Source organism: Manacus candei, unplaced genomic scaffold (genome assembly GCF_025592945.1).
Source record: "Manacus candei isolate 608988 ecotype Guabito, Panama unplaced genomic scaffold, ASM2559294v1 h1tg000019l, whole genome shotgun sequence".
Taxonomy (NCBI): domain Eukaryota; kingdom Metazoa; phylum Chordata; class Aves; order Passeriformes; family Pipridae; genus Manacus; species Manacus candei.
The window spans coordinates 3,754,658-4,908,090 of NW_026138067.1; the positions used below are offsets into that span (position 1 = coordinate 3,754,658).

At 38.8% G+C, this 1,153,433-nt stretch overlaps 15 protein-coding genes and 2 long non-coding RNA genes across 54 annotated transcripts; 8 read left to right on the plus strand and 9 right to left on the minus strand.

The window, feature by feature from the left end:
• The first annotated feature begins 8,343 nt into the window (after positions 1 to 8,343).
• KCNS2 (potassium voltage-gated channel modifier subfamily S member 2) lies at positions 8,344 to 14,217 on the plus strand. 3 transcript variants are annotated; one of them, XM_051785227.1, is made up of 2 exons: positions 8,344 to 8,458; positions 9,882 to 14,217. In XM_051785227.1, the coding sequence occupies exon 2, from the start codon at positions 9,919 to 9,921 to the stop codon at positions 11,350 to 11,352; it is 1,434 nt and encodes a 477-aa protein (XP_051641187.1). In that variant the 5' UTR covers positions 8,344 to 8,458; positions 9,882 to 9,918; the 3' UTR covers positions 11,353 to 14,217. The 3 variants fall into 3 exon arrangements, with proteins under 3 accessions (XP_051641187.1, XP_051641186.1, XP_051641188.1); XM_051785226.1 differs by lacking the exon at positions 8,344 to 8,458 and adding an exon at positions 9,230 to 9,263; XM_051785228.1 differs by lacking the exon at positions 8,344 to 8,458 and adding an exon at positions 9,445 to 9,478.
• An 8,703-nt stretch (positions 14,218 to 22,920) lies between these two features.
• Positions 22,921 to 146,773, minus strand: STK3 (serine/threonine kinase 3). 2 transcript variants are annotated; one of them, XM_051785225.1, is made up of 11 exons: positions 146,632 to 146,773; positions 139,663 to 139,743; positions 139,105 to 139,233; positions 135,929 to 136,043; positions 119,792 to 119,956; positions 119,212 to 119,379; positions 89,175 to 89,312; positions 87,200 to 87,325; positions 78,716 to 78,908; positions 68,416 to 68,591; positions 22,921 to 26,258 (listed from the first exon to the last, which is right to left on the minus strand). In XM_051785225.1, exons 1-11 carry the CDS (start codon positions 146,652 to 146,654, stop codon positions 26,100 to 26,102), a joined length of 1,473 nt encoding a protein of 490 aa, XP_051641185.1. In that variant the 5' UTR covers positions 146,655 to 146,773; the 3' UTR covers positions 22,921 to 26,099. The 2 variants fall into 2 exon arrangements, with proteins under 2 accessions (XP_051641185.1, XP_051641184.1); XM_051785224.1 differs by lacking the exon at positions 146,632 to 146,773 and adding an exon at positions 146,320 to 146,517.
• Positions 146,774 to 167,498: 20,725 nt separating this feature from the next.
• On the plus strand, positions 167,499 to 173,474 carry OSR2 (odd-skipped related transciption factor 2). Of its 4 annotated transcripts, none has more exons than XM_051785231.1 (4): positions 167,499 to 167,789; positions 170,716 to 171,442; positions 172,107 to 172,206; positions 172,906 to 173,474. In XM_051785231.1, the coding sequence occupies exons 2-4, from the start codon at positions 170,787 to 170,789 to the stop codon at positions 173,086 to 173,088; spliced, it is 939 nt and encodes a 312-aa protein (XP_051641191.1). In that variant the 5' UTR covers positions 167,499 to 167,789; positions 170,716 to 170,786; the 3' UTR covers positions 173,089 to 173,474. The 4 variants fall into 4 exon arrangements, with proteins under 4 accessions (XP_051641191.1, XP_051641194.1, XP_051641193.1 ...); XM_051785234.1 differs by having other exon boundaries at positions 167,500 to 167,789; positions 172,988 to 173,474; XM_051785233.1 differs by lacking the exon at positions 167,499 to 167,789 and adding an exon at positions 167,816 to 168,289.
• Positions 173,475 to 237,071: 63,597 nt separating this feature from the next.
• VPS13B (vacuolar protein sorting 13 homolog B) lies at positions 237,072 to 665,223 on the plus strand. Of its 3 annotated transcripts, none has more exons than XM_051785196.1 (62): positions 237,072 to 237,202; positions 237,965 to 238,142; positions 245,544 to 245,687; positions 278,069 to 278,192; positions 281,691 to 281,858; positions 282,980 to 283,161; positions 286,706 to 286,880; positions 289,018 to 289,280; positions 291,825 to 291,920; positions 292,258 to 292,380; positions 293,713 to 293,850; positions 295,208 to 295,295; positions 300,293 to 300,484; positions 301,081 to 301,250; positions 303,173 to 303,367; positions 304,963 to 305,087; positions 321,352 to 321,536; positions 363,746 to 363,880; positions 364,696 to 364,869; positions 419,542 to 419,651; positions 429,367 to 429,514; positions 440,747 to 440,874; positions 448,822 to 449,056; positions 458,122 to 458,342; positions 461,992 to 462,198; positions 471,327 to 471,498; positions 472,564 to 472,678; positions 475,291 to 475,432; positions 477,152 to 477,560; positions 482,886 to 482,997; positions 506,442 to 506,645; positions 515,269 to 515,395; positions 517,055 to 517,198; positions 546,556 to 547,258; positions 556,388 to 556,525; positions 569,813 to 570,220; positions 582,151 to 582,350; positions 584,947 to 585,154; positions 585,496 to 585,680; positions 602,193 to 602,389; positions 610,186 to 610,367; positions 612,151 to 612,500; positions 618,813 to 618,974; positions 628,181 to 628,336; positions 629,699 to 629,962; positions 630,109 to 630,192; positions 630,360 to 630,535; positions 631,026 to 631,196; positions 631,841 to 632,042; positions 633,001 to 633,189; positions 633,615 to 633,761; positions 634,952 to 635,235; positions 636,752 to 636,879; positions 637,473 to 637,672; positions 640,189 to 640,307; positions 641,466 to 642,280; positions 645,887 to 646,063; positions 646,977 to 647,147; positions 653,786 to 653,962; positions 656,379 to 656,481; positions 657,148 to 657,397; positions 663,235 to 665,223. In XM_051785196.1, the coding sequence occupies exons 2-62, from the start codon at positions 237,996 to 237,998 to the stop codon at positions 663,478 to 663,480; spliced, it is 12,090 nt and encodes a 4,029-aa protein (XP_051641156.1). In that variant the 5' UTR covers positions 237,072 to 237,202; positions 237,965 to 237,995; the 3' UTR covers positions 663,481 to 665,223. The 3 variants fall into 3 exon arrangements, with proteins under 3 accessions (XP_051641156.1, XP_051641158.1, XP_051641157.1); XM_051785198.1 differs by having other exon boundaries at positions 585,499 to 585,680; XM_051785197.1 differs by having other exon boundaries at positions 278,072 to 278,192.
• A 2,864-nt stretch (positions 665,224 to 668,087) lies between these two features.
• Positions 668,088 to 673,381, minus strand: LOC127470103 (cytochrome c oxidase subunit 6C). Its single transcript, XM_051785248.1, has 4 exons — positions 673,272 to 673,381; positions 672,532 to 672,659; positions 670,812 to 670,933; positions 668,088 to 668,215 (listed from the first exon to the last, which is right to left on the minus strand). The coding sequence occupies exons 2-3, from the start codon at positions 672,643 to 672,645 to the stop codon at positions 670,814 to 670,816; spliced, it is 234 nt and encodes a 77-aa protein (XP_051641208.1). The 5' UTR covers positions 672,646 to 672,659; positions 673,272 to 673,381; the 3' UTR covers positions 668,088 to 668,215; positions 670,812 to 670,813.
• Positions 673,382 to 679,020: 5,639 nt separating this feature from the next.
• Positions 679,021 to 750,564, minus strand: RGS22 (regulator of G protein signaling 22). Its single transcript, XM_051785255.1, has 27 exons — positions 750,099 to 750,564; positions 749,379 to 749,407; positions 745,094 to 745,156; positions 736,201 to 736,422; positions 732,333 to 732,418; positions 730,285 to 730,450; positions 729,656 to 729,812; positions 726,308 to 726,926; positions 725,582 to 725,743; positions 724,351 to 724,531; positions 722,597 to 722,673; positions 721,938 to 722,043; positions 720,123 to 720,248; positions 718,473 to 718,574; positions 712,632 to 712,826; positions 707,920 to 708,012; positions 707,235 to 707,389; positions 704,022 to 704,184; positions 703,248 to 703,406; positions 701,431 to 701,493; positions 699,258 to 699,419; positions 696,163 to 696,342; positions 694,559 to 694,699; positions 690,802 to 691,062; positions 689,015 to 689,117; positions 688,361 to 688,455; positions 679,021 to 686,236 (listed from the first exon to the last, which is right to left on the minus strand). Exons 1-27 carry the CDS (start codon positions 750,433 to 750,435, stop codon positions 686,228 to 686,230), a joined length of 4,212 nt encoding a protein of 1,403 aa, XP_051641215.1. The 5' UTR covers positions 750,436 to 750,564; the 3' UTR covers positions 679,021 to 686,227.
• A 10,670-nt stretch (positions 750,565 to 761,234) lies between these two features.
• On the minus strand, positions 761,235 to 773,469 carry FBXO43 (F-box protein 43). 12 transcript variants are annotated; one of them, XM_051785214.1, is made up of 8 exons: positions 773,355 to 773,469; positions 772,673 to 772,746; positions 772,533 to 772,580; positions 770,554 to 770,664; positions 765,563 to 767,079; positions 764,564 to 764,666; positions 763,514 to 763,690; positions 761,235 to 763,422 (listed from the first exon to the last, which is right to left on the minus strand). In XM_051785214.1, exons 5-8 carry the CDS (start codon positions 767,029 to 767,031, stop codon positions 763,174 to 763,176), a joined length of 1,998 nt encoding a protein of 665 aa, XP_051641174.1. In that variant the 5' UTR covers positions 767,032 to 767,079; positions 770,554 to 770,664; positions 772,533 to 772,580; positions 772,673 to 772,746; positions 773,355 to 773,469; the 3' UTR covers positions 761,235 to 763,173. The 12 variants fall into 12 exon arrangements, with proteins under 12 accessions (XP_051641174.1, XP_051641175.1, XP_051641177.1 ...); XM_051785215.1 differs by having other exon boundaries at positions 773,321 to 773,468; XM_051785217.1 differs by having other exon boundaries at positions 772,533 to 772,576; positions 773,191 to 773,468.
• Positions 773,470 to 776,418: 2,949 nt separating this feature from the next.
• POLR2K (RNA polymerase II, I and III subunit K) lies at positions 776,419 to 780,353 on the plus strand. 5 transcript variants are annotated; one of them, XM_051785250.1, is made up of 4 exons: positions 776,419 to 776,495; positions 778,842 to 778,905; positions 779,682 to 779,774; positions 780,196 to 780,353. In XM_051785250.1, the coding sequence occupies exons 2-4, from the start codon at positions 778,845 to 778,847 to the stop codon at positions 780,216 to 780,218; spliced, it is 177 nt and encodes a 58-aa protein (XP_051641210.1). In that variant the 5' UTR covers positions 776,419 to 776,495; positions 778,842 to 778,844; the 3' UTR covers positions 780,219 to 780,353. The 5 variants fall into 5 exon arrangements, with proteins under 5 accessions (XP_051641210.1, XP_051641211.1, XP_051641209.1 ...); XM_051785251.1 differs by lacking the exon at positions 776,419 to 776,495 and adding an exon at positions 776,719 to 776,821; XM_051785249.1 differs by lacking the exon at positions 776,419 to 776,495 and adding an exon at positions 776,728 to 776,748.
• Positions 780,354 to 780,470: 117 nt separating this feature from the next.
• SPAG1 (sperm associated antigen 1) lies at positions 780,471 to 826,349 on the plus strand. 3 transcript variants are annotated; one of them, XM_051785205.1, is made up of 20 exons: positions 781,870 to 782,022; positions 783,200 to 783,341; positions 783,911 to 784,070; positions 784,438 to 784,563; positions 788,910 to 788,977; positions 791,046 to 791,164; positions 791,659 to 791,764; positions 793,146 to 793,276; positions 793,923 to 794,029; positions 796,426 to 796,588; positions 800,528 to 800,953; positions 801,329 to 801,428; positions 804,465 to 804,617; positions 807,703 to 807,878; positions 809,863 to 810,004; positions 810,883 to 811,009; positions 814,174 to 814,338; positions 816,269 to 816,646; positions 816,839 to 816,955; positions 822,835 to 826,349. In XM_051785205.1, the coding sequence occupies exons 2-20, from the start codon at positions 783,202 to 783,204 to the stop codon at positions 822,835 to 822,837; spliced, it is 2,907 nt and encodes a 968-aa protein (XP_051641165.1). In that variant the 5' UTR covers positions 781,870 to 782,022; positions 783,200 to 783,201; the 3' UTR covers positions 822,838 to 826,349. The 3 variants fall into 3 exon arrangements, with proteins under 3 accessions (XP_051641164.1, XP_051641165.1, XP_051641163.1); XM_051785204.1 differs by lacking the exons at positions 781,870 to 782,022; positions 822,835 to 826,349 and adding an exon at positions 780,471 to 781,832 and having other exon boundaries at positions 816,839 to 817,830; XM_051785203.1 differs by lacking the exon at positions 822,835 to 826,349 and having other exon boundaries at positions 781,872 to 782,022; positions 816,839 to 817,830.
• Positions 826,350 to 826,470: 121 nt separating this feature from the next.
• RNF19A (ring finger protein 19A, RBR E3 ubiquitin protein ligase) lies at positions 826,471 to 881,401 on the minus strand. Of its 4 annotated transcripts, none has more exons than XM_051785210.1 (10): positions 881,264 to 881,401; positions 846,898 to 847,646; positions 841,456 to 841,664; positions 839,338 to 839,482; positions 838,594 to 838,756; positions 834,091 to 834,205; positions 831,923 to 832,084; positions 831,184 to 831,397; positions 829,659 to 829,802; positions 826,471 to 828,685 (listed from the first exon to the last, which is right to left on the minus strand). In XM_051785210.1, exons 2-10 carry the CDS (start codon positions 847,512 to 847,514, stop codon positions 827,998 to 828,000), a joined length of 2,457 nt encoding a protein of 818 aa, XP_051641170.1. In that variant the 5' UTR covers positions 847,515 to 847,646; positions 881,264 to 881,401; the 3' UTR covers positions 826,471 to 827,997. The 4 variants fall into 4 exon arrangements, with proteins under 4 accessions (XP_051641170.1, XP_051641167.1, XP_051641169.1 ...); XM_051785207.1 differs by having other exon boundaries at positions 829,659 to 829,883; XM_051785209.1 differs by lacking the exon at positions 881,264 to 881,401 and adding an exon at positions 880,557 to 880,644 and having other exon boundaries at positions 829,659 to 829,883.
• Positions 881,010 to 925,820, plus strand: LOC127470057 (uncharacterized). Its single transcript, XM_051785114.1, has 5 exons — positions 881,010 to 881,361; positions 882,316 to 882,406; positions 882,515 to 882,548; positions 906,190 to 906,303; positions 922,088 to 925,820. The coding sequence occupies exons 1-5, from the start codon at positions 881,010 to 881,012 to the stop codon at positions 922,154 to 922,156; spliced, it is 660 nt and encodes a 219-aa protein (XP_051641074.1). The 3' UTR covers positions 922,157 to 925,820.
• Positions 925,821 to 939,278: 13,458 nt separating this feature from the next.
• On the minus strand, positions 939,279 to 961,616 carry ANKRD46 (ankyrin repeat domain 46). Of its 6 annotated transcripts, none has more exons than XM_051785239.1 (5): positions 961,483 to 961,529; positions 955,202 to 955,405; positions 947,149 to 947,489; positions 945,671 to 945,829; positions 939,279 to 941,164 (listed from the first exon to the last, which is right to left on the minus strand). In XM_051785239.1, the coding sequence occupies exons 3-5, from the start codon at positions 947,457 to 947,459 to the stop codon at positions 940,948 to 940,950; spliced, it is 687 nt and encodes a 228-aa protein (XP_051641199.1). In that variant the 5' UTR covers positions 947,460 to 947,489; positions 955,202 to 955,405; positions 961,483 to 961,529; the 3' UTR covers positions 939,279 to 940,947. The 6 variants fall into 6 exon arrangements, with proteins under 6 accessions (XP_051641199.1, XP_051641198.1, XP_051641196.1 ...); XM_051785238.1 differs by lacking the exon at positions 961,483 to 961,529 and adding an exon at positions 961,156 to 961,395; XM_051785236.1 differs by lacking the exon at positions 955,202 to 955,405 and having other exon boundaries at positions 961,483 to 961,616.
• Positions 961,617 to 998,671: 37,055 nt separating this feature from the next.
• On the minus strand, positions 998,672 to 1,014,744 carry PABPC1 (poly(A) binding protein cytoplasmic 1). 2 transcript variants are annotated; one of them, XM_051785337.1, is made up of 15 exons: positions 1,014,019 to 1,014,744; positions 1,009,295 to 1,009,488; positions 1,009,087 to 1,009,202; positions 1,007,120 to 1,007,259; positions 1,005,753 to 1,005,847; positions 1,004,250 to 1,004,387; positions 1,004,058 to 1,004,153; positions 1,003,372 to 1,003,644; positions 1,003,096 to 1,003,189; positions 1,002,829 to 1,002,939; positions 1,001,666 to 1,001,820; positions 1,001,145 to 1,001,229; positions 1,000,836 to 1,000,966; positions 1,000,463 to 1,000,558; positions 998,672 to 999,113 (listed from the first exon to the last, which is right to left on the minus strand). In XM_051785337.1, exons 1-14 carry the CDS (start codon positions 1,014,209 to 1,014,211, stop codon positions 1,000,466 to 1,000,468), a joined length of 1,914 nt encoding a protein of 637 aa, XP_051641297.1. In that variant the 5' UTR covers positions 1,014,212 to 1,014,744; the 3' UTR covers positions 998,672 to 999,113; positions 1,000,463 to 1,000,465. The 2 variants fall into 2 exon arrangements, with proteins under 2 accessions (XP_051641297.1, XP_051641298.1); XM_051785338.1 differs by having other exon boundaries at positions 999,048 to 999,568.
• Positions 1,014,745 to 1,015,118: 374 nt separating this feature from the next.
• LOC127470153 (uncharacterized) lies at positions 1,015,119 to 1,020,638 on the plus strand. The gene is made up of 3 exons (XR_007904186.1): positions 1,015,119 to 1,018,905; positions 1,019,569 to 1,019,648; positions 1,020,251 to 1,020,638. It is a non-coding gene; the product is annotated as an uncharacterized LOC127470153 (long non-coding RNA).
• A 2,437-nt stretch (positions 1,020,639 to 1,023,075) lies between these two features.
• Positions 1,023,076 to 1,037,975, plus strand: LOC127470151 (uncharacterized). 2 transcript variants are annotated; one of them, XR_007904183.1, is made up of 4 exons: positions 1,023,076 to 1,023,411; positions 1,025,482 to 1,025,643; positions 1,028,557 to 1,028,787; positions 1,033,586 to 1,037,975. It is a non-coding gene; the product is annotated as an uncharacterized LOC127470151 (long non-coding RNA). The 2 variants fall into 2 exon arrangements; XR_007904184.1 differs by having other exon boundaries at positions 1,023,076 to 1,023,396.
• An 11,554-nt stretch (positions 1,037,976 to 1,049,529) lies between these two features.
• On the minus strand, positions 1,049,530 to 1,075,963 carry YWHAZ (tyrosine 3-monooxygenase/tryptophan 5-monooxygenase activation protein zeta). 2 transcript variants are annotated; one of them, XM_051785350.1, is made up of 6 exons: positions 1,075,801 to 1,075,963; positions 1,073,272 to 1,073,575; positions 1,057,965 to 1,058,088; positions 1,054,198 to 1,054,361; positions 1,054,012 to 1,054,107; positions 1,049,530 to 1,050,581 (listed from the first exon to the last, which is right to left on the minus strand). In XM_051785350.1, exons 2-6 carry the CDS (start codon positions 1,073,563 to 1,073,565, stop codon positions 1,050,522 to 1,050,524), a joined length of 738 nt encoding a protein of 245 aa, XP_051641310.1. In that variant the 5' UTR covers positions 1,073,566 to 1,073,575; positions 1,075,801 to 1,075,963; the 3' UTR covers positions 1,049,530 to 1,050,521. The 2 variants fall into 2 exon arrangements, with proteins under 2 accessions (XP_051641310.1, XP_051641311.1); XM_051785351.1 differs by lacking the exon at positions 1,075,801 to 1,075,963 and adding an exon at positions 1,074,667 to 1,074,866.
• A 69,670-nt stretch (positions 1,075,964 to 1,145,633) lies between these two features.
• ZNF706 (zinc finger protein 706) lies at positions 1,145,634 to 1,153,230 on the minus strand. 2 transcript variants are annotated; one of them, XM_051785356.1, is made up of 4 exons: positions 1,153,079 to 1,153,230; positions 1,149,964 to 1,150,100; positions 1,148,684 to 1,148,791; positions 1,145,634 to 1,146,944 (listed from the first exon to the last, which is right to left on the minus strand). In XM_051785356.1, the coding sequence occupies exons 2-3, from the start codon at positions 1,150,096 to 1,150,098 to the stop codon at positions 1,148,696 to 1,148,698; spliced, it is 231 nt and encodes a 76-aa protein (XP_051641316.1). In that variant the 5' UTR covers positions 1,150,099 to 1,150,100; positions 1,153,079 to 1,153,230; the 3' UTR covers positions 1,145,634 to 1,146,944; positions 1,148,684 to 1,148,695. The 2 variants fall into 2 exon arrangements, with proteins under 2 accessions (XP_051641316.1, XP_051641315.1); XM_051785355.1 differs by having other exon boundaries at positions 1,146,066 to 1,148,074.
• Positions 1,153,231 to 1,153,433: the final 203 nt, after the last annotated feature.

The following is a 1,153,433-nucleotide window of genomic DNA, read 5'->3' on the forward strand; positions in this document are numbered from 1 at the left end:
ACCACCTGCTCAGACCAGAAGCATTTACTTTTAACATCGCTTGAGTCAGCTACCAATCTGATATCTCCATGGGAATTTCCTAAAACAGATGTGGCTGTCACATTTAATCTCTCTTTTACTAGGAACTCTAAAAAAAATGGAACTCCTGGAAAAGGAAATAAAACAAATTGCATTAAAACTGATGTTGAGAAGAAGCCCCGTAATTCTGTTCCCGCAGCTCATGGATTCTCCATCTGTACCTTTCAGAAAGCTGCCATAGTGACTAACTCTGTGAGCTTCACAAATTAGACCTGACCTAGATTCAGTGAAGTCTTTGATCAGCAGCTGGTTAGCGTAATATTCCAACTGCAGTGAAGTTCAGAATTGCTCCACAAAGCAGCAGCTCAAAAAGAAAAATAAGGTTTTCTTCACAACATGCTGGCCCTCACTCGACTTTATAGCAAATGAATCAGTCAGCAAACCAAATGGTGAAGTTTAAACTACTGCTGTTTTCTCATAATTTCATAGTATAAACTCTGGAAAAAAATTACTTCATTATTTCCTCTTACTCTATTATAGGAATAACAAACTCCAGGAGAGCAAAGAAAAGCATGATTCCGAAAAACAGAGGGGGTTATAATTAAGCATATTGTTAAGTGCTTTCTTGAATTGAGGTTAAAAAATTTGAAGTTTAAAATCATGTTAGCTAGGGATAAAACAGTTCAGAGGCTTTTCTTATAAACTGATCTGAACCATATGAAACTCTTCAGAGCATGGATCTGGAATGGCATCCCTTCAGAATAAGGTTTCCCATGATGTTTTGGGCTTTCTGTATTGTATATAGAAACTGAGCACAGATGTCCCAACATGTTTCAGAAATTTTAAAACCTTTTGTTCTATGATAGCAGTGGGAACAGTGGGAAACATTAATTAGAATCTTATTTAGTGATCCTTTTGGGTTTTTTTTTTAAATTGGCTCGTTCTTGTTTTACATATGATCCAAAAATATCAAAGTGAATCAAATCCAAAGGAAATAGTTTCTATATCCTTCATCCACTAGTGAGAGGCCTCTTTACAACCAGAATATTTTTGGAGGCATATAAGAATGTGCATACCTTTAATCAGATCCTTAGATAGGCAAGTCTGACCTTTAGGATAAATTACACACCAAACTGCCTTTGAGATACATTTCAGGCAAGGTACTGCCATTGCAAAGTTACAGTGAATGACTCAGAGATAGACTGTTGCTGCAAACAGTTCATTAGTATTTTTAAACAAGTGGAGGGTGCTCTCCCTTTTTAAAAATGGAACATAAGTTTTATGCAGGTTATGAAAAAGTTTTTCAATTCCTTTTGCTGTGTGGGCAGTTATTAAGGGAAAAATTATTAGAGTTGATTGTTTTTCACTAAACAGAATTTAAAAAAAACCCCATCTTAATCACAGTAAGGCTTTGTGTGGCACAAAAGCTTTCTTTTTGTGCTTTAGCTTGTTCTAAAAAGAAAAAAAAAAAAAAAAAAAAAAAGGAGGAATCTGCTGGAGGTCATACCATTACAGAAACATATTTTGTTGGCAGTGTGTAATGGTCGTGTCCTTCCAAGCTGTTTGCTACAAACAGCTCAAGGAAAGCTGGATTTATCTTAAAATCTCAGCTGGCAAACTCTGCACATAGTGGTTTATGCGGCAACCGTGAATGGTTCACTGAGAGTATTCACAGTGCCTGTTTTAGGAAGCTTCAGGAAACTGGTTAGGTGTGATGTGCTTTCAGTCACTCCTTTTTGGCGATGCTAGACTGCAAGAATATACCTGTACTGCCACTTTGGACAATTCCTTTTCAGGTCCATGTTGCTATTAACCACCCAGGACCCTTAAGTTTCTTCATACTCTTCATACTCTTCATACTTCATACGTTGACTTCAGAAGCAAACTTTGTTCTTTTCTTGATGGGGCAACTGATGTAAATAAATTGGGTACTAAAGAACTGTGAACACCAGAGGTCTCAGGGCAACAATTAAACCCTTCACGAATAATATGAAGATAAAACAAAGGATCTTATGTTGGGTGGCTTCATAAAAAAAAACAGAAAATGCTAGTATTTCATATTTAAGAAGTCGAGACCTTTGTTTAGAAGCCAGGAACCAGTAGCTTCTGAATCTGTGCTGAGCCGCACAAGTATCGGGATACAGGAGGCTGGAGTTCCTGATGGTCCTCTATGGTGAGAGGGTCTTAATAGTTAAGTTAGCTCCTCGAAATCTTTCTATTTAAATTGCTATGGCCTCATCCAAAAATCCAGTAAAGCTTCCTCTCAGGTTAGAATATGGCTTTAGGCACCAGATATTGCAGCATCAAGCTGTTTGGGCAGCCAGGGAGGGATGTCAGAGGCAACTCAGACATGGAAAGCAGAGAGTGCACCTTCTCCTCTCTCTCTGTAGAAACACCTTTGGGAGGTGCAGGGAATGCTACTGGTATGCTTGCCTCCCATTTCCTTTGCTTCTTTGTTTTATCTTATTCATTGATCTAGCTGGGCATTAAGGTTTTGAGTTGTAAAATACATACATCTGGACAGGTGATGTGTAACATTCTCTTATGCTCCTCTAATTTTTTTTAAGGTTAGTAAAGATGCTTATAATTCCAAACTCTACCTGGCCCACTGCAGACTAGCCTCAGCCTGTGTGGATGTGCTGGCCATGGAGTGATCAGTTCATCCTTGCCAATACCACTGGTGATGAAGCTGGGCAACAAAAGCCAAGAGCAGTGGGGCAGGTCTCATGGCTGGCTATATGCTGTGTGATGTGACTATATGGATGAGAAGACTTGGACACCCATCAGAAACTCATCCGAGGGGTTGGAAGGCACAGTCGATGGATTAAGAAACTGTGTTCAGCAGCAGTCTCTTCTGGCTGTTACCAACACAATTTCAATGTTGTTACCATTTATTTCAAAAACACAGAATTAGCTAAGGGTCTCCTAGCACCAAACTGCCCCCAAAAAGGAAGAAGAAAGAAGATAATACTAATCCATGTCAGGTGATTTTAACAACATTGGAGCTGACCCATCATTGCAACAGTGAACAACCCTGACCTGAAGCCTACTAACCTCTGTAAAGTACTGCATGGCCCTTTGTGACTCCTGAAAATAAGGATATGCTATGAGCTTGGGTCACCTAGCTTGAGAAGCTTCTCCTCCCTTCTGCATGCTGGTTTCATAATCAAAATCAGTTTTCCTCACAGACTGAAAAAGATGCAAGCTAGGAAGGGGTTTCTCGTATTCATGCTTTCATTGAGTAAAATGTTTCCAAGTAGGAATTGCTCTTCCTGCTTATGTTAAACTTATTGGTTTGGTTTTCCTAAAATGTAAGGAGGAGATTCCTGTGTCTCAGACACACATACATATATATGTGTGTAAACAAGAAATTATCTCAATTATTATTTTTAGAATAAGGGGTCCAGATTTGTTTTGCATGAGTTTTCTCCAATTTGCATAGAGCAAGAAGCATTTCCCCCATCTTCTTTAAAAGTGCACAGAGGAAAAAAAATGGAGGCAAAACACTCTGCATCATCTGAGCATGAGGCATGTTCTCAGTGAGAGCAAATCAGCTGAGAATATATCAAATCTGGGGATCTGTCCCGAGGAGCAGAGCTGTGCTGTAGCTGGAGTTCCCATGGCTTTGTTTTCTAGATACACAGAAGTGTGAGAAGCATAAGAAACACAGGGGTAGGTTCCAAGTGCAAGTGAGATGTCATCTGACTGATAGCACAGAAGTAGGCTTTTTAGTCATGATTTAAAACTAGTAGCTGTTACCTGGATCCAAGCAAGATCCTCTTTCTCCCCACCTCCATTCAAGCAAATATGAAAGAGGTCATGCCCACTGCTGTCTGCACCAAATACCACTGGGAAAGTGACCATTACACTGCATTGGGTCAACATTTACATCCAAAAATGGAGCTCTGAACCCCCTTCTTTCCCATTGCTTATTGCTATGGGAAATGCTAACTGTTGAAGTTCAGCTGGTGCCTGGGCAGATCTGTCAGTATGGTTCATTTCACCCACCTCAGACATCAGTTTTCAGTAGGGGACAGAAGGTTGAAATTCTGCAATCTAACTAAAAGAAAGTCACAATTATCTAATGATGCTTTTTTGCCTTGCACTCCATAAATCTGGAAATGGTGATTTAATTAAGGAAGACAAAGGTTCCCACCGGGCTTGTAAAAGGTTATATTGCCACATGTCCCTCAGAGTCAAGAATCAGGTTGAGCAGGCATAACAGTGACTAAGCAGGTCAATTCACAACAAAAGGCAGAATACCACAGAGTCATCACAGAAAAACTTCATTGCTCATGCAATCAGCACACCACAAAAGATCAGTATTTGTCACTCTGTTGAGGTGCTGTCAGCCGAAAAGAAATGTTCAGTTCATGTTCAGTATGTGGTTCAGTTTCTTCAGCAGCCAGATGGTCTTTCTGTGGTCCACTGGAGTTCCACTCTATCACAGTGGAGGTCTGTTTTCCAACATGGCTATCACTGCCTTGTAAACTTCTAGCTTAGTAAATTGTTTGACTCTCCTCCCTCCCCAGTTTTATACTGCAAATACCACAGAGCTTGTGCAAAGCCTTTCCCTCCTGAGAAAAGCAGGCATGTCAGTCAGGGCTCTTACAGGGTGAGAAGACTCATAAACAAATGGCACTTCTTCTCTGCCTGTGATTATGGGAGATTTGAGAATGACTGAAAGATCATAAAGCAGGGATAATCTCACCTTTCATTAAGCTTCCAGGCAGAAAAGGCTGGCCATAGACTGCCAGCAACCAAACATCATGAGAATGGCTACCTTGCTGACGTGAGGGGATAAGAAAAAAATATGTTTAAAAGGGTCCCTCTTCTGCAATGTTCTCTCTCAATCAGGGTTTCTGCCAAACTTGGGCTGTATTCAGTTCATTTGGATAAATATCCAGAGATGTATGTAGCCTTTATGATTTTGTTTAAATCCATTTTCAACTTACTCATTCTTTTAGGCTTGGCAATGTTCTGCAACAGTCCTTTTTGGGTATTTAAATGATCATGATGTGCAAAACTATTTTGATTTCTTTTAGATGTATTTACCAAGCGGTCACAGTCAACAGTTGTGGCAGTAGAATTGCTGTCACAAAAGGGTCTGAGCCACCTGCGAGGATTTGGAAAGAAAAACAAATCTTTTATATTGATCTTAAACCAACACATTAAGACTCTAGGATTTTCCAATCCAATTGGAGCAAAAGAAAACACTCAGCAAGAATGTACACTTGAATCTGGCTCTGGGGAGAGAGGGGAACTTTTCAATAAGTATGAAGTTCAGACTAAAGTTCCACCTTCAGCATAATAGATGGTTGTGTCCTCCAGTTCAGAGTGAATCTATCCACCAAATCCACCATGCCAATAAAACCACTCACGATAACTTCCTTTAGAACCTATTCAGTACTTCATTAACACTGTAGAAGTAGTAGTTATCACAGCAGTTTCACTTCTTCAAAGGTGATAATGCATCCAAGACTCAGGGTATCCCACCTGCAGAGCACAGTGCCATAGAGGGACCAGACAGGAGATGTGGTCTAAGGACATGGCTTCTTAAGCAGCAGCTTCCTATGCTGAGTCAGCTGCCAGCAGGCAATAATTTCCATATTCCCTCACAATTCAAGTCACCACAGGCCCCAGACAGGGTGTACAGTCAAACACTGTACCATGTCTCCCGGCCCTGGCAGGCACCTGTACACATGCCATGCTTTTACACAGCACTGGCACCTTCTCGTGTTCCTTAAAAACCGTGGTACCATGTGTACCAATAAAACAAGCTCTGTCTCTCTCACACAGTCTCAGAGTCAGCAACTATAACCAGCAAACCCAAAGTTAGTTTAGCTATTGCCCTAGGGTGATAAGAATCACTCATTCATCTCCCCGCTCCAACAGGCAATTCTTTCTTGCTTCCTTACGTTCCCAGCCCAGCCCCACCTCAGTACTCCTCTTGCATTCTCTCCAGTCCAATAAACATCCGCAAGGCGTTGGAAATGAATTGTTGTTTTGTATTTATCCCAAAATGTGCTCTTCTCTGACACATCACAAGCTCATTTCATGCAAAAATGACATATCTGATTTCTTTTGACATATCTTTTGCCTTGGATTCCACCAGCAATAGTGTGTCCACAGCAATTTTTCCTGTAGTTACTGTTGGAAAAGGCAAAAGTACTAGGTCAGTAACAGACTCGCTTGTGTGTCTGTGGAGCAGAGAGCACACCCTGCAGAAACATTCGGATGAATTTTGGATTACTAACTTAGGTGCTGGAAGCATTTTAGCCTTATTAGCAAAATGATTGGGTTGATCCAATTAGCCCTAATTACAGGAGCGGTTATATTACGCTAGTGGGAGTTGTATCCTTATGCAGTTATGTTGCTTTGCTGCTTATCTCCAGCATCTCTGCATAAACCTCGCTGTGTCTTTTAAAAGAAAATGCAAGTTAGAAAAGTGACCAGTGTTTTTTGCAAGGTAAAGATAAGAACGGAGATTGATAAATGAGTAATGAGACTGTTTATAACCCTTTTTCTTAGTAAAGTGGCTTAGAAGGTGAGAACAATGTATAAAAGCTTGGAAATCCTCTAAATGTATCTCCACTTAGTTTCTTCTGAAGCAGCATTAGGGAAAAAATATTTAATTTAAGAGTAAGAAAGAAGAGTAATGATTTTTTAATTAATTTTCTGAGGATGTTTAAGTATGTTTAAAGACCCCACTAGACAGGTAGGATAGAGCAGAGCTCATGAAAACACACAGATGTCACTTGAATGCACTACCAGCAGCAGCAGCTTACTATTGCTTGTAACATCACTAAGGAATATGAGTTATGCTTGTTCTCCTAAGAGTGAGCGGGAAATTACGATACAGAAGTTTTGTGATTTATCCAAGCCCTAGGATGGCATCCAACTCAGAAATCTCAACGTGGTGGTTCCCAGTCCTGTGTCCTGCCATCCCTTGCCCCAGGCATTAAAAGCCAGTACAATTAGAGCTCCCCAGTTGAGTAGTTCGCCAGCAGAGCCCTGAGAGGAGGCGGCTGTCACAAAGTAACCCAACAGCTACGCTGCTGCTGGGAGGCAGGACAGATGCCTCTCTGGACATGAAAAGCCGTTGTTACAGGAAAACCTGCAGGTCGTCACTGGGTTTGCAAAGCCTCCTCCCTGCTACGTGCAGCTTCTGTCTCCTGTGTGCCCCGTCCCGGAAGGGGAAGAGCTGGGGGACCACCCTGAGAGGAGCAGCATTTTCCCTGGCCAGGAGGGCAGCCTGGTGTACATAATTTAATGTCCCCTGGGATGACACTGGATATGCAGTGAAGCATTCTGGGACACAAAGCTCTGAGCCAGGGCATCTGTAGGGAAGGGAGGCAGGAGGCAGCCACCAGCAGGAGAGCAAAGCAAGACCAAATACCACCTAAGAAAAGGCAAACAGGGGCAGCATCTGTAGTATTACTGAAGCATGGATTTTTCTGAAGCATTTCTGAGGGCTTGAGGGTGCTACGGGTCCATGCACACAGCTGTGGAAGTGTCTCCAGAGGTGTGGAGTCTTTGGACACACAATGCACCAGCATTGGTGGGATGTGGTGGGGTGATCAAACACCCCAGGCAGGAAAGCTGGGTTCTGGAGACCCAGCCATGCACCAGGACTTACTTGCCCCACTCCATGTCTGCATTCAGTTTCCTGGGCTCTTAAAGGGTTGTTCTTTATTACCGGGGGGTTCCTTGTGCTGCTGGAGTTGGAAGGTTTAACCCCTCTCCCTTGACAAGGGTTTGAGGGACAAGCCGAAGGCGATGCACAGGGCTGGAGTGCTCGGGGCTCTGACAGGGTGGGGGGAAGCAAGCGAGGAGTCTTCATCCCCCTGCCTTCCCTAATCCTGCAAACCACTGACAGCAATTCATTTCCAGGAGCTGGACTTCAGATGCGTGGGACCACGAGTGAGAGGGGGTCACGAGGCAGCTGGCAGGAGACCATGCGGGTTAGCCCAGTATAAAGCACCTGTCTCAGAGCAGCTATGCTCTGCACAGCCGGCCCCTGATCGCGGAGTCAGGTGTGCAGTCGGCTCCTTCTCGCAGGGACTGTCAGGACCAGACTTCTCCCCGGAAAATTCGGCCTCAGGCCGGGCTCAGCATGAGGGAAAAGATTTCTTCCCAGTCGCCTCCAGCATAGGCAGGGACGCTGCTGTCACTGGCCATGTAGCTGGACATTATTCCACTCCGGGCCAGCCGGAAAACCCTGCCCCGCCAAGAGCAGCAAGGCAGGGAGGTCAGCCCTTCCACCCGCCCCGCTCGAGGTTCTGCCGTTCAGGATCATCCCTCCTGAAACGGCTGGCAGGGCAGTGTGGGGAGGTCGGGGGTCCCATCCGGCAGCTGAGGGGGCGGCTAGCAGCCTCCACACGCAGCCCCGCTCTCCTCACGCCAAACGGCCCCGACGAGTGCCCCCGTCTTTCCTATTGTGAGTCCCCGCAGGGACCCTGCCCAGGCAACACAGTGAGGACCTGCTGGTGCCATGGGCGGGGAGGGGGGGATAGCGGCACCCTCTCCTCCGGTCCCTTCCCGGCAGGATGAGGGGTAGAGAAGCGGGTGACGCCCCTCAGGAGAGGGTCCGCGGGTGCCCGGAACCACTGCGGCCGCGGGTGGGCGTCCCCCGTCCCCCCTCGGAGCCGGCGTGAGGCAGGACCGCGGTGGGGAGGGAAACCGAGTTTGCGGCGCCGCTGCCGCCGGTGCGCGGGGGCAGGAGCGGGAGCGGGCGAGCGGAGGCACCGCCGGCACAGCGGCCCCGCCGGGCAGTCCCTGCGCAGCCCCCGGCCGCCCACCCACCAGCCCCGATCGCCGCCGGCGGGGTCGGGCGGGGGGTAGGTGGGAGCGGCGGGGGCGGGCGGCAGCCTCGGGGGTCGTCGCCATGACGAGCGGGCGTGCCGCCGCCTCCCGCCGCTGAGCGGGGCGGCCGCTGTCCCTTCAGCACCGCGCGGCCACCGGGGCCGCCCTGCCCTGCCCTGCCCGGCACCTGCACCCCACCGGCACGGGCACCGGCATCCCCTCAGCACCGACAAAGCATCCCCCCAGGACCCCCTCGGCACCGTCATCCCAGCGGCACTGGCATCTCCCCGGCACCGGCATCACCCCGACACCTCACCAGCACCAGCACCCCCCGGGCAGCGAAGCGAGCCCTGGCGGCCCCCGCGGGCGGCGGCGATGGCGGGCGGGGGCCGGGGGCGACGGGGCGCGCCGGCGGGGGGCCGCGGCCGCTGAGGCAGCAGGTAGGGCGGGCGCAGAGCCGAGCGGAGCCGGGCAGGGGGATCCCCTGCGGCCGGGGGGCAGCGGCGCCCCCCGCGCAGAGCGGAGGCTCCGGCCCCTGAGGCGCGGCGGGGACCGGGAGCCTGGGCGGCGGCGGCCGGGGGGGCTCCTCGTCTGGCGGGGCCGGGAGCGGCAGAAGGCAGGGAAAGGTCCGCACAGAGCCGGTGGCACAAAGGCCGTGAGTAACGGGGGGTTGGTGGGGAGCGGCAGCCGCAGCCCAGGTGAAGGGCGCGGGGAGGAACAGGAGCCTGCAGCGGGAACAAAGGAGCCTCTCTCAGGGTCCTCAGTGGGAGGTGGGAGAAAAGAAAAGGGGAACAAGGGGAGATATGGGGCAGAGGGTGAAAAAGAGGGGAAAGTGGGTGAACGGGGGGGGAAAGGGAGAAAAAGGGGGAAAGAAAAAGAAAGAAAATGAAAGAAAAGGGGGAAAGAAAAAGAAAGAAAATGAAAGAAAAGAAAGAAAGAGAAAAAGAAAGAAAGAAAGAAAGAAAGAGAAAGAGAGAAAGAAAGAAAAGCAAGCATCAATAGGTGAACATGCTGTAGATTTGTTCATTCTGTCAACTTTCTGTGCAATTGCATCCTAGGTATTCATTCCCTACACACTTTCGGAAGGAGCTCACTATGACAGGGCAGAGTCTGAATGCTTTATCTGAAGCGAATTTTGAAGACAATGAGATCAGCATCAACGTTGGAGGCTTTAAGAAAAAGATGAGATCCAACACATTATTAAGGTTCCCTGAGACCAGGCTGGGCAAATTGCTGAGCTGCCACTCAAAGGAGTCAATACTGGAGCTTTGCGATGACTATGATGATACCAAGAATGAATTTTATTTTGACAGGAACCCCGAGCTCTTTCCTTATGTGCTACATTTTTATAACACCGGCAAGCTCCATGTGATGGGAGAACTCTGTGTGTTTTCTTTCAGCCAGGAGATTGAATACTGGGGAATCAATGAATTCTTTATAGACTCCTGCTGCAGTTATAGCTACCATGGGAGGAAAATGGAGCCAGACCAAGAGAAATGGGAGGAACAAAGTGACCAGGAAAGTACCACATCTTCTTTTGATGAGATTTTGGCATTCTACAACGATGCCTCTAAATTTGATAAACAGCCCTTTGGAAACATCAGGAGGCAGCTCTGGCTTGCTTTGGATAATCCTGGGTACTCAGTTTTAAGCCGCATCTTCAGTGTCCTTTCAATAGTGGTGGTGCTGGGCTCCATCGTGACCATGTGCCTGAACAGCCTCCCAGACTTTCAGATTGTTGACGGTAATGGGAACCCTGAGGAAGACCCTCGCTTTGAAATCGTGGAACATTTTGGTATTGCATGGTTCACTTTTGAACTGGTGGCAAGATTTGCAGTAGCTCCTGACTTTTTAAAATTTTTCAAGCATGCCCTGAATTTGATTGACCTAATGTCTATCCTTCCATTTTACATTACATTAATTGTCAACTTGGTGGTGGAAAGTAGTCCAACTTTAGCAAATTTAGGCAGAGTTGCACAAGTCCTGAGACTCATGAGGATCTTTCGCATCTTAAAGCTTGCTAGACACTCCACAGGTCTCAGGTCTCTTGGAGCCACCCTGAAGTATAGCTACAGAGAGGTGGGGCTTCTTTTACTTTACCTCTCTGTTGGCATCTCCATTTTCTCAGTAGTGGCTTACACCATTGAGAAAGAAGAGAATGAGGGGCTAGCCACCATCCCTGCTTGTTGGTGGTGGGCTACTGTTAGCATGACCACAGTTGGCTATGGAGATGTTGTGCCAGGGAGCACTGCTGGCAAGTTGACAGCATCTGCATGCATCTTAGCTGGTATCCTAGTGGTAGTGCTTCCCATTACACTGATCTTCAATAAATTCTCCCACTTTTATAGGCGTCAGAAGCAGTTAGAGAGTGCCATGAGAAGCTGTGATTTTGGTGATGGCATGAAAGAAGTTCCATCCATCAACTTAAGGGACTACTATGCTTATAAAGTTAAATCCCTTATGGCTAGTTTGACCAATATGAGCAGGAGTACCCCCAGTGAGCTGAGCCTGAATGATTCACTGCATTAGCATACAAGTCTGACAGCAGTTTGCATGAGAGCTATCAAGAGCTATGTTTATAAATGTTTTCCTATTTGTCTTCTTTTTTTTTCCAAAGGATAGTGTTGCTGACACTGCACTTTGCACTTGAGAAACTAAAGACATTTCTATTACAAGTTGACAGTTTGCACATTTTCATCCTATTGCATTGGATACTAAATGCTGTCCTTTCCATGCAAATGTTACCACTTCCATGACATTAGTGCTAGTGGTATAAAAGATGATCTGTTACTTTGTGCATTTTCTCATCTGAGCAGAGAAATGAACGTAGACAAGTGGAATAAAAATTTTCAGATGTGACATGAGTAATGAAAAAAATCACGCATCACCTATACTGGTATCTGTACTAGTGTAGGACTTCCATGCATTTTACAACAGTTTAAAACAATCACCTGTGAGTCACTGACATGCAAACACTTTTATCCATATTGCTGACCAGTAATTCTGATTGTCACTTGTCTGAAAACTCCACTAAGTTTGCTTACCCTTGAGTATGTATGTTAAAATCTGGGTGTTCTTGTTCTGAAATGTTATGTATAGTAATACTTTTGAGAATCTCCTAAGCATAGACCTTCCTGTGCTTCCAAGATTAGGTCAATACTGAACCCTCTGAAGAAGGCAACCTCACACTTTCAGATAGCTACATATTCAAATACTGCATTTCCACAAATGGTATGGAGGCACACATAGACCTCTCAGGATGACATTTCCAGAAGTGATCTGCTCCCAGCTCAGTCTCAGTGCAGCTGCAGTATGCTGTATCAGTCTGTCAAAATGGTTCTGAGATTAGACACACAAAGATGTGGGCTTTCAACAATTAGAAGCTCCAATGAAAAACTTGGATTTGTTTAATGAAGTGAAATATTCCCACATGAACTGTACAGGCAGCATTTTAGGAATTGACATTCATATACTGCAAAAAGACTAATTATAAAGATGCCATATGTGATGCTGAGATATAAAATCTAATTTTATCAGAAAAGCTTGAAAGCAGGTGTTGATGACAGACAATTCCATTAAGATTTCTGCCAAGGAAACTCTAAGGAAAAAAACACCCTGTAAGTCACATTTTCCCTCAGAAAGAAACTCACAATTTACAACTAAGGGAGAGTATAAGGGCCTAAGAAGGGAACAGATAAAGAAAAAGAGCTTAATACTGCAGCAGCCGTGGGTAGAACCTCCTACTTATTTCTGTGATGTAGACAATGTAAATCCTTTCAAGGGCTGGCATGTACTTTTTTAAAAAAAAAGAAAACAAAACCAAAAAAGACATGAGAGAACAGATCATCTGGGACTTCCAGAGTAATCATGGATCTGCATAAAGTTGTTTTTCAAGTGCTCAGTCTCTTCCCTTACACAGTTTTACAGAGATCAAACACTTGTAATCAACAGGTAGAAGCCACTGTTGGGTGGCTCTTTTAAATTCTTGGCATCTGTGCCAGAAAACAAACTACTGGTGCTCAGTGGGCAGAACAGCATTTCTCTTCAGATCCTGCTGCTTTTCCATCCCATTTATTACATATAATGTTCTAATTATTTTGTTGGTTTGTTTGTTTGTTTTACTTGCAAAGACTAGAGAGGTTCAGAAATTAAATTCAGACTAGTCAGAAGAGAAATTAAAATACTAAAGCTAAAATTGTCACGTTTGGAAGACTGTTTTTGTATACCATGACAAGGGGCAGCCCAACTGACGGAATAAAGGAAATATGGCATGAATAGGTAATTGCCTCATTTAGGCTACTAGAGGTTGCTGTCTGATCTGTATCTTTTGATGCTTTGCTATATCAGCTCCACCTAAAAACAGAAAGCTGATCACCCAGGATCACATTCCTGTTTGCCCAGTGATCTATCACAGAATACACGATGTGAAATAACTTACCCCTCACCCCATTTCCTTTGAAAAAACTCTCCCCTCATGTGAGTTAGTGCCTGATTTAGGCCATGAAGCATGAGGGAAATGGTCCTTTCCAACTTCACCAAAGATCTCAACAGAGCCTGCACAAGTTATGAAATCCATTGGCAAGTCATTGCTTGCTGTCCCTGAAAATCAAAGAGAGATCTAGATAACCTGAATTTGGTGTCCAAACTTGAAACATTTTGCTAAGGTTTTCACTTCTGGAGGTCTGGTTCAAGTTCTCTGCTGGGTGATAGGCATAAATTCAGTACTCTTGTTCCTGATTCATACTGTGTGTGTGTAAACTATCACACACCTACAAACATCCACGCAGAACGTGGGCCAGCCTGAGGTCAACTGCTGGACTGGAAGTACCAAGAAAGAAGGAAGAGAAGGAAGAGGTGGGCATGTGCAGCTCATGCACTCTGGTCAGGTTACATGCTGCAAGGGTGGCAAGCTCTCTTCCTGATGCAAAGGACACTGCAAACTCTCACTAATTCTGTTGCCTGGGGGCCTTCAGAGAATCCAGCTCCAAGCAGTGGTTTTATCTGTTTCAGAAACAGTAGGTGCACAGAGCTGAAAATCAGTGACTTTCAGGGCAGTTATTTGATGAGACCTGTAGACTTGCCAAAGAGTCACAAATTTCCTCAGCTGTTGCTAGTTTAACATTGCAAATGTTGGATCCAAACTTTACAACACATCATTTCAATAACCTATAGCTTATCTTACGTTCTAGATTTATTATTATTTGTAGGGCTGATTCTCTGTCATTTCTGCCAATATTGAATGGAACGTGTCCAAACTGCGTGTTACTAAAGAAAATTAAATACCCCAAGGAATTCAGACTTTTATTGTACTGGTTGAAAGGAATTTTCATTATTGCATTTTTATATAAGTGCTTTGGATCAAAGACACTAAGTAAATAAAGTACTGAAATTTAATATGTTCTTATTATCATGACAGTGACTTTACACAGTGCACAGGAATTCCTTTCATAAACTTAACTAACTCCATGTTAAAAGTAATCACATTTTTCCTCTCTCCTCCTCCTGAAGACCATTCCAGAGCTGTGCTGCTCTACAAGGCTTGCACAACTTTTAGCATAATTTTATTAATGGATGCTTTATACCACTTTGTTTCTTTTTCTTATGCCAACACTGCTTAAATATTTCATTTTCCTCTATGTGTATTCCTAGTGTATTTGTAGGCAGCATCCATATGCTCTTACATGCTTATTTTCACAGGATTATACCTGCCAAGCTTCCTTTTAGTTTTCTTTCTGCAAGTTGTGTTCCCCTGACCATCCTAGGGGATGTAGCCTTCTTTCTGCTTTACTTCTGCCTAGATTTATTATGTTTGAGCTGGCATTGTACTGCATTGTACAGCAGTTTTAATATTTGCTTATGACTAATAGAATTTTTGACCGAGCAGGATAGCAATTTAATGACTTAAGTAATGTTTCTGTCTTAGCTCCACCCAAAATATGTAGGTAAGGAAGAAGAATAAGGCACACTTTTCCTGCCATTTTGTGAAGGAACCTCTATTCTAGGGCTCAGTGCAATAAGTCCTGAGAAACCTTACCTCTCATTAAATAAAAACTGCAGAAAAATCTTTACACTTTGAAGGAAAAATTCAGTCTCTCCAAAGCCTCACAGGGGCTTTGTGTAGTGTACTTTTTCAGTAGTCAGTACTTTTGCCAGAATTCTTCACTCACTGTTGTGTAAGAGCAGGACATCTGCAATTCTATAACCAGTGAGTCAGAACTGAAGGATGAGAGGACTAATTGGTCACTTTCTCCAGAGTTTGAAACTTGAAAATTGTCGTGGTCAGAAATCTCCTTACTATGCATATGCAGGTTACTGAAGAACATTGCATTGGCATGTGCTCCTCCTGCCTGTGACAGTCATGTTCCTGGCACCAGTGGAAATGCTGTGCCTACTCTCTTTTGTCTGAGAGCTTTGTATTGTTTAAAGTAGGATTGTGGTACCATTTCAAATGAGGCAACTTACTTGATTGCCAGGAATAAACTGTTAGAGAATCTGAATTTCTAGTACAAATCTAGGTTATTATGAGAGTTGGAGATGCCCTTGAGAAGCAATATGTTACATTATTTTCCTGAGATGTAAAATCTATATATAGATTGTGATTAAGCTTTTTAAGTATGTTCAGATTTTGTATTATTGCCTGGTTTATTACTCACTGACTTTCATCAGTCGCTAATTCTCTCTTTCCCTGCAGACTACCCATTTTGAAAGCAGACTGTTTTTTCCTCACATATTATATAGAGCATGAGCTACTTCACATTGCGAACTTAAAAACAAAGAACTTGGCATTTAATTTTCCAACTTTATTACCTCCCGTATTTGTACCTTTTTGTATAGATCTTTACAAGACTGCAGGGAACTACTGTATCTGGTGCTCTTTGTACTGCATTTCTTGTCCCAGTAGTGTATAACGCACTCAAAAACTCAGCTTTGTGCCACAAAATGAAAATTAAATGCATAAAAATTATATTCCACCAGGGATTAAGAACTGATTTAAGTTTCAGGATATTCTGAGTATATATTAGAATCAAAGAGAAGCGTGGGTCTCATTGTGAAGATAAGTTTCTTTTAAACAAATACATCAGGCCAGATTTCTAATTTTAGAAATGCTCTTAATTGGTGGTTTTGTTGGGGAGCCCACATTTTTCAGTTGAACAAACAGTGCAAGTTTCTTGTTCTCTACCTGACAGATTAGGGACTGAGCAACAAATCACCAGCACTTGTCGGCACTAAATCAACTTGACATGACCTTTCATCTCTTACAAAACAACCCCCATCCTTCGAGGCCCCAGCTGTGCACACATAACCAGCAGAAAACCCCCGGAGTAACTGCTCTCGCTGTACTAGTTATCCATTTCCTCTCACAATACTCCTGATTTTAATCTACCTTTGATGGTACTTTCAAACAACATTCAACCCAAGTCACTGCTCATATCCCTCGGTGAGGTGTTGTGCCAGAACTATTCTTTTCTTATCATGTTATTCTTAATTTATTTTCCACTTTATGCACCTGGCTTCCCATTAAGTTACACCAGAAATTAATTTGATCTCCTGTAACTAATTTTCAAGTTGCCCACTATTCAGGCAGGGTAGAAGAATGTTCCCACCCAGTTTATGAAGCATCTTTTACTGATTCTGCCTTTTAATTAAAAAAAAATAAATTATGCTTCTCATCTGAGAATAATTTACTGGGTTAACAATGGAGCAATGGTCAATACATCATTCAAATCAACAGTTCTACAGAGCAATCACTGAAGCTGCTAAGAAACATCACCCTCATTAAAGATTGTGGATCTCTTCACCTCTCATAAATAAAGTTATGGGTTGTCAGCTGGAGGAAGCGACCTCCAAACACTCTAGAAAGTGTTTCCCAAGATCACATGACACTGCTGGCAAAGGTCTGGCTCTGGAATTTTTTTCTCCTGATAGTACAGAGGATGGAGAATCATCTCACAGGTGTTGAGACTCAAACTGACCTCCCACTGGACGCTGCAGAAATTTGTTTATCTGACATCACCTCACCCTTTACACACAACCCTAAATCATGTAAGTCCTCACTTGGGTAAACACATGCATCTGCCATAGGAGGCAGTGGCACAAATCCAACATTTCAGCTTCACACAAGTGCAGAAGAAACATCGGCACCTCCCACTCTTGCATTTTTTCTTCCAGGGTACCAATGGGCTTTGGCTTCTCACTGATCTCTGTTCAGAAATAAACAGGGCTAAGTTTTTTGGTAATTGGACAAAGTCTGCTATAAATCTGACAATTTCTGCTATGTATCTAAAGCAGCCTAAGAGAGCTGCCCACTTTCAGATGCACAGTCCGACATCTGCTTGTTGTCACCCGATGCAGCCGTGCTCTGTGTGGTGTACAAGCCTGTGTAGCTCTGAGCAGACTATTCCACTGGTTACACTGTTGACTTTCAAAGAAAACTCTTAATCCCATTTGTAAAATAAGTGGTATTCCCACAGCACGGTTTGCTTACCAGCAGCTGCTGTGCTGCTCATCTCAAGTCCTGTACCTCTTGCTCTATCCTCTCCATCTATCTGCCAATTTTCTAAGCACAAACAGGGGTGTTAGACATACCCTTCCTTCACTTGGGTTAGTAACATGGCACTCTAAACATGAGGTTGGCAGCCTCATGGTATTTTGGGTAAGTAAGGCCAAGCAGTTTCTGTCACTTCCTGTGACGAGGGAACACAGGAGCTGTTTGGCTCTGCAGCACAGGGCCCAGTCAGCCCCGAGCAGCCTCATTTCCATTGATCAGGACAGAAGCTGGAAGACACCTCAGAAACACAGCAGTAATCTCTTCTTGAAATGCCCGAATTGTTCCTTGTTCTAAAGCAAAGGCTGAACCAAACACTTAAGTTCATATTGGTCAAACACTTTGCGAATAAGACTACCTCCTAGTTTAACTGCAAGATAGGACTGAACTGTCAAGCTTTGTGTGGAGGCAGTGAATGAAGATAAGTGCTATGAGATGTATAAAATTCATGTCAGTTGATGGGCTGAATAAATCAATGTTAACTACATTTAAAAGGCTTCAAACTCATACCCACTCATGGAATAAATTTGCATTAATTGTTGGGATGTAGGGCTACTGTATTACTGGTCCTGTAATCCTAGAAATCCTCAATTCCTATTTATTCCAGTAATTACATATTTAGGGGCTGTTTAAACATCTGGTTACCAATGAAATTTATAATTACACTAACTTGGAGAAATAGGTTTGCTGAATCTACTACAATACTATTGCCATCCATTTTAGCCACATTACATTGTGGAATATAAACAGCCCCAAAAGCTAAAGTATTTCTATTAAAGCTGAGCAAACAGTGGTGGATGTGCTTCCTTGGCAGGAGAGATACCAACATACCCATAGTGGGTTACCAAATTACTTTTGGTTGTTTTAGAGTTTCTAATGGGAGGAGAGACTCTTGGAATGAGTCAGAGCAAGATTTCAGTTGTGTTTATTGAAATACTGAACCAGTACTCACTGCACCAGAGAATTCTGTTCAGTTTCTGAGGTAAATAGAATTTGGATTAAGCAATTGTATATGTATATGAAGGGTAGTGTCGAACATTATTCGACTCACCCCATTATTTTCTGGACAGGCTCAGGACCATCTTCTGTAAAGATCAACTAACAGGAAAAGCAACCCAAAATTTCTTCTGGACATTAGGAGACTCAGAAAAAGTTATTTTATTAATTGTATTTATCAGTACAGCATTTGACTTGTTTCTGCATTTTTAATATGAAACACTGAAAAATTCTAGTCTTCTCCCATAGTTTCAGCAGGGAAAATTGGTATATGACAAATAAATACAATTTATCTAGAGACTGAAATAACACCTGCACTTTAAAAAGCATGTCATGTTTTTGGATATGGTTGCTAAGAAAAATGGTAACTCTACTTAATCCTTCCTCAAATAATCTCTGACCTTCATAATCTCTGGACTATGACACCTGTTTTCATGTGCAATGAGAGATCAAAGGGACACTTCTTGCTGTTAAGCCCGTATACCCCATTGTACTGTAATAAAAATGAAATATCAATTGATGCATCACATAAAAAGCTTAGTGTCAGATAAATCAACTCAAAAGCTTTTGGTGTCCCTCTTTGATGTACTGGCTGCAAGGCTTTCCTTAACAGCAACCACGCAGGCTTTGGGAGCCCAGGAGTCCAAAGCAGCAGAAAGACCTGAAGAGAGGAAAAAGTGTTAGAAACATCTGAGGGCCACAGCCATCTTCTCATACTTCGAACCTTCCAGTGACACCAAGGGAATGAAAGGATGCAGGGGGGGCTGCTCGTGTGTGTTTCTGGGCACACCTGGGTGCAGTGAAAGAACAATTATACTGGTCATCTCCAAATACTGTCCCCAAGGGAAGAAACAGGACTAGGAGGGCTACATCTTCCTCTAGGAGCTGGCTAGGGAGAGATACTGTAATATAAAATATGTCCTCAGAAGAAATATCCCTGGAGAGATGAGACCAGGTCTTCAGTAAACAATATATGGTTTAATTAATTTGACAGAAAAAAATATATCCAGATACATTAGCACGTGGTCATGTATATTTACAAATTTAACTTCTAAAGCTGTGAAATCTAAAGAAAAAAATTTGAAGATCGCTGAGGTTTGTAGTGCCATGGTAAATGGCAAATATCATTAATGTTTTCCCGCATTGTGACAGACAGAAAAACCAGCATTTGAGCCCAGAATCAGATTAGTTTAATTCCTTCTAATGCCTTCCCACTGCCTGGCTCTGGGCAGCTCTCTGCTTACTGCCCAGTTTATCCCCTCTGAATTTTCTGTGGCCTTTAGAAAGGCCTGTTTCACTGATCAAGTATCAACACCAAGCAAGAACTCTGGCTGTTTGCCTACATCACACGAAACCTTCCTGTTCCCACCATCACTTCTAGTAAAGCTAAACCCAGCACCCACAGTAAGAATTTGGGAGGCCAAGGAATAGTGCTATTGGACTAAGAAACACCCTGGCACGGGGCATGGAGTGATCATTAGTTGATGCCATTACACAAACTCTTCCACTGCACTGAGACAGTTCCTTAAGGTACACTAAATATTTGTTGCACATCAATAAAAAAATAGACACAGGGAACTTTATCCTTCCCAAGTGTTAAACATGATTCTCAGATTCCTTGCTGCGGGCACACCTATGGGTGCTATGGCCATACTGCAGCCCTGTCAACAAAGCGAAGTGGCATCAAAAGCTGTCTGGTACCACAGCATGGCCTTGTCCTCCAGATAAGAGCTTGCTCCTGTGAGGCTTCCACAGGTACTGGTTTGAGCATAGTGCTGACCCTGATGCGGATTAACAGTTTCCAGATTCCCACTGAGTCTCTCGGCAAAGCAGAACTCACGGCTTCGTGGTGGTGCCTCAGGCTTTGCAGGAGCAGGAGGATGACAGTGGTTCCCAGCAGGGCACAGCGCTTACACGACATCCTGAGTAGGTGCAGTTCATTCAGCCCTTTCGATAAAACCATCTCCATCCATGTCTTGCCCAGCATTGGAGCAGGGAAAGCCTTTCCATGCAGAGGCAAACAACATCTGCTGTCAAAAGCCTCCACTACCTCAGATGAGTGGGGAAGCAAAGAAAAACACCTTGGTGACCTTGATTGGGGTTTTTTCCATGTTTATTTATTTGGCACTGTTATGGGATGTTTCCATTTATAAAGTCTGAAAAAATTAAAACTTCTAACTTTGAAAGTGGCAAGGAAATAAAGCATGAGCATAGAAGACAAAAAACACGAATGGAAGAAAATTAGATGTGAAATAGCAACACAGAACAGTAAGTTACATAGATGACCACCTGATTTGCTTTTGTCAGCCAACACTTTTTTCCTCACATCCATAGTTAGCCTCATAGGCAGTCTGGCCAGGTGCAAATGCAATATGCTTTTTCTTTTCTCCCCAAAGATTTAAAAAAATGTTTCTTTCTTCCTATTTCTTCAAATATCACTCTTCTCCAGTCCAGAAGATTCTCTAAGGCCTAGTGAAACTAGGAGGAATCTGTGAAATTACAAATGGAAAAAAGTATCAAGTATCTGTTGGTCTGGGACTAACAAATATTCTGAAAGAGAAAGATTTGCTTAGAATCTGAACATCCCATCTTTTCAAAGGAAGGGAAAACAGGATATCTGAGACTTCAGTGATCTCTGAATAGAAGAAGAGAATAAAAGCTGTTGCTGACATTTGCACTTGGGCATAATGTCCCAAGGACTCTTGGCTCAGGGGATGCTCTTAAAAGTAAAGCCCACATACATCTTTCTGAGCAGGGGGAAGAGAAGGAAAATATGGGGAATTTTCAAGTATGCTTTAAAAACCCTAACAAATTAAACCAAACAAAAATGGATGAGAGCACACCATATAAAAGATAGGCCCCTTCCATAATGAATACACTGAACAGAGAGGAGAAATACATTCTGTGAAAAGGTATTTTAAAACAAATTTAACAGGGCAAATCTACAAGTGCAACTTAATGACTTCACACTGAACATCAATGTAATTTGCTTTTCCCCAAAAAGCTTAAGCTATTACTTCACCTGGCACAACACAATGGTGAGAAACAGGGTGCGTGCATGCTACCCAGGACACGTCCTCTCCAAGGTTTTCAGTGGCAATAGGGGGCATAACTCAGCTGCCTCACAGCCTGGTATACAAATATCCCAAAGCAAATTTCCCAGCCAACTGCATGACACAGCCTCAAGTTGCACCGGGGCAGGTTTTAATTGCATATTAGGAACATTTTCTTCACCGAAAAGATTGTCAAGCGTTGGAACAGGCTGACAAGGAAGCGGTGGTGTCACCATCCCTGGAGCTATTTAAGAGATGTGTCGATGTGGCACTCAGGGACTTAGGCTTTAGCTTTTGCAGTGCTGGGTTAACAGTTGGACTCACTGATCTTAGAGGTCTTTTCCAACCTAAACAAGTTGGAAAACTTCCATGAACCGGCAGAGTCACCAGCCCTAGAGGTGTTTAAGAAAAGACTGGAGGCAGCACTTAGTGCCATGGTCTAGTTGACATGATGGTGGTTTGGTCATAGGTTGGACTCAATAATCTCAGGGGTCTTTTCCAACCTAATTGATTCTGTGACATGACTATGTAACACCCAGTATGATCTTTGGAAACAGAAAAAGAAATGCCACAGTAAGTTGGAGACTTTAGTATTTAAGAATGCAAAGAAATATAGACTTCCTCACATTGTGAGGTCTTTTTAATTAGCTTTATAACCATGTATACACTTAAGAAAATGTAACTCCCATCATATCACAGTGACAGAGCAGCACGCACACAAAGTACTTTACAGAAGTTGTACAGTTCACATTCTGCTTGGAAGCACCAGTGCCTATTAAGGGGGAGCCAGGCTATCTCACATATTTGTGCAGGGGTTCGCTCATCATGAGCCATATTTATATTTGGAAGTTCAACAAACACACTGGATGGAGAAGCAGCCTGAGCCACTGTGCACTCTCACTGGAATACACTGTGCAAATGCAGACAACATATTATTTCGCATAAATAAACAGTAAATAATTATTCTAGCCAATTAATTGTCAAATTAGTTCAGATTAGCAGTAGAATTTTGTCACTTCAAACATACTGTGGATCACTAAGGAGTTTTGCTCACAAGTTCATTTTTCATGAAAATGTCTGTGGGTAAATTCTTAAGAGAATAATTAAAAAAAACCCCAGAAAATAAATGGGCAATGGAATCAAATTCATTATATGTATTTACTTTTTCTACTCGAGCCTATCCATTACTTACTGATTTTTTAGTGCAATGAGAAAAACAAAGGAGCAACACAAGCCATTTATGTCTGCTAATACTGAGGATTTCTTTCCTTAGGCCTGCTATGCTTTCATGGAGATCCTCAAACTTCTAGATCTTGCAACAACGTTGTGATCTGGAAAAATCCTTTCCAGAGCTGACTTTGAGAGACATGGGTTTCTGCGCTCACAGCTGGGCTTGCAGTTATAGAAAGGAAACAAAAGCATGAGGGATGACTATGGAAATGAATATTAAAGGTTACTATTAAGATAATTTTACTTCAGTTAGAATGAACAACAAGTCAACAATTATACATGAAAAATTAGCTTTTATTACAAATGTTTAGTAATAAGCAATGATTTTTCATTTTTTTTAACTTACTAAACCTAAACATACAAAGTCAGAAGCAAACAAGAAATTGCTTGGTTAAAATCTTACTGAAGGTTAACTTGTCAGTAGTTCTATCAGGTTTTCTGCAACGCTTGCTTTTAAAATATCTCATTTATTATACTATTGACTTTCCTTTACAGAGATGCTCATCCTCCAGTAGAGATGTGCAGTCATCAACATGGATGATTTGATTCATTTATATAAACAGAAGAAAGAAAAGATAAGTTGCGTCCATCTCTGAGTATAAAACTTATTTCCCTATACTATGCTTGCACATTAATTTAGAGCTCCATACTCTGGCTGCTAAAGCCAAAGGCAGCTCTCACTGACCACAGTGTGCACCATACCAGAATGGAAACATTACTGATTTCATATTAATTGGTGAAAGTATTCTTTGGTCACAAGCATCCTGTATCTACAGAGTTTACAGTACATCAGATGCATTTTAAGTAGCTTGTTTACATTTGTTTTATTCAATAGTGTTTTGATTTTTTTCCTGCATGTATAATCCATTCTTGTGTGCATGCATATGCACAAAAATTGAGTTGTTTCTATGCAGATACATCAGGATTGAAGAAAGGATGTCCTTCTGATGGCTTTCAGATGCCAGACTGCAACAGCTCTAGTCTAAAATGGCCTTTTACTGGAGTCCCTCAGGATAAGCAATTAATTTTTAGGGTGCCACATTACTACAGTTTTCAGAATACACAAAATATGAAATTTGTGATAATTTTTGTTACACTGTCTATTACACTGTAAAGCCACATTATTCAAAATCAGTGTCTTATTTCTGGTGCGAAAAGTTTAAGATAGAGAAAGGGAAAATTTAGCTGCTAAGGATGCAGGTAAGAGTGTCTGGACAATGACACTTTGCTTAAAAGGCACACCAAGAAAAGGCAAGCTAGGTTCCTCTCCTGATGGTTTAAATGTGTTTTATATTTTTTCTTACGTATATAGATATGCATATATATGTGTGTATACCTACACAAATCCATGTATGCACACACATCTTTGAGTTTTTGAGAACAGAAAGCTCAAGAAGTAGAAATTCATTTTAAATAAATAAGAACCATGTTGATGGGGGAAGTTGGTACTGTTATTTTTTCCTGCGTTATGATTATAATCTAATGACACAGTGACATGATTATACCATTTTTTACTTTACATCATTTCATTGTATAAATGTGAGGCATAAGACTACCAGGTTCATTTTATCTTGCCTAAAGTAATTTTTATGGATCTTCTGTGTTCTTGCATTTTCACAAGGAATGGTCATTGCTGTAGGAAATATGAAGAGAATTGAGGGTACAGATGTTCTAACAATCATAATCAAGATTTATTTGACTCTAGGGTTTACATGTCAGAGCGTGGTGTACATGCAAACACACAGAGAATGACAATGACAACAATGGCTCAAACCCAAGTCCTGGTCCCAGCACAGCTGTACAATGCTGATCTTGTGAAAACTTTTGGTTTCCTTTTGCATAAGCTTTGTGATATAATGCACCATTTCCAAAATCTGCACTGTTCCATCTAAATGGTCCATGTATGATGACAATAAATGTTAAGAGGTATGAGATGATTACTAACTTCCAGAAAACATTTAACAGAAGATGCCCATACAGTAGTCACCATTAAAAGTTTAACAGCTAAAGGCTGAATGTAAAGATCTTTTCAGCTGTATTGTATAAAGAAGTATGACTATCACAGTGAAGTTATTTACATAAAAGGCAACAATAGTAAATATTTCAATAGAGAACACAGTAGATTGTTCAGAAAGTGGATCATGTTTTCTGCTAAGTATGAAATATTTCTTGCAATGTTGTAAATTCTACCTACAAGGTATTCCACAATATAAACCAGATAAAATAAATTGTAAAAAGTTAAGAGTTTGGTCCTGCATTTCTGATTCCCGAAAATCTACCAGCACAAGACTACAGGAATATTGAATGTTTAGTGATTGCAGGACAAAACTCTCAGAGGACCGTAAAATGTTGCTTCTTTTCTGTACTTATTAAATATAAGTATTAATTTTATTTTCTTTGGCTTTTAAATTACTATCCCTTTGTATCTATAATGTGAAAACAAAACAGCCCCAAACCACTAATAACTCCCCTCTCCCCTCAAAACAGTGACAAAGAAACCCAAATGAACCAAAAAAACATCCAAAAACTGTAGCTGTTACTTCATTATAAAACTATGGTGCAAAATAGAGGTTTATACTGGTCAGAATTGCAATAGTAATTGGAAGTTTACGCTGAAGGAGTGACTGCAAGTATTGCTTCTTCTGAATAACAAAAAACAAAACTGATTAGGCACTTGTTTTCTTGTTTAATGACAGCTGACTCAGTGTGCGTAGAAATGACAGAAATACTCTCTAAAAATCCTCTGTAGTGTAACAACTGTACTGCTCAACTATAACCGCAGTCCTTGATTCAGGAGAGCAGGAAAACATGTGCCTGTTACTTACTTTCTGCTTAAATCCTACTGATACAAATCGGCTGGATACATGTTCAAGTGCTGTCCTGAACTGGGATGCTTGCTGAAATTGGAAATTGTTAAAAGATAATAGAGTGGTGAGCAACTTTTCATTATACCATAATACCAATTTTATCTAATCTGACTCTGCTCTCCACAATATCATCCTAATACTTCCCAACATAAAAGGAAACAGGCATAAAATAAATAGGATAACCAAAGATTACACAATAAATATGCTACTAAGGGGAAGAAAAATACATTGCAATATAAGGCTCGGTAGTGCTGCACAATCGAGAAATCATTCCAGGTGCTCCAAAACACAATTCCCAATGTACAACACCAAATTACCACTATATACCTGAAAAAGATTGGGAAGTAACAGATTAAACTTGTATTACATTAAACATTTGAAAATGCAAACAAGTGGTGATGTGTTTCTCTGCCTTTGCAGAACACCATATGTATATTCTTTCACTGCTCCAATTGTCATTGCTTGTGAAGGAAATTTCAACAGACTGGGTTTTTGAAAACTCTCACAATCCAATTCCTTCAGACTGTTACAAAGTTACCAGTGTCCACAGTGACTCATAGTATTATGTCTGAAAGTAAAACAAACTCAGAAATTTTGCTGCCTCCGTTTCTTTGCATCCATCGCATCTAGGATGGGTTGCCTCTTTGCAGTGTACCTCTGACGAAGCTCCTCAATTTCTCGTTCCATCATAGGGTCCAAAGCTTTTAATCTCATCTGTAATTCTTCCAAACTCAGATTCTTTAACTGTAAAACAACAAAAGAACAACCACAGAAAAACATCAGAAAGTCTTTACAATAAAAATGAAAACCATTACCTTCCATAATCCTTTAATTTACAGTTGCAGTGTTTTTACACTTTGACTACATGTATACATGTATATATAACTGTTGATACAAATAAAAGCCTCGGTATTCTCCACAGTCAATAATCTAACAGCATATGAAAACAAACACACATAGTACATTTTATTAAAAAAAAAAAATCACTTTGCAAACCTTGCAAATAAATATAGGGCTTAAGTTTAACTCATTAGGCTGCCACAGCATACACAATTATATTCATGTATATAAATTATACTGCCTAATCAAATACTTCTTACTGAACATCAGTCTCCTACAGAAGCCTGAAAAATAGACAGCTACTGTAAGTAGTCTTATCAGAAAGTACCTCTGAATATCTGTCAAGAATGACAGGGCACCTGCCTTAGTCAACAGACTGCTGCCAGAACTAGTCAAAGCAAATTGCTAGCAAAGCGTTTAAATAATACATGAAATAATTTCCTCAATTCATGGGGGATGTTACCTTTGACCGTTCTTTTCTTTCTAAAAATATTTTTACACAATGTTTAACAGTTCATTACATTTCATTCAATAAAAATGACTGGTCATATAACAAGTAAATCACTTTGCTGTCTTGCTGGCTGCTGCCAATAAAGGTTGGAGTCTTGTCAGGTACTGGGGCACATCAGGCACTCCTGCTCCACCTGCTACTGCAGGGACGAATCTACATTTGAAACGTGTTCCTTTGTCTGGTCTATGTATTTTTTTCCTGATGTAGCTTAGTGCCTTTCTGAGTTTCTCTCTTGTCAGAATTGCCTATGTGCCAATTACTCTTCACCGAGTATGAAAAATATCAGCAAATTTCAAATAGTACAAATAATTTCCTCCTAGGAAAGGAGTAATCTTTGTTTTGTTTGCAAATATTCTTACATTGCAAACAAGTACACTACCTAACTCATGGGTAAAAAAAATTAATTTTCTGAATTGACTACTAATGAGTCAATACTTCGTTCATGAATCTAGGGCAGGCTTCCATCAACACAGTCTGATCTGTTTTCCCTGAGGAATGAAATATTACTTTTGATCTTTATTTTTATCAGTGATTGAGGCATATAAATTAGCAACACATATTGCTACATACAGTCCAAACCTCAGCTTTATGACTCCTACTAACAGACCACATTGTACATAGTAAACAAATAACTGAAAGTGACAATAAAGAGAGGGGGCACATCAGAGCACATGGAAAAGATGCACATTTTCATGCAACATCATTTTAACCATAAGATTCCTAATGAAGATGAAAATTAAACCCCAAATGTCAAAATATCTTAGGGGACCAAAGATCCTGAGACCTGTATGAGCTTCAGAGAGCTCAGATGGGTTCAACAGCTCATCAGCAATGTTGGTCTCACAGAATCTGCTGAGTTGGAAGGGACTCACAAGGATCACTGAGTCCAATCCTTAGCCCTGCACAGGACATGCCCAAGAGTCACACCATGTCCCTGAGAGCACTGTCCAAACACATCTTGAACTCTGTCAGCCCCTTTGCACTGTGACCACTTCGCTGGGGAGCCTGTTCCAGTGCCCAACCACCCTCTGGGGGAAGAACCTTTTTCTAATATCCAACCTAAACCTCCCCTGACACAACTTCAGACCATTCTCTCAGGTCCTGTCACTGGTCACCACAGAGAAGAGATCAGTGCCGGCCCCTCCTCTTCCCCTCCCAAGGAAGTTGTAACTGCAATGAGGTCTCCTCTCAGTCTCCTCTTCTCCAGACTGAACAGACCAAGTGCCCTCAGCTGCTCCTCATACGGTTTTCCATCAGTGCCCTTCACCATCTTTGTTGCACTCCTTTGGACACTTCATTTGCCCTCTTCTGGTCTCTCCCAAGGACAAATGATACCTTTTGTTTCTTATGAAGGAAAGAGTAGCCTCCCATGGAATCAAATATCATCCAGTTTACTGTACTTCTCCCATCTGATATCCAGAAAAAAGGATGGGGAAAAGAATTCCTCAGTCACTTAGACTTTTGCAGAAAAAGACCTTTTCATTTTCAGAGAAAGAAAAGATTAAAAAATTGCAGTATTCTATTTAATTTTTAGCCCATTGGTAAATGTAACTGGCACATGACACACTTTTCAGGGAAGATACTCTTTTAGAGGAGTGAAGTGTCAGAGATTTGAAGTAAAATGAGAAGAAATGACAGTGCCAATTGCGTTGTTTAACAGACCCCAACACAACCCAGATGAGAGGAGCAATAAATCCACTTTTTTAGCACATGGGACACGAGTAACATATTCGGGGCTCCATAGACCAGCAAATGGACTAAGGCAGGCACTGAATAATCTCGTGTTTTGTGAGAACTGCCACTGATGAAGTCTCCAACCCACTCTGGACTAGCCTGGACAGTCATTTATTCCCTCTCAGTCACCAGTGTAGACATCAAGCTCAAACTGCATAGAATAGACTCCAACTGATGTAATCACAAAATTATTCTGCATTGGAAAACATTTTTTCATAAATTATCAGAGAAGAATGTCGTGGGTGAGTTTTTATTTAAATTTCAATCAAGAAACAGAGCCAGCAAACAGAATTAACTATTCTTTAAAGATCACAGACAGTTGGGATGGATATTAAAATATAAAGGGAATTAATTTTTTAAGCCAGAGACTAAGAATCTTTCAGAATCATCTCAGACATGTCACCCAGGGGACCCAGGGAGCCACAGTATTCATCTGCATGAACGGCTGATGCTCAGGACATTTGAAGAAAGGAAGTGGCCGAAAATAGGGGCATTAAGAAACTGAAAACAGGAGTTAGGAAGGTCTCATCTGACATCAGATGAGAAAACCACTTAATCAGCCACAACTGAATCTAGGATATGTGTGTGTGTTTGTGCACATATATATCTCCTTGGCAAATTTAAAAATATTTTTTCTTGACTTATGTCTGTGCCACAGATATTACCTCGCAAACCCTGCAAAAGTCTAAACACTGAATGCAACAGCAAATACACCAAACAAGATGTGTAGATATAACTCAAGATATTTAATTACTCTAAGGTAATTTATTCCCCTGGACGATAAATATTTCGATTCAAATTTTTAATGTGATAGAGCTCAGCATTCATTTACTTTCAGTTGCAAACAGTTTGGAATTTAAACTGCCATAAATAATTCACCATGTAGTTTGTTGTAACTACTGGGGCTACTGGCATTAATGGGAAGGGAGAGGAGAGCATTCAGTGGTGCAAGATGCAGGAATTCAAAAAGGCTTTAAATTATATTTCAATAGCTTTTTCAAAGCTGTGAACTGTAACAATTCAGTAACTGTTTGACAATGATACATAGTTTAATTTCTGCCACTTTTCTAAATAACGAAATCAATTGTGTCCTGAGATCAAACACCTACAACCACACAAGAGACAGCAATTAGTGTCAACACAGACCACTTCCAAGACAGAGGTCTTCAGTGAATGGGGGTTTCTGGTAAAAATGTTTGCCTTCACTTGGGCCCTTTATTTCACTAGATAATCACAAGGGTTTGGGAAAGGAACAGTCCAAACTTCAAAGAAGAAAACCACCTCCAGAGCCAGATGACTTTGAGTAATTTCTTCTAGAAGCTGATGGATTATCAGGACATGGTTGCACTCAAAGAAGCCTCCTTGAAATTCTCTGCTGTGCTTTGCTATAGCAAAGGAAATCAACTTTGCCTACAGAGACCAGCCAACAGTCATCCTTGCAGGACAAGCTCCCGGTGCTGCAAGCTTGAGTGCCAGCAGCTTCTGTCTCTCTACCTTCTCCCCTCCCTGATCCAGAGGGAAATCCTAGTGGAAAAAAGGCACCTATGCAGAAAGGAGCTTCATCAACCCAAGCTTACAGTGGTAGAAATATCTTTCAGCAGCACAAACCTGAGCTGGGACAAACAGCACAGAACAAAAGCATAACTAACCTTCTAACTGAACTGTAATTTTCACTTATAATCTTTGGAAAAGGCAACTTACCACACACTTAGGAGACCAGAAAGTCTGGAAACCTGGTGCACATTATCTCAAACTTTTAGCAAATGGGACACCAATTATTTAACTCCTCCTTGCTTACTTTTCAATTTATTTGTAATAGGGTTAGAGGCTTTTCCAGGAAAGGCTACATATAGAAATTGAAAAGCAGCAGAACAGATTAGGAATCATTAGCAAGCTTTTCTTACTGTGACTGTCATCATTAAGTTGGGATACAGTAAAAATCCAAAAGCTGATGGAGCTCCAGGCATGAAGTGTTCTGGTTGTGTTTAGAGCACAGGTCAGAGCTACAAGTGCTCCAGAGACAGTGCACTGCCCTTGTGTGAAGGTGGCAGGAACCACTGCTGATCAGTCTGGAGGTTTAAGACAATCCTGCATGATCATGCAAGGTTGGTTGAACACAGTGCAGATCAGCATTGCGTCAGAATATTTCCTACTGTAGTAGGTTGGCTCTGGCTGGCTGCCAGACACCCACCAAAGCCACTCTATCACTTCCCTCTGCAACTGGACAGAAGAGAGAAAATATTAAAAAGGCTCATGAGTTGAGATAAGGTCTGGGAGAGATCACTCACCAAATACTGTCACGGGCAAAACAGACTCGAATTGGGGATATTAATTAAATTTATTACTAACAAAATCAGAGCAGGATAATGAGAAGTAAAATAAATCTTCAAACACGTTCCCCTCACCCCTCTCTCCTTCCTGGGCTCTATCTCCTCCCTGTCAGTGGCACAGGAAGACAGGGAATGGGGGTTATGGTCAGTTCATACTGTTCCTGCTGCTGCTCAGGGAGAACAGTCCTTCTCCTGCTCCAGTGTGGGGTCCTTCCCATGGGAGACAGTCCTCCATGAAGTGCTGTAGCGTGGGTCACTCTTCCACAGGGTGTAGTCCTTCAGGCACAGGCTGCTACAGCGTGGGTTCCCCACAGGGCCACAAGTCCTACCAGGAAACCTGCTCCAGCACTTGTTTCCCATAGGTTCACAGCCCTCTCTCAGACATCTACCCACTCTGGCATGGGTCTCCTCCAGAGGCTGCAGGTGGATCTCTGCACCCCCACTGACCTACATGGGCTGCAGGGGAACCTCAGCTTCAGCATCTCTTCTCCCTCCTTCTCCACTGACCTTGGTGTCTGCATAGTTGTTCCTCTCACATATTCTCTGCTCTTCTCTGGCTGCAATTACAGTTGTGTAATATTTTTTTTTCCTTCATAAATATGTTACCACAGAGGCATTACTATCATTCCTGATTGGCCTGGCTTGGCCTGGCCAGCAGCAGGTCCACCCTAGAGCTAGCTGGCACTGGCTCTGCCAGACATGGGGAAAGCTTCCAGCAGCTTCTCAACAGAAGCCACACCTGTAAGCCCCCTTGCTATCAAAAGCAGGCCACACAAACACAATACACCTATGCAGAAAACATTCTTACTCTGGTCAATACTGGTTTCAGGTTAATTGCTTTTTTTACACGTCTTCAAACAGTACTGATGCAGTCACCTCCCAGAACCAAACTTATGCAAGGGAAGTACAACAGGTTTTACTCTTTTTGTCTTTTTGTCTAACTTCTTGCATCCCATGTGACCAAGTTCATTTAGATTAGTATTTTCAGCAAACCAAAGAATAGTTACTTGCAGTCAATACTACTACTGCCTACAGGAGGACCAATACCACACCTTAGATATTTTGTTTACAACCCTAGTCAAATCATACTGATGAAAATTCTGGCTGAAACAGGCACTTGGAAAATAGATATGAGTTCCTGTCTACAGACCTGAATTCTGTAGCAATAAGCTGAGAAGGAAGGAGATAATGTAGAACCAAAAATGGACTCTCAGAAGTCATGAAGTTAAAGAGTGCACTGTAAATCCCGACTCCTGGTTTCCACACGTGTCCAGCACAGGAGTCAGGAGGAAGGACACGTATCTGAGATAGTCAGTGGTGCTTGGGGTCCATGGATTTAGATGAAGGTGTCTGGAACTCATTAGCCACGCTTGGCCAGCACATACCTGTAGCCATCCAAACTTTTCAAGGGGTGAAAGCCAAAGTTTTGGTGGATGTAGCACACTATCATCTTAATCCACCCTTGACAGCAACAGAGGTAAATAAAACCTCTAGGCCAATGATGTTTTCAATATGATAAAATTAGATTTCATTAGTAATTCCATAATGCATGAGTTACCATTGCAAGACTCCAGTCTATCAAACTAAATTATGGAATACTGCTATTAAGGTGGTGCAACAGAAACAAACAAATGTATTTTCAAGGTTTAAATTGTTAAGAAAATAGATATTCAATCAAAAAATAATCTGTATCAAGTTTGTTGTATTTACTTGAAAAAACAAATTCTTCCTAGCAACTGCTTAAATGAATCTTACAGATGCAACAAGCCTTATTAGGCTTGATTAAAAAAATATGGATTGTTAATACTATATTCTGAGTCATCTATTTTCCCATCTGCTAGTAATTCCTACAATATGAACTATCAACAGAATGGCTAACAACAATAATTGCAACAATGGCAATTGCAAAAGGGGGTTGCCCATAGCACTTTCTAAGATTTAACCAGTGCATATCTTGGACTGTGCTGTGTGTTAGAGGTCTCAGGTAAGAGAAACTTTTCTCTCCAACTGTTCACTTCCCTCTGCTGAGCAGAGTTTTCTTTTCTCTAGTGGAATGAGTTCTACTGATGGCTTCAAACTCTTTTTTTTTCTGGTATAAAAAGTTAGGCTTGAGTCAGAGTCTAAAAGGTACAAGGTGGGCCTTTCTGACCAGTTCATCTCTACTGTGAGTTCACACCCAGAATCTGTGAATCTCACTAATGAAGTTGTCACCTGCTTGTGCACAAGGAAATATTCCACAGTTACTGTTGTCTGTTCAGCTGCTCCCGTGCAGCAACAGGAGGAAACTGTTTCATGTTTGCTTATACAGCAAATCCTGCTGACCTGTCTAAGCAGTGTCAGGTGATAATGAGCTGTCTCGGACACCCACTGGCCACACATCAGAGCTCTGACTTGCTGCCATCCCCACTCCTGCTGTCACTACAGTCACAAGAAAACAAACCTGGATGGGGAATGGAGCGAGAGTATTTATTTCAGGTTGTCTGAAGAGCAAGTATCCTTGTTGCAACTCACAAAGTCATACAAATATAAAAATGACCTCATTTACTGTAATTGTTTTTGCAATTTATGGGAGAGAAGGACTGACAACTTAACTTTCAAAAGCCAAAGTCCACTCACAGGACTGCAGTTATCTTAAGCATTTTGGGGGGGGGGGTAAAATAAGCACATAGCACTAAGAGAAAATTAAAGATGGACAAGTTCATGTAATTTTAAATGTTTTTCTAGGGATAAAATTGTATATAAATTCTTCATGATTAATTCCTATTTTCACTACTAGAATTCTCTCTGCTCTAACATTAAAACTTAACATAATTTTAGCAACACAAAGCTAAATCTTAGTCACTACCTTCAACATTTTTCAGCTCTAGAGGACTTTGCTTAGCTTCACACAAAGTGACATTTCAATAGAAACCAAGAGGAAAAAAACAAGTTTTCTATAGCATTAGTGCATACTATAATTTGCAAACCTTTTCTGAATACTGCCAGGACTCTCCTTTGAACACATTAAATACTGTTAATACTAAAATTCAAAAATCATGAGTTGAGTCCTTTACCTTCATTAAATTACCCTTAAAAATAGATTCTTAAAATAAGATGTTTTTATGTGAAGGGAGGTGTCTTTTTATTTCCCTTTTCATTTCTAAGTCATCAGGAGGCAGCTAGAATCTAAGTATTTCTGCAATTTAAAAAGGCTAAAAAAGCTCACGGGAAAAAAAAATTTAGTAGTCAAAAATTTTAATGAGGTTTCCTGACTATGGGAACTGAAGTCTAAGAAAAAGCATAGCTTATCATGAAAAGCAATGTAAAATTAGCAGTAATGTCCACGTTCGCCTGTTGCAATTTTACCCAGTTCCTGACAAAACCAGTAAGGTAGTGTGCATTAATGCTTCATCAGATTCTAAGCAGTTCAAACATATTTCACATTGTTTCTACCTACTACAGCAACTGGTTCTCATGTAGCTGTCAGGTATATAATTTTCACTAAAGTAAATAAAGCAACACAGAAGAGTCTGAATATGGGGAAATAAATTGAAGCAATGTCTCTCAAAAACCTGGCAGCCTATAAACATCCATTAATAAGCACCTTTGAGATCAGTTCTTTAGTATCTGACTGTAAATGTAAAAAATAAATTTAAGTGTACAGAAGTAAAAAATCCTGCCATTCTCTCTTTCCTATATCATTTACACAGTGTATATTGTTACATTACATGCCTGAGTCTTTTGCAGCATGACACTTTAATTTGCTATTGCTTTCTCTTTAGAACTGCATCATCCATCACAACCATTTTTAAAAATCACTTTTAGAGCATCACAGGCAAAAATTGACAGTTTGAAATTCCTTAGAGAAGATCTTGGTGGTTTTTCATATACTGTGATCTTCTATACCAGGAATGTCAAGCTTAACGGTACAGTTTGTCCTGAAGAATACTATAAATATTTACTGGGGCTCCCACTAGAGTAAATAAGCTAAAACTTAGGAAAAACACTCCATCTGGATACTCAACAAGATGTTTAAATTTCATTGCAAATATACCCACACAGTGCTGATGGCAAAATAGCTACCACACCTGATCTAAAAATATACAGGATTTCCCCCCCAGCCCTTTCTGCTTTTGGAGAAAAAAAAGCATGGGAAGAAAAAACAAACAAAATAATCCCCAAAACATCTTTTCAAATATTACCAAAGCTATAAAGCTTTTAAAGGAAAATTAATTCTTTAGCTAGAGCTCTTAGTGTACTAAGTAAGTAGAATCAAAAAGTCAGCATTTTATCTTTATTTAGTCTGCAGCTCTCTAGGGCAAGTCCTTTTAAATTGTCTTTCATACTGTACTCAGCTATCAGCAGGTACATTACAGTGCCCCTGAATTCACCACATCACATTTCAGCAACCATAGTCATCATTCAACTACAAAAACCCAAATCTTATTACCTTCATATCCAAAAGTTTTCTCAAATTAAGGCACTGCCTCCCTATCCATGAGAAGATAATTTTTAAATTACTTAAAATACTCAGCAAATAACAGTATTACATTTTTGTAAAATTCTATTAACCTCCATGGAAATGCAAGCTGTATTAAGAACAACGATACAAGCTATTAGGGATGAGAAACATTTTAAAATATAAAAAGATTGTTAGGACACCCAAACATCCTGATGATAAAATAAAAAATGAAAGATGCTCCTAGTTTTGCTAAAATATTTCGTAAGTGCAAATCTATAATGAAAAGTAAAGTTAAAGACATAAGTAACATGAAATAGAAACCCTGAGGTTAAAAAAAAATCTGTATTAAAATCTACAAATTCTTTAAGTGCACAGTGATATAACTTAACGTTATTTTTTCTCAATAGTTCCATTTAAGATTATTTTTAAAGTAGGAAGAAAAATGGAAACTCATTTAATAATGAGCTATGACACAGGAAGATGCATGCACAGCAATAACCTTGAAGTTAAAACTAGATCCAGAAAAGCATTTAACCTGAAGAGCAATGCAAGAGGCTAAAAGAATTTTAAACCTCAAACCTTAGTGTCCTAGTGAGGGACAATGCAAGTGAATCTCAATTTTCTTAGAAGCATAAAATGTTGACACTCAAAACTAAAACCACAAAACTACATGTTCCTAGCAGGGAAAGGCTGTTGGAAGAGAGTTGCACCTCCCAGACTCAAAATGTACATGCAAATTTATATTTTATTTGCTGAGAAAGTTATATTCTTTACAAGGAAGAAAATTCACTTCAGTTTAAAACAGCCAGTTCAGAAAGGACCTAAGAAAATAACAGATCATCTTTAATAAATGGAAAAACGATACACATACTGTTTGCTGGGGTTTGTTTCACACAGAAAGCATTCTGATAGTCACGTACAAGAGAGGATGGGGTTCAACCACTTTTGATACAAGACAGACAGAAAAAATCCTATAATCCAGAAACTCAGGGCAATTTATAGGCAACAAATGCCAGGTTTATTAATCACTGGGAGAAGGAGGAAAATACAGCAAGGGCAGCAAAAAACTGCCAGGAAAACTGAGACATCAGTTGTAAGAGCCCTGCAAAAAAATTGTAGAATCTGAACTTGCAGCAACTGAATAAAGGTTGGGCTAAACTGAGAGATTTAACTAAGCTCTTAGTCATGGCAGGAAGAAGAAGAGATCCCTGCCTCAGGAAAGGCCTGCAGGTTACCACGCTGCGATAGGGATTGGGGGTTGATGACAGCCAAGTCCACCTGAGCTCGCTTAAGCACCAACACACTGCCCATGGATGCTGCACAGAGACCTGCAGGGAACTGGGAAGGAAGAAATCAATCCCCCAGACTGAATCGATCAGCACCAAATTTTCTTTTCTGTACAACTTCAAAAATTTAAGAGAAGCACTGTTGGCTTTTAAAGAATGTGTCTCAGCCTGTAGTTCCTCAAAAAATTCTTTATTACTTGCTCGATAATTTTCCTGAAATCTTTTTACCCCCCCACGGAACTGCTTGACTACCTGTTTAGTTTGAAGTGTTTCACCATTTTCCTAAGCACTGGAAGAATTCAGCTTGCTAAAAGATTGGGCTCCCAATAGCAGCAGCACAGCCCACAGTGTCCCCAGACAACACCAGGTACTGTTCCACTCCTGCATGGCATTCAGCAGCTCACCAGCCACTGGGACTGGAGATTTCATTTCTTATGGCAGCTTTAGTGTTATGAAAACTGATAAAAATTGTTTAGGACACTCTATTTTATTGTGCTCAAGAACTGAACAGATTTTTAAAAATTTCTTTACACCTTAAACAATAGCTTATTAACTCTTCCTAATGCTGCCTTCTATTGAAGTCTTATCAAGAAATCATACTAATCAGACACATACTGCCGAGTTTCAGCTGGTTCATTAAAGTGGATTTAGTTTTTCTTTTGTCATAATGCACCAGCCCCACATTTGGGAAACATATCGTAAATAAACACTGACTATCAAATAAGATTTAATGAACCTCATGAAATCCACTGTATGACAGGCTAAATCTGGTAGACAGCCACTGTCTTGCTAAATTAGAACTAAAATAAATGAACAAACACAGAAAGGGACAATCTATCAAATAACACCACTTAGCTAGCAGCTTTTAAATAATATACAGTATCCTTTCCTTTACAAACACGTAGTAGACCACTCTCACTACAAATGATATACTAAGAAATATCCTGAAAATACAGAACAAGATAATCACTGAATCTGTCATGTCAAAACACATTAATCAAGAATTTCATGTGCCAACATACAACTAAAGGCAACACTAAATTTAAAAAATTGACCTCTCTCATCTTAACAAACAAGAAATCCAGGGTATCTCAACACTGAACAGCACACTTAACCATACTCTAAATCTAGTCTCTAAAATACAATCTACCTTGTGAAAAGTGTGATGCTCACTCTGTATTAATTTAGAAACTACATTTATTGATTGAAAAAGATTCAATGATTCCGTGGCATATTCACTTACTGAGTCCAGAACTGCCAAAATCATTTGACAAAGAAATATTTTATTATCAAACATTTTGTCTATGACTCAAACATTAGTGGATTCAAGACAAATATTGGCACAGTTTTTTCTTACGTTCACAGTATTACCCCCAGAAAGGTATACAGCATTTGATTTATTTGCTTTCTCACAGAGGACAGAACAACACTAGGTTACTTAATTAGGTTTTTCAGATCATAATCTGCAGATACAGTTTTGATTTACTACCCAATGCAAACAGGTACTGGACAAGCTCTTGTGCCAATGCTGTTAATTAATTCCCATCCAAATTGAGTGCTCACTATTCCCCTTCTCTACCTGATGCCAGTTACACAGCCCACAGCTCAGGAGTGCTCCGAGCTCTGCAAACCCTTACGATGTGACCAAAGTCTCGGTGGAATCTTTCTGGCCCCTCTGCTGGTTTTCCAATTCATCTCTTGAGTCATTATCTAGGGTTCAGTTATGCCTCAATTTTCTAGACTTAAAAATCCGTAAAGAAAAGGAAAATAATTATAAAATCTTATCCATTGCATAGTATATCAACAATGAAAAGGCTACACACACTGTACTTGAACATTGCTTAAGTTCAGTGTTCAAGTGCAGAACATCGGTAATGTTCAAGTGTCTGTAACTTCAAATCTAAATCCCTCTCCAGAAAAACTGTTGGGAATTTAATCCAGGTTTTAAAATTGATTTTCTGTTCATGACTTGGAAACTGAAGTAGAACCAAGGGCCTCATCTATATTATTTCCAACCCTAACTACCAGGGTAGGCAATAATGTGAGTTCTCATCCAGCACATTCCTAGACCACATAAGGAAAATGTGAGCCAGACAAATGCATTCCTCAAATGCAAGGTGTCAGAACTCAAACAAAACCCATGCTCAATGCAGTCAGCTGCTATATACTTCACAGGCTCAGCTGTAAATAAAATTATGTGTTTCACAACAGCACTTTCAGAAATAATTAAAAGCCAAAGAAAATGTTATTTCAATTTACAGTGCCTTGTAAAAGCAGTTCCCTTGCTTTGACCATCTTCATAGCAGTGCTTTCCCAAAGTAAAAATTAAAATATAAATGTTGAGGTTATTAAATGCTCTCCTAGTTTTTTTAGAATACATCACCGCGGTTTCTGCTTACAGAATTCCGCAGTTTGAATGGTATCCCGCACTCAAAGACATAACACTCAAGAGAGACAAAGCACAAATTAATAGGAGCAGTCACGTATTAAGTGTCATTATTCAATTCATAAGAATAGAGAGCGTGTGAATAACTCCCTCATGACTTACAGATCCGATGGATATGCATGAGCATAAAGAGATGCGGGAAAACATAGGTTTGGTGTCAAAAAGACTGCATATCTGTCCTGGACTTTAAATATTAATTTAACAACACACATGGATTACTTCTTGATTCAGTTATTGCTAAAGTCTTGATGTGGGCACTAAAATTCACTGTCAAAGAAAAACTACTCTCAGAAAGACATAAATATACAGCCCACATTCCTGAATTGATGCAGATGAAATTCACCTTATGGCAGAAGGATACAGGACTAGTGAGAGGAGAAATCATGAGCATCTCTAAACCATCTACATCCTGTCACAACCAGAAAACAGCACCATGTCAAATAGTTTAAAACTCAGTAATAACATTCAGCAACTAACCCCAAGAACCTCAAAAATGCAACAATTTAAAGAGTCCCCAGTACTAGTCTCCTCTCTCCTTTTCACCCCAAACAGAGAGATATATTTTCATTTGCAAGCTCAAACGATTTTCTAGGTAGACTCTACTGGTGACAGAGAAGTGGCTTTTGGCTTTAAGCCACCATCTTCTGAAATGCTGTCACAGCTTTGAAAACAAACTGCCTTGTTGAACTACCACAAATATTGAGTAGGGGACCGACTAGCCAATTCTTTCCCCTAGAATAAACAAACTGCCAGCTCAGGTTTGGATGAGGAAAAAAACAGACTAGTTTTTCTGCTTAATGTCTTTGAGAACTGCACTGCTGCTGACACAGCTGGAGACCTTGCATTCTTATGGTCTGATATCAGAGTGTAATCAAAGACTAGATGGCCCAGCTTCCTATCATCACAGAAGTTACACTAGCAATTTAAGAATGCTATAGACATGTAGAAAGTAATGTTTTGTTGGGTTTTTTTTACAACACTGAAAAGCTAAGGTTTTTATTTTAATATTACTACTTCATCTCATACACACATATATGCACAAAGTTGAAATTACAAATGCTGTATAAGCCATCAGAATTCACAATGCCGTAAAATCAAACACGTTAGAGAAAACAAAAAGTAATTTAAGCAAATTATTTTGTTACAATGAATGTCAAATTCACCAAAGGCTCCATTGAAAGGCACAATGAATGCAAGCAATGACTTCAAAATATTTTACATTCCCAATTATGAAGAGGTATTTTAAAATAGAAATACAATGTTGCATACAAAAAAACCTTGTGAGACTGGGCCATCACTTAATTTTGTAATGCACATAACTTTGCTTCCATTTTCATTAGTGATTCTGACTTGGTACTCTCATTCACAGAGGTACTGCATTCTTGCAGTCCTCATCCATTTCAGTCTCAGACCACTTTCCACTTTCCTCAGTATCTCTTATTGATTTAAATACAATCTTAGAGAAAATTCTGCTGGGTTTTGCCATCATTATCTCCAAACCTCTTCAATTCTGGGAGTTTGTATTTATGCCATCTGATGGTCTGTATTGCACAGGGAATCCTAGTAATTATGAATTAAATGCCCACTAACGTGGTTGATGATGATGTTGCTAGAATGCCAGTCACGTTTACCAGATCCTGGCTGTCAGAATAATAATAGTAAAGGAGTATTTTCCGTAATTTAACAATTTCTCCTACTTCAACAAATGTCTTCTATTTATCCTCTCCTAAGTAGCATCACAGTGCATAGTAAGTTGGAAAGAAGCAGCAACATTGCAAAATTACAAGGCCATTTAAATTAATCACATTAATTTGCTTAATTATGCTGAAAATATTTCACCTCTTTCTTAGCATCATAATGTAAAATTTTGGAAGCAATATAATTTGAAAATTGACAAATTTGCTATTTAATGTTGCCATAACAACCATAGAAAATTGTGTAAGAAAATACCAAGCAATAAAGGATGAAATGCCATAGAAACAGATAAGAATAGAACAAGTTGTGTCAGTACTAGCCTTAAGGAAAATTTTAGGCACAGAAAACCTCATGGACAGAATTATGAAAAGATGGAGAAATAGAAAAGGGCAGTTAATGTTGGGAAATCAAAAACGTAGTTATATGGCATAGAGCCAATGTTCTCCAACAGAGATTACAGGCAGATTAATCAAAACCTCTATGAAAACTAAAACACATTAGATAAAAATTCAGCAGAGATTATGTCAGAGACTTGTTTTGCCTTTTGTTTTTTTTTTTAAATCTCTTGCTTATAACAATATTGCTGCAGTGTTGCACAATATAAATAGTCAAAAGCCCTCAAAACCTGAATACAGTAATAGCTAAATTGCTGCCAGTTCTACACGGTTTTCTACAACTCCCTCCAGCAGAAGGAACTAACAATTGACTTAGGAAGTTATGAAGGAATTCAAATGTAGGGATCTATTTTCCTGTAGGTCAACCCACTACTGCACTGTATAATAAACGAAAACATGAGATGATATCATTTCATCTCTGCTCCTCACCTTTCCAACGACCTTTCAGAGGAAACATCCTGAAGCCTGAATTTTGTTTAACATGGAAGTCATACGGGCTGGATAATATGACATTCCTACCTATGAGCAAAACATCTTTAATGCATTTATTTTTCCTAAAATAAAAATAAATGTTATACAGATATCTCTATATCAAAGCTACAATCAATACACAGGCCAGTCCAAAGTAAAGTTTTGTGTTCAGTAGAAAAAATAGTGCATTTACAGCTCTTTTTTTAAACAATTAACAAGTCAAAATTGAACCTCTCTCTAGTAAAACTCCATTTTGGATGTTATCTGCTGCCTTGTATTGACAGCATAATCAGGAGAAACACCACCTTCTCACATCTCTCTTGTTTCAAAGGACAAAAAAGCAGATGGGATTAAAATGGAGCTCAAACCAAAGATGGTATATTTAGATTTGATTCAGCAGACATATGGAAACCATTACGTAAAGAAGGGAATTGTTGCACAACAACATTCAGGTGAGATGCAACTTAACCAAAGACAAGAATCTTGGGAGCAGCAAAAAAAACGACAGAGACTAAGGAAGTAGCTTCATTCTACACCGAATCTAACTTAATGACAGGAGGTAGCCTGAAGGGTCAGTCCTGCTGTCTGAAACCCTCAGGCTCCTGACCACTTCCTTGCATGAGATCCACCAATTCTGCAGCTGCAGGGTGAGCTGAGAGAAAGGAGAGAGGAGGACAAGGAGGTGTCAGACATATTTTAATTGACTCAGCTCTCTGGCTACCACCTCACTGCTATGACTGAGACATGAAGAGAAACAGAAATGAGCTGGTGCCCCCTTCTGCCATGCCTCTCTCTTTTCACAGCTCCCATCTCCTGAATAAACTTGGGGTATGCCACCCATCTGTCCCTGGTTCCAAGCTACAGAGGCCATGATCAACCTTTCAGCAGGCCAAAGACAACAGCTGACTATGGACCTCAGGTTACAACCTGAGCATAGGTGTCAATCCGGATCTCTCTTCTCAGAGGCAAATTAGTGGTGACAGTATTGAAAATTAGAGCAAATTAACTCCTTTGAAGCCTTCAGCCTTGTTGAATTTGGACAATACAATTCAAAAGTTATCCGGACACCTGCACAATCACATAAGTCTCATTTCCTCGAGAAACAGACAAAAAATAATATGCAGCTAGATGGCACAAAAATAATCTTTTTACAAGGTAATTACAAATTGGAAACACCAACACGACTAAATGTTAGCAGAAAGCATGTAGTAAAGACTGAGTATCCCATTTTGAATGAGTATAGGTTGGGGGTAGATTATAAAAATCTATGAAAGATGGCTGTGCTTTCATGACAAAGTGAATAAAATTGATTTTATACAGTACAACTACTAAATCTTATAAAATATTTCCCCCAAAGCTCTGGCAACAGGATTACTAGTTTCCTTCAAATTCAGTCTGCCTGCAGAACTGTAAACAAAATTAAATACAACAGTGGGGGATTCTGCAGGTTCGGAGTCAACCAATACTGCAGTTTTTCTCTTCCTGGTATTCACAGCACTTTAGAAGAAACTCAGAGATGGTGTATCCTCAGAATATTTTAGGATCCATGGTATATTTGACAGTGAAATAACAAGACCAAAAAACGGCAGGACATCTGAAAACCCAACAAGCTGTAAGTGAAAATTTAATGCCAGCAAGTAAAGCTTTTGTACTAGTTATTTCTTGTGGCTTTGGGAATAGTAGAATTAGAAAATGGAATTTTAAAAGCTTTTCTTACTTCACAATATTTTTTTAAATGCCAAGTGCCCACAGTAAATGTTTTGTTAGGATCATCAGTCATTATCAGTGGGCTATACAATACATGCTTTTGAAAAACCTTTCTATAACACCATCCCACAGTATAAACTGTTGCAATAATTTTTTATGTTCTTATATCTCTTCCTAATACAAACTAAAAATATTATGAGAAAAATGAAAAGGGAATAAAAGCAACAGAACAAGAATCTAGTACCATGGATTCTTTCATTCTCTCTATAAATTCAATCTTCTCACATTTATAAAAAGAATGTGAATTAGGCCCAATAGTGGATGTAGATGGGGACCTACTCAAATGCTGCTGTTACACAACAATGAATTTTAAGGTACAATCTTACTCATCAATTGTATTTCTAAAAAGCCTTCACACCCTTGAAAAGGAAGAAAGACCATCTTTGGAGAAAAAGTTTCAGATGACACCTCCAGCCCACGCTGAATGTTGCTTTAGTGTTACTACTGAGGTTCTGACCTGTGTTTAATTAACTGCCCTTGGATGAACTCGGAAGCATTCAAAACCTCTCTTGGAAAAGCCTCCAAAAACTTGGCATCACATCTTCTCATCATCGTGCAAAAGTATCACTTTATCAAAATTCTTATTCCTGAAGTAATGACACTTTTTACTGGTAATTACTTCACAACTTCGTTCAGTTTTACTTCATGCTATGCAACATGTAACGCTGAGGTCAAAATGTGTTACTAAAACAACAGGCTAAGATTATTCACAACCTGAACTGGCAAAACAAAGGCAGTGGGGAAAGGGAGGTTTTCACTCATTGTCATCCAGCACAGCACACGGTCCAGGACCATGCAGTTTGTTATCACAGTACTCATCCTGTAAGGCAGATGGCTTTTCACAAAGCAAAGTTTGAAGTGTAGTCTAATTGTATTTAGATTCCCTGTACCACATCATCGTGACATACGTGTCAATTTAAAGGATTCAACTAATTTCAGGTGACTGCTTAGAAAATTTCAAAATCAGAAGAAGTCTCAGATGGCTACTGTCAACAACAGAGCTCTGACTGAACATGGCTCAGTTTAACCTTTCAATATGTATGCCCTAAAAGTAATATATTACTTCTTAACATAAAACTCCCACACACCAAAACTAGAACCCCTTCTATACTCAAAATGTGAAGTGGCCTTGTACATCCACTCAAGAAGGAAGAACTAGAAAGGAAATTTTGGCACGGAAGAGTCAGGAAACTCTCCATTCATTATTCCTTTGACTGTCCATCTAGATCCTAAAGCACCAGTGTCAGCATGAGCCTGACATTTACCAAAAACAATCTGAAGACATTTACCAAACTCCTGAGATGACTCCTGTAGATCTCCCTAAACTGATACAAAGTCCTGCTGTACTTATAGGAAAATCTCTCTCTTGCTGGCTTCACAAGCAGACATGGCTGCTACTAACTAAAATAATAAAAAGCATCATTTTGACTCTGTACTTTTGTCCTTGTAAGTCAACATATGTTTTTTTATGTACATTTGTAGTAAACAGTCAACAGCAACCACCACGGAAAGGAGAAAAACTCCTTTAGAGAATATATCAAGCATGTAAGACATTACTCCTACATAAAAATAGACACTACATGTTCATGAATGCATTGAACGCAGCAATTCTAGTTGAATTTCACAAAAAGTGAGCTGTGATCATGGACTGCCTGGCACCAAATACCATGTACTTAAGAAGAGTATAAGGTAAAACAAAGCATGAAGCTTGATGGCATAATCAGATAAAAAAAATAAAACTTCTCCTAAAAAACTCCATATGGATAAGCTAGCATGTTTTCACTTAAATACCTGACACTTACTCAATTGATAGCCACCTGCATACAAAGTTCCTGGCAGCTTTAAAATAAATTTTTTCTTTCTTCTTTTTTTTTGATTAAAGAATATTCTTCAAGCTAGTTCCCATCACATCAAGCACAAACATGCTTCAGAAATGGAATATGTCTTATTTTAATCTTTCACCTTTGCTCAGTTGAAGAAACTTGTATTGTTAATAATAAGAGGCAAACCAGATCTTACTTAAATTATTATTTATGTTTTGTGTTTATACATTCTCAGGAACACTGCATTCCAAATTGATAACTACTTGTTTCTGTGGGGTTTTGTGGAGTTTCTTTTTTTTTCTTGATTGTTTGTGTTTGTGGGTGGGGTTTTTTTTGGTTGGTGATTATTTTGCAGGGGTTTTTTGAGGTTATTTGTTTTTTAATATTTTTAATGCCGTCAGTCCTGCAAAAGCTAGCAGGATCACCAGGCTCCTGACTCAGTAGTTTCATACATCAGGTAGTTATTTCAATTTTTAGCCGAAAATCTCTAGTATGCATTCCATAAATCATGGTCTGGGAATAGGGGCATTCCCACAGCTCTGGCACCACTTTTTCAAAGGGGACTGCATATTCCCAGTTACATTCCGAGACCCCGCACGTACAGCCTGTGAACAGTCTTTCTTCCAGAGCCTGGTCAGATCCCAGCACAGCAGTGTATGTACGCATTGGCTCCAGGACAAACACGTGCAGGGTGGGTGAGAGCTTCCCTGTCCCACACTGTACAGCTCCTGGACTGTGGAGGAGTGTGGGCAGCTGCTGCAGGTCACCAGCAACTACAACAGCTCCAGTACATGCAGCACAGGTACATTCCACCACCTTTGCCTGCTGTTAGAGATGGGCTTATAAATGTACATCTTAGACCACTTGCTTTATTTTCCAAATTAACAGAAAGATTATCATGTAATAAGAAAGTAGTGTAATTGTTTGGCAGTAGGTTCCAAGAAATGGATACTTTTGTGGATCCAAGGTTATCAGGATAAACTGCACAAGAAATGAATTCATTTACAGTAGAAAATAAGACTACAGAACAAAAATACAGACAATAGGGATTAGGATTAGTTATGTAGCAGTAAACCATGCAAAACCATGCAAAGAAATAAGGATATCTTTAAAAAAAATAAGCAGCAATCCGATATGAAAGTAATTTTCAAACACTATCACATTCCCATAACTACAACTAAACCAGCCCAGCAACACCATGGTAATCCTTCTTCCTCATCTGGGATTTTAACAAGCCTAAATTCTAAAACAGATAATGGGATATAAACAGAAGATTAAGAATTATCCCCTCATACTGATTCACTTGTCATAGTTTCTGGGCTTGCTGAAATTCTGGTCCTTCCTCTACAGAAAAACAAAAGGCAAAAGGAATTGCCCTGCTATTCTGTGTTAGCATGTTGAAATTTCTCCCTCAGGAAACATGGCATAAGCACGAAGCTCAGCAACTTCCTTCTGGTGACTGCATTTTTATATGGCTGGCTGCTTTTTGCAGGCCTTGTAAGGCATCTCTCATCAATTCCTGGTCACTTCTAAACAGAGTGAAGATGTTGATACTCTCACCAAAAAGCATTTCCAAGTACATTGAAGTCTACAGAAAACACATAACTAAACAATCTAGTTCTTTAAATTTCAACTGCATAGAAATATTCAAAATACTAAAGTATAGATATTCCTTGTTTCACCTGAATTCAGTGAGGTAAATTTATGGTATTCCAAAGGGATGGATTTTAGAGAATGGACTTTAAAAAAAAACAAACAAAGAACCTACAACCAAACAACACAAAAAACCCCCCAAAACCCACAAAACCAGAAAAAAACCCCACCTAAAACCCCCCATAAACCAAACTGAAAAACACCCCAATCCCCCCCAAAAAACAACCCAAAAAACTAAACTCCACATAAACCCCCACAAAATCCCCAAGAACCAATCAGATACCACTTTTGCAAGTACTAGCCTAAATTTTATGTATCCCTGTATCTTAGGACTACTTTAATTTTTGAAGGCAAATCTAAGGGATTTCACTTGCAAATATGAAATTGAAGCAGCACATTTACTGTTGTTCTTTTCAGTTTAATTCTTCCCAAAATACACAGGGTATGAATAAAAGGGATGCCAGCCTTGGGAGATGGAAGACTACGAAAGTCTTCCTGGTTAAACCAACTTCCATGGACTCTGCCCTGGACTGGTAAGATCCATAGTTTACAACCCACCCCTGCTCCACTCTGAGAGAACCACAGGGGCCTCAGGGAGGGTCAGAGGCGCAGAAGCAATGAATATCATAATGAATTCTGCATCCATTAAGCTTTGATTACTGTGTACTGCGTACACCATACTACACAAAGTATTTCCAGAGAAAGAAATTCAACCCACTAGTACAGAAGTACTCCATTCCCTTTCAGGTATTATTTCTGTTGCTTTGAACCGTTGCTTGGTACTGCAGCTGTCAGTGGAAGTTCACCCTAATAACAAATTGCTCCATAGGCTCTCTAACTACCTTCGTTCTTTCTTAAATCTATGCCATAAAACTGTACATCATATATATTTTAGTTCCATTTAAATTCAACACTAGGCATGGGAACATATTTCTATGGTACAGGTACTTTTGCAAAAATCTGAGAGTAGTTTAATTTAAAAGCCATGGACAGCAACCTAAAGCAATTTTTGACCATGCAAAATGTTTTATAAATAGTTCCATGTGTGCTGTTCATCTGGAGTCTCACTAGAGACGAATAACGACCTTGTATTTCATTCTCATTTACTCTGAATTAGGCAAACCTTGTGGTTTTAATTACAAACTTAATACACCTGGCACGGTCTAATTACAGAAAACAAAACATCATTTAAACAAAGGGTGACCTTGAACTTAGTCTATCAAAATAACAGTTAACTTTAAGTTTTCAGTTTTTAACAAACTGCCAAGACATGCAATAGCAATTTTCCAAATGTGATCATATGCCTTTAGAGCAACAGATTTAGTGCATTAGGAAACATCTGTACACACCCTTTATGGCTTTCCTCATTATTAATGCAAATCCCTCTTAGATTTCAATAGAGCTATAAACAGTTCCATAGGTAAACACCAAGTTCACACTACTGATATGTTTAACGTTAGACTGTACTAAATCTAGATTTGACAAGCAGCAGCCCACTGAAGCTGAAGCAACTTTTTATCAGAAACTTTGTGATTTTGTGAGAGTATTGCAACTACAACAAAGGGAACACGAAGCTGTAGCAATGATGACATGCTGCAAAAGAGGCAAACGGCGCTGATACCAGAAACTGAAATAAATACATTAGAAACCACATTACTGTTGGAATGTGGTTACTTACCTGCTTGAAAACTGAGTATGTGCTTAAATTCCTTCTTCAGTTGTGTTGAAGAATTTCAGTGACAGATTGGTTTTAGAAGAATGCTCCAACATAATAGTGAATGGTCTTCATGTATCTGATACAGTTTTTTTACTTCTATTTGTGACCAAGTAATGCTAAAAAGTATATTTAATAAAGCATCTGGGATTTAAAGTCAAAAGAATGCAATGCCTACACAAAATTCAATAAAACCTAAAATTTCTGTAATATAATGTAAAATCATACGTGATCTGGTTGAGTATCTTTTTCACATTGCAAATTCATTTTAATATGGGAATAACTTAAGTACACATTCTCAAAAGATTTTCTAGTCATTTCTTTGTACTTGTGACTTTGGTTATCATTACAGCCCTAGAGCTTCCCACCTCAGCATGCCAGAACAGCAAATGTACAGAGCATTTGAGGTAAATGATGTCAATAACAGTACTGAGGAGACAGGAATTAAAACCTGAGCACGCTCAGCAAAGATCTACCAAACTACTGGCTAATTCACAAAGAGCTGGCTTTCAAAGATGTACTCTCAGAATACTTGTCTATGTTCCGTACTGCCGACCACAGCGTACTTCTAAACCAGAACAGTCCAGTGCACAAGGAGCAGAGAAGTTGGTTATTAGAAATTTTGACAATGTTTCAGCACAAAAAGATTGCTGTATCTGCTGACACAGCAAATGTTTTGAACACAGATGTCAAGAAAGTTGAGGTGTTTTGCAAGTATACCAAGTCTGAATAGGTTGATACTTGTTGAGAAAAATAATTCTTCACCCATCAACAGATTAAAGAAATTCATATGAAAGTATCCTATACAGATAAGCAAATCTGTTCAAGGTTATCATGAATGCTGACAAACAGACTTAATTTACTTGGTTGGCAAAATAAGAACAACATTGATTGTCTTAAGGAGAAAAGGATCCCAAACTTTTAATACCCAACAGACAGGATTCAATAAATATATTAAAATAAAGAGTAAGAAATTATTTTACAACATAAACTATATATGTAATAGATGATGATTAAATAATTATATATGTCACTTATTATTTAAATGAACTGCAATAGCATTCAAACCAAGACTCCATTGCCTGACACATACACAATCCAAACTGCCTAGAAGGGGATATGATCTAAATGAGATTTGTCACAAAGTAGTACATCATTAGAAAGTGAAGATGAGATATATGGAAGTGAGCAGAATTTATGCTTCACATGAGACCTGATGGCAGGACTCCTGAATCTTATTCCAGCTCTGCTGTGAGCTCATGTAAAATCACACACTTTCTATGTGTCTCTGCCACCATTCTCCTGATAACAACATTTTTCTTTTTTATGATTACAAGGCTATAATTAAGGAAGTCCTTGAATAAATACTCAGATCTGAATCCTTCTCACTGTGGTCAATGGAGCAAAAGGTCCCTGTCACTGCAATTATATTGCTTTAGCTCTACCAGAAAACCCTGTTCTCACAACACAGGCTATGCCGAACACACAAATATGGCACCCACTAACATACCACAGAAATAATGTGCCACAGGTTCAAACAGTATTTCATTCTCTTCAGATCTGGCATGGCTATGCTACTTTGAAATTAAAATAATTCTGTCCATCCAACAATGCTAGTGACATAAACATAACCTGGAGCAAAATAGGCACATTACATTAGCACAGAAGAATAAAATTAGCACTGGCAGTTTAAAAAGGTACTCTGGAAAAAAAGCCTTAAGACTATGCAGGCAAAATGCTCTATAGGTGAATTTCACAAACTCTGAAATGAGTGAGAAACAGAGTTAAAGTGCAGTTCATCTGCAAGTAGGAAACAATAATAGTTTTTCCTGAAGAGAATTTCCCTAATTAGGAAAATAAAATCAAAATCACCATTTCACAAGAACAATATAGGCAAATTAAGAAAATCTTTTTGTTCAATTAAATCTGATCAAAATAAACTGACATTATTTAGTCTCTGAACTGTTCAAAGCACACAGTTAATTACTTTACAGCTAGAATGACAGCACAATATACTTGTCAAAAATATGGTAAGGCAAATAAGAACACATCTCTAAAAATCACTGCAAATTCAACTCTACTGTCTTTCTTCTTTTGTACTAGAACCAAGAGATAAACTTTAAGTTTCAAAGACTGTGTCCTTAAGTTGGCATTCATAGTTACAGTAGTGAGTTTAATTAACCTATCTCAATATGTGTACAGTACAAGACACTCTCTTCTTTCAAGCCCTTAATACCAGCCTTACATCACAATATAGTCCAAGCAGAAGATCATCCGCTATAAAAAAGCATTCCTACAAACCACTGAATTACATGAATGAAAAACACTGAGACTGAAGATAATGGCTCCATCCATGTTTTCTACACTACACAACTATTTTAAGAACCCTTGAGGCATCCTTGAGGAAAAATTCCTTGCTATCTTCCAGTGGCTAGCCTCTTCCTTCAGTGAGACCAATAATTTATTTACATGGTATCTTAAAACAGTTCACACATGAAACAACAAAGTGGTTTTGTTTGGTTGGTTTTTAACTTACACTATTTTGTCTTTGTGTCCAAAAAGAAAGACTCTGAGCTCAAAAACCTTTTTTCTGGATCTGTCTAGAATCCATCCAATGTGTTGGGAGAGAAAGTAGCTCCTTCAAGAAGATGACACACAGACCAATTAATCTCCCTTGGCTGTTGTCAATGGGTTTACAAGGATTTTTACAAGGGTTTCCTGTGCTATGGTTACAAAACCAGGGATGACTTATCACAAACTAAAATTATCACCTGCCTGATGACAGGTGTCCTATTCCCAGAGAACCAGCTATTCCCACCTGTGAATGCTCATGATGCAAGTACAGAATCAACATATAGGGGAACCGATCATATTCTTGGCAGCTACTGACAACTTGGTTGTGCTCCAGGGACCTTCAAAGTAGACACGAGTGCCAAGTCTTTATAATAATTTCTGGGGTGGGTATTTATACAGTTACGTATATATTGTTTCAGTTGTGCAATATTCTCCCCAAGACAAACATGTAATGGAAGATTTAATAACCTATGCAACTTGAGTAAGTTATTCCTCCTTGGAGGAGTAAGAATTGTTGAAGATGTTCAAAGAGCTATAACTAGGCACAACATCATAAAATTTTAAACTGAAGATCAAAAAAATATTGTTTGGCTTTCAGATCTATAAAGTGTGACACAGGCCCCAGAAGAAAGTGATGGAAGTTACCTTCAATTCAGACATGGTAGCACATTTACTTTAGTAGGGATACAGAAAAGATCATTTAGTAAGTAATTTTAATATCTTATTTTTCAGATTAATAGTAGTTTGGACAAGAATTACCCTACTAACTAAAAATAATACAGTAGTACACAAAAGAAGAAACTACTGAAATCAATATTTAGATGCTAATTTACTTTAGGACAACCTCATACATGCACTCGTATTTGAATTACCAGGTCAACACATCCCAAGTATAAAAAGCTCAAAAACCACTGAAAGAATAAAGCATTGTTCTCATTGTTTTGGATATTGCAATGGATATTACCAGTGGATTTGTGTGGTTTTGTGACTTTATATTTTCTTTTTGTTAGGTTTCATTTAAAACATAACAGGAAAGTGAAGCTCAAGTTTATTGGAAATTAAAATTTTGAAAGACCACAAAAAACCATGACAGTCTACATAAATCAACTTTTTTATCCTTTGCAAGAAAACCATCTATTCATAATATTTCTGATTTTGATTTGAAGGAGAAAAATAACTTGTACAATTCCTTCCCAATAACTTAAAGAGTCATTATTTGCAGATTGTTTTGGAAAACTCCAAAGAGATAAGACCAGAAACTGATGATCCTCAAGTACTAGTGTATTCAGGTACATATCTTTGGAGAAATTTTGCCTGCCCACAAATTAGCAGCAGAGGTAAGTCTGTCTCAAATACAAGGTATTTTTAACATAACCTTGTCTATTCACAACTTGGTGGCAGATGCAAACTACACTTGAGATCCTGCAGAGTTTTTAACATAATTGAAGGTAGACTCTTGACTAACTAAGTGGTACTATAAACACAAGTTGTAAATCACATCCTAATAACATAGGCAAGACAAATTAATGGCCTTGCTGAATTACAGGTAGAAACTTGGCATTTTCAAAGAAGAGGGATAAGAGGGTCAAAGAATGCCAGTATGAATTCTCAGAGAGGCAAAGCCAGAGACAGGCAGATAACTTACAGAAAAAAGAAAGTTTAAATAGTTGATAGGTACAAAGTACCGGCAGGAACTTATATTACAGTTAAGTTTACACACCTTCAGAGTTCATACCAAAAAAGGTGATAAATCACAGTTGGCACAGATTAATGTAATACAAATTATTTGATCTAACCATTCATTAACTGTTATCAGACAGTGTTGTGCTGAAAGGAAAATTGGAATGAAGAGATCAAACAAAGTAAATCTGTATACTAGCAAGAGGAAACAATCAAAAAAACAAGAAAAAAACATTTTAAAAAAGGGTTGCAAATGCTATCATTAGTCTTACATAGGAAAATGTAAAACAAGTTTTGACTCAGTTTTTTACTTACGGAATTACCAAGTGACTGGGATTTGATACCTGTTACAACAGAAACAAGGCAGTGTCTCACAAAAACCCCACCTGCCTTCTACCCAATTTCAAGAGTAACCTTCTTTCTATTCTTTCTTTCTTTTTTCATACTGTATGGATATCCAAAGAATTTTAGTTTTAACCAAAATACCAACAGCTGCTGAAATAAGAGAACATGAATGTTTTCTATAGTCACATTAACATGCAGAAATACAACTCAATATATTACACCAACTATTTACCTCCACAGCTCCACTTCTCTAATACAGTTACAATTAGATTGTATTGCCATGGAGAATAACCACACTCCTCTAATTTTGATTGCTGATGAAGTTTTTCCCTTCATCTTTGTCCCAAAACGCCTTACTACTGAACAGAAATCCCCGTTCTTCTAAATGCCCAGATAGGAAATCAAAACCATAAACCTGGCAGTGAAAGAGAACAAGCATTACAGTTTCCAGTGTTAGCAGAAGACTTGCAGCCTCATGGTGGTTTCATTATTTTCATTTTCTTGCAATAGTGTGTGAAATTAACAACCCCAAAACTTAACTGAGTGGTTGTTATGTAAAGAACCACACATACAGATGTAGGATCCTTCAAGTAGAAGTTTCTTCTGAATTTGTGTTTTCTTGTGTCTTAATTTCTCTTACTTCATTAAACTAGTGGATGTAGAAGTATCCTTCCTAAAATTTGCTCTTTAATTCCCAAAGACTTTTTTTTTTTATAAATAAGAATATACACCACCACCTAAAATAAGTTATTGAGCAGTAACCAGAACATCTTTGAAATGTGATGCTCTATGCATATACACTCAAGGTCATGTTGTGGAGGTTGCATATGTGAGGTACCAACCGGTAAATGTGCATCCTTGGTTCCTCACATCCAGAATCCCCAGTTACTTTCAATGGGACTTCAAGAAGAGTTCAGAATATACACATGAACATAATTTCTCGAAGAAGTTCAATTACAAGCTGAACCCATCAGCTGACTGATGAAGAAATGTAAAACCTTGAGGAAAACAGCTGAATCATGCACAGAAGCCCTCGGTGATGACACTGTGCTTACAAAAGGCGCCCATGGAATTTACTGGGACAAATCTGCAAGTCTCAGGGATGGAAACATTCATTAGTGTACCTACTTGCCAATCATCTATCTGTTGCAAAATACCAAGACAGCTCTGAGCCAGGTCTGACTTGATTACAATTCTGAGGACAGCGAGTCACTCCACTGAACAGCCAAGAAATGCATTCAGGCCACCCTGAAGCCCTTGCACTGCAGAAAAGGCCTTCTTCTGAGAAGTTCCAGAGAAGGTTGACGACTTTAACGAGTAGGAATTTGGAAGCAGTACTTCTGTACATGTGACATGGGGCAATTTGAGGACAGTTCCAAAAGAAGAAATGAGAAAGCAGCTAGACTGACTCTCTGTATCTGGCAAGTGTAAGCAGTTATGTAGAAACTCACTGAAGTGATCTTAACTGTGGGACAGATGGTATTTGTGCTTTAGATCACTGAGGGAGAACCAGACCTGGTGCTCTTTCCAATAAAGCAAGCATCTGCAACAGTGCTTCTCAGTTATGGAGCTATGGCTGCATGACAGAAGTGCTGCATCAGGAAAAGATAGAGAAGTGCTGATACAGGTCATGAAAACTTACTCTTGTGTCAGAGATGAACTTCTAGGTACAGAAGACTGCTGAAATGAGTCTTACCAGGTATGGTGGGTTTAGCCTTGCCAACAGCCAAATTCCCACCCAGCTGCTCATTCCTTTGTCTTTCTTATCAGGATAGGGGAAGAAAATTGGATGAGAAAGTTCATGTCTTCAGATAAAGACAGGGAGATTGCTTACCAGTTATCACCATGGGCAAAATATATTCAATACGGGGAAAATTTAATTTATTGCCAACAGATTTGTGTAGTGAGAAAAAAAAACAACAACCAAGAAAATAAACCACTGTAGCAATACCTAACCTCTTTCCCTTTCCAGGCTCAGCTTCACTCCTTCATTACAGACACTTCTACCTGCCCCCACCATTCCTCCAGCAACACAGAGTGATGGTGAGCAGTTATGCTCAGTCAATAACAGCTCCTTGCTGCCACACCTTCATCCTCATAGTCTTCATTGAATCATAGAATGGTTTGGGTTAGAAGGGACATTTAATGATCATCTATAGTCCAACCTCCTTGCCATAAGGAAGGGCATCTTTCATTAGATCAGGTTGCTCAGAGCCCCATCCAACCTGACCTTGAACGCTTCCATGGATGGGACATCCACAGCTTCCTGTGCAATTTGTAGTCTATTCCTCCTTTTGATTTCCACTCTCTACCAGTCAACATACTCATTCTAAAAACTGAAGACACTGTTATCTGGGTACCAGTGGTTAACAATTCAGCATTCAGACCTCACTGATGTTGTGCAATGAAGGGCTCTTGTGCATGCATGGAATAAGTGTTGCTTTTCTTCCCCCCTTTTAAATTGATATGAAATCACATTCTGATTCTATGTATAAAACTCTTTGAAAGAACGTTAAGTCAAATACTTGAAAGACATTGGGAAGAACATCTTACAATTCCTTAAGCAACCTTAATTTGGCCTTTTTTCCTAATTATAACATCGTAACACATTGCTTAATTACGTGACTGTGGGTTAAAACTCAGATAAATAACAGGCCCATAATGGGTCAAGAGATCATAAATGCATCACACTCCTTAACTCTTGACCATTTGTTTTCCACACCTGAACATAGTTTTTTAAACTCTTTTTTGCATTTAATGAGATTAGCTGAAACCCCTTCACAATTATCACTTTTTCCCACAGCCAACAAATTAAAGATCACATGTGAACATTCTTCTTCATATTTGGTTTAATAATCTGCTTGTTAGAGATGGAGGAAGGTTTACAATTTGTAGCTTAAAAAGAACAAGTCCAAAATAATGCCCCAAAATAGATCTGGGGAAAAAGAAAAAAAGTAGCCAGCTAGAGTATTCTATTCTATCATAGCCCCCACTGTAAGGTAGAGGCTCCAGGACTACTGTAACTAAGGTGCTTTGTTGGGGTCCCAACTACTCCTATGAATCTGAGGAGCAGTTAAAATAAGGTCTTCTCTTGATATCTGTGCTTGGCTAAAACGTACTTTCCTTTCAAACATGGACAACATTGCAACCATTCTTCTAATTCTGTAACATGAAAAGTGCACCAAATTAAAAATTGTATTACACCTCTACTAACCAAACGTTTTCATTATCATACTATACACTGCTGTCCACCTACTAAGTGACAGTTCTCACAAGAACCATAGTACACTCCAGATGCCAGGTGAAGTTCAGTGCACTGATTTTCAATTTAAAGCTGTAAAATAGTTTCTTGAATTGTCCATCTGCAAAATCCTCTCTCCTCCATATGTTATAATGGCAACTGCCAGCTGTAGAGGCATTTCAGATAGCAATTCACTGATTAAAACTCTCAGGTTATTTTTCAATGAATGCATCTTAGCTCTGGAATTAATTTCTCCCTAACCCATGGTCTAACAGCTTATGTTTGCTAACTTCCCTAACATGAGATACGGAATTGTGGAAGAAAATTATCATTGTGTTCGGTGACAGGACAGTATGAGGACCACAGGACATGGGTACTGTCATTCTTTGGAGGTGTTTTATTTTGGGAAGCTGCAACAAGATGAGAAGATGAACAAAGGAAGAAATTAGTCGAAATCAAGCCAAATTAGTAAACAGCTCCAGTAGGATTTGGATAATATGTTTTCTAAAGCATCTGTGTTAATTCCAGGGTAGCACAGGTGTCTGTAAAAAATATGGGTGCAGGGAACACAGTCTGATGCTGGAAGTGATCCAGCTCTCTGCACACACATGGCTGCTGAACCTTTGAAACTTAGCACTGCTTGGTCCTCGGTGAGCTGCTGTTGCCATAGCAACAGCTCTTTAAAACATGGAAAAACAGGTCAGGTAGTTTCAAAGTAATCACTGTTTCCAATGTCACTATTTTCCCCTGTAGTTTCGAATAAGCCCACCTCTGAGATGACCACTGGGCTGTTGCCATAGAGTCATCAGCCAGCAGAGAGAAGAAAACAAGGCTCTTGAGTTTCACAGGCCACAGGGATGCTTAAGTAACATGGAGTTTGGCCTCCCTCCACTTACCACTCTTTCCCCCCAATCCTTCAGAAATCCCCTTCAGAGGTATCAGCTCTTTTCCATCTCTTTTTCTCTGCAAATATTATTTACTCTGAAAACTCTCTGGGGCTTAAGATTTTTAGTTTTGTTTTTTAAATAAAAAAGGATTGCAAAATTTTGGAGTTAGATCCTGATAACTGCTGAGCCTAAGTCCAAAGTGCATTATTTGGCCATAACTTCATTACTCCAAAAGGCTCTGTGTTACAGTATCATTCAAAAACTTTATGCAAGGAAAAACAACCATTGTAAACCAGGTCTTTAAAACCCATGACAAGGAAGTTAACCAGCTTGAGACAACAGCTGGAACAGTTGAGCATGTACACACCAAGCAATTTCTGCCAATTCCTTCTCTGTTCTTCCAATGTAGTATTAAAGGTGGATTGCACACAGGTTCTCACACCTTCACCAATCATAGGTCACAGACAAAGTCCCAAAGGACAAGTACTGGTTTTATTTTTAATTTAATGTCTTTGTTACTTTAATTGAACCTGCCTGAATGCTAGCTTACTTACAATTGTCTCTTTATCTTGCCTCACAGTTGTATTCCAATAGTTAATGGTAACTCTTTGGAAAGACAAAAATAGCGATGAAATTTTCAACTTTGCAAAAGCACAACAAAAAACCCATTCCATCCTACACACACACATCACAAGCACCATGGAAATACCACATTTCTCTCTCTACAAACATTATCAGGATAATAGTTCTCATCTTGAGGTGGTTATCCACCTCTGTAGAGTACACATTCTTCTTGTGTGTGGATGGCATTTATAACATGTAACTATATTTAATGGTAATCTTAAAGTGACCCAAGTGTTTGCACTTGAAGCACAACCTTAAAAAAAAAAAAGCACCTCCTCCAGGTTCCAGTGGGAACAATGCCAAAGGAGCTCCCAGTAAAAAAGCCTCCTCTTCCATTCACACACTTCTTCAATTAATTCCCTATGCCAAAAAGCATAATTTTCAAAGAGGACACAACAAAATAAAATAGATAGTAAAAGTAAGCTGTCCCAAAATGACTAAGAAAACTTTTTGCATCTAGATAGCGTTTTTATGTAATATGAAAGTGATCTGTGTCTTTGTTGTACGCTTTTTCCTCATTCTTACTTGAAAGAACAATATTCAAATATAAAAAACCAACTAAATATACTGGGCTGTAGTGACACCATGAGGGAAAAAAATTCAAACGTTTTTAGAAAGTTTCACCTAATTCACATCTCCAAGCACTACAGCATGCTTATACAGCATCATGCACCCAACACAGCACAGTTTGCTAAGTTCCTGCTTCTCAGCTGCAGACCTAACCTTGCCCATGTCCCTTGCCTGCTGCAATGCAAAGTAAAGTAAGTTAAATTCTTCAAAATGGTTTAACTTAACTTGTTTAAGTTCTCACTATGCCACACTAAAAATTGTCATGTAAATGCAGTCAGGGTTCTCAGCTTCTTGGAATAGCTATAACCATTCTACTGTACCTTTAGAGCTTTCCTCTTGAGCAATTTTTCCTGGAACATCTTATTTACGTTACGAAACTGGATCTTCTGACGAGTATTCTTATATCTGTACAACTTCTAATGTCAAACATAAATGTAAGCAATACCACGATCATTAAGTAGATGTTAGAGAAGTGTTAATTCTTCAAGTGTTTCCTTCTTGGTAATTGGATGCACTTGCCCTAAACTGAGGAATGCTGAGAGAAACAGTCTAAGTTTGAGAAATTTCTAATCCTAAATATAAATGCAGTTTTACACTTAGACACACAATTGAAAGTGTGTCTTTAATGGTCTGAGCAGCAAAACTTAACATTGACATCAGTAGGAGTTTTGTCACTAACCTTAAGCATGAGATTAAGTCTGCTATAAAGCGTTTGTCAATAGTTTCAGCTTTATGTACTGGGCTTTAAATATAGCTTTATTTTTTAAATTGTTACTCATATAAAAAATAAAGGAGGTATAAAAGCTTGTCAAATTTATTTTTTTGAGGTTTTTGTGTGTGTCTACCCTCCACATCTTGGGTGATTTTACACATTTTTTTTTACCTTTTTAGGTACTGGTGCTGTCTATGAGGTACATATAACAACAAAACAAATGAAAAAAACACAAGTCTCCAAACAGTCAGATTCCAGATTTACACTGCACACATCTTACCTTTTTCATCAAAAATCAAATGACTAGTGCATGTCAATGCAACAACTCCCAGTAAACAAAAGTAAATGTGGGTTATAAGGCATTCATAGTCAGAGTTCTAATGTAAAAGAATGACATTTGGATAATTTCAATGCATGCATTTCACACACTACTATAATACAAGTAAATGGGAAAATTTCTATAATTTTTATAGAAACACAGATTTTTCTTTCATGTTTCATAGGAGTTGCCCTTTATATCTGAAGTATGTTAGTTATAAGAAAATAAAATTTACATGTAAATCATAATTTTCTGGGCAATCCCTGGGTTTGGTATATGTTTACTAAGTCCACTCTAATCAGATATCTGAAGATACTAATTCAAAATAACAAAGAACTTCAAGTATTAAGAGCCCTCTGTTTGAAGTCAATGCCTGAATGTAGAAGTCTCTTTCTTCCCATTCTACAAGATATTTGTAAACAAAAGCCACACAGATTTTTTTTCTGTTCTTCATAAAGCTCAGTAGTATTGTCAGCCATTTAATTTCCAGTATTTTGTTTATAAAATATTGTTAACATCTATGCTTAATATATAGTTGACACATGGTACTCACTAGCTGACAATCGAAACATGAGGCACAGAAATCTCATACAAGCTTTGCGATTATTGAGAGCCACACAGACACTAAACTCATCCAAATTTTTTTTCTGTTAAATTGCTAGAATCCTATCTGACACTTGAGTCCAATAAAAAAAGGGGGGTGATGGTGTAAAAGAACTCTAAACTGAAAAAAAATCCCATGTTCTTTACCAAACCACAAGATGAGGAAATCCTTCTTGAAACTAAGAAGATACAAAAATTAACTGAAACCAATCTTGAAAAATTCCAGTCGCCCACTCTCCTCAGGCAAGTTTTATTTTTACTCCTTTTCATTAGCATTACTCATCATAGCAAAGAGTAGGAGAGCAGATTTTCCTGGTGGTAAATTTGCATGATATTGTCATAGAGATGATTTCAAAGAACTTTGCTGAAACCCTGAAGTGGAACATGCACCCCTTGGTGTGAGCACTCAGTTTGGGGATCAGACATTACACACAAAGGTGTGGCACACTGTCTTGACATTAACAGTGATTGATGGAACATGGAAACTCTTTGCATTAAATATCGTCCCTCTATATTTTTTTTGGTAAGAGAAAACAAAAAAGAGACCTGAAACTGAATTGGTTTAAGGGACAAAAAAGGAACATGTAAAACTTGTCCAGCCACAACTGCTTTTTTCCAAGGGTTTCAAAGCTCTTTCTAGGCTATACGCATTACTGAGCTGTTACACAATGATCCTAAGGAGGTACATTAGTACAGACAACTGGTTACTAAGGTAACAAGATGCTGCTTTAAACCAGCAGCACTATCCCAGCTCATCAGCTGCACTCATTTCTTTCCTTTGTTCTCCTTAAACTATGCACAAATTACAGACTTGTTGTATAAGTGAATATATGCACTAGAGCTATGCTTCAGTCTTCTCCATTCGAGCTAATGAGAAAAAAAAAAGGCATTAGATGATGCAAGCATTTAAACCCTTTGGTGTGAAGAAGTTTGATTCTTAACTCTATACTTAAAAAGTTCACTCAAAAATAAGTTTTAAAGTGTTTTCTCACTAGAAACTATTTTATAATTAAAAAACACATTGTGCATTGAAATTATTTGATGTGATAAAATAAGATGGCAGGGATATTTTAAACTTTTGGGAGAGAAAACATGGTTAAGTTCTACTGACCACATCTTGGCCGGAATTTTCCAAAGGCAGACTCATGTTTGGAAATAATAGTTGACTCCTAATTGTGAAAACTGTCAAGGTTACCCAAGGTCTATCTCCTCCAAAATACTGATGCTCCTAATAAACAAATTAAGTATGTCACTATTCCTGAGAGCTTGATGATTTTTAAGACCTAATTGTTCTCAACATCTCTTATGATTACAAACATCAGGCATCAGCAGTAGCTTAAAAAGCCATAGAAAATAAGGCCATCGGAAACATTTACAGGAGAAGGTTACCTACAACAATCCTCTGCTCCAAGTGGGATTAAATCCATCAAAACAATTCCTGATGTGTTTATCTAACCAGGTCTTCAACATTTACAATACTGGCAACTTCTGTGACCCTCTGAGGCAATCTGCTGTTTACGTTTTTATCCATCCCTCTTACTATCTAACTCCAAACAAATTGTTGCAATTCAAGCCTGGGTTCTTGCCTCATCTTCAGAATATGTCAGTAAGTAAAAACCTTTAATTCTGTTTTAAACATGTAAAAATGCAAAAATCTTGTTGGTCTAGAAAGGTATTTTCTCTGCTCTTTTAAGATACAAAAATTCATGTGATCTTTGTCAGACGGCACGATTCACCTTCCAAAACTGCCCAAGTACAGCACTGGCACTTTGGCATGAATGACTCAGTGATCAGAGTAACAGCTTTATAATAGTTCTACAGTTTAAGATAAACCGAAAGTACTGATTCTCTTTACAGCCTAAAAATTTACTAGGTTTGATTTTCCATTATTTACTTATACACTAATAGAAGAAGGAACATATTCAAAGGAACATATTCAATAACAGTTGGAGAAACACTCTGCTCAGGTATTGTATTCCCCCACTCTCAGCACGAAAAATGATTTGCCTTTTGTGATAGGAATGTATAAACAGGATTTAGTTAAATCAGTCAGTATTTGACTTACAGAGCTTAAAAAAAAGCGTAATAGGTCTTTTCTCTTTGCCTAATGAGGAGCTGGGAGTGAAAACCCAGCAACCAATACTATATTTTTACTTTACATGTCAGGCTACAACAACCTTCCCTACTGCCTGCCTGAACAGCTGCATGATAATAAACCATGGCCACCACCTGTAAACCATCCACTGTGGACTCCTAATACGAATATCTCTCCCACTGAATTACCAACACACATACCTTTTGTTTTTTTTTAAAAATCACTCAATACACAAGAAGTTCTGTAACAGCCACCTATCATGAAAGGTACAGAAAATCTCCACTGCTGAGGTTCACACTGTCCTCAAAGAATGACCTAGATAGAGCATATTATACTCATTATGTTATTTTACAGTCTCTCCCCTTTTAGCTGTGTTGGAACTGAAATGAATGAAATTCTGCATGGAAACTGTCAACACCAATAAATACATGTGTTTATCTCATATGCATATGGCCTACGCAAACCCAGAAACCTAAGTTTTGTATTTGCTTAGTTAAGAACATGTTTTCCTGGCAGCATCTGGAAATGCTTCATGATATTCAAGTAACTAATGAAAAACAAAGAAAAATGAAACTAAGTTAATACTTCATTTAAATTACTTTGAAAAGAATCCGAAACGATTGAAAATAGATGGAAATACGTTCATTTCCATTAATTAAAAGAAGACTGTTCCAAACAAACTCACACGCTGCTTAAATAAAATTCGAATAAACACAGCCAAGGTTTTGGACCTAGACATATTTCCAGCGAAGTTAGCTCAGCCTAGCTTTATTACTGAAGTTTTAATTAAATTCTAGATGGTCTGCAGTCATTTTATGGTATTTACTTTTTTACCAAATTGTCACATTATACATTCATAAATGTTAACTGAAGAGCTGCATATCTGCAATACTATTATTTCACAATTATTACATTATTATGTATTTGTTCCTTTTGAAACCCAGGGAAATATTCTGCTTAGGGTAACAGATGGTTTTGTAATTTTTTGTTGCTATTCCAGAATCTTTAAGTCACCCAAAATGCATCTACTTAAACATGATACTGCAGTTATTGCAAAACATGATCTACATGTTCACTGTTTAATATTTAACAATCTGGATACCATTCCTGTTTGGCAATAATTCTGCTAGAGACAGAAATCATTACCCCAGCATTGCCATAATAAATAGATTTGCCTTTTTACATTTTATCATTTCATAGCAAAAAGTACATGACTCATTTAAAATTAAATAATGTATTTAATCAGTGCAAATGAAGTTTAGCGACTCATTCTTACTCATGTTAATTCACAGGTTATCATCAATTAGGTATCACTTCACTGTAGCTCATGTAAGTCCTTTATTAACATCATGTCCCACACTGACATACATTACTAAGGGGCAGAAAGACTTACAGAGCAATTTTACATCTTAATGAGATCTAAAATGTCACAATACAGCACAAATGTAAGCAGCAGGTTATTTAACAGCATGTACACATCAATCTAGCAAGCTAAGATTTATCCGGGTATACCCATATAATAAAAATGTTGAGTACTTCTTGCTTATTAAAAGTGCACCTTTTTTGGTGAAAATTAATTTTTATAATGCCCATAAATTTGTGATAAATATATCACAATGTATCACAAAATCTTCAACTGTGAAAGACTATAAAAAATTTGAGCAAACTGTTTCAACACCACCTTGCTCTCTCCAGCACATACTTATCTAATGTGAAACATTCCCCATGGAAAGAACAAAGCTATCACAACATTAAAAACAACTCTTCTTAAAAGGACTGGTCAGTCAGATGGGCAAAACAAACACATCATTTGTTCTAATTCATCACTCTTATTCAAACTGCTGACTTCTGAGATACGACTAAAAGTTGGTCCACTAAAGAGTTAAGCCTCGTTATGAAAAGCTGTTTATACCACACAGCTTTAACACTTCTAAGAATGTCATACCCATACACTACAAAGCTTTACTGAATTTTTACTTATTCAATGACATTGTGCCACTTTTACTCACAGTGAGTAGAATCTTGTTCATTACACTTACTGGCATCAAGGTTTGCCGTGAATGCAACACCAGTTAACCACAAGTAATACTGACAGAATTAGGATTGAAAGTACTGCTTTAATTTTGCCATCTGCTGCATGCCTGTTAAAAATAATTAAAATCTGAAAGACAATTGCCTATAGACTGATAGAATTCATTGAAAACAAAAATCCACAATGATCCCTGAGTGTGAAATACACTTTAACAATTTAATATAAAAGTTGAAGTTTGAATAAACACTAATTTGGATTTTTTGAAAGAGATATATATCAAATCAGAGCTTCAACACTCCATTTCAGAGGCTGACATGGAAAAAAACCCCCCAAAATATTTACAAGTACTTCCCCAGAAACACATTTCCCTAAGATTCACTGATATCAAAGACCCATACTTACGGTTTTGAGAATTTATCATCAGATGTCAGAACCAGACAACAGAATAACTGAAAACAAAGATTAAAACCAGCAACTCTACATATAGTCACAGAAAAGACAACATTCCTAAGTGTTTGGCATTGAATGCTTTTGTTTGTTTGGTGGTGGTTTCTTTTCAGAAAGCAAGAAGAAATGTAGTATAAAAATCCCAAACACCTCTCATGCACAAAAAACAGCAGCTTAAGTCCTGAAGCATGCATAACAGGGTAAATTTGCAATAATGTAATATTCAAGGTGAGTATACAGTATCAGAATTAAGTCCAGTTAAAAGTTATTTGCAATATACCTGATCCAATACCAAACTTGAAGATCTGCAGTGGCAATTTTTCGTATCGATTCGTGGAACATGCCATCAAAAACCAGCACGGACTGATCACGGAACTGAAGGCCCACAGGACCAACAGTCCGAGATGGATCTCAAATTCCCATATGGTATCAGTGAAAAAGAAATAAGATCAGCTTTTGAATTTCAAAACAGATGTACTTCAATAGTGAAAAAACAAAGCATAAATATGTACTTAAAGAACAAAAAATGCTGCTAAAATTACTTTTTGTTTTAGGCTCAGATTGATGACTAAAGCATCTTATTTTCTTGGAAAAGTCTTCCAGTTCTATTTTCATTGGCAAGGAGTTTTTAAAACATTTACGTCAGGGCAGAAAACTACGCTCTCACAACAACTTTCAAACCAGACCTTGCGCTAAGTTCATTTGTGTTATTTTATATATTCATTTATGCACATTGTGAGAAAAGTTTCCTGTATCATTTATTTACATTATTTAAAACCATCAGCAAGAGCGTAAGACTAACTGCTATATCTGCATTACATGTATTTGTACATTTAAACAAGTAACTATATTTTATCAAACAGTAACTGTTTCATCAAACAGTAAGATAGACCAGGAATAGGATAAAATATCACTGTGCCCTAAAGCAAATATACCACCTGGACATAAGTATTAGCTTCCAGTTCTGCAGGTTTCGCTTCATAATACACAGAAAAAAGCAAACTGATTAGCTGCAGGGATTTATAAAGTTTGGGGTTTCTTCCCTTTCCCTTCTCTCTCTCACTTCAATGGCATTTCTGCTTCTGTAGTTCCTGCTTTAACAGACACATACACTTCTAAGTCTTTCCATCAATACATCTGAATATCTCTTCTTAGCATGGCACTGTCACTCACCCTGGCTCACAGGTGAAGTGCTCACTGGTTGCCAGTATTGTTATGATATGTTTGGCTTACACGGGTATGAAAGAATAACAGTATCATTCAACAAAGGCGTTTGGCAACCTCTGACTTACAGAGCATCTCACCTCTTCTATACAGAAAGGTGGAGTACTATTGGAATATACTAGCATTAAGTTGCATTTTGATCATTTATATTTTAGTTCTAGTATATCAATCCCTTCTTTAAATAAAATTATGACTGTCATCGTTTACTGCTAAGATCCCTTTTTAGATCCCATTAAGGCTAATTCCAAACAAAACAGAATGGAATTATTTAGTACAAAAAGTCTCCATTATTTATCCCTTTCATGAATCATTTAAAGACTTCATGTCAGCAACTGAAAACATTCATGTTGATCTCACAAAGAGCAGACAATATATTATGCATGCTGCCCACTGATTTATCCTTTCAGAAAGTCTCTTGCAGGCCACTTGCCAATACTGTCACTTGCTGTCTAAAATATAAATAGAAGTGCTTCTAGAATATATATATATAAACAAATAATAATTGCCTAAAGTTCAAATCAGCAGGCTGTTAAAACCCACATCCTGTGTGGTATCAGTTGGTACCAGACAGCTTCAGAGAAATGTATTTTTGAGTGGACTGCTCTGAAGCAGTACATCCACTACTGAAGAGTCTTCCTATATTCTTTCTTAGGCTGGATTATCTATGGAAGTATTTGGCTTTCATCATATTTAAAACAGAATACCATCCCACACATACACACACATACATTGTCCATGCAAATAGCAATTCACTTTTAAAAAAATCTGATCTGGTTTTCAATCAGAATAATTTTGTAGCAAAAAGCATTAAAACACTGCCTTTTCAGGAGGCCAAGGATGAACTGCACATCACATAACTTCCATGAGACACTGCAATCGGTTGCCCAGACAAGTTGTGGCTGCCCCATCATTGGAAGTTTTCAAGGTTACAGCTTTGAGCAACTAGTGCAAGATGTCCCTGCTGGGGGAAGCTGGACTAGACGACCTCTAAAGACCCTTACAACCCAAACCATTCTAGGATTCTGAAGTCTATGAGTGGCCAGTCTAAGTCCATCACTAGCAAGGTTTGCCTACAGAGAGCAGTTAAGCATCTGAAGATCAGAACTCCTCAGGTTTGGTTCTAGGACAAATTCGTATTTCAAGAAGGCAACTTCATACGTAGAAGCAACGTCAGCAAGTTCCACATGATTATCCACGTGTGAAATATTTATGAACAAGCACTTACAGAATCAGCATCTTAGCATTTACAGAAAGAGTCATTTTTGCCTCCATTTCCTCACAAATACTGGAAAAGATAGGATGAATTTTAAATTGTTCTAAAGGTAATTTTTTTGCCACTATAATAACCCCACTGAAATAATGACCGGTTATTTTCCAATGAATAGTGCAACTCTTTTGTTAGTCAATTATCAGGAAAAGCCTAAAAAAGCTCCACCCAAAACAAAATTCAACTAAATGAAAACTCTCCAACAGCAACAGCTTGTACTGTGCTATTTAACTGGCTTTACTCCAGTAGTTTAAATTTAAGAGTCAGCTTAAAGTAGAAATGAAGTAAGTGAAAACTGGGGAAAAAAATTCCACACCTACAGCTGTCACCTAAAATTAAACACATTTCTCTCCAAATCCCAAGTGTGCTTTCGAAAAGGTGTCATGTGATCATATTTAGCTACCGCACTGTAATTAAGAACATTTCATCCACAACGGATAAACTAAATTCTTTCACTGAAACATTAAAAAATTAACAAAGCTGAAAACCAGGTGTAATTAATTACAAGTCTAATCAGTAACTATTTCATTTTAAGTGCAACCTCTAACTCTGGAATATTTTTTTTGCCCCTGGTATAATGTGCAACACGGACAAAAAGAAATAAACTACACATACTCTGGAGGGGGAAAAACCCCACCCTAAAATAGACAGATGGGTGTTAGACAGAATAATTCTGTGTAGAGAGATGTGTGCTATTGGAATAGTACCAAGAAGATGACTTGTGCAAAACAGTAGGTGATCTTAAACATCCCCAAGGAGATTGATTAAACAGCTCCAAACCAGTTTAAAATGTTTATCATTTTGCTGAGTTATGCAGCAAACATGACAGTAATATTCCATGTCTGTGGCAATTTGGGGTTTTTTCAAACAACTAAGTCAATTTTTAAAGTTGTTACAGCACAAAATTTTAAGGAACCAAAAACATTTTAACAAAAAAAAGTAGTTACAAAGTAGTATAATGTCACATGTCATTCCCCATTAGAGACGTCCTGTGTTAATTAAATGTACTTATTTCGACAATCACGATGAGGCATTAAGATTAGACAACTGGACAGTATGCTGGAAAGTGTACTTATATTGTTATTTGTATTAACATAGTTACAGAAAGGGATAAAATATTTCTACATAAGTAAAATAAAGAGTATGCAAGAAATTAAACAATAAAATGTACTTACAAAATCAAAGTCTCCATCTTGAGGGACCTTCCAGTTATCAGGGAAAACATTTTTGGATATGTGGTAAGGTTCATGCATGTTCTGATTACAGTTTTCAGGGCTTTTATTCTTGGAATCTTGTTTATCAAAGTAGTCCATGAAAGAAGGTCTTTGAACTTGCGGTGAAGTAGCATTTCCTTAGTTGAAAGAAAAAAGTAAAAACTATTTAAAGATTTAATGCAGTATAAAATAAGCTTCACTCATTAATTTTCTTGGATTTTGTAGAAACTGATACAGTCATCTGTATGTGATGCAAGCCTCTGTTTGTCCCCTGAGGATCTTTGGCATAAAAGCTCATAGCCAAAGAATGATATTTTTGTAGCGAGATACAACGTGGAGAAATGTTCAAGACATTTCAGAGTTGCACACGCAAATAATATTAGAAGTTACTTCATGCAATATCTATTTGTTGTTATAGAGACTGAATAACACAAGGTGCTAAGCATCCCCTTGGGTGCAGAACGCCCCTATCTTCAAGGCCTAGTCCACAGGCACTTTAAGAAAAGGATCAGAGTTTCACCAAAGGTGTGATTTACAAATTATTTAGAAAAAGAACTTCAAAAAACAACCACCCAAATCATGTCTAGATGCTGCTTAATTAAATTCATTGCTAGTGAAGGTTCTCGGAAAATTATGGGGTCATACTCTACAGATGGTTGCAAAGCACCCTGTCTCCATGGTGTGGAAACTCTGGGGGATTTTCATCACCATCTAGGTAGCTACAAAGGCTTTACAGAGCAGACTAAGATCAGCATGAACTCCTGTTCTATTATTCTTTTTATGAAATTAAAAGTAGGAAAAAAATTATCTTCAATCCTAAATGACTGAAATTTGTTTTCATTTGTGAGATTTCAAAGTAAATTAATTACTAAATAGCACAATAAATAAACATAACTGTCCCCTCACAGACCATATTCTGCATAGCATTGACACATGAAAAGTGTACTTGCTTGCAGCATAACACATTCTACATAGAGAAATATGAAATACATTTTCACAAATAAAATATTAAACAGGATGAAAGATATAAAAAAGTATGGCGGGGGGGGGAATCTAACACCAAAACCCAGACAAAAATACACTTTTAAATTACAAGCATAATAAAGTAATAGGAATTTTTTTTGATCTAATTGTTTTAACAAGTGAAAAGGTGAACCACTAGAAATATCTTTTGAGTTTGTGTTTAACATGATCACTAGAACTTGCTAATCTCCTTATCTGGCTTTACACTTGTTTTTATTCATTCATTAAGTGGGTTTTTTCCCCCCTTCCACCTCTTATTTCATCGTCTCTTCCCATTCCCTTTGTCTAAAGATTTTTTCATTCTAATTCTGCTGCATGACTTTCTTTTCATTAATGTTTATTTTTGTACTGCCATCTTTTCACAGAGTCATCAAGGTTGCAATAGACCTTCAAGATCATCTTATCCAATTGTTGATCTAGTACCACCATAATCACCACAAAACCATATCCCCAAGTGCCACATACAGACTCCTTCTGGCTTGTTTTAACGTGCCCTTCTACTGCCTCACTCTAGGCTTTACCACATTTGACTCCAGCTGCTTTTCTTCAGCTACACAACAGTTCCTCATTCATTCTGCCATGTTTCCATACACGCCTTCTCCTTCTCACATTTTTAGCTAATTTTTCTCTCAGTTTTTGCCATGTTCTTTTCAAATAATGCTTCAAATCCCAGTTTATAGCTATCGCTACTCATCATCTTTTAATTAATAACAACCATGGCCATAACAATTCAGTGAACTAAACTCCAGGTTGAATTTAACAGACCAGATAGCAGATACATCTTCTTCAGAATCTCCCAAGTTTGCCCCCACTGAATGCAAGATCACCTGAAGGTTTCTTGACCTCTTGAGTCTGGGACTGAGAAAGGGATGAGAAGTAAGCAGTGGGAATGTCAAATACAGAAATAAGCACTAAAGGGCAAAAATCACAGAGTCATAGAATGGTTTGGGTTGAAGGGGGCCTTTAGAAACCATCTAATTCTAACACCCCTGTCATGGGCAGGGACACCTTCCACTAGACCAGGTGCTCAAAGTCCCATCCAAACTGGTCCTAAATACTTCCAGTGCTGGGGCATCCACAGCTTCTCTGGGCAACCTGTTCCAGCATCTCAGTAGCCCCATAACAAAAAATTTTTTCCCAATATCTAATCTAAACCTGCCCTCTTTCAGTTTAAAGCCATCACTCACTAGAGACCATTGTCAAATGTTCCTCTCCAGCTCTCTTTTAGGTTCCTTTTAGGTACTGCATGGTGCTGTAAGATCTCCCCAGAGCATTCTCGTCTCCAAGCTGAACCACCCCAACTCTCTCAGCCAGTTTTCATATCAGAGGTGCTCCATCTGTCTAATAATTTTCACGGTCCTCCCCTGGATTCGCTCCAACAAGTCCATGTCCATCTTTTTTTGGGGGCACCAAGGTTGAACACAGTATTATGAGTGAGGTCTCCTGACAGCTCAGTAGAGGGTAAGAAAAATGGAAGAATCTAAATTTTAGAAAAGCACACATTTAGAAAACAGATCCAAGAAAAAGCAGTAGTATGAAGGAGGTAGAATTAAAAACAGAAATACAATGCATTTTCTTAGTACAAACTTTTCATTATTTGATCGCTGCCCAAAACCCCTGAAACTATTTTTACCAAAAAGATAGGACACCACATTGCTAGCCTTTCACAATCAATTTTTTTCTCCTGCTGAGATGGCTGTACTTACATTTCATCCCTGAGACATATTTATAAACAAAAAGATTACCAGTGTCTCATTTCAAGTACCAAAATGTTGGCACATTACAGGTAGGACAGTCTCCCTCCTCTCCTGTAACAGAAAATACTAAAGATTTTCCAAGTACTGCTCCTACAATTTAAAACTATTTATGAATATCTCCCTTAGACAAGTAATAGAAGACTGCCTACATAGATAAAACAAACCAACCCCTACAAATTCCTTGCTACCAAATGCATATTATGGAAAGTAGGTCAACAGGACCAAAATGACTCCAAAATAAGAAAAGCAGATTTATTTTACACTTTGAGGATTTGTTTTATTTGTTTTGGTAAATAAGAATTCAGAATTTGCTTCTGATTTCTATTTAGCATACAGTTAGTTAACCCATTTAAAAGAACAAGAGCTGCTTACCTTCACTGCAAATATAAAAATGCTCACACAAAACCAGAAATATGACCGCAAAACAATGGGACCAGAGGTATTTCAAGGTTTGTGTGGGGCTTTTTCTCCAATGTAAAAGAAAATATAAAGGATTTATTTAAAGATTTATTTGTATGGCTTTATTTTACTTTTATAACTAATTAAATGAAAAAAGAGACACTTTTTAGATCTCTAGCTAACCTAACATTAACAAATTTAGTTAGCATTTCATGGGAAATGGGATAGGTTGACACCACTTTAAAGTGTAAAGGTTCCTATCTCTTTTATATTTACTTCATAAAAATTCAGGTTCTTTATGGCAGAGCAAACTGAAGCAGGCTGCACTTCTCTTTGCAAAATATAAAGTCATTAGAAGATCATTTTGGTCTGAAAATACTTTTTCTAACTTTCATGAACAGAGTAATGTCATTTTCTCAACTGTCTTTCAAGAGCAAATAAAATTAGAAGTACAATACATAAAGATTCCTTTAAGGACACTTAATTCACTCATCTATCCAGTAAGTTACTTTTTACACAAAAAATTACTTATTTGCCACAAAAAATGTGCAGCACACCCAGAATCACTCCGCACTTGCACTAAAAACCTATTGTTTTATTGTGCAATAGCCTGCTCCGTTCTAGGAGGATTTGGATTTTTCCGTTCTTCTAATTATTCTTTACTTTCAACAAGTTATCACAGAATTACAGAATATGCTGAGTTGGAAGGGACCCACAAGGATCATCAAGTCCAACTCCTGGCCCTGCACAGGACCATCCCCAAGAGTCACACCATGTGCCTGAGAGTGTTGTCCAAACGCTTCTTGTACTCTGTCAGGCTTGGTGCTGTGACCACTTCCCTGGGGAGCCTGTTCCAGTGCCCAACCACCCTCTGGGTGAAGAACCTTTTCCTAATACTGAACCTAAACCTCCCCTGACACAACTTCAGGCCATTCCCTTGGGTTCTGTCACTGGTCACCACAGAGAAGAGATCAGTGCCTGCCCCTCCTCTTTCCCTCATGATGAAGTTGTAGAAGATCATGTTTAAAAATGTTTGTCGAAGTTTCAGTGTTTAAGAATATCTGTATCTTATCATCCTTATACTCACCTACTGCAGGACTTCAAGACAGCTTTGGGCAGAAAATCATAAGAAAACAGCAGTCAGAAATTGCTGGTAAGCCATGGAACACAGAGACTGCCATGGATGCTGAAAATACATACTGTACCTCAGCAATACCCCCGATAGGAATACAGGCAATAGCAATGTCCCCAAATAGTCACATAAGTAAGGTTCTTCCAAAAAGTATGCTCAGTGAAATGAATGAGGCAACAACATAACATAACACAACACCAACTCTACTATACTGTTTCAAAAGCATATCACAACTAAAATAAATTCGAAAAACTAAAATAAATTCGAAATACACCTTTCAAAATAAGGAGGAATATACATGCCATTCTAATGTATATTTTAATAAAATTCAGTTGATGTCATCTATAAAGAAAAATGATTTTTCAGTGATGTATTTCCAACAGGAAAGTATCATATTAGTATTAAATTGATTTTAAACCAGTTTAAAAGTTCTGCTGCTAGTTAGCAAGTAAGGTCAGCAGACGAGGGTGTCCATCTCCTACAGATGGGAGTCTCCCACTACAATTACCTGGGAGGGCACAGGTGGTGATATTTTGTTTGTTTGGCATTTTGGAGTGGGGGTTTTACAACTTCCTACAGGAAATCTCTAAATCTTTCTCTCATTCTGTTACTACCAGGGCACTGGACCTCTTTTGCAGCTGCATATCTACAGAGGAAAGCTTTCTTCCCTTTGCAAAAAGCCACGAGCTTCCACAACCTTCCCCATCCTGGGGATCTCCATCCACCACTCAACTGAGGAACATTTTCAGCTGCTGCCTCTTCAGTCAAGTTAGGCATCAGGTTCTCCTATGTGAAGTGCTTCTGTGAACATTCTGTCACTATCTTTATTCCCCCAAAATATATTACTTTGTCACTATTAGAGTCAGAAGATGCATAGCAATCAGCTTTTAGCCTTCTCTGACCTACTACCTACCTACCTACCTACTCTCATCCCTACTACAAAGGCTACCATGGCTTATACAACATCATATACTACTCAGGCTTTATATTTTGTACATTCCTACCACTTCTCTCTCACCACACAAGTTGGCCTACAACAGAGCAGTAATTCTCCTGGGAAATGGGAGACAGGAGCCTAGAATTTTGACCTCAATCTCCAGTCAAATGCACCTAACAGTGAATTACTATGTAAAAGCTGCCACAGCCACCTCCTTCAGCCAAATTTTTAGCAGAAAATTGTGACTGTATTTTATGAACGGGCAAGTTCTGCTGCTAACACATGCCTATTAGACAATAACCTCAGAGAATTAGAGGTCAGCCTACTCAGAACTGCAAGGAAGCATCAGCAGAAACTGGATCCCCAATTCCTTAGGCCATAGCAGCTGGGAATCTATCAAAGGAAAGAAATGTTTGATGACAGAGAACTATGTAACAAAGTGGTTACTGAGTTCACTGTTTTCATATCACAGTGACTTATACACCCAAGTCTTCATTCAATATCAGGCTTCATTCAGTCTTTTGTTTGTTTGTTTTATAATATACACATTTATCAGAAACAACTGCAACTGCCGTTTAAACAGAAAATCCACACTCAAACAGCTGAAGCCTTCAGAGACTTTTTGAAGGACTGTGAACTCAAGTTTAAACAATTTTTCATGAGGAAAAGTTTCATTGCTTTGCTTCTTGAGAATAAGACTTGTAAAAGTGGTTTAATAACTTTTGTTCTATTTTTCCAGCTTCCGGAGAAAAGAAAAAAATGTTCAATGACATTACTATTATAAACCCATTAGTCCATTCCAGATGAGTTATATTTTATTTCTGCTTTCAGCAAAACAAAGAAAATCCATGTTAAACTAGCATTTTGCAACAGCTCTAAGGCAGAACTGCTAACATCATTACTTTAAAAAAAAATCCCATTTTTAAAATATATTACTAGCAGTAGTAGTGTAAATGAACAACTTTATTACCATCACAGGAGGGGACTTGAGGAGTGAAATAGGCTTGTAAACATCTATCATCTCTCTCTATATACATACAGAGGAGTAAAGCACTAGTACCACTCCACATGGCATCAAGCAAACCATCTTACCGTGGGCACAGTAAAAACGCTTGAACAAAACTACATCAGTGAAACATCAATGTCCAGGCTACAGCCCCATTAAAACCAGCCCATAATTAAATTTCCTTGCTGAATTCCTACTGGACTTAGGTCCTACATTGTCATAAAACACATATCACTAGCTTTTGCTTTTCAGTTGTAAAAAGAGCTGTAGGACTTAGGCCTTTCTAAGAGTTTTGAAGCATTAATCCAGAGCTAAGCATCCACCTCACATCACAGAGGAGACTGACTTGCAGCATCACATAATCCCTTACACTGGATGCTGAAATCACTAAAAAATAATGAATAAACCAACCCATTAATTTTTCTTATCAACATGTAGGTTCTACAGTATGGCGCCTATCCCACTGTAATCAAAAATACTATTATACAGTAAAACAAGAAAGTTCACCAAATAAGTGCTGGAACCAAACCTGTTGCCTGACAGCTGAATGATGAAACCATCACTTCTCCTCAGACCACCTCCAGTTTGCTGGCTTTGCTCTGCTGGAGGTATGGGGCTCAAGACAGCCACCTATGGAGGATGAGGGAGAGGACAGAAACCTGCTGTCCCAAAGATTATATTCTTCTGTTTGATAAGAAGGAAAACGTGTTTGAGAATTATGCTGACTAAACCTAAAATATTCACATCTTACAGGCCAAAAAGTAACAAAACAAAAACCTGAGCCCTTTTCTACACTCTACCTGTCAAATGCCACCTCATTTAGTTCACTGTTCTCATCTTTTAACACATTTATTACCAGCCATGAACTATCTAGAAGCTTCACCAAATCTGAAGCAACATTTAGAAACCCAGAATAAATCCAAATGGCACTAAGAGACAACTTGCTTTCCAGCCCAAGTAGATGGCAAATATAAATTTAACAGGGGAGAAAAGAGAAGCAGGGGAAATGCTACTGAAAAGGAGAAAAGAGAACAATCGGAAGTATTCTTGGTGCAGCAGAAAGCCCTAACACTAAGCCTTGCCAAAAAACCACAAAGGGAATGTGGGAAAGCTGGTCTGAACACTGGTCTCTGCACTGACATGAAAAAGCTTCTACACAAAAATAAGTACAACCCAGGCAAATGAACAAAAAAAGTAATATTTCCATCATTCTCACTCTTTCTTTACTCTACATTAAACCTCCTAAAGTTAAATTCTATCCTTCCATCTCTCTGTGTTCTGCATTTTCTTCCCTTCTTCCAGGTACACACCATAGTCTCTGTTCAGAGCATGCACAGGGTATACTGAGTAAGATGGTATAAATGTTTTTTATTGGTAGATTGTATAATGTATGTTGGGGTAGGATGATAGGCCTCTTTTTGTTCCAAATCCCAATTTTATCTGGGCACAATTCCCCGTTTGTGAAAAAAATATGGTTTTAGTTATTTTCTGTCATGGCTCCCAGAGGCCTCTAAGCATGGGTACTTATAAATAAAAACATATTATTGTTTCTTATTTTGTCCTTGAGCGGGGAAACAAAAGGCAGAAGGAAACAAAACATGAAACTAAACACAACAGCAATTAAATAAAAAGTTTGTCACAAATATTTTGTGTCTCTAGGAAGGAAATGAAATCCCTCTTCCCTAGTTTACTAAGTTTATTTCTCCAAGATTCTTGCTTGCAATGTTCTATTATTCAGAAGTATCAAAGAGCACTTTCAAGCTACTTGTTCTGATTTATTATAATCAAATCACACAAATATCTAGAAAGTGCCTACTTTGCCTATAAAGGTACACTGGAAACAGCAAACAATCTCCAAAGTCGAGTACAAAGAAGCACAAAGCCTGCCTCTCAGGGACAACAAGGATTTTTATGTCCCTTCCTACTAACATTTATTTAGGACCCTTGTTACTCCTCCTGTTTCAGCCAACAGCATGACAATCACAGAACCAAAGGACCAGCTACGGTGGACATGACTTATATTTATTTTTAGCTGAGAGATGTGAAGGTCCTGTTCCTGAATTATTTCTAGTTTTTAATGTAAAAAATGCAAATAAGAGGTGCCTAATGCAAAATACAAGAAATTCTAGCAAGTAAGTGCTGAAACCAAACTTGCTGCCTGACAGTTGAATGATGAAACCATCGCTTCCCATTAGGCTACTTCCAGTTTGCTGGCTTTGCTTTGCTGGAGTTATGGGGCTCTAGACAGTCATCTATGGGAGAAGAGGGAGGGGAAGAAAACCCGCTGTCCCAAAAATTATATATTCTTGTTTGACAAGAAAGGAGAATGGGATTAAGAAATATACTGGCCAAACGTCAAGGTGTAAAAAGGTAATTCCCTTTCTAGCTACAGATTATAACTGGAATCAATTCAGAATTGAAAATAACAGTGTAGTTTAAAAGCAATGTCTCCAGCAACATAGCAGACAAATAGGACACAGATAAGAGACTGCAGTGCAAAACTAATGACACTTTTTTGATCTGTTTGGCACAGTGACAGGTATTTTCTCTCAGCATATATAACTACTACACGGATAGTGTAGTGCAATTTGGTACCCTACTTATATAGAACTTACTTATGAAGCCTGAAGTGATTTATCAAGCACCACAGAAACTGTACTAAACCTTAATTCATGATACTTCCACCCTAAGAATTACTTTACTCCAAATTTGTTGGTACTATCTTTCCCTTTCTTTTTTTTAATCACTCATCTTTCCCTCAGCTTGTTGAAACTGATGGGTTTGAGATCACTTGTATTAAAACGGTCTAACAGGCAAATATTCTGTTTCAGCATGAAAACAAACTAAAGCACATACTGAGTCTTTTCATTAGGTGAATCATCATACTTAAACTAATTACTAATCAAGAGGCATGTGTGCTATCTTATTGCTGAGAACACTAAGGAAAAACAAAAGAAAAACCAAAACAAAACCACATAAAACCTAAACAAACAAAATCAACAAAACCTCTTTTTCTTTCAAACTTGCTGTACACTAAAACAAAATAAAATCCTGCTTTGCACTTCCAACTAATTTTGCACAAATCAGGTGTCTATATGCAAACACAAATGCAGCTTTATGTTTGCTATAAGACATTCTACAAAGTTCTTTATTTGGCACTGATTTTCACTCTTGAGGCATTACCTTACTATATTACACACACAAACACAACTCCCCACCCCCCCCAGACAATAGCCTGGAGTTAAACATTACATTGTGCCTCATAAATTCAGGCAGCTACAGCCTGAGTTAGATTCATCTATTGATGCTGCCCATTCAAGCAAATAATTCTATTAAATTCAGTGGGCCTCAATCTGCAGTAGTCCTCAACCAAATAATGACCACATCAGTACATAAGTATTTATGAATATTTCAGTATAAGTTATAATTTTATACATAAAAACATTTACAATTTTTTTTATTCTGTTACGTACTCCCTCACAGGCCACCAAGTCAATTAGAACTTTTTACCTAGGTTTCAACAATCTTTTGATCATTGACTTAAACCAAGGATTATTAAACTACATTCCAACGAATGTCTGAATAATAACTTGCTTATAAAATACAAATTTGCTAATTGATCATGACTTACAAAACCATTTTGCAGCAAGATATATTACTGATTGCTGACCCCATGGAGAGTCACGATGTGTTCCCAGGACCACTGGCATTGAAACAGCAGCCTCTCAATCACATCACTTCAGTTTAGCTCCAAGGAACTGGTCCAAATGGGGGATCAGAGACAAAAAGCAAGACACAAACAGTAAAAGGGACAATTCACAGAAGGCCAATTTGATAGTCCTCCAGAGAAAGGGGTAAACTATAGAGAGTGCTTAGAAACACAAATACACCTCTCCCGCTGTTTTAACCACGGAACTTTACACTTAAAAGCCACTGAGGATACAATATTGTTGTGCAGCATGAGAAAACATATGACATTATTAGAAGAAAGCAAATTGACAACATACGTTTCATGGTCCCATCTTCCTCTTCATCATCATCGCTATTTATTACCATGGTCCCCAGGTCTGATTCTAACATAGTGCTGTTGTGTTCAATCATTGTCTGGGCGCCTTCACTCATCGTACTTGTGGCTCTCATGGTACCAGCACTCTCTGAGTTGGTCTTTACCATAGTGTGAGAGTCCAACTCATCTTCATCCTACGGAGAAACGTTTGCCAGAATGCAGAAGATCATTTAAAATGAAGAAGTTAACATGCAATCACTTAGATCCTTATTGATTAGTTTTTTATCTTTAGGTGACCTAGTTGTACTGCTAGACTTTCAGGTTTAAAGCTTTAAAGGAAATAACAAAAAAAAAAAAAGTTCCACAAAAAGGAAAAATAAAAACTTTCTTCTTCCTCCCAGATGCATGACAGGGTGAGCATAATGTGGCCCACACACCCACTTTGCATCAGCATCCAGTTCTAAGTATCTCTGTGATTTTCATGACCCATTTTACCTCTCTGGGTTCCAAAAATCAGTACCACAATTTACAGAAAGCTATTTGGTTGTTTTACAAGGGCCTGTCATAAGGATTTGTGCTGACCACCCTTAACTAAGTATCATGCCCAGCATCTGACATTACACACAGTGGCCAGATACAGGATCTTGTTCAATTTAGCGATTAAACAATCCTCTGAGTTTCTGAAGTCCTCCTCAGAAACAGAAAATCAACTAGACTTACTTCAAGTATTCCGTTCCCTTTTAAAATCTCTATTACAAAAGTGAGTAAATAACTTATTAATACTATGTATAAAAATACCTGTCCAACACATACTTACCCACTAAGTGGGTGGGTAGATAATACCATGAAGACACATGGTAGCATCTTGAATTGGTAACAGTAATGGGCCCAGGCACGTGAAACAGAACTAACAACAAGCCAGTTAATGATACATAAAATTCATGTGTTTTGAAAACACTAAGGGAAAATCCCACTGCTTTCCAAAATCAGATTTTATACACACATCACAGCATTTCAGGAGTAACGTGATGGACTGTGACTATTGCTATATATGAGTAACATCTATTACTCAAGGAAAAAAAAATTTAGACATTCTCCTTTGTTGATTACACGTAAGAAATAACACACATCACTGTTACTCTATGTCAAAATTATTCTATGTCAAATTGTTAAATTTTAAATACAAATGCTACTTTCCCCAGTTTTATAACCATATATGCATGCATTTCCTCTATTGTCTCAAAACTTCGAGTTCCTTTTCAAATGAACTCTATCCCTGATTAGCAAAATATTTTCGCTACACAGCTTGAAAGACTATTGGATAACACTGTGGGGTTTTTTAATTTGCCCATTACAAACAACATGCTTGTTGCAACATAGATTCATAAAATTGTTTAGGTTGGAAAAGAAAAATTCCCCTTTTTCCTAAATCTTTGTGTTGTTTTATAGATTTTAAATTTTTAACTATGAAGAGATTTATAAGGGCATGGGCTGGGGGAGACAGAAAAATCAAACCCAAGACTCAAATGCCTGCAAGGTCTGGCACTTTCTATTTCTCACTGAACTCCTTCTTTTCCTTTCTCCTTATTCCCTGACACGGCAGACAACTTGCCTCTCGTATAGGCACATAAACACAAGCAGCTCCATTGCAGGACAACCTGTTTCACTAAGGGTTGATCTAAGCAGACACAGTGAATTGTAGTGAGCAGTAATACCAATACACCAGCTCCTGAAATTTATTCTATTACGTCTCAACTAGAAGACACAAAAGTAGATTTAATTTTGATTCAGACAATCTGGCTAACAGCATACCATAATGAAACCAGGATACAGACCTACATCTCTGATTAAAATTCCAAACATCAAAAGACTCATAATCTTCCAGACTATAATTTGTTAAAATCTTGAAGTTCTTCATTTGCATTCTTTCTGGTTTTTTTTAGTTGCATTCTATTTAGTACCCTATCTTTAAAAAAAATTATGATATCCCCAAAGATACAGTTAGCTTACAGCTACAGCACTTGCCAACTGTGCCAGTTAAAAAGAATATTTTGGTACTGCTCCTCCTGGTGGTAACTTTAATTTTCTTTACTTCCCCGCACCAAATGTTCTTGTTAACCCGTGTTTTCTGTGAATTATATTTTTCTCCTTCTAAAAAGGGCACTCAGAAAATAAAGCAGTTTTGGGTTGCATTTTAAAAGTGCTGGAACATTTCAGCTACTGTTTCCAAGTGCTTCTTTCAGGAGTGCAATACAATGCAAAACTGACTCACTACATACTGCTGTTTCTCCTATTAAGCACTACAAATATGGCATCTCTAACACACAGGTAGGTAAATCTCTGAGTTTAAGGCATAGTGACACTCGATTTGCAGATTTGCTTGACTAAAATTAATATCCATTTGCAGTGCATACGGTCCTAAGCCTATCTAAACTGAAATCAGAAATTAAGCAAACATTTTCCTGAAGCTCAAAAGTTTCATTTTAGAAGTAAGTGGGGGAAAAAAGCAATGGCTAACAATATGAACAGGTATGAAACGCAGTCCTAAGTGACCATTTTCATAACTTCTGATTCATTAAAAAAAATTGATCTTTTATTTCTTCAGTCAAATCAGGTATCTGGACTTGTTTCAAAGAACAGCATTTGTTTTCCAGTCTAAGAGTGTCAAAAGCCTTCACCTCACTCTTGTCTCTCAGCATAGAGAACAGTTATCTCTTAGTACCTAGAAGACTAAGGATCACAAAAGGCCTCCTCAGTACTAACAGAACAGTTGTTCTATTAGAACAACTGAAGGGAAGAACACAACAATTTTGATGAATGGTGTTTTCCCTAGTTCAGGAACGATGTACAGAGACAGAACAATATAAAACTTTTTTGTGTCCTGGGCATGTTCCAGAATAATTAATTTTGTGGGTTAGCACAGACTTTTCCCATAAATGTCCTTCCAGTATTTCTCACAAATATGATATTTAGCTAATATGGCAATAGATTAAACTGGATCTGAAAAAGTAGCTTTATAAAAATATCCAGTGGATCCAAGTTATGGAAGTGCATATTTATATGAGAGATGAAAGTGATTCCTTCATACAAATTCTGACTCATGCTTTACAGTTCATAAATATTGAAGTAGAACTTCTGATCTGTTGTTAAAGAAAGGTAAACTCCCTGATTAAATAAAAACAAACAATCTCAATTTTAACCAGGAAAAAAAAATAAGGTATTAGAAATGAAATGTGGTGTTCTCACACTGTTTATGAAAACAGATCCAAGAATCAAACAATAAAAACAGCTAACTCTGGAATTAAACTGCCTGCTGTTCTCCTGTGTACAAGTAATAAGCACCAAGCTTGTATATGGGAGGGTTTCCATTACACCACTATACAGCAACAGAAGGCACGCATGAACAAGAACTCTAAAATCTCTTGAAATGTTACAAAAATTACAAGAAACTACAGAAACTCTGAACAACATCATAATGCAAAGCACAAGTAAAGCACTCCCAGTATCCTGCAACTCTATAGGACTAACTCTCTGGATATTCCTATTTACCAAAAATGTTATAATTAAGAAAACCAACCTTTGAAGCACAAAATTGCAATCATAGAGATTTGATTATCAGAATATAAAATTCAGAAAGACTTCAGCAGAAACCACACTCAAGACTCCACAATATATTTGTAAAATAAAAGATCTCATCATCACACAAGAAGTTTTCTCAGAGAAATTGGCCTTGCACATCATACCCAAGTCTACATCATGATAGAAGTGAACGAGCCAAGGTGACAAAGATTAATGGATTTTTCTGTTGCATTTTGAACACTGATAGGAAAAAAGGGATAAAGACAGAAAAAGAAAAAACTAAACGAGAAGGAAATATGGCAGTAATTTGCCTTTAAAATCTCTCGCCCTAAGTTTGGCATGTAAAAAGAACACTAGAGGGCAGCAAAGACGGCACACTCGGCTGCAAGGCATTAAAAGAAGATTTACACACTGGCAAAATTTAGTATCCTGTAAAATAATTTCATTTACTATTAACACCTCATCATCACCTTTGAAAAACGTGGCTGTAGTCACAGCTATCTTTTTTTAAAGCACTGTAGTAGCTACATAAACACATAATATAATTTGGTCAAGCACAAGGATTTTGTAAAGCTCCTGACACATACAAAGCCAAACTCCAACGTGAGCACACAAAGCTTAGATCCATCAGTAAAACAGGTAAAAACTTAACTTTCAGCCCACAGTCAAATCCCATCAAATTCAATAGACATATGACACAAAACGGCAGTTAAGCTTTTTTTTTATCTGACTGACACACTGAGTATCAATGACTTGCTGCGCATTCTTTCCTCCCTATGTGTACTCTTCCTATAACAGGTTTCTCGCTCTGCTCTGCCATGGATTTTAATAATATGCTTTATTTTACTCAACAAAGCCATCTTTACCTATTTCTAACTTTGAGACACTTAAAGGACTGCAATCAAATTTAATTAATACATATGTCAAGTGTTCCTTGGCTTAAAGGAAAAATGCTACAAGCCCAGAGTTTTAACATTGCCATGCAAAGTTACACATATATACAGATAGATACACAGCTATATCATATACACATTTGAACACATGAAGGAAGCATGAAAGCAAATATAAAAACCTTCAGAAAAATACGGCATGGTGTATAAGTTTTAAGATATGGAATAACTCATGATTCACTAGTTCCTTTAATACAGCTACATAAATCTTGTTAAAATATGAAGGAATAATTACAGTAATTATTTCTTAAGGTCTCAAAATACAGATGCCAACTTTTCATAATTAATATTGGATTAACCAAATAAACTTTTGTATGAATGAGTAAATAATCCTACATATAGGAACAAGTGATTATCAATGGCTGGCTTGGTGTTGATAGTTGTCAACCACTCAGTGCCCAAGAAAAAACAAAAGATTACTAAAGTAGTAAGTCCTTGTTTTAATATTCTAAAAGAATTAAGCATTTCTCACATAATAGAGACATTAAAATGTAAAAGAAAATATACAGAGAGCTGCTTGTTAGCTCATTCCTTTAAAGATCCACAGAAACAAATATTTAGATATGTTTTCTGTGAGCTGCCAGGCAACGAGTTACTTTACATTCCCATAATACAGCTGCCCAGCCTCAGCATCCAACTCACATCACACTTCAGAAAATGCAGGAGAGAAGAGATTGGTCATGTTTAGTAATGCCTAAACTAACATTTAAACTTTGATATTGGGATTAACCTTCTGTAGAACACACCAATTGCAATTCTTGCTTAATTAAAAAAATCTGTACAACTACCTCAGCAGTTATCAAAACATGTCAGTTTGTCAGAAGGCATTCTCATCACACAAGCAGCTCTTGTAACAAGCATAAAATCAATTCTGAGTACATTATTTGTAATGATATTGTATCTCTCTGGAAGGATACAGACATGAAGACTGTATCCATTTATTTACAGCCAGATAGTATGAAGTTTTGAACAGCAAAAAATATTTACATTACAATTGGCAACTTCACATGCTGTAAAATGTTCACAGACGGTGGTAAAAAAAGAAAAATAAGAATCAGCTTTGGGGATGTGACTCTTCCTCACTTGAAAGAAAACAACCTGAATCAACCCTAAAAATGAAGTATATTACTGTGAAATTTTTGCATCTGATTAATTCTCCAAAGCCACCCAACTCCTCTTGGAGTTATGCGAGTTACTTTAAACTTGAGTGCCCATTACTATACAATATATGGCTTTAAGAAGGAATTAAAGCTAAAAAATCTTATTCAAATGTAACTGTTAAGGTTAAACCTGGTTTCCTAATGTAAGAAACTTCATAGTTATAACATTTTATACGTTTCTTTTTAATGGGTCCCAAATCATGTACCAGTGAGCAATGAGCAGAACTGCTCATGCTTTACTATAGGAAATTCTTTGGGGGGTTAGATCAATAAATTTAATAAATTCAAGTCCCTGACAGGTTAGCTGAAGTCATTCTTTTTCAATACTATATTAACTCAATTCACTGCTGATGAGAGATCTTTAACATTAATAGACTCTACTTAACACTAACATCACTACTTGCTCTTGCTTTTAAGTGTTAAATATGCATTTCTCCAAGTCTGAGTCTGCCTTTGCAATTCTATGACGAGGACTTCACAGAGATATCAATGGGAAAAAATCCATTTTTGAGGTGTTATTTTCCCAAATTTATGTGCTGGGTGGCTAATACTTTCCAACTGAACAGTGACTCCAATTCCATACACAGTCTGAAAATACTACTACACAAGGTAATTCAGGGACTGTCATTAGCTCTTTCTAGGACTGCTGCCATCACTACAGGCTTATCAAAATCCATATTATCGTTTGAACTGTGTAGTCATGCAAACTACACACAAGCAGCCCTGTATTTCTTCAGGGTTCTGTGAAACTGATTCATAAGAAGGACAAATGTGCAATGGTTATTTATCTTTATACTTGAATGATGGACTGCTGACTTGATCCACTACCAAACTGTACACCAAGTATACCAAGTTGGCACTCATATTAGCTGCCTTACCTTTCCAGAAAGGAAAGAATAAATACTCAGAAGCCCAGAAAGAACTGGTTTGCTCTTTTTCTGTCAGTTCCACAAACAAGTTCCAAATTAAAGACACAATCTTTGTGCTTATTTTCAAATCATGTATTATTTCAAATTGAAGTAGAGGCCCTGGGGGAATTGATTTTTTGTTTTTCTAAAATTACAAACTGAGATTAGATTCCAGTTACTTCAGGTTTCACTCACATCTAAATGTTGCTCGGGAGTTTTCTACTATGCAGTACATGATCAACATGCATTCAAGAAACACATTACAGAAAACTTCTCTGGTTAAAAAGAAAATGGTAACAGTTTCAAGAAATCATAGAATGGTTTGGATTGGAAGGGACCTTAAAGATCATGTAGTTCCAAGCCCCCTGCCATGGGCAGGGACATCTTCCACTAGACCAGGCTGCTCAAAGCCCCATCCAACCTGGTCTACCACTCTTGTAGGCCCCCATGGGTACTGGTACAAGTTTATGCTGCTGTTTCCTAGTTTGGCTGCTTTTGCACATTTAGCTGATCAGAACCTTCAGTGACAGCAGCTGGACAAGATTCTGGTGTCATCTCTCAATTGAATCTGCAATTTCTTACAACAGTGTACTGCATTGGAACTCAGTTGCAAGACACAGGAAGTCTGTATTACAATCAAACAATTACTAAAACCAGTCCAAAACAAGATTTGTTCTGCACTGTGACACACGAAAGCTATTCACAGGTCACTCCCAAACATGGAGTTTTGACAAACTGTATTTGTCAACTAGGAAATCCCTCCTCCTCACCTCACCATTAGTATTCTTTGTTTCATTCACTTGTACCCTCACCTTTTGTACTAAAACTAACTATTTCCATATACTACAACTGCTCTTTTTTTTAAGAGCAAACCAAACTTTTAGAGAGAAACATGCAGCAAACAAAGGACCACACTGACTGCTGGAGATATAAAACACTCCACAGAATCTGCACGAAAAGTATTTCTATATATAGATCATCACACAGCACTCTGTAACAAGGATTCTACAATTTGCTATAGGGCAAACTGCATTACTGCACTGCTCTTTTCTGTTTGCTCAAAGTTGTAAGTTTTCTACTAACATTCCAGTCTCCATCTTCTCTGTGTGCTATTTCCTGAATGACCTTGGTTCTCATTGTACGTGTGGTAATACACTTCTTTGAAGCACATACTGCTGCATTGCACAAGGCTGCCCTGAAATAAACCATGTAGGAAGAGTAATAATGCCAGGAACACGGACTTATTCCTAACATTGCCAAACAATTCTAAATGCAATCTACATATCACATGACCTGCTTCTCTCCTCAGACATATGCTGACAACTGAAGAATGAAATTCTCTCAGCATTTTCACATCATAGGTGCAACTTGATTCAAACCACATCGCAATTGCTACTCACTGTGTGTTGTGACTAACTAGTCTGTGCATTAGACTTTACAAAAAACAAACAAAAACCCAAAACAAACAAAACCAACCTCCAAAAAACCAAAAGAACACACAAACAAAGAAAAAAAACCACAAGTGCCCTGAAGTAAAAACTAAACCACTTGTCTAGAAGTCCACCTGTGAAAGTGGAACCTTAAGAATTTTTGGGGTTTTTTTAATGTTAGCTTGAACAGTTGAAGTTTGACATGGTTTCTTTTCTCACTCCCAAAAAAAAACTTTTTTCTAGGACATCTCATGGAATAGTGCTGAAAGCTGGCTCATACGGCATTACTCACAGCAGGAGCATTACTTATAATTAAGAGTGGAATACTCAGAATTTGTAGGTTTAAAACCACATAGAAAACTGGTAAAGAAAAGTATTTGAACACAACTACAGGAAGTAGAGGAAAAACAGCAACTAATCTGTAAAGTACAGATAGTTACAGGAAAGCAGGTACACACCGAATTTTCTTCCTCCTCTTCTAGTTCTCTCTGCTGTTCCTCATGTCGCTTTGCCTTTATCTCCATAGCTTCAGTTATCAGGTCCCTTAAAATTGAAACTGGCTTAGCATTCTTAATAAATGTATGCTAGGGAAAAAAAAAATCATTAAAATATGTAATATGATTACAGTAGTTGTGAGTACTATTCAACACCACAGACTTCAGTGATAAACAGTAACATACTTTACACAATAATTAAAATTTATACAAACACAATATACAATATATTTTAGTTATTTCATAACTAAAATTTTACTTTAACTATTTTTAATTACTGCAAGACTTGGGAAATACAATAATTTAACAAATGTTTTATAATTAAGGATATAATTTTTTAAGGGAAATGTGCAGTAAATAGTAAATAGATAGAATGGTGATGATCTCACACAGAAAGTTTTTCAGATATTCTGTTACAGAATTTAATTAATCTTAACAAACAGCATAAATTAGTGGCTCTAAGCAGAGCAACTACAGCTGCTCACTTAAATAAACCTAGACTTTATATGTCATAAAATATTTCTTGATCTACAACACTGAAATGTGGAACCTTACTTTTAGTAGGAAGATTAATTTTTAATTCAAAGCCATTTAAAACAATCACTTCTGCCTTTAAGACAACATGTGCATGATGCCATTTACATTCATTTTGCTGTCTAATAAACATCTGCTGCTAGAAAAAAATCTGATTTTATATCATTATATGCAAATACAATTTAGGCAAAACATAACTAAGCACCTCAGAAATACATCATTAAGTATCAAAAAATTATTTCATGAAGAACAGAATTGATGAAGCCTCGTATGCTGTACCTACTATCTCTCATCTCCCTTGATTTATTAATTCAGTTACTCTCCTTTTCTTCCATGACCTTTCCCTACAAACAGTACTTCCATTCCCACTCACTCATACAGCACCTCCAGCTCCATCACCCATGCTCCAAATTCCAGCTGTGGAAAAAGGCAACACGTACTTGTGATGCACATAACATTCAGTTTTCTAGTCAGTATGTGGAAAGAAACTGCACACTGAAGCTTTTTTTCATTTGTTCCTCCTTACTTGCACACATTAATGCAAATCTCTTCTATCCAGCTGCTGGTATTAAGTTAACTAAATGAACTTCAGATCTTGAAGGTCTCAAGTACTGATTCATACATCACACAGAAATCTATCAATTTTACTTACCTGTAGTCTACCTTTTGGTGTTTTGCAGTGTATAAAATTAAATATTCATAACATGACTTATGAATTTGATGGATTTATTACCAAAAAATACTTTGCAAAATTTTTATGTTCATCTTTGTTAGTGGAGTTCACTGGAATTTAAATTTTAAAAGCTGCTATTGCTAGGTCAACCCAGAATAAATCTAGCATGAGAGCCTTACAGCAAGGAAAAGCCTGGCATATTGTGCCTTGGCTCCAAAGGTCCACACTGCCAATTGTGTCTCACATTTAAAAGTGCCCACCTGGTATAACTCAGCTCAAAACCAAACTCATTATACTGTCCATTTGCATCAGACCCTTCTAGGACACAGAGCAACCTGTCTGCTTGATTTGACATGACCAGAAGGAAAGATTAAATATACTCCATGGGTGGTCCACACAGAGTGTAACTTGGGCTCAATTCTTTTACTTAACACTTGTCTAAATGCTGAGATCTATTGAGGGCCTCTAAGCACAAAGCAAGGGTCCAATTTTAATAGCAAGGATCAGCCCTAAACTATATGAAGAGCAATGAATTTTTAGAAGCAGCAAAGAAGAAATAACATGGGGGTAGAGATACAGGAGCTGACAGTGAAAAGACCACGAAGTGGAAAAGAAATAAGGTATGATAACAGTTAAAATAAAATTTGCCCTTAGAATTTTTCAGAACAGTTCTGGTTTGAGGGGAAAAAAAAGCCATAAAATCTGCCTTTCCTCAGTAACTTAAATACTGACCTGTAGCAGCTGGGTTGCTGTAGCTCTTTGTTCAGGATTTTTCACTAAGCATTTCTTCACAAAATCAGTGAATTCATCAGACCAGAGTTCTGGCTTCCGGAAGGTTGGAGGGGGATTTGTAGGAATCATAAAAATAGCCTAGATAAAAATCAAACAATAGCAAGTTTAAACAAAACACATCATCGAAGCCAAGAAAAAAAACCCTGCTTTATTCACCTTTCTTATCAGGCTAAGAATCTGGAAGACAAATTTTAAGTAAGCGAGGATTTCCACTCAGATCAAGATTCAGGAAGTAAATCCATCTGCTACTAATGTAGCTACTTCCCATTAGATTTTCTCTATTTAAATGGTACCCTATTGAGCACAAGACTCATTATTTAATCTATTGCTATTCATCAGTCTCAAGAGATTATTATATTCTTTCAGAAATTCTTAGTAGAAATGACAGCACTGCTTGTTTAAACAAACACATATGAACTTGCTGTGAAAAGCCAAGCTCACCTTCTCCTCTTAACTGCATCTAGTTTTATATGAGAATTGCTTAGAAAATTTGAGAAGATTATCACTTCCTTTTGCATTCATAAATTTTAAAACTTGCTTTCCAAGTAACATTTAGAAACATATGCTAAAATACCTAAAACAACACTAAAAAATTACATAAATAATGAAGTAACTTGTCTGCTAGCACTAGGAATTTACATGAAATTGAAAAGGAAACATTTTACCTACATAACAGAAATTTCTTCTGTCGAGAACCATATGCACACCCATTTTTCAACTAGGAAAAAACATTTATGCTATATAAAAAAATGTTTGTCCTACTTAAGATTATATATATATTGTTCCATTTTCTATATGATTCTTTCCATGTTTTCCTCTAATTATAAATTTACACTTGTAAGTGAAAAAAAAAAGCCATACAACTCTGACAGACTACTGTAAAACAAGGAAAAACTTTGAACTTCTGTCTGTAATTCCTCAAATGCATTCAGTATCATCACTTCAGATTTACACATAGCAGCAACACACTATTTAGAGCTAGGTCTATTGATGCAAACAATAAGCTATTATTTTCTTCTAAACCCAGGTTCCATTCAACCACATATTCCAAAGTCACAGAGAGTAAAAGTTCTTCATTTGTTTTTCTACAAGCATATGCAGAAATACATACTCAGAAAAGGGGGAAAAATTGAAATGGGAGATTATGCACACTTTTAACATAGTAGAGGTACCAGAAGCTTCAGCCTGTGTTTGAAACACAGGGAAAAGGCAGAGGGAACTTCATGAGATTTTATCTATAACTTCTTAAGAAGTCTGACTGGCCTTGAAAACTGGTTGAACTCATTCAAACCCTCATTCAAAAATTCTTCTCATATTCCAAAGGAAAGTAGAGTCCATGTAAAATGATGCAAAAACTTATGTTTTCCATAATCTTAATGAAAAATTAATTCATTACTGAATAGTTGCTTTAATTCAAACACTTAAATGTTTACAAAACTCATTTCATTATCTGCCTAACCCAAAAATCACAAGAAAAGACCTGGCTATTTTGTGTAATTAAGAGGTATGGTACAATAGCTTTATATTTTCAGTGGCAGCCATGCCAAACTACTATATGGACTCAGAGAGGAAATGCAGCACTCGGTAATTGGCCTTATCTACTTCACTTATGATGCAAGATTGTCAGCACAAGTAAAGTGCTTCTGGTGTAAAGCTGTGGCTAACAAACTCAGCTGTTTCTGCCCTTGAAATTAATGATTTCTTCTGAACTTTGAACTGATGACTATTGATCTTATCTTCAGCTACTCTTAACAGCTCACTCTGCAGTAGCTATTGAAAACACAGCTGTAACAGAAGACTAGGAACTTCTGTTTATCTGGTGTCAAAATGTGTACCTCCTATTTGATAAAAATATGACCTATCTTCCACAGGTAAGCAAAGCTTAGTTACAGAGTCCTACTCGGCTCCACAGTTCTAGGAAAAATGTTTGCCAATTATTTTCATGAACTACACAGCAGTTAAGAACCACAGCAAAGAAGTGACTTTGTAATTCACAAAGGACAAAGAGAAAAAAGAGGGAATTCATGAATCATACTTCTATGGCAGACAATAAATTTGACAAAAGGAGATACTCAAGTCTTAGTTAGGGTCCGAAATCCACATTTATACTTTGTACGTTCATTGGAAATATCTAATTCAGGAACATGTATATTTATGAAATGCTTAAACTGCAGGTTTTTAAATCTTGCTAAGTCACGAGTTGCTTTAGCTTAAAAAAAAAAATTAAATGCAGTTTTGTAATACAAGAAAACACATAGAAACTACTTATTCCAAATGTTTAGTCAAACTTGGTAGTCATGTCATGCACTTGCTAGTGTGTACCTCTCCCTCCAGCTCTCAGAGCTGCATTTCATTAAACAGCCTAAAATGCTGGTTTCAGTTCCATCTTCCCTCTCTAACTAAATCATTTTGGCTTCCATATCTCTCTGCATAAAAGTTAAGCTCCCTCTCTCTTTCAAAACAGTCTATGATTCAGCTTTCAACTACTTTGTTTCCTTCCAAGAAGCTTGCAAAGCAATCACTGGAGAATTATAAAGACAGTCCCAAATCTCCAGGAATAAAAACAAAACACTTATCTGACAGGGACTTATTCCTTGTTTTTGCTTCCATTTCTTGTCAAATAGATCTTTTCTATCCTAAAACAACTCTGTACCCTTTTAAAATAAAACTATTTCAGTCACTGTTCCATGGGTGTCAACGTAAGTGGGAAACCTAAGAGGCTTGGGTTTTTTCATGCCTCTTTCATCTCACCCTAGATTTTTCCAGTCCCTGTGTTTTCCCAAACTATTACTTGTAGTATTTTTTTGCATCCACTCCACTTGTAATTTTTTCAGAAGTTTCCCACAGCTATTGGTATTAGTTTAGCTCCCACAGTAGGGCTGATGACAGTGCTCACAGAGCCAGTGTTAGGCAACTGTTGCTTAAAAGAAAAACCAAATACAAGCTACCATCCACCCAATTACATGGGCTGAACTGGCAGTAACGACTGCAGGAAATATTAGGACGAAATCGTTAAACAGAGGGGACAGGCTCTGACATACTATGAAAGAACTGGGGCTAATTCTTTTCTCTCTCTCACCTTCAACACCACCTTCCACATTCCCTTACACTTCTAAGACAGACTGACAAGTCTTACATGAGTAACACATCAAATATACATCCAAGGCATTAGATTCTATGACTCAGTGTTCAGTTGTAACCACTCAATCATTTCTAAAAAAAAAAAAATCAAAAAAAATCTCTAAGCTGCAAGATGTCAGAACTCAGGCCTGAGGGATCATGGTAACTTAATCAGTGTTTGTCTTCGCCTGCCTATAATAAAATAGCCCATTCAAATTTGTGCTGAACTGACCCTTCCACCTCTGAATGTTGAGGCCAATTCTACTTTGATTGATCTTTCACACATTGGTCCAAGGCGAATCCTACACTCAGCAGTGAAACCAGAATATAAAGCAGATTATAATTTACTCATGACAAAAGGTGGGGGGAAGACCATCCAAGGCAGCTTTTAGGGTCACTTCTCAGATGGACATTAGATAATCCATCACAGTTTCTACCATACCTGTTGCCTGGTAGCCCTCACCTGCCCAATCATAGCAGTTACAGTTAAGCTGAATACCAGACTAAGGACCAAGTCTTAAATGAGAGCAGAACTGCACAAGTCAGCACAATGTTCTTTTTATAATTCTTAAAGGACCTAGTATTTTAAATTAAGCCCAGGCTAAAAATGGGACTTTTTCCATGAAGGTTCTTTTACTGACAGTTTTATTGGCGTGAAAATGTAATTATGGTGATGATGATGAATTAGGAAACGCCAAAAGAAAAATGAGACGCTCATATACCACACTTGGAAATTCCTAATCAGAAAATCCTTGCAGCTCATTCTTCCTGTCAGTCAGGGTAATACATTTGTATTCTGCAGTGCCCACAAACACATTAAGTGATCAACAGTAATTTGGTAGAGGTACTATGTGTTTTGGGTTTTAGCTCCTGAATAACTTACCTCTATTGCTTAGTTGAAATTAATTACTCATAATAAAAAGCAGAAAATCAGAAGTATAACTTTTACTGTTATTATTTGGCCAGTATCATGAATGCCACTGAAGGAGATAGCAAAGATTTTTATATTGTGGTATTTTTATAATTTTCAAGCTCCATTGCTGGAATCTACAGACAGAAACTTTATTTTTATAAACAGGGTAAGGATACATGACACCAGTTTGTAACTCCACAGTTTTTGGCACCACAATTATACTACTTAGTTTATCAACCTACTACAGGAAACAAACATCAAAATACATTTAAACTCAGTAACACACTTTCATAGTATGAAAACCTATTTAAGGCTGAGGGAGTTAAATACTGAATACTGTAACATTTCATTGACTTAGAAATAAAGAATCAGCTATAAAACGTTTTTCTCTTCTTCGTGATACATGTCATAGAAATTCCCTCCCTTCATGAACAGCCATCAAAAAGGCTGAAACATCCCTAATTATTCAGTTACACAATTCAGCAGCTGCCTAAAAATTAAACATCAGCATGGAGAAGGGTCAGATACTAGCAGGTTCTACATTGGGTTTGCTTTCTTGAGCATTTTTTCTTGGTGTGGCTTTTTGACGGTTTTTATTTGTTTGGTTGGTTTGGGTTTTTTAATTCAGAACTACAATAGTGTAATAACAAAAGTGAAAAACAAAGTTATTGAACAACATCTCGTGTTTAAAGTCAAGCAAGTCAGTTTACTATCTGCTTCAGAGCAGATAATAAATTCCATTGTTAGAAGCACCCTAAAAATCCCCAGCTTCCTCCTCCCATCTACAAACAGACGTTGATGAAGACTATCTAGTGTACTTATACCTTTTGTGCAGAACTACAAACAGGTGTGCTTCCATCAGACATCTATCCAGGTCTGATCCAAGTTGATTCTCACTAGCATTATCTACACAGGACTATATGCAGGAAGGGATAACTGAAGATTTAGTTCAGAGAGCTTCTGGACAAACAATAACTGATACAGAATTTTTAATCCTAATGAGGGAAATGTATGTGAAATTTAACACGCAATCCTACTGTGCTCGCCTTGATAGATTTTAGTGGTGACCACTCATTAAATCATGTACACAATACTACATAAGGTAAAAATTACACTTGAGTTATTTTATTATGAAATGACACATATTAACACGATGAGTATTTAAAAAATAAAATAAAACATCATAGAGGGAAAAAAAACAAATAAAACAAACCATAACTGTTACCAGTGGCTTAACAGCCATTCACTGTCATAAGATTCCATCTGGAATAATGATCTTTGCTGATCAAAGCACAGTATGATTCAATTAAGATGTAAAGTAATAAAGTAATAAACACAAAGAAAAGATGCATAATGGAAAGAATAATCACATGATTACAGCAAAGATGAGTTACTGAAAGATAAGCCATTTACGTTGACCTGTATATTCATTATTGCTGGTAAGCTCATAATATTTTGACAGTGTTACAACAGGTCAAGAATGTAAAGATATCAATCTCGAACATTTTGCAATACTAAGTGCAACTGTAAATCTATTGAAAAGAATCAACCCTTGTCTTGTTAGTACCATCATGCAACAGAATGGTGCCTAAAGATTTACCTCTGAATTAGTCTTTTGACTAAAGGTTGGACTCAATGATTCCTATGGGTCCCTTCCAACCTGGTATATTCTTTGATTCTAAAAAATTGTGTTACATTTCAAAAGAATATTAAAGGTAATTTGCTTTGTGACAACAGCTTGAAGAAGTTGGCATTCTAAGGCCATTCAGTTTGGGTTTTTTAAAACTGGTTTTAAACAAGCTTACTTATACAACTGATTTTTCAATCCCACCACATTTAATAACTTTAAACTTCTACCATATCCTGCACTGGTATATTTAAAAGGCAGAATTTATTGCACTGGCTGCTATCCCATTATCAAGAAAAAGAACAAGTTCCCCCTGCTAACTCAGCTAAAAGGATCATGTCATCTGCATATATGCCTGTTCATTATCAAACCCTTTTGTCAGATAAGTAATAAAAACATTTATTACCACCAATCTTTCCCAGAAATATCACCTCAGCATACTGCTCTTAACAATTTATCCATTGCTTTGCTTCATTTTCCAAAGTTTCTTGACCTCTCATAAGCCATCACTTGTATTATCCAAAGATATCTGGAAGCTACCCAAGAACTGATTTGATGGAATTGTATGCAAAGAAACAACTTTGTTATCTGCAGTGACCTTCTTGTGTTGGCTTCTTTCTCTTCCTCTCCCTTAGAGTCCAGCACACCTATCAATATTTCTCCAGGTTTTCTTCTAAAATATTAAAAAAAATTGGGGAACTCTTCATTACTTTTGCCTGCAGTTTTCTACTATTACCTTGTCCCAATTTTCCATCTTCTACTTTAGAATGGAATAGTTTGAATGTTTCTATCCAGTAGGGCTATTTTGATTTCCTGAACCCAGCTCTTCAACACAAAATATTCCTGAATTCTGCCATTCAGCTGAACACTGTCCTCTCATTTCCTTTTAGTTTAGAGATGCAACATTCAAGTTCCATTTCATCTGCAAGGTTGTGAAGTCATTGATATCGGTGACGTTTCAACGGAAGACAGAAACCTGATTCTCAACATTTTCCCTTCCTTCAACTTGGATCACAAGCCTATACAAGAGGGTAACAAATGCCTTTCTAGAGTCTGAAGTTATTTCCATGTTTTATTTTTCATTGCTACAATCTCATGAAAGTTTTTTAACTGTTCTTTGGCTTCACTAGGATTTTCTGTTATTTCCTTGGGGGTTTTCTTGGAATGGGAGGTGAGAGTGTTTTAGCAAAGTGAAATTACACCATTTTTCAAGGAAAGGCATTCACTGTAAACAAAAATAATTTCAGGGTACTCAAGATTTTGTACTTAAACTACCCAGGTTTGGCATTTTTTTTAACTGACATATACAGGAATTTTTAGAGGAAAATACCTAACTTGCAAATAATCCCATATAGGTACTAAACAGGATAAGTACTTAATATTTTATTGAAAGTTCACATCCACAATAATTACAAGTCTACACATTTTTAGGGACATAGAAAAAAAATTAAAACAAAAAATCCTGACAACTAAAAAAATCCAAATGCTACCAGAAAACAAGACAATGGAAGTCAGTAAGTCTTACAAAAATGCAAGAGAGTTTCAAACAGCTGAAAGGAACTGCAGCATTCAGACACCATCTAGGACAGTATTTCCAATAATTTCACTCACCAAAAAGAAAACCTAAGTGAGCTGCAAATTAATTCATTATTATTATTCTGAAAAGTACCTCTATTTCAGCATTGGATGAGCAAGATACATTTAATCAGGAGGAGAAAGAAGAGTGCGCACAGTGTGTGTATGTGGGCTTTTAAAATTTTTTTGAGGGAAAGAAATGTTTGTGAGGAGAGGAGTTAAGGTAGAAAAAAAATAAATAGATATTAAACTGTCTTTAGACTGAAAGAACTTGTAGTGGTGTAAACTTCTTGACACAGATTTGGAAAAAAAAGTATTTTAAGCTTTGTTGTATAGGAGAAAAATTCCTTTTGATAGTGATGAGCAATATCTCCTCTTTGTGAGGAAACCACCATAACAGTGAGTTGGAGCCACTTCAGGCCATTAGCCAACTCTGTCCTAACCCTCAGAGAATGTCAACATTTAGGAGTCTCTCAGACCAAATTACACATTAAGATAGATCCTTGCTCAAGAGCTAGGCAATTCACTGACTGAGGGATATTTCCCAGTCACACAGCTGTCCAGGTATCAAAACATATGTCTTCATGAATGCTGATACCTCTCTCAGACAGAAGCATCCTGCTATCACTTAATCACTGTGTTATCACCCCTTTCACAGAATCCAAGAGATCAAGAACACAATCTTGAACCTGAACAACTTTTTCTTTTTTTCAGCACTGAACTTTAACAACTACTTTCTTACCAGTTATCAAGGAAATGTTTCAGAAACTGCACACTGTATGACCAAATCCAGGGAATACTCTTAAGATTAATTTAGTCGTCTTTCACAATCATTTGTTTACTCCTGATTCAGTACTATCTTGAAAGTTCACAGACATAATGCCTACAGGGTTCTAAGTTTTTACCCAGAATATGAAACTCCAATAATAGAGCTTACTTTAATAACAGAATATTTTTTCTTCTTCTCACAGTATTTTCTGAGAAAATAAGGCAGTGAGTACATCCAGAAACATACTAACATTTAATGAGACATGAAGTGGAAAAACTGCATTTGCAATTATATTTACTAGTACAAGAGTCAAGGAGTGAGTAACTTATATTTGTGAGAAAAAGCTGCAGTAAACATACTGGATATTAAATGTGAAACCTGTCACATAATCACAGTAGTAAGAATAGAAGGCATTCAAGAAATATGTGGTAGTTCTTCATTCAGGGTATGTTAGTCCTCCAGCAGCAGTATTGTGTTCACTTTCAGAGATGTGAACCAACTGAAGCCGGTTCAAAACAGAGTAACTATAATGCTCTAGATATTTAAAAAACACACTGCAGAAAAGACTGAATGAATTAGCATTGCTTAGTCTAAAGAGGAGGTAACTATAGTGAGAAGCACGGTAACAGTCTCCAACATGTTTAACTGCCACTTCAAAGAAGGACAAAGTCTATAAAGAAAAGCTAGCGAGTTTAAATTTTAACAATGAATATTCAGGTCACATAGTAGGAAAGCTGCCCATAAACTACCTGAGAACTTCCAGAACTTGTCATTTTATTATACCAAAAAATATAGACAAATACCGCTTCAGAATTTTATGATCAAAATCTGGGCATGTGTTTCAAAGGTCTTTTCCACCACCACCACCTACCCATTTGCCTTGTGCTCATACAAATCATGCAGTTGCAGAAGACATAGTATTTTCCCCATGTTTAACCTGCAAATTCAATGGATGAGTGTATTACACAAAGATGAAATAAAATTAAAATCAAACTCCAAGTGCATCCTCTTCCCAGGTTGTGCTCTCTCTCCCTTGCAACAACTCTCCTGCCTCTGATTCTACATGGATTATATAAGGTCTTTTATATTTAAAGAGTAATACTTCGAGAGGTTACAGTTTGCACAAAAGAAAGTGGGAATTTCATCTAGACATGTCACAACTGTAGTAGAGTCTTGCTAGAAAAATAATCTGCGCGCTGAATTTAAAAATCTAGTAGCTGACAAGTCACTGGGATACCCAAAGGTGACTTTGGCATTAAAAATTAATTAAAAAAATAAAGCTTAAAAAAAAAGAAATAAATTATCATGTTGGGTGTTGGGTCACCTAGGTACAGAAACAGAATAAGGAAGAAACATGAAACACAAAGGAACAATGCTTAAACAATGGTTGCTGCTTCCCACTTCACTCTGTACAATGGCAGCAGATGAACAGGTGGTAGCAAAAGCCAACCACCAGCACAAAGAAAACCGCCCAGTGTTCAAACGAAGAACTAAAATTAAAGTTACAGATTACAGAATTCCAGATACTAAATGCCAATGTCCCACTGAAATAATGGAAGCAACTAATTAATTACAGAAGACTTTGTAGTCTACGAAAGAGTAACTGAGTTCTTACATCTTAAAACTCCGCCTACCTTCAGGTGAAGAATGAAAACTTCTCCTGTCTCTGCTCCACTGACACTCCAGGATATTTAAGAGAATACAAGACTCAGTGGTGTTGCTTTCCCAGCTACCAGGTAGGTACAGAGAACAGTGTTATTGTTCTTATCTAGCTAGTGTTTCCAGTGTTCTACCTAATAGCTTCAAATAAATACTATTCACACTGTAGTCCCTTAAATTCCATTGTTAGATCACTGTAATAATTGGCCACATCCTTCCCTGTAAGGAAATGTAGTTGCTAGAGCAAAACTATTTTTTCTACTCCACAGGCCACGATGCAGACATATGCAGTGGGAGGCACCAAAAAGTAAAATCTGAACATTTGAATAACCAAATGGAAAGAGAAGTATAAACCAAGGCACAGTATTACTTACACAATCTTACATTTTGAAAAACTAATATTCCTTTTAAACCAAACTAAATTATAGAACCACAAGATCATAATTAAGAGTTAAAATTCAAATATACTGCTGGAACCAATACTTCAGTTCTTCATGGCACTTTGTTAGCTTTGTAGGTATAACCATTGCTCTCTGGAACAGTAAGTGAAAAATATGAACTACATAATGGAATTCAAAAGCAATCCTACCAAATGACAGAGGTAAAACAATATACCAAATTCTGGACAGCCAGGTAGATCAACAAAAAAATATCTCTCAAATGGCATTGCATCTGAGGAAATTGCAACTGGTACTGATTGCTCATGATTTAATAACTGACACAACATACACTCTAAGGAAGATTCTTCCAAAAGGGAAAATGTTCCAAAGAGAGAATGTACACAGAAAATTCAAATGCCAATAATTTTTTTAAAAGGAGACAATAAAAAGGTAAAATGAACTGTGAGCCAAAGTTGACTCTCTGTATCTTCAGTTTTATTTATCAGACTGAAAAATCTCTCCAACTTTCTCTTTTCCTGTATAAGACCAAAACTATGAGATGTTCTGTTTGTATTACAATTACACTAATTCAATGCAGGTCACTTGTTTTTTACTGAATCCAGATGACATTTAGTAAGCTAAACATGGGCCAATTGGCTTCCCCCCTCTCCAAAAAAAAGAGGGGAGCTGATTGCTGCTGGGTAGGTCATACAGTGGCTACAGAACACAATTGCTTGAATTACATTTTGACTAACATCAAACACAGAACTGAAGCTAAAAACTAACTTTTGTTCTTGTATGCCTTCTAGATTTCTCATATAGAAACGTACTAATTTAAAAGCCACCTCTTTCATACCCTGAGGTGATAGATATGAACAGATTCACCAGAAGTTTTTGTTGTTTCCTCTTTCTCCACCTAATTTAAAAACCCCACATTTTTAATATTCTAAGAAGTATAAACAATTTAGTTTCCACTTTATTTTTAATACCCCAGTGGCTAACCAACCTTTTCAAGCCTGCTCATTTGAACATACCACAGTAAAAAAGAAAAACATAGCACTTCAGATCTAGTGAGCACTAAAAACAATAATGGTCTAAGCCTCTTCTATTTCTGTAATAACATTTGTATTCTTAAATCAACCCAAACTTCCATGTAATTAGCCATACAATAACCTGTACTGATAATGCAGAGAAACTAGTTCCAGAGGGGTAGAAAAACCCTTAAACTTATCTCCCAGAAACAAGTAAAGAGTATGTCTTTTTTAATGTCTTAGTTGTGATCAAGAACTGATTCTCTTCTGACAAAAACACCAGCTATAAAATGGTAATTAAGACCTATGCTACTAAATAAAACATCCGTTTAGACTTAGTGCAACTGACTGTAAATTTGTCAATTATATTCTTTCTAATCATGTCTGGACTTGGCATATTTTTTTTTCTCCAGAAGATATCCACCCCTCAAACAGTATTATCAACTGCTAAAGTAAAATGTAATACATATTATAAAATAGCAGCCCCATTAGTTGTTTATTTTATAGCACACTGAATTATATAAGTTAGTTATTACTTGTATCATCTTGAGGTTTTTTACCCATCTCTAATTGCTCCCAACATGATCTGCTCAGCTTTTAACAAATTTCACCCAACGCAACAAACAAGAGCATAATGCAACACAGGCTAATTAAAATGCATTATGCTAATGGCATCCAATGCTAATTAGATGTCCTTCAGTCTTGGCCATCATCTTCAAAATACTGCACACCCTACAGGAAATACACAGAAATCGTGCAGATAAACTGCTTAGTTGCATGCACATGACATCACTCCACAGGATCAAGGACATAGAAAAGTCTTCATAATTAAGAAAAAAGTTCATAGCATAGGATGTAACATTTGGATGCCAGAAAGATACAGAGACACTGAGAGAAAAGATCCACAATGGTGTGAATTGACCTTGCATCTATATTCCTTTGCCTAAATCAAATTTTAAACAAACCTGAAGATAAAAAAAATAACAAACATCTACCAAGACCCCCAAATTATTTAACCTGGTATATCTTATAAAATTTCATAGGTTTTGGGTCTGGGGTCTGTGTTGTACTGCCCTGTCCAAACACTTACTTATTAATCATATTTTCTAAATTTTTGTTAGGGTCTGGTTTACCTATTGCCTTTTTTTCCAGCCAAAGGCATGTATCACAGCTTCCCTACAATGACTGACACTGCAGAGAAAAAAAGCCAAGTGAAAGCAGAGTCCTGTTACTATAGGTACACACAGAAATAACATTCCTTCATATACAGTTTAGGGGACAAAAACTTACAGCCTATATTACTGAAAAAATTACAGTTTAGCAATGTGGCTGTTGCAATCAGTCAAGTATGCAAACAATATAGCAATAGCTGAAGCAGTGACTAGAAATGCTGATATCATATAAATGGGCCATATCATACCCTTAATTCCTAGCAGCTTGTCCCCAGTTTATACAAAAAATACCACAGGGCAGAAGGGGGAAAGGATTTCTGAATGCAAAAGTTCTTCAAGACACGGCAGTCATATACAGTTACATGTAAATGGCCTTTCCTCTCCTTCAAATGATATGTTACCATTTATACTGCTGGCTCCTCCAGCAATATGATAACTATTTACTAAGTAAACTGCATAGTTCACTTGAAAAGCATCTCAAAAAGCATCTTCAAGACTCATCTTGCTTAAACAGCCTTTGAATGGCACAATAATTTACAGCACATATATGGAACTACCAAGTTCAAGGCTTTGCAAATCTGAGAAAGGCACACTTTGAAAACAATTGAGATCTCACCTCTCTCTTGCTCTAACTGTATGTAGTCATTCCACTCAAGCAGCTTCACAGAAATTCCTCTATCAAGCCTGAGATAATAGCATCTGAAGAGCTCCCTTGCAGCAGAGACAACAGAGGCAAGAGATATTCATAAGCAAATAGAAAAATAAAGCACAAATGACATCTGTGTTAGCTGAGGGATGCATACAATTTTGAAAAAAATATCAGCTGGTTAGATTGCCAAAATAAGAAAATAATAACCTAATTCCTATAAACATCTGCACAAAGACTGGGAGAAAGCAATCCCTCTTATGAGATCACTCCTCTTGGTCATATGTACATACAATGTCCTCAGGCCACAGAGGTGCTCTAATGTCTAAAGTTTCTGATGTGAATTATGAGTGTCAGATGTCATTGTTGTGTTAGAACAGGCAGACACTGAAGCTGCATCAGGCAACCCGAGTCTCAGATTGTCAAGGTTAGTTATGAGCTAGAAGAGTGTGGATGCAAATTCCAGACATACAGGCCACTCACCCAGGCCAAAGCAATATGCTAGTATAAAACTGGGCCACTATAAGACTGCATTAAGAGTGCCATGTTTTTCTGAAACCCTCTTTCCTCTATCACTGTATTCAGAGCTTATGTCTTCCTTCTGCAACTCTACACGTGTAGCTTAACACCAGACTGCACAGTGCACCAAAATCTACTTCAAATCATTGATGAGAACAACTGAATTGGAAGACAGCAAGAGTTGGAAAGCTGCTGAAATGCACTGGCTTAAACTTCAGGTAGAGAAAGGCTGGGCATGCTTCCTGAAGACATGGCACTCAGTCTGAGAGCACTAAGTGGTAAAGCAAATATTTCCCTAGAACAGACAGCGAGACCTGAAAGTGCACAGGGCAGTATCTTGATGACTGCTCTGGCAGTTTCTCTTGGCTCCTTACAAGGAGCTATGTGGGGTGGTGCTTTCAAGCAATAATTCGAAAACAGCACAGCACACTCCAAAGGGACTTTCCTGCAGCACAGCCCCAGGCACTACATAACCAAGGCCACCAAGTCCCATGTGTAGTGAATTATCTTCTTTGTCCATAAATGGATATGCCCACTGAAGAAGGGAATAAGCCTTCAGTAAGTTAAAGGGAACAAAAAAAACATAACTAGAAATGGCACAAAGATGATTAAACAAACTATCCAACCAGTATAAAGAGCACTCACTTGAAGAAATTATTCAGTTATTTTAAGCAACCCTTTATTTTAAGCAGTAGTAAACTCCATAGACAATCCTAAATCAGCTGACATACAAAAGGAAAGGGAGATGCAAGACTCTTCCACCCTTCCTTTACACAGAAAACTAAAGAGAGGGAGTGTGAATTTGCCTGTTACAGACTATTGGGCTGTAATGCTTTACTATGTCAGACTGACACAGGCAACAGTTTAGAAGAGAACCATGTAAAGAGAAAAGACATGCAAGTCAATTGCTTGACTTGAAATTCAAACACACATTAAACTAAAAAGCTGACCTTAGAAACAGCAGCAAAACTTTTAATCGAATAAACCCAGGATAAAATCCTTTAGAGATACAATGCTTGTAATTGCATTTTTCATATGACAATATCTAATGATTGAAAGTAAAAAAGTTAAAATGTTTTCATGTGAATCTGCCCAGTAATACAGACAAATACACAATGATTTACCAGATGCTCTGGTTAATTCCACTCCAAAGGACATATCTGACATCCAATTAGTGTTGAAAATGCATAAGACCCATATAAACTTCAGACATTTTCTACACACAAGTTTAGCATTCCTGAGGCATCCATTCTTAGCAACAAAACTGAAAGCACCTCGATTTAGTATCACATGGAGATTTAAGTTCATTGTAGCATAAACATTTTGCAAAGAGCTACACAGAAACCAACAGTTCATGCTCCTGTGGTCACCAAGAAGATATCATACAAGTTACTGACCCAACAATGCCTTCTGAGTGTTGGTAAACATGGAAATCTAAAAAAAATAGTTAAACAAATACTTTTTTGCCTGCCCGAAAACATCCATGGGCATTCATTATTTGCAAGCATACAGAATCAAAGAACTCATGTATGTGTATATATAAAATTTTTTGAAAGATATATCCATAAATATATATCCCTGTACATAAAAAACTAACTCCATATATATACACACACAAGTTGACTTATAGATATTGAGATATGTATAGGGATTTTATATACACACATATATACCTCTAAAAAACCAACTCCATACACATACACACCCCCCAGTAAAAATAAAAATTCATTGTTTTCTTCAGCTTCACTCAATGAAGGCAGGTTTCCACATGTCTGGAAGTAGTTTAAAACCATGGGAAAAATATGAAGAATACAATGCTCATTTTTGACTGAAAATCCCATCTATTTATCTTCTGGGGCAAGTTTTTTAAACTCATTGCTCTGCCTCTGAACAAGACTTGCATGTATTCCCTTAGCAAGACTGTCTGCATTGGAGATGAAGCAAAACTCTAAAGTTCTTGAGCACAAGGTACAGCAGTTAAGAAATGGTGAATCCCATCAGCCACTCACATGCACACCCTGAGCTCACAGCCACTGGTTTTTCCCTTTAAGAAGCTGGTGTGTAGCAAGAACAAAATACAGATGAAACAACTACTACTGAAAAATCTGAAAGCAGAGCTTCCCCCAGAGAAGGGATCACCATGACTGGCTTCTCATCTTCACTAACATTCCTAACACACTGGAGTCAAGTAAGTCCTTAAAAATACTGAATTAGATTCAAGTGTAGCATGTCCTATTCTTTTAATATGCAGAACTTCACATACATGAAGACCAAAAATGCAAATCAAATTAATTTACACTTAAAATTTCCACAGATGTGAAGAAAGAGAAGCTGTGTGAAACAGAACTTCAGTCTCTCATGAAGACTTTGCCAAGCTTCACCTCTTCGGCTTTACTTACTTTTTCATCCTTTTCTGCTGGAGAGCTCCCCTTTGCCTAGCCAGAGCACTAAGGATAAGAAGGGAGGAGACTAAAATTCATGTGGAAATCAGGGAAAAAAGACAACACCTCTGAGCACATCTTGCCTGACCTTAACAACACAGACCAAGTATCAAAATTCAGCCTTAACTTATGGTGAGGGACCATCCGACCGTTACTCTGGCTCAGAACAGAGCCATGTAATACTCTCCACTTCCAGAACGCATCCTGCACCTGCCAAATGACACAAAATCTTTTTTTTTTTTGAGAACCATTGTTCATGTATTAAAAATGCTTATTGAAAATAAAAAATCCAAGCATACATATTTTAACTGTCTGTAACAAGTAGTCATCTTCATTTTTTTAGTGAACCGATTTCTTTAGTTAAATTATAAATACACTTAATGATAAATTTATTAAGTGAAAACATAACTCATAAATTTGCCAGAGGTTCTGTAAAGAAGAGCATCCAAAACCAACATACCTTTGCATGCCACCAAGCATCAGCTTCCTCTGCCATTTGGACTTAACACCCCATACATATAAATGGAAAAGCCATCTTTGGTTGACCATCACTGGAATGGTTATTTGAAACTAGTAATCACACAATTCTTTCAATTCTTATCAGATTACCAGTATTTTATATGAAACAGATGTTAGCAGCACAACTTAGTCAGAATTATTGAACAACTTTTCTTTCAATTTCATAACAAATTAGGCAATGCTTAGTTGATGCATCTGAAAAAAGTTACAGAATTGCAAGCCCTAAGGCACAGGACTGGTGTCATAATTTAAACCATCACCATCTGAAATGCAAAGGCATTAGAAACATAATGTTTTACTCTGTAGAACAAATTTCTCTTACAGATGATAATCTTTATTAATAAATTCTGAAGTCTCAACAGCAACCAAAAGCTACCATTTCAATGTCAAAAGCCTAGCAGAATTCTTACAAACAAAATATTAAAATTCTCTGGATGTTTACAAATAAATAGTGACACATAAATAAATAATTAAATAAAATTGTGTTTATTAAAGACTGTCTTGGGCACAGTGATCATGAAATGATAGAGTTTTTGATTCCTATCACAAAAACACAACAAAGCTAGACAAGGGAATAATGCAGAAGTCACATCATCTTTCTTGTATACTACTGCACTAGAGCCTAGGTAACAATTCTCCAATTTAAATAGAAAGGAAGATATTTTCAGTGGTTGTTTTTAGCTCCAGATTTGGAGTCCTGGCCCCTAGTAATCTAGTTTATTGCCTTAAATCAGTTGCGAGGTCATTTATAAAAATGTAACTGTCAAAGGAAACCAAAAAACGTGGAGACTTTCATCAATTGCTGAAATTCTGGAGTGTGAAATTATTTATTTTGGCAAAATTCATCAAGAGAATATTTTGATCTAAGTAACATTACAAAAAGTAAAAAAAAAAAAGGTCCTGTGTCAATGCCAGGGTTGCCACTTTCCTTCTAGTCACCACATGTCAGTTAACTGTGTCACAAACGTAATTATGATGTTCATGGTAGACCTTTTTCTTCTGTAACAGTAAAGTTAAATTTTATGGAAAATAAGTTCCCTTGAGGTGTGAAAGAAAGTTGAGCTAACCATGTTTTTATTTTCTGAATATAGGTGAGTAATCAAGGTAACAGCTGTGGGAAAAGAATGCACTCAGTGCATGAAACAACATCTGGAGGACATGTATGACCCTTAATGGCTTACAAAAATGAACATTATACCCACTGACTTCATCTATAAGAAAAGGAAAAAGCACTAAGGGATCAAGAACAAACTCTTAGATTACGAGCATGCTAATCCAGTTGATTTTTATCAAAGCCCTTTTTAGACAACACTAATGCAGCTTTAGGAATCATAATGCCTGACCAGAATCACTGCAAAAGAATACACTTCCTCCTTCAGTAAATTAATTTAAAAGAGAAACTTAATAGGCTACACTTTGTATCAGCTAACTTTATGCTGAACCAAATCTTAATCAAACCTCAACTTGCATAAAGTCAACAAGACAGCATCAGAATTACTGCAGCACATGCTTTAGCCACTCAGACAAATGCACTTCTGTGCCCACACTCAGTCCAGGCACTTTGACTGACTCCAGTACTAAAGGTTATGAATTACAGCCTGAAACAGAAGGCATTGTTTCCCCAGAGAGATGTAAACACGCAAACGAGCTCAGAGGCCAGGGATGTTACTTTGGATACAGATGCACATAAACACAGGGCACTGCTCCTGATCTGGAGCCAAGTCATGTCCTCTGACAGCACAGTCACCTGAGCACCCAGCAACTTTCCAACACCCATCCAGAAAGACATGCCGTTTGGCTTTTAGTGTCCTAGTGTTCTTCCAGGGCGACGGCAGTAAGACCTTTCTCTAGCACCTGTAATATTTCCAGTCTAGAAAGAACCTTCAGCTACTTCACACTCCACATATTTTCACACCAAGCAAGTGGCAATGCAACCAGTTGCTCCAGAGTCACAATTTATACACGGCAATTCACATGACTGTTAAAAGGATCAACTTCTAGAACTTTGTCCCAATTTTTCTAAATAATTCAGTTAATCTGTTTGACAACAGCATGTTTTACAAGTTATAAACACGCACATGTTCATATGTTCATTCCCAAAACTCAAATGCTAACCACTTCTGAATTGCAAAACCACAGTTTGCACAAATTAGTCATATTATTATTCAGAGAAACAAAAAAAAGCAAGACATTTAGAGTGCACACGCAGTTCCTCTGGAGAAACTCCTGGAGAAAAGTAAAAGGAGGACAGTAGAGGCAAAGCTCACTTGTGTCTGTATGTACCTGCCCCATGTAGACGTGCTCTCTGTCCCACTGTTAGACCTCATGATTATTATATTTCACAAGGAACATCCTGCTTGAAACAGATGACTTTTTCAACACATGTATATCAGTTTGCCCATAAATCCTGTGCTTGCTGACACTACCTGTTTCACATTTTCATAGCATGAAAACAGGAGCAGCAGTAGCAGCAGGTTTGGCATCTCTGTTGCCAAACCTTCAGTCACAGCACCAGGACACTGGGAAGTACCACAGGGGCCATCATTCCCTTGAATTCCATCAGTGGTTCTTTCTTTTCTGAAAACAGATCATTATCTTGCAAAATTATTATAAATTTCTGGGGCAGAATGGAAAATGCAAGACAACTGAAACTTCCCAGACTCCCCAGTGTTTCTGTAGTTCTCACTATAAATCTGATTTGCTCCAGCAGAACACCAACTTTTTTTTTTTAACATCAACAGTATAGCATGGAATTCAGGAATATACATTGCAGAGGAGACTTTCATCAGTAAAACAGAATTTTTCAGGCAAGCAGGTAACAATAAAGAGTATTTGCAAGAATTATGTCCATGTTTGCTTTCTGAAACGTAAACTGATAACGCATTAAGATTTGTGATGTTTGGAATGCCATATAGGTAGTTTTCATAATCAATGTGAAATTTCAGATATGGTAAAGAGGCACAGAAGAAAGCAGAATCTGGAGGTACCACTCATGTTGGCTTTATTTCTTTCCCATGTTCCCAAATAATGAGAACTTACATCTGGAATAAAAACTTGGATCCACAAAGCTTTAAAAACAGACCATGTTACCTAAAAAGTATGAACAATACAGCTTTCGAACACAGCTTTTTCTAGTATAGGGTATCAAAAATACTTCCTATATCTCAGTGCATTTCCAAAATAGCAGAACTACGCAAACTGGCACTAGTACAGAAAATTCTAATTAAAACAAAAATCCTAAATGGCAAACCCAAATCATTTGAGTTAGTTCACAACTATAGACACATAGTACTGACTGCGCTACGTGTCTAAGTATTTAGTCAGTAAAATCAAAGGCTGAAATGCCAAAGCCAGGCTGGTTTCATTCTTCTCTAACACCAGGGTGGTCTACGGGCAATTTTGATACCACTGGTGTTGCCAGGGAAACAAAATGAAAACAGGTGCCATCAAACACAAATTAAAGATTTAGTTCTATTTTAAACCACCTTAAAACAAAGTTTCCATAAACTTAACTGATACTACTACAAATTTGACAATACTTTATAACAAGAAAAGGATTATAAGTTGTCTTTAGACCATCAAGTTTTAACTGAAACAAATTTAGACTGATTGGCAACCCTTCCTTTTAAATAAATAAATTTCTTCATTAAATATGCATCATCCTTTATAAAAATTACCTAGTGTACATTTTAAGGCAATATAATACCATAACAGAAACAGGGTACATATAGTCTTAATAAGCTTTCTCCATTCCAAATTTTACCTTCCTTTCAATCTAAGCAATTTTTTAGATTTTTTTTTACAAAGTAAACAACCAGTATAGACTTAAAGCATATAAAAATCTTATAGTAAGTAGCAATAAAAGCTTAATATTTTCCTCCCAATCTGATTGTAGTTTTCTCTCGTGCAATTAAAAAAATCAAATATCCCTTTAACTAAAACCCAAGTAAATACATTTTTGCTTTTAAAAACGGTAATACGTTAGAATTTGGCAATATAGCAGTCAAGTTTCTAAAGCACTCCCTCCAGGTCTACTAGCCATAATGACAGAAAAGATATTTAAGAAAAAATGAACATACAATTCCTTTCAATAAATAAACATTAATTCAAGCTTCCAAGAATGCCTTAAAATTATTTACCGAGTTCTTTTATGGCTTAACAAGACATTAGTCACATAAAAGAATCCAAATAGACCTATTTCAGTTAAAAGCAATACACAAATTCCCTCCTTTTCAATGGAGCTAGCTGCCAGAGCCTTGAATAAAAATTAACTTTGAATATTCTGTGCTAATCCTGGAACTTGAAAGATAAAGGAAATAAAAAGAAATAGAAGCATCTCTAATAAATATATATAGTTCTTCATTTAAAAGTTTATAAATCCGTGGTACATTTTACTATATCCTGCAAGGTATTACAGAATTTTTAGTAAAATAAATTCTCCTAAATTTGTGCATAAACATCTTGCTAAATAATTTTCCAAGTCCACAGTGCGAGTTACAAAGAGACTGAATAAATTCAGCATACAATGACATGCCCAAATGATGGAAAGGCACTTTTTTTTCAAATGTGACTGTAAAGTTGATTTAAAAAGTCTTTCGTTAAAACTGTGATTCTAGTTTTAATACATCTCAATGATTTACTACGAATCACCTATTTCAAATAAAATTTTCTTGAAATCTTCAAGTTGCAAAATCATTTTGCTTCGCAGCCTCAGCTATGTTTACAGTGATGTTACTAACATCACAAATGAGCAAATCTACAGTAATTTAAAATTTCTGAACAAGCTTTTTGGTGGGGGGTTGTTTGCCTGTTTGTTGTTAACATTTGTCCAGGGAGAAAGCAGCCAGCACAGTTAACATGTGCCATGCCAGGCCTGGTATTCCGGGCTTTACCTGCACTAACAGTTCTATCAAGCAATCTTTAACAATGCTTACAGATGTAGGGCTTGATGCAATGCTCCCTCCAGTCATCAAGAATATTTCCATTAATTTCATGGTTTCATTCAACTTCTGTTTACTGTTCCAACATCTTTGAAAAATAATATTTCCTGGTCAAACATTTCCCTACTGAAGTGTCTCATAAATAAATGGGTAGTATCAATAGCATGGTCCTTTTTTCAAATTAGCACTTCTACAAATGTGAATCATTCACAGAAGATGCACAGCATTACATGAAACTAACCAAGATCAAACTTCCTTTACAGTTATTTTAGTTAAAGTTTCAAGTTAACTCACTTGTGTGTAATTATGAAATTACTGTACTGATCCTCCACTTACTTTGAAAGTGATTAATCAAAGTCAGAGAAAAACAACCATCAACTGAAGCACGTTTCAAATTTCCTATTCAGGGGTAAGTCTAAAAAGATGAACTAATTTAATTTTAATTAAATCCTCATTTAGAAGCATGAAATAAATGTTTTCCATTTAATTCAAATTAAACTCCAGTTCCAGTACAAATTTCAAATATTCTCTGCTTCTGCTACTTTATTACACATGACAGCTTAACATTTCCTTTTTGCACACATATGCAACCAGCAAACCTGATATCATTAAAAAATGTAAAGAATTCATACTTTCAGCAGTAATAAACATTTATTCTATTTCCAAAACTTCTAGTGATATGAAGAAAATTCTAGTGAAGATGTATTCACTAAACAATGATGAAACATTTATGCCAGATTCTGTAACTACAAATACTTGTAACTGCACTTTATATTGGACACTTCTACTGTGTGAACTTTCACCACGCCTCTTTACTGAAGGGAAAAAAAAGATAGCGAGATGCAAGAAAAAAAAACAGTAGGCAAAAAAAGCAGTACCTATAGGAAGGCAATAAATACACACATTAGGCTGTAGACTTTTCCAAAAGCTTTAATGTGGACAAGAATAGGTCATCATCCTATTTAATCATGAAATACACCTCAAGTACTCCAATGTTTTCATAGTGCCTGTATCAATGCTAGTGTTGAATCATTCAGGAGTTCTGTAAACCAGGCAGATCCCTCAATCTTTTCTGTGAGAAGCCATGTGGCAAAACCTCTTCAAAAAGTTCCTTGGGGCATTAGGGAGAAAATTTTTATCATCAGCAAGCTTCACCAGAGAACAAATAGGTATTTTTCCTATCTTGCTTTCAAAACACTATTACAACAACCCTCTTTTCACATAAAATGGGTTGATGTTAAGCATACTATCCCTTGGTATAGCAAGCTGTCAAGTCTTGGAAAGCGGATGCTGCCAAGCTTGAGCATCATTCTCTTGGAGGTTCAATACATGTAACTTAATCTGATAAAGTCAAGCAATGAACTATCAATTGCAATTTAAGAAAATAAGTAAAATATCACAGGATACTTTTCATATTCTTTGCAACCAGATATCTCTAAACTTGTCTGTAGCGTCCGAGGACAATTCACAACTCACACACTATTTCTTTTATGCTATTTATCTTTCTTGGCTAAGTCGTGCTTGGTATAGAGAAATTTTCTTTAAAATTCTATGCTAGGCATGCTGAAAAACTGGAATAAATTATATTTCTGTGTCACAAGAAACTAGATTATACCCTGGGGGCACTTGCCTGGGTTGACTTCCTCACTCATCAGAATATTCTTGTCTCCTCTACAATAAGCCCATAGACAGGCTGATCACAAACAAATAAATAAATTAAAAATGAATTTTCAAATTCACTGCCTCCATTAATCCTGTAGGAATTAAATACTAAAAAAGAAGTTATATTCAAAGGGTACTATGTCTGTATCTATACCCAGCATTTTCACAAAGAATAGGAGCTAAAGGAAAAAAAGCATTTGAAATCAGCAAGTATATGTAAGTGAACACCAAGTATATTTTAACTAAAATCATCAATCATAACTTTCAGTTTGGAGAACCACATATATCTTGAAATGAAAAAGACTAATTTACAGAGCAGGATCTCTGCACCTCTATGAGTTCCTTACCCAGGAGCCACAAGTGCAACTTTGACAAATCACGATTTGTCTGCAGGACCGCAGTTCGTCCTTTATTTACTTTTCAATCCACTGCTAAAAATAACTCAACCACAAGGAAAAGTAATGTCAAACTGACACTATCACCAAGTACCTAAAAATTGTCTCTTTTCACCTAGTAAAAATGACATTATTGCAACAGTTACCTTAATTGTATTCCAGAAAATTTAGAAAGGTATTTTCTCAAGTTAACATAAAACAACCCACAGAAAACATGCTTTTACATACCGATTAAAGAACGCTGACAAAAAAAACCAACAAGCAAGTCCAATTCTCATTACAATTACAGCAAGCACTAACTGTCATCTTAACTCACAGAAAGAGCAATTCCCCTGGTGATCAGTAGATCTATTATCTAGATATTAAGGTTCTAACAAATTCAATGAAAATATTTCATTTAGGTATCACATCAGGTAATAGCTCACAAAAAATGGAACATGCAGAGACATGCAAGTTCAAATGTATGCAATTACTTATTTTAATTTGCCCAACATTTATCATCTCTCCATTCCAGAAGCCTTGTTGAAAGGAGTCAAATTATGAACAGGGTTTTGGGAACTGGTCTACACCTCAGCAATAACTCACCACACCAGAAGCAGCTGAGGTAAGGAGGAGGTCTGTTTAAGCACTATAAACATTGATCACTTGTTTAAAAGAAATAAATAAATACATTTCTTTTGACAAGTGAAATAAATCTTGAATGAAAAAGCATTTGGCACCTTTTCTTTTTTAACGTACTGCTGACAGTATTGCCTCATCTGGTTTGGTGTTTCATTCATACAAAAAATGTCATACGATAATTCACATTTTGATCAAATTAAGTGGACAGGTTATTTACTGATTTGAAGTAGCAGCATATTTAAATGAAAATTTAAAGTTTTCCTTTTTTAAGAATCCTTAAATAAACTAAGTCACACTTCCTTAGAGTTGACACTGGTTTTTTCTTTTTTTTTTTTTTTTTTTTTTTACTTTTTTTCCCCCAATCTATATAGAGAACATAGTTTATTTTCTATTAGACAAATACTGTCTGGAATTAATTGTGCTCACTTTTTTTCCTTGAATAAAGTTATAACATCTATTTGAATAGCACTACAGAGGCAAATATATTATGAAGCAACACCTGCCTTCAGCTGCATGCAAACTGAGGGCCACTGGAAGTTTCCCCCATGAAGTTCTGTTGTATCCTGTCTAATTTTATTGATATGCCCAACCAGAAAAAGTCCAAAAGGACAGCTCAAATGGCTACAAAAATGTCAGTCTGTCCGTTAAAACAAGCATTTTTAAAGGTCTTATTTATCTTCAGAGAAGCTCCACAGTCTATAGGCACCAGTCTATCAGAAAAAGGAAAAGGATTCTCTTCCCCTTCCCTCAGACTCTGCACTCAAAGCAACCCAGAGCAACAAAAACAGCACGGCAGCACTGCACCTACAGCTATAGTTTATGTATACAGGAGTTTCTCCAAATAATTATTAAGTTTTAATCATAATAAATTTACAAATAGCTAGTTGAGACTCTGGTTTTGCAATTATCTTCAGTCAATTTGGCTGATGGCCAAAAACAGATGACCCAATTCTCCTACCAGTTCCAGCCACGCATTTCTGTTCCCACCTAGTTCAAGTACCACATTAACAATGTTAATGAAAACTACTTCTTGTTACTTGGTTAGTTTTCAGATGGATGCATTTTCTGATCCAGCTCATCATGTGGCCAGCTAAATGCTGGTTCCAGCAGAAATGGGTGTTGAAAATGTATGGAAAAGGTAGGAATACCACTCCTTTGCAGCCATCGCCTGCATTTAGATCTGGTTAAAGCAAATGGAAAAATTCCATTTAAAGGCCTAGAGAAGTCCAAAGGTCTTCCAACAGCTCTTTGAAAAACCTGCAGCCAAAACACATGCTTCTCCAAGTTGTCTCAACTGTATCACATCGGTGTCTTAGGCCCCCACTGCAAACACACATTACATGCCCCTGGTATCATCGTAGCTCACTGTCATTCTTCCACAAGATTTAGAAGAGCAGTAAAATAATGAGCAGTAATGTACAATTAAATATCCATATTTTAAACTCTTTCAATATTAGCTCACTCTATCTTGATACAGCAGGCAAGATCTTAAGTTATAAATTAACAAAGTATCTCATAGAAAGTTCTTAAAAGGTAAAGGACTTTTAAAAGTTAATTCAAAGTCTTTTCTAAAGATAAGCAAAGGCACTAAAATAAGAAAACCATATAATATACTTTTACAAACCTACATGAATTTAAAAGCAGTAATGCTGAGATAAGATAGGTGAACTCTCAGAGAAAATAATAAACCGATGAGATAACACCACCTGTTGAAGAGAAGAAATGCAGGAGTGACTACAAAGAAAGACAACTGACATCCCCAGAAATGTTTTTTCTTTTTTCCTCTCCTCAACTTCTGGCACAAAAGGCATGGAGGAAACCATTTTCTCAAAGGCTTAAAAACTGGTCCCAATCTGACTGATATGCTCCAACTGACACCTCCTTTTTTCTTACAGCTTTACAGAGCAATAATTCTCACTTCAATCTCCAGTTTTAATACAATATATCGAGAATAAAAAACTAGGAAATGGTAGATTGTTACCAGATACATCAGGAATAAAAGGTTATTACAAACAGATTAGTCCAGGGTGGAAGTGACATGGGCCAAGCAGGAGGCATGGATAATCTGGGTAAGTTCCATGGAAAAATAAATATCGTGATTAGACTTAAGGCAAATGGAAGCAGTTCGAATTGGCTTTTTCCAAATCACTTAAGAACATGTGATGCCCACATGTCCATTTCCAACAAACTTCACCATAAAGAAACAAAAACCAATACTATGAAGTGTTGAAAAACACGTCTACCACCAGCTTCTTCCACACCACAGCAACACAGATGCTTGATAAGCACGAAAGAAAAGAGTCTGGAGGTTTTTTGGCTTTTTTTTCTTCTCCTTTTTAAGCAAGCTACCAACATTTATTTGAAGCACACCAACCTGTCATTAACTGTTGACCTTGTAAAGAAGAGTAAATTTTATAAAACACATATTGCAGTACTATAGTTGGTCTAAAGGTCTCAAAAGCAGTAACTCCACTCAACCATTTTTCCTGTCCACCTACAGGCTCCTACAACTTCACTGGCTCAGTTCTAGCAGGTTTCTACCAGGTTAACTTTTCAGAACATTAATTCCTTTATCCAACTTCATGTGAGGCCACAAAAACATTAGTGCTTGCTTAACAGAAAGCTCAGGAACTCCTGGCTAAGGACGGGCTGTCTCTAACGCCAGCAGCCCACACTTGATCCTCAGCCTCACAGGAATAACTAATTATGTCATTGCATGAACATAAGGAAAAATTTGGGTAAGGGAGTAAGGGTGGTCTATAGAAAGGATCTCAAAAAACAGCCATTTTTAAGGTTTAAGATTAGCTTTATAGCAAAGTTTTATTAAGCTACTTGTTAATAAAGTCAAATATCAGCAGTAGATGGATCAAATAAAAACTTTGCAACTTAAACAATCTTCCACCAGGAACAATCTTATGTGACATTTTGAGATCATGTCTTGATTAGCAAAGACTGAGAATATTTCAAAAGGATGTTACCAATTTTCAGCAAAAAAGCAACATCACAACTACTACAGCAAGATAGTGCCAGTCTCTATGCTTTGACTACAGATTAAAAAAAAAAGGAATTTAGAAATCAAAAAGGACAGATAGCACATGATGAGGAGTGACTGAACAAAACATTTAATGGTTTGAATTAAATTTTGACACTGTTAAAACAAATACTTTATCACTACAGGACAGCATACATGCTGCAGTCAATGGGGAACACAGGAGTATAGCTGTTAAAACATCACTGCAGCTTCAGAGTGGGATTGAGTCTTGTTCTAGAACCACACTGAACTCCCCTTTAATTAGCTCCACTATAAATTCCTAAGTGCTCATCCCAGCAGAGCAATCAAAGGCAGATGCAAACACTGTCAGACACATTAACCCTGGTTGCTGCACAGTCTACTGCAATCAACATGCTTTTAGCCCTGTTAGATGGGTTAAATTATCTAGGTTTGAGTGATTTTTTGACTTATCAGCACATTCCTTGCTATTTCTAGTGGCTGTATCACCATCTTTTAGGGTAATCTTAAGGACATCTGTATTTTTCTCTCCTTTAAAACTACTTGAAAACACTCCTTCTTTGGAAAAAAAACCCAAATGTAGAAAATAGAGAAGTTTCACTTTTCATCATTAGCAAAGGCAGAAACAGACTCATAGAATCTGTGAGGTATTTCATAATTCTTAGGTGAATAAAGCATTAGAACTACTGAGCTTGCAAGTGGTCTTGACCTTTGAGTCTCAAACCAAGTATGACAACTACAAGTCCTGCTGCACTCAGGTTTGCAGGAGAAACAAGTGAAATAGCATTGATGACACTTATGCAGTCAAATATACTACTACGGTAACACCTAAGCAGAAAAAACCTGCTTTTTCTTCCCCCCACCCCCAAAATTCCATTTTGCACCTCCCGCTTCTTCTTTCCCAGCTGAAACGAATACAATTCTTTGGAGTAGTTAAGAGTGTGGTTAAGCAGAGGAAGCTATGCTTGTTTGCATGGAATCTGCTATTTCCTCTCTGCCAAAACACTTGTTTAAAGAAGTCATGTAATATTTCTATTAAGCTATAAATGCAGTTGACAAGGAAATGGCCTACTGGCAATGCATTACCTTTGTGGTAGTGCCAACCAGCCTATAGCAAAATAGTGCACACGGTAATTTCACTGTGCATTCCCAGGCAACAAAATTGTGCCTTACATAAATACCACAGAACTCAAGCAACATCTAGAAAAAGCAATGAAAATTTGCCCAAGCTTTCATGCTTGCCTGTATCAATTCTATGTCATAACTAAAACAAAGTAGGAAAGCATCTACATATGTCCAAAAGTCCTGTGAAGTTGTATCATATGACACCAGGAAACTTATTGCAACTTAAATCTGTGTATTTCTTGTTAACCACTGTAACAACTCACTAATAAAAATTAAGAAAAACTGTAGGTATCAAATATACAAAAGAGCACTAACTGCATACAAGCCCTTAAAAACCGTAACGTAATTTATTAACAAAAATGCATGTTCTGTGTAATCCAGAATTGTCGTGTTAAATTGCTTTGGCCTTTGATAGCATTCACTTGATTGCAAGAACTGAACAGATCCACAAGCATTCAAACTCAGTGACCTTTGATTTATAAGCAGCTATTGTCATGCACATAAAAATCCTCACTGATAATGCAGTCCTCACCTTTCAATAGCCAGTGCAACTACATACAGTGATGTTACTGAGATGTGATTAAGACATTTTCATTAGAATATAACCAAAAATCACAGCCACTTGATAAATTTAATTTTTCATCAATCATTCTTCAAAATATTATTTAGATGTTACTTCATCTTAAATTCCCATCAAAAACAAGCTTCAGAGATACTTATTTTCTTCACAGATTTCATCCGAGTATTTTCAATTTGACTTGTAATTTAAAAACAGTTAATTACACAGAAAAAAATATGGTGCAGAAAAACTACTAAAATTTGCTTACAAAATTATGTTTCTAAATTGCAAAACACTCACTAGTTTTAACAGAGCTGCACATTGCCATGAAATTTCAGGAAACATCCCTGCTCCAAAAGCACACACAACCAAAAGCCAAGAACCCACAAACAAAAATCAAGAACCCAACAGCACTAAATACACTTCAGTTCATATAAGCAACACCCGACCGTAATCACGTATGAACAGTACCTTTTCTTTTGATATTGGTGGTTTCCTTATATTAAGATCCTGATATATGAGGCAAAAGGAAACTGAATAAAATAATATAGCATGCATGCCATTTTTGCAGCCAATTACAAAGAGTTTTTTGAAAAAAGATATGCTTTAGGCAATATAAAGTGCCTTATTAATATAAAATGGGCTTTAGATATAAGAAATTTAAGAATGGAGTGTTTATTGATGCTCAGTGCAATCATCATAGCTATTCTATAGCTCATTACAAAAATAATAAAAGTATGACTAACAGTGGTAAGTTATTCCTAGATAAACATTGAACTTCTCCAAGTGAAGTGATTAATTCTATTTACATTTTATTTTGCAAAAAGTAAACTAATTCAGTAAGAGACTTTAAGAGTCACTAATAAATAAAAGCTGTCAGGTGTTACTAATACTAGCACTGCTCACACAGGGCAATTCTGAAACCTTCTTTAGGTCACCTTTAATTCAAAACTGCCTTTCAAAGGAGGATGGACTCTTGGTGACAGAACTCTCCAAGTGCAGGTACAGCATGCACAAGGCTCTATATTTTGCCTTCAAGCCAATTAAATGCTTACTGCTTTAACTCCCTCTCAAGTGGCAATAAAGGCATTCTGAAACCTTACAGAAACGTGTTAAAACACAGGCAAGTGAGTAAATAGGAAGCAACACAGAAAGTAAAAACTGTCAGTCTTAAAATGTCCATTCATAAACATACAGTTTTAAGGTTCTACTATTAGGGTTTTTTGCATGTTTTGTGCGTTTGCAGAGGTTTTTTTTAAAATACAACAAACAAAAACCACCACCACACACTTACCCTCATTGGGTGAATATCTGCATATGGAGGCTTTCCTTCAGCCATTTCTATGGAAGTGATACCAAGGGACCAGATGTCTGCTACACAGTTATAGCCAATCTCTTGTATTACTTCGGGAGCCATCCAAAATGGAGTTCCTATAACAGTATTACGTTTTGCCATGGTATCCTGTAATTATATTATTTATGCAATTAAAACAGAGATGCTTATTTTCAGGTTAATTTGATATCAATTCTATATTTAAAAGTTAAATTAGCCACCTAAAGGTCAAATGGTAGTGACTTTCAATTAAGACCAAACAGATTCAGCCCATCATCCTACAGAGGCCAGATAGGTGGTAATAATCATAAACATCAAACTAAAATTTAAAGTGAGATCATCAGGCACTGGACATACACTGGGTTAGAAAAACAACTATAGCCCTGCAATACACTAAATATTCATCATGATAAAGAATGTTAGTTCTGCCACTACCACTAGTCACTTCTCAGACACAAAATTCAAGGCAGAAGACAAAGGTAAAAAGAACATGGTTAGAAGCACTAAAGCATTTTTAAAATATCTTTGTACAGGTACTTACTGTTAACTGGCCAGCCACACCAAAATCAGCTAATTTTGCATGTCCCTCGGTGTTAAGAAGGATGTTTCCAGCTTTTATATCTCTATGTATTTTTCTCATAAAGTGCAAGTATTCAAGTCCTTTAAGAGTAGATTTCAGAATAGTTGCAATTTCATCTTCTGTTAGCTGCAAGAAAATACAAAACCATTTTCAGATATACACATAAGGTGTATATATTTGAACTATTTAAAACATGATCACTTCATAGTGATTATCATAAATAATAACAATGCTTGACTTTTTTTTAGTAGACCAGAAAAACTTCAGTTTTAAAGCACAAAACAAAATCATTAAAAATTCAATTATTAAACACATACTATAAAAAAAAAAGATGTGTAGACTTGAAAGTCCAAAATGTTTCTCTCAACTTCAATATGTTGCAGAATCATATGCCACCACAAATGATAGAATAAGCTGCAAGTCAAGTGGCAACAAGCTGACAGACATTTCATTACCATAGGAAACACAACACAGTGAAATAAAATTGAGATATATTTTCATTTGTTTGCTTTATAAACAACACACCACTACTAAGTCATCAGTTAGCAGTTGTTTATCCTCATTGCTTTAGATCAACATAATAGGGACACATAAGATCCTGAACAAGTGTTATCAAAGAAACAGTAAGAGCCTCTTTTTCAGATACCAGACCCCCCTGAGAACACTTCTCAGATTTTCATCAACATTTATTCTAGATTAAAAGCAAAACCACAAAAACATAATTAATTCCATGTGATGCAATTTCTCAAGGAAATACAAAGAACCTATTCATATAACTGAAATGCTATTTAATTACAGTACATTGATGCTTTAATATAAGAACTAAGCAAATGAACTTGACACATTCTTAGAAATGCAAGAAACTGCAAAACTGAAGACAAATACTCTAATTTGGCTGCAATGCTGGGTTGCATTTTTTCCCTTTCTCTAATTTTCCAGTCCTACACAGAAATTAAATTAAGCAATAGCAACTCCTTCCAGTTTCAGTTTTAAAAGCATTGGTACACATCCACACCTCCCTCCAAAAAACAACTACCACCAAAAGCCCATAAGAAACAAAAAACCCACTCATGATCAAACCAACAGAATGACTCAACAGAAGGAAAAAAATATTAGTCAGCAAGATTATCTGCACTTGAGTTGCTCATAACAAGTTTTAATTATTTAACAAACAAAACCGCTTCCCTACTCCAGGTTCTATCCAGTGTCATAAAACCTGGGTATGGAGCCCAAGGGGACAGTCACACACACATTTATTTAAACAGCAGTGCCAAGCTCCAGTTCCTCCTTTCACTGCAACCTTCAGCAGTAATTCCCACTGTGTGTCAGTCCCTCCACTGAACAACTGTAGTGGACCCTAGTTAAAAACAAACTTGTTTGCCAAATTATTTTTCCAACAAATCAGTTCCCAGATTTAATTCATAGCACTTAGTGCCATGGCCTAGTAAGCACAATAGTGTTGGATCAAGTGTTGGATCAAGGTCTTTTCCAACCCAGCTGATTCTATGATTCTATGATAGTCAACAAGGACAAAGCAGAGTAGGAGCTGCTCAAACTGGCATTGCTTTCCAAGTAGGTACATGTGTTGTTATACTCAAGGAGTCTCAGTGACTTTTATAAACCTTGCCCTATGCAAGAGGATGAAACTGATGGCGGCATTAGCTCCAAGCTCCAAGCCAAGCAGTTACTGTCTCTGCTGCACGTTGTGCATTCCTTGCCTGCCATTTATCTCTGAGATCTTTCAGTGTTTCTATTCAGCAGCACATTGCTCAAAGCCTTTATTTGTGCCACTTTATGCTGACTGCTATGCTGCTTCAAAGGACTCTACATCAGGAGAACTGTTATACACAGCTCAAATAAGATGCTTTTCCTGGTATTATGCCATGGGCGTAAAACCATATACCCGTTCTTGAGTCAAGCAAGAAGGGACTTTAAATCAACTGTAAGATAAACTGAAGCATGGTCAAAAAGATATTTGCAGAAAGAGACAATTCTCATTACATGAGCTAATAATTCCGTGATGAATCACTAAAACTGTGATCATCTGCAGACAATCATCCGCAGGCAATTTATACTCTGGCTATTAACAAACACCATATCAAGAATGGTTTAAGACATGCTGAGTGTAACACTTTCTGCCAGAGCTTTGCCAAATCCACCCAAGTTCAGAAACAATAAAATGTCCTGAATCTCCAAATATTTCCATGCAGTTAATCCTGAACATGCAACAAAACATTATCCTGAGCACCGACAAATGTCTAGCAAGACAGGCATACAACTCACTTCCCACTTTCACCTAGAAACAAGTATTACAAGAAATTGTGCCTAGAAGACACTGTCAAGATCTTTCTTCAATATGTTGTGTTCCAAAGAGAGTAAATCCCTAGATCTAATTCTTGAAAAATTAGTGGTTAAACCAGACAGAGATCTTTGGATCACCTCTAGACGGAAAAGGGCTTCTGTAGCGACATGGCAAAATCTAACTTTCAAAAGGAGAGGCTAACAGAACACTGGAACCAAGAGGCTGACAAAGAATCTATGGAGTGAGAATCTAGCAAACTAGAAGAGAGTTCTAGAGTACTTCAACGTGATGCACCATCTGGAGACCATCAGCAAAGGAACACTCTAGCATGACTAAGTGTTACAAAAGAAAGTATTTAAACATCAAAATACACAGGCTTTTGATACTGTCCCTCATAGCATCCTTCTCTAAGATGAGCAGGTACACAGCGAGCTGGAGGCCAAGGAACAGCACTCAAAGGGTTGCAGCGAATATGGCTACATCTGGCTGGCAACCTGTTACCAGTGATGTACCTCAGGGCCCAATTCTAGGGCCAACTCTGTTTAGTATTTTTATCAATGATATGGATGCAGGAGTTGAATGCACCATTAGCAAATTCGCTGAGGATACTAAACTGGGAGATGTTGTTTGGACAGAAGCCTTGCAGAGGGATCTAGATAGACTGGATGAATTAATCACTGGGCAGTGATTAATGACATAAAATTTAACAAGTCTGAATGCCGTATTCTGCACTTGGGATGGAGTAACGCTTGGCACAAATACAAACTGGTAAAGGACTGACTGGAGAGCAGCCCTGCAGAAAGGGATCTGGAGGTGCTGGTCGGCAGCAGACTCAGTAGGAGTCAGCAGTGTGCCCAGGCAGCCCAGAGGGCAAACAGCTCCTGGAGTGCATCAAACTCAGCATCACCAGCTGGTCAACAGAGCTGACTGTCCCACTGTAACAGTGTTGGTGCGGCCCCACCTTGAGCACTGTGTGCTGTTCTGGGCCCCACAATTAAACAAGGATGTGTCCAGAGGAGGGTAACAAAGCTGGTGAAAGAGCTGGAGGCAATGTCCTGTGAGAAGGGACTGAGGACTTTGGGCTTGTCTGGTTTGGACAAAATAACCCTGAGGGGCAACGTCACTGCTCTCTAGAGCTTCCTGAGAATTGGACATGGAGAGGGAGGTGCTAAGCTCTTCTCCCTGGTATGCAGGGACAGGATATGGGGGAATGGTTCAAAGCTGCATGAGGGGAGGCTTAGATTGGACATTAGGAAGCATTTCTTTACTGAGAGGGTGGTCAAATAGTGGAACAGGCTTCCCAGAGGAGGTGGATACCCCAAATTTGTCAGAGTATAAGAAGCATTTGGATCGTGCCCTTAACAACATGTGCTTGGTCGGCCCTGAACTGGACAGGAAGCGGGACAAGATGATCATTTTAGAACCCTTCTAATTGAAATATTGTATTCTATTCTACTCTAGTCTATTTTTCCCCTATGATGAGCATAAAAGTTAACACCATTTGGATTTTACAATGCATTCCATCATTCTAAACTTGTATGAAAAGGATATATCCCTGAAGACAGATTACCTAAATGCATCAATGGCTTATGTCTTCACATTTACAAGATAGGAAAAAAATGGAGTTTTGGGAAACAGATAAAAATACTTTTACTTTTTTTTAAATACAACAAAATATAACATATAGTTCTTCTTTACATCATATAGAGACTAGTTGATACATAAACTAATGCAAACCTGATGGAATTGGGTAGAATAAAAGTAGGCAGACACACTTTTTGAGCCTACCAACTGCTAGAAGCAACTAGGAACCAAAGTACATAAAACCAGATCCAAAGCTCCTCCAACTATTCATTTATTCAAAAAATCTTACAAAACCACAAATAAACTCTTAAAATCCACATCAAAATACTTCCTAATTACGTCTCCTACCTTCTTTACCCTGAATCAGAGGCTCTCCTCATAAGCATGGTTAAAAGTCGTTACATAGGTAGTGAAGTGTCTGTGTCCCTTCAAGTGACTTTCAATTTACAAACAACTAAGTACAGAATCAGCCCATAACATGCTTTGCCACACCACACAACTTGCCATCTACTCAATACCCAGTACTCTCTAGTTCTAGTAGTAGTTAGACATTGACATACAAGTAATGCCATTTATAACCACCAGAGAGAACAAACAGAAGAAACACAACTTTTTATTACTTTAATACTAGAAATATGTTCCAGTCAGTGTCGTTATCCTGATCTGGGTGTATCGTGCTTATACCATACTATCCCTGATCAAACTGTGTGGGCAATATGTTTCCTGTAAAAGAGTTGGTTTATTTTATTCTGAGCTTTTAAACACACAGCATCATTCTTCCATCAGCACAGCATGCTCTATACCTTGCACCTTAATATAATTTCACAGTCATAATCTTTCTGCTTTGTTTCTGATTTCTATTTGTGTTAAGATCCTCACTTAAAATCTTGTGGAACATTTATCTGCTTGTTCTAATTGCTGGCTGTTCTAATTCTGTATGCTCTGTTTCTTCGATCGGTTGCTGGTACCCTCTAAATATGAGTCAGCCATGGAGCAACTTCTAATCCTTCATCATCAAAACCACATGCAGGTTATGTATCAAAAGGAATGTGAAAAATAAAGGTGAACAACTCTACAGCCTACATAAAAACATTAGGCATTTTAAAATCAAAATTTGGAGCAAAACAGATGGCAGCAGATTCAGGTGTTCCACATCTAGTAAGAGACCAGCTAATCCACATATTTATGTCTAACTGGCTATGGAAGCCACGCACAAAGGAGACTTAAGGGTGCATTTATACAGTCTATCACACACCACCTAATCCACACAGCTGTTGGGACAACTCATCTATAGATTCTCTGCTCACAGTCATTCTCCTTCCTGAGGGCCCCTCTAAAGGGGTCTGGGTCAGCTGAATTGCTTTAACTGCCTAAGTCCATTCCCAGCTGCTCTTTTTACACTAATACATGCACATTAAGCCTGATGCTTCCAGGAAGTATCAGCTTACTGCATCTAAACAGTCTGAGTAGGTTGAGCACACTGGGTAGGTCCACTCTCATGGCAAATAAAGGAGGAATTCTTCCACCAGAAGCTGTGAAGCTTGGACATCACCCATCCTATCATAATCACACAACTCTCCTATTATTCATTTACATGAAGAAGAAGCTGGACTAACTAAAAACCTGAGATGCAGGAAGGTGAGCAAATAAGCACGGGAGAAGAGATGACAGCTACAACAATACCATTTCCGCTTGTAATATTTGACATGTAACTTAGGAATTAAGGCAGAAAGCTTCAAGGAGAAAGAGCTGTTAGGGTGGCGGCTCTAGCCCAAAGTCAGTGGTAGATTCTAGTTCCCACTGCCTGCTACAAACTTCAATAAGACTACACTCTCCTGAAATCACTTTCCTTGAGCTTCCCTTTCAGAGCAATTACATTTCAGCTCTGTTTTATAAGCAGATCCACATGCTCTGTGTAAAGATAGTGCTCTTCAAACAAAATCACAGCCTGTCTTTGAGTGAGATACCAAATCATGTCATCTAAATTACTTATGATAACAAGGTTTGCTTCAAGACTTTCAGATAATCTCTACGTACTCCTATATTATAACATGGAGACACCTCAATATTACTGTAATGGGCAGAATAAGAACTCACTATCATAGGAAAATTACCAGTTTTACTCGAGAATAACAACTTAGGCACAGGATCATATGAAGGGAGGCAGCAAGAGTTATTCTTCTTACTGAGCCCAAGTCAAGCTGCATGTAAAATCTTACAGCAAATATGCTGTAATAAACATAACAACAAACATTCACTGCACAGGTGATGACCAGTGTTGGTATTTTTTCAGATTTGTTTTTCACTGTGTAATCCCAGTAACAACTTTCTTAATTTTTCTTGAATATAATATGCAACAGACTCCATCTTCTCATTAAATTAGCATTTTTATACTAGATAATTAAAGACAGTGCTAATACATCAGTCTTCTATCTGAAATTTGAAAATTACTATAGCCTAGCAGCAATGTAAAATTATCTAAGACATATCCAGTGGCTCATACGGAAAACTGTTTCAGGAAATATCAAGCACCTCTCATGGTCAATGCTTAACATTAGCTAACATTAAACAAAGACATAGGGGGATCAAGAACTGATGAGAATATGAAAGTCAGACTCCTCAGCCCTTATTCTTCACTACCAAGTTCCAGCTTGCTCTAAGACATCTATGAAGTACTGAACCAGATGTTAAGCAGAACCTTAGAAGTAATGCAGAGAAGTAGAGAGCCTCTTCAGCACTGCACTAGGCACAGCTAACATGAGAAACAGATTTTAACTATGATTCAGTAGCACAACAACATGCATTTGTCATGTCTACACATAGTTGTGATCAGCACCAATTTAGATAGTTTGGTTGTTTAAAGACCTTTTCTGGTAAAGCATTGTGAATAAGGTCAAGAACTTCACTGGAAGTCCTTACCACAGGTCTGCTAAAACAATAAAGCGCTTTCCAACATGAAGCACTTATCTGCTGTCACTGTTTAAAATCAACTTTATCATTATATAAAACACATTTGCAAACTGATCACTTGGCTCACAAACTACACACCTGCTCACACCGTCCCCCCTGGTCCTGACAGCATCACCAAGAGAAACCTTGGACAACCTGTATAAGCGAACAAGGATCAGCATGGTAGTCTTCTTGATCCTACCAGACAAGGGTAAAGCCTCAAGCAGAAGCATCTGCAGATCACCACCTTCCAGCAGGCCTGCTAATAGCTAGAAAGCAATAGTGTTTTTATTAACACAGGATCCTCAGAGGAACGAGGACTACTGGGGAGAAACAGGATCTACCTGACCAAGGAGGTCAAGAGTATCTTTGCTAACCTAGTGGGAAGAGCTTCAAACAAGGTTCACCAGGGAACAGAAAGCAAAGCCTTCAGGCAAGTGTAGGAACAGAGAATGAGGAAGCACATATCACATGGGATTCCAAAGGTTTTCTCACTCCCTTTAAGAGGAAGTAGGGCAGAGGGTACAACTGAAACCCTGTGTACAAAAGTATAGAGTCTGTGATGCAAACTGGAAGAACTGCCAGTCTGTGCACAGCCGCCATGCCACTGGAATTAGAGACACAAAGGGAGGGCTCACACAACTAGCATGATGGATGAGAGATGGATGCAGGCTCCTCAAAAACAACAAGTGGGAAGGATGGGCAGGCTTGAGCACTACAAACATGCAGTTCTGCTATAGAATATTTAAACTTGTTGAGAGTTTGTATGTTAAAATCAGAAGACTAGACCAAATGGTGATGTGGGTGCCATCCAGATGGTGGATGCCATCATAACATCTGCTGCAAACCACCCAAAGAGATAAAGTAGATGAAGTCATCCCCAGCACCAGGAGAGACCTCTGATCACAGGCCATTGTGTCAAACACCTCAACACCTGTTGGGAGAGCAACATGCAGGCTACAAAAAAAACCAAAACAGGCAGAGGTAGCCTTGGCAAGCAACTATGAGATGGTGGAGGTTAAGTTATGGAGGGAAGTGATTAAAGAAAATAGCAGAACCAGATTTCCAGATAGCAAACCTCAGCTTGTTAAAGGAACTAGTAAGTGGGATGCCAGGGCAAGCTGCCCTAAAGAGCAGTGGGACCTTGCAGAGCTAGTTCAGCATAAAGGACAACCTCCTCCAAGTATGAAAGAAGTCCTTCCTGCCATGCAAGATAACAAGTAAATACAGCAAGAGGCCATCTTGAATGAACTAAGAACTCCTGACTGAGCTGAAGTGCAAAAAGCAAAGCATATGAAAAGCAGGAACAGATAACTAAAGCCAAATAAAGAAGCACTGCCTGGATACTAAGGAGCAGAATTAAGAAAGCCAAGGCTAGGGTGAACTTGAAACTGGGCTGTAAAACGAATAACACAAAGAGCTTGTATTGGTCTATATGCAGGGGAAAAAAAAGAAAGAAAAAAATACCAAAAAAATATGCCCTGCTGCTAAATCAAGTGGTCAATCTATTGACAAACTATGCAGAAATCTCTTAAACATCTTCTTTGCATCAGTTTTTAGTAGGGTTTTTCTGGCTCTCAGTTGTCTCTGCCTACTAGCAAAGTGAAACAAGTTAGGAATTACTCTATCAAACTGGACAAATACAAGTCCATAGGAGCAAATGAGACACATCCAAAGGTGTCAAGAAGTTGGCTAATGCCAACTCAAGGCTACTTCTTATCAGCCTTAATAAGTTACAGCAATCAGGCTGTCCCTGATTGTACCATCATCTTCAAAAAGGGCAAGAAGAATGATCTGAGGCGGGTCAGCTCATCCTGAGTCCCCAGGATATTATGGGGCAAATCCTCACAGAAGCTAATTCTTAGACACACAAAGGCTGAAAAGGTGATTGGAAACAGCCAGCACAAGTTGACCAGGAGGAAATCTTGCCAAATTAACCGGGTCACTTTCCTATGAGGATGAAGAGAGCTGCCAATGGCATTTAGTTTGCCTTTACAAAGCTGTTGGTAGTCTCCAATAATATGTTTTTAGCTAAATCTGAGGAATCATGAAGATGTAGAAGAAAAACTGCCTGGAGAATGCCTGGGGGCTAGAACATGTGATGTTCCAAGATGACAGAGCATGTTTTGTCTTGTTTGAAGAAGAGCAGATACTTCAATGCAATTTTAAACAATTTAAAGGGCAATAAAGCAAAAATATCCTCCTAAAGGATACAAGAAGAAAGAAGTTCATAGAGCTGGGGAGAAAGACTGTTCTATCTTCTTTTCAGATTGTTAAAACTGATCTGAACAAGATCCTGAACACTAACTGGACGTCAAAATTACCCTTCCTTGGAACAGTAGATTCAACTAGATGACTTCCAAAGGTCCCTTCCAAAGTAAAATTATCACTTGTTCCAAACCCCCGGCACACTGTTCATCTATTTCTTCAGCACCTCTAAAATAAACATCCAATTTCAAAAGAGTAACCTTTCTTTCATGTGCAGTTTTTCTACATTTCCTCCACTTCCTTACCACAATAACATACAGCAATAAATCCATCCCAACTTTAAATACAGATTTTTTTACTGTAAAATAAAATACATATGAAAGACTGTAATGAAACTTGGCTTAATTCCTTGACTTGAAACACATTTTATTGCCCAGATTAGAACTTTATATGCAGAGGGGTTGACTCAAATGGGAAATACATTAAAAATTCAGCTGATAGTTCTGGCTCTCCGAGGCAAACAGTGATGAGGTTCTTTGAGGGGAAAGAGCAGTAGGGGGAGGCAATAAGGTTTAACTTCCACCCTTTATTATAACAGGAATAAAACTTTGTGTGTTTTGTGACGAGAGCTGTATATAGGATACCAACAGATGACTGACCTCATTAAACATTCATATACACACTACCTCTTACTGGAAGACTTTGGTATAAGTTTCCTTGTAGTCTGTGTTTACATGGTCATATTATTGTTTCAGCAATTTAAAACTGGCAATACCAAGACTTATTTACAAGAGGAGAAAATAAGCTGCGGCTCAGATTAAGTAATTCTAAAAACATTTTATTTGAAAAATCTTTAGCAGCTCAGATTGAAAAAGAGTAACTGACTCTGAACCACAGATGCAACTTCTGTCATTCTCCTAAGAAGTTCCATGAATTTGTCTTCTGAAACTTGGGGGAAGGTGGGGAGGGAAAGGAGAGCTGTTGATCTGTACAGACTGTCGAGTTGCATATTCAGAAAAAAAAGTGAAAATTCTATCTCCCCCTCAACATATTATAGCCTCTCTCAGCTTTTAGCAGTGACCCAGCTGCTACTGAGAGATCAGTAGCAAATATAAACATTCCAACTCAGAATATTCTGTGGTTCTGTGATTGTGAAACCCAGCAAATACAGCCATTAGAAATGAAGAACTATTTTGTAAGCTTTCTTCCAAGAAACACTTTAAAGACAGAAAGTCAGTGAACTATATGATGCTGAGCTTTTTATTATTATGTGGCTATCAACAGTTTTAAGACTGCCCATAAAATGAACTCCAACATTTTATGTACCTACCTTGGGTAACATGGGTAGGAAACTACCAAAATCATCCAGGAAGCCAATTCTCCTTAGAACTGACCCGTAGATGTTCATAGTGCTACTTAACAACAGTATTTATTTTAATGAAAAGATGAAGGTCAAGCAAAGTTTGGGGAAAGATAATTATGTCTTCAGAGCAACTGTTATAGTATTTTGCAAATAAATACCAGACTTGAGAGTATGTACTATTTTACCACTACATTATTCCTCACTGAGTGAGAATGGTCTGCTAACAGAGTCCTGTAGAAAAAGGGGGAAGAGTAGACAATTAGTATTTCCCGCTGCACATGTACCAGAGGATGCTGCACAGTCAATCTTCATTCTGAAACTTCCCAACTTCTGAATACTCTTTTGGTCAACTATATGTGCATGTAATATATACAGTTATTTTGGAAACAGATGAAGAACAGTATAGGTCCAACTTCCTCTTCTTTCATGAAAATTACCCAATGGATAACATGTACCTTTATTTCTGGCACACAAACAAATACTTTTTTTTTCCCTGAAATGAAAATTTTCTCCTATGAGCTAATTTCCAAGCAGATTAATATAGTTTTACTGCAAGGTTAAAAGAAAGGTCTATCATTCCAAGATTCAAACACTACAAGTCATTTTTTAAGGACCTTACAATGCTACCCTAAAGAACAAAAGAAAAATAATTCCCTAAAATTAAGATAATTCCATCCAGTATTTATGTAACAGTCAACCATTCAGAGCCATAGTAAGGATTTTATTATACAAGCACTGAAGAATATCTGTGTTGCATAGCTGAAGGTAGTCTAAACTACTTTGCTTTGTAAGGTTAGACACAGAATAAGTAAACCACAACATTTGTGATCAACTTTTTCCTCCTCTTCCACAGCCTGGCTGCATAGAAAAGTACTTGAAGATGTTGGCCTGAAGATCAGCCTGTGAACGGTAACAAAGCTGACCAGTTCATTGACTCAACTCACCTCCTGGAATGCTGACTGACAGAACATGGTCAGCAGCATATCCAGGATGGACTTGTCCATGGTCACCAAGTCAGTTAAGCAAGGTAGCCAGTACAGAAGAAATTTCAGTCTTTGTGTATAGACTGTCTGGCTACTAATTAATCCATGTGGGTTCAATTGAGGAAGTTCTACTGCAATAGATGCTACTTAAACAAAAAAAATGTAAGAGTTATTAGGCTTTAGATAACTGATTTACAGCTGTTAACCACATGTACTTCAGTGCAGTAAAGGCCTACAAACTGAAACTATTTTAACTGTGAAATTACTGAGAAACGTGACTGCTTAAAACTGCAAAACAACATCCTCATGAGCAAAATGCCTTTAGCCCAGAGAGATAACAAAAGGTTTGCCTTGGATCCCCATGGTAGCATATAGAGAAAGCAAAACCAGGAGGACATTCAAACACAGCATCTAGAGATGAATTTGAATTTCTGGAATTACTGGAACTTAATTTGAATTACTGGATCTTAAACACATGAAAAAAGTAATTAGTTGAGAAAACATGGCAGAAGAAAATCATTAAGAATACATGGGGTAATGTATATGTAACTGTCAAATAAATTGGCATATAAAGGAAGCAATTTTAGATATAAATGCAGAACCCCTGGACCCAACAGCATACTAGCTATACAGTAGTATATTGTTACACTTGACACTTACAATACCGACCCAAAGAAGATGATTTTGTCAAACCTACTGCATAGCCACCACATGGTATGCTACTGTCAACTTTTGAATTTGGTCCCCAAAAGAGTCAAGATTAGAACGACTCAGTTAATCACCATCAGTAGATGATCAAGTGCACCCTAAATTATCATTAGAGAGGCATGGTTGGTGGTGTGTAAATATTCCCCCATATGCCAGCAGGACTTAAAGTGTTGCTTCACATAGTAATTACCTCATTCTATTGCAAGCTGGAAAAGTCAGTCTCATTCCTTCTTTTCCTTCCCTTTCCCCACTGCTAATTTCTAATGTCTCTCTTACATCAGATCAAGCCACTGTGCTACCATACTGAGTTAGCTCATGTGAGGGAGCAGGGAAGATAGAGCAGAGAGGAAAAAGTTCCCTCAGTCATATCATCAAGCTTATCCAAGATCACCTTGCAGCCACACGCAAGCACTGCATCTGAAGCATGGAATAGGCAGGAACACATCAGTCAGGTTGGAGGATAACAGCAGAACTGCCCGTTCTGGCAGCAGTGTTTGACTGTATAAGACACATGTACCTCCCAAACCAGTCTCTGAGAAAAGCAGACAAAACTAGATCTAAGCTTCATTGCCTTGGACTGATAAACACCACACCTCAGATGAGCTAACAGGCATCATAAACTTGCTAAAGCACTGCTGATCTGCCTGGCACACTAGAAGACTGCAGGCAGAATTCCAGGGGTCCATCTAACTTCAAAGTAGTGGCTTGGGCCTCTTGGACAAGACCCTGCTCCTGTCAAGCTGAAAACTTCTCTGTATGAATAGGTTCCCAACAGTCACTAAAAATTTCCCCAGCTTTGAATTCTGCTTCCCTTGGCTTTGGTCCATTAGAGCAAAGCCCAGTGTTCACTTTCTAGACAAATAACTTTGGAGAAAGTATGGGAACCACAGCTACAGAAAAAGAAGGTGACTAAATTCTTAGTCTTAGAGACAAGCAGCAAGGGCAAATACACGTTAATGTCTCCTCCCCAAATATGAGGAGATATCTACCTTTTCCTATGACTTAATTTGATATGATCATAGAAACATTTAGGTTGGAAGAGACTTTTAAGATCAAGATCATCAAGTCCAAATGATAATCCTAATGACCTTGTTTTTTTTCCTTACATATGAAGAAGCAGGAAATAAACTTTTCTTTGTCCCAGCCACAGTCTTCATCTGACAACTTAGGAAAGTTACAGAATATATAACCCCATGTGTCTGACCATATTTAGTAAACATTCTGACAAAATAAGAATCAATTCTCGCTTGCAAGTGAAGACACTTTTTTCTTATGAAACCACTTCTTGTTTCCATTTTAAAAATAAATAAATAAATATCTTAAATGCAAGGTCATTGACAGAATGCTCAAGTACTCTAAGCAGCCTCATTCCAGTAGCACAGTCACAAGCTTCCCATCACAGCGATCTGGGTGATTAGCCCACTGTTCCACAAAGAGCAAGAGAACACAAACAAGTCCAAAGCCACTGCCTAAATCTTCCAAAACTTGCAAGACGTAGGCACTGCAAATGAGAAATGGAGAAGTTCGCTTTGCTTTTTTTTGTTACAGGCACCAGAACACCCCATATCCTACGTCAGAATAAAAATTCTGTCTAGCCTGCTAGCCTGTCTGAATGTAAGCACATGTCAAACTGTGACAGTTGCCTGCTTCACTTTCCCAGAGATCTGAAGCACATGGGTTTCCTGTCCCAGCCATTAAATATTTGCATGCAGTCACAGTCATTTTTTCCTGGTCTTATTTAGCTGCCTTTTGAAAACCAACTCCTAGCATCTACAAGAACTTCTATAACTCATCATCATGTGCAAAGAAAAAATTTTTGCTTTACATCTACTATCACAAGTGATCTCTTGGTTTGTAATAACAGTAAGATACCCATACCTTACTTTCTTTGAGCTACTCACAATTTTCAAAGCCTTTCACCATATTTCTCCCTCCAGGTACCTCTTTCTCAGCACAGAAGTATCTGAATTCATTTGGTATCTCCTTCTAGAGAAGTAGTCTTTACTTCTGATCACCCTTGTCAGCTTCCTCTAACTTCCATAGTTCTGCTAAGTCCTTTTTACTATTGTAGTCTTTGACAACCACTTTACTTATTCAACTATTTCCAAACATTAAGCTAAAGTGCTCATGAACCTGAATATAAAGAATTCGCCCCTCTCACCAAGCCAAATGTATTTCTTCACATTTACTCGTGCTTATTTTCTCAGTACCAAAAAGGCTTTCAAGTCTTTCCCAGTTTTAACCACTAGGAATATAACCTCTCTCATCAGTATTGCTACCCTTTTTCTGAAAGAGGATAGCACAGACCCATGTAGTAGGCCCAAAATGACCATTTACACCCTCTTTTTTAAATTTAAAATAATTACCTATCTGTGGCAGAACTCCCCATTTACTCCATTACAGGTGTATTTTCTTGAAGAGCCTCTGGTGTGGCAGTCTGTCCAAAAACCCTCCATACATAGCACATCCAGACCAACTTTACACCAATCAGCACTAATTGTGTCCTCACCAACTTTATAGAACTCTACTAGCCACACACTGCATGATTTGCCTTTATAAAAGATATGTCAGCTTTATCAAATGTATCTATGTATTTACTGATTATTCTGCTTCTTAAAAAAGAATTCATGTTATTTTATCATATTGACTTTAACCACAAACAGTAGTAGAAGACGTAGTTTGTCTGTTCATCAGTATGCATTTGTTCCAAGACTAAAATATCTCTTCCCCTCAAATGTTTAATATATCTGCTATGCCAATATCCTAAAATACGTATAAGAGAAACTAGATAGCCTGATGTAATTAATATACAGATATACATATGCACACCTTTTCTTAAATAAAAATTCAAGCATTTTCTATCAATGCACACACAAGTTTCCTCCTTTTTTCCTAAATCCCAGTTTAGATGGTTTTCATTTATTGGAGGCTTTTTGTTTCTTTTTTTTTAATTCTGCACTAGCTTGTATCATTTCTTATTGGAGCTACTGATCCTTGGATAATGTACAACTGCAAGAACACCAATTTTAAAGGCTGCAGAACTCCAGAAATCTCCCATCAGTTTTGGTTTTTCCCCTGTCATCATTTAAAAATTACAGCAGGGCCAACACAAGCCACCTTTTCCAAAGGGGCTGGACATCACCTCCACTTCCTAACAAATCTAATTCCGTTTTCCTTTTTGTCTTATTTTCTAAGCCTAAACATTGGGGTTCTCTCCTCTGTTTTTCCACTCTGCTCCCAAGTATGGTGCAAGGGACATTTCAGGGTGCGTTTTCAAAATACGTAGCTCAGCAAGTAGAGCATTACCTCAGAGTAGTTGTTGGTAAAAGGAATACCTCATGTTACAGCCCACTACTGAAAACAAAGGACTCAAAGAAACTAAAGATTGTTTGACACCTACAATAGAACATTTGTCAGAGAAGTAGTTTCTTAATTAGAAATAACAAAGCCTGCTTCCTACAGGCCTCCTCTACATTACTGCTGTTTTAAGTCCATTAAAAAACTTCCATATAACGCTCATTTTGGTTCCCTCTCACATTCCTTAACGAAAATCACTTCCCCTTCTCATTCCTTAAATAATGCCAGTTACTTCTCATGCTCCCTCATTGCTGAGTGAGAGCAAGACAATTTTATGCCTGTTTCAAAACCACACATGTGCTAAGTGGCCTGCTGACAGACTGTGAGGTGGAAGGAGTAAGGGGAAGAAGCCACAGTTTTGCCTTTAAACAAAGCAGTAATTTTCAAAAAACTCACAAGATCTTCATACTTCAAAATGCATTTGCTTCTGCCAATGATCACTCCACAGAGGACTGCACAAAGATAGTCAGCAACTGCATGAGCTTGTTTCCTGAGGAATCAGGGCACAGCTTGGCCCTTTGGCATCAGTCAAGATCTTGTCTCATAACTCCAACTTCTATTGTGGCCTCTAGTCTTAATTCACAATTTAATTTTAGTAAGTAAGTAATTTAAAAAATTAAGTCATTAAAAAAACCCAAACTCACCGTTTTATTACGCAGTCTAATTATGTCCGAAACAGAGCCAGCTCCACAATATTCCATAACAATCCATAGATCTGTGTTCTTAAAATAGCTGCCATAGTACTTGACAACATAGGGACTAGATGAAAAAAAGTTACATAAATAGATTAATTTAGTGGTAGAAAAAAATTCATTAGCACAACTGTTTGTCACACACTAACAAGCTAAAGAGCAAGTGCAATTACATACATTTTAAAATTGTAATTAGCTTAACCAATGTCTTGCTAGAGTACAATCTGACTACTTAATAAAACTATAAAGGCACTACTACATATAATATATATATATATATATAACAAGTTTCCAGCAATCTTCAAATACAGTTTTTCCAAACATTAGTCTTCTGATAAAAAGCTTTGTTTTTCCCTCCTCTAAGGCCTCTCAATTTTTAAGTCTTCTATTCAATAGCTAACAAAGCTATTGAATGCTTCCCTTCTTAAAAAGACTACCATTTACAAGCACGACATACTGATCCTTCTCCTTATAAATTCATTAAGTGAGGAAGGTTACTACTACTTCTGAAGTAAACCCACTGATTTTTGTGGCAGTCTCTTGCCAGATTTACGCTGCGTTAATATTCCTAGCAAAAAATAGGTATTATCAATCAGGACAAGGTGATCTTTTCAAAACATCGAGTGTGCAACCTCAAAACACTGTTCACATTTGCTTAAAACCTTGTCCCAGTTAACTACACAGACCAGACTTTCCCAGATCAACTGCCCGTCTTGGAATATATATTTTTCCCCTTAGAAGAGCTTCAGCACATACAGCACAGCTAGTGCTAGAAATGGGCATGGAGCAGAAAGAAAGAGTAAAGTGTTAAGATTTAACCATCTTTTATTTGAGATGCTGCAACAACTCAGTACCTTCCTGTAATATCTGTGGAATCATCCCAGATGAAAATCAAGTACTAAAAAGTGTGTCATCCCTCCCGTCAGTACTGCACAGCACTGTATTTGCACGAAGGCACATGACATATATGCAAAATCTGGGGCAGAGCTGCAGCCCAAACTTTCTTTTCAACCAGGGAATTGCTGCATCTTGTCCAGTGAAGGAAGAGTTTGTGATCTAAAATTCTGAACGTGTACACAATAGTACATGTCCAGTAGATACTAAATGAAGTATGTTGTTCAAAGCAAACCAGGAAACAAAGAACAAGGGCAGAGAAAAGAGGGACTGGACAGAGGACATAAAAATAAGGCTGAGTAGGCCCATCTAAGACAAGAATGAAAGTGCCACAAGAAGCATAGCATAGAAAAAAAGGTGAAACTTTTAGAAAATTCTCCAGTGTCACCACTTCTTTTCTCTGTCAGTATATTTTACAGACATTTGTTTTAAGCATTTATTTCAATCCTGGTCTAGTACTTACAAACTACAACCTTCACCACTGCTTCCAGGCAGCTCACATGGCTCAAGCCTGTGCAGCGACTAAGGGCTGCTGTGGGGTCAAGTGATAGAAGTCTTTATGAGAATTTATAAGGTACCATTTTCCAACTTATCCAATGTCTTCCTTCATCTAAGTGAAAATAATTATTTTTAGCCCCTCTGCTTCATTTTAGAGCACAGCAACAAGAAGAACCAAAACAAACATATTTTAACTTTTCTTCAGTGTGCAGGAAGAGTTGAGGACCTACTCTGGGTATCAAATCTAGTTCCACAGTTAAGCAGACAAACAAGACTGCTGCTTCCTTTTTCATCTGCACTCATTACAAAACTCAACTGGTCAGTCAGACAAAAAAATAGTCTCACTGGGATGCAAAGGATTAAGAGGAGCCCCCCAAAGAACTCAAGGGTCCCAAATTCTTTTACTATCACCTGAAACAACCTTACCAGACATCTTTGTGGAATGTGTGAGGGGAAAAAAAAAAAGCCACAAATTCTTCCTTTTCTTCTCATTCTCCTGCCTACACATTTGACAAGTTTCCAGCATTCAGAGCAGTCAGTGACAGAGGGGAATGAATTACAAGGTCCACTGCTTTCATCTGTCACAAATACTCAGATCAGGTTTGCAGGCAGAAGTTCTAAAAACGTTTGAAGAACAACTGCATTCTCATGTGCTAGATACAATGTACTCTGAGGTCTCTATCCCTATATTTAAGGATAAATATTTGAAACTTCTCCTTCATGACCCCATAGAGCAGCAAAATTAAGATGCTGTGGAGCAGTACAATCAAGCTTCATGTAACACCTCAGCATAACACTCAGCAGCAAATGTGAATTAATTCAGACTGTATTGAAAGGATTATCTTTAAATTTGAGACGAGTGCTGATCACTGTGAAACAAGAACAGATTTTTCAGTTAAAGACAGAACTTCACACAGACACACCACAAAAGCACAAACACAACTCAGAAGTAACAGACCACTTGCTATAATACAATTCACTAAGTTAATGACTAAAGTAATCAATGTTTTAATGAAAGATTTGCCTAACTAGAGTGCAAACTTTTTCCTGTTGCACTTCAAGTCACAAAAACAGACTCTCATACCACTGATCAGACATGAATTAAAACTGGCACTAGCAAATCTGATTTTGAAGTTACAGCCCAAAACTCCATAGATGACAGGAAATGCAAAGTAACTTCTGCAACCTTGAAGATGCTTGATGTCAAGCTTCCAATTCTACAAGACTAGCCATCATAAGATATGTCATTTATGAACAAGTGTAAGGTAACAGTCCACCAGAACTACTACAAGACTGTTCACCTTCTAAAATGTATGTTCCTGCACAAAAAAAGGTAACCAAGAAAAGTTAACTGCCAAAAATTAATTTGGTGTTAGAAACATCTTTATTCATCTTCTAAAACAGATTAACTCAGAATTCACAAAGATACTTAAAGGAAACAGTAACCTTTGGGTTTGAGAGTGCAAGTAAAGGGAAGCAAGCACGGAGAATTCCAAGCACAGCTGAGTATTTATTCTTTCCACAGTTTCTGTTATGTACGCTATTTGTACTTCCTTCAATCCAAACTAAGGATAGGAGGAAGTCTGCAAAGTGGTTCCTTTAATTAAAAGTCTGTGTTGTACAATTTACTTTTTCATGAAAAAAAGTTTGCAGCTGCATATATTTCAGCTATACGCACAAGTATAAATACATTTTCACATAGACTCTTCGAAAGGGAACAGAAATGTCATACCTACCTGTCACATTGTTGCATTATAGAGATTTCTTTAATTATTTCTTGAAGATCTGACTCCACAGGGACCTGTTTAATTGCTACAACTTGTCCAGACTCTTTGTGTATTGCTTTAAACACACTACCATAAGACCTAGAAATAAGAGAGGAAATATTATTTAAAAACAAGGCAAACTGCTTCTCATTTCCGTTATGCACGAAAAGTCACAGAAGCCATATGTTCATGCAGAAGTTCAAGGGTTTTTTCAGGGTGCAAAAAGATCATTTCTGCTGGGATGTCAGGAAAGATGTGCCTCTGAAGAATGCATCTTTGCCAAGATTTTGAGTATCTAATTCCAGTACAGATGCAAGGACCTTTGCTGTGTTAACAAACAAAAATGCATTAAATATTTGAGGACTGCGGAAATCTCCTGATGCATGCATTTGCTCTATTATTAAAACTTGTCTTTAGAAGTACTCCTTAGGACATTTACAATCACTCTCTCTGTAACTTAATATTCTAACATATGCTTTATGTACTGTTTCCCTCTGATCCCATCCCCTTATAAACAGCTGAACTTACCCTTCACCAAGTTTCTCCAGAACATCAAAGACTTCTTCAGGCTGCTTTGTTAAACTGTCTTCACTTAGCTTTTTCAGTTTGCTAAAAGAAGGACAAAAATTATTTATTTGTTTGGAGAAGGAGGACAAAACTCAAGCAAATTTTCACACAAGTGAGCAGACAGAAAAAAAAGATTATCATGAAAAATATATTTCAATGAAAATACTTGATTGATGTTAGTAATAAAATTTTAATCAACTATAATATAAGATGGATAAAGTTATGACAATTTTTGTCATTATTACTTTCCCACTAATGTTTGCCCTATTCAAAGCAGCATGGGATGGGTTCACTGCCCAAACCACTTCCTTTGCTAAAGTAGAAACAGACAAAAAAATACAGTAAAGTTCACCTTCCATCAAAAAGCAGTCAGCAAGCAACACACGCATTACTGCCTAGAGAATGCCAGGCTGTTATCTAAGGAAGTATAAAGCAATTCTTCACCCACATGAAGTATTCACTTCTTTAAACTGCACCACGCATAAGTAAGTGAGTGACATTGCTAAAAGCAGAATTCCGAATCCAGATGATTTTGGGAGCACATGGTAGGACTTCCCCTTCGCAGGTGGCAGCAAAACACCAAATTCCAACAGCTGAGCACTGTAATGGCTGTTGGGGCAGCCCCTCTTGCATCTTTGTGAATGTACAGAGGGACAGGTGCAACAAAATCTCTCATTACATAACCCACCATATTTTGTCCTTAGTTCTCTCTCGCACAGTCTCAAATCACTCAGTAACACCCAATGATTTCTTCCAGCATCTTCAATCCTCTCTTACCACTATTCATTGTCCTTTACAAGCAGTCCTAACCTTGCCAGTCTCCAGCATTCCCATCTATCCAGCCCTCTAGACTCCTGGCAGATCTCAGAACACAACTTGTCTGCAAGCTTGCAATGGAGCCAACACACTGAACGTAGCACAGAAAAATATAACCACAAAATAATATAACCACAAATATTTACATTGCAGCAAGGCAGGCTGGCTGCAACATGCAAATCTTTCACCCTAAAAATTATAGGGAATTTTGGTGCAAGATTGAAATAACAAGTTAACTCTACATGATAGCCAAGGGTACTATTAAAGCAGAAGATGAGTTGAAGAATAGCTGGTGCCGTAGTGTTAGATATAGACAATGCATTCCATATGCAGGAGGAGGAAAAGAAAAAAAAAACAACTTTGAAACACAGCAGATCATTGAGAACTTATGGAAAATATTATCCCACAGCAATTTCCTGGAAATTAATACAAAATAGAAGAAGGGGGGAGGGCATGGACAGAAAAGACTGACCAATCATAATATGGGAAGAATAGCGATCAAAGAGAAACTCCTTCATATGAGGAGATGCAATTCTTTGATATACAGAATTATCAAAAATTAAAGTGACATGACCAGTGAGGGAATCCCTGAGTCAGAAAAGACTTCTAATTGCCAACCATGTAAGTAAAGAAAAAATTTTAAAGTAATTGTAAAAGTACACAGGTCATATGGATTGGTGTTAAACAAGGGAAGCAATGGCAAGGAGGAGGCACAAAGGTGCACATGTTTACAAAAAGCATCCACAATTAGTAAGGAAAGGTGCATGAGCAAAGACCATGTAGTTTGCTACAGCAAACAGGCAGGAAGCTTGAAAGCATGTGTGTCTAGGGAAAATAAAAATCTTCACAGCAAAGGAAAAGCACAACTCATTAGAAGAAAAACAGCTGAAAATTCAAATGAGAACAGTTAAATAAAGTCCACAAAAGTGGCCTAGAAATCAAACACAAGAACACAAAACTGTTTTTTTTTTCAGTCTCTCACTCTGCTGGTTTGACAATAGAAAACAGAAAGATGGAATTTAAATCTTGCAAGGAAGCACATATTTCATTACTGAACAAGTGTCAGTGGAGACAAATAAAAGAAGAAAAAATATTTTGCAGATAAGTATTAAAGTAACAAGTAATTAACTTTGGTTCTTTGTTTAAAATTTGTTCTTCTCTGAAGAGCAAGCCTTAAAGGCAGCATTCAAGAATAAGTTGCTGCAATCATCCTCTGCTTGCCACCAACAAAAAGCACAGGCAGTACGTTTATGACACAAGCAGACCCCCAAAAAATAAAAAGCACGACCTTTAGCTGAGTCTCTCACTTGACTGAAGAGCTGCGTAAGAGAAGATGTGCACAACAGAACAGTACAGGGACTGAACTTTTTAGTAACAGCAAGAAAAGGGAAAACACAGTAACCCTGCACAGAGATGCCTACAAAGAGTACACTTCCATCTACTCACCAAAATGAGCTAAAATGAGAAAGAAAAATAAAAAATCCATACCAAAATGTCTCCATTAATCCCAAGGCATTGGGAGTGCTTGAGAAGAGTTATGGAAACAATCACAAACAGCCATAAACTGATCAAAACCAATGTCATTGTCAAATAATAGATTAACTGGAGTACTTAAGAGGCAACCAGGAGAGCAAAGAAGTAGTTTTAAAATTATTTTCATAATACCCAACTCTGACAAACATTTTATGAGACCAAAGTGTACTTAACACTATAGCAGCTAAACACAAAACCTATTTGCAGGAAGAAATGTATGTCCACCTCAGGAATATCATCACCAAATACACTGCTCAAAGCACCTCACACTCCTTCACAAACACTGTGTCCTGTTCAAGTGAGAGTATTAACACCGCAGCTCCTTGAGCCATAGAAATATCCTAATGACTCAAACTGTTTAATGATTTCTGTTTCTAGATGTTTAATAGAATATTCAGCTCTTGAACTACAGAGCAGCACACGATATACCCTGAAGGGTTGCAATAAAGAAAGCGTTTATGAAAACTTCATGAGAAACAAGGAAGAAGGTGGCAACCAGTGTAACTGGCTGCCAAGCACCAAGCAGAATACAAAACAAAGAGACTGAAAATATGTTGTTGGTTAAAAACAAGCAACTAAAACTAGGGATAGAGAAACACAGCTAAGACTTCAGAATTAGCTTCATAACTGGGGGTATGGGAGGAGTGGTCAGGAGGCAAAATGAAGAGACAAAGGGCTCAAGAATGATCAGAGAGAAAGAAAGAGTGTCTTATTCCTCTCCCTCATTCATCCCCTATTTTCATAACACAAACATTTAAAACAGAACAAATAAATCAGTAAATTCAGGCACTGTTACGTCTTGTAACAGGACACAAATGCCATATATTTATATACATACATATATATGTGTGTATATATATATATACATGTATATATGAAAAAATCTAAAGGAGATGCAGAGAAGTTCAGAAGTAGAATGAGCAGAAAGACATTCTAGTTTCTTTTTCTCTAGACAATCATTAGGTAGTGAGTATGAGCTATTTTAGAGGTCTTCCAGAAGGAAAGCTGTTCCCAAAATCAGAAGGACGAACTAAACTTCTGGGACAAGAGCTGTCAAAAATATTTTCTTATTCCAAGGAGGTTTGACTTTCTGCGTAACAACTAGTCCCTCAAAAAGAAAAATACATCCTAGCAAATAATTTTACTTTTATAAATCCAGTTGATAGGAGTAAACATTAATACTTAGCCTGACCAGAATCTTACGTGCCATTGACTGTATCAGCAAAACTTCACAAAACTAAATGCAGGAAAATCTAGAAATAGTAAGAGGCACCCAATCCCAGTATAAAGATCAGAACTGCCATATAGCAAAAAGATCAGACTACCAATCTCAGCATAAAAATCAGAAAAATCTGAACTGGGACCTGAAAGAGCAAGAGATTTCCCCTCCTAACACCAAAAAAATAAAGTATGAGTTTAGAGTCCTACAGTCATTATATATAGATTTTACACAATAAATTGGTGATATGCTACGGAAATAGGCATTAAAAAAACCCAGAAGGTTCAAAAGAAAAATAAAGCAGGAATAAAGAATAGAACACCATCAATTACTGTCATGAGTTACGGAAAACTGGACAGCTGCTTCAACAAACGTGAATATATGTGGTTTACTTTGCAGAAGAACTAGCACATTGAAACATTTAAAAAGAATGGCAGGGATCAATTATACTGATATATTAAAAGAGAAGGTAGTAGGAGAAATCACTGCAGTCATCAGAAGCAGAGGTGCCATGTGAAAGTCCTGAGACATTGCTTTACACTGTTCACACAAGCAGAAGCAAGATTGAGACAGTTTACAGCACTGCGCAGTGTACTTACATTTAGTTTTCTACCAACAAAACCCAAACAAACGTACATTTTTGTCCCACCATTTTCAGGAGGAACTTGACAATTGTCAATGTGTCCAAGCATTAAAAACTATGTATTTTTCACACACAGTTTATATTCTAAGAACAAGTTTTTCCTCTTCCCACAAAACCTGAAAAGTTACACTTCAGTGAAAATTAAACTGCCTAAGTTTAAAGTAAGAGCTGAAGAACTTTAATTAACACTCCCCATGCTTGTTAAGCTGCCTTTTATTTGGCAGCAGCGTGCAAGAAATGGGCAAGATTAAGAAATATGTATTTGAGAGAATTCTCTAACTACTTTGCTTTTCCTTTGTATGCAACCTATCTCCTCATACATGAGCATGCCAACACATACAGAAAAATAAAACAATAATAAGAGAGGAAAGTTACAAGACAAATTTTGTAACTATTTCAAGAGAGAATGTCCTTTTTAGTGTGATAAGAAAATATAAAACATATCCAAAGTACAGTTAGAAATTCAGATGCAAGAAAACAGTGTCAACTACTGCACAAATTCTCTTCAGCATAAATTCAGACCACCTACTCTAAACTATTATTTAAAGCAAAAAAAAAAAATTATTCTGAAAAGGACTCTTCCTTAAAAGTGTTTTGTTACTGTTGCAGTACATTGGTCAAAGAAGAAAGCTAGTTGTTTTGACAACGTCCCCCCTGAAAAGTCACAATGGCCTGGACTGTCACTTGGGCATCATCACTGCTACTTTCTGAAGGGTTGTTTTAAAGATTTACACAATACACAAGCAGATTGTGTGTTCCTTATAGGGAAGAGGGGATAAAAGTGCCCTATACCTCTAAGGAAACACTGAGATTCTAGGACATCCACGCAGCTTTGAAGTGCTGATATTCTTGCTACCTCTAAATGGATCTCTTGCACCACAGGTATGATGCCAGTAGATCCCTTCAGTAACTGCTCCTGTGGACAAGGGGCACCAAAGTGAAGAATTCCAGTGCTCTCATCTGTTTTCCCAAGTAAACATGGTGCGTCCATTTCAAGCCACTCCTGCATCCAAGGACAGCATCAAAAAGTCAGCCCACAAAAAATAATCTGCACTCCTTCTGGACTTGCAGAAGAAGGGGATGGCCTAGAAGAATAGCTGGGAATGCCAACAATCAGAAAACTGTAAAAAACAGATAAAGGGGATATATTTGCACATTTATGAAAAACTCTGTTCAAATCTTATGCAAACCTGAGTTCTTATGAAAAACTGAATTCAAATCTTTTCTTCCACTAAAGAAACAAACCCACTGAGTTCTCATCACATTCAAACTTCCAAAAATAAGCTTCAAAAACCATGTGAAGTATAAAAATTCGCCAGAGTTTGGACATTCCCTCATCAGTTTTCTAATTCTTCCTGACTGAATCTAAGGATTTAAACAGTTTCTCACTTTCAACTAGGCCAGACACAATACCTGCAGCTAGACAGTAAGTTTACAGCAAATCCCAGATCTTCCCAAAAACATCTTGTAGGTTATGCTAACTTTACAGTTTGATTTTCAGTCCTTTGATATCACCAGATCCCAAGTTTTGCACTGGTGCTGGTGACACTGACTATTACTCAGACATTTCTGTTTCTTTTCCTAAACCCTTGCTGGTGCCTGTCCTACTTCCTTTATTTGAGACATACAGGACTGTCAGCCTGAATCTACAGTGTAGGCCTGTCCCTCCTCACCCCCTTGCCTGCTAAAACCACCCTAACACAGCAACTACAAACCAATTCTTGGTCAAAATTTTCTGTAGTAGATACTGCCACTTAATGTATTATTAGAGGAGAAATTATCGGAAGTTCAAGACTGCACTCTTCTCCAGGCCTGTCATCCTGCAGGAAGCTGCTTTTAAAGAATCTTAAAGGCTCTAAATGTAGAATGCAAATGTTTTAAAGCAGAACATAAAAATTGATTTATTATCTACTACCACAAATTTATATTGTGTAGTCCCTAGATTTTTCATTACATTATCAGGAAGCTAAAGTAAAATTAGAGCTCTAAAACAGTAAGTATATATGTAAACTGTTTACCTTTATACATTCTGTATACCACACAATTATATCCTGTGTAGACTACAACTACACCCAAGAAAGGATTGTTCAAATTGAAATATGTGATTACATTTAAATTCAATACGACTAAAGCAAAATTATTTTGTGTACTAAGAAGTCGTATGGTAAATCATGAAAAAAAGAAAACAAAACCATCATGCATAGTAGCTAATATGACCTGATAGCCTACATATTTCAGAAAATACATCTACTGTGAGAATACTCCTGATTTTTGCGTCTTCCCACTCCCTGATTTGCAATTGCAACTATGCCCTGCCCACCCCCACAAGCATCCATCCCTCCAGCAGCAGCATACAAGGGCACTTTCCAGCATGGAAAAAGAGCTCGTGCTGGCTCCTGCCACAGACCTGAAGTATCGAGTGCACAGACTCCCAGCCCACGGAGGGCTCTGCCTGGCGACCAAGTTTGCCTCATTTCGCATTAAGAACGTTCCTCTCGTAACTCAACCAGCCCCCGAGGGTTCGCCTTCACCTGGGCATTGACCGGGGCGAGCACTTCGGGACACTCCCGTACCGTAGCCCCTCCCCAACGCGACACAACCCTCCGGCCGCCGGGCCGGGCTCAGCACCGTCCCTGTCCTGCCACCCCCTCACAGCCCCCTGCACCGAGGCCTCACCCCGCTCCCTGGCGGGGAAGGGGCCGCCGGAGAGGGTCGTTACCTCTTAGGCGCTGCTTGCTCCATGCTGCCGGCCGAGCCCCCGGGCCCGCCGGACCCCGCGCAGCTCGGAGCGGGCTCGCCGCCCTCTCACCCGGGCCCGCGCCCTCCGCCTGCCGCGCTCCCACCCCGCCACCACCGCCACCTCCGGCCGCGGCGGGGACCCGCCCCCCGCGCCGCCCATTGGCTACCGCCGCCCGGCACCGGCGCTGATAGGGCGGCGTCGACGTCGCTCAGAGCGGCAGAAGGGACGCGGCCCCGCCCTCCCGGGCGGAGCGGGCGGAGAGAACATGGAGGCGGGGGTGCGCCCGAGCTCCCGGCACACCCCGCGCGGCGGCCCGCAGGGCACGCCGGGAGGTGTAGTCCTCGAGGGCCACCAGCCCCACCCGCGGGGGCCCTGCGGGGTTGGGCCGCGCCGAGCGGGAGCCCCGCGGCGCCGTCCCGCCTACGCACCGCATCCCCCGGACTGGGAGCTGCGCCTCCGGGAAGGGCAGCCTGGGGCAGCGCCGCCGCCTGAGGGCGGCTCTTCCCCCGCGGACACCCGCGTGGCCTCGGGGCAACGCTGCCGGGCGGCCGCGCCTCTCGCCCGCCTGTGGGCTCGGGGCAAGGAGCGGCGCCAGCCCCTCAGCTGGAAGGTGATGTCTCAGTGGGCAGCTGGCTCCAGAGCTTGCGAAGGGGAAGCCTGAAGTCAGGGCAGGACGGGGGAGCTGCCCCCCGCTCGGGTGGCGCGGGAGAGCTCTGAGGTGACAAGTGCTGCTGCTTCGCGCTTGAGCGTGTGGTGCCAAAGCACACGAGTTACCCTGCAAGGCCAGGGGAAGCTGTCATGTCGTTATTCAAGCAGCAGATTTTAGGCCACAGAGCACCCTGTGACAGTTACCTGCAATTTCACTGCCTTACAGCTTCTTTCTGCTGCTTGTGTACTTGGATCTGTTGAATCCAAGTAGATCCAGCCAAGTTAATACAAGAAAAGCGTAAATGTTCAAGCCATTTTCTGTATCCTTTCCTGACAGAAGGTTTATTTGCCTAACTAATGGAAGTTTGAGGTAGTAAAACACTTAGGCAAGTTCCATAAAAATACTGAGATGCCCAATTCCCACTTCAAACTGATTTTTGATGGACAAGTATTACAACACTTACCCCTAAAAAAAATGTGCACTCCGTACCTAATTTCATCTCTTTGATGTGCATTAGCAAGGGAATTTTGAATGACTGAAATCCTACTGTTGTGCAAGTCTTCTACTTTGTCTGAGTCAATCCAACCCAGTTGACTCACTGTGGTGGGGCCAAATGCACAATGGCAATATTGAATGAACCCATAAAACAAATCACACACCACCATATGACCTTTTAGGTTTCTTTGTTTTTCTGAGTCATGGAAAAACTGCAATAGAACATCGTCCTTTGCACAACAAATTAATGCAGAGCTTTCCCAAGTATCATCCCACAAGCCAGAGTGGCTCACCAGCAGTACTGCCAGATGTGTCCATACTGTAGACAACAGTCTGTGGAATGTGCCAAAAAAAACCACCCAGGAGAGGAAGCCAGCAGATGCCTCAGATGCAGTATGGTACGAGTGCCTTAGAAGGTGGTGGGGAGGAACCACAAGACTTCCCATCTCCCAGTTCTAGGACAGGTGAGGTCAAGCTGATAGCAAATACCATGTTGCTAGTGTGCAGCTTGGTTTTACAAGGTATTTGGCTATACCCACTGACTAGTTATTATTTACAGTTCACCAATTTCATCTAGTGAAACAGGTCTGACATCCCTTTTTGGTTATAATACTCCTGGAATGTCTCCACATCCTTTAACACAAATCTTTAAGGCAATATTTTGTCTGGGTTATTTCAGGGGAGGCAGGTTTTGCTTCCCCCTCTCAAGCCAAACCTGCCACAAACTATACATTAAACCAGGGAAAAGGATTCTTAGAAAAAAAAATACAGGTACTATATTATAGTTGTAACAGCAACACAAAGAAAGGGAGCCAAGAAGTGCTTCGTTCACACAAATACTTCTTTCGCTGCAAAAATTTAGGCTAAACAGTCTAATCTGCCACTCTTACCTCCCCCTTAAACAACAGTTGACAAGAACAAGCCTAAAGAAAATCTGTCCCAGAATAGCAGATTTAGATATTCTCTCTGTTCATTCAAAACTACTGAATACCGCAATCCTCATTTCCAAAAAATACCCTGACTACTTGGTAACTGAGTAAAAGGGTGGCAGGAGTGTCCTCCATCTATGCCATTGAAGAAAAGCACGTAAAAAACCTAAGATGTCTGAAAGAGAAAAAGTTAAGTAACCTGGCTTTATAACCTGGTGAGGCAGGCAGTGCCAAAAAAGTATGGACTAATTCCATGCCTTTTTTATAGAAATTTCAGTTGTGTCTTAAGCAGCTGCCAGAATCCTTTCTAAGTACGTTTAGGCTGAAAATAAAATATCAGTAAGATAACATATATACCACAGTGTTTTGCAAGATCACTTTATTCAACTCGTATAATTTCAAATGGTATTTTTAGTCCATGACATTGGAATAAATAACACCATCTCACCTTTCCCCTGTGACATGAATTTAGGAACCGTGCTGTGAAATATGACACTGATTTGGTATTCATTACAATACTGTACCTAGCCACTGGCAAAGAAGGAACTTTGAAAGGGAAAACAGACTCCCTCTGTTCTACTACCTCATTCAGGCTTCCTAGTCAAGGGAAGCCTAGATGTTCTGGAGGCATGAATACACTATGAGATTGCTGCTGTCTAGACAAGATGGAGATGAGGAAGCTGCAGACAATCTACATGAGTATTTCCATGATTTCTTCCAACGGTGGAACTATCTAACACTACTAGGAAAGCAGCTGAGTAAGAAAAGGCTTAATGTAGCCCAATCTTAAAAATATAGGAGAAAACTAACTGAATTACTCTCTTTCTTCTGAAGTATTTCATCCACTTCACAAATTTATCAGCATTAATTAGGACTCCCTTCTCTGCAGAACTGGCATCAACATCAAATATAATTCCTTAGACTAAAGGATGGATGAAGACCATACTTAGGTTTTGAGTACTGTAATTATTTTATATTATAATGTAGTTTTGTAAACAGATAAAATAATTTATATTATAATTACTTATACTGCAATGAAACCAGGAATCATGATGTCATGGACAAATATTAGGTGCTGTATAACTAAGAAAGTCCCCAAACCCCTACATACATGAACAAAAAGGTTCCAACATGTCAATCCTGCCTCACTTGCATGTAGTGCATAATAAACCCAAGAAGTATAAAAATTTCTTGAGAAGCTCATGTCTGAGTTTCTGACAGGTATTACTAACGTTAGGATTTAAATTACAAATCTATACTTCAAAGTCATTCATAAACATCTTGCAAATAGATTACGTATGTTATAGTAGGGACCTTATCTTGTTCCTTTGGTAGCAAATAAAAGCAGCATTTACTTCAGAAGGTATTCAATCAGGCTCATTTAAACAAAGTGCATCGTAACGAGTACATGACGCAACTAGAAAACAGCAGAGTTAATAAACAGTACATGTTTTCCAAGAAATAAATGTCATGAACACTTTGTGCTCCCCAAACAAAATACCCCTAGTCCTTCATCACATCTATGGTGCTTCTCACATCCCAGCTCTTTTCCCCATATGCTTTCTAGCCCTTCACCATGGCACCCTGCCAGTTCTTTCACAGGGTGCTCTCTCCTTTAATATCCCTGTATCGTTCCCCACCGAGTTACATGGATGCTGTGTCTGCATCACACCTGCCTGTTAGCTCACAGGAGGAGGAGTTTGGCTCCCAAAAGGATGCAGGCCATTCCACAGCGTGGTCCCCAATCCAGCACCTAAGGACAGTGTTTCCCTTACTTTTCCCTTACCATGGGGTGGACAGTCCCACAAACAGGCCATTCCCTCCTCTACCCATGAGTTTTGTAAAAATAGGAACTTACGATAATGACAGACCTCCAGCTGCTCATCAAACATGGTTAATATTAGTTTATAAGGCACAAATGGTTGTGAAGGGGAGAAAGGCAAGGAATGGCAAGCAAGCACAAAGATGGAGAGAATGCAGGAGCCTGCTTTCCTTGGAATCCAATTCATAAATTCAGTAGACAAATAGTCAACAACAACATGTTTGCATGTCTCTCCCTGTGACTGCCTGATAGCGATCTGGTATGCTGGAAGTTAAGGAAAAGGCCTTGAATGAAATACTGGCTTGTTTATACAGAAGATAAGAAAAAATTACTTCTCCTTGTATTTTTTTCCTACCTATCATGTCTAATGTGAAGCAGCCTTGAAGGCTTATCTAAGAATTTGCTATATACTTTCCTAACCCTGTCAGTCATAAAATAGTTATAAATAAAATGTAAAAGAACAGCATATTCTCAATTTTGGAATAAAATTTATATTTTTATAGCGAGTTTTAAAACACATTTAGGAATAAAGAACAATTGGGAATGGCTTCTTTTCCTGAAGTATTCATAATTTAATGGTTAATTAATGTCACCTAAAAGGAAATTGACTTTTTGCTGGTCCAACAAAAGATAGATGCAGAAAATACATAGTCAAGCAATATAGGTACAGATTCTGCCATCTGTATTTACTCTGTTAAAATCAGCATGATTCACAAAATTCCTAGTTGACATTAAAAAGAGGTGTAAGACCCATAAAATATTAACTGCACTGCTACAGTTTCTCTCACTACGTAGTATGCATTATTTTGATATCCAAAATATTATCACTAGACCTAAAGACATTTGTTGATTGGGATACAACTTTTCTGTTGACTAACCATTTAGCTCACAGTCTTGGTAACAGGCTATATATAGACTTACCATTTGCTATTTTTCCTATTATAGCACACTATGGTAAAAATAAACCATGGATACAGAGTTGCTATTTACAGTTGACCACAGAAGATATTCCAGTCTGTACTACAGCTGCGTTGATTGTGCTCGTGGGATCTACAGATTGTCATTAGCATGAAAAAAAAAATCTCATTTTGCTTTGTAAAACAATTACTGTTGTTGTGGTAATACTGAGGGTTACTCTGGATTCCCTTCCGCACAAAAATATTCCACCTCTTTGTTGGAGCAACCATCTGCACTCCAGTCTGCAGAGAAGTGTGCTCACACCCTGGAGAATAAAATAAATAACATTTAACAAGCAAGCCTTGATGCCTGTGCTAGAAGTGGAAACAAGTATCAATAACTAAAGAAAGATTGAATCATCGTTACTTGATGGAGCAAGTACTACACGAAATGAACTTCAGCTGCCTGAATACACACAGCCTCATGCCCAAGGCTTCCACTTCCCTGACAGCTGGATTTTCTCCTATCTTCCTTTACCTCCTGAGCTGAGGGTTTGAAGAGTACACGACAGAAAAGTTGAGGGAAGATTAGGATTTTTAGGATTTTTTTAAGTTTCTTTTTAGGGACAATGCTTTCAAGAGGCTTACAAGACCCATTCTTTCAGATTCAAAGGAGGGAAATTTCCTTGCCCTCGTGAGCCCTTTACAGAAGTGCTTACAAAAGTATAAAATGGTAGGAAGCCAAACTACAGAATAACTAATGACAAATAAGGAGAATCCAATACAACCAGAAAGCACATCGTGAATACTGAGCGCTACAAAAGCAATGCCATGAAATGCTTACAGTTATAGAGTTTGGGGGTTTTTTTAGTAAAACCCTTCCTATTTATTTCTGAAGCGCGTCTCCAGCTTCCTTCATAAATATTACAAAGCAAGCATTTTTTATGAGGAAGAATCACTCATCCGAGTGCTTTACAATCCAGAAACCACAAAATTTCAGTTTCTTACTTTTTTCCAGCTTTCCCAATCAAACCATGCCAGGAGATCATAACTCAAGTCCAAATAAGCTATTTGTATAAAATGTACAGTCACACTTTAAAAAAAAACACCCCAAAACCTAAATACAATTCCAGTCTTAAAACTTCACCGAAAAAAAAAGTTCAGGGACATAACAGCCATTTCATGACTGACAGTGAAGTAATGGGTCCGATTACAAGGCAAGGTCCCATGGAAAGTAAAAATATATCCAAAACAAGAAAAACATTAAAATTTACACTTACATTCCCATTTTGCTCTTAAAAGCAGCGGGAAGCCTTCCCCACAGCAGCCCGTGTACTAAAGAAACAGCAAACCAGCAAATAATAAAGTTTCACAGAACAGGCTTTATATGATGCACTCGTTTGAATCTCCTTTAAGCAAGTTTGGTTTGGTTCAATAGAGGAGAGTTTTATGACCTCCTCACAGCTACCCAGGATGAGCACTTGAACTGCTGTCATTACTGAGCAAGGGAACTTTCTGCTGAAAACAAAACTTTGAAATGACTGAGTGTACACAGGTCAGCCTATAAAACCACGGCAAAATGTAAAGCAAGTTACTATCTAGAGAGCTAGTGAACCCCATTAGATTTGAGAACTAAGCTTTTTCCACTATTCCTTCACTAAAAATAATTTTCTTAGAGGAAGATTAATGGATTTCTTTAATGTCAAAAAAAATTTTATCAACAGCCATCTACACGTCCCATTTTTACCCAGCTTGAATTTAGCAAAAAAAAAAAAAAGTTTTGGTGGCTGGCATAATTTTCTCTGTGGAGATGAGGAAAATGGAGCAATTCCATATGCTAGGAGTTTTCTTAATGGAAACAGTTAATTTACCACATGAGGAATATCACATGCATACCACTTCCACCTAACATGAATCACTCCTTCCAGTCGAGAAAACTGAGGTCTTTTATCTTCCTCAGGGTGGAGTTCCATCTCCTCCCATAGATCCCTACAGAGTAAAACTGCTAATCGTTTAAAGATTTAAAGACATTACTTCTTTTGTGTTCATATATCACATTTCAATGTCTTCTAAACAAGAGGGAGCTTAATGTTTTTGTGTAACCTTGAACTGGCCAGTGCACAACATTTATTGCTTCATCCTTGAGCTCCTCTGTAGTTCCATGATCTAATTTGTTACGCTGGTGGTATTAAGCTGCTCTTACAGATTAACAATATGCAGTTTGAATTCCTTAAAGCTAACTTTAAAATGAATGTGCTAATTTGAATTCTAGATTAAACAAGGAAAAACTGAAACAGAATAAAAATGCCAAACTATGTTTTACTATATGCTGTGTCTCTCCTTCACTGTAAGGGAGTGATTTACTATAAATAAATCACTGCTCTGTGCAGTTCAAACTAGGCAGAATGTCTCTAAGACCTGATCCAAAATCTACTAACATCAGCAGTCCTTCTTTCAAAGGTACAACTTTGGGGGTCAGTTCTCAAAAGACAGTCCTGTCTAATTTTCTCATGGGAGTGTGAATATGAAGGCAGATTTTTGCTTGGCTGGTGTTTCCATTCTTGGCCCAATTCATCTCCCAGGAGGATGGAGGAAAAGACAAAATTAGAGGCAGGTCACATTAGACATTACCATTTATTTGACATAACCTCTTAATAATGTGTCATTGGTTCATTAGGTTAGAAATTATACAATCAGAGACGATTAACAGTGTAGAAGTGGTCCCCTTATTGTGGAATAGAAACTAAGCATCTGAGATTTTAGACTCTGGGAAAATCAGCTGTTCTGAGTCACAGGGACACTTATGCAAAGTTGTATAATATGCATTGCATATGAATGTATAATGCATTACAATATCTATGTATAATATGCATCATGTATTATACAATATGCAATGGTATAGCAATTTTAAGTGAGAAAACGTGTAGGTAGAATTAAGTTACACGACTGTGTTAGTATACCCACAAACATACAGCACTGGTTTTACACAAAGTAACAGGAACAACACATTATATTTATAAAGGCTTGATGCTATGCTGCGTTATTGGCATTTTTCTTGACCTTTCAAAACGGTCTTTCAAGACCAAGATGGGTGTGGGATACTCAAAAGCTCTGAATTAAATGCCTCAAAGACTTTAAAAGTTCTGAAGTATACTGAATCAGCCTCCACAAGACCAGTTTTTGGCACCTGTTCCTGATATGAGAAAAAAAAAATACCCACTAAACCAAGATTATGCATTATTTTCCAGGAATTCAGCAATTTCTTGGAGAGATTAAATTTACTGCAGCTTTGAAATAACAGTGTTACTGTATATTCTGAATGGTTGAGTGTCTCTGCAAGACTGGATAACAGCTAGCACAGGAATCTCAGGGGAGTTTGCTGTAGTTAACCCATTCTTCTGTTCCTACTTCTACATGCAAAAGAAAATGTTTGTGCTTAATACAGTATTTATAGCTATAAGTAATAGTCAGTTCTTTTCTGGTTTTACTGTACCAGCATGTACAAGAAATACATAGAACTATATATATTATTGCTACTACTTTGCAAGATGTTGTATATATTGCAAAGCTGGCTCTCTAGTAAGAAAGCAGCTAAAGACCTCTGCACTTAAATCTGCCAAAGCTGATACAGCAATCACAAACATGTGTTGTTACACTTCTTGTGGCTCATCTCCACATGGTGCAGCTGTTGTGTTGGCTAAAGAAAATGCAGGCCCAAGGGAAACAAATTTAATTCAGCTGGGGTGACTTCCACTAAAAAAGTGCTTTAAGGAGAACAGGTGTCTTACAGTAAGGGGGATTGTTTGAGAGGTTTTCCCCAATCTTGCTTTGCTTATAGGAAAGCTGTTCTAAAGTGGTATGCCTATGATAATAATCTCTTATGGTCTAATTTTTAAACGATATTCTTCAGAAATGCAATGGATTCCAGAAATTCTATTTTTGTTTGTTTGTCTCAGTCCTAGGACAGGAAAGCTAGTAGAGGACCTTGTCCTGCAAATTAGGAGCTGGAGGGAGCCTCCTTACTGTTATCTGGATTCCTCAGCCTCAAGAAGGTCTGTTTAATCAACAAATGACTGTGCCAAAGCAGACCTGCAGCTTATGTGGTTACTAGCTGATACCCCTAGAGGTGTGCCTGTTTAAACCTGTTTAACTATTGTTTTAAGCTTAACTTTTTACTAAAGTCACTTAAATGTAGCTTCCTCCTGAATATGTGCTTATTTACTCAAAATAAATAAGCTAAGCTATACCATGTACTCTAATAAAACAGTTTTAAGTGTACGACTGCTTTTCTTTCCCAAGAAGACTTTTACCTTGCCTACTATGATACCTCCTCTAGTTCCATCATGCATTCCTACATCCCTGCTCTCTGTGTCCTCTGCTATATCACAGTGAGAACTGTTTGACTGGTGCTCAGTGACTCAGCAGCCTTTGTGCTGTGGTCAGTAGCAGATCCCAGAGCACTGATCCCTGGAAACTAGGAAAGACTTTTCCCAGCAGGCTCTCAGGACGTCTCTCTCTCTGTCAGCACTGACTCAACAAGAGCTTCAGGCAGATATTACAGCAGACAGCAGATCATTCTTTTCCTCTTGTCAGCCCTCTTTCCAAAATAAGGTTATTCCAGATGGTAGTCTCTTGTTGTGTAGGTGTCTTCATACTGCACTTTTCTCCTTTGGGCCTGTTTTTTCTATCTCCTACAAGTTCAGAATTCCTTCTCTTTGAGGCAATAGAAGTTCAAATGGGGGATGATTTTTCCACACAGATCCCATTCCCACAGAGTTGGTTCTTCAAAAGATGGACATGAATTGCTTCTCATATCTTAACTAATAAATGTTATGACAAAATTCTGTTTTTATTTTTGCAAGGTTAATCTTCTTAGTACTTTCATCAATCTTTATGGACACATGTTGTGTCCTCAGAGTGTCTTATGCAGACCTTGGGCTGTTTTTTAGGCTTTTTCTCAAATTTCTAAATTGGAGGCCCAGTACTCCTCTTTCTGAATAAAATCCAGAAATCAATGAGGTCAATAGCAAAATTGATGAGATTTTTGATCTCTATGTCTGCACATAAAGACCTGCAACATATCTTGCCTTTTCACAGACTTTCCTTTACCAAGGGAAAGAAAATCGTTCTGCCCTTGCCCTTTTCTCCATAGGACTGTGACAAAGTCCCTAAGTCACACTGATGGTAGGAACTGCCATGGCCATGCCTGATTTCAAAAGCTAGGAATAGATGGACCTAGTGTGAGGTTTTCCCCTGCCAGTGAGAGAAAACAGTATCCAAATTAACAGAATAAGCAGAAACAACTGTGCCGTGAAACCTGCATTCACAGTGAAGCCATAACGGGGACACTCACTCTTTCCTGTGTCTATGTGCAACCAGTATCTTTTCCAAACACTAAAAAAAAAAAAAGAATTATCATCTGTAGATTAAGATGAATTCAACAGAGTGTCTGAGTGTCACCCAAGGAAGCTGCTTAAGGCAATATCTGAATTTAAGATTAACCTTTTGCTTTTCATTGCGTTGGAGTGTGTGCTTATCAGGGAAGTTTTATGTTTGAGGTTCAGGGAGAAGGTGATGGCCATGTCCTCTGAATGCTTTCAGATGACTGATTTTCAAAATACTGCTGGCATTCTTCCAGCCAGAGGCCTGGCCATTAGATAAGCTTAACATTATGGTGGCCATTTGCAAAACAGATGAGAGCAGAAATAACAAGAGGAAATGAGAAACCTAAGAAACATACTGGAACTCCCTGAAAATAAAGACCTAACCTTGGAAGGAAAAGTCTTAGATCCTTCCACTGAAAGAAAAACTGCTGAGCATAAATTTTCAGCTGGTAAAACTATAGCCACTGTCCCAAGGGAGATAAAAGCACTGGCTGAAGCAAGACCACCACAAGTGCCAGCTTCAAGAAATCTAGGAAACATTACACTAACTTCCTGTGTGAGAGTCTACACAAAAGTTTTTACGTAGGATCCATTTGCTTTCTGCTTTTTTTTTTTTACTCCTTTGCCAGTATTTAAATTGTGTTACATGGCATTGGAGCATTATGCTACCAGAAGATTTGACTGATATCATTTGGCAGATCCTGTGGTGGCCATTCACATCATCCTTCCAGCTGCCTCTTCTCCCTCTCTGACAGAAATTACTGTTTTCTGGAAGTGGGTTGGGGGTTGGCAAAAGGGATCATACCTGTAGTTCAGCAATTCTTGTTCAGCCAGATGCCATAATGCAGAGATAGCTGAAGGCCATTCATTTTTATTCTGCATTTAGTAGCTGAAGTCTCCTTTGAACTGGCATTTGGAAATGTTGTGAGCAGTGATCCTTGGTTACCACATTTTTACTATCAGGCTTTCACATGGCAGTGGAAGTGATGCGGTAGAAACAGGAATGGGGCTCTCTCCACTGATAATTTCCTGGCAGAGAAAAAAATATTAAGTCATCTTTTTTAATCAAATAGCCTCACCTGACTAAATATTCTAGCAATTCCAATTTTTATTTTAGTGTCATAGTCTATTGCTCAAGCTGTGTTTTCTCACTGTGCAGCAGTAATAGTGCTATGTGCACATGAAGATTTTTCAAACTGGCATTGTATTTGGTTCCTTTTACATATCCACATTTAATCTGCATAACATTATTAAATCTTTCCTGTACATTATTTAGCCTCTGGGATCAAATGAAATCATACATAACTGGAACTCTTTGGACTTTGACAGATGTCCTCTGGCAGATTTTTTGTGACTGCTTTCAGCTATTTTCTTGGCCTTTTCCTGGAATTGGACATGTCTCAGCTGCTCTTGTGGAAAACGCTAACCTCTTAGCTTTTAAAGATGATAAAAGTGGGTTCGAGTTACCGCACTGGACTTTGAATTGAAATTACTTGAAGCAAAGGTATGGTCCTTTTCACCAGCTCACCTACAGGAAGAGTAATGTTTCATAGACAGCTGTCAAAGGGGTTGGGAAGATTTTTCTCTCCTAAAACAATGGAGGTCATGATAAAAATACTTAACTTTTGCAGGTCTGTATTTTAATCATATAGATTTTTCTGAAATCAGTCTGCTTTGTTGGCTGTCTCCTACCATGGGTTATGAAGTCATCCTAAATAATACTGTACCTAGACAGTACACAGTTTGTTTCCCTTCATCTGTACACCTGTCCAAGGCTTTTTATGTGTGGGAGAGCTTTTTCTACCTTGTGTATTTCATAAGTAACCTCTTTGCTAAAGAGAACCCTGGACTTACTATCTCTGCCTAAGTTACTACACTTTCTACAGATTTGGAGCAAACAAAAATAATCATCCCAACATCCCTTATTTGGTTTTTAAAACCTCTGTATCAACCATTTCATATAGCAAAACCCCCACAGCATCACATTTTGATGAGTTCAGGCATTTTTAAACAACTGAGAATTTAAATCTGTGAATAAACTGAAGAATGTGTCACTGCCTTCAAGAAGCATACTTTCAATTTAAGAAACCACAGCTGCAACAATAAGATGGAAATTTGACACACTCTGGGTTGAAGGTGGCAAGAATTAAAGGTATAGAACTAGGAAAAAAATGCCCTATGCTGCTGAACAGAATATGGGACATAAATCAATGACTAAGTTTGGCTAAGCTTTGCCTTATGGAAGTATGCAGCATTGCAGCTCTGTAGTTATCAGTATTTGTCATCTTGAGTATCAGTACACATGCCAGATGCAAAAGAGGGGCCCAGAGAGAATATGGGGGATGAGGAAAAGAAAATTAATAATTTCAGTGACAATGTACAGTATTTTGATGTGAAACAGAACTTCTGTAATATTTCAAGGGACTTACATATATATATATGAACAAAAGCTGTTGGAAATAAGCCTTTGACTTCAAAATGCGCCTGATTAAAAAGAATACTGATAAGAATTAGGATGAGAACAGCTGGAACTTTGATTGCAGTTATGCTTTCTTCTGGATGTTTACTTCTAGATCACTTTTGCAGCTGCTTTTATCTATTCCTTAGAAGTTCTTGTAGATTTGAGGAACCATTAGCTGTAAAAGTAAACATCAGCTCTGGTCTGGTTTTATATATCTTCTTGAAACAGTTGAGGGTGGGAAAGATAACATTAAACTAATGCTGAACTAGATCAGACTTAAGTGATGCTTTGAACAGCCTTTTAGCATTTCAGACTCCACCTGTAACTCTAACAAAAAGTCAAGTATTTCTAATGTGGTTCTTTACCAAGCACTTAGGAATTAGCAAGATCTAGGAAATAAAATACTCTTTCTGGAAAACTTAAATTTACATCTCACTGTGGTTCAAAGGACAGAATGCTTTCACGTACGCCTTCCCTATCTAGGTACAGAGATGCTCCTTAAAACCAGTTCTGCTGCCTTTCAGTATCTGTAATATATAAATATTATGCTTTGAATAAAACAGATCTGCAGTTTTGACTCTACTTCACTCTACTTTGTTATTGTAGTTATTTAAGAGTTCTTTAATAAATGTGGTTTGTATTTGCTCAAGAGCTGCCTGCTTGGAGACTTGGAGAAAGGTCAGGGTTAACCCTGCTTAACCTTAGCTAATGACCTTTATTGGTGGTCTTTTTTTTGAGATCTCAGGAGTGTCAGCAATGCTGCTGTGGACACTGACTGACTTTTCGTGCCAGCTCCCACTGAAATAAACACACTGTTGTACTTACTTGATGCTTCTTCCCAATAGAAATTCTTACTATGCTACACTGGTCAAAGCCCTCTGGTCAAAGACACTGAGACTTCTCTATTTTCAGGTTTCACAAAGAATTCAAACACAAGATACGTTTTGTTCAAAAATCCTTTCAGGTGGCTTCATGAGTCTTCTTGTGGGACCATTCCTGGATTCAGAAAATAATTTTTCACTTTCTATACTCAGCTTTCATTTCTCTGTCCTGAGAATTTCTGTTAAGGATGGAGATTTTCTCACAACTCTCCATAGGCACTCTCCTTAGGCTCCCTGAAAGCCCCTGGTCTTGCAGATGCCGTAGATCCTTGCTTCCATCACATTCCTTGTCCCAGGGTCTCCGCTGCTCCCTTCCACATACATGCAGCCTCCTGAAACAGCAGGGTGCTGTACTTTCACAAGCAAGCTCCATCCAGCAGTATAGAAATAGGCAGTGAAATTCAAAAGCTCCTGATTGCATTTGAACACCAAGTAATCATCAGGATAAATCAAGTTGAAAAGGGGAATATATATTGCACTGCAAAGTTTGTAGTTTGGCTGACAGTATCTCTTTCCTCTCTTCACTGCAGCTGAAAATAAGAGGCCTCGAGTCAGTTCTGTTTCTGCTGCAGTGTCATGTCCTCAGCTTTCAGCGCTCCTCTGGTGCTAAAATGAGTCCTGGTGCTGAAATGAATGGGATTTGTATTTTTCCAGGAAACAGTTCCCAAAGTGGAATTTGAAAGAATAGCGTATCAACTAATAATTTTCGCCAGCCTACCATGGGTGAGCAAGTCAAATAAATGAAATAGTTAATGCAAACGAGGCAGACCTGCGATAACCATGGATACCGTTTATGAGGTGGACTGTGCCCTCTACTATGGACTAAACAGGGAAAAGTGCCATTCACTACCTTCATCCTACCCTTCACCTCACCTCACCCTTGTGGGGTCTGTGAAAGGGAACTAAGGAGGGCAACTAGAATGTGAGTCCCCTGAGCAGGGACCTGAACGACCACAGGAACAGAAAACAGAAATCCATGAGCAAAGACGGTAGAAACCCACTGCTGGGGCTTCACTCTGACTCATCCTGGTTTCACATGCTTTCAGTCCGTTGCTGACTCACAATACCCAGAGACCAGAGGCTGTCTGCCATAACACAGTGGGTGTGCATGTTGTCTTCTTAAGGGCTCACCTTGAAGGGAAGGGAAATAAGATAGAAGAATATTCTTTACCAGAAAGTCTTCTGACTGGTCCATGTCCAGCTCAGTTCCACTCTTGAACTGCTCTGTAGTTGTTGCTTTGACTGTATTCCAGAGTGATCTTGCCCTGATCTTTCCCCACAGTGGCTGTGGAGAGTTCATGGAGAAAAAGGGCTCTTTTTCCCATGCCACAAGCTAGATTCAAACTGTTCTGCACTGCAAAATCTCTAAGGTGTATCAATCAGCATCATATCCACAGACTTTGTTGTGGAGCAACTGTCCTTTCACCCAACAGGATGATGCACATAGTGGTGCTATGAGGTGGCAGCAGAAGCTGAAGAGAACACCAGCACTTAAGGCAAAAACAAGGTAGTCACACAGATGACAGGGCCAACAACTTAACTCATGGAAAAGGATATAAAAGCAGGCATGATGAAAACTCTTGCCTAGAACAGTAACTGTTCTTGGATCTTTTATAAACTTTTATTAGTTTGTTTATTTTTATGAGGCAATTTGAAAATAATATCCCTGATTCAGTAAATATCTTAAATCAGCAGCAAAACACACATTCAGCAGGTGACTTTGGCATATAAAGACATTGAAGCGCCTGCTTAGATACTGCCCCAGATAGCAATGAACTTTAGCATGTGCTTAAATGTTTTTTGGGTCATACCCAGTAGAGATACAGGATGAGTTCAGCCTTGGCAGTGTCTCTAAGAGTTTTCAAGTGCCTTACCCCATTAAGCTTTCCCTCAATTTCCTTGTATTTCAGTAATCTTCAATAACAGCCTTAAAAAAAACCTGATTGTATTAAGAAGTACAGGATTTCATCAATAAGGTTTGGACATTCTAAGGATCAATCTGCCCAGGAACAATTGGTACTCTTTTTGTAATATCTGTTATTGCCCTTCTGTTTTAATTAGATGCCACAAACAATGAACAAAACCACACAGAAATTAAAATAGACATTGTGCACAACTGTAAGTGATGATTTGCATATGCTTGAACCATGCTTGTAATGCTCTGAAAATATCTGAAATGCTCTGTAGTATCCTGGTTTATAACATATCCTTCACCACAGTTTACACACTGAGAATGCATGCTGAAAACAGGAAACACATATGTAGAGGGTAGGTAAAAGGGGATTACAGTATACATGCATTCGACAGAATAGTCCCAGTTTAAGAATATCGTAAGCATCAGGCTTGCATAAACAAATCAGCGCTTAACCCACAGATGTATCTAATGACCATATGGATTCTGCATGTTTACAACTGGAAAAAACTCTCTGAGCTTTTCTATTGTTTGCTGACTTACACTCTATAATATTAATTTTATTTGTGAAATCAAGTTATTCACTGGGATATAGCAAGTTCTTAAAAGGAAATGGAGTTATTTAATATACACCACAGGACAAGACGTATGGGCCCTGTTCTCTGGTGCCTTGGAGTTCTCATGTCCTAGGTGAGTTACGAGGCATGCGACCAAATGTACAACTGCTTTTCTTCAACCAATTTATTGCTTTTACACAATATTTCTTTTAGATTTCCCTCCTAACAGTTGGCTCCGAGATTGCAAACTTTGTGATCCTTTCAGCCTGAGGCAGCTGTACAACTTCATCGTAGCCTGAAACCCCCCTTTAAGCAGGAGCAGAGCGTACAAGCCCATGGTCGTGCAGCAGGCGGGCGGCCCTGAAGCTCTGCCGGCCTTCACCTCGCAGGCTGTCCTTTGGCAAGTCTGCCGAGAGAGAGGTAAAACGCTGCCACCACAGAGCAAGCAAAGCCTGCCAGCCTGGGGACCCTCTGCTGTCTCTAGGCTCAACTTGGCAGAGCGTAGCGGGAGGACGGTGAGGTATGGAGCAATGAGAAAGGGGCCCACTCGTGTGCGATCGGTGTCTGTGCTTCCACAGCACAGCCCTGCTCAGTGTTTCAGTGCTGACGGCAGGAAAGACTTTAGCCAAAAGGCTGCTTAAACCAAACTATAGTGAGGTAGGGCATGTTGTATTTCTTTGCGTCTTGACAACTTCTCACTGCAGGCACCACAAAAACCTCTCATTGCTGATGGCGGGGGAAGGAACACTCCAGGCTGGAAAAGTCTATTTGTCGAGGGCTCGGGGCCCGCCGTCACTGCAAGGTGCTAAACACCGCAGCGGGCGGCGTCCTATCCGCTGTCCCCGCGGCGCTGGCGGCCGCCCCCGCATCCTCCGTCACCCCCGCATCCTCCGTCACCCCATCCGCACCGCGCTACTGCCCCGCGGCAATAGCTGCGGCACAGTGCGCAAATTCCGCGGGATGAGCGGCCCCACCGCCGTGCACACGGCGAAGCCGGCCTTCGCCGAGGGCGTTTTGACGCTTCTCCCGGTATGCCCGTGAGCCCCGCAGTGTCCGACGTGGGGCCGGCAGCCGTCAGGAGCGGGGAGCCGGGGCACGGCCGCGGCCGGAGAACAAAAGCCCCGGGGGCTCCGTGATCCCTAGCGAAGGGAAGGCGAGGAGGAAGCACCCGTCGGGCTGGCTGCGGTGGTGATGCACTTCGGGGAGACGTCGGGGCGGGCCGCGGAGCCGCGGGTGGGGCGGCTGGGCCCGGTCCCTGCCGCCCAGGGGCACCCCCGCGGCCCGGACCGCGGGTAGAGGCCGCGGGCGAGGGGCTGGCGGGGCTTGCGCGCCCGTGGGAGACGCGGGCGGGATCCAGCCCGCTGAGGGCGTTGTGCGCTTAATTGCTTTCTTCTTTCATGGAAATTAATCGCGGCGATGTTTTACGGGGATCTGAGTCGGAGGAGGGAAAAGGAGGACGCTGAGCGGGAGTTGCACCGGCGGTGTACCACAGAGCCTGCCAAGCGCCGCGTCCCCGGCCGCCTACGCCTGTTTGTCAAATCTTGGCATTTCCTGACTGGTTCATTAAAAACAAAACAAAATATCCCACACCAATAAATCGTAGCTAAGTCGGTGATGATTTAGTCACCGAGAAACACCAACAGAATCAGATGCCAGATCGACGGGCGGTCACTGTTTTCCTTAAAATAAAAATATTAAGCCCTCGGTGTGTAGCCCGAGTCGTTTGCAGCACAGGCCTGTCTGTTGGCCGGGGCAGCCCGGGGCTAGGCCCTTCCGCAGGTGCCCAGCTCTGCCCTGCGCGCCCTGGCAGCGCTCCCCGAGTCAGCGACCGTCGAGAGCCGTCGGAGCTCCTCCCAAGCCAGAGTGCGGCGGTGCCCTGCACCAGGGACTGTGCTCCCGTTCCCGGGAGTCATGAGGTGGCTTGGATACCCGCTGCCCCTTCTCCCTCCGGCGACGGCTGCGGGCGCATCCCCGCCCCCCTCTGAAAATTCATTTTCGCGGGAGTGAGTCCCCAGCGACTGCAGCCCCCCAGTGCCGACAGCGGCGGTCTGAGCCGCTCCGTGCGCGAATCGCCCACCGCAGCCGCGCACGGTGTCCCGCGGGAGGCTCCGCCAAGCGCCGCCGCGGGGCCTCGCTGCCGTCTCCCGGGCACATTTCTGTGCTCAGAAGGGGCGAGTGGTCAAGGTTTGCCCCAGGTTTCACGGCCGCAGAGAAACTGCTTTAATCTGTTCCTCGCAGCGAGAACAAGCGCTGCCTATCTCCCTGGACGGAATCCAGCGCTCCGGATGTATATTTTTTGGGGGTGGGGGAGGAGAGAGCGTGAGGAGGCTGAGGTGATCGTAGCTTTGTCGGCACCGGCAGGACGCGCGGGTGGGAGAAGGCAGTGCAGGGTAAGCCCTCGGGTGCCCGCGGATAGCGGTGCTGCCTCCATCCCCCTCGGAGCCCCGGGCAGAGCTCCACGCTGGGCCCACCGAGACACCCACCCAACGCACTGGGTCCGCCGGGACACCCACCCAACGCGCCCGGCGGCCGCGGGGCCGCAGCCAGAGACGGTGCCGGAGCGGGCGGAGCGCGCAGGGCCCCGCGCCGACCTGCAGGCGGCACTGCAGCACCGCGGGCCGCCGCCGCCGGGCACAGCGGGGCCCCGGGAGCTCTCCCCGCACCGCACGGCCGTGTCCGCGCCCGGCCCGGGCATAGCGGCGCGCCCGCCCCTCCCAGGAGGCGTAAGACCCGTGGGGTGGGAGGCTTCCGCCCGACGTGGATGCCGAAAGGTGACTCGGGACCCGGCGACCTGTGCCTCCTCCGGCGTCACCCCCGCTCGACGGCTGTCCGGTGCCGGGGAGCTCCCCGGCGTGCGAGCGACCCTGGGCTCCGCCGGGTTCGGGGGCACCGCGGCAGTACGGGCGGGCCACGCCACCGGCTCTCGCCGCGCACCTGCCGGCCGGGCCGGGCGGAGTCGTGCCGGGGTCACCGGGCGCTCCCGGTCAGCTCAGACGTACGGGGCGGCCGCGCTGCCAGTGGTGAAAGAGCGCGGCTTTCCCTTCTACCAGCGCAGCCGAAACTATCAGGAGCGCCCGGGGAGCGAACAGCCCGGGCAACAACCCCAGACCGCGCCGTTCCTCTCCCGAGGAAAAAAGCCTCCGCTTTGAGGCTTTTTTCCTTGCGTGGTCGCTTGGGGATTTGGCGAAGTCGTTGTTTAAGGATTTTTTAAATTTGATTTGGGTTAGGTAGGTAGATAGATAAAAATTTATTTATTCTTTTTTCCCCACCAAGCGTGTCTTATTTTTTGCTTGCTGTAAAGGACAAGAAATGACATTTCTCCCGAAGCAATCTCCCTTTGATCCTTCTGTCCGAGGGGTTTGTTCTTGGTATCCACAAGCAAGCAGCGGGGGGAAGAAAATGCAACTGTAAAGTCCCCTTTTCACTTCGTTCTTGAAGCAACCGGCCTCTCTCTCGGAAGCAAAAGAGAGGGGATGCGGGTCCCTGCCTCGCGCCCTATCGGAGCCCCCCAGTCCAGCCGCGGCCGATAAATCCTCGCCCCTCGCAGGTTCCCGCGGCCGCCCGCACCCACGTCGCACCCAGCCCAGGGGAATCGCTCCTTCTCTCAGAATTGTGAACCTCCTATCCTCACTGCCCGAGAGAAGAAGTGCTATTTATTTAGGGCGTCTGGGATTTAAAACAGGGCATTTTCGAAGTACGGATTTTTGAAAAGAAACGAAAAATAGCCCCGGCGGCCGGCGGCAGCCGCGGGCTGTAACGTGCGCCAGCCTCGACTGCACTTCGCTGTGAGGAGACACGGCTAAACCTTTCTCTGCTGGCTCCTATTTGCCTCTTTGATTATTTTTTTTTCCTGTACACTAAAAGGATAAAAAAATCTCGTTACAGCCGTCGCTTGTATCCTCTTCCTCGGGCTCGAACTGACCAGCACAGCCCCTACCTCTGAAAAATTTTCATAGCTGTCCTTCAAGGTCCATTTTCCCCCACATCTTTCCGTACTTTTCAAATCCTAGTTCCAATCTCCAATCCAGATTATAGGTTAATTCCCCATACATGTGATTTAAGTAATGCACAGAACAAGATATCGTTACAGATAAAAATGTAACCGAAATTCACCATGTGCAACCAGCCGTATTGCGGCTATCGACGAACGTGAATAGAGCGCTCTAGTCAGGAAATTTGAAGAGGGTCGCGAAGGCCCCATTCAGCAGTAAATTCCCCGTTAATAAATCGAAACTGCTTTCGAAACTATGTGTCTGTTCTAGGTAGGAATTGTGTGCTTAGTCACCGCGCACGGGGATGCCTCTACAGAGGTTCTCTTCGGGAATCTGCCTTTAAGCGCCCCAATCTCAATGGAAGGGCAGCGCTGAGTTGCTGAAGGGTGGGTCCCCAGGGCGACTCGACATGACGGCCACGAAGCCATTTGGACGTGAGCTTTAACTGCAACCTCCCTCGGAGACGTAGGCACCCACAAAACCCCACGCTCTGGCTTTGGGGGAATTATTTTAGATATTTAAGCCGCCTATGTCACCCCAGCTGGGGCACGGCGGGTGGGCGGCCGAGGCAGGCAGTGCGGTGCAGGGAGCGCGCAAATCTCCGCGACCGGCAGCAGGGTGAGGGGCGTCGGGCTGTTCGAAGAGGGAAAAGTCACCTTAGGTGACGCGGGGGAAGCGGGGGGCGTCCTGCCCCTTTAAAGTCCAGTTGCTACCCAAACACAAGTAAACAGTGGGGCCGGCGCGGCGGGGCGGGCCGGGGCCGCGGCTGGGGGCGGTCCCGTCCCGTCGGGGCGGAGCGGCGCGGCCCCGAGCGCGGGGCTGAGCGCGCCGCGGGGTGGGCCGGCGGCGGCGGCGGGCGGGCGGGGACAGCGCTCCACGCCACTCACCGCTGAAATGTGATGGACCGGGCAGGGGGCGGCTCAGACTCGCGCCGAGCCTCGCCGGGGTCGAAGGCGAGAGGCTGCGGGCGGGTGGCGGCGGTCTATGCCGGGGCCCCGGGACCGCCGCGGCCAGAGCTCCCAGCCGCCCAGCCCTCCGCAACATGCCGTCCGCCGCCGGGCCCTGGCCCCGCAGAGCGCCCTCGCTGTGGATCTAATGTCTCCGTGACGGTGCCGCGGCCGCCGCCTCAGCTTTGCCCCGGGAGGAGCAGCAGGCTGCGGTAGGTGACTGGCTCCCCCGGCCCGCCCTGCCCACTGCTGTCGGCGGGAGCGGGGCGGCCGCCCCGAGAGCGGAGCGTCCCCTCGGCCGGGAGCGCGGGACCGCCGGACCACCGGGCTTACTTTCAATTCGCAGCTCCGCGGCAATTTGGGATGCGGGTGCCCTCCGCATGCCGCGGGCGCGTTGGTGTGGGGCCAGGCGGAGGCCTCGTGGGGCGCGCAGCCGATGTCCTTCACGAGAAATTCCTAGCGGGGAGAAGCCGGTCCGTGCGCGGACTACGGGGCTGATCCGCGGGTGACACTGGAGAAATCCTCGGTGCTTGGAAACACCAGGCAGCGCCGGGACCGGCGGCCGCGGCTTCTGGTGGGGCCGGCGGAGAGCGGAGGCGACCCAGGGTCCACCCGCTCCCCGGGACTGACGGCAGTGCCCTCGGGGCACAGCCCGGCCCCGCCGCGGGAGGACGGGGAGCGCTGGGTGGGCCAGCAGGTCGGCGGCAAGCAGGTAGAGATGGGTGTCCTGCCGAGGCACAGGGCTTAATTTAATTAAGCGCTCTGAATGAAAAGGGAAAAGGAAGTGCCAAAGTTTAAATAACATCCGTTTTTGGTTGACTTTATCCCCCCAGCCCCCCGCGCCCCAACGCACCTTGTTATAAATGGCCTTAAAATCACGTAGGAAGGCACTTTCTGGTCTTTTTTTAATAGGTTTTAGTAAAGTTACCTCCGAATACAAATAGTAACAGATGTACCGCAGTTCAAACAGCAGTGCAGTTTTAAAAGTTTCTTCCTTAAAATGCAGATTTCGTGTTCAGAATAGTTTTTTCAGACTTGGTTGTTTGACACGAAAACGAGCGTCATGCAATGACACCCCCACACACGGCCACCAAATGCAGCTGTAGCAGAGGGAACTCTGCCCTACAGAAACACTGTCCCTACCTCTGTCATAGTTCTCAGCCGGTGGCTCCGAAACCCAGGCACAGCCAGCAGGGATGGAGGCAGGAGCCACGGGAGCAGCCAGCGAAAAGCGATTTTATTGCTTCTGTGTCGGTTCCTGGCGGAAAGCGAATAGGAACTCACACTACGACATCTTTAAAAATAAGTCTCTATATATAACCACCACCCCTCCAACAAAACAAAAAGGTCGCCATATATAATAGGTCGTATCGATAACACTGTCCCCAGTGTCGATACAATCACAAACGAGAAAAACTGGGCAGCAGCAGAGGAAGCCGTGGGGAGCCATGACTCGAGGAAAACGAAAACAGGGGTGTGCAGAGCTGCAGCTCACGCCCGACCTCCTTGCCGCAATTTTTTTTTCCCGGTGGGCCAATTGTGCGGTGCCACAAGCGGGGAGGAAAGGTATTTTAAGAAAAATATCGAAAAGTATCTTTCCAGCCAGAGGGTGCCCGGTGCCAGCGGAGTGGTCCGAGCCAGGAGCGGCGGTGAGGGCTGCGGGACGGTGGCGGCCCGGGGGGCAGGGACGCCTCTCCCGGAGCGCGGGCTCTACGCTTGGAGAGTTTCTTTTATTTTTGTTGTTGTTTTGGGGGGTTTGGTTTAGGATTTTGGCTGCGGGAGGGTCTCTTGTTTACTTTGGAAACTGCCCCTTACCAGTCCTTCCACACAAATCCCAGGAGGTGCTGGGGCACCCTCGGCCCTACCTCTTGTTTACAGGCCCGGAGAGACCCCGGCGCTTGCTTTGGCCGCTTTCCTGGGTCGCGGCAGCCTCTTGGCAGCTGGAAGTGAACCCTCAACGAAAGCAAAAAAAAGGAAAGGGCAGGGGCTTGCCCCCCGCGCTGATGTCCCCCTGCCCTGCGGGAGGGGACCATCTCCCCGGAGCCACCGAGGGGACCCCCCGTGCGACGGGAGCAGCGGTCCCGGCGGTTTCGGTTGAGTGGGCTGAGTGAAACCCTCTGACAGTCACACACCGCTCATTAGCTCACGGCCCCGCCGCTCCGGCGGAGGTCCCAGCCTGGGAATGGCCGAGGGGGTGCGGGGTGCTCGTCCTCACGGCTCCGTCCCACCGGGGCTGCGCTCGTCCTTCTTGGTCCTGCGGGACGGAGGGAGCCGAGTGCGGGGCAGCGCCGTGCGGGGCGGCCCTCGGCGGACCGGGGAGGCCTCCGGGCCAGCCACCCTCCTCGCTGCCGATGGGATGGCTGCGGCGCGGGGGGCTGGGTAGGAGGTGTGCGTGCGAGGCCCGGGCTCTTTTTCTCTCCTTCGGTTATCTTGATAAATTAGTTGTTGTTGAAGGAAGAAAAATAAGCAACCGAGCTGGGATGAACGCAGGGTTTATTTCCCCTTACTCCCCCCCCCCTCCGCTCCCTCACGGGCCTGCCTCGGCCCTCCGCGAGCACCCTGCTACATCCCGGGGAGGCCCCAGCCAGGAGGGGTCGGGGTCGGGGCCTCTGCGCCCGCGGGAGGCCGGGCGGAGGGTGGGAGCGACGCCGGGGGCCGGGTCGGCGCGGGGAGCAGGAGGGAGGTGGCTCCGGGATCCCCACGGTGGGCGCTGCGGGGGTCGGCGGCGGGGAGACGGGAAGCAGAGGGCTTCGGCCCCGGCCCCGTCTCCGTTCCGCGTGTATTTTTCCACCATTCGTTTAATTTGAATCTGCGGCGCCTTCGGTTGGCTCCGCAGTGGGTTTTCTCCTTTCTATTTTAATTTGGGGCGGGTGTTTTGGGACGGATTTTTTTTTTTTTTTTTTTACGCTTTAGCCTCTCCGGTCGAAGCGATCGCGCCGTGGGTCAGTATCGGCCGCCGGCCCCGGCGGAGGGCGGGAGCCTGGGCTGCGGCGGGGCGTTAGGGCCGCGGCACGGCAGCGCACCGGAGCCGCGTCTGGCCCTCCCTGGCTCGGTCGCTGCGCTCGCCTCGGCTAAGGGGGGACCACGCTGTTCTCAGTAAAAGTCTCTTTCCCCTTCTTTCTCCCTCTTTCTTCTTAGGATTTTCTCCCCGTCTCGGAAGCCCAGCAGAGGCACCAGCTACTCCGCCGGCCCGCGCCTGCCCCGTGAAGATGGGAAGCAAGGCGCTGCCAGCCCCCATCCCGCTGCACCCGTCTCTGCAACTCACTAACTACTCCTTCCTCCAGGCTGTGAACACCTTCCCCGCAGCTGTGGACCAGTTGCAAGGTCTGTACGGACTCAGCGCCGTGCAAACCATGCACATGAACCACTGGACATTGGGCTACCCCAATGTGCATGAAATCACCCGTTCCACCATCACGGAGATGGCGGCCGCGCAGGGCTTGGTGGACTCCCGCTTCCCTTTCCCCGCGCTCCCTTTCGCCACGCACCTCTTCCACCCCAAGCAAGGGGCCATCGCCCACGTCCTCCCAGCATTGCACAAGGACAGGCCCCGCTTTGACTTTGCCAACCTGGCCGTGGCCGCCACGCAGGAGGACCCCCCGAAGGTGGGGGAGCTCGCCAAGCTGAGCCCCGGACTGGCCTCGCCTCTGTCGAGCATCAGCAAGCTGTCTCCGGATAGGAAGCCCTCCCGCGGCCGCCTGCCCTCCAAGACGAAAAAGGAGTTCATCTGCAAGTTCTGCGGCAGGCACTTCACCAAGTCCTACAACCTCCTCATCCACGAGCGAACCCACACGGACGAGCGACCTTACACCTGCGACATCTGCCACAAGGCTTTCCGGAGGCAGGACCACCTGCGGGACCACCGGTGAGGGACCACCACGACCGGGGTCGGGCCAAGGGGAGCCGGGGTAGGGTGAGCCGCTCGGGGGCGATGAGGCTGAGCCGCTCCGGGAGCTCTGGGCTGAGCCACGAAGGCAGCAGGAGGAATCCCCGCTCCAGCTCCGCGGCCGCGGAGGCACCACTACAGCCTATACCTGCTCTCTGCGTGGGACGGGCACCCACCTGAGGGAGAGACGAGGGGGTTCACACCCGGGGACGAAGCCCCCGGGGCTTTTGTGGTTCTGAAGCGCGACCCTGGGGGGCGCGGGGAGCAGGACGGGGCGCAGGTGGGCGCTTTCGCGCTCGCCCCTCCCTCATCTGCGCACTCTGCAGCCGATGCCGAGCGGCGCCTGCGGCCACTGGGCAGAGAATCCTCTCCGCCTTCGGAGAAAAGCGGGCTCGGATCCGGCCGGCGGCACAGATGCTGTCCCGGTTTGGCACCAGAGAGTACACTCACACTTCGATACGAATTATTGCAAATGTTTTGAACCGTTAAAGAAGTTTAATCATAAACAGAATTATAAAAGGGGGAAGGAGACAGGAGCAGAGTGAGGGCCTTTGAGGGGAGTTGAGTCTGGGGGAGCGGGGCCTGGGAACGGGTGATCCCCGCGCCCCCGGCAGCACTGCTCACCCCGCGGGTTGCCTTACAGGTACATCCATTCCAAAGAGAAACCCTTCAAGTGCCAGGAGTGCGGGAAGGGCTTCTGCCAGTCCAGGACCCTGGCGGTCCACAAAACCCTACACATGCAGGTGAGCCCGGCTCTCCCCGGCCTCTCCACGCGTGTGCCGCCGGCACGGACACGGCCCGGCTCGGCTCGGCTCGGCCCGCCGCGGGGCAGGGGCGGTGGCCGCCGGGGGAACGGGGCTCTGGTGCGGAGGGGAGCGAGGGGAGAGAGTGGGCTCCGGCGCTGGACGGCCCTGTGCCTCCTGGGGGAGGGCGGCTACCTCCGCGGCCGCGGGAGACCCGCGGAAAAACAGCGGCCGCGGGAGAAGGGCTTAAAGCCAGCAGGGACGCAGTTGGCGGCGGAGAGTGAACCCCGGGTTCGGGTTTGTCCACGCCGCTGCTTCGAGGCGTTTTTCGTTGAGGGCCGAACCTGGCCCTGACGGCGGCGGCGGGCGCGGGGCGGCGGGACGGCCCGGCGGCGGGATGCGGTGCGGAGCGGTGCAGAGGGACCGCCGCGGCGGTCGGGCGGGCAGCGGGAGTACCAGAGCAGGAGAGCGGCGAGGCGGCCGCTTTCCGTGCACGACAGGGGCGCGAAATGTCACGACTCGAGAAATATAAAATAAGGCTTCTGGGGCAGGACAGGGCGAGGCTGGCGGTCGCCCGCCCGGGATTGCTCTCGTTCCCGATATCTCAAGTTGTGCGTTGCGATGAGAAAAAGTGCAGTGATACGTTAAACCAGGTGGTTTGTGAAGGATTAATCCTTTGCTTGCTTCAAATCTGAACAGGAATCTCCACACAAATGCCCCACATGTGGAAGAACCTTTAATCAAAGAAGTAACCTGAAAACTCACCTTCTTACCCATACAGACATCAAGCCCTACAACTGTGAGCAGTGCGGCAAAGTGTTCAGGCGAAACTGTGATCTACGGCGGCACAGTCTAACTCACACCCCGCGGCAGGACTTCTAGAGCAGCCAGGGACCCGCACCCGCTCCGGCAGCTCCAACTTGCCCACTTTACTCAAGGACTGTATTGTAGGAACTCACAGACGCGCACACACACATACACACGGAGACACGCACGCAGACTCGGGGCCAAGCTTTCCTACCACATGTCTGCGAAACTCGTTTCGAGAGTGCGGACTGCAGGATCGGGCCCCTCTCCAACCCACACCCAAGCGTAAAGCTCATCTTGTAGATAATCGCGGCTCATTTTAGAGCTCTGTACAGAACGTGGTTTTTTTCTTCGTTTGTTTGTTTTGTATCGTGTCAGATGCACATCGATAACAAATCGGGGAGGCAAAGTATCTCTTAAAAGTGTATTTCAAAATAAATCCTTTTTTTTTTTTCCAAATACCTCCTGCCTTGTTGTATTATTCTCTGAATATCTGGGCTTTTTTTTCCCTGCTGTGTCAATGCAATGGTAAAGCATATTGAATAAATTTTCTAGCCGGGTAATTGTACTGTCACAACAATTTTGGTGATCGCTTTTGTTTGGTCTGTTTCACTGTCGCTGTTGTGTTATCTATTGTTAAGTAAAATGAAAGTGCCTTATTTGAGAGTTTATAGCTCTATTACTTAATAGTATGTTTTTCTAAATATTAACTTCTGTATTTTTTTTTTCCCGAACAATTAAAAAAAAAAAAGACGAAAAAGAAAGAAATATTTGCAAATAAACAGATCTTAGGAAATAATGCATAGAGCCGTTCTTATGCCAAAGCGGCTTATTAGTAACTTATTTGCAATCAGCCCATATATTTTAAAAGTCATCCCTCTCTCGGGGATTGCAGCAGGCAGCCTCCTGCCTGTAGACTTTGGACACGGGCAATACACCCACGTAGACAGGGACTTTATCCTGCAGAAGACGATTCTTTCCCGACAGCTCTGGAAGCAAACAGCGAGGCGCCCTCTGCCCAGGGCTCATCGGCGGGTCCCTGACGGAGCTGCAGCGCTAAAAGCGGGGACCCCAAAAACGTTCCCCTCCTCCATCTGCGCTGCCGAGCGCACGTCACGCCCAGGGGGTCGGATGGAGAGGCGCTGAGGAGAGGGACTGTTCCCTCCTCCCGGGAGATCCTCACCTCTCCGTCGGGGTGACTCTCGGCAGCTCGGCACGTCTACCCCATGGGCCGCACGCTCAGCACCTGCACCGGCTATGCAGCTAGCAGGATGGTGGCACTGAACCATGGGCTACCCTCCCTTGTCATCCTTGCAAGCCCTCACCAGTGCCTCTGGTCACCTCTGGAAACGGAGATTTTCCCTGATGGTGACTTGGATATGCATCCCCTGGTCCACCACCCCACTGCTCTTGTCACTTTTGGCACACTCCCCACAGTGTTTTGAGTAGTATGGGGCCCCAAAAGTTGTTCTTTCCCAGGCTGGGGGCACCCATCCTGCCTTACTCTTCTGCCAAACTAAGGACCAACTAAGAATAGCAGGGAGAAATCTTTCCCTCAGGCTCAGGGAGCCCTGTCTAAGGGAAGAGCAATCCTTTGCACCAGCTCAGCAGAGTGGGCTTCACTCCTAGGCCCCACCTAGCAGGATGCCATAACTCTAGGGTAGTCCATCCATGGGGAGGGTCACAGATCCTAGCACACTTCAGGGCAGCAGATGCTGGCAGAGCTTGGGTGGCTGCACGTCACCATCGCCAACCCTCGGTCCTGTGGAGGGAACCACGCTGCCTGAGCCCTGTTAATGAGTAGCAAGTCAAAACCAGCAGCACCTGGGTCGCAGTCAGGCCATCGGTGCAGAAAAGGCTGTATCACCACCTGCGCCTGCTTGTTATCTACGCTGCAACCACAGAGGGCTACAATGCCCACCGCAGGCCGGGGGCAGGGACCCCCAAGCCAGTCCTGCTCTGCCCCAGACCAGGCAGCCAGGTGGATTTCCACTGATGCAGAAGACATGGCTGTCTCAAACTCAGCCACAATTTCTTAAGATAGTCAAGGCCTATCTCTCCATCTGCTCCAGTCCAGGAAGATGAGGAGGTGAAAAATGTTTCTGCAGCAAGAGATACTGGTCTGCTGGCTGAAGAGAAGCCTCCCTAGTCAAAGTTTATGCGAGTGTCATCTGTTCTCTTCCTCTTCACCCCCTGTGACTTGCACCCCTTCCTTTGCTCTGGTGCTGCACTCCTAACTGTCTTCTCCCCGACCTTGCCCTGCTCTGTGGGCAGCCCCTATCCTCCATCTTCAAACTGCTCGTTGCTCCACACTGCTCCTCTCCAAACCTGTCTTCATGGGCATTTTCCCAATATCTGATTTCATCTTGTCTGACTGATTCTTCTATTCCCAGTGCATTCCTGTTCTCCCAGTAGGTTATTTCCTCTAAGTTCCTCTATCCTTATTGTTCTCTGAGTTCCTTCCCCCAGGCCCTTTTACGTCCCCAAGTACGCACAGCATGGCTGGGATAACTCTATTTGAGTAAACACCCCTGTCAGGATACATATGGGCTTAGTCTGTTCCTCATAGGCCAAGTTCTATGTGAAGTTTGTTTGGAAAGAACTTAATCAGATGAACAATATCAAAGGATGAAATTAAAATGATTGTATATAGCTAAGGTTTTACTTAATTGTTTGAGGTTGCAATCTTCCCCCTGAGCAGACTTTAAATTTATCTTCTGAGAATTTCTAAAGTTCAGCAGCCAGAAAAAAAGCCCGAATTGCTGAAGTGGGTCAGTGACATTTATTTCTAAGGGTTGGTCCATGGACTGTTTTTTTATATTTAAACCAGTAGCTATCATCTTAAAATGTTAGAGGATGATCTAGTATTTCTCTTTACTATCAATATACTTGCCTATTGCACGGACACGCTCCATTCACTTTTTAAAAGATCCTCTCTCCCCGGGAAGTTTCAAAGGCAGCTATAAAGAACATGTTAAAATACACATATGGTTTGTTGGTTTTAGACCTGTTGGGAACAGAAACAAGTACTATAAAGCTACCTTTTGGGCGGGGCCAGGGTTTTTATAGCCATAAAGTGCCAACCTGACTTTCACAATGCAAACACTTAATACAGCAATATCCCTGTGATTACCGCCTGTGTCTTTGTCAAGTATCCTCCTTTACTCTGGAGCTCAGTTGCAGGACATAGCAACTCAATTGCAGGACTCAGTGCTTCTGCACTTTCCCAGAGCTTCCCAAATCACCTGTTGCCCCATGTTCATCCCTCCCACTGCCCCTTCTTTTTGGGCACTGCTTTTTTTTGCCTGCCACTGGCATTTTGCTGTGTTAGAGGCACCAGCTGTAGTGTGGTAGCAGGGAAAAGAACTAGCTGCGTTATATACCAGGGAGAAAAAAGAGCAGATAATAAGATATAATGTCACAATAATCTCCATTTTCTAGGGGCAAATTATAGCCCTTTAGGTTGCATTTGAAAACTGACCTCTTTGCACATCAGTTTGTGAAATGGATGCTGTCCACACCTGACAGCAGAGCAGCTCAGCTCAGCTATGTGTGCATAAAGCTTTTCCATGGGGCCATCTATTACATAGTAACAGCATGCCATGCTATTCCAGACCAGCACAGACTATTCCTGATGCCAGTGCAGATTTGCTGGCAAACCCCAACTTTATACCAGTACCACCTCAGGAACATGTAAAGCCCAGATCTAAATGACAGACACCCCAGCAGCAACCCAGGAATGTGGCATGGCTATGTCTCCCTGGAGCTAAGGGCTAGTGCCCAGGGTCCCTTTGAGTAAAACATGTGAAAAACCATTATTTATTAAACTCCTCTCTGACCTCTCTCACCTTCCACCCCTTTCTTCTCCCTGCTCTCCTTTTGGATGTTTGCTTCAGAAGCTGCTTCTCTTATCCTAGACTTATCCTGTACTGTACCCTGCCTCCTGCCTAGTCTCCCCTCTGTCTCCTTCCCCACGTTTTTCCCATTTCATTTTTGCCTTCTCATGTCTCACCCTGTGTTTCAACCTCTTTTCCTGAACAATTTCCTTCACTCAGATTTTTTGGTTCCCTCTTTTGAATCACCCCAACTTGTTGCCTCATTCTGTCCTTCAGCCACCAGCCCATATGAGCTTCTCTGTCTTCTCTGACCCAGAGCTTTTTTCTGCTGCCTGGTAATTCTCACAGACTGCTGGCCCTTCCTTGCTGATCCCATTAATCGATGCCATGTGTACAAGGCACTCAGGAGGCATCCGTGCAGGTGCCATAGATAGACAATTTTAAGTATGCTGGGCCTGACACAAAGTTAGCAGCATGATCCCATGAAGACCAGGGTTGGTGGCACATGCAGCCAGTGGCAACCTGGGCTGCCCAGGGTGGAAGCACTGCTGACAGGAGCGCTGCAGCCCCCAAATTTTGTGGCACTCATGAAGGTCAAGAGGAGCCACTGATTTCAGGTGCAACGTACTGGTCCCAAAATGTCAAGACTGAGTTTGCAGTTAGTCAGCTAAGCTGCACTGGTGGTTCAGAGCCTCTAATCATTCCATGCTCTTAATTTTGTAATTATAGATAGTCCTTTATGTGTAGAAGAGTGACTTGGTCTACCAAACTACATTACACAAGGAATTAGGTGTATGTTGCTTTTATTGTAAAATTGTTTCCAGCTTGTATTTCTGTTCTCACAGAATATCTCTTCCTTCCTATGTATGGAAACTTGTATTAACTCTTTTTCTGACTTATAACAGCGCAATTATGAAAGAAATTGGGTAGCTACTAGCTAAAAAGTTATTTTTATTGAAGTCATTAAAAAGAGGAATACTTAGATTGAAAAATACTTATTCACATTCAAAATAAACCCATCATATGCATATAAAACACTAATTTTAATATCTATTTTCAAAAATCCGTCTGAGATATTTGTGAAACATTTTACTAGAAGCTTCCAGTTTATCAAACGAGATACAAAAATATCTACACTGAAAACACTAAATATCCTTCTTAAATCTGCAGAATTAAGGCAATGGAAGTGTAGGTTTCTTCCCCTCCTCCAAGCCTTCTTCGCAAGCCTGAGCATCCTCTCCCTGGTGCAACTTTCAAACACTACTTGGGACTTCATGGTATGTGGAGCAGGATCCAAAAGCGGTGGGTGGGACCCAAAAATGTTGGGCTCACACCTTCATCCTCACCTAGTCAAGCTGGAGCAGTGCATGATCACCATCCCTGGGAAGGTTTCTTCCTCTGCCAGCACTCTGGTAAAACTTGGTGCTGCAGATTGACTTAAAAAATTTAATTTAAAATTTACAGATACAGAAACACCAAACTCAACCTGAAGTGAGTGGTCTACGCTGTGGGGACCTGCTGGCATGGCTGTACCAGTGGGGAGTGTAAACTGGCTGCATCCCCAGCCCAATTGCTGGCAGGGGTACAGGTAGGCATGGGGCGGCATGGCTTTGACAGAGACTGCTGGGAGATGCAGTGGCCCTGGGGGCCAGGCATCTCCTCTCAGATCTGGTGATGCTGGTTGAAGGCAGCATCTCTCCTGTTTGCCGGCTACCACCAGTCCCAGCAGCCAGGCCTGGCAGCAATCACAGGGCTGGTTTAGATTTTAGGAGATGAATAGCACTCCCACAAGCTGTCCTTCACTGGGGCCACAGTGAAAGGGGGTTGAGGAGAGTGCTGGGCAGTCCCTGAGATGGTCAGAAGTGGCTGAGTGAACCTCCAGGCCTTCAGAGTCCATTTGCCACCAGCCTCCTCTCCGTAGGAGGAGGGGAACAGCAGGACTTTTGCTTCCCTGAAATTCTTGTAGGATCCAGAGAGTGGCTCCATTGCCTCACAGGGCTGAGGGCTGTGGCTTCAAGAAGATTACAAACCCCAGCTCCTTCGACTTTCCTTCTCTGCAGAAATCCCCCAGACTTTTGGCTTTGAAATAAGCAAACTTCACCTTCCCTGCTGATCAGGGAAGGAAACCTGCCGGCACGGGTGGCGCCGGTGGTGTCTTGCCACAGGCAGTGCTGCAAGATTCCCGCTCCTCCAGGCAGCGCCTTGACCTGCAGCTCCCTTGCCGTGCGCTTGTGAAGGCTCTCCTACACACTGAGGCATTTTGGAGACACATTTGTTCATCCAGGGGAAGAAGATTGACTGATTGCTTGCTTTTCTTTTTTCAAGTGTAAGAGGAAGTAAAACCTTTATTTCTTTTTTCCTCTGAGATTATTTACGAGGCATTGTCTCTGCTACTGCCAGCTGACATCCTTTGGCGTCACTACCACTCAGTGCACTGAAGATGCCTCAAGGTGTGTCAGTCGTGCTTCACGTCAGTGCGCCTTGATGTATCTCTTTGGCTGCAATTGAAAGGTACAGTTTCTAAATCTCCCGGTGACCCATTTTACATGGATCACTGGTGCGCTAGAATGTAGCTGCTCCTTCCCATCGTGTTAATGCAAGTTTGCCTGCGTTCAAAGCAGCCTGGGCTCCACGTGCCGTGCTGAGCACACACGGAGAGCTCACACTAGGGTCTCTGAGTGAAACGGGCATGGCTTCAGACTTAATCTTCCACACAGGTTACATGCTTTAGGTGTTTTCATTGCTATATCACGGTCCCTTTATTTAAACCTTGTAAATTCTTTTGTTTGATAAACATAGGCAGACAGCTGGATTATCTTAATCTTGGGGCTTGCAGTCAGCAAGCACAGTGAATGCTCCCAGGTTGTGGAAGCACCCTCTCCTGCCCGGGTCCCATAGCCCCCCCTAGCTAAGGTCAGCACTCAGTGTGTCACCAGGAAAAGGACCAAAGTGCCTGCCTGTGAGAGAGTAACTCAACACCAGCTATGGACACAGGCTGCCTGCCTGAGTGCCCTTGAAGCCAGCCCCGGGGATGGCCTTAATTAATACTTTCAGTGCAACTCTATGGCTCCCCGTGTTGCGTCGGCTGCACACTGCCCTGTCTGCCTGCACACTGGGCTGGAAAGGAGGGTGACAGGAAGGCAAACCCTCAGGGGCCCTTCTAGAAGGCCCCAAGGCCCAGCTGGTATTGCAGATGGGATTCATGGGCAGCTTCAGCCCCAGGCGTGCTCAGGCTGTCTGCGAGGGCAATGCAAATGAGATGCACCTGCCTGCAAGGCACCATGGCCTCCAGAGTCCTTTAAAGGACACCTGGCTGGGGTACAATGTAAACCCAGTGCTGATTTAGTCCAGGAGCTGGTTGTGCTGGGATGACTCATTTAGCAACACAAGCACCCCATGACTGTGCCTCTCATTTCCATGTTGTGACCTCCTTTTCCCACTCCACAGTGGAAATAATGGCCCAGCCATGGGCATGGATGACAATAGAGAAATGCTAGGAAAACAAGGAAGTATTTGAGGAGATTTCAGTTACATAAATGACAGAATCTGTGTGATTGGGTCAGATCCTCCCCAACTTCTTTTGTCGTGTGCCTGTTATCCTCTGATTTTATTTCATGAAAAGTGGGTCTTGAAATTAATGCCACATTAAGAGGCACGAGGTAGCTCATACCATCACGTCATGTTCTTGCCAGGCTACAACCATAGCTTTGTCATGATTCGTATTTCCCATTAAAAAGGTTAAAAACTACCTAACAGATTTTCAGTAATTCAGCCGTAGACAACTCTCATTTTTCTGCGTCTCATTTGCCTAGTTAAAACAGAAAACAAACTCCATACACACCAAGTTTTAAACGAAAAATTAGACTGCAATGCAGTCGCATGGTCCTGTCTTTTCCTGGGGAGCACAGCAGGCTCAGTTCCCTAAAATCACCCAATAAGTCAATTAACTGGGATTATGGTGCAGGAGCGAGGGCCGTAGGTGGGGACATCACTGCCTTTGCCCAAGTCTATCCTTACATAGGCAGCATTTATTTGTCTGCTTCAACAGCATTTTCCAACTGGGAGGTGAGGGTGCAGGCAGATGAGCAAGTCGCTGCAGGGAAAAGAGGGGATATGAGAGTTCGGCACCTCAGCTACTGCTCAGAAACTGCTCTTATGGATTCTTTAACCCCTCATAAATGCAAACTCACTTCCCCTCTCCCACAGGGGATGAGATACCTGGCTTTTGCTACAAGGTACTGCAGATAAGAGAGTGCAGGTGGACACTTGCCACCACACAGCAGCCAAACTGTAGGTTGATGCCACCTTGTCCTGCAGTTAGTTGGTTGTCTCCCTAAACTCTGGGGCACAACAGGTTAATTTCCCTAAAAGCCCAGTTGTAAAGTCCTGATTCAGGTGAGGGAATGACATGGGACCTTCTATGCTCATTTGCCTCACACCCACTTGTAGGCAGCAACTTGGTTTGACTGAAATTCTTCAGGTTTCAGCAACAGGAAATCGCAGATGAAAAAATGCTCTGTAAAGTGCATTTAAACAGTTTCAGTCTCAAGCTGTGAGAAGTAGCATCTCCCTGAGCTCTTAATTTTAATGCTGCTATTAATACTGGTTTTTCTAATAGCACTGAGATCAATGGAGCATCAAGGTCTTGTTGTAGTAAACAATATCCCAATGATGCTCAAGAAACCCGCATCCTACTGTCACACAGTTTGCTGTCCCAGCAAACCCCCAAGCACTTTACCATATCCCAGCCAAAATACAGATGGTTAGGAAGGTGACTCTACTTAAAAATCTAGTTTTGAGGTGTTTCCTCTGCCAGGCAGCAGAAGAGGCACCCTGAAATGCTCCTCAAGGCAATGATAGGTGCTGTTCAGGGGCCATGAGAGGAGAAATTAAGGGTTTGGGCGCTGCATTATTCCTTTTCCTTGGAGAGACCTGGGGACTGTTCTCATAAAGGTACTTGGAGGGCTGTGGGAGGAGAAAATCCCTGCCCCAAAATTGGTGGGCTTTGCAAACTGCCCCTGAGGACTTAACACCACTCTGGATTCCACACTGCACTCACTGGCAATGTAGACGGTCTGCGGTAGTAGAAAGGCTGGTCAAGATGGTTGAATGAACTACCAGGACTCTCTGCAGCACTGAAGCCAGAAAATGATGTTGCTTCCAAAGCAACCAGGAGAGGAGTGGGTTCATGGCTGATAGAATAAGGCTGGCTGGTTTCTGCCCCCTGGCAAGACAGAGACTCTTCACACTCCCTGAGGACAATAGGCCCAGTCCTAGGAGCTGGCTGGTTTCAATATGGGACTCTCCATCTTGATCCAGTTTGGATGGGTCAAGACATGTTGAGACATGCTCTTTCAATATGCTGCATTTTATTAAAAACAAAGTAGCTGTGGGCCAGATTGTAAAACTAGGTGGGCCTCATTTGTCTGTCCCTACTGTAAGCCAATGAAACCTTCAACATACCCAAACTCTCACCTTTTTACCCATTTGAATGAAAAAGCATCACTAATAAAAGAAAATGACTCACCTAATGCTAAACCTGAGCTCTGTAGATCAGCTTTGATCAAATTCACTGACATTTGGATAACTGCATTATTATAACTAAAACATCTTTTAAAGTTTTTTTTCCAGACGCTCATTCTTTAAACTTTGCTTTGATCACTGTGCATACCCTTTTCAGCAGAAATTTGTCCTCAGAGGGTGAATTTTTTCATTTGTTTTTCATATGGATTCTCTTTCCTTTGTTCATATTTTAAATCAGTGAAGCTACCCTTCAAGCTAGCCTTTATAATAAAAGTGCAGCTACTGTGTGGCTTTTAACAACTCATTTAACCCATCTGTGCCTCAGTATTCTTGTTAGTGACCCAAGGCAACTAACACTTATTTATGCAATGAGACAGATCATGAGGCTTAATTAGATATTTTTTTGTAGGATAAAGTAAACAATTTGGAAGGGCAGAGAAGGGAAGTGGTGGTCACTGTTATGGTGGTCTGACACCAGTTTGTAATATGTTACAACAGTAATGTTACAAAATGCTCTGTAAAAGGGTATTTCTTTTAGAAAGTACTCTTGAATTATTTCAAGTGCTCCAGTTTCCAAATAAGAGTCACAATCCGAGACAATTAAAATAAATGGAAGCAAGAATGTGTCAGGACAATTACAAATGAAAAGACTGAAATCACTGGAGCTGGAAGGGCAAAAATTTGCTTGTGTATAAGTACATGTCTGTGTATGAAGCGCAGCTTTATATGCTGAGGAGGGTAAAGTTTGACTTTTCTTTTTCTATGGAAAAAATTTCACACATCTATGATGCAATAAAATTTAGTTCAGCAATAGAAAAATGCATTTGTAACCAATTTTTCCCTTTCAAGCACGCAGGAAGACTGTTTAAGCTTTAATTTGCTAATTATCATTTATTGTGATTTAGCCATCCAGCTGGGGAAGGTAGGTGCTGATCATTCATTCCCAAAGAGGGCGGCTGCCCGGCTCTAGAGTCAAGACACTCTTATTAGGGTTTTTTTACAGCATGGGCAGAGTTCTTGTTATAGCTTGTAACAGGGGTGGATTAACCGCAAATAATTTTCAAAACTTTGAAGTCTAAAGCTGTAGCACCTTTTACTGTATTCTACAAAAAAAAAAGTGAACGCGTTCAAATAATGTTTGCTGGTAAGACTCTTCCCCTGCCTCGTACCAAAGTGCAGCCTTTGAGGCTCGTAGGGCTGCCTGCGCGGCCATTTTGCAAACACGTATGTGTGTCATCTGAGAGAGTGAGCCCTTAAACCCTGCACGGCTTCTGTCTCTGATAAAACTATTTATGAGCGCACGCATTTGCAAAGATCAGGCCCCGCAAGCATTAGCTCCACATCAAGCTTCTTAGGGATGGCTTGTTTTCCCAAAACACTTTAGGCTGAGGATTCCTGTTAATATAAATCTGCTTTAAATAGGAGATAGTAATTTTTTAATGCAGACATTCTCTAATATTTTCATGATGTGGCTCATACCTTAATAGATAGCAGTTGTGATGCAGATCTGGCCATGGAGCCTGCAGTTGCAAAACATATTTGCGGTAATGAGAACCCTTGTTGACATGGAAAATTAATATTAAGAAAATTAATGTAAGGTAAATCTTTAATGGGTTTTTGTCTGTGCAGCAGTTAGCAGAAGGAAGGAATTTAGTACCAGGTGAGTAGCCAACTCTTCAGAAATCGTGTTTTGTTGACCGCATTTTAAGACCTGATATTTTGATGTAGCACATCAGGAGGAATATCTGCTTCGTAAACAACAGCATGAAACATCACACTCAGGATCCTGCCTGACAGTGTCAGGCAACCTTGCCCACGAGAAAGAGTCTCTTGGCACAAATGTTTTTCATGTTGGTGCCCTTTCTGTCTGGGGAAGTGTTTTGAAAGCTCAGAAACTTCAGCAGGACAGGAGAGAACCTTCATGCTCAGACCCACCTACCAGTGACAGGCTGAAAAGACACGTCTTTTCATAAGCAGCATCTGTGAAATCCTCTGGCAACACAGAAGTAGCAGTTATCCCAGTAAGAAAGGCTGCTCTGCTCATTTATTGCATGTTCAAGGAGTGTAGTGCCATAGCAACAGGGCAGCGTGCAGACACTGCTCAGCACAACAGGACAAGAAATCCTGGATGGGGACCAACCTTCTCTGCCTCCCACCCCACCTCTGCCCCCCAGCTCATAAGTGCCACCCTGTCAGAGGACGCCAATGTTGGTATCAGTTTTTGTTCAAGGTGATCTGTGGATTAAGTGTTAGGGTCTTTTGTCTGTTTCCTGGGTTTCTCTGGAATGAAGGAAATCTGGCATATTTTTCTCCTTTGTCTCCTTTTTGCTGCTAGGAAGGTAGGTACTGGCCCCCTTTATTTCCTGGTGATTGTGGATATTAGAGACAATGAGGCACAAGATATCTGGCATGACATAACAGGAATAAAAGGGTGAAGAATTCTTGGAAGAATTTTTCAATTTAGACAGCTTGAAATTGTTTTATTTTGTTTAGCTCCTACCTACAATACTTAGAGAGAGGGAGGGATTTCTTGGTAAACATTGTGTGTTGTCTGCTATTTTTCAAGGACTGGGCAGACTCCTAACAGCCTTCTGAGTCCTCCCTGAGAGACACCAACTATGAGAGAAAGGGTTGTATTTGATCAATAAGAAACTTGTGAGTGTGTGTGTGTTTGTGCAAATAAAAGGAGCAGCACATTCAACTCCCTTATCTCCCTTCCTTCTTGCATGCCAGATCACCTTTAGCATCAGCCCTAGTCCTGCAGTTGCTACTTTCAAGCAGGTCTCATCGACACAGCTGTGGTTCCTGACCTGTTCTGGGTATAGGTTCAGGCCCTGTCTTTCCTCATCCCTTCCCTTCACCCTTTCACTTCCAAAGCCCAAGGGAAGTGAAAAATGAAAGTTAATTGTTTACTGCACTTGTTCAAAATAAAACGAATGTCAGAAGTTCTCTGAAAGTGAAAGACAATAACTAGTTTCTATAACACTGATATAATTTTTTTTTTTTTAGAAAGCATCTGCTGCTCATCCTTTCATTATTGAGGGTGCACAGAGGACAAGGCTTTTTTTATCACAGAACAGACTGTCTTCCTGGAAATCCCAATAGAAAAATCTTTCAGGATTTGGATAGCTAGTTTTACCCAGTTAAGAAATAATTTATTCTTTATAACTAATTCAGAGAATCTTTAAACCAAGTTGACTAGCAATGTGTTAGTGTTCATCATCATCTCGAATACTGGCAGTGCCTTGATCACATTGTTCAGAAATAATGCATTAACGAAACATACTTATAAAATATAAATATTAGTGTCCGTTCTCATGTATCATGTATCATTCTCATGCTCTTCTTTGTATTACTGAATATTTAATACAACTTCACTTTGCAACATGCGGATGGTTAATTCATAATTAGTTCATATACAAAAAGTAACAGAGTAATGCAAATATTGCACTTTTTTCCCCCCAGAAGTCTAAGATAATTAAAATCAACTTTAGTTGTCTATGTTGTTTTGTATAGAGTGGATAACACACATATATTTGGACACATATACATTACCACATACCTCCAAAATAGATATGACATTTTGTTACTAAACCAGTTGCATTTGTCGTCGGTAGCAAAACACGGACCCAATCCAATTGCTTCGCAGTTTTCTGCCACATAAATGCAGTACAGAAATATTAAAATAATATATACTCACCATATTACAGTAGAAAGTTTTCTGTCTAGATTTTGAACTCTATGCTCATCTCTACTAGAAACCACTCTTTTATTTTATCTTGCTTTACAATGTTCCTTTCTCATCAGAAAAATTATTATATTCTCATAAATCATTCAGCAGACTGATAAAGATAAAAATGTGCACAAAGAATAGAGGACAAAAGTTTATATCAAACAATGCACATCAAAGAGAAGAGAATTCACTTCCTTTTTTCTACCTCCACCCATATATTTTCACATTAATCAAATCATTACTACATCATTGCTAGTAGCTACAAATGGCTCATATTAATTCATTTCTTCTCATTCAAAATGCTTTTTACTAAATCCTTAACTACCATGTCAAAATAATATACTAATAAACACTTTAAATAGCTGATAATGTAGAACATTTGAACTTTTAGTTCTTGTTCCATGGACCCCAAAATAAAAACACATCAAAAGAGAAGAAAATCTAAAATTTCATTTAATCTTAACCAGAAATTCAAGCAAAGACAATACTGAAGAGACTTTATAATACCTAATATCCCCTGAAAATATTTCAATTCCGCATGTGAATATAAAATAACTTCTTGCTTGATTTTGTTGACCCAGAATTGTCAGTAGAATAGAATCTTCAGTAACTCCTAAAGGTAGCAAAGTGTGATTTGCTCTGATTTCAGCTTAAACTACCTATTTGTCGGTATCTACCTTTTCTCTCTTTTAGAAAGCAGAGAGGATTTGTTCGTTCATGGTCTTTAAAAACACTGTCTTATTTTCATTAAACTAAGCCCACTGCTGATGTAATTCTTGCATTACAAAGGTCTTAATTTAAACCATGACATAAATGCTTTTCATCAGTTGATTTTTTGTTCTTTGTGCCAAATTTCTTGCATTTTTAAAATAAAAAATATGGTGTATAATAACTGCTGCAGGACAGGCTGCTTTATTCTTAAATATGAAAGACAAATGGGGTGTGACATGCATACGTTTCAACATGCAGCACTTACTTCTTCAGGACCTTTACTTTTTCCACTGTTTTCTCAGTAGACTATTTCACTTCCTTTGAATCGGGCCTAACGATAACACCGGATTTGAAGCACACTTCTCGGCGTTGAGCGCACTGACGGGACCAAGAGGTGAAAAGTGCTTCTAATCTCTCTCCTCTGTCTCTTTCTCTCCCCCTCCTCTCCCTCTCCCACTCCCTGCCTCCCTTTCTTTCCTTCCCCCCCTCCACTCAAGGATTTGGGGTCTGCAGATGATAATTTACAGAGCCTTTTGGAAGAAGGGTGGGGACGCATTCCTAACACCCCAAATCCTGGTTTGCATTACACATTAGGGATTTCAAAGCACACCAAGATTTAATCATAATCAGAAAGAAGAGAAATTGTTTCTACAACATTCTGCTGCATCGAGTCTTTTTCCTCCCCCCTTTGGTATCAGTGTAACTAATATAGCAAAATTGTATCATCGTCGTGTCATACTGTAATTGCAATGATCGGTGAGCTGTTCTAATGCATCTGGGGAAACTGCATAACTTGTTTGGGTATTATTTTGAGTTTAGGAGCTTGTTTAATTTTCAGACAGAGTCAAAAGACACCAGATGTTTCTCTACTTAAATACGAAAGTACTGAAGAAATTCTTCTTTATTAATGTTATTACAAATGAATCAAGATTATAATGGAAAGGATGCAAATATTTTATTTAAGCAGAAGTTTCAATGTGATCTATGCTAGCACCAAACTGCATCATTAGTTCATTGACCTCCATGGGACAATATTGCCAGATACCGAAGAGATTTAGAAAATCTCAGCTGAATTTGTGGAAGGAAGAAAATCTTTCAATGATCTCTGCATCAACTGCATTTTCGAAGATGTTGATCTGATACTTCTATGTTTGTCCCGGCTTTATACTTTGTCCCTAAAGGAGTGCTCCTAAAATTGCCAAAAGCAGGGTACAATGACAGGCTGACCTTTAATCTGTCAACTTTCTGGTATTATGTAAGTTATTAAGTCAAATGGAAAAGGTATCTTTTTCATTCAGATTAAGTATCTGTAATTCACTAATTTTACATGATGTCATTTAAGTAGATTAATTTTATTTCCTGAATATCGGACATATCAGTAAAATTGAAGCTCAGGGAATCAATATTTTTACTATTAAATGCTTAGGACTACAATATGTTGCATATTTCTAAATTGCAGACTATATCCATAAGGTTGGATATTATTTAGTTTGTTATTTTATCATTTCTCCTTTATTCACATTACTGTCTATGCAACATGCTGTTGCATGGACCTGAACTGAAGAGGAGAGCAGGGCTATTCTTTAAGGGTGTGTTCATCTTTACAATTTTTAAACCTATTTTGATAGATTTATATCAAGGCTGAAGTAATCCACTCTGGGAAAAACTTGGCATCAAAACTTTTAAATACAAGCAGATTTTTCTTTCAATTTTTTAAAAAGAAAATTTAAAAATAATTCGGCATGTTCTTAAAGGCAAAGGTTTAAGTCCTGATTCATTTTAAGTCAATGGGAGTTTTGCCATGAATTCAGTGGAGCCAGGATTTCCTTCAAATTATGGGAAACAATTACATTTAGCATTTTCAGATGGAAATTTTGTGCTTGTATAAATTAATTTTTTTTCTTTTTTGGGGGGTGGCGGGGTTTACATATTGTATAATCCATAGCGTGAACTCATCTCTGGATATCTTTCTGTTAAGTGACTATCTTTTTTTCATTAAGATAAGTAACAGTTCAACATATGTGGTTACTTAAGAAATTCCTCAGGATCTTTAGTGGAGTCTTTTGGGATAAGATGTGAAATCAGCCGTTGTCATTCATGACAAAGATCCTACATAATTTTTCCAAAGAGTTTGGCATGCCAATGAGAGTGGATAAGCATGAGTGAGTGTAATTTGCCCATGCACTTTCCATCTGAGGTTTGGATCTAAGATGGGACCTCTACCCTTCCTACCCTCAGCTGCTTTTTGGTACCTTTGCATTAAGTAACTTATATCTTTGGCCAGGCCAGGAGAGAAGTGAACTTAATGAACTTCCCTTGCTTCCCAGAAAGACAAGGTTATTGTTGGTGAAATCCTGCTTACCTTCATCAAAAGACAAAATCTAACCCCTGAAGAAGCAGTTAAGGACTTCTTTCATGAGGTACCTATGGGATGGGACCAACGTCTCTCTCTGTCCCAGGTAAAGCTCTTCAAAAGAGATCTATTGTACCTTTCACCTGGCTGTATGACTCTACCTGTGCAAGTGCTACTAAAGCTATGCGAGGCAGATGATACAATTTTTGTACAAGAGATGAGAGTTCAACCAGACCTATCCCAAACTCCCTGCCTTGAACCCTTGGACCCCCAGTATTCCCCTGGGGGTTTAACCCCACATGTGGGGGCCTTTGGGCCAAGCCAGACTAGTGTAGAAAGGACAGCTCCTTCCCCATACAGGCAGGGTGGGACAGTGTCTGGTTCTGCCAGTCAGTACTGGCATTCCTGCAAGTATTTCAGGATGTTAGAAACTGGATCAGCTACATGGTCAAAGTCTGAGATGTGAGCCAGTATCTAAGGCCTTTTTGGGTGTTCCCTTTGGATATGAGATTGATGATAATTCTCTGGTGCAATCCTGCTTATTTACAAAGGATAAACAGTCGGCTTTCCCAAACCCTGGGAGGAACTAGCAGCAGCATGCAACACCTTTGCCTGGAATCACTGGCCAGTACTTCCAGAGGGCTTTCCACTGGAAGGGAGCTCTGCTCCCTGCTTCCCGCCCTGGCTCTGCTGTGAGCACTCACTCAGCTGTGCCCTGGCTAATGTCTCTCCTAACACACAGATTTTGTGGACCTTTCTCTCCGTTGTCTGTACACCTCACACCATCTGCACCAAGGGAGGCAGGGCTCCCACATGCCTCAGGTGCATGGGTTATGCAACCCGGGGAGACCAGAGCTCTGACATCTCCCTCCTCCACAAAAAAATGCTGTGAACCTGAACAAACTGGGTCAGCACTACATTATGGCCATGCCCTCCCAGCCTGAGCACAGGTACGATAGAGCTGCCCTTGGCATGTGTACCCTGGCTGCCCGCCCTCCCCAAATGCTTGGCAGGAAGCTGAGTGACAAATGTCACCTAATTATCCAAACAAATAGTTCCTTCTGCTAGATACACATGTACCATTGCCTTTTGAGCTCAAGTGTGTATCCTACCATGCCTGTGATGAACAGGCAGCATTGCAAAGGCTTGAAAATGCGAGTGCTGACAGTAAGCACTGAGGCGAGGCTGAACAGCGAGTTGGATTCAGCCAAAGTCAGCGATTGCTGTGTGAGCAAACACGGAAACAGAGCCAAGAGAGTGAAACGCCGGGCTTTTATTCCTTCCTTCACATATAATGTTCCGCAAATGGAGTCCCTTTATGTCTGGGCTGTTCTCTGCATGTAAATGTACCATTGCAGTGTGTAGCTGCCTCTACACATACACTTTCATCATTATATTCATTTCATCCTTCCTAGGGGAATAACTACATTACATGTTAATACTATCAAGAGTTTATACTGTTAACATTCTATTATACTCCCACAAAATCTAATCATAATTTCCTATTTAGAATAAATATCTCTACACCCCCAATCTAAATTTACGTATGTATGACCAAATACCATTTTTTGCTGCTAGGATGAAGCATTTTCTAAGATTTTATAAGGTGGTGGTTTGGGTTTTTTTTTACATCAGCATACTGTCCAAAACCTAACATAGATCCCACAGAAGCTCGATGTTGCAGGGAGTGCCATGCAGCCACATGGCAGTGGGATATTACCTTGTGCTGCTGTCATTTGTGATACAGCATTAGCACTGTCTAGTTTTTTATTGGCACAGTTTCCTGTGGCCAAATACACCTGGTTGATGTATCTGCAGTTTCAGTTAAACATACAAGGGTAATGAGAACTTGTGATTTCAATTTGTGTAGCTTTTAGTGTATGCAGAAATAACGTGCTTCTGCGTGCATCTCCTGTCTTTTAAACGTTGTATCCTTTTTATTTTGTTGCTCAGAGTAAACACTGGCCTCTGTATATCCACCCTGCTCTCCATCTGGTATTCTGAGACTGCAAGCAGTAGTAAAGGTGGGGCTATAGACATCAAAGATACTCATACATCTTGAAACTAAGCACTGTGCTAAACTCCCTTTAATGCTTCTGTGGGAAAGTGTCTCCATATGTCATCCCATGTATTTTCTTTGCTATTTAAAGTATTGCTTAATAGTACACTAAGCTGGTGGAAAACTATTTGCTTTGTTAGGTTAGTTCTACTGTGGCTTAATGCAGGGCTGGTTAAGCACCAGAGCCGGCACACAGGAGCAAGTGGGACCAGGAGCAGTAGGGGTGGGAGGAGGATGGACTGGGGCACCCATCAGGCAGTGGGGTTTCCATTACTGGGAAGTGATTATCAGTCCACCTGAGGGGAGAAATCCTTGGCCGGCTAGCAGGTGTTGAAGCAGGGATGTCACTGAACTTGTACTTCATCAATTGCACAAACTCTCCATGAGAAAGTGGGGTCTGTATCTGGGAAGTATTTTCAGACCTTTTAAATCCCCATCTCCATCTCCTTTGCTTGAATCCTACTCCTCTTGGACTGTTCTTCCCAACTTCATGCTTTCTCTCTCTTCTACTTAGCAATTAGAGCACCTTCCCCCAATCCTATTGTCTTGTTTCTTGCTTTCGCTGTCTTCTTGTGATTCTCTCAGCTCTGTAACCACTCTTTTAACAAGTCCCCTGAAAACACCTTCTTATGCTCCCCTACTCATTTTTGAAGGACTCTTTAAGGTTTCGACTTCAATCTCATTCCCTGGTTTCTCTATGCTTCGTCTGTGAACAACCTCCTCCAGAAATAGATATATAGAACTCATTGTTACACTAGCAATTCATAGATCTAACATGCATCTTCTGCCATGTTGCCCTGCCTTCTACTTTAATTGTCTGCTTTCAAACAAAAAAAAACCCATCCTTTCCCCTACTCTGCTCCACCACACATCCAGGAATACAGAAGTCATGAGACCAGAAGGACTGTCACTCCTTTAGTCTTGTTTATGTGAACTTTAAAGTCAACTTCCTTTAGAAACTTGATTTTTTAATTTTGGGTTTATTGTTCTCTCCTCATTTATAACTACAGATTAAATGTCTTGTAACACTTTGTCCTTCTTAGAGCTGTTATTTCTTTTGCTCTTCAGAACACGGTGACATATTTTTTGTATTTCCAGCTTCTGCAGCTTTGGAGAGGCAGAAACCAACAAAGTCCTCCCTAGCCATTCTCTGATACCACTTGGGCTACTGTGCTTTCTTGGCCGCTGCCCTATTTCTGCAAGAGACCCCAAGCAAAAAATGGGGTTAAGAGGTAGCTTAACTATTTTACCTGCGCTACTGCAGTGGTCAGGAGCCCCACTCTTTCAACAGGACTTTTCTTGTACAAAAGAGGGTTACATGAGTGAAAGTCTTTGTGGACAAACTATTTGATTCAACCCTAAATCGTTCCTCTATGCTCTCCTCCTGTCTTCCTGCAAGATGTGATCAGAGTGGCCGAGGCTGTTCGCATGAATGCACTGGGTACAACCCTGCCTGTGTGTCACACGGTTGTGCCCTTTTCGCCAGTGGCTGCACTCAACCATGTGTGCACTTTCTTCATTGCAGTATCCCAGGAGGAAAAGTTAGAAGGCTTCAAATGCAATGGTTTTATTGGAATAAGGGTGATTTTTCAAAGGTGACTTTCAAACAGATGGTAGAAAATTTCAAGGCTTCTGCTTGTGTTTAGCTGTAATATGGCATTGATATGGAGGCTGCATTATCAAATGGTAATGAACTCCAATCCTATAGGATGTGTGTGGCAAGCAGTTACACTTATTCTGAGGGCTTTTTAAAATCTTATTATTCATGAACTACTCATGATTTCAAGCTTACCATACAGGAAAACTGGTTTGTCTCTCCCTCCAGTTATATTATTTGTAATAAAAATAGATATTAGAATAATATAAATTAATATAATTGCATTTTCCGAAGATCTGCACTTATGGAAAAATACTTTCGACAATCAGAAACTGAGTGTCCAGTACCTGTTACCCAAAAGACTTCATAGCATCTGAGTTTGAAAAAATCAAGTCTCACACCCCCTCATGAGGCAGCCCAGTGTGGTGATACAAGAACTGCTTTGCATTTAGGAAGGTTGAAGAAGAAGGGATTTGAGCAAACTAACTCCATACTTTCAGGACTAGAAAAATGCTGGTCCATAAATTAAAACTTTTCAGAGAAATCAGGTTCTATTTACTTTGTTGGAAGCACAACTGTGTTTCTAGCCAAAAGAATGAGCACAGTTGATCCCTCTACATATAGTTTTCTGAGTTTGAAAAATTCAAACATGAGAAAAAGTATCTCTCTGACTCTTCTATAGAGGGACCCCTTTTCCTGCACTGATCTGAGAGGGACTTCAACAGTATAAGTGAGGACAGGACTTGACTTGGCCCTGTGTTTCTGCTTATATTATTGCCCCTATTCGCAGAGTGGAAACTTGCTGGATTTTTTCCATTAAGAGGAGAAATTGATGATAGGAGTCAGGAATGTCTTTGGTTTATTTACAAAGCATGTACTCAGAATCTTGTTTCTCTGAATGCAGTAGAAACAAACAACAGGCACTTCTCTTACTCAAAGTTTCCGAGCTTGAGTGTGTAGTGCCGTGTGTTCCCCATAAAGCTATGCCGCTCCGGTTTGGGCCCGTCGCAGGACTGTTTCCCTGACTGCTTTCCTGTGGACAGTGAGGTGAGACACACACATGCACACGCACATCCCATGCTCCTCCTTTTTCCCCCATCTAACCAACTGGTTTCATAACCTCTGCGTGCCATGGAAGATTCTGGTCAAGCTCAGCCTACTTCTGATGGAGCTCTGGCACGATTCGAGTGGCATCTTCTGTTGTCTCCAGCCTCCTACTTCTGAAGGGACTAGAATGCTCTTTTAATTTAGCTTGAAGGATAGACACATGCAGTAGCTTTTCTGAGGTATATAACTGTAGATTAAAGAACTTCACTGCCATGAAAAGTCTATATGGATAAAACCTACACATGCACATGCACACACAGGCACACTCCTGCATGCACACATGCAGAACTTCCAAGCCTTTGGAAAGGTGAGTAACTTGTAGTATAAGAGAATTACAAAATTGTTTCATAGTTGTCTAAATGATTTACAGTTCTCCATTTCTTTGTTGTAGGCCAGGTTTCACCCTGGTTTTACACACCAGCTTATCTCAGATCTGTGGCATGAACTTTTGTTGAAGGGAAATAAGTAAATGACAGCAAAAAATCTTGCAATTTAAGTATCATTTCTGATTGCCTGTGACAAGACAATGTTCTCACATTTCAAACAAGTGCTAATTTTTACGGTATTGAGCCAGTCACTCTTGAGCTCTGTTAATCATATTTTGATAGGAAAGTGCAATGTATAATGCCAGAAAGAGATTTTTCATTCCATGAAAAAGTTCCCCAAGCATTTCAAACTAAAAAGTGGAGACTATGAGCAGGCAGTTACACCGTACTGTATTTCTCAGCTCACAGTTTTAAAGCTTTTTTCCACCTTGAGTAATATTTACTAGTAGCAAAGAACGTTAGAATAGTTGTAAGTGCAAGTGAAGCTAAAAGCAGACTCTCACAAGAACACACTGCACAAAACCTGGAAAACTGATGGAAGAAAGTGTTGTCATGGGGTTGTAGCTTGGCAATGTTTCCATACTTTCTTCCCTAGACAAACTGCTTATAACCTGAAGTGCACAAAGTTTCACTTTTGCTCTGATCTCTACAATTCCCTGATCTCTGCAATTTGTGTATTTTCATATGTAAAATTGATCTGATTAATTCCATTTTAGGTACATACACACCATTCAAAAACAGTTTTAAAACTATTGTTAGGGTGTGATAAGCATTACATTTATCACATTTACATCAAATAAGAGAATAGCTAACTGTTTATGAAACAGCTTCTTTGAATCTGATGTTGGACCAATAAGAAAGGGATTCTTTTCATATGTTTATTGGATGCACACATTGCTAGTATCTGTCAATAGCATTGAAAGCTATGTTAGATAGGGCAAAATAAACATTTTTAAACATGAACAGACTGCATTGGTAGCAGTGGAATGCATCTAGTTAGCTAAAGACATTGTCCTCAGGCACTAAAGAGATCATAATTACAGTTGCAGCTCCATGTTCTGGCTTATTTTGCTCTAAGGAGTCCAAGATTTTGGATCCTTTATTTTGAATAAATGTGGATACTTCCTCCAGGGTCTGAAAAAGGAAAAAATTGACAGCTACATTCCAAAGAGAGCTTAGCTGGATGGCAAATGACTGCTTGCAATACTAATGTGCTCTTTGTTTAGTGGTGCAAATCATTATCATCACTTTTAAAATGTGTAACTACAATAAACACTGGATATGAGACAAAAGAGTTATCTTCATTTCAAGAGTTAAAGATTTCCATATGAAAATAAGTGTGTTTGTGTGAAATCTTTTTTTAACAACCTTCAACAAATTTAGGGGAAAAATACAGTGGAAACCTCTTCTCTCCAGTGCCATTTGGGCTACTTCAGAGGAACACATGAAGGATAAATGAATCAGGTGCAGGTAGAGGGTGAAAAAACAGCTACATCCTTGATAAATTTTGTTCTGTGATATGAAGTGTTTGAAGTCTTCCATAGTTGTCTCCATATTTGTAAAACTAGGATACTGCCACAGACACTCTTCTATATTAAAGACAGCATTTTTGACATCTAGTATTCTTCTTCACCACACCTATCTGTAGCAATTAATTTTCTATTTACTCTCAGTGGCTTCAGAACAACATCTAAACTGATATGTTCCTGGTTGGAAGGGTTTTAAGCGTGTAGTTCTCTTTTAAAAAAACGAATTATACATAGATTTGGTTATAAACATTTTCATTCTGCATCTTTAGAAATCATCAGGGACTTAGAGTCATACATGGGATTTAATGGAAAAAGTTATAACCCTGTGTAAAGACAAGCACCAGCAGTGGAACAGTGATAAATGAAGCTGTTCAGGTTCCCTGGCATGTTGACTGTGTGGAGCGCATTTTACTGAAACAGTTTCCATATCATGTTTGGCCTCATGAATGTTCAGTGGTAGAGGCCAAATCCTGTCCTCAATCCAATCTCTGCAATTCCCTTGAACCACGTTGCAATTTTCATCTGTTTTCTTGCACCAGATTCTTTCACGGGAGTTCAGCCATGCCAAGCATCTTGAAGTTGTATTACCAAGAATGTTTTAGGCACAATTCTCAGCCTCACCACTGAAGACAAGCACCTCTGCCCAAGTGCAGAAAGAGTTACTTTGCCTTGAATACAAAGGAAAAATTGGCAGTTTTGCACCACTATGGGTTGAGATCTTGGCCTTTAAAGCTGTGGCATAAACATAGGCACTGAACCAAAGCAGGATTTGGACTTTGGAAGAGGAGTCAGTGTCAGTAGGAATCTCTGAAATGTTTCCAGGTGAAAAGAGCATTCTCCAGTATGTCCCCAGACTGGTCTGTCTGCAGGGCTTGGGAAAAACAGCATCTTAATTTTCTCCATTACAACCCACATTCACAGACTGAAATTATAGCTGTGCCTTGATCTGATTGCTGTTTCTACCCCCTCTCTCCCTCCCTGGGGTGCCAACCCTTTCTCCCTGCCTTCTGAGCTGAAATTAATGGAAGAGGAGGCAAGCTTTTGTTATTCTAGTCTCAGTGCTGGCTGGGGCACTAATGGGCTGACCAGAGTGTCAAGATCTCCCCAGAGGAGAAAGGACTAGCCAAAAAAAACCCCTGTGATGAGCAAAGGCAAAAACAGGCAGGAGTATGAGGGTTGAGTGCTCACAAGTAGATCAGGAAGGTATCAGGGGACCACACCGAGCACAGGACCCCCAAAACTGCCCACCAGGCTGCAAGTATCTGGTTTACCACTCAGTTCTTCACTTTTCCTTAGCTAGACTGCTGCACCTTCATAAAAAGCCTTTAGTGTCATTATCCCTCATGCTCCCCCACATCACTGCACCAGTCAGCAGCACGTGTGTGCTCGGGGGACATCCCCTCTGCCCCTGTCCTGCTCCCCCAGCAAAGGGCCTGCATTGGCTCCAAGGAAGAGCTGCTTTCCTTTCCTTCCCAGCCCCAGTGCAGCTTCTGTCTAAAAATGACCTAGGCTGAAAGTAAGAGGAGAGAAGAGAATTTGCGATGTGACCGTACTACAAATCCCAGTGTAGACAAGCCAATGCCAGAACACTGCCCTGCTGGTGCTCGGACATTTAGAGGGTTGGGGGTTGGCTTTTGGGGTGCTCAAGCACATTTCTAACTGAAGTCTCCTTTAAGAGAAGCTTCAGCTAGAGATGAGAATGAATGGAGGCCTGTGAGAAAAAGGGACTGATGGTCAACAGCAAGGAAATGAGGAAGGTATTGTCTCTTTCTCTGCTGAGAACGGGACCATTTCATTTGAAGAAGAAACATCTGAGAAATAATTTTAAAATACTGTCTCAAAACATGTAGGACTAGCAGACATGAGTCAGGGAAATTTGTCTTTAAGTTCCAGACTCTGGAACTGTATTTCTATTGTGTTTGAACCAATTCAGTCAACCCCATTTAATTTCCATTGTTGAGAGACTCTAAAATAGACAGGAAAGAAAGAAAGAAAGAAAAAACCCAAAGCCTACTGGAGAGATATGTTGAGAAATAAAAGACCATTTTGAGAGGAGGAGGAAAAAGGTGGAGAAATGACAGGAAGAATATAAAATGTAGCTAATGAAGCAATTTCTTTTACAATAAAGAATTTGTCATCAGACTATTGTAATCATCCACCTGTACAGTAAATAAAAAATACACTGGACATAACAAGCTAACCTTCTAACTTTTCTTTGCGTCACCCTTATGGCGAAAACGCCGCAAGAGAAATTCATCTGACATGTTGTCATATCTCTCTGCATTTTAAACCTGTCCAAAATGAAAAAGTGAGGAAGTTTGTTTGAGTTGCAGAAGGGGTTTTGGCTTACTCCCCATGAAAATACGATTATAAATTCCTCCTGCATTTACTGTTGGCATATTATAAACAATTGAGTCCACTGATTATTGGGTTATATAAGAATTCTCATGTTATTTGAGACTTAATTCATCAGGTGCTGTATGAAAGTGACGTACATATTTTTTAACATCTAAAACCCAAACTAAAAGGAACTTTTTCTGTTCTGTGGGATTTTTATTGCTGGCCTGGGGAGGAGGAAAGAAACTGTGGGAGTTCTTGCCTCATACTCCCAAGCTGATTGCTTTCAGTGCCATTTTTACCCATTTGCAGCTGGGCTGTGAGTATTCCTGCTCTGTGACAGTGATGTCCCCATCCAGATATTCAAAAATGTCAGTGTCCTTATTTAAACCTCTGTGGTTCAGCCTCTGCATTTGATTCAAGATTTTGAAAGTCTTGGCATCTATCCCAATGCTTCTTGGTGAATTGTAAGTCATGAAAGAAGCTCCATTTTGACCATCCTATTTTACCTTAGCGTGGAACACTGCATTACCTGTCACAGATGGGGAAAAACATGGGAATGAATGTAATCCATTTATTAGTTTATGGTCACAAAGTCCTCAAGGGAGTGTTCCAAAACTAGAATGCTAGATTTAGTATTTCTGTGACTTAGTAGAAAAACATGACTTCCTATTAACTATATGCCCAGTAGTGTGCAAATTTTTAATTAAGTCATCAAAGGTGCAGAACAGTCACATACAAAAGTATTCCTATCAGACTTTTTTTGTTAATAATTAATTTTTTTTGGAAAAGCTTCCTGAGATCTTCAAAATGAAATTTAAGAAGAGATTATCTGTACAAGGATGACTCAACTGAAGAACACCACTTCAGAAAACATTACTACACACTATGGAATACAGAGCTCTCTGCATTCTATTGTATTCTATAGTATTAGTCATATTGTGATGTATTCTTACAAACTGTATATTTTCACCTATTACTGCTATACCAGACAAACCTGAAGCTCAGGTCTTTTGATAAGTGATAGTGAGGGTGTTCTAAATTTCCTTTTTCTGCAAGTTTGTCACAGTTTAGAAGGTTTCCTTAAAGAAAAACTGCATGGGCAGTTACAGCAAAATGGACTCACATTGTCCCTTAAGTTTGCTTCAGCTTGATCATAAAAGGAATTTCGATATTAGTAAGAGATATTATCTGAGTGAACTAGCAGACTTCATTCTTTCAGTTTGACTTGTCAATTGTGGAAACAGTTTTTCTGATATAAGGATGTTTTCTTAGTCAGAAAGCTGTGGAGACGATCACATTCATTTGCTGGAGTCATGGAACATCCAGCAGTATTTGGATATCTTTAGATCACCCTGGATTTCCAGCATACTCCAAGTGCATACTTCAAGGTGTTTAGAGCAGATCATAGATGCCATTTGATAACACGCGCAAGGGAGGTATAATATGTAACTTATTAAACTGATAGTTCAGGAATCAATTACTCATTGGTAAGAGGCTCATACAGCAAAGTAAGAACACACTTATTAGATCAATTTCTACAGTAGGATGCAGAACATTGTGGCCCAAAACGTTAAAAGAAGAGGCAGAAAATCCTGTGTTCCATGTTTGATTCCACTATCAGCTATTTAATGACATTGTTTATTAGTATAATCATTATTTGTACAGCAGTGTCACTTAGAAGCTTTAAATATGAGACCACAGCTGAGTCATTTCATCTCCAGGGTTCAGTTTCCCAATCTCATAGTAATATTTTAGAGCCATGTTGTTAGGAAGACTTAGTAATGTTTGCTGAGCACTTTGAAGAAATGATACAATATATTAAGGTATAAGGAGGGTTGTTATTTAAAAAAATCTTCATTATTTTTCAAAAGCAAACAATTTTGGCAACATGATAAAAGGCAGAAAGAAAGAGGGAGTGTAGGACTGAAGACAGTATGTTCTTTTTTTTTTCACTAAACAGTAAACTCTTTTAGGAACACTATATACTTTCATTCTCATTGTTCTATGACACAGACTCTAGCACTCAAGAGCAGTCATTTCGTATCTCTATTTACACTTCTCAAGCCATAGTCTGTGCTCATGCTTTTCAGCACTTTATACATTTATTTAAGGATCAACTCAGAGTACTTATTCCTCTTATTGGGAAAACACATCACATTCACACATCACAGCCTGCAACTGCAAAGCTACTATAAATCATATGATATCGCTGACACCCCCCTTTCATCTTCTCAGAGATGCAATGCTCTTTTCAGGGGTTTTGCTTTCATTTAATTTGCTTTGCTACTTCTTCCTTGGGATTGAAATACACAGTCTTTAATTTCTTTTCTGAAGCCAATGGATTTCTTTTTCCTCCTGATAGTGCACAACTGTGTGATTGTTAGTTGTTGGTGTATCCAAGTCCATGCACCTTTGGCTATCAAAAGCTATATTGCAAAATAAAGTCCTTTACAAAAAGGCAATACCCAAATCAAAACCATTGATCTAATCTTCTTGCACAGAAATGATTGCATTACACCTATTGGTGGTATACTTCCTGTCCATTTTGTTTGTCTAAGTACAAGTTTGGGGATGAAAAACAAGAAAGTACAACTCAAACCATGAAATTTGTGTGCTGTGAAGGATAGGAAAAAATGTTGACTTTGCTTTCAGTAGTTTTAAGATGAATTCGAGTAGTATAAATTAGGTAAGCGTCCAAGTGAGAGGAAAAAGTAATTCAACCTAATAAAAAAGACATAACACAGAAGAGACAATGTCAGGAACAGAAGGAGGATGCCTAGAGAGGCCAGTGGGAAATTGTCATAGGCAGCCAGCAGTGGGATGAGATTTGGAGTATGTTACTATAAAGATGTAGTCAGGACGATTAAAATAAAAAATAAACAAAGACGACTCTATTAATTTTGAGCTCTGCTGGTAATTCTATAGCATACTTAAACTTCATCCACAAGTTGCTACTTGTCGGCTCATTAAGTCAATCCACTTGCATTTTTAATCGCCTCTATTGCTGATGATAAGCATGTAAATGTTTTGTGGCAATATTATGTGACAACTGCTTCCCAACATTGAAAATATGATCTAGGTCTGAAGAAAAGGTGATTAATGAGACTCCACAGTTCTTTTGAAATTTCTTTTGTTGTGACTATGAAAAATAGAATTATAATTTAAAAAAATATGCTAATTCCTGATGAACTTTAAAAAAATAAGCAACAAAGAGTCTAATTGGGACAGTTTGGGTAAATTTAGCTGCTGTGAATCAGTGGCTAACATGACACAGCTGGCTATGTGGTATTCCAACAAACTTCTTTCTGTTTTCTGCTCAAAGTCACCTTTAAGTACATTGCTTGTTTCTAAAACAAGCAGTTACTAAAAACTGTTTCTAGTTTATAGTTTCTCATTTCTAAAAACTGTACATTAGTTAAAAAAATGTGTTCCGTGAATCCGGTCACAAGACACTGCCTTGACTGTGCATGAAAAACATGCTGGAGATAAGCTGTTTGTCTGTCTTTCTGCTTATAACAAAAGATCCAACTCTGTAAAGATAGTTAAGCCAATCTATCTGGAATAGGAATTGAGCTTGTTTTAAAAATCACTTTCTGAAAATATTCATTTCCTATCTATAAAGGTGAAATGGGCTCCTTTTGAGTTAGAGAACATTATCTTCTTCGGGGTTTGCAGGATTATGTCTCCACTGCGTGAACTCAATATTCACATAGGATTGTGTAATGGTAAAAATATTTGGCTGGAACAGCCAGCTTTATGATTGACTGATGATATTCTACTGAAGATTGAAGATAACATTTTCAAAAGAAAAATATTGCTGGCGCTTGATTACCTGTTCTGTACAGCATTTATTCGCACTTGTCAACTAACCAAAATAAAACTTCTAATGCTGCCAATTTGTGGCCTTCTTTGCTGTAAAATATTCTGTTACTAAATCAGCACTTCTCTGCTGCCTGTGTTTGTCTTAAACCTTTTTGTGAAACAGTATCTACCTCCTTAGAGCCATTTACTGCTCTTGCTGTGTACGCAATGAGAGTTCTGTGCAAAGATCAAGGGGACATTAGGTGTAGTTACATCCAGGTGATAGTGATGCAGGGTTTACTTTAGGGTTGCTCATTTATTAGGATACATTTTGTGTGTTCTTACTGAAGGACAACTCAGCGGTATTGAAGCCTGAACTCATTGTTCTCAACATTTAAATGCTTTTTACACTGAATAGTTAGGATGAGCTGAGTAAATGTTTTGAGGGTTTTTGAGGTAATGAGTTAAAGACACATGAAACTACAGTTATGTTTTACCAGCTTAATACAGCCATAAATTGTAATGCCTGATTTATCCTGATGAAATAATGAGAAGATGTTAACATTTCTCAGAATAATCTGTGATGAATAGGAAGTGTTTTTGCCTATGGCTATATTGTGCTAGGGTCTGATTATATCAGAGCTCATAAATTATAAAGTCAGAAGGGACCACTGTGATCATCTGGCTTGGCCTCTTTTATAATACAAGCCATGGGACTTCCCTGAATTAATTCCTGTTTGAACTGGAGCACAAAGTTTAGAGATGCAGCCAATCTCAATTAAAATATTTCCAATGATGAAGAGCCCGCAGCAACCCTTAGTGAATTGTTTCAAGGAAAAACTATCCTTGCCCTTACATTTTTGAGCATTATTTTTATTTTGAATTTCCCTTAATTCAGCTTCCAGCAATTAAATCGTATTATGCCTTTGTCTGCTTGACTAACTCTTATTTATCAAAATCATATTCCTGCCATAGATACAGTCTGTGATCATCTCAACTCTTAGCCTCTTCTTTTTTAAAACAACAGATGAAACTCTTACAGTCTACTGCTATAAAACATGTTTTCTAATGGTTTAATCAGTCCCATGGCTCTTCTTCATAGTCTGCGTAATCCCTTAGCATCCTCCATGGATTGTAAGCATCAGGAATAAATCGTAGTCCATCATGAGTCCTACCAATGCTAAGTGTAGCAGTGACATCATCTTCCTTGCTCTTTGTACATGTTCTTGTATCCTTTGGATCCCTTTTGGATGAAGTGCCCATTGAGAGGTTACATTCAGCAGGTTAATGACCATCAGCATTCGGAGTGTAAGTCAAAGTTTGAAATATACAGAGTAATTTAGAAGTAAAAAACCCCATGTATATATTAGAAGATTTTAGCTTCCTTATGTAGGACCAAATTATATACAAGCTGAACAAAACTGGACTTGAGTGCAGGAAAGAATTCTGCCCGCTACCTGACTCATTTATGTCTGTGTATGTGGTTGTGTGCAACAGCTTTAGTGCTTAGTGGAGCAAAAGGACTGAGTTTCAGGTGCCCCACTCCAGAGCAGGGAATCAAGGAGAGAAAGTGATGAGTGGCTCCACCCACAGCAGAACTTATTCCCTACCACTCCACAGTGCTGTGGAGCTGGGCCAGGGGGAGGGATGTCCTCTGGCACACCCTCCCTGAGCACCACCAGTCCTAGAAGATTGTATATCAGGAGCACATGGAGAGGCATAGGGGTGCCTGGAGGCAGATTTCTCCATGTCTACATGAGAGCGAAAGCATGGGATCATTCAGTTTTTTATGCAAGGGTAGGGAGATAATCAAGACAATTCAATAGCCCGGCAGTATTCCTTCAGCCTTACATGCTGAATTCTCTGACTACTGTCTCCTCAAGTCACTTTACACTTCATTTTGGAGAATGAGTAAGCATCCTCACACAATTTTAGACAATGTCATCAGTAATTTGTGAGTTGCGCAGGCCCCTACATAAACCAGCTACTCATCCCCAGGAGATTAGTGAAGCTTGTGCTAAACCTTGTTCCTATGTATAGTCACTGTTGTTGCATGAAATATTTAGATAAAAGCTGGTGTAGGTATTGCTGCTGATACTTGCATTGTGTTTCCCGTGGCAGCATGGATAGGTCTTCAATTCACAGATATTACTGATATCAGCAAACAGCACAGGGTAAAGACAGATATTTTATACAGTAGATTAACCTGTGACAATGTCCCCATAGGGACTATTTTTATATTAATGTCCCATTTACTGTATTTATTTGAGATGCCAAAATTAATTGCAAATACCACAGCCAATTTATGTGCTTAGCATTTTGTTACACACCCTTGAAGTCTGAAATTCATTAACATCATACATATTTTAACACACTCATCTCTCTCTTTCTCTTTTCTTAACTGTGTGTAGGATCTAAGATATTTTCCTCAGGGCTTGGAGATGTGTTGCTCCACACTGTGCTGTAGTACAGGGTCTTGAATATACTCCATAGGACTTTAATGAGTGTTTATCTTCTGATGGTGCCAAAAGGCTGTCTTGCAATCAGTCCTTCCGGTGGCTGTAATTTCTCAATGTCTCATATCTCAGTGTAGCTAGATTTTACTATCCTTCATAGCAATGCCAATCACTCAGTGTTGTAATAATGTCTCAAAGAAACACATGCTTGCCCACTGCTGTATTATATCAACAAGAATTTACTTCTTCAATGGCCTGAATTTTTTCAAGATCACAGTTTGTCCTGGGGAGATTCCCAGTTACAACAAAGTCTCCTGTTTAGAAGGCAATTAGGTTTTTTGTGGTAGCGAGTTCTCATCTTTTCATCCACACCATTCTTCTTCATCTTATTACCACTACTGGTGACAGCGATGCTGAGGCTATGGATGAAGAAATACGCATACAATGTTGTGTGCAGCCTCATGATGCTGTTCAGGCATCTTTACTGTATTTCTTTATTCAGTACTGGTTGCGGAGATAGAATCTCATTGCAAGGCAACCTGCGGTTAAGTTACTTTCTCTCAGTTGGGAAACAGTCTCAATTTGCAACTCAACACAACTCAGAACCAAAGCTATAATATGGGCTAAGTTTACACTCAGCTGTGACAGGGCTTTAACTCTGTATTTGCAAGAGATGTTCAAGTACTTACTGTGTAAGTATCTTCTAGCACCAGATTGTAACTTCTTGCATGCATTTTCTCAAGAGGTCCGTTCCTACCATGCTCCAAGCCTGCTAGGGATGCTGCAGTTTTTCATAGCCTCTTTTGCTGTTCGGACCACATTTCCCCACATGTCTCACATCTGTTCACCAGGTTCCTTCATATCCTTGCTATAGTTTGGCCAGTCTGCTGTGCCTCTAGCTCCCCAGATACAGAATTCTCTTCCAAAATGGCTCTGAGTTATTCTCAAGAGTTTCTATTTTCAGTCATCCAGCTGCCCTTACATACGCTATCTTCTGTGCCCAATTCATCTTGATAGCTCCAATATTTTTGAGAGGCAAGCAAAATTTTTCCCTGATGTCTGGCTACCCTATCAGAAAGCTAGACACAAGCACTTTTAAAGCTTTGGTCTTGTGAAGTTTGTTTTCAGATATTTTCCAAATCCCTGCCTTGAAACCATCTGTATAGGAATAAAAAAAAGGAAAACTATCCACTTCACACATACACTGGGCAGAGGTTCATTTTTTTTTTTAATCTCTGGTTAAAAATGGTATATGGCTGAATTTTCTGTCTGTCAAAGTACTTCTCGCTCATTTTCACTGTTTTCATGCTGCAGGACTGCTATGGCTAAAAATTAGTTCTCTATATACAAAATAGAATTGCTTTGCAGAGTCAGAAGTTTTTGTTAAAGTTGTTTATGACTTTCTGCCTTCAAACATACACTCACAACTGTATTGCCAGACACTCTTTCTAGTGCATGTTTTAATCCTGTTGGTAAGACTGGCCTTGACTTAAAAACTATGGAATATTTCTGTCTTCAGTGCAGTGCCTCAATTCAATTTCAATGGTATCATATTAGATACTTGCCTACTTGTTATAGTCATTACATTTAAAGGTGTGGGATAAGTTTCCTGATAGCTGTGACAGCAGCATTATGCTGAAGTTTGCTTCCTATAGCATTCTTCTTCAGTAGCTGCACCAAGGGTTTCCCACGCATTCAAGATTCTTGGAAGAAATAACAGTAAATATTTCTGTAGTGTAATAAGAGAAAGAAAAAAAAATATTATGGAAAAGCATAAATATAAGTAATTAAAATATATTTAAATAAGATTATGAGAATGTAATGGAAAAAACGAGACAGCAGTCAGCCTTCCTTCTCTCTTCTGCATCTCCTCCTCCTGTCCGCCAGCACTCCTTGGGAGTCAGATCTCGTTAGCATTGTCTCCATGCTGAGCCAAGCAGTGATCCCTCAGCTCACAGTGAGCCACATCAGCAAGCTGGCAGGGCACAGATCACTGCTGTGCAAATGAGCTAGACAGGGCCTGGCAGCAGGATGGCGTAAGGCAGAACTTGTTTGTTCAGGCACATTTCTACCACTTATCAACCATGCCAGCTCAGGCAGAAATTTCTTCATCGGTAATGTAGACGTGTCCTAAGCTCCTGGACATTATTTGATGCATGAGATCAAACAATGCTTTTGTGGGGCTTTCTGTGAGTTCAGACTACAGTGACATTGTGTGTACCTGCCTTTTCACACACATAAGAGAGGAGGAAGACACTACTATGCAGCTTTTAAACCAAAGCAATATCAAGCCCATAACAAAACCTATTGAACAAGAGTCTATTCTGTGGCATAGCTGGTACACAGATGAATCAACCTGAAAACTGCTTACCATAAGAGAAACTAAGTGACTGTAAAAAGAATGTGACATCATTTTATGTAAATAATAAGATACTTAGAATGTGCCTGGTCTCATCTCATGGTTAGGCTTCACGAACGAAGATTTGGGAAGGGCACTACCCACGTTTGTTTGTTGCAAGCACGTTGTATTTCATTATGAAATGATACAAACATTTAATTAATAGTTTCTGGTATTTCATTATGAAATGATACAAACATTTAATTAACAGTTTCATCCAATTGGTACCAGAGACTGGCCATAGATGGCTGTAAAACAAGCACCTGGTCTTAGAGGTGCTGTCCAAGTCTATCCCACTTCCTTCATTCATGGCTGGGCTTCGTGAACGAAGATTTAGGAAGGCTCTATCCACGTTTGTTACAAGTACGCTGGTGGCTAATGAGGCCAATATGAGATAGACATATCCGATTGCAAAAGGCACAGCAGAAAGACTCCTTAGGTGGTAAATTCTGCAAGGTACGATTCTTTCTGCATTGCCTTTTCTCCTCAAGAGTGATCCTGCATGCTTTCTCAAAGGAAACGGCAGCGTTATAGATGGTGTGTCTCCAGGCCTCCCGACTGGAGGCCAGAGTAGACCAGTTATGGTGATCAGTATGGCCAAGGCTGAGATGTTGTTTCAGGGAGTCCTTGTATCTTCTCTTCGGGGCTCCTCTCTTCCGGCAGCCGGTGGTAAGTTCACCATAAAGCAAGAATTATTTGTAAGAGAGAAAACATCGACTTTCCTGGGTTGCAAGTAAGGTGCAAGCTTTTCAACATTGCTTGATGATGGGCATTGTGACCTTCCCTAGCTGGCATGATGAACTAAGGTTACCCCTAAACTGGTGACCCTGGAAACAGTTTGGAGGTCCTGAAATTAAGCAAGCAACATAACTGCATATGAACCCCATATTAAGTTGGGCTCTCAGTACATAGGACTTTCCTCCTCAGCTGCATTGTACCTCCATTTCCTTTAAGAAGAAACTTCAGCAATCTATCCAGAAGAGACCTGCCTTGTATTTTAACCAGCTCCCCAGTTTTCCTCTGAGGTATGAAAATCCTGGGACACACCAAACACACACACACCAGCACATCTAAGTGCAGTCTGAAGAGCTGAATAGTTTCTTTTTCCTTTTAAGAATTTCCCGGTGAAGCTGAGGAGTAAGATAGATTGTGCTAGGTTGAGTAGGAAGCCAGAGAACAGCTTGAGGGCTGAAGGGAGCACGCGTGGATTGGATCACACAGTTTAGCTGTGTGGTGGAGGCATTGAACAGAGAAGACATAGGGCAACAGGCAGGTCTGATAAACAAGAGTCAATACTCTCCTTTTAAGCACCTCAGCAAGCAACAGGGAAAAGTCTCACGGGAGCTGAGAGGGTGTTGGCAAGGGGAACATTGCAGAGGCCAAGAGCTACAACTCTGAAGGGCTGCTGGCAAAGCACTCTTTGAAACACTTCCACCGTATCTCCACTGGGTAGCTGGTGTGTGCCTGAACTAGGGCTCTGGCTCATCGGTCACACAGGCTCAGGGCCCAGCTGGACTGGACTGCAACCAAGTGCTTGCCTTTCCTCAGTGAAGCTGCAATGCTGACCATACTCTGCTGACTGTCAGGACATTAGGCAGGCTGCAAAAAACTGCTCCAGCACAAAGGCTGGAAGTCATATCTCCATATTGTCCTCAGCTGGGTGTGCAAGAGGAGAGGAGATTCCCTGGAGAAAAGTTAAAATAATTTTCCCTAAGTCCTGATAAAATCAAGCCCTGAAGAAGAGTTGCTAGAGCTGTAGTATTTACACCTTAGCCATTAGTCTCACAAGAATTGATGGTTATCAATTTGTTATCCTTTCTTGCACTGCTTTGAGGAACCTAACTTCTGTCATGAAACCACTCTTACCTCAGTTTGTAATTTCTTCTCTGACATACCTGAGGTCAGGAACAAAAGCCTAAAACCAAGTGTGATAAAAGCATACTGTAAGTACTGTCCTTTGAAAAGTCAAATGAGTTTCCTCCTAAGATCAAGTAAGAATACTGGTCAAGCCCAGTTATTCAGCAAGATGCTATCAAAACCCTACTTTTCAAAGAGTATCTTTGCTCCTTTCAGAAATAAAAAAATAAATCCCCCTCTCCTGAGAAAATCTGGAGAGTTTTTCCAAACTAGAGGAGCAAACCTGTCCACCACAACACTCACTCAACTACTTTCAGTCTAGCTGATATTTTATAACTCAAAAGCCGAACATCTTTGTTTAAAAGTCTTCTGAGTATGGATCTAATAGGAAAGCAGAAACGGACATGAGAAGGAGGTTCTGTGCACATGTGGAAAAATTATCTAGAAGAAAGGGGGGTACATGTGCTGAAGAGAAATTAAACAGTAGGAGATTGTATTTCCACATAAATTGGGTCTGGCATAGAGCCTGTAAAGCAGGGTTTGAGCCTGCATGACAAACACGTATTGGGAAAATCATTGTGTATCCACATATTTGGTTTAGTTTTGAAGTGCTGGTGCAATGTGTGTGCATAGGAAAGAACGAGATCTCATGTAAGAGAAAGAGAGTCGGGTTTTGTGGCTAAGCCAGCAGAGCATGAATGTATAATTTGTGGCAAGGGAAGAAGCCATCATAGAAGACCTCTATGGTGCTGAAAGTATGATGATACTCCTGGGTTAAAATATTAGTACAAAGAGAATACATGAAGAGTCAGAGTAAGGAACACAGGGAGAAGGAGCTATAGGAGTGATCCAGAGAGACAAAGAGGGACAGTACACTAAAAGGAGAGGAAAAGTAGAGGAAACCAACTATTGCACATTGTAAGAGGAAAAATCTCAAAATACAAGAAGATAGGAAATTTACAAGGAAAGAAACGGTGTGAAGAGATTGAAGAAATGCAAACAACATAAAGCCAATTTTTAAAATTGTTTTTGGTAAGTTGGGAGTTTTCCAGGGTGAGGACTTTTTGTTTGGGGGTTATCGCTCTTTTGATGTAAAATGCACTACACAGTTGCAGCTGCTTGCTACCTCTCTTATGATTTTAGTTCAGCTTTTTTACTTGTTTGAGGATTTTTTGGTTTTGTTTTTTTTTTTTTTTAGTTTGGACAACTTTTTTCTTCATTGCCTTGACAAGCTCCCTTGAAAAGCTCTTTCTAGCTCTACTTGTGCATCACTGTTACTAGCCCCATTTACTTTCAAGAAAAGAATCTCATCTCCTAAAAGTTTCACAGATTTTACCATGTTAAGGGAAATTCTCAGCTATTCCTTGAGCAGTTGATTACCTTCATATCAGTTACAGGGAAATATGAAAAGAATATCTTCCCTCCTGGACTTGCCTGAGACAGTTCCATACTATTTGGTAAGGATGTCCAAGTACAGGTAGGATGTAAACATAAAGGATGCAGGGAAAGGGAGCACAAGCTAAAAAAAGGGAGTAAAGAGCCAGGGAGAAGAAGGATGTGGAGGTGAATGAAACAAAGAAAGGGCAGTCAGGAGAGAGGCTACAAAAAGTGGAACAAAAAAAAAGCAGAATATAGAATAAAAACTTGATAGGTAGAGGAAATGAAGTGATGTGCAAACTGAAAATAGAGTAAAAACAGAATTGAAAATTAGAAAATTAGTAGGGAAATGAAAATGTAACAAAATTTGTGCCAGAAATCTAGAATGGTGGGAAGAAACTAAAGGAAACTGTAGGGCAAAATAGAGGAAAATAGAAAAAAAAAATAAGCAGAAGAAAAGCAGAATAATAAGCCAGTGAATATTTTTTTTTTAAAGAGTAAAAATTGACTGAGGTTTGTATCCATTTATTTATATATATTGTTAGGGAAGAGATGCACTATATTTTTATGTAAAGCCTGAGGGGTTGGGAACAAATGTTTATGCAGGCACTCCTGTTGGAGGACATATTTTTGTTTTTCTTAGGCCTTTTATTAACACACAGTTACCTCTCTGTAGCTAATTAGGCTGCTGCATTTCTGTTATGTTATGTAGGGTGTATTGACATTGAGGGAGAGTGGACAGGAGGCACAATAGTTCAGTGATGTGTATATAAACATTTCTAGCTACACTCACCCAGGAAAAAGTTCTAACTCTCTCCATGCAGAAAACAAGTCAAGACCTTTGAGAAAGTAAGCAATGGAGATAAGTCTAAGCTGCCAGATTTTTTATTTCTGTCCAACCGGACAGAAAGGAATGCTATGGAAATTAGAAATTTGGCTTAGTCTTCTGAATGCCACTTCTAAGCGTACACATCTCTATCTATTTTACCACAGTCATTCAGGTATTTTGCCTTTTTTTGATCTACTTCTTACCAGAACCATGTTCAGTTATTCTATATACTTTTTACTCCAGTTTTGAAGCATTATCTGCATTAATATGCACACAGCCATTGACTTTGCTCATGTGTTAAGTGCTCACCATTGTTACTAAGGCCTTATAATGCATTAATTCACAGAACAGATTGTTCTTTTGGTGTGAAACCATACTTTTTGTTGGTTAAACACTAGCAGATGCATGGGCTTTAAATACATTTTAATAGGGACCACGAAACTGCCCTTTCATTTTACGTTTTCTTGTACTTAGATTGTGCCCTCATTCCTTGTACCTCCTATTTACAGTATATAATATAGATAGTTTAAAATGCTTATAAGGGAGGCAGGGAACAGTTTAACCTCTGACAAGGGCAGCATTTTTAAATTCAACTGTAAGTACTTAGTTAAGAAAAATCTGTTTCCACTTTCCTGATGGATCTCTTTAAACAAAATCCAGGTTAACTACATGCAGCAAAACCATGATTCAGCCTTCTCAGAAAAGGCCAGATCCTGGAGATCCCTATTCAAATGAGCAGTCCTTCACACTGTGAGCTTTTTCAAGTGAAAGAAATACTCTCGTGATTTTAGGATTTGCAGAATTTGGCCTCCAGCTAACCACTTGGCAAAACTTGTGCCTCCACGATATTTGTAGTCTCAAGTAAAACCACTTAAGTGGTTTTTGATTCCTTTACTGTATTAAACTCCCCAGAAAAAATCTGCCAGGTGATGAACTTCCCAGGGATTCAGAATGTTTGCTAAAATGATAACAAAATAAGGCCCTAAAAATCGACTCATGGAATTTAGAAAACTAAAGTTTTACAGCAGTGTAAACCTAGGGAGTAATGAATTAATCTCACTTCCTCTATGGGTTTGCATGAATGTTAACAAGAAAAAAGAATTTGGCTTGGAAAAGCAAATTGAAAATAGTCTAGTCACTTTAAATGGGCCAAATTCTGTAGCTTTTCCTCAGTAAAATTCCCAGTGTTGTCATTTGACATCAAAAGAGTGTTGCCTGACTCAGGGCTGTAGCTCTGTAACAGGAGATGTTACTGGAGTTAGTCCTTTTATTTCCCTCCATAAATATTTTCAGAAGTGAAGCAAAGGTTTCCCTCTCCTCTGTTGAAAGGAGAGAGAGAGAGGTTCCTCTTTTCCAGCCTATTTGATAAGAAGCACTACACCACATCACTGTCTCTTCTTGCCTGTTGCAATGAGAATGTCTCCTGCTGCTTCAGAAGATATTTGAGGGCAATATGTGCTGATCTCTACAGGGATCTTCCTGCAGTCAGTAATGTCACTTCATATGGCTCCACTGCATTGCAAGCCAACACAGTATGGAATGGTATACAGAATCCTGTCAGGAAGGAGAAAATAAAATCCACAGAGCAGGCATTCCTCAAGCAAGGTTCACAGTATAAAAAAAATAAAACAGAGCTACTGTAGGTTAACAGCAGAACTACAACTCTTCACAACTCCAAGGCATCTCTATCTGATTATCCCGAAGGATTTGGCAAATGCCCAAAAGGAATGATATGGTTGTCTACTTTTGTGGGAAGAAACAAACTGCATAAAGTTAATTTCTTTCAGTGACAGACATCTGTGATTTTTTTACTGGATGTACAAACGAAACTAGTTCCAAAAGGCTGGGGGTTGCAGTAGTCCTGAAGCCCTGCATCTGAACATTACATATTATTTTATTCTGAATGTATTTTCACTAAATCAGGCTACTGATTTTACATGAGTCAAATTAGGTGTCTTAATAGAGAACACTTTATGATTTAGAAATCCTCTAAAATGACCCCGAAATAGCTGTTCCATGTTTCATAATACCATATTTTTGCAGCCTGCTATCTCTAGTGCTCTCCCTCTCTTGCACTGTTCCCCCCACTGAATCTATCCCAGATGCAACACTAAATACCACTTCATCCAAGACCTATGTTTTTTCCACCTCTGAAGTGGAAAGAAAACCTTTATCTAGAAATACATATTTCTGGTTGTTTGGTCCTTAACATGTTTCAGGCTGTTTCACATTAGTCTTAGAGGCCAGGATGGCATGCAGGGCAGAAGGCAGGTGAGACAGTTGATGATAAATGAGATTTATCTCATGAACATCAGCACCTCATTTGTGTACATGTGTGTTTTCCCCGTTGCTGAGTTAATTATTCTTGGTAATACTACTGAGTCAGACACCTGACTATATCATTGCAGACAAACCCATGTTATTAATGCATTTTCACTAAAGTAATCCTTGCCACAGGCAAAATTTTAACCTTCTAAGGGGTTGCAAGCTGCTCATGCATGTAGTTGCTCTTCCCAAGGAACAGACTGTGAACAAACTTAAATTCGTAGTCCTGATTCATGCCTTGTTCTCCCTCATCTGTGGACAGAGCCACAACCATTTTCAAATCTCCAAAGATTCTTTGACACAGATGAAATTTTATGTGAAGACTATTTAAGAAAAATAATCCTGAGTTGAAGAAGGCTTCTTTCTTTAAGTGACTGCAGTTTCTTTATTAGGTACAGGAAGAAAGGAAAACACCAGCTCTTGCTCATAATGGAGATAATCCCAGCTGTCACGCAGCAGCCCAGAAGAGTTGAGTCCTGTTTGCTCCAGTGACTAATTCCAATCGAACAGAGCACATCTTGTGCCTGCTGGCATTTTGATTTGAAGGACCTTACCACCCAAAACACGGTATCTCTCTTTTTCACTTTCCCTCCAGCAGAGAAGAGCTCAGCCTGACGACACTGGGGCTGGTGGTGCAGCTGCTGCTGCTGGAACACAACTCAGCTGCCCCAGTGCTGAGCACTGGGGGCTTAAAGCAGAGTTATGGGCAGCAATGTTAAAGAACACACTCTTACTCAGCAGAGCTGTTCCCCGCATACCCTGGAATTAGAGCTGCTTACTTTTCTGACCAAAAGCCTGTTTTTACTGTTGTTAGCACTGCAGATCCAGGGAGCTCTGCGAGGGCGAGCTGGCTTCTATTTTGTTTTGTACGTCATCAACCAAATTGTCAGCTAATTTCCTCTGTGGAATCTTTATTACCAGCAATGACCTATGAGGCACAATCAATATTTTTTAATTTCAAATCTCAGGTTGGCAGATGGAAAAAAAAAAGATTTTTGATGTGTAAACTCAGCAATATGACATGAAAGTCATCAAAAATGAAAAATAAGGGTCTTAATTTTTGCCCTGGTAAAGAATAACTGAGTTACAAAGACATTTTTTAAAAGTATCTTTTTGGGGGGGGTTGTGCATGTGTTTTCTTTTTTTTTTCTTTTTTTTCCCCTCTTTTTTCTTTTGTGTCTTTTTTTTGTCAGCTGTTCTTTAAGGCTCTAAGTCCCTTGTTTTCAAATCATGTTGAAACATATAGTTTTGTTAGCCCTAAACCTGGCATCCTACAGGTGTCAAAAATAATGAGACTGTCTGAAAAATCTTAAGTTCCAGAAAAAATAAAATGGAATTTTTAAACTTCTAATCTTTGATCAAATCTGTGGTTTTGTATTTTCAGATGTTACAAATGTGAGGGGTAGAAATGCATGCAAAGAAAAAGCAGCTTAAAACGGTCATGAGTTCATTCACGTCCAAGAATGGCAGTTATAAAGGAAGAAGCAAATATTGAAACTCAAGATAAAATCTTGAGACTTTTCAAAACTGAGCACTACCATCCTCCCAAACCAAAAGCAACTCTTATTCTGGAATTCAGGTTGTAGATCTCCACTGAGAAGGTAGAACAAAAATACAGCACAATAGTGTCATTTCTTTAAAGAAAAATTAACTTTAAAAATATCCTGAAAGCAAAGTTACTTAAAGCTCAGCAGCTGGTATGAAAAAAACCTGAGACACTTGAAGACTTGGAAAGGCAGATTAGTCAGTTTTGTCTTCAGCTCTCTTTGCCCAGCAAATGCCCTTTCTGAGGTGAAGACAGTTTAAACCATCTCCTTACGGTTTGTCGAGGTCAACAGGAGTACTAAATGTGAAAGGACTGAAGCACTTAGTCCTTGTCTAGTTAGCCATTATAGCAAGACCTGTTGACCCTATAGCTCCTTACCCTACACTGGTACTTTAGGAAGCCCACAAAACAGTTTAAATTATTCTGAGATGAAGAAAATCATAAAGTAGAAAAGCATGTAACTGTAAAACATTAGTCCTAGTGGACAGTGGACTAAATCAAATTTATGGAGGGAAAGTTTTCAACTGTGCTGTCAAACCAAAAAAAAAAAAAAAAAAGGGAGACATTTGCAGAGTTTGTAACCTAAAAACAAAACTCCATCCAGTGGCAGGAAATGTAGTGCAATTACAATTGGGCAGTAGAAGCAAATAGGGTTGAATTCAATTTCTATTAGAAAGCTCACTGTAGTTCTGATTCTATAGAAACCACAGCCACTTGACACAGTAAACAGCCTAGAGGTGGAGATCATAATGCAACTTCAAAAAGAACAAGAAAAGTGGAGATCATATGAATGACCTCTCTATCCTTAGAAAAAGAAGCTGTGAAAATAAGTCATTAGTGTAGTGAGGAGTAGGTGTTCACTCAAAGAATACATGAAAAATGTATAGATCTACAGGGTATAAAATTTTCCTGACTGTAACACTTCTCTAAAGTGTAAAATACATTTTAAAGTACTACTTATCCTATTGTTCAAAAATGAGCTACTTTTGATGATACAGAAGCTAATTTTATCTCAGGTTTGGCTGAAATCCAAATACTGTGTGAATCCAAGTTCTGTGTGAACCTAAGTTCTATGTGAACTTCTGTATTTCTATCAGCTTTGCAAAACTCTAAGAATATCAAGTTAAGATAGAAGACTACTCAAACAGAGGGAGCTTTTTACTATCCCTAAAGGCAGTGAACTAACACTAAGTTAGTAAAACTAACATGGGTGGAAGCAGTTTGCATGAAATTATTGTCAGCAACTTTGCTCAAAACACAAAGTAAAATTTTTCTGAGACTCCAAATGCCTGATACACTTCTGAGGATGATTTTATTCCTTTACTATCCCATTTGCTCCACTTACTTTTGGCTGGAATGTACAGAATGGCTGACTTGTGTGCTGAGTGCAATCTTAAGCCAAACCAGTCATAACCTTTTTCAACAGCTGTTCTCTTAAGTTTTCCAGCCCAGATCTTCATACTTATAAGAATGCGAGAGGCTGGAAAACTTAAGATTGCTGGGTGTTCTTTCAGGCTGAGTTCCTGAGAATTATTTCAGGGAAAACAAAATTAACACAGTTTTAATTTCATTTCAGAATATACAACTTTCCTGAAAAAGATTAAAAGTGAAAAAGCCATGGAACGAGCCTGTATTTGAAAACCTTTGAACTTGTGATGCCTTTATCAAATACTCTACCTTTAACTTGATGAGAAATTATCTGTCTCCTGAGATAGTGGCCATTTTGTTTGCAGTTGCTGTTTAGGCAAGAAAGGTGCACTCCTTTTCTTCCTAGAACAGAATTATTTTTATTTCTTGGTTTTCATCTTGAAATCAAAAGAAAAACAACTCAAATACTGAGAGAAAAGGGGAATAGTTTTGTGTACGTACACAGATATGTAAAAAACCCCAAACCAAAAACTAACATATCTATAAAGTAAATAAAGATCATCTATAATGATAGATGGTGTTATTGTTTGGAACTTACCCACATTTTCATATACATTTTGTTGTAGAGAAAATAGGAAGCCTTGCACCCAGAGATGTTGCAGAGCTGCAACATGATGTCCACAACACCCTTATCCAGAAGCAGTTGAATACACAGAAATTCCAGGCTTGATCCCTCATAATCATATCAGGTGTTATCACTAGTTTGCAAATCATCAACATAAAAAATCTTAGTTTTAATCAAATATCTAGCTATAGACTGCATTAGCAAAATGACTCAAATATTAAGCAATGAATCCAGACTTAATCTGCCAGTGCAAACCTATATTTTCTGTGACAACTGCCAACCTCCACCAGGGCAATAAGGGGAACTCCAAAAGGCAGTAGAAGAGCCCCTTGCTCAGTATCCCTATCGAGCAAGCACATTTTGTCATTTGGAATAATGCATTGTATGGTATTTTCTACCTTGTTTGGTATTTAGAGTTGGAATTTATTGCCAGGCTTCCTGGCAGCAAGCTGTGCAGGTTGCAGGCGGAGGCTGATGGAGGTGAGTGAATTAATGTGGTGGCTGTTTGGAATGTCGTCCAGCTGCCAGGGAGAATTATGTTTGTTTGCCTTTGGCACAAGTGTGAAAGGAACAGCCATAGATTTCAGAAGTGTGAGTCTACATTTTTATATCTCACACTAATGAATACATTTTTTTGTATCCAATACATTTGGGGAAATAGAATTTATTTGTAGATTTTATTTACCACTTGTGTGGTAGAGAGGGAATGTTTCCTCAGAGACTGAACTTGTATTTTAGAAAAGAAAAAGAAGGGGGGGGGGGGGGGAAGGAAAGACCTGACTAAGCCAAAACAGTGTCAGTAGAAGTTAAGTGTCAGTTACCCTAATTTCACTATTTTTGCAACTATATCTAAAGTCAGATCATAGGATGGAGAATTTCAGCAAGATTTGAAAAGTTCTTCAAGTAACAAGTAACATTTCTCTGGTGGTGGAGAAATGTCACTGAAAGATGTAACTTTATATTTGTTTCCTGATGGAAATTTATTTCTTCCAGTCAAATTTTTCCCTTACCTATAACCTGTCAGTTATCCCCACCCCAACCTCCTGTGCTATCAACAGAGGGATGATAATGCTATTTGCAATGTGCTGTGATGTGAAAAGTACTATAGAAGATTGAATTGTTGTTGCTGATAGGACCAGAAATTTGCCCAACTAGATCTGTCAATAGCTGACACTAAAAAAACAAGGTACAAAGTGCATTTGAAGACTGTCAGACACCAATGTTTTTTTGTTTTCTCTAGCAAACTATTCCTTAGATAACTGACTTGACCTAGTGTTGTTTAAAAAGATCAAGCAACAGTGTCTCAGAAAGAAAGAAAAGGATGGAAAAGAATAATATTAGTTACTTCATACTATGTAAAGCCTAATGGTCTCTTGTCCCATTATAGTAAGTAAATAAAACTATCACTTATACCTCTTCTGTTGGTCTTAATAGTGTGGAAAGGCACAAGCTTTCTGGTTTTGGTTCAGTAATGAACTAAAAATAATAATTTGCAAAATTATATAATTTTAATTATTGTTTGCAAAAAGTCACACTCTAGGACAGATTTTAAAAAAGAAAATAATGAATACTTATACCTACCATCTTAGTTTCTGTGTACAGGCATGTAACTTACACATATGATCAGGAAAACTGTAATTTCAAATAAGTTTTGCAATTTAATTTTAATGATTCTAAATTTATTGTTTATGTGTTAATTGATTGCTGTTAAGACTGCAGTATACTACAACATAATTCAATGACTATTTGAAGAGAAGCAAATATATTAAACATTATTGAGAAAATAATTTGTTGGATCAATATTTCTCAAACACTTGTTTCACTCTAACCATTTAAAAAAAATATTTGCAACGTTTATCAGAGCCCTTCAAGGAAGCAAAGGTGTTTTAAGTGTCATGTCCAGCAGAAGAAAGAAAAATAGATGTGAGTTTGCAAACAGGACTATTTTCTGGTGCAATGAAGGTGTGAGATATCACTTTGGAGATGGGATTAGTACTGAAGAGGTAGAGACAAAAACAAGGAAGAAGGAAAAGGGGGGACAATGAGAATAAAAAGAACAATAGAAAATAGGGAGTAGAGGGTAAAGAATGCGATGGAGAAGAATGAAAATCAGAGTCAATGGGGACAGATAAACAGCATAATAAGCCAAGGGGTGGGGGGTGGGAAAAGAGAGAACTACATAAAACAAGGACAGGGTGAAAAAGCTAAAAAGGGAGGAAAAGAATCCCACATGAATGCTAAACTTAAGGAAGAACAGCAAGTCCCTCTTGGATCAATCAGTGCTTCCCAGATACCCACATGCAGCCCCTGTGAGTCACTCTATGGCAATGGCTGTGCAGCCTTCACGCCAAGACAACTATTTGGAGCTGTGGTCCAGTGTCAGAGGGAGCAGGAAAAGATGGCAGAAAGAGTCCTGTGGCAGGGAAACCTTACTTCTCCCAGAGCTGAGGGCTCCTGCCAACAGATCCAGCTGCAGCCAGCTACGGCTGGAGTCACTTGGTACTTGCTCTGCGAGCAGGGTGAGCGACCCAAGAGCCGCAGGGGTGCCGCCGGCAGCCAGACCGCTACAGCTTCCAATCTGCTTTGTAATCTAGTGCCTGAGGAACAGAGGGTAGAAGGACAGTTGGCAAACAGAGCAGCAGGAGAACTAAGAAAAAGCAATACCAAAAGAGGGCAAAAGAAGGGAGTAAAAGAGAAAAATATTTAACGGTCATGGCCTCTTTACAGGAAGAAATGACTTGTACTACATACATAAGTGATCCCTATGCAAACCGCAGGTAGGAGAGGCACGGCAAGGAATCTGCTGTTGATCTCATGAGCTGAGTGATGTACATGAGAGCACAGCTGACACATTTCTCTCTCAAATCCAGCAATTCTTAAATATGGAAATACTTCCGCTAGGGCAGTTCAGTTGTGTATGTGCGTATCAGTTCCTTTCTGATCATCTTTGACCTTTTCCAGAAGGCAAGCCTGGATTTATCTTCTTTATTTATTTTGCCAACATGGCTGTATTTGTCAGCAGAGTAATTAGTTGAGCCAGTAGAGCTCTGGCAATAGACTTCCAGTTGACATGCGCTCCCTCTACTGGTTGGCATTTGCCTCTACACACCAAGATCAAAGTAAAGACAAATTTAGGTCCTCCAGCTTTTTAAAAAGAAAGGGCCTTAAAACATTCTGCTTATTTGTTTTGACTTGACTGTAAAATCCCTGCTGCTGAATGTCTTAGTGGACCGATAAGACATGAAGATTGATGCACTTCTGCCTTTCAGACAAAAGATTTTTCAGTCCATGCACATTCACAGGTTTCTTTGTTCAAATAGTATTTCTACTGTTTTACTGATATGACTGTGCATTAGTGCCCCTATTTTCTTCCCCACAAGCACAGGTCAGTCATACTCCCTCACACAGCCATTCCCAGCTCTGGAACACTGGGCAACCAAATCATTTTGGGGAGATCTATACATGATCAGCTGGGCATTATTGCAGGAGTCTTGCTGGTTCACCTTGTCAGAATGCACAGATAGCGGGGAAATACAATGCTAAAATATATCCTTGGTGAAACTGCTCAATCTGAGAATTTCTGTGGAAAGAATTAATTCCTCACTTTGACTGAGCCCTGTTAGAGCATAACCATGTGAGCAAGTGCCCACAGTAGGTAACAGAGTGAGTTGGTTCAGAGAGCCAAAACACGCTGCATTCAGAGCTGGGAGGGCACTGGTGTGACCACCAGCCACAGGAGCTGCAGGTATGCAGCAGAATGCTGAGCAGTTTGGGTTAATGAATTCAACTCCATAGCAATTGACTCTTGAATTCTAGTCCTGTCTCTAACACAGAGTCCTGGTCAAAATCTAGTTATGATCTTTCTGATTTGCTTCCACATCTATAAAGTAGGAATAATCTTATAATACTTATAATACTTACCAGACACTCTGAAGCATAGCTTCAACATCTACACTTCATATCATCTGTTAAGCTGCCTCTGCTGGACTAGGTCATGCCTCTCTGGTGCTACCACATAAATGTTAAAACTGAACCATCATCTGGTCTTCAAAAAGAGCAGCTCCAATTCCCTGCCTCTTTTTTTTTCTTTTAAATAAACCTTTGAAATACTGTTTTAATAAAAAAGAACAGAAGAAAAGTCTACTTTGGCAATTCTTATGTCAAGATCTAGGACAGATTGCTGGATAGTATTTAACATTCAGAATGGAATTATTACTTTGGCCCTTAGGCAAAATGTACCAGAAACTTGTCTAGGGTCATGCCAACAACAAATGATGAAGTAAGGAAATACTTTTTTATTTTAAATAGGGTCTGTGAGTTTTTTCAAACATGGAGACTAAATTTAGACAACTGTCTTGGAAACAAACTCAGAGAAAATTTAGATTTTTTTTTCCTGTTCATCAATTTTCTAACTATTCAAATTTAAAACAAGCAGTAGCAGTCAAATTCTATTTCCTCTTCTAGAAATTTTTCTTACTCATTTTTAACTGTTTCCTACTGTTTTCACAGTTCAGTGCTTGCAGACAGTAAAGCAGCTGAACAGGACAGGCATCCATTAATATTTCCAAGTATTTTTCAACCCACAGGCAAAGCTATATTCCATTTGTCCATAAAAATTTCACTCAAGTTTTTTGGAATTTCTTTTGAGGTTTTATTGTATGAAATCAGTATTCAAATACATATTCAGTTAAATTAAATTATCAGCTAATATTTACTAGAGCTTATATCTAACCTGGAAAAGTTAATTTTTATAGTATAATACAAATGGAAACATAATTTGTGTGAGAGTTGTTTTACTGTCATTGCCTACCACGTTATTGCAGAAGAAATCAGCACATTGCTAAGACAATATTTGTAGGACACAAAATGCTCCAGGTACACAAAACAATTTGCAGATTATGTGACACAGATATATCTCAAAGGCATATGTATCTCAAAATCTTTTTAGCAACATTGTCTTTTTTCAAAGGAACAAATCAAATAGTGCTTACTTTCATTTGAGGCCAATGAAAAAAATCAGAGCTGATGGTGTTTGTAATCATTCAGCATTTCTTTTCTGACCAAACACCATTCATCAAATGGAATAATTTATTCCCTTCGATACTCGATTCCTTGTAAACCCAGAGAAAAGCTGATACTTTAGAAAGGTACATCTTGGACAAAGATTTTGTAGCTAAAACACACAGACAACTCCAGTGACAGGGAATTCTTGTGGCATGCTATAAAACCTGAGATCTAAAATCTTCACACCATTGGTCCCCAAACTCTGCTTTGTGACTGCTGCCTGTGGAGGAGATTGTGGCTGCTGGACACAAGTTTAGGGAGTCCTGAGGGGCAGCAGCAGAGTAGAGCACCATAGTCTGTCACCTGCCTTGTGGTCAAACACACCACATGGGTTCTCTGGCATGCAGTAGAGCTCACAGCTAGATGATGTCACACAGGCAAAAAGCTTAGCTAGCAGTGCTGCCTGTCCTACTGAGAGAGGACCAGAGTTGCCCACCTTAACATCAGACTGGAATTTCACTCAGACTGAGGAGGAAGGGCTTCACTTGCTTATGGACAACAAATAATGTGGTAGCAAGGAAATTCATCTTGCCCAGGCCACATCCAGGTTTAAATCAGATTTGCTGTCAGATTTGAAGCAGTGTCTGAAATGGGGATTCACCACGACAGGTAGCTACTTAGCCCCAGTATGCATCTGTCATCCGTCTCCTTTGTAGACTCTCTTGCTTTCAAAACATGCTGAAAAGTCTTGATTTCACCCTGCATCAGAATGAAACCAAATGCTAAAACCTCAGAATTTTTCACGAAACAGAATCCTTGCTTCCTGGCCAGCCTTATTACTGAACCTTAATATGATACAACATGTGTCCATATTTGCACACATGGTCCACAGCCCTTACACATGTGTAAATCCTACTGAAGTCATGTATAAAGGATCAGACTCTAAGGCTGTTATAGAAAAAGTTCATGTTTCACTGACTTTTTGGTATTCTTTGAAGATATTACATTAAGAGTAAATATAGAGAAGTACATGTTATATGCGAGATTTTCAGAGAACATTTAACTTCCACACCAGAAGGTCACATCTAAGGCAATATGGTCTTGGAACAAGTTCAAAGTTGTCACACTTGATAAAAATAGCTTAAAGGGCACATAACTGTGCTGGAATACGGGAAAACAGTGGAACATGAGAGGGAGAATGATTGAAGGCCCTATTACTAATTATGTACATACTTTGCTGCTATTGAAAGCTAGGTTTCCAAGCATGTACACTGTACTTCAGTTAAATAGAAGTGCAAGCAATTAAAAAAATATAAATGCTTTTGCATTGCAATATTTAAGGAAAGAACCATTTACAAATATAATTCTCTAGAATAATGGAAAATCTTTTAAGAATGACCAGAGGACAAATGAATTTTGTTTATAATTTCAAAATTATGTTTGTATGCTTACATTTTTGCATTACTTATTAATATTTTTTAATACTTTATTAAAAAAATATGTATTTGTTTTTTAATATAAGAAACTGCATTCACTTTTTTCATGTTTCATTTCAAACTCTTGCAATTACGTTGTTAGTTTCTTCTAACTTCCTGAAAGAGGGACAGATGTACACAACAATAAGCTGAACCTCAGGAAAAGTTAAATTATACTGGAAGATGGGCTGTTACAGCACAATATGCGGTATATTATAAACAACATTAAACTGCCTCTTGAAATAGACATTGTATTGGCAGTAATTAGCCCTTAGGATTGCCTTTTGTGTATTGAATACCTGTTAAGCCACAGTCAAATCTCCTTATGATGCTTCAGCCATACATTTAAGTGAGCACAAAATACGATCCTATAGCCCTTTTGCGAATGGATTCACTCACACCCACTAAAGGGGCGGTTGCTTCATGACTAGAAGGACACTTAGTAAGTCATGGGTCCTACATGGAAAACCACACTATGTATCTTCCAGTTTAAGGTTTTGATTTATTGTACTTTTATCTTAATTTTGCCCCTGTAAATAACATGTCACAGAAAGGAATCTTTTACTTTGCTTTTGATTGAGACATTTGCTATACTCTGCACATACCTTTTAATGATTGATGGCATGGTGCAATCTTTGTGCCAAAACTTGAAAAAAAGCTAATGTTTAATGATTTTGTAATGCAATACTTTTGACTGAGTTATGCCAAGAATCACTACATGCAGAGCTCTGTCATGTCCTGATCCTATTTATCTCAGTGAGGCTCTTGATGATGAGAAAACAAAATTGCTATCTTCCATGCTTGGAAACAAATTTTTCATTCATCCACATTCTTCCCTGTAGAGAAACTGTCTCAGATGCAGGTGTTCTTGACCAGGTTTTGTCTGATAGGAGATCTATGTAAATTACCATTAAGGTAACTTATTTTATGGTAACAGTCTGTAAAAGATATGTTTTGTGACAGCAACACTGTTTGTTTTTTTCATAGCAATGAAGTGTTTATGAATTAAAGGTATCCCTTCAACTGGAGAAAGACAATTGAAAGCAGAGGTCTCCCTTGCCTCCCATCATGTGAACAGCTAAGAGAAGCATTTTATATCTTTGACAATTAGGAAGTAAATGATAGGAAAAGGGCCGAAAAACCACTCTACCTGCAGAGAACAGTGGAACTCCAGGAGGTACACTGGATACGCAGAACTCTCTATATGTCTCTTTTAAAATGTATAACCACAGGGAAAGGTTACATTATAGTGCAGCAGAGAAGCAACAAAGTAATTTATGCTGCTCAGTTTAAAAGCATCACATTTTTATACAATAACAAAAAAGCAGAGAGTCTGAGTCATTAGAAAAATACTTGCACAGCTGGTAAATTGTATTTTTTATGGACCTTATACATGTGATTCTAAGCACTAAGTATACACATTATTAGGGTCAATCCAAATCCAGGCTGATGAAAAATCCAAAGTGTTGGAGGATTTAGGATCTTCCTGTGGATTTTGTTGTAGCCTCCACATCTATGTTTTCATTAAAATAATATATGTTCTAACTTTCCAGGTTCTGAAAGGAGTCTTTACAATGTTAACCAGTGCACTATCTCACAGACCATACAGCCAACAGATTGAGACAATACTACTGTGTAGAATAACAACAATATTTATTCTGTATTTTTGTCTTCCTAGAACAGATTGATCACTGATTCAGAAGCAAGGAACTACTGTGATATGACCCTGGCTTCTCACTCAATTGGAGATGGTAACGTTTTAGTGGTTTTAGTGCTAATCATCTATGAAAGAGCACAAAAGGTAGCACGCCCCCAGAGAGCAAGACAATCAGGATCTGTGTGGCTGTTACAACCCCGCCAAGAGGACTGTACTACTCTGTTCTTTCCTCTTTGTAAAGTGAGAGTGAAACAGTCCATCATAAATTTGCTTAGCTGGGAAAAATGATACATCTGCTGTCCATTCTTATTTTGTCTTGGTGCCTGGGAAGAAGAGCTTCATTTCTTATTGCACCTGGGCAAAGACAGACCTACAGGAGGTGCTCCCAGGTCCCTGAAGATTCTAGGATGTTTTGGTTTAAACTCCTGCTCTATTCAGACTTGGGTTCACCTACTTTGCACACTGCATTTCTTTTGGTTGTATTTCTCTGTGGTCACTATATCCCTCTCTTTATCTAGTGTACAATTCTGAGAATGGCAGTGAACAGGAAGGCTTTTAGTCCTCTTACCAGTTCACACAGTCTGCTGCTAGAAAGCCCTTGACCTGAAAAAGATTAGAAGACGTAATTCTCCATGAGCCAATGCCCATTACTTTTATCTCAAATGGTTTTAAAGGCCATCCAAGTAATGCAAACTGGATTTACATTACTCCAGTCCATGGATTGGATCTCATCGAAAGGATTTTGCTACCAAAATTACTTGCATTGCAGCAAAACTAAAAGCTGAAATCAGGAATTGAAGTAATGTTTTACAAGACACTACACAAATCCAGAACAAAAAGATGATCCCTACCTGAAAGATATACAACATAAAGGTGTCACTTGGCTTTATGCTTTCCCCAGATGTAACAGTTCGCACGTGTTTTGTACATCAGCTTTGCTACATGAAAAATGGTTGCACCTAATTACATCCTAAGGTAACAACATGGAGATATGACTGATGGATGGGGAGCCCAAGGACATAATCACATGACAGTGATCCATCAGACGGGGAGAGTATCAGTTCCTTGCTCCCAGCTGTTGTCATTTTGGAAGATATCTTGGTGATAGCGAATTTTATAGAAAGGAGATGACAAAGCATAGTGAGGGTTTTTATAGATGTTTAAAACATGTTGTTTCAATGTGTGAAAGACTGCTTAGTTGATAATGTACACAGGGTGAAAAACTTGATGTTGGGATGGTTATTTGCATCTCTGCCAGAGTAGGAATGAGTATGTATCTGCTGCAATAGTAAAGGAGGGAGAGTAAGGGTAATATGCTTGAAAGAAATGCAAAGCATTGAAAATTAAATCCTTCATCTCTACTGGGATAAATTAAGACAACTTAATGGAGTGATGCTAAGGGAAGGTTGGTACTTTGTAGAGAAATGGTGTAGATTTTGCAGTTGTCAAGTGCTTTAGAAAAGGATGCTGTGGTGCCTCAGACATGAGCTGATGAGAACATGAACTTTATCTTGCTAATTAATAGGAGTTGTCCCACTTTCAGAAGTTTTCCACTAGTGAAGTTTAGGTTACTTTGATATTTTTTTCTGGCTTCCCTAAAAGAAGGAATTTCTGCATCTGAAATACACTATCCTATGAAATACCATTATTTCTCCCTTTTCACACAGATTTGTTTCTTTTTGAAAAAGGAACTGTGTGAAACATGAGAGAATGTGGATGTACGAAGAGAAAATAGCCTAAAATGACTCAGGTTTTCCAGGTAATTTGTGCCCAGAATTAAAATCAGCATCTGTGTTCTGTTGCAAAGACAATGTCTTTTCAGTATGCTAAATTGTTAGGCCTAATTTGCATTTCCAGAAATCTTACATGTTTGTTTGAAAACATAATAAAGGTTATGGGAAAACATCTGGATGTGAGAATGAGATCTGTTGCTGCAAAACAGGTGATTCATGTAGTGTCAGCCTTTCAAATAAAATCTAAGAACAAATTTTGGAAAGTTTTTTCCATCTCATAGACTTGTTGATATTTATTCCTAGGTATTAGATATCTATGTAAATCTTGAATAAACTCTGAAACTGTACAGATGCCAAGAAGCTTTATTTTTGCAGCCTGTGTCACAAATGTAAATTACTGATAGATTGAGTTAGTCATATTTTCATCATTTCTCACATAGACCTTAAAAAATTCCAACATGAAACGACTCAGAAAAGAGTGAGAGCCAACACTAATAAAAATTTTTGTAATATCTTATACAACATTGTAATAATCTCTCACTTAAATCATGCTATAAACATTTGTTTACTTTATAAAACAGTCTCTTGAATTTTGGCTACCATTAGTAACCTGGGGTAAGTCAACATTCTTCCTATCTTTCCCTGTTTTAGGTTCTATGGAGAAAATAATGGGTGCATATATGTAACTGAAATGGCATCAAGACCATCAATACCATCATCCTTTGACAAATGAATGATATTGATCTGTACATAAAGAACTGTTCCCTGTATTGTGGCTGGATGACATACATGCATAACAAGAAGTATAACAAGAAGTTCTTGTTCATCACATCAATGAATGTGGGATACAGCACACTGAAAATCAATACTAACTGGTAGTATGTCACATAAAAGTATGGACTGACAAAAAGAAATAAAAATTAAGCCCTTGGAATAAAATACAAGATATGCAACAGTGCCTACTCAGTGATCTTAAGACTGAAAGGAGAAGTTTCCACTTTCTGCAACTTCCCTTTCACACCTAGATTGCTGTTGTTACCAATACCGAATCTAAAATGTGGACAGGAAATTACATGAATGAAAAGAAAAAATCCTGGAAAGCAAGCAATTGATAATCGCTGCTGAAATAGCAAGAATAAACCCAGAGGGCCTCAGAATTTGTAACCAAAGCAAAAATGTCTCAAAACTGCAATATGATGAATAGATGGCATACTTATCTCCCAATCACCTTTTCCAGGCCTCTTCTACATTCTCCATATTCACCCACTCTGTCTTCTCAGCTTAAAATTTAATCAAACAAAAAAAATTAAACTACACCTTGTCTCTCAGGAGCAGAAGGAATCCTGAGCAGTCATTCTGTCAGAAGTGGGATCCTTACAGGGCTTTTATAGCTAGTGATTTTTGGAGAGGTGTGAAACAGCTACTTAATTTCCTGACAAAATATGTCAGAATGTCTTTTAATGCTAACATGTGCAAGTTTTCTGGCCTGTAAGTTATATGCTAGGACAGAGAGCTAAGAAATTACTAAATGTTCTGGAATGGACAAAAAGCCTCCTTCATTTTAAAGATCCATGTATCTTAATTGTCTGCTTTCCGTATTTTCTCTTTACTCCTTTGTCTCTTTCACAGTCTGATTTCAATTTATACAGACTGTTTTCGATATTAGGACCCATGTTTACTAATCTATAAAGTCCAAGAAACCCAGGAGATCAGTCCTGAAATAATAAAGACTTATTCACATGGAGCTGTGGCTGCCAATCAGGTTCCAAGGGTGGCTTTGTTGTGCTGATATGTTTTCTTGTCTTTGCAGTTCTTGTAGGTGTTCAACATGCCTGTTATTCATTAAGATCAGCTTTACAATATGCAAATCAAATCTAAGATAATTTTTGCTTACATTATGAAGAAATTTTAGAACAGACCAGCTTCTGCAGAAATGCTTCAGGTACAGCTGCAGGACTGTAAGAAGAGGAGCATCATGGAATGTTATAGTTTCACTGAGAAACTAATTTTGGCCATAAATAATGAAGGAAAGTGGATTTTAGCATAATTTCAGCAAAAATGTTCCTGAGTGTTGCCATTTCTATCTTCATCCTCTAAAGAATGAACCACTGACACAGAAAGCAGCTGTTACTTTTACCCTTTGGTAACATGTAATATTTTTAAAATGAGGAAAATTATAATAGCAGAGTAATATTTATATTTATAAATATTTATTTGAAATATCATGGCTAGGTTTTGCAAACAAAGATTTGGGAAGGACTCTACCCACACTTGCTACAAGCACGCTGGTGGCTAAAATGGCCAGTGCGAGATAGACAAGTCTGGATACAAAAGACACAGTGGAAAGACTCCTTAGGTATCAACAAGATACAATTCTTTCTGCGTTGTCTTTTCTCCTTGAGAGTAATCCTGTGTGCGTTCTCAAAAGAAGCAGCAGCTTTATAGACAGAGTGTCTACAGACCTCCTGACTGGAGGCCAGAGTCATCACGGCTGGGCTTCGCGAACGAAGATTTGGGAAGGGCTCTACCCACGTTTGTCGCAAGTGCGTTGGTGGCTAAAAATGTCCAGTTGCAAAATGCACAGCAGAAAGACTCCTTAGGTGGTATATTCTGCAAGACACGATTCTTTCTGCATTGTCTTTTCTCCTCCAGAGTGATCCTGCGTGTGTTCTCAAAGGAAACAGCAGCGTTATAGATGGTGTCTCCAGGCCTCCCGATTGGAGGCCAGAGTAGATCAGTTATGATGATCAATATGGCCAAGGCTGAGATGTTGTTTCAGGGAGTCCTTGTATCTTCTCTTCGGGATTCCTCTCTTGCGGCAGCCGGTGGCAAGTTCACCATAAAGCAAGATCTTAGGGAGGCAGTGGTCCTTCATCCTTGAGACGTGTCCTGCCCAACAGAGCTGTGTTCTCAGCAACATGGTCTTAATACTTGTGACTGCTGCTTGTTCTACAACAGATGTATTGGTCACATAATCTGACCAGTGGATGTTTAGGATTGTACGGAGGCAGCGTTGATGGAAGCGTTCTAGAAGTTGCAGGTGGTGGCAGTAGATGACCCACGATTATCGATATGGCCAAGGCTGAGATGTTGTTTCAGGGAGTCCTTGTATCTCCTCTTCAGGGCTCCTCTCATGCGGCAGCCGGTGGCAAGTTCACCACAGAGCACGATCTTAGAGAGGCGGTGGTGCTTCATCCTGGAGACGTGCCCTGCCCAACGCAGCTGAGTTCTCAGCAACATGGTCTCAATGCTTGTGACTGCTGCTTGTTCTAGAACAGATGTATTGGTCACATAATCAGTCCAGTGGATGTTTAGGATTGTACGGAGGCAGCGTTGATGGAAGCGTTCTAGAAGTTGCAGGTGGTGGCAGTAGATGACCCATGATTCGGACGCATATAAAAGAGTAGACAGCACTATGGTTCTGTAAACATTGATCTTTGTACTTTTCTTCAAGTGTTTATTTCGCCAAACTCTTTTATGGAGTTTTCCAAAAGCACTGTATGCCTTTGCTAACCTGTTGTCTATTTCTCTGTCAATCTTACCATCCGAGGAGATGAGGCTTCCCAGGTAATTAAACTGCTGGACTGATTTGAGCTCTGATTGGCCAGTGGTGATACGGGGATGATGGAAGACTTCCTGAGGTGCAGGTTGATAGAAAACTTCTGTCTTCTTTAAGCTGACTTCCAGCCCAAAGAGCTCAGCAGCCTCTGCAAAGCAGGATGTTAAACGCTGCAGAACTACTTCTAAGTGGGCGATGAGGGCGTCGTCATCAGCATAAAGCAGCTCCCGGACAAGATGATTTAAGGTCTTGGTGTGGGCCTTCAGTCGCCTTAGGCTGAATAGGCTTCCATCAGTATGATATTGGATGTAGATACCATTTTCTTTGTCGAGGGCCGCTGTGGCCCTTTGGAGCATCATGCTGAAAAAGATTGTGAATAGAGTTGGTGCAAGAACGCAGCCTTGTTTCACACCACTGGTTATTAGAAAGGACTCAGAGAAAGTGCATCGCCATATCTGACTTGGCCGCACTGATCCTCATGAAGTCAGATGATCATTTTAAGGAACTTGAGGGGACATCCCAAACGTTCCAAAATCTGCCACAGACCTTTTCTGCTCACAGTATCAAAAGCCTTGGTGAGATCAATAAAGGTTCCATAGAGACCTTTGTTCTGTTCCCTACACTTCTCTTGCAGTTGTCTAAGAACAAACACCATGTCTGTGGTACTCCTGTTGGCTCTGAAACCACACTGGCTTTCAGGTAGAAGTTCTTCTGCTATAGCGGGCATTAGTCTGTTCAAAAGTATTCTTGCAAGGATTTTACCAGCAATGGAGAGCAGAGTAATACCTCGGTAATTTGAACAGTCTGATTTATCTCCTTTCTTTTTATACAAGGTTATGATGACTGTGTCATGAAGGTCTGATGGTAGTTCGCTAGGCTTGAAGATCATCCCATGAATCCCTCTCCCGAAACACTTTGGCAACATATTTGAAATATATTTATAGCATATTTAGGTATTTAATATTTATTGAAAGGAATTTATAAGTACAAGTACATATAAAATTATATACTCGTAAGTTTTTGTAAATGTAAATATAAAAATACCAGAGAAAAGTGATAATTTAACTCCTGAAAAGCAGGAATGTTTTAAAAGAATGTAAGCTAGAAGTTGTCATTGGAAATACACATTTTGCATGAGCAGTACAGGAACAGTCTAGCAAAACCTGTGTGAAACTTTTAGTGCATAAATCTCCTCATACCCAGAGGCAGTAATAAGTTACATGTTTATCTACATATAAATTTTTAAATTGTCAAACATATATTTCATGTACCACGACCAGAAATAACATCTTCTTGGCTGTCTTTTTTGGATGTATTTTACATTAGGTGTAGAAGTCAAAGACATCACTTTATACCCAAAGGATACATAAACACTTCAAGCATATCAGAACAGGTCAAATATTGCTATAGACCCTAAAATTTCACTACTACAGGTGGGCAATTGTTCTCCTTTGTTACCAATTCAACAAAGACTTGAAAAACACTTCCAAGTTTTAACTTTCCTGGTTAGATGGCCAGGATTGCCTCTCATGATTAACGTGAAAGTTACAGTCCTAGAAGACTGAACTGTACATTCCCACCCTGTTCCACTCAGGTTTCCTATCTTGTCTTTCATTTATTCCTGTGTGTGAATAAAAGTTCAGTACCATGTACACTGTAGAAATGCAATATTACCTCTATATTTGAGGTGTAATAATTCCCAAATGAATCCAAATTTATGTAAAAAGAATTAATTCATGCAGTCTACATTTTAAAACACCAGTTACTGTAGTTAAATCCTTACATTTGAGTGCACCACCACTGTTTGGACCAGACCCTTTTCTACCCTACACTGTTCGCTCTGGTTAAATCGATTTTTAGTCCATTGCTCACCTTTCTGAAGAGGGGGGTTGACAGGCGTTTGCCCTGTTAATTCAGAGTGAACACGCACAGACAGGGCAGACATTGTGGGAAGCTGGTGAAGCTTGAGCCGGATTAGCACCCGAATCTGCATAAATGTGCCTTGCTCCCCACATTCTGTCCCCAAGCTGCTGCAGGGATTTAAATTTAGCAGACTCAGGAAAAGCGATTTCCTAAAAAGCCAGATGAGGCAGCAATGAGCTGGGATTATACATCAAAAGGTACCTGCTCCCAGAATTTCCTGACCTTTGTTCACTAAATTAATACTTTTTTTGTGTGTGTTTGTTTTACTTGGTGTGAATATAACTGTTTCAAAAGATTCTTGCTCATACTCATAGTTACAAAACATAAATTTATTTTAATTTTTTCTAATACCAATTTTTCATTTTAAAGGTGCCACAATTTAGTCTATTTTCCTTAACACTTGAAAAAAATGTTTACTTCAAGCCTACAGCTGAAAGTTTTTTCAGTATGATTTTCAGGCACAATTTAGGGAATAGAAGAACAAATAAAACTTATGATAAACAATCTAGAATATACCTGACATTCATATTACAATGTAAGCATTTGTTCATTTTTTTAAAAATTTGTTTTTGATGAACTTGAAAATAACCCTATAGTAATAAAAGTGACATGGCAATTTTTGTTTCCCAGTTTCTTATGGTTATATATGATTTAATAATTAGATAACATGACATCACTAATAAGCTATTTACTTCTAATTGCAAAGCAGACTGATTTATGTTGTTTGGTTTTGTTGATGCATTTTTTTAATGTTTGAGAAATATTAGAAGATACATATTTTTAGTCAGTTTAGACTTGAACTCAGGAAATTCCCAGTAAAACAGTGAGGGCAAATAATAATATGCTTATAATATATTATTCTTATATATCATAATATATATATAAGATACAATATAATTTGCTACAAATAATAATTTGCAGTAAAAACTGAAAAAGGAACCAAAAAGAAACATTACAAATTTTTATTTCCTTCACAGGTGTCTCTAAAATATCACTTTTAGTACTGATTATTTATGATTACCAACTCCTTCACACTGTAGTTTCATGCTGTCTATGGGACACCTCAGTGGGCTATAAAGAATCATAAAACAGTAAAGTTTTCTCCCATGTGGATAGACTGGAGGCTTCTGGGACCAGCTGCCTATATCCATGCTGCTATACTTGGAGGCATAGGAGCAGGACAGACAGGGACAGCACTTTGCCCATTAAGTTATCCTCTTTAAAGTACCAGTGCTAGCCAAGGGACGTAGAGAAGGAGGTTAAAAGACTGAAAACCTTTTTCCAGTATAAAAAGGAGATCCTCACAGGTTGTTTCTTAACCCTCCTCGTCAGTAACCTCAGATTCCCTCCCATCCTGCAAACTGCCTGGGCCAAATATCTAAAAATCTATTTAAACGTCTATTTTCCTTGTTTTTCCCCTTGACTGCAGCCTTGGGTAGATTGCCCTGGTTGATACCATACCTGGAGTGCTGTGTCCAGTTCTGAGCTCTCCAGTTCAAGAAAGACAAGGAACAACTGGAGATGGTCCAATGGAGTGGTATGAAGTTGTTAAGGGGATTGGAGCACCTCAGTTACAAGGAAAGGCTCAGGGAGCTGGGCCTGTTTAGCCTGGAGAAGGGAAGAAGATTAAGAGTGGACCTGAAGGGAGGGTGTCAAGAGGATGGAGCCAGGCTCTTCTTGATGGTGGCAAGCAATAGGATGAGAGGCAATGGGCAGAAACTGATGCACAGGAAGTTCCACCTGAACATGAGGAAGAACTTTACTGCAACGGTGAAAGAGAACCCAGGGAACAGGCTGCCCAGGGAGGTTGTGGAGTCTCTGTCTTAGGAGATATAAAGCCATCTGGACATGATGCTGTGCAGCCTGCTCTAGGCAAACCTGTTCTAGCAGGAGGGATGGACTAGATGATCTCCAGAAGGCCCTTCCAACTGTAACCATTTTGTGATTGAGTGATTCTGTAACAGATACTTAATCATCCTCTACCTTTTCTAGACTTTCATAATTTTTTTCATGAACTCTATTTTTACCCTCTTGTTTGTATTTCATTGAACCTGCTTCTGCTGCAGAAAATGGCAAATCACCCATAGCAGCAACAACACTGACAGACACATTGACAGACTCTTTTATCAAGAAAAAGTACTCTGCAGGCAAACACATTTCCCGAGAACCTCCTTGCTGTTCTTTCCCTTTTGGTGAAAAGTTACAGGATCTTGTGTACACTTTTCCAGTCTCCAGGTTAAATCGTACCTACTTTTGTTAGCTTTTAAGGGATTTGCAATTGCTCAAGTTATAAGAATGAACAAGATGTGCATACGACTAGACCTGCACTTTTTAATTATAGCTATCCTGCACGTTTCACTGAATTGATAAAATACTGAATAAACTGGAATAGCTGAAGCAGCTGACATTTCTGGTAGACATGCCCTTGTTGCTTTAGTATGTCCAAGTTCATTGCTGCCCACCATCTGCCTGTTACCTGCAAATTCCCCATGTACTCTCATCCTTCTGTACATCAGGGACCTTTTGTAACCCTCTCAACTACTCTCGTTTCATGCCACCCATTTAATTTCCTTCAAAGATTTATTCCTGCATGATCTCTTCCTTCCATTTTTTTTTCTATTTTTTTTTCCTTCTGTAGGAAATAAATTATTCAGGGCGTCAACATACTTGAACTAGAACTGAGACGGAGGTAGTTATAATGAAATGCTAATAATTGCCAGGAAAATTACAGAGTTGTTCTCAGCTGCTAGATCTGCCAAGCAGCTGCCAGGAGCACTATGTGTTTCCCCTACTCTTCTTCTAGTTTACTGATTTCTCACCAAAATAGGGTGTTGGTCTTCAATTCTTAACTTTCAGAAAACATTCCAGTGCTGATTGGATGTGTCATTCAAAATTAATCACATAATGGACAAAGAAACAGAGGAATGTTTTTCTGTTGAAATGAGGGCTTTTGATGCATGCTCAGGGTGTGCTTCAGCATTACACTTATCTGTTGGCCCATCCCTCTGCTGTGTCAATGCAACTCTACAGGGAGGCTGTGCTATAAATGAAGTTGCTTCCATTAACACGGATTATTTCAGTAAGCTGGCTTGCTGCACAGACTCACGAGAAGTTTTACCAGTAAAATTCATCACTCCCACCACTCTCTAACACAGATGTAGTAGTTCTGTAAAGGAGCTCTTTAAGAGTGTTAGTCCTAGAGAAATTGTAAGTCAGAAGCACAATCTTAATTAAAGACCACTGATGCTGTTAAAATCTTTCTGTTCCTCACCTGCCTGCTACAACCTCTTAGCCACAGGTTGCTGAAGAATGATCAAACATACAGTCAAGCTGTGGGAGTGGTGAGTATTGTAAGAAGAAAAGTAGTCCAAGCTGCTTCAGTTCTTTCTGAGCTGAATACTGTTTTATGGGCTGTGATTCATGAGTGAAGATGGCACAGTAAGTGAGGTGATGGTGTATGTAAAATGAGGTTAGATTCATGGTTAACTCAGCATGTGTATAACAGAGAAAGAACAGATAGGTAATCCAACAGGAGCTGGAGCCTCCAGACCTTGATTAGGCTCAGCCAGATTTCAACATATGTACTGCTATGGGGAGTAGGCTCCTACCTGAGTGCTCGCTCTTTGGGCTTCACATGGACTATCTCAAATGCTGTATAATGTTGTCTTTCTGTTTTCAGCCACATAACTACACTGTGGATTAAACACATGGGATTTAAAAATTTCCAAGAGGAATATGTAATTCAACAGGCATATCCCAGGCTTTTCTTTAAAATTCAAATCAGAGGCCTTTGTAAAAGCTTATTCGTTATCTACATCAAAGCCATACCCACAGGCAATGCCTACTACACTTCTCTCTAACAGAAATGGGCCCATCTCCTTTCCACATGCCATCTTCCAGGGCTTTTGCTGCCAGGAGCAATCCCAAAAGGGCTTGAGGCTTTTGGCAAAGGCTTTTCTCTATGATCAACATAGTGAGAAGTGCTTTGGGCACGCAGATAATCAAGGGCATTCCTGGATGACAGGAACTCCTCTCACATTTGAAATGGTAAAATTCAGAACCTAAGAAGAACTTCACTCAAAAGCAAGCTGGAAAATGCCCACTTTTATTAAGCACCATGGAAACAACAAGCATTTGCCACCACTAAGGGTTGCTCTACACGGTCACTCATCAATATTAATGAAGTGAATCAAACCTTGGAGCTGGGCTGGCTGGGACAGCAGCACATCCCAGGGATTACTGGTGCTCCAGGTCAGAGCCCACCATGCCCGAGTCCCCACAGTGAGGGCTCACGCACATCTGGGAGGCAGCCAGGCTGCTATGCCCTGTTGGGAACTGTGTCCAATTCTGGACCCCTCACTACAGACATTGAAGTGTTGGAGTGTGTCCAGAGAAGCGCATTGGAGCTGGTGAAGGGTCTGGAGCACAAGTCTGATGAGGAGCAGCTGAGGGAACTGGGTGGGTCTCAGCCTGGAGAAAAAGGAGGGGACCTTATCACTCTCTACAACTTCTGAAAGGAGGTTGTAGGTGGGGGTCGGCTTCTTCTGCCAGGCAGCTGGTGACAGGATGAGAAGACATAGTTTAAAGTTGTCCAAGGGAGGTTTAGGTTGGACATCAGGAAGAATTTCTTCACAAAATGGGTGATCAGACACTGGAATGGGCTGCCCAGGGAGGTGGTAGTGTCACGGTCCTGGAGGTGTTTCAGGAAAGACTGGGCGTGGCCCTCAGTGCTGTGGTCTAGTTGACATGGTGGTGTTGGGTCACAGGTTGGACTCGACGATCCCAGACACCTTTCCCAAACCACCCGACCCCAGCACAGCCGCCACACACCCGCAGCCCCACAGGCACGCGCGAATCAGACCCCGCCCCCTCCCGGGCCCCGCCCCCAGCAGGGCACGTGACCCCCGCCCTCAGTGCCGCCCCTGGCCCCGCCCCTGCGCTCCCGCCAAACGCTTCCGGCCGGGGCCGGCGGCGCAGCGCGCACGCGCCGGGGAACCCGGAAGCGGCGGCGCGGCGGGTCCGGGGCGGTAGCGCGGTGGGGGCGCTGCCAGCGCGGGGCTCCCGGCACGGGGCTCCCAGCACGGGGTCCCGCGGCCCGGCCCGCTCGGGGGGCACGGAGCGTCGGGGCTGCTGCTGGGGCAGGTAAAGGGGTCCTGCGGTGGTAGGGGCCCGGGGAGGGACATGTGAAGATGTGTCCCGGAGGTATGGGCGGGGGCTGCCCGGCGCCGTGAGAGTGTCTGGGTGAGGCTTCGGGGGTGACGGAGCGGGGAAGGGTCTCCTCGGGACGGCGGAGGTGTGGGAGAGGGTGTGGGGAGGTAGGAGAGTGACCTCGGCTCGGGTCATGGACGATGTTGGTTTCTTGGAGTTCAGGGTGGCAGGAAACTGGCGGGTTTGCCTTGGACATCGTGCTCGGAGACTGACACTGGTGTCAGAGCGGAGAGGGGCATCTAAGGGCATGTTTTAGTGTGCACTTTTGTCTGTTAAAAGTTATCCTTTTTAGATGTTATCAAAAGTTATCCTTTTGATGACTCCGAAAAGCAGTTTTCCTGTCATTTAAGTGCTGTGTGATCATCTTTTCTGTTTTTTGGTTTGGTTGGTTAGCTTTTCTTTTGAGCAAGACAGTTACTAGTTCATGTATACTAGTTCATATATACGCACACACACATGTATATGCGTGTGTATATATATATATATATATATGTAAGCTGAAAATTTGTAGGTCAAATAGATGTGCTTTCATCTTGCTATATGCTTGATCTTTATATGTAACTATGTGTATCTCTACCTATAAACGCATATTTAGAATTATTTTCATACTTTCAAACAGTGGGACTGGTGCATTATTGAAAATTAGACCATCAGATTTGTAACTAATAACTCAATCTCTTGTCCTTTTTTTCTTAGTGCTTGACCTGTAATATAGATATCTTCCAGGATGCTGGAGTCCTATGTAACTCCTATTTTGATGAGTTATGTGAATCGCTACATAAAGAATTTGAAGCCTTCGGATCTGCAGTTGTCACTCTGGGGAGGAGATGTTGTACTTAGTAAACTTGAATTAAAGTTGGATGTACTTGAACAGGTACGTTATGTTTTAGTTGTTACAGTCTGTGCTTTTGATTTAAAAGAAGTTGACTGAATTATTTAGATTGGTCTGCACAGCTAAATAATCATTTAGTGCTTGCTGGTTTTCTTCTTATGCAAGTCCTTTTTTTCCCCCCCTGCATTTAGTTATTCTTGCTTTAATTTCATGCCATTTGTTTAGCAATTAATGGTAGTTCTTTACACATTCTGTAACTTATGGGGTGTGAAGAGAAGGGCCTTTTTTCAGACATGTTTTTTTTTTCAGTAACCATTGTTTTACAGTATGAACGTTAATTAAATTTCTTTTCCAGTCATATTTACTAATTGCATATAGTAACTAATCCAAAATGTCACAAAGTAAAGTAGGATCTCTAGAATTATGCAAACTAAACACAGATTTGTGTTCTCTGTTTGGTTTTCTCATTTAAGATTTCATCATTCCACTTGTATCTAAACTTAAGAGTAGTTGAGGGACAGATTTGATCAGCTGGTTTATGTAGATTAGATCAGAGACTAAAGACAAGCTTGACCAACTAATACGCTAGATACAGAATTTGGAGTCTCCTATCAATATAAATTAATTAAGTTTTAGCAGAGAGATGATTTCCTTTTATGTTTATCTGAGTTGACAGCTTGAGTGTGTGAGACAAGTAAAGCTGGCTTTTGTTGTGCATGGTGTAGCAAGTCTTAGCTAGAGTCCTGTGTCCTGTGTCCAGTCCAACCAGGTGAAGAAACTGAGATAAATGCAGCAAAGAAGAATGAGAAATTTAGACAATACATCCATTGAAAGAAGAATGAAATAGAGAGGAAATGCATTTTTAATTTTGAATAAAATAAGGTGAGACAAGATAGGGTAAGAATTTTTTGGATGTGACAAGAAACGATAGAATAAATTGCACACAGGGAGCCTTAGGTTGGACATAAATGAAAGTCTTTTTTTAGTTTGATTATGAGGCATTGGAGTAGACTGAGGAGACTGCGTAGTCTCTGTCGGGGACACCTTTTAAAATGTGGAAGAAGTACTTATGGTTAATTAAGAATCTCTGGTCCTGTTCTGGAAGAGGAGACAATCTTTCTTTCAAGAGATCCTGTCCTATTTTCTGTGCCTTTTGAAGAGCCTGACTTGTCTGCCTTCAAGTATTTGGTGGCCTCTCTATTTTCTCTCAAGTCTATTAGTTCCTCATGTTCTTGACACAGCTTGTCCATACAGCTGATGTGGGTACTAGACTTCAGTTGTATAGGATGTGTTCCCCTGTGAGCCTTTTTAAATGTGTGTATTGTAGAACCAAAGAAGGACTGGTCAGAAAGGAATTCTGGAGGTCATGTAGTCCAGCCTCCTCTTCTGAACAGGGCTGTTGCCAACATTGTCAGACCAACTTATGTTTTTCTCCAGTTGAGTCTTGAAATCTCCTGTCTTGTGAAAACCTTCTCTCTGGGTAAACTGTTTCAATGCTCTACTGTATATAGAGAAAGCTTGTCCTAATAACAAATTGTGATGGATATTAAACTTGCTGTATTACCTGATACTATTAGAATTTTGCTGCTGTCATTGGTGATATTCCTTTTCCAGTAGTTGCAGTTTGCTCGTGGATGATCCCTGGCTTCATCTTTGTCTACCTATGTGTCAACTGGGTTCCTAAATATCCAGCTCAATCTAATAATGTCATGGCTCCTGTAGTGTTACCATATGTACCCGTGCTCATGACTTATCAGCTTGAATGGGGATGTGATAAATTCAAAATTTAGCTTGGATTAATTGTTTTTACATTATTTGACTGTGTCTTTGTGAAACTTAGCGATCGTAATTTGACTCTTATTATTCTTTGGAACTTGTCTGGACCCATGGACTGTATTTAGGGTGTCTTTCTCTTTTTTGTGAAGGGATGCTGCTTTACACCTGCTCAGCAGAAGTCTTTGAGTATATAGTATTTGATAATACAATGACCCAAACCTTTGCAGCTGGCAGGGAGCTCCCTTGAGAAGCTGGTTTCTAAAAATTACCAGCTATATGATTTTATTTGGGTTCTCTGCCATGATGGGTTCATGGTATCTGAAGTTAGTCACCCTAACTGCTCTGCTCTTTTAACATCCTTTCTGTCCCAGGCTATCCCCAGCCTGGTTCCCTACTCCTTATTTGAAATGAACTCAGCTTTAATTTCATGCTTTAGGCTTTTAGATAGAAATGCACATATCCTGGATATCTTTGTCTATAGCCTTGAACATTTTTCAGAGAATTCCATCTTTTGTGGAGTTATACGTGACTTTTTGGGAATGTTAGAATAGGTGCCAAACTACTGGACAAAACACCTTATAACAGATTTAGGACAAGTCTGTGCTTTGTCCCCTCACTCTCCTCACTTCAGCTGATATTAGTGTTCCCATGTTGTGCTCTTACAGGCTACCGAACAGAATCTCAAAGGACAGGTGACAACAGAACATAAACTGCTGTCTGTCTTCCAAAAGCTTTTTGTGACCAACTTGGAACCAGTACCTTTTGAAATCAGATGTAATACAGTTGTAAAATAAGATAATGTAATAAATTTTCTATGTATCAACCCCAAAGAGAATGTTTCAGTACCTGAAAATACTTTGCATGTTTTTTACATATATTTATATATGTTTTATGCTCTCATTAAACTGAGCTGATTGTCATTGCAATAACTTTTAGAGTCTGTCCTTCTCTCTGCCCCCTTTTTCTTTGTACAATATCACTTCTGTAGTGGAAGTCAAGTACTGGTTTGTACTCAGGTTCAACCTTCTAGGTACAGTGTAGCTTTTGTACCTAATTGTGTCCCTCTTTGAGTAACCAGTTAATTATAATTATATGTATATAATATATAATATTATAATAATTATCTTTAGTTGAAGAATAAATCTGATAAAATTTTGGTATCTTTTTTCCCTATCTTGGATGATTCAATTACTGCAAGATGAAACATGCCAAGAAATTTTCCATCTACGCATAATACACCCATTGTACAAAGATTACTTCAAGAAAGTAATATGCAATAAACAATTAAATACTGCTTTTTGGAAAAACCTTTTAAGCACTTGTCAACTTCTATGTGAGGTTCCCGTGGTACCAGAGGTAACAGAACTACCATGAACTTGGTGACCAACTTGTGTGTAATGTTTCTGTTGACACAGTGATACCAAAGAGATAAGATACATGGAGAGCTCTTTTTGCAGCTTTTGTATATTCCCTTAACAATGTAGTTTTTTATGTTAACTGTTTTACAAACTCAGAAGAGAAAGATGGAGCAGTCTTTGGAAGACAAAGGATAGCTTGATCTAAAGATTGAGTTGTATTATAAGTGTGAATTTTTCATATCCAAAAGAATTAAAAAAGACATATGAAAAATTCTAATGTACTTAAATGATTTTAAGGAAACTAGAGCATTGAAATATCTTTATTTTAGGTGTCTGTGTTATGTGCCACTGGCTTACTTGTGAAATACAGCCTTGAGTGTGAAGAAAGGGTATTTGAGTTAATGCTGATGTGGAGAAAAATACTTGCCAAACACTCCAAAGTTTGGGATAGTCTTGTGTTTTAGAGCAAGGGGAGATTTTAGGTAAAGGGGCATTATGGTCATCTAGTCTGCAGTCTTGCATGATATCAATCTGCTATTTATGGGTCAAGCCCAGAAGTTTGTTTTTAGTCATATAATATTTTTGTGAAGGATCTCTGTGATGTAAATGTAAAATCTAAAATGTAGTGTCTAATCAGTCATGAGTACAGAAGAAATATTAAGAATTTCAAGCGGTACTTAATGAAAGGGGAAAGATTTCATAGGAAGTGAGGAGGAATAAAAATGGTCTTTGTTATGTTATATTATGAACAGGTTTATAAATTCGGCACACACATGTATTGTCTATTGAAATAGTACAACAGATCTCTCTGCATTGCTTTAAGGAAATTAGAATAATGCCAGACAACATTTGTATCTAAATTTCTTTGAAAAAAACCTATCTTTTAAATATGTAGTGCATTTGCTTGTATCACCTCATTTTGAAATAATTCCTACTTCTGTGTCTTTCAATATCTAGCAGTTAACTAGACAAAAATGAGAATGTGTTAAATCCATCCAGAAAATAGTGGAAAAAGAGCTATTCTAGAATGCCTTTTGAAGTAAATACAGGTCAGGATCTAAATAGACATTGTGGTATTGATGAGTAACATAAAATTTAGATAACTACGTGTCTGGAATGGGAATTTATTTCTTATTACTGTAACAGTGTTAATTTGCTGTCTTGATCCCTGAAAGCATTATCTCTTAAGTTGTAATGTATTTTTATAGATTGTATGTTTTTTATAATTTGTTTCAGTGCCACTCCCCCTCCCCCCAAAAAAAAGAAAAAAAACAACAGAAAACCACCACAAAACTCCAGGACAAAAGGCTCTATTTAATTTATTGTATGATTCCTGTAGCAACATGTGTAACTAAACTGCCCAGTACTTGCTTTTCAGTGTCTTAACTGAAACTGTTTGGATTAAAATTTTATTTGTGTTGCTTGTGAGCATACAGCTGAATTTTTAGGAGAGAGGCTTTTGGCTAAAATCCTTAAGTATTTTAGTGAATGAGACGAAGAAGAAACACTTTGTAAAAACAAATTAGCAATTTCCTTCAAACCTTTTGTGAGAAACTCTGTAACTGTCAACTTTTAGAATAGGGACTTGGAATTAGATGTGACTTTGTGTAAGCATGGCTGAGGAAGGAGTCAGGAGTTTCCCTAACATGAGATGAGTGTGTTTTTTTTGAACTTCATTAACGAAAGCTCATTAAACTCCCAAAATTAATTTATAAACTGAAAGCTGTACTTGGCAAAAACCCCCAGAGCTATAATTTTATCTAGTTTTCTTCTCTGAAGATTTTGTCAGCAGTTAATGTACTTTCATCTGCTCTTAGATGCAAGATGAACTTTTTCATAGTACCAGTAGAAAGGCTGAAGAGGTATCAGCTGCAGAGTGGAAAGTGTTGCTGAAAACAGCTCGTATTAGCAGCTTTGTTGCTGTCGTGGTGATAGGTATTCCTGAGTAAAAATTGTTAACTTGTCTTTTGGGTGACTAATTAGAGGCTATCTCAGAATGCTAACCTGTCACAAATGTAATAATGGTTGTTTCAACTCTCAACTTAGGACATGGTAACTACTTAGGAAAATCAAAAATTTTGGTGGGCTTTCAAAATATGTCACCAAGGTTTAATTATAGATTCATAATTTGTAAATCTATCCTTGATTTTATTTCAAGATATTAGGAAAATAATGACATAAGCTAGCTTCACAGAAATATTCTATAGGCAGATTTTTAAGACTTTATAATATATGTCACCTCCCAAAGGCAAAATAACTTCGTCCCCAAATTTTATTAACATAGAAGCTCTATACGGCATGGATACGTCTAGGGTCAAGCAGTACAGGAAAAGAGGCTTTCTGCATCTACTTCTAGATGTTTGTCTAAAATTGCCTAGCAACTTGCCTGTTCGACCTCTGAGTTTCTTGGACCTTTTCTATTTAACATCTGTTCATTCAGAGGAATTCTGAGTTGAATGTTGTATGTACCCAAACTGAGCCAAGGTGCAAAGGTGCTTAAGCCCTGCCTTGCCAGGATAATTCTGGAGTTCTGAACAAAGTTTTATGTCCCTGAGTTTACTAAGAAACACAACAATTAAGAACCTGAGAGTGTTGGTCAGCAGCAGACTCAGTAGGTCAGCAGTGTGCCCATGCAGCCCAGAGGGCAAACCCCCTCCTGGGGTGCATCAAACTCGGCATCACCAGCCAACCATCACCAACAGAGCTGACTGTCCCGCTGTGACAGTGTTGGTGCGGCCTCACCTTGAGCACTGTGTGTTGTTCTGGGCCCCACAATTAAACAAGGATGTGTCCAGAGGAGGGTAACAAAGCTGGTGAAAGAGCTGGAGGCAATGTCCTGTGAGAAGGGACTGAGGACTTTGGGCTTGTCTGGTTTGGAGGAAAGGAGGTTGAGGGGTGACCTCACTGCTCTCTAGAGCTTCCTGAGGAGGGGATGTGAGAGGGAGGTGCTGAGCTCTTCTCCCTGGTATGCAGGGATAGGACATGTAGGAATGGTTCAAAGCTCTGCCAGGGGAGGCTTAGACTGGACGTTAAGAAGCATTGACCAGGGTGTGGTCAAACACTGGAACAGGCTTCCTAGAGGAAGTGGATGCCCCATGCATATTGTGTATAATTGCACAATGCCCTTAACAACTTCTGGTCAGCCCTGGATTGGTGGGGCAGTTGGACTGGAGGGTGGTTGTAGGTTGGCCAAAGCTATCACCTAGCATCTAGGAGACTTAGATTCACTTATTTCTCCATCTGAGAAGATTTACACCTGTAGTTCCCAGTATCTAAGATGAAGATGAAAACACCAGGCTTTTAAGCAACTTGAAGACATCTGTTGTTTTTTCTCCATTAAAATTTTATAGTAAAAAATGTTAGAATAGGACATCAGAAGAGTAAGAAGATGAATCATCACTGGAACCTCATCATTAGAATACTTAGTTTTGAGAATGCTGACTTAAAATTCTGACATAGTATCAAAAATTGTTTCCTTGTTTCGCAGTAAACACTTGCCTTCATTATTCCAAATCTTGGTTACTCGTCCTGGGACCAGGTCTCTAGCCTGACCACTGTGTCTGTTAAGTGCTCTGAAGCTACTGGAGAACCTAAAACACTTTGGCACCTTATTTCCTGCTGAATTGCTGCATGCAGCAGCTGGCTCAGTGGGGCTGTGCTGTAGAGTTGTGATCCCTGCATTGGCTGGATGGAGTGTCAGGCATTTGTTAGGAGTTCTGGACTGATTTGCACCAGTTTTTAAAGCAGTGTGATATTCACATTAGGCCTTGATGAGGAGGAGTCCAGTTTTGTCCATAAAAAATTTAATAACTTTGTGTTCACTAGCAGTTTGATGTGAATGGGGCAACAGTGGGCCAGTGTTAAGAGCACTGAGCTCTTACAACTCTGAGTATTAAAATATTTTCAAAGAAATTGCCTTTCTGTTGCATTGTCAATGTTTAATTCTAAATTTGTTCTCTTCACAATAACACAGGTTGCATATTAATTTGAGCATTTACTTTCACCTTGATCATTTCTACTTGTCCCTTGAATAGTGAAGCATGTTGCAGTAGCTTCATGTGAGAGAGGTGGTTTTAAACTGTTTTATTATTAAGGACGTGGTAATCCAAACGTCTCCTTTGAACAGACTAATTGTAATGTAAGCATGCAAGTGATTAGAAGGGCAAATCCCATGCCTTGTGACACACTACTGATTAGGGGAGAATAAATTTTGACTTGTTTTGTGATAGAACCATACTATTTTGAGTTAAAAATGCGTCTTGAATTTTGTTGTTTCGGTAGTTAATTCTGCATTCTTTGCTGTTGTTAGGAGCTGAAACTGCCATTTACATTTTTAAGCGGGCATATTCATGAACTTCGGATTCACGTGCCATGGACAAAATTGGGATCAGAACCAGTTGTCATCACTATCAATACAATGGAATGCATTTTGAAGTTAAAGGATGGTGCTCAGGTAAGAAATGTGATGAATGCTTTTCTAACATTGAGAGGTTGATGACAATAATAACTTCTACAGGTCACTTTCTTCAAAGCCTTCTGAAGAATCTGACATGTAAAGTTGGGATTCTTTTTATTTTCTGAGAGGCTAATGATGTTCTTCTTGTCATGGCTAGTCTCTTCCTTTATGCTTATTTTTAAACTCTGTCTTAGCTGCAGCTAATAAAGAGTTCTTGCAGATGTGAAAGCATGTTAATAGTGCTCTGTCAGAATTTTCCCATGATTAGAGAAGAAGTGGATTTCAAGAGCAATATACCGTCCTGTGGGCTTGCTGCCTCTCAAGAAACAGTGCTGGTTGCATGAGTCAGCTGAATGTGGCACAACTCAGCACTGGGCGTTTTTCAGAAGTGGTGTTGCTGAAGGAATGCTTTAAAGATTCTGGACTGTAATTAATGTTTACCTTTAGGAGTTACAGTGCTTGCTTGAGTATAGTACTTGGAAGACTTCCTTTATGTAAAGGTCACAATTTGTACACTATGCTGTTTCACAGGCTTAGGAAAGGTTTTGTTCTGACACAATAAAGCTGAAATATGGTGTCTCAATTTTTGTCATATATCTAAGTTAACCAAAAGTACGTAGATATATTAATGTTAAACTTGCTTTGTTTTAGTCACTATAGTGCTTTGATTCTAGAGAGGTTTTCTGGTTTGTTTTTGTTGGTTTTTTTAAAGCCTTGTTTACATTTCAATTTCAAGGTGGTCTTTCAGTTATATTGAGGTTCATGCAAAAGAAAATTCCAATTTATGCAAAATTCAAGTGTTTTGTAGGGTGCTTGATGAGCTGTTAACTTTTAACAGCAATAAATAGATGCAAACCAGCAAGAACATTGCCAAACACTTTTCTGTGATGGTTGATATTTCTTGTAATATTCTTTTACAGTTCCAGATCTAAGAGGCTTTTTTGCTGGAGTAGAAACCTCTAGTTCTAGCTGTGCCACCCACAAAGCACACGCTTGCATTCTGTAGTTAAATCTGTGTGCAGACGTGCATGTGCATATACACACAGGTACACGCACCAGCAGCCAAATGCTAAGTACAGTTCCAATATTAAGGTAAGCTTTTTGAGACCAGATGTTCCATGAGAAATGGGTTTTAGAAGCAGCAAATTGCAGCTGATTATAAGAGTTGCAGAAAAAGATTTGTAGCCCACGACTTTGTGCAACCCAGAACTAATATTTGATATTGGACCTTGCAGATGGCTACTGCTGGAATGATCAGATTTCCTCCTTGCCTGGTATTCGAAACTTAAATTTTGTGGTGCATACAGCAAGAGGTCAAGTGTCACAAATGTAAAGCACTCTCAAAACAAGTATTTATTACAGATGTTTAAGATTCAGAGGCAAGAAAGGAATTTTGAAAATTGCAACTGACATTTGAACAAATTATTCAGTGGTATGTACACCCAGGAGGATAAAATTTGGGTCTGTGCCATAGAAGGATTATCTTTGACTAACAAGAATGTAAATGAAAACACTTTTATGCTGTTATCTGAGGATATGGTTTAAAAAGTTGACAGCTTGAATTTTATTTTTTAAATTACTATTTGAAAGTGTTTTATAAAAAGAAAGTGTTCGAGAAATTCTTGTGTTCTAACCTTGTATGGCGGAGTACTTGGCTAAAACCAGTTGTCATAAAAGTCTTTGTAATCAGTGAATAAAAACTATGAATGAAATAAAATATTTCTGTGGAAAATGTTAGTAAAATGGACTTTAAGTGAATTTAGCTCCAGCTTGGAACTGTTCTGCCAAGAACTTCATATCTGTGAAGAACATAATTACCAAGAAAGTTTAGTTTAGGTCTCAAATTGATTGTCTTGATCCTGCATTTCCTTCCTCAGGTGAAACCTCTAATGAGCACATGCATAATTTCACCTGCACAAAAAATAAAGTTCTGACCTCAACTTAATGAGAGATGTATTCTTTGGAAAGGGGCTATTTCAAACAATGTTTCTGTTGAAGATATATGAAGATTAAAATACATGGCATTGTTTGAAGCTATTGTCCAGTGGACCCTGCAGATTTTTGTGAGCAAAAACCTCTCTTCTTTTTTACGTTTTTGAAGTGTATCAGTTCCTTGGGAGTGCTTTTGTACATATGCCCTTTACTTTGATGCTTTGTCATTGTTAGTTCAGCTTTGGTGTTAGTTTAGTTGTTTTTTTTGTTCATGCTATTGCAGCATCTCCTCAGCTAAGTCTGGAGTAGATAGTAATGGCTCAACTTCTAGTTTTATGCAAATACTGTCCTTTTCTAAGCAGAAGTGTTGTAAAACTGGTAAGTTCACTCAACGATATACAAAATCTATGTTGTAGAATTAGTGGTATTTTATGTGGGTTTTGAAGTTTGGACATTTTGAAGGTCATTGCTTTTCCCCCTTTGTCTGTGCTTTGCTTCCTTTTCTTACTTTTTTTACATCTGATACTACTGCTTCTAAAACCCAAATGTTAAATATGGCTACTTTACAAGAAAATTAAACTGAAGTGAATCAGGAACAGAACTTTGCAGTGATTAAAGTGGTGCTCTATTGAACATTCTCTGTATGTACACTTTTGGTTATGACTTGTTTAATGGCAGTACTTGAAATAGAATTTTGGTGTGAGGCATTTTGCATTGCTTTTTGATGTCTGTCAGCCTAATGCAACTGTGCCTGTTTTTTTTTGTTTTTTGGTCTTTAATGTAATCTTCTGCAGCACTGAGTTTTAAGTATGAGCATTTATAATGTTCTCAAATTCATGAAACATGTTGGTAAGGATGATTGTGAAATCTGTTATTACATACTTACATGTAACTGAAATTTGTTTGACTTGTTATAGAAGATAGTTAAAGTTCTGGTATTATATTCTTCTCGTTACCTATCTCTATATATTAAATCTCATGACTTTATATAAAATTGAAAACACCTTGCTAAATCTGGGTTGACTGCTGTTTTTCCTCCTAGAGTTTTTTTTCTCCTTTTGTCCTGTTTGAAATTCTTTGCTCTTTTCTCTTTGCCTCTCCGTGCCACAATACCTCTGTGCCCAAACCACAGGCTTTAAATTCAGGTAGTACAAATTGGGAAGGACAAGCCTGTAAGCCCGTGTCTGTTTTCTTCACCTTCCTGCAATTATAACTAACCACAAGACTAATATTCTTTGTGTTCAGCCTTGATTTCTGTGGTTTTTAGTGTTGGAACTGACGCAATGAGGAGATCAAGGAGAAATGTGTTATCTGTATTATTGCTTCACTTCTGAGTCCTTGCCTTTAATCAGGACACAGTGCACCAGGAATATGCTGATGTATATGAAGATGAAGATTCTCTGTACTCCAAGGATAACTAATTATGGAATTGAGAAAGGCTGTTAGGTAGAAGCACTTACAGGGGCACAGGGAAAACAAGTAGTTTGGATCAGCATACAGACAATTGAGCACTTCTTTTTTCAGGAGGCATGACGAAGGAAGTTGTGAAGGAATATAATAACTCTGTGGAAGCAGTGGAGAACAGGCCACAAGCATGACTGTCAGAATTGCAGACACATTCTTATTTGACAGTTGGTAGGGACTGCCATCAAAGAATGCTGAAAGCAGGAATTAGTCTTGACCGGAAAATGATTGAGATGGGAGATAAGGTGTGTAGACAGGTTATGGAGAACTTTGACAGTGAAGACACAAGGCTTATGTTTAATGAGTGTGTAGTTATATAAAGTTTTTGCTTAGATGGTAAAGCTATCTCAGGTCTGAAGCTGTGCTTTGCTGTTTTTGTCCTCACCTGGGTTGTAGCAGTTTCAATGGAAAGTGGTTGTATGGACAAGCAGTGCTGTTTTCTTTCCATTTGAGTCTTTCTGCTGTTCCATGACAGCAAAATTATGATAAGACTTGAAGTCAGAAACTTAAAGTCTTTAGTGACCCACCTTTGTGCTTTTTGTTTCCTCATGTAGAAGCTCAAGGTCTTTATTTTTAAAATATTTTTTATTTGATACCTGCTCACTTTCATAGTGGTCTCTTTAGTTCAGTAAATCTGATACTGAGTTTTAACATCTGTATGCAAAGTTTAAAGTGAAGATTATATTGAGAACTGCCCTGCCAAAAGTAAAATATGTTGTCAGCTAGTGTTGAATCATCATCTCAGGTTAATGATGGATCTGAAATTCTCATTAAGCAGCCAGTTCATGCTGCTCTTATATGTGTTTTAGTAGATTAATATAAGAAAAAAGGGAATTTTATATGTTTCTGTGTGTGCATGCATACAAATTAGTATATATAACTAAAAAGAGCAGTTTTCCATATTATGAATTAAAGCATTTTGTACAAATTCCTTTGTGCAAATCAGACTTCAGTTGTTTAGTCTTTTCCAAAGGCTCAGGAAGATTTAGCAGAGTCTTTAGTTGGGTTTTATGCCATTTTCAAGAACTCCAGTATGAAGAGTTCTTACATTTTTCTATGAATTGATAGGTGTGGAAAAAAAGTGGTTTAGGTAGGAGATTCTCTTTTTCAAGGATATTGTCTTTCTAAGAGAGAAATACCACACCCCACGAATTTCTTACAAAAACATTTAGTAAACTTACTCTTTCAGTAGAGAAAGTAGTAAAGGCAGGTTGTAACTGCTAGAAAAGGCCTTGTAGCATTCGATTCAGACACTTTGTCTTCTATCTCCACTGTTTTCAAAGGAGGCTAAAGAGGAGATGCTGAGCAGCTTTGCTTAAAACTGAATTACTCTTCACATGTTCTAGCTGGGCAAGCAAGAGAGACCATGTAATTTACCTACATTTTTTCCTATTAACCACTTTATCGATTTTAAAAGCAAAGTATCTGATGCTTTAGATTGCAGTTATTCTGAAAGAATATTATCAAAGAAGAAATTGCGTTTGTTCAAAGACTCCCACAGGCACATTTCTTAATTTTCTTAGTGCCATTGTGTTGCCTCAGCCTGAGTAGCTGCCTTGGTTACCTGAATGCCTCTTAATGTGTTCCTAATTTTGGGCAGTTTTCATGTGAATTTGTCAATATGTGGGTCCCCCAAGCAGTCACAAGTCCTGCCAACAAACCATCTCCAGCTTGGGCTCTTCTCCCCACAGGTCCACAGGTCCTGTCAGGGGCCTGCTCTAGTGTGGGCTTCCCACGGGCTCACAGCCTCCTTCAGATGTCCACCTGCTCCAGTGTGTGTCCTCCACAGGCTGCAGGTGGATATCTGCTCTACCATGGGCTGCAGGGGGACAGCTGCCTCACCGTGGTCTTCACTGTGGCCTGCAGGGGAATCTCTGCTCCAGTGTCTGGAGCATCTACCCCCATCCTGCACTGACCTGGGTGTCTGCAGGATTCTTTAGCTCACATGTTCTCATTCCTCTCTACTCTGGCCATAAATGCTTCTGTATCTTCTTTCTTCATCTTAAATCTGTTATCTGATAATTGTCATTGATGGCCTTTTGGCCAGTGTTGGCTTCCCTCTTGGAGCCAGCTGGCGTTGCCTCCCTCAGACATAAGGGAAACTTCTAGTAGCTTCTCACAAAGCCACTCCTGTAGACCCCTGCTACCAAAACCTTGCCCTTAAAACCCAATCCAGGCCTGAAGAAGTCCTTATGTCCTTCATACTGACAAACCTCAAGATTATAGTGTTATTATTGTGCATAGATATCCCATAGTTTTGCTGATACTTATTTGTGCTCCTGTGTACTGTGGAATTTATTTCAGTACTGGTGAAGGGCAAGAAGTTTCTGCTTTTCACATTTTTGAAGTAAAGCTCAAAAATTCCTGTTGTTTTGTTCCTTCTGTTGCCTGAACTACCTCTAAATGGATGATTTACTTTGGCTTGCAACAAATGATTAAAAGACAGTCCTCATAATGCAGAGCTGGTAGCTGAAAAGCTACTTGACATGGATGTATTGTCTTATGGTTGCTATCCGGGTGGAGAACTGCTGTTTAAAACCAGCTTTCTTCCAGAAGTAGTTATGCCTTCCAACTGCTGGGGTCTTGTTGAGGTTTAAGGCCTCGGGTTCTCTAGTTGCCTTGGCATAATTTGTGGTACTTTCTATCTTTTAGTATACTTGGACAGTTGGTCTTAGGCATATGGACTGGACTTCTTGTCATCTATCCTAAATTGCCATTTTGCTTTTTTAAAATTTAAATATTTAGAATTAAACATTGTTTGGGTTTTTTAATTACTGTTTGACTATACTGACTTAGACTGGCTCTTTGCCTTTTTAAAATGTCTGTTGTGTATGGGGAAACATGGCCTTGCCAAAAAGGAAATAACACTTTTCATGTTTTAAACAACTCATTACCCTCCAAAAAAAACAGTGTAATTGTCCTTTAAATTCAAGAAAGAGAAATATGTTTACTTATGTATAAACATGGGTTATATACATTAATGTTTTAATTCTTTATACATAAAGTGTACATGAGCTTTCTTTTAAGTGCCAAATCAATGTCCCTAGTTTGGAGATTGAGGTCTTTGGAGGGTGAGATCTTTTTTAAATGCTTATGTGATGCTAGTACTGTACCTCATTTAATTTATGAATATTCTATAGACTGTTAAACAGCCAATTTTCAGTCTTCCTTTAGCAGGTAAAGTTTGAGGCAACCAGGTGGAAACATGTATTCTGCAACCAAGAGAGCTCTTCTGCAGTCCATTCTGACTTTCGGTAGTGTCCCAAACATATTTACAAAATTAGGCACTAAATAATTTATATCAGATTTATGGCTTTGTTATCTTAGGGAAAGGCACTTCTTTGGAGCATGACTTTGAAGTTAGTTGGTCTTATGTAGAACATCAGCTGGAGTTCTGTCTTTCTCAAATAGCAAGAGGAAAGGATAATGCAGATAGGAGTAGTACATGGAGGAAGGCTGAGGCAGCTAAATGGACAAATAGGTTAGGTGAGAAGAGATTAAAGCCACCTGATGGATATGAAGGGGAGGGGTGTTTTTTGGATGTGGTGCCTAGTGGTCCTTTAAGCTTCCCTAGCTTTACAGGTAATTCTAAGTAGATTGTTTAATCAGGTGAGGGTAGCATGCTTATGTAAAAAATTCCACTTGTTTACCTTGGAACACCTGACTAGCCGAGAAATGTCTCACTTATTTTGGTGGAACCTTGTCGGGATGCCATATTTTGGGAAGATGTAATCCTAATTTTAGACATGTCAGAGTAGTTTTCCACATGTATGTATCTTTTGGGGAATCTTGCGTAGTGCTGAATATATTGAATCTGTCAAAATATTTCAGGCTTAGTAGTTTAATATATTATTATTATTTTCTCCTATGTTTTGAAGAAAATATTTTCAGAGCAGATTACTACAATGCAGTTATTTCATGGGTTCTAAAATAGATGTAGATATGGGACTTGCTTTTTTCTGGATCAGTTTGTATTTCTGCAGAAATCGGTGCTTTATTTGACATGTGTTTTGGATTTGTACTTTTTTAAAGCTTTTGGCTTTTGGGCAGATGCTCTTAAATTAATCTCTGACTCTACCCACTTTATTTTTGTTAATTCCCTTACTTTTTTCTTATACTGTTCTTTTATATGTGCTGGGGTTTCATTATACACTTAAATTGTGGGCAGTGACTTCCTGGTTAGATTCCTCCTTTCTATTTAGACCTTCACTTTAGCTTTAATTGTGCTTTGACAGTTGGATGTGAAAGTTGGTTCTGCTTCTTTTTGTAACTTCACTTTTCCATTTGTTGTATAAGCCTATCCTTGTCTGATCAGTCTCATGCCACTAAATTATGTATTGAGTAGTTATCAGCTGCCCTACTAAACTGATGTTTCTGAATTAAGGCCAATGTGTTTTGGTTTTTTTTCTCCAAGAGCTGTGTTTTGGGACTAAAGAGTGTGCCAGACCTGGTGTCTGTCTTATTGCAACTCCATGTCAATGCCCTTGGCAATGTCAGTTCAATGTAGAGTGTGAAGAAAGAGAATAGGTCCGTTTTCAAAATTGGGTTGAGAAATAACATGGTGAGAATTCAGAATCTCAAAACTTAGTATTAAATCAACAAATGTTTATAAACATGTTCATATCAGTTTTTTCAATACTGTCTTTGTTGATGGAAAATACTAATTTTCATTTGCTGAAAATTGAAGTGTTATGAGCTTGTTGCACACGGGCTGATGTTTCTGAAAACAAGAGAAGGATATCCATCTCTGTGATTTTTCTGGAACTGGATTAGGATTAGAGATTTGTTGGTATAGAAGCTGGCAGACTGTGCTTGGGGGAGTGTGTTCTGACTGAAGCATTTCCCCATGTCTTAGTTGTGGAAACTTACATATTGTTGAGCATTTTTTTATTGTTCTCAAACAGACCGCAAGTAACAGTCGTTTTAACCCATTTCTCTCTCTGTGTCTCTCCCCCTTCCTTTTTTATTTCTACTTCCATAGCATTCTCTAAAATTGATTCTAGAATTTGACTGTAACTTGCCACTGGCAAATCATGTTCTATTTGAAAATAAAAAAAATTAGAAAACAAATTATGTAAGGAAACAACCAGTAAAACTGTTTGACTTCCATATATGCACATTTCTCTTTATTCATGCATATGAAAACTTATAAACCTGTGCCAAATGCCAGTGTTAACAAAATATGTATTATTTGTTTTAACCAAAAGCAGGTGCTTCTGTTCTCTACATGAGGAATCATGTTCCTGTGTTCATCTCTGTACAGGTTCTGTTCTGCAGTACAATTCCAGTGAGCTCTTACACCTTTTGACACTTAACATCTGTACATATCCCACTTTGCCTGAGAAGTAGTTCAAATGTTGACAGTTCAGGAGTGTTGCCCATGTGGAGGGGAAGAATTGTTGTCTCAGAGGAAGCTGATGTTGCTTCTTTTTCTCATTTAAAACTGTAGTTCCCCATTTTCTGCTTTGTTGCTTTAGATTCCCTTGCTTGGGGTATTGTGATGTTACTTAACAAGTGAGGAAACAGCAATCCCATTTACCTGTTATACTGCACTGGTGTAGAAGCTTGTTCTTTATACATACCTCCGTGTGCGTGTATATATGTGTATATGTATTTATGCATATTAAAGACCCACCTGACCTTTTTATTTCATTATTGCTTGATGGTAAGGAGGAACAGTTGGGACAGGAAACATGAATAACACTTAGGACATGGGTAAACTGTTGTTTTACATTGGTTGTAATTTCACTGTTAATCCACTTAGTAAGGCATCTAGAGCAGTGAAGAGCTGTTTTCTGACTGTTTTGTGGGCAGGCACTGCCACACGTGCCCAGCTGAATGGTAGTCAATGTATATTTAACTTCCTTCCCTCAAACAAAACCGGTTTTTATCTCTGGAATTCTTTTGTGGTCCCATCTTCGTATGTTCTGCTGGAAAACTGCAGACCCCAGACTGAGTATTTACACTATGTAGTACAGCTATATTCTGGAAAGTTTAAGATTGTGGATGTTATGGTTGTTTATAAATCAAATCCGCTGAATTTGCTGTGTGGAGAGAGGAGGAGATGATATGCAAGAGCTTTCTAGGCTGCCAAATGAACTTGGAAACTAAATGTCAGGTTAAACTCTTGGCAAAGCACCAATTAGAAAGTTCATTGTTGAAATGTGAATAATAGTTTTGTTCTGTACCAGCTAGGGTAGTATCCAGTACTTTTTCTGTTGAAATGGCTGTGCTGTTAGGAAATTGAAGGAATTACATGCAGCAAACCAACATCATGCAAGGAAACAAATGGTGTATTAGAGCTAATACAGCATTGGCTGTTGTTACTTGTGTTTTAGCACTTTGGAGTATGTTATGGGTCTTGAGGTTGTGAATTTGAATATGAATGCACTAGAATTGCTTTTAGAACAGCTTAATGTGCTGTATTCTGGGCAAAAAACCATCAATAAGTAAAAAAATGTATTAATGCCTCCTAACTAATGCTAGTGATTTGCATCTGTAAAATTATTTATTGTCTCTGGGATACATATGAGTGCAAAGGGGGTGTGGGTGTGTGTGTCTATGAGTTCTCTGAAATAGACTTCGAGTGCTCATGTTCAAGAAAACTTTGTCAAACTTACTGGTAACTCCAAGAGGTGACAGGGCTGATGGATGTTCAGGTCTTCTGGAAGTTCATGAAGTTCATTCCTGACATAGGCCTCCTTGAAGATAATTTTCTGTCTCTGTGTCTCATGCTTTTAGCATAACATCAAAGTTAGCAGGGAAAATAGCACATCACCTTGCCAGAAAGTTGTGTATTAGTACATAATGATTTTGGAAATGTGTAAGTAACCTAGAGTGCCAACACTTACAAAGAGAATTACAAGTACTGTGTCTGTAACTTTATGTATTGGGAGACTATCCAGGGAGACAGACAAGGGTGATACAGAGTTCATCTGTTTGAGGAACTGTGCTGCAGGATAGTCCTGGACAGGTAACTAACTGACTTGGTCTGTGCTAGCTAGCCAGCAGACCTGTTCTTCCCTGCCACAGTCCCTTTCCTTCCCTTTGGTGTATACCAAGCATCTGGAGAGCAGAAGCTGGCGTGTGTGTCACCTATGTTGCTGATGAAACTGAATTTCAAATTGAAGGTTAAGTTGCATTTGCTGTGACACAGCTCAAGGTTCAAACCTATACCAGCAGCTTTCAGACTTTTTTTGCCACAGCATAAGGCTTCACTGTTCGTGGTGGTACACTGCCTAAAAAAGTTTGCTTGGTTTCCTTTTTGCTGTGGTTAATTTGGTAAATTAATAATTGGGGGTGATATCATGGTATGTATTCTTGAATTTTGGAAGGGAACCCATTTGCACAGGAGCAGACTTTTTTTTTAAAGAAACCAGCAGAAGTGTTTATTTTAATTCTGCAAGTGGGCAAGTAGAAAGTGGATGTAAGAGTTGGACTCAGATACCACAACACTTCCAATTTATATTCCAGAAAATAGGTTTACTGAGACAAACAAAAATACTAACATGTAAATGGTGTATTTGTCTTTATAAAGTACAGAGAACCTATTCTTATGTGTAAATATAGGTGTATAAAGTAGAAAGATGAAGAATAATCCTTGTACATTTACTGATTTTTACTCAGATTTTTTTTTTCCTGACCTACTTACAGCAAGGAAATGTAATGCCAATAGTCAGTGTCTTTGTTCCAAGGTATAGGGTAAAAGGGTTTATATATCATCTTTGGCATAATTCCTAGTAATAGAGGGTCAGATTCTGATTCAGCTTCCCTGGTGTAGGTCTGGACTACTTCAATTGATTTACTTTGGAGTAATTCCAGACTTGTCCCAGTCCAGCTGACATCAAATCAGGACCCTACAATCCAGCTTTGTTTCATGTAGTTGGGTGAAGAGTTTGGATTGGTGTGGTTTAATGGGGAATGAGGTGAGGTAATGCATTTAAAAATATTTCCTTGGAGAGGAAGTAGTTTTTCCTCATTTGTTGATAGATTAAAGCATAGTTAAATTTGTTGGAATGTATTTTAGCTCCTCATTATAGCAGAACCTACTATTTGAGAATGGGCATGATTACAGATTTTGTAGTGGAAAACCCCTGTAATTTATCCACCTTGCGTAAAAGCATCTAAAAATCAAAAGACAGAATACTCTTAATTCTTTTGACTACAAAGTATACTCTGACATTATAGCTTGTTCCCTTTTAAGGGTATGGTTGAATTACAATTTATTAGATACAACTTAAGCAGAAAAATTCCCTTTATTCGCCTGTTGCTTGGCACTTCGCTTGCAATACCTGCACTTGAAGAGTAGTTCCTGTTAAATAATTTTGATGTACAACTGATGTAGATTGTGTTTTATTTTGAACACTTATGGATAATAATAAATTCTATCCCATTAAGCTACACTTCTTCCAAAAGAATAGATCAATATTCAGGTTTAAATGTGTACATTCTTTTCTAAGGAAAAGTCATTGTCTTACCTCTTTACAGGCCATAAAACCCCAGGGAAACTGTACTGTGCTGCTGGCAATACCCTGGACCATATAGTCTTACTCCAACTGTTACAAAAGCATGAACTTTAACTGTAAATATTTATTTCTTTGCCTCTGGAAAATATGGAACAAAGTTGATCCCTCTATTGAGAAATAAATTTTTTTTTCCCCTCCATCTTCTCCAACATGTTTGTTTAGTGATTCTGACACTGACTTGCTGAGAAACCACGTCCTGAGACCCTCACCTTAGCTTACTAAGGATCCTCACTTGGCTTCCTTTGCAAAGGTCTACGGAGCTCAGAATGCTGAGAAATGTTGTCCTTCGTTTTCAGTTGAAGTCCTTATGTATTGTATCTAATGGGAGGGTGAGCAACACAAAGCTGCTTTTCCTTTTTTATTTTATATGCATGAATCATTCTTCTGGAAGATTTTGTTATGTAAGGGTTTCTATTGATTTCAGTTATTTATTTTCAGCTAAAGCTGAAAACGTATTGTGGTTTCATTAGATAGCAAAACCTAATAGGCCTGTTAACCTGTCAGCATTATTCAATATTTCAGGTTACTTTAGGATTTCCCAAAATGAACTAACAGCTGTTGCTGCAGCAGTTGTGTGTAATTACTTAGAATTAAACCCAAAGATGACTAGTCCTGATTTTTTGAAGTGTGTTGGTAATGCAGGATTACTTTTCTGTGCATTTCTGGTAGTGGAGGGGTCTCCTGATCACCGCAGTCAGTATTGCTCTGCTGTGGGAGCATAGGAGACAGCAGTGTTCCAGTTCTTGGGTGGATGGGCTGATCTCAGGTTTGTTTTTTATTCCCAGTGGCAGGAGTGTCATATTTCATGGCTTCTGGAACACTTTCTGTAGGTGAATATCATCTGGACTATGTTGTATATATATATAGTTCTGCTGCCTTCTGGAAGTCTCTGCCTTCCTGTATCTCTACTGGATTCCAGGTGTTTAAGCTTTCTACCCTGCAGTTTTTCCCCAACGGGGCCTGATGAAGACCTGAGAAAAAGGGCAGACAAGGCTGTGCTGCTGACTCCATGCAATTCAGTCAGCCTGTTCTTGATAGTCTCTTCCCATATGTTCCTCAGATGTGGCCAGTGATGGCGTTGTGGGGTAAATGCATCGTTCTGGCAGTGGGAAGTGACCACCTTTTCTGGAAGCTCTTCAACCCTTTTCCCAGCATGCATTAAAGATGGGATTATTATATGATGGGGGGAGAGGCTACAACCCCTAGATAAAATGGTTGTGGGGAGCACGCTGCCTGCTCCACTGCAGTCATCTGGTGTGCAGCTGAGCTTCTTAGGAGAGGAGGCCAAAGGGAACAAGCTAAATGAATTGTCCTGCCATGCTGCTTATGGCCTGTGGGCTATAACTTGTTCATTGTAGATGTTTGCTTATGATACGTAAGAAAATTAAGATTTTGCAGTAAAACGTTAGAAAAATACTTAACAGCATGAGAAAAATCTGCTTAAGCCACAATGAACCTAATTCTTTTTACCAGCCTTCCACGAATAGAGAGCATCTGGTAGACAGAATAGATCAGTCCCAAGTGCATATGCTAGTGGTTTCATTGTCATCAACAGACATTACATTTTTGTTGATTTATTTTGTGCAATGAATAAAACTTCATTTCCTGCTCTATTAAGGATGTTCTACTTTCCTTGACTTGTACAAAAATGAGGTATGGTTGTTGTATCCATATAAAAGTTGAAAGCAATTGTGTGGCATGGAGTTAATGGTGGACGTATCTTTTATCTACTTATGTGTATGCAACAGTTGTTTTCATCTGAAATCCTCTATTTGTTGACGATGCGAAATCTTCTGCAGTTACCTTTCCATTCTCAGAACTGTAATCTGAAGGTCAAGGTACTGTAATCTATTCTTCATTTATTATGTATCAAAGAGTATTCCCCTCATAACTGGGGCTTATAAAACTGTAGTTTATTACCCATATACTGATTGTTTAAGCACTTCTGTTCTCAGTCAAGTAAAACCAAGTGAACTGTGCATATAGTCATAGGAGAATCTGGAATTCACTTCTATGGGTGTCTGTACAACCCAAATTAATTTGAAAGAAAGAGTATGCTATAGCTGCTCAGTCATTTTGCATCTGGCATTTTTTATGAAAACATAATTTCTTCAGAATGATGTTTTTAGTGTCTGTTTTGTCTTGGGGAAAGAAACCCGAACAAGATACTGAGTTTGGAAGAATACAGAACAGAATTCTGCTTGTCAAAGCAGGTTACTCACATTTTTGGTACTGTTCAGTATTGAGTTGTATCTAATTGAACTGCTGCTGTGTTGTGTGTGACTTGTAACTTGGATGTCTGGTTCTCTGTTCTGGACTATGTTCCTGGCTGCATTTCTTCAGCAGCATTCTTTTTCACTGAAGTGCCTAATAAGGTACATGAGTGCTATGGTTACAGGGCACCACCAGGGAGATGTTCTTTTGGAGGAGAGAACTGGTTACACTCAAAGCTCTTGTGGGCACATTTCTTTTCAGGTGGTTGCTTTTTTGTGTGTGAAAACAGCAGAATATTTTCATCGGACAAAATAAAGTTGTGCTGCTTTCAGGAATGTTGGGAAACTATTTGAACCACATTTAGAAAAATACAATTTTTCAGAAATCTGAAAGTAAACTTTGGTGTTTCCAATTACATATTTCTTTTTCCACCAGCTTTTATCTTGACCTTGTACTTAAAGCAAGTATTGAGGTAGTGGGACCTCAGGAACCTGACTCAGTGAATTGGCCCATGTGTTAGCATCTGGTGAGGGACAGACTTGTCTCAGAATTGCCAGCTCATGAGTGCTCATCTTCCCTCTGGCTGTGCTGGACCTGGATAGAGGTTGATGATTCTGGCCCACAGATTCTTATAATGCAATTATAAGATTCTAACTCTGTTTAAGGGTAAAGTGGAGCTACTTTGAAACTAACACTTCATGTCTTTACCCATTGTTAAACCAATCTGATGGTTATACTAATACCTAGATCTTATCCAGTCCTTGGCACCAGTGGGACTGGTACATGTCCCATGAGTATTGCTTGTTAATCTTGAAGTATTTTTTTATGATCTGCTGACCTTGGTATTTTGTGATTTCTGATTTAATAGGCTTCTGATGTGCTCTTTTCTCACTTGGAGGCAGTTTGCTGGTTCCAGAGCAAATGATGAGTAGTGCCACAAGCAGAGAGGAAACTGAGGGAATTGCAGCTAGCTGTTAAGAGATCCCCTGCTTGGGAGATTCGACTGTAATAGAAGCATGAAGGAAGAGCTGTGTGATGGGATTGAGCTTTTTGAGTTTGTCCTGTCCTGCTCTGCTTGAAGACAGTCAGAGCAGCATCACAGACATACCTGTTCCTTTCTTGCCACTTCCTTATGCCTCAGCTCAAAGTGATTGTGGTGTTTAAGTTCTCTTTACCCATCTAAAATGTCTGGTGTATGACACTTTACGACTATGTAATATTCTTGGATATCTTTACCCAGTTAAAACTCTTAATAGTGATACTTGTGTTTTTAAGATGTCTCATGCTTGTATTTCATATTTTTGTTTTTTTCATTTGAAGAAAAACATTTCTTAGATCTATGCAAAAGGCTTATGCATAACGATCTTGTATAGACAGAAAGTAAGGACAGACTTAAGTGGAGTGTTCTGCTCTCTTCAGTTTTTATTCCTATCTCTAGGGAGACATTGTGCTTTCATAAGTGATCTATAAAGTAACCTTAAACACATTCAGGTCACAATAGCTTTAAAACTGCCTTTGTACATGATGATTTTGTTTTCATCATTGAACACTATTGTAATGAATTTAAGTGTGGCATGATCCTGTCATCTTAGCTGACTTGAGGTAACTCCTTGCACTAATCAATCTTTTTGATATGTCTATTCTTGTATATAAATTCAGGTCAGGTCTACTGTTGTTATTGAGTAAGAAATGGTTTTGTTCAGGCAAGGTTTTTCTCTTTTTTTAATTCAATTTAAGAAACACAAGTATATTCCTAAACATATTTTCTGCCATTGCTCTGGTTTTGGTTCACTGCAATATGTAACCTGTTCAGAACAACAATCTGTGGCCTGTTCTGCTTCTGAAAGACGCTGTTATGTAAAAGCAGATAGTGAAGTATGATGCTGCTTGGTTTCAGGTATATACTGATTAATCAGTAAAAACTCCAAACGAGCAACAGATCAGTCTTGCATGGTGTGGAGATTTTTTTTTATTTGTGCCTGCACTACAGTTTCAGATCTTGTTTTACAGTGGTAGGAGAGCAGGTAGCAAGATGGGAAAGGGAGGAGAACAGGGATGTTTGTTGATATCCATGTCAGCCCACACATGTAACAATTTGGTAGGGTTGAACACTTTCAAAATTATTCTTATGAGATGTCTCAGGCAGTAAAGCTTATTTTCAGCTTTTTATTCACCGTGTACTTCAGATCACCACTTGCTGTCCTACTTGCTACTTTGTAAGGTGCTGTTCTGCTGCCTGAGCTTATGCTTTCCCTTTCCAAACTCCCCTTCCTTGCTTCAATAACCTCTTTAACTTAACAAACCCGTAGTGCTTCAATTGCTTCTTCATTTTGAATGTTAAGATAGATTTATTAGAGTTATTGCATAATTGATTTTGTCTTAGAGGAGTAGAAGACATGAGTTTTGGAAAGGGTTGCTATTGTATTTTGAAGACAAGTAGTGTATAAGCATGGTCCTTCATCAGAAAGCCAGGCCTTAGAAACTTGTTCTGCAGTCCTGAACCACTTCCTATAAATATTTGCTTTGTTCAGAATCCTGATCTAAACTAGGCTGAAAATTAGAATTGCAACTGGTTAGAAGACAAAGGTAACTTTTCCCAGTTCTTACAGGAGTTGGGAATATTTATTTCTTCAAAATTAATGAGTCTTAGGGATTGACAAGTATTTATCTGACAAAATCACTTACATGGTACTGTCTCGTTGAGCTTAATTTTATACAGTAAAAATTCAAATTTGCATTCTATTACAATGGACTATTTGGATGAATGTCATAATTTAAAAAAATTGCACAATTTCTTGGGGGAGTTTCGAAGTTCATTCACTTGATTTGGTAACCAGAGGTAGTGTGCATAGAGTCTTCTGATGCAGAGGGTTTTTTTGGCACTAAAAATGAAAGTAGTAATAATCTTTATCATATTTCTGTTTATAAATGTAATTGTTTATAAACTCTCACTTTAAAAGTTTTTAAATGAAAACTAAACTCTCTTTTACCCTCTTGGGAATGCTACTTTTATCATGTTTTTCTATTTATTCTTTTTATTCACAGCTTTAATTTCTGAAAGAATGTTATTTCATGAGCTATTTAAATATTTGATGTTTTGTCCAAAGCTTCTCATGTATAATTGTATGATCCTATAAAATCATTTTATATTTTCGCTAGAATGCTAAATATTTAAGACTGAAGTCAATACATTGCAGGAATGTCATGGCACTTATGATCCATTTAAGTAATTGTTTTTCCAGTCTCTTAATTAAAATCACCCCTTTCATGAGAACAAAGCTACATACTTCATTTAACATAGAGAATGGTGATATGTAATATACAATATGCATTTAAATAGAAATTTAAATGACAGGAGCAATGTAAAATGCAAACATTTTTCTCTGCCATTATCTTTCTTGCTGTAGTCTGAGAGTTGGAGAAAAAAACTTAGTTGCAGTAATGTACCTTGGAATTTGGTTGAAAAGAGGGTTCATGGTGTAGTTTTGGGTGTGGTTTATTTATTTATTTAGTGTGTGTGTGAGGCTGCAGATATAGTCCCACATGATGTAAGTTACATTATCAGTAAATTAGTTCTTTTGCTCCTGTGTAACAGCAGCTGAGACAATCTTGTACCAACATGTAAATTGTTGGAAAAAGTCTAGTCTCTGGTGTGTGTACAAATTCGGAGATAACTGTTATATTGAAACTCGCTGCCTGTTGGTGTTTGCTGTGTGGACACCTCATTTTCATGTTTGTTTGGGCCAGGCACTGCCTACGCAGGTTGTGCCGAAAGCTGCTTGTCACTGGAGGGTGTAGTGTTTCGGGTGCTGCAGGAGCTCAGCCTGGGGGCAGCAGTGCTGCTGCTTCACTGCCCCCATGGTATGTACTGTGAAGTCTGTGATGCCCTTGACTCCCAAGGTTGGCCATCTCATCCATTGCTGTCCACGACCCTTCCTCACCTTGTGTGTGGCCCAGCAGCTTCCCCAGCTGTCAAAACTCACATGTAGTTCAGTAGCTTTACTCCATGTGTTTCGTTGCTGTGATATGTATTGCTCCAAATGCAATTCTGAAACCAATAGTTTGCTTGTCCAAAGATTAATTTGAAAATACTTTAACCATTTTAATTCTGTGCTTAGTGGCATTTGCACAAAATACCATGTGAGTAGCAGGTAGTTTCATGATTCTCTGGAGGGCATGGTTTGCTACAGCTGGTTTTCCTGTACTCTTATTCAATAAAATGTTTTACTGAATATCTCATAACAAGCTGCTGTTATATACTCATGGTGGTATTTTGTAATATTCCTGCAATAATCCACCTGCATGGATTTCAGGAAAACGCTTAATGAATCTAATCTTCCCCCACTGTTGGCCTCCCACCCTGAATTGGAGAATGTCCCAAACTCTGCTTGAAAGGGAATACTGGGGCAAAGTAACTCAGAAACTCAGGCTCCTTCCACCTGAGAAACAAAGCTACTTCCTCCAGAAAGAGGGGGACGAAATAGGAAAACCCAAACCTTGGTAGATATGTAGTGGTAACAAGCATACTTTTCACTGCTTGTCTGAAGTGCTTGAACGTAGGAACTTCATTCTACCTATATTGTCTCATACTGTTACGTCCTGTTGTTCCTGATGTATCTGAAGTGCATACTGGCGCCTAATTTCTGAACATTGTGCTGTGGGATATTAAGATGGCTTAAAAGATAGTGATCTAAATTTCTGTACATTAGTAGGGGGAAAAACCTGTTTCCAATAACTTTTATAGATCTTACAGTATTTAATATACATCTAGTAATAGCTGTGTATGTAATTGTCTTTATATGATCAAAATAAATTATTGGACATACTTTTACATTCAGATGCCAAATTAAAATTTACTGTCAAATGTTTAGTAATGCTGGAACTAACATTTACCACTGCGTGTAGTTCAACTTAGTATGTGGTGGTTGACTGAAGTGTTGCTGCAAGATATTATTGGGAATATTCTCATGCTTCTTAGTTTGGCTGTTGTTCAGAGACCAGTTTTCATAACTTCTTCCAAACTATTTTGGTAAACATGCATATCTTTCATATCATAAACCACTTGGTAAATTTTGGTCGCTTTAAACTTTTGTAGAGAGACAACATTTGAATTGTACATAGCAAAAGAATATATTTGAAAGAGAATAAGGGCAATGTCTACTGCTTTTTTTTTCTTGGATTAAGCCAAATGACTGGCCATACTATGACTTGCACTCTTTGAAAGTTGTATTTCTTTTGTATTAAAGATGATGTTTTTAAGAAATACTTTGCATTTTGTTTCTACCACTCTGCGTTCATGTTTCCTTTGTAATTTGTCATCTTTGTGTTATCTCACCTCCATTTCTGATCACCTATTAGTTTTGGCACTGTTTTTTTGGGGGCAGTATTCAGTGGTCAATATTGGAGGAAGTAATTATTGAAGAAGCTTCCTACCATTCTGAATTAATAGTATTTTAACACCAGCAGGAGCTTTTTGATCATCAAATCTCATTTTCTTATAAGAAGGTGTCTATAAATTGAACTAATTTTCCCTGATCTTTGGGTTTGCTATAAGTCAGTTTCTTCTGTGGGCTAAAATATGACACCCAAAAAATTAGTTTGGTGCCTGAAAGCATTTCTTGGGTACGCTTATGAAGGATTTTTTAAAACTTAATCAGGATGTTTGTGGGCTAAGTAGCCCTAGGAAACTGAATATATTCTTACACACTTGCAAGTACATTGAAACTGCAACTCTCTAATTGTATTTTAAATTAATTTTGATATATTTTTTCTATTTAAACTACATTTGTTCATCTTAATGCTTGTTGGGGTATGGGATAGCTTAAAAAAAGACTACATGTGAATAGAAAAAGGCTGTTCATATTTCATACTAATTCTTACCTATGCGTAAGCGTGCCTATGTACTTCCACAAAGGGAACAGGATTAGGATGAAGTTTTAACTTCCAGATCATGTATCTAAAATATACAAAGTCACAATGTAGGGAGCACAGTAGTGTGTTTAAAAATATGAATATTTAGATATCGTTGCATGACTATGTTAAAAGGCTCCTATCAGTAAGATTCACTTCCACAATCATGTCCTGTGGTAACTTCCTTGATATCCAGCGTATTGTCTATTTGAATGTTTTATTGCACCTTACAAACTGATTTTGAGGCTCACATGGACAAAAAAGGACTATTTAAGCACCCAATGCTTCAGTATTTTTTCAGAATGAAGTAGAGGTGTGTGGTTCTTTGCATCCTGGCTTCTCTGCCAGGAAATTTGGAAATAACTGTACCAGCCTGTAAACTGTATGAAAGTTAGATGCATTTCTTTCTTATGAACTATAAAGCAAATACTTAATCTCTGTGCATTGAATCACAAACTTGTGTTCCTCCCCAATAGTAAGTCTCAAGAATCAGTTGACCATTTCAGAAAAAAGCATTGCTCAAACTGATGTATTTTAGAGCGTTACGTTTCCAGAGCACTTTAACGATATATATGTATCAGTACTTTATCTTGAACAAACATAGTTTTTAAAATGCTGTTTGGACATATATTTTAATGATATGTAAGATGTGTTCAGAAGTGATAGTTGCAGTATCCAGCTTTGTTCAGCCTACTCGGTGAGATGCAGGGTAAAAATTTTTGGTCCACAGGCAGTTTGAGGGAGAAGGAGAGAGAGGAGAGTATTGAGAAGACCTGTCTGGAAAGAATAAGAGGAGAGTGTCTGTGTGTGTATTGTGGATTCATGAGTGGACTATGTTCTGTGCCACAGGAGGGTGCTAAAGTGTGAACCCAATCCCTAGGTGATTACCATGGGTGGATAATTCTGGATTGTCATAGTCCTTAAATTATTGGTATTATCTAAAATTCACAGGACTTATTTGTAAAGTGAGGGATTTGCCTTCTGACTAATGAAATTATCTATTGCAACTGCTCTTCAGGAGTGCAGATACAATGTATCACTCAAGGAAAGGTCACTTCCTTTGGTATGAATGCAGTTGCCCTTAGATGAATTTTTAGTATTGTGGGTAGTATACTTTAGGTTAGTTTTTGAAGATGTTGAAGCTATTCACCATCCCAACCAATATATACCATGTAAAATAAGTGTTAGTGAAACCTGAATGAGTTGATGACTTAATAGTGTGTTAACTGTGATTACTCACGTCAAACTTAAATTTCACAGTGTAAACTAATAGATAAAACCCTAATGAATTATAGATTTAAGGGAATATTTTTGTGAGTTTAGCTTTAAATATATTTCTTGGCTGATGTTATTCAGTAGTTTTGGTACAGATGTTGTTCCATGTTTTGATTTGAAATAAGATACAGTATTTTCTTCTTCCACAGTAAATGCTCCCTGAGCTTTCCTTCTTGGCATTATATGAGATTAGAGGATGTTTCCATGCTTTTAACTTTCCTGCATGCGTATTTTTTCCCCAAGTTGTTTTCAATCTTATTTCTCCATCCTGTTGTCCAGTTTTGAATCTCTTGTTGTTGCACGTGGCTGGAGTTGCAGTTGAGCATAAATAGAAACAGTCCTGTCTTGACAGCTCCTTTCAGAATATTTATATGTTTGTTCCCTTGGGCGCTCAACTTCCTTTCTTCCTGACACTCACTTTCCTACCTCGTTTTAAACTTGTACTCATTCTTTCATTGCAAATTAGACCAAGGATAAAAGTTATTTTCCATTCAGAATGATTGGCATGGATTTGGAAGAAGGTGTCTTGCTCTTAATTTGATATTAGAAAACATTCCTTCTGAATTGTTAGTACTAAGGAAGATATATTTGAATTCTCAATGTTTAAATTTTTGTAAGGAAGTAGGTGATGTGCACATGATGTTCACTGGAAAGAATAACAAATGCTGGATCCTTATAAAAAGTCCTTACTGCCTGAGAGGAGGCATGCTATTTTAAACTAACCAATGTGATAAAAATTTACATGTTACGTTGTAATTACAGACATCTTTTGTAAAACTTTGCAGCATTTATAGTGTAGTGTTGACAGCCACACTTGTCTTAATATATAGCATTCCGTCGGTTTTGTGTAATAGACTGCTGACTATTTTAGAAGATAAATTACTGTTTATTTAGGTTTAAGTTAATGTTTCAAAAGCTTTCTTACTTAAAAAGCAGTGCATTATAAATAGCAATAAGTTCTTGAAAATGGTGTACACATCGGACTGACAATTGCAAAGAAAAGGCTGATTATAAGTAGAAAACATTTAATGTACATGTTTTGAGTAAGTTACTCCTATGTGTACTTTTTTACATTGATTAACCAGGGAGTTTTTGTAGCCATTCAGCCAGCTGTGTAGTTTAGTCCATTAGTTTTAAATATTGTTACTTAGATAAGATGTAATTGATAAACTACGTTTGGTGAAAATCTTTCTTCCCCATGATGGTGTCTGAAGTTAACTTAAAGAGAAAGAATACAAATAAAGTACAAATTTTCAGGAGAGTTGTTACAAACACAGCAGAGCTAATAATGTGTACTTGAAAGTTTAAAGACAAAGATTTTGAGAAAATCATCATATTGTTTTTACGGAACTTTTGCTTGAGACAATGAAATAGTGAAGCTCTCGACTAACTTGGCTTCTGTGTTTAGAATTTATCAGCTGGAAAGTAAGAAAACTGTGTAAATTAGGGCAAATGATGTTTCAGAGAGGTGTATGGAAATCTGTAAAGTATACTCACCCAGATTTTAATTTGTTAAAGCTACTGGAATATCATTCATACATAGCATTAATAATACAACTTTATAGTACTGCATGTATGTTCATAGAATGCATGAAAAGCATACTGCATTAGAGGAACTATTGGAAATAAGAAATGAAGTTTTGTTTTAACATAGAACTAAAAAATCCATTACTATTTTTTTTTTAGAGATTGTGCTTAGTTTTTAAAAAGGGGAAGGATTTTTTATTAGTATCATGTTGACATTCCAATCTCCTTTGTATTGTATGCTGAGATCTTAATTTTTCTTTAATGAAATGCCCATACTTCTGAATTTGAAGAATGCAGTGAAAGCTGCAGAGAGTTTTTCTTGCTGTGTCTGTGGCTGAGAAATCTTTCCTAATTGAACTTTCCTGTACTGGCAAAAATATCCTGAGAAGCACCGTTCACAGCTTGGGAAGAATTCCCTGGTGTGAGTTCTGTGGACAATGGACACAAGCTCAAATTTGTCTTGGACCTATCTTGGACAGTAACTAAGGAAGAAAGGATTGCTACGCTGACATCTCTTACCCAATGTGTTGGGTTTTAAGCTTGATATCTTAAGGAAACAGATGTGCGTGACTTCATCATTCAGTCTTGTCTTCCTCTTCTTTTGCACTGCCCCATGAAATTTTGAACCTACTGGCTAGTTTCAAACAATTTTGATGAAGAATTAGTCATTAAGGATAACCCCTACACTTGTGAAAATCAGTAGCAGCTGGAGAGACCCTAGTGGATATACTCCTCCTTTTGACATGGGCATGTATAATCCACTGCCATTTCATTGCCTTCTTTGCTCTCTTTCCACCCCCAGCAGCTGACAAAAGCCAAACACTACCCAAATGATGCTCAGCACTGAAAAGAATCTGCTTGGATAACAAGTTCTCCCAGCAAAGCTTTTTGCCTCAGGCCTTTCACTGTTATATGTCAGAAGTTTATTGTGATGATGGAAATTTGAGAGCTGAGGATTACTCAATTTGCTGGGGCCCTGCTGTAGGTCTGCTGTTCAGTAGTGTTTGGGATTAGTAGGAAATTTGGTCTGGACAGTATTCTGCCTTCCTCTGAAGGAAGTGGGTGGCAAGGTTATGTTGTAATAAAAATTATTACTACATCCTCGGCAGGTGCTTGGTGAAGGAAATTCTTGCACATGAGGTCTGGCTTTCTAATAAAATCCAGTAGGAAACGTATTAGGGGAAAGTACCCCTAAATAAAGTGGGAAATGGAGCTGCAGCTACAACTCACCAGAACTGTGGGGGCAAACAAATACCCTCAATAATCTACTAGCAAAAAGGAAAGTGGTATCTTGGTGAAGTGTGGTGCCAGTTGAAATAGAACTGGAGACTAGTGCTAGCCCTCTGGCAGGTGGAACAAGGGAGAATGACCTGAATGGACCAAACTTTTGCTAATGGTTCCCAGGTGTCATTTAATGAATAAGTGATATAATCGAGCCACGCTTGCAATGGTGTTTCGATGTTATGGTGAACAGTGCAGGAACATACTTGATAAATCCTAGAGAAGTAGTGCTCAGCTATTCTCAGTATTTCAAGGAACTTGTAACAAGGATGAGAGTATGTCCAGTCTTTGGTACAGTGTCTTCCAAAATAGCACACAGAGAAATGTGAATTGGCTTAAATACTGTTTCTGTACACAGAAGAAACACAGCATTGCAAGAAAAATGTTTGTTGCAGTGTTGACCAGTTCAGTAGCTGGACCTGTCCATGGATGAGATGCTCCTAAAGCAGCCTCCAAACTGTACGTTTAGCTGGATGACAGCGAACAGTCAAACTGGTCTGGAGTTTTCATGTATGGAGATAAGCTGTTTCAACTTGAAATACATGTCCTAGTTTTTCAGATGTTATTTTTAAGAGATTTTTTAAGTAGGTATCAGTTCTTTTGTCACTCTTAATTTTATTAGATTTGCTTGTTTCTGAACACAAGTTGGAAAAGAGAATAAAAATGTGGCAGGCCACTTCTCCTTTCTTAGGTTTGCAGTCTGTTCTTCTGAGTTTACTTACTGTAACTCTTTCCTTCCAGTCCTTCAGGGTAAATTGTCTCAGGCACAGGGAATATGTGGGGCAGAAGAACCCATTTTGACTCATATCATCAGCTTGGCTGAAGGAGCTTACCTAGTACTAGTTTTTCTGCTCTGTCTCTCCTCCTGATTTTTCTTTTCAGGTCACGCTGGTGTGAGAGTTGCTGAGTTAAAATTCTGTGCACTATGAGTTTTATGGAACACACATTTCCATAATTGTGGAATTGCCTTTTGTATCCCTTCCTTTTGTATCCCTTCCTTTTTTTTTTTTTTTTTTTTGGCTTCAAGAACTCTAATCACAGATCAGGACTTCACTATGTTTGGTTTTAACACAGAATAATGTCAAAGAATTACCATGTCCCCACCCATATCACCCCTACTAAAGCACTGCCCAAGCTTCCTGTAACATGAGAAAGAATGACATCTTGAAAAAGGTTATCCTAGGAGAAATTGCAGAAAAACCATTTTGAAATGTTTATTTCTATTAAAAAGCACTTACATCGTGGTAGGTGGCCTCATAACTTTTTAAAACCACAATAAATGTATCAGACTTTACTAGATGATCAGTTAACAGTTTGTAACTGTCTTTCCACAATAGAAGGAAGATATTTGTACAATTCCCCTCAAAAAGACTTGCAAAGTCATTTTATTTGTTAATCTGTCTCAGGTGTTGAGAAATTTGAGTATATTTCTGAGAATCATTTAGTGAGAACAGCCTGTTTTATTTATCTTTGGCTCTATGACCTTATCACCATAGGCTTTCAGACTCCTGATAGCTCCCTTGTAAACAGAGGAATGCTCCTTTCAAATACCTTGCATAATCAGCTAATCAGAACAGTAGCAACATCCCAGGGAGATGCTGTTGCCCAGAAATCAATAGGCCAATGGCACACGTGTTGCCATATCAGTGCAACAGATTTCCTGCAAAGCTTATTGGCTTATCTTTGGGACTGCTGTGGCAGCTTTTTAGCCTGTCCACAGCTTTCATGGGGATTTTTAACTCGTACATGTATTTCAGAGCATGGTGTGCTATGCTAATGTAGAATTAACAAAACATGGCTTATTATAACACTGGGAGGTGGATGTAACCTCCTAATCTAATGCAAGTATCTTCAGTGTGTCTTGTAGGTCATCACTGCTAGTTGTTTCTTTTAATTTAACATCAGTTGAGATCATATACAACAAGAGGCAAATGGAGGCTAACACCTTGTTAACTTATTTCCTGATTGCTCCAACTTGACTGTTATGCTTAACCAACCTTAACCCTTGTTTATTTGCCCCACCCTCTGCACCTCTGCCCCAAAATTCCTTCGTATTTCTTCTTTGTGGTCTGGTACATAATATTAATTAATATTTTTAATAATATTAATTCATTTAATAAATTATTAAATAAATGAAAAAAATTTGACATCTTTCTACATGAAATAGTACTGAAAAAAATTTTAGCAGGAAAAAAAAACCTTCCATCATGTTTACATCTGCCATAAAGACAGCATTTAATCTCTGAACACTCAGTCTGAGGTATATGATTTGCCAATTTGAAAAGATTTAAAATTGAGTTTTGTAACAGTGAAAAAAAATGAACAGTCCTGAAAAGCCTTTTGAAGGTACAAGAAGTGTATGTGTAGGACCTATAGATGTAATTTCTATATATAATACAGAACTCCTTAATTATTCTACAAAATTGTAATACAGTCTGGTTTGGCTAAGTCATCTTCAATATATTATACTGTCACAGTTTTTAAATATACATATATTTACATAATTTTAATGTGCATTACACTATTAAACCACACCTTACAAAAGATGTCACATTTTGGTCATTGGATTTTCTCTGTTTCAGTGTTGTTATGCTTCTAGTTTTTTATTCATTAGAAAAAATAATAAAATTAATTTTCTGTTTCTGTACTAATTTCTAAGTAACACTTAACCTGTGCTAGCCAGCAGCGGTGTTGTTGTGAGGTTAGAAGTGTAATATGAATCAATTTGTCTATTTATGTATAATGCATATTGGCAATTTTATAGCAGTGGAAAAGAATCAGATATCTTTCTGAAAACAAGCTCTTGATAGTGCTTACCATTTCAGTGAAAGTTGCATATTTTAAAGGTATTATTTTTAAAAACTTGCTGCAGGGTATTATTTTTAAAAACTTAGCCATCAAAGTGCTGAATAGCTCCAAAGATTGAGACTCTACCATCTCTCTGGGCAATACTGGATACCCCTCCCAATGAAAAAGTGCTTTCCCTGCTTGGAGTTGCCTGTGTTTCAGATTTGTCGGGGTGTACCATGAAAAGATGAATGGCAACAGACTTCGTCTGGCTCCCTCTTCCCAGTACTCTCTCAGTAGGTAGCTGTAGACAGCAGTAGGATCTCCCTTCTCCAGGCTGAACAACCTTAATTTATCTCAGTCTCCCCTGAGGGAGAGTTCAAGAGGGTGCTCCTGTGCCCTAACCACCATGGTGGTCCTGCATTGGATTTGCTTCTGATATGTCTTGGAGAGCCCTAGACTGGGTGCAGTATTCCATACAATGTCTCACAAGGAGCTAAGAGAGGAGAAGAGTTGTGCCCTTGGTTTCACCATTGCTAGTACAGCCCAGCACACAGTTGGCCTTTGCAGGAAGGGCACACTGCTGACCCACGCAGCTTGCTGTCCCGTGGGACACTTGGATTGTTTTCTGCAAAGCTGTTTTCTAGCAGTTTGGCTCTTAGTCTGCATTTCCAGAGTACCATCATCCTGGGTGTCCCAGCACTTAGTGTTTGAATCTGGACTTCACTGAGTTCCTGACAGCCTGTTTCTTCAACCTCTGAAGGACCTTATCAATAGCAGCCCTGCCCACCAGTGCATTGGTTCCTCCCCCTAGGCTGGTAATATCCACAGCCTTGCTGAGGGTGTACTCTATCCCATCTTCCAGGTCTTTAATATGGGTGTTAAACACCATGGACATGGTACTAATCCCTGAAGGATGCCACAAGTAACAAGCCATCAGCTGGACTTTGGAGCCCTGATCACAACCATCTGAGCCTAGTGGTCCAACCACTTTCTCACTGAACTTATCTCCCACTATCCAGTTGATACTTCACCAATCTGCAAATAAGGTCTGTGCAGGACAGTGTGTCAAAGCCCTTCCTAAAATTAACACATTCTGAATATGACTTTTAATCTTGTCACCAGCGGAGAACTGTGCCATATAAGCAGAGTGGGAAATGAGTTCTCTTTCAATTTTTGCACCTTGTAGTTTAAGATATGCTTTACAGAAAGAGAAGTAGCTGTCTTTTACTGACTTTAAAAGGATATTAAGCTTATTCCTTTAGAAATGATAAAAGATCAGAAAAAGCAAATTTTGTAGAGGAAGAGAAAAAATGGGGATGGAGAGCACTGCAAGTTCTTGCAGTAGGTAAATTAGGATCAGTTTGGGGTTTAAAATCTTAATTCATAATATTAATTGTTTTTAGACATTTTTCTGGGTGGCTTTTAAAGAACTCAGTTTTCTTTATCTCTAACTTGATTTGATGAAAGCAGAGGGACCATATTTGTATAAATAGCTAACTGATCTCCAAGAGAAAACATTGTTTTCCCATAAAGCAGGCTTATGAGGCATTTTGGAGATCTTGCACATTGAATAAGATCTGTGTGTTTTAAAAAGAGTGTTTGGAAAACAGAATAGTGAATAAAGATTATAAACACTTATTAGGAAGGATCATAATAAATGTCATCTGTTATGTGTTCAGGTGTTGTCAATTGTAATCTGCTCTAAACCTTGCAATAATTTTATATTGCAGTAGAAAATTGATAGAGGAATTTGCATGTAACTTTACTAGCCTAGGTGTCTTTAGGATGTTACTTATGACTTTCATAGTTTTGGAAGTAATTATAGTGCTCTGTAAAAACATTTTAGTTGAGTACCTGATCTGACACATTTGTCAAAAGCAAAAAAGGAACCTGGTTGTGCAAAATTATTTTTGTCATATTTGCATAACAGCACCCAAAACCAGGCCCTCATGTTCGAATGTAAGTGTTCTGGGCTTTGCTTATGATACAAGCTAGTGGGAAAGATATTTTTGTAAATGAGTTATCTTATTTAAAAATCATCTCTCTAGATATATCATTAGTATTTTTAGTTTTCCACTGTTGTGACTGTTGTTTGGAATCGCTCTCATTAATGCTAAAATGAATGGGCATTTGTCAAATCTCATACCATAACTATAGTTATGACCACTTTCAGAATGTTACTCCCTTCCCTCCACCAGTATGATTTTGACTTCAACTTTTAAATGTTTGTCACCTGGTGTAAGGTGGATTTATGGGAGCGCGGTAGTTTTAGTGCCTTTTGGCTGGGTGTTTCTGATGACATCACTATGATCTAGGCACAACGTGTGACTCTAGTTGGTTCCAGTGTTAAATAGTTTCATAATTATGCTAGTTTTGGCAGTTTCCTTGGAACTTTCCCCATCTCTTTAATGAACATGTTTTACTTCTGGGCTTATGAGGCAACCACATGTTTGAGAAATTAATAACTTGCTTTTAAAGTTAACATTGAGCAGAGGCATGCAGATACAGAAAGCTTTTGGATATATGTGCTCTTAGGAATGTAGTTTTTATAAGTTCATGACCATTCTTATCATCTTCCAGTAATTGAAGAATATATTTGGCTTACAAAGTATCAGTAACTGTTGTGAAAAATGGTGTGTGTTCAAGCTCAAAAAACCCAAAAACAACCCATGCAGCTCTGAAATATTTTTGATAGTTGTGTAATGTAAAGAAATGAATGGATGTAATCTCAGATATAAAAAACCACCCTTTTTTCAAATGTTAGGGTGAATTCTTCTTAAACGTAGGTATACTCTGTTGCTTCATATGGATTAAGTCACATAGGTATATTTCTGAGATAAATTTGTTTTGTATTTTGACACCATCTTGGAACATGTACATTTTTGCTTTTGTTTAGGTCCAGCTTGCTGTAAATGATTTCCATCCGTTTTCCATCACAACAGACTTGTAGCTCTTGGAAATATAAAAAGCTTATTGTATTTAATGAATTTATAGGTTGAGATTTGAGACTTTCTTTCAAAATTAACTCTATTTGAGTGTTCTCTGCCCCTTTCCTTTAAAAAAACCAACCCACCCCCAATGTGCTAGTATTTATTCCTAGCTTTCTGGGTGGTAAAAACTTAAGCCACTCTTACTTAATCTTTGTCCATAATACTCAAAAATATTGCATAGATCTTACGTGAAGTTTTGAGAAGATGCATCAAACGTAGTAGTAGCAGTACATAGATGGAAAAGTTAAACTTAAATGTAATCAGGCTTGATACAGTTAATGCTTGAAAAAAAAGAATGCCTTCCTCATCTCCTTGCCCCCCCTTTTCTTTTTCTTGTAGTTGACATAAATATTAAAAGTCAAGTGTAATGTGATCCTATCCGATCAGGTCATTAAATTGTTGCAGCACAACAATATGTATAATCCAGGAGTGAGCTCAGGAAAGAAGGAAATGTGCTAATTGAGGTGTTTGGTCACTCTGACATGTTGGGATTTCTGCAAGTTTAAGCCATAAGTATGATGACTCATCTGAAAAAATATTTTCACATCATATGCAAACTGGTTTCCAAGAAAGAGTATAGTTAAAAGTTATTTAAAAAATTTTAACTTAAAAGTATGTGATCTAAGTTTTCTCAGTAGACTGGAGAGGAAGGTGGATTGAGCTTCACTAATTACAGAATATACATGTTGATGAAGAGGCTTCCATCACCCCGGGCTTAAAGCAAGAGCTTCGAGTTTTCATTAGGTCAGGTATGCCATGAAGAGAGAGGTGGCTTTCTTGTGAAATAGCACCATAGTTTGAAGTTTTGAGGGAGTCTTCAGGAGACTCTCATTCCTTGGTGAAAAGTACCAGAAGTTCATCAGAGAGGAGAAAACAACAAAACAAACAAATTCCCTATAAACAGAGTGGATACTAAATGCTCGTTTAGATTTTTTTATGCATTAGAATGAAACAGTCCTGTATGACTTCAATGACCAAATAACCATAAATTAAAAAACATCAAACAGCTTGTTTCAATTCTATATTTATTAATAACTGGAAAATCTCAAATTCTTTATGGTAGCTTATCCTTCTTTTAGAAACTATCATCTACCCTTCTAATATGTGAATGTCTGTCTTACGTAATTGCTTCAAATAAATTCAGGCTTCTATCTTCATCTTATTTTTTTCTGAGACTAAGATTGTATTGCTCTTTTTTCTTTTTCTTAGTGAAATGGTATTTCCACTTTATCAGAGAATTTCTGTGTTTTGTTGTTCCAAATATGGAGTGGAAGGGAAAAAAAAAATCTCTTCAATTACTTTTGAAGTTGTAGACTTGTGTTTAAAATGTATCATTACATGTAACTTAATTTTGTTTTTTCTTTTTTTTTTTTTTAAATGAAAAAAACCGGCTAAATCAAAAAGCAAGTACTGTGAAGATTCCATTTTGTAATTTCTCTGAGATTATTAAAAATACCAGGCAGCATGCAGGGAAACACATGATCTGTCCTGTACCAAAACTCAACACAGTTTAATCTGTTTACTTTTCTATATTTAGAGGACTTAAGAATATTACAGCTTAGTACTGTGGTACTTGACATTTGTTCCCCAAACCATCTTTTTGTGAACACATTGTGTGAACTGAGTAGTGCCATGACCCAGAAGGCATTTTGCATTGCAAAAGACTACATCTATCAAATAAGTAATTTGGCTTGGGTCAAAAGTTGTGTTTGCATCCTCTTTAGCCCGTTCTTTTAATACATTTACAAGAATATTTGTATTACCTCTCTTGGCTTTCTTGCACTTGAGCCCTGTAGTTAAACTGTCATTCTGGAATGTAATGGGAATATTAGTGGTGTATTTAAAATCCTTGATTCAGTTAATTAAGATTTTCCTGTGTCTGTAAGGCTTATATCACATTCTCTAATTATGAACCATGTTTCTGCTTTTGAATTCCTGAACTAGAATAAAGTATATAAAAGCTCAAGATGAGCAGGTGCCCTCAACTCATATATCTTTCCTGGGGTCATGTTTTACTATGATAGAAGTCTACAAAAATGTTTTGCCTTATGAATCAGCTTCACTTAGTGGTATTAGGAAGGACATGACTGACATCTTAGAACCAACTGAGGTGGTTTCATGAGTAGGCATGTAAGCTCAGACAATTAGGTAGTTTCTCATATTTGTTTCAGTAGTCTGCAAGGCTCAGTCTCTGTTTGAAGGAATGTTTCAGCAGAAATGCAGCAAGATGAAATGTGTTCAATTGAAATTAATATTTAAATGACTGGTTTCTTTTTTAAACAAAAGTTAGTGAAGGTATTAATTATGAACATTTTTTTATGTTGTCCAGCTAATTTTGTATTAATTTCTGTATTACAGGGTTGAATTGATGGAAAAACAGTAACAGAAGTTCCTGAATCTTGACCAAGTTGTTTTCCTCACATTTATTTTCTTTCTGTTTGGTTGACACAGCTGCTTTCTTTTCCTCTAGCAGGAAGACCACGAAAGCTGTGGTTCCAGTTCAACAAATCGCAGTACCACGGAAAGCATGAAATCAGCAGTAAAACCACGACGAGTTCAGCAGTCTGCTTCTCCTGACCCTGATTTGCCTCCAGGTAATCCATAATTTCAGAAGCTGGTTTGTATTTGAGTTGTAGAAAATACCTGAAGTTCATTCAGATGTCTGCAGTGTTTAAGTAAGATTATTATGTTTTTGTCTACCTATAAATCACATAAAGGTCAGTGAAGTACTTGTATGTTAGAAAATAGAACAATCACAAAATCACAGTAAAATATGGTTTAATGCTGATAATCTTTCTTTCCATTTTATCAAATTCTTAAATTTACAAAACTCATTTATAGTGCAAGGTGGCACCATAAAATGGCTTGAGTTGGAAGGGACCTTAAAGATCATCTAGTTCCAACTCTCCTACCACGAGCAGGGGCACCTTCCACTAGACCAGGTTGCTCAAAGCCCCATCCAACCTGGCCTTGAACAAAACTTCTGTGGGCAACCTGTTTCAGTGCCTCACCATACTCATAGTAAAGAGTTTCTTCCTAATGTCTGATCTAAACCTGCCCCCTTTCAGTTTAAACCATTACCCCTTGTCCTGTCAGTATATGCACTTGTCAAAAGTCCCTCTCCAGCTCTTGTAGACTCCCTTTATGTACTGGAAGGCTGCTTTAAGGTATTCCTGGACCCTTCTCTTTCCCAGGCTGAACAACCCAAACTCTATCAGCCTCTTTTATTCATGTTTTTTATTGAGTCTTGTATCTACTGGTAGAAATTCTCACCAATTTTTTTTCCCATTTGTGGAATTTGGATGTTGAACTTGGAGATATTTTATGATATAAAAATGTCTAAGGAATTATGTCTTCTATTTCTGTTGCCTCTGCCTTTGGATATGAGCTGTTGTTCTGTGCAGAAAAATGAAATTGGAGAGTACTAGAATGAATTGCATTTTGCCTTCTTGGGGCATGTAATTTTAGATGAGTAAAAGACATGACATAACAGTTTTGTGTTAGGCTTTTTTGCTGTCTTTTGTTACCAGAAAATTTATACTTGACTTGAATCAAAAGACAACGTTGAAATTTAGTGTGTAGAATATTGTATACTACAGGGTATCATCTTGCTTTGGAATGGGTACTTGAGGAGACAGATCTGGAGGCTCTTTTAGGGCTTTGAGATGCAATGAACTCCAGTGGCTTGGAATTGCGGGATACCATTTCCTACCATGGACAGCGCTTCAGCTCCGACTGCTCCTTGGCATTTGGTTCTTTGGGTCACACCTGCAAACCACAGAAGTCAAAGGCTTGCCAAAAATTCGATGATTATATTGCCTCCAGCGACATTTTTAGGATTTTTGTACATTAATTCCTATCTGGCAAAGTTCTCTAAGTACAATTGACTTTGGTTTTGTGTGGACAAATTACACTGTTTAGTATAGAACTTATGTGGTGAAAACTCCTAAACTTCAATGTGCACATCCTGCATTTTAGTAAGATTTTGAGCCCTTTAGTTCTACAGTATTCTCAGAGATGAAGCTAGGCAGAGTTTAGCTAAAAATGTATTTTGGTAACAATAGACCACTGCTAAACTTAAGTTATTTAGAAGTGACCAGTCTGATAATATCAACTCTCTGACTATAGAGCTACAATGTTTTTGGAATGTTGGATCTGAAACTGCATTTCTAACTCTTAGTGCACGGTGCAGCGTCCTGGGTTCTGGATAATTTGGAAAAAACATACTTGTGGATTTCGTATGACACTTCAGAAAATAATTTAGCTGTACAGATTTTCTGGTGTTTTTAGTCACTTACTGTAGAAAACCTATATTTTAGTGCAAAGTTGCTCATAATCTTATTTTTAAAAATTACAGGAGTGACAAGCAACCTCTACTTGCATTTTTCCCACTTGTATTTAAAACAAAGCCCTTTAAAAAAAAACAAACCAAAACCAAAAAAACCCCAAACCCAACAAACTCTTTATTATACGTGAGCATACTGATGTTTTTATTAATTTTTTTTTGAATAGGAAGGATTGCAATTTCTTAAAAGACTGGAAGGTATTCAAGAATTTGTCTTTTTTCCTTCTGTGGTGCTGGTTTTGTAATGCTTTTGTCATCCCCATCAGGAAAATGTATATTAGATTGACTTTGAAAGACCTTTGAAAGCAAGAAAGTTGAAAAAACTTAGGGCCCATAGAGTGATAACTTCACTTTCTTCAATGAAATTAGTAGCCTGCTTTAAAATCATAATTAAATACCTGGTTATAATTTTATAGTTGGTAGTTAAATAGTCTGCAAAATATTTCTATGGTGAAATTAAGAAAAGAAACTAAATGCTTTGCACTGGCTTCTACTTACATAGAGGTCAGTTTACATCACTCTAGTGATGAATATGGGTCTCTTATGCCTCTTAATTATTGAAATAATACATCTGGTTTTCTGAATTCATGTAACTTGAAAACATTATCATATACTCTGAGGTGAAAAGTAATATTTGAGTGTGAAAACAATGAATAACTACAAAAAGCAGAGTAGAGTAGAAGTAGCAACTTCAGTCTTTTCCTACTTACCTCACAATATTTTGATGTTCAATTTAGTTTTTTATTTGAGTTAAAATTGTGATACAAATGAGTCTTATTTAATGCAAGTTTCAGAAAACTACCCTTGAAGCCTGTGGGATTTAAGCCTGTATAATTAACTGGGTTTTTTCGTTATAGTCATAGTTACCAAACTATAACTCTGTAGCGTGTATTAAATGTATTTTAGATGCAGGTAATGTTATAAACATAGAAATTTTAAGGCTCACTTTTTTCCAGCGCAAATTAGTTATCTCCATACTTAGATTCAGTATACATAAAAGACAAAAATACGAATAGCATTTATTTCTTTATGATATTGGTAAAATATGAGTGCATACCACACGCTGTGAATTCCCAGATGAGGTTATTTTTCCAATCACATTATGTCTGAAAAAATGTAAATGGCTTTGTTCCCAAGAGACTTCAGTGCAGGTGCTTACTAGTGGCGTTGTTGACAGAAATTGGTTTTGATGTACCTCTCAGGGGTATTACTGAACAAGATGTGGATGTATCAACTTTTAGAAGGGGAAAAAGTAGTAGGCATATTAATTTTTAGGCAACTTGTAAAAAACTGTGAGGGAGCAGATAGACATAACATGAAAAGTAATGTAGCAACTGGTGTTCACTTTTCCAAATCTATTTCTAAATATCTTTCAAGTAAAAAAGTAATTGCTGTTACAATTCTTTGTCTACAATAATCCATAGTGTTCTATTTTCTTAATCAGTTTGGAAGTTAATTAGTCTCTTATGCTCTATTGTATTCACAGTATTTACAACTTTTTTATACTGTCTTGTATTTCTAGGGTGCTGGTTGACTTAACAGCTGCACAGAATTTAAAGAGTTTTAAGTTGTGTGATTTTTTTGATAAATAAAAGACAATGTTACTTAGTTTGTATAAATTTTGACTTTTAAAATAAAAGAGTGCAGGTTCAAAATAATGAATATATGGAAATAATTGAATTTATTACTAAATGAGTTTGGTATCATATCTTCCTTATCACTTCCAATAATTTGCTTTATTTTATAGGTTATGTTCAGAGTTTGATTAGGCGTGTTGTAAACAATGTCAACATCGTGATCAACAATCTCATATTAAAGTATGTGGAGGATGATATTGTTCTCTCAGTCAATATCACTTCTGCAGAATGCTATACAGTGGATGAGTTTTGGGATCGAGCATTTATGGACATTTCTGGTGAGCAGATAGTTTTTGATTATATGTATCACTGTGGAGGCATTCTTAAATTCATATAGAAATTTGCAAGTCTCATAAAAACAGCTCTTTATATCAGAAGTAAAATAATTTCTGCCTGTTTTCATTTTTAATCAGTTTTTCCCTGGTCCTTACCTTGATTCTGAAAAGCCAATTATGCTAATATAGATTGATTCTTAATGCATACTTGTATGATCACACATAATTACATTAGACGTGTTGCAGTCCTCTGCTCATACTTGCCGTCCTTTGAGGGTATTTCATTCTGTGCTTGCTGCTGGTGTGAGTGCACAGGCAAGCAGTTTCTATTTTTGTGAACGAGCAGTAGCATATTAAGGCATTTCTTTGCCCTTGTTTGTGATGATCTTAAAACTCTGAACTGGCTAGAGAGGCAGTAAAACGCGCTGCACTGTAGTGAGCACGACATACCAATTGCAAGACATGATACATTTCGCTTCAGGGGTAAAAGGAAACAACTTCTCATTTTTGTTTTGGTCTTCAGTATTTCAATGTTTCAGTCCTTGAATTGTCAGCATTCACCTCTATGTTTAGCTACTCTTATTGACATTTGGTAGAAGTGGAATTGTAGTGCGGTAAGAGTACTAAGATCACATAGAAGATTTCGGGGGAATTCAATTAATGTTTTCCTGGACATATTGTTTTTGGTCTGGCTGAAATAATTATAAATTAATATGACAAAATTACAAAATATGTTCCATGTTAAGATCACTGTAATAGCTCTCGTTTGTTTGGGAAGGTTCAAAAGAAAACTTTGGGGGAAAACATGCAAAGTTATTTCTGGGAGAATAACGAGAACGATATTTATTGCTCTTATGCTTCCACATGAAACAGTACTCTTATAGAAAGATCTAAGGTACAGCGAAGGGGTGAAAATTTTAATTGGGTGTAACTAATTTGTCCTCACTTCTTGCGCATTCAGCAGAAAAAGTCTGTGACACATTAATCATATAAGCAAGTACTTTGCTACTGATTTAAATAATGACCAAATAAGTATCTTGTATTGATTTCTTTTAGTTAAGAAGCTGTATGCACAATTTTTCTTATGCAATATATTTTTTTAACCTATACACTTCTTTTAAAAGCCACCGATCTGGTACTGAGAAAGATGATCAACTTTTCTGACTGCACAGTATGTCTTGATAAGAGAAATGCTAGTGGTAAAATTGAATTTTACCAGGAACCTCTGCTGTACAAATGCTCCTTCAGAACTCGTCTGCATTTCACTTATGATAACCTCAACTCCAAAATGCCATCTATTATTAAAGTAGGTATCCGAAATAACATTTTTTACTTCTCACTTGTGAGTTTTGAGATTTTTCAAAAGATACTTAGAAATTTTAAGTAGTATGAGAAGCTTATGCTGTTGATTTTTGCTAAAGGAATTTTTAATTGTTTTGTTCATATGATGCAATTAGTTTATCTACAGTAGCAGTATGTAAATAAGGAAGTTATGTTCTCTAATATTTCCTTTTTTCCTTGGACTTTAAAAAAAGCACAATTGTAAGGTGCGGTCTGCAGGTAATCTGTTAAAGAAAAAAAACCAGTTGTGTTCTCAAAGGTGTCTGCAATAAGATGGAAAGGATTTTTTTGCCTCAAGTTATTGTTTCAACTGTAGCGCAAACTCTGACGAATAAGAAGAAACTCGGGTGTATTAACACTGTGCAGTGAACCACGTGAACTGGATTAGCCAGTCAGACAGCTCCTTGTGAGCGGGGCTGTGAGGCTGTACACAGACATCCAACACTAGGTGACATCTTTAGGGTTCACAGTGCAGAAACAAAACACTGAGTTGATGGGGAGACTAAGCTACCTCACACTCCTATTTTTTTTTCTGCTCTGAATAGTCACAAATGTAAGGTTCATCTATCCTCCTTCCTGCTCTCAAAGAATATCAATGGTGCCCACTTAATTAGCTGAGAAGTTTTTTAAATTAGGAAAAATACAGTGTCAATAAAAATTAATCTCCGGATGTATGCACTGCAACAAAGTAGATTTTGAGATCAGTTTTGATGGGCATTTCTCAAGAATATAATTTAGAAGTGTCAGTCTTTTAGTTCATATGATTCAGGAAGTCCTGCTGTGAATTTGAGGTTGGGAGTTAATCTTATCTGGTTTGCCAAATGCCCCTGTTTGTTCTGTGTGCTGTACATCTCTATGCCTTTGGTTACTTTGAGCAAATTTGAAGATTCGTAGATATGGTAATGACCAGATGAGTATTTATCCAGCTAAGAATAATCACAAAATGTTGCATAGAATGCCTGGTGGTACACATGTTTGCAGAAGTTTCCTTTTTTCATATGTGTATCTTGATTTATACAAAGACTGATTCTTCATACTGGAAAGAAAAACTTTTATTTACTTTCTTCTTTATTCAGAGAAATGTGTAGCAATTTTGGAATTTTGCTTATTTTAGTTTTATAAATAAGTAGTTGTGTATTCAATGTTAGTAGGACTTTTAACTATGTGCCTTAACTTTGGAATCTGTGTGAACTCCAGTGATAATAAGGAATCATTATATGATTATCCTATATGCTAAGTTTGCAGAGCAAAAGTTTATGGCCAAATTACAAGTTTCTGACAGCCTGACAGCACACTTTAATGTAAATGCTGACAGTCTTCCATATACTTTGAAATTACAGAGTTGTAAAAATGATGATTGTTATTATTTTATTGCTTACAGTTTTTTAGAGGATATTGGACTAAAATAAAACTCATACTAAAATACACAGTGATGGTACTAATTTAATTAAATTTGTATTAAACTTTTTTGGTCATCTTTGTTGACCATTTATTGCTTCTGCCCTTTTTTAAGGCATATGTCAGTTTGTTAAAAGATGTCTTAACTTTTTGTTTTTTTTTTACGCTTTGATTTTGGTTTTGGCTGTGTTGCAAATAGTTTACTTAACACTTTTCTTTTTTCATTTGTTCTTTTTTTCTCTTCCTTTTTCTTCAATCTTTAAACATAAAATACTGTTTATTAAAATATTCAGAAATGTGCACAATTAAAATATTAGACATATGATGCTAGATTAATATTTAAGTGAAGTAATAATTGTTTATTATGATCCATAGAATAATGTCTAAAGATAATTATTTTTAAATCTTTATTCTGTTTTAATATTTCACTGCCATACCATTATGCAACAATTAGATCTACAAATCTGCTGACCCATGCAAATTTGGATTTGGTAACTTTCTGAATGGTTTTATGCGTGGAGATTGTGCATTGTAGGTCATCAGGTTGCAGCATTTTAAAGAGACTCTTTAAAATATTTAGCTAATCAGTGGAAATAGCTGTGTTTTCTTACAGTTGAAGTAAAAGGAGCTGTTATCAGTAAATACAACAGCTTCATTAGTGGTATTAATTCAAGGATGCTTAAAGCTTTTTTAAAGTGTCTGCTGGAAATATTACTGCAGCTTCAGTGTGTCTGAAGGGTGGGTTAGTGAAGGACAGTAGTTTGTTTCCCAGCTCAAGACAAAAGCCAGCAGCACTCAGTCTTTCTCCAAATCTGTGAAGATCTTTATAATGAGATCTTTTATTCTATGTCTTGTTCACTTAGCAAAGGATTTGTGATTTTCAGTCTTGAGAGAAAACTTTGTAGGTGCTAAAACATTTTTGTAACCTGCATAATTTTGATTACTGTGTCCATTGCAATGTTTTGGCCAAACTAATCTTAGTGACTTTTATTGGAGTTAAGACTTCTCAAAGGAGGATGGTTCTTAAATACTTGAGTATGTATTTGTATGCTTTTAAACTAGGAACACTAAGCTCCTATTTTGGGTTTTAGAATGCAAATAGTGTAAGTGGGTGAGAATGACAAAACACATGTAAAATGATTAGAGTTGAAAGCTTTTTTTTCCTGCTGTTCTTGTAAAAACCATCACAAGATGAGGCAACTGTGAGACAGATGAGCTGATTTGCACTGGCGATGTCAGTCCTGCCTCTGTCTATTTGTAGCAGCACTGACATTTGTCTGACCTGTCAGTCATCTGAGTCCACTTACTGTGTTGACAGAAAGCTAACTTGACAAGAAGAAATAAATAGTTTCCTGCCAGTTTTAGGAAGATGAGCGAATCAACTGAGGAGCAGCTGAGTTCCACTGACCATGTAAGAGCAGGATCATGATGGGAGGATAGTACCATACAAGACGTCATGGAGTGTAATGTAATTTCAATGAAGCTACTCTATAATTATCTCCATTGCCTACAATGCTCTCTAGTGTTCCTGTTCTCGACTATGACATATGCCTTTTGTGACTTGAAAAAGGCTTCTGGCAAAATAATCCTTTTTACTTCTTCCAAACAGTTTCTTCCAGATAGTTATTTTTAACTTATCCTTCCTGTTCTTCTGCACAGAAAAGGTTTGTGCACTTACAATAGTTTGGAGTGGGAAAGAATCAAAATGAAGGACCGTGTATATTAAACCCAGTATATCTTGTGTTTCTTTAGCATGCAGAGATTTTTATGAAAAATGAAAATAAAAGTTCAATCAGATGCACTTAAGTCACTTATGTTTAAGAAACGTTTTCAGCAACAATTGTAAAAAAACCCAAATAAATAAATGTTTATATATGTAAAATATGTTACACTTGACATTTCAACCTGAAGGTCTCTTGTGTGGCAACCTAAAGAGTGTATGTTTTTGTTGTTGTTGTTTGCACCTCTTTGCCTTGTGTTGTACTGCAGCTTTTAGTTTTGGAAATCAGAATGCCAATACCAAAACTATATGGAGTTGTATGGTTTAAAAGCCAATGTTACTGATCACAGAGCTTTGTTATTATTTGCTTTTGTTCTCTTTCATATTCTAGATTCACACATTAGTTGAAAGTTTGAAACTTTCAATCTCTGATCAGCAGCTTCCTATGTTTATACGTATAATGCAGCTTGGGATTGCTCTGTATTATGGAGAAATAGGCAGCTTCAAAGATGGGGAAAGTGAAGATTTGATTTGCCACACTAAAGATATGTTGGGAAATATCACAGGTAAATACAACTTCTACTTTTTAAGAAGCAGTGTTAAAAACATGAATTTCTTTGCTTTTTGCAAATATAAATGCCCAAGTCTAGTCCTTATCAAGTATCTCTGCAGTTTGCAGTTTGTTAGAAGCAATTCATTGTGCTGGGTAAGTATTTAGTACTCTTAACATTCTTTCATATAGGTTCTGTAAAGAGTTCTGGTGGTCCTGACTAAACTGAGGTTAAACAGGATCCAAAAAGACCATTTTGGGAGTTGTGACACAGTAGGGTACTTAGACTTTACCTGTCACTATATCATGCAACAAAGCACCTGTCCATAAGCAAGTTCGAAACTGGCAGCAGCCACATTTGTACTAAATAAGAGAAAAACCAGAGTGTGTCATCTTTCTTTGGAAGTTGTTATTGACAATAGATATATCAGAACTTGTTCTAAACATCAAAGTACTGCTTTGCACTCTGTTTTCAATAGTTCTGTCCATTTACATTGTCTGGTCTTGTTTGCTTTTTATTTTCATACAACATGTATTCCCTCTTCTACATGTTTCTTCATAATGATTATTGTGGTTTTAATTTAGTGATAGAAAATACGTATAGCTTCCTCCTTCTGTTTTCTGTCTCACAACATATACATAGAGCAGGTAAACTAAAATGGTGCTGTCTTATTTTAATGACTTCCACGAAATTTATGGTCCAAACTATTATCTGGCATCTTTTACTGTTGCCTCTGTGTGTGCTGGAGCAAGAGGTATGCTAAATGGTGGCTTAATTTTATGGCTGTGTAGACTAAATGTTATGCATGACCCAGGTCCTACCCCTCCACCTTTTTTTTTTTTTTTTGTCAGACCTTCTGCCATTTCTTCTGTGCTTGCCAATAGCAGTCTACACTAAACTACTTGAGTCATCCTTCATATCAATTCTTTTTCCTTCTGTATCTGACAGTTGTGCCTCTTGGCTTTTTCCAAGATTTTATGTGCACCTCTTCTGTATTTCCTGTGTTTCAAGATTTACATTTGGATTGAAATCTGATCTCTAAGACTGTTTTGTGAAGAGAGCAGGAAGGAAGATTGCACTAGCCTTGTGGGTGAAGGTGTCCTGGCCTCTAAGCATGTGCACAGAATTCTCACGAGTGTTTTTTTATTACGCTTTCTTCCATTATGCAAGTATAAATAATTAGAGTAAAAGACTAAAGACTAATTAGACTAAAGATTGAAAGGTCTAAAATTTGTAAGAGTGGGATCTCTGAGTTTAACAAGAAGTAAATAGAAATAGAATATGCCTATTTCTGTTCTCAGTTAAATGATACAATAAACATAATATTTTTCTCCTAAAGGAACAGTACTGCATCCTGTACTACCTATAGTAATTCTGAAGTAGTTAATAGCCCTTGAGAGTCCCGTAAGAGTGGTGATGAAACCAGATAGAAGATATTTATGCTCTTAGTACATGCAGTATTACCCATCTGGATCATGAATCTTAGACTTGAATCCTTGGGGAAATCCTTGTTTTGTTCTGTATGCTATCTCTAATTTTTTTCTCAGAAGAATTAACGTTTGGACTTTTGACTGGCATGCCAGCTTTTTTGAGCAGGTTAAACCTATATCTTTGAATACTTGAAAAGCTGAGTTAAACAAAGGACGTTTTCAGCCTTAAATTTTGGATGTTAATTTTTGTGCTGTGTTTACATTTTTCTTATTATCACTGTTGCAATTGAAGTCCTTTTTTTTCATTTTAAAATTGGAAACTATGAGATCATAACATAGCATAATTTCTGTAAAGTTTAATTAATCTTTTTAATTTTTTTAATTAATTAAAGTAAGGTTTAATTTACAACTTTAGAAGGCTGAGATCTTGAAAGCTTGTGGTATAAATGAAAAGTTCTGGCCTCACTGCAAATATACTAAAACTACTGCAAAGGTCCTTAATATCATTTGGAGGAAAATGTTAATGAAACAAACAGGTGTTTGGAAACTTATATTCAGTAATTTAAAATTTCTACTTGTTTTCTGTCATTATAAACCAAGTATCAGTGAATGCTATGTATAATACTGTCCTGGATAAATTTCATATACTGAAAATTTGAACTTAATAAATAAACTTTCAAGCTTGGTTGCTCTGAAATTTAAATTGGCTTTTGTTTCAAAAGGTGCAGAAGATGAAACAAGCTCAATAATGCAATATCCGACACAGTATCAAGATCCTTATTTGCATCAAGACGATGACCAGCAACAAGGATGGGTATCTTGGGCTTGGTCTTTTGTCCCTGCCATTGTAAGTTATGATGATGAAGAGAATGATTCTAGTGGAATTGATGATGGAACAATGTTACATCAGCAGAAATCTCAGTCCCTAAAGGATCCTATTATTTCAGTTGGATTTTACTGTACGAAGGCAACAGTGACTTTTAAGGTAAGTATTTCTCTGTTTCATAAAGGATTCATTTGGCTTGTTGAGGAAGTGCATAAAGATTACCTGAGCGTTTGCATACAGTTTGATTGGAGATGGGAAATGGTACATTAATGAATAACATGGAAAGTGAATGTTGAATGTTCCTCTTCTGTCATACTCTACTGATAATTGCAATGTGAGCTGGTTTTGCCATTTCAGCCAATTTAATAATCTAAAAGGGAAACAACTTGGATTAATATTCTTTGATGGGAGAAGAATCTTAAAGGCTTTCTATGAATGTTTATTGAAGTATTCTATCCATGTAATGTGTAATATTTCTTTATAAAAAAGCTTTAGCTTCATAGAGATTGTGAATTTGAGGAATTGTTTAGACTGTTCTTTTTTTAGACTATTGTGAGTAAAAGTATGATTTTAACTTGATAATGTTGAAATTATTTTCCATTTGTTGAAATTGAATTGAACAAACAAAGGTTAAATAGTACATATACTTTGAACTATATACTGTGTATGTAGAGAAAGATTTAAGTATTTTTTTTGTAAACAAATTTCAAATGGGTTGCTGGCCTTCTCTCTATTCTTTTGTAAGCTTGCAGAAGGGAATATGGAGAGTCTGAATAAGATATTGAGATATACTGACAGAAATTAAAATTAAGGTTCTGAATTAACAAAATACTTTTAACATGTGCCAAACTATATGCAAGCAATTTTATGTGCATAACTACACAAAGTGGCTCTTGGCTTTACAACTAAACATGTATTAAATCAAGGCCAGAACTTTGCCACAGAGTAACTGAGGCTGATTTTTATGACTTTGAGCCTTTCAGATGAACTGCAATACTTTCGTACCTCTCGTACAACAGGTGATTATACACCTAATACCATCAGCAGCTCCCTGAACCTTTATTGCCTGTGTGGCTTGTCATCTGTGCACAAGAGCGTTGTGAGGGGCTTTATGCTTAGTTTCTCTTAGCTATTTTTGTTTGGTGGCGTAGCAGGGCATTGAGCTGCTCAGCAACTGTCAGGAAGGCTGAGGCAAATGACTTTGGAAGCTGTAGGCATTCTGTGGGAAGGTTAATGTTTTAAGCTGTCAGCCTCCTGGCAAATTTGGTTGCAAAATTTGAGGATATCAACAAACATTGTCATGTTCTTTTATGTCAATCTGCTTCAGTCTTCATTAAAAAAGGCTAAAAATAAATAATGGAGAATCTTCTCTTCCTGTGTTACTTATCATCCCTGGGACACTTAAACCCAAACAAAGTACCAGGACTCAAATTTCTTGTTTTTCGTGGCTCAGCATCTTCTTTTGCACTTTGTCATGCAATAGTAATTTTATGCTCTTTCCTCATGTGAGAAAAATCATTAAAAATAATATGAACTTATTTTTGAACATACTTTTCTGGGGGATTTCCTAATGCTTCATTGGCAAGTTCACGTGTTTTATATTGGGAAGTGATTAAAAACTACTTAGAGTGTAACATCTTACATTCTATAAATTTTAAATGTGAAATGATGTATGATATTAATATGGTGACAGTTAGGAGGGAAACAGAATTCATTGTTCTGCTTGCATGCAAAGAATGTATGGAATTAATTTGTGGTTCATACTTTGGTTAAAAAATAAGGTCAAGTTTCTGCATTAGCATTATGAACAGTTGATATCATTCCAGCTAAAAATCATGCCAAATTAAATGTAGCTTTTTCTAATAATGGTGAAAATTATTCTTGTAATGTCTGAGTTCTTTTAATCAATTAATTGCTTTTCCTCTACTATAATTGCACACAGGTGAAGGGTGATCAGTGATTTTTTTCATCCAATTCTCTTGGACATTTGGATTGTAAAATTTTAATTTGAAACAACATCCATGTGTATCCACTCTTGAAAAAAATGAGAACCTGTGGATGTTTTTATATAAAAATTAGAATTTGAACTATTTAAGCTGTTCAACATAAACTAAGTGTTTTCAGTCAAAATATAACACCATTATTTTGTACCTCTTTTCCTGTTTTTCTTAGCTGCAGGCTATGTGCTTTTATTAATCTGTGTTTTACCATTTTGAATTTTTATATTGAAATAATTCAAGAAATATAAATGCATGTTCCTCTTGGTTGCCATGACAAGAAACAAAAACGGGTATGGTTGTAACCGAAATATTTTTGTAATATTATCATGCTGTTTAATTATTTCGGGAAGAATAAATAATGTATTTATGTATTTTTACAGCAGTTTATGAGCTAATTTGTTATTATATTAATAATGCAGCTGTGTATTTCTTTCATCTTTTTACATAGTTTCTCTTTAGATAAGGAAACTAAAAATACTGTAGTGGATTTTAGACATTCTGTCATGGCATGTTTCAACCAGAAGTTGCATATGAGAAGTTCCAATATGGATAATGTGTTACAGCTGTTTAATTGCACCTGTTTCCTGCCTATTAATAAGTTTTGGCCCATAGTTTGTCTTCATCAATTCTGTATATTAATGACATTACTGCTGTTTAATACTAATATTGACTTTTATAATGTGTTTATCCTATTGTTTCATAGCTCACTGAAATGCAAGCTGAAAGTAGTTATTACAGCCCTCAGAAAGTAAAATCCAAAGAAGTTATATGCTGGGAACAAGAAGGAACAACAGTTGAGGTAATTTTCCTCTGACTGGGCATTTTTGATTTATCATAAGTAATGTAGCAAATACTTACCAATAAAATATTTTTTAATTATTTTGTTGCCAAGTTTTCATATTCTGTCATATTGGATGTGTTTGTTGTAATAATCACTTACATATAAATTCTCTAAATTTCTAGTGCTGTGATGATGAAATACTAAAGTAATCTCTTCCTTTTAAGTGCCCTTGTGATTGCTATTTATTAAAGCTCTAAATATATAAACCTAAACATATTTTGGTTCACTTTTGTCCACATTTTTTATTTCTTGGGGAATAGAAGTCTTAAAAATACCACTTTTTTTTCCTCACTAGGTCCTTATGAAAGGTGAACTTTTCTTTGATTGCCAAATTGGTTTTGTTGGTTGCCAAGCTATGTGCCTTAAAGGAATTATGGGAATTAAAGATTTTGAAGAGAACATGAATAGGAGCAATGAAGTGAGTATGCTGAAATATGAGCTGACTTGCTCAATTAGCAGTCCCGTTATGCTTTATTGATTGCAAAAATTGAAAAGACTGCTGTTACAAATTGTGATTTAAGTTTTTGAATGTTACTGGTATATACGACTCAATTCTATGCCTCAGAGTTGAAAAGACAAATATTTCAGAATGAGAAGAGGCAAAACAAGACTTTTTACTTTGACAATAGCCCATTATTGTCTATGTCTGCATACTTTGATTTTATATAACAAATACAAACAATTGAAAATCTTTGAAAGTGCTTAAATGAACAGAAGGTTGGAAGGGAACAAATGGGAACACTGTATACTGAAGATAGTAGAAGTGTGGTACAAATATCAAATGAGTATTTTACCTAATTTTTCAATAAGGTTAAGAGAAATATTAAATTAAGGAGTTAAACAGTATTAGTTTCTGTATTTTAAATGGAAGCAAATCTTCAATTACTTAAGACAAAATCAAGTATGGAGTACTTTTAAAATATTTAATGAAGTGGTGCATTAAATTTTAAATTCGATAACGATTTGTGGTTGAACTGTAGATAGAATAGTGTCCTAAGGTACTGGAAAACAGCAACTGTTATCTTTTTTAAATAAAAAAAAGTAATACAGCCAAGAACGGACCTATTAACTTGATGTTAGTGTTTTGTGAAGTCTTGGAATGTATTTTAAGGAGAAAAATTAAGTTTATGAAAGAAAACACAAAATGATTATATTTATGTCAAATATCTCCTAATCTGGAAAATCATGCACTGTACTGTGATAGGTATGATGGGACAGATTCTTATCCTTAACCTGTGAGAGAAGCATGGCTTGGCATCCATCTCAGGTGTTTGTGTATGCAACACAGAAAACAAAAAAAGATCTAGATATCCTTACACAACTTTAGTTTATGATATGGGATTTTAGAGATGCAGTGGGACACACTACATGGCTGGTGTGCTGCAATGGATAGAAGTGGGCTTTTCCAGAAAGAGAGGCTGAAAAACTGTAAAAATGCTCTGTTGGCCTTGTTAAGTACAAGGGAGATGTTGCTGGGGATGTGAGGATGGGCAGCAGCCTTGTCTGCAGCAACTATGAGATTGTCAGCTATAAAATCATTTTAATTGATTTGAAAATGGGGAGGGACTTCAGTGTTACTTCAGTGAAAATAATTTAATTATTTTATCTTCATTCATAATGAAATATACTCTCGAGGGTTGCTACTGTGTGTGTGTTATTTGTGTGTTATGACAATTGAAACTTCTGTTAACTTGACTATGTTGTTTTTTTTTTCCTCCCCTGCCATATTATTTTGTACTACCTCATGAAGGAGGCCTACTTCTTTAATTGTGGAGAAAATTTGAGTGCGAAAGGGATGACGTATCTTACCAATTCACTATTTGATTACAGAAGTCCAGAAAATAATAGTATTCGGGCAGAATTTATATTGGATGCAGCTCATCATAAGGTCAGAGAATCACATTTTTCTTAGAAAAAAATTCCAGTGCTGTCTAATAGATTTCTAATAACTATCTAGATCTGTGTGCTACTACAGGACTGATTTTTCATTACTTTTTCACGTTTAACTGAATCGTACTTTGCAGCTGGCCAAAAGAAAAAAAGTAAATCTGTTTGTGTTAAAAAAAAGACACCCACAAACACCGAACCAAACCCCCCCCCCAAATTGAAGAAACATATTCGAAAGAAACCTCAAACCCCCGTCTCCTGCTCCAAAAACGGAATTAATTCCACAGTTTCCAAAAGCACTAGCCACAGAACACTTTAAGAGAAAAATAGGTATGAAAGAATGCTAGCAAAAACTTTACCAGCACATAGTTTAAACCCATACAGTAAGTGGTCCATGGTTTTCAAACTAAGAAGTGCTGTCTTGGAAACCAGATTTGGACAGTGTTAATTTTATTGTTCATGTCCTATGTTTGTCTACTTAGAGAAAATTTTACTAATCCTGCCTTTTCTAGAGACAGATTTTCAGTCACCAGTAGTGTCTGTTGTTGTAAATTGTGCAGTAAAACTTCATTCTCTGATTATCTGTGATTATTAAAAACTGTATGTAATGACCAAGGTGGTTCTTTGTTCATAGTTGGAGTTCTATGCTCTGTTTAATGTACAGATAATCCATTTACAATTTAGAATGTGTCTAATTTCTTTTAAATTTAAATTTTACTATTGTCACCTTTTTAGTACTACTGAAGTGTAACCTTGAAGAATCCTGTAAAAATGATTAGTAAAATCACAAGTAGTTGTATTCAAACTTTTCCCATATAGTGTTTTAGGTACTCTATATTTGCTCTGTCTTCAATGCTTTTAGATTTGCCTATTTTTTTGGCGAAGCAAGTTTGCTGTGTAATGGATTATATTATGTATAAATCTCAGTGATGGCAGAAAGTCTTAATATGTTTCCTGTTGTTTAAAGATAAAACTACAATGTTGCTTGAATAACAAAGCCAGATTGAATGAGCTTAAGTTTTCAGTGTACTTAATTAGGTAGATCTGTTGCATGCAAAAGGTGAAGAATATTTACTCCATTAAAGGTACTAATTGACTAGATGTTATTGATGAATTGGTCAGCATGTCCACTGGAATTATGGATGTGGATTTGTGTGGCCTCAAATAGAAGTTACATTACCTATCAGAAAGGTGAATTCTTTGGGATAACCTCTGTCCTTTGTTTTGATAAGCCTTTCCGTGTGTTGATGCACAAATCCAAACATGAATATATCTCTCTAATACCAGTCTATCAGTTGGTAATCTCAAGATTCTATCCTTATACAACATTTTCTTTGTTTGCTTTGCTGTGTTGGTAGGAGATGTACACAGAGATAGCCGGAATGCAGAGGTTTGGGGCTTTCTACATGGATTACTTGTACACAATGGAAAGCACTAGTGGGAAAGGTACCTTTTTTTCTTTGTTTACCCTGATAAATAATAGAAACAAAGACTTTTCATGCCTAGATGGTCCTTGACCAACTGTCCTCTAATTTATCTTAGATTTACCATCAAAACCATCATTAAAATGCTTTCATCTTTGTTTCTTCAATGATGTCTTTGAGGTTAGCTATTTTGGTTAGCTGTTGATTGTCGGTGTTGTTATTTTTTCTTTTCTGCATAAGTAATCACAGTGATATTTTTATAGCCAGTTGCTAAACTGAAAGTAATTAGCTTGTAGCAGTGGTGAAGTTCATAAAGTATGATGTCTTTTTCTTTTTTTTAAAGTTATCATTATTGACTTTGCATGTAAAAAAAAAATCTTTTGAGAAAGCCTAGTTGAAGAATGAGGTTGACTGTGTACTTGCTGCAGAAGATGAAAAGGACTGTGATTTTTCTCCTACAAATTAAAATGCAAGGATGCAAGATAGTGTGGAGGCTTAATCTTGAAATATATGTATCTGAACAATTTTGTGAACAAATAAACCATGTGCACATAGATATTGACCAATTCTAAGTAATTTTTGAGATTCCTATCAGTTCTTTTTTAAGTCTGAGAAGTGAATTTAATGCAGTAAGTATATCTACTACTGTGAGTGTTACAAAAAAAGGGACAAAGGAGTTAATCTAGCAGTAAGAAATACATACATATTTTTACACGTGTATTCTCATCATTAATTGCAGTGTGACTTTTCCCCCCCCAATTCTTCTAAGACTGTCATCTGCAGCTGCTGCTCTGCAGTTTCACTGTCAAACTAATAGTGCTTTCTTCCCCACCTGTGTATTTATTATTGTGAATACTATTTCCCTGTTGGGAACTTCTTGCTGTTTTGTGACTGAACATTTATCTGTCCTGTCCTTGCTACCTAATCCAACTCATCTGTGGTTTGTTTTTTTTTTTGTTTTGGTTTGGTTTTTTTTTTTTTTTTTTAGTTGGTTGGTTGGTTGGTTTGGTTGGTGCTTATATTTTTTTGTTTGTTTGTGTGTGTGTGTTTGTTGTTTTTGTGTGTTTTCTCTCTATGTAAAAGAAGTCACAACTCCTAATGTTTGATTTTGTTTTCTGGACTTGTTGGGCATTAAGAATAAAAGGAGTAGGAAAGAAACTTCCAGTTTCCTTAGAGGATGGATCATGCAAAACTTAAAAAAAGAAATAAATGATGCTATTGCCTTTGGTTGTAGAAGAATACACTAGGATATTTAACAATTCTTTCCTGGTTTTGAGGCTTTCCTCTGTGCTATGAGTGTCGTGTGAAGCTGAGAAAATATACAATTAAGTCAAGATTCTACTGCAGTCTACTTCTGGTTTTAATAGCGATAAATATTTAATTGTGTGTTGAACTCTTATGTAGAGAAGTTGAAAATCTTGGGTAAGCCTTATCTCCTTTTTGAATCTTGCTGTAAAAAATTAAATATGCAAAGACTATTTGATTATGAAGAAAAATTGTTTTTGTGGAATATTTTGTCTTGTTTCTCTGCATGCACAAGGAATGCTGTGATCATATCTTTTTCTGACTTTTAACTAGCCCTTTTCAGGAATGACTGAACTCGGGAATGAATTTATTTTCCTCAATGCCAGGCTACTGGTATACTCTGACTACATTTTTCCCTCTTTAGCTTCTCTTCTTTTTCTTCCAGTTTGCTTTCTCAGAGCCTTAGCTTCTGTTTTCTCCAACCAGGAAAACACTTCACAAAGTGTAGCTTGACTTCCTATCAAGCTGTGTGCTTTTATTTTGGTATTACTCCTTTAATTTCAGCTACCTCTCTACATAGAAAAATGGAATGATTAATTTTTAAGTTGTTAAAATAGTTGTTGTTTCTCTAAATCAAGAACTTAAAACTTTAACTTTTCAAATAGTTTTGTTCCTCAGAAAAGCAAATGTGGTGTTTTCTACTAGTTATTTTCTAGTTTATTTTTCCATATTGTGGGTTAAGTGCATAGTTATTAAATAACACATAAAAAGAGGTGTAAATAATTTCTTTAAAATGAAGATATAAATACCTCAAGATTTTGAAAACAATATAAACCTGCTGCGCTTTTGTGTTGTTTATATGAAAGTTTAAATTTTACTATTTCTTATTTTGATATTAACTATTTTTTTAGTTACAATCAGTGCACACCACATTCCATAAAATACCCTAACCCAACTTAAGTTATAGGAGGCAGTTACTGTGATTGTAAGATTTTTATCTGTCAAGGCAATTTTGGTTTGACACATTCTTTGCACCTTTAACCTTTCCTGAAGCATAGAATTACTGATTAAACCACAAGTGCCTCCTGGATAACATTAACCTCAGGAGTTTCATCTGTCACTTACAGAAGTGCATTAATCAATTTTGGTATTTTGAATGAAAACGAGATAGTCATGCACAGTAGTTTTATTTTGAAATGCTGCCTGTCCTCCCCTTCCTGTATTTTTCTGGATTTTGGCTTCGTGTTTCAATGCAAAACATTTTCCCTGAAACATTATGTAGCCTGTCAGTTCCCTGCTCGCTGATTTGAATGACCTACAGACCTAGCGGGGTGTACTTTTGAAGTTCCATTTTGTTTGTAATGTGTACTTATCTTGGTGGCAAGTTTGTTATGCAGCACTCATTTTGGTATTTTTTGTCAGTTAGAATTAGACATAAGGTTTACAGAGAGCTTGAATACTCAATGATCAAAAATTGTTTTTCTTTATGCAACTGTGAAGTTTCAAGTCACCTGTGATCACCTAGTTCAGTAGGACCAATAGATTTTCTATCACGTTCTCTTTGCACTTAGAATTAAATGGGACTGTTCCAGAAAATGGTTTGTATAAATTCTGTCACTTCAATATATTATTCATATACAAGCAAGTATAAGTCTTTGAAAAGGTAGGCTGTTACTACTTCTGGCCTTATTATTTTTTGGCCTTTTTATGTGATGTTATGGCTTTTTGCTCTTTTTAGTAGTGTTCATCTGAACTGAATACTCTGTAGAATTGGAAGGATAAAAGTATGCATGTTAACTGCCTGTAAAATAAATGCAGGAGGCTATATGCTGGCTTTTTAAGAAAAAATCTTTTTTGGAATTTATTAAAAAAGTTGTAACTCAGTTCCAGCTGAAGATTTGAATAGGTTTTATAAGATAGTATCTTTCTATTCTTTTATCTTTCTTTTATTATTCTTTTTCCTCTCACATGGAACACACCAAGGGAAGCAGAGACTATAAATGCTCTTGGCATCAACTTCTGTTGGGCTTTTAAGGATAAAGTTAATTCTTCTGCTGAGTATATAAGCCTGTAAAGGCCTGCAGAGTGTTAGACCAGCTAAGTGTCAAATTGGGCATAGTCTTGATTTGTTCTACGACCTTTCTTCTCACCAATGCTTAGAAGCAACAACATTTTATTATTTAAACACAAGGGGGGAAAAAAACCTATACTTGCTTCCTTTTCCCCCAAGCTCACTTGCACCAATAGAAAGACTATTTTGAATGAGTACAGTAAAGGAGAGAGGCAAAAGTGAATGTTACTCTGGAAGGTAAAAGACTGGGTTCCTCTCAGGCAACCAGAAATTATGGAATTGTTAAGGTTGGAAAAGAACTGCTACTGAGTCCAACCATTAACACAGCACTGCCACATTCACCCCTAAACCATGTCCCCAAATGCCACATTCATACATTTTTTAAACACTTCCACGCATAGGGATTACAATACTTCCCTTAGACAGCTTGTTCCAATGCTTGTGGCCAATTTCAGTGAAGAAATTTTTTCCAGTATCCAATCTAAACCTTCCCTGGTGCAACTTGATGCTGTTTCCTCTCATCCTATAACTTCTTATTTGGGAGAAGAGACTGACTCCCACCCCCTTGCTACAACATCCTTTCAAGTAATTGTAGTGAGCAATAAGGTCTCCTCTCCAGGCTAAACAGTCCCAGGTCTGTCAGTCACTCCTCTTAAGACTTGTACTCCAGACCTTTCACCAGTTCCATTGCCTTTCTGTGATCTCAGAATCTATTTAGTCTTGATGCTTATTTTGTCAGACTGACTGTTCATTTATGTAATGATCAGCAAGACATTTAATGTTTAGTGCATGTGTCAAAGCAATGAAGACACTGTCAAAGTGATGGTTTATTAGGAAAAAACCCAGTTCTGCAATTCTGCAAACTAAATATATTAGAGGGATGAGGGTATTCTTTTACAGGTCATATGTAACGGGAAAACTTGAGCTTCTAAAATTTGCATAATTTAACTGAAGGATTTCTGTGAAGTATGTTTAGAGAAATAGTCATGCTGTTTGGTAACTGATGAATAGCCTGTATACAGTGAATGTATGGTTTTGGTCTACCTTATTACCTGACCTTACTGAACCACTCTTCTATCTCTGTGTTGGTTCTTCTAAAAACAGCCTGAGACCTAATGATTAAAGAGGTTTGTTTTCTCACTGCCCATGCAACAGTGAGTTGAGGTAAATGTGAACGGAAGGAAGGGTTTACCTTAGCTGTCAGTCTGGTTTATGACAGTACAAATGAGTGTAATTCTCATGGCTGTGTACAGGCAGCTAACCTTTTAAGGGCCCAGGTCTGTAATTTCTTTGCAGCACACCTTTTCCTTGATTGTTGGGGATGGATGTCTTCGTGACAAGCTGTAGAAAGTTTTGAACAGCACAGCTGTCATTGGCACCTGGGATTAAGTTGCCGTAGAAGTTTAGACACCTCCAGGGAATACTAAACTTGAGAAATACAAAGTTCATGGAAGGGTTCCTAAGTTGTGCTCTGCTTGGAGGCAAGGCAAAAATTTGCCCTGTTTGCTCTGCATTAAACAGAAATAATGTTAAAAAACATGTTAAACCAGTCGTGGTATATTTGTGTGTTCTGTTTGCATTGTTATATTTTTATATATATTTATAAGTCTGTGATCATAGGATTTGGAACAGAAGTAGCTGATAAAAAATTTTATTATGTCTAATTGTTTGGTGTGACTTGTTATTTATAAAACTTCTTGTAGTCTCTGGGAATCAGCAAGACCTCTCTTCAGTAAAGAGTGAAGATTTTGGAAATGTTCAGGAGATGTCTACAAAAAGCCTCATTGTGGGCCCACTCAATCTTCGGCTGGATAGCAGCGCGGTACACCGGATAATGAAAATGATAGTTTGTGCTCTGGAACATGAGTATGAGCCTTACAGCAAAACTAAGCCAGGTTTGCTCCTATTGCATATACACAAATGTTCAGAATTAAACCAGACCAAATTTATTGCTCTTGAAGGTGCAGCTTCCAAGTAGTTAAACTCAAAACCTTTCAGGGGATTTTTATGAGTCTGAAGAGCAAAATGTAAAATAAAGATAAAATTCATTGTAGTATCCTCATCAGTGTTGGATATACTTCTGAGATAATTTCAGACACTTTGGACGCCATTTGTTTTAATCATAAGACTCTTGTTGAGTAAGAAGGGCTTATTTAATTGACTAGCTTAATTTTGGAATCTTAGAGAAGGAAGTATCCTTGTTGATATTTATTAGTTTGAAATAATAGTTATATGGGATGAAAATGCATGGAAACAAGTTATGGTAAACAGTTGAGTTTCTGAGGAAGAGCAATACAGATTTCAAAGTCAGGAAAATCCAGTTAGTATTGCATTTAGCCTTAGGTAGAACCAGCATGGAATAACATTATTAATTATGAGGTGGGGGGGAAGCTTTGCTTTTTTTGCTAGTCCCTAATCGTTTCTGAAACAGCAACTGTAGGACACATTTTATATATTTTAGTGAAACATATGTAATCTTGATTTATTGTAGATATTACAGATGGAAACAGAACTGTGCCAAGCTCAGAAGAAATAGCATCACTGGAGGAATACATTCCCACTCGACTTACAACATTCACTGTTCTCAAGTGTACAATTATAATCCCTGTGGCAGAATTCAATTTACTAGACCACTTGCTGCCCATAATCATGGGTGAGAAGGTATGTATGTACAGATAATTATTCAGTTCTTTATATTGGCATGTGCTATTCCATATAAATTTTCTTACTGGTCTGTGATTCCATGTGCTGGATACACTGCTGAATTCTGAATTGGTTTGGTACCCATGAGCCTTAGCTCACCTAAGACGAGTGGGATGTAACTAGTTAGGCTTATAAACTGAAGATGTCTTGTACTTATAAGAAAAAAATAATTGTGAAGAAAAAAGATTTTAAACCATCAAGGAGATGAAAAAGTAGTAGCTCCTTTGATTAGAAGAGTACCTGTTGTGCAGGTCTTCCCAGACTTGGTAGAGTCTGAAATCTTTTAATACAGAGGCTCAATAGAGACTACACAGATGTTAACAGCCAGCTGTGTGTGTGCTAGTTCCAGCCAGGATATGAGCAGGACATGGGCTGTTACTGAGAATTTAACTACTGAATGACTTGCTCGGAGAGGCAGAAATTTCCTAACAGCCTTAATTTGTTTTATTTTCTGGATATGTGTAGTATAACACCAGCTAAAGAATCTGGGTTTATTCCTATAGGGTTCCTTCCTCAGTGCACAATGCTGAGGTACTGTAGAGATGAGACTGGAAGGTATTCTATGGATAAGAGAAGGAATGGGAAAAGAGCAAAATCAATCAATTCTTGATTTAATTACATTTCTGGAACTTTTGTCTGATATTTCATCTGATAGGCTGAGAAAGCTGTGGTTGCTCAGACTGGAGAAGAGAATGCTTCAAGAAGCCCTCATTGTGGCCTTTCAGTACCTAAAGGGAGCTTATAAAAAGGAGGTAGAGGGAGTTTTTATACAAGTAGATAGTGACAAGACAAGGGACAATGGTTTTAAACTAAAAGAGAGCAGATTTAGATTAGATGTTAAGAAGGAATTCTTTACTCAGAGGATGATGAAACACTGGAACAGGTTGCCCAGAGAGGTTTTTCCTTTTTAGAATTTTTTAGCACATTGCATTGTAGTGGGGCTTTTCACCTTATGGGCATGGGAAGATGGTATTTTTATAATGGGAGAACAGTCCCATGTTTGTTTTAGATGTGAGGCAAAGAGTTTAAATCAAGTGAACTTTTTGGTTGGTGTAGTCACCACTTGGAGTTTCAATTTACGTTTCCTGAGTGAAGCCATGCATATTTAAAATAACAATTTTGAATTTTAGATTGAAAATCATATATATGTCAACTTACTGTCCTATTTTGATGCAAGTTTAATAATTGTTTTAGATTTATAGAGTAATTTGGATCGGAAGAGATCTTTTTAGGTGTTCTCCAGGAGTCCAACATCCTGGACAAAGGAAGAGCAGGTTGCTCCAGGGGTTGCTCTGTCAAGTGCTGAATTAGCACCAAAAATGGAGATGCTATAAAAAGCTTTCCCATAGACCTAATTTGAATTGCCTGTGTTCCAGCTTGTGTCTGTTGTCATCCTCTTACGGTACACCTTTGACAAGAGTCTGGCTCCCTCTTCTCTCTACCCTCCCAGTAGGTAGCAGTAGACAGAAGTAGCATTTCCCTCTGGCCTTCTCCAGACTGAATTACTTCAGTTGTCTCAGTCTTTCTTGAGACAGAGCTCATGTCCTCCAACCCCATAACCACTTTGTTTCCAACAAACTTATTCTCATATGTCCATGTCTGTCAGCTGTTTATCCAGCACTGGCTGAGCCTGGCCTGGGGCAGCCCTTGGTCTCACCTCACAGAGGCTGCCCCTGCAACCCCCACTGCCCACCACCAGCACCTGATCACCTGCACCTAAGACAATTCGGGATAAAAAGTTGATGAGTATAATGCTGTGGTATCTGTCAATAGTTAATTACAGGTAGATTTGCTTGTGTATGTAGGTAAGAATATGTAGACATCATAAATAATACATCTGTAATTTAATAATTGTATGGTTTTTTTCCTCTGTCACTTAGAACTTAAGTGGAGTGTTAAATGCTGCAAGTTTCCATCCCCTGCGGCCTTTACCTTCCATCCGAATTTTGGTGGATAAGGTTAACTTGGAGCACTCAGTGCCCATGTATGCTGAGCAACTGGTGCATGTGGTCAGCAGCCTTGGCCAGCCATCTGACAACCTGCTTCATTACTGTTACTCACACTGCTATCTGAAGGTAAAGGAAGGCTTGAGAACTGTTTCTTGCTGCTGTGCTGAAAAAAAGATCATACACATATAGTTTAATCCTAAGTGTTAGCATGTTTCTTGGGAGAAAGTTTTCAGCTTGCCTAAAACAGCTTGTCTAAAAGGATGTAAAGACGTTTCACATAACATTGTTGTTTGGAATTGCTGCTTCTGACTGGAGCCAAATGCTTTGTACTATGAACAGAGAACTTTGTATGAGGAAACTGCAGAGAGTGAAGCCCCAAGGTCTTTGTGGCAAGGTTGAGTTAAAATAATGTGGAATGAAACCTTTTTCTTCTTCCCAGATAATGCTCATAGAATATGTAGATTGAGTGCTGGAAAGTACACTTAGACACTTGATGGGATGTTATGAGGAAAAGCCATCACTACTAGTAGTATTGATGTAGCAATACCATGATAGTGAAGGTATGCAATCAAAAACTGTTGACTAACAATTTGTTTTTTGTTATAAGAGGAAAGGCCTCTGAATGTTCTCAATTAAAGAGGCAGTATGTGAGAGGAGTTCTTATTGTGAGGTTGGGGGAAGCTTAAGCTATGGGAGATTGTTTTAGGAGTATTCAGTTGCCCTCTGCTCTCAAGAGGAGTTTTAAAACAGACCTTCCAACCTTTTAGGATGGGCTCAGGCAGTTCAAAACCTTTTGGGTGCTAGTAAAATGTAAATATTTAATACTAGTACTGTTAGTTTTGCTCAATTTTTCAATTATCTATTCACTTCCATGCTGATATCTTAGTAAGAATTTCATTATTTAAATCCTTATTTTCTGCATGAACAAAACTCTGTTCCAGAATTGCATGGCATGCTTTAAGTTTTTTGTGTGATATGTTTACCTTCTGTCACATTTAAAGTGATTGGTATTGCAATATTGCAAGTCATCTGTATGTTTTTCAGTTTGAGGGGATTTTTCTATTCAAAAACTTTACAGCAGCAACATTTGAACATCAGATTTGAGTTTTAAAGGGTTTATTTGCTAGCTTTAATATTGGCCAAAGTGGTCTGTTCTTATGTGAATGGTGGTACAGCATTATAAAAGGCAACTCTACAAAAGTTTGTTTTCCACATTGAACAGGGAAAGGAAAGCTTTTTGAAGGAAAAAAAGCTTTTTGATTTAATAAAAAAATTAAACTAGAGGTTTGCAACTGAAGTTAATTTGTTGTTGAAGGAAAGCTTCTAATTTCCTTAAATACCACTTTTTCATACCAGTGTTGTTACAATTACCAAAAGTGATTTTATTTTATATAAAAGGCAGTGTGCGATCTGCAAGTTAAAGGATATAGAATAAAGTATTTGAGTTATTAAATTGTAATTCAGCATTGTTTTAAAAATTCAGCAGAGCATAGTTAACACTTTTTGAGGAAGAAAATATTGTTGTATGTATTCCTGTTAGGCATTATTTTAAGTAACTTTCTGTAGCTATATTTGTGTTTGGGTGAAAGGAATTATCTAAAATTAATAAAAAATTTATTTAATGTTTATTGAGTATATTTCTATATATTATGTTATAAAATAACTTGAAAGTGATCTAATCATGTGGTAGCATACTGTTTGACTAACTGAATTTGTTCCAGGTATTTGGTTTTCAAGCAGCACTGACTTCTTTGGACAGTAAAGGATTGTACTGCATCCCTGTTCCAGTTATCCCCTCATTCAGTACTGCTGTTTATGGCAAGCTGATCAAGTTTCCCAAATATTGGTGAGCATTAAGCCTGAGCATTAAGTGTTTAAGTAATGCACAATTACTTTTGCATTTCTAATGAGTGACGTAAAAATGCAAAGCTTCATATATATCCCTAAACTTTTCTGTCTCATCTGTCATATTCTACTATTGTTTGTTATTATTAATAAGTTTCTCTGTAAGGATTGCTCTTAATAAACATTTTAGACCGTTGTTTGGCCAAGAAAGCAACCTCCACAAGTCCTATATTAAATGACTTTGTTCTAGACCTTGTAGATTTCTAAAAGCAGTTTCCACTCTAAGTTACATACTGCTAGCAAAGCTTGATTTGTTTAACTGAACAGCTCTTGCTGTTTTAAACTCAACCAAATAAAAAGCAACAAGTTGGAGGATGAAACCCCAAAACATCCCAACCCCACAAAGTCTCTACTACACTTTTATTTATCTCTCATTACAGTTGGAAGTGTTTTAACATTGTGATCAGGTATTTTAGCTGTTTGTAGTAGTTCATACGTTAAATGAGAACACTTTTCTTCTGAAACAAATTCTGTGCGCTATTATGAAATGAGCTATATAAAATTTTTTTTAAACTTAATTGTCATGGAAAATTCAGTATTTAAATTTATCTTTTCAGTTTAAATCTCGTGGACATAGATGTCAGTGCATTTATAAAATCTGTTTTCAGGAAAATGCATTTTGGCAATACTTTGGACAGGATATTAGTTTTCTTTGTCCCTCCTTTTGAGAAGTAGCTGTCTGTAATACTACTTTGACTAAACACATGCAAAGAATTTTACATAAAATGACAAGAAAACGTGTTAATATGTTAAATACTTCGGCTTCAAACATTGTGTTGCATAGCTAATTTATAAGATACATTTGTTTGTGAAAGCTTAATGGATTAAGAAAAAAGGACTATGTCTGTGACTGTTCTTAGTGCCACACAGAGAATATACTAATTTTTCTCTCACAGGCTGTGACACCATGTTGAATGTAAGAGGGTTTTAGCATTATCAGAACACCACCAGGTGGTAGCAGCCTAACTGGATTTGTCATATTTTTTATCAATAGTTTACAAAAGTAATAACCTCTTCAAGTTAATTGCTGTTGTGTTGCAACCGTTTTCTGAAAAATAAAAAGTGTTACCAGGACCCATAATCAGCACTAATCAGAGTACTTCAGGACTTGGTTAAGATTGACAGTCTGTCATGACGTCACCTAACATTTAACACTAAGCTCTGGTTAGTGATTCTTGTTAGCAAACTGTAAGAATGAATTAGTGTTTAATGGTAAACTTAAATTTATTTCCTGTATTATAAATCCCAAGCTTAGTTATGCAAAATCAAAAAAATTATTTTTCAGACGAAAAATAGTTAAAGAAATCTGTCATCTGACAAGTTCAAGTGCTGCTGCTTTTTCATGAGTGCTCTTCTGCAGGTGCTTGTGCTCGTTATGCTCCTTCTCTTTCTTGCTCACCCATGCCTGGTGTCCCGTGCTTTTCCCCATGTGCAGTTGCACACTTGCCATCGCGCTCTGTCTCACGTGTTCGTGGTCTCGCGCTCGCGTTCTCTCGCTCGCGCGTTCTCTGATTCTCTCGTGGTTTCTGTTTAGCTGTTGTTTCTCTATCTCTCTCTTTTAAAAATGCATTGTATTGTGGCGTGTGCCCAGCTGGAAAATAGGGTAGGGTAGATTAATAACATAAAGGAGCAGTAGTTTTGGGGAGTGGAGGCAGGGGAATGGTCCTGCTAAAACAGCAAATCATCTATCAGCATTTATTAGTAGATCTTGTAAGATCAACACTTATTGTGGTCTAGTGTATTTTAATATTTTTCTCACTTTTTTCCTGTGATATGATCTTTTTCTAAAGCTTGTTTATTTACTAACAGTACAAGATAATTATATAAAATGAACTTATTCCAAGGATTTATCTAAACTAAGCAGCACCAATTTGTGAGTAATAAAGTAGAAAAACAAATGAGTACAGCAGCAGCCTGGTTAAATGAAGTGTAGTTTGAAGTGAATAAAACTCCAGATGAAACACATCAAATAGCACTTCAACTAAATCGAAATCAGCATGAGGACTGAGAGCTTCATTGAAGTCATGCAGTGAGTGAGAATTAGTCTGGTAGGATAACCTGGTAATGTCATTAAACTTAAATTCAATCCTCCCTCCCAAATTATACCACCTGCTTTATTTGGATTTGTGGATTTCACATTCCAGAGTTTCTTAAAGTACACACATCTGATGCTACATGTGTTCTTCTATTTCTTCGTAGAAAATATATACCACAGACCATACCTTTTAAAAACAAAGACATTTTATGAACTGTTATGGAATCCCTTAGGTAGTATGTTTTGAGTTAGCAGTGAAAATCTCAACTTTATTTCTGACATAAATCAGTAGAATAGCTTTCTTTTCTAGTTTCAGTACAATAATCTTAAAATGTATACAGTGTATAAAATACTGTAGTAATATTAATTTTTTAAAACTGATTGATAAACATTGGCAGGTTATTTTAAGAGATAAAATTTCAACAGCATCAACCCGGTGAGTTCCAGTAAATAACCATAAACTGTCATAAAGTGCTGTTTTGTTTTTGTAGTAGATTGATGTCTGTTTTAATTGCAGTTAATACTCTTTCTTACTATAAAAGAATATGCTCAAACTCACTAGTTAACTAAGTCTTGGACATCTTTTAAATTGCATAGCTAATCTATTTTTATTGGAAAGTACAAACCATCTGGTCTTTTGTTTTTGTCAAGCATAACAAGATGCAAAATACATTCATGTCAATATTTTACAACTACTTTATATAGTGTTGCATGTCAGATTGTAAAGCAGCTTTCAGAGCTTTTAGGAGGATGTCTAAAACCAACTGAGAATTAGCAGAATATGGTTAAAAGCCTAGAATGAAGGACAAAAATGTTTATTGCCAAACAGGAATTAGCTGATTTCTTTCCCTTTTGTTCTTTTGGCTACAATGTCTGTGGTAACAGATGAGGTAATCTAGTGTAAGACACTTTGGTGTTATAACCCTCTATCACTTATAAAATACCACTTTGTTGTACTTCTGAAGAATATTAAACTAACATTACACAATATATATTCTTAATAACCTTCCTTTTATTTTTCTGATATCTGAATGATAGTGAAGTGTCCTCTGTATATTTTGAGCTAAATACCAGTCCAGTTATGTGTGTTATTGCATTGCATTGCTTTTCTTAACCTGTTCCAGACTCTCGTTTTTCTTTATCAGGTCTGTGGGAAGGTTCTCACTGTCTCTGCCCGTGACAGCTTTTGATACTCTGACTGGCACACTAGGAAGTTAGCCTTTTGGCTAACTATTATGCAGTGATATTGAGAAATATACTTTGCCAGCAACCTGAACATCAGCATTTTATTTTCTTACCTGACTTCCTGCATTTGATTTTGAATTTGTCACCATGTAGTTGCAAAATGTAGCGCTTTGTACACACAATTTAGTTTCTCTTACATTTTTTGACTTTAATATTACTATTACAAAAATGGAGGATTCTAAAGCCCTCATTATTACTGTATAGGTTTCTGCTCAAATTTTTGTTACTGTGAAGTTGTTTGTATTTTCATACAGCTTTGGTTCCATTTTCTTCCATGATGTGTCCCCTTACAAGGCAAACATCCCTCTCAGTCATAGCCATGTACTAGTGTGCCATAAAGCCGTATTCTTATTGACAGAATTCATTGTTAGACTCCTTACACAATCCAGTAAGGTCATTATAGGCTCCAGTATGAGTCAGCATGTGCATCCACTCATGTCTGCTCTGTGTCATTTTGTAAATCCTGTGTGCTTTTGATGATATCCCAGTGAACTGACTCAAGTGACAGCAATTCATGTTGATCCACAAGCAAATTGGTTGATGAAGATCTGACTTCTTACACAGTAAGTTATTTAGCAAGGAAGTTAGCTCCTGGTGACATGGCCTTTACCTACAAGGTACTATTGTGATGACAGTAGGAGATTTTAGGATTTGCTGCTCACTGAAGAGAGGATTAAAAGTGTATTATGGGGGATCAGGTGAACTATCTGTCTCTGTTACATTTTTGATTGAAACATCTTTGCAGGGCATGTTCAGTGGAATAATCTGCTTAGAACTAGAAATCACAGTAGCTTTCTGAGTTTGAGAGTCACAAGACGTAGCTGTTGTGCTGTTCAGTGCAGTTGTGCTAGTAAGAGGCAAGCGGACCCTATTGGCAGGAAACACAGAGCCCAATATCCACAGACTGGGAACACTAGATCGTAAATCTAGGAAGTTTTCTCATAAATTGGCACTTCGGTCTTGATTTTGGCAGCCTGTTTTACTGGCTAGTCATGGTAAATCAAGAGTAATGTCAGTTTAGATTGGGTGTGGATTGCGTTTCACATGGGCAGTTGAGGGGCATGCTTGTTTCCTGGGTCAGAAGTAGAAACAGGTTGAAAACACATGAAACTCATTTTGTAGCATTCAGTTGTGACTATTAGTTATGTTAGTAATTGGATATATCTGCCAGATGAAAATTCAGGGTAGACTGAATGCCTGAACGGATGCCATCAGTGTATGGGACAGGGGAGTTTCAGCCACATCAACGTTGTGCCAGTTAGAGCTAGCACATGTTAAAACCTGTCTGAACCATTGAGATACGCCAGTGATATGGGCTGTGCAAAAGCAGAATGCAACAGTCATTCTCTTGGGTTCTGCAGAGGTGGTTGTGTAGAATTGCCTCAGATGTGAACAATCAGTCTAGGGAGTGTGCTGGATTGCTTCAGCATTGTATATTTCTCTGCCATTGCCTAGAAAATGCATCAAAGAACAATACTAAATCAGATTTTTAAAATTAACTTATTGGTAGCTGGTTTTGGTCAGGCTTTGTGAGCAGCAACTTTGACACTTTCAGAAATTGGTTTACTGTGCATCTTTGTGTTTGAGGAGTAAGTATGGCAATATCACAGCACATTGCAAACAGTAATAAAGAGTGATTTAACAGCTTTAACAGGAGAAGGACTTTACATTGAAAATGTGATTTAACATATCTTGCATTATAAAAGTTCAAGGGAGCCAATGCTTGTGTGTAAGGATGAAGATACTTAAGACTTGTGTGGAACATTTTATAATCTGTGGTGATATTAATATGTCAAATTTCAGCAAGAACATTTTGGGGCACTTTTCAACTTCTGGAAGGAGTTGTTGTCAGTTACCAAGAAGAGCCCTTAGACCAGGAAGAGTTTTGCATCCTGAGTACATGACTTGCAGCTTGATTAGTGTGACAACAAATTAACTTCAGTTGCAAACCTCTAGTTTAATTTTTTTTTAAAATCAAGTCCAGATCTAATGTTACTGCTTCTCAGCAGATGTGGCAGACAGCATTCAGCAAATCTGTTAAAAATTCACTTTTAATCAGTGTAAATTGGAAGCAGTTGTATTGTTCAGTATTGTCCATGAAGAGGAAATTCAGCAGAGTTGACAGTAAAGGGTGGTCATCTGTAGTGTTTCCAGTGTAGTTATTTAGACTAATTAATTGTCAAGTCTCTTCAGTGAAAGTAAATTAAGCCCATTGACTAATATCTGTCCAGGGAAAGTGATTGCACATGGCTAATACTTAATCCTGGTTATTATAACTGTTGCCATCAGTATTTGCTGGCATTTGTACTAAAAACAAGAAAATGGTATGTTGAAATGTGTGGGATTTTCAGGGTTAAAGACAAATTTTGGTTAGAGACTGGTGAAAGGTTTCAAAAACTTAAGTCTTAAAGCCGAAGTGCTGTTCTGTAGCATAGATTCTAAAGAAAAAATGAATCCTTAATATATATTCCTTTTGCACTGGATGTATTTAGAAATTTTGTTTCTCTTAGTGGTAAAGCTATGTGTATGAAATGATCTGGTTAGGATTTTCAGTGATATTCTTTATTATGAGGCTTTACCCATGTAAACTCTGACTAGGAAGATGCACTGGTGGCAGTTTGTCACACAAAGTTTGTCCTTTGTTTCTCCAGAATTTTGCCTGCAATTTTGTGCCTTTTTTTCCTACCTCTTTAAGTGTATCTCTGAATTACAAAGAAAAATATAATCTCTGAGCTGTCATCTAAATAAATCTAAATATTTAGATGGCTGCTAAATAAAATATTCTAGAAGACATCCGTTGCCCTGAGGCCTGGTAACCTCTCGTAGCTCAGTTCATATACACATACCTGTGACTTTTTCCCTTCTGCTCCGAAAAGGAGGGGAAAAAACGTAAAATTAAAGCTAAGAAGGATATGGCCAAGCTTTAGACTGAGAATAGCTTCTGACATGCTTGGTCCTTTCAGCATCGTTTGAGAAAGTGCCAGCTGCCGTGGCCTGAGACTGGAGGAGAGCAAGCAAACCGGTCAGCAGTGGGCACAGCCACGGACCATTACTGGAGCCTGCACTTGGCCTCCCTAGTTTGCAATCAAGGATGCTTGAAACTTGCACCCTGAAGCTGACTGTGATGTCATTCCGCTAGCCAGCCCTGATCAAATGTTGGGTATTACGTAGAATTCTGAAGAACTGTACTGCAGAGCTTCACTCTCAAGCAGTAGGCACCAGAAACTCTGTAGTCTTAAATTATGCACCTACTCTTACAAGCATTTTAATCTGACTCTTGGTTAAAGTTTAACCATGATAAATGGTAACTAAAACCATTTTATTCAAAAAAAGCTGTATTTATCTTGACTCAAGCCAAATATAAGGGCTCCTGTGCACGTTCAGCTGTCTATAATACCTTAGCAGCTTTACTGCAGCTGTGTTCATCTCTAGGTTGGAGGATTTTGTCCTGTGTCCAGGATCATTTGTTTGCTATATTCTCCCCATGCTTGTTTCCCCCAGTTTGTATTTTTTTTATTACTATTTCTTTAGGAACGCCTTTTAAAGTAACTTAAAGTAACCTGTCAGGCGTACATACTGAGAAACAGGTACTGTATTGAAAACATGTAAACATTTAGACCTCCATTGGACCTGTATGTTTGGTAAACATTGTCTGCTTTTCATTGTGTTTTAATCTTCTAAAGGACATCAGCTCCCAGTTTCTGAACTAGATTTTTTAGCATGGCATGTTTTCGATGAGAATGTTAGAGGGCCATTTGAACAAAAAACAAAAAAAAGAACAACTGAGTCAGGCTCAGGTGGGATATAAAGTCCTTAAACAGTAAACTGTGAGAATAAAACCTGTTTATCAAATTTGGAAATGGGTTGTAGTACCTGTTGCAGGTACTTCTGATATCAATGCAAGAAATGGAAAGGATTGTGTTAGTTCAGACATGAGTACAAAAATTGTCGATTCATTTTTCAATTGATCAGATTTTTTTTCCCATTATAACATGTATGTTTTTTAAAGAAAAGGCTAAAAAAATTTTTACTTTGCTGATGTTTTTTCTTTGAGTTTAATGACTGATTCCAAAATAAACAATCAAATGTAAGAAAATAGGTTTGGTAAACATGATTAGAATATTCTAATCATGTTTACCTTTGATAGTGAAGAAATGTGCATATACATGGAGAATGACAGAATTAAGCATCTGATTTCTGTATTATAAATTTTTAGAGGAAGGGCAAATTCAAATGGAATTTTTCTAATGTCACTGACTTAGTCTGTTGCTCTGAAAGTACATGTATGACTTTGATTTTGGATACGTCTTGGATTTGGCTGTGTATACATATTACAAGAAAATCGCTTTGATGTGTTTTACTGTCAGTATCTTTTCTTCATGTGCGTAGCTTTTAATTAATGAAATAAATGTTATGAGGCACACAGTGAATGGACCAAAACTGAACACAGGAAAAGTGTATACATAGAATCTGCTTTAAAGTTTGTATTATTTTTGGGGAATGAATGGTATAAAGTAATGCTGGAGTCAGTGCTTAAAGATGTTAAAATTAGATTTAAAATAAATGTAGTCTTTGAAGTACAAAGCATTATGCATTTACTGAGATTTAATGTTTTGCTTTAAATAGCTTTTGATATCCTTTAAAATTCTTTTGAGGTTGCTACTTAATGAGGCCACAGTATAGTAATTTTAAAGCCTTTATACTCTTTCTGCAGTTATGCAGAGTATACACATGAACCATTAGCACACCTTGTCCATTCATGTCCTTGCTGTTGAAGACACCCTTGATCCATCCTTTGCTATATTAAAGGCTTTTCTGGTAATCGGAAAAACAAAACACGCTTCCCTGCTTCCAGCAGCTTCCTTTTGATGCTGTGACTTTTATCTTAAAGGATAGTGGAATTGGCTTTTGAGGTACTGTAAGGCAAAGAGTGGGGTTAAGTGCTTTTATTTAGCAGTAAGGTTGGATTAAATGTTCTCCCTTCCGACCCCCAAACATTGTGATTTGTCTTTAACAGAATTGAGCAGTAGCCTGTGAATATATCCCCATTTAGCAGGGGATGATGAGGGAAAGGTATGGCACTACACACATGGCTTTTTAAAGATATAGCTTTGTTTCTCTTAGTCTTATGTATTTTGTTTGTGACATCTCCATTTAGTGCAATATTTTTCTTCAAGTAATAATTTTGTTTCACTAATGCAGATATTCACCTTCTTACTTCTCTGACTAGCTATAAATGATTTACCACAATTTCAAGTAACCTTTTTTCTCTCAGTGTAAATATGTCTTTTTTTTTCCACCAAAGTATTTAATCTATTTATAAAACAACATAAACACTATGCACAAGTTTTTAGTAGAAGAAATTCACAGAAACCCCCAAATCAGAACCAACTTACCTTTTTGGACAAATTTTCTTATTGAGATCAGTTGTTAGTGTTTACTTGAAGCTGGAGCTGTGCTCAGCCCTTGAATCTTCAGCAAGGAATTTGAAACTGTGTTCGTTCCCAAGAAGACCTTTGAACTGGATTTGTCAGTGCAGTTTTCTTCACTGAGCACCAGCATGTTTGAGCCCTTCTGGCTCCCTGTTTTACCTGCTAATGGCAACCAAATGGCTCTGTGTGGCAGATTTAGACGATTGATTTAATGGCTGTTTCTGCTCCTTCTGGGATTGTGTGAAAGGAGAAGAAGGAGAGGAAAGGGAAAGGATGGGGTTACTTCCCGGGACAGTAAAGCAGGCTGCTCTGTGGGAAACCAGTTTCCCAAACCCTTTAGCACCCCTGTGGCACTGAGCTTGGATTACACTTGGATATATAAAGCAATGATACTGGATTTCTAAAAGCTACCAAAAAAAGTAATGCTTGCTTTGTTTTGATAAACACAGATCTTTGCAGTGTGAAGGTTTATGACCACTAGCAACTTTTACCTGGTTAGCCCTGGTGGTTTTGTTCATCTGCAGCTGTTTAGTTACAGCATCTCCAAGTTCCACGTGATTCCTCCCTGCCCCTCCCCCCAACTTTTATGTAAGAGGTAAATGATAATGATGTGATTTAGTTTGTCATTGCTGCTTTTTCAGGTAGGAGCTATTTTTGTGAAAAGATACAAGGCACAATTTAGATGTAGATATAAAAGTCCTTTGCTTCTCACATGATTCCACCCTGTAACACCTTCATTGAGCCGGTGCTTCCCTATAGAAAGTCCTTGCTTCTTTCTGGAATGTTTCTGGGGTTTTTTGCTTTTAATACATTTTGATCATGGGTCACTCTAATGAGTACTGACTTTTTTCTCATGGTCCTTATGTTTGGATCTTGTTGAACATAATGCAGCTAAATGTCATAGCCCTTCCCTTGTTCTCACTAATACCCACCATCAGTGACAGGAAGATTCCTAGATCCAAGTAAAAAATTTAGACCTTCTAGAAGAAGTAAAGAAAGGCTGGTTGATTAAAGTGCAAGGAAGAAAAAAGTCCTGAATTGGCATCTCCACGAGGAGAGTTTCTTATCCCTTGTTTTTTGATGTGCACCCCACACTTTGTGGCATTCTGAAGAAATGGTTCTTTAAAGATGTAATTTTATGCATAAGATTACGTTGTTTAATGTGTGTAACCCATATATATTAAGTGCTTAAAGAAGGCTGAGGCCTGGTTGTAATCTCCTTTTCTTTTTCTGTAGATTGCTCATATCACTTTAATTATTAGGAACAGAATTTTTTACAAAGGAAGAAATGACAATTCACTTGATCTTCACTTGCAACTTGATGGGTGTTCAGGTCTCTAGCATCTGTCCCATTGATGAGCTAGTAAGCTCAATTTGATCTAACATCCTAAATATGTTTCTCTAGTGCAGCTGCAGGTTTAACATGTTCCTCCATTAAAGTTTCAGCAGCCACCTTAGTTTATCCAAAAATAAGACTGAAAACGCCCAATCCCTTGTTGGTATCAACAGATTTTTAGTTCAGATCTGTTACATTTTGTGGCACATAGGCAATGACCTAACTAGAAATGGACATAGACTACTTTCTTGCCTGCTTCCTTATACTTTTAATCCAGTGGGTGGAAAGACTCATCTCGTGCTTAGTGTGGCTGGAATTAGGTTGGCAAAAATTAGGACTTTCCTACCCTCACAGTCCTGGGGGTTTTTTTGCAGTCTTCCACTTTTTTCTCGTGGTATCTCATGGCAGGTAAAGTTACAATAACTGTCTTACTGAGGTCACTGATTTTCACTTCCTTGTTGCTTCACAAGCCAATATAGTTATTTGCATATAGCAATCATAATTTTTAATCTAATGATCATAACTTTTAATATCCAGATATATCAAAACAAATACAATTATTTTTTAAAAGATCCAAATTTAGAGCTTCTAGCAGGTACGTCCAGAGTCCTGCATTCTTTACTTAAAATAGATTTTTTTTGAGGTTTCTTCCTTTAGATATTTGTTTGATTTTATTATTTCTGTCTTGTAATATGCAATTATTCACTTTTACTTTGCTGTGTAAAGGTAAATTTTATTGTTCCATTAAAACACACATTTTATTGAAAATGAAAAATGGATAGTCTCTGTTCATTTTCTAAGCCATATGGAAGCTTTTACTCTTGCCTGTATTGTTTTGTTTTCACAATTGTTTGAAGGAAATCTGTAGGGTTTTTTTTTTTTTGAACTTCACATGACTGAATACTTTACAAAAATTTTTTCATCGCTGACAAATTTCAGATCTAATATTTAAAAAATGATGCAGTAGTCAGTTTAAAAAGGTAGCATTGTACTCTTCTAATCCCATATCTGAAATTTGCAGGAATACTAAGTTAATGTTTTGATTTCCTGAAAAAAAAAGAAAAAAGTGGTGAACCTTTAAGTTAATTGTTTTCTCCCTTGTAATAGATTGTATGATTAGCAGTGTTTCCTACAAATAAGAGGCCAAGGCAGCTGCAGCTCCTGAAAATTAATCCATGTAAGAGATAACATAAGATGTCAGGCAGCTTTTAGTGTAGTCTATAGAAGAACAGAAGAAGTTTTGAAGACATCAGTCTTCGAGATGTTTTTTAATAATAATTAACTTGGCCCTCTAACATGAATAACTGTATGTTGCTGACTGAAGACTGAAAATTGTGTTAGTATATGTGGACATGATATGTTTTAGGGTTTTTTTGTGAGTAGTGGTGACTTCAGTTTTGCATTTAAAACAATAATAATTCCAGTTTCCGTTCCACATGTTCCCTTCAGAGGTTTGATATTTGTCATTGCATAGCTAGACGTTGTTTCCTTTACCATAATAAATAGTTGCTTAAATGTTAAGAAAAATGGTCAAAATTATAATTTCCTTTAAGTTGATAAGAAACATCAGGTTAAGTAGAAATAAGTACAGGTTTCTTGTAGGTATGTAGATGAAACCTTCATTCATGTCACATAAAACCAGCATACACTTTCCGTTTGCCTAAGAGGAAAGGTGTGCAAATGCTGACTGAAATTATTTGGGCATTTAAATTACATTCAGGTTCTTCTAAGGCACAATGCTGGGTTCTAGTAGCAGGTTACTGGTTTTGTTATTTTGGAAAAAATGAACTAATCGTATTTTACTGTACAGGATATGAGTAATAACAAAAATCAAATTTTTTCAAACATTTCGCAGGGTCCAGCTTTGCAGTTGGGGACTCTGTATAAACCTCTGGACCCAGCTGTTCACCACTATATTCTTTCAATCACTCTGAGGTGTTGATTTTACAAGAATGAGTTGCTGTTCCTAAAGTCTACAAACTGAAAATATTTCATAACAGGCCTGTGAATTGGTTATATTGGTGCCTATGCTTGGTGTATAAGAAGGTCCAGTTCATGTTTTCATTCAAAAACAGTGAAGAAAACTATTTTCTTTAATGATATGCCAGATTTATCCAAATATTTCAGCAAGTCTGTATTACAGTTTGTCAGCAAACTGGGTACAACCAAAGTGTATTTAAAAATCATTTAATTAGGACAGATTCATTTTCACTCCATGCCACTACACAGCAAGACTCGCTTGTTCATATTTCCTTAAATTTATTCTGGAACTTGTCCAAGTTCAGCTTTAATGAGTAGCCTATCCTGCTAGTTACATTAGGATTTATTTTCCCCTAGAGAAGAGTGTTTGAATTGGTAGTTTTTTAACCTGTTCAGTTAAATGAACATATGTTCAGAAATGCATCTTAACTCTTGAGTGTAAAGATTTGAGAAACAATTATTTCTATTGCTGTTGCAGTTTTAAAATGCAGTTTAAGTAGTGGTTTTAGACTCCAACTATGTGCCATAACTGTTTTAATATGGTGATGAGTTTTGATATGAAGTCATATTCAGTTGCTTAATACAAATTTAATGATACAGTATAGAAACACAGATCAGACTTGGTTTACTGAAAAAAATTATTTGTACTTGTATTTTCACTTACTGCTCAAATATATCTCTTGGGTCATAAAAACTTTGTTAAATATAGCTCAATACCTTATTAATGATATATTTTCTGTAATAACAGGTGCAGTTTGGTAGCAAACTTATATTTTAAGATCTTTTAAATGCATTGTTTGTGTTTCGAAACTATTATAATAAATCCTGAATTATAATTGTACTTTCATCACTAGCCAGGTCTAGTTAAAATTTCCTTTAAGCAACATTTGCTGCACACATGGTACAATGCTTCCCCCTGCCTTGATTTTTTTTTCTATAAAAAAGGATTTATTTTCGACTTCCTATTCCCCCAAAGTTATCTGAAGAAAACCAGTGGACTTTATTCCTATGGGATTGTTAAAGTACAGTAAGTGTAGAATTTGCATATTGTTAAAAAAATTAATACACTGTTATTACTCCTAAGGGACTATTTTATGTCAAACTCTTAGTTTTGAATGTAACATAGGTCATACAGTAGCTGTAATATGTATTAGTTGAAGAGTCAAACTTTTAAAGCAAAATCTTTTCCAGTGCCATATTCCATGTTTTGATTGTCACAGCTCCTCAGTTTCCCTCTAAAGTACATGAATTTGTTAATACCAGATTGTTACTTTAGATGGAATTATTGCAGAATCATGTTTGTCCTGAATTTTACTGAAAAATGTTTTCTACCTACTTTCTTCCTTCCCCATTTTACACTAGGGAACCTGTCTTTTGAAATATTCAGACACTTTGTTCTATAATATTTAGTTTTAATCCTGCAAAATGATATTCAGAAATAAGAGGGGAAAAATAGAAAAACATGTTGTCTGAAAGGGTAACAAAAGGAAAAATACCAGAAAGGAAAAATGCTACAGTGCACTTTTGTAATAAGATAAATAGTAATGGATTACATTACATGTCTGGGGGGGGTGGGGAGAGAATACCAGGAAACATTGTAATATCACCATGCATTCCATTTCTTTCCAGGTAATGCCTGGAAAAGTTTTGTGAACACACATATTTAGTTGTCCACCTTCAGTTCTATGTAAAAGAAATGGGTTGTGCTGTCTGTTTAATCTTGAGTTTTAAAATAAATTATTTATAATGTATGCACCATTTTGTTTTACAGGAATGGATTTTCTTAAGTACAGAATTGCCTTGAATACTTCTTTGCTTAAGTGCACCTTTTCTGCTTAAATTGATAGATTACCGAACTTGGACTTAAATTCTAGGAAATTTTAGGCAAACAAGTTTGAATTCTAACTTGACATGAACATCAGGAAAGGTCACAATGTTGTAGTTTCCACCTGTGCTTTTCATGGAACCCAGAGTTTTTCTGTGAGTCTTTATAGGGATATATGTACATTTGCACAGAGGATTGTTTTTGTATCTGAAGAGGAGCTGAAATGGGAGACGTTTTATCTAACTGTATCCACAAGATGGTGATTTCTGTGTGTCTTCTTGTGCATGTTGTGTGGTAGAGATGGTCAGAATAATTTCCAGGCTCTTCATTCCTTTTGGTTGTCTGAGCCAAAGTGGTTTTCTGTAGATCTTTATCTGGCTGTCAGCAGAAAAGGCAGGTGGGAGATGCACAGTTCCCCAAAACAGGGTATATGTAACTTTTGTTCTAGCTCACTATTTGGTGTCTGTGACTCCTATTAAAAACAAACAAAATCCACCCAAACCAAAGAAAGAAAGCTTTCGCTTTGCTCTTTCCTGGTATTGACGAGGGATTAAGGGAGGAGCTCTGTTTGTGATTTAAGGTGAATGCTTGTATGCCCAAGTCCAAATTCCAAGTCATGCCACTGCCTTTGGCTGTACCACCATGTCAACATAGTAGTTGTTAGATGTCTTCAGATGTTTGGAATACTTACTTCCAAACCATGTTTCATGTGTCACACAGGCCTTATCTGCAGCTTATGGGCCAAAAGTGTTAACAGCAAAATATTTTTCTATTCTGCTCCTTCACTTAGAGCATAATTATCGTGGGTCTGAGAAGTGAAGTATTTTTTCCCTCTAGTCGTCTTGAAGGGCCACTCTCCCAATCAGATGGAGAATATTCAAGGAAGTCTTATTACTGGAATTTTGTGTCACTTGATTCTGCTAAAGGTTTTAGCATTTGAGCATCAGGAATGGCCTGTTTCTGAATTCATTGAGCCTCCTGCAGAGTCTGTACTGCTGACATTCTCTCCCAAATGTCAGGTCATGCAGCTGCAAGCATTTTCTTCTGGACCCAGATGGGAGATGCAGTGTTTTGTGACTGTGTCTGAGAGTTCCTTGAAAGGTTTTGATTTTTCTGATCTAAAGAGCCATTCAGTGTCTGCATGTATTGCATCTCCAGTCCCTGAATATTTTGCTAAAGCACACTTCTTTTTCTGGGCTAAGGGCTTTTGTGAGCAGCTTTAGCAGCTTTACCTCATTTGAGGTTCTGATTCTTAATGGAACATTTTTTTATTTATTTGTAAGTGGCTTTAAGGATGTCCCTAAAATCTTCTAATTCTCCAGAATGAGAATGAGCCAATATGTTCATCAGTGATTATTTTTCATGGAATCACAGAATCATTGAATGGTTAGTGTTGGATGGGACCTTAAAGATCATCTAGTTCCAACTGCCCCTGCCATGTGGGACATTAGAAAAAATAATGCTAAATAGCACAAGAAGTATGTTTCATTGATGGAGCAGGAGGTGATTAGGGCAATAATAATAATGTTGTAAATGTGCTGCATGAAAAGGCTCCAAAATGAGAGGGTTATAAAACCTTTATAGTTTTTGTTGAATATAGTAAATCAATCTGTTGCTTCATTTCAGGTAATAGTGTATGTATTAGGAAGAAAAAGTAAGTTACTGACTTTGCTATGGTTTTTGTAAAGTGTTCTTGTTGATGGTGGATTATATTGTCACAGAAGAATTTATTTCCAAAGAAAATGTCCTTTACTTTGCACTACCCACTGTCTTTCCCCTCCTGTTCCTCCTCCCCATTTAAGAGGTAAAAGGCACTGAAAAATAGTATAGTTACTTAATGAGCTCTATGTCAGCGAAATATGGAATATGTGCCTGTTTGTATTTTCATGTATGAATATTCTCTATATGTTTTTTAAGTCACTGACCATATCTCATTTAGCAATTCTTTGTAAGCTTTTTAAATAAAAAAATTCAGAACATTCAATTTTTGAACAGGTGTTTTCTGTGTTTTTAAAAACTTAATAATTTTGAATAGCTCTTATTTTGGTGGGAGCACATGGAATTGCTTTTATTAAGTATTTTAAAACCAAGAGATAATTAGATACAAATATATGAATTTTCCTATCGTGTTTTGGAGGGAGATATAAAGTTAAATCATGTGACAGGTCCTATTTAGGTTTCATTTCAGTATAAGCAGAATCAGCTCTTACAAGAAAAAATCTAATAGGCATGCAGTTCCGACCTTACAAACTAATTGCTAATAGTTTGATATTCTGTGACTAAGTTCTAAAATTGTTATTTTTTTACACCAAAGTATTGATTTTCCTTTTTTTTTTCCTCCATATTAAACAGGACCAAGCGAGCTCATGTCCCACTAACAGAATGCATTTTTGAGCTCCCTAATTTGACCATTCAAGCAACTAGAGCTCAAACTCTTCTGCTTCAAACTATTTACCAGAGCTGGTTTCATCCTGTTGGACATGTCAGTTCAGTGGTGGTGAATGAACCTTTGCTGAATGAGATTTTCCAAACTTCAGGTAAATATGTGATGCTTTTGGTTAAGTATTTATAGTGGTACAGAGCGCTGCTAGTGAATGTGAATACAACTATATCCTTTAAATCCAGGTTTTTACTTATAGTAGTTAACAGACAGAATGGTTTTTGTGTGTATATGGGTATTTATAGCTTATGCTTAAAATCCAGGATGTAAGCTAAGCCACCCAGCTTCACTCCTTGGCACCAATTTCTGGATGCATTTAATTTTCCCATACAGGATAATTTTTCCATGCTTTCCTCATCTGAAACATCCACCCTCGCTACCTTATATGGTGCAACGTTGTAACTTAGGATCATTCAGAGGTGAAGTTGGATTATTAAGGGCTTTATTAATCAATGGCATACACTGAATTTTTTAGAGGGGCTGCAGATGTTTCTCGTCCAGTTTCATAAATAAATGTTACTTAAGTGTTGTGAAACTGCTGCAGATATGCAAGTTTTGGTTTTGGTGACATAAATAATGAAATGCGTTACCTGTCATCCTTAATAAATAAATTAAGCATTTTGACCAATTTACAGAGGAAACTAGAATTTTCAAGTACATAAAGTTCATCCAGAAAATGACTTTTTTTTTTTTTTTTTTTAGATTTCTATGCAGGCTATAGTAATTTATAGCTGTTATTGTTTATTTGTTGTGAATAAACCCATAACAAGAATAACTGAGATATTTTGGAATCTCCATCATTACCAGTCTTGGAGAATGTGTTAGGAGAATGATTCAGATGTAGAAAGTCATGACTTGAAGCAGAATGGTAGATTAGAATACTGGAAGTCTTTCAGTCCTGTTTTTCTCAATCTTATTTTTCTTTTTCACTCCTGGTGTTTATATTAGAATTAAATCTATGTTGACTTAGTGTTGCAAAAGAACTGTTGTATTTTTGTGTATCCCTTGGAATAAGTGTTTAAAGTGCTTTCCCAAAAGTCACTTGTTCTTTTTAATCCTTCATTCTGTGTGGGTTGCCTTAGGATGAAATGGTGAGGTTTTATTTTCAAGTCCTGGTGTTTCTGAAGGTAGCAGGTTTACAATCCACACCTTGGAGAAATCTGAAAATACGGTCATTTGATCACTTCAGATGGTCTTAGGGCTTGCACAGTTTCAAACTAACCTGTTCTATCATTTAACATGTTTCAGTCTGTCAGTTTAATGAACTGTGATACAACTCTGCTAACAATATCTCTGCAGAATAAAAATCTGGAGCACACATTTTAAGTACTTCAAGTAAATGAACAATATAGTACACTTGTTTTGATCTTTTCTTGTTCATGGCTTAACGCTTGACCTGGTAAATTTTATACTTCTGTAGTTGTGCTTTGCATTAACTAGATGAAGGCAGCTTTGTGTTCAAGGCTATGAAGCGATTGCTGTCTATCCTTTTGTCCTAATTTTTGTCTTTGTTGATTCTATAAACCAACTACATTTTGTTTGAATACTGGTGTGTAAAATGTAGTATTATGCCTTGAAAGTTGTCCTTATACTTAGTGTTAGCTTTCACATACTTTTAAAAGTAATGTGTATGTGTGTAAGCTTCTAAAAATTACCTGACTCTATTTGCACAGGGAAGTTTGAATTTGAACACTTCTTTTACCTTTCTTTGTTTTTCTTTCTTTTTTTCCTTTTTTTCTCTTTTTTTTTTCCAGTGGAGTAAGTATGAGGGTAATGCACTGATATTCTTTTACTGATATTCAAATTAGTTTCTCCAAAATAAAACAACAGCTGATGAGTGTTCCTTGGGAGTCCTTGATTGGAGTTCCTGCCTGCCATTGCCCCCGTGTTCCTCTGGGCTGGTGCAGATTGGCCACAGACGGGTCATGTGGTGGGCCTGGCAGTAGCCATTGTCTCTCTGAGAATCTTTGTGGGTGTACAGATGAGCTTTTATTGTGTAGCCTGACATCTCAAGGAAATAATAGCCTTTTTGTCAATGGCATTGTGTTTTCCATCTAAGCCAACTCATTTTTAGCTACACACAAAAGTAATACTTAGAGAAAATAGCTTTCCATGCACACGGTGTTGTGGATTAATTGTTTCTTTGATCAATTTAGTACAAAAAAAGCAAGTATAAACACATTTGCTGTATTTTCTTTTATAGCTCTTTGCTTTTTTTCCTTTGCTTTTTCCGATTATGTTTCCATGAAATTGTAGTTTTCTTGCAGGAAAAATTAACAACAGCTTAAAGATCCCCTTACCTTCACTTTATCCTGTTTCTCGGGGAATCTCTTTTTTCATATAATTTACTTTCATTCTGCTGTTAAAAAGAATCATGCACTATGTATTTCATGAATACAATTGCCCAAATTATCCTCTATGTTTGCATTTTCAAACTTCTAAAAGCCATCTTTCTAACTAATTGGAAATACAGCAATACAAACAGCTATGCATTTATCTAGATTTTTATACACCTGTTAAAAATAAGTAAAATAACCCTGCCCATCTATGACATTATTCTTAAAAAAAAAAAAAAAGAAAGGACTTATGTAGTTTGTCTTCCTATTAATGGTCTGCTGTTATCCAGAAGTTTTCAGCAAATCTGCCTGCTCCAGACTGGATCACAGGATTTTACACATTCTTGATACACAGTACAACAACATGCCTTTTTTGTCCTCTGTGAATGAAATGTGGCCTGTTATAGAAATGGTCTAGTTATAACTTACTCACCCAGATCTGTTCTACCCATTTTGAAATATACTGAGACTTGACATTTTTCTTCTTTAGTAACTACTTGCGCATAGCTAGTCTGAAATGTGTTTGCCATTTGTTTGCATAGCCTACATCTTTCTCATCTGCTTGTGTCTGTATTCCCACTTTTCATGTGTGATTGAAGAGCATTATTGGGCTGAAACAGTTGTTGCTCAGCTTTATTGGGGCTTATGTCTTTATTGGGGCTTTGTGCCAGGTGCTTTTGTGAGTGATGTGCTTCCGTAACGTAGTGATTCAGTATTACTTGAACTCAAAAGTGATACCACGAGCATCCTCTCAGCAAAGATATTTTTTAGCAGCAATTATGGTCCATAGTTGTATGCTTTTTCCAACACAACCATCTCTTCCAATTTTAAAACTGTATCAGTTAAACTGTGCTTATAATATGCGCTAAGATATTCCGTAGGAAAAGAACAGATGAAATTAGGGGAAAAAAAGAAATAAAAAATAGAAAGGAATAAAAAACTGAGAAAGTGGATCATCTAATAAAAAGGGAAGAGTGCTGCAGAGGAAGATCAAACAAGGAGAAGCAGGTAGAAAAATTTCAAGTAGAAAATCAGTAAAAGTTAAGAAAGGCAAAATTTAATAGGAAGACAAGTACAAATACATGAGTTGCAGGAGGAGGGAAAAACCTCAGAGAAAGCCAGGTGTCTGTTGGCCCTTTGACATGCTGTGGAAAGGCTCACAAGGTACAAAGGCCTCTTTGGGAACCTGTCTGCAAGGTAACTGCACTGTGTATTTCCACAAACATATGAACAGAATTTATAGCTGGTGTCTGGGATTCTGTTCTAAAGTTTTACCTGGAGCAGAAATGATTTCCTGCTCCAGAACTTCTTTCAAAAGTAATTGAGGCTGAAATTGGTCTAGGGATTCAGAAGAACCCTCTCCAAGCTCTATCCTCTACAAATTCTTCTTCAGAATAGATTAATAGAATACTAGAAAGGGAAGATTGCTTTAAGATTAACACTCTTCTGTTCCCTGTGTACTTTCCTCCCCTTGCTCTTCAGAAACCTTTTCCTAGTAGGAGAAAACCACTGCTCAAATATTTCCTAGTTTGTTATTAGATTACTACTTTATCAGATCATCTTAGAGTTTCTCTTTTACTGAACTTATCCAAAGGCAAGCTGTCTGAAAAAAAAAAATAAAATCTGAAGTCTCAAAAGCAAGTTGTGTGTGTTTGGTTTCTGACGGAATTTAAAAATGAAGTGTCTGTACTACCTAAAATTTGTATTTGTCATAAGTATTAGTAAGATCTGTTATCTGAAAACTTCCAGCGAAAAGAACTAGCTGATTGAGCTCAGAACTTGTGGAGGACAGATAAAATGAGTATGTCAAGAAAGATATTTTTTTATAGATAGATATTTTTATAAACATGTTTAAATATTTAGTCTTTCTTAGCTTGAGACTATCTAATTCTGCTAAGAGCAGGTTTTTAATTATAATTGATATGGAATATAATGGAATTTTTGAAAGCACTTAACTCCCTTCATTGCAGTGACACCTTTTGTAATCCATATATTTAAATGCCTACTTGGCAAAGGTTCTTTTCAAATGTGGGCCGCTGTTTTTAGGGTTCTGAGAAGCCAAGGCAATTAAAAAAATTGAGATAATGTAAACAATATAATTTACAACTGGAATGAATAGGCTTTACCATTCAAGTACCAGATTGATGCATACTGCCTAAAATAGTTATGCAAGAACAAAAAGAATAGAAAATTTAAAATAGTAGATGGGAATACAAGTGACAAAATGCAGCATAAGAAATGGATAAGTAAAACAGCTGCAAACAGCTTTTTACTCTTTTCCATGGGTCAAGAAAAAGTCATTACTAACTTTTTTTAATGCATTAGATCTAAAATAGAAAAATAGAACAAAGCAGTCTTCAATCTACAATCTTTGGAAATTTCTGTTTTGGTTTTGTTTTATAATCCTTTGGAGTACAAACACAACAGCATATTACATGTCAATTAAATTATGTTAGTTCTTGTGCTTGCACATGCTTGTGAAACATCCTAATTTTATGTTTCAGTCACTATAAAAGTGGAAACAAAGATAAATCTGAAATACATCATGCTTTCTACATTATTGCATGTATAGATGTTAATAACATTATTACAATTACTATTATACAAATTTTTAAACAAAAATAAATGTACAAAATACCAGTATGTTAGGAAAAGGGCACCAGTTAAGATCTTTCAAAGGTTGAGCATGATTAATCCTATAGAGTAATTTTACTGTGTATTTTTTTCCTTTATTTGTTAGTAAGTACCTGAAGCACTCAGTTTCTAACCATTTCAGCCTGCCAAGAAAATACGTACACAGTTACATGTGGCTTTAGTTTACTCTGGAAAACTGGAACTTACTACCACTTTTTCCTTGTCCTATTCAGGTAGTTCATTATTTTGTTGACAGTTCGGTTCCATTAATCTGGTGTTTTTGGGAAAATTGCTTGCAGACCTTACATTTCTCTATTGAAGGTGATCAAATAGGCATTTGAATCCCTCATGTAAATGATGTCTTAAAGTTAAAATAAAATCTACTTTCCAGAAAGTAACTGTAAAACTATTTTATGCAAGATTTCATGTGGGATACCTTAATGGTTGAATAATAAATTTTACCTCATAAAAATGAAATTCAATAATACAGTAGCTTTCTCAGCGCAGTAGCATCTGGTTGAATCTCATGAGAGCCAATATTTTCCAACTCATTAGGATCATGTCGTTCTGTATGTCGTCAACATTGACTTAGCCAAGCTACCTTTACTTACATAACCGCCAAACTATTAAATAGGTCTCTTGTGGAGTGAAGTCAAATATTCCTCTTATTTTGCTTTTGCCTTGGAAGAAGAGAAGAAAATGTACATACTGTAACATTTAAACATCTGGTCTAAACCACATCAGGGTAACACTGAGGAAAGTAACAGGATTCAGTATTCTTCCCAGGTGTACATATAAAAAAGGGATGTGGAGCTGCTGCATAGTTCTATTAACCACTTAGGAAAAAGACTGAAATAAGTGACTTGCTTTTCTAATACCCCTGTTTTTAAAATGACTTTTTTCCTCTTTCCTGGTCCCCTGCCACCAAACTCCAAAACACAAAAGCCAGCAAAAGCCCAACATTTCAAAGTGTAGCAGGTTGTTCAGCTCCAATCACTTCCTTACAACATATTGGCATTTAACCTTTGTTTGTTCCATATAACATGACCAGTTTTGGCATTCATTTTGAGGCATAAAATTAAACCTTCTGTCTAAAATCAAAGTTTAGGAGTGTATTCTCTTAAGTAGTTGCTTGGGAGTGGCAGGACACGGCTGTATGAAACTTGTGCAGTATAAACAATTTAGTGTCTGGCGTGGGTAACTGCCCACGTGTCCTTATCCTTCATGTAGGCTCAGAATGAAGTGTGTAAATAGTACTATTGTTATACATTGTACATTTCTTTGAAAGTCTGGTAGATTATCAACAATAATTCCAGATGGAAAACCAGCATGGATAAGCAACCTAAGCATAATTTTTCTTTAACTTAACTGTTTAAACTTAATAGAGTTGTGTATAAGCTTTTTTTTCCTCTTATTGTAAACATTTTCAGTGATATTCTTAAGTCGTAAACTAACTTGCACTGAGAGGAGATAAGTGGGACATTTTATCATTTCGATATGTAATCAGTCAGATTTATCTTGCTGAGTATCTTCTTAGTAAATCCTCTGTCAGAAGCAATGATTCTGTAGTGACCTGAAATAGGAAACTGCCAATCGATGCCAAGTATGCATGGAAACCAGTAATTATGATTACCTTTTTATTTTTTTTCTGGTCTAATTAATATACACTAATAAGGTTTGAAATTGAAAAATGCAGTATTCTGATGCTTCAAAATTCAGTTGAGATTTTTTAAATGTCTGTTGTGGTGAAAATGAATGCATACATTCTGTCAAAAGCACAGTGAAAGAGAAAAAGAAAAGCTAAAAAACCCAGTAAGTTGTGAAAGGAATACATACATGCATGGAATCCATAGCTATACATAAATGTATATAAGTTTCTTAAGTTGAATTATTTCAGAATTGCAGGAGAGCTTAGTTCAGTGTGTGTGTTGAAATTAACAGCAAACTCTTAAGTATGTAGGTGGGCTACCAAAACACCAAGACACCTAAGCTTAGAGCTATAAATAGTGCTCTTACTCCAGTCTGTTGTTTATTTGCACAAATAGCAGTGGAAGCTGTGACTGAGAGCACCTGTTTTGTTTGTTCAGCTGTTAATCTGGTGTTATTTCTTGTTCTATTAAGAAAGGTGTACTTGGACAGCAGAGAGGAAGGCTACCTTTTTGCCTTATTGTAGCTGCCAGGTACTGCATCAGGTGAAAAACTCTCAGGGAGGTTGAGATAGTGACTTCTTTTGTAAGAGCAATAGAGCGTGTTGAGACTAAGCTACTGGAATTCAGTGCTATGACAAGAAGACTGGGAAGAACAGAAGTCATGAATCTACTGCATAACAGGAGATGTGAATTTTCTGAGAAGTGCTCAGAGCGCACACAAACGAAAGCTTCAGAGATAACAGAAGGAAGGATTCTTTTTTGCAGGAGGGCCCAGAGAGATCATTGTCAAATTTAGAGTGAACCAGAGAGCCATCAGTGGTTGCTCATGCAAGAATAAATCATCAATGAGAAGGTCATGGTGGTTTTTTGACATCTGTGTTTTTTAAGAAAAAGGTTTGTGCAGAGGTTCTGCAGCAGAAGTATCAATGCCAGTCACACTGCCTTTGGCTGAACAGTGCTTTCCGGAAGAGTGAAAGGGAACTATTTCTTTTCACCTGGCAAAAAATAAAAGGGTTGTCAGAAAATTCAAGTTGGAAGGGACTGCAGAAAGTCTCTAGTTCAATCTTCTTCTAAAATTGGAGTCAGTTATGGGATCAGACCAAGTTCCTTAGGGTTTTACCAAGTCAGGTCTTGAAAATCTCCAAGTGTAAGAACACCCTATCTCTCTGTGCAACCTGTACCACTGCTTGACTGTTCTCATGGCAAGAAAGTTTTTCCTCCTATCCAGACAGAAGCTTTCTTATTTCAATATATGACCGTTGTTTTTCATCCTTCCCCTGTGCACCTCTGTTACAATCCTTCATCACAACCTTCTCATACATATGGGAAGGCTGCTAATATGTCAAGTGTGTTAACTGCTGGTTTTGACCTTATTGAACAGTAGAACAAAGCTATAACTGAGGAGTCCTAACTAGTGCTAAAACTTGGTGATGGTGACTCTGAAATCCATTTCCAGTTCTAATTCTCATGCCAACTAGATTTAACCAGAGTGTTGATGCTATCAGTACATACACACTCAGTCATACTGTTGTCTGATTAGTGAGTATACTAATGTATGACATGACTTAATTCCAGATTAGATCATCACTCTGTGCTAGTTTGACAGTTGTGGAAATTCCAGAAGTCAGTATGTCTCCTTTTCCCCTTCAGATTAAAAAATCCTATTTTGTAGGATATCAGATCAGTTTATGGTAGTGAGTTTTTCTGAGAAGAAAATGAAAATGCATACAAGTGCGAAGTAGTAGCACAAAGAAATGATCAATAGTTAATGTTCATTATGATATAATGTTTTCCGTTTGAGGTTTCATTGGACCTTTTTATAATGTTTACTTATTTCTTTTTATTTATAGAAACAACTTGAATCACTCTAAAAGAAATTGGAACACCCTATAGCATATCTTCCTTCTTTGTATTTAGAATGATAAATTTTTCAGTTTTGAAGGTGACTGGCTAATTAGATGTTTTGATCTCAGAGGCAAGAAATATCAGCAAGGAAATTTTTAATGGAATAGATGATTAAGGAATATGAAGGAAATGAGAAAATAGTAAAGATAAAATTGAAGTTCCTGTGAGGAACTTAATGTAGTAAAAATGTGTTTATTTTAGTAGTACTCTTTGATTTAGGAAAAAAATGCCTAGTCATAATCAAAAGTAGAAAGGTTTAAGAATAAACAGCTATTAAATGTGGTAGAAGCATGTTTTCTGTTTGCAAATATGTAATATTGAAGGCTGACCTTGAGTAGTGAGTTTATGTAATGTATGTAGTTGTACTTGGACAGATTCCAAGTATCAAGCTGCTGCTTAAAACTTATAAGAGTATCTACAATACTAAGAGTTGAAAAATACTAGTACTCTCTAAAGTTACTGTTATGTAAAGTAGTAGTGAATGGCATGGAAAGCTACTTTTCATTTCTTGGGGCAAGGTAAGAGGATAAATACCAGTGGTATTCTTGCCATAGAAAGATACCAGAGCATTATGTACTGCAATAGCAATTTTTAGTCTTATGTAACAAATGATTTCTTTTTATATTAAATCTGGCTTTTATAAAAGCTACATACATTGTGATTATTTTAAACCTAGAGATTATAGATCCAAATTCTATTTTTAATTGCATGGATATTCAAGAAAAATGTATTCTTCTTCTGGAATATATCATGTGGAAGAGTTGTTAAGCTGTTAAAAATCCATACTCTATGAGAAGTAATTACTGTGTTCCTTGCAGTAAAGAATTAATGTTTTTTCTATGTGTCTAGTCCACCTCTTAGTCATAGAATACAATTATTGCAAGGTACATGTAATAAGGTAAGGGTAAGGACAGAAACTGTATTTTTACTGGAAAATACCAAGCTACAATTATAGCAGCTCTTTGGCAATTAATTTTTTAGTCAGTATTATGTCTCTAAAGGTGGGAAGTTCTTTTGGAGAAAAATTCTACCAATGGTAGAAATACACGGTAACATAAAAAGTAGTAACAATAAGGCAGACAAAGTTAGTCAAACACTAGATTCTCAGGGAACTATGCTAAGCAAGAAAACTCCTAAATGAATATTTTACAGTTTTGATTTTACTGTTGGAGGGTAATTATTAAGGAACTAGTGTAGAAAGGGATGTGTTCTGTTACAGTGTTATTTGACAGTAGCCAGTGAATGTCCCTTCTGTGTAAAGTGTAATAGGAAAATCAAAAATGGCACAAGCAGATGTAACTGCTTTGATCTTGCTTTCAAGTATTGTACTACTGAAACAAGTATTCCTTACTTTGTAGTGTTGTAAAGATATATATCACACTATGCAAAATGTTAATTAAAATCTTAGATTTTGAGGAGATGTTAGAGTTCTATGTTTAACCACAGCTCCTGGATTTTGAGAGCTTTGTCTTAAGCAAAACAAGAGCTCCTAAATCTGCTTAACATCCTCCAAAACATACTTTGTAACCAGGGCTGCTGTCGATTCAGAGAAAGTAATCAGAGCTATTTCTAGAAGCACCTTTGTTTTAGTTGGAGATCATCTAAATAAGCACAGTTCCTCGTCTTAATTTCTTTCTTTCATGACTGTATCATAAGTCTAGTATGGACAAAGATCAACCCAAATATCTTTTGCCTTTTTTTTCATTTTGTTTTGTTCTGATTTTTTGTTTAACATGATAAATAAATCCAGATATTACACAGTCTTATGTTGATTTCTTCTCTCTTTACACCTTAGCTTTGTTGCTGCATCTCACTCAGGATCTCTTCCTCCTTTTACTGTTTTTATGTCAGACCCTGTGGTAGTCAACCCTTTTCTTTACTGGACTTCTTGATTTCAGTCTTTTTCTTTTCTCTTTTTGATTTTCCTCTTTTTTTTCTTTTTTAATAAACAGCAGGGGGCATGATCAGTTAGGTATGGATGAGGAAAATTGTCTCTTGCATGGTAGCTTCAAATGTTGCTTTTCTTATTAAAGATGCTTTTTCTGAACTGGGGTTTATGGTAACCATTTCTCTCTCCCCCCATTAGTTATTGTAGGGCAAAAGGAGTGACTAGAAAACACAAAAATTGAGAAAGAAGAAATGCAGACCTTGGGTAGTGTTAGAGAAATCTTTTGAGTCTTCTTGACTGATGCCAAGGGTGTTTTGACCTATTCCAGTAATTATTCAAACCTTCCAATTTTAAAACATGGAAACGTACTGTTTGAAGAAAAGCTTAATTGTTCTAAGGGGTCTGATCTTGCTGAGAAGCTACATTTAGTTCTTCAAATGAATTGTCACCATAGTGACATTATATTGTAGTCTGATTCTGTTTTCTGAGATTAATGAATACTGGATGATTTAGAGCAAAATGCAAGAATTCCAACTGGCCGTGTGCCATTGCTGCTACTTTGAGTTCTCTTCTTATGATGGATTGCTTGTGTTTTACCTGGTTTGTGTGCCATACCACAGCTGGATACAGCACTTCTGTTATGTCAACTGCTGTATTCTTGCATTAGTTAGCATTTTTCATTCTCCTATATGTAAATTCAGATTTGTGATGTAGCCAAATCATCTTAAACCAGGTATTTTAGTAAATGGAATTACTGGTGAAAATTTTTGAAGTAATAATGAGTAACAATACTAATAAATTAATCACTTGCTTTACTACAAGCCAAGAAGACAAAAAGGTGTTTTTAAACTGACTTCATCATCATGGCTGGGCTTCGCGAATGAAGATTTGGGGAGGGCTCTACCCGCATTTGCTACAAGTGTGCTGGTGGCTAAAGAGGCCAATACAAGATAGACACATCCAGTTGCAAAAGGCACAGCAGAAAGACTCCTTAGGAGGTATATTCTGCAAGGCACGATTCTTTCTGCGTTGTCTTTTCTCCTCGAGAGTGATCCTGTGTGCGTTGTCAAAGGAAGCAGCAGCGTTATAGATGGTGTGTCTCCAGACCTCCCGATTGGAGGCCAGAGTAGACCAGTTATGGTGATCAGTATGGCCAGGACTGAGATGTTGTTTCAGGGAGTCCTTGTATCTTCTCTTCAGGGCTCCTCTCTTGCAGCAGCCAGTGGCAAGTTCACCATAAAGCAAGATCTTAGGGAGGTGGTGGTCCTTCATCCTTGAGACGTGCCCTGCCCAGCGCAGCTGAGTTCTCATCAACATGGCCTCAATACTTGTGACTGCTGCTTGTTCTAGAACAGATGTATTGGTCACATAATCTGACCAGTGGATGTTTAGGATTGTACGGAGGCAGCGTTGATGGAAGCGTTCTAGGAGACGCAGATGGTGGCAGTAGATGACCCATGATTCAGATCCATATAAGAGAGTAGACAGCACTATGGCTCTGTAAACACTGATCTTTGTACTTTTCTTCAGGTGTTTATTTCACCAAAGAGTTTGGCGAAATAAACTGACTTAGAACTGTCTCAACTTACTATTTTAGCAAGTCAAGGAGTCCATAAGATTTTAATTTTCATCTATCTTCTGACATATTTTTCTTATCTTTTTATGTATTTTCAAAGGAAATATTTTAAGAAAAATCTATTCTTTGCTATCTCAGTATCAGCCTATTTAGTGTGAACTCAGTGGATTGTACTCAGAAGTTATATAATATCTTTTGGTGTCAGTTTGAATAGCAAAAATACATCCTCCAAATGTGTGCCCTGTTTTTGGATAACTGGGTCCATTCAGTTTTCTGACTTTATGCTTTCTGAAATTTTGGCCATCTAAGGACTATGTTAAATTCTGTTGCTCTCCTTTAACACATATACCGATATGTTATCTAAGAAATCCAGACCTCAGTTAAATTTTGAGATGCAGAATCATTCTTTTCTGAGTACCTTCAGATTTGTTACCAGTGTGAAGAATAAGTCTGCCATCCATCTACAGTGACTTCAGCAAAAGGAGTTACATAGTAACTTGGTTCAGTTGTTTGCTTGAAAAAAGGGAAGTTTTCAAACTTCAGCAATTCCTAAGGATGACTAGAGTTAGGAATAAAATGGGTGTTTTGTCAGAGACACTTTGGATATCACAAGAGTCTGTTGCATTTGCAATCAGAGGTGAGTCCATTTTTACCCAGTGGAATGGAGGAGAGTGGCAGCCCTGCCTGCCAGAAGGGATCTTCCCTTCCATCCAAAATGTACCGAAACAAAATGTTTTTTTTTATGGTGTGTTATAAACAAAGGAATTGGCAACAGGGAGGACAGTTTTGGATTTTTTTTTACCTAGTCATACTGTCTTTCATGCTTCCCAGGATTTAAATGCAATTTTTGTTTGAATGCTTGATAGCGAATATTGCTGTTATAAGTAGTTACAACTGTGCTTGGTATGCTTTTGGCAGTGCACATCTGAGTGGCAAGTTTAGCATTGTAGTGTATACAATGTAAAACACCTGTTAGATATCTATTATACTTAATCTTTTTGCAGATTCTTTTGGAATCCTTCTTGACTTTTAAATAACATATTTTTTGTGTGTATTCAATAGCTTTTCAAATGCTGTGGAATTGTGTCTAACAAAGATAATGTACAGTTCAGAAGGGTGAGTGGCACTATTCTGACCACGGTCTCAGGAAATTGCATGTAAAAATATACAGTTTGTGCTAACAAACCAGATAACTTCAGAAGCATTAGTAGTCCATAGATATTTGTCTACTCAGTTTAGGCTGAGTGTAAGCTTTAAGGCAGAGCTTTGAGGCACTGATATAACGGCATTTGCAGTTCTGTTGAAAGCTCATATAATTGCATCTTGCTATAGCTCTCACAGCTCCTGGTTTCTTCGGTTAACTCAGTATTCCGTTCACTGGGCTTAGATGAGGTGGTTGTGATCACCAAAGTGCTAAGCACTTGATCTTCTGTCTTTCAAGAGAGCTTTTTATAAAACTTGCTTTGATGTGTACTTCGTGTCCAGGCTACTTTCCCAGTGGGATCACTTTTATGCTGCTGTCTATTCGTATGTTGCAGAGTCCCATATGTTATCAATGAAACACAGCTTGCCAGCAGATTTTGAGCTTATCACCAAGGTAGTACCTCTGCCATATTCAGCAATAAGAACAACTCCTTCTTTAATTCACAAAACTTGCCTTCTGTAAATTTGCATGAAGTCTTGAAAAACTCTCTTTACACGTACAGAATATTTCCTAAATACAAAGGAAATACTATCTGAAAAGGGGAATAGTACTGGACTGAACTATTGTCAGGATCTCAGTCTTCGCATCTCATGCCCTCCCACTTCCTTTGCTGCCTTCATTTAAATGATTTGCTGAGTTTGAGTGTAAGCCTTTATGCGAGTTTCTTTCTAACGATGTCAGTAGAAAGCTGTTCTAACTTCAAAACTAGAGGGAAAGTGCTTAACAGAAAAGAGTTGGTGATCAGTTTTTTACGGCATTGCAGTAAGCACTAAAAAGTCCAGACTCATGGTTCTGACATGAAATAAAGAAGTATAGTACAGAGCATTCACTGAAAAAGATTTTTATTTTAATACTTATCTATCAGGCATTCAGCCAGGTGCTGCACTTGCTATGGTAGCATTTGATGAGAAAATCTGGCTGCAGAAAAAGAAGCTGCAGACTTTATAACAAGATACCTTGAAGTGCACGTGCAAGTAAAGCAGATGATTTTGTAGAGAACTGAATTCTGTATTTCCCTCCCTGTTACATTCTGAAGCTAGTCTGAGTTATGAAGGTTGTCATTCAGGTTTCTCTAATAATGCCCAATCTTTTCTGGAATGCATCTAACTGTACAAATGCTTCCAGGGTGAACATGAGACTGTTTTATTGCACCAAGTGGCTTTGTTCTTAGGCTTTCAAAATGCCATGAGTATCTTTAGGTTAATTATGTGGGTTTTTTAGATTTTCTAAGATTTTAATTTTCACTTGAAATCTTTAATTTTCCCTTGAAACTCTTGTTTGCTGTAATGCAATAAGATTTATCTATCTCTGGAATAAAAATTTCTTAGTATATGTATCACATTCCTTGATCTCCTTTGCAGTTTGAAAGACCAATATTACTTTGTATATAATTGCACATATTGAATATAATTGAATATATTCTGATAATATATTTATTCCCTATTCATTTATAGTACTTTAAAAGTTTCTGTTGCAAAGAATGGGGAAACTTGAAGCTTTAATGTGCCGGTCTATATTCATATGGCTGTGAACCACACTGTAAATTTTTTAACCAGCTCTGACTTTGCTTTATTGCTGTTTTGAAACTGTTTTCGTTAATAATAAGTTGTCGTCAGTAGAAGACGTCTAGCATCTCATAATCTAAAGGGAAAAGACTTGCTCTTCATTTCTGTAAAACGCACTTCATTTTTTTCTACACAAAAGAGTCATGTTTTATTACATTGAGATAGTAGAGAGCTTTTTTGTTTTGGCAATTAGAAAGCTACTTCTTAGTGCAGTTACACTTAAAATCACAGTTCAGAGACTAGGTATCCTAATGGGTGCTTCCCTGTTTGAATACTGCTTACCAGGTGGAGTTCATAAAATCACTGGCTGTAGTGCCAGGATGCTTTCTTCCTTTTTAAAACCATCATTTCTGTAGTTCACTTTTTCTTTTATCTGTATTAAATTCAAATATCACCTCTTGGCTAAGTCTTTTTATTTAAGTGGAGAATATTTTCTTTTGTTCTTTGCCATTTTTTGTCATAGCCTTCCCCAGTTTTAATCACATAAACAAAAAGAGCATAATATTGAGAAACAACTCCATGGTTGTCGTACTTCAGATCAGTGCTGTCTTGTACTCCCAGAAGTCTCAAAGAACAGCTCGACTTCCAAATGCTGTTCAAGTCATAATTTTGAAATGCCACTCATCATTGTAAGGCACATGTGGACTTTCTAGTAGGAGATGGGACTCATAACAGAAATTGCACACACACCTGAAAAATTTTCTTTGTAAGAGGCAAATCTACCTGTATTTCAGTCAACTGAGTCATTTATTAGAAATGCAACATCTCTGCCTAGCAAATTAAGGTGCAACAAGTTCCATTATCCAGAACAAATTCCAATTAAAAAGATGCTTTTTTATGTTAACTATAGTTAATGATTACAACAACTTTCTGAGAATGCAGATTTTTTTTTTGATAGATTGATGCTGTTGTTTACATATAGGAGGAGAATCCCATGGCCTGCATTTTAAAAGAATTGAGGCTGGATGATTGCAAGGCTTCTTTCTTTTCCTTTTTCATTTTGTGTTACTTGATGTTTCACAAATTTTCCGTTTGTAATGTTGCTTCCCCCAGTTTTCCAACTGAAGCCAGCTGATTTCTGAATTATCTACCTATTCAGGGTGTGTCTATTTAGTGCAGTTGACCCTAGTTGGCTATTTGGTGCTAGTTGAAGTATATTTTGCTATTGGTTTATACTGAATTTGTATCTTGTTGTGTGTATGCCTTCCTTATATGAGGCTTCTGTTCATTCTGTTGCATATTAACCTAATACCTTTATCTGCAGTGAGTGGCAATTAAAAACCAAAATGTTTTTCAGTATTATGACAATTCAGACTTAGAATACCAAATCATGAGACAAGTTTACTAAGCTTGCTCACTACGACATGTTATAGAAGTTGGCTCATCTTTTTTTTTTTTGCTTTACCACCTGTTTGAAATACAACTTATAAAGTGTTAGTAGGATAAACCTCCTGAAACTGACTGTTTGAAATTAAATAAGTGTATTATAATTTCCTGATGATTGCTATGTCATTGTTCAGTGTAATCTATAAAATGAAAAAAAACCCTCCAAAAACAAAGCAACAAATATTTGGTTTTATAGTGACTCAGCTATTTCATATGCTACTGGAAGCATTACCTTCTCAGGAAGTTATCAAGCAGCAACTATTAAATAATCATATTTATATATATTACCTGTAATTTAGAGATATGTTGTAATTTTAGACATTGGTGTGAATGAATCTCTTTTTAACTGAAGATAGTTGATTTTTGTTGCAAGGTGCTTATACTTAGCTGACTACCTGGGGTATTTTTTTGTTTTGCACAATTTCTCTTTGGCAAGGGAAACTTCCTGACAATAAGGTAAAAAAAAAGTCAATAGAGAAGTGTTTCAGAAGCATTCTTCTTGCTCACGGTGTTCTGTGGAGGAGATGCCTTGGGTTTGTATGATTTCATGATTTCTAACATAGCTGTTTGTACTATTTCCTTGCTACAAGAGTTAATGGTTTATGGACTGCCATGTAATGTGGATAGAAGCCTTTTGACCGTTTGGCTGTCTTTGCTGTTGGGTTTGAAATGCAATTTTCTGACACTGAAACCTTTGATGTCGGAAAGGTTAGATAACTTCTTTGCTTTCTGTCCTTGACGTGGACAATCAGTTTTATTAGCCTTGGAACCTGTGTCAGATGTATTCCTTAAGCCTTAAGATGTATTCCTTAAGTGAGTTGCATGTGTTTTATCCTGCTTTTCACAGTACAACATAATGTTGTGCAGTACTACTATTCTTATGCTTTTAGTTCCACACCTGTTTCTTTCTTGAAAAAAAAGACTTCCAGAATATATAAGTACAATAGAGTTGTACTTTGTATCATTCTCATCTGTGTTAAGATATGTTTGATATTTCAGTTGTAGGACTCTGTTTCCCTACAAAAGTCATGTGACATCATCAGTGAGGTGCAATAAGAGCTCTCTTAGGATTACTTAAAATAGAATGGAAGACTTTGGGTATATAAGGTTGTGTGGCCTTGAATGTGATTTTTATTTGATATATGAGCTGTGACATAGCTATTGCATGACTGAGATGTGCCTGTAAGCGATGTAGTGTACAGATGGGGTTTCTCTGAAACAAAGCCAGCGACTAAATCTGAATGTGCTCATTTAAAGGGTAAAGAATACTTCATAAAACATATGGAAACATTTCTATGTTTTTCATTAAGAAGTCTTCTTACTTCTCACACATTTTTTAAGATTGTTCATGCTGATGTATCATTTACCTGAATCAAGACTGCCTATGCATCAGTTTGGTTTATTGACATTTGTGTAGTGGTATGAATATTTTATTTAAAAACACACAAAATATACTTTTCTGTTATTCCAGAACTTTTCGTCATTTTAAAGGATAAATAATCCCGTTCGCAGAACTGTTGGAAAAAACTTCACCATTATGCATTGCAAAATATGTGATTTAGGAAGAATATCAAACAATAGTAATTGGACCATTGCACAGTATGATTTGAATTACATGGTTATGAGGATCCACTGAAGTAAAATCCAAGATGATCTAAACTTGAACAAGAAATGTAGGCTAAATTTATACAAAGAAGATCTCAGTCCTCAAAAGTATGGATGCTTAAAATGTGCACAAACCATAGCAGCCCACAACTCAACAAGGGCTTTCTATGTCATGCTATGTCAACAGAAGAATTGAGCATCCAAAGCATCTGAGCTTCTGTAGTCTGTAATTACTTACAAGGACCCTGTGGAAAAAATACACATTATTAATTTTTGTCATTTTATGGGAAAAAATCAAAACCAAAATTTCTAAACACTAGTTGGTAATATTTTTCTAGACAATTTATTTGCAGGAATGTGAGGTGGAAACTGCAAATCCTAAGTTTAGCAGTCTTGCCCACACATTTGCCTCCTCATTTCCCTGATTCTGGATCTTTAGTTAGAATCTAAGTGGTTTAAATTTGAATTATGCTTTAGCAATAAGTATAGTATCTAATATATTGTAGAACTAATTTTTTTTTACTATGATGTCAAATCCATCGTGGGTTTTAACACTTCAGTGTATTAGTATAGTGGTGGCATTCATAGCTGCTCTTCAGAATCACTAATTTAGCAAAACAGGGCCCTGTTGCTTGAGGTTCCCAGGGAGTAGCTCAAAACAAGTAATATTTACCTTAGCAAGGAAGGATATTAAGTACATTGCAAAGCAGTGGTTTGTGTTCTTCCTTTGTAATTGTCCTATCTCATCTATAATGGATGCAGAGTTTTGCATTATGCCCTCTCAGCCCCCCTCAGTCTGCTTGAGCCAAAATTTTTTTTAAAACAGTTTTTTCAATCTAATCACACCCCCAGTGGAAGATATTAGGGTTCAAGGAATAAACATGTAACACTTTGATCTATCTCTTGCTAAGTCATAGGCAGTCTTTTAGAAACTTTTGCCACCTGTTACTCTTGTACACACTATTGAAGTGTTGTGCTGCCAGATTTTGACTGTAGACATGTTTATAAGGTTAAGAGAGTTTTAAAACCTCACCTGTACTGTCTTACAAAGGATGTGATTTCCTTTTATTTTTGGGGTGTAGGATCATACTACTGTGTAAAGGGGTGTACCCTGCCAGCAGCTTTCCCAGATGTCAGATAGATATGTGAGCAGTTAGTTCAGCTGTTAGATTCAGCTGCAAGTTGTTCCTTCTAAGGGTTATTTTTCCATCATTTTAGCCTTTTTTTTTGGCTTATAATGTGCCCACAAGAGCATAAGAGGCAACTCAAGGCAGGGGAGATTATAGTGTTGCTCCAACGGAGAATGCCTCAAAGCTGCATGAATTTATAAGCTGGTCTTGGTATCATTCTCTGCAGCAATCTCAAACTCATTTTTTAATGCATTGGCTTTTTCAATTTCTGGAAGATGTACAATCTTGCAGGTTATAATTTACATTCTTTATGTGTTTAACATAATTATTAATACTAACTTCTTATTGTTTGCACTGGACTTAGGTAAATTGCATAGGATTATTTGTGCCTTGTCTATTAATGATGAAGTCTGTACTGTCTCAATGAAAAGGATGTCAAAGTTGATGAAGTTCTACATTCTGCTGTGCTGTAATGTGTAATGTGCCAAAAATACTTTGTGTGTTACTCTTAGAGGTAAAACAGCTGAATTTTTTCATCAACATCCCTACGTTGAAAATTTATGAAGCACGTATCTGCACTCAGGGTGTAGGTGAGATTTAGTCACTCAATTTTGAAGGAGTGAATAACTTTTCAAAAAGCAAAGTTTTAATTTCTTTTCTATGCTACTGCTATTTGGTGGTCATTTTAGAAGTTGTCACTACTTAGTCACTCTCATATGGTGAGATTTCTGCAGATACTCTGTTGTAAAAAATTAATTTGTTTTTTTTTCTGGCCTTAAAGAGAGGGGAAAATATCAACAGTCATCTGTTTTGGAGATGTAAAAGGAGAAATTGAAAGTAGGAGTGGAGAACAGAAACTTTTGGCTGTAGGAAGGTACATATGGAGATTGTGTTTACAAAGGGACCCTGCAATTGTAAAGAGTTGTGAAGCAAGCCTCTGTACTGTACAGCTGCAGGGGTATGCAGTGCAAAGAAAACTGCTGTTCATATCCAAAACTATTCTAAGCTTTAATATTATCCACGGTATAAAACCAGTTACAATATTTTTAGTAAGAGCCGTCATGCTCAGCAGCTTGGTTAACAAGAGGATTCTTGGTTAACAAGAACAGTCCTTTAGCTGCCTCCATTTTTAATATTAGAACTGTCTTCTGGGCAAACAAAATTTGATCATCAGCAAGATTAGGAATAATCCTTCTTTGGCCTTACCGTACAGCGACGACATGCTTAGCAGAGGGAATAAAAAAAAAATTCCTTATACAAGAAATGAAATCTCTATCTTCTTGTCTTTTATTTTAGACATTGCATTTATGTGTGTCTGTATCAGTATGGACATATTTTCTTAAGATTCACATGCCTTTTCAAGGAGTATTAGGGTAATATGTCTTCTCTTAGGGTAGCTTTGCCACCAGTGTTAGAAACATTTACTTCTTTTTAATTTGAATCACTGTTATGAAGTAAATTGACTTTCACAAATCATGCTAACATCTTCTCTTTCTTTGATGTGCTGTTGTAAATAGTTTATGCCTTTTGTGTGGTCTGTCTTTTGTGTATTGTCTCCTGTAGCAATGAATTATAACCCAAATCTTTCCACCTGTGAACGTATTGGCAGATGTGTAGTTTCCCATGACAGAATGAAGCCTTTTGGAAGTTCCTGTATTGTACATCAGTTGCCATTTCATCTAGCTGGTCTACACATTGCTTCTGTGTACTCTGTGAAAAGTTTATTAGTTACTATTTCCTCTGGGAATTAATTTGAAACCTATGTCTGATTATTAATTATGCATTCTGGTTGGTGTGTTGAAAAAATTTATTTCCTGTATTTATTGACATTGTCTGAAGTCCTGGGAACTACACTGTCATATGTTGTGTATCCACTCCAAGAAGTAGCTAATGCACTGTGATGTAAATGGAGAAGCTTCACTTTGGAATATTTTATTTATTCTATGATATGATTGAACTTAAAAACAATTTCTCCCTTGCTCCCCTGCTTATAGACATGTTCTTCTAAGCATGGATGTAATTTGAAATTTCATTATTGTGGTTTATTATGCATTTGCAGAGTAGGGGCTTCTTAGCACTGCAAAAATAATTTCTTGTTCCCATATGTTATAGTAGCATAATGGAAAGTCCTGAAAGAAAATGCAAGTTAAAGCTTAAGTTAATGTATTTTGTAGTGTGTTCTTTGGGGAGAATGTCAGTTAGCTCCACTTGCCTTTACTAATTCTTTAGTGACTCTCACAAGATATCCTGTTAATCCAAAAGAGGTAATCAAGTTTTTCACAGTGAAGGGTTTAATAGTTGAGCTCAATTCGCCATGATGAGAAGAACCATGGCCTTGCCTCTGGAAGTCATAATTACAAATGAGTGAAAATACCACTGTTGCAGATGCAGTAATTTTAGTTTTGTTCCATAAGCAATTGCTCTCAGAGCTGAGTTAACTTGAATGTGGATAACCCAGACACAAACTGTAGAGAAGGGTTTGATCCTCTTCAAAAGTCGGCATAAAGAGAATCAATATTCACAGCAATTTCTAATTAGCATTCTTGCATGGACCCCTTAGCTCTAGCTTCTGCAATGCTAGCATATGTGAATTTAAGATAGGAATATGCATTAAGTGTAGGCTTGAATATTTGTTTGTGGAGAAAGAATCTGCTAAGAAGAAATGTTCTGTGATGTGTGTGTTTCTTTCTGGGAAGTGGCTAAAGACTATTGAGCAGGAATAATGTGAGGTCTGTGAAAATGCATGGTAAAGAAGATTTGACATTGATATTTTTTCCTTAGATTCTGAGTATGTTTATTTTCAGAGAAAGACTTACAGCTGACATTCTTAGAATACAGTGTTCTGGACATGAATGCCATCTTTCCACAACTGTAGTGTATATTTGTGCCTGTAGGACAAAATTAAGGCAAATGAAATAACAAACATCCTTATAGTATTTATTATGTTCCAATTTTTCTACTTTATAAAAGGAGATCTTTTCTGAGTATGACACGCTAAATACTGAATTAATTTCCAAAGGAATGTCTGCTTTTCATTTTTAAGATGGCACTGTATTTAATGCATTCTAGGCATCTGAAAATGATTATGGAAATGAGGGTATGTGATCTGAACTTCACTGCCACTTTGGTGTGCAGTGTAACTTGTGTTAAAGGCCATGTTATCCAACGCTTCTGCTAATAAAGACAGTTTTCTGTCTTTATCTCATTTTATTTCACTTTAGGAGGCTTCTGTTTTTATATATATGGAAATTATAGGCTCAATATTGGAAGTTTCATTGAGAGCTTCACTGTTGAGTTTTTCATGGTTTTATCTGGGAAAAGTGATTTGTCTAAAAAAAGTCCTGATAATGGGAAGTCCCATATCTTCATTTCCCTCCCAATGGCGCTCCCATGCCCCACCTCCCAAGATCAGAGTTCTAATTTTTATATCAGTGTTTTTCCAAATATTTATTAAAATGTTTCTCAGTAGCAAACAGAAGACAGTAGCTCTTCTGATTTGGGCTAATAGAAGAGCTATTACCATTTGCCTTTTCTCTTGTAGGTTGCTTTTGCTGCTCTTTCATGACTAATCTCTCACATATAAATCCCCTCACTCTGCTGATAACTATAAGTAGCAAAATTGTGGCATGATAGTCCCTTGGGATGAATAGTAGTGGCTTCTTACAGTGGTGCAATGTAAAATAGATCTAAACTATTGACCATTCCCCAGTTTACTGTTAACTAATTATGGTAACTGGAAAAGTTTATTAATTAACATTGCATAGTCATAAATTAACTTTGTAGAGTATAGTGTGTGAAGAGCTGCTTTTGGAAAGTTTGAGGGACTGAGGAGAATTGAGTTCTTAGCTTGAGACAACAGCTGGTTGGACTGCTAGAAAGAAATTAATTTTTGTCTGTGAGCTCTCTGTCTTCAATTCCAAGGGGAAAATACTATCTTTCATAGTTTTATTGATGTAAATAGGAGAATATGCAGTGTATTGTTATATAATGGACACATGTAGTCATCTTTAAGGATTTAATTTAGCTATGCTTTAACCATAGATTTATCATTAATATGTAAATACTTAGAAGTGCTAGAGATGTAAATGGATTTTGAACAGTAATTATCTGTTTGTTTTTTCAAGAATTAAGAACAATAGAGGACAGATAGTTTTTATTTTGGTAAATAAGCCACTTAATTTCTTTGAAGATGTTGTACTTGAAGACTGGAGTTAAAGCTTTAGAAATCTATTACGCAAAAATATCTACCAGGAGAATTTTTTTTTTCTGTCAAGACAGCATTACATTAAATCCACATTTCATGGACGTGTTATGGACGGAAACTGCTTATCAATGCACGTCTTACACAAGTATGTAGTATGCGAAAACTTTATCCTCTTTTCCTCTCGATAATCTTTTTGCTGGATCTTTGAGTAAGGAACATAAAATTGGAACTTATTTTTTATGTAGAAGCAAAAAAGAACACACAGTTTATTTATTCAGTTATTTTGCTTTAAATAGTATTATAAAATACATAACAGTGGTAGTCGCTTACTGATTTAATTACCAGTAGATGGAAGAGATACAACTTACTACAAAAAAAGGTAAAATCTCAAAAATGAAGCAGTTGTGTACTTTCCAAGCAAGTAATACAGCACACATTTAAAAAACATAAGAAATGGTTTAATTTCATTAACTGTGGTCTAATGTGTTGTGCATCCCCCTCTTGGTAAACCACAGCGGCATTTACTGGCTATTGCTTCAAAGCACTACTGGTTTTCATCCCTTTTCCTTGGCCAAATGTGTCATAAGAGCATTAGCTGAAGTCTGGAAAACAGTTCTCATAGATTTTGCTTTAATGATAAATCTAACATATAGTGCACTTGCTGATACAATCAAGTGAATGGAATTTTCAAAATCTTAACTTAATGTCTTTTAAGTATGAAGCAATAATGTTTTTATGAAGTAGCTTTTAAATGACATTTGTTGAAGTGGAGAGCAGCTGGATTAGAAGGGTCTGTTTCTAAATGCAATCAGCAATGATCATAGTATCCTATTACAGTCACCCTATAAAATAGCCTTTATTTTAAGAAAAATGGGGGGGGAAAAAGGTGGAGGTAGGAATGGAGAGAGAAGCAAGCATGGTCTGTGTGATACCCGAAGGGGTCTGGAATTGGTTACAGTTTGATAGTGTTGCTTCAGCTGTTTGGACAACAGTAGTATAGTTCTCTATATAGGGAGTTCTTTATCAATTTGGGTATAACTAGCCTTTTAAAATGTTTTGGAGATACAATCAGTATGCATTTCTCAAGCATTTAAAGATGCAGGGTGGCTTTTCAATTGAAACATTTACCAGGATAGGATTTAACTAAAATAAAGACCAAAATTATAGAGCCTTTTGCAGTTCTTCCCTTTGTTTCTTTGTACTACAAAATCTTTTTTACTGCTCTTGATTTGTATCCATTTGTGTAAATGGAATGTATCTCTGAATAACCTGCCTATTTCATTTGACAGACTTTTTGAATAGGGAGAACATTTTCTTTGTTTCTCAAAGAACACTTATCTGTTAGTGATGGTGGGTTCTAAAATTTAAGTCACTGATGAGTCTCAAACTTTAATTTGGGAAACCATTGTATCCTTCCAGTAATTGTTTATTATTCTCTTCTTTAATGTGTAGTATCAATTGATTAACCACCAGCATTTTCTGTTGTTGCCATTTCAGCAGTAGCTTTCTTGCAGTAGGCAATATTTATATACTTCACTAAATTATCCAGGTCTGCTCTCTTAACATTGAGTAGGAGTGTCTTGCGTAAGGAGTGCATAAAAATTTTGGAGACACGAAATGCTCTTACTCAGCAGTGCTGTTGATCAATATTCTTGAACGGTTCCCAAGTGGGACTCTTACATGCTTCAACTTGGATTAATTAAATTTTAAAAAATGGCATGCTATCTGCAGCAGAAAATGAAGTTCAACAATGACTTTGTGCCACTAGATTTTTTCATTTGATTTGCTTCAAAAGGGTTTGACACACTCTTAGGCAGGATGTGATTAAGATATATGTAATGTAAGTGTGCCTAAAATCCCAGTCAGCTAAGGCAGGCAAATCTTTGAATTTCAGTTTTAAATTAAAAGAAAACAAAAGTGTAGATGACTTGATTGTGAAGATATTCTAAATATGGTTTGACTTGTGTAAGCAAAAAAAAGTACAGCTATCCCTGCCATCTAGCTGTATAGACACATCCTTCATCATAAGAAGTTTCCCTATCAGTTTTTTCAAATAAGCTCATTTTTCTTCCTAGAAAGGACCTCTTGTTGAAAGTAGTTGCTTGCCTGAGGTCTCTAGGCAAAGAAGAGGGTCTATGGCTTGATTTAATTGTACTGGAATGCAGTTCCTCAGGATATGAGAACAGGCTAAGGGAAAGTTGCATCATGATGGGTCTAGATTTTTAAATTTTTTTTTTAATTGGAAAGGGTTATCTCAGAGAGCTCAAACCAGATTCAAATCCATACCTACAATAAGGCTAAGGCCAGATCCATATTTAGTCTGCTTGGGGAAGTAGGTCCTGATTTTCTTCTGGCTCTATAGGACTTTCCCTTTTCCAGAGCCCTACTATTATGTGAGTATTCAGTGCTCTCATTCCTTGTCTTGTACTTCTTACTAGGACATTCTACCCCTCACCTACCCAGTAATGGACACCTGTGCACCATGCATTTGTAGTGCTAAAATACAGTGATACTCTTAGTGGAGCCTATGATTGGGTCATTTCATAGGTGCTATTGAAGCTTTGCTTCTGGAAAGGCTGAATCTGAGCAACTGGGCAGTCCCGGGACTGATGCGTAACACAGCAGTTGTTGTGGGCTTCAGTTAATCCAGATTGTTTTGGTGTACAAGCAGAAAACTTATTTTAGATCTACATAAATAATACTGTAATAGTTCTGTGATAGTTGTGTAGTGATTAATGTATATAATATTAATAAAACTATTACAAAACATGAATCTCCCCCTATCAAATGAATAAATGCCCCTGTAAGACTTTATATTTCTCTAGAGAGATTAATGCCCAGAAATTGGGTACTTTTTTTACTTGAGGTAGGACAGGAAATACCTGCCAAAACCAGGATTAAAACACAAGTTTCTGGCTGATAGATCCATATATAATCCATTATATAAATGTAATACCCAGGGAAAGCCAATGCCCTTTGTCCCTCTCCTTGCTCTCTTACCCTCTCAAATTTATATTCTTCTACAGTTCATTGCATAATATTAACACTTGCAACCACTAATTCCGCTCTTAAAATTTTTTGTAATATTCACAGAAACACTTTCTTAAAGATGTCCTTAGAAGCCACCTTTTTGGAAAAGCACAGTTTTGCTTTATGGACATCATGTTATTTTGCTCTATAACATGATCATCTTTAGCTCTTTTTAAAGAAAGATATTTTAGGTTTCATCTGAAGTAAGGTCGACTGATTTCTCAGAGGCTCTTTTATGATTATACGCCATTTTAATACAGTTATTGTTCTTTTGAATGAGGTTTGTTCATCAATGGTATAATATGCCATTAAACCTTGAAAAATGTGCCTTCAAACCATCGGTCTGTTCTGCCATATTCCCTTTGTTATTGTATCTTTGCTATGGACTCTATCTTCAGTTTACCAAATGAGTAATTCCATGGTTAAAGCTTTATACATGTTTTTTGTCGGCTGTAGATCCAAGATGGGTGCAAAATATGTATCCCTGAAATTGCAGATTTTCTCTTTTGATTCAGGAAGATAGTTGCTTGCATAAAAAGGAATAATTAACTTTGCTTTTCCATTTACCCTGTATCCTAAATAACGATTTTTTTTTTGTTTTGAAGTGTTTCTTTATGATTTTGTTATGGTATGTTTTAGTGGCTCTTATACTGAGTATGGCTGAGTACTGTTCATCTCTGTCTGGTGCCATGAGTGCCTTTTCAGCATTTGCTACAACCTGTTTGGCTTAAAAAAGCAGCTACCTTTATATGACATGAGGAAATGACTATGTGATAGTTACGTATCAGTAATTGTAATGATTAGATCTTATGTTACCATAATATTAACATAACCTTCATGTACATTTCTGAGCCGCCAGTAGTGATATTCCTGGTGGATGACACATAAAGGGTCTCTAAATGTCATTAGGTCCTGTTCAGGAAAGTGACCTTTAGGAAACCCCATCTCTTCTTTCGTGAAATGATGCAATTAACTTAATGCAGCAGGAGCAGTTGGGAATGGATTCCTGCTCATAGTGTTCCCAGGTGCTGCCAAGTACTGCTGTATGCAAGGAAAAACATGGTTATATTCTCAGTGCTGGTCAATGTCCACTGTACCGAATTATCGAATTGACATCTTCCTCCCAGCACATGGAATCCGAAAGAGCTGTTACAAGTGTGTAATTATGTCATCTTCAGAAAAGAGACCTATGAGTAAGATCTGGTAAATATTTGTGTTTCTAAACAAACACCAAAGAGCAGCAAGCACAGGTGCCTGCATATTTGAACTCAAAGTTTAGTGGATGAAATGTGTCTAGGATTGGTCCTGACAGTGTTCATAGTTTGTCATCTTTTCTGAGGCTGAAATACATACTGACAGTGAACATTCTGGATAAAACAGGTGGAAAATATTTTGGAAGTTTTGTTCATTTTCTTACTGATTCATTTTATTCTTGCTTTTGACATATGAAGTTTCTTAAAAAAATTGCATAAAATTAGTTTTACTGCTTTTTCTGGTTGATTAAAATATTTTTAACTTCTGTATATCCACCATGAAATTCTGTGAATGCTGGTGTCTTCTAAAGAGTGCTGAGAGAGAGTAATTTTGGTTAGTTTTTTAAATTTAATAAAATCATAGTTTAAATAAGCAAGCTAATAATAGTAACATGTTTATTTTGCACTTCTCTTTATCAACTGTTTTTAGGAGTTCACCTGTGATCTAAGCAGTTAGAGCAAAAAACAGATAGAAAAATCCTATGTAGTTATAGTAAATGTGACAAAGCATAATATATAACTAGTAAGAAACTTTGATATGCTAACTCTAATTGATTCCAGCGATTTGTCTGTTAAAGCCAATGCAAATAATTGTAACATCTGTCAAAAACCAACCACTAGCATGAAAACCTTTTAACATTTTGCACTTAATAAACTATTTTATACATAAACTACCTTATTGTTTATATTAAAAACTAAAAAATATTCAGTCTGTTCCAGCCATTCTAACAAAAACTTTAATAAGTAGACATTGCATAAAAATGACACAATCCAGCAGTTATTTGGTAAGGCCAGCATAATCATAAATTTACCATCCACGCTTTTCCAAAAATACTAACCCATATTGTTCTCCCTGGACCTGTTGCAGGGATGACTAATCCAGCTGCTGAGGTCTCCCTTTATGTGTTTGATGGAACACTTGGCTTGCTAGACTACAGCTGTGTGTTTATGTGCAGTGCACACCTGCAGGGGCCTGACAAATAGCTGTAGTATGCAGAGTATACAAAATTACCCTGGCAGTGCTGCAAATAAGGAAGTTTCTGTTTTGAAGTCCATATGTGTGTGAGCTTGAGATGCCAGCTGGGGTATTTATGTTGCATTGCACAGATGTAAAACTGCCAACTGATTTTATACCAAATAAAGGCTAATCTTTTTATACATACTTGGTGTCAGAGTTATGAAGTGGTACATAAGAATGTTCTCACGACTTAGCTCTTTTAAAATAAAAGCTGACATTAAAAACGCTCGAACTCACAATATGCATAGACACTAAAAATAAAAATGTGCTGTATTTACTTAGATATCTACTGTAGCATGGTATCTTAAGCATTTTATTATTAGTGATGTATACTTATTAGCTGCACATAATCAGGACTTGATTTATTGTATGCATATACACTACGCTATATATTCTTTTTTTCCAGGAAGTCACTTCAGCTCTATGGTGAATCTAGTTTATGGGTTCTGAAATGGGAAAGCCCAATTTATAATAACTAATTGACTTGAAAGCTTTGCTTTCTTATTTTCAATTGTGTTTGAGCACAGTGATAATTTTTCATAAAATATAATACGTGTTTTGAAAATTGTTATCACTGTTAGTAGACCTTGCTTGTAAAGATACTTTTAAAGGTAATATTTGCTTCCAAATACTAAAGAAATTCAAATGAAAGCACTCTTGTCATTTGCTTATTCTCACAAATAGTACAGATATAAATCTTGATAGTTTGATCGTTTTAGTCAGTATCTTGACTTTTGGTATGAAGTGGTTGCAAAGACAAGAAGGTGAAATGACCAGTTTGTTTTGGGTACTTAAGTACTGCTTACTTAATCCTTTTGAAATGCCTAAGATGAGGGCTTAAGGGAGAGAGGATTAATATGCAGATGTGAAAGTGGACAATTTCTGTGCTTCTGTCTACAGGCTGTGGAAGTTCTCTAGGCACTTAATTGCCTTTTCAGGCTTAACATGCTTTCCCTTCGATTGTTTTTTTTTTTTCTCATTACTGTATGAAGCAATTTTAGTAATGTTTTTAATTTGTTGTTTGTTCTGGGCTAGTAAAACATTTGCAAATGTGTAGAATTCATCTGGCTTACTCTGTCACAATGTATCCTTGAAACACTTTTATGCTAAATGTGTAAGAACAAAGGAAGTGGGAGCAACATTGAAGTGTATCACTATAGAATGTGTCATAAAGGACTGGGAAATTTATTTTGCTAAATGTAATGCACAGTTTAAAAATGACTAGCTATCACATGCAGCTCACCAGGCTGATGGAGCTTTTTTAAATGAAAAGAATTCCATACATACACACATATGCATGCACTCACCCTGAAAGATCTTAGGCTTCTTGTACTTAAAATGAACATCTGCAAGTATCCTCCAGAAGCTCAAACATTATCCACGTTCACATGGCTCAGAAATGCAGTTTTTGGATTACTGAATTTTAGAGCAGAAATCTCAGGCAGTAATATTAGTTAGCCAAAGAGGTAATGAGGTACTGCAAGTAGAAGGAGAAGTTGAGCTGTACCCCCATAATTCTGCAGGGGCATGTTGTCTTGGCTAACATTAGAAGTGTGCCTGTGAGATGCTCATACTAGCATTAACTGCTGGGAACTTGTCTTTAGAGCAGAGAGGGCTGGGAAGCAACAGAGAATGCAAAATCTAAGTGAGAAATGGAAACACTTCAAAAAAAGTTGCTTCTACTAGATGAGTATATAAAGTCTTAATTGTTTTTATAGCCTCTATTTAGGAAGTATATGTAAGACCAAGAGAGCAGAATTCCATTGGCAGTTGAAGAAATATGTTGCAAAGATGGTTCAGTTATTTTGCGGCAGGGTCAGCTCTCTTATAGAAGGATATCACTTCAAACAGACTGCCGCCACTGCAGGTTGCAAACACACAACTGAAGGCTTCTAGTTCTCAGCTCATGCACAGATGTCTTTCAATAAGTTTAGCCAGTAATTTCTTCAAATTGCTCAGTTTATCAGCAGCACATGTCATCAATCCTGGAGTGGTTGCTCAAGTCAAACTACAGAATCCGTAGCTTACAGACACAGCTGCAAACAGGTGAACAGGCAGAAAGTAATTTGTGCAGCTTGGTGGCTGTCAGACAAAAGACAGACAATCTGTGTTTAAAACAGATTGCAGGCCTTGCATGAGCCAGACAAAAGGGATTTCTACAACTGCAAATAATTCCAGGGTTAACATATTTTCCTTTCTGCCATTAGGTGATTTGTTAAAATTGGAAACAATGAGCATTATAAATCTATACAGAAACTAGAGATAAGATGAAAGAGAAAAACAGATCACTAAATAAGTTTACATCTTTCTGTTGAAAAGCTTACAACTGGTATTCATATAGCCCTCCTTTTTATAAACTAAGCTGAGCTATAATACTTATAAGGACATTTAATACAGACTTGAAATTATGCTAAGGATGTCTAATTGCAAAAGAAACAACAGTGTAGAAAGAGTAAGTTCACAGTATTGTTCCCATGTATTAAAAAGTTGACTTTTTTTTTTTCCTTTTCAACATTTCCCTTGAATATCATTCTAAGATACTGTGAAGATTTACCAGGATTTAATTTTAACTTTGAAGTCCTCTCTTCCTCAGCTATTTTAATAATGGCTAAATTTCTCAAGATTTACTGTCCTAAGTATATCACAGTTAAAATTTGTAACAAACAAGCCTACTGTAGTGCTAACCTAATTAGAGTAAGTTAGAAAACATGTTCTTCCCCAATCACAGATACTACCTCAGATGTGTGACTACAGAATATTCCTTCCACTGCTCATGAGCTCTGTAAACTTGCCTTGACCTCAAAACTTCTGCAGCCTTCCATGAGGTACTAATCAAGCTAATGTAATATAGCCCTTCTTCCTGTTTAGTTCAATGAGTATTCAGTGAGTACTTACGTGCAATAATATTGATGGGTAATTCTATGCCTAGTTTAAGTTGTTCTGGCAAATTTATTTTCCATGTTATCTAAAACTTACCAACATAGAGATATGTGCATGGAAGAAGATGCAAAAAGTAACTGTCTACTTTAAGGTGGCATCTGTTTTTGTGAAGATAGAATTCTGTGCGTAGAGGATAAATCAGAAGGACACTTCGAAAGACATGGAAATCAATGTGTTTTCTGTGTGTAATATACACACAGAACACACAAATCCATGTTACAATGGATTCATGAATACAATTATATGATTCTGGTTAATTGTGCAGAAGTGTTTACAGAAATTATATCAGTTTTCCTTCAAAAACCACTGTTACCTTGTTACTGAAAAAAAATTGAAATATGTTCTTTTTGTTACAATCATGCCTATATTACATACTTGAGTACAATATGAATGTTGTTGTAATTGAAGACAACTGTTCTTAGACTATTCAAGTTCGTACTGTTATTAAAATACAGTACTAAATTCTGCAGGGAAACCTTCTGCTGAGGCTGAGTTGAGTTCCTTAAGTTACTCAACTACAAAGATGTCACAAGCATGTGCTTTAATAAGCTATAGTAAAGAAGTACCCTTTTTCATGCTGTTTTTAACAAGATGCAAATTCCAAGATTAAATTGTATCCTTAATACATGCTATGTTACAGGACTCCATGCATTTGGATTTTCTTTTTTTTGATCTTAATAGACAGTAAGTTTTTTAACATTTCAAAAATTAATCACACTAATGGAGATTTTCTCTTCTTTGGCTGCAAAAGATTATATGCTGGCTTCTTTCTTTATAATGCTGACAGCATGTGTATTGCTTGTTGGTTGTGCAGGGTGTATGCTGCAGATTGTAGCCTGACATTGTTATGATGTTCCATGCATGGGCTTTATGTATTCACTGTGAAGGTGAGATCATCGTCTTTAAAGGATGGTTTTAATTTGTGTTGGTGAATCAAGTGGATACTGTATTTAAGGAGGGGGGAAAAAAGTGTACTCATGCAGGTTGCTGTCTGCAGTCCAAATTGCTGATCAGAGAGTCTTTATACACATCGGTAATGTGCTGTGCAATATAAGCTGAAATATATTCCACAAGGGAGGAAAACGGAATAGGTTACATACGCTGTTCCTAAGTGCAATGAATATAAAACTCCATTACTCACTTTAAGCAGGTGCTTTTTATATGAGGCTTTAAAGAAATATAAAACTGCTGGTGAAATGATTGGTTTGTACAGACACGACTTAACTTCCAGTACTTTGACCAGATAAAGAGGCTAAAAATATTTCTACAAACATTTCTTTAATGATTTCAAGTATTAAAGGTTAATATCCTCCTGGTGTAAGAAACTGCCATTCCATACACTAAATGTATTCTTTTTCTTTAAGTCCTCGGTAGTTGTATAGGCTGTTTAAAAGAAAATACAAACATGTTTGTTAATATCAGAGCATTGGGTTTTTAAGTATATACCCTAACAATCGATATTTAAATTGCTGGGAGGAGCATAGTGATATAAAGAAATGCAGTGCGATATAGAAAACTCTGAGTAAAAGTGATACTGCGGTTAGAAACAAGACTCTTCTTTAAAGACAGTGAGATCTCGTCATCTATGTGCATGGAAAACAACATGTAAAGGGTAACCCGAGATCTTTCTGGTTTTTAAAGCAGCATGTGTTCTCTGAGAAGGAGAATCATGGAGAGATTGTTCAAGGTAATACTGATATACTGTATTTTAATCTTTCCATATAATGTCTGTCATATTTTACTTATCCACCTTAATTACTGTCTTCCTGCCATTGCCTACTCCTTTACACTCAGTGGTTGAAGCAGCAACTTCTGTTTTCCGTCTTTTAACCATGCGACTGCTGGCTTTCTTCACTTCCCAACTGAAAGATGTTAATGTTCTCTTTTGCTTCTCCCACTATCCCTGGCATCTCAGGAAATTAACTGTTAGTGATTGCACCTTAGATGTTCTTTATTATTTTTTTTATAATGCTGTTTCTGAACACATCTGCCCTTCTTTTGAATTTTTATGGACCTTTGCAGTTTCTGTACTTAAAAGATTACTGTGTCCATCCTCTAGAATCCTCAACTTGTTAACCTTTTTACTGGTCCATAACTGTGCTGTCCTGTTAATTCAGTTATCTCCAACTGAGCTTGTGATAGATTTCAGCCATTGGCTATTCTGTTTGACAGCAAACAGATGACTGGGTATCATGTGTGTTACAGGGAAGCTCATAACCAGCTAAGATCTGGCACTTCTTGTCTTTTGCATAGTAGGTATGTTACATAGCACTATGCAGTTTGCATTTGTTCTGATGAATGAGGCTTTTTAAGGGTAATACAAACTCCTAGGAAACCTTTATTAGTTTTATAGTTGCTAAATAGCTAATTTGAGTAGATGCGTCTTAGAGAAAAGAGCTCCACAGCCACAACAGAAAGTGATAAGATCTGGGATGAGCTAGGGTTCATCTAAGAATGTGTCCTTTCATCCTACAATTTGCTTTCCTAGAAAGTTTATCTTTAGTTCCTACCTTCCTTTTTACTAAAAGAAGACTTATAAAATGAAGGTTGTATTCCAGAGCCTAAGATATAACGAAACTTATGCTTAGTGTGTTTGAAGATAAGCCAAATCGAACTAGACTTGGTAGAAAACACAGTTCATGTTTTTCGTGATCAGATTAGCATATATTAATGAGAAAAAGTCTTTTAATATACTTTACATGTTGAGATTTCGCATGAACTATTATTATCCTCGAATACAGCAAAACTACTTTGTTTGAAAGGACATGTACAACTGAGATGGAAGCAACCAATTGTGAGTGCATGCTTCCAAACAAAGACTGTGGTGCAGGGAGTGGAATCTGTGAGCTCTTTCCTCTGTCCCTCTGTCAGTCTTTGTTTTTTTCAGGATCTTACTTCAAATACTTAATGGTGAAAGTTTCTCAAGTCCTTATTTATCTGTATCCTGGAAGCATTTGCATCCAAGTAACTTTTAGCATTTGTCTACTGACAACGCATAGGTATGTGGATTGATAAGACATGCTTTTTGAGAGTTAGAAATCCAGACTGATAGGTTTTTTGCATTTTCTTGGAAGACAAGTTATTTTGACACATTAACTTGGGCTTCTTCCATTTTTTCTCAAATGATACAGCCGTATCTGAAATGCAGCTTTTGAATTGTGCAGAAAGAAAAAATGATCCTTTTCTTTTTCTGAACCCCTGTTTACAACAGCAGGAACTGTGGCACTAAAGCCACTTTAATCCTGTGTCCTCACCAGTGTCATATTGCCAAATCTAAAATAATAGCTTCAGTTAGGTACGCTTATAATTATTGATGCCTAAATAGCCTGAATGTTAGCAATAATGAGGTTAATAAGTTGGCCAAAACTACACTTTCCACACCAAGATTTTAGAGCTATTTGCAATATTATATATGTTTAAAGATGGAAGTATTCCTTTTCTAAATGTTGGCTTTTTAGATCAAAAGGAGCCATAGTCCAGTTGGGGGTGGGAGAAGTCTGGCAGTGGGGGATGAGACTGAGGTTTCTCATGGCAGAGAGATTGGTGATTGTCCATGTTGCCCAGGCTTGGCCTCCCCTGACTTGGGGGATGCCAAGGGCCAGCTGCTTGCCACTCCATGTCATGCTCACAGGTCTACTGTTTGAGCTGCTACAATTTTTCCCTCAAGTTGCTGAGGCAGGGCTGTTCCCACCTTGTTTCCCTGCTCTCACAGCACCTCAGGCACCAGCTCTTGTGCCTATGCCAACTCCAGTGCAGTTTTTTGCAGCAGATTTCTTTCACAGAATGATTGCTCCTAGTGAAGTTCACAGCTTCCATCACCACACTCCCTGTCTTTTCTGTCCTGAAAACAGTTATCAAATAGTACATAATAGTAGTTGAAATAAATATTACTTGTTAATAATCACACGTGAAACTTAGCAGTCAGTTGCTGGCCAGTTGTGCTCCAGTCAGTGTTAGTACCATTGCAGGTGAAAACAGCACACTGGGAGTTTTGGTAGGTCTATAAGGAAATATCTGTATTACTAGAAGGGAAGAATGATAAAATCCTAGTTAATTAGTTAATTAGTGAAGATGTTATCTTCACTGACATCACCTCCAGCTGTGCTGTAAAGAGCACCTGGAGAAGGGTGTTTCTTACCTTGAATGCCTTAACTATATTATTCCAAATGTTGTATGTTTTCTTCAATATTGGTTTTCAGTTTTTGAATCACAGGTTTCTTATTTACCTCTCCATTTGAAGCAGGGCTTTAGAAAAATCAAGAGGCTTTTGGATTGAGGCAGATGGGGAACTGTTTGAAGGCCATTGTGTAGGGAGTCTTGAAATAGGAATGTAACAACAGGGTTTTGCCTGTTTTAAGTGACTCTCCCTGTAGATGAAATGCTGCTGTTATTTAGCAAGCTGGGAAATACTTTGCAATATGTAAATCTCTTTTAATAATGGCAGTCCTACATCTGGTTTAGTGTTCAGGCAATGGAGAAGCCTTAGTTTGTTTACAGACAGTTTGAGGATTAGAGTGGTCAGTTAGAGAGATTTTGATATTGATATCCGAGGTGAAGACCAGTGTATGACTGGCTGTGTGCTTGGCCCTGAAATCTGCCTGTGAAAATACTGAAACTGTGTTAAGAGGTTCATTTCTGCTGTATGTGCACATACATGTGGGTTTTGCAGCTTATGTTCTGATGAAGAAAATGGTAGATACTTACATTGATAAGTATTTTATCACTGTTGCCCAAGAGCAAAACAGCTTGACCTTTTTTAGAGTATTTCACGCTGTCACTGAATTTCACCCTTTCATGCATTTACTTTTTATTGTGGAAGATTATTTACTATGGTGGAAGAGAAATGAAAGCAGAACTATTTTTTAGGACAGATTTCTTTTATGTGTGGAACTATGGCACAAGAAGCTTAAGACCGTAGAAAATCTGTCTAGTTCACCATGCATTGGAGGCAAGACAAGTCTACCATAATCCTTTTGTTATTACCATGTTAAGTCTTGGGAGTGGGTGAGGATGAAACAATAATTTCTTAGAATAGACGTATGTAGACTAAAACCAGGTTGACACAGTTACTAGAAAATAAGGAACTATGATAATCAGAATAGGAATTGTGATGCTAAATAAAGCTGAGTTAGAAAAAAGCCCTGAACAACTGTCCCTTGAAGTTCCTTCAGATAAGCTGCCTGAATTACTGTTTTGAGGAAGAAAGAAAATAGTAGCCTGTGAGTGTCTGTGTTAGGGTTGCAAAATATGATCTGTAGACTATGGTGATAGGTTAAAAATGTGCAATTGTGAACACAGTAAAGATGCTTGAGGAAGTTCATCACAAAGATTTAATTTTACTATGAAAGAAACTGAGAAAGTACTTATAACCTAGCTTCTACATTTTAGAAAAATCTCTTTTTCTCTGTTTTCCAGTTTAAAAAAAAAGAGGGGGGGGACCCCAAACAAAACCTCTCAGTTTATTCTCTTCAGGTGATGTGTATGAGGAAGCAGAATGATCGAAAGAGATAAGAGATAAGTGCTTTGAACGTGAGAAGTAGGACTGGTGCCAGTTAGAGCTGGTCTTTCTGGCTTCTGTTACATTCTTATTATAAGGAGGAAATAATTAAGTTTGGTTTTATCTTCAAGTTCCTCAGAGGTGCCATCTCTCTAACCAAGTTCAGTACTGACTTTCAGAAGTTCTTACTGATGTACTCCTTAAGCAGAGACTGAACACAAATGGGTATTGGGAGAGAAATGAGGTTTTTCTAATGCTTCAATTTGTTTACTAGCTTTTTTGTGTTAGTCATGTAAAACCTAAATATATGTTTCTGTGAAAATAATTTGACATTTTTTGTCTTGATTCCAGTAAGACTTAGGCCTAAATGTTATTTCATTTGGTTAATAGCTCCTTACTTTTATTCATGGGTTGATCTTTTTACTGAGTTTGCAATCATTTTGAGAAGTATGTGATGGCCTTTTACTATAGCATGTTGCCAAGCCATAGTTTATTGGTACTTAATGCTTTAAATATTGAAATTTTTCCTTCTGAGGCCATAACTTAAATATGGGGACAATTCATGTGGAGTCACTTCTAGAAGTTTTAGTTATGCCTTATTCATTTCCTATTTCATATTTTTAACTTCTCTCTTTTATGATTTTTCTAAAGAGTTACTTATTGTATTTTGGGGATTTGGCAGCACACAGTCCTGACTGTTGTCCTCAGAATCAGTAACATACCTCTTTTGCTGGTTTCTTGTCTTTTGTGATTGATCAGTTTAGATTTTGTCTCTTTGTTTGCTGGTAATCATTGCAAATTCACCTTATCATGAACAGATTGGCAGAAGATGTGTAGGTTGTTGATAAAATCACTAATTGAGTAATGTTTTTAAACAGGTCTTAAATTAAAGGATTGTTCAGCATTAATAGGTTTGTTAACAGAAATCCTGGGCTGATCTATAAAGACACAGTTGTGACCTGCCTTTAGGTATTTGGTTCCCCTCTGCTTGCGCATAGAATTCTCCCCAAATCTTTGTTCACTAAGCCTAGCCATGATGATGATGACATAGAATGACATGAAATGTAGGAACTCAGGGCAAGCTATGTGGCTAGGTTATGTACACAGAACAGACCAAAGCTGACCATAATCAGAAAAGCTGGGAGTAGGATGTGAATGTCTAATTGAAGGTGTGGGAGAGCCTTCCTCGTCTGTTTGTGTTTCTGGAGCAGAATGGCTCTTCAGGGTTATTGTGCACAAGGTTTAAATTGTCAAGGTTGAGTAGATTTTAAGTTAGAAAACCTTTCTGCCTATTTTTGGCTTCTGCAGTACAGAAAGAACAGCTTTCTAGATATTTGGTGATGTGTTTTATTCTATGTGTCTGAATCAAGTGAAACAGGCTATGTTTGATCCCCAAGTATAAGCACAGTGTATATATATTTATATAAACATATACCGATATTTTATATATATTTATATGAATGGATATAGATTTTTATATATAAATTTATATTTATACTGGGAAGGAAACACTTGATTTGTATTGCAAATCATTCTACAATGGGCAAGATGTTTCCAGTAAAAAAATTGCACATTTAGAAAATTGTAATTTTTGTCTGGAATCAGCAATGGGTTGTATTTAATGGAGACAAGCATATATATATATATATATATCTCACTCTCACTCTCTCACTCTCCATAATGTCTTTAATTACCCTGTTCCTGATGAAAATACTAAATTAATTGGAGAAAATGTGAGTCGTACTAAAAAATAAACATGGCTGCCCCGTTCTCCAGTTTTGATTCCACTGAGCAACCAAGTCAAGTAAATCGCAGTAGTGTTTCCCAAGGAGTGAAGACAGTACAAATTCTAGTCTCTTGTCTTGCATTTTGGGAATAAACCTTTCTCACGCTTCATGTGCAGGACGTTGAATTTGCATAATGTTGCTGTTGGCAGTGATAGATTTGGTTTTCCTAGTTCCTCTTCAAATTCATGCTCAATGTCTAAATTAAAATGCTGGTATGTTTGTCTCCATACTAAATTTGAGTTAGTACTTGAAGGCATAAAGCATTTCTTATCTAGGAGTTTGAACATCTTCCTGCTCAATCAATCCCTTGAAATGGCACTACTTCTAAAATGTTAATAAACATTGAGGGGAGGGAAAGAAGCCCTAGTCTTTGCTCACTTAAACATTTGTTTGCTGAAATAGGTGTTTAAGGAATATTTAATTATGTTTACAATTGTTGAGACTTTGATTTTATGATAATATTATTATGATGAAAGAAATAATAAGGGAGAATATTTGGGAAGAACTATAGTTACAGGGTAGGAAAGTACAGATAGTCAGAGGTGTAGGGAGGAAACAAGGCTTCTTTCTTCTCCATAGAGCAGCTTGCCAATTTGACAAATTTATGAGGGATGATTCATAATTTCCAAAAATTTTCAGAGACTGAAGAAAATGTGCTCCTATATTAAACCTACTAATTATAAATGGTTCACCAACAGTCTTTAAACTTTCTGTACTTTGAAAAAGGTACTTGTACATTGGCAAGGGAAATCACGATAGGTTCAAGTGATTTTTGTCTTTGTGATGAAAGTCTTGTTAGGTATCTTAAGCTCCTTACTGTAGACTCTGAATAGGATTTCAGTAATTAATAAATGTGTTTTCTGAGTATCCTTCAGTCCAGAGCTGTGAAACTTGAGAAAAATTCTTTTTTTCTTGCAACTTCTCCTTGATTACTGTAGAGTGTGGTGGTTATCAGGTGCTAAAGCTGAAAGCTGGTTGCCATTTGCCATCAAAGCAATGCAGTAGAAAAGGAGGGGCATGATTATACTGTCTTTTCCTAATGCTTTTGTATTTTGTTTTCATGCAGTTAAAAACAATGGAGGAAGTGTTCATCCTATCCCTGTAAAAGATGTTCCAGAAAAAAATTGCTTATTACAGTTACTTCTTCATGTTCTTTCCCAGTTTCCCCAGCAGTTACATCCCTAACTGCTGGCTGGGTGAAAAGCAGTGCACTGGCTCTTTTGAGCTGGCGGTCATGAGTATGATGACTGGTCCGTTAACAGGACAAATGTACCTACATTTTCATAAATATTGTAGAAAATAAATGTCTTTGATAATACTGTCATATCTTGCTGAAATTCAATGAATCCAGAAGTTATTTGGTGAGGGAATAGAAGTGAACAGAAAACCAGAAACAAATAGGGAACACAATCATGTTAAACTTCATTCCTTGTTTTCAAATAGGATACTAAAACAGAACATAAGTTACGCATGTAACTAACATGGAATATTTTAGGCTCAATGCAGAGAAGTTGTCCAGGGTAGTGCATCTAAAAGTGGACTCCATTATGGGAATTATTTAGTTTTAAAAATACTTATCCTTGCATAGTGAAGAGAAATGTATCAGACATACCACCTTGTATTTTCAGGCAAAAAAGAGTTGCTGAAAGATGGAAACAGCAAGAAGCTACCAGTTTTGAGAGGACTTAAAAGATGAGGGTCAAAATATGAACTCGGTTTGATTTGGTTTATTGTAATATTGACTGCTACTATATTTTATAAACTTTGTTTTGGAATAGGCAGAAAATGGAGAAAACATTTTTTTCTTCTTTTCCTTTTTTTCCTTCTTTTCTTTTTTTTCCCCTTCTTTCTTCATCTTTTTTTTTTAATTTTTTTAAAAACAATGACCTCTATTTGCACAAGTTTATAGGAAGTCTGAGAAGGCAGAAATGCCTACAGATACCCTATCTGCTTTTGACAAATTCATATGTTGTGTCAGATACCATCCTCTAGATCAAATGAGATTTTCAGCTTTAAAAGAGGATTACCCTGAGCAAGAATGGGAACGAGGGTCTATTCACAAGACTAAAACTGATCTTTCAGACTGAGAACCAATGGAGTGTTGTAAAGGAAGGCATACAAATGGGTTTCAGTGAGCATTCTTTCAGCCTGAAGCCTTCCTGAATCACAAATTAGGAAAAGGCTGGACATGCCTTGAAGACAATTTTGATAAGAAAGTATGCATAGAACGTGGAACCTACTTGCAGACAGCATTGTGCTTTACTAAGTGCTGTGTGTCCCTTCATATGCTGCTTCTTTCTTCATATCTTGGAAAGTACTTTTTATTCAAAATTTATTTTAATGTCTTACCAGAAAAAAGCTTAAATATATGTCAAGAAGACTGCTTGCTAAATGATTGTATGTGCACTACCAAATACTCTTCAATGTTTAGGAGCTGAAATAGTCACTAAGCACAATTACCAAGTTTAATCTGAAACTTTTTGTTTCCTGTAATTTTTTTAGGATTTTTCCCTAGTTAATATACGTTAAAGGTTTTTCTTTTGGTTAAGTCTTTGAGATATTTTGCAAAAACCTAATTAATTCATTCCGTAGATAATATTTTAAGTTTCTTTAATGTGTGTAAGTATCTTGCAATATGTATCAAAATACTTTAATTTTTTACCCGATATTCCATAATGCTTTCCTTGCATAATTACGGACTTTGGAACAAATTCTATGTCACATATGCGAGGAAATGGTTCCATAATTATACTAATGTTTGCATAATTAACAAGCTGCTTGCCAATTTTAACTGGCAAATTCCAAGTCACTTCTGCAAGAGGGGAAAAAAGCATAAAAAAGGTAACTTCTGTTAGTTTTTCCTCTCATACTTCTTACAGGTGTTGAAACTATTTATTTCTAATTTGCAAGTAAATTTATGTGTTTTTTTCTGATAGGCAGAGCTGTAGAAAATAGGAGGGCTGGTTTCCTCCACCTATGCTCTGGGGCTGTTTTGGGGGCCTGCCCTTGAGCTCTGCCAACATATCTCAGTCCTGGCTTGCAGATCCCCTGCTGCTTCTGCTGCGGTTCTCAGCAGCTCTTCAGAAGTGGCTGCCAATAGCACCGATTTCTTCCAAGTGGTGTAGTAGTTTTCTGGTGCTTACAGATGGGCGCTGAGGAAAGACCACCAAAACTTATTTCCACTTGTGACCTAAGGCAAGGTTTGAACTCCAGTTTCCTCTGAAAAATGGCAAGTGTGCTGTTGGCCTTCTGTACTGTTCAGCTGCATGGATTTAGTGCTTTACATTGCTACTGAGTAAAATGCTGTTGTCTAATTTAAAGCTGAAAACACTTAGTCATTTTAAGATCCTGAAATGAAATGGTCGTAATAAAAATGTGGAGAATAGTTGACATGGCACTTATAAAGTGAAAACAAAAGTGTATGTGTGTATATATACCTATTTGTTATTCCAGTTTCTAAGTGGCCTTGTGTATTTTCCTCACAGTATCTATATATATTTCATGCATAACTGTTTGTATTAAAAAGCCCATACGCAGCATTCTCTCACTTTCATTTAAAAACTGTGAATCACAACAAAAGTGCTGTAAGAACATCTAAGGTAGATAATTAAAATATAATTAAGTTTAAATGCCTTGGTGAAGGAATATAAAAATATTTAAATTCAACAGGCTAGTACATTTGCAGTTTTCTTTTATTAGGTGTGAAATCTAAGAATCCCCTGCCAACTCTTGAGGGCTCAATCCAGAATGTTGAATTGAAGTACTGCAGCACATCATTGGTCAAATGTGCCTCTGGGACCATGGGATCAATAAAAATTTGTGCCAAAGCCCCAGGTATGTGCAGCTGGACCATGTAAAACTTTATTGCCTGTATAGGAGAATTGGCCTTGCTTTTTACAAGGAGAGTTACTGAAACAAGAATTTACTCATTGTTCCTATGAATCAGAGAGGGTTTTTTGTATTCTGTTTTGGTTTTTTTTTATTATTATTATTAAGTATGTCATGATGATCCAGCCTTGCCCCAGAACAGTCAATTTTTACATTAAATCAAAAATATTTTTTTTTTCTGCGGAGACAAACATTAATCTAAAAGCACTCAAGAAATGGGAAAACCAGAGAATAGTTGCACTTGGCTTTATTCTTAGCATAATTTTCATGTTGATTGTTTAATGTCTCTTTTTCCATTAAGAATACAAGTATGTATTTTGCTTGTGAAGTTTTAGAGGGCTTTGTGGTAACTATGTTTTTATTTCTTTAATAGAATTTTTCCTGAAGAGCATGCATGAACTTGTCAACATCTATGATACCTTCATATATAAAGGCAACTAATATCAAGAACATAAAAAATTTAGTGTATTTAAACATTACCATGAACTCAATTTAAATATATTATTAATAAAACATTGTAAAGGAAATTACTGTTTTAAAGATAATTGGTTATTTTATTTGAAATCCTCCTGGATGTCAAGGCATTTACAGGATAAACATTAAGTTGTTCAGTAGTTTATATGATACTGCTCTTTCAATTTCCTCTTTTAATTCTGTACTCACAATGTTAATAGCTGTTCTCTTTGGACTAGTGAATGTTTATGTGTTGAAAATTTATCTTGTTATACTAAAAGCTGTAAGAAGTCTAATCTTTATCTTAGGTGATGGTGGAAAAGAGAAGCTGATTCCTTTAATTCAAGGACCTTCTGACACCAGAGACTTACACAGCAGTAAATGGCTCAATGAGAGTAGAAAGCCAGAATCTCTTTTAGCTCCAGATCTGGTAGCCTTTACAATCCAAATTCCACAGTATATGGACTACTGCCATAATTCTGGTAAGTGCAAAACTCTTGTTAAGCTGATATCACATCCCATTTTTCCGATCCAATGTAATTTTCAAAAGAGGGGCTTGATATAAAATGTGCCAAATGTCAAAGTATCTTTTACACATACTGCACACATTATAACTTTAGCTCACTGTGAGACAAAACAACTAAGAGCTGCATTTTGATGTATGTCTTCTTCAATAAGGAATGCTTCATTGACTTTGGTTGCCTTTTAAACCATTTATATGGAAACTTTTGTAAACTTGGAGGTTGTGGGGGAGGGGGGAGCAGGATCCATGTTGAAAATATTAACTCTAGTCTTTCTTCCTGGTTGAGCTTCTTATACAGAAGTTGGCATACCAAATTCAAAATGATTCTTATAAATTTGCAGCATAATTTATTATTAAGAATTTGTTTATCATAAAATTTGTTAAAAATAAAAAAGATATTTTTAAAGTGCTACAGGGCACACATCTGACCTCATCAAATTTGGTGTTATAGTGGATTTAGATGAGAAGTTAATAATTTTGGAGAGTTGCTTGGATAAATTTAAGGGTGTTGTTGACTTTGTGGGCATAAATTCTTTTACCTGACATTCTTATGGTTTCAAGTGATCTTTAAAGAAAACATTAGTCTAAGCAACACTGACCATTTTGAAATGTGTCTAAAGTTATTTAAAATAACTCTCATATGGTTTGTGAAATATACATGGAAATATGTTTTGCTGTCAGTATGGTGCTTGTTACAAATCGCGGTTTCGTGTTTTTCAAAGCTTATTCTGTCGCCACGCTAATCAATGGAATCAAATGGAGGGGGAAACAAACCCCAAAAGTATCAAGGTTAAGGAAAGCAAAAGAATTAGCTGACCCAATATTATGAAACACAGACATAACTTGAACAGTGTACTTTTTTCTCTATTTTTTCATCTGTAATGGTTGTTGAATGTCATTAGTCTGAAAAGTAACAGTGAATTTATTACCGTCATTGTAATTTTTATGAGCATATGTAAGCAACACTTGATTCTTATGCAGAGTAAATATTTGTAAGCACTGTGCACTCCAGCAGTTGTTAGGTTATTTTTTCAGTAACTGTACTTGTATGTTTCTTGGAGAGCATCATGTTGGAAATGATTACAGCAGTGTTTTTGTAATAATTATCTTCAGTTCCTGCCCCTAAAACATTGCCAAAAAGCAGTTCATGATTCAACAGTGTCTGAATTACTCAGATCCATTTTGAAACAGAAGTTAAAATCTCTTGCACCTGTTGTCTCTCTTAAATACCTTTTGAATGTTCATAATAACAATATTTATTGCTATTGTTAATTGTTGCATTTCTTGCCTTTTTCAGTTAAATTTTCTGATTTTTGTTTTAGAATATTAACTACATTTTAAAGGATCTGTGGATACCTACCTATACTGTAGAATGACTGCTTTTGTTATAGGTCACAGGGTACATTTTAGCTCGTCAGTATTATGAATAGTCTAATTAGATAGTGGAGAGACCTTGATAGGTTGTGACAGGAGGTGCCAATGAGAATTAAGGCACTGACAAATGTAGTGCTGGCAGACTTACATGCAGGGACTCTGAGAGGCAGAACACAGGTTTTGTAATAGACTAGTGTCTGTGGTACCTGTCTTGTAGATGAATGGAGATGCATTACAAATGAGAAGATCTTAGAGTTGAACATTTACTGGACACATCACCCACCCCTTCAGTGTCTCAGGACAGTTGTATTGATCCCATGTACTCAATGACATTTGCTAACATGCATGTTCAGACTCTAGCTCTCCTCCTCTAGATCTGTAAGGTGGCATCTGTGTCTGGTGACAAATGAGGGGGAAAAGCTGACTGATTTGCTGAACTTTGGTTCCAGTCAACAGGAAGAGTGGCATGCTGCAAATGATTTTTCTTTTAAACATAAATTAAACCAGGAAACATTAATGTTTCAGTTATTTTAGGTTCTGTACAAAGGGTCAGGGAGTTAACAAAAGCTTTTGCTTTCAGATACACTTGCTGAAGAAGCTGGGCAATTTAATACAGGAGATATCACTATTCTTTTTCTTACAACTGTGAAAATTACATGTAGGGAAAACAGGAGGTGCTTTGAGAGCATAAAAATGCTTTTGCTGTCAGTTGCAGTCACTTCTGGGAGTTCAAAAAGCTATACTGGATAATTTCACAGCAAAAACTCATGCCTCAGGAATACAAGGGTTTAGAGCTGTACTACTGAAGGTGATTGTGCAGTGCTGACATTGTGCTGTTTGTGAAATTTTTCCTAAAAATGTTGTCTGGAATAGGAATTTGGACTAATTAATTTATTAAGTTGACTAGAAAACAACTTGGTCAAAAATCAAAGCACCTGTTTGGATATAAAATGCTAAGGAGGAGATTGTGCAAATGGCAATGGTTTTCTTGAATAAATCAGGGCATATTTACCTTGGGAACAGGCAGGGGACTATTCCTCCTCCTTTCTTTGTTGAGTCAGCAACTGTATACTGTCTTGTATACACTTGAATCATATGATCCAGGGTGATCAGGATGTTGTGCAAATTCCTTTTACTGCCTACCTGTATATATATATATATATCCCCGAGGATATATTTAAAATTTGAGGGAAGTATTTAGGGACAAAGAACGTAAACATGATTTTGTTTAATCCTTAAATACAAGTCTGAGTTCTGATTTTAATTTTGGCTATTTTGTTGTATGAAAAGCTGTCCCAGGTATCTCTGTGCATAGTTGTAAAAACCAGTTGATATGCTACCCAGTCTTTAAACTGCAGCATCTAAAATAAATACAAGAGAGGAGATTATTCCATTACTCCAGGGCTTGGGGAGGTCTTCTTACTCTTTCTCTGAAATAACCGTGGCTTTATTAACCCTGGAGCAAGCTGCAGACCTTGTTTGTTTCACCTGGCCTTTGAGAGAAGAGGGAGATTTCAAAATGAATGCTGGTGTTAGTATTTAATTATGACCAGCTGTTGAATAGATGGGGTGAGCTGATTACGCTCTATTTGGTTTGCCATGTTGAATAATTGGGAGTGCGTGCACAGCCAGTGTATGGACAGCTTTATTACATATAAATCAAGAGGAACTAAAATAAAAAATACAATTAATAAAGTTTTCTTTGACATCAGCTTAAATATTCAGTAATGCAGCAGTGAAATAAGAGAGTAAAGAGAAGTACTGTATCACCTGTATTCCTGTTATGCTGTGGAGCATAGCAAGAGTGGGGAGGCTTTTCTGGTTTGTCAAAGCTGCATGAAGGCCAAAGAGCAAATATTCAATCTTATAAAAGTTGGTATTTCATGTTTAAGTGATAAGTTCTTCAAACGTCCAAAAACTTTCGGATATTTTTTCTCCTCTGTCAATATTTTATAATATAGATAAGATCACTCCATTCACCCCCTTCTCCAACAAGGGAAAAAAATAACTGAAGAATTCATATCTTCAAATACAAAAAAATTGTCGTAAAAGTAGGGACATAAACTTTTTTTCTTATCATAAACCAGCTGATTTTTATGTGTTAGAACCTACTTGAAAGGAGGTGAGAGATTTTTACATATGTTTGGGTTTATGCATATAAATCTACATATGCCCCCAACTTCCAGTTTTTGCAGTTAAAAAAGCCTGTCATTGACATATTTTTTTATTTAGTTTTGCCTGCTTGGACTTGGGATACTACAAAGTCTGGATTTTGAAGCTGGAACAATATTTTTTAAGTCCTCAGTTCAAATTTAAATGAATACTTGTACAAGTAAATAAATTTTAAAGAAAAAAAACCTTGTAAAAGAGAATTCATAGGCTAATTTGAAGTATCTTGGAAGTTTTAACACAATGAACGAATAAAAATGCCTACTATATTGGAGTAATTAAAGACAATTCACATTTGTGGTTTGGACATAAATGTGTAAAAATTATACCCATCTATCTTATTACATTTCCTTTTCTCTCCCTGAGGATTTCACTATGTACTTTATCTGTAATTGTTGCCAGTTTTCTATCAAGTTCCCACTGGGCTTCTGGTGCAAAAAATCTTATCCTCTCGATGACAGAGCTTGCCTGAATGATTTCATGCTCTTAGCATTTTTGTTCACGGGAATTAGGGGCAGAATGTAACTGCAGCTGAACACAGCATCTATTTTTGTAATTTTGAAGTTTAGGCTCTGTTATTGGAACTAAATGAAGAGATGCAGGTGTTCTCCAGTTCAAGTCCTTTGGGATTTTTTGATGGTAGATGCTTGAAAAGAAAATGCATGTGTTTCCAGAGTCAAACAGCAGCTGTGGACAAGGATTTATGTTTTTCTCAGAACTTTGGGATTTCAAAATGTTACATTTAATCACATGCACAGAAAGGAGAGCAAATGTTAAAGATGTTGCATATAAAACTAGGAGACTGATCTTTTTACCATACCAACTAGCTGTGGGAATAGAGGAACAAAGTGATCTTTAATCTTAATATGCACAATTTCAAAAGGATTATGATAGTTGCCAGGACTCTGGTCTTTTGAGAACTGTGCTCTTGCAGTGCACAACATTTGTATCCTCTTAATTGCTTTCAAAATCTGGCTTATTCTCATATTTTGCCTTGGAAAAATATGAATACTAATAGTATAAGTTACTGAAAACACAGTATTCATGTAGTCTCATTTTTGAGTAGAGTGGATTTAAATTCAATTAAGTAAACATTTTTAGAAGAAATTTTCTGGTAATATCCTATAGTTTTCAAAATTTGATTAAAAATAGCAGTTCAACTGCCTGAAGTGTGAGGCTAAATTTAGAAGTTTTGTCTTCGATAGAACTTGTGGGCAAACGTATTTTGTGGTAATGCAATTTCTCCCTCCCTTTGTCTCTCATGATTTTTAAATTAGTTGATTGTAGCACACACAATGTGGGAGAACTTAACTTTATCCACAGTTCAAAGAAGGGCAGGGCAGCAGATGGTGGTACTGCTGACCAGTTCAGGGTGGGCGAATGATGTGGGGAAGAGCAAGTTGGTAACCGATATTTACCAATGCCAAGTTAGTACCTATCTGAGAAAGTAAAAGCCTTTTTGTATTTTTTTTTTTGCCAGCTCTGTGTTTGCTCCATCCTTAGCCACTACCCTCCCAACTCAGTATGCTGTACACTATAGCCAAGTTAAATATAAAATATTTCTCCAGACTTGAATCACGTCTGCATCTACTGTCTTACAAAGATCCAGCATTTAGTTCTTATTCTAAGAGGGAAGTAAATTGTCCTTGAGTGCAGTCTGTTCCTCTGCTGGCTCCAATGGTAAATTTCATGTCCATGGGAGTAGCACAAGAGAGGGACAAACTATACTATGCTAACTTGATTAAGACTATTTACAGTGAGTTGCATAAATCTGGCAACTGGCAGTAAGTTCTTGCTATAGAAAGGTAATTGCACAATGCAGGAATAAGCCAGCTTGTTCAACTTTCCCTCAAGTAATTCTGCAAATCCCCTTGGGGGAAGAGGTGTTTTCATCTCTCTGCTTATGTTGCGGTCAGTTCCTCTCAGTATGCCATAAATCCTTCAGCAGTACATGCATTCATTCTACAATTCTGAAAATGTGACTAAGTAGGATTCTGAGTTTTGTAAAATGGTACTTTAAAAATTGATTAAAAAAAAGAGAGACAGAAAAAACTACAGTGTCTTGTCAGTTGTTAGGAAGTTAGATTGTATATTTGCAGTCGGATATGTCTATCTCATATTGGCCTCGTAAGCCACCAGCGTGCCTGTAACAAATGTGGATAGAGCCTTCCCAAATCTTCATTTGCGAAGCCCAGCCATGATGATGAGATTGTATAGTAAAGTTCCCTGAAAATACTTTTGTTTTTCTTTCAATCCTGACTGACTTTGAGATGTACTGGTCAGCTGCACTGTGAAAGCTGAGTAATACCTTAAGTCAAAGAAGTACTTTTGCCTTTTTCCTGTTTCTTTTTCTTAATAGTATCACTTAAGAGTTTGGTAATAGGGCAAAATAAGAACCAAACTTGGACAATGAAGATGGCGACTCAACTCCAAATAGCAGGAGCCTTAGACATTGCACTGGAAAATCTGTTGACTGAGGGAATTGGAAAGCCTGGGTCTCCTCTGATTTTATAACTTTTTCTTTAAAAAGTCATTGTCTGACTTGCTCTTTTAACTGAGGACAACAGTGTTCTGCCTGTAGATAATGTAATTGATCTTGTAGTTCTTGGGACAGGATTTTGAGCTTCAGTATTGGCAACTGAAGTTCTGAGCTCTTGAATGGAGGGTAGTACAGTCACTACAGGCTTTAAACTACATAAGGGCAATCTCCCAACCTTCTCTTTAAACAGCTCATAACCTAGAAAATTCTGTAAAAATAACTAAAAAAAAGTTGTTAAAAAACCTTTTCTTTTTTAAACTTTCAACTCATTAAATATGTAGAAGTTAGGGAATGGCAGATGATAAATTATTTCTGCTACCTTTATTTTGTGTGTGTGTATGTGTGTTCCACAGGATTCCTGTTGACTTTACAGTCTGGCAGTATCAAAGTGTTCCATATGGCCACCAAAGTCCTATTTAGCACTTCTGTTAGTGAAAAAAAAAATCTCCATGTGGGTTCAAATGATGATTTCTGTTTTCATAACAGTGTAGGCTAATGTATCTGTATTTCATGTATTTATGAAAATACATTCACCTTTTCCACCCCTGGCATCTGGAAAATCCTTATTCAGCAAGGTGACTAGATACTTATTGATGGTTTGGAATGTTCTGAAAATGTGGCAGGTATAGGCTCTCAGCAATTGCTGACACATAGCTTTGGACACTGAAATCTGTTTTTAATTGAGAAAATATATGTTGGCCAGCATATTGGGATAGCTCCCTCCCAGTTTGAAAAAAATGCCATGGGATTTTTAACTTCCATTTGGATGCTTCCCAGACATGGGCATAAGGGACTGTAACTGTTTATTTTCAAATAGTGTTTAAACTGTTTCCAGGTTTTATAATTGAATTATGTTACTCTCACTACCTCTTTAGTTATGTAAATGATTCATATAAGATTGAGGGGTTTTTTTGTAATGAGATGCTAAATAGATACCACTGAAAATCAGTAGACTCTTGGTGGTTAAATATATTTTTACTAGGTCAACTTCTGTTTTTTTCAAATTACTAACAAGTAGTTAAATAACATTTTACTGAAATATAGCACATTTGATGAAAAACAGTGCTAAATGAAGTATCTTAGTGCAGAAGTTATGATCTAAATATATATGTATTTGTTTCTAAATCTAGGGGTTTTTTAAGTAATTTTCATGATTCTGTCCTGTAGCAGGTTAAAAAGAAGCTACAAGTAACTCCCGATATTACAGTGTTCTGGTTATAATACAAATGTACTAACAGTCTCATTTTTATGGTTTAGGATGCAGTTAGAGTGAATATTCAACTACATTGTCCTGTTCTACCCAAACATTACTGTCCAGAAGTTCCTTCCTGTCACGTTACAAATAGTCAGTTGTGGTCATCAATTAAAGTTGGGTCGTTACTAAGGGACCGAGTAGTTAGTTTTCTATAGAAAACAACAGTTCACAGCCAGGATTAGACAAAGTAGGTTAGAATTTTAGTGGTATTTTAATTTTAATTTATCTAGATAACCCCTATGATGATCCTCAAGCTAGGACATCCTCCTGTAGCTGACCAAACTGAAAATGATTTTGAACAGACAGATGATATTTTAGGTCATTTAAATTAGTTCTGGGGTTTTTTTCATGTGCTATGAAGCTTCTTGAGGTCAATCTCTGTTGTTATCAGAAACCTGCAAACCATGTAGAAGTAGTACTGCAGAACTGTTATTCACTTGTAACCTTTAGACCACTTAATCACTTCTGTGCTTTATGAGCTGATTTCATGTTACCTGTGCACTGAAATAGAACTAATATGTGCAAGATACTTGTATATGTACTTGTGTAAGGTGGCAGAAGTACTTGATATGGGGAAAACAATGCACTGTGTAACTTTTCAGTTTTATTTAATAGCTAAAATTGGCCTACATACATAATTTGAACCTTTAATGTTGGATACCTCTATATAACAGATTTCTGAGTACAGCAACTTCAAACACAAATGCTGTATATTTGAGGTTATCCTGACATTCTCAGTATCACGTGGAGGGCTAAATCTATTTGAGAAATGCAGTGATAGGATTAGAGTGGATATATAGTTTAATTAAATACCTAAATATTTTTAATTCTTAATTTTAATCTGATTTACACTCTTCAGTAGAGGGAAAGGCATTTTGAAAATGAAAAAAACCTGATTTGTTTTTCAGAAGTCCTGTCTTAAAGAGAAGATTCTAGGTGCTCGCCTGGTCTTGCAGCTGGTTCAATCAAGACAAACATTTGCTGGAGCAAAGTATTTGCTGACCTGACTCCCGAGTTTCCATCTAAACACATTTCTGTTGCTAATTGTTGATACTGAGCTCCATTTGCAGCACAGCATAATAGTGCAAAGTCTTGCTTTCCTGAGTGTTTTCCTAATTCCTGATGTCTTTCCAAGGTGAAGTAGATGGATCTGGAAAAAAAAAAGTCATTTACCCTCCAAGAGATTTAGAAAACCGTGTATTTGCAGAATAGCAAATTATTCTACTATCTGACCTTGGGAGAACATTTCATGGTTATGCAGTGAATGGGTTCCCTGATATTGAGAATTGAAGGAATGGGGAGTTCCAAACATTTCAGCTCTTACAGTAAGAGTTTACCTGCATCGACCAGCTCTTCCCCTTTTAGCCTGTGTGTGTCGTCTGTCACTGTACAGCTTCCTGGTCTGCTCATCTGGGATCTGTGCTAAGCTGAGGAAGTATTTTTGACTATAATGCTTCATGTCCAGAAATCCTGGAAAAGTAGCCCACTGCCAGTGGGAAGGTGGACGTGAAAGGAGTCAGACTGAGTTTGATCCATGTCTTTTTGAATTTCGGTGTTGATAACTGATCATTCCAGTGAAAAAAAAGGCCATGTTCTAGTAATATGATACAAACCATAAATGAAAGTAAAGTACTCTCTGAAGATTAATAATATGTATCAGAATGATAATCTGAGTAAGTAAAAGGCTGACTGCCTCTTGCCATCTCCCCTGGCCCTCAAAAGTGCCTTTTTTCTTTTTATTTTTGGAATAAAACTACTTAAACCATACAGAAACATTATGTAAATACAATATTAAGTATAATATTAGAACTGGCTATCATAGGTATTCTTCCTCCTCAAAGTGGGGAAAATAGTGGAAACTTTGTAAATAGAAACAATACTCATTGGAAAAATAAGAGAAGATCTGGCTGAATCTAATGAATTATTAAATACAATATACAACTCAACGTTAGTGAGCAGGGTTGTGGAGAACATGTGATGGATCACCACCTCTGGATATTATTCTTTTCTGTATTTCTCTATGGCATAAGACATAATCCATCAGGTGTCCAGTTTATTTAAAAGTTGGTGAAGTACAACTTTAAGGCACTGGACTATGGGTGACATATATACATTTTATTTCTAGTGTAACTATGTTCATGTTTGGTCATCTATTCAGTGGAAATAAATTTATGAAATGAGAGTATGGGTTCTCTTCTGTAATTTTGAGCTCTCTTGTCATGTCCCTGCTGTGATAAGAGAAGAAAAATTCAGTATTGAGCAAATCTTCTCTTGCAGGCTGTGACCTGAAGATTCATACGAGAAAATTAAATATGTTCAGTATTTCTTTGTAGTATTTGAAAGATGCTTTACCCAAAGTCTTGAATTAATATTGTTCAGACATTAAAATTACTGTAAAATAGTTGTTTCATACGTTTGATAATAAATTAATTGTTAAATGATAAGCTTAAACTGAACCTATTATATTAAAATTACAGTTTTAAACCAAAGCCTACTTTTGAAAAATCTTACGGATGCAAAATAATTTTCAATATAATGGAATTTTTTAAAAAGAGATTTGTATTTTAAAGTGCACATATCAGTTCTTTAAGCACTTGCATGTCTAAACTAATGAAATGAAACTTTAATGCACGTTACAATCAGTTGATTAAATTATTTTTAATTAAAAAACAGGGAATAATTAAGATATATTTATGTTTCTGAGTTTTGAAAACGGGTGTAATAAAAGATAATAATCATAATACTAATTATATTTGTAGAAAGACTTTTTTAATTATTTGAAGTTATCCTTCACTGGTAACTTAACACAGAGTAAGTTTAAGCCTGTGAAAGGGATGACTTAACACAACTGTTGATGCACTCCGACTGAAACATCTTTATCAAGTTAATACAAGAAGCAGTCATGCCCTACTTGAATTACTCATTTATAATGGCTGAGCAGCAGCCTGGATGTGGACTTTGAAATCCTGGGAAAATAAGATGCATGCATGCATGCATTCAAATGTCTAAAGTATTTGCTTTAGAGCAGCTGTAAAATGTTGAAGTGAGATGTCAACTACTAGCTGTTGTCTACATTTTTAGTCTGAAGCAAGGTGTGATCATTTAATTGCTAACCAAGGTTAATATTATTTTAGTCATTGCATCCTTGGTTAAAGACTTTGTTTTCTAGAACCATTAGAACATTTGGGACTAAAGAAACAGAATGTTTCTCTGCTTTTTGCATACTTTTATTGCACAGTTTATTCCAACTTTATTTGAAGACCTTATTTGCTTTGTAGAAGCAAATAGATTTTTCTCTAACTTTTTTTGTGCTTGTAATGAGGGAATAGTAATCCTAGAGATGCATAAAATATCAAAATAAGCCCATGTATGGGTAGCAGTTTCAAAAATGCTGCCTTTGTGCTCATTAAGAATGTAATAGTATAATAGCTGGTAAAAGCCATGTATTAAATGAATGTATGTCTCTTTGCACTATTGGGGTGTTCCAGCTTACACAGTCTTTTGCAGATGATGGCATTGCCAGGTTCCTTGTCTTCACAACTTGATATCATGTTTTCTTTGAAATTAAATACAGTAAATTAACTGTTCAATTTTTCTTCAAATGCCAGCACAATACCAAAGGGTGTGGATCCCATTACATTTGAAACAGAGGTTTTTAGTAAGAAGTGCCATATGTGTTTCAAGTATCCTCACAATTCCCAAATCAACAATACAGAAGTAACACCTCTTCATTTACTTCAGGAATTGTACATGTTCCTACGACAAGAAGTGAAGTGAGAGCAGGAACATCCAGTTTTGCATGTTGGAATATCTGTAAGGGCAGTGTGATCGTTGTGTTGCACTTGGGAGATAGACAATAATGTCTGTGTTGTACCTATCCAGGGATACTTATAATCATCTTACAGCAGCTGATGAGACTGCAGGGGTGCTTAATGAAGGATCATTCAGGAATTAGTCAAATAGTTTTTTCTTTCTTTCTGTTACAAGCAGAATTAAGGTTCCATGTACTTTCAGTCTGTTTCCTGGAACAGTGCATCTCTAGTATACACCATACAACTTGTATTTTTTTCTCTGGAAAGTCACTATCTCAAAATTGTGATGGAAGGAGCAGGTGTTTTCTACACAGTGACAGCAGATTAAGCCACAAACTCCGAGACTGTGCCTTCCTTCCTTATATTGGGAAAACTGAGAGGCAAGAATAATCCACCTTAAAGGTAGAAATATAATGATTAACATCTTCAGTTACATTTTTCCAAGGCAGCCCTACTAAAGTTATTGGATGTAGCTCTTCAAGATTACTTTTTGCACAGGAGTTAGCAGGACTCATTCAAAGAGCTTTAAATTAGATTTGAAGGGGAAAGGAATAAAACCAGGCTTGCTACAGATAAGCCTGGGGCCAGCGCGCCGTTGTCTGAGGGATAGTGTGCCAGCAAGATCCTTTGGTCTGTCATCTCACTGGAGATAGGGGATGGACATCCTACAGCAGCAAAGACGTAAGGGTTATTGAATTTTTAGAAATCATGGAAGCACCTGAGAACGGTCCCATAGGAATTAGGGCTTGTCACCCCCAAAAGGCGGGAGGATCAGTAGCCCAGCTGAATTGCATCTACACCAATGCACACAGCATGGGCAACAAACAGAATCTGGAAGCCATTGTGCAACATAACTATGATGTAGTTGTCATCATGGAAACATGGTGGGATGACTTGCACATCTGGAGTGCTGCAATGGATGGCTATAAACTCTTCACAAGGGATAAGGCAGGATAAGGAGAGGTGTTGGAGTAGCCCTGGATGTTAGAGACTGTTTTGATAGTTTAGAGCTTAATGATGGTGATGGGTGAATTATTTTAAAAATCAGGGGGCAGGCCAACAACGCAGGTATCATGGTGGGAGTGTGCTATAGACCTCCCAACTGAGATGAAGAGGCAAATGAAATATTCTGTAAGCAGCTGGGAGAAGTCTCACAGTCACTGGCCCTTGTTCTCCTGGGGGACTTCAACTTACCAGATGTCCGCTGAAATACAATACATCGGAGAGGAAACAGCCTAGGAGGTTCCTGGAGTGTATGGAAGTTAAGTTCTTGACACAGCTGTGTCCAGTTCTGGGCCCTTCACTACAACAAACACATTGAGGAGTGAGTCCAGGGAAGGGCAATGAGGCTGGTGAAGGGTCTAGAGAGTAAATCCTATGAGGAGAGGCTGAGGGAGCTGGGGGTGTTTAGCCTGGAGAAGAGGAGGCTCAGGGGGGACATTGTCACTCTCTACCACTCCATCAAAGGAGGTTGTAGCAAAGTACGGGTTTGTGTCTTCTGACAAGTAACAAGTGATAGGGCAATGGGAAATGGCTTCAAGTTGTGCCAGGGGAGGTTTCAGTTGGATATTAGGAAAAATTTCTTCACCGAAAGCGCGGTCAGGCTTTGGAATAGACTGCCCAGAGAAGTGACTGAGTCATTATCCCAGGTGGGGATGTAGATGTGGCATTAAGGGACATGGTTTAGTGCTAAGATTGGTAGTGCCTGGTTAATCCTTTTCCAACCTAAAACGATTCCATGATTGTATATAACCAGGGAGGATAGTATTTATCTTACACTGTTATGAAAAATTGGGACATTTTGGAGTGATTTGCATTGCTCTTTTCCACTGAGGTACTCTATTGGACTACTCCAAGAGTGTGATGGAGGGATATTTGCAGGAAGGATGCACTAACCCTTGTAGCCTTGACCGGCTCCGCTCTATTTGGATTGACCTGCTGCAGGTTTTCACCCCTTCTCAAATGGCAGCAGCTCAGCTAACTCCAATAAATGGTTTCTCTGTATTGAGATGTGAATTAACTCAATTACGTTACTCCAGAACACTTGTTTTTAAAAGCACAGAAATTAGTAATTAAGAAGCATACTTGTACAAAAGTAGCATGAGGTAATGCTAAGGGAACAAGATGTTTTTCATTCATTTTCTGTGAGGTCCCCCCATGGTGAAACACTTGCAAATGAATGCTGCTATATTGGGAGCCAGTGTAGCAGAGAATCAGTTACAGCAGCATTTTGGACCTGGCTTTGAAGAAATAAAGCAACATCTGAGTTCCTGCCATGCTTATCGACATGGGGCAAGGGACTGTCTAATAGAGGTACATCTGCATGTTTCTTTTCCTTAATGCTCTTGCAAGGGGTGGTTATTGGCTCATAGCATAGCAGCCAGCGTGGGGGACTGCTGTTTGTGTGTTCCCAAGCCTTGGACCTAGCCTTTGTGGGTAGTTGTTTTGAAGTTCACACCTCACAGGTCATGACTCCCAACTGCACTGGAACATAAAAGCCTTCCTACTGGTGCTGCTTCAGAGAAGTAGAAACAATGTAACAAATTAAAAAAAATAATTAGTAAAAATTTGAAACGAACCCCGCTTGCAATCCTACTAATTTTCTTTTTCCAGAGAATTCTGTTTGTTTTCTTAAGAGATAAAACCCTCTTCCTACCCTTCCTTTCTTAACTTGGAATGCTACAATTAGAATTTGGAATAGCCAGAGTCAATTTCTTAATTACGGTTGAAAACAGTAGAAATATATAATTACTTACCAGATGCTGGCATAATTTTCCTAAATATTTTCATGTTTAACTGTACATGTATATACACATATGTATAAATGTAAGGAGAGAACAAAATACCTATTCTCATTGTATCTGTGAATAAGATTCTCTGAGTATTGTTGAGACCTGAGAGGAAAGCTTAGAAAAATGATGCTGTAATCCACAGTGCATTGTTTGACCTAGCCCTATAAATATGTCAGAGAGCTACAACTTGAGGGAAAATATAAATCTTTTTAACTCTAGATGCTCTTGTTTCCCAGAGGATTACTAGTGGAACAGGAGGACAGTTTCTTTATTTGCTTTATCCATAACTCAGTCCCTTTGGAAAATCTCCAGTTGATTCTTCATACACTAGGAAAAATGCCTGCCAAACACTTGTTTTTTGACAGATTTTGCCTAGTTGCTGTCAGTACCAGTGCAATGCAATTGACCTTTTTATAGGGAAATGCAGACAAACTCTCCTTAATGTATAGTGGGAGAGAAAATGTAGTGTGTGCGCGTATATCTATCTATCTATCTATCAGTATATGTATGAAGTGAATTTTTCCTGTTACTTCCCAGTAGTTTTTCCTTCATAAGATAGGATAATAATAAAATATCTCATGATATAATAGTTATTTTAGGAACTCTACCTGGCCTTGGCCTGTCATGAATATTTGACATCTACAACGCTTTTAAATGAACTTTGTGTGCCAAATCATCTTATACATAATAGATCTTTTGGTTTATTTAATCAGTATCAATGCTATCAATACAACTTTAGAGAGAATCAGTATTTTTAGCATCATATGGCTTCTTTACTAAATTCATATTGTGGTTTTATAAATTAAATTATGTTCCAAACATTATCTGCTCTACCTAATAAACTATGTGTTATCCCACTAGAAATTCCAAACAAAAGCTATTGTATGGCAGCTTGAAATATGTCCAAGGCAGCAAGCATGGCTGATTTTAGTAGTTTAAGAGTAATGTTACACCTACTTAGAACAATAGAATGTGCCTTGCATGTCAGTGTGCCAATGCAAATAATATTCAGACTTTTCTAAGGCTTTTTACTGTGTTTCTTCTGTGAGTGCAGTTTAATATTTAGTTACTGGTAGTGTCCATTATTATTGTTATGCTTTGGATCAAGGAAAAGATAAAATAGTCTGAGTTACAAAGCATCCAATAGCTTGAATTTTCTACCTAAGGAATAACAAAAAGTAGCAGACTGAAGTTCAAATTTATATGGTGAATAAGTTTGAGTAGTTTTCTGTGCCATTAGTGGAACAAATTAAACTTTTGCTGCTTGAGTGCATATACCTAAACAGTGTAGTGTGGGAGGATTATCAGCCAGTTAGTCTTATTGGGTTTTATGGCAGTAGAGCAGATTTAAACGAAATTTTCCCAGGGCAGAGGTACTGTATCAGTGATCCCAGAAGTTTTCCTAAGAAATTTATGAAGTGGTATGAAAGTAAATTACTGAAGAGCCATCAAAGCAAGTATGTTATTAATTGACAATTTATTGACTTTATCCTTACTGCTAGTTAAAAGAAAAAAAAGGATTAGATTCAGCCTACACTTTGAAAGCTGCGTGAGGTCTGTTGTACAACATTTCAGTTAACCTGTAATTAATTAACTTAATTAAACAAATATTAATAAAAGAGTAAAAGCACACTTATTCTGATGGATCTATAAAAATAGTCATAAGATCAATGTAAATAAGTAATGGAAAGTGTGAATCTGGGTCTGGTTAGGGCAGAGTGTAACACCAGTTATCTTTGATCTTCTGAGAAACTTAGTCCTTGCTCAGGCAAATCTCTCATAAACCTCACTGATTAATTGCTGAAGAACTGCTGGGTCTTTACCCTTCAGCTTAAGGTCAAAAATACATTGCTCTTTATTATACTGGACCATTTCTCTGTGCCTAGCTTTAATATATTTAATTCAAACAGAATGCAACTTGATTTAGTTATTTATTATTTTACCTATATTAAAAGAATGGGCTAGTGATTACAATAGAAAGAAGCAATCTTCTGTTAATTGCAATTTCTTCTCTTAACTTACTGGTTCTGGCTAATTATTTAACTTCTCTGTGTATCATTTCATCTGCAAAAATACGTGTTACCAATCCATGCAAAATGATATGGGAATTACTCTTAGTTGGAAGGTATTACATGAAGCCTGCAATTTTATAGTGATAGTAGTTTAAATATTAAGTATTAGCATACTGTAGGTTTTGTAAACATTTAATATTTGAAATAGGGATTTAATTCCTGCTAATATTACGTGGAAGTAGAGGTCTCCTTAAGCAGTAAAAAAACAAATAAAAGATCCAAATCTGTTTTTTTCCAGATCATTCATGTATATTTTAAATTTATAGCTTTTTAATGTCAGTATTAATTAAGACATGTAGATTTAATGAGAGGAATATTTTATATTAATAATGCCTAAAGCCTACTGCACGTAAAACACATGAACTCTCTCCTCTTCTGCTTCTGAACTGCCTCTGCCTGTGAACTTTTTCTGTTGCTTTGAATGCCTGATAAATTGTTTGCTGGGTAGGAGGGAGAATGCTTGACTTTAACTCAGAGTTTAATTTCTTGAGAAAATATCATTCTGAGCAGTGTGTCCACAATGGGAGCTATTACAGAATAGTTTACTTCGCTTTTTGGCCAATTTACCCATGAAAACAGTCTCCTAGAAATCTGCTTAATCGGTAATACTGTTTTGAAAATAAACATTTTGTAAGGATCTGTCCTTTTTCATTAACAGCTCCAAACATTATAAATAAATCTAAGTAATTTTTTTTCAGTCACTCATGATAGGCTTCCCTTCTTTGATATTGTCAGTTTTACCTACTTTGTTCATGGTACTTCAACTTTGATCTGGGCTAATTGCCATTAAATTCACACTGCTTACTGACTTGGCAAGCCAAAGCAAGTTAATGCTATTCATCATCGGGAGACCAGTTACTTTATTCTGTCCCCTCTAGGCATGTGCTTGTTTGTTTAACAGCAAAATGATTTGAGCAGATTTACATATGCTGCTCATACATTTTCCATATGAAAGACAATAACACAGCAGAATTCTACAACTGAAGGTTTTTAAATGTGTTTATTGCTTAAGGCATAGGCAAATTTAAAGGTATTTTTTCCCTGCTGTTTCATATGCTGCTTCTATCCCGCAGTGAGATTTCACAGGCTGTATTTGGAGCTTATCTTCGGGTCAAGGAAGGATTTTTGTTTGGTGCTTCTTCACTTTTCAGAATACAGATTCCTTTTGCCCGCCCAAGCTGTTAAAATGCATTTAAATGAAACAAATACAGGATTGTTTCTAGGGCTATTTTTCCTCTCCTGAAATGCCAGAGGCTGTCCGATCTTGGGAGAAGGAAAGACAGAATCTCCCAAGTCATTGTCTGTTCTGGATTTGCTCATTGTCTTCGCCCAGCTGATTTTGTGGTAACTTCTGGGTACTGCATGTTTTACCAGTATCAATGCTGATAGGGAGGAATTAGTTTGTTACATAGGCATATTTATTAATTTTAATATGATATTTTAAATATTAAATAGTTCTGATGAAGCAAGTCTATTGTATAAATTCCATATGTGTAAACTTAGGCTTTTTTTGTCCAAAAAGAGGAGGATTGTTTTCACTGGAAAATGGGACAGTGGTTATTTTTAAACTCCCAGTGCAGTACTGCCCTCAAGAATCATTTATTTACCAATAATAGTTCCTCTTCCCAGAGTATGTCATTAATTGAGTCAAGGTATAACATTTAATACATCAATAATAAGATAAGTATAAATAAAAAGCATGAAGGGGATTTTTATATGTGTTGTTAAATTGACTCTTAATTTGAAACTGATAAAAAACTTCAAACTTGTTTAGCAGCATTATTGCTAAATCCTCCTGAAGGCAGCTTGGGAGATAATAATAGTAGTTCAAACATTTGCTGGTGTGTTTCTTGAATCTTTCAGAACTTTTTGACCTTAGTTAATAATAATTTTTCTGCATCATGAGAAGAATGTTTTTGATATAATCATCTCTGTTTAAAAAAAGAGGGGGGCATGTGCATTTGAAAATTCAGAACATATTTTTAATTGTAGAAAAATGTAGCAGTGGTGCTTCCCGCTCCCCTCCCATTCAAATTGAATTTTCTGCTTTGATCAAAATGATATGTAATTTTTTTTTAATGAACATCCATTCTTTCAGTTATTTTTGTTTTGTTTTGTTCACTTATTGTTCGTTATTTCCACTTACTGGTACCATCTAGTGTTTACAAAATCAATGTTACTGTAATATTCTTTGAATTTTAATCTTTATAATGAATCATTGTGTGGAACAATTGAGCTGTCTACTGCTAAATTTTATGCAGGTTGATAATGAAGATAATTTAATTATCTTTAAATTTTCATGTCAAATATAAGTAATGAATAAGAACATGGAGAGGGTAAAAATGGTGTGATGGGAAAAATGAAGGATAAATATGAACTTGCAATAGGGCCCCGCAGGAGCAATTGGATAATAATTCTTAGTTGAGAAGTTCTGAAGAGCAACAGTGTGTTTGAACAGCATCAAGCTGCAGTGCTGCCATTCTCTGTTACTGGTTAAATGCTAGGGCTTGGTACTTGGTGCCATTCTGTTGTTGCTGTTGTTTTTCTCAATAGTAACATGTCCTAAAAATCAGTTTTAAAAGAAATGCTTCATTGTTCCACCGTTGTTCAAACAAGTTCACACCACAACAGATTGCCTGTCAAGTGCATAGTGAAAATCAAAACAGAGCTCAGCCAGGTGCCAGAAGCATTATAGCCAACTGTGGAAGTGTCAGTCTCACCTGCACTGACTCGCTCTCTTCCTTACATCTCACACTAATAAGAAAAAAATGATGCTAACAACAGTTCTACCAGTGGATATGCTAGAAATGTTGGTGTGAGGACATGAATAGTAGCCTCAGCATTTAAAGATTTCAAACTACTGTGCAGATGTATTATGTGTTCAGGATTGTTTTGGATCCTTAGGGTCCTTCATCTCATTTTGGAATGATGTAGTGTAGAAGTTTTTTGTTTGTTTGGTTTGGTTTGGTGATACAGTTTTCCCATAAGACTCATATTGATGTTCAGGAAGCAAGATTTAAATAAGTGACTGTTTCTTGTTTTAGTGAAGTTTGAATTCTTTCTCCAGAAGAATTAAATGTGATGTGAGACAGTTAAATACAGTAAAATCTGAAATAAGCTGTCCAAGCTGAAATCACTGGACCACCCAGCTCTTGGACCACCCAAGGGACCAACAACAGGCAATTGCCTGAAAGAGGTGGCCTTTTACTGGAGGTCGAACAAGTTGTATTGCAGATCTTAAAAAAATTTGGTAGTGATTTCTTAACATAGTTGGCTACCTACTGGAGCTAGTCCTTAGAATAAGGACAACTGAATCAGTCATGTCCCAGTGAAAATAGCCTTTCTTATTTACTTCTGCCCTTAACAAATTTTTTCCCTCTTTTTCAGACAGAAGTAAAATTAGTAGCTTAGCAATGTGTTGCTCCTAAGTGGAGATATCAAGTTATTACAGAGTTGTGTAGTGTCATATTTAAATAAGATTTTTTGAATGGGGCATATTTGATCAATGCCACTGGTAGGATTTGCAATGAGAATCAAATTGGAAGCACTCGTGTAAATATTCTTACTTGAACCATCTTCACTGTACTTCACTGTACTTCTGAGTGGTATTGTACCACTGAGAAGTGGTACAATATGAAACCAGCTGATTCTACATTGGAATTGCTCTGTTTGCAAGGTTAAATGGCCTTTGGAAAATGTAGAAAAATCTTATTTGGAAATTATTCCAAGTAGTAGGTTTTATCCTTAAAACCATAGTAAGGTGATGTATATGAATGTGTAAATATTTGCCATTATTAAAAATAGACGTTGAATTAAAATTTCCTGTGGCACTCATAATTTCAGGTTTCCTTCCCATTCTGTTTTTTCTTAAATTTGTAAAAAGTGTAAGTCATCTAACTTAGCCAACCCAAATCAACATTTTTATGCACACTCCTTTGTAGCAATAATTTTATTGTAATTATGGTAACTTAGATATAAGGATATAAAGAAGGTTTGCTAAGATGTTATATTTTCTATCACAGTAACTTTTATTTAGGTTAAAAATCCCTCAGTTGTGCTTCAGTAAAATCTTATATTCCTATAATCTTGTTTCAGCAGCTATTTAAAAGTAAATAACTGTATGTTATGCAAACTTTCTCTAAAGCATATAACTTCATTTCTTTAGCACTCTTTTCCATTATAGGTTTTATTTAACATCTAATTTTCTAATTTTTCCCTTCATCCTGTCTTAAAGCTAAAATAAAGATAACATCTAATTTCTCCCTTTTTGCAAGCTGCACTCCTACTGGAGGAGTGACATTTATTTTACAGATATAAGTCTGTGTACTTCTGTAATATTTTTTCAATCTAAAATGAATATAAGCATTATGTCATGTCCCTGTTGGAAGATGCAAAGAACTCCCATGTCTTTGCAAGGTAGGAAGAAACTTCTGAATAAAGAGGACTTCAATTAAAGCCCTGTAGGCACCTGAGGTGCCTCTAGAGCAGCAAGATACAGACATGGCAGGTTGGGTGATATGATAAAGTGTGTGTGTTTGAATGCTGTGCTTGGGTGTTATTGTAGAATATATAGGTGTGTACACCAATTTTGATCTGTGCATTAGTAGTAGTTTAATTATCACATTAATATTATTCATATGTAAGTTTCACAACTACTACTTTGTAGTATCATAGAATGGTTTGGTTTGGAAGGGACATTAAAGATCATCAAGTTCCAACCTCACCTTCCACTAGACCAGATTACTTAGGGCCTCATCCAGCCTGATCTTTCTTCAATTATGTTAAATACTGATGAGGCAGATCCCAGAAAAACATACCCAGACTGGTTTTTTTTAAGTATTAATTTATGTATGTGGAGTACAAGAATATAGATAGACTTGACTCATCCTCATCATCAAACGAATTACAGGTACCAATGCAATAATAATTTTAAGTCAGAACACTTGAAAAAACATCAGTCCACATGTCCTACAAACTATAAAGCCTTTCCCTTTTACCACCTTATAACCAACTGAGTAAAACAAAACAAAAAGTCTTGTGATACCATAGTAGAGTATACTCGCTATGTCTTAAATTTCATTTAATAAACAATGATATGATGAAATAATGTCAGTGATGAAGAAAGTGGTCAGTATTATTTATAGCTATAGAGATAAGTTTTGTATTTTTATTACCAACCTTTCTAATTTTCCTCTGGTTGTATAATGCTAATAATTCATTGCAAATCCATGTAAACAGACTCCCGATGAACAGTTTTACTGAGGGGAATGTTCTCGGCAGGGCTTTGTTAACCTGACGTTCTGTGGTTTCGCCTCGTAAAACTAGCAAAGGGCTCTCTGCGTGGAATGTTAATGGGGTGAAGTAATGAATGCAGGATGGGATGTAAGATTTGAACGTGCATAAAGGCCTTAGTCGGGGGTTTGGAGGAGATCCTTGCAGACAGTAGCAAAGATAAAAGCATTGGAAATTTTTTTTTTTTTTGTTTTAAGCCAACAGTTGGATCTCTGCTGGAGAACTGGCTTTGAAGTAAGAATGCAAGAAAGGAATTAAAAGTTAAGCCAGATAAATTTCTTTTAATTTGGTCATGGTGAAAGGAGCAAAATTGAGGGTCATCCCTTTGGTTTTAACACAATTAAAAAAAATTATTCCTGTTTCAAAGCACGCTTATAAATTATGTACTTTTTAGTTCTGCAGCAACATACTATCAAGAAATTTTCTGGAAGAGGAAGGTTGCTTGTGTCTACCTTTGCTTTCTTTTCAGAAGCAGTGCTTTGGAAAACATTCAACTGAACTAATTTAAATTTCTGGAATTTGTAATTACTTTTGTGGAGAAAATGTATTCAATATTTTGTAGTTCCTAAGGAACCAAGCAGATGAAATTTTTATCCAAGTGCAGTGCTAATTAGTTACATTGTTCAGGCATGACCTGATCTTGATTTTGTTGTCCAGGGAGTGAAAATATCTGTGGATGAGCTGTTTCTTTCTGTGTCAGTGATGTTTGTTAATTGAGGGCCCAGATCAGGTCTGGTGAGGCAAGTGTATTTATTTTTGTTTCAGTAAAGCTCCCCCTTAACTGTCAAACTGAGGATTTTGGTCAGATCACCTCTTCTTAGTGACTTGGTCACTTCATCCTCTCACCACTCAGTGCTGCTCCATCAGAATGGCTAACCTGAAGGGCTTTAAGCTCTCCCCATAACATTATTAGATGCATAACAGCAAGAAAGAAAGCAGAATTGTGATTTGAAACAGATAATCCTTTTTTTTAGAATGGACAGGTCTATTTTTTTTATACAAGATGATTTTTTTATTTCTTATTTAGATACAAACTGGCCAGTTGTGTTAGAATAAGATTTCACAATCTGGAATGGCAAGTAGTGATGCTACAGAGAAAGGATACAGCTTGTTTTGGGAATAAGTATTGCTACAGATCTGAGGGAAAAGCAATGGCCACTAAACACTGACAGTGTGAGGGTATGATAAACTAAACATTGTGAAAACTGCTTACCGAGTAATTTTTAAAACAGCCTTATCTCTCTGATAGTAGATAGGGCAGATTCTAGAACAATTTAAACTCAGGAGTTGTGTATTGTAATGATTAGAATTGTTTATGAGGGGTAGTCAATGTATTCTCTAATACTGGTAATGTTAAAACCTAGTGTGGGCTTTTTCAGAAGATATGTTCAAGTACAGCTATGTTTGAAGTCAAATTCAGGAAAGTTCTGCACGTGCTTTAATTAATTAAGTAAGAATTAAGAATTAATTAAGTAGGTAGACAGATCCTGACTTACTGCTGTCTCTCACTTAATACATGGTACTGATAGACTTCTATTATAGAAATCCTAAGCAAGGTAAGTTAGCAAATATAGAGCCATCACTAGCCTTCCTCAGACTTTTTTGCTAACTTATCTCTAGAGTTCTGTAGTACTGGCTCTTCCTTTTGACTTTTAGAAATCAAAAATACGTGAAAAAAATTTAAAAGACTAATATGCAGCTTAATGCTGATGATTGTCTTGGACATTGTTTTTGACATGTCAAATACAAGCAAGATGTGTAGTGAAGGCTAAAATTGCAGCTGGCCCAACTCTTGTAGGTATTCAGGTGCGCTCTCAGTAAGATGTCGTCAAGTGTTTTAGTGCTTGTTTCTGGTCATTCAGATTACTTCAGAAGGATGGGATTTGTTTTCCCCTGTTTGATAGCAAAAGTTAGAAGTTCTTTTTGGTTTTGGTTTTCTTTTTTGGTTTAGTTTGGTTTTTTTAATGCAGGTTTGAAATATTTGAATTTTAACAACCTGTTGAGTATGTTGTGTACTCAATGTTGTCCATGGAACAGTGATTACATTGCAGTGATGGCACTCAGCTGCATGTTTCTCTATTGTATAGTGACATTAGTCAGTGTCTGATGAAGATACAGGATTTAGATGACAACAAGCTGGCTGAAAGCCAGATAATATGAGCTGATGGCAGTGGTTTAAGAGAAGCAGCCTGGAGGAACCCTTCTTATTCTTTGATGGAATGTAACCAATATTAATTCTGGGAGCACAGAAAGTTTACTGACTAGGTGCTTACTAAGCTGAACTAGGTTAGTTTTTGTTTTTTCCTCTACCAAAAAAAGGGAAGGAGGTTTAACAGGGCAACTTTTTTTGACAATAATATTGACAGCATTATAGACTTGGAAATTAAGAGTGTGTAATGGCAGCTCCAAGTATTGCACAACCATATCTTAGAATCACAAGCTAAAAATCAGATAAAGTGTTCTTTTGGTTATTCAGTTTTCTTTTAGTTAATTTTCTTTCTTTTTTTTTTCTAAATTTCTTTTAGTTAATTTTCTCTATATATTAAATATAAACAAATTTTCAGTCATTGAAATGTGGGAATGGGTGTTTAATCAGATTCACTTTTACTTTGTAATTACAAAATGAATCTCCTAACTTCCAATATAGTGGTGCATCAAGTGTCTTAATTTGCAAGATCTACTTAAGTAAAGTAATTTTTTACAAATGATAATTTATCTGTAAAATTGTCTTTTAATTTAATTTTTGAAGTAAAACTTTAGCTGGTTACTCTTAAATGGCAGTTAAGAATGGAATAAGTGGATATTGATCATGCATTTTGCCATATCTTGAAGAATTACTGCATACACTGCTACATGAAAATAAAAGAATAATGATTACGGATGAAAGTTTGAGAGGTTGTGCTTCACATTTCTTTTAGAAAGGTATATTTATTGCTTGGATTATGGCAAAACATAAGAAAAATATAAATTGCATAACGAATCTTTTATCAAAGGTTCAGTGATGTTTCAGTTTATAAGCTGTTGTTTCAAAACAGGATCTTAGAATGTAAGATGCTGCATGAATAAGACACAAGCTGACAATATTTACTTATTATGATCACTTCTGCTTCATTTGAATGAAAGAAGCAGCATTGCTTTTGACTGGTAAAACATATAAACCTTCAGCTAATATGACTTTTTAATGTCTGTCCAGGATCGACGGTTGTATAGTCTAGTTTAAAACTGAATGATAGAGCTTGTTGTGAGAATAAAAGCCTGAATGCAGAAGTCAGCCAAAAGACGATTAATGGCCGATAGTCACATTTAATTCAGTTCTAAGTGTGGTATTTACTAGTAAAGCCACTTTGGCAAGTCTTCAGTGATTTGAGGTAAAAGTTTCACTCATAAAATTTAAGAGGTGATTTGAATAGTGTTGCATCATTTGTAAAAAAGGCAACCTATAAATCTTTTTCATTTGGAAAAAAAATTTAAAAAATGTACACATAACTCGCTTCTTGAGGGGTGTTACAGTATCTCCACTCTGTTTGTGGAGTTTCGGGTTCTTCAGTCATAATCTCCATTGGCATCAGGGAGTGCGTTTGACCCGCACCGAAGCCGTGGGAAGCTTTTAGAAGTCTTAGAGCTCACATACTCTCCTGAGCACTAGGACTTGGAGAAGACCCAGAAGAGTCCCTACATATGCACTTCAAGACTCAGGAATGAATTATTTTCCAAGAAACTAAACATGGTTCTTCAGCTGTTCATAGCAAGAGCCTTTCTCTAATATTTTTTAACTTTTCAACAGGGTTGTTGTATGCCAATACTAGTAAAACTTATATTTGGTTGCTGAAAAGATCATGAACTTAGTAGGATTTGGGGCCAGAAGAGAACGTAAGAAGTCTAATGATAGCAAGGGTTGGATGGGTAGCTCAACAAAAGCCAGATTAATCTGTATGTGATTCCAGGAACCTCATAAAAGGAGTGTTTCCAGTATTTTTCTTTTACCTTTTTCTACTATACTGTCCCCTTCTGCTCCTTTAAAACCAATGATCACGATATTTTTACCTCATGAGTATCTCATGTAACTTTTAAAATGAAAATAAATACTGTAGAAGGTCTAAAAAGAGAAGTTGGGGCTAGAAAGAAACTTGCAGAAACTGTGAAGCTATATTACTTTTCAAAAGTAGGAAGCATTGAAAACTAATCCTCTGAATCCTCAAGCTTGGGGAGTTAGAATAAAGTTGTGACAAATATTTCATGTTGTGACTGACATTTTTAAGAGTTTAATATATTTAGATTATTTACACAGACCTACTCCAATGTTTTGTTAAAAAGAACATATATTTCTGGAAGGTATTTGTTGCTTAATCACGGGAACTATGACTATGGTATCATAGGAGCAAAATTATCATTCTTCCATAAATGTTTAATCTTAAAATGTGGATTAAAAAAATTGCTCAGCTGCTTTTATCCTTTTAGTGAAGAAGAGATTCCATGAACTGTCTTCTAAATTTTTGGTTTATTTTTGCTTGATTTGTTTTTAATACACTACAAAGGAGAACATGCAGGAAACTAGAACTGAAACAATTATTTTTTAGATTGTCAGAATTCAGAGACTCTTCTCACATACTTCATATTTGACAGAAAATTCAAGTTAAAGTTTAGCCCTAATATACCAACTTGTAGGTTCTTTTTTCCTTTTAGTTACTGGAAAGAGCCTAAATGTCTCTTAAGACAGAGAGTATTTCTCTAGCATAGTCCCATAATTCAGGTATTAAGTAGAAGTAGTTGGATTCTGTGAAGCCATTATCTCTCTTATTATTACATGACTGATGCTGAAAAAGTCAGCTAGCTGCTGGCTGGTTTGCTCTTTCTGGCTTCTTGGTTTGATAACCCAAATCAGCAATAATTTTACTTCCTTAAAATGTCAAAGACCTAGATCTGTCTGTGCCTGATGAAGAACAGGCATTAGGGCTTTAGAGCTGTCACTGTAGTTTCATTGGATTATGCTGCTAATTTATAGATTTGTCTGTGGCACAGCTCTTTGACAGCTAAGTCCTTTGTTAACACCTTTCTTACCAAGCTTTACTTTCTCTGCTGCTTATTTGTTTCTTCTGTGAGGTCTGGTGAGGAGAAAGTACTTGGCTTTTTGCTGCTGTGAGGAGGAGTGCCATCAGTAGCCACAGTAATAGCATTAGCAGGGTTAGGGCAGTGCTTTAAACCGGTGACATGGGAATGAGTTTTGGATAGAGTGTGAATTTTGTCATACTTTGCCAAAAATAGAGTGTGATCACATCCTCATGAGCACAATGCTAGACATTATTGTCTTGGTAGGTCTCCTCAGGAGTTGGTTAATTTGTACAATTTGTTACTTTTAGGTTGTTTGTGCTCTTGCAGGACTGCAATGGGGAGAATCCTAAGCACACAAGGTAAAGAAGACAGTGAAAGGAGAATGATCTAAAAATATGGGAAGTTCTCTAGTAATAGTCTTACCTGTCATAAGGAGAAATGTTTTATAAAATTGAAATACTCATTTTTTTGGAGAAGGTGAGGAAGAAAAAGGTGTATTTATCTGGTTGGGAATCCACTAGTGAAATTACTGCATGTATTAGAATTGCAGACTGTAGGGCAAGCTCCTTCTAATATTTTTGCCATTATGGGAAGTGACGATGCTAGCAGAATCATAGAATGGGCTGGTTTGGAAGGGACCTTAAAGATTGTCTAGTTCCAATCCACCTGCCATGGGTAGAGACACCTTTCACTAGACCAGGTTGCTCAGAGCTCCATTCAGCCTGGCCTTGAACACTTCCAGGCATGGGGCATCCAAAACTTCACTGGGCAAACTGTTCCAATGCCCCACCACCCTCACAACAAAGAACTTCTTCCTGAAATCTAATCTAAACCTACTCTCTTTTAGTTTGAATCCATGCAGCCCTGTCTTACATGTTCTTGTAGAAAATCCCTTTCCATCTTACTTGTAGACTGCCTTCAGGCACCGGAAGGCCACAATTAGGTCACACTGAAGCCTTCTCATTTCCACGCTGAAAAAAACCAATTCTCTCAGCCTTTCCTTGTATGAGAGGTGCTCCATCCCTCTGATCAACTTGCTGGCCCTTCTCTGGACTCACTCCAACCGGTCCATGTCTTGTGCTGAGGACCCCAGAGATGGACACAGCACTCCAGGTGGGGTCTCACGAGGACAGAGTAGAGGGGCAGAATCACTTCCCTTAACTTGCTGCCCCCACTGCTTTTGATGCAGCGCAGGATATGTTTGGCTTTCTGGGCTGTCAACGCCCATTGCCAGCTCATGTCCAGCCCCTCATCCACCAGCACCCCCAAGTTCTTGTCAGGGCTGCTCTTGATCTGTTCATGCCCCAGCCTGTATTGATAGTGGGCGTTGCCGTGACCCAGGTGTAGCACCTTGCACTTGGTATTGTTAAACCTCATGACATTCCCATTGGTCCCACTTCTTGAGCTTGTCCATGTCCCTCTGGATGGCATCCCATCCTTCAGGTGTATTAACCACACCACTCAGCTTGGTGTCATCAGCAACTTTGCTGGAGATGCACTCAATCCCTTCATCTACATCGCTAAAGAAGATAATAATACTGGTCCCAGTACAGACCCCTGAGGGACATGACTTGTCACTGATATACATTGGGACTCTGGGCTGTTGACCACTACTCTCTGGATGTGACCATCCAACCACTTTCTTATCCATCTAACAGTCGACCAATCAAATCCATCTCTCTCCAATTTAGAGAGAAGGATGTTGTGGGGAACTGTGTCAAAGGCTTTACAGAAGTCCAGAGAAATGACATCTGTTACCCCTTCCTTGTCCACTGATGTAGTTACTCCATCACAGAAGGCCACTGGGTTAGTCAGGCCAGACTTACCCTTGCTTCTGTGATCTTCCCAGGCACACAGGCTGAAAGGTCGTTAGTTCCCAGGGTCCTCCTTTCTATCCTTTTTAAAAATGAGTACAATGTTTCCCCTTTGCCAGTCACCTGGGACTTCACATGACTTCCATGACTTTTCAAATATCATGGAGAGTGGCTTGGCAACTACATCAGCCAATTCCCTCAGGACTCTGGGATTCATCTCATCAGGTCCCACAGACTTATGTACATTCAGGTTATAATTATATGATTTTGTTTATTAGATTTATAATAAAAGATAATAAGCCTGATTACATTAATGTAACAGGCTACCTTTCCTGACCACAGCTTTTATTGGAAAAGAATGGGGATGCTGAACACAACTTATTTCCTGTAAATTTTAATTTGATGACTGGAAGTAGAAACCCTCACCCTGCTTTGTCTTAACAATGATGACAGATTCTCAATTGAATTACTGGAAGGCACTGTTACAACCTGCAAAGGGATTTCAAACTTGTCATCTATTATTTTGCTGAATTATTAATAGATCCTTGGTTGTATTCTATTGCTCTGAATGTTAATTCATTGTGATGATAGAAAACTCAACAATTATTAACTCTCTCTGTGTGTAAATCTATACACATTTTTCATTCAACAAGTGTTTCCTGAGGCTGCAACTAGTGAATATAGTATTAAAATGTTTTATTTTGTAGTGCATTTGTTTTATCTGCTGCCAACAAATGTTCAAATGCAAAAAAGTTAGTTGTCTTTGAAGTAGCAAGGACCAGCCAGTCTCCCAAGTGTGTTTCATTTTCATTCATTTCTTTATTCTTATGTTGTCACTGTGCATTGCATTTCTCAACTCCATTGAAACTTCTTCTCAAAACCTCTTCTTTTGTGAACCTGTCAGCTCACACAGAAGTGGGAGTTGGAAAAGGGCTTGTTAGGTCACCCAGTCAGCTTTGCTGCCGGTGTAGTGAGGAGAAGTCAGCAAGGAGGGATGTTTTAGTTTTCTCTGATGTGTTTTCCAGTAAATAGTGGTGCACTCAAAAGTCCAGCAGTCACCTGTATTTTCTACTGAGTGCTACTGGACTTGGTCCATGTACCCATGATGTTTCAAACATCATGTTGTGAAAAAAGCTTTGGTTTTTAATACTGAATCTGAGAGTTTGAAAGAAACTAAATGCTGATAGTAAGCCAGTATCTGTGTGCGAAGATGTAGATAATGTGTATATAGTGTGTATGCATATGTTCCTGTTTCTAAGGCAGGAAAGCTTCTTGTCCATATGTGATATCTGAAGAAGCAGAAACAGTGTCTTACAGCTGCTTTATACCTGACGATAGCCAACCTGACTGCAAAAGAAATAATAAATAAAGCAATATGAGGTGCCCAAAAAGAAAATTAAGTTTAAATAAATAAATTATATGGTATATAATTATCTCACATGAATGATGGATTTCATCTGTAAAATTGAAGCCTGTAAAGGCTCTGCACTACAGATAAAAGGTAATGCAACCTGAACTTGTAGTTTGATGGAAGTGAAATCTTTTCATAGCTTTTGGGATGTATGTAATTGTTTAACTATGTAATAAAAAACAGATGGATACTAGACATTTAATGGGGGATGGTGAGGAAGTAGGGGAGACATGAAGTTTCACCAAGGACATATATACCTATGTGTATGCAAGTGGGTATATACAAATACTCTTTTCTCTGTATCCTGAACTTTATATTGGAAATTTCATTTTAAAAAGAATAGGCAGGTCAGTATCTAATACCACAGTTTTGTTGTTTGGCTTTGCTGATGTGACTAACTGTGACTGAAAAGGTGATGCTCTTTTTACTCTAAATATTGCAGGTGCTGTGGTTAGGAGCAAACAGGTTGGTTACATCCTGCTGTCAGTGTCAGAATAGTCCTAGACGGGCTTAAATGCATATGTGACCTGATTGGATAATTAACAAAATTAAAGATACCCTGTAGTCTGATCCTATCCCTTTGAGAGAGTGGGAACCCTCCATGTCTTTTTAAATAAATAGAAATGTCTGACAACGATCACAGAGAAAAAAATATCTCCATGTTCCACTCAACTTAGGCAGTAAATTTTAAAATAGCCTGATTTACAGCCTGTGGAGTTCAGGAATGATTTATTTGCTGCAGTGTACTTACAACTGTTGTTAAAATCTGAATATGATGTCTTTTAGGTAACAGCAAGCTTTTCAACCCAGTTGGGAAAAGTGGGTTATGTGTGTTAGTTCTTTGTGGTAAGGGAACTAGATTAAATGGCTTAAAAAGCAGATATGCCAAAGTATTTCCTTCTTTTTCTGTTTTTCTTTTTGTTGGTTTGTTTGGGGGTTTTTTCCCATTTTTTCCCCTATTTCTTTTTTTTCTCTCTGTTTTTTTTTCTTTTTTTTTTCTTTCTTAGTCTGGAAAAGAAAAATAAACTCAAGAACAGTACCTGGAAACTGTTGCTACGTTGCTCTGTTACTTTAAGGAGAACACAATATGTTCTTGATTTAGGTGGAGAAGTTAGCGTCCTTTGGTTTTTACCAGGAACCCCAACTCACACAAGGATCAATATATATTGAGATTTCTTTTTTTCAGTATGAACTTGTGCACCAGGAATGTTTCATGTTTGCTTTTCAAAACCAAAACATTTCAGCACGTCTTTTCCGAAGTAAAGTTAGAATTGCTAGTGTCAAATCCAAAATGTTTATCTGAGAAATCATGATTGAATAGGACAAACAAATGTCTGGGGGAAGAATTTTATCTGATACAGTAGCTCTCTAGTCTAGATCTCTGTGGGTATTCTGGTCAGAAGTGCAATTAAGACAATTGTTAGCATTCTCTCTCTTTGTACAGGTTCTTAGCATTAACAACCAAGATCCTTCTCAAATGGCCAGAAAAATCCATCTGCCTTAAGAGGAAACTCCCTGTTAGTTCCAAATTATGAAGAAAGCTGATATCTTTGCAGCCATAAAGTCAACTTCATGTGTAATGCACCCCACAATTCCCCCAGCTGTCAGCTGGCATGATAGCTATCAACATAATCACTAGACATGCTCTGTGGCTCTGACCCTTTTCTGCCCTTTATATAGGAAAGTGTCTGTTCCGTGAGCTAATGATCAGACACAGATAATAAGGCTTTCCTTTCCTTAACCCAGAAAACTACTTCAAGGTTGTCATTCTCTCCCAAAGAAGGGTGCTCTTTAGTCCTAATACAGCCCCTTCTTGCCTCAAAAGTAACAGAGCTCATTGCTGCTGCTTTGAAGACTGCAAGTCAAGCGTTTTTGGACCAGTTACTTCAGAAGTGACATCGGGCTATTGCATCTTCAAAATTACTAGGTGGCCTCAATATATTTATAGTCATGTTCCAAGTTCTCTCTCATTCTGTAAGCCATTTCCATTTCTTCTAACTTTCAAAATGGTTTTGTGTCACAGTCATTGGATAACATGGCCAGTTGTAGTTATTTTTGTAGTACAGTAAGAAATTAGGTAGTTCTATGCTTGTTTTCCTTTTAATTTATTACAGAAGTCACAGAAATTCTGGAAGTCCTTATTAAAAAGAAAAAGTAAGCAAATATTAACTATCATCATCATCAAATTTGAATTCACTTTCTATGGGGATCAAATTACATCTAATAAGTTCGAAGTAGTCTTACTTTCAGTTACTTTCCTGTTTCTCTCTGCTCTGTTGATTTTGTGAGAAAAATCTGTGAATAATTGAATGAGTGGTTAGGAGATGTTTGTGAATGGTAGCTGGATGAGCTGCAGGAGAGGATAGAGGAGATTGCTAAGTGAAGAGATGAGAAAGTTGACCTTGGGAAATGCAGAGTGAGGGAGAAATAGGTTTGTCTTAATTGAAGGGTAACGGGAATGGCTGTTTTCCTCCTGAAATGTATATACACAGTTCGAGGCAAGGATGCTTTCACAAAATTGCATGCAAATGCCAAACCCTTTGCACCTTAAATGATGGTATTTAGGATATTTATGGTAATCATATGATTCTTATGGAGTAGACTCAAAATGTTTTACCACCTTGGATGATGGTATTTACAGCCAACTAACTATCACTGTTATTATTTTATGACCTGGTTATATAATTTCCATCTCCAAGTAGCACAACTGTAACAGTGGGTTGGAGTTCTGTTGATATGATTAACTTCACTTTTGAATTTTTTTTTCCACCTAACTTATTAAGTAGTTGTCATTGAATCTTCAGCACAGAAGAAACTTTGTATTTATTTCTTTTGGTTGCTTTGTGACATTACAGTGCATTGCAACCTTTGTTAAGCTAGTGGGTTTTCAAACTTCCAAGTGGTACAAAGCCTGCTGCATCTCAGAGGGCCTGTTTTCACACAGGTGCACCTCTCAACCCTTTTACCACAAAAGGTAGAAAGCTGTTGTGTTGGGAAAGTCAGAAGGCTGTTTAGGGAATGTAATGGTAAGTTTTAGTGAGGGGATCAGGGTAATGATCACTGTATGTTTGGCATACTTTCTGGGTTTTAACTTTTGCTGAGGGATTTTCTGTGCAACATGGTAAACATTTATGCTTCCGTAGCTCATTCATGTTCTTTCTTTCTAATAAATTGTGCAGCTGGTTGCTGTGTTCCTACAGCCTTTCACCTAAATATAAATGACTTCTTCCATATAGATTACCAGTATATTCAGGAAGCCATTGAATAATTGGTGGTGACTTACTCTAGTTTTGTGGAAAGGCTGGGGAAGAACTGACTTTTGTCAGAGACATACATAATGGTGTTTTTTTGTAGCTAGCTTGGGAAAGTCTGCCTGAGCAGTACACATGTGGGTTGAAAGAAAATTCATCTCTGAGTCTGACAAGGCTGTTGATTCAGGCCAACTTCAAGGGAGAAGCTGCTGCTCTGAATGTCCAGGCAGAGGTTATCCCAGCAAGATTCCAGCTACTCCATGGTGGGGGAAAGCAGCTGACCCGATAGAATAATTTACATTGAGATAAATTCTCTTAATCCAGGAAGTGTTACTCTGGTAACAATCCATAATAGCTATTTTAGCATCTTGTTTCTTCAAACACTATGGACAAATGAGTTCCTCCCCATCTGCTCCCTATCTTGGGACAGTGCTGCATTGTAGGTATTGCTTTAGATTGAGTAACTACAGTGCAAAAGTAATAGCAGATTATTGATATGGGCAATTAAACACACCAACAAAGAGACCTAGGCTCTGGATGAGATTTTTAGTATTGTATTGAGAACCTTGTGTTTAAGGGTCTGTCTGTGAACAAATTAATTAAGGTGACTGCTTTAGGGTGTTTTATTTTCTTTAACATTACTGCCCCCATATGGATGTAGTCAGAATGTACAGTGGAGTTAGGGAAGGCATTTTGTATATAAAGCAGTTTTAAATTCTTTGTCAACTCCGAGCTCCTAGAGTTCAACTGGCTTTTACTTGCTTGGTATTCAAACAAAACAATGTATGGCAAGGTAGGTGCTGACACTCTGAAGCAGACAACCTGAAAAGAAATGCACTTTTCAAGTAATTATAACTCATAATTTTACACATGCACCTGTGACGCACCAGTTTTCTAGAAGTTCATCTTACTGCTAAATACAGATTCAAGCACTTAAATCTTATTTATAAATTAATTTCTGTGTAAGTGTATCTACAAACTTCTAAAATCCGTTTCAATATTTTAAAAATAAAATTTGACATGTTAACTCAGGAATAAAGTCATGTAGCTGATACTTGCAACTGAGTTTAGGGTGATTTTTGTGAAAGCTCAGCATGGTAATCTGGAAGAAATGCGTCTTCTCATTTATGTAATTATATAACTGTCTCTAAATTCTCATTATGTAACTGTCACTGAAGTTAATTTTATTGTCAGAGTTTACTGATTTCTGTGAATATGTGCTAAAAAAGGGTAACATTTTTTTTTTGCGTATGTCTGTGTGGTTCACTATATAGTACTAAATTTTCAGTTGTGAATGGGTTGGATTGAAGATTTATTTTTAACAAACCCCATGCAGTAAAATCCAAAAGTGAGTTATTAATAAACATTTGCTATTGCCACAGCAGCATTTTTTTTTTAAATGGCCATTTCCAGGCAACTAGGGGAACAGTTAAAACTTTTTTTTAATCAGTTAAACTGTTACAGGCCAAGTTGAGTGTTTTATTTATTCCAAGTAGCTCATTCAGTAAATTCTTTGAATGTCCCGAAGGGCTCTGTGTGGAAAGGATGTTTATGAGTGCAAAGTCAGTGTTATACTTACAAGCTATTCTTGCTTAACGCTACGTTGTTTTAAACATGCCGATATACATTACCATTTGCAACCTTAAATTTATTCTGCACAAAGTGACAATACTTTGTAATCTATTAAATGTAGCCAAAATGGTTTGATTTCTTTTTTTTGTTGAAAATATGCTTTCTGTTTCTTCTGCATTTTGAGACCTTTAAAATGGTATGAAGCAACAATTTTTGCTGAATACAGCAATATTTCCCCCCTGTTGACATCTAGGAAATCTTTCATTCTCTTCAGCTGTATGTGTGTAATTTGATAAAGCTCATTTTTCAGATGAAAAGACATTAACTTGCCTCTGAAGTGTGAATTTAATTTGGATAGTGTTTGTTTTTTGTCTGTAGGAGAAGAAACAGGGGGATATGTAGGCATTTACAACAACTTTTATATTTACAGTATACCTTTGTAAATACTAGTGAGTTATATTTTCAGTAACTCATTTTTATATCAGTAGCTAATTTATTTTTCAGATTTATCTTAAGATTGAGCTTTCATTTTCAGTATTGGAGTTATCCTAACCCAAAAAGCATAAAGACCAAATGAAAAAAGGAATTACAAATGTCCCCTTGTTGTAAGGATAGCCAGCTCTGCATGATTATCTGTTAGCAACAGGAGTGTGTGTTCTCTGTTGTAATTTCTAGCAATTTGCCTTCCAAACAGGCAGTGCTGCGAAGTGGCACAGATCAGCAAGTCATGTGCCTGACAGCATATGCTGCTTTTCACTGTGATGAACACAAGAACATTTCTGAGCTCTGGGAAATGAAACAGTAGCCCAGCAACATATTATTCATGTCCCTAATAACCTATTGATAGTTAGGATATAATATGCTTTAGCAGGAGTGATAGTATTTTAGGAAAGAAATTAGATTAAAGGAATGTTTGCTTCTGCCCCCACTTTGCAGCCAGATAAGAATTAAAGTCATGCTCACTGGTAATGCATCTGCTGTTCTTTTGTGCCATTTTAGGGCAGATGTAAAAACCAATTGCACAGGAGATAGCAGTAAAATGACTACAGGGAAAAATTAGCTGACATAGATTGGAGTGGAAGAACAGCTGTTGCAGTGGAGCTGAGTGACACACTCCTTGTCTTGTGCCTTACTTTCTTTAAGAGTAAAGGCGAGATCCACATGGTCCAGGTTTACTGATTGTTCTGCAACACCATTCCAGTGAATCTCTGAAGTGAGAATCCAACATATGAATAAGTTTCTTGTCCTATTACCTTAACTTTTGTTGAAAAAACTCAAAACAAAATACTGTCTTAAAGTTTTGCTCACCTTCCCTGTTTCTGAATTTCTTTTAATTTGTGTTCTAGTTAAAAGTGTTCAGCTGAAGAATATATTTGAAAAGCTATTTTCACATTTGGCTTACAGCATCAAAATGTATGCAAGACAGCAAGTCTCCTTTCTTGATAATTTTTGTTTAAATTTCAAATAGAAATAATGCAGACCTAGTGGGAACTTTATAGATGATAATTATTTCCTACGTGAGACCTATATATAATGATTGCCGTAAAACTTCAGTTATCAAAATTGAGTTTCAAATCAGATTACTCTAAATTATTTGTCACACTGTAGAAGTAAATGGTACCTTCAAAAAAATAAACTGTATTACAGGTTCAGAAAACTCAGCACACTTAAGAAATAAAACCAAAAGCATAGGTGTAGGACAACATGTCTGTGAGAGTATAGGGTATGCTGATGGGTCAAAAGTTGAAAATATTACATGTATTTGAGGGGCTGGCTACATTTGAAGAAAAAATAAAAATGCCAGTGAGAATAAAGATATTTGGTGTATTGGGAATAATATGGAATTGCAAAAGAAGATGAGACGGAAGGAAGCTGTTTGATAACAGAATGAATGGAAGGAAGGTTAAGAGGTCAATGAGAGTAAGTTTGGTTGGAGATAATAAGATACAAAACATGAGTGATTGTATCAGTATATAAAGGACCTAAATTAGTTATGCCTTAAGAACGTATTTTAAAGCTTTGATTTGTGGAATCCAACCTGTAGATGTTGCCATACAGTTAAATACTTTGGGTGGGTTTTGAATACTTGATTTCCACTGAGACCAGCAATATTGGCAGAGTTTCCCATGCTACCATTTTCCATTGTTTCTCCTGACCAGAAGATAGTCTGCTATAGAGCAGCCAGTCTGCTGCACTTAGTTCATTTCAATGATATTACTCTACCATGTTCTTGTGGGAACCTGCCATGTTCTTGTGGGCAGTCGCTTACATAACTTAAAAAGAAAAAAGACCCCCAAGCAACCAATAAAACATATGCCTCTTCTGTTGTCTCATCCTCTAAAACTGCTCTGTTTACCACTGTCTTCTTTAGTGTCAGCAAAGGACTGACAACTTGCAACAAATATATCAGACATCATGTATATTGGTGCCTTTTTGTCCCCAAATGCAGATAAATTTTTTATTCACTCCAACAAAGTAAATGTTGTAGCAATCTTTTCACAGCACAGTACATATATATATATATGCAGATTGGATCTGCTCCTTTCTAATTCCCCAAGAGAAGTGTCAGTCCTCCTCCTTTGTCTGGAGCTTCTGTAGTGGCACTGTAGGATCCATTTTAATGCCCATATAAGACAGCTAAGTTTGACCTGAATCACCAGAGGGCACTGCTGGGTCTCTTTAGGGGGCCATCGTGTCAGTCTGTGCCTTGGAGAGAGGAAGCTATATTTTTTCATAACTTATTCTCTGATAATACCTTTTTTCCATCTTGACCCAGTAAAAGAAATAGAAAGTGGTAGAAGATCCATCTACTGAGTTTTGGTGTGAGTTTGTTCTCACGCCTCATTCTTTCCCATTTATCATGTCGACCCGTCTCATGCATTTCTTCTTCAGACACCTAAGGTATAAATTCATGGTCTGTCGCTTAGGATCCACAGTATCCTTGTAACCAATAAATCACACACTGCTGTGTGTCAACTCAATGCTTCCATTGGACAATATGAAAATTGTGCTGCCTGTGAAAAAATAATATATCAGTAAAGGGAGACTATAACTTCCCTCAGTATTTCCTGTCAAATTCAGGACTGTAGGCTGCTTCTGCATGTGGCAGTAGTGACAGGAAAGTAAACTTTGATGTAATAAAGATGTACATTACATTTGAACCTTATTATTTGACTGTATTATGCTGAAGCTTGAGTACCGTGAAGTTTGTGGCTAGAATAAATAATTTTTTTCTGATTCACAGTGAAATCTCTAACATGATAGATTTCTTGCATATACTGTGAAAGTTCCTTTGTATCTTCCCTTCAAACAGCTGTCTGAAAGTAGTGCTGCTTTTGGGGTTATCTGCCTTAGGCGCTTTGCAAGTGGTGCATCAGTTATGTGTGTGTTAGCACAAGGTGGCTGCTGGTACTTGAGAGGGAAAGGTTGTACAGAATTAGTCTGTGCCAGCCATTCCCTGAAGGAGCTGTGGGCCTGTGAGTTGAGGGCATAGCTCGACCATCTGGGAGGATGGGCTAGTTCTGCTGGAAAGTGCTGGAAGCTGTGTGTATTTGTTCTTCAAGTGGCATCCATGGGGGATTCTCATCCCTTTCCTGAATGTGACAATCTCTTGTGACAAGAGTCTTTGCTAAGGCTGCTGGAGTCAGTCTGCATATCCTGTGAGAATGGAAATTTATATATAATTTTGGAGGAGTTATCTCTTCAGTTGTAAAAACAAACTAACAAAGACTCCGAAAAAAGTCTACATCTCAACATTTCTAGGTATTACAGCAATACTGGTATCTCTTACTTTAAAAATCTGTCTGTAGAATATATTAGAGAAGTTAAAGTTAGATGGTTTTGTGATATTGGGAAGAAACTGTTAATCATTCCTCTTCTCTAGGATAATACAAGACTGAATTAATTTCTGAATTTTTATCAGTACATTGTTTTTTATCTGTAAATAGTGTATGGATTATCCCCATAGCATTATTATAATAATCACAATGTTTCATAGTATAAAATATGCTGCACATGAAATATCTGTTGTTCAAAACTTCAGCTTTAAAGTACTGTCTTTTTTTCAGTGCCTGTAACAGTTTCACTGGCCACTACAGCTGGAGAGTATAATAAGAGATGGAAACAACTACAAAAAATCAGATTAGATCCACAGATGATCTATTCATTAATTTGCTTTATTCCGCTTAAGTGAAAAAGTCATATCTAATGAAGAAGTGTTCTGTAGGTTCTTTGATGTTAAAAGTGCTCATCTTTCATGTTTGAGAACCCTTTTTTTACCTTGATTTTTAAGCACAATTAGTATTCGTTACATTGTGGTCTGACAAAAAGTAGATGTTTAAGACAGATTGATTTTAACTGGCGTATAACCTTCCTATCATACTTCTGATGCAGGAAACTTAAAACTTTAATACATTATTATGTTTTATATTGAAAAATATTTGACTTGATTGTAGCCTATGAACGTACTCCTATGACAGATATGGAGAAGTCACAGTTTCAGTGAGGTTAATCTTGCCATCCACATTTAAATTTTCATCTTCAGCATCTTTTGAAATTGGATTTGCTTATTGCATTTCTCACTACCGCGTTTCATTTACATTTGTATACTGGTTTTGTGTTTTCTTTTACTCTTCCTGTGCTACTGTAATTGAATTAGAAGTATTGTATTTCTTTTTTATCATTATGAGAATTGTTTAAAATAAGGAACATATTTTTCCTAGTGTCTGGGAGTTTTAATAAAATTCAGGTATAGCCTGTTTTAATCATAAGTATCCATTGAAATCTGTTATCCTACTCTTGGATAGCTGAATGTATTGAGAAATGAGAACAACTAGAAAATTATATATTCAAAAATACAAATCTGTTAGGCTGTTAAATAATCTTTCTTGTAAATTTGTAAACATACTGCAAATCGTTGAAACAGAAAATCATAATTCAGCTTGTGATGAAGATTTGATTCTGTGCAGGTAGATGTTCTGAGTTGTGTGGTTGTGTGAAAAGGATTAATGTAGAATTCGGCATATAATCATCTGCGTTAGAGTATGTGAGGGTACCAGGAGCAGGTGCATTTAATGAAATAACTGAGGGTGCTGTCAGGTCTTCGAAGTTTTGACAGATGCAAACACTAATGTAAACACACTCTCATAACCAGCAAACTGTACAAGCAGCATGATAAAGTGCTTACTCAAGTGTATCTTGCTGTTTTCATAGTAATCCAGGCAGGAACTTTCCACCTGAGGGTAAAAGAATTTAGAGCTGATTCTGTTAAATAATGTACTTCCAATAGGTCTGTAACTGTAGCAGACTGCTGTTGTGAGCCTCCCTGGTTTTTGCTGGGTTTTGTTTGGTTTTGGTTTTGGTTTTTGGGGTTTTTTAAGGCATACTGCAAACACAACCGGATTGATAGGAATGGAAGTTATTTTCCATATATTAAGGAGGCACTCAAGTTAGTTACTGTGTGAAAACAACATGGATATTCCTAGCTATGAAGGATGTGAAAAAATTCTCTGGATCATAAGAAAATATGAAGATTCTTTTATTTACATATATCTGTAAAATAAGAACATGAAATTAAAAAATGCCAAACTTGTCATATTCACTATTCATCTGCTTTTTTCCTTGGACTGGAAAGAGCTAAGTAAACAGAGTTATTTTGAGCTGTCTTGTCCTGTTCTTCGGTTGGACACTGTTTAGCATCTAGCTTGTCACTCTGGAGATAGCTGAGCATAGATTTATTAGCAGAAAATTTATACCTTTGGACTTGGTATAAACTTACATAAAAGAAGAAAGCAGATATACAGCAATAGTAAAAAAGCAGATAAGGTTTATTCCAAGTAAAATTATTCATGTGGTAAGGAGTAGGAAGGAACTGAAACACAGCGGGTATGGTACTACTCCTTTTGTTAGCAGTGTGTATCAACTGGTGTTCTCTTAAACCCATGACTCCATGAAACTTTAAAATTACTTAGTTTATGAACTGAGAGTTTTCTTAGAATGAAAACTGCATACTTGAAATGCTTATACATCAGTCACTTTTTAAACAGCTTTTAAATGTTCTCACCAGTTCTCCCCCGCTCAAAATCCCAACCCAAATGCCAAGTATCCACTTAGTATCACAAAACATAATGCTGTAAACAGGCACAGGACTTTATAAACATCTGTATTTTATTCCAGAATTCTGGTTTGTATGTGCAGTGTTATAATCGTAATAAAGGACTATGAGGTTAATGAGCTGCGGAAGAAGCAGCTGGTCAGAATTATTTCCCTTATTAACAAGAAAAGATGAGGTAAAATCCTCTAGCTTTTTTTCCTCTTCCAGGTACAGAAATTCCATGGCATACTCACTGTTATGTTCACCTCTTGGTTTTAGAACTGGCACCTCTCCAGCCCCAGCATAGAAGTACAGCTCTGACATATCTGGATTAGCAAACGATTTGTTTAGCTAGTGCTATGGTTACATGTAGGGACCACATAGGGCCCCAACATGTGGTGTCAGGCAGAAAATGTAAAATTACATGGCTATAAGTAAACATTGCTTTTAATGTTTGATTGCTTAGAACTCTCTTCAGTTATTTTCTTATTGTTTTTGCCTGATTGGATTTCTTTTCTATTATAGTTTTAATAGTCTGACTTGTTGACTAACAAATGCAGTAAAACCTGATCTAAATAGTCTGTAGCAGGTATGGTTTTTGCTGATCTGTAAAATATGACGCAGGAGCACGTACTGCTCTTTTGGAGCACATCCCCAAAAGATCTGCTCAGAAAATTAGTATTCTGAAGACAACATGATATATTGTGAGCCATCTGCAGTGATATTTGGTTTGTAAATAAACTCAGTGTTCTTATAGTGCTTGTGCAGATGTTTTGCACAGTTTACTTAACACTTTTTTTGCTAAAAATCTTAAATGAGGTTTGCAAAATCATAAAGCTGCAGTGTTCAGTTTACTGCCAAAATAATACTAAAGGTTACATATTTCTGTTTATTTGTAACATCTCTCTCAGAAGACACTGTAAAAATGTGAAAGCTGGTGTCACTTAAAAATCAGTTTTTCAGGGCAACATATTTAAAAACTCCCACTGTGACCTAAATGTATGACAACAGCTTTCTGCACTTCTACTTGTTAAGAGATGCAGTTTTAAAATTTTCCTTACCTGTGATTTTGCAGTGCCCATACTGGAGAATTTTCTGTGCCTTCTAAAAGCAATAATAATAATAATTTTTTTTGATAAATAATACCCAACTAGACAGTGTTGTTGATACTTTGAATAAGGAGAACCATTCACTCAAGCCCGAAAGTGAAAGTAAAATTCCTGCTCTCTGTCTAGCTAGGCAGTGATTTAAAACACTGATTGAACTAAACAACTTTTTGGATTTGTTAATCAGACCGTATGTAATAAACTAAGTTTTACCTCATTTCCAAATTTTTTAAAAGGCTTAGCAGTGATTGAAGAGGTTAAAATACGGATTTGAAAATAGGTGCATTTACGTAATACAACAAATGCTTTAATATATATTAAACATAGTTAATGTAATACAGATTTTCAGTAATTCAGAGATATTAGCTACCCTGTCTTAGATCAGCATGAGTGAGAAGATACTGGTCATAGGTCTTGACACCATTTAAGAATGTGTATTTCAGTCTAAAAGAAAGTGAGTTTACTATAGTAGGTGTTTCAGGTTTTTGGATGCATCATGTCCAACTCTTCTCAATCTTCATAATCATTTGTCTTAACACCTGACCTTCATATGTTCCAAGTGTATAAACATGCTGGTATTGAGAAGAATAACTTAGTTTTACATCAACTAAATGATGCAGTGATGTTGAAACAATGTTAAACAACCATCTCCCTGTTCACTACTGGTAGAAATGAACTGCACAGACTTTATCTTTGTAGTTTTGTGCATTAATTTCTGATGTGAAAAGGCAGTTACTTGTTCTGCTTGCTGCATTGGAGACTCACAGCGTTGTTTTAAGCAGAAGAAAAAAGCAACTTTTAAAACTAGTTTGGCAATCTGAATATTTTTAAAGATGTTCTGAATATTTTCTTTCATTGATTTTTTTTTTAATAATACTTTATGAAATTAGGTCATACTGTGCCATGAAGATTTAACTACCACCTTTAACTTAATCCTCTGCCTTTTCTTTCCTCTGTGTGACCTGTAAAGATGTGTTTTTATTATTTGTCTGTTGATGATCATGGAAACATTCATTAGATTATTGAGAAAAGTTACTTAAATAATTCAAAATTTTTGTTAAATTTACCTGGGAACATTTATTTCTATGAATTGGAAGATTATTTCAGTTTCTAAAAATACATAAAGGCAGGATGATCAACAGTTGCCTCCAGTATTGCTTGTGTTGGTGCTTTGTGTTGGATCCTTGATTTACTGAAATTTGTAACATTATTTACTTCATCTCTGTAGAAGAACTGTGGTGGGGTTTCCCCTGCCCAACTAAGATTTTTCTTTAATCTATATCTATAACATTCATAGTGACCATCACCATTGTCTACAGAGTCTGAATTACTGTACATTTCTAGTAGTATAAATACTGGTTTAGGAAATTACCAAATAATTAGAGGATGTCTCATATCAGTTCTTCATTGTAGTCAGTATATATGAAGATATTCTGGAAGGGGATAAAATTGATACCAGTAAAGACACAATTTTATATTTATGTAGAGATTACTGAATCTCTGATTAATAGACTAATTATTTCTTTTTAGATTTATTTATTTTTAGATTTTGTTTATTCACAAGAGGATTATACAATGAAAAGTTTATTTATTCTGCTGAGTTTACTAGCTGTTAGAGAAGATATTAACAAAACTACAGGCAAGGTATCCAGATTGCACTGTGTGCATTCAATGTGCTCATAGGTAAATTCAATCAGAATTTTAGGCAATTTCACAATATGCAACAACAGGACATTTTTTCTTGGTATTTATTCTGTGTGGGAAATTTTCAGTTAGTAGTACAGCATGTATCCTGAAAAGGACCTCCAATATGAAATGTAGTTAACTTGAAATCTTCTTTCTGGAATCTCTTGAAACTGCAACACATTCCCAAGACTTTCTGAAGCTGATTCTAGGTGTGAATAGAATTATTTCCACATTTGAGATGTCAGTTAGCCTGTGCCTGTTGGTGTCTTGGTACAACCATTTCAGTGTATGTGGAGATGCATATCTCTTCTCTCTCCTTTCTTACACATGGATTTCATAAATTGAGGAAGGCTTTTTGGTTTTACCTGACAGGTGTAAGTCTATCAATCTCAAAATGAAATTACCTGTAATGGATTTGTTGAATTTCATTTAAATTTGGAGTTAATATGATGTCATTAAGCTTACCTCTAAAATGTAAATTGGCTTATTTATGTAAATTGAGTATGCATTCAATGAAATGGCTTTTTGATATGTGTGTACTGTCATTCACAAATACAAACCATTTTTGAAATTATTGCCTATGCAGATATCAGCTGCAAAGAGGACCAGGATTAACTGTCCTTTAGAAAATGTGTCCATTTTATGTTTGTAGTATCTAAAGCTTTTATTTCTTTCTCACTGAGTAACCAAGCACTGCAGACTTCACATTTTTCAAAGTTGTTTACTTTAAAGAAAACATTTGCTTTCAGCTTGAGACCTGTGTGTCAGGTTTCTGTTGAATTGTACGTATTAAAAAAAGAAAAAGAAGTTTATAGTTGAACTGCCTGTGTAACTTTACCTATCTTGCAGTGTCATAACTTTGACAGTATAAAATACCGTGGCTATTTTTATTCAGGCTCATTGTTTGGAAACTCATTTATATGCTATTTATTGCAGTCCTGAGTCACTGCTGTAGAGCATGAAGTCTTCTTAAGCAATAGAAAGGAATAAATCAATTAATTAGGACTTTCTATTTAGAAGATGCATAGCATTTTGTTCTTACATTTCTGCTACAGAAAAGCATAAGCTTATGTGGAATTTTTACTGTAAATCTTGCTTGCCCTTCTAAATTATTTTTGTATTTCTTAGCCTCTATGTCTGTGTTCTTTTAATTGAGTATTTCAGAATTTATGTGAAATAATGTGTGTTTTCTGTTGCCTCTGAGAAGCTGTAATGATTAGGGGAAAAAAAAGAAACAGAAACCACAGCTGTATATTATTCAAATTACTTTTAAGAGAAGGCACATGAGGCATCTATTGCTGAAAAGATTTCAATTTTATAACTTAAAGTGCAAGACTAGTTGGTATCCATAGTCACAACACTACAAATGTTCAACTGCTGAAGAAGGAATGAAAATAGCTCCCTTGGTGCTCTGTTACCGTAGGGGAAGAATCCTGTTGCAATTCCCAAAAGCATACTGCAGAAAGAAATTGCAAAATACCGCTTTGGCAGATGATAGTGAGGTGTTTATAAATACAGAAGCTGAACTGTATTAAGAAACTTCTTGGCAGTTTTCAGAGCATTTTCTGGTTTTAGTTTAAAATCCATGTTATAGAAGTATATAACTGGAGATTGTATTGAAAATCACTTAGAATTGATATGTTGAGGCATTACTCATTTTAACTAGCTCATTAGTTCACAATCTTCTTGTTGTGTCACAGCTGAAGAAAAGGTGTGGTAACACTCTAGCAATCTGATCATAGGGAGAGGGAGGATGCAATCCTGTTATCAGTGTGCTTATGTATATTGCAATGCAGAGTTAACTGCCTATAGGTCATAGAAATCATAATTTGTAAACTCAGCAAAGCTTCTCTCTGCTGTTTTTCATAGTCTAAAACTTAAGAGAGATTATTAGGCATTCTGACATCTTAGTTAAGGGTAATACATTTGCGTCATTACTGATACTTTTCTCTGCATTAAAAAAGATGATGACATGTGGTCCTTCCTTCCCTGCTGGAGCATGGGCGATATTGAGTGTTTCAGCAAAGACCTATTTCCTACAATTTCAGAGCCCTGGAGCAGACTTCAGCTATATTCTGCCTATAATATCTGATATAGATATATAGTGTGTGTGTTTATATTATTTATAATATTATTATAATGAACCATTATATATATAATGGTTCTATATGATTAATTGTTCCAAACCTAGCCAATTTAAGATACCTTTTAGATTTCTGCTCTGTCGAAGCATTATTTTCCTCACTCACTTGCAAGAGGTCTTGGTCCATTGATAAGTGTTTTCTCAGTGGCTTACCTCTCCATAACCTTTTGCCCTTCGACTGAAGCTCTCTGTGCAGAATTTTATGTGGAATTTGGAGGGTTTTTTAATCAAAATGTTTTTTCCTGGATTGTCTACAATGATTAGAACTTGTTTGTTGTGTATCTGGGATCTTCATCAATTTATGTCTGTGTAAACAGCATATAAAGTGCAGATAGTGGTGGTAACCACCAGTGTGCTTGTAACAAACGTGGGTAGAGCCCTCCCCAAATCTTTGTTCATGAAGCCTAGCCGTGAGTGAGTGAGTGAGTGGTAGTATGTACACAAATGTTTACATAACTTACCTAGAACAACACAATTATAAAAATCTACAAATAATAATGCATTTGGAAAAGAGGTTCTGACGTTGCAGCTTGTCTGAGGCTCTGAGTTCCACATCCAGGTGGTTTGGACCTGAAGTTTTTCAAAACCCATTTGATTTGGAGTTGACTGTAGTAAATATGCAATCATTTAAAAATGAAGAAAAGAAAATTGTTTAACCAGTAAGTGAAATTCAAGATACGCATGTGTATACATTTTTATTTCTGTGCTCTCTGCTCTGGGATTTGGAGAATGTATAATGCATTTGGCATGGAGCATAGAGTGAATCAGGGAGCATAAATGCTGAGTGAATGGTATTGTGAAACAGAAGACTTCAGGTATGAATGCTTAAAAGTGACCCTTTTGACTGACCAGAGCTAGATGCAGTGTTCTCAATATCTTGTACACAATGGATTTATGCAATGGCGTGAGTGATATTTTCTGTTTTATTGCCTGTTCCTTCCTTCCTACTGAACATTGGTCTAACGCTTTTCTAGAATAAACAGAAATGTTGTTTTCTTAGTCAAAGCAGTCTGCTCAGTTATCATTTTACATGTAAAGTTAAGATATGAGGCAGCAACATCAGTAGGAAAAGTGTGTTTATCTGTATTGAATCAGGTGGGATACTTTGGGCGTTCTTCAATCAGCCCAGTTTTTGGGTTCTCTGGATAGCTCAGCAGAGATGGTCACCACATGAATGTCCTGGAATGTCTTGGGTAGTACAGGTCCCTGCAGGGATCTGCCTTCTTCCATAGTGAAAATTATCATGGTGGGTAATTTTCTATCACTTTTCTCCCAAATAATTTATCACATCTCAAACTATGTATCTATTTTATTTCCTATTGTATTCCTTGTACATAGCCTAGTTTCTTTAAAAGCCTTTGATTAATCACCTTGTGGAATTTGTGTAGGGAATTATAATAGACTATGTAATTAAATCTACCTTGTCCTTATGTGTGTTGATTCCTCAGGAGAACACCAGGTTTGAGCCACAGTATTTATTTTATCACAAAATTTGTTCACAATTTCACAGAATAGAATGTGATCCAAAAGTAGTAGTAGACTCCTGAGTTCAAATGGAAGAAGGAATTTGCTGCCCTATTCCTCTCATTTCTAATTTTAGTCCATTAAATAAAGGAATTAGAAAAATTCTTGTTGAATAGAAAATATCCATATAAACATTTTATTTCTAGTCTGCTTGAGAAGATGTCTATTTTCAGTAGCTCATCAGAAATCCATTCAATGAAGTTACTACATTTTACAAGTGAGACTAGAAGTCTTTGTAACCTGAAAAAATAACCACCCTTTACAATGGGATCAAGGAGGTCTCAGCTAGGTGAACAAAAAATTAGGAAAATTGCCTTGTAGTTTATTCAGAGCCCCAAAGATGGTCTTCAGTGGAATATTCAGTCTCCTCTTGATCCATAGGAGTAACTGTGAGTTGTACAGGTTCCACATGGAAAATGGAAATAAACAGCCTTAACATTGCAACATGTGTCTGAGTTCTTTTGTCAGAGAGCTAAACAAGCTAAAATTCTCAAGCCTTTGTGAGCATTTTGAAACCCTGGTCAGCTATGATCAAGTTACTGTAATTTATGGCATTAGTGAAAGGTGTAAGTAGTCTTTGTCAAGCATGTACTGATGGTGGTATCAGAAGCAGAGGCAGAACTGTTGGTAGCTTGTTAACTCTCTTCTATGTGAAAGTATCATGATGCTTGCAGAGCACATCATAGCCATGAAGTTTCATAATAAACACAGTCTAAGGACTGAGAGTCAGACTGATGATCAGATTTATAACACTGACTGTTAGATAGCTTTCTAGTGGGACTTAGCAGGGGAGAAAAAGACAAAAGGACCAGACTTTGGTAGATAACTTTGTAAACTGATGTGGTGAGATATAAGTGTTTCTGGGTTTCTGAATACCCGCTTTCATAGCACTGTCTCCAGTAACAACCTCTGCTTGGAGTCAGTTTGGGCCACCCTGCAGTGTCTGAGTGGAAACATAGCTCTCTGGGCAACTCAAATATTTTATTTCTCCTTATATTTTTATGAATTAAACCAAGTGTTCTAAATATGTCTTGTTTTCTAAAGCATTCAGAATAATTTTCTTTACTCACTGACAATATGTTTTTGAAGTCCTTATACCATATCCTTACTTTCTATCTGTATAACCCTTTCTGTCAGTTGAATTTAGAATTCCTCATTTTTCTTATATTTACAGAATAGTAATTGTGATGGTTAAATCTGTACACAGGACCTAAAAGTTAACATAAGGAAATGATACTTGAGTGAGACATTCTTGCAATAAAACCCTAGAATTAAAGAAGAGGTGCTATGCAGCTCAGCATAGGAATATTACCATTGCATTTTCATAGAAATAATTCTATAATCGTGGAAATAAAACTGACATCTCTGTATACTACAGCTGCCTACATATTTTCTTTTTTTCTTGATAACAGAATCACAGAATTGTTAGGGTTGGAAGGGACCTCTGAAGATCATGTAGTCCAACCTCCCTGCCAAGGCATTCTATTACCTATTAAACTGTTTCCCTGAACCCACATCACCATGTTCTCTAAAGGAAATTAAAGTTTTACTCAAATGATTTTGGAAAATAAAGCAGTCTTTCAAGATAACTTTTTTTTTTTCCAAAAACATGCAGCACACAAGTTAATATATTCTAGCATTTTTGTGAAAACTTGCATCTCAGCATGTCACAATGTTTTTCCTCAGTAGGAAAGACAAAATGCTAAATGGAATCAACTCTATTCTTAATATCAAAGAGCAGAGATGATATGAAATAACTGAGGGTTGTTGTCCACACCTTGATTTGACATGCCTCGTTTCAGATTGGTCAGGCATGGTGCTGATAATGCCACGGTCGCAGGTTCAATCCCCATATGGGCCATTCGCTTCAGTTGGACTCGATGATCCTCGTGTGTCTCTTCCAACTCAGAATACTCTGTAACCCCTTCTGCTGAGATTGATTTGCAGAGGTGGCTTCATGTACCTGAAAAATGAAGCCTTGCGTACAGTCTTTTGTGTTAACTGATGTGTTCAGCAGTTTTATGTTTTGTCTCATCTTTGACTATAATTCTGTGTTATAATTTCATAATTCAGCATTTTTGAATATTTGGGTATGTATGTTAATAGAGATAGGATATTTTTTTTCTTTAATCCTAACAATGGCTTATCAGAAGGTTCAGTTGAAATTAGGCCCATGTGATTTAGAGTTATGGTTAACACAAGACTCACTTGTACATTTTATTTTTTTTTTTTTACTGATTACAGCAGGCACGTAGCTGTGGCACATAATTTTAACATCTGAATTCTATCCGTGGGTCCTGCTGTCCTGCTGTGTAATTTAATAACTGCAGTTCCCTGCCTCACTTTCTCTATTTTTGAAATAAACATAATGATGTTGACCTCGGTTTTTTTCTATGGTTTTTTGCTATAAACCTCAGTAGGAGAGTTACAAGGTGATGATAGCAGAAAAGAAGTATGTTCTTACTGAACATTTCTTAAGATTAAAAGGTTTTTTTTAATTTAAAAAGAATAGACTTAAAATATTGTGGGGTATGTATTCTTGAGCAAAGAATAACAACTGTGTTGGATTTTACAGACCAAAGCACCTTAATTAATGGGAAAATGTTACCCCACTACCTCTGTTTAAATGAAGCATTCTAATATTGGTCTAAGTAACTAATTGATCTCAGAGTTATTTTAAGCACTTGGGGAATGTAAAACTCTATGAAAGTACAGTAGACTTGGACTTTTTTATCTGAGATAAAATTGGGATAATGTTTACATCTGTAGTCATTCAAGTCAACCTTGAGTAGAGAGACATGCAGACATATTTCTGTGGACAAAATTTATTAATATATGTTAGTTATTTTAATGTAAAAATAATTTTTCACAATCACATAAACTTTGATGTGGCTTGAAATACCTGTTTCCCTTGACTGACTTGGCAATTTAGGATGAAATGCAGGGCTGTGTCTCTTAGATAGGCTGATTATTTTGCAAGACAATCATATTGGCTTGTCCTTGATAATCCAAAGTAGACCAAAGTTGTATGTTTAATTTTTATGCTGTGTAACTGCAATCTCTAACTCTTTAGCTCTGATTCTTCACTTTGGGATGTTACTGAAAATGGCTGTGGTGCCACAGGATAGCTAATTGCTAAAGCCTGTTTGGAATGTGGGTAAGTGAGCCATATTGGCAGTAAGCAGAGTAGTTAAGAGCAGTCTTTTTCCCTTAGTTGACTCCCAGACTAAAATTAAACAGACTTAGATATTTCCAAATTTAGGGATTTACAATGCATCTGTTCTGAGTCAGCTAGCAGAAAGAATTAATTACCTATACGCTTTTGTAAACTAGAACTATTCATTTGGGTGTAATATGCACATCTGCATTTTCACAGTATGCCTTAGTGAAAATGCCCTTCAAAACAGCAAGAAAATAAAAAAAATATTTCTTATCTCTGTTATCCTTCAAAATAATTGGATATTTACTCTACACCAACCTGTATCAGCATCCTGCATATCATTAATGTAGCCTGAGACATCTAGGAGTCACAAGTGCTCAATGCTAAAATAATTCATGTTGCAGTTTATATGGTAAGATGGTGTAATATTTTCTTAAGTTAGTTACTAGTAATTTACAGAGCTTCTCAGAATTGGGTTTTATTGTTGATCATTCTCTTTGTTCATGTTTATGATCCCTCCCCAATAGAAAATGTACATTAACTATAACTCAAACTTAAGTTTACTGTAGTGGTTCTTCAGTTCATTTTATAGGGGAATATCTGAAATGTGTTACTGAAAGGTTTTACTGGAAATAGTAATAAAGGTGTGTTTGGATACTGCATACACACAGAACAGAATTTGGAAAGAATTCTGCCAGGGCGATCCTTTGTTGTTGCAGAGATTAAATACATTTTCAGGTGCATAAATCCCAACACTGCTTCTCAGTGTCTAGTTCATCATGGTTTGTTGCCGTTGTGTTAAATGTTGAGTTTCAATAAACAAATTTATGATTGAACTATTATCATCTGTTCTTCCTAGTAAATTTACTTTTCTCCAAAGTGTTGGGAGTGACTCAGTAACGCAGTTTACTCTTTCACAAGGTTTGTGCATCTCCAAAAAGACAGTGATTTTTCCCAAGTGTTGCCACCTCCCTTCTCCTTCCCTAAGTGCTCATTCACTTCTGCCTTCCTTTTTCACTATCCTACTGCCTTCATCCTTCTCTCCTGTCTCTGTGATATTTGAGGCCCTTTCCTGTTCTTTCATGGTGACTGAGCATTCCTCAGCTCCACAGATCTACTGCTGGACTCTGCCCCATTTCACCTACCCTGCCTTTACCTCTGGCCTCTTTTTCTCTGCAGCTGTGTCCCCGGGGTGTCCTCTTCCAGCTCACCAGAAGTGTGTTACGTTCCCTTTTTTCCCACTTGTTACATGCTTGAGTTTTCCTTATGAAGGAGTGGGTACAGAGAGAGCCCCAGGCTAATGACCCCTCACCTCCCTGCTTCTCCAGCAGCCTCCAGCTCAGCACTCCAAGTGGGAGGAGGTGGTGTGGCAGAGCCAACCCAAGCACAGGAGGCCCCAGGTTATTCTCTGTGGGCCCCCATCCCCCATCCCTTGGGAAGACAAGTGCTGTTGTTGCAGCTGTCATCATCCAAGGAGGCTTGTCAAGAAGCTCATCCACAGGATGAGAGTGCCAAGCATCGCTGTGCTCTGCTGCCTTCTCTTCGTCGTCCTCTGCCACCCACCTGCAGCCTCTCCTTTCGTTCCTTCAGGACAGAGTGGAAAGTTTTAGAGGAAAGAAATTCTTTGCCCAAGCTAAGCCTGGCAAATGACACCATGACTGAGGAAATTCTCAAACATTAAAGATTACGTGCTGTTGGGTCGATACTTATTTTTCAAGTCATTTACTAGATATATATAATAGATAAATCTGGCCAGAACTGGGATCTGGAAAGGAAACCCAAGTGTGCTATGGGACTAAGGTTTGCTTTTTTCTGAAATGTAAATTTAATTAAAGGGAGAAAAAGGGAGGGGAAGAAAAGAAAGTTTACCACAATCCTAATGAAATCCAGGAAACTTTAGCATTGCTTTTTGACAGAGACAAAATAGCAATTATTTTTTTTTCTTAGACGTGTAAGGAACCTGCTACCAACTTAAAGCTTGATCCTCACATCAGTGAGAACTTCCTTAAAAACTGGGAAGGATTCTTATTTCTTGGCATGAAATCAGGAGGCAAGTCTGAGAAACTTCTTTTACTGGATACTTTTTTTGAAGAAAGCTGTTACCCAGAAAACAACTTTACATAGGTGATTAAACTGCTCTTTGAATATGGTGATGGAGTAGCAAATACAACAGTAAATTTCAGTAATTCAGTGTGGCAGAAGTAACTTAGTAGGAAGCCAAAGTTACCTGACAGTCAAATTGAGAAATAAATAATGTAATTGCTTATCTGACTACTTCTACTGGGCTTTTTTTGTTTAGTTGGTTTTATTTTTTTTACATCCCAGACACCAGCTATTGAAAGACATCTGGAAAAATAAAATATTTTGCTATCTCTGCTGTCTTACGGTAAAATTTTATGGGATTTTACCAGTGTGACTTCATTGAGGGGAAAAGGTAGTTTCAGTTCAAAGCATGACTTAATTTTACTGAACTTCTAAGTAGTAGCTAATTTTTTTTCAGTAATCAAGAAACTATGTTACGTTACCATGGCATGATGTGCTACAGTAACACCATTTTTTCTTTTCAGGAGTCTGTTAGAAGTGTGGGATTTTCTGTTGACTTTGCCTGTAGGCTGACTATTCCTCGCTCTTTGGGAGGTCTGACTCCTACTTATCAAATCACATATACATTAAACCTTTCATTAAGTATTGCTGACAACAGGCAGTATCTCTTAAAGATGCAGGATTCTCTTACTTTGGCATCCAAGTATCCTATAAAAGCTAATGATTGAAGCATATACTTTATCAATCCTCTGTTTACCTTTTTCTTCCTTTTCCTAGTTTCCTCCATGTCCTGCCACATGACATATTCACTGCTCTTCTTACTTGCATGTTACCCCTTTATGCTTGACATTGGCTTTGCCTTAACTGCAGATTTATTTCTTAGGTTTTTTACTGACATTTAAAACCATCAGCTCACATAGAGTAGTCTCTGCATAGAGGTTCCTCACAGTGTGTGTTCCAGCTCCAAACCTGTGCTAGGCAGATGATTTATCTTTGTGTATTTCTTGACTGCCATTTTCCCATTGTGCTCATTAGGCTTTGCTCGTGTCACCCCAGGTTGGTGCATCTTTGCTGTTTGGAATTCAGCTGAGTTTAAAATTTTGTTATATACAATAAACTCATAACTTATATTTTTTTAATTAATTTCCCATTTACAGTTTTGCTGATGTGTGTTTTGAAGCGCATGTTTTCACTGTTTTTTGGAAAGTACATTGAATTGTGTGTCAAGCTTTCTGAATTTATTAGAATTTATTATTAAGTTCAGATTGCTCCATAATTACATTGTATACTACGGAGTAAATGTAGTATATATTGCTTTGGGAACTATGATTCTAAGTATTATAGAACTACTGTAATTTTCTAGAACTTGGTGCTGGGATCTTCCAGTAACCAGGATTTCTGTTTAAATTTATTTTGTTATTTATTTAATTATTTAATTAATGAATTTGTTTTAACATTGCAAAGCTTATGTGTAAAGATAACTGTCTACTTCTACTTGCCACACTTTTTCAATGTAATAGATACTTTGTATTATATTAATATACCTCACCAATGCATCATCAGATTTTTAATGCAGGTTTAATGGAAATAGTGATATATAAATTGGGGTTTAGTGTACATGGCTCAGTGTATATGCTAACATTTCTGGGTAATGAGATAGTTATTCTCCTATTTTGAGCCTCAACATTTTCCATGTAAGTTTTTCTTCACAACCATAAGAAAACTAGAAGTTTCCTTTTAAGCAATGAAGGTATAGTAACCCTGTCTTGTAATACTAAGAATTCAAAAGTGAGACTTAAAGAAAATAAGATATACTGTAAAACTTAGGGTAAAATCCTAAGAGCTCACAGTACTGAGATTACCAATCTTATCAGAGTTAAAAAATTTGCCTTATTTTGCCTAGCTCATCTTCTAAAGAATATTCGTACCCACGTTTACATGAAAAATGTTTGTCCTTAGCAGCTTTGGGCAGAACATTAACTTAGAGGAGACCTGTCTTTGTTAAAAGAACCCACTGTCCTAAACCATGAGCATTTTTTTGTTGAGGTTGTGGGAAGTTATGCATTATATTCTTTTCTTTCTCTCAGGGGTCTTACTGACTCATTTTTTGCAGTGTTAATATTGGCTGAGAATTTGAGGAAAGGTGTTGTGTTTATTCAGTTACACAAACAACTTTGTGAAAACAAGCACTTCTCTTGGCAAAAAAAATTTTAATAAGCAAAATCAAAATGCAATTTGCTACTTTTTTGTGTGTCCATAACACCGGCAGTGCTGGTAAGTTTCTCACTTGGAAGAAGTTATTGAATTTTATACTTTAATTATTACTCTTGGTTAGAATTTAAAATGATCATGTATGTAAATCCAAGCCAAACAAAAGTCTACATGAAAGATGATTTATGTGTAAGAAAACTGAATACATATAAGGAGATTCTTAAGCAGATAGTTTACATTTTTTTCTCTTTTTTATGGTGTGTAGGTGCAGTTCTCTTGTCCAGTGTACAAGGATTAGCAATTAATGTTGATCCAGTCCTGTATACTTGGCTTATCTACCAACCTCAGAAACGAGCTAGTAGACACATTCAGCAGGTATGTATTTTTGGAGGGAAAGGAGTGGGAGTGGGGAAATGTTCACTTCCATATATGCCAGTAGTGCATTCTTTTTCCAAATATTTATAGTTTTTTACCATCTTCTGTGTAGCTTATTGCACATACTGTCGATCTTATTTTGAATTATTTGAAATGTTAAGTTTGCGTATTAAAATTTTAATTTCATAAATTTTTTATTCTAGGTTTAAAGAACAAAGGTGGTTTTGTGGTCACTGTTTGGGATCATTATTTTGCAACTAATTTTAACTACTGAGACCTCATAAGTCTTCTGAGTCTGAATAACACATCGTATTTTAAAATTTGTGATGGTCTATCAAATAATTACGTAACTGGTTATAAAGTCACCACTCTAATTAAACCCCATTTAATAGGAGATGAACCATACAGTTCATAACTTGGCAGAAGTGAGCTCTGTAGCAGATTCTGTATATCATATCAAACTACATGTTTGCGTACAAAGTGCTTGAAAAAGATAGAAGAAGCAAAGGATGTGGGTCTGTGTGGCGCAATGTTTTCTTGATGTATTTTTGATGCTAATTTTCATACCCCATATTCCTGACCTGAGAAGAACACGGATTTTGCCTGATACTGAACTTATTTATAACTGTTGTTTGACAGAATTTTCTAGAGCTTAAATTTGTCATAGTTGATAAAACTAGTGGTCTCTATCGCTTGATGTTCTCTCTCAGTTATAAGTGGTCAGTTATTAAATGACAATTGTAAGAATCTTTAGATATTTGTCTCATAATTAGAGATTTTTTTCAGCGGGAACGGAACAATTAATGACTGCTGTGCTGGGGTGTTGGGGATACATGCAGCCCAGTGAGGTTCACCACTCTACTACTGAAACAGTTTGTAGTAAGAAGTTCTGCTGTCTGTTTGCGTACTGTATGGTGTAATGTGCAGCATGTTTTCTTTAAAAGGCTATATGGCAAAGCCAGTGCTGCTTATGTTTATATTAGCCAGAAATAGAATTAGCATCTCTCTTTGAACTGAACTTGGGGCTAACTACTTAGTGTGAAGTCTGCAAAATCCTATCAGTTATTAGAGTAAGTTGTACAAGGTCTTGCTGAATAAAGAGCCTATTCCAGTGCTCAGGCACCCTCACCGTAAAAACATATTTCCTTTGCATTCAGAGGGAAGCCTCTGCGTTTCTGTCTATGTCCATTTCCTCTGCTCCTTTCACTGAGCACCACTGAGAAGAGCCTGGCTCCAACTTCTTTGCACCTTTCCTTGAGGTATTACTATACATTGAGAAGGTCTCCTGTGAACTTTCTTCTTTCAAGACTGAACAATCCCAGCTCCCTCAGCCTTTTCTCATATGTAAGATCCTCTAGTACCTTAATCATCTTTATGGCCCTTTGCTGGACTCACGCCAGTATGCCCATGTCTCTCATGTACTGGAGTTCAGAATTAGACCCAGTACTGAGAAATGACCACTTCCTCTGGCAGTACTTTGTGTAATGCAACCCAGGATACCGTTCACCTTCTTTGCAGCAAGGGCACTTTGTTGCCTCTTGTTCAACCTGGTGTCCACTAGGACCTTTTCTACAGAGCTGCTTTCCAGCTGGGCATCCCCAGCATATATTGGCACATGAGATTTTTGACCCATGGGGTACATTGCTATTCACTGGAGTTTGTGGTCTGGAAACTATACTGATTACTCCTAGCCACCACCTTCTCATTCATACGCCTAGAAGTTGTTACCAAGATTAGTTGTTCCTCACCTTCAGGTGAGACTGACTGGCATGTAGTTCTCTGGGCTTTCTTCTTGCCCATCTTGAAAGTGGAAGTGACATTTGCTCTCTTACAGTCCTAAGACAGCTTTCCCAGTTGCCATGATTGTTCAAAGAACATCAAAAGTGATCTTGTGATGACATCTACCAGCTCTCTCTGCACTCATGGGTACGTCCTGTGGACTTACGTATGTCTAGTCTGTCTAGTATTCCCTGATCTGATCCTCTTCCCCTTAGGGTGAGCCTTCCTTGCTCCAGCCTTTTGCCCAGTCTCTGGTAGCTCGGATTCAAGGTTGGTCTTGCCGGTAAAGACTGAGGTGAAGGTATTCGGTACCTCAGCCTTTTCCAACTGGAAAAGAAGTTCATAATTTTCCTGACTTAATATCAATGTGTATTCCTATAGATAATGAAATATTTTAGCTGGCTCTTTTTCAGCTCTTTTGTTCTCCTGCTCCTTTCCTTTTCTAAACTCAAGTGAGCACAAGAATTTAGTAAAGATTGTGTAATAGTTACATGTTTTATATACATTTTTCTGAAATGTTTTATGTTGATTTTATACCTAACAGCTCTGAATAACGTGCAAGGAGAAGAAAATACAGTAGTTTAGTGTCAGAAAAATTAGAAAAAAACCAACAAACCACAGATTGGTAATAGGGACAGGATGAGGTAAGGAAACGATATTTGATATCATGAGAATCTTTTCACCTCATCATCAGCTGATGGTCTTTCCAGATAATAAGTGTAGGAAGTATTACATGCTACTTTGTTTAAGAAAAAACACTACTGGTACACCTTTCCTGTTTGGACCACTGTACTGTGTGTACAGTGTGCAGTAAGCAACACCAACCTTTGCAAGCTGATGGATTAAAAATAACCCAAAAATGTGAATCCCCCAGAACACCCAAAACGCACTATATATTAAACTGACAGGAATTACTGTTTATTTTTAATAATAATGAGCTGAAATAACTTGAGTCGTGGGACAGATCAAGGAATAAACTTTATAAATCAAAGTACTGTAGCTTAAAAATATTTTCAAAATCCTCAGTTTTTGGCTTGTAAGCTAAAGACATCTTAGAGATGTTTTAATTCAACCCTTTCTGAGCATCATGCCAAGATACACCAAATTCGTCGTTTGAAAGAAAAACCTCAACAACCAGAACTTGCTAAATCACAGAATCATAGAATGGTTTGGGTTGGAAAGGACCTTAAAAATCATCTAATTCCAACACCCCTGTCATGGACAGGGACACCTTCCTCTAGACCAGGTTGCTCAAAGCCCCATCCAATGGCTTAATGTATATGTTAAAAAAGAGTGAATTTGTCATGCCATCTTATTATTAAGCTGTCATCTGATAGTAATAATGGTCAATGGATTGATTTTCAACTTTCTAGTATTTAATATGGCAAGAATGGATTAAAAAATATACTTTAGGATTTTACTCTCCTTTAGTTCAAAACCTGAAGAATAGGTGAGAACTATTCTAAAGGAGGTTATTCCATGGTATATATTTTTTTGTACTGACATTTGTTGTGTTATAATTATGAAATAGAAACACCAAGAAAGGTTTAAAGATGTCAATATATATAAGAAATATTATGTTGAACACAGGATAAATTTTTTGAATGTGAATGTTTTGCTCTTAAGGCCTACATCTTAAGAACAAATACATTAATAAGAAATCTGATAAAAATGTAATTATTATGCTTATATACTGTCCATGTGACTGCTCAAAGGAAAGTTAGTATAAGCTAGATTCACTGCACTCCCATCCATACATCCTACATTGAAATCACATATTTTACATTATCAATGTTAAATGATATCACATTTCTGATTTCCTGAATTTATGTGGAGATATGCCAACTGAATTTGTTAAACTTGTATGAAATATGTTTGCTACTACCCTTTATTCAGTAACTGATAATAATCCATGAAGTTGCAGCAGCAAAATCAAAAGACATCCCTATCCGGCTTGGTGAACTGATGAACCTATGCTAGATTTTAAGCAGAGTGTAAACTGACACAGAAGTTTGAGTTGGTTTTGTTTTTAAACGTGTCAGCCAAAATTGGTGTTAATTTTTTAAGAATACTTAGTTTATAAGGATTGTTTTTGTAAAATGAGCTTTAGGTGTAGCAGCAGCCAATGTGATGTTGTAGTATGTGCACCAGTTCTGTAACTCACCATATCTGTAATGCCTGCTTAAACCCCTTGTGTTTCTTTGGTCTGAATGCCCTGTTGAAAAGGTATGCAGACCGAATACCTTGGGTATCTGAATGCCATAAGGCATTTTTTTAATGCCTTGTGAAAGACTAGTTAGAACAGAATTTGGGAAAGATATCACTATAGAGTGTGACGTCTTGTATGTATGTGGTTTACAGCCTAACATTGCCTTCCAGTTAAAAAGCAACACAAAGCCAAATTTAAGGCCTAGTTTCCAGTAATTTAATGTTTTATTTTGACTATTTTTTGAAGATTTTTTCTTCAGGTGTGTCCTGTGGCAACAAGGCCTTGTTTCTAGTAACTTTTAGATATTTTTTGATATTTGAGTATTTTGAAGACTTTTTCAGATGTGGCTTTTTATATTTGTTAACCAATGATGTTTTTCATGTATTTACTCCCTTGTAAAATCCCATACTTAGCTTTGCACAGATAAAAATTTGAAGAGTCTGTTTTCCTTGGTAAAGAAGCCTGAGCTATACTTTGATGTGAGACAGTCAGGTATGTGTGATGCTGTTTGCAGTGAATTTATAAATGAGCACGTTGTCTTTCTCAAATGCACATTACTGTAAAGCCTTCATGGCTTGTCAATACTTTTCTTTCACTACTCATTTCTGTGAGATAAAATGAGTAATTTCAGGGAAGATTAAGCTATCAAAAATGTCTGTTTACACATAGATGTATAATATAAATGTGTATGGCTGCATACTTCTGTCATTTTTTTGGCTGTTCCATATGCATGCATGTGTTATTACCTAACCTAGTGAGTATTTCAGTAAAAGAGTAAATCTAAGCCCAACAGTTCAGGGTGAACATCCTTAGCTGTATACAAGAACAGAAAAATACAGAAACTAAGAAAAATACATTGCACCTCTTCCAGATTCATTGTGCTTCATAGCACTGGAATGTAACACACCTAAATTAATCCAGAGTCCAAATTTCTCTCTTTCCATAAACGTCTGGAAGACTCTGCATCTGAATTCAAAATGAAGAATTTTTCCTCAGCTGTGTAGGTGCATTACAGAATTTGTCATTAACAGTTCAATTTAATTATTTTCCTTCTATTCTTCTTTTTCTCTTTTCACTACCCTTATCTTGGGAATTTTACCTTGTTACAAAATCTTTTTGCTGCTTTATGGAAAGTTCAATGTGAGCTATGGGTATTATCTATCTTGATGGTGTACTTTGGGCACCTTTTCATTCAGAAGTCTGCACCAGAGGTCTCTCTGGAATTTTTGACTGAAGTGAAGTAATTTTATCATTATGGCTTGGTCAGTAGACTCTAGCAGAAAAAGTCCTTCAAATTGTTCTGTCTTAGGATGACTTTCGGTATATTGCATATCTTTGGTTCTTTAAGAGCCAAATGATTCTGATAATGAATGAATGACTGAATATAAGAGTAAGTTTCAGTACCCAAACTTAAGATTTTTCCCTGTTGCAACAAAGTTGGCTGTTAAGGGCAGAGCTGTGTTGCCTAGTTTCTCTTTTACCTTGATAAATATCTGGAAAGGCTTTGATAAAACAAGCATGTATCTACAGTAGACATAATTATCTTCTTGGTGTGCAAAGACTTCTCAAATTATGATAAGTTTTGATTTCTGATATTACTTGCAGGTCAGGAGCACTGTGTTTATCCCTATTCAGAATCTGTCACCTCTCACCCCATGGAAGGCAATCATGTTTCTAAAGGATACAGGAATGAAGTTACTGCTTGCTTAGGAAACTAGAGCTACGTGGGACTCAAACCTTATATGTTCTACTTTCAGAGGCCCCTTGAAACTGCTGATGGAATGCTTTCATCAGTTGGTGAAAATGAGGGGGTTCTTGGCTGACACCAGTTCGTCGCATAAGTTTGGAAACGTTACAGCTAATCAGAGATTGGTCTTTTATCCCAGCAGAGCACTTTTCCAACCATACCTGAAATTCCTACCTGAAGCAGTCACAGAATTTCATCTGAATTAGCAAGTTCACCTGCCAGGAAAGAAGGTGCTTTTGTGAACCCCAGGGGTTAGACATGCCTAGTCTATTTATTTAGCAATTAATTTCAATTAATTAATTTTAATTGGGAACTAGGCCTAATGCCTAGTTTTGTTTGAACTCTCTGAAGCAGTTTAAGTATATTATTAATCTCAGAAATCAAACCAATGAAATGTAACTCTGCAGTTTTTTGATTTCAAGATACTAGAACTTGTAAGATGGGCAAGGTAGATTCTCCTTGCTGTTGCAGCTCATTCTGGCACAGCTTGGACAGTCTTGTAACACAGGTAAATATTCTTCTCTGAGGGAGATAGTGATTGCATGACAGTGATCTTAGATGTTCGATAAACACCATATCTTGAGTGAAACTGCCATCTGTCCCCACTCCAAAGACTTCAGTAGTTTTTCTTTCTGCTTGCTGGTACAAGCTCCTGCACATGTACACATCCATCTGTGTGCATGCAGCATCCACCATATGGGATAGCTGGTTTTGGTACCATTCCAAATAGCAACCCACGTCTGGACTGATTCTTTGGAATTCTACATTTCACAAGCCAGTGCTTCATTTTTTTTCTTTTGATAGTAATAGTTAATTTCTTATCTTGGAATATTCTTTTGCCTTTGGTTTGTTATCAAGGAGGTGACTGCATAGGCATCCCTCAAATGAAAGTTACTCGTCTACTCTGTTGGTCCAATTTTCTGTAAAAACACATTTCTTGTGTTCCCAGATTGGCCTGCAGTCTCTTCAGCCTCACACTTGTGGGAAATTATAATTCAGAAATAAAATATTTAATTACTAAAAATCCCAAGAAAAATAAAATATTAGTTCACGTAGGGCAAGCTTCCACTAGCCCTCTTTACAGGATATTTTAGGTTTGGTTAGTTGGCATATCTCCACATAAATCCAGGAAATACTTGGGTCTTAGTATTTCTGGCAGGTTGGTTTGTAGCTAGTATTGCTCTGAGCCTTTCTCTGATTTTAGATCTTTATCATTTCCAAAGTCATCTTGACCAGACAGTATGGAGTAAAAAAAAAAATTAGTATCTGTTGATCCATTTGCATGCATAAATAGCATATATGTGTGTGCGTGTTTTGTGTACACATACTTCACATGGTGTGTAATGTCTTGTAGATTGTTTGTGCCAATAAAAATTAAATTCAGAAAAGCTTTGCTGTAGTTTTTCAGCCTCTGCTTAAAAACTTAATTGTAATAATTGTACTTGAAAAGTAGTAAATTTTTTTATTCTGAATTCTGCGAATTGTAATTAATTTCGTATTCTGTATATAATAGCCACAGAACATTATTCCATTGATAAAACTGTGATCAGTATTCTAGAACAGAATCTGATTTTGACTTTGTGTCAACAAAATAACATCATATAAATGTTACTGTAGTTCCAGAACTTTGTTACGTGCTCTTTATCTTCTTTAGAACACTACCAATTAGTAACCATAAAGCTTAATCCCAAGTAGGTGTATTTAAGATTTACTACATACTACTTTATAGCTAGCTTTTTGGATTCTTGTGATGAAATTCTTATGATAACACTTGCCTGCAATATCTCCTTTCCCATCAGATTCAGCTTCTCCTACAGCTGTGGGGCTCTTGTCATCTGCTATTTCCCAAGCAACAATTTCCTCATCAATTTGTGGCTAAAACCCAAATCTTGATGATCCTTTTCCATCTAGTTCAACGCTGATCTTTCATCTTCTGCATTCTTTTAACCAGAAATCTTTTGCCAAAAACCTGACAAGATTGTACTGGGCGTCATCAGCAGCAACATCAGCCTTGATTTCAGTGAGCAAAGATAAAACAGCTGTTTCATTGTCCAGATCAGCACTCAACCACTCAATATTTGGTCATAATTTTTTCCAGCTTTGTCTGGCTGTGATAGCCTTGATGTTTTTCACTCCATGACTAGTAGTGTAACTTATTATATTTTGCTGATTCGTTTCTTTAGTGGTTCAGAAATAGATAACTGCTTCTTTGGACAGTATTTCTATCCTATTGTCTTTTGAACTGTCCTGTATTGTCTGCATTCATTCTTCAAAAATTCTTGCTTCACTTTGGCAAGTCAGTGTTCTTGCAATGTTACATCCAGAATTGCCAAATGATGGCTCAACAGTTGCCATCATGGGAAAGCTGCAAATGGCTTTGCCGTGTGAAAAGTTATATCAGACAAATGGATATATTTTGAAAATTAGTGAAAATAAGTGATGTAAAGTGTCTGATGAATGTTTAGAAAACTTCAGATCATCTCCCTGTATGCATGTGGGAAGTATTTCTGTGGGGCATAGCTTGTCTTCTCAAAGCTGATGGGGGGTTTTGATGTTGTTATAGCTAGAGGACACCAAAGTGGCATGTTACTATGTTCCAGAACAACTTTTTTATGCTTTTGGAGACAAAATTAATGACTGTACATTCAGAGGGAGGAGGAGGAGAGATGAGAGTTCTGTTTGTCATTGACATTAGTCTTTTTCTATTAACTTTGCATACCACTGTATATATAAGTTGATTGTTTTCACTGGAATAGGATTAAATTGTCTTTCTTATTTTAATTTACTTTTATAGTGGAAAATGATGAAGGCGTTTGGAAGTCATTCTCCTTCAATTAAATGATTTTTCTGTTTGTTTTGGGGTTTTGTATGTGTGCACATGTTGCACACTGCTTGATTCAGGATCTGTTTTCTATTGGAGAAAATTTACAAGCACATTGCCTGCCTCACACGAATTTGTTTCCCACAGAGATTCCTAATGCAATGTGTGAGGTTTCTCATTACGCAGTTATATGGATTATATTTTCACTCCAATAAGAACAAAATTAAATTACACAAAAATTAAGATGCGTGTAATCCTAATGTCTGATCTTTAAAAAAAACTTTTGTCCTCCTTAAATGATAACTCTCTGCAAAATCAATGGTATAAATATTCTGCTTTTGTCAACTGTTATGCATCTGCAATTTACGTAGCAGCTGATGCTACAGCAAAATATCAAGAGCCAACTGGACAGCAACATTGAGGATCAAATGTTTTTTAATAATTTTGTCTTTTGTAGCTTTCATTAATTAAAAAAAGTTAAAACAAAGCCAATAGACTGTATTAATTTGTGGACATCCAGTTCCATAACTCACATGGATTAATACACATTGCTCTTTTCTAATCTTAAAATAATGATCCAGTCCTTCAAAGTAGGTTTTAATGCCTTTGGTTTTGTATAAGTGTCACATTTTGAGCAGATATGCATGAGGAACAATACAGTTCAAAATCAGTTGTTGTCATTTAAATTTTATACTTAAAATGTGAGAAACAAGCACAGTAATGTATAAATATCAAAGAACCTTTTATTTTGAAGCTTAATGAAAGTTATAAATTTCTTTGGGATCTTCATATCTGGCTAAAATTTTTCAATTTCCATTAAACATTCAGATAATTATTTTACTTTGGTGATCAGCCAGGTTTATTCATGTGCATTTAGGCTGGCTAACAACCATAGTATTTTAAGTTAGTTATATTTCAGTTTTTTGTTATCATAGATTTTTTCTTCAGACTAACAGGACTGAAATTAAGAATTAGAGGTGCAAGTCCGAATGTAGCATTTCATAATTGGTTTTCAGAATACTGGTGCTCCAATCAGTGTTTCAAGTTGTCTTCTGTACATTTCAAAATACGTAGTTTGACATGCTTCTCATGACAGTGTCATAATCCAATATTAATGTGTTTTGGTTTTCAGTGGTTCACAAGGTACTTCTTTTTCTAGCAATCGGTAGGAGCTGTTCCGCTTGGTGTGTCCGTAACTCGAAAAAAAGAGGATGAAGCATCAGTTGGAAGTGCACCTTTGGCAAGGCAGCAATCAAATCAAGCCTCTGAGTATGCCAGCAGTCCTGTCAAAACAAAAACAGTAACAGGTATGATCACTTAATTGAAACTAGCCTTCCTGCATTTGCAACCTCTCAGTAACATGCCTTCACACGTCAGCTGTGCAAATACTGTGGAACAACTTTCAGCTCTAAAGAAATTACAAATTTTTGAATTAAAAATAATCAAATGTATAACTTTGAAATACATGTTTATTTTTCTTCTCATTTTCATTTAGTGCTGTCTTTGGGGCTCTAATAGTTTCATACAATACATTTTTTAAAATGAGATAAATGAGAGCTGCTTTCAATAGGATATCTGCCAATTGCCTTGATACTTAGTCCATAATTTTGTCAGACTTCACTGTGATTAATCTCTGATTTCAGTCAGTCTGTTTGCATTGCTTAAAGTCTGGCATGTATGGAAGTCAAGATTTGTGCATGAAAAGTTAAAATTCATTGTTTTCAAAATCACCCATAGAAAGTGCATTTCTTAGTGCTTCTGTTTCTGGACTTCAAGAAACTATTTAAGTTTAGGAATATTTTCTGGCCATTTAAGAGTCTAAACTGAAACTTTGTTATCACTAATCAGGATGATATGGTTTTCTGGAAATTTCTAGTCTATTTATTCATATCGTACTGTCTGCTAGCAGTAAAGTAGTAAAGAAAATTACTGTCCAGCTGAAACATTTATTGATCCTTCTGAAATACACTATGCAAATTCTCTTTTCCTTTGCATTGATGTTTATTTCCAGATAATCACGAAGTACTTCAGGATGTTGTCTGCTGAAACTAAGATTACAGTATTGTCCATTAGTGTTAGACTTAAATGCTGTTTTGGGATAAAGGCCTATTTTGATAAAAAGGGCTAAAACCAGAAAATCTGTTTGCTGAATATTAATGGGTTGATGTGTTATCATTGGTAGTAAAACGATAGATTAATTTCAAAGACTTCTACTTTATTTATGAATATTCTTCATTTTTACCATTTATCCATTTATTTTTACAAATCATTTATGCATTTCCTTCATTTATGCCTAATATGTAGGGAAATATATATGCCCATATAATTAAATGACTGTATCAAGCATATTCTTCTTTTAACTGTATTTGTCATCTATTCTGCTGTATCAATATAATGAATGATATAATTTTTTCTTCTTGAGGTTAATTCTACCTGTGCCTGCAAAGCGCAAACTGTAATTCACTAGAGAAGCTCTTGTAATTTCGAATATTTGACATTGAAACACAGGTATTTGCATAAACAGATTCTAGATTAGTTTTTCTTAATTACTGATTTATAAAAAGTAGGCATATGATTTGCAGAAGTAGCTTTGTACTTGGATTTTGAAAATTAGTGTCCCAGTCTCCCTGCTGGGAGACCTTTTTGGTTTTTGGCCTTTGTTCTTCACCTTGAGTATTATCTTTTCTGTAGTAAGGATCACACTAGAATTGTCTACTAAAGGAAAACATTATTGTTCAAAATCTAGGAAGGCCATAGATGTCAGTTTTGTTTTTTGGGGTGCTTTTGTGTGTGTGTGAGGAATAACAAAATGAAATTATAAATTATAAATAACATCATAAAAGCAAAATAGGGGGTTCTCAATAGGCATCTCAACTCCTTCCACATTTAGATTGAAGTAAATATCAAGATCTATTTTCAGTTGCTTAGTACAACACACATTTCTGGAAAAATTAAAAGTTCATTTGTAGATTTAGTTTGTGTTAATTACCACTTACTTTACTCAATCAGTTTATCAAATAAGTTTAGCCTAAGTGCTGAGGATTTTTTGAGATTAAGTAGATATTTGGCTTCTCTATTAAACAATTTTGCGGCACAGAGTTTAATATTATGAAAAGAAAGGTGATGGTACTAATTCTCTCAAGAGAGAACATTGACTAAGCATTTTCTCTTTTGATTTAGAAGCAGTCTTTTAAAGAAGAGATTATTGAATTTGGTTGCATTAATTGTCAATTGTTAAAAAAATGATTGGAAAAAGATTACTGTTTTTTTTAAGTGAAGTTACTTACACGTATCAGAGGGTCTATTGGGTTTATTTTTAAGATGCATTGTGCCTGAAACTGCTGGAATGAAGGCTAGCCTGTTGCTGTGGTTTAACCCCAGCCAAGCCCCCGTGCAGCCCTCACTCACTCCCCCACCAGTAGCGTGAGAAGAGCATCAGAAGGGGAAAAGCTGAAAAACTTGTGCGTTGAGGTAAAGACAGTTTAATAGAGAAAGAACAAGCCCCACATGGAAGCAAAGCAAAACAAGGCATTAATTCCCTACTTTCCCTAGACATGTAGGTACTCAGCCATCTCCAGGAGAGCAGGACCCCATCACACATAATGGTTACTTGGGAGGACAAACCCCATCACTCCAAACCTCCCCCCTCTACATATGCTGAGCATGATGTCACATGGTATGGGATATCCCCTTGGTCAGTTTGCGTCACCTGTCCCGGCTGTGTCTTCTCTCAACCTCCCAAGCACTCCCAACTTCCTTGCCAGTGTGGCAGTACGAAAAGCAGAAAAGGCCTTGGCTCTGTGTAAGCGCTGCTCAGCAGTAACAAAAACATTTCTATATTACCAACCCTGTGTTCAGCACAAATCCAAAACATGGGCCCATACCAGCCACTGTGAAGAAAATTAATTCTACCCCAGCCAAAACCAGCACACCTGTGTCTTAACATGTTTATGTGTTTGTTATACTCTGGAGATAAAATGGCAGGTGTAACATATCTGAAATATTTGATGTTTATATTAAAAAAATGTGAATCCTATAATGAATGTCAAGGACTGAAAGCCTTGTATAGTATGAAATTAATTAAATGGTTGCTCTGCCTGCTGCAGTAAACCACACAGATTTCCCTTAATTAAAGAAAGAAAGGAGAGTCATGTCACACTGCAGTGCCACGCAGGCTTGTTCTCTGTGTACCCTTCTGCAACTTCATGCCTGTAGAGTTCTCTTGTGCCACACTTGTCAGAGTTGGCTTTGTGGTGGAAGATTCAGGGGTCTATAGAAGCTAACACATATTTTGTATCACAAAAAAAAAGCTCTCTGATTATGAAGCCACTAGTTACAGTGGTTAGAAAAGGTTAGACAGATATAAGTGTGAAAGGTAAGATCTCGTTCTCAGAGAAGCTTCAGTTGATCCTTTCTTTCACAATTTCTTTCTTTAAGCTGTATAATGTGTTGGAGTATGGCAAATATGACTTTAGTTCATTGCACTAAGAATAGAGTGCCTGTGATTCTTCTCCTTTCTAATTCTTCTGGGTTCCTCTTTCACTTCAATTCCTTTCTTCTAATTTCACCTACTTTCTGACTGAGTATTTTTTCATTCATTATTTGTGTCACTGTTTTAAACCAGGAATACCACACTGATTATAGATCTAGGACATATAATACTACCTATGCTACAAACCTATTCTAGGTAAAGAGGCAATGATTCTTGTAAGCCTCATATTTATTATTTGCCAAGGCTCTAACTACACCTGTTTTAAATTGTCAGAAGACTGAGATCCTGCATTGATAATATGCACATATGCATAGTCCTTAAAGTTGAAGGAGATTTCATCTTAAAATCATGCTATTCAGGTGGTAATTTTGAATTAATTCTTTTCAAGTCTATCATGGTTTCAGCAGTCACTCCCTTGAGAACTGCTAGAAAGCAACCCTATGTACTAGATGAAAGCAGTTTGTAATCACAGCTGTAAAATGATTTAAAACATCGATCTTGAGTTCAGTTTATTAGTTAATGGCTGCTGAGACCTTGCCAAAAATGAAGCATGGGAAAAGAGCAAAACTGCTATTTATATGGTATCTGTCTGTGAAAATCCAGGGTTTCTGTTCTTAAGTCTCAAATTGTAGTTATTTATAAATCTCCTTAACCACAGAGGCTTCAAAACCAGAGTAAGATAATAGAATATATGGTTTAAATTTTGTATGATGTAGCTGTGAGCAAGCAAGGTGATAAAGATAATTACAAAAAGTTTACTTCTGTTTCTCTGTCCACCCACTTCTCCCATTCTCAGCAATTCAACAGTTTCATGTTAGTTCAATAAAAAGTGATTTGCAGACCCATAGTTGTGCATAGAGGTATAGCTCTTATGTCTGGATAGTTGCAAAATGATTGCTATATGTGTGTGTAATTATGTAATATATGTAGCATACCTATACAAGGAGATAGTATGGGCTGCAGTAGATGAATAGTGCAGTCTTTGAAAGCTGTCTTGTGTACACCATTGAATAATGATTACAGCTAAAGTGCCTGTGTTCACACATTCAAGATGGGTGCTTGGTCATTACTAAAATAACCCATAAATTTCGTTCAAATTTATTAAATTATTATAATTTTTTTCACGGTGTTTGAAAAATGTTTGAAAACATTTTCCATGATTAAAGATGAAATCAGGGTGTGGGGGGGTTTTTTGCTGTTGGTTTGTTGGTTGTTTTTTTTTTTACCGCCTCCTAGAGAGGTCTTTTTATAGTCAATATAATGAAATTTAATTTCAGCAACATCTATCAGTGTTTGGAATTAACTGTGATATCCCAGATACAAATTTGATGCTGTCTTGTGAGATGTAACCCAGTGACTATGTCATGTAATTTTTCAGTAACAGTAAAACAGTAGTCTCACATATGCTCTTATTATGAGGAGCATACTTTAATGGAAGGAGCTACTTACAGGAACTGAAAAGGTTATTAATTTTTTTTCTCAGAATCCTCAAATTTGACTTTTCTTATAGCCACAGAACAGGTAGGTAAGTGGAATTTAATGTATCATCTAATAAGTTATGAAATTTCTGATAATAGTAGGCCCCATAACCTGTTACAAAGGCATCTGAAAACTGAATACCTTGTTCATAACTGAACGTACACTTATCACATAAAATTTTGCTGATCCCTGTTATGCAACAGCAAGATGTTTGCCCATGGTACAGGTGGTGACTGCATTTCAGCCATGTCATGAGTGTACATTAGGCCTGCAAAAGCAGGCAAGTGCTTTTCATCACTGTGTCTAGCACCCAATTGCTCCATTTAGTTGTCTGGTGGACAAATTTGCAAAAGAGAATTAAACAGTGGGGGGTTTGGGGCAGTGTTTTTCATGGACTAGGTCTGCAGGTCACACAACTCACTGGTCTTCTAATTCCAGTACAAATTCAGTGTTAGTCCCACGTTCAGAGCTGAGAAGAGAATCCAGTGTTGTTTCATCCTGCAGGAAGTGTTGATGTGTTGCATAAGAGTATGTGCATATGGAGAGAAATATAGGACATGAAAGCACTCCAGTTTGGAAAAAATCTCTTGTGTTTCTGGAACACTGGTATTTTGTTCTTTGAAACTATTGTTCTTACAGGGAAATAATTAAAGAGTTGGAAAAGTTTCGTAAGTACTCAGTTACACTTAGTCTACTATTCGCTGGTATTTCAAGCCAGGTAGAGGACCATGTCCTAACAAGGAAGTTGAAAATTTTATCTTAGACGGCCCTTATGTTCTCTGTCCTGTATAAATTGCCTGAATTCCAGTAAGGACAGAGCTCTTGTTGGCTGCTTTTTTCCCCCTAAAGTACAGCTAGAATGCTTAATTAGGTTCATGCTAAAATGAACCTAATGCGTTGGAACGCAAAAACCTGGCAAATGTGAGAGAAATCTGTCTGGTGAGAAATCAATGGATTATCTGAAGTATTTGAATTAGTAGGTCACTATTTCTGCTCAATGAACTGAATGATTATTGTTTATTCATGCCTACTAGGAAATGTATAATGATTAATTTGGGAAGATGAATGAAATTAAAAAGATGCTAAATAGGTTAAGTAAAATATAGAAATTTAAGTCTGTAACACTTTTACCTAGGGTGCCTGAAAATACTGGGATCTTTATGAAAGGGCTTTAGTTCTTGAAAGGATTATTTAAAAGGAAGATGTCAAGGCACAGGTGATTTATAGAAAGTTTTAAATGGCTGGACAATCACATATCTATATCAAAAATGCATTATTCTGAGTTTTTTCAGCTAGTAAAATGTTTGGCTTTTTGTTATGGTGGCATGATTTCTTCAGTTCACTGTGTGGATTTCGAAACTGTATGAATCTCAGAAACATTAGTAACTCAAAGTCAGTGTAGTACATCAAACATTCTTTCTGTATCAAACATTCAATGCTGAGAGAGAAAAAAATAGTTGTTTATTTTTAGATTATATTTATAAGACTAAGTAACTTTTCATGTATTTTTATAAGGCAGAATACTAGGCAGAATCCACATTTATCAGAAGTTACTGCAAATCAAAAGGCTGAAATTCTTACTTCATAGTATAAATTGTATTTGGAATGGTAAGTGATACTAAGAAAAATTCAGGCATAGACTTTAGGTATGAACACATATATGTCACGTTTCTGTAATAATTAATATAGTAGCTCAGTTTGGCCTCTGAGTGGCTGTTATTGATTTGTACAAAAGTGTCAGTGCTTTTCTGTTTTTGTTCCCAGGACTAAATAGGTATTTTTTGCCAGAAATAGTGCTGCAATCATTAAGAATTTGGTGGGAGAAAATGCTGACGACAGCCATTCCCTAGCCAACACACACTTTCACACGGAAAGATCCTTTCTGGTTGCACAACAATGTTAATATCACACTTGTCTTTGTTTACTGATAGTATATTAAAAGCCTCTGTATTTTAACACTTGCTCTGCTGCAAACTCATCAAATGGCCATGCAAGTTTGGTCACTACACCGCTCTGCTTCCACTTCCCTGGGTATAAAAGACTCGCTCTCGCGGGTTGTCGGGGTCTGTGTGGCTCAGTTATCATCTTGGTAGATAAAAGTAATGTATTATCTTTACTATTAGTAAAGTAGAATGCAAAAATGCTCAAAGGCTGCAAATACTATTCAGTATACTGAATATATATCACATATTTTTATAAGCTTAGAAGAATTTTCTGCTGTTATTTAAGTTAGTTAAGTACTGCTCTTATTCTCAAGCATCCCGATGAAGAGTGCAAACTTTAAAAAGTAATTATCAGAGTTTATCCTTGCAAAAAAAAAATACCAGTTACATGAATAACTCAAATATCAGTCATCCAGATATGGGGAATAACTTCTCTTACAAAACTGCAAAAATAAAATGTGAGTATTTCTGAAAGACTTCTGAGGAGTATTGGTGGTTCAGAAAATTGGTAAATACAGGTTTTTGTTTTGCATATAAAGAAACCAATTTATCCTCTGTAAAAAAAAAAGTATGCATACATACATATATATCTGTAGGCCATTTTGGTTTTTTCCAAGGTCATTTGAAGTTTTAATTTTTTTCCTCCACTGCATTTTGATCTCATTTCTAATGCCTTAGACCCTTGATCAGTTCCTTAATAGCTTGCATTTGTTGCAAACACCTTAGTTTTGTTTTTTTTTTTAATAGAAAGCCATGTCTAATGCATGAAACTGAATACATATTAAAGAAATCCCAATGAGTACTTTGACACTATGCAGACCACTTTTCTTTTGTTCTCTTTTTTCCTTTAGATACTATTAAATAATGTTCATGTGTTTTGCTATCATAGCTTCTTAGTAGCTATGGCTAGTTTGCAACATTTTCCTCAGCTTAGTTCCTTTCTGATGTGTGAGAAGCTGTATGACAGATGAAGTTATGTGAGAAGGAAAGCTTACCCAGCTTGTTGAGGTCATATGACAGACGCAGGTTTCTGCTGTGGGTGTCTGTGGACCTGTCTTGAAGTAGGAGCTCTTTCAGCTTTTGGGGATTACTGAAAGTATGGGTTTGCTTGCAGCAGGATAACCTTTTCCAATCAGAAAGAAGCTGCTGACTTCTTAATGCATCAGGTGTCTGAGGCACACAGTGGGGCAGGAAAAATGAGGTTTTTTGTGCCACAGAGATGAGACATGATAGATCTGTACCACATAGAAATGAGGAATAAGGTATTAGCATTGTATTTTACCTCCCTTCAGTTTAATTGCTAGCCATAAGGAGAGAGAAGGAACTGGAAGAGTGAGACCAGCACTGAGTACATATTATCACTATGTTATTCTTCAATTCAGTAGTGGAAGATCTCTATCTGTTGTCTTTTTTGCTTTGATTTATTTTAGGAAATGTCCATTTGTCCAAAATCTTCACAATTCAAAAGTTTTCTTTTCCCTTTTCTGTTCCTTAGATCACTGAATATTAATAGCACAGAATAGCATCATTTTCCCAAATCTTTTTATTTTCAAAACGTATGTATTTTATGGATCAGACTTGTAAAACAGCTTGTTCCCTGTAGTCTAAAAAACACAAAGAAGGAGACGTATCTAAGAAAGACACCTCTAACTAGAATTTATACCTATGGTTGGGCTTGGTGGCCTCTCCTACAAAGTGAGTACTTTAATGATTAATTTTGCAATATTGCCACTTTTAACTCCCTCTGTATTTTAATCATAATATATGAAATTAATTATGAAAACTGCTCCTCCTGGCAGCTCAATCCTGATTGATCTGATCAGTCCTTTTCAAAAGGCTGTTCATTACTAATGTGTTCTGAAACTGATGATGAGTGTGGCAGCTTCTGTAATTTATGTGTATATGTTTGCAAAAATACCAGTTATGGGTGTCCCAATTATGTGGTACTGGAAGATGAGAGTAGGACTCTTTTATGTTCCTATACACTGGTTTTCTTAAAACTTCTACTTGTACAACCTGAAGCAGCACCCCCTGCATTGTGTTGGTTTGGGTTTTCCCCTTTCATAAATTTCCAAGTGTTTCATACAAATCTTATTTTCTGTCTAGTGGTTGCTGACTGGCATCTGGCTTCAACACAAGGCTGATTACAGTGCCAGGAAATGTCCTGAGGTTTTCAATTCAGTAGTAGCTAAGTAGCATAATTATTTTAGGAAATTAACCTTCCTACCAAGACAGATGGAGCTGATCCAGTCTACATGTCTGCTATAGAGGACTAGCCAAACACACATGGTAACCACACTTGACAGGCTCTTAGCAAGTGTCATCTACTGATGTCCTTGCCCAACAGGGAATTAAGGTATTGTTCTGTCCCAACATCCCTTCAGGCAAAACTCTGGGATTTACCAAGGCAGGAAAAAAATTAACAGAAGACTTCTTTCTTCTGTTCTCTTCAGGAGTTACTTTTATGCTTGTTTCTTCTTTCCCCTATGTGACACACTTCTTATTTCTTTTCTATTTTCCATGATTTCTGATTGAATAGTTCCTTATCTCTGTGGGGTTTTGAGACTTCCTTTTTTTTTTTTTTTTTTTTTTGTCTTTTGGTTGAGCATGAGGGGTTACAGTGAGGCTATTTACTATCATGGATATTCCTGGAATTTTTATCAGCTTTGCAGGTTTCAGTTACACATATGAAGAGAAACAAGTGGTACTTTAGTCAGCAAATTTTATTTTTAATTCACAGATTGTTGTTTCTGGCTACTCCCCTAAATGAGAGAGAATTAGCAGAGTGTTTCCCTGCAAATAAAACATAGAAGATTGGAACAAAACCTAGCTTTAAATCCCACTCATGAGGGATGTACTTGTTCAGTGATATAGGATGTTGACAGTCCTTGCTGATTGCATTATAGAATGTGTTGGTTTCCATTGTATTTATCTATTCATCCTGACCTGAAGCATCCTACCTGTGAAATTTCCAGAGTCTCCCAGTGACTTTGTATAATGTTCTCAGCCTTATCCACACTTGTGATATAGAGTTCTGTGCTTCAAAAACTCCTTTATCTTAATATTTCTTGGTACTCAAGCTGTTCCTAATTCTTACCTTGTAGTATGTGTAGTGTAGGGCCTACCTACAAAGAAGATGGTGTGAACTGAGGTAGAGTTAGAAGTTAAAGCAGAACAACTGTTCTTCACTGAGTGTCTGTTTGAACTGAATCCATTCATACTGGGGAAGGAAGACTTATTTCATGGCATAAGTGTCCATGTGAGGAGGTATTATGAAACAGTTACAGCATACTGCTTTTCCATATGAACAATTTACATGTTTGTCTCTCCAGCATAACCGACAACAAACCATCATGAAATGTCACAGATTTTACATTCTCATGGGCCAGTTTTCATTCCTTATCCTTCTAAGATATCCGTAATTGGAGTCAGGAATATCTGAGAGGATTTTTTCTAGAATAATAATCAAATCTAGTCTTGACAGGGAAAGTGTCACAAATTCATTCTTCCTGTGGCATTAACACTGCACGCTCTTGGCAGAAATTCACCTCTTAGATGTTAGTTTTAAATCTCTGCATGTTTCATTGCATGATTAAACTGATTGACGACTCAGTGATGCATATCAAGGAGCTTATATTTTTGCTCACCTGAGTTCAGTTGATAGCATAATTTTGTTTGAAGAATTTTTCTCTAATTTGCATGCTACAGATTTCTTTTAGCTCTATAATTGATAGACATAAATTGTCATACCTGTGCTGATCTCGATTTAGTTTAAATTTAAGTCATGAAGATCTCATAATTTATTCCTGCAGTTTTGTCAGTTCAACAACATGTAGGCCAAATCTAGAAATGTTTAAGAAACTGACAATAGTTTGGTGGGTATCCCAAAACATAAGGAGAAGGATATTCAGTAGAAGATGTCAGAAAGAACTATGCACCACTCAGTCTTCTTGTAAAGTTATACTATGCTCATATTCAATTTAATGCTTCTGTTATGTTAAATATTTTCATGTTATGAAATAATTAACAATTTAAGAAAATTTCTCTTTTTACTAGAAAAATTGAATTTTACTGAAATATTTCATACCTTTAATCTTGACAAAGTAAGAAAATGGTTTAATTTTTATGCCTTTTTTTTGAAACATAGGCAAGTTTTTTAATGGAATTTTTTTAGAAAACGAAATAAAGGCTGTAATTTAATATGGGCTGTCTTTCACTTCTTACAATTTTAGAAAGGTGAAACCTTTAGATGACACTGGTATGTGAAAACCTCCGGGATTTCTGTTCCATCACCAAATAGGTTATCACACTTTGCAAATTATCTTAATTTGTTTAGGGCAAACATTCTTCATAATAGTTTTGTAGCAGTTTATATTAAAAAAGTTTAAGCCTTTAATTTCATTGCATTGCATTGCATTTCTCATGAGGCTTAACCAATACAGTTGTATTGCCAGGTTTAAAAACAGTAATAGAGACATTATTATCATGTCCACAGTGAGATATACATAGTGAGAAAAAAAATCTCTTCTAGAATTTTAAATAAATAATCTTTTTCATTGCTCATCAGTAAGTATATTATTTAGTTAGATATTCTTTTTGTAACTGAGTTTTGTTGTTTGCATTAGAATCTCGTCCTTTGTCACTTCCTGTGAAAACCATGCTGAACTCATCTGAAAGTTGCAGAAGTCCTGAGGAAAGAATGAAGGAATTTATTGGAATAGTGTGGAATGCAGTTAAGTGCCTTACACTTCAGGTAAGATGAAAAGGAAGTGAAAAAAAAACTATGTCTTTCCAAACTTTATGATACGTTTTATGCATCCTAGTGCTTTTTATTAGAGGGTTTTTAAAGGAGCTCTTAGTTTTATTGTCTTATTTCAGTAGTTTCAAAGTCTGAGAGAATGAAAAATAAAGTACAGATTTTGGGTAAATTAAGAAAAGAATGCTTTAGATTTAGAATATTGGGTTTTGAAATACTTTGTTGTATTCAAGGGAAAGATTCTTAAAAAAAATATATGAAGAAAAATTGCTTGTCACACTTTTCTGTATTATAAGCATAAATATACACCTTTGTATCTGTAGTTAGATTTGAAGATTGCCTTCTTTTCTAAAAATATTTGAGGAAAGCATATACAATAAATACTTTCTCAGGGTGTATGATACAATATGCTCTTATACAGTGAAGGCTCAGCAGCTTACTTGTCTACCTTGTCAAAAAGGACAAGTAGTTGGCTGCTCGGATTAAAGCATTTTGTTTTATACTGCTCTAGGTGGTGGTTGCTGATCAGTAAGAGCAGGCTATTCATGTAGCAGTATTGATGCTGTGTTAGAAGTCCACTGTTAAGATTGCATGAACAAATATTGGATCGCTTAGAAATGCTAGAATTAAGACTGTTCCCAGTACTTATCGAGTGCTTGCTGGGAAATAACCCTAATTCAGAACTACTATAACCTGTGCTGTTTGAACCATGCATTCTATGGGTTTGGTATTTTATGGTACACCAGTATATAGTACCAAAACTGGTTTTGTTTAAAAAAGAAAAAAAATCACGAGAAACCCCAATATTATAGAAAGTAATCACTGAATACCTGTTCCTTCTTCCTACCAAGAAATATATTTATTTATATACAGGCTCATCCCAGAACCTGTATCTGTGTTACTTCTTTTTCATGTAGAAAGGACTTACTATTCACAATATTAGGAAGTTTGAAAGTTCAAGTTTTGCCTGAGCAAGAACTTGAGACTTGTGACTCGACTGCAGAACATCATGAAGTTGAGGAGATGCTTCCTATTAACTCTGTTTAGTTTTCAGCCATATCTTTCATCATTGTTTCATGAGTATTTTGCTTGTTTTCCAGCTAAACAACCAGCTAAAAATGAAGTTTGCTTGTTACTAGATAGAAAAAAAAGAAAGGTAATGGGTTTTTTTGTGGAGATGAAAGCTGGTGGCAGTGACAGGCACAGGTTTTCTCAGTGAGTAATTCATAATATATTGCTGCTCTGACCTAATTTGTTCACAGATTAGAGCTAATACTGGCAGAGGGTTTTTTGTATTGGGTACTTTTTCTAGTATTTGAGGTTCTAGATTTATTTACTTTTTACAGGATTTTTTAGTAGAGTACTCGTGCTTTCTATTTTATCATTATGACTATGAAATTATATTTTTAGTTTTTATGTATGTTGAAATTAAACACCCTTATGAATTGATACAGTACCTTACACACCTCTAGTGTGTTTCATCCTTGTGCTTTGATTGTAGTTGGTAAAGAATTTGCCAGTATCTTGCTAGAAAGATACTGCATGTTATCACTCAAAAGTTTCAAGACTCCAAGGAAACCTTAGAGGAAAAGTTCAAGAAAGTGCTTCCACAAAAATATGCAGTAGTTCTTAGTAAAATATGAAGGATTTATAGATATGCTTGCTGTTCTTTTTATTACTGCTAGTAGTCCCTACATCTATTTTATTTAAATATGTTTTTCAAGACACAAATGCCATTTATATAGCTTGTTTCCTTCAATACCAACCTAAATGGGAAATTCGTGGAAGGTGATATATAGAGGATAAGAAGATGAGGGTTATGACTGTTTTTCAATTCAATTTTATTTTATTAAACATAATGTGCATATTATTAAACACATATAAGTATATTTATAGGTTAAATTCATATAGATTTTCTGTATTTTATTATTATTTGGCATGAAAAAGGCAAATCTCTAGAATAATTTGTCTGGTTAAATGCTGGAGCACTTAGACTCTGTGGCTTTTTTTTTAAAGCTAATTTTTATGTTCCTGGATATTTTAGTAGTATCATTGTAGAACAGAAAAGTCTGTAGTTGTCATCAGATAAAACTGAACTTCATAACTTAAAATCATCAAAGGATTATTCTTTTAGTAGAAGTTTGAGTAAGTAAATGAGTTTGGAACCAAAGTAACTAGAAAGTTTATTTTGGATCCAAAGCTGGTACTTGCTTAGCCCTAGCCCTGGCTTGCTCTTGATAGAATATTGCATAAAGATTTTTGTGCATTGGAGTTGTGGTAAGCTATTAGTATGTAAGTTAGAAGACTTTCATACTTAACTATAAAAAATTGTTTTATTATTTAGTCGTTGTAGGATTTTATATGCAGCCTTGAAGTCTTTTTGGCAGTTACGCTGTATAGGAGAATAATACTCATTTTTCACATGTTCTTCATACTAATAGTTGCTAAAATTGTGAAGCAGTATAAACACAATTAATTTTAATTGGCTGTTAATGCAGAATTCCAGTGAGAACAATGAAGGATCTGTATTAAAAGTAAATGAATTAATGAGTAATGTTACAATGAATGCCAACTAAATAAGAGTGTAATTGTTACTTATAAAACTTAGATATGCCACATGCCTTTAAATTCCCCTGAATTTATTTGAAAAAAAAAGTGTTCCCTGAAATTATTGAAAATAATATTTTCTTTAAAACATATAACTTGTACAAAATTTTTGTCAGAGTGAAGCATTGAAAGGCCAGAAAGGGAAGGATGGAATTGACAGCAGTTCCTGTTCTTTGAACAGTGTCTTTATCCAGGGCTCAAAAAGAGATTCTGTGACTTGTAACTTAGCAGTAACAGCTCACAGGAGTTATTCAGCAGTTATGAGATAGGATGATTTCTTAAGTTGGTTACTTACCACAAACCAACAAAAAATTGAGTTTTCCATAACTAAATAAAACCTTCTTAAAAGGTTTGAAACTTTTCTTGGAAAAAACCAGGAATACTATGTAGTACAAAGACACTGTGTTTTAAGTGGTCAAAGAAAATGCAGCTGATCCATATTATACTCGTTTTTATGTACAGGTAACCTGCTCACTTAGTTCTCTTACTCATGTGTTCTGCTTTCCATTTATATAATTTTTACTTTCTGTATAACTTCAAAACACAAATTTCTGTCCTGCTTTTTAAAATTCTGACAAATGGTGCGTCTCTGGCTCAACTGTGGATGGTCTAAATGGGTCGAACTAATTTGGATGTCAGAGTCTGAACTATGCTCTTATAACGCTGAGCACACCAGAACCCCTACCTGAGACGTGTAACAGTAGTTCTCGGCACTTTTGGGAGTCATTGCAAGATGATATTCTGTACTTGAAAGTCCCAGAAAAACACATTAGCCTTCCTGCCAAGAACATATGTGGGATGATGAGGAGAGAGGCAACTTCTCAGGAGAGACACCCTTATACAAGTGTCACCTTGTAGAAAATCTTTGGTGCCTCTAATTATTTTATGTTACTATAAAATGTGGGTTATGGAAGGGAATCTCCTTATGGTATCACTACCATGAAAGGCTGTAAAGACTCATGTACAACCTCTCTCTCTTTGTTGCACTTGTGCAGGATAACTGTGGCATGTCACTTGTTTTGTTTCCCTTCCACCCACTCTGCTCAGGAAGATCTAATTCTTTGGCAGTATTTATATCACTGTTCTCTCTAAAGAGCAACATTCTCTTTTTATAAAATATGAATTAAAAATACTCTTTTTTTTCAGTAACTTAATACTTTCCTCTTTATACAAAAGTCTTAAAGTCATTGGACTTTTTTAGGTTCATATATTAATAGAAGCATAGAGCAATATGCTTTGCATAGCTTTTAAAAACTAGAAGGGAAAATAGTGCTTACTTCATTGACTTATCATTAGTGTATGTTATTTAGCATGTATAGGCCTTGACATAATAGAAAAGAAAATAGGGGATGATCCTGTTTCAAGAATTTGTAATAATTCCTTCTCTTTAACACATGAATGTGTTCAGTATTGGCAAACGAACATGTTGCTACCAAAACTGAAATAAGATCCTTGAAACAGAAAGGATGTTGCCATGGAAAAATGAAGTAACACTCAGTGCAGCTGCGAAGCATTAATGAATAGGATATTTTTTTAAAAGATCATTTGTGTTTGGTGTGGCTTGGAGGGTCCCAACCAGATGGTTTCCATGAACAGGATCTGACCCCCAGCTTGAGGACTTCTTACTGGCAGATTACTTCATTTTCTTTCCCTTGGATTGTCAGATCCTTACATTAATGCAAGATTTACTGCTGCAGATTTATATTCAGTTACATAAATCAGTCACATCTTACATTAAATTCACAATTTTAGGCACACAATTTAACAGTTATTTAAAAAGTGTAAAAAGATTTATATGATAGCTTTAATATATACTATTAATGTAGTTTAATTTTAAGAATTTGGATTACATATATTTTAAAACACTTTCCGATTGGTGAAGCAATCTGTAGCTCACATTCTCGCATTTGTCCAACATATAATTCCATCATTTTAGGTGTACTCTTCATTCCTTTACTGGAATTTGTAAGTAGAGAGATCTCCCGATTCAGTAGGATAAACGTACACAAATTCCATTGAAGTTGATAATTGTGCATAAGCAGAATCTACCTCTGAGAAATTCAACAGGTGCTATTCAATTTTGCATTTTTTGGGTCCTTTTGCATACAAGTTATAAATTTCTTGTGTGATCATAATAATTGCATAATTTTCTCTAAAACGTGGAATTTTGCAACTTGGCAAAGTTCAATAGCAGTGTTCACTCTATCACTTACTACATGGGTGAAACATTGAAAGGAAAATAGAATAAATTTGGCATTATTTACATGGAGGCTGAAGACAAAAAACGGTGAGATAACCCTCCTGCTGAGTCATTCAGAGTGGACAACCTTTCTTGCTTAAGCCTCTGATGGAGCTTAGGAGCAACTAGATCTGATCTTAGTCTCAAACCTGGACGACAGTTTATATCTGATTGAAAAATACAAAGAGTAAGGAAGTCCTCCCACTGAGTCACAACTTTCAGTGACTCAGAGTCCTTACTTTCTAAGTGTCCTGATGGAACTTAGGTGCAGCTTGGTGTAATCTTAGACCATTGTCAAAGTCTGAGACTATGTCTAAAGGAATTAACTACATGGATTTCATTAGTATTAATTTAACATGCTATCAGCAGCTTACTGAGGATCTGTTGCAAATAAGGGATCTCTGTGCCTTGGGTACAGAAGGATCTTTCAGTCTCAGATCAAACACTCAAAACACTGGGAGGCTTCCCAGCCCAAGGGGAGAGTTAACTGGTGTGCAGTCCAGTTGCAATTTCAAGAAAACTTGACCCCATGCAGAGATCCGTTGTTTGTAGATGTCCCAGTTCAAGGAGACATCACTGCTGGGCAGCCATGCTGCCTGGCAGGGAGAGCTCAGAGGAGGTTCACTTAGTCTGCCTTTTTTATGGGATAAAGTGATTGGCTGGTAGTCAAATGGCATACAGTGGGAAGGGTGTGCAAGAGACTCCTTATATGCACAGCTTTCTTTGTTCCTGGATAACTGAGTCTTGGGAAAAACACCTACTATTCAAGTGTTAATTGTGTGATCAGAGTTCCAGGCATCCATACTCACTGGGTCACTCTGCCCTTTGTGGGTTTCCTGGAGGAGTTCTTGACCGGTCTGCAGAGGCCTTTACCTCCTTTGGAGCTTGTACTGAGCTGCTGCTGGTCTAGTTAAGGAGGTTGAATGCATATATCACACATATGGAGGGCCTGATGCTATTATGTAAAGCCCACCAAAACTCATGGCCCAACCCCATTCAGTTGTTTGAAAATAAATGACAAAGAGCTGCTTGTGTAAAAAAGGAATTTCCATCAGGAGTGTAAAGGAGCAAAACTGTTGTGATTCTACTTCAGTATTCTTGATAGGCAAGGTAAAATAAAACAAAAGTAATCTGAAGAACTTTTCTTTAGTACAAAGCTGTACTGAATTGTAAATGAAGTGCAAAAACTCTATACCAAGTACTGAGATCTCTTCTCAAGAGTGCTTTGTAAAATGTGTCCTGTAGATCCTGCTGCTCGTAATGTGACAAAGTATAGTATCTCTTCAAGTTGGTGAAATTTTTGGATTATTACTGCCACATGGTTTGTATATCCTGGCAGCATTTGATGTTAATCATCATGGAGATATATATATATATATATATATATATATATATATATATGTATGTATATATGTATATATGAAGAATGGATGATTTTTTATAAATTGTTTACTCAGCAAATGCACAGATAAAACAACAGTTATACTGATCGTAAGTTCTTTTGTCATCGATTTATCATTATCCCACAATGGCTTGACCTGCAACGTATTACTAATAGACCAGAAAATCATCTAATGTGTCACTGTAAAAATCTTTGCAAATTGACACAATGACTAATTTACCATTTAAAAAAAAAGTCCAAATCTATTACATCTGTAACAATACACCCTGGCTTTTCATCCAGTATAAATAAAGTATACTCTGCAACCTTGGATCAATAAACTACTTATCAAAGATGTAATTAACTTCATTTTACAACTCAAACAGTTCTAAAACCAGAAACAAACACAGACTTCATGTAATAATGTATTTATTTTTGCAAAATTTTAGTTATATTTTTTTGCAGTGAATTCTTGTCAGTTTGTCTAAGCAAAAGAGCACAAAAATGCTGAAATAAAGATGAATATCTGTGTTCTCCTCGGTCGACTGGTAAAGTGCTTATGGTGGTGGGGAATTCAGCTCTATTGCAAATCACTATTGTGGTCTTGAGGGCCTAATATCCTTCAGGGGAGAGTATGAAGTACAAACCTTGGTTATGGCTTTTAAGCTGTGCTGTCTTTAATGATGTCAAATTAAAAGACTGTTATGTAAGTTTACAGCAAATAAATGTTTTAATCACGGCTACAAATAACATCTTGTCCAACATTTTGTATGCTAGACTTTTCCAAGCAATGCAAAGAAATGAACTGACTCACAGCTTGTATTTGCTTAACAAAGCATTCAAGTGTGCAGGCTGTTAGAGCTATTTGAAATCCAGGTGCCAGAATGGTATTTGCAAGAGCCAAGGAAGACTAACAGCCTGCAGCTTACACCAGCTCTCAGTGAAGAAGCTGTAATGAGTTGAGTTCTTGGTTTGGGCTCACTCAGCCTTGCTGGAAACTCGTAAGAAGGTGTCAAAATGGTCAGAAATGCTCCAGGGTAAAAATATTGCTTGAAAATATAGAATAGAAAAATGCTATTTCATATAAAAACGTATATGCTACTTCTCATTTGCAATGAAAACAAGACAAAAGCTGTATAAACTTTGCCAACCTCTCCATTTGTTTAAAAGTCATTTTTTCACTGAAGTTTGTATTTTTCCTGGTTTATCTAATGATTAACCTTTTTGTATATGCTCATTATTGTTGTCTGTTAAGTAAAGACAGAATTTTCCCTGAAACAGTTCTGTATAAAAAGTAACAGCATATAAAATGTTGACTAGTTCCAGAGACTTAGCTATTGCTAACAAAAGCTAATGAACTGCTAAAAGAGGAGGACTTTCTCAGCTTTATTGTGAGAACATTTTCTGACTCAATTACACTTGTAAAAAGCTGTTGAAATGTAGATATATGTATGTTCCCTTTATATGGCAGCACCTTTCTGATTAATTTACAGAGCAAAGTCATCCTTCTTCTCCCTTCCATAATCATAATTTACAAGAATATATTGTTTTCCAACATTTTGTGTCATCTTTCCTCTTAATTCAACTAAAAGTTAAGACTATTTTCAATCAGTTGTGATGGATGAATAACTTCAGATTTTGTACCAAGATGGATACTCTCCAGTGGTGGGGGGAAATAATCTATTTCTGAGGATCTTTCTTGGCTTTGTTTTTTCAGCTTGAAGTGCAATCTTGTTGTGTATTCCTTCCAAATGATAGCCTGCCTTCTCCAAGTACTATTGTATCAGGTGACATTCCTGGGACTGTGCGAAGCTGGTACCATGGGCAGGCCAATATGCCTGGCACACTTGTCGTCTGCTTGCCCCAGATAAAGGTTATGAGTGCTGGACACAAACACATGGAACCACTGCAAGAAATCCCATTTGTTGTGCTGAGACCCATCCTGGAAGAAGGTAGTGTGATAAACTCAAAAAACACTTACTCTTACTCTTTAATTTCCATTTTTTACTGTTGTGAAAATGATCTTCATTTTATTTTGAAAAATTCTGATTTTGTATTACTTTTTTTAGCAGTATGTTATGTAATATTGATGTCTAGAAATAGTAATTACAAGGTTTGCCCCATGGAAATTGGAGTGAAACTCATCATCAAAGAGCTACTTCCGTGATACGTTTGGTATGTTTGAAGCTAAAAACTTCAGAAGTGCAATCTTTACCCTTGTTAGTTTTATCATTCAAGTTGTTTCATAGCCAGCAACAATGATTCTGACACAGCAGGAGGCAGCAGTAAATTCTGAATTCCAAGACAGAATGGAGACAGGTTAGGAAAAAATTCTCATCCCACCAAGGTCTTGGATCTGAAATTCAGACTGGACATTAGTAAAAGATTGTTCACTGAGAGCTCCACAGGAAAGTGGTCGTGGCACCAAGCCTTTTAGACTTCAGGGTGCATTTGGACAATGCTTTCAGTCATATGATTTAATCTTAGGTAGTCCTGTGAAGAGCAGGGAGTTTCACCTTATGGGTCCCTTCCAACGTGAGATATTCTATGGTTCAGTGTAAGATGAGAAAATAAATTCATAAATATAACAGACTGTCAAAAGAAAATAATGAGACTTTAATGGTCATCATAATAGGCAACAGTTGTGTTCTCTGTTGTATCTTATGGATTGTAGAAAGGTTTTTGTAGAGATTTGAAGAAAAAAGTTGTGAAGGTTGAGAAAAAGTTCAGTAGTTCTTATTTGAAAAGCTAATCTTTGATAGGGACTTGAATTGTAGACCAGTTTGAGGAAAGAATCAGCCTTTAACATTCCAAACATTTCAAACTATGTTATTTAGAAAGAATTGTTGCTGTTTTGTGTATGAAGAGAGGGAGATGCAGTAATTGTTCCATTGGTTTTGTGACAGCATTTTCTGGGAAAATTATGCTGTTTTCTGCATACTTGTTGCTGAAATATAAACAATATAAAGGGTATGCTGTGAAAAATTAAGTCAAAAGCACATTCAAAAGCTAGTCCTGCTGCTGCCATCTGAAATTTGTTTGGATTTATAACACTGTCTTCTCCTTTTATTCTTCCATTTATATTGGACCCTTCTCCTCCTTTCTGTAATTTTCCTTAACTCACAGCAGCAGAAATAAAAGTGTCGTTTTTAATATTGAAAGTCATATTAGAGATACTGCCATATGAAAATTTAAAAAAAAAAAAGTAAAAAAGAGGGAGAGAAAGGTATATGTGTTTTTCCTAATAACTTTCAGTAGGAATGATCTAATTTGCTAAGCATAGTGACAGATAGAAGAAAAATTGAACCAAAGTCTTTTTTTCATTTTAAACTGATGATGTAATTTAAACCATTTATGAAAGTAAGAAGTCATTTGAATTTTGTCAGACCAAGATTTGAAGGAAAGATCCTAGTGAGAGAAAAGAATCTCCCTGTTTGGGATAAAGCCTATAGTAAGGAATTTATTTGTGTGTGGCTTTGTGCTCTGGGAATAATGCCAAACAGAAGTTCTCACAATCTAGATATTTTTGATTCTCTAATGGAGCCATTGCCTTCTCCCATGCCAAAACTCCCTCTTAAACAGGTTCTTAAAAAAATTTTTAAAAACATTAAAGTCCTTTCCTTCGCTCTTTTCCTTGTAAAGGTAAATAATTTTAATTTGTTTTCTGTCTTTGAACAAGACTTCAGGGACATACCCTCATTCTTAAGACATGTTGCCATCTCTCTGAAATTATGTGTATTCAACGTTGCTTTTCCTGGTAACTATTTTTTGAATCATTCCTTCTTATATAAAAATGTATAAGTAAAAGGCTTGTTCAGAAGGATACATTGTTACTTTTAAGAAAGCAGTGTGCTCACTTATGTATTTTTCTTATTACAAGAAAAACTAAAAAAGGAGGAAAAGAGAGCATAGTCGTACTCTCATTTGGGGATATTTCAGCCCACTCACTGATGCTTATTGACCCCAAGATGTCACCTTACTGTAAAAATAGTTTATACATTATCCCACAATCAGGTCTTTGTATTTTATTTTTTTTTCAGAATTCTGATAAATTTCTTTTCTGGGGTAATTGTAGTTTATAGGAACGTTTAAAAGAATGTTTTAAGCATGTCACTTTAATTCAGAAACATAATATAGGTCAGTCATACTGAGCAAGTAAGTAATCCATAAGTTGATTTATCTATGTAAAGAATGAGATATTTCTTTGCACTTCTGTGCAAAGGGGATCCAAGGTGAGATTGTCCAAACCCTGCTCAGTCACTTCTTGAAAGCCTGCACATCCCTAAGGGGGTTGTTCCAGTGAATGATTGTTCTTACTGTAAATACTTTCCTATATCAAGATAAAACCTCTCCCAGTGCAACTTTTACCTTTTCCCCTCTTGCCTGTCTTCTCTGTTTTGGCACTTTGCGAAGAGGAGGGCCCTCTGTCCCACTTGTAGCTGCTCTTTAAGTATAATAGTTACTAAAAAGAAACTAAATAGTTAGAAATCAGTTTAAGCAAAACAAATGTTTAGAGAAGAGCTTTACAGAGCGAGTTGTGACTTTTTGTGTACATCCAGCTTGAAGCACTTGACAATTCATCTGTATAGTCTGTAAGTCCCAATGTACATTGATAAGATAAAATGTGGTAAAAGTAGCTGAACAACATATGTTGTTATGATCAGGATTTCTGGGCTGCTAAGTGACCTTCCAAAAATTTAAACTCTTATAACAGGAAAATAAATTGAAACATGAAGGTAACTAAAATTTTGCTTTGGGTAAATCCTTGTTTTAAACTAGTAATGAAAAGTTTTTTGGCATTGATGAAATCCACCTGTGCTTAGAAATTTACACTTTGAATTATTTTAGTTACTGATTTTTTTAATAATATTAATTATTGTTAATATAATAATGTTCCTCTTTGGGTTCACACCAGTGACTTTTATGAATCCATCTCTGTAAAAATGTTTGTATCAGATACAGAAAGATGCAGATCTTTAGGTAAGACAGAATAAAATACTTTCTAGAAAGCAGAGTTCAAAATATCTTAAAATTGCTGTAGATATTGCTAGATATCATATTCATGTTCTCATATGAATAGCAGTATACTGACAGTCATATGAATCATTGTATTCTAAATATTTAAATCTGAGAGATGGCTTTATGTTTAAACTCAATAATTTGTCAAGTGACTTGCAGGGAAATAGGAAATTAGGATTTCTAATCTTAGTGTGTGAATTAAGTATAATGAAATGTATTGATCATAAACTACTACAGTATAGTACAATCACATAGATTTCATCCTGAAAAAAAGCAGTTAAATATTTAAAGTAGGGCAGCAGTATGTTCGCATTCTTAGAAGTTATCATCTTACGTTAGATTTAAAAAATGTTCAACTTAAAATTTACAGTAATTATTTTTTCAGTTGTTGTATTTAAGATAAATATTATTAAAATAATGTACTGTTTCATAGAGTGGTTTGTGTTTGAAGGGACCTTAAAGATCATCTAGTCTCAACCCTTCTGCCATGGGCAGGGACATCTCCCAGGTTGCCCAGGACACCGTCCAACCTTGTCTTGAACACTTCCAGGGATGGGGCATCCACAACTTCTCTGGGCAACCCATTCCAGTACCTTAATGCCTTCATAGTGCATAATTCCTTCGTCATATCTAATCTAAACCTGCCCTCTTTCAGTTTATTTTAGTTTATATTCACTGTCACCGTTTATAAAATATGATAATTACTTTATTCAACTTACCTGTTATGGTATTGACCTTATAAAATTAGTTCTCACATTTGAGAACTGGGGATTCTGCAGCTCTAGAGCTGCTTCCCTGTTCCATGACTGGGAGGAAGTACAAGTGACCTAACATGGAGTGTCTGCATATCTTTTTTTAAACATTGCATGTCACATGAGAATGAGGGCATTGGAAATCCATGTGAAGACCAGTGTGAGTACAGAAAGAGAAATGAGGATAGGGTAGTCAGGATGCTTTTTGAAGATTCCAAAAGAAACCATTAGCAAGTCTGGGAATAGATCCTAGAGCATATGCATGCTAAAGCTTTCATGATCACTCTCATATCATTACTAATTTTAAACAAGCAAAATTTCTCTTTTGTAGAACTGTCAACCTTCTATACACAACATCGTGTACAACTGCCACTTCTGCAATCTGGTTTTTAAAATAAAGAGAAGTGCCATTAAAAAATGAGAGCAAACACATAATTTTTAGTAGTTAGGTACATTTATCGATGTTATATGTCATGCATATGAAAAGTCTTATTATGAGCATTACCGATTAACTCCAGCAAAGAAACAAAGTGCATCAGTAATTACCAGAGAAAGTGCTTGCACATAGCAAAATTCTTTATTTATATATTGGAAAAATAACTCAAACACTCTATAGTAAGGGAGTCTTGCTAAACAATTGCAAATAGCAGACAAGTGATGAATGCCAGTTCTTTGAAAATTGTCTGATAATTGGGTTAGTCCGTTATCTATGCCAAATATCTAAAAGTGGTATTTATAAATTTAAGAAGTTATAAAGACAATTGAAATAGCTTAATAAATAAATTTTCAAATACAAATCAGTGATGATGCTCTAAGAAATTAAAAATAAGGATTTATGATAGCGGTGGATCAGGAGTTAACCAGAATCTTCAACCATAGCAGGGGTCTTTCATGTGTATATTTTATAATCTTGTCATAAGAGATAAGGAGTGTGCTCTGGTTCCACTGAAGGCATTGCCAGGTTTAATTATATTCCAGAGTAAATGAATCTCATCAATTAGATGACAAAATAACAGTAGACATGGATGGGAAGATTAGATGTAGAGAAAATACCTACCAAGTGTGGCACTGACTTTTCCTTCCTTCCTACCAGTAAATCATTCTTGCAATCTTAGAAAAATCCTACAAGTGATGTTGCTTTTAATGTGTAGACCCTTTGAATTAGTTTTTTTAATTGTTTCACAAAAGAAATTTGCAAACGAGTGCAAGTTTTTTTACAAAAAATAAGACATAGGTACAACAACAAAACAAGGATTTTTCAGGTGGGCAGTTCCAGTATAATGTTAGAATGGGCACATAATGTATATGGAGCTGAAGAAGAGGTAATTGATGACATTAGGGGGAATTTTATGGTTGTAAATTCACCATATCTTTACTACAATGGTTTTTTTAACATACTGTGGTTTCATTGATAAATTTTATTGGTTTTTTCCTTTTCAGGTAGATAGTGTGCGCAGCCTAGTAGAGCTAACATTCAGTTTTTTCCTTAGATATTCTTTCTTTCTAATCCATGAAATATAAACTATGTGAATTTACTGTGGTGGTCACAGAGAAAAACAAAATTCATGAGTAGTAATTAGAAACATGTCATCAGGGTTGACTTTGCATTTGAAATTTTTCCATCTATTACAATTAATATTTTGTATTTCTTGGCTGACAGAACTTGGAAAAAAACACAAATTAACTGCCTCAAGACTTTTAATCTGAAAACTTTCCAAAATATTTTCAAGTTACTTTGAGCTGAATTCTTCAGAATGTAATAGCTTCAAAATAAACTCCTAAAGTGTTCAGGTTGTGCTTAGGGTGAGACACACAGACTTTTCTGATATATACTCCTGACCATATAAATTTATTGCTGATGCCACCTATGGAAGAAACAATAAAATACATAAATAAACAATAAAATAGAATAAAAGTCTTACTAAAATAATATGGCAAAAAGATGTTGGAATCCAGCTTTATTTTAATTTCAAAACTCTTCTAATTTCTTTAAATAATCACAGTTAACAGTTTGTCCTATTTCTTGGTGTTCTGATTTCTCAGCAGGACAGTACTGACTGTAGGCCACACCAGAAAGCAAACACACTCTCCATATATTGTTTAAAAACACTGGTTTGAATTTTTACTGTCCTGTGAGACTCCAATGGGCCCATTCCAGTGCATATTTGTATTTGTCTGCCATTTTCTCCTCTGATTCTCAAGACCAGCTCCCATGCTTCTGGAGTATTAGACTGACTTGGACTCATGTCTTCAGGCTCAAATCTTGAAAAAAAAAAACCTCATACCCAATAACTTTCTGAATTGTCATATAGGAAGAATTTTTGTCCTCTTCATCCAGATGAATGTTTTCTGTACAAAGAAGAAGACTGTTTCAGGCAAGGCTGAGGCTTGTGGATGCTCACTGGTCTGCTGTGTTTGGATCTAAGACTGCCTCCAGCTGCTTTTATGGTACTTTATATTGGGACAGGCAGTTTCTCTTGGTGAATTGAAAATTGAGTATGCTGGGCACAGACTCTCTGTTAAGTTGCAACAAAAAGACCCAACTTCCTCAGCAGAAATCTGATAAATGGAATGAAGACTTTTCTTTAAAGAAAAGAAAAGAAAACAACAACAACAGCAAAATAACAAAGCCCCCCTAAAATACTATGTTCTTACCCTTTTGAAGAGCAAAAACCCATGTCTGTTTCAGGTAAAGTGAGGATTACCCACATACCTTTCATTGACTTATTTTCCTCACTTCTTTTGAGCATTCGTTGGGTTTTGACTTAGTGTTTCTCCAAAAGCCTAACTTTTTTCACTGGGACCTGGTTATCATATGTGAAAATGTATCAGGTTTACATGGCAAGGTTTTGGTAGCATGGTGGACTTCTGTGAGAACGTGCCAGAAGCTTTCCTGATGTCTAACAGAGCCAATTTGAACCAGCTCCAGATGGACCCACTGCTGATCAAGGCTGAGCCCATCAGACATGGCGGTAGCACCTCTGGATAATATATGTAAGAGTGAAAAAAAATGGCTGTGCCACAATAACTAGGAGAGGGGAGCGAGAACATGTGTGAGAAACAAATCTGTGGACACCAAGGTCAAAGAAGAAGGGAGGGGAGAAGGTGCTTCAGTAAAGGGTTGCCTGTGGTGAAGATCATGGTGACAACACAGGTTGTCCCCCTGTAGTCCATGAGGGTCTGTAGTGGAGAAGATATCCATCCTGCAGCTCATGGAGGACCCCGCCACACCAGAGCAGGTAGATGAGTACTGAAGGAGGCTGTAACCACTTGGAGTGCCCTTGCTGGAGCAGGCTTGTGGCAGGACCTGTGAACCTATGGAGAGAGGAGCTGTAATGGTTTTGTATTTAGGACTTCCTTCCTGGTTGCCAGGAAGGAAGGAAGGAAGTAGCCCATCCTATTCTTTTACATAATCCAACATATAAATAGACGGAGAGAGAAGCCTCTTCCTCTCTTCCCTTGCGGTGGCTCTGGAGGTGCAGGTTCCCTGCTGTCGGTTCTGCTGTGTGGGAGAGTGGGGCCTGGTGAGGCCTCGTGGACCTTGGGAGGTGGAGGGTGCTGACAGTCATTCAGTGCAATTTCTGTTGTCCCAAGGAAAGTAGTAAGATATTCTCTTGCTAATTTTTTAGTTCACTAGATTCTGAGTTTTTGATTGTGCGTTATCTGTTTTGTTTTTGCTCCTTCTTTTTTGTCCTTTTTTTCCCCCTTCCCTTTCCCTTTTAGGATTGTATATAGTATTTCAACTGTATATAACTACTATACGTAAATACATATATATTTTAATATAGTCCAGCTAGCCTGGATTTTTTTCATAGTTTTTTTTCTCTTTTGCTCTTTGCTGGAGGTTTTTGTGCTGGGTCCTGGGGACTTGGTGGGGAGCCAAATCAAAACTTAGACAGGAGCCTATGCTAGAGCAGGTTTTGCTGGCAGGGCTGTACCCCTTGGAAAGAATCCATGCTGGAGCAGTTCATGAAGTCTGTGTGAAGAACCCACACTGGAGAAGTTTGTGGAAGACTATCACCCGTGGGAGGCAGTCCATGCTGGAGCAAGGGAAGAGTGTGAAGAGGAAGAAGCAGCAAAACCAACATGTGATGAACTCACCACAACCCCCCATTCCCTGTCCCCGTGTGCCACTCAAGAGGGAGAAAGTAGATAATTTGGGAATGAAGTTGAGCTCAGGAAGAGGGGAGGGGTGCAAGGAAGATGATTTTTGATTTGTTCTTATTTCCCTACTCTGGTGTTAACTGGCAATAAATTAACTTTCCAAGTCGATTCTGTTCTGCCTGTGACAGTAGCGGGTGAGCGATCTCTTCCTGTCCATACTCAACCTACAAGCCTTTGGTTATATTTTCTTTCCCTACTCCAGCTGAGTAAGGGAAGTGATAACAGTGGCTTTCTGGTAACAGTGGATTCCTGACATCCAACCAGGGTCAACCCACCATAGGGATTCTGTTTCAGGTTGTGTAATCTGTGTAATCTATTGACTATCTAAAGAAAACTGATTGTATGGAAGCTGCTGGCATTTTGTTGTTCATCTGTACACTGCCAATTCCCTCGCTGATTATTCTTGATAATGATTCATGACAGTGTGCCAGGTATTTCTCTGTGTAGGCTTCTTCCTAAATGTAAGAAATGAAGTGCTAAGTGTATGAATATAGCAATCTGTTTTTAGAAAATCCATCACCATTCTGTTCCCAGGAAGTGGAGGCAGTGGAAAAAGCTACGCTGTGATCAGTCTCATCTGAGCAGTGGCTCTGTGGCACCACTGTGTTGAGATGCAGGCTGTAGATTTTTGGAGGAAAGAATTCACTTTTTTTGTCTTAAAAACTGTAAATATATATAAGTATATAAGAGAAGGAACTGCCTCTGAACTGCATCCATATGCTGAAATAAGTGGGGAGTGGTTTCTAGATATTCGTCAGTTTGGGGAAAATTGCATGAAGCGAAAGGACTTCTTTAAGTACAATATTGTACATTTGTTCACAGTTTGGGTTAAAATTCCCAATGGATTTTAATTTTTTAAAAGTTGTAAAAAAATTATTGCTATTGTTTAGATTTTGAAATAGCATGGAATTGATGGTTGAATTATATTTGTGAGAGTTTGGGATCAGTTTAATGGTTGTTGATTGCATTTGCTGTGACTTCTAAGGTGATTTAGAATAAGACCTTTCCTGAGTTGTGTGGAATTAATAACCTAGTTTTTATGAAGCAATTGTTTAACTGTTTCCCTTCTTTTTACTGACTAGGTGATGCTTTTCCATGGACAATTAGTCTGCATCATTTCAGTATATATACTCTTCTTGGACAACAGATGACACTTAATTTAGTGGAACCAATGGGCTGTACTTCTACTTTAGCTGTGACTTCACAGAAACTGCTTCCTTCGGGGCCAGAATCCAGACACTCGTTTGTTGTCTGCCTCCATGTCGACCTTGAGTCCCTTGAAATAAAATGCTCCAACCCCCAGGTTGGTACATTTAATTGATTTATGAAAGGAAATTAAAAATAGCTTGATTTAAGTACAATTGTTCTGCATTTTCATGAAGAGGGTCTCTATCTTATTTTTTTTTTTTAACTGGGCCATCAAGATCAAGGTGCTTAGATTAAGATTTGCTTTGAAGGTCTCTCAAGTTTTGTAATTTAAACTCTTCTCCACATGTAATAGCTGTAGTATAAATGCATCTTTTGGCTGATGGAGTGAAATGAATTGCAGATGTACCACTAAATGCTTTGGTACTGATCTACTGTCACTGTGGATTCATATATTGAAGTGGTTGAATGTAATTTTTTTACTACATTTACATAGAAGTAACATTTCTTCCAACATGAAGTGGTTTTTAGGCAAACAAAGATGTCCAGTAATAAAGGGGAAAAAACCTGAGATGAATGTGTGTAAACAGAAGTTACCACCTCATTTATGTTTATTAAGAGGCAAAGGTGTTCTTAGATTTTTCAGAAAGTGCACCCTGTATTTTACTTACCTGGACCAAGTTTGCTGTAGATCCAAATAGAGTAGGTTTTTAATTAATAATATTAAAAGCAGAGCATTGTTACAAGTGCAAGCCTTATCTAAATTTGAGTTGTGCATTAAAAAGAAAATTGAAACAAACAGCATTTTTCAAGTATTTCTATTAAGTGTAATCAAGTAATTTGTTTTGCAAACTGTACGAAAATAGTTGCACTAAAATTTTAAACTGTAAGCTGCATATAAATCATATCATGAGCATAGTGAAATGTTAAAATGAAGTTGTACAGTGGAATATCAGACCAAATGTTGTTGTCTTAAAGGATGTCCTTGTACACTGTGATGTTATTAATTTACCGATGTGTTCTAATGACTGAAAGGATGCAGACAAATTATTTGAGTTTACTGAAGGTTCTTGAACTGTTTTTTCTCCTTTACATGTGTTTCACATGTCCTTTCTGCTTTACTTATGGAAAAACAAGGGGAAAAAAAGCCATCAGTCTTCTTTACCAGATGTTGCAGAACAGAAAATGAAAAATACAGTTACATAAACAACATTTGATAGTTATAAATACAGAGTAACTATGAAATTTGATTCCTTAAATGACGAGCTGTATTTTGTCTATAGATGACAGCTTTAAAAGTAGGTGCTATTTGGTGAATTTATTAAAAAGTAGCAAAGGTGAAGTATTTTATTTATACGACTATAATGATTTAATATGAAACCATGTTCTGATAGTCATGCAGTCAATAGATACTTCCAGTGTGCAAAATTGTCTTTGGTTGTAGTTTTCAATTTTGTAGCAATGTGTTATTTTTAAAGTATAAAATACTGTGACATATTGAGCTTTACAGATTTTGCCAAATAGTCAGTGGGGTCTTATTGAGTTCTGTGTGGTTTTGCTGGGGAGGAATTGGAAGCAGTGAGAGGGGGAAACCTTTTTAAAAAACTACTGGCAGAGTTATTCTTATTTTTGTCCTACCATTTCTATTCTCATCAATAGAGTGTTCTAAATATAATAATTATATATTAACTGTTATGCTCAAAAACACAAGGGAGAGAGGCCTTACATTATATATAATCAGAAATGGATTTTCAAACTACTAAGGCTACTCATTTGAAAAAGTGCAACCAACATGAGGTAGAAATCCTTCCATTTTAATGAGTAACGACCAGTGGAATAAAATAGTGTGTTAAAAATAATCAAGGATGTAACTTTAACTCTTTATCTGAAGTTCTGAAATTTTATTTACATGTAGACACGTGCTGTCTTTTTGGTTTTAAAAAGCTTTTGGTGTGAGGCCTTTTTGTATCTTCTACTTTTAAACATACCTCCTTGAAAATCAGATCCTTTGATAAAAAGTGTACCTTTTCATTTGGTGAACTTATTTTGCCTCTAGTTTCAGAGCAGCATAGAGTATTTTGGTCATACTACTTCACTGTCATGTTGCTGGTGAAGTTCAGAGATACAGCTACTGCTGTCTGAAATAGCCACTGTTTCACAGTGGCTACAAGAATTGTAGCCTGAGCAATTTTAAAAAATCTCCCTGAAAATATAAGTAATTATTAACTTTAATGATTATGAGTACTGCAACCCCAATAAGATTTAAACCTTTCAGTGTTGGATTAACTAATAACAAACCTTTTCACCTTGTTATGTGAGTATAGATGTAAACACAAATTCCTTGTTTTTTGCATTACATTGTGCCTTTATGAACAGTAGCATAAATAATTTTCTGAAGGTCCTGCTTCATTGAGACAAGTATAACTTAAATTATCCTTTGGTTTCTTGAAAAAAAAAAAGGGACAGGGGAAGTTGCAAGCATGTATGATTTGGATGTCTGCCTGTATAGTATTAAATTTCTAGAGACATTTTTTCAGCAAAGCGTCAACACCAGTTAATGTTATACTAGTCAATCAATCGTGGGGATGTTATTAGATGATCTTTCTGCATCACATGGAAAAGACTTGGGAAAACTTAGACATTTGAATTTGGTAATTTAAAGGTTGCCAGTGCATATCGGAGTGCTACAGACACAAAATATTTTTAAGCATAACTGAAAGAGCTTTTTGTCACAGCCAGAGTTGTCTGTCTGTAGATTGCTTTGTATATGAAGACAAAAAAATGTACTGGGAAGTTTACCTCCTTTAAAGAAAAATTCTGTCACAAGATTATACGACCTGCTCTGTGTAAGCCTTGAAACTTCAAAAGAAAATCCAAGATGAATTAAGAAGGTTTTTATAAAATTCCAGCACTTCACCTTCTAAGAAAGGGCTGCAGCATGTACTTTGAGACATCACACATTCTCATGCACAAAATCGAGTACTGTTTTGTATCAAATGTAGATTGACAACAGTGTTTTTCTGCATCTGTTCTGCCCACATAAGAAGCCAGCTTCATGGAGTATAAGTGTCCCGAGGCTTAAGGTTCTTATAAATATGAGAATTCCAATTTTTTATAATGGCAAGTTGGGTATGGTATCCAGCTGTGAATCTGCTTATATATTGTTTGCAGTTTTCTCTGAACTTGTTTTATACAGTATATTGCAGTATGTTGTCATACAAATTCCATGATTTATGCCTATTTACAAAAACTTGTGTAAATATCTTAGAACTGAGTCAAACAGTGTGCAAGTTAAACAGTGTGTTTCTGAATATTGGAATGACATATGCCAGGAGACTATTGAGTTGATAATGGATATTCTTCCAAAACCAGAGCACTTTCACATGCTGCATTATTTTAAAACAATTTAAATGAATAATTTTTGCATTGTTAATGTTTTATAAAGTTTATATGTTTGCCTTCTCCTACAGGCAGCATCTATACATATGAACTATACAATAAATTACCTTTGTTCCATTGTTATAATATATATACTAGTAGAATTTTTATAAAACCATGTTTCTGTTTATGTTTTTGATCTATGTACCATATGTTTACACACAGCACAGATTATTTTTACCAAAATAACTGTATTGTAACTGAGGCTAATTATTTTATTTGCAGTGTAATTGCTTATCAGAGTGTTATAAATAGTGAGAAGTTCAGTTTTGCTATATTCTAAGTCACAGTGGAGAACTTGGATGATTTTTCCTTCCACACATTAAGGAAAGCTTCATGTTAAAATTAAATTTTATTTTTTCCTTTAGGTGCAGCTTCTGTATGAACTGGCTGAGATCACAAGTAAAGTTTTGAATAAAATTCAGAGGAAAGGAGTTCTATATCAATCTTCTGTCTATACTGAAACCATGACAGGGCCTGCTCCTCCTAGTTCTCCAGTTAAAAGTAGTGTTGGTACCGCTCCACCAGATACCAGTACATACAGCCCATCTGCTGACATTGGGACCACTACAGAGGTATTTTATTTCTTTAAAAAATGTGTAATGTGAGTTCTGATCATGTGGTGGTATGCAGTCAAGTAGGAATTAGAAAGAGCAGTAGAGTCCGGATGGAAAGTAACTTTGGCCCAATAAAATAATGAAGAATACTTTATTATGCATTTTGGTGGAACAAGAGGGAGGAGAGAAAAGAAGAAAAAAAAGAATTTGCTGTATTGCTCCTATATTTATTATTTGTCTGTATCGTTTCTCTTTGAAGTGAGTGCATATTAGCTTGTGTCAAAAAGTTATGGTTAGTGTGTGCAGGTCAAGAAGCAAAAGGCATTTTTCAAGTCCAGAATTATTAGAATAGTAATGTTGTTTTGAAAGGGATATGTAAGTGTACAACATACTGAGGCAGGTGTCATTTGTTTAGTGGAGACAGGAAGGTGGAATAAAGTAAATGTGGACAGATACTTGAGATTGTAAGAAGTTTTGTCAGAAATTGAAAATAAGAATTAGAAGGCTAATTTTCAAATTGTCAGGAAAAGATTCATAGAATTGTTCAAGTAGGAGGGTAGTATTTTTGGCCCAGTAACTGAGGAAAATTTTGTTCCATTTCTGATTTCGATGGGAATATTAGGTCTATTGAGGTGATTAAAATCAAAACAGGATGTAGGGTGTAAAGGGATTTAATTAACAGTAAAAAAGAGAGGGGTGAACATTTTGAATTGCTGTCACTGAAAAAGTTGGAGAGACTTGGAGAAAACCTTTGCCATGGGAATTCAAACCAGAGTTTATATTCTTATAAGACTAGTAGCTACAACAATGCTGTATTTGACTTTTCAGGTACTATCATTTCTATGAATTTGTGAGTCAATATTTATTTTTCAAGGCCACCTTTGATACCAGCTTTGTGATTTTTTTTTTTAAAAAGTTAATGGTACTGTAAGGTAAAAAAGAATGGGTGGCCAGTGGAGGATTCATTTAAATGATTTGAGTGTTATGGGAAAGAACATCAAAGCTTGTCTTGACCTACTGCTTTCCTGTATTTAAAGCCTGAGATTTAAAACAAAACAAACCTCAAAAAGCCAATTATCCCTTCACTCTTAGGACTAATTTTGTCAAGCTACCAGTTGGAATGAGTTGAATCACCGAATAGGGTGACCAAGTTAACACATTCTAGATGATGTAACCAAAGTAACATTTTCCAAATGGATTTTTATTAAGCCATAGGGAAAATTACCCTGAGCATTCTACCAACATTTTAAGTCAATATAGTCATTGCTTTACCTGAGTTTTTGTTTCTTTTTAATCCTTTAGTGGCCATCAGTAAAAATAAATTTCAAAGTGTTTTGAAGCTATACAATGAAGTTTTGCAGATCTTCTTGTGTAAGGTCGCCAGGAACATTGTTCTGGCACAGTCCTGATGTCTATGAGTTCTATAGTACTGTTGAGGTGGGAAGGGGAAAGAAGTAAGAGAATCACACTTTGCCAACCAGAAAGAAATAGTAAAAGGAACAGTATTTTCTTCTCACATTTCTAATAAAATATTTTAGCCAATATAAATTAAATAATTTATAACATAATGGTTGGCAATATTTCCATCACACATTCTCTTTTGTGGTTGGTGTCTGTCTCTGAACTTATTCAACATATTTCTTATCAAAGCACCAGCTAGGTTTTCATTATAGTGACATGGTTCCTGTCCTGTTCCTTGAGGTAAGGATTGTTGAGAATTTAAAAATATATGTACTGAAAAATTAGCTAAGAAGTGTTCCCCCTCATTCTTTTTCATCAATGAAACCTGTTGAGAGAAGTTAATCACTTAGTTTCCCCGTTCCTTTTGCTAAGTTAATTACTATCACCATACCTAGCAGTAGATGAGAGAATTGGGTTACTTCTGCTGTCCACAGGTACTACTTTGGACTACTTCAGTCTGCTGAGTGCCTCAGCTATAGTCCATATAGTATAATTTTAGACATTATAGACATTCTATGAAGAAAACTAACCTCCTTAGTATGTTCAAATGTGCACAGAACCCTGTAACAGATGATTTGTACATAGAGCTACAGAGCTCTGCCCCAAGAGTAGGCAAAATAAGTCGACAGGCCTTGTAGACAAGAAATGTAGACAGATTTTTTAAATTGTTTTGTCTCCTGTGAAGTACAGCAGCTAGTTATACCTGTCAAGTTGCCTAATGGGCTGCAGATGTAAGTCTGTTACATCATGCAATTTTCATTGGGGCCAAGTTTTTCTTCTGGGTGAACATGTAGTCCTCCGCAGTCTATCCAAGTACAGATTGTTGTATATAACATCTATCTTAGACATATGACTTGTTATCCGGAGAACCTGTTTGTTCACAAGAGCCTAACTGGTGAAATCCAAACAAGTATTTTAAAACCCAAATTGAATTATCTTACACCAAAGTATAATTGAGGGCTGAGTATTTTCCGAGGTACCATCTGAAGAAGTAATTTTAATTTCAAAAATGTAGAAGTGGAGTAGGGGATGTCAGAGTAACCTAAATGCTTGTCAACTTCATGTGTCACGGTAGTCTTCAAGTAGTCGTAAGAGACTGGTGTAGAAAAGCTGAGCCATGAGAAGGGATTGGTAGTGTTTGGAGACAGGAAGGCAGAAGTTACCTTTAAGACCTCACATGGTGATTATAGGAACTGGGATGTCAGGAAAGTTAACCAGCTGAGAAGTGATACTGCATGGAAGTTGAGTATGACTGAAAGAGGCATGCTTTCAGTGAACAGGTGGAGGCAGCTTTGGAGAGGCAGCTGAGAATTCTGGAGCAGCATTCCATCATTTTCCTGGGTCTGATATATGCCTGTCTTGGTTTTGCTGCTGGTTGAAACAGGACCACACCTTTCCTTTTCCACAGACTCTGAATTCAATTAAGAGAGCAATAAAAGCAGATGAGGCAGTTAGAGCGTAGGGTCTCACTATCCAGGAGACCTAAAGCCACCAAACAAACAACCTTGCTCGATTGGAAAAATACTTTACTTTTAATCTCTTTAGATACTGTCTACTTAACATATTTCTAAAATGCTAGTATTGATTACTTATTGATGCCTATTTTGGTCTTTAGAAATTTAGAAGTACTTAGTATTGGCCTAATATTAATCACAAAGAAATCAGTGGTAGCAAATCTAGGTCCATGTAGTTTGATACCATCCTGGGTTTGTAAATTCTAACTTGATTTCAGATTATTGTAACAGTAATGTTTTAAATGAAAGAAATAGAAAGGTTAATATATACAAATTGAGTGCATCTGGCACAATTTTACCTTGTAGCTATATATTTTATAGTCATTATTGCTAAAAAGCAGCAAAGTAGTATGTAGAGTAATTAAATAATAATATATTTTTCATAGGGAAATTTTCCAGAAGTTTGGACATTTTTTTTTTTATCAGAGTCTGTATTTTGTTTATAAATTTCTACATTTTTGAGCCTTAAAATCCTGAAGTCTGTCAATGGGTATTGGGGTTTTTTTAAGTTTAGAGATTTTTAACATGTTTTGTTCTGTAGGAGACACATGATTATTTTTAGAGCTTCTTTCAGCTGCAATGGACTTGCTATAAATGAATCGGAAGAAAGCAAACTTGCACAACTGTTTATATTAAATAGCAAGAAAAAAGTAATTTGTTTATATGATCTGTGAATGATTTATATTTTAAGCTGTGTCTAAATCTTTTCTTGCTGACAACTTGACGGTGAACTCCACAGTCCGATGTGGATAAAGCTATCTAGCTTACTGACTTAGTCTGGCGTGCTGGTAGAACAGGGAAACATCAGTGAGCAGCTTAAATACTGGAGGGCTGGAAACAGTTAATCATTTTTACCATCCCTCCTTTGGAACTGCAAAAGCAAAGGTAGTACAGACTACAACAGGCCACTTGTTACTGTTTACTTAAGTACAAACAGTGGTAGAAGTGTTTAGTCCTTGGGGAAACTCAGTGATTGAGCAAGAACGCAGAAGTTATTTTGATAAGGCATAGCATTAGTGTGGCCAAACTGTGATCATCCCTGAGCTTTAGGCAGGCCAAGGATGAAGGCCTCATATGTTTGGATCTTCCTGATGAACAAAGATAAATTCTGTTAAGAAAATAAACTCAGTATATTGGTCAATTTGCAACAATTGGTAAAAGAATTAAATTGTGTATTTTAGAACTTGGCATGAGAAGTTGTGGGAAAATAGTTCGGGGTTTCTGACTCTGGCTTTATTTTTCAGTAGATCTGGAAACAGAGCACAAAATTAATGCATAAACATATTTAACAATACCACGCTGGGTGCTGAAAATCCAAACTGAAAATTGAAACTCCGTGAGAAACAAGAGCATAGTCTTCCTTCTCACTTCAATTTCTTAGTTTTTCATGGCAAAAAAAATCTAAGAACTTCAGCTTATTTGGGAAAAAATAGGAAAAGGATGTCAGCTCTGCAGACCATCAGTTTTTCAGGTCCTGTGGCTCTGCCCAATGGTTGTGGTTGTACCATTAACAGAAGGCTAAGAAGAAATCCCATCTTTTTCATTTTTTTGCATCCCAAAGGACAGCCATATGACATACCTGTCTTCAGAGGAGCATCTGCCTCTGAGAAGGAGAATGGGTCAATTCAACTGTTTATGCATGTTTTAATGTCAGAAAAAAAATAGGTAGTATGTTCACGTTAAACTGTTGAAGTGGGGGATGTGTAGAGGCTGCAACCCCATCACATCTGACAAGAACAAGATGTTGAGCAGCTGGGAGTGTCTCTTGATAAGCTCTGCACCTGCCGTGGCTGCAATCAAGAGGCTATTGCTGAAAGCCTCAGCTTACTGCAGTTTCAGCTATACTGACATGCTAGCTAGTCCAAGGGGTAGGACGTGTGAGTGACCTGGAATACTGTGTGGGAACACGCTAGAGTACGGAATTGCAGGGCGAGGCTGAGCCCAAATGAGTTGAGGCCCTGGTTAGGACTTGCAGGGTCTGAGGTAGAACCTGGCAGTTGCAGGTCCAGTTTCTAATGAGACATCTGGGTCAGTACCTGTAACTTTGGTTTTTTGTGAAATCCATAGATACAGTAGCTTGGAAGGTAGTAGAGGCCACACTCCCTAAAATTCAGGATTTGCTGCTTTTAAATTTGGTTACACCTTCCTGGTTAATTTGCTTTTAATATATAGCTGGGGTTATGCTGGATAAATGCAGTTCTTCAAGAGTCTCACAATACTGTTTTAAGTAACCTTGTGCCAGAATTATCAACTGACTGATTCTTTGAGAGGCATAGTACGTAATTTAATATCTTCAGAGAAAAAATCTTAAAGAAGTGTGGGAAAATTATAGCCTCAATTTTCTACAGAACAAAGTTATCTATATACTCAAACCACTAAATAAAAAACAGCTCTCTGTGGAAGAAAAAAACCAAGAAAATGCATGAAACAGCTGAACACATTAAATTATGGAAATAAAAGAACCCAAATATAAAATTCAAAACTTGCCACAGTGGCAGTACATATTTGCTGTTAAGTGTACTGCTTTAAGTTTCATCAACTATTGTCGTCTTCTTTTTTAACTATCAGAAATGTAGAGACCTGCCAAAATTTTAGAACAAAGTTGGTTTTCATACAAAATCCATTTTGGAACATGTTCAGTGGGAGAGTGAGGGTGTGAGTGGAAGATGAGGAGGAGACCGTCTCTCGTTACCACCCGTTCCATCACAGTTTATAAGTTATGGCTTGGCAAAATTAAGTGTGTTTACAGTTCAAAAAAAAAAAAAAACTTGAAAAATTTTTCAGACTAAAAAAAAAAAAGGAAGATAAATGCTTTTTATAGAATGCAAAGACCTGAGAGCCGCAAATGGGTGCACAGAACATCAGCATTGGTTTGAACTTTGTCTTGAACTGTATATAAGCATATTCTCAGGTTTAAATAAGTATTGTTTTTCTCTTTTCTTAACCATTAATTGGCTTTTATTTCTTGATACCTTGTGAAATCCATCTGAAGATCTCAGTGAAGGGAAATTCTCCTTCGCTGGCTCCTTTCTTCAGAGCTACCCTGCTGAAGGGATCCCCCCATTCCAAAGTACTGTTAACTGCACCATCTCTAGAACATGTGAGGTTTGATGAGAACAGGCATCCCCGACAAAACTCCAACACAGAAGCATCATTTTTTAGGGCAGTCATTCAAAGGCAAATTAGGAGGGTGTGGGAAATTATTGAAAGGCATTTTTTACTCCTACGTTTTGTAGCTTTACAAGTGGGTAGAGTACATAGTCAGAAGGGAGGCAGGTTAATGTCTGAAGAGGGTTGACAGGGATAGTCAGAGAACAAGCGAAATGGCTGGGTGGTTGTCTCCTGGCTTATGTCACTGTCTTATTAATGGAGCCTGCCATTTCAGGAGAAGCAATAAGGACTAACATTGGTTAGATCTGGAGAACCAGCTCTACCTACATCCTTTCAGATGCTGGGGAACATCCAGGCCTGACACTCTCCAAGGCTACTTCCCCATATTTTTTTGTTCTAAGGACAGGTACCAGCATCCTTGAAGAAAGAAAACTGAGTTTTGCTTACAGTGTTGAAAAGATATCTACTACCATGTTTCTGTCAGTGCTGCCTTGTAGGATAATTAAGGGACTCTACAGAGAGTAGAGTTCTTTGTGAAGACAGTAGGATATGTCTTGCAAGGACATAGTTAGCAAACAGTATTCAGAGATAGGTGTCTCTGGACGAAAAGATCTGAAAAGAGGCAGGAAGGATTTTGCTGGAGAAGCAAATAGGAAATATGAGTTACAGTTTGGCAGAAAGGAGTTAACCCCTGAATGTGTTATTTAGCAGGTTCTACCACACCTTTATTTTTTCATCTTGTTGTGTGCCCTACGTTCAATGTGCTGTTCATACTTTGGAGTTGGATGCGTCTTAGTGAAATGAACTATCTGATGTTTCTCCAATTAGATGTCCTGCTGTGGTAGGCATTAAATATTATTAGATACACAGCAGGAGACAGGCCCTACTACATTTAATAAGCTAAATTTGCAGACAATATGAGAGTAAAACAGAAGAAGGAAGAGTAAACAGAAAATAAAAGCAGGAGGGTTATGCTAAGTCCATGATTTGGAGAGGGATCTCAGGTGGGATTGTGTAAAGAAGTTAGCTCAATGAGATGGTAGGGAATAAATGCTTTTTGCACCTCTGGAGTCTAATAGTTTTTCAAAAGATGGTCACCTATGGCTCAACTGGTAATCTGTTCAGAGCTGTAAGCAATAATGCCTTATGTAAGAAATATAAAAATAAATAGAAATATACCTGTTTTCTTTCATGCATTTTGATTAATGCAAAACCACTGTCACCATAGATAATTGAAGGTGAACTGGGTCTTAATTTTCAGTTCAGCACTTCATATTACATGTGTTGAACTGGTCCAGGTATTATAGTCTTGTGTTTAGGTATTATTTTCCAGGAACATATGTTAGTTGTGTGAGCTCTCCTTTCCTCATATGAATGAATACCTGGAATGGTAAGTTCTCTGTGTCAGCTGTTGACAACATAGATGGTTTCTTACCAATTGTGGTAAGTATCACTGAGTTTTTCAAGAGTAAAGGTTGCTACACACAGATAAAGTACCTTTGCTGTTTCTCTGTGTCCTCTTAAGAGCTTAGAAAACCTACAATTAAATCGTAGGCCTGAGTTGATTGAAAATGTGATTTGTCAACATAAATGCTTCCATATGAGTTATGTCATTTGGTTTGAGATAAATTCTACCCATCCAGAAAATAGATTGCTAACAGAATTTCCATGCTCACATTCTCTAGTCTTGGACTGCAGAATGAGGCAAGTATTGTCACATTTTTAATTTTACTGCTGGAAGTAAGTTTTCCTGGAACATCTGAAGCTAAAGTGAGTGCATTCTTGCTTCTTGCCTGAGAGGTTAAAATTGTTTCAGTCCAATTGCAATGCTTGCTGTGTTGATCTGATTTCCAGTGTCTGCCATAGAAATAATCTTTGCTAGTAATTAGATAAATCTCAAACATGTTGTTCATCATAATTTATGTTGTCTAATCCCCCAAACCTTCAATGAAAATTAAGACTTTGAGTGTTTATTGATCTGTGAATCTTAGAGACAACTTGATCTTAGTGGATCAAAGTGACTGTACCTTGCTCCTTTCTTTTGTGCTTGAATGAAGTAAACTTGCAACACATGGTGGAGTTGCAAGTGAAGATGCTGCTGGATGTTTAGTGTCTTTTGGTTGACATCAGTGACTTAGGTGTCCATTACATTCAGTTTAATAGGCTGTAAACACTCGGAGCTGATGAGCATTTATATGTTTGCATCTTTCCTTCCCTAATTGAAGACAGTAATATCCAGCAAAGGAGCAGGATGAAGTCTTATGGCTGGTAAATATTATCAGAACATGCCTGCATTGCTCTAATAAGCCCACATAACAAGATTTTCAGTATAGCTTTCATTTGTCATGTTCTTTTCCTAAAAAACATTAACCTTTGTTAATTAACCTTCTTTGTTGAACCCTTAATGTTTTAGGGAATGAACAGAGATAATTGATGGCACAGAAATCAAGCACATTTGTCAACATTTCTTATATTTAGGAGTATTGCAAGTGACAATTATGTTATTTTTAAAAAACCCAAAGTTTTAGAAAGTAGCAACTAAAATATTTCCAGTTCTTAGAAAAAACTTTTATTTTTTGAAACCTCTTTCCCAAGCCATTACAGGGAAGCACATAGAAGGGGAAAAAATAACCTAAACCTAGTGTGTACATAGTATAGGTGTTATGGTCCTATTGGATGGCTCTTCACTTGGTATTTCCAATAACTCTTTCTTCCTTTGCCTTTCGGATATGCACAAACCTGCATATCCCTTTTCTTTTGCATCTCCAAATATTTCTATCAGCCTATGTTTTTGATGATAGTGTTTCCACAGTGTAGAATTAGTGAGGAAAGCTGTGGAACTGCCATGGAACCTTAAAATTTTACCATATAGTCTTTGCCAAAGTCTATTATCTCTACTTTGTTTATTTTTTCCTGATGTTAAAAATGGCTTGATTCAAATATACTATTTGTGAGTCTGTGTTTATATAGTTTGGGCATCTGCATCAGTCTTGAGAGAAGAAAGAAGTGAAATGCTAAAAAGCAGTACTGTTTTCCTCAGCTATTGCTTCTGTTTCATAGGGTGATTCTCTTCAGGGTGGTGATGATTCTCCATTCTCAGACTCCATTACACTGGAACAAACAACAAGTAATATTGGAGTCTCAAGTGGACGTGTCAGCCTATGGATGCAGTGGATGTTGCCAAAAATTACTATAAAATTGTTTGCTCCTGATCCTAGAAATAATGGCACAGGTATTCAGCACTTTTCCCCCTAATGTGCTGGTTTGAATTTCATACATTATTTTACAGCACACTCTTAGCTATTCAGAGCTTGTATTGACATTACTGAACATTGTAACACAGAAAAATGGGTTGGATCTGTATTTAAACTACAGCAATAAACTCTAGTTAGGTTACTGTGTATAATGTTCTTTGCAACAACTGCAGTATTGTTCTTTGGCATAAACTTCCCACTCCATGTGGAAAGATAATTATGTTAAATTGGAAATAAGTTGGTTAATTTACTCAATAAAATGCTGCATTTATTGCCTTAGAAGCATGTATGTTTCATTTTGATATGATTTAATAATTATTTCATGTATGTCCATATATAGTCATGTAGTTTTGTATTGATAATTTCAAATTTCAATTTAACATAATCATTATAGTGTAATTCTAACAGTCATAGGAAGTTTAATATGGAGTTCAGTGGAGAAGTTTCAACTTCTCTGCTGAAAGCAGAAATATGTGTGGTACACAGTTTATCTTTTTTTCTTTGAGATTAAAGTTGGATTATTGTCCAACAGTAATTTTTTGAAAGCAACTCAGATTCCATAAACTGCAGGACTTCAAATTTCTTTTTTTTTTTTTTTTGCTAGGAAACACTACTGCTTAGTAATTAACAATGTTGCTCATAGATACATGAAAAAATAACATGACTAGTGGTTAAAGCAAATTTTCAAGAACCTTTGATTTTAAAACACTAATTACATGAGAGAAAGAAAACTCCAGTATAATTAAATATCTTGGCAAATATATTTTTACTTTTCTTATTCAGGAAATTTACTATGAACACCTGAACTGAAAACCCCATATATAAACTTCTCTACATATTTATATAAAAAGGTTTGGATTCTAGGGTTTTTTTTCTGGTACCTATCTATGTGACACTCAAATAAAAAAGGACTTTTTGAGAAAACTCTGCATAGAAGTAGCATTATTCTATTTACAAAATGTAGTGTCTCAGATATACTTTTTGCTTAAAATCCTGCAAGTTTCAGATTATTTAACTAATTTTTTTTTCTTTGACTATTGCAGAAGTTTGTGTTGTCAGTGAATTAGAAGATCTCAGTGCCTCAGTGGATATGCAGGATGTCTATACGAAAATCAAATGTAAAATAGAAAGTTTCAATATTGACCATTACAGAAACAGGTAATTCCTGTGAGTTGCTATGCTTTAATGTCAGACTGAAAGAAGGAGACAGGTGGTGTTTTGGGGTTTTTTTTCTTCTTAATTTTTAACTTGAATCTAAGGTAGGTATTCAATTTAAGTGAAAATATTTCATCCTTTTAAGTAAGAAAAGTCAGAATTATGTCTTCTCAGAATTAGATCTTATTCCAAAGAAATACACAGAAATCATTGCAAATCAGGAGAGTGTTTTTTTCACACTTACTGCTCTGTTGGTCCATTGGACCAAAATAATTCATTTTAGCTTAGCCTTTGAATGGGAAATTCCTGAAATATTGGTTCATGGTGTGTTAGCAAGCACCAGTGTTTAATGATTTATGATACCTTACTCTTATGCTAAAACCAAGTTTCTGAAAAATGAATCTGTTTCTACTGCTATGGCAAAGCAGCACTTATGTAGTGCAGGGAACTAAGCTGAGTACCTGTGTCTGTGGGACTCAGCGTAGTGTTGTGCAAACACACGAGTGAAACTTCAGTAACTAATGTCAACCAGTATATCATCAATATTATGTACATTTAGGGTAAGTAGTTAAGCCTAGTCTGCCTTCCAACTTTAGCAAGTCCCGTTATCTGGATAATTTGCTACACCAATGACCGTGTTCGTTTGGCACCTGGGCACACGGTTCTATGGAGAGATTGCATGTGCCACCTTCTGACTTGTATTGGCCATGAACACACTAGTCTTGATAAAGTAAGAGAGAGCCTATGTAGTCTTTGTTCAACTAGGTTAGAGTTTGCCATTACATATCAACAAATTCCATTATATGAGACCGAAATGAAGAGAAAATAGAATAGTTGTGTTACTCCTTGAGAGGAAAAACATAGTTAAAAGCCTTTAGCACAGTTTTTGGCATTGAAAATAACTAAAATATTTAGGAGCACAAACCATTTTGACTTGGAAACTAATGTCTGCAAGGTCTTATTGGACACTTATTGTTCCCCAGGTACAATAGGAAGGAGATTTAGATTCAACTTAGCAAAGTTACCAACATATCTTAGACTTTACTCCTGATCAACTGTCTTATAAAATATTTCAATTTCTATCTTTTTGCTTAAGTTATAAATGCAGTTATTGTTTGTGTATAATGTAACATTTGATGATCAAAATTTGTACTTTATTTTTTAAAATCAAGTCACTAGGCAGGAGTGCTGAGCGTGTCCTGGGGGGCATCAGGCAAAGCATCACCATCCAGTTGAGGGAGGGGATTGTCCCACTCCGCTCTGCACTGGTGCAGCTACACCTTGAGTCCTGTGTGCAATTTTGGGCATCTCAATATAAGAAAGATATTAAGCTCTTAGAGAGCGTCCAAGGGAGGGCAGCAAAGATGATGAAAGGCCTTAAGGGGTAGCCATATGAGGAGCAGCTGAGGTCACTTTGTCTATTCAGCCTGGAGAAGAGAAGACTGAGGGGAGACCTCATAGTGGTCTACAGCTATCTCAGGAGGGGAAGTGGAGGGGCAGACACTGATCTCTTCTCTGTGGTGACCAGTGACAGGACCCAAGGAAATGCATGATTCTGTGTCAGGGGACGTTTAGGTTGGATTTTAGGAAAAGGATTTTCATGCAGAGGGTGGCTGAGCACTGAAACAGGCTCCCCAGGGAAGTCATCACAGCACCAAACCTGACAGAGTACAAGAAGCATTTGGACAGTGCTCTCAGGTACACGGTCTGACTCTTGGGGATGGTCCTTTGCAGGGCCAGGATGATCCTTGTGGGTCCCTTCCAACTTGGGATGTTCTATGCTTCTATGAAATCCTAGTAAGTTTGTGCTCATAAGAAGCTTTGGGGGAACAAAAAAAAGAAAGAAAGAAAGAAAGAAAGAAAAACCCAAAACTTATTCCACTTGACAGAATTGTTACTGTTCTTATTTATATTTCCTAATCTCTTCGGAATACCTTGCTCTTATCTGTAAATCTCCATGGACTAAAACCAAAACACAGAGAATAGATGAGGTGAACTTTCTGTCTTCCAGGCCAGGGGGAGATTGGCAGTCAGGACATTTTGAAGGAATTTTTCTACAATGCAGAGAAAAACTTTTGGTGAGATTTCTTTAGTAAACTAAGGTGCTTACCTGAATAACTCAAGCAACATACTTTTGCTTTATTCTTCAGTATGTTAAAAAGAATGATTACCAGAGCTGTAGTACAAAGCACATTTTAATAGTTAAAAGCTAATTTTTTTCTAAATAATACTGATTTTGTAACATGTGAAGACAGCTTTATGTTCACAGTTTCTTTGTTCTTGTAATCATTCTCCTTGTTCTGTTAGAGCTATCTGCTGAAAATCCAAGGGTAAGTCCCTTTTCTATATGCAGGATTTTACTATCATTTTATTCTCATGTGTCTTGAGCTCTTCCTATACGTTGTCCCTTGACATAAAATTTTGCAAAGTAACAATTTTTTTTTGCATGATCAGATTGAATTTCAGCTTTTTAGGAAAAGGTGTGGCATAGGTTTATCTTGCAGTTACATCAAAACACGCAAGCAAAATGTAAATATTTTTTTTTGCTTATAGCAACTTTTTTGTTTCTTTGGTTTTTGTCTTCCCATCTTACATGCCTCGTTCATTACCTCAAGCCTTGGGGAAGATTCTTGGTCTCTGGGACAATATGGAGGTGTGTTCCTTTCCTGTACTGACAAGCTGAACAGACGTACCTTGTTGGTTCGACCCATCAGCAAGCAGGATCCCTTCAGTAACTTCTCTGGCTTCTTTCCCTCTGTAAGAATCTTCTTAAAAATTTTTACTACAGAACTTCCACTGAAATGCCAGTAAAAAAGAAAAATCTTAAAGTGCTTTAGTTTCTTGGCATCTAAGTTTTTTTGTGCTGAATATATTTCTTGCTTATACTGATTATGTATTGTGTTATTTCCCTCTTCCCCTTTCGTAATATTTGTCCTTTTTCATAGATATAGGAATGAGGGTTGATAGTTCACAACATAACAGACCACAGAAGTCAGTGGGATTCGTTTATATTAAAAATGAGCACATACAGTAATGTTTGAAGCCCTAATATATAAAAACCAGTACTAAATGCTGCATTGTGTTACTGTAATTCTGATATCTACTTAGGGATTTAAGTACTTAGTATTACTGCAGTATACCTTTATGCAGCCTTTTAAAATTGCTTCTCTAATTATGATAATGCAACAATTAACAATTTCATATTTAAGTCCTCCTTTTGAATGCTTCGAACATTACTTGCTGTTTCAGAATAGCTCAGTGTGAGATATTTAACCCCTTTTTTTCTTGCTTCTTTATCCTTAAAAGGCTTTATATTATGACATTGGGGTCTTTATCTTTACAGTTGTGTGGGTATATCATTTTATGTTAGTGGAAGTTCTGTATGGTCTGATTTATTTTCATCATGAATATTCATCAGGAATACTTTCTCTTATTTTCCTTGTTACAATTCTTATAGGAAATTAATTTACCAATTTGTTTTAATTCACTTAATTGTAAAACCTTCAAGTTTTCCAGCATTTAAGCTATATATCCTGTTTATTAAGGAAAGAGTTGTTTTTCTGTTAACAGTGTTTGAAATCAATTTAATTTAATCAAATTTAAGATGCTGAAAGAAGCAACAATTTGCAAAATGTAGTTTCTTTTGTGCTCATATGATAAAAGGTAATATTTAAACAATAGTAAAGAATTCTATTAAAATCTTTATAACCTTGTTAAAATTTTTTTTTACATTTTTCTATCACTAACTTTCAAAGATAATATGCAAACTGCATTATACATCTTCTGGGAGCTAAGCATCTAGCTGTCATCTTCAGCTAGAAAAATCTGTCTTAAGTGAAGGAATCTGCAGTTTCTAAAGTACAATGCATTGTACATTTAAGTGATGTGCTTTAGCATGTGGTACAGCTATTTTCTTTAAATACTCAGAGTTGATGAGACAAAACCAATTCAATACTTATTTAGTTGACTATGGGTGGTTTACATACCCATGTTTAAATAGAATGAAGCTGTCTCAGCACTCAAGTGATATTTTAGCACCTATGTTTTTTGCACATACAGAAGGAACAATGCAAAGAGAGTAAGATCTACAAATACCTAAAATGAAGGAGAAATCAAAATACATAACTATGTTAAAAAGTATCAAAAAGATTTGGTAAATTTAGATGCTTAAATACATGGGATTTTTTTGTCTGGTTGGATTTGAGTTTCATGCAACATAAATAATTAGAAAAGAAAAAGTTCAGAAATTCATAGTTTTAGCTGACCCAATGCAGAGAAGTGTGGACATGCTGTGAACAAATTGTTAATTCCAAAAAAAGAGAAAGGTTTTGGGTTTTTTTACTATTAATGAACTGTGGAAAGCTACTAGAAAATATAGAACACTAAACAACCTAACTAGCAGAGAATATGGTAATTGATGAATGTTACACATATGTTTTTGCTGTTTATTTATTTATTTATTTTTCCTTGAAACAGACAACTGCAAAACTTTTAGATGGTTCACACCAGCAACATGGATTTCTTTCTCTCACTTATACCAAAGCTGTGACAAAAAACGTCCGGCACAAACTGATATCAAGAAATGAACGAAGAACATTCCATAAATTGTCAGAAGGTCACACTGATGGTTCTCCTCACTTTCTCCACGAGATCCTTCTCTCTGCTCAGGCCTTTGATGTGGTCCTCTGTTTTCCTTTGCTTAATGCCATTGCAAGCATTTTTCAAGCCAGGTTGCCGAAGAGTCAAAAGGAGAAAAGAAAGTCACCAGGCCAGCCTATGAGGACTCATGCTCTAACTTCCCGCAACTTGCCTCTGATTTATATCAACACTGGTGTAATAAGAGTCTTCTTTCCCAAAAATGAGGAAGATCGTCATAATCCAGAAGGTACAGTATTTTATGTTGATTTTTTGCTGTTCAGTGTTGTAGACAAATACTTGTAGTTAAGTTGCTGACCATTGCTTCAGTTTTAAGAGTCATAGTTAGAAAACATCTAATATTCATGCTGTTGCTCTGCAGATTTACTCAAAAGTTCTTCTGGGTATTTATTTGATCCTTGCTTTCCTGGTACCTAAAGAGTTTACATTATAAGAAATGGTCAAGGATTGTGAAAAGGGAGCTTAACCTAGTTCTGCAGTGGTGATTCTGTGTCAGTTCTCATTACACTGCTATCAGTTAGTCTTCATAGACACGTGTTCTGGCAATGGAGCATAATCAGGGAACCATAGTTCTTGTGGGAATTGACACCTGGAAAACTATATAGTAGTGAAGCAACTGGGTATTCTAGTTCAGTTTGGAAAATGTTATTAAAGTGTACCTTGTGATTGATGCCCAACAGATGATAGGGTTTATCATTTTAGTTGAAGCTATTCTGACTCTCTTATGGAACAGGCTTTCAGGTATTTACAGAGTTTGGGTAGCATAAGCTGTTTGTAAATAGCTGTTTGATCTATGGATAATACTTGTCCTGTAAGAAATTGTTCTCTCTTTGTATGTAAAAATATATTTCCATCCCTATTACAATCTTTATAGATAAATAAAGAGATGCTAACGTTAAAATTACGCGATGTAACAGCTAGTAAGAGCGCGTTCACTTCTCACAATTTTTCTAGAGATTAAAAAAAAAAAGTAGTGTTTTACTGGTATCATGACATGTTTACATAAGTTCTGTAGGTATGAAGGGGTTTTCTTTACCATTATATATGACAACATACAATTAGTATAGTCTTTAGATTTTTTTTTAGTCCTAAGAGTATAGTCTTTAGATTTTTCTCATAACCTAATTGCAAGAAGTGCAGACAGTGAGAAATTACATAGATCACTTTTTTGCCAGCATCCTCTACGATTTTCCAACTGGGAATGCTGAAAACACAGGAAGATAAAATTAGACTGGCTGTGTTAGCAAGAAAGAACTATGATTCTAGTTGGAAGGGAGTTCTAGGGCATGCTGTCAAGGAAATCTTTTTTAAAAGTATGTTTTTGTAGCTCTGGAGCTGTATATTTCATTAAAAAGATGTTTTAAAAAAACCATGTCTTGTTGCTATCTCATACTTGAAAATACATGCAAGGAACAGAATTGAAAATCAGTACTGTTTTTTCATTTCTTCTTTCACCCTGGATTTTCCCAAAGTCTCATTTGTTTATGAACATGAAATAGATTGCTTCTCTCTTCTCCTACTTATTGTCTTCAAGAACAATAGAAATTAGAAACAGTAATAAGGAGCAAGAGTTGAATATGACCCACATCACTGGTGTGCTAGGTCAGGGAAGTGTTACATATTGTGGAGGTATGCCTCCATAAGACCTCATTCATCATTTATTGACTAGGAGAGATTTTCAATCTGATCAGACTTAACGTGTTTTGATTTGTAATCACTGCACTAGAAGTAGGAAAATTATTTCAGTTTCTCTTCTAGTCTGCTGTTCATACCTTGTGCACACCAGTAGTTATGAAAATGAATACTATCCTTTCCCCCAAAACCACATGTAATTGTGACTTTACATGTAGAGTTAAAAATAAAAAAGCAAATCTGTTTTTTCATGCAGTCCAAAACCAAACTTGCACAATGGAGTGTGGTAGACAAACACTATGAAATAATCAAAATCATGTTTTTTCTTCTGAGGAATTTACATGCATGCATGACTACACCCGCAGAATTTTATAATATTTTAGTGGCATGGTTTTTGCAGCAGCACCAAATTAACATTTCTTTTTGTGGTAGATTTGAGGGCAGCATTCTATCCTAGGCAATAAGCAATGCTGCTTTCTCCAAGTTTGATTTGTTAATACATCAGGTGGTGTTTCAAGCTCTGGCCAACAGCCCACACTTACTTAGCAATGAAGTAGATAACTAAATATATAAAAGCAATATATAACAAATGGGAACAAGAATTACTGAATAGCAGAAGACTATAAATAAAAATGGTAAATTGCAAAAAACTGATGAGAAGTGGTAGAGATGGAAAATCCACATCTGGCTGCTTTGAGGACAATAGCAACTCTCTTTAGTACATACTAGGAGCAAAATATAGGGAATCTCTAGAAAGGACATGATAAATTTGTTGATAGTGAAAAAGAAAAGGCGGCGTACTGAATAAACGTATGTCCTGCATTTGTAGAAGTGATATATTCTTGTCACATGAACATGACTCTCTACTTTGAAGTCTGTCATAACATATGGTCTGTAATATCCTCCTTGCTTACTATTAACGTTTCAAATCAGTCAGGCTGAGTAGCTTGTGCTCAGGGATCTGAGTCGTCTGAGGCTAATTTTTAACACACCTTGGAAAACCAGGTTTTAGACAGCTGAAGGTATATCTAGTAAAGTGAAAAGTGTGATGATCAAATAAAATTAAGACAGGTAGTTTTATTGCTCTCCCTCAGTGAGATTATAGGAAAAAATATTACAGAATTGAGTTAATAAATGATTACATATTTGGTACATAACAATAAACATGGTTTTATGGAAAATTAGTCTTGTTAAACACATCTGATTTCCATTCTTCATTGTGGTTTCAATTCTTAGTTGATAAAATGTTTGCAAAGATTTGATATGCTTAGACTTTTGTAAGGAGTTTGACATTGTTTCTTGTGGTATTTAATTTAAATACATCCCCATATGATATCTGTGGAAATGTTAAATGAATTAAAAATGGCTAACCAGAAGGCTAAAAAAAACCCACAAAAACTTGTCAATTGGGAATAATAAGTGAAACTGGTATTTCTGAAAGTAAATAGCATCAGCAAATGTTGCAAAGAATTTCCCAAAGCCATGCATCTGGGTCACTGTCCTTACATCACTGCTTGTAGAAAATATACTAAATCTTCCAAAGCTGAAGTTATATATCAAGGAAACAGTTTATGCAGACTGTGTCTTCAGGGCTGGAGAGACTATCCTGAAAACAGTGGCTGAAAACAGCTTAGGGTCACAGTGAACTTAGTGAAAAGAAATAAGGGTGAGAGCTGTACTTCTGCATATGGCAGATGATGAAATAAAATGTCCAATTTGCTTTCTGTTATAAAACTGGGTATTGATAGAAGCAAAGAGGTTGCTGAAAAGCATCACAAATGTTAATTGATTAAGTGCTGGAGAAAAGCCTTAAAAGAAAGGATTAAAAGGGCATAATGTCTTCAGCTCAGCAAAAAGACAACTGAAATCAGTGCCTAAAACCAAGTGAAATAATGAACAACATTATTACACTTGAGTTACTAAGACTTTCCTAGATTGTACTTACATTGTGTAGTGTAGATGTTTTTCCCCTCGAAGTTATTAATATCTGTAATGACTGTCATTATGTTTGCTACATTATTCCCATATTTTGAAAAACATGGGTTAGTGAATGGATATGGGAATTCATCACATGAAGTCATGACTCATTACCACTCATTAAAAACCAGCTGAACATATTAATGCCTGTAATTCTTTCTGGTTTAAGATTGACTTAATTTATTGACCTACAGGAAACTGTACACAAAAGGTCCATGCCTTGTCTTGAAAAAAACTCCTGAAATACTTACCCAGTAGAGACCGTAATGAGTAGTCCTGTGTTTATTTTTCTTTGCTAATTGTCAGAGACAAATTAAAATTCTTATCCTAAGATATATTTTATTAAGAACCACTTCTCAGAATAAGGCATTTGCACCTAATTAAGTTGCAATTACAATCTAATGTGTATTTAATACCTTCACTCCTTTTTCTTATGTGAGTGTTGGAAAGAAAAAATCCAACACACAAGTGTACAGTGGTGATATTCTAAAACTTAGCACAATGCCTTACTCTTTTTTTTTTTGTCTTAAAGTTGAAAATACGGATTCAAATTTAGTCAGAAAAGGGGGTTCTCATCCACTTAACCTTTCTACCTTAGTTCTGGCAACCAAACCATCTGTAAATAGTTTTGTTTTGCTTTGGGGGAACTAAAGGATTTGACTTTATTTTGTAAGTAGATGAGGTTCTTTTAAGTAAATCACTTGTGTTCTGATTTAGTTGTGCATCAGAATTTGCATTCCTGCTTTGCCACGTTTACTGTGGTATTCCCTACAATAGTTTCAAAATATCTTGAAATTTCTCTGAATTCTGTGACTTCTTAGATCTGTTCAAAAATAAAAATATGTCTACATACACATTTAGCTGCAAAACATGGTATCTTTTCCACCAAGACATTCATGGGTCTGAATGGCCATTTTTTAAGCTTATAGATTTTGCTTATTCTTTCCACACCAAGTATTTCACTCTTAAGTAAAATATTTAAACTCTGTTCTGCTACTATAATTTTGTTTTTAAAACTCATATATGAGAGTCTTCCAGAACTTCCTTGGATGTGGGAGCAAGCGTGATGTCATTCCGCCCTTGCTACTTATCACACAGGTGTTGCAGTGAATCATTTCCCTTCATGTGATGAACTCTGAACTTGCATTGCATGTTCTCAGGAGCTTCCTAGTTCTTATGGAGTCTTCTGAGCACAACCTTATCCAAGTGCTTTGTCTGTCTGCTGACAGAGTTAATTTACTGCAAGAAAACGTGGTGCTAGTTTATTTCTGGGTAGAACTTTGGTTTTCAATCTAATACCACCATTGCTTTTAAAACTAAGAAACTGTACATGTGGATGAAATTTGAAAATGATGAAGTGGAAAGCAGAGATTTTTCTTCTTGGAATAATTTTGTTACTGATGTGAAATTTACTGTCCAGTACTACATCTTGTTCTTTGTATATGTGTCAGATTTCAGATTCTCTTGTTTCAGTCCTTGTGTTTGAACTTTTCATGTATGCTGCAGCCCATTACAAATGCTACTAGGATGGTTATATTGCAATAACCTGCAATGTTTTACATCTAAAGGATCTAGGCCTTTAATAAAAAGGATACATGATTTATAGTAGTTTACATGTTGATATTTCAGCAAATAATTATTTGAGAAACAAACAGATTTCAAAGAAGTCTGTGGAAAAAGTAATTTTGGAAGAAAAAAATTAATAATAATAAAAAAGCATCAGAGAAAATGAGAAGTCACAGACCAGGATTCAATGGTGCCATAAAACTCTGGGGAAATGGAATGTATCACAACAGGGCTATAGATATAATGCTGCTTCTGAACAAAATCGAACCCTTAGCAAATATTCTTATGTTCATTTTTTTTAAGGTAATAATTTTTCAGTGTTCCTGCTATGTGCATTTGACTTTTAATCAAACATATTTTTCTCTTCTCCTAACTACAGGTAATCCGGCAATTAAAGAAGACACTTTGGTTCTCAAGATTGGATCTGTCTCTATGGCTCCTCAGGCTGACAACCCTCTTAGCAGAGCTGTGCTCAGAAAAGACATTTATCAGTAAGTGTTGGGGGAGGGGTTTGATTTTTCAAATATGGTCTTGGAAAAATTCATTCTGGGAGAAGTTAATTGATCAATAAAACGGGTACGTGCAGCCTGTAAAAATACTTTTCACATACAACCTTTTGATATTCAAAACCAGGTTTTTCTGATTTTCTTCACTTGTGGGCTTTCAAATCCATTTAGACAAATCAAATTCTGCTGTGAAGTGCTGATGAATAACAGAATTTAAATGTCGAGTCATTATGAATTTTAAGCTCACAGATGAGAACATTTTAAGAGACTTTCTTTTATTCAGCTACTACTAAGTTCACCTAAGAGAAAAGGAGATTTTTTGTGACTACCAAAGTGTTCAGTAGCCATATAGTGTGAAGGAGATAGATCTTAATAATATAAATGGTAAACATATATTCAAACTGTAGGATTCTTCATGTCATGTAGATCAAAGCTGAAAGGAATGCAAACTTCTAAGGAGCTCTTTCCAGTAAACACATTTTCTGTGAAAATGTCATGCTCTGGATTGTGTCACTAAGTATGTGCAAACCACACTAATCATATATAGGCAGCAAAACTGGTGAACATATGTAATCAGCATGATAAAAGTAATATATGATCCTTAGTAGAGTTGGCACTGTTGCCAGACATGAAAGTATGGTTGCAAATAATACCAAGTGAGAAAAGTCACAGAAATACAGATGAACAAGTGTCTTATACTTCCCGTTGGTCTGTTTTTCAGATGTGGCAATATTTTTAACTACTTCATAGCGCTCCTCAATAGAAATTACAAACATCAAAATCTTTTCCCAGCAGTAAAACATTTACTGCCTAGAAAATGACAGCAAGTTTTACTTTTTGTCAAGACTAGAATTTTTAGGAGACCGTGAAATATCTGCAGTTTTACTTCTGATCACTTAGAAGTTGTAAGAATGTCTTTTTCTTCATATTTCCATGTGGAAACATTTAAATTAATGGCTTTCCTTGTATGTTTAGTTATAGTAGTTTATCCTTTTTTTTCCCCTTTTGTTTTTAAATGAGCATTGTATCTATTGTGTTATGGAGCTTTCATGGAAGAAATTTTGCAGCCTGGCACTAGCAGCAGCTTTGGGTGGCAGACCCTGGTCCAGGGTCCCCTGCCCACAGATGAAAGAGATCTTCCTGACATTTGTACAGGCTCTTCCTGCTTCTGCCCTTTCTGTCTGAGGAGACAGTCTGATATCTTCTTTGAGAAGTTAGAGAACCAAATGTAGGTTCCACTCTTCTCATAGCAATGAAAAATTCATCAGGAAAATCCCTGATTATAAAGTGGAATCTGTAATTTCCAGCTTCTGTGAGGTCGTTTCAGTCACCAAGGGAAACTGTGGTGTTCCTTGTATGCACATTTACAAACCAGTGAAATCAGTGAAGCTGTGCTAGCTTACATTTTTGAGTCTAATATTTTTGCATCTGTTTCTTTACCTGAAATGCAGAAATTCAGTGCTTTTCAAATCACCCAATTACTTAAAGGTGCTGGTGGCATTTTGCGTTATGACCCTCTGTGTCTTATATACATAAATGTTCCAGACTAGATTTGTGCAGTTTTTATTTGATTTTCATCGTTTTATACAGTTACAATGTACTCCAGTTCTCCTTCAGAAATGAAGACACCAAATGGGTAAAATAGAAATATGTGCTGGGCCAAAGGCCTCTCTCGTCTTGAGTGTTACTGGCTTTTTTGCAACCAGTCTCACAACATCATGCTTCCTATGTCTTTTTCTGAGAAATGTCTCACATTTTTAGTAATTTCCTCTAACTGCTTCTATGACCACTCTTCTAATTTCTCAGCATCTTTCAAATGACTAGGTCTTTCTTTCTATAATCATCCAATCATACTAGCTTTATTGTTTTTAAGATATATTGGAACAGTGTCGAGTTACTTTGCAGCATTTCATGGGACAATATTGAAGTTGGTAGTGGGTGGTCCTTTGATTTTGGGAAGAAGGTTACTATTTTGATCCATTTAAGTGAACTTCAGCACTTTCAAACAATATAAATGAATTGGTTTTTAAATAAAAGTATTAAGCTTCCGATTTGGGGTTGAACTAGATGCATTTTCTAATTACATATTCTTTGATCCAGAACAAAGTGTACTTACAGGACCATGGTAGAGAAGATATTTGTTCATTTTCTTACATGGCAGTCACTGCTGTTAGACTGCTGGAGTTTTGAGTGGACTTAATGTCACCGTTTTTCAGTTGTTGTTGTTGTTTTGCTTTTGGGGGTTTTCAGTTTGTTTTGTTTTGTTGGGATTTTTTAAATAAAATAATACAAAGAATTTTGTATTGTTGGGCAGGACATACAGTCTGTATTCAAGGGAAAAAACCCAAACAGTTGGATATTATTAACACATGATGTTAGGCCTAATGTTAGTGTTTGTTTCTCCAAATATGAGATTTGTTAACTTAAAAAGTGTTTTCCCTTTTAGCATGCCCATGGTAGATGGTACTAGATAGCAAAACCTGGAGCTAATACAGAATGCTTAAAAATCAATTAGTAAAACGAGCAAACCCTCACAATGTGCAGTTCATGTACTTAGGTGAAAGATTTCTTAGTAAATATTAACAGAGATACAAGGAGTATGGCATCCAGTTTAAGAGACTCAAAAAAAAATTAAATTGCAGCAGCCTGTTGATTACTGAAGAATTAGCTGCTACAGTGTTCTAATAATCCCAACATGTCATCTTCTGTCTTTTTCCAACCACTATTCTCTAATTTGCTGCTGCTGCTTTTAATAGAATAAAAGAAAATAGATTGTTGTCTGAACCACTGTCTTTACAGTGTTTCTGGAGTGGGGATACAAACTTAATTTGCGGTGTCACTTTGGTTTAAACAGTCTTCTGTTTAGGCCTGAACTACAACCACGTGCAATTAATATCACTTTTGTAGTGCTTCATGAAAAGAATTTTTGCTTCTCATTTAGAAACTGCTCTTTTAGAAAAGGCTGAGAAACATTTTCATGGCTGGAGGCTGAATAGCATCTCCAAATATCTTTTGAATTTATCCCATAAATGTAAATTTATATAAAAACTGAATGTGCTAGTATATCATTAACAGAATGGCAGAGCATGAAAGGTAAGTTTGGTATGGCTGCAGGTCATACTAAATAAACCAGATTACTTTTGGCCTGTAAGCTGAATTGACTCCATCTATGTCTTAGGAAAAATAGCTTACGTGCTAAGTTGGAGAGAGAACTAAACTGAAAATGGAATGTTGGAAAAATAACGTGCCTCAAAAGTTTGGGAACAAATATTTTTTCAGGTGATTATTGGAATTTGGAAAGAAATGTATTGACATAGTAACTTCAGTTTTCCTATGCCGTGTAAAAATGAGTCCAAAAGTATTTCTTCTTGTAGAAAATGGACCAATATAGTTTTGTCTGTTAATACACATAGTAAACAAAGATGCATGCACTATAACAGTAAATTTAGGGCTTCTGAAAGAAGTATACTGACAGAGTTTTAACTGGTCACAGTAGGAGACAATATCCCTTTTTCAGGTTTTTTTTTCATCTGCTAAATCCTAGAAGCTGTTTCGCTTGTTTTAATGATTTCTCATGATTTTCTCATTCTTAAACCCCAGCTCCAGGTAAGGTGTGTTTGTCTTCCACAAATATGACCAGAACTGTATGTTCCCATCAAGAAACTGCCAGTTCTGTTGATTGGTTCTCTTGTAGATACCAGAAGGCCTTGGTATGTGGCCAGGGAGCAGAATAAAGGAGGTTTCGAATAAGGATGCAAGTCAAGCAGCTGCCTAACCTGGCTAAAGAGTGGGAAGAGCAGTTAGTTTAAACTGTGGAGGAGTCAGATTAAATGAAGTTTCTGCTAAGCAGTGAAGGAGAGAACTACATTTTTGTGAGCTTTAACTACCTGATCATATTAAATTTGGGACTGGGAGTTGGGGAGGTTGCTGCTTGTACATGACTCCACAGACTGCAAAAAAACAAGATGATTTCTTGGTGGTCATTTCTTACTTGTGTGATCGTGCTGTATGTTTTAGAACTTTTGAAATGGCCAAATGAATGGTCAAATAGATTTGTCAAAACTGAGGTCTAGCAGTTTTGAGGAATAAGAATCTTGAGATAGGGAAATCATATTAATGCCCTGATGAAGGGAAAGTCAGGCAGTTATGCGATACCAGAGAAATTGCATCAGAGAGAAATTTATAAATGCTGTGACTACAGGAAAAAACAACCATCTTTCTGAATGCAAAAAGTTACATTTTTCAGACCTGGATTTGTTCTTGTTTGGCTCTCTGGTGTCTAGTATAAAAATTCCATCTGAAATTTCTTTCCTCAAGATCTTTATAAAGGTCTCTCATCTATGGATTCTTTGGTATCCTACATGAAAGGAATGCTTCTGCTACAGTGTTAGTATAAAGGAATTAAGAGCTTAACTACACAGAGACTTTTAGCAGTTGTGGTGTTTGTAGCAATACTTTGTTTGCTTCGGAGGGCATCAGTTAAGATTTCTCATTAGCAGTGAGCACTTCTCTAAAAACTTAAATATTGGTATTATGTGGAGAGTGCTAAAAGCAGATATGTGGCTGATTCTGTTAAAAAAGTCCAAGGAAAGCATAGAATCATGGAATAATTTAAATTGGAAGGGACTTCTCTAGTTCACCTTGTCCAGCCTCCTACTCAAACAATTTAGATCAAGTTGCACAAGTCTTTCTCCAGACAACAAACCTAGCAGATTATTAGATTTTTGATAATTACTTATGAATATAAAGCAATTCTGAGGGCACCAGAATGGTGCCCTTCTTGGTGGGAGATGGAGTGGCTGCAGCAAACAGAGTAGCATCTTCCAGGACAATTCAAAAAAACACATTTCCTTCTTTGTATGTCTTCATATGTTTTCCTTTTGCCATTTCCTAAGTTCTTTTTATTTTAACTAAAGTGACTAATGTAGAATATCAACATTAATAAATTATAATGCTTAAAGAAGTGATTAATCAGCTGTGTGTGTAGTCATCTTCATCAGTTTTCTGCACAATTATCTCACATTCTATGAGAAAATTTTGTCACCTTTTTAGATGACAACAGTATTTTCCTCTATATACAAAGAGTGCTTAGTGCAATTAAGCTGAGCATAGGTGGAATCTTTGAACACTTCTAGTTAATGGAAACATGACATAAAAAGTAATGAATTTTAAAAAAGTGTGTATGTCAGGGGTGGGAACAATGAGTAGCACTAGTTGTGCTAAGCTACCAGCAGAACTAGATACTATCATTAGGAAAATGGCTGAGGAAACTTCATCACAGGACACAGAAATTCTGTATCTCTGACTGAAAAAATAACAGCAAGTAGATACACGGATGTGCTTAAATATAAAGCAGCACAGAGCTGAAATTGAGATGACATTTAGTTTTATATTGGGATAAGGGCCCTATTATAGCAAATACTGTGCAAATGTTCTGATCGATTATATAGGTAATTGCTGATCAGCCTCAACATGATTGTTTTTAGCAAACTCGTCATAAAACATTAATTAATAGAATTTTAGGGAGTATCCATGGACAGATGGAGTAAAGCAATGTTCAGGTACAGTACTTTTAATGCAAAAATGAAATGGCTCAGAAAGCACTCAGAGAATACAGGCTGTCTGGAGGCTGTTCTGTAAAGGTCTTACTAATAAGATCTGGAATAATATTGCTAAGCTGTCAGGTTCTGGGAGTTTAGGTAAACAGAATCCCAAGCTTTCCTCAGCTTGGCCGATAAAGAATCTAATTGTTGTCCATGCTCTGGATTCATCATTTTTGAGATCCAAGGATTTCATTCATGTCATATATCAAAGCTTAATAGTCCAGCTCCGAGTGTTCCATGGTCATTTTCATGTGTAGATCTTTCATAGATCAAAGCATAAAGCTGTCCTTAGACTGTTTCCAATTTGTGAATGTAAATGGAAATTCTTTAAACATGCCGCTTCCCCCCCAAAAAATTACACGTAGAGTTTACTCATGAAAAGATAGCTGTAAATTTTCTTATTTTTTTTCATGAAACTTTTTATCAATGCAAGTCTTTTTTTCATTGTATCTAGCTGTTTTTTTCAATGTATCTAATCTATGCTTTTCATTTTTGTAGTTTACTGGTTTTCACTGTTCAACTCTCAAACATTAATAAATAACAAAACAAAGTTGTTTTCCATATAGAATATCTTCTATTTATCTTTATTTCAAGGACCTCTGTCTGAAACATGATTGTGATAATCATGTAAGGCCCATAATTGGTTAACAAAAATCCTTCAGTGAAATAAGGAGTAATAAACAATTTTGTGTGTCTGTCCTGATAGTGCTGGAGTGAGGGGAAGGAAAAAATGATGCAAGGAATTTATGAAAGAAGCACATACATAGCCAGCAGTCTGTGTGGAAATCTGTTTTTTCTTTCAAATGTGGTTTGGAAAATCAAATGCTTTTCAAAACTTTTCAACAGCACCCACATCTATAAGCATCTTCTCTTCAGGAATATTTTTTTTTATTCAGTATTAAATCACTGTGGGACAAATTTGTATTCAAAAACTATACATTGAAATTATTGTTACAAAAAGCCTGAATTTTCTATAATTAGTATGAGCAAAAATGTTAATTTTGATGTTTTCCTTTTCAAACCAATTGACAATTTAAAAACTATTCTTTTTTGTATAGAACTGTAGCATTAGAGTAACTAAATGTTTTCCAGAATATGGACCTAATATGAGTAATTATCTTTTAAGAGTTTATTATGTTACAAAGATTCTATTAAAACTTATTTTCTATTTTGCTTCTTTACTTTTTAACACTTCTTTGGAGCTTTTTTGGTAGGCAGACAAGGAATTAGCTAATGCTAATTAGCTGACCTGAGTTTCTTTCTTTTTCTTTGAATAAAAGCAACAAAGATAATCAGTGAAAAAATATGTATGTGCACATAGTTTTTGATGGAAATGTGAACTGCTTATTAAAATGTCCATATGTACCACAGGGAAAAGGAGTATATCATAAAATCTCTGTTGCAGTTTTTCTAAACTTTCTAAATGGTTAAAACTGCAGAGGGAATGTTATGTAAGAAAATAACTTATAAGAAAAGAAATTCTTTGTGTTTCAAGGAAAAGTATTTCTTTTATTGCATACATGTTGTGAAACAGAGTTGCACTAGCACCATTTTCAGTTTTCTTCTTCCTGTGTTAAGGGAAAAAAAATTGTAACAATGAATATTTTAAACTTGTTCCCATAATTTATTTACTAATTTTTTCAGATTTGAGACCAGGATGGTTTTATTCCTCAAGACGTAGCTTCTTTTTTTTTTTTTTTTAAACAGGATTTTCTCTACATATAATTTCAACATGCAATCGTTCATTTAATAATTTAGATTTATTAATTGCTGAGCTGGGGTGTAAATCAAAATATTCATACCAAAAAGCAAGTTCTAAATGTTGTTCTTTGCTGTTGTACTTGAACGCATGCTTTTTTAGCATAAGGACCTTAGGAATGTTGTCTTTATCTTTCATAAGAATCCTGTACCACTCTCTGGAATAGGGCTTGGAGGTAAAGTCTTTTCCTGGTTTACATTTCTTACTTCTTCTATCTTTAGTAAAGAGGCAAAAAGCAAATCTGCTTAGACCTTTCGCCCAGTAAAATATTCATGTATATGGATAGCATTACATGGAAACACCACTCCTAATTAACATTGGCGTGTTTGAGGCTATTGCAGCAGTTATTAATTTAAAACCCTCAGTGGAAACTAATTGTAAAATAACAGCTGGAACTGCCCATTTAGTTTCAGAAATGTAGCTTGTTAATTATCTAATACCAAGAGCTATTCAAAGCTAAATTTATATTTGGAATTCAACTTTAAAAATGTTCAGCTTTAACTATCAATCTTATTTTTACTTGAAATTTCTTTATGAGTTCTACAGGAATCTTCAACATATCTAATTTACCTAAATACATATATTTGAAATATATTTCCTTATAATGTAATAGTAAAAATAAAAGAAATTTCATAAGAAAAGCATTTTTACAACTTTATTTTTCTCTTCAATTCATTGATTTAATCATGTTCTCAATACACATACCTACTTTATATTTTTTCTTTCACTTAGTAGCAGAGAATCTGATTCTTGCAACAATTTTTAATTTCTTTGTGCAGTTTCTCACAGAAAACAAAGTGAATACTTTATAGAAACATTCCTATTGAAGAGCAATGACATTATCATGTCATTTAAGCATCCACTTAAGGGCAGCCTTATTGGAAACCTTATTAAATATGTCAGGGGAAAAAAAAATCAAGTAAATACCAATAAAGAATGAATTCAAAGGAATAACCAATTAATTCAAACAGAGCAAAGGTGAAACCTGTAAAATTTATAAAGATATCTTTTAAAGTCTTGTAATTCTTAAACAGTGCATATATTAAAAAAATATTTTAAAAATAGTATCCCTTGTCAATGATTTATTGTTACTATCAACTTTGTTTTGAGGACTTAATATACATTCTATCTGCAGAGTTCTTCCTTTCAGTTGGGCACACTGCTTCTGACTTGGCTGAGGTATTTGCACAACTGTGTTCTTCAGCCAGCGACATCCCAGTCCTTCATGAGGAGGGGTGGGAAGGAGGAATGAACTTAGTTTGTGGAGACTCACAGAGATGTGTTTATGTGTGCACAAAAGCCCTGCTGTAGAGGCAGACAGAGATTTCAAAGAGCGACTTCATAGATCTTTCAAAACCATTCAAGTATTACCAGGAGGATTATGGCAACTTGCTCACATGTTTGGGAGGGGCTCCAACGTCGAGGTGTGGTGAGGAGAACCAGTCTGAGCATGGGCACCTTGTGGATGTGTCTGTTCTTTACTAATGATCTCTCCTGCCCTCATGTACCAGTTCAATGGGCAAATATGCTCTGTGTGTGCAAGCCAGTCATAACTAGTGCTTAGGGCAATCACACGTCATTTTCCTAGATGAAGCATAAAGCATTTGAATTTACAGTGGGGTTAAGATTGTTTCATTACTCGGGTGTCATTCATTCTAACACCTGTGTGTGATTTAGAACTAAATTAGGACTAGATTTCCAGAATCCCTTTAAACTGCTCTGTGTGTTCAGATTGTGAAATTCTCGGGTTGGACAGTTTAGCTGTGAGCTTGGGAACCAGGCACGAGAGATGCATCTTTTCAAAATGGAGTCTATGAAGTATTCAGTACCATATTTTATATAATTTATTGTAGCATGTACTCCATTTCTTTGACTGTTTAATTACGATGCCATCATTAAACAGCTTAAGGTCAGAAGTAAATACCAGTTGTAAAGTAAAACTTTCACGAGGGCATTGCTGTCTCTGTTGTGCTTGTGCACTATACTTTGTTCTATAAAAGCATTTCTCAGCTGTGGGTGATCTTAACTATGATATATTCTGCAAAGTCAAGGCTGAGTTAAACAGCAGCCTGAACTCAGAGTTTTCTTGTTCTCCTGATTCTTCTTGCTGTCTCAGTAGTTGTTTTAACATAGGTAAATTAGTATTTGCTGCATGGCATATGCAGAACTTGATGCATGAAGTTCATATAACCTCAGTTTTGAAAGCTGTAATATGTTTATGGTGACTCAGTGGAGGAGAGATTAGGATTTCCTATATTTGTGCTGGTTTTAGATGCTTTTTAACATAGTTTTGGTCCACTTCCTTTTTTCCAAAAAACTGCAATTCTGCTGTGATTAAGCCAATCAAAATAAAATCAAACAAATTGTTTGGGGTTTTTGGTTAGTTTTAATCCTTTTAAACTTTTCATTATATTCTATTATAACTTTATATACTCAAATACTCCGTATCTTTAACTACTTGCTTTTATATTTCCTAGTCTTTAGATTCTACATATTTGTTATACATAGGGGATTTTTTTATTGAGACTTAAGGTTATTGCAGTTGTTCTCATCTTTTCCCTTGGAAGACTAATTTATTTTTCTTTTTTTTCATAATATTTTGCACATTTTGAAGGAACCCCTCAGAAATCTCATATCTCTTTCCCTTCAAGCAGCACTGAAACATACCTCCTTCACCGAGATCAAGTTGTGTAACTATTTGCTTCTCTTAACTCCGATAACAGACCTTCCTTCCATTTGAAAATATTTTCCAAACTGTTAATTCTTCCTCAAAACAGTTCTTGTTTTACCACAGCTGAGAGAAAACATGTCAGATGTTTGCAGAGTTCTTTGAGTAGAGAAGTCTCTCACTCTCCCACTGAAGCAAGTGAAGTGCAGATTAGCCATGCCCAGTAAAGGGGATAAAAGAGTAAAGCGTGTCCCTGAGCTTTTTTGGAGTAGCCCAGAGTGGGGTGAATGTGATGCTGATTTTTTAACATTACTTTACCTACGGTCTTTAGGCAAAGAATTTTGTGCCCACTGAGGTTGTAAATCTCAACTGTTTTAAGACCTACTTCTCCACGGTGTTGCGGTTTGTACTTGTGTATTGTGAACTGGTTGAGGGAGCTGAAAGAATTAAAAAAATGTTGGGGTCATCAGGCAATTGTTTTCAGTTAGGTTATTGCCCTGAGCCTATTTATTCTATAGATATACGAGGATTAACCTTGGCAAAAAGGTGCACTGTATCAGCATGGGATTGGATCAGCTTAAGCTGCCATCATGCTCAAGGCTTTTGAAACACAGCACAGAATCTGACACTGTGTACTAAGAATTTTAATAAAATTCTCAGATTCAGCATTAACATTATTAAATAGACTGTAACGGCTTTAAAAAGTTGAACAAGAAAGGGCACAGAGACAAAGAAAAAACACATTAAATACCACTTAAAAATCCCAGGATACTTTTCACAGTTTACATACTCAGCAACCTAAATGTAATGAAAAATTTTTCAGATAAGCTGTAAAACTGGGAAATAAAAGGTAATCTGAAAGCTAGAGTTATTTTTTATATGAGTTGTGGTTTATGTTTTATGTTATAAAGCAATATTATTGAAGCTTTTACATTTCTTTTCTTCAAGTTCCCTCCCTTTAATCTTTCTTTTTCCCTAATCAAGTAGCTTTATATTTTGCCTGTTATTGTAAAATACAGGGAGCTGGGGGGAATGAGGGGAGGTATTTAGATTTCTGTTAACATGGGAGAAAATATTTAGTTGGTCCCTAGAAATTAATACCATGTTAAGAGTTAGAGTGGTCCCTCTGTATGAATTACTGAAGTAATGTTCATTTACTTTACACAGACTCCTTACGGTTTCTTCCCAAGCTTTCCTTTGCTGATTCTTAAAATATACAATAAATTCATATATCAAGATTGCTTTTCTGTCTTAAATAATGAAAATTAGCATCTAAAAGTCTTGGCTGCAATTAATAATTTATTCTAAAATAATTCAAGAGAGCTTTTAAAATTTGTATTCTATACGGTTTTCTTCTTAACCATTTGTCAGTAAATATAATTTCCATCAGATCTGGTTTCAACAAATATTTTCTGTTGAAAAGTATTTCCCAGTAATATATAAAGCAGACTTCTTTTCTTTGTGGTATTTTTTAATTATAACAGGATCTCAAGGTAAGTATAATGTAAGTTGTGTGCTTCTATTACTGGGAAAACCATATCCCATTTGTAATGAGACATTTGTTAACTTCTGTATACAGATTGCGGTTCATTCCATAAATATTTGTGGGTTCTCTGATGTCCCTCACAGGGTTTTATCTATGACAAATTCATACCACAGCTCTTAAACTACTTTTTGGATAGAAGATTTCTTTCTTTTGCAAAAATGTTTGCCAATGTCTTTCATTTAATGCTTGTAAGTACTCCTGCTTTGGTTTTCAGTTATTTAACAAAAGAGATTATCAGAAATATACAGAATGGTTACATGTTATTTGAGCATATTTCTCTATGGGATACTCCTCCAAGCTCCCATGGCAAAATTAAATCCATGTTACTCTTATCCTGAACAATTCAAATTGCTGTTGAAGTTAGCATGGTTCCTAGCCCTTACTGATTTTTCCAATATAGCTTCACTTAGCTCAACCACCTTAAGTATGGTCAAAAGTCATGCTTAATGATTCCTATGTTTAAGCCATTACTGTGCTATTAAACCTGATTATACTGCAATAAAATAAAAAAAAATATTAAAAAAAACCACCAACAACAAAACGAAAACCAGACTAAAAAGTTATGGACGGTGGTTTTGTTGCATTTCAGAAGCTATTTTCTTTGTTTGTCTTTAAGAACAAAAAATCCATCACTTTCTTTTTTTAAAGATTGGTTTGCATTCTTATAGGCTTTATTAATTTTAGGACACAAAAATAAATGTACCATTTTTCAGTCTCTCAAAATGTTTTCCATGCCCACTGATGCTTTTTTTTTTGCTAGGGTTTTGGGTTTTGCCTGCAAGAAGGCAGTGGCTAACACTGCTATGTTAATGGCTAACACAAGTGCACGTTGAGAGTAATAAAATACAGAGATGGTATCGGGCATCTCTGCTGAGTTCAATGTAAATGATTGGCATAAATCACAAATACTCCAGTTTTCTGGCATGATACTACATGTTCCCTAGCAATAAAAAATAAACAGGTGTGGAAGTGATACAAATAGAACATAAGAGTATCTATAAATAAATATACCCTGTACTAGCAGGATAGGAGTAGAACAGGTTTGAACTTTTCCTGATAACCAAAATTATTTAACTGTTGAATAGTATTACTTACTCTTTGTATGTGACAGTTTTTCAGGGAACTGGAAGAAATTTGCAGATTAGCAAGTCCAACTTCAAAGCAAATCTGAAATTTTTCTGTTTCCCAGTTTAAGGTTGAAAGTGTATCTGTGTGTGCATATATGTATTCAAGAAAAATATGGAGGAATGCAATTCTCTGGCATATCTTTTTTGATCCACTTTATTCAGACAGCTTGCAGTGGTTGATTTTTCTATGTTTTTGACATAGTCCAAAAAAACCCCTTGATATACACTACAAGTGTTTAAAAACTTTACAAGTGTTTTTAAAGTTGCTTTCTAAAAATAGTTCATAAAATCTACATATTGTTTTCTTCACGCATTGCAGCTCATAAGAGTGTAACAAATTATATTAACTAAACTGGACTCAAACTAATTACAGATGATAGAATTTACTGTTTCCCAAATGGGCAGTGTATTTGTTTGTGTGTTTGTATCTGTGTAGTGTCCTTGCATTTTTATTTTTTTTCTGGCAGAAAATAAAACTCTTGAATTTTCTTTATAACCACCACTATTTAAATGTTTTGGGTGCTTGATGGAGTCACTGAACTACCCAGCATTGGAATCTGTAGTCTTCACGGTCAATGTTGTGAATACGCAGGGTATTTTGAGTAGATTTGCATTTTTTTCTTTCTCTTTTTCCCCTTCTTCAAATGTATATTTAGAAGTAAAACTCCCCTTCAATATATCTTGCTAGGCATAGATTGATATTGACTTTGAAAGTGCCATTAAAAATAGTTTAATGGGAGTTTTAGGAAGAAAAAATATTGGGCTTAACATGACAGGTAATACATTTCGTAATGAATATGGAATGAGTTTTATACCAGGAGAGTTTTCAAGGGATATTGAAATAGACAAAGTAGAGACATAGACAATATACCAGGACTTCAGAAAAGAAGAATTAAAGGGAGGTTATTTTCAATACTCTGTTATCGACATATTTTACAATATCATATACACTATTTCAAAAATAGTTCCAGCTTGCCATTATGATTACAACGATTCTGCAAAACTGAAAAGAAAATACAAGTGGCATCTTGAGAAACGAATCAATCTGTGCCAGAGATAAATGTGAATTGACTTGGAAAGTTAAATATTCATGTTTTAGAGTAGTTTCTTGTATTATCCATGGTATAAACGTCATCTATTACAACAGAAACGTGCTGAAACTATGCATCAGTACACATTGTTTAATGTAAAGGAAAAGCTGGTATTTTTTTATTTATAACGTTTTTTTCTATTTCGTGTGGAATTTGATTGATGACCACCCATGAGTTTGATATTGTCATGGTTTGAGATGGCCCCAAAATCCAATTCCCTAGCTCCATCCCCCCTCCCACATCTCAACCTAATGTGGGATGGGTTTTTCCAGACAAAACACACACCAGACTCAAAGTGGGGGAAAGGGAATATATTACAATGACTATACAAATAAATACCACATCACATTATACACACGATCACAACTATCTCTACCACGACATATAGTATTTACAGTGGACCAGATCTCTTCTCTCCTCCAAATAAAAGTCCAGGAGGGAAAGAAGGACAGATCCCTTCCAGTCTTTGAACAGCAGCATCTTCTGAGGCAGCAGTCTGTCTGTCTTCTTCACATGCAGCAGCTGATAGCTGGCTTTCTGCCAGCACTCACGAGGGAGGTATTCAAGCCTCTCTCGGCCCCATCGCCTCCAACCGAGGGGTCTTCCGTGGGCTTCGTAACCCCAGACAAGGTCGTATCACCACGTCATATCACGAAGACACAGGGGGGTCTTCGTGACGGTCTGGTATCTCCAGGAGACTCAGCTCCTTGCAGGGCCTCTGTGCCCTGTCTCTCAGGCTGCCACCGTGGCAGCAGTGCAAGGGGGGCAGCCAAGGTCAACTCCCCCCGCATTCCTCTGGCTGTCCCGGTCCAGCTACGGGACGTCCTTTGAGCTTCTCAGCTCCTCTCTCTCTCCAGTGCTGCATGTCTAAAACTCTTCTCCTTAATAGGAGTCCATCTCCCTCTTTTCTCAGAGGGATCTCAAAGGAGTTTTGGGGGGCTGGTACAGTCTTACCCCAGAACTCTGTCTCTCAGGCTGCTGGTTCTCTTTTTCCCGGCTCTCCTTCCAGGAGTCCTCTCTGCGGTGCTGCATGTTTCTGTTGCTTCTTCAGTTCAGGTGTTATCTATCCTGGCTCTCTGCCACCGTTTCTCCGGCCAGTGCCGGCTGCTGCTCTGTGCCCATGGAGAAAACATCTCCCGGCATAACTACAGGCACCTAGCCCAGCTTTATGCTGTTCCAGGTCCCTGCAGCCCCCCAGCCAGGGGCTGGGAGGCCCCAGAGGGCCCAAGGGGCTCAGAGCCCCTTCCTCGTGGCTCACAACATGGCCACCTCTCCAACAACCAACACTACAACTCTTCTTTTCCGGTGAGCTTGTGAGATGTTGACATTTTTGCAGGAGCGCCCATTGGACAGAACTCCAAAACTTCCAGGGGTTTCCACCCCTTGGGGTCTACCACTTTTCTAGCCTCTGGGGGAAAACAAGATTCAAACCATGACAGATATACTGACACAACAGTGAAAAGAAATCCTGTCCTGTGTCAGCTTATCAAATGCACTGTGTGCCTTCCAGCTTGTACCATTATACCAGGTTGTACCACACCATTTAAAGAAATTCCATGCATCAAATCTGATGGTTGTATTCAGTGAAACTCAACCTTGGTGTTTCCAGGTGAATTTTTAGAACATCTGAAAAAACTGAGGTATTGTACCACTTAAGTAGACTAATTGATTAAAGCAAGGTAAAATACAGGCTGAAAACAATGGGAAAATCACAAGATTATTTACCTTAGACATGTGGTAAAGCAAATAGACATTAAATATTTAAAAAATTAAAACAAAAGATCCTTTTACTGCCAAACAGCATTGAGTTTTGAGATAAAATTGTTTTTATCATGAAACAAAAGCATAAAAGTCTTTGGGTTATACTGTATTTTGGGTTTTTTGCTAGCCCCCTCCCCAGACTTCCACTATTTAGAAAAACTCTGTTCCACGTGGTTTTTCTCTAGAAACATTTGGCATCCTAAAATATCATGCAGACCTTCCTTTGGAATTGTGCATACTTATCATTTATACAGTCTGTCAAATGTATATTTATACAGTGCTCCCTGAATTTGGGTGAATGCTTCAAAAGTATAACGAGATTCCTCAAACTGTCTAAACATTAAACAATATAAAAATGAAAAACCGATTTTTAAAAGTTCAGACTTGTTCATGCTGTTATTTTTGCTGAGGAATTTAAACAATAAAATTACAGAAGTAATTAAACAGATGACATCTAAATGCACAGCTGCAAACTTCAGCTTTGTTTCGTTTTACGCTTTTTTTGGGAGAGACCAAAAATTACTTCATAGTTTACCATACCATACCTTTTTATTATTGGGTCATTCATACTGTGTTCCAGATACAGCTCTAGAAGACAATTGCACTGGAGAAATTCTTCAGCTTCTTTGCAGGCAATTACTGTACCAGACCCTTTGTTATAAGGGACTAGTTTTAAATGTCTGGTCACCTCACAGGATATGTAGAGCATTTCCTGCCTGTAGGACTAGAGGAAGGAAACACAGGACCAAAATGTTTGATGTCTGACCTACTGTAATTCCTTTCATGTGGTTAATAGCTTTTATATGATCAATGCACTGGTACCAATCCTGACCTTGGTGTGGCCCAGTTCACTAAAATCTGACCTTCTAAATGGATAGCAAATGGAACTGTAGTAGCACCCACCTGGCACCACCACTGTAATTAATGGGCATGAAGTAGGCATTGTTATTTTTTCCTCTGAATATGTACCTACTGGGTTTCAAAATAAAAATATGTAAGTAGTTACATAATAGAATACATAAATAAGACATTGATTAAAAATTGCAGTTATTAATTTTTATGCATATTTTATATCTTTGCTGTATATCAGATGATCTCAAGATGTTTTCTATGCAATTAATTATATTCACAACATCATTTTGGCTTTATCCCCTCAATATAAATTAGTAAACTGTTGAAGAGGTTCCTTTTGTTGCTTAGAGATACACAATAAGCAATTATAGAGAATAGAAGTGAAATCTGCCTCTCCTATTTTCCTTTGGCATGTTCTAGCCTTGCAAAGAGGGATGCATGTCCTGCAGGCCCACGGCAGGGTCTCCCTAGACCCAAACCTGGCAGATTCCATTCTTCTACATGTCCATGCATCCAGTTACACTTGTCACCTCAAGTTCTAACCGAGACAGTGTTTTCTGTTTCTTTTGAGAGGGTATCAACCCCATGTGCAAAAAAGACACAAACCATTCAGTTTCAGTCACCAGATTTCTTCTGTGTTCATGACCAAATCTCTTTTCTCTTGCATTATGATAGCTCAATGGCTATCAGTACTTTTTGAAATAGTTTTGAATTAATGTAAATACCTTATGACTCAGTAGTTGCAGTTGATGAAACTGGTCAAGTACAGGACACACAGTAGTTAGCAAAAAGAAAAGTGATTGTAATTTTATGGTTTTTAATCTCTGAGCAATTTGCTTAAGAACTGAGGGTTTTTTTCTGTATTGAATGTTTTTAACAAAAAACTTACAAAGTAATCATAAGGGTAGACTTGTCTGCTTTAGCTTGGTGAGAAAACGCTGTGCTGAAAGGTAATTGTAAAAAGAAAATAGTATGATCTAGTAAGATATTTTGGAAACAGTTTGATTTTTACTGTTGTTATTTTCTGTGGAAGACTTATTGTGCATAACTGGAAAAGTCTAGAAGCAGAGAGGAAATAAGTCTGCGTTTCTTACTATCCCATCTACATGTCTCAAATGTGACTATTTAATACCTAGCTTGGGGCTTTTTAAAAGAAAGAGTTGTAGGTAGAGTACTGTGATGGCTTTGCTGGAGATCTTGAATACCTTCTCTTAATGTCATTCTCTGTTTGTCAGGAACCACAGTCTTCGTAGTAGTAGATTCTGTACTGTGCTTGAAGTATCTAGAAGCTTGGAGTGTCTTCAAATAGCAGTAGATCAAACACCTTTTCAAGGCTGAATTTTCTAAGCATGTATCTAATATGTCCTTATTCCAAATTCTGGCATACTCAACAACATATAACAACACTCAACAAAACCTTAGTCCTCTTTTATTTGATGATCTGTTGTAGATAATAATGAGTGTAGATTTGTTCTTTACATCCAGATTTTTTTTTCCATCAGGCACTTTGGCATTCATGTATTGAATAATGTCTTAGGGCACACTAATCCATAGTTGAATCATATTTTTTTTTAATTACTTAAAAGTACCATGTTCCAATATGCTTATCCTTGTGTTACCTAAAAGTCTTTCTAGGTAATTGATGTCTTATCTTCTCCTTTAGCTTTTTGAACACTTATACCAGTTTCTGTCTTGACAGTGATACTTATCTCTGTAGGTATACAGTGCAAAAAAGGAACAGGTGCCCAAGAGATAAAAGTCAGATATTTTAAACATTAATTAAAAAAAAAAAGGAAAGTTACCCATTGCACTTGTACTTTTGCATCCCTGTATCAATAGTTTGAAGCAGTCTAGTGCAATCAAAAGAAAATTTTGCATATGTTTCAGTGACTGGTCTTTTTTTCCAACATACTAATTGCACAAGTAATCTACCTCTAAGTTGATTTATGTCTATGCACAAAAAGTATAAACACTACAAGTCATTATAGAGTTAGAACTTCTGACTGTTATTGACTACAAAACATTCAGTTAGAATGCAATTAATGAATTCTTCCTTTGCATTCCTGGAGTGATGTATTTGTCCACTATGTAAATGTTTAGAAGTGGTCAGTCATTTTTATTTTGCCCATGGAGCTAGCCGTGATGTTTTCTTTTTTCAAGGCTCTTCCAAGTATGAATATGAACCCAGGTACCTTAACCACTCTGACTTACAGGACATCTGCCATGTTTTGTCTTCTGTAGATAATGCTGATGTGTCCAGCGGTGCAGAAGGCAACGCAATCAGATGGCATGCAGTTCTCATTGTTAAACAGATTCCTGTAATCAATAGTGTCACTTGCTAATCAGTAAAGCATTAAAGAAAGTAGGTTTACTGTACTCAGTTTATATTTGCATTTAATAAAATTTTGTTGGTATCCAATCCAGAGTATGAGCCAGCAAATGTGGAGATGGGACAGTAGCTGAGTTACTCTGAAGCTGAGCTGGAGAAGGGAGAAGGAGCAACTACCAACAAAGCCAGTCATATGTGGCATAGTTCCTGTGGAAAAGAGGCAGAAACTGTGAGATTTGGAGTTTACTGCTGATGGCATTTAAAAGCCTGCTCTAGTGACCCAGACTAAAATAAGTGGTTTCCAACATTTTAGCAGTCATAAAACATGGTTTGTTAAACCACAAATGAGTGTCCCTACGGACAGATGGCCCGGTTAGAAACCTGAGGTTACCCTTGTCTTGGAAGATACGTATGTCACTCAGTATGGCAGAATGTGTACCCAGGATCATGTACGAAATATTAGAAATTTGTCAGGACCTTCCCTTGTTACCTTTCCTCCTCTCTTCTTACAACATTAAAATTTTCTTAGCTGCTGCTTTTCTTTAATTTCAGATTCAGTGCCCTGGTCCCATAATTCTTCTCCCCTTGTTTTCTGCTTAACTTCTCATTCTTCTTTCCATCTTCCTCACAAAAAAGTAGGTTTAATATCTCCAAATGTAGGCACATCCAAGATTTCCATCGTGAAAAGTCAAGCTACAGGATTTTTTATTCTGGTTCTAAGATCATGTCTATATATATTGTGTGATGTAGGGGAAGTTCTGTTTCTCTCCCAGTAGCTCAAGTGTTAACTTCTTTGTGTGTGACAAAAAGGCATTTATTTGCTATAATTAAAAAAAAAAAAAAGAGTTGTCTTTCTTTGAAAAGCTGATTCCTGTCTGAGATTTTACTTATAGAAGCTTAGCATTTTCAAAAGCCAGTGTAGTTGTTATCATTTGTCTAGGTTTACTAAATTTTTGTTCTGTGCCCTTCTTAACGTCTGTAGCATCTCGTTCCAGATGGAGTCCATTGCATCCATAAACACTTGCTTCAATTTTCCTTGTTTGGTAAAATACATTTGATGGCCTTGTCAAGGAGGAAACTTTATTGAATTGAATTGGGGAAAAGGCAGTTTAATGTGAATTAGGTCAGTGATAAATATTACTGTGATTTCTACATTATCCAATTACATCTCATGCATAGATGAGGGACTACATTTAGGCTGGGACTCGACTAGCCTAAGCAGAAGAGGAAGGGGTCCTCTTGCATACAGGCCACACCATTTACCCCTGTAAAATAGATCCAAGCTTACTATCTGTTTCCTTTTTGAATTAGAATAGGAGGGATCTTTTACCACCAGACAAAACCTTTAATAATTGAAATTTGGATAGACAGGTTTGTCTTCTCTGTACCTAGAAACAGAAGTCAGTGCACACAGAGATCCAATAAGTGCTAACAAAAATTAGCTGCTGTGTGTAAAGTTGGTGAATATTTCTTAATTGTTACATAATGTGTAGTCTTTAAATGCCATTTTCCTGGCTTGTCTAGCTTTTTATAGGTCTCAGATGAGCTGTAAGTGGATAGATTTAGCTTCTTTACAATGGGTCTCAGAATTATGCCTATTCAGCAGCTTGTAGTAACTGGTTCAACATGAGCTGCTTCTTCAATAAACATACAAAAAGCCTGACCCAGACTAAATCAATTTTAAAAAAGAAAAGCTTAATGCTGTGTTTCCTGTTACATGCTTACAATTGTCTTTGGTTGCTTATGATCTAACTGTATTATTGACCAACTGTTGCATTCTACACCACCTGCCAAAAAGTTCAGGTGGGATAGTGAAGTTGTTTTCAGAAGAGGGAAGCACTTAAAATTATAACCCCGACAGTAAATTTCAACTGGTAAAACATTGTTTATGCTAGAGGTACAGAAGTCATTAATTTGGCTCAGTCTGTTTTCCTGATTTTATTTGCTACAAGGATTTCAAAAGCTGCAGAATCAAAAAGGCTGCAGAGTTTATACAAGGCATGTACACTTAAGATGAAGCCAGTTTTGCTATGGTTTAGCTCTCATCCTTCTAGGAAGTATACAGCTAATAAATTGGAGGCATACTTAGGAAAATGGTTGATATGGAAAAGCAGGAATGAGTACTTATGTAAATGCCTGTGCATAAATTTGTTGATATGGGAAACCAGAAATTAGTGCTTAAATAAATGCCTGTATGTATATTGCTTATTTGGGAAAAGGCTATATTTTCATCTTTATATAAAACTGGCATGATGTACTTTCTGAAAGCAATAATAAGCTTAGTCAAAAAAATCAAGGCATTAATAACTAATCCTTGTATTTTACGTCTATGTGTAAAATAGGTGTTTCTTGAAATGGGTTATCTAGAGAAACACAGTTTGTTTGCTTGGATTTCAGATGTGATCTAAAGGGTCAGAAGAAGAGTTTTGTATTATGTAGGAGATTGTTAATAGTAGGAATGGAATGAAAATGTGAATTGTTATATTAGCATGAAAGTATAAGGCTGTAATATTCCAAAGGAGAACAAAAAAAAGATACAGTGGACAATTTTATACCACCAATTAAATGCACCAGTACCTTGTGTTTAAATAATACCCCTCTGTATTTTGCTGCACCTAAAATGTGTGTCAAAGGGTGATTTTGTTGTGATTTATATTTAAACAAGTAAACTTGTGAGGGGAAAGAAAACCATTGTCACAATGGGGAGTTTCAGATTGGTGCATACAGACACATTTTGCTCAAGGAATTTGGTTTACAAAGTCATGATTGTGCTGAATTAGCCTAAGGAATATAGTTCTAGGTGATCTTAATGCAAGTTATCAAGCTGCTCATAAAAGAAGAAATCAAAAATATTCTTCACTGTGAAGTGCAGGAGAGAAGAATCCATTATGCAGGTGAAATTAATATCATATTATGTTTTATATGCATAAGCAAATTTCCTAAAATACGTAATTTGGTGCTTTGTTTTCAGTAATATTTCCAAAAACGTACATGTCAATATTTACTTGTATTAGACAAAGTATGTAAATAGACACTGGGTCATACAATAATCTACTCTGGTGAAGTTTTTTTAAAAAAAACTGCATTCATACTGGTGAAATAATGCCTTAGAAAGAATAATAAAAGGCACAGTTGTGGTTAAATTTCTCTATGTGGAAAGCTGACAAACACATTCTTGAGTTTTAAGAAACCGCATTTAATTTTGAAATGCCACTACTGACATAACAGATTTTCAGTGTATTTCTACTAAGCATTTAAGGAAGTTATAGGGGCTACTGAACAATGCCATCACAGTGCCTCATGAGGAATGACTTGATCAAAATGGCTTTCCTGTCATCCACATGCCTCTGTGGGTACATACGATTACTTAATTTTCTTAATTGCTGACATACTCTGTTGGTGACAATGGCAATGTATGAGCAGTTTCAACTGTGTTTAGATTTGACCAGCATTTGGATTGCACTTTGAAACAGGTTGCATACCTATACTTACAGACTGCATACAGTGTGTACATCACAGTTTGGGATGTGCTGCTTTAATCCTTATTTATATTTAGATTATTAGCATCAATGATTAAACAAATTGCAGAATTATTAAATTCTTTGTGAAGACAGCAGCTATATACTAAATAATTCTGGCATAAGACAACAACCTAGAACAGAACACTAGATTGGATGTCATATGCAAATAAGAAACTTGAACTTTAATGCAGGTGTGTGAAATCAATAAAAATAGACTAAAATTTGTGGTCATAATTGAAAGCAAAAAAAAAAATTAGGATCTCCTTGCTCCCTTTACTGGCTTGTTTTGAAATGTGGTGATAAATTTAATTGTGAATTTTTATTATCGTATCAAGTGCTCAAAAAGCTATATTGTTCCCAGTGTAAAAAGGGCAAGATAATTTTTTTTAATATTTCATAGTGCTTATTAGCAGAAGACAAATGTAGTGGGAGACTCCTCTGATACCAGTTACTGATAAAACTGAATGGTCTTAGTAGCCTCCACTCATCCAATAGCTCTTGAATGTTTTGTTGAAGTTGAGTCTCACTGTTTCCAAAACTCAGCTCAAGACTGAAATATTCTGTAAGATCTAATGTGGTAGAATTTAGAAGAATCCACAAGGAATATGGTTCACTCAACAATGCTTTTTTTCTCACTTTTCAGAAGAATTTTAATTTAAAAAGCACCATACTGAAATTCCATGGATTAAAGGAGTAATTAAAAGGATTTAATTGTTTTTCCATCATCTTGGAATATTCTTTTTAATTTTTATTCTTTGATAAATTTGAACAGTGGGAAAATTGTCTCATAATGATCTTCTGGGTTATACTGATACATGGCTGCTTTTTTTTAAGGACTTGAATATGACATCCTTTATCCATTCAGTAGATCTGAATCACTCCTGCTTCCCCATAAGGCTACTCATATGGCCCTGATTTTTGGAAGTGTGGTGAAGACTTATATCAACTTTGGTGGATCTGGCTAAATTTAGGAATATATCTATTTGCATATTTCACATTCAATTCCATAGGAAAGAGGCAACTGGCTGTTTCTGAAGATCTAGAATGAAAATAATGCTTCAATGTAGTCAAGAATGGCAAAATTGATGCCTTAATTTTGTATCTTAGTGAATATCTGATCAGTCTGATTTTGACCTATGCTGATTATTTTTCCTTTTTCTTTGGCATTACAGGAGAGCACTAAATCTAGGAATACTTCGAGACCCTGGATCGGAGGTTGAAGACAGACAATATCAAATAGATCTTCAGTCTATCAACATTGGCACTGCTTACTGGAATCAGTTGAAACCAGAGAAGGAAAATGGAAAAGGAGGGGTTTTGACAGAGAGTGAGAGAAATTCTCAAAATCCAGCACTTGAATGGAACATGGCCAGTAGGTAGGGATTTTTAAAAAACTTCTTATTTTCTGATGTTACATAGCACAGACACTATGTGCACTGACTCAAATCATTGACAGTATATCTGAATTAAATAATTCAGTATTGGGTTTGCTCTACATTACAAGCACATTTCCAAGGAGTTTTGGATTACACATTTGAATTGCATATTACTGTTTTTGTTACACTGTAGTTACTCTCCAGTTATTGTATGCCTTTGCTTCCATTATAAGCTGTTCCCTGAGTGGCTTACTGTCTGTCCATAAAAATAACTTCAGGGCTGAGACTTCAGCTTCTCAGTCTCTAAAAGTGATGGGAGGTTTTGGGTTGGGGTTTTTTTTGTTGTTGTTGTTTTTTCTGTATTTTTAAACTTCTTTTGTTTGTAATTTAACAAAGCTTGAGTAAAACCAGCTTAGACATTTCTAAATTAGTGGAGGATAAAGTAGAACATTTCCTATTGATTCTGAACTGTTTTTTGCACTTCTGTAACTAAAACCAGATGAATTTTGAGAATGAGATATTTCAACTAAGTCTCCTTTATTGTGTATTGTATGATATGTGCACGCAAAGCCCCACCCTCTGGTTAAACAGGGTTGGAAGATACGGAATGCATATACTTGCATGCTGTTTAAATTTTAAAGTTTTCAAATAAAAAGTAGAGGGGTTAATTGGTAATCTGTGAAGATTTAAAATTTTTATTTTAGTTTTAATGTGATTTTTATACTTAAGTATTCATCCAAGTAGTTTAAAACTGAATTTTTACCAACTGTTTAGCAGTCCAACAGGAATAAGGTCTGATGGCCAAGAGCAAGCTTTCAAAAGTAATTTGATGGATTTACAGGTGTTTCTGTTTGGAGATGCCTCTTTGCCTACACATTTAGTTATTTATTTTCATTTATATCTAAGTTTTATATATTTATATATATTTATATCTAACTCATGCAGAAACAATCCAATTTTTATTAAATGCATGCATAATCTTATGGTTCCTAAGACAGGATTCCTATCTGAATTGAGGGATGAGTTCCTAAAACTGATATAGAAAAACAGGCAGAATCATAATGAAATAACTATTTTTGGTTTAATTTTCTGAAAAAGAGGAGATGAGAGGACTCAGATTTTTCTGAAAGTGAGGCAGTCTGTAGCAAAGGCTACATGAGGATGGCATGCAGAGTGAGCTTTGTAAGTGATATATTGATGAAAGGCCAAGAGGGCAAATAAACTCATTCTGGAGGAGTGCATGCAGGAAAAAGATGTGATCAATAATAAATTCCAGTTTATCATTGAAAAATAGAAGGCAGGAAAAACAGATCTAACCCCAGTAATGATAAAACCACAAGAAGTGACAGAAGTATCGATAAAAATTTAAACACAGTAATAGTCTCTGTTCTTCATTTATAAGATCATGTGGTTCTTTCCTGTCTGTTAACTATTTATTTATTATTTTTTAAACTCATAATTCCAAAGATGTTTTTTATTTTAAATTCTTAGCCTTAAAAATGTCTATAACCTCCTAGTTGGACCTTCAGATTGGACAAGTTCCTCATGAAGTTCTTTGTCACAAAATTACATATGTCCACTGGAAAATCTTGAAAAATAAGATTATAATAATCTCCAAAGGTCTTGTGGCCAATTTGCAAGTTAAGTTAAACATAGCAAAACCAGCCACTGAAGAACTGGCTTTCGTTTTCCTTCCCACTGGTGACTGAAACCCTATTGCCAGCACACTTTGGTATGAACTTTGTGGTTATAGATTTAGATAGGAAATTTGGTGGCTGAAAAGCTAATAACATAAGGGAAGCAGCTATTACAGACAATCTGAGTTCTCTCTTTTTTTTTTTTTTTTTCTGTAACTGCTTGGACATTCTTCTTTTCCTTGCCAGACTTCCAAAATAAAATGTTATTAGAATGTGTTTGACAAATAAGTATGTTGGTTTTAAAATTGCTTTTGAGTGCATCTTCTGCTTGGGTTTTAATTTATATCAGTTGTACATTAGCTTTTCCTTTCTGGTATGCAATTACAGTATTTTAATTCCAGCTTGAATTTGTTTTCAAGAAAAAGTATGAATGCTTTCTTGTCCTTTTAGCTTTAAATTTTGCAGATTTAGTACAGTTTTGTCAGGATGTTCCCATTTTGGTTTTTATTTGGCAGTCAGTTTTTCTGTATCTGGGTTTATTTTATGATCTGTGGAAGTGTTGTGCTGAGAACTGGAAGAACCTGCACTGAACTCTGCCATTCACTGCAGTATTTCCAGCATGCACCAAGAGGCTGGCTGCATGATGTTTTACATGGTGCTTACTGTTTTCAGTAAGGGCTTAAGTTTACCTTAAGGTTTCCTGCAACTACCACAGAAGCTTTATTCTTTAACTTAATTGTGATACCATTTTCTTTTTTATTTCCTTAAGTTGCTTAGACATGTTTAACCTGGAACTGAATAATAAATGAATTATTTTTGCTGAGTTATTTTAGGGTTAATTTCTTTGTTTGGTTTTAATATATTTCTATTTGTTTTTACTCAGTGTTAAGATATATTAGGATCATTTGGTGTAAAGGTTCTTTTTTGAAATCCTTTTCTCTCATTTTTTTAGTTCTTAGGTGCTATGTGGGGCAATATAGAATCCAACCTTTATCCAAATATTTCATAGTTACTTTACAGAAAACTTCAGAATAGATACCAGCCATTCATTTTCCATTCCCATTTCCAAAAGCATTGCTGTATTATTTCAAAATTAAGTCGCAAAATTTCTGAAATAAATTATATTGTAATTTAGTCTGCTGGGTTGAAATCTGGTCTCACTTTAAAAATTTTCATGAAAACCAAATCATTCTAAATAAAAGATCTATGGATATCACACAAATATCTGAAGGCTTTTGACATTATTTATCATTTAAATGCTTTAATAGTCTTTACACAGAAAGTAAATCCTTCACATTTTCCCACCACTTTTTCCGGAGTTCAGTACTTCTAGTACTTAATATCCCATGGGGTTGTTGTTTTGTTTTGTTTTTCAACCTTTTTGTTGTAGTTTGGAAAGCAAGCTGTCATACTTTGAGACTAAGTTGTTGAATACTTGAAGGTGTTTAGTGCAAAATTCTTCAACAAGGGCGATAGTGAAATGCTGGTGTGATGCCTCCTGTATCTCTGCAGGTCACCCCAAGAAGAATGGGGGAACTGGAAAACTCTGGTAGTGTGGATGCTGTCTCACAGAAAAAACTGTCAAATGCTGTGCTGTACTGAGGATCAGGGATCATAACTCTTTCCATTATGAAATGTTTATACTTCACTGTAGATGTTATAAAAAACTCCCTAATGGTGTAATATATAAAAAGAATACTGGAAACAGTCAGACTGTTCTAATAAGGTTATGTACAAATGAAACCTGTCCACATTTATTCCCTTTACCAAACAGCATGTGGGGAACTGGGAGTACTTAACCAAAAGGAGTTTTCTTGATTGAAAACTGCTTTTTCAGCTTGCAGATCTCCTCCTCCCTCTCCCTCCACTCAATGGAAAAAACAACAGCCCTGAAGGAAATCAAGAAATATATCCTCTCTTGAGGCCTCGCCCCCATCCCTGTGCAATCCTTCTACAGCTCCCAGCAGCAACTTCTGCTTCCTGCAGCCTGAATAAACTCTGTTTAAAAAAAAAATAATAATTGAGCTTAAAAGCATTACTTCTCTGTGTGGTAATGAATTGAGTGTGGCAATATACTGTGTTACAGTTTTGTCCTTGGCATACCACCATCTGGAACAGCTCTCTGTGACTCTTATTGAGTACATCAGGGAGCCAATGATCAGTTGTACAAAATTGAACAAAATACCACTGCAGATCCTCAGAAAGGTTTCCTGCAGATTTTACTTTGAATAGTTTTCATTTTCATGCTTTTTTGGAAAGTTCTTGGCAGCCTGCCAAGTTCTAATAAGAAAAACCAGAAAAAATTCATCTATAGATCCATGTCTATGGAAGTAAGGGCATTTCCCTTGAATCTTTTGGAATAAAATGTAGTGCATTTTTATTCAGTCCTGTGTTTTAGTTGCTTCTGTTGTACCTGAACTTGGGCTTGTATTCATACTGTACAAAGCCTTACTCAATAAGATGGGGTATGTTATTTTTTATATTAATCCACAGCAAAGAAATACTGCACAGCATTCTTAATATAGTGAAAATTAGCTTTGCTGAGCATTATATTATAAAAATAGTAATTCTGTACAGCCAGATGGTGTAAATTTGTTTGTTATCTAATTTTGGTTATTAAATGGTCCTCAAAATGTTGCTATGCTATTTTACTGTCTTGCAACATGTCTTTGCAACACCTCAGAGAGCTGAAAGGATGTTAATGAGTCATTAGTAGTCAGATATCCTAATACCTTGGTGAATCAGAGATTAACTGATTTGTACAACTACATGGGAAACCTGCAAGAGAAAAATATTTTGTAAGTCCTAAATTAACATGCTAACATAAGTAACATCTTTTGAGGTTTTGCATGCCTCACACTACTAGAGATCACTTTGATTATGTGGCCTATTTCATGCTAATGCTTTTTTTTTTCTTTTCCACATCACAAAATTTTCCATGAGAAGTCATCTTTCTGTAGGTAGTAAATTTACATGGTGCAAATGTGCTCAGTTGTCATTCATGTTTTGAATGTACACAAGTTTCTCCCTGACCTATGAATTTTTAAGTATATAAGGTCTCAAACTCTAGATTCAATAAGGTATTATTTAAAAAAAGATATAATTAGCAATAAGGCAAACATTTCCAAGTTTCACATCTAGATTATGTTTAGCTGTTAGTGGCAATGTTTGTTTGTTTGTTTTGATTAGTGTTTTCCGCATAAGAGAACAAATTTATAATCCTACTTGTGCATTTTCTCAGCTTATCCAGTCTCACATCCTGGCACCTCTTTAAGAAGTGCAACATCATCTCATTGGCAGTCCTTCCTCCTTGTATAAATTCAATATGCTTCTGAGTGGATGTAATCAAATACTGATGATTTGATTTGATGTGATTAAATGTTGTTGCATCCATTGCAAAATTCCATTCTTCACATTTTTTTCTCTCTTCTTCCCACAGAATTTTTTGTCATATTAATCATTAGATATGCCTTCGCTTTCAAGGTACTTCCAGGCCACTAGGTCTATCCATTTCCCCTTATGTGTCTTCTTTCATTTACTTTGACACATCTACACTCACTGCTCATCAGACCTCATCGTAGCAGTTACCAAGACTGCCGCATTCAGCTCTTCAAAGAAGTGCTTCCTTGCTCACTGCTAGGGTAACCTGAGCATTATAAAGGCATTTCTTGTGAACATTCACAGTTATTGTCGTGTTTTCTTCAAAAAAAATTCATTTCTGTTATACTGTAATATAAAAACTCATAGGACAGGTTGCCACTGGGTATCGTTACCTATGGTGCTGTAGTGGTTTACTTTACTTCCCTGTCTGTGGGTATGTTTTTTCTTATACTTAAATTGTAAGCCTTGGAGGACAGAGACCATTTTCATCCTGTGCTTTTACAGTGTGGATCCGTGGTCCTTAACTGGAGTTGATGTTATTGTGCCAATAAAGCTCAAATTCAGCACTAAGGCACCTCCAGGCCTTATCACAGTTGCTTAACTGCCTTGTTGCTTTGCGTTAGCATATGGTCTTTCAAATGCGCTTACTTTTAAGTGTACATGATCAACTGCTTTAACATCTCTAAAAATACTAGCTTTTCCTTTTTTTTCCAAGACAAATATATAACAGATGCATAAATGAACCATGGAATGAATGTGCTGCAGACACAGAGCCATCATTACGCTCTTCACAATCAAGTTTTTTCATAAGCTCATGTGGCGTACACCTGTGTGAAGTTAACGTTGCACTTAGGTGCAGTGTGGAAGACTTAATAATTCAAAGTGGAATTTGTTTCTTTGTTCCTTTTCTGCTCTTTCTCATATCCTTTCCCTTCATTATTTACTGTGCTCTGTTTGCCTTCTGTTTATACTTACAATTATTTTGCTAATACTTGACTTGGTTGAGACTCAAATTCACCAACAAGAAATGCAGGAAGTAGTAAGTAGCGCAGGACAGGGATAGCACATAAGGTTGATTTAAAAAATAAAATAAATCTGTGATCAATATATGGTGCCAAAAAAGTCCTTTAAGATGCAGTGTACTAGGTATCTACTAAAATGACATATAAAATTTAAGAAATGGTAATATGCATGAGCTTAAAAATAATTTGAACAATGATTGAAGAGAGCCAGTTGAGGTTTTGGAGTACAACAAATAAGTTGCTTTTACAGCTCTGTTTCATCATTAAAATCATAATAGCATTTTTATGCCACTTCAAGTGGAAGGTTTCTAGTGTATAGCTGTGTGTTCTTTCACAGAATTCTTCTACTACTTAGCTTTTTCATTTTCCTCAAAATAAGGAACTTCTTTCTCATCCTTTTGGGAAGGGGAAATAGGAATTGGGTAGAAAGCCATCTGGTTTAAATCTGAAATGAAGGTGATGGCAGGGAGAGAAACATTTGTAGAACTCCAAAATCTAAGACCATTTTCTCAAGTCGAAGATGTTGACTAACCACTAACAGGTCTACTTTCTAGTTTGGGGTTCTAATTAGACTAACCTTTCTTTAAAAGCCATCATTAGAGGTCAACAAAGCTACAGTTGACCAAACTTTTAAGGTAAGATGGTAGTTTTCTCACACTCACTTACTGACTTACTCTTAAGCAAACTGCACACTACTTACAGTAGCATGCAGCCTGCTTGGCGGTGTTTGGGAGGGTCATTTGAAGTAAAAGTTTATCAGACTTGTGCTCTGCAAATACTAGCTCTATGACATCTGCTGTTAACTTCTGTATACTGTTGTCCTAAATGAATTCAAAAGCTTTAAGGCCTACCCATACCATACAGTTTATATTCCCTTATAGGTCACCATGCTTTCTACATGTTCTGAGGACACTTAAAAAATTTGTTAGTACAATTTGAAGCATCAAAATTGAAATAGCCTGAGCAGTAAATTATCATCTAGAGATTTTGTATCTTTTGCAGTTGACTGAATTCCAGTCAGGTTATGATATCCATTTAATTTACTTTCAACCTAACTCTTGGCTTACAAACCATCAGCATTTGAGGTTGTTTGCTTTTCAACAGAATCCATTTCAGAACCATTGCTATGTATCTCAATACCCCTTCTTAATCAAGAGATTTAAATACCTATTCCACATACATTCAAGATATTTCTCCACAGACAGGCATATAACAATATTGTTTAATAACATTAAAATGCATAAGTCTAGCTGATGGTAAGGACTAATTCTCTAATTCCATAATTCACGTGTTTGACTCACTTGTGTGATTTACGCTGATGTCTGAACTGCCACATCTCCATCACTGGAGATGGCAAGATTCAAGGTAATACAGGGAAGTGTAACTGATATGCTGATGAAGAATTCTGCATAGATTTATCATCTTCTTCTCTAGGGCAGTGTAGTTTGATCTCTTAAATTGCATCATTTCATAGTTGCTAATTTTCTATTTTATAAGCATAGGAAAACTTACCTCAAAGCAATAAACTTCTGATGCTTTTTAGAGTTCTCCTTGGTGAAATGCAGTTATTTAATGTTTCTGCAAATTATACTAGTTTTTGATAATTCTTTTTACCTATCTTGATGGAAGGGATCTCCCAGGAATTTGAACTGTGTCCTCTTTTAGAGGCTGAACACCATCTTGATCTCATTACATTTTTTTTCCTTCATCAGAGGCTCTCAGATGGCATTTTGTGCCAATAGTTTATTTGACCTGACCCAGAAGATTCTGGCTATTTGGAATGTGTTGTCATAATCTATTAGTGATCCATCTATGACAAAATTGTGCCTCTAGGCTTACTATTTGGTTAAAGGGGGAAAAAAATGGAAAAAAAAAACACAAAAAAACCAAAACTAACCACCCAGCTGGAAAACAAATGCAATTATCAAGTTTAATGGCACAAATACTCTTGGTAATTAAATTTTGGTATTTAGATGAAAAGTTACCAACTAAGAGCAACCAGAACAAGACAGAAGCATTGGAGGAAGACTGACATCTCTTCAAGTCATTTTTATCATCTTAGGCAATCGTTATAAATTTAATGTGTGAGTCCTAGAGTTGCATAGGATTTGCTAGTTTAATTTTTCATGTATTTCATTTTTGTGTTGGTTATGTTTTGTGCAGAATTTTTCAATGAAGAGTTTTAATGCATGAGTTCAAATATTATGCAGGCTTCAGGGCAGCTATTTATAAAGTTTGGAGAATACTGATAATGAAGTTCACATCTTTTTTAAAGTTATTGAATATACTGTGTTAAACGGGAGAAGAAGCAATGTCAAGTGTCAAACTTGTCTACCTGGAGATAGGTTGTAGAATTAAATATTTAGACTTACTTTTCCTGTGAAATGAAGGTAGAAGTCTTCCTTCAGGATTGGAATTAACATGACTTATGATAATGATATTTAATGATTATTTAGGTAGCAATTAAATGCTGAACTGGTATTGAAGAAGTTTTGTACTACATGCTGGATGTAAAGAATAATATATAAAGTTTTTGCCACTTGACAATTTATAATGTAGTTCCATCTTTCCTTTTTTTCCTAGCATAAGGCGGCATCAGGAAAGGAGAGCTATTCTAACTCCAATTTTAACAGATTTCACAGTCCGAATAACTGCAGCTCCTGCGATTATTTTTACAAAAATCGATGCTGCAGAGAATTTACACCCAGAGGTCAGTACAAAATGTCAACAGAAATAGCATAATTTTAATATGTAGATAATCTTAATATTCTACCATTCCACCATTGGAAGTGTCCAGGTGTGTTTTCAAATGCAGAAGTTGCCAACTAGAAAAAGATCACTAGCTGAAATGTTCTTTCTCTGCTGGAGAAAGAATTTGTATATAGCATCCAATATTAAAGGCAGTCTATCTAGAGGTAGATAAGGCTATTTGCAATTCAAAAAACGGGAATCTTTTAATGATTTCCATCAATATTTTTTAAAAGTTGGTGATGGAAAGGTGTTGAGAAGAGCTGCTACAGTACACCATTACAAAAAAAACATCACAAGCTTCTCATACAGAAGCCCGAAATGCAATCTATAGACTATCTATAAGAAGAAAGTTGAGCTGAGTTCTTTTAGCCATATTTCCAAGCCCAGAGATTGCTACAAAGCATCTGCCTCCCTGCCTCACTGCTGTGGGTACTTCAAGGTACTCCAGATTTAACAACCACTTTTGCGTGTTTGTGGGTCAGCTTGTTATTTATTAGTCTATGAAGCAAGTTACACACAAAAGGTATTGGCTACCTTTTTGGCATTAGTTTGTAGCTCAAGAGTGTTTTATATAAGGGAAACATCAGAAAATTTTTGTCAGCTCATAAGATCATTTCTCTTAACAGCTACCTCCTCGAAAGGGCAAAAGTGGTACAGAAGTGTAAAGGTATTGCAACATTCAGTGGGAGTACATTGTTGGAAAATAATAGCTAGTGGGTATAGAAAGGAGAAAATGGCAGCTTCATATTTTGTGTAAAGTGTCATCACAAGGGCAAATGGAAAATTATTTAATGTAAAAAAGAAACAGAAAGCTTAGGGATGGCTCAGATGCATGGAAGTTATTCAATTTTTAAAAAAAATCTTTACTAAAAGCTTTACTAATGCTTATGTTCAAGAATTTCAGTGGTTTCTGTACATGCATTCTTCTTGTTATCTATTCCCTGGATAACATTCCCTGATGAAGGGAGAGTTCTAGTTTAGATTATGAAGAGCTTGAACATTATGCAAGCTTCTCATGAGACACAGCAGTACTTCTACTTAGTAAGTAATCCTTCTGCATTGGTTCTGTTTTTGATCTCCTTATTGCTTGCCAACAGTGTTGAAGAGCTTTATTTGAGCTCGATAACACCAATAAAACAGTGGCTATCCAGCTAGCTTTGCCAAGGTATTAACCATGGCTTACAGGCAAAGAGAAATCAATTAGATTGGTTATCAGTGAGTTCCAACACATGATTTCATTATAAATCAAGTAGAGTTTGTGTTTAAAAAAAGTAAAAGCTGCATCCTTTTCTCAGAAGGAAAGGAGAATTGGAATAATTGCCAAGGAAATAAAACCCAAAATCTGACAACCCTACCAAGAGATGGAAACAGGATCTTGTGCGTGAGATGCTTTTCTTGCAAAATGTGTCATAATAGTTATGCTGTTGAAAGCAAAGCAAAGAATAAGTCACATCCTTTAGAAGCCTGACACACCAATTTCTCTTAAAAAGACTGAATTATTACAATATGTAATGTTGAAGTATTGACTACAGCAGAGAACCACAATACAATTATATAGAAACTGAAAATTATTTTCCTAGTAGCTGTTATCTAGAATTTTCCCTTAATTTCTCCACAGGAAATTTTGGTCTGTGGTCATTCTTTGGAGGTGAATGTGACAACAAACCTGGATTTCTTCCTCAATGTGGCTCAAGTGCAACTTCTTCAGCAGCTGGTACAAGCCAACGTGATTGGACTGGAACCTTCCAATAGCACCACTGAGGTAGGTTTTTCCCTGTTTTGCAACTGGATTTTTAAAAAATCCACCCATAAAGTACTGTAGCTCTGATCAGGTGTTTGCATCATCTAGAAAAAATTATGTAGGTAAATAATATACATGGGTTTTTACTATTTGGTTAATGTTGATTTAAGAATAGGATGAGTGTTCAATAAATGCTATTATTCACATCTTATGTACAAGGAGAGTTATCTTATGTAAATGATGCTGGAAACAAATTTTGAAGTAGGTTTTTGAGATTGTTTGGTGTTGAACTTTAACTTCTATTGAATCTTTGGCATTTTCTTGTGAGTTCACATGCTACACTGTGCTTCACTAAAGCCAGTAGACTGTAAAACTTTGTCTGTGCCTACTCATATTAACTGTCTTCACTCAAGTCCCTAAAATTCAATCCACCTCTGAATATTTTCATACTTTTTAGTAAGGATGGTTATGGATACATCATGAGGGATCCTACACCTGAACAATTAATCTTTCCTTTTTTCTGAAATACTAATATTCAGCAACCATCTCTTGAATATTTTCATTCTTCATTTCTGGAACTTGATACCTCAGTTTGTATTGAGGGCCAGTCACTAAGTGTGACAGACTGGTAAGTTCAAAGTATTAAACTTCTGGGCCCACTGAAAAGAAAAAAAAAGGGAAAACTTTGCCCTAAGAAAAAAATATGTATTTCTTATCTTCAAAACCAGGAATCCAGTCAGGGTGACAACAACTTGAGGATAGTAGAAGTTAATATATGACAAGGCACTAATTCCATTGGAATGGCTATTTGAACCCATTGAAGTACCTTTGCAAATAAGAGCAAGAGTTAGGGAAAGGGTTATAGAGCAAGACTTCTTCCAAGAATCTGGCTAATGGGAGACCTGGAGAAACCTTTCTCCTTCCTTTCCTGAATGTCACAAATTCAACATTGCATGTGGGTCTGGGTAGAAGTGAGGAATGCTTTAGAGCAGCCAAACTACCTTTATTCCTCTCTTCTCATCCTGTCAAAACTCCAGAAGTTGGTTGGTTGTGCTAATCTAGGCATCATCCTTTATTCCTTCCCAAGGATGGAGAGAAATAAAGGGCATTATTTCATTACCATTTGGAAACGTGAAAGATGAAGAAAAGAAATACAGTGTGTTTTTTCCTTGGATGCTTTGCAGACACAGGGAGATGAATATTGTAATTTATATGTGGGATTATTATCAATAAATTATTTGTAGAGCATTGTCAGTGGAATGGACAGAATCAGAAGATTTGAATGGGTGCCAAGAATTTATATTTTGAGTTGGCGTTGTGCAGAAGTGCTGCTTAACTGGTTTGGACTGTACAAACTTAAAAGCAATTTACTACATAATTTCAGAAAGCTTTTTGTTGACTATATCCTGAGATAACTATTTGTTCTTCATTGATATCTCCCTGGCAAACCTGAGGTCTCCTGTAATGAATAATTGGAATATTTCTGGTTCAAGATGGTGTTTGCCTTCTGTTTAGTAAGTTATAGAGCTATGTCTGGATTTACTATACTGGAAATGTAAAACCCATAATGTGTTACTTTTTGCGCAGTTCTTTTTCAGTATTCTGTAGTTCTATGTGCCTGTGTGAAGCCACCCCAGCCTTCTAATATATGCACATTTGTTATTTTCCTCATGGTTCTCCTTTAGTTAGCAGAGAGAAATACCATACACTGATTGTATGCTGCTGTTTTCATCTCGCTGAATGAAGTCAGGAGTCTACACATGGCTTTTCATATTTCACACCTGCTTATCATTTCACTGCAAGAATCAAAACATAATTTAGGTTGGAAGACACCTCTGGAAACCATTCTTTTGCTCAGAAGAAGACTAATGTTCAAGGTAGATTTTTAGCACAATGTTCAGTGTCATGGTTTGAGATTCCCAAAATTCTAATTCCCTAGTCCTAGCCTGTCCCCTAGTCCCCTGTCACATCTCAATCCAATGTGAGATGGGTTGTTTTTTTTTCCCAGACAAAACACAACAGACTCCAAATGGGGGAAAGGGAATATATTACAATGACTGTACAAATAAATATTATAATACATTATACATACGATCACAACTATCTCTACCATGACATAAGTATTTACAATGGATCAGATCTCTTCTCCCCTCCAAATAAAAGTCCAGGAGGGAAGGACAGATCCCTTCCAGTCTCTAAGCAGGAGTATCTTCTACAGCAGCGATCTGTCTTCTTCACATGCATGCAGCAGCTGATAGCTGGATTTCTGCCAGCACTCACGAGGGAGGTATCCAAGCTCCCTCGGCCCCTTGACGCAGGCAAAGGGGTCTTCCTCCGTGGGCTACGTCACCCCAGACAAAGGTCGTTCCACCACAGTCATATCACGAGACGCAGGGGGTCTTCGTGACAGTCTGGTATCTCCAGGAGATTCAAGCTCCTTGCAGGGCTTCTGTGCCCTGCCTCAGGCTGCCACCTTGGCAGCAGTGGCGAGGGGGGGAAAAAGCCAAGGTCAACCCCCTCTGCATTCCTCTCCGTCCCTGTCCAACTTCCCAGGACACTCTGAGCTTCTCAGCTCCTCTCTCTCTCTAGTGCTGCATGTCCAAGACTCTTCTCCTTAATAGGAGTCCATGTCCCTCCTCTCCCGGAGGTCTCAAAGGAGTTTGGGGGGAGTCTGGTTTAGTTCTTACCCCCAAAAACTCTGTAGCTCTGCTGCTGACTCTCTTTTTCTCGGCTCTCCTTCCAGGAGTCCTCTCTGCGGTACATGCCATTTGCTGTTTGGTTCAGTTCTTATCTGTCCTGGCTCTTAACCAGAGTCTCTGGACGCTGCTTCTGCCGCTGCTGTCTCTGCTCACTCACATTTATGCTGTTCCAGGTCCCAACAGGCCCCCCACTGGGGACTGGGGGCCAAAGCGCCCCTGTGGGGCTCTGAACCCCTTCCTCGTGGCTCACAACATGGCCACCTCTCCTACAACAACCAAACTACAACTCTTCTCTTCCGTTTGCTTGTGGTATGTTTACATTTTGCAGGAGCGCCCATTGGACAAAACTTCAAAACTTCCAGGGGTTACCACCCCTTGGGGGTTACCACTTTTTTCTTAGCTTCAGGGGGAAAACTTAGTTCAAACCACTACATTCAGTCAAATCTTTCCTTACCTCAGAGGAATGACCCTCTAGGTAATTGTTCTGTACTTAACTACCCTTGCTCTGGCATATTTTTGTCTTTATGTCCATTCAGAATTTTACTTGATAAAACTTTTAGCCCTTGTCTCTCACCATTTCACTATACATTTGCAAGAGTAGTCTGACAATCTTCTTCATAACCCTGCTTTAAGTAACTGGAAACAGTAATTTAATACCCCACTATTATCCTTATCCTTCTTTTTTCTGTCTGAACAAACCTAGCTCTCTCTTACCCTCTCCTCATAAATTATATGCCTTTTAACCCTCTTGATGATCCCCTGCCCCTTCAGATTTGTGAATCTTTTTCTTCTACTACTGAGTGCTTAACTGGAGACAGTGCTGTAGATGTTGACCTGCAAAGATCTGATAATCTGACCTCTGATTTGCTGGCTGTGCTTCTGCTAATGCCACCCAGTAGGTGCTCAGCTTTCCACACTACAGGGGCATCCTCCTATCACATGTTCAATTTGTCATCCACAGGGACCCCTGCGTTCTTTTCTGCAAAGCTGCTCTGTAGCATTGGCCTCCAGCCAGTATTTGATTTAGGATTTTATCATCTCACAGAATCACAAAATCATTTAGGTTGGAAAAGACCTCTGAGATTATGGAGTCTAACCTTTGACTGATCACCACCTTGTCTACTGCACTGTGGCACTAAGTGCCACATCCAGGAGCAGGACTCTGCATTTGCTTTTGTCCTTCATACCCACCTTGTATTCCACCCATTCAGTTCACACTTAAGTGTTTGGATAAGTCTGCTGTGGAAGACCATGTAAACTTTGCTAAGGTCAAAGCAAGCCTTATCTAGTACTCTATCCACAGAATCAATCATCTCATCATAGGTGACGATGAGATTGTGGTAGAGCTTGATTTGCCTTTTGGTAATTATGTGTTGTTTGATCCCAAAAATGGTTTTGTCCTTCATATGCCTGCAGTTGGCTTCTGTGGAAATGTTACCTTCCCAGGGATTACAGTGAAGCTGACTGTCAAGTAGTTTTCTAGATCCTCCTCATTCTTTTTGTAGATGTGCACAACATTTACTGTTTTCCAGATTTGAAAGACTCTCCCAGACAATATGTCTTTTCACATATGATGAGGAGAATCCAGCAGTGACACTAGCCAGTTCCTCAAACACCTTTGGGTATGTTTGGTCTGATAGTTAAGAAAAAAACTGAGCTTAAGTTATCCATCCTCCAAAGAGTATTGTAAATGAACTAGGCTATTACCCTGGTCAGCGATACACAGATCGTGCACTCTGTTCCTCCCGCTGCAGTTTCCTCTTGCATTTGCATTCAACACAACCTTAGCGAGACATTTCATAGAAAAGTGTTTTCTTCCCCACAGTGTCTATTTGCTCTGCAAATTTAGACTCTCTGGTGCATAGCATTTGAGGATTTTCACCTATATTTCTATTAGACGCTTAAGCAGGATTAACAGAAGAGTAGGAAGAAACAGAAGAAAGTATATTCCCCATGGGTAATTACAAAATGAAATGGAGAAACCAAGAAAGTTCATATTTCCAAATGAGAATGTATGAAACCTGTCTTTCAAACCTGCCCCAAGATAGCATGGAAGTGATTTTTATTTTTTTTTTTAAATGTTGAAAGGAATAGAACATTTTTAATAAATATTCTTTTGGTATTTGTACATTAATTTACACCTCTGGACTGTTTGTATTAAGTCTTTGTTCAGTTATTTTCAAGGGTATTCAGAAACTACTACACACACTCAATGCTTCTCAGGGACTCATGAATGAATGAGCAACCACAGAATAAACAGAAGTATGTCAAAACAGTGTACACAGGTATTCTCTGAATAGGATAAGAAAGTCTCTGAAGGGGATAAGAAATTCCAGGTGTTCCTTTGTGATAACTGATGCTAAGAGAAATTAGTTTTACTGATTGTAATTTTTTCCTGCTAGAAAAATGAAAAAATTGAGATACATTCTTGTCAAAAATTTTGTTGAGTATCTGTAAAAAAGTGTACTTGAGTACTGAAAAATGAATTTTAACAGAAGTTGTAGAATTCTAGAGTTGTCTAAGTGTATGAAGAGGAGGGGTAAAGTCTTCATGTTTTTTTATGAATTAGTACCATTTTAAAGACACTGCAGATGAAATATTGAAAGAACTCCTAGAAATGTATCTGAATTTTTACAAATCCGACCATGAACTACTGAAAGTTGCAAATAATTCTTCTTTCAAAAAATGTCCAGCTGATTAAAAATTCTGCACTGCTAGTAGTGATTTAGCCTTTTTAAAGAAAAAACAATCCAATATATAGAATGCACAGAATCATTGTTCAGACTTAATGAAAACATTTAAGGAAATGTAAGGTATGAAGGGACTTTTGAGCACCAGGGTTGGGAGACAAAAGGAAGGTTAGATTGGAACTCAGATGATGAATGGAATCTTGTATGACAGTGACTGAAGGCAGTGCTTGGCTTTTCTTTAGGCACCCCCATTATTACTAATTAAGATAATACTCTAGGTTGTGTATCTTTCTTGCAGGCAGACTGTTCAACCACATTCAAAGATGTGGTGTTTAACTTGTTTTCAGGAAACCTTTTTTACAGTAAGAGGTTTTCTTGAAAAGCAAAGTTGGTAGTGTTTAGTGTATATCTATCTTTCTGTATTTCTTTTTTGTTAGTATGTTAGTATGTGCATAACAAGTTTCTTGTTATGCATGTGTGTACAGTTGCAATTGATTTGCATTTTAGCATACAAGGTTTAAGGTAGGATAGAACAATGAAATAGTTTAAAGTGGAAGGGATCTACAGAGTTCATATAGACCAGGCCTGTTTAGATTGGGTTGCGCTAGGGCTTTGAGCCTTGTCCTTCCACATATTCACTTCTCATTAGTTAATACCCTCTGAGCTCAATCATTCAATTAGTTTTATATCTATCTAGTAATCAACCCATCCAGACTGTAACGTCTCAGGTTAGATACAAGAGTATTGTGCAAGCCTGGCCAAAACTGAAGTAAATGACGTCCACTGCTCTACCATAATCCACAGATCCAGCTATTTTATCATAGAAGATCATCAGTTGCCTTTGAAATTCATCTAAATTTTCCATTTCTTAGTCACTATCTCTGGGCCATTTTATCTTACATGCATGGAACACACCCTGTTTCCAGTGTCTTTCTTCTTACAGGTTGAAGAATCCTGGGGGTTCCATTCCATTAGTTATTTTTGTTAATATGTTCTGACTCTTTTCCACAGTGTCCATTTTTGAGGAATAAGAGGAAAATGATCCGAACTAGAAATGGATCCTCAGACTGTTGTTCTTCATTCCTTTTTCCATTAGTGTATACACTGAATGTGATCAGCTCCAGTTGACTAGACACACAGTGAACTGAGCACTTGTTCCCAGCTAGCACATTGCTTTTCAATAGTGGAAATATTTTATCTGCAGATAAAATTACCTAAAGCCACAATTTTACAACATACTCTTTTTATTCAGTGTTCCAAGTCTAATGAGAAAACCCATGAAAATGGGAGCAGGTTTGAAATCAGAGATACACTTACCTGTCATGAACTTATTGCCTGATATAGTTCTGATTTTTCACATGTCTTGCTCTTAAGCCAGTATTCAAACCAGTCAGAATTTAAAATAAACAACCCCAGCATTTTAAAATCTCATTTGAAATTCAGCTCAGTCAACTGACAATATGGCTGTTCCTCCTCTTTTCCTCACCCCTCTAAAATTAATCTTAGAAATTATACAGCCATTTCTGTTCCCATGATGAATTTTCAGTTGTTTTGGGTTTGGTTTTTTTTAATTTATTCATTATATTTTTGATAGTTATGAATTTTGCAGTTTTGAGAAACATTTTCACTGTAACTGAGAAATGTGGATTTGCATTCTGTACTTTACCTGTATTTTTTTGCCCTGGATAAAAAGTGAGAAATTATCAATAGTTAATGAATTATCTTGTAATAATGCATCTTGTGACTACAATCATCTTGTAATTACTTTTCACAAGTAACGTGATTACTTGTGAGAGCCTGCTACAGAGGAAGGAGATGGAGAGTTTTCAAGGGACTGAATTTAAGCAGATTAAAAGCAGACAGCTATTCCACATTGTATCACAATTTTGGCACACTGCTCATTAAGAAAATCTATGCCACTGAAATTAATTCACGCCCAACAGATGTTTAGTACTGTAAAGGGATATGACCTGCTTGACATCAGACACTGGAAGAAAAACATTTTTTCTTTTGATGTTTTGCATTAGGTACCATGGCTATTACGTGTGTCTCACACACTGAAAATAGAACTAATTTTCTTATATAAATTTTACATAAATGCACACTCACCCTCGCTGTTCAGCCAACATAATTAATGCTTTATAGAGAAATGGTGGGTTCTCCAACAGTGTGTGGGTTCATTTAATAGTGGACATTGTATTTAAAAACAAAATAATTTCTATTTCTACATGAAATTGAAATTTCTTCAAACTAATTAATTAAGTTTTGTCTAAATGTACTGGTGGTAAAAATCCAACAGTAATATAATGGGATAGTGGTAACTTCTCTTTTTAAAATAACGTGGTTAGAGTTAATGGATTGTTTTGGATTCCTGCCTTTAGCCCAGGACTATATGCCTATATATGAATTTGAAGGGTAAAAATTCCATTTATAAATTCTAATACTCTATACTTGATTATGATAAACTTATCGATGGGGTTTTAAAAAAAATCAAGTCATTAAGACTGGAAATACCCTGAATTTACAACTGCTAGTTTTGGTGTGTTGAGAAACATTTGACCTTTAGAGTCAGGGAAGCAATTGTGGTGGGTTTTTAAAATTTTAAACAAATAGGAAATTTATATTTATGCTTTTCTTCTGCCAGCCTCCCTTGGAAGCATGATGATCTAAAGCCGGGTTTCAAATAAAATCAAGAACTTTAGATTCAAGTCTTAGAAAGGCAATAATCTGCTTAGCATTCAGTCCAACACACAAAAAAAAGCACCTATGTGCAGCTCATTAGTTTTAGGAATAAATAACTTTTGGGACTGTCATTACATGTCTGTCTGTGAGCAGTGGTGTTCTTTCTTTAAAGAGAAGGGGAAGAATGCAGTGGTCGTCTTTTCCATGTATTCTTCTTGACTTGTACATGTTTTAAATACTAGGCAATCTTTTCTGAGAGAGTCGGTATGTATCTGTAATTTAGAGTATGCCTGTCTTCAATAACAGGTATTTCTGTAATCAGTCAGTATTTGAAAACATGGCTAGAAGCTACCAGTGTACTGGTTTGTCTTATTCTTGATTAAGTGCACTGTTAGTTGGAATAAATGGGAAAAGAAATGAGCTGTATTACCACTTCAGTTAGGGCAATTATATTCCAGTAATGTCTCTTTCTATATTAATGACTTTCTAATGCAGGTCCTCTTTGGTGTAAAGTAGGAGCAACAAATTCATTTTCTCCCCTTAAAAAGCAAGCAAACAGGAAAAAAAAGTCTATCTGTGCCTAAAAGCTTTAAGTTCCTACCAATAACTTTATAAACTTAAAAAAATGTAGGCCCTGTATTTTAAAGACCCTCTGAAATATGGAAATAGAGGAACCTGTTGCAATCAGTTCTTCAAGTCAGTCTTGAAATCTGCAGTTATAATTTTGCTCTTTAGACTTGAAAGGGAAGAGCTCTACTGCTTCTTGCTTACCACTGGATTATCTGACAAGACTAGACAACCATTTAGCACGTTTTGGTTTGACAGTACTGGGGAATTTATTATGTGCTTTTTGCATAGACATCTGAAGAGTTTTAAAAGTTGAGTATAATTAATAAAAGGTTACAAAGAACATTTAATGGTGCAGGAAATAAAGCTCTTATCTAAATACTTAGAGATAAAATAGGCTCTTTTCCAGCTTCTCTCAGTAATTAGAATTATAATGTCTTTTATAGTATGTCTGAGTTTTCCTTTAAATGTGTTTATAATTGGAAACAATGTGTATATGGGTCACAGACTTACCTTATTCCAGAAAACTGCAGTTATTCAGTTGGTAAGACAATGACTTCTTGGAAAATGATTTTTTCTTCTCAATGTACATTCAACTAGATGGATTAATCTCTGATTCTACCGAGATGATAAATTGTTTAGTAGGACCAGGATACACAATAGTGATACATTTTTGTTTTTCTCAGAACATTACAATTAAAAGTAGAATTCTGTACATACGCCTTGAGCAAAAGTTCAAAATGTAGTTGTGAGTTCTTATTACTCTGTTAGTTAAATGGAGGCTTTTAAGTTTTGGCATTGCTGAATTTCTGAAATATTTTGTTATGATTGTATAAGCAGAAAAATATGGATTGTTAGAGTTCCATTTAACTTAGTGATTTAGCCTACTATTATCTTCCACGTGTCAGGAGCTGTTCTTAACTTCTTTCTTTCAGCAGTTTAGCATTGCAGGTTAGAATGATATTAGATCATCACAGATACCTATTAAATAAATAACCAGTAACTAATTCAGTAACCTAAGCTGATCTGCTTGCTCATAAATTTTCCAAGTGTGATTACATTGAATGGCACTGTTCATCAGTTGCGGTGAGTCCAACTTAATTAAGGGATTGTCTAATCATCAGTGCATGTAGCTTTTGCTGGAGGCACCAAGTGGCCTGGAAGCATTGGTATTGATACTAGATTTGTTTGATTGTAGTCACTGTTTAAGATAGAACTAACAACTGGAATTTTTACTGATTTATGAACTTAAGTAAATTAGGAGATTTAGCAAGCTTTAATGAAAGCAGATTAATTGCTAAAATGAAATTAAAAGTATTGATTGGAAAATAGATAGGGATGAAATTTCAGAGATATAATTCTGAATATAGTGTCTGAATGAGACAAGTAATGTTAAGGCTGAAAGAAGTGGCATTAAAACTGATTTGGGCAAATAAAGAGGATGTCTTTTGGAAAGCTGTCTAACATTGGAAGCAAAATTGGCAGATGTGCTAGCTTTTCTATCATTAGGTTTTTTTAATAGTTCAGAGTTTTATGGACTCTTTGATTAAGGTGACAGTGGAGGTCACTCTGATTGGAATTATTGCATAACGTGAAAATTCCTCCAATTAATTATCTTTAATTTTTTATTAATGATATTTTCTAATGATTGTTTCATAAATGAGTTTTCTAAAAATAATTAAAATAATTCATTGATAGAGAATCCACTATAGTAATTTCTAAACTTTTCCAGTAAGTAATTATTTTCCAGTTAAAAAAGTGCATCCTATTTCTGGTTTAAAAATTACAATCTATGACTTTAGAAATTCAGTATTTACTGTTAGTGCCCAAATGTCAGAGTGGCAGTTTGTGTTGCTTCTTTTCCCTTTTGTCTATAAATCATTTTTTAAATAGCTGACTATATTATAAAATTGAAAGAATAAAGAGAAAATGTACTGTATATATACTCATTGGAAAAATGTTTTTCATGGGTATTAGAGAAGAATGGGAAAAAGCATCATTTAAGATTTGAAAAAGCAACACACTCTTCCAAATATTTGACTAGATAAATTCTGATGATTGTTACGCAATTATAAACATCATTAATCTTCATTAGAAAGCTTGATTCACTGGAAGTTCTTGGTAAATAGAAGGATTAAATATTTGTCTCCTGCTTAAAAAATAAAATACGTTGTAGGTTTATGCTTTGATTATATAGTCATCAAAATAGCAACCCCTTGTTTAAACTTTAAAGGTGTGATTTCCAAATGGACTGTATTTGATGGTTTATAGGGCAATGGCATAAAGATTAGTGTAGACAAAAATAATAAAGAAGTGATGATTTATGGGCAAATCTTATTTCCTTCAAGTGTTTTAATACTCTGTAACAGTTTCATGCCAGGTCTCCGGTGCTGTGTTTTTACTTATTATAAGCCTTAGCTTTATACTGTTTTATAAATTCATCTTTGATGTACAGTGGACCTATTGTACTGACTTCTTCATAAGGTATAGTCTATTATTGCAAAGAATATTGCTTTGATCTGCTTGACAGGTTTAGAGTAAGGACACATATGTGGTATTTGATAGATTACCTGAGGGGCAAAGAATGTTGCTGCCTTTTTGTAATTATTCACTTTTTCAAAATTAATGTATTCCAAATTCTTAGAAGAAGAACATATAATACCTACACATGGATAACAGAAACAGAAGTGCTAGGAAATGAAATACAAATATAAGAGTGAAGTGTGGTTAATGTCCTGATTTTCTTCAGTGATACACCTAGGATTATAGGTGCAACGTTAATAAAAGGACCACATTTTCTCATTCTTAGAAGAATTTTTAATATTCTGGTAAAAGTATTTCTAATATAAATGATAAGTAGTTTTACTGATGATCAGTGATAAAACAGGTGAATTTTCAAGAATTTTCATTTTTAATCTGGCAAATCCATTTCCTGGTTTCCATCACTTACCACCTGGAGATTTTTTGAAAAGTGAGCATTTATTTGTCATAGTAGGATTTAGAAATAGAAAATACAAGAACTCCTCTTTGAAAAATAAGTTAAATACAAACCAACACATATATTGGTCTGCTGATGTCCATGTAGGAATGCACAGATAACAAATCTTACTGCAGTCAGTGAATGTTCCATTCTTCATTGAGGTTGTTACCAACTTTTCTTTTACTTCTCAGAAAGCTTAAAAGTAAGACTAGACTTTTGGAAAGCCTTCACTCATTTTCTGTCTCCGGATGGTATATTTCTCCTTATCCCCTCTCTTGTGGAATCACAGTATGGCTAAGGTTGGAAGGGATCACAGTGGGTGCAACCTCCCTGCTCAAGAGTCCTCCAGAGAATTTTACTCAGGATTGTGTCCCGATGGATTTTCAATATCTTCAGAGAAGGAGAGTCCACAACCACTCTGGGCAATTTGTTCCAGTGTATGGTCACCCGAACAGTAAAGAAGTTCTTCCTCATGTTCAGGTGGAACTTTCTGTATTCCACTTTCTGCCCATAGCCTTTTGTCCTATTGCTTGGCACCACTAGGAAGAGCCTGGCTCTATCCTCTTGACACCTCCTGACACCCCTCTCAGTCTTCCCTACTCTAGGATCAACAGGCCCAGCTCCCTCATCCTTTCCTCATAACCGAGGTGCTTCAGTCCTCTCATTATCTCCATAACCCTCCACTGGACCTGCTCCAGGAGCTCCATGTCTCTCTTGTACTGAGGAGCCCAGAAACAGCCACAGCTCTCTGGATGAGGCCTCACCCAGAGCTGAGCAGAGGGGCAGGATCAGCTCCCTTGACCTGCTGCAGTTGCTCTTCCTAATGCACCCCAGGATACCCTTGGCCTTCTTGGCCAAAAGGACACTGTGCTGGCTCATGGACAGCTTGTTGCCCACCAGGACCCCCAGGTCCTTCTTCACAGAGCTGCTTTCCAGCAGGTCAGCTCAGCCTGTACTGGTGAAGGGGGTTATTCCTCCCCAGGTGCAGGACCCTGCACTTGCCTTTGTTGAATTTCAAATGGTTCTTCTCTCCAGCCTGTTGAGGTCCTTCTGAAGGACTGCACAGCGCTCTGGGGTGTCAGCCACTCCTGTCAACCAGTTCTGATGTCAGGGAACTGGCTGAGGAAGCATCTGCCCTTCATCCAAGTCACTGATGAAAAGTTAAACAAGATTGGACCCAGTATCGACCCTTAGGGGACACCACTAGTTAAAGGCCTCCAACTAGACCCTGTGCCACTGATCACAACCCTCAGACCTGCCATTCAGCCAGTGCTCAGTTTGCCTTGTCCCTGTTTCTCAGGTCACGTAGTCTTGTTTGTTTATTTTCTGCTAGTCCCAATGCATGTTTCAGTAAGCTACAAGTCCATAGCTATCCTGTAGTCTGAAATTCAGGTAGGTAGCTAATATACTAATAAAAATAGCATTAGCTGTTTCTTGAGAGAATTATAGCCAAATTCATAATCTTTTCCATTCATCATTTTTATTCATAAGTTTTTAATTGCAGTGAGGAATGCAGCACTCAACAATCAGTTGTTGAAAATACGGAAAGATTTGCTCACAGTTTAAACAGAAATCAAAAAATTATCCCTGTTTTAGATCTCTCTCAGAACCTCCCCTGCCCCTTCCTGACATTCTATTATTTCTGCCTAAGCAATGAACAAACCTTCTAAAGTTCTTCAGTGTACTTGGTATTATTGTGTCTATGTGTTGCTAGTCATTAGAATACAGTAGGTCTTGCACAAATGAGATGCTTAAAAAGTTACTTCTTCCGTCAAAAGCATATAAAAAAAAATCTTGTTAAAGTTGAGGAGCAACTCTGTTTAATGATTGAGATGATGAAGTGTGGACTCACATGTGCTGGCAAAATGGTCATACAAAGAATGACCTGGGACTTGAAGTTTCTGGTTGGAATTTTTCTTCATAGCTGATATATATTTCAAACATAATTTGCAGTCAGAGCCAATAGGCAATGGACACAAGCTGTCATTCACCTGGGGGAAGTGTTGAGCAAAAAGGGGGAAACCTGCTGTGGGCAGATCTTTGTTTTCTTTCAGAAATTCTAGGCGTGACCTGCTGGCTAATATTTTCTGCTTTGGTAAAACCTGCTTTGAGGTATTTGACCTTTGAGCACTCCGTCTAGGCTGCACAAGCACTGGCCACAAGAGTGTTTGTCAACCTGTCAGATGATATTTTGCTTCTAGACCTGGCTCATGGCCAATCATTTTGAATAAACCCCATCAACAGATGTGACATGTTCCATAGGGTGAACCCCTGTGTTCCGATAAATTGCAACAACAACCGACTGGCTTCCTGAATAAATTATATTAATACTGGGGGGGAGAAAAAGTTGTTTCAACTTTGGCATTTTGTTCTTTTACCACAAAAACTAGTATAAATATTGGATATTTCAAAGTAAGCAGAGTGTTACTTGTATTCATCCCAATAATGGAAAAGACTGGGGTAAGTACAGCTTCTATGTGCTCAGATACCCAAATAATTAAGCAAATACTTGAGTGAGTAAGAGGCAGCATGCTAATTACAATGAACTAATTGTTAACTGAGAGGTCTCCAAAATGGAGAAGGTGTAAAAAACTCACATATAGCAGCTGATTCCTTTCTAGCTGGTTGAGTCAGACTGCGTACTGATTTGTCATTTTAAAGATATTGCAGTAACATTGCAAAAGGTATAAGTCATTCTCTGTCACTGCAGATTAGGCTTAAAAAGGCATTTATGATAAATTATAAAACCCTGCAATGTGCTGGTTTAGGAAGTCTGGAAGATTATGGTAAAGAAGTATTTCTCTGTGCTTTATTTATGCTTTTTTCTCGAAGCATCCAGTTATGTCTGCTATTAGAGAACGGGAGTCTAAAAGGGTCTTTGATCTGACTCAGTAGGACTGTTCTTATGTTCTTTTGTAGTTTATTTCTGTTTATGGTAATCTCATCAACCTTCTGTTGTTTCTATAACTTCACTGTAAGATAAAGAACATGATCAGCAGGAGGTATGTACAAAAGTGCTATTACAATTGTATCACACATAAAATTTGAAGGAATGATAGCTGGTGGAGTTAATAACACTCTTTCTTGCTGATGGTACTTTAGCAGAGTGAGCTCTTCAGTGATGAGCAATTTAATTAAACTTAAGTTAAGACTATCAATTACTTATGTGGAGAATGAAAAAAAGTCAAATGGTACCATATTTTTTGTTGAAAACAAACATAACTTTGTTTTCCATTTGTATTTTGTTTAGAAAAAATAACAATCAGAAAACTGGTAAAACAAGTTCCAGATAATACTACTTAAGAAGCCAGACAACCAAAGTGTGAAATGGGAGATGCACATGTTGCACAGATGTTGTGTTGACTGGCTAGTATCCTTATGGAAGCTTGTGTAATTGGAAGTATTTTTAGTATGTTGAAACTTTGAGAAGTTGGCATCTTCATTTACAAGTTTCTTTTGTCTTGTAATTACTGAAATCTAAGGTAATAAGTGTTAAAGAGCCAAAACAGTCTTGGTTTCTGTATTTTATATAGATCAGTTGAATTTAGGTATGTTTTGATATCCTAAAGGGTGTTGGGGCATAAAAAAGGTAATGCTGTGTAAAGATAACTTTTTGAGGATTTAAAAACTTTTTTCATTATGCATTTGAAATTTGTTGCAATGACTGAACAGAACAAACTTAGTGTATGATATTAGTGATGTCCCAGAAACAGTAGGCATTGAAATGTGAGCCAATAAAATATGTCTGAGAGAATTCTTTCTGGTAGCTTGCACAATTACTGATCAGGTCTTGTGTACCTGGTCAGTTCTGCCCCATGTTTTAAAGCTTTGAATTTTCATTTCAGGGAATAGCAGATTGCACAGCATGTAGTACCATAACTTTGGTATCCTGGGGTATGAGATGCTTTCTGATAGGCCAGCACTACAGTAATTGGAGAATCACAAATTTATTGCAGTTGAGGTTAATATATTTAATTTATTGATAACATTGTTAGCAACAATCTCATGACCTCGGATGTATGGACTGCATTTTTGCATGAATAATCAGTAAATATTGCTTTTCTTTTATGATTGTACATTTCAAAGCATGAGATATGTAGTGAGTTGACTCTGGCTGGATGCCAGGTACCCACTAAAGCCACTCTCCCACTCCCCTCTGCAACTGGACAGAGGAGAGAAAAAAACACAGCTAAGGATTCGTGAGTAGAGATAAGAGCTGGGAGAGGTCACTTACTGATCACCATCACAGGCAAAACAGACTCAAAGTAGGGATATTACTTAAATTTATTACTAATAGGATCAGAGCAAAAGAGTGGGAAGTAAAATAATCTTAGAAACACCTTTCCCCAACCCCTCCTTCCTTGCAGTTCAGGGGGACAGGGAATGGGGGTTACATACAGTTGTTTCTGTGCTGCTCAGGAAGAGGAGTCCTTTCCGTGCCTCTGTGGGGTCTCTCCCACGGGAGACAGTCCATGATGGACCTCTCCAGTGTGAGTCCATCCCACAGGCAACAGCTCTTCCCAAACTGCTGTCCCGTGGGTCACTCCTCCATGGGGTGCAGTCCTTCATGAATGAGCTGTACCAACATGGGTCCCCCACAGGGCCACAAGTCCTACCCAGTCAAAACCTGCTCCAGCGTGGGCTTCCCTCTCCACATGTTGCAGGTCTCTGGCAGGACCCTGCTCCATCTTGGGCTTCCCATGGGGTCACAGCCTCCTTCAGATATCCACCTGCTCCAGCATGGGCTTTTCCATGGGCTGCAGGTGGGTCTCTGCACCCCGATGGTCCTCCATGGGCTGCAGGGGCACAGCTGCTCCACCATGGTCTGCACCACAGCCTGCAGGGCCTCAGCTCCGGTGCCTGGAGCACCTCCTCTACCTCCTTCTGCACTGACCTTGGTGTCTACTTTGTTGTTCCCATGTTCTCACTCCACCTTTGCCTGACTGGAGTTCTTCCTACGCAACAACCTTCTGTTCTTAAATACGTTATCAGAGAGGTGTTACTATTACTCCTAATTGGCTTGGCCTTGGCCAGTGGCAGGAAGCCCGTCCTGGAGCCGGCTGGCATTGGCTCCACAGGACAGGGGAAGCTTCTGGCAGCTTCTAACAGAAGCCACCCCTGTAGCTACCAACCTAGCCACAGAAACCCACTTCAAGGTATTATGAACCTTCTAGTTAGATTACAAAATGTAAAGTTTCAGATAACAGAAACAAAGAAATAAGGGAAAGGGAAAGTAACGAAATTTGGATTATTTAGATTTGAAGCACTTTGACAGGTTCTCAAGGACAACCCATTGACAAGATTAGTTTAAGATTAGGCTTCATTATTCTCACTGCATTTGTTTTATGGCTTTGGAAATAATGGAATACATCCAGAGAAGCATTTTTGCAGTTGAAAAGGATTGCAGAAAGTTGTAGTTTCTAAGCATACACCACAACTAGGTCTCCAAAGCAGCTCTAATTTGTGTCACCAGCATTAGGAAATGTCTATTGCATTCATTCCTGCATAGTGAGGCCACTTCTGTGTACTTTAAATCCAGACTGTGCCTTGTACATTCCACATAAATTTGTAAAAGACAGTAACTTCCATAACCTAAAAGCTTATGAAGGTTTGGTAAGGAGGAATGGCATTTCATGTCAATCTGGGTAATGTCCTTAGAACGTGAAAAGGGAACATTAAGAACTAGGAAACAAAGGAAAATCTATTTTTCTGTAAATATATGACCTTCGCTTTCTGTCCTAGAATTACTAGGAAAAAAAGAATGTTTCAAACTGATTCTTGCAAAAAAATGGCTCTTTGAGGAAATCTTCATGCTTAGGTTCTGCAAATAAAAAATTAAAGTGAAAAAAAAGGGTTTATGGTCTCTGAGACACAAAGTTAAGAAAATTTTTATTTTACAATGAAGTGTCTGTTCAATAAGATGAAATAAGATAGATATTAAACTTATAAGGTAAAGAATTCTTAGTGTGGTAAAACCCGATTTGAAACTGTGGATTCAAAGTGTACTTCCCGTTTGCAAGGAAGAAACTGGTTTGTCCTGCTGGTTTTTGATGTCCACAAGCACACAAACTAAGTGGGGAAAAAAAGAGAAATTTGTATCCCATAGCTATTTAAACACTTCATGATTCAGGACCCATTTCTCTGATATTTTCGTTAATGTCTTCTGTGACCAGTTAAATTAAGGTGGTAAGATGTTCATGCATACCAGGATTTCACAGAAAATATAGCTGGGGAGAAATCTACACAAAACAACAATCTGCAAATATGTTTGTGAATTAGAGGCATGCTTCCAAATCTTCCTTTCATGGATGCTCCAAAGAATATTTCTTCAGCACAAAAAGATATTTTGTATTGTTAATTAAAGGAAAAATACAAGTATTTCCCTGGAATACTGTGAAGCTTCATATCAATAGGATTTAAAGACTCTCATGCTGGAACATAGCTAATGGGAAAACACCTCATAGGGATTGTGATTATTTTCTGGAAAAAAGAAGTTATAACAGCAAAATAAAATACTTACAGTAAGACGGAAAGAAAAGCAAAAAAACAACAAACCTACAGTGTTGTTTTTCCTCTGTGTTCTCATCAATACTACTTAATGTCTGAAGGTTTAGGGTTTTTTTCTTTCCTGTTTTGGTATTTTTCTAAGTGTTTTAAGATGGACCCTCATGGGATAGAACAATTTTTACATGAGTGTTAAGTGCAAGTGAGGATTCAGTTCACCTTTTTTTTCTTTCTTTAGCCTACAGTACTCGATTATCCGAACCAGACCTTCTTGCTCAATGAATTGCATTTCTTCTGTCTCATACTATCCTTAATGAAGTAGTCTAAAAGACATAAACATTCTGTCCAATTTCTGTATTGCATACCCTGCCTATTAATATTTTGAAGACAACTTGTGAATTATTTTTATTATTACCTAAGATATCATTGTACTTCCTTGTCAAATTAAAATAATAACTAAATGGTATGTAAAGGTAATTTAAAATTTTGCTATTTCTGATCATTTAATGTATCAGTCAAAAAAATCTGAGATATTCATTACAGAGATAATAAAAATATTGCCATTAAAAAGGTCCAAAATTCTTTAAATTAGAACATGTGCAAGAAATCATATTGGTTCATTTTTGAAAAAAAAAAATAAGAAAACCATAAACTATGTAAGAATTATTATAGTTTTGCCATAAATAACAAGTATAGTTGATTGTTGACATATAGGCAAGACAAAATCAATGAAGACAAGGCAGTGATTAAAACTCACCCTGAGGAGTAGTAGTGTGAGAGAACACGTGCTTGGACTTTCTCACAGTATGGACATTGAATGTGTCATAGTGATGATTTACTTAATCGTCTGATGAGGAGACGAAAGTTTAAATGTTGGGTCACACGATGTAGGACTGAGGGTTCTGCATGCTTTGATCTTGACTAATCTTCTCCTTTGAGTCATCTAATGCTTGTATACAGTAGAGTTTGATGCTGTGGTAACATTACCTTTAGACAGCACCAGTTACTCTTTCTTCCCTGCATGGAACATCACCTGCTAGGTGCAGAAAACTTGATTCTTGACAGCAATTATAAACACATGGATTCTGTAATTTCCTTCATTTTAAAGAGAAATAAGATTTTTTTTTCTTAAAGGGAAAGATGAGGAATAAAAGGAGAAAGGATAGTTGAGGCCAATAAACGGTTCATTGAAGTTATAGACAGTGGGCAGTTTTGATTTTGAAGTTCTGTTTTCTTTGTGGAAGGATCCTCACTTTTTTTTCTGGCGTTCCCTCATGAGAAACAATTTTTTTCATGCATTTTAACCTATTTTTAGATGTAAATAAAGCTAACGATGCTATCTCTCTATGTCAATCATCCTTAAATAATATATAATATTTTGTGTTCTCAACCAAATTAAAAAGCAGAATAGAAGTCTCAATGTTAATTAATTTTTTTATCTGTTTTGTAAAAAAACAGGAAGTGAATGATGAGAAACCAAAACAGGTGCTGCCACTGAGGGAAAGCCATTATTCAGTAGTTGGCATTAGTCACCGTTCAGACACTTGTGTGGCTTGTATGGACTGAGTAGTTAACTAGGGGTAGATATACTGCTTAATTTCATATTGATTTTCTTAAGGCCAGAATTTTCCTATAGTAATATCCTGTCTATTAAGCAGTGAGGCATAATTTTTCAGAGTGTACTGCTGGTAATTGTATTAGCTGCCTTCCTAATTTTTCGGTTTTTCTGGCCAGCTATAGTCTGACTTCAGATTCGGGTAATGCCACAGCATCCAAGACTGTCTAGTAGAATGATACATCCTATTACTTGATACCTAAAATGGAAGGGGAAAAAAACACTCCAAACAACATTAGTGTAGATAAGACAGAGAGCAGCTCTGTAATGAAGGCCTTGAGGTACACAGGCACACCCCTACATACAGAATTCTTACACTTTTCTATCTTTAACTAGTTATCATATCTAGTGGGGACAGCCAACCCAAAAACCCATTTTGCCCTGGTACTACCCTCAGAACTGCCCCACTGGAACTCCTCCAAGTGTTCTGGGCCTTCTATCTTGTTTTGTCTACCATGTAACTTATTATTCCGGTCCAGGTGGATGTACCAACAGAATGTCCTTGCTAAAATCTATTACCTTGAAAAGACAGTTAAAAGACAGTTAAACCAAAGCTCAAGAATGCAACTGTGAGAAAGTAACTGTCCAAAGTGAAAGAAAACTACATAGCTACAATAAAATCTACAAAAAGCTAAAAATCTTTAGGCATCAAACTCCTGCCTGAGATTTTGTCAGGAAACAAGTATGGCTGTTTTCTCACAAACGCATTTGTCTGTTCTATCACAAATTCATTAGTGTTTCATGCTGTTTGGTGAAAGACAAGAATACTTGCATGAACACAGTTTAATTAGTAGTGAGTTTAAACACAAAAGAGCATAGCCTTCTATATATGTAAAATCAAATGGATGCGAAGATATCCAGGAAGTCCAGGTTATGTTATTGGACAGAGTTGAGTGGGGGTTCTGTTTCTTCTGAAATTAATTTGTATGAGTCTGAGCTGCAACGGTGTCCTTGGGCCATTAACAAGTATGCTGGGCAGGATTACCTATAACTATTTTATAGTTTAATAATTTTCTAATGTTTGAAACTAAAAAAGAAAAGAATTCCAGTCTATAATCAGAATTTTTTATTCATTAGACCTTTGTAAAAGAATGGCATCTGAATCAGTATTACCTAAATCTGAAAATCTATGTTCTGCAGCACCTTTGTAAGATGGTGAATATTTCATAGTAAGGTGACATACATTTCCCATTTCTAGTCATGTTAAAGACCTGAAACCTTGACATGTGAAAGGAAGCTGTATGAGTTAATTTGTCTGTTTGGTTTTTTTCAGATACATAATAACATTAAGATTTGTGTAGGAAAAGTTAGCACATTTAAGACCTACATATGCAGAGATTTGATGGACAAAATTGGCACCATGCTGTTTTAAACATAATCTTGTAGCTCAGTACTGTCAGAGAGAGTGCCAAAACTGTAACTTTTTGAGAATGCCAATAAAAACCCTTAGCTGGAATAGCTGAATAATACTTGCATCATTTTCCTGGTAGTTTTACCACTACTTGGGTTCCCACATAGCCACTTGTCGGATGTTTTCCTGAAAATAAAAGGTCTTTTGGTTAGTTCAAGGACACTATCAAAATAAAGCCCTTGCCAGTATCCTGAGTCACTGCCATACCATGTTTCCGTTCCTTGGGAAGCTTTGTGTCATCATTTGATTTTCTTGCAAAAACCAGCAGGGAGATATCTTTTTGAAAGTCTGTGCAGTACTTCTTGATACTTCATAGGAGCAAACATTTTCATGCCAGTACAAACCTACATGCAATTCTTATATTGAGTAAATGGCTGTGGTTTTTCTAAGACTCTTCAAAGCAGAAATCTTAGTTTTCAATAAAGGAAAAAAGAGGTGTAGGACCAAAGTAAATTCACACTAAAATAGGAAGCCTTAAGAGGGAGGGTCCATTTTGTAGATATGAAGGCAAAGCACATGAGGTTTACTCAAAAGGACATATGCGTGTGCACGCATGCACAGAGGTTTGACATGGTGAAAACCTCTCACGACAAAAGATTTTAAGTTGTGTATTAGCCTGGAATTTTTAGAAATGCACAATGTACACCCAGAAGAATGACTCTAGAACCACCACTGAGAAGCCCAGGATGAAGAAGGACCAGTGGATGCCACTGCATTTTCTTCTTGATTGCTCTCTCTCTTAATCTCTCTCTGTCACACACACATACATCCTTTTCTATTTCTTTCTATCTCTCTACATCACGTTTACTGTTAAATAAAACCTGTGTTATTGACTTCGGCTTGTGATCTCATTTGCAACTTAATCGCATCATAACACATGGGCTGCCAGCTTTTCAAGGAGAATACCATGGGAGAGAGTATCAAAGACTTTGCTGAAGTCCAGGTAGACTACATCTGTAGCCTTCCCCTCATCCACTAAGCAGGTCACCTTGTCATAAAAGGAGATCAAATTGGTCACACAGGACCTGCCTTTCCTAAACCCGTGACGGCTGGGCCTGATCCCCTGGTTGTCTTATATGTGCCATATGAATGTTGTGCAAGGTGGAGTTTCAACTACTGCTTTTGAAAGTGTCCAAGTGAAATATGCAAGCTGAAAAATGTTGCTGTTCCTTGGCTTTAAAAAGAAAAACAAAACAAAACAAAACAAAAACCAGAAGAGAATGTGAAAAATAAGCAAACTCTCACCATGTCTAAAGTAAATATGCATGTGTATTTTAATCCATTGTTTTTTGCATAAAAGCAGAGATAATAACTTAAAATTCTGAATTTAAATTTTAAAAAATACATTAAAAAAAAGTTAATGCTTTTAGTAAAAATATTAGTGAAAAAATACTGTGGAAAAAAAAATACTCTGCCAGATTTCAACCTGGTCTTTTTAAATTGAAATCCTTTATTTGGAAAGGAAAAAAATGGACTCAAGTTTCTTACTGGCCTTTCATAGGATAGCAAAATAAACACATTGTTTGTATTAACATGAAAAAAATAATTTTGTTGGCATTAGAAAGGATTTAGCACTTGCATATACCCATGTTACAATTGGAACATTTAGTACAGCTTTAATTTATGAATATTTGCATCAGTGTTGAACAGAATGTAGCCTCTTATTTTAGTTTTAAAGAGCTGGAAAACATAGCACAAAAAAGCTGAGTTTGAGTTCGTATTGCTCCTTGCCATCACATCTTTCACATAATTCCTGCAGTATTGTGAAAATGGCGTTGAATTCCCATCAGAAGTATTTCTGTATTTGTTTTGCAACAAATTCTGCCTAAAAAGAAAATTCCTTAGTTGAAAAAAACACCCACATTTGATTTTGATATGAAATAAACTACTTTAAACATTTCTGCTATTTTTGGTGCCTCATTTTGGCTTGATTTAATAGTTCCCTTTTTGGAGGATAGCTTTGGATTCATGTTATCCAGAACTCTTTCTGCAGCTGGATTGACACAAGTAGAAGTAACTGTGTCTAGATTTAATTGCAGGTCTGAAGTTTTTATTTGGAACTTTATTAGACTGGAAGACATAATTTAGCAGTCAAATATGTTTGTGTGTGTGTCTTTCATTATATTTTTCATGTGAGATTAATGTGTCAAGTTACAAAATAATTTTGATAACGGTCAGAATTAAAATCAATCATTTAACTCATATGCAAAACATAATAAAATTGTTTTAGTTGAAGTGTTCAGTGGAGCAATGTGACAAACAAAAAAAGGGTTATCTTTATAACAACGATACATCAACTGGATTTCTAAACTGTTGGAAACTCTTCAGTGGAATAGATGAACTACTTAGAACAAAGCCAGGAAGAAGCTATGCAGTGTTTTCTTTGTCATTCCAATTTAAGCACAATGGAAAACAAAAACGGAGCATATTCCTTTTCTATAATTCAGTTTGTGCAGTAGGCAAGATTTTAATTTCCATGTAAATATTACTACTTTTTAGCAAAAGAAATAAAACTAGGTCACATGCAACAGTGATGGAGCAGATGTGATTGGCACTTTGATTTTGTGGTTTCACACTTGTGAGTCTTTCCATAACTTATGTAATGTGAAGCATGATCTCATGATTGGCTGAGGGTTTTTGATCAGAGTTAAGAAATGGTTGGAAATTTTACTTCAATAGTGTCATTATGTAACCATAATTAATATGAGAAGCTGGAAAAATTATGCAGATGTAGATGCTTTTCATCTAGAGCAGTTACACTTCTAAAGACTCCTTACAGTTATTCTATTAATTAAGGAATTATACTGTCAAGTATCACAAAAAGAACATAAAACTGGTATAAATGTTTATAGTGCAATTTGGATGTGCTTATGTTTCTTATTGTTGAAAATTCTTGAGAGATTAAGAAATATAATGTAGAAATACTACCAATTCTAAAACACCTCTCTTTGATTGGGAAAATGTCTTAATTATTGATCTAAAGTGTTAGGTTTTGTGTTTACCTTGATTTTATTCCCGCTTTTTATGCAGTAAAAACTTTGAAAACATGTCTCTACCATCTAAATACATTGATCAGAAATGGAAAATAAACAAGACTTACCTCTTAACGTTGTTAAGATGGCAGTGACCTCAGATGGGACTGCTTGCCGATTTTGAAAAGAAAATCTATTTATTTATCCTTGATTTCATCATGTACTTACCTGTTTGTGTTCCACAGGACGTGCCATTTCCATGCCCTATCTCTCGATAGATATGTGTGTCATATGCCCTATTGAACTCAAGGGGTTAAGCTAGTCAAGTTACCTATCTCAACACATGAAAAGGAAGAATTAACCACAGTTCCCCAACTACTAGTGTAGCTTTCAACACCTTTTCTATGGTGTGTGGTATTGATAGGATATATAACTGTGAAAGAATGAGAAAGTGCACTAAAGTGATCTAAGAAGTAAACTATCATCTTGATGTGTTTTTTCTAGCTATTGAAAACCTTTCCCTATTGCAACTCATCCTGACAGTGAGACTGTAGAATTCCTCTGATTTAAGTAGCATCTGGTTATGCTCAAAGTTTTAAAGCTATTATCTCAGCATAAAATTTCAGCCTCCTATACTTTTTTCTTCACCAAACTATCCATTTTTAAGCCACAAATATTTTTCCAGTCCTTTCAGATTTTATCTAAAAGTATATTTTAACAGTATTTAAACAGTTCTTAAACAATAACAATTTATCTTGATAGATGACATGCTGTGTTTTTTCATTTTATTTTAATTAGCCATTGTGGAACCAAATTCCCTTTTGTTTTATTCCTTTGAATACTGTTTAATTATAGTTATCATGCCAAATATCTTAAAGGTTATTTTACCAATACAGTTTCATTTAACATAAGCCATGTGGAATCAATAGTCCTGTTTCCTAAAGTGAATGCTTGGAAAATCTTACATTCATATGTTAAGAGTACACATCCTTTCCTCATTAGCTGGAAAGTACAGGGATTTTGGCACAGGTTCTGTGTGGAAGCATTGTGCAGCTTTTATATGGATTTTGTTTTTAGCCTTTGATGACACTGTTTAGAATAGGAAGTATCTAATAAGTAAAGCATTTTGTCTAATGTGCTGCCAGTGTGTTTAATATATGCCTGGAGGTCTGAAACATTATCTTCTCCACTATAGTAATATGCATTTAATTCTCTGAAAGCAGAAGGTCGAACTTTTAAAAGGGACTCAAAGTACATTTTCAACTAAAATAATTTAAAACACATTGGAGAGGGGACCAAAGTAACGTACGGTTGGTTTTTATGGTTTAATCATGATCATGTTTATGCACACCAGTAGCTAATTAAAGAAAACTTTTATTGTTCGTTTTAAATGGGTTATGTAAAGAGTAAGAGAATTGATAAAATACAGCCCAATGATAAATGTTACCATTACATTTACTAACAACAAGTTGATATTGCTGTTCTTGACATCTTTAAAGTATTGGCCCATTTACTCCATAATACAGCGAAGAGCATTTTTAGAGTTGTTATACTGATAGTCGTTCCCTCTCATCTCCTTATCCCATTAGAGGAATACCTAAATGTTTCCCAAATATATTACTAGGTGTATTTTCAGGTTAACTGTGAAACATGGTTGGAAGGCTCGATGCTCACTGAGCTGAAATTGATGCAAGAAGTTCCTATGATCCTTCTGCACCTTTATTTTGTACCCAGTTGTGTTATATAAAGCTGTCTTGCAAATCATTACTCACTTGTTTCAACCTTTATAATATATGTGGTAAGACCATACGTAAGTCAAAGTTTCATTGTGGAACCGGGTGGCATGGAAAACTGTAATAGGATATGGTGTCTTTCACCTTTCAGGCACTGGTTCATATTCCATACTGCTTAGTACTGAGCAGAAATTGCCATCTGAGTGCTGTTCAGTGACCTGCGTGAATTGATTTGGGGTCTCAGTAAAGTTTCTGTAGTCGAATGTCCACGTAACAGGAAACTCAGCAGTTGGGACCAATTAGCACCCTTGCAGCAGTCTGCACAGAGAAACTATAGTCTGACTGGGGGTGGAGGCAGAGCTACTTTCTTACCTTCCTTGAGGTGCTTTACATAAACCAGCACATTTGATAAATACTTAATCATAACAAGAGGTAGAAGAAAAGAAGTAGGCTTCAATTCAAATCTATTGAGGTGTGAGAAGAACAGATCCATTCAGAAATCAGAAGAACCGTGCTTTCTCCCTCCGCTTGGTCATACACGTGCAATGCTTTTCTCCTTGGAAGGTTATCATTTAGTGGATGGCGCTGTATTTTCATTTCCTCTAGCCAAGTCATGCATAACCTAAATGTCAGGTAGCTGCAGAAATTTCTGCTGCATAGCAGAGACCAGAGAATACCATGTAGTAACCATAAGAGTGTCATTCACTACAGAATCATGCTTTCTAAAACCATTTTTTATCAGACTCAACTGATGTCTGTGTAGCAATTAAAAATTGCTGGGTTTAGCAGCATATGTCCTCAACTTCATTTCAGGCAGCATTTCCATGAAATGATAGGCAAGATTGTTTCACAACTTCATCCTTTCTGCCTTCTGCTTGCCTTCAATACACATAAGCAATAAAACCATCTGTACCAATTTTGAAAGCGCTGTCAGTGCAGGATACGGGTGAAGCACTTTATAGTTTACCAGGCAGAGAGGCTGAGGTGTAAATAACCTAACTTTGCTAGGATATCAGGAGGAATGAGGATTTCTTGGCTCATAATGTAGTGATTCATTAAAATGGTCTCTAGTTATTTTTACAGAGGCTGCATTAAAAGTGGTATCACATTTACAAGTCAGTGATATGAGTCTGCCATAGAAAACAGCCGCAAAGAATTTTATTGGTTATTTGAAAAATATGTACATGAGTGAATCTGAAAAGATTGTAACCAGAGCTGGCAAAAACCTTTTCAAAGAAAATCTCAGTTAGTTAATGGTTCTGTTTTAGGATTTCCTCTGTAATACTTTTTCTAGTATGTTCATTCCTTTAAAGAAAAGGAGAGGTGATTGCTGCCTTTGTTCTGTAAAGCACAATATAAAGGAACCTTAACTACTTTTCTTCACCTCCCCCATAACCACATTTCTATTAATATTGCTGCATAAAGACCGCAGAAATTTGAAGAAATTCAGTAATTCGCTGCCCTTCATTCCTATGGTTAAGCTGCTGATAAATTATGTAAATACTTGTAATTCATTATTCTATTTTGAAGAGGTAGTTAAGGTACAGTTTGTCCTAGTTTATACCTCCCTTTTCAAAGATTCACTAGGGGGTGGAGAAGACAAGAAGTAACTATTGAAGTAGGTCCTGGAACATAGAAATTAAATCATTGAGTCAATGTGCAGCGTCAGCCAAAAGAACCCAACAAAAATGCTGGATATCAAGATGGAGACTGAGAACAAGACAGAAGGCGTCATTTTATTACTATATAAAACCATAGTGATTCCACTTCTTGAATGCTTTGTAGAGTACTCAGTGCGTAGTGGAGTTAGAGAAGTAGAGAAGGGAAGCTAAAAAGATTAAAGGTACTGGAGCAACTTCTTTGGGAGGAGAGACTAAAAAGGCTGGGATATCCCTTTCTGGAGAGGAGAAGACTGAGGGGGTTTGTGATCACAGTTTACAAAGTCGTAGCAACACTAATAAAGCTGGACATGGACCTATTCAATAAATGTACTACAAAGATCAGGGAAATGCAATGTCATGAGGAGGAGATGGTTTAAAGTAATTTAAATAAAAAATTGGAACTTGTCCCTGAAGAGTGTGGAGGACAGACGTTGTCAGTGTATTCCAAAAGGAATAGGATGAATTCATGGACAAGAAGTCCAGAAACAGTTACTAAAATGGCCACACAGACATGTACCACTGGCATCCTACATGCAACAGCTGTGGATGCCTGGGGAGTAAGAGAGGAACAGATTGCGGGAAGTGACCAGGGTTCACAGTCTGTCTCAACAGAGTCTCCTCCTGGTGCTATAGGAAGCAGCGTACTGGGCTGGATGGGTCAGGAATCCTACTGAGTTGGACATTTCTTATGTTAGCCCCTATACAGAGCAGAGCAGACACTTCTGGGCAGCACAGATGGACTCGTTAGTTATGCTATGGAAGCTATACAGGGTGAATGCATGACTCTAAACTCTGTGTGAATCTGAGGAATTGGTCATACCTCATTATGATGATGATTATAATTGAATTTCTGCAGATTTTCTTTTAACCAAGGATTTTGGTATATGTTCCCCACCTTGTCCTCAAGCTCTTGATAGGATTTCTACTTGTTTCATGAGCAGTGTTGAAAGGAATTTTTCCTGAAGTACTTCTTTGTCTTGGGATATCTCTGTGTTTTGATTCGAGCCTATGCAGTCTCTGGACACAGCATTGTGACTTTTTGTTTCACTCTTGCATTTCATTTGATAGAAGGAACACTGGAACACTTTTTTTTTTTTTCATCAGTGATGTATGTTTTCTTTTTGAAATATTTCTATATGCAGTAACTTCTCATGTGAAACCCTGTGAAAATCACAGACAATACCATGTGTAGCCTCAGTAAGCTACGAGCTCATACACCATCACAGAACCAGTCTTTAGATAGTGCTGATGTTTCCTGTAACTTTGGTGTTTTATATAAGGCTGCTGTATTTCCATGACACCCAAGAAAAATATTTTTTTACAACATAATATTTATACATTTCAGCTTATAATTCCATTTAATCTTTTTGTGATTATGCAGTAGATTAATATCATGTTCTATTTCATCTAATCACAGTAAAATATTTTAGTGACACAAATGACTTTTTCAGCATCAGTGCTCAAAACCGGAAAACAATTCTACCTAGGTTTTTTATTTTCAGTACATTAGTTCACAGCTATATGGTTTTGTAAAAGCCATAAATTTTTTGTAGATTCTTTAGAGTTTAAATAAAGCATTTAAATTAAACAAATGTTTTTGTGACTAGAAATCATTACTACCTGCTTTTCGGTTTTTTCTTTCACGTATTCTTTTGGCACTTCAGCTATCGTGAGTCATCATTTCGTTGGAACAGACACCTGCTGTGTTTTCACAAGTGATTACTGTGTTAAAGTTAACTTGACAGATTTTTTTTTATAAGTCTCTTTTTTGACATCATGTTTGTCTAGTGATTGTTTGCTGTGACTGAAATGAAAATAATTGAGATATGTATATCAGAAGTTAATATAATACTTTCCTTTGCAGGTTTCCAAACAAGAGCAGAAAAAAATGGATGTGGCTGACGGAGGAACAGTTGAGACTTCTTCCCGTTATAGTGGGGCACAGGACAGTGGAATTGGCAGCGACAGCGTTAAGATCAGAATCATTCAGATCGAGCAGCACAGTGGGACCAGCCAGCACCGCATTGCTCGTCCTTCCCGCCAGTCTTCCATCGTGAAAAATCTCAATTTCATTCCCTTTGACATTTTTGTTACAGCAAGTCGAATCTCCTTGATGACTTATTCGTGCACTGCCTTACCGAATACAAAATCAGTGCAAGATCAGAAAGATGGTGAGAAGATAAGCAAAAGCTCCTTGAACCTTCCAGAAACGGGCTCAGGCAGCAGCCATGATACCAAGAAGCCCAGTCAGCCGTGCATCTCATCTGTCACAGCAGATGATCTTTTGAACAGTAACGCTCCCCTGTCGACTGGGAGAAAAATGGGTCTGTTGTCACTGGAAAGTCTACATGCTTCCACAAGATCATCTGCTCGACAAGCCCTGGGTATAACTATTGTACGGCAGCCTGGTCGCAGGGGAACCGGAGACATAGAGCTGCAACCATTTCTCTACCTCATTGTGTCACAGCCCTCTGTGCTCCTGAGCTGCCACCACAGAAAGCAAAAAGTAGAAATATCAGTTTTTGATGCTGGCCTTAAAGGAGTCGCCTCAGACTACAAGTGTACAGGTAAGAGCATTTAACATTCAGTCCTGGATATAACTGTGAAAATCGTTAAACGTCTCAAAGTTACTAGGGTGGTGGAAAACAGCTGAGAGACTTTTAGGATGTCTTTAAATACTAGTCACTACATTTACATATTGTTAGGATTACACCTCACAGCTGAATCAAGTTAAGTGTGCAAAATGTTTGAAATTAGTTAAGATCTAACCTTTTAGCAACCAGTTCTTCCTGTTCCTTAGTATTACTTTCTCATTGTTGCATTGCTCTAACTTCTCAAAGTTTTCTAAGGAAGTAAGATTTGTAAGCCAAGGTAATTTCATAAAAAGCATTTTTTATGACTGTCACAATATTTTCCTATACTAGCTTACTGATAAAATGTAAAGATAAACATTGTAGAAGCACCAGGTGCTTTGAACATAAACTGTAAGAAAATTAAAGTGATCTTTCAGATGGCAAATGATGTCATGTATTTTGTTCTCATTCAACTGAGCAATAGGGTTTTGCAAGAATTTCCTTTCTCTTAATAAATGGCTTTTTTTTTTCATTTCATATGCAAAGCTTATAACAAGAAATATCAAAATAACTGTTCTGTAGGAAATATTCTGAAATATTCTATACCTGCCTTATCTGTACTGCTGAAGAGAGAAATCAAATGATTGCAATTCATTTGTCCAGCAGCCAGTACTAGGAATAAGGATTTAATGAGATACATCATTACAGAGTATTACCCCAGAAAAGTGTAAATGAGTATGCAGAGATCCAGATGAACACACAGCCAGAATGGTATGGGATTTCAAATTGTTCACTGTATGAGAGCTGTAGGTATTTCTAGTTTTTCCTTGACAGTATTCACCCAGCACAGTAGTTGTGAAAAGTAGTATACTTTTTTCTTGTGCAGCTTTACCAAATTTTTGCTGAATGAGATTGCATATTTTTGGCATATTGGCATTAAAATAATGTGCTTATGCAAAAGACTGAAGATGCTGTATTAACTTCTTTCAGAAATCTGAAATACAGTGGAACTTTTAAGAGGTATTAAATGGTGATGCAGTGTAGACAGTGAGAGAGAAGATACTTAAAATAGGGAGACGATTTGTTCTCTACTACATTTGTTTTTATCATTCTTCTGTTTTCATCTTTCTCTGCTGTTCCTGTCCTGTCTTGAAAGAAACACATCTGTGTCATGAATTTGATTTACTCCAGATTCTCATGTGTATTTGTTAAATACTATATAAAACATGATTGTTGTAGCATTTATTATGAAAAGAATTCACAAAGCAAAGCTTGAAATTTAGATTGGAGTAGGTCTAAGTTTAAGATTACAGCTTCATTAAGTTAGTGTTTTGGAAAGATGCAATAGGACTTCATTTCTCATGTCTGAGGTATTCAAGTGTGTCCTTGTACAAGCTGCCACCACATTACCAATCAACTGGGCAAAGTTCTGTCCGTTCTGCTCCTACAATTAACTCCTGAAGTCCTTCACCATCTTCATGTGTACGGGAGCAATTCTAGAAAACACAAGTTGTAATAAAGTCTTCCTATAAATTGAAAGTTGATCAGAAAGCACAGAAATATGGCAAGAAGGTTAAATAATGAAGATAGTAGGAACATACAGCCTGAGAGCTCCACAGTCACAAGTGGTTGTTTAATTGCAAGACCAAAGATTAGCCATACATGGGTCTTACCCTTTCCTTTGGCTTTACATCTCCATGTCAGGCAAATGTAAAATAGTGTGGAGGCAGGACTCAGACATTATGTGAAGGCAGAAGTTCTAGTCTCATCCTCTTGCCTTTGTGGGCAATAATAAGTGCCTTACTCCTGTATCACGCAGAATCCTGTGCTTGCTGCCAAAGCATTAGTGTGCTTTTCAAAAGAGTTTGAGAGGTGAGTTCCAAAGTTCTAGTACCTACAAATACCGTCCTAAATGTATCAATAAGTTAATAAAATTAGGCCACACTTCAAGGCACACACTAATTCACACAGCAAAATAGGTTGTATAAAGTTTTTATTGCCTCTTGTTTAGGAAGACCTGCTGTGCTTGTAATTGCATCGTTTAGGGTTAATGCCATTGCACCGCTGTAGTAACAAGTTAGTTTTGGAAATCTTTATTTTTCATTTCTAACGTGTATTTGAGGGAAAATAGCCATGAACTGCGTGTGTTTTACATATATGTCTGTATGTGAATACTCACTACACACACCATATATTGCATACCATATAATACAGAATCAGGAGCTCTTTGTGGCATTTTCTGCACTGCTGCAGTTGATTTCATCAATCACACCAATTTTTCTTGACATTGTGATCGTTTGCCAACAATTTTTTGTGAAAGAGATGTATCATCCACATGAAGAGCAATATGAAGTTTATTTGAAGGAACTAGGTTAGCTTCTTTCCCTCTGTAGAATAGATATGCACTATATTCCTGTATTTCTCTGTTTATCAAGGACTGGAAAGTGGGAAGAGGACATAAATTATGTCTAATTTACAGTGAATGTTGCTAAACAGTATTTCCAGTTAGCCCCTCTAGAAGACTGCTCTTGTATGTGTATGTACACATGAAACTAACTCTCCATTATCTAATGCAGAATGGGGAAGAGGACACAAGCTGAACATAAAAGATATATTTTAACTGGATTATAAGAACTGAGGGAGCATATTCCCCCTTCAGAACAAAACAAAAAAAGCAACCAACCAAACCATCTACCTGATGAAAACATTGTGTGCATTCCATTCTATGATGGAGATTAGACAACAGCACAGCAGCAGCTCAGAAATTCAGGCCTATAACACTGCAATTTTTGATCACGACCTAAAAATTGGGACTTGCCTGGGCAAAAAGAAAAAATACATTGTGTGTTATAAAATTTTATTGGTACTCCTATGGGGGTAGTTTCTCATTACTTCCAATAATATGGTTAAACTTACATAGTTAAGCTATATATGAAATATTTACGTTACATTCTAAACATGCTAATAAAATCTTTTCCATTTCGAATCATTCTGTGTATATCTATACACCATATACACTGCATAAGAGTATTTTATGAATGTTTTAAAGCAGTTGGAAAAATTGTTTGTATCAATCTTGTTGTGAAATTCTGAAGACTTGACTACTGTTATTTCAACAGCAGTAGATTCAGGTCTTGAGAAATACTGTGCTATAATTTCTTACAGCTTTTCTAAAAGAAAAAATCTGCACTTCTGAAACAACTCTCAAATTTTTGCAAGGCAGAAGCAAATACAAAATTCTATTGTGAAATTAGAAAGGTCTTATTCTTTGGTTGACATTAGCTCCAGAAAAAAACTTTAGGGTAAAGAAAGGCTGGTAATAGTCTGGATCTAGTTGTGCTTTTCATCCCTCACCTCCCATTAGTGTACTTCTAAGAAATTCATTGTTTAGCTGTAGGTCAAAAAAATTGTCTAGAATTTAGAAATGCTTCTAACAGGTAATTTGATGACAGTCTGTTTTATGAACCTTTGAATAAAACAGGGAAATTATCCTTTAAAACTGCACCAACATGAATTTTAAATAGTTACTCCTGGGCTGGTGACAGAATTGAGGTTACTGCTTCATGATGGTTTACTGCTTTGAACATTGTGTAGAAATGAAGTTTTTTATACTGTTATGAAACCATATGTATTTTATTTGGGACAGGGTTTTGTTATTAGTTTTGAACAGAGCATAAAATTCAGGATCTTGGACATTAAACTATCACTTTTTTTGTGCAAGAGTATATTGCACAGTGGCCGAAACACCAAACTTTATCCAAAGAACTTGGCTCCTCTGTCACTAGCACTAGCTGTGTTATTTTTAGCTTAATTTCTGAAACATAAAAGAAATAAAAAAACTTAAGAATTAAATAGGAGGAAATAGGCTATTTAAAAGTTAAGTATTCTTAGTGTATTAATTAACAGTTAGTTGCATCAGACTTCCATCAGACCAGTGTCTGTATGTGGGAGCATTTGCCTGCCTGGGAGCTAAAGACCCGATGACTGGGCTTCCTCAGTCTTTCTCTCTAACCAAGTCCACTGGCAAGTCAGTTTGTAGGAGGAGGAGACTTATTAGGTTATTGAAATGTTAGCTCAGTTTTATTATGCTTGTACTAAACTGCTTCATTTGTGTTTTGTAATTGGGCAGCTTGATTGCAGTTATGCTACTGCCAGGTACAGGAATTTCAAATCAAAGTAAATAAATTAATGGAATAAATTTGAACTCCTTACTAAGTGCCCTTAAAGAAACCTACTTGCTTCTTGAGTTTACATGTAAGATTCTGTGTAAATAGACTGGAAGATACTGTAAAAAAGCCCTTTTTATTCAATGTACATCCTACATTTAACAAAAAGGCATCTGCTAACTGTTAGTTTTTGCAAACAGCTTTGGCCATTTCCACTTAAATAATAGTGGGTGCAATTGTTTTTAATGTAATCTCATAAGCTGCTTTTATAAATATTTTTTTAAATCTTTATTTGCTTTGTTTCAGGTAATGTAATCCAGATACAAAATTGCCTCATTTCCTGACCACTGTGCTCTGGGCATTCTTGAAAAATCTTTTTTCTATTTGTTTGTTTGTTTACTTTCAAAGAGGAGGTTGTGGTGCTTGGTTGTTTCAAGGGAGAGAAATTTCTCAGTAAATATCTGTTATGCATGGAATTTCTTCAACTTCCGCCAACGACACATTTGCAAAAACAGGCATTATGAGGCCATCCAGAATTATTCTTGATTTTTATTTTATTTTGTTTTATTTGACACCCACGCCTTTGATGGCAGGGAGTCCATGAAGAGCAGATGCAGTAGCTAAGATCACATGTAACCTCTGATCTAATGTAAAGCCCAAGCTTTTGCATAAAGAGAGATGCAGGCTGGCTCTGGCAGGAGGTCTGATTCACTGCCTCTCCGTCAGCCTGTGCTTACTACATGGCAGAGAGAGGATTTAAGGCTGCTTCTTAGCATAGCATTGAAGGAGTTCTGCTAGAGTGTCACCTGTTCCCCTCTGAGTATATTTATTGTCCAGTACATCTGCAGCCATGGATGCGGGGGGGTCCAGCCCCCACCCATAAAGCCAAGTAGGCCAGGGAATGTGCATTCCTCAGGTTACTGTAAGTGCTCATTTTTGAACTTCCTGACACAGCACTTGTGAGTATGCTAGCAGAAATGTTTTCCCACTTGTGTTCTTTAAATTCCAATGGAAACCGTTTTTAAAATAAGACCAAACGTTCCACTTCAGAGTTTCAAATGCGAAGATGATTGCAGCATCGTACTGGTTTTTAAAATTGACTGCAGACCAAAATATGATTCATCCATTGAAATAAAAGCACATTGCAGCTCTCATGTGGGCTGTGTAGAGTTCCAGCTGAACAGGCCAAGCTGCCATCCCTCACACACGCTCAGTAGCCCTGTCCCTGCCTGGGGCTGCGGGCGGGCTGTGGGTCGCTGAGACCCCCACGGGCTGTGCCCCCTGAGCTGACCTAGTTGTCAGCTATAAACAGGAACAAAAACACATTTTGGAGAATGAAAATATTCAAGATGTGAAATTTCTTCTGTCTTCCTCCTTCCCTTTGCCCTTACTCCCTTTGCTCTTCAGGAGTTTGGGGTTTGCTATCTGCTGTTATTGGAAGACCAAAGGGATAACATGTAAATCAAAAGTTTGCAAATTCAAATCAAGTTTAGGAAGATACTTCATAAACTGAAGTTTGGAGTGAGGTCTGGATCTTAGCAAGGCTAAAAGTGGTTTGGGTGAATTCAAATATAGTAATTTTTTTTTTTTAAAGGGGAGGGAGGAAGGCGAATGTTGACCTATTGAAGGCTTCAGCTTCTCAGTCTTGCAGATTTTAAATTACAGTCTTATAATTTAAACTTTTATCGATCTGTAATTGTTGTCTCACCATTTTTCTTTTGCGGCCAGAGACAAATTTTTCTCATGGTGTAGGGGATAGAATTTCTGGCCGTCTTCACCACTCCTCACTTCTCAAGCCTTTCTTGTCTCTCTCTTGGCTTGCTGTGGAGTAATTCTAGCCTCTCCTTTTACTTATATATGCATCCCTGGGGTTTTCTGCAGCATTTTCTTTATACAAATAACTGCAAATTTAAGTGTTGATTTTTGGGAGAATCATAGAAAGTGGAAATGGGAATGACTTATTATAATACATTATTCAGACCAGTTCCCTGCTGATGCATAATTGTTCCCTATTGTATATTTTACAGTATTCTGTCAAATGTATTTTTAAACATTTTGAACACTTCCATCATTTCCTTGAGGGACAAGAGTCCTTTTTCTAACAGTTCTCCTCATCATGAATTCCTCACTTTTCATCCTAAAATTTCTTTTTTTTTTTCATTCAGTTGCTTCTCTGATGTTTCCTATACCCTTGGCATAGGGATTGATTGACTCATATTGTTTTATTCTTTTCCTGATCCTTGATTTTATTAAAATGCATGTGCTGTTTTCTACCTTATAAGGTATTTTAATCAAGATACACGTTTCAGTCATTTAACCTTTGATGAAATGTATTTGTCTTACCCAGATACATTTTATTTGGAACTCCTCTCAAGTTTTTGATATACAGAATCATAGTCAGTTTTGAAACCTCTGGGTTTTAGCTTCCTTGTCATTATGTAAAACCTTAGTTATTGACCAGTTTCTGGTGTATTTGGCTGTACAGTCAAGTCTGTTACCCAGATTTCAAATGAATCATATGCTGTCATCTTGGAAGCACTCAAACGAGTTCTTTGAGATTATTACCTCCAATGCAAAATTGTGTCAATGCAACACTCCTGCTTCCAGAATTAGCTCAGTTTCACTTAAAGTTAAAAAAGAAAATGCTTGAACTCAGTAAGACCAGTGCTGAGTTAAAAGTAATATATTTTGTTGGGCTCAAGCTAATTTTGTGCATTGAGGTTTCTTCATGTTCTGTTCCTAGTATGTAAATTTCAGAATCTTTAAAATTATTCACATATTCCAATCCTGCTGTGCCCCAGGTAATGAAGAGGTGACAGTGCTGTGCTCCTTGGAGGCATGACTGAGCAAAACGATCTCCTGAGAGTCCCATGATTCCTTTATTTTTTGACTCCGCTTACACACTGCATTTCCCAGTGCCCTGAGGGTAGTGTTTATATAGTTAATGTATTAGGTCATGCAGGGATTTTCTGCAATGTAAGTTCTTGTCATCTGAGATATTTTCATCTTTAAAGAGCTACAACTTTGAAATAATTATTAGGTATTTTATAACATAAACACATCTTAGGATAATAAGACTACCTGTAAATGTATTATTCAAAAGAGATGTTCGACTAAATTTAGTGGATTTTCTGAAAAGCCAGTGGATGATATAGGTTGCTATATACAGTATGTGATGATATCTTTCAGAAATGAGAAAAATAATGAAATATTGCGACATTTTGCTCCGCATTGGTACACCTAAATGTTTATATTAATAGTTCTGAAGGAACAGTAGCTTAGAGATCAATTTAATTGATTCAGTGATGTTCATTGAATGATATTCAGTAATTTTGACAATGCTTTACACTATATATTCTAAAAAACTTTAGAATGTTAGTTCTTTATGATGATCTACTAGCACAAAACAAGATATTATTTTATAGATCCAAGTCAGAGATAACAACCATGTTTACAACAGCTACAAATCTGTGTTTTGGAAAAAACAAATGCTTTGGTGGTAAAGAGGATGATATTGTTGTTACTATTGTTATTTGCAGTATACTAGACAAATGCTAGACACAACATGTTCCCTAAAGCACTTACTATAGAAAAGGGAGTGTACCACACCATTCTGGTTATTGTAATTAAAGAACCATAAAAATGTAGAAATTCTCATAGAAAATATACAAATCTGTTGTATGCAGTGACTGCTCTTAAATAACTATTGAGAGCTGATTTTATAAATATATAGCAGGAATAAAGGGAAGGAAAGACTGTAATGTATATACCATACAGTACAAACACTGCTGTAAAGTCATTGCCTGAAAATTGATCAAATAAAAACAGAAGAATGTGCTAACTTTTGATCTTTTCCATATAGATCTAAAGTCATGATCAATTGGTTTCAGTAGGTTCTTTGAAATCACATAAGGGTTCGTGTGTGCCAAGTTTTATATGAATCACATGATAGGGTCAAGAAACACAAATTCCAAAGCTGACTTTATATACCTAATTCACATATGACCGTGATACCACGATACCATATGTTGGTATAACAGTGACTATGTAAATACTGTTCTTGAAAGGAATTCATTCAGTAAAACTCAAAGCAATAATTGCAGTTTTTAATTGACTGAAAAAAGGAGAGAATAGGATCAAGAAAAGCTCCTTAAGTTGTTGAAGATGAGACAGATATTCAAAAATTAACATAGCAGTCTTGATAATAAAGAATGATTATTTAGAATTTAAGGCCTATTATGCTAAAATTGAGTACTCTTATAATGAAGGTCATGAGTCCATTTTTACACTACTCTTTTTGCCATTTGTAATACTTGGAAAATGAAGACAAGAACAGCACTTGGACAGATTTAATTTTAATGTACAATTGTAATATTATAGACTGATCAAAGAAACACAGTTCATGCATGCATGCAAGAATAGCTGCGGATTAGCTATTGAGTGAAACTCCAAAGGGAATTATATAACTGCACTGCTATCATGCTCTGTTCCTGAGATCTCATAACATTCTTATTTTTTCACCTTCGTAATTTACTTTTCCACTATTATCTTCTCTACCTGGAAATGACAATACAGTCTAGAAGTAGCAGATTTTGAGCACCAATTCTTTTGTAAAGACTACATAAAAGTGTCAATAATTAATCATTAATTAAAGTTAAAATTGTATGCTATTTAAAGTCATCTTGGGGTAACTGATGTATTTTACTCCTATTTTTTCAGGTTTTCTAGATTTTGTGTAATTAGAGCTCTGAGCTCTTGCCCATGTGTGCATGTATTATTCTACATATACATGTGTCTCTAGGCACAAATGCTATGTATACCAGTCGTATTAGGTACAGTATTTCCCATATTACATTTTAAACTTTTTAATTTTGTTTAATCAATTTTATGTGCAGTATTTTGTTATGTATCACATTCCTGGAATAGCATTAATGACTGTGATAATTATCATCTGTAGATCCTGGGAAGACTCTGCCGGAAGCTCTGGATTATTGCAAGATTTGGTTGCAGACAGTAGCAGGAGAGGTAGATGCTAGAAGTGGTATTCCACCTCCTCTTGTCACTGTGCAAATTAAAGACTTCCTTAATGGACCAGGTAAGCATTGCACTTTAATCTTTCTTTTCTAATATAATCTGTTTGGAGATTTGCCCACATAGACACACATATAAGTATATAAAGGAGAGAGAGGGACCTTTTTATACAGGACAAGGGGCAGTGGTTTTAAACTGCAAGAGGGCAGATTTAGGTTAGATGCTAGGAAGTAATTCTTTACTTTGAGGTTGGTGAGGTATTGGAACAGGTTGCCCAGAGAAGTTTGGATGCCCCATCCCTGGAAGTGTTCAAAGCCAGGTTGGATGGGGCTCTGAGCAACCTCATTTGTGTATGGTGTCTCTGCCCATGGCAGGGGTGTTTGAAGTAGGTGATCTTAAGGTCCCTTTCAACCCTAACTATTCTATGATTCAATTATATTAGTCAATCAGAAAAGTGTTGTATTCCTTGCTCACGAATGTGAAATTTTCCTCCAGCAATTACCCTGAATTGAAGTGAAAATTGAGGAATGGTCAGTCCTGGACCAATCACTGGATTAAGGTCTAATTATTAATTTTCTTCCCACAGTAAATTTAGAAAGGCTGAGGTTGGCAGATTTCTAGGGGAATGGAAGGTACCTGCTTCCAGTCCTAGAACAACTGAAATTTTATTGCAGTTACATTTAGAAAAGATGACTTTTATAATGTTTCTGAAGATTTTTATAAGCCATCTTCTCTTGGGTTCTTCAAAATCTGGATACCTGGTATTGGAAATTCCAATCATATAAGGTGTTGATACTGTAAAATTTAAAAATTAGTGATATTGTATTTCTTTAATTAATATAAGTAGTGTAGTATAAAGGATTTGTTAGCATTTACATAACATAATGTGACTTAAAGTTTCACTCCTAGTGTCAGAAACTCCTGCAAACTAAAGTATGTCACCCTTTCTGTATTTTGTGAATTATGTATTTATAGCTAAATTACAGTGTAGAATAATTGAGGTTATACTAAAAGTTAGAAAATACATATACCTGTGCCATCATAATTATTTTCTCATATGCGTATTTGTTATCATTTGTTGAATTAACTTATTTTTTCTACCCTGAGTGTTGTTACTTCACTCAGCCCACAGAGTGAGCTGTTACCAGTCATTTAGTGAGCAGCTCTTCAGTACTGGGTTTTCCTGTTCATTCAGTTACCTATTCATACAGTCTTACAGCACACTACCTAAACCTGGATCTACAGCAGAATTACTTATTGCCTCTGCATTGCTTACTGCTATGCAGGATCTGAACACTATGGAAATACTAATTTACCTATGCAACCCTCCCATGGGTGATGGAATACTGTGCCCTTGCCATTTCACAGAAGGCAACTGAGGCACAAGGATGTTAAAGGTTTTCTCATTATATTAAGGTTATCAATTTAAAACAAGTAATTTAATTTTCCCAGGTACTTAAATATAGAATTTGATGTTGGAAACACGGTTCATATTGTCTGTGGGTGAAGCAATAATCACTTCTGAATATTAGGGCCCAGGACATCAAATGGAACAACCAGCAAATGAGACGCACGTATTTGCCCCCTAACTATAAATACTGCGGTTAAGTAGTTTGAAAAAACATTTTTTGCACACAGGCAGGAGTCTCAAGGAAAGAATAAAGTATGTGAACAACCACATCTTTGCCTCCTTTTTTGGTTTTCCATGCTGTCTTAAATGCATTATTTTAAGAGATTTTTTAAAACGACTTAACAATGCAAATTATATTGACTGCTGTTGGGCTTCATTAATAGACCTTTGAACCTTCAGACCCTACTGCATGTTCTACTTCTGCTACCATTTGAAAAAAAGGACTAATTGATAGTAATGGTAGATTTTCATTTTAATCAGGAGCAGCACAAGAGGGGTAAAGACACCTACTATCAGGGGACTTTTCGTCACTGATGCCAAACTGGTTTTCTTTTATCCTTCTCCCTCCAGTTCTTTTGTGTCCTCTCTCCCCAGATTTGGCAGATTTCCATATTCCCAGACCCTTCATCTGTGCATTCTCGTTTTCTCAAGGTTTTCACTGTAGTTTCCTGGCACAGCTTTATATTTAATTTATTCCACACCTGAAGGTGTTTTCCTGATGTTGTCCTGCCCAGCAGGACAGACTTCTAACTAAACTAGCAAACATGGAAGTTGGTACCAGCTTGCAGAGTATATATTCACAAGCAATGCAAGTGTCCACCCCAATCTCAACAATTCAGTGTTAAATCTCTCCCCTCCATAGTGTTTGGCTAAATAGGGAACTGAAAAACCACAAATAAATGCATCATAACCTTCAATCTATTTATTCTCACAGAACATTTAAAACTTCAGAGATTTCTTTCAGGATTTATTCTTAGCCAAAAGGCATTTATTATTGTCTTTTTGCTGCTAATTGGAACTATCATTACACATGACTCAACAGTAATTACTCTGAATTTTAATGAAGTGTTTTGCCAGTGTAATATAACAAAACAGCTCTGCATTCCCTTGCAGAGCAGTTACCACTATGAGATCTTCTTCAGTAAACTAACCTTTACCAAGAAGCCTTTGTCGGGGTATGGAAGTTTCATTGGATGACTAATGGAAGGCTCATTCTGCATATGATTGCATCAGAACAGCACATGCAAAGAGTTATGAGAGCTTGACAGCTCCCCAGCAGGCTACTGGAAAATGAGTTACTAATTCTCCTGGGGGACAAGAAGTCCCCTAACCACAGCTTCTTCCATGGTGAGGTAGCTTGGCCGTCAGCAAGCCTGGAGAAAGTGTTACACCACCAGTTCGTAATTCAGCTGGTACTTGTTCATTGAGGACAAGAACCTCAGCAAAACTCTCAAGAGCTCTTGCAAAGTCAACAGACAAAAAAATAATTTGTGATGGGAGACATCTTAGCTAATAAATTGAATAAATAAAAGCACTGCTGGAGTATGGTAATGTTACAGGCCTTGAAGGCTATTCTTTTTTGGTGAATATTTGGCAAAAAATGCGGCTACTAAGCGACCTATTTTCTAATTACAGATTGTCTGTTTTCATATTCATTTCTGTACGTATTTTTTATAACTGCAGTAAGTAAATTGTTGAAATACATTGGATGTACTAGTAGGTGCTACCTGTTGGTACAGCTGATCAGCTGTTCTGAAAAGTCAGCACATTTTTTGAAAGCTGTGCCTATGCAGACAAAAATCTGGTGTAGCAGTTGGGATAACTATCCAGTTTTCTGTGCAGGCTTTAAGTGTTCAAAGTTCAGTGATTTAATTGTAATGCCATTTTACTCTCAAAATACATTGTTGATGTGCTGAGGTTAAATTTCAAATATAGCAATCAAACATGCCTATGTTTTATAATGCAAACTGCTATCAAGCAGTTAACAGAAAAAAATCTGCAAGTGGTTCCCAGTGTTTGCTGTGTTAGATAAAACCAGTACTCCTTGCAAATAGTTTGTCAGCTGAATCAGATAAGTAGATAGTGTTCCACAGAAAAATCGTATGGTTTCACCACACAGGAAACCAGGTTGTCAGTCTATATTAGCTCGGAGATCAAAAAACTGCAGCAAGTAGCTAAACTTGGAAACCACTAATTAAATGAGAATAACAGGATACATTAATGCACTTCTTGCCACATGAGTTGATTATTTTGTACATTTTTGGCAACTAAAGAAAAATTATATTTCTTCCAGATTTAAGGTAATAGGATCCTAGAAGAAATAAGCATTCATCATCAGGCCTGTGGGAACAGACCTCAGCTTTAACCCCACAATGTATTAAAGGACTATTTTTTCTCTTTTTACAGAAACTATTTAAAATGTTTAAAATTCCATTTACATCAGTTTACGTGACTTTTATATTCAGTCTGTTACTGGATTGTACATCTAATTCTTGTCTAATACATAGCAAATTATTTATTGCATCAGCATTAGATATAATTCATTAGTTGAGAAACAAATATGACCATTTTATTTCAATAGCTTTTGAAAAATTAGTCTTTAGTTTCTAGTCCTTTCTCTGGATTATTTTTTAATCACCTTTCTTAGCTATAAAAGCTGTCCGTTTGATGTAGTTTTTTCTGCATAGAAATGATACAAAATATGTTTATAAAGTATGGCTTCATACAAATTGCCTCAAAATACTTATACACACAAAATATAGGTGGTTTATACCAAAGTCCTCTTCTCCCAGCAGTTTCTTGGGAAGGTGTTAGGTGAGATGTGAAATAACTGAGGTCCTTTGTAAATAATTTCTGCAGCACAAACTATCCAAATAAACTAAGAAATGTCATGTCCCACGGAAAGATAAAGTGATAACTGGGGACTGGGGGGGTTGCTCTTTCCTGCCAGTCCCTCCACACATGGTTTGGGCACCGCAAGGGGCACGGCAGTGGATCTAGGGATCAGAACTGCACCATGGCACACTCTCCCTTTCCTCCCCCCCTTCCCCCCCGTTTGCAGAGGCAACAATTGTATCCATTACCAAGGTCAGTGGTGTGGAGAAACCTGGAAAATAGCAGCTACCAGAAACCCAACTAGAATAATATCTCCAGCAGGTGATAGATTAGTTGGAACAAATTGGAACCATTGCACTTTAGCAATCCTGGTTTCTTTCAAGCTGTTTTAAAAATGTCGTCATTTTAATACACAATATCAGCCCTGCGGAACAGTCCACAGCAGGTTAATTTGAATCATATGATGTATCACTGCCCTCAGCTGACATGAGCTCCGTTCCATGTGTGAAGCCATAATAAATCCATTCCCAACCGAGGCAAATTCCCTGTGAGAAGGTGAACTAATCCAGGCCTCACACTGGCATGTTAGCCCTCCATAATTGAAAGCAGGGCCACCTGTTCCCAGCACAGTTAGCCTATAGAGAGAAAATTAGCATTAGATCAGATACTTAATATATTGAAAAATCATTCATACTACTTGCAAGTTCAGCTGTGGGCTGCTTAGCATGACATCATATATAAACCTAGGAATGTGCCCACTTGATCCCAGTTTAACAGTTTTGTTAACCATGGTGTTTGTTAACTTTGAAAGGAGAATTTTTTGATTTAATGAGAGCTGACACGTGAGAAGGGGAACTAGCCAGGGTGCAGACTTTTCTAATTAACTCTGGGTCATTTGCAAAACTTTTGAGCTTTCTAGTAGGTTTTTTTTCCCTTTGCTCTTTTACAAACAAGTTTTTAAAGCTCTGACACTGTAGCCATGAAATGATATTTATTTGATTAAGAGGGCAAAGAGAAATATTCCAAACAGGTGTACCAGCCTGTAGGTATTGCTTTGGATTTGACACATCTATTGTCTGTAATATCAATGTAATAATGAGTAAAATTATCAAAGTACCTTTCTGAAAGCGGTATCTACAACACTTATTTTAAATTTAGTTTTTTAAATGCCTAAGTACTGAAAATGAAACCTGCACACTGAAGCCACGTGGATAAGTCGGAAAATATTTTCTTGGGATCTTTCTCAGTGTACTGGCATTCTTTTAAAACTTATTTCAAACATTTGCTCCATTTTCTGAAACCCTTTTTTTTTTAATGTGTGTCTTAAAATAGATCTATTATTCAGCAACTAGGCAGAAAATAGAGAACTAATATTTATGGGTTCTTTTCTTTTCCACAAACGTGCTCCATGACCTGGAACAATTTATTTTGTCTCACCGAATCGTGCTTCATCTTCCCTGACTCTCTGTTGAGAGAGTTAATGTTTCCCTTAGCTAGGGTTTTCCTTTCATGATAGTGCCTCCCAGTGCCCCCATTATAGTTTTTGGCCTCACCATCCACCCCTTGACACATTTCTGTACTGTATTTGGTAGCTGCTCAGTTGCTTAATTTTGGTCAGCATCTTATGAATAGCAGTAACTCTCTGTCGCTTAATTATGCTATCTTTGGTTTTCTTGACCTACAACCATTTATTTTGGTTTACTTGTGACAATTTAGAAAAATTAATAGAATTGCTTCACTCTGAGCCTTGTCTGAGATCTCAAACCTGGGCACTGGCCAGTTAAAGCTATTAATGTCTCCGTGTCACCTTTGTGTAATGTCAGTGACATACTAGGTCTTGGAAGTAGATGTTACCACTGGGGAGCACCCGGCATGGCTCACGCTGATGAAGCTCCCTGAAGGCTGTAGTTTGCCATATTGGCTGTAGAGAGCTGCTTCTGTGGGGCTGCATCACGTAGACAGCAGTAGGTAGGAATACTGAGCAGTGACTACCAGCCTCTTCCAGACTAATTGGCATCTGTCTCACAGAAGCAGAATGCAAGATGGACTGCAGATGGCCTCTGAAGCCTTGTCTCAAGTTTCTTCCTCCTTTTCCCTTGATCCAAATTGGGAATGATGAATTAGAGGATAAAAACAATTCATTTGGATTCTTCTTGCTTTTCAATTTCTCTTAATTTGTCTCTCTTTTGATGCCTGACCAGAGACAATTGAGAACAGTACAGCTAGTCTTTTCTTTACGTCTCTTTCCTACTTTTATAAATTTAATTTTTGCAATTCAGCCATTACCCTGTTGCTGAAGGGCCACTCTAATTCCAAATCAGAATCAGGGCTCAGGATTACCTTTACCTTCCTCAGATTTCCTCTGTTTAAACTCCCTACACCAGGATGGGTGGCTCAGAGAGAAAAAATATCACTGCTGGTAAAACGTTTCATGCCATCGTCTGCTTCTCTCCTGTTTAGGACTAGGAAATTCAATCATCCTAAGAGTTTAGGACAAATAGTAGTTTCTTCTATAGGAGTAATGTATATTAAAAAATTTAATATTTTACAACCTTCTTGGGGTAGAAGAGAGTGAGATCCATGTCCAACCTGAAGGAGAAAGACCTGGCCTTTTCTATATTAGCTATGAGGAAAAAAAGATCCACTGCTGAATGAGGAGTATGGAAAGTGAACAAATTCTTGGAAAATACCATATTTTTCTCTCTTACCCTTCCACATTTCTTAGTCTGTGAAAAGATCCCAGTCTTACAAATCATAGAATCATTAAGGTTGGAAAAGATCTCCAAGATCATGGAGTCCAACCTTTGACCAAACGCCACCATGTCAACTAAACCATAACACTAAGTGCCACGTCCAGTCATTTCTTGAACAATACCAGGGATGGTGACTCCACCACCTCTGTGGGCAACCTTTTCCAATGCTTAACCACACTTCAGTGAAAAAATTCTTCTTGGTGTCCAACCTCAACCTCCCTCAGTGCAGCTTGAGGCCGTTTCCTCATGTCCTGTCACTATTTGCCTGGGAGAATAGGCTGACCCCCACCTGGCTACACCCTCCTTTCAGGGAGTTGTAGAGAATGATAAGGTCTCCCCGAGTCTGCTTTTCTCCAGCCTAAACAACCCCAGCTCCTACAAATGCTCCTCATATCACTCTCCAGACCCTTCACCAGCTCCATTGCCCTTCTCTGGACCTACTCCTGCACCTTAATGTCCTTCCTGTTGTGAGGAACCCAAAACTGGACACAGGATTCGAGGTGCAGCTCTACCAGTGCCGAGTACAGAGGGACAATCACTGTCCTGGTCCTGCTGACCACACTATTCCTGACACAGGCTAATATGTCCTTGGCCTTCTTGGTCACCTGGTCACACTGCTGGCTCATGTTCACCCTAGAGTCTCTTCCAACAAGCAACCTTCCAGCCACTTTTCCTCCAGCCTGTAGCACTGTATGGGGTAGTAGTTGTGACCCAAGTGCAGGACTCACACTTTGTCTTTTAAATCATAGTGTTGGCCTTGACCTATTGATCCAGCCTGTCCAGATCCAGCTTATAAGTAATTTTCATGGAGTTTACTTTCTGGTATTTAAGATTAAAAATATACTATAGTATTTTATTAGTCATAGAAAGAGTAGCATTGAGTACTTTAAATTATGGTATACATTAGAATAAGCCCAGTGACTTCAGTAAGAGCTGGGATTTACCTAAAGCAACATGCTAGGAGCTCTGTTATTTTGGTGCTGCTTATTCATCCCTAACCCACTGAATAAAAAGTCCTTTTGAGTAATATCATTATCCCAATTTCACAGATTAAAATTATATCTTCATAATACAAATCTGAATGTTATGGAGAACAAGGGTAAAATGCTCATAATCCTGAAATTTTTTATCTGAAGCCCTAAGTAATAAAATGACAAAGAAAGAAATTGTTTCAGACAGAAATTTCAGGGCTACTCATAGGTTTTCTTTTATAGATGTTATGATTTAGTTCAAACAGGCCATATTGAATCCATTGGGTTTTTTGTAATAGATTTCAAAATACATAATAAATGTAAGTAATATGATGACTAATGGGTCAAGTGAAGTTGGAACTTTTAAAATGAGAAAATAGCTGGAAACGGTTTTCAGGAAACTATTCCAGTTGATTTTTGTCCCCCCACAAGGTGTACATTAACATAAAACTCTGTAGAATTGCCTCTGGGACCTGAATTCCCTCTCTGATTTCATTATTCCAAAGTGATTCTTTTCCCTTCACTGTTAAGTCATCTCCTGGTGTGGTGGGAGCATATAATAAGTGTAATTTATTTATATTTATCTAATCTCCTTTTAACTCAATAGTTATTTCATCATTCTGTTTCCTAGTAGCTGTTCAGAAAGTTGTAAAGGCTAATTAGAAACTAATAATTGGCATACATGGATTTACTGGATAATCTAAAGAGAAGTAGTGAAGAAATTGAGAGAGAGAAAGAGCAATTCAAATTCTACACTCAAATGCTATACTGCAATAAAAAAATTCCTTTGATACCATCTAGTTGAGTTCGATTTAAACATAACAGAAATAACTCACTTGAATGCTACCTATTTAGAAGTACAGTAATTTTTTTACTATTTATTTGCTGGAAATAGATAACACCTGGCAAAATAAGTCATTGCTAATATATCTTAAATCTAAAGAAATCATTGAGGTATAATTTTGGTAACCAGTCACTAGTGGTAAAGGAGAGTGATGCAAAAGTTGGGTTCTTAGGCCCTGTGCTCTTCAACATCCTCATATATGACCTGGATGCAGGACTGGAAGGGATACTAAGCAAGTTTACAGATGATACAAAGTTCAGAGGAGCTGTTGACTCTATTGAAGATAGGAAGACCCCACAGAGAGACCTCAGCAAATCAGAGGAGTGGGCAATCACCAACCACAGGAAGTTCAAGAAGGGAAAGTGCCAGATTCTGCACCTGGGATGGGGCAACTCTGGATGTACAGACAGACTGGGGAATGAGATGCTGGAAAGCAGTGATGTGCAGAGGGACCTGGGGGTCCTGGTTGACGTATGAGTCAGCAGTGCCCTGGCAGTCAGGAGGGCCAGCTGTGTCCTGGGGGGCATTAAGCAAAGCATTGCCATCCTGTTGAGGGAGGGAACCGTCACACTCTGCTCTGCGCTGCTGTGGCCTCACCTTGAATATTGAGTGCAGTTTTGGGCACCACAATATAGGAAAGATATTAAGCCATTAGAGAGCATCCAAAGGAAGGCAACAAATATGGGGAAGGGCCTTGAGAGGAAGCCGTATGAGGAGTGGGTGAGGTCACTTGGTCTGTTCTCCTTGAGAAGAGGAGACTGAGGAGAGACCTCATTGCAGTTACAACTTCCTTGTGAGGGGAAGAGCAGGGGCAGGCACTGATCTCTTCTCTGTGGTGACCAGTGACAGGACCTGAGGGAATGGCCTGAAATTGTGTCAGGGGAGGTTTAGGTTGGATATTAGAAAAAGGTTCTTCCCCCAGAGGGTGGTTGGGTGCTGGAACAGGCTCCCCAGGGCAGTGGTCACAGCACCAAACCTAACAAAGCTCAAGAAGTGTTTGGATGATACTCTCAGGCACATGGTGTGACTCTTGGGGATGGTCCTGTGCAGGGCTAAGGGTTGGACTCATTGATCCTTGTCGGTCCCTTCCAACTCGGCATAGTCTGTGACTCTGTAATTGGGAAGTTAAAGGTGGCTTTGAGCTACTTTTTACCCTGTCCTGATTTTGGTGTAGTTTTGGACAATTTAAAGAGTTACTTGAGTTACAGGAACCTGTGTTTTCCTGTGGGTACAGAATCTGCACAGTGTTGTGTGCTATGCTTCCCAGGGTGTTTAAAATCATCTGAAAAGACTGTTACGCTTGGATTTTGCACCCTGGAGATTTTATTCCAGCTGACTCTGGATGACCGTTAAATTTTGACATCTTTTTTTTAGCCCATTTTAAGTGACCGGAGAAGCTGCTGAACATCTATCTTAATCAACTGCTATAAATAGCTCTTCGTATCTCATCAGTTTTCACAGTTCTGTCCATCACTTGGATATGTTTTTCTTAGGAGGGATTTTAAAGTTTCTTTTACAGTGCTAAGTATAAAGTGTAAAAGAGGTCAAAGGCTAAAGATTGCTCAATTGTGGGGTTTCTTTGGTTTATTTTTTTTTTATGTTTTACTTAAGATACCAGAGAATCTCTTTACATAATCTTTCACCAGTTGTAAAAATAACCTATATCATTATGAGATAGTTAAAATATTTGCAGTGAAGGTTCCAAAGTTACATTTTCTGCAACTATGCTTCTGGCTACCACCACATTCTGTCAGGGCTGATTTACTGAATAATAATAACTTCATACAAAACTTTGTCAAGTTATCAGTCATGACAACATTATTCTGTGTGACAGAGATGTGCAGCTTCCAAACAGAAAAGAGGGAAGTCATTTGCATTTCTCTGGTGTTCTGCTGTCCCTTTTTTTTATTGCTTTCTTGGATGAGCACATTGTTTATGAAAGTGGTGATGAAGCACAGGCCCAGGAGCCATGCAAGTTCCACCGTGAGCTGCACCAGCACCTTGCGTCTTCTCTGCCCTGGCCCATGGAAGCCCCAGAAAGAACTACTGCCTTTGTGTTTATCTCCTTTTTAATCTTTCCCTGTCAGTTTACTCTCTGAGTTCAGCCCTTGACACCTGTTCTGTCAACTTATGTCTAAGCAGTTTTTGGTTTGCAGAGGGTTTTGTTTTTTTTTCCTCTTCTGGGCTATACTGCCATAGGAAAGTGTTGGCTATTAGATTTGCATTAGGTAAAGCAGTTAGATGTGAAAGGTGTCACACCAAGCAGTAAGGGTCATTTCCTTATTTACTAACTTAAAAACCTAATTGTTTAGCAAAGCCAATAAATAACATCTATTTTAGTCCTTTGTTACTACATCGCTAAGGGAGAAATTTAAGTTCATAAGACACGTGTTTGGTTGGTTTTTTTAACATTTCATTAGAATAATACTCCTTTCCATTTGAGTATTGTAGATAAATTAATATCATAATATCACTTGGGTCTCTACTTTATTTGTAAGTCTCCTTTCTCCATTCAAAGGGAGGAAAAGCCCAGTGACGTCTGCAGAAAAGGCAGGCCAGTCTTGAGGTATTCCTAGTGCCAGGAAGGGTAGGGAGATTTTCCAAAGTGTTATGACATTTTTCCTCCCATGGTTTTAATTAAAAATACCAGTACATAAGTATTTTGAAAAATCTTCTTAGTTGATCTTGTGTGGTTTTGGATGACAAAAAGTCTTCACAGAATCATTTAGGTTGAAAAAGACAGATCATTTAGGTTGAGATCATCAAGTCCAACCTTTGACTGGTCACCACTGCCTCAACTAGACCATGGCACTAAGTGCCATGTCCAGTTGTCTCTTAAACACCTCCAGGGGTGATGACTCCACCACCTCCCTGGCCCATTCCAGTGCTTTAGAACCCTTTCCAATCTTGCTTTCTTCTAATGTCCAGCTTCCTAGCTTTGATACTTGCCTTTCTACTAGGCTCACATGTTAGCTAGAGTTTTGCCAGTTTCTAGTTCACTATGGAAGGCTTTAAATGCAAGCAAAAACATTTTCAGAAAAACATTAATTAAAATTGTAAGTTACCATTAAAATAGATTTTCAGTCTGAAATTTCAGTTAACTGTGGCTTGTGGAGTACTACAAACTTTTTTCTAAGATTGCTGTGGGTTTTTTTGATTCAGCTATGACACATCTTACATGGTCATTAATGAATTTCTCTTACCTTTGTAGAAAAAGTGCCAGATATTTTTGGGGGGAGAGGATCAGAAATGTACTTTGTCATGTGCCTGGGACTCTCTGAAGTCAGTACTCTGACTCTGCCCCTGCAGCCCTTTACGACTGGTGTAAAAATTTACCTAGCTCATCAGTTTGCATCAACATTAAGAATAGAATGTGATCCTGGACAAGTTGAAACAAATTTTGATGAAATATTCATTAATCTGTGTAAAACCTTCAACAAACAGTATTTCCTGTATATACTTATTATGAAACTTGAAACAAAGTAGTGCTGTTTGAATGTTTAATCTAGTTTAGATATATCCAAAGAATTTTAATCACTTTTGGTTCTTGGGGGTGGGGCAGTGGGAATCAAAAAGCAAGGGGAAAAATAAACTTTTCCCCCAGACCAAAGTAACCATCTCATTACTGGGTGAAAGCTGAATTTGAAATGAAAAATCCTAAAAACTAAGTTAAAGCTGATTTCTGTAAGGAAGTATTATGTACTGATATGAAGGCACATTGCAGCACAGAAATAAGTTTAAGCCGCCATGAAATCCTACTTCCCATCTGTGAAATAATCTTGGTAATTGCTCCATCTCACGTACTAAGATATCACTATTGACAATGTTGTTCATATTAATTGTGAGTTCCAAAAATTCTGTGAGACTTTTAGCAGTCTGAGAAGTACCTAAATCCTTTACTAAGGAGACAAAAAGCACTTTAGAAATCATAAGTTATTCCAATCTTCCTGGAAAAAAAAAGAAATCTAAACAGACCTCAGTTTTTATATTTACTTTTTATTTCTCATTTCATCTTGAAAATGCATTGAAGAAAGCTGCATATGAGCTGTGTAGGAAACAACAGAATAGACACGTTATTCACTCATTTAAACGTGTTGAAAATGTTCACTATTGGCTTTGGAGTTTAGTCAAATAGTTCTACTTCTTGTAAAGCTCAAGAGAATGTGAAGTATATTTTCATTCTGACACAAAAGAACTAAAAGAACTACCCTTCTACACACTCAAATAAAGTGTGTCTTTTAGATAGCTGCAGTGATCCCTGGGAAGAAACAAGGAAATAGGATCCACACTGTGCTATGTTTCTTACTTTAAAACTGTATATAGTGAAGGTTGCTTATAGTAGTTTTTATAATATTTTAATTAAGATTTATTCCTAAAAATATTATTTCAATATGTTTTATCATTGATTCAGTTCTTTTAATGAACCATGCTGAAAATATGGTGGAAAAGTTATCTCCACTCAATGCCTTACACTTGTAAATTGCTTGAATAATTACATATAGCTTCTCAAATGTCTTTCTCCAATTCTCCCCTACAGCTGACATAAATGTGGACATATCAAAACCTTTGAAAGCAAATCTCAGTTTTGCCAGACTTGACCAAATAAACCAGTTTTTGAAGAAAATCGTAACCACAAATGATGGTGAGCCTAGAAAAGAGACTGCTCCTTTAGCTGGCATTATTCCAGATGAGGATGTCACTTTGATATCCAGACAACACAGTACAAAGGATTTTCTACCTGCAGTGCACACCAATGCTGCGCAGAAGTCTTCAGTACAAGAAAACTTGTGGCAAGCCCTTTCCTGCTTCCAGAAAATTTCCATTCACACTGTTCAAATGGTCGTTTTGATGGAAACCATCCCACATCCCAGTAAACCTTGTTTGTTAGTCTCTTTGTCAAGCCTCAGTGGGAGCCTGAATATTAAAAGTGGACATAAAACTGCAGGTAAGAGTTTTTTTAAGTTGGAAGTGCTACTGGTTTGTCCAAGTGGTGGTCCAGTAACCATTTCAAAGCGTGGGGCATTGTGGGGAACTACTGTAGTTAACATCATAAATCCACAACAGAAAACAACAAATGCGTGAGAGATTCTATTACCTGAGTTTTCCTTTCACTGAGGCAGCACCCAGGAGTGGCTTATTTTGTGGTATATATCTCCTAGTTTGAAATTACTAAATTATTGATGGAATTCTGGCTGGAATGGTGGTTATGGGAACTACTCTTCTGGTATTCCAGTAATTTAACACATACTTCAAAGAGTAAGATTTTGACAGTTTTCACTCTGTAACTACATTTTTTTGATAGGACCCTATGTTTCTGTCTAAAACAAATATAAAAATAATTGTTCAGAACCCTTACATGTGTTATTATGTAAATATGGGGTCATACAGTTACACTCCTACAGGGTTATGAAGTTTTTTTACGTGTTTCCTCTGCACACCTGAAAGTCACTCAGGGAAAACAGGCACTCTGGCCCCATTACTGCAGAACTGCAAGGAAACTTTACACCTCAGGTACAATTAACCAGATTCCAGAGATTCATATGAAATGAAGATATTTTGAGTGTCTTTGTAAATTCTTTTATTAGTCGTGTCATAAAATTAATAAGATGATACATTTCCATGATGTGGAGATAACCCAGATGTAGGTAGTTGGCAGAGTAGCTTGCAAAGTAAAATGGTCTGTAGCTGAAAGGAGCAAGTTGTTGGCCAAGTGAGGTGGTGATTTATTTCTTTTCCATCAGAAATATTTCTCCTCAGGCCAGCAAGTTTCAGTGCTTCTTTATTGTTTTAAAAGTTAAAAATGAAAAATTTAAGGTTCATAGGACATGAAAGCCTGTGAAAGTTCTGGGGCCTGAAACTTTTGATTTATCCATAAATAAACAGCAGTACAGGCAGGAGCAGTGCCTGTGTTCCCACACTTTTCCAATCATATAACAACCCTAGCACTGAAGGCACTGCAACTGAGTAAAATGTGCTTTAAATAGTTTTAGTTTTCTTTCTGTGTAATAATCCTCTTACCTTCCATCACTTCCCCTGTATCATTTATACATTATCCATCCCATGGTACATTATGGTGTCCACATCATGCTTCAGTATATCAAAGCTGAACCACTCTGTCACTGTACTATAAAGCAATTTGGCAGACTCAGCACTGTATATCACTTACCCTGGAGTTTTTCATCCTCCCAGAAGAAGGACATACCTTGCCTTGCACATTAAGCCTCAGAAACATTCTGCTATGAAGTTCTGTTGCTTAATTCTTCTGGCAGTCTGAGAAAAACAATCTTTATTTTCCACATTACAAGCTATACGTGAATCTTCAGTATGGTCATAATCTGTTAAGTGAAGCAGTACTGATGCTGAATCTAATGAAAATGGACATTAGTTATTCTATAGAAAGAACGTTCTTAGCCAGACAATTAATAGACATCAACAGACTTTTTGCACATTTTTTTCCAGTTAAAGTTGCCTTATCTCTGCTTTATAAAAAGAAAAATACATGTGCATGAGATTTTGCATGCTGTTCTGATGGTGCAATGAGTTTATTTTAAGTTTTAGTAAGAGCAAAAGGCAGACTTCCATAAAACTGATTGAAATTGTCAAAAAATCTTTTAAGAAATTGCTTGGATTTCTATTTACAATTATTAATCGGAATTTAAAGTGCTTACAGAAATCAAAGTGGAGATTAGAACTTGAGGAAAGAAGATAAAATACTCAGTGTGGGGGAAACGGTATTATAATCCTGTGTTAAAAATACTTTAGAAGAATACCACAGTTACTAACTAGATTTGTTTTATTATTACAAAGACATTATGCAAGCTAACTCAATTTAAAAAAGTGTCCTGAGAGAAAGGATTATTTAAATATCTCCGTTCTTTACTACTTTTCTTTTTACAAAAGGTTTTATAGATACACCTTTTGAGCTGAACAGGGTTAATGTCAGATTTATTTTTTAATAGAATGAAACTAATACACAAATACTTCAGTGTCTTTGATTTTACAGTCAAATAACTATTGTGACCATCTGCAGCAGCTGCATTTTACGAATTATTTGCTGAACCAAGCTAAGTGCAATGACAAAAGTAGTCATCTCAGATGTACTGTTAAAACAGAGGAAGAAAAAGGATCATTGCTTGCCTTTTGTACAGTATGGCCATCTGCTGTACAGATGTTATTATATAGAATGACTTCAGATACAATAATTGTAGAAAATTTTCATTAAAACCTCAACAATTTGCACTTGTTTACTTGAATCTGCATAACTCCCCAGTGAGACAACACAATACGTTTGGGGTTTCTTTGGTTCTCACTAGCTTACTCTTTGATCCTTTTTGATGTCCTGACTTTAATAAACATAGTTAAAAACACTGTTCAAAAACATCATGGAAAAAACTACAAAGGAACAATTATAGCAGTAGAAACTACTCTAATCCCTTACTTACGCAAGCTATTTTTAGTGAAATACAGTTTTTTACACATTTTATGTGGCAGTGTTTTATAAACAGTGTAAATGACCCCTTTTCCAGATGAGCTTTAGTGCAGGAGGTGAAGTTGGTTTGTAAGGAATCCTATTTGCTAGGAATTATTTAGTGAAAAAACCTTGCAAGAATGTATTGTCGGTATTTTTCCTCCCTTATTGGGGGAAAACAAAAGTACATGACCTTGTGTAAAACTTTAATTTTTTTTTTAGCTGAAATTAAGAAAGAAGCTTACTATCCAATTTTTTTTTTTTTAATTATCAGTTTTCCCTCTAGACTTTCCTGGTTTAATCATGGAAACTAAAGGCATTCTGTTTTCATTTTTATTCTTAAATTCTTATGAAAGTAAAAAGTTATAGCTTCTGAAAAGCAGAGGGGCTGATTAGTTGAATGATTTCTAAAAAACAAATTGTAGGAGTTGAACACTCACATTGCACTTGCATAAAATTAAAACACCTCTGTTTCTACATGTCCTGCTGCACTGTTGTACAACCCCAAACCTTTAGTGTGTCAAGGGACTTCACTTTTTGGACATTTTTTATGTTTTAATACAACAGTTACTTATAACAGCATGGTTACTATTTCTGCTAGAATACTTATGTTCTCCTTTGTACTCATGATGAAATCCTATTTTGGTTTTAATAAAGTAGTACTATACTGTGATGCAGTGTATTGGCACCAAAAAAGAAAGAAAAAAACCAAAACAAAAAACCACCAAATCAATCCAAAATCCATTTCCCAAAAAGAAAGATTTTTTTTTACTTGAAAAGGGACTACGGGTATAGTTTTTCTAAAACCCTTAAGGCTAGGGGTTTAAGTCATACTGATGTTCATTAAAATAGTTATCTGTAGTAATTTTATATTTTGCGGCTTAGAGTTACAAGTTAAAATTTGTACCCATTTTTTACAAGTAAATAACAAACACTTAGATTATTTTTGGCAGTTTATTTCCACTGTTGAAGAAAACCCCAAGTCCAAGAACTATTGTTGGACCTAGTTCAGTGGTTTTTGTCCTCTGAAGTATGTGGCATCTTCTACAAAGAGCTCGAGTGCCACGTACCCAGTCAGATCTGAGGTTGCTTGGTATTGTGCTTGAGGTGTGTTGCTCACTCCAGAACTCTCACATGCCATTAAAATTGAAATAATTTTTAGCAATAAATACTAGAAACTAGAATTCAATTCTAAACATATGGCTTTCAGTTAATTTAGGTTTGGTGTTGAAATTAGCACTACCTACCTGCCAAAAGAGCAGATACATTAGAGGAGTTGAGGACCGTATTCTCCCCAAAGTGAAAGACAGCAAAAAGCCCGTAGCCTCACAGTGGAGCCTTATTTTGCTCTGGCTGGATGCAGGAGGGAAGTTTTGCTGTTCAGTGTCTGAACTGAGAGTTATGGACATAAAATATTTTAAGAATCGTACACAGGATTCCCCAGCCCTTCCTCCCATATGTAAAGATAATTACTTCAGCTTATAAATAAGGGCAAAAAAAATAAACACTAGTTGAGCTTATGATAATTGCAAGTATTTTTACTAAACCTGAAAATAATTACATGCTTCAGATACTTTACAGAACTATTAGAAATTAAATGCAGATATTAATTGGTATAGAGCAAAGACCAAACTTCATTTTGGAGTGAACTAACTCTCTCGAGAAGACTCTGCTAAGGCGTTGTCATAGCCTTTGCATGCTGCAGATATGCAAGTTAGCCCATGGGGAAATAAAACTTTAAATTAGATATGACTACCTAAAATAATATGCAGCAGTAACAAGCCATTTACAACACCCAGAAGACGTTTGTTACTTTTAGAAAGAAATATAAACTCTTTCCAATACTCAAACAATAGGAAATTAATTCTCTGTCAGTAAAAGCCAGAGGACAAACTAAATATTTAAATGGCCACTGAGGATTGAGGTGGAAGTGCAGCTTGTAGACAGCTATACAAATCACTAACAAACCTTAATGAATATTGGGTGTGGGCATCAGGGTCCTGTCAGATTTGACACTGTGTCCCAAGTAGCTTAAACCCAACACTCATGAAAAGGTGGAGACCTCATCAGGTCTCTAACATCTGGGATTTTATTTGTCATTTTGGCATATCCTGCAAGCGCAAAAGAAAGAGTAAAAGGGGATTATCCTGACAATGAAATGAGTTACTGAATCTTGTGATAATGAAAAGCAGAAGAATTCTAATTCCCTTCTATAGTCCCTGAGGTGGAGGTGCGTTTATAGTTCTGCAGGAGTATAACGTAGGAGGGAAGAACAGATGGCCTAAAATCCATGAAACAAGACACCACCTAATCCCAGGACTGAGTACCACTATTAATCCTGGTCAGATTCCCTACTGATACTTTGTAATAGGGTTCAGAATTGCTACTGATGAACTAACACATTAACTCAGGGGAGAAAAAAAGCTGAAAAAGAAGTTACTTGTAGGTTGTTTGTTCAAGACAGTGTGCAATGATTTTGTAGAACTGCATTTACAGTTTGAGTAACTCAGCTTTAAAACTATTTCAAATGAAATTTGATTCAGAACAAATATGGTTGGGTTGGTAATCTCTTCGGCTTTTATTGTGAAACCAATTACATATTTTTTGAGACTGGAATTTCTTTTGTTGCGTGGGTCGCAGTGCTGTTTGTGGCACTAGTAGGTGATACAGTATTTTCATGGAAGTCAACTTTATAGAATCTTTACATTCATGAGAAGATATATATGACAGTGAAAACTGGAAGTTTTCTTTATACATTTCATGCTTTCTATGCTGTTCCTCCAGTTCGATCTTCATTTTTCAGTGTGAGGTACAGAACACAGAGGTAAGGCATTGTTGCGCTGTCTTAGGGACCAGTTCCTTAAGCTGTTTAAGTTGCTGACATACTGACAACACGTTTCTTTCTTTCTCTATATCAAGAATATTTTTTATGGGATGAGATCACCAGCTTGCTGCCCAAACAAAAGGTGCAATTCCATATGAAATTTAGGTTACTGTGGCTTCACATTTCTGCACTCTACCTTGTGCTAGCTCAGTTACTCAGGTAGCTCTTCATTAGCTTGAGTCAGGGCATTAGTCTGTGTGAAAACAAAAGCAACAGGAAAGAGAAGAACACTTTAATGGCCATGCTGGTACAAAGAGAATTCAGAGAAGTATATAGAGGAGGAAGGGGGAGGAAGGATTGAAAGGAGGAGAAGATTAGAATATAGGAGCCCAGACCTGGACTATCCTTAATCCTCAGGAACGACATCCCAAGAGTGGAGGAAAGCCTGTTAAGTTTGTGTGGCCTGGGTATAAATGTCAAGCCTTGAACTTCCACAAGCATAATTCACTGGGTTATAGAGGCTCTAACACTGCTGCTGCCAGGCAGTATCTTCAGCATGGTTTATTTATAGAGAAAAGTTACCCTCTACTTCGTGGACTATTTAGTTTACTAAAGCAGTCAAAATCTAGAGAATCAAGTGTAGAGCAGAGAAGCAAGACACCCAAACTGTAATTCTAATTCAACTTTGTGAATTATTCTGGGCTACAGTTTGAGTGGCATCCACTATTTTGTAATGCTTAATTTACTGTGCAACCATTCAGTGTCTGATTTTTCAGTAGTACTAAGTACCTACGACTTTATAATGGTGACAGTTGTAGGTACCAGCTGTCTCCTGAAAATAAACCAAGGTTTTCAACCAACCAGCTAAAATTAAGATGTGAAAATAAATAGATCTTTTTTTGAAGAACCTTTCCATGCCCATCTGTAAAGCTGGAGTAAGAATGTTGCTTTTCTGAAATCTACTGATATCTAAAATGTTTATGATAAAAGAACCAAGTACTACTCATGTCTGTATAGTACTCAGGTTTGAAATCTGGACTCACAGATGTAAAATGAACACTATTTTTGTTGCTTTATATTATGCATTTTTTTCCACTTAATTGGAATAACATAGGGTAATATAGAGCTTTGCAAATATTATTGTACTCCAAAGACAGCCTTCACCAATACTTGAAATCCTTTTAAATCTAAACTTTAATAAGCCCTCTCTGATCAGGCATCACGAAATCCAAAATTACCAAATCACCAAGTGAATTGAGATTTTTCAGTTATTTAGTATGCAGTAATGTAATGAACATGATGTACCTGCCCAGTTATTCTTTAAGGGAGATGAGCTCATTTCAAAGAGATAACCATCTTTGACTTCCCTTCTGATTCATCACTGACCTGAACTCCATTTGAACCTTGTTAGACACAAAACAAGCAGGATTCCTGGCCTGAGCTATAAAATATAATTAAGCCCTTTTGAAATTATGTGTAAAAGAACATAGTTTTACCCCCACTATAACTACTACCACCACCACAACCAATAAAGTTAAATCAAGCACTGCCTGTAATGGATTAAAATAATAAATGTTCCTGGATTTTAGTGTTTGAAGTACTTGAAGAAAACAGGCTCGCAGCAGCCGGTGCTGCTGAATGCATGGGGACATTTATTAGTGATGAATTCAAGGGTTTGGCCTGTTTTAGATCATTACTTTCTGTTTCCTGTGTGTTACACATCTCATGTTTTCACACAGCCCACATGTGTCCCCACGTAATGCTGAGAAATTCTCTTTCACTAAAGAATAGCTAATTGGTAATGTGTAAATATTGTTCTCGTGGGGAGAATGAACCATCGTACGATTCAGCTTGAAACTAATGAGAAATCCAGCGCAGTCATTGTTAACTAAATCTCTCCTGGAAAATTGTCCTTTACTATGCCTCACCATTTATTCGCTGCTGCTGTTTCCAGACTTGGATAAATGGGCTGATGCTTAAATTAATTGCAGTATTGCCCCCATAATTATTTTCATAGCTTTGTTACCCCTTCTTCTTAGAAGCTTTGTTTGTTGAGGACACCTGTCAACATAGCACAGAGCATTGTAACTATAGTATAACTACTCATTACATAATGTATCTGAAGTTTTCTTAAGAGGAAAAAATCATGTAGATAATAGTATTATATTAGATATAATGGCATATTTACATATTCAAAGCTATCTCAATGTCATCAGCAATCTGAAACTAGCTCCTGAACTTAAAAATGTTACAAAGAGTGAATGCTTAGGAGCAAATATCACAGATTATCACTTTAGTAGAAGGTACTAAAGAAAACCACTTGCTAATTAACCTTCAGCAGCCAGATTGTATCTCTGCTGCCCAGGCATGGAGGACCCATGGGAGAGCCTGGACTTCTTCTTTCAGAGGGCACCACAAACCCTGGGGTGGAATACAGTCATCTGGCTGCTGCTGTCGGAGCAGACCACATCTCTCACCTCTCACGTGCCTCTGAACCAGCACAGCAGGCTCTGTGCTCTGGGACACATTCCTTCTTCTGAGCTGCCCCACACTCAGAATAGCAGTTTTCTTCTTAGTGCTGTGGTTTGTAGCAAAGCTACTAGATTTTGAAAGAGGCTTTTAAAAACAAAGCTTGACTACAGTCAAGTGCCACTTGCTATCTTTATTATAATACATGTGTTTACATTTTCTTTAAAACTCCTGTCCCATATTGAAGTTTGCCAATTAAAATAATGCTCTGTGTTGTATTAGGTGACAGAGCAGTGAACCAAACAGGATTTTCAGCTAAGGAAGAGCAAAATACACAGAGAATAATAGAAGGAAAAGAATTCCAGCTACGTCTCTAATCATTTCAAGTTGATTCAAATATCAATGTTGAACTACTTTTGAAAACAGAAAGTCCACAGTTAGTATCAAAACTTTGTATTTCTCTTTATGAAGCAGGAAAAATAACAGAACTCTTTCTTAACACCTGTATTGCTTAAACACTAAGTGATTGTTACTATAAGGCAAGGATTGTTTAAACCTATTTGCTCCATCTATTAAAATGGGCCAGCTCTTTCTTTTTCTGTACATGCAAATGAATTTATGCACACAGGACAGTTTAGCAAGCATGGAGCTTCCTACTATCAGTAAATGCTAATACAGCTCTACTGTAGATATATATAAACCCTAATCTAACTATATGTATAACTATATCAGGATACTCAGATTCTATGAGATGTCTTTCTAAATGTTAGCATAAATCAAGTCTCTACTGACTAGAAAAAGATGTTAGAATATCAAAGCAAATGTCTTTTAGTAAATTTTTTTCACTATTCTTTTGAAATGATCTCTGTCTTTAATTTCTGAGCAAGTTAATTTCCTGAACTTAACAAGCAAGTGCTAGCTTTTTTTCAAGCTCTCCTACATTATTTCTAACCATATAACAATACCTGGATTTTCCCTTTGAGCATGTCATCATAAAGGTAATCCTTCCGGTGGCATGCAGAAGCCTCGTGTCAGTTCTGTTTTGCTCCATTAGCATAGGTGCATTTTGTGGTGCTATTGTGGGTCTGGATGGAGTCTGACAGGGGAGGGCTGGCAGCATTTTTTAAACGCTGTCCAAAGCAAGTGCTTCATATTTATTAGTCTCCCGGAGGAGTATTTTAGAAGTCATGAAACTATTTGTTCTTAGAAGTAAATTACTGCATGTACTGAAAAGCACATTGGTGTTCGTGAGCAATAATCCAAACAGCATAAGTTAACTTCTACATATCACAACAATCATTTATTAAGATATATTGCTTCTGTGTGGTGCCATCTCAAGTTCATAAATGGAGACTTTGATTTAATCTATTTAAACTGAAGTTAGACTTCTACAATAGAGATTTGTGAGAGAGGTATTGAAGGACCTACTGAAAATACCCTGTAGGAGGGAAAAAAACAGAGGAAAATGATTTTGCATCTTTACCTTTCTGAGACAATTGCTTTAGTCATGGGAAAGCCCCTCACTAAGTGAACATATAGTTTTAGGATTTCCATAGTAACAGTAGCCTGTTGAACCTTCCCTCAAGCCCAAAGATCCCTTTATTTACAATTACTTTTTAAGGTTTGTGCGTACTTGTTCTTCATTTGTTTTCTTTAACCGTCCTCAAGACATCACTTTGTGCAAGTTTGTCAGATTGCTCTCTGCATTGTATTTTTTTATTAAGAGAACAGTGGTTTTTATACTGAATCACTTCATCCCCAAAAGGACACGTAGATATAACTGCTAGAAAGGATGGGGGTGTGATTCTTGCCTACACAGGAGCAATCTGGGTCCCAGCAAGAAAAAGAAAAATCTCTTATTGAGTTCCTGAGCTTTTCCTGGTATTTGTTAAACACAATCCATGGATGTGTCTTGTAATATTTCATATATTTAAAATTAACTGACACTTTCTTATTCTTAATTGTTTTTTCATTGTTTACTTAGCATTTGAGAAAGACACTGCTGATTTTGAAACAGCAGTATTATGTGCTGAATGCTCAGTTCTGTTTCTAAGCTGTTGGATATTGTGTTTTCTTTGTACTTTGTAGAGCTGAGATGACAACACAAAGAGACTGGAAAGCATAATCCTTCCAAATGTAATCCCAGTGAAAGAAAACATAAATAAAATTGCTTGTATTCTGGCATTCCTTTTTCCCTTTTGTTGTTTCTGCAACTTGGCACATACTCCAATAAACCTATAGAACATTTCTGTATATTGCAGAATTGTGCAATAGTTACCAAGAATTTCTCTACTTTAAAATCAAAATTCCGTGTAGAATATGAAAAAATTTCCAAATATTGTAGTCCCTCTTAAAATAACTAGGGATAACAGGGTGAACCCTTCCTGCAAAAACGCCTTTGTTCTTAGTTTAAGATGTGAAGCTGCTTCATTCCGCGGTTTACAGAATCAAGCCTGAACCAGGACCAAAAGGAGAGGTGTCAGGGTGTGTTAATGTCAGTTGTCTTGATTATCACTGAAGTTCAGTTCAGTCAAAAAACCACTTGGAACAGATTTTGTCCTATGAGCCTGTTACACATAAGACCGGATGCAGGGGTTCAGAAGCCATCCTAAATAAAAAAACCCCAAAGCTAGAATGTCTTTCCCAATCAGTGACAACAGTCCTGTTGATTGGCATGGGGCGATGGTTCCTTCAAGCCCTTGATCATTCTTACTAAACTCCAAGCTGCTCAAGGCAGAGATAGTTCAAGTTTGTGGTTTCTACCCAGGCTGGACACAATTTGATGCCTTTATTGCAGTGGGGACTCTCGGACCACCTTCCTAGCAGATGCTGGTTTGAAAAAAAAATCCAATATATTTCCTTCCATTATATAAAATATTTTTCAGTATCATGAAATCATAATACCCAGGATACAGATATACTTCTTCCTGGATTCCAGAAGAGATTCATAGGAGAGGTTTTACTGCATGTATTCAAAACAGCGAGTTGTGTTTTTGTGGGATTTTTCTACCAGCGAAGGTATGAAAATATAAAATGAAACTGTACCTTGAAACATCTGTGTGTAAGCCTTAGGTGTTTTTTTAATCTTTTGCCTTTTGTAAATATCCAGTTTCATTAGAAAAATAAGCTGTGGGCATTATAAAGTATAGTGACATCCAATATTCAGTGTTGAGTCTAAGTACGAGCACTAGAAGAGATAAACGTTAAGCCGACCTCAGATGTAGTACTTTCCATATAAGTATACAAAAGAAACAGAGATATTAAGTATAGTTTGTTTATTAAACAGTGATTCACAAGAGCTGGGACATTTCTAGAAGGTGTTTCTTTCCTCAAAATGTTTTTATCTTTAATGAGAATATTTAAGTTCTGTCAGAAATGTAATCTGCTGTCATCATTTTTAGGTTTTTTAAATCTATGTAAAGTGCAAATGGTTATGATGTGAAAAGTGTAGATTAAACTATTTTTTTCAGAAAATGCACATTACATATTTTGAGATAAGCATTTGTTTTGAATTATTTAAATTCAAACCGTACTCTTCTCCTGCTAAGCACTCTAAAGTCTGGCAAGGTGCTGTTATAGTAACTAACCTGAACAAAAGCAGAGCATTGTTTAAAATGCCTATTGCCTATTAGTTTAAAATATAATCAAGTGAAGCAGCTGTTCTTGTTCTTAATATACTCTTTTGAAAAAAAATTTCATAGTTTATTGAAAAATGTCTCTTCTCATAAACCTGAAAATGCTCACATGTAAAAAGTCATGTTTTGGCAAATAGTTCTTTGTAAGGAATGTGGATGAGACATACCTGCTCCCTAACTGCAACACCATATAAGACATGCTTGATAGTGTGGGAAGAGCAAACTAAATTATAAAAGAGTAAAATTACAAAATTGCCAAACTTGTGGCCCAACTGTGATGCCCTTACTTGGAGAGGAGAGGGATTGCCCACACAAGTATTTCCACGAAATAGTGGAATAGTAGTAGGACTACTTGTGTGAGTAATTGCTTGCAGACAGGGATTCCCAGGGTCATGGTAAAGTGAATTCAGGAAATAAGCACATAAATGTTGGGAGAATGATCACCAGCGAGATTAATTCTCTCTCCCTCTCTCTTTTAGGAATCCATGGATCATCTTTTGTCCTTGACATAAAAAATTTCTTACTTAAAACAAGTCTCAAGGAAAGAGCCAGATCTCTGATGGGCCCTTTTTGCTGCTCTGTTAATGTGGAAGCCAAGTGGTGTAAGCACAGTGGTGATCCGGGCCCAGAGCAATCTATTCCAAAAATATACATCGATTTGAAAGGAGGACTGCTGCAGGTCTGTATAAGATGCTTATGGTTCTGCTATTGAGTTGGACTGCCCTTGGATGATTGAGATTTCATAAATAAATTCTATGAAAGCCTGTAAAGCTTTGCTTCTTACAGTAGGTCACAGGGTTGGGTTTTTTTGCATGTTTGATTTGAGTGGGTTTTATTTTACTTTATAAAATAAGTATCTATTCTTTCATGTAAAGCTATTGATTGAAAAGTCATGTACAGGGTTTTGGTTTTGATTTTTTTTTTAATACTACTCAAACCCTGTATTGTAGCTATATGTGTGTGTTCCCTAAAACTACTGGATCAAATTACTAACACTTAATATCTAGGATGCTGTTCTGATGGGTGTGTATTTGTCTGTTCATGAGCTATGTGCGTGTAGTGCGTAGGGGTAACTTTAAGAAGTACATATCCTTTCTTTTCAAACTTAAATGGATTTCTCACGGGAGTAATTGCAAACTGTTGTTTGTAGCAATTAATATTCAGTTTGCTGTGCTATCTTCTCCATTTTGGAAGTGCCCACAACTTGAAACCAGTCCAGGAAGCATGGGAGTTCTTGAAATGAAAATAGATTCTCTGAAGCTTGAACAAGTGGGCTTTAAGATATGTCTTGTTTTAATTATTTTTATTGTAGTATCTATACACAACAAATGTTTTAAAATAAATACATAAATCAAGCATATAAAACACGAAAAGGAAATTTTGTCATTTAATTGTGTCATTAGGTATTTTCCCAGAGCTGGCAGTAGAAGTTATTCAAACCACAGCACTGGGGATAGGGCTACTTGAATAATGCAAATTTTAAAAAAAATATATCTTAATGCATAAATAAAGTGAGTTTGTTTCTCTGCTTCTTTTTAATTTGTTTTTCATAGGTACTTGGCTGACTACCTCTGTGTGTTGTTAATGAAAGTTTTTTGGGTTTTTTTCCAAAACTTTTGGGGTTTTGACGAAGACCAGAAAAATATCTATAAATCCAAGAAAGCCATTTATTATTAGAGAATACACTGGGATAATTAGCTTTTGCAGAAAACAGTTAAGTATTTGGTCTGGCAGAATAGATTTGAGAATGCTGACAAAAGCATTAGCAGTTCTGTTTCAAATTAATTTATTTACGGCTAATGATTTTACCAGCTCTAAACAGACCTCATCTTCTACCACTGTTAATTTGTATTGCAGCAGAGCCTTGAGAGCTTATATGAAACTGGTGCTTCATCTGTAATATTGTAGTAGGAGTTCCATGCCCTGGAGTTCCCAGATGCCTGAAAATAAAATTAATAAAAGTCAGGGGGAGAGGGGAGCATAAGAGGTTTCATCCCTCCTCCATCAGTGGGGAACTGAGGCCTCTCAGATTGGCTTAGGTGACAGAGAGCTTCTCTGAGGTGGTGGTAGACCAGGAGTGGGACTCTAAGCCCAGAAGTACTCTAGAAACTGCAGTAGAGATGTACTAAATTAGGGGGGTAGCTGGGTAGCCTGGGAATGTTTAGCTCAGGACTGGCTGTGGCTGAGTTTCAAGAGGGTTGTGGTTTATTCTATGGGCTTACATGCAGATGGAGTGGAAGGAAAACCTTCCTTCTTGACAGCTAAACTACACTCCCTTTAGGCATCGTCTGATTTTTTTTCATGTTTGAAAATGGATATTCCCCAGTGAAAAACTTTGCACTACTCTTTATGTGCACACTTGCCTTGTTTATTTTACTCACACCCTTACTATGGGCTTTTAAGTTACTGTTTGGAGATTTTGATTTCATCCCACACCGATTTCCAAGTCTAATTTCTTTATTAATTTCTACTTGCTTCCTTGTCTTCCATGTTGGTTCTAGACCTGCTTCTGCACATAGAGACTAAAAGACTTGTCCCTATTAATATGATTCTCCTAAATAGCAGCTTGATTTGAAAAAAGCAGCAATGCTTGTCAAAACTGGGAGAGAGGAATGTCTACTTGCCTTTTATTTTGCTATAAAGTTTGTGAATCTTCTGGACTTTGAATGCCAAGTTTTATTAGATATTTTTCTGTATTTCTGTTTTAAACTTCAAAAAACTTTAAACTTTTTAACCGCACTCTGAGGACTTGCAGAACATCCAATTCCTATGCTTCAATTTGTGTTTAAGATGGTCTTTAGTATGTCTTTCAAGTCACCTTCTTTGCTATGTCAGTTTTTAATGTATTCCAGAATTCCACTTTTAGAGCAACAAGCTCCTTGAACAGTTTAAACTTTGTATCTTTAAGGCTTTTTTGTCATATCTTAAACTGCAAAACCTGTGACCAATCCTAACATTACGAACTGTTCTCGAATGTGACTTTTAAGATCTGTGGTCATCCAGGCAACATCACTATGAATTGTTAAGTGGTAGGAATTAATGCTTTCCTTTAAATGATGAAAAGAAGAGATTTGCCCAATGCTCTTGTAAAGATTTTTTTGTTGTTTCTGTTCTTTATTTTCACATTAAGGATACTTACAAGCAATTATGGCATAAGTAGAGCAGGCTGAAAGCCGTATAAAGTTTCTGTTGTTTTAGGGAGGGATTTTTCCCTTCAAAAATGACTGAATATTTGAATGTAATTGTTTCATCTTTCCTTTTTTTTTTTTTTTAAGGTTTTCTGGGGTCAAGAGCATTTGAACTGTTTAGTTCTTCTCCAGGAGCTTCTGTGGCAGTACCTTACTAAAAAGGGCAGTGTAGAGACATTGGCACCTGAATGTACACACCCGACTTGTTTTTCTATGGAAAGGAATCAGGCCTCCAAAACTGAGCATACCTCAGATGATCTGAGAACAGGCCTGTTCCAGTATATACAAGATGCAGGTAAGAAGAATATTATGGCTCTCTGGTTTTTTTCTAGATTATAAAGTAAAAACAGTAGTAAGCTATTAGAGATTACTTGCCTCTTAAAATGAATAACTACATTTTTTTGAAAAGCAGTTGAAATGACATCTGCTAGAATTAAAAAAAAGAAAAAATACTTTTAAAGACTTTTTTGATTTCTTTCCATTAAACTGTAATCTTTTAAAAGTCAGGGAAATTGCTTTTTTATTTTCTCTCCTTTTGATCCCAAGGAATTTACTTTTAACCACTTTGGTTTCATAAACCAGCATGTTTCTTTCTAGAAATTGTATAATAGATTATAGCTTTCTTTCATTTGACAGAAGCACAAAAGCTGCCTGGTCCCTATGAAGTTGTGTTTTACAATGAAACTGAGGACAGTCCAGGAATGATGTTGTGGAGATACCCAGAACCCAGAGTGCTCACTCTTGTAAGAATCAACCCTGTTCCTTTTAATACGACTGAAGACCCAGATATTAGCACTGCTGACCTTGGAGATGTTCTTCAGGTGGGTAATGAGAGTTTTCTACATTAGTAACAAATGAAAATGTTACTGCTGTGAAGTGAGCATTTTCAAACTCGATTTATTAAAAATAAAATACAAAACCAATGTCAGGAACTCTGTAAAATCAATAGGAGATAAATTACACAGCTTGAGCACATCTTTAGTTTGAAAAGTACTTGTGCAGACTTTTTAACCACTTATCTTAGAAGTTTTATGATTGCATAATAAGCTAGCTAGAATTTGTCACTTCTGGTTTGCAAGCATACAGAGTTTTTATTCTGACTTCCTGTGATTTCGTCTATCAGTCCTTGCTGAAAACTTCATTTGTTTTGAAATTGAAGTATGTGAGGAAGACCTGGTCTGAAATTTCCAAGATTCAATGGAATTGTTGAACTAAAATCTCCACTCCAGCCGTTCTCTCCTCTGCCTGTGTTGGCAGATGGCTGTGCTGCTTCTAGTAAGGTCCACAGGGTAGAAAGAAAGGGTCTGTTTCCTCTTGTTTTGCTTGAAGAGGGTTGAAGTGGACAGTCCAGTTTGACTGTGTGAGATCATGGAACTGCTCTTTGAAGGAGGGCTGAGTGGTGCAGCTATATGACTCTGTGCCCCACAAGTAGACCATACCTCACAATTACACTGATCCCTAACTCTGGAATTTTTGCTTTCTAATGTGCGCAGTCAGGTAGTCACATTTTCTCCTGTCCAGTATAATTCTTTAGAAATTCACTTATTCCTTGCATACCTATTTTGATTTTAGCTCAGTTTTAATTCTGTTAATCTCAGTTTCCCTTTTGTATTACAAATTGAACATGTCATTTTTTTTTAAATTCCAATCTGGGTTTTAATTAGAACAGTGTTGTGAGTCAAGGGAAATAAATATCTCCTCATTCTTCCTATTTATTAAAAAATGTTGAATTGTACTTTATTATTGCTATAATGTTAAAAATTGCTTTTAAAATTGAATTATGCACCAATATGCTTTGAGTTATGAGGAAGTAGGATAATCTTCCTCAGATAAATGGTATAATGTTATTACCATGCACATACTGTTAGTGAGATCATGTAAGTGTCCTGCCAATTTCTTTACCCTCTAGACAGCCAAATGTCAACTCCTTTCAGTTATATGAAAATTAAAATTAAATGGAAAAAAATCAGCTGCACTTGGCATGAGGTTTGAATCAAAGATCAAAATTGTGTTATTCTAGGCTGTCTTGATGACCCTATTAGGTTGCTATGAAAGCCAGCATTTTGCCTTCTTTCAGGATGGTATTTTTGGAGCACAGCACACCAAGTTTTTTATGTAATTACATTACGCTGCCATTATAGATAACAGACATCATAAGCCATAATGTATGTGCTTGTGTAATAATGTGACCCTGTCCAGGGGGAATAGCAGTTCTTCTTCAAGTGGGCATACAGAGCTGGACTGCTAGTAGCACACACGTTCTGCTGCTTTGTGCTTCCATACTGTGGTCTAGAGAAAGAAAGGAAGTTGCAATCCTTTTTCCTGTCCGCTGCGATTGCCTCAGAGAGTAAGACAGAAACCAGGAAGCAGTCAGCCCCCAGCAGTCAGGTTCTGTCAGCTTCCACTGGTGTTACTGTAATTCTTCAGATTTCTACTACAAGGGAAGAGATGAAAGCTGTCAGCCAAGTTAGAGGACACGTATTCAAATCTTTGATCTTGGGCACATAGAGTGCAGAAATACCAAGAGGATCCACATTTTGGTTGTGGGTCATTATTTATGGCAGTAACTGTTGCCTGGGTTGAGGTGGTGATTTTTCATATTTTCCAGAAATGACCATATCCCTACACAGAGCAGCTCTGCACAGTGTGGATAAACAGCCATTATGAACATGGACAGTGTGCATATTTTCATTAATCTAACAGATATGTGGGTGGAATAAGTCATACAGAGATGATTTTCAGTTTTTTTTAGGTAAACTGCATTTGCCAAATACTTATTCTAAACTTCAGGTTCTAATTTAAATCAGTCATGAGGCCTTTCATCAGCTCCACTTTTTCTCCTATATAGATATATGTTTGTTTATTAACATACTGTGTATTTAGTGGATATGGAAAATTCTTTAAATATAAAGATAAAAAAGACAAAACAACATTTATTGTCTTCAATTCTTGAAATGAAACATTAGAGAAACATCTGCAAGCCAAAGACTTTATCAAAGGATCTGAATTTGAAGATAATAATGATAAAAATATATTAAAATACATTTTAAAAACTTTCCCAGGATTGTGTATATGTTCAAATGCAAGGAGGACCCATAATGTCACCCACTGTGTTACCAGTCTCCCTTAAACCTCTGCTTCACATGAATCCGGTCAAAGGTGCACTTCTGTAGTTTGTCATGATTTTAAAGTCTGCCAGTTGCATGTTCTTTCTTTCTTTCTAAGTTGTTGTGACATTTCTTCTAGCTTTCTATCTTTGTTAAACTTCTAGCATATCGTTTTAATCATGGGTAGGTTTTAGAAGTCTCTGGTTTTATAGCTATTCTTCAAATTCCTGGAACTTGGAAAAGCTTCACCATAAAGAGAATTTTTCTAAATATTGAAGGTGCGTGTCATCTGCTATGGCCAAAAGATAGAGAACAGCTTCAGATTGTAAGAGTTGAAATGAACTATGTTTTTTTCTGTAAAACCTTACCTTGCTGTTGTTTCTAGATTGTCCCAAAAGCTTATTTTCTTATGCTTTTACTTGTTTTTTTGCAAAGCTAAGAAGTTTTGCTGGTCAAGTTTCTAATACTTTGCTTTTTACGGTCCAAACGTTGTTTTATTTGTGGAGGGAACAGGAAGAACTGATGTTTCTGCCATGGCATAGCATGTTGCATTTTCTTCAGCAATGTTAAATAGAAGTTTGATCTAATTGTTTGAAGGAAGTGAGAATCCTAGATGCGCTTGCAAGAAATTGCATCAGAATTGTATTTTTTGGGGAAGGTTGAGAGTATTTGAACTTGTTCTTCCTGTCTAACAGACATTGCAAACACTTCTTTTTTAATTTTTAATCTCCCATTGTCCCATATTCACATGCTACAAATGTTCTTGGCTCTGTGATTTACCATTCTTTCAGATAACTAGTATTTGGTGAAACACCTTTAGACTTCTCTGGTATCTCTTCTTAACTTTTAAGGAGTTCCCGTTCAGTGACATAAGGTGTTTCTTATCCTCAGGTACTAAAGCCACTCTCTGACATCTTTTTCTGGCCCTTTTTTATCTGGAGACCTTTTCTTATTTTGATCCTCTTATGTCTACATCACTGCCAAGACCTTTTCTGAATATAACTTCTCAAGATTGTTTCAAAGTTTCTGTGGTAGTACTTGCAATCTCTTACTAATGAAGCGAGAACATAGGTTTTATTTTTGAAACGCAAGATCAATTAAGTGAAGCAAAAACCAATTTATGAATGTGCTTACAAGTGGTTTGGGTGAAACCTAACTGGAAAAAAGAGTTAATACTGGGTTCTGTGTCAAGAAGGAAATATGTTGTGGATGTAGAGTATTCCTGAGTCTTTTACGCTGAAAATCTTTCTAATTCCTTGATCAAAACTGTTCTCTTGACTGCTCTGTCAGCTTCTGCGTCATTGCCAGTGATGGTTGCCTGTTTTTCAAGCTGTGAAAAGTTTTTGATTGATGTTTAGAAAGGTCTAACCAAAATATCTCAGTAAAGGTCAATGTGGGGTGAAGGAATATACACACAAGAGCATAGTTTCACGTTCTTGTAAGAAGAAAAAGTAAATAGGCTGTTTCTTATCCAAGTAATGTGATAAATACTGCTTTGGGCCACCACTAATGTACCCCTTGTATGAAGGAGATCTACAGAAAAGACCTTCAGGCAGCTACTCAAATGTTGGTAGAGGCATACCATTTTAATCTTGAATGTTGCTAAGATTATTTTTAAAATATTTGGAGAAGAAAAAGCATATTCCACTGATAACTTCACTTAACATAGCCCATATTTCATAAGAGTGAAGTTAATTCCAGCGCCGAGTCCATCCAATGTCATGTAAATCAGGATAGTCTATTACTGCCCAAAGCAGCAAGGGCAAAGAGTAGAATGGTGTTGACATTAGAATTACATTGCCACCTGAGGAGCAGAGGAAAGTCCAAATTTGGAAGAATTTCACAAAATTAATTCAAAAGCTAAAAAGCAAGATGAGGTAGCAATGCCTTTACTTTAAAAATACTGAAGATTCATAAATCAAAAAGGGATGCTCTCTGAGATGTTCGTTGTTATAACGAATGAAACTTAAATCCTTCATGTAGATTGCTGGTAAGAGAAAGTGTTGTGGTTAAAGGTATATGGATGAGCAACTTCGAAAGCTTATGTTATTAAGTACTTAAAGAAAATATGTCCAGAAAACCAGAGAGACAAAGCCTACTGTTTTTGCTCCCAAAGTTTAGTTAATGCTACATTTAGGACACTCTCTTGTGTAGATAATTTCTATAATAAAAATTGTCTCAGCAAGTATTCATTGCAAAGACTTAAGTCATGCCTCAGTTTCCCAGTTTAACAGTAAACTGTATGCTAAAAGGCAACCATTTCATCATTACAGGGCAACAGGTCTTCTATTTGCTCTATGATGGTCTTGGTATGTAGCAGTTAAAGTTGGAGTTGGGGGGCAGTGATCATTCTCGTTCTTATGAAATCTGACCATAAAATGTCTTCTACGGAGATGTGGAAGCACGGTGATAGCCTTCAAGCAGAATTGAGTTTTTAATGTATATAGAAATGTCTCTTGCAAAGATGTCAGAGCTGTAGGAGATACATGAGCATCTCAGGAACAAGAATGTGCTAGGCAGTCTAAACTGCAGAGTAAGGGTTTCATAGTCTCTCTCTTCATCTCCCAAATTGGACATTAGCTTGAACTGGCTACTAGGACAGCTGAAAGAGAGTTTGTAGCAATTTCCTCCATCCTGATTGTTCTGGTTGCCTTGGAAATATGGCATTAGGAAGAAAGGAGTAGGAGCAGTTTTGAATTCTAGACAATAGTTTATGATTATGCAGATAATGCCACTGTCCCAGAACATAAAAATAATTGAAGAAGAATATATTCCACATCATAACAAAGGATGGTATTTCAGAGCTGTCACGTGATGATAAATTCAACCGTGCTTGTACAGTTCCTTGGATCTGTCAGGTTCAGCATTTGAGAAAGGACAAGTGTTCCTCATTACTGCGATATTTTTAAAATTCAAAGGAGGGAGTTGCAGGGGAAAAAATTCAGTTAGTGATTCAGACTTTCACATTGTGCAGATACAATACGGAGTTAGCTACATTTAGATATCTAACCTCAAAGAAAGTGTTGTGGCACTTAGAACTGTACTTGCACTATGCATCTAGTTTCCCAAAGTCTTCCTATGTCTTCTTACAATCTTGAGAATCTCAGATATGTATTTATCTTTGCCTGTGATTAGTCTGTTTTTGTTTTACTTTTTTGATTTAATCTGGGTCATATTTTTATATCATTTATCTTTACCAAGAACAAGGTTGACAGGTTTGGGTTGGCAAGGGAGAGAACAAAAATTAGGAGGGGCTCACCAAGATAGGAAAACAGTGCATGTGCCATCAAGGAAATATTCTGCTTTTCTGTGCAAGCAGGTGAACAGAATATGCAAATGATTTCCTGTACAGCTGGAGGTCTATTTTAACTAGTGAACTTTTTACAGAGATTCTCAGTGTTTACTGTTGCATTGTAGAGTTATCTTTCCAATAAGGGATATTGCTGGCATTGCCCCCTATCTCAAACAAAAAACTGTGCATTGTCACAAGACCATTTACATAAGTGGCCATGGATTTAAATGCAGGAGAAAAACAGATTTGTCTAATCAAAGTAATCATATGATGTATAATGCTCCAAAATCTGAGTTCTCTGATTTATTTAAGCTGCATCGCCAACACAGACTTAAAATTCTTTCTCCTGGATTGTCATCCAGTGAGAAATGCAAGCTGTTAAAGCTTACAAAACAAAAGGAAGATAATCTATGGCATTTGCTTGTTTCTCCATATGAAGTTAAAATATCTGCTGAACTGTAACTCTGACAGGTTTTTGTATTTGAGGATGTTTCCCTTGTGTACCTGACAGGATTCCTATGGCATGCAAGTGTAGTCAGCATTATAACAGCTGATGAAAAGATGAATGTGTGCTAAGACCTCCTTTTTTGGCCTTTCTTCTTTATGTAGTGTCCTAAGAAACAGAGCACGGTTTAGAAAAGTGGTGATTAAATTAACCAAATATCAAGGTCTACTGGAGAAATTTTAGGGCAGAAAGTATAGTTCCAAGGTTGCAAGGGCTTAACTGGGATTTAGTAAGGAAAGGCTAGGTAAATAAAACTACTGTGGTAAAATTTACACAGCATTTCCTAAGGTGGTGAAATCTCTTTTAGAAGAACATAAAATATTTCCATTTTCAAAAGACAGGGTTTCAAAAAATTGTCTGTTGCGTTGCTTTACATGCTTATTCTGTTTAAATAAAGCATTTTCAAACTGTAGTCTGGAATCTGATTCTTTCAACGCTGTCAGCCAATAAACAGTCATTTTCTAACACCTTGTGGGTGTTTAAACAGTGGCTTAAGGAAGCATGAGCTTAAGAGTGACTGACATTAGACCTACTGTAAGTCATTATTCCAGGAAGGATTTGACATGACAGTCAACAGGAAAAGAATTATGATCAATGTCAAAGACATTCATTTTTCCTTTTAATGGAGAATACCTCATTTTTGGCTGACTCTGCTTCCTTTTTACTTTTCACTCCCTGTTGGGACTACAGTGTTCAGCTGGGCATTTAAGAGTCTGGGAAAAGTGCTTTTTGGGAAACCACAACTTCTATCCATGCTTGATTTATTTCTTATATTCCCAAAGCAACAACTATTTTGGAAATCCAGATGATTTGTGTGTGACAGATTAGTGATTTAAGGTCATGGTGTTACTGGATAATAAACTGTAAAGTTCAACCATGCTTCTTGATAAACCTGTCGGTTTGCAAATTATTGAATCTTCTGCCACACACTTCAGTACTGTCTTCAAATAATGAGACTTTTTAGATGGTTGGGGAATAATTTGTCTAGCTGTTGTGAATTGCGCAGAATGCAAATTTGGTGCTTTGTCTGGGATTCTACTTCTTAAAAAAACTTACATTTCTTGTTAATTCTACCTTTTGATGTTATTCAGTATGACTGTAATAGTCATACTACTACTATACACAGACTCTGTACAGTGTTTTTATGATCTCTCTACTGTGTGAAGAGTGGCAACAAGCTTGAAATGAAACAATAGAGTCCAATTATTAAGCATATCTGATCATAAACTATAACTGTAAAAAACTGCCATTTATTCTAATGTAGGAAACTGCTTTCCCAGCAGTAGAAGCAGTGTTTCCATTCATGCATGAGGACAAAAATGAATGCAGTTCATCACATAAACAGCTGGTCTGTGTGAGAGGGCTGTAGGTTTGGTTGAGCCACTTACACTTCAGATGATCCAGGTGCAAGCAAGTTTTCTGATACTGGGAAGAGTTTTGCACATGTTTTCCAAAGTTAAGACTCTGACTGTTAATTGTAAGTATCATCTTCATTTTCTTGCAAGGAAGGAAGTAGGAGCTAAAGAAGTTGGAGAGTTACACTGTGAGTCTTAAGCAGATGTTGAAACAGAGCCCATTCTCTCTAGGAATTCCAACTTTAAACATTATTTGTGAATTTCCTTGCCTGAGAGTAGGATTATGTCAGACTTTACTATTTTGTTACTGTTTTGTGTGTGTATAATCTTAATTATTTTGCCGTGTGATCTTAGTGTTCACTGCATTGAGATGAGACTGTATCGTTTGGCCTAGAGTTTCTGTGCAGTCTGCAGGGAGTTAAGCGTAACTTGTTGGGAATGTTAATGGAAGTTGTGTGTAATTTGCCTGTGCATCACACTGAAATTTACCCTTTGGGGTTACTGAGCCAGTGAAAATTCTACCGGGTGCCAGAGGACTGACGAAACCATCAGATTATCTTAATGACAGATTTACACTCTCCTCGTGTTCTGTACTTTTCAGATTTTGTAACTGATTTATGAAATTTTGCAAACCCAAGTCCTTCCGGCTGAACGCTGATCTTGTACTTCTTGTAGGAGTCAGGCTTTACTGTGGTGAGAATATGTGGTCAAAATAGCCCATATACTGAAAATTACAAACTACTTAATGTATTAATAGGCTGCTACTCTCAATCCCAGAGGGGACTACATTTCAACGGCATAATGTTTATATTATTAATAAATACTAAAGCCTAGAAAATTAAAAACCTTAAATTAAATGCACAAGATAGTTCCTGTATCAGAAAGAGAGAATAATGGGTTTTGCAAGAAGTAGGTAAGTCCCTAATGTACGATCTCCTATCTGTATACTTTTGTTTCTTAATGCTCACAACAATAAATTAAGACCTAATTAATTTAAGTAAATTAAGTAAATTGTTGGGTTTGCTATTCAAAAAGCAAGTGATCATCACATAAATTCAGTCTCAAGATAAATGACAGTTATTAGAAAAGTTTGAACTTAGCAGTACATAATTTTCCTGTTTAGAGTCCTGCAGAAATCTCAGTTATAGCATAGCACTATTCTGTGCTTTAACAAAAGCCATTAGTGTCTTTAGAGTAATTTTTCCATGATGAAGAAAGCCAGTATCTGTGACAGATTACTTTACTCCACACACCTGCATTTGCTCTGAACCTGCTAGCCTGATAAATCGATAAGTTAGTCACATGTTGTTTTAAAAAGGCAAAGAACATAGTTCCTAATAAAAGAATGCTACATATTTCTTCTAAAAGGTTAAAAAGCATTTCTCAGGGCTCTTAAATTACCATATTCTGATACCAAGGGAAAATAAAACCTGGGCTTAGAGTCTTGTTTGTACTTAGAGGGCTTTCCGGACAGGAAGGCAATCTTGATGCAATTCAGTAAGCCACAATACCAGTGGGGCATTACAGGTGAAAAAATTGCAGCTGTACCCCTCACCACAATGTATTACAACTGTACAGTGGAATATTTCCTGTACAGAAATAGGGCTTGGTTAACTTTGTTTCCCAAGAGTAGATCACATTAAAATGTTATAAAATCATGATTTCCTGCATTTGAATACTTGTGGTTTCTCAACTGGTTCCAATATTACAAAAGGTTTTTTATAGCTTCTATTAGTTGAAGATGTATAGAAGCTTTTTTCCAAAGTCAGCTAAAAGGCAGTTATGTATTTTTAAAGAACAATTTATCTCAGAAGACAAGAGTTTTGTTCTACCTCTTTATTATAACTCTGTTTGATACTTATTTTAGAAACTGCGGGACAGATGTAAAATTAAATCAAATTAAATAAATATGCTAATAGGACCATAAATATATATGTGAAATGGAGTCGAAAGAGCTGAAGTATATATTATTACTCAGAAACCAAAATAGTAGTTATTTTTGCTATTCAGCCAAAGACCTCAGTGTAGATAGGGGAAAAAATTAAATTAAGCAGATATTACATATTCAATTTTAAAGTGAGTAGTTGTAATTTAAACGTCCTAGCTTTAGGACCAAATTTGTTAAACCAAATTCAAAGAGAAGCAAAGCAATTCTTTGAAGAAATTATATGGCATAATTTTGGAAAACATCTCCAGTTGGGGTTTCTGATTATTCCTGAGCCTTGAAAATTGAGAGTGCACCATAGTGAAATAACTTTTACTTCCTGAAATATGCAAGTATGTAACATTTCAACTGGCATCCAAATACAGAAAACCATAGTGAATATACAAGGGAGGTTGAGCTGGGGGGGACAGAAAATACTTTGTACAACTAGAATGTTTTTAATCCTAGTAGTACTGCTAATCCTAACACTACTAATACTAGGCTATACTTTTGCCTCACTGTAAACCACCACTTTTTTTTATTTGTTTGGGGGTTTGTGGGGTTTTTTTCCTCCGCAAAATGGGAAAATTGGTGCTCTGTAGCTGTGCCTAGTGAGTGTTTTCCACACTGATATGATACCATCTTAGCCCTAAGGAAGGTTAAAAAATGTTATCCAGTGGTTTGTAGCAAAATCAATCACACAAGATAAACAGGAATGTAGATGATGAAGTATCTTACAGTTGTCCAAAATGGTGTTCCAACAGTCAGATTGACTTGTGTATGTCATGTGAATAGGCATATTACAAAGGTTTTGTTCTGTTTAGTATTATTTTTCTTTTGAGCACATTTTCTACATAGTGTATTTTTATACAGGGTTCTTTTGCTGTAAATAATACTTCAAAATCAAATTTAGTACTAATGTTGCTGGTAGTTATTGCCAAGAATTTTTCCCTAGTAAAAATCTGGATAAAGCTTTTTATTTCCTGCTACTGCAACTTCTGTTCACTTAATGAGAGAATTGTGTTTTTAAGGCAATTGGCCCTAAAACAGTAAAATATCCTAATAAGAGAATAGCAATCAGTTTATTCATACTCAGGAAGCTGAAGTTAAAATCTCAGCATGGGTTGGTGTCTGAGTCAAAGTGCTAGTTTATGTTGTATTCTGCCTCATTCACTGAGGTGGCCTTCCTTGGAGAAGATGAAACACACACACGCTTCCTGTCTTCTGTGTGCATTTTCTTGTTGTTTCTTAGCTGTTTCTGGAACAAGAATAGATTACTTTCCAAGAGGAAGCGCCCACGATCTGAGGGACTGAGATTCAAGAAATGAATATTTCTTCTGTAAAAGCTTTTTTTCTAGAAAATACATGGATCAAAAGGAAGCATCACAGAAAGCAACATTAGCTACATCCTGTAACCCAGCTGATATCATCTTTCTTTCTCAGCTGGACAATATATATTTTGAAGCCTAAGAAATCTGCATGTGTACAATTAAAAGTCCATTTTTTATTGTTTAAGCAGTAAAGCAATAATACTTCTATACAGCCTTCATTCAACAACCTCAAAAAAGTAGACTGGTGACTGTAGCTTTTTCCTAGAGACAAAAAAGATGTCTGAAAAAGATGGGATTAGCTAAGAAATGGAGATACTTCAATCACTTCTGTCCTACTTGGAAATCATGTCTGTGTCTGAGACCTGTTAGCATTCTGACAACATAGGTATGATCATTTATGGTAACATGACAGGTTGTGGAAGTGCACTCATGTTGTTTCTCTGCTCAGCTAGAGAAACATACCTGTACACAGATAAAGTGGTGTGCATTCAGAGCTTTTCAAGTCCAAATTAACCAAGTAGCCTGAAGCTGGGAGATTAACATCAGCTCACAGGAAAATCTAGAAGCATGTTGTAGTCATGAAATCCTTTAAAAAGCATGTACAGGTCAACAGTCATTTCTCTCCTATTGTGTCTTATTAGACATAACTGCAAGTGGGAATAAGTATCCATCTCTTCAACACAGGGATGAAAATATTAATATGTAACATAGCATGAACAGATTCTGTAGCATTTCTTAGCCCCTGGTTTCCAAATAGGAATTAAATTATTCTAATACAGATAATGTGTGACACAGATATGATGAATAACGAAAACCGCAAGCTGTCACATTGTAGTGCCTTTGTGGGAGTACTTCATGTTGGTTACTAACATTTATACTGTCTTGCTGATAGGTTAACAAATGTGAAGGAAGTGACTTGAGGGATGCAGGTTTTTAAGAGGGTTTTCAAGTTTCTTGTTTTTTCAGAGGGATGTTTGTGAAGTGTGTGTGATGGAGGTTTTAGCTTGTATGTGTTTCTTGTATGTGCTAGTGTAATATAGAGTGAAACGAGAGATTCAGAGAAAACAGGAATCCACTCCGAAGATTTCTGCTCCAAGGCACCTATTTTCATTAGTTGTTTGTGTCCTGTAATTGCAGGGAGCAGGACTGGAATTGTCACTTGGAGACAGCTGATTTTATTCCAGTCAGAATTTGCCAATACACCATTTTCCTTCTTCTTCCAAACAGTGCCATGCTATTTTCAGACCCTAAATGTCTATAGTCCACAGCAGTAAAAAGAAAAAGAATGAGCCTTTAATTTCTCTACTTAGAGTTTAGGCTGTTTTCATGCAGCTTTTCATTTCTGCTTCTAATCTCTGTTGTTAATGCTACTGAAAAAAAAGTATTTGACAGCCGTTTTGCTCTCTATTGCTATAATCATCCTTCTAAATAAGTGTTTGCACCATAGTATGTGGTTTTCTTGCAAAACAGAGCTTGGAGATTTCTGGTTCAATCTGAGTTTAAAATTAAATAATAATTTTATGCACACATAAGTGACAGGTGAATAAAATATTGCATTTAAAACTATCTTTGAGAGCTCGAGAAGAAGAAAAAAGTTGCAGGGAAGTGTCTGTTGGAGATGCATGTTTGTTGTTTAGCAAAAAATTTAAATATGCTTTGTTAGCATTTGTTTTTACAGAGGCAGCCTTAGCGGTCACATTTTCTAAGAGGTAACAATTATAGCTTAGGTTTTATTCAAATATTTTAAGGTAAAAGTACTGTATTTAATTCAACATGTGGGGGATTTTTTGTTGCAGCTAATTCACTTATTCCCACTGCTTATGACTCAGTTCTGGCATTATAGCTCATTTCCAGAGTTTCACAACTATTATTTTTGGCAGCTAATATTGCCCAGAGCTACCATCTTTCCTTAAACTTATTCAGATCAGGCATTAGTAATAAATCCCCTAGAACAAATAAAGCTAGATATGTAGGAATCAAAGATTCTAAGTCAACTAAGTCTTTTGCAAGCTTCAACTAGAAAGCTTACAGTTTGTGTAGTCCCAAAGCTTGAGCTGTATTTTATACAGGCAGTCACATAAAGTGTGTCATTGACCTTTTACTTCTAATATGCAGATGACACTTTGAAGCATACTGTCTCTTGTGCTTTCTTGACATATTACAAGGTATTTAGAAAAAATTTGTAAACAAAAATAAAGAGGAATAATCTTTTCAACTTGCTTAACAGTCTGCTTTAATCGTTAGGCAATTTTTTCTCGTTTTGGCTTCTCATACTGCTGAGTTCAGCAATCATTCCTTTGCCTTTCCAAATTTTTCATAATTCACTTTAAAGTGTTTGGCATGTAGCATACAGAATGTGTCACGCTGGAAGGGACCACAGTGGATCATCTGGTCCAACCTCCCTGCTCAAGCAGGGCCATCCTAGAGCACATTGCACAGGATCGCATCCAGATGGTTCTTGAATATCTCCGATGAGGGAGACTCCACAACCTCTCTGGGCAACCTTTCCAGTGCACCATCACCTGCACAGTAAAGTTCTTCCTCATGTTCAGATGGAATTTCCACTGCATTAAGTTTATACCAGAGCCTGAAGAAGAGTTATTACTTTTTTATGGCATAATAATTGCTTTGATCATTTTACTTTGCAATCTTTTCCTCACAATAAATTTCAGTATATTCACCACCTACTGAGTGGGTGGAAATATTGACGTACCTACTTTTACTTTCTTTTTTAACAGTGTATTTGAAATCGGGTTTGGATTTTTTCAAGTTTTACTCTGCCTTTTTTTAAATCTTTATTTTCAATCTCTCTATATTACTTTCCTCTTGCCTTACTGGTAGTTTTATGGCTTTCGTATTGTAGTGCCACTTAAGAAATTCCATTACTGTGCTCTTTAACTTGTTCTTCCAGCACATTAATCTTAGTGGGAATAGAATTCATCATCTTGCTTAGCCTCTCTTAAAATACCCATTACTTGCCATTCTAATCCAATTTTGTGAGATTTTCATAAGGGAGACTTGCATATTCAAAGAGAGTTTTAGTTTGAGAGGTAATGTTAGAGAAATAAATATCCCAAATAACATGATAGCTTTGTGAGACTTTTGTTGCACACTCAACAACATGGAAAGAAAAGATAAAAAAAGATTGAAAAGATTGAATCAGGTTCCTGAAAGAATCTCAAAGTATTTTAAGGACTAAGATTTAAAAGTATGCAGAAATAAATGCTGCAGTATGTAGAATTATTTATGCAACCATGAAAGACCACAGCCTTTTGTCAGAAAATATACAGATCCTTTTGTAGTTATATCATTCCAAGACTTTATGATATAGAAAATATGCCAAGTATTGTAATGTTTTTTAAAAAATCAAATTTTTTATTGCCAGTAGAGACTGCAGAGGTTTAAAAAAAGAAATATGGGATTGTGAATGGCTCCACAATGTTGTACAAAAGATAGCAGATGACGGAAGTTGCTCTTTATGTGTTCATCATTAACGTAGGGGAGTTTCTTGGAGGTATCCATAATTGAAGGGTAGGACCATGGATGTAGTAGTGTAACAATCTTGAGTGTTTGTCCACATCCATTAAACTTTCAAATAATTCAACATTGGAAGGTTCTGAAAATATCTAAAATTCTGTAGTGACACTGAGAGCAAAAAGAATCAATTTAGTGTGACTTTGAAATATGACCACAAATGCAATAATGTGATGTTTCTTATTGCTGCTGTCGTGCACAGCACTGTTGTGCGGTTAGCAACACAGAAGCAGCAAAGATCAAGCCCAGTGTTCTCCCATTGGGCAATGCTTGTTATTTCTCCATCTTATTAACAAACCAAGCTTTTAAAAGCAACTGTCATGAGCACCAAGTCTGTCCTTGAACCTTCCTATCTTTTTCTGTGTGGTTTCTAGCCTTACATTTTATTCATAGAGCAACCTCAGTTTTGACCCATAGTTTCTAAAGATCTTTCCTCTATTAACTGTTTCTCTTGTGAGGTGTATGGGTGGAGCAATTATGCTCCTATTGTTTTATTTCATTTAGTCATCAACTCTCCACAGTAGGAATTAATACAGTTCAAAGGTGAAAAAATGTAAATGTATGCCATATTCCAGATGAGTCCCCACTGGTGTATTATACAAGTCAATTAATAATTGTCCTTTGCTTTTGGAAATATCTCACCTGGTGTCTCTCAGGATGGCATTTGCTTTTTCCAAGCATCTTCATACCGCCTCATAATTTTCTGGCTGACATTTACGTATCTTCACCATTTCCAATTCAATATGCAGCTTATAAACAAATACGTTTTCTTTATGCATATGACGTGGGTTTTGATGTTAAATCAATCCCTTTCTCTCAGACTTTAGTCTTTAAAATTAAAGCAGCTCTCCTGATTGATATTGCTCTGGTGCTCTGTGATATATACATTACTGGTGTCAGAGTTTTGCTGGCAGTTATTAGATAATTTTTTTTCCCTACCTTTTCCCTAAAACAAATTTTAGTGACTGTGGTGGATTTTTTCAATCATTGTGACTTGACAGATATAGTAAAAATCCACCTTTCAGGCTCTGTGGTTCCACATGTTAATTCCTCCAGAATTCTTTGGTGATTATTTATGTTCCTTTGCCCTCCCCAGCTTGAACCATTGAGCTCCCTGAATTTTTCTTCTTAACCTTCATTCCTGTTAATTAATCAGCCTGCTGTCACCTCCATATGCATTATAATCTTTAATGAAAAACAAGGAAGATTACTTACAGAGATTTTTCTAGATTTGCTTGCATCTCTACCACATTCTTACTTTTTTTCCTGGTTATTTATGTATGCACAGACACGCAGGGATGAAAAAGGTAATAGTACATATGTGTAAATTTTTTCTTACTGATTGTTTTATGTCAGCTTGACTTTTAGTAATTCTTGAGTCTGTACAACTGTCATAACTGTGGATTTCAGTATCTTAATTCAAAAATCTTCATAGCTGACTGAGTTTGAATTTGTTTTAAATTCATAGTCTCATTCATTTTTATGCTATTACCGAAAAAAAAAAAAAAAGAGGACTAGGACACAACCCTTTAAAGCCTATACTTTTATTAAAGCTGGTTTTCTTTTGTCTTTAAAAATCTCTCTAATAACATTCTCTCCAGTTCATTGGTGCATCCAGAAATAATCCAAGTAGATTATTTACAGACTTAAAATTAGGAATGTGACTAAACAGAAGTCACTATGTATTTACTGGGTTTGATTTGCATTTGTTAGTCTAAATAACCAATATTCCTTGAAAAAAAAGATCATCTGATTACAAGTACTTCATTATTTCACCCAAGATTTTCAGTAATGTGTTGACCCACAACAGGGTATTGTGTTGTCTCTCACATTTTTTTCTCTACGTCATTGATTATTTTAATAAATTTATGTTTTGTTATATAATAAAACTAAAACAACAAGTTCCAGAAAAAATTAATGATGACTTGAATGTCTTTGATACCATGATGTGAAGACATCTGATGGATTTTTTTGGCTGCATAATACAAATAATAATTAGTTGAATTGTCTTTGTTATTCATGGGTACTGTGGAACAAGTAGCTATTTTTGTACAGAGGAAGTTGGGATTAGTTGGAAATTAATTAGAAAAGTTAGTCTCCAATGATGTTCTAAAAGCATTTTAATTCAAGTCCAGACATCACAGGATCTCAGTAATGGTTACAGTTCTGATATGGCAATTTACTTTTATTTAGTTTAGTTAGTTTTACTCTTTTAGTGTTTACAGGAAAACTATTATATTTGCCCCTGAGTATAAATTAATTATACCTTCTCTCTTTTATCACAGATTCCTTGCAGTTTGGAGTACTGGGATGAGCTTCAGAAATCATTTGTTGCATTCCGGGAATTCAGTCTATCAGAAAGCAAAGTCTGTGAACTGCAGCTGCCCAGTATCAACCTTGTGAACGATCAGAAAGAGCTCATTGCCTCCGACCTTTGGAGGATTGTCCTGAATAACAACCAGAATGTGGCCGATGACCAAAGGTAATTTTAAAGGAGGAGGGAAAAAGAGGCATCTAATGCTACCCTCCTAAGAGATCCCTTTCAAGAGACTTTAGGAAATAAGATACTGCTTTCATATGTGATAAGGGTAGTTCATCGTACATGAGCTTCAGACTGTCGTTCACCTTCACACAAGGGCATGGAGTGTTCACAAAAAAGAGCTTTCTTTAGGTTCATAGGCAGCCTGGCGTCATCATAACCATCCATTTTCTGAATACAAGGATTGCTGAAAAGTGGAGACGAACAGGTCATATCCTGAAACCTCTTAACTGCACAAGGCAGTAAAATTAGCTAATTACCAAAAGAAGGCTGAGGCACAATCCGTTCTATAATGTAGTAGTAAACATTCTTCTTCCATGCAATGCTCATACATCGCCTTATTCTCTCCTCAGTGCAAGTCGATGACTAAAATAATCCAAATGTCTATTTTAATTATATTGAATAAAACTGTAGTGTTTCAAGAGCATTACATTATTATTATTCACACAGTTTACTTACTATGCTAACAATAAAAAAAAATTAATCAGTGTTTTCAAACACTGGAGATTCATTTTACATTGTGTTTACAGCTGGAATCAGTGTGCACTGACAGATATTCATTCTATTTGCATTCATTCCACTTTTGGTTAATATGTAGAGTAAGAAAAAATGAGTACAAATTCTGTCCAGAAATAGAAGTGGAATTGCTTTGAAAGACCTTCTTAATATTCTATATTTAGAGCAGAAAAGCCAAAATTACTCTGTTGGATTATTGGTATTTGCTGATTCTTGCTGCTTGTGTATGAACACATGCTTGAATGAGTATGTAGCATCCACATGTGTTGTACGAAGCTACAGAATTCAGAGAAATCAGGGATTAAGAACATGGCTTACAAAATTAATGAAGAAAATTTAACATCTGGTTTCCATTAATAGTATCAGGTTGGAAATGATTTCTTGATGTTAATTGTGAAAGAATGCATTTTCATCATTGAGAAGTTAAGTGTTTTAGACAAGGTTAATTCCTCTGAATGTGGGACCCTGACAGAATTGCCTTCCTGGTCAGCTTAACACCACAGAAATGTGAACTCGGTGGGAACTGGAAATGATGTAGTGAAATTTAGTAGATTTTTTTTCATTAAGGCATTTAGCACTGTAATCATGTTTATTGTTTTCTGCTCAAATAGAGTTTATCACTGTATGCAATGTTTCATTCAGGGAGCTCTGATAAGCTGATGAGCTGTAACTGTTCAGAAAGAACAGAAATTAAACTGAAACATTTGCAGTTCACTGCAGAGAGATAGCAGGAGAGGGAATAAGGTAGCAAAAAATATACACTGCACTACCGAAGCATTTGAAGGTAAATAAACAGAAGAGAAAGAGGAAAGTCAAGGGAACATGCCTTGAACTGCCACCTACCTGTACAGGGACTGCAGAATCAGTAGTCTTGATACCTTTGGTGGCCTGGGGAATTTATAATAGTTTTAAGTGTAGTTTAAACCTACATGAACTAACAGTAGACTGGAAATTTAAAGATTTGTGTAGGTCAGGGTAAACTCCAGAAACCAGAAACCTATAGGATACACAAGGAAAAACTATGATTTCAATTAGATAAGAGAAAAAGTTCTATTCCCTGCCTCAGCAGTGTTTTCAGTTTGGAGGCATGTTGGAGTACTGCTCTAGCTCTTGGGGCCCCAAATGTAAGAAGGATGTGGACCTCCTGGTGGGCTGGCCATGAAGATGATCAGAGGGCTGGAGCACCTCTTCTATAAAGACAGGCTGGGACCTGGGGTTGTTCAACCTGAGGAAGAGAAGGCTCTGGGGAGATTTTAGACCAGCCTTCCAGAACCTATACAAAGCTGGAAAGGGACTTCTTACAGAGACATGTAGTGATAGCAGAAGGGGGAGTAGATTTGAACTTAAAGATGTCAGGTTAGATAGATTAGATATTAGGAAGAAATTCTTTACTCAGAGAGTAGTGAGGCACTGGAAGAAGGTTGCTCAGAGAAGTTATGTATGTCCCATCCCTGGAGGTGTTCAAGTCCAGGCTGGATGGGCCTTGAAGCAGCCTGGTCTAGTTAAGGTGTCCTGCCCATGGGAGAGCAGTTGGAACTGTGGTCTTTAAGGTCCCTTCCAACCCAACCTGTTCCATGGTTCTATAATAGAAATTCAAGCTGATCTCTCTACACTAACTTGAAACAAGGCTGCACTGCAAACTTGCTTGAGGACAACTGCAGGAAGGACCGGTGAGGAAGAATTAATCCTGACCAGTCAGGAGTGCTCCTGAGTGGATCAGAATAAGAGGAGCTGTTCCTCGGAGATAAGGCTTTGACCTAGGGTTTTTGAAGCACACTGGCTTTTTCTGGGAGACAGAGAAAACATGGCAGTCACATGTCACTGACCTGGAGGTCTTGAGACAGTGCACAAGCACTGAAATACATATAGTTACCACTATGGAACAAATTTAAGGTAATGGTTAAGCCCCAAAGGATCATATTCTGTTAAAAGGAAGCCTTTATTAGGAGGTGGTGACAGATACTGTGGACCTGCAGAGAAGGCCAGCCTTTCTAGACCCCTAGTAGCATGTAGGAAGTCCATGTTGGCAGTAACTTTGCTGAAACTCTGGCTTTATCAAACAAACATACTGCTGCCAGTATGGGTTGTTTCTTGTCACCAAGCACTCTAAAATGTGTTCTAGATTCTAACTTGACCAAAAAAATCACAAACTTTTTTGGTTTTGAGAGAGACACTGCCCATGTAATGCCCATGGTAAATTTCAGTGTTAGACTTGTTCCTAAAACAAATGTTTAACATGAGATTTTACAGACTTGTGAGAAGAGCCACAAGGCACTTTGCTTAAGGCTAGTGCTGAGTTAGACGACCAAATTCTAATGCTGAGGGATCTGCGAGAGCAAGAAACAAAAGCTGTATAAAAGTTGAATCTCAGTTTTCCTGGAGGCTCCTGATAATTTGACATTAATTACATGCAGCAACTGTATGATTGATTAGAAAATTTAATTCACTATTAATTGTGTAAAAGCATAAAAATGCTTAGTCTTGTTGAAGTTTATTTTCTTAGTTTGATGTTGTATTTTGGATCAGACTCTAACAGTTGCCATATGCATGCAGCTGCTGCGTAATAATAATAGCATTTCCTTAAAATTCTGCAAGGGTTTTTTTTGGTGGTAACCTCTATGATATGCTAATTATTAATAACAGAGAGCTGATCCCTTGTGTTTTAAGTACTTTATTATTGATTCCTAACATCAGTTATAAAGTATGAAACTTATGTGGTTCATATAACAAGAAAATGACAGGGTTTGTGAGAAGATGTGGATTCAGCTGATATGTTGAGCCAGAAGCTGGCAGGCTGAAGTATATCAACCAGTAATGAATATGGGAATGTGCAAAGATGTCATGATCCAAATCTTGTGGTATGCAAGCTCTTTCTGAGATCGATCAGGAACAAATTGGAAGTATAAAAATCAAGGAGCTATCTGGTGAAGGCCATAGTATATATGTGTATGTTGTTTGTTTTTAAGAGTTTTGTAGCCTGTTCATTATTTCATGTATGCATAAGGTTTGAATGAACATTTATGAATGTTTAATCAATGAATGAACAAATCTGAAGTCCTAAGTGAAATAATTTAGCGTCTCTTTGGGGATATAAGACAGTGTTTATGAAATAAATCATATATGGCATAAATGACTGTTTATGCAGGACCTTAAAGTAGGGGGTTTTATCACGGGAAAATGATCACAGAAATAGTCACAGAGTAAATTATTTTTAGAGGTTTTTCATGTTACAGGACTAACAAATCATATTCGAAATTACTTTTGAAGCTTTGTTTGGTTGGTGAGACATTAAAGCCCCTCCCTGGTTTGGTTGGGAGGGGTTTATAATTTTTTGTTTAAATGGGTTCTGTTAGAAGATATTTTATATATTTGTGCATCTGCTGTCTAATTTAAACAGTATTTCTATAATTACTGACATACTAATGTAAAATAGTAATTGAAAATGCCTTAAGATACAAACCATGAAACAAGTACCAAAACTTTTAAATAAGCTTAAATTGCTACTTTTTAAAAATTCAAGTGAAGAATCATGATCATATTTCTTGCTAATTGTTTTAGCTTTTTTTCAAAGTAAATGATGTACTGGATTTTGACCTCTAAAAATTTGGGTTCAGACCAGCATTTGAGTCATAAATTAAATGAGTTAAGTGGTCTCTTTCTTCTTCCCAGTGGATATTTTCCCATGTTGTAGTTTCATCACAAATGGCAGTTTCGGTTTAAATATTCCACTCTTAAAATAACAAGAATAATGCAGGTCACTGCTAAGTCATTGCTCCCAGTTGCCATATATTGAATTTGAACTGCTTTGCATGATGTGAATATCATAACTTATATAATTAATTCAAACATGGGTATTTTCCATTTTAAAAATTCTGATATTTCCCAGGATTTTGAAAAAAAAATAAAATTCTGGTCAGGTCAGTTTTATTTAAAATTTCTTCTGGTTTTGCTACACCCATCCCTCAACATGTTGTGCCAAACACAAAGCAGTAGAAGCTGGTTGTTCCTTTTCTCTGAAGGTGAAAAATCATGGATGATCCACACAGCTCCAAGGCAGCTGAGAAATGTGAGGGTGTTTTTATAAAGTATTCACTTCATGCACAAATTTTGATTTCATAATCACACCTACTTCTGATATTAATGCTCCTACTGTTGTTTACCAAGACTTAGTAGAAATTTCCCTGTGTTTTCAGCTAACTCTGCTTTCTCTTGTGTTTGTGCACAGCATGAGATGAAGGACTGTGTCTGATTTCTGTGCTCTGTGCAAGGTCAAAGTGGCAGTGCTACAGGTCTGACAGAAGTCTACCTAGGCAAAACATTTAAATGGGATTTAATTTAAAATCAGAGAGTCATGGTAGTGGCTACAGTCCCTCTTTAAAACCTGTTCATTTGATATTATGATTTTTTATTACAGTTGAGTTTTTTTAAGAAAATACAATAGTAGTTTGGTTGCTACTTTTAGTACATGTACTGTAACTGATTTATACTGTTACTATATTTTTATTTTCATAATGACATGGGGGCTATAATTCTGAATATGGATTCTGGTTGAGTAAAAATCAAATTGACCTCCTCACAGATAAAACAATTACACTTCAACGAAATCTGAGCAGATAGGGAAAGAGTGATGAATGAGTCCTCATTGTGTTTCTTTTCAGATGCTTTCTAGAAAGTTATTTTCTCTCTTTAGAGTACCTTTTCCTTCTAAGTGGTTTAGCAAGCATTGTCCTGCTCCTCTCAATCTGTCACTGCTGGCACTTGTCCCTCCCTAGCAGGAGACAGGGTGCAAGGCCAGTTCTGTCCCATGGAGCAACATTGTCCCACTCTCATTTGCCATTTCTCTCTGGTTAGGTTTTCAAGCATGTGGCTGGACTCCGAATTTTGTAGGAATTGTTTCAGTGGTGAGCCTTTTTGGTTTCTAAGATGACTCTCCATGAGGAAACAAAAAGCAGCTTTGAATCTTTTTGTTCCCAACACTTTAAATTCCAGAATATTACCTCCACTTGGTCTGCTGCTTGTGGGGCAGCAAACTAGTGCAAAATATGGGTAAATACTTTACATTATCTCCCTAGTGTGAAGTTCCTGCCACATTTCCCTCTGAATCAAGCATGTCATGTTGCTCTGTGATCATTGTGGTTATGACTGAGAAATTACAAAGGTCCCACCACAGTAAAATGCTCAATAAATAAAAAACAGGTACATAAAATTTGACTAAATGCAAAATTGGAGAGGTTTGTTTGGGTTTTTTTTATTCTATGAAAATATGCATCTCCAAAGCATATTAAAAGAAATAAAAATGCTGAGTCACTGATAGGTGACTGGAGGAATAGGTTTCTGAGGAAAAGATATATATATTTTCAGAATAAACCTCAAATTTCAGAAATAAATGTCCTTCCTTTTTACAGCCATTACAACTGTTCATGCAAATTAAGTCTTAATTCAGAATATCAAACTGCAATTACTTTTTTTTAAAGTTCCTCACAGTTTGGTTAGCATTTGTCTGCGCCCATCTACCATTTTTCCGTTTTCATTTTATATTTTCCTGAACTTCTGTTTCTAATCAAAATGCAATGAGCAAAAAATCTTTAAATATTAATCATTATTCTGAGAGAATTAACCAGTTTCATAGATCCTAAAGTACTTCGTTGTCTAAATCAGCATATGAATTTTGGTCCTTTCAGATTTGCTTCCATGCTCTGTTCCGACAATCTAAGAAATATCCGTGGCAAAACAAAGAAAAGTATCTCACTTCTCTGACTGTGGTCCAGTTCCATAAATATTTTATCATGTGAACACAAAGAATAATTTTATTTCCAAAGATGCCTATCTCAAAAGGCCTATAAACACCATTTTTTGAATGTAAATTGACAATTTGAAGAAGTAAAGAAGCACAGGAAAGCAGCTAAAATTCCAATTAGGTAATTTATGCTTCATCCTTTACCAGCCTAGTCCATTCTTAATATCCTGTCACGATTCTTTGATAATTGGCTAATTTTAGTTGGGTTTTACTGCTGCATAAGTATTTTATGTCCACAAACCTAAAGTTGGATTTAAGCTCTATAAATAAATACTGTGCTAGATAGTTACTGTACCACAAAAAAATACTGATAAATTTACCTATCCGTGGAACTCCATGCACTCGTAGCTGAACATTTTTAGTATCTACTATATTTGTGCATAATTTTGAGGTAAAACACATTGCATGATGAAAATTTTGGTCCTGAAAGCATAAGACGTTTTGTTTTAAAAGTCAATTGTCAAATTTAAACTTCTGTTTGAATTTAAAATATCTTGAAAATGTCAATGAAAATGTATTTGTGGCGCTTTATAAAAGCTGATGACTTTCTGACAGAAATATTAAGTTCACCTTAAGTTTATCCTTCATTTAATTTTATTTGAAAAGTAAAGACAGTATTTGACTGAGGACATGGACATAATTCTCTTGAATCAAGTCTAAACTTTTAAACTACAACTCTTTAGTGCCAAACTTCAAAAGCAGTGAGAATAAGGAACAATAAGGATAGATTTAGCTTAAATTAGAAAGTTTATTTGTACTTCAGTGGTGTCTTAGCAACCTGTAGAATTCTGATGTAGTGTTAGTTTCTCTCAAAAGGCTGAAAGATAATTCTTGGAAATTCATGGCGTCAGGAGCACAACTATGAAAAAAAATCAGTGGCATGGCATTATAAATGTGTAGTTAATATGTTGTAATAGATGCTAGTAAAGGGCTCCAGGGTGAGCTTATAACACTTGGAGATTGTTTTTAAATTATGATTGTAGAGTGAGAAGAACAAAGGAAATAAAGCTTACAGGGACATAGAAGTATAGAAGTAATTTTATAAATTTATGAAAAATCATTCTCTTGACCAGATTAACTCATAGCTCATTCATATAGCTTAAGTAATGTTGAAACAGCTGTTTAGCTATTTCAACAATTAAAGATACCTGGTGTATAAGGGTTTTGTTTTCTCTAAATATGTATTGTTGTGGTGGTTCAGATGTTTGTAAATTGAAAGTGTAGTGTGATAAAAGTGTGGTTGGATTGCAATCTTGTCTGTTCTGTTCTGCTTTGCAAAAAGTACAGACACTGACATTAGCAGTTAAAATAAAACAGTGACGTTGTCTGTGTCAGCAAATGAGCATGGAACATGATCAAGTCCTACTATAAAGTGGTAAAATCCTGGAAGTCCTGAAAGTACTACTTTGTTATCTACCTTCTACAGCTCGGAAAGTGAATCTGGCTCCCAAAGCGCGTGTGATCAGCTTGTAACCCCCACGGCATTAGCAGCCTGTACCAGGGTTGACTCCTGTTTTACTCCTTGGTTTGTGCCATCACTAAGTGTAATGATCCAGTTTACCTATTTGGAAGTCCACCTATGCCATCATCTTGATCAACTCGGCACAGGTATGTACTCCTTTGTGTAGCATAGTAAAAGCATATAGTTCATACGTGCTGCTTAACCACTCTTTTGCTGTCTGTAGTCCTCATTTCCTCGTTCAAACAGACATTCTTGAAATAAATTATCACAAACAGCCACCAGTGGTACAGGCTCCAGGGTAAAACCGATGACTTCTGTGCACTGAGAAAGTACATACGGTAGGCAGTGAGGCTGATCAGCCCCCTTCCTGCCTCCGGAATGGGTAACTGTAGAAGCCGTCTGTTTTCCATAGTCTGATTAGTGACAGCAGGTGCCACTTCACTTTTGAGCCATCTTAGTGAATGAATTTGATCTTTTACATTTTCCAGCATATTAACAGTCCTGCTAAAATATTTGAAGATTTTGCAACCCCCTTAGTAAGAATTCCTTGGAAGAGTTCTGAGAACTACAGATTTAACTGTCATTTCAGTTATGATCACTTTTGGAGCTACATATGGTTTGGTTCAGTGCTCTCTGTCATTGCATTAATGGCAAATACATTCCAAGAGATCTTTAGATTATTGTCTGATTTTCAAATGCCAGGAATGCTTTCTGTGGAAGATGGGCAAACTTGGATAGTTTTGACAGGGACAGCTTTCTTTGTGAGTAGTTTTTGTGTTTTTGCAAGTATTATAATACATTCATTATCAAATCATACCAAAAATGACATTCAATGACTAGCAAATAATTTCTTGTCTATCAGCTACTTTTATCAGTACATAATTTTCCTCACTATTGCACTCCAATTCCAGATGCTCAGTCTTTAAAAGTACATATACTGGAAAAGGCAAAAATCAGATTAAAATCAAACCCAGCTGTTTCATTTTTTAACAGCGACTGAGTTTGTGCTGTTGTTGCTGTTGTTATAGCATCTAAAGGCCTTAAGTTTTGGGGCTCCTTTGTGCTGTTATACACCAAGGGAGCACAAAACTTACTGTATCTATTACTCTTTTGTAGAATAATAGGGCTTGATCCTGGATAGAGATGAGTGTTTTGGTTCCAAATCTGTAGAGCACTAAAGCATATACTAATTTTAAGCATGTGAGAAGTTCCAGCAATGTAAATAATAACATCAGTGGAAATATTCGCATGCTTCATGTTACACAAGTGGTATACATGCCTTGCAGTGTCTGCTGCCTCAATGCTCAGCATTTTGCAGGACTGAGACTTCAATGAAGGCGATAAAATCTTTTTTATGATATATTTCTCATACTTTAGTCTCAGGATACTGTTTTGTTTCATTTCTAGTGTTATGGGTTAATATGTTGCATCTCAGTGGGTTTGTGGTCTTGAGCTGTCCATAATTGCATCAAAGACAACTTCCATTGTGGAGCCTGTTAGCCTGCACTGTCACATGTCAGCAAATAGTATAATGCTAATTGTTATTGTGTTCGTAATGTGCTGTGTGTGGAATATCATAGACATCTACTATAGCCAAAATTCTCACAGAAATATGGTCTCTGCTCCAAATAGGCAGCAATCTGAAGTATTGAGCAGTGTGTAGATAAAGCAGTTTGGTGGCTGGTCTGTTTACCATGAAAAGATTTTGGTTTGCAGATACTTTTTGTTTGCAGTTGTTATTAATTACAATTCTATTTTACATCTAACAAACAGTGTGAACAGCATTCATTTCGGATTTCAGAAATGTCGACTCTTTAATGAATTTTATTTGTTTTATCTTATGTACAAGCAGTTAACACACAATTTACAAAAACATACAGAATGCGGTGATTGTGATGTTCCAATCTTGTTTTTTCTTTCACTTTTCAGCACCACCAAAGTTTCTTCGGCCATTTTTATCTGATAAGAACATGCCATCTGAACTAGAATACATGATAGTTTCCTTTGATGAGCCTCATGTATATCTTCGTCAGTGGAACGATGAATCGGTGTTCCAGGAGATCCAGTTTTCAACTCAAGCCGACTGTAAACTTTTGGAGTGTCGAAATGTGACTCTGCAGAATGTTGTGAAACCTTTAAAAATCTGGGGACAGATTGCTATTTCCAGCAGCACAGCAAGAAGGCTATTGGACTGCACAATAATGGTTGACCCCATTTTCATCAACTTTGGCCAATATGCAGTTCATTCTTTAAATACAGCAATTCAAGCCTGGCAGCAGGTATGCAAATGCAATAGTGAGAATGTAGCTATTGTGATTAATTTAATAGCAAATTAGAATAACCACTGCATTCATTGAAAATATTCCAAGATATAAAAGCTGTACCTTATACTGAAAGTGGTTTTTACTAATAAACATTAATTCTGTGATAGCTATGAAAATTAGGAGACAGTGTTTGCTATCTGTAAAGGTAAAGGTAGCCAAAACTGCTTGCACTTCAGAGAAACTACATGAATTTATATCAGAATAATCAAAATCTTGGTCTTGAAATGCATAATATTCCATGCATTTATGAAAAGGTGAGTGAGACACGATATGTAAGCACAGCAAAGTCTGAGCACCAGAGCATATTGTTTCCAGCTACCACTTCCATCCTTATTGAAGTTCAACACTAGTTTCACATTACATTCTGTGCAAGCAGCATTAATGGCTGAAGCCAGTCCCAGTATAAGGAACCTTGCTTCTGCAATGACCCCTCAAAGGCCTGTAATTCCCTTACTCTACTACAGCCTTGAAATCAAATCATTCTCTTCATCTGCCTGAAGACCTATGTGGAGCCTGGGAATTAATTACCTATCATGGCACTACAATAACAAAGCCCCCAAAAAGGATAAAACATCTGTTTTATATCAAAAAATTCTTTTTTAAGGGCATTCCATGGTTTTCTTGTTGCAAAAGGACATTCATAAAACAAGATCTAGTGTGATTTAAATCTTTACAGCTGGCTCAAATATCAATGTGAACAAAAATCTTTGTAGCTCCAATTTCTGTTTTTTGTCATATTTTGAACAATGCTTTTAATAAAAAACAAACATAGAAAGTATAAGGGAGTCCTTGATAGGCTGTTTAAACCCAAAATATTTCTGACTTAGTACTACTCCCTCATCTAAGACATGTGTGGCAACTACTGCAAAATGGCCTTCAGAAAGGTCAGCTTCCTCTTAGGATGGGAAAAAAAAGATCTCTCAGACATAGCTATACATATAAATAAAATATGGTGCATAAATATTTAAATGTTTTAAACCACATCACAGTGTGAGTGACTGACTGACTATTCTCTGCCTTGAAGGAATATTCTGAGTTGAAAAAAATGGAATTGTATATTTGATTAAGTAGAGCCATATGTCGCATAGTATATTGCTGACAGGTACATTCTATGAATAGTTGGTACTGATTTATACATGGATTTGGCAATGTTAACATGAGCCACAGGAGGATATACTTCTGTAATTGTTGCTGTAATTTTCTCGTTTCCTCTCATGTCAAGGGTGCTTGCCACCATGTTCTGATGTGGTGGGTATCTGGCCCTGAGTATTTGAGATTAAAAACTTGCATTGCTTTGAAATTAGGGAACAGTTAACACATAAGTGGGTTCAAAATGGATTATTAAATTAATTGTTGCCAAGATGGTTTTTATGTGACTTTACCTCCAGATTAGGAGGTTGGCATGCACTGCATGGGGAGGGAATAAACTTTACAATAATAGGCATTGTTTGTTGTTTGCTGTTCACACAAAATGCAGTATAAATGCTGCAACTAGAAGCATTAATTTAATAACCAGGAAAGGTTATTTGAATTCTCCACATACTTTTTACTGGGTTAATATCTGAAACAAGTGATGTTGTAGTCGGTAGACAGACAGATGAAGCATGAAACAATTTGGCCCTGCACCTTTAGGTCAGGAGTTCAGGATTACCAGAAACCTCTGTCAGTGTCTTTGTTTCCTAGATATAGACTGACTTTTTTTTCTTTTTCTTTTTTTTTTCTTTTTTTTCTTTTTTTTGAGGGAGTTCGGTGGGTTTTTTTTGTTTAAGTAATGGTGAACATCTTGAAAGTAGATTGAACCTAAAAAACACAAGGCATACAACTTGCTTTATACTTCTAAATCACATGCTGAAAATCTGAGAGGATTAGCACTTTTAGAAAACAGTTTCCCCTTTTGACATATTTCATTGTCTGATCTGAAATCCCTATTTAAATACAAACAGTAACTGGCTAATGAACATCTAAATGCAAAGCTGGAGTAATGGGTTTAATAATTAAAGAACTGGGCAGGGAACTTCAAGGTTGTTATTAATTTAGTTTTATTATTTAGTAATAACACATAGACTATCAAGTGAGATAGAAAATGCATGTCTCCTGTGAATATAAGTGGAGTGAAGGATGTGGTGATTTTTTCCTTTATTTGGGCATTTAAGCCTTCACAAATTGTTTACAGCATTAGTGCTTTATGGTATCTAGAGACAAAGGGTCAACTGAGAAAGCAGCTCCCCAGGTATGGTACTGAATGTTATTCCTGGGAAAAAGCTTTTCCTTTGTGGTTTTGCGTTGCAAATGTTTTCCTAAACTCCTCGGAAGTTACAAAAGCTCCTGTTTTAAACCTGTTTTAAACCACTAGAACATCTTTTCTTCAAGGTCTGCATGGTGCTTAACCTTTCTGTTGGCAGTTGCATAAGTTTTCTTAATGAGCTGGGATCAGTCAAAATGACATCTTGTGATCACAGTAGTTTCCCCATCTTTCTACCATAAGCACAAAGAACAAAGGAAAAGGATACAGAAAGTTTCTAGCTGATAATGGCAGGACATCGCTGTGAGAATGAAGTTTAAAGAATCCTATGGAAAATGTTCTTTTCTCTTAGAGGAACTTCAAGGGAGATAAGAAATTGCTAAAGATTTTCTGTCCAAAAAACATTACTAGGTGAGAGTGTGGTGGGGGAGAGACATGAGAGGGAGAGAAACAGCTTGCAGAAGTCTTAGGTAGCTCATGAAGTACAAAGAAAATAACTTTGTGCATATAAAGAGGCCTAGGCTTTTATGATCGGGGGGTTTTTTTCCAGATCCAGAAATGCTTTGAAATAGCTATGAGCTGAGACATGAGCAGAAAGTCCTGAATGACTAGGGAAAACCTGGTGACTAGTATTATGTAGGATGCTTTCCCCCCTCTCTGAATAGAATTCACAAAATATTTGAAAGCCCAATAAAGGAGAGACACTTTCCAGGCTTCTCTGAGAGAAAAGAACAGCTGAAAAATGATCTAAAGAGTGGCAAGAAATCGTCCCCCAGGAACTGACCCTAGTCTGTATCTGATTCAGGCTGTTGATCTTTTGCTGATTCTTTTGATTTGCTGTTTTTATTCAGAGGGAATTTTTTTCTTAGTCCACACTTAGGTGTTTTCTGCTCCTGGAGTCATCATTCAGCCCTTCAGCATCATTGCCACACAAATGGCCCAGTTCTATTTGGGTTTTTTATGCCTGGTTTCTCTAAACTCTCTTTTATCAATCAAGATTTCCTCACTGCCTCTCTTTGCTGACTTTTTATTTTCTCCCTTTCTGCTTACCCTGTAGAAGCTTCTACTGTGAGACTTCAGTAGCAATGTGGAATCCATCTCCCTGTGATGGGTGCAAGAACTTGCTGCACATCCTCAGGGATCAAGAAGCATGGGTGCTATTCTATCTGGGAAAAATCTCCTGTCTTTACTGCAAGGAGAATAAAGTTGCCTAGAACCCTGCCTGTGCAGTGAATAGTTGCCATACTGAGCTAAAGCATCCCCAAGCTTCCTTGACTATCCTTTAGTCATCTCTTATTACCAAGACCTGAGGCATCTGTAGCTTTCTCTTAAGCCTGGCAGCATGGACCAATGCCTTATTATGCAAAATTTGGTATTTCCTGGGTTAAAACTTTGGAATTGTTATAAAATTGAGTTTTAAATATCTCTTTTATTTAACTTTGAGAAGTGTTACTGTTAAAAGCATTGGATTCTAGTAGCAAACCTAGCATTTAAGACTAATGAGTAATGACAGTCATTCATCAGCAGCAAATGTGTGGAAGTCTATTAATAATTCCTGATGGGATAACATTCCTCCAGCACAATTTAGGAGTTCTATGCATGCCAAAAACTTGCTGGACTCTCTTTTCCCTCTGGAAAATGCAAGAACCTACAGTTTGTGTTTACTTACTTGAAACTAAGTTAGTTAGTAAGGTAAAAAGAAGGAAGTTCATCACCTTCTGGCGTTGTTCTTCCAGTCTCTGCGTAATCAGCAAGAAAATGTATTGGAGTAAAAGAAAAACCTTTTCTTAAATTCCCCTGGGGTTAGATCTAGGTTTGACTGTAGCAACATACTTAGCTCTGTAGATAGTAAATCCTCCCTTTTAAAAAGAACATTTTGCAAAGCTGTTATGGGAAAATATATATATTTGTGGTAGACTTATGGGTATGTGGGTATGGCAACTTGACAGTAAAAAGTCATAGATCCTCCATTAGAAAATGCCAAAATAAACTCTACACTCTGAAGTGGCACTGTAAATGTCAGCCTTTAGCACACCCAGATCTGCTACTGAATGTCATACAGACATATTTCTCTGTAATGAATTTTGCTGCTTAGAAGAAGTGTGCAGTTTTGGTTGTGCTTACCTAACTCTCGTTTCACAGAAGATACCTGATCTTATGCAAAACAATTAATGAAATTTGGGGAGAAACCTTTAATCTAAATATTTTCATGCTTAAATACTCCTTGGATGAATAGTTTTTGCACAAACACTCCCAGCCAATCATTCTGATATTCCTTTACGAAGGGAATTGCAACCTGCCTTAATTAAGGACAAAGGGCAAGGGGCACAGACTCAAAGACAGGATGTTCCATCTGAACATCATGAAAAACATCTTTTCTGTGAGGGTGACAGAGCACGGGTTGTCTAGAGAGGCTGTGGAGTCTCTTTTGGAGATATTCAGAAACCATCTGTGTGCAATCCTGTGCAACTTGCTCTAGGTGAACCTGCTTCAGCAGAGGGCTTGGAATAGGTGATGTCCAGAGGTGCCTTCCAGCCCCAACCACTCTGTGATTCATCTTTGGTCACTCTGAAGTTGATAACGGTAGTGGACATGCATTCAAGGATGCTCAATTGGACGTACCTTGCACACTTCGCTTTTCAGAAAAACTCTTCCATGTGCATCACCCAGCAATGGTCTACAAGTAGTGTACCAGACAGTTTTTCATGAATGACTGAGGATCCATAGGGGTCTGTGAGGAAAGATTTCTCTCCCTCTTGTTTGATCTCTGAGTTTCTGCAGGCATCCAGGCACATTGTTATCAAAGAACTAAGAGACTCGTATGATTAGAGACAGGGAAGGTGCTAGCTTTGTTAGGTCCATTTAAAAGGTCCACTGAGAGAGCAAGGAGGGGAAACAGCTCTCAGAAACCATGGAGGTTCCAAAAGTTAGAGAAAACGTCATGAGAAGAAAGGATGAGAAGAGACCAGCTGGGTTATGTTATGAAGAAGGAAACCAACCAACAGTAAAATGTTGTGTGTGTACTAGGAAAGATGGGTCAAAAAGAGGTAAAAAAACCCACAAGAAGATGAATTCCTTGTGTTATACTCATTAAATTGCGTGAAGACTATCCAAATGTTACTTTTTTTTTTTCTTTGAGTCATTGTTATGGTTGCTAGATGGTTGCTTGTAAGTGGAAGGTGCCAGCCCAGTAGTGACTAGGGCAGAAATATATGAGAGATGATCTCCAAACCAAATTATCAGTCACACTTTGACCTCTCCCATATAGGGGATTATAGTTCGTGCCTTCAGGAGCTGTAGCTCTGGTAATTTTTATGACTATCATATAGTCTCACTGTGTCAACAGAGTGACAACCAACCAGATGAAAAGCAGAAAGAGGGGATGGAAGGATACTGCAGGCTGGAGAAAAAATATTGTAAAATCTGAAATACTTTTAAAACCCTTGATAATTTTTTTTTCCTTTTAAATTGCATGGTGCATTTTCAAACTAGCCTCATGGACCTATGAAAATACATTCCCCATGTCTCCTGCTTTTTCTTTAGTTGACTTTTCAAGTGTTGTGGTATCAAGGGAGAGTCTTCTTCTGCTGACCCACAGCAACATTTCAAAGTAGAAGCAGCAGCTGGGGAGAAGGAAGTGCAACCTGTTGGCCTTAGAGATCAGTTGTCAAGCATGGAGAAAGCTCTTCATGCCCTGCTCAGTTTGTAGTGCCCTGTCTGCCCTGTGTGACAAGTAATTCCCACAGAATTGAATTTCGTCGAAGTTTTTTACCCAAATTAGGAAGCTTAGTCTTTATTGTAGTTTTAAATCTAAGATTTGCTGTACAGAAACGTAAAGTAAAATATGATAAGTCTTAGAATATATTTTGTCAACCTAAACACTATATTTTGCAGAGAGTAGAGTGCTGTGAGACCAAAACTAATTGAAGAGATCTTGTATTTCTGTGTTGTAACAGTCGCCACTGGGCAGGCAGCTGCCAAATTCTTACTGATTCTTACTGGCTTTCATATCCCTTTCCTTCCAGAACCAATGCCCTGAGGCAGAGGAGTTAGTCTTCAGCCATTTCGTGATGTGTAATGACACACAAGAGACACTGCGGTTTGGCCAGGTGGATACTGATGAAAATATTTTGCTGGCCAGTCTCCACAGTCACCAGTACAGCTGGCGCTCGCACAAGTCCCCACAGGTATGTCAGAAACAGTCCTCCCAGTGCAGCATTTGCTAAAACTGACTGTTGGCTTTACATGCTGATTCTTTGGTTTTCTCTGTGGCCTTGACTATCTCTCAAGCTCCTGTTCCTTCAGGAGTCACATGCTGGGGCTGCAACAGAGAGAAAAGGTAAACATAGAGTGAGGAAAGCCAGAAGTGTTTAGAAGTTACTCAAGGGTGGAACTGGATGTGCATGACCGCTTTTTGTAAAACCGAGCGCTTGTGGAAACTGAAGCTTCTGAAAAAAGAGAAAGACAGCTTGCCAGGTTTTTATAACTAAGTGATCAGTGTCTGTTTTCTGAGATGTACATTAGAGGTTTGGGGAATTTTTTTAATGAATTGTTTTTGCCAGAAGCATCTGTTCATTGAAATTGTTTGCAGAACAGGGTCAAACTGGACAAAACGCTCAAATTAGCATGTGCTTGCATTAGAAAAGATTTGAAGTTGTGAGAAACACCCCACTTATATAGCTTAAATAACTCAGTTTCTGTTTCTTTGATTTTATTTGAAGAATAAACACTGAAACTGAATTAAAATATTTTTAAACTATCAACAGGAAGTATTTCAATGAAACCATAGAATCATATAAGTTGAAAAGACCTTTAAAATCATTGAGTCCAGCTCAGCACTGCCAAGTCCACTGCTAAACCATCTCCCTAAGTGCCACATCCACACATCTTTTAAATACCTTCAGGGATGGTGACTTGACCAGTTCCCTGGCCAACCTGTTCCATTGTTAGACAAGCCTTACTGTGAATTTTTCCTAATATCCATTCTAAACCTCCCTGTCACAACTTGAGGCCATTTCCTCTTGTCCTATCACTTTTTACTTGGGAGAGGAAACCAACACTTGGATGGTGGTGAGAAATGGACTCTTCATCTTAATTCAAAACAAGATAGGAATTTAAATTTTTAAAAAAGAAAATGTTAATGAGACAGCAAACCTATTTCTTCTCTTTTCTTAATATATACCCAACTCCTGCTGAGTGGGAGACTAGGTACCTGTGCCACTCTACTTGTTGAGCTGTACTCCTACTCTGAAGTTACTAAAATTTTTACAGATCCTAGAAGAAGTGTAGTGAACAGGGGTTCCTCTAGAGCCCTGGAAGATACCAGTATTAGCATGTGAGAAAGAAGGTATTATAATTCTAAACAGGAGCTGTGCCCATTTTCACTGCTGGCAAGTTTCAACTTACATTGGGAAGCAGATATGGCAAATTTACTGTGGTTTTCATTCATATGTCAGCTGGTGGATGTGCAAAACTACTGAATTTTACATGAATGTGGTCATCTGTGCAGAGAAAATTCAGCCAGAGTAAACAGTTGTAGTTGACACTGAAGTCAAGGCATAAGTTAAGAGGAAGCCAGACTAATAAAGGGCTGTCTTACCCCAGTGACAGAGGAGCTGTTATAAACAGTGTGTGCACAGAGGGAGGCCTTTGGAGACATAGAGACTCTGGAGTACTGTACATCCCTTTTCATGTTTTCAAAAAAGACATGTTTTCTCATATGAGCAAAAGGCCTGTGATGTCCCAGCCCACAGGCGAGCAAACCAAATGGGTGACTGTGCTCTGTGCAATTGGGCATGTGTCAGTGTGAGACAGGATCCCCACTCGTCAAGTGACACTTGGGTTATGATAGATGTGATTCCCTTCAGTTGTGTGAGGGAGAAAGAAAGCTAGCTAAACATGGCATATATTTCATAACCAATTACAATTTGTTTTTGTAGCAACCACCCAAAAAACATTTAAACCTTTCCATAAGCACGTGGAAGAAGAAGGAAATATTTAAAGCAATTGTAAATAAACCCACAACCAAGTAAGGCTTTATTCCTAAAAATTTGTTATATCCATATTCTGGTTACTTATATAAAATTACTTGGTTGTGAATCCATCAGAAAACCAAATCACACATAAGGGAGTGGGTGAGGTGACAGTAGGAACTTCAGATTCATTTTCAGATATTCATTCTTCAGCTGAGAGTTGGTGATGTCAAAGGGTTTCCCCATGCTGTTTTGCTCTAATCAGATTTAGATTCACTGAAGAACTGGGCTGATAAACAGTCAGGAGTGTCATGATGGATTCCCAAGTCCCAGGAGATGGCAAAGATAACAGCTCACTTCTGACTCAACCATATTGCTGGCCAGCAGGCTCTTCTAGTACGGGGGTTATACCTCCCTTGTCCCAACCCCTGGAATAATATCAAGATGATTTCTGCTCTCTTAACATTTTTCAACAGTCTTCTCTTGCTGGTAAAATTAGAGACTAAAAAATAGCTGAGGTAATTTCACTGAAAATATATGGAAGCACAGGCTTTCTACACACTGTTGAGATAGAACCAAATTTTCTTCACAAAGGTCAGAGAACCTTGGCATTCCCCTATAGGCTTATTCATTTGGTTAATGCCAAATACAAATCATCGTAAAAATAACATGCTCCAGAATGGCAGCTCATCTGAACAGTACAATCCTTTTTTGTTTCAAATCATACAAAACAAGTTTGTTTAAATATTATTACAAATGTTGTCATGTACATTTTTTCAGTGATTAATACAAATCCTTGAAATGAAAATAACTCAATCAAGACATCAGGTTGTCCCTGTTATGCTGTGGCACTTTTCTAATTGTTTCCATGGAAAACTATCTAACAGCTTATTATCCAAAGGTCAGAATAATGCCCAAGCATGGACAAACCCTCCCAGTGTCATATTCATGGAATGCTAGATGACTTCATAGTTATGAAATTATTTCATTTCTCATGATAATTCCTGACTTGCCAAGTTAGTGAATTTTAAGAACTCTGAGAGCCGATTGTAAGATAAATGTGAAATAATCCATACTTCTGGAGTCAGGGACTTCCCTCCAGGCATTAGTTCATACTTGACTTACTTGACTTACTCTTGGGGATAAAATGAGTTAGGACAAGGTCTTAGATACCACATTCTCTTACTGGGAAGGAAAACCAACTTGCACAACTTCGGCTGGCTCATGTTTCTTGTTACACAGGCACTAAGAAGCAGCGGTTGCCATGAAATACTTTATTTAACCTCTGCAAAATGTTTTTTTAGTATGGCAAGGCAGTTCAGTTAAATGAAAATAAATAGTTTTAAAAGGATTGTATTTCTTTTACATTCACATCAATAAAATTCTCCATTTTTCTTTTGCTAATTAAACATAGAGATGCAGTAATTGCCCATTTAAACTATTTTACACAAATATATATACCTAAAATAAGTTATTTTTTGTATTAGAAGATAGTTATATAATGCTTTGTTTACATTTAGAATTAATTTTAATATTAATGAAGCTACTATAGTCTATAATTAAAAATTGTTCAACTTTTTCATGTTACAAAAACAGCGAGAGCACACCAAAGATTTGGATTTTTCAGCTCTTGATGGTGTCCCTCCAACTGTTTTACTTAACTTAAAGCTTCTTTCTTCCTCTGTTTTTTTCCTGCCCAGATCGTCTACATTTCAGGAACCTAACCTTTCCCTTTTAACTTTCATTCTGAATACTGCAGGTCTCGCTAGTTTGGCTAATATTTCAGTAATAAGTCTGAGGTCCAATGCTCACTCTTCTATTCCTCTCCATCCCCCCACATTTTCCTCAGATTTCATGAGGTTTTGACCTTCCTTAGGGATAAGACACCCCCAACATATAGTTCCTTTCAGAGTTGAGGTAGGTCCAAAACTGATGGCATTTGAGGCTTTAAGCAACTCTAGCTAAAGCTGCCAGACTTCGTGAGTTCCTTTTGCAGATTTTAATGAAAGATAGAGGTCTGTTAGATGTCATTAAAAAGGAAGAGAAGCTACATCACTCCTGTGCTGTACAGACAACACTGGCCCCTAGGTCATTATTGGATCGAGTCTGCACTCCTTATCTTGATCTTCACATTGCTTTGTGGGATGGGCCCCAGTTATGTCAAAAGTCATGTTTGTCTCCAAGACAGCTGTGTTTTTTAGAAGAACTGAAGCGTATGATACACAGGGTGAAACTCCGAAGTTAGAAGAGATCAGATCTTCCTAGCAATTTACTCAGAGTTAAGGCATTCTGTCTTGCAAGACAGTAGGCAGTTGGAGGATCCCACTAGGGATCACAGCAAATGTAAAAACCAGCTATTCATGTGAGAGTCCCCTGACTGTATTCTGCAGATTGTTTGCTTGTGAATAGACAGCACAAATTGTCTATAACATGCTAGTTATTACTAGTTGTTTTCCCCGCACAAACTTCAGCAGAATCCTCTGAAGAAGCAAAGAGTGATGGATTTAAGTTCATTCTTTTGTTTTCTATGCGAAACATAATGTCGCATAGAAGTTTTCAGAAGTAGCAGCTCTCAAACCTTTCTGCAGTTTCCTCACAGTGTTACAATAACAGTCCATTTTCACTTTTCACCGTCTTTAACTAGAAGCAGCAGATGTAGTGGGTGAAAATCAGTTCCTCTGTTGATTTGGGCAGTTATTTCAATGAGAATGTGACCAAGTTACAGTTTATAAACAAAATTGATTTGTTTCTTAACACAGTAGGTAAATATGCCTGAAATAACTCTGTGCCACTTTATTGCTACTTACATAGAATTTGAGGGAAAATATCTCTATCACTTACTTTTCTTCTGATTATGCACTTAAAAATCCTTGAGTTAGATATTAGTACTGGTACTGGTTAGTACATTATTAATACCTTCACCGGAACACATTTAAAGTTCTTCTTCTCTTATTTTAAACAGTATGCCTGCAAAGCACAAATTCTGATAGAATTTTATGAACATATTTTTAAGGGCTACTGTAATTTTGCAAATAGCAAATTTGCTATTTAAGAACCTCCTTCTTGTTCTCCTACAAAAAAATAGTGAAGCCAAATTTTAATTTATGTGGTATCTCCAGCAGGATCACAATTTATTGTTATTTATTTCCATGTTGCCATTCTTTCAGATATTGGATTATATAATGTGTAAAATTCTATGCAGTACTCTGTGGGTTCAAACTTAGAAACTGTAGCTTATATGTCAGTTATTATTAGGATATTTTCCTGGTTTACTGTTTAGAATGTTACAGGATCTCTGCACAATCTCTTGTACTTTACATAATCCTTCTCATGTCATTTACAAAACAACATCAGGCAAAAAGCAGTTTTCAGTTAATTTATACTGTTCAAGTACTGTTACTTTTCTTTGGAGTCCTGCATTCTAAATCAATGCTTATACTATATTTCATGTAATTGACTGTCTAGGTAATATCTGAAGCAGATAAGGATTGATATTATCCATGAACCTTCATAATTTGATTACTGTTCCTTAACCTCCTCTTCTGCAGTGTGTAGAGAGAGTTTGTACCTGTGAGTTTCAGGTCTCCTTTGCAGGTTATTTGAGGCTCACAACACCTCCAGGAGCCCCCAGGGTCAGAGTTTATCTGCCAAGTGTGACCTTTTTTCTACTAGCCAGCATGGGGGTGATGGAAACTGCCTTCTCCCATGCTCTATACTGGCCTTCTGTCTTATAAGGACTGATGGCATAGGACTGGTCCCATGAGAAAATGAAGCCAAAGTGAAATTCAAGCTGTTTTGGTGGCCACTGCAGCTGATAATGTGCAGAATGAACATTTCATTCACTGTTTACCCAAATACCAGTTGGTTTTATTGTTGTAAATCCCAACCCTAGTCAAGAGCCACCTTGTATCCTGAAAACATAGCAGAAAAATACCAGTCAAACTACTCCTTTAATTTTTCAATTAAAAAGTGCTTTAGCTTCAAGTCTTAGAATTCAGCTCGCATTTCCAGGGCAACATTTCCTCCACGCTTCTGTGTTATCACAGCGTTTATTTTACTATCTTCTATCTTTTAAAATAAGAACTGCCTTCACACCATTAGTCAGGTCCTAATTTGATTCCTCCCGGTCTCCCAGAGTTCGGAGCAATACAAGCAAAACAAGACAGATACAATCTAAGTAAAGAACCTTGGTGAAACCAAGTTAACTTTGGTGGGTCTACAAGCAAAGTGGAAATCAAATTTGCATCGCTAAGCATTTTGAGGGCTCAAGCTTTAGATTACTTACACAGCTGGAAATTGCTGCCTTTTCTGAACAGGCTCCATTCTTAGTCTCATTTTTAATCCCCATTTTAGTCTTCATGCCTTGTCATATGACACTCAGCTTTATTTACTCAGATTGTATCCTTGACTCACACATCTAGTGGAAAAGTTAAGTAAATTTTGAGGAGCACATAGAAATAATCTGTGAAGAGATGTGGTAAAAAGTACAGCTTTTCTAGCCATTTTCTCCAGTAGGAGCAGTTTCATCTTAGTCTGCTCCCCTGGAGCAATTTCTTTTTCTCTCAAAACAGAAATCCATAATGGCTCAGAATTACAAATCCAAACCCCAGCTAAGTCTAGTCAAAACAAAACTCTCTGGGTTATCTGCTGATATATTTCCCTGACAGAAAATGCAGCAATCAAATATTTGCATGAATGAGTGCCTATCGTCACATATACAATAGATAGTCTAAGTTCTCTCTCAACTACAAATTTCCACTTTTCACTGTATTTGTTAGAATGCTTTTGAAGTCCATTGAAATGTTTTTGTACCTTTATGCAATGACCTCTTTTCTCCTAATATATGTCCCATACCTAGCTATACTTGTTGAACTTTTTTTAAACAGTGTCTAATAAATTCTTAGAATTAGCATAAAGCTTGATAAATGAAAGGGAATTACATGGCAATTACTGTGAATCTGTAGTACTAGGTCAGTTTTATAACATTAGAGCTCTGCCTTGTTGAGTATCTGACACCACCTATTACGACATCTTCTGCTAAAATAATGTTAACGCCTGATTACTTAATTCTCTAAAATCACTTCCATTTTTATTTCATGCCATATATCTCTGTATCACTTAGTGTCATTTGCTGATTGTTTCTAGCCACATTTTCCAGAAGTCTCACATTTAAATAACTTAATCATCCAGAAATCCCTTTGCATTTTCATGGAATGCAGTTTCTTGGCTCAAAAGTAAGCTTACCTAATTCTTATACTGTTATATCATTAATACAAATATATTAGATATCTTTAAAATAAATTATAAAGGCTGTTTCCTTTGCATTTGCCAGTATACAAATAGTATGTTTATAAAATAAGAAATTGCCAATATGTGATAATAGCTCTTTTTTATTTTTCTTTCTGAACTGTGAAGTTAAATGCAGACTAATCGTTGTGCTACAAAGAAAATTAGAAAGGCAGCATTTGGGAGCTAATGACTGCTCAGGGAAAGCTGACTGTGTTTCTTGGGAACATTCAGCTCATGAGCAAAGCTGTTTATACAGGGTGGGAGACATCCTAATGTTGGAGCTACATACAATTACTAATCATAAATTATAGCATTTACATGACATCTATCTTTGGAGCATACCGTATTTTGTGTGCCTTCTAGCTAAGACTGACCACTTAAGTACCTTTTCCCGTTATTTGGCTGTCATTTCCAGCTACTGGTCTCTCCAAAGTAAACAGTTTTCTTGTTTCTCTTAATTTTCATATGTGATGAGATTTATTCCCAGCTGCCTCTGTAAGAAACTGAATGGATTCCAGCCACTGCAGTTGGATTTTTTTCTTTTGTTTTCTTTTTCCTTTTCTGTAACTAATACTTAAGAATCAAAGTGAGGTGTTTGTTTATGAGTTTGACTGTCCTAGTGTGTAACTTCCTTCAACATAACCTTGAATATAAAGCTGTGCCCACGCATGAGCATATCCAGATGCCTGCCCTTGCACACACAGGCACATATTAGCCTTTGTGCTTCCAGCATAAAACTCATTTGAATCTGAATACAAAAGTCATCACTCTTGCAAATTCAAAAGCCACCCACTGAATGGATGTTATTGTTCTGTGTGTAACTTGTGCTGAGGATACCACAAATTGCAAACAGGCTACTGAGTTGTAATGTCTTTGAAAGTTGTTGCTGTGGTTGTTTCTTAAAACAATGAAAAAACCCCCAACATCCAGCCCTTCACAAAGTCCGACTGGCCAGACCCACGGCCAGTGCTCTCCTTCTGGAAACAAATCAGGGAAGAACACACTATTTACAAGTTTCAATTTTTGCTAGTGTAAATAATCAAACTTTGGGCCTGATCCTGTTCTCAATTACTTAAATTAATTAATGACAGATGTCCAAAATCAGAGTGAAATTCAACCCCCAAGAAAGAATTCCCACAAGTCCTTTATATGACTGTTTTAAACAACTTAAGTGATGCTTAGGATCTATGCTGGCCCTCTGCAAAGAATAAATTTTACCCAGAATGCTTATTGCTTTGATCCCTTATATATAACTCATATCCTTAAGTTTGCACAGCCACAAAAGATCTATACAGAGCTAAATAGCCAGATCTTCAGCTGGTGTAAATTTATATAACTTCATTGACCTACATGGAACAGTACCAATTTTCACTACTCTGGCTTAAAGAATCTCCATGGGACAGAGGTAAGTGCGTATGGTGGGTAAATGGATGAAAGGCTCTTCAGATGATGAAAGACTATATTGCTCTGGAAGTGATTTAGATTAAACTGGAAAAAAGCCACTCCTTTTCCGGAATAAATCACACAGGGAGTATAATTATGCAGTTAAATTTCTTCTTATGCAGTCAAGCTTGAAGTTACCACCACATTTGAGTAAGAAATGAAATGTTTCCCATCTCTCAGCAATATGCCATGTTCTCCATTTAACACACATATATGCAAGCTATGTAAGTCCTTCTTTATTTTGAAGGGAAGGGTATTTGTAATTTTCTGTCTTATTCTGAAGGCCAAAAATCTGACCTGGACCTGTGTTCCGTATCACCTCACCGGTAATAGAGTGGATTTCTAGAACAATTTCAAGGGCAGTAAAGAAAATCTCTTATTTCCTGTTTTATGCTCTCTACTTACCCTTTTTTTCTGAACAGTTGTGTGCCTCAGTCCTAAATACACTGTTAAATCAGGTAATTTATAGAAATGCAGGATTCAGAGCCATTTTAGGGTATTGTTGTTTCTTCTGATTGTATCTGAAATCACAGAATCACAGACTGAGTGGATCATTCAGACAACTAGTGTGCTTAGTTTTGCTTAGTTTTAAAACCACGAACATTTCTCCGTCGTGGGAATCCATATCCTACTGCAAGGCACTTTTTTTTCCCAGTTATGTATTGAAGTAATAATTTCTTTCTTTTCAGCTGTTACACATCTGTATTGAAGGCTGGGGAAACTGGCGGTGGTCTGAACCGTTCAGTGTGGACAATACAGGGACCTTCATTCGTACCATTCAGTACAAGGGCCGGACAGCATCACTTATTATCAAGGTTCAGCAGCTCAGTGGAGTGCAGAAGCAAGTAAGGATTTGATTCAGTTTGGAAAAAATAACATGAGTAATTTAAACTGTTACCTATTCACGAATCAGTCACTTTGTTATTTATTCTCTTCTACTGGGATCTGCAAAAAAACAAGTATAGCAGTCTTCTGGGGCCATTTTTGGAAGATTTTACAACTCTTTTCTTCACTTTGGTGTGGATCTTAGCATTTAAAAGCTCAATTGCCAACACATATTTTATATGTTCCAGTAAACATCTCTTTGCGTGGTTTGTAAATTCTGACAGTGCTAAATTACACAATCTCTTGCATGCTTTAAGCTCTTGAGAAACAGATTATTTTATTTTTAAAGAAACTGTTCTTATGTTTTAAAATACATTCTGGGTTGTAATTCAGGCCTTCCTATTTTTTAAAGAGAAAGAAGTAATGACCAAATTAACATTTGAAAATGAGCTGCTGTGCAATAACTTTTCACATACTATCTTTGTAAAGAGATCTGTAATAACACTGCAGTTGCTCTGCCTGCATTGGCAGAAGCCAGAGCATGTGGTGAACATAACACGTTCAGCTCATGGATGTGGCAGAGCGCCTTACGTTGCACAACAGCAATACAGCTGATCAGACAAGAACCGTGCCTGGCGTCACTGAAAGCCCTGCTTAAATTTTATTTGGTAGGTTGTAGCTATGGTGTGTGCCCTCATTAATGAAAAACAAATGGTGATGGCTGTAGCAGAGATACACGTGGAATGATGTTCCCTGGTATAGCTTAGAAAAAGTCAGATGTGTGTTCTATGATGAACAATTCTTGCATGATGGACAGCAACAACGCCAAGTCTAATTTGGTCATTTTCTAGGTGGATGCACTTAAATATAGAAATATGTTATTGCCATTTAATGAAATTATAAGCTTTAAAACAACAGACATACTGTGAAAGGTCTGGATCATTGGCTTGTGATGGGAATGTGAGGTATCAGTAGAAACCTTTCTTCTGAATTACATCACTGTAACTGCTCAGAGAGGTCTCAGCAATCAGAGACCATCACAGAACTCTTAAAATCCAAAGCAGAATTATGTTAGCCATGGGCAGTACTGCTGCATTCAGTGAGAAGGAAAGTGGATATGTTACATGTTTCTTTCAAGCCCAGATATGGCCTTAGCAATATTTCAAGCATTTTACTACCTAGGTTTCTATGAAATTGCATGTACATTTGGCCAATAAAAATAATGTTTTACCGTTCACTGCCTTCAGCAGTGAAAACCTTCAGCTTGGGAAAACCTAAAGCAGAGAGATTACTCTTCTACAGGTTTTCACACTCTAATTCAATTTTTACCTTTTTTTTTCCACAATTATTTATATATGTGCTGTATTTTTTGTGTGTTTTAGATCCTAATCTGTGGCAGACAGACAGTCTGTAGTTACCTCTCTGAAAGTATTGAACTGAAAGTGGTTCAGCATTACATTAGTCAAGATGGACAAGCCGTTGTTAAAGAACACATCAACTGCCTTGCAGCCAAGCAGAAATTACCTTCATATATCCTAGAAAACAATGAGCTCACTGAGCTGAGTGTGAAATCTACAGGAGATGAAGACTGGTCCCGAGATGTATGTCTAAGTTCTAAACATACAGAACACAGCACTGTCATTCAGGTATGACTAGAAATGGGTATATGGAATATAGCATTAAAAATGTCTGAGAGAACTGGGGACTTTGCATTTAGACTTGTATTTGATATAATAAATATTGAACATTAAGATTGTGAAATAATGTGTAATGCCGATCTCTCTGCATACAGGTACCATCTTCGAAGAATTCAATTACATATGTGTGGTGCACAATTTTGACTTTAGAGCCCAACTCGCATGTGCAACAACGATTAGTAAGTACATTTAATGTCTCTGAAATCTAAACATTTATGCCTCACATGTCATATAATAAATTAAGGGCAGAATGACCCACTGTAAATATTTATTAATAGTTTGTTTGAACAGTTGTAATACTGAAATAAAATTAGACTTAAATTGGTGTATTCTGTTCTTTTTGTAGATTGTTTTCAGCCCTCTTTTCATTGTAAGGAGCCATCTTCCAGACCCAATTATTATACATTTAGAGAAAAGAAGTCTGGGACTTAATGAAACACAAGTGATTCCAGGGAAAGGACAGGAGAAAGTACTGCAAAATATAGAACCTGATCTTACGCACCACCTGACATTTCAAGCCAGGTAAAACACTTGCTTTCCTTGAAACAGTTCATTTGTATGGAAAAGAAGGAATAATTTACACTTTTAACTTCTGCTGCATTTTTTCCAAGAGTATGGCAATTGCAAAGGGGATAAAAAGAACAAGCATATGTGGCCTGAAATGAAATATTGAATTTGGTATAACTATGCTAAGCACACTGGCATTTGTTTGGTTAAGCAGTCCATGTACTTCTGTTTTAAAATATAAATTCCTGAATGATCTTGAAATGTTTTTGAGAATACTGAAGAGTTTCTAGGGTCTCAGACACAAAGGTCATTACATTGTCATAACAAATCCATGCATGTCAGGAGCTGCACAGGAACTTGTTAGACATTGTAACTTGATTAATCCATGATTATGTTGAGAGTGTTCCTGCTCAGAGTATATTTGGGAAGCTTCATTAGAGAAAATGTTAGTGCTGCTAATGCTTGATCTTGTTGTGTAAGTGACTGAATCTGTTTTCAACAACAGGGAAGAAGATGATCCATCAGAATGTGCAGTCCCAATCTCGACCTCACTAATTAAACAGATAGCAACTAAATCCCATCCAGGTGGCAATGTCAGCCAAGTACTGTCCGAGTTTTATGGCACTGCTAATCCTCCCCAGCCTGCATGGCCCTATAATAGGAAGGATTCAGACAGGTAATTCCTTGCTTAACCTTCTTCATGGTTCTTGCATTGCCTTTCCAAATAAACTAAAATCACATTATATATGTCATCAACATTAAATATATTTTCAGTAATTACATGATTCCTGTATGTAAACTGCAGAATCTGTGGCAGGTGGGAAAAAAATGAGGTCAGCCTATGGGCTGCCCTTGTTTACACTGAGAAGATTGCATCAGTAAGGATATTTAAAAAACTGGCCTTTTTTTTATGAATGCACTTTCTTTACTGCAGCTCTAGAGGTTGTTGTTTATTCAGCTGCTGTGTGTTTCAGTACAGAAACAGGGAGTTGCTGTAGAAGCAGTTGTTAGGGAAAAAAGGAAATGTGATTTTATGACTACAGAAGTCACAGGGTTAGTTCTGAAGGATAATGGTGATTCTGTTGAGACATTTATTAATTGACTAAATTTAAGTTTAGCTTATGCAGTTGAAAATATGCCTTTATAGCCTACATGTAGTTAGATCATCTCAGTTCCAGGATGACAAGGTAAGAGGACATAGTTTTTCTATTTCAAAACCAGAAAAACCTGACAAATTTCTGAAAATAAGAGCTTATCATTTGTAATCTTGAATTCATCATTCTTTTGACTTTATGTTTTTGTTTATTTGCTTTTGAACAGCAACGAGCAACTCTCCCAGTGGGATAGCCCAATGCGGGTAAAGCTGTCAGTGTGGAAACCGTGTGTTAAAACTCTGCTGATAGAACTCCTGCCCTGGGCTTTGCTTATCAATCAGTCCAGGTGGGACCTCTGGCTGTTTGAAGGAGAGAAGATTGTTCTTCAAGTACCTAGTGGGAAAGTAATTATACCTCCCAACTTTGAGGTAACTTTGTCGTTCACATTAACAGGCACAGTTCTGTTAAACATGCTGATTCTGAAGAATGGTTGTTACTCCAGAGGATCCCCACTTTCATCGCTGTGTCTGTTTGTTTGTTAATCATGTGTTGAGGAATAGCAGTAACAATAGGAGTTTGCCACGCTGACTGAGTCACCGAGAGAGTGACACACCATACTGGATAGCAATGTTTGAAAAACAATATGTCTTAAAGATGCATAGTTAAAAATTGTCTGTAAGACACTGTAGGCAGAAGACCTTTATGCCATTATAGCAGCCTTCTTTCCTTACTTGCAATTCAGGTAAAAAGTCTACAATGTAATAGCCCAAGAAAATTGCTATAAAGGCCAAATAAAGACTTTGGCTTCTGTGCCGGCCTGTCACTTGGGAAGTGTGTTGGCCACAGTAGCAAAGCTGACAGCCCAGAAGGAATGTTTTGTTTGAGAGGATTTTATGTCAAGTTATTTCATAGCTCTTATGTTACCAAGAAAAGTTTGATAATGACATCGGATGAACTACTATCAAGGAAGATTCTTTAGGATACCTGCCTTCCTGATTTCAGAGTTTTATGTAATGGATCTTCTTATATACCTTAGCTTGACCATGCACATTCTTTTTAAATTTTGAAATACTTAAAAGAATTGACACAGCATCTTGTCAATTGCAATTGAACAATCTGATACTTCCTGTTTATTTTGTCATCTTTTTTCCCCTCGTTAATAAACAAAAGGTCTGCCTAGTAACACATCTCAGTGTAGGCTATGTGCTTAATTCCCCTGTGAAGATCAGTCCCTTATTTGCATGGAGGTTTCATCTACCCTTGTACCACATAGAAAGAATCGGAGGGGAAAGGTAGGGATGTAGATTGACTGCGTACTGAAGACTATGTTTAACTCTTGTGATTCAAATTGTCAACAACTAATAATTGCTAATTTTTCACTTGCAGGAAGCTTTTCAGGTTGGAATATACTGGGCAAACACTAATACTGTGCACAAATCAGTGGCAATTAAACTGGTTCATAATGTGACCTCCCCAAAATGGAAGGATGCTGATAATGGGGAAGTAGTAACATTGGATGAAGAAGGTTTAGTTGAAGCTGAAATAAAACTTGGTGCTTTTCCAGGTCATCAAAAGGTTAGAAGAAAATTTTCATGGTTTGTAACTTTATCATTTAAAAACAAAGTCAGATAGAAAATGAAAACAATCAAATGTATGCAGTGTGAAAGCTCCTCTCTAATTATGTTAATATATGTCCAACATAATGAGAGTATAAACAATGTATGGAATATAATTTAAAGAATTAGATCACCAAAAACATACTGTGCAAGTCATCAAGATAATACAAGGTAATAATTTTCTGCAAAAAGAATTAATTCTCAATTTTGTTTGGAAAATATTGACAGATGCGAGTTCAAAAGTACATGGTGTGGCTCCAGTTATGAAGTGCATGAATATAGGCAGCATTTCCACAGTTAAAAAGAAAATGGCAGTTCTATTGCTACATTTCAGTACCTTTTGTGGGTTCGTGTGACCTCATCATGATTTTTATTATCTTACAGTTGTGTCAGTTCTGCATTTCTTCCATGGTTCGACAAGGTATACAAATTCTACAGATAGAAGATAAGACAACAATAATCAATGATACATCATATCAAATCTATTATAGGCCACAGCTTTCTATTTCCAAACCCCACTCAGGAGAAGAGGTAAAGCACTGCAGATGCTGTTTTTGTTTCTCATCTACTGAACATGGTTGTTTAGATCTGTATCTGTATTTAAATCAGCTGCATAAAGCAGGACTTGAACAGAAATCTTTAGACATAATAATGATGATAAAGTAATTTATATCATTTAAAATACGTAATACTGGGTAAATTCAACTCCAGTAATTAACTGGGATCAGAAATCTGTGGAAAGCAGCAGATTCTTGCACATTACAGAATTAGTTCTGCCTGTTCTCCATCTGTTCAGGCACTAATGGCCATTTCTGTAAAATAGTCAGCATAATCCATAGTAGCTGTTGAAATTGTTCTCAGAATTTTTACTGAGTTTGCATGTAAAAGAGGTATATTGGCCTGGCAGGCTGAAACCTTTTTGTTATCCTTTTGGGAAGATTCCAGTTATCTGAACAAAGCTGCAGAACTAGAGACGTGCCCAAAGTTTATGTATTTCAGCAAACTGCATCAAATCGTGAATATCAGTTTTCTAATAATCTCACAGTATATTTAAGGACTAGCTTGCACGAATCAAAATTTATGCATGGTCAATATATTTTAATCAACCATTTATACATATTTATTGAAGGTTACATTTATAGTAAAATATGTGGAAAGAATTCTCAGGGTCAAAATTACTAGAGGAGTTGGCAGATCAAATTTTTAAAGTTCGCTATTTCTGTGTTGTTTTCCTTCTGCATTAATTTTCTTCACGTCAGCGTCTACAGTTGTGCATCACACAATTTGTGGCAGTCTTATGGGATGGGGAGTTGGAAGAACCTTGAGGCTAAAATCCATTCTTAGTTTTGTAACTATAAATGGATTTTCTTCTCACAGTTATGTTACAGCAATGTAATTTGCTTTTGGTAGAGCTATGTTGTGCAACTGAGAGCAGACTGTAGATCATAGATTAGAGAATCATAAAAAGGCTTGGGTTGGAAAGGACCTTAAAGACCATCTAGATCCAATCTCCCTGCCACGGACAGGGACATCTGCCACTAGATGAGGTTGCTTAGGCCCCCCAGATATCTTCTGTGTTCAGCCAAATAGCCCCTAATGCAATGGACTTCCTGCAACCTTTAGTTAGTTGTGGTCACTGAGTGTTCTGTGCAAAATCAACATGAAGAAAATTCCTGTTAGGAGCCAGTGTGCCATGCTACCATCATTTTTTTGCTTTCCAGGACTTCCACTCACCTGACAGTACAGTGTTCAGCATCGGTCCGGCTGGGGCACCTCCCAGTGAGGCACTGAGTGCTGTTCCCTGCTGGGACCTGATGTGGGACACCAGTCCCCTAATGGGAGGGGAGCCTCTTACTGAAAAGCGTGTGCTGCTGAGTTTCAGCCCAGGGGGCTGCGCTGGGAGCTGGGACCTGTGGAGCCTTCCCGCTGTCATCAAACCAGAGTTTGCCAGGCAGAGCGTGGCGGTGCCCCTGGGGGTTTGCACTGAAAGTGGATTTTGTACCAGGTACTGTACACTGAACAGTCATGAATAATGAACTTCCCTTGTTGCTATAAACCCTCAGCTAGTAAGAAACCGTAAGAGATTAATGCAAAAGTCAGGGTAACACATGCCCCCCATATGTAAAGGCAAGTCTTACTTTAATTTAAAAATTGTTATCTTCTGATGGTTTTGATGCTTTTATTGTAAATGGTTTAATGTTATGACTGTGTACAAGTTGTACAATTTTTATAATATATGGTCTGCTATTTTTTTATGTGCATGCCAAATAAGAGCATGAAAAGTTTTTATTGAGGATTATGGTCTTTTTTAATTTGTGGGTAACAATTTAAGAGTTTGAGGACTTGTGACAGTACAAAAATTTAGATTTTGTTTATAAAAGGTAAACATATATTTTTATAAGCATAATAAGTGGATAAAGCAGAAAAGGGATGAAACTATTTTGAGATTGCAGCAAAGAAAGATTTCCAAGTTTTAAACCTTGAACTGTCCAAATGTGCATTCTACTTACAAACAAATGCATCCAGCTAGTTAAAAATAATAGTCCAATGACTTGTCATGTGCCCAGCTTCACTTCTCAGACCTGATATCTAAATCTATTCATTCTTATACTGGCACAAACAAGAAACAATCTACTGAAATTAGAGAAGCTAAGTCAGTATATATTAGCAGTGTTGTGATCTTTCTCTCGCCTGAAGTGCTTGATATCATTCCAACCCTCATACAGCTCCTCTGTAGAGTCTAAGATATGTCATGGATACTAAAGATTCTCAAAATTACTTCAGATTTTAAAAAAATTTAATAGAAAGAACAAGGAAAGGATTCCTTATAATAACAGGCATAGAGAATCTCATATTCCTAATCAAATTTTCAGGCTGTTCAGTGATTTTTAAAATCACTATGAAGTGAAGCTTTTTAGAAATAACCAATGAATTTGCATAAGAAAAAAAAAGAATTTATCTTTATGCATGAAGATGGTTTATGTAGCTAATGAGTAGAACTAAATTAATTTATTTTCATTTTGGAAATTGATGTACTAATGATCCATAACATCGACATTTAAAACAGTGATAGCATTGTGGATCATTCCAGGGGAACAGTCAGTTACAGATTTATGTATTTGTTCAAATATCTTCAATGTGTATCAGAGAAGTATCCATGCAAATTCTTCTGGAAAATTTTGAAGATTTATGTTGAAAATTTGGACCTACAATCTCCTGGTTTTAATTTAATATAAATCTCTGCTGGCGAAGACTCTCATCTTGCAGACATACGTGTTCAATTTAACTCATGAGTAGTCTCTAGTTAGAGATTTCTGCTCTAACGTGTTTTAGGCTATTTCTTGTGTTGTTCTGTTGAAGTGGAGATATGTACTTGCCTAAATATAGATAAATATCTATGGAATTGGAACGTGATTATAAAGAATCTTACAGATGCTAGTTTTGAATGTTTTTAATTGTTCAGAGTATTAATACGTAAACATTTCATCCAAAACATGCATAATCCAATATATCTGTTTTAGAGCTATAGCACTGACTTATCAAGAGCATCTTGGCGTGACGTACCTAACACTTACAGAAGATCCCAGTCCTCGTATAATTATACACAACAGGTGCTCCACTACACTGCTTGTAAAAGAGAATTTCAAAGGTAGGTGCTGTACAATAATTAGAAACAGCACACTGTTGTAGTATAAATTATTTTACTGTATCTCCAGTACAAAATTGAGTTCAATATGTGTTTTGGTTATAACAAGAACTTGATGCCCTCATAAAGGCCTGTCTCAAAGTGAGAGACTCTGGAAGGTATTGGAGCTAATTGTGAGATCAGGAATATGAACTTAAATGTCTCCAGGCTTTTGGGTCTCTCTGATTCCAGCTGTCAAGGTGACTCAGCTGTAGGAAGCTCATAGGCAGTAGAGTTTTGTTGACATCAATTCAATCCCATGGAACAATTATATTTTCTCAGATTTACAAATGTAACAAAAAACACATTGTCAAAATTCCAGTTAGAGTATGTTAAAGTAATGATCAGTGGAACATTATTTATGTAAAACTTAATGAAATTTAAAAAAAAAAAGGAAAAAACCCAAACATACAGTATTCCAACCAATAGAAAAGCAATACTTTTATTTCTTAGTAATATTTCAGACAGAAACTTTTTCATTTCTGTAAGCATCAGTGAGTTTTGATTTCATATGGGTTTTAGAAAGTGCTAATCTTGCATATTTTATAAAATTTCAGATACGCCAAAGTTTGAAGTTTATTGTAGAAAGATTCCAGCTGAGTGTTCGGTTCATCATGAACTTTACCACCAAGTCTCCAGCTATCCAGATTGCAAAACAAGAGATTTATTGCCCAGTATTCTTCTGAAAGTGATGTCATCTGATGAATCAGTAAATGAATGGAGTGATGTTGTGGACATCAACAATCAAGGAACACAAGTAAATCATTATAAACTATTTCCTAGTTCACAGCATAAATGGTTGTCTTCCTGACCTGCACAGTACATTGTTCCTCTGCAATAAGCATTTCCTTTCTGTTGGTTTTAGTGTTTTTATTTAAGTCTTTGGAACTCTCCTGCCTCAGCCCCTTCCTGTGGAAGTTTTAGAATACAGACTGCCTTCTTCACTGGCTCTTTTTAAAAATAGCTAGATTGGAAATACAGGCTTTCTAACGCTGAATTTTTTCACTTCTTTTTAATTAACCTGGTGTTTCCTAGAAAAATTAATCCAGAAACTTTCTGGCCACTGTAAGCAAAGAATGCCACAGGGTGCAGGAAAATTCCTCTGTTTGGTAACTTAATTATAACAGATTTTTATCTTTACGTCTTGTAGGAATCATCACTGCCATTCTGCCTCTGTGTCTTCACAGAAGCTACTCATGTCTTTCTAAAACAAAACAAAATCCGCTTTTATTTCCTTCTGCTATTTTCCCCCAGTCTTGAGGTAAATGAAAGCTTCCTTGACTGGAGTAATTCTTTTTGATGGGAATTTTTTCCATCTTTGAAGTCATTAGTTTACATGGAATCAACATAAACTGCTTGACTCTTTGAAAGAAATACTAGTTTCAGATGTTTTCCCTGGGCAGCAATCACAAAATGCTCTTGATTATTGAGTGTTATGTTATATAGCAAGTGGTTCAGTTCCATTCAGCAAGCCAGTCAAGCAATGCAAGGTTTCAAATTTCAGTCATTAATGTTATGCCAGACCAGGGTTCTTTATAAGTATCTGGCTCCTAGAAGGAATTAGATGCTAAGACAACATTTGGGGATCATTGTCTACTTGAAGAGCTCTCCAAATAAAAAGCGTAGCCTTCTGTTATTGAAGTTTTAGGGTTTACATGAAGAAAATTTCCCCAAGATTTCTCAGTCTGTCTTTCTCTTAGAAAACTATAAATATATGTCAATAAAAAATATGCTACTAGCATCACATACAGTTCAGTTCAGATTGTGAAATAACTGAGATTTAAAGGATTTTAAGTAATTTGTACTCTTTCTATGCAGTCACAGATAGGTACTTCTCTTTCTATTAGAAAGTAAATTAAAATTACTTAAAACTAATACCTTACTAAAAATCAAGGTGTTTCTCATCAAAATCTTCTGAAATTGAAGTTAAAATGACCAATCTTTGAGATCAATGAGAGTTTTTTAGATAATAAGGGTGTTTTGAAAATTCAGTAAATGTCCTTTTTTCTCCAATTCCACCATGCAGGATTACAAATCCTTTGCGGACAAGCAAAGGATTGAAACTGCCATGTCAAAATTAGAAATTCTCTTATATGTAATTCTCGGAAGAATATGAAAGAAATTTGATGAATGAAATTTCATTATCTGTACAAGGTTATTGTAAATAGTCTAACAAGAATCAGTTCAAGTGCTGATCCTACTAAACTTCCAATTGGTTTTGTTTCTGGTGACTTGTTAACAGCAGTAAAGATTCTTCAAGACAAACAGCTGTTTATTTTACCTGTGCTAGCCCATTATCTTTGTTTTATTCCTGGAGTTTGCATGCCTTTAAATTATAACTTCTCTTATTGCAATCTAGTAAACAATTGTGCTGATTGTAGCCCTACAAGAATAGAGAAGCCAGCTTCCTCTAAGGACTGCTGTGAGTTTTCCAAATTGTAAAATACCTTAATCTTTTATATTCTGGAAAAACACAAAACTTGCATGGAAATATTGCAGAATTAAGCTCCAAAAACAATATATCATTTCTTTAAGTAGAATATTTGTTCCTAAAAGCAACTTCTTCAGAATGGAAGTTTGTACATCTGGAAGCAAGACACAAATGTGTTGTCAAGTTCCCAGTTTTCCTGCCTTTTTAGAAGTTTTATGCTTTCCGACAGACTTTTGCCATTTCTTTGGGGCAGCACCTTGTTTGTGAAGGTGTTCTCACAAAACCAGTTTAGATGGCTAAAAAGATGTTCTGTGGTTAGTTGTTACACAAGTCTTCGTGGATCCAAAAGGTCACTTATTTTTCAGTCTTCATGTGTTTTACATCATTCTATCAGGCATTCATCTAACCAGCTCTGAGCTAGGCCATAGCAACACAGTGTTAGTTAAGGGTTTGTTTTCTAAAGAAGGCGAAATTTTGTAGGGCTCAAGAAATATGCCTTTCCTTTTAATGCAAAATCACAAATTAGAATTTCCTGTTTATTTTTCTCATATAACCTCCCCCCTCCACAGCACATCGTGCTTATTTCTGGAGAATTTTTTTATTAAAATGTATTCAGTTATGCAGTTGAAGGATGAGGTGAAAATTTCAACTGTACAACTGAAATACTTAAAGTATCAGAGCTGTTATTTTCTGAATTATTGAATTCTGACTTTTTTCCTGAATAGTGTCATGATTTGAGTAAAAGATCTCAACCAGAAGGCATTAATAGAATTAATTCAATTTATGACACTAAAAATAGTAATTTCAGTAACATTCCATGTGTTTCTACCTCTCTCCACTAGATTGTGTTCTTAACTGGCTTTGGCTGTGTTTATGTGGACATTGCCCATCACTGTGGAACAATAGTCATAACCTTGGCCCCAGAAGGAAGAGCAGGACCTGTCGAGATCAACCTCAACAGGTATATAAAGTACATAAAAGATGATAAAGCGCATTGCCAAACAGTGCTGAGAGGTCAGTCAGCTTCCTAAGTGTTAACTGAACTTAGGAACTTCGACCTAACTGTTTGTTTGGTTTAATACTGCTGCATGCTCTGTGGCATATGTTTAGACCATATGGCTTTGTATATCACAGTTAAAAAGGACAATCTAAGATCAAAAGTCATGTCACTTTAGAGTAAACACTAGATGACTGATACAAAAAGAGGACCTGAGATGTTCATAACAAAATTCCACCATAATTAATTTTGAGTGTGTTCATCAGTTTAGCCAGGTCCTGCCATCTGTAATCTTACAAGTTCCCAAGGAAACTTGATGTGCAAGGGCTGTAGAAATAGTCTTACAATCAGTAATCAATTGTACTTGATTATAACACTCTTTAGAAGATTTTCCCACTTCCATAATATACCACAACCTGATCCTCAGCTTCATTAAGTGCCATTATAATACTACGTATTTCTAAGAGGCAGAATGCCTGACCTTCAGCAATGCTGTTACAATTAGAATGAAATTTGTTGTACTGTTTGTATTTTCCCTATAATTTAGTAATAATCACACAAAAAACTGGTCATCAGCAGTACAGAATAGCCCACTTGCTAATTAAATTTGGCAATGGGCACTGGAGGAGGGAGGCCCTCAATGCCATCAGTATAAAAATGCTGTAGTGACTTCATTGGAGGGCACTCACTGCATGTGATGTGAAATGAATTATCCATGATAATACCCTTCAGTAGTGGCTCTCAGAAGATATTGGAACATCTGAGGCTGTATATGAGTTATCAGAAAATTGTATTTGTTGTCTGCTTTAATATCTGGCTCTGTAGCAAATATAATAGGGAATGTGTAGATAGAGACATTCGTGTCCAAACTGTTCTGCTGATTGAGAAAAAAGAAAGAAAAACCTGGCATAGATGGATACTATCCCATTTCTTAGAAGCCTCCTTGGTGGTACCCTCTGTGGTGATTAAGACTGCCAAATCCCATTAACGTTAACGGGACTTGCGCAATGAGTTTCCCATGTGTTACAGAGAACATCTCTCCTGATAGCTTTTTGAGAAAGCAAGATGCCAGATAGACTCAAAATACATGAAGTAACAAGATTTCTTCTCCCTCCTGTCTAGAAGTCAAGAGCAGACCCTGTCACTGAAAATGTTCATCAATCAGTTAAGTCTTGCTGCATTTGATGATATTACAAACCACAAAGTATCATCTGAACTTCTGCGTCTCACAGCAGACAATGTTTTCATCCACATGGCCCCAGCCACCAGTTCCCTGTCACAGGAGTTCCAGCGGGACTCCATGGAAGGCCTCCCACAATTTCATAGTCTCCAAGTGTATTGTGAAGACTTGCAACTGGACAATCAGTTGTACAGCAAATCTAATTTCCATTTTGCAGTCCTGCTGTGCCAAGGAGAGAAAAATGAGACTGTGCAATGGTCAAGAGTGAACAACCTCATTGTTTGTAACAAAGATTTGGAAAGCTATAAGGAAAACTGCTTTATAAAACTCTGCATTGCTTTCTCTGAGGAAGAGAATCTCATGTTTCGTGTGAATGACCTCAGCTTTGAACTCAAACCAGCTAGGCTGTATGTGGAAGACACCTTTGTTTACTACATTAAGACTTTGTTTGATACATATCTTCCAGAAAACAAAACTGCTTGTAAATCCATGAATGCTTCAGATACTACCCTGATAGTGCCTGAACAAGTGAGAGAGCATGCCAGAGCTTTAGTTAAGCCCGTGAAGCTAAGAAAACTAACAATACAACCTGTAAATTTACTTGTCAGTATTCATGCTTCATTGAAACTGTATATAGCCTCAGATCACACCCCTCTCTCCTTCTCTGTGTTTGAGCGAGGACCCATCTTCACCACTGCCAGGCAACTTGTCCATGCCTTGGCCATGCATTACGCTGCTGGAGCACTTTTCAGAGCAGGTCAGTACTTTTTCTTGACATGTAACATTTTTATTGGGCACGAGGATTCTGTGATTGTCTCTCAAACTGAATAACCTAGATGTTAGCCATACAATTATTGCTTAATGATATTTTCAGACACCTTTCAGGTCCTGCCATACAACGTAAGGGAAATAAAATGGCCAAGCATACACCAGTGAAGATTTCCAAAGTTGTGCTAAATATTAGCCAGCCGCCTGAAGGCTTTACAAAACCCTGAACACAGTATAAAAATGTATTCTAGCTGGCTTAGGTTTTGTCATTTTATATTATTGCACTAGTCAGAATCAACCCACATTCCTCAAATAAAATCCCCAAAACTACATTTAATCAAATTATTCAGCATGTTGCTCTGCATTCAGAAGTAAATTATAGCCCTGTATGTTGTTTTGTTGTTAAAACTCCTTTTGGCTGCAGTTTATGATTAGGATTCCGTCTTTCTTCATACAACCTTCAGTCTAAACTGGTACACAGATGTTTGTTGTCCTTTGATCCAAGAACTATGAAGTTTGCTTTTATTAACTTTTTCCCACATAGGATCAATAGTGAGCAATTAGTCTTTTCAGGTTATCAGGTACATTCTGTTTCCCCTAAATACTAATTTAGAAATCATGAAATTTGGTCTCTGATGTGTCTTAGTGTGGCACAGAATGTGAACCTGAGGAAGGAGGAAAGTCCTCCATGGTCACACACAAGTAACATACTCCACAATGAAAAGTGGGATTTATTTTCCTTCAATACTAATGGTCAGATTTTCCGAGATCCTGATGCTTGCACTTGTGCTACCATCATAGCTGCAACTGATTTCTGTGCATAGTTTCCAAAATTGTACACAGGCATTTCAGCTACTTATAAACAGAAATGGTGAAATGCTGACCTGGTCTTTCACAGTGTGCATACCTGACTTGTATTGTTAATTGTGACAACTGTGTACACAATTGTGCACCAGAACATTGTGTACCAATTCATTGTTTTCTTGCATTATTATGCTTGCAAAATTTGCCGGTCTTTCTTTTTCCTACTTCTTTGGATTGGTTTTGCAGTTAAACCTCATAGTACAAAAGGGGAAATCTAGTGGCTTGGTAATTAACAGTGAATTTGTGGCCAGATATGGCCTACAATGTGAATGCTTCTCCCCGTGACTGGCTAGGAGTGGTGCTACAAGTAGTTCCAGACTGCAGCAGGAAATTAGGGCTATACTGGCTTTTTATCCACCACATCCCAGGTGAGGCACAGATGCTGGATAGGGATTCCTGAGTCTGCTCTTGCTCTTTCCTCCTGTGCTAGCCTTGCAGTGCAGCAGTGCAAAGGCCATCAGTTGCTCTGGGTACATGATGTACCTGAAGGCCTAAGTTGCCTATAAAGAAAATGCAGTAGCTCTTTGCTAATATAGTCATAATTATTTCATGTCAGTAGATATAATTGCTAAACATACTGTAGGAAATGGTAACCTGGGATGATACTATATTTCTACAAAGTAAATACCACACAGAGCTTGTGAATTGAGGGATTATTCCTAGTTCCTCATTCTCCTATTCCTGATTTACTCCCACACCTTCCTCCTTGGGTTGGGTGGTCCATGCCAGCACTGAGGAGCTGTTTGTTTTGCTCTGAGCATTGGCCAAGGAGGGTCACTCGTGCTGCAGGTTGCACATTCTTCCCATGAGCTCTCCAAGGGTGAGCATGCTCCATCCAGAGCTTCCCAAACCCACAGGGCAGGGATAGACTGCAGCAGACCATCCCTGGGTTATCATTTTTGTGTTTAATTGTTTTAATTCCTGGGTTTTATCTGTTTTTCATTCTTGAACATGCTGGCTGGCCCAGCAGGTGAGGGGAGTTGAAGTCCCCTGTGTCCAGGCCTGGTGGTGCCTGCTGGGGATGTTCCAGCGCATCAAGGCACTAAGCTGTGGTGTGCTGCAGCCTGTTTCTGTCACACCACCACCTGAGACAAGGAATGCAAAGAATATTTAGGGGGAAAAAAGTCTGTGAGAGGTTATTGCAATAGTATTGATCAGAAAAAGTAGAAAGAGCATCTCTTACATCTGTACGTGCCTCCCCACCCATCCAGCTTTTCATCACTTCACACAGTGGCAAAGATAATTTATTAAAAGTACTGCAGTGAGGGAGTTGCAGGCCCAGCCTGGAGCACTGGTTTCCCTTGGTCCCAGCAGGGAAGGACTGCTAGAGGACACTCCTTTTCAGGGCAGGCACCACGGGGTCACAGTGTCTGTTGCTGCTCTGTTTGCTGCATTGCCAGTAGCACTTGCATTTTGTTTTTGTAGTCCATCTCACCCCCTTCCTTGTGTCCACTCTGGTTCCTGCTTTTTATGTTACATGTAGTGGAGTTCTCAACCTGCCAGAACTGAAATGTGGGACAGATTCAACAAGAATAATAGATTTTCCGGGAGCTTAGAATGATAGTATGAGATTAATCCATTTCATATGAGTAACATTTTCTCTTCTGTTCAGTTTCATGATTCAGCCTTCCACAGGAGTGACTGGGAGGGGTTAACAGAAAACAAGAAAAGCATCTGGATAGCAGGAGTTTTCAGTGATGAGATGGGAATGAGGAGGGCAGAGTGCAGATCAAGGGCCCTTGTGGGGGAGCAGGAGGCCACTCTGTCCATCCTTCAGTCTCCTGGCCCTGTCACACCTTGTGCCACTCTGACAGTGCCAGTTGAAATTCATGGTACCAGGGCTCAAAGACCAAGCAGTTCCTGTTTAACGTTTATTGCCCTTTCTGAATTGCTCTCTCTGGGCTGCCAAAAAAAGAGTTATGCAGCACTATTTCCCTAATAAATCTGCTGCCAACCAGCCTGAGAAAGACAAGACCTGCAAACAGCTTTCCAGCAACAGATTGCTGTGCGCTCGGCCGTCCAGCAAGCTGCTGGCAACCCTGCGTTTATATAGGAAACCAGATCTGCAGATACATCTCCTGGGATATGCATAAGGAATACTCCCCTATGAGTAACCTAATCAGCATGTAGATGTCATTGCTGTTTACACAACTGTACTGAGCAGAAGACATTTGTCTGGCTTTCACTGCACTCAGAAAGAAAATGATCAGCTTAGAAGTGTTGGGGTGGATTTAAAATAACTTCTTAAGCACTTGTCAAAAATCTGCATCCCTTTTCCTAACACTCCATCAAGCAATTGACCTGCACACTCCCGTAAAGCAGTACATTGTATCAGTGTAAACTCCCTGTCACAATTCTATCACATAAGGATGTGAAATCACAACGCTGCCTTATAGCATCTAAAACCAACCCAACCATCTGAGCTTGCAGTCCCGTTCCTCTGTAGCTGTGCGGCTCTTGCATCCACCTCCCTTGCACACTTTTAGCAGAAATACGGGAAGCTCCTGGAAGGAAGTAATTCTAAAGCTATTTGTGAGTTTGCCAAAAGGATTTCTTTGATTTACGAAGTATGAAAGATTGCCATTTCTGAATTCATAGTGGATGAGTTATTTCCTGTGTTTTGCTCAAAGGAAGTTCATAATGTGATGAATTCTAGTGTGAAAAAGATAATTAAGAAATAAGCTTTTCACAACTGCTGCAACGGTAACATGTGTCTTGTTTTTCTACGCAGGCTGGGTCGTTGGTTCCTTGGAAATTCTGGGAAGCCCAGCTAGTCTGGTGAGAAGCATAGGGAATGGCATAGCCGATTTCTTTAGGCTCCCCTATGAAGGGCTGACCAGAGGCCCAGGAGCATTTGTCAGTGGAGTTTCCAGAGGAACGACATCTTTTGTAAAACACATTTCCAAAGGTAGAGCTTTCACTTTGTTACTCCAACTACTGCTTTGTTGTCATGCATTGTTAAAGGATGTGTTAAAGTTTTAAACTGTATTGCTTGTAGCTTTGTTTGACTTGCTAGGCTGCAGCGAAGTGCTGGGAGGGTAACAAAGCTCACGTGTAAACTCTCATGTATTAAACAGATCACCACTTAACTGCAGTGCATGAGAATGTTTCAGAAACTTCAGAATTTTAAACCTCCCAGTGGGAAATAGAGATTCATTCAGCAAGTATTTGATGCGATAACTGCAGAAGTATTAAAGGTGTTCTGCACTTCTGCTAGTCATCAGAAATTCTACACTCGGCCACCTCATCATATTTATTATTTCTTTAGAAAAAGAAGTAGATACAGTTGTCATAACTGTGTAAGTTATAGGATAGGATTTGACAGTGGAGCTGTCCTGGCCCAGGAACAGGAGTAGCTTTTCCTTTGAGAAGCCTGTACAAACAGTGCCATCGCGTGGCTCCAGCTGCAGGAGACACTGTGGCGGCTGCCCCGCCACTGGCTGCTGCTCCAAGCCTCCCTCTCCAGCCTCCCGCAGGACACGGCCTCCCTGCTCCTCCTGTAAATATTTGTTTACTTTTCCATCACCCCTCCTTCCATTTAGGTTAGCCTTACAGAAGTCAGGGAACTGGGGAAGGATGTTCAGATGAGTTGCTGTTCCCACCGGCCAGGCAAACCTGGAGCAGGCTAATGTAAAAGGCGTGACGTGGACCGTAGCAGCAGCGTGGTGATGCTTAACAAATAGTAAAGCATGTTCCACATGGGTGTCTGTTCAGTTGACTTGCTGTTCTGCTCGTAAGCTCAGTGTTGCAGTGAGGCATACTCCGTGTTTTAAATTAAAGCATTTTGATCCAGACCCAAATGTATATCTCCATGTATTTAGGTACACTGACGTCAATTACCAATCTGGCAACAAGTCTTGCTCGGAATATGGATAGGCTGTCACTGGATGAGGAGCATTACAACAGACAAGAAGAATGGAGAAGGCAGCTTCCAGAGAGCCTGGGAGAAGGACTGAGACAGGGGCTCTCTCGTTTAGGCATTAGCCTTCTAGGTAATGTACTATTAAATGTCAAGTTGAGTGATAATACTATTTTCTAATCTGCTCACCAGCCTTTTCTACATGTGAGTTATAATTCCAAATTCTGGGGGTTTTGGTGTTTTCTTGTGAAATAGCCTCACAATATATATATGAGATAGTTTCTTTTTATCAAGATTTAGTGACTTTTGTATATGTTTTTTGCTGATAAAATAATTGCACATATAGAATGAGTTTGCGCTTTCCTTGTGAAATAATATTTTCACTGGTACGTGATGTATACCTGAATCAAAAGAAGAATAATTCTGCATTGGGCAAGGTGGCTTGTAACTAAGTCAGCACAAAGACTTCACCATGTTCATGTTTATTTTCCAATGAGGTACAGGAATGCCTTCTGAACCTGCTTGTTTTTGCTGCACTGTAGATATCGGGAATTCTTGGGTTTGTTTGAAAACCACTTGAACTTAGTGCAGATGTTAAGTAAGCTTTGATGAGGAATTCTGCTATTACAAAGAGACCCAGATCATCCTGATTCAGTGTAATTGTATTCATCAAGCAGCCAAATGAAGTGAAGATTACTCTGTCCATTTCAAAATAGTACCTAAAAATTTGAACACTAACCCGCAGTGGAAAAAACCTCTGCGAGAAGTTTTGCAGTAAGGGGCTGGATTTTCTAGGTTACTTCGACTTGTCACACAGCAAAGGAATGCAGAACTGTATTGTTTGGCAGAGTTCCTGAGTATGTATTAAACAGTATGAATCTCTCGGAGATCAAAGTGACCAAAACCAGTCCAGAGCAAAAGGTTAGAAGAGCTGAAGCTTGAAAGGATTTGTCCTCTTTCCTAATCTTCAGTAGTGTACACAACTCCTAAATTTGCAACCGCAACCCTGAAAGCCCTGAAGAGGAAGTGGTAAAAATGTTACAAGTTTGGGTTAAGTTACTGGGAATTATTTTAAGCAATAACGTTAGATGATGTGAAGCACTGTCATTTGATAATGCCTGTAAACGGGCAAGCGAGTGTCCTGGGAGAAATGCGCATAAAGGAGAAATTTCATATATTAATAGCCACTGTCCCAATAGAAAACTGCAACTGGTGTTGCAAATCAAAGGCAGTTTTTAGGAGGTTTTATTTTTCCTTCTTGTTTTATTGAGCTAAAGGCAGTCAGGTTGAGTATTTGGATGAAAGATTATACTTTTAGAAGCACTGTGTCAGCCTGCAGTGCTGGTGAAATGGGTTGGTGATCTTGGTTCAGTTATTAATAAGACAGCGAGATAACATGGTGTCTATATCCCCTTCACTGACACACCAGAGCCCTTCAGAGCTAAAAGCATGAGCTGTACAGCCTGCAGTAAAGAGCAAAACTTTGTAGCTTTGGCTGTAATAAGGCAAAGTTTCTGCTGTTCAGGAAAGCTGAGAACTCATAACATGCACACACAAATACGCCGTTCTTGCACCTCTCTGCGCTCAAGGCTTCCGTCGTTCATGGGAGTACACCCAAGTTAAAAACAAAACCAAAAAAAAGGGAGTTAGAATTTCAGTGTCCCTGATTTCCTGAGAAATCAGATTTCATGTTAGAAACTTAGAACTTCATTATTAGCATTTAAATAGTGCTATTCCACAAGCTAGAGTTCTTGTTCTTATTGCCGCTGTTATTATTTAGAGATTCCTCCCTGCTAAATTCCTCTGTTCTTAGCAGTGGAGGCAACGGAGCATGCAGATAAATAGCTACAGATACTGTATAACTGGACTTGACAAGTATGGAACCTTTCACTAAGGGAGAAATCAGAAATATTCCACTGAATTTGTATTAGGCATAATTTTTTTAATATAAACCTAATTTTTAAAAAGCATGTTTTCTCTGTATACACAGCAGCATTTGTATAAATTGTGTGAAGACCTAAATTAAGAATGTTCAGTTTTTACAAACACATCAGAAAGCTGTTTCTGTCCTGACTATTTAGTTTAAAGAATATTGTGGCTTCCAAAAAAAAAAAAAAAAACCAGTCATATTTGAACCAAAGGTATCACTGTGCTGCTTTTTTTTTCACCAGCATATTCAGAATAAACATGAACATGCTTACTCTAAAAACAGTTACAGGTTCTTCATACATAACAAAGCAAAGTGAAGCTGCAGTTATTTTCCTTCACAAGGATGAAGAGTTTGATGAGTACAGAAATGCAGAGAACAAGACCATTTGAAGCTATAATTTCTGTGACTTTCTAATTGTAAAGTTGAGAAGTGTGAAAGAGATTTCTAGGGTAGTCACAGTACTCTTATGTTCATAAAAGCCATCTGACCTATGCAAGCAGCTAAAAAAATTACAAATGCAGATTTCATGCCTAGGCACATTCGTGTGAGAGGCCTCAGTTCACTGATACATTGTGGTATCTACCCAGAAAGAAGAGTTGCCTTTCTGATTTTTCTGAAAATCTGGCTTATGGTGGCCCTGATTCAGCAGAGCACTTAAGCATGTGCTTAAGAGCTTTGCTGAATCAGGGCCAAAATCATGTACTCTTGTCTCGTCCTCAGTGCAAGTTGTTCCCTGTGGTACATTCTTAAGTGCTTTGTCCTGTCTCATTTTAAATGACTCAAGCACTGTCAGGGTGTTGTTTGATTTGATTGTTATCTTTGGCCAGCTGTTGTCTTCTTTTCTAGTTTGGGGGAGGCTTCTGGGTCATTTTATTAACATTTGTGTGTGAAAAGAAGCAAAAGCTTATGATAGGTGTGCTTTTTTCTTTTATGTGATTAGACAAAAATGCAGTGAAATTGTATGTAAAATATTCAGATGATTGAATTCCCGCAGAGGAACTAGCTCTTACATTTTGCATGACAAGGTCAAACTTAAAATAATACTTTATAACCATGTAAAATAGACTATTGAAACTATGGGCTTAGTTTTCAACTGCAGGTCCTAGTGAAAAATATCATATTGAAGTAGCTCCCCTTAGGAAGTTGAGAATTTCTGATTAACCAAAAAGCTGACAACTACTCAAAAAGCCATTTTTTACAATGGCAGAAGTGTTCGACATTTCAGTTACTCCTTCCTGCTTTTAGGGAAAGTGAATTGAGTCATGCTGATGGACAGTGTAACTGCCCTGCCAGCAAAGGTAAAGCCTGGGTTTCAGAAGCTCAAATTTTTGTTATTACGGGTGGTAGTGCTGTGTTAGCTCTCACTGAATCAGGGCCACTCTACTTTTGCCTGTCTGCAACACAAGATACTACGAGCTGCTGCTAATCCTGAAGTTGTGTGCTATTCCACACACTAATACTGCAAATACATTAATGCACAGCAGCAGGTGCTCTTTGAGCTGCATTTTTATGTGATGTTTGCTGTGATGAGACTACGCTTTAGCTGTATTTTGGTGTGAAACACCAAAGGACTTGTCTGAAGGACAACAGAGAAGAGAAAAGGAAGCAAAAGGGTTTCAGTTTGGCTAGCTTCCAGCCTTGTGGAAAAGCATGGCCCATTTCTCTTGGGGAGAGGGGGAGGATTTTTTCCAATCATGTCTTTGTCTGAAAGAGTTTGTCACAAGCAACCCAAGCTTTGCTAAGTTCTGTGAGCTGTACTACAGGCACCAAACTTTGTCAGTCTGTGCACAAAACAGTTGCTGCCCGTAATCAAATTCTTGAAGTAATCCAGTGATATACTCTGAAATATCTGAATTTTGTAGTTATCAAAGTAACTTTTTTATTGTTACTGAGCAGCATGTATTAACCAGAATGCACCCCATCTGATGTTTAGCAGATGTTATGTTGTTGCTGGAACCTCTTTGGTCCAAAATATGTTTTTGTTTTGTTGCTTTGGTGTTTAATTTTATTGAGGTTTTCTTTATACATATATAATCTGTGTGTACATATGTGGACATGCATATAAAATCAAATGCCTAGGGTAAGGAAGAAAGGAAAAATGGAGAATGGTTTCATTTAATAAAAAAAAAAATAATGGGCAAGGGACATTACAGGGAAAAGACGGGGACAACAGTAGGACACCATGTGAGAGTGTGTGATAAGAGTGGGAAGGGAGGAACCACTACATGTGGTTCCATGCTCTGCTCCCTTGATACCCTACTGAAATCTGGCAGGGAGAGACCTTCTGTGGTAAGTCCATCCAGCATGATGCTTCTGCCACAAGCTTTATGTTAGAACGCAAGAAGCCACACGGGCACCTGTAACATGTGCTTTGCACCATTCCAGGTGTGAGGAGATGCCCTCAACCTCACATGTGTATCACCATTATCTCACTGCCCTTGGGTTTTAAGGTGGCTCAGCCTTTGGCCTATATTTCTTTTGCTTTGCCCACACATCACTCATACACACAGGAAAGAAGCTGCACAGATCTGGATTCCCCATGCAAGGGTGGTAGGACCAGCCACTCCTCAATGAAAGGAGTAAGGTTATAGTTTATTATGTGATTTGTGGGCATGGCCACAGCACATGAATGAGTTATGTCAATAAGTCACAATTTGAGATAAGGAATTACAAAGAGGGAGAGAAGATCAGTGGTTATATTTTTGCAGGTAGAACAACAGGACTTGCAAAAGGATTTGAGGGACAAAAGCGCAATGTCTTCACAAACAAGTTCAGAGCATGCATAAAATGCCAGAGTAACAGAAAGTGTGGAAGTACTAAACAACTGGCTAATTAAGCTATATATTATTTGAGGCAGTATATAAATAATCTTATATAACACAGTCACAGCAGTTTCCATTCTGTTTCCTTGTCCTCTGGGCCCAATTCCAGTTGAGAAGTGCCTGGAGCGTACCACAGGTCCTTTGGAGTAGGCTCTTATTTATTATTACCTTATAACATTGCTCAAGTGTATTGCAGTAAATAATTTACTAGTGCTAGGACTTAGGTGGATTACATTTAATAAGGCAATAACTTCTGTTCTAAAAGTGCAGTTGCTGTGGATGACCTCAAGAGATAGGGTGAGGGTGAGGGAGAGGGTGAGAGTGAGGGTCAGGGAGGTCACAGGTTAGTGTAATATCATAACTTAGCAGGACACCAAGTATTGTTTTATGCCTTCAAATGCATCACAATTGCACAAAAGACTGCACAAACAATCCCAATTGTGTAATGTGGTGTTGTGGTATTATTTTAGTCAAGCAGCAGGAGCAGCTGGTAAGTACTAATGAACTGAAAATTGTATCATTTCCATGGCATGGCATTAAGGAAGAAGCCTCATGGCCTTTGTGGTACAAAGGGTGAACGTTCAGCTGCACGCTCAGCTTCAGTGAGTGAGCTCAATTAAAAACAGGCATCATATTAAGGATAGACTAGCATTTTCTGGGAAAATACTATACATTTATCAGTAAAGGATACATATACAGAAGTTGGAAGAAATCTCTCTAAGAGGAGAGGAAGGCATTTATGGGAGATGCAAGTTTCTTGAATTGCTGATGGATAGTATCCCAGGGACAAGGATCTGGGGAGATGTGTGCTGCTTCTCATCCCCATCTTTTCTTTGGATAGAAAACCAGTATATAAGTACAATATTAGTTCTTGTTGTTCAAAGTCAGCAACTTCTTCATTTATCCAGTGACAGTAAACTAAAACCATCTGAAAACCACTTAGCAGCTTGCTCCCTAGTGCATGTCACGCTGGTAAACACATGGGGCCAAATACCTCGGTTGCAATTGCCCAGATCTGTGGAATTATGCCTGGATTTGCTTCTGCATACAAAGCAGAGTCTTCAAAGATGTCTAGGTTGCAGTGAAAATGCCTGGTTACTAGGGTGACACTCGGTCCTACTCATTAAATAATTGTTTTATCTTGATATTTGCAGTTGCAGGTGCAAACTGAGAGCTGGCCAAGGAGCCTGCAAACTTGCTTTTCACTAAGCAAAGCACCTTGGATCAGGCAGACTGGTGTTGCTTTGTCCAATCCCTGTACTCTTAGCGATTTCCAAATAGCTTATCTATCAAAATTACAACAACTAGAGACATGTCTGTGGTTAAGTGGCTAGCGTAAACTCAAGATCAAAGGAATGTACCACCTCACATACCTGTTTACATTTAGGAAGATTTAAGTTGGAGTTCTTTGTTGATACTAAAAGCTGGGAAGGTCACTTGTGTTACTTGTAAAAGTTTGACCCATGCACATTAAAGTAAAATATGATCATTTTCACAAAAACGTAACAAAAAGTCTCAAAGTCTAATTCTGCTAATCTTAGTAATATATCAAAAATTGCATTAGCTTATGAACATTTCTGGCAGTGGAAGAGGATATAAAAATGATCTATTGAATACAAGCAGTTTTTATTCTCATGAAGTCAATCTCACACTTACGTGAAAATCTCATTTCCATAGGAGCTCAAGTTGTCTAAAACTGGAGGATTTTATTCCTAGCCCAGAATTTTGAGAATTGCTACACAGAATGAGCCAAATTAAACTAACTCAGCAAGAGCATTTAGCAAAAGTAGTTGAAAGAGGAGAATATACTGTAAGGCTAGATGATCTGAATGTTTAAAACAAAAAGTCAAGATTTAACTTACACTGAAGCTAGGGTAGTGTTTAGCTAATTGGTCACATGCTAAATAGCTGTATAAGAAGAGTACAGTCTCTATTCCAAGAACTATTCCAGTATTAAGATTTCCTCTTATTCTGAGATATTAATCTTCTCTACTTACTGGGGACCCTTGTTTTTTTCAGGTGCAATTGCTGGAATTGTGGATCAGCCGATGCAGAATTTTCAACGAGTATCTGAGGCCCAGGCTTCAGCTGGGCACAAAGCCCGGGGGGTCATCTCGGGTGTGGGGAAAGGAATCATGGGCGTCTTCACAAAGCCCATTGGAGGGGCAGCTGAGCTGGTCTCCCAGACAGGTTACGGTGAGTTTGGCTATTTCCAACATCTCCATTTAAATTTTAAAATGCTTTTCAGATACAACCTGCTGTGTCTTGCTTCCTCTGCTCAGTAGCTGTGTGACTTAGAGAAAGATTTAGAATACTTACAAATGTTGTGCTGCTTTTCTTAAAAGCCATCATGGTGTGCTTCTCTCTTGTGTTACCGATCAGCAATGTACAACCACAGAAACACAGAATGCAGAAAGCATGAAGTAATTCTTGGAATACAGTAGAATTAGTTACAGAAACATATGTGCTTACAAAAGATTTTTGACATAAAAGGATTAGAGCAACACTATATCCAATTAGAGTGTTATTTTGAGATTGCTTTGTTATGGCAAGGAAAGAGTTGTGCTATCTCTGCACGAAGAGAGAGTTATGTTCCTGGGAGAAAGAAGTGAATCATGTAACGGGAGCATCCCCTTTAAACTGGATGCTGGAGAGTCATGAGGAGACAGTCCTGTTTTTGGATACATGGGTAACCTTTTAGCAACCAGAAGTGGGTTTTCCAGCTAGACTTAGCACTTAGTGGCAGTGGTGGCGAATCGTTTCAAATTGATGTGAACAAACAAGAAGTATAAAAGATAAAAATAAAATACCAAAATACACTAATTCCTTTGCTTCCAGTATCAATACATCAAAGCTGTTGGTTTGGATATTGAAGAGGAAATGGTGAGCGGAGGCAGTCAGGGAAGAGAAGAAGGAAGACCTGTTGATAAAAGGACAATGTGTCAATAACTTTGCTTCACTAATTATACCAGACAAATCTTGCATGTTTAAGACTTTAATCACTAGCAATATATTTGTGATGTGTTGATTAGAATATGAATAGTTCTTGTGAGGCTTAAGTTTAGGATGCTTCCGACAACATTCACAACTCATTCCATCTATTTAAAGACATAATGAAACAATTATTAGAATTCTTTCAAATCAACTTTAGCTTGTTTGTATGAGTCAAAATAACAACTGTTCTCCTGAATTATACATTCCATAGGTATAAAACCCATATCTGTAAACTCAGAAACGTTTTTCTGTTGTCAGTTGCCTGTGTGTTGTTGCATTATTCTTTCTAGACTTAATTCTGCTCCCTTCTTTATCAAGAAACTTGTAATAGTAGAGGGACACTTTTCATTGCAGATATGGTATATAAGACGTCATGTTTTCCATGAGCATGTGACAAAAGGAGTTAGCCAGGAAAAAAACATAAAAACTGTATCAATAATAACTGACTGTGCGTGAGAGGAAAACACACAAAAGTTCAAGTAACTCTTACCCACAACTGAATTGGAAGTGGGACTGTGCCCCTTGGGGGGGACCAAGGGGCGTGGGGGACCACACAGAAATAAACACATGTTCTCTCTTTCTCCATCTGTAAATAACATTTTCACTCACATAATGCTGAGAACCTCGGTAAGCCAACTGTTACAACTGGGATGCTCCTTTTAAGTATTACCATCAACATGTGTGTTAAAAATTAAAGGCTTTTTTTCATCGCTGATGTTTTGTTTAAATTATTATCCATTGTGTAAAAAGGAATCTAAGTTATTGACACCCTTGTGCAAAAATGCCTTTGGAATGCTTAATTAGAAAAAAGAAAATTTCTTCCACTTATTTGGAGAGCAACTTTGCACCAAACCATATAACAGTAGTGCTTGCTGTATAACCTACTTTGTGTCTCTCATGTAAAAAATTTTAAAACTACTTAATTTGTGAATTTTTTGCAACCCACTCATTCTTTCTGGTGACCATACCTCATCATTAAAAGTTTACAGGCCATCTGAAAGCATACATACTGTATCATCTTCAGCTTGGGAGAGTCTTTTTAGAAACCTGTTTAACTGCTGCTTGTAGTCTCCATTCTGTGCTGGCACTAAGAAGAATTCACAATAAACCAGATGCCCCAAGAGATCTCATAAATGTATATGGATCTGTGTTTAACAGCTGGATTAAGCAACTGAACATTTAAATACAGTATCTAGGCAAACTTGCCTTCTAATTTGTACCAATCATGACACGTATATGAAAGTATTTTAATATTAAGCAAGAAAGTTAACAACAGTCTTGATTTTTTCTACATAAATCCTAAGTGATGTGTCTGATCCTACTCTGAAGTGATGGCTCTCAGGAGCATTATGTTTCTCTTGATTGCAAGTGTATGGCTAATTCAGAGAACACAAAGTGGAGCTTTTTTTGTTTCTTGCTAATGCAGGATCACTGGGGTTAAGTGCACAACTCTTGCATTGTAATATTTAATGAACTATCTTGACTACAGCTTCCAAAGATGTGACATCATTTTGGATCTGCACTATTTTATGAACTGCTTTAAACAGATGACATCACTGCAACACGTAACTGTTTTGTAGAAAACAACTACTGAAAAACCTGAACTCTCTTACCACAGGTATTTTGCATGGAGCTGGACTTTCTCAGCTTCCCAAGCAGCGCTCTCATCCAAATGATCAACATGTTGAGCAGGCTCCAAACAGCCACGTCAAATATGTCTGGTAAAATTATTTAGACAATTGCTCATTTTTACATCCACATTGTTTATTAATAGGTTCTGGCCTGTGGTCAAGTTAACAGGCTGCTTCCCTAGGAAAGGCTGAGTTATGGCAGTTTGTTTAGGAACATTAAACACAAAGGTAGTGCATAGAAACCCAATCTGCAAATGATGGGCTGCTGATCTGCATCCAGCTCTGAAACTACAGAGCTGATCTTTATTTAATGGCATTCAGTGAGTTCTTACTTATTTATCATTGCACCAAGCCCAAGAAAAATACTGCACATCTCCAGAAACAGCTGTTAGTGAAGATAGCTTTATTTTCTGCCCTGAATCTCTAAGCCACTTCTCAGGGTAATTTTTCTATTATCAAGGAAATAGGATGGGAAATAGGCTGACCTAGCACAGATACTAGGCCAATTTTGCAGTGAATGATTAAGGGGTTTTTATAAGTAACAATTTCACATTCATTATTTAAATCTGAAGTCTAATATCTTTCAGTAATGGTGTTTTGGATACACTCCCTGGCTTATTTTACATCTGTAGGTGATAGCTACAGGCTTAAGTAAAAACATTAGTGATTAAAATAAGCCCTGGAGGACCCGATGCACAACACTGACTACTTCTTCTTTTCATCTTTTTTTTTTCTTTTTTTCCCTTGATAATGCAGGAAAATGCTGCAATCTCTAGGAAGGCCAGAGGTCCATATGGCCTTAGATGTCATGATTGTGAGTGGATCAGGCCAGCAGCATGAAGGCTGCTTGCTGCTCACCTCAGAGGTGCTCTTTGTCGTCAGCATCAGTGAAGACACGCAGCAGCAGGCATTCCCCGTGACTGAAATCGATTGTCTGGAAGATGATCAGCAAAAAGATCTGCTGAAGGTGCAGCTAAAGCAGCAGAGAGTGCCTTCTGATTTGGAGGTAAAGACTTGAGTATGTTTTTCATTCAAAGATAAAGTTACAACTGATGACGATGTGTTTGGCAATGGGGATAGTCACCGGTTGGTGATACTGGGTCAGGAGGCCAAAGGTATAAGTGCCAAACCAGGAGACCTGCTGTTTTCTCGTGCCTCATACTTGACTGTGTTGCCCTTTGGATGAGAGGGAGGTGTCTTCTCCCTTCTGTCCTCTTATTGATCATGATATACCATATCTATGACAGAAATTTTCTGAGGGAAAATGTAGAGGTAGTCTGGGTTCTTGGTAAGCATCACCTCTTTTCCAAAAAGGTTTTCATGCCTAGATGTGCACAAGGTGTTTATTGTTTGGCAAGTCAGTATTGCTGCCTGTGCCTACAAGGTGCCAGCAAGAGCAGATCCTTTCATTCTTCTGTGAATTCTGATGACAGATCAGTGGTGCTGATGCTCCTTTCAGCATGTTTCTTATCTTGACACTTCCAGTGCAGTTGTTTTGCTTGGCTGCCAGTTGTATTTGCTTCTTTAGTTCTTCCTTCTTCTGCAAATGCTAACTTTAAACAGTGTCAGTTCTTTTCTGAGATTGGATGCACCAAGTGTTTGCCAGTAAGAGCATAAAACATTCATCTTCATATTGAAGGATCTCTAAGCCATTTGAATTATCTTCTTTAATGGTAGAAGGATGTTATATTTTTGCACTTTCGGGAAACAATGTTTATTGTGTTAAATTCTCAAGTGGAATCATATGAGAGAGCATTTCAAAAACAAACAAGCATGTCCCAGTTGTTTTTATAGAAGTGTGACAGGTAGTTCATAGACTGCTATATCAGAAATTTCTGTTTCAAATATAAGAAAAGAACATGTAAAACCACATGAAGTATGAGGTGTGACAAGAAGTAGGAGCACCTTCAGTCAAATCCTAACTTTGCTGAAGTGACTGAAGAGTTTTGCCATCGATTCCAGCACAGCAAGGACTTCATCTGTGTCATGACAGCACTTGAATATTTTTGTAAAAGCTTTTTTTAGTGCTGAATTCTCTATTTACATTTGTTGTCTTTCCACTAACCTCATTTTCACAGAGCACTGTTGACTAAAATTGCCTTCTCTCATCAAAAAGCTACATGAGGAATTACTTAAATTTTGATGCAAGTGGACAAAGCTCAGGTTTTTTTGTCCCTGAGTGCTGAGTGGTTGGGAATGGCACACCTCAGACTGAATCCAGACTATCCTGCTCAGTCCAGAGCTACTGTCCTGGAGGGAAGAAGAAAGAAAAATTGTTCCCCCTAAGGCATTTGATGCACTCAACCTATTCCAACCCTAAATTTAGCACCAACCTAGACCTTTTTTTATTAGATTGGAGTGTGATAGCTTTTGGTTTTGTGTCTGGTTATCCAAGGGGTGAGGAGTAGAATGCTGCTGTGGGAAAAGGGCAGCTTGCCCAAAGGTTGCTGCAAGAGGGTGATGAAGGGTGCAGAGGGGCTGCCTGTCTGGGAGAAGGGAAGGCAAGGCACAGGGAGCCTAATTCTAGTCCCCACAGCTGCTGCAGCTGGGATTTATGGGCAAATGGCTCCTCTGAACTCACAGAGCAACCATACCTGGCATGTGCAGAGTCCAGCTTTCCCACATGCACACACTAGTTACACATGGTAAGTGTGACCTCTTTTGCAGGTACTGGACCAAATACATGGGGTTTTTATGAAGTTATGGATGGAAATACGGGAGTCCCACTCAAGTGGTGCAGCAGTGCACCACCAGGAGCTGTAAGCCTTGAGCCAGCAGTACAGCATGAGTACAGCATCTCCTTTGCTGACACAGGCTCTTGAGATTGCAGTGAAAATGTGTGGCATAGTAAAAGCTGTGAAGAGTGCCTGTGCCCTGGTGCCAGCACAGTCAGTCATGGAAAAACAGCAAAAGTTGAGGGATGCCATATAAAACAGACCTGGCAAAATATTCCTTCAGAATGCAGATGCTTATTCTTAAATTTGTGTAAAAATTTAAAGAAATGTGCTATAAGAAGGAGTAGTTGAAAGGAAGAAAGACCAGAATAAAAGCAGTTTGAATTATTTTGTTAAGGCAGCTACACAACAAAAGATTCCAAAAAACTTCCTATAGTTTTAGTGATTACCTAGAGTTAAGTAAAATTCTTTTGTAATTAATGTTTACTATGCTTTTTTTGCCTTAGTGGATTGGGAGACCTCATACTTAATGATTTCCTTTCTGCAGCTGAACATGTCAGTTCTATGGTCCTCTGGGGTGTCATGTGCAGCACCAGTGCTGATGGGAGCCAGAGCCTCCCCCTTCAGCTCCCTGTCAAGAGCTTCTAAAAACTGGATGTGATGTGATTAGGAAAAGGAACCTTAGGAGGAACAGGTTGTGACTTGCAGCTGAGCAGCCTCTGAGCTGCAGACCTACAACTAAATAGGCACAACTCCTCGATATTAAAACTAGGCCATCTGTTGCACTGGAGATGTCCTCAGCTGAAGTGCAGACATGTCTGTGCATGATGACATTAGTAAAGATGGACAGAATTTTTAGCTGGAAAATGCCTAGTCAAGTCAACCAAAATTTTGTTATAAGTTTAGCAAAACAGAGGTAATGTTGCCAAATGTAAATTATCTCTATTTTTCTGACTAATTAGTCAAAAATGCTAGAAATATTGCAACAAATTGAAACAATTCATTTCAATGTTTAAAAAATCCACTTTTTTGTATTACTGCTCGCAAAAATAATTGCCAAAAGTTTTGTTTCAGCTCTGCCCAAAACAGTTTCCCCCATTCCCTCTCCTCAGCTTCTTGGAACAGTTAGGAAACAAAACATGAGTTTCTACAGCTGTAATCACCAGAGATATTATAGAGCATATTTTGACTCCTTCAGCAATTGGTTTGCCTGATGGCTTGCTCGCCTCCACAATATATAACTTAATCCATCTGGCTAGGAATAGCCTGGATGGATTCTTGAAAACTCTGGCACTGACAACATTTTTATTGAAAGGGAAGCATTAATTGTACTTGGATTATCTTCCAAAGTAATTGACACACTACTTGCTTCCAGACAGATGTCATACTCTAAAGGCTTGCTCTTCCAGCTGCTCTTGGTATAGCTCATCATATCAAGAAGACAACAACAAATCGAAGGGCCCTTCAAATATTCCAGAATTTTTTTGTGGTAATATGCAACAGGATTTTCATGACAGTGCTACATGTTACCATCTTTAGAGCTCAAAACTAGCCTCTGGATTTTTCAAAGCAGTGGAAAAAAAACCCCTTAAGAACCAGATCTTAGTCAGTGTGCACAGAGGAGCCCAACACATCTGGACTGCCCAACACAGGTGCTGTGTCTGTCTACTGTGGAGTCAGAATTGCTGAAGGCTGTAATGGGAGGAATTTTAGAAGCATTGTGGAGTTCTTAACCCAAAAGTATATTTTGACTCATTAAGCAATTGGTTTGCCTGATGGCTTGTTTGCCTCCACAATATATAAAGCCAAAAGTTCTTAACCCTTCCAGCATGAAAGGGCATGATATCTGTACTGTTCCTCTAGCAGGTGCATTAAGCGACCCTTGACTAAGTTTTGAACCATTGAATAGTCTGGATATTAACATGATAGTTGTGCAAAGCCATGGGTGAGAGCACTTAGTGACAATGTTAGGTGCCTTTTGGGAAAAAATGCAATTCCAAGCTTCTGTTCTTATCTTGACAATATAAGCCAAACTGAAAGTGGCTGCAGAAGCAGTTAGTTAGTTACAGATGAAGCCCTCTAGAAGCAGGCAGGGTCCCAGTTACTTTGGAAGACCATCCAAGCACAGTTAATATTTCCTCCTGGATAATTATGCTGTATCTGTGGAATATAGCCTGAGGCTGAATGAAGAATGGGTTCACAAGAGTAGGTGAATGGGATGCCAGCACCATTTTCATCTCCTTTGATAAGCTGGGTCTTCTGGTCAGTGTGAAGGCAGAACCCAGCTGCCCCTGGGCTTACCTCTCTAGAAGGAGAAATCAGGAAAAAGTGTGAAGCCACCTACATGCAAGATTTACCCCATAACTTAAAATCTAGTTTACAGCATATTTCTCTCCTTTCAACCAGTGAAACAGTCTGACTCCTGAGATACTTGTACTGAGCCACCAGACGTGGTTCAGACACCATTCTCCACTGTTAGCCGTGAGTCTGCTGCAGTCTGCCTTCTGATTTTTCCCTCCCTTAAGGTCGTTCATGAAAACAACACTCTCCTCTGCCCATTTCATCATTTCTGCTCTTTCTAGGCATAGGCTTCAACCTTAAGCTTCTGAGCTTGTTCGTGAGCCTGCTTCCTTTTGCATTTTTGTGATGATGATTGAAAACAGGAGTGTTTCTACTTGCTGAGCAGCAAATCCATCTCCAAAGGCATAGTAAAAAAAAACCAGAAGGGACTGTTTTGATGTGAATGTGACATCTGTCACTATCTATCAATCATATTAACTCTTTCTTCAAATAAGCATCAGTGTATTTAAAATGAGTCTTGCAGTCCAGAGATGTGGCCAGATACTGATCATGGAATCCAATGGCAGTTTGAAAACATCATCATATCTAGTAAGACGTGTAAAACTCCTTGAAAGACATGCAGAAGATAGCAGTCTATAAATCCTTACTGTGATGTCCAACAAAGACATTTTTAACCCCACAGAAATTAAACTGGTCAGCAGTTCTGCAGCTGTAAATAAGGAAGCATCAAACCCTAGCCCTAAGATAACTCCTGTCTTTTTATTCATTATCATATTTGGCAAATAACTTCTGTTCTGAATGACTTAGATAGTCATACTACTGTAGCATCCATGGTGGTATTTTTGAAATAAAGTTTTTTTGAAACCATGCAGTTAGCTTGATGCCTGCCTGCTTGCATTCCCTTCTCAAGCTAGCCATAGTCATCTTCAACTTCTTCAAAAAAGAGGGCACAGCAGATTGACCTTCCAAAGTCAGGTTTGTCCACAGCTTTTCATCTAATACTTTATCTGGTTGGAACCATAGGTAGATGCCACCTTTCTGTTGACAGTATTTGATTTACTGTATTTTTTTCCACTAGGTAGGTCGCTTGAATCCCTCTTGCTAGGGCCTTGAACCTCTACATATTTCAGCCTGCAGAAAAGAGATTTCTTCAGAGGAGTCCTTCCAGCTCCTGGTGGTGGGAAAGCCAGTTTGCACAGACACCTTAATGTCTTCTCCAGAAACAAAATACCCAAATCATCTTTAGTAAAACCCTTTTGTTTAAAAAAATGTCCATGTGTGAGTCCTCTGACCCAGAATGGGGTTTTTTTTGTTACCAGAAGCAGATGGATATATCCTGCCATAGAACATTCACCTGGAAGGTAGCTTCTAGTCTTTATTTTAAATCAAGTAAGTTAGAGACCTAAAACTAACTGCCCAGATATTAGCTATGGCCTGTCTTTAATTGTACTTTTTGAGAAAATGTTTTTGCTAATTAGAATTGCTACCTGATAAGCACTTCCATGAGCTACTGGCATTTTTCTAAAAGGGATCTGGATGCTTTTGCTGTATACAAAGAGTTGATCTGTTGTAAAGTTCTACTCATGGCCAAGGTGCCCATCCATGAAATTCTCAAAAGATACTGCTTAAATTTTCTGTGGCAGAGTTAGAGCTTCTCAGAAGTGTCCAAAACAGCAGAGGGGAGGACTAATTCACCAAGGACTAAACTATGGGAGAACACTGTTGATTTAAAAAATCTTTTGTACTATCGTAAGAAATATTTTAGGGAGGAAGATTTTTAAGATACTAATATGGAAGTCATTGTCCTTACTACTCAGTTCAGTTGCTGTCAAATACTCAGTAATTATTTTATTGTATCTGATTTCAGGCCGATGGAGGTAGAGAGAGACTGTCAGAACAGCAGTACAACCGCCTGGTGGAGTACATCACAAAGGCATCCTACCACCTCGCTCCCAGCACCTCCACAGCACCAGCACTGCAAACTGTGGCTGCTGAACAGCCCCCAACTATAACTAAAACCTATCAGTATGTAGTTGATCCAAATTTTGCACAAGTATTCATTAGCAAATTCACCATGGTGAAAAACAAGGCCTTGAGGAAAGGATTTAATTAGTAGTTATTTGTGTTGAGTATAGTAATGCCATAGCAGTGTGAAAGTAATGCTTTCTCTGCAGGAACCTACATCAAGTAGAGATGCATATCATTTTTGAGGAGGTAGAAATTCATAACAAAGCCCAATAGCTTTTCTAATCTTAACAACATTCCTGCTCTCTAGCCAAAATACTAGTGCTGGAAGGAAAGTGTTCTGGCAAATGAATAAAGTGAGAAGGAACAGCCTTGGACTATAGCTCAATCAAAATCCCTTTTCAATAACCAAAAATTAGAGAATAGGGGAAAACTGCGTGCATACAGACATTTGTGCCACACACACAAATGTCTATCAATACCTCTATATCATCTTTTAGGGTCTGCCAGTTTCTGTTATAAACCAGGTTTATAACTCAGCTGTAAAAACTTGCTCAAGGCTGAGCCTTTCCCCCCACACCCACACTCCCCCAACATGTGCATCCTGAGGCAAAACATTTTCCCCCACTAAATCTGAAAAACCCAGTGTGGCTGTTTTAAGTTACTAGTGACAGCTGGGTTTTAGCACCACTTTAACCTTAAAATAGCTTCCTTTATTTGACTGAAGTTTTGCAGGACATTAGTCCGTAATGTAAACTAGTGCCTTTGTGTGGTTTGGAGGACAAAACATGACCTACAACATGAATTTATTTTTAAAACTGTCTGTATACAGAAACTTTATTTTATCCACCATCAAATTTTCAGAAGTACTTTCAATGTGTGTATGACTGTGCATTGTCTGGTCGTTAGCTGGAAGTAACATGCAGTTCGAAAATTTAAGAAACAGAGCTGTCTCCTTAAAATCCATAAGCTCAATGTAACCCAGATGTGCAGGTGCTAAGTACAGCTTTGTGGGGTCTTGCTTATTTCTGATCTACGTTGTATGTGCTCCCTTCAGCCCTAATTCATTTTATGCTTATCATCTTGAAACAGATAAAACCAGGAATATTTAGAAACATGACCTTTATAATATGTACTAAGCAAAGTGAGATTTCTTTTTTTCCAAATTGATTGAAAACTATGGACCCACAGGCACATTAATAGTTAATGATACCATCACAATACACTTACAAATATATGTTAAATACCTGTATTTCTTGTTGTAGACAAGAAATCACTGTCTCTGGGCACAGTTAGATGACTTTATAAACCAAATCTGGCCACGGCAGTTTTATTTTAAAACTCAAAAGTTTACTTGGTTTTCAGCTATGCATGTTAACTTTTCTCCCCTTTTCTGTGTGCTTACGGACATGAATTTGTCCGGAGATTCCTGAATATGGCTGGAGTCAGAGACAAGAACTGGAATAAAATCTGATCACCATTTGGAGCATATGCTTTAGAGTTAATAACTTCTATGCATACTTGATATGACCAAATGCACAGTAAATAAGAATGTAGTAACTGCAATGTTTTTCATGTGAGTTGTTTTGTTAAAAGGTATTTCTAAAAGCCGTGTCTCTCATGTACTGGGAATACTGGGGCCTGGGGTCTGCATTATCCTTTTCTGACTGTGAAATAAGCCCATCCATTATCAACATTTCATACAGTGGTTTAATAACTTAGTCATTGTTTAAATAACACTATTTAAAAAATCTATATGTATATACACACCCATGCTTTGTTCCTGAATATTTTATGGAAATTGTTTAATATTTCTAATTTTGCATTTTGATGGATAAATTGTAATATAATGGAATTGTTTAAAGATAATAAAGCTATTCCTGTAATACTTGGGTTTGTGAGGTGTTTGGTCATTCAGTTACAAGATGCAGAACAATGACAATACTGACGTACAAACTTCATGTGGACCCCATTAGATTCCGGTTGGTCACTGGACTTTGTAGTGTACCAGAAAATGCAATAGATCATGACAATGCTTTGGAAGCAAAAACTGATGATCAGATTGCCAAAAAATGTGTACTGAAAAGTTTTATGCTTTTGTGACAGAATGTAGTCACCATTTGAGTTAAACCAATCTGTTCCTTATTTATGCAATACACAGACAAGCCAAGGGGATGCAAACACACCTGTAAAAAATGAGGGACAGCACTTTCATTTCTAAAAGTTTGTAGATTTCAGCTATTATTTAAAATACATTTGTTTTTCCTGAATTACAGTCTCCTGGAATAAACACTTGCTTAAATTACACTTTTCTTCAGTGAATTGAGCTGCATCTTTACTGCATTAGACAGGTTCTTTCTCCCCCTTCTAACCACATGTATGGAAACGAGTGGAGACGGCACATAAATCAGCCTCTCCTACATATGAGCTGCGTGAACTATGAAAACAAAGTTGTCCAAAGAGCAGCTGCCTGTACTTAGCTGCTAAAGCACTGCAATGTGTACTCTTAAAACATGCCTACTCTCATAATGCTCTTTAGACCTGGAGAGCTCACAACTTCAGATCTATCTTTTTAGTTTGCTTCCAGAACAATCAATCACTCCTCAAACACTCGAGAATAAAGCAAGCCAGCCAAAAAATTTGAAGGCATGGTCAGGCTTATACACAGAAAGACCTTTCCCAAAGTAGTTTAGGTCAAATAACTCCTTTTTATATATTATTTCATACATAAATACAGCAAAAACCTTTAGACAGTTGGGATGGTCTCAGAGCAGACAAGCATGTTTTTTCAGCCCTGCATCTCCTAGAAACAGCATGCCAGACCCTGTAACAAGCAACTGATTAGGGTCTTATTCACAGGTCTTGTACTATGCTAAGTCCCACTCCCGTTCTTTATAAGATAGAATTAGCTGAACTCTTGCTGACAAAGGCAAAAAAAAAAAAAGAAAAACTGGTAGGTTGGTGCTGATTTCAGAACAGCAGGTTAGGTACCCAGCTTTGCTGTCCCTACTCCAAAGGAATGCAAGCTGTGGGCTGGTTGGCATTGCCTGCTGAAGGGAAGTATTTACCTTGCATCCAGTGTGAAACCAGAATGTGTACAGAAAACAATGATTACAGCCTGCAGATTCTCAAAGCACAGCCATGAAAATTAGAGCTCACCTTTCTTTGTTGAATACATTTAGCCAGAGACACTGAGCTCTGCTGTATTGTCAAAAACTGCTTTCAATCACAAAACTCATTCCTTTAAATCAACATGTGCTGGTAAGTGAATGAACAGACTACAGTAACTGCTGCTTGCTACAACAGTTTAGAAGAAACTTAGAATTTAAAAGTAAATTAATTCATAGCAACTGGGAAGAACAGAGGGACTAGAACTGCAAGGGAAGTCATGTCTATTAGCCTGCACACCTGGCAGTAGCAAGTTTCTTTGCCTCTGAAGCTGTCAGTATGACTGAAGACCGCTGGCTATTTAAGCGTGCACAGGCCTGAGAAAATGTTAGTCAGTACTTAATGGCATACAATGTTTATACTGTACATTGGGAAGATAAATGGGTATCATTTGCTATTGTTAAGCTCTGGTTTACATTTATAGGAGAACGGGTATTTTGATTACTAGATGGTTTCCCCTGCACTACTAATGTCAAATTCTTTCTCTGCTTAAAGGAAGCATTGCCTGCCTGTATGGGAAGTTCAAAGAAAATCCCACATTGGTCTAAAAAGTGTTCTGGATCACATACATTACTTACGTGTTTTCATTAGTCCAAATGTTGTTCAAGGATACCTATTAAGTGTTAAGTAGTTAATGATCCATGTAAAATAATAAGAGTTACTCCAAACAGGATTTGAACCGAAGACCTTCAAATACAACACAGATGGCCTAATTTGTCATGCTGCTTCCTACCAAACCTCCCCTTTCACGCAGTCAGCTTTTGACTGCTCTCCTAGTACCCACATGCAGCAAACAAAAGCTGCAGTCCTAGTACCTCCTTTCTCCTGAGCAACAGGCAGTGACAAAGCCTGTCCTCACTGACAGGTATCGTGGCATAAGAGCATCAGGTCTCAGACTGCACAGAATGTAGCAGAGATCTCAACTATGCTTAGCTGACTACTTCCAGATATTGAAAAGGTGATGATACGTGTCTAAAAGCAGCATGCCAAGATTTTCATTACCATAATATACTGAAGTATTTCTTATTTTGTCTGCCCATACCCCCTTTCCCCTCATACATCAAACACACATGAACATGCCTGCAGTTTACAGTCATTTCCCAATTAGAGTAACTAACATATCATGTATAAGAATAGGCATTTGCAGTCTGTAAGGCTTGCTATAGCAGTTTGCTGCTGTAAGGAAGGCAATACAGTGATGACAACAAAAAAAGTCAGGAAGGTTGGCTAGTGTATTTCCAGAATGGCTCTCCAAATTCTTTCTTCTCAAGATCAGCTCACCTTGTGAAGTCTGAGGTAACACAGACCTTTACAGAAATCTGTCCTCTCCCTTCCTGTAACATCTGTCCTCTTGCATATTCCCATCAGCAGCTGGGACAACCTAGCTGTCTATGCTTAGGTATATGTCGTGTTATCAAATGTGGAATTTGGCCACAACAGAGATGCAAATAATTCCTGGAGGAAAGAAAAGTTAGACTTAGTCATCTTGTGCAGTTTCTGACCACCTTGAGCAAACTTGAGTAGTTTCCACCACTCTTCCCAGCATCTGAGCCTTTAAGCATTTCTACATTAATGAAGACAACTAAATGCCACTGACATACGTATTTTATTTATTTAGTTACATTAGAGTGTGCCATGCACTGGAGTGCATTACACTTCTCAGTTCAGTGAACAAATAAGGTTCGGTCATCAGGTCTCCTTGGACTAAATGGGATCTGCAAGATAAAAAAAAATTACGTTATGATGGACAAACTTCATGCTCTAAGTAAACATATTAGTATGTATGAATGCAAAGCAACAGAGAGACATGTTTATGTGGTAGTTTAGTCTAGAGGAATTCCCCCTGTTATTTCCTGATGGTTTAAGATTCATACACCCTTCATGTGGCAAACAGAAGTGAAACATGGAACAAATCAAGAGCTGGAACAACACTGCACAGCACATCAGATTCTCTATACATGCTACACTGGTAACTGAATCAATCTTGCTGAGGGACTGCAGGAGAAAGGAATGCAGCCTTCGGATAGGAGCCAGAGAGGAAACAAGTGGTGCAGGCAGCCTACCAAGGAAGGAAGAAAACCAAATTCAAATTGCTTCTCCCTATTATACTGAACACCATCCAAGACCAGCTGTGCTCCATGACAAGAGTCATGCAAGTGGTTAGCACCAAACTCCAAGCTTGCCCCATTTTTCTATGACTGAGCACACAGCAGAGGTAGAGGTAGGACACTCCTCAGATTTATACGTGCACTTAGTTTCCATTGTCAGGATCACCACAGAGAGACCACACCAAGTTGATGAAACACTGAGGTGCCAAGGTGCCTCCCTACCCTTTTGGGGCTAAGTACTGATTCCAGAGTGAGTATTCAGTGAGGTTAAGCCACTGTATTTACTGTCACATACAGAACACAGTCCAACAAAATAAGAGATGTAGAGTGTGCATGACCACTGTACCCTTTAGGTAACTCTACCAAAAAAAAAAAAAGACATCAAATTCAACCTCCATAGCTAAGATTTAAACTACTGAGGCAACCAAAAATGTCTTCCATCTGTTTTGTGTACTTGTCCTTTACAGAACATTTTCCCCTTCTACTTTTGCATTAATGTGCAGGCACAACAAAAAACAACATCTTTCTACTATAGAGTGAAAAATACGTTCTTTATAAATAGGCTAAGGAATAAGAAGCATCAGCAATTCAAACAAAATCACATAAAAAGATTTCTCTCACATTTTTTTTTGAGCCAGTACAATTAAAAAAGGGAAGAAATGTTTAGGAAACATTTAATTTTAACAGGTGCACACAATGTGCAACTTTTTATTTTTAATCTGCAAATGGGAACACAAGCTAACAGCTCTATTTGCATTGAAAAAAATCCTGCTCATGATTCCAATTAAATATTCAACATGCATCCTTGTTGACAGTGTTTGTTTCAAATGATTTTACCACCAGATGGCCCTTCAGAATACACTGATGAAGGCCACCTGACTAAAGAATGCAATCAGTGTCTAAGGAACTTTAAAAGTGACTATATATTAGCAATAGGACTAAACCAGAGGCAGAATTACCAAGATTTAAACCTTGGTTGGTTTAAACCAGGTGAATTTATAATTTCATTATTTATCTTCATTGCACTCATAGCTAAAGAGTGGCAGTATCCCACTGTCCAAACAAAAAAAAAAAAAAACGAACCAAAAAAAACCAACTGGGAGTTGGTAGTTTGGGACTGACAAAGTTTTTTTTTTCCTTTTTCTCTAATTTTTTAGAAGAGATGGAGCTCTGGGCTTTTTATGTAATTGTGTTATGCAGAAACCACAGAGTTGCAGATTGTCACAAAACAGAATATAGTATTAACAGTGTTAAGTACAAGTCTTTTATTCAATGTTGCTGCTTCACACAAACAGGCTGAGAAAACCCAGCTGGCTAGGATAATTAGAGCCACAGATTATCACGTAATGATCACAATATGAAAACATTCCAAAAGAATGAAAAAGCTATCATTCTGGATTAGTCTGAAGTAATTTTAGAAGAAGCAGAGAACTCAATGTAAAAAATTTGCATCAAGAAAGGTGGAGAAACTCTTTATTGAGTTGTCACATGAGCTTGTGCAGTTATTAGTAATTAAAGCACAGTTGAAATCAAGACTTTTTTCCTGGTGTTGCAAGTAAGGGAGAACACAGAGCTGTACGTCACTGCGATTTATATATATATGTGTGTGTGTGCATATGAATGTATTTTCCCCCATGACTAGTTATCTTCCCCCTCTCACCAACTTTAAAATACAAAAGGATGTGCAGAAGCTGTCTGTTTCTTACATTAAGATGCAAGCTATGAGAGAGAAACAGCCTCTCCATTTTCTCACTCACTGTACCACCACAAGTATGTAAGCAGTACATAGAGACAGCCCCAAGTTAAGCAGTTCAAGATGTGACAGCATCAACATAACAGTGGAATCAGGGAAGACTTGGAGTTTAATACAAGAACTTTGTCTCCTCTCCATGGTTTCACAAGGAGGGCAAAGGCCTGGCATCACCACTCTGTCTCCTATATCATACGAGTTAAATAAATTACCCAAAAGCTACTCAGGAGCTCCTATCCTGCCCTTACCCCCAGCCCTCAATTCCCCTATTTCTTCACATTTTTATTACCCAGAGGTCTCTTGAGTGCAATTTGTATTCTTTTTCTTCAGAAATCCCTTTCGATTTGAAAAAAAAGGAAGAACCTCCCAACAGAAGCACAACATCCCACTGAAACAATCTCACTTACTCCTGCACTAACACAGAGTAGCTTACTACCTAAAAATGCAGCTTACCATCATTTGGGTGGTGCACACTCAAACACACCAGCTGCCTTCATGGCTTCAAAGTCCTTCATAGCATCATAGTTTTTATAGAACTCTGCATAAGCTCGTTTCCTGGGTTCAGCGATTCCAAACTGGAAAGTAACACACGGAAAATTAAAGCTTGCAAAGCTTTATTAACAGAATTTTTTTTTGGTTAGTGCTATGATTTCTATCAGTGGATATTAGTCTAAAAGGCCTTTAGCTGAAATTATTAAATATTACTTTTTTCCTGTTAAAATCCAGAGTTCGGGCTATCTGACCATTGGTCAGGAAAACAAATGTCTGAAGTAAAATCTTAAAAAGAAGGTACATTACAAAGCAGCACATCGCATATTTAAGATCCAAACCTGCTCCATTTATACTGATGCTCATGTGTTCAACACCATCCCTGCTAACAGTTTTATACATAAACCATGTCATTATTGCAAATTTTATGCCTCTGGGCAGCTGCAAAACTGTAACTCCAGATAAAATGGCATCCTAAACTGAAATTTGGCTACATTTGACTTACATCGTAGGTCAATTTCAGAAGCCTGGTAAAATTTTACAAGACTGCCAAGCCACTCTGACAGCTCACCAACATAAAAAGACACAATCCTGACTCCCTGGATATTCATTCACCTGAAGCACAGGAGTATGTTCAAAAATCCCCCAAAAACGTGAAGAGAAGTCCAAGGTGGGTTTGTACAACAGTATCTAACGAGTAACAAAGTAAATCCCTACTGAGATCCGAGTTACTGGTTCTAAGTATGGTCTGCCACCTTACCAGGGTATTAAAGTGGGGGTGCCAAAAAAGGGATACACCCAGAGAATATTAAAAAATTTATATTGTTAACTCTGACCACAAACAAGCTTGTCTACCTCTTAACAGATGTACTGAGTACATGTTGAGCTTTAACTGTGCGAGCTTATTGTTTCTGATAGACATTTGTTGCTCTGAGAAGTTTAAAGTTTTGTGAATTACCTGAAATTACCTTCATTTCTAGTCACTTTGTACAGCTTTCTGCTGCAAATAGTATATGTGTGAGTTCAATGGGCAAACCAAGATCCTGTTCTTCCCCAGGAATTCACACTGTGTTGTTTGCTTCGTGTGTGAGATCCCAGAATTATTTAGTTAAAGGCACTCAAGAACAACTACTGCTCTTATCTTTATCAGAAGACCAACCTCTAAGTGTGTTTTTCTGGAAATGTAATGGTCCATTTCCACATGATACTTCAAAAGAAAGGACAGAAGGACCACACCACCCCTTCCCACACTGATATCTTTAGTGTGAAGGATGGGTTTTCCAAATTGCTTAAGAGTTAGTTTTCTGAAATCAGTCAAGAGATAAAATAAGGCTTTGACAACTCTGAGTCTAGGAAAATGTGACAGAGAGACACACAAACTATCCAGAGTTCATGTGCATCAACTGTGTGGACGATCAAGAGCAGTATGGGATTGAGAGACTCCAGGTTAAGTTGCCACAAATTGCGTGATCTTGACCACACAGCTTAAAGCAACAGGTTATTCATATTATTTCTTCAAATGAAGATTAGCAGGATTTATTTATTTTTTGGAAATCATGCTTACAAAAATACATTACTAAACCTTTCTGATAAACAGCTCAACTGAATCTCAACAGAAAAATATTATGAATTCTTAAAACACTCCAATGAGCACAGTTTGTAACTGAATGACTACAGAGCCCACCTTGTATAAAGCTGCACATCCTATTGACACAAAAAATGCCCCAAAAAGGTGAAACTTCATCCTTCTGGCCAACAGGCGCCGCATTTGTGGCTTGGGCAACAGTGCAGACGACATGGTGACTTTATTTCCTAAAAGATGAAAAGTAAAAGAAAAAAGGAGACAAAGAGAGTTGCAGGAGAAGCAGCTCTACTGAAACAATTTTCTAGATCGAGATCGTGCTTTTTGTATGGTGTAATTATCATCTTCACAAGATAAGCAACAGTGCTCCCGTGTATTTGACCTTCCAATGACAATATTTAAGGGACAACATTCAAGGGCAACCTATTTATGACATGAATCTAAATCAGTTTTTACACTCCTTGCATCCACTATTTGTGGAATCAAGACTGGCCTTCGCTGCTCACACTAAATCCCCCCTCCCTGCAAGGTCTTCCCTTCCAGGCCTGCTGTCCCGGAATTCAGGTCAGAAGACACTCTAAGCGATCCTGGAGCCGGGCTGGGCCCGGCCCCGCGCCGCTCCCCGCTCCGGGAGCACCCCGGCCCCGCTCTGCCGCCGCCGCAGGGCCCAGCCCCGCCGCCCTCAGGGACGCGCAGAGGTCACGGCGCTGCCGCGGGGCCGCGACCAAGGGGGGAGCGGCGGCTGGCACTCTCGGGATGAGGGGGCCGAGGGAAGGCAGAGGGAGCCCGGGGGGGAGAGGGAGCCCGGGGGCCCGGCGGGCGGGCGGGCGGCGCGGCCTCACCTCCGCTCCCACCGAGGTCCTGACGCCGCCGCCCGCGCTCCCGCTGCGCCCGCGCCACTCCGCATGCGCGGGAGCCGGCCTACGGCGGGCGGCGCGGGCCAAACGCGGCCGTGCGGAGCGCCCGGCCCCGCGCAGGGACAAATCAGGGGCGCGGAATCCTATGGGTTGGGAAAGACCTCTGGGATCGTGGAGTCCAACCTGTGACCGAACACCACCGTGTCAAACACACAATGAGTGCCACATCCAGTCTTTCCTTAAACACCGCCAGGGACGGTGGCTCCACTACCTCCCTGGACAGTCCACTCCAATGTCTAATCACCCTTTTGTAAAGAAATTCCTCCTAATGTCCAACCTAAACCGCCCCTGGTGCAGCTTAAGACTGTACCCTCTTGTCCTGTCACTTGTTGCCTGGGAGAAGAGCTCGACCTCCACCCGGAAACAGCCTCCTTTCCAGGAGTTGTAGAGAGCCATAAGGTCTGCCCTGAGCCTCCTCCTCTCCAGGCTGAGCAACCCCAGCTCCCTCAGCCACTTCTCATCAAACTTGTGCTCCAGATCCTTCACCAGCTCTGTTGCCTTTCTCTGGACTCATTCCAGCACCTCAATGTCCTTCCTGTAGTGAGGAGCCCAAAACTGGACATGGCACTCGAGGTGTGGCCTCACCAGTGCCAAGTACAGGGGGACAACCACTGCCCTGGTCCTGCTGGCCACACTGTTTCTGATACAGGCCAGGATGTCATGGGCCTTCTTGGCCACCTGGACACAGTGCTGGCTCATGTTCAGGTCCCTTTTTATGTCTTGAAGGTCCCTTCCAACTCAAACCCTTCTGTGATTCTGTGATTCTGTTAAGAGCCATAGGAGAAGACTGTGCTGGCCCCCTTGAAGGATGCCCAGGGTGACACTAAGATGCCAAGGGGCTCAAGTCTTTAATATAGAGTTTGCCAGGACTTATTGGCCAAGCCTAGAAACAAATTAAGCCATTTTTAATCCTTTCTTGATATCCCTTAGCCAGTTTTTGTACCTTTCTTGGAAATGAGGCACATGTGCTTTGCCCATGATTTCCACATAATCACCACCTGCATGTGGAATTGTCATTTTTATTCCTGGGGAATCTTTGTGGGATTTACACTAAATGCTGTGGAATCCTGCCTTGAAAAAACAAGTCCCTCTTGTGCAATGAGGTATTTATTCAAGCTTTTCACTCCTTTGCCAAAGGCAGCAGATCCTGACATAAAATGACAGAAGAGACGGGCCCTTAAAACTGAAGAGAAGTTGCTTTACCTATGATGGAATTAAGAGGGAAGTGTCAGTAGAAAATTGGGAACTCGTACAGCTGTGGCTACAAGCTGGGAGAATGGTCTTTGCAAGAGTGGTTTGGATAGACACAATTTGGACAACATTCCTCAAACTGAAGAAAAGTTTGTTACAATAGTTGAGGCCAAAATGAAAAATGTCTGTCCAACAGTTTTCCCCCATGTGGATTAACACAAAACCCCAAATGTTAATGATGTAATGCAGAAAGAATAGCAAGATATGTCACCAAGGGCAAATTGTGCTGAAAAATTTGGTGGCCTTCTACAACAGGGTGACAATGTTGGTGGATGAGGGAAGAGTAACTGACATCATCTACCTGGACTTGCGCAAAGCATTTGACATTGTCCTGCACAACATCCTTGTCTCTAAACTAGAGAGACATGGATTTGATTGATGGACCACTCAGTGGATAAGGACTAAAGCAATTGGCTGGATGGTTGCACTCAAAGAGTTGTGGTCAACGGCTTGATATTCAAGTGTAGACCACTTGAATGGTCTACATTCAAGTGAGGAGAGGCCTTCCTCGGGGGTCAGTACTGGGACCAGCACTGTCTAACATCTTTGGTAGCAACATGGACAAAGGGAGAATGGAATTAAACTGAAAGAGGGCAGGTTTAGATTAGATATGAGAAAGAAATTCTTTACTGAACTTGACCTCAAGAAAAAGAGGATACAAAATTAATTGGAATAAAAGCATAGCAGGTTTTGTGGCTACTCTCATCACAGATTATATACGAGTAACTTTCCTATAAACATCAGTCTTGTGGAGGCAGGGTAGTTTGGTGGATGGAACTAGGTCTGCAAATAAAAAAAATTTGATTGCTGTTTTCAATAGCTTACTTCATGGCTGGCCAGGTCCTTGAATTCTTTTCTGTGTGACCAGTTTTCCCATGTGCCTGAGATACTGCTGGCTAGGCATCTTTGTGTTATAGTTAAGATGCTAAATGAAGTGCTAATTGTTATCATTCTTTGATGTCATTACTGTGGAATATACAGCCAACTCCTTATTGTTCTGTGTAAAGGGACTGTGCAAGTAGGAGATAAAAAAGGGATTGAGGATACACTGGAGGAAGAGCAATGGAAGGAAGGCAGAGATCATCAGCTCCATTAAGTCAGTGCACAGAGTTGCTTCCTGTGACTCAGTTTCTGAATGGATTATAAGGCTGAATGTGGTTTTGGACCTGACTGGACTCTCTGCATCTAAATGCATGAAAGCAAATAAACCTTCTGAAAACACAAAGGCATATAATACAGAGACAACAGCAGTTGTTTCCTTCCCAGTCCACCCAGTCTCTGAGGTCCCTGGCACCTAGTCCAGCTGTCTTTGGGACAATTTTTGGGACAAAATTGGGAAAATTTTGGACTGCTTGCTCAAAAGGAGCCACAGTTATCAAAGTAGAATCTTCAGTCCTCTTTTCCTCTCTGAAATACCAAAGTGCCAGCAACAGTTTACGCTTCTCCATGGGGTCCTTGAAAGGGATCACCTTTTGAGGAGTGAAGGAAGGCATTAATGCTAAATAATTTCTTGCTTGTGCTCCACTGAAATTTGAAATAAAATTTACCTCTGACTTCAGTGAGAGCAAATTTAGGCAGTGAATCCTTGTCTCTTCCACAAAGAGTGACAGCTGTGATACTTAGGACTGTACTTTCTGTGGTGTGGACTGACGCCAACTAGGAATAGGACTGTGACAATCAAGTGATTTTGCATATGCCACAAAAAGTCTTCAGATAGTCATAATCTGGATCAAATTAGAACAAAAAATCTACTGGAGAAAGATCACATGGGACATCAGCAATCCCCTGAGCCAGCTGCATTCCCAAATAGTTTAGTTTAATATAAAATACACCTCTCTATCAAAAAAGAAAAAGAAATTAAACAATGCTATGTGCCACATATGAAAATGCATATATCTGTGCTCCTCCTCCCCTTTGTGTGCCAGAAATTAACTAATCAAATACTCTCTTGCTACAGCTGTGTCTACCTAAACCAACGGCGCTGTGAAAAAAACAAAGATACTGTGGCACAAGAAGTTTTTTGACACAATTGGAATGGCAGCTGCACAAAAAAATGAGGGTGAATCAATAATTCCAAAATGGAAAAAGTCAAAATTAGTAGGGGGAAGGAAAATATTTTTGTACTTCCAAAAGAGCATTATAAACAAAGGACAGGAAAAAAAATGTTCAAATCACAATAAATGGAGCAGGCAGGGATTTCACAAGCCTTTGTTGATTGTATGCATGTTTCTCAAACAGAAAAATCTCAAAAAAGTGATTTCTTAAGTTTTGCTCCACTTGTAAATAGACAGATTTTGGTATATTCAATACACATGAAATAATGATATAATTATGCGAATGATCCTGTGTTTGGTAACATCATGAGTTATACTGTTAAAAAAATAGCTATTTCCCAAGTTCCCAGCATGGCTGTATTCAGGCCCAAGAACCAGAAAACACACCAGGTTCTACAGATGAGACATTAACACTGATGTGACACTTTCCCCCCCACTTTTTCTGGAGTATTTTTCTGCATTAATTGTTCTCACTCTGTCCTCCAGGTTCAGACGGACTATCTGAAATAAATACACTGCTTATTTTAGCAACAGGAAACCCTTGGTTAGATAAACTCAGTTTTTAAACAAATAGAACTTCCTATATGTGTCATTCTCACCTAGAAGCTGAACTTAGACAAGTGTGATTTCATCATTCATTGCCATAAACATTCTACATTATCATCTGTTTTCTTAGAAAAGACCAAAACCACACCCACAAGAAACACCTCCTTCCGGTTCCTGTTCCTTGCTCAAAGCCCTTTTAATGATGTCAAGATTCTTCTGTCTTTTGTGGTTTAAAACGTTATGTAGCCTGTCTGCAATAGAAATAAATTCGTCAAAGAGAACATTTTTATCCTGTTCCTTTACTGCTCTGTATTTGAGTAGAGGTGCCTTACTCTGAAAAAATATTTTCATTCCTCATCCTTGTTTTTCCAGGAACATGTGGAGTTAAACCATCTTTACAGGCAAATACTACACACAAGCACCTGGTACATTTACTAGTGCTCCCTCCTTGATCATGGATGCATTACAGTAAGTCTGAGCAGAAGATTCATGTGTACCCTTCAGTAATCCAAAGCCATTGAAACAAGGAGTGTTCCTCATACTGTAATAGGGTTTAGGCCAGACCCTTTGTTAGCTTCTGTTTTTCCTAGATGTGACCAGTGATCAACAGACCTCCAGGAAAGCAGAAAGTGGCCAACTGCTGCTGTTCACACAGCTATAATTTTGTTCAAGGAAAAAATTCTCACAGAAAATAATAGAACAACTTCTCCAAGGGTGTAAGACAGTGGCTGTAAAGTGGGAAAGTCTCTTTCAAATGGAAGATTGGACTCATTCCCCACAGGGCACTACATTTGCCCCGTCCTTAGTTAGGTTCAACATACTTGCTCTGGGCAGCTCTTGGCTCAGTGTGCTCCTCTCAGAGGAGAGAGCTGCAGAGAGAGGAGAAGGGTCTTGCTCAGGTTGGGGACTGCACCCTGAGAGAGTGATACCTAAAAATTTACAACTGTAGGATTTAACCTAGAGATATCTTTGCCATTTATTTGATTTACCTAGTACAACACAGAGCTCATTCTGACAAAAAAAGATTGGCTCAGGTTATGTATAAAGTATCACTTTGCAATTGGTTTCTGTGACAAGTTTTTAGACTTTTTCTCATAGATTTCTGAACATCTCATTTTAGTCTGTTTTAATTCACATTGAGGTGATGACACTGTAAGCCTTACGAGATGCTGGCAAGTTTTCATTGCTGTGTCTGAAATTAGAGTCTAGAAGGAGTGAGGGGTGTCTCAGATTTGTTGTACCTTGTCTCATCATAGTTCAGTCACGTCGACCGAATCATGTCCATTTATGAAAAGAGAATTAATGAACACAGTAAAACCCAAAATAAAACAAGTAACCCAGAGATGATGTATTTCTCGACCTCTTTATGATCTGGTGAAAAAATTGTGAGCCTGAAAGCTTGTTCATTGTTTCCAATTACATTACCTGGTCTAATAAGAGATTCTTCCTAAAAAAAAATGCCATTTCTTTTGTTTATTTCTTTATTGGAATAATCTATCGACAGGATTGCTATGTTTTGTAAAGGCTCCACAGCTTTTATTTGGTATTTGATGGTACTGCAAATATAATAGATTTTCTTTACAATCATAACCTTGGCAACATTTTAAGTCCCAGAATTCAGGCAGTCTCTAACTACAAAATCCCCATTGGAGCTAAAATCCATGTCAGATTGTGGTCCCAGGTTTGAAAGGTGAGGCACAGTCAAAGGTGTGAGGCTTCCAGAAGTAGACAAATCATCTGTTCATGTTTTTTTTTAACAAACTTGTTATTGGCATAAACTTTTAAAAATATGTATACTTAAATGAGCCTATTTTAACTTTAATGTTTTGTTTGAAATAATCTAATTAGGAAATTGTGGGTCTCAGGTTTCTACAGCATTGAAATTTTTGAGCTTCATGATTAACAAAACTGGCAATAGATAACAGCATAAGCAACCTTACTTAAATATATTTTGGTTAAATGAGTTCGGGATACATTTTTCTGAGACAAATTTGGCCATATTCAGTATGGCATTACATGTAAACGTCTGGAAAAACTGCAGTGTTTTTCCAAGCAAGAGGCATGAGATTACTATAATCCATAGCCTCCACCACAGTATTAATTAGCATGGCTCACTAACCAGGGACGTAATATTTGCAAATGAAACTCTAGAAGGGCATCAGTAAGGAACAGAATGTTGAAGCCAAATGGAAAACATGAACCAATAAAAAGGCTGAACTAGCTAGAAGTGCAAGCTAAGCCTTTGAAGTTAGTTCAAGTACTGCATGCTTTAATTTTGGTGTAATCTTATGATGGAGGTACAAACAAGAACTCAGAAACAGATTTTGTAACATTTGGCCCAATTGTAGATGAATCAGTTTGTTGATGGTTACCAACAATTGCACAGCCAGAGAAGCTGTGGTCTTTGTTAAATTAGATTGAATAATTGGCTTCAGTGGGAGTTTCGGGTGCAGAGCAAATGAAGTGTCACGGCCCTTGACTCTCGTAAGATTCCTTAGCAGAGGCTAAGCTTTTGCGTTCAGAACAACCTGAATAAGGATTCAGAGAAAATAAGTCCCTCAAGAGTTGATCTACTGACTCGCCTGCCCCAATATGGGTCCGAAAATACTTAGTCATTCCTGGCAGATGTGCATAACTTATCTGTTTTTAGAGCCCCTCTGATGACAGTAAAGATACCAAAAGCTCTCTGGGCAGTTTGTTTCCAAACAGAACTATTGTCTTGTAATACAATCTTCCATTAGTACTACATTACCCTGACAAGCCCAACCAAAACTAGGTATTTCTGTGGTTTGATTTTGTTTTGTTATTTTTTTAATATACTTTTGTGTGGAACTGCAGTGACAAAACCATCCTTTCCTGGTGTTTCACTCAAAAAAAAAAAAAAAAAATCACTGCTTTTGTCCTTTGGACAGCTTTCTGAAGGCCTACTACTGCCAGGTGCTGAGCACCTCTGGAGACATGAATTAAGAGAACGAGTTTCAATACATTCAGCAAATTACAGAGATCAGGCAGCCAGAAGTTAAGATGATCTTTGAACTGGAAGGTCATAAATGGAAAATGAACATAATCATACACACTCTCCTTTTTTAGATCAAGTATTCACTTCGTTAGCTTGAAAATAGTAAATCATTTATTGTAGTCTTTAGTGAATGGCCCAACACATGCTGTAAATTACTTTCTCATTTGTGAGAAAAAACACAGGGAAAGTTAATTTTTTTTCTTGAATATGCTTTCTAGAAGAAAAAGAACTCCCCCAAAACACATTTATTTCTCTTTCCAGCATCTGTGTAGCCCCCTGGAAAGAGTCATACTCCTCAACAAAGCAAGTGTAATGGCTCTGTCTTCTCAAATGCAAGTGAGTACAAACCCAAACATTTTAATGAAACAAAGACCTTCATTTAAAAAAAATACACAGAAGAAAATGGTTGGAATATTGCATAAGGAAAAAGATGATACACATCAAACTTAAGCCTTTTGTGATTATGACAATAAAGAAGTTTACCAAACAAGGTAATTTTACGCATATGTTGTATTGTGTATTGTGTGTGTATATATACGCCTACATGCCTGTACACACTTATGCACACACAAAACTGTAAAGGTGTAAATTATTCTAGAGATGTGACAGATTCAATTCCCAAAGTACTGTTTTCAGGAATGAGTGGTATCCAAGCCAATCAGGGTCTGGGGTTTACAAACCCAGTGCTGATCACTTGGGGCTCGCAGCTGGGATAAAATTCATTGAACTGCCTACAGGTGAAAACTACTAAGAATGCTGTAAGCTTGTTGAATGCATTTACTGAACCATAGGCACCACAGCCTTTTGCAATGAATATTTCCAAGGAAATCTCTGTATTAACTGACTTTGTCAGATGAGGAGTATTGCATAAGCTATTGTGTGCCTGTGAATTCCTTGAGTGTGATGCTGTGTGGTTTTTTTGCTTGCCTTGTCATTTGTTTCATTTAGCTTTCTCATTAATAGCACAATTGCCTTGCTTTGTTCAAAAATCCTATTCTGAGAAGCAAGTATTACTTTCTTCTTTAACTTCTTGCCAACAAAAGATTTTCAAACACATGTGGTACAGAGGAATCATACAAGATTGTTTAGAGCAAAATGAAATATCTAAAATCAAAAGCACAAATCCACTTACTACACTTCCATTTTTCCTTTGATATAAAATCAAATCTTAACGTGAGAAATGCACACAGTTCATCAGCATGCTATGAGCAAATACATAATTAACATGTGGAATAAGCAATGCTGTTGTCAGCGCTTTCACATATGTTACCACAAAACTAAAATATTTTAATTAGTAGAGAAATAGAGGAAAATCCGAGTAAATGCAGCTTGTGCTTGACATATAAATTAGCTTGGCTCAATGAGTATTAAAAACAAGAGAATCTCATGTCTACCTTGACTACCCTTTACCATACTAGGACAGCTTAGTCGTACTGTATGATTCAAATCTGCTTCAGTGCTCTGATAAATTATTACTTGGTAGAAAAGTCTCCATTGTGGCCATTGCACAAATGCTTTACTAAATCATTGGTAGAAATCAAAATGTGCGAGTTCATTAGCAGGTAAGGCAGAAAGTGTAGACTTTGGTGTTTTGTATTAATCCAATGTGCTGGACTAACAGAACCTTATTTGAAGACTATGTTATAAGAGGAAAAATAAAAAACTATATAGCTATACCATGTGGCTTCTGATTTGGGAACTACAATTTAGCCTATTAGACGTGGACCTGTTCCAAAAGTGCACATTCAAACAATCATGCATGAAGGAGTTAGAAACACAGATGTGAATTATAACTCTCTGAAATCCTGGGAATGCTCCAAATCAGGCCATTAGAGGTAGGTTTGAACTGTAACTACACATTCGGATCTAAAATTTTTGTTCAAACCTGTCTTTCCATAACATTTTTACAGCAACTACTGAATATATTAAAACCAACAGCGTTCCATAAGCTTAAGAAAAAATACCAGTTAACCCCATCTTAGCTATATGATTCTCATGATTCTCAGTGGCTGGCTAAAAACATTTCTAGTAACAAAAATCATCAGTTGAATGTAGTGGGACAGTTTAAATAGGTCAAATTCAAGCTGGATTACATCTCCATTGGCCAAATACAGATTTACAGTGATCACTTTGGCCCAGTATTTAACATTAGAAACATAAATAATTTAAGGATTTTCTTTTCCAAGTTTGGGACAGAACTTTGAAACATCTGGTCTCTTTTCAGTACCTTTTACACACACAGGCCAAAGTCAACATTTTTGACTGGATCAATAGTGTTGGGTGGGACTGAGGTGGGCCATTTCATAAGCATGCAAGTGATAGAAAATGTCCCCCATTACACTGGATAAGGCACCCAAGGAGCAATGAAGGGACACCTGCCATTTTTCAGTGCTCTCAACAGAGGAAACTGAGGGTCCCAAATCTATGGAAATACTCAGTTCATTGATGCTTTTATCTGTAAATCATTAATGCATGTTTCTCTTTTTTTTGAAGTCAAACATATTTGCAAGTGAGTCAGAATGATTCTTCTCATGTAAAAGATGTAGAAGTTGTGGCCCAAACCAGTCTGGCCTTGGCCACCAGTTACTGTATAATAAGAGAATCAGTAACAGAAACGGGGTCTGCTGAATCAGGTCTACTACTGTATCTGCACAGCACCATTCTCTCCATTTCTGATCTCAATGTCTGATGATTAAAAACTAGATTTCCACACCTTGAAGGAGACAAATGAAGCCACAGCTCATCATCTAAGACCATTCCCCATTAATAGTACTTAAGAAACAGCCAATCAAAAGGGATCATGAGGAGTGCAGACACAATGGCAGTACAGACACAAATGAAAAAGCATTTTGCCCTTTTTAAATGGTCTGGTAATGACCACTACCATTCTTGCAACCTGTTGTAAGTGTGCATCTTAATAACATAATGCAGCACTAGGTATTTTCAGGAATTTGTCTCATAGTCTAACATTTTGTGTCATGCAGTAGCAGGAGAGATGTCAAAACAAAATGTATAAAGCTCCTTTTGAAGTGCATAATCACAGTTTGTGTTGATATCAAAAGTATTTGAATGAGCAACTTCAGAACTGCACTCTCAAAGATTATTAAATGTTTTAATAAATATGCCATATCTGATGGGAGAAAAGTGAAGTACACAGTACTTAATATAAGTACTTACAAATCTAAAAGATGGTTTAAAAAAATTCCAAAATAGTCCTCATATGTTGCATTATTTGGAAGTAAACCACAAAAGCAAGGCTGAATGAGTATGATTGGGTTGTGTATTTTGAATGACACTAAAGCATAAATCTACCCAGAAGAGTTTTCTGTGTTTACAGGTTTCTGAAAAAGATGATTGGTTTTATTGTCTGGAGCAGTAAACTCCACATAGACTTCTGAAAGTTTCAAAGTATACATACTTCAAATAAACAAGGGATAAATTTTAGTTGTTTAAAGGGAGAGGTGCTAGGGTTGTTGAGAAAAACTTTTCAAGCCCTTTAAAACTGCTGAGCTCATAGAGGTGGTAGATCAGCAATCTGAGGGAGAATAGATGTGAAGAACAAAACAAAAGCAATAGCAAGGCAAGTTTTCTGAAGTGATACAGAATCATCATTTAGAGTCATAACATTTCGTTAGTTCTCAGGCTCTCTGCTGGAACTGGTCCCACAGGATGAGACTAACACCAGTATTCCATTTCAGGTGTATCACCAAGTAGCAGTTCCAAATTATCTGCCATTGCATCAGATTGGATTCAGTAACACTGAAATTAAAGGGTCCCTGTCTCCTAATTTATTCCCTGTCCAATCGCCCAATATTTCTTTAAAATTAACATATAAAATGGAAATAATGATATTACATTACATGTAGTTCTAGCATTACTAATACATATGATCCTTCTTAACTGCATACCAAAGACATGGCCTATAAATGGTACTTAGTGCATGTGTGTGTATGTACATACATATTTCACTTAACAGGGAGACAGAACTGCAAACTGGATTGAGAGTAAGCTTCAGTTTGCAGAACTTTGAGTGAATAGGGCCAAAACTCTACTCACTCACTGACGTACACTAAGTACTTCTTTTGGGGTTTTTTTAAGTTTGATAGGGATGTATGGTATAAATCATAATAACTGTCTGGGACAGTAGTTTTTGCTTGAGGTAAATTTGCTGGTAAATTTTTATTAATAATTTGGCAAGGCTGGAACATATTCATGAGGAGACAAGTATCTGGATAATATTTTTAATTTTTTAAGTAATTGAAGTGTTATTCAATCATAACTACCAGCATCAGATAAGTAATATCTACACATTATTTAACTGCCTCAAAATGCCTTGAAGGCAAGAATACAGCAAAACAGAAACTGCCTGCCACATTTCAGCTTTTGGTTGCGTGTACTGTACTGACCACAGCAATAGAAGGTTGCCTTCCACATGCTTTTTAGACTGACATACATCAGTGCATTTATGGCATTTCATGAATCTTCTTTGCCTTTCACATTAATGAGTGGTAGGCCACACAGTACCACATGTGCTGTGCTCATTACAAGATGCTGTGTTCCACCCTCCTCAGATGTACTGAGCACTAAAGTTTGCTGCATTTGTGAAATTTGGGAAAACATAAAAAACAGAGACAAGTGTTTAATGTTTTACTCTCTTGTGGCTTCCAACCAAGGTATCTTCCTCAGGTAATGTCAGATGAGCAAACAACCCAAACATGGCATGCATGAAGCAAACTCTGAACTGTGGGGAAGCAGGAACTGAACCAGTGATCTCCCTTGCTCCTTCTGTGAGAATATATGTGCAGGGCAGCTATGTCCATAAAATAAAGTGTCTTCCTTCCCTGCCAGCCTGTCTGTAGCAACACCCAACGGAAATTCCTTACAATTTTTGGTCACTGTGACAAGAGCAAAAGACTGTTAGTTGATGTTAGTTGCCACTCCTCATTGAGGGGGAAAGCACTCTTGAACGGTCCTTAGCAGCATGGTCTAAGAGCTCCAAGTGAAGAACCTTTACTTCTGACAAAGGAGACAGGGCTGCATGGTTTGTTCTTCTTGTCCAAGAGGTTGGAACAAGCAGCAGAACACAGTCCCATCCCTAACTCAGGGCTAGTCCTCAGCAACTCAGCAACCTGCCTTTCTTTTACATGCAGGAAAAAGTGGAGCCAACAACTTTGTGGCTGGCGACTGGGGTTTAAAGTGGTATGAAAAATGTGGAAAGGTCTATCATCATCCTTCCCCTTGCCTAGCAGTTAATTCTGCCCCTGCCCTCTTTTAATTAATCCCCAATTAATCCGTTGTCCTCAGTCCCAACATCAACTGTGCCCCAAGTCTTTTTAAAACTTATTAAAAATAGAGAGAGCTACACAGGAGCTATGAGCTCCTGCAACTGTCTGGTGAGTAATGCCTTGGGTGAAATGACATTTTAGAAAAATTCTCAATCCCATCTGTGTCCTGATAGATTTTAAGCCTTTCCTGTGGATCAAAACTCAGAAATGAGGCAGAAGGTGTACTTTGGACCAGGAATTAAACTGAACTGGGAACAAACCACAACAGTGTTTGACTTTATAATAACTCACAGACCTCAGGAGTTATCCTTGATGAACAGAAGTTGCATGAATTGCACAATGAGAGCGTAGTGTGCCAAGACACACTGCTTCAGGGTTGTCAGTTCAATGCAGTGTTTTACTTATTCATTAGATCAAGTACTGAAAAACTGGGTTTGATTATAGGATCTTTAAGACTGAGACTACCTAGTAGTGTGTGCCTTGCATACTTCAGTGGAATCTTACTCTGATTTGAGCCTCAAGGTGTCAGTATCACAGTCAGGTTGGTATGGAACACATTGGAAGATGTTTATTTTCTACACTTGATAATTATCCCATGGTTCTTAATAATATTCCAAGTCATCATCTTTGCTCTGGAAATGTAAGAACAAACCTTGCATGAACATTATATTTATGTCTCCTGGCCACCTCCATTGAATGTCTCTGCATTCCCTTCCTCAGAGAGATTTAAAGTGCCTGAAAAGGTAACAGAATGTCATTGTTGTGTTGTAGCCAGTTGAAATAATCAGAACAGTTCTTCAATAAATGCATCAAAAAGAGAGAGACAAGGTGTGGTGGGACATGCCCTCACCAGCAGCCAGTCTCCCACCCAGCTGCTCATTCACTCATTTCCACCCTCCACCACCGTGCAACCGGACAAAGGGGAAAACCAGGAAAAATAGAAAAGAGAAAGGTCTTGGGGTCAAGGTGAGGACAGGAAGATAGACTACCAATTACTGTTACAGGCAAAACAAAACCTTAAACTGGGGAAATTAATGTATTGCCAATTAGAATAAATCATTTTTGATTCAGGTGGGGAAGAGAAGAAGAAACTAGCATTTACACACTTAGAGAAAACACTTTTTCTCCACCTTTCCCAGGTTCAAGTTCACTCCAAGCACTTCTCCTCCCCTCCTTGCCATCACCACAGGTTGCCCTCAGTCCCTTTGGTGAGGCACTGTGAAGCTCCTTCTTCCTTCTCACTCTTTTCCTCTGCTGCAGCCTGGGTCCTCCACAGACTGAGGGAATATTTGCTCCAACACAGAGTACCTTCTCCTCCTCAACCTCCTCCCCAACCTCCTCCTCTGGCCTTGGTATTCCCTCTGTTGTTTATCACTCTTTTTATTCCATCCTTCCCTCTCTGGATTTCTTTGCTCTTTCTAAAATGTACTTCCCCAAGTTGCCACCATCTTGGCTGAGGGGAGCAGCCATATCCTATGATAAGTCCACTGGAGCCAATTGGAACTGGCTGTGCCTGAAACAGGGCAGCCCTGGCCTCTGCTCACAGCCCTCCTCCTGCCAGCACTTTGCCATTTATCCCCAACAGACAAGGTGTGACCTCTGTAACAAACTGGAGGGAAGCTGCCCGTCAAGAGCAACAGTGGTCTTGTGTAGCACAGCTGAGGCAAATGCCCAAAGGGTCATGATGGAAGAAGAGGAAACCACTCAAAGGCAGTAGGAACACTTGAGCTATTATGAGGGACTGAGCAGGGCAGGCAAATTTCCAGCGGCATTAGAGAATGGGCTGCAACTGAAGCTGGTGGGGGAGACCTCTCAAATCACTCAGGACCTTGAATTTCTTATTGCATTAGCCTGTAGCACAGCCTGATGCCTGGCAAGAATGCAGCTCTCAGGTCTGGAACAACAGGATATCTGGGCTGGTCTGCAGCAAGGACTGCACAGGGCCCACCTCGAGGTTTCTCATCCACAGAGCAGGAGCAAAGGCCCTGTGCCAGGACTCCCCACAATGACATGGGGGGCAGAACAGTGGTACAGAAGGCAGAGTTATACAAAATATAGTTACACCTGTGAAGCTGGATTACTTTAACTGCAACTAGAGGACATGATAAGAGGGCAGAAAGAGAATGTGAGGGAAGACCAAGGAATGCTGCAGTTTTCTCTGAAGTCACATATAGAAAATGCTGCCACAGGAAGATTATGTTCAGACATTTGGAAATTCAGGAGGACTAGTGAAGGCAGGACACCAATTTGCCTAAAATAGCAGTGCTTAGTACATAATTAGAAGAGAAAGGAGGAGCAGAGAAGGAAGGGAAGCAATAGTCCAAGTTCCATTAATTTTCTTAAGTCCACATAATTTCAGCATAGGCTTAAAAAACAAAACAAAACCTCCGGGATATTATTCCTTCTAGGAATTCAAGCTTTGAAGTAAAATATGTTTTTCTGTCTTTATCAGATCTCTTTGCTGTCCTACTTCTTTCTCTTATTCTAATATTTAATTGGCTTTGGTAGAGATGATCTATTGCTAGTTCTGTGTCAGATTCTTGCCAGTAACTCCATGGGGTCTGAGATTTCTCTAGTCACCTCATGTTCCTAGTTAAAATATCTGAACTGGAAAGCTTAGATAGCCTCATTTCAGATACTACCATTTTGCAAAAAAATTCCATCAGGTCAACGTCAGGTCCGCTAACCATGGCTGAAATGAAAAATAATCTTGTCTTCACATTGAGGCTGTAGAGCTTCACTTAAACATGACTTGGGGTGAAATAACTTGCTACTAATGAGCATCAGCACTGACAGCAGGAAAACTAGCTTTTAAGAATCCACATTTCAAAGTACACTTGTTGGCAGTCTGGTGCTCACTTCCTGTGTCTTGGGAACATTTGAGAGTTTACGCTTTGTAGAAATGGTAGCTTTCATAGAACTTTCAGGCTTCAGGGAGGACACAGACAAGGAATCTGCACATGGAAAAAAATAATTAAAATTATGTGAAACCGAAGGAGTTTAACATTACATAGTGCTGTTGCTAGCCTTACTGATAAATGCAGGAATTTAATAAGCAAACAGGTCATAATATCCTTGGGGAAGACCTAAGAGGATATTCATGGCAGAAACCAGGATGAAGCAATGCCTCTCACATCCCCCAAAAACATACTGACAAACTGGTAGAAAGAAGTTTCAGTATCTGCTTGTATGTAAGTTGATGAAGCACAAAAAGCCAGGGAGGTGAAATGTGTGCGTGATTGCCACAACGCTGCAAAATGAAGGATGGCTGAATCCCCCTCTTCAGTAGGACCTCTGCAGTAAAGGCAATGCTGATACCTTGCAACTTTTACTGACCCTTTGTTAGAAAACTTATCACTCACTAGTATGGTGCAGAGAGCAACTCCCCTGTGGACAGCAAAAGAGAGGCAGAGGTTTATGTATGAAACTCAAAAGAAGAGTAAGCAAAGTCCTTATACTGAGAGAATTTCACCTAAGCTATAAGCTTGTCCTAATAAACTACAGGTTAATCACCTGAAAGGAATGATGATGAGGTTTCCTCCAGATCTTCTTCCCTTTTAATGAGTATTGTCTCCTGCTCCAAGGCTTCTATGTACTTGGAATAGGACCAGGAAGCCTGCAAGAACCATTAAACACCATCAGCCTTCAGAACACGTCACTGTAGTTCCTGGCTCATATCAACAGTGAGATAAAAAACTTGTTTATGTTAAAACCCTGTTATTGGATAACCACAATTATTAAGAAGATTCTTTTCATTACAGTATTGGAATCATATGAAAAATAGTATTGCTTCAAATAAGCAAATCTCAAAACACCATGATTTAAGCAAGTTTGACAGATGCAATGTTTACATTTATTCTCCATCCCTGGTCTGTCTTATTCGCTCTCTCCTTTCATCTTCTAAACCTAAATACAGCAGATCTTTCCCCTCCCAAAATATCTGCCATTTGTGCTATTGAGGATTTGATTTTATCTCCCTGTCACATCCTTTGAGCATGTCCTTTTTTAAATCATTGAAGGTCTCATTAGCCTCTCAGTTCTTTCTGCCTGCTTTCTCTAGCAGAATGCTACTACCACTAGAGGCTAATCAACTGGAAACATCATCCTTTCTTTTTCTAAGGATCAAATGTTGCTCTTTGCATTGCAACAACCACAGTTCAGGTTACATGTAAATATTAGGTCACTCTCCTAAAACAGCTGGGAACTGCGTTTTTATTCGACCCAATTTTTTTCCTTACAGCATGAGAAGTTTGGGGCCAATTTGTCATATCACAACTCAGTAGAACTCCTAGCACCTTCCTATAGCAGAAAGGGTCTCGGAGAAGAAAAAAGAAACTGCCCTTTAAAAGATTATTGTTTGTTCTGTAGTTACTTGCCTCTTCTTGAGGGCTTAAGCGTATGCCATGGATATACTGACTTGCTCAACTCAATTTAAAAACAAAAAGAAATAAAAAAAATAGGTATGAGCAAAAGTAAAAAGGTCCATTTAAGGGACAAGGGTGTAAGCTTAACTATGCAATTTGCTTCAGATTTTGGGGGTATTTCAGACTGCCCATTTCTATATTCTGCTCATCACTAACATAATGCCACGAGAAGCATTCTGTAGAATTCAAGCAGTGGCTAAAGTGGGATTTACTTTATTTGTCACACAGCATAGCTGGTATTATGTGGTTGCACAGATTCCCCATTATGTTATGGCAGTGCCAACTCAGCCATGAATGATCCCTTCATATGCCCCAGGTAGCATGTCTGTTCTTCCCATTTCTCCAATCAAATGTCTGTTAACTTTTCACTATAGGTTAGATGCATAGTGAGAGTTGTTATGGAAGAAGTCCTAAAGTAGTATTTGCTGTCAGATTTTCAAATACCTAGATTTCCTGAAGGAGTTCTGCTTCAGTTTTTGACATATGAACAGAACAGAACTCTAGCTCAAACTGAATTCTTTCAGGACAGGAATTTCACAAGTAATGAAAAGCTTCTTATTCCGGAACTGAACTATCTTTTCTTCAATTTATCTTTACAAACAGATTCTTTTTTAATCTATACACCGTAAGAGCTTAACATGCTGTCAGCCATTAATAGTACTCAGTACCTAAATCTTAAAAAAAATCAAGAAAGAAGGAAAAAAAATCAGCTGTCAGGTAGGTAAACTTAAAACAGCGAAGCTAATTGTGGAAGAATGAACAGTTATTGAAGAACTATGTGACAACAGTATTCAAAACCTAACTCCCCCTTCTTGCTCTCCCAAGGTCATTTTGTCTCTCTTGAATGATTGATCCGTAGAAACGTGTATTATTCACCTCCCACCCAAATCCATCTAAAGATGGTGCTGATCCTCTCTTCATGTCAATCGTATCTACCAAAGCACCCTTTGGCAGTTGAGTCAAGGAACCCTTTGGCATTTGAGTCAAGTCACTCTTTTGCAGCTGAGTCAAGTCACTCTTTTGCAGCTGAGTCAAGGCACTCTTTTTCAGCTGAGTCAAGGCACTCTTTTGCAGTTGAGTCAAGGCCCTCTTTGACAGTTGAGTCAAGTTGATGAGTTTTCTCTCTGCTTCTTTACCCTGCTAATAATAAAAACTCATAATTAGATGTGAACAATAATTACGGTGCTAAAGTTAAAAGCAAGGCCTGAGGAACCAAAAACTGTCATTGGAAATGAGATAGGTTCACTTGCAGTAATGTTTTGTAATGCTCAGTTTCATAATACATCATGTTGGGCGTATTAAAAAATAGCAGAAGATAATGCTTTTTAAAAGCATTTCTTTGTTCTAGTCAATGATTCCTGGCCTCTACAGTCCTGCAGACCATCTTCCTTTCAGATTCAATACCTGCTCCAAAATATAGCTAAGTGACAGGGCAGATCTGCAACAGAACATATTTTAAGGACAGAGAGAACATTGTGAGCCTCTAATTTGGCCTCATGTATAAATGAAGAATGTAGGATTTGTGGTGATTAATTCCATCTTGGTCCAGTAGCTGCAAATGAACTACAGTATACAAGTTAGGAAAACAGGCAATCTGATTTAAAACATTTACAATGAAGAACAAGGCATCGTAGCACTTCGTAAAATGCTCTGGTGATTAACTGTTCATCATTTTCATGTTGCTTTTGTGTTTTATGAAGGCTGCACCTTTGCACATTCTGTCTGATGATCTCAAAATTCTTTATAAATGTTAATCAATGTTCATACTTGACCTCACACAGTTAACCCCATAACACCTCCAAGAGCTGAGTAATATAAGCCTCCCATGTTAAATGAAAAAGTAAGGGGAGGGGAGATGGAAAGAGGTCAAATTGTTCCCAGAGTCACTTAGCAAGTCCCTGAAAGATCTGGAAAAGGATCAAACTATCCTGTTTCCTTCCTCATAAAGTGCCTTTTCCTTCCTCATCATCCCCATTGTCCTATGAACCCATCAGCTCTAAGAGTGACTTTCGGGTACAGAACTGGCCAGGCAGTGTGATGTTCACCTTCTCTCCAGGAACAGGCTTAGTAACTTCTGTGGCACACTCAGTTGATGAAACAGGGATGCCAAAGCAAATACAGAGGTAGCATGTACACTAATGCACTACAGTTTATGTTTGTTGGCTTTCTCAATGAAAATGGTGAATTAAGTGAGGTCTTTAATAATGTCTTCTCATAATAAATTAGGCAATGTTATGGCAATGTCATATCCCATGACATTACACCACTAACTAACAAATAAGCTTATTGCTAAGAAGCGTAAAGAGAGATGACAGAAACATGGAAAAGGAAAATAATGTTTATGGCTTTCTTTGCTAAGGGTATGGAAAGACTAAATACAGATTTATAGGGTAAGGTAAAACTGCTTTGTGCACTTCAAAGCAAAAAAATCCAAAATCTACTTTGGAGGTAAAATGCAATTATGTATATAACAAATTACTAGCACTGGCATCAAGGCAGTCTGCAAAAAGTGACGAATATATATTTTAAAGTGTGTGGCATGTGCCTCTAGCAGTTAACAAAGGAACAAGTCCATTGCCAGGAAGCCTTCGATAGAATTTGCCCCCTAAATAACAAATAGGCACACGGAAAAAATATTGAGATAGTCAAATAATACCAAGTTATGCATAATTGTTCACTGAAAAGCTCCTTTTCTGACCATTTTTCCAATTATACTACATAAAAGTCCAACTTATCTGTTCAGCTCTAAAACTGAGGTGAGCCTAAGTAGACTGAGCACCCCAGGGACACATTTTTGAGGAAAAAGAAAGCAAATTCCTCTCCCAGGACTATGATTGTTCATTTTGACATAAACCCAAAATAGCAACTGATTTGTGGAGTGGAGGGGAAATATATATACGAAAAGTTGTTTCTAACCCTTGCCAGAGCTTTCCTCTCATTCAGCGTGAGCCTGGTGGGGCAGAAGAGCATAGACCTTATTTTCAATGCCAAGACATCATCACCTTCCACAAGCTGCTGGTGGAACTGCTATTGCTTATGTTAGATGAACCTTATCAGTATCCTTCAGGGATACTGAATTATTTGAATAGTTACATTGTCATTGAGAGGACAGAAATCTCAAACAAGAGAACAGGAAATGGCAATTTCTTTAAACAATAGCAGAAAGGGGAAAGGGTTTCAAAAACATTTCAAAAATTTATCTGTTCCACCTATTCATTCAAAAAATTTTAAAAGGTAACCGGTTTACTGATCATTTTTTTCATGAGAAGAATAGTCTGCAAACTGTTTACTGAACTGCATTCTCTGCCTGTCACTTTCTAAAATTTCTTACTCTGTTTCCCAGCCTAGAAGGGTAGTTCACCTTTCCCATTTGTTCTCCATAAAAGCTAGGCTTTTGCCCTCCTGGCCAAGATTTTCTCTTTACTTCCTTGATCTTAATCAGAAAACTTATAGACAGGCCACAAACAGATGGAAAAAATAAGTCTGTGAAAACGCAAAAGTGCATTACTTTGAAATATTGCATTCTTGCAGTATAAGTATTGCCAATGGCCTTGCCAGACATATCTGTATGGAGACAATATGCTTTGGAGAAAGGAACATGAGTTCTTAGATTTTAGGCTTCCCTTGACGTTGGTGTGTGGCCTTGAGTAATGTTTCACTGGTCCTCAGCTTTCATGTGTCTAAAGGAGGATAACAATGTATACATGTTCTTACGGGCATATGTCTTTATCTGTCCAGGTACTCATGTGGTTCTCATCATAAGTAACATCACAACACACGTGTATATGGTATTTAACATATGTAAAGCTCTTTTAATGCTACTTATGATAGTTTGCAAGTCCAGTAATTTCTCTGCCCTTAAAAGAATGTTCTCCTCCCAAAGCTGGCCAAACAATTGTATTTCATAAAAAATAAACTGTTTCAAAGCCTATAATCAATGGAAAAAGAAATACATTACATTTTAATAAAAAAGTCCAAGAAAAACAATTTTACAAACAAGCATTCCACTGTAGAGGTCACAGTTCTGTTAATGTGCTGAAACTGTCTGGAAACTCACTGTGAACAGTCTAACAATTTCACTGTCAAAGATGAGAAATATTCAAGAAAAGGCAAAACCTATGCAAAGTAATCAGTGCATAAATATTTTTTAAAATAATGTGCAGACTTTTCAAATGGTCCTTCTGAAAAATAGATATGAAATTAATTTTGGGTTTGGTTTGGTTTGCTTTCAATAGTAATCCAGAACTATAAATTCTAATATAGGACAATACATCATGAAAGTGCAAACAGGTCTGCAGTTACCCACTGTACACAAATTATTTTTTTTAATTCAGCCTTCTTTTTTGCTCTTCTCTTGGCATAAAAGATGACTAAAATACATTTTTCCCTCTTCTTAATGAAAGGAGTATTCCATTGACTCATCTGCTTCAAGTTAAACCTAAGTATATGCATCGACAGGATTGGGAATTAATCATCCTAGGACTGGGTCACATGTGAAGTTTGAAATCTAACAAAAAATATTTGGTAGCTTTGGAACAGGCTGAGAAAGGGATATTTTAATTCATGTACGTTTGCTCATGAAGAAGTTTTTATGCAGTTCGTCAGATGTCACCTGAAACCTTGTGAGCCTTACCTTTGCTGTTATCCTTTCCTTCTTTCGCATCTTTTTTTCCTTTTCTTTCTCCAAGGCACGTAGAATTTTTTCACTATCCACATTGCTTTGAAACTTACAGAATTCTGGCCAAAATTTAAACAGAAGAGCAAAAACAGTCATCTGCACAAGAAGAAAAGAAAGTCAATCTTGACCGTATTAAGAAAACAATTTACTGTAAAATAAAATGTAGTTTACCATGTGAATGAAATAACTATTTCTTTTTGAACACACAGCCTTGTTCCTCCCACGTACTCTGTCCTGACATTTCAGCCCAGATTTGCTCGGCACATGCTTTTCATCAGTATGTTTATTACTGGTGAGAAATCTTCCTAAAACACAGTTAAAAGGCACTTTCTTTTTTTTATATTTCCCTAAACAATTGTTTGCATTAATGAGAACATCCATCATTTTTTACAAGTATTCTTGATAAAATATACACCAGTAGAATTGCTTTTGCACCACTGTTCTGCTCAAATATTTCAAATATTCAGTTCATTAGGGAGAGGGCTTTTTTTTTTCCCTCCTTAAGAGAAAGGAAATACTTTTTTGCCTCTGGAAAGACTCTTAAACCACATTACAGATCTATGAGCAAATCTTGGATAATTTTTAAATGATATAATCTCTCATAGGGTCGTTTTTGAACTAGAATAAGGAAAACAATTTTAGAAAAGCAAACAGAGGGGCTCAGTAAATTCTGTTGCTGCACGTACCAAGGCTCACATTTTTCAATTAATTTAGATGTTTAATTCTCATTGAGAAACTTGGGTTCCAAATTGCCAAGCATGCTCAGCACCTCACTGCTTCTGGCTCAATGGACTTGAAAGTGACAAGTGAGTCACTGTCAGGTTCCAGTCACAGTTTTTTGGCCAAGTTCTTCCTTTGGTTTTGTGCCACATTTCTGGAGTTCACTGGGGTTTTACACAGGCTGAAATGAACCTTCTGTTTCCCTCAGAACCTATGTGAACCCTCTTCTCTGACAAAACATTCATCTTTTGTCATCCAAACACTTTATGGGCTCACAGTTGATGTTTAAAGGTGTTGGTGTCAATTTTACAGGAAAAGAAGAAAAACTAGCTTTCTTGGGCTTAGAAGATAAGACAGACAAGGCAGTATCAAGGGACAAGAAAAGAGTAAGTCTGAAGTAAAAGTTCACAAATCGCTATTCAGTCTGAACAGTACAAAGATGAGAGAGAAAATTGTCTACAGCCATTTAAAACACACTTTTTGTAATAAAGAAGGGAAAGACATTCAGCAAGTTAAGCTGTCTCTGTGCTTTACTCACATCTGCATTTTTCATAAACCATGAAAACTACAAACTTTTTAACTACAAATTACTTCTCTCACATTAACCAAGTGGTAAAGAACAAGCAATGAAGAACACAGACAGATTTAATTTCTACTGCCAGAATTCCTAACACAGACCTAGATAACACCTTTCCAGTATCAGATAGCTGTCAGAGATCATTTTTATTGAGCAGTATATATCTGAATCCTAATTGTCACATAAGCAACAAAGACTGTTCCTAAAATCAGACATGCAGGCTCTGGCCAGACCTATTACAGAGATTCGCCCAGCTTCTTACCTGTGCCTCTCTAAAAATGTAAGGTCCTAGTTCTTTCCTGCGCTCCAAAATCTTCTTTGCTTGTTCAGGTGGGATGTCAATCTGCAAAGCTGGGGGTATGGCAGAATTAATAAAGCAGTTGATAATAGCTGTGATCTTTTTCTGGACTATGGCATCAGCACAATGAGAATGGCACAAGTCCTGAAAGATGAAAAATAGCATTTTCAGTCAATGGAGAGAGAGACACAAGATCCTTTAGAGAGGCCCAGTGATCAAAAAATAATAGTCAAAAATATAAAAAAAAAATTATACGATAGATTCCTTCAGTATGTAGGACAAAATTCTCATAGCAAATGTGAATGGTCAAAGCCATAGTTAAGACGTGAGTGGGAGTTCTGATTTGCAAATGCAGATGTATAGCAATCATGGCTTTTAAGTTATAATCTCTGCCTGCATGGTCAGATGCATTACTGGCAAATAATAGGCATTTCTGAAAAGAGAAACACACCTACAGGTGTGAAATGCACTGGTTTTCACAATAAGCCTGCTATGACTAGCTTAGCCGTGGTAACCAAAATACAAAGAAATGCTCTAAATGCTCCAGCAAAAGAGGGGAAATATTTAGAGGGCACAAGGAATGTTGGTACAAAGGGGACAGTTTTAGCTACCAGTAAAATCTTCCATTCATTGAAATCTTCTAGTTTCACCACTCATTAGGATTTTCCAGTTTCCCAAAACCCTGGGGTTGGAAATAACTGTGTGCAGAACAGAATACAAAACAGACCTGAACTTACAGGAGTGAGATCACAAAGGAATACTGGGAGTTTTCTACTTTTCTTAAAGTGATCCTACTGTTCTGACGGAACACCTGTTATTACTGTGTTTTGATGCCCTGACAATGCTACCATTGGATTTTGACATGAAGGAAAAATAATTCAAAGAACTTCCTCCAAACACTTTGAAACATGAACTTTCCCTCAATCCATAAACATCAAGAAATTTCTATAATACTAGGAGACTATCACTTATATCTAATAGAGTCACAATGAGTGCTCTAGAGAATGTTCAGGAAGAGAGCCCTCTAAATGAAGAATCTGCATTTAGTTTTGGTATAGGAGTCTAGATATTTACTTTGCAAAGAAATTTAAAACAGGGCTTTTAACCAGAAATGTGGTATGTGAAAGAGCTGGCTTGTTTTATTATGAATACTTTTCAGTTTTGAAAAGGAAAAAAAGAATGATAACAGCTATAATAAAGAGAGTAAGGCAATACAAAAACATATTAGATATATCCTAAGTATATACTATGGACTCCTTTGTTCATCTAGCATAGAAGAGAAGGCAGAGAGCTGTAGTAAGAGGGAAGACAAACAAGCCATATGATATGAAGAGAGATGAGACTGAGCATAGAGGAACAGATGGAAATGATCCACAGATTTATGTTTCTTCATATTTGTTTAAAAAGAAATCTTGGTTTTGGATTGTCCCAAGATGTGCCGCCAGCCTGATGGGTTATGGGGAGCACTGACTCCTGAAGGGAATTCTGTCTTAACTGATGGCACGATAGGGCTCAGACAATACAAGTATGCACTGTGCAAAGTGCTGCCCACGCCTTTGGCAATATTCCTCCAGTTCAGCCTGACCCACAACACTCCTACTACTCCAGCCCTTTGCTTCTATAAAGAGCGTCAACTGCCAACCATGACAAATCACACGCACGGAGAAATATGGTCAGATTGTACTTTTTCTTGATAAGAAGACAAATAAAATTAACATAAATGCAGGAGAGGGGTTGGGACAAAAAAACAATGAAGGCTTTCTTCAGAGAGCAGATCTACAGGGAAAAGAGTCTAAACTACACTGCACATTAATTTGCAGAAAGTTTCCATGTCCTCCATAATGTAGTAAAAAAGAGTCACAAATCTGAAAAAAATTCAAATATTTTGGAAAGGATTTATGTCATGCAACACCAAGTGCCTTCATATCAGGTTTTTAATGTAAGGTAGTCACTTTATAACCAAGAGAAAGAAAGGAGCACCCCTAGAGAGCATTTCATCTAGTGATTCCTTACTTGGGGATCAGAGCCTTTGTGAGGAAGAGAGATGGAACCCTGGAAACAGAGGAGCTTCAATTTCTAAAGCAGACTCCAAAATTCAAATTCATAAAATTAAACAGTGAAAATACACCCAAATGCCTGCAAAAGATCTCTAAGTACCACTGCAGCATCAGCTGTGTTTACCTCCTAACTTGTGAGCATGTTAGCTAACCTCTTGCTCCCTGCTTGCCATGTGCACACAAGCTGTGCTCAGGAGCCCAGGAAAGGTTCTGCACTCTGGTAGCACTTTTGCATCAGGAATATCCCAGAGGCAAAAGGAAAGAGGAAAAAGTGAAAGATCTGTGGTGTCCCTGAATTCAATCCAGGGTGCTACTAGGAAGCTGCAGTGTGATTTAAAGGCTCACTCCAGAGGTTTCCCACTGTTTTTCAACCCATACAGCAGCAATTTCACAAAAGTGCATGTATTTGGGAGAGAGATAATCCCTGCTGACCTTCCCCATCACATTTGGCTTTGGTCCCATCCTCAGCTGAAGTCAAATGTGACACTACAAAGGGCAAGGGACTTGGGGTCTGCATTGCACATATAGGCTTTTTGGGTAGATACTATCTTTACATCTATAGATTTGATTGAATTTAAACGTTATCTCTGATTTTTGAGGAATTACCAAATTCAGCAATAATCCCATTATTTAACTGTATGCAGCTATAAAGACAGAATGAACATTTTAACACTTGCATATTTTCTACTGCTCAACAGATGTATACCAAACTCTGGGCATTAGCTAGTCGGTAGTGTCCCTTTAGGGACTCAGAAGAATGTTACAGTTTGAAGAAGCATAATGAAATATAGGGATTATACATTTGAGTCAAACATAGCTACCCTTAAGAAGTGAGGGTTTTCTTCAAAAAAAAACCTGGTTTAAACCGTGAAAGAGGTTTTACTATGAACAACAGAATGAATGCCTGTAGACATTCTTGTTAAAATTCTCCTAATATGCAGGAATGGATGCATTTGCTTACAAACTGATTGCTATTCCCCCGGCTCCATTCTACCACCGTACCTTATACTTTTGCACTTCTTGCCAAAAGAGCACTCCATTCCCCAGCAGGTCTCCTTGCAGTGACACAAAGCGTTGAAACAGATTTGCTGTCACCGGATCCAACAGTGCTTTGCGGAAAGCAATTATTTCACTAGATGAAGAAACACACTTATTGTCCATGTGCTGTCAAAAAAAAGAAATAAATGCACCAAATAAACTTTGTTTCAAAAAGCAATAACAAAGCCATTAGTTAGCGTAAACTGTCTGATTCTTATCTTTCCACTGACCCTAACTTTCAGTAGTTTATGACTTTATGACATGGATACAATAAAATGTGGCAAGGTTTCATTTCTTTTTTTCCTTCATTTTTCTTTTTTTTTTTTCAGTTTGGTTTAGGGAACATTTTTTGGAAGACATGATGGGAGAGGAAATGACTGACAATGATTTAGACCATATGACTACATACTATAAAATATGGAAACAGCTATTGTTATTGATTATGGCAAGAGGCTACTTTTCTAGAGAACAGTTTGAGTTTTGTGCAAACAAACAACAAAGAAAAAGGAACAGACAAACCACATAGCTTAAAGTTGTAAAATGCTTCTGACAGGGATCTCACCAACAAAATGAGCTTTGAAATGTGTTGCCATGATCACCAGCAGAAGCCAGAGAGTTTGCCCTCTATGGAATAAAGCTACCAATAGTAAAACAGAATTTAGAGTCATCAAGACATTTTGGAAATCCTCATGCTGCCAAGCACAAAACAGTAGGCAGCCAGGAAAGGGTGGAGAAAGAAAGATGGCTTATGCAGAGACAGTTTGTTTGAAATGAAGTTCATGCTGGCCTGTCTTCCTGAACAAACAGTTCTTGTACTGTTGCTGAGGAGCAAGCCAAACAACCCCCTTTTGTTATCAGATGGATGAATGAAAACCATCTTTTAACAGTGGTTTAAACCTCTTGAAGTCCTGGAGGGATGGAGTACTCTTCAATGGTCAGCATGGGACAAAAACATTTTTAATTGTTGCCAACAGTCCTGGAAATCTAACCTGATCCTAAGCTGAAAGAGTTTCTGCAGCTGCTCTTAAACAGGGGTTATGCTTAGTGTCCTGCCACAGAGCCTGCTGGGGTGAGAGCCTACCTTGTGAGAGGGAGGGTGGTGGCTGTCCAGAGGGTCCTTTGGTTAAAATAAAGTAAGCTCAACTTAGGCAGTAGAGTGGGATCTTCTCAGCCCTTGTCTGATTCTCCTACTACGTTCTATCCCCTGTGACCAGGAGTTAGACAACTTTTGGGAAAAATTATTTCTGGGTCATATTCATGAAAGGAAGAACAAAACATTGCTTCCTTCCCTATACCAATATACAAACTGCTTATTTTATGGGTCAACAACCTTGAAGCAGATCATGGAAAATAACCATCTTCCTGACAAACAGACAAAGGGAAAACTCAGTTAACAGAACCCATATGCACTTTGGATCCCTTTTGTGCTGATGGTTTGCATGGATAATTGGTGACCGGGTCTCCAGTTTGATTTCAACAGACAATAAAAGTTCAACTGAACAAATGTACACAACTTGTATGTTGGCAATCACAAAAAGTTCACTGCTCTTCAAGAGGAAAAAACTGGCAAACATCTGATGAAATGTATTATTACAAAGGTTTAAGAAGTTTAAATTTGATATTATCTCAGTGCTGTGAGATTAAAATACAATTCTAAATGAAACAGATACTGTGAGATATGATTAAACCTGCCCACTCCACTGCATACTTCACATTCCCTTTTGTGTCTGCACGTAATCCACTTGCAATAATAAATAAACTACCAGATGCTGGAATGAACAGCTTGTCCCAATAAGTCCACTGCATGCAAAATACAGATAAATGTGAACTAAAGGTACAATATCAGTTTGAGGAGGGTTAAGAGTGCTCCAAAGCCCAAGACAAGAGACATGTTTTTATCAAGTATGACCTCTCCAGCCAGGAAGGGAGTGAAATTTACCATGAACATCAGCAGGGTGCTAAATTCAGGAGTAATATGAGTAATCAGTCCACTCTAGCCAATACAATCATGTCTGCTTTTGACAGCATTACATTTGGGCCTCACACTGCCAACAGAGAAATTATGAAGAATGTGCAAGGTCCAAATGAAAAAGACGGTGAAACTGAAGACACAAGAGATATGGTACATTTCACTTGCCTTCCATATCCTGGTTGTCTTCTGCTGGTCTTTGCGTAAAAGATCTTCAGTTATGTCCATTATCTACAGTTGAAAAGTAGATTATAATTAAATTTTTAAACTCTTCTTGTTTCTTGTTCAGCCCTCTAATGATAGAGACCACAGTGGTAGAATAATTTATGTCTTTGTTTGGATTTTATCTCTGAAACTAGTGGACCCACACTGAATGCCAGCCCTTCTTCAGCTATAAACGAGACTGCAAAGTTAGAGAAGACAAGAAGCAATAGCAGTCAAATTATGCACTTCCACTGGTTTACTCTACCCATGAGGGACCACTTATGTTAGTAACAAATTTTGGTGTTGTTTTTTTTTCCCAGTATGAAATGTTTTTAGTTCCTCTGGACAGCTGTATCAGAAATACAGACTTGATCCTGCAACTTCTTTGTAGCAAAAATACACCTCAAATCAAGGGCAGGTTTTCTGAATAAGGACTACATAGCATGCCCACAGTATTTGGTCACTGTGAAATATGAAGCCAAATAGAGAATGTCATCTGGTTTCATTTCTTCTAAAATACTTTCTTCAAAGGACCTTTTCATCCTCTGAATTTGCAATAAGAAAGAGAAAAGAGCAGTAAAACATAAATGGAGTTAGGAAAAGACTAAAAGCTCATTAGAAGTATGTATTTCCTGTAAACTGTTTATTTGAGTTGAATACAACATTTTCTAAGCTACTTGGGCTAATCTGCCTGCCAGCACAGTGCAGCAGGTGCAAGGAGGCCTGAGTTAGCTTCCAGACCTGGAAGCAGCTTAGCCTTATTGCATAGTCTTGTACCAGGACTTGTAAAGGAGGCAGAGTTCAGCTAAAAAGGGCAGAGAAAATTTTAATTTAGTTACATAATCATTAAAATTACAATTTGTCTTATCAGAACCTATACTTTTCACATTCCTTAGTCTTCTGAACCGATGGAAAGGATCCAGTTCATAGCACCTCTGACAACCTTCTTGATGTTACAGAGATGACAGAAAGCAAATTGTATTAAACAATGCAGTTGCATATGTGTCTGCTTGGTGGAACTGTGAAGTTGCCTTCTGCCATGACATTCGCATGTCAGAGCTGTTGTGGAAGTGCAAAAAACTAAGTCTCTTTGCATCTGTCAGCAGCAGGATGATCTCCTTACACAGATCACAGCCACAGAGGCATTCATAAAAGGCAGATTTTCAGACTTTCTAATGAGCCAGCAGGAGTGAAAGGCTCCTCACTCCCAGTTTTCTGGCAACTTTCTGAAGTAACCAATTGGAACAATGCTTATAGCAGTTAACCTCCCCACTAAGCAGAATTTCACAGGTCCTGAAGTAATTTCTACAGGCATTGCAGCTCCAGATGGGAGAATGAAGACAGCATAAGAGAGAGAAAGAATTACAGCACGGGAAGCCCACTCATTTGCTTGTGTTCTGGTGCCCTTGGGCAAATCCTTTACACAAAGCAGCATTTCTTCAGTGCACAACTGTATGGCTAGGGCAAAATGGCATATGGAGAGTGTAGCACTACAGCAAAGATTAGTTGACTCTCCTGGCAGCCTGCCTGGCAGCAGAGCTAATACCTGCTCCTTCAGATTTAGGATCTAACAATAATACTGTCAGCTAAACTAAGCCTTCAGAGCAACTGCCTTCACAATTATCAAGCTGAATGTTTCAACCTGTACATGCTACAGCACCTCTTTCAGTGTAAACTGAGAGTTGTGGGCTGCTTTTCCTCTGAACCTTTGTATCCCAATGGTAAATTATGAGCCAAACAAAAAACAATGCCTGGATGTGTTGCTGTTGTTAAAAAATTACCTTTGCTTGTCCCTCCACCCCACGGTGTTCATCTGCCAGGAACAATGGCAGCCATTGTTTTTCTAATCTCTTCTGGACGCACTGCTGAACTTCTAGCAGAACTGCTGCCGAAAGTTGATCATGAAGGATTTGTCTTCTTCCTCCACCTGAATGCATTAGCTAAGCAATCCAAACACAATAACACATGACATAAACTTTTGTGTATACCAAAAGTCCTTTATCTCTCCACATCCTTGATTTAGCAAAGCATGAGCTTAATTGTAAGCAAAGCATTTAATGCATGCTTACCCAAGGCTCACATGTACTTTTCATAAAAGGGAACAGATTACATTTGTCCCTATCTATAATAGGACACAGACTCTGGGAAATAATACCCCAGCTTGACCAAGTAAATTGCCTAAGTATCAAGATATATCAGAGTACCACAGCTCAGACTTACTGTCTGTGGCTTTACTGACATACCAAATACAAAGCTGGAACAAGTCACTGTGCCTGAAAGCCATTTTTACACTTTTTCTGAGCTGTGTTGTGCATGCTCTGGCTGTGGCCTCAGATCAGGGTTTAAGAGAGATGTTCTATAAGGAGCAGGGAGGAAGAATTCAAACAGGAAGGAAGGGACCCCCATAGCCAGAACAGAACTAGACTTCTGGCCAAAAATATAGGTAAGATTTGAGGAGATAGCATGGGGAAAAGCTGAATCAAACCCTCTTGTGGACTTTTATCTCAGTGACATTCAGTGTGATTGTTCTTTATAAATGGTTTTGTAACTGGTACCTTTTCTTGTTGCTCTCTGGTAGCTGGGCTGTTGGGTCCAAAGAAGTACTCGTCATTAAAGTACTTGCTTTCAATGTCCTTAGACTTTTCTTCACTTTTTTCTTTATCCTTGTGGAGCATCTTTCTGAACTCTTCAATATCAAGCCAACACATGAGATCCATGCTACAAACAAATTTACAGAATGTTATTTCAGTATTGAGTAAATATCATCAACATTCTAGGGAGTTATTTGTTTAACCACAAGCCACCAAAGTAATCAAGACCTAAATACCAGGTCAGATTGGGCTGAAATTTTATGTCATTTTTTCTTTGCTAAGTACCATCTGGTGAGACCATGGCATTTGCTGAACAGGCAGACCAAACATACATCTTGGGGATCTCATTTAGGGTCATTTTTCGGGTACCCCAAAAGGAGTACCCTCCTCAATATGCCACTGCTAAATCCAGCAGGAACTGTGAACCAGAGCCATAATGTAGAGCTCACAGAGAGAACGAAAAATTAAACAGATGAGAATTTGAATCACTACTGAGGCTGTGAGCCACTGAAAGACAAGTTGACGCCTCCTGTTCTGCCCCCTTGTCATATTGCCTGAGAAAGGAGCATGGATGACACTTGGGAACATCAGCCCCAAAAATCACTCCCTTCCTACTCCGTGTGAAATGCTAGAGTTTAAGTCAGTCTGCAGTCAAGCAGACAAAACCAATTTATGATAAAATTTGTTTCTAGAGCTTTTTGTGGGATGCTTTTTCATAAATTACTGATTCTACTACTTATTTAATTATTCATAGTCAGTGACAATCTCTATCTGCAATCCTCAATCTATATATTTTTCATAACATTTCAGTGTACACTATAAATTGAAGTTTGTTTTCATAGAATGGTTTTGTTCTTTAAATCAGAGGACAGAATAACTGACATACCTACAATTTCAGTTTAATTTATATAACTGTTTTCTGATGGTATCATCGTAGCTGAAGTTTTGTGAGCATTTTAATTAGGACATTCACTGTATTTGAAGCAGGAAATATGAAACATTAAATTCAGGCAAATCTGTTTCACTTTTCCATTCAGCTAACAACTGGTTTTTTCAAAGTATTAATCTATGAGTAAAACTTTCAAAAGCATTTGACTGATTTAAGAACAGATGTTCTCCTTTCAGAAATCTTTTGAGACCCTTACAGCCCTAAGTTCTATTGAAATTCCTTCATTTGCTAGTTCATCACAACATGAATAAGTTTACTCAAATGCAAGTGCTCCAAGTTACTGTGGTTTATGGAGTAACTCCTTGGCATCTACCTATGACAACTGATCAAATATGTGCATCTTATTTTAAAAGTACAATATATCATTTTAAAGTGTGTTAGTTAAACCATATACAGTGGTGGCTTATCCTGACTTACTGCACTTTTCTCTTTCAACAGATCAGGAGCACAGGCATAATCAGTTAGTCTGGCGAGACTAACAAATGGTAACCCACTAACTCAAAGTAACACAAACTGTCCTGCAATTGTGTGAATATATTCTATATATTTAATGAAATATTAATTAATGAAACTTCTTTTAGTTTCTTACCAGAATTTGTGCACAGCTACTTAGAAGCCTGTCCTTCCTGAAACTTGGATCACTTATAGTTGAAAAAATCAGAACCATAAATTTTGATGAAAAGGTAAATGGCACATTTGTTGTTTTTTTCTGAAAATTTCCAGACTGCATTAGTTCTAGGATCCCTTCAGCTTATAGTACCATTAAGCATCTTTACTATGGTGTGCCCACTGGACTATAGAGTTACTACATCTGAATCCAGCTCTAAAACACTTTTGTGAGACTTTTTCAAATGTTTTTCTTCATTATGAATTTTTACGAAAGAAAATTTCTCCATAAATTTAATATTTTTCTGCCTGGCTCTAACACTTAAGAAGGGACTTGTCTGTGATCAACAGAGAGGCAGGAAATCCCTGAGGAAATTCAGTGTCCCTGTCCAGGACCTCATCCTAGCCAGTGACCTGTTATCTGGTGATTCCTACCATTTCCCATGTTAGAGAGTATCTCAAGACCAGTAGTTTCCACAGTGGGGTGTGTGCAGCCAGGAGGTGTTCGATCATTTGTTAAGGGGCAGGAAGAAAAGATTATAACTTCAGTAGCACATGTGTATAATGTATAAAAAATTAAATATACATATATTGAGGGTCCATGTTCAAAAATTTTTTACTGATGAGTTGCATGATCAAAAAAGTTTTGAGACAACTGCTCTAGACAACTAACTCAGAAGTGACTTGACTGCAGGCACCCACAGCATGAGAATATCGATTACCTGCAGTCCTTTTGTAGTCAGTGAGAAGAAATAGCCATCTTAGGAATGATCCATCCAAACTGGTTTTAGATGTCACCTTCAGAATTAGAAGAAATGTGTCCAGAAGTGGGTATTTCTCTCTCTGACTACAAAGGGAACCTTCTGATGATAAGCAGAAGTGATGACATTGAGTCTTGGCCAGGGGACTTCTGTGCCAGATGCCCATCTCTGGACACTTTTGAAAAAGCTGACAATATCCAATCTAAAATTATAGCAGTGCTTGACTAGAAGCACTAGGCAATATGCAAAGCATCAGCTCATGGGAACTTAGGTTAAAGGAAGGAAATGATAATTTAAGGACAAAAAAAGAAAAAAACAAAAACAAATGGGCTCATTTTTTCAAAAAACCTGCCCAAACTGTATCTGCTACAGGCTGGTACTTAAATCTGTTCAGCAAACACAAAACTGTGGTTGTTCTCACACTGTGAGAATAATGTGTCTTCTACTATTTGTACATTATTATAATACCCAGGTTTAATTTTAAAAATGTAATAAATTGAATCTGCACCAAAAACTATAAATTTTTACTCATTAAAGGCTAATTGCTCTGCTCAGGGGTTTGCCACTAATCAAAGCAGAAACAGAAAGCAAAAGTGTAATACAAACATGATATGACAAGATAATTTTTACCCCAAAATGTTAAGACAATTCAGTTGTCCGAACAATGTGCATGTGTATTTCCTAAATATGCAAATGCATTTTTAAAAAACACTAAAATCTGTGAACATTTAGATAGCAAAGATCCCCAGCAAAGATTTCTTCTGAACTTAGAAATGGTAAAATAATAATAATAATAATAATAATAATAATAATAATAATAATAATAATAATAATGATAATAATGATGATGAAAGAACATACCCAGCAGAATGCTCATTAAGAAAAGCCCAGAACTGGTTTAACTTCTCTTTGTTGTGGATCAGGTCAGACAGATTAGGACCTGCCAATCCTTTGGGAATTTGACGGAAGTATTGATCATCAGGGAAGGATGGCAGACCAGTGTCAGCAACAGTACTCTGAGGGAAGAAATTTTTCTGTTTGCATAACTGCTTTTTTCATCTCCATATTTTGCTCAGTCTAATAATCCTTGCATTAGATAACCTGTCTCTGTAAAATAGCTTTTTGGTTGCTGAGGAAATAAATTGAGTTAAGGCTCCAGCGCCTAGTCAGCTTTACTTTTATGTTTGCTTTAAACATACAAGTGTGTGCCAGTTCCATAATCAAATAAACCAATATATATCTGTAATTTACTTGAAACTGAGGTATTTACTCAAGATTAAGGGCCCAAAATATATTCCACAGACTTTAGTGGAAACTGTCTCATTGACTCCAATCATACGGTGGTCTGATGTTGATATAACTGACAGAAGACCTCTATATCTAATTAACACAGTGCCTGTCAATCAGTCCCCAAAATGAATGGTAGAAATCAGACTATTTGCTTCTCCAAACTGGCATATGGTCATGCTTTCATTGCTAATACTCAAAGTGTTAACCCTCCCTGATAGAAAAAGGGGTTGTTTCTCTTAGTAGGTACTTGTCTTACCTCATCCTTCTTGGAACCACTCACTTGATGCAAAGCCTGGAGCTTTCTAAAGCACACAGAGTCCAGCTGTTGAGTTTCTTCCACCAACTCCACCTAATAAAAATAATATCTTATATCATCCCTGCAGTACACATTATAGAAAGATGGAGAACTGTGTGGGCACTTTGCCAGTGACAGTGGATAGAAAAGAATATGTTTGCTAGTAATGAGACTGATGTTTAGAAGACACTAGAAGTCACATTTTTCTGACAAACAATTCTATTAAAAGCTCTGGTAGAACAAAATTTTCCTATCTTTGTAGGATCAGATGTAGATTTCTGCAAAAAATCACTGAATAATCTAACTATATATTTAAGAGAAGAACTTTGTATTAAAAAAATTGCTAAATTATATTGTCTATATAATACATTCTGTATATTATATATATAAATATTATATTGTGTCAGACTTACTTGATTGTCTATACCAGCAAATCATATGTCAAAGTGCCACTGAGAAGCAGAAAATCGGTTCTTAAAACTATGACTGTCAATGGAAAATGTCAAAGAGACAGAGTGCCACAGATTTCCAGAAAAAGAAATTTAAGATGAGAAAGATGTTCTAATATCTAAACAATAAAGGTGAAAGCTTTCAGACTTTCAGTCTTGTCTCCTTCCTTAGTTTTATACCAGGTAATGCCTTAAGTAATAAATTGTGCATAATTTGAACTCATGAAGTATTGGCATTTTTGAACTTAATTACAAGCCTTATGTATATAACTACAGCAGTTCTCCATGTTATGTGCAAACAATCGGTAACTGCACAAGGGATAGTTTAGTGACCTCTCAGCTGACTAAACCATTCAAATTCAGATTTTAGGATATTTAGCAAAATTGAGCCAATGCCTTATACTGATTAGCATGCCCCTTACAAAGATTAGAAAGCTGTTGTTGTCTTATACAAGAGTTTATGTGCGAGAGAGAAGAGTTTAGATTATATTCATCACATTTTCATCTAAATGTGAATACCACACTAATCACTGTGTTATCTAAATGTCTTCAGGCTCAGTGTAATTCTGTTCCACTGCTTATAAAGTGCTCTGGGGTATTCATTCCCTTAAAAGAAAACATAGTTTAAAAGTAAATAGTACAATAACTCAGAACATTTAAAGAAAAAATGTAAATATGTATACTGACCATGTCCCAAATAAGCAAATTTGGACTCACCTAATTCTTGACAAAGTATCTTGTTTCATTATGGGCCAAATATATCCTGCTATAGGGTAGAACAAAGGGGAAGAGTAGAGCCAGGGACTGAACAAAATACAAAGCAGACCTTGTCTAGGAAGGAGTGTGCCTAAGTATCAGCCTGCGCCTAGTACAAAGAGACTCTAGTGCCTCCTAGAACAGGTCGTTTTACGTCTGTGTATTATAACTCTTCACAAACGCATGTATTGTACAGTCAAAAGTACTTAGTTCTGGGGTTTTGTGCCCTTATTAAGATGTTTGTGTTATTAGAGCTCTAAGAAGTCTGCACGTAACTACATTTGCAAAGCAACGCATCCTCGGTTAACTCCAGAATACATAAACTGACACAGATATTAACTTTAAAGGAAAAGTATATATTTTCAATTCTTACTTCAGAGGAATCCTTCCACCTCTAGAAGCAGTGACAATTCTGTATTCAGAGAGCTCAAAAGCAGACTTCTTTCATACAAAAATTATGTATAACAATACTTGGCTGAACTGATGATTTGACTCGGTGAGAACCAGCAGTAGATACTAGACAACTAGTATTGGTAATACACATGGAAAATATACAGTTACAAAAGACTAAAACTAGTCTGATAGAAAGTAAATAAAATTTCACATTCACAGAAGTAGCAATCAATTACACAGTGCTTTGCAGGTCATAAAGAATAACAGCTGAAATAGCTTAGAAAAAATAATTTATCTGAAAAGTTAGAAAATATGCTGAAAAGTGAAGAAAATATTTTGCAGATTGGATTAGTACATTTCGTTTTAGTAAGTTTTATCAGTGTTCAAACTTTCAAAGTTTCTAAAGGAAATTATGTTATCACAGGATGAGAAGTAAAGTCCCCTTGTGAATTAATTAGAAGGTAGAAAATCAAAACCAAAGAAATAAATAACTTTCATTATAGGGTGGGGTTCTTATTAGAGTCTCACAGGGATCTGCACGGAGGTTGTTTTTTTAAACATTCAGAAACTATCTGGAAAAGGAGGTGAGTGAGGAGACAATAAAGTTTGCAAAATGATTTCACAGAGCAAAAAAATTAAATGGACTGTGAAAAGCTGCAGGATTTCAGGACACTTTAGCATCTGCATGATAAAAGGACAGCTGAATTCAATGATAATAAACATTAAGTCATTCCAATGAGCTCCAAATGAGGGCTTTCCATTAGTTGTTATTACTTGGGAAGGAGATCTTGGAATCACCACAGATGGCTATTAGCTTACATTTTGCACAGCCACTCAAAGTTCACCAGGAGTCAAAATGCAATTAGAATGATAGGAACAATTAGGAAGAGAACAAAGAGAAAAACAGAAAACATGATTCTGCCACTGGATAATCCTTAGTGCATCCAGACCTTGAGTACTGCTTGCATCTCATCAAAAGAATGTAAAATAACACAAAGATGAGGTGATAACTGTAACAAAGGTATGGAACTTCTGTAAGAGAAGAAGTCTAACAGTTTAGGACTCTTGAGTTTCAAGGAGGTGTAACTGAAGTGGGGTACAACAGAAACTTGTAAAAGCATAACAACATTGAGAATATGACAAGATAACAATTGTTCACTTGTTCCTCACGACATATAAAACTAGGGCACCAGGGGAAATTACCAGGGAGGGGTTTGCAAACAAATTAAGATAAGGACTTTTTTCTCCTATTGCGTGACTAAAACATGGAACCTACTTCTACAGTGAGGCTGAAGATATATCACTCAAGACACATTTACATAAACCCATGTGCAAAAAAACCCTTATTAAAGATTATTAGACACAAAAATGTGGATAAGATCTCTGCTCCATGAACTTCCTTGGTTGCAAAGTGATGAAGCTGGCATAACTGCTATGTGGTTTTTTTTCTTTTCTTATACTCCATTCTTAAATGTTTAATACTAGCCATCACCTAATAGGCTTAGAAAACCATTATCAACCTTGATTTTAGGTATCTGTTCACCTAGTTGTTCACACATGCATGCATGATATAGCACCAAAAATAGGATTTCAAAACGTTTTGCACAAGGCAATGCAGGCATGTTCTCATTACAAGTTGACAGAAGTATCAGTAATAAATGATGATATTTCCTATAAATTGGAGATGCTACATCTAAGGTCATAGTGGAGAAAAACAGGAACAAGAACTAACTTCCTGCCCTCCAATTCCTGATTCCTCATTATAAGTTTCTCCTTCCATATCCAAGAGAGATGTTAAAGACTTGAAATTAGAATCACAGAATCACAGAATATCCTGAGCTGCAAGGGCCTGAAAAGGATTATCGAAGCCAAACTCCTGGTCCTGCACAGGTCCACCCCAATGGTCACACCACGTTCATAAGAGTGTTGTCCAAATGCTTCTTGAACTCTGGCAGGGTGGGGCCATGACCACTTCCCTGGAGAGCCTGTTCCAGTGCCAATGACCTTCTGGGTGAAGAACCTTCTAATATCTAACCTAAATCTCCCCTGACACTCCCTTCCATGCTGTTCCCTCAGATCCTGTCACTAATCACCAGAGAGATGGTATCAGTGCCTGCCCCTCTGCCTCCCCTTTTGAGGAATTTGTAGACCATGATGAGGTCTCCCCCCAATCTGTTCTTCTCCAGGCTGAACAAGTGACCTCAGCTGCTCTTCATAAGGTTTCCCCTCTAGGCTGTTCACCATTTTCTTAGCCCTCCTTTGAATACTTTCTAATAGCTTTATATCTTTCCTATATTGTGACGCCCAAAAGAAGTTTGACCTACAGCTGGCAACTTGTAGGTAAGTTTACAAAGAACAGAAAGCCACAGCATCGACCACTGTCACCACCATTTCTTGTTTTTATCTGTCAAAGGAAGTCAGGATTGCAGCCACCTCTTCTGACCTGCATAAGCTTGCTCAATTCAAGCCTTCAGAGCTTTCTGGAATTAGAACTGAGTACACCTCTGAGCCACCTACTTCAGGAGGCCTGCAAAGCACACTTAGCCCTTACACAGCAGAGCAGTGATCTAAAAAATATTTGGGGCAAATACAACTGGATCACCATATCACATCTTCTTATGCTAAGCAGTAGCTGCACTTACATTCTAAACACCAAGAAGTACTTGATGCCATTCTTGATACAATTAATATGGACCTAGTATCACTGCACTGACACTGTAGAAACACAGCTTATTGTGTGCTTACGTTTAAAACATAGAGCATCTGTGGGCAATCATCATAAGAAAATTACTTCTGATCAATGGTAAGATTACAGAAACATGATGTTTGCTGAGTGCAAAGAGAAATTTTTCCATAGCAAGATGCATTCCTCTCTAATTCACAGGCAAGGAGTCTATGAAGTCCACAAGAAGCTCAGCCTACACCACATATCAACATAGAAAGGAGTGGCTAAGCAAAACATCTTGTAATACTTCTCCCTTCCTAACTATAAATATAACAGGATTGCATATGAAGGTTCTTGTGATTTTATTCCCTGGCATAAGACTTTTTCATGGTGTCATCCAGATCTGTTACCTTTCCATAAGTATATTTATCTGCTTCCACCATCTTCATCCATGGTTCTAGGAGAATAGTGAGAATATATTCTTCTGCTGGGTCAAAAAGGTCCTCAAAAGCTGGGTCCATTTTCTGATAAATCATGTTTCTCTTATTCTGATGAAGTCCAATGTCCATACTGGCAGATGGGGCAATGTAAGTTGCATAAAGGAACTAAAATAAAAGAGAGGAAAACTGCTTCTTAGCCATCATTCATTTCAATGGTCACACACTGCTGAAGGAGAAATTAATGCATATTTGTCCCCCACTGCCCTGCTGTATATTCTGAATATATATCTAATTACAACTACCTTACTTTTTACCAGTATTACTACTTTGTCCAAAATTCAGTTATTGCCATAACGGATCCCCCTGCCATTTTTACTCCTACTTGTTAAAATGGTTATATCAAAAAATAATGTTTAACACAATTTTCTCTTGGAGATTTCTGGTTGATTCTTAGATTCAGATAGCTACAATTGTTACAGCAACTGTGCTGCTCATGAAGTCACGTTGTTTTGCAGAATATGTGCTAGGCCAACTAGTGAAGGTATCTGACTTTTCTGAATAGATAGTAATTTGTAAACTTAAGGTTAAAATTAATGAAAAGCTACATGATATTCTGTGTGAAGATTCTCTTATATAGTTTTTTGATATTGGTGAGACTCCATCACAGTACAGGGTCCATGCAGGAGATTCCACTGCACAACTGAGGTCTAAATCCTTACCAAAGAAAGGTTTACAACATGCTTTTTATCTGACGCATACAGAGTTTGCCATTCCACATGCCATGACATGACATGATGATGACTCTTTAAGCATAGAGGAATGTTTTATTTATTTCAATTTTTTTTTCAAACTTACTTAATCCCCTAAGTAAAATTCTTGTTTTCTAAAGGTTTCATGAATGTGAAAATGAACATTGAAAACTCTGAGAAAAACGCTGTCTTCCAGAAATATCTTGGAAGAGGATATTCCAGAATATCTTTATAAAACATCATGGGTCTGACTGCAGCTAGGAACTCAACTGAAATAAAGATGCTGCCATAATATATTTCATATAAGTATTTTCTCTTCTTCATATTCTCAAAGTCCAACTCATTTTCAAACATACAGTCAGGGATCAGGTTAGTAGCGTAAATCAAAATTTCTCCCTAGGATGGCAGTGACAAGTCCATCTTTACTATTTATTATCACAGAGGCTTGGCAACGAAGAATTCAGGAATATAACAATTCTCGTTTTCCTCATTTTGCAAAAAGCCAGCTGTAACTAGCAGATGTACAAAGCAATAGAAAAGAAGAAAATAAGACATTTACTCTGTGTTCAAGCAGTAATAAAACACTGGTGTGCTTAGATTTCAAACACAGGGGGAGAATTTTGAGTACATTAAATAACTATGTTTCTGTTTGTTTTAAATTAAATTCTGATTTATTAGACTCTTTCTCTCAAATAGCAACAGCACTAGTGTGCATCCCCATTATTTTGGACCTTTACAATTTGAAACAAACCCTTTAGATTCCCCTGATATTAGGTCACTGAGAAATACAGGGCTTCGATGGCTGACATCCATCCCTCAGTTAGCACTTGTTACAATTACCATATTTATTGTCTATGCAGGATTCCAGACCCTTTCTACATAGATCTAATCACTGAAAACAAAGATGTTTTGTGGCTATTGTGGCCCACATTATCAGTGCAATAAAGATACACAAGTGTAAGGGTAAGGTCAGAGAAAGAGCACATCCACAGGAAGACTCCTAGCTGAAGACAAAGACCACATTTATCCTAAATTATGCCCTTCTCAGTAAGTCCCCAAATACATTTAAATTTAACAGAGACAGCATTAATTACATTCACAGCAATTTAAAAAGTTGGAAGCTATTTCGAAGAGCCCTAACACTAGTAAAGTTAAATCATGTTGTAGTCTGATCAAAACCAGTTAGTGTATAAAATAGACAAATTAGAAGGGACAAGTCCAATGATATAAAGATGTGGTATCTTTAAAAATAGACCTTTTAAAGAGGGGTTAACCATTTTGTTTGTCATTAGGACTACACTGCTCCACCTGTTATGTCTCATAAAATTGCACAAGGGATCTGTAAATTGGTAAAAAGGTTCAAAAATATGTCCTCAATATTTTAACACACATCTAACTTGGTTCCTTAACTGGGTGATCATTTTTGCATAATTTTAAGAATGAAGTTAAAACAAACATGCCACAAGTTCCTCAGGCAGAATTCCTTTGCCCTATGATTTTGTATGAAATAGGTTAATGAGTATATTTGTTAGTCTTCTTCAGAGCTGACAAAAAAATATCAGCCTGCAATCAGAAATTGCCCAGACTAAGGAAGCTTTGGCCAAAAACTATTGACATAAACACTGTCATAATATACTGCCATTCTAGGGACTGCCTTTGCACACTGCTCTACCTGCAGAACTGCCCCCAGTCCTGTGTAATTTCACATTCAGAACCACAGCATAGTAGAGACAGATATTTTTTTCCAGAAACAATAGGGCAGGCAATACATATGAAGCAGAAATTTAGAGGTGGTTAACTATAGGAATGCACTTTTCCAACTCAGAGAATCAGGCTCTCAGTGGTGTAATAAGGATGGCCTCTTCACTTTGAAGGATGCCATCTCTTTATTTGAATTCTTGTAAGAATCCATTGCTATGGGATTTGACCTAGTAAAAAGATAGCATCACAAAGTGACAAAGTGAATGCATGCACTTGCAGATAAGGGAGAAATGAGAAGGAGCTTTCATCCTCGTGTCCCTTGCTGAAGTGCATCTGTAGATCTGCACAGATTTGATTGCAAGGACTGCAGGAAAACCAACTGAGGAGAGTTCTAGACATGCCAAAAAAAATGAAAAATTGTCTGTGTTCACAGCCTTCAACACTGGGCAATGCAATTTGCAAGATACATTTTATCCTTTAAAAAGTAATATTCATAGCCTTTTTTGATTCCCACATCATGGAATTCTTGTGATTTTCTGAATCTCAGTAGAATATTGGAACTATTGTATTAGCCAATCTCCTAAGGGATTAACAGGAAAAATCACATTAAATGAACTTATAGGTTAACACATTCATACAAAAATTTGAAGCATTTGATGTCAAGTACATATCATACTTTGTTGATTATTTGCTTTGTTCCTATTGAAAAACATGAAGAATTGTTCTACTTGCCAGCCATAAATTTTCCTATAAATGTATTAGAATAAGTGATGGATTGAACCCAAAACTGTATCTGGAAATTTGGTCAGTTTGTATATTGAAATTACTTAAAATGGCACAAACCTGAATACATGAAATGCTTAGAAAATTTAGATTAAGACTTTGGCCTCATTTATGACTTTCGAAATCAGGGATCGTACAGGCTTTGGTGTGAAGCAAGAAAGATTTAAAAGTGCTTTGTATTGCTGCCCAGAGGCATGGATATTGCTCTGATCTAAAAGAGGGGCTTGTGTAGCTGCTTGACAGAATCATATGATGGAAGAATGCAATGCACTGACTGGTCTTAAACAAAGAGGTTAAACTGCCTTAACCTCCATCATCACTTCCCACTAATATAAATCCTGTGTCTGACCCTAAAAGCTCACAGCAATAATAACCACCTTTATCTAAACTGATTCTACTGTTAAAATATCGGACTTCTCACAACTGTATTAAATTTTCCTACTCTAAATAACTCCTTTTAAAATCAAAACCTGTGTTATGTGGGGGTTTATTGCTTTTATTTTTAATTTTTTTTACACTCCTGTGCATGTTTATAGTGAAAAACCATATATGTTCCTGGATGATTCCCGTCATTACTTGTCATTATTCTCATCCATCAGATTTCATTCTCACTGTAGTTTCTTTCCCTGGCTGAATGCATATACACCTTGGAATGCATTTTATTACTCTGTCATAAAGCTAAGATAACAATGCCCAACAAACGAAACTATGAGTAGTAGATACACAGCAATCCAGGTTTGTCCTTGTTTCTATGAGGAAGCAGGCAGAATCCATACGGAATACTCTGCACGTCTCTTTCTGTAATAAATAGTAAAATATATATGACAATGTGTCACGCAAATCTGATCCACATTCTCTTAGGAGTATTTGGAATGACTTTGTTGTGCCAAAGGTGAGCGCAGAATTTGGGAAGGCATCTCTTCCCCAAGCAGACCCTGTAGATTGGTTGCAGCTTGACTCTTTACCGTGTTCCAACAAAAACAAGTATAATTTTTCTGCAGCCTTAAAAGGCAAACTTGAGAATGATACCAAATGTTGCAGCACATGTGTTGATTTGTTATGTTACATTTCAGCTGTTAGTTATGCTAATGGAACAGTTTCACATATTTCGTTTTGATGTATTTACTCTAATGGCTATGCGTACGCACTCTCTGCAATTGCCTGGTAACACTGATTGTACAATGTTCTGCTGTCACCACCAGGCCAGCACTGGAAATAAGATAAGTAAAAAAATCCTGGGCCTTAATGTTCAGCCATGCAACCACTGCAGAAACAATGATTTGGCCTGCAACAAAATACATAGGAAAATGGTGACAGTCTAGATAACTCGCATGTCTGCTGTGAGCAGGGCCCTCACCACACACACACCTGGGCATATACAGGAGACAGTCAGACTTAAGGGTACATTCAGTTGCCTACAGCCTCATGCCAAAAATAGAGCTGGAGGGTAAAACAACTAAATAGGGTAGCAGTTCAGTTTACCCAGACAGGAGAGAAGGAAGAATCTATGTGTCAGCCTCTGCTTGGAGTTTCTGTACAAATAACATTGATTCAGGTGAGAATTCTGGACAAATATGCAAAATTCTGTCATTTGTCCCAGTAAAACCTCCAAAAAGAAAAAGAAAACAAATTCAAGGATGTTCAGATGCTTAGTAACACAAGCCATACCAAAAGATTATTCTCACCTGCTCTCCACAGATATTTGTTCCAATGGCATGTGAAGTAGCTTGCTCTATTACATAGTGTATATTGAAATATTCAGATAGGATATACTCCTACACAAGGTTTAGAGAGGAAAATCAGACCAAAGTTTCACAAAGTGATTTGAAAAGTTCCTTGGAATTCTTCTAATGATATCACACTGCTGCAGGTTCCTTCCCTCACGGAATAGGTCTACTCTCCTGTCAGTAACAGCCATTAACACCACTGTGGTGAAGCAGTTTAATTTTGTTTTATTCCCTGATTTAAAGTGCATGCTCAATTAAGAATACTCATTTATAGGAACTATCAGTTCCACATGACATTAAATAAGGATCTGAATATCTATTTGGGGGATGACAACCGTTAAAAGATAATAATAATACCCTGACAATCATAATAATTAAAACCAGACTGACAAAGATCCATTTTCATTACTGAGGTCATTATCTGAGGTCTCGACTGTGAGATCTGCAATTCTAACCCACATAGGAGATGGAAAGAAAGGTACAGCCCAATTAGATGGTTTAAAAAAATACTACCTCTGATGTTAACACCAAGCAGATAGTTTCCAAATATGATGCAGAGTAGCAAAGGGGAGCTTAGGTAAACTGAGTATAATAGATAAAACTGGGAACAGGTAGCAGAGCCTAGAAGTTAAACTATGCATGTTTAACATTCTAATCAAGAAATTCTATGGACACAATCCAAAGAGCTTCTTTTATTGTCCACAGCCCAGATCTACTTTGGTGTGGGTTGTCAAGATTTGGAAACTTTTCTACTTTCTATCTTCTTTTCAGACTTTGCACTGCACAAATGTATTTGTGAAGGGAATGAGCAAATGTATTTGTGAAATGAAAACACATTATTTACAACTTACTTGAGCTTGCTTGCATATTTGAAAAGGTTGAAGAGTTTCTTGGTAAAAAAGCTGATGATAAGCCTGTAGGTCGAACCAAAAGTACACACAGTTCTTCCACAACTAAAGATGAAAAATATTGTAAGTTATTGCTACCCAAATATCACAGCTTTATAAAAGGTTGACTTTCCAATGCAAGTATTATTTAACCCCTTGGGGTCATCATAAATCAAGCTCAATTTAAGATGAATTTAATCTTCTGTTGCATACTGGCAGAAGGACAACATATTTAATGATATCATCACTGTGATACTCTTTTATTGTATCCTTTATGCATAATTGGCCATTAAAATCGTTAACATTGTAGTTAACATTTGAAGAGTAACTGCATTTCAGTGGCATAAAGCCAGTGCTAAAGAAGAAATCCTGATAATGGACATGCCGAGTTTGTGCCATGGTAAAATAGCATTTTGCAGCAATAACCAAAACAATTAAATACTGTGTACTTGACATATGTTACTGAGACTATCATTACATTTTTATTACATGCATTTCTGAGACACAGAGTCTTGGCCTCATTTCATAAATTCGAACAGCAAAAGATCTTTCAGAAGTCTAGATCTTTCCCCAAGTCCTCTGTTTTAATCATGTGCTTATAGGGTTCAGCCTTTAAAAATACCCTGAAACCCCCATGGCTAGCCAATAAAGAATGTGTTGCAAACAGACAAGGGTAGGGAAGTTTTCTCCACAAACTGCAGCCTTCCAGACCTAGCATATGGTTGAAATAGGCTCCACAGGTGAAGAGAAAACTTTAAGCAAATAATTTTCAAAGGAGTCTGGCACCTGCAAAGGCTAGAGGATATGAGGGCGGATGCAATGAAAAAGTAAGTTTCTTTTATTTAGATTTCTATCTATACACATTTAACATTTTTAGCTGAAGGTATTCGGCTTTGGAAACATTGGCTCTTGTCTTGTAGTAGCCAAAGGCATTTCTAGCTACTGCTGCTGGATTCTGCGTTGTGCCAGCGGTGAAACAGATGTCCATCTTGATTGCATTCAAATCTCCCCTAAAGACTCAATTTTTCTGCAAAGCCACTAAACACTGACTCAGATGCATCACTCGTTCCAACCAATCCTCAATTTACACCCAGCAATGAATGACGGATCTGCTGACTGCAGAGAAGAAATAGTGTTATGTTTCTCAGAAATCCAAGGAGCTTCATGGAAGCAGAAGAATGTTTTTAAAACATTGGAGATTTTGGACATCACTAACCTAACAAGTAAGAAGGAAGCAGATTATTGTGAGTAATAGCATAGCAGATTTTCCATCTTTTTAAAAAATGTTTTTGTGGGTTAAGACCTCATTTTTTCTGCCAAGTTAAAGGCTAGTTTTTAAAAATTATTAGTCTTTTTTTTTATCCCTGATGGTACAATCAGAATTCCAATAGGTTTGAGACAGTGAGAATCTGACAGCTTGGTTAAGACCTGTCATTAGTTTGCATATACATATGAACAGTTTATTGTTGTTGAGGGATTGAAGTCTCACAAGTAATAATTCATCCAGTCATCAATCTTTCTTTCTCCATTTTTTTTTCAGTCTGGCTGCCCTCTATAACTTGGCATTCAGTCAATTGTGGACTAAATTATCACAGAGTAGGAAAATGTTCATACCTTATTCCCTGACTTCTCACAGAATTCTGTGAAGTAGTAGCCTGCTCTGTTCTCCAAATAAAGAGACTGCAGCATGCTTTCCATTCTTGATCCCCCTAAGACAACACTGCCAGCAGCACTTTTCCCCTAGACAAATAAAACATAGTTATATAGCAACAAATAACAGGCTTTCATTATTTTCAAATGTCAGTACATTGCAATGGAGAGCCATGCAGTGTGTTCAGTTAGCATCTTCATCCCAAGAAACCAGACTCCATTTTCTACTACATATGCAATCTTAGCTGACGAGTTGTCTCAGCTCAGGCTACTGTGTTTTGAATTAAGAGAAGTTAACAGGTGGTGATTTGGTCAAGATTCAAAACATTTAACTATCATGGAACAAAAGATGTCTTCTGGGGTTACATCACTGATATCATCAACAAAATCATGAGCAATTCAGGGAGCAAGAAATCCATGCTCTTTGCTGTGGCAAGCTCCTAGAGCATTTGAGGAAGAATACATCCATTTTGTCAGTGCTCATAGAGAAGCCAGAAGAGGCTTCTGTAAGTAGTAAATTAGCTTCTGATGATTACAAGAGAGAAACTTTGGCTGACTTGCTGTCTCTGATAGCAGAAGTGGAAACAGATGAGTGTGGTGGCTGGCAACCAGCTTCTTTCAAAACAATAACAGGGATGGAGAAGGGCAGGAAGAAGCCAGACTTTTGAAGGATATTTTGAGGGATATCTACCTATCTGCTTCAAGCAGAGTGGGTAGATATCCCTTTGCAGTATGAAGTTGAACTACTAATCCCTGCATTCCCCTCTGCATTATATTTGTGATGGCAAATTGTGGGGTCCTGAGTGTAAGTTCCAATCTAGCCCTGTAAGTGTAAATGGATGGTATTTTCCTCCCTCTGTGATGATGCCTAAAAACTAATAGTTCATGAAGTAAACATTTCCTGTATATACATTTCTAACTGAAAATGTCCCCTAATTGCAAAGGCTAGCCTTTTGTTTCCTGTAAAAATTAACAAAGAAGTAAAATGAATGCAGTGAAGAAATAAGCAAAGTATTATTTTGATGTGTAAAACAAACATTGTGCTCAAGTGCTCAGCAAACTCCATGCATATGTAAATGGGCTCAGATTTCATAATATGTTTTTTCTTTTAATTGTGAAGCCGTGGGTATCAATACCACCATGAAATATCAGGTTGTTTTGAGACTGTTCCACAAACAAGAAACGTTTTGGATATATTTTTGATTGCCAGATGTTGACATCTCACATGTTGTATTTGTCAGCATTTTAACAGTTACTAAGAAAAGGCTCTTCTGCGCAGCCTGTCTCTCCTGAGGTTTGTCTGACTGAGGATCTGCTTAGCAGGCAATAATTCAACAAAGAAAAGAATGATATACATAAGCAATTAGGAGGGACTGTACAAATGAAACGTTTTCCTCTTATGAATGTTACTATTTTAATGACTTTGTAAGGCAGGTTCAGTTTTCACTCTAAGTCTGGTATACTTCCTTAGGCAACAATTCCACTGAAGCATTTATCCAGAGTTCTCTAAAACAGCCTACAGAACACATGGTCACTATGGAGAAGATCAACGCTTTCTAATGAAAACAAACCTCTGTGTGTGCCATGATTTCCTATGAAATAGGTGACAGATACCACAGAGAAAATGCTGATGTTCTAATTATACCTCTGCATAAAGCACTGACATCCATATAATCAAAACAATTCTTCCCCATTATTGACTACTTCATGTTTAATACTGCAGAATAAACTGTTTTAACTCATGATTCAAGACAACTTATATTTTCAAGTAGTACTCACACGGAGCAACTCAGCATAGGTGTACTTTCTATAACCCTGGTACCTTGAATCTTTGGTGCCATCCAAAGCTAAGCAATGAATCATGTCTGTGCTCACTGACTTTGACCTGGATCACAAACAAAAATTTTTCAATGTATATTGAAGAAAAATCTAGGACTGCTTATAAAATAAACAAATAAGAAGGGGCACAAAAGAGGTAGAATTACACAGTGAATAGCTGAGGAAAAAGTACGTGGAGTTCAAATTTATAATAAATGGGGAAAAAAATGTAGAGGAACACTTTTTCATGTGGCCTTGCAGAAATCACTGGCACAGCATGAATTTGAGAGCTAGGCTAGTCCTTGAAACAGGTTAAAAGAATATGAATGTATGTAGAGACTATCAACTAGTACATAAGAGAAAATACTTGTATTTGGGGAAATAAACCCCTTTGTGGGTTTATTTTTGTTTGTGGCACAAACAAATGAGAAAATAATCAGCCAGGGAGGAATTCTCCATGCATACAATCTGTACCATAACTGTGCTTCACTTAGCGGATTATTGTATTAAAGAAAAGTACTCATGAAAACAGTAGGATCTAAAATACTTTCATACTTTCATAAATATTGGTATAATGGTATAATGGTGTGCAGAAAGATATACAAGGGACTTGTACTTACCACATTCTACTGCTAGGAATGTCATCCTGTTGGGTACTCTGACTTGATGTCAGGGTAGGTGGTAATCTTGATGATCTCTTCAAAGAGAAATTTGGTTTAACTAGTTTTAACAAAGTTGTTGGTGAGTTTGTTCTACTTTTCTAAAAGACTTTACAGAAAAATAAGGCAATTTTGATTATTTTTCCAGCTTTATGTTTTCTTAATGTCTTCTCATTAACTGTTCAAAAACATTCAAGGGTTTTCAGGACTGTTTTTCCTTGTCAATCACAATATAGAAAACTTCAAATTGCAAAAATCTCTGAATATCTTTCAAGATTTCTCAGCATAACTTAATAACCACTATAGCTTAAAAATTACATTTTTAACAGGTAGAAATACGTTACATGGACTTTATATAAAATTACAGAGGATGTCAGGTGAAGGGCATGTGAACATGTTTTGTGAAAGTCTACAAAGATTTCCTTACCTATTACCTCACTGTAAAATAGAAACAATCACTCAGACTTGGAGAGAAAGGGGGCATTCTGCCACAGCATCACTGATTATTTTGAACAAAATCATGACTTCTTGGAGATGCCAGGTGCATTCAGAGTGCCCTCAGAAATTCACCCTGAGTTGCTGCTCTTTCTAAGCTCTTGCAAGCACAGAGTAACTGCAAGATCCAAAAGTCAAAATTTTTTACAGAAAAAAAAATAGGAGCAAGAAATGGGCCATCTGCTGATTCTGTGAGGTCAGTGGTGTCAGTTTATATTTTTTGTCAAGTGCTGAATTCAACAGGGGATAGAAAACCTGCAGAGTTAGGATCCTGTCTGCCTGACCTACAGCTAGTCCTGGGTCATCAGGACCACCTTGTGAAGCTGGAACTGGTCATTGTAAGACACTGGTGCTTCTTGCTCCCATTCTTGCTGTGAGCAACAGGAATCTAGCTCCTGAACCCAGTTTCTTCTGAACAGTTAATCTGTCACACTGTTTTCCTCCATTATCTCCATGAATTAGATTTCAAAGGAAATAACTGCAGCCTAAAACTATCCAACTCAAAGTAAGAGAGGCGTGTGTGTTAACAGATCTATGGAATAGCCCATTCAGTTCTTGATACTGGAACCACAGTTTCAATTCCCATTTTCCAAGTACCTTGTGTCCCAAGGCTTAACACTGTGTTGCTGAAAACCTTCATTGCAGTTACCTCTCACATTCAGGCTTTCAAGGAAGAAAATATTCAAAACTAAACTGGCCACCTGCAAGCTACACAGTGTGAAAAGCTCTGTGTTGTATGGCTCATGACCCTCTGTGGAAAGCAAAAACCACATGTGGCTCATTGAAGGGCTGTCGTGATAGAAAATGAGCAGAATTCTGCCCTCTTCACAGACATGAAGGATGGATTCAGGGGAACTGCAGTGAAGTTGTACGAATGACTCCGGATTAAGATAAGCCTGGTTCAAGGGCAGAATCTGCACTGGTAGATACTTAATTTTTCAATTCTGAGAATTTTCAGCTAAAATATCTATCCAAAGGACTTATGAAATAGCCAGGATGTAACTGAGAAGATAAGGTGACTCCATGTATGGGAATTTGTTGCATAACACATACTAAAATGTTATTGCATTTTTATATGTAATGATCTCCAATATACCAGCTTGCTAAATCTTGACTTCCTAACAACCAAGTACCATATTCTTCTTCCATTGAATTTAAGGAGTTTTGTCATTATTTTTAATGGATAAAGCTTTGTTTTTCAATGTTGTGATCCTACTTACCTGAAGAAGGGAAGGTTGTATCCCAGGTATGCAAGACTTTTGGGTCAACGGTAACAATGACACTATTTGTGGGAAAGGATCAATGTCCACTCTCGGTCTCTCTTGACATGTGTGCCAGAACTTCAGTTTTGCACTGGCAGCCTCTATTGCTCTTGAATGAGTGACACAAAATCTGGGGCCCCTAGGGAGAAAAATGCTAATAAGTAGAACTTTCCAAAACCATGAAACACTGGGCTATTTGGTTTCTTTTTTGGTTTGTTTTTTTTTTTTTTTCCCAGTGATGTCATTTACTGTATCAAAATACGGTGCTACATGTACCTAGAATTAAAAATCAGTTAGTGTTAAAGATATGTTTAGACACTGCACGCTTCCAAATTTAAAAGCAAAACATACATAAATATATATGCACCATGACATAGTTGCCTTTCTATGAGTCTGCAGTAGGATATGCCCCATCCATCCTACAGCAAAGAATAGGATTGTAGGCCACAGGACAGAGACCACAGAATTACAGAATATTCTGAGTAGGAAGGGACTCACAAAGATTGAGTCCAGCTCTTAGGCAAATAGTCCATAGAGGGATCAAACCCACAACCTTACTGTTACTACCACCATGCTCCAACCAACTGAGCTAATCTCAGAGTCACTGCAAGCCATATGAGGCTCCACAGCAAAGTTCATAATTGCAGGTATTAGTTTATGCCTGCAATTTGTTGATTCCCCTCGGGGAGGAAAGAACATCTTCAAAAATTTAGCCTATGTTTTGGAAATAGGTTAGATTTTATATCTTCACTTAACTTGTAAATATGTAGAAGGCATTTTTTATGACAGACATTGAACAGTAAAGTCTCAGTGTCAAATTCCACATAGACATATATACAGAGCATCCTCCGAAATTTGAGAAGAGCAGTAAGGGGAATAGATTAGGACAGAATTACCTTCTGTGCCTGGAGGGGTTTCCCTACACTAGAGATTAAAGTTTAGTTGAGACACACAGAGCAGTGCAGATGCTCCATCAGAAAAATACAAAGGGCTCAGTAAGGCAGATCTACACGGCATTCCAGCAGACTGCAGTGTAATTTAGGCTCAACTGAAAATTCATGTGTTACAATGACATTGCTTCCAATAACTGCAATGGGATAAGTGAGCTGAAATAAACCTAATAGGCTTCTCAAAGAAAATGGAAATTAGTTAAACAATAGAATTTTAATTCCTGTCCATTTATTCATACCAGTAAAGAAGTAGAGGTTTCACTACTTCAGGCTGAATCTGTCTTAAATGCCATATATTCCACTGATCTCCATGCAGTAGATCAAGCCTGAGTAATACTTCTGAACTGAGGAAATAGTCTCCACTGCTCAGCAGGTACAGTTTTTTCATCTTACTGAGATGCCTGCAGTCAACAAAAATAGTCACATAAGCATGTATCAGAAGCTGTACAGAACTGAGTACAGTTCATCCTACTGATTAAAGTGCTGTCATGCAACATGTTTTTAATTGCAAGTGGCAGAAGCCAAAACAATTTTTCTGCAAATTAGAGACAGGTTGTGTATAAGATAAAATGTACAGTGCCTTAGAATAGACAATCTGAATACAGCAGACCCTTTCATTAAAGCACTTTGTCATACTGAATGCCCTAATTGTGAATTTAATTTCTTTTATTCTTTTTTTTTCTGTTGCCATCTGTTTTCCAAATCTCTGTCTGAAACAGCCTTAATAATATGGCAATTCTGACTTGCAAGTCTGCAAGCTTTGCAAACCTGACTCTGCAAAAAGAGTTTTATCAGCTTCAGCAGAGTCATTCCAGACATACCTTGTCAGGACACGCATGATTACTTTAATTGTGTCTATTCTATTCAAACATTACAATTTACTCTGAAATCTCAAAACTTGCATTAATCTAGCTGAGTTACAAGTGTTAAAGCAATAGGGATAACTGTTAAATAATGAGAAATACCTTTGCTGTCTCGTAGTGTTCTTAAGAGCCTTTAGTCTTTCAATATCCATCCAGAGCCACCAGTACCTTTCCCCAAGTGTTCCTTTAATGAACTTCTTGAATCTTTCAAACTCATGTCTGTTGCCAGTGTCATAAGTCCCATGACTAAGACACCAGGCAGCCCTGCTGTCTGGCCCACCACTTTCAGAACTTGAACATAAGCTTACTTCTTCAGGATCTCCTTTTCTTACTTCTCCCTTGGAGTCCAAGGCAGTAAGTGGAGAAGAACTTTGTTTAAAGAGTGACTCTGCAGTACTACAGGCAACAGCGTCAGCATCTGGCTGGTGAGTCAGTTCTGAAATGGGTTCCTTCATTACAATTTGAGTAGAAGCTGGCATGAATTTTTCTGGTGTCTGAAAAGTTGTGCTTTCCTGTTCATTTACTTCTTTTGCTGCACTGTCCCATTTTGGGTCTAGATAAACTCTTAACTGCCCGTGGGAAGGAGGTTCAGAAATGGCCACAGAAGAGCCCTCCTCAGCCTTGCTGGATGTCTCATTAGCAGCGTCAGCTTTTGTGGATGCAGTCCTCGAAGGGGAAAGGAAACTCTGTTGTTGGCATTCCTCAGACAGGGAACCTGCTTCTGCATTAAATCAGAAAAGATCATTGAACACCCTTTTGATTCAGGACTATTCTCTTGCATATCAACATCGCCAAGTTAAAAAATGCAACATATTTATATTTTGCTGCTGCAGAACAATCACATCATTTCATTTTGCAGAGGAGGGAATAGCAGAGGTGCTTCTCCCATTGCTATCTGCCTAGAAACTCAGCCCCATGACTCAGAAACTCATTCCCCGTTGAATTCCAGCAGAGCAGCAGAGTTCAGGAACAGCTCCCTCTGGAGCCAGTTCTCTTGTTAGCTCAGCTAAACATCCCAGCTCCTCAACATCAGTTAACCACACTGATGTACTGCAAAGCCTGATTCCTTCCTGAGCATTTGGTCATAGTTTGATCAAAGCCACAGTATATAGCAGAATAGGGGTTTTTTTAGGCCTGAGGAAGCTAATAAATGATGATTCTTTATCTGCTTATGTTGATCCTGAGACTAGCTCAGTTGGTTAGAGCCTGGTGATAATAACATCAAGGTTGTGGGTTCAATCCTCATACTGGCCATTCACTTAAAGTTGGACTCAATAATCCTTGTGGGTCCCTTCCAACTCAGAGTATTCTGTGGTTACTGCAAATCAAACATCTGTGTCAGTAGGGTAAACTCTTGACATAGAAGGATGACTAAACAAATAATTATGTCTAGGGCTCTGGAAACATTTAAAAATCCTACAGTCCAGTCTGCCACCCAGAAATGGCTTCTTTTCATTTAGAGATGTTTTATAACTAAGAAGTTCAGAACAGTGACCAGCCCTGGTTTTTTGGTCTACACTCCTCTACTTAATTCCTTTTACCCAACCCTTCCTCAACCCTGTGCCATTAAGCATGCCATGCCATCCTGGTCACTAAAAAAGAAACTTACTGCTTTAACTTGCTTAAATATCTTTTCTACTTCTGCCAGACTGTTAGAAAATTGATTTTTTCTGAAGGATGTTTGCAAAGATGACCTTGACTGTACACACTGCTTAGCTAGGTTAATGCTGCTCTCACTGTACAAGTCAGTTCTGCAAAACTGAGCAGAATAAGTACAGATATCCTAAACAGCAGCAGAATCTAAGTGAAAGTGCATCTAAGTCATAATTAAATTGAGACTTTACAATAACTTCATATCATCTATCAATACAGCGTTTAAACTACAGAATAATCTGCATCTTCTGTATGTCACTAAAGCTAAGCTGTAGACTTTCACGCTCCATTGCATCACTAAGGCAAAACACAGTGAGGACACTGCTACAGCCTCTGAGCACATGCACCACATGGGGCTGTGAAAGAAAAGGGCTAAACCTCTCAGATCTACTAAATTCATATTTGTAATGTTATCAGTCTGTGTAACCTTCTATGGTGGTCTAGTCAATAAATGGCAATGGCAGTTAGACGTTCCTTTCAATTTCTTCCAAAAATAAGCCACGTCTAACCAGTGCTGGTCACTGTCACAGACAGTCACTTGGATTAGGAACATGGCATAGAGATCCCCTCCTCTGCACTTACCTAATTTCTTTAGTGTCTATGGCACAATATGTTGATACTAATATAAAAATCAGTGTGATTAAAATATCTTTTCTTATTTCCAAACTATTTCAAATGTTTTCACTTGACAAAGAAAAATTATAGCTTTTCAACACAAGTCTATGAAATAGAAACATGGAGACCTGGGGCAATTGGGGGGAGAGATACACAGCTCTGGAGCAATAAAAAGTGAAGTGGTTCAGGGGTTGTTCAAGAATTAGTTGATAACCCTGATCCAACTGAAGCAATGAGAAGGAATTTAGATTGGATTGTCCAAGCAAATACCTTCAGCTATTGAACTCTAATTGCAGACTGTGTCTGCAGAACTGTGCGTTTGTGACCTCTCCAAAACAGTGGTAGAGTCATGAGCTGCAAACAAGTGTGACTTGAATAACTTCATTAATAATCCATACATCAGCAATATATTTTCTGGGGTGATCCTCATGGTTTGGGGAAGAAGGCAGACTTCTGGGGTTATCATGTCTTCCAATTTTCCATTCAGCCATTGGACTCCAAGGTCCCAGCAGTACAAGTCTCAAAGTGGAATGGCTGCTTTTTTCCTCTGAGAATGGGAGAGCGAGCTCCTAACATATGAGCTGAGGCTTCTCTGTTCATCTTGCTACTGCGTAAAAAGCAAAAGCAAGGCTGTGCAATCAGGTGTATGTCCATATGTGCATCTGTATGCATATCGTTCTCCCAGAACCTCTGAAGCCTGCTAACAATTTCAGTTAAATTTGAAGATAGACAGGAATCCAAACGATTACATTTTATAAGCTTCATAAAAATTGGCAGTCAAAAGACTCTTAAGTGCCCAACATAAATACCCTAAGAAGATGGCTGCAACACAAATTATACATTATCAAATACCCAAAGAATCTAGACAAGGATATCTTTCTAAACACACAAAATGGAAAAAAACCCCAAAAACCAAAACCAAAAAGCCCTCAACTGAAACATATATATATACATAGACATATGTAAGAAAAGAAGCTACTACTATCACAAAATTATTTAGCTACTAGATCAAATTTTCACCTAATGTTGTAGCTACAGAAATTAAAAATGCTGTTCTGAAGCCTCAGATACCATGCGATACTCAGAAGGTAATAAGTGGAATTAGCAACAATTCCTTGGAATGCCTTTTCTTTCCACCTAGTCAGAGTTGTATTACAAACCATAGGGTTACTTGTTACTTACCCAGGAGGCTATCTTTTTCACTTAATGATTCATCTCTTTCATGCTGAATATTTTGAATTTGACTAGAAGTTACAGGGTGTGTAGATGAATCTGTAGTTCTCGTGGAATCACCTTCTTTTGCTAATGTAAACCAATCCTTCACCTGAGAAACCGTAGCCTAGGAAAAGAAATGATAGAACAATTCAAATTTCTCTATTTATTGCACTGTTTCTGAGACCAGAGGGCTTACTGTCCATGGTGATTTTGTGCAGTCTGTGTAGACTTCTGTAAGGATAGTTGCCAGTGAAGAGAGCTGTATGATAGCAGCTGAGCATGCTTGTAACACAGCTCCTGTTTAAGCTGTATTACAACACTCAGACCTCCTTTTATACTGCAAAGAATTTTGAATATAAGAGCTATTCAGAGAATCATACAATCATAGAATGGTTTAGGTTGGATGGGATCTTAAAGATCATCTAGTTCCAACCACCCTGCCATGGGCAGGGAACATTCCAATAGACCAGGTTGCCCAGGAATCAGTTGTCCCATTAGGTTGTGACCTCAGTTACAATAATTTTACCCAATGTTTTCAATCTATCCTGATGTTACACCCAACCATGTGTAATAAACACTAAATGTGTTTATTTTACCTGGCCAAGTGATACATAGAACTTCTTCATAGTCAGTGAAGTGTCGTGTTCCTCAGGATGGGGGGAACTTAGGTCTTGCTTCCTTATCCAGGGATAGTAGTCACTATCTATAATGAAATTCATGCCAGTCTTGCTCCATTCTACCTGGGATATCAATTTAGCTAGTCTGAAATTAAATGTTGAGATGAGGTAATAGTTAATTTTAGCTCTTAATCAGAGAAACAGTTTATTTTTCCATAGAATAGGTAATTAAAAACCATGATCCATCTAAAAATAGAATTTTTACAGAGAACTTCATATCTGCTTTTTTCCTAGAGTAATAGAATTATAGAATATCCTTATCTGGAAGGGACTCACAAGGATCATTGAGTCCAACTCCTTATTATTTCAGCCTTCACCTGCTGTTACATATGTAAATACCAGTACTGCCAATGTATAGTTCAATTCACCAGCTTTACAGATAGTGGGTTTGCATTATCAAGCTTTACCAGTAAAACTGACCTCAGTCAGGATGATTTTTCATGTATCTATGCAGCCTCAAGCCCTGACAAGAAGCCTGTGAACATTCTATTCACTAAAATAAAACTACTCTCCCAGATTGCAGAAGCCCTGTATTACCACCAGACCCTACATCTCCAGTTCCTGATACAAACATTCTTCCAGCAGTAATGCCACAGCATTGATCATACTAATTGAACTTTCAGACAATACCAAGACAGCTGGCACTCTCATGTTCATCTGGCTGCTGTATGAGGATTTCACAGTACTGAACAGCACTCCAGTGCTACCTCGTGTCAGTGTGAACCTGGTGATGTTCAGGAAAGGCAACCTTAGAATCACACGATGATAGTGAGGATGCTCTGAGCTCAAGAACTGGGGCAGAACTTAATTAAGTTAGAAAGAAGTACATAAACACAGAAAGACAAAGCCTATGCTTGAGCCTACAACCAAGTGAATACTCAGTTGCATTTGTGCCCACTACTTGAGATAAAATAGGATTTAATTCTATGGTTGGAGTGTCTTCATCTTTAAATGCAAGTTTCCCTTTTAGCATCTAAATTTATCCTGATTCTGATTCAGGAAAGCATTTGAACCACTGATGGCAACTGAAATTAGGTACGTGTTTTAAGTTAGTTTTATGTAATTCTCTTGGGCAACTCTGCTTGATCAAATAAATAGTTTGCTATAGCAGAAGACAAAAGTTAGTGTTTCATGAGGCTGAGATATGTATAAAGCAGCTGCTGCTAAAGGTAAAATGGAACTTTCTCATGGTTTCCTTGTTCTTTGCACACTTTTCCCCTTGAACTTAAGTGCAGTCATCAGGTTATAGAAAATAAAAAACACTTTGAAATTTTTGCTGTAGAAGTCTATACCCCAGTAACTACCCTGTCATTACAATCAGCAAACATGAGTTTTGTAAACCATACTGCCAGCCTGCCTCTCCTTTTGGAGAGGCACTACAATTAGCAGCATCTAGACTCAACCTTAAGGGATACAGAGGTAGATCCTCCCAAAAAGTACAGTAAACCTCCTGAACATCTGCTGAAAGGACATCTGGAAAAATATAGCAAGTTTATAACAGTAAATCATCCAGCTATGCCATGGCATCCCACAGAGAACTTTGCTAAAGGAACTCTGACAGTGGGCCCAAAGACACAAAACTAATAATGGAAATGAAAAGGACTCAGTGCTTTTTCCAAATGGATTTCATGGATTCATAACTCCTATTTATGTGGCTTACATATTGATTAAAAAAAGATGCATTGCTACCATGATATCTCTGAGGAACAGCAATTTAGAAATCAGTAAGTCCCCTTCTTACTCTCTTCATAATGGTGAAGTATAGGATGTAATTCATGTTCAAGGAAAATTACAGAATGACAAGTGAAAAAAGTCACTGAATTTATTTTATCCAGATCACTAAAATGCTAAAATAAACAGGATGAGAGGAGGGTAAAAACTTTTTAAGAGTACTATCAAGATTAATTAAACTGAAGAGGATAATGTACAAATTTAAAACTGAAAGAGAGCATAAAAGATTGCAATACCTGTATTCAAAGTAACAGTCACTTCCTAGAAATGCTGGAAGCCTTTCTTTCTTAATCCACTGAATTGCTTGTTCTCGATCAAGACACTATTAAAAAAGAAATGCCAAAATTTGCAGTAATCCTGATTTTCTTGTTTTGTTGGCCATGTAACTGCTTCTCTCCATCCCCCTTCTACAGAAGCATTGTCTCGGTATGATAAATATACAGTGAACATCACCTTCATGCTGGGACAATTGAGCTAATTTACTTTCCTATTAAAAGCTAAAAAGGTCTAAATCTGATTTCACCTATTAGAGTACAACTTCTGTAACAAATCATGAGTGTTTCTTCTTCAGAAATAATTTCTGAAGAATTGTGCTTTTACTGTACAATTCCAAATGCAAATTAAACGTACATAAATTTTCCACAATAGCAAATTGCTAATTTTTCTGACTTTATCACATTTTATAACTAACTATTGCATTTTTCCTCTAGAATTTGAAGAGTAAGAAACCCTTAATTTAAGTTATATTCCCAGAATGACAGAGTTGTGGATATTAAAAACAAAATCAAACAAATAGAAATCCAATCAGTTACCGCCTCTCGCATTTTTATGTTTGACCATTGCAAAACTGCACTGCACACAGCAATTCTCATAGTGGAAACCTAAGTGTCTTAGGACCTGGAGCCACCACAGATTTCTGCTCAGGTAGCCTGAACCTCAGTGCCTCATAAAAGCAGAAAGGAAGGTGCCTCCAAAGAGTGGTTTGGGGAGTGAAAGGGAGTGTTGAGCAGCAAGCTACACAGAGGCAGTTAACCAAGAATGCATGTGTAGGAACTTACGCAGGGAGAAAGATCTCTGACTATAGGCCACAGTGTTCCATATCGGTTTCCCTTAGAAATGACACACAGCACACTTTAATTTTTTTTAATAGCATACTTTTTCCACTCTTAGGCGATGACCTGTTTTATTTATCTGAGGTTTATTTTTCATTTTAGTGAAGATGAGATTAATGATTTTGAAGAATGCAGTAATCATCCTTGTCCATAAAAACAGGTGAAGTGTGGGCAAGGATGGATGCTACTTGCTATATCAAGTAATCAGTTTATGTAGATCACAGCTTAAATTTTCTTTCTATGAGCTAATATTCCATTAGGGGCAAGGGTTATTTCTGCCTCATATATATCTGTAGGGGATTAAAAAAATCTGAATTACTCAGAAAGTGGGTGGTTTCATTTAGAGAGAAGAAAATATTTCAAAATATGGAAAGCTTATGTTGGCAGTGGCTCATACAATGTAATTTGTGGAGATGGAGACTAATTACTCCCAACCACATAGTGTATGCTTCTTTTTGGCAACTGACAAACTTTTTTGAAATACAGAAGATAGTTTCTTTATTTTGGCATTTAATATTTATGTATTTACTGACTTACAGCCTAGTTTTTTATCTGAATGATTCATAACATACGTCTGTAAATGGCTGGTACACAAAGTTATATGTAATATCAGAAGGAAAGAATCTCTGCTCTTTCCCTATCCCCAGAGAAAGATGCTACATTTAATCTGATGGGGTTTGTTACCTTAGTTAGCTTCCTTACCCAGTCAGCCTTAGGCCTTGCTAGGACCCAATCCAGCAAAGCTTTTAGCACGTGTTTAAGTTTAAGCATGTGTTTAACTTCCCTTGATTAAAGTTAAACACATACTTAAGTGCTTTGCTGAACTGGGGTTTCTCTGAAGTAAGATATGTGGGATGCCAGCCAGTTTCTCTCCATAGTTGTGATCAATTCTACCCAACTCCACAGGTTTTTTTCCTCAATGCATTTTACACAAAGCTGATTTTCACTACTGATGAGAAGATACTTACTTTCATATCAATGATTTGCAAATGTGCAAGCACACGTGCAGAGAACTTTTGCTTATCTGTAAATTTGTAACTGTCTGAGAGGGAAGTAAAATATACAGCAAAATACCACCGCATGTATTTCTTAGGCAAGATGTGCTTAAAGTTAGGCTGTACCCTGAAAGGCCTACTAGGACTTTCCAATCATAGCTCCTTTTCATAAGTAACCTGCCAGTGATGGCCACTCAAGGTGACCTTTTGTAAGCAACGTAACATTCAAAGCAACTGCCATCTTTTTGGTCAGTGTGAAGAAGGCAGCCAAAGCAAACCAGACAGCATCACCCGATGCCTGAAAGATCAAATCCTATTGGATTTGGACTGAACTACTTGATGTAGTTGGTCTGGGGTGGCTTCTTCTGGATCAGTCACTGTAATACAATGAATGAAGCTATCTTCTCTTACCTTATGTATTTGCAGTAACCATTTTGGGCACAGTTTCACAGGCCATTCTGCTCCAGCTCAGACTTTAGATGCCAAGTTGAACTGGATGAGGCATCTTCGTTACCCATCCAGTAAAGGAGGAGTCAAAAATAAGAACAAATATCACCCTTTCCCACCAACAGAGAAGAAAGGGTACTGAGGCACACTGCTCCTCAGAAGGCCATAATGCTTCCCCATTTATGGAAAATGGCCCAGGGAAAGAAACAGATTCTTAATGCAGAAGCCCTGTTGCTCCAAACCACATGAAAGATGAAAGTAACAGTGAAATGGCTTTGAATTTGTCAAGAAAGGCCATGCCCAGTGGCAATGATGTGAGGTTATCCAAGAGGCAATGTTAGCAACACTTACACAAGCTAACAGCATTTCCTCAGTTTAATGTTGAGAGAAAATAAGAAATTGAGAACAGCTCTTCTGCCTTTGTGTTCCCAAGCAAAGCATTTGTGAAAAAAACTATTTCACATGGTAGGGATGTCTGTGGGCCTTGTCCTTTTGTAGCATTTGTCCAGTTTCAGTGCAAACAATTGCAAATCACATTAGTATCATTTTGTTAAACAACATTGCCTTTTAGTATCATTTTGTTAAACACCACTGCCTTTTGACCTCTCTCAACACTCTTTCTTTTCTGAAAATCATTAAGTTTATGCTGGGCAAAGCAGCAGTTTGTTACAACTCCCTGCTCTTCTCTCAGCTTTTCAGCTATGATATAATTTAGAGCAGCCACTGCTAAAAATGTAGCAAGACCTTGGACTGGCCTTGAGTGAAATGATGTCATGTCAGTCACATCAATGTGAGGTAAGCAAGAAAGGAATAAACCAAGTATCCTAGTGAAATATTTTATTTCCTCCAAAGCTACTGTTTAAAGGTAAACTCCCACATCTAATTATACCAACTTGTATTCTCTGGTGCTTCGACTCCTGATTTTAACTTGCCTAATTTGGTGCCGAAGAGACGCCCTGAAAGTAGGCAGGTAAGAATACCAAAACTGATACTGTCTAAGCAAGTATGAAACAAGATTTTTTTTCTAAAATCCAATCCATCTTTCCATTAATTTAGCTTTCTTGTTGCCAATAATTATTTTTTCTGGCCATTTCAATTGATGTTAACTATGTAAATCCTTTGGGAATAAATGGAAGAGAGACTTATGTATTGCCAGACCACAGATGAGCTCATAGCCACACAAGGAAATTAATTAATAAGGAAAGACTGAGCTGCATTAGTTTCAGTCAATTTGCACATTCCAGGGATCACTAGTAAAGTAACTGTTGTCATAATATTTTTTCTTTTAATATTAAAAAGTATTCAGACCACACAGCTGAATCCTGCCCTACAGAATCTTCAAAATTCTGTGCTACAGGATGTACATCTGTAATTCCATTTACTTGTCTGCTAGACACGTGCATTACAGGGCATAATTTGGCCCATCATTATGTTTTCCTAACATAAATTAACATTTTTTCCCAAGCTACCAAGCCAAACACAACAATAATTACTGCCAGTATCTCTACAGTAAGATCTAAATATAAACTCAGGGGCTATAAGTTGCTTACCATAGTGTTGTAATTTGGATCCATATTGAAGGCTGGAGAAGCACTGTGCATTTTGGAGAGCTGCCCGTCATTCTTTGCTTTCCTTAGAACATCATAAATGGGATTTGGAGGTTTCTGATCATGTAGATTTTTTTTCAGCTGGCTTTCCAGGCATCGTGGGGCATAATTAACTACTTCAAAAACCCCAACATCTGAGTTAAACTTCACTGGCTGGGCAAAAGTCTACAAAAGAAGTTTGGAAAGTTTATGACATTGTAATAAGGGAACTCTCATTTAAGAAAGTTACTTTTTATAATATATAAGCATCCTACAGAATACAAGCTGGTATTATGAGGCTTCTTTCTCTTGGGGCCTGGAATAGTATTTTTTCTGTATATTTGCTCTTCAGTCTTTCTGCTATGTAACTTTCCAAAGCATTCCTACTTTTTTTCTCAGTTATGCTTAATTGTAAAGAATTTAAATCATTCTAGATCACAGGCAATTCTTTTTCACATGCAAATAATAGATCCAGTACAAGAATGTCTATGACATGTAATTCACAGTGACTTTAGTAACTGTTCTGCAGGGAACAACTTACCTACAGGATCAGATCTCCAGTGTTATTCTCCCATTTGTTATTACCAACAATCAAGGCCTGAAAATATTAGCAATGAAGCTGATCTTTTAAATCTGAGATGCATTTGAGGAGGATAAATCTGAAGAGTTTCATATGTAGGAAAGGCTTTTCACCATATTGTTACTTGTAGGTCAAACAACTACCAAAACCCATGGCCTGCAGTAAATTTTATTATACATCTCACTAGTTCAGTCAGATACTGCATAATATGGGAGACAGACCAAACTTCAGCTATGCAATTCTGACTTTTGTCAACTCCAAAAACCCACTGCATATGTACACACTAAATCAAAGCCATCTTTCATCTTTCAAGCTCTGGTATTAGGTATGTCCCTAAAAAACTATCTTTCAAGTACACTTACTTGAAGAGGGAAAATACGGATGGATTTTTTAGAAGTAATGGAGGATACCCAAGACAGTTCTGAATATGAGATTATATACAATCAGAGCATATAGGCATCTCCACACTCAGCTGGAAGACGAGAAGGCATGTTGTGTTTAAGGACTCAAAAAACTATTGGCCACATCTACACCTAGAGCCAAAATTCATTTTGGCTTCGTTCCAGACAGTATCCCACCTGGTGTTTGTACAGTTGTCATTCCTCTGCACTTAATAAGATTATTTTATTTTTTCAAACACTGTATTTTTCATTTCCTTGAATTTTTTCATATAGCACATATATGCACACATAGACATAATTCATAGACATACTCCATATGCTGAATACATGTTACATATAATATAGAAATATATTACCGACCAATTTTATTCTTCTTCACACCTGTATAAACCCAAAGTAATTATGCTAGCGTCAGCTATTTTGTTGCTTCTGGTTGAAGCTCCCTTGTTGATCAACGTCTCGTAGAGCAATGCCCAGAACCATGTGGCTGCAACATGTGGTTTTAACATTCCCTACTTATCCCATAATGTCTCACTGTGGAGGCTCAGCCTGGCAAAGCACAAAGCAAGTGAGAGCTTTAAGTGTATGATTAGTGTCTATGACATCAGACCGTCACTGCGCAGAGCCGTGCATTGAATCGCGCAGGTCTGTTCAGTTACCTAACTTCAGCAGAAATCACACATTGATTTTTGTTCTCTGACACCTTGTGCCTCTTTTGGCATTAGTTTTCTCCAGCACACTCTGCATCTGTTTTTTTCTCCAGATGGACTGAACAGCATTTTAAAAAGCCTTCTATGTGCAGAAAATTTCTCTACATTCAGACCTCCTCCCAGTTTGCTACATGTATGTTTCATTTACTTTCAAACTGAATTTGGTCTGCTACCAACTTTTAAGTGACTAACTGTGCAACCTTAATAGCCTCCAAATGTATTCTTCCCTATTTGTTTTCTCATGTTTTTTAAAAAAGAAACAGAAGAAAGTGCACTAAGAAACATGGTAGTTCAGTCTCTTAGGATTCGAAATGCTCTTGCTCACAGAAAAAAATTAAACAAAAGGCAAATTTTATAATATAGGGCTAAGTGATTAGACATGACTAGATTATTTTAGTTCCATGCTGTTCAAACTAAAACCAAAGCAAATACAATATCAGTTTATCACATGCATCTACTTTTATTTAATCCTTTGCAACTTATTCTAGATCTAGGTTTTTTCAATACATATTCTATTTAGTGGAACAGAAAACTACAGCAACTTTAATGTAGTGAAACAGATGCTAGTGACAATTTTTAAAATGTAAAGTGTATTGCTATTTTGGGAGTCTTACTACCAACCATTTATAAGACAAATATACTAATGGAGCAGAAGAACAATGCACTGAAGGGATAGGAAGGTTAAGACTTCATACACCACATACTTGACTAAAAAAGGTGGTTCTAAGTCCAGATTTTCGGGTATTGGACTAAGATGTAGTTACACATCCCCAGGGGCATCAAAGGCATGCACACATCTTGTATCAGTCAGAGAGTAGGCAGTCAACTTGACACTATAAGGCTGCATCTGGAATATTGCACCCAGTTTTGGGTCCCCAGTACGAGGAGGATGCTCACATACTCAAGTGCAGCAGAAGACCACTGAGATGGTCAGAGGCTGCAGCACTTGCCCTGTGAGGAGAGCCTGTTTAGCCTGAAGAAGAGACAGCTCTGGGAAGACCCAGCAGCAGTCTTACAGTAGTTTTAAGGAGATTACTGAAAGATGGAGCCAGGATTTTTATGCAGGTGCACGGTAGGAGGATAAGAAACCATTCGTAGAAAACAGCAGAAGTCTGAACTGGATTATAAAAAAAAAGGTAGTTGTGGCATGATTAGCATTGGAACAGGCTGTCCAGAGAGATTATAGAATCTGTTGTTGGAAGTTTTCAAGACCAACTGAAGTAAGTGCCAAGCAACCTGGTCTCAATACTAAAGCATTGACCCTGCTTTGAGCAAGAAACCAGACTACAGACTTCCCCAAAGCCCCCTCCAGACTGAGTGATCTATGATTCTGTACAAATTCCAAATTCTACCCAATAGAGCATCTCTATCTCTCAAACTAATATATAAAAGCATTTTGGAATAGATAAAACCTTTCTGGAAAAGCAAATTTCACTTGCTTACTTAAGAAAACTAGAATGATAAATCAGAATGTTTTTATAAGCATAATAAAAGAAGAGGTAATTCCTGACCTTTTTAACTCATCACCACCACAAAAACAAGTGATAATGTTATGACAAAAATCAATTGAGAACATGCAAAAAAAAAACCCCAAGACTGATTTCTCGTAGGAAACATTTTACGAGTTGCAGTGCAGGAGAGAGGATCAGACAATCAATTTTCCCTTCAGTATGCAAAGAACTTTGGATCAAAACACACAATCTAACCATTCCCACACATTACAAGCCACAAAAAAAAAAAAACCAATAAAAAACTGTTCAATTTTCTGTAGAAAACTTTAAACCTTTCCCACAGAAGCCAACTGCTGTAAAATCCTACAATGTTTCATGGGACAATAATAAGAAAGGTTTATGGCACCACCAATATTCTAGGTCACTGCAATAATGAGGAATCTCTTCAGGGAAGATGGAGTGGATGAGAGTCTGTACTAAAAAGGAAAGGGAAAAAAAATATCCATTCCAATCTAATATACTAAGAAATGTCTTTCTTACTCCACATTTGGCAAGTGCTTTGGTTTTTTAAGGACAAGTAAAATACACTAACAAAAGACTAAATGTATCATTCTCTCTAATTTGGGCCAATTTTCGATGCTTTGAAGATAAAGGGGAAAACTCCAGAGCCAAATTATACCTCAAGATGTTAAGAAAAAATATTTTAGGTTTGGCAGGAGCCTTGAAGCTTGGGATTCCTACATTATCAATTTAGCACAATAAATAGGATCAAGGACTTGAAAATGCCAACAAATAAGAAGTCTACAGACTTTGCAAACTGTTTTACTCACAGGCAATTCTCCTCTTGAACCCAGTATGACCAATGTAACTCAGTGTAGTAAACTCAACTTCGGAAAAAATCTCCAAGCAAATAAAAAAAAGCTGTTTTCAGACCGTGGTACAGCAATACTATTAAATAAATAAACAATTGTATGCACTTTTTTGACAGTAAAGAAATTTCTTAGCTGTCAAACACACATTTAATATAGTTTCAGCTGAATAATAAACAGAATACATAACTCTGAAACCTGAAGTTATACACTTAACTGAAGGCAAGACAAATTTCTCTCAGTCCTCCCATAACAGAAACCAAAACAGCATCCATCACCACGTTGCCAGGATATCAGACATATAAATCTCACTGTTCTCTGCCTTAACAGTTTTCAGATATACTTAACTTCAGATACCATTAACTAGTGTGTAAATATGCTCACCCCATTTCAGACCCAAATAACATAGTTTGATCCCAAGAGAAACAGAATGACCACAGCTTGGCTGCTTCTTAGGTTAAGGGTGGGAATGAATAGAGATCTCACCCAGGAACTTTGCCAAAACTTCCTTAAGACGGGTATGTCTGTATCATAAATAAATGTCAGTGAGAGTCCAGACCAGAATTTGAGCAGCAATGTGAAGTGTCTGGAAAATTCACACTACACACAGTCAATGCAAATCTCCCATTGACTTTAGCAACTTCAGCCTTTCCCTTCTGCTGATGAGCAAGACAAAAGTCACAATCACATATCACAATCTAATTAAGAGAGAAGAATATTTACAGTAAACATACTATCAGTAAGAAATTAAGTCAGGAATGCTTCATTTGCTTCCTTGAATGTCAAAAACATGAACAAGTTTTAATCCTGGGTAAGTCTCAACATAACATGCATGTAGGGCCTTACTTAAGACAAAGCCTTTTTCAGGGAGGCATCTGCAGCCTCCCTCCACACACCTGGAGAAGATAAAACTACTGAGCATGCACTGATGCCTTGATTTGATGATTTGATGCATGGAATTATTCAAAGTCAACTTCAAAACAGTGAAGGGCCTGAACGGTGCAGCAGAGTGGATTGCTTTTTTGCTTTCTGCCCTTTCTGTCATCTGCTACTCGTAAGTCAGGTCTGGTTTTATTCTTGACAGCACTAGGTTTTCAGGATCATTCTGTCTTCAGAAAGACAGGCCCAAGCTTTGTTACTTGGACTTTAATTGTTTTCAGAATTATCACCTGCAGCAAATGCTGGATCCCAGACTACTTGGTGGAGAGCTTATATAGTGAGAACAACTACCAAATCTGAGGTTGATAATATTGTGGCCACTTGGCAGATTACTGCTGCTAGGGAAACCAACAGCCAGGGACTTGCAACCAAAGCATCATCTCCTGGATGTGCTTCAACTGAGGCTCAGTTAGGTATTTTGTCTCTAGTGCAACAACTTGAGGTTTCAAAGAGGAGCAGCGTGCCTCCCTTAGGATCACTGCTAACTGGAAAATGAGGGGTAAGACCCCAGCATAGACTTGGGGTGGAACAAGCAGCAGGCAGCCTGCAGAGTGCAGGAGAAACAAGCTGACATTACTACGCTTGCTTTCAATGCTGAGCTTGGATGGCAATTTCTGACTAATGAATTTTCATTCCTGACTAAACATATTCTTGGATGTTTTTAATACGTGGATCAAAGATTCAAATTCTAGGGCTGCCTGACCACCAGTAATGGAAATGTATCAAGGCCAATGTTTCTCTTAAATCTTTCATTTTACATTAGTTACTAAGGAAGGTGTAACTCGTTTGTGTGTCATGTAATTGGTTTCTACTACTGTGAAATCACTATTACTGGCAATAACTGCCCTCTTGAGGTTATTTGTATTACATCTTTCAGAAATATTTCTGTACAAACTATCCTTCATTACAGTGTGCAGATCTTTGGAGTACTTAGATATTCATGTCAGATTGTATTAAATATCATTATAACAAGTGGATCACTTAAAGAATACACTGTAAATCAAAGCAAAAAAAACCATGAAAAATCTGCTGCTGCTATAGCAAGTCCCCAGTGATACAATTTTCCGTATGCTAATGGTGCCTCATAAATCAATGCAGAGGCAGCCTCTTAAAATAAGCATATGCTACCCCTGCTTTCTTGTATCAAGTCACACAATATTTTTAGTTTAACTTGTTGCCTAACTACTAGCACACCTGGGTAATACTGTTCCCAGGCAACAGCATATAAGCACAACAAGAATAAAGCAATGGAAATTTCAATGCGGTGTTTTAGTAGAAGCCTTCTGAGAAGGAGAGGAAAATTGGGAATGTAAGGTATTCAAGCCACAGAACTCAAGGCATTAAAAGAAATTAATCCTGAAGAGGGTAAATACTTAGGAAAAGATCAAAGAGAAAATAAAACCAATTATGAGAACATTACAGTTAAAAATAGATAACAGAGCATCTGTTTTCATGAAGATATGTAAATATGTGTAAGAGAGACCATGTGTCATCTTAGAAGCTACCAAGATTACCAGCGTAAAATAGTGTTTACCCAGGAGTGACTGTGAACTCTTTTCTGTGGGCTCCAGAGCCATCAGGAGTGCCTGGACAATTGCTGCGGTTTAGAGCTGCTGAGCTGCGCCAGGACTGTGGGCTGAGGAGCCCTCTGAGGCCAAGGAGAATTTTGGCCTCTAACAGATGTCCTGAAATCTGTTCATGTCCAAGGATACCAAGAGATTAAGCAAGCTGAACTTCTTACCCACTCCGTCCTCTGAGATTTGGGGAAAACTTGAAGCATAGTTTCCAAATAAGCAGCAAAGGCACAAAGGATGGTATTCCTGCGCTAAGAACAATCTGGCACATGGAAGGAGGCCTGGGTTTAAAAGCTAAATAGTTAGGCTTGGATTTAGTCAGATATCGTAGAGCAGCTGCAGGGGGGAGGTGGAGGATGTTGGAGAAAGAAAAAGCCCCAGCCCCTCTCACCACACACTTTCTTCCATCTGTGTCTCTCCAGCTTTGAAAAAATTATTCTTAGGAATCTTGCAGTGTGGTGAAAGCACTAAAGGCTGAGCTCCTGAGAGAAGTTAGTATTGGTGCTGTGCACAAAATCCACACATCTGAATATCTTCCGATTCTATTTTAAGCTTAAAAATTGACATGGGGAGCCCATTCTATCACCTTTAGTTGTGCAATTTCCATTATATGTGTACATTTACACAAACCTGTGATGTGGCTTAGAGAGCACAGCTATGTCTAGTTCAGTTTGGTAAGCCAAATCATTAAGTTATGAATCATAACTGAATTTATTTCACTAATGGCTGCACCAGAGTATGAGGTCCAAGGAGCATCAAGAAACATTCTGCCCCTTCCTAACACTGGTGGTGGTTCCTACCAAGTGAGTTGCAGGAATGGGTATATGTTCTTGTAGTGTGTAGCCTGTTGGACTACAGTGCCTTAGGAGGGGGACAGGCTGTGGGACAGCTCTGTGGTACATTGGGTGGGAGCCACGAGTGACACTGTGGAAAACCTGTGCCACTTGGCAAGTGAGTATGGGTGTAAGTTGTGGGGATGAAGAGAATGGGGATAGTCAAGGCCAAGACTACAAAGATGAAGTTGGATGATGTTGCCATATTGAAGGAGCAGGACCATATATTTGACTCTCATGAGAATGTGGGGAAGCAGTATAGTTGATGGGGAAAAGGAGCAAAATATAGGGCAACTAGTTAAAAATAGGGCACTGGATATGGTAGTCTAACTGTAACTGGATCAGCACACAGATTATAGTGTAAGCCTGCACACTTCTAGCTGCAGATGGGAGAGGAAGAGGAGGGAAGTGCCAACTTTGAGGCCTTCAAAGCCGTGAATAGAAATAGAGTTGGTTTTGAGCTTAAATGTATATTAATCACTGAGTGCACTGCCACAAGATTGTAAAAGGACAAACATTTGTTATATCATCATGATGTGATACTGGAATAGGACTGGACTCCTTATACTTTTAAAATAAGTATTTATGTGTCTTTTTCATTTCCTATTTTATTATTTTAGTGCACTGTGATCTAAATAATTAATTAATAACATAAATTTAAATACATAAATAGCCTGGAGGTCCTGGTGGACAACAAGCAGTTCATGAGCCAACAGTGTGTCCCTGTGGCCAAGAAGGTCTGGTGTACATTAGGAGGAGCATTGCCAGCAGCACGAGGGCTCCTCAGTACAAGAGAGACATGGAGCTCCTGAAGGAGGTCAGGCACAGGGTGACAAAGATGATTAAAAGACTGGAACATCTCTGTTATGTGGAAAGGCTGAGAGAACTGGGCCCATTCAGCCTCAAGAACAGATAAATGAGAGGGGCCCTTATTAATGTCTGTAAGTATGTGAAGGGAAGGTGTCAAGACGATGGAGCCAGGCTCTTCTGGGTGGTGCTGAGCAATAGGACAAGAGGCAAGAGGCAGAAACTGGTGCACAGGGAGTTCCACCTGAACATGAGGAAGAACAACTTGCCTGTGTGGGTGACTGCACACTGAACAGGCTGCCCAGAGAGGTTATGGAGTCTCCCTCACTGGAGATATTCAAGAACTGTCTGGATGCAATCCTGTGCCATGTACTCTAGGATGACCTGCTTGAGCAGGGAGGTTGGACCAGACAACCCACTGTGGTCCCTTCTAGCCTTACCCATTCAGTGATTCTGTGATTCTTTAGCTTAGCAAAATAAAATCTGTCCTCAGAAGTCCAGATACTGTGCTACTTTTCCTGATACTGATAAAATTGAGCAGTAAGAGTTGCTACCATTGAAACACAGACATATTGTAAAAGTCATTTAACTAGCAAGCAGCAAAATGTAAAATTTTCTAAGATGGATTAAGTTACTCTTCATTTTAGTATAGTGTTTCTTGAATTTTGCAAGGGATTTCTGTAAGGTACTTACCGGAAGACTCAAAAATTCATTAAAGTAGTCCACAAGCATATCATCTGTGGCTAAGCATTCTTCCTATAGAAAGACAAAACCACAAAGCAAGGCTTGTAGTAATCTGTGCTAATATGGTTTGAATGCACTATTCCCTCAAACAATGTTTTTTTCATGAGATATGACATGGAAACTTTTGCAAAATATTATTTCCCACTTTTGAGAATATAATCATTGCATCACTGTTATATTGCAACCATTGCACACTCCTGAGATCCTTAGCAATGTAAAAAACACAAACAAAGGTAAATCTTATGTCAATAAATTTACGGATAAAGCCTTCATAAACCCAACAGCTTCTAAATGCTGAAAATCTGGATGTTTATTTTTGAAAAAAACGTGCATAAGCTCACAGTCTAGAAATTCCCTACATTGTACCTTTCTCTCTTTCACTTGGAAAAAAGGGGAATTCACCCAGGGCCACCAGGGCCACCTTCTGCTCTCACACTGCTGCTTGGGGATGTTTGGGGAACAAAAGGGAGTTCTCTGACCTATATTTTGGCTTAACAAGCAAGCCGTGTATGCCATACTTTGAATCTGACAGAACTGGGAGGCTTCCTGTTGATCTCATCAGAAGTGAAGACTGCATCTGCAGGTGTTTTTGTATCCTTTCTGACCTCTGCATTTTAAATCCTGCTAACAAGACTCAAAAAATTTTGAATAGAAATTGAATTTTTTTGCTGTTGACAAACCCCAAATTATGGATCCAAATCTTACTTCTGCTGTACTCAATACCACCACCATCCCCATTTCAATTCAATAGAGGGTAAAAGTAGAACATTATTCCATTGGTCTTCAGATATGTGTCTTCAGTATAATGAAGACACCTAAATATTTTTTATAGTTTCTAGAATATTCTTATTTCTGCCTTGCAAGGCAAAGAAAATGCACCTAAATCTGATGTATTTGCCAATATCAGCAAAGGTCTTGTGACACAAATCTTTTTTCTCTTTCTTAAGTTCATAGAGTTGAATAGCACTAGTGAGGAATAGCACTAAAGAGAGGTTATGCACAGTGTACATCATATCAAGTGTAGGCAGGCAGTATCTTTATCTAAACCCCACTGGTATAAACAGAGACAGCTCAGGCTCAGGTAAGGAAGAAATCTGAGCTAACATACTTTAATATGAACTCAGGAAGGCTCTTGTTTGCTGCACAACAAGTCAGAACCAGACCTGATGGTGTTTGCCTGGCCCTAATCTGCCAACATTTATTCCTTAGTATTTGTGGTTGCTCCTGTGACTGATACAGGACAGGCAAGTTAGCTCATGCTCTTCCCTAGAAAACGCTGACAACGCTGAAAGCAAGGCTTTCTGCATTACAGAGGTCGTGCTTTATTTGGACCACAGGCCTGTGGCCCAATGCAATTGCAGTACCATGCACCGAGAGATGTTTGGGCACTGATTAAACAGGATTTATTTACAGGTAACATGTGTTTTTAATTTCCCAAGGATATAATTCTCTGTAGTTCCATATAACAGCAAGAAATGTAAACACAGTGGTTGATTAATCAATAAAATGTTTATGATCTTATTAATGCAAGCTTTACTACTCACTGATCTTACTGCATCTATACACAACAAACTTTCCTCTGGTTTTGGAGGGTTTTTTGTAGACAGTCTTATTTTCACTTGAAATCACAGTTGCACTTTCATATTTGCACATTATAAGTTTTGGAGTTGCATGTACAATACTGTAGCTTAGATTTTTGTGTCAGGAAGCATTTTGTTTCATCTTTCCTGTTGCACAGTCTAAATTATGACTATAAAGAGCTGCCTTTCATGAAGAATTGCAACTGGAGGTTAAGGTGTGCTAAAAATTGGTCCAAAACTGTTTCATGCAATTTTTGTATGAATAGGAATATCCTGAGCCTGATTTCTATCACTCTTTTAACACTGAAAGGAATTTTAAAATCATTTTGGCATGGTATACAATCATTTCTTAGGTATTTGCTGGAAACAAACCTAATGACTTCTATCTACAGCATTTGATACCTTTCTCTATTACTGCCATCATGAAAAAGTACAGAAACACAGAAATATTATTAGACATTAAAGGGGAAGTTGAATGTGGATAAAAGTAGCACTATATTGCAAGATTTGCATTTCATGTTGCAGCACCCACTAAAACGATAAATACCTCTCCACCCTTGACAAATATATAAAACACGACATCTTTAAATGTCAAAAGCTGAAAGTTAATATAAAACCCTATACTAAATAGAACTCTGACAGCTTCATGCCTGCGTGTGAAGTTCACTTGGAGTCATACATATCTAGTCATATTAAGGAGCCTGCAGAATCTGGGCTTAATGCAATCTAAATATGCAGTTAGGAGATGCTCTCATGTACATATTTATATATGTCAGATACATTTTATGTATAGAATCATAGAATCGTAGAATTGTTTAATTGTAAAAGACCTTTAAGATCATCAAATCCAACTGTTAACCTGGCACTACCAAGCCTACCCCTAAACCATGTCTCCAAGTGCAACATCCACATGTCTTTCAAATACTTCCAGGGATAGTGACTCAACCACTTCTCTGGGCAGCCTGTTCCAATGCTTGACAAAACTTTTGGTGGCAAAATTTTCCTAATATTCACCCTAAACCTCCCCTGGCACAGCTTATGGCCATTTCCACTTTTTCCTGTTTCTTGTTACTTGGGAGAAAAATAACTGCATCTGCAAACTTGCTGAGGGTGCACTTGATCCACTCATCCAGGTTGTCAATAAAGATATTAAATAGGACTGGCCTCAGTACTGAGCCCTGGGGAACCCCAGTAATGTCCAGTTGCCAACTGGATTTAACTCACTCTATTCACCACCACTCCCTGGGCATGGCCATCCAGCCAGTGTTTTTACCCATCAAACAGTGCACCTGTCCACATCATGGGAAGCCAGTTTCTCCACAAGAATGCTGTGGGAGATGGTGTCAAAGGCGCTACTGAAGTCCAAGTAGACAACATCCATAGCCTTTCCCTTATCCACTAAATGAGTCACTCTGCCAAGTGTGATCAGATTTGTCAAGCAGGACATGTTTTTCCTAAACCCATACTGGCTGGGCTGATCCCCTGGTTGTACTGCACATGCCGCGTTATGGCACTCAAGATGATCTGCTCCATGATGTTCTCCAGCACCAATGTCAGGCTGACAGGCCTGTAGTTCCCCGGATCTTCTTTCCAACCGTTCTTATAGAGGAGCTTCACATAATCCAGCTTTGTCACCTGGGACCTCCCAGCTGACCAGGACTGCTGGTAAATGATTTAAAGTGTCTCAGTGAACACTTTTACCACCTCCATCAGTACCCCTGGGTGAATTCCATCTGGCCCCATGGACTTGTGCAGGTCTAAGTGGCATAGCAGGTCACTGGCCATTCCCTCCTGGATTATAGGGGCTCCATTCTTCTCCCTGTCTCTGTCTACCAGCTCATGGGTACCTTGACAATTACTGGTCTTATTGATAAAGACTGAGGCAAAGAAGGTATTAAGTACCTCAGCCTTTTCCTCATCCTTTGTCACTGTTTCCTCCCACATCCAGCAAAGGATGGAGATTCTCCTTGGCCCTCCTTTTGTTGTTGATGTATTTGTAGAAACACTTTTTGTTGTATTTTACAGCAGTGGCCACATTAAGTTCTATCTGGGATTTGACCTTTCTAATTTTGTCCCTGCATGACCTCACAACATCCTTGTGATACTCCTGAGCTGCCTATCCCTTCTTCTCACTGAGTTCCAGTCAAAGTTCTCTTGTCCTTTCTCACCCCTGGCTTGTCTTTTGGCATATGGGGAAAGCCTGCTCCTCTACCTTTAAGATTTACATATATTTACGTATTTATATATATATATTTACAGATTTACAGATTTATATATACCTTTCAAATAAGACAACAAACATCAGGGAACTCCTAAAATGAGCTATGAGCAAAGACCAGAAAATGCAAAGTAAGGAGATTGTTAAATCCATCATGCTGAACCTTCCAGTTGATTGTTTCCTTCCTTCATCCTGATTGTCTTTCTTTTCTATTTCCATCTTTATTCTCCATAGTCTCTTGTTATTCTTTTTCCTAATTATTTTAAAATTAAGTATTATTTTGTCTGAGAAAATTGTAAGAAATTACTCAGTACTCCATACTTACAAAGCAAAGAAATGAGAAAAGAGACAACAGTTTCCCAAATGGTTTTGTTGCTTTTTTTGCTCTATAGTTGCACAACAAAAATAATGATCAAGCCTTATAAAGCATACTTACAAACACTTCTTCTGTTATACATGGAGGTTCTGAAAAACATAAATGAAATAGTGTATGTTATCCAAGCAACACAGTCAAGCTGGTTCAACTAGGATTACAATACAGAAACAAAAAGTATTGAGGCATGACACCCTTTCCTGGATATTCTGAAATAAAATTACTTAGCCTGAGGAAATAAAATAAACTAAAAACATGCACTCAAGATGTTGACCCATGCATAAAAAGGTTAACTACCACAAGAATTATTTAAATATAATTCAAGTATTATTTAACTATGTTATTTCTCATACATGTCAGTTAACTTCTTGTCAGCAAAATTTTTCCTCTGCAAAATTGATTACTAGAAGCTAGGTGGTTTTAATGAAAATACAGATTTATATGAGACTCTTGGAGCTTTGAACAGTGAATATTAAGAAATATCTGATAAAATTAAGAAGATACAATTGTGAATGTTCCCAGATAACCAAATCTCACTCATTCTAGGAGAATATCCTATCTTTTGTGATGCTATTTGAAGGCAGCAAAGTTCTCTCTGCAGAGCAATAAATTCTGATGGGCAAGTTTAAACCTGGCAGTTCAAAATCCCGCTCTTTCTGTGTCACCACCTCTGTGTCTGTCTGTACCCCTGTCACGTCTCTGTGCCTGGGGCCGTCACCGTGGGGCCAGACCCCTCGTCTGACACGGATCCAGCCCATACCCTGCGTGGAAATTGCGACGTACCTGTGGTGAGCCTCTTCGACTGCATCCTGGGGCTGCCGACCTCGGCCGCGGAGGTGAAAGGCCGGAGGGCAGAGCAGCAGGAGCAGCTGCGGCACCGCCGGGCCTGGCCGGGCCTGCGGCGGCCGCGGGCGGCGCGGCGGGGTTGCCATGGCGCTGCAGGCGGCACCGCCTCAGCCGCAGCCCAGCGCCCCGGGGATGACCGTCCCAGAGGAGGTGCCTGAGAACCAGGAATGAATCTGAGGATACTTGTAGCCAGAAATGAAATTAAACTCTCCGAGAATGTTAGTTTCTTCCTTGGTTCGAGGGGGTAACTCCAGGATATAAGAAAAAGGCACATTTCTGGAATGGTCAGTGAAAGCTGTGTGCGAAGAAGGAATTCAGGCTCCTGTTTGAGGATTTCAGTGGGCTTTAGGTGTTCCACAGCTGGGACCTGATAAACATCCTACCTAGAGAGTATCTCATACTAGAACTGCATAAATCCTTCAGGGGTTTTTGGCATGAAAGTTCTCTCAAAGGTTCTCCACTGCTGCTTATTTCCAGACCAGCACTGCTTTTAGTAGCTTAGCAAAAATCCCGCCTGGATCAGTTGTACAAGATGTCATGTATGCAAGTTAAGTGAAGGGCTCCTTTGAGAGGCCTAATCCATCCACTGTGCTCAGGAAGTGCCCAAAATGTACCAAGACCCTCCCATTTCTGGCAAAATCTGTCATTTGTGCCCCCTTTCATGGAATAGTACAGTATCTCCAGCCATATACCTCAGCTGTGAAAAAAGTTCTATTTTAATTCATACATGACTTTGGTGGAATTCATGATTAAGTAAAAACTGCACATGCTCAGGGACTGCAACTTAACGTCCAGGAATTGATGGCTGTTCAAAGTGAACAAGCAGCAAATCAAATATAATTGAGGCAGGAAAATGGCTTCATCTCCTAGAAACAAATGATATTTTGCACCCTCTACTCCAGATGTGTCTTCCCACTCCTGGGGATGCCTGCCCAAATACCACAGTCACTGCTCTAATTGCTAAGTGTCAGAATGATACTTCTAATTGTCTTCATGTAATATTGTTAGGTGTCTGATCAGCTTTTTAGGGTGGTTTGGGTTTGGGGTTTTTTTCATTTAAAGGGAGAAAAGTATTTCCAAAGACCTAAGAGATTAGCTGAATAATGTCTTAGTCAAGATACACATTTCAGTCAAAAGTTTTGTATATATGTGAAGAGCATATTCAAGAGAAGCAAAGAATAAAATATAAAAATTCAAACAAATGAGCTATGGACAGTTTAAATATTATTACTCTGATGAAGTATTAACTATTTTTAAGTTCTTTGTATGTGGATTCTATTCAATAAGACATGACAAACAGTAATTTAATGCTTAATGACATACACACACTTTCTTAGTGCTATATATCGGGACATGTTCTATTGTCACTATGAAATATTTCAAATAGGTATACCTAATGTATATGTAAGAGAAATATGCTTTGCAAGATAGCCCATAAAAGGTAAAGTTAAACCTTTGCAACAGGCAGAAGAATTGTACTCCATTGTATCATCTGGCTGGATTGTCTCATAACCAAACTACTTAATATGATTTTAAGTTTAGGCTAATGTTGACTTCACTCATTTTCCCCAGCCCCTTTTTCTTTCTGATGTAGACATAAACATGGCCTTCAGTGTATAACTTTCTCCTAAACTTCCCTAGTTGCTTGTATTTTTCAAAGAAAAAACAATGGAAACATGACTGAATATGCCTTTTTTTTTTTTAATTAGAAGTGGAAGCTACAAGTCAGCTTAGATACAACTGAAGTCTGTAAAGGATTCAATTAAAAATAAAATAAAATATAATACAATAAAATAAAATGGTCATTTTTCTCTCCTTCTGTCATCTATTATATTTCAGTATAAAACTCTTAGGTCTTTATGCTTTTTGTCATGTGCTTCAAAGATGGCATTTTGGATTAAGCTCATCAGGAAATACACACTGTACCCTCTCATGGAGAAGCTGTCAGCAGTTGTCATCGCTTTCTCATAATCTTACTTAACAACACACACTTAGGTCAAATACTTTGTGTATATGCATTTCAGTCCTGATTTTATATTGCCAGTTGAAAGTTCACCAGCTGTAGAGGCTGAGATATAAAGATTAAGCTCATTTTCCTCATTTTTCACATTTTTCTCTTTCCATGCTCTTCTTTTAATTTTTATTATTTATCTTAGCAGAAGTGCAGGCCCACAGAATGTTTCATAAATGTAGTCAAAGCCATGATCTATCCCAAAACACATCTGATCTTGTAGAAAAAAATGAATGGCTAGGTGGGAAGGAGAATAAGTTCTAAAAAAGATGATACCAGTAAAATACTAGACAAAGAAAGGCAAAATAGTAAAAGTATGTCTTAAATTGTTAGATTTTTTTAGAAAATGGTAATCTAGAAAAAGACCTGCACAGGAAGAGATCTGCACAGGAAGACAAGTGAAAGGAAAACATAAATTGGTCCACTTCATACCTGCTGGCATCTTCCTCCCCTGCTCATTACTGAAGAGCCATTTGGAGAGGTGAACTTTCAGTCAAGATTTAAATCTGTTCTTTCCTCTTTAATTTTCTGAAATTCATACTTTCGGCCATTTATCAGGGAGAGCATTTCAAAATATCACCCAGGCAAAACAGATCAAAACTGCTGAGAGAACTTTTTGCACTCAAAGAACCACACGTATAAGCTATGCCAGCTTCCTGGGTGAGCAAATCTCCTTGGGATTTGTGCAAATAAAGATAAGACATAAAATGAATTGCTTTAGTAAATCCAAATGCACACTTGCATTTTTAGGTGTGAAACAGTGTTTGATTCCTGGCAGTGGTCACAATGAAATCATGAACTTTCTCGTAATTAATTACTAATTCGAAAGGAAGCAAATACTACTAACAAAAATGCAGATACACCTCTGGAGAGATTCTCAAAGACAGCTATTAATTTTCAATAGAAGTGCCCAATCTCAAACATAACTAGGCATTTCTTCATGTGATATCTTTAATACCTAAATATCTTTACAGAAATCCAACTTTAGTTAAATGTAACTACTGTTTCTTTTTTTGGATGATTAACACATAGATTTTAGCTTTGCATTTGAAAGTAATGATCTCATAAACTGAAAACAGGTACTAGGAAACCTATTTAAATATTGACTGCAGAAGTGCAAAAATGGGAGTCAGACACTGAGAGGGAAGTACAAATTTATTGTCATACAGTTGGACCTGAAATGCCTTAAATTATTCCATTGGCAAAATACCAGAGGCTGCCTCCTGTGATGGTACAGCCTGTGTTGAATCTGATAGTTCTAGTCTACTGGCACAGTTTAATGCAACGTTGTGGCTGTCAGAAAAGGTTAATGCGAACACCTGAGGAAATTATTATATACAAGCAGTCAAAAGAATTCTAAAAGGAGGAAAAAAAACCCTTCCCAAAGATAGCCTAGGTGAAGAGAAAAAAGTGTTTAAAAATAAAATAGGATAGGCCAATGGCATCCCAGCCTGTGTCAAAAATAATGTGGCCAGCAGGACCAGGGCAGTGGTTGTCCCCCTGTACTCAGCACTGGCGAGGCTGTACCTTGAGTCCTGTGTCCAGTTCTGGACCCTTCTCTACAGGAAAGACATTGAGGAGCTGGAGTGAGTCCAGAGAAGGATAACAGAGCTGGTGAATGGTCTGGAGCACAAGTTTGATGAGAAGTGGCTGAGGGAGCTGGGGGTGTTTAGCCTGGAGAAGAGGATGCTCACTCTCTACAACTACCTGAAAGGAGGTTGTAGCAAGGTAGGGGTGGGGCTGTTCTCCCAGGTAGCAGGCAATAGGACAAAAGGAAATAGCATCAAGTTGTGCCAGAGAAGGTCTAGACTGGACATTAGGAAAAAAATCTTCACCAAAAGGATGTCAAGCACTGGAACAAGCTACACAAGGAAGTAGTTGAGTCACTACCCCTGAAGGTATTTAAGGGATGCGTAGAGTGGCACTTAGGGACATGGTTTAATGGTGGAATTTGCAGTGCCAGGTTAAGGGTTGGAATTGATGATCTTAGAGGTCTTTTCCAACTTAAAGAATTTTATGATTCTAGAAATGGTAAAGGAAGAAATGTGACATCTTTGGGCTATCAACATTAGAAACCTTTTACTACTGGAGGAGAGTTTCAGAGGGAAGTCCAAAGAGCTTGACCTCTACAGAAGTCTTTATTTGGATAGTCACTGGAGAATACTTTTTGACTTTTCCATGCCACCAATGGCCCAAGGATTCCTATAACAATTTTATATTATCAGGACAATGTAGAGGTGTTTTATCACATTAAAGGCTTTAAGTGAGGTTTGATTTCCATTTGCCTAACATGGGTCTTGGTTTTAAGTAAGGGGTTTTTTTTAACATAAAGGGAATACAGAGAGACATACCTGGAAAGTGAACCAAAATTTGGAAGGACCACGTAGCAGTTTGTGATACACACTTGTACTCTTATTACCTCCTACCTGCCAGTTGCCTACTTCATAACTGCAGACATTTAATTCCTTCATAAATTTGTATTAGTGTCTTAAGGCATAACTCCTAGAACTTTAGGAGAATATCACGCTGCCTCTTCTGATTTTGGAAAGGAGCATTAAGACTTAGTGCAAAAACTATTCAGTAAGATTATGAAATATTTATTAGAAATAATCATAGAAATAAATTATTTAGAAATAATTATTAGAAATAAGGTATTAAAGTCAGTCTGCAAAGACAATATGAAAATTAGGAAAGAACTACTAGAACCACAGCTATCAAACCACATACAAGATAAAAACATTGGCATGGTGTGTAAGTTTACATCAAGGCAGAGAGAGTTTTTTGCTAGCAGCCCTACTAGAGCTGATGTAGCATATCTTTCCGCTGAAACATAAGATGCAGATCAGAAGAAACTGTGACAGTTATTTCTCACAGAGACTTCACTGTCAGGGGATGCATCCAAAATTTTTGCACTGTGTACAAAAGTTTGAATTGTTATTGTCTATTATCTATTTTTCATGTAGATAAACTGGAGTCACAGTTTGTAATACATTTGGCTCCACTAATTTAAGCTTTTCAAGTTTACCACCACTTCTTACTTTTAGTTGGGCAAGTAAATTTCTGACAATTTATTTTTATGGGGTTACTTGCAGCTTGGCTTAAGTCAGGAGAGTTTCTTGATCTTGGCTTAGCAGGTGATCCAGTCCACTAAAGGTCCAACGCAAGAGGTATAGGAAGAAGCTTCAGCAGATAGGAATAACATATGCCAATAGGGTCAAACTCCTTTAGCAAATCATCTCCTGGCAGTTGGTGTCATATACCCAATAAGAAACAATAAATGCATGCATGTCTTCCCAGTCTTGCTATCAGACAGGTGTCAACAGCAGTCCCCAAACCCAGGATTCCCCAACTAAGTTAACCATGTAAGATATTACTGATGCATCAACCCTGGGGATAGCAGCACTGCTGTTTGTGACAAAACATCCTACTGACCACCAGTTACCACCTTTTTGTGTTAAACTGCCATGGCTGCTCTGGAGTTCCATAATTAACCAGGTTGGGGAACTGATCCCATGGAAAGAAAAAAAAACAGAAGAAAAAAAGAAAAATATTTCATGTTCATCAGCTTCCAAGTGAAGAATAAAGAACACATTAAGTTACCAAATTCTCACCCAGCCTTCATTTAACAGACTAAAAATAAAAACAAACAAACAAAAACACTGCCATTCTGATATTGTTTAAAATATGTTATATGGGAATAATGAGTCTCTTCCCAATTTGAGTTTAAAAAAGTTAATGTTAAAGCCTTCAGAACATCAAGTAAGTATGAACAGAATGCATGCAATATTTTTCCTATGATCATTTCTAAATCATGATAGAAGAAGCGTTTGTACACTATTCATACTTCATAAAACCATATTGGATTTTATTATCAAATATATTTTCCATACTTAGGGAATAAAGTCCTGAAACTATCAATTCTCAAACATTTAACTGCAACACTTTCATGGGAGAGTTATGTTTTGTAGCCAACCCCAGAGTGGCGTGGAGGTTGCTGGATAATCCAAGTTCATGGTTGAGAGAGGAACTGAGCCTGGAGGCACTGTTTAGGCCAATCTGTGATTCTGTGATTTTGCCTGGTTGCTGTAGGACCTGGCTATGCGCCCAGCACAGCTTCACCTTGTAAAGGAGGCCCTGGAGAAGTAATACCATCCGAATTACTTCCCAGGATACCACTCCTCTCGTAGATTTTGGTATGCAGCTCCTGGGGGCAGGAATTATGGCCACTGTTGCTTTAAGGCACTCAAAACGTTTTGCATTTATAACGTTGAGTTAGCGTGCAAGGGTTAAAGCAAGAAGAAAAACAACTAAACTTCTGTTCTGTAAGAAAAATCTTTGCTGCCCTCTTGTGATGAAAATATTTTATCAACAGCATTTGAAATCAAAGACTGTTTTCAGTGAGAAAACAGTTCAACCCTTAATATAGTTTCACATTTAAGTAAGTTAATTGAGCAAAGCATTTCAGGAATTAGTTTGTTTTATTGCTATCCATTCTATGTTGTATGCTATTCTCCTTTTATGACAATTATTTAAACCAAGGAAAAAGTCCAGAACAGGAATTTAACAGTGAGCATTTCCATTTGGAGCACAAAACGGGATCCATCATAGTCCCTCTTATTATGCATATTTGAATACAGAGTCTCAAACATTTTCTTGACAGAAACACTTCCAAGAGGACAGCTGAAGTGTTATTACATCCCAATGATATTTTTTGTACACCACAACAGAATACGTAGCAGGAAAACGATAAAGGAAAATTAAACCTGAAATTGCAGTATTTCATGGGATTGCTGCTTTTAGACAAATCTTTTCCAAAGAGGGGAGAATGTTCTCAACACAAGCAAAACTCATGTTTAAAAGCCAAAAAAGGTGCTATTGCCAAAGTTTTTGTAGCATCTAATCTATCAAAATGTGCACCAGGAAAATGTGATGGATTCATTAATTTTGTATCCCAGTGGTCTACAGATAGGCTGGGTACTGAGCCACTGAGTCCTGGCAGAACAAAAGACTTCCAGGAGATGTGTTCTTTAGGCCCTAAATAATCTATTCGACCCAGTTCAGTACTTCAGGAATTCTAATGTCTGCTCAGTGAACATGAGATAGAAGTCCTCCATTTGGGCAACAGCAGCACTTTTAGAATGATAATTAACATTTTTGCTAAAGTGGAAGACCACTGCATAACTGAGTAATTCAGCAATAACCTTCCAGCTCCAAATGATAACTTTTAGCAAGCATTACTATGCTTATCTAGTGAACTACTGCTTACCAACTAGCTGTCCCTCTTTTCCCAAAAGTTATTGTCCTTCTACCATTTCAGCTGGTTCTAGTCATGGCACAATGTCTAAATTTAAATAGCTTATGGAAATTGGTTTTTCACTATGATTCCGGAGTGAAAAGCAGCAATTAAAATACATGCACAGTTTCCACATCTTTTTGCCAGAGATTAAAGGTGCCTACAGAATTAAGAAACAAGACAATAACCCTTGCAGAACTGCTTTCAGAATGAGTGTTAAGGCACAGAGGGGAAAAATTAGAGGGGCTTTTAACATTTAAACTCCAGTCTCCAAGTTGGAAATCTAATTTTATATAAAACTTCCAGTGTTCAACAGTGTTTATAAGTTCATTAAAAATTCCATGCCATCTATATTTTCAGTTGAAAGTTTGTTTCATTATTAATCAGCCATTAGTAACCCAGCTCAGTAAGGTCTTAGCAGCATTTAGGTTTCTGACAAGTTTGGGTAGGATCTAACACTGTACAGAAGCTTGTCATAGAGGAAAATAAATGTGTTAAGTCTTTTTGTAATGAGAATTTCAACTAATCAGAAAGTGAAAGTAAGCTTTGTTTTTGTTTAACTAAAAATAAACATGTCATTCCCATGAAGCAGTCAGATTCTGTTGGGGCATCTGACAAGTGATAACAGAATCTGCTAGATGCTTTGCATCAAAAAATCGTGTAAGATTCAGTACAGACAAAAAATTTGCACCTGTAAAAATATAATATTACATCAAATACTAAATCATCACAAGACTGAAGCAGAGAAAGAAAAAAGCCTGAAGCTTAGCAGTACAAAGTATGAGGTTACACACTTAAGGTTCAGTAGAAATATGGGGGGAAAAATGGGATCTTTTCAAAATTTGTGGAAAGAAAGTGGGACTATTACACCAAGTGATTAAACTGTGATTGTGCAAAAGACATAAAAAAGAAATGCATTGGTCAAAGTATTTTCTTGTAGAGAAAAGAAAGCCTCAATGTTATTCAAGGTCTTGAGGAGGTTTTACCTGGAATAGTTGTTGCGTTGATTCAAAGAATAAATTCCAGTGGAAACAGTGAGGAGTTGTTTGACACAACATCTGTTGTTGGATTGTCTTAAGAGATGAGACTAAATTCTGAGGTTTTTGGTGGTGAAATAACATAATCATAACATTGGGAGGAACAAAAAGTCTAAGGGTAGAATCAGATGTACAGAAGAGCTATTTTAATAGTAGTGCTAAAAAAAAGGCAACAGGTTAAGTGAATAGTAGACCAATCTGGAATAGTCACCGACACAGTCATTGGACAGTATTCTATCTAGTTTTAAGATAGAACTTGATGAGTTGACATAAGAGGTTGGCACAAGACTCCAGGAGTCCCTTTCTAATCTGACATTGCTGTATTTCTTCATGTGCCTATGAAACAGAAAGAAAAGAAATTACTTCTTGTATTAAAATGAACCAACAAGGCCAAATTGCCAAAGATGTTCTAAAGAATAACCAATATGTGGAAAAGGGAAGTAATCTGTTGTATGTTGATGAGATCCTTAATTTAATTAACAAAATTTTTAGCTAGTTAATGATAAAACATACTAACATTCTCCAGCCTATAAACAATTAAAAAGATTTATAACAATTTTTTGCCTAAGCTCTTTGATACTTGTCACCAAGGAAAGAATGATCAGAGTCTTGAGTAACCTCAATTTCCTTCTCGCAAACCACTTGAAGTTTATGGTTGCTGCTCCAAAAAAAAAAAGATTTATGAAGTACAATTCTTGCAGCAACCTCTGTCAGCAGCAAAGGTTACTTCTAATAATTCTATTTTAGAATTTAAATTCACAGGTCTGGTTGAAATCATCATCTTCAGAAAACTAAATTCATTCCCTGGGCAATTGCAGGCAATATCACTTCTCCCACTATAGGTCATGTCTGCCTGAAGGGAAGTAAGTATTGCAAAAATAAGGTTTTCAGCAGTCCAAATAGTATCTTGAACATTATTCTCATATTCCAGAATGAAAGAAAATTCACTCCTCCTTTTCCAACAATCTGTTGTCAATTACAAGAACAATTTTTGAGCTGGAGAATAATTATGGGCTGGATATTTTAGAAAACACTTGACCATTCCCATTTCTACTTAAAGACCACTTTTGCATCCTTCTTCTCTGTGATAGTGCTTGACCTCAGGTCTCCAAGAAATAATTCAGCCTAGTAGAAAAAGAAAGATGCTAGGTATGAATCCCTAGGCTCCCTGACACTCATAAGCTGTTTTCTTCTTACCTTTTTTTTTTGGCTCTGTTGAAGGGGAGGGTTTATTTTGGGGTCTGGGGGTTGGGGTTTCCGAGGGGGAGTAGGTTGTTTGGTTTTGTGTTGAGTGTTTGGGTTTTTTATGAAGTAAGACCTTACGTTCTTTTTTGTTGTTTCATTCAAGTTCAGACTCCTATAGCTTTATAGTATCTGATAGAGACTAATTGAGGGATACAGCATAGAGAAAAAAATATTCTAACATTTCAAAAGAAGTTACTTCCACTCCTCTACCCCAAATACTTAATTTCTGTCATAAAGCAATCATATAATGAAATAGTTTTGATTCCTTTCACTCTTACTATTAGAGGCTTTTAGATATCTAATAGAACACAAGATATGGTATAGTTATGTTATTCTTTACCCACACATTGATTATATACTGTTTTGTTTCTCCCTTGTGCCAAGGCATAAAGCTAATTTTGTTAAAAAAAATTTTTGAAAATCACTGTCAGAGAGGACCACTAGCCAGAGATGAGAAATCTGGCTTTCTCACTTCTCCCTACCTCTGGTGTAGCAGTGGATGACAGCAGAGAACACATTTCTGAATATGCTCTGAACACCAGAGAACTGGTGTTCTGAACTGAACAAGAGACATGTGATTCAAGAAGACATTTTTGTGAGACAGGTTTAGTAGAAAAAAAAAAAACAACTTTCAAATATGTTGAAAGTGGAGAAAAATGTTTAAAATTGTGAAATAGGATTCAAGTACTTTTTTCTTTTCAAGCTACTCCTTGTTGAATAGACACTGTAAACGTCAAAGAGACTACTACCTTCAAAAGACAAAGAATGCCTATAAGAAAACCAATTTACTACTCCATTCTCCCTGAATTATTCAGATTTTAGCAAAAGCAAACTCTTTGGAAAAGGTCACACAATTCTTACCAGATTTTCTCAAATGGAAAGGACACTTAAAAATTATTCTTAAATTGAAAATTGAGCTCCTATATGGTCTTCCATCCAAAGGTGCACCTATTTTAGTAATACTTTCAGAACTATTGCACCTCATGCATTTCTAGACTGCACTGCAATATTCCACATCAGAAGGCAAGCTAAATCCTCTCACTGTCTGCCATAAGTCTCCCATCAATTTCAAGAATGCATTTAAAGCTTATTTTTTGTTTTGAGACATTTTAGAGATATGTAATGCTATTTAGCAGAGTTTAAATGCAGCGATGTCAATAGCAGACTGAAATGTTATGACATGCAGTGCTTATTCTGCATTGCAGTTACTAACATACCCTACTTTATTTGGTAGTTCAACAACAGGAAAGACAACTAATCCAAATTAGGTTATTAAAAACTATATATATTCAGATTCTTGTGTAATATAACTTCCTGCCTGGAAAGCTGTTCATCATGTCAGCTTAACCTTTAATAGAAACTATTAAACATTTCTAAAAATGTATAGTTCCTTAATTTATACCTAAGAAAAAAGGAACAAATCCAATGGTTCTTTGACCTTTATTAAAACTTTTAAATAGACCTTGAACACAAAGTTCTAAACAATTAGAGAAGTGAAAATATTTAATCAAGTCATTTAGCCATTTTCCTACTGCAATCTCCTCCTCTGTAATGAATGTCATTCTTCCTAAACCAAAACTGTATACACATACCTCTATTCTCTAACTTGCCCCCAAATCCTTCCTCTCAATTGTTCCCTCAGAATAGACAGAACCGTTTTCAAGTCCAAGTCCTACCAGTGTAACCTGACACAAGAATGAGGCAAAGACTCAGCAAATACAAATAAGTCTGGAATTAAAGTGCTGATACTTGTAGGCATGCAATAAACAGGATTTTCTGGCAGATATATTGGGTTGATCCCTTCTTTCATGATACCATTTTCAGTTAAATAGAGTTAGTACTAAAAATTCTATAGCGTTCTATTTGCCATGTTGTTTCTCATCCTTCTAAATGCTGTGTGGAACTACTATTCCAGAAACCAAGAATGCTAGAAGTTCTAACCAAATTACAAATCACAACAGTTAGAGATGAGAAATAAGAAGTGATATTTCAAGAACATCCTGAAGTGAATTGTCCTGGGCCATTTGTCTTAAACATCCAATAAAGGAAATAAAGGGGAAAAAAAAGGAACGAAAAAAATCTTAAAATTTAAAATAAAGGGATGTGTGAACAAATATTAAAAGAGGCAAATATGCAACTTATTGTTTACTTGAAAGCTCTTTTTTTTTTAAAAAAAATCAGACTGCTTTTTAAATAGCTCAGTGTTACAGCTTACCTAACTGTAACACAGTAAAACAACATCACAAATAAGGCACAAAGGACAGCATCAGAGGGAGAGCAGGGAATAACCACCAGCTGACTACAAGTGTTCTGCAAGATGCTTGTTACAAACGAACTCTTAGAAAGGACAAGTAGGACAATATCAATTGTAGATGTAGATGTATTATATCTTCATAGAACAAGTACTGTGTCCACTTCTGTCACCTGTATTTCGAGCTCTTTATAATTGCTAGGAGGTTTAAAAGCAAAACAAAACAAGCACACACATAAAAATTATTTGAGGTCCAAGGGGAAGATTGAGCTAGTTTTCTGTAAAGGATCAGCGTATTTAGTTCAAGAGCAAAATCAGTGAATTCCCCTAATTAAATCTACAGATAAAGAATGATTTCTAGCTGTAGATAATCCTTTAACTCAAGCAGAAGTATAAAGATGACCTAGTGTCTGGGAGCTGAAGTAAAGTCAGATTAGGTGTAAAGGTAAGTCCACAACAGTATTTTTAGATACATGAATATATACTGTATCACCTGTAGTTTTTGAGATAAAAACTTTGTAAAAAGCAGTACAATAGAATATTCACACAGCATCCATTTGGTTTAGAAATTACTATTCTATTGACTTGCATTACAGAGGCTAAGAGAACAACAAATTAATTATTCTGATAAAAAATTCAGACAACTAATATGGGCTTTTAGGTGTCACTATTTATACAAATAGAAGTATTTTTTGCAAATGTACATAGTGCCCCACTTTGAGATATTTTTAAAACAGTTACTGTAATTTAAAGTGAATAAATAAATCCAATAGCAAAGAATTTTTTAGAAATAATTTTCTTTAATTTGTCTTTAAGACAAGAATCACATTTTTAAACATCTAAGAGGTGTTGTAAGCTAAATAATACAGACTACATATAAATATTTATTTAAAAATTAAGATGTTAGTAAGTGCCTAGCTACTACTCAACAAGTAAAAAGACAAAATACTTTTAAATGCTTATTTTTTTAAAAAATAAAAATATACTACATTGATTAAGATATATACATGAGAAGTTACCTTGGTAAATCAGCAAGAACAAATTGAATGAGACTTTCAAAATGCATATCTTTATATGAAATATAAAGCAATGAAATATATTGAAGAGGAACAAGATTAGGAATTTATGAGAAGGGGAAGAGGAATTAAATGTAAGGAGTTGCACGCCTTACAAATTTAGAGTCTTTTTAAATTTCTTTTGCTTTGGGCGCTTCCTGGAGGAGCATCTTTTTTGTTCTTCCGTTTTGCAGATAAACTGTTACATTCTTTTGAGCCATGGAATGCATGCAGACATAAAATACAGAACTCGAATGCACATGCCTCTCTGCTACACAGTCCTCGATTCTTTACCAGCTGATATTTAGCAGGATATTGACATCTTGGACAGGGTTTTAGAGCTTCGTCAGTGAACAGAGTTTTAGCAACCTGTAGCAAGAGGAGGGAGAAAAGAGCTACTTAGTTCTTGTAAATGAAAACTTCCTAAAAACTAAAAGTGAAGCATTTCTTAGATACCTACTTTCAGGTATTGTTCCTGTCTACTAGCTGAGTAACTAGTGTTACTAGGTGTAATTTCAGTGTATGAAGGTGGTGTTTGTAGTACAGGAGTTCTGGCTTGAGCTTGAACAGGCCTTAGAGCAGATCTATTGAGAATATTAAGCCTTGTGGCAGCATCTTCAGCCTTCAATAAGTATTCCTGTTAGTTTATAATTATAAAGAAAAGGAAAAAAAAGAAAAAAGGGAGAAAATTAGGGTTTTATTTCATTTGGTATTTTCAGCTGGATTTCGCTTGTTTGGTTTTTTTTCCCCTCTGCAACAACACATTAGAAATGGAAATTATGTGTAGCGCAAATATTTCCCATTAAATGTTTATATTTAGTGAGGAATAAAGAGACAGGAATCATTAAAAACAGTCCCATGAGCAGAGTAAAAAGCCAACTGTCTCTTAGCACACTCTACTGGTCCTCATGTTTCTGAATTAAGACACATCTCAATAGCAAGTAAGGAAACAGCAAACACAGTTTTTGTCACATTTAAAGCAAGGTTCCACTGACGTGTGAGTGTATCATGTGGGGGATCTGAAAAAAATATACTGCAATTAGTATGCTTACTCTTCTAGATACCCCTTAAACTTCTATATGTCCTTCTGATGTTCACAAATACACTGTGATGCTTAGCCACAAGCAGTCCTGAAAATAATCCAGAAGTATTCTAGAGTGGGTCCTACAGCACTGCAGACTAGAGTGAAATGCAAAATAAGGAACAGCAGGGAACAATGGTATGAACAGGTTTTAAAAATATAAAGGCAAAATCAGTCACAGGATTCTCAAGAAAGGGCCAAAGGGGGAAAGAAATAGTCTTACATTGTTGAAAAACTAGTAGTCAAACTGCAAACAGCTGAAAAGCAGTAAGAGCCATTACATTCTCCTGTTAGAATCCTTCACATACTCATGTTGGAATTGTCTCTATTAGCTCCCTTTCTGTAACTTTACAAGATGTTTCCTCTTTCCTTTGACCTGTCTTCTTTCATGCTTAAAAAAAAAAATATCACTTTTGAGAACCACCTTACCCCAGCTTCTTCTTTCTGCTGTTTTATGTACAACTTTCTCCTCTTATCTGCCATTTTATCTTGCACAACAATTTCACGCCAGTTTTTGCTTACTTTCCAAATGCTGGAACAAATTAATAAAAAAAATTATTCACTTTCACATTTTTCCAAGTAGTGCAGAAGTCACGATAGTAAGACTACCTGGTAAATACCTTTGCAGTTTCATATACTTTGGTAATTTTACAGACTACTGCAATATACTAGTTCATGATATTGTTTTGAGACACAGATCTCATATTGTCATGCACCATTCTATAGAATAACAGAAGAGTCTAAAGAACGACTGCAATATAAATAACAGAGCATAGCTTTGACTTAGAAAATTAAACCAGTTTGTTCTCTCCACTTACCAAGCCACTTACCAAGATTGTTTCTAAAGTCACGTTTTTGTGTGAAATGTTCTAAAAAGATTCATGCCCTTACACTTCCACCTATTCACCCATTCCCTTTGTAACTAACAACACATGACACTCTTGATTTCTTTGAAATGTGACAATTTCTATTGATTATAAATTAATCTAGAAGATTTCTCATGAATCAAAATTCTTGGAGCATTTTTGTGCTTGAAAATAACTAAGGAAATAAAATGCACAAGAAAAAAATATAGAGAACGTGTTTTGAGTACTGTGCACTATTGGGGAACTTGTAATGAGAATAAATTACTTTCTAGGCTTAAAGGAACTTTTAATGTATTTCAGAGTTTACAAGTACTGTGATTTAGTTTTAAGTTTATTAATTTTCATGTTTGTTTTGCTTTTTTAATTCCTTCATACTTTTAGAACTACACAGAAAGACCTACTTGATCAATGGTGACAAAAATTTTTATTTCCTCAAAACCAAATGAATTATATTGACAACACCTGGTATTCTAAAAGTTATTCTAATTCATTTGCAGGAGCACATATTTTTGCCTTTGTGTGTGGGTGGGTGGGTGGGTGAGTGTGAAGCCATAGTACTTACCTGCATAGACTTTCCACTGTCAAAGCATCTAAAACTATAGCAAGAACATGTTTTAAATTTCTGTCTTTTAATTCTGTTAAAATATCTAATTTTTCAAGGCCCATTTTCTTGCCAATAAGTCCAGGAAGGACATGATCTAATGCAAATATTTCTGTTCCATCAATATTCTCTGATATTTGCTTTTGGTCCGATCTTTGTCTTTGCAAGCAAATTTCATGAACTATTTTCAGAGCTGGAGTTCTTGAGAGATCTCCATGACTTACAACCAGGTCTCCATTAGGTTGTTCTTTTAGAACTAATTCATGATCTTCCCTGACAAAATTTCTTTCTTCTGTTAATATATGCATTGAAGTAGGACTGCCATGATTGTCTTCTGTCTCTGACTGTGAACCCTGTTCCTGAAGAGTAGATAACCTTCTAACTCGTTCAAGTTTTCTTGTCTTTCTTTTATTATCTAGAATTTTGGAATCTTCTCTGTGCTTTTGGAAGAGCTCTTGGAAAGATCCCTCATGATCAGACAATGAGTCTCCTGATTTGTCCAAAGGAAGTGAATTATATCCACTATCCTCAGGTGTTGAAAGATCTGGGTAATTTACCACCTTAACAGGGGGAGAGTTTATATCACATAGTCCAAAATTCAAGTTCTCTACAGGACTGTTGATAGAAGTCAGGAATTTACTCTCATTGGCCTCGTTGTAAGTAAGAGTCCTAAGCACCCCATCACCAACTCTCATAAGAACACTTCCATTGAATTCATCAGCATTACTGACAATTACATCCTTACACTGAATTGGAGATAAGCTTTCCGATTCTAGCAATAAGGGGTCCTTACACTGGGACTCATCTACTGTAGAAGTCCTTTGCTGTGAAAAGGAAATTCTCCGTTTTGGAAAACGAGGATTGGAGCCCTCAGGTTTTGAAGTGCTAGTTGTCAGAGTTTTGTAACTTTTATCTTTTGAAGAATCTGCAGTAGTTTTTGGAAGTTTTTCTTCAGAGTTCAAAACACAAGAGAATTTTTTTTTCCTGATGCTTCCTGAAGAACTAGATTGCCTTTCACAGCTTTCTACAGTGGTGCCAGCTTCAACAGTCTTGGGTAAAAGCAGTCTCCTGCGTAGCGAAGAGCTTTTTCTACTTGATTTAGGACTTTCAAAACCATCTGCACTTCCAGTTGCTTCTCTTTCTTCTGATATTGAGATAGAATTCAGTTCTTTTTCGATAGATGATGACACGGGAATGAAGGCATTTGGATGAATGTGCTCAGAATGCCCTTGTAGCAATGAAATACTTGTTACACTTGGTGCTTCTTTATGCTCTGCATCAAGATCTTTTACTGACTCATTGTATCTGCTGTCCAGAAATGCTGAAGTGCAACATATGTCTTTAAAATTTGAGTATTTAAAATTGCTGCTGGGAGATGTTAATCTATTTCTTTTAAGAACATTGAACTTCATTGAATGACTGTCTGACATCTTCTGCTTGACACTTCGGCTTTGTAAAAGAAGATACCAGTGTTGTTCCTGAAACAAACGACAAAGTAGTCACTAAAACATCCTCAGATTCATGAGAAAGCCCTGTGTGAGTCTATCAAGATAGCAGCCATGACAAAAGTATTTTCATTAGTCTTGGTAGAAACTGCTTATAAATGTACACAAATATAAATTACTATCAAGTAGACGGTTAGAACGAGTGATTAAAATGCATAGTATACTATTAGGCAAATTCAAAGTTACATCCAGTTAGCTAATTGATGTGCCAGTCCTCATCTGTGGAAGAACACTTCAAATAAGCAACACAGCAACTAGAGGCTCATTGGTGCTGAAATTGGCAACAAAACCCTCTAGCATTCCAATAGGGCCAAGATTTTTATTAGGACAGGTTTATCTAACACTAACAGTTCAGTCCTCAAGAATGAGCAGAAGCTCTGATGATAGGTGAGTTTAGACAAAAGGCATTTTCTCCTTAAGTAAAATAAGAGGATTAATCATGAAGTCACAAGTCTACAAGTCTCCCTATTATTCAGATCCCTACAGTTCCCTCAAGGGAATAAATTTCAAAGTGAAAAGTGCATTTTTGTCTTCCTCAGCATTTAAATGTTATTTTGTAAAGAAGGTCTCTGCTTTTGCTCAGCTCTGTGGGTAAACAGTGTTCTGAAGCTTTACACTTTAAACAAACTAATGGACTGACTGTTCACACACTCACCAGGTACAGATCATTTAAGAGCTGTTATATATTTTCTTAGAAAAGTTAGAAGTGGCTGATGCACACATTAGCCATGGAAAAGATGCATGGAAACAGGCTTACTTTTTGCAATTCATAGGTGGCAGAGTTTCTCCACCATAACCACAGTAACATTGGGTCATTTCTTTCTGCACACAAGACACAACAATTGTATAAAAGATGTTATGAGTAATGGCAGAAGGAGGGTTGTTCTCACGGACAACAAAGTAATTCACCTCAACACTCCAAGACTCTCAGAGTTGGAATCAGCACCTTTCACTGGCCTCCATAACTGATATTTTGGAACATAAAGCCTGGAAATAGCAAGTGGACTTTCAAAACAGACAAAAATAGGAATCTTTAAATTTGGCTTAAACACCAAATACTAAGACATTGCTATTATCCCACCAGTCCTGACTTAGTTAAGCCCTAAGCCACCAAATACAAGCAGTGGGAACCCAGACTGCATGAGACAGGTGAGGGGGGGACTACTCTTTGATGACCTTGAACCATTAGCATTTTATACCCATGCTGAAGGCACTTTTTTAGACCATTGCCATATAGGAAATGCTTTGTTTTGTTTTCTACTGTAAGGAGACAGCAATATATAGAAGTTCAAAAGGAACAAGATGTTAAACAGCAGACAGTAACACCTTAGCATAAAGACCTACACAATCTTGCTAATATCAGAATGAAAACAAACAGGTTTAAACAAACAAACAAACAAAAAAAACCAGACCAACATAACTGAGAAAAATTCTTCCAGGGAAGAAGGGTACGTGAAAATAATTTCAAGACAACAACGAGGTCTGAAGTCTGGCCTCCTTCCTTTCCTTCCCTCATTTACCTCTACAAGTACCTTATTTTCACATTTGTTTTCATCAGTGTTTTTTCCTCATTCTCTGTTTGACTCAGTGAAATAAATGACAGCACAAACAGGAAACATGAGGACATAGCTTTAAGCTAGTGCTTACATGAATTAGGGATAACTGCCATTGCAGGACCAACTCCAAACATCATCTAGTATTTCATCTACCTCACTTATCAATGTTTTAGTAGACCTGTCACTGGTGATGTCCACCAAGGGTCGATACCAGACCCAGTATTGTTCAATTTATTCATCAATGACTTGGATAAAGGGCAGATGCCTCCTCAGCAAGTCTGCTGGCAACACAAAGTTTGGAGGAGTGGCTGACACCCCAGAGGGCTGTGCAGCCCTTCAGAGGGAGCTCAACAGGTTGGAGAGATGGGCACAGAAGATCCTTCTGAAGTTCAAGAAAGGCAAGTGCAGGGTCCTGCACCTGGGGAGGAATAACCCCCTTCACCAGTACAGGCTGGGCTGATCTGCTGGAAAGCAGCTCTGCAGAGAAGGACCTGGGGGTCCTGGTGGGCAACAAGCTGTCCATGAGCCAGCACAGTGTCCTTGTGGCCAAGAAGGCCAAGGGTATCCTGGGGTGCATTAGGAAGAGCATTACCAGCACGTCGAAGGAGGTGATCCTGTCCCTCTAATCAGCCTTGGCAAGGCCTCACCTGGAGCACTGTGGCCAGTTCTGAACTTTCCAGTTCAAGAAAGACAAGGAAATACTGGAGAGAGTCAAGAGGAGCGCTATGGACTTGATGAGAGAACTGAAGGACCTCAGTTAAGAGGAAAGGATGAGGGAGCTGGGCCTGTTGGGCCAGGAGAAGGGAAGACTGAGAGGTGACCTTATCAATGTCAGTAAGTATTTGCAGGGAGAGTGTCAGGAGGATGGAGCCAGGCTCTTCCCAGTGGTGCCAAGCAAAATGTCTCTTCTCCCAGGCAACCAGCAGTAGGACAAGAGGGCACAATCTTAAGCTCTGCCAGGGGAGGTTTAGGTTGGATATTAGGAAGAAATTTTTTGCAGAGAGAGTAATCAGACATTGGAACAGGTTGCCCAGGGAGGTGGTGCATTCACCATCCCTGGAGGTTTTTAAGATGAGACTGGATGTGGCATCAGTGCCATGGTCTAGTAACCACGGCGGTGTTGGATCAAGAGTTGGACTTGATGATCTCTCAGGTCTTTTCCAACCCAGTTGATTCTATGATTCCAAGAGGCCACGAGCAGGAACTGGAACACAGGAGGTCCCACATGAACATGAGGAAAAGCTTCTTTACTGTGAGGATGAGAGAGCACTGGAACAGGCTGCCTAGAGAGGTTGTGGACTCTCCTTCGCTGGAGAGATTCAAAAGCTGCCTGAACACAGTTCTGAGTAATGTGCTCTGGGGGGGCCCTGCTTGAGCAGGGAGGTTGGACTAGATGCTCTCCAGTGGTTCCTTCCACTTACCCATTCCATGATTCTATGATTTTAGGCAATAGGCTGAAAATGCTGTGTCAGGAACTAGAAAATAACTTTTTCCTATATTTTTAAAGGTATGAAGTCCCTGGGCACTGCACTGCTGCATTTCAGTGAATTAGTCATGCTATGAGCAAAGGACCACACCAACACAGCTCTTCCTTTTGTAAAAGGAGGAAGACCTGTAAGAAACCTGCTGTAACAATATGCTGTTGTCTTTGTGTAATTTACAAAAAGAATAGAGACTTCATTTTTATGCTGAACTTTGTGAACTGCAGTTAGTTAGCAAATGTTGCCAGTAGATATTCCTTCCAAAAATGTTGATGGACAGAGGTTTAAAACTGAATGCTACTTAAAGACAGCTGTTCAAAATCTCAATACTGGAAAAAAAAGACATCCCCCCCAGAGAAATCCCATACCAAACCCAAACAAATAATACGAAATCACATACCCACACTTACCTTTAAAAATATTAATATTTTCCTTAAACACAGTCACAGTCAAACTAATCACACATCGAACAAAATCCACAGGCTTCCAGACTTTTAGAAAATTAATTTTCAGGCAGCAGGCTGAAGAAACAACAAGAGGAAAAACTCATGCTTGCAGCTTCATTCTCAGGCACTCTATAGGAGAAATTATCTAATAACTCTGAACAACTGAGGGTAGAAAAAAAATTAAAATATTACAGTATAAAATAATTTAATCAAACTTGTGTTTCAAGTAACATAAAAATCACAGCAAAACAAGGTTTTTGCAGCTGTAAGGGAGATCAAAGTAGTGGAGTTAAAGGAATGCTGTTAACTCACGCAGAAGCCAAAAATATGCTGTGCATAGTGCAATGTCCGGCAGGGGGAGCCTGTGAGCTCATTGCATTGATTTTATCGACATTACAAAATATTATAGGATAATATAAATAAAATTGTCACTTCAGTACAGACACCGAATGAACAATGTCCAGCAAACTGCTTCATTTCACCTCCTTTCTACACTTCATTCTATACTTCTTCATTCATTCATACTATTTTATACTTAATTTTACTTCTTTACCTTCTGCTCTTGTGAGACCCCACCTGGAGTACTGCGTTCAGCCCTGGGGCCCCCAAAATGTGGAGGACATGGACACGTTGGAGCGAATCTGGAGTAGGATGTGAAAATGATCAGAGGGATGAAGTACCTTTGCTGTGAAAACTGGCTGAGAGTGTTGGAGTTGTTCAGCCCAGAGAAGTGAAGGCTCCAGGTAAACCTTGTTGTGGCCTTCCGGTACCTAATGGGGGCCTGCAAGAAAGCTGGAGGGGCACTTTTTAGAAGGGCATTTAGTGATAAGACAAGGGGTAATGGCTTTAAACTGAAAGAAGGCGGATTTAGGTTAGATGTTAGGGCCCTTATGAGGGCAATGGGACACTGGCACAGGTTGCCCAGAGAAGTTGTGGATGCTCCATCCCTGGCAGCATTCAAGGCCAGCCTGGATGGGGTTCTGAGCAACCTGGTCTAGTGGAAGGTGTCCCTGCCCATGGAAGGGGTTTGGAGCTAGGTGATCTTTAACATCCCTTCCAACCTGAATCATTCTATGGATTTACTGTAAATCCCAGTATACAGCTCAAGCTAGTATATGCATTAATTTTTTTTTCCAAAATGTATTACTTGTACAAATTAAGATTTAATTTAACACAAGATCTCATTTTACAAATACAGTACAAAATGGGAAGCCTTTCAGAGTGCCAAACAGCTCTCATAATAATAAGATAATATTTATATTCATAAGAGATGCCTAATAAAACTTCTTAAAACTTGACTGACTTCTATAAGCAATTCTTTTTTATTGGGAGAAAAGTTTTGTCTCCTAGATTTGATACATAACATCAAGCCCTTTTGTTTGGGGATCCTGAAGTAGTTCCTGAAAATATTGTTAACCTTGTCTTAGACACCGTCAAACAGATGTGCAGGGAAGAAAAGGCTGCACAACAAGTCAGTTACAGAGCAAGTAACAAAATCCGTATCTGCTAAGTGCAGGTGCTCTATGCATTTCCCATTTCTATTATTAATTTTGTAGTTCTCAAATTGATCTACAAATCAACTGCAAAATTTCTGGAAGTTTACGGGACAAAATAAACTAAGTTGACCCAAACTAAATGCACTGCTGAAGGACGGTATTCACATATTTAGACAAAAAATCATTTTTAACAAGGTTAGTCTTACAAAGCACCCCAAAGAGGTAAAAATGTTGGTAAGTAGAAGGCAATGTCAACAGTGCCTCTTAGACGTAAGTTCTAAAATGTTCATGATACTAATTTACATTCCCCAGTAACACACACTGAACAATTATACCCTGAACAAGATGATTTCTGACTCTGTTTATCACTGTTCACTATTGCTAACAAAACAGATAAAGACAACATCCTGGTCATACAAGAATATTTTCTGTGTTATTTAAACATACCACATCTGTGGTAAAATTGACTATCTGAAGACTCTGTTCTTGACCTCCCTGAGACAACAGAGAAGTCATTGATACCTTAGAAAATATTAATACAGAAGATGACATAGCTAAGTCCTATCCAAATTATGTGGGCCACTTACCCTAATTTGTGAAGCAACTCAAGATCTTCCACAGTAAATGTGCTGTATTAGAATTGCTTGCCCCTACTGATAACCTGGAGTGAGAAAGGATGTGAAGAGAAAAGAGAGAGGTGTAAGACAAACATTACCCAGCTGAGGCACAGTTTTCAGTCCATCTATGTATGTGCACAACGCCTAATTACCCAGGGACCAGCACCCGAGGGTCTCCCATCCACCTGGGATGCCGGACGCGAGCAAAGCAACCGCTTCACCCCCTCATCTGGGAAATCGCTGGGCACAGGAGCAGAGCCTGGAGGCCGCCCTTCCACGGGGTGCGGCTGAGGCGGCAGCGGGGCCCCCCGAGCGGGGCTGAGGGCAGGCTGGAGGAGCGAGGCCGGTGCCGCCCTAGCAGCTCTCGCCGCCCGACCCTGGGCCCGTTGCCCCCGGTGAGGAGCCGCTTCGCCTCCCCACCCACACCGGCCCCTCGCGTGCGGCCGCCGCCGCTTTCCCTCGCTCGGGTTTGAACTACCCGCCCTCACCAACCGCTGCCTCCCCGCCCCCTCCGTGCTGCGGGCCCGGGGCAGGGCGGGAGCCTGAGGAGACCGGGACAGCCCTGCCTGCTCCTCCGAGGCGAGAGACGGTACCCAGCGGGCTCGCCTCGCTCCTCACGCTTTATACTTTTGCCCCGCGGGCCCCGCCGCACCCAGCCCACTGTTAAAGCGCCCCTGCCGTGCTTCTCCTCAGGAGGCCGGTGTGGGTGAGGGTTTCCCGCTCCCCGCTTCGCTCCCTGCGAGGAGGGGGCGCCAGCGCTGAGGGGCGGCTCAGGGACGCGCGTGAATCGCGGCCGGGCAGTGGCTTTCACAGATAATGACCTTTATCTGCACCACAGCTTTTAAGCTTGACTTGTAAGGGTGCTGATTAATTCGAGTTAATTAGTACGTTCGTGCCCGACGGTCCAGGACCGAAACAATCATTGAGCGTTTCTCAGGTGCATCGCCTTCAAAGCAGTCGGGTGGGAGATGCCCCGTGAAGGCGCCTGGGTTTTGCTGTGGGTTTAGTTTTTCTGTACACTAACCCTCCCACCCCCCAACATACTAAACAAACACAAACCCACTAAACCCACGAATACGTGGATGCCTATTTTTCCTGGGCTCGGTAAGGATAACGTGGAGCTAGGCAGTCTCACCTACCTGCTGGCTTCACACTGGCGGGATGGGGAATGTCAGACCCGAACGAGAGACCTACATTTAAAGAAGCGCAAACTCGAGGCTTTCAAAAGAAACGCCGAAATTAAGTCATGTAATCCCTGTAGATGAGATCGGGCAAGTTCGCGACATTCCCTTTTGGCAAATCTGCTCCTCCAGCCTCTCGCAGCCTCCGGACGGTGATATAAGACAGCCTGAGAAGGTTTCGAGTAAACATGGGTTCAAAAGTTCCCGACCCAGAGCCGGCGAAAACCGACATTTTTATGTAAAGAATATCGGTTTATGTGACCAGGTAACAATTGTGGCTAAAAAGAGAAAGGCTCTTGGGGTATCTCCCCCTTCCTTTTTTAAAAGGAGAAAACATTAGAAACTTTCATGAATGTAATAAAACTTTTTTAAAAGTGCTTTCTGTAGTATCATCTATTTCACGGGAACTGGATAAAATTGTTTCTCAAATGCTTGTATTTATTTATAAAATAAACTATCTTCTGAGTCAAACTGGCAGCTTGCTAGTGGGACACAAGAGCTGAAAGCTGCGTCTTCATTCAGTGAAGCCTCAACTCACTTATGCGAGTTGGATCAAAAATATTCAAGAAACGTAACAAGTTGTAATTGCGGCATTTGATTGAATACACAAAAGCGTCACACCAGAAAAGCGCGATTTAACAAAAAAAGCATCACAGACCTCCCCCAAGCAAACAAACAAACAACAAAACCCAACTAAACAACACCTTTCCCCCCACCAAAAAAAACCCCAACCAACCAAACAAAAAGACACAAACAATCAAAACCTGAGAACATTACTTCTAAGCAAGCAAAATGAACTAAGATATTCTGCAACACTCGCGCTGCACTCGGCGACGCCTGCATTTTCTTCCCATCTCAAAAGTACCTGTACCCCTTGTACCGCCCCACCTCGCCCCACAAGCCTTTCCTCTAGCTTTCCTGCCAATCTCCCAAGAGCTTTACGGGACAGTGGAGGTCTCCCACATAGTCGCAACGCTTTCAGCTACTCTAAATCCAAGAGGCATCTTTAGGGCTAGAGTTTATCAGCCCGAGGGAAGGGGGCTTTGCTGTTAAAGCGCTCCGCTCGAAGGGGGCGGCTTTTGTCGGAAACGGCTGAAGTAACCGAAGCTTTAACATCTGGTTAAACATTCTATTTTTCCAAGAGAACAGCTGAAGGATGCAAATAATCGAGCAATTACATGACCACTTTCTTAATATTGGCGACATTACTTTCACAGGATTAACTGAATTTTTCATGGAGGTATTTTTACTAAGTCCTTTTAAAATTATCGGTTTGACAAACGCATTTTCAAAATATAAATGAGCCTAGAGAAATAATACCAATTGTTTTTTCTTTGCTTTTTTAGGAGATGATAATTACTTAGCATGCGTTTACCAGGAAAAGTAGGGCTCAGGCTTTTTTTTCTCCTCTGCTTCAACCTTTGGTACCCACCCACACCCACAGGTCCCTGGTGGAGGAGAGGACGCAGGGAAGTCAGAATCCAGATGGATAGCTCTGCCTTTCACACACCGGTTTTTTTTGCATGTGCTTTATTCTGGTACCCTAAAAGTTCTGTTTAGCTTTATTCGTACACAGCAGTATGAAGAAGCAAGTCTAAAGTCATTACTGTGTTTTCATTACGTTTAACTTAAACACAAAATTAGGAAAACCACAACTATTTATTATTCCTCAAGTTTATTTTAGATAAGATATAGGTCATGTAGGAAGGTGATTTGCTGCTAGGAGAACACCAAGTAATGACGACTGTTAAAACCTCGTCCATATTAAGGCATTTGGGTGCTGAGGAAAAAAAATAGTATTCAGTATTCAGAAATAGAAAGAACTTTCCTTAAACTGCAGAATCTTTTTATCGATGAAGTAATTTAAATTGTCATATTCACAAAACACAGTATTCGTTAAACAATTTTTCCGTGAATAAAGCAAAGATACATAATTCTTCAAAATGCCAATCGAGGATTCAAATTTCCTACCGCTAGCGAGGCGGGGCCAATGACAGAGAGCAACTGGTGTCGTTTCAAACCTTGTCTGCACTATTTCATTTCAGTACATGGGGAATCACCTACATCGGAACTTCTTTCGTAATACGCTGAAAATACGTAGCATATATGTTTGGAGTAGGTAAGTTCGGCTTCATGTGGGTATAGCATCAAAATATCAAGATGCGGGTTTCACCCACGAATCTTAGGGAAAACACTTCTGAAAACAGACCGGTCCTCGAGGTGAAACACCTCGGCGGTTTAAAACCCCGCAGCCATATGACCAGATCTGGCACAGGGCATTCTGAGTCTCGAGTAGGTTTGGTACAGCCAAATAAAAAAATAAAAGCACCGAGTACCTTGGGGCTGATTTTACCCAACCACGCAGCTGCCTGCTTTCTTCATGGGAAACTGACGCTGCTATTTATATGAAAGCTTGTGTCTTAAAAATTGCTACCAAATATTTTCTGCCGCCTTCCTCCCCCCAGCTGGTTAACACTCATAACTGAACACTTATTACTTTCCCAGGCTAATTAACTGTTCCACAGGGAGGTGCCGGAGCTGGCGCTGGGCGATGCCGGGCCCGCCTCTGCCGGCGCGTCATCAGCGTGCGCCGGGCAGCGCCGGGGCTGGCGGTGAGTGAGCGGGAGGGCGAGCGGGAGAGGGGCTGAGTGTCCCCCTGGGCTCGGGCTCGGGCTTCTCCCCCTCCCGTCCGACCCTGGGGTCCCTACGCTGCTGGGCGGTGGTGGCGGGGCCGTGGCGGGCAGGGAAAGGCCAGGCCCAGCCTCGTGGGCTTCGGTCCTTCGTACGAGGCCCGGGGGGGGGGGGGGGACGGTGCGGGAGGTCTCGGTGCGGAATTGTGGCGGGATGGAAAGCCTGGGCTGGAGGGTAGGCTGCCCGGTGGGTTGTGAGAAGGGCTGTCCGTCCTTCTTCGTCGGCTCTGCGGGACGTGAAGGAACGGGTTGGTCTCTTACGGGTGCGTAAAAGACGCACTGAGAGAGGACCTTACCACCTAAAGAGAGGGTGGCAAGAAAATGGAGCTGGGATCCTCTTGGTGGTGCCAACCACTAGGACGAGAGGCAGCGGGCGAAAACTGATGCACAGAGAGTTCCACCTGAATATGAGCGAGAACTCTACTGTGCGAGGGACCATACACTGGAACAGGTTGCCCAGAGAGGTTGTAGAGTTTCCCTCGCTGGAGATATTCAAGGACCATCTGGATGCAGTCCTGTGTCACGTGCTCTAGGACGACCGCGCTTGAGCGGGGAGGTTGGAGCAGGTGACCCACTGTGGTCCCTTCCAGCCTTCCCCATGCCGTGATTCTGTGTGGTGCTCTCAGCACGTGGAGGATCCCGTGTCTCTGCGGGGTTCCAGTGTGTGTCCCAGTGTGTGTCGGTGCATTGCTGTGCCTGGTGGCAATGGCAGCCCGGTGGCATTTAGGGTTGCAGGGTACGTGAAGGACAGCTAAACCAGGCCACCTCCCTGCAAGACACACAACTTGGGTCACTGCTGATCTTAGCAGCGATGTTATTTTGCTGCACGAGCAGCACAAACTCAAGTTATTTAGCTACAACTGTCATCTTAGTTCAGCTCTGTGTTTTAGAAGAGCTGCTGTTTCCTAGTGCTAATGGGTGACTTCTTATATCTTACTATAATGTACTGACTCAAAAAGGCTGTAACACATGTGGATTAAGATGCTACTATGATTATGGTACAGCATACTTGAAAGCTGTAGAGTGTAATGAATTCTTTTCCAGTTCTCTTAAATGGACCAACACAGTGGGAATTTTAACAAGGTGGTCTGTCAAGTGCTGATCAGACTATTACAGAAGGAACTGTCAAGCTTATCCTTCTGTTTTCAATGCCATAATTTTCCCACTTCAGTTTATACTGAAACAAACTGTGAAGATCAGGTTAATAATCCTTGCAGTAATATTAAACAAAAGCATCCAAGAGCCATTCTCATGGAAGGAAGCTTCAAAAACGTTATTCACTGGGATAAAGGTTAGGAATTCTTGCCTTCTATGTCAGACAGAACAACAGTACAGAAAATGGCAGCCTCAAAAAAATTACAAGGAAATGTTAATGTTCTGGTCTAGACTTGGATTGGGTGGGGAAAAAAAGTGTTTACTATATCTTTGGTGGTAGAGTAACTGCCTTAAAATTCATGGTTTCAAGCACATTTGCATGTTAGGATAGGATTACTTAAAGCTTGATAGAATGTTTGTGGAGTATATGTAACTATTTAGTCTGATGCTGTGAAGGAATACTTGTCTCCAAGTAAGTCTGAAAAATCAAAACCATTACAGGGCATTAAGAGGTGATTGAAGAATAGCATTGAGTTATTACTCTTGATTTGGTAATCATACACATCTATATTAGGATTTGAAGGGTGGAATTTCTTCTCTTCCTATTATTCTTCTACCCACAGTCTGTTCCCAAGATTTCTAATACCTTAGATCAGTGAAAAGGTAGATTAGGTTAGCTAGTGTGTCAGAGGGGAAGAAAAGATAATAAGGCTTATCTTGTTTCTGATGGCACCGTTGTTACATGAGTGATGTGTAAGAAATTATTGAATTTTATGTTTCCAGCAAGGAAATTCTTTACACTGGCAGGAGGAAGGAAAGAGAATACTATTTGTTGGGTGTTAGTGTTTAAAATCCTGCTTAATAGAAAAATGTGCTGTCTCTGTCCTTGGCGGTTTTCTATAGCAGGTTGGTAAAGCTCTGAGAAACCTGATGTTACTTTGCTTTTCAGAAGTTGAACTAGATGACTTTATGAAGTCTGTTTCAACCTGAATTATCCCATGTCCTCTGTATCAAATACAAACTATATTTGTTTGTATTTACTTTTAAGGAAGAGTTTTCATCTTCTGTTAGCTTTAAATTGAGATATTGAAATGATTGTGTATATCTTGGGGAAAAAAAAATCCCAAACACCAAAATCCAAACTGATGTGCATATTGTGTGTTTTTTGTTTAGAACATGGATTCACAGAAGGATGTTCAGCCTCCAAAGCAGCAACCAATGATTTACATTTGTGGAGGTAAAGAAAAGACATTAGTGATTTATTTATTTTTTTTTATTACATGTTACTGGAGATTTAGTGTTTTAATAATGAAGCCATTATAGTGAAGAGTATGTGAATGCAAATAATTGCAGTGTGCATCACAATGATCTTTAAAGCTTTACACGTTGATGGTAACGTGTATGGGTTACCACATGGATATGGACGTGGAAGTAATTTCCTTAGGTCTTGTGTTGCTGTGTGGAGCTCCTCCATCTCCAGAGTATGCTTTCTCTAAGTGTCTGCTTGTGGTGCAAATAGTGGACCTTCCATTCAGTGCATCTCAGTCTTTTACTGAAAATGCTATATGGGCACTCAGCTTTTACTGAAATACGGTAGTCAAATTCTCTCTTACCGATAGATAGGTCAACAACTTACAAATTGGTGATTTTGTGTCAGCACTTCAGGAATCTCTGAAATATTTTGTCTTTCAAGAAAATAAACTGTGGGCTTTTGGAGGGCTGAGCTGAAATTTTTGTTAGTAGGCAGTCTAGTATCAAGAGTGGAATGTGTTCTGTGCAGTAATATTTTGGTCATTTTTAGCAAGATTCTCTTTGACCTTAATATAAGTTAAACTTGCTTTTTCTTTTTTTTTCTCAGTATCTTGGTATCATTCAGCTCTTGATACAGATTCATTACAATTACTATGTTTACCACAAATAGAAATTTGATTATTTTGACTTTTGAAAGTTATCTGTGCATTAACAATGCTGGTTTTGTTTGCCCACTGTCTTTGTCTTCCTCTATAACATTAGAATGTCATACAGAAAATGAAATAAAGGCAAGAGATCCTATCAGATGCAGAGAATGTGGCTACAGAATAATGTACAAGAAAAGGACAAAAAGACGTATCCTTTTACAAGTGCACTTGAAAGCATTTGGGAAGCTGTGGGTGGAGATAAGGTATGTAAGGGAAACAGAAAGGAAGATTTGAGTAATTATGTAACAATCCTTCAAGGCAAAAAATCAATGCAGGAGAGCAAACTACTATGAGGCAATCTCTGCAGAGTGATTTGGCACCTTCCTTTCTTTCCTGGCACTTTCCCTCTTTTTTTCCATTTTCTATACAAGATATAATAAGTTATGATAGTCTGCTGGGTGATGTACTGTGAATTGTTGATATTATTCAGCCTTTTATTAAAGATAGTTTTTGAAATACTTTTATGTAGTTGTGACCTTAGATTTAGACATTCTCTCTCTTTTATTCCTCTCCCCATCTTTTTTTTTCAACCACGACACTTTTTTTTGTCCTTAACTGAGCTATTCCAGTGGTGGTTTTTGATGCCCGATGATATCTGCTGAAGATACAGTGACTTCATGATGCAGTTTAATCTCTCTGATAACTTTTCTCTGTAAAACTATTTGTGTACAAATGCACACTCTTATTTGTGTTTTAAGAGATTATTAAAGTTTACTGTAATACTAAATTTTGTCTATACCATCTTCCAGCAATAGATTTCTAAGGCTGTTGTTTAAATTGTCAGAGTATGCAGTATTTTTTAAGTTCAGCCGTTTTGTATTCTTTTTGACTTAACTGTGTTTTCATTACTGTCATCTAAACTTTATTTGCATTTTTACTTTGTTAAATGTTCTTTGGACTTCTGTGAATTGCATAAAATAACTGTAGTTTGAATAAATTCCACTGAAAATAAATAGAGGGCTACACAAGGCTAGGTCTGAAATACAGATCTGGATTTCTTGAAAAAATCTCAAGGGACTTGAGAGTACCCAATTGTGGATATGTTAAAAGTATGGATGTCTTGTGTGGAAGTGTCAAAAAAATCATCTCTTGGGAAAGAAGAGGGAGAGGGAGGCAAGGTAAACATTAAGAAGCAATGTGGAAACAAATTACGGAAGTGCTGTTTGACTTATACTCAAGGAAAGAATTAGTACTCAAGGAAAAAAAATGTCTTACAAAGATAAATTGAGTAGCATCCCAAAACTAAAATAGCATCTTGTTTTGCTTTTCATATGACTTCTCAGGAGTCTGTAAAAGAAGGATCCAAGTGGTGATTTTGTTTCGAGAAGCCAAAACTTTTTGTATCTGGCTGTTTGGAATGTGTGTTATGTAATAGTACTAAATTCTGCTACAAAATACTGCTGAACTGTGTGTGCTTGATCTCAATTTGGATGGTGCTAATGATGCTGTTGAGATACTGTGTTTAACTGATCACTGTGATAAGGTATCTTTGTTAAGGTGTGCATGACTATAGTGGCTCATAAATGAGCTGCAGTGGCTTGTTATACGGGATAAAGAAAAGCAGTTGGAGATGATGTTTTGGAGCTGTTTGGTTAAGATTTTCTTAGTTAACTGATCTTTGCTGTTAAGAGTAGGTTTTTCCGGGAAACCAGATACACTCGGGTATACATGATAACCTTTTTGCTGCACCAACCTGGCCTGCACAGTGTGCACCTTATGCCTGCATAACAGACAGAAGGGTCGCTACTGGCGTGGCTGCTCAGAAGGGTGAGGAGGAGAGGGCAGGAGCAGTGCTGTCGAAGGTTTGGCAGGATTCAGGGGCGGGTTTGGCCGTACTGCGGGCACGGTGGGTACTTCTTTCTACCAGACATGGAGAAGAGCATCCTCTGCCATCGGGGACCTGCTGTAGGGAGCAGCGCCGGGAACTGCAGGGCCGACGGGCAGCACTGGTGTGGGCACGGGGGGACGCCGGCATTGGAAGGGGACTGCTTGAGTAAAAATACTACACTGGAAACAGGAAAGTGACGTTTATTGAACCTTCACGCCCCGGTGCTGTATTTCTGCCCCCCCGCAGCAGGTGGGGGGCGCCGCCGTTCCCCTCAGCCCTGGCCGCAGTCGCGCCTGCGCGGCGGGGAGCGAGGGTCGGGCGGCCCCGGCTGGAGCGAGGGACGGGCGGCGTCCGTGTCCCGGCGGCGGCACCGGGCAGGTGGGTGCTGGAGTCGGGCAGGTGACGCCGATGTCGCCGCTGGAGTTCGGCGGGGCTCTGTGGGAGCCTCTCCGGGGTGTCCCTGGGGAGGACAGCGCCGTGTCCGCGCCGCCATGTTGTACATAGCAGCAGTTGCTAAGGTCGGGCTGGCGGCGCTGCCCGGGCCCCGGCGGTGGGTGCCGCTCCCAAGGTGAAGTCCTGACTCCGCGGGAAGGGGGATGTGTGGAAGGTGTGTTGAAGGGGGCGCGCCGGGCTGTGGCTGTGCCCCCGAGCAGCCGCGGTGTCCGTGTCAGCGCCGTGCCCTGGGCAGCTCCCTCGCCTCCGTGGGAATACTGAAACGGGAGAAAACGCTGATTTGTGATGAGCTCTTTACTCCTGTTTAATTATTTACTGCATTCGTACGGCTTTCCATGCATGTTGTTCCTTTTTCAGTACTGAAACTTGTAAAGTCTTGGGGCAGAATCTCTATTATGGTCACCTAATTACGACCAGTTATTATTTAAGTGATACTGTATTGTAAACGTTTTTTGTGCAACTATAAATTAAGAGGTAGTTATGCTAGACATTGGAACATGGTTATTTTAACTGGTTTACATTTGCACATAGTTGTCATCACACGTTAGCTACCTTCCCTTATTGTACTTGTTAAAAATAACTTATCACTTTATGCACTATGTAAATGGGGAAAGAGTGAAGAATTTCAGCTCCATAGAGCTTGGGATCAAAACAGAAAAAGATGCAGATGAACAGATCAAAGGAATGGGGAGACAGAAGTGTCCCATTTGAACCCCTCACTTCATCAGTTACCTACTTACTGGAACAGGCTTATATTACTACTGTAATATAATCAGAGAGCCAGAAAATGCTGTTAGTGAGCAAAGAAAATTGGATTTATTTTTGCAACAGAGAAGGCAAAGGTTATTATTTCTTTAGATACACTGTTGGTTAATGTCTTCCCTCTGAAGAAAGCAGTGTCCTGCACCATCTTATCCTTCATGCTTATCATACTTGCTTAAATAGCTAATGTTATAATGTATTTAAAGAAAAATTGAGAACGTGGTAGGCAAAAATTGGCAATTTTTCTTTAAGCAGTCTTTCTGAATTGATCTGCTTTGCAGAAGCAGTAGAGTTACACATACTCTTCATACAAAGCATCTCTCATACACAACCATACTTCTGTCAGTGAACTCTGTCGAGGACAGCTCGTATGATCAGATATTCAAATCTGAAATTTTTCCTTTTGTGGTAATAGATCTACTTGCATAAAAGAGTGTAGCATGAGCAGGTTTGTTCCTTAAATTGACATTGCTTCAAAATGTAACTAAGTGCCTACAGGATCACTAAATTTTTTTCCTTTTAATATTTAGTTATGGGTGATGAGTCAGTACCATTTTTGCTGGACCAAGGAACCACTAAAACATATCAAATACCTATTAGTCATCTGGACTACAAATTCATTGAAAAATGCACAGATGTTAAGCACCTGGAAAAGATTCTCAGAGTATTAAGGTAAATGTATTTTCTTATCTTCATAATAATTATATTCCTGTTCTGTAAAATTTGAGGGAACCCTTATCTAAATACCCTTATCTGCCTGAACCTTTTTGTGACTTTCTAATTTAAAAATTAAAATACAAAGTTAAAGTAATCATGTTAAAAGTGTCCCAATGATAGCACTAGAATTCCAAGTCCTGATTTAACCATTGAAAAAGTTTGAGTAACTGAATGTCAGGTTTTTCTCAAAACTGCTACTGTATTTTGGTTCTATTATGATCCATCTTGCCTGACTCTGGTAATTTCAGATGCCACACCTGTTTAACTTTTGCTGAAAATGACACAAAAAAATTTTTATGAGCACTGTGATGATAATTTGAACTGTATATGTATGGACATTGGAAAATGGTTGAGGGTTGACTGGAATTTTCTGATGGAAATGTTATTAGATGACAGTAAAGTTGAGTTGTAACAGGGAAATAGTCCTCTGCAGTCACTGTAGTGACTACAGATGGAGAGAAATATGGAGGACAGAGTGCAGTTTAGTTCTTTTTTGTTAACTTTTATATCTTTGCATTTGAAAGGTCTGGTGAAGAGGGATGTTACCCTGAACTTACGTATGTTTGTGAAAAGCGTATTGAGCATTTAGATCCAAAGAGCAGAGCCCTGAGAACAGATAAGCCTGCAGCCACAGCTTCTGATTTCACAGCTGAGGAGTGGGAAACAATTAATGATGAGCTGATGGTACAGTATCTTAATTTATAATGGTCCATAATATTATCACTCTGATGTATCAATCTTCCTCTTCTTGTGCCTAAATAGAATGTAATTATTTGATTGAATGAGGAAATGATCAAAGGATTATGTTTTGGTTTTTTAATTGTTTTCTTGAGTTAATGTCACTGAACCTTTAGTGCCTATTTTAACTTTACATATTTTTTTTTTTTGGTAGGTTACTTTGTATTAAAAAAAACCACTTGCTTTTTTTCTTAATTGTTTTTCCCTGTTAATAGCAATGTTTTGTAAGTATAGTTGTTAGGGTGACAGTAGATTGTGAAGTATATCTTCTCTACTACCTTAAGGTACAGATGTATTATTTATTTATTTTCAGAGCTGGCTGACAGAAATGAATGAAGATGATAAGAAATCACAGTTCCTGAGAACAGACACACCAAATGAAAATCAAGATAACTTGCCTCCCATTCGTTGTTCCAGCAGCTGTCTTCCTGCTAATCAGGTATCTCCAGTTTTCTAATGTGTGTTAATTATATGTTTTTCTAAAATCAGGAAATTTTATATGTACAAACTTCCAATCACTGAGCCTTTCTTACTAGATTTATTTTGTTAACCAGGAAATAAAAACCTTTAAGCTCCCTTGTGAGAGACCAATGCTTAAACAAAAGTACTTTCTTTGTACTAGCATGTGTCTTGTAATAATGTTTTAATTCTGATCAGGAATTCACTGCTGGAGCAGATCTACTTAAACACCCTTTTTTGATCTTTGATTCATGTTTCAAAATGGTTTTTAAGCATATGAATCAGGTTCTTTTTGGATGAAATTATGCCAGGAGATGTTCTCCAGCTGCCAGTACACTTTTGTTCCATGGGGCCGGAGAGGAGCTAGTCCAAAATAAATACCTTGAGTTGCCATTCCCACTGCAGTCATATAGCATACTTCCTAATTTAGCCATTAAGCACACTTAACAAATCTTCAGAATTAAGAACAAATACTTACATTTTTCCTAGGTATTAGTTTCCTTATGTTGTTTTTTTTTTTTCAGTTTATTTATCTGCCTAAAATCAGTTTTGTCTGTGACTGGCTTTTCTTGTTAATACTAAATGTAGTGCTACTGGAGGGACTGGCAGACAAATAGGTATGGGACGGGATTTTTCTGAATTGTCAGGTGTTTTCATAGATCACTTCAGTCTGATTCTCAAAATTTTCTTTGAAATTCTGGGACACTGCTGTAACAAGTTCCTTGAAGTATTGTTCTTTTTGGATGTTGGGGAGTCAGAAATGTTATGGAAAGATCCTTACAGGTCATGTGATATTTCTTATTAGTTGTTTTGGTGGTTTTTTTTTTAATAATTATGTATTAGTAAATGCCTGATTTTTGTTCCTATGTTGTCAGAAACTACTTCTTGTTGTCAGCTAGTACTTAGACATTGGACAAAGACATTTGGGATAGCAAGACACTTAGTATTGAGACTGAGGCATGCTTTTGTTTTGTTTATTTTGTGGGGTTTTATGTCATTAATCTGTATTCTTTCACATTTTGCAATATATGTTCCTCTTGACTATCCCATTATGCTGAGATGGAGACTGCCACTGTAGCTTTACTATTGATTCATGTCCTGTATGAGTGCTTGTTTCAACAGAAAATGGTAAATAAAATACCATGTGAACTCAGTGAATCCAGATTAGAATGTAAGCATAAAATAACGGAAAGTGTCTTGAAATCTAGGATACACAGTTTTACTAAAGAGGATGTGTTCTCCTTTCAAAGATAAAAATATTTATTCACGTTTTTTCTCCTACTTTAAACCATGCAACAGTCTTCAGGTCAAGCTTTGTTCTTTTGTTCTTCACCTTTTGTTCTCCATACAAGGTTTAGGTGTTAGCAGTATTACTCAGGAAACCTAGATATAGCATTACACTTTATCTGTGGCATGTGATTTCCATTCCTTTTGTCCAAGCAAAGGGCCTCTGAAATAACTGTAACCTGTCCTGGAAGAGAGAAGGGAGGCCTGAAACTGAGTTTTAGAATTCAGTCTTTTTCTGCAGCAGTACAGTTACATCGCTACTAGATCACTACTGAATAAAAAGAAACTGTTTCTACAGCATACACTAAATTTATATTTGTGATATGAAATCTCAAAAAAATTTGAATGTACATAATCAGCTTTTTTTCTTTTCTTTCTCTCTGATAAAGCTATTTGTAATCTTACAATTTTTAAACATGTTTTGCTAATCAGTTAGGACTAATTAATTTTCAGACTGGCATCATATAATTTCTTAAGTGGTATCAAGTTTAAAGTTGGCATGATAAATTTCTCCTCTCTGCTAGAAAGAAATGAACAAACCTTTCTGTAATTTTATGTTATCGCTTGACTGGAGACTATTCCTCTGATCTGATACATAAAAAGTTCAGCATCTTCAATTAAGCCAATTTTGGAAATCCTTATTGACCCTAAAACACTGGATTGCACCAATGGATACCAGTTGTATAAATGGAAGCATTTTGTTTTATCTATAACCAGATTTTCTTGCTAATACAAAATGTAGGTAGAGTTTCAGTTCACTGCTGATAGCTTGTAATTCTATATGGTGTTTTCTTTTTATTGGTGTGAAGTCATGGGCAAGATTTTCCAAAAATTAATAGAAAGAGTTAAGTTTATGCAATATTTTCCTCTTTAACACAATGTTAAAGAGGAAGTTTCTGTCTTACATCCCTGTTTTTCTGTCACACTGCCTCACTTCTTCCAGGAGAGAACTAGATCATGGGTTTACAGATATTCGTGTTCAAGTAGGGATTTCAGCATAGGTTCTTTTGCCAAATGTGGTTTCCTAATACTATTCCAGAAAGATTTCTGTCCTCAGATACCTCCTCATGCTACTGTCCAGGGGATGCAACATGCATTCCAAGGTCTGTGTTATAAAAATTCACTGTGATAGGATCTATATAGCCCTCATGTTATTTTGGATATTCTGAACTAAAAAAGAATACTTGTTGGCTGACACGTTATAGTAGTGTCTTAGACCAGCATGCAGGGCCCACAGGAGAACCAAGGACAAATTCTGTATCACCTGAACAACCAGTCTCTGTGTTGCTCTTTGACCCATTGAAAGTGTCTAATGGGCTGCAGAACCTATGAGATCCATGCCTTGTGAGTTCTGGCAAGAAAAACGACAGGCACAAAGATTTTTACTTTTTTTTAGTCCCACAGCATGATGGAGAAATTCCTGACTGCTGGAACCACAACTTCATTACAATTGTCTCAAGAATATGAAGCCTAGAATTTTTAAAATTGTGATTTTTTGAGTCAATTCTTTTGCCTTATTCCTTTAAAATATATGCTGTAGTTCTCGCCCAAAGTTGAAGTTGCATTACTGTAAGTACCTTATGCATTTTCTTCTGACAGTTTCAATATTTTTGTGCTCATTTAAATTAATGACTTCTGGTTTGAAAAAAAGATTTGGTATTTATTAAATTAGTACATTTGTAATATACACCAGGATGCATACATAATGATAACTCATGTTTCAGGAAGGCATATTTAGGAGTTCCCTCCTCCAAACATACTCTGATCTCTAAATGACAGAATTTGTCATTTTGTCAGGCTTCTTGAAAGAAGAACATTAAGAGTAATTCTGAAGTTATATACTATAAAAGTTTGTGTAACCTAACATTATAGATAGTCAGAAGTGTTTACAGGAAGGGTGACATTTGCATTATGTAAATTGAGTTGTTTACATGCAACTACAGAAGTATGTCCTTGTTACAGTGTCACCACTGGTAAAGCAAGTTTAAGAGGCTGCTGCTTGTTTCTTTGGTCCAGCTGAACTCGTACAGATATGTGGGGATTGTACTGTGATCTCTATTGTTTGTTTGAATCCAGAAAATTGTAAATCTGCAACTCTACAAAGAATTACAGTGATCTAACTTAGTGAATTATGGATCATAAGGTAATAGAAGGGCAAAATGGCCAGGACAGAGTAGATGGGAGTATTTTGAACTGGCTCTTCCACTGCGAAATACCTGTTGGGAACCACACCTTGCTGTTAAGTATTTTGAAGTCAACAAGCAGGGAGGGATATATCAGAAATAAAGTCTCATGAAAGAAGCAGAATTGATGCCAAAGGTGACAGTTATGGAAATAGGTTCCATTAGTGTAGGAGGTGGGTTGCAATACAAGTCAGTCAGATCTGTTATTGCGATGATTGTTGCAGGAAGATCCTAAAGATAAATTTTAGGTAAGCCAAACCCCAGTGATGGAGCTTATCTAAAAGCTAGAATGAAAGTAAATCATCTTAGGAATTAGCTTTAGTGGAGTCATAAATAGTCAGAAGAAGTCTAGACACTATTTTGGAGTCAATAATGTGTAAGTTTGTTGTGAGGGTTCCAGGGACTATCAAAATCCTTGCATTGCATTCTCCTGGAAAAGGCATACCTCAAAGTTACTGATTCAATCTTCATGTGAAACACCTCATCACAAGGCTGGATTTTCCCAAAACTGAGTTCTCCCTTGCTGTGTTGAAAAGATGGTTGGGAAGATGGCATCACAAGGTACTAATTAGGAAAGAGCAGTCTGTCTGAAAGTTTTGTTCGTTGCCTCTGTGACATGTAATAGGGCAATGGAGAGAGAGTGTGAGACTGAAGAACTCCTCAGATTACAATGATATGTGAAATGCATGAAGATTTTCTTTAAAGCAACACAAATTACTTTTTCAAGATTGTGCTGAGATTAGTCACAAATAGCGTTGGTAACTCAGAATGCATTGCAGAAACAAAACTAAAAAAAAAAGGCTCTGCGATTTCTACTGCAAAAAATTATCTTACTGGCTGTTTGGTTCTCTTTCAGAACAGGACACTGCAAAACAAACAAAGAAACAAGAAGAACATTCCACGGGATTACAGTGAATGGGAAAAGTATGTTAAATCCTTTATATTTAAGTTTTTATTAAAGCTTATTTATTTGTTTAATTAGGGAACACAGTTGTATTTTCCAGAAACATAGTATTAAGGTCAGCACTTCAGGGAACTGTAACACTTCTATGAAACTTCATTTTTTTCTTAATAAATATTCTGTTAAAATGCAAATGATGCTTTGTGTTGCTAACACCTAGAACAAGTTAGTTTATACTTTTGGACCAGCTGCGTGAAGTACAGCAAGTCATCAGAAAAATAAAGACTGATTTTCTTTTTTTCTCTTTTCAGATTTAATTTTTCTGTTCAGCATCAAAGATATAAATCTATACATAATCTACATAAAAGCAAGGAATTGCAATTAATGTAATTACTGAGTTTTTTGAAAGCAATTCTAGGGTTATTTTACATGGGCTTATAAATCTGATCTTCTCTATACCTAAAGCCACAATTCTAAATTAAAAACAAAACTGATGAATACTTACTCCTGCACTGGACCTGCTGACCTCAAAGAATGAGCTCCAGGCAGGTGCATCAGTTTACTCAGATGCAATTACACATAATAGAGATTTGGACAGCAGCTGTTTTGAGAGTGGATGGAGCCCTGATATAAAGACACTCTCTGCATCATATAGTGGTGGTGTATTACCATCCCAAGTTATATGACAGATTGATAGCTAAACTGTTTGAACGCAGAGGGGGGAAGCACATAATTCTCTGTTTTGCATGGTAGAAGTGTTTCTGGAGCTCCTGAAATCTGGAATATGATGCTGTAGAATCAGACTGAGGAGGCACAAGTTTCCAGTGCTGTAGATGGGGAGCCTAAATCTAGGTACTGGGGGGTTGGGTAATGAAACTCTACCCCAAAATGCCTACAAAAACCCTGTTCTGCATAAGATGTTGTTCTTACAAACAGTTGTGCATATCAGTTATTTTCATGTGTGTACTGAGGCCTTCCTCCTAAAATGTGGACAAAGAAAATAGATTATCAGAATAACTTCTGCAACAATTTATTCTTTCATCCCTCTTTCCACTGTAATCCAAATTTCCAAAGTAATCATTTGTGGATTTTGTTTGCAGTTTTATATACACAATCTTTAAGTGCTTTAGCATGCTGATAATACTACAGTTTGTGAATTTTCCCCTATAATGTATTTATTTTGGATTATGAGTATACTGAAACAGAAGTTGTTTGAAAGAAATTTTCCAATTTGAAGCATATCATGTTTTCAAAACATTTTGTGGATAATTTCAAAACTTTCAAGTAATTCTTGAGGCAATTTCTGAACAAAAAGTTTAACTTCTTATTTTAAAAACATTTACTTGAAATGTGGTTAATTTATAATAAAAAGGTAAAAGTAAGCTAGCAAAAGATCAGATTCAAAATGGAGTGCAGTTAGCCTTACCTGAAAAGGTTTTGATTTGGTTAAATTTTCAAAATGGCATCTCTATTTCAGATAGAACTTATTTGTATTGTCAAGATCATCGTGGAAAGAAAATGCTATTTTTCATTAAACCCTACACAAAAAACCATCAAGCATAGTGTTTCTAGTTACTGTAGGAATGGGTTATTACCATAATTGTTTTATAGGACTATGGCAGCAATATTTCTTTATATAAATTCCTAACCACTGTTTTTAAAAGCTGCTTCAGAGTAGCTTTGTAAGTGTCTGAGACTATTTTGAAATTTCTCTCAGATTTACTGAGAGAAATTGCTTTGAAGCTGTTTCTTAGGTATTTTGGCAAAGGTTATTAGAGATGTTTGATGGGGCTGGGATTGAGCCTGATGATACTAATTCTTAAATGTTATCTTTTTTGGGGAGATAGTGAGGAGGTGAGGCAGAGACTTTTCTGAGGAGGAAGAGGAGGAGGTAATGTATAAACAGAAGCACAGAAAGTACACCACAAAGGAGGGAGTTAAGACTAAATGTCTTTTTCCTGACTAGTCACACGTAATTGATCACTTTATTCCTTTTCTTTTGGTTTATAATGGACATATAATATGACTTTCTGTTAGTCAAGGAGTCTTGCTATGCAGCATTATTGAATTTGTCATTTTTGTTAATTTAAGGTTTGATGTGGAAAAGGAATGTTCTAAAATTGATGAAAGCTGTGAAGAAAGTAACTCAAAATCAAGATTCTTCAATAGACCAAGTCTGCCTATTATCAAAAATACAATAGACACAACTGGTAATGTCTTAGAAACATAATTTGTCTTTAATTGTAATAATGTGTTGTAGAGGATGAATACAAGTTGAAGAGGTATATCATATAGTTAGTGTCTTTATTTTTCAGCCTCTAGATATGCTGGAAGTTGTTAGATCATCAACTGAGCTTGAAGCGATATTCAAAAAAATTCTAGTCTTGATGTTAATAATCATTTAGAATGTTTATATTGTGTTTAGGTTGAGAACTCTAGGTAAAGAAGTGAAGCATACATCTGGTATTACAAATGAATGGTAGAGGTTAGCCAACCACTTTCAGCTAGCACTCTGAATTGTATGCCTATCAGAAGAATTTAGGTTTTACTACAAAAAATAAAATACAAATTTGTATTTTCGTAAGCCACGTGCTTTTTAAAAATAATATGCAGATTATAACATTCAAAATATTTTAGCTGACGGTGTTTTGATTACATCTGCACAAGTTGTTAATTGTTGCTATGTAGAAATATTTTTTGCTAGGAATGACAAAGAGAGAGAAAATCTTTGTTGCTACTCGTGAAAAAGAAAAGGGCAATGAAGCCTTTGCCATTGGCGATTATATGGAAGCAGTGACATATTACACCCGGTGAGTAAATACTCTTGTGTTCCTATATTTTGATGACTGTTACTTGTGAATATTATGTTTAGAGCAATGTAATTGAAGTAACTAATGACAATTAGATTATTTTCAAAAGGGCAAAAAAGATTTGACGGAAAAATACTTAAAGCACTGTTGCATACTGGTATTAATTTTTATTTATCAGGAAGAGACGTGGCTAGTGATGAAATGCAGTCTACAGGTGTCACAGACTTCTTCAGATTTTTCGAAACAGTTGAGATTCAAGGGCATATTTACAAAAATAAAAGGATAAGCAGTGTGTTGAGAAACTAAATTAATTGTAATTAAACGTTTTTGTAGGATTGTCTCATTGGTAGGATTGTCTCAAGCGTGAATAAGTACAATTGCTTCTATAATCTATTCTTAGGAGATGAAAAAAATCATTGTTTGCAGCTTCATCATAACACTGTAATTAGTAACAGTCCAGAAAAAAAAGTGTGTGAACATAAGATTAATAAAAATAAGACCTTTAAAAAGTGCTCGTCTAATTTAGTGCTCAGTGGACTACATTCAGACTTTGGCTTTATTTATGTAAGTAGAGGTTGTTGCTACAGGACCTCTGTTGTATTTGTTTCAAAAGCAGAAAAGTCCAAGGTGAATGGAATTGAGTGCACAGCTTATCCCATCATCTCTCTTATCCCACTGAGACAGACCTTTTATTCTTTTATTCTTTTTTTGTTCCCCATGTTCCCTATGCATTGTGCATTTGTGTGCAAACACTTGATCTTGTCCCTCCTCAGTCACGCTTTTTTTATAAGGGAAGTGTGAGTATCCCAGTGTGCTGTACCCCCACCACTTGCTATTGCCCACTCTTCCCAGTGAACTCAATTTAGAGTTGTCCTTGCTGAGTTAGCAAGGGTGTTGGCAAACATTCTCATGCACCCCTTTGTCATGTGCATCTTAGCACCCAGTGCTGCCAGAGTCTTCCCCCTTTACAAGCAAGATCAAGGAGAAGGCCATTGGTGAACCTCAACCCCCAAGCTCTTCACCATAACCTGCAGAGCTCTGTGGTTATTCTTGACACTCTCAAAGGTTTCATTTGACAGTTTTTTTGGAGCCTACATGATGGCAGGAAGAGGGATTAGTTTAAGTGACAGATAAGCCGTGGCATCTTCTGTGCAACATCTCAGGTCTAAGCCCTGGCAAGCAATAGGCCTCTGAAGACAGTAAACTAGGTGGTGGATGGTTGCCTCTGGTTTCACAGGAGGGAGTTTCTAACCACTACTGTGGTTAGAATATCAGTATTAATATTGTTATAATACTGTTTTCAGCTTTTAGTAGTGAAGAGTTTCTACATTCAGGTTTTCGAATTATTAGCCCACCATGGTTAATATTCCCTTTTTTTTAGGAGTATATCAGTAATACCGACTGCAGCTGCATATAACAACAAAGCTCAAGCAGAAATCAAACTTCAGGACTGGGACAGTGCTTTGCAGGATTGTGAGAAGGTACTAGATATGGAACCTGGCAACATAAAAGGTAAAGTAGAACATAAAGTTACCCTTCTTTGTACTATTTTTTCTCTAGCAAATAAGATGGTATATACCCATTCATGTTGAGCTTTAGATTAGGTCCAAGTATAATTAAGGAAACAGTGTAGCTCCTAAAAGTAATTTCAACATTTCTTTGGGGAGTTAGGGACGTTTTATGCAGTTCATCCTGTTGATCTGTAATGAGTATTCTTATGTGGTAGCATGGGGTTAACTCTTTGTTATATAATGACTATAAGCCCTCTTGTATTCGTGCAGTGTAATACTTCCATAATGCCCACACTGAAATATTAATTAACTTAAAAGCAACATGAAAACAATGGAAGTTGCTGATTTAATCCTTTGTGAGGGCAAGGACTTGAACATAGCTACCTGTATTTGCATGGGTGTAGGGAAAAGATTTTAATAATATGAAAAGATGCTTCAGAATTCATAACTGCTATCTGAAAAGATGTCATGTGAAATTGCATTATTAAAAATTATCAAGAGAACAGTTATTACGAATATAGAGTCATTATGAAGTAAATGCAAAATTTAAAAAAACATATAGACACTTAATATGTCTAGAAAAAATAGTGTACTTTTAGCCACTTTATGCTTTAAATACATAACTAATACACTTTGTTCCTTTGTAGCTCTGCTGCGCCGTGCCACTGTACACAGTCAGCTGCAGAATTATCAAACAGCCATAGAGGATCTGAATAAAGTGTTGGGTGTTGAACCAGAAAACCCTATAGCTAAGGTAGAGATCAGTGAGTTGAATATGGCTAGAAAGAGATTGTTTGCAGTTGTAGCATAAAGTGAGTACAGTTTATGTTCTTTCATTTGAATATGAGTTTTCAGGACCCACTCAAGCTGCTGTGCCATTGATCAGTTCCCAAGACCACAGGTGGTGGACATTAGGTACTTGTGATCAGATCTTCTGGTCACAACTTAATTGTGAAAAAAAAATCTCTGTTGATTTAGATAATTTAGGTGCCTAAAAATTTGCTGTTGAATATGCTTTCAGTATTAGTGTCTTAGCTGATAAAAATTACTTGGAAATTTCTCTCAAAAAGATCCATTGGGATAGGTGCATTTAAGTTTGACACATAATCAAAAGAAAAATTCAACAGAGATGCCAAGCTTCTATTGTTGTAGTGGTAAAGTCAACACAGGAGGAGAGGACCTGGGTTCTGTCCTCGCTTCAGCATGATCCTCATGTCTCACCTCCAGGCTAGAATGAAAAACCTTTGATACCTTCTGATAAATCTGGACCATTCTTATCTAATTTTGGATCTAAGAAAGCCAGATGCTTTCTTTGAAAATCAAGGTCAGGATGTGATCCTTGTGCTATTACTTCAGCTGTTTAGGAGAGGATTGATTTGTGTCTGTTCATTGGTATCTTGGGGGTGTTTGGCGGGTTAGAACACAGTCCTTGCACTGGGACTCTACATGTCCTGAGCATCTTCAGTACTGGGCAGTTTTGATAGTTAACTGCTCTTTTTCTGTTATTTATGACTCCATCATACTGATCCCCCCACACACTTTTTTTGCTTATGACTTCTGAATGCTGTTGAATTGTCTCATCACCTGAATTCTGTCAGGTTCTTGTTGGTGGCATAGTGTAAGCTGCCAGCAGCTGCTGATTGAAGCTTCTTTCCATGGAGTTATTTGATCACTGCTATTGCTTGACCTAGTGAGAGAGGTACAGGTTTGTTGTGTCAAATTCACACACAGCATTTATGCCTTCTAGGGTGTTCTTGGAGATAAATTCCTCTCCAGAATAGTTCCTGAGTTTCACATTAACCAAGGAATTACATCTGTCTTGAGATTTGAGTTTCTAAAAGAGATTTGGGATTTTTTTTTCTGTTTACAAGAGTGAATCACTAAATAGCTCGTGAGTCTGTGATGAAAAACTCCACAGCAGTCTTTGGGAAAAGTTGTATCAAACAGGCTGTGCTGAGACTTCTTTCAATACCAGACATAAATACTCATTTTGAGTACACTCTTCCAGAGATGTAAATGCATTAGTTCATTTGCTGAGCAATGCTTTTGTAGCTCAGAGCAGATGTCTGTACTTTGTCCTTATCCATGCCAGCTATTATGCCTTGGCTGGCACATCTAGAAATGACAAGTGCTTAGCAGGGCATTTTATTCAAGTTACTCTTTGCTTGGAGGATCCTCAAAACTCTCTCGAGCTAAATAGGAGTGTATGGAACATATACAGAGTGTATGTTTATGTTCAGAATCCCTAACAGAAAAGTAAATTGGTTGTCAGTGACTGGATTTCTTCAAGGTACTTTGTCCATGTGAATCTTTGCTTGGTGCTGTTCTTATTTTTGTCTTGAGACAGGAGTACTGAGATGGCACTTCCTTGCACAGCATTGAATTAGATTCAGAATAGTGCATAATGTTGGATGTATCTTGCTCTGCTCTGAAAGTGTAAAGTGGTTTAGGAGTTTAAGGGTTACAGTGACAGTGCAGGTTGATGGTTGGACTTTATGATCTTAAAGGTCTCTTCCAACCTTGATGATTCTATGATTCTAAGTGCAGTCAAAATTGGGGGTTTTTGAGTAATAAAAAAGGTTATGGAATGAGAAGCTGTTTGATCATCTAATTGTAGCTCTTACAAGAAGAGCAAACCCTTTCATTATTCAGCTGTGACCTTCTGCTACACTGTTAAGACATGGTCATCTCTTGGTTCTAGTTTTATCAGTTACATTCCCCCATCAGACATCAGATTCACCGTAGCATAAATTTTGATTTTGACTTTAGGCTATTTTGGAAATTTTTTAGAGAGCCTGTTTTCTACATGTGTCTTCTTAGTAGATCATGCCAGATGCCAGAATAGTAAATCTTTTTTTTCTTTCAACTTTTTTTTTTTTTTTTGCTTAAGCAGTTAATTCAAGAAAAATGCTTATTTGTTTCTGTGATATCTTCTGAGAGAGACAGAAATTAAGTGTTAATCTTGGTTTTGATACCAACTCTTGGGAAATTCACATTTATTTACTATCTTTTTATATTGGTAACATCTTGATAGTTCTTCAGGATCTCACATGGATTATTTAATAGAACGTATTTGCTGTATATAAATAATAATTTATATACAAAATAAAAAAGGCTTCTGCTATTCCTGTTTTTTTTTCTCTGTTCTAGAAAAATCTGCTGGAGATTGAAGAGAAACTGAAAGGTTTAAAGCCTGTATCTGAGATTCAAGGCAAAGGAAAAAGAATACTTATTCAAGAGATAGAGGATTCAGAATGTGATGAAGAAAGAGGGGAAAATACAGAAGAATGTGAAAGAAGTGGTGGAGATAAAAGTAATGTCATATCATTTCCTATTTTAGTTTAACCTGAGGAAAAACATTGCTTTTGACATTGCAGTGTTTATTCATCCATATTTGCTTTCGAAGAATTTTGCCTGTTTGAAGACTAGAATTATACTTACTACGTAAAGTAGATCCAAGTGTGAATCTAGAATCCAGTTTTATTACACATCTTTGGAATTCTTTTTGTAATGGGTATAACAGAGAGAGAAGGAACACGTTGCTATAAATCACCTACTTCCCTGGGCCCTGTGTAATTTTATACCTGTCCTTTGATGTGGACCCAGTAACAGATATTTTTTGGTGTTAAAGAATATTTTGTGTTTCTTAGATCCTTCTCTCACACAGCGCTCCTGCATTCCCATGTCACATTTTGATTCTGCATTTTTCTTCCCTTGATTGGATCAAAGGATGTAAAAATGATCAAGTGGTCTGTAATTTTTGTTGTTGTTTGTTTTGAAAACTATCAATCTTTTTTTGGTTTTTAATGAAGGGGTAATGAGACACGACGGCAGTGACTTCTATGTTTTCTGTGCCTATGTAGTTCTTGGTCTTGAAATTAAATCAGTCTGTGGGTTTTCCAGCTTAATCATGAATGTTGGACTGTACATGTGTGATATAATGATGCATTATTTGCACACAAGTTTAAGGAAAATACTTTTCAAAATCAGTTGGTGTCCACTAAGTCTCCTCAGCTATAACCCTGGAAGAAAGGATGGATCATGTCCCTAGCCTAAATATCAGTTAATTTGGGGTTGCTTTCTATTGGGAACATTCAGATGACTATGTGCCTTCTAGCTCCATAGGAAGACTCCCATTCTTTTGATGAAAGGTTAGACTTTTAAACATAGGGAGGATTGTCAACTGACGTCAGTGGCATATGTGTTCATGTGAAATACTTGACTGTTTTTGAGATTTAAGTGGCAAGCATTGGCATAGATTACTCTGTGTTTTCTTGTGCAACTGGAAACAGATATGAATTTAGTTCAGTTAATGAACAAAAATGTTCTGTGAACCTAACAGCAGTAGGTAGACTAAACATCTTGTATGTCTTCTCTATACATCTGGTCACGCAGTCACTGGCAGTCCAGTAGTCCATGTAGTCCTGTCATGTAATCCCATTTATTTCACATTCTAGTTGGTAAGCCTAATGCATTCTTAGTAAACTTACAGTTTAGAGATTGGGAGGGAAAATAAAAATATTTTTTGTTTTCTTTAGCTCTGAAGAGCTACTGTGTTTATGTTCCATGGCCTTAGATTTCCATTTTAAAGTTTTTGATTTGTAGAGAAGCAAAGTGTGTTTGATAGGAGACAATTAACTACTCCAATGATCAGTTGTGCTTGCTGTTGTATTTTTGGCATTCCTGGTATTGCTTTCTGCTCTTCTCTACCACTGTATTCCATGATCCTCTTTCCAGTGTGTTTGTTCATTTGGTATTGTTGGTTTGGTTTTTTTGTAGAATTTTAATCTCTCTGAAGAAGGAACCCTTATTTAGAATTCATTTGTGCAGTGTGTAACACAGTGGGGCCCAGCCTCTTGCTTTTAGGCTCTATTGCAAGCTTGCAATATGAAAATTTTGTACATGTTAAAACAGACAATATTGAAAATGCACTCTAGCATTGCATTTGCAATGCATATCCTGAAGTTAAGAAAACCCCTCAATTACAGTGTCAGTCATTTTTCATTTTTATAAACAGAGACTGCTCCTAAGGAGAGATCAGAGTTATTTGAGAAACTTGTTTTATTTTCTGGTTCAGAAAAATCCAGGTACAATCTCAATAATCTAAACCAAGAACACATAATACAAAAGAGATACTTGCTGACAGTGTGTGGCAAATGAAGAAAAAATATTTTAAGATTTTAGAAGTTCATCTATAGAGATTTAGAACGTTCCAGTTGCCTTCATATGTAGGTAGTTCAGAGTGGATGAAAGAGCTGAAAATGTTTACGGGCTTCATAATAGGTGAATTCACTGTGAACTGAACTTAGATACATTGTTTTTCATTCTGCCACTGTTGTTCTCGTGCCATGCTTCTGGAGGATAAATACTTTTTGTAGCTGGAAATTAATTTTAAATGAAAGACAATGGCATCCATTAAACAAACCCCAAGCTGCAAATATTCCTTTTGGAGTATTCAGTAGTTTGGTTTTGTTTTTTTTTTAGGTTTATGATGGTCTTTCCATTTTAAGTTTCTTACTGTAGTAGTAACATACATTAAAATTCTTTCTAGATTTTATTTGTTGTCATTCTGATCAAAATTCTGCCCATACTTCTCAATAACTTTCTTAAATTTTCTTTGGAATTTATAATGCATCTAGATTTTTTTTTTAAGAGAAGTTCATAAGTGATGATTTTTTTTTTTTTTAGCCCAGAATACTGCTTTCACAAATACATTTCTCTGTAGAGACCAATACAAGAACTTTGTTTATGTTATAAACACTGAAACTGAAAGACAATGAGAACTATATTTGAGAAATATATCTGTACAGTTTTGTGCATGTTGTTTACTCAGTCCAGAAATATTTAGGCAATTAGTATTACCCACCAACTAAACTACTCACTAACTGTGAGTATTCCTATTTTCCAGGGCACTCCAAATGCTATGTTTCCAGTTTAATTCAGGACTGGTTCTGTGCACTTCATCTTCAGGAAATTTTCTCCTCTATTCAGGAAGTGATGGTCACGTTAATGACATTCACATCCCATTTTATCTGCCTCCCTTGGTTTTTCTTTTTCTGTAGAAGTTGGGATGCTTTTCGAGAGTGTTTCACTGTGTTTTCTAAAAACTTGCCCTATTACCTGTTTGTCTGTGACATTTAATTTTTTTTCTGTTTTGTTGAATGTATGTATAAATAATTAAGTTTTTTAAAAATGTCTGTGTGGGTAGATTTATCGTATTATTGTGTCTACATGGTATTTCAGAACAGACACCACAGCTAGGGAAGGGGCAGTTGGAGCTTTTTTCTGTTGGACACTAGAGAATCTGTTGTTTTTAAAATTTTTATGCTTTCCCATCCTGTTCAGTTTGATTTCAGTAACACTTTGCTCATTAAAAAAATAAATTCGTTTGTAACAACCTGAAATTCACCCATGTTGAGTCAACTTCAGATGTTTTGTTTGAGTCAACTGGAAGTATCACTCCAATATATGAAGGCATGAAAAACTTAAATATTTCAAGTTAAGGGAAGGTGAAACCCCAGCATCTTAATAGTACCACAACACGGAGTTGCCTTTCTGTGAGTACTAATATCAAGAGTCAGGCACTCTGCAGAAATCTCTATTTGAATGCTGTGATAATAATCTGGTAGGGATTCAGGTGAATAAGGAAAATGGAGATGTTATTATCTGATACCCTTGTTCTATAATTTTTTCCTAATTAAATTGGTAATGAGTAATAGTGCTAGTTGAACGATCAGAAGTACGTTTAAGAGGGGTTTTGACATGACGTTTAAATGAAAACTCCACAATAAGGATTTAGAAGCTTTTATCTCCCCTATTGTATGTTGTATTTGTGGAGAGTTTTGAAGTGTACAATGTTACTGGTTTGTTAGCTGGGTGATCTACTTTTAGCATGCAAGCATTTTGATTTGGTCATGGAAAATCGAAGTACCCGTGTTGTAATAGCCAGTATGTAAAGAGTTAATTCAAGGTGAACTCTACCATTCTGATGCTACAGGGCAGGGGTTCCCGTGCGCCCAGCGAGGAGAAATGACATTTCATAGTAACACCTTCTCAATAACAATTGCAAATTACTTGTAAGTAGGGATTTTCCTGTGTCCTTGGAAGTGTTTTCTGAAGCAGATAAATCTTGGTAGCGTTAGGATATCTGCAGGATTTGGCCCGCTGTCCTTTGGCAGCCCCCCCCCGTTGTCAGGACGGTAGTTCGTTCCGGTGATGCAAGCTCCAGCCCTGCTCATTAACTTCCTTGCAGGAACCGCTGTGCCAGTGGCGGCCGAGGCGGCGGCGGGGGAGCCCGCGATGGGCAACGCGCACAGAAAGTTCCGTAGCAAAGGAGGCGGCGGTAAGGCGGAGGGCAGAGAGAAGCAGAAGCAGAAGGAGCCCACTGAGAGCGGATTAAAAAAAGACACAGCAGAGGAGAAACCAGGAAAGCATTTGTTAGACCACGAAGGCGAAGTTAATGGCTATTTACACACTGATCAGAAGAGTGAAAGCTCTGAGTCTGGGAGCTCCAGATGGTATACCGCAGGGTCTCAGTGGGCTAGTGGTGCCAGTCCTACTTCGCTTCCTGCTATTGCAGCAAAACTAAAAAGTGAAGGAAACGAGTTATTTAAGAGTGGACAGTTTGGAGAAGCTGTGCTCAAATACTCGGAAGCAATTGAATATGTCGTTGGTCTAGGTGAGTGTAATATCTTATACTTAAATCCAGGACTGTTTAGATGATTTAAAGGAACTACCGATGAATTAAATTAGTCTGTTGCTGATTTTTGGCACGAGTTACTGTGTAGTAAATTCTCATTTCAGTAGACAGCAATTCATGTGACAGAAAATATAGGAACAAAAGTAATGTTTTAATTTCCTTGAGACAGAGCTGTTGGCATTTATTTATGTTTGAATAATTATGTGTTCTAGGTGACATGATAAAGAAAAGCTCCTTACAGCTTTGCAGTGTCAGCAAACTGCATCACTGCACTGCAACTTGGAGCAGGCAAGTCTTTAATTCTTGAGTGTCATTTTAGTAATGGTCTTTGATTTTAATTGTAACTTCTTTTAGGAGAACGAAGTCCAGATGATTTAAGTATCTTGTACTCAAACAGAGCAGCATGTTACCTCAAAGAAGGGAACTGCAGTGACTGCATTCAGGATTGTAACAGGTAAATTGAAACCTCCCATGTAGAGCAACATTCCTGATGATCAAACATTTAACTGATATATTACTATTGCAGTTTGACTCAGAACAATATCAATAAGGTCTGATTCCCTGTCTAAAAGACAGATATCTTTGTCAGTTATGTAAACAGTCACATGGAACCTAGGGAAGGAGTAACTTTTAACTTACTGTCTTGCTGTGTAAGGGCAGTTTTTAAGCTTCTTGTGTACATAGAGACGCGTAGCAAGATTAAAATTTTTAATGTAAAAGCAGGTTTACAATGGTGTTCTGCAATAACTTATATGTAAAAGCTTTGTTAAGCCAGATACTCATCACAGAGTTGGAAATTGCTTTCAAGCATGTGTATGGTGTATATGTGTGTGTCCTCTGTGTTTGGTTTGTTGTTTTGATTTGGGGTTTTTTAATATATACTTTGAATAGTCATAAACAGTAATTACAGCTGTTTAGGAATTGAGCTGAAGTCCTTTCTGCTTATTTTGGCTCTTAAGGATACAGGAGTTGGAAAAGATCAGGTACCTTCAATAACTTCCAGACATTACCTTCCACTAAATTATTACTGTATTTCTGATATATATTTTTTAAACATTTTCATAGATTGAGTTAGTAATGCTGAGGCTTAAGGTGCAAAAAAGTATCCTAAAGCAATTAGAAATCATATTAATTAATCAGTTGAGTTTTTGCACAGCACAACTCAGCTGCTAAAAGCTTCCAAAACTAGAAATAAAATAAGCATGTACTTGCATAGTAACAAAATATATAACTTACTGTATATATTCTACCTGACAAAAAAGTTTTCTGAAAAAAAGACTCATTAGCAATATTTTGTTAAAACATGCAGGACTACAGTCAGGTGGTCAATAAAACAAGAACCATCACATTTTTCTGTCCAGGAGGTTTGATGTGTGTAAGACTTCAGCTGAAATGGTTTTGGGTTTTGTATTCTTACCAACTGGGAGCTTATTTTCTTACTACTTCATGATAGTGTCCTTACTATCATGCTTATTTTCTGAATACACAAGTACCCCTGATGCTTAGTGGTAGAAATAATTTTAGAGACTGGGAAGCAGGAATGCAAAACTACAAACGTGTAAATTAGACAATGTCAAACAAATCTTCCCTAGGCAACACAACATAAAGAAAGATCTACAAATAGGTTACTTGATTTCAAAGTAAAAAATTGTGTAGTGCTGATACTTGTGATATGAAAATAAGTATTTAAAATTTATCTTTTATTGAGTTTTAGCTATTTGGGGCTTAGAATTGTATAAAAAACCCTGTGTTGGATCTCTTGTCTCAAGATTGTGGTTTGGTGTGCCTTTGATTCTTGTTACAAAGAGTGAAAGAAGGCTCCTATGTACTGATGTGAATTTCTTCAGTACTATTGTGTGGTTTGGTCCCTGGCTCTATCATCTTTGCACTCTACCCTGAATATGTAGTTTTCCATTCCCACTATTCTTCAAGCAGTGTTGTCTTCCACTGAATTTATTTATGGTTGTTTTTTCCTTCATTCTTGAGGTTAGAAATTTGAAATTGTGTTAATATTCTTCTGAGTTACAGAATGTCAGGCATTTTTGCAGACATTTTGTAGGGGCTGTGATGTTGTGTGCAGTTGTAGCAGCATAAAAGAAATGGAACATTTGAAGTATTTATGTGAAATTCAAAATGTTTTTTTCTAGAAATCATAGTTTCTCTAGCTTTAGAAGGAGTAATGATGCAAAGCCAATTTACAGCAGAGAAGGCCAGCAGCCTCCTTGCGCTTATTAACAGGAGCACAGCCAGTGGATTGAGAGAGGTGATTATCCCCTCGTAGTCAGCACTTGTTAGACAACACTGTGATAACTTCTGGTTTTCAGCTTCCTCAGTACAAGAAAGACAGTGATCACCTGGAGTGAGTTCAGTGACGTGTCACAGAGCAGGTTGTGGACTCTGGAGTATTCCCTGAAGAGGAGAGGCTGAGGGAGCTGGGTTTGTTCAGCTTAGAGGAGAATGGCTTCCAGAGGTTCTAGGAGCAGCCTGCCAGTTCCTATGAGGAGATTATCCACAGATGGATCCTGGCTCTTTCTGTCAGTGCTGTGGGAGGATAAGAGACAACAGACAAAAATAGAGCCACACAAGGTTTGGGACTGTGTATTAGGAGAAACCTCCCCATAAACAGTGGGGGGGGGGGCATTGCAACAGATTACCCAGAGATGTTTTGCAGAGGTTCCCTTGAAGGTTTTCGAGGCCCAGCTGGGTCAAGCCCTGAGCAACCTTGTCTGATCTTGGGAGTTGACCATACCTGGGGTGGACCAGGGACATCTCAGCCTAAATTACTTTATGACTCTATGAAATCTAATTGTCTAGACTCATCTTAATTGCAGTAGTATTTCAAAGCTGATCCTTCTTTCTCTTCAGCAAGAATCATTGATTGAAAAAAAAGTAGTCTTTAAGAAATAAAGCCTTTGTGGACTGCTTCTTCATGTTGCTGGAAAAGCACATGGTGTTTGGGAGGACTTCTGATGGCACAGTGTTGAACTCTGTGTTCACCAGGCAGACACTCAGAAGACTAAACAGACACAAGACAGGCAAAAACCTAAAAAGCAAAGACAGGTGTACATTCCTGTCTTACTGACTGTATTTTTTATGTACATACTTTCCTGTAAGGAAGAAGAATTGAAAGTTACGTAAGTGAAAGCACCATATACTCAAAACCCTCGTAGATCTAGACACGTCTTAAGAAAATAGCTTTTGCGCTTAAATAACTACCATTACATTAAGCATATCTTGGTGATAAACGTAGTTTTCCAGATAGAGTAGAGTAAGCTGTAGTAAAAGCACTAACCATTTCAAAACTGCATGTAATTTAGGGTATTAACGAATTTAGGGCGAACCACTTAGTCCCATTTTCCTTAGTTATGTTACTGGAAAGCCCATCTGAAATCACAAAGTTATGTATAATTGCATATATTATAAAATATTTTTATTATTATTATTTCAGTTACTCTGTTTCAATCCTGCATTTTTCTGTTGTTTTCTCCAGAGCTCTGGAGCTTCAGCCATTTTCCCTTAAGCCACTTCTACGACGAGCAATGGCAAATGAGTCAATGGAGCGGTATCGACAGGCATACATTGATTATAAAACAGTCCTACAAATAGACAGCAGCATCCAAGCAGCAAATGATAGTGCTAATAGGTAACTCCACTTACAAATTTTCTGATATGAGTTAAAATAGAAAAGTAGACCTTAAATTTGTTTGTTTTACATGCTCCCTCTGTTCTGTATCCCTTGTAGTTGTCATCACAATTAGTATATTAGAGGACTGACTGTTTCATTTAGTTGTTTTCCCATAATTTCACAGTTTTCCTCTGCCAGCAGTAGGTAACTTTCTGTTTTTTAAAAATGTAATATTTTAAAGTTGGGGGTTTTTTTAACTAGTGCTTCCACTTTCCTAACTTGTATTTTGTACCATATAAAATAATACTCTAAGGTCCATACTTTTTCTCTGACATTTCTGTTTACTTTTCATATTAACAATCTTTCTGTGGCAGTTGAAGATTTATGTTAAGCATGAATCATTCAGTATTCTGCAGAGGTGTAAAAAACATAATTGAATATTATCTTTGACTTAAGTACTAATCTTCCAGCATTAATTCTTGCTGCCAAGAGAGGTTTGAATTTGTATAATTATATTTTAATAGTATAAAATCAGAGTGTACACACTATTGTAATTGTGTTCTCATCAACACAGAGTAAGTACATAAGTGTATGAATTATAGGATTTTTCCATTCCTTTTTCTTTCCTTTTTTCTTTTAATGGACAAAAAAAAAGTATATATGAAAGCAGAACAGCCATTAATCGTTGAGCAGGAACACACAAGCATGCGACTTTTAACAATGGAATCTAGTACCTTTTTTTTTTCTATTTAAGGCAAGGCCATGAACACTTGCACTATTACTTCATTAAAAAGTCCATAATATCTTTCTTTAAATTCTGCTTATTTGGCCAGAGAAGATCATGACGCTTTATCATCTGCTCTTACAATTACTGTTTTTGATAACACAACAAATAGTTACTGATCTTCTGTATCTATGGTGATAATGGAGCACTTGGATTGGTGAGATAATTGCTTTTCCTGGTATTTATGTAATTATTACACTTCTTAAAAATCTTGTTGGCTTATTTTATCTGCAGATATTCTTTTAATATTTCTCCTTGACTTGTAACTTGCTTACTAATAAGCTTATCTCCCTTTTTCCCCTTAACACTCTTCCTTTTCTCCTCTCTAGGCCTTCCTTATGTTTTTTAGCTTCACTGCTCATTACTCTTTCCTCCCTGGCAACCCATCACCTTATTTCAGCTGCTTCTTCCTTCTTCTCTTCTGCTGGTAATTCATTTTTGCTTGCAAATTGTTAGTTTCTAAAGCATAGACCTCCTGCGTAATTGAACTTCTACTATAATTTTTTTTTAATATTCCATCACTTATGAATTCAACTGAAACTGTTTACCAAAGTATTCATTTTAATTTCCAAAGTAAGAGACCTTTCTAAAAACGAATTTTAATAAAACATTACAGTTACTGTGCTGCCTTTTAACTTAAAGGGACAACACCAAAATGTAATTTATTTTTTTTTTAATATTAAGAATATCAGGTCTTAACAGCCTGCTTATATTGGAGGATTTCTTGTTTTTTAAGTTCCTCTGGGAAGTTGGATGGTGGTGCTGTAGGAAGCTGATAGGAAGAACTCATCATCCTACTTGTGTACGAGGGTGGGTTTCTTGAACAATGTTAAGGCTTGTCTCTCTGTGGTTACATATCTAAGCAGACTTTCCAAAAACCTTAGAATCAAATGCATATCTTTAATACTCATGTAAAAAACATGTAGACTTTTAGTATCAAGCCTTTACCTGATCATTTTGCAATTAAAAGGAAATAATTTGAGTGTAAGTACAAACAAGTATACACAGTTATTTGCTTATCTTGTTTATTAGATGATGTTGAATTGTGTCTTTTATTGGTTCCTGACGTGACTTTTTAGATAAATTGGAAGGACTGTTTCTTTTAATGGTGTGTGACAAGTAACTGGAAATTGCATTTCAAGCATGCTTTTAATTAGTGGCATTTTCCTAGCTTTGTGAACATCAATGGATTTCCTACTTTGTGTATTTTAATTTCCTCTTGAGTGAGTATTTTATTATTTGCTTTTCACAGTTAGAAATACGGGAACTCTAATGTGTAGGGATATATTTATGCATTTCCTCTTACTAAAAGGAAGTTTCATTCCAGTTGTCTCAACTCCTTTAATATTAGTGAGGAAATTGCATGAGATAGCTGTATTCAAGTAGTATGTTTTTTACACCTGTGTTAGGTGGAAATGCACCTGATATAAAAAATTTTAGGTTTCTTTGCCATAGTATCAATGTGACTTTCTTTGCTACTCAATTCAGAATTTTCCTCTGTTAAAGTGTGTATTAGACTTATGACCAGTTGAACTTGACTCTTAAGCTTATGTTGAGATTAGATGATGTTTATCTCACTGTTATTCTCATAATTAATTAAATTTGTTGGTTTTTTAAAAAAAAAAATTACAAAATTTCTAATGGAACCATGAAGTCTCATGTGGCTTCACTTACTGTGTTAACTTAGGTCTTCAAAATGTAACACGGCAGTGGGAAACTCCCACTTGAATGGAATTTGGATTGAGCCTCTCATGGACTGAAATAGTTGACTTATATATATGTGTTGGTTTAAGAAAGACTGAATAGTTTTTATATACAATGAAAATATTTTTAAATGGGGATAAGGAGTGATCGATTAATGAATTTGTGACTATAAAGCTCTAAAATGCCACTTAATGCAGGCTACATTGTGACCTGCATTGGTTATTTAGACAATTATTGTTTCATTTGACATTTGCAAAGTTAGGTACGACACTTTGTCTGAGGATATTGTAATCTACACTTGTTATAAATAACACCTATGAACAGCTGAGAAGAATAAACAAAATAAATACATCCATTTTTTTCATATTTCTTTACTGGATGTGGTAGGAAGCATTTAGAGCTTAGTTGCAGAAATTAGTCATTGGCTTAAACATTAACAGGTCTTGTCTTCTAAATACCATTGACAACTGTGAAAATATTTTTTTAAATTAGTCTGAATAATTCTTCAGTTGTTTTTTAAAAATTAGAACATTGCATTATTTAATTAGTGTGTTGGTTATTGAAGTGTGAGTTAAATATATGAAAAGTCATGTTGGTGGGGCTGTTCTCTTTCAGAATAACAAAGACTTTAATAGATCAGGATGGTCCCAGTTGGAGGGAGAAACTGCCACCAATTCCAGCTGTTCCAGTTGCTGCTCAGTTACACAGGTGGGATGGAGGAAACTTCACTTCAGAGAATAAGCCAGAAAGTACTGTAGATGTCAACAGAGAAGAACAATTGGAAATGAATTGTATGTATAACTAATGCAAATATATATACAAAAAAAAGAAAATAATTTTAATTGAAAGATGGAATATGTTTTAGTAATGTCAAAGAGACTGCTTTAGAAAATACTTTTCAGAGACCTTTGTGAAAAGCCGAAGTAGATGACTGTCATTTACATGATTGAGTTTAATGTGCTTTATGGAGCACAGGTATGATAATTTTTTTAAACCAAGTGATGTAGTTTGCAGCATGTAATTTCTGAAATTGTATAAAGTCAGCAGAAATACTCATCAGCAGTATATTGAGTCATATAATGAGCATCAGGTATAGTTATATGTCTGACATCATAGTATAGTTATAAAACAGTTTTCCCCTCCAAAAACACCACCCAAACAAACATCCAACTTTGACAGAAGACATTTAGGAGTCATCTTTCAAAGATGTCAGTTCTGCACTTGTCTATACATAATCATTGAGTGCTAAACTCTAGGAAACTAACTTCCTTCCTGATTTTTTTTTCTCTTCATTGCAGTTTCCATTTTTCTTCTTCAATAAATCAGATGAAGGAACCTTTCTGGTTCATATTTTATTGACATTAAACATTCTTTTTGCAAAGGCCTTAACTCTGTGATATTTTTACTCAAGTATTGATTGGTTTCCCTTTGAGTTTATTTCAATATAAACAAAAGTAGTGCTGAGGATACTCTCCCCCTGATGAACACAGAGGTGGCTGCAGTGCATAACTGGGCTATTGGCCAAATGTGTAACAGTGATGGGGTTATCTGTCCACAATGCATTGTTGCAATACTGAATGTCCTCTAAGTGCTTGTCTCAATCTGTTTCAAATAGAGCAGGCTTTGGTTAGGCTTTGATTTTAGAAATGTTAAATGAAGGCTGTGTAACTCTTTTCTTCACTGAAGGACATCTGACTCTAAGGTTCTGGTTGCCTTCTCAGGGCTCTGCTGCATGTGAGACCTGACAGTGGTAGCTGGTGCTGAAAGCCTGCCAGCAACAATGTTCAGTCAGCAGTTAAAACTTACTGTTGGCTGACACTTTTTTGCGACAGTTGTGTCTTGTTTTGTGTGTTGTGCAACTTGAGTTGTAATTTAGTTGTGTGTTTCATGTAGTTTCTTAATTTTTTGCCGAGTTTAAGTTTTCTGGCACAGGAGACTGCCATGTTTTTATAAAAGAACTCAGTGAGTTTAATTATTAGTTAAAATTGACGGGTTATATACAGTGTTGAAAACCTGAAGCTTGGCAAGGGGCTTATACTCTTTAGCAAGGTGCAAAAAGTAGATTATGATTTACTTAGAGCTGTGTTGGTACTTCCTGTTTGCTCACAACAGAGACATGAAACGCAGTCAGGATCGCAGTCTAACCCAAAAGCATATGAAACAAATGATGTGGAGTTAAGAATGAAAGGCAATTATGGAATAACACAGTATTGATAAAAAGAAGTGTAGTTAGGTGTTTCCAAGTTCCTCAAAGCATCTTTTATACATTGTTATTAACACAATATAACTGATGTAACTCCGACTAATGCAATGATTTGTTTGTCATTATTGGCATAGTAATTGTGATAGTTACTTGCAGGAGGAACATCAGATCAAATTATGGCCACCTTGGTATGATGGTAGAGATCTAGAAGGTCTTTAATACTGATGATTAAATCTCCACCATTGCAAGTAAAACTAACATCTCAGTGGAGATAGGTAGGCCCTCTCTACCCTCTAGAAGGGGTAGGTAGAAGGAGATGAAAGCTTAGAGCTTTCTGTTGCATTCCCATTATTTTCACCCTGGTGCATGGGGAAGCATGTGTTGAGCCAAATTAGATATGGTAGTTTATCCCTTTCTTAGAGCAGCAGGGAGATAGGGGACAGAAATGGCAATGTGCAGACTGATAATGACACTCCAGTTGCCAGGCTTTTATTCTTAGTCTGCACAGATAATTCAGCTACCCTTAATGAACTGACCTTCTTATGTAACACTGTGATCCCTTTGTGATGTAGGTGAGGAAGCTATGGAGAAATTCAAGAGATTGAAAAATGAAGGGAATGATTTTGTAAAAATGGGGGAATATGACGAAGCTATAAATAAATACAGTGAATGCATGAAGTTAAATGCTGAGGAATGTACGGTCTACACTAACAGGTAAAGATCCAAAATCTAACTCTGCTTTGTGGGATATATTTTCTCACTGCAAATAGAGATTTCACATCCCGTCAGTAACTGTTGTGAAGAAGGAATTTTTTCCCCACTTGAAGTATTCATGTCAGTGCTATATATCTTAAAATCCTTTATCTAAATAGAATAAGCAATAGTAAAAGTTACAATTAGCATAGCATAGTACAGCATTTTTTGAGAATACTGGCATGATTTGAATTAAAAACTTAACATGCAATAGTAGTACCTCAAATATGAAGAGTAAGAATTCAGAGGAAATGTACATTCTGAGAAAATAAAAGTAGGAACACAGTCATACATCAGTATTATTTTAAGGGTTGACCTAATTCTGTAGTATAATTCTTTATGCTGTAATCTTATCAGCTTTCACAAACTAAGAAGGATTTGATTAGATCAGTAGTTGAATAGGAGACTTCCAAGTAATAATTAGGTGCAGAAAGCAGTATTGTTTATTTAGTCTAGAGCACTTTTTTACCCAGAATGACTGTAAAATAATCTGTATTACCACTATGCTATAATTTTATTTATTATATTTTATTTATCATTTTACATTAACCGCTATACTGTCATATTATCCTAACATAGCCTCTGCTTTTAAAATACTTGCATATCTGCCTAACTTTGAGCATTGGTCATACTTGAATTTTGGCTTTTATTGCAGGAATTGCCCTCTCTAAATCCGTCCAGTGATGTTCTTAATGATTTTGATGTACTTTAAAAAAAATACCACATTGAGACTGAATTGTGTGAAGTATTGTAATTAACATTTACGAGTCAGATACTGTTAGCACTACAACACTGTAGAATTTACTTATATTGCAGTGTATTCTGTTTTTCTGTGTTAGAGCTCTCTGTTACTTGAAACTGTATAAATATGAAGAGGCTAAGCAGGATTGTGATCATGTTCTTCAGATAGAAGATTCTAATATTAAAGCTTTTTATAGAAGAGCACTAGCGTACAAAGGATTACAGGTGAGGAAAAAGAATATGGCAGGTATCCTTAAGCACCTCTAAACTTGCTTATCCTCTTCAAAGGCAATGAGGTAGTTGCAGTCGATGGGTGAAAGCAAATGAAGTACACAGTGTGATGATCTATTACTTTGTAGAGCACTTAACATAGATAAAACATTATATAAATTTTTTTTCAACATAAAAACCTGCATGTTGACATGTAATGATTTGAGAAAACACAAGAATATTGGAATAATGAGATTTGACTGGAGATGGTTTAAACAAGTTTCAAATCTCTTCTAATATCCTAATATCCTGAGTATCCCAGTTTTTTCTATCTGTCAAGGTGTTTACTATAACTTTGCTGATGACAAATGGATTCTCTCCAAGTCTGTCTTTATCTGTCCAAACTAAAATCTCAGGCTGTCTTTGGGCATCTGTTCATGTTTAAGTGCCTGTCATATTAAACCAGCGTTTTAATTATCTTTGTTTTCTCTCTCTTCTTTCCCCAAAGACATTATGAACCTTCGTCAGTAATGTACTTTGTGGAAGTGTTGGTATTCAGCCTTTTCCTTTCCATCTGCACAGTGATGTTGGTGTCTGTACAGTGCTTATCTTAACACACAATTCTTAGAGTATTCTTTTACCTGAGCGTCATAAATGCAGACTTAGATTGCTCATATCCATCCTGAATGTGACTGCAACTCTTATGTTCTATCACTTGAACTACACTGCTCCTTTTGTCCATCCCTCTGTTGGTTCCCCTTCTTTGGTGATGTTAAATTAGCCCCTACACTTCATAATTCTTTCATGGCAACCCTTGCTCTGCTTGTCAGCTCTTACCTGGTATTAAATTATCAGCTTCTCACTTCTGTTGGCTCTCGATGGCAGCTCTTGTCATCTGCTTTGTATTAAATGTTACAAGTGTCCTTAAACAAGCATCTTAAGTGCTTTCTTCTGTGTTGCTCTTTGTTACTGGAGGTCTGCCAGATTTCATCATTGTCCTTCAAATGAATGGACTTACCTCAAATTTCTATTATGTTTGATGCCTTAACAAAGAATTATCCTATTGTTTCTCAGCTTTCAAATCACCTGAGGACAACCTGTTTGTGCTTAGCACCAGCCTATTCCCATCTCATGTTGTCATTCCAAATGCAAGTCATAGGAACCAGAGGATCTTTTGTCCTCCATTACAGTAGCAATAAAATTCTGAAAGTTTGATTAATTTTCAAAGAAGGTGAAAAGCCTTAATTTTGTGTAATATTTTTTCTGTAACTGTGACAAGGTACCTGGAATTAATCACCTCTAACTTTGTTGTTGAACTTGGTAAAAATCAGTATAAATACGAGTATGTAGTGATTCTACCAGTCCACAAAAAAGGAATTACACACTTATGAAGAATGTCAAGAAGTGGGGAAATAACTTCTGCTTTTTTGAGTATTCTAGAAAAAACTGCCTTTTTTGTATTATTGAAGACAACCTGAAACACAGTGTTCATGGATTCCTTCAGAACAGTCTGAGCTGTGGACTCCCAAAATGTTTTGTTGTGGTTGGATTAAATGCTTCATTATTGCTAATTCCAGGGATGTGAGTGATTTGTGAAACCAGAGAAAGCAACAAAAGTGATCTGAAGTTGACAAATGACTCTCTAATGAAGAATTTTAAGAGCTAAAAACGTAGTTTGGCAAAGACCTAACTAAGCTAGGAAGTGTTATTTGTATATAAATATCCAGATATTTAACCACAAAAGCTGCAGTGGAATTTAATGTAGTAAATGAGGGGGTTTTTTAATAGATTTACCAAGATGTAATTAAGGGAAGATCAGGAAAGTATCATGCTTGTGTGATGAATTAGGCCTGTGACATAGGACACAGGACCCCAGATCTCATCTCCTACAGGTGGTAGTCCAGTCTGGGTACTGCCATCTTGTATGATTTTTGCTGAGGAGGCTGGGAGGCTGCAATTTTAAATCCAGGAGGGTTGGGTGTTCGCTGACCCTTGTTACTGTTTTCTTTTCTCTGTAGGTGTGAATCTTTGCATCTGTAATTCAGATGGTTTAGCTTAATTAGTAGTGGATTTCTGATCTGCAACCTGCATTCATTTGCTAAGGCTGCATAATCCTCATTCTCACTCTTCCTTCACAATCTAAGAGGCTTCAGTTCACCTGCAGGCTTAGTGCAGCATCTCTGGACCTTGAATACTGGTCAGCAGTACTGAACAAAATACTCTGTGTGTGAAGGAATGAGAGTGACTGGTACAGGAGTGCTTTTCTTACGGTTGAGATGCTGAGGAAATACCTCAGCTGGTACATGAGGATTTTTTTCCATGACAATACAAACGACTTAACAGTAACCTTATGATACTATTTGGGAACAAAAAAATACTAGGTCCCTCACACAAGAAATTATGTTGGTCTTTTACTGTCTGCATGGTCTTTTACTGTTTACTGCTACATTTCATCTATATTGTTGATACTCCGGCCCTTGGGGTGTCTTGATATTTTTCTCTGATATTCCAGTCTTCCTCAGAACTGATGCTATTAACTTTGTCTCTCCAGAAAATTTAGTCTAAGAAAATACTAATTTCTGGTGTAAAAATTGGAAATAAAAGCATTGAACAAATTACAAGACTGATTATTGAGGAACTGTGTCCTAATGCCACTCTGTCCCTGTGTTTGTCCTAATCCTGTTTATCCCAGAGTTCATAATATAATCCCAATCTTTTCAAATATTACCAAAAATTTCACTGTAAGAGATGGTCTATTGGATTGAAGCCCAGGAAGATTAGGTATATTTTTAATCAAAGCTCAATTTAATGCTCTTTTATTGGCAAAGCAAGTATGCAAACTTGCTGGACTCACATTAGTCTTGAAGCAGTGTTACAGTGTAAGCAATTATGCTTAAAAGCAGCAGTCTTCAATAATTTGTTCTTTAATACAGGGAATATACTTCTGAAAATAAATTATTTCATATTACATATTTAATTGGGAGTATTTAGTCACAAAATATTAACTCAAACTCAGTTTCCTTTTTTGCCCTCTAGTGAAATTACATTGTCTGTATTTAGATATTTTTTTCGTCTACTTTCTGTCCAGATCCTAGGATTTTTACTTTTCCTATTTGTAAAGGACAGTATGGTAGTTCAAACTTACTTTTCTAGTGATGGATTTTCCCTTCTACTTACAGAATTATCAAGCCAGTGTTGATGATTTCAACAAGGTACTTCTGATAGATCCAAATGTTCTTGAAGCACAAAAGGAACTAGAGGAGGTAACCCAACTGCTTCACCTTGACAGCAGTGCTGGAGCTGGCAGTCCACAAAAGCAAAGGAAGAAAGTAACCATACAAGAGGTAAGAACACCTGTTCATTTCTTAAAAGCAAACAGTACAGAAACCACACATTCAAAGAGATAATATTAAAACTTTAGTTTTGCCCATCTTAGCTCTAGATTTTTTGGGGGGCGGGGTTGTATTTTTTGTGTTATTTTGAGGTCATCTTGGAGGATGTTTACATATGATGTTTTCAGTGTTGATTACATTCTATAATAAAGCTTGGACTGCTCTGAAGTATATGGAAAAATGGAAGAAGTCCTTTTAGATGGCACTAAACTTGAGGATATGCTCCTTGTAAACAAAAACTGCATTGGAATGAAGTGTTTTACAGAATGCAGCTGTCATGTAGCAGTTTTGCTCGTAAAGTCTGTGCTTCTCAGGCAGCCTCTGGGGTTGTGCTGGCCAAGGTCATGGTCCATAGGTGTGCTAGCTGCTCCTGTGCTGGTCCTACAGTTATGGGTCTGAAAAATGAAATCCTACCTTGAAGAGCAAGAGTAAAACATCTGTAGGATCTTATCAAAGAAACACACGATGTAATGTTATGTAGAGGATCAAAATGTCAGCCTCGCACAGTTCGGGGTATAATTAGCTGATGAAAGGATTTTCTCAGTCATCTGATGTTTTTGGATTGTAGCTTTGCTGGTCCTTTAAGAATTTATTTCCCCCCCTTTAATTTAAAAATGTATAGTTAAAATACATAGTGACCAGTCTGTACAGTGATAGTGTAATTTGATAATGTAATTTCAGAATAGTGGTATAATGGAAATGCAGTTATTTATACAGAAAAAGCTTGTTTTCTTGAAATGCTTCACATTGTCACGAGTTCATGGAATTTTATATAATTGGCATAATCTGGGTATAGTGTTAGTTAAGCTCTGAGTTGTGACAAACAAAGGGACCTGGAAAGTGTTTAGAGGAGGTTTGGTAAGTGACTGCATTGCTCAAAGAACCAGCCGACTACCTTACTGGCACTGGTAATTTCTCCAGGGGTGGGGCAGGAAGCATTTATGTTTGTGGTCATAATTACAGCTCCCCCTATAGAGAGCCTATGCTGTCTTACCTGCTGTGGTACACAGTAGTTCCATGAAAAGAGACTGCAGAGAAAAGTAAGGAAAATTAGAAAATTGATCTATCATCATTGTGCCATTTTAATCAAGCTATAATTATATAAAAGACAGTCAGGATTTCTCCCTTTATTTTAAGGATCGTTGAAAAATAGAAGAAAATGTCTGTAAGTCCAATGCAGTATTTTCAAAAAATGACTAATCCCCTGTACTACACAATACAGTGTCTTCAGACTTCTCAAAATACTTGGCATCCTTTGAGAGACCCTGTTCAATAAGTTTTAGTGAGGTTATACTAATTGCACAACTCTTGATGGCTTGAAATAGATTTTAGCAAATGTGGTTGAACCCACAGTTAATATTCTAGCAACTGATTTATGAAACTTGATACAGGCTGCAAATTCAGAAGTGAAGTGGATATTCAGGCAGTTAACCATGCTGAGCTTTCTCCTTCCACAGTGAGACTTCAAAGAGCAACCTGATAGAGCTGCCATGTACCTGTACTGTCCAGGAGGCACAGCGAGAAGTGAAACATGGGTGTCTGGTGCCTTGACTCCAGTTCTCCTGGAGTCTCCACATTTAGTATATGTATACATTCTTCCTTAGCTTTCTCCCAGTGGTCTTCAGGCGTCTTTCTGCAGTGGAGTGGCAAGTGGTGAAAAGACGTGTAAAACACACACTTTTGACTATGAAACTTTAAAGATGAATTAGAGAGGTGCTGTTCTGAGGGTCAATAGGACACAGAAGAACAATGGTGCCTTTCTTTTATGAAGAGTAGAATGCCAGCTTTAACCTAGTGACGTGATGGATATATGCTGCTCATGAAGATTCAGGTTATCTATGTGACCACATTAAAATGATTTGTTGCCATTTTCTTTGTGAAGGTGACTGGACATGATGAACAGGAAGAGAGACAGTTTGCTACATCAGATGATGTTGTGACTGATCACGTTACTTCCAAAGAAGCAGTTCAAAAGAATGTGCCACTGAAGTCCTCTGAGAAACTGCGCATTTGTGAACCATCTAATGCCTATGACTTTGGTCAGATTATAAATGCAGTGAATGCCAATAAGGATAAAGCTGCTTGTGCAGATCTTTTAACAATTACTGATCCGAAAAAATTGCCAGTGCTGCTGAGTAACAAACTTGAAGGAGAAATCCTTCTGATATTTATCCAGTCATTGGAACATTATGTAGCTGGAAAAGATCCTGGCCTTGTATATCAGCACCTTTTCTACTTGAGCAAAGCAGAAAGATTTAAGGTGAGAACCTAGACTGAATGTGTACTTAAATTGCACAGAAACTTAAAGGAAATTTTCAGAGCTTAAAAGGAAATTATACACTGGTTTTGTATCTCTGTCAGATACTATGATTTTCAGTCATCCTCTGCTATTTATAATTACAAAATATATAAAATAACTATAAAATAATTGTTGTGGGTTTTTTTTCTTCAGGTGGTGTTGGCCCTTCTTAGCAAAAATGAAAAAGAAGAAGTGCAGCAACTGTTTGACTTACTTTCAGAAAACCAGAGTGATCAGTACTCATTGGAAGATCTTGAGAGCCTTAAAAAGGTTTATGAACTTTAAGAAGTTAAAGTTTATTGTCTGCATGTGGATAGTTCATGTGTAAAAGATGGATCTATGATCTGCAGACTTGAATGAGTTCAAGTGGGTCTTTACCTGGAGTGCTGAAATTTTATTTTGTTTTGACAGCGTATGCACATTTAAAACTTGCTGCTCTTCTTTTCTTGTAGTTGTATACATCTCTAGAACTTAATGCATGCCTGTGTTCAGTAACAGAGTTCATTTTATTTGGCATACTGATTTTATTTAGACTGTATTAATTATATATAGAAAAATATGTTTTACATTATATATATATAATGTGAATTATCTTGATGGTGCAATAGATACGTATACTTTTAGTCATCTTTTGTTATATCATTTGGTGAGTTCTAAGTTCTTGAGATAAAGAAGTGAGATAAATGGGTCAGTTAGCAGTAGTTTTGCTAAAATAAGTTTACAAAAAGTATTAACACTTTTCAGATAAACTACTACAGACCACCTCTTTCTTTGGTATCCCTGGTCTATACAAAACAGATTTAAATATTTTGGCACAATACAACTTAGTAGCAAAGGTGAACGAATAATATATTAGCTTGTCATGGAACTCTTTGAAACAAAATTGTTAAACATTGGGCATGTTTTAACAAATGAATAATTTTTAGTGCACAGAGAATTACTTTTTTTTCTGTGTGTGCTGAAGGACTGCTGGTTTGCCTGGCTTTTTTTTTTTTTTTGCAGTGACAGTGGTAAACAGAAGAAAATGTGGCTGCACTTCACAATAGAAATATTTATCTCTGAGTTTTGTAATTGGATTATTTAAAACATCAGCTGTTTCTGTTTACAGGCATATTTATAAACTAAAATAATTTTGTGGATCAGTATGATTTTTTTTTTATTTCAGGCAGTACTTATGTTTTATATTTGATTCTGACAATGCTTCAAAGATGAAGCTTTTAAATTTTTCAAATACCCAATGCCTTCTTTGTGTTATAAATAACGTGTGTTATAAATGTATATCAGACTCACAAGCACTGCAGAAATATCATTAAGAATGTTGTTCTAATGAAATTTTTTCTCAGGTGTATATTGATAAAGTTCTTTTCTTGAAAAGGACAATTATCGATTCTCTTTTCTGGTTCAATACTCTTTAGGCTTACAGTTTTGTCGTGGATTGTGAGTTTTGTCTTGGAGTGCGAAGAACAAAGCTTTTAGTTTCTGAAGCACCATCAGAACAACCAATGGTTTTTGGTTTTAAATGTCCTCTTTTTATGAGATTCTTGTAGTCAAGACAAATCTGTTGCTCTGCTCGTCTTATCCAGTTAAGCAACAACGTGCCAGTTTCATTCTTCAGTCCTGGTGTCAAAGTGTTCACAATCATGCATTTCAGTGTTACTGATTTCAGTCTTTCAGTTTTGTTCCACTGTAGTTTAGTATGTTCAGAGAAGATTCATTGTATGTGTCCAACTGTAGTTCAGAAAAGCGAGCATAAAAATTAGGTGCGTAGTTTTAAAATAGTCTTAATTGCTTGGTAACAGTAGCTGAGTAAGAGCCCAATGTCAAAAGCTCTTGATGAAGTCAAGTCTTTCTCTGTGCCACCCAACCCCCCAAGTACTAAATGCTCCTTAGAGACAAACTTCAGCAGTCACAGCTGTTTCTTAGAAGGTATCTCATTTGTAAAGGGTTTTTTGACACTGAGGACAAAAATAAAAATGTCTGCAGCAGAAAATCATAATATAATTTAGTAAATTTAGGAGACAACCTGACATTATTTAAGAGATAACAGCTTAAAAAAAGATTTTGAAATGGAAGGTTCTTGACAAATCATTTGTCCATGAAGAAAGAGACAAATAGGTGCTCACAGACAGACATACAGGATCATAGTTAATTTTAGGACAGTTTTAATCAATCCCTAGTGATTAAACTAGAAACCTAAAAGTTGTCCACAGAAAAGCAGTCCAGTAGTCCAGAAAGATACCTTTTCTTTTAATACCTTTCACCTTGAGTGTCAGCTGAAACAGAGTGAATTCAGTTTGAGGTAAAAATGACTGAGATTGCAGATCAAGAACCTCAAACTACTCCTTGCTAAGAAGTTCTAAACTGAGAGCTGCAGCAATGATTGCAAGTGAACTCATTACCCAGCTGGTGGCAGGGAGACTCATAGGAGGGCAGGATTTGCTGGAAAGTTTATACTGAGCCCTGAGGAAATACCTGGCAATAAACAGGTTTCCCCTTTCTGTGTGTCTGATCTTGTCAGGTTAAGGCAGACCAGAAGGTTTGGCTCATTGAGTATATAGACACCCCCCCAAACTACCCCAAATGCTGTTCAGTAGGTAGCCCCTCTAGTCTGGCTTGACACTGGTCTCATTATTTTCAGTATGTTCCCAGCCCTGGTCCCATACCAGGAGCTGCTTTTTAAAGTTTATTTAACTCATTCCAGTCTGTGATCCCAAAAGGGGAAGACACTTCCTCGATGACTTGCATTCCTGAAACTGCTGCCAGGCTGGGCTTGTGATCTCAGCAGATCCTTGGCATCAGCCCCACTCTGGGACATGTCCCAATATCCTCCAGCACCTTGTTGGGTGCCTCACTCCCCACTGAATTGCTGAGGCAGAAGCCATTGGGCACTAATTGATGCAGGAATTGTGAACACCCTGCACTATGGATAGCAGATCCCTGGAGTTTCGGGCACTAATCCTTTACTACATCTCTTCTTTAAACATCAGGTCAAGCTGCATTACCTGCTAGTCTTTTCTGTCTGATGTTCCCTCATACCTGTCTCAACTAGGAACTTTTGGCCTCAGCTTCCTAAGTTAAAGAATTATATGTTGAAGTACAAGGGAACAAAGAAGGAACTGAACCACTGAATGTTGTAATGGCTGAAAAATGAAGTCGAATAGTCAGATATATATTTCTTAAAAAAAAAAAAAAAGGCAACTCTCAAAGGTAAGAAAAATGGTCCATGAAACTGAACAATAAAAATGAAAGAAGTGTGACATGAGCTGTTCATCTGTAAGGACAGCAGTGGATTTGCAGTGCCTACAGTCATTTTGGTGATGGTCCTCATTCAGATTTCATTGAGATTGACTGCATTTTCAGACAGCATTTAGGCGGGCCTGAGGAACAGGCAGAACAACTTTTAAAAACACAGAACTTAGACAAAAATAGAATAAAACATGTTAGGGACTGTACTGCTGATTTGACCTAACACCTCAAGCCAAGGCCTCCAGGCTTCAAAACCTGCCCTTTCTGTGGGGCAGCATTAGATCACTGAAAGTAATTTTGTGGGCATGGGGCGCAGAAGGGAATATCTTTAGGTGTGGATTTCCTAAAACCACTTGTTTGGCAGGTAAGGGCTGCCTTAATATGTCCCTCTTGCCTTAGTCTGGGGAACAGCCTCAGAGCCAGAGGGAGAAATCTCTGCAGCCCTAAGTAGTTGCAGCTGAACAGCAGATGCAGAGTCACCTGTCAGACAATGTCCTTGGCCAGGTGACACGGAGTGGCCTCTGCAAAGAGGTGGCAGCAGCACCCCTGGTGTGGAATTGGGGATGAGCAGCTGCTGACCAAAAGAGTTCCCTGCTCACCATGGCACTGAGTGGGACATTGGTGTGAACACAGGACTCAGAAACAATAGAGTGGAAAAGAGGGGAAAAAAACCCCACCCTGTTTTACTGGTATTGGTTTTTTACATTCTTTAAAGATTAAAGCCTTTTGTCTTTAGAAGAGAGCAAGAGAACATCAAATAGTTGACCTGGCTTTGTGGCAGAGAGACCCAAATCGTAGCACAGTCTTACCTTCTCAAGCTTGTCAGCATAACCCCCTCAGCATTAACATCCACCATTGTGAAAACAAACAACAAACCAACCAAACCCAACAGCCATACAAAACCAGGAGGAGACCACTGGTTATGCAGGTGACAGGGACAGGCAAATGAAGTGTGGTCCCCAGCATGGCCACACACACAGAGCACATGCCCTGTACAGCTGAGCTAACTAGTGACCCCCCTGCTCATGGATAGCTATCCTGCCTTGGACCTCCCCACTGGAATGTAACACGTCAGTGGAGACGCAGCCTCCAGCTGTGGCAGTGCAGGGCACCCGTGTCAGTGTCACTTCCTTGCAGCCCCGTGCCATTTCTCAGTTGGTGCTTGCTAAATGCCACCCTTGTAAATAAATTCAGCAACAGGAGAGTGGATTTTCTTGTAAGCGAGAGGGATTATAAAGGGATAAAGTGCCCATCGCACAGAAGGGTGTGCTCAGGAATGTCTTGAGCAGGCAGCCAGCAAGGAAAGGGCAGCTCGAGCACCCTAAATGCCATCAGCACTGGTCTGGTGGCTAAACAAAACGGCTCAAATTTAGGCCATTTGGAATTTTAATGTCGTTACTGTGGAGATGGTAAGTCATAGTAGTCCTTTTGTCAAAGCTGGCTCACCAGGACCTTGTGCAAGGAGAGATGTGTTGTGTCAGCTTTGCCCACCAAAACGCTTCCTGCTGGTACCTGATGTGCAGACAGGTGCCAAGGTTGTCACATGCCAATGCTACTCAGTTACCTGGCCTGGCACATGAATAAGGTGCAACAGCAGGCTCATGTTTGTTGTTGAGCTTCCACCTGTCGTGAGGAGCCTGGATTTTCTGCCAGATGGATACCTGTTCCCTCTGCTGCCTGATCCAAGGCCAAAACATTTCAAGGGAATGATAAGCAGTTTGATCACATTTTAGGCATCATCCCAGAGGCCAGCAAGGGGATGCTCTTACCCAGCTGTGCTTGCAGGCACTTCACCTCCTTCACCTGCCCCACAGAGCGCATGTTAAATGAACAGCCTGGAGCTGGAGACAGGGACAGGAATGCTACAGCAGGAGCTTTGCACACAGGTCTGTTTGTGGCTGTCCACTCACTCTTGGACACTTCACTGTGCAGGACACAGCTAAGGAGCAGCAGGATAGATTTGCTCAGTGGTACAGTCCCACTCCCTTTGGGCTTCCCATGTGCTGCTGCAGTGCCAGCCCTGCACTTGTCCCCATACTGACGCAGTGCCCAGCCCTGCCCAGTGCCGGGCCAGCACAGCTCAGCCCTGGGTGGCCACTCTACACTTGCAGCTTTCTGTGCTCCATGAGAGCTGGGGGGAACAACCTCAGGTTCTTTCTGCAGAAGTGAAGCTGAACAAAGTCATGTGGCAACCCCAGCGCAGAGCCTTTGCTTGCCTTGAACACTGCATTTCCCTGCTCCAGGTGGGGATTGCCATGATGAGGGACAGTGCAGAGTTGAGACCCACAGCACATCCCTGTCCACAGCGACCTTCAGCAGCAGCAGGGCCTCTATCACCCAGGAGGACAAGAAACCAAACTTCAGGATTAGAAAGTGACATGAAGGGAATAAACAAGCCAGATTTAGCATAGAGGGGCCCACAGCAGGCAAGGCCTGCAGCCCTGGAGACAGAGGGTAGGGAGCAGCACAGACATCCGAGGAGGGAGCACAGCTGGGCACGGTCACCAACAAGCATCTGTCCCTGTGCTTGTGGCTGCACTCCAAGGCCTCTGGGCAGCAGCCTCTCACCAAGGACAGAGAAGCTACCACAAAATCCTAAACTCCATCTGAAAAGCTGTTGCAATCTTTTTACAAAGAAACAAATAATAATATAATAATATATAATAATATGAACATAAAATCTGTCTCCTCAAAAAAAAAGACTTTTTTTTTTTTGCACAGTGAGTTCCCTGACAGCTGAGTTGGGTCTTGACTCTTAAGATTTTGAACAACCTCAGAGACAACTCTTGCTGCCCCTAGTTCTCAACAGCACTTTAAAATATCTATGGTTCAATCTAGTTAAGTATATGAGACAGACTGCTATGGTACTCTGTTTTTGCAATAACTTTGAATTTGTCTGAGAGTGACAAGGAGGAGATCTAGAGGCAGCTACTCCAAGCAGCTCTTTCAGCACAGCCCAAGGTGTTCCTTCACAGCAACAGAATGCACCACACAATCCAGTTCCTCTACCAAAAAACCCTTAATAAAAAGCAGCACAGCCCAAGGAAATGCTGCTGTGCACTGAATTCCAGCTCAAGTGAAAAAGGAACCTATGTCTGGCCAGGACTTGTCACAGCACCTTTTCCAATTACATCTTCACAAGATGGTTTCATGCCCTCACAGATGCTATTCCACCTTCTCAAGTTTCTTTCAGCAGCATTCAAAACCTACATGAAAACTTTATATCTCCTTATAAAGATATTGCAAAGCCTTATGCATGACCTGGTAGATACTTGCCAAAATCTCCTCTTTGGAGGCCAAGAGACTGCCCACAAGTTACACTACACTGTGTCTATAATGCTGGCAATAAACTAGACCTACAAGAATGGCCTCTTCTCCTCCTCTCTAGGGAAAGTATTGCACAGCCACTGTTTTGCAGAACTAAAGAAGAGGAGATGGCAACCCATAGTGGCATTGAGGAAACCAAACAATTTTGGTAGCACAGGCAGCCTTCACACAGGCAAGCAGGACCATACAAGACTGTGCCCCTTCCTGGGGAAAATCTGGGAGCTCTTCATGTAACATCACATTCACCTGTCCACAGTCTATACCCCCAGTTTGTGTCTTATATCCTTAATATATAATCATGTGAACAGCAACAAACCATAAATCAAGACTAAAAAGGATTACAATCTTCAGAGCCATCTTCCAAGACCTGGGGGCCTGTTGGGCACAGAAGTTCAGTGGTTTGTGTATCAAACTCCCCCTGTGCCTCCCAGACAAGCTTCTTGGTTACCAGGTACCCCATGGCCACTTTTCTCTGTTTTTCCTACCCTGTGAGACTGAGGGTAACAAAGACATTGTCACCACTCTGGGATTGTGCTTCTCACCAAGATCTGACCTGGGGTTGTTTGCCACTCACGGGGAGAACGTTTTGCTCCCACAGCACCACCATATTATTAAATCTGAAAAGACCAGGGGGCTGTCACCTTCGAGGCTGGCAGGAACAGCAGTCAAGGCGGTAACAGTGCTCTTCAGACCTTTGTAATTTCATAAAGGCATTCCAAATAAATATCAGTGTTATTTCCAAAGTTTCTGCTCAAGATTGCCTCAATTTCACCTGAATTAGATGGAATATTAATGTTTTTTAAATTCACTAACTCTAATATTTTTCAACCTTCTACTTGATTTTCCTTATTAAGAATTATTACCCATGAGAGTGGTGGCATTATTAAGTATCTAAACTATCTAAAAATCAATTTGAATGACTTGAAGAGACGTAAGTCAGTCAAAAATGTTTACATATCAGTAAAAAGTAATCAGCTCCTACATTCAAGTTTGTGAAATTGATTCAATGAAAGGAAGAATAAACAAGTCCAGATGCTTTACTACAAAAAAAGCATATGCAAATATCATGAGGAAAGCTTTTATGATGGCTTTTATCTATCTAAAATTGTAACTATCTCAAATATTCTCAGATATAGCAGACATTAAAATAAATTTCCTCAAGATCCACAATCTGACATGAATTAGTCAAATTGGCCAGGGAATCATGAAAAAAAATTCTAAGAAAGAACCCCTCTGTTGGGAAATCAGATGTAAACTTGATCTTTCCTGTGGTTTATTTCAATGAAAGAAAAAGGTACCTTTTTAGTTCTTACACTGGTAGCTCTATAAATAAGAGAAGCATCTCCTGCATTAGTGTATTAATAGAAGGGTTCTGTCTTCTACTTTTTTATAGACTCAAAATAAAATTCAGTGCATTAAATTTATTGGTGCTTTATTTATTGCTGTTTAGACTGCCTTACACATGAAATATTACCTCTGAACGAAAGAAGTCACAAAAAGAGCAGCGAAACAGCTTTCTGCTAAAAACTTATCCAAAAGTGAACTTACCTTACATGTTATCTCTTAATGTGGAATGTAAAACTGTCAGATTATTTCAGTGACTGAAAGTAACGCTAACCTATTGATAAAGTTTACTTACAAGAGTAAACTATATTTCCAATTTCCTGCACAGCAGAATTGACTTGAGAAATTAAAAGTTAGGTTTAAACTCACTGAAATGGGTCCACCTCCCAGTTCCCTGCTGTCAGCACTGGGTTGCACTGCTGCATATTGATGTGTGAGCCATTTCATGGGTGTACTGGATAAAGCCAAATCACACATTTTCAAAGCTTGAGACATCAGCAATAACTTTATTGCTGCTGCACAAGACATCAGACTCAAAACTGAACTGAAAGTAAAAACCAGAGGGGAGGTTCACCCTCTGCCCTATTGCACAGAGCAAATAACATCTGGTTTCAGAAAACTAATGGAAGTGCCTTATGAGATTGCACAAAACTTCACTTCCTCAGAGGTTAAAAACTGGAGGTCTTGAAGGACATTCACCTCCAAGGTGAAAGTCTGCACATGCAGTGACAGAAGCATGACTGGCTCACTGAGTCACTGCTGTTCCACTCTCCAACTCTGCATAAAGAACCAATTAATGCCTCAGTTCATGACTGTAAAAGAGAAATTTCTATATAGGCCTGAAAAATTACATCAGAATTCACCAACTGGCATCAGATGATCAAGAGCAAGTACTTTGTTCAGTTAATGCTGATCTTAATTCAATACATCTACTTCTCATTAATTGTATTTCTTAAATGTTCGTACTGGGGGAAAAACTATCAACCAGGAACAAAGGACAAAAAGGAACTGCTAACACCAACCCCCTACAAAATACAAGATTTATGTTTACTTCCAGTTCAGAGTCCCTGACAACAGGGCAAAAATTGCCTGAATGCCCTGCTACACTTTCTAGAGTATGTGGCTTCACTTACCCTATTTCTTATTCTCTCTTTGAGCAGCTGTCACTGGAAATGGTATAAATAATGCTCTAATTGTAGTTTTAGAGTTGACCCAGCATAAGAGTTACTCTCTTGTTATTCACTCTGATGGAAGTACAGCTTACATATGGGTTTGAGATGAGGCAGATCCAGCTCTGTAATGCAACCCCATTAGTTTTACTTTCTTACTTCCCAAGTAAGTGCAGGTGAGAAAATGAATGCAATGAACAGGCAGTTCAGCCAAGCAAAACCCACCAGCTGTTACCCAGAAACTCTGGCCAATCTGTGGTGTTTCAGAGCAAACTCTGTGCAGGTTATGTGAACTGAAAGAGCGTCACTTCAGACAGAGAAGAAGTTTAGCTCAGCAATCTGATCTGACTTGTGCCAAGATGATGCAGTTTTGTTTGAAGAGTAATATGCTCATGCCAGAGCCGCATCCCTCTCAGAAAACCAGTTACTGTCCTGCCTGCCAGAGAGGCAGATCAGATTTCTTTTCATCTTAGAGAAGAGCAATGAGGTTGAAGTCTTGTACAAAATGCAACTGACTTTTGATCTTACATTTCCAAGTATCAGAGCATTCAACTTTCAAAGAACACCTAATAAAATAAAAATGTTTAAAGGCAACAAGAGAGGAGAGCAGTCAGCAACTTGCAGGAAGAAAAGCTCCTGCTGGGAGCATACACGTTTTCATAAGGCTGATCAGCACACTAAATGACAGACCACTAGAAGTCAGTATTTAGACATTTATTTCAGATATGCAGTTTACACGCATATTATTGAGCAAAACTGAATTGCAAATATACAAATACTGTAACAAGCATTACCAAATAACATAACTGGCACTAGTGTTATAAGCCTATTACTGAAACTGGTGAGGATAAGTCATGGAAGAGGACTGCAGCTCATGGCATTTTCTTTTTTATCCAACCAAACTTCCAGTAGCACCATAATGGCAATACATGAAACACAAGACAGAACATTGTTAACTGTTTATGAGATTCACAATCGTTTTTTCCATTTTAGTGAATTACTTAGCAAAAAACTGTTAACAGTACAGGCGCTTTGGCCAACTTCAGCTTGTGTTCAGCTGTGTATCTTTCATGTGCGAAAGAAAAAAAAAAGCCAGCATATTTGGAACCCATCTTTGCACTTGGGCAGTCATTGCACTGCACTTAGATTCTGGGACTGAAGACAGGCATGTCTTGCAAAGAGATGTCAAGTCCACTAAAGCCTGAGTGAGTCTTTGGTAGGCCAATAACTCTATTATATCTACCACAGTCATTTTATTCGCTAGAATTTTCTTTTGTGATCCAAGGTGGCCAAAGAGGACATTCTGGAAAACATTACAGTAAAATCCTCAAACGACCAGGCACTTCAAACCCAGTCTTTTCCAAAGGCACCAAGAATTGATGGGGCACCGATTTTCCCCCTAATGAAAGGTGACTGCATCTGCTTTTCTACAGTGTTTATAAGTCACTCGATTGTTATTTTACAGTTTTTATACACTATATAGTAGCCTTACCTGCCGCATGATTGGTTGCATGAATGAATAGGTAACCCCACTGATCTTCCCAGGTAACGTCTCCACCATATATGAAGTACCAAATTCTTTTGTTTTGAAATTATGTAAAATGCCAAAACCCTGCTCAAAGTGTACACACATACAAACACTTCTGACACAGGCTACATCCATCTGTAGATATGCAGTTCATTCTACATGCACTCTAAATATGGTGTGTCCAGTTATGAAACAAAATTATCATTCCGAATATTCACTATTGAAGTATGTTTGTAGAGGTCTTTGCAGGTCTTCTACTTCCCTTAAATTTAAGAGTTCACACAAGAGTGGTTTTAAGTCACAAATGCTCAGCTAATACCATTTTATCCCAAACCCCATATTTTCCAAGTGAACAGTGCAGGACATATTATTCATTTCAGCATTTAACATATTAAGAATTTACCATTTTTTCTCTAAATACACCAAGTATATGCTTTCAAGCAAAGTTGTGGCAAAAATACAAAACATGGACATATTTGTACTGCTGTAATGCACTTGGTTAAAGCCTGCACGCCTCTTCACACAGGTTGAAGATCCATATGAAGTATTTTGCCTTATCAGACAAGTATATAGAAAATGCAGTTGTATTAAAACCTTCCTTTCTGCTGGTCACCTGAAACTTACGGAAGCCACTTGTAATTCAATCAGCTTTCAGACAGGGTTCTTTAGTGGCAAAGATTTTTGCAGCACTTACAGACTTAAATTTCAGTCTGAATAGCAGTGCTTAATTCCACAGCATGTTGTGAATGATTGTTGTTTGTTTCTTTCAGTGCTTCACCAACACCTAAATCTACATCTGCTGAAGATCCATTATTAATGCTTTCCTCAGCAATGTAACTCAGCTGTGGAACATCAGTGCTTGGGGCTGTTGGAACAGGCACAGGGATTCCACTTGGCTGTGGAGAGTTTTCCAAGCGATCGTTTTCCACCTCAGGGAGAACACTGACTGTAGTAAAGCGAGTGTGATAGTCGCTGGAACCATGGCTACAGGAAGTTTTCATACTTTCCATATCTGAGCAACTAAACTCAGAGAAATGACTGGAGTGCGAATCTGCTACAGATGGAATACTATCGCTGAGAGAGGGAGAGTCAAATTCACTGGAGTTTGTGCTTTGCTGTTCCAACAGCTGAGCATCCATGTCCTCTCTTGTCTCATTAATCTTCATGCTGCTCTTCTTTCTCAGTTTACCTTTGCACTTTTTCCCCGCCGTGTTGTCCTTAGACCACTTGGCGGCGCCGGACTTGCCCTCCTGCGGGCCGGCGGAGCAGCCGGCGGTGCCGCGCCCGGCAGCGCTCCCGTCCTCCACGCTGCTGCTCCCGCTGTGGTGTCGGAACTTGGCTGGCTTGGACTCGATATCCACCTGCACCTCCAGGCTGTTGCCCTCCCTAGAACAAGAAAGAATCCACGAGTGTAAGTGGTCATCTAAGCCAGCTAACATGGCAAAACAAACTCTCAAAGCTTTTCAACATACACAGCAAAAGTGAGAGAGATGTATCTCGTTTTAGAGAAATGTTTAACCAAATGTGGTAGTTTGGCCTAGGCCTTCCTTGGTGACCAGTTTGTAACCAAGGAAGGGTCCAGATTTACCCAGTATTCCCTACGATTTTTACGTAAGCCAGACTATAAGAAGAAAGGAGGAGAGGCCTTCGCTCTCTTTCCTCCCGGCGGCTTTGGAGGTGCAGGTTCCCTGCTGTCGGGTCTGCCGTGCTGGGGAGCGAGGCCTGGTTGGGCCTTGCCGACCTTGGGAGACAGAGGTTGCTGGTGAGCGTTCCAGAGCGACTCTCGGTTGTCCCAAGGAGAGTAGTGAGCCATTTCCTTGCTAACTCTTTTAGTGGATAGATATTGGGCTACTAATTGGGATATATATATTTTATTTTGGTTTTGTTCCTTTTCCCTTCCCCCTTCCCTTTCCCTTGTGAAAGTGTATGTATTTCAATTGTATATAACTGTAACATAAGTGTAAATATATTTATACATATTTATATATATATCACTTTAGCTGTCTCTCTCTCATTTTGGGTTTTCTTAGTTGTTTTTCTCCCTCTTCTCCCTGAGGTTTGGGGGGGGACTTCTTGTGGTAAGGTTTGGAGACTCGGCAGGGAGCCAGCTTCAAACCATATCACCAAATAAACAGCCCAAAGGAAAATACTAAGTCTGAAAGACCAAACACTTACTAGAGCTGCAGTGATGGTGCCCCTCATTGGAAATAACCTTGGCAAAATGTAAGCACTCATAAATTCCATTTGTAATTTATGGTTTCTAAGTATAATCACTAAAGTAGAACAGCTGAGGCATGCTTAGAATATCCTTTAATAAGCAAGGCTTATTAATATTCTGTTTTCACCACGTTTCTCTTACCTGTCCAAAGGGATGTAGGAGTTCAGAATGGATCCTGCCATTGCTTTGGTACTGGCATTGTCACTAACTGTTCCCAAGCTAACTGTGCCAGATTCTCCACTCAAACTGTATCGTTCTTTCTGCACATCTGCTTGTACTTCCAGTCTTTGAGAGAAAGAGAGAGAGTTGCATATACTGCCACAACAGTTAAAGCACAGTAGCTGAAAACTAGTGTCATCTTGCAGACTGAAATAAGTAAATAATAAGTCAGTAGTAAGTAAAGTTCATGAGTTACTCCAATACAGATGTACATATCAACACTATGAAACAGGTTCTCTCTTCCCACTGTCAAAAATGACTATTTTTTTGATTGAAAACAAACAAACAAACAAAATCAGATTTATTTCCCAACAAAGCAAAATGTTATATTTTAATCAAAGGTTCTGGATTCTTTCCCTCCTGAGATTTACATGGACAACTTCCAGGTTTAGCTACGTTTCTTTTGCAGATAGTGCACTATACTTCAAAAATGGAAAAACCAATCATAAGGGTACATAAGTTCACGACTTGATAGTTCCCATGTTTCCCCTGCTGCAAAATTATTACTAATCAAATAACATGCAGGGAACTGTGTTCTGTACTCTGCTTTTCTTGTATTGTTATCAACTGCAACAGGAATAATAGAAACCTCAGCAATCTTAAATTGGGCTGAGCAGATAAGCCAGAAAGCAGATTACAAGTTTTTTTCCAAATGTCTTGTTTATCTATGTTCTAACAGTGAAATAGAAGTGGGTTTTTTTGTTTTGTGTATACCTCACTCAGCAGTCACAGCTTGAAACATGTGCTCCAGCATAGGGGAACTTTTGATACTATCCTTCACTCTTTATTCTATATAGACTGGACTGCCAAATTACTCAAAATGAGCAGTGTTGGCACCTGATTTAAGGAGCAAATTCCACCCTGAACCCTAAACATTAACAATCCTTTCTAGACACTCCCTTTCTCTTCAGGGTGCAGAAGAGCCAAGAAGCCGAAATGTCCAAATTCACAGGAGGCATTGAGCACTAAGTGACAAGAAGCTGCCACCTGGGCAAGGCCACATACTCAGCTGCCTCCCCTCCTGCCTGAAGTCCATTTGGAATCCACACTCCATCCAGGTGTTCTGAAGGCAACAGAACAGGGCTTGGTACTTGTAGACTACTGAACAAGTCAATAGTTCTGACTTTGGGGCGAGATGCACCAGAGAACACAACTGCATAAGAGGTGCCTCCCTCTGACTCCTGGGTAGAGGTAGCTCTCCTGGGAAGCAGGAAACAAGATCTCAGGCCTCACTCACCCTGAACAAAATTCAAGCCTTTCTTGGAGGATTGTGGTCAGGCAGGATCTCTTGAAAATCAAGTAAGTCTGTCAGGGATGAACTGTTTATCTCCCAGAGACAGTTCCCTTTTAATAGGAACCAATTTCAAAAAAACAAAAATCAGAAAACCCAGCAATACCACTTCTGCCTCCATGGAGAGCAGGACAGCGTGAAAAGGTCCCGTCTCACCTGTTAAAGCAGTTAACCATTGCGCTCCCCGAGAGGCTCCCTGTGATGCTGGCCCCAGCCAGGGCCATCGTACTCGCCGTTTCGCTGAGGTTGTCTCGGATGGCTCCTATCCTATCCATGTGGCTCCCACTTGCACTTAGGCTGCCAGTCAGTCCTCCAACACTTCCTTCTCCTATGCTGGGGTTGTGTCGTGCCTCTGCCACGGAAGTGGTATCTAGACAGAAACAAAGACGGCTCGTCAGTTATGGAAGTAGCATTTAGTTGTTTCTAGAATGCAACCATGGAAACTGTTCCTGAAATTGTGCTGAGAAGAAGGATTTGTAAAACATACTGTCACAAAAAGAGAACTTTGGGGGAAAACAAACAAACAAACCCCACAACCAACCACAAATAATTAAAAGAGACACCTTTCTTGGAGCTGCTATAATGGTTATGCCTGACATCACATGCTTAAAATACCAACAGAATTCTGAAAGAGCAACACTAATGCTATCTTGAAACTTTTACATACGGAAAAGACTTGAGTCTGGCTTTGATTAAAATGGGCAAGAAAAGCTTTAATGCTTGTATTACAGCCTAGCCCAATATGACAGAGAGACACGACCATGACCTGAGAAGTGCTCTTTTCAGCAATGAGCAGAAGCAGCTCCAACTGCAAATAACTACTCTAGTATCTAAGGCAGCAAATACAAGTCACAAACTCCATATTTACAGAAAACGGAACACTGAATTTCCTTACCTACAGCTGCATTTGTTCCACCAACATTTATATCATTTTCATCATCAAATTCTATTCTGACACCTTTTCCATTGCCAGCTGACACACCACAGCCCCCACTTCGGCAGAGGGAAATTGGAACAACTCCATACACATAAGCCAGCATAATAGGAACACCAATACCTACAGAGGAAAGTACAGTCTTTCATTAAATGTGGCTTATATTTTAGAGCCTTTCATAAAGGCAATTTCATTCTCTATGATTACTTAATATTTCACACTTGAAAGAGGTCAGGAGGAAGTAAAATTAAGAAATATTGGTAAATCACCGAGGAGGAATTGACAGAAAAGTACTTTCAGCAGGCAGAACATCCTGTCAGCACTGATAGGAAGGGAAGCTTAATGATTGATGAATTAACACTTCCAGTATGTCCATACCATCTTTTACAAACAAAATTAAAGTATTTAAAGGTTCATAAAAGCTCCACTGGGGACTGTAATAATGTTTCACCTGAGAGGAAAAATAGCAGAGCTCTATTTCAAACATTATTCAACTAAAAATGTTAGTACCTCTACTAATTTAATAAGGGGCTCATTTTGCATCCAATAAATGCAGACAGGGCTTTGCTATCAATTTATTAGGACTTAGCATTATTATTACTCTGGAATCTTCAATATAAAAGTAAACAATTCTGTGGAGCAGGGTGGCAGCAGTAAAGGGACACCAGGGAAAGGAACTGTGGGCTAAAGCGCACACAGATACACGCACTCCCATTCCACTGCTTCTAGGGGACTGTGGAAGTTACTCCTTTAGCACATGAATTAAATCATTCTGTGGCTTTGCTGATGGAAATACATGGAAGATACAAAAATGGCAGACTGAAAAATGGCAAGCTGGCACATTCTGAAAATGGACAGAAGCACAACCAATAGAAAGACTCCTCAGTCTAATCTAAAATAAAGGTTCCAATTACAGGAACTCCCCTTCGCTAGAAATTCCTCGTTATTGCAGGAGAAAATCCATATTCATTATTTTGGAAGCCATATAATGCCCTGAGACCGGAGACCACGTGTTAATAGCAATGGGGCAAGAGCAAAACTCCACAAAAAAACCCCAACTGCTTTGCCTGAAAAGCCACATTTATCCCCCTGTTCAGAAGTAAGAAACAGCTTGAAAGAATGAGGTAAAGCAGACCTATAAATGCAACTATCAGACTTCGTGCCCCACTACGTGTTTAGCAGGGATCTGATACCACAGCTACAGAAGAACAATGCAGACTGACACGAGAGCAGGTTTTATGACTGGCATATCTGCATTTGCACAGTGGTCCAGCATTGATAACAAGCTGTTTAAAGCCACAGCTTTGGGGCCAGTTTGAACCATCACTTGCTAAAAGCAGCCCTGCCTTCCTGAGGTTATTCATTCCTTTCTGAGCATTGCTTCTGGCACAAGGGGGAACACTGCAGACACGACCACATGTTCAGGAGACTGATCCAGCTTAAAACTAAGTGGTGCGTCTTAGTATGAATCAGTTATCGACCCCAGCTTTTACTGTGCAACTGTGAAGATGCCTGTGAGGCAACAGAGGAGAGAAGCAAGGCAATGCCTGGCAAGTCCACTCCTTCCAAAAAAATCTGGATTTATGGTGATCTTGAAATTACTTGAGAAGGTGAGAAGTATTTTGTAAGGTGCAGCCAGATTTTCCTCAAATGCTACCCTCAACAATTGTCATGAGAAAGAATGTGATAACAATTCAAACTGACTCCCAGAGCAAAACAAAAAATTTTTCAACTACTGTAACGCTAAGTGTAAGAGACACTGCATTGTTGTTCTGCTTTGAGAAAAGTTTGATATGAAGTTTCTAAAATACAAACAGACTCTGTGGAAACAGTTTTTTCTTGGTCATTTAGAAAACCTTTAAATACTTCACTCTTAAAAGCCAGACACAACAATGTGGAAACTTCAATTTGCAAGATAAAAATTACTTTTAATTCTTCAGGAAATACTGCATCAAAATCAAGTACTGTATTCTTCATTCTGCCCCAATAAATATATAACCTCAGACTCCTCCTTGTCTCAGTTCCTTCACCTATAAAAGGAAACTACAGCGCTTATCTCAGCTGTGTTATTCAGGAGTACTTCTTTTTCCAAGGTGCTACCAAGACATAAAATAGTAGTATTTGCTTACCTACAGTTACTGCAGCTACAACTGGAGACACAATTACAGATAAGGTTACACCACCTGCTATAGCCAAGTTTCGCTTGTGCTTTGAGATGTCTTTGCCTTCGTATCGATTGTGAATCTTGGAAGGAGAAAAGAAAGGGTTTTTAGAGTATTATCATCAATAATACATTGCTGCAAGAATGGAAGAATTGACATCATTTGGAATCTGTACTCTTCTAGAGAGATCACATTCTGTGTCATGATTTATTTCTCATCTCAAAGAAAATAAAATTTATACAGATCTTAACTTTAGGCAACTACTTAGAAGTCCTCCCATCCAGGAACTAAGCATTTACTTTCAGCCTCAAGTTTGAAGAGCTACATCATTGAACAGCTTTGTTTGTTCAATCATTACTCCAGCTTACATGGCTGTGAAAAGCAGACAAACTTTAAGGATAAACAGACACATCTGATCAAACTGACACTTCTTATTCCCAGTCATCTTTCCCCTGAACAATACAGAGTGAAACTTCCACAGACTACTAGATCTATGGAAACAGGCTGACATAGCATCATGAGACAGTCTCCACCAAAAATAACCTGGAAGGAGGGGAGAACAAGAACTCCGTTGCTTCAGCCGTTGAGACAGGAAATGTTTTTGCAAACCTGAGCCTTAGCTGTGCTACTGTTTACTGATGTATCTGCAAACCAAACCTCTTACTGATGGTTCAAGTCTGCAATAACTCTGAAATGTGACTGCCTCAAACTTATCTGCCACAAATCCCACATGAACCTGAAAGGCCTTCAAAGATCACTGTTTCGCAGAGATTTCCCACTTTTTGTGCATTTCATTTACTCTCTCTGGGAATATGGTCTCTCAGGGATATGGACTTTATTTGTTGTAGTTCTCAGTTAAGATATAATTACAAAGGAACAACAGTAGCAAGATCTTAATGGCTGTCATAAGGCTAAGCTAATACTCACTCCATCCAAGGAGGAACACAAAAGGCAGTACCAAGAAGATAATGACAAAAAATGAGCTGGATGTTGTGATTTCTAAATTATCATGTTACTGAATGTTGTGTTTTCTAAAATATTATCTCAATTAGAGATTTGGTAGAGTAGTTCTCTTTGGAATAAACAAAGTATTTGTTCAAGCAAGACAGGCCAGGAAGGGCAGAGAAGGCACTGTGCTTCGTGCAAAGAGAATGCATTTACTTGCTCTGAGGTACATGATACAGAGAGAGAAACACAGAGTGAGAGAGCATTTGAATATGAAACATGTCTATGAATTAAAATGGAAAAACTGAACATAAACATTCTCTCACAGTATGAGTGTGTAAAAATTACAAACTCAGGAAAATCAAGTTTCACAGGGCTCTGAGCAATTGCCAGGATCATCTCAGGTGCTGAATTTTACTGTTTGGACAATTTTAACTCCCAAAACAGAAGGCATACATAAAACGAACAGAGATATCCTTAAAGGCTACTGGATTCCTTAAACATAAAATTACAAAAACCAACATAAAGGAATGGAAGGAAGAGGTTATAGAGAAGAAACTGATTGAAAACATCAGGACAGAAGGTTACACTGGTAGAAATTACTATGAAATAAGAATCTTCTGAATATTGAGTAAATAATAAAAAATAACCAAGCAAAAATACTAGACCAGAAGAGAGATTTCAATAAACACAGAAAACTGCTAGGTTACAAGACTTATATCTATAATAATGGAGCACTAGCACTTCTCTGTCAAAGCACAAGCACAAATTCTTCCAATGAAGCAGACAGACAGTGTTGTAAAAGAACAATGAAGCTTCCTTTACCAAAGCAGCAGCAGCAGCATTAAGAAAATAGAAAGTGGGTCAGATTACTATGAATGGGTATAAAGGAACCACATGAAGGTGTCAGGCCAAAAATCAGAAAGGTTAAAATAGAGGAGACAAAAAGCAAGGGACACCAAAGTCAAGGAGAAATTATTCTACAAGTACAGTGCAAGTAAGAGGAAGACCAAATTGGATCAATTTGCTGTTTAACAAAAAGGAAAGACAGCCAGCAGATGAAATTGGAGACATGTTCCTATTTTTTTTTCCCCTTCAGTTGTCACTGAAGATCAACTGTAAGCCAGATGACTGGTGACAAAGAAGTAAGATCTGTACAAATGCAGCAGGTTAGAGTGTACTTACATGAGCTGATCTGAAAAATATCTCAGCAGGCCCAATATCAGAGTCACTAATAGTAATTTTTGAAAACTATTATTCGTAGAGGATGTCGGAAAAAAAAAATCTAGGAAAACTGGAAAAAGTTAAATGGCAATGGTAGTCTCAAAAAGATGTAAAACAAGAAGCTGAGGAATTAAAGACCAGTGAACTGAACTTTCATTTTCTGAAAGCTGGGAACTTGTAGACATCAAAACAAAGACAGAAAATAAAGAGGTAGCACTGATTTTTTTCAAGTAGAAATCATGTCGAATAACTTTCTTCTGTGACAAGGCAACTTGGCCTTGAGGATGGGGAGAAACAGATGTCATGCACGGACTTTAACAAAATTCTTACATTCTTGTATGACACTCAACTAGGTTATAATGGTCCAGACTGAAAAAATGGACGAGAGGTAGCTACTATAAAGCTTCTTGTGAAACTACAGAAAACATGTGAATAGTCATTAGGTTCTTTTACTACGCAAATTGAAATTCCTAACTCCATACTTTTTCCAAGAGATACGCCCTGGATCCAAGAGTATTGCACATTTTCATTAACCTGGAAGACTGAAGGAGAAGAATGTGTTTGTGTTGAAATTCAGGCCAATACAATCTGGCAAGGTTGCAAGAATGCCATGAATTCATGCCAGTCTTGAGAAGTTGAAAAAATGGTCTGAAATTACTAAGATGCAGCTGAATGGTTATGAATTCAAGACTACCTTTAGGAAGAGGCCAATTGCCTAAATTAGCAGTATGGTGGGAAAGCCATGTGTTTTAGAGTACACAAAATGAAAATAGCATGTTGCTGAGGAAGAGGTAATCATTAGTTCATGTCACAGGATCACCCTTTCATTTAACTCCACAGTAGTAACGCTTCGTCTTCACTGCTGTATTCAAACTAGACAAAAGCAAAGGTGGTATGTACAACTACAAGGAAATCCAGAAGAGGAGAATCAGATGTCTAAACCAGTATGTTTTCTTGACAGTTTGTCAAGAAAAACTAGAAGTGCTAAGTTTGTTCAGAGAGAGGAATGAAAGTGGACTTAAAGCATCATAAAATATGTGATGGCATATTGCAAAGCAAAAGGATTTTTTACATCAGTTGAAGATAGGGCAGTAAGAACATAATGTTAATTAAACTAATGTTAAAAAGGTAAAATAAAATTTACTAAGAAAATTAAGCTTGGAGGGTCTGTGGGATCTCCATCATCAGCTGTTTTGAAGAGAAATGCGAACATGTGACAGGGGTCATGGAAAAATGACCCTCATTAAGCAGTGAGGTACAACAGAAATTCTCATGAGGCTGCCCTCACAGACTAATGCTCTGAGCCTTTACCATTACTACATGAAAGGTGCTCAGCGATAGGGACCTATCCCAAAATCTAATGAGAAAAGCTAATCAAGCAAAAGTAATTTGGAACAGGTAACTGCTGCCTTCTTCCTCTTCTCACCTACAAGGTTCCAGTGACAGTATGGGATTAGGCCATAACAGAATACAAGGATCAAAAGACAACTGTGGCAGAAGATAGGAGTACTTACTTGAAATAAAAAGATGAAAAATACAGTGAAAAAGCTGCAACCCTAAACCTTTTGTCTAGCAGCCTTTCCGCCCCAATAAATGCAGAATCATGAGTCTTGCCAGTCACTGTGAGAATCCATGCTGATAAAAGCAGAAAAACACATCTTCCAAGCCACCATTTCAAAAAACCCATTTTCAAAAGATCTGGATAACTTACTGCTTTATCCTAAGTTACTTACAGGAGTTTGTTGTTTACTTAACAGTAAAAGCTATTATATTTTTAAGAGGAAATGTATCAACTGAATTCTGAATAACATGATCATTTCTAGCTGATTCCCACAATCAGTAAAATGAAGACATATTCTTGTCTAGCCCTGAAGACTACTCCACATGGTGGACTGGCCCAAGGCAATTAATAAGCTGCTGAGCACAAATGCTTAAATATGTGCATGCACAAACCTAAACTAGCTTAACTTTATACTAAAACTCTGGTAACTATCTGCTTTTAAGAAAAATAAGAAGGATTTTCTTTTTGCCTTCCTTGTCCTCTAAATATTATTTAATTCTAAGGGACACTAGGGAAACCAGAGATCAAAACCAGAGTAACCTTGAAAAAGCATGCAGCAACTCTGACAGCAAGACACAGAAACTGGAAATTGTTCAGTGTTCTGCTCTGCTTGTTTTAAGAGAATTCTTAAAAACACTGCTTTTCCTTCCTGTACAATTGACACAAATATCTTGAACATAGTATTACCCAAGTCAAACAATGCAGAAGATAAATCCTGAAGGAGTTGTAGCATGTTTTACCTTACGTCCCACATACACAGGAATTCCAATAATCATAGCAGGAATAGCAATGCCAGCTATTAAGGCAATTCCTACAGGAGCTCCAACAAGTGTCCCTAGCTGCCACAGTATTTTCTTCTTACGGCTCCATGGTTTCTTCCCCCAAAATGTGCAACCTGATGGACTAATAGAAAGAAGAAAACTCTAAAGAAATTGTAAATAAATATAGCTATACACTACTGAACAGTTACAAAAATTACCTTAGTTATAAAATTACTGTCCTTAGGTTAAAGTTACAGATAGTACAGATATCAAATCATCAGTTATAAATTCTTCAGATTTTTTTTTGCCTTGACAGCATATTTTTCAATGTGAAGAGAAGCATACTGCATATACTACACACCAATCTGTGGTTCAAAGGCAACTTATACAATCAAGAGTTTTTGTAATGCTTACTATGAAGACAGAATTAAGTATCAGTATTGACATCAGTAAAAACAGTGGATGTGTTCATCCAAAACACTTCATTTGTACTAAGAAGTCGTTGCATGCATAAAACTTAGAAAATACTTTAAAATGAAAAATAACAAAGCACTAATTTAAATTCATTTATTGAAATCTAACTTAATCCTCTGATATAGATACTTCAACTGTGATTCTCTACTCTGAGAAGAAGAAACCCAGACTTATACCACTCGGGAATCTACTTCTATGTAGTTTAGAAAACACATTACCAACCGCATAGATTCTTTTTCTTAAATGTACCTTAAATAATGTAAATCTGAGATCTCTTTCATACACAGCCAACAGAATTCACAGCCACAGACAGCACAAGTCATATGATTGCAGCTTCCATCATTCATTTTTATTATATAAGCAGCACAGCGTGGGCATGGCTTTATGTCATCAGCTGTTTAAAAATGAATATTAAGATCATATCAGTTCTTTAGACAGGCAAATTTATCAAAATACAGACGGACATACACATTTGGGAAAACCAAACGAACCATTATCTGAAAAACTGAAGAAGTTTTTTGTAAGGTTGCTCTACAAATCTTGATTTGTCAGTTACTTGATATCTATTAGTTTTTGCAAACCTTGGATTGAGTAAAACTAATGAAAATAAGATGTATTAGACAACATTCAAGTAACTGAATAGTTAATGCATACTCTCTCTTAAAGCATTTACTAAGCTCAATGAAATATATATTAGACTCAGACATTAAATATGTATGTTAACACAGGACTGATAATACAGTCTCTAAATATAATCTTCTTTTACATTTCATGCTGTTATGAACCTTATACTTGAATATTCAGTCTCAGCACTGTTAACTTATCTTAAATCCATCTCCCCATTCACATTCAATGTACTTCTTTGGTATCACCAACCTCCTCTTGAGTCCTTTTCACAGCCCTACTTTATATGTACTTACTCCCTAGAAAAACACAGTGTAGCAAGAAGAAAACTCTGGAGGCTCTTCCCATTTCCAAGTCAAATATGGAAAAATGAGGTTCAGTGACTAGCTCTGTCAAACAAGGGGTCATTGAGCAACAGTGAAATATTTGTATACTGACACACCACAGTTGTGATCTTCATTCCTTCACATTACTGGTTAGCATCTGCCCTTTGGGACAAGCTGTTTATTCAGAGCAGTCAAAATACCTTGCAGCTCCTAGAGCAGAACTCCAAGTTTACTGCCTCTGCGCTACTAGGTAGGACAAAGGGAAAGGAGAGCTTATACTTGACATAAGGAATTCCCAAAAAGGTGCAGAACCAGCAGAAAAAAGCAGCTCTACCAACTCCAGTGCACAAGGACAGTGAGCAGCTGAAAGGATGCACTAGCTATTCCCACACGGGAACAGATGCACAGCCTACAGGTCAGTAACTAAACTGAGCAAGTTCTTCAGCACAGGAATGGCAGATCTACCACTGTTCAGGCTGGGAGGGATTGAAAGGGGAAGGAAAGGAGCTGCTCTCCTAATTCATTTAGTTTATTTTAAAATTTGTTTGAAAACTAGAGCAAGATGCCAGTTTTTAAGGCAAGATGGGATGCCTTGTTCAAATAAGCCAGCACAAACAAATTAGAGACTCCCAAGTCTAGGGCTGGATTGGAGAACAACAGCTCTAACTGCAAGGCGCAAAAGAAACTCTTTACCCAAATATCTACCTTGTTTGTTCAGGCAAACACAAAAGCTGCCAAATAAATCAGAGTCTGGTGTAATTCAGAGTCAGTTCTTATTAACAGCAACCTGGACTTCTGATGTGCAAAATACTACACTGAATAGTTTATCCTCCTTTTTGGGGAATTACAAACAAGCTCAGCTTTAAGAGTTGGAATTGTTTGCTTTCTGGTAGACAGGACAGATGAGCGTATCCTAGAAAACCAGAAGTTAGTACTAACAAAGATGTCAAACATCAGAGTTGGCATCAGAGTAATAGTCTATTTTGAAAGCAGAAAAATCAGTGGATTTGAGTTTTATTTTTAATAGCTTTTATTATTAGCAGCCCTGGAAGTTTCACCTACAGTGGAGAAAACAAGTGTACCCAGTGTGTAAGTGATACAACTAAAAAAGTCAACATGCTAAACATGTGGGATGTCTTGCAGCAAGTTCATTTGATTTCACATTTTTTAATTACAAAGTAAGAATTTCAAATTATGACAAGCTTCTAAGACTGAACTCAGATGTTCTGGTCACAGAGGACTTCAAATTATAACATCTAAAATTTTACTTCAAATTTAGAATTGTTATTTTATGTTTCTGAAAGACAAAGCATCTAGTATCTACCATGCCATTATTCCATTCTTTCCTTATTTAGGGTTAATTGTGCAAGTGTACAAAAGCGATGTTTTGCAGACACAGTACCCTAATCATAAATACCTGCTGCTCCAGATTCCTGGCTGTAACTAATAGATGAAGAACGAATTGTTCTCAGGCGCAGACTCTGAGCTCTCTCCTGGCGAGCAGCATCGCAGGTCTGGTTGGGATGCCAAATTTGCTTACAGTGGTAGCAAAACTCAGTTCCACAGCCTTCTCGTCCACACGTAAGCTTGGGACAGCTGGCACATCCAAAAGCAATCACAGCATATCTTGAACAATCGAGAGGGGCAAAAGAGAATTTTGTTAATAAAACCAGTTCTAACTATAGCCCAAAGCTGACAAGACAGCTGTCAGAGCAGCTGAAGCAGGTACAAAGGCACTGGACATCAGGAGTTGACATTAGGTGGGCCAGCTTGGGTTCCTTATCACCTCTTTTCACAACTGTATTGTTATTGCATTAGATTAAAATTGAACAGAAATATATATAAGCATTATAATCACTACAACACTCTGCTCTCATTCACCTTAACTCCATGCAGTACTGAAATATACTGTATTTAAGGCTGAATGCAATACTGTAAGGTTTACAGTCACAAAGAAACCACAGATTACAAGAGTAGGACAATAAACCCCTAAAATGCATTTTTAAAAATACAATTCAAACAGTAAACACAAAAATTGGTAAGAGTTCAGTGCCTCACTGCAACCTTTACTCTGATAATATTACAGAGCAAAAAGTTCCAAAAATGTTGAGTTACAAAACAGTGTTACGCTACTTCATAATCAGGCACTACATGAACAGTTCTACACAATGAGCGTTGTAGCAACAAATTAATTTCTTCATCAGATCTGCATTTCAAAGTTCAAATGATAAAAACACAATATGTATTATCATTCATATCAGTAGTACATACAAACATATATACACGTGTCTTAATTCCTACCCATTGCAATTTTTTTCAATGATTTTATGCATTAGCTTTCCTTAAAATATGTACTACTAAGTCCACTGGTATGGAAACATATGTATAGTTTTATTAACCTGAACAGCACCTCGGAATAGATTTCAACAGATTTATAAATGCTGCAGGAGTTAAACTTCTGTTTTTATTTTAAGACTAAATTGTTTACTTTTGCCCCTGTCCATTTTATAGCAGTTGCATAAATTTAAAATATTCTTTATCAGTAATGATACTTGAAAAATTATTCCCATTCACATGCCTATTTGAAAATTTAGTTATTTTTATTTTAGAGTAGCTAGTTCTGAAGCTCTGTAACATTAATGCAAATCTTATCCCTTTCATTATTGTGTTAAAACAGCATGTTTGAGGTTCCTCCCAAGAAGTTCTGCAAACAAATAGGAGCTTTCAACCTTTCACTTACAGATGATGAAGTTACAAGTGAGATACATGTTTGCCTGTTTTCAAATATTTCTTACTTTCCAAGCAGAAATTTCGATAATTGCTAGACTCTTCTATATTGCTGTCAAGTTAATCAGCTCCATTTTTCCCACTTTCTGCAAACTGAAAATTGTTCTGCATGTACACAGAAACATTCTGATCCAAATGCTTCAACATATACAGGGATACATTCAAGGCTTGTTAACATTATATAAAAAAAATCTTAACTGTAATCTGTAAGTGTAATATATATCCTTCCTCCTTCCTATTGCTAATTAAGCATGGGCACATCCCTGAAAGCACTCCTCATTTGGGACTCATGTATTGGCACACCTTTGGAAAGTAACTTTTCAGACCAGACCAAAATCTCAGTTCAAACTGTACAAGACTCCAAGTTTAATTTCAACATTTTGCATTCATTTAACAGGAGATGTGAAAGTCAGAAGTTCTTGTCAGGCTGAGAGAAGGGTAAACCAACCAAATTCAAAGTAATAACCAGTAAAACAAAAATCAGAGGCAAAGAAAAATTAGTTGAAGAAAGGCTGCATATTAAGAAGAGGGATGAAGATTTTGTACTCTTTTGCCTGATATGCTTTTTGCTTGATGAAGATTAGAAAATCTAAGAATTGCTGCTCTCTTCTAATAATGCGAGCAACACAACCACAGACCAAAACCACTAAATAATTCAAAGAGAAGACAGAACACATTTGCAATACTAATTCAATAAGGCTTGTTAAAATGACATTAGAAAACTGATACAAAAAACAGAATATAAAAAAAATAGTCTGGGAAACAGTTCAGGCTGTTTCCTTATCTGTGCTCCTTCCCCAGAGAAGGATCACCTATGTGACAGTGTCCCTTATCAAGCCCCTGCAGGTAGGTTACAGCCAGTCCAGACTTCCACAGTGTTTCAGGTAACAACAATGATCAGGATACATTTGAGCTCACAACAAAAGCCGAGGATGAAATAGCCCAGGGTCAGAAAGTCTGTGGTGCCAGCAGGATGAACCATTCTGGCACTGGAATGGTGTAGTCCCAGAGACACCACAGTTCCCAGACAACTCATCCAGGGTACAACTACTGCAACAAAGGTTCTCCTCCAAACTAATCCATAGTTCTCTTGTTGGGAAGATAAATTCTCCACAGGGACAGAATTAATAGGAATACACTTAATACTGCAGTTAACTTTGTTTTGAGATCTTTTTGGTTCCAATTTTGCCATGTCTATGATTTGTTTTTTACCCCAAACAGAGTGAAAGACAGCTGAAAAGGTTTCATTCATTTTTTTTTCCTGAGAGCACAGGGGTCCATGATGTAAAAAACCCAATATTATAAGTCTGGCCTAGCTCCCCTCTTCCTCTTTTTTCTTTTCTCTCTGGGATCAAAGTTTTTATATTATTTGCTCTGTATTTGGTCTGAATTTTTGTCCTCTTGTGATGCCCTGAAACAATATTACATGGGATGTTTTATCAAAGCTGGGAAGAGCTGAAGCATTGTTGCGCACCATCCATTTTTTACCTATTTGTGTAGTAAATTTTTCCTACCAAAATGCTCCACTTTGCACCAGTTTCCGATTTATTACACTACTTATTTCTAATCTTAAAGTCAATTCCAGGAAATAATGCTGCCCTCTGAAGTTTTTGCACCTCTTCTACTTTGGAATAAATTGCAAATTTAGTAAATGTATTCCATCTAGCTCCCTCATGAAATATTTGATCCATGCTAAAATCACATTAGCTACCATCACAACTCTAATGCATTCTGCAAGTACATTTCAAAAACTATTCCTTCCTCCATCCTCCTTCTACGCTCCACAACAACATTAAATCCATGTTACTACTTTCTATACCACTCCCACTCCTCCTCCCCACCTCTCTGTGTGTGCTTTCTCCCAGCTATGCACACACTGACTTGCCACACAGTGCTATGGTGGCTGCCAGGAAGCTAAATTTAAAACCACAACTGTAGGATCCATAAGCAGGTATTACTCTTGCTGAAGGCATTATTGGTGGTCTTTCTTTTGCTCAACCAGTATGCTTTTTTCCCCCCCCAAAACTTCTTAGATTAATTTATGTTGAATGTTCAACCCCTGCTGCCCAACATATCTGAGAGTTCTAAAGGTTTCAAAACAAGCAGGATGGGAAAAAGACAAAACATGATTGCATGAGCTCTTGTTCCTTCAGGACGACAACCATAAACAATGATCCTCCTGAGAAGTACCCCCATAACCAACTTCATCCCATTTTAAACTAGTAATAAGAATTCAGTGAGGAGGTACTATCTGTGCATTAAAAGCAGAACTCATTTATCACTGTGAAGCATTTCCGTACCACTTGAAGTCTGTCATGAAAAGTCATGTTAGCAAAAGTACAACATAAGGTTGCCCATACAGTACTAGTTTGTTCCCTTCACACACAGACATTGGTAGTTTATCTGCCTGACAATATACTGTGTTTTGCACAGGATTCCACTCCCAGAGTAAGGAGCATACAGCAGGTAGTTCTGGATCAATGATTTAAATATTTGCTGTACACTAATACATTGCTGTGGTCTCACACAATTGCATGGAACTTAACCTGCACTCTGAAAACCCGCTTTTTATTTTTATAATGGTGTTACCCATAGCAACTATCACAGTTTCTGACCATTGAAACATAATTAGAAGTTTTTTCTAAAAACAGATAAGAAAATTGAAGCACAAAAACCAGGCTAAGTGAAAAGTCTCCATTCAACAAACCTACCTTAGTCTATTTAATTAAGTACTAAAAAAGTATCTGAACCATGAAACACGGTTTAATAGAAAATGGTTTAGAAGTTCTTAAATGCTTCCCCTTAGTTCGAGTAACAACGACTTATCTAGAACTCAAAAACTCAGGGAAATTTGAGCAAAGCATACTTCTGCCTATCATGTAATACATTCTAGTAGTTTTCTTTTGCAGTGTCTAAATATTAAGAGCAAGCTGTACATTGCTCACATTTTTTCTCCTTCTCGCCTGAAACTATACCTGAGCAATGCCATCCACTTTGGACCAGATACAAAACTATGACCCTTCCAGTCCCCACTTTTGACTCAAAAATTCTGTTTCATTTAAAGTATGAAAACAAAACTGTACTTGAAATAAGTCCTAAACATTAAGCACCTGAATATTAATACTGGAATATTTAATCTACGTAACAGTCAGTCCTATTCTGCTTGTTCTCTTCCAACATTTGTCCATTTCCTCATTCTATTTATTGCTCACCTGTGAGGCTTTGAAACACAGGTGTCATCCTCTGAGTTTTTATTGTGTACTGCACATCCAGACTGCAGTCATGGCTATAACCTTTAAGCACTATGATAATGCAAACAGTCTCTAAAAAGCAGCTTGCTGAAGAATGGCATTATGAGACACCAGCAGCAGAAAAGCGTGATGAGCTGCTCAGTAGCATCCAGCCTACTCATGTCAGAATTCAGTGTGGTTTCAGAACTGTTTAAGTACTAAAGCAATGTTAAAACATTACGTCCCTCAGATAATAAGCAGGAACAAGCTCATTATCTTACATCAGAATCCTGCTGACAGGCAACAAGTGCTGTCTCAACAGCACTTCAAGATGGAAGATATCTCTAGCAGGAGAGGCCTTTTAATTCAAAGAAAAGCTTAAATCATTTTTCACAGTTAAAAAGCCAAAACACACACTGTGCTTTAACAAATAAACTAAGTTAAAAGCAGTCACCAAATCTTCAATTCTCTTTAGTTTCAGCTTTCCACCACTGCCTTGACAGTGCAACACTTCATTTTTTTTTTTTTACCTGACATAGATACATGGCAACCATTTAGCGATAAAAGTTCCTTGACACTGCTGAAACACCCTCGGTGCAGAAAATAAGAAAAACCTACTTGAGAAAGGGTTTTATTTTGGAAGGTGGGTTGTGGCTTGGATTTTCATTTATTTTGATTTCTTGTATTTTAATTTTTTTTTTAGAGAGAATTCTGCCTGATACCTACTTGTAAAACACAAAACAATATGCTAAAGTAAAGCAAGTAACTTTTCAAAAGCATAACGCTATGAAAATGACATATTTAGGCTGTCACTTTTTCGCAGATATGGGAAAAATACATACCCACAGTCTGGAGCTGGGCACCACCTACAGTCGGGATCCGCAACCAGCCACCGCCTCAGCATAAACTCTTCATATTTTTCCATCAAGATGTCATCATTTAATATCAAACGGATATCATGAGGATTAAATCGTTCTGAGCATTCTGGACAGCTAATATTAACTCTGCTCTCGGAGATTTCTATCCGGAGATACTGGCGCAAGCAATCCACACAAGATCTATGGTGACAAGTCATTATCTCCGGGAACCTGTCCTTGGAGTGCCGCAAAAGGCACAAGGGGCATTCCATGAAGTCTCCACTTGGTTTGCTGCTAGAGGTTGTTCCATTATCAGAAGAGGTACATGTGGAGAAAATAGAGTTCTTGTCTGTACACATTTCTGAATGAATACTTTCGATACTTGCAATTCCATCGACACCTCCATTTAAATCCCTGGACTTGCGTTTCGTGTCTTTTTTTCTCCGAAAAAGTGAGCCCAATGAAATTCTTCTTTTCTTTGGTGCCTTTTTAACCGATGGCAAGCTCACAGAGGAAGCAGAAGACTGGAGGTCCCGATCAGAGCCCATTTGCCGATGTAAACTCATGTCTAGGCCACTCATCAGAAAAGAGTTAAATTTCATACACAATCCTAATCATTTTTAAGGATCAAACAGAGTCAGAGGATACCAGCATATTATTATGTAATCCAGTTTGAGAGCCTTCATGCAGAAAATTCACGTGTCTGCTTCCAGCAAATTCTTTAGAGGAATTCCCTATATAAGGAGGAAAGAAGAAAAAAAGGAAAATTAGAATCACAACCATCAGTTTTGGTTCTGAAAGGTTACAGCTCTCTAATGACATGTTATTCCTATTACTACCATCTTTCTCTTACCATCTGACCCAATACCTCTTTCTGTCAACCTTTTCTATCTTTCACATCCTTCTTATCCTAACAAGCCTGACATTTCCCTGTGGTCAAGGACTATCTTTGTTACACTTAATCAGTGCGGAGAACAGCATCTTCACTCCCCTACTCTCTTAGGAGGGGCAAAAATAGGGAGTGTGTGTGTGCATGTGTAGAAATTACCAAAACTCAAAGCAACAGCTAAATAAATGTACAAGTTCCTCTAGAAAGCTTAGTAACAGGTTTCAGCATTGGAAACCTTTCTGTTTTCTCTACCTTACATTTTCCACACATGTGATAAGGTCAACTAAGAATCCAGTATAGTTAATTAAAAGAAAGATTTCTGTGTGTGTTTTGAATCCACTCAGGCTGACAGCAGAAATTAAATCACTGTAGCTAAACAACTCAAGATATTCTCAAAATCTAAGGGTTCTCAGAGAAATATGCATATTTATAACAGAAGGCATCTGAATATTTCAAGGAGCAGAGCTGCAGAGTGAATGACAGCCAACACTGCCTTGCCTTTCAACTTCTACATAATCAAGCAAAGAGTGCAGTTAAGGTGACAACATCTGAATCTTTTATCAGATTGGTTTTTGTAAAAAAAAAAAAAAAAAAAAAAAGAAAAATAAAGGCCCCCAAACCAGACTCCCATCACATATCAAGCTTCAGTTATTGCCTATGTACAAGATGACAGCAAGGATTTCCTTCTGTTCCCTGCTGCTTAACTCACTGGCTCCAAGAGAACAGAAAAAGAAAGGTGTTTTCCTATTTTCCTCTGACAGAGGAGACTGCTACAAGAAGTGGCAAATCACCTCCAACCAAAACCACTAACTTCTCCCCAAACATGCAAACATTCCCACTTCTTGGGAGCTTGATTGTACAAAGCGAATTTTTCTAACTCTCAGTGTATTGCTTCTGTAACAGAAAAATGAGAAGGCATTTCTTACGTGACACCAGTGCTGCAGACTCGAATCCAACTATTGCTCACACCATTTCTTTCCTCAGTGTTTCCCAACTTAACTCCCAGAAAGGCATGCATTGGGTTTCTATGACTTTATCAAAGGATAAAATCAGAAACCAGATACAAAACATAGGTCCAAAGGTAGAAGCAAAGGAATGTAGAGATGAATGTCTCTATTTACCAAAGTCAGGCAGTCTGCACGTCAGTGAGAGACCGCCACAAAAACAACCGCGTGCTGTGTGTGTGTCTCCAGGAGGGATCACCGAGCTGCCTGGTTCAAGACTAGGAAGTTTCAGAGGAAGACTGACCAGCAGCGGAAACAGGAATCCCTCTCCAAAGAGGAAACACAGAAATAGCTCACGGCCTGTCCATCCCACCAGAGCAATCTGCGTAGCAAACCCATTGCTCAAACCCATTGCTCAACCCTCTTCAGACCACCGCAGCAAGGTGTTGAGTATGTCCCAGCAAGTAGCCAAGACAACACTACTCAGTTTATACTACCACCCAGTATAGTAGCACCCCACAAGAATACTGTCTTCTTCAAATGTGAAAGTTAAAAAAGAGGAAAAAACCCATAAACATCCACCATAAAAAAAACCCGAACCAAAAACCCCCCTACACCTCCTGGTTTTGATAAAATGAGGTCTTGAGGCCCTTGAGTTTTTGGAAAGAAAAAAAAAACAACACTATTCTACTTTTCAAATGCTGAATTATTACTGGTTTTTTTCCTTCTTTTTTTTTATTTTAATAAAGGAAAATCTTACCACTGTGAACATATAAAAAAAATAATCTTAGTTTACTCCCAGGGTCGAAAATAAAGCATATTTCAAGAACATAACATACTCTTCCTTCCCTCCTAAGGGAACATTTTTATACTAAAAATCTAGCCAAAAAGAATCTTGGATGCTTTACCTGCTTCTGTTCCCAAAACAAATTTAATAATTTTACAGCCGCTGTTTCTCATTATACGAACTAAAACATTCCTTTATGTAAAAAAAAAAAAAAAAAGAAAAAAAAAGAAAAAGAAAGAAACTAGAAAAGCCAGCTCCACAATGATTACAGAAGGAGACATCCTTCTCTCTAGCATCTTGGCATGATGTATCACAGATACATGCAACTGGGAGACGGTGTCTGAAATATGCTATAGATACAGCCTATGGCTGACAATGAATTAAGTTTATATTTTTAGAAGTGTAAGGATAACCTTAAAAACATTATTAGAATTGGATTATAAAAGCTTATAAATGCTTAAAAGCATAATTGTAACATTGGTATGTTCAGACAGATACTACCAGGGCAGTGGAAAGTGCCATCCTCCCTAAACCAGGAGAGTCCATGAATGAAATGAACAGCAATCAAAGCACTCATTTCAGGCAAGAAGTTTTTTGTTGTTGGTGGTTTTTAAAGAAAAAAGTAAAATAGAAAGAGGTAGGAAGTAAACACAGTAACACAGCCAAGTCTATGACTACAAGCCATCCCCTCCTCCCTTTCTCTGGAGAGGAAAGAATGTGTATTACAGCATTTTTGCCAGTTCCAACAGATGTACAAAATCAAGAAATAGCAGCTCTGGTGCAGAACTGGTTGTACTTTTTTTTTTCTTTTTAAATAAACAAAGATTCTCCCATGCCATAAAGAAAGAGACCAGTATGTCCTATAGTTCTTTGAGCAATGGGATCTGATAAGTCGTCTCTCAGAAATAGAAGATTGCTCTTCTAAGGAAAATAGTTAAAACTTTGAATGGATCTTTGAATGGAAAAGTTGCCAGTTATTTCAGACCATCATCAATTATGGTCTCTAGATTTAAATGCAAAAAGCTAGTTTTAAAAGCCATGAATTTCCTTATATAGTAATTCTGGATTGACATTTTAGTGACGTTCAAAGATGACTTTGCCGAAGTGAAAAGATTCAGCAGATGATTTATTACAGGAAAAAATGAAGACAAATGTTACAATGCTAATAATGATCAGAGCCGTACAAAATCATAAAAGCTCTCCTAGCGCAATCTGGAGCACCAGCCAGTTCTCATGTTGCCCAATCCAACACAGCATCTGCATGTTTTTGCTGACAAAAAGAAGGAAAAAAAATATTTGATTCTGTACAGCCAGAGGACACAATGCCCGTATTATTCCAGTAACAATGAGTCCACATGAAGTAGATACACTGTGTGCAAAATGAAGCTCTGAAATCCAACTACTTGAAATGAGCCAAAGACACACAAATTATGGTAATAACAAACAATCTGATTTTCAGGCAAAATTCACTGCAAGTTTTGCACTACTCTCACAGATAAATTCCGTCAACACACAGAAGAAATTAATATGGGCAACAGCAAAGGGACAGAAAAACCACAGAGCACAAATCCTAAAAATTTAAGTTCACCACTGTTCTCAACATTTCCTCAAAAGCACTTACTGACTACAGAAAAACCATGCTTCTGGCTTCCCGCCATGCCCGAAGCTCTACCACAAATCCAAATTCCAGCCGTGCTTCACATTCTGCTCGTGCCACAGACTACCACAAAACACCAGTTGCCACAGCACAAACACACCTTGTCATTTGAAGATTTCCAAAAGCACAAATGACATTTACAGTTGCAATTCATGTAAAGCTCAGTACTTAACTGCTATCTGTTTCTTCTGCAATTCTGCCTAAGCCGTTTGCTGGGGAAACCTAATGAACAACCAGTTAATTTCCTTCTGTAATTCTTTTTGACCATGTTCCTTTAAGTAAATATTATTGCTGACCATATAGTGAGGGAGGAAAAGGAAATCAAATAATCTCACAAAAGGAGAAGTTTTCAACTCAGAGATGACTGGGGTGAAGAGTATCTTCTAATATGGTTCTCCCATGGCACAATCTTCGCTTGTCTCTTACCAGTTTCAAAACATTTTGGAAATGCCCTAAGGGCAGCTGAGGATAATCCTGCTATTTTGCAAGAAAGGAGCAGCAAAGCCCTATTTCTGTAAGCCTGCTGGGGCAAACTAACCCCGTCATGCTCCGAACTGTCCTATAAACACATGGGAGGCACAAGCTCAACATGTTGCCTGCCTGCTCCTCCATTACACATTCAACCTGGTGTACAGGAGCAACAAATTAGGCAGTCGGCCATCAGGACAAACAGCTTCACACATGTTAAGCCTGCAAAACGAAGGCAGGCTTAAACATTTATGTAGAAAAGGAGAAAACCCACAATAAGCATCAATGTAGTTACATCCTCACTAAAACTCTTAAATATTCCCTTGTAATTGGTGCCTAAACGGTAAATTTAGACTTCCCCTGTTCCAAGCAAACCCTCTTTAACTTAGGCATTTGCTCCTCCAATGATTTAACCAAGCACTGACTCTGTTAGCACAGTGAAAGTTATTTCTTGATTAAAACTGACTACTGACAGCTTCCTCTCTGACATCTGTAATTCCCAGCATCTATACTCTGTAGCTGCTTTCTGAGATGCACTGATACACCTTAAAGAGAGCTGCAACAAAAAATCCTCCGGAGTTTGATTTTCATACATCAGAAAATCACAGATCTGACATGTATTTCTGCATCCTCCTTCCAATAAGCATCTCCTGTCAGTCGCACAGAATTTCTAAGCTATGATGTTCTTAACATAGAGGTACCTCTAAGCATCTAACAGAGGCATCAAACCCAAATTTTCCTTTACATTTAATCCATGATCTAAGAACTGTAAACACAGTGGAATAAAATATGCAAAAGCTTAAGCTACTAAATGAAATATCAATGTACAGGATTTTGAAACAAAGCAATTAAGAATCTCATTTCAATGGTCATTCTTTAAATGCCAATTCATTCCACAGCAGTTTTTTTTAAATTGGGGAAAAAAAAAATCCAAACACTTTTGCCTTAGGATTTCTGAAAAAATATACTCCTACTCACTTTACATGTGCCTCAGATTCAATTATACATCTAGCATTGCTGAGTTAAAACAGAGAGAGGAACAAACTGAAAAGTTCAACAATTTTGACATCTATGTGCTTCTGCAACACTATGTCCCATTAAAAACACCCCACCATATTCACGTCAATGCACATGGTGTCAGAACATGCTAGCACTGCTACTTGGTTTAATCACAGATGATTTAGTACAAGCAGAATCAATACCTTGCAACTTGGAAGTAAACAAATGTTGTTTCTGTTGAAACAACAAAGGTTCTGGCAGAACCTTTATATGCACTAAGTCGAAAAATAAAATCCTTTATTGGTAACATAATGCAGCATATTGTGTTAGATGAATGTGTATTATACAGGTGAAATGCTTAATTGCAACAACTATCAGAATGCATTTATGACTCCAATATACTTCTCTTCAAAAACTAAAATCAAGAATAGTTACATACTCCATGTAATGTTTCAAAGACTGTAAAGACACTTTAGTTTGTGCAGGGTTTTTGATGTCCTCTATCTTCGGTTTCTAATAAAAGGTGAAAGAAAAAGTTGATACTATTTGGATTAAACTGAAAAGTTAATCCTACAAAAGGAAGTTAAAACATTTGTACCAGAAGATTTCTCAAGCTTTTAACTCAAACTCAGACCTACAGATACTTGTCAAACATTTACATTGATTTGTTATAGTATGACAGGATGCAAAAATGTGAAGTCAAAGTGTCTTAAATAATTCACTTAAACTGAACTGCGTAAAACTACCTTAAAAATATACTCAGGCAAATTTTACTTCATTATTTACTTCATTACTTTCAAAAGACTTTTCTCTTTTGAAAAAAGGGCACCAGTATGGTAGTTTGCATTTTATGAAATTAATTTTTACCCTTCAGACACTTTTGCAGGAAAGTATCTTTTACTTTCTATCCTGCTTTGTTTCAGAACCCATGTACTTGAATGCTTCTCTTAAAGCGTGAAGACTACTAATTACAAAAGTTAGACTTGCTTCTACTAGTAGTAAATCCAGAACGAAAATTACTTGATCATTTAGTTCATTACATCTCATTTCTTTACCCTTACAATGGACTATCGATAGTTGCACAGAGACCATTATTTCAAAAACAGGATTCCCAAATCCACAACTAATCCAAGACAAATTTTTCAAAACCTTTAGAAATCTGCCATGTCAAGTCTCAAACTTCACATATCATCTTTAAACAACAGAACAGCTCCGGTGAAATTTCACTTTTTTAACTTATCTAAATTCAAAAGCCTGGGAGGGAGCAGAGTTCCCTGCAAGCATCGTACCAAGCATTCACTCACACATTTGACATTGGAGATGACAGTGGGATCAGTGAAGGTGTTGACAAGATCTGGGACATGCCCATATGAGCACAGAACTGACAAGCAGAATTGAGTAGGGCCCTTATCCCTAAAATGAAAGGAAGTTAAATCCTATGGGACAGGCCAGCTTGGCACATGTAGGCCACTAGACCACTGCCAAGGGAGAAACAAGGGATCTCCAGGAGCAAAAGGACTTGTTTTAACATATGGAAGTTTCTACAAGGCACTCAGTTTACTTTAAGGAGAGTCTTCTAATAATTAGTCTCTCCTGACTTCTTACGGAGAGAATTAGATTTGATGTTAGGAAGAAATCCTTTACTCAAAGGGCAGTGAGACACTGGCACAGGCTGCCCAGAGAAGTTGTGGATACCCCATCCCTGAAGTGTTCAAGGTCAGATTGGATGGGGCCCTGAGCAACCTCATCTAGTGGAAGGTTGTTCCTGCCCATGGCAGAGGGGTAGGAATGAGATGATTTTATCATTCCTTCCAATCCTGACTATTCTATGATTCCATGTTAAGCATCTCTGATATTCACAGATATTATCACACAAGAATTAAGAGAAAAGCACTTATGAGGCAGAGATAGTTCTTAAAAGTCTAGTTTCCAGTTTACTGCACTGTTACCATGTCTCAGTTTATTCTGACTGCACTTTATTTTTCCTTAAAATCCTGTGTCAATTATCTGGAAATTCTAATTTTCACTTGCAGAACAAAGCAATATTGTTTGTAAAACAATGAAGCAAACAGACAGACTATGAACCTGCTTGAGCTCAAAGCCTGAGAGTCAGACTGACCGGGCATAAAAATCAAAAGATTGACAGTATTTAAAATACAGAGAAGCCTGCAGAATACACACTGCAGAACTGCCAAAAGTTAACTGATATACAATGTTCTTTTTTAAAATTTGGAATGGTATGTAGCACATGACAAACCAATCTGACAGCGAGAAAAATCTTCAACAGCTTATTTAAAAAAAAAAAAGTTATGCTTCTTCCCTAGAAATTTATGAGCAATACATCCTGTATCATGTGTCCATGACAGCTGCTATTAAGAAAGGAAGTCCTGCAAGCTGCTCAACTCATTCTGAAAGTCTCTGAACAACTGATTGGCAACTCCAGCGAAACTGGTCCTCTTGCAGATAAAATGCTTGTAAAGAAGAAAGTGCACTCAAAGTGCCTTCCCTCTGTCTGGTGGCAAATGGGCAAGAATTCCTTAAATTCTAAAAACATTAATTTTCCAAACCAGTAGCATTAAATCTGGGTACATTGTGTGCAATGGTTGACCAGAGCTAAGAACTCAGGGGAGAGATGCTTTCTATTTGTGGATCTGCAGGCCTGTGCCTGTTGCAAATAAGAGTAACTGGATGAATTTTCCCTTATCTAACCCCGCAGAGCAGTCTTAGTTCAACCATGCACTCGCTTGTGTGTCAAAAGCCTCTCCTGTGTACTGCAGTGCATTCTGTAAGCAAATGTACACCAAACTCTGCCAACAGAAATCAAAGTCTTGGAAACACTGGGAGGGAGGAGGGAAGGGAACAAAAAAAAAAAATCACCAGAATTTTTAACTATTTTAATCCTCAAAACAAATCCCATAAACCCAAAACCTTTCCCATCCCTAAAGTAAAAATATACTATAAATTCTGTTTTTAAAAACTTAACCATCTGTAAGAGCAGTTAATATAAAAGAACTAGGGAACATGATTCTAAATTCTGTCTTCTAAGAATGCATATACAGTGTGAACAGATCCAGTCTTAACAAAAGCATACATGAAACAAACCACATTATCTGGTAGTAGCAAAATAATCCCAAAGCAAATTTTCAGATTCTTAGCTCTGTATTTATGTCAGTTGAAAGCAAGTATTGCCCACTTTTGGTTTTACTCTTTAAAAGTACTGTTGAATGATAGCTCGGTATTTCCTGAAGTTGCTTTTTATTCCACAGCATACACTGCAAAACAATCAGAGTAAAGACATACATAGACACCAGTGAAATAACAACAGAAAGTTTTGTTTCCTGCAGTGTCACCAATCCTGCAAGTGGAAAACATTGCAACACTCCTGAATGCTGAGATCATTCCTACAGAAAAACTGTTCCAAAATGAAGATAACCAATACTCACAAATTTCCAGAATAAGCAGATTTAATTTCAGGTCTGTAATTTTGCCTGGTAAAACAGTAATGGCTACATACTGAACTCTGACAAGCTTTTGTTTTCAAGCAAAAAACCGACTGCCCTACTATAAAAACAAACCAAATAATGTGTACTAAGATATAAGGAGGGACAAATACTGTAGTAGAGGGATCTGAAACCATGAACACAAGTTCCAGAGGGAGTACACAGAATTTGAACAGCACACCAGAGAGACAGCAGTTTGGGGGGATATAAAAGAGGTAACAGATCTCAGCTACTGGCTCCTAATGATTTTTAAATTCAGCAAGAGCCAGAAGTTTCTGTCTCGTGCTGAGGGAAGATATTATTGTCCAGCTGACTGGTAGCATCTTCCAGCTCTGTTTTTTTTGTACTATAACTAACCTCAATTTTGGAGGCAGAGAAGAGAGAAATAAAAAATAAAAACATCCCCAACTCAAAACCACCAAATGCCCCCCCCCCCCCGATCTTGAAATAGCTTTGCCTAAAATGAAGAAATGCTGGAAGCTATTAATGGATTACCTCTTTTAATTCCCTGGTGCTATTTTCCGATTTTATTAAAAAAATATATACAGATATACTTTGGATAAAATTTTTAAAGTAAACCAACTAAAGGAACTAAAAGGGACCAAGTTAGTAAGAGTTTTGAATTCTTTCAGCAAGATTAAGTTCAGCAGACTAACCAGACCTTACTTACAGGATAGGATAGGATAGGATAGGATAAGAACTTGGTCACAGATTCTGACAGCCACTGTGACAACTCACAGTGACTCACTAAGTCACTGTAAACTGACGGTATCTCAGCCACTGAGAACTAAGTAACTGCCCTGCACTGGGCACTGCTCTCGTTTGACGTGTCTCTTTATAGAGAAACTAAGAATTTTGGTAAATATCATTCAATATAAAAACTTTCAGAAAAGCTTGGGCAACTGAGTGAATAATTCATATGCTATTCGAGCAGCAGCAAGTCCAGGATATGGTCAAAAACTGATGGAGTTTTCTGAACTCTGTTATGGCTGATGCTACAACTTCTGAAACTGCCCTCAGGTCAGGTACTAATTGCACCAGTCTAACTAACCACTCCTGTTCACTCAAGAAGTGAGATTAGTGCAAAGTCTAGTAAAACATGCCCAATTCTACTGCAGCTTGACCTATTAATTTACTCTGCCAGTATGTTAACTGAAAAATTCTGCATGGATGTATTTCAAATCACCAAGTCAGTTTTTTGTAATCATAGTTCTAAAAGAACCGATGCAATTTCAAATACAGACCAAGATAAAAAATTAAAAAAAAAAAAGAAAAAAAGAACAACTGAGAGAAAAAGAGACAAAAGCTAAGACAGGGAAGGGTCTAGCCAGGGAAACAAAAATACTCCATCCTGCCAGGAACACTGCCTGTAGCTTCCAGACAGGAAACTCACTGCCTCCAGAAAAACCACTGGCGTCATGAAATGGCAGAAGTACCATGAAACTTATCTCACAGCTGAACTGAATGTAGAATGAAAGGAGAATATTAGGAAAGGAAGGTAAAAATAACCTGACTAGACATCAAATACACAGATCTTTGCTTACGAATACATCAGGTGAGAATTTAAATCTTATTGATGTATCTTTGGATGAAAGAATTAGTGGAAAAGATTCTTCTAGTTCTGCTGAAAACAAATAAATTAAAAAGACCAGGTTGAAAAGATAGAGCCCATTCAGCACAGCCAGGAAGAGAAGGGGAATGATCTAGCAGCCTTTACAGGCAGACTCCACTGGCATTGTCACTAGTGTAAATGCTAGTTAAAAAGCACAAAGGAAGAAAAAGCTGAATGCTTGTCATTTAAAGTACATATGATGCTGTACCTATGCTGGAAATAGAATATATTCCAACAGGAGGAGTTATTCTGCCAGCACAGTTATTGCACCTGCAACAACATCATACTATGCCAAAAAATATGCTATGTCAGCACACAACAGGATTTAGCCAGGCTGATGAGAGTTTTTCCAAACTGACAGCAACACAGACTGAGGAGTAAACAGAAATTCCTTATGCAAAACAACTGCTGCACCGAATGGCTGGAAGAGTCAGCGCAAAACCACCCCACTCACGGCTTTAAAAACTTACTCTTGTGAAACTTTCTTAGTCCTCATAGCCTTGTTAATGGCGTTCAAGCACGAATCAACACAGGGGAGTTTGGGAATCCCCTGCAAACCACTGGGCATTAGCCAGAGGTCTTGCAGTCCTGTGTGTCAGGAGATGTGCTGGGTCACACAGAGCTCACGAGACCCTGGCAGTGCTGCAGCATTCTGGATTGTCAGAAAGCTTCACTTTCAACCTTAAAAAATAAAATTAAATACTCAAAGGTTCCCTGTTGTGCTTTATAAACTTACCAACAGAATACAAAGCCAGAAAAAAATGCATGGGACCTACAGTGATGTTCCTCTGCCAGTTGAGGATGCTGCAGCAGTTCTTAGTGCTTACTGGAGACAAATGAGCACGTGTCAAGACGTGTCTGCACTATTCTATTTACTCCATTACTTTCAAAGTTACACCTCCACTGCCAGGCCTCACAACAGAGTGAGTATTTCTGAAGTACAACTCCTGTGCCCTCATGCTTTTGAGGAGGGATTGCAAAGCCTTTACCCCTCCACATACCCCCTCACATTCACACATGCAAATTCACATATTCTTTCTGTGTTGGATGTTACTTTTTTCCCCTCCAAAGCATCATCTTAAACAGTTCTTTCTACATAATTATGGAAACATCATTAGTCGGGCCCCTTTGTGCGACAGACTATGACACATCATCTATTTCCAACAATTACAGGCACAAAAGAAAATATGAAGCAAGCATAATGCAATTCCTAGAACAGCTATTGCGCTTATTTTCTCCATTATTTAGAACAGCTAAACACTTTCTAATTATAGTTGCCAAACAAACTTGTATTATTTCAGGTTCTGAGGTAAAACCACACTCTGTGGTTTTTAAATAGTAACACTGGTAATATGCTTTCAACTATACCCTTTTTAGTAAAACTTTAAAAAACCCCAACACCTTAAGTCAGATTTAAAAGCTCCCTAGACCACAGACACATCACATTTGGTAAACTGAATTAGTACAGAAGATGCCGCCTCCAGCCATGAGTACTCATTAGCCTAAACCTGAGATACAGTCCTTGAACATCAGGAGGATTTTTTCCTTTATAAAGCAGAGTAAATATGCTCTGTTACAAATTTACAATTACAAAGTTACAAATCCTTCTTGTTTATTTTTAAAATCAGCTGCAATCCTACAGCTTGACTTTGAATCCTGTCACAATGACACCCATAGTTCTGCTCTGATGGCCTCAAATACAGCTCTCCTGAGCTGTTTGCATCCAGATAAATCTTAGATGAAACAAGTATCTTAAACTGAATATAACACATAGGCTTTCATATTTATTTTGCAGTCAAAGATATTTGTTTAATTGGCAATTACAAAACTAAAAACTCTGTTAATCTTAAAAATAAAATACCACTTTCTTTGGTGGATCATAAATTCACACAGCATCTTTAAGTCTTTGCTTTCTTTCTACTTTGAAATTAACCATTATGAATGTCAAATTGCAGCAGATGATTGTTGATTTATTTTCTTTTTGCTTATCTAAACATAGTGCTAACACTGGGAAAAGCGCCCTTGACCAATACATGTAGTTTGCCTCTGGAAAACATCTTCACTTGAAACACCAGCAAAGAACTGTTACTGTAATCACAGTTTAAAGAGCTAAAAGCAATATCCTGCAAGCCAGCGGTGTCAGGCACAAATACTTACAGAATAATCTGAACGTCTGTAATAAACAAACGGGACAATACGTAGTTTATCAAGTACATTTTCTACCCACAAAAGATAAACACTGAGCAGCAGGCTACAAGCACAATTCACAGTGACACCCCCCCTCCAAACTCTGCTTCCATTCCAGCATGCCATCGTTCCATCATTCCAGACCGGAGCGACTGAATGTGCGCAATGCAAAACCTCACCCTAACTCTGCTGACGTCAGAGTTTTCTTGCCAGCAGACTCTTTAGAACTTACATTAAGTCTCCATTGTGCTATGCAACTCAGAGGTTGCATTCCTGAATGGGAAAACAAATGCAGAAGAGTCAGGGAGAGAGGGGGAGGACAAATTCAATTTTTCAGCCCGGGATTACAGCTGTATCTGGCACAGTCTGTGCATGTGACTGGCTCGTTTTGCAGGCTTCAGGTTAATTCTCCCTATCAACCAGAGCCAGGAAGAGAACAAAGCAGTGGCAGGAAGATCCAAAAAGGTCATCTGCAGCAACCAGCTCAGCAGCAGCCGGCGAGCTGGTGCTGTGTGTGTGTCCTCCCGGCTGCCTGGCAGGAGGGCAGCCCCAGCCCTCGGCCAGCACACCTTGTCCCTTCGGCCACACCACCTGACCCACAGAGTAAGGGCAGACAGCAGTGCACCTGTCTTCCATCTTCAAAACCAAAACAGATTCCCCAAGTCAGAAACATTTGAATTATTCTAAAAGCAGAAATGGAGCCAAAGCTAACAGTCTGTATACTCTGCAGATCGCTTAAGACTAAGGGATTGCTGAAACTGCCTGCAGACACCGTGTCTGCAGTGGTGGCAGGATACCTCACACTGACTGTCTGGGAAACAATAACACTAAAAAGATCTTGAAAAATATCTCAAAACCCTCTCCTATTCACTCTTTCTTTTTTTACATTGACCAGGGGTCACCTTTGCTCCAATCCAACATCAATAACATTTTGAATTTTTACTCAGAAACGCAGCATTCACTCTCAGCAAGCCACACACAAACACGAAGGCACATTCACAATTGTGATGGCTCATGTCACAAATCCTCACACTCAAGTCTGTAAGCAAAAGGACATTTACAGCCACCTTACTGCAACAAGGACCTTGCAAGCAATCTTCATGCCTTATTCTCAGCTACCCCATACATTTACAATAAAAAGCTCCTCACTTCTGTCAGAATTTCTGCCTGACATATACCAAGTGGCACATGAAACAGAAGAACCCTCACTGAGAACAGCAGTTCTGAAACCGATTTAAAACCTGTATTTTACAAACCTGCACTGAACATTCAGTAATAATGACAGTTTCTACAGCCACTGACATGAGTCTGTTCTTCAACAAAAATCAGCTCTGGGGAGAAAACTGAGCATCTGACAGAGAAACCAGACAAGCCACAGATGATGTTCACATTTGAACAAAATCCAAACCCAAAGAGCTTCAAGTTTCATATTCCCAGAGAGCCATGTCTGTCTCTAGATAACCTGGTGACACTGTCAAACATTACCAGCAGTTAACTGTAGTTTACCAAGGGATCCCGTTCCAGCTCAGTGGACTGTGATCTGGACAAACCTGTATTTTTGTTTGCTATCTCCCAGCAAGACCAGATCAGTACAAAATACCTGGACATGATGCCAGCTCTCTTAGGGAAGTTCAGCTATCACAGCTTCCTTCCCCTCAACTGCAAGGATTACTACACAGGTATAAATCCAAAGCTCTGCTCTCAACCCAGACCTTTCCTCTGGCTATTGAAACAAATTCAACAAATGCAGTATGTTTTCTCAGGGTGGGTGGGGAGGAAGAAACAGCCAGAGTAAACAAACTCCAAAAGTACTCAAGATTTCAGTAATGGGAGTGTTATCACCAGCTCCATTTTTCAGGCAGCATAGACCTGCCTACAGCAAAAGTGAAAGAGTGCAAGAGATTAATTTTTTTTCTCCAAGTCTGCTTTATAATGCAGGACAAAACTTCAACAGAATGAATAAATATCCTTGATGATTGTTTCATATTCAGTCTGAAATGTACTTCTCTAACCTTGTTACACTGCAGTATGTGTGTGGTTTCCTTGCTACAGCTAGCACGAGACAAAAATGAATCATATGCTGTATCAGTGCCAAAACAGAGAATAAAACCAGCTCAACTGCTGTTACTGAGGAATGAAAGTCCCCTACAAAAACGTCAGCTGCACATCTGTTTCCATTGTAGGATTAACTTCTTCGGTGATTTTGATATTTAACAACTTTACCTGAAAAACAAGGTATATAAAATTACAAAGTTCTGCTAGTCTAGAAGTGAGACATTTTAATCACATCATTTTAACACTGCTGAAAATAGAAATTTTTATGATTTAACAGTTATTTAGAAGTTTCAAGTCTGTGATTCAAAACAGCAGATTACACAAATTTTATTTTGAAAAAAGTTTTTGTCTTGTTTTGGGTTTTTTTTGGTTTAGTTTGTTTTTTACAGTTCTGTCTGTTTTCAGTAAGGGGAGTTTACACTATTCTCTAAACAATTACTCAATACTGCATTAAAAAAAAAAGCTGTAACTGAAAAGTTATTCAGAAATTACTTCTGAAGTTCTTTTAGCTGTTCTTTCCTTCATTTCTCTTTCACACTCATCTCTTTTAGGATCACCATTATGAACAAAGGTATGTATGACAATTCACTTTCTGTCCTTATTTCTGACCTTTCTGATTTGCAATCCCACTGTTCAGCACTCATCCTCAAATCATTCTACTAACAGAAAACTATCACAAACTGTATCAAAGGAACATAAATGATGCTGGCTCATACTTAGCAGGGGTTAAGGACCTGTGACAAGTCTCTTCTTTTCTTCTATGATTTTCTTTTGCAGATTCTCGAGTTTGAGAGCAATAATGTGAAATGGGGAAAGCTGTCATATAGAAGGAGAGACATTTGGTCTAAAAACATTTAAATGCAGCTGTTTTAGTAGTTTCAGCCTACATCACCCTCAGTTCCTCCATCCCAGCATGCAACCTTTTCTTCCTGCTCTTCCTTGCTTATCCCCCTTTCCTTCTACCTCCTCTGCTGTGTCTCTCCACCAGCTTTTCCTATACCTCCTCTGAGGTGGAGGTAGGCAGCTCCCACTTAGTCTCAAACCTTTCAATCTGGCAGAGAACCAAGAGCAGAAGGAAGCATTCCCCCTTTCTCACTTGGGTCTCTCATTACTGACTTGATGCCTGGCAGCTGTGAGACAAAATTTAAGTATCTCACCAATTGCTACAATGGCTGAAAAAGTCTGGCTGTATGTGAAATGCTCAGGAATTTTGGTGCAACAGCAATCATTCTTTAAAGAAAATGCTCAAAAATATTTTCTAAAACTTTTCCATTCCTTGCAAGTTTTGACAGGGATAAAACAAACATGGAACAAGGCTTCTCTTTGAAAATAAAAGCAAAATAAAATAAAAAGACAACCACCTCTGCTCCAAAACACAGACATTATAACTTTCTCAGAGCAGTTGCATGGGACTGTATTTTTAAACAATAAGAAACCTTTGTGTTCTCAGAAACAACTTTTGGTAGAAGTTTTTTGTTTGTCTGAATATCCACATTAAACCACAAAATATGTTTCAGACCAACTACATTTTGAATGGAATAGAATCAAAAACCTGAATGCCTGGTTTTATAATGTGAAGTATTAATCTTACATAAATAGGATACTGTCAGTTCCCAGTGCTATGTACACAACACTTGGAACTCCTGATACACTCCTAAAAAGAGGAATTCTTTGATGTGTACTTGATGATAGCAGCCCTAGTCAAAATGAATACTTATCAAGACCCTTTCCATACATACACACCCATCCATATAATACATTTACTGCATATCTGTAACTGTGTCTTTCCACATATGGTACAAATGCTAAAAACAAAGCATGAAGAGAAAGGACACGTAATTCTTATTTTACAGACAGAAGTTTGAGGCAGACAGATAATGTGACTTTCTAAACTCTCACACAGACAATGCACAGAGCAGCTGATGACGGACAGGGGGAACGTGTCTTAGCTCAGAGCCAGCCTGGGATTGCAGGAATGGTCAGCCTTCTACAACTGAGTTGCAAAGCATTAAGCCACAATAACTTCACAATTTGCACTCATTTGCTTGTACTCTAATATTTGTAGTACACCAGTCCACTCTCTCATCACCATGGCTGTCCCTAAAAACATTTATAAATACCACCACCACCTGGAGCAGAAATAAAGCCTGTGTTTTCCTTCTTCATATGTATCCCCACAGTCCCTCTCAAATATTGTAGACCACGCCAGCACAAAAAGACTAGGTTTCTCCCTTTTATCCCCTTCTCATTTTACAGTATAATATCCTCCATATGACTGATGCACTGGAGAAAGACCCCTGACGTTTTTCTTTGCTCAGCAAAATGGTCTGTAATGGTAGCCTGGAGATATTTGATGCCATTGAACAGCAGGCCTTTCTCATCCTTGAAGGACCACATATATAGAAGGAAAGACAAACACTTGATAAAAAAAGGACAAAAACAATCCCAAAGAACTCAGTGACATTTCTAGTACTGACTTCATAAACCATAACAGTATAGTGTTGATACTTTTAGACTGAAAGCTCACCATAATATGAATTTAAAAGCTTGAAGGCCTTGATTTGCTTCTCCACATATACCAGGCCAAACCAGCTATATTATCACTCAAACTAATTCAGAAATATAAATTTGAAAAGGATTTAAATAACATACTATTGTAATTCCAAATTCAGTTCTAAAAAAGCTATTTAAGCAATTATTTCATTTGATTATGTTTTGTAGAAGAAGCTGCAAACTTCCAACTCTCCTAATTCATAAATTTGCAAATTGCAGCATGAAACACAACATCATGAAAAAAATACCCTTTTGGAAGTGCTTATCTTTTTCCAGGCATTTGATTGAAAGGGAGGGGATGTAGCTTTTGTGTAAGATGCAAAAGTTTTCTTTTCATAGACCTTTAAGATATACTATATAAAGGTCAATCTATATTTTACTCCAGTATCATAAATCTCACAAGAATGTATTAAAATGTCACAATTTTAATACATTTCAAGATATTAGTAAACACATCAAAACACACACTGGTATTTAAATAAATCACTGACATTCCCAACTAGCCTCTAAGTTCACAGGAACACAACAGCAGTTGCACTCAACTTAATGAGTTCAGGATCCTGTCTCCAGCACATGTAAGACTCCATGGTGCAGATCACTGGTGAAACAAATCTTCTCTTGGACCAAAGCCCTAAACAGGAACTCTTAATTTTCAGACTGGTTTCAAATCCAAAAAATACATTTATCTCCCTGTCAGTTATGTTCTAGCACTTTCTATACTGCCATCCATATCAGTATCAAATTGCTCTCTCAATGCTGTGAATACCCAAGAAAGTGCATGGTAATGCGCCCAACGGCCTAATAAAACTCAGCTGAAAAAATTACTCCTTCAAAAAACAGTATTTAATTTGCTACTAATCCGACTGAATATCTCTTGTTCTCATGCTATCATATGAGGACAGAAGTTCTAAGTTATCCTCATCTTTCTCATATCTGAAATAAATTTCCACCTAGACAGCTGTGAAGCCTTGGAGCAGCAGTGTTAGCCAGGGAAGCAAGTACATGACCAGAGACTCACAGAGGGAAGTATAGTATAAATCTCTGCATCATTTACAGCCACACACAGCCACCTGTAATACAGTAAATTATATATTTTCAAGATTTACAAACAGTTGGAGGATACTTGTTTCTGCTTTTGTCAGAGCATTAGCAGAAAAACAGGAAATGAATCAGACTGAAATAATAAACCTTGAGAAGAAACACCATGAAATTTTTTGGTTTGATTAATTTTTTTTTAAAGTGACAGGAATTCAACAGACAAATTGATCTAAAATTCAGTTTTAACAGATAGTAGAGTAACTGTGGATTGTTCCGAAGAGTCTTTTTTTTTTATTATGGCATACCACAGGTCTCTTCCACAGTCTGATGCATCATTATCTGTATACAAGTGCCCTGACTGATGGAACACCAGCCAAGATAAGAAAGACAGGGGGCTGCCAAACAAGCATCAGTGCCAAATCACTGTGATCACTTCATCTTCTTTCCAGCTTTGCCACATGACAAGCTTTATTTCGAACAACTCTGGGCCTCTGTTTTACAGATACTGTTGATAGTGTATTTACATTCCACTAGCACTTCCTTCAATGAACTTTGAGAAATAAGATACAATGACAACAAGAAGTCTGAAATTACTTTCCCATGCAAGTGCAAAATCCCATCATCTTTGAGCACCATTTCTTCTGGACTGTTTCATCTGTTACTTAAGAAAAGTGAAAAACAACCACGTAAAAAAAAAATAGAGATGTTAACTATTCAAGAGAATGTCTTTCTGCAAAAAATTAAAATCGCAGTCAAAAGCCAGATTATTTTGACTCAGGATGACACAGGACATTTTTAAGACAGCTCCCTAATTGCATATTCAGAAGAACAACAGAACTAGGCTATCCCTGACCAGATACCTTACTAATCACTTCAACTTTGCACAAAAATATTTCTGCCCCTAATAATCAAAACTATTTGGGGCGGGGGGAGGGATGAACAAAACCGCATCCTGAGCAGTTACAGTTTTTCTCATAATAATAAATTTTATGGAAAACTGACTATATTTTTGTTCTCATTCGTGAAGCATTATTAAATGTGAGACAGAACTGCTTTGGAGCATGCTGAATGTATTTCAGCTGACACTACTATCTGTTTCAATGATTTAATCCCAGGCTTCAGAGTTTTCACCAGTTACTCACAGGGGTCAGAAACGAATGTGTCTCCCCAAAGCAACGCATAATTTCTGTCTTTTCCAAGTCTGGGGTGGGGAAAGGACTTGGATTCAGTTTGGTTTCATTTTAAAAGTGGAAGGGAAATTTGACAACCTGTCAATCACTATATTAGCTACCAAAAAAAAAGGAATATAGCAGGAGCATTCTGATCCTCTGCATATAATTAAGCTTTCTTAGACACCTGACCAGGTACCACACTTTCGTTTAGAGGTGAATTCCCTTTGCTTTCCTTTATAGCACGGGGCGAAGTAACTCCCTCCTATTTCATATTCCCCTCTAATTACATATAACATCTATAATAGCCCACACTTTTTACCACATTAATTGAAGAAAAATATCTAATATTGTTATAGCAACCAAATTACTCAAAAGAATTATTTTTACTCTAAATCTTATTTTTCCTCATTATTTTAAATGCCTCAGAAATATATTAACTAGCTATAGAGTGGTTGCAAGCACAACTGGCAAGAAGGAAGAATTCTAAACTGATGCTTTGGATCTCAGATGCCCCACTAACTCAAAGTTCTGCCTTTTAAAAAGAGTATTAGTATACAATTTTTGCTGAGGAACAAAGTTGTTATGAGTGTTAAACTAAATATATAACCTTGAAGTTAAAATTTTATGGCCATATAAATATACCTTAGTATTTCAGTTTTCTAACGAATGTTTTCTTTTAAAAAAAATCCTTTCTGAGATACCAAATACAGGATGGAAAGCAATGTACTCTATTTCGGTGTAAGCATACTAACCTGTTCGAATGAATAAACAAGCTTGTGAAGAGAAGCTTCCTTAAAAAAAGAATTAAAGTCACTTTATTCTAATGAAAGAAAGTACAGACTTATCTAGCTGTGACAGGGATTTTTTCCCCCACTAATTTAACAATTTCGATGCAAACATTTAATATTATGCCCTGATTAAAAGAGGAAGTCAGACTGATTACTGAGCCGGGGAGAGCATTTGGTATATAAAACATAGTCATTGTATTCACATGTAATTCAAACGTGGTCTGGCTTGTCAACAAGAGTAAAATATTTCACTAATCATGGATTTGATGAATGTTTCTCTAAAGCTATCATAAAACTGCTGTGAAATACAGCTGAACTGGTAGAAATTTTAGAAAGTATTTTGTCTTCAGGAGATTGCCAAAAGGATAATACTGTGCTCTGTGTTACAGTTCATAATATTAAAGGAGCACACTTTAATAAAAAGTTTTGGTAACAGACCAAGGCAAACAAAAAAAGCATCAAGTTTTTGAAAATGCTAAACATACACTTACAGACACAGCCAGAGTACACACACTCGGCATCCTAAGAGAACGGGGGAAAGTAGTCCTTGCCAGTCAGATTTGCACAAGAAGTGAACTGCCAATGACATCTAAACAAGACAGAATTTCAGAAGCACTGAAGTTATACTGTAGTTATAATAAGAACAATGAAAACAAATGGGTGTCCAACACTTTCACATATTTGATCTGTGTGCATATATCAGCTTATTTGAAGATTAAATATCTGCAGGCATCCCAATTAGGCAAACTTTGCCAGTAAACACTATTATATTTTAATTATATTCCTTAAGTAATGTCCTGGCTAAGCAGAGCATGAGACAAATGCTATCTAGTCTGTTTTTGAGATACTCTAGGTAAGGAGTCATTGAAGAAGAAAAGACACTGCCCTGCAGTATCACTACAGAAAAAAATTACTTGTATTGCCTCTTCTCAACCAGGGAGCTCATCTCCAAGGAGAACTTTTCTTTTTACACCACCATAAGAAAGATATGCAACAGATTAGAATAAATCCAGCAAATCTTTTCCAACACTAATTCACAGAATCCATTATGTTGGAAGAGACCCTCAAAATCACTGAGTCCAACTGTTAACCTAACCCTATCAAGTCCACTACTAAACCATGCTCCCAATGTAATCAAACTTGAAGTGTATAATAACTCTTTCCCAATAAAAGACCCAAGATGAAAATCCCTTCAGATTATACACATGAATAAAATACTATAAGATGGTAAGGCATGTTTGTTTTTTATTTATTTGAGAAAGGAAAGTGAAGTTATTTCACTTTTGAAGGAAGTACTTTGAAGTCAGGAGCTTCACTGGTTATTTGAAACCATTTATTTCCTCCTACAGTTCCAAAGAAAACCGTTACACAAATACATTAGAGGAAGAAGGTGTATAATTTCATTGAAAAGTTATTTAAATTTCTTTAAAAGGAATTTTATGTCAGCAGAGATCTTTCAAGCACTTCCTTATGTTACTTGCTAGAACATACATTTTAATATTTATCTTACTACTTTACTAAAAGAAAGCAACTATAGGGCATTATTTCACAGTACTAGCAAGCACTGCTCTATGGCCATAAGCACAAAATTAAATGATCACAGTGCTAGAAAAACACCAATGTCACTTCAATTTGTAAATATAGGAAGAAAATCCTCAACATCAGGAGAATTATATGGTAAAATACTTATGGACACGACAGTTAAAAAAAAAATAAAAAAAAAAATCAACAACACAAACCCCCTTATAAACGAGACTGCATAATTCCTTAAGATACTACATCGATAGTTTTGAATGTGCCCTCAGTTTTAGTTCCAACATATTTCTTACTTTAGAATCAGTTATCACCAAAGTTACAGTAATATCTGGAGTCGTTTAAGACTTAGTAAGCTATATATAACTTTAATATAATTTTGTAAATATATTTCTTCCTGCCGAAATACATTTCTTAATGTGCAGTTAGGCAGCTTGCAGGGGTTTTATATTTTACTATAATTTCCTCCAACAACGCACGAAGCAACTTGACATGGACAGAAAAGGGAGATTTACAGCAATGTAGATAGACAGATATGGATGCATTTTAAAATGTTAAATACTAAAGGGAATACAGCTTTTTCAATGCCCAGAGCAAGAGGCTCTGGTATAGAGAGATTTTATGCTCAGGAAGCTTCACTCCCTAGTTTGAGAATCCTACAGATGAAGCCTCTACTGAATTAAGCTCAAAAGGGTTAAATTCATACCTGCAGTTGCACTTGTCTCTTGATGTGGGTTCACCCACCCTGAAGCAGAAATTCAGAACAGGACCACCTTTCACTCTTTAGAGTGAGATCAGGTGTTCAGTTTAAACTCCCTATAATAGAGGTTTAAGCTAAATCTCTGGATTTGAATGGGAGCAGTGACATTCATTTCATTATATTGATGGCTATAGGTTAGTAAATTCCAAGAGAAGGACATTAATAAACAGGAGGTGGTAACAGGTTTAACATTTTAAACCACTGTGGTTATTTGCTAAAATAACAATGTCCTTCTGATAGCAGCCAAGCTTCCAAAGTAGCTTGCTACTTGTTCTGTGGGACTCACTCCCAAAAGGCAATCATTTACCAGAACTCACCCTACCAGCCAGATACCAGCAGCACACAAAAGAGTACACCAGTCCTACAAAAGGCAGCAGCAGGCTTAAAGCAAGGATGGATATAGAATCTCATGGTTAAACAGCAGATGTTATGGGGGAGGAGAATGTAAGCACACAGTCAGATTAAGTCAAATTGGAAAAATATAACCATGCTATTGAAAACAGAAAATAAAGTAATAAGAATTTAAATGCACTATGACTCACCTCATTTTTACTGTTTAGCCAGTAATTTACTTCAAAAGACAGTAATTTCTTGTTAAAAGAAAGGCTAAAAACCTTATTATGATGACTGTCTGACACTGTCCAATATAATATCCTATTTTCCAAGCTGCTTAGAATCTTCCCAAGCAATCTGGCGTGAAAGTTATATACTCAGATCTTATTTCAACCAAACTGCTTAAGACAGTAACAAAAAAACTCAAAACAAAACAACCCCACAGCTCAAAAAACAATACTCTAATGCAGAAAATTATATTAGAAAAGAAAATAAATCAAAAACTTGCAGTATTTTCTCTGGAAAGGTTTAGCACTAGCACGCTTTGAAGCTGGAATTTGAATTCTGGCCTCTGTATCTTGGATGTACATTTTATCAGCCTTTCAGCAATAGGAATATATCCATGCTTGCAAGTTTAGGCAATGTGAGAAAAAGATACGCAATCTTCAGCAAAGAGCATATGTTTTATCTGCTAATATCTCTACTAAACTTGATCCAGCCTGGAACTGAATAGAATGTTCCTTTCACTTCCAGGTGAACAATATGCTGGATCAAAGCACCAGAAAATAAAGGTAGGAAGCTGATTTATCCTTTCTAACATGCCTCTAATTAAGTGGCAGCAATGTAGAAGACACTCTAACCAAACGTGGAAGGGGTTGGATTTCAACCTAAACCATGCTGCACTTCTGACAACAGTCAAAAGTGGTGCCTGCCACAAAGGCAACTTAAATCTGCACCAGAACAGGAATGAACAGTGACTCCAACAGAGTGCTGAAAAGAAAAATCTGAGGGGAAAAAAATGGAGATTGCAGAGTAAGGAAACCAACAGTTGTTCGGAGAAGTAATCTGTGAACTCTAGCACAAGTAAGAGAGATGATGTATATCTTGAAAAACTCAGTGAAACAGAACTGACTGGCTGATTAGAAACACTAGAGGTAAATAAGCTTACAAACACAAGGCAAAGGCAAGAAGGAGACCCTACAAAGAGTAGTTAAATTGGGAATGAAGAAAGAAAGCATTTCCAAATAACAGGAAAGACAGACAAAGATATAAGGTTTGGTATTGAAAATTATATGACTTTAGATCAGCTAAGTTATCATCCTAACAAAAATCTGAAGTGACTAAATATGAATATGATTTGGATAAAACACTGTTAATTATGCAGAAGGTAAAAGTTACATTGCTAGTGACAAATAAAAAAAACCACAAAACGTGCTTTACTGTCAAAGCACACCTTCCTCTAGTGCTCATCCTCTACAGTCCAAAGATATCCATAAAACCCTCAACATAAGCACATGGATCATACTATCTGAGGTTGATCCCTATAAAGTATGACAGAGTATTATTAGATACTACTAACTCAAATAGCAGCGGTCTGCCCAGTGAGTAGCTTCCAAACCTCCTGATGTGACTGTAATTATTATTTTTAACAGCTAGGAAACAACACACAGAGTCCATTAGAAATAATTCTGTTTACTTGATGAAGTTAAGTTTGGAAATGATTGCTGAAGTACATTATGACAGTTCCACTGCATGGCTTTTATCGCTTTTGCCCCCATAGAATCTTTTTCCTGGTTCACGCTTATCAGGTATTTTGTTTGTTCTTACTCATTGTGCCCCCTATCAAATAAATAACTAAATAAAATTACTGCATATAATGCTTCCTTGAAAGCAGAAACTGATTTCCTCATAGGCCATTGTAGAGGCCAATTTAGACCATATTGCTGAAAGTCTTCATTCCACTGAAGTAGCATGGTTATTATCCCTGTTAACAGATGCAATATTAGGACATGTGATTAAGGATTAATTTATTTACCAACCTCAGGTGCCTGATCTGAGATGGCCTAAAAGAAATTAAGTTCTTGTGTATCTTACACAGCAAATTATATGTTCAAAGATACCTGCAGTATCTATTGTGTACACACATCCCCATCCCCTTCAAACATAGCCAGGATTCAGATGCCTTCAGACAAGATGAAATCTTTTCAGTTTTTTGCTCTATGTGCATTATATCTCTAAACTTACTCAGAGGAAACAACTGCCCTAGAGAATGGGTTTATTGCTGACCAACACAGACGGACTTTTCAATATACAGGGCAAATGTATTCTGAGGAATGCTTCTGCAGAGGAAGAAAACCCCAAAAAACCACAGCTGTAGAACGAAGAACTGTAACTTAATTAAGGCAGGCATGAAAGATAATTGAACTACAGTTGTTTCTTTCAACCTTAATTCTGACATTTAACATTTGAGAATTTGACCTGAAACCTTAAAACGACAATGATCTGCATGCAGTGGCAGAATCAGTTTCACTTTATTTACATGTGCAATCCTTCACATTACAAAACCAGAGCAAACAAGTGAGTAATTGCTGCAGAAGCCATACCTTGCCATTTCTGGTATTTCTAGTGCACTCATTATCATGGTTTATGAGAAACACAGTTAAACTACCAGCATCCTAAAGCTATCTTCCTTGTCTTTCAGACTTCTTGACTCTATACACTACAAAAACCCAAGCCATTCTTCACCTACAAAATGCATTATTCTGCAGAATGCACATGAGATAAGTTAAAAGTTACTGCAAGTGGGTATTGGCTTAGGTAATACTTACTCAAAGGCATTCTCAGTCCACTGTTTTGATGACATGATACTCACGTGATAATGAAGGTAAATCTAATAAACTCCCTTCTTTCAAGGAAATCAGATCACCAAAAAAAGATTTTATCTTCATCACCAAATACTCCAAAGTCACTATAGATTAGGACCTGAAGGTGGGTAACACTGTACAAAGCACATATTTCAGAGAGATGAACTTTAACGGTGAACACTTCTAACTTCAGGTCTACATTTTACAGAGTTTCACTACCTACACTGCTTTTTTACAGATAAAAGCATCCATCTACCAAGGCTTCCCATGAAGTGTTGCATTTCTGTCCACTGTACTGCCAACTCCTTCCTTTTTGGAGTTCTAATTTATTCTCTCACTTAGTGATTTTTAGCACAGTAAAACTATTCTTCTGCATACTTAGAGGTGCATTTTCACAATTTCAGGAGGAATCAACCATATGAAATATTCTTTATTATCAATATTCTTCATTATTTTTACTTTTAACCACCAGAGATAAACAAAAGCAAACTTACACATGGTTTAAGGGAATCCATCCCACAAATGCAGCATACTGTGGCTTTACGTTAATTGTGCATATGTAATTTTCTACACAGTGGCTTTAAAAGGCACAAGGTGCAAAGATCCCCACAGTTTGTGGGAAATAATTTAGGTTGAAACTGGGACTTATGAATTATTTGTTACCCTTAAAACAAAAAGGTAATATTGTATGACCTTTGAGATAAGAAAAAGGATATGACTGTATAGCCCTAAAAAAAAAAATACAGCAGTACCTCACACCTCAGAAACAAAACAGAGACAAGGAACAATGAAAACAAAACCATGTCACTGTCTTCATATTTTACTCAAACAACAATTCTTGGTCTAGATCCAGCCACGATATTATGTTGATTAGGACAGGGTGTAGGAGGTAGGAAGAAACCCTTTTCACTGCTTACTGTTTTAGAGATAAAGCTGTAGCACTGCTGGGCAGGACTAAACAGGATGCTTCTATTTCTTAACCCATTCTCCAGTAAAAAACACCTCCTTGCAAAGCCTAAACTTATCTTTTGCTGTTGAATTAATCTGGCACATCATATACCTTATCTACTAACTAAATTAAACACTGGAAGCAGGGAAGCTTGTTCTTCCTTTCCCAGACATGCAGGCAGCATGTAATCCTAAAAAACTAAATTCTTGCAAAGCAGGATCTTTCTCTTTGTATATCCTTATTCTCTTTTCAAGAGTTAGTTAATCCATTACCTAATTCATCTTGGAATCATCTTTAATTGTTAATAATGGAAAGACTCAGAACTCCCGTGCTGAGTTTACGAGCTCTCTTCTATTCTTACCCTGGCTGAATTTCTGCCTGGTGTCAGGTCACAGAAGGCGAAGTCTACTTTTCTGCAGCTATGCAAAACCACCACAGACAAAGTCCAAACAAAGCATACTGTCACATAAAATGGAAAAAAAAAAAAGCAATAGCAAATAGGAAAATGAAGGGGAAAAAAAGTAATTAGTCATGTGAGAACTTAAAGAGGACAATACTTTTGGTCATTAGATACAAAACCACCTCAATCCAAATGCAGATAGCTTAGAGCCATGGTGGTGTGAAATTAAGAGAAGTAATGAGCACAGTAATTTTGCAGGTTTCTCCTATATGCTGTCCTACAGATAAAACTTATCCTGACTGCAAAATCTTAAACTTCAATAAAGCAACAGCCTGGCTTCACAGGCTGTAAGCATAAAGATCCCTTTGCTTAAAAAGGAGCTAGAAGTTTGATACCTCCATCTTTGATCCTGAGTAAAAGGGCTCCTGGTCTCCCAAAATGTATTTTTAGCAGTATCATATAAAGGAAACCTTTGCTTCTTTTTCTGAAAAAGCAAAGTCAAACAAAAAGTAAGTATCAGATACAGCTTCACAGGTAAAAATGGAAGTGAAAAGGTAATTGCTTTTCTCAATAAACTGAGGCAAGGTCTTCAACCCAGGAAAGAAATGAAGTAATTTTAAAGGCTTTATTCTGTTTATATTTGACTTAATAGTAGAACACAAAATCAGAGCACCTCCATCAGCACACACAGTGGAGAATCTTTGAAAAAGTTATTTTTCCAGTACACATTCTGAAAGTAAAGCAACCTTGAACAGACTTCACCTTACAGCCACATTTCTTTGTATTGATCAACATATTAGACCGCTTTTTATGGAAACATGAAAGGCAGACCTGGAGTAAGATACTTCCCAATGGCTGACCAGAAGTAAATATTTCTTATCAGGCTTCATCTTTGCCAGTAGGATGGTCTCACTGCTGTCACTATTTATTCCCATACAAATGTTCTTCCACTATCAGATATCTGAGGGACACCTGGAAGCTCCCTATATAAAGCATTTTGATATGAAGAAGCCAAGCCAAACAATATGTTGCAACTCAGCATCTCCACTTAGTATATACAGTCTCTGTACAGGTGTTCAATTAATACTTACTAAACATTTACTGTCAAGGTACAATTAGATCTTGATACAAGGAAGAGCTGTAACACTGAACATGGGCTTGGCATACAGTCCCCAATTTTCAGGTCACAAATAGGCAAAGTACTCATCAACTCTCTCTTTTCAACAGAACACAAGCCCTTTATTTCCTTAAAAAAAGTATAGATGTTTCTTCTCAAGATTGAGTTCTGAATGACGATACTGCAGAAGATCTGGCGAAACATCCCTCCCCTTGTCCAGTTTCACAGAAATATACAGTAAATTCTGAGGACTTTCAGCAAAGGAAATGGATGAATGACGCATTTAGGCATGGGAACACCAATCGTCTTTTCCTCTGGAACGCAACCATTATGGTGGTAAGAAAGACTCTTATTTGTCTAAGAGCAGTTAAGAAGTCTATTTTATATACTTAAAAATAAAAACAAGGCACAGAAGCACTACTGCTGCAATGTCATCATATCCAAACACTAGCCAAGCAGCCCTGTGAAAGCCCCATGCCTCAACTAAAACCTTCAGTCCCACCTGAACTTCCACTGTTCAGCAGATCCCCCAAAGTGCAAGACCATTCTGCACTCCCTAAAAACCATTTCTTGAAAACATGTGTGAGGTAAATTTGTCTCACCAGAAGTCTTGCACAGTGCACTAAAGACTACAGCTGGAACTGTCTGACAGATTAAGCATTTTAGGGTAAAAATAGAACTTGATTACTTGATGTAGCTCACAGAGTTTGGTTTTATGCGAAAAATCTGATCATTAACCAAGGAACTTAAAAGCGTTATTTTTATTTATTAAGGATATGCAGCATGAGGGAAACACAATGAGAACAAAGCAACATAATTCTTACTGCACACAATTTCCCCAGAGTTAGTCCTCTTGCTGAAGCAGTTCTTCATCCACTAAATGGAACAACTTAAGGGGACAGCCAGGGGCTTCAATTTAGAGTAAGAGCTCTAATCTGCCTTATGGGAGCAGCTCAAGGACCTATGGAAAAATGTTTGTTTAACAGTAATTTGCCTCAACTATAAATGGAAGCAGAACAGAACTGACATAGTCCCACAATGACAGTTTGTGCTGAACAATAACAGGATACTTGCATTAACAGAGTTGTGCTCTACTTAGGAAGCAAAAACAAGTGACCATACCAAACTGAATTGGTACAACCATTTATTTCTGCAAGATGCCCTTCAAATGTCTTGCTGAAGACATCATTAGGGGATATGCTGGACTCTAAAGAGAGGAAGTTTTAATGCCTGAGGAAACACCTGTATATATGAAACTTCAGGCTTGTTTCATGAGGTCATTTTACTAAGTTGCTTTAGATTAAAGCAACTCTTATATCAGCTTTCCAGCCTGGTACAATCAGTTTAGATGAAAAACGAACCTTTGGAAATTCACCCTTCAGAAAAAAAAAAGTCTACGGCTATTCTCATCTTGCAAATGGCAATTACAGTGCTTGGCTACCTGTCCAACAGGATGCTGACAGTTGCCCCAACAGGTGACTGACTTCAACCCACAGTTTAAGAGTGGAAAAGTCTACAGTACTCTTTCCATTACAAAAAAGTAGCCTAAAATGAAAGTACACCTACTTTTTCTTATTCCATGAATAAATCCCAAGATAGGGTTAATTATTCTAAGGAGTATGCTACAACTTCAATGAAGGTAAAGGAGAACAGTCAAAGCCTTCCTCACTTGCCTTGACCTAAGGGTGGTATCACAAATGACATCTCACAACTCAGCTATAGGGTTTTCTTCCTTCTAAGAATTCTACTTTGAAAAACTCAAAGATTGTTCTAAAGCTGGTATAAGACATGCTTACAACAGGAAGAAAACTTCTAGTAGAGTCCTGTAGTATCCTAGTACCACACAATGTCTACAGCTCTTTTTAGATACCCATTGCTTTGTTTTGGATCCTTGAGTCAGTACTTGTACTAAGAGAAAAAAAAAAATAAAAAAATCAAGCAACCCATGCCAGAAAAAAAAGACTAGCAATCAAAACCAAAGTAAAACAGTTATGCAGTGTCTGATAATTGCCAGAAATGTATATGAAACAACCAAGATCACTGAAGAAAAGAATAAGCCACCTTATGACTCACAATCAGCTCTTCCACAAAGTCTCTTTTCATCAACTAAAAAATAAACTTACAAGAAAATCTGTGATAATGAGGTGAACATTACTTTATAGAAGTTTGAAAGAAATCTGTCAATCCATAAATAAGAGCAATAGAAAACAGACTAAATATCTATTTATTATCACAAAGCACTAAGAAATAAAATAAATTAAAAGAGTGCCTGAATGAATTTTCTGAAGTAATCCTTCAAGTGAATAATTAAGAGAGAAGACTCTGCTCTTAAGTTCAAACTGACAGTGGTTTATTTGGACTTATATTTCTTTCTAAGTTAAAGCAGAACACACAATATCTGAAATGTAATCTATATACAACACAAAAAGGTATATGTTTTTCCTTAGAGATTATTTCATTGAGAATTTAGAAGACAAACTACTTGAAATGAACTAAAATCATACGAAGTCAGGGATAAAACTTCCACTTCAGAGACTCAGAAATAAAAAGAAGTCTCCTCTTGGAAAAAATAGGAACACTAAGAAAACTCCCAAACATTTTAAGACTTACTGATAAGGCCTCTTCCATATTCTCCTACAGGGAAAAAATACTGTGCACTGCAACACTAATAAAAACAATCAGTTCTCTAAGACTCGATGTAACTTTTTACCTTCTTAGTAGAAGTCTACTTTCAGAACCAATTCACATGCTTTTAGCAATAAGATCCAACACCACTCCCAGTATTTTCAAGCAGTGTTAAGTACACTGATTCAGTCAACCACACATCTTCCATGAGTTAACAGAGAAGGCACAATGGAAACAGAGCTAAGATAAACATAAGAGAAAAACCTGAAATCAACTTCTTTATGGATGAAACAGTGTTAGAATTAATACCTCTATTAATGCTCCAAAGAGCTTTTGCTGACCCTAAGAAAGAATCAGACTGATTTGCAACTCAGCTACAAACCAGAAATCACGCTCAGAGCAGAGCCTAAAACACATATCCACCAACTCACTTTAGTCAGGTATTAAAATTTATTCTACTAGGCCAGTACATGGTGTTTACATACAATTCAGAAAACAGATCACAAAGCTAAGGTAGATGTCTGACCATGGGCCAGAGTAAACTGACCCCGCAATGGAGACTACAAGCTTGGCCAAAGGCCATCAGAGAACAGTGGTTCAGAACAGTTTAGTTGTACTTCTGAGTTCAAGGATCTTTCTTAGCACTTCCAAACTAGGATTCAGAAGTCCTGTGAGAAGACTTGGGCATCCTACTTTGTCACCCTGGAAGGAAGGAAGGAAGGTGGTGTGTGTGTGTGTGTGTGTGTTGGATCTTTGCAAGAAATACTTTAGTAAGACTAAGTAAAGGATCAAAGAGGCACAAGCAAACAGGAAAAAACCTGAATAAGCTCAGTCTGAAGTTCTTCTCATGGGGAACAGTCGATAAATGCTGTTAATTAAGAATAGGGGGGGAAAAAAGCATGCATATTTTCCACCACAAAAGACTCTACCCAACAGTCAAAAGAATTCAAGAGCTTGTGTTCTTTCACAGCTTGATAATATTCACATAAAACAACTTTTCCTAATGCATATATTAATGCTAACTGGGGATCCCACAGCTAAGGGAGCTTTAATGATTCATTTACTAATGGAGAGACCAGAATTTGTACATGCTACAAAGGTAAACAAACACATCTGTCAAGCATCTTCTCTCCTCGTGAGCCTCAACTAGCATAATTAATCAAAATCTGATGATTGCTCTGCATAAGGAATGTGTCATTTGTCTGACAGACTGAAGGGGAAGTGGAGAGAAGAAAACCACACTTACACATTTCAACTCCTTCTTTAGAAATGATGTCCTGATGTCCACAAACTCAATAATAGCTGACAACAACAAACATAACAGCTAGAATTCAGCATTTTACAAACGCTGAATTGTATAAAATACAGCTGAAACTCTGGCATACTTCGAGAAATATGCACACAGAAGAGTTACACATATGTAAGCCTTTTACCGAATTCTTTTTTAAGATTAGCATTATTGTCATTATGCAAAAGTGAAACTTTCATTTTCTGGACCAAACAGGCCTAGTTCACATGAACTTAAAAATAAAAAAGTGCTTTGTCAGCTTTATGAAAGCTTTAAGTATTTAAATGTTTACAGTTAAATAATGGTAAGATTTTGGAAGCTGTAAAGTAATGTTACACAGCTGTCATTTCTAAGCACGCAAGTGAATTCTGTTAGCTGGGCAATTCAGAATTTATACTTCAGCTTGACCTGGATATTAAACTGAAAACTTTCTTTTCCGATTAACTTATTAAAAAACACTTCATCAGATACTGAAATATGGTTCTTTGGCTGACAAAAAAAGCCTAACTATAAAAAAACTCAAACACTGAAGGAAAAAAATTAATTTTAAAAAAATTAATTTATGATTCATTTTGTCTACACAATTAAACACTGGAAGAGCCATCTCCCAAACGGCTCTCTGCTTTTTAAAAAATTGTTGTTCTTCATGACAATTGAGATAAAGTACTAATCAGCACCAAAAGATAACACTACAGTATTTTAACAGAAACAAGACTTCTTGTGCTCCTAACAGAGAAACACAGGCACATATACAATAAGCGACCACAAGGATGTGAAGGCTTCAAATTTTGATTTCTCTGCTCAGCAATAACAGCATTCTATTACTTTCCCTTTGGCATATGCCTATAACTCCACTACCACCCCTTTGGCAAAGCCCCATTTCTTTCTCTCAAGAGACAGCACTGGAGCAAGAGGAGGAAGGGAAGGACTCACATGCAGCTCACTTATATATATGCACGCTAGCTTTCAGTTTGCTACCAAATCTTCCCTATCTTTCCAAGGTGCGCCTGCAGTAGGTGTTGTGAATAGCACACTACCAGGTGGAAAACTCCCAGCTTTGCAGAAGGACCAGCGCAAGGAAAACACTCGGCAAGGGTGCTGGCTATCACCACTGCTGGTCCCCCACCGACTTCACAGCCGAGACGCAGTGTCCCTGGCCACTCCAAACTCCTCCGACCCTCCGGATCTGGGGTGGGCAACAGACTGCGGAGAGGTCACCTCGGAACTCTCTAGGGGCGGGTGCGAACGCTGCCCCGGGGTGCGTTGCAGGCGCGGGAGCCGCTCGCACCGCTCTCGCCGTGCCCAGCTCTCCTCGTGCCCCGCAAGTCCAAGTGCCGGAGTTCCCAGGGCCCCGGTCCGCTGCCGCTGCCGGGCGGCGGGAGCGCGGCACCGGCCGAGTGGCCCCGCGGCCCACCCGGGCGGCAGCTCCTCCCCGCACAGCCCGCCTGGGCCGAGCGGGACCCACCCGCGGCTCCGCGTCTCCCCCAGCCCCGGGGCCGGCTGTGCCCCCCTCCTCCGCCGCGGGCCGCTCGCTCCGCCCGGGGGGAGACAATGGGCACGATGACTTCACCCTCCAGCAATGTGCGGACCAGCGGGGGACGCCGCCGACTTCCCCCTGGCCGCCGGGACACCCCCGGGCCGCGGCTCTCGGGCCCTCTCCCACCCGGGCTCGGGCCCCCGCCCAGAGGCGGCTCCGGCTCGGAGGCTCCGCTCCACCCCTCACCCGCCGCCACGCTCAGGGCGGCGGCCGCCGGCGGAGGCCCGAGCCGGGGGACGCCGCCACCGCCGGGCCCCTCGGCTTCGCCCGCCCCGCCGCGCACCCACCCCCGGTACCTGCGAGTCGGCGGGAGGAAGCGGCGCCGCTCCGCCCGCCCGAGCCCGGCGCCGCGCAGGAAGCGCCTTAGTGTGTGTGTGCCTGTATCGGAGAGTGTGTGAGTGGGAACGGAGGGGGCGGTGCCGCCGGGGCGGGGCGGGGCGGCGCGGGGCCAGGGCCGGGGCCGGGGCCGGGGCTGGGGCTGCCCGTGGAGGGAGGCGGTGCTCGGGCCGTCGGTTTCCGCGACGCGCTGAGCTCAACGCGCACGGCGGGGCCGCCCCTCGCCCGCCCCCGGCGGGGCGGCCCCGGCGGCGGGAGCGCTGCGGACCCGCCGCGGGGCCGGGGGTGCCTTTACACTGCCCGCTCCATGCTGAGCCCGACTCCGTGCTGAGCCCGACTCCGTGCTGAGCCCGACTCCGTGCTGAGCCCGGCTCCGTGCGCGGGGCCGGCAGGGCGGGTGCGGTGGCCCTGCCGCGGTGGCGGGGGACGCTGCAGCGCCGCCGGCTTCAGCAGCAGCACGGAGTGCAGTGTTGTATATATGTTCAGTTCCGTGGGCTTCACACTCGTGGGAATGGAAGAGCGCGAGGCGAGGAGTGAACTATCGGGGCGTTTCAGTAGGGTTGTGCCGCTGATTAACTCACCAAGAAGGCAAAGCCCTGTTTCCGTGCTGTGAGATGCAGACCTTTCTTCTTTTCGCCCCCTTGCCATGTGAAACAGAACCCGCCTCAGAATTTGCCCAGAAGCTTTTCCTTCCTGCGTGGCCCTGCCCTGCATTTGGCTGCAGTCTGCCCCGGGCTGCCTCCGGCCGAGCTGTATGGCTCACCTGCCCTGGGTTCGGGTTTTCCGTCTCCTTTTGCTACCGACCTTCACGCCGTCTTCCCCGGGATTCCCTCTGTCTGCAGTGATATCGTAGCTGCTGCCCTCTCCCACAGCCTGCTCTCTACCCCTGACCTCCGGTTCTGGCCCGACTCCGAATCTCCTCTGACTAGTTTAAAGAATTATTTACATACACTAATACTGCATTGGATTTAAGTCGAGTACTGTCTTTTTTAATTTGTTTATTTTTTCCTAGTTAATCATTCATACTATCTCATGTCATCTCGGAATTCTCTGGAACTGGAGTTAATCCTGCGCTTACAATTGGTGGTTCTTCCATTAAGCTGGTATGAAACCTGAAAACTTAATCTGAAAAAAGTTATTAATCACCCAACCTGCATATAACATGTGCAAAGATAGTAAAATGAATAAAATGTACTGTGCTTTTCCTGCAGGATTTCCAATGTACCATCTGTTAAAGGCTTGCAGGTACACTTACCTTTATTTATGTGCATAGTTCCATGTAAGTCAATAGGACTACTTCCAGTACATCAAATTAAAAGTAAGTACGAGTCATTCCATGGTGAGATACTTAATCTGAAATGACAGAATAGGCAATTACAACAAACAGGGAGGGGAAGTGGAAAATAAGGGTAACAACTATGAGATTATACTGGAATTTTGGCATGTTGCATACAAACCATGCCAGTTCCTTCTTTGCTTGTAAAAGCCAGCAGGTAGGTGAGTTGTTTAGACTCAGATATGGCAAACGTGCATGACACTTAAGACATGTAAGTGGTGCCATTGTGTTCACCTGGGTAAGATATACAGAAATATATTACATAAACCACTTGCAGGGTGAAGTCTTGACCGCTTTGTTATGTATGGGATTTGACACAGAGAAAGGGAACTAGTTCATAAAATTAAGGGAGAAAAAGGAAAGGCAAGAATGGAGGTGCGTGAAGGAAAGAAATAAACAGAGGAACAAAAAGATTAGCATATAGAATAGCATGGTATTTTTACTGGAATAGGAACAGCAAACCATTTACCAACTCAGATGTGCAGCTACCAATAAAACAGAAACCAGCAACAAGAAATGCAAAGCAATGCAGTAATGTGTTACTTTCTAAATGTCCAGAGGGATTTAGCAAATTGGTACAAATGTTCTGAAATCTCTTGGCTAATGCTGGAGAACAGGAGGGAACGGGAGCCCAGGTGTTTTAAAATTCTGCACTGGGAGATTGAGCAGCCACTGTGGTGGTCAGATGGTTTTTCCTTGAAGCTGATGAGGGAAAAAGCAAACCTCCAGCCAGCCACCCTCCTGAGAGCTTGGCAGCAGAGGGCCTGCAGCCAAGTAGGTGCTTTTCATCAGAAGTATTCGAAATAGTCAATTAACAAAATACAGAAAGCATGGGGAGAAAAGAGAATCTTTTCAGCACAAGCTGTACACCAAAACTGACAGTAGTTTGTTTTAGTATGTAGAGAAGATATGTTTGCTTGCTTGCTTGCTCGGTTATTGTTGTAGAACACAATGACAAAGCGGTATTAAGGAAAAGTAGGGGCTGCTCAAAGTCTGTAACAGAGGAAACGCCTCATGCACACTGCTTTTGGTGAGGCATACAAGATTCAAGAAAGCATACAACCCTGCCTTTCCAAAATACTGTCCTGACAACATTTAGGATTTAAACTTTCTGGGTATTTAATTCAGCTGCTGGCAGAAAAGTACAAAGTATTATATCAGAATACAAAAATACTGCCCTCCAAACAAAGTGTCTGGTATGTTCTAAGGAGACATAAGCACACACAACATGCTGTCAAATGGGGAAGGGCAAAAATCATATCAGCATGAAGAGAGGTGAGCAGACAGGGCTGAGGAAGGAAAATGCTTTTTCTATCAGTAGTAAGGAATGGAGAAAGGGTATGACATGAACAACCTCATCTTAATTTTGTGTATTCTTCTCATAATCTATGTTCGTATGGATTGCTGGCCTCAGTGAAGTTTCAATATTTACGTATGAAACACTGATATTATGTATAAAACACTACTATCTCATATGGTACTGTAAAATCCAGTGCCTTGGGCCAGAATTTAATGTGTTGGTGGTCTTTTGTATAAACTTAGGTTGGAAGAGTATCAAATATGATGGGTAAATGTCTCCATGTCTCTGATCCCACATCTGAGTCTTCCTTAGAAATCTTTATCTGAGTATTCAACCATCATCTTCAACATAAAATTGACAAATCCAAACTTTATTTTTGTATAGGTAATTTTATATTTCCTGCAGCCTCTGTCATCATTTGGTCTCCAGGCCATCATTTTTAGGGGAAAAATTTATCCCCAACCTTTCCCCTTTTGACACATACATTTATGTCCTTGACCTTTCTTTCATCTTGTTCTGAAGAACACCCTTTGTTGGAGGATTCACTGCTCTCCTACGTTTTCCAGCTCAACTGTCTCACTGATTTATTTTTTTTCCTGGAGAGTTTATTTTTAGCACCCCTGATTTTACTGATCTGTCTTCCAGTGTTGCCCCACAGATGGCTGCATTTGCACAAAAAGCATAGCAGAAGATTGATGTGGCAGCAGAAAAAAGTGGCATAGAGAAGGAAGAGAACTGTCTAGATCAATTTTGCTGCTGGAGAAAATGTAGTATGGAAATGAATTCTGACTTGCAACTAAAGAAGAAAGAATAAAAGCCTTTAATGAATTGAAATATCTGCAATACCCATTGATAGCAAAACATTCTTTAGACTGGGCATACAAAAATAGGCAATACTAATAAATATCACTACATAACTGATAAATATTGTATATTAATATTGCTAAGAGACAAATTGCATGGGACAGGAATAAGTGTTGAATATCGTCAGGTTTCTGTTTACCTGTTGGGAAAGATTATTTGTCGTGCACTGATTGCCATCAATTGTGTTGAGTGCAGTAGATAAAAAAAAGTAATGCAGATGCACCATGATGACAAGGCTAGGATAATGGATTAGTGTCAAATAGAGCTATCTAATGTAGATGCAGTCTCACTGATCCAAGCTACAAAGTGGAAAGGTACCAGTAAACAACGTGCAAGCTGAAAACTTTCCAAATTTTTTGGCATGTCATAAAACATTAAAGGTGAAGGCTTCCATAGCCATTTCAAACATCTCAGATATCTTCAAGTTACATCATCTGATCTAATCAGTTTCTGTAGTAGTCAATAAAGAAAAAGCAAAGGTAGAAAATTTACAATATATGGAACTACAGTCCCCAGAACATAGCTACTGCATGAAAGAAAACCTCTTTAAATAAATTAAATAGGTTTATTTCCAGCCCCAATGACAGAGAATAGAAATAGTTTGAGAAATCTAGGTGCCTGAATCCAAAAATGTTGCTCTTGAACATATATCGGATGTCACTCAGCTTATAAGTCTCCAAAAGTCTGAGAAAGACTGCTATATTAGCATAACATTTCTTGAATGCCTAAAACTCTACTCCTAAATGTAATATTTGAATTCTGGAGTTGAGGAGTTGCAGGATGCAGGAGTGATACCTGTGTATTTTCTTGGAATTAGGTGTCCTGACTTTTTAAAAGTCTGTTGGTTATCACTGTCAGTATCCTTAGGGAAACTTCAATTTGTTAGAAAAATAAAGGAAAATCAACTAAGAGTTATACTGTGAAAAGAAGCAGACTATCATTTCTGTTGCACAACACTGTCTCCATTCTAGTCCCCTGAACTTTCCTCCTCTGTTAGTCAGAACAGTCTGAAACTTCTCTTTTTCTGGGTTGAGAGGTTATTTGCTTATTCTCTGCCCAAAGGTGAAATTGTTTCTGGAAAGCTTGAGCAAGAATGTTTTTGCTCATTTTAAGTGTGAGAACAGTGGGTAGGGGGAAATGTTGCATAAAGGTAAAAGTACTTGAGGGTTTTTAAATAACTTTTTCATCATGATGAGGAGATGTGAAGAGATTAAAGTCATGATGGAAATAACCATGCTTCAGAAAGACCTATACGTTTTCTAAAGTTGTTCTCAAATCATTCAGAGGGTCCCTCAAGCAGCATATACAGTCCATCTTTAGCAGAACCAGAGAGCATTTAGACTTGCCCTTCCCTGCTCTCTGGCTCTGCAGGGTAGGACTTGGCTGCAAGGACCTGTCCCCATCACCCAGCCCTAAGCCTGACAGCTGGAGGACACCAGGACAGCCCCAGCCCTGGACAGTCCCAGCCCTGGGTATCAGGGACTGGCTGAGGCCATGCTGGGACATGAGCCTGCAGGTGTGCCTGGCTCGGTGGGACCCATCACTGGGGCAGGGGCTGATGGCTCCAGGGGTTTGAAATGGTGTCCTGGGCCATTGGCAGGGACCTCAGGGTCCCAACACATCCTTATGGAGAGACTCTATGTAGCTTTGCCATGGTAACTTCAAGAGGAGCTCACTGAAGCAGAGCTCTGGCAGGAGCATTGCTGTGTGCAGTCATACTGGAGGTGGAAAAGGACAGAATTGGGGAGGAGTGGTTGCCTTTAGCCCCTGCATAGAGGGCACATGATTTCTGATGCAATGGCTAAGGCTGTGGGAGCCAACAGCAAGCAGCAATAGGAAACAGAACCTCTGTGCAGGGAGAGCTTTCCAGAAGTGCGTCAACCCTCTTGGCTTCACTGGGGCAAACAGGCCATTTGTAGGGCAGAGTAACTTTGATCTGCATGAGGAGCTGCAAACACAGCTCTGCCAGGTTGTCTGGCAATTCCTGCTTGCAATAAAATATCCTGCGGCCACTGCCAAGGGCTAGTAACAACAATTTCCATGGTCAGGAGCACCCAACTCCAATAATCTCTCAAACACTTCCCAAGACTTCAAGCCTGTTTTGTGGTACAGAAAGGCCAGTGACTGCAGTGCCATGAGTTTACCCAGGAATGGTACATAATTAAATCTTTGACAGAGAGCTCTAAATAGTTTTGATTCATTCAGTAGGCAGCATACCAGGATGTGCCTAGATGGGCCATGATGCAACGTGACTGGAAGATAACTGCTGGTCTCAAATGTCCCTTCCACGTGCAAGAGAAGCATCTGAAGCAGCCAAAGGTTTTCAGTCTAGCCACCACTCAGGCTACAGAAAAGAACTGTCAATAAAGACCATTGAGGTACTGCCCCAAACCTTTGACAGAGTTTAGCTTCTGTCTACCAAGCTCCTTCACTGTGCAGTCTAAGCTGGTGCTCACAGAAATGCACTTTTATCTAGGGCTGACCCCTAGTTCTTGACACCTCTTGCAGATATTTGGGCAGTTGCCTTTGGAGAACTGCTCCTGATTCTGCTCCCAGTAATGCTCCCAGAATGCAATCTGCAAGGGGTTGAGCCAAGACCCTGCATCCATACACAAGGTTGCTGTGCTGGCCCTGAGGATAAAGATATCTTCAGGAGCCATGTTCCAATGAGGACCTCAAGGACATCACAGCAGAGGAATATCAAAAGAGCTATCTCCAGCAGTACTTTCATCAGATGCAGATCCAGCTCTGATGAGAATCTTTTCTCCTATATGTACAAGAAAGGAAACTGAACTGGCAAATGAAGCAGTGAAACAGGTCTCCCAGGGAAGTGATAGAGTCACCATCCTGGAACATGGTTTAGTGGTGGAATTGGCAATTCTAGTTTAACGGCTGGACTCGGTGATCTTTTCCAACCTAAAAGATTCTATGATTCTCTTATCTATGAAGTGTTTGGGCTGAGACTTCAAGGGCAGACTCTGTGAGCTTCAGGCCTGGAGAGAGAGGAAGGGAGAACTTCCCACGACCTTCTTCCTTCTAGATTCCATAGCAGTCAACCTGCACACTTAGGGGGCTTGTGAGGGATGAGAGGCCACAGGACCTTTGTGCGAGTCCTTTCTTCTTTTAGTTTGCTTGAAAACCAACTTGCTTCATGAGTAAAGGGGCATTTTGAATAGCTTTTTCAACCTTTTAATATTTGTTTTGGAACCTGAAGTACTTCTCTCTACTTTCCAGCTTCTCTCTTATATTCTTGAAGCCTTTGACAGCTCAATTTCCTGTCTGCACAGAGATGACCCAGCCAACTTTACTTGGTGAAAGAACTGATGGGTTCTGGACCTATGAAAGGCAAGAAGTGAATCCACTGGGTTTATTGGTAAGGTCTAGGGTTTTTGATATCCATTAGCCATTTAACTACATAGTTTGCAGAACATTCCTGGGAATATCTCAGATTGGCTACACACCATGGTACCCGGGAGAGGATCAGCTCTCTGCTAATGGTTGAAAATGGGCAATGGGTCTTTATCCATGACACCTTCCAACCCTCTGGATTGCCAACAACCTTCTGGATTATCTATGGGATGGTCCTCTGAACCACATCTTGCAGAGTCTTGTCCAGTTCAGTTTTTTATTATGCCTAAAAACATAGCCCTAGAGAACATATTAAACAGTTGGTACACAGGGGACTTTATGTGCATTTCCATTAATGGCAAAGTGAGGAAAATGCTGTAACATGTTTTCTTCTCCCTGCTATCCAACAAGGCCCCCAGGAGCTGGTCCTCCATCCAGCTTCACCTTTGCCATGCTTCAAGTGGAGTGCTATGACTCTTGGGTGGTGTGCTGACTGTCCTTCTCAAGAAGAAAACAGAATTGATTTAAAATATATTTAACATATGTTTGAGGCCACAGTTGTTAGTTTCTAGAACCAAGTGTTTTGAGTTAGCCTTCTACTTTTTTTTTGCATGCTAGAATTTGCCTACTGTACCAAAGTAATCAAGTCAGGAATCAGAGGATTTGGCTTCTCTGAGGACTGTGTCTGCCTCAAATTCTGCAGAAGATACTGTGTGTTGGTGTTGCTTTTTTGGTTTTTTTTTCCCTTGGCTTGTCTTCACAGGGTTTCTTTCCCTTGATTCCTTTCTATTTTTGCATTAGATCAGCGAAACACATGACACCTAAGACTTCACTCACTGTGCCCCCTGCTCCACCCCCTGCACTCAATTCTGTCCAAGATATACGGACAGAGATTTCCTCTCACCCCAAGGGTAATGAGTCACAAAGTCTGGATGATTAGAAGGAAGGGTTAGGGTTTCACCTGCCTTTTGGGAGATCATTTTCTCCCTCAGATACCATTCCTAATCCTACACTCACTGCAGATTGCACTGACAGAAGTGAGTCCTCTCTGGAGACTGCAGTGCTATGCATTGCCTTATGGAAGGTGTTTCTGCACCACATGTATCCCTAAGGGTTGGAACTGACACTTGACATTGAAACTTGTTTAATATTTTTTTTGTTTCAAGTTTCGATAAAGTTTAACCACTGAGATAATCCAGGTTTCTGTTTGAAGCAACAGAAGGGCAGCCATACTGCTCGGTGAGCAGGCTCTCTGGTGTTGTGGGGTTTATCTGTAGTGCAGGCTGTGTAGATACATTTGGGCTAACTCTACATGGGTTCAGCTGGCTGTGAAAGCACAGAGCTCAGTGAAGAACAACACCTCACCACCCTTCCAGGCTGTGAATTGCTCTGTGCTGTTGCAGCATTAGTGCTGACACTGAGTTTGTTGAGATCTTGAGATCCTACTCTTGCCACTGCTGCTTGATTTTTTTTGTCCTTTGCTTCTCTAGGGATTGCTGTGATTATGAGATTTGGTATAAAATTATTCTCTGCAACAGTAACTGGCAACACACATCTCTGCTTGTGTGAAGGTCTTTCTGCAATGTCAGGAGTGTGTGTTTCAAGCTTTAGGTCATCCCAGTTCACCATCTAATTACCTGTCAGGTCTGGGCCATGCAATATAGAATCTGATGTTACTAGTGACTGGAATTCGTTATTACGCCCAGATACTTAGCTGACATATAGAAAAGGCTGGATGAGTTTATGATCAATAAGGAATTCCCATAACTACAGAGCTGTAGAATACGATAAGCAAATGAAGCAATCTACTAACCACTGACCAGGGAAGAATTTGTACCGCCACACATATATTCAGTCTTCAGAGTAGAGCAATTCCTCTGAAGCTTCTGATATTGCCTGTTACTAGAGACAGGGCTCAGTGGAGTAATTACCTTAGTCATGACGACAGCTACTCCAATGCCATCAATGGAAATCCTTTTCATAGTGCTGAATTACAGCTTGACAGCAGCGATCTCATGACACACTCCTTCTGATTCCCCACCTGCATTATGACAAATGTTTTGCTTGGTTACATGAAAATAATATCACTGCCTAAGAGGTAGACAAAATGACAATGAACTTATTTTTATGAAATCTTTGGATTCTTTGCCATCTCCTATTTGCTTTCTGTATTTTTTTTGTTTTCCCTTTTGAGGGATTCTACATTTATTGGAACAATCTTTTAATTGCTTGCAACTTCCCATTGCTCTGGTGTGATTGCTTTCCTGTATGCAATTTCTTTCTATGTGCTACTAGAAGTTAGAAACTGGTGTCACCATTAACATTTTACTAAATTGTAATTGCCACCAGTGAAACACCTCTCCACCCCAAAAGTGAGTTTAACATAGTTATCAAAGGTTTGGAGGGATACTTGCTCCTTTTAGTTTTGTTGACAAAAAAGGAAAAAGTCTCCAGCTCACAAATTGGCTTCCTATCATCTGTTATAGGAATGCATGAAGGGTAATTTTTTAAAATTAATTTTTTTCTTACCATGGTAAGACAAAACACTTAGAGCCTGAGCACCTGAATTAGAACATGAAGGATGTACCCTAAAGTTCTGAAGAATGGAGATACTTAAACAGTTTATATTCTGACACTGAAGACATAGGTAAGTGTAAACATTTTATCATAAATCCAAGGCAGGCCATTTTCCCATGACATACTGTAGCCTCATGTCAGCTAGTCCAAGAAGAAGACATATGAATCACCTTCTGGCTGCATCTGTCTGTCTTCTTTCAGTGTAGAGAAAGCACAGATTATGATCTTAGATTCATCCTTACCATTTGAACAGTTAAGATTAGGTAAGATGAATTCTTCCTCCATGTTAGCCAAATGTCGGAAAAGATATCAAATGCTCCTTTCTTCCTTCCTCCACAGCATTATTAAAAATCTAGATAGTGATTCTTGCATAATTGTTTGGTATAATAAATGCTCATACTTAAAAAAAAAAGTACTAAGTTTAGTTAGTGATAATAGCTTATATAGCTTATTTTGCAAATAAACTCTTATCCCATTTGTCAGATCCTTAAACCAATTTTTCCACAGCTGGAGGATTCTGTCAGCCAGACCACAATAGGCAACTGGAGGAAAGCAGTGAGGGCTCTTTGCAAGGATTTTTTTTTTTTTTCTGTGCAAAGATGTGAGGTAGCCAGTTGGTAGCTTTTATTCTTCTTTATTCCATGTGAAACCTTGATTTAGTGCTTCTGCAGTACCAGGGATGTGTAAGGGTCAAGCCGAGGGACTTGTACAGCCAGGTCACTCAGTCACTGAGTGTGCCCCATGTGGGCTTAAAGTATGTCAGGACTACTGGAGGGTTAGAATAAGGAGAATGAGAAAGTGCAAGATCACAGGTCTTTGCACCATCCTGAACTGTCATTTTTACCCTTTTCATAGAATCACCCTCAATACTGATAGGTTAGGAAGAGCCCAGAAAGGCTCTCAATGCTGTGCCCATGATGGCCTGCTTTCTTTTTCTTGTACTGCTAAACAAAATACAGGATTCATAAATAGAAACGCTGAATATAGACTGCAGGAGATTATTTTAGCACAGTATGAAGACACGATGCCAGTAAACCTGTAATTTGAATATATATTTTTGTTGCAAGATCTAGTGTTCTGTGTTACACAGAGACACACAAAAATGTAACAAGGGCAATGAGGCTGTCAGCTGTGGCCATCTCAGTAGTATTGCAGAATTCTGAAGAAGATGACAAAATGCTGCATTCAGTTGAGAAATTAATTTAAGCAGAATGCTTAGAGAAAATAGGTTGTTATCTACAGAAAAGGGGAAGTTAAGGGCAAGCGGAACTTCACTGAAGTATGCCCTGTGTTAGAGAAAAGAGAGAAGTTCTAAGCCACAAATGGAGTTGAACTTAATCAAGTTGAGCAATTAAACTTGTTGAGCTAGTTAAATTGCAAGAGTAATCCATTATACCTAAATATTAAGTTTCCTGAAACTGAAAGAGATACCAGCAGAATATAAGGTACTTACCAATGTCAAAGAAATAGTCACAATAATTAATGTATAGAATGAAGTAGCACCGCAACAAGAAAACCATATGTAATGTTTTAAAAGAAGTTTGGCAAATCTTGGGGCATCCAAACTGACTAGTGCTCTTATTGCTAAAGGAAAGCAGCTATATGTACCTTCTGACCATTTTCCATTTCAAATTCATGCTTATTGACCAAGGATCTCTTCACATTATAATGTTTCAATGGGCAATTTTTTTGATCAATAAATAAAACTTCTTATTTGGTAGATATCTAATCCTAGTGTCATTCTCTAGAGCCAGGTAAATGTAAGACAGTTTAAAAATAGCTGTATGGAAGAAAACTCTTTCCTTCTCTTCTCGCATATGGACAGATAGACCTGGAGTTGTTGATGACATTTACTTTCCTTTGGGAAATACATGGAGCTTTTTCAACTGGTTTGGCCGGAGTGTACTGGAGCACAGCCCTGCAATGTACCCCCAGTTCTCTGCAGGTTACTCACTTCCTCAACTCTTCAGTCCATTCCTTTTTAATGAGATTATTTTCCCTTAATGTTTTGCAGGCTTTTCCTGTCCCTTCTTGTTTTTCAGTGGAGTAATCATACTTACTAATATCTTATCCAAAAAGCCGAAGACAGCTTTGAAAATATTGCATGCTGTGGGCTTTTATTTGTCTCCTGTTTGCACCTGCCTTTAGACTATTAATACAAAATTTCAGAAAAAAACCACCATAACTTAACACATATAATACTCTACTAAATATTTTTCCTGGCACAGCTCAAGCTGATGTCTCAGTGTCAGTGCACAGAGCAAGAGTGAGACCAATTCTTTTCAATCTGTCTAGAAATTTCCAACTGTGACCTATGGAGAGCTGCCTGGTGGTCCCCACAGTCTTGTCTGATCATGTGTTGCTGGCTACTCATCTTTTCCAGCTGCAAGCTTCTAGTAAAAGCAGGGGGAAAATGGTATTCCACGGAAGTAATGAGTACAGCTGCTCCAGAGATATTATGTGAATGTGTACCGGAGAAAAGATGATCCCCACAACCCTGGAAGCAGGGGAGACAGAATTTGCAAGACAGTCTCTCTGTTGACCTGTGATCTACCATATGGAAAAGTTGGACATTTCAGTGGGCTTTTATATCCTAGTTTGATTACCTCTTCATAGTCATTCTTTGCCTTCATCTTTCTCCCTACAGTTACAATACACTGTCATAAAGTACTTTTCCTCCAGATCTAGATTCCTGGAATGTACATGTAGGATAAGATCCTTAGCTCCTGAGGATAAGGATCTTATCCCATTACTCTGCCAATGCAGGGCTTTTTAATACTCCTACTCTTAATCTAATTAGTTCTCCAGTCCAGTTTAAAATTTTCTCAGTCGATGCAGAATTCAATCAGAACTGTAGGCTGCATGAATAAGCCTAGCCAAATAGGAATTTGCTCTGACTAAAGGTCAGGTTTGGCCTCTGAAGAACTGTGTAGTAATGAGTGTTTGGTTCCCTTGAAAATTGCAATTGTATGGAAATGTCACAAGAATACATGTATCTTTATTTAAAGAACTGGTGGTTTTTTCTTCTGGGTTGCTTAAAGCCACATGACTGAGGTATTTTACAGTACAGCTGTTACAGATGACTGATATAATCTCCTTTACAATCAAAAAGGGACATGGAAAGTAAGTGACCTTCAGATAAGAGAAACTCAGTTGAAACTGTGCTTAGGCTTGGTTTTTGTTGGGTCAAATCTTGCTCTCACACCCATGAGACCACACTACAGCCTGGTAGAGTTGAGGGGCTCAGCCTGCTTCCACACACAGCCCTCTGAGGGGCTGTCTGGGGCTCAGTCTCCTGACACCCCACTCACTGAGCACTGAAGTCAGGGAGATCCCCTTCCATACTACAGCCCCTTTCATGCTACTCAGTTGGTGTCCCACAATAAATTCAAGGTCCTATTTAATGAAATTCTCTCTGTATTTATCTACTGACCTCAGTATGTCCTTAGGGCTACAAGAGATTGATTTTATCTAAAATAAAACAGAGAAGAGAGACTCAAGTAGCTACGACTGATGAGCAAATAGCTTTTATTCCAAAAGAAAACACAACGTGAAAAAGTACCCTTTGGAGAGAGGATTGCAGAGGCGTATCAGTGGATGTTCACACTCAGCATGGCATTTACTGTACCCTTTGGACAATTACCACCTCCAGACCTAACCCAGGGCTGCTGAGCTGATACAATGGCTCTCCCACCGCGGAGGATGCCAGTGAGATTCAATGTACCACTGAAGGGGCAATGTCTTTGTGATGCGCTGCCAGAGCAGAGCTGTGGCCAGCCTCAGCCTTGTCTCAGCACTGCTCTTCCCTCTCATCCCAGCACCATTCTCTCTCCAGAGCACAATCCTAACTTCTTGCTAGTTCTGAGCAGCAGATACTTTTGATGCCAGACCAAATACTTGCTAACAGTGTGAGCAGGTCCTATGAAACAGTCCTAACTCCAGTGAAGGACACGTAGGGCACCTTACTGCAGTTCAGCTTCTCCTTGTAAATGACTGTGTAGAAAGGAACCTTTTGGAAAGGAAATGAAAGGAGCAAGGTGGATGGCCGGGGAGAGATGCTGGGGTCAGACAGGGAGATATGGCGTATTATATCCTAGGAAGAATATAATCAAAACTTCTGGGAGGGAGCATGCTTCTGGAGTAGTGCTCTCTTCCTCCAAAATGTGATTGTGTGGATGCAACAGGAGTCAGTGAACAGCTCTGCTTATTCTGTGACTTATTTCAGCCCAGCACAGATTCAGGGTAGAATTACCTACACACTCAATATTCCGATTTTGAAATATTCTTTTAATTCCAGAACCATAAAGACTGCAGATTTTACAGTTTTGAAAATGAAAGAGAACTGTACAATAACTTGCAGACACACATAATAGCTTTTTACGGGAGGTTATAGACAATTTTCTCACTACAGTTAAGCTGTAATGAATGTAAAAAAAACTCACACCGGCAGGTAAAAAAGGGAGGAGGAAGAAAAAAACCAAAAAGCTGTTTACTTTTAAAGGCCTGTTGGCAACTAATACAATATCAAAATTTAAGGTTTGAAAAACAAGACATTTTACCAGGCGAAACCTAATGAAGCTGATTTTTAAATCAACAACTTAGCAGAATTACATTGATTGCAAGAGCAATTTGGGTAATTACATGTGGAAATGACCATAATTAGTCAGAAATGAGGAAGAACCTTGCAAATGTTCCCATATACAAGATTTTCTTCATCTTTCTATGAGATGTTCAGTGCTCAGTACAAGCTCCATTCTTTAAGCCAATAAAAAGATGTGGTGCCATATGTTCATGAATGATGACTCATAATCTGGATACCCCAAAACTTTGGGCACAGTTCTGAATTGTTACATGTATCCGTTGGCATTTTTGGGGGAATGACCCGTGTCTGTTGTTACAGGAGAAGTGCCCAAGACACAGGGAGCTGCATTTTGTTATGCAAATGTAGAGGGGGAGGAATCGTGCATTTTGTATAGAAGTTCTGCCTGGCATCATGTCAAAAAGTTAATTCCAGTATGGTCAGAAGAACAAAGAACAATTTTAGGAAGGGTTTGATATTTTATTCATATTTAGATTAAGTCCAGAGAGATGATGAGAATGTTAATTGGTCTCCCTGAAGAGACAGACGTTCTCACCAACTAGAAAAATCAACTGAAGCAATTGGGTCTTTTTTCTTCATTATTCATTTTTTCCCTTTTAATCTTCACTATGCAAAGCTAAAGAGAAGCCGAAGAAAGCCAAGCCAAATGGCGAGAAAATGAGCACATGAACTGCAGAGTCTTTAACTGATTAAGAGATTTGTGAACAGCAGGGACAATAATCAAAGCAGGTCCTATCCTTCTGAATAGAAATGAGTTTGCTAGGACCTTTCATAATTGTTTATGACCTACTATTGTTGTTATCATTATAGATCTCTAGAGAAAGAGGAAAGTAGCCGATGTAAATTTATAGCAACTTTAGAGATAAAATGGTGACTGTAGAAACTTTTGCTGTTAAAAAGCCTCATTGAATGGTTGTAAAAATCTTCTCTGTTTAAACAAATGGTCCTGGTGATAAAGGCTTTCCAGCAGAGTGCTCAAAATAACAGTCCTAAGTGACTATCACCATAAAACTCAGCATACTGCCAGAAGAGTTGTGTTTTTGACAAAACTCACCTCATTGTTAATCGACATAGTGAAATTTCTCTGTAGAATTCATCCACGGTCCAGCTGGAATACAGTGAAATAGATTAGCTTTAAAGCTCAAACCAAGGGGTGGCAAAACCATGGGGGACTGTGCTGAAGCCCTGTTTTTCAGCTCTGACAGGCTATCTCCTAGATTGATAGCAATTTTCCAATGTTCAGTGTTATTTCAGTTGGCTATAGTGCTCTTGTTTCCTGGTGTTGTTCCATCTCTGTTAGTGTTTTATATCTGTCTTTGGACTGTTTTTTCCACTGAGCTCTCCTGCTTCCTTAGCACTGCTGCAAAACATGGTGCAGGAGCCTAGTAGATGTTTTTGGGGACTGTTGACTTTGCTAGGACCTGATGCCCCGCTCTATCCCACCATGTCTGACCTGTCCTGTCCTAGTCCTGGTAGCCTGAGGAAGAAGAGTAGCCATGTCATAATGTGAAACACATCCTTTTGTTATTATACTAGAGGGCAAACCAACCCCACATGAGTAGGGTGAGTAGTAACACTACCTGCTTTTGTCATCTTGAGGTAAAGAAATCATGGACAAGGGAAAGGAGCAGGCAGGGGAATTGCTGCCCTTCCCACTCATAGCTGAATCGTTGCAGAATGGCATCAGTGGAAGCAGAGCAGTTTGCAGGGGGCTGAGGAGAATGACATCTCTGATTAGCCTGCCCTAAGCAGTGGGGAGTAGTGGCTATCTGGCCAAACAGGCCTCCACCAAGAGACAAATCCTTGTTCATCTGGGGCAGTGGCATGACTGCTTGTCTTCGGGAAGCTTTTTCTGCACTTCAGCTCTCCTGCCCAAAAAATTCCTGTTTGGTCAAGTCCATCTGTTTGATTTTCCTTTGAAAATGTGACATGCTGAGCATTTGGGTAGGTTGAGGATGGTTTCCCTCAGAGGCTCGCTGGAGGCTTGAGCTGATGTTTCCTTTATCTGAATGGAGAGTGAGCCTGGCAGATGGGTAACATGATGCTAGTCTCAGAGAAGGAAATATTTCCAAAAGAATTGCATGTGGTGGGAGACTGTGTTTGATGGTGTCACAAGCTCAAGCTGGTAATGTATCCTTGTCCTGTCCTGTTCTTTCCTGTTCTATCCTGCTTCTTATGTTGTAGCTAACAGCACAGTTTCTGAAGAGGCAGAAAATACAGCATTGTCTTAGTGAGGAAGCAGTAAATTCCCTTGTGTATGTCTTGAGCTGTGACGATCCACAGAACAGTATAAATTTGGGCTTAATTTGTTTCTGGCTTCTGCTATTAGAGGAATGAGTTCAACTAAATTTTTTCACCTCAGTAGGACATGATACCAGATGAGAGTTTTCTATGGATGCCACTTAAATGTATAGTAAGCTGGGATATAATATTCTGATCTAAGTAAAGAAATATTAATTTAACAGGCAATGCTTTGTTTGTCATTTCAGGAAACGAGGGGATCTGGTCTGTGAGTGCATGACTCCATCAAAGAGCTATTATGGCACATACCAACAAAGGGGCTGGCTTCAGGGCTAAAATTGCTTTGGGTCCATATTATCTATCCTTACTTTGCAAATGAAATGAGTCTGCTTGTAAAGTAAATATCCATCACGTTCCATAAAATAGTTGGGAAGCAGCGATGTCTGTCTGAAATGAGCCTCAATGTAACTCAGTTTCATATGCAGGTGTCAATAGCTCTTTTATGGGCTGCTTGGGATACATCAGATGTATATCAGATATAATTATCCTCTTCTGTTAGAGTGCCACTGAGTCTGGCCCAGTTTAAAACTCAGCCCCTGCCTAGTCTACAGTGATAATTTTCATCACTTCCTTTGGCCAACTTTCATAACCTGGAGAGGTTCAATTGCAGTTAGCTGCAATAGTGTAAAATTAATTACTTTTGTATATTCCTGTGCTGTAAGCACTGGATGCAGCTACTGTGCTGTAATATTAGATTAAACTGTGTACATTATTAGCTTTATCAATGATTCATTACAATCTTAATGCCAACCAAAAGGACACAGAGTACCCATTTACCAGTGCACCTCTGGCAAACACTGCAACACATACAGGTGCTTTCTTTGGAAGAGCCTTTATCAAGGATATAAAGTAATAAAAATTTTCTGAGTTCAGTACATGTGTTTCAAGTATATTACATCAGAAATAGGAAAAAAACCCTACATTTAACTTAAGACTTAAAGCAAGATCCTTAAGATGAGACTCTGAACCATGTATTCCAGGCAGCCAGGTTTAATACAAAATCTGTGTGACAGCAGTCAACTGTAGACTGAGAACTAGACCATTTGTAACACTGATGGATGATTGTGCTCATGTCAGTCTGTGGCTGGAGCCACTGAATGCAACTGTGAAATAAACTTGATTATAGAAACAGAGACTCGCAAAGACTCACAGGGGCATGTGGCATGTGAGCAACTGCCTCCTCTTAACCATCCCTTTCTTGTCTTCCCCCATGTTTTGGAAGGTACTGTCTCCTTAATTCATTGATCCATTTGTTTCCTCCACAGAAAAGTCATTCCTCTTTCACTCACCCCTTCACAGCAGGCCCTGAAGGAAGGGTAGGTGCTTGGAGTGCTCTTAATATGTAGAGAAATGCTAACCAATAACAGAATAAGAACTGGGGAATTTTTCTCTTCCTTTCCCTTTTGGGCCAGGATGAGAAGGGGTATTTCAAAGAGCTGACTTTAGCCGGTACAGATGCAGTTCACAATTTCAAGGCTTCCCAGTCCTTTTGAAAGCTCAGGCATTGGCCTGTGATATGCACACTTGTCAACAACTGTATATTCATTCCTGTGGGCTTGAATCAAATCCTACTATACCCTAGTTTGTCACTGGCATAACCACTGATTTCAGTTAAATTAGTCTTTATTTACACTGGTGAGTATGAAGAAAGGCAGGTTTGCTAAGTGCAGCAGATCACAGAAACCAGTCTTTTTCTTCAAGGGAGGCATTAGTCACCGCTGCAGGCACTTTGATTTGTTAGTCTGTACACAGCACAAGCTCTCAAGAAAGCAAAAGAGTATTTGTATGGATTTCCTGGGATGTTCAGCACTCTTGTAAACCCTTGTGTTGGTTTTGGTAAGGTTCATGAAAATAGGTAATTGTCTGCTTCAAAAATGAATCAATGGAACTTCAGAAACAAACTCCACCAGGGGTTAGAAGCAAGGGTTGCTGCGTGTGAGACTGACAAGGAAATACCTGTGTCCCAAGAACAGCCCACAGATGTTTGCAGGGCATCTTTGTTAGGACCTGAAGGATGGGAGTAGTGCCGTGTGTCTCAATATGCACTTATGATAACTATTACTCACTGGTAGCCATTTGAATGTGCCTTATAGAGCTCAAAGTCCTTCTAAGAAAATAAATAATTATTAAAGATAACAATTATACTACTGGGACCTTTGGAGCCCTGCTGGGGTCCTCTGACCCAGGACCAGGAGACTCAGTAAACTATGGGTAAGAAAATTAAACTTCCAGTGATTACGTTTCATTTCACTGTAGACAAAACTGTATCTCTACTGGAAAATGTTTAGGGTTTAATAACTCAAAAATAACTGAAAACTACTGAGTACTACTTTTGCCATTTGCAGATGGCATTATATAATTAATAAATCTAAATCATGAGTGTCAGCTATTTAGTCCAAATGAACAGAATCTTATAGTGGCTGAGGTTGTCAGGGACCTCTGGAGGTCATCTGGTCCAAGCCCCTTGCTCAGCCTCAGAGCTAGTTGCCCAGGACTGTGTCCAGATGGCTTGTGAGTGTCTCCAAGGATGGGAACTCTATAACCTCCCTGGTCAGCCTGAGCCAGTGCTTGGTCACCCTCACAGTGAAAAAGTGTTTTCTTATGTTAAAACTCATACACTTAGTCTCAATTTTCATGTGATGCACATACAAATACTTTTGGAAAGTGAAAAAATCAGGTTTTGCTCTTCTTCCTTCAAACTGAGTAAGCAAAAAGGACAATATCTACAAAAAGACAAGTAAATAGAAGAAATTGAAAAATAATTTCCCATTAAAATGCTTCTTTTTTCAGCCAAACCTAATTAGAAAGGCAATTTCCTAGAAGCTTTCAAAAATTTTCCCATTTCTTTCACATATATTTTTGCAGTATCACTGCACTTCACTTATGCATGGAGCATCTCCCTGAAGAAATCTGGAAGGCCTTGTCATTGATATGCCTCTCACAGCTTGCTGATGCTGTGGCACCATCAGAAAACTGGCCACTGTATGCTAGGTAGGCTACAAGGCAGCTGGACAAGGCAGTGCTTCCTTAAAATACTCCAGACATACATAAATATATATATATATATATTTCCACTACTCTATGCATATACATATATTAAAAATGCTGAGTATTTAAATCAGTACATATGTAACATAGAGATGCAGTCTTGTGTATGTGTGTGTGTGTGTGTATATACACAATCATATGTGTTTCAGGTCCTTTTCTTTCTCCTTTATTCCCTTCCTCCTATACTAGTCTCCTTAGATTGTAAGCTTGGTGGATCAGATGCTATGCCTGTACTGGTGTATCTTGTCTTAAGAGGGAAATGAGGGTATTCCTGTAATATAAATCACAGAATCACACACAAATATTAATTTATAACCCAAAATCTGTGTTCAAAGAACACTAAGGCTGCAAAATCAAGCAGCCAGAGATAGGAAAGACTAGAACTAGAGAGTCCTTTGCCACTTTAATTCAGTCCCCTTTGCATGCTACTAATTACCTGATCACATATTCTGCTTTTTCCTTTTTCATCACCTCATTCAGTGTCTGAAGTATGCAGTTCTAACTTATTGAGCAATGAGGCAAAATTGGTTTTCCCCGTTTTCCCCTGACTATTCCACATGTGAATTCACATCCTGTTTACTGCACGCTGTTCAAACACTGCTATTGAAATGAAATGGTCACTTCCACTCTGAGCTAGATAAAAGTAAAGTAGTTTTGATGTGGTAAAATTGAGGTAGATTAGGGTGAAAAAATTAAAAAACTCGGGGGACACAATTTGAGATAATACCTAATTTTTCACAGTATCCATCACCAAATAATACATTATAATTTCAAAGCTCAGTTCCTGAATCTGAGTTTGATGCTCAGGGCTTCTGAAAAATGAGCCCAGAGAGCACCAAGCCACCTTTAATTGCAGATCACAGACCAAGCCATTGACCCATTTGAATCCAAGCATGAGCTGCTGTCATTATGCTCAAGACACCCAAGAAGAAGAGAGCTCTCCAAGTTCTCTCCATCCTGTGGTGTGGGTCCCCATATGTTCTGCAGTGTAAAACATTGATTCTGTGCTGCCTCAGGTAGCACACGTCACAGGATCCACAAATGGAGTTTTAGAATGAATTAAATATGAAAATGAATAATGCACCTTGTGCACTGCTCATGAGGAAACCTAGTTTGAGACCACATTTAATTTCATACTCTTAAATATTACATTGTCATTGCACTATAGAATGCTAAAGTAAAAATGCTGGCTACATCCTGGGATCAGCAGTGGAGGTTTTGACTGCCAGGCAGGGAGAATCAGAGGTGCTGGCCCTTGGGAAGGTAATGGGGGCACTGTGAGCTGTGGAACGGGTGAGCTGTATGGATATGTCGTGAAAGTCAATCCCCTTGATATCATTCCGGATGTTCAGTTCAGACTTATCGTCTTTAAGTTTCAAAGTCAATCTTGAGTGTATTTCTTTGGGGCTGCCATTTCCCATAAAGATTCTCCAGTTTTTCACAGCCTCTGACATACTCGCATCTGTTTGCACTCACTTTGGGCTCGGAAACATTTCTCAAGAGAAGGAGCAAGTCAGGTGAATTTTTCTAAAAGAAGAGGTGAATTTCTTGAGCACAATTTCTTAGTATTGCAAGAAAAGTGTGGTTTGTAAGAAACTGGTCTCCTTTCAAGCCTTTGAGCTGATTTTTTTTCCATGGGCTACTTGGCTCTGCTGTCTGCTCTGCGCGAGGTGTTCCCAGCTCAGCTGGCACAGACAATATTTGTGCGTGACTGAGAGAACCTCTGCATTTCTGGTGACTTTGAATTCATGCCCACACCCAGAGCAGTCCCCAAGCTGCCTCGTGCTGCCTCAGCTCCAGACTTTAAGGACTACCTGAGGTACCAGCTGAAGAAAATCACCAAGGCTATTTTTGGAAACTACCCACAACTACCCCATAAGTTTTCCTACTTGTAATTCATAGAAGAGATGTGAGCTGTATCTGGATGATGCCACATGCCTGCACCTTTCTGGTACCTTTCAGTCCCATACGACAGTACAGAGAGGGAGGCATAGGTGCCTGCTCTCTTCTCGCCTCTTTTGGATCACCTGTGGGCTGTGGAGTTGGTTCTGCAGCCAAATGCTCACCAGGTGACAGGGAAGGCAGAAGTATGAAAGTGCAGAAGATTGCTGGGGAAGGAGCGTGTGGGGTGATCATGTGAGCAGCCAGGGATCCAAAGGACTGAGAGGCTCAGATATGTGGAAAGGGGAGATGGGAGAGATCAGAGTCATTGACATGCTGTGAAGCATTAGGATGTGAAGCAGGGGGGTCCACTGTAGGAAACTGGCAACTGAGGATTCTGGAAGGGGTCGGGGGCAGGCCAGGAGCAACAGGTTTGGTTGCAGGAGCAACAAGGTCTATGGCCTTCTTCTCTTATGTACTTAATGCTTCAGGTTGGGGAACAAGACTGCCAGGACTTTCAAAGGCTTTTCAGGGACACATGATAACCTCAGGGGCTCTGACAAGTCGATGCACAATGAGAAACCAGCTCACACACACACACAGTGGGGCTGAACAGCCTGGCCACTGTGTGATATGAGGTGTCATGGGGCTGGGATGCAAGGGGAAGGTGAGTGTATCCCCTCTTGTCCTGTATGAAAATTCATACTAGGAATTAAGATGCAATATTTGTGGCAGTCAGGGGCTCAGCTCAATGATCCAAGGAGCCCATTCTAGCCCTTTTTCTCTAGCTCAGACATATATATCACTGTCCAACACATCATCTGAGGGCACTAGGCAAGCATAGCATCCCTGCTGAGCCCAGACACAGGACTGACCTCTATATACACCCTTTCGTGTCTTTTGCTAAAGCAGACGTATGGAGGGAGGTACACAGTTTTCCCATGTACATGCTTTCACCTTTCTGATGCCTGGACACTGGTTCTCATGATCAGAGTCTGCACTGTAGCTAGTTCTCCTGACCATCAACAAAACTCCTGTTGGCTTTAAGAACAGTGGGAGTGGACCAAGGAATCTCTGAAAATCTGATTTCAAGTAAGAGGGACTTACATAACATACCACCAATTAGAAATAATTAAGCTAAATGTGAAAAATAAAGTATATTCAAGAAAACAATAGGAGGGAAGCAACTGACTTGAAACTGGACTTTTTTCCTATACTTTCATAGATATAGAGTACTTCATTTCACTTGTCTATGGATAAGAGAAAACAACCCCTCCTGTTGGAATTATCTGACTCCACAGCCACTGCAGTACATCACTGCACATTTTTTTTTCTACCATGTCTGGTAAGGAACTGGAAATCTGTTACCTGGGTTTCAGGAACAAGTCAGGAACATGACATTTAGTCATCTGCTTCTCCAGTTTGCGTGTGTTAGATCAATGGTGTGGGCTGCTGTGAATTAATTGCTATTCCTTTTTATGTACTTTAGCTGGCTACAGCTGCTCAAGACACTTTTAAATATCCTAACAACTCCAGTATTGTTTGCTGACACTTTCTAAATTCTCTGCTCAGCATCTGGTTGTCTTGATAGCATTGAGTGCCCTGTTTCACTTGGAGGCAGCCAGGGGCTTTGGTGCAGGGCCTGTACAGGTGCTGCGGAAACAATCCAGGGCAATTTGAGTACATCTAAAAGCCATACTGTTTATTTTTCTGTTCACATGGGCTACTTATCACAACCACCTGGAAAATGCCACACATGCATTACCCCAGAATAGGGCTTTGTGACAGCGCAAGAAAAATGGTTATTTCGTATGATTCACTAGCAGTAAGTCACCAGTAGGTAAAGCATGTTTGATGTAGGGTATGAAGGCAGAAAGATGAGAGAAGAGTTTTAAATTTAAATGGAAGATTTATTGATATAAAAGATTAGCCCAAATTTCTGCTGTTGGTGGCCAGAAACCTGCTCCCTTGCCATGACCCCTGCTCCCACCATCAGCTTAGGTTTGTCTGGAGTTTTGTTGTGTGTAGGTTACAGCTGCATGTGTTTGTTCCAGAGTTGTGTGTCAGTACTACTTGGTACACTGACAGTTTACACAGAAATGGTGTGTAAAAAACCAAAAAGGACTGTCCTGGTTTAAGCCTAGCTGGAAATAAGGCACCACACAGCTGCTTGCTCAATATCCCACTCCCCCAACCCAAACCCAGGAATGGAGAGGAGAATGAAAGTAAAACTTTTATGTTGAGGTAAAAACAGTTTAACAATTGAAAATAAAGTAAAATACAGTAATAATGGTAAATGATAATAAAAAGGGAAAACAAGGGATGCACAATACAATTGCTCACCACCTGCTGACCCAGAAACCCTCCCATGGGTGCAAAGCATTTACTTTCTCTGCTGCTTTTCCTTCAGCTCAGCCAAGGTGGGAGCTCTGGCTCAGTGGAGACCCACAACTGTACTGGGGATGAGGAGAGTGTTGGTGTGTCTGGGAAGGAAAAGGCCAAGCACGCCAAGTGAGTGCCCTGGGGCAGGGCGTACCTGTGGACTCCACAGTATCCAAGGACCCAAGGGTGTGCCAGGCTGAGCTGCCAGGGTCTGCCCTCTCCAACTTTTCCACAATAGGGAACTGGAACACAAGACAATGAATGAGGCTGAGACTGGGGTGAAGCAGCCTGTGCCTGAAGCTTCATGTGGGGTCACTGCCTCAGATACAGCATAAGGAAAACTCATGATCCAGGAAAGCAAGAGCTGTTCCCTATGGCTTGCTTTCTTCTGAGGTACAGGAGATGTGCTCTTCATCCTGACTACATCACCTCTCGGTTCTGCTGAGAGGTGCTTTGGGGTGGCTGAGAGGGCATTGTAAAACCTGTCCTGGCTTTCACTGACTCTCATTGCTAGAGCAGTGAAGTACTCTGCCTTTCCCTTCCTCCTCCGCCTCAGCCTCCAGCCTTGTCTTGTGCAAATGTGTGGGGTTGGAAACAACTGTAATCTGAGTGGAAAGGGATTGTATGGTCATTCCTGGGTCACCTGGAGCATGTATGCCACAGCAGCTGGTGCTAATAAAGGGAAGCTGTGGCTCTTGTAGTTGTTCTTGTGATCCTGCTAATGGTATATGTGTGGGGATTTCCTCTCCTTTCTATACTCCTGGTCTGCTGCACAGACAGTATTAAAGAACTGATTTTTTCGTTTGACTTTGGCTCTGCTGCCTGCTTTAACGTACTCTCCATTTTTACAACTGGTTCAGCAGTCTCCTCCCCATGAGCTATCATATCACTATTATCTTCCTTATTAATCATATCTGACGTTCAATTGGTATATTTTGACAACCTTATCAGTGAGATTTTTGTACTCATTTGACCTCAGTCTGTCAGGGATGGGAGGACAGGGAATCCTTGAAAGAGCCTCAGCTCAATGATAAATACTGAACAGGAGAGGAATCTTTCTTCGTGACCTTTTCCCATGTTCTGTAAGAAACAATGGGGGAACCTATCATAGGCTGAGTGCACCAAATGCCAGAGGACCCCTTGCCTTCACTGGGTTCAGCACACATTACCAGAACATACAGAGTACTACACTGTGGAGTGCTTAATCACCTGTTTTAATGCAAGGAATCAGATGCCTGTTCTTTTCCAGCTCTCTCTCCATCTTCCTGGTAATACTGAGAAATGTACTCTCGGTCAGCACCTGCCATCATGTTACGAACTCCAGAGCATGAACTCCTCTGAAGCTGCCCAGTCATTGCTCCAGGTAAGCCTCACCAGTAAACATGCAACAGTGGTCTACTACCTTAGGTTTTAAATGGATTCACTAAACACTGCCATTATTTTCTTTTGTTTGTTTCAAATATTGCAAAATCTGAAAGACTCAAAGGTTAATGGAGTCTAATCCACTACAAGACTAAGTGATTGCCCATCCTCATATTGACATCTCCTATACTGTCAGTTCCTCAGGGCAGAGAATCCCTTTTCTGTGCTTTGTAAAGCAAGACAGACTTTCAGGCTTTTGTGGTGCTAGATACCTTCTGAGTGAAAGCAGAACTCCTGGTCTCAAAGTGTTTAGCTAGGTAAGGCTTCTGCATTGCTTCTTCAAACACTTTACAATTCCAGAAAAAATATTGAGCAAGGCCTTCAGGATTCAGTCCATGAATTGTGATTCTCATAGCACATGTGGTTCCTGGAATGATTTGATCTAAAATTGTGTCATGGATGTCTCTTCTCCTGCTTGTCTTCCTGCTGGAGAAATAGTCTTAATGTCTGTAGCTCTCATATGACTGCAACTTGTTGCACAGGAAGCAATTACAGGTGAGGCCTGAGCTGCCCGGTCTCGTGTCTGCCTTCCTGGGTCACATTAGGCATCTGTGGACAACTGGATGGATGGAATGTGCTAACAAACATTCCCCCACATCAGGCTTGTCCTACTGCTTACATCAGTCATATGCCAGTCAGGGCAAATCAGGTGAGTCAGATAAAGGTCTCAAGTGTAGGATTGTCTCCAAGCAGCAAATACTGAGGTATATCTGTACTTCCCCCCCGCACAGAAAAACTTGGAGAGGGAGGGAGGGCTGGAATATAAGAAGTTTCTCTTTAGCAGTCCTGTGTAAGAGAAGCTTCTGGAAGCTGAGGCTATGTCTCCTTACATTTTCCTAAATCACCACAAGACACTAGAGAAGAAGCAAGATCAGGCAAAATTGTTCAGGTACTTGGAAGGGGGGAAGGAGGCTGAAATGGCTGTGATGTTGTATAGCCTACAAACCTAGCCCATGCACATGAGCTTGTCTTTGGTCTGGGGCATGCTGTACCCTCTTTTCTCAAGCCCAATGGCAATTTTCCAGGATGTTTGTGAGGCTTATACACAAGTTGTCTGTACCAAGCAGGTTATCACTTACCTACTACTAAGCTGTCCTGGAAGAGGCTCCCATTAATTTTTTTCCCTCCCTATGATGATACATTCACTAAACCACAAAGCTGCTTTGGTCTGGACAACATCAAAAGTCATGGTCTGCTGTGGATTTCCCTTTTAAACTCTTGGCAATTATGCACACTGGCAGCTATGTGTCCCCTGGGGGCCACTGCTCAGAGATCCTTCAAATGGGCCGGGTCCTTTCATACAGCTCTGGACCTTTTTTTTTCTGTGACCTTCATCCACTGAGGTTTCACTTGTCCTTGAGCCTTGGCTGCCTTGGGCAGCCACAGCTGGTAGTGTGCTTGAATTTAAACCTCCCATGTATACATGAACTTGACCTGATGTGAGCCTTGTGCTGCTGACTCCTTCCTCACGTTCCTTCTCTGCAGCTGGGCCAGCACACAGAGATTTTGCAACGTAGTACTTCTGTTTTATGACCCACATCGATCAGACAATTGAAAAGTTGGCTCTGACTTGGGGTTCAGGGCAGGAAAAAGGCTAATTTCATCTTGTATGTGATGATCCAGCCTGGTGCTACTGCATGCAACAGAGAAGTTGTACTTGGAGATCTGTTCATTCAAATAGAGAGTCTGGCTTCAGCTGACCTGGGTTTAGACACCTTACTGACTGAACGGCTGCTGCTTTGGGATTGGATTCCAGTTCTTGGAGCAGATGGCATATGGGAGGTTGTGTGCTAGCTTGCTGCCTGTTTCTGCCTGCAGCTGGATATGATCCTGGAATATACTTCTGCTGATAAGCATGAGGCCCTAGAAGAGCCAAACCATTCTGCCCAGCAGACTGTCTGGGAAGGTTGTCCCTGCTGTTCAGCAATGACTTTGGAGTGGTTGTTTAAAGACAGAAGTAATCTGTTCCAGGGTGCCCATGGGACAGCACTGAAAGTGCCAAAATGGTTTTCAGATACAGAAAACATAGCTTTCCATGGGTTTGTTCTTGACCTCATTAAAAAGGAATCAAATATTTCAGCTGCCAACAGCTGTCCAGTGCTCTGCAGAAGCGTAATTGGTGGTATCCATCCATTTCCCCATGGGCAGTCATTCACGCGAAAGCTGTCGCCAGTCTCCTCCACAACCAGGCTACGTGACAGCAGTCCCAGAACTCCTGATGGCAGGAGGCTGCCTGATCATCCCAGGGTGTGGTGTACCTCACCCTCTCTTTTAGGGACATGCCAAGGCCTTTTGTGCCTGTGAGACATCCTCGAGCCAGGGAGCAGTTCCCTGCCTGGGTCAGTGGTTAAGAAACCCACCTGATCCCCCTACTTTTGCCATAGGCCATCAAGTATCAGTCAAAGGACATTACTAACGAGGACTTCACCTCACTCTCTGAGAACATGCTGTTGCCTCACGCACTGCTAATTCTTGCCAGTTGTGCCTCTTCTCACTTCAACTGCTCTTTCCTGTAGCTCTTGTTAGAGGCAAAGCGAGCAAGTTTCTTTTCTTTCTCCCATCCATTGAGTGCCTGCTCACACTCCAAAACATGCTTCTTCTTCCCTTTTATCTGATTTCTAAAGGGTTCCAGGTTCTCCAAGCTCAGTTGCTTTCCCACCTCCTCCACCCCTACCTTTCTGGGCCATGCTCAGCAACAAGTGTGAGTTATGCAAAATGTTTGTCTCCCATCAGATGTAGCAGATATTCCCATCATTTCTGCCCAACTTCACTGCCAGTAATAAGGATGTAAATACTGCATGAGCTGATGCTAGATGGGGATCAAATATGCACAGCTGCGAGTTATTATGTGGTACTCTGCTCTAAGATTGGTGAAAAGAACCATTTTACAGCTACTTAGGATTTTTATATTCTCTTCCCAGGAACTTTCATCTCAATGTGCTCACAAGATAACATCTTAATTAGTCACAGTCCTTCATTTCAGTTTTGGTTTTGCTTGACTTTGTTGGTTAAACAGCTGAGGTCTCCCTGGACCAGAGTCATAGCAAAGCCAACTGGAGGCAGAGACTTTTCACTGTAGCAGGGCAAGCAGAAGTGTTTCAGGAAAAAGGGGAGGATTGTTTCCATCTCCTTGTCTCACCCCTCACTCAGAGGAGCCCTAAATAATACAGCCTGAACCATTCCCATCTTGAGGCCTATGGATACCTCCTTCCTTCGACTGTAAAATGGACAAAGTTCACTTGAGGCAGGATGTTAGACCTGGGGAAACGAAGCAGCCATTACCTCTCCAGAACATTTTGATGGTGTCTTATTTTCAAGTTTTATATTATGTGAAATGACAGTAAATCAGGCACAACACAAAGCAAATTGTCTCTGAAGCTATCAAAATTGTCACTTTTGGATGGTTTTGTGTTCAGCTATTACAAGCATGCTTTTTTAAATATTCCGCTGTCTTCGTTGATGTCTCTGTTTGCTCACTGAGACACATCAAAAGGCTTGCAATATTCCCTTTTTCTCCTGTGCAAAAGGCACAGGTGCCTCTTGCTGCCACATGCCAATCCATTTCTAGCATGCCTGACACATGAAGGTCAAACGCTTTTTCTGATGTTTCTGAGCTTGTGCATTGTGGACTGCCTTATGCCTGTGAGTGTTCTTTTCACAGCACAGGGAGGACAGGCAGTATGCAAGGCAGCACAGCCAGAGCACAATGAGCTCAGGTCAGGAAGGCTTTGCTTTGCAAATCATGTCACCAGGGTTGACTCAACCCCAAGGCAGGTGTGTGCTTAAATGGAGGGGGACTGTAATGAAATTTCCATCCTTTCCAGGTTGGAAACTGCAGGCAGCCAGAGCAGATGTCAGAGGATAAAAAAATAGGGGAGATGCCAAGTTCCCAGGTTGTTTAAGGTTATAAATAAAGTATTTTAGGAACAGAGGAGGATGAAAGGCCCATCCTTCTGGCTGGTCCTCATTTTCCCCAGAATTGAGATGCCATATGGGGGACAAAGCAGGGGTCCTTACCTCAGGACACTGTTTCTCATGTGGGAGCAGAGGACAATGCTGGGGCTGCCTGTGTGGAAGGGAACAAGACCTTGAACCATGGGGTGAAGCTTGGACATAGCACTTCTGTCATTCGTGTCCCATAACAGTGTGGGGGAGTCTTGATGGAGGTATCATGTGCAATGATGTGGGAAAAGACTATTGCAACACTTCAGCACTTACTTTAGTTTTTTGGGTTATGTCACTTTGCAGTTTCTAACAAGTTTTCATCTCATCTTCTTGTATGTAACATATGATTTTGTCCCCCACTAAGTCATTGCTTTGTTCCTAGTGGTAGCTGTAGGGTGATGTTTTCTCAAGAGCTGTAACTAAATACAGTGTCTTCCTTTAGGTTAACCTTCCTTTGGGTGGACTGAGTAGTTGGTACTCACTTCACTGCAGACTAACATAGGCATCAACTCGGGTCCCAGGGAAGGACCGTCTCCATGAGGGAGGGAAGAGGGGAGACAGCCCAGCAGTGCTTCGCTCCGCAAACATGGGCACCACTGTTTTCCAGGGTGGGGACAGGGGTGGGCAGAAGGTGCCTGTGCATCTTTTGTGATGAGACTGCAAAGGAATGTGTGTTTTCTTTAGTTTTGAGAGGGGGAGAGGCTTCCAGCTTGGCCATCCACATGCAGGCTGCCTCTCATTGCTTTAGAGGGCACTGTCTGGGGAAAAAAAAGTCAAATTCTGAACTAATGGAAGAAAAACAGTTGGAAAGATTATGAATTGTCAGTGCCTAAAGCTCAGGCAGGAGCAGAGCACACCAGCAAGCACAGTTCTGACAGGCACTCCCAGAGGTGAAATTCCCCAGGGAGATCCTTCTGTGGCTCAGAGCCAGGCAGAGGAGAGCAGAAGAAAGATTTCAAAGTGCTACTGGCCATTTTGGGGCTTATTTTCCTCTGAGTCCCTTAAGGGATGCCTTGTTATGCCATCTTGGCAGCAAGAGACATTACCTGGCTGCTAATTATCTTTTGTCATTAAAAATCCCTTTTTGACTTTGCTGAGAAAAACAGTGATCCATCCAGTACCCTGTGGTTGTGCTTCATTTAGTGGTATCCTTCTTTTGGCTGAAGGGTTTTCAGAGGTGTTCAAAATTGTTACACATCCAGCACTCACACAGACTTCCTAGATGATATGCACCAGAATATTGCATTCTGAATATTTGAAAATCCCGGCTGGGATCCTCTCTGTGTTTCCTCTGCTCTGCAGAGCTGTAGTGAGCATTTCCAGCTGCACCCGTGGACGTGGTCACACACATCCCTCTTCTGTTTGCTGACATATGGAATGAATAGCTAGCAGCTTTATTGACATTTCTGTAAAGGGTGCAACTGTCATAACAAAAAGATACCCATGTGTCCAATTTAGCTGCAAGTTTACTTCTGTCCTACAGAGCCTGGACCTGCAATTCTGAACTGTGCTGCCACAACTAATACTGGATTTTTCCAGTATGGATATTAACAAATGCACATATTCCCACAGTTCTTTGTCATCCTCTTTGGATTTTCCTTTTCTGGTATAGCACATTTTGAATATGCAGTAATACAGCCAATGAGAAATAAAACACTAGCAATGCTGCTATATCAGTACTCAACAAAACTGTCAAAATTGGGGAATGAGGAGGGGAGATGGAAGAGAGGAGACTTTAAATTTCATTTAATGATATCTACTAATATTTGCAATGTCAGACGATGAAGCAACATCATCTACATCTGGAGGAGAAAAGGAAATAGTTGTAGTTCCATTTTCGCATCCCAAAGCTTATGGTGTGACAAATGGTGTTTATCCTATCTGGAAAAAATGTTATTCTTAATTGTAATACTGTCACTGCTGCCAGCTCTCACAGCTTCAGTGTGTGGCTCATGTCAAATGGGGTCTTTTAAAGACCTGTTTTGATTATACAGGAATCTCAACAATGCTTTTTTTTTTTAAGCTTGAAAGTATCTCCCAGAGTAGAACATGAAGATTGAAGATTGGAAGACAAAGAATTCACTATAAATTGACTTTTTAAAATTTCATTGTTTTTGAGGAAGTGTGATTGTTTCATCTTATTTTTCAGTTTTCCAAGTTAGTAATACCACACTCTGGAACAGGAAGGCCCAATATATGCAGGTAGACATACACACATGCCTGTCACTTCATCTGTTGCTGCAGTGTCTCTCTGCAGAGAATTACATTTATCAATGCAAGCCTTGTATTTTTACATATCTATCAAACACTTACATATATAGAAGGTGCAGGAATATGTGGTTATACTTCTGTTTGTTCACCTGATTACATTTCCTGGACTCATCTGGGAAGATACATGCCATAATACCCCAAAGATTATTCATACCGTAAGATCACGAGGAGAAACTTTCTGGGAGACATCTGATAATGTGGTTAAAAAACAAAAAACCCCACCAAACCCTGAAAAAAACAGCTCGTATGTCACAGACACTAGATTTTCACATTAAGATACAGGGAAACTAGAAATGAAGAAAACTTTCAAGATACAATTTCCTGCTGTTAAAGATTGGTGGGAACATGCAGGTAAATCCAATGCTTAGAGGAAGGCAGTTGGTGCATATATTTGGTCATATGTATTTTTATTTGACATCAGAGTATTAAAAGGGGAATTGCCCATCTCATAGTTCCCTGAAAGTGCTGGGCACTCATTCACATGCAGAGCAGCAATGCTTCTTAGCTAGTGAGCCACCACTGACTGTGACTGTGCAGCTCTTTTCAGAAACGAGGAGATGATGCATGAGCAGGAGAGAATCTTTCCATCCACCAGATAGCAACAGCCAGCTTTGCCCTGTCACACTCAGCTTGAGGGACCCCTGTTGTAGGATGCAGGAATGTCTGACTATGGTTTTTTGACTTGAAATAGACCTTGGTCCAGTCTGAATAAATATTTTAATGCTTAGCCACAGAAAGACTTTGTCAAGAGGATGGTTTTACACACTGGAATTAGAATATTTCTTGTAAACATTAGCCTGACTTAGTTCCATTGAATGTGGAGGTGCCTCACCAGAGGGGAACACAGAGTTTATGGTCACACTGGCATTCTTCCTCTGGCAAACAGAAAGAGCAAGCAGCAGAAGCAACAAACCCTGGAAGATGAAACCAGGCAGAGAGGAGGTGAGCTATGGGAGTAGCTGGAGGTACTATGGCTCCACGCTGAGGCTGGGAAGGTCACTGTGAGATGGCACTGATTTTCATCTATACAGAGCTTTGAGATCCTTGCTTGGACCATGTTGTGGAAGCGTGACACCTTGTAAATAACAATACTTTGAGTGGAAAATTCAGCAGGAGCCTGGCCAGAGGAAGCCTTTGGGGTCACTGTGAAGGAGTCCTTCAAACATGTTGCCTGGTGCTCAGCAGCAGGGAGCATGTGAGTGAGCACTCAGCTCCTCAGCACCTGTGCACTGGCAGACTGCTAGGGCAGGTATTCACCTGGGTTATTCACCTGGTCAAAAGGACCCCAGTAATCAAGCTGAAGATGATTTAAACTGTGTGGTCTCACCCAGCTGATTCCAACAGAAGGATATTTGGGAGCAGTCTCACCAGCACAGTCATCTCCACCAGAGATGAGTAGGGGATACTATTATTTGGTTTGAGGACAGCAGGGTACCACGCACTCTTCCAGAAACAATCATGGGATATGTAGATGATGGGGCAGCTATTTTCCTTCAGGGATTTCAAGCAAAGGCTTGTTGGTGGCTGTATTTACCAAGCAGATGTTTACTGTGAACTAGATGACACAGTTTTACAAAGGCCATGGGACTATGGTCAAAATGTGAGGGTGCTGTGTGGGATTCAGACCAACACCCTTTGTAGCATTGCCAGTCCCTCAATCCACACAAAAATATACCAAAAAAAAATCAGTGCATCCATCTATCAAGCCAAATAGCTCTTATTAGTCCCCTTTCCTGCCAGCACTAGCAAGCATGGGAGGTGTAGAAAGGTGAACCATGACTGGTCAGATAGGGTGGGGAATAGGGGCAAAGCATGGCCCTACTATGCTCTTGGCCTCTGCCCAAGATAAGTAGCTCCTTTTCTTTACCCTTTTGGAATACCACAGTGGAAGAGGCTGAGGCAATGGTCCTGTACTGTCTCTGGGTACAGTTTTATCCCTGCTCAGCCCTGGGTCTTTGTTTTGGAGTGATGCTGTCCCACCTATATGGATCTACAGCAGGTGAAAACCAGGTAGATCTAAGGACAGAATGGGTGTGAGAGCTTGGGCTGTACCTCTTGTTCCCAGCAGAACCCATCCATATCTAGTGCAATTAATAGAAAATAGTAGACTCCCTTTAGATTTATACCAGAATAGGAAAGCAGAAGCTCCTAAGATGTTCACGTTCCCAGAAGAGCTATGTACTTTAATACAGATCACACCCACCCTTTTCTCTGGCCTCTTTCTTTAGGATGACTCATGCAGATTTCTGCTTGCAGTTGCCTTCGATCACTCCAATGAGTCTGCTGTGATTCAGCTGTTCTCATTTTGAACTCCCTCAGAGCATTCAGCCAATCCCAGCTTACCAAGATTGGAAACTAATGAAAACAACATGATATGATTTCCAGAGATGGTTGGTGTGCTTGATGCTCAGCTGCCTTTCTCTGCTGAATTGTCATGCTGCTCCTCTGCAGGAACACGATCAACTCTAACACTCATTGGGACAGCAGGCATGGGGATGTTTGCCCTCATCTCCAGTGAATAGCTTACATTCCAACCAAGTATTTTTTACCATATTATGATGAAAATATGACATGATACACACACTAGAAAAAGTTGGGAATAGTGTTTTACAGGGACAGAGGCTATAGGGCTGTCACCATTGGCCTTAAGAATCATGGTTTTCCTCTAAGAAGAGGATGTCCTGTCTGAAACAGAAAAATGCAAAATTAGGAAAGGTTGATCTCCAAAGATGATCAGTGTGTGGAGTAGATGAGGCAGAAACTCCACTGTTTAGACCTGGAAAGCTGAGAGAGGGTCACACCTAGGAGCTCAAGTACAAGTTTGAGTGGAAAAACAGATATGAAGGGGATCCTGAGAATAAGAGCTGACAGGGAGAACCAGAGAAATCAACCCAGCTTCTTGCGGTGAACAGCATAAATAAATCCTTGAACAGGACAACAAGCTGTTTTAAGTGGGAGGAGATGAAGGAAAAGAAAAAAGACATCTTTGTTGATTAGAAAGTTACACTGCATTTAGCAAAGTCCTGAAGGAATTATGGGGTGAGGAAAGTCTTGTTTTGGGGAAGGTTGCCAACTGAGCTGTGATGTTATTGTAAAAAAAATTATTTTGGGGCTTGTGCATGTCTTGGGAGGCAGTTTTTAAAATTTCCAGGGAAAAGAGAAACCAAAGCAGCAAGATCAAGTGGAATATCTTTTCTGTCTTCTTTTTGTGAGCAATAACAGCTCAAGTTACAAATGAAGATTATTTGTGTTCAAGATTCAGCATGTTACCTTTTCATTTCCAGTGGACATCTGCGAACCATCTAAGAAGTCCTACAGCAAAAACAGGAAAGATGAATGATGACATTAACCAGTCAAACAAAATAAGGCAAAAAAATCCTGTTTGGAAGGAAATTCAAAACAAAAGGGGTTTCCCCCTTTTTAAATATACTATAAAGAGCATAAAGGGCACACACATAATTTCTTTTCCTTTGGGACACAACTGCAAACCATATAATGGAAAAAGACACTCAAAACAAGTTGGCCAGAAGAATGGAGCAAATGCCTGGCTCTAATGGAAATGCCTCAGCCCTGCTGATCCCAGGACCTCTGCTTCTTCTCAAGTAAAAGCTCCAGCAGCACTGCACACCCACGGCTTGGATCAGCCCTTGGCTCAAGAGTGACAGAGCAAAAATTTTACTTCCTGCAGAACATAGGACATTGCATAAGCATCTACTGAGCCTCCTGGGCACAGGGTATGATGAGATCAGAGGAACAATCCTGGTGTTTGTGACAAGTTCCTTTGGGGGACTACCAACACCATCAACCAAACCTTTGGTTTTCTGGAAACAAATGTTTTTCTGTTCAGCAAGTTACTCCTAAATTGCCTGGTGACCAGACTTCTCACTCACCTCTATTCTTTGAATGATAAGTTCATTAAAAGGTCTTGGTCGTGTCCCAGACATCTCCTCTCTAATGTGAACAATCCTGGCTTTCCAGTCTTTCCTCTTGAGGAAGCTGTTTCCCTTGGCTCTTTTGGTTGCCTTTCTCTAACCCACCATATCCTTCTTTCACACGCACTACTATGGGTGTGGGTGCACCAAGCTGGACTTGCGTCCCTGAGGATGCTCACCATTTTCCTGGCTTTCTGGCTACCATGGCACAATCAAGCTGGGTTTTTAAGAGAATAATCCATGGTGACTCCAAGAGCATTTTCTTGAGTGGTGGCTGCCAGTAGTGAGTTCAGAACCATGTAAACATGATTTTGATTATCCTACAGATTATTTTACCCAAGACCTCATCTTTGTGAACACTGAAGCTCATGGATCACCCTTCTGCCCCCTTCCTTGGGTCCTCCTGGAGTTCTTCACCTGCAGCTCAGCATTTCACCAGACAAGTGAGCTTGCCATTGACTGCAAACCTGGGCATCCCAGACACACATCCTTGCTCCAGGCTTCTGGTGAAGATATCGAATGATACCAGAGTGACTCCTAGGAGTTCTGTTGCTGCTGCTTCTCCATCTGGAAGAAGTCACAGTTGAGCCCTAACTTTTCCTTTCCATTTTCAAATCACAAAAGGACCTTTTATTCAATCCATGGTGGCTTAGCATCTTCATAGCCTTTGATGAGAAATTGTATAAAGCTACCTGAAAATCTAAATATGTCCAGTTTCTCTACATACTTGTTACCACCTCCATGGACTTCCAGCAGACTTGTGAGGCAAGGTTGTCCCTTACAGAAATCGTGTTGACTGCTTCCCTTGACATCACATTTCCTCATGTGTACAGTGATCTTTTGGCTCTGCTGTTGTGGCAGGGATGGAAGTCAGACTCACTGGCCTGCTGTTTCACAAGACCCCTCCAGCTGGGGAGCTACACTGGCAACTCTGCACTGCTCTTCCAGCACAGAAGCCAGTTGTAATGGCCGTTTACACACCTTGGCCAGCAGTTCTGCAGCTTCACATGTGAGCTATCCTGTAAATGGTGCCTGGTCCTGCTGGCTTACTGACCTGCGGCTTATCTGTTTGGTCTGATGTTTCCTGTTGTTCTAGCTCTTCTGCTGAATTTCTATGGAGAATATGCTGGGTTTGGAGCTCTTCCTTATGTGTTCATCAGGAAAGACTGGAACATAAAACCCACTGAGCATTTTTACTGTTTCCTTGTCCTCCCCAAGTGCCCTTCTATATAGTTGTCATCAAACCAGCTGGCTTCCTGCCTTTGCTATATAAAGAACTATTTACTATCAGTCTTTGCAAGGATCACCTCATATTCTTTCTTAGCCCTTTTAATTTTTGGTATATGGTTGACTTGCCATATTTTATAGTCTTTCCTGTTCTCCCAATTTGGGTAAGCTCCCAGTTTTTAAACATTAACTTATTGCTTGTGGTAGCATTCTTAATGTACCTATTGAGCTGTGAAATGGCCTTTTTGGATCATATTGTTTTCTTTTCAAATTGTGTCAAAACTTTTACCTGGGATTTTAATATAGTATTTTTCAACAGCACCCAGGCTGCCTGTTCCCTTCTTGCTTTTAGACTGCTCTTGCTTTCAGACTGCTCTTGCTTCTTTTTTTCCTGTTTTTTTTTTTTTAATCTCATTTTTATAAACATCTCTTGAAAATGAACATCCATGTGCTGAATATGCTTGGGTTGTTCTCTCCCATTGCAACACTGTACTTTGATTACACAGAACTGCTCTCCCATTAACATCTGAAGTAGGTTCTGTGTGCCACCCAACACCAACTCCAGAATAACATCTTTTTGTGGGTTCTATGGCTATTTTTTTTAACAATCTTTTATTTGTGTCCCTGCATCTCACGTTGACAGATTCAAATGTTGTTGATCCAAATGTGGATCATCCTATAACCTGCCTTAGACATATAGCTTCTTTAATCTCACTTAGCAGTTCACAGAATCACAGAATAGTCAAGGTTGGATGACACCTCATCAACCCACCCCTTCTCAAAGAAAGCTGAGGCACAAGTTGCTCAGGGCTGTGTTCAGTTGTGTTTTGAGTACCTCCAAGGATGGAGGCTTCACAACCTCTCTAGCAAACTGTTCCAGCATTAGATCACCACCTACACAGTGAGACATTTTTTTCTTTCATTTAAATGGAATTTCCTGTATTTCAGTGTGGTGGTTTGGGCTCATTGTCTCTTGTCCTTTCCTTAAATATCCTTGAGAAGCTCCCCTTACATAATTGCAATGATGGAGTTCTGAGAAAGCTCAGCAGAGCCTGGCCAGGTTTTTAATTCATGACAGTCCTTTTCCTTGTAAGGATCCTTGTAAGGATCCCCTGTGTTTAGTACTCATGAGACTACATTTGGACTACTGTGTCCAGTCTGGGGCTCCTAGTAAAACATTGACAAATTGGAGAGAGTCCAATGGAGGGTCACCAAGATGGTCACAGCGCTGCAGCACTCACTGCAGCAGGAGGGACTGAGAAAACTGGATATGTTTAACCTGGAGAAGAGAAGGCTGAGGGAGGTCTTTGTGCTGCGTACATCTTCCTTATAGGGAGTTACAGGAAAGACTCAGTTACATGCTTCTTGGATGTCTACAGAAAAAGTGGAGAAATTCCAGCTGGATATATGGAAAAAATTTCACCCCAGTACTTAACCAGGGGAACAGGTTGCCCTGAAAGATGGTGGGACGTCTGTACTTAAAAGTACTCAACACCTGGCTGAACTAGACACTGAGAAACATGAAGTCACTTAGAAATGAGTTATGCTTTGAGCAGTAATTCTTCCTCCACCCTTTGCTTTTGGCATACCTTTTCCTGAAAGCTTACCTATAACTTATGGCAAGATAATTGCCTTCTCTGGGCATAAGCATTTGTGAATGCCAGGCTTCATTCCCAGTCAGTGCAGAGAGCACATTTAATGACGCAGCTCTCTGGTAACAGAACAAGTTTGGCATCTCCTGGTGCCTCACAGTGCCTGAAAACATAAAGCTGATTGCCCTCCAGGGCAGTGAGAGCAAGTCCAAGACGAACAACTCTTCCACTACAAGGCAAGATGGAAAAGACTCCAGAACAGTCATAAAGACATTGCTCCTTTGCAGGCAAATTAATCTCTGCCTTTCCATCCTTTCATGTAATCCACCCACCACAGAAAGTTGCTAACTAGGACTTGGAAAGTAAAATGTGCATTAAATGAATGGATTTGGTAGAGGGAACATCTGCTTATGAGTAACTTCATGTTCCCTACATATGATAATGGTTATGGATTAGTGTGCAGAATACTGAACTTGTTTACAGCTCCTAGGAACTGTATGTTTTGAATCATTAATAAGGAGTGTTTTCAAATGCAGAATTTCTCATCAACACAAGCATTGCTGTTTTTCCCCTCCTTCAATAGGTGCAATTCAGTTCGCAAATTAAATATCAGTGAGATTCACTTAATGTCACTCAGCAGCCAAAGAGATCAACATTTTTATTGTCACAGTCTGTTCTACTTGGCATATTGATATTTATGACAGTAACCTGGCAAAAATAGAACCATTTTCATGGGATCTCTAAAAGATATTCCAGGTTTAATCTGATGTAACACCACGGGAAGTAGGAAAAGTTTTCTGGAGAGGTGGGTCTACTTGTTTAAAATAAACCTGGAAACAAAGAACTTAAAATGAAATTACCTCTAGCTCAGAATATATATATTTATGAAGAAGACTCTGCATCTAGCGCTCTGCCTTAAAGAATTTTCCATGATCTGATTCTCACCTTTTTCAGTTGTTTCCTTCTCCTCTCGCTTTTCACTGAACTCTTTAGGCAGCTCATTCTGTTGTGGAGATACTGCCTTTAAAAGCAATAAACCAACTTTTTAGTAGAAGTATGTATGTGTAAATCCCAGCTAATTGTTACACTGACTTAAGCTCTGGCCAGTGTTAAATGCAGGTTTGTAGGGCTGCTTATTTCTCCCTGTCATTTTCATGTGGTGTTGCCTCTGCCCTGATGCTCATTTTCTCTAGATTGCAATGTGAGCCTCCCGAATGCCACCATTCTTGTGTGTGACTGGGAGGTCTACATTCCAGTTCCCCATTTGAGCTGGGAGCAAGAATAGTCCATGACATATTCCAGTAGGAATGCCTTTTTAAAAGAGCTTTTTGGCAACACTCCAAACACAGCAAGTGCGGGATGGGGATCTGATTTCACCTCTAATGCAAGAAATATTCATGTGAAAACTTCTCTTCCACGGAAGAGATTGCAACAACAGTTAAAAATTGTAATTAGTTTCCCCGAGTTATCTGATTTTAATAATCATACACATGCACCACACCCTCCATAACCACATGCACGCCCTCTCACAGCTGAACTAATCTGAAGGGAATTGGTTGTGTGTTTTGTCCTGTGTCAGAAAAGATGCTCAAAATGACTTGGGGATGGCTGGACAAGTTTATCAGGCAAGACAAGATGACAAGGAAAAAGTATTAAAATCACAAGAAAATTCACATGACTGTATTTGGGATTTTTAATTACTACTTTCCCCGGTGCAGAATCTGAAGGAGGAAGACTAGCTGTGATGTGCAATCTCTGAGGAAGCAAGCCCAGGACCAATGCTCAGCAGCATGATCTCTCCAAGAAAAACTTTAAGCCAGCTTCCCAGGAGAGAACATTTTTCATAAAACAACTAGCCCATTTTCTACTTGCCAGTTCTCAAGAAAGACCAACCAAAAATAAGCCTAGGAAATAGCATTCACCTCTACTAGGTTCTAAAAATCAGCAGATCAGCAGAGACGTTTGGTTCATGTCATCCTGCAATGTTTCACACATCCTTCACCTGCTAATCCCTCTCAGTCCTCAGGAAGCCGTATATCACCTCTCCTCTTGCTAACACCCGCTGTGGTCCATGGGTGTCATTACCTTAGTCTACTACAATTATTTCATTAAAAATAAACTGATCTCAAAGTGATTGTTCCCAACCAGTACCATGAAAATTGCAGCTTCTGTCTCAGACCTGTAATACAAGCTCAACTACCCAAAGACTTATGTATAGTTTTGGAGTACATAGATTTGTTGCACGAAAAATTAAACCTACAGTCCTTTCCTTGTCTGTGTCCTTAGACTTTCAGAGCTATTACGATGACACGTAATGCTAGGGGCTGAACATAGCCACTTCCCATTGTTACAGGAAGGCTTAGGCTCCCTTCTGGAACCAAATTACTCAAACAACAAAGATTTTGTCTCACAACAAAGATTTTGTCTCACAACAAAGATTTTGTCTCACAACAAAGGCAGAGTGGCTCCTTTGTTATCTCTGGTGGTTTGTGTGAATGTTAAAGATATGCAGACACAGTAGAGAAAAAAAGTTAGCTACTAAATGCAGACAAACATAGAAGTCATCACAGCAGGAAAAATCCCCCACCCTAGTACAGACTTTTGGCTGAAAGATAATGTCTTTGTTCTCAGCTCCAAGATGCTGTCACTACTATTTGATTTCTTCTGCTCTAAAAGAAACAGACTACTACACATGCTTTGTAAATGAAAGGGATTGCACTAAAAAAATGTTTGTTGGTATTTTTTTTCTTCTTAACAGAAAGTGCCTGCAGGGCCCCTTCTTTCAGTCAACAGCTTGTCAGAAAGCATCAATAGTGAAGGAGTTTGATATGTTACCTTCATCCTTATTAGCCATTATTGATCCGGAGGAAGGACAAGCATGTTGCACTGGATGGATACTGGAGCTCCTGAGCACAGACTGTCTATATTGAAACTGATCAGATATTTGAGCTTTGATAACTTTGTAGATAAAGGTTCCAAGACATTGTTAAAGAGAGGATACAGCCTGTGGTGGATACAAGCCTGAGAGTTCCTCCTAAAGTTGGTTACAGCATGGTGCTAATAATGCAAAGTTGCAGGTTCAATCCCAGTATGGGCTATTTTTGTAAGAGCTGGACTTGATGATTGTTGTGGGTCCCTTCCAACTCAGAATATTCTGTGATTCTGTGATCTCCTCTAGGGAGATTTTACAGTGAAGAAAATTACAAACTTAAAGATAAAAGCATTCTAACTCATCTTCCAAAAACAAGACCACATACCAAAATATTATAATCCACTCAAGCATATTTTAAAAAGCTCAAGATAATTTCCATCCAAAAGCTTGAGAAGAATAAACCATCCATCTGGGCCTCAAATAGTTACATAGGTATATCTACTTAAAGGTACAAAATGTATAAGAACATGAGAGGGTTGTTTTGCAAATGAGAAATTCTGAAACTTCAAAAGTTAAACATCTTCAATAAGACCACCTTCTCCAATGCTGAACACTGGATAATCTAGAAATACAATTAAGAAACTCAAATATCTTGAACTCTGCCTTGCTCCTGACTGCATCACATCGATTTTTTTTCTCTGGTGAAGACACCGAGATAACAGAAACGTGAAAGGAGGCCACAGGAGAGAACAACTGTGTGGAACATCAGCCCCTGATGACAATTATCACATTGGCAGAGCTGACTGTGGAAATGTAAGGTTCCATGGCAGCTGGGTGCCTGACCCTGTCTTCAAGCTGTAAAAAGCTCACGTGCTTAACTGTGGGGATCAGACTTCTTAGGTCTATTGCCACAAGTTTGTCAGAAATACTGGTCTTATTACTATATGATAAAACTATTTTTTAAGGCTAATAGTTTAACAACTAACACCCCTCTGGCAAACTGTGCATAACCTCTCACATACAATGTCTTTCTAAACCTGAAGATTTATTAAAAGAGAAGAAGAACTGAAAATATCAGGGTGATGGAAAGAAACTGAAACCCCTTTAACTCAGTCACCCCTCTGAATGCGTCAGGCAGCACATTTTCTGTCACCAGCCATAGCAGGCAGATCTGGGCAGGCCCCTTTTGTGGCCGTGCACTGTATGCTGAGTGTATAAACACAAGATAAGAATGGCTCCAAACCCGGCCGGCTGCGTCACTGCCTGCTGCTGGCATCCTTCACTTCCAGCAGGCAGAGGAGAGCAGAAGGGCAAAGGATGGGAGCCCGCTGGTAAGGGGGACTGTGAGGCTGGGACAGGGACCTGTATTGAACTCTTGAAGACAAAAGGCTTTCCTGTACATGAAGAGCATTTTAAAAGCTCCCTCTCATGGCCTGAGAGTTCACAGGCTTGGTAAACAGGCTTTGGTAAAGCTATTTAAAAACTTTCTTTGCCTGATTTGAACACAGTGGCCCCGTTCAGGAAAGTGATATTTTTCTCTGGAGATACATCCTGTCTTGGATGTGGTGAAGCGTTTATTGAGAAAAAGTTTGTCAGGAGTCTAGCAGGACTTACCCTTTGCAGGGGTAGAGCTCTATTCCAGGACAGAGCATGCTGTGTCAGGGAAAGCAGAGGAAGGCTAACATTTTCTGGCCTGAAGTTCAGGGCACTTTTTCTGGATAAAAGAGCTTCAGGTTACTATTTGATTACCTGACAGACAGCTAATCTTTTCTCATGTCCTTTTAGAGAAAAAAACCCCAAAACTTAGAAAGGCCTTGGTGTTGACTTACTAAAACAATTTAAAAAATTCTAAAATCTAAACCGTTTTTGTGGGGTGGCATGAGCTTTTCATTTCACCTCCCTCTCAACCAGTAAGTTTCATATCAAAAGCAAGTGGGACTGAACTTTCCCTCAGCAGCCCTTCCTCTTAGAATTGGGGTCATTTAGATTGGAAGACATCGTGGGAAGTCATGTTGTCCCTCCTTCCATTAAAGGTTAGTCCAGCAAGATCAGATGGCTCAGTACCTTGTAAGTCAAGTTCTGAATGTCTGCTGGGATGGAAGTGAGACAGCTTCTCTGGGCAGCCTGTTCTGGTGGTGAACTACCTTCATGGTGAAAATTATTTTCCTAACATTGGAATGAATTTCCTGTGCTGCAGTTTGTGCCCATTGCCTTTTATCCTGTCAGGGTGAACCACATAGAAGAGTCTGACTCCAGTTACTGAGTAGTGAAGGGCAAAAACATCTCCCTTGGCCTTCTCATCATGGGACTGGACCAACCCAGCTCTGGCTGCCTCTTTTCAAACATCACCATCTGGGTGACCCTCTGCTGGTCTTGCTCCAGTTTGTCAGTGAACTTCTTCAACTGGGGAACCCCAGAACGAACACAGTACTCCAGCTGGGGTTTCACAAGTGCAGAACACCAGAGAGGAATGACTGCTCTTGACCTGTTGGCTATACTCTTGCTAGCACAGCCCAACACATGGTTGGTCTTTGCCACAGTGGCATATTGCTGCCACACATCCAGCTTGAGGCACACCAGGGAACCTGGGTCCTTTTCTATAAAGTTGCTTCTTAGACAATTGTTCTGAGATGTTGCATAAGCCTATTCCATCCCATGTTCAGGACTTGGCATTTGCCTTTATTGAATGTCATGAAGCTCCTGTCAGTCCGTTCCTCCCACTGTCAGGGTCCCTGTAAACAGCAGCCCTGCCCTCCAGCATATCAAACACATCCCTGCAATTTGATATGATCCACAAGTTCTAGTTGTTAGTACACACACTAAAAAGTGTTGGCTCCAGTACCGGTCCCAGGGGGACACCTGCCACCAGATGGATTTTGTAGTGCTGATTCTGATTCCAACCTTTTGAATCAGGCAGTCCAGACAATTATCCATCCATTGTATTGCCACTTCCCCAGTCCATATCTGACCTTTTCACAGAGACCTAGTGAAAATTTTGGGTGTTTGTAAGATGTTTGAGAGTTGCAGCCCCTGTGTGAAAAAAACCCACCACAATAAATTTGGACAGAAATATATTTGTTACATTTTGTGAGTGCTTGAATTTGCAAATTAACTGAGGTTTTGTTTATACAATTTTATTTACATTTATACCAAGTGGGAAGTGTTGCTTGGGGCTTAAAAGCTTTTAAATATAGTGTGTGTGGGGGGTGTTAGTGGTACGTTTTTGGTTTTTTGGGGGTGGTGGTGTTTGTTTGTTTTCCTAATAATATGCTTGGAAATCCTGTTGTTAAAAGATGCTGTAGGAATAGCTGTGAGTGATTGTTCCTAATGAATCTCACTAACTGCAACTATGGTGACCAATACTCTTAATGCACTAGTTTTCCACAAAACTTTTGCCTACTGTAGTGGATTGCATGGTTATTCAGGTTTCTCTTCATTTGCCTATTGTTTCTCTCTTTGCTACTTGTGGTTCACGAAGACAGCCCACCCAGCTGCAGCAGTCAGTACCTTCCCCTCTTACCATGGAACTGGCAATGAAAGGAGTACATCTGACTTCAGGACCACCCCAATCTGTCTCTTCCCTTCTCACATTAGGCCAGGCCATCCTTGCAACAGCAAAAAAATAATTTTAATTACAGTGCTGAGAAACTTGGAACTCCATTTGAATAGATGATGAATTTACTTCATAACCACGATTCATTCTTAACATTGAATGGGACAGCGGGGGGAATGGAAAGATTTCACTTGAAAAGGGAAGGTTTTTTGCAAAGCAAATGAAGAAAACTTACTGAGAAAGCTCAAGACTCTTTACTTTGCCAAAAAGGCAGGCAGGCCTTTTGGTAACACTGTTAGTTTTCTTCCACAGATAAAACATCCATTTCTGAAGTAGAGGCTTTTGTGCAAGAGGACTAGCTGTGGGCATTTGAGGCAGGTTTGGATGGTGGAAAGCCCTGCACGTCACAACAGACACACATTAAAAAGCTCACTTGCTAAATGGGTCAACACAGTGGAGTGGATGCAACCTGACCATTATCACAGCCTGTCAGGACCAAGCCTCACTGTTGGAAGAGCCATCCCAGAACTGTGTGCTTACAGCAGGCACTGGTTGTGAGATGGTCACGCATACTCAAATTTCTGGTTTGCTTCTGCTTAGGCAATGAGCTTGGCAACAGCTTTCCAACAGCCAAAATTAGGGAACTATTAAAGGTCTTGGAAGGCAGGAAAAGGAAATAACACAAGTTCATAGAAGAGTTATTTTGAGGGAAAAAGTCTCTGTCTTTCCACACAGCAATTGCAATGGCTGAAGCCGCTCAGTAGCCTGCTATGTTGTTTTGGATATCTGGATGAAGATGGGCATTATCTGAGGAAGGGAAGTTTGACCAAAAATAGTAGGAAGCAGAACTAGAGACTGACGCTTTTTTGTTGAAAAGTTCAATTGGAAAGCACAGACACAAGGCAACAGTGAGAGAACAAACCCCACTAGACACATGTTGGGCACAGTTCTTACGGCATTACCGGAATGCACTGAAAGATGATGGGGATGTGGCTAGTCATAAGAGCACATGTAGAATGAAAGCTTTGTAAAATCTGGCTTTGCTGTAAGTTCAAATGGGTGTATCTGAGGAAGGAAAATAGTTTCTTCCTTTCGTCATTGAGTTTTCAGCGTACATTGGGATGCAGAGACTCAAGAGAGCCATGGCTTACCATCTTCTTGCTCTGTGAAGACTATCCTCATAGCAAGGCCATGTACCGATGGCTGGACAGTATTAGGGATGAAAATGGAACGAAGAATATCAGGTTAGTTATATGAGGATAATCACCAATGGGCAGTCTTGCATTCAGATATCAGAACAACTTAAAGTTTTCAGGTGAGTCCAGCTCTCCAAGCAGCTCAGGAACCAAGCGGCAGATCTTGCTGAGGCTGACAGTGCTCCCTGCCATCAGCAGAACCCAGTTCTGCTGTTCCTGATTTCAGGAGGTGGATTTCAATGGGGCTACAGGAATTTTACTATTCTTTATTTTAGAATCCAAAGCTCAAAGAGAATTGCTTTGACCCATAACAATTATGCTGCACAGCTCTAGAAGAACATTGCATGCATCCACTGACAGAGGAATTTGGGGTATGTCCATAAAGACTGTATTGCCATTGGTGGAATGGGTGCCAGTTCCTCTCAAGGATCCAGTACCTGCAAGGTCTCTGGAAGTCTTTCGTGATGATAATCTTACGCACATCAGCCTTTTTGGAACTACACTGCCTATGAGTTATAAAGTGTGCTGTGCTGTGCTGGACTCTGTCCTTCACTGTTAGCACAGTGGAAAAAAGATACTGGGTACATAAACTAAGAAACAGCATAGAATTTATGATTTCTATTTTTAATACCCAGGAAGTAATCATGGCAAGATAATACTGCTTTCTCACAAAAAGGCCTTCAGTGTAATACAAATAATGAATAAACATGGAAAATAAAGACAAAGCCACTGAAAACTCATGAGGCAGAGTGCCATTAAAATGCAGTGAGTGAACTACAGAACTGAATTCTAATTTTATTTTTAAAAGAATGATACCTCATTATTCTCAGTGAGAGAGTAGTTTTCCTTGCCTGAATTGCATAGGTTTTTATTCGGTCTAAGTCACTCTCTATAGAGAAAGACAAATCTAGTCTAGTTCATTTAGACTTTCTGTTTTCTACTTGGCTGAAATGTCTAACCAACTCTCCCTTTCCTTCAGAGAGCTGGCTGTACCTTCATTTGCTCTCCAATATCCTATTCAGAATAATTTTCCTGCTTTCAGGACTTGGTCTTCAAAGCACCTCAGTATTAAAACTCCAAGTTATCTTTTTTTTTTAATTTTTCCCACTACAAAGAAAATGCATTCAGAGTATAAAGATGATGCAAGCAGAGCCTAAGCATTTTAATCAATATTTAATTTAGCTAAATTCACTACTTAATACTGAGTAGTCAAGTTGCATACATTAAGAATTGCACCTCTTGGTTTTACAAGCAGTTTTTACCAATACAAGCATTGTTGCATCTGCAGGGACTGAGAGAACAGGCTAGAGGCTTGCACTTTGCACTTATTATAGCTATTTATCTTAATATTGCTTAGGAAAGGCCTAAGATAACTTGGATGTAAAAATACATCCTCTAAACCTTAAGCTTATTTTGGTGTCACAGAGAGAAGGATGGACCCAAAGTGAGTGAACTTTCGGAAAGCCTCAGCCTGCTCATCAGTACAGTTCAACCAAAGGATTGACTCCATCATGTAGATTCACAAAAGCAGGCAAGCATCTTAGAGCTAGTTCATTTAAAAAACCAACAAAACAACCCAGCTTTGGCAGAAGAAAAGCAGTGTGTCTCCAACCTGGAGAGTTCAGCAGCATGACAAGGGGACATAGAGACTAAAATCTGCCTGACCTGGTGGTTTGTAACAGCAAAGAAATTTGTTTGTTTATAAATTGTAGCCACTCCCTGAAGAGTATTTGGCAATAGTTAATCTTGTCTTTAAAAGAGGAATCTGCAATTTGCACAGGGTTTTAATGATGCTTGGAGTCTGTCAGTCAGAGCAGTCAAGCAATGTAACTTGGCTTACCCATCTCTTTCCCCATTCCCAGAGTAACTGTCAATTGATATTCCCACCCTTTTGTGTTTCTATCACAAATTATAGTCAGATATTTACATTCACTGAACTGCTAAGACAAAGTCCATTGCATAAGCTACTTGCCCTAAGTTAGCTACCCTGCTGAGGCACGGCAGTATCTCTGATGAACAGATGACCTGCCCACATCTGAAAAAACTTTTCCAGGCTTTGAATGGTTGGAAAGTTGCCTGCAATTCACACAGCTGGAAAGAGACATTTTGGTTTATTAGACAATTTTGTCAATCTCTACTGGATATCTCTATGTACAATGAACCTCAAGACAATAAGATGGGCAGTTCCACAGTTGAAAGCTGGAGTAATAGAATTGCTTCAGTGAATTTACTCTGAGTTTACAGTGGGGAAAGTGAGATTGGAATCTGGACAACTAATAAAGGGTCAGTAAATCCTTTTCTCACCTTTCCCCTCTTTTCCTCCCCAAGAAAGATAGTGCAACTAATGCAAATGAAACCGGACCAAAAACAAAGCGAAGTGGCTGTTGCACACAGCTAATGCTGCACCCACTGTTCTCATAAAGAACGGGGAGTTTCCACCTGGGAAATTCCCTTAAACTGTGTTTATCCTCATGACAGATGAGCAAGCAGTCAAGTAAGGGAATGCAAAGGATTCAACTTCTCTAAATGAATGCAGGACCTTTGATTGCAGAGGGACAATCAGAATTACTATTCTTTTTAAATTTAACAATCAATGTAAGTGACAGATCTCTTAGTGGTCAATGTGGCCAGCGCAGGCTTAGATGTGAACATCTAATGAGAGAGGTTCACACTTGATCTTGCCTCAGCCTAGTCCAATAAAATATGTGGTAAAGGACATTTTATAAATCACAACACAACAGAAAATAGAAAGAACACAGCTTACATAGCAGCTCTATCACTGCTTAATTTATACCTCTTGTAGCCCTAAGAATGCTTTTAAGTCTGGCTGTTTCCATACCAGACAGGTGTCTCTGACACAAGTTAGCTATGTTGCATCAAGAGCCCCTCCAAAATTAGGGTGACATTTGTAGGCAGCTTTTCACAATGCAGTAGTCTGAACACTAGGGTTTTGTTCCCATAGGCCAACACTGCACAGTGGTGGTGAAAGCAATTGAGTTCTGCTGTCAAAATAAAGCCTCATAAAGTCTGCTATCAGTACTCTGAGTTCCCTTTACTACTCCTCCCTCTTGTCTCTCAGTGGATTCTTGCTTTTACTTTTTTTTTTCCCCCTTCAAATTTCCCAAACTTCTTCCTTCTAGATACCAGAAGACAGGGTGTCACACTGAGAACAGATGACTTGCCTCCTCTAATACTGTGAGGAGTTTTGTCCCTGACCTCTACTGCACAGGACCAGGAGCTGGCAAGGTCTGTACAAGGGCTGAATAGGACCTTTAAGATATGATCATGTGTCCGTGCCTGGACCAGCAACTCAGTGAGCAAAACAGAGGAAACTTGGAAATGCTATGGGAAAATAGAAAGCTCCTTTTAAAAAAACTCATCTTCACCCTGTGAAAGTTAGTGCAACTGTGGAACTGGAGAAATCTGAGCAAAGTAGCTCCACAGCTAGTCCAAGACATGGCTGGAGAGCACTCCCCCAGCTTCCTGCACACAAACATGCGATGTCTGGCCTGACTTCTGAGACTGGGTGCTAGATTTAGGGCCCGACCATCAAGTGCTGCCATTAAATGATGTGCTAAGAATGGAGAAATGTCACTGAAGACCTTCCAAAGCTCTGATTCCATAGCTCATACATCCTCTTACTGCCAAACTTGTTCCAGAATGAAAACTGATCCCCTGCTCAAGAGAGAAATGTGAGAGCCCCAACATCCACAAGAAAGAAGAAAGGGAAGTGCCTTGTTCACAATCCTTCCTACTCTGCCTACACTGAACCTCAGCCAGAGGCAGTGACACAGGGAATGGGTTTCTTAAAAACTTTAGGAAATGGCAAACACCTAGCTCAGCTTCTCTGTTTTAGTCTTCTTCCATTTCCATTATGTCTAGCTAAAAACAGGCAAGTCTTCCATACTTGGTCATGATTCTGGATGTAAATCATCTCTGGACACAACTGGTTTTGCCCACAGCTGCTGAAATCAATGAGACTTCACACACTGGTGCAGGAGTCTCACCTGGAGAGTTATTATGTAAGATCAGAGCTATTGTCTGCAGCTCATGCATGCCTAGAAGTGCTCAAGAAATAATAGTTAACAACATGATTATTAATTGACATATCAAGGAATGTACATTCCTTTTTCATGAATATATCAGGTAAAGTGAATACAACTACTTTGAGTAAAAAACTCTACAGGCTATCAGTAGCAGTAGTTAAAGTCTTTTTATGCATATTAATGACAACATTGCTCAAAGATTGGTAAGTTATACTGATTTTACTGGCAGGGAAGCAGAAGTTAAGTAAGTTTTTTAAGGCCACACAGCTAGTAGGTCCTTGGATTTATAACTCCCAAATATGCCTTCTGCTTAGTCCAGCAGGTCATGCTGACTAACTGTGGAATGCATATTTCCAACAAACTCTTAAAGGACAAGAGGAATCAAAAGGAACAAAAGGTACGGATAAAGTAAGCATTAATTCTAAAAAATAAATGTTTTCTGCTATTCAAAAAACACAAGTCAACTTCTGTTTAGGTTGTCATACCTCACCAGTGCATTAGCCAGGAATAGGAGCACTAGAATAACACTAGGAAAAGTTTTCTGACAGCATTTTTAACAAAACTGAAAGTAGACACAACAGCTTTATGTCATGAGATATCCAATACAAAGAAAATCTAGTTATGTGTCTGAGATTTCAAATGAAGTTTATGGAGATTTATCCCAAGGTAGCTTTAAAGTTCAGAAAAACCAGAATTCCCTTCCACACAGATCTTGGCAGCCACGAGACTGTAAGAAACCAGCAGTGATACTGTTATTTCAGCTCCTTGAAGACTATTTCTGTGCTACTGCTCTAAATTATATAAGTCTCCTCAGAGCTGGACCTATCCGTACATACTGGAACATTTATAGAAAACGAACCTGTTTTAAGCAAGTTAAGAATTTAAGTATTAATTGACTCCTTTTAAAGATGAAGTATTTTCAAAATCTAAGCAAATCAAATGGAACCGACCCTGCAATTTCAAAGACTTTTTGTCAGACATTAACCAAGACAAGTGTGAAAGGAAGCGCTGACTACGTGACAATACTATAACCAGACCATCTGGAATCTGACTCTGAAGCAGTAATAAAGAATTCATTTCCATTCCATTAAGAGTCTTCATCCATAAAAGGTTTTACAGGTAAACTAAAGGAGGTGCCCAACCTGACATAGTCCCTGAATAACCAGACAGGACTTGTAAAGCTGCAAAGTGCCTGCTCCGTGTACCCTTTTCCGACTGCATCACATTTACGCTTATGCACCTTATGACATGGGACAAATCCCAACCTATTGCTGGCAGATTAAAATTTAAGTACCTGCAATAATCTTTCTCATGGACTAAAAGAGAGGTAGGGACTGAGGGTCAAGTGATGAAATATCAACAAAAACCCCTCAGGAAATAGAGATTAAAGAATTTAATGGCCCTGTTTGAACTTGGCTTTGGTTAAAGTCAAGCAGCTGAAAGAGCTCCTGATCCTATACTCACATGTAAAAAATAGATGGGGAAATCACATATTCTGATACTTAATTTAGAACCTGACATTCTAAACTTACTCTGCACAGAGTTAAGTCAGAACCAGACACTACTTCTACTATGCAGTACTGTTTCAGAAACACAGCCTTCTGAGCATTTAAGATGTTCAGAAACATCTTAAACGATGTTACAAATAAAATTCACAATAAGAATCTTATTCGTTTTAGTCAAAAGGAACAATTCCAATCTTGCTTATGTTTCTTGTTACAAAACTAGGAATGTTTTGCTCACTTTGAGAGCTCTGGTAAAATTACACTTAGATATCTGCAACTGGAAGCATGAAAATTAAAAGATTTTCCCCAAACTCTTCTTTTTGCCAGGACTATGTCTGTGTCTGCCCAGTCTTCCTCAGAAACATCTGCAGTTTCTAAGGAAGTTGCTAATCTCTCTCTGAATCTTTCTCCTTACTCTTTTTGATCCATTGCTTTTAAGTATTCTTCCTTCATGCAACAAAAGATCACACTGAAACTCAGATCCTAATACTTGTCTACAAAAAGCCCCCAAAAAGCCCAAACCAGGGGAAGTTACTCGCATGAAATATTTTTTATGAAGAAAACATGACCTGTCCTGTGCACCAGGGGCTCTCACATATGCGTTGTGGCTCCAAACTGCTTGCTAACTGGCCATGCAGAGAGAGCAGACTACACAGCACTGACTCCATTTCCTCTCTCCCCACCGTTGCACTGGGTTTCATCCTTATTTCAGCTGTGCCAGAAAAGCCGTGGTATGTTCACAAACCATGGTAGATGTGCAGCTGGTTCTGTCAGCTCACTGGCACTGGGTGGTAACTGGGAAAACACTGGTCTCATCTCTTAACATCATTCTGGCCTCAACAGTGTCCTATGTCAAGTCTTGCAGGAGGAGTATTTGCAGTGGTGTATGCCCACTCTAGAGGCTATTTCAGCATCCTCCATATGCCCTGGGCAAGTCTACTGTGGAGCCATAGCCAAAAGAAGGGTGGTAAAGCTGGGCCATCCCTGTATGCTGTTCTTGTGATCTGTGCTGCTGCTGTACACTACAAATGCCCGGAGGCTACAACACCCTGTTCCATGGAGTGCTCTCCATCCAGTCCCACTATCCAGTCTCACAAGTACTGCACAGACTTCTCATATCCACTCTGACCTAAAACAAGTTCAGCTTTAGATTTGGGACATTTTCTACTGAAAGCTGAAGTAATCCATACATGACTTAGTCTGATTTAATGAAAGTACCGAAAGAATCAACTACAGCACTAGAGAAAGGAAGTAAAACTGAAAATAAGGTTCACACAACAAAGTTAGCTTCTTGTATCTTTTACAGGAAAGTCTAAATTAAAAAGATGACTACTACAGCTAGCAGTGAACTAGTGAACCGGAGCCAGCTGATAACTCTCTCTTCAAAATATGGTGTCCTCCATCCCATAAAGGCATTTCAGCCCAGACTGGGCTAGGAAAATAAAGACACCTGGGAGAGGAAAATGGCTCAAATAAGATGGGGGATAGTGTGCTGAAAGCAATGAAGATGAAAAAATTGAAAAAAGTTACAGGGAGGAAATATGTTTTATGAACAGAATCCTTGGTGCATATGAAATGGGGTAAATCTCATGCCCAGGTGAAGCATAATAGAGGTATGGAGTGGAGGGCAGGATAAGAAAAAATGAGGACCAGATTTAGGAAGAAGGCAGTGAGAGTAAATTTCTGGTAGGGCTACCTGACATAGCTTCCCAGTTCAGGTCCTTGGGGTCAGATGCATGCTAGCACTAGTGCCAGGGCAGGGACGGGGAAGCACACTGGGAATAAAGTAGCAGGTGCCAGTAGGAAATGAAGTCTATGTCTTGTACCCTTATGGTAGTTATGATTTAAAAAGTGACTTGCAATTCAGATTGCTTTCGTAGCTTAAAAATACACATAAAGTATTTCCAATTGCTCTATTGGAGCATAGCTTGTTTCTTGGAGGAAGACACGAGCTTTCAAAACTGTACACCTCTGAATTTCAGAACATATATAATGGCCTAAAGTTTCTACAAAACTATTGTCCTTCAGGTAGAGTGACTCTGAATGCCCAATACAAAATCCCCAGGGTCCTGGAAAGCCTGAAAATGCAGGAATAGATGCCCTTACAGCTTTATTGCCAGATCATCTTTTAATCCTCCAGGTGTTTGCTCCATCTCAAGAAGCTTTCTAGAGGACCAAATTAAGCCAAGGCCAACAGTTCCTCTAACCATTGTTGCATTTCACATGAAAAATGGGACAAAATGACCAAGTCTTTAACTAAACAAACTGTATCACACTAGCAAAGGAGTTTCTCACTTTGCAACAGACTGCATAACTCTAAAAACCAAAGAGAACTGACAACATTTTGAAATTGAAGAATTCATATACTATCAAAGTAATGGTGCTCAGTGGGGGATGCACACCTCTGTGAGGTACATAATATGATCTACCCTTCCCAAACTGTATCCCTGAGACAAAGAAAATATGTCAGTAAGTCAGTGCAACAACTAAAAACAGAGTTGGAGGTATATAAATACCAATCTGATGACAAATGACAAACATCATAATTCCTTAAATCAAACTTACTTCAAACTGATCTCATTGGAGGCTTTCTTTGCTATTCCTGAACCTCCTTTTGGCATAGGAGTGTACAGAGTAAGGACACACACATGCTCATTGTCTGTGCGTATTTGCAGGCTGTAATTCTAGTAAACATTAGATCAAAAAAAAGGTCCTTAAACTTTGAAATAAAGAATAAAGCTTTGCCTTCTGTTATAATTAAAATTTTTGAGAAGAGCCTTCAGTTCAAGCCCCATTTTCACCACTGCTGTTCCTTGACTGACTCAAGGATTCAAACCAGTACAATAAATGGGAAAACCAACAGTTCCGTAAGGAAAATGTCTGGCAGGATTGCACAGTTCACATACAAGCTGCCATGACTTTCAGTGGGATACTCCATTATTCTTTACATCTGCTACAGTAACTGTGCTTGCCAGCTTACACGTACTGATATCTACATACTTCATTTTTGTCTGAAAATATCTGTACCAAAACAAACCAAGTCAGATGTTCAGCCTGCAATGAGACAACAATATGAGGATGAGCATATGGCATTTCAATTCTTATGTCCTAGCTGAAATCCACTCCATTAACTAGTTTTGTTTCAGTATGCACACTTCATTAACACAGAACAACCTTTAAACATTACAACCTTCACACCACTGCAACCTATGCCAGCCTTTATTTTAGAAGACTTACCTGCCAGAAAGTATATTATTTGAAAAAGCCCTCATACTAAGGAATTTGGCTCATTAAGGAATTCATATGCTACAGTGCAAAACAAATTTACTAAGATTTTCTTTTGCTTTGCATTTAGAGAATGTTATCTGTTCTTTTTTCTTTGGCAAAGGAAAATGAGATATTATTGCATATACCTGATCCTTCCTCTGGATTCCTGTCTTCTGATATTTAGATAAACATAACTTAATAGACCAGAAATATTTAATGTTTTACAAAGAGCTTCTGTTCACATTTGGTAAAACTTCTTTTGCTAACCTATGTGCAGCAGGATTCTTGTGTAAGAGGAACCAGTTCCCCACGAGCAGCTGTAAATGTAGGTACACATTCAAACATGCAGTTGTCTGAAATAGCAGCGCTCTAGACACTGAAAGTCAAGAAGGGCCAGCTCAGGTTGCAGGTCTGCATGGCCACCCCTGTGAGATGGTGTAATCACAAGCCAGTGAAATCCTTCTCCTCCTAGGAAGCTATTACTGGTCAACCCTTGCACTTCTTACAAGCACTGGGATTGGCCTTTGAGCAGTGATTCATGAAGGTATTACACTGCTCTGCCTGCCGTGCTGCTGTCTTGGCTCACTGCATTCATTTCCCTCCTATTTTCTGCAAACCATACATAGCACACAACAAATTCTGTTCCAAATGTCTCCTTTTTATCTTACCCAGAAGGTAGTTTAAAATCACAAATGGAAAGAATGTGTCACTTGAAGCCATGGTTGTGACTTGTTCACGCTTTGACTTCAGAAGAAAATTTCAGTGTTGCTTTTTAGCTATGGCAATTTCCAGTAGATTCCCCATTCCCTTGGCATTAATGAAGAACAGTTTTGTCTCATCATAGTAATTGGGAAATATTGGTTTCTCAATGCTTAGTTACAGCAATGATTTACAAATCATAAATGCCTAGAGCAGAGATGCATTTTTCAGGGTCCTGCACATGCAGACTGCTTCAGCTGCAACATCAGAATGTCCGTTCTCCTTTGTGTAAAAGCACAGACACACCAGATCACTGTCAGTAGGGGAGACTAGTTTTCATCTCAGATTTATCTGATAGTGTGACCCTGGGAACACTTCACTTTCCTGCAATAAATAGCAAAGAACTACCAATTAGTTGCATTTATTTCCTAATAGTGTAAGTTTTCAAGGCATTCTCCCTTTGAAGCATTTGTAAGAGCAGTACAAAAGATGCCAGGCAACACAAAATTCAGCTGAAGTACTTAAAGATGATTAAGATAACAGGTGCATCATACTACCCTGCAAGTGCAGGTACAGAATTCTCTCTGCTGCTACCAGAAATTAATTTCATAATATTAACACAGATCTGAGATTCATGATTCGACAGTACTTAGCACTTAGAGAGTTCACAGAGAACTGCAGGCTATGAAACTGTGCAGTGACATTTGAATTCTTCTAGAAAGCCCCAATGCCACAGATGAGAAATGTAGGAACAACTGGCAACATTTTTTGTAACATTTTGGATCACTGAGGACATTTTACAAAGTGTATTGCAAGTAACCAGTCTACAGGGATTAATACTGAAATGCAAAAAAAGAATAGTGAATGAAGGAAAAGCATTCTGACCTAATTCTCACAACTCGAAGACTTATTTTAACTGTCAATTCAAATATTAATTTAACAAAGATCTGGCTTCAGAAGCAGGAACAACTTCAGAAACAAGTTAATTTGTGTGTCAGCTGAGAAAGCAATCGGTTCTATTAGAAGTCAACTTTGGGTAACATTTAAATATATGCTAGACTTTTGAAAATTCTGAATATGACAGCAGGCAATATTACCCTTTTTTTTGAGTATTCAGGGAAGCTTTCACTTGCAATTTGTACTTCTGAATTAGTTACTTAGTTTGCATTTTTCTAAGTAATTATGACCAAATATATTTGACTAGAAGAAGAGCTACTGAGCTAACTAGCTGGAGTTGATAATTTTTACTTACTTAAGTTATTAAAAACATAGAGATTAGTCAACTCATGGCAAAATCAAACTCCCAATCAGCTGCAGACCCAGAAACTTCCTAGGTCTTCTGTTTAAATATTTCAAGGAGAAACTCTGTTCTTTCTCTCACAGGAGCTTTTCATACCCACACACCTCACAGTGCCAGATCATGTCCTGTAACGAAATACCTGTTGTATAAAATGAAATACCAGAAGCAATATCTACCCATTGCAATCACCCAACAGATCATCCCCTTCTACAAAGCAAATTACCAATATGAGTGAAAACACATATTGGAAGGTAGAGATATGGTACCCAAACAAGTTACTATGAGTAAGACAGGTGTGATCTTGCCATGGAATAAATGTGAGCACAAGGACAGCCCACTGCAGAGTAGCCTATGTGCATCCTTTTTACACTCCAGTTTACCTTGCACTGTCTTGCCCACCAAGTTGTTTCATGTCACTGGAAAAAAAAAATCACTTCATACCTCTATGATTGTTTTCTCTCTCAATTCCTTATTCCATTTTGGCTCATTTGCCTAAGAACAGCTTGAGACAACAATCTGTCTACAATTTGAAATGTGCCTAATCTCATAATTAGCATCATGAAATTAATTTCTGGGGAAAGCAAGATAATTCTGAACCTGCCCTTGCAGGGTAGTGTGATGCACCTGTGATCTCAATCATGTTTAAGTACTTCAGCTGAATTTTGTGTTGCCTGGCACAAAAGTGAGTCCCTGGATTAAGGTATCAAGACACCACTACAATAGTAAAGAAAAGAAATCTGATTTACCTAAAGACAGGCTGTGATCTGTGTCATTCTGCTGAAACCATGAAACTCCCTATGACAACAGTCTCAAGACAAAGTAAGCTGAAGTTGTCTTTCTGTTCCTATAAGAAAGACAGATTGTACTTATTGATCTCTAGGGTACAGGAGGTAAATTCATTTCTTGGAATCAACCTTGGAAAAGGAAGACATTAGTGTAGATATATTGAAAGGCCCAGCTGACCTTTTTCAATAACAGATGTATACACAGAACAAACCCCTTCTACTCAGACGTTTATCATGTCCTTATTTCAAAGAGCAGCAGCCATTACACAGTGAAGCTCAAATGGCACTTCGGATTTCTTCTTGGTTTAAAAAGGGACATATCTTAATTTGAAACACACAGTTTTTCAAACTTCTCAATTTGCAGCTCCTGTATGTAGGAAAGGCTACTTAAGGCTCAAGCTTGGTATTCTTGGTTATGTTCTGTACCTCCTCATAGGTAATCTTAAATTTTGAAAGGCCTCTAGATCACATGTTCAATACCTGAAATCTCAGATAAGAGAGACAGCCAGACAGCAACTCCAATACTGTAACAATACTGAAAATACATCAGGCAAATCTCAAGAAACCATGCTCTAAAACCTCATTTAAAGCAACTGAGTGGTTGCCTTTTCTCATGGAGGGAACCTCCCAGCTTCTGAAATGCTCATTATCAATGCATAACAAATGAACTCAGTAAAATGGGGTAGCATTGTTACCGTTGCACTAATGTAATAATACACCAAAACATATTTCCTACATATATTTATTTGTGGCATTCACCCATACTGAGAATACAATTACAAATTATGCAGATAATACATACTGAAAGACAACATGATTATTCAAGATACAGAGTATTATTTACAGAAATGTAGTTATTTAGACAAGTAAATGTAATTCAGGTATACAATTTTATATTTATCTGTTGCTGAACAATGGTACAATAACTGAAATATTCAGAAGAGGAGTATGCTCTCATCTGGTTTTAAATAAAAAAGTATCATTTCATTAAACTCTAACTTAAGAATTCAGACTAAGATTTATTCAGATGCAATTTAGAAAGGGGCCCAGCTCAGTGAAACCCATGTCACACATCAAAACAAAGACAACAACCCTCTTAACTCAAACGAATAAACCAGAAAGAAAAATACAGATGGTACCAGAACAGAAAGATGTAGGTTACTTCTATCAATACTTATCAACTGTATAAGAAATGTTTGATGTTATTCAGCAACAATTTAGGAGTCATAGAAGATTCATATCCCTAGGTTGTTTACAACAAAGGATTTCACAGCAAAGTACAGAATGGGTCAAGATTTCATTTCATACAGTGCTCTTAAATATTAATATTTTAAATACTTTTATTCTGCATATTCAGAAAACAATTCATAAGCCTGTAAGTGCTGTCTGAAAACAACTGAAATGGAAAACAATTCCAGAAAGGAATTCTATTCAATCAAGTTCTCTCCACAAACATGAAAACAACAAAGTGATACAGTTCAGCCTGGTCCTTGTGGGAGGAAGAAAAAGTTATCCTTCACGACATACTTCACAGTGACCTTACAGAATTATTACAAACACAGCAGAACACCCAAATTACTTTTTAATCACCCTTACAAAGAAAGGTTTGCTTAGTAACATTTTAACAAAACCGCAAAATTTTGAGCCCACGGCTGAAATAACTTTACTTCCAAAGCACAACAAACATCTTTGTTCTACAGAATTATTTCAGGCAGGTACTAACAACATTAAATTCATCTGAGGAAGATGTACTACATTGATCTAATAAATAAAGGAGCGATCTATACATTGAAGACATAGTAAAACTTGAACTATTCTTTTTATAAACTAGCAGATACAAAACTATGGAGAGGCATTAAAATAACTATGGAGTTGCAGCTTATTATTATCAATATATCAGAATGTGTTATTACATTATTGAGATTTCTTGAGGAGGACTTTTAAAAGAGTATTTCTCTTCTAAGAAAAATTTCTCCTAAGAGTATCTTCTTTCTATGTGCTTCAACTGAAGCACATACAAAAAAAACCTGACAATAGATTTACCTCTCTTTATAGGGAAAATAGAACAAATTTTGTTCTGTACTAGGATATATTTTTGATACCCAGGAATTTAACATTCATTATGAAAGGCCTTTTCTAAACATAATATTTTATCAGAGAGGGTTATCTTCACATCTTGCTTGCAAATCAAAGTAAGTCAGAGGTAGCTTAGGAATGCTTTAGAATTTAGTGTTTTATTTCAAATTAATTAATCCCTATTTCAAAGGGGTTAATATTAAGTACAAAAGGCAAACAGTATATACAGCTGCCACTGTCTGCACCAGAAGAATAATTCCAAGAAGCTCAAAATAAGATTAGAACGGGGGAAAGCACAGTGCACTTTTTTGCATTTGCTTCAGTGCACCAGTTCAGGCTGGTTCTCTACAAAAGGAAGCACCCCACTAACATAGTAGGCTATTCCAAGCGACAGAAGAGCAATGACAATGATGAGGAGAAGCACTCTCCAGAAGCCCAGGTCTTCCACAAACTCTTGCCATGTTGTGCGGAAACTGGAAAGAACTCCTTCACCTTGCTGCAGGTTTGGATTAAGGAGGGAATGGCTTTCCATTGCACTATGAAGGATTAAAGTTAAAAATACATCAGAGCAAAAGAATGCACCTTTAAATATGACAGTAATCCTACTAAGGGCAACTGAAACATTCTAAATTAAAAATTAAACCCACCTACAGATTTATAGCATTGCCTCTGCTAAATCGAGACAAAGCAGGCCAGGAAAACACTCTTAACTCTAAACTTAATGTAGTTGCATGGATGTTTTATTAACCTGTGCAAAGAGACTGATATCTGTATATAAACAACTGCCCTGAATTTGCAGGCTTGCCTCCTAGAAGCTTTCAAAAGTCAGTCCTCATAATTCCTACTAAATATAGCTTAGTAAAATATAATGAAGCATAAGCTAAAACCTCAAGGGGCCCAGCTCTTGTTAACAAAACAAATTATGACTAAAAATAAACTCTGATGAATAAAATGGAAACTTTAACCACTATTAATTTAGATGCAGAATTCTGTAGTGATCTTTACTACTCTCCTGCATGTCTTAGTTAGAGGCCTCCTCTCTAGCATAAAAAAAAAAATCACATAAACCAATAAATTTGGGTAACAAGAAGTTCAGAAACATTCTGAACAAGTTGGCATTGCTGTGTTTTCTACCATATGGCTTTCAGCAACTGCCTTGATGTTTTAACATTGCACTAGCAATCCATCAGGCCCCCTTAAATTGTCAGATTATAAATTAGGGACTAAAACTTACACTTTTAAATGAGAAACAAATATAAAATGGGAACAAGGCACTCATTTTGACAATGAATCACCTTTAGAAAATATGTAAGTTGTCCCCAATACTGTATGGCTTCTTGCATAATTCTGCCAATTTTGCTGGTTTCACAATTAGTTTATAACAGGAAACTTTCTCTGTTGCTGTCTGAAAAACCTCATGAAGAATAGCAAAACTTTCTCATTGCTTGATTGCACTTAAAATTTTGACCATCTGCACAGTCCTACTGCTTTTCACTTGAGTGAAATTACATACATGGGTGTTTACAGGACTGGGCTCTGACAAGCACGGAAAGGAAATGGTGGAATCAATTACTCAATGATGTCAATAGAAGAACGTAAGCAGGGAAAAAAAAATTTTTTCCTTGGTTCTAACTGCTTTCAGTTACCATATTCCTAGATACATCTTCTAGCACTAATAATAAAAAATTAAAAAAAATTCAGGGGAAAATAATTTCCAAGTCAAAACTAATTATAGAAATGCTGCTCTTCTTGGTGACAGTAATGAATTGACAAATGATCGTCATCAGAAAAAATCTCTCTTCTAAGATTACACCACGAGAAAACTTCACACTATTCATATGGTATTTTTTCTCAGGAAGTACAGCCACTGAAGAACAATTAGCCTAAACTCCCACAGCTTGCTGTAGTATTGCAGCATCATGTGCAGACTTCAGAAATTGCCTGTTAAACAGCTTGTATTTTTGTTTTTTAAATATTTACAATCCTGTAAAGCTATTTTTGCTTGCCCATAGCTGCAGGATTTAGTCATCGTCCTTGCTTATTATGATTTCCCAAGCAAAGCAAGGGGTTTAATAAAAGACAGCCATTGGTGTAGAAGAGAACAGAACAACTTACTCATTAAGTACTAACTAGTTAATACATAACTACAGAGAGGTTAAATAAAGGTGCCATGCAATTTAAGTGAAAAGATCACATGCTTCTCATTAAAAGGAAAAGGGTGCATAGAAAACATTTTTTCTATTTTATATTACCACCCAATTAAAATCTATGCTATGCAAGATATTTTTTCTTATGATGAATTGCAGCTGCGTAAGAACAGGTAATGCAGCAATGTGCCCCCAGAAGAGTTTGTGCCACACAGCCCAGACAGATGTTCTCTTCTTTTTCCAACAGGACATGGAAGCTCGCATTTGGACGCGCTTGTGGGCACAGCCACAGGTCCTGCTGGGCTGTGCAGATGGACAGACCGTCTGCGCTGCGAGACAGACAGAGCAAGCTCTGCCTCCTGACAGCACGGCGCTGCTCCCCTCTGGGGGCAGGGCAAAGCCAGTGAAAACACGTCTGACTCGGGAACAGAACTTTGGCCTCTGCTTCCAGAGCAGCAGCAACTGCTGCATGTAACAAGGAGCAGAAAACTAAAGTCAGAGATTGTTTTTAGGAAGAGCATTATTTCTCCACAGGTTCATACATAATGTAAAACATTTGGGGAACGGGCAGGACAGAAGACATTAGTCTAAACGTCTCTAAAATGTGAAAATAATACTAAGAGGGAGGAGTGAAACTGTGGAGGTCTGAAAAGCCAACTGTTACAAAGGCATTATTTATTTACAAAGCAAACAGCACACGAGCTCACTTGCTCTGGCTGCCGTAGGCATCTGCTATTTGTTATTTTTAAAATAATGTATTTCAGACATTTTAAACACATTCCCAAACAAGCTGGGTACTGCACTGTTTATGTCTCTGTGTCTCTCCCCAAGGAGAGTTGCTGACTTCCTTGCCAAAGCAAACAATATAACATTTATGAAGGTCAAATAACAGAAAGGAAGCTATGTTCATTAAAGGGACACTATCCAATCAAAAACTGGAATGGAAATGGGGCTGAGCTGTTGGTCCACATGTTTAAACAAAACCAGCATAAATGCATTTCTGTGGGATGAGCAACTTTCAATAAAATTTAGTGAACTCAGAAAGGTATTATGCACAAATTCTTATAAGTTATAACCATGTAATTTTGAGAATAAAATTAAATTTTCTATTTCAGGGCTTAAAACGGTCTCTCTGATAGGTGTGGTCACCCGATGCGTAAGAAAGAGCTTCAAACCTGTTCACTAGGAGTGTTTGGCATTATTTCTGTAATTTTGTTGGCTTCACCGTTTCTCTTTAGTCAGATAACTCCATCTGCACAGCTTCATTTTCACTTACAGTACAGGTTGTGTACATTTTGACATAACTGATCAACAGTTACGTGACAACACTCCCTGTCTTTTGTGATATAATGTTTCAGTAGTCATAGTTCATGATCATTATTTGACAACATAAAAAAACCTCCAAATTTGAATAACTACAGTGTAAGAGCAAGTATTCCAAAGAACATTGATAGCCTGTTTTAAATATGAATTAAAACTAAAACAGTATTGAAAAGATTTCTTGCATTATTAACCTCAGTTCCATGTTCTGTCATGTTTATTGGCAATTCAATGATTTCTGCAAGAGAATTATCATCCTTTGAAACCTGCAAGGCTTCTTGCCTCATCCAAATCTACAAGAAGACTGTCTTGGAAGCTGATTGTAAAAAAACACTCCCAATTTTCAATCACAAAAGTATTTGTGGTTTATCTGTATCCTTTGGCTCTTATGCTATCATCATCTTTTGTCTTAAACAGTTATTTTGTTCAAAACCAGTATTTCTTGTCAGCAACCACATACACCTCTCAGCTTTCACTCTGCCAAGCTAAAACAAGCTCTAGTTGCTTTCTTTCATAAGGAGATGCTCAGTTCCCTGAGTGCTTCAAGTCATGTCTCTCAATGCTTCTTGAAAGGATAAATTAAACTTTTCGAATGAGAGTAAACAGTCAGTGTTGCTTTAAACAACAGGACTGACAGTTTTCTTCATGTAGTGAAAATATCTCATTTTGTGCTCTGTAGGACTTCACTGCATTTTTCAGGGAAGCATCAACTCCTGGAACTGACTAGTACATCAAGCCTTTTCTCCTATACCTGTGTTTTCTACTTTCCAACTTTTATTTTATGGCATCCAGCTTTTGGTAAAGTGCATTTTGTGCTACTGAATGACAATTTGTTCCTGCTAATTTCCTCCCCCTTGTAACCCCAAGTTTTTGTCTGCGCCATCCCAATTTGGGTTGTCTGTATCTCACGTCTTGGTATCACTAAAATGCTTCTACTTTTTTATTTAAGAAAATCCTAAGTAAACACAGTCCCAGAACCAGACCTTTAAGAATTCATTACTAACTTCCCTCTAACGCAATAATTTCCCTGAAATGGCCAGCAATTTTCCTGAGTTCTTCAGTTCTCCATTAACTATCTCTTTAGCCACCATGACATTCTTATTCTCCATCTTTTCCAGGACTACTGCTGATAAAAATTTCATATATAGCACTACATAAAATACTTTATTCAAATTCAGATAGATGAAAAGTCTGCTACCCCTTCTTTGCAGACATTCCCTCTTATGAAAAGTATGTCAGGTTAGCCTGTGATATTGGCATTTTGCATTTCATGCTATTTTCTCTTTGGCTTTGTGAATATTTATTTTTGAGACTCTGTAATGGAAAATGAGTAATTATTTTTTAAAATTTCTACCATAAAATTAAAATCCCAATAGAAGAAGTTCTTTTTTTCCTTACATTTGATCTGTTTAAATAGATTTTTCCAAAATTTAACATTTGATTTTGATTTGGTCTGATAATATCAGGCCAAACTTCATATTATCTGTTTTGAGGAATAAACAATCAAGTCAATCATAAAAGTCTAAAATCCATAAATGCCATTTCTCCTAGTAATTATTTTTGTTTGGTAAATACCTTTCACTTTCAGCAGTCTGCATTGTTTCCAGCTTTGAATGAGCTCCTCTGTTAAATCCTTTCAACTCTTGCTCCTCCAGGGATTCCAGCAGTCTAATCACATCTTTATTCACACCCCTTCGTTTGGCAAGAACAAGTGGTGTTGCACCTTGATGGTTGCTAAAACAAGCCCACAAAAAGACATAAGGAAAGAAAATTTTAATATAGAAATTTTGTAACAAGTCAACTCAGCATAACATATTACAATTTAGTAACTATTGGAACTATTTCAGTAGTATAGTAGAATAGAATAGTAACTATTTAGAACTATTTTCTGTTGTATCAGACAGTACAAGAATCCTCTCTATACAAGTTACAGCATAATCGGCTATAGAAGAAAATCAGTATATTCAGGTTTGAAATTGTACAACTCTTTTCTCCCTCTAAGTAAAATCAAAATTCGTTGGACTCTAATTGGAATCTCTGGGTGTTAGAGCAAAAAATAAACAGGAGATTTACAGCAACGTTCAAGTTCAAGCCTAATTTCAAGAAAGAATTGTGCAATCTGGCTCCTCAGTTCCTTTTCCATTAGGGTATTAGGACATCAGGCAAAAATGAAATAAAATACAGATGGTCCCTCTGCTGCTATTAAAATAATACTGAATAGGACCAGAGCTGCCTTTAGACCAGGAATTTCCACCAGAGTAGTTTGAAATAAGGGGAATAAAACCCAACCCACAACCCATAAATAATCTGGTCTACCAATAACTAGTTTTGCTGAGTTGAAAACATTAATGAGGTACAGGTGGAAAAGGGACAGATTAAAAAAACTCAAAGGTTTTTTCACATTACTCCTGGTTTTTGCACACGTGAATATGCAGAAAGTTCCACAAACAAAGTAATTCAGTACAGGAATGAAACAGCTAGTTATTTTGCAGCTTGAGAGCTTACATCTGAGTACTGGCATCTGACAGCTGCTGGGAGCCAGAAGGAAAGAATATACAATATTTGAAAGAAGGACTGAGTCATAGACTTTGAGGGAGGGCGAAAACACTGAAAGGAAGCATTGTTACCAGAGGAGTATGGGAATGAACTGACACACATATACTGTATTTTCTTTGTCTTATCCAGTACAACAATAGAACTGCAGTGGAGAAAATTCTTTTAGAGTGGTCAATGTGATTTTTTCCATTGGTGCCAACCACCCACACCTGGCTGTCTGGCCAAACTAAGGCAGCAATCCATCAATGGGGCAAGATTAGACATAGGAGTCCACACCAGTAGCTGATGGTTATTTGCTTTGCCTGTTGCACAGACTAGCAAAAGTGCCCTCATTGTTTTCCTGTCTTCTTAGTTTGTGTTTTTATTAAGTGGTATCTTTAAAAAGTGGAATTGCACCAAATACAGCATTTCAGCAACAGCAAATTTATATGCAAGGCTAGGGTGACAGAAGACTAATTAATATATTATAAATATATGTGCTGTAAAAAATTACTTACCAAATATCAATTTTAAGTCCATTAGAAACTAGGAACTGGATGGTATCAACGTGCCCACACAGGTGAAGAGCTGTGTTACCCTGGTAATCAGTGGCTAGTAGGTCAGCACCAAATTTGTGCAAGAGCTGACAGATGTCTACATTTCCTCTGGCTGCAGCAAGGTGAAGGCCAGTTCGGCCTCGGCTGTCACGAATATTTGGGTCGAAACCGCTCTCTAGCAGTCGTTTGGAATAGTTAAAGTCTCCATCAATACAAGCCTGCAGCAGTGGCACATTTGTCTGGGAGGAGTCATTTACAAAAACGTAGGACATTGTTCTGAATCTCCAGAGGAGGTGACCCACCTGCAAGTTTAAGCAGGAAGAAACGATGGTGAAACCAAGCAAATAAACACAATGCAAATATTCAGGTTCCAAAACAAGAATGCAAACTAGCTTACAAGCCAACTCTGAAATCTTCCTGTCATACACACTAACTTTGTGTGCTGCATTCCCTTCTAGTAATAGGGAAAAAGCCCCATTTAGTCTTACTCACACCTCTGGAAACAGCAGCAAAGCTTTTGTTATTATAGAAAACTGGTAAGATCACTGTCACAAATGCAAGACAGGTGATTAGCATTCACCTACTAAGGAATCACATGTAGTGGTATTGATATTAAAGTGCAAAACACTGCAGATCAGGACAGAAAGGAAGAACCTGTCACAAATGGGGAAACTATAAACAATTCAGTTCACGTGTACAGTGATGTTAACTGCAATTTTTACCAGTTTATAAGCAAAACTACTCCAGTGGGATTTTTATCATCTGAATTTGAACTTCAATACACAAAGTACAGTCAGTTGCTAAAAATGCTAGATTAATGTAAACACTAATTCCTTCATTCTGCAAGAAATACATTTTTCCATACTCTTTGCAGAACATTATTTTTACAGTGCCACAGATATACAAACTACTGAACAAACAAGAATAGCAATACAGACCACAAAAAACTGAATGCACTAGGTGAAACTGCCCACCTGAAAGTGAAAACTGGAAGTGGGTACAAGGAAGACAATGGTAAAATTAAGGACAGAGCTGCTGTGGATTTGACTAGAATCTCAATATGGAAAAGCACAATTGAAGTTTCTCTGGCTTAATATTAAACAAAGGATTAAGTCCTTTTCTGTATCAGGACCTAAAAGAGGAAAATAAATGTTTCACCATAGATTACTTGATATAGAATATTTCATGAACTATGATTTAAGTTTTGCAGAAGAATATTCATGGATGAGTCAAATAATGAGGGTATGATGACACTATGTGCTTATCGGATACAGAAAAGATTACTTGAAAACAGTAAGGGAAAAAGAGAATGACTGAGCAAGAGAATGGTAAAATGTGTATGAGGCAACGCTAAGAAGCAATGATAACATCCAGGGGACTGGACAACAGCCCTCTCTTTGCACTGCCTCGGAGAAGAGGTAGAAAAGAAAAAATAATATAAACCAATACAATTCCTTACAAGAAATCTCAATAAAGATATGACACAATTCAAGTGACAGGAGGGAAAAGTAATTTTACTAGATAAGCTTTGAACATAAAGTAAACTGAAACCTCATTTGAAACAGTATTTTTCACTTGCCCAGGGTTTCTATTTTGGGCTCATGGTGTAACAAGGTTCTAATTAATATTTGAACCTCTTATTAAAACTGCTATAGCCAGATTTAAATTTTCTCATCTATATAAGGTATCCTTCTACACTAGTGCATCCATTCAGCCAGGAGAATGGAAACATGGCCAGTAGCCAAAGAACTCAATTTAAAACGTCTCCTTTTTTGAGAGTTCATAATGTCTATATTTTATAGCTCTTCCCCCATGTTTTAGATCAAATTCAAGATCAAAGTACCTATGTAAGTAATTTCAAAATGTTTATGCACTGGTCTGATTAAGGGCTGTAGCACTTGGGGCTGTTGAGGTTAATAAATCATACTTAAACTTCACTGGGTTGTATTTCCTATCTGGACAAATTCTGCTACATGTATCAACACTGTTTCCCAGTGCAGGAATGCACAACTTTTTTTTTTCTTTCTTGGACACTGAAGAGAAAGAGATAGGAATAAATTCTACGTCCTGGTATCTGTATAAGGAATGATTTTAAGCAGAGTACATTCCCCTACGCTGCATCATCATCATCATCATGGCCAGTCTTCGCAAACGAAGATTTGGGAAAGGTCATTACCCTTCGAGCCTGTGCAGTGGATTTTTTAGGTGAGACACAGTGTGCGCTGAACTGAGCCCACCCTTTAATCCTGAGGTTCATCTGCCGGGGCCGAGCGAGCTCGGACAGTGGCAGCGAGGTCCTCAGGACGTACCACCAGGCCCCCCCCCCCCACTGCAAGTATGTTTTTAAGCACATGATGGTAAATCATTGGCTCAAGAGCCCTTTTCCATAACCATTTCCAATAGCAAAAGGCCAGTTCACTGATACACAGTAAAACTCTACAAGACTGGTGTCATTTAGGGCACTAACAGCTTCCTTATGACTCAATACAACAAGAAAGGACAATGCAATTACTTGCATTTCAATGAATATGTTACACTCCCCTGGATGTTGCAAAGTTAGGATTCCCAGCTGACAGCAATTTCAATTTTCTTGCCCATTTCCCACCCAAATCATAAATATGAGAATCCTTCTTCCACTCTGCTACTCCAATCTTCGCTGATAAAAATAGTGGGACCACTTTCTGTACAATGTGATTGTGACCTCTGCACTAAATCTTCTCTAAAGCAAGATCATAAATCATTTTAAAACCTCCAATTATCAGCCATAGTAACAGCATATCAGCAGCACAAACCCCTATTTGCACTTGACAAAAAGATTGTGATTTGCTTGTAAAAAAATACTTGAGTGTTTAAACCTGTTTAATAAAACAAGGCCTAACATAAAGCAACATGAGAATATTAATACTGGAAGAGACTCAGGCTATTTGAGAAATGGCATGGCATGCTCTGTTATATGTAAGCTAATGTTTATATTTTCATACCAGACGTGTATGTCCGGTAAAGCCTTACAGAATTCCCCAACTGTGACGAAACATTAGCTAATAATACCAGGGGAAAAGTCACCTCCTTATCTTCTCAGAAAAGGAAGCCCAAAGATTAGCAGTTAACAGGATGTATAACTGGAAGTAATTCTGATTTAGAATTTATTATCACTAGAATCTTCTAGAATCAACCACTGATGTGTAGAAGACTAAAGTAAAACCTTAGTATTTCACAGTAAGAAAGACAAAAAATCCCAGCAAATCCAAATCTTTCTTCCCAACACTTGAAGATTGTGGACTAAGCATGCATTCACCAGAAAAAAAAAAAAGGTGGAGGGGAAAATAAGACAATCTGGATCATCTGGTTTGATTTAGCTTTGTGATTAAAAAGATTTTTTTCTACAAACACAATTCTGTTTCACATACGGCTACCTAACCTATGCTAGATATAAGCGGCATACAAAGCTGAACTATGCAGCATCTTTAAAATGTCAGCCCCCAAATGACTGTTCTTGCCTCAAATTTAACCCAACTTAGTAAAATTTCCTGTCTAATAAAACTCTTAAAAAAATTGCGATAGTCAACTTCATTAGATATTTCTGAATAAACAAGAGGTGGTTACATTTCTGACCACATTATGTATCGAAAAGCTTACTGCTTCAATAAGTATCTAATGCTGCAGATTGAGAAACAAAATTTAGAAACACAGTGGCATTAGCCATTCTCTTTAAATTGCTTCTGAAAGTGAATCAGTTAACAACTCCGAACCTGTCTCAAACTGGTACATCTACCATTAAGCACTGATTTTACAGGCACAAATTAGGATAAATGGACTTCTATTAGTAACAAGAAAAAAAATATTGCAAAATGAGCATTCTGAACATCTCTAAAAACTAGTACTACTAAGAGTTAAATAAATCTAGTTTCTAAAGACTGAAATAAATTACTGCTTCTAAAAATGCACCACTATCTGAAAATGTATCTGTTAAATAATAATTTTGCTTTTAAAAAAAAGTTTTGTTGTTAATAACTTGGTACTTTGATAGAAAATTATTTTGTGAAAAAAAAAACACCTAAATTCAAATACATTCTCCCAAGCTGGAAAGATTCCCATCAGAAAGGCATACTATGAGAATACATTTTCCCTAGATTTATACAACATTTATATGGTCTCAACACAATGTACTTTTTAAGTAATAATTTTAGAAATTATGCTGTAAGCCACTTCTTCAATGACACATTTTGGGCTAGTACAGGATAAGAAAACTTAACCAAACTGGTTTGTTTTCAAAAGGAATGCTTATATTAAGTGATTCTGTAAGAATAATTGACTTTTATTCACTAGGAGTCAATTGTCTCTCACTAGGCTGTGTACAATGGTAATTCACTGTCACACAGTGATCTGTTGTAGGACACGTTCACGCCTGCGAAATGCAAATTCTGTCACTTCTTAAACTAGGCTGTAATTTGTACTAACCATGGACAGTTTTATTTTACAGTAAATACATGCTGCTGTCTCTGCCTTCTCATTAAGTTCAACAGCTACCAAACAGCTCCAGAAACAGGAGAGAACAGCTTGACTGTGAGACAGAATCACTAATGGGACCCATCCCTCCACTACAAAAACATTAATAAACCTGCCAAGTTGTGATTAATCACCCAGTCACTGCTACGTAGCATATACCAGTTCTGCAAAACTACAGTATTTTCCAGAACATTCAGAGAAACTGAAGTAATTGTCCCTATTTCAAAACAACACGTCAGGACAACAGGACAATACCAGATTGCTCAATCCTTGAGACTTCTCAATATTAATACACACTTTAACATGTAGAACCTAAGCATCAGTAAGACTACCACTACAGAAGTTGCCACCACCAAAAATGGAAACTAAACCAAAACCAGTAAAAAGTACCATCTCCCACCCTGTGCCACCAAAAAAACCCAATGTGTTACTTGCAACATTTGCATTTGTCATCTCCCTGGTGGCAGACAGCTTCCTCTTTCTGTAATGAGCTTGGAGAGCACTTCAGTGGCCTGCAGAGCTCTTCCTTTTCAGTATTTCAATGAATGAAAAACATTCCAATACTGCTGTTTTCATGCACACATGTATTTATGTGTAAGTCACTGAGAAGTCATTTAACTGAATAAATGTTAGATTTAGTAAAAAACTATGTGATTAGCTCACTTCTGTTTAAGAAAGAACCCCATTACCTAAATCAAGTTCCACTGAGATTTCTGTATCTTCTATTAGAAACCTTTATCTATTCAGTCCAATTGGAACAAAGTTTTATGACTCCACTAATATGGATCTGCTGCTAAAAGCAAGAGCTCAGATTCAATACAGCATGATGTCTGCTTTACATACATCTATGTTTTGCAGCATTTTCCCTTTCTAACTTCAGGATTTTTTTCCAACAGTTCCTGGATTTAAGGATCACAGCAGGCTTGTAACACCCACATCCCCTCTCATGTCTCTAGTCAGACACATGGGTATGTGGTAATAGAAGAACATTTTTTATGTCATTTGTCTTTTGAGTCATTCCCATTCCCTTATACAGACATGAGACATACAGGTATATTCTCTTGATTGCCAGGGCCATCCTGTAAGTAGAAACTTTGGTGCACTGCATATACAAAGGGTTTTACACATATGGTCTACAAAGTGCTTTATGAAAAGGTTTCGACAACTATTGCTGCTCTTTTATGGATCAGCAAACAATAGCATTGGGAAATAGGGATCTTTGCTCATCATTGTACAGCATGTCAACAGTACAAGATAAAAAATATACAAGATTTCAAATGCCAATCCAGAGTTGCAGAATGCTTTCCCAGATAAACAGTACAAGCTTTGTGTATTTATGTACGCAAAATACGGGAACAATAGGAAAGAAATTATCTTTTAAAACACTTTTATCAACAAGCAGATTCCAAATATTTTATCCTTGCTTATCCTATACTTAACCTGTAATTCAGTTGCATTACATCTTCCAGTGCACTTAACTTCTATCAAATATATATCTCAGTATTTTTTAACATTCCTCATTTTTCATCTTCTGCACAAGAACTATTTAAGAAGAAAGGTAATTTACAGATTTCTTCAAATCATCTGTAACTTAAATTCTCCACAACTGGTTCAGGTAAATCAGTAAATAACTGCAGTACTTCTCTGACCTTTGTGCTCAGCTTGAATACATCTGTTTTTATAGAAAGTTATTGAATCACATTGGTCATAATTATCAACCTTTTCACAAACCTTCATTCAAATTCCTTGTCTGTGTCTGCTGGAAACATGTGGGGTATATGTTGATCAAGAAAATATTACAGGTCTTTGAATATTGTTTTGTTATTGGTTTATTTGTTTGGGTTTTAACAGACTAGAGAGAATTTGTTCCACTCCTAATTAAGTGTTTGTGTTTAAATTTGCTGCAGAGTCGAAGCAGTCCTCTGGAAAAGAAGACAACAGTAACTGAGCAACAAAGAATCGCTCCCTCCTGGCGGTGCTCACAGGCTGCCGAGGGAGGTACAGCACTCCTGTCTGGATGGACACTGCCACCACGTGGACTGACACATTTCTGTCCCACTGGAGTGAATCATTGAATCATAAAATGGTTTGAGTTGCAAGGGACCTTAAAGGTCACCTGGTCCAACACCCCTGCCACGGGCAGGGACACCTTCCACCAGACCAGGTTGCTCAAAGTCCCACCCAACCTGGCCTTGCCTTGAACACTGCCAGGGATGGGACATCCACTGATTCTCTGGGCTACTTGTTCCAGTTTTTCACCACCCTCACAGGAAAGAATTTAATCCTTATGTCCATCTAAACCTGCTCTCTTTCAGTTTAAAGCCATTGCCCCTTGTCTCATGCCCTTGTGAAATGCCCCTCTCCAGCCTTCTCGCAGGCTCCCTTTAGGTACCGGTGTGGTGCATAAGCCTGGAGGCACACGGAGCACCTTTTCTACATTTGTGGTGGTTTCTATTTTCCTGAGAAGGAAATGATGAAAAGCATGAAAATAAGATTTTATAAAATTTCTGCAATCCAAAGTGCTATTCCCAATCTCATTCAAGCTCCAGTTCTGTATTAGTGAAATGAGAACTTTGGTATATGAGTTCTGAAGACAAAGGTATTTAATTTTTAAAACTATGCATTTATGCATGTTCTTAAAAAACATCCAAAACTAAATCCGAAACACCTGTCCCCCTACCCACACACAAAAGGCCCAGTCCTTACCTAGGGAAATAGTAAGTCTGAGATGACAAGCCTATTAACATGGGAAAAATTTTCTGTGTCCAGCTGGAATCATCAGAAGTCAGAACTTAATAAGAGCAATAAAGTAAATTAGGAACCTGTCACCAAATTACTTATTACTATACAGTTTGTACTGTCTTAATATTTTTCTTACAATGTGTATAATTGCTTATATGTTCTTGGTCATATATAACCTTGATGACACAGCCTTGGTGTGCAACATCAAATCCAGCTTAGTGGCTAGTGAACGGAAGCAGGTCACTTTAAAAAGCAGATGTCTCCTAAATTTATAGATAGCTGTATGTTGACTTTACCTTTAAAACAATATATTGTTTATTAAACAACTTATTTATTTGTTTATTATTTATTTGTTATTGTTTATTAAAATGCATTGATTTATATCAACAAATAATACCAATGACAAGACAATTAATGCTGTCAGATACCAACTCTTACTATGACTGCTGCTACAGATATTTCTGCTCAGAATTTTCATGTTCACACAGTAAGTCGTTAAACCAGTTAGTCAAAGACAAATAGTTAGCTGATATATTTGCTGTTTCAAATAATCTTTCTAAATCTTTATCAACACTTAACCGTATCATACTGGATCATGTTATGTGACATAGCAAGATGAAATGGTAATATTTTTAAGGTTGTGTTTCTAATTAATATACACATATTGATGCTATTTTTGCATATGCTTCATATTTCACCATGCTTAGGCTCAAAAATTTCTCCAGGTAGGCAAATCTGTAGTAGTAGTGTCTGTCCAACACAGTACCTTAATGGACCGAAGGGGCCAGCAGCCTGTGGGTTTCCAGGACAACAGGTAAGTCTGAGGAGAATCAGGGAGGCCACCCTCAAGCTCCTGATCTGCAGAGAGGCTGGAATTGACCAAAAATGTAACGGAAGATGATGGAAAAGAACCTGAGAGTAAAGTAGCTCAACTGATGTTTACCAATTGCATCAATGGATCCTACTGAGCCTGGAAACAAGAGACATCACTTGTACAGGGAAAACTTCCACCTTCAGATAACTTAGCAAAAGCCATTCACTTATCTATAAAAGACTCAATATTCAACATGAAACCTATTGTGGATACCAACAGAAAAGAAACTGCTAGGATTAAACAGGAAACCTTGTAGCAGTGAATCTGATGAGAAACTTGTTTAAACATGTCTTAAAATGGCTTTTGGTAGTCTCTCTGCAAACACATGTTTCTTCTTCCCAAGACCCCCCACGGCAGTGTTATCTCAGGAATGTCCTGGGAAGATGTCCTAAGGTGTTTCATTGGACCTTGTTAACCCCTTCCTGTGACTGGGTGTTCCTGTAAGCCCCCTGAGACTTCTAATTGGTTACTTTGTGAATCCTCCTAAACCCTATAAATGTAACATCCCCAGCAATAAACTCTCTCTTGCCTCCTCTCCACACCCGGTGTGCTGTCTCCGTGCCTGCCATGGGACCACGTGGGTGCTGGGGGGACGGGAGGGCACCTCTCCCCTCCAGGCTCAGGGCCAGAAACCCCTGAGGAAACCCCTGGAGTTCCCTTTCCCCATCCCTCAAGACATCGGAATGGTTCATCAGATGGAGATGGAACTAGAACTGGGCTCCCCCACGTCGTGGGTGGGGAAAGGGATCCAGAAAACCTTGGGCCACAGGGGCTGGGGAAAAACCTACCATCTAAAAGACCAGACAAGATCCATTGACCTGCCTCCTCCAGCAGGATGTAGAGAGACTTTGCATAATGCTATCAGATATCCCATTGTTTTCTCCCTCTCTGATCACCCTTCCCCAGTATCATCTTGCTTACTGGAAATAACAAATCCTTTTTCTCCCAAATGTAAATACTGGATCTGAGAAATGTAAATCCCTTTTCTCCCCCGCTACTCCTGCTGCTCCTGCTGCTCCTTTTTTCACTCCTGCTACTGGAAATGCTAATAGACTGTGGAATCCCCTATGTGGCATAACCTTGCCTCCTTATTAGCATGTTAAGCCCCTGAGATCCTTAAATAGTGGTTCGTGTTTTCAATAAAGGTATTCCAGTTTTTACCCCCATATATGGGATCGTGTTAGCTTTATTGGACTGTTACAGAAACCTGATATCTAGTCAATAAATGGAAATACTCATGTTTCTTTAAAAAGGTTTTACAAGTTCTGTTTGAGAAAGGATGAAGAGAAATTGTGAAATTGTGCAAAAGAAAAGTCCATGTCAATTATTACTCCTGTGAATAGGAAGCTAACATAAAAGTAGCCAAAACAGATCACAGCAAAGGTCCATTTGAGCCTAATATAATTTTTCAAATGGTGGCCAAAAGCAAAGGCCAGGAAAACACACAGAATAGAGCAAGCATATATAATACTGCTTTTTCTATTCAAAATGGGTAGGGTTTCTATGTATTTGACTCCCTCTCCACCTCTGAATCTGCCCTTTCTTCTTAATCAACATAAATACTTCTAATATCCACAACACACTCTGGTAAGTTCTCCAACTCAAGTTACCTGTGAAAAACAACAGCTTTTGATCTTTCTGAATCAAGGCCTTGTTAGCTTCACCTGTGGACCACCAGATCTCCTGCAGGAAAAAGGGACAGTGGACCCTACCCATTCTTTTCATGCCACTCATGATTCTACAGGTCTTCATCTTATCCTCCTCAGACATCCCTTTCTAGGATGAATTTTCAAGTCCCAGCTTCCTTGGTCATTCCCCATTTGGAATAGTCTATGACCATTCTTGCTTTGATTCTCTGAATATCACTCATTTCTACTACATGTTGTCTGAGCCACGAGTCAGACCAGGGATGACTCGACCAGAGTGTTTTTGGTGAACCATGGAGTAACCCAGTGGCATGACAAGATTCCTTGCTTTGTTCTTTACTTGTTTCTCAATAGTATTCACTATCTGGTTTACCTTTTTCACTGCTGCTTAGTGCTGCTGTTACATTTTCATGGAACCATTCATCATAACTACAAAATACTGCTCATTATTGAGAGCTCAGTGTTTCATATAGGAAGTTAGGATTCTTTTTATGCTATCTGAATCACTCTACCTACACTGAAGTCATGTGCCATTATGTTATATTACCCAGCTACTCAGTCTTACAGGGTCCTTCTGCAGCTTTTCATAGCTGACCCATGTCATTGGCAAATACTATCACCTTGTTGCTCACTGCCTTTTCTAGGCTGTTCATGGAAATTCTAATAGTTCAGAATCCAGAACTGAACCCCACAGAACTAAAATTATTCCACGAAAAAGACTGATCATAAGTTCACTAAAACTGCTGTCCTGGATCAGATCGATCCCTCTTGCCCAGCACTTTGCTTTCAAGAGTGGCCATCAGAGATCCTTTGGGAGAGCACATGAGCCTGTCTGCTTCCTGCAGTTCATTCCCCAAACACACCCCACCAGCCACCACAGCCCCTCAACAGTCTCATTGTCCACCTTTTAATCCCTTCTCGAGCCTGCCCACATTCCACCTCCACAGCCACCCATGTCATCTTTCCCTATATCCAGCTGAAACCACCCTCCCACCTGTCCCAGCAAGCAACTCCGATGCCAGGGCTGCAAGACTGGATGAATAATTCTCACTTTATCCATTGCCTTAATTTCATAAGTCTTGGTCATGACCCAGATATCTCCTCTGTGAACAATACTGACTTTACAGTCTCTCCTCTTAAGGAAGCTGATCTCCTTGTCCCTTTCAGTTGCCTTTCTCTAACTCGCTGTATCCTTCTTCCGATGCAGAGACCAGAACCATGCACACTATCCCAGATGTTGGTGCACCAAGCTGGAGCAGCAAAATGGTGCGAGGTGACAGCAAAATGGTGTCATCTGTCTTCTTCTCACTACCTCTCTGAGGACAGTCACTATTTTCCTGGCTCTTTGGCTGCCATGGCACACTGAGCTTAGGTTTCCAGGGAACACTCAGTGGTGACTCCAAGTGCTTTCTCTCGAGTGGTGGCTGTCAGTTCTGAGTTCAGCACCATGTGAGCACAGTTTAGATTATTCTACCCAAGATACCATCCTACTTTGTGCACACTGAAGCTCACTGTGCCACCTTTCTGCCCCCTTCCCTTTTTTGGAAATTTCTTTTTTTCTTCTTTTTAAGTTTTCAATCCAACTATTTCTGCAACTAAGAAATCTCCTAGGTGCTATAAGCATCAAGTCTCCTCAGAGTACTTTTTTCTGATGCTTCCTGAAAATCCACATCAGTTGTATCTACAATCCTGTGCAGCAATCCTCTGAAGATGTACTCAAACTCAGGCAGAACCAGTCCCTAACATACTAACACACAGCACAGATAGGCAAACACTTCTCTGAACAAAAAAAGTTGAGATGAAGAAGACAGACAAGCATTCTACACAATCCATGGGAAACCCATACACCAGAGGCCTTCCCTGAAATGTGCTGCTGCCCTTTTTCTGCTACCATTCATTATTGCTGGTCAGACACCAATAGGAGGTCTTGAGCACAATGAAGAATATAACCCCATCAACAAACGTTGCAGGATTTATGTCTTTGACTTTATGTCATAAAATTCAGCTGATGTAGCTGCACTACTTGGATGTGAGAAATCTGCTGAGTGACAAAACTGGTGTTTAAGCAGCTCTGTTCCACTCAGCCAATTGAAATTTTACTGAGGAGTAAAAGAAAGACATGCCACTTGGAAAAGTGGTGTTGACACATGAATCAAAGCCAGAAGCTAAGTTCTGTAACAGATATGGCTTCAGTGAGGTGCTGAGCAAGGTAAAACTTCTTTCCACATATTTATTAAGTATCACTTTAAACAGCAAAGCAAACCTCAACAAAACTGACCATTTCAGTATTTGTGCTCTTGACTTAGATGAAGACAGAATCACAATAAATACTGACAATTGAACTTTGGTGGAACAAGCCCACGCACCCAAGACATGCCTGTCATCTACTCCAAGAGCATTCTGTGGATGGTCTCTGCAGAAAGCTGAATGCATCGGGAACCATGTATTTCACATAACGTGTATAAACCAATGCCTTCTAAAATATTTTATCTGCTTATTAATTGACCTACCTGGAAGCAGAACATCCACAGCTGCAATCATGTGGGAGGCAATCAACTGACAGACTACTCAAAAGACAAGAGCACCAAGAGCCCCAAAATACCCATATCCAGCACACCCAAATCCCTAGAATAGTCACTAGTAGTTCACTCCTTGGATGAGCAGGTATCTCGGGTCCTGGGCTGCAGATGAGGACTTCAAGGCCACACGTGTTCTGACATTAAGTGCACGAGAATATGAGGTGGGATAATACAGTCAACTTAAAGCACTGCTTCAAATCCCTGCTCTTCCGGATGAGACAACTCTAACTAAAGGATATAAATCTGCTGAGAGGAAATCTGTCACTGATTACAGATCAGAACAGATTTTTATAGTGCCCTCTTGCAGAGGCAAACTCACATTGCTCTGGTAAGAAGACAGATGTACATACTACACTTCACCCCTCACCTTACTCTTCACATCTTCTCTTCAACTCAAAAAGAGAGCAATTAGGCAGCATAATTTTCTGACTGTCACCAACCCTACTATTTAGACTGGAAACACTACTAAAAATATTTTTCTTCTAAAAAACATATTTAACAAGTTCTTGCTAATAATCTATTTCACAAATGAACAAAAAAGGAAAATTGATCTATAGTCTACAGGTAACATTAAGCTTAGAACTTTGCTGCAGCAAACAAAATCATTATTTGAACATATCAGTCACATTCTATCTAAAAAGTGTTGGGCTTTCACTCTTCCTTGACCTTTTGGAAGGCTGCTCTTGAACATCAGTGCTTTCTGGTAGTTAGAAATTTTCATGTTATTAATCTTAAAATCTGTGTTAAATTATTCATGTATCAACATAATTCTTTAGCTCAATTTATTCCCTTCTCAGTGTTTACCTTGATGGGTTTGATAGAGAGCAAAAAAGGCCTTTATTCGACAAAATTAAAAAAGCCAAATGCTTCTTCCAACAGACTCTTAACTTCCCTACCTGTCCAAGGCACATCTTCCTGCACCTTTCCACTTTACTTTTTTACCTGAGAATGATTAACATTATACAAAGTATTCTAGAGTTCTGTTCAAGGGCAATAACTACTTCTTTTACTGGATCACTATAGTCACCATCTACTTTTTCCACATTGCATACCTTGTAACTACCTAACACATACTTCGGTTTTGTGTTGCTTTCAACCAGTAAGAATTTCTTCTGTATATTGTTTCCTTACAAGGTTACAACTGTAAACCCTCGTTCTTTAAATTGCTACAGTACTTATTTCATATTCTAGTTCTCAGGATCACCCCATTCTTTCTGTGTAGTCCCATAACTCTCTTCTATATTGCCAGTGCTTCCCAATTCTTCATCACTGCCAAATGAAGACAGTAAAGTTTTAATTGCTACCTCCAGATCTCTATGAAATATTTAATAAGATTGGTCTCAAGACAGATCTTCAAAGAACTAATTTTATACTCTTTGATACTCAGATTTGATGGATTTTCCATTCAACATTACTCACCGTAGTTTGTCTCCAGTTACTTCCCTATCCTCTTTACAACTCGGGTGTTAGCCCTACCTTTTCAGCACAGTAACAATGTGCAATGGCCTTAGTGTCGTCAGGAAAAAAAACGGGAACTACTCCATTTCCCTTAAAAACAGTAACTGCTTTATCAAAGACAGTTTTGAGGACAGATTGAAGTACGTATTTTAGTTTCACTTACCCTCGTTGTTTTCACCTAGAAAGCGCGTTCCAAAGCCACACACTTACCAACGTCCTGTCAGGAGGGCGGACGCGTTCCCGTGCCCGTTCCCCTCCCTTCCCGTTCTGAAGGCTGGCATTGCTCCCGCTGTTCTCCCACCAAACCTCTTCCCACCAAACCGCATCACCGCGCTCCACCTCCACGGCTCCCGGGCCGGGCACTGCCCAGGGCCCGTCCCCGAGTCCCCACCCGGGCCTGGCACACCTCTGGGTTAGGCGAAATCGCCCTGCCTGCTCTCCCAGCCCCCGGCCCTGCCCTCCCGGCCCTCCCGGCCCGCTCCCGCCGTACCTGCCCGGGCTCTCGGGGCGCTCGGGGCCGGAACGGGCGGGCGGACGGGCCGGGGGGCGCGGGGGGCGGAACGGGCGCCCCCTCCTGGGCGGAGGCCGCCGCCGCCGGGCGGGCCCCGCACGGTCCGTCCCTCAGAGCGCGGCTCGGCCGAGCCAGGGGAGCGGTGCCGGCCCGCTGGGAGGCAGGGAATCAGAAACAGTGCGGCCAGCAGCACCTGGACAGGGATCATCCTCATGTACTCGGCACCGGCGAGGCCGCACCTCGAGTCCCGTGTCCAGTTCTGGGCCCCTCACTGCAGGAAGGACACTGAGGTGCCGGAGTGGATCCAGAGAAGGGCAAGGGAGCTGGTGAAGGGTCTGGAGCACTAGTCTTCTGAGGAGCGGCTTAGGGAGCTGGGGGTGTTCAGCCTGGAGAGGAGGAGGCTCAGGGGTGACCTTATTGCTCTCTACAACTCCCTGAAAGGAGGTCGTAGGTGAGTATCGGCATCTTCTCCCAGATAACACGCAACAGCATCAGAGGACGTGACCTCACTCTGTGCCAGGGGAGGTATAAGTTGGACATTAGGGGGAATTTCTTAACAGAACCGGTGATTAGACATTGGAATGAGCTGCCCAGGGACGTGATGGAGTTACTGTCCCTGAAGGTGTTTAAGGAAAGACTGGACGTGGCACTTTGTGCTGTAGTTTATTTCACATGGTGGTGTTCGGTCACAGGTGGGACTCGATCTCGGAGGTCTTTTCCAACCTAATTGACTCTGTAATTTTGATGCTTCTGTATATGCTATCCCCATAACACCACAAAAATCAGCAAGATAAAAATTCAGGTAAAAGTACAGTTCCTCTGCCCCCACATCATTTCAGCACTTATACTCCGTGAGTATAAGTAAATGGGGGGGCGGGAGGGTTGAAGTTATTTGACTTCCCTGCCCCTGTTCTCACACACAATCTTGCCTTTCGTAATGAGGACAGTAAGAGGAATCAAAGATCCTTAAAGCCTGGTCTGGAGTGTCATGATTTAGGCACTTTAGTCTTCTTGCAGTAGCAAGCAGGTTACTGCTGTGGTTAATGGTGTGCCTGCCTTTAGCCACCGTGTTGGGTATCTGCTTGCCCAGGGCCATCAGGATGAATCAGCTCACTTTCTGTTGCGGTTACTTACATGCTCTCCTCACTGCTGTGACAGAGAACATGTTCACACCTTTGTTCTCTCAATAAGGGCACCACAACAGTCTGTTCAGTTTGGAAGGATCAGAGGAAATGCCTTTCCCAGACGATGCCTAGGTGGAAATAGCCTGCTCAGTCACCACGCTAATTACACAGTTACAGAAACATTATAAACTGATATGTTTATAGTATATCCTACATACTATAAATTTTCCCTCTGCTAAAATCATAGCACCTTTTATAGATAGCACTCCCCTTTCTGCCCCAACAGTGTCTGGGGGAAAAAATCCAAAAAACCACGTATGCAAGACACCTCCAGATTCTCAGCACCCATTCAAACTGGCTCACTAGAGTTGTAAGTACTCTAAAGAACAGTGCACAGGTGGGGAATTACACTGAAGGGTTTTTTTTGGGGGGGTTGCCTTTTAATTCAATTCTTCAGCAATGGGTTTATTATTTCCAGACAACTCATTTTGAAAGACAGTATCTAAAATAAATTATCACAGGTCTTCTTCTCTTATTTTCCCAAATACACAGTCTCCTTCATTTGGCCTAACCAAAAATCTTTTCCTTGATATAAAACCCGAATGAACTACCTACAGTGAAACAAATAAACAGTTAGAAGAGCATATGCATGTCAATAATTATGGGTAGATACAAACATAAGCTAGAAAATCTCACTGTTCAGGTGACCTCTGAGATATTTCAGGTTGATCTCTTTGAGATATTTCAGAGACAACTAATCTTTTCCTTCTACTGGGACAGGACACAAGAGCAGTTGTTGCTACTCTAAGGCTTATTGCAATGTACTAGATAGGGTGCAGATGGAGCAGCAGTTCCAAATATGCCAACATCCATGTTATTTGGCATTGTGGTGGCCACAAGGACATATGTATAGGAACCTTAGTTGCCTACTAGGCCTTCTGAATTAGATTGCCTACTGTTAGTCACACATTCTTAACTTTAAGCATAACAACTGCATCAGTGTTTCCTTTCAATTCTACTTTTCCTAAAAGTTACCATGTACTGTCTGAATCTTCCTAATACCATATCACCCAGCAGACAAACTACACCGTTCCATTGCATGTATCTGCAGTTTTCTGTTTTATAGGGAAAATCTGTAGCACAGGTTTTTCTTCATGTTTGCAAAGTAAATGTCCTGAAAAACCCTACTGAAAGTGTCTATGGTGAAGCTATGGCAACAGTGCTGCAATAATCAACATCAAGAAAACTGAAACCAAGTTTTGCATGCATTATCTCTGTATGAGTTATTTCATGCCTTTTTCAAGATTTCTAAAAGACACAACAGGAGAATTGCCTAGATGTGGGCACATTCTGCATCACAGCCTCACTATCTGCGAACTCCACCTTCTGCTTCTTCATTTTCCCACTAAATCTTACTGCTGCACTAGGTTGTCTATTCAGACAAGAATTTTCAGATTGTTATGCTGATCCAGTAGTATCAGTGTACTCCTGTAGGATCACAAAGAAAATAAAAGTTAAGCTTTTCTTCTCATGAGTCAGCAGAAAATATTTGGTATAAGTTTTCAGAGTCTTTGGACAGCATCAGTTAAACTTTCTGCCAACTCAGAGCAAAGGCTTATAAGACTCTTGTAGATGCTAATGGCAAAATTATAACAACTCAACTCAAAAACACTTTTTAAAATGAGAATGTACAAAAGAAACTTAATACATTTTTCAAGCATCTTGCAAAGAAAAATAGAGGAATAGCAAAGCAAAACCTTATGAACCTTAATACTGCAATCACAGCATTTAGAATTTAGTTAAGCCTGGTTTAAGATTTTATATTAATTCTCTAATAACACAGCTTGGTGCACAAAGACCTAAACCACTTCAAATTTGCTGTATAAAATGAGGGATAGCATTCCATACTATCACTGTTTAACACAACAGCACACCTTGACTTACTTTAACACCTCCTTCTTAATTCTCAACTGTAATTTTCTTAGTTCACTGAGTTTTGTACCAGCAGCCAGACATGGCTGATAAGATCAGTGGCTGTATGTTGCCCTGCCAAGGCTGTTTTTCTCACAAAAAAATATTTCAAGTATGTTCAGGTCAGAGCAATTGCCTCAAGACCAGCGTATTGTGCAACTTAGTCCTTGCTAAAGTTTCACCTTAGCGAAAAACGCATCCTTCAGTCTCCATCCCAGATGCAAGTCTAGTCAGAAAATGTTGTCTCCCTTAAGACATTTGCAAGTCATTTGTGGATGCTGAAGGCCACACAGAACCTCCAGCAGCAACAAGTGCAGAGCACTTCAAAGAAAGGGGCAGGAGAACCCAGCCCAAATGTTAATTCGTTCGCTTATTGAAGAGAAGTTAGTGACTGGTTTTATGGTTTCTGAGTGTACAGCAACATCACTTTTTTTCTGAATTCAGATTAAATTTGGGGGTTCTCTTTTAGAAATATTTCTCCTTTGGCCAATCACACACTGTAATAGAAGTATTTATTTTAATTCACTTTACATTATTGCCTTTCATTCAGCAAATGACTTGAAAAAGCAGCAGCTTCTAGTCATTTAACTATTCAAGAACTATTAGCAAGGAATACAGATACCAGCAAATGAACTTGGAATTGCATCTTTTATGTGATAGAAATGTCTATGTATGGATATGTAACATGTTAAATTTTGCAAATGGCTGCAATTCCCAACTAGAGGGGAAAATAAATGCATAAAAAGTTCTAGTGTATAATATAAGTCTGTAAAACACACCAGCAGCTGCATGTGGATGTACACACCTGATCTCTGTATATATTCTGTCTTTCTGCAAATTTCAAATATGTCATTCAGAAACACTTGGAATAAGAAATAAAATTAAACAAGTTGTTGTTAAACCCATCAAGCTAAAATAAAAGTTTTATTTAGACATGTTTCTTGCTCTCTTTTTCCTTCCAAAATTCAAAAAGTTTTTAGCAGTTTCCCTAACCAGAAAAACAGATGTTTGCCTAAACAAGAGTAGCAAGCAAGAACACACCGTATTTACATTTTGGAGACAATTTCTCACTCGCTAACCTGCTTTTGTTGGATGCTGAATTTCTTATTTCCATTTTTCGTTGATTCGGGCATCTTGATCTGCTGAACAGATTGACAAATGTAAACTTAGAATAAGCTGAAGTGCTACCCCAAGTACTGCCACAAAATATGCTGAGCAAATCAGCATTCAATCACACCCAGAAGCAACAGTGCAGGAAATGAACTGGGCCTAGAAGATCACACATTTTCCTTTCCTTTTTTCTCTTCAGAAGTTTTCAGTTGGTAGATAAAATCTCTAGATATCACAAGATTAAATAAAGACATTACTAATACTGGGAATTATTTTAAAAAATAACAAGTAGCTAAACATATATTTCCATCCTGAAAGGCCCACAAAAAAGGCAGAAGTATCTTAGCTACAAATCATATTTTCACTTTATTAACACTTCTATTTAAAACAGTTTCCCTGTGTGAATGTCACAGATTTCAGTTTGGTCTAACATTGCAACAGATGGAGTAAGTAAGTGAAGTGGGGGAAAAGTGAAAGACAGAAATGGATACAACAAGGTAGTGCAGAACACACAAAAAATTGTGCCATCAACATCCTTTATCATCTTCAATAAAAATTAAAGTCAAGGAGAGAGAATGTAAGACATATTATTAAAACTGTGATGAGAAACTGTCTTTAACATTCAGAACATTATTTCAGTAAAACTGAGAAAATATCTGCTTTTTAGTCAATTAATTCTGTACTGAAATTTTGGAACATGCAAGATACTTTTCCTCAGTGGATCTTCCCTAGCACAGTTGTAAGAGTGATAGAGTAGCAGGCTTATTTCTTTTTAAATACAGATTCCTATACCAACATACACACATGCTTACCATTTCTTGGCCTTTGGCTGCCTTCATCATCTGTTCTGATACCATTTTCTTCAAGCAGCTACTGAGTGCAAAGGGCTGAAGAGGGTAAACCAGAGAACATTCTGATTTCTTCTATTAAAAGATGTAGTTGACTCTTCCATTCCTTCTCCACCAGAAAATTACAGTTCCTAACTATTGAACTATCACTCCTCTGACACAGCTAATTTTACTCTGTGCTTGACAATGCACCAAACAAGTTGCAGTTTCTTATGGCCCAGCCTCAGCATGACTGGGCCTTGCTGAGATTACATTTTACTCTGATGCTTTCCTAAGAGGATTGAGAACTAACCTGTTTTGTGTACAAAATTATCCACTGCCATGTGCCTGAGTCATTGTACTCAAATCTAGGCTTCAGTGTGTCTTCTTCACCATCCTTTGTAGCATCCTGGAAAAACAAACAGAAAAACCAAACAAAAAAAACCCCAGTCAATGAACAGAAAAAGCAGCTAAAAACAGCATTGAGGTGTTCAGCCTTAAATCATAATTAGTCTATTAGGTTCATTTTATACAGTATATATATGAAACAGCTGAAAGTCTGTAGCAGAGCACTTCCTCTATGGGAGGAAACAAGTGGGAGGTAGGAAGGGGGAGTCTTTGCAAGCATAAAGTTGGCTAAAGCAGTTCTTTTGCTCCCTCACAAAACTCTGTCAACTCTACTTCCAACAAGAAAGCAAAGGGGCAGGTAAAGTATGATGTGGAATCCTAGGGAAGGGAGAAAACAGCAGAGTAAGGCTGGATGTTTTGCTGCTGTAGAGGCTGCCAAGGGAATATGTTTCAGAATAGGCTGGGAGGGGGATATAGACAAGTGGAAGGGATTTAAAGCAGATCACCCCTTTCTCCCCAGAGCTTCCCTTTCAACCTTAGTTTTGATGAAGGGAATTCAGATAAAAAGTCGGTAAAGTACTTACACAAAAAGTAACCTACCAACTTCTTGATTTTAAAGCTGACCTCTTTGATTTGGTTAGTAGGCAGTGTTATGCAGCAGTTAATCTTATCATTGCCGACATGGATGCCACCTGAGCAGCCTTCTTCTGGATAGTCACAAATACAAGGATCAAGCTGCATGTATCCATAGAACTGCATTTCTCAAATCTGCTCCAGGAATTGCACCAAAAATACAGAACTAATGTAATCTGCTGTAAAGGTAAGTAAATCTAGAAATTTGGAAAAAAAGAAAAATACTTCCAACAAACAAAGAAAATAAAAAGGGCTGTAAGTCAAATCTTTGAAATTCCTAATACTCTTTCTTCTGGAAAGACAGATTCACCACAATATGTCAGTGCTTGATTCAGAGAATAGTATTCATAGGCAAGAATTAGAAATTGGATTTTTTTTTTTTTGACAGGATAGGATGAGCTGGGTCTTTTGGATGCTTATCAGATATGATGATAGGAAGAGATAAAATTAACAAGTAAGTAATACTGTGAACAGCAGTCCCAGCAGTCTGAATTCTCGTCTGATTGCCTAAACTGGATGACAAACTTTACTAAGTTTTGCAAATAGAGAAAAATAGCACTCAGTCCAAAACTTCTTGCCAGCCCTTGTGATCAAATTCATCCTCTTGGTATTTTTTAAAAAACACTAATAGAGGTGGGAACCTCCTTTCTATTTGGTGGTTCTGTTTCTGGCCAGGAGATGGGACACCTAGGTTTCTAACTCAAACCACTCCACAAAAGTTTTTGAAGTCAGAGCCCTTAATATAATTTCTTAAAAAAACCCAAAAACCCAAAACACTCCTTTGATCTGTTTGAACTGTTTTTAAAAACACCTTTGCTTTGTTTGCATTTTTTGTGGAAATTCAAGTTCCTACATCTGCTCTTCTGTGGGTTTAACCCAATTCCTCTCAACTTCCTGGATTGCCTTAAAAGAATTTTTAAAAATAGCAAAGAAAGTCAGCAAAAATTTATTTTCTTTCACAGAAGCATTCAAAAACACACGCACATAGAAATGGAAAGCTTGTGGTTTGTTTTGGTTTTTTAAACAAAGCCTTTGATTTTAGGGCAAGTTCATTCTGCACTGTTCTTTCCTCAGGAATTAATAGTTTCCAAAGCCAGTATAACTTGACACACCTACAATTCAAAAACCAACTGCTCTCATATCATGGCAGAGTGCCTACATGTTAAGAATATACATATATATATATCCCCTTGTAAATAAAGTAGATAGATACCTAAGTATGTCCTTTTAGTGCAATATTTTTCCCATGCACAAAACATAGATGAGTTAGAATCTCTGGCACAAGAGTTTGAAGGAGGAAAAAAACCACCAACAAACCCACAACCAGCAACTGCTATATCCAGCACTTGGAGAAGTGTCACAAAGCAGTGCCAACAGCAGGAACCATTTACAGATATGTCAAGAATTTGTATAAAAGATTAATTCAGTATGGGAAAGGTAACCTTTAAAATGATAAAGTCCTTTCAGTTTTACCTGCATATATAGCAAGTTCAGTGAAGCTCTACAGTCCATAAGCAGTATATCAAGAGAAGGATCTACATACCTTTTTCGAGCAAGGGAAAAAAGTAATAAAACATGAAGAAATGCTTCTGAACATGGTGGTTTGATTTTTTTCAGCTAAATAAAATGGGAACACAATCCAGAAAGGTCCCATTGCTTAGCAGATTAAAAAACTCCACAACAAATCAAAAAACAATTATGCTCTTGAAGTATGTACTGTATTAATTCTTTATACATTGTAGCAGAAAGGAAATAAAGTGGAGTCAGGTTATCCAGTCTCTACACTTTGATTTTGGTGGTACCAAACATGAAAGTTACAACTCAGAACTAAAACTTTCCTCTTCCTTTTCTCAAACAGCTCTGTGATTCTGGACAGAGTAGTTGGTAGGCTCTCAGAGCATCCACTGCCATGTGCTGCAGTGGATCTTGCCGTGCAAGATCTAGCCTCAAGCTTGCTAGCTGCAGTACCAGCTGCTGTGGAATTGCTGCAGGTTGAGATCAGTGCAGCAACATAGCAAGTTAAATATTCAGTTATCCAGTTACCATACTGCAGCTTGAGCCATTTGATTTGAAGCAGCTTAGGCAAGTCTCCAGGACAGTGTGACCAAAGAAGTGAAGGTTCCAAGGCCAGTATCACTCCACGGATTTGTCACCCTGCACAGGGGTCACATGTCCTGTAGCACACCTCTGGGCTTGAAGCACTGCTAGATGGAGAATTACCTACTCAGACATAGCCACTTTGCCACAGCTTAGAACCATGCAGTTCTTTCATTGGACTGCTGGGTTCTGCAGTTTATAAGGGCACATACAGGAAAACAGAGAAAGCTTTGTAGAGGCCAAGCTCTGACGCAGTAGATTTAAACCAGACAAGTTACCAACATCAGACAACAGGTTTCTGTTTACCTCCAAGCCAAGTAATCTTGCTTGCTGCCACCAAAAAGACATGGTATTTTCTTCCTCTTCTGCTCCATTCATTCATCTGATGCAACCAATACAACTCACTGAGCAAGCAAAAGTCCATAGTTTTTTTACTTTTTTCATTGTAGAGAGAAGTAGAACAGAGCACAACTGCAGCAGTGAGCCATTAGGCTGGCCCTGCTGTTCTGCCTAACTGTACCCTCAGGGCACTCTGACAAATGGGACTTTGGCACGAGAATACCAATCCCCAGGATTTATCCTCACCCACAACTCAACACCATCATTTGCTGCACAGCAAACAGGACTGGGGTGCTGACTAGGGCCAAAAATAGGCCATCAAAATCAAATAAAAAATAAACAGCCAGCAACTTACTTTTAGGCCAGGTTAGCTTGCCAGTCCAGTTCACCTCTCTCTGCCCACACAGTTCCACCAACATAACTGAGGAGTAGCCCAAGGCATGAATGAAAGGGCAAGAGTGCTCTACTGTTTAAGCCAGGCCACTTACCAAAATAAATGCTCAAGCTATGGCCTCAGGTATTATGTGTATTAGTGTATAGAAATGAGCACTTCAGATAAAAAGTAATCCATCTCTGCCCAGAGGGTCAGCTTGCAACTCAGAACTCAAAGTTCTCTTCTATGTTGTTTACAGGTATATTCCTATTTGTGGTCACTGAATTATGCAGGTATAAAAACTGGGAGGCAAGCAGCTCAAAACACCTTTCTATAGATTCTGAAAGAGAGAGGGAGGAAATAGCTAGCTACAGTAAAGAACCCTTCAGGAATACTACAGTGATAAAATCTAAAACATGCAGGGCCACAGAAACCAGTCAATTCCAATTAACAATTGGCCTCAGAAAAAGAACAGTCAAGCTGCTGAAGCCTGAAGATTTTGTAACTAAGTTATTCAAGGGATTTATTTCTCTGCTTACAGTAGTTGTCATGCATTTTAGTAGTTTCTCTTAAGCTTCTTACTCACTGCTTTCTGATCTCAAGCAAGTCCTTCATGCTCTGAAGACTCACATAAGGAAGATCGAAGTATTCCACTTTTTTCACCACTGTGAAAAGAAGAAAAAACACAGAGATATTTGGTGAAATCTATTGAAATAGCCCAGCTCCTTTCATGTATTAGTTAGTACTGGTTAGCAACATGCTTTTAGAGAAGAAAAACAAGAAATGGTAAAGAAAGTACCTGGGGTAAAGTAAGGTACAAGCTAGTTATCTTCCTCACTTCTCCAAGTCTAACCTACATAGCTCTATTGCTTACAGAACATCTCTACTCCTTAGACTATGCTCTTATAGAGCATCTTTCACTCAATACACTGCTAAGCAGGATAGATTTTAAAGGACGTGTGGATGCAAGCTTTCAGGACTGGTGCTTTTGCTTTTCTTGAACAGAACACAAGACAAGAGCAGTATAACAAATGTACAGCTAGAAAAGCACGACACCCTTTGAAGATCTCTGCTTTCCTGCTCACAGTTTTTCAAAAAATCTAAGTGTAAAGGCCTAAGCTTATAAACATTTATTTTTAAGCCAATATGATGATTCAGAACACTTAAACATGCCTTTTTAAGCATGTGAGCATCTAACCAGTTTTTTGGCAGCAGACTGTGGGTAATAGGTGGACTCGATGTATTTCCGAGGAATATTGAAGTTCCATGGAAATGTAATCAATTGAAAACTTTTCTGTTCTCCTGCGTATCTGGTTATATCGCATACAAGGCAAAAATAAATCCATCTGCAGCTGCAGTATAAGATACATTTGGGACACAGCAACTGCCAGGGATTCTGTGTGCTCAGAGATATCTTTCACAGCCAGAATGAAGGGGGCAGAGGAATGATAAATAAAATAGACACAGACTGTAAAGTTCCTACCTCACTAAGTAAGCCTGAATTTATGTCTGGACCTTCATCTTAAAACGCTCAGAAGAGCATTAATATTTCCATACCAGTGAAAAGACTGAAATATGCTAAATGACTGCAATGCCTAACTTTACTCCAGTCAACAGCAAAGACTGTTCACTGCCCTGATGTGGCCCGAGCCTATCCCAGTCACAGGCCTGGATCCAGCCTAACCCACGTGCCCCCCCCACGGGAAACAGGACATCAGCAGACCAATGAGGATGCAAAAGCCTCTTCACGTTTTATAACCATAAAGAGACTCACAACCCTGACTTACAGCTTGTTTAGTAACATCACGGTTAAACTGAAGTTTGTCAGTTAACAAAAGAACATGTCATGGTATGAAGGAAAGTAAGCTACAAACATTGTTTATAAATATAACAAAAGGGTTTCCTGTCCCATTGTTAAACTCAGCATGTGATCTGTAAATTAGGAACTATGTAGGTATGGCTGTCTGATTAAATGCCTACCCAAAATATACACCCAATAGTTCCCATGTGGAAAAGTTGCTACTTGAGTTGTAAACTCAAAGGGATGATATTCATATGTGAAAATCTCACGCCTGCACCACACTATCTATTACCATATGTAGTTCCCCACTACCACTCTTTCCAAGGCATATCAGGAGAGGGTTTGAGGAAATTTATCAGATCAAATGAGTCTTTTAGCCTGAGCAGGATCTGTTCAGATTCCAGCTTCAGTCACTGCAGCCAATAAGAAACAAACAAACAAACAAGCAAACCAAAATAATCCAAGGGAGGGCTGTTAAGCACCTTGTAAAACTTAACAGGGAGAACACTGTCATCATGATCCTGGAAAAAAAATAAGCTAAAATACTTTATTAATTCACTTGACATCTTGCACAGTGTTACCTTTGAAAACAGAGAAGGTCAGAATCTTAGCTATCCATTAGAATGAATAAGGAAGAAATGTTCAATACCTATTAACATAAGTTAATTGTTTTTAAATTTTCCCTTATGACCCATTTAACTGCTTATTTAAATGCAAATATAACCACTCCCATATTCCATCATTTGAATTTGTGACAAGTTTCATAAGTTTCAAAGGAACATAAAAATGTAATAGAATAGAATATGTATACTACTGCCATGCCACGTATCCTCTAATGCAGGGCATCTGCCATGTCATTCCAGGTCATTACTACTAAATCCTCAAATCCTATTGTACAGTGAACACTGTGTGCTCTCAGCTAACAGCATTGCTCATGAGCATCACAAATATGTATTTTTACAGGATTTGTGTCTTTTCCAAGCTGTTAGAGTCCTCTTGTTTTTCTAGGAAATATCTACAAGTCCTGCCCCTTTACTGAAAGCACCAGTCTTATAACTTTCTGTGTGAAGACTTCTAACAAGAGCAGACTTGAGCTCTGTTGAGCTTTCATTATTGATACTGCAGAAGGAGAAAAAAATCCTATCTGACTTGACATATAGGTTGTTTTAGTTTGCTGTGGCTCCTCTACAACTTCTCTGAAAGAGGGCAGAAGTAGCATCAACCAAAAATGCAGAAATCATTTGCAGGACCAGCTGCACAATGGGATAGTGGGAATAGAAAAATCAGGCAGAAGAGAGTGCAGAAACTGCTGAATCAGATTGGGGAAATTGTCTTATTCTGATTCATGTTCGGAAAAATCAAAGCATAAGTTAAGGCTCCATAGCCTGAAAGAGCACAGTACCATCAGAGCATTCCTAAATCTTGCAGTGGCTGTAATCTCCTGAGTTTGCTCAGAAAAGTGGTGTGGCAATTATAAGAAAACTCCCTAGCCCTGAGAATACTCCTGCCATAGCTCATCTGACAGATTGTGCAACCTGCTAGAGGATTCATGCTTTGGTCAGAGAGGCTGGATTTTCTTTGTCTAAGGTGGAAGTACTGGTTTTCAGTCTTCTTCCAGAGGGTGCCAATCCCAAAACTTCAAACTCTGTGTCACAGCAACACCATTGTAAATTCACTCATCTCCACAGTTCAGGAGGGTTTTCTCCAGCCGTATCAGGTGTTTTAAAATGCAGACATGTTTTTGTGCATGGGAAAAAGTAGACATCAAGCTAAATATAGGTTGGAAAGGACTGTTCCAAGTTAAAATTGAAAAACCACATTCATGAGGTTTTCCTTATCCTTGTTAATATCAGGCCTGTTACCGGAGAGGGCAGCAAAGCATAAAAATCCCTTGCCTCACAGTCCACTCAGAAACTAGATATAATGGGAAGAAAGTTTCATAAGTCCAAACACAAAAGACAAAAATCTGAATATTAGCAGCAACACTTTTTATTCTTTCTGCCACTGTGCAGTCCCCACAAATTACTTGAAGAAATTAGCCACAGACCTTTGATGTGTTATCCCTCGGTAGCGTAATACTAAGCATGTGAGATGGCATTTCCAAGGAATGGCGGTCACACATCTCAGATTTAGTATGATTTTGATTTGTTTTCTTTTTTGGATCAAAGCAAAAGTTGGTATATGCTACCTGAGCAGCAGGATACTAGGGAATGATGGTTGCAAAACTAACTCCACCACAAAAGAGCAGTGAATATAGTAGCAATTTACAGGAGCTAAATAATTCCCAAAATTCCTATATCATATTTAAGGCCATAAGAGAAGAAATGGTGTCTGCAGCTATTGTTTCTTTACAATGTCACACAAACATTAAACACATATAAAAGTAACTTAAAACACCACTGTCTGGCTTGGAAATTACCTTGACCCACTGCAAACTAACAAGTTTATCAAGCTCAAACCATTGGTATTTTTTAAGTATACTAGAAAATCCTTTCCTTACTCAGTGTACCTACGCAAGTCTCCTATCTAAAAATGTCTCCTTACTTCTTCCATCCTATTAGCACCTACTTCTCTCTCCCCAAATCAGAATTCCTATCTCCCTGCCATCCCTAATACTTTTTGCCTTCAGCATCTCCCACCTTACAAGTCTCCTGTTAAGGGGTCTAAGGTCAATTCTGACACTTTGCTCCTCCTGGAAGAACCAGCCCCAACATTGTCTCAGGTGGTGCAAACCCCATGGCAGAACAAAGCCAGCAAGGGGTCACCTTGTTTTACCCAGCTTATGGGCACTGTGCAGAGTGTATCTTCTGTGGCCAGACTAACGCACATTTGCTTGACAGAGGACAGCAAATACATGTTCAGCTCACTTGTATGTATGGCCAGTTGAGAACTACCTTCACAAACTCAGATTTGTTCAAAGGCACAACAGAAACACAGTACAAAATTTTATGTACGATGTGAGGAAGTTTCAGAATCCCATGACAAAGAGCAGCATTCACCTGGCAGGCGTACGCTCTGCTATTGCTGTTAAGATTAGGAAATATGTGCTCATGCACACATACACATGTAAATACACAAAATATGCAGAGCCACTGCTGCTCCTCCTCTCCTGGCACAAGAAGAGAACTCCAGCTGAAAGTTTCAAACATGAGCCAGACAGTTGTTTAAACAATATTCGGTTGCTACTGGTTTCCAAGTGTAACTAGTGATTGTTTACTGTGTGTGTTGCAACAGCTGTTATGGACATCCCAGAGCCAGCACTAGAACTGCACCAACACTGCAAAGGAAGTCCCACAGTTTCACAGCAAGCACCAAGGGACACAACACAAGTAAAGGAGAAGCAGAAAAACAAGACGCATCAGTTGTGCATTCAGTTTTAACAGCAGCGTGCCAGCTGAGACATGAGTGAACACCAGACCATCGTTTCTGACTTCAGTGTTTGAGTACTTTCATCCTCACTGTGCCAAACCAAAGTGGGCTTATTTAAGAATGGGTCCTCATATATTTTCTGATTCTATAATATGCGACGGAAACCTGAATTTGACATCTAAATGCTATAGAAGTAGAGGCCATGTAACATTAGGAAGAAGTTAGTTATAGACAAACATAAGAACCAAAAAAGCTCATCTGCAAAATCAGCAATACCTCCCAGCCCTCTGGTACATTATGCCCCTCAAAACCCAATGAAGATACTTTTGTGTGTCTTCAGATAGAGAGCCTTATCCTTTCTTAATTGAAGTTATATTCATTTTTGTCCACTTCCACAAATAAAAACTTCCAACACAATTCTAGATAGCCACTACCTCCAATATTCCTTCTGCAATGTCCAGTGTCTGGATATCAAGTCAACTATTGCTGTCATCAGCAAGGTAAAAATCCAAAAAGGCTCTCTGGGTTTGGATCTTAAATATATCCTGTCAGGTGGAAAGAGAACACTGTTTTATTGTTTTTCATTCTGCTGAAGCCCTTCTGATAATGCTCCACTTCCTATTTATTCAAGCAAAACAAACAGTTGAGATTACCATTTAGTACACAGAAAGTTACTAAAATTACTGTTAAAGCTTCTAGGTTACAAAAAAATATGCAGAACAGCAAATGGGAAGTTACTGAAGAATTAGAGGAGGGTCACCGATGTTAAGTGACATAGGTACCTAATGTCTCAGTGTTTGTAAGGAATGATGCAGTCACTGTCCTAGGAAATAGAGACTGCAAAAAGAGGAGGTGGATACCCAACTGTATGTGAATATTCAAAGCCACAATCTTGCCAAAAGGAAAAAATGCATCCATGTGCCTATACCTAGGAAAATGTCCAGTGAGAATGTGGCAGGAAAGACCCACCCTGATAAGACCTAAAATCCAATCAAACTATCATGCAAGCTATCATGCAGCATCAACTGCTGCAGCCAAGGTGCTGTCTTGGTGTTAATTATGCTAAAACAATCCTCGTTCATCAAAATTTGAATACACTCCCTGCTTTTTGAAGTCTAATTTGAGAGAAAAGCTGATAGCTGGCCTGCAAATGTGTGACTAGCAGTCAATTACTTTATACGATAAATGTCCAGTCCCCTCTCATACAATCAGGTTCTTCTGGCATAACCCTTCTTGGGGTGTATGTGTGGAGATTCCTCCCCTGGGCTGGGGATGCCCCCCAAGGTTACTCCTCAAGGTTGAGAGAAAGAGATCTCCCCACAAGTGTTGGTGTGGGTGTTACCTCAGATCTCTACTTAATAATTATTTCTTTTCACTAGCTTTAATATAACTGCTTCAATAATTGCTTTGTTACAATGCACTATACTACTTCATGCTATATTATACTCTACTAGTAGATTTTTAGCGTTTATGTTGTGTAGTAAATAATTCTGATTAAGATCTTTTGTCTGTTCACCTGTTTGTTAATTTGTCATAATAAATTCATTTATATAAATATATGTGTTTTGCCATCATTAAAACCTGCAGGACAAAGTTGTTTAATCATACCTCTGTAATTCCTTTAAATTTAAACTGTTAATCTGAGGCTAAGATAGGATTCAGCCTCACCTAGACTCCTCTCTAAGAAGGAATTTAGAAAGCAAAGGAGTCCTTTCTGTACCTTGAGACTCACTGTCAAGGCTTTGTTTTTTAATAATTTTGTCTAAGCCTTCCACTCCCACCTGCAACAGAGAATAATGAGGCTCTGGTATCTGAATAGACCAGAGCAACTGCTACTGGAATGGTGTGCAGTGACAGTGCCCAAGGTTCAAACGACTGCAGCTCCTCTTTCTGTTGACCACCCTGTATCAGAAGACAACAGTGGTCCTTCTGGCATTTTTATGAAGTAAGAAGAGCTACTTCCCTTGAGAATCATAGTGGAGGAAAATGCTGTAATTGTACATACTGAACACAATTAAATTTTAATCTCTTGTATCCACCTTGGCTAGCCTGGCAGAAGATATGGGAGACTTCCCTGGGAACTCTGAGGTTTCAAGTACTCTTGGTATCTTCCTGAAGAGTCTTCATAGTGCCTGTTCATAGGAGCATCTTCCAACTCTTGCAATGTGAGCAAGAGCAGGGTGACAGAGCTGAGATTTATGCTGTGTGCTTACCCTTCTTTGTGTACCCTGGAGAACACCCAAATAACTAACTCAGCTCAAATTTGTAAAATTTTTTTGAGGCAGAAAGACTACACTTTCTAGGAAATCTGGTTCAAGAGTTATTTAAAGGTAAGATCAAATACAAACAAAAAGTGCTGTATTTGGGTGTTTTTCCCACAACATCTGAAAATTAAGAACATGTCAAAAATGAGTAGAATGATATGTGGGGGGAAAAGGTCTGAAGGAAAGCCAAATCAAAATCATCTTTTCTATTTTAACAGACTTCCCACAGGTTTTCCTGATACCCAATATTTCATCTAGCTGCATGCCCCCACACACCTGTTTGTATGCATTAAAGAACAAAAGAACCTCTTCTCAAGGCATTAGCCAATGCCCTGTCTGAAGTCCTTCTAGGAATCCACAAAGATTTAATCTTTATCCCTAAACTAATTTCCTTTTATCCAGGAGATAGGTCTAGTCGTTCCTCTTAATTAAAATAAGCATTACTTTGGTTCTGTGGAGATACAAAAGCCACTTTTTCTTTTGCATAGCGGAACATCTCTGTGCTTACTTGAATACTTTCCTACCTCCCTCAAATGGGAAGGAGCAAACACTTCATCACACACTCCTTTGTTGTATATATTTTGGTATGAAACATTTCACTCAGGGTAAAAATGTATGTGAAGCATGGAACAAACATGGAATGCAAACATCAGAATGGGATTGAGACACAACTTGTTACTGACTCTCAACAAAGAGCAAGCAGGTCACTGCACAGCCAGTTTACCACCTGGGACTCAGCGGTGCTGGAGGGTGAAGGAGGGTGCAGGGGCTCATGTACCACACTAAGTGCTTCTGGGTGCACGCTGCTAATGATGAAGCTCCCACAGGGAAAGGACACGGAGGACCTTATGCATCTACTTCTGCCAGATCCTCACTGCCACCCTTGTAGCTTTCACAACCTGGAGAGAGGCCACCTTGTCCCCTGTGACAGCCCAGGGTCAAAGACACAGAGATCACTTTACCCTTCTGCCACCTTCTGCCGAGAGAGTCACATCTCACAGCACACTACCCTACTTGCCACCTCTCTACTCAGCAATTATGAGGGGGAAAAAAAAAAAACCATGATCCAAAGTTTCAAGCTACATCCAGGGTATTTGAATTCTCAAAGAACACTGTGCAGCAGATTAATTTGAGGATCTACAAGAAATGATGTGTTAGAGAAAATAAAATCCAAGTCCCATCTAAAATGGTCATGTTAAGTATTGCTGTTTAATACTTAAGCCAGTCATTTCCACAGTCACCTTTTAAAAACTGCTTTATTTTATCTTATTTGACTCTACTGAACTAAAAGCACAGATTCATTTCATAGTCTTGGGGGCAAATTCACTACTTTCTTATCTCCAACTTTTTATTACTGTTATTTTGAAAAGGGTATGTAGTGATAGAACAAGAGGGAATGGTTTTAAACTCAAAGAGAGTAGGTTTAGATTAGATATTAGGAAGAAATTCTTTACTGTGAAAGTAGTGAAGCACTGGAACAGGTTGCCCAGAGAAGATGTGGATGCCCCATCCCTCGAAGTGTTCAAGGCCAGTTTGGATGGAACTTTGAGCAACCTGGTCTAGTGAAATGTGTTCCTAATCATGGCAGTGGGATCAGAACTAGATGATCTTCCAACCCAAACCATTCTATGATTCTCTTAGTAAGGTTATGACGCAGCAAGCTGAAAATAAGAACAATCTTAAACTCTTCTGTTTGGGGATTTTCCCCCTGCCACCTTTGTCACATGCTTTTAACCCAGAAGGCAGAACTGTCTATGCCAGAAACTCCACACATTGTTCAGTGTTATAAATATTTGTGTTTAACCTCTTATCAGCAAAGTATTGTTGAGACCAAAAAAAATTACTTACCTAAAACAAAAGGAGGAAACAGTGCAGTCTGTAAGGCAGGAGAAGACACTGTTAAGTGAAGAAATACAAATACACACATGTCCCGAAAATAACACAATAGAATCCAGCATAAGTTTAATACAAATACAAAAGGAAAAGCATCTACCAGTGTTAGCAATAATCCATGTAGTAAGCACACATGGCAATCCCAACCACTTCCAAAATGGATGGAAAAATACTTTTTACGTAAATTTGCAGCATGAGTCAGAAAAGTTCAGGTCTTCTCCCAAACTACTATTTTAGTTCTGGAAAAAGCAGTAGAGTCATTGTCTCATCTACTCAAAACAGGTACCAACACAAAACCCCCTGTATTTTGGCAACAGTGCATGTTCAGTAGCATTATTCATATATACTTTTGCTCCTGAAATTCAGGAAATGTGCCATGGAACTAGAAGTGGACACTTCCCTTAATATTGTTTATCTGAATCTCCCCTTAATGCTATTACTATTACCTGTGGTAGAATCTCCTGAAATATCTAGAGCTGCTGCCTACTTCTCTTTTGTCTGTAGCTTGAAGCTCAGTCATTAACACAGCAATACAGAATAATACAGAGCTAGTGAGGCATTTTCTTTGGGTTTTAGTTTTGATGGGGAAAAAAGTTTTTATAAAGAAAGAAAAACAAATCACAAAAACGACAAAAATGCAAATAAACAAAAAGACCCACAAAATATATCTCTTGTATAGCCCTCCCCCACCACAGGAAGAAAGATATCTAGATATCTTTTTATTCCTCCCATTTTTCCTTTAGAAAACTTAAAATTAAGTGATCTTCTAACAGAAGTCAACACCAACCTGAATCCTCAGCAAGCTCTCAGTGGATTTGTTGCTCAGCTAAGAAGTGTGGACCATAAAAGGAGAAAGGATGAGAATGAAAGTCCTTATTAACATATTTGAAAAGAACAGCAGGTCAGGAGAATGAATTGTATCTTAATATTGAAACAAAAATGAAGCAGGCATTCTTGAATTAAAATTCTTCAGAACTTTCTATGTCTGAAAGTTCTCCCCCCAGCCAGCACACAATACAAGTCTGAAAGTATGGGAACTTCTCACATGAAATTCAGTTTTGTGTCCAGCTGCACTTTTGAAATAGAAATTCATAAATAAGAAACACAACCTAGTTTGATATGAATGAAATAACATTTTTAGAGCAGTGCTAAAATCTTGGAGACTCAGTCTGACTTTTGCTTGTGTACATACACGTGCAAACACATTTCTGAGATACTGCGAGTGAGCACAGAGGAATGTTATAAACAAGCATTTCTCCATTGCATGCACAAATGGTGTGTTGCAAGTGCAGGGAAGCAGAGGCTGCATGGCCAAAAACGTGGGCTCTAGCCACGAAAATGCAGTCCATGATCAGATCAGCTTTGATTCATGGTAACACCTGCAGATTTCTGGGTTACATTTTACCTACGCTCCCAATAGCATACACACCACAGCGCTCATGATATTCAATCCTTGGCCTCATGCTTCTTCTTAAGAAGGAAAACCACCTTACATCAGAGTCCTTTGGTGAAGGACCACACTAACTCTTGACTGTTATCAGGCTCTGGTCTGCTCTATTTGCTCAAGTACTGAGAAATTTTTCATCTGTCTTTTCATCAACACCCGAACCACTTTTCTAATGCTAAAGGCTACTGTTTGCCAGCAACACAGACTGGAAAAGGTCAGCCTCCTAGATCACAAACTCCAAACCTCTGCTGCTGCAAGGAAATATGTCTGAATTTTATTCATAAGGGCATAATGGCTGACTGTCCTCACAGCTGCGTCCTGAATACACCACATTACTCCACGGGTGCCTAACACAGAGACAGATCATGATCTTGGGTTACATTTAAGGATATAGATGAGCTGCATTAAAATGAGACTGATAGGGATGTATGTACCTGCTCTTACTGTGTTTTTCCTGATGAAAAAGGAGAAGACAACACAGGCACAGAGTCTCCTCTTGTTAATGGTTTCTTGCAAGAACTACAGCATTTGTCTTTGGGAGCTGGATGTAGCAAGGCATATACTGAATCTGTCTCCCCAGCTTGGTCACTGTCCAAGTTTGCAGAGTGGAGGGGTGGGGAAATTATGAGTTAGGTTGTTCAAATCTACTATACAATAGTCTTGGTAAATATTTTAGCAATATTTGTTTTGAGCAAAGCACCCATTCTGCCAAGCTGTCTCCCTTTGTGCTAGGAGTCTTGCTGTCCCCTGACAACTTCTCCCATGAGATCAGATTACTGGGACAACAGCCAGAGTATGCCTGCTATAACCTATGTAACAGGTAAGGGTAGTGCCAGGCAAAAACAAGGGCCTGGAATGCAGGGTTAACCTGCATGGGCTTGTCCAAAACTTGAAAGTTTACCCTGTTAGATATGGTCAAGGTATATAGCTGGTTGATATGATGCTGAGTGCAGGCACAGATGAGTCATGTTCAATACTGTCAAGTAAAGCCGTGGCTCTTGCACAGCACTCCCACGCCAGGGAATGCTGATCTCAGCACACACTTCACAACCCCATTTAGAAGCAACACGGGACAAGGACTAGAAAGGTCTTAAATTCAGTTTGTTTTTTTCCTTTGCATCTTGTATTTTAGTCAGTGACATATACAAACACCTTCAGCTAGAAGCTTAAATACTGCTTTTCGAGACAAACAAAGAAACCAAAGTAAGTATTAGCAGATTTTCTGAGAACAGTTCTCTCTCATAATGAAAGATAAAAGTGAAAGTGAAATGAAGTTAGCAGTAGAATATTTAGAGAAAAAAACACCCCTAGCCTAGCAAGCTCATTCCCCTCTGTATCCCTATCTTCTTATTCTATTAAAAGTGAAGGTTTCTGTCATAGAAGCTGCACTGGTTTGTCTTGCATACTGATCTGTGCTCAGTAAATAGTTGTGGTGGCAGAAAAGTGACTGACTGCTTTCCATTCATCACCACCTGCAGTTCAGTCCCCCTGCCACTTCTCCCACATCAGCTCAGCTGGTAGGTTGCTTGTACAGGTGCCTACTAACTTGTTTCAGGTAGCCAAGACTGACTGCTCAAAGTCAGTCCAGGTCATTGACAGAAAAGAAACATACTTTTTCATATTTTAATGATGTTCAATCATTGTGATTGAAAATCATAATGATGTTTTAATGAGGGATGATCACTAATCATCCCTCTTGCAATGTAGCAAAGAGGAATAGGTTTGGGAAAATGCCTGGTTTTAACACTGGGCAGCAGTAACATGGAAACCTTCAGTATATTTGCCCTCCCAAGTGACATGTACTAAGTGCTGCCTATACATCTTCAGCAACAGAGAAGGAAAGAACAGCACAGAGGTGCTTTACAGATGAACTTCACCTTCTGCCTTGCAATGCTATTACAGAAATGTTGTCACTCTGCCATAAAACATCTCTCAAGTCACAGTGTGCTAATAAATACTGGAACATGCACAACGAAGTCAGTTTGTTGAGTGAGATTCTTTAATAGCCAAAATGAATACTTATTCAGCTGTCAGTCACACCAATTAAAGGCATTGTGCACAGCTAATGACAATGGATGCACTCCTGTCTTTTACAAAGTTATTTGATCTCTGTTAGAAGTTTGTTCTTTACCATAATGAAAGAACACATAGAGTACTACTGCTATTTGTATTATGAAGCATCTATTTATGTAAGCACAACCATTTTAAATTTAAATTGTAAACAAATAAAGCTGGAGAACTACTGTCTTTGCCAAGCAGGGAGCCTAAACATTGTATATGAAAATCTATTGTATTGTGGAACAGAAATTTGTGTTACTTTTATGTCTTGAGAATGTACTGACCTTGCTCCAACATTTAAGGTATAATTCAGTGCCTGCCTGGACCTCTACAAAATAACTGACTGCTTTTGGTAGCACAGTCATCATGTGCTTTCATAAACATATGTATATGTACATAACCTGTAAAACTAGTACTATGCACCTACTTATCAAATCACCCCTCCTCACCAAAAAGGCCTGGAGTAAAGAAAAAAATAAATATACAATGTCATTTCTGATGGTGTGTTAAGAGAAATACACAATACTGGTATGCCAAAAGATATGTTGAAGCCCTGCAAACATACATTTTTAAGAATTATTTCCTCCAGAACTTCGTTTAAAAAAAAAAAAAAAAGTCTTTTGGCAGTTACAGGGCAAATTGCAGACATTCCTCATGGATTTAACTTTCTTTAGCAGACCTGTTATCAGTCTCATCAAGACTAATTAAGACTCAGTAGTAATTGCTGGGTGTCATCTCTAGGGTTATAACAGTCATTGGATCAGAACTGAAGAGAGACTGCTTCTCACTACAGAAATCACGAAGGGCCTTTTCATTCACTGTCTTTAGCACCTCAGTATGTCTGAATTTAAGAGACTGTAAATAAATGGTATCTTTTTGTTTTCAGAGTACATAGGAAAAACCTTTCTAGAATTTGTTAGGAATACTCGTTCATACCATTTTCTATAGCCTTCCTGAACTCCCCTTACATACCTTAATACACACAGCAAGTGAAGAGTTCTCAAGACACAAACCTCTTACTTGGTCCTTCAAAACATGCCCTCTCTCCAGAACAATTTACTGCAAACAGGGTTACCATGGCACACCAAGCACCTCCCAGAAAACTAAAACAGTATCCCCTCCCTAAAAATGCTGTCATAGTCTGTACTGTACCCACCTGCTCCAAAACACTACTATCTCATAAGAACCACAACAACTGGAAAGGTGTTAAGGGACAAAAAGGGTCTCACAGCACCTTGCAATAGTCAGACACAAGCAAGAGCTATCAAGGCTCCAAGCCTGCCAGAGAAAGATCATACATGCCATGGACCACATTAGAATGCATTTGAAAAGTCATCTAGGTTGCAACAAACCCAAATACATGCCAGATTCTGCACATCACTACAAGTGCAAGATAAAAGAACATGACATTTTCACAGCAGTCATCAATACACTTATCAGTACAAACCACTGACACTACCAAAAAGCATTTACAGTTGCAAAATTCAAGAATGTGTGTAATCCTTCTATTGAGCTCTCACAAAGACTCTTCTGGGAACTGTTGAGAGGGAAAAGATTCACCAGATATGCCACAGGATATAAAAACAAAGCAAACAGTTCTTTCCATGTGAGAAACAAGTTTGTACATGGAGAAAAAAAAAGTAGTAATACTATTATTATTGCCACCCAGGCTTCACAGAGAGCACTCTGTCATCAGAACTCGCTGCTTTACAAGACAGATCAATATGCTAAGAACACAAGGAAAGGAAGATAGCAAAGGAATCTTGAACTCAGGAGGTAGGATAATATTTCAACTCCTTCATATAAATTATTTGACTGAAATATGCAAAACTTACCTGCTGTAGCTTCCGAAAAAAATCTATGAAGATGTCATTATTGGTAATATTTGAATCCAAAGTAACTGAAAAACAAGAGGAAAATTGGGAGAGAGGAAATCAAACTTGTCAAAAAGCTGAAAAATATGGCTAGTGTCTCAAAACAAGATGATTAAACAGTCATTGCTACTTTACCCATCCTTTGATTTCTGCATAGCTACGTTTGTCAGTCTGTTGTTAAACCACTGAAGCTATGAACAGGGCAAAATATATGTAATGTTGTTATTCTCCAAGCAATTCCTCAGTAAGATTCTTGGCTGCATAACTCTATGTCACTCATGTCCAGTAAATTTAAAAGAAGCTGTTGAATACTCATGTGAAAAAGATATAATAATCACTAAGAAAAACTTTAAAGACTAATCTTGAGTTTTGGGTTTCTAAGTCTTGGCACAAAGTATCTGAGGCCAGAGGCTACAAAACCTTGTTAAGCTCATCCCCTTGCATACCCCTTTTGGATAGTTGAAACGGATGATTTTTTTTTCCCCTTGGCTTACATGAAACTCACAAGATGCATTCTGGGGATCCTGTGTTTATAACACAAGGACCTGGTTTATAACACAGCACATTGCACCTGAGATATACTTCTTCTACAAACTCTTGTTATAACTCTCACAAGTCTTCCTGGAAACCTTTGAAGGGAAGAGGTTTGTGCAGAACTCAGGTCCATATTACACTTCTACCTGTCCAAGTGCCTGTCTCTTTTTGCTTCCCTCTTTTACCCACACCGGGTCCCTCATCAGCTCTGGCAGTTGTGAACAGCGGGGGTGGGTCGCTCAGCTCACTGATCCGGAAGGATAGAGAATGGGCAGACTGCAGGCTGTTCAGTGTGAAACTGCACCCTTATGTTTTGGGAAAGCTGAAGAAAGACAGCTGCTTCAGAAGTGAGAGAAATATGATAAGCTACTGTTCTAAAGCCAGTGAATCAACAGCCAGGATAGGGCTGCGTTGTTTAGATACACCCTTACTCAGCTCAGTATAGAAGGCAAGACACCCTGCAGCCACAATTGTAGACACATTCTCAAAGGTTTAAACCCTACATCCAAAAGCTGATCACATTGTTTTAGCCAAGTTTACCATTCTGAAGGTACTACTCCAGGTGAGACTATCTCTCATCTGTCACTGACTTGGTCATTGCTATGGAGGGAAAGCAGGCACGACACTGCCTGAGCTGCAAAACAGACAAAGGGAAGATTCGAATCAATGAAGAAGCATTCATAGTTCCCAAGAAGCTTTCAGAGCTCTCTTTTTTTGACAAGACATGGAGGCACAGGGTACCCACCCAGCACCCCCCTCAGGGCCCACAGAAAGGGCAGAGCCTTTGTCAAGGCAGTCACCAGAAGACACCCCAAATGAGCACCTCTTTTGGTGAGTTCCACATTTTTACAGCCTTACCACTTCTGAGCTCCTGTTCCAGGCCAGAAAAGTAGCATTGCATTAACCTTATCAGCTAGGTCTTAGACACTTCATGGGCAAACATGATCTGGTTACAGATGTCTTCTCTTTCCAGTATGTTCATAGAGAATTCCTTTTGTCTGTACCCACAGAACTACTTTTTACTGGCTGGTGACTTTTGCCCTTCACTTGTGCTACCTCAGAGGCTTTTATTATTTTGTCTGTGAGAGGTGGTAACTTTTATCAGATCATCTAATATTGACAAAAAAAAAACCCACAAAACCCAACTAAACAAAAAAACCTCAAATCAGAGAATCTTTCAGGAATACAAACTATCTGAAAGTTCGATTCTTCCTCCAACTATATTAGCTGGCTAATATGTGCATGATGACTCTGTACAAACCCTATCTCATTTATAAACAGACCAAAAAGTACCAGACAATCACGATTCCATTACCTTACAGTTGACATCAGGCAGCTCAAATATAGGCTTAGGCAGCATTTGGTCACTTGGAAGACAAAAATTCTCTACTATAGGCAAATTATCTCAAGCTATGTTTACCTTCTCAAAATGCACATTACTAAACCACATCAAAATAGAGCCAGTTTGCCTGGAAACATTCTTTCACCTAAATCAAAACAATATGTCATCTGATCGGTAAAATGAGACTGCCTACTGAATGCTGAGACATTACTACTAATTAAATTTATGCACCAGTATTCAACTCAGCAATTAGTGTCGCTGAATCACGTGAAAGATGACATTTTCCACTCCGGCCCCTGCTGCTCAAGTCTTTCACATGACTCCAGCAACTGAAGTGTGAAGGAAAAATGAAGTTTGTTACTGAAAGAATTAGCAATAGCTTTTTTTTGTCTGTTATCTAAAAACAGGATTGAGGTGTATTTTCACAACTCCACTTTCCCCGCACTGGCAACACTGGTATCTCCAAGTTTTTGATTATTAGATATGTGTGAATCACTCTGAGATACACAATGTAAAAGAGTTAGATAACACTACATGCTTTGGTTTTATGTAAAGCTGACAGCAATAGAGTGGGTTTTATCTTCAAAGCCCTTAACATGCGTGATCTTCCTCCAGGGACTGAAAATTATTATCTCTGCTCTACAGGCAGGCAAACTGAGGAGATACAGCAACAGAATTTGCCAAGAGTCTGACAACAAGGAGGTCCTCTCTCTTCCCTCTGTGTTCAGGCCATGCCTCACCTACACAAAGTGGTGCTGACTGTTATCATCAGTTCGCACAAGCCAAGACTCCAGCCTACTTAAAAAAATAATTAATTCATCTCAGTGCCAGCTGCTGGGTAAGTTTCTCGAAAGGCGTCCTCAAGATTTGGGCCACAGAAAAGAGAAACTTCTCACAACCAATTCCACTTTTTCACATCTCAAAGAATTAAAGGAAAATGCCCATAAACTTTAAGCGTGTATTTGTGTATGGTGTTAAAAGCCCAGACAGGATGTTCCAGCCTGGTGGAAGAGGTATGTAGTCTTCATCCAAGATTTCCACCTAAAACAGATAGAGCAGCTTCCCTAAATATGACAGTTTTAAGCTCTAAGACCTTATATCTGCAAAACGAGGAGTAAAGACACAGGCCATAGTTGGGGCTGTTTCTTTTTTATCTTTCTGCAATGAATATTCCCCTCCTCAGTAGGAGATACTATCGATTTTAAAGTGTAGTTGACCAAAATTATCTTCTACTTATGTCTAATCCCATAGGCTTGTCTTTTGGTGTGAGGTCCTGCCTATGCTGTCTAGATCAGCTGTTTCATCCAGGGTCACACTGGAGGTGTGCAGATGCCAAAGTCAGACAGAATAACAGACACATAAGTGTTAAACTGAAAAAATAGAACAGCATTATAATTTTACAGCTATTATGTATGGATTATATACAGAATGAACAGGCCTATGGGCATTTCTTTCTCAGTCATCTGATTAAATATTTAAAAAAAAGGAGACTATTCTAAGACAAAAATGCTTAAAGATGTTCTATGTGAAAATAAAAATTTATGTATGCAGAAACTGTCAAACATTCTGGTACATGACTGACTAAATGAAGCTTTAAGACATTTTCTGTATTTAATTACTTTTTACCAATTGCTTTATCATGACTAACAGATTTTTCTTTAGAACTGTTTCCCCAACATTCATTTATAGTGATCACAGATGCTGCTAAGTGACTCAGTAGAGGCTGATATCATGACCAGAATCCATCAGTGTTGCATTTCACTCTTAACCCTACAGAAGACACTTCCTATTTCCTCCCTGCCTTGAAGTAACTCGGTGAATACTCCAACAATTGCAAGAAATTGTTGCAAGAATTTCAGTTCCACAACAGAAGTAGGTTAATGATGATATTTCCTTAGTAGGTTAGTTATTATGATATTTCTTCAGAGAGGGACTCACTAAGTGGCTGCCAAACTGAAAACCCAAATGCAAGCAACACAACATCAAAAGGTAGAAACCAGGAAGAGCCTGGATTTTCAGCAGCTATTCGATTTCAAGGAAATCCAGTAACATTTTTAATGTACAAACTGCTGTCCTGGTGATCTCTGCCCTCGCTCTTGAAGCTTTTATAACTTAGCTGTTCTTGCAAGAGGGCCTTGCCTCTCCATAAAGTAGAATAAAGCCCCACAGCTCTACTATTAGGGGTGCCCTGGTCAGTGTGCAGTCCCCAGAGAACTAAAACCAGAGGAGAGCACGACTACAGTACAGAGCACTGCCTGGCTCTGTGAATCTCGGCCAAAGCTCAGAATCTCGGCCAAAGCTCAGATCCTTCAAATGCATGTCCGTCTGCCATTAACATTCCACCTGAGGCTGTTCAAAGTCATTTGCAGAGAATGGCTACCCAAATCCCAGTTCAGCAAGTGCAAACAGTGCTGCCCTACGTGTGTGTGGTTCATCCAAAGCAAAGGGAAACATCCTTCAGCTGTCCTTCCTGCTGTTAGTACTTAATACCTAAATACCCAAGACAGAGGAGGGGACGGAATCTGGATTTCCCACAGCTGAATGCTCTAGCTCCTAAAAGGAGGGGCAAAAGGGGAGAAGGCAGAGCCACTTCTGGACCCTCTTACAGCCTATACAAAGCCCCATCTCCCAGAGGAAGTTCAAGGTTGTAAATCCTCAGACCAAGACAAGACCTTCTGGCAATCCACAGCCAAGTGCCTATCCCCACAAGAGGAGAAGGGCGAAAATTGCCCAGCTCCCCTCAGCATATCTGCCAGCCTTGCCTAAGGAACTCATTCTAAGCAAGATGTCTTTTAATATATCACTCTTGGTTGTTCATACTTCCTTCTATACCATTTGCCTTGGGTCCTCAGCTTAAGGCTGAGAAACCCATTTGGAAGTAAGTCACCTGGAGGTAAGTTGCTCACAGTCCGTATATCTGCACCTCCCCATTTAACAGTGTATCCAAAACCTTATATGCTCCATCACAACTCAGTGTCTCTGAATAGCTGCTCCCTTCAGACAGTCCTTTTGAAGAGAACAACTGCTCTAGGAGACAACAAGAAACAGGGTTTGGGAGTGTCAAACAACAAAAACACTCTCAGATTATAAAGTGATGGGAAATAGGAAAATGCACAACAGAAGAAAAGGGGCAGATAAAGCACAGCACTACAAATAAGAATTATGTGTCTTGATTTTGCATCACAAGTTAGGAGGGGTAGAATAGCAGTGCTACCTTGAAAGATGCACAATTAGTTTGGCATCACATCCAACAGATGCCATAGACAGATCCTCCAGCGTAGTGTTAAAGAAATAGCCCCAGGTATAATCATGCAGAAATGTGTCCATGGGGGAAGCTTATTTCTAATTCACATCCTGCACCCATCACAGAATTGTGTGTCTGTGGGACTTTGTGGTCACTACATATGATCTGGTCAGGAAGGTGAAAATTATCATATCCTAGAGTTTAAGACTTCTCATAGGTGTGCATTTTTCTGCCTTAACATTATCTCAAGCAAAATAATCAGAAGAGCAGATAATAACTGTAGATAAGCAACCTCGCAGAAGTATAGGGAAGACAATTAAGAGTCAGCAGTGCAGTTGTAAACTTGAAGACCAAGTGTGGGAACTACCAACAACAGGAGTGAAGGAGCTGAAAATAAAAATCAGCTAATAAGTTGTAGAGCCCAGCAAGAGGCAAACTGTCAGTTACAGGGGACGCAGAGAAAAAGAAGATTTTGCTGAGGGGACTAATGATGTTAAGCAAGAAACTGTAGGCCTTTTAAAATAGGAAACAAGTACATAAGCTGGTTTATTAGTTCACATAGGTTATCCAAAATGCTCCATTAAACAAAGCAAAATACTACTGTGAGAGGTCCCACAGGGAACAGAATTGCAAGGCTGTAACTCCAAGAGCACCCCTCAGCAAACATTGCTTCTCATGGCAGCCCTGCTGCCACTCAACTGCCTTTTGGCTGTGCTACATCAACTGCTTGTGGAGTCACACAGAGCTGGGAGAGATGGATTGATCCCCATCCAGGTTTATGGGCTTAAAAACAGCTTCAGAGTGGTCCTGTCACTGCAACTGAGAGCACAGCAAGGAGGCTGCCAAGAGAAGAAGCACCTACCTAACCCACCACTGTGAGAAGTGTTCATCAAAGAGGGCCTTAAAATAGGGTTGTTGAGGTAAGGATGACAGTGTGCACCCAGACTCACCAAAAAGCTGGGAGAGATTTCACTTTGAGTCAAGGACTGGCAATGGCCAGAGAGATCAGGCTAGCAAAGCGAAGGCTGGCAGCCACTCTGCTTTCACAGAACAGCTCAACATCACATGTTCCCTTTTACTTTCCTGAGAAAGCCAGAGGAAGGATAGAGGGGAAAGGGACAGAGGCAATTCAACATGGAACAAAACAAAAGTAGAGATAAACAGGCAGATTCCCCCTGAAATAATCCACTTCAGTTGGCTGGGGCCGTACCTTATTCCCTGATGCGCACTATTCCTTGGAATACTCCAAGCCTCTGTTCCAGCTGTTTTGTAACTGCCTGTATGGAAAGGGTCACTGCTGAGGTATGTGCTTAGGCAATTTGGGCCAAAGGATCCAACACTTGGTTAACCCTCAGCTTGTCCAAAAGTCTCCTGCAACTGACTGTGCAATTTGCCTGGCCTGAACCCCATACACTTTCTAGAGTTGTTCGTGGGATTAACAGCCCAAATTAAGCAGCTGCACAGCTCTCCCAGAGGCCAAGGAAAAGACACACTTGGAGCTGACAGCTGCTGCTGCTTGGCCAATGTTTTCCCATTAAGCCAGTTTACCATACCCTTCTGCCACATCCCTTGGCTTGTTTTTTGGATTTGTCTCTCAGTTGCTGCTGGATTTCACCCTGCAAATATAGGTTCCCCACAAGGAGCGCTCTGTCCCTCTGACAGGACAGCATCGGGAAAATCAGGCAGGTGCAAGGGCCAGGTGGGAGAGCAGATACATCCCCCCCGTGGTGGTGTTAGCATGAAGGACGGCTTCACCAACACGGATTGGGGCGAAACAAGTGGCTACCCCCATCCCACACTAGGATCCTGGGGGCCAGGAGAGCCCCTCCTGCTCCACGGCTCAGCCTGGTTGCGGGATCGGAGGCAGGCTGCCCCCACCGCGGCTTTCGGGGTGCCCTCACCCGCACGTCCCGGCGGCGGAGCTGGCTGTGCCGCGCCTTTCGAGCAGGAATCCCCCCAGGAACACAGACCATCCCTGCGAGCACAACGCCGCCAGATCCGCCGCCCGCTCCCTCCGCGCTCCCAGCGGATCCCGCACCTCTCCCCAGCCCCTCGGCGGCGGCGATGCCGAAGTGCAGCTTCACGGCGGGGCCGAGGGAGGGAGGCGCCGGGCGGCACAGGTGGGAGGCGGTGCTGAGGCGGGCCAGGCACAGCTTTAGCAGCGGCTTTGCTTTAAAACCTCTTCCGAAAAGGGGTGAGGGGCAGCTCTGCCTCGGAGCCTCGCCGCGAGCAGGAGCAGAGCGAAGGGAATTAATGGTGAATAAGCCCGCAACGGGCATCATCTAGCAGGGTGACCCGGGCCCTGAAATGCCAGTGCAGAGCAGAGAAGAAGTTGAAAACAGCATGGGGTAGGAAACCACGAAGTGGTAATTCATTACGAAGTGACGGTAAGTCACTCTTTTTCAAGGAACGTGAACCACGGACCACCTGGTGCAAGGAGTACACAGCAGGTTTGTAAGAAAAGAAAGTCCTTTTTTCACGAAGTACCTCACCGGAAATCAAGTGTCATTTAAATGGTGGGTCTGTCTCTGGCCTGGGACTTCTGTTTATCACTAATTCCCAGACAACAAGGATGATTTAACTTGCCATGTTTCACAGCTTCCTTTAGCAATTTCTGGTACCCTGAGGGAAAGGTGCTGTGGGACTGGGCCTTCTTGTGTGGATCACTGTGGAAGTCCTGTAGTCTTATACCAACAGCACTGCTGGAGAGGTGAAATGATTTCATCAGCATGGAAATGATGCTGCTGCTCATCTCTCTCATGTGAGAATGGTACTCCAGCCTCACCAAAAGGCCTTTTGTGAGAGGAAAAAAATTACTTTGGGAGGGTCGTGATTCACCAAATGACCTGGGGAAAATCCCTTCTCAGTGGAAAAAGGTTTGTACATATTTTTCAAGAAACAGGATTAACTGTGTGTTGCGGATAAAATGGAGAAGAGTAAGTAAAAAACATTGTACATCATCTTTGATAACTTGATTTGTTTTTATTCTTTATCTATGCAGCCAAATATAACCAGTCTGACAGCTCCAGGAGCACACACACAACCACCCACTTACAATAGCAGTTGGTGTCACAGCTGCCCTGTTGTCCCTGGGAGATGAGGCTCCCCACACTCCAGAGCAGCTCTGGAAGAGGTTTTCTTCCCCTCCTGAGCAAGGCTGATGTGCGTGTTCCCACTTGCATCCCAAGCCACTTTGCAAATCCGTATCTCTGCTTTTGTTACTTGGGAGGTGAAGCATCTGCAGACTGAGTTTAATGGAAAAAATGTGAGGCAGACAGATGCTCTGGACCATGGGTGGGAGTTTTCTACTGCTGTCATTCTAGGTTGGTGGTCTCATCTCATCTTATCTTCCCAAAACTGGTTCCTGAAACTGCAGGAGGGGCAACTGAGCTACTTTTGGTGGCAAATCTCTAATAGTGGCAAGAGACAGGACTAAGGAAGCTTCCAGTTACAGATGTGACAATGTAATATGCTGGGGCCCCACTTCTTGAAGTGCAATCTCTCTTTTATGTCATCTGCTGACTTCAAGTTTAACCTAGAACACATGTAACCCAAGGTCCCAGTTACTGCAATGTGACACAACTGGTTAGCCTGCCCAGGGCATCAGTTTTGTATTTTGACTACTCAGATATTACATGGAACATTTTTAAATGTGCTCAGAGCTATAAGAAAGTATGTATCTCTGGACAGCTATAGCCAGTTGGAACACAACTCAACTAGGGATGTTTCTTTAGCAGGTTACATGGGAAGTAGGAGACCGGCATAGATGTACTGCTCTTAGTTCTTAATGTGTGACAGAACCATTATGTCGGCCTAGCTTGTCAGTTCTTCTTTTTCTTAATGATTACATTCAATTCAAATACAAGTGAGAAATCTAAGCTTCAAATTACTTCTTTCAAAATAATTTTAAAAAAAATATTCTTCCTTTGTTCCTGTTGCCCAAGTCCTTCAGTTACAACTACATACGTACCTTGTGGTCTTGGTGTAGCTGAAAATATTTGTTTCAAATTATTCACTTCAAATGCCACGTCCTAAGGATTTTTAACCCTGCCAGCTGTATTTTCATTTGGATATGGCTACTATTCTTCATTATTGACCACATCCTACAGTAGGTAAGTGAGCTTTGCTTCACAGAGGTGGTTACACCACGTGGACTTACAGCAGGAATAAGGCGTACAAGGATTTCCCATGTTTCAAGTCTTTATATGAGAATAGTAAATAGCTCAACTTCTCCAGGAGCTGAGCTACAGACTCTCAGGTCAGCACTCTGTCAGAGAAGACCTGAAGCATTTCCCAGCCAGACCTTCCCATGGCTTTCCATTGCAAAGGTGGTATAGGGTTCTTAGTATCACTTGCCATGGTATTGATGGGGCACCTACCTAACTGATGTAATGGGACATAAGATGTGGTATTTCTCTTTGAAAGGACTAGTTGATCAAAGGGAAAACGGGAAGGAGGCAAGGGAGAGAGAGCAGTTTAATTCACAGTGCCCACTTACATTGTAAAAAGTAATTGAGAGAAGAACTGAGACATTTTGAGAGTAGCCTCTGATTCCAGTAAATCCAAGCTTGTGATGAATTTACTCGGGAGGTATTTCTAGCCTGAATCATCTCTCATGGGAAGCCATGAAGAGATCACTAGTAGTTTTAACTACGCCAGCAGGGAGTGAAACTGTTGCTTGTGTACGGATAGAGACTCCAACAGAAGAATCAATCATGGAAATGGAAGTTCCTACCTAATCCCAAGTAGGATAGCCAAAACCATGTAACTATGAAAGTCTAGTGAAAACTGTGGTCCCAAGGACTGTGGCTGTCTCTCCTGTGTCAGTTCGGACCACAACTCCTAGACCTGTTGAGGATAAATCTTGGCTGTTTTGGGGGGAAGTTTTGGGTTGTGTTTTCTGTTTTGGTTTGTTTTCTTTTCCCCCAGTTATCCCAAGCAGAAATATGTCTATTAGATGTAGATTTCAGAAAACCTTTTTGCCTAGACTCCTAACCCGAAATGGTAAGTGGCTACCTTTGAACATCCAGTCCATAGCAATCATTACCAATATTAGCAAGAAGGAATTGCAAGGTGCAAGAACTGAAGATACTGTTTATTCAAGGGTAGACACCTAATTAGCATAAACTGGCAATATGACATTGTTGGACTCAGGAACATCTTAATTTCCACCACATTGCCCCCTCCTCCCCTAAGACCCAGTGAAATCTGAGTTCCCTGGACTTCAGAAGAACAGCAATGAGAATGTCTGCAATTCAGATTACCTCTGCCCCAAACCTTTGATTTAGTTGCTCATAAAGCCACATTCTGCTTGGGAAAGAGGATGGTGAATATAATGCCATTCATTCAGTCAAATCACCACTTATTCCAGGAGCATGCTTTTGGCTGCTGCTACACTCTGAAGTGTTTGCTGTGGTTAGGATGGAAGACAGGGAAGGACTGAAGGAATGAAATACCAGAGGATCCAGCAAAATCAGTTTAGCACTGGCTGGCTGCAGGGTGCAGAGGATCAGTGTAAGCCTCTGACACATGCTAGAGGGAACGTGTGGCAGCAGGAAGTGACTGCCAGGCTGCCTATTAACCCAAGGGAACAGTACTCTACTGCTATTGCATAAATCAATTTTTCTGCATTGTCCATTGTTTTACAGTAGCACTCCAAAGATACATTAATAGAGGCACTAACAAATGCCTTGTTTGCTATCTTTAAGATTTAAATATAAAATAAAAGACATTCATTAAATAGGCATCTGTGGTATAACAGTGGGGAATTACCATGTAATCAACAATGGGAAGAAATAAACCCAACCAGCTCAGTTTTGCTTTCTTAAGCCATCATAATCACCTCAGCAGAATTGCCTTACTGTTTCCTTCCATTACAGAAGTTACCCAGTATTTCAGGTTGGTACTTGACACACCTACAAAAGTCTTGTACAAACTGGAAGACCTTCTCTTTTCTTCCTTTTTCAGTTTCCCCATAGGCAAGACATTAAATAACTTGCTCATTCTTACAGAACAAAAATTAGTTTGGTTAACTCCAGCAGACTCACTGAAGACACAGTTTACCTAGGGAAACAAGCAGAAGTGAAGTGGTCTCTTGCTTTCCTGTTAGGGCTCTAAGACTCCTGAAAATAAGTAGGTCTTTTTATCATCCTTTAGATAGACCTAAAATGTTTAACATCATCTGACTCTTCAGCGTTTCTATTATGGTATTAAATATTTTTAGGTCTTTAAAACTGTCTCCAAAGTTTTAATGTTTTTATAGTTGATATTACACAAAATTAAGGTTGTACGTTCAACCTTTTAACATGTGTATCTTGTTTGAACTGTCTTTTTTGTAGGATTTACCATCCAATTTCAAAAATTCTTAATTCTAGTCATACACCTCACAAAGATTGCAAATTAAAGGCTATGCCAGTCTGCCTCCATCAGGACAAGACTGAACGTAAGAATTATACAAGCTTAACATAATGCTTTTATAGTGAAATGAGAGATTTTAAAGAGGATTCATTTACGCCAGACCAATTTCACCTCTCTGCTAGGCTTATTTCTCAAATTCACTTAACAAAAAAAATCTGAAAACCTTTGCACAAGGGGGTGTCATCACAGGGGAAAAATTAGGGGCCTCTTGAGCTGACTTTTGGGGGGACTTCAGAAAGACTTGACTGCAACAGATCTGGAGAACACTGGCATACCCCCAACACAACATGGATTTCAGAGAGACTTCCAGAAGGAACTAACACCTTCCTATGAATTCCGTATAATCTGTATTATTTACGTACAGCAACTGGAGCCCCACTGGATTGCAGTGGCTAAGGGTCATGCCTTCCTCCATGACTAACAGATGTTTGTGCCTTTCCCCAGCCCAGCCTGCCAAATTTTTATCTCTTCTCTGTAAGAGAAGGACATCTCATTTTCATTACCTCCTTTCTTCCTCTGCATTATCAATTTTGAATAAGCAGCTTATAGAGCAAATTACGGGCTAAACTGGGCAGAAAACTCCTCTTTTATTCTACAAGTCTAAAGTAGTCCCTCCTTGAAGGGAAAAAAAAAAGGCAAGGCAGCAACAACAGGATAGCTTATCTGTGGACAGGCAAGTTCTATGTATCTGCTAACTTAAGTGAAAGTTTGTTTTACAAGAAAAGTTCTTGCTACTGTGTCTTGGTTATGCATGTAACACATGCTTAGTTACACATTTAGGTGTTAATCCTGCAAAAATTTCAAACTCAGTAAGGTCCTGTAACAAATGAACAGCTCACGTGGCTAGAGCTGGGTTTTCTTGCCTTTGGTGCCATGTGCCATTTGTCTGGACACTGTTTCCAGTGACTAACACACAAACCCCTGAAGATCCTATCAGCCCCAAGTGGAGACAAAATTGCTTCTGTGCTACTCTAGATCAGAGTTAGTGCAAAAGGCAATTTATTTAAAAAAAACCACTTCCCTCTCCTGCCACCTTGTTTTTTATGACAGTCATGTGTAAGAATGAACAAGAAAGGTCACCTTTTGCAGGATGCAGCAGGTTCCTGGAGCCAGTAAAGCTGCTAGAATTATTTTACCATTCAGAAACTTGATAAAAAGCTTCACCCAGTTTTGTGTAAGCTCACTGTATGCAGAGCTCTGTGACACATCACAAGTTCATGAAAAGATGTTTGTAGTGAGTATTAAGAAATTAGGAACAGCACTGAATTTGAGATCCATTTTCAAAGCTGCTGATTTAAAGTACCCTAACTGCATTCTTTCTCAGTAATAATTCAATATTTTAGCTGCCAAAGAGGTAGCTGAGATTTTCAAAGTTGCCTGTTAAGAAGGATTTTTCACATTAAAAACCCCTGAAATATAGAAAAACTAAACCCAACTGGTTTCTTAATAACAGAGCAAAAAGACAGAAGTCATTTGCTTGCTAGGGAACACAGGATTAGAAATACACATGAAGAAGTCCTATTCACAGGATTTTTACTATGCAAAAAGTATGATCTTTTGGTTTCTGTGCCAAGTGCATTAGTTTTAGTGCGTTATCACCTGAAGCCTCACTTTTTTTTTGTTCTAGGAATGCCTTGTCTTCATATGTTCACAGTAATAGAATTTTGGAACACTGTCTATTGCAGCCAATTCTTGCTCATTCATCAACTTCATCCGACTGCCTGCACCTCAGGGCTTGTTGGTCATCTAAACACACAGCTGGAGATCTTTGTAGAGATTGTTCCTTCCACCAAAACCTGTGAGAACAAGCACCATGTGTACATTTCCTCCTGGTCATCTCAAAGCAGGGTATTTTAAAGGTCTATTTCTAATTAGATAATTAAAAAATCTCAGACACTGTTCCTATTACAGATCTAAAAGCCAGATCTCACTGCTCTTTTAATTGGTTTTAATGCCTAAGTTTATATTATCAGTAACAGGTGCCTATATGGAGGCTAATCTTCTCTATAAACCACTAAAACATACCATAGAGTGGGATTTAACTTGGCATTCTGAATAACATTATGAGAAGTTCACTGTACAAAAGAGACCATCACAAGTAAGTCAGTGTTTAAGGAATTTTTATTAAACCAAGAATTTTATAATCCAAATTATGTTTCTTTTGCTCAGCTATCAATTCCCACTGTCAACTAAAACAGTGGTGATATTCTGAGCTTTTACACAGTAAAGAATTACAAAATTAAAGAAAGGAATGCTTTAAATTTTTGTACTGTGCTGAAAATTCTTTTCCCCGGGTTTATAAAACATTAATTTGTATTTTTTATTTTACTATTTTTTTTAAAAATTTTAAATCCATAAGTAATCTAGGACTAGCATTTGTTTTGCTAGCCCCGGCGTTGCTCTGTACGTAAGCTTCAAAGTTTCCTTTCCTTTTTTTATTTCTTTTATATTTTGCAATGTTTTTCTCAATATTTAATAGTTTTTCCATGTTTAGATTTTTTTTTCTTCGGTGAAGCGAAGTTCTAGATTGTAGTCCCGGATCTTTCTGCAAACAAAAACAACGCTGTTAGGTTCTAAAATTAAAGCAGCATCTTATGTTTCCAGATATGCTTTCTGCAGCTGTGTGCCAGGCAGCATCCTGGGCTTTCATGGAATCGATCATACCACAGGTCTTTGCAAGCAGAGTATCAGGAAGTAAAGTATGCAAAGTCTGTGATTCCTTGGTAAGACAAAACTGACTCTAGAACTGTACTTCAAACGTCACAGCTTCAGACAGTGCCTACGCACAATGTTTGTTACTGTGACTAACTTGACTGCAGGTCACCTCTACTCTTAAGGCCAGCAGACTGAGGCTCATTGGATAACTCCCCTAGTAGTATTTTCAATTTCCAGTTACTAAAACATAATGGAGCAGGTGGAGTAGTGGTCTCAAAGTCTGGGCACTTTAGTTTAGGAGAAACAACTGATTCAGCACTTGGTATCTCCAGTGTGAAAGTGTCACTAGCAAAAAAAAAAAAAAGAATACGTAAAAAACATGACTCAAATTCTGCCTTTGAAAGGAAAATTGCAGAAATTAAAATATCAATAAAAAAGAAAATTCTACATGATCAAATGTTGAATTCATCTTCAAATGATAGCTACAAATGTGAATAAGTTCACAGACAGGCAAAACCTAACCAGACTGAATAGATAATAGATTCTTTTTTATCCTCAACATTTGAAGATATCGATTATTAGAAATTATTTTAAATATTGATTTATTATTATTCACATTTTCCCCTGTCAAAATTGTAAAGGTACCACCTTTTGGCTCTTTCTGCTGTGCACAACTAAGATATCAGCCCCACAGAAGGCAATAAAGACAAATCAGTATTTTAATTGACATCAAAGTTAAATTCATGCAACTGTGAGGTCAAGACAATATATAGTTTAGTTTTATAGTTTAGTTTTCAATTAATGTATAACTTTAGATTTTGGCAAGTATATACAAATTATAATGTAAATAAGCTATTTTATTTTTAAGAAACAATGGGGTTGGACTACCACTTTAAGCTTACTTCAATTCCACAAGTTCCTCTCAAACAACAGTATGAATAGTAACATTTGACAGAACTGCCCATTTTTGCACACATGCCTAGAACTAATTCCAGCTAATTATGCTGTTAGAACTAATGCTCTAGTACTAACTAAATACACAAGACACGTCAGTAGCTTTTACTAACTGAGAGCTACAGAACTGGACAACCGGAGTGAGCACAGAAGTTTGTTTACCAAAGCTGCTACTTTCTGTGGCTGCAAATGATACAGGGCCTGGACACATGCTGCTTATAAGGCCATAGACCACAGACTATTGCCCCAGTCAACCTATGAAACTACAGCGCTCAGAAGACTTACCTATTAAACACTTGGAACCCCAGTGGGATTATTAACTGCCTTTTGAGCAGCCTCTTTAGCTTGGTGGGCTTGTAGTACGGCTACAGCTTCATCAACCTTTTGAGTAAAAAAGAAAAATTAATAAAGGGAAGCTTAGCAATTTCTATCTATTTAAGTTAATGATGCAGTGTAAATTTTACACATAACAATGCCTGCAATGTTAAAAAAACAAAGAAGGATAACATTACAGTTCCAGTCACTGCCACCCTGTGAAGGAGGATACTCTTGCCCTGAGCCACTGCTGCATTGCACTGCTGCTCCACTGTGCCAGCATAAATACTTGTTAGATCAGTGTAGATTTAACCACTGACCAAATTAGTGTAAGTCCACCTACCTTCGAACGAAGAGACTCAGGAGACTCGAGCATGTGGAGGAGTTCAGAGTTGTCAATCTCCAACAACATCCCAGTGATCTTACCCGCCAGAGTAGGGTGCATGCTTTGAATGAGAGGGAATAGACGTTCACCTAGAGAGAAAAAAAGTTAATCAGGGACAAATCTCACCTGACAAACGCAGACTAGATTTAAGGGAAAAGGAAAACAAATATCTTGTTCTACTGCTAAAACCATTTACTCAGCATTTTAAGACTGATAAAAGAGTACTTTGACTGTCCTTCTGCATAGAGAAAGGCATGGTATACATACCTAACATCTGCTTTTGTTCTTGTGGAGGGGCAGAAGCCAACATGGAAGCAGTCAAGGGTTCCTGACCTTGCACATGGACAGCAGGCTGCAAATTAATTTGACACCATTTGAAAATTAAATTCTAGTTCATAGTTAGGTACAGCTTCAAATATCCAACAACTCAGCATAAACAAGGCCTACACTGTCAGAAGCATGGAAGAAATTACAACTAAGTCAATTTAATCAAATAGTACTGGTTAGAGCTGAGTGATGCCGAAGATTATCAATCACTCCATTGAGGAGTGAACACAGGAATTTAGGCTAAGGTATCAAGCAACTAGAAAATATGAAGTAACACGGGATCACACCCTTTCCCAGGTGAACTTGAAATATACTTAATCACCAACGCTTTTACTCTGCTGCCACAATGCAGAACCTGAATTCTAGAATGACAACTCTTAATTACAAGTGCCTCCCTCCCCTCCACCTTCCTCTGCAAAAAACATCAGTAAAAGCACAGAGCAGTTCCTAAAATTCCATACCTGCTGCATAGCAACCTGTGGCTGTGTGTTAAGATGCTGCTGAGGATTACGGACACCTGCAGCGTATTTGTACTGTGGTACTGTGCGTACAGCAGGAGTAGCTGCAGTAGCTGCTGCTGCAGGACGTGGACCCATTGTTTGTGTTGATGTATTAGCTGAAAAAAGAGTAACAATTCTGTATGTAAATAATTATTATTATTTTAATTTAGTCTAAACTGTACAAGTTAAAAGCATAACAAGTCAACTCGAACTGAATACCTAGTTTAGGTATTGTATTATAGATTCATCTCAGTGGTATTGTCAACTGTTGTACCAGCAGTCATATCTGAAACTTCAAAGCTCAAAATTTACTGGATGCTACTTTCACTTCAGTCATGAATTGCTTTTCACACATGCTATTGAAAAAAGATCTGTAAGAAAACACCCACTTTGGTTGAGTATTAATTTAATTTCATTCTAACCTAAAGGACACTTGATTTCCTGAGCACATTATGTCAGTCATTCAAAAAAAAAAAAACCACAAACCTTTCAGCAAGCAAATAGCTGTCTAATACATTCTGAGAAAATTATGCCTCCAGAGAGGTTGTAGATTCCCCATCCCTGGAGGTGTTCAAGACCAAGCTGCATGGGGCTTCGATTATCTTGGTCTAGTGGAAAGTGTCCCTGCCCATGGTAGGGGGGTTGGAACTAGATGATGATTAAGGTCCCTTCCAATCCAAACCACTCTATGATTAAAATCAATTCTGGTTCATTCATTCATGTTCAGATTTTGCATATATGATACTGACTCACAGTATTCTATGGCAAAATAATAAGAGCTAAAATTCTATCATCTCAGTAATTCTACATGTGACCTATTAAAATTGCCACAATGATGTTTAGAAATTACAGAAGCCATCATACAGTACTACTAAAGCACATATAACAAGAAAAAAATGCTTCATCCTAAAGAGGTGGGATCACAGCTAGAGTCTTTGCTGGGACAGTTTTTAAGAGCAACTACTAGAAGGTGATACTAGCTTTTTAATTTAGTAAGAGCTGGAAAAGGAGGGAAGTGTTACCACATGTGATATTGAACTTAAGAATGCTTTCGAGAGATCATCCCGATCCAGCAAAATTAAAAGAGAAGTTTAATACTTAAAGTTTGCATAAACCAAACTCACCAACACGCTGTGTTGACATGACTCGTGGAACTTGTGAAGAAGCTGGTCTCATGGTACTGAACGGTGGTCTGGGTGCTGCTGGGCGGATAGCACCAGGCATGTTTTGGAATGCTACAGTTTAGAAAATATATTTGTTACACACTGAAACACTGAATGGTGACAGTATGACAAAGAAAAGACCGATACATGAAAATATACTTAAAAGTGCAAAGGTAAACACTATGGAGCTTACTGCAATCACTAGAAAGAAGTAAAGAAGTGACTTACGATGAGGTCTGGCACCCTGAGCAGTCCAGCGAGGACTAGGTCTAGCAAGTTGAGCGAGCTGATTAGTAGGATAGTATGCAGCACGGTTCTGAGTCTGCCAAATATAAAAAACATTGCATAACTCTGTGGTCTGTGAAGGGCACGTTGAACAGTCGTCACCCTTCTGCTATGAGATTAGACTGCTGAAATTATGGACACATGCTACTAGTTTTATTTACTGTTAAATCTGAACAGATTTTATACACAGCACAAAAAATTCCGTTTCTCTACACGTACCTGTGGGATAGCTGCCATGAAGTAACCTGAAGGAGGTGCTGGCTGGTAGGGATTGATTACAGGATTAGGTACTGCTCTTACACTTGCCATTCTCTGCATGTACTGGTTTGTGAGATGAGCTTGGCGCTCCTCTTTACGCTGGGCTAGAGCTACATATAATGGTTTAGTAGCCACAATTCTACCATTCATTTCTGTGACTGCTTTGGTGGCTTCCTCTGGTGACGAAAAGCATACAAATCCAAATCCTTTGCTGCGGCCACCTTCCATCATGACCTGTGAGTACAAAATTTAGTTTTAAAACTAAATATCCTGTGGCATACCTACTCAACTTATATGAGTTTCTCATTTCAGCTTATTAGAAGTGAGATCACAGGTTTGTTTTACTGAATTATTTACAGAAAGGAGTATTATCGCTTAATTAATAGGTAGCTGTTAACTAAATATAGATGAAAATTTCAGTGAAATAATAATGAGCATACTATTGCACTGAAAAGATAATTTCTTACATTAATATCAGTACAAGAAAGGATGATCATACGGTTTTTAATCTGAGATGTACAATAATCAAGAAAGCAGATGCCCACGTACATAGTGGGTCACATCTGTTAGTCAATGTAATAATTTTCTCTGGTGAAGGATCATTGTTCATTTTCAGAGAACAGATGAGCACAATCTAAGAACTTTACCTTTGCACTAGTAATTGTACCAAATGGGGAAAATTCTTTTCGGAGACGCTCATCATCAATCCCATCATCAAGATTTTTCACATAAAGGTTTACACCCTGAGAAAACAGGCAAGTTATTTTTGAAAGCAAGTGTTCTGTGTAAGTCTCAAAATACCACACAATAAAGTTAGTTCTCTTGAATTAAAACTGAACCTGGTATCTGGTGATCCTGTCCTGCTTCATTTGTTCAAACTTGCGCTTCAGCTCCGTCTGTCTTTCCACCTTTTTCTGAGCCCGGCCAACATAAATTTGTTTCCCATTGAGCTCTTTCCCATTCATCTCATCTACAGCCTTCATTAAAAAACAACACATTAGCAATGCTTTGTACTCCAGTGTTTTTCAGAAATACAAAAAAATGCAATTCAAATATAAAAAGTTAAATACAGATTCCAGAAAAAGAGCCAATCTATCTTGAAATATCCCAAAATGGAACAAAATACCCTAAGATTTCCCTGCTTAAGGTAACATGGAAATTGCTTTCCGATTATACTTCTGTCCTGTTAAAGACAAGTCACAAGGATGCAAAACACTTTTTTATATGAAGTTGGAAGAAAAAACACCCAAGTCACACAAGAAAAACTACTTCTCCAACCTTATCTTGCTAAAGGCAGAGAAAAGTAGGCAAATTAAACTGAAAATCTCTAATTCACTTAGTTCTGTTTTTAAATACTTTTAAATACATCTGAAACTGTAATATCTATCAGATTGTCTATACTATATGTTAAGCTACAGATGGTATATATGGTTTTTTCTTAAAATTTTTAGTCTTTCATTAAGGAAATATTTTTACAGAGATATTAGAATTTTGTTATGTAAAACCCCCAACATGTGATTTTAAGTACTCTAAGAGAAACAATTCATCAATCAATGTAAGACTGAAATGTGTATATATAAGACAGGATTTATTCTAATCTCTCGCTTGTACACATGCAGTACTGACAAATCACCAAAATGCCTTTTGAAAAGCAAACTTTGTCGCCATTTGCTCTGTGCTGTTTCTCTCCTGATGCTATGTCCTTACTGCCACAGTCAACTGACATATCAAAGCAACCAGTTGACAAAGTTATACAGCATACTGGCATGTTATAGGCAAATATATGAATAAAAAGGACCCTTCTTCCAAAGTTATCCTTCAGAGTAAAAGCAACATCACAGGGCTGTATAACTATTTTCTTACAGCTGTGCCAAACATGCCCTATAAAACTAATGGCTTTCCTGCTGACTTTGCAGAGCTGAAGTTTGAAAACACAATCCTTTCTGCTTTGCACAAACATTTTGTGCAACCAAATTGGATCCAATGATTCATCTCAGTTTTGCAGAGATGTAGTAATTTACTGTGCTTGTATGCTGCCCAGCATGACTGAGTCCAAATATCATTGAGACCTTTAAGCCCAAGTAAACCTGGCTATTAAATTATTCAAAATTCCTCATTTCTACACTAGTTCCAGCTGTCTCAGGGTATCTTGACTTAATAGGCTCCTCAGATCAACGAACATTTGCTCATAGGAAATCACTCTAAATGACAGAAACTGTGCTAAGTCATTTAGGAAGTGAACACCCACTTTTGCAGTGTCCTTGACCAATTAAAAAACCTTAACGAATTTGCAAGATTTCAAACCACTCAATGAAATATTATTTGGGTCTCCATAAGCTTACTTTTTGGGCATCTTCATGTCTTTCAAAACTAACGAAGCCAAAGCCTTTGGATTTTCCACTCTCATCAGTCATAACTTTCACACTTAGGGCAGGACCTAAAAAGAGAATGAAATACTTATGCTTCGTATGCAGAGTGTACTCTCTTCACTTTTTAAGCATCTTTTTTAGAAGTCTTAATATCTAGTTTATTTCACTTGTGTTACAAACTAATAATAGCATCTACTAAATGTCATCCATTAATATGAAATTACTAATTTGCCCTGATAATGAACTTCAGCCATTATAGCTGAAGTCTGCCCTGCTGAATTTCTTTCCTACTGTACTTTCAACCAAAATGGGATAAGAATTTCACCTCAAAGTGAATGATTTTTTTTTAATCATTAAAAATGACAACATTTAAAAAGTGTTAGTGCTTTCATCCTTTGAAACAGGTACTGAAAGCCAGAGAGGAGGCCTTGCAATTGGGCATGTGCTTTACCATTTATCCTGGTTTAAGGCCATCCCCGTTCAGTATTTCCAAACCTTTGAAAACCTGCAGTTCACAGCCCCAATTGGGAGCTGCCAATTTAGCTGTGGTATCAGCTAAACTCACTACTGTTTCAACCACAGATACTTCAGTAGCAGAAAGGAATTTCCTGTAAATGTTGCTTAGGGCTGCTACACGATATCTCTTATACAAGGCTTTCTCTTGCTTTACATCATATCCATTGGAGAACACCAAAAGCATGGAGGAAAAAAACCCCCAAAATAAAGCTGAGATTGAAAACAATATGTGAAAAATCTGTAACTGCATTAAGGGGTTTGCCATTTCCTGCTTCAGTAGTGACACATCATATACATTACTAGATCATGGTCATATGTCTGCCATAACTTTGTCCTGTGCATAACCAAGGATCAAGGCTGAATCATATAGCTTGGCACTGGAATAGCTCCTTATAATTTTGTATTAGGTCAACCATCACAATGTGACTGAATAACAGAGGTAAGTCTGCAGGTCAACGAAAGTAATAGTAAACTCATTTGTAACTCTTCTTGTGCATTCATAACATCAATCGGTATTAAACCAGAAAGCACTCCCATTTGCAACTTCCAAAAAATTGCAGAACCCATTCAAGACTGTTTACAGACACACTGTTTTCAGATTATTTCAAGCAATTCCAACAGCAGGATTATATACGCTGTTCTGCCTATTTAAAATTTGGATATTACTGTACCTTTGAATCCGAAATGGAATTAAGTACCCTTTATTACTATTTTAAATAAACATCAGACGGCCAGCTGATTCCTTGTATTGCAAAGCACTGTACAGATAAGATACAAGAAGTAAGCTGAAGTTCACTTGTGTTATAAAAACTTTAAGACATTACCAAACTTGCCAAAGAGTTCCTTAAGTCTCTCATCATCCATGTCTTCTCCAAAATTTTTGATGTAAACATTGGTGAATTCTTTTGCTCTAGCTCCAAGCTCTGCCTCACGTTCCTTGCGTGATTTAAACCTTCCAACAAATCTAGTTGCAGAAAGAACATGATAATATAGATTCAAGCAAGTTCGTCAAGGTTTAAAAATTTACTTTAATCCTTTGGCATAATATTTTTCATAATCAGTCTTGTTCACTACAGGTATGAAATTCTTTAGATAAAACATTTACAATAAAACTCTATCAGAAAAACAACTGCACTATCCTTTGCTACATCAGCATGTTTATCACAGTTACTATGCAAGAAAATGCTTTCAAGCCATTGGCGAGATTGTTCACTCTTACAAAAACAGCCTTTGACAACAGGAGCTGGACAATGGAAAGAGTACTAAGTAAAGAGGCTAAACAGAAATTCTAGATATCAGCATAATCCCTCTGCCATACTAAAAACTTGGCAGCCTTAAAGCAGTTACTGCTCCCTGATCCAGTTATTAGGGAAGGGATATTTAACTAACCTCCCGCACTCCCTCACACACCTTCCCAGCCTATATCAAAGACTTTTTAATAGGCATAGTGAAATAAAATAGTTCAACTTGCTCTTTAGTCACATTCCATTGCAAATTGGCTGGGAACAACAAAGGTCAGTTCATACTATCAGAGAAAGAACAGAACCCGAACACAACATTCTGCTGCCCAAGGACCTGCTCTGGCACAGACTGTACATGGTTGACACTGATTTCCAACTGTAGCAGACTTTTGCTTTCAAATTCTATTGTATTGTCTAACTTTATAGTTTCAAATTTGGCAAATGCATTCAAGTAGCAAACAGTAACTCAAAGATTTTAAACTTTGACAACTTCACCCAATTTATCACAATCAAGAAGAGTAAGAACAATAGTATTTTCAGCAGATTTTGATAGTGAGTGAAGTGTTTTGACTTCTAAAAGCCTAACCTGAATAGAAATTCAAAGCAAAATTAACTCTCATTATGTATTTTACCCATATGCTTTTGTAACTACATGCTGACCGTTTTTTACTAATTTAAAGTTGTATAAAGATGGACACTGAACAGAAAAGAAAAGCTCCATAGTAAGTCACTCAAGACCAGAACAAGCACGAAAACTAGTTTAAAAATATGTGTTCTCCCTATATCTGGTTTGATCCATCCACCTCTATGTGTAAAAATAATCCATGATGGTAACTGATACCAATTTCTGTTATCTTTTTTCCAAACACTCTCACATATTTAGAGAGTTGTTCTTTTGCAACTCTACCAAATACCATAACGATTGCTTAGGAATAGCTGTGAGGCACACTCATTCCCCCCCCCAGCTTAAATATCACTAACCAAGTAGCCAAATAACTATTTTCCTACAGTGTATAACAGTGATGATGTTTAAAACATTATACTTCTCTCAGTTTTATTTTCTGCACCCTAGCTATGCCTATTAACAGACATTCATATAAAAACATTAATGTCAACTGACCACTCTTCAGTGCTAAGTAACTGTAACTCTAAGTTTAAGTTTCATCCAAAAAATGGATAACACACCTATCTCACTACTCTTATAAAGGAAGTATTATTCAGGATACCCAATGGATTGTATTTTATCTCAGACCAGTAATATCAAAAAACCACAGAATTTCCCGAATCCTCTCCTTACAATACTGGCCTGTAAGACAATTAAGACAAAGGTTTCTTTCTCTAGGGTCCATTATTTGCCTTTTTCAACTTAAGTCTGCACTTACAGTATGGAGGTGATCCAATTCATAGAATCCCTAGCACTAAAACTCTAAATCTTCTTAAAATTAGAAACTTTTAAACAACCTGCCTTTCTTAGGTAAGCTTTTAAATCTCTGCCTCCTGTAAAATGAATTTCAGTTTGTTGATCCCCAACTATGTATTTATGTACTTACACTTTGCGGTCATTAAGCAGCATACCATTCATTTTTTCAATAGCTCTTTCTGCAGCTTCTTGTGTCTCAAAATGTACAAATCCATAACCCTTGGATCCATTTTCATCACATACCACCTATTAATGAAAAACCTCGTTGTAATACCCATGCAACGTTTCCAGCGTAAAACAAGGAGTCTGTGTGTCAAACCAATTTATTTTCCACTAACCTTACAAGATAGGATGTTCCCAAAAGCAGAAAATGTGTCATACAAAGCTTTGTTATCAATTGATTTGTCCAAGTTTTTGATGAAGATGTTTCCTACACCGCTTTTGCGTAGAGATGGGTCGCGCTGAGACCACATGATGCGCACTGGTTTGCCTTTTATGACATCAAAGTTCATGGTATCCAAAGCTCGTTCAGCTGGAAAAACATTACGGAATTAGTAGAAAACACTAAAGTTACCTTAATAAGCACACGAATACCATTTGGAGTACAAGTCTTAATAATATTTTTACTATTTCAAGTTCAGAACCACCACCAAGATGCAAACCCAAACCTCCAATGTAAATAGACCCCTCTCTGCTGTATGCCGGTAAAAACTGGCAAAAACTCCTCAGCAAAAGCTGCACTTAGGAAGGAGCACAAGTCAGTTGAGCAAGATGTAGAAACCCCAGTAGCCTACAGGACTGGAGCCCACTATGAAAAGATGGTACAGTGAAAACGCATGGAGTGGTGGCAATTACAAAAGTTTAAACATTTGTGAAAATCATCTCAACCAAGCCCATATCTTGTAGATGTATATTGTGTCAATAAAAACGCTTTTAGAGGTACAACTTGTGCCTATATGAGGCCTTTTGCAAACATTAACATAAGAACTCCTACATCACCAATACTTCTAAATTGACAAAATTTCTTTGCACTAGGTGGATGTTGAAGCCTGGTTCAGGCAGCTGTTCCACACAACTCTTTCCTTAGTGACCAAAAATCTGTGATGGAATTCCAGGTAAGAGACAGATCAAAGAGATTCAAAACTAGAACTTAATTTCGAAAATCTGAAATTATGTAAATATTAATTAAAAGCTCACGATGAAATACTTATGAACTCAGTTAAATAGGAAGCATTAAAATAGCAAAACAAAGTAACATAAACCAGGTTTTGTTACTCCAACAGAGCAGTTTTTCCAGCAGAACTCTGTAACTAACTTTCCAAATCCTTCATTTAAAATCTCACTATATTTAGATGGGGAAGTATTGAGACTTGTTCAGTTTTCACAGTTCCCTTCAAAGCAACAAGATATGTCTGTCATGCTTTGAGTTAACAATGTATTTAAACAAGAAAGAGCAACAGTTCTCAAGTAGGGCAGCTTCTTTTCATCATTATTCCTGTATGTCTGGAAGAACACTGAGAAAAGTCCCAGGCAATACCTGAATTCACACCCATTGGTACTAACTCACTTCATTGTAATTTGCATATATCAGAACAATATGATGCTAGCAAGACTGAAATCAGCTTCATGTTAGTTTAAAAACAGACCCATGGCAGCTAACTACATGCTGTAGTTAGCATTACTTTACTTGAGAGGACCAAGGGCCAATCACATTGTACAAATCCTTGTTTAATGTTTTTGTTCTTTAAGTGCTGCTTTTATCTTTAGCCGTGTTGTTGCCTATCATGCCAAAGAAAATTTGCAATGAACTACTGGTTCAGCTGATACACCAGGTTTTACACCCTTTCTCGTCACGTTTTCAGATTACAGTGAATTTGGAGATTATACTCTCTGAAGGACGTCTGTACATGTTAAAGAGACAGACATCTAACATTTTCATGGGGAAAAAAAATTACTGGTACTATTACCACATTCACATGACAATACCCACAAAAATTACATGCATTGTCAGTTTTCTAAACAAGTTAATAAAGCTTTCAAAAACATTAATATAAATTAAGCAGAAAAGACAACCTAGATACTGATAATAAGAAACAAAAATCTCCGGAAAGCTTTAAATTTAGGCAGGGGAGGTGGGAGGAGATGAAAAAAAAAGGAAAAAAAGAACTGTGGATATCAGACCGGCCATAGTAGAAACATATAAGACTTCACTATTGCCCTAGAAGTCATTAGAATTATTACTGACAGTACTAACAAAAGTGCCAGCAACAAACAGTTCATTATTTCCAGAAGTAGTAACCGGGTTTCCTTTACTAGAAAACGGGCTTTTCTAATTCACACTAATTGCTTCTAGAACAATCCTGACTGTCCTGAAAAATGTGTGTTCCTAGACACATTTCCCAATCATCTGACTCAAAGTGGGTCCATATTAGCCTTTGCAAACATTACCACTCTTGACTAATAGCGAGCCTGTGTCTTAGAACAGTGAATTTCTCCACAAGGACAGCCTGGAAACTCTCAACAGCTCTCCTCATCTCTCCTATGGAACAAAATTACAAGAAATTTAAATATTTCTGCTTAACCAACACCACATTGTCATTCCACAGCAGATTTTTAAAACAGTACTAGAACCCATCTGCAACTAGGTACAAATAACTCATTAAAATTCACAACTAGTGAAACTGGCTCACTTTCATCACATTTCAGCCATAAAAGGCTGTGCTGGCTGCAGGAGACAGCTCCATTCAGCAGCGAACTTGTTACCAACGGACACACCTACCCGGGCTGTACTTCTGCTGATTCTGCTGGAGCTCTGAATGACTCACCAGCTCCCATTTTAGTCGTCAGCAACTGGACAGTCCACTTTAACAATTTCAAAATCACATAGAATATATCCTTAATGCTAACCCATGCTAAAGGCAAATAGCAATAGCTATTTGCTAAATAATTAACCTCTGGAAAAATAACCTTTCTAAAAATTCGAAGTAGTGCAGTTTCAGACTACTCAAGAATATTTCTAGTTTAGTGATTAAACAAGATTGCCTGAGTTTTACTCCAGACTCTGACTCAAATTCAGAAAAGTCACAACTATGAAACATGTGCATACCTCACAAATGTGTCATCAGGTCTAATTAGTTTTTGGAAGAGCTTTGAGATCCCTAGTTTACAGACAGCTGGTAATGCCAAGCACACCTTCAAAAACATTTTTCAAAACCCAACCTAGTTGTTACTGGCTGTTTAATAGGCATAGCCTGAGATGTAGCTAAAAATTTGGCTAAACCAAGAAAAGGTAGTTTGGAATCAAAATGAAACCCACATCACTGTAAGAATAGCCACTCACCCTCAGAGTTCCTATTTCAAGGTTTCAGTAAAGAGACAGAATGATCTGCAAGACCAGCAAATACTTTTTAGGTATTTGCCAAAACCATCCAATTCTAAAAATGTTGAAAAAAGTATAATCACACAGTGTCATTGAAGCATATTGTAAACAAGTGCTTCCAGATACATGCCAGATGCAGGTTTTATACAGATCAGAAATACTTTTAGCTGAACTGGACTAGTTATAAAAAAAATACATGTGTTTCCCAAAGTCAGAAAAATAGTTATAACATCTGGAGTAACAGCACCTTTCTAAGAGGTAAGTTCTCTCTGAATTAAGTTCTGCTCAGGTGAAAAAGTTGTATTTGTTCCCACATTTGTCAAATTACAAACCAAGTCACAAAATGTACTGGTTGCTCAACTACTGACAATGATAAAGTTGGCCCTTACAGGATTCTGTCAGTACTAAGGAGGAGAAGCATTTGAATTACCTTCAGTCTCTGCACTGACATTATCATACCAATGTACTGACCTTTCTTTTTGAGAAACTGTACCATATGTTTTTATTGAATGAAAACAAGTATGTCAAAATAAGCACTCAAATTGTCTCACCCTAAACAATGGCTGAATAAATCAAAAGCTCTCTGAATGGAAAAAGCTGATAACAAGTGGAATATCTGCCTATTAAGATGAGGCACTAACTTTTACTACTTACATACAGATATCATCGGTACACCAAAGTCTGATCTGATAATGGTTGTATGCTAAAGCCAATTTTGAGAGCCAGTTAATCTAATTGCTTAAAAAGTTTGTAATTTAAGTCTCTCACTTTTATATGCTTGAAAATAAAACCATTACAATAGAAAGCTGCTTACTTAACTGTACTTGAAATCACTTACATTCTAATGAGCAAATTAGTATTTTTCTGTAAATTGGACTCCATAAAACTTAAAACCAGTCACATTTGGTTCTTTTACGGAAACATCCTCCAAGTGAACAAGCTGTATTGCCAACACGGCCAGAACTACATGGAAAGTTTCGTTATCGATATAACTTTAAAGAAGCAGCAACACTTCGTGAAAAAGTAAGTTTCATAAAAAACACAACTCGGGAAACACGTCAGAGAGTTTACTGAGAAGAGAAATGAATCAGAGGACAGCTTGGGCCACAGCCACACGAGGAGCGAGCACAAGGAGGCCCGAGCAGCTTCATGCCCTTCCCGCACGTGACAGACCTGCCATGGTGCTCCAACAAACGCTCCGGCCTGGCCGCCTGTGAAACTGCCCGGCCACGCCGGTGCGTCCTACTTCCTCCTGCCGGCCTCCCAACCACGTACTCACACACGCCCAGCCCCTGCGCGGTCATTAAAAGGCGCTAAGGACCGCGATGTTCTCCCCCAGCCACCCTTCACCTCGGACATACGTGGAGAGCCGCCTGCACATTCACCCACAGCCCCCTCCCCGGGAGCGGGGGCAGCCCCGCCGGGCCCCGGGCGCTCCCCCGCCCATCGCCGGGGCCCCGCGGCCGCTCCCGGTGCGCCGAAGCGCCTCCCCCCCGGCTCCTGCGGCCGCCACGAGGGGCGGGCGGCCCGGGCCGCGTGTGAGCGCCGGCCCTGCCGCCAACTTCCCCCCGCGCCCCGCCGGGGCCGCCCCGTCCCGGGCGGTAAAATGGATGCGGGGCGGCGGCCTGGGCGGCGGGCAGGGGACAAACATGGCTCCGCCGCCGCCCGCGGCCCGGCACTCACCGTCGGCGGGCTGCTGGAAGTTGACATAGGCGTAGCCGAGCGAGCGGCGGGTGATCATGTCCCTGCAGACGCGGATGGATAGGATGGGCCCGGCGGGGCTGAACTTCTCGTAGAGCATGGCCTCGGTCACGTCGGGGTGCAGGTCCCCCACGTAGAGCGAGGCCATGGGGTAGCTGGGGGCGCTGGGGTTCATCCTGCCGCCGTCTCCCGGCGCGGGGGGGGGCGCTGACGAGGCGGAGGCCGCGGCGGTCGGTGCGAGCGGGGCCGGCGGAGGCGGCGCGGGGCCGCTCGGACTCAACGGCTGCGGCGGGTGCGGCGGATGGGCGGGCGGGGGTCGGGGCGCTCCGTGCGGGCCGGGCGGAGCTGGCGGCGGGTGCTGCGCTCGGCGGGGTCGGGCTCGCTCTTGTGTCTCCTCTCGGCTGCGCCGGGTCCGGGGGCTTCGCTTCACCGGGTTATTTTATATCAAACCGGCCGTTTGCAGAAAGGTTGTTCGGGGAGGTTGGATGAGGAGAGAGGATTATTATTTTTTTTAAAAAGGCTTTTTTAAGATTTTTGGATTTTTTTTGGCTTTTTTAAATATTTTTTTTAGTAATAAATGGTGCTGCGGGGCCGGGCCGGCGTGTCCGGGTGGTCCGGAGCACACGCACTGCGCACACAGCTCCGACGGCGGCCGGGGGACAAGGGGGCGGCCACCGCCCCGGCCGCGCTCTATATATACCCGCCCCGCCCCCCGCCCCCGCCGCGCCGCGCGCCACGCACGGCGCCGCGCACGCGCACCCGCATGCAGGGGCGGGGACACGAGCCGCGGCCGGCACCGGGAGGCGGCTCCAGCGCATGCGCGAGGGCGCGGCGGGGAGGAGGGGCGGTGGTGCGCGGGCCGCGCCTGCGCACGGATGGCGTCACGAGGGGCAGCGCGCTCGGGGGGAGCGGCTCGGCGACACAGCGCGTGCGCGGCGGAGCGCGCACATGTGCGCGGCGCGGGGGGAGGCGGGTGGGCCCGAGTGCGCGTGCGGGTCGGGTGGGACCAACGGCGGGGGGCGCGGGGGGAGGGTTAGCGGTCATTGCGCGTGCGCCGCTCGCCCCGCCCCGCCCCCGGGGAAGGACGCGCGCGCGAGGCCGGGGCGGGGCGGGGCTTGCGGGTGCGCTCGGCGCATGCGCGGGACGGGAACGGGGAGCGGAGGAAAGTTCGGAGCTGGGGCGGCTCCGCCGTGGGTGTTGTCAACATGCAATAAGCTGCTCCTAGCGGTGTCTGCGCTTTACTCTGGCCGTTCCTTGAATTAAACGTGTTTTATCGCTGTGTTTTGTGCCAAAACGCTGGAATTCGGGCTGTGGGCTGGGTGGTACCGGGAGTTTCCTGAGCATCTTTTCACGTCTTTGTGTGTGTGGCGTCTCCGCCGTCTTCCCGAGCAGTTTTCAGAGGTGATGAAAGGCAACGATAGAAGCTTGTCAAATCAGTGTCGTGACTTGTGCCATATGCAGTATTTTTCGGAGAGAATTACGCACAGAATCACAGAATGAATTAGGTTGGAAAGAGCTCAGATCATCGAGTCCCACCTGTGACCGAACACCACCCTGTCAACAAGACCATGGCACGGAGTGCCACGTCCAGTCTTTCCTTAAACACCAAGGCAGTCCTACAGATTTTGGGAAACCTGTGACAGGCATACTCTTATTTTTAGCGAGCTTCCCTAGTCCTAAAAAAAATCCCTGAAGCCTTTCACAAGAAGTGAAGATATTTTCCTATCATTTAGAATTCTATGGGCTTTTTTATTACCAGCTGATTAAATATGTTTCAGATTTTCACAAAATAACAAATCAAATAAAATTTGCTTCTTTCCTGCTAAACAAATGTGCAAGTACTTACACTTGTGCTAAACATTACTATGAGTGTAAAGGCAGGAAGGCAGATTGTGGATATGCAGAAGTCTTGGGGATAACAGCTCTATTATGTTTCATGTAGTTTTTCTTCTGTATGTCTTTTTTTCTTGTTTGTTCTTTACACAGCTTCAAGAAAGCAAGAATGGTCTGCAGCTTTGCACTTTATTTTATTGTCTTGTTTTATGATTCATATGTTGTTTTATTCATCTTTGATCAGCATTTGCCATTACAGGTTCAAATAGACCTAGAGAGGTGAGTACTTGTGGAATTTTGCTGTCACATGTGAAAGATTCCCCTTGCACTCAGCAACTGCTGCAGTTTCACTGCCCTTGTTGGAGGTGACCAACCCTGTGGCAGAGTTGGCATCTCCCTGTGTCCCCTGGCAAAGTGTGACATCCTCATTCAGCCCCCACCCCACGCTGGCTTTAAACAGGTACTGACTTGCACTTGGAGCAGCTGACAAATGAACGTGTCCTGCTGTAGCTGTGGTGGCTTCTCTCAGATGAGTAAAGCAGATGGCCAGAGTCAGCAAGTTCTTAGAGTGAGGTTTGATGTGTTAAAATTTAAGCTGTGATTTTTATAGGAAAAAAACCTTCTCTAGTTTAAATACTGGTTTATAATGCCCTCCCTAGGATGTGTAGTGCATTGTTTCTGCTCTCTCCCTTCTTACATGGTTCTGCTCTTCAGCATGTCTCCTTTCCCCAGACTGTCCTTTTTCATACTGCTGTTTTCTCTGTCATTGGCACTTGGGCATATTCTTACATGTTTCTTCTTCCGTTGGCATGTTCCTGATCTTTCTTGAGAGTTAGGTTGCTCCATTTCTGCCCTTGGCACTCCTGGACAATGGCAAGATAGAACCCAGAGCATGGTAAGGCATATCTCCTTCCTTACCCAACTTAATTCTTTAAATTTGCAAGTTCTGTTCAGCAGAAAGGGCCTTTCTGGTGATCTTGCAGTTAGCCTCTTAACACCGTATGACTTCAGAGTTCTCTAACACTAAATGCTAGTGAGGCAGTAAAAATGCACCCTCAGCCTTAGATGGATATCCAGGAAAGTTCAAGTTATTGTTCAGAAGCACTGGAACTTTCTAATTAATCATGCCCAATATTTGTTCTTTTGGCAAAATAGTACATATGCATCTTGGGTCTTGTCCTCATAGATTGCACTGCTTTGGCTTTGACCTGAAGCAAGGATGTAACTGTTAGTTTTGATATCCACTCCCTCCCACCACCACCCTTATAATCTCAAAAGTATTAAATGGGGCTTTATTTATCCTTTATAAGAGAAAACCCTTTTCAAGTAGGAGATAGGTATAGTTAGCTGTGGTGCCCAAAACAATTATCTTGTCCTTCTCCTGTAGCAAACTTAGTTTTCAAAATGTGGCCTAAGTGTTTTAAGGCAACAAGAAGGGACGATTTTGTGGTTGAGGCACAAGGTCTTCATTAAACTTTAGATTCTGGTCCTGCAAAATTCTGCTAGTAATTTAGGATTAAATCCCATAGAGGACTTGGATGCTTGTGCTCAGTTCTGCCAACTGCCCACCCAGAACTGCAGTCCACAGCCCTGATGAGATTTAGGGTCTGTGAGGGATCCTGGCAGGAGAGCCCTTATATTATCCGATATTTTCATCTGGGTCCCTCCAAGATCCACTGTAGCTCTGCTGCTCTCAAATTCCATATGGTGGCTGATAAAAGTTGCTGTAGCAAGCATGTCTCATCAGCCCAGTGCATGTCCTGTCATTGCAGGTGTTACACGTGTGTGGCTGGGCCTAGAAGTTGTCCTTCTTAGCAGACACTGCTTCTTTGAAATGCCAGGTTTGAGGTTTGGCTGGAATATATACTCCGTGTTTCCTTTGGCAGCTTCAGGGAATCTAAGTCAAACAGAAATTGAATGAGGGGCAGTAACTGTTTAATTGTAAATCTTCAAAGTGTTTTTGCAATCAAGGTAAAAGTAGTTACCTGATGCATGTGTTGCCTCCTTTCAACTCAATATTCATAGAACTAACAAATAGGGAAAAGAATAATTTTTGCACAATATTTTTCACTGACAGCAATTGATTAATATTTCAGGGTACACAGGTACATGTTTTCTAAACATAAGCCCTACCAAAGTTAAATAAAGATCCTTTGTAACTTAAAGCTCTAGGCAGATACAAGATTTTTCTTTAGTGCCAGTGGTATTATGATTTGTGAATGCAATTATTTTTTTATTCTAGGCTATCGTGGAAGTAGGGGAGTTATTGAAATTTGTTCAGACTTCAGTAAATTTTCTCTCTGTTACCTAGGAATTATGACTTTTTGATACATGATAGATTGAACTAAACTGTTGAAAATTATACAAAACCAGCTTTATAGTTAGCCACAGGAAGCATTTTTAAATTGTATCTGTCAAGTGCCTATATTGAAGATCAATTTTTTATTATTTAACACAGCTGACAGTTAATGTTAAAAAGAAGGGTTTATTATTCAGAATACACAAACTGTTTCTGACTTCAGGAACTGCTTGATCATTTTCACATCTCAGCGTTTTCCTTTTCTGTTCAGCCACAGAGCAATGCCATGTGCTAAAATGACATTGTGAGAGCTAAAACCTTGATGGTGTGTGTTAAAGAGATAAGGAAGAACATGTACCTTTTGAAGGGGAGTGCCAGTTTCTTTAAAATGAGTGCCGGGCTGATAACACTGTTTGCTTTTGGTAGCCTACTTAGTCCAGATAGTCTTTTCAGTGCTAGATAATCTTTTCAGCCCAGCCAAACTCAAATTCTGAGTAATTTGTTTAATTAAAAAATGAAAAAAAAGGAAAAACCCCACATCAAGACCTTAGAGCTCTGTAATTTGAGTTTTCTTGAATGTGGGCAAAAGCAATTTTGCTTTCTTATTTTTGGGACTATTCTTCATTCATACAAAGAACTATATGTCTGTTTCCTTTACTGAACCTGTGAAGGAGAAATCACTTTGGCAATGAACAGGGAAAGAAGTGTCATTCTCAGGCAGTCATGACACGGGAAAGGTAACAGTTAATTACTTTATAATGTGCCTGAGGCAAACAAAGCGACAGGTTTGTGCAGTGGAATTGTTTTTTCCAATGCCAAGTGCAGTTGAGGAAATAGGAAGGTACTGAGCTAAATTTGGTCAGGACTATTGCAGCATTTTCCCCCTCATAACACTTCAAGAGTATACTCTGTTTCCCTCTCCTCTCTCTAAGAACTGGTTAATTATTAAGCCTTGGGAGATACTGTCAGGATTGGAAAGATGGATGTGCCAAGGAAGAGGTACCAGAGCCAAGGCTGGGCAAGGAGGTGCTCTGGGAAGACTGACTGGAGGAGAGAGACAGTGGAGAGCCAGAGCAGGGCAAGTCCATGCCCAGCTGTCACACACTGCTCTGATGACAGGCTCAGCTGCTCTGGGCCTCCAGATGGTTGTCCTCTCTCACCCCTTCTTCTTTCCCAAGAGTGAGCTTTGTGCTGCTCCATCTGTGTCCCTAATACGGCCACCTCTGCTCAGCCACATCCTCTGCCAGATACAGTCCACCCCCCTCACTTAGAAAACCACCAAATCAAGGTTTTATGAAAAACAGGTTTGTGTTTCCCTCTGCCCTTTACTAGCTAGAATCAGAATTGGTTAGCTCTGAGGCTTGCTCCCTTCATCAGTAGCTACATTATTTCTTCCTTAGGAGCCAGAGTAGTCCAATCAAAAAAATATGAGTATCATGCTGCTGTTCCTGATCGTCCTCAAAGTTCCACATAGTGACTGGTAAGTGTTGTGTACTTGGGAAACAGTTATTGCCATATTTCTAAGCACCTAGACTGTAGACTGTTAAAGATGCAGAATTTGAGGGGGGAGATGGTAGGGAGTGCAAGGAAAAGACAAGAAAGAAGCGTGGTAGGTGTTCTAACTCCATTCCCTCCCCAAATGAGAACACTGTATCCTCCTGACTGAGATTTTTCAAGCTTTTTCATAGAAATTCTCCAAGGATAGTAATTCAGTAATCTCAAAGGCAGTCTATTCCAGGGCTTTTCTCTCCTTAACTTGGAAATTATTTTCTTAATCTCTGACCCAAGTTCCCATTTTTGCAGTTCTTTCTAATTCTATCCCCAATAAAAGCGCAGGACATTTTTTTCCCTTTTTTTTTGGTTTTGTTTGCTTGTTTGTTTTTTGTTTTGGGGTTGGTTTGTTTGTTTTTTGTTGTCTTTGGGGGTTTGTTTGTTTGTTTGGGGGGTTGTTTGGTTGGTTTTTTGTTTGTTTTGGTTTGTTTTTTTTTGTTTTTTGTTTGTTTGGTTTTGGTGGTTTGTTTGTTTGTTTGTTTTTTCTTTTTGAAGTACTTTTATTCTAACAGAGACATGTCTGTCTTCCAGTATATGCATTTGAAAGTGTTCTGGTCTGTGGTGCTGGCTCAGGAAGCGGGTCAGACTGGAGTGAACTCTGGCATGAACAATAGTCTGTTTAAGGTGGGCATTGCTGAATTAGCACGTCTATGGGATAGTGATTTTTGTGCCAGCATATGCCAACCTGTGATTCTCTATTTCAGAGGGAGCTGCTATTGCTGTGCTACGTGCACACTGTGTGCATAATGAAGTGCCAGCCCTTTTGTGTTGTGGGAATTTTGTGTGCATATTCCCTTTACAAAAGGCTGATGGTGGTAACATAAGAGTGTGTTACCTGAGAGAAAACATGGACCTTCACTGGACCAGCTGCAGTTCGTTTACTTACCATGAGAGCCAAAAGGACCAAATAGCAAAATATGCTTTGGTCAGTTTACTCCTTTAGCTTATAAACTTATCTACTCCTTTAGTTTATAAACTTCTTTATCTGCTCACTATGATTTTAGATTTTCCTTATGCAGGACAAATTTCTGTGCTTCTTACAGATGATGCTTTGCCCCAAATTTTTCTCACAGGTCTCAGTCCAGGTCCTTTAACAACTTTATTGTGATCCTGCCACCTTTGAATTAGTAGCCTGTGATTTTCTAACCCAGATCCTGCCAATATTCTCTGTACCTCCTGTAGCACAGTCCTGCAGGCCCTGACAGCCTGTGACTAATTATCTCTGTTCACATGGTGAGCCAAAGAAAACTGCAGGGACTGTCTGATAACGAGTTGCAGAGAGGAAAAGCAAAAGTCAAAACGAAACTGAAGTAGAATGGGATTCACAGACCTGAGTGAAAGTGAGGGAGGACAGAGAGGCAGGGTGGATGGCAGGGCTGGGCCAGGCTGGGCTGTGTGTGGCCACACAGTGCCTCCTGCAGCCTGGTCTGAGCACTGGGGCTGGGTCCACGTTGGCAGCGTGGCATGGGAAGGATGTCTGCTGAGGAAGGAGCGTGGAGAGCATGGAGACACAGCTCATGCACAGCATGAGGAGTTGGCTGGTGACAATAAGCCTTTATGGGACCCTCAAAATGAGAGTCATACGTGAATGAGCTTTCGTTGAGTCTGTGCTGGCTTGATTGAACTCTCACTTCTCACCTTGGTCGATACCTATTGGCTCCACAATGCTGCGCCCACCTAAGGATCTGCTTGCCAGGCTCCCCTCTCCCACTGCCAGCACAATACCTGTGCTGTGCTCACATTTCCTGAGTGAATTTGCATCAGTGGCAGGAGGATCTGGGCAAGCATTTCCTGGAGTTGGACACAAGACCTGAGATCTGAGGCAGGAGGAGACCTGCACATAGCAGAGAGAAGATGTGAACAGGATTGAAAGGATCTGTATTTGAAGGAAGCTGGTGACATGGAGAATAAAGGGGCAATTGGAGAACAAAAAGGAACATATGACAAAACATCCAAGATCTTGTGCAGGGCCAGGAGTTGTACTTGATCTTTGTGGGTCCCCTTCCAACTCAGAGTGTTCTAAGGTTCTGTATATGAGTTGCCATGAAACCCTGACCCAGGCACAGATGACAGAACCTGCATAAAGCTTCTACCTGTATGAGTAAAACTGACAATTGTTTGGGCAAAGTGTTCCACCATGAGGAGTTTATTTCAGTAAATACTTCATGTCACGCACTTTAACGCAGTTTTAGGACGTTGCAGCCCAATGTACTGTATAGTCAAACTGTGGCCTTCACTTGTGAAAGGAGCCAGATTGCTTGCCCATAGCATGATGTGGACTTTCTGGCCAAAGCTGACCCTGTTCCCCTCTCCATTACTGACACCACAGCAGTTTTCCTCTTGGTTCAAAGGGATTGTACTGGCCATCAATATCTGCCTTATCAGGCTGCTCTTACCTGTACGAGGTGGAAAGTAGGGTGCTGCCATTGTTACATATCATAATAACTGTTCTGTTGAGGTGAATTTTGTGGTGTCTCTGGCTTCCAAAGCATTTTGGGTTACAGTTGGGACCCATTATGGCCCAAACTGGTGTTTTTGCAGGCTTGGGAGTGTGGCCCTGCCCAGCCATCCTTTAGAGGGCACTGACTGACCTTTTGTGGTTCCACTGTTGGCTGAACATACCCAGGGACTGGTTGCCACTGAGAAGAGAAGGACCATTCCCTGTTCTTGCTCCTTTCTTCCCTTGTCCTCAGGGCTCTCTCCTGTTCTCCAGCCCATGAAATCCTGACCACTTCCCTCTTAAGGGCCAGTTAGTTGTGTGGTTGGATTTTATTTTTTGCAGTGAGTTAGTTTGGGATGTTTTAGTGACTTAGTTCTATCCCCAGAGTCAGAGCTGATACAAGATAGCAGCAGGGTGTGTGGCCCTGGGACAAAGGGAGGCTGTCCCTGTGCTGATAAAATGCTAACTGGCCTTATGGCCTCCTGTGGAACTATGTCGTTTGCAGCAAAATTCTGGAGGAATAATTAACATTAATCTTTTGGTCACTCTGTTTTGCCCCCAAAAATGGGGAGAGTAGAAGCAAAGGAGAAAGATTAAAGGGCTGAGTGTTGGTGAAAGGACTGGAGAGATGATGTGTCAAGAAGGACTTGAGGTCCTGGGGCTGGGAAGTGGATTTCAATGACTGCCCAGAGGAGGGGGAGCAGACCCTCCAGAGCAAGGAGTATTTCACCAAGAGCTGTAAGAGGTGCCTGGGGCAGGACTAAATGTCTAACATGTTTGGTGTGTGTCCTCTTTCGCCTCACAGAAGGGCAGGGCCCAGCTGGTGTGGCAAACAGGTAGTGGGTCTCTGGCTAAGCACCGTGGTCTCTCTGAAGACCCAAATTCCCATCCCACTGCTACCAAGTTATCAGTGTTAGATAAAACATTCTTAGGTTTTTTTTGTTCTGTAAGGTCATCAATTTAGACCCCTAGGGCTGTCTCCATCCCTCTTTCCAGGTTTACATCTTTCCCCTTGCGCTTCATATGAGTCTGCAAGAAAGAAAGTGAGCAGAGGAAGAAGAGCTCCGGGCTGGAGATGGAGCAAGAGCTCTCCTACCAACTAAGATAACCACAAAGCCAAAGTGCTCATCTGGAGGTGGTCCTTGGCTGGGGCTGTTCTTCTCCCAGCTGAGAGCGACTTTGCTCCCCCTGGCAAGGGAGTCAAACCTGTCCAGTCACCTGCAGCCCCAAGGGACAGGTAACAAAATGCCAGGTAAAGCAAAAGTTAACAAATTATGTAACACTGAACAAATTCCTTATCTTTCCTAGGAAAGATGACAATTCACTGCCTTTGACACTGGGGAGCTGAAGCAAACAGACTGTTACTCTCAAGCATGTGTTGGACTAGGACTGCTTTAGTCCCAGTCATCCCAGCAGAGGAGCAGAGCAAAAGCACTGGATGCTGTAGCCTGTGGCAAATGCTACCTCCTTGTGGGTGGCTTAGAGGCATCTGAATGTTTTGGTGCTTTTCTGCTTCTAGAAATGTGCTCTGAGCATCCATACCTCAGTGTCCATCCATAACTTGCATGCACTGCCCAGCTTATGTGCGTTCTGGTAAGAAATCCCAAACCCTTAGTTGTGATGGTATGTTGTTCCCATGCAAGCTCACTGGGGAGCCTCCCAATAACTGCTTGGTGAGGGCTTCCTTCCTCAGGCTGACGTGTTTGGTAGATGTCATAAGAGAGCCAGACATGGGTGACTGGCCCCAGAGAAATGAATTACCAGCAGTCTATTCCAACACCAGCCTTGCTTAGCCTTGGCCAGAACTGGGTACCTGCAGGTGTGATGTGGTACAGCATGAGCTCTGTTCCACACTGAGCCAAGGGGCTGGGAGGAGAAGAGGAGGGCAAAGCATGTCATCAGGGCTGTTTATAACTCATCCCAAAGGGGACAGGAAGAAAGGGAGCATGGAAGTGATTACATCTGGCCCAGCACTACAGACTAAACTCAAAATAAGAGCTTTAAAAACATCTCTGACACTCTCTTTGCTTGGCCTTCATAGTCTGGGAAGCGTCCTGAGTTGCTCTGAGGCAAACCCTTCCATCCTGGTTCCCATTACACTCACATGCAGCCTTGCCCCAGATCTTCACTTGCTCTATCTGTACAAGTGACAGACCCCCCTGAACAAGCACAGAATGTTAGCTGTCAGCCGCTGAGGATGTGGCCTACGGACAAGCAATACGCTAAACGTGTCTGCTGTAAGTGAAAGGCGAACCATTAAATGGCCAGTGATTCTTAACTGTGGTAGCATGAGCGCAGTTAAACCCAGAGAGAGGAAAATTAAATGGAAACAGCTACTAAAAATGTCATTGCAAAAGCAATTCAAAGAAATATACAAAGAAAAAGGAATTGTCTTTTCATGCACTGCAAACTGCCAGTTTTTAAAAGCATCAGGAAACAAGCTGTTGAGTGGTGAGATGGATAAAAACAGGCTTCCAACCTCTGCTGAGCTGCCTGGCCCATGAAATCTCACTGCCAGCAATACTGCTGCTGTGCCAGAGGTGGTGGCATGGCCACCCCAGCTGTGCCTATGTGTTGAAGGGTGGCCCGTGCATGTGCTGAGTGGCACGTCATTTGCCACCAAACCCAGCTCCTACCAGGTGAGCTCGGCCTCCCTTCTGTGGACAGGGCTGCTGATGTTGGTCTCTCTTTCTTCTCTGCCCAGCCACCAATTTTCAGTAAATTTATCAGAACTCCAGTGTATCTGGGGCATCTTGGCCAAATTTGATCAAGGTTACCCTAGGGATACTGAGGACAAAAACAGGCAGTCAGGCCTCAGGATTATACAAGCCTCTTGCCTTTATGAAATGCAGATTAAAAAGCACTGAGAAAAGTGGTAAATGGCTCTGGCTGTTGCAGGGTGTCAGAGACTGAGCTGGGTGATGCACTTTGTGGCACAGAGGCACTCAACACTTTTGCCAAACATGACACTGAATTGGGCATGCAGCACTGGAGGGGATCCAGTCAGCACAGGGACAGCCATCCCAGTGCAGATCTTCACTGGGTGGGAATCTGCTGCTGCCGTCTTCCCCTGCCCTCAGCCTGGGTTATGCCTATTACAAGGTGTAAAGGTGTTCCACAGGTCAAATGCCCCAGTGCTGAGAGCAGGATGCTCAGGTACTTCAGTGGTCTTGAGTGAGAAAGTCTTCAGGAACATGCACTTGGATTTGCATAGACAGAAATGCAAAGGCAAACAACAGGGCTTTGATAGTTACAAGAATCTGACTTAAACATGGATATAGACTGGTTTCTTCTAGTTGTTGGTTTGGGTTTTTTTCCCCAGATATTTTTCTCCATAAAAACAAGCCTCTTTCATCCAGCTGCACCTCTCGGCTCTGCTGCTGATGTTTTCATGCTCTCTGCCTGTGGCACATGCTGCATGGGCATGACCAAGCAGGTATCAGTACAGAGCACTGGCAAACTCCCAAGGGATCTGCAGTAAACAGTGAGTACGGAGATCCAAAATCATCTTCCATATCATGTTAGCAAAGAACAAAGCCCAGTGGCACTGATGCTAGCTAGCATAGCTGAGCAGGGAGGGATGGGTGAGTTCTGACTGCTCCATGTCTTTTCTGACAGCACTGCTCTGTGGGGCTCATGCCTGGTTTTGTTCAGCAGTCCCTGTGCTCCTTTGTGTTGGAGCCAGCTTTGCATGGAGTGAAAAGGAGGTTAACAACAGCCTCTGCCTCCTGCAACAGTGCCACTGCAGTCATGATACTGGTCTTCAAAAACAAGTTGTCACTCTTTCGGCTGTTGTGCATGAAAGCAATCCCCCTCTCCATCTTCACAAGAGCTGGCTGGGCAGCTCAGACTTAACAGCTTATTTTCTCCACAGGGACACAGCCAGGATATTACCAGATTGTAATTCAAAAACTCCCCAAATCCAGGTGGAAGTAATTGCAAAAATTGCCACACAAACTAAGGAGAACAGCTCCTTAGGAGCACAGGCTGGAGGCCAACCAGCTAAAAGCAGAAAGACCTGGGGGTCCTGGTGGGCAACAAGCTGTCCATGAGCCAGCAGTGTCCTTGTGGCCAAGAAGGCCAAAGGTACCCTGGGGTGCATTAGGAAAAGGATTGCCAGCAGGTCAAGGGAAGTGATCCTGCTCTTCTGCTCAGCCCTGGTGAGGCCTCACCTAGGGTGCTGTGGCCAGTAATGTTTTCCAGTTCAAGAAAGAGAAGGAAATACTGGAGAGAGTCCAGTGGAGGGCCATGGATGTGATTCACAGACTCACAGGTTTAGTTAGGGTTGGAAGCAGGCTCTGGAGATCATCTAGTCCAATCGATTAGGAGTTTGGAGCACCTCACTTATGAGTAAAGGCTGAAGGAGCTGGGACTGTTTAGCCTGGGGAAGCTTGGGAAGACTGAGAGGGGACCTCATCAATGTTTATAAGTATCTGAAGGGAGGATGTCAGGATGATTGAGCCAGGCTCTTCTTGGTGCTGAACAGTAGGACAAGAGGCAGAAACTTATGCAAAGGAAGTTCCACTTGAACATGAGGAAGAACTTCTTTACTATGAGGGTGACAGAGCACTGGAACAGGCTGCCCAGAGATGTTGTGGACTCTCCTTCTTTGGAGAGATTGAAAAGCCACCTGGACACAATCCTGAGTAATGTGCTCTGGGGGATGTCTGAGCTGGAACTAGGTGTTCTCCAGTGGTCCTTTACAATCTTATCCATTCTGTGATTCTGTGAAGTATCCGCAGCTACCCCTGGGCTATGGGAATGTGGAGCTGAAAAACAGGACTGGCTTCCCATGGCTCTTCATTCTCACTTTCTGAATAATCCTGTCTATTTTGAGAGTAGAAACAATTCTGTATTCTGCTCCAGAAGGATCAACACCAGGAAGGCATGATCATTCCAACATAGACAGCTCTACAGGAAGCTCTGCTGCTAATCAGCTTTGGCTTTTCTGATTTCCTGTATGACTTTATGTGTTTGCCCCACCTTTACTTCTTTGTGATAAATGAAGCCTTCTGCCACTGTAGCCAAATGGTGTGGTTTGGGGGCTGGAACACTGAAATAGAAGTCTTTCTCTTCTGCATTTTGTTACCTTGGAAAGGGATTTGCCTTTATGCTCCACCTGATGTTGTTACCTGTACCTGGCACCCATCTCAACTCTTCAGTTTTCCAGCCTATCCCCTTTCCATCTTCGTTCTTATCACTGGGTCCACATGAAAGCCAGCATTTTTTATAGCCAGGATATACCACAAATTCCCACTGCCAGGGAGCAAACAAGAGCCCTGACATGTGTTGCTTGGTTTATGAGAACATGGGGTTGTATGGTGAGAAACTGCAGCAGGCAGGTGTGCAACTCCCTTCCCTGAAGGAAGGAGTTTGCTGTTACCCTAAACAGAGCAAGTCTGAGCAGCCAGCTCCTTCCACACTGTCCCCCGGCTGCGCCATGGGGGAAGAAAACATAGTGGAAGAAGATTTTCTGGATATGCTGAGTCCTGGCTAAGACAACAGACTACCAGCACTTCGTGCAGGCAGGGCACAGATTTGCACCATTTCCGAGCACCTCTGAGCAACCTGCAGAGAGTACTCAGTGCCAGCCAAAGGGTCCTGGGGAGAGCTGAACCCAGCTGAACCCAGCTGCCCATATGGGTGAAACCCCTCGCTTCCCTCACTGCCAGTGCTTCCTGGTGGTGGGGCACTCTGCAGCCTCCCTTTCCACCCTTGCACTGCTTACACCACATGAATCTGCAAATTGCTTCTCTTCATCCCCCTTTTCCCCTTTGCAAGATGGTCAGAAGAAAAGTCCCACCCAACAGTTTCCTGTTCTCTGAGTTACTTTTTTTTTTTAGTTTATTGTGTTGTCTTTCACTCAGCCTCCTGCCAGATCCCTAGCTGCTTGCCTGAACAGTTTGAAGCCCCTAGATTGCTGCCCCACTCTCTGCTGGCACAGAGGTTTGTGGCCAGGTTGTGGTTGCAGAACATGAATTACCAGCTCTCAAGACCCCGGCACAGTTTCCCATGCCCCAGCCCTCCTCCTGCAAGCAGCTACCAGGCAGGTTGTTTTGAGCCACAGCCTACTTTTTAAGTGTTTCCTATTGTTATTGTGGAGATTCTGCCTTACTTTTTCTCAGTCACTGAGGAAATCAGCTTTAAAGACAAACTGGGAGCAGAGAGGTACAAGCTTGGTCTTATTTAGTGCAGAATATGCCATGTCCCATCAAGGGGCTGGAGCACATGCTGCCTCCGTGTGCTGGTCATGAACCGGATTGTGCCGTGAATCTGCACCCAGGGATGATTTCCATACTGAACACCAGTAGCTATCACAACTAACATGTCAACAAGGGCATCGCTTGAAAAGAAGCTGTGTCCTGTATTTTTGGCACAGTAACCCTTTCTTTTCCAGAGTGGCAGGCAACCAGCCAGTGCTGTGATGGCCACGCTCTGCTGCGAGTGGGATTATGCTGTTGGAGTCCTGCTGAGAAGTGCAATTGATCTGTATGTCTGCAGCTGTGGTGGGCTGGAGGAGGTGTACTGAGCACTCTGTACTCAATCAGCGAGATCAGGTCCTCATGCCTGTGCAGATGACCTTCACATCAGTGGTGGGATGAAGTTTGGCTTGGTAGTTAAACCAGGAGTGAGTATCTTGGCTAAATACAGATGTTAGGGTAGGGACACAGGATTTGAAGCAATCAAGTCAGCAAGTTAGAATAACAGAATAGAATCGAAGAACAGTTTGGATTAGAAGGAACCTTCTCTGGCCATGTCGTCCAATCCTATTGCCATGGTCAGGGACATCTTCAACTGTATCAGGTTTCTCAGAGCCCTATCCAAACTGACCTTGAATGTTTCCAGGGATGGGGCATCCGCTACCTCTCTGGGCAACCTGTTACAGTGTTTCACCACCCTCATGATACAAAAATCCATTCTATTTCAAATTTCATCCCATCTGCTGAGCTTGGCCTGACCCTAAACTAGGTAACACATTTCAGATTACCAGAGCTCCCTAATTGCTGTCCATCAGTTGTAACTAATGTGTTGCTTGTGCCACCATCAATGCGTGATAGTCTGAAACCCAAAGGAAGGCGGGAACCCATTGCAACCACTCTGGAATACCAGGCTGAGTCTTTGTCCGTGTCTGTGTCTGTCCCATATCATGAGGATCTTGCAATGAAGTGCTCTTATACATCCATGTCTCCCAACACCTTTGAGAAAATATGCAAGCAATAGAATGCTGCTCTGGCTGTTTCCTTCACTATCTTCTGTGAACACAGTTACACCCTTAATGAAGCAGTCCCAAGAGGAATGAATATATGGTACCCTCTGTTACCAGCTTCGGTGTGAGAGCCAGCCCATGGAGGCTCCTCTGGCTCTCCTCCTGCCATTCTTTAGTCCAATATTGTAGTAGTGGCACAGAGACTTTCTCCCTGCTGTGAACAGGGATTATCGTAGCCAAGCTACATTATTACATCATCATCTCAAGTGTTGGGAAAACCAGTTAAAAACAATGACCTTCTCTATCTCCGGGCTCTTCCCCTGTGCCTTTCAGGTAGTTGCACCAGGAGAAACTGTGTTTCCTAAAAGAAGAGCCTTGTTCTCCACTGCTGTTTTGACCAGGATCGAGTGTCAGTGGTAGCCTGCCTGCTGTGTCCCTAGGGAGCGCTGTGCTTGGGGCCTGCCCTGCCTGAGCAGGGGGTCAGAGGGCTGCTGGGGATTTTCTGCCCTGCCCTGCCCTCCTATGTCACTCTGAACAGGAGCCAGGAAGAGCTGGCCGGAGGCATTGGTGCCAAGATGCAACTCCCAGGCACTACTGCTGCTGCTATTTATAATTTCTCCTGCCTGTGCCATAGGATAGCTGTTCTGCTAGGCTAGCTGTATTTCTTTTTTACCACTGATATCTCTTGCTTTGTCATTGTTTCCTTTCATAGGAAGCATTTATTTATTTATTTATTTATTTTTATGAAATGCCTCACTAATTTCTATAAATAAGAAGGGTGAGGCACATACTGGAGCAACTTAAAATGTCTGCAGTGAAAACCAGTGTCACAGACCAGAGGTTTATGGACTGTGACTCACCACTTCATCCCTCTGAAGAACCATTTCCAGAGATGGCAGTATTTGTCACTTGATGGCTCCTCCTTTATGAGTTGCTCGTGGCCTGATCCGGAGGCTTCTGGCTGCTTACACTGACTTCTGTGGGAATCTTCATGTGCTTTATTGTCACTTTGCTGGAGCAAGGCTGGAGTGCTTGGTGTGTGGTGTGACAGAGCCTTCCAGGTGGACCTGTCTAGTCACTGTCAGTTTCTCTGACAGCAACAAGGATCAAAACATTTCTCTGAAATCCAGTAACAATCCAGGAGGGAATCAGATCCTATCTGCAGGAGCTTGCTTGGAGAGCTGAATGGAAAATGATAGTCCTATGACACCATTTACAGAAGGCTGGTGCGAGAGCTTTATGGCTAATTAACACTTCCTGCCTTCTTTTTTGAAAAACAGGATTATAAATTACAGGTGGGATTGATCCAGAAGCTGGGATCCAGAAGCTGGGATCTCAGAAATTACATATGTTTCTGGAAACATGATTCATGTCCAAAATTTGCTGTATATACAGCAATTTGAAATACATACATTTGAAATACACTTCACTGTATTTCAGGACTGAGTGTGGGAAAATGGGCTCAGTTTCCCCCAAAGTTCAAGCTGTGTGGGTCTGGACACCTCTCTTATTTCACCTGTACAACCACTACTTCAGGGGCAGGAACCTGTCTAGAGATGTCCTGAATATGTAAACCAAAGATATTTAATTATTAATAATAATTAATAATGAAAGAATCAGAAAGCAACTTGGTGTTTTTTCAGGTAATAGCTTTCATATCCCTTATATTAATTAACTTTCACAGGTGTACTTTGAGAGCCCTCTCTGAGTGGCTCTTTGCCATTGCCCGTAGCAGGAGGGTAGAGAGCTGCTCTGCAGGTGCACGTGTGCCCATCAGCAGGCCCATTTGAAATTCCCTCAGATAAGTGAATGACTGCACATCAGAAGTCAGAACGAGATCCAACTGATGTTTATTTGACAGACTGAATTCAAGCTGCTGGTTACAAGTCTACATCCTTAGAGGTCCTTTCTCCCAGCAGCTACAGAATCCTCCCTGAAGACCTGGGCACCTTATTCCTCCGAAACAACAATGTAGGGTGGAAAGCCACATTTGGGGGGTGTTACTTAAAAGGGAGTTTAAGAAAGCTGTCTTTCCTAGCTTGTCCTGTGATGTCACACATGTAGGTGACCACAGCAATCCGAGCAGCTTATTTTTCTGTGAAAAAGCTGATTGCTCCTTAGGTGAGCTCTTCTTCAGCCTCCACTTTTTAAACAGTTAGTTGCCATCCCTGTTTTCTGAGCAACGAATCCATGCAACACAGATGCCAGGTCACGGCTCCCCTGGCTTCCTCCCTGAAGCTTCACACCCATCAGAAGTTTTAGAAAGAAAGTAACAGCAGAACAGGGAAGGCTGTCCCGAACCGCTGATCTCGTTTTGCTGATCTTCAAATTGCCATGTCCTGCAACCTTCAGTGGCTAAAGGAAGCATGCCACTACGCCTTTTAACCCACTTTATTTTCCCAGCAGTGCTGCCCCTCTGCCCAGGGGAAGCTTAGGTCCCTTGGGTCTCCTACCATCCACTTTCTTGTGGCACAAGGTGGGGACTTCCTTTTCTTTCTGTGTTAAAACGTGCAAAATGATGGTTCTCAAGGACAGCGTCACCTCTAAACCACGTGGTGCTCTGGAGGAATGTTCAAGATAACTCCCAGTTGGATAGGAATAACTGAATCAAAAAGCCTCAGCCTGCTCCTACCAACCCAAAGTCCATCCCCCCAGGCATGTCCCCAGGGCACAGCCCGTCTCTCTGCAGGCTGACAGTGCTGTGCAGGACAGCTGTGACTCTGGGCTGGACCTGGGCTGGGTGCAGGCAGAGGACAGGCTGGCATTGCTGCTGCTCGCCCTGGCAGGCGAGGGAGGCTCAGCAGCAGGGTTCCTGGCTGGCTGGAGCTGCCTTTCGAGGGCCACCAGCTGCATATCCCCTGTACCACAGTGCTGGGGATGAGATGGAATGAGATGTGTGGGAGCAAAAGCAGCCTGTCCTCCAAGCACTGTGCTGCGGGTGCTGGGTGATCACCATGTTCATGCTCGTAATCCCACTACCAGCTTGTGGACAGTGACTAAATAACCCCAGAGGCAATTTTTACCTTTCACAGCACATGAGCTCTTTTTCAGTAAGATGACGTGGCCCTTGGGAGGTTCCGGCACGGCTGCTGAAAACCACCGCTTCCTTCCCCTCTCCCCTCCAGCCCCACCCTGTCCCGTTCCCTGGGGCAGCCGGCTGATCTCCCCAGTGCTACCTCCAGCCCCTGGTAAATACACCAAGTCTCCATTCCAATTTTGTGCTCCCAATCCCTTGCACCCCCAGGTGAAGGACCTGGATGGAAAAACGTGGCCTGGATAATACCCGCTAAATGCACGGAGAGGTCTCAGTGTGGCACGAGGCTGGGGAGGAGCGTTTCAAGGCCCTTGACAGCACATGGTCATCACAGCTGAGCAGCACTTGGGCATGTCACTGTTGGTCCCACTCCAGGCAGAGGTGTTGGAGTAAAGGGCAGGCACATGGCTGCCCATCTCTCACATGATGATTTCTTGTTATGTTGGGGAATGTACCTGGCTATTTTCCAAAGGATGCTGGCAGCTTTCTGAAAGCAAATACATGTGCTCCATCAAGAGTGATGCTACCTCTCTTCTTCCAAAGGGGAGAGAGGTGAGCCCCAATTAATCAATTAGCACTGATTAACCAGGAGGAAGAGGAAAGCTGGCTCAGATAACATACCCCTGCACACTGAGTAGCAGAGCAGAGGGTGGTTCAGGTCAGGGTGCTTCTCAGTGATAGCCTTAGACACATGGGGTAAACTGTTCCTGGCTGCTTTTAAGTACAGTAAGCATGAAAGCATCAGGGCTGGGCAGGGTTGCCCTGGGGGAGGAAAGGATGGGGAGCAGGGGTAGAGGGCCAGGGTCAGTGAGGCACAGTCACCCCATGGGCTTGCAGATTGCAGACAGCTTGCAGGGCTGCCTTTGGGACTTACCTAAGTTCTCTCTGGTTCTCAGACATTTATACTTTATCACTTTGATTCCTGGTTTTCAGCATTCTGACCTGCAGAGTGGCAAAGGCAGTGCTGCAGCCCCGGGTTTGCTTGGTTGTTTTCAATGCTGCATTGCAAACAGACCTCAGAGGTGCCTGTCTGTAGTGCAAAACCATAGGAGCTCCTCCAACCTCAGGTCCTCAGCCAAGCTCCCAGAAATCCGAGTTGCCTCTGCAGGTCTGGCCCCATTTGTTGGGATGTATCAGATCCACTTCCTTACAGACTAACAGCTGGGATGCACTTCTCTTCGGCAGGGAACTCGGCTGTATTTTGTCCAGTTGAAATTGATGGCATTGCTGGAGGAAGGTGATGGCTGCGTGGGTGAATGGGACCTGACTGCACTCCTGAAGAGACTCATGAAGGAATATGGGCAAATCCACTGCCTGCCCAGACTGAGACACCTCTGAGAGCCAAATCCTTCACACCCTGAGCTTTGAGTGCAGCTGTGGCCCTCAGGTCCTTGGCTAAAGTCTTATTTTGCAAGGGAACGGCAGAGGCAGACCTAGTGAAAGTGTCTTTCCTGTAATGGGGGAATCTTAAGGTGAGTTCAGCATTTGCTGAAAGGAATAACCTGATATCTCTTCTACACTGCCTTATGAACAGCACAGAAGTGCTTACTAATTTTAATACAGTATTTTGTCACGTCATTATTAGTGGGAGCAAAACTTACAGCTGTCAGTGAACTCTTGAGACACTTGTAATCCCTCCTACCTCCAGCAGAAGTTGCCCGTACCCAGCACCTCGGCAGAGGCAGCCTGAGACAGCCCTGTGCAGCCCTTCCTTCCCCAGCGTGCCGGGCTAAGGCTGCTCGGGAAACCTGGGAAGAGTAACACGGTGTATTTGCTGCAGTATTTTAAGCACAAAGACATACCAGGCTATGATTATCTTCCATGTGGATGTGAACACATGGAACATAGTGTAATTTACGGTTATGTTAACGCTGCAATGCACGAGCTGCTAAGGTGGCTGAGGATTGAGCGTCAGCAGCAGCCTGCAGGTGGGATTGCAGCAGGCATTGAAGTTTGAGGGATGCTCAAGGGCAGGTTCCTCTTGATCCTTTGATCTGCATGGCATTTGGTGAGGTCTATGTGGAGATGGTCATCTCACCCTCTGTTTTCAGCGGGATAGATTGCCCTGGGCTTCCCCAGGAGTGTAATAGGCAGGAGTGGGTGGGGACTGAGAGCAAGTCACAGGAACAGTCCTTGCAGTGCTGTGTGTGCCTCAGCCTAATGAAAGCCTGATAATTAGGATTGCCATTCTCTTTATTTTTAATTATGAGGTAGCACTTTATTGTGGAGGGCAAAAGTAACCCTGTAATTAGCCTGTGTGATTACTCAGTGATTAGCCAGTCTCTGATGCTGCAGACACCCAGGAGAACCCTTGGCAGGCTGTCACAGGTCTACGTGGGTTGGACGGGACCCTTGGCAAAATTTCCCCATCCTCCTGCTGAGGCCAGGCACAGACCAGGCAGGGATGAGGACAGCATGAGGCTCCAAGTACAAGTGGATGACCTCTGGCAGTGAGGTACAGCCATCCAAGAGACTCTGGCTCAGCTTCTGTGGGCTGCTGAAGCCTCATCATCCCACATCCCCAGCGCACTGAATCCAGCTTCTTTCACCACACAGGCAGAGGCTGGGTCTGCCAGCTCCAAGCCCCAGCCACACTGACACCCCACGCTCACTGGGAGCAGCCTCCTGGCATAGGGCATTGCTGAGCACTGCAGTGACAGCAACATCCAAATGGTTGAGGGCATCAGCAGAGAAACTAATGTGTTTATAAAACAAATTGTTTAAGAAAGAGAGAATCGAGGGGTGCAGAAGGCTGCTGTGAGCAGCCCTGTGCTTCTCAGCCATCCAGCCTTAGTCCGTGTTGGTCCCTGGGGTTGTTCCTCCCCAGGAGCAGAAGATGGCATCGCCTCTGCCCGGGCAGGTTGCAGCCTTGCCTGCCTCGCTTGGATCTGAAGGGCCAAAAAGTTTATGTGGTCACTGCAGCGAGAGCCAAAGGGGCTTCACTGGGCATGAGGGAGGAGAGCTGTCCATTGGTGCAGGGAGTGGCTGCCCAGTGCCCGGTGGGCTCATAGCTGGGCTTAAAACATGCAGAATGGGTTAATTTTTCCTTCTGCTGACAAGCCCATGGCAGGTGGAAACCCTGTTCTCAGCTCAGCCTCCACTGCTGCCTGCACCCCACGCTCTGCTGGGCTCGTGTGGGGGTTTCTTGTCCCCTTCTCTCACCCCCACCACGTTTGCTTCTTTAGCTGAGCCATTCTGGGGGCTGGCTGGTATTTCAGTCACTGAAGAAATTAGTAACTGATTTATGTAACATCTCGCGTGACTGACTGCACGGTCTTCACAGAGATGCACTGCGAACAAGTACGCTATGGGCAGAGTAAGAAAAAGCGGCCCAGAACCTCCCCCACAGTGACCCGTGGGCCAGGCCAGATGCCACTCCACTGTCTTGCAGTGGCACCTGTACCTGTGCACCGTGGCTGTGTCCTGTTCCACTGCAGCTCAGCTCTGCAGGTGAGGGCCAGCAACCACGTTACCATGTCCTTTCCAGGGCCAGCCAGAGCAATTTCCTGCCTTGAAAAAGTGCTTCTTGTCCCCTGTTTGTACAGGTCTCAGGCCAGGCCCCATCCCAGCAGCTCAGCACTCAGCACCGAGTTGTCTCACCCAGGGCCCGTTCAGGCTGGTGTCACCTGCCAGCAGCATCTCTCCTGCCACCTCTGCTCGGGTGCATCGATGCCCGGCAGACGGAGGAGGCTGCATGCTGCCAGGCAAGCTGCATTTCAGCAGCAGCTGGGTGCTGCCAGCTCTTGCTCCTCCTGGCTCCCTGCTGAGACTTTGGTGTCTGTCTCTTACCTCCAGTCATTGGTGCTCATGGTGGGGCAGGAGAGATGGTCACCCCACACATGTGTGGGGAAACCTTGGCAGAGCAATGATGGGACACTGGATCTCAGTGTTCCCTGACTCTCCAGGGGTTGAAGCTTTCAGCTTGAATGGTCCAGGGGCTATTTTGAGCATGTGTGTGTCTCTGGACTGCTGGTGGCAGACCTGACATCCCCGTGCAGGAATGGAAACTCCATTGGTTCAGCAGGGGTGGGCGAGAAGGCTGAGCAATGTGCCAGCATCCCTCTCAGCAGCTGTGATTCAGTAATGAAGTCTAAGCAGGAAATAACAAAGAAATGCTTGCAAATTAAAAATGCTTTTGATGTGAATAGAAATGGTTATAACAATCTGGATTTTTTTCATGTAAATAAGGCTCAGAAAATGTGTTTTTTCAAACTGACATGCAGCCAGCTCTAGTAGGTGTACCCATCTCAGGATAAAAGGAACAGAAGTCGCTCACTTGATGAACCTGAAAGCTTTCTTAGAATTACAAAAGGAATAAATGATCTTAATAATATTAACTCCTGGGTGGTCACCTGAGTCTTTGTGAGCAGTATTCATCACATCCCAGACAGTGTAGTTTTAAGCTTGCACAAAAGACAACTTCAGATGTTCTCATGATCTCCTTTTCAGCAGTGTAAGTTATTGCTAATACTCAAATTTAATTCCACCATGAGCATGTCCATTTCAGTAATCCTTGGTGTGGGAAGACAACCACTGCCCTCGCCAGTGAAGGAGCGCCCTGTGGCAGCTTCCCTTGGCCTCTGCTGCAGCCTCAGCCCAGGAGCATCCTCCCCACCGGTGTCTTGGAGGGGGCCTGGTGGACAACAGCTGGTGAGAGGAGAGGAGAGGAGGGGCTGTGGGAGCTGGGACACTCACCTCTGCCACAGAAACAGCTGGACAGGAGACGTGGCCCTTCCTCGTGCCTCCTGCTGGTACCAGTCACGACAGTGCTACTTAGAGTGGCTCTTGCCCAAAGTCACGGCAGCTTAGCATGGCATAGGCCAAGCAGCTGCAATCCTAATGTCAGCTGTTGAAGCTGCTGTATGATCATGTTTATAAACAATGAAAAACAAAGTCTGGATTGTACTTTTCCTTCCAGAAGCGTGTTTTCAAAGGCAATTTCGCAGACTGTCTTTTGATCTCAGGTGAGGGATGCCACTAAATTTTGCCATACTGACATTGGTTCAGCAGCTGTTGCCAGTCTTCTTGATTCAGGAAATCATGGTTCTTCACCAAAGGACTTATTAAAATGCAAAATGATTCAGGCTTTTTTTATCTTACTGCACATGTACTTCAGGAATTTAGGAATATTAAGAACCCCCAGAGACTACTTTCTTCTCTCCAGTTACTATGGTTCATCTTGACAGCAGCAACACCCCCACTTGCAGGCACCTGCTGGCAATGCCAGAGTTTTGGGGAGCGACCATGGCAAGCGGCAACAGCCCTGTGTTGTTTCTGGAAGAGGTGCTGGAGTCAGAGCACTGCAATGGGGTTGTGGTGTGTGAAGTGTTTTAAGAAAAAACATCACAGGGCAACAGAAACTGAATTAATCCCCCACTGTCCCTTTCCCATTCCCTCTCCTCCAACTGAGCTGGTAGGAGACAGCAAATGCTAGAAACTGTAAAATTCAGTTTATTCACCCTGGATCCTAGCCATGTACTGTGGAAAGATTCTCAAGTGAAAATGCAACAAGAAACACTGTGCCCAACATTTGCAATCTAAACATATTGGTTGTCTCTGTACAAACCTTGCAAGGCCTCTGTCTCCATCTTATCCTAGTTATCTCAGCACGCCCCTAAAATCATAATCCTGTGGCAAACATTAAGAGATCTCACCAGCACATTGTTTTCATCAAGTAACAATGCAACACATGGATGAGATACATCCACTGATGAAAACCCTTTACATGTATTGTCTATGAACAGAAAGTTCACCTTCCTCTCTCCTTAGGGGAAAGCTAGATTTAGAAAAGTGCTTTTCTACTCCCTAACCTAGTTTCTTTTCAGGTACAGAAAAAACTGTAAACATTTTTAGGCTTAATAACTATTTATATCTTATACAGGAGTAGAGACTGGAGGGCAGGATCCAGCACTGTATGACCTCTGCTTCACACAGGAGTGGCTCATGGATGAATCAGCCCAGTTTAGGTCATAAATGCTCACACAAAATACACCTTTGCTCCATGCGATGGAGAAGCATGTGGCTGTTGCAAGTCTGCAGGCTCAAGCTCTGCATGAAGGTTGTGGTTTCCTAATGGGCTGTGATCAGAAAGGGTGGTCCTGCACTCTCCTGGTGCTGACACTGGTGTCTTTGTGCGTTGGTGATCAGGGGCTCCATCCAGTAGAAAATACAGCTTGGTTTTCAGCTGCATCAGCTTTCTGATTGTGAAACCACACAAAGAGGTGCATAGGATAGCCCAGTCCTCCTGGGAAAGAAACACAGCAGAACTGTAAATCTTTCTCTCCAGTGTAAACTACAACTTTTGCCACGATGCTTTTGCCCTCCAAGTGCAGCTGCATGAGCTTCCTGCCTTGTCAAGCTTCCAATCCAGTTTCTCTGAAAGACACCAGCAAGGCCCCTACTGATTTCAGAAACAGCCAGTTCCCCACTGGGGACGGAGCACATCACAGCAGCAAGGACCAGTCTCTCTGTGCCTGGCCTATCCCTGCTCCGATGGGCAGCTGCACAGGGGGACCACAGCTCCTTTTGCTTCACAGGGGAGAGGAGGTCAGTGTCCTGACATGCACCACTCCGAGCAGGTAGCATCAACATGCTGCAGACAGCTTTGAATTAACAAGAAAAACAAGCCCAGGTCCCATTTGCAGATTTTCCAAATGCCTTTTCTGCTTGAATACTTACTCTCTGCAGCATTTGGCTTTGCACGTGTGATAGGTTGAAATATCAAAGGTTTATTATCTGCACAGCTCCTCTGTTTATTCAGAGAGTATGATTTTGGTGAAAAACAGCTTTCTGAGGCCCTGGGGTGTCTGCAAGCACAGGGGTTGCCCTGCTCTGCTGCCCTCCTACCCCAGCCACATAAGCACAGAACTGAGAGAAACTGCTTTCCCCACTGCTTGGCAGCAAGGGAACTTGTTATAAAAACAACAGGGTTAGGAATCCCCCTGCTCCTCAGACTGTCATATCCAGCCATGCAGAGGGTGCCCTTTCTGGGAGCTCCTTGTGCACACCAGCTCAGGAGTGCTGACAGAGCTGCCTGCTCCCAGGGACAGGGACCTTTAAACACATGGAGCCTGGCATTGGCATGGGGACAAAGGGCAGTGAACAAGGCTGCACACAGGAAACAGAGCAGGCATGTGTAAGACACAGAGGGGCAGCTCCTCTGACTTCATCAAAAACATGGGTTCACTTGCCCACCAAAGGAGAGAAAGGCATCTCCAGGAAATCCCTGTGTCTGTTCCAAACAGGGTTAGTCACCCAGGTAAAATATCCCATTCTTTTGTGATGACTTTAGAGGGGGCTACAAGGACTTTTACCACCCTGCACATTAAAGCCTGCTCCTGGAGGCAGGTGAAGGGGACACTCCGCTTTCTCCATCTACAGTACCAAGTCCAAAGGTTATATGCTTTACAGTTTGTCACCATGGCCTCTTTTATGCTTTGATGCTGAGGATACTGTCCAAGGGTCTTTGGGCTCAAAAATGCTCCATTAGGCTGGATGTGATGTTGAAACTGGGGAGCATGACATCTTTCTAGTATGTGACCTGCTACACCAGACACTTGCTGTCATGAGACAGATGATGATGCTGTCCTAATAAGCATGGCAAAACCAAAGATTACAGGTATTCTGGACAGAAAACATGTTGCTGCTCTTCTAAAAGAGCTGGAGTTCATTATTTACTACAGATTCTACAGATGCACTGAACAACAGCTGAGAGCATAAACCCCCAGGGCATGTGTTTGCTGTGCCCCCTCATAGAGCCCAGCACAGCATTTGCAGCCATTATCAACAGCACAAACATCTCCTGAGAGATTTCTCCTTTTCTCTCAGATAATTCTGCATCTTCTGGCAGTTCTGAGAAGCAACACACCCTTCTCTCAGTGCTCCTTCTGCAGCTACAGAATAGTCAGACTTCTGCCCAGCATCCTCAGGCTCTCTGCAGAGATGCAGCTGAAGGTGGGTGTCAGATACTTTCAGCAGTAGCTCTTAAGTAACTGCAAAAATACTTGGCTTTTCACCAGCAACATAAGCAACATTTTCATTTTTTTGAAAGCTAGATATTACTCCTTGCTGTAATACACCACTGAAATTGCATTAAAGTATCTGATAACTTCTTGATCTGTTGTTTAGGGGTTTTTTTGTGTTTTATCATCAGATGCATATGGTCTTAGCATAAGGAGTTTCAGCCTGTGACACAACTGGAAACCTTAGCACATGCCATATGATAGGAAAGACGTAATTAAAGAGGATCTTGTCACAAAAAATTCTATCAGAGTCCATTCTGTAGGGCTTGCAAGTAAAAGAAAAATGTATCATCAGAGCATAACAGACATTTCTTGAATCAAGAAAAGGTCATCTGGCTCATCTCTCTTGGACATCTCATGTTCTTGTGAAGGATACTTAGCTGGTTCTTTAATTTGTTCCAGGAACCTTGTTAGGGAGAGTGATATAGCTTTTGCTCAGTATGTGGCATGAAGTCTGCTCCAAATTCAGCTTACCCTTCCTCAAAAATATCTATGATTTTGTTTAAGGTTTTAATCACATCTTGAAGTTTCTTGTTTGAATAATAAACATTTTAATCAAACATTTCAATTAAAAGATCTCTTATATGAACTTAAGTCAAATCTGGCAGCCCTGAAGACTGAATTCCATTCTTTATCCAGGGAACAGGAGCAAGGCAGAATTTCTCTGCCAATGTCTCAGGTGTGACCTTTAGGGACAGCTTTCAGGGACAGAGAGAGTTTGGGCTTCTTTATTATCCTTCCAAGAAAATGTGAATTCCTATTATCACCCCACAAAACCTGGAGAGCACCAGTGACAGTGTGACTGCAGCACAGAGAGAGAGAGGGCCCTCTTGGCTGGCCTTTAATGGGTGACCTGTGCCATCACCAGTCTGCACTGGACACCTGCAGGGAATCTTCAGCTCCTTGCAGGTTTATCCCTTGCAATGCCCTCCCAAGTGGAGGAAGAGTTCACAGGCAGGGGAAGGAGGTTGGTCACATCATCATCCCTGGTTCAAACAAACTGAATTCCTGGGGAACCATTTTGGAATATTGCATCACTAATGACAAAGACAGTCATAAACTTACACTCTCTCCCGACAGCTCAGAACTGGCTCTCCATTTCCCTGGTTGCTTTGTCATTCACACCATCAGCTGGGATGTTCATGTTCCAAAGCTTTAATGACCATAATGCCTTAACTGACTAATCAGCAAAAATGACCCAGGTGTTCCACTGTGCTAGCCTGCTGGGAGGGGAACTTTATGGCTTTGCTGAAATTTGCTCTGTGTTTCAGAGAAGCGAAATCACAGACAGGGATGGAGCCCTGGGAGTACTTCTGTGGGCAGCAGCAGGTGCTGAACATGCCCATGGCCAGCTGAGGTGCTTGTGGAGACAGGAAAGCAGCACAGCTTAGGTCAGGTACAGAACCAAGAGAATGAGCTCTTGAACTTCTCCAGGGAAGAAAATTCCTTATCATTTTGCAACAAAATACCATGTATACAGTATTACCAGAAGAAAGTGAGCAGGCAATTCAGTAACTGGCTGCCTTGTTTCATCCATTTGATAAAGGAAAGGGAAGAAAAACATTGAAACTCAGAGATAGAAAATCCAGATTTTTTTTTAGTCTGAGTAAAGTTTCTTCTTAAGACAACTTCTTAGCACAGCATAGCAACTTATTTTTCTCTTCTCGTTGTTATCAATCCCAAGTAGGATAAAGGAGAACGTGCCTCATGAATCACTGTGGCTCTTTAGAGGTATGAGGCACAGACTGGGGAGAGGCTGCAAACTCATTGAAAACTTTACCACTGTGATCATTAGAAGCCACCCTCCTCTTCCACACATATATTTTCTGACACCACCAAATGGTCACCTAGGCATCAATTTTAGCCTTTTACCAGACTTTCAGGGACTTCCCTAAGTAAAACCAGTTTGACTAGAAAGCATCTTGGATCCATCTTTTACATTTCCATAGGTTTGGAACATGAGATACTACAAAAATATTTAACCAGGGACTTCTTTGGAGATTTTTTCCTATTATTAAGCTTATCTCACCATAGGAAAACTCTCCACTGTACCCCAACCATCAGAGGTATTTCCTTCCCCTTCTTGAAAATCCATCAGTTTCTGCTTTCCTAATTCCATACTTCTCTCCCAATCTGCTGACACTCCTGGGAAGCCTCAGGGCTTCCTTAGGCAGTTTGTCTATCATGGCAGTTGCTCCTGACAGCAGGAGCTGGGGAAAGCAGCTGGGATGCAGCCAGGTGGGCAGCAGGCAGGTAGCTCCAACATGATGGCTGGAGATTGTTCTTGGCTTGTACATGCTGCAATTGGGAATTTCAAGTCTGATTTTCATTTTATTTTGCAAGCCTATTCAAAACCTTGGGCCTTCCTCTCCAGAGCATGGAATAATAGTTTCCAGTGGATATTATATCACTGTACCAGTCACTGAAGCAAAAACTCCCTTTGCTGACCAACATGGATAACAATTTTGAGCCCTTGTAGTAATGGAAAAGGAAAGACTGTTGAGCCTGTGATGATATGTCCAGCACTCATCAGGCACTGACAGGTTTTTTTAGTAAAGAAAACTCAAAATCAGTAAGGCACTCCCTTTAAAACTCTTATCTGCACAGCATTTGATATCTTCATTCTGATGATGATGTCATTTTACAGGCTCCCCTAGAACCTTAATTATGTCCTGAATTTCTACTGGGGATAGCAGTACAACCAAAACCAGATTTTCATCAACATCTCATCACAGTTTTGTCAGTAACATAAGCCTGATACATGCTTAACATATAAATTCTTAATTTAGACAAAGGTGGGGAAAAAAGTAAAAAAATATAAAAATTAACTCTGCTTCTCTCTGAAGGGCACATTTAATGAACTGATCCCATTTTGCAGTAAGTCCCAAGCATTTTTCTAGGTCATGTTCCATCTAAAAATTCTCGTGTGTCAAGTCCACATGTGAACAGTTTGTTGAACACCTCCCAGTTCTACAACATAGCAGGGTCCCACTGCACATGCTACTTGAACTATCCCAGCTCAGAGGGCCGGCTCAGAAGTTGAGTGTAATTTCCTAAGTGCTTTGAGGTCAGACTCTTGCTACCTCGCTTCCCTATCTCTCTCAGCACATCTTCTTACTTCCTTTTGTTTAAGTATTGCTGTCAGCATTTTCTCTGCTTACCTCACCAAAGTGCTTGTTTGCATTCTTTGTAAAAAAACTATTTATCTTCCCAAATTCATAACACCACAGACTTTTTTTCCCAAACATTTAAGAAACATAAGCTGTTTCTATAACCCAGCTGTGCAACCTGCTGTTTTGTTGCGGGTTTAGCACACAACGAATTTCAAGCCTGACAAAATAGACTGGAAAAAGATGGATAGTCCACAAAATTTGCTATGCAAAAGTTAGACTTCTTTAATACTACTGATGGGTAGCAGGAAGTAAAACCCATCCTTATGCCTTGGCAGATAAAGTTATGCTAAAATGGCCGAATGACTGTCAACCTGCTTCATCTTGGAGGAGGAAATTGCTAATTGCTGATGTTTGCTGCTCTAGGTAATAGACCTACACTTCTGTTTTCTGCTATTACAGGGTAGGCACTTTGCTTCGGTACTTTTTCGCTCTAGTGTAAGAGCCTGTCACCCCTCCATGGTCACTGCTCATCGACACATGGCAGGATGAGAACGTGGATGTGAATGGTCTGGATTCACACTGCAACACCTGACATCATCTAACTTGGGTGAGACCTCAGCTATAAGAGTGAGGAGCTAATCTTCCTCTACCTTGAATAGAACTGTGAAGCCATGTACAGAAATGCAGCTAGGTCTCAAAACATGCTCACAGATGTTTTGCTGAAGTTCAGTGTTTTCTCTCCAAAGCTTCCTGCTGTCCCCTCTGGTAACCCCAGGACACATTAAGCAACGGTACATCTGTTGAGAAAAATGCTCACTCATGAAATGCCACTTGCTGGCAATCCAGGGACAACTTCACTGACCTAGAAGGGTTCTCCAGCTCCTTTTGGCAGTAGGAGTTGGAATTAGACATGCTGATGCTAAATGGCTTAGCATTAACAGCACAACAGCTTAAATACCCCACCCCAGAAGGTTAAACTGCAATGAGCCTCTTAGAAAACAGCGTAATGCAACAAGCACCAGGCTCCACAGCATAAGGCTGGGGGGATTGGTCTTCCTCTCTCCTCACTGTGTGGCTATATACCAGCAGAAAGTGTCAATCCAGAGGAAACCATTTCCAAGTATTACTTTTGACACTTAAAGAAATAAAACCATCACATTTAGACACAAAGAAATAATCTGATGGGATTAAATTTGACAATAATCTAAGAATAAGGATATTTTACTGTGATAAGGATTTATATTTTAACAACTCTTTCCTCTTTAAGGAACCTAAAAAATTCAGCAGCTTGGGACTTGGCTTTGCAAATTCACATATGTTAAGAAGCTGTTGTCTGCCCCTCCTGTCACCTGGGGTCCACGCATGTGTGTCAGCCTGCTGGGATGGCAGCTCAGGTGTATGATATTTAGATTTTATGTAGCTGGCACTCTAATCTACAGAAAAATGGCACTGTCAATGAATGCTTCCAGTATGCAGATACCACTTTACTCACTTTAAAGCACTACAGCACAGTTTATACGAGGGATCAGGATTAAAAGCAAGAAGAAAGAACAGACCTAACAAACAGTAAGGGAGTAATCCCTCCCACCCAAACCAATGTTTCTTATCAGGTAAGAAATGTCTGGTCAACAAAAATAAATTGCTAAGTTGCTTCAGAGAAACACATCTCCAGTAAGAAAAAAACTACAAAACACACTCACTCTAAGAAAGAACAAAACAAAGGGAAGGTAGTCTATGGTTAAAAATGCTTATTTTCTTCAAATCCCTTTTAAAGACAAGCCCCAGACATGTAATCCAGGGCATGACATATTTGAAGTTCTGTCTTTGAAACCTTTTCTTTTTGCCTTCTTCCTCCCAGTCAGGAGGAATGGGTCTGCAATGAATTACAGCATTCCAGATCTTCCATCAAGTAGCTGAGTTAAGGAGGCCCTATATTTTTCAGCTTCCTTCAAGGCTACTTTCAGCCACTACAGTCTGGTAACATCTGGAGGCTTTGCCAGGAGGGCAAAGCAACCATCTGAGCAGCTGCCTTAGAAAGTTTCTGTAAAAAAATAATTTTCTGCAGAACAGCTCTACCAGAAAGTTCTCCAAATGTATCTAAAACCGCCCTGCTCACTACAGGAACCTTGGATGTTCCAAAAATACAGGTTCCTGAGAGGCCACGAAAAACTGCATAGCTTGCACAGTGAACCTCCAAAACCCCTAGGAACTCCTACTTCCAAGCCATAATTGTTGCTGTATTTTGCCTGGGAACATAATCTGAAGTTGTCATTTTCTCTCTAGTTCTAAAAAAGCAATTTGGCACGTAGCATGATTGACTTGGCTCTACCCTGTATGTATTTCACTGCTAATAACTGTTAGCCCACTGGAAAACCAGCAGGTGCATCCCTAATCTAAATGGTGGAGATAAGGGATGCCTAGTCCTCCCACACCAGCCAGTGCTAATGGGATGACTAATGCCCCTCATGTCCCTGCTCATCTGCAAAGCAAATCTACACCTCCAAAATAGTTCATTCTGCTTCGAGCACCCAGTTAAAGATGGATATGCTTTGCATCTACTGAAGCTACAATTCAGCCTTGCTGAGCAGATAATTTGACCCTCCACTCAAAGAACGAGTGATAATGCAAAGTGCTGACTCGAGCAAAATCACACCAACCCTGAGACCAAACCAGGAGAGCTGCCTCAGCTTTTCTGCTTTCAGCTGGAAACTGAATTACACAGGACAGAAAGTCTTCAGAGTACTTTTCTGTCACTCATCTGTCAAAAGCAGAGCTTAGGGACAGCAGGACACAATGTAAAGAACACTGAATTGAGCTTAATTATCTGGATTCATATTGAAGTCATCTATTATCATGAATACTTCTGATTTTTTTAAAAAGTGAGTAGTTGTTATGGCAATTAGCACTTGGTAGGTTTTAGAAATTTTGTTGTTGTTATTTCAGACCCAGCTACAAAAGGATAGAAAAAAAAAAAGGAAAAAAAACCTTTGGACAAACAGTTTTGTTACAGAAGAATAAAGCAACCTTTACTGTATAGTTTGCAACCTAAGGTACTCAAAAAGCGTGCCAGGGTCTTACTTATCACAACTAGCAGCTCCTACTACTATAGGTAATGTCAATTTTTCCATGGGTGGGGTAGGCAAAAAATTATTTTCAGTTATATCCACAGGATTAATGCAAGGTCTCTGAATACAACTCAAATCTGATACCAATTGTTTAGAACAGTTCCCTCAACAGGTTCCTCACATGAGCTTTGAGGCACATTAAAACCACACCAACAGTGAACACTTTCTCCTGTTTGAAAGGGTACTTTGAGTAATCATTTTCAGAAAGGCTGGGGTTTCCCATCTTCCAACAAATTTCAACTGCACTTTGGAAGAAAATAAAGCTACTTACCATAAAAACAAAATCCCAAGAGAGAGTTGGAAAAAGAGGCTGCATCTTGACTTCCAATACATTTTCTTATCCACAGGGCTGTCCTTCCTTCCTTCCTTCCTTCCTTCCCTCCTCTGTCCAGAATCTGGAAAGCCTGCCAGGATCTTGCTGAGCTCTAAGTTGCTGGAAATGAGGAAGCACACCCTGTTACACACTGCCCACTGCACAGACACCTCACCAGCAGAAGGTAACTGATCTACCTGCCCTTCCAAAGTAAAAGGCAAGTAAAAGGCAGATGCCACCTGAGCTGCCAGAGGCTGCTTCCACAGCACCTTGAACTTGCATCTTTAAACCTTCTGTATGGCCACACTGTCATCCTGAAAGGTTTCCTCTCCAGCAGGGGCATGAGGCTGCAAGGAGGAGAACACTCCCAACCCCTCCTTGTTTTGCCTGTTCAAGCTGTGCTGCCCATCCATCATTTGTAGCTCCATGCAGATCCTGCAGGAATGGCATTCTGCACTGCAGCACGTGCAGTGCTAGTTCTGCACTCAAAGCATTTGAGGCCCCTGAAAGCATTTTTTGCTCAGCAAAGCAGGAGGCTCTGCTGCAGGCTGGGGTATGTGCTGTGTGTGGAACAATACCACTGCACTTTAGAACAAGGACTCAACATACATGAAAACATGCTTGTAATAAGAGCAGGCTGATTGCTCAACACAGAACACTTTCCCCATCATCAAATACTGTAGAGTACTCAAGTGGAAAAATGGGGGAAATGAAGACTCCAGGTGAACCTTCTGTGGTATTTAAAAGATCAGCCTAGCTCTTGAGATCAAAGAAGACTTTCTTAAACAAAACTCACCACACCATCCAGTGACATACTATGTAAAGATACCTTCAGAATTTGTGTTTAAAGACACAAGGGTAGTATATTTTTTCTGCTGTATTCCACTCATTTGATTATATATTTCAGGAATACCTTGATTTCTCCACAAAACCTAATTACTCAAAACTTTCTGGAACAGTTGGATAAAGGTGGAAAAAAAAAGGCATTTTTCAGGTCACATTGTTTCATACAGCTAAAATTTAAACGTTTACCATGCAAGTTGAAAGTCAAACCCTTTCAGTAAGGGAAGCAGGCAATGTCTTCATTAAAGCCTCTCTAAGAATCAGAACTCAACATTTGCTATAGAGTGGGCTGTGGTCTTTTTCTAAAAGTGGAGTAAATATCCCCAAAGGAATTTTTTAGTCACGGTCTGCCAACTTGCCTCTCTTCCAGACTGGAATGCAGCCCTTTGTTCTGTAAATGTATTTGAATACTGCTTTTTGCTTTTGACAAGTGCTTTTATGCATTAAAGAAGTCACTGTTACTTTTTTCAGTGGTGACTGAGGGATGTACCAAGATTGCCCTTAGAAAGCCTCCTTAACCTCTGCCCTCCACACTCTTCCCTTCTGTTCTTAATCAGATTCTAATTTTTATTATCTACTGTAAAACTCTCAATTCTAGGAATGGTGACTAGTGTCCCTAACTAGTTTTTTAAAGGTTTAAGATTATACTAACCACCTTTTCTACCAATCTTGATGCTTATATACCAGGAAAAAGGGCTCGGATGCTTCTGGAAATGGAACATCACAATCTGAAAAGTGATCATCACACACAATGTATTAAATACATCACAATGACGTATTTAAACTTTTTTTGTTAAAAACAACAAAAAGGCTATACTGAACCTGTAAAAAGTAAGACTTGTAACTTGCTTAAGTCAACTGCATTTGCAAAGGGGTAAGGCCATGGAGTTTACATTCAGTGAGCTGGTTCATCTTATTCTTCCAGGTATCAGATTAACCCAGTAACACAGAGGTAACTTTTCACCCAAATAAACATTATCTAAAACTAGAAGATACTTACACTGTGCTTACAGGTGTAGCTCAATCAAGAAAAAGGCCACTCAACCTTCCCTCATGTTGACTACATAACATTAATATTTTAATACAGTTCAATTCTTTTCTAAGATACTCACTACTTGACAGAGATGTGACATTGTTTGAAAATTAGTCTCAATTTCTCTGTAATTATTTCATTTTCAAACCAAGTATCTACAAATGCTGTAGTTATTCTGTGAATACCATCAGTGCAGACCTCCCTGGGGATGAGGAAAGGAAGAGCATCGTTATTTCAGTACTCTAGGGAGCCTTTGCACAAACTGTAGTGTCTGAATCTTCTGGACAACAGAGAGGCTCCTGCTCAGTTCTCCTTTAAAGAGCCAACAACAGCACAACATGGGTTTCCATATAAATAGACCTATTCCAAAAGCTCAGCCCTTAAAGAACTTTGTGTGCCTTTGGCTGTAAGTCTGGGGACCATTCATGTCTGTTAAGGTATCTCCAGAGTTTCAGCTGTTCAGTCAGAAGGTTGTAGGCATCTAAAAGTTGTAAACCACTTAGAATAACCTTAAAATCAGGTATGAAGCATTCACTCACAACTTCCCTGAAATTAACTAAATGCCTAAATGTGTATTCAGATTTTCCATAGCAAAAATATTTCCGTATTGAATTTGTGTATAATATTGTCATTACTCTAAACGGTGTGGGAAGACAGATGACATGAAATCTACACCAAAGGTAGTTGAAAAGTCCATTCATAAAACTTTTATTCCACTTACATCAACTTAATACACATGTTCTGAACAGTTATGCTTGGATTGTTCATGAAAATTTTATAAGACATTAAACAAAGCTAGCCATCATCTCAAGTTATTTCCCTGTTAACTATTTTTACAGCACATGCATGTTAGGCAAGTATCAAAAAAAAAAAAATCACAAAAGCAAAAAACCTAAAAAAGTTAAATACATGGGTTTTTGTTTTACTGCTGTGCTCGATATACAGTGTCATTATGAATATCAAGCAATTCATTTTTACTGCATCTTGTACATTTGTTCTTAGGTTGCTTAAACCATTTAAATACAAATAAAATGTGTAGCAAAAATAATGAAAGCAACAGCAGGTAACTTTACAAATAATGGAATGTGAACCGTTTCTCTGTCCTTCTCTAGAGAAAGCTGACTGGGTTATCAAACTGTCTTAAGGAACACTTCAGCTGCAATCAAAGATGTACACTTGATTGGAATATTCCACAGATGTCACATGTTCACTTAACATGCAATATCTATGGGACATCAGTTTATTCACAGCCATTGTGTGCTCCAGCTTGAATATTCATGCTAACTACACCTGTGGCTGCAACATTGATTATCCCTTTTTTCCATCATGACAGACCAATATGCAAGCAGTCATCTTTGCCTGACATAGAAAGCTGTTTTAACACTGGCCTTGTGGGAAGCCACAATGTACCAAAAGTACTATGCCAAACATGTAAAACTTGTATAAAAATTTCACAACCCTATATTGGCCACCTCAGATGAAAACATTCCCCAAATGTTAACTGGCTCTATTCCCCTAATATTAAACAAAACCACATGGGAAATATAGAAATCCAAATAGAAGTAACATAAACCTGTCAAATCGTAAACAAAAACTATTTGTGGGACAGCATGGATGACAAATGGTCTACTGTTTAAATTTCAGAATGAGGCAGACGGAAGTTGGAAGGCTGGTTAATTCTCCCCTCCTTCTCCTGCTTCGGCTTCATCTCCTTGGGTATCCGATGTCCACAACTGTTTGGGGAAAAAAAACAGTAAAATAAGATATTAACACTTATGACTAAAAATTAATAAGGGATTGTTAGAATGAAGGCCTACGTCTTAAGTAAGTTCTCAGAGGTCCTATTAAGCACTGTGGAAAAAGAAAAAGCACACACTAACATGAATGTGTTTCTTGGCTATTACAAAATGGAAATCCAATCCTAGGTGACACAACCCTATGCTGTACTTAATGAGCAAGTTCATGAACAGTCAAAATCAAAGTCTCACACCCACAAGGCTCACTAAAATACAACTACAAGCAGGCAAGAATCAGACCTACAGAACAGATAAAACGCGAATCAGGAAGTAACTGGTTTCCCCTCAAGCAAGTTTTACACATCTTTCTGAAGGAAGAGCTTTGGTAAAGGTGTCCCTCCATGCCCAGTGCTACAGTGATTGTTACCTTTTCTTCAGAACAGGCATCTGAAGGTTTTTTCTGCTTTTCAAACAAAAACCACTTCACCAAAATCTCTATCCCTTGGCTCTGTTCAGTTAGTTGTGCTCCCCTTTAGTGACTTTCAGGACACTGAGCTTTCAAACTTGGTGGGCAGGGCGAGGAGGGGAAAAAAAAAAATCAGCCTAAGCATGCAGTATGCAAAAAATGTTATTTTCAGCTCCATAAAAATCACACTAAGGAGCCATATATCAAGATTAAGTACCAAGTAAGGAAACTAAGCATCAGAGCAACATCCAGGGCAAAGAAATTATTTTGTGAAGCAAGTATCTAGCCATGCTGGCTGCTTCCAAACTATTACCAGTCCAGTATGATTTGTAATCTCTCACTTTATGGAGTTATAGCATCATTAACTGAATCATTCACTCTCTACAGCACAAGGTGGTAAGACACAAAACCAACTAATTCTCTCTCCACCTACAGTGCTATGCCACTAAGGTCTCACAAGACGCTTTCTTTTAAAAAAATCCACCATCAGAAGCATTTTATCTTTTCCAGGAGTAGAAGGCAATAGAGAAACCTGCACAAGATCAGTAGTCTTGTTCTTGCTCTGAACATGCACTCAATCTTCCTTGCTGAAGCCTTAAGCAACAAGTTCTTCTACTGGAGACAACAGCACACCAGCAGTCTGGTTCTAGACCTGCACTACATTCTATACTACATTAGTCCCAATTTCAGTGCTCTTCTTGTAAGGAACAGCAAGTAAGAGCAGTTTTATCAGCATTTTATCAGAAGCTTCTATCCTAAATCCTCACCTCTAGAAAACAGAATCACAGAGTCATTTAGGATGGAAAAGACCTCCAAGATCATTGAGTCCAACCATTAACACTGCCAAGTCCACCATTAAACCATGTCCCCAGGTGCCACATCTACATGACATTCAAATACCTCCAGGGATGGTAACTCGACCATGGCCCAGAGCAGCCTGTTCCAATGCCTGACAACCCTTTTGGTGAAGAAAATTTTCCTCATGTCCAATCTAAACATACACATACCTTTATTCATAAAAAAACAAGGGCCTGACTGCTATGAAAGACAGATTACCAATTTTACCAATTGAAAGCACAGTTTAACAAATCTACTAGGAAAAAAAACAACCTCTTTGGAGGAAGGGATGCCTTTTATTTAATTAAAAAAATGCCCCAAAAAATTCTGTAGCAGAGCAAAGAAATTATCTAGCAATTCCAGTAAAACAGATTTTCACGTGATACATTAAACAGCCCTTTGAACACTTCTCTGCCTTCAGTCCCCACTGAGAATGAACCTAGACTCTTCTTCAGCCACACAAGACTCAAGGAAAAACAGAATCAACAATTGAAGAAAGCGCTCCTGCACTGAACTGATCAACATGCTGAATCACTGTCAAAAGCCCACCTACCTCACAGACTGCAAGACTTGCGTAACTACAAAACCAGACTTTTTTTACATTTATGAAATTCATTGCAATCTTTGTCAGTCACACACATAATTAAAAGTTATTTTCTACCTCAAAAGTTGTGGAAACACATGGAACCAGTACACTCATACAGATCAAGATAAGCATTTAAGGCAAGACACATAATTCATTCAAGAATATAGAATCTTGCATCTCTTTACAGCTTTCTCCCTTATAATGGAAAGCTCACATAAACTATCAGACCTACTACCGTAACTCACACGCTATGGGAGCTCAGTCCAACTTTTGCTCTTGTGTGAAACAATTTGCTTTCCAACTGCTACAACAAGCTTTACATTATTTTTACTGGGAAGCCAGCAATTAAAGTCAGCCTCTATTCTCTGTTTCAATACTACTCATTCAGAGGACAGCTCTTGAGCAATCCCACTCAAGGGGACAGTACACACAGACATTGAGAGCGATGCCAACCCTGTATCTGTCTCCAACATAGAGGTTGAGAAATCACTTCCATTTGTTTTGTAAGCAACAACTGGAATAATCACAAGTAGTTTTTGCAGCAGTGTTAGGTTGGCACTCCAGTGGAAAAGGATCCAAGAAACAGGGAAATTAAATGTTAGACACAAAAGCAGAAAATATGGCAACTTCAATTTTAAGCAACAGTACAATTTCTAGTTATGGTAAAAGCAGTGTCACTATTTTGTTAAGTTATCTGTGATGTAAAGTTATCTCTGATGTCAGCTGCACAGTGTTAACAAGGGGCTGCAACTGGTCACAAGAGGTGCTTATTTTTTCAGTTCTTGCTTGCAGCTCTTCCCCCCACGGACTGTGGAGTGAACAATGCCAATAATTTCACGATTGCATGTTTGCTTACACTTAGTTTCATTTGCTTTAGATATTTATTTTTGCCAGTTTTAAAGTTCTAAGTAGGTTAAAAAATCCTGCACACAGGATGAAGATTTTGATTACTGACAACTACAGACAGCTGTGAGTCCAAGGGGAAAAAAGGACTTAAGACAGTTGTTTTACAACTGCCATGGAAAAAGCCTGCTAGCATGACTTTCCATTTCATCTCTACCAAAATTAAAACCAAACAAAAAAGCTCAAACAACAGGTTCTTAAATGGATTTGTTAGCTTTGTCTGCAGTTTTCAGGTAGGATCTACTCCTTGCACATGCAATCACATAGAAAAAGCTGTATGAAATTTGACATAAGTTTTGAAGAGGCAAATGCAACTGCATTCTCAAATGCTGTTTAACATAGTTAGTAGGTTTGCTAGTCACAGTCCAGATTGTATCACTTAAACATGCTAGATTCCTTGAATAAAATAACCTGAAAAATGTAGTCAATTTGCTATCTGTCAGAAAACCATTTTAGCAGGTAGACAAAAATCCCAAAAAACTAAGCAGGAGAGAGACTTAGCTCAGAATCATGATGTACTGTAAACTCATTTGTGAGTGATAAGACACAGCTCCAGAGCCGTGAACAAAAAGGACAACTCTGAGTGCCACTAAGACCAATCCCACCATCAATATGCAAACTTTGATGATACTCACTGTCAAGTTGTCTCTCAGTAACTGCATTATTAGCGTGCTGTCTTTGTATGACTCTTCACTTAATGTATCAAGTTCAGCAATTGCTTCGTCAAAAGCCTAGTGTTATAAAAACAAACAACTCCATTAGCCATGCGACAAAAGGGTTATGTAAATACTTTATATGCAATTTCCCCCTCTTAGACCTACCGTTTTTGCAAGGGAACAGGCCTTCTCCGGGGAATTGAGAATCTCATAATAAAACACGGAGAAGTTCAGAGCCAGACCTAATCTGATAGGATGTGTTGGTTGCATCTCCTTTTTACTGATTTCAAAAGCTTCTTGATATGCCTGTTGTGATTGCTCCACTATCCCTTTGGGGAAAAAACAAACACACACAAAAACCACAACAAGTAAGTAATTCACATACTGTATCCAGACATACAATCAGGACTGTGTTCATGCTTGCATGAACAAAGTGTATTAAGACTGAACGCCTGTTAACGAGCATTTTACCTAACAAGTTGCTATTTTATGAAGATTCTACTAAATTACATTTTCAAATTATTAAAAAAAGGGAAGCTGTCATTGACCAATTCACAGGTTTGAGTCTTTCCCTTTCACCCTGGGACTACTTATATTTAGGAATGTTTGCAGCAGTTTTGTAGCACTTAAGCAAGATAAAACCCACCACCTACGTGAAAATGTACAAACCCAAAGTTTTAACTACACACAGGTTTGACACAGTACCACAATTTCAATGTGTTTAAACACTGCCATGCATTAGATCCAAATTTTAGTCATGGGAAACACTGGTGACCTTTGCTTATCATGCTGAACCCTTTCAGTAAGCCATCTATGAGCTTCCATTCAAACTGTTTGGCAAAGATAGTGTGGCATACGTCAACCCAAATTAAATACATATTTAAAAGCTTCCAACATAGTTCTATTTCCAGTGCAGATACAGAGAGCATTTTCACCTCACTTAGAAGTTCTAGTACTCTGAAAGGAATAGAACTTTGAAGGGAGAAAAATTAACAATTTGGCTCCCTTTTTTTTAGAGATTAATCTTTTGTTACTCTTAATTGGTTCAGTTGTACAAGTTATAAACACTTGGCAAAAAACAGCAACTACAATATGTACCCTAAGATTGAAGAACTCAACAGTTTCCATTCTCACTGAAGGCACGTGAACTTAGGAGCAAGCTCTGCCTGCACAAGTCAGAGATCAGGGCCCAACACAGCCTACAAGCTGGACTGTGCCCTTGATAGCTGCAGGGGCAAGGGAAGGGCTGGATGCTGAGCACAAAGGGACAGTTGTTCCTGTGTGCTCACCATTGTTAACAGTATGTGAGAAAAAGGTGGGCAGGAAGTCATTCAATTCAGATGCAAAAGGACTCCAATCCTAACATTTCTGGATCAAACCAGCATCATCTCTGCAAGAGTGCCAGTCACATGTATGCAAAAATAAACAAACTTTAGGCTAAGGACTCAAATACACATCAGTATTAAAGTCAGCAGTACTCAAACTCTGAGCACAACTGAATACCAATACTCAGGATGTCTATGCAATCTTTATTTGTTTGCCTTTACATATTCACAAAAATTACAGCATCATACTGTTCTCTTCCATATGAAGAGTGAGGACATTCACTGGACAATTATTCAACACTTGGTCCTCTCTACACTCATCACTAATAATGCAGTGCTGCAGACCAGCTGCTGTAGTACCTTGAAGGTGACCAGCAGTTAGTGTGTTACAGCTGAGAACAAACAGGTCTACTGCAAGTTAAATTCATAAATAGTGAGAAATGTTTAACTCTTCTCATAAGGGTAAAGCCTTAGAAAATGGTGCTGTTTAAGAAAGGCAAACAAGGCAGCATGAAAAACAAGTAACTTCAGGGAATGAAGCCGAGTTTTATTTTTCAGTAATTTTTGGCATATCTTCAAAACAAAAAACGCATTTTTTCTCCTTATTTGAGAAAATAGCTACCTTTTGAGCAATGATTCGTGTAACTTAGTGCAAAATTTGATGTATTCGGTTCATTTTTAAATCAGTCACACAGTATAAAGAAGTTTTTAACCTTGAATTCTTTAGGAAGTGCAGCTCCAAAGTTCAAGGCTAAAACAGGCTGAGGTACCTGCTTGACATCCCCATCTGCTAGACTGCCAGAAGAAAACCCCAGTAGATAAAATAAATGATGTGGTTTATAAGGATAAAATTCCAACTCCTAGAGTTGGGAGCTTTATATTGTTGCTGTATTTACTGCAAAAGCTGAAAGAATACTGTTCAATTCAACAGCCACTATTTCATAAACAATACTTATCAACTGCTCTTCTTCAAGGTCACAGACAGCATACAAGAAAAGCCTGTAAGATGGAACACTGAGGCTGAGAGGGATAAATAAAAAAATGGAAACCCATTAAAAAGTGCTCAGCCAGGAGATTAGGTTAAATAAAAACAAAATTCAAAACCACATTAAACAAGGATTTTCACAGTCTAATTTTAGAGCCTGTAACTTGATCCTCAACAGAAACAGAAACTTTGGGACTCAAAAAATTGTATCTGCTGTGCATGTGAATAGAGTGCACCGAAATTACTAAAAGGAAAACAGTAACTCTGTAGCAGATCTAAAGTAGTGGTAACCCATGAAATTCTGTAGTCACCCGGACTGGGTCAGTTTGCACACAGTAGCACAACAAGTCAAATGGAGCTCTACATACTACGTATCAGTATCTTTATGCAACACTATTATTCAGCACTCTGGGGAAACTGGGCTTCACCACGGGATGCGGATATAACACATGTAGCACTAAAGCACACACATCTATCCCCTTGAAATTATTCCACATCTGTTTCCCCTCCACGCCCAGCTCAATCCAGTCTCTGACGTTGTGCAGACATCTTTCTGTGTCATACTGGGAGAGTTTATGAGCTTGGGAGCAGTGCAAGGCCACAGGGGCACCACATGTCCAACAGTTCCACCAGGAGCTGAGCAGATGGGGCACACGGCCAGAATGGAACAGCAACAGCTGCACAGCTCGATGGCTCTCCAAAAACCCTGAGGGTCCCAAGTCTGCAAATTCAGACTGTCCACACTCTCCCAAGCATCCTGGATTTCTGCAGACTGAGGGCAGACCCAACGGAGTCTGTGAGATACCAGGCTGGGCTCTGTGCTGGAGTGTGCTGCTCTTCAGGGCACACTGCCACCAGTCCCAAACTGGCTCCAGGAAACAGCCTGGCACTGTTGGCAGCAGGCTCTATCTATGTATTGTTCTGAACTGAAGGTATGGAGTCAGCATGCTGTTAGGGCATCTCCAGCTACAGCAGTTAAGCCACTCAAAATGTTAAGTGCCTTATATTAACTTTTCTAACTAAACTTAGGTGAAGGCAACTTACCTGCCATTATAGCATGCTGCTTACATGAAAATACAAGAAACTTGAGGAAATGGAAGACTTTTGGATATCAAACTACCATGATTACAGAAGAAATTTTCCTAATAGTAAGATTAGTTTTATTAATAATTTTCTCCTACAGGTTGTTTCTAGTCTCTTTGATCACTGAACCTATGCAGACTTTTTTAATTCTGTAGAAATGCCGGAAAAATGGCACAGATAAGTCTTCAAAAAGCTACAAGATTACAAAGAGGTAAAAACCCCCAATACTCAGCCAGAGAGAAGCAGTATAAACCTGTACTTTAGTGACAAACAAGATGTCCACATGCGTTAAGTTGGAGTCAATACCAAGATTTTGTGACTAAACACCCGTTCCCTGCTTTGAACAGCAGGTAGATGAAAATCTTTTTAATCTTTCATTTGAAAGCTAGTAACTTAAGATTTTTCTTCAGAAAACATGAAGCCTATTACTAAAGAGATTTACATCCAAATCAGAATTATTCTAATTTTAGAGATGTGTCACTGCCCTGCCATATGCAATCTAATTAGACAATATTTATCCACAATATGACATACAATACCTTTCTTGTCATCTCCAGCAGCAACCTCAGCCAAGTAACGGTAGTAGTCTCCTTTCATTTTCAAATAGAAAACTTTACTTTCTGCTTGCGAAGCATTAGGGATCAAGAACTTTTCCAACAGAGACTAAAAGAGAAACAAAGAACACAGTGTTTTGAACATACATACTTTTACAGCATGCTGAACAAACAATTCAATTATATTTCAATCTATTTCAAAGTCAAGACTACTTTACTTTTTGCTTATTTTCTTCACACCCTACATAACATATTCAGCTAGAGAATGTGTTCTGGATCCCAATTCTAGATATAAAAACGAATGCTGCAGGCTGTGACTTGATGGGGAGAAGGCCGCTGTGTCAATTTAGCAGAGGAGTCTTGTATGACCAAAGGAAGGGTTTTTATAAGCCATTATACAGAACCCTGACAAAAACAAGGTAGTCAAAAGACTCTAGGTAGAGAGTGTAACATGGAAGAAAGTCTGCATCCACAAAAGACAATACAAGGATCAGAAGTATCAGCTGCCAAATCAGAGACCTGAGTATCTTACATACACAGGCAATAAATAAGCCTCCTCAGCCCAGTTCCCATTAACTGGAATGCTGTACTGGCATCACCAGCAAAAAACGGCAAGGTGAACCCGTTATTCTTGAATTTCCAGACAGCTGACAATCTGACATTCAGCTCTGTAGCACCTCTACTTGACTTTATGTGCTGTCCTAACAGGTATCTCCTCCATCTTCCAAAGCAAAGGTAGCTCTCTGGAGTCACTCCACCAAATCCTCCCTGTGGGCTGACAGTTAAGACCAGGTTTTTCTAGATTATTCTAACTGCTTATTAACACAGCAAGTTCCTAGATGAGGCAGTCATGTAATTTAGCAGGAGTGCTATTATGATGAAAAGAAAAAAAAAAGAAAGAATATCACTAGCTCCAACACATTTAGTCAAATTAAGATACAAACTGGTCAAACTTTGTGATATTGAGTGCTTGAAGTCAGAAAGAAAAGTAATTATTTGAAAATCAAAAATAGGTACAGAAGCACTCCTAAATAGTCAGAATTAAATCAGAAGCTGTTACATTTACTTTGCTAAGGCTATGCAGAAAGTAATTTTTTTAAAGAGGTTTTAGTAGGACTTTTTGGGCATCTTCTTTTTCCTATAAATTAGATGACTGATGTTTCAGTTTTGCTTCACTTTTTTTAGCTCATATTTCCAGTGATGCCACAGAAAGGGACAAACTAATTCAGCTTCAACTGGAATGATGGCTGCTTTACGGTACTTTCCTCTCAATAGCACCCAGCAAGTTAAATGAACATCTTAGAAGACATACTCCTGGGATAGGCACACCCTGGATATGATAGACTACCACTATTCCACTGTGACACAGGCACATGTGGTACCTGCTCTGCTTAACAGGCCAACTATTAAGCTACAGAAAGCTACAGAAAACTGTAACTCACAGAAAGAGCAAGAAGATTAAGTTTGGTCTTCATTTTTGTTGCTTTTTTTCCCCTCCATAAAAGCACTAATTTATTATATAAATAATGCTACAATAAAATAAAAACCTATAAGTCTACATTCTTTACTGGCTTCAACATAGTGGATTTATTCAATCATCTTTAATATTAGACATTTGCAGTACTGTGGGTGTTGGTATATAACTTCATTTTATAACCAGAGACACTGAAAAATACTGCATGTCCTTGCTTCTCACCCAAATGACAGCAGAGACAATCCTTTGGCAACAGAAGGAACACAACACAAGCAAGCCATCAGAAGTATTTTTATGGAGCCACTCAAACGGGTTGCCGTGCTACCTCATGCCAAAGGCACCCTTCTGGAGGTTGTGCCACTATGCCAGGAGGAGGGTTCAGAGCCACCTCTGCCCCCGCGAGGCTGGGACACAGCAGAAGGACAGAAGGAACATGGGTCACACGCCTCAGCTCTCTGAAACTACTTACACACTCTGTCCTCACCATTAGAGAACTTCAAGGTTTGCAGCTATGATATTTTCATGAGTGTCAAGGAACTCCAACGTCACTGACAACTGAAGGTTACCAGCTACTGAGAAGAAGGCTCCTTATTAGTTTTTCTCTGTCAGACTGCAATTAAACCAGGTGTGTCAGTCTGCACCTACCCTTCTGGCACCATAGGGAGTTGCCCTCCTTTTGTACCCTCCATTAATTGGTCAGACCAAAATATTTTCAGTGATTCTAGAAACAGAAGTTAATCATCACCTTTATTGAAGGTCATTTGATTAAAAAGTACAGCTCTACTCGCTCCCACAGCAGCAACCAAATTCCAGACTTAAATTTCATTTAGGTCACAAATGAGGTGAAGTTGCACCAGTAGACAGAGAAGAGGAAAGACCAAATTGTCTTCCTAATCAGACAGATACTAGCAGGGCAACAGCAGCTTGAACACTGTAAATCTTGTACTGAAAAAAGTCCTAAAGCCATGTCAAATTTCAAAGACTGATGAACTGAGAAAATCCCTTTGAACAGCTATTCATCAAATATAACCGACTATTTGAGCTCCAACTCAAACTGCGCTGGTAGCTTGCTCATATCTGGATGAAAGAGTCTATTCTATACAAGTAATACGTAGGATTGGTAGGCCACATATCTTTGGAAGAATTTTATTTATGCCAAATACTTCATAAACAGCAACAATAAAACCTGAAAGCAGATGAACATTTAAAAGCTAGCACATGAAATTACTGAAATGAGAGCTCTACCTATCATTTATCTAGTATTATATATTCAGTTTCTCCTATTTGAATTAGTCCATTTATTTCAGGATATATTTTCTTTTACTGGCATAAGTAAACACAGACCACTTGTTTAAAGTTAACCTGAAGATTCAGGGTACAGTGATTTATCCCAGAGAGTGGCTGTGAAAGTGCAACCTGCATGGAGGTGGTGTGGCTACAGAAAACCAGACAGATAAGACCAATGAAACTACTAACCTTTTAGAGTTCAATTACAGAAGATAGCATAACCAAAGGTATAACCAATCTAACACTTTTTTATCTGCCAACACATCAGCTTATGGGCAATACTGTTTATCATGTGGGTTTTTTAATAGCTTTAACTGCAAAGCTTCTCTGGAGGATACAATTGTTTTCACAAGGAGGAATATCTTGGTATTTAAGTTCTATTGATAGGTTGTTTGTCCAAACCTTCCTTCTCCCTCCTTGACCCGTTGATATGACAGTGTTTATGGCAGTATTGTGATCACCCCACAGGACACTGAAGTGCTCACATCTACTCCAAGACCTGACCAGTAAGTGATCTGTAATTACTACGGTGATCTCCAGCACTGCAATGCATGCAACACCCTAACAACTGTGGTCCATACAGCACATGCATATTATAGCTACATGGTATGTAGTTAAGCCCTAATACTCGTTCATGACATTCCTGCTATCATGCAAAATTCTCATCCAATTTTTATATATACTAATACAACTCTGCAGGTAGTTAATTACAGTGCCCTGATCAGCATCTGGTAGAAACAGTTTTTTAAACAAAACTAAACCACCACTCCCAGCCCCTGAGCCCCCCCAGCTACACAAAAGCAGTTGTCAGAGCTTTTAATTTGACAGCAAGAATCTAACTGCTGTGAAACAAACCATACTATTGTAGTCAACTAGGCAGATACAGCAGCATCTTAGTGCATTTTTCAGCCAAAATCTGTAACAGCTTGTACAAGTGCTTCTAGCACCTCTTGTAAGTCTTTTCAGAAAGACTTACTGGAAAATTATTACTGTTTAAAAAGAAAAAAAAAGAAAAAAGGATGTACTAAACCTGAATATCAACCCTTACAAATATTCTGGCTGTTCAAAGATCAGGCTTCAACACTTCACATCTGCAATTGTGGTCAGGACTAATTTAACAACGTTCTGGTACTCTGAACTGACAAACAAACACATTTGAAGTCAGGAGATGTCGGCTATGCTCACACATAACATTGACAAGAAATCTCACCCATGTGGTATGTTCCCTCACCCCCAGCAAGTATGTACTAGATAGAAGTCTGTGTCTCCAAAGGCACAACAGAAGCTGCCTGCACACAATTTCTATTATTCTACCAGAGAACTTCAATCCTGGTTATTTTAAATACTGAAGTGGAGATTCACTTTCTTCATTCTTACACACATTCTACTGACAGAACAGGACACAGTCAACGTGAAGCACAACATGTTTTGAGCCTGTTTTGATGAAAGTCTCTATGTACTTGTACCTGTGGTTTTGCAAGATAAAGTCTGAAAGGTAAGAGTTATCAGACTTAGTGAGGAGTGTGAAGGAGGCCTATCAAGTAGTAACAGAAAAACCCAACACCCAACCCTCTCCTAGAAGCCTGTCTGCTTCTCACTGCAAGTGGACAGCTTGTCAAATTTTGGTGAGGACTTCAGCTGAAGACAGAAAGCCAACGCAAAGACTTGAACAGTCCTTTCCTGACACCTCAAGCCTAAACTACCCTCTTTCAAAAGCATTCGCATGTTTGGCAAATGACTTGTGTGGGGCAGAAATTTACTCCAAAATTCATCATAAGAGCATTAAAATAAGTGCCTCAGTTTTGCCTTATTGCTTCTAGTTCTGTGCTTATTTCCCTTTATTAAAGGCTTGGTTTCAGTACATGTTATTGCCTAGAAACTTTAGTTAATTACTAATGCACTTGAGGATTGCATCAACAGCTCAAGTTTCTATATTTCCCTCCTGACAAACATGAACAAAAGAATAGTCACCAGACTCTAGGAAAAGTGGCAGTAAACGAGCGGGTAATACACCATTAAAGTACTGAGAACAAGAAACTTAGTTTTTAAATACAAAAAAATTAATTCTTAAGATACCTAATTGAGTAAAAACTCTTGAACTATTGGAGAAACAAAGATATTGCTCTTGCTCAAAAGAGTCAAGCTTCAGAATGGCAAAAATTCAAAAGAATACACTGATAAGCATTGGATAATTTAAACAGTATGAGTTTCTTAGAGATGACAAGGCAGGCCTTTTGTTTTCATGCAGTATCGAAAGACACCTGACATAGTAATGACATTATTTCTAGTTTTGAGAATAAATTGCACTTCAACTTACTTGTCATCCATCCATGGTATACAACATAGGGATGAAAACGAAATGGAAGAACTCTTGGTTTTTAAATTCATGAAAGACATCAAAGAAACAGTGTATCTTTTTTTAAAGCTCACTCTGAAATCAATTTCACACTTAATGAAAACAGCCTAATATTTTCATGATGGGAACAGCATGCCACTGTCTTTCTCCAAAATATTTTAAGAACACAAGAAGAATCATACTGGCTGAGAGGATTCTTCTGTCTGCTAACCTACCTGCAACATGTCCAAAAGAGGATGTCACTACAAAAATACATTAACAAAGCAAGAAAGTATCATGTTTCCCTTAGCCTCAATTAATGCCCAGGACTTCTGGAGCCAGATGTGATTTCTCTGAATGTAGTTAACCTTTAACAGCCTTCTTGTCCACATTCCACACATTGTTCAACCTCCCACTACATCAACATAACCTTAATGCCCATAATACACTGGAGAAGAAGCTGCAGATACCTGACTAACCGCCACATGAGAGAATCTTTCTTTTGCCTTAAATCTACTTCTCAGCTTCCTTAAAAAAAAAAAGTTAAGCTTATAAAAGCACTGGTACTCAAGTCTGCATTTCTTTTAGAAGACTATCAGATAACTTCACATTATTTGAAGACTTTCAGTACCACTTCCAAACAGGAATCAAAAGCCTCTGTTTCACTTTCACAGTATCCAGGTAGCTATTTACCTTGTTCTCCACAACGGAAGAAGGTGAGCAGGGGATTAGGAAAAGAAAAATAAGTAATATGTGATGGACACGAAGAAAAGGGACATTGAGCTGAAGAACTGTGTTAGAACAAGCAATAAAATTACATTCTATTGAATCTTAAGATTCAGCTTTCCAGATGCATAAAGATACACTTACCATCTGCAACCCAGAGTACCCACCTCCTCTTGTGTGCAAGGGCAACAACCCTTCCTTTGTGAGATGAAACACAAAACTACCAGACTACCATTACAAAGTTGACTTGCTGTTTTATGACTACCTGTGAAGCTGTGCATGTGTATTTGAAAGAATTACAGGTATAAAGCATCAGGTGTACTGAGGTAGACATTCAAATTACTGACTTGGATCAGTGTTTTCAGGTACATACTTTGTGGGAAGAGCTACATGTACCTGGTTACAATGGAACCCACTAACCAACCGGCACAGTAACTGCAGCATGCTTCATTAAGCTACACTTTTACAGACTTCTGTTTTGATGACAAAGTTATTTAGGCAGGCCATCTGTGTCAGACAAGTTCAAGACACCTATTATTCCCATAAAAAGCTAGTGAGTGATTTTCCATGCATGTGTTTTTTGCCTTGGCACAGTTAGGAAAGTTACTCAGGCTATAAAACACATGCAATTAGCTGCACTGCACAGAGTGGCACACTCACTGCTAAGGGTTTAACCAAACCATTTGTGGCCAGTAATTTTATTTACACACTCTATCTGAATTGTTGGAGGGAAGTGACAAAATTTGTATTTTTAAGAGGAATATTTTTAGACAATCCTTTCCCAAACCCTGTTTTGAGACAAGCTTACTATGCTGTTCCTGATTATAGTTCCACCCAGAGCTTGGGATAAGGGCTCTGCAACTGCTACCTTGTGGGTGACCTCCAACCCCCTTGGGGGAAAACCAAAAGGACTGTTGTCAGCCTTCTACTCCAGCCAAATGCAAAGCCTCGTGTTAGAAGTTAGCTACAGAAGTCTCTCTACTCATTTGCTTACTAGAACAGGAATACAAGAAAATCTGTCAATATTAGCAGCTGCTGAGGCAGGGGAGATCTCATTGGTAAAACATCTGCTGAAGAAGGAAACAAGGCTGCTGCCTGTTTTCAGTACCAGTTCATTCTTCCAAACGAATTAACTGCCCACAGAAACAGCAGCAGAAGTTTGAGAAAGGTGACAAGGCTGGCTGGAAGAAATGAGGCAAGAAGGATGAGCCTCAGCAGGGGAGGTATTCAGAATTTGGGACAAAGAACCTTCAGGGGGCAGGGAGGAATTTGACAGTGGCATTTTTGCAACAGTGGGAGATGTGACATCCATGGGGACAGGGGATTGGTAAGAGCAGAAAAGAGATACACTTGATTAGCAGTTTTTCTGTAGTCAATCTGGTGAAGATCAGAAAGGAAAAAAATAGAGGAAATTAGGTCTAACTAATAAGAGGAAAACTGAAAAAAGGACTAATGGACAAAAGGGAATCCTGCATAACAGAAAGAATGCCAAGAAATTTTAGCTTATATATAAAAATACCACTAAAACAATGTAAATGTGTTTCTTTAGAAAAGAGAACAAAAGCAGTGTCACATATGGGCAGGCGGAAGAACACATGGAAGTAGGACACACTGAGAAATCATCTTCATGCTGACACATATGCTGGGGGATAGATACAATTCAGTAAGAAGTTGGTGTATGCACAAAAATGTCTATAGGGCAGATGGAGGGAAGATAGGGCACGGACACACCACTGGTGTGCAAAAAAAAGAAGAGGACAGCAATTGAGGCAATGAGGAGCAGTATCTCAGTTTACACTTTTACAGCCATACATACAGCACTCCTTGCAGATCTGCCTTCCCCAACTACCATGTCCTTTATTAGCTTGTTCCTTCTACCACTTTGCTTTCCAACTGGTATTTATGGCAAGGGAGGCAAATGTGCTTAATATCAGGATATACTCTTTGAGATTCTTCAAAAGACTTTTCAAGTGTTTCATACCAATCATTACAGGTTTTTACCGAAGTATGCTTAACAAACATGACAGTGAAGGAACCAAATTCTGAAGCACAGGCAAAAATACCTCTCCAGTTTAGTAATCAGCTCTGAGGAATCCCATACAAAAGGCAGTAGCCAATAGGACACTTAATAGAAGAATATTAGGATTAAAGTCTTTAATTTGTGGAGGCATTGCTATAAACAATGTCTGCTGAGGATCCAAGTCAATATGCAATTTTTACCTGTGCCTTTTTTCATTCATTTAACTGTTTCTTGAATATTGTGGACTTACAACAAAATAGAATGGTGCCAGATGCATTGATTGTTATTCTTTTCAGAACATCCTCCGAGAAACTTGAGATAATACAAAATGGAAACCAACTGAGTTAGATGAGAATTCCTGCTTGGGAGGTAGGTCTAAGCAACAGCTACTGTGGCTGTACTCCGAACCAGAACACATTCTAGCTGTCTGAAGAATCTATAGTTTCGGTCTCTGAAGAAATACTAATAAAACTACACGTAAATACGGTGTAACACTTTTATTTCTGCTAAGAAATAGAAGCAGGAACCATTTATCTTTAGCACCTTGCACTATGAGCAGATTTAAAACCTCCTGAAGCTAAACATGTATCTGTTAGGGATTCGTTATAGCACACAATGTTAATAAAAGCATTTTATTAGGAAAAATGCCATTTTAGCAATTTAAACCTATTCTGCACTAGGAGAAACCAATCAGTTAAGAGATCAGATTACCTTTGTTAAATCTTTTGTAACCTGAATAATCACAAAGGGTAATATGCAGGAAAAAACCCAACCACAACAAAAAGCAACCCACAACTGTTCTCTTCCTCATGAGCTGCATTACAGAATCACAGAATCAATGAGATTGGAAAAGACCTCTGAGATCATAGAGTCCAACTTACAAACCATAGAGTCCAACCCACTATATCTGACAAAAAAATTTAAGAATTTACTGTTCATCTCAGTAGCAACATGACTTATTATTACTTCTCATTTGAAGAGACACTGCCAATCTTCTGTCAGATTTCAAGAAAAATTAGTAACTACATAAAACCTGACATTCATTAAAAAAAAACAACTCCAAATTTAAGAAATAATCACAATCTTAATTATCTTCAATCAATTCTAATAGCACAAGCTTTCTCAAACTATTTCAAAATGGCAGTCAACCACTGCCTGAACGGACAACCAGCTTCAGAGCTGAGAGCAGCTGTCTCTGCTCCCAGGAAAGAACAAGTAAAGTGTTTGAGAACCTGTTTCAGAAACATGAACTTCTGCCATGTGCTCAGTAACAAGACAGAAGTTTCCAGATAAAACCAGAGATAGTGTGGCACACTGTACATCTGTTTGTGCAGATGTACAGAGATAATGCACTAACTCTGCTCATATCCTAAATTTTATATTTCTACCACTCGTGGCTTCCACAGGCACCAGTAGAAGCTGATATGTTAACAATGCAGTGTTTCTGCTCTTAACTGTCTAGTAACCAACCAGTGAAACAAATACACTTATCAGTTCACAAAATGACAATGACGTTCTTCCTTCAACAGTACAGAAGGAGGAATAGTATCTGTCATCGGTGACTAAAATGATCAACTGATTTTATTTTGCTTTTTAGAAGTGCCTATCAGCAGTAGGTACATAAAGTACTTGAACAATGAAGGCTGCTGTCAAATAAAGCAAGTTGTCACTTCAGTGCTTCTGAAGTGTAAGCATTATGTATTTTTTTATTGTAAATCAAAGCCAATAATTAAACATTAATGCCAAATAAAATTAATACAGTAGGTTAGTGGTTATAAAAGATTTTTTTCTATTTCCAATAAATGCAAGAGGATGTAGATATATGTATATATGCGTATACACATGTGTCAGCCCAGCTAATGTACGTATCAGAGGTAACTGTATTTATGCAGAGCACCTTAGCTGGTTTTATGATAAACAGGCGCAGTAAACACAGGTAGCGACACTATGGATGACCTTCTTGCTAAGATTAAATAAAAAAAAAAATACAAGTCATCTCATATTTCAACTGATCATGAATGATATTTTAATTACCAAGATTCAACATTTTTTCAGCAGTCTAACGGTCTAAAAAACGTAAAGGAAATTGCTCTAGCTTAGGCAGTGCTTTCACTGCAGGAAAGAAAAAAACCCAAAACCAACAACCCAAACCAAACTAAAAACCCAACAGTCAAAAAAAACCCCTGAAGGGTGTAGCTACAACTAGGGAAGTGATTAAAGGATTAACAAAGTGAAATCATGAGGTTGATGCAAATTGCCTCAGCCTCCTACCTTCAATATATGTGAGCAATTATACCAACCAAACTCTAACTGAAAAAGCCAGACTTGGGAGAGTTAATCTAAAGCTTAAAGGATTAATTTTTTTCTTTTAACAATAAATATGACCAAATATTACGACAGGCTGCCCAGAGAGGCTGTGGAATATCCATACTTGAAGGTATTAAAAATTTGACTGACAAGGCCTTGAGCAAAGTGATCAAACTGGAGCTGTTCTGAGCAGAGTCAAACTTAATGACCTCCCTTTCAACCTAAATTATTTTGGGCACCTAACTCTTAGATTTCAAAAAAATAACCACCCTTCTTCTGTGATTGACATTTTGCGAATAGAAATTTATACAAATGCCTCCTCTTCTTTTCTGAAAAAAGGACACAGATCTCAAAGAGAGAAACAAAGTGCAGTCAAAAATAAAAAATTAAGCAAGCCTGAAAGAGTCACAGAACTGAAGGTAGCAATTTTCAGTCAGAACACTGAATTTTCTGTTAGTATCAGATACTGTCATAGCAAGAAGGTTGCATGGTATGGTCAGTCACTCAAGCTCATAAACAAGCTATTCACCTGCCCATCAGCACCATTCTACAGATTAGTTCTTTAACCATGAGGAGGGCACAATGAACATACAATGGTAGAATCTTAAGAAAACAATTCACACATGTGCATGTCAAAATGCTTATGACTTCCTATAGGAGAAAACTAGATTTTCTAACCCAGTCATTAAGAATTATTAGACAGGTTTTATACATGCTAACATAGTAACTTATTAAGTGCTTGCAGCAACTCGAAAGAAGTCCCACAGTAATTCGAGAATGATGGCAATAGGCATTAATTCTGTGGTATGTTCTTTAAAAAGCCATTTAGATGCATTCTGAACGGAATTACACTCCCTTCCCCCAGTGAATTGCAGCCCCATGGCAGGTTACTAAACCTTCTCCTACTCCCCCCTCGACAACAGGCATAAGAAAGAAATGCAAACCTCAAATCACTGATCTGAGATATAACTGCAACTTCTCACAATTACCACTTCTAACAAGTGAAACATCCATAAAAAGCACAAAGAAATCTCAAGAGTATCAGCACACAAGGAATACCATTTTATGCTTCTAAGCATGAAATTCAGAAGAAATAATACAGTGAAGAAAGTAATAATTTCATCTTATTGGAGGGTCCTGAACAACACCATTAATCTGCAGCTTTTCTGGCAGGGAGGGAGTGGGGAAGAGGTGCTGAGCAGCACCTGCATGCAACAGTAACTCCATAACTGAAGGGCAGCCAAGGTTTCAGGAACCTAAATAACTAAAAAGGTAAAGAAACAGGGAAAGAGAGTGCTTGGGCACTGCTGGTGAGGAAATTCACTCAGAGTATGACTGTGGTGGAACCTAGGGGAGGAAGTGACCTCACCCAAAGACTGGGCGTGGGGTAAGAACAAGGGAACTGCCACATACCATGCACTTGGACATGCAGGGACTGCTGAGGTGTGTGCCAGCCTAGGGAAGAGAGTGCAACTGTCCAGAATTACATTCCTACTAAAGTGAAGATAGCCAGTCATGTTTTCCATTATTCTAACATGCAAGCAATATCGGGTGTTAGCTATTTAAAGACCTTTCCATACATTCTTCTCTGTATTTCAGAACCCTCATTAGCTTAAAAATTCATCTTACTACAGATTTAATTTGAATCAACTTCAGTTCCAGGTCAGTTTTCTACTAACAGCAAAAAGCATTTTGAAGAAAATCCACACCTGTTATACTAATGATGATTTTTATTATGGAAATGACAAATAAAATATGATTATAGATCCTTATACTGGTACTTTAGACAGACCCTCCCTTCTAATATAGAAACTGAAACAGGATGTAAAGCACACACTTAGCTAACATGAGAAAAAGTACTTAATTAAAGCTTTATTTCCTCTATCAATTAGAAACTTCTGAAGCTGGAAAATTTTTATAATACTCAAGTACTTTTAAGATGCTCAAGTATGGCAATGTACTTTCTTACACACACTATATCACTCCTGAAGAATTTGAAAATTAAGTCTTTCTTGCTACAGTGTGAGGACCTTGTACTATGTACAACGTTGCAATTATTTGCAGTTTGCCAGCACCACCAGACCAACTCCAGACTGGAGCTGTTATATTATATCTTAATATACTTCTACATGTATCTGACAGAAATGGTACTGGAACACAAGATTTTAGGTGTCTCTTCTTTGTACAGCAGCACTCTGAGGCTGCAGCAAACAAGAGGACAAGTTCAGCACTTTGTAGAGCTGTAGAGGTGTTCCACAGCAGATTCAAGAGATGGAAGATTTAGGAAGTGGCAAGGATGCAGATACTGTCTTTTCCTGTTGCAAAGTCAGTGTAAAGGAGAAAAATAAATGGTCAGGCCTGACCCACGTAATCACTAAAACTTTTATCATTGGGCCCAATAGTGATGAAGCAAGAACAGTTAAGTCCATCATTAACTGCTCTTATTCACTCTGGAAATCAGTAGAAGAGCTGGAAACAGAACCCAGGCAGAGCTGAGTATACTCAGCATCTATGGGATTAGAGGAGCTATTTCTTCCAATACACTAGTGACTTGATTCCAACAAATCACAGAGGGAAAAGAATGAGAAGCTGCAGAGGAGCCAGCTTTGGCCACACTTCTAGTCACAAACACATTCTCTTAATTGGTTTCCTCCCTTCAACACTGAAGTTAGAGCTCCAGTCACACTCAGCTATGAGGTAACACCCCAGAGTGTTAAATATTACTTAAGAGCCTAGCAGACAACTGAAGACACAACAACAGCTCCAACAGATTCACAGCCTCAATAAAAGATACTAAAGTTGACAAGATGCTTTTGTACTCTAATTGATAAGGCTAAAAGCGCTGAAAGTTTAACACTTCAGGTCTTATTAATTAATGGCATACTTCACACCAATCAAGATTTGGTAAGCCTTGTTTTTCACTTCTCTAAACAGTTACAGACTAGATTACCCTGCACAAGACTTACAGAAATCTTCTAAAACAAATTAAAAAAAAAACCAAACCCAAACCCTAGTTCAACATTTGCAGGTAGCATTGTGTTCATAATAAACAACAAAATGTTACCAGAGTTCTTTTTTCTCTGTTAAAGCAAAGTGGATGTTAAATAAAGCAATATGGTCAGTCATGTTTCTAGGTAAGAATGTATGTAAACAAGATACTAAAAGAAAGAAAATGAGAACATGTTTTTAAATATAAATCTGATTTTTCAATGTAGTTGGCATCATCTCAGGTAGCACATGCTATTTGAAAGCATTTTTAAATCCTCTCCTTTGAATACAAAAGTTTTAATTTTTTTTTCTTTTCACATTTAAGTCTAAAAAAGTAGTTTTACTACTGCTAATCACTGCCTAAGACATTGTTTCTTCTAGACAGTAATTGTTCCTTATCCTATTAAAAAAATTGGACGGGCAACATTAAAGATCAGTCAGTCATCAGCTTCCTAAAAATAGTAACATGTCCAAGAACAATAACTTCTTTGAATAATGTATGTATCTCTCAATAACATAAAGAGAAATTCAAGTCCATTTTGAGATTCAGAAGATTTAACAAGATTCCCCACCCATATGCCTTCTCTCCCAGATGCTCTAGTTGCTGTGGCAAACTCAAAAGCTGGGTTTTTGGTTTAGTTTTTGAATTAAGCAAGCACAACAAAGCTAGTTTCACCTCAATCTGGTTTCCATTATAAGATGGAGTTAATTGTAAACACTAAGTTCTTATAAAGTTTTTTTAAGACCATAGACTTAATTAAAATGATTTCTTAAACCCAAACGTAGCTTACAAAAGAACTTCAGGTAACTCTGAACTGAAAGCATCCACCCCCCAGGACTTTTGCATTAATAAAATAATTAAAGAAATAACAAACAATTAGAATGCCAGATTTGGATCCTTATTTCCTTGCCTTGAATAGATGAGCCACCACTTTAAACACAAGAACCAGTAAATCAGTTCTTTCCCATGAGTAAGTTTGGCATTTCTATTTTCATAGTGGAAGTTTAAGAATTATCCTTAGACAAGGTAACAAAACATACAAAATCCAGTGTGTTACAATAACCATAGCAACCAGCCTAAAGTGGAAGCCAAGACTCAGTTATCCATGCTGATTCTTCCACACTCTGGGAGAACCAATGTCCTAGAAACTATCACTGTCCATGCCATTTAGTTATCTCACGCATCAAGCAAAATTTATGCTACTCATTGATCTTAATTTTCATTTGACATCAGATCTTCAAGCACACTACTTGGCTATTTAACACTTCCCTCGTATCACATGTCATTCTGTCACCTCCAGGTACGTGATCCCTTGTCACACATGGGCTGACACACCAGCAGGGTCCACAGTCCAGCGGACAACTCTATTGCTGACAGTAACCTCTACCTCATGAGTGGTCGCAGGACTGAACAGCTGCTCACTGAGCACTCACTGAAGCATCACAGGCATGTGCAGTTAGAAAAACCCGACAATCTGGAATAAGCATTTGGAAGAGGTTTGGATTTCATAAACCAGTCTCCCAATGAAAATACAGGGTTGCTTTCTAGGTACATGCCCATTTTAACATAACTACAAGCCACAGAAAATGTCTAACTTGAACACCCTTTTAGTTTGCTACTAAAAAATAAGTTTAAGAGGGTATCACAGCATTTCTACTGCCTCTTCCTGCAGACAATTTTCTGCATGGCTGAGTCATAACTAACATTACATCATCTTACCCAGGGAGGGGCACAATTTCCGTAGAGTAAAAACTACCTCTTACAACTAGAGCAGCATATTAAAGTAGCAGAGATCAAAGTGACCTAGGATACAAATACTGCATTGAGGGGGAAGGTGGAGGAGAAAACCCCAAAATAAACCTATATCCAGTTCAATCTCAGCGAAATATATTGACTTTTCATAACTATTACTTTCCATACAATAATGTTTCAACACGTCTCCAAATTCATTAGCATTCATAACTATAACTTGTATATAAATAATCAGTACATTTAGAGGGAAAGACAAGTCCAACTTTTTTTAAACCCTGTCCTTCAGAAATAGCATAGGAGACCACAGCTTTACTGACAGAGCAGAAATAGTCCCAGAGGGCCCAGCACCGTGTACTCTGCAACTCTAAGTAAAAATGGATCAACAGTTTCATTATTTCTCACCAGCACATCATTGCAGATGTCTCTTAGCTCAGTCTCAATTTTCTCTCTGTATTCTCGAGCCATCTGCTGTTTTTTCTCAGCGCCTTCCGTCTTTTGTTCAATACTTGAGACGACTCTCCAAGATGACCTACGAGCTCCTACAACATTTTTATAGGCAACAGAGAGAAGATTCCTCTCTTCGTTGGACAACTCAGCTCCTTGCTCAGTCACAGACTTCATGCAACTTGCCATGTCATCATATCTTTCAGCCTGCTCAGCCAGTTTGGCTTTCTGCACCAGCTCATTTTTATCCATGGTGATATTTCTGAAGAGGAAAAATAGTGAGGCATTATTCAGACATTGATCAAGCACAAAGGTATTTTAACTTCATATGCAGAGTAGTTCGGAACTGTAAGAGGTACAACTGAAATCCAGAACACAAGGCATACAAGCAGCACTCAATGCTCAAACACGTGGATATATGGATTGAAGAGTTAAATGTCACTGCTTTGTCCTGAAAAACCATTAACTTCTAAAAGTATGGTATTTTAATGAACACAAGCAAAAACATCCAAAGGTGATCTGAAAGCAAATCATTCCCATCTTATGCACACAAAATAATCCTAATTATTTGCTAATCCTAATTATATCACTCTCTCATAAGACTACATTCCAACTGCAGTATCAACTGCTTTAAATTATCAATAAAACAAAATTGACACAGAAAATATCCAATAGTAAGCTTTTCACAGGAGAACACCAAATCAAGGCTGGACAAACAGTACCAGGCAACATTCTAAGCCTTAACAGATTCATACAGTTACAGGCACAAAGACGTGATACAGAGATCTGCAAACCAAATCCCATACTGCATGTTCAAAAGTCAGAATGCACCACATATCTAAATTTCAAGGTGTACACCCTTCCACGATGTTAACTCCCTTTCCCAAAATGGGAATCCCCATTATAGGATGTTCCGTGCCAGGTACTGCTGCTCTGTGTGAGAGACTGTGCTTTTAGAGACAAAAAAAATTTTACTATTTAAAAATATTACTTCAACATTAGTATTTCAGACAGCACAATGTGGCTGAGATGCTTCATAACCTGCATCTTACCACCACTTAAAAAACCAAAAATCAAACTGTTGAACAGAGGTATTGGGAAATTTCTCTTGGTACAGCAGGAAAAATATACTCCTCTCTCACCCCCCATCCTTCTGTGTATCCTGACTTAAATCATTTTGAGGAACTGGCAATATCCTTTAGGATACACCATCCTTTAAAGTTTGACATGATTATTAAAACATGAACCAATTTCGGTCATGAATGCTTAACTTATTTCTATATGTTCCACACCCCCCAACCCTGCACCTTCATCTTTAACCATTAACATTTTTGCCATTTCACGTGACGTTACCAGAAACAATAGCAAGTCTATCCCGTCTTTGGAAATAAATGAAGCACAATTTAGCATTCCAGGTGACTTCAAGTTTTAGTAGATCCCGCTCCCGACATGGGGGCACAAACCCGGGATTCGATTGCAAGCGCGCGTCGAGAACTTGCTGGCACCGCGCACGGCGGGGTTAAGGAGCCATTTTAAAGCAGGGTTTTGGCGATAGTTATTTATCACTCGGCGTGACCGGGGCGAGCGCGGTCAGAATGCCGGCCCCGCTATCAGCCCCCGGGGCACCGCAGGCTGCCGGGCAGCATCCCCGGGCGGCCGCGTCCGGGGCCGCCCCCGCGGGCTGGGCGCTGCCGCGGCCCCGGCACAGCGAGCGCAGTGACAGCAGAAAATGGAGCGGCCCGGGGGCGGGCGGAGCGGAGGGCGGGGCAGGCGGGCGGGCGGCCCTGGGGCGCTGCGGTCGCCCCTCCCTCCCTCTCTCCCTCCCTCCCCGCGCCGCGCCCGCCGCCTTTGTCACGGCGGGTGGGCGCCGGAGCCCGGCCCGCCCCAATCCCGCTCCCCTCCGCCCCGCGCCCCCGGGGGGAGGATGCCGCGTCCCCGCCCCGGGCGAGGGGAAGCCCACAGGTCTAGCCCCGGGGGACTCGGGAGGGGGTGGGGGAGGAGGAGCCCCCTCCAGTCCCAGGGGAGCCGCCGCTCCCGCCCGGACCCCTCGGCCGGAGTGGGGGAAGATGGGCGGGGGCGGGGGGGGCTGGGCGGAGGCAGGGAAGCGAACGCTGCCGGGGGGCGGCCGCGGTTCTTCCGCGCCCGGGCAGCGTTCCCGGCGGGAGACCACACCCGGCAGCGTCCGCCGCCCGCACCGGCCCCCGCCCGGCGGGGGCGGCGCTCCCCTGCCCTCCCCGCGGGGCCGACACGAGCGGGGGCCTCACCTGCCGCCCCCTCCGCCCTTTCTTCCTCCCGCTTCCTCCCCCTCCATCCCCGGTGCGGACAGGCCCCGCGCAGCGGCCCCCACGCCCCGCTCCCTCCCCGTGAAGCCGCCCCGGGGGGGGGGGGGTAGCAGGGCGGGCTGGGTGCTGCCCGCCGGTCGCCCCGCTCGGCGTCCCCGTCCCGCCATGTGCGGGAGGGGCCGTTCCCGGGCAGCGGCCCCGTTACCTGTGCACGGCGGGCGGGCAGGCGGGAGCGCGGCGGGCGCGGGTGCGTCGGAGCGGGCGGGCGGCCGGCGCGGACTGTGCGGCTCTGGCGCTCGCGGCGCTGCAGCCTCGCTCCCTCCCTCCCTCCGCCGGCGCCGCGCACGGGGCGTCTCCGCCAATCACCGCGCCGCACCGCGCGGGCCGCGCGCCGCCCGTGACGTCAAGCGGCGCCATGGCAACGGCGCGCGAGGGCGCGCGCGAACCTCCTCCCTCCTCGTCTCCTTCCCCCCCCCCCGCGCGGACACGCCCAGAGCCACCGGCGGCCCCGCCCGCCCCCCCGCACGAGCCCAGCCGGGGGTCGCGGGGGGGTCTCGGCGCCGCCGCCCGTCCGGGGCCCTGTCCCGCCCCCGCCCCCCCTCAGCACCGGCCCGCGGGGCCCGCGCCGGCGGCGCAGAGCGGGACCGGCAGCACCGCCTCGTGCGGCCGCGGGGTGTGCGCGGGTGTCGCCCCGGGCGGGCTCTCCCGGCTTTGTGCCGCCCAGAGTCCCCAGTAACCCTCGCCGAGCCCCGCGGGCGGGTGGGTGCGTGAGTCCCGGGATGTGCAAGGAGCGGAACTGTCCCGGCACACGCGGGACGGCCCCGCATCGAACCGCGCCCCGGGAGCCTCATCCTACCCTATGGGTTGGAAAGGAAAGCTCCAGAAGAGGATGGGAGCCCGGGCATGGCGGCGGGGCCCTGGGAGACCCTGCTGGGGCTGGCGGGTGGGCAGGCGCAGGACGGTCCCTGTGGGCAGCCTCTCCCTTGGAAATGCCAGCGGGCATTTCGGACAGCACCACGCAAACGTTGATGAGAACGTGCTGACAGGAGGAGGAAGAGTATTAATAAACATTGCTGATGTTGGAAATGCTCTTTCTGAAAGAAAATAGCGTTCCCCAAAGGTATTGGAGGCTGGCATTTACTTGTCCCCTGTCTGAACAGCACGCCCCAGCTTGAATCCCTGTCTCAAATATGCAGTGTCCTGACCTCTCCCGCTTTTTCCTGGGCTCTGGGGTCAGCACTGTCTCATGGGATTAGAAATAAAATGGAGAATAATAAGATGGAGAAAGCACCTCGACATGCTTTTTGAAAAGGGTCAGGTAGGCTAAAGGTTTCCTTCTAGACTCATGTATCTCGTAGTGCCATGGGACAGGAGCACCTCCAGAGTGGGAGGGGGATTCCCTCCCGGGGGCTTGCTCCAGGCTGTCATGGCTCCGGGAGACCCTGGTGGTCTCTCCGCCCTGTTCCTGTTCGGTGCAAGGTCTCATATAAAACCTCGGGCTAAAGTCACGTGGCCGGTTACTGTATCCCGGCTGTGGAGTCGCCACTGGAAATCAAGCGGCAGCAGCTTCCCGAGCGACTCTTGCTCGGATCACAAGGATTTGCTTGACTGCCCGAAACAGCTCACGCAGAAAGAGCCCCAGCGCAGGACGGGCCTGGATTGATGTTGACATCAAAATCTGTTGATGGCGCACCGTGTGGGAATAGCACAGGAAGAGTGAGGTGCTTGCTTCTGGGAAAGCAAGAGGAAGTTATTTGTGTTCTAGACAAGTGACTGGCCGGGAGCAGGTTAGTGCAGTACCAGAGAAAACAGCATCAACAGGTTCTCCCGCAGATGCACTGCCTTCTGCTTCATGGCTCCTGGTCTTGCCTCTCTGCTCTCTCTGTCTCTTCCAGGCAGTTCCAGGGCAGCTTCCCGGCATATTCCTTGTCTTCTTTCCACCCTGCAGTGCCCAAGTGACTGTAGACCTGAGAGTGCAATAAAATAACCAGAGTGGGGAGTATATTTCTACATCTCCAAAACAGTGATCCTGCAGTTTGACTGAGTATCAGGAAGGTGCTATTTTAAGCTCTGCATGACAAAGTCGAATTTTTAAGAACAGGGCTTTTTTTATTATATCACATGAAGAGCAGTTAGTACTTCTGCAGTGGCATTTTACCTGCAGGGTTTGTTTTTGGATCTCTTGCTACCCTTTCTCGTGGTTTAAGATGTGTGTTGGGGTTTCTCATAATGTACATTTTACTCCATGTAAGTTTTGTCCAGCAACCTCTGTTATCTTAGGCATTGATTTAACAGTGGGGTATTCTTTAAATTATTTCTCATCAGTTCTAGTTCCTTCCCTTAACTCCAAGGTTTAATGAATTTCATTCACGTTCTTACAGAATGTTGTTGGAAAGCTTGCGAAGAGAACTAAAAAAAGCAAAATGGGCAATATTGTGTAGAGTGAAGCTCACCAAAATTTACTAGCTGTGTCAGGTGAGAACATCGCCGTTGCTTAATTTAAATGTGAAGAAATACATAACCTTCCTCTTTGGTTCCCCCAAGATGCTTTGTTGCAGTTTACAGGTACAGATGGGTTCATTTTTTGAAGCAAGCATCGTAAGACTCAGGTTCATAATGTATTCCAATACACAATGCTTCTTCATCTTATCTGTTTTTATTTTTTATCATTATTTTCCACTTTAGGAAGCAATAGGAGTAGAGCTTTAGAGCTGTAATTGAACACAGATGGTATGATGGCACAGCATTTGCTGCAACTTGTTTCAAGTTATGTTACAGAGTTCATTTTTAACATAAGCTTTAAACCTTTATTTTGTAGAGAAGTCTCATTGAAATGGCAACCACCCAAATATAGACCATACGTCTTCAGAGGTACTTGAATATTTTGTGGTAACATGATGAAAAATTAACTGTTACAGGAAAAATTATAATAGTTAAAAGTGCATAAGAACCCAGACTGGAGCATGTGTTAGATGAAGCAGAAGTGTGTATTGCTTTCTGATATATCCAGGAAATATAGGGGAACCCCTCGTGAAGGAGGCTGCAATACCGTAGGCAGTATTAATAGTTTTGTGGGAGAAAAACATCAGCCTTTCCACTCAGTCCTTTCCATTATTTTTGGTTTTGGAGCAAATGGAACATCTCCTGCAACAACCCTAATTACCACTAACCATAGTTTTTGTTTGCTAACAGCTCCATGTGCCAATAGACACTGTACTCCTTCCCCTTTAAGTGGGCTATTTTTGCCAAACACCATTTCCACTCCTCTGGATTTCATGAACGCTGCCATTTGAAACAGATCCAAGGAATTAGGCATTACTCACCTTTGCATATGCTGTCTCTTGAACAGATACTCTCCTGCTGTCTTTTATTCTTATATTTTCCTCCACTTTTCCCCCAGCGTGGAATGTTTTATTTTGTCTTGCTTATTGCAGTTTTGACCAGGAAACTTGGTCTCTTAAAAATTTTGCTAGGCTTTAAGCAGCTTCCCTGTTCTTCAGATGCATTTTCTCTGCTGCTCTCCACACAGCTTTTTGTTCGATGACTTGCACTTTCACTATCTCAGACTGTCAGGCATACTAGTCGGCAGCCAGCAGCAAAAACTCATTTGTAGAGTTAGAAACATTTGCATATGAAAGTACATATATGCATGTTTATTTACAATCATTCTTACTTTACTCTCTTACATGAGAGGAAGAAATGAAGGGATGGGGATGGGAGAAAATGACCCCAGATCTCTTTTATTCTCCTTCCAACACAGCCTTTAGTTCTTCTCTTCCATCCTTTCTGCCACAAGTGCTTAGTTATTCTTTTATGTGTTTAAACATATTTAATTAAAGTGGATGAGTACAAGGTAGGGTTATCCCTACCTACTAGAAGAGAATGGTAGGATTTTTGTGGGGGTTACCCTCACACAGACCAGGAACAACAATCCAGGAAGTCCATAGAAATAGCTCTTAGAAGTCAGGACTGGAAGGCGCAGTGATGGTGACTCTTGGTGCTAACCAAGCTGTTGCTAGAAAATGGAGATGTTCTGAGTTACTGTTGGTTGGTTTGTGTTTTTTTCCTGGGAACAGGAAAATTAGGAAAGGCAGCCTAGCAAAGGGCATTTCTCCAGAGACCAGGAGATGATTCTGCAAATTTACAGCCTGCAGAGGGAAAAAAAGAAGAGTTGGCAGCTCTGTCGTGTGCTCTCCTACTGTTAAGAGCTACTTTTCCAAAATCTGCTTGCTCCAAATCCTGACTGTTGTGACTTTGGTACATGCCTTTCTGGGCTGATTCTCAGGCTACATGATTATATGTATATGTGAGTAATTTTATACAGCCTTTCTGTACCTCTGTAGGGCTTTCAGCTTCTCTCCCTCCACTTAGTAAAAGCAAGATCGCTGGAGTATTACCACCTTTCTGGAATAAAACATTTATTAACATTTTTAGGAATATATCCTAGCTGTCTTTGTTTCTTTCCTTGGCCACAGCCTGTGATTTGCAAGCCAAACTTCAAGCTTTGCACACGGGAATGAGATCTTTCACTCATTTCCTTTGTAGTCTGATTGTGCTTTTGGATCAACAGACGCCCTTCGGTCGTCAGGATATGTAGGTTGGCCCAACTGAACGACTTTAGTGAAGGATGCATGCATTTAGAGTTTTCTTTTCTTTTTTGTTCCCTCCCCCCACGCCCAGTGGTGTAAAATGAGTCAGATTCTGACTCTGTCTGGTGCCAGTGATAAAACATAAATTGTGGACAAGGCTACTAATTTCCATCACAAAGTGGAAAGTTGTTAAAGCTGCTGGATCTCACATGGCTTTTCTCTCTGCCTCGTCAAACCTTCTCTAACCTTCTCACCTGTCTGTTCATAGTCTAGTTTTATAAAAATTACACATTTAGCCAAAGGATCAATGTACCAGTGAGTCTTGCATAAGTAATCCTGTACCTTGGATTAAAATCCTCAAATGATTTTGTATATGGATGGATTTAAGTATATATATATTAGAGAGTTAGTGCATGATTGGAAGTGTCCCCAGGGATGATTCCTCAATTCACCTGTCACTACAATGCAAAGGTCATTTTCACCAAAATAATTAAGAAATGTTTGTGAACATCTTGTCAACAAAGTGACAAGTATCCAAGAAGGATGTCAGAATACCCACCAAATAAATGGCATAGAAATGATGAATTGAAAGTTACCACGTTCCCTGATTCTGAAAAAAAAGTAATGTAAAATGGCAACTGCCTTCACAGAACTTGTCACGAAGTGATGAAGATAAATCAGCACTGCTCTTTGTTTCCTACTGACCTTTTTGAGAAAGGAAGATAGATGCTGGTCATCTTGTTTAGAAAAAGTTCCTGAATGGTATGAAAGACTGTAAGTTTGCACAGGGGTCACTAAGAGCTGAATTTAATTTAAAGAACTTTATTTCTGACCCTCAGGGTGAGATGGGGGAAAACATCAGAATTTGACCGCACTCAAAGGGCTGCAATAACTTCCAAGAACTCATTAGCTGGAAGGAGGGTTTGAGAGGTCTGGGTGGTGAGTCTGTCATATGTATGTATAGGTCCTGAATCTCATTTGTTTTCTTTCATTGTAGTGTTTAAGTATGTTAGTGGCATTATAAAATTCTTTAATTGCTGAGAGCTCATTTTGAAAAAAGGCATCTTGCCATTGCTTTGGGTGTATCTGCTTTCCTAGGAAAAATATGTTTTGTTTCTGCACCTGCATTGGTTTTACAATATTAGATACAGATTCAAAAGCTGCATGGAGGAACAAAGTTCATCACTCACAAATAAGGTTGATTAATCGGACTGTTTTGAAGCATAGCTAAGGAGCAAGCATTTTAGGGGTCCTGCTGCAGTCATCAGAACTTTGAAGAAATCAAATGAAATACCCCTAACATCAGAAACAAAAAAGAGATTAACCATGAGTGTTTGAAAACACTTGGCTAGACAGAGGCCTGCAAGTGGAATATATGTATTAAGATTTTATTATATTCTCATTCCGAATTGATTGCCCAGTGCTGAGGTATTTGCATTTCTTCCAAAGATACTCTGAAAGAGCATATCACATCTATTTTTTTCACCCTTTGACCCTACAGGAAGCAAGATGGATGGCGCCAAAATGGGCATGCTTTGCCCTGGAATGAGTGAGAGTGGCTGGGCACCTGCTCCGCTGGGAGCACTGACCAAACATGAGTTTTCCAGGCTGCAAATACGAGTTCGAGTGAACTCAGCATGGTGCTGATAAGTTAACTGTGCATCAGTCTTACCCCGATCCTTCACACAGGGCTAAATTACTGCTCATTTATAGATTAATTCTGTTCATTTATAGATTAATACAATTGTCTACTCTTTGCAAACAGTTGCCATTGGGACTTGGGAACTCAGAACTCTTTCAGCTTGTATTCATTTCTGTTATGTGTAACTGCTCTTGAGTGAGCAAGATAATTCTTTAAAAAGTGTTACCAGAAGTGACAGGATGTCTTGAAGCAAACTTCAGACTAACGTAATTCTATTATACCTACTTTGATTTATTTTTGGACTTATTTTTTATTTATTTGTGCTTATTCACTAATGTTATTTTAATGTTGATTGTCAGGAGAAAGGCTCCATTATGTCTTGTTTCAAGTCAGTTCTGCCACTTAATTTCAGAGCTTCTTGTTTTGCATGTGTTTATTCTGAGTTTGTCTACTATTTTTTAAAGATAAATAATTTATTTTCTTTAAATTCTTTAGAAATAGACCATAGTTGTTAGAGTGAAGGGATCAGAAGAAAAATGCAAAGGTGCAAGTTACCAGTCTCATAGGGTATGTTCTGAGGATTTCTGCAGGACTTAAAAAATGAAACAGCTGCTATAGGATACATGCTGACTTCTAAACCCTCACTGTAAACATTTACCATTAAGATAATCGATGGGCAACATACTGACCTGTATTTCTGTAGGGCAATCCAAGGAATTATTAATACAGTGAATTGTTTATGAGATGATCACTTGAAATTAAAAATAAAATGATACAGCACCTCAAGGATCATTTTATGAGATGGTCCTACAAACGACAATTTCTAGAGTAGAAAAATCTCATTAATCACTTACTGGTGTCTGAATGGTTCAATAGAGTTGTGAATGAAGGTGAACTTACTAATATATTTTACTTAGATTTTCACAAGCCCTTGGCAAAATTATCACAACAGACTACTAAAGAAATTCAAAATGTAGTTTTACAAGGGAAACTTAGGCCCCTAAATACATAGTAAAGTAACTTTATTCAAGTTATAGGCATTAATAATATTTCTATTCTTGAAGGTTTGCTTAATGCAGTAGGAACTTACATTTTCTACTGGTAAAATCACTAATTTCCCTTGTTTTTGCTGCTGAACATGTGCAAAACCATCTTGACAGCTCTAGGCTGCTAAGCCCCAAAGAAATACATAAAATAAGCATTTTCTTGCAAGTTTCCTCACAACTGCCTGTCAGCTTCAGTTTTGCATCCCAGCAACCAATTTCAACTAATTTTATTTTATACTGACTACATTTATCAGAATTTATTTTATATTCTTGATAGGATATTGAAAGAAGCTCTCAGGGCCACAGCTTGCTTCTGAAATGTTAGACAACATTTGGCATGAACAGGATCAGAAACTAAAAACTGACATTTTTGGCCTGGTTGCCTTTGAAATTAGGTTTATGAGACTGCGTTGTTTATCTCTCTGTACATTCAGCAATTTCCCTTAAAAACTTTGGTACCCAATTTCAACCAAATTTGAAAGATGAGCTGAAATCTCAAGATAAATAAGATCTGTGAAAACTGCAGCTGTACAGAGGACAAAGTGTGTAATGAAATGCCTGTGCTGAGGAAAAGGCAGGTGGAAGCCAGCCCTTATATAGTGCATGAGAGCCGCCAGCCTGCCAGGGTGTGCTCAAAGATTTTTGATTGAGCATAGCATGTGCCCTATATAGAGAGTGGGTTTCAGAAGAGAACCTGAGGTTGTTATGGCAGAGATTTTAGGACACAAATAGCCTAAGTCTATGAAAACAATCAATCAAACCCCACCTTATTTGTTTTAGTTTTTGCAGAGCAACTCAGCAACTTGATCCTCTTGCCCTACCTCTTCTTCCTCCTTTCTGCCCTGAACACCTTTTTTCCTCCCAGGATCTCTGGAGTCTGTTACTATCTTTGTATTCCCTTTGCTCTTCTGGCTCAGCATCAGTTCCTGTAACTTAACCGGCCTAAGGATTCTGTCTGATTTAGAAATGAGGTCTCAGATATACCCTGGTGGGAGCCAGTTAATGGCTGGCTATTTCTTCATCCAAGAAGTTCAACCAGGCTGTTAGGATGTGCTCCTGTCAATAGCTGTAACAAAACTAATTGGTACTTACCTGTTTCCATCCCGACTGGAGAATCTCCTGCTTTGATATTTATACTCATCAAACACTTGTGGATTCTTATCGTGCCCCCCTGCCAGCTACCTGACATTTTAAAGACAGCTGTTGTGTGTGGGAACTAGTGAATCTAGTTTAAGAGAGGCTAACTTGAGTGAAGCAAATTATTATTTTTTTAACCTATACACACATTTCAAATAGCACATCCAACCCAACACTGCACTGATTGTAGAATATTCCCATATGAAGTCTTACAACTGTCCCACAGGGTCTGCATTACTCTAAAAACCATGTAAGAGTTGTATATTTCACAAATTAACTTAGCTGGAGAAACAAAGAAAAATGCCTTGTCTCCTTTTTGTCTTTTCTGTTAGGATCTTCCTCAAGATGGATACCTTATCTAGCCTGGAAATTTTTGTAGTTTTTCTACTGTCATTTATCTAAACAGGACACAGTTGAGATGATGTCAAAACAAAGACTACACACATGCATAGTACTGGGCTGTGATAAAAGCTGCTCTTCTACACAACTTCCAGCTTGTGAAACCTGTCTGGTTTTGCATAATAGATAAGCCCCAGGAAGTATAAAATTAGTGGGAGTGCTTGCAGCATGGCCAAGTTACAGTTTTACAGTCGTTTAAAGGTCAGCAGCAAATTGACATCTACACCCAGTCCTGCAGGAAAAGGCTCTGTAGGACAGAGCTCTCAGGCAAATGTCCGTATGATTTTCCTGTAGCAATATGGAAAAACCTGAGGCTGAAGAAGGGGCTGAGACCCCACTTGCAAGCCAGAGTTACCAAGCCAATTACAATTTCTTGTAATTTATCTAGGGTAGACTTTGAAACCTAAGCCCCAAAGAAAGATTTTTGAAGCCCAAACTCCAGGCCTAAGATCTCACAGGGCAGGCACACTTTCCCTCAACTTTTGGATATTTTTTTTTTTATTATTATTTAACTTGAAAACGAGGTTTCAGTGAGAAAAAGGTTAAACTGCTGAACAAGACTACTAGGTTTATAGATGATATTATCTCTCAAATAGTTAATGTCTCACTTCTCAGTTAAACTACTTTTTTTTTTTTTTTGGTCAAACTTGGCAGGCTTCTGGCTGGGCTAATTAAGAGTGCAACTAGGCTGTAACCAGATGATCTCTACAATACGATAAGCAGCATGTGAGCAGCAATAATAGCAGTAGACTAACTTCGGAATGCTCTGAGTTGCTCTGAGCTTCACCAACAGATTTGTTAATCAGCTCCAGATTTTACAATGTCATTTTTCTTCTTCTTCTTTTAGAGAAAAACTGTCACCAGAGCTGGCTACAGCTCATGCCTGCAAATGCAAGAAGTTGTACGGAGACAACAGTGCACAGGAAGACTTGCTAAGCTATGGATTAAGATGTGCACCAGTGCCAATTTTCAGAGATGATGGTTTGCACAAGGAAAGCTCAGAACTCAAAAGCAGAGATTGGGTGCCCTTCTAAGGAGAATAGGTGGAGGGACAAGATTTGGGGGAAAAAACCTGCTGAAGAAAATGTTCCACCTATTGTGAAAACAAAACGGAAGGAGGGTAATAAAAGAAGAATGAACCCTATCTAGTTTCAGAATTTGGCTGAAGAAAAAGAAGTGGTAAAAATCCATACTACAAATGAGATCCATAGATGGTCTTAAAGGATGTGGAAAGATCTGTACTGCATCCTGCAACTGTCAGAAAGCACATGGGGTGGGGGGTGTTTAATAAGCAATTTAAAAGACAAAGTGGAGATTGTCTTGTAATTTGAAAGTGTCCAGCTAGAGCTATGGTTGATGTTCAGGCAGGAAGTTCTTGAAATATCGTGAACTCTAGGCTTAAGTCCATCAATCAGTGCAGTCTATGCTACAGCTGCTCAGCCCTGATAAAGAAACTGTCTGAATTTTTTTGTTTTCTCTATCTCCCACTGATAGCTGGTGATGAGGCAAGCACAGTTAGGAGTTCTTTCTGATGAAGCTTTTAAGCTCTTGGTGCACAGGCACTTGATCTGCAATACCAAACCTAACCCTCAGCATCTGGATATAAAATCAGGGCAGATTATTCCTGCAGGTTCTTGAGTAACAATCTAGGCCGATGTACCTGCAATTCAGCTGTAAATGAAGCCTTTCCTGGCACTCCTACAGTTTGTCATTCCTAGGAAGATTTGGGAGTTTGCTTGGCATGTCCTGCTCCTGGCTCATGCCATCCCTGGCACCATTCTGACATTGACAGAACAATTTATATCCCTAGCATATCACCTCCCCAAGTAAATATGGCATAGCAGCTCAAAGGGTGGTCAGAGGGTCAGACGACTCTTCAATACATTCATTTGGATATATGCAGCACTAAAGTGCTCTTTTCTTCTGCCTTGGTGCTTTGCCACTAACCAAAAATTCCCGCTCTCCCCCTGCCATGATCTTCCTCCCACAGACCAGCCTTGCTGGTGATTTTGGCCTGCTCCTTCCTTCTCCAGCGAGCTTCTTGCTCTGACAAATTCTCCCTTGGCAACAGCAGCTCCTGCTGGGTTCCTCCCAGTCTGTGGTTATGGCTGCTGGGGTGTGAAGTGTTCTGCCCACCTGAGTCAGAAATGCTCCACTGACAGCATCAGGAGGAGCCAGCTGAGCTGAGCCGACCACCCAGCTGGCTCCGTGCAGAGGGCTGGATGTGAGCATACCTGGCCCAAACACTGCAGACTCTCCTTTTTCACCTCTAACAGCCTGCAAACTGCTTCAAATTTATGAATCCATCCTGCACATAATTTGAAAATGCATTTTTTCCAGGGAATAATAAATTGCAAAAATAAAAATACTTCTCTACCTAAAACCAAGCCTGTGCTATGTTCTTGGGAGTGGAAAAGAGTCCCCAAATTAGATTATGAAAACACACGCTATATTAATTTGATTACAGTTGTTATAACTGAATATTTTTACAGATCTGAAAATGATCAAGGGGATTTAAAAATAAAGGAGGCCCTTTTTTTTTTGCTTCTAGGGCTTTAAAATCTGAATTCTATCTCCATGTTTGCTAGAAATCCTTTCCTCTGCTCTTTTGTACCAAGGTTCCCAAGTAAGATAATGTTTTACCTGTATTTTTTTTTGTGAAGGGTCTTAATTTATCTTAATGCTTTTAGAGAAGGCTGGCTGCTGAGCCCACAAAACCATAGATGCTGCAAAGGCAGTGCTTCTGAGAACCACGATACCAGTGGGGGCTTGTCCTGTAACCTCATGGGTGGTTCTTTGCAGGACCAAGTGCATTTGGCTGTTTTCATGTCACACTTGTGTCTGCCTTGGAGCATCTGTTCCTTACTGTCCAGTGAGCAGCCCCGTGCAGTTGGCTGCCCGCAACGCCGAAGGGAATGTCTTTTATCAGTTGGAGGGCATTAACATGGTTTTCTTGTGGAGATGAAAATGGCAGGTTTCTGCACATGTTTGTTTCTTCCCATCTTCTTTTTTATGACGAATTCAGTCAAGACTGATTTGTTATATATAGGTTGGTTTTGATCTTTTGCCATACTGCTTAATGATGCGAAGAGGGTGCTAGGGAACCCTGATACTCTTCGGAAAGATATGCTGAGTTTATTTTACAAAGTAATAATCATCAGATAAGATGCAAAAGTAGTGCGTAGGGCATGGAGCAGAACCAGGTCTCTTCACCCTCATCTGTGGCCTCTGGCCGGTAGACCACCAGGTTGCAATTGCTTTCAGGATCAATGTTCTGTTACTAATTTTTGAAGAAATATGATAAACCTTTAGCAGGAGCTAAAAGTCACCTTGTGGAGCCTGATAGCAAGTGTGCTCTAAAGAAATGGGTTTGTCTTCTTTCAGGTGGAGGAGTGAATTGAACTTGGTCCCCCATGTCCTGGCTAAATGCTCTTGCCACTGAAGTGCAGTGTTAAGGTGATAGGGAAGAGAAGGTAGGCAAATTCACTCACCATTGGAAATGAAAGCTTGCTCTTCTCCCAGCTCTACCTTCAGAAGAAGCAACTGGCTCTTAATCCCTGGCAAAAAGATACTCTTCCCTGCAACCCGGATGCAGGCAGAATGAAGATGCATTATTGGAGAGATGGTGCAGGGGATCTGTATGCCAGGTCTGTGCATGCAGCAGCAGCAGCGTTTTCAGGAGACAACTGGCATGACTCTGATGGGGTTGTGACATGCACAGCAAGTAGAAGGTATCACTCTATGTAGGCAGAGAGTCTGTCCTCTGGGAAGCACCAAAATCTTGCCAGCACTTGACATGAGGTGGGTGGGGAGGAAAGGGAAATGTTTTACACTGAAACAACATACATATTCACAAACCTGTGTGTTCATGTTCTTTATTCCTGTGCTCAGTTTAAACAGGAGTCAGTCCCAGTTAGAAGGCAGCTGTGTTTGGGATGGGCTGTGGGTCGTTATTGTTACTTCTGTAACACTTGTGCTGAGATCCAGTTAGGCTATAAACACAGTGAGCTGGAATCCCTTGGAGAAACAGAAAGATAGATGACTTGTCTGCAGACAAATGTAAGTCATTGGCAAAAATAGTACCTGGTCTCTGGACTGAAAGATCAGCATGGAATCAGCCTGTCTTGTGCTTCCCATAGTTCGCAGACAGATGTAAATATATTGAGCTGAATGGGAATCTGTTAGATCTAATTAATTATAATACATTAAACAATTAAAGTAATGAAGATCAGGCACAATCAAATTTCAAAACAAAGAGATTTAGGAAGATTAGACTGTTAAAACTGTACGGATGATGCCATGAATGTTGGAGGAGGTCCAACATAAACGATACAATATCTAGCCAGCTGGGAAGATGGCAAACTGGAGGTAATATCAGCTTCCCAGCATAAAGTGTAAGGGAGCAAATGGATATTCCCATTTCATTTTGCAGCTTTATTTTTAGACAAGAGCCAAATACTCAACATATCAAAATATATATATGTGTGCACATATACCATAGGTGTGATGGCTGTGAGTCATACAAATTTGTGGACTTCAAGAGGGCAGGGAGTTCACAGCTTGAAACTTTCAGTTAATTATATATACTACTGTAATTCCCGTTTATGTTTGTGAGAGTTATTCCATTATTTATCTTAACTTCAGCACTGAGGAAACTGACTGTGACTGACAGCTCTGGGAGCAGAAGTTGTTCTTTGTCCATAAAACAGGTACAGCCCTTCAGGAGATGAGAGGGGGCTTGGGGCCCCGTATTCGTTCCTTTCCAGGTCTCTCCAGGGATCTCATCATCCCTGAAGTCAGCAGTAATGCATTTATGACACTCTGTCATTTGTGAGAAGAGCCCACTCTGTGGTTCACGTGAAGCCAGGTTCCCCACAGGAAACCCAGAGCTGGTAGAAGGTCCTAAAGCCCAGGCACAAAGCCATGAGGAGGTGCAAAACACCCCAAAGCTGTTTATTGGAGGCAGAACATGGGGAAGAAAAATGGGTAGCAGTTGATAATGGAAAAGCAGGTACATGTGACGAAAAGCCTGGCCTTCAGTTCACAGGTAAAATGATTTTACCAGAAAAGGAAATTCTTTCTAAAAAGCCGAAGAACAAAGACATTTGAGGCCTCCTCTGGGAAATAAGGATGAGCAATCAGAACTGCTGGTTTTCTTTGTATAATCGAATGCTATATTCCTGGAGGGATCTTTTTATTTGGTTCTTTGCTCTCTCTGATTCCTCTCGACAATGTACACAAGCTGCAGTACAGAAAATAGAGATAGTCAGAGAGAGATAACTTTGTACTGAGAGAATTTAATTAATAAGTCCTTGTGGGACTAGGTGGGTAACTATGGAAAGAATGGAGGAAAGTGAGCATAAGAAATCCTGTTAATGTAAGAATGTATTAAATATTTCATTGAAAGAAAGCAAAAGAGGCACCAAAACAAGTTTAGAATTATTGAAAAACCTAAAAAATAGTATTAGGCAATGTATTTTCTTTTCTCTGTCAATTTTGCTTTAGGCAAACTTAGTACTGTGCCACTTTGAAGGAGGAGAGTTTGGGCTAAGGATTTAGCAATAGACATTTGAAGACCTCAGAAAAAGCAATGGACTGGGGAAACAGAACAGAAGAAAAGACTCTCTCTTTTTCTTCCACAACCACCACTTTCTACAGTTCTTCAGGAACACCTGTGAAGTCCTGCATGGGTGGATGCCACATACAGCAAGACACAAACACTAACACCCATTGCCCCACAGCAGGCAGCAGGCAGGCAACAGCAGTGCTGCTTAATTTCAGGCTGACCTGTGAATGAAAGATTTTTGGCATACCTATCTTGACCTCTCTCTTCTGTCCTGTCAGCTGTTATTTCCTAGTGCCCTTAGGCTGGCTGAATTTGCTCTTGCTCATGGCCTTTATATAGTTCCCTGCCCTGGTGCTTGTGTTGAAGCTGGGCTTTTAGGTCTTTGAGTAGATCTTGGAACTGCAAATTAAAATCACGCATCCCTGCTTTTATTAGAAGCTTTTTTGAGGTCCAGAAGTTGCTGGAAACCTGATATTCTTCACCATTTACTGGCTGTGAATTATGTATCTACCCATATTTTTAATTTCCTTTCATTTACATTGTGTATTCAGGACCTCTGTCATGACCAGCAGGAAACTCTCCCCTGGGTACAGAGAGGCAATTCAATGTCTGTGCCAACCCTGGCTTGTAAAAGCCTGGCAGCTCTTGACAAACAAAGCCTAGAAATGTTACTATTAAAAGCATTTATTGAATAAATCCATATGTGACAAAATGATAGCTGCAAAAAGCAGCAGAATTGTTTTTTAATGGATAAATCTTATTTGAAAGGTAAAGCTGAGCTGGAAAAGCTCAGAGAACAGTCACCTGAGAATAGAGCTTTGAGCAATGTGGGAAAAATTAGAACCACTATGAACAATATAGAGGATAATAGATTTGAGAACATCTACTTTGAGTGGAAGCTTTTATGTAAAGAAAAGAGAGGATAAGCCTGGATTTAACTTTGGTATTTGAACGTTCTCACAAATAGAGATAGAAGAACAAGCCCTCATTCCCTTTAGGAGGCCTGCAGTAGTGGGAACAACAGGACCCCTGTTCCTCTGTGCAGGGGCCAGCAGAACTGCAAAGAGGTGCAGTTGGCAGGCTCTGACCTCCCAGCCAGCGGCAGCTGAGCTCCAGGGCCTCAGGAATGCCTCAGCACCTCAGCTGCATGTGGCACCAGCCAGTTGTGCTGTGCACAGCCTGGGTGCTGAGGGAGGCAGGGTGCTGAAATCTCCTTACGGGAGGAGCAAAGGAGCAGCGACTGTGTAAAGGCTGTTATAACAGGTGAAGAGCAGCTCTGCTGGAAATCCAAAATTACCATGGAAGAGGATCCTGGGTTTGTGTCTCTCTGCTTAAAGTGTCTTGTCTTTGGCCTTTCCTGGGTGATCAGAACTTGATCTAGACAAGACGAAAAAGAAGGTCATTCTTTAAAAAGATGCATTGGGACAGTATTTAGCCACAAAAACAAACAAACATTTGCTATCTGAATTGTTTCTTAGATACTGGATAGAATCTGTCCTGATGGGCTTTGGGTAGGTGATTGCATATTTCCTGGTGAGCGATGGGAAAACCTTTGTTGGAACTGGCAGTGGCAGCTGTGTGACCTAGAGGTGCAAAGTATCATCCCTGAAAATAAGCAGTCCCCAGCAAGGACAGACAGCTCCTGTGACTGCTGCTGGCATACAGGAATGCAATATGACAGTGTTCAAACTAATTCAGGAATTTCTTGGCACACATAATGTCCACATTAGGGAAATGCTTTTTATCATTTGAGAGATGGTCTTGCTTGTCCAGTCTCTTCAAAGAGGTTATTGGAGAAACTATGAAAACCACATATCAGAATTATAAAGATTTACTGGATGCTAGATAGACATGAAAGGGAGGACAGAAAAATATTATGGAAGAATGAAAACTCTCTGAAAACATAGCATTGGAACTGAACCTGCAGGGAACTCCGGGATGAATGTCACATGCAAACTCATATTTAAGAAGATATTTGGGAAGTTATGAGTTCACTCTAGCAAGGAACAGATTTTTCAAAATCAGACATAGGGAAACAGAAAGGAGAACGTACTATGTTTGGAATATTACACATGCAGGTGCAAGTGCTCAATTTAGAAATGAGTCTCTGACATTCCTGCTCACTAGGAGCTAGTGAATGTTTGTGTGCACATATTGCTGTAAATCAGGCTCATCACCTATGAATATCTTGCTTTTGGAAATGTCAATATTTTCTGGCAAGTCTTTTCTTCAGTTTCTTCCCAAAATAGGATGCCTAATATTGGTAAAATTATTTCAAGCACTGGCTTTTCTATAATAGCCGTTTTCCCATTTACTGCTTCCCAAAGTGGTTGTGGTAGAGCTGTGACAGATCATCAGAGATCATCAGCGCTTGCAAACCACCTTTTTATTAGAAAGTATCTGAATGAAAAAAGAACTAGTTTCCAAAATTTGGGCTACTTAAACTTTCAGAGGTGTCTAGGATCCTTATTTTCTATTTTACTTCACTCTTCAGGAAAAAAAAAAGGGTAAAAGAAAAAAAACTCAGATCAACACCTTATACAGGGGAAAATAGCTAGAAAATTGAGAACAGAAGCACATTGTATTTAATGTGCACAAGCAACATCCCCCTTGCATAACAAGTGAGCCATGGTACCACTACTGTGTTCCATTCCCCAACTAAAGTAGTTGGAAACCCATGTAAATAAAGCCCAGCTATACTGTCTTCTTTTCTCCTTTTCCTGGTGTTTTTGTTGTTCTGGGGATGAACATGGTTCATCATCATGATCGCTGCCAGCTCCAGCCACCCCATGATGGTTTCTGTCTCTGGAAGAGAGGCCTTGACTCCAGACATCTTGCAAAATGCCTACTGTATGGCATCCCATCACTGGGAAGAGTAAGATGGCTCTGAGATTAAAATAGAATAGAATAGAATGGTTCTTTTGGAAGGGACTTACAGTGATCATCTAGTCCAACCACTTATTAGATATTAGCAAAGCCTTCTGCAGGGCTGGACAGTGTTTTGCCAACAAGTACAGACATGCTGCATGTGCAGACCCCCAGCTCCCCAGGGGAATGTACACTGCTGCATGCACCCCACACGGGGCGACTGCTGGGCACGGGCAGCATGGGCACAGGATATCAGGCTGTCACAGCAACACAAGGCACAGCCCCAGGAAACCAGGCTCACAGTTGCAGTGGGGGGCAGAGGAGTGCAGAGAGCCAGGGCAACAGTTGCTGTTGAGGGTGAAGGCAGAGCCTCATCCTGCAACAGCATTTCTGTCTTCACCCTTCCTATCTCTGCAGTAGGGGCAGCAGTAACAAGCCTGGTTTTCCGTCGCAGTGCTGCTCTTCCTTCCCCTATTCTGTGGCAGGAGCAACCCAGCCCTGGCCCCTTCTTCTCAGAGTGGACATGCACAGTGCCATCAGCTCTGCTGAGGAGCCTTTGGTTGGCTCTGCCTTGAATTCCCCATAGCAGAGGGCTACAGTTGAAGCTGGGGACTCATGGCAGCCCCTGGTCCTAAGAAAGCCCACAGGGAAGGTATGAACATACCCCTCACATGAGTTCTTAAGGAAAAGTCAGATGCTTCAGCTGTATAAGGATTCAGAGCTCAGAATCAGATTTTGCACCAGCAGAATAAACTCATGATTAAGGCAGGGTCAGTGAAATCAGGGGGCTCGGCCCATCTCGGCCTGCAGGGATCTGAATGCACATGTCCTTCAGGAAGATCATAACCACCAAAATGCCCTGCCACCTGTCTAACAAAACCAGACCTTTTCACCACAGGACCCTTTGAGGAGCTACTGCTTCATCCTCCAGCCCTTTGCTACCTCTTTCTGAGGGAATTTAGGCAATCTGCTCCAGCCTCGAACCTGTGTTATTGAACTAGCGAAAGCACTGGGCTTGGATGCCTTTGAAGTCACTTTGCTCTATTTCTCCCAACAATTCCCATTTGTATACTGTGACATTTAAGTCTCCCAGACCCTTGAAGCAGAATGACTGGGCAATTATAAACTGCATTTGTTGTTCAGCTTGCGCCCCCCTCCCGTGAGCTGAACTGTGAAAACAGAGCTCACGTCAGCTCTGCACTTGAGAGCAGGCAGCACCATTTATAAAGCACCAGGATGAGGCTTTATGGTCCATCTGCAGTGATGGATGCAGAACTCCTGCAGGTGCACAAGGCTTGATGTTCAAATAGTCAGCCTGAAAATCCAGATTCTTCCTTCCACAAGGCCTAAAAAGCTTCTCAAAAAGAAGGGTTAAGCTGAATTTCGCACTCAAAAATCCTACTTGTATCTCTGTTTGCAGACTCACTTTTTTCTTTGCCTATTCACGATAGAAGGTGCTGTATAAAGATTATTTATTATCAACCTCCCTGGGAATGGAATGTGACCAGTTATAAAAATCTCACGTATTTCTTTAACACACTAGACCTGATTTCCTAGCCCTTGTCAAATGTTGGGACTTCAGCTTTGCAGTGTCTCTTCAGGAAGGTCAGTGCTGTTGTTATGGGTGGGAAACTGGGACACAAAGGTCTTCAGTGGGTACTGGGATCTCTGACTGCTATGCAAAGTGGATTCAAATGCAAAGCATTCCAGTCTCAGGTCTGTGCTGGCCAGAAGGAAGAGATGAGTATGAAGAATTCTGTCATCCCAACAGTAGCACAGTTTTCCAGCTTTTGCATGGATATGGGGAGCTCTGAACAGGACTGATGGGTTGTAGGGGCTGGGGCCTGTGTCACCTTCCATCACCACTGCTCTGGAGTTTAAACTGGATGCTCAGGGAGAGAGAGAGGATACAAACAGACACTGTAGAATCACCTGGTGTTTCTTGTCAAGAGACCTTGACATGATCCAGAAGATACATTTCTAACACAGACAATTCCTTTTCAACCTCAAAGGCATCCTTCCTTCCCCACGCCTCTCTGTCACTTGTTTCGATAGCTGTGTTTTTTTCTAACACGAAATAAACACACACAATATAATTCTTTCCCCTCATTTCTCAAGTTTATCTAACATGAACATTTTTAGGAACTGGATGTCAGAACAGAATGCCAGCTTCAAAATCATAACTTTTAAAGTTGGGTGAAAATTAAAACAAAAATAGATATTAAATTTGAGAGAGGATGAAAAAGTTCTGTTGGAACTTGGAGGAATTTCAAATGTTATTTTTAACCATAGACATTTAGCTCTTATGGGAAACAAAACTTAGAAGGACAGATATAATTAGGTCAGATATTGAGAAACTTATTACACTTTGCTACAGATGATCCCAGGAGAATGTAACTTAAGCCCTTTTTTTTGTATTAAGATTCAATCATGGTTCTTCACTTTTTAATGTAAAATAAAGTAGGATAGAAATATGCTTTGTATTACTAACTGCTTCAGTATGTGAAGCAATGAATGTTTGACAAGAAATCTGAGGACAGAAGGTAAAATTTTTATTTCACTTTGTACCAAAATGCATAACATTACGCTATCATCTGTGCCTGCTTTTGTTCGCTGTGTAGATACAATTGCTTTACTGGTGTATCCTGGGAATATCTGGTGCTTGGTATCTCCCAAGCACCACCGTGCAAATATTAACTACGCCTTGCAGCGTGATTACAGCATAGAGATTATTCCTATTACAAGTGGGGAAACTGAGGCAAAAAGCATCAGTTGCATGATCAGCACCGAGCCTGTTTCACTGCTGCAGTCAGGACTTGAGAACTTCTGCCTTCTGCTCCCACTGTTTCTGCAGAGAGATCCACCTTCACAAAAGAAGTGTGCGCTTCATGCGCACACTGGGGAGAAAAGCCTTTATTTAAAGAAGAAAGGAGCCAGTAGGTGGCTGATAGTGCTGTTAACACATGGATCTGTCATTACTCACAGCATTTATCGTGTCTGTTACCGTGAGGCGCAGTGTTCTTCTTAAAAGCAGGTGTCTAATTTGAGGGATACTGGTTTTCCTAGCAGCTACAGTGATCTGGGGAGGGAGACTTGATGAGTTGCCCGCCGTGAGATAGTGCACGTCATTTGTTGTAAAGGCTGCTCAGAGAGAGGTGAAAGTGGACTGCAGTCATGTTAGGCAAGTCCTGGATAGCAAGTTTCCCCCACTGGCTCAGGAGTAGAAAAAACAGTATTCTCATTAACAAAGATTTGCTGGCACCTCTCCTGGAACCTACAGCCAAAGCAGACAAAAGCAAACACAACATATAAAGGTGAAAAAAGCAAGGTAGCTGGAATTTTTCAGGGAAATGGATTAATCGTGTCAGCAGCACAGGTCTCCTGTGGTAGCGTAAAATGTTTCTCCATCCAGCAGGGAAATTTTGTGTATAGTTATTAGCAAAACCTTCAGAGTGTAAAATGCAAATATCTACAATGACTGGAGTATGTGGATTTGGAGTTCTGGTTGGACCCTTCATCATAGATGGTTGAAATAGAAGGAGTCTCTTCTTGCTGCTAGACCGCGTCCAGGCCAGAAGTGGTGGTAAATCTAAGCAACAGATTTATCTTAAATCCGAAGCAAAGAACAGCCAGGTGCAGTGGCAGGACCATCTAGAGTTAAGCACACAAGACAAGTTGATTCAACTGATGTTAGCCTGGAGCGAGACCCCATACCTGACATGACATTGGAGAAACATAAGGTAAGTCAGGAAACAGAATACATCAACATTTCTTGTAATATTTTTGACAAGTATAGGTGAAAGGAAAGCATGTTAGTTCCTGTGGTAAGTAAAAATCTCATACTTGATCAAGACGAACTGGTGTAAGGAAACACTCCTGTGCATTTGTGGCAACATGAAAGTGTCATCCATCCCATTGTTGCCAATATTCAGGAGTTTAGTTGCTTTCTATACTTGTAAATGGTAGCAATTGCAGTCAAAGTTTCCCTGTCTGTACAGGAGGTATTGAGGTTGATGAGCTGTTCAGAATTATTGTTAATGACTACAAGGTAGTGATATTGCTCTTCACCTTCAATGTAATAAGTGGCGTCGAGCTATGGCAATAATTTCCTGGAACAAACGCTGTACTTTTACTTTCTAGTATAAACTGCACTCTTATTGATGCAATAATCTGCAACTGTTTCTTCAGGCTGCAGAAGACTTCCAGTAACTCATAAAAGCCTCAGTCGTAATTCTGTTGGGTGCTACTTCCTCCCAGTGCTTTCCTTGCTGAGCTTGCAGTGGGGGCCATACAAAAGAAATTTTTACACCAAATTTGGTTTTTTCTAAGCAGAGCTTGCTTATTGTCTCTCAAACATACCACTTCCTATGTGCAGTCACAGAACCTCACTGCCCCAAGAAACTCAAATCAGCTAGGTTTCTTCTTGAGTTTCTGGACTCAAAGTCCAGAAGTAATCATTCCAAGATAGGGAACTATCTTGGATAATCTGTTTGGCATAACACTTCTAGGTAGTGTCCAGACAACAAATTGACTTAAATTAAAGCTTATTAAGATTAATATTGTCTGAGAATGGACATGCTTTCCTATACTCAGTGACTCTACAGCCACACTTCTGCAACAGTAATTTCTTACCCGCTACTTCTCTGTGTTTCTGTTAAACTCTGAGTCATCTGTCAAGTCTATCTCAAGCCTTGTCAAGCCTTGCATAGTTCTGCCAAGGGAGTAAATATATTTACTCAAGGTACATTGGATAAAGTAATTTGGTTGGTTTTATTTTGTTTTGTTTGCTGGTTTATGTTTTGTTGTTTTTTTGTTTGTTTGTTTGTCCTGAGGGAGCTGATTTTCTCTATCTAAAATAATCTATCCCTACAATGTTACTTTTTTGCTTCTGTACCAAAAGTCAACTTTTCCCAGGATACAAATATCATCTGGATGCCTAATGTTGCACACTACGGACTGGTGTAGTGGTGACAGCTCTCTCCTGACACAATGTCCAAGCCCTAAATTTGACATCTGAGCATTCCCTGCTATAGGCAATAGTGCCTGCACTTCTAGAGTAGTGGAGCACACATTGTGGATCACATAATGCAGAAAGCAAACTCTAGATTTTTACAATGCTCAGCTAAAATATATTATCAGGCCAACATTGAACTTCATCCTCAGGCTTTCAGAGGTGAAACTGGATTCCTCTTAATCCTTGAAACATCATGTTTCACTGTTAGTATTCAAGGCAACCAGTAGGATGGCTACTTGCATTTTCTATTTTTCAGAGGTAAAGCAAAACCAATTTTTTCCTGGTTTGATACCAGAGAGACACTGTCTACTTGAAATAGAGCCAGTTTGTGAAAATGAGTTAAAAGTCATCTCCTTGCCAATTTTTGTGGGTGTTCATCCTGCCTGGTTAGCAAGAAAAATCCTGCAGGGAATCTCATGTATATCAGTGCAAGCAGGTAATGAAGAGCTAAGCCTCTGCTACATTTCTTTCTTCCTTCCTTTGAAGAGGAGGAGGAGAGGGGAAGGCAGATGGTAACTCTTCTCTGGAGCACTGTGCATATGTCTGTTTTTGAAGCTTTACCTCTATAGAATTGATGTGTTTAACTAAAAAATTATATCTTTGCTGCAGAAAACAGGAGCAAGACATCAGCATGTTCCCTGACTGCGTTTCTCTGAGCTGGTAAAAAAGTATTATGGAGAGCAGGAAAGGGAGAGGGCAGGAGCTGCTCACTGCAGAGAGCAGTTTCAGCCAGAGGAGATGTCTGTGATTACTGCCAATGTGCCAAATGAAAGGTGTTGGGGAGTATTGTTCAGATTTACCAAATTGATGTGATTTATTGAGCTTTTCTTTCATCCCCTCCAAAGATGTTATGTCTGTTCAAATAAATTTTTTGCTTTATTGCTCACAGTTGGAGATGTTTCACGCAATGAGGCCCAGGTAATATAATGCAGTTTCCCAGATTTCTCCATGGAAGCTCAAAATAATGCTTAAGTGGTTTTATTTTTTTGGAAAGACCCTCTAAAAATTGAACCTAACCCCTGCTCTATCAGTCAGTTTGTGGCAGAACAGTAGGAAAACCTGTTTCAATTTTGACTTTATAGCTATATTAAAACACATTTTTTTTATTAAAAATAAAGACATAGCCTAAGACTTCTCAGAAAAAAAAAACAAACAAAAGTAAATCTTAAAAGACACTGTTATAGCAATTTTGTTCATTAGTCTCTGATTACATTCTAGGAAAGACAAAGGAGTGCATCCTTTTAAATCCAAAGGAAATATTTCCTAAATTTGGAGGGCATAAAGTGCTTCTGCTTCATCCAGCTGGAAAGCTTGGAGTCCACCACATTCAGTGGAGGAGAGGATGTTAAAAACAAATTTAAGTTTATGCTGAATGCACTGAATGGTGTCAGTTTCAGCAGTCACCCTTCTGAAAACATTTTTTTCCAATATTATTACCATAGAATCACAGAATGGTTTGGGTTGGAAGGGACCTTAAAGATCAACTGTGCCAGGGGCAGGGACACCTTCCACTAGACTAGGTTGCCCAGGGCCCCATCCAACCTGCCTTGAAAACTTCCGGGGATGGGACACCCACAGCTTTTCCGGGCAACCTGTTTGAGTGCCTCATCACCCTCAAAGTGGGGCTTATATCAGTTCGGCTACCCTCCTTCTGTCCTGCAGCAGGCAGCAGGGAGGGATGGAGGTGGAGGCCAAAGATACACTGCCAGATTGTTCAGGAAATAGTAGACATGAAGTTTCAGTTAAAGACCATAGATAATAACCTTTCTCTGTAACCCTGGGGCTTCAGGTTAATGTAGAATACTTGGGCGAAATCTGGCTGAACTGGTGCCAGGCAGCGTTTGTCTTTAGATTGCATCTGTGCTGATGTGGGAAATGGAGTAGATGTTTCTGGAGTGGCATCTGGCTCCTTTGAGCAATCATGCACCATGGTGTGCCTTTCAGGTGGTGAAGAATACCTGTGAGCTTCCCAGTGGCTGTGCTGGAGCCAGGCATGGTGCAGCTGAAGGGGACACAGGCAGGACTGAGCTATCTTTTGAGACCCAGGAGGAACAAAATGGTTTGAAGCCACCTTTCCCTGTATCTTCAGCTTGCTTTCTCATTCTACTCTGAAAAGAAGTCCCGGAGATGTCTCATTGCTTCACTATTACAAAGCCAGGAAAATAAGAATTTTTTATTTAGTTCTGACTATTCTGCAATAGTTTTCTCCTGCTTTTGGATGTATTGTACAGCACACAAAATTCAGAAAATCCTCGCCTGTTTCCTTCTGACAGACACAGCTAAAGAAGATACAGGGAAGTCCCAATGAATCAACATGCAGCTACCTTGACCCATTGCTTCTGCTGAGATTTCAGCAACACACACAGCAGTTGTAGAATGTCTGTGCTGCTTTACATTCAACCTCTGGCTTATTCTGAAATAATGTTCATGTGCAGGCAAGCCAGGACAAGGCTGCAGTGCTAACCACCCTGTCTTTCTGTCTTCAGGAATTCTCCCGTGGGAAGGCATTGCTTGATTTCCTCTTTAAAGAAGTGATTCATCCCAGTATCTTCCGCAGCTGCACGAAAGGGGGGAGACTAGACCCAGGATTTGTGTAAAATGGGAGAGGCTGGAATTGGAATAAGCAAATCAAACTCCCTTCATGTGAAGTTCCCACCTACCATTGTATGATGGGTCCAAACCAGAACACCGAATGACACTTCTCTGTAATGCCAGGGAATTTGATCAAGGTCCAATTTAGAAACCTAGTAATAAGAGGTGAGGTAATATGACACTTCCCCTCAGGATGGCTGTGCAAAAGAATGCAGGAAGAAGAAAAAATTAACCCTTTTTGTATGTAAAGTGAACCACATTCCTCCTTCATTCAAATCCTAGGGAAAAGTCTTCCTTTTGCATCATTCCTGTGTCCCAGGCAAGAAGGAGCATGATACTGTTCTAATGGCTGGGGTCTAAGGGAATGTGGAGTTCATTACGAATATCGAATATCGCAGACTCGGCAATACTGATTGTGCTGGTGTGAAGAGGGCATAACATCAACATTTTAGGAACATCTGTTTTTGTATGATGCAAAAAAAAAAGTTAGGAAATAAGCTGCACTTGACACATTACATTTCTACAGGTGAGCCTACACTGTATTCCTACACTGGAATATTCTGTCAGTTGTGTAGCACTGGATTCAGAATGTGCATTGTAGTATTATCTGCGATGAATAAGTAGCAAAAAGAAAACAGGAAAATGTGGGTCTGCTTCTGCATGAGGTGGGTGCCCTGACCGCAGAGGATACAGAGAAGGTGGAGTAACTGAATGCCTCCTTTGCTTCAGTCATTGCTGCCAAGATTGGTCCCTAAGAATCTCAGACCCTAGAGGCAAGAGAGAAAGTCTGGAGAAAGGAAAACTTTCTGTTGGTTGAGGAGGATCAGGTTAAAGATCATTTAGGCAGAATTGTCACATGCAAATCCACGGACCTTGATGGGATGTGCCCACACGTACTAAGGGAGTTGGCAGATGTTATTGCTATGCTACTCTCCATCATCTTCAAAAGGTCATGGATAACAGGAGAGTTGCCTGAGGACTGGAGCAAAGCCAATATAACTTCAGTCTTCAAAAATAGGCAAGAAGGAAGACCCAGGGAACTACAGGCCAGTTAGCCTCACCTTGATCCCTGGAAAGATGATGGAACAACTCATTCTGGATGTCATTTCTAAGCATGTGGAGGAAAAGAAGATGATCAAGAGTAGTCAGCATGGATTCACCATGCTTGACCAACCCGACTGCCTTCTATGGCGGTATGACTGTTCAGGAAGATGATGGGGGAGCAGTGGATGTTGTCTATCCTGACTTCAGCAAGGCTTTGTGTCTCCCGTAACATCCTCTTAGGCAGGCTCAGGAAGTGTGGGTTAGATGAGCAGGAGGCGAGGTGGATGAACAGCAGAGCTCAGAGGGTTGCAATCAGCAGCACAGAGTCTGGTTGGAGGCCTGTAGCTCGTGGTGTTCCCTGGGGTCAGTACTGGGTCCAGTCTGTTCAACTGATTCACCAATGACCTGAATGAAGGAACAGAGTGTACCCTCAGCAAGTTTGCTGGTGTTACAAAACTGGGAGGAGTGGCTGATACCCCAGAGTGTTGTGCTGCTGTTCAGCAAGACCTGGACAGCTGGAGAGATGGGCAGAGCAGAACATTTTGAAGTTCAACAAAGGCAAGTGCAGAGCCTTGCACCTGGGGAGAGATAGTAGATGTGAAAGAATAACCCCGTGCACCAGTACAGGCTGGGGGCTGACCTGCCGGGAAGCAGCTCTGCAGAGAAGGACTTGGGGGTCCTGGTGGACAGCACTGTCCATGAGCCAGCCGAGAAGGCCAAGGGTATCCTGTGGTGACAGGAAGAGTTTGGCCATCAGGTGATCCTGCCCCTCTGCTCTGGTGAGGCCTCACCTGAAGTGCTGTGCCCAATTTGAACTCTCAGTTCAAGAAAAGCAAGGAACTGCTGGAGCAGGTCCAGTGAAGGGCTGTGAATGATGAGGGGGCTAGAGCACCTCTCTTATGAGGAAAGGCTGAGGGAGCTGAGCCTGGTTATCCTGGAGGGGAGATGACTGGGATCTAATCAATGCATACAAATATCTTAAAGGCAGGTGTCAAGAGAATGTGGCAAGATTCTTTCCAGGGGTTCTCAGTAAGAGGATAAGGGGCAATGGGCACAACCTGAAACACAGGATATTTTGTCTAAATATGAGGAAAAAATTCTTTACTGTGAGGGTGGCAGAGAACCTGGGGAACAGGCTGCCCAGAGAGGCTGTGGAGTCTCCTTCTCTGGAGATATGAAAAACCTGCCTTGATGGGATCTCATGTAACCTGTCCTAGGTGAACCTGCTTTAACAGGGGTGTTGGACTAGGTGATCTCCAGAGGTCCTTTCCAACTATTCTGTGATTCTGTGAATAAAGATGATCCTAGAACTCAGTACCACTAACACTTGCTTTACTGTCTCTTTTTTCATAGTTTTGTGCTATTTTTACCATGTTACAGGAGTGGGAAAGAGATTTTGGAGGCAAATACAGCCGCTATAACACTCTCACACAAAGCTTCCATTAAAACCTTTTTTTGGAGAAGGAACAGATGAAATCTGAAAGAAATTGCATTTGAAAAAAAGGCCTGGGGCAATGGCTGATTTCCACTTCAGCAGACATCAGAGATGGGCAAGGGAATCTCGGCGATGGTGCTGTCTGAAGGCTGAGGCTTTTAGTTCAGTAGCACTTAAGTGCCACCCACCATCAGCCAAAGTTTTGTTCACAGAGCTGTAATGTTCTGGTCTGGAGGGTACAGGAGTACCAGCTGTTGGAGAAACAGCTGCTAATGCAACTGAATTCACTACAGATATACGAACCTACTTACTTGACAGTGTTGTGCTTGCTGATAAAAGGCAGATATTAGTCCTGACTTTGCAGAGGTGCTTAGTCAATGCTGAAGAAGTGAAAAGCTCAGGTGGGAAGTGCTTCTGACATTAAAAACGGGACTTGCATACTGCATGAAACATTCAAGTATGGAAGGTTTAAAACATACGGTGACTTTACTTACTCCTACCTTTTGGATCAGTCACTATTGCAGTTAGCTCAAAAAAACCCAAGGCAAACCACAGCCAAAACCGTGGAGCTGCATACAATTTTGACTCAAAACTGTGCAAAAATGTAGCCTTCCAATGGTTTGAGTTTATTGAAACCATAATTCCCTCCTTCCTCTGCTTCATAATTCTCACTGGGAGGGATACCATCAGGAAACTGAGTCCTGCTACCCCCCAGATTGGCCTCCGTTTTCTGAGAAGGGCTGCAACTCAGTTAGGGGAGCTCAGCTGAGACTTCATGCTGGAACAGTGAACCCTGTAGCTGAACTCTTGAAAGTCTCAGGTGGTTCTATTTAGAAACTACATTTTCTGTCAAATTAGTTAGAGCCCCCCGTGGGCTTAGATCTAGGCCATTTTAAAATGATTGCAGAGTCTATTATATTTAAATATGTACTCCACTCACAGCTTGAGTGGTAGTGGTGCAACTTCTAAACCAGGTCGATGACTAATCAAGGGCAGTTTGTACTAAAAAGAAAAAAAATTGTGGCACATGCATGACTTCTAGATGAGGCCCCATGTGTCCCACACTCTGCCAACGTGGGGCTTGGCAGGTCCGGGATCACTCTGGTCCCAAACTACTTCTGGGCATTATCCTGGTTACTGTTTAAAGTCATTCTGATGTTTTACTGTTTTAAGTACTAGAAGGCCATATGGTGTTACAGCTATTTGACTGTAGGGTTAAGGGTACTGTTTATATCATCTTGAGGATGACAGTTTCTCATGCACATTGGTATAACGTTACACATGCAAGTGTCTCCACACATAATTGTGTCCGTAGAGAAGTGCCATATATCAAGCCCTTGTGTGAAACAGCCTTAGTTTCTAAAGCTATGGTGGAATTGATACCACCTGATTTCTGGGCTTTCTGTGTCCCTTCTCTCAGTTAGCCAACTGGGCTCCATTTGTAGTCAGAGGGAAACAGGCACTTAAAGGTGTTTTGCCTGATATTTTTGATACTTCTGCAGAAGGATGAGAGTAATCAGGTTCTGGATGTGTTGGTTTCTCTTCACTGACTACTGGAGGAGTCCAGAGCTTTGTTTTGGAGCTGCCATCTTAGCACACAGGCTTCCTGCTCCCCATGCCACTTGTGTCTCCCTGCATCCCTGACGGATCACAGCTTCCACAGGAAGCACTTGTGGGCAGCAAACATAGGCAGCCATACAGTGTAATCCTGGCTGATACACACACTGCTGCAACCAGAGATCCTATCTGAAGGTGGGGTAAGCTGCAAGATATATCTGTGGGAAAGGAAGAGGCTCAGGTATTTGTCATGCACAGCCAAAAGATCAGAAATGCAACGATCTTGAATGTTCTTCACAAACCCAGCACAGGAACCACTCAGCACACCAGTATGCTTTGCCATAATTTCTTCCTGTTTTTACAGACTCTTATTTCTCTGTCTTAACTGTTTAGTGAGGAAGATTTCTCTTTCCTCATTCTCTTGAGGCCTTTTCAGTCTTCACATCTTGTCTGTCCCAGACACCACCCTTCAAGGTGCCCCCCACACCCTTGGCCCTGTTAGGGTGGCAGTCTGCAGAGCCCTTTAGAGCTGGGGCCAATCCCACCCCACGCTTGGCTGACCCTGCCTAGCCATACCAGCCTTTCGCTGGAAGATGACCTGGGCTGCCTCAGCTCCAAGCTGCAGGGAAAGCCAGGACACAGGGAAACTGGCCAGCAACCCAGACCTACCCTGGGAGTGTGTACAAACAGATCTGGCAACGAGCCTGGCCTCCCAGGAGCTCCCAGGGAGAAATACCAACACAAGCAAATGAAAAACACGAAGAGATGAGGACTCAGGAAACAGCCGAGCTTTTCAGATCATCTGAAGCAGGATCTAGTGGGTGTTTTACTCCTTTCAGTTCCCTCTGAAAACCCTGGCTCGCAGTGATAAGATCACATGGGCGCACAAGCCAGTTATTGCACAATTTTGTTCCAGGCAGTTTAAGAGACTGCCTGTTGTTTTTTAATATACACTGCCCCCTCTGGCATCCCTCTCTGCTGCTGCCTGGCTGCCAGTGGCCAAGCTCCTTCAGCAATCCGGGGCACAAGGGGAGGGGGAACAGGGCTGCAGAGAACCAGGGAGAGGCATAGTTTTATGGATCACGTCAGCTAGGACATGCTATATCCTCAGGCAGCATGGGAGAAAGTGGGAAGATGCTGGTCGGGGAAGCTGGCAAGCAAGTGGTGTCATTTCTGGAGCACAGGAGGTGTAAGAAGATTTTTCTGCCTCCAAGTGCCATTCACATTCCTGTAGCTGGCACTTCATTGTGACAGGGTTCAAATTATTTGACTTCCATTTATTTTTGTTTCTTTCGCGGTTTTCCTTAGCTATGTCAGCACTTATGTAATCTCCATCGGGCTCTGATATTAACACCTCATTAAAATGAGCACAGAACAGGATTCACACTGCTGCTGTGTTTGCTTAGAGGCAGGTGTTCTCTGAAATTTTTATGGGGAAAACTATCTTTATAACAGATAAGGCTAAGAATAGACAAACTCCTTGGCTTGCACCCATCTTTCAAAGAGACATCCAGATGGAAATCCTGAGTCCAGTGAGTCAGACCGTCTGTGCAAGATGAGGGGGCAGAGGGCTCCTTTGCAAATCTTGCTAGATAAGCAGGATTTAGAGAGCATTTTCACTCCACCTGTGATCCCACGGGGAGCTGGGGGCACCCGTGCAGCAGGTTATGTCTGTGGGCAGGACTGCAGTCATGCTGTTCCTCGAACTGTACAGACATCAAGCATATCCCTCACTGGGGCCTGCACATTGGTAAGGGCTTTTGCACACTGGGAAGTGCTTTCAAGAAGGGAAATGTGATGGCACTGTTCCACAAGAGGAAATGATGTAGACATGTGCTCAAATATCTGAGAGAAAGGGCTTGTCCCTCCGATGGGTTCAGAGAGGTTTTTGCTCAAAGAAGAGAAAGGAGAATTTGTCCCTTTTGTGGGGTTCCTGTTGCCTCCCCTTGCCAACAGTTGGAAAGGTAGGCAGAGACAAATATTCGTAAAGCAAAAATGGGCAAAGAGCAAGTGGTGCGATGACTCTTTGAAGCTGCCTATTTGATATTTTTCCCACATGAGAGGCATTAACCCCTATTTGGTTGGATATGCCAAAATGAACTTTGTCTTGAAGGTATTTCTGAGCCAGCACAAAAGTGCTGGCCAGATAAACACAACACCAAGTTTAGGATTCTTTTTTTTTTTTTCAAAGTGTTTTTAAAGAAGCAGGATAACTGCTGTTGAATTAGGTGGTTTTAAGAATCATCCCTCAGGAGGGAACTAGGTCATTCAGAAATTCTGGCTGACCACTGCCAGAAACAATTTCTTTTAAAGGCAGTACTTGTATGAGTGAAGTGAGAATATAGAAATACTCAGTCTTACACCTCCAGGTTGACAGGTAAGTGAGATATCTGTTGAAGGTGCATCATTAAAATATAATGCAGGTCCCTGGGGTACCATCAGCAAACTGGATATTCATTAATCCCCGTATATAACTGTATTTGAGTGAATGCCAAGTAGGAAAAAAGACTTACACTGTTCTGCAGCCATACTGTAGAAATTTTCTTTAAAGCTGTAAAAATAAAAATACATATTTTCTATTGATTCATGTTCTCTTAAAGTCAAACCCTAAAGGAATGTCTTTGGTGTTCGAAGGTGGCCCGATATGTATCTTTCCCTCACTGTGGGATGGCAGGTTTCAGTATTGTGAACACCTCTAGTGCACAAAGCTAAATAAAAGGTATTGCATATCTCTTTGTGTGTGGGATTCATTCTTGATTCACATGGCAACTTAATTTATACTGTCTTTGTTATGTGAAACAAATCAGACCAGCTGTTCAGTGTCAGCAACTAGAAAATGAAGCTTCTGAGATAATGGAAACCAGTATCATTGCTGTAGTATGTCAGTACTGGTCCTATGGGAAGATCTTTTCTATGGTAAGAAAAAATAGTGCCTATGCACCTTTATTTTTAATTATTTTACAAGGGGTACTCTAAAAGAAATGTCCATGAAGGAAAGCAGTGATGGGAAGTTGTTCTTGTTTCTTCCCTATGATTACATGTGCTAAGGAGGAGAGCAACAGTGGGCCTTCGTCTGTTCTTCTCAGGTGACAGTGTACTTGGCGTACCATGCTCAAGTGAAGGATCACTGCTACTTGTAAAGTGTTTTCAGATACTCTAGAGAAATGATAAATTATAGGATAAGGTATTAATTCTATCAGATCTTGCTGTTATCCCTATAAATCCCGGAGGCAAATAACATGGATCTTAGCAAATCAGTCCCCATCTATTAAGGATGGCATTTCAGGGTTTGGTAGAGCAGTAAATTAATACTGCATTCTGGATGACTGATCGAAGAGGTCTGATCATCTCTTTAGTTTCTGTGCTCATAGAATTTAAATTTTCAGTACTCAAGGATGCTGAAAAACACTTTTTCCCAAAGTTACTCCTCTGTAATGTCATCTGTATAACCCAGTGCAGCATTGTGAAACAAATGTGCCTCTTTTGTATTCATAACACGAGTTTTCCTTTGCTTATGCTCTGTGTTCAGAATAACTAAGGTCCTGATCTATAACACAGCCTAATAGCTGTAGAAATTAACAGAAGTGAGATATCGGTCATCTTTGTGGTTCTCGACCTGGTTGCTTAAGTTTCTGGTTAGCCTCATAGTGATTATCTGCTTGTATGGGAGGAGATAGCTCTGTGTCTGTCAGGAGCAGTGATACAGGGGAGAGCATTGGTGTAGTTATGTAAGACAACAGAGAGAAACTTCCAGCAAGTATCAGTTTCACAGGAGAAGTTAAAAAGAGGGATGACTTAAGCATCCAGTAAAACCAATTTCTCCCTTTTTCAGATTTTCCTCTAACCTTTATAGCTCACTTGCAGCACGTCAAAGACGAGATCCTAGACATAAGCACAGAGTTGGACCTCATCAAATGCCACCTAAATCCCCTGTGGATATGGGGGCCAGCAGGCGGAACATGTTGTTCAGATGTTTCCAGAGGCTCTCGCAGAAGTCTCCCCTGGGCAGAGCTAGCCAGATATTTTCATCAGCTAAAGATACTTCTGACAGAAATCTGTCCAGGTGCCAGTGAGTACTGGCATTTACTCAGTGGTAGATCAACCAAACAACCCCTCTAGGGGCAAAAGCCTCCTTCTCTTCCCCATGGTACCACGGGGAACAGCCCTGTCTGCAGAAGTGGTCCAGGAATGTCTCTGTCAAACTGGAGCTGTGAACCTCAATCCCAAAGTTCACCTGAGTGCCCTGATCTCCTCATTCTCCCTCTGATGCTGTTGATGGCAGATGAATCTCCCTGCATGTCCCTCTGTAAGTTTATGCTGAACCTTTCACTGAGCTGGTTATACCCTTGCTTATGATCAGCACTGATGTAGAAACTGCGCCCTTAGCACACAGGACCAGCAGGGCTAAACTAAAGGAACAACCTCTCACCCCTGCTTTTGGAGGTCAATACCCCCTGCCTTCCTGCCTGGGTGCACTGCCCTCCAATGTATGGACCTCATGTAGTTGTAACACCTCTTTCTAGAAGCACAGCTCCTTCCTTTAGTTATGCTTCTAGAGCAGTGTCACTACCTCTGATCCTGATGCCATATGTATGCCCTAGACTCCCCATAAGATCCCCCTCACCTGTATTTAGGGATACCCTCACACTGATACACTGCAATTTATTTACCACACTGTGGTTATCAGAAGAGGACATTTTATCCTACAGAGAAGATACAATGAAGCCCGGAAGAGTGGAAGGGAGTTTTGATTCACCAATTGCAAAATTGCATCATGTTCGACTACGAGGATTAAATGCAGAACTCAGCACTTTCCTACATTGGTAAGACAGTATTAAGGGACTAATAATTTTCTTACATAGAAAAGATAATAATAAATATTAATAATTTTATTAGATCAGTTAAAGGATTTTCCTACTTCTGTGCATAAGTAATCTGGCCCTAATTGCAAGTACTCTAAACTTTAGCAGAGTAAAGCTATGCCTGCTCTGTGCTGGCACTTCTGTTTAGATCATGCAGTGAATTATGCTTAGACAAAAAAATGTATTAGAAAGCTAAGTGGAACTTGACAAACCATCAAAAATATTTTATGGGAAGAAAATGTAGAAAATGAGTAATATTTATGCATAGTTAAAACATATTTGTCAAATGCCGAGGAAACAGGGGAAATATTAATTAATAATGCTTTTTTACAGCAGAAAATTAATTGAAATTATTCAGAGTCCAATTCTGTTCTCCTTGTGCTGTGACTAATCTAATTGAGATGAATAGGCTAGTTGTGAAAAAAGAAACTACTCAGCATGACTAACTTTGGTGGAATCAAGCCCTCCATGAACATTATTAACTAGTTTTGAAATACAAAGCTTATTTTGTGTTCCTCTACTCAAAGACAAGTAATTTGATCCACTCCTTTTTCCACTTCATTTCCAAGATGCCCAGAAAGGTGTAATTTTGAATTGTGCCAAGAAAAAAACCAGCTAGTTATGAGAGGTGCAAAAGTTATCCTTACAGGTGAAAAACTACTACTGCATGTACAAGAAATGAAATCACACTTCCAAACTGTGCACCTCAAGAAGGCAGGACCTCTGCTAGGGTGTTATGCTGGTGGAGGCTTAGCACCTTCGGTGTCAAAGTGATGTATTGGGTTTTCCAGTGTCAGCTGAAGGTAAATAACATAAAAGCTCAGGACTGTCCCCTGGATTTCTCAGGGCCCTCATGTTCTGCAGCCATCTGCTGTACAGAGCTGGCTCTCTCAGTGGTGCTCATTATGAGACATGGTTTTAAAGCATTTAACATAACCACAGTCTGACAGACAGGCAAATGTTTATCCCCTTAGGGAAGAAATCAACAAAAAGCACATCTGGATGCAAAGAAAAGCTTTTGGATCCCGTCCTTGTGGCCTAACTCCATAAATGATGAAGTCAAACTATTTTTTTGCCTTCAAGAGAACTTTACACTTTTGATTCAGACATGCATTAACACAAAAAAATCAGAGAGTAGAGGTGACATCCCAGATGTCCCACTGCAGATCTCTGGATTTCCACAAAAGGAAATCCTAGTACTGTTTCTGAGTCCTGCTTTTTGTTTTCTGGGTCCTGTGCAGGCAGTTCTGCCAGTCTCTGAGCAGAGAGAAGAGGTCTGCCTGACACGTGCCCAGGTATACCGAGCTGGTGCTGGTTCCAGATAATTACTGGTTTTCCCTCTGTGTCTGACCTAACATAAGAACTTTTTCCTTGGTTCTAATATTACAAGAAAAACAAAATCCTTACACTATGGCTGCTTATTAAGCTATCCTAATTTATTCAGTATTAGTCTTTACATAACAAACTCTTAAATAAGACTATAGTCTTTCTGACAATCCACTCCTCAGCGTGTCCACTAACAGTGCTGTGGATTCATGGGGGAGATGCCAAACACAGAAGAGGATGTCCAAATGTTCTGTGTTCAATGTCCCATATGTTTTACCACATTACTGATAAAATGTTCTGCACTGCTGGTTAGAACATGATGACCAGTGCATTGCTGCTTACACTGGTCACCTGCCAGAGTTTGGGCCTTACTCTCACGCTGACCTTTATGATACTGCCACCATATGAAAGAAAAGAACTGAGATTATTATAATTGAAAGACAAATTGTCTAAAGTTGTGAAAACTAATTTAGAGTTCTAGCCTCCTGCATACATAAGGCCTTAACTAATTGTATCAAGTCCCAGACATGGTTGTGCATTCCTCCAAAAGCCTTAACTATGCAAAACAGGACTGAAAGGCGAGCATGTAATTTATATTATGATCTAGGATCCTGTGAACATCTGTGGAGAGGACAACCCCGAGGATGAGTCATCCCACCTACTCTAGACACCTCTCCTAGGAGGTGATGAGTCATCCATGAGAGTACCTGATCTCTCTCCATTGATTGCAGAGGAGACACAGCCGACACCGAGCACCCGCCCAGCTCCTCCCTGGTTGGTGTCAGGTGAATTCTGCCTCAGCTGATGAGTGACTTCACCTTGTCTGTAATGGTGGCAAGGAAGGAATAACATCTTTGTCCTTCCCTGTTGAATATATGAGGAGATAAAGGTAGCACTAGTTGCTGGAATGAGGTCCAGAACCACCTTAAATTTTATACTTTTCTGGCCTTTCATTTGCAGAGAGGGCATGATGCTTGCGGTCCCTCAGTTACTATCGCCCATCAGAAATGGGTAATTCTGCCTTTAAACCTGGATGGTTGGCAGAGTGATTAATGAGATTTGAATTAAATGATAGCACCGAGCCTGAAATAGTTCCTTGGGGAATGTCTTTTTTCATTTGACTTATGTTCACACTTTATATACAAATTTGAATCCCTTCACTTCTCTGAGCCTGTGCTGTTCATCTTTGAGAGCTGCCTGCAAAAGTGTTTATTGAGCTCAAAGCAAGAGAGATCTGCTCTTTACTGGGGCCTCCTATGTCTCTTCTAAATTGCTGATGTCTGCCAAGTAGAGGGAGGGAGGCCTTTTTGCTGGGCCCATGGTGCTTTCTTCATCTTGCTTCCCATCATGTTAGGTGGGCTAGCAGGGGAGATGTGGTATGTGAACCATGTCCTGGTTGTATGCACACTTTCTCATTTCATTTATGTGCTACTTTATGTGCCCCTGCCTAAAGCTAGTGTTATGCCCACATACCTTTAGAGAGTCAATGGGTTTGTTTGGGACTCTGTAACATGTAGATTTTTTTCCTTTTTGCGGATACTTCCCTACATCTGCATTGCATTTCTTGTGGCTTGAGTTGCCCTTCAGATTGCTTTAGGTCCTGCAAAGCTCTTCACCTCTATGGCTGCAAGCTTACTTATTTTAATACCTTTTTTGACATCTGTGGATATTCTTACCTGAGCTTCATCTTCCATAAGTCACCTAAAGGCATAAAGTCTGAGTTCCAGGAAACTTAGTTGCATGGATGATAGGAAGAATGCTTCTTATTCAGTGTGGATAATATGGACATGGTCTTTCAACTGTGGTAATAGTGTTCTTATTCTGACCCCCTGATTCAGGCCAAATCTGTTACTACTACATAGGTTGTGGCACAACATTATACCTTTTGAACCAACTGGTACCAACCAGAGGTTCACATCACTGTGCTGATGCCGTAGTCCACATGCATGGAGGCCTGTTTTCTTTTCAAGGAGCTTTAAGGAAAAGTGGCCTGAAATAAACATTTTGCTTTAGCATCCATCTCTCAGTTTGGACACACTCAGGTGTTGACTTGAAGGTCATGTTTCAACTTAATTCTGACAGGTTAGAATATGAAGTTTTGAGCAGAAAAGAACAGAGTCTGGGGAATAACTGCAAAGGATGTTCTGGGGGAATATCCTACCAAGCCAAATTTCTCGTGGTTAAAGAGCGCTACTAAAGTCACATACTCCATATTGCAGTTTCTCTTTGGAACAAATTACAGTTCTTTTAGCTAAACGTTAATATTTTAAGCATGAGTTTTATTCAGAAATATATTTTAAAAAATCAGTTGAAATTCTATTAACTACAACTCCTATAGTTAATTTAAATAGCTTGTTTGATTGATGGATGGCAAAGGTTTGTCAGACCAGTAAATTGCACTGAGCTGTAATCCAGGAATTAAATGGTTAATTATTGCAGTTCTGTGCAAGAACTGATTGTGACACCAGGTGTTTGCTGTGTACACACTAGGTAGAAGTTCCTGAGAACAAGGTGCTTCTGTATGATTGTTGTTCTAGCTTGAAACTATGCTAATCTCATTAGAGTGGAAAGAGAGTGGCATGGAGAACATCTTAAGAGGGCAAAAAGATTGTTAGTGTCTGGGCTGCTAGGTTGTTGTTTTGAGTTCTAAGGATATTCCCCTTTTTTCTTCCCTATGTTTAAATAAGAATGAAACATCTGTGAAACATTTTCTCTGATGTGCCAGGTGTTCTTAGACAACTTTTTCACATATCAAACCTTACTGTGTCCTATCCTTTCCTCATACATCTTGGTAATGGAATGCCATTGTATGAAGGGAAGCTACCTGATTCATCATTAAGCCTTTCAATTTCTACAAAGGTTGACACTGCTGGCATATTTTCCAATAAACTCCTCATTCCTAATATCTTGTTCATGGTATTCGTAGAGCTTCCAGTGTCCATGAAATCAGGAACTATAAAAAATAACCAGAAATCATGCTACTATTTGTCACTTGCTATTCTTCTGTTTTACAAGCTTGTCATCCAGTTAGGGAACATAAGATACACTGTGTGACGAGTCCAATACTAGTAACAGACAGCAACTTGTCAAAATGAACATTTGCAGACAACCCACAGCATAAAAATGTTTTTTTTTCTGAAGTGTTTGAGAACACTTACAAATAACAATTACATTCAGGAAAGCCTGAGAGTAGCATTCAAATCAACTAAGTCTAAACTTGTATTTTTGACTCATTATTTCATACTCTGAGTGTGATATGTGCATCTTTACGTATAGGATTAACCAGAGAGAAAACAGACAGCAGACAGTAAAAATCTATCTATCTATCTATCTATCTATCTATCTATCTATCTATCTATCTATCTATCTATCTATCTATCTATCATCTAAAATCTCCTACTAAAATCTGCCCCTCCATAATGAAGCATAAGCAAGGCCTGCATGCCTTGAAGACCAAGTTTTGCTGGTGAATGCTGGGTGCTTGAAAAACTTGACTGCAGATCATTTGCTTAATGTTGTGAAGCAAAGACAGGAATGAAAACTACATCTCCAGAAACCTAGCTGAGAGCCAAGGGACACAAGTTCCTTCTTGCATCCCAGTGGTACTAGAGCTCAGCTCGGGGGTGAGCTCAGCTGTGCTGGTGGAACTACAGAAGGACTGATCATCCAGCTGAAATTCACTACAAACGTCAGGATTAGCATGAGAAAAAATGGTGACATTTCAGTCCCCAGGTGGTCAGTGGGCTTGAAAAGGCTGCCTCAGAAGGAGGAGAAAATGGGCTGCCTGCAAGCCTGGCAGCAATGCAGAATCCCAGGTCAAGGCCAGGAGGTGTTGGTGCAGGCTCAGCTGCAAAATGGATGTGGCATCTTTCCTGACAAATTATCTGAGCTGGTCTGAGCATGGTGTCCTGCACAGAAAACATGTAGTCCCATAACTCCAGCATAGCAAGCAAGTACTGGTGATAATTGTGATGCTCATATCTCTCTGTCAAAAAAACTAGGGGAAATGTGGATGAGGCACTTACTGCTATGAGCACCCTGCTCCCAATCTGGAGCTGGGTGGAAAAACTGAAGTCCCACATCCTGAACTTACAGGGCTTCCATGCAACTCTCTGCTTTTCCTGCTCATCTTTTTTCGTGCTGGCAGCTCCTGCACCTGGCTATTGCCTCTGCAGGGCCCAACTTGGAGCACCAACCCTCTGATTGGGCATGTGTAGTGTGGGGGTTTGTGGGGCACAGGGAACAGACCCCAGCAGGCTGAGTAGAACAGCATTTACTTTGCATTGCTGGAGGCAGGCTGTTCTCACTTGGGTGAAAATACCAACAGACCCTTTCCTCTGGCTTGGAAGCTGTGGAGAGTCTTGGTGCCAGCCCATGGAGCTCCAACATCAGCTGCAGCCAAGGCTGTAATATACTCAGTGCAGACCACCTGGAAGCCTGCAGAGAAGGATGGCACCCCAGGCAGGATCCACAGAACAAGTGTGCCAAAGGTGGCCAGCAGGAAACATGTGAGACAACACTTGGGGCTGCATTCTGCCTATCATCAAGATTTGAGGGAAGATAGGAGCTTGCACTCGGGATTCGATGTCCCTATCTCCTTCTTCCCCTTGAAGTTAGGTGCCAAAACCTTCCTTCCAAACCTAGACAAGAGGAGGTACTATGCCTTTCAGAAGGGAAGGGGTGCCTCTCCAATCATTTTCCAACAGGGTGCAAGCCTCTCTTGGAAGAGATTTGAATTCCCAGTTCCAACAAGAGCCCCTTGCTGACTGGGCTATCAGCTCTTCCAATGGAGGGAGTCAGTGCTCCCAAACTCCTGTTTTACATGGTGAAATCAAGCACCCACTGGTTTGACAAGCATGAAAAGAAAAATGAACACGGCTGTGCCTGGTGCTCAGGTATGTACCTCCCCACCTTAAGGTTTGTGGGGTCAGCCTGTTTGCCACCAGTTGAAAGATTTCTCAGAAGAAGCTACCTCCCCTTGCCCCGGGCAATGCCAACCTCCCAGGAGATACCATTTCCCTGTGAGGCAGAAGGCTGACTGTCTTTCTGACACCTCTCATCACCTCCCTCTCTTTTAATTTCTGCTGCAGTGGATGTCCATGGGGAAGTCTCACGGGCTCCCACACATGCTGTCCCCAGCTATTAGTCTCCAGGGTGAAGGGTTGTCGGCTGCAGCCCCTCAGGTTTAGTCACCTGCCTTAGCAAATGCCAGTAGACATTTAGGTCAATTGATTGCACATGCTTGCAGAGTTTGGTTTCTAAGTGAGGGCTGGGTCTCCAACAGCAGCACTTTGTGAGCCAGAGACAGGAGCTGCCTTTTGGAACGTAGCACCCCCAAAAGTTCTCTCCCTGGAGATCGACGAGAGCAGTTTGAGGCCAAGCTCTTAGGCGGGAGGTCTGGATAAAACCCAACTTATATCTTGTTCATGGGTGTATCTAGTTACATAATAGAAAATAGGTTAATTATGGCCCATATTACTCTGGCACAAAAGCAGGCAGAAGCAGTTACATCAAGAGTGATCTCTGGCAGGAAAGGCAGCGAAGATGATGCAGCCCTATGGGAGGGTACTGCAATTGTACAGTCACCACTGTGTCCTGCTTTGCAAAGAGAAGGCAGAGGAAGGATAAGTTGGACTGATTCAAAGAGAAGTCAGAGGACACCGTGCAGGCCCTGGATTCTGAGTCAGACTGACACTTGGCAGCTTCCAGCAGCAGGAGCCCTCTGAGAGCAGAAACCAGCAGAGTGAGGTCCTTGAGGACTGGATGTGACAACAAGGTAGCAAAAGAAAAGGTGCTAAACTGGCCGGATGGTAATGTGAGATTAGTGTAATGTAAATGCTTCTTCATCCTGGGGCAGAGAAGTCCAGTGAAAAAAATATACTGGGACTTTATTTACCTTTCAAACTATGGGGAGAGCAGAACTGCTGCTGCCCCCATGCCCTGGCCCCACCACATACCCTGGTGAGGAGCGTTGAAGCATCTTTTCTCAAACCCCTTGTAATAATGGTTTATTTTCTTGCCCAACCTTTAGCATTCTGTAGGAGTTGCTAGTGTTATACCTCTGGTTGCTTAGTCTCTGTTTGTTACATGGATGAGGTAAAGCATGACACAGCCACTTGTGAAGTGTGCATTGGAAAGTGTCCAAAAAGTCACCCCTTCTCCTAGCACTAAAATGCCAAAAATTAATGCAGTCTGCATCTGAACTCCATGAGCAATGAAAATAGGAAAGAAAATCATTAATGGTGTGTGAGCTGACAGCTAAGACCATGTGGCCACCTCCTCATCCTGAAGTGATTGTGCGCAAGCCCTGGAGGAAGACTGGGCAGGCAAGCTGCAGATTCAGGACTCTACCTCAGGAGAGCAGATTTGGGCTTGTTTAGGGAATTGCTTGGAAGCAAAGAGGTGCCAAGAACCTGGCTCACTTTTAAAGAAAACACTGAGAGCTGAGGAGTATCTGACATGGGCAGTCAGACCAAGAGTTTCAGGAGAAGGACTGCTTGCCTAAGCAAGGATCTTCTCAATCATAAAATCATAGAATGGTTTGGATTGGAAGGATCTTAAAGACTTAGACTGTTCTACGTGAACAGATGATTGGACAAAAGACCTCTTGAGGTCCATTCCAACTTTGTCTTTTGTGTTTTCTTGATCAGACCTGTCTGTGAAAGAAATGAAGGTGGATTGCTTCTGACCCAAAAGAGCTGCCACAGCCCATGGCCAGGTGAAATGTACTCATGAGGCCCACTGAAGCATGTGGTCCCATTCAAGCCAATTGGTTTCTCCAGCTGGGTGGGAATAGGACAGGTTGATGGGTGCTAGCCATGAGAAACCTGGAAGCCACTTTGACTCAGCAGGGCATCAGCCAGCTGACAGAGCTGGGCTGTGGAGTGAAGGTGACCACAGGGCTGGCCAACAAGGACATGCACAGACAGCATCACTGCTGGGGTGCCTTTGGGGTAACATGGCCAAAAATGGGATGTGTGGTGATGGTGGCTGGGCATGGCAAACCCACAGTCCCTCTCAGGACTGTGCAATTCCAGTGTAAGGTTTTTGTCTTCCTCTGCCCTGTTTGCTGAGTCCCCAGCGTGGGCATGCTGCTGCACTGGGACCCAAAATGACTAACCTGATCAGGTTGGCCCCACTCCTTCCCTTCCCGTGGCCTGATTTCATAGATTTGCTGAGCATTTGTTGCCTCTGTTCTTGCTTCTCCTTCCCTCTCCATGCTCTCGCCTTATTTTGGCTGCAGCAGCAGCAGTTGTTCATTTTATTTGCTTGCCACATGCAGGGAAGGCGCCAGGAGGAGCTGGGGGAAGGGAGGCTGTGGTGGAGCGTGCAAGTGTGCATGTGTGTGTGTGTGTGAGTGTGTGAACACATCTCTGATGCATGAGCAGAAGCAGCCTGGTTCCTCCTTGGCTGCCTCTCATCAGAAAGAGGAGGAGAAAGTGCCAAATATCATCTCAGCAAGGGAGCTGCTAGTCAGGGAGCTGGAAATCTTCCCTCTCTTCAGAGCTCTGAAGAATGTAAGAGCCTTATTGAAGTTTTTCATGGCTCCCCTGCATCTTCAGAGAGCTGAAGTAATTTTTCCCAGAAAGCATGATGTTCATTAGGATGGCGAATGAGGCAGGAAAGTTGCCTGGTATTTAAGACAGACCACAACTGCGTGGACTGGATCCAGCTGTCAGGTACCTCCAGAGCAAACATGTTGAATTTCACCAAGATGCTTAGGTAAGGCAGGATTACCCCCTTTGCAGAGCCTTCCTTTACCACACTGGGAACATTCTTGGACAGTCTTAATTCAGGGTTTGGACACTGTAACTTAAAAACTATGAGAAAATCTCCTTAATTCTGAATACCATCAGGGAATAAGAGATATAATTTTCTCTACTTGGGGAGCCTTTACGATCTTTCTCTGTAATAAAGAAATAAAAAAAGCAAGACAGCACTGCATGGACAGGCAAATAATACAAGTGTTTTCATCACATAAGTCATCTTGATTTATGTGCCATAAATCAGAAGTGTGAGCTCAGCTCTTTGGCTGGGACCTCTGCACTGGTGGTTGTTCACCATCAGAATTTACCCATGCAAGAAAACCTCATGGGTTAGTAGTAATTTTTATTTCTACTTGAGCAGAGACAAGCAAATCTGGACTTGAGGCTGGTCTAGTCTTCCTGTTCTATGTTAGCATGCACTATGAAATAGTTGGAATTGGGCTACTTTGGATTCTGTCATCCTACAGAAAAAAACCCTTCAAACCACAGATTAAGTCTTCATGAGACCTGTGGCTGCTGCTGTGGGTGGAGCAAGCAGGCAGTGCTTTTGCAGGGACCTGGACAGCAGAAAACAGCATTTGAGATCCTCTTTTGATATGAGGCTTAAACGCAGAGGGTTGTACTCTTCATCTGTGTGGTTCCTCAAGGAGACAACTGTATGTGGTCTTAACCATGTGGAATTGGTATTTCAAGTTTTCTCATTTTTTTTTTTTTTATTTCCAGGAAGAAGCTGTCTCTTTAAAATAGCATACCTGGGATGTTAAGGGCAGGCAGAATGACACAGGAGTTAAGGATACAGTCTTACCACTGTAGAGTATTGGAGACTAAGAGCTGCTTGTGATTCCACCTGAGAAGTGAATTAAACGGAGGATTGTATAACTTGCTGTGAAGGTATCTTGCCTTTAAGATCTTTTCAACCTTTTTTTCTTGTAACAAAAACAACCCTTTCCTTGCAAAGAACTGAATTACTCATTGCAGACTGACATATTGCCTTTCCATTTCTGCTCTATTCTGAGTAGTTGCACTTTTCAGCTGATACCTGGAAAGAACATCGTCTCTTAGGAGGCTGCACAGGATGGTTAGAAAATACCTGCCTAGATGAGTCACTAGGGAACAGAGAGGGAGAAAGAAGGCTGAAAGCATTAAGTGCAGGCAAAAGAAGAAAATAAGCATATAGTTACTATATCCAAGATCTGCAGTTTAACAAGAAAAACATCTAATTTTTTAATAAAACAAACCCCGTTGGGACTATTGAGAAATAAGGGAGGGAATTAACCTCAAAAGAGTTGTCAAGCTATGGTCAACACCTCCTAGGCTCAGGTTAGCTTGCCTGGAGGCCAAGCATTCATGTACTGTGCAGTTCTTCCTATCTGTACAGGTGGGGTAACACTGTAAAAAAGAGAAGATTGATGGTAAGTATGTGTATGTGTATGACTGTGTGTGCAGCATTGCTAACCCAGCTCCTGATAGCAACAGCAAAGGAGCTTTCACTGTAAAATTAAGTGATTTTATTCATCACAGCTGCCAACCATAGTCTGAAGTGTGACTTAACACGACACAGGTCACTGCAGCAGCTCAGCTGCTGTCGCACTGCAGGGTAGTCTCAGCTCTGGGTGTTTTGGGGTGGCCACTGGGATGTGCTTTTGGGCACAGCTCCCACTCATGCCACCAGCACCATGTTCCCCAGCACCACAGTCAGACCTGGATGGCAATACTTGAAACAGATTGACCCAAGCTCTATCAAGCTGTAGGAGAGAAACAAAATACCACTTACAGCAAGGTTAAAACACTTGTCCTCCTTACCTAATAATAGGGTGGAAAAATAATTAATCGGGGACAGTGTTGACCAGCATGAGGGGAACTGGTCAGGTCACTTGTATACAAGCTGATACTTGCCATGTGTGCACCCATGTGATTGATCACACTGTTTTTAAAGGTATCTTTCCAACCATAAGGTGTTTTCCCATACTTGTTTTTTCTTTAAATGAGCCTCGAGAGCGAGTGGAAGGTCTTGAAAAGGACACAGGCTTCTGCACAGTGGCTTGGTCTATCTCAGAAGCTGTTTCTAGAATGATACAGAGCTCTAAGGCTCCTGGATTGATTGTGCCACTTTAAAATCACCTTTTCTGATTATACAGCTGATTCTCACAGGAGATGCTTATGGCTTTGTGGGTCTTTCATAGCCAGAGCTGTAATTTTTGCACTCAGTGTCTGTTTAAAATGAGCAATTCAAGAGGCCATGGCATTAACCACCAGCTGTAATTAGCAATCTCATTTCAATGCCCCTGTGTCCCCATTCACAGTGCCCCAGAGCTGCTGGATGGTGGCCAGTTACAAGCACGAGTAATCTACTTGCAACAACAGTCCTGAAAATAGTGAAACTAAATATGAAAGTTCCATCCCAGAGTCTGACACATTTCTCCAGACTGGGTGTGAGCTTCCCACAATGTGTCTTTCCAGAATCCTGGAGTGTCTGGCTCAGTAGCCAGAGGCTGTGTAGCACACTGTGCTAGTCTGGCCTTGGCATGGGGTGAGATACAGTTTTCCATAATCACACTGGGGTGATGTTATTTGTCATTGTTTGAAGAAGAAGGAATTTTGTCCATGTTCCCAGGTAGATTAGAAGTAGAAAACCTACCTCCTCCAGATTCCCTCAAACTCAACCTCCTCTTGTCTCCACTGTTTTATAAAAGCATGAGCAGGCAATGACCTGAAGACCATCTCATAGCAGGCATGTGGGATTCATCATGACAACAGCTGCCTGCACTTATTACTGTCTACCCTCTTTTGCACTTCCTTTCCCAGTTCAATTTTCTCCTCAGTCTCAACACTGGAGTTTTACATGTGTTTTCAATTGAGGTTTATCCCAATGTAAAATACCTGCAGAGCTTCACTGGGAACAATCAATGGAACTCTTGATAGATGCTTGGGCAAAATTCTTGATGAGATCAAAGCCTTGGCTGTACCTGGACAAGGACTTCAGCCTTTGGTCCATGTTTACACCAGAGCCATCCCTGCTGGGGTTGCAGCCAGCAGTTGTACAGGACACCTTTATTCAGCTAAGATGGGCAGCAATAAAATACAGTATCATGTATCAAATGTCCCTGCTCATTGTGGGGGGCTGGACTAGATGACTTTCCAACCCAAACTCTCCTATGATTCTATGAGCATAAAGGCCTTTATCAACATGCAGACTAATATGGAGGAACAGTCATGGGATTTCCTCACATCCATTGGGAATGTACTGGATGCCAACCGGGGGAGCAGGAGACACTGTTACAGAAAGAGCAAGGCAGAGAAGACGACCAAGCAGGCAGGAGCAGTGGGAGGTGAGGGAGCAGTAGGAGCTGAGGGAGGTGGGGCACAGAGCCTCTTGCTCATTGCTGCCAAGGGAAGCAGCTCTCTCCTTCCTGCAGGATCCTGAGATGGCCAGGGTTGGAGCGGGGCCAGCAGCTGCTGCAAACAGTGCTGCTCCACAGCTGCCCAACTCTGCACCTTGGCTTCTCCCATGAACAGAAGAAACCTCTGGACACTGAAATATTGTCTAATGCTCAAGCTATGGGACCACGCCAGGCTGGTTTAACTTATGCTGGAGCAAATCAGGTGCTTTTACTGCAGGTCCTTCTGACTTTGCCTGTGTAGGAGTAAAGAAAATTGTCCCCTGACTTTTTCCTGTGGAGACTGCAGTGTGATGGGATATATTTAATCTGCACAAGCTGGCTAATGCAGCTCTGTGCATCAGGTTTGGCTTTGATTAATTTCTAGCATATGTTTGGGGCCAGCAGATTCTTTTCACAATAGCACTTTAAGGCTCTGCACATCAGGACTGTCTCAGGGCATGTTGTGTTGCCCAGCATGGGCAGCCTGCAGCCCTGTTCAGCGTTCTCCTGCCTGGTCCCCGTGGCTGTGCCAGCACAGGAAGCGTTTGGGGGAATGGGCTGGCTCTCGTGTGGGAGGCAGAGGCTGTTGCCATGCAGTCTGCAGAATTCCCATGGAGATAGTACTTGGCATGTGTCTGAAGCTCACCTCCACACACAATCAGGAGCTCCACTTTTCTTGCTACTCAGCCTGCAAAACTTCTAATACTTGAGTGGACTTATTATAACACAAATAGAGTGACCAGGGAGACTTTTTAGGGCCCTGGAGCATCAGTGCCTTGCTTTATTCCAGCTGAGGGCTGCTTTATAAATGTCTTTGGGAAACGTTTCCTTTTAAATAGGCATATTTGCTTGTTTTTAAAGTGGAGGTGACTTATGCAATCAAAGTCAAGCAGCCTTAGATGAATTTCTGGTTCCTTTCACAGAAGAAAAGTTGCCTTGTAAGGCATGTGATCCCAGCAGCAAGCTCTCTCTTGATGCAGAAGTTGTTTGTCCTCCCTCTCAGAGTGAGCAACCTGGAATGAATGATAACGAATAGATGCTTATCCTGAAACGGCTGTGAGCTGCAGTGGCAGGAGCCAAAATGGGACTTTCAGATGAGAGGTGGATGGAGGAGAGAAGAGTGGATGGGCCTGGGAGATCATCAGTGGTCCTGGGGCTCCAAGTACTTGGGTTCCCACTCCAAACCTAGCACAGGCATTAGCATCTCAGAGTAATAATGATTTGTGGTGAGTCTGGTGATGTGGATTTCAGTGAACAAGAGCTCTGTTTTCCCAGGGACCTGCAAAAGACCTGCCCTTCTTTTTTGCCAGCTCAGCAGAGAGACACAGAGCGGGAGCCTGGAGGGCAAGGGTAGTATTGACACATCATTACTAGAGGGCACAGGGAGGGAAAAGGGATGAGGAGGGACAGCCTATTTAAAGCATTTTCAAAGGTCCTTAGAACTCCCAAGGATCTGCACCTGTGTCTTGCACACCATGCTGTGCCTGTTTGAATAGCACCTTTTAGGAGCCAAAGATCTTATGTATTTAACCATCAGTATTCAAGCTGGAAGCACAGTAAAAAGCAAAGGACAGCCTCAGGGCAGGATAGGTATGGGCCATCCACAGGGGTTCCCAGGCCCTGGAGGGCACCCATCAGCTTACAGCACAGTTTTAATTGGCTCAGAAAAAATAGACTGTATAGTTCAAATGCCCTCGTTGTTTGCTAGACTGGGGAAATACTATGTTTATGTGCTGTTTACAAGATGGATGCCTGTGAGTGTTACCTCAATTTGAGTATTAATTAATTGTAATGTGCAGTAGCTCTGGGACAGATGAGGTCCATGGGACTGATTAAGCCCTTCTCCAAGTCAGCAGCAGCAGCAGTCAGAGAAAAATAAGGACTGCCACAAGAATCTGATGAATCCATCGAACAGCATACTCAATCAGCTGAGAAATGAGCAAGCAGATATTTAATGTGACATGGGAATGGTCACACATGGAAGATGAGGGGACAGCACAATGTCTGTGGGCATGACCTGAGACATCTACTGTTTGCCAGCTGTTTGAGGGTGCCTGTCCCTCTCAGGGCAGCCTGCAGATGATGCAGCTGCCCAACAGCCTGGTGCTCTGGGGGTTTCCTACCTACCGTGCTTCAACTTGGCCTCAGCCCAGCACCTTGTCCCCAACACCAGGCAAAGTATCACTGCATTAGAAGACAAAGCCAACTGAGGGGCAACCACAGTGCTGCTGTGGACAGGTCAGCTTTGTCATGTGCTCTGGGTGCTTTCTATTGGGCAGCAAAGTAGGCTGTGTTGAAGGATTGCTCAGCCACACTTCAAGCAGGCTGCTATGGGATGATGTTTTCTTTTTTTTTTAAAGACAAAAGAGAAAGAAGAGTCAGATTTCCCCAGCACCTGTATTGAACTCCAAACCAAGAGATCATGGTGTGTAGTACCTACAGTTTTGTGCTCCACCCATGCACTGTTTGCCAGCAGCGGGAATGGATGTGCACTGATTGCCCTGGCCCCAGATCTGGGCACAGTGCTGGTGGCTCACCCATGACACTGGCAAGGAAATCATGGGGTACAATAAAACCTGTTTATTTTAGCAGAAATGAAAATCAATATTTTCCAAGTGCCTCAACGGCCAAGGAGCCGTTGAGCCAAATAGTTATTTTTGGGACTACCAGAAGGCCTTGTTCTCTATTTCAGACAAAGCTGCAGCTCCCAGCAAACACCCTGGCAGGTGTGTTTTGAAAGGGTCCTTGATGGGACTCCCACAATAAGCACAGCCAAGCTGTACACGAGTTAGCACATTTGAGAGACAAACCAGCAGAACAGGAATAATCCAAATCTAACCCAGCACCATCTTCCACACAAGGCACTGCAGCTGTATACAAAAACCTCATTAGTACCTGATGAGAGGGAGGCTGGGCCCACAAATATGTGTAATTTGCAATATAGGTTCTGTGTAATGCTGTCAACATCCATGTGGCTCATGAAGAGGGGAAACTTGTTCCCTGCAGCAGCTTTACCAGGGGTGCCACAAGAAAGCTGGGGGGGTGGGTGTGGCATCTCCCAGGGGTGCAGATTCACACATGGACATCACCAGAGACCAGCCTGGGAAAGCCTAGTGGCATACAACCTATAAAAGGGGAAAATAATGCCCAGCTGGGCTTTATTTGTGCCCTGTAGGCCCATGTTGGTCAGGGCAAAAGCCAAAGGCAGCAGAACCACAAGGAATCAAAATAAAAGCAGCCACATCCATCTCCCCTGCCCAAGCAGGCAGCTGCCAGGGACACATTGCCAAGCATGAGAGCCACTGTCTGTGCTACACCCACTGAGCTGCTCACAGTGGCACCTGCCATGGCCCCAGCACGTTCTGCCAAATCCATCCTGTCACTCGTGCCTGAGGTGCAGCAGGGCCTGGTGCCCCGCTGTGCCAGTGATGCTTCCAGCACCAGGCACGGGCAAGAAGTGACCTAACATTGGTGGAGAGTGTGTCACTTGAGCTGTCCCCCCTCCTCAGCTCCCTCTGCCTGGCATCTCCACATGGACACAGTGGTGGGGGGCTGCTGTCCCCTTGGACAAGGGGCATTTGGGACCCGGGTGACATTGCAGAGGGGGTGGTGGAGCTGCTCTAGGGGCTGCAGGGACAAGTTGCTACCTGCCTCTTACCCTCCTGCTTTCCCTCTTGCCCCCAGCTGGCCAGCAACCAGCCCAGGGACTTGCAGGCAGGAGATACCCTTGGAGGTAACTGCTGAGGTGGAAGGACAGGGCACTGCCACTGTCATGAGATGACTGTTAGGTTTGCTGGTAAGGACTTGTGTCCCAGGCCAGCTCCTGCTCCAGGCTGCAGGAAAGACGAGCTTGTGATCTATGGTGGGCACTGGTGCAAGGCCAAAACTAATTATTATTTATTGCTTTATTTTTAGCTGAGCACTTGTGTTTGTGTGACCTCTCCTGCTGGGTGGCTCTGGCTCCTCAGGGGTGTCTGCAGGTGTGCACAGCACAGTGAAATCCCAGCTCCGGGAGAGACAGCACTGGGGGGGTGGGTGAGGGCCAGTGAGGATTGGAAGGGAAGAGGATGCTTCAGAGTAGATACAATCCATATATATATATATGTAAAAAAACTTAATGAAACAGAGGGAGGCAGAATTAAAAGGTCACTTCAAGGCTGCCACATGGTAGCATCTTTAAAGCTATCATGCAAGTGCAGCCTGGTGTAAGAGCACAGCTCTCATTAAGGGCTTTTAGATTACAAGCTCCCTTGTTTTTTCTTTCCTGACGGTGAAATATAGGGGTCTAAACCAGGAAGACGGTTTCCCAAATGCAAGCCCCTGTGAAGGGTGAGGGTGGAGAGGCACAGTGCTGCAGCAGCTGCCTGGCCATGTAACCCAGGGAAGAGGGTTACCTGCCTCCTTGGCTTTGCCCCTTGCCCCAGGGACACTGCCTGTCCCCAGGGCTTGTCCTGGGAGGAAAAAGCCATAATACAGGGCCATAATTGTTTTCTTTTCTTTTTAAAGGAATTAGTCCAAAGGAGAACTGGACTATGCCTCCTCATACTGCTTCTTAAATACCTAGGATGCCAGCTGGCTCCCTCCCCTATCCTCAACTTCTGCATTCTTCTCTCTCATTATCCCATCGTGGCATTGCAGCCTCTAACAGCCTCTGACACCCGAGGCTGTGCTCACCCAGTTTTCTGCTCTCATACATTTCATCTTCCCTTACCTAGTGCAGCCTCTTGAAAAGTTACTTCTCAGTTTAGTCACCAGCTTTGCTTCTCTAGATATTTTGTTAATTTTCATTTCTTTTGCTTTATGTATTTTCTCACTTGTTGGTTGCATCAATGACAGGTCAAGAGGTGGCAAGGCACTTTTATCATGCTCATGTCAACAGCTGGGACCTTCCTGGTACCATGGGACACTGTGTTTGTCCAAGGATGGCGTAGGAATTCAACCATTACATCTGTTTCTGTCCTTTGAAAGTCCTAAGCGTTTGCGGTGCCTTTTTAAAGTCCGGAGCAGCTCTTTGTTGGTGCAGTTTCTCTGCTTCTTAGCTCACTCTGTTTTGAAACGAGATGGTTTCAAGAATTATAGCTGGAAAGCATTGGAACAAGCAGGCTTTATACTTTGCCTCTCTTCACAATTACAGTGCTTGCACACTTAGAATGATTTAGTTCATTTAGCATTTTAAATTCCACACAATTTCAGGAGCGCAGGGGGATACATTAGTCTGAATTATTTCCTGCCAAACAATTCTGCCATGGAGACTGCCGAGGCTGCTCATGAAGGTGTGCGGGGGGCAGCAAGCTCGCTCCACTGCAGCTCATATCCACATCTTCAGCCCCAGAGAAGGAGTTTCTATGGAGACATTTGCAGTAAACAAATGTATGGCTTCCCCAGTGTGCAGGCACCGCAGCCCCAGCCCTGCAAGCTCTTGGGTTGTATTTTTTTGGCAGGGGTTGATGCCTATGTACTCCAGCCCGTACCCTCCTCCAGCCCCTCGCCCTGCCACCAGTAGTGCTGTCTTTGCACCCTGGGGGATGGCAGGTAGGAGCAATAATTCCCAGTATAATAGCTAGGGGATGAATTTTGAGGGGTCCCAGCATAGTATCATGCTCTCCTGGCAGTTGCAAACAAAAACCTCTTCAAATGCTTCTGTTCATATAGCTAAAACCAGGGAGAGCCACAAAATCCTATGCAAAAGCAGAGTGGTGGTTTCATGCCTCTTCCCAGCATGTCCCAGGCCATGTCTCCCCCTGTCCTGTATTTCCCCATGCTGTGGTGCCATGGCTGGAGACTCGCACCCCACTTGACAGTGCTGAGCATCCCTGGGCTGCAATTCCCAGGTCTGCAGGGAATTAAAGCCCCTCCTGTCAGTCTATGAACCACTTCTTCCCTGGGATGGCTCAGCAAACCAGAAAGCGAGGAGATGATGCTCAGTTACTTTCTACAGGTTTTAAAGTAATTTTTCCACTCCCTTATGATACCCCAGCAGAACTTTCCTGGTTTCTTTGAAATGGGCAGTTTCCGTATGTGTAAAATGTCTGTGGCTTTTTCTTACAGAGGTAGACATGATGGCTCCAGTACTCCAGCCAGATATTTCTTGGGTAATAACCAGGAACTGTGCTATAGTTTAATTATTTTTCCTGTTAAGACTTCTCTTCCAGTTCCAGCTCCGCTCTGTGTCCCCTCTCGGACTGCAGCGATGTGTTGCGCTGGGCTGCTCAAAGGCTTCTGCTTCTCCAGGAAATGCTGGCTGTCACCAAAGGCAAGAGCTGAGGCCTGAATACATAAAATATGCTAAATTTTTTTGCCATTATTAGGCTAAAGATTAAATGCAGTCACTGATAACTTTGATATCAGAAGACCAGCACAAAACAAAGCAGGGACTCATAGCTGAGTGTGCATCCTTATTTCTATCACAGCATCCAACAGAGCAATTGCTAACAGACCTGAACAAAATTTGACCCATATTGATTTCCAGATTCTGAGCTGAGCTGGCGCAAGTGCTGGCTGCAGCTCTCCAACACTCCTGTCCTCTCAAATCTCAATGTGAACCAGGGGTGGAAAAGGCACTTAGGATATTCATAACTGTTGGACAGGGAATTCAGACCAAATTATCTGAGTCCCTGGCCTTGTTTCAGCCTTGGTTTGTGCTTTATGGGGGGACAACGGAACAGGCAGATGGCCATGGGGTGTTGGAGGTGCTGCTTCAACTGTGGGCGCTCCCACAGAGGGGCTGCATGAAACAAAGGCCATGTCGCATTAAAATCTCCCTATTCTGGCTCAGCTATAAGAAGAGATTACTCAAGCACTTCATGAAAACACCATGTGCTCCAGCACCGGGGTAATAGCAAGGTTTTAGACATGAATCCCTGCCTGTCTCTACCTAAGACCCAGGACTTGCCCTCTGTGGCATCTGGTGGACTGTCAGCTGGGCCACAGCCCTTTAGGGTCCCTCATGTTTCAAGATTGCAGCAGGGCTGTGGCTTCACGTCTCAGTATCACCCATAACCCCCCTTGCCCACCCACTGCCCACAGCTGGTGGGCGAGTGGCCCCCACATATTGCCCTCTTGCCCAGGCAGAGGCTGCTGCTGCAGGTGAGTGTCCCACTTTCAGTCAAAGGAGTTAGTGAGGGTGCCCTGCTCCTGCTTGCTTTTCTAGTTCCCTTCCTTTGAGAGTTAATACATATCCTGCTCTATTTTTGCACAATAACAACAGCGCAGCTCAGGGGAAATTTGCACAAGGAAAAAACTTTGTCATGCAATTGTGGCTTGGTTTATTCCCTTGGTTTAGCTCTGAGTGGCTGGAAATTGGAGGAGTGCTGGGGCAAGTACCTTCCTGGTGCACCCTGCTCCTGTTGGCGCATGGGCTCTGCTGCAGGCAGCTCCCATGCTCAAGTGGCCTGATTCCAAATGACCAACCTCACCTTGTTACATAAAGGCACCTACTGAATACCAGTTATAAAACTCAGCTTATCACTTTCCGAGAGACAGAGCTGTCCCAGCACGACGGCCTGCACATCACTCAGCTGTTTTGTGGGGAAGACGCATCTTCTGATCAGAGACGTTGCCATGGCCAGCAAAGGGGGTGGTGACACCTGACAGCTAAGCAGGTCTGGAGGAGTCCCTGATTCCTGGCCTCGCACCTTGCTGGCAGAGATGTCCTCAGGAGCTGTTTGCAAGAGGCCATGGCAGTAGCCCAAGTCAAGCTGCCTCTGCTCTCATGGGACCACTTCATACGCCCTTGGTTTCTTTAAACTAATTACTGCTGAAAGCTCAGTGGCAAAACAAATTTGTACAGGCCTTTATATTGCTGAACCCTGGCTATGCTATACAAGCTGCTCCAGTGAGTGAGGTTAGGAAGAACTGCTATGGTAGACCAAAGCTAGATATACAGGCCATCCTTAACGAGAGACCTTTGGCAATATGAAAATAATCTTGTCAGAAAAATATGGATTAGATATGGTAGGTGAAGAGACAGTGAAGGGGGCTGGTATTTGCTCTGCAGGAATACAGCGATCAAGAACAGACCCTGTGATAAACTGCGTGAGTCAGAACAACGAGCATCTCTGCAGCACTTGGGGTGGGAGCCCAGCTCTAGCAAACGTGGGTTATTTGGGTTCTGCTCTGTTATCAGCTCGGCAGCCTTCGGAATTGACGTCCCAGCTGTCAAATACAGAGTGCAGATGTGTTTTCAGCTTCTCAGAGCGCAGGATGCAAAGAGAACAGAGCTGTCTTTCTGGAGTATGCTGGTGGTCACTGCTTGGTGTGAATGAGGGCTCACACTGCCTCTCTACAGTGATCTGGGTGGCTTTTGGGCTGGGGCCACTGTGCTCTGAGTAACCCACGGGCTCAGTTAGCTGAGGGAATGGCTGGATTGCAGCCCATTCCCTTGCTGCAGAGGTGAGGGATGTTCTGCCTCAGCACCTGCTTACGCAGCAGCCTGGTGCCGCGTTCCTCGCCTGCTAATCAGAGCCTGTGACTGCGACAAGCTGATGCTGACCTTTCCACAGAAGCTGCATTTCCTTCTCCAGGTTAAGAGACTGTGTGTTAAACTGCTGCTGCCCCACTTCCCCCTGGAATATGCTTACCAAGGAAAGATATACTGCACATTACCCTGAGCCAGGGTTTGTGTTTCAGGAGGCCAGCAACAGACCCAGGACTGCCCTTAGGAGCTGCCAGCAGGATGGGAACTCCTGCCAGCACCTCCTGGACCCAATAAGCTAGAGGAGCTGCTTTCTGAGGAGCTGGTCATGCAGGAGGATGAGCCCCAGCCACCAGCAGAGCCTCAGACTGCAGATGGGACAATTACAGGAAGGACTGACTCATGGAAACCACAGAAAACAGGCCTGGAAGTGCCTTGGAATACCTTACTGCTTATCAGGCTGCTGCAAGACAGGATTGACACTGGCTATGTGACTTGGGACACATCTAGCCAACCACTGCTGGCTTTTTCTTGGTTTTTTGTAGCTATTCATGCAGCATTATGTATTACTGGTTGCTCTGTTAGTACTACACTAAGTTCATCATTAGGTTTATATTGAAGAAAGGTGGATTTCAGTGGGTTTTTGCTCTTTCTTCATGAAAAGGAGCACTCACTCCAGACGAGGTTTCTCCATCACAACAGGGCGACTGGCATCCTGGGGTCTTGCCCTGATGCTCCATCAGCAACAACTCCACAAGCTCCAGAGCATGCCACCATATGAAAGCTCTCCCATGACGGCAAAGGATAAAGGGATTCTTTCAGCCTCCTCTTCCTAATTTCCTTGATTCTGAAATATGTACATAAACCCTATTTGCAGCATCCAGTCCACATCCACCATGATGCAAATCTTAGTATTCAGCAGTTTCCACCATAAAACAGGAATGTTTTAGTCATCATGTTTAATGCTGATGCCCCGAACCCCACTACCTTCCAGCACACTGTGCAATGCCGGAGCCCCAGCTCTGTGCAAAGATCAGGAATACTGTGGAATGCCACACAAAATGCCATGTGTTCTTCTGAGATGCTGGTATGTGCCAGAGATGCTGGTTCGCAGAACCCACATCAGAGCCCATGTCAGAGCTATGCGAAATGGGCTCTGAGGCAGAAGGAGGTTGTGAAAGGAGGGGAGGGCAGGAGGGAAGGTCCTGCCTTACTCTAGACTCTGGTTAGCAGCACACCAGCTGGGTTTGCCCCATGGATTTGGCTCTGTGCTTTAGCTGTATAGGCGAGGACCTCCTATGGTTTTGCAAAGAAAGGAGGGATTTGGGCATGCCCTAATTAAGGGGATTTCTTGGGCACCTGAGGCATTGAGGGAAAGGAAGAAAGGTAGTATAACACTGGAGGGGTGCGGGGCAGCTTGGAAAGGATCCCTGGCCCAGGAGTTGTGTGAGGAAAAGAAAAGAGAGAGAAAAACCTGAGCAGGCTATGGGTGAAAAGACATGTTTGCCCAAGGGAGCGGGACAATGAGGGTTTTCTCAGCAGAGGAGTGATCTGAGAAGAAGAAAGGTTAAAAAAACACCAGCAACTGCAATGCCACTGACCACACCACAGTGACACTTGGGGAATTTGGGCAAACTTATAGTCGCAATGTTCACAGAAGGAACTCTATCTATTTGGCTTTGATTAGTACTAAAGAGCACAAAGGTCTTGTGTCACCACGATGATTAATTGTCTCAGAGTCTAATACATCCATTGCTAAAAGCAAACATTAAACCAGGAACAAATTAACTCAGCTGAGCCAGCTGGTGAATCAGCCACGAGCACAGCATCCCCCTGCTCCTCTCTGCTATCTAGAGAGCACAACCTCCACTCCCTCCAAAGCACAACAAGCACCCAGCCCCCACGGGAAGTCTCGGGTGACCATGGGGAGCACTGCAGCCCACAGGAGCCCTTGGAGGAGCCCAGGGGAGGTGCACCTCCCCTGCACCTTTGGCTTGGTAAAGAGCAGAATTATAATAAAAGGGGTGCCAAGACACATTTTTTGTTCACAAACACATTTCTCTTTATTGGACTGTTACTATCTCCCAGAGGAGTCCAAAATTTTCCTTTTGGTTTGGAAGGATCTGCTGGTTTATCCATCTCTCCTGCCCAGCCTGGTGTGTCCAGTGAGAGGAGGATGTCCTTCTTAGCCTGGGGGCATCCACAAGCTCCAGATTCAAACTCTCTGCCAAGCACGAGCAGTGGTCAGTACTGGGTGGGTGATGGTGCCAGGGACTATTTGGTTTCAGAGCTGTGCCTGGCCAGGCTGGGCTGGTCCTGACTTACCCTGAAAGCGCTGCATCACACAGGCCAGATCTCACTTACAGCCCCCGGGAAGGTCAGTGGGATTTACACCTCTGACCCTCAGGCTCAGAAAACCTGGTAGCACCCATCTAGTGTCGAAGCAGGCATCAGCCCTTGGTCCTACCATTAACATTTTGGCATTGATCTACCAGGGGCCAGGACACAAGTTCACCAATTTGTGGCCTTTAATTGTCAGACAGAGCATCCAAACTACAAGAGCCAAAGGCAGCGGGGCTGCTAGCACAGAAATTACTAACCGATTCGTAATTTCAAATATCCAAATATACAGCCTCATCTTCAAGCATCTTACAACTCTCTAGAAGCTTCTGGTTTGATTTTTCAAACACTCCAGCAGTTTGTCACACGTTATGGCCAAGTCTGCTTTTTCTGCCTTGGAGTGATATGCAAGGAACCCATCCCAAACCACCACCAGTCCTTTGCTGGAAAAAATACATTTTACATACAGCTCCCAAGGATCAGTTGCTACTGGTCCAGCTACCCAAAGGCCTGCAGGAAGAGAAGCTTGTGATCTGCTGGTCATGACCTTCCTGATTTTTTATACCAGTAACATGGGTACTAGCAAATGGAGTCTCTAGTTCAGGGGAGCTTCCCTGGTTTAAATCATTCATGGGCATAAGCCTGGCTTAGGCACTAAGCATCACCTAAACTGGCAGAAGCTCTGCTGCTGAGCCACTGAGTGGGGCAGGAAGGAGCACCACCATCTGTGGAGGGGTTGTGCCTTCCCCTCTTGATGGACCAGCAACTGATGATGTCCTGGTGGAAATGAAAGCAAGCAGGCAATCCAACCTGAATGAACATTAACCCCTGATCAGTTCATCATTTCAAACTTAAATCAGGTTCTAATGAAAAAAATATGAATGATGGAAGAATGGGGTTGTCCCTTCCCTTGAGCTAGAGGATGTGCATCCTTGCAGGGGGTATTGCATCTTCTCTTGTCATGGGAGTACAGGGAGGGTGCCTGGCCCTGTGCCATGGGGAAGGATTCTTGGGAGGCTGCCGTTAGAGACTGTATCACAGTAACTGGTTTCCAGAGGCTGAATTTAGGTTTGTGTAGGTGGTATTTCCCAGCTGTGGGTGTCTGGCGTTGCTACCTTCCCACAGGGTTTCGTATGTGGAATTAACCCCTCCGCCACCAAACAACAAACCCAGCAAGCTCTCCAGGGCTGGTCAGGGCCATGTGGACAGAGCTCCCAGCCCGTGGTCCTGGCACCCTCCCCTGCCATGAACATCCAGTTTCAGTAGGGCTTGCTCACAGAACAAGCCTGGGCTCCATTTTGTGCTTGGGAGGGAACATCCCTAGGGGTGCCAAGACCTGCTCCCACCCCAGCAGCACCCCATTTCGTTCAACTCCCTGCTCATGTCAGTCTCTAGTCATTCAAACTGTCCCCATTTCCCCGCTCTCATCTAGGTCAATCACTCCCTCTCCTCACCTGCTGTCCCAGTTCTCCCCCCTGGTTTGTCCCCTCACCACTTTCTTTGCCATTCCCCATCTCCTGCCAGGCAGCCTCAGGCTCCCCAAACCTCAGGGTAAGGGCTGCATCGCCAGACACCATTTCACATGGCTGAGCAACAGGCAGCCCTGGCTTGAGGATAGCCTGAGTCGTCAGTGGCTGGCTGGTGCCACCTGCCCTGGGTTTCAGCCTGCCACTGGGATTGCAGACCTGCAATTCCCCTGCTTCTGCTCAACAGCAGCTTGGCTGGCACCAAAGCTTTGGAGAAGCTTCAGCCAGACAGATAAGTAGGGTTAGAAAAGTCTTAAAAAAAAACTTTAGCAAGAGAAATACTTTTTAAAAATTACCTATATTTTTAAACTAAAATGTGTGGGCCTATACATGAAAACCAGGAGCTTGGGTCATGCTCTAAAGCCATTCAGACTTTTAGGAGCAGGACTGCCCTCAAGCTGATTGACCTTCTGGAAGTCTTCTCTAAACTAATTGTCAAAATCCATATAGGAATGAAGCCCCTTGAGGAGACATTTCCCCCCATCCTGAGCCCCACCTGTGCCTCTCATATCTTCTCTTGTTGGCCAAAAGAAGATCTCGACACAGGCACTTTGCTTTTCAGCTACTGTAGAAAGCTTTCAAATTGCAGAATGGAAACTAGTGCACATGATGATTACATATTTTTTGTTTCTTAGTGGTTCTTTATATGTTGTAAAGAATTTATGATATTACATAATCATGCCTAACGAGCTGGGCTATTATTTTTCACAACCCTCACATTGCCCATCTCACCCCAAGGACCTCCCATGTCACTTGGGGCAGTCACACCCCTGCCCCGCACATGCTGCTGTCCTCCCTCATCCTCTCAGGTCTCAACACCAGGCTTGTCTGGTTTTGGAAATCCCAATTCACCCACAGGGCTCAACAGCTGCAGGCATTCCCGTGAGCTGGCCTTGGGCACATGTCCCAGCAATGACCCTGTGTAGGGGTGAGCTGGGGAAGAAATGCAGCTGCACAGGGGTCTGCTCAGCTGGTCTGCTGAAGGGGTGCCCAGGGGCAAGGGCATCATCCTGCCTTAGGGCTGTGAAGCATCCAAACATGCTTCTTTTAATGTGTTTTGTTGTAATAATTATATCTCAGCAGAAATTACACGCTCAAGACCAAGCAAATGGCAAGGTGCTTACCCCGATTCGCAGGTCTTCATTGGTAACTGAGCCTTAATTTTATGACTGGAAGTAAAAAGCTGACTCACCCTCCCCGGCTACATTCAGCACTGATGCAGGAGTTTTCTGGCTTTGCTCTGGAGGCATGACAAATATCAAGCACAATATGAATTCAAAAATCATCCAGATAAACAGCCCAGTAACAAATAGGGAAGAGTTGCTTTGGCAAAAGCTAGACAGGAACATTGGGAATTATTTTTAACTACAACAATCACTATCGAATGGTTGGAAGGATGGTAGAAGTGCAGTGTTATTACACTGTGCAAAATTTGAGGTATTTTTTTCCTAGAATTTGCTTTGTTTCCCTCATATTATTGAATTCACCAGTCTGTCTAGAATTCCTCTTGCAAAAAACATAAACAACCTGGAAATGGAGGAAATCAGTAAATCCAACTTAACATTAAACCCCTCAGACAAATGAAGCTGTGAAGGTTTGATGATGGCTCTGGCTGCTCATGGGCAGCAGGAGCCCTGTGTTGCTGACTAGAGTCACTCAGTGTGTCTTGCCCACACTGCAGCTATGGGGTTTGGGGCTGCTCATGTAGGATTGTGGCTCTTGTCTCCACAGGTCCATTTCCAAATGGCTTTAATTAAAAGAAAGACAGTAATGTCTTTCTGACCAAGACAAAGCTAGGTGGAATAAGGATGCTCTGGATGTGCACCATGAACCAGCCCAGCCGTGAAGCCGACAGCTTCGCAGGGTGCAGTGCTGGGACATGTCACCAAGGACTCGGGCTCACAGGTCAGTCATGTTTGCCATACACGAGTGTGCTGCTTTGCAGCTCAGAGGAGTAGATTTTGCACATCACGATTAATTCTCCCAGGCATGTGAGCGCTGGACAGAACAATTACAGCTGTGGACGGTTTTATCCTCTCTGCCAAGAGCAGAAAATGGAAGGGCTGCAGAAGGAGACAGTATTATATCCTGAATCTCCTTATTTAATAGTGGAACAAAATGTACTTTCATGCCTGTGCAGTTTGCAGCAGCAAACTGAGGCTTTCTTCCTCTTACCCCAGGGTGCTTTCATTTGTTCTGCCAGCCCATTCCCTGTCAGTCAAAGAATATACATTATTAATGTATAGACTAAATGCTGTTTTCACTCATCCCTTCGCTTGCAAAAGCACCACATACATGAAGAAGACAAGGAGAATTTCGCCCCAAGATTTTAATCATGTCACACTGATCAATTGGTTTAACATAGATTTAAATGGGGAACTTTTTGTTCTGATTTTTTGGGGTGTTTTAATTACCAAAAGGGTTATTGTTTGGAAGGTGAATACCCTGGTAGCTGCTTGAAGAAGTATCCTTGTAGATCTGTCTGAAACAGCAAAAGATTAAGACTGAAAATATATCTTTATAAATTGTGATTATAAACAGCTTGAATTTATTTTTTTTTAAGGGAAAATTTATGTGCAGGAAGAGATGGCATCTACAAAGGAAGTTTGAAATTTTGGGCTAATCCTACTCCAATTGAATCAGTACCCAAGTCATGCTTTTGCCAATTCATGGGCTCATATCAAGACATATATGAATTGTATTTATGCAGAGCCACAGTCAAGTTGAGCAAATCCAAGACCTGGCTGTTTGTGCCCAGAAAGCAGCTATGCTTTGGAAAATACAGGATACAGAACACACATGCAAGCAGCACTTTGGATAACAGTTACAGAGGACTAGGGCACATTAAATGATCCTGAGAGGATCTTTTAATTTATGACTGATGCCATGAAAGTTAAAGGGAAACGCTGCAAAACAGAGATCAGGTTCTTGCCCTGATATCCAGAATGTAAGGGCTGGACTCAGCAAGTCCTGCTCCTCTGATTTGTTCAGCACTTGAGCTATGTAGGTGGGATCCCTCACGTGGATTTTACACTGCCCACTCTCACTATGCACTGTGCTGAGAAGGAGAGTGGGCGGGCTGGGGATTCATTTCCTCTCACACAAGACATGTCTCTACAGACAGAAGGACACTAAATGAAAAATAAATGAGATGATGAAGCACAAGAAAGAGGGAGAAGCAAACAGGTTGGGCAGGAGATGCTGGAAATTCAGCAAAGCCAGTCTGCAAGGTGTTGGCAGTTCAGGGCTCACTGGGGGTAAAACTAGAGTGGTAAGCCTTGACCTGGGAACTAATTACCTTAAGTTCAGGGTGTGAAACACACCCAAGGTTTTTAAAGAGTTGTCTGATTTCCCACTTCAGAACAAGGGCTGCTCAGTTCCACAGTGGTTTTAAGTGTGGGGAGAGCAGGTCAGGGCTGCTCCCAAGCCCTCCTCTCTGGGGTAACTCTTTACTAGCTGAACATTAACATTGCAGCACAAAACCTACCTGTCCACTGCTGTGCTGACGACTGCACGGCAAGCAGAGAGCAGAGGGCATTGGGGTGGTTGTGGATGTGCAGCCCTGCTCTCTGCCCCATTTGGTCCCAAGTCTTGCCCTTACATCTCTGACTTGCCAGTTCCCTGCCACTAAATAAGGCCACATGTGTGATGGAGGGCTGAAAAGGAGAAGGAGACATGGCAGAGGGAAATGTCTTAAAAAGATGCCTTTGCATGAGTTCGGGCATTAAGGATCAAGGCAGTAAATACAAATTAAAAAATATATAGTCTGAAAAGCAAAGACTTTGTGAAGTAAATGATTAACTCACTGAAGAAGAAAAAGCAAGAGCCCCTCTGCTGCTCATGAACTGTTTATCCAGTAAAGAACATAGAGAGGCAAACAAAAAGTTGTTTCAGCATCTGTCAGGTGAGACAACTTCTGTCATAGCAAGGTACCTGTTATGCAGGGGGAAGATTTGTCAACGTGATCTGAGAAGGATGGTGTGGCTGTGACCAGTGCGCATGTGGGAAGTGCCCAGAGGGCCCTGGCCATGGAGCTGGAGACAGCTGTGCCAGCTGCTGTTTGAGACCCAACTGGAGGATGCTGCAAAGGCAGCAGGTGGGAAGAAGCTAGAAAATAGTGATAGAGATCAGGAGGACAACAGGAACAGTCTGGCAGCTGCTACCAACTTCTGGGATGCAGGGTTTTGAAGAAAGGCAGTGAGGTCTAGAGTGAGGATGGTAAAAAGAGGAGGTGAATATGGAAAATCAACAGACGAGGACAACTATCTTTTGGGCAGCTTCCTGGACACCCACTCTCTAAGCAATGAGCAGGGTCGGGCCACATCTGTTGAAGGCTGTACATTAGAGGGAAGGATGCTGCCCAGAGGAGTTGCCAAGGACTTGGAAAAAAGCATTGACTAAGGAAGGCAGAAGAATTGGCAAGACTTCTAACTTGTACAAAGGGATTTAGATGGAGACCCAAACCAAACCAAGGGCTCATGTACAACCCAAAGGGATAAGATAGTTATAGCAACACAAGAAAAACTAAGGGGTAGAAGAGACATGGACAAGAGGTTAAGAGTTTTCTTTCAGGGGTATGAAGCTACAGCTTTTGGCTAGACATTCATTTGGAGATGCAGAGAAAGTGGCTGTGATTTATTCCACAGCAAAGAGGAAGATGAAGGAATTATTAGGAATAAAAATGGTGGCTGACTCATGTTTTTGGAGAGAAAAGACTTATATAGCTCTCCTAGAAAGCTAGTTGGAAATGGGGATGAGGAAAAGACTGCCATAAGAATGGAGAAATTAGAAAATTCTAGCCATTAGAAGACAAAAAAGGATTATAAATAATCATGCTGGTTTTTATGTCTTCCTAAATTAAAAAAAGGACTGTTTCTATACAATATGAATCCACAGATTGGGACCCATCTCTTAAAATAGGTGGTGTTTCCTACACCTTAGGAAAAACAGAGATGCCTTTCTCAAAAATAAACAATGTGCCCCCTACTCTGAAATCTTGTAACTAAGAAACTGACCCAAGGGTGACCACTGGGATTATTTATTTAATGTCTCTGCACACCAGTTTGCCTGAGCATGGCTTGAGACAGACCGTAAGAATCTCTGTAAGAATCTTGATTTTGAGTTAAATTCTGCACCATCTGTTTCACTGTAATCTGCTTCCATTCACTCTCCAAGGGGACAGTAACAGCTTTACTTGTTTTAAGAAGCTGGACAACTAACCTTCAGGAGGAATAACATTTCAATACTTTCTCTCATAATCAGTGTTAGCAACAAAGTCAGCAAGTTCTTGGTAGAGCTCATACCTGCCCAAGAGCGAGAGCTTTTTGCTAAGAAAATTCTGGAAGGCAGCACTTTTTGGCTGTTGAGTTCATAGCTGACAACTCTGCTTTTCTGGTGGAACTTTTCAATGTTCCCATTCCTCTGTTCTAGTCTCGAACAGGGACTGCTTTCATTGGGCCTTCCTGTTCACTTCCTTCTACAGAGCTTCCTGGAAATGGAAGGACTTCCATTCTCTCCCTGCTAGCTCTACAGCATGTCATCTCCTGGAGTCAAATTCTGGTCAAAAGCAGCTCATAAATGTACAGTGAAGTCTCAGCATCAGTTTTGTTTAAGTTGCCATCCAGATTTTCCCTTCCTGAGACACCAATTATGTACAAGCCTGCTCAAGAGTACTTGAAGAGATGAGGATCTGGGTAAGGATCAATGCAGCACGTGGAGGTCTGGCATAGACAACCACAACAAGGAGGGATGGAAGAGGAACAAAAAACCAAAACAGTCAAGCACTTAGCACATTCATTACCACATTAGAGGGATGGTGTTTCGGTACTTGCAAAGTATCTGTCATGGGTGCCACATAAAGGACAATCTCTTCAAGACATTGTTAGTTTATTGTCTTTAAATGGACCTTGACCATCATTAGCAGTCAATCAATTCTGAGCCAGCCTCAAGTGCTCAAAAGCAAACATTTCATGTAAGCAAATGCACAGTGAACTGTTATTACAGTCTCTAACCTGAATCCTACCTTTCCCTCTTCTCCTTTCCTCATGCAGCTATCAAGGGAAAGATGTTTGCTGATCTCTTGCAGAAATACTGACTCCCTGCTGCTTCCCTGCTCCCAGACACAACCTGGCACCTCTGTTTGTCAGACTCTTCCGGGGGCTCACTTGCCCATACTCTGCAAAGGGACTCAGTATTAGGTGCTTCAGCGTGAGTTCTCCTTCCTGACTAAAGGAATACAAGCACCAATGCAAATATGTCTTGTGGTTTAGGCATTTCTCAAGTGTTTCTCTAGTGCCCAGCACTGCAGGATGTTATTTTGCAACTCTAAACCACCACCCTGCCCCATAATCACAGAGAGCATTTTCTCTACCCAGCTGCCTATTTTCACAAATAGGAACAACAGGATTGCCTTTAAGATACCTCCCTTTCTGCAATTTTGGCTGCCCTTAGCCAAGGGTTTTAGCCAGGGCCAGTTAGACAGGACCAGTTACATTGCTTGTGTGGTTCCACGAGTCTCATGTTGAGAGGGTGGCAGGTAGTCAGGAGAGCAGCCCAGAAAGCACCAGGTTGCTTCTGTCCCTTTGTAGGGAGTGAAAGGTGAAGTCTGGCCACCCCTGACTAAAAATAAACAGCGCAGTCAAGGCAGAATTAGCACTTAGTAGCTTTACACTGGACGTTTTTATTGTTGCATGGTTGTGCTCCTACATATTCACCCATTCCAAGTGGGGAAGTGGGGGGGACAACACAGAGATGTCTGGGTCCTGAGAAAACACCTGGACTCACAGAGCAAGCAAGAGGTAATTAATTTCAGAATTGTCTAAGAGAGTGGTATCCAAATCTCTGTCCCTGGGGCACTAGCCTCTCTGAGGTCCACAGAGTCATGCTGGCCACACAGTGTTTCCAATCAAAAGGCTTATGATAAAAGACCAGGAGAAATTTTGAGGACTGACAGTCACTACAGACCAAGAAAATCCTATAACTTTTATCAATTACAATTTGTAAAGTCTGTCTTGGTATAGCACTGTATGTTTTCTAGGACAGAATACAGCATCTCCCTGCCTCCAGAAATTGTCTTCTGATATACAGACGTCAGTATAATACACTGATTTTAGTAACATATGTGATTTAGAGATTTTACAAAGGTGTTCAAGCTAGCTGCTTTCTGCACATGCATGCGAATATTTAGCACATGACAAAATTAAGTTCCTGCTGACTTCAGTGATGCACAATTCAATTATTGTTTGATAAAAATACAGGCAGGCTTTGTCCACTTAGAAAGCAGCCCAGAAGCTGAGAAGTTGTCCTCCTCCGCTAGTGGCGATTATGATCCACTGTCACATTCTTTCAGCTGCATAACAGCTCTTGCTTTCAGATGCAGAACAGCAAATTCTTTGAAAGATTTACTGCAGCAGGAAAAAGCAGCTATTTACTATTTCTTAACTTTACTTAATATGGTCCTCAATAAACACTATTTCTTAGATCTCACTAAGAAAATTATTCTCTTCTAGCATTGATCTGGTTCTTCAAGAACAGAACATGCAACTGCATTAAGCATTATTGTAACAGAAAGTGAGTAATGACCATAAAAATAATTCTGAATACCAGCAGGACACATTCAAACATTTTAGACTTTTGTGGGTTTTTTTTCAGAAGACATCATTCTTCAATTATTCCTTTGGTTGGAAATACTTAGTTTTCACTCTTCAAAGGATCTACAAATATTCAAAATAAAGCAACCATATTTTTGCAAAATATGCAGTGAGCATTTACAGCTAAAGAAATATGTACCAAAAGAGAGTTAAAACTATCAGCAGGTAATGGCTACTGGAATTTGAAGGTACATCAGGAATAAGAAGTTAAAAATTAAGGCCTATCCTGATGGCCTGTGAGTATCCTGGCAATTAACATGAATTTGTTTTCCAAGCATACTTTCATTTTGCAAAGCACCAAATAAGACACAAAGGCAGCTTGGGTATTACACTGTTATCAGTAAACTAAGGGTAAAGAAGACAGACACAATATACTCTTGTGAGGGGTTGGATTGCATTGGCATCCATATGGAAAAGACAGGCAGCAACGATTAAAGTATAGGGATAGTCTTGAAAACCAGAGGAAGAAATGGCCAGAGTGGTGTCTGGAGAAAAGTCACTCAACCATTTAGTCTAATTAGTGCTATGCAGTTTTATATACAGCATAACAGCTATGGCACATTCAGGAGATTTATCAGGCCAGCCTGGTCCTTCTCACTGCCAGCATGCAGGTAAGTAAATACTCATCAGAGCTCAAACTTTAATGAGATGCTCTGGCACGTTTGGGACCTTGAACTGATCAGGATGGAGTACATAAAGCTTCTGACAGCTTCACAGTGGGCAAACTGTGTGAAAAAAACAAAAAGGATTTTCAAAGAGTGGGCCTCCATGGTTGCAGATTTAAGGGTGTGGATCCTGACTGACTGGGTTTTAGATGGCTCAAAAGTCAACACAGTAACACCTTCAATAGCAGAGTCTAAAAACACAGCTGAGGTTCTAAAAGGCAGATACAAAGCCTATAAATATCTATGGAAGGATAAAGTTAAGTATAGGTCCATTACCTGATGAGGAAGGGAAAAAAAATTAGAAGACAAGATTCACAAATAAGTAATAAACAGCATTTTTTACTTCAGTCAAAAGTTAACTAAATATGTTAAGAAGTTAAAAGAGTAAGCTAAAATAGGCAGAGGACTTTGATGGAATTCAAGCTGGCAATAACTAATTACTCCTACGCTAGGATGCTCCAGCAATCAGCCACATCATTAAAGATCATGACTGCTGCTCTCTGAGAACTCATAGAGCCCAAGAAAGTAGTGGGACAAGCACAAGGAATTTAAAAACAAAGGGACTCTGTCAGTCAACCTAAATCTGGAAAAAAGGCTAGAATAATTTTTATAAAAATCTCTTAGTAAACGCATAAGGAAAAGTAACCCAGCAACAGCCAGACAACAAGGATTTGTCAGGAATAAAGTATGCCGTACCCCACTACCATCCATCCCCTTCTTTGTGAAAATCACCCTGGTGCCCACAGGCACACAAGATCCCAAATCTCCCTGTTGTTGTAAAGGACTTTGTCAGTTTGTGAAGTTCTCACAGGTGAAATACAGAGCTCCAACCCATATTGACCACAAAAAGCAGTTCCCAAGGGCTTACTGGGAACCTGTGAAGTTACTCAAGCAGGGTTCTGCAAGGCTTTGCCTGGGATCCATCCCATCAGTGTGTTCATGAAAAACACAGACTAAAGAGTAAAAGAGTACATCTGGAAGACTCCCCCCGATACCACACCTGGATGAACTGTAAACAGTTTGGTCTGAGATCCATTAAAGACAGCTAAGTGGACACTAAATAGAGGGACACAGTGGAGATTATTAGTGGTACCAAAATGCATCTAGGATGTTGGTGCGAAAAGGCTAATATAATTCCAGTGTATGTTAACAGAATGCAAGTGCCAGAGGTTAGTTGTCCCAGCTACTCTGCACTAGCCTCAACCAGCTCTTTGGGTCACATTTTGAACCATACAATTTAAGAGCACAGACTGGAGAGGATCCAGAGCATCAGCAATTGCTTGAGTTAGATTATGTGACCTATGAAGAGTGATTCAATTAACTGGGTTTATTTTGAAGACTAGAAGGAGAACACAATAGCAATGTTCAAATGAAGGCACTATTCGTCACATCTATTGCCAATGAGAACAGTAAGCAATTGACTTAACTCGCAGGGATAAACTCTTGCTGTGGTAACTCTCCAGTTGTGCAGTTAAGCATGCTGCTTACAAGGTCATGTCATCCTTTTCATTGGAAGCCTTTAAGAGTTAGAGAAACACTTGCTAGTTAGTCTTGGTAGATTTGATCCAATTTCAGAGCAAGGAGATGGTCTAGATAACTTACTGAGGTTTCCATTAATCCATACTCCTCTGAAAGACCTCCTGCATTCAGTAAATTTTGCACACTGTAATTTTGTAACAGCTACAGAGAAGGAACACACATGTACGTTTGCCATGCCATCAAAGTGCTGCATGGATCTTGAATTTATATATTTAATGGACAGTATTTTTCAAAGGAAAGCTGTGCCATATTTCCTGAAAAAAGTGAGACACAGACAGAACAGATTTCTGTTAGATAACCACGTTGGGACAACTATAGATTCCTCCTTTCCCAGGGACCCCAATGCTAAAAGCTACATAAGAGAATTATAAAACATGCATGCAACCTAATCCACTTTTTTTTTAAAGCTACCAAGATAACACAACTCGAGAGTTGTGAGTCTATTGTGCCATATCTATATAAAAACTGTAACACAATAGACAATGTATTAAAAGATTTCAAAATAATTTAAAAAATGGACAGTAAAATTCCACAGACAGCACTTCACACCCTCCCACCGTTTGAACTAGAGCAACATCGCTGATGATGCTACAGAATATGTAAAATCACAAACTGAATAGCAGTGCAAACATGAGTTTTGGAGCTGAATTCAAAGTCCACTGCAAAACCTGTAAGGTTCTAAATAGGTAAATCAAAGGCCCCCAAATTACACACAGCAGATGACTGGGTAGACAGAAACACAAGCTGACCTTTAGTTTGTTTGTGGATTATGTAGGACTAATTTAGTTTACTGGTCAGACCCTGGAAGACTAGGCTTCTAGTAAAGCCCAGTAATTCCCAACTTGTTTCTGTGAAAACAGGAAACAAAACAGACCTCAAGCCTATCATTTTTTGATGATAAAAGACATTCCACTTAATAGCTCTTCTTATCAAGATGGGAAAACTGTTCAATACAGTTTACAGAAATGCTACAAATTCCTTCATTACTATGTGGTTTGCAAACAGCCTGTGGTCATTAGCTTTACTTACTTGAGCTGAAGTGTTTTCAACAAATAACTAAAAGGGATAGTCTCCAGGGATGTTTCAAGAGCGCTGTATAAAACCAACTATTTCCCTAAGGCTATGCAGCAACTGTCTTCAACTTTTATTTCAGATCTTTCACACAGTTTTTTGATAACAACAAACCAGAAGCCCTTCGACAGTGTAAAGCAGATGTAAAGAAACAAGCCTAAGTAAGTCTGATTAACAAAATTGCAAAACTGTTCTTGATTATTCAATAGTCTCCAAGATGGCTTCACCATAATCACACCTTCTTTTACTCCAAGATCTAAAGTGAGACATTTTTTCAGAACATTTTAAGTGTCGCTTAAAATGTGATTTCAGATGCTGCTTAAAGAGATTCCCAGAAGATGTGGGCTTCTGAAAATCCAAAATCACTCTTTAAAGTTGTTCCACAAGTATCCATGACAGCTGATGTCCATGCTGACACCATAAAACCCCTTTACCTGAATGCTGACCCTGCACAAAGATGAATCTTTCTCAAGGAAACACAGGAAGCTTTCCATGCCTTTTTTCTTTCTTGCACAGTTAGACAGCTTCAAGTTCCATGGCTGTCCACAGCCAGGAAATTAATTTTCTAGGTGCAGCAATACTTGATCTTAAAAGCAGGCAGGAAATACGACATTTTACATTTTACATTTTTAATTCTCTTTAATCAGACACATTACAACACACAACTGTGTCTTTAGCCAGGTACCAGGGTGTGTTACCTCCAGATCAGGAAGAGATGATGGAGAACTAGTCCTTCCACTGACCTTTTAGGTATAAGGAGTATTGCAGATAATTCTAAATGAGGACTATTCCCACATTTGGGACAGCCTTTATAACATTTCAGTCATAGCTTTCATTTAGTTCTGTAATTGAGATTACAGCTATTGTAGCTAGGGATCTTATTGAACCAAGTATCATGCTTTCCTTCCAATAATAGAAGCCCCATCGTTTCATAAGGTATTTTCAACTTGAGCATCATGGAGTTTTGAAAACACAGTTCTAACTGAAGTTAATCATCCCACTACTGATGCAGCTTTCCAACTCTTCAGTGCTCATTAAGAGAGATTGTTTATGAAACAAAGTCTTTTTATTTAATGCTACACAATCTGAATTGAAGGAATAGAACATATACTTCACCTCAGGACCAAGCTATAGGGATACATCCCCAAACATTTTTCAAAGTAAAACCAGATTATCAAATACCAATCAGCGCAAGAAACATCTTTATCCATTTGCACTCAGCGTATTCTTAGACAAACTACAGCATTAGAACATTGCAGTACCTCTCCCCCATACAGCACAAAGGTCAAGAGCAGATTTCTTGCCTTGTGGAGCCAGTTTGTTGGGATATATGTATTGATAACATTAAAGAAAAATAAATCAAGCGTTACATTCTCATGTCAGGTGTACAAGTGCAGTAGTGGATTACGCTGAGGAGAATAACATTATCTATAAAAGTTAAGTGGTATACAGGTTATCCCAGAGTGACTATAATACAGAGTAACTTTATGCCAAAGTAAGTATTTACAGAGATACTGTCACAGCAAAGAGGACAGGAAGCTAGTCTCACAGAAGTAGTTCAATAAAGAGCAAATGAGTGGATGAAGACAAAGGCTTTGACTTTATATAATAAAATACCAAGTGCATTCTTTTAAGTGAATGAGTCTTTGAGACTATGGTCCTAGATTTTAGGAAGCCATTTGAAGGCCAGATGTACAGTCCTGCTGCATAGCAAGGGTTAGTTGGACTGCCAGAATTTTTACATCTATTGTAAACTCGCAAATCCCAGCAATTCTAGTATTGCTTCTTACTGCAGGGTCAAAACTAAAGCTCTTAAATAAGCCCCCTCCAAATGCCAAAGATGGAAATTTGTAAATCAGACCTTCTAGCACAATTCAGATGTTTTTCCACTTCTGTGCTGTACATCCGGGATTAGAACTCAGCCTAGAACAGTTTAAAGATAATTATGTTTATCTGCTCAAATGTTCTTGGCCAGTTATTATCCAGCTTTTTCTTATCAATGCAACTTTAATCACATCTGATTTCTTTAAGTAGCCATATTATTTTAGTTACTTTGGCTCTTTTCCAACACTCTTATTTTAAGCTGGCTGTGAAGGAAGGTTATTAATGGCTGGTTATTTTACGTATTTCTTGAAGAGAGAAATAACCAGACAGATTTGAGGGGGAACATGTGTGGTTGACTGCTCAAAATATCATTAAAAATATTTTCAAACCCATTTTTCAACTAAGAGCAGATCTGCTTTAACCTAGTATTTGCAAGCATTTTTCAAGTCAGCATACCCAGAAGCATTCAAACCTGCCACCCCTCAGCTTCCTCAGTCATCTACCTAAATAGAAAGGATAAAAGCATAACCAGAGTCTCTCCAGTGCATGACTTAAAGGAATATGATCCCTCACAATAAAGGAATCCCATTTGAAATGGCTTGCAGTATTTAGGTTCCAATACCCAGGACAAAAATGTAGGAGGAAGTCTCATGATTCTCATGCAGCTGCTTGGGCAAGTGCTGTGCCTTGAGCCATCAGCTTGACCACTAGTGGCTGGGCTCAGGCAGACAGCACATTGGACAGTAAATATGAGCAGCTTCCCTTTCCATTTTAATTTACTGTAATGTACATTACTTTCAGTGGAATGATACTGCTCATGTTTTGGCAGGATGGGGAAAATTCCACTTTTGTCTTTTTTATTATTTTATAAGGCAGATAATGCAGAAAGTTGAAACAGAATTTCTACAAGGAGTTAATCTGTGATATTGTAAAATCAAAGTACTACTTTATTAAGTGAGTTATTTTACACAATATGAACATCAATATAATTACAATTGTAAAAAAATTTTTATAACAAGTATGGACTGATTTTTCAGGATTTCCAAATAGGGCACAACTGTACATTTACACAGAATTGTCTTTTCAAGAAGCCCAAGAGGGAACAGCATAAAAATATGAATGTTTCTGTAGCCCCTTCATTTTTGCTGATCAACAGTTTTAGAAAAGCAGCTGCAGGTTTGTTATGTAAGGTCTGACAGTAGAAGAGTCAATAGGTGTCATGACTTCACCTATAAAAAACAAGAACAACTCAGTTAAGCTGAACCGTTACACAATGCTGCTTATCTCTGCGTGAATGAAATACCATAATACTGCTTTTTACCTCATTTCAGCCTTTTATTATAACCACTTTCAGTTACAGCCTAACAACTGGCTACTTCTACAGTTAAGTTTTGTATTTGAATGCAGAAAAATCTGCATTCACCTGTTTATCAAGAACAAAAAGGCTCAATTGTTGGAAATATCCTAAATTACTGTCTCCATTGCATGTTTTGTAGCGACAGATTGTATTTATGTATTTTGTTCAAAGCAAAACTAACATTTCAAAGCAAGAACAAAATAATGAAGTATTCCTACAACACTAAGAATGAAGATTTGAAATAACATTAATCCCTTTTAAAACGACCTCAGTGCACACTGAAATGCCACAGCCATTTCACCCACGTAAGTACTAGCTTGCTTCTTGCTTCTCCTTTCAACAGTTCAGTCTAACTTTAACCTACAGTAATTTTTATATTAAAAGAAATGAAGTAAGTTTTAAGTTCCAGTTGTTGGTGGTAAAAAAACTGATTCATAATACAGCTTTCTCAGATAATCAAATTAAAAATTAAGGTAATGACCTGTAGACAACTTTACGCCTGAACATCAGCCAATTCTGGAGGAAGTGGAGTCTTAGGATGCTTGCTTTCAAAGTGCTGTTTGAAGGTCTTGGGATCCGGCATTTGAGTCTGATTAAAGAGAGACATTAAACTTTATGCACAGTATAAGTGTTAAAGAATGCTACAAAACCTATTCCCCACTATGTTTTATTTTCTTTTCCCTGAAGCAAACTGTCTCCTCAATGACACTGCTCTAGTGACAGAAGCACCTCTAATTTAGCTGCAGGGTAGGACAGAGTATTTAACCTCCTATTTTCAGAGGTGCTTTTAAGCACTACTATCACACAGTTTTGGCACATCCATCAATGGTGCTATTCTTGCTAGGTATCTCCCTGCATATCTTACATTTCATATGTTGCTTTGGTGGAAAACCTCCTTACTATCTTCTTTTTCAACACCTTAAATGTTTATCCTTTTCAGAATCAAATCTTTATGAAAGCTATTTCTTTTGTTTATCAATAGGCCAAAAAGTTATATGGCACCAACTGATTTCCTACTTGGCACCAGCTATCTCAGACCTTTGCTACAACACAGTTGCAGACATCCACTGCCCAAAGTGATGGATGCTGCAGCCTGATTTCACAACAAGTACTTAAGGGAGCAACCCTTAATCTGGAATCTTATCTAAGACATTTAAAGTGACAAATCTATTCTGGGACTGACCATTTAAATGAAAACGGCAAGTTATGCTTCAGTTCCAAACCAAGCACATTCAGGAAAACCAGCCAGAAGGAAATGTACAATCTGATTAGGGTTTGCATTTCTGTTCTCTTGTCAAGTAAGTTATTCTGGCAAAAGTTACTGTGTATCAAACTTACACTAAAGCTTTTGGCACCACCGCTTTTCCTCTCTGCATCAACATCAGTAACAAGTGATTCTAAGATGGGCCAATTCCATCACAAAAAAAGTATGTTTCCTTTTGGAGATTGAACAGGAAGCAATCTCGCACTTTTCAAACTTTGTATCTCACACTAACAGCACATACAGACCACTGCAACACAAAAGGTAAAATAACTACTCAAACTGGACCTGTACGTGCCCTCTGATTTTCTCCTATCTCAATTATCAGTACAGCTGAATCTGTAAGCAAGTCACATAACAGATGCAAATGCTTCTTATAGCTACAAGCTCGACAACCACTTTAAGTATTTTAGTTTCCACTATACAATCTTCTAAAAATTCTGCTCTAGGCTGGAAGACAGACCTCCCTACAATACTATTTTGACTTCGGTTCCTCTTACCCTACAGACAGTGCAGGTATATATCAAGGCAGCCTTGGCTGCAGCCTTCTGATCATGTCCTTGTTTCTTTTTTTGCTCAGCTTGCTTTTTGGCATTTTTCTGCTGCGACTGAATCTTCTGCTGTCCACGAGCCATATCTACAAACAAAAAGAAGACATTTAGTCTACAAACATGAGAAACTACTGCTGCTATCTGACTCAGGAGCTGTAACAATGAGCACAATGCAGTCATGCACTCTGTCCACAAGGCCTACAACTCCCATAACTCAAACACAACAGACATCTGTTCTTCACTATGTAAAGACTCTGGGTTTAGTGTCCCTTTTAAAATACACACCAGAATTATTAGGCCATTCTAAGGTTTCTTCCTCTACAAAGATTCAAGGTCTACTTTTGAAAAGTGTTTTCAATTGTCAGAATAATTAAAAGTTTCCTTTGCAGTTAATAGAAACTTATTCTCTATTTCCAAAGGGACAGAAAAATTCTGGGGGTTTGTTGTTATTTTCTTTTTTTCCTTAAAGCTTACGACTCAGCCTTTATTTCCGGAACTTGAAACAAGTTTCAAGAAAGGCAAATCGAAGTATTACTTGAGGTGTATCAGTGTCTTTTGGTGTAGGTGCTTGTGAGCTGCTTTGAAGTTGGGAACACCAAGAACAACAGGTCACCCCTCTTTATTGAAGGATATTTTTACAAGTGGCCATCTTTTTTATTTTCAGCCAACGTTACATGCTTATGTATTTCTCAAAAAGAAATAAAATCGCTCCCATCAGAAGCCATTACTCTACATAACACAGGAGCATAAAGAAAGCAATTGTTATTGCCATATGCCAGGACAATGTCCACCAGAAGAAGAAATGAGATGCAAGAGTCACATTTCAGGGAGCATCAAGACATCGCATATGCAATGCTCCAATAGCAATGCTCCACCTGCACCCAGCCCACCAGAGACACCCAATTCAGCCTGTGCCCCACCCCAAGAGCAGACACCAGGCAGGATTTGGGCACACCAACGGAGCACGATTCAGAGTGTGGTTATGTAACCCAGCAGCCCAATTTCTGCTGTTGCCTTTCTCTCAGTCCCTCACAGTCCAGGCACGATCCAGTTGTGCAGCTCTCTCAGAAGCACAACACTGACTGCCCAAGCACAGCACAGCCAGTGAAGTCCATTGTTCTCAGGACAACTAGCAAAGTCTAGTGTTCCCAGGAGGATGGCTGCTTGGTCACTGCCCCTCCACATGACCTGGGCACTTGCTCCAAGTTTGGCAGTCGTGGCACAGGCCACTCTGCAGCTACACCAGGCCTGTCATGCGGTCCTTCCCACCAGGGCAGGCAGCCTCCGGCTGCGAGAGAAAGGCCTATCCAAACAGTGACTGACCTCCAGTAAATATGCGTGAAAAGCCCATAAAACCATTACGAAAATGAAGTCTATATGAAACACCAACATGTGAAAATTCACTGGTACTGTGAGAATTTCTGGACAGGTAACATCACAGTGCCTAACAGCAAAACAACGGTCCTGAGACCCAGAACAGCTCCTGTGGACTGAGAGGCACCTCTCGGCCACAGCCCGCTTCTTTCACTGTATCAACCACCACCATGTAACCAACCCTCTGCAGAAGCACTACAGTATGTCTTCAGTGTTCGCTCCCCTTCAGTTTCTCTAAAAGAGAATTTAGAAGTCCATATGGCTAACAAAACTGAACATAACACAAATTCCATTAAAAAGCACATAGAAATACATGTAGCATTCAACAGTTTTCATAAGATACAGCATTGCCTGTTAAAAGACTAAAAATATCAGTCTATGTTTCACTGTATGCCACAGTTACTCCAGAACACCCCAGCCAGGGCCTCACACTGTTTATATACAGTACGGCTCAACCAGAACACTGGATTCCCATTTAAAATTTTAAAATAAGGAAAAAAAATGCAATATTGCCAATAGCTTTGCATACACTGGAAAGAACTGTAGGTTTTATTTCGCTTCTATTTTACCAGCATTAAAGCAATCCTACAGAAGTCAGGAGGGTCCCAACAGAAAACAAGCAGATGTAACAAAAAATAATTCTTTTCACAAAGTGTTTGCATATTACTTTGTATTTTAGTGCCTTGATAAGCAGTACATTGCAACAGCCAACCACACTGAGCTTTTGTATGTACTTGGCAACTGCTGGTTTTAATTAAGTCACAGACAAGAAAATATGACCAAAAACATCTGCTCAAAAGTATCAACCACCATACTATGCCCGAGACGAAAAATCCAAGAGTTTAAATACTGAAAGTTACATGAATACAGCTGACAGTGTACCTGAAACACAAAGAAAATTAAGATTTAAATTATCATTACTCTAAAAAAGTTACAAAAATAACCCCAAAACTCGTTTAAAAGAATGGTGAGCTCATCAACAAAGCTAAATCAGTATTTCAATTGCTCAACGCAGGTAAGTGTTGTTTTCCTTATGAGGCACACCCTCACAGAGTCCAGCAGACCGGCCGGCTGCCTCCAAATAAAGAACGCGTGAGCACGTAGGACACCGAACACATGGAAAAAAAAATCCGATACCAAACCATAACAGGATTTTTTGCTGCCAAGTCACAGCAGCAGCAGCAGCAGCGCGGGCACCGCGGCTGGAACCCGCAGCACGGCAGTGCCTCACACCGGGTCACCTCCCTGTAAGTAACCAGAGCCCGAGCCGAGTTTCAAGTCCTAAAACTGGACAACGACAGCTGCTTCCGCTGTCACTTCCAGAGACGAACAGCGGCGGGAGGCACCGTCTGAGGCCTCCCCGGTGCTCCCGCGGGGCTCGGCGGCCTCTCCGCCAGGGACGGCCCGGCCCGGCCCGGCCTGCGCCGCGCGGGGTCCGGGGGCGGCCGCGGCACCCGGGCGAGCCAGGCGGGGCACAGGAGGCCGCGGCCCCACCACGTGCCCGACGGGAGGAAAGCGGCCGCGGCAGGACGGACGGACGGAGGCCGCGGCCGAACAGCCCCGGCGCGCAGCGGGCCCAGAGCGGAGCGCGCCCCGCGGCCGGGCCGCCTCCTTCCCCCTGGCCAGGCTGGGCCGGGCCGGGCCCGCTCCCCCCGCCCCGCTCCGCTCCGCTCCCCCCGGCGCTGCTCACCAGAGCGGGATCCGGGCTGGGCGGCCCTGGCAGCGGCTGTGGGAGCTCCGCGCGGCCGCGCCGCCGCCGCCGCTGCTCGGGAGGAGAACGAGGAGGAGGAGGAGGCAGCGGCGCCGCTCTGCGCGCGCGCGGCCCCACCCCCGCCTCGCGCGGTCCGGCCCGCGCCGGCCAATGGCGGCGCGCGCGCGTTACATAACGCCGGGCGGGGGGGGCGGGGGGGTTGTGCCGGGAGCGCGGCCCAGGGGTCGCGGCGGTACCGGGTCGTGGGTTCGAGTCCCGGCGGCGGGGGGTCCGGAAGGGCTACCGCTGCAGCAGCCAGGCTGGGTGGCCGGGGCTGCCAGGCCTGGCTTCGGGA

What these genes read in the sequence shown, in the direction of transcription:
- SPAG1 (XM_051785204.1), top strand. Translation starts at nt 783,202, where the DNA reads ATGGGTGATGAGTCAGTACCATTTTTGCTGGACCAAGGAACCACTAAA. An exon ending in AAGAAGTGGTGGAGATAAAA is followed by an intron (nt 796,589 to 800,527) that starts GTAATGTCATAT and finishes ACTTCCTTGCAG; the next exon opens with GAACCGCTGTGCCAGTGGCG. An exon ending in AGAAAGTAACCATACAAGAG is followed by an intron (nt 814,339 to 816,268) that starts GTAAGAACACCT and finishes TTCTTTGTGAAG; the next exon opens with GTGACTGGACATGATGAACA.
- LOC127470057 (XM_051785114.1), top strand. Translation starts at nt 881,010, where the DNA reads ATGTGCGGACCAGCGGGGGACGCCGCCGACTTCCCCCTGGCCGCCGGG. An exon ending in GTGGTTCTTCCATTAAGCTG is followed by an intron (nt 882,407 to 882,514) that starts GTATGAAACCTG and finishes CTTTTCCTGCAG; the next exon opens with GATTTCCAATGTACCATCTG. An exon ending in CATCTGTTAAAGGCTTGCAG is followed by an intron (nt 882,549 to 906,189) that starts GTACACTTACCT and finishes GTTCTTTTCCAG; the next exon opens with CTCTCTCTCCATCTTCCTGG.
- PABPC1 (XM_051785337.1), bottom strand. Translation starts at nt 1,014,211, where the DNA reads ATGAACCCCAGCGCCCCCAGCTACCCCATGGCCTCGCTCTACGTGGGG. An exon ending in GGAACTCTTTGGCAAGTTTG is followed by an intron (nt 1,005,848 to 1,007,119) that starts GTAATGTCTTAA and finishes TTCTCTTTTTAG; the next exon opens with GTCCTGCCCTAAGTGTGAAA. An exon ending in CTGAGTCTCTTCGTTCGAAG is followed by an intron (nt 1,000,559 to 1,000,835) that starts GTAGGTGGACTT and finishes TTTACTCAAAAG; the next exon opens with GTTGATGAAGCTGTAGCCGT.
- OSR2 (XM_051785231.1), top strand. Translation starts at nt 170,787, where the DNA reads ATGGGAAGCAAGGCGCTGCCAGCCCCCATCCCGCTGCACCCGTCTCTG. An exon ending in GACCACCTGCGGGACCACCG is followed by an intron (nt 171,443 to 172,106) that starts GTGAGGGACCAC and finishes GTTGCCTTACAG; the next exon opens with GTACATCCATTCCAAAGAGA. An exon ending in ACAAAACCCTACACATGCAG is followed by an intron (nt 172,207 to 172,905) that starts GTGAGCCCGGCT and finishes AAATCTGAACAG; the next exon opens with GAATCTCCACACAAATGCCC.
- ZNF706 (XM_051785356.1), bottom strand. Translation starts at nt 1,150,098, where the DNA reads ATGGCTCGTGGACAGCAGAAGATTCAGTCGCAGCAGAAAAATGCCAAA. An exon ending in ATACCTGCACTGTCTGTAGG is followed by an intron (nt 1,148,792 to 1,149,963) that starts GTAAGAGGAACC and finishes CTCTTTAATCAG; the next exon opens with ACTCAAATGCCGGATCCCAA.
- RGS22 (XM_051785255.1), bottom strand. Translation starts at nt 750,435, where the DNA reads ATGTGCCTTTTTCTTATATCCTGGAGTTACCCCCTCGAACCAAGGAAG. An exon ending in GTGGTTCCAAGAAGGATGAG is followed by an intron (nt 707,390 to 707,919) that starts GTAAGACAAGTA and finishes TTCTTCCCTCAG; the next exon opens with AGTACTGTTGCTGACACTGG. An exon ending in CCAGAGAGCAACAAGAAAAG is followed by an intron (nt 703,407 to 704,021) that starts GTACCAGTTACA and finishes TGGATTGCTTAG; the next exon opens with CTAATGCATTCAGGTGGAGG.
- LOC127470103 (XM_051785248.1), bottom strand. Translation starts at nt 672,645, where the DNA reads ATGTCGTCTGCACTGTTGCCCAAGCCACAAATGCGGCGCCTGTTGGCC. An exon ending in GATGTGCAGCTTTATACAAG is followed by an intron (nt 670,934 to 672,531) that starts GTGGGCTCTGTA and finishes GTTACTTTCCAG; the next exon opens with TTTGGAATCGCTGAACCCAG.
- STK3 (XM_051785224.1), bottom strand. Translation starts at nt 146,393, where the DNA reads ATGCGAAATGAGGCAAACTTGGTCGCCAGGCAGAGCCCTCCGTGGGCT. An exon ending in CTGTGCACTCGATACTTCAG is followed by an intron (nt 139,744 to 146,319) that starts GTCTGTGGCAGG and finishes TCCTTCTTTTAG; the next exon opens with CAAACTGAAAAAGCTAAGTG. An exon ending in GTGTGGCTGGCCAGTTAACA is followed by an intron (nt 119,380 to 119,791) that starts GTAAGTACCTGT and finishes ATATAATTACAG; the next exon opens with GATACCATGGCAAAACGTAA.
- VPS13B (XM_051785196.1), top strand. Translation starts at nt 237,996, where the DNA reads ATGCTGGAGTCCTATGTAACTCCTATTTTGATGAGTTATGTGAATCGC. An exon ending in AGGCAACAGTGACTTTTAAG is followed by an intron (nt 289,281 to 291,824) that starts GTAAGTATTTCT and finishes ATTGTTTCATAG; the next exon opens with CTCACTGAAATGCAAGCTGA. An exon ending in TGGATGCAGCTCATCATAAG is followed by an intron (nt 293,851 to 295,207) that starts GTCAGAGAATCA and finishes CTGTGTTGGTAG; the next exon opens with GAGATGTACACAGAGATAGC.
- ANKRD46 (XM_051785236.1), bottom strand. Translation starts at nt 947,459, where the DNA reads ATGTCCTACGTTTTTGTAAATGACTCCTCCCAGACAAATGTGCCACTG. An exon ending in GGACTTAAAATTGATATTTG is followed by an intron (nt 945,830 to 947,148) that starts GTAAGTAATTTT and finishes GGCTTGTTTTAG; the next exon opens with CAACCATCAAGGTGCAACAC. An exon ending in CAGACTGCTGAAAGTGAAAG is followed by an intron (nt 941,165 to 945,670) that starts GTATTTACCAAA and finishes AATCCTTCATAG; the next exon opens with TGCAATGGAAAGCCATTCCC.
- POLR2K (XM_051785249.1), top strand. Translation starts at nt 776,728, where the DNA reads ATGGAAAGCCTGGGCTGGAGG. An exon ending in AATGATTTACATTTGTGGAG is followed by an intron (nt 778,906 to 779,681) that starts GTAAAGAAAAGA and finishes CTATAACATTAG; the next exon opens with AATGTCATACAGAAAATGAA. An exon ending in CAAGAAAAGGACAAAAAGAC is followed by an intron (nt 779,775 to 780,195) that starts GTATCCTTTTAC and finishes GAGCTATTCCAG; the next exon opens with TGGTGGTTTTTGATGCCCGA.
- FBXO43 (XM_051785214.1), bottom strand. Translation starts at nt 767,031, where the DNA reads ATGTCAGACAGTCATTCAATGAAGTTCAATGTTCTTAAAAGAAATAGA. An exon ending in ACAGTGGAAAGTCTATGCAG is followed by an intron (nt 764,667 to 765,562) that starts GTAAGTACTATG and finishes AATTTGTTCCAG; the next exon opens with CATTTGGAAAGTAAGCAAAA. An exon ending in GACAGGAACAATACCTGAAA is followed by an intron (nt 763,423 to 763,513) that starts GTAGGTATCTAA and finishes CTCTTGCTACAG; the next exon opens with GTTGCTAAAACTCTGTTCAC.
- KCNS2 (XM_051785227.1), top strand. Translation starts at nt 9,919, where the DNA reads ATGACAGGGCAGAGTCTGAATGCTTTATCTGAAGCGAATTTTGAAGAC.
- YWHAZ (XM_051785350.1), bottom strand. Translation starts at nt 1,073,565, where the DNA reads ATGGATAAAAATGAGCTGGTGCAGAAAGCCAAACTGGCTGAGCAGGCT. An exon ending in TGCTGGAGATGACAAGAAAG is followed by an intron (nt 1,054,362 to 1,057,964) that starts GTATTGTATGTC and finishes TTTTCCCCAAAG; the next exon opens with GGATAGTGGAGCAATCACAA. An exon ending in CCTGTTCCCTTGCAAAAACG is followed by an intron (nt 1,054,108 to 1,054,197) that starts GTAGGTCTAAGA and finishes TTATAACACTAG; the next exon opens with GCTTTTGACGAAGCAATTGC.
- RNF19A (XM_051785207.1), bottom strand. Translation starts at nt 847,514, where the DNA reads ATGAAATTTAACTCTTTTCTGATGAGTGGCCTAGACATGAGTTTACAT. An exon ending in CCAGGAATCTGGAGCAGCAG is followed by an intron (nt 839,483 to 841,455) that starts GTATTTATGATT and finishes ATTTTTAAACAG; the next exon opens with CTGATGACATAAAGCCATGC. An exon ending in TGGAACAAATGCAGCTGTAG is followed by an intron (nt 831,398 to 831,922) that starts GTAAGGAAATTC and finishes GTTTCTGTCTAG; the next exon opens with ATACCACTTCCGTGGCAGAG.